Genomic DNA, 1,145,259 nt, shown 5'->3' with positions numbered 1-1,145,259 from the left:
CGTGTATCTCTGGGGCACACCGTCCTTCTTTTCTCGTCTCCTCGAACTTTGCAATATTCTTCATTTTTCCAGGACTTTTCTCTTTTAGATCCACAAGTGATGTCTTACGCTGCAGCTTCAAGTTTTCCATAATTTTAACGCTCGTTGTACTTACTCTGTTCAGCACTTTTAAGCCATAATTTGGAAATTCTTGAGGTGTCTCGGAGCGACTCTAGATCGAAGATTCAACTATAAATAATTCCTTCCGCTCTCAATCTCGATTCTCGTCTCCTTGGCATTCCGTCATTTCCAAGCATCGGCCATTGCAACTCACCCCCCGAAAGTAAAGCTTTGATGTAGAATACATACAAAATCTCATTTGTGCCCCCATCCCTCTTCCTCTTTGTACGTCGCTGTGACACACACACACACGCACACGCTATCTAGCTGTTTTCACTCTCCGAAGTAAAAAAAAAAACAGTCTTTCGAGTGCCTATATATACTCTACAATCGAGAATATGTTTGCGTGTGAGTGCGTGTATATATATATGTATAGATTGACACACGAGCAAAACTCACCCCTGAACGCACGGGGAAGCAGTAGAGTGTACGCGCCTCCCCCCTGTGTGACATACGCACATAATCTTTTTTTTTCCTACCCCCTTGGTTGGGAAGCTCGGCCAATCGGAGGCGACGCGTTCCCCTCGCTTTCCAATTAGCCAATGGTACGGGGCAAGCGTCAAAGGGGCTATCATTCGGCATCGACGCGCTTGAGGGGCTACATATGAGTTTGTGCGTGTGTGTCTTTTGAGAGGGATGTGCCAAGAGTAGGAAGGATGGAAAATAATAGGGGGTGAGATGAACCGGGGGTGTGGGGGTAACATGGGCAACAGCGGTGCATCGTGGGATCGGGTATGCGTATGTAAGTTGTTAATCAAAATTTTGTTGTATTAATCAAGTATTGGTCTGACAGGTCTTTGATTACAAAAATTGAAGAGAAATTTGAAAGAGGATGTTGCAGGGGTAAAAGTCCAAAGGGGTCCATAAAGGCATCATTAATTTGAAATTTTTAATATCCGTTGGGTGGTAAACACTAACTGTGTCAAAATGATTAGGCCGTGACTTGCTTTCCTTCTTTTTTCAATCACTAGTCGAATACTCTTGAATGAAATAAATTTTATAAAAGTTACTTCTAATTGCTGGAAAATATGTTAAAGTACCATACCCTCTTCATCGAGAATAATGACAATACAATGTTTCCGCTGAAACTTCTTTTTTTTCCTCCTTTATGTATTTCCAGGGGAAATTGCTGAAAGAGGTTTTCGATTTTATTGAACCTTATGATTAATTATTGCTCATTTTAAAACTAAAAATAACTCTTGAGATTCATAAAAACCAAACATTTGTTTTTTCGCAATCTATCTTCATCTTCATTTACATGTATGTATATAAAGATGCACGTACGTCTGAGTGAACGCCCTTTCTATCCCATGATGGACGGGAGGGGACCGCCAACGTTCCAATCCTGTCTATTCCAAAGTTTATCTTTCATGTATACACGATGCATGTATAAATAAGGGAGGTGGGGTTGTAGCCTTTTTGCAATACGATACGTCTGCTCTGAAGGGCACGTATATAAAAGGTGTTCGTTACAAATATGGCGGATTACTCGTCACATGCTGCACACTCCATGTATATATAATACCTACTTTGGTCACATGTTGGAGGAGCCATTTTCGGTAATCGACGACACATTGCAAAGAGAAGTGGAGTGAAGAAATGTCCCGAAATGGCAAAAGTTGGTGGGCCAAAGGGTTCATAAGTGCAGCTCTTCTTCCGGGTCGGGCAGTGCGGGTACATTGCATAATGGCATCGAAAGGAAACAAGTGGCCAAGTGGTGTCATCGGGCACGTGGACAATGGGACCTATACATGTACTTCCCCGATGTGGTCTGCGGCTCGCTGATGGTCAAGGCTCCTCTGAGGTCCTTGACACCACCAATGACTATGTTTTCTGCTGCGAAAAGACACCATATGGATAATTGTGGGGCTGTTAATTTGGTAGCGTCAATGTTCCTCGTTACTTCTTTTTCGTCATTTTTTGGAATAACAGCTGGTATGCATAAATAGCTTGTGGTATTTTCGTCTAAACCGAATAGTGTAACTGACTGATTAGACGTTGAACTGATTTATTTACTCTGTAGGTATTTAACTCAGAAAACTATACTCAGATAAAAAGTTGGTTTAGTATGAAATTTTTCTCTTTGTCCATTTGGTTCTCGTGTATATATTTATGTGTGGACTGATAATACACCTGTAATGCCCTCATCTCGAAAGCGTTCATGTCGAAAAAAGACAAAGCAAGGGAACGTTTTTATTCCCATAGTGATACACTGGAAAGACGAAAGTTAAACAGTATCTTTTGTAATGTCTAGGAAAAAAAAGATACACAAAGCTCACAGGAGTTTCTGTGTACATGTTCATTTTTCAGTGGAGTAACGAGACTGGAGTACTGTGGAATAGACAGGGCTGTGCACCTCGTCTACAATAAATGCGTAGTAGGTATTCTGGTAAACATCACGGAATAAAAGGATGGAGATAATCGCTCCGAGAGACTTTTGTGCGAAAGAAGTGTAAGCAGTAGGTACACGTATATTATCTTTGTTTGCTAACATCGTAGTGTACAATGGGGGAGGGCAAATATTTTGTCAAGAAATTTAGTTATAGACAGATCAACTGCAGACTCATGTTTCACGGAAGGACTGATCATGCAGATACATTTTCCATTGCTTTGTCTTCAAAATAACTTTAACACTTCGATTATGTCGCATAATAATATTATGCTCATAACTAGGATAAACATGTCTCAAAAGTTCTCTTTTTTAACAATCATCTTGCAAACACGAAATCAAATTAAATTTCCAAAAAATCTCAACTTGTAACGCCATTAACCATGTGCGGAAAGAAGTAACACTTGGTAATAATTTTGAAAGTGTAGCACCACACGGACTGTAAAAAACATCATACGCTCGCGTGCGTGCGTGGCGTCAACCGCAGAAAAACGCTGCAGACTCGACGACACATCCTCCGCTTCTTTTTATTATTAGTTTCTTGGCCATATAGTACATGTATATACTTACGGTGCAGCGGTACACGCGTAGCTTCCACCCATCCTCTGTCCCTATGGGGTATCGATTCAAGACACGTATAACTCGATATCGATGGCCGTAACCCAACTCCTCTTCTCCTCGGGGTGGCACACGCGAGGCTGCTCTCATCCTTCGACTTATACATTATACGAGGCTCACGAAAATAAAAGGAGGAAGAAGAGTTTGTAGGTAAAGGGACCTTTGACTATCACCTGAGGTAGTGAGTAGGGATCCCTTACTTCTTGGAAACTACAGTCCCTCGGACTGCAATTGTCATTCAAGATCCTTCTTGTGTATTTCTGGCATTTGTATTTTTTAGAGTGTTTTAATAAGCGGGTTTTGGTGGCAACGAGTTTTGTACGCGTGTGATATTTGTTTCCTCTTTCATTGTCGGTGCCATCTTTATACATCTGTATTGAATCATTTTTGTCTTTGTATAGTATTGTTTTAGTGATGCTTCAAGACACTCGCCACGACTTTTATTTTTTACCTAAAATTTTTTTACATTTATTGTACGAAAAAATATTCCTTCAACTGTAAAAAGAGCATGTCAAATAGGAATTGTACCCCTCCCCCTGTACCCCACATACCTCAGACTACGTGCAATGTGCAATCTTGAAGATGAGCAGCGACAGAAGCTTTTTCCATTACGGCGAGGGTTTGCAGAACTGCTGTATATGCAATTCGCGAATAACAGCAATAACAAGCCCACCGACGGTTGGGGGAGCACGTCCGTTATAATAACATCAAGAAAACGGCGTGCACAACCATTTCTCTTCCCTCCTTCGTCTCTTCTTCTTCTTCTTCTTCTTATGCTTTATCCGGTGCGTGGATGAAAAAAGAAAAAAAACAGATTAAGGGTAAAAAGGAAAGAAAAAAAAAAAAAGGTTAAGTAGAAGAAGCCGAGAGCGAGGAAGACGACGACGACGAGGACGAGGATGTCGAGGAGGGCAGGTCCGCCGTTGCATCTACATGAAAAAGCCGCAGCTCGCGATATCCTTTGTGCGGTTTGCGGCCGCGAACTATACAAGAGCATACGTATATATATATGTATAAAAGTCGTCTTCATAGTACCGGTGGTGGAGTAGTGCCCATATTATTATGAAAAAAGTGCATGAAAGTATCGAGTGGAAGAAGGAGGAGGCGTTTGCGCGTAAATCGAGATGCTATGCGTGAGGTCATGAAAAAAGGATATCTATCATTGTACATGTATACATAAATACAAGAGTCGGGCGTGTAGTTCCGCAATTTGCACGATTGACCGCTGTGAGCGTTCTAATAATGCCGCTAGTTCTATACTTTGAGGTTTTTTCGATAATGAAGCGTCGTGTATTTCAATTGGTCTTTGGTAGGATGACCATAGGAGCTAAGAGAAATCGGACGATTGATTATAACTCAATGGATGGTCAGTGCTTCGATTTGGTGAGGTTTTTACACACCTGTGTCTGTATTCTTACACAAGTGTCTCTATTTTTTTTGTATCGCTTATTATTTTTAGGACAAAAAAAATAAAGATCCACATTATTGCTGATGCTTTCTCTCAGTTACTGCGTCTCTTTCTCTCGTTCTCTTTGTTTTTTCTCCACTTATCTAAGGTTTATTTAAATTTTTCTCCAAAAGAAACAATGACAGCAGCTACACCAGTACATTCCAAATTTGAATGCATCAGCAGGCACAGCAAGCAGTAGGTACACGTAACCGTGTGACATGAAAAATTGTAACATCAGCCATCGCACCAAGGCGTCGAACAAAAAATTCAGCAGTTAATTCCACGACAATCATATATGGAGGAGAGGTGCGCGCTCCGGAGTCTTTATCCGCTGATTAACTCGGTGCGCCGGTCGTCGAGGGTCCACTCCGCGGGTGGCGTCCACGTGTGTGTGTGTGTGTTTTATGGAGGGCGTGTGTCCCGTACCTATACACAACTACTGCGCGGCTTGACGTCCAACAACAACCAAATGTCAAGCAGTTGCGCCATCGGCGGCGCGCGTCAAGGGGTTCATCTCTTTTTTCTCTCTCTCTCTCTTCATCCCTTCCTCCCTCCCTTCCTCTCTCGAGTCTTATCGAATTATGGGACCAGAAAAGGGGAGGAAAAGGTGCCGTTGCACCCCGACTGCGCCAACTTTGCCGTCAATTACGCCTCTCTCTCTCTCTCTCTCTTAGCGAGAAAATACTATTGGCGTACAGCTGCGTTGATTCCCGTTATTATGCGTACGCACACGCTGTTTTTTTTACAATTTCAATGCACGTGAATAGTTTAATGTGTAGTAGTGATGGTGGCGATGAAGTAAAGCGAGCGCGAGGATAAGGGGGCGAAAGAGGAAGAAGGAATGGTCAGTTTGTGAACCATATTTGTCGTTTGAAAGTGGAAGGCCAGCCGGGAGTATCCGTCGAGAGCTGACCGACGCCTACCCCCATCGCGAGATCTCGGCAATTTCGCAGGACTGGGCGTGCAGAGGTGACCTGGTCAAGCGGTGCATAAATATAATTACACAGAGGCGCGTGCGTGTCGTGATGGCTAATGTTTGGGAGAAAAGGAGAAATGTAGGGTTCGGTTGGTTCTTTTGGGAGGATGGGGGCAGTTTTCGGGAACATGTGCATACACGTTGTCTTTGTCCATACAAGTATAATTCGATCAAAAAAAGTAGTCAAAAATGTTGATCATCCCATACTCTTTCTGTTCTATTTGCAGAAATGAAAATAATAATACATTTATGCCTGTTTGTGAAAAAATTGAGCGTTTAAGAGGATCATTGCGTCCTCTACTCTGTTTTTTTTTTTTTTTTTTTTTTTTTTTTTTTTCATACATTGTACACCTCTGGAGGGCGTGTATATACGTATGTTGGGGTGTGCGAGTATTTGTAAACATGTCTATGTGTTGCTTCCGTGGAGACAAGTAAATTGAGAAAACAGACTCGTGTGCCGCTCCGGAAGTCCTTGAGAAGTATTTATGTACAAAAGAGACATCGAGTTTGTTTGTCGAACGTGTTTGGACGATTCTTCAAAGGACTCTTTTTTTTTTTTTTTTTTTTTTTTTTATCTTCCAAAATGGATTAAATGACAAACGTTGGGTGAGGTCTTCTCTCATCTTCCTTTTTTTCCCCTTACGTCAGGCATATGTGTGTCTCAATCCTACGATTTTAGCTATTTAAAAGGTATTATCCAATGATTCCTTGAAAGTTTACCAATTTTTATTGTTTTGTCTTTGATCGAATTATACAAGAAGTGCATGGGTGTCTTTTTTTTGTTTGATACAAGAAATCATCTTAACCATAAGCTCAGACGAATCATACAAGTACTATATTAAATAGATTGGGTTTTCCACCAACCTTCATAACGTCACATGTGGTCCCCAAATGCAGAGGTAATATTTAAAATCCTTATTGGTAATTAAGCAAACAATTATTGTCTGCTAGCAACATAAGGATCTTGAACATTGTTACTACGTATTGAAGGGTAAAATATCGTTCTTTTTACAATCGTACAATCAATGATGAACCAACTACTAACTGACTTATCGAGTAATCGGGTATCACTGGAGACATTGAGTCGACGAAATAAATCACGTAGTAAGGCTATTTCAAAATTACGAACCGCTGCAATACTACATGCACGCAGCAAAAAGTTTGTCCAAGTCTGTCGCAGCTGAAAAACAAAAGGACCGCGATATGTACACTGTACGTGTCACGCACTCAATGGCCCAAGTATATACCCTCGACTGTCGTCGGGCCTCTGAATCAAACTGTCCCCATATACCTCTACATGTCTTTCTATGCCACACACATGCCCAACTACCCTCTGCTCCAGGGGTATACGTATGTATACGTATATGATGTCTCCCAGGAGAGACTATGTGCAAGGGAGCCCCGATAAGTAGCAGATGTTTGCTCTGACGCTTATGCTCTTTGACTGGGCCTGACGCCGCTACGGGACATTCCTGTACCGTCTCAATAGAGATATCCACACTCGGGCCTCGTGCATCAGTCCTGGCAGCAGTGGAAGCTCACATCAAGAGGGGCGAGTCTCGCACTTGGGGAAAATTACTGCCGCATTTGTTTGTTGGAACGTGTATCTCCGTGGCTCCTCCTCCTTTCGGCGATTTCCAATTGGGCACGTGACGTCGAGAGACCGGTTCATTTACTTGTGCCGCTGTCGATGAGTGCGTGTCGCTGAGATTTCCGTTTCTTATATTAGAGAGAGGAAGAGGCGCGTGCTGTTTCTAAAAGTTTTTTTTTCCAAAAGGCGGGGGTGTCATTAATTTAAACGATGCTATTTTTCTTTTTTTATTATTTATTTTTTTTTTTTGAGAGAGATGAACTTAGTCAGCGCGATGGGGCACAACCGGTAAAGAGTGTCCGTTGTTAAATACGCCGATGAAAATAAATCTACACTCGATTTTAATTTTTGGAAAGAAAAGGACACAAAGGAGTCGAGCATCGTCAAGCTTCCACTTATTGGGGGCGACGGCAGTTCAGCGATAATTTGCATCCCCCGCGCGACGAAACAAGCCAAACTGCCACTTTGGAACTCACACCTCGGCCCTGCTTTTATTAATTTTTTTTTCTTTTTTTGCTTTTTTAAACAATACGTGTCCAGAAGAACCTACGCAGCCCCGTAAAAGTACAATGTATAACGTATTCGTGTACAGCCCACCGTCAACGAAGAAAATAGGCGTCGACAGACGGTGCGTCGCGACAACCTACATGTATTCTCGTTTTAATCAAACTCCCGCTACTCTTTTTTTTTTGTTTTTTTTTGTTTTCATTGTTACATATGTATATGTATATGCGTATTCCCCCCCCTTGTGCCAAGACCACCCCATACGCCATTGTCGTGCTCAATCAGCTGGTGTACCCACTTGGTTACGAGACTGTATTAGCGATTAAGCTTTGGTAACGTTAATAGGTGTGTACAGGTTTTGCGTGTCCTTTTTCCATTTTAGCACATTTTTTTTAATTACGTGCATCAATTGAAATTAAATTGCTAGAGAAGGACAGGTAGTTTACAACGAAGGAATTATCTTGTAATGTGGTTTGGGTGATGTACATCCGCACCCTATGGTTGAGCAATGACCTGCCGATACGAGCAAGTGGGGAAAAATTAATATACCACCACCACAAGAGCGCACGAAAGCGTGAAAAATTTCTCGGGCACGCGATTATTTGTGAACTAAATCCCAAACGTATCTGAGGCTATTATGCCTGTATTTTGTACATTATATTGTATACTACTTTAGGAAAAAAAAAAAAAAAAAAAAAAAATAACGAAACGGGGGTGGAGGGCGAATGGGGTGCATCACCTGGTACGATCATCCATCAACGTGTACACAATACAAGGCACGCTTGTAAAAAGGGGAAATCAGGAGCAGGACGGAGGGAGAAAGGGTACAATAGTCGAGTGAGAATATATTGTGCAATGCACAGGCCTTCTGTATTAGGGTATAGAATAAAATTACGAGTTAATTGACGTCTCGTTGCGTGTGTGACGTGAATTCGCGTAGTGCGTAAAAACATTTGGTTGTATAAAGTTAGTTTTTAAACACTGTAAGTAAAGTGCCTTGATTTTTTTTAGTTCGTAGAATACGAATTCATCTTAATTTTTCTCGCATATTTAAAAAATTCGTTTTTCTTTGCTCAACATACAAGTTAACTATGAAACTGTAAAAAAGAAAGGAGCAAAAAAAAAAAAAAAAAAACAATAAAAATCTAAAAAATGAGTTGACGCACACGCACCCAAGTATACAATGTTTAAAGCAGCAGGGGTAGGTACTCGGTCCAAACAGAGAGTAGAGGGGTGAAAGGGTAGAAACTCGCGATTTGTCCACGTCATGTTAACATGTCATAGTTTATAGTGGATGCAAGGGTGCGACGACATACATGTAAATATAAAAATACAAGCGCAATGCGTTGTCTTTACACCATGGGTTCATACATATTCTACATTTATCGCACATGAAGCAGCACGTTCGCCTCATTAACTGCATGTTACAATGTTCTACTCGTATGTTGTATGTTAAAAAAAAAAAAGGAAAAGAGAAAGGAGCCAAGTTTCATTAGATTGTTTTATGCAAAACTTTGAAAGTCTACTGAAAGATGTCATAGTTTTGAAAGACTTTTGATGACTTGGGAGTCTCCCAAAGCCTCTCCAAGGCAACACTTGAGGTACTGCTTATTTTATTATACAATTATTGTTTAAATGCGACTAAAAACAAGATAAACACTTACAGCCTATGATGATAGGATTAAAGTGTAAGAACGTATTACCACCCGTTTTTGGCTTGACGATTCTACGTTGTAAAAAAAACGTGGTTGAATATGAATGCAATTGTGCACATGCAACAATTCGTCCTGGACAGATAAATGGAGAGGCAGAGTCGATATTTGCGTGCACGGCCTTGAGGGGATCCCCGGGGCAAAGTCAATTCTAAGGAAAAAGCACCGATGTCTTGGAAAACGAGGCTGGTTTCCTGCTAAAGGCATCATAAAATCCCCGAAATAAGAAACACAAAAAAAGCCAAACTAAAGCGCAAAGACGATGAGTGTGTGTGTGTGGTGTGGTGTGCTCGCCAGACGCGCCGAGATACGTCAGACTGTTATCTACTCGTTTTATAAACAAACACGTGCTACAGAAGCAGCGGAATTTTATTGCGACGGAGCGTCTAGTGTAGTGGGGGATTTTATTGCGTTTACTTTCTCGCGCGTGACTTTGACGGACGCCGCGACAGATGAACGTTGGCTCTCTTTTTTTTCGAGGGAAATGAGGATTTTTATCGAGCTCATAGGATTTATTTTGGACCGAGTCATCGCTCTTTTTTATTGCGTGATCGGATAAATGGGCTACGAGACGCTTCTGTTGATTGTTTGGTTGTTTCGAGTTGGAGAATTTTGAAATCTCCAGGGCGAACCAAATGAGTTATTAGAATGTTGATTCGATATTTCTTCGTCACGTTTTGCACGCTTCCAGAGTTTGACGGTGGTTTTTACTAATTTAAATAAACTCGCGATGATTCAAATACAAATTTTACAACTACATCTCAAACAAAACTCAGCTTACCGATGAAATTGTCAATACAAAGCGTGACCATCAATATAATATAGAGATGGACCGAAGACTTTTTGTTTCTGTTTCCTTGCTTCGAAATGCAGAACTGCAGTGACAAGGAAAGTGTCTTTGGTTATATGAACTCAAGGGCCATCAGCTTCAACTCTTTCCCTTCGGAGGTATCCCTCTTACGCGCGCGAGAGTCATAAAGCCGACAAAGTCTCCGCTAATGGAATATATACGTCTGGCTCGTAAATTTTGCCGGGCCATATAACGTGCGTTCTCATCTAACGTTTCCACCCTCCCTCTCCTGTGATACCTTTATAACCAAACGACTGTGAAATTAGCAGCTTAGCCCACCTTCCACTTCCCCGATGCGCCTCGTAACTTTGTCTTCTAGGTGCTAAATTTTCGTTTCCACCACTTACCTGTCGTTTAATAATTTATAATGTTTTTTTTTTTAGCTGTTATATGGATACCTTTAAAAAAATCTGCCGTTTAAATATTCAAGGTTTGCATATATCATCCTTACAAAGTGATACAAACATAAACTTGATCTTTGAAGAGACGTCAGTTTATTCCTTTAGTTTGCTTGATTTTTTTTCCTTGATTGACCACATCAATGGCAGAGTGAGATGCATCGATGACAAACCCTTGAAGAAGCGTGTCGAAAAATTCGATTGAAAGGAATACCAGAGCGTGTCGGACTGCTCACGTACATGTATACTAAGGGACCGATTCTATAGTGGAATGAACATGTAAATGTATTGGCAGGTAAATGCGCAAGCCATCGGAGTATAGGAAGGGGCCCCCTGTCTGGACGTGATATCCCCTCGCGGGGCATGTGCCAGAGGGAGACAAGAGGAGAGCAAATCATGTGGACCAGCTCCCACGAATGGGCCCATCAATCAACCTCGTTGGCTCCCGCTTTTTGAATTTCGGATTTTTTGCTGTTTACTGCCCCGCTCGGCTTTTTTCCTTCGTTTTATTCGTGAAAAGCTGCCCCTCGTGCCCCCCAACCCCTGCACGTACACTTTTCAAGTGGCAGCATCTCTTACATCATCATCATCGGGAGTCGAGCGAAACCAACTGACCGGATGATTTGGACGGCTAGTCTTTTCATACAATGTACTGTTTTCTTCTTTTTCTTTTTTTAAAAAATAATGTATTTGTCTTCTATTCCATACGAAAATTTTGCAACATTTTTTACATCTTAATAGATTCAAAGTGATATTTTCGATTTTTTTTCTAAATAAGCCTCCGTGGTTTTCGTATGAATTTCCTTTTCTGTAATTACTCCAAGTACTTACATGTGGAGAAGGGTTGTAGTACAGAATCAGCGGATTAATTGTTTTTTATTTCAGCCATATTTTTCCTTGAAATTAGATATTCTATTCAAACATCCTTTCGATATTCGGAGTGTGTATCTTAAACATCAAACAATTTCCTTCTTTTCCTTCTCGATACTTTATGAAACCCCGGAAGGGGAGGAAAGAAATTTAGGGGATGACGAGCATCACTTACAACACCTTACGCTTTTTATCAAGTGGAGAGTTTGAATTTACGAGAAATAGATCCTGCGTACACCATAGTTTCTTATTACCCTGATTTTTCGTTATTAGGGTGTCATCCGTATATTTTTTTTTTTTTTTTCATTCAATGTGAAGGTTACGCGCTGCGTGAAATGTTTTTTTCTCAGTGTGGAGTTTGCCCAAGAATTTCTCTTTCCTCTTCATTGTCAAGTAAAATAAGATGTTTAGATTTCAAATTAGATCAACTTCCCCTTGTATGGATACGTTGGTATACTTGTGAAATATTGTAGTATCAAATAAATGTATCAATCTCAGCCCTGAATTTATAAATTTTTTTCTTTCTTTTACTGGTCCAAGCGATATTTTTCATTTTGCTCAAAGGTATTCATTTTACAAATCTGTTTCATAACTCAATCATAATTTTTTGCAGCTCGAGATCAAAGAGTTGCTTAACCCTTTATCTCGTACTGTTGACATTTCCCACAGCCTATGGAAAGGACAAAAGGGGTCGTACCCTACAACTTACGGTGGGTATGGGGTGTGAATTACTACAAAATCAGTTGAATAAAGGAGAAAAATGTCAACCCAAAATCCCAAAATACTGGATAAAACTGCCTTCAATGGTGTCATTGACGCGTTGATAATGATAAGTCATGGAACACACAGATTACACACAAATCGGATTACGAGTGCGAGCGTTTTCCCCTATTTTTATAGCCACATATATATTTAATACCACATCGTGCCCCAATGGGGCGTGAAATTGTTGCAAGTCACCTGAGACGCTGATATTTTCGAGTATTCACATTAAGATCATAATAACATCATAAATTGGATCGAAGGTGATAACAACAAATATTAAAAAATAAATAAAAAGTTGTCGCAAAACTAATCGCTTTTCTTGTCTCAAACTGTATCTTTTTAATAATTGCTGACACGTGGGTGATAACTTTAAATATTAATACGTCTTATTTTTACCAAATTCATACAAAATTACAAAAAAAGTATTTGTATTAAAATAGTTTAAAAAGAAAAAAAAGCCCAAGTTAACATTCTATATCGAACCATCAGAGCAAGAAAGCATATTTGCAATCTTTAGCACTCATGTAATACACAAAAGGCACAAAAAAGGAACCCCTTTTTTAATGCAGGTACATTCATAATGGTATAAAAGCACGTCCGTGGAGTGAGAAAAGCCAGTATAGGTATACATATAGGCAGACAAGCAGGTAAGTAAGTATTTCTCACTGCACGTATCCCGTCCCGCTTATTCGTCCTTTTCCGGGCCGTCGCGCTCCTTTCGGGGGGCGCGAACACTTTGATTTATTCGACGCCAACTCTTCCCCTGCGCCCCTACTGTGCCCCAACCCTCTCTCTTTTTCTAGCATATATACATGTGTATAGCTCACCCCTCCCTTTTGTTCTCTCCTCCTCCTCCCGCTTCTTTTGATTTCTCTAATGTGCTCACCGGCTGTAAGTGCACACGGAAGCGTTGAAACGAACCGACTTTGCGCTTTTGATTTAAAAATGATTCTTCTTCCTTCATCCAATTTAATTGAATCAATCAAATAAACGCAGTCTATCAAGGGAATCAAATCTGTGGATAGAAAACCAGAAGAACGAAAAGAAGCCCACGGTGATGGCCTTCGGGGAAGGGGAGGTTGGCCATCGGCGATTCGTCGTCATGGCGACGAGAGGGAGATGCGCTCCCCAACAGCACCCCCTTCGAGATCAGGGTGTGGATCGATTTTCCCTTTTGGAGTGTACCTAGTCTTGACAATCCACCCCTGCGTGCCTGGGACTTGCATTTCATGGTATACCTTCTCTGGACTCGAAAAATAATTAAATACCGTGTAACCCTCCTACGTAGGAACATCATTAACTTTTTTTTTGTTTTTCAATTCCTCACCCGTCACCCCCTCCTTTTCTAGACGCAGGCAGGACGTCTCAGACAGCGCATGCCACACACTAGCGTAGAAGTGCACGAGCTGCCAGGCACGTGGCGCTCGTCGTACCCCGTCTCGTGGCTTTGATCGATCGGTGCTTGTGAATTTCGCGCATATTTTAATCGAGCACCTACATATCGTACCCGTACATTATATCCCTTGGATGAATCTGTTTTTATAACTATGATGCTACTTGAAATTCATTCGTAGGGATGTAGGAATGTATAAGGTATACGTTGGGTGGATCCTCAAGAATGGGATTATTGAAAGATCGGTATACAAGTGATGGGGCACTTGTGCATACATTTCGTTTGTGCTAAAAATAACCAATGACGTATATGCGAATCTTACATCGGCCATTCATCCGAACGATCTTCATTGATTTTAATATCTAATGGTTTGTAGTAAGAAAACATTAGTCCAGTTGTTGCCCATTGTTCACAAAATGGTCTGCAAAGATGAAAAAAGAAAAAAAAAGCAAATAAATATAAGAATAGAGTCGATTCAAAAAAAAGGAAGAGAAATTAAAAAATATGTGTGCAGTATGGTGTATCAAGTGCCCCTCCATGTTTAGGTGAGTGACGTACATACACACGCTCCTAATAAAGCGCCGATCACGAGTTCAGGGGTATAATGACCGGCTGTCAATGTCTGCCTCGAAACGTGCCCCTTTTTCCCCCAAAGTCCCGGCATTCAGTGCGTAGGCGTACTTACCCCCGGCCCCTTTCGATACACCGATGCCGGAGTCGGTGTTGTTTCGAGTACCAGCTTTTCGTATTTGCTCTCGCGCATATGTTTCAAAAGATCTCCGTATATTACGGGAGGTCATTGGGTACACTTTGCCTGTTTTTGTCTTTAATCGACAACGAATTCTCCCTACTAAATGCTTTCGCCCTTACACACCAAAACGTATAAAATCAGCGGAAAATGTCAAAACAATAAAGGTACGTTGATAGACGTGGAAAATTAAATTTCACAACTTCATACTGACGCGCGAATTAATCATACGTTTACGGGCGCTCATAGAATTAACTGCTCGAGCGAGCGAAGAAAGAAAGGATCCACGTGCACTTAAATTTGATTGCTCTGCTTCGCCAGGGATGGAGCTCAGCCCTCGAAACAACATCGGAACGCAATTCGCCCATTTGAAGGGCTTTTGAGCTGCTCGCTCGCTTTCTCAGGTGCATCGTCCCTCGCTTGCGTGGGATTATATACGCAACAGATTTGGGCTTTGATCTTTTTGTTTGATCGTGGCATTATCACGAAAATCACTTATTCGCTTCTACTGATACATATATGTTTTGCACCCTTCCTATACATTTCTTCCTTATAAACTTGATTGTATCAGTGCTGATACATTTCTATCGACACTAACTCATGTTCATGTGATGGAAAATGCAAAATTTCTTCTCGACCACTACCATCTGGGAACTGTACAAGTGTGAGCAATGTATATATGTATAGGTGTACATCCACACACGTGTCATTGTGCCGGTGACGTTGATTCGTTGTAATTGGCGCGAAGGTTGCGAGGACGCTTACAGCAGGACCTGGGATATGATTGGGATAAGCCGGAATAAGCCCTGGGATAAGCCCGAGCCGAGCAAGCGACCTTTAGTGATATCCTCGTGCTCCACGCCGGGCGACCTTTGACGTGCGAGAAGGGGAAGGACGTGTACACCTACGCCTATGTGTACGTAACAACCATCTTTTGGAATCGATGTGGACGAGCGTGTGATATGTCTGCAGGTTCACTGGGAATTTGCCGTAAATTAAATCGTCACCATCGCCTTCTGGGGTTGGCTGATGTTGGTCCCCTTGTAGCATCAAAGTATCGCTGCAGACTGGGTTTTGGGGCATGGGACACACGCCTAGAGACAGAAATACAGATACGAAAACGTTCGGACACAGAAAGTTGAACGCAATCAAAGACATGGAAATACGGAGGAAAACAATAGCAGAGAGTCAGAAAATAATGAAGTCCAAGCCCTGACTAAGTTTGACTAATATATGTATATATACTCATAAAAAAGCAAAGTTGAAAGAGCAAGAAATAAAAAATAAACAAGAGGGAGAAATCAACTAAACAAAAAAGAATTGGAGATCATTTTTAGAATAATTTCATTTGATTGATTGAAAAAAGTATATATCATGGACCAAAACCTCAAAACGGATCCTTTCTTCATACGTAAGAATCAATGCCAAGGATATACAAGTACATGCAGTTAATCCTATCAGAAACAGAGCCACAACACTTGCGTGTATGCACATGTACGTGTGATCCCCCGAAAACGTCACCCCCGGTATAGTAGCAGCCAACAACCTTATCTTCCTCGAATAAAGTCCACCGTCATCCTTTACGGCCAATGTCACTGCAAAGGATTTTCATACCGCAAACAAAAAATCTTTTATCGATATTTCAATGGGGAGGGAGTGATACTGATATCATCTCTCGACGACATGTATACATTCATTCCACGGGTCTTTTCGGAGCCAGTCAGTGTGAACTTGGCATGATTGTTTTAAATCGTCAAGTTTGATTGTGAGATAATTTGTTGAGATTATCTTATAAATCGTTGCAGCCTCTGTAGACGATACTCAGGTCGGCGTGGTCGTAGCTATATACATAAGTGCAGTCCTTTCCTACTTGGATCCATTGGATGTGGAGAGCTAGGAATGGTTATATTGTTGCATACTGGGAATTTAATGTAGGAAAGAAGAAGAAAATAAAAAAAAACAATCAGTACAAGTATAAAATGAACGGAAAAAAGTAGAGAGAGCCAGTGCAAGGAGCCTCCACGCGCTTGGTACAGGCGAATATCATTTTATGAATTACATATGGGTGTTGACGACCCATATTACCCACATGTGCGCGTATAGTGACGAAAAAAGAAACGCAAGGTGACAAAGAAAGAGAGATTTACAAACACAAGGGTAGAGAGAGAATCGAAACAGGTTTATCGCACAGGCCATAACTCAAACTTGTACTTTACTGCTACGACTCACACACGCGCGTCTATTGCATTTTCCCGAGATTAGCATGTCAGCCTAACGTGGCGTGACCTTTCTAAAGTTGTTCATTACTGCGGTGCCGGGTCGTTTCATTTGAATTTCACGCTCGTCGCAAATAATTGCATGTGCGAGTCGAAGGTTTAGGTACGAGGAAGAAGGAACACATGTGCGCGTCCATACTTTTTTTGTTTTTTCACCGAGTAAAGGTAGATGTGTGTATGAAATTATGGTTCTAAAAATAAGTGAGTGAAGATTCACATCGGAAACCACGATTTTTTTACTCCTTGCGACTTCTTTTTGCTTTTAAAAATTGCATGCCAATACAGTGCATCCCCTTTTCTTTGACAATCCCTCGTAAAACCAAGTCCAAATCCCAAAAGGATACCAAAAAATTTCGACGCATAGCAGTGTATCACGACAGGTCTGAATCACGCCTCCACACTTTGGTAATAAAAAAGGCTTTCCCGATATAGCGGGTGAAAAAAAAAAAAAAAATGAAAAAAATTGAACAACCCTAATCACGCCCTGATGTTATTATTTTTTCTTTTCATCGCTGTCATCCTACGATGCGTCGGAGGGAATAATATAAGGAGCATAGGTTTTAAAACGCCCCCCGTTAAATGCAAAGCAGAACATGAGCTGCTGTGCACGAGCGGTGCGTCTCGATGAAAAACCATAAATCACGATAAAAACACGTGCACGTGTTACCCTCTCCTATTCTAGCCCCCCCCCCTCTTTTAAGCCTACATATCTTAAAGGGCTAAACGTAAACTATTAACGCGCTTGCATTTATGCAAATGCGACACAGGCACTGCTTTACTCTATCTCTGGCTTTGGGGTGCCGGTGATCCGTATAAGGAGTCCGAGGGTGTGTGCACACGAAACAGCCTACATGTGCATATGTACGCAATGTGTATATACAAGGGAGTGTTGCGTACATTGCGATCCTGAAGCACAAAAAAAAACAATTGTATGTAATTCACTCAACATTAATTCCATGCTACTATACGCGTATATTTTAATTTATTCGATAATTATTTTTCCTTTTTCCTTGGTCATTCCGTTTTGCAAGTTTGAATTTAAAATTTAGATTGAATTTATTCCTCTAATCGAAACTAATTTTTTTTTAAATTTAAGTATTTCCATTGACTTAATCTCAATAATAAAATAAATAGAAATTACAAATAATTAAAACTATGTCAGTAAATACGCACCTGTACACCAACATCACAATAACGTAACAGTGAAATCACCGTAACATACATCACAGAAAAAAAGTTTTATCCGAATGAAGAAAAAAAGTTAATCCGCCTCCACCCGGAGAGTCGTTAGGATTCAATTTTCTCTCGAAAGAGTGGGCAATAATTTTACATGCACCAAAACGTCATCGTACGCTTAACAACCGCAGCGTTATTGCCCGCAACTACATGTATATATACACCTTCCGACGTCTAGCCGGCAATTATTGTCCATTTGGGCTTTTTGTCGGTGGGCCGGCGAAAAGAGGACGGGAGAAAAGGATGAGAGATAATGGCAAAAAAAAAAAAAAAAAAAAAAAGGGCACCTTGATCCCCTAATGATACATCTTACGGTGCTGTAATGGACTCCCAGTTGCCGCGATAGAATTCACCAGCCGGTTATCCGCTGCTTGGTGCCTGCGAAACGAAAGTACACGTCCGTATAATAAGCCGCGCAATTTGCCCCACTTTTGCTCTCTGTCCTTATATTGTCCGAATCAGTTTCTTCTTCTCGGGTGGGTTTCCAACAAGCGAGAGATTGAGAAAATGACGAACCTTACACCTTCAAAAATAATACGTTTGCATCGCAACAATAGGCACTACCACTCGACGAGTAATTTCGATAACTGCTTCGTTTTTGAGTGCACTTGACATCCGGCCACACGCGTTTGACACGATCGAAACTAGATACCCCGAGGACCCCCTTGACTTGCACGCTACTAGAAGTACGACATTATAGGCAAGGACCCCAATGCCAGTCTCATTACGCGCCTCATCCTCGTCTCGGGAACCCACAGCTGTCGTACGATTTCCCGGTAAGTCCGTGTGCTTCTCCCGTGTAGGTACTCGTCTGTCAAAACAGAGTTTCAGAGGTGCGTCCCGGCGACAATCAGATATCCCGCGCGCGCCTTCGAGAATCCCCGTTTCGCTTTACACACGATGTTACAACCGACCCAGTGACGATTTATCACGTAACTATACGTAACTGTGTGGACTAAGGGGACGTCGGTATATTGTAGGTTATTGCGAAATTATCACCCCCGGGAAAAAAGGTGAATGAACATCCACACCGTGTGCAGGTATGTTTTGTATACTTAGGAGTACACTCGAGTGGGCCGATCATCAATTACCCATTGGATGTATGAATTGGAGGCAGATGCGTAGACGGCGAGTCTAGCCTGTCTTTTGGAAGAGATACTCAATGGTGCGCGTTTTCCTCCTATTTATACCTAAACTATATGGTGTGGGCTTTGTTGCTTCGCTTCGTTCATCTCATTCCGAGGTATTATACTTTTACTTCCAGATTTCAAAGTGACCCTCCGTTTTAATTGAATCATTGTTTTTTCGAACGAGATTGATTAATTTAAAAACGGACGAAGAGATTTTGGATATTAACAATATTTCCCTGTGTTTCGAGTTGATTTTAAATCTAATGGTTGGACTCTTTGGTAAATTTCAAAGATATTTTTTTAATTTAAATTAGTTCACACGCTACATTGTTATGGAAGATAGCGGGTGACATCCACGAGATTGGAAAAACGCCATCCGTTTGAAGAAAACCATTAGAGAGAAAAAACAAGAATTTGGGTCACTCTTGCACTGAAACACAAGCCCATATTATCCGTGAAATAATGTAATATGAAGTCTACAGTCCGTATCATCTCAAGAAGCATTTCTCAAAAAAAGGAATCGACGATGACAACGTGTGAACACGATGGGAGGAGGAAGATATTTGCTTTGTGAGCAGCATGTGGTCCGACACCACCTGCCCAACTTTTCGCTTATATAGGCACATTGTAAGGTCGCATTGTCCGTCGTCGTCATCGCAGCAAACGCCATTAATCACCCCACCAGTAGCCACTTTCTTCCAGGACTCCTGAATCTCCTTTTGAGAAAGATCGATCTACCGTTTTTCTTTTTTTTTTTTTTTTTTATTTTCAAGTAAATAGAGGCGTCCCGTGGGACAGCTAAATTGTATGGGTACATGGTACTTTTTGAAACCCGCGTGAAATCGGAGAGTGCGACTTTATTTCTTTTTTTTCTCTTCGGTACCACGAGACGAAGGTGAGGCGCATTATTGGGTGCTGTTACATGCTCCTTGGAATCCGATGATGATAAAATCGATGGCTATACATATACATACTTACGTCACCAAGTGCGAGCTTGTTTTTTGTTCAAGTACTTTTTGCGTTACTCGTGAGACTTGATTCATAAAAAAGGAGGTTTTTCATACTTGGAAAATGTTTGGCCAGTGTCCTTTTCGTCCCTCGGCACATTCAACAGATCAGGACCTCTTTTCCTCATATGTATACGTAACGTCTAAACTACGTGTGTATTGAGCTTTACTTTAAAGAGGTCAGGTATGGCATTGGTTATATACAATTGTATGTATTAAACGTTTCAGGTAAAGTGTATCAAGTTAGAGTGGCCATCTTTGATTTTTATTTTTCCATCGAAAGGATTTTTCGTACATTGCGTTGAATTAAAATGAAAACAATTGTGCGAAATGAACATATATATCCTTCATTAATCCACTTGATGAGTCACTCTTCTAAATTTATTATTTCAAGGCAGCCATTCCGCTCAAAAAATTCCTCGAATGTACATGTGCAGTAAGTAAAAGGGAGTTTGTGCAGAAATAGGTATAGGTCGTTCAGTAGCTTGAAGTTGATTTGTTGGTCCACCACGTCAGGCATGCCAACCCTTCCATATAGCTGGATTTCACGTTGGTCTGAAATTAGAAAAATGTATCATTGGTTAATGGATTTTTTAAATTATGCTATCAAAATTTGGAAAATAAGGACATATGACGAATTGTGCTGGGATTTCAAAACTTCATGGTTATTTATACGTAATTTACTGTATCAAAATTACCAAGCGGTTCTTAAATACTCTTGTTCTTAAATAATCAATTATGATAGTAAATAAAAAATAAACATTACTGTATTGAGCAATGAAAGGTTTTGCTATTACAAATCACAAAAGTTACGTGTTGTCTCAATTAGTGGTATAAAATATCAAAGATTGTATTTTTGCACTGTTGGAAAGGATTACTCGTATTTAAGTCCTCACATTAAGTGGTAATAAACATAGTTCTGAATGAAAATACAATACTTTATACAGGAATAACAAACAAGTCCTTTTTTTATCAAATATTGATGAATAAAGTATTGGTAAAAAAAGCATCAGAGCATCTCTTTCCTTCTCTTTCTCTTCCTTTCTTTTTTCTCTTATTCTCCAATTATGTGCAAAGAAAAAGAGAGAAAAATAGAGAGAGAGAGAGGAAGAAATGGTGAGTGACGAATGTACATAGTGTCCGCCTGTATCGTATACAGCAGCAGTAGTTCTTTCTTTCCCGAAAAAATCGTCCCGGTCACGCCCCAAAGCCCGTCCACGTATACCTATTATACGGGCAAAAACAGCACAGCAACAACCGACGGCAGCAGTTGAACAGATCGCCCCACTTACGTCCTACTCGCGTGTCGTGTCCGACGACTACACTATATCCATATGTGCATAGGTAACCAGTGGCCAGTTTGCAAAGGCGTGCGATGCACAAACGCCATAAATTAACGGCAATTGTTAAAAATCATTGAGCGACCGCGTGTGCGTCAGGGGGCGAAGGATAACGAAGGAGAGAGAGAGAGGACGTGCACACACGATTTACATGACTTTTTTGCCCCATCCGTTACTTTGCTCTCTGCCCTAGAATCTACCTTTCTACTGCCATTTTTTTTTTTTTTTTTTTTTCCAAACATGCAAATGGGCAGCAGCGAAAGGGTTGCCAGACGAAATATCGCCGCTCATTACTACCCCGTAATGGCCGTCACGCCCATATTCACGCGTTTGTTTTTTTCGAATCCACCTCGTGCCTATGCCCATTATATTATGGTGGGAAAAGGGTTGCCAATGGCTGGACCGCGTACGTAGTTGGGATCGCCTTTTTGTTGGTTTTTAACTATCGGAGAGGGGGAGACAGCGTTGATCAATACATGCTCGTTTGCATAAACGGGCGGGGCTCATTGTCCGGAAGCTTTGACGATTTGACCATTTTTTAATCAATTGAAAAACTATTACTCTTGATAATGTATGGAATCTATCTGGTTTGTGGACGACAATTTTTTTCTGAACGAGAGAACTAGGCAACTAGATGAAACAGTGACTCCTCGAAATTGTGTCCAACGTCATCTACATTGTTTGTTCCGCATGAAGTATCCTCAAAACGTACTGTTATAGCTCATCGGGTGTGTGTATATATTTTTTTTACTTTTGACCCCAATTTAACAGCTGTCTTTTATTTTTATGAATATTATTATTACTGCTATTGTTGTTATCGTCATAATTATTCTGCAACGAAAAGAGGAACAAACAGTGCACATCGCGAGCCGCCTGTACCTTACAATCGGCCTAATTAAAATTAAGACTCTGAATGTCGTACAAAATCTATGTACCTGCCGCAAGATAAGGCCTCCCCCCTTACGCGCGTGTGAATAATAATGCACGTTTACAATTGATATTTATACGTGCAGTGAGTACTTGGGTTCCCATTGTTATCGCGACACGCGCATCGCGCAATTAAAGCTCACCATCGCGCGTTTCGGCCACGTGCCACGCTCTCTCTCTCTCTTTCCTCCTTCACCGCTTTTGAACGCGTCTCCCCCTCTTTTTTTCCGAGTTCAAGTATAAATTACGATGTTGCGATTCGAAAACAAAAACGGGGACTGTGTACATTGCACAGTTGTTGTTATTCAAAGGTATATAAGTAATATGGGATTGTCAAGGGGATATGGGAAATAGTTTTAGCGAGTGTGTGCGATTGAGTGACATTTCCGCTGGTTTATGTAGGATCCCTCCAATGGAAAACGTAAAAAAAATCTGACATATTTATTTTAATTGCAATGTGCACGCCATGATAAACCTATACATAATATTACGTTGGTAAATGTTCATTCAGATTTAGACCAAAGTATGGTGTGGGTTTGAGAAATAGATAATTCAAAGAATTGGGGGTTTTTCTCAAATTTATATAAGTATAGCTCTTTTGAGTACTGCATCCTCAAAATATTCAAAATTATTCGAAAAAGAAGCTATACGTGTGCACAGTGTGCCCTACAGTCCTCAATGTTTACGAGTGTGTGAGAGAAAAAAAGAGAAATCTGAGGCCCAACATGACTTTTTGGAAGGACGTGACGGCGTCCTTCCGTCCGCCCTTTCAGTTTCAATAGAAAAAAAGGCACTAATTGTCTTAAATTGCCGGCAGTCTAGTCGCCCTCTCTCTCGAGCGTCAGTGCCTCTCTGGAACATTGGAACATATGGCTCGCTCGGACACGTGCTTTATGAAAAACTTAATCAAGTTTGAGCTTTTAGACCTATGTTGTAATGACCTATGTTAATGATATTTGAAGCAGCGTGTCGCAGTTCTCTAGGTTTATGGAACTATCATTGAAACACCTGCTTTTCCTTAGCAAAATTTTTTTTTATATTGTTAGAGACTTAAAAGGGACACAAACCAGGAATTACTTATTCTCAACATAAGTCATTCGGGATACCTTAACGTAAATTTAATTTTGTTCAAAGTTTTTGAGCCAGAACTTACAGAACTTGTATAAAAAAGTGTTAGTCTTTTTGTTGTTGTCCTATTCAGTATATTTTTTTCACCCTTTCTTTTTTGATCCTTATCATTCTATGCAAAACGGTGGCAACTTTTCCACTTCATTTTTCCGGGTCCCGGGTTCTTGGAAAACATTTTTCAATTTTTACGACCTCTCTGAAGTCCTTTTATCCTTATTGCTATTGGCCCTGTAAGAACTATCAACTGCACGTACAGATATACCCCTCGACGAATTTTCACAAAAAAAAAAAAAAAAAAAGTTCGTATCGTTAGAGTAAGTACCAAGGAGTGATCTATGAGAGCTTCAGTATGTATGAAATTTACTATGTATGCGCTTGCGAACAAAAAAGGGGGAGCACACGACACCTCACTCGGGAGTACAGCTTGTATGTACGAGGAAATCTACAAAAAACATCCCGTTTTTGTCTCCGATTTTTAAATGAAATATTTTTTTAGGCATACCCTTGAAACCGCGCTTATTTTACTCACTCGTGGTGTAGATCGAAACTTTTTTATTAATTATATTTTCGATCGTTTGGTATACTTTTAAACGTTTCATTGATCTAAAAACTATTTCAAAACTTTGATTGGGGTAATATAGAGCCACGGAAAATATTTGATAGACATTCACCGTAGAGAAATGATAACCCATTAAAATCTATATGGTTTCAAACACATTGTATTGTCTTTGCAGAGGGTATTTATTTGCAGTTTTCAAAAAAGAAAGTATTTTAATTTAAGCTAGGAAAATTTGTTCCTCACCTTTCTTCCGCAATTCGCTTCCACCTGGATAAGCTCACGGATCATCGGAACCGATGCCAAACAAAAGCCAGAGGCTCGTGCTGATGCTGCAGGCAAAGGCAATCTCAGTGTTTGTTGTTGGGAAAGCGAATCAAAGGCTCATTCAACGGACAGTCTCGGCAGCTCTTGTATTGTATCTGTTGGGGTTTCATAAATGAGAAAAATTATTTTCACTATGGGTACGTTACATAAACGTTACATAAAACAAATGGGTATTCACTACACCGCGTGTTTAACGCAATATCCCCTTGTTATTTTTCTACACTCTAAAAATAAATCTTAGCTCTTATCTGTTATCGTTTCTAAGTGTGTATGCCTCTGCGTTTTTGTATTGGTACTTAAACTTTGTGCCACTTTTCATTTTGGTTCCAGATTTCGTCATGGTTTTTATTTTTTATATATTTTATTTCTTCTTTACTTAAATTACCGCACGATATCATTCTTCATTTGTTTATCTATTTTTTTAGCTCATCTTTACTTGCCAAATATACATGCTTTTGTATATAGTTAAAAGTTGTTTTTTCTGTACTTTAATCTCTATTTTATTCTTTTTTTTTTTTTTTTTAAACTACAAGAAAAAATTCCTTGTAGTCGACCAATGATTCATTAACGATAATTCAAGGTTTTTTTTTGTAACCTCTAATACTAATTATCAATTACTTGATTCACTAACCGCTAACGATTGAGTGATGACTTATATTTAAATCTGTATTCGTTAACAGTTGATAACTGTGGCTGAAATGCAAGAAATCTTTTCCATCAGTGTATCCACTATAATTTTTATCCTTTTTTTCCTTAAAAATTTCATTTTAATTCACTCACCGCCTTTTTTGTCTGTGGTGGCAGTCGTCGGCTTCAGACTTTTTTCTCTCGCCGGTGATGACTTGAGGCCCCCGGGATAAAAATTTTGGCCTCAACTGCCCACAGTACATATCCACACCGTCCAACGCCAGAACGCCCATTTCAAGACCAGTACCAAAAAGGTCCCTTAATCAACTTTTATCGACCAAAATCACACATAACTCGCTGATGATGCACGGAATCCATCAACATTTGCGACGATACACGTGAATGATTGAAACATTTTTTTTTTTTTCACCATCGTATACACTCACGCAAGGGTATCTTGCTGGCGTCCCGAAGGAGACTGAGTTGACTGCCGTTCGCTGCATTGACGCGTGGTACTGTTTTCGAAGAGACAAGCAACGCGCGTCCACGCCTACCAGTACCCCCTCTACTAACGTGGAACGCGTTAGCTGGAATATAAACGTGTGGTGGGGGTAACGGAGGGTGGCCCACCTTTTGACGTACGCGAGAACTCGCCTCGTATTACGTACATGTCAAAATCTTTGAAAAGTCACAAGTTGGGAGTGACTCGAATTAAAAAAAATTATTTTCGCGATTTAAAATCACAAATACGTTTTACATTGTTTTTTTGTAAAATACAGTTACATTAAAACAAAAATAGTCACAATATTTATTAGACAGAATTATCAATCACTTACGTATACAATACCTTGAATTTTATAATGTAATAATCATCGAAACAGCTAATTAATTGAAGATATCTTACAAAAGACTGTCACAGACTATACTCTTTTTTTGCTTGAAATTTTACAGATTTCATCAGATTTTTCTCTTTTCATTTCTTTTATTTTCCAATCTTTATGCACATACACTACAAGTACGTGCATGCAAAAAAATATCTATAAATTGCATTTTTTTGTAGTTTAAAACTGATATAAATTTCTAAGACATAAAAAGGTTTTCCTATCTCGGGCGTTTTTGTGGGTATGGTGTGCCCTCGGTAGGAAAAACAGTGTTTGGTACACAAGTGCCATTCGGGGCTACCTTACGTCCAAAAAATAGCTCCAGAGGTGATGGCCATTTTGTGACAAAAACCACTTTTTTTTATTTTTTATTTTGTTTTATAGCTATAAAAATGCTTATAATTGTTATCTGTTTATTAGACATTTTTATAGCTACATCATAAGACGTTATAGCTATTATTGTACACTAATACGGTTAAAAGTTCACTTTATTTTTGTGGTTAAAAATTATTGACCATAAAGACAAAAAAAACGTATTTGCATGTTATTTAGCTTGCGCTTGAAATAAAAAAAAAATAAAAAAAATTCTCGCTCCACCCTGCTAATGAAAAAAACAAGTATTTGTTTACAGTGGCCAAGAAAAAGGAGAAAAAAACCAGTACGCACGCGTCTCGTTGCAACTGTCGATCAAATAGCGCCTAAAAAAAGGTTTGATCCCTCTACGGCCCCTTCGATCCGTGCACCGCCACTGCAGAGAATGAAAGCCTCTCGCATAAGCGACGGGAACAGCTAATTACTCGTCCACATGCCCTGTTAAAGCGTGCGAGGTATAAGAGATTGAGTCGGGGGGGTTGAGCGAAAATTAGCCAAGACAATGGGCGGCGCGGGGCAGACAGTGGCAGATGCAAATGTGTAGATATCTCTCTCTCTCGTTGAGTGTCACATTATACGGAGGATGGCCGTACTTGTATAGGTGACGCGTAACGTGGCGTGATTGAATTTCGACGTGCGAACGCGTTGTCCCGACGTGACAAAACGAAAAAGAGCTGACAGTGCACACATGCGACACTCGATTCTATTGAGCCTTCTGTATCTCTTGCTTTCGTTACCTTTTTTTCTATGCGAAAGGAGAGTTATCTGTCCCTATACACATGGTTGGACTATTATACGGTGAGTGTATAATATACAGTCTTGTGTGTGTGTGTGTGTGTGTGTGTGTGTGTGTGTGTGTGCAAAGCTGACGCTTTTAGTTTTTCAATTTAATTTTTGTTTTCCTGAACGTAAATCGAACGTTTTGTAAAAAAAACATTGAATATTATAATTAGTATTTATGTATCAAGAAATACCAGCAAACGAAAAAGAAAGGACGTAGCGATCGTTTACGGTTTTTCAGGATCGTAAAATAAATGTCCTTGCTATCACCAAGTAAATTCCCTGTCGAGACAATTGCTGTAATAGTATGTACAAAAGTACCATTACAAACTAAAAAAAATCACTTTCAATAACTTGATTATTATCTTACGCAAAAACTTAAAAAACTTGTGTGACGAGTGATTCAATTTTTTTTAAAAATCATTATTGAATACTTCGTGAATTATCTGTGAATTATTTTTTGATGATATGAATCAAGGTAACCTAAACCTACTTGTAAGGTAACGTAAAATTGGTATATTGTTTGGCACCGTATTAGATTAGAATTGTAGATAGTAATCATATATGTGTTCACTGAGGGTAAAGGAATATTTGTTCCCAATGTCCACCCACAAATTCAACCGTATACAATTTTCATAGCTCGCCCTATGCTACCGGCGCATTTACCCAACATCAATGACATCCTTTGTGTACGCGTGTGCAAATATAGAGGACTTTCGCAATTTTATTTCTCTCCTCGTGTCTTTTAACCTTTTGCTGTTGCCTCTCTGCTTTCCCTCCCAACATTACGATTTTTACATTTGTATTTGATGGACTTGCAAACACAATGGCAATTAGTACACACGTGGCACAGTCTCAATTGCAAGCAACGGTGGTGGCAGCAACAGCTTGCAAAGCCAACAGCGTATATAGCAAAGAGGAGAGAGCCTCTAATTGCCCTTCTGCACCAGCTGGTCGCTACCTTTCAAACGTCAAACTACAAACGACTCGTTTTCTTTTTCGTTCTTTGTTTATGCTGTACTTTCTTATTTTCTTTCTTAACATTTTTTTTTTTTTTTTCTTATTTCCTGATGGGATGGCATTGATTCGAGTTGGAAACTCCAAGTATATAGTTGTTTGTCATCTTCCGTATGGTTATCTCACTTCCTTTTTTTAGCAATAATTATATTTTTTTTCATAAGTTCACTCATACCTAATTTCGCCCTACGATATATTTATCGAAGGACGACAATAACCGCCTCTGCTCGTGTCCATGAAATAAAAAAAAAAAAGAGGAAAATAAAATGTGTGCCATGTATTACATGCATCGATTATGTCTACAATCGCTCGAGCATTGCTTATGTAAATAAATAATTTGTAATTGTAGATACGCGTAAGGTACTTTGAGATCAGCACAACAATCGCACACTATATACGAAATGGACAATTTCTTTCGATGTGCACGTGCATGCACACATCATAGTCCCGCAAACGCCATCGCGTGCATCAATATATTATATTCGAGTCTTTATTATGCGCGTTTATTTGCATAGATGCGTGTGTGTGCACATCCCAAATGACGTACGTCCATATCGGATAAATAGGAGCCCGAAAAAAAGGGTGACGATGAGCACAGGGATGGGGTTACGCCGTGATCCACTAACAGAGTTTGCATAAGTGCGTCTATAATCGTATGTACAAGTCCATTTTACACAGCTCGTTCGTTACGGGGGCGCAAGCGCGTGAGAAAAAAAATCGCGAGAATATCGGGTATACTTACCAACAACACACGTAGACTGTTGTTTTTGTTTCCTTTATATTTTCATCTAGGCATTTCCGTAAACAAATATGTCCTATGAATACAATTATCACCTCCAGTTTTCTTCGACCGATCCAATTTACCCCCTGTGGCAGACTCTTTATTTTCATCTTGTTAAAGGATTTTCATTATTTATTTATGTATTGCCAGAGTATCGCTAACAACTTATTGAACCCTGCCAGCCTGAAATGGAGCGGTACATATCGGCGTAACGATTACTTGGCCATTGCTTCATCACGGGTCATAAATAAAAATTAAAAACCACAATAAAAAAAAAAGAAAAAAAAGAAAAAAAAGAGAGAGAGAAAAAGACGGTGCACGTGTCGCAATGGTGACAAATAACCGGCAATAAAAAGAGAGAGTATGGAATGAAAGGGGTTGACGAGATGGGGGTTGTTGGGTGTGCGGCGCAAGAAGGATCCACAGGAACGAAAACGAGTGGATTTTTGGCAACGCGCACCGATTCGTCACGCCATGGGTCCCCCCACCCAAAGATAAAGGGTTTACGTGACACAATTTCACGGGTCTAAACGCGTCTCTTTTTTTATTTATCGGCGTCTCCTCTCCCATTTGTGACTACATGTATGTATACGTGCGTTCGTAACGAGGCGAAACGTTTAACGAGGTGGGAGGAAAATCGAAGGTAACGAGAGAAAATCGACACGTGTCCCGCGAGCCTATATATCTTTAATTTGTCTCGTCTCTCGCGTCCATTGGGGTCAAACTTTTTATTGGCTCTTGATTGATGCGATTTACGATACATTGGAAAATTTATGATTTTATTTATCACTTATAATAATACCGCGGATTGTTTTGTTATACGTATCGCAAAAAAACGCGGGATTACATGAAATTTGTAGCTCAAATTATACTCATTTTATTTTCGTCGTGTATAAGATACATTTCCGATATCGTCATGCTCGGACGGGCTCAATCTCTCGGCGACGGGCGATGTAGAACATCGTAATTGCGTTGCACCTTGCCTGTTGTTTTTTTTTTTCTTTGCTACCGATCCTTTGATCTCTCTCTCTCTCTCTCTCTTGCTTCTTTTTTCAGGTATAATCGAGGTACTCTCTCTCTAATTTTTTTTTTTTGCTGCCTTTGAGTCTACAATCCGAACATCCGGCTGGACCGTGAGCGGACTACTTATTGAAAAAAAAAAAAAAAAAAAAAAAAAAAAAAAAAGTTGGTGAATTGTCTCTAGTGTCGACTTTCAAAATCTTTCTTTGTTTTTTATCCACTCTTTTTTCTTGTAAAAATCCTAGACCTGAATCGACAGATTGCGTTACATGTGTCCCCTTTTTGTGCGTGTGAACTCTTTTATTTTAACGCGCGCAGTTGCTCTTCCGAAAAGAAGTGTAAACAAGCTTTGATTAAAAAAAATAAATAAATAAATAAAACAATTTTCCAGCTAAAAAGGTATAGTTGCAATAGTTCTTTTTTCATATGAATACATGATTTGAAATAGCGAGTACCAACGAGAGGGAGAGAGAATATCGTGGGTATAACATGTTACGGGATGGTACGCGATTCGACACGCGCTGCGTAATCTTTGATGTATATGAATATAATGCGTAGTACATCCCACACCAGATAGAGAGAGAAGGAAATAAGGAGCACGTGCCTTTACTCGAGGGCTCTGACTTGAAAGGATTACGAGATACTGGGGGGGAGGGGTGATCAAAAATGATCCGGAGTCTCGGTATAACCCTTGTACTTACTGCACCCACAACATTTTTTTATTGCATCGTGCATATTAACATTTTGAAATTCTTGGACCACGAAACTTTTCAGAGCATAAGAACTGTACGCTATATATGGAATTATTAAGAACAAAGAGGAATATTTTATGTATCAATGTAGAGGCTCAGAGATAAATGTCTACATAAATGAATTTCATGACAGAGTCAAACAAATGGATGTAACGATATAGTTGTGTGTATGGATAAAAATATAGAGGCGTAGACTGAAATTTTAGAGAAAAACACAAAAAATTTAGAAACGTTCATTAACTAAGAGACAAGCAGCGATAGAAAGACATCAAAAAATAAAAGGGAAAATAAGAGTGAGAGAAATTATTTGAAAATATGTAAATTCAGAGTATGTAATAGAAATTGAGAGGACAAAGAGATGGGATAATAAGATCAAGAGGTACAGGGACAAAAACACAAATGTAATAACAAGAGAATTGTCAATACAAACATTTAAGGTATAAAAAATAAAAAATAATAAGACCTAGAGAGAGAAACTCATCAAACATCGATAAGAGAATGACTTTGAAATAAAGACACTTTGACACTAAGGTAGAGACAGAGTTTATGAGCGTCCAAGTTTATGAATCACATTAACGAAAAGTAAGTGTCTTTAGATGGGCAAAGTGGCAAATATTGTAACATTTATGTCAAAAATAAAGGTACCCAACAAAGATTGATATACAGGAGCTGGAGAGCTAGAGATTCATTTAATCCGATTTACAGGATTTAAAAAAAAATGTACAGGTGGACTGCACTTTGTCTACTAATTACAACGCAGGCTGCAATAAAAAGTAAGCCATGTAAAAAATCGTGAATTTTATGTTCTTAATCACTAGTCTGGGACTGGGTTGTATATAGTGCAATACACAGCATGAAAATTGATTGTAAATTCGAAAGAGAAAATTGATCACACTCGAGCACAAGAAGGCGAGGAGGTAAACGAAGAGGAAGACGATCCGTCCCTCTAGATGTACATCGGCAGATAAATAGGCTCCGCGAGGTAAGTACAAAAAGAAGAGGACGAAGAACAAGACAAAACAAAAAAAAAAAAAAAAAAAAAAAAGAAGCAAAGGAGGGGAAGTGGCTTTGATGTGCGGCGTGGACAAAGAAGTGAAAAGCGCGGAAGCTCGCAGCATCGGCGGGGTATCGCTTTCAAGACTAATCCGCTTACGCGCGCGCATCTCGTAAAAGGCATCGTCTTCGACGTCCTCTGATTTTTTTCTACCCCCCCCCCCCACCCCCTCTCCTCTGTCTATTGAGTCATATCGGACAATCTCTTCCAGCTCATGGCTATATGCAGTGGGTGCCATTGTCGTCGCCAGTTTTGTGAGAAAACAGTATTTTCGACGCTCGAGGTGCTGGCATCAACGTACGTGAATTTAACTTGTTGTGTATATAATATGTATCTCTGCCCCTGGCTCGTTTTGTCTCCTCTGATCTCTTTTTGTGCAAATTTCGGCATGGTTGTGCACTCGTGTATAGTTTTACAAAACAAATCATCAGATAATCATATTACAACAATCAATACAATAATTTTTTTTTTTTTTTTTTTTTTTTTATTCACTGGTAAATTAATTCCAAGGAAGACGAATTTGTTTGCCTCCTTCGAAATAAATTGCTGGTAAGTTGTTGATGAAAGATGCAGCGTGAGTGGACAGCAGTTGGATGGTGTATACAGAAAACCCGCAATTATCTATGGTGAATTTTTTTTCTGGTGAATCGACACTTCCTCCTCCGTTTGGCACGCACGCGATGCTTACGCCTCTCGGGCCAAAACTTCTGCATCCGGTCGTTCCTCCAATTCTCGTGTGAATGGACGGAAGAGTCCTTTCATTTTCAATGGGGAAGTGATTTTTTTTATTTTGCTTTTTTATTTTATTTATTGAATCCACCCAGATCGATTCACGTGATGAAAGCAAGCCGTATGTAAAACTACACAAGTTGTAAATTTATGAAGATTACACTTACCGAAGGGCTAAAAACTAAAAATACTTGCCTTCTACGTGTCGAAAAATTGCACTATGACTTTAAAATCCTCGTACATTTAATGCAGAGTTAGAAGAGACTTTGTATTTTGCAACCACTTGAACTGCTTTTGATGCCTCTTTCGCCGACATTCAGATAACTTCAACAACAACTCACTGAAGTAAACGACTAAAAACACCTAAAACTAACTCAAATTTATCAGAAACGAAAACTTGAAATGTTGCCTATTGGTCCAAGAAGATCCAGTCCACAATGACTTTGAAGTCATCATGAAAACAAGAGACGTTTGACTACGTTCGAAATTGTAAAAAATCACTTGAGGTCTTCAAAATTCCCTGGATGACTTTGGTATTTTCTTATAGCTCCTAGTTCTTCGCAACGTACGCAGTTGTATTACCAATAGTTATAAATTGAAAAATATCAAGATCAACTTGTTTAAAAGCACCTCGAAGAAATAAATTTTGTTTTGCGACAACGTAATGTAGGATCAAACGCTCAACGGGATTATTCTCATTGGATTTAATCTAGATTTTCGTCAACGTAACTATCCCATCATTTTCAACTGTCGGCCATTGCAAACTCGCACTTGAAAAGCAAAGACCGAAACAATAGAAAATCTCCTTTGTCGTTCCCATCCCTCCATCTCCGTTCATCGATGTACCCCCCCCCCCACACACACACACCTCAGCTATTCCCATTCCCCAAGGTAAAAACCAGTCTTTCGAGTACCCACTCTCGATATACTGCAACAATAATCACGCGTACGTGTGCGAGTGGATAAATGTACGTCTGCTAAACTCACCCCCGAGCTCACATGGGAGCAGCGTAGGGTACGTGCCTTCCCTTCCAGTGTGCGCACACAGCTTTTTCTCTCCCTTCGGTTGGGAAGCTCGGCCAATCGGAAGCGAAGCGACCCCCTCGCTTTCCAATTAGCCAATGGGGTGAGGCGTGCGCCAAGGGGCCAATGAGCTTGGGTTCGGGCTTGACGCGCTTGAGGGGCAAGACTGCACGTACACCCCTGTATACGTGAATGTGTCGTTTACGGGGGGGAGGGGGCAAGGCCAGAGTTTATGCGTGTACGCGTGAGGGTGTCCTTTAGGGGAGAAAGGAAAAAAGTATAAAGGGATGGTATGACGGGGGTGTGGATACCAAGGGCAGCAGCAATGAATTGCGAGATCAGACAAGCGGATATGCGTCGAGTCGGGGGGAGGAGGAGTGATAGGTGATATTGATTTCGGATTTTTATGGGAGGTTTCATACTTTCACAAAGAATAAATGAGAGAAATAAGATTGAAATCAAAGTTTTATTGAAAGATCTCTAGTTGAAGAATTATTAATTTTTGTTTTTAATATCTCAAACAGAGAAGTATGCAACAATGATCAAGTTTTTGGAACTTTGGTTTTCAAAATTAGATAGAAGACCCAACCGGTAATATACAAATAAAAGTTGAAAGTGGTGTCAAAAGAACATCATTAATCAAAAATCTTTAAGATTCATCGGGTGCTCCGCCCTAATGGTGCAAAAATGATTTGGCTCTGACTTTCAATTTCACGCGCTATTCATCGCGTATCGGCAGAACTGACACTAATATCAAGGCGGGGCATTAAAAAATCGCTAAATAATGGTCACAAACGGAACTAGCTGCATCATTTTCTGCATTAATAACAATGTCAAAAGTAAGTCAAATTATTTCGTTTAAAAATACACCGACATAACAATGCGTATGACAAATTTGCTAAGCTGTAAACCCAAATTACGTTATTTGTCGTTAACAAGCTACTCTCTATAACATTACCAACTCTGCATGTTAAAATACATACCCTGTGCTTTTTTTCTTTTTGCTTTCACGTGCATACACATCACATGTACGTTATACGTTTGAGTAAACGCCCTTTCTATCCCATGATGGACGGGAGGGGATCGGCAACGTTCCAATCCTGTCTATTCCAAAGTTTATTTTTCATGTATACACGATGCATGTATAAATAAGGGAGGTGGGGTTGTAGCCTTTTTGCAATACGATACGTCTGCTCTGAAGGGCACGTAAATAAAAGGTGTTCGTTACAAATATGGCGGATTACTCGTCACATGCTGCACACTCCATGTATATATAATACCTACTTTGGTCACATGTTGGAGGAGCCATTTTCGGTAATCGACGACACGTTGCAAAGAGAAGTGGAGTGAAGAAATGTCCCGAAATGGCAAAAGTTGGTGGGCCAAAGGGTTCATAAGTGCAGCTCTTCTTCCGGGTCGGGCAGTGCGGGTACATTGCATAATGGCATCGAAAGGAAACAAGTGGCCAAGTGGTGTCATCGGGCACGTGGACAATGGGACCTATACATGTACTTCCCCGATGTGGTCTGCGGCTCGCTGATGGTCAAGGCTCCTCTGAGGTCCTTGACACCACCAATGACTATGTTTTCTGCTGCGAAAAGACACCATATGGATAATTGTGGGGCTGTTAATTTGGTAGCGTCAATGTTCCTCGTTACTTCTTCTTCGTCATTTTTTGCACTGCAAACTTTTTTGGAATAACAGCTGGTCTGTGCGAGAGCGACTCGATGTGTTTCTTTGGAGAAACGTAATCGCGTCCAAAGACATTTCAGAGTGACTGACTGATGTGACGTTTGATTGATTTAAATGGGTTGCACAAATGTACACGGTGTTCTGATTAGAGAAAGTATAAAAAAAATATTTTTATGTAAAATTCATCCTATCCTTATTCGTATCATCCCTATCTGCACTGTTAATACACCTGTGGTGGTACCCACATCTCAAAGGCGTTCGTCTTGAAGGAAGACGATGAGAGGGAATGGTTTGTGTTCGCATTAAGGTACATGGGAGAAAAGAAGAAAGTTAAACAGTATCCTTTAGAAAAAAGAAAAAAAAAAAAAAAAAAAAAAACGATACACAAAGCACGCGGGAGTCTATAATATATGTTTGTATATTTTCTCGTAAAATAATCAGACTAAAGCTCTGTATGGGATTCAAAACTTTGTACACCACCTACCTATACTACATGCGTATTAGGCTTTTGGGTAAACATTACGAAAGAAAGGGAGACAGTCACTCTGAGTATATCTTTTGTGTGCAGTCTGTACATAGGTTTGTTTACTCGGAGTATAATAGGAGAGGGAAAACATTATCCATATATATTATGCATTATTTAGACGTTTCAAGTCCTTTGTTTCGCTGTACCTGGTTCTTGAGAACGTCAAGTCGTTGATCTGCCTCTGTGAGACCATTTGGTAATCTATTCATTTATGAGGATATTGAAAAGCTTCACTAGATACCACGCACCAACTAAAAATTTTAGTTGGCGTAGCTATTGTAACTAATTAGGGCAACACTATTTTTGTGAGCAAAATAGATCTCATCGTCAATGTATCACATACGCAATTTGTCCTTCAAAATATTGGCAATTGTCTTCTCACTGTAATTGGCTACCAATGACACATTTAGTTTATACAAAAAATTTCCAAGCCATGTCATGCTTAGAATTGATTGGTGTTTTTTTTTTTTTCCTCAAGCAACATAAAAAACACCAGAGATAGACTTGGAAAAAAATGCCTAAAGTTTGTTATTTATATGCGCATTATTCATTGACCTACGGAAAACTTGGTGGTAAAGAAAAAAAAAAAAAAAAAAGTTATAATCACACGGTCTGCAAAAACATCATACGCTCGCGTGCGTGCGTGGCGTCAACCGCAGAAAAACGCTGCAGACTCGACGACACATCCTCCGCTTCTTTTTATTATTAGTTTCTTGGCCATATAGTACATGTATATACTTACGGTGCAGCGGTACACGCGTAGCTTCCACCCATCCTCTGTCCCTATGGGGTATCGATTCAAGACACGTATAACTCGATATCGATGGCCGTAACCCAACTCCTCTTCTCCTCGGGGTGGCACACGCGAGGCTGCTCTCATCCTTCGACTTATACATTATACGAGGCTCACGAAAATAAAAGGAGGAAGAAGAGTTTGTAGGTAAAGGCGCCTGTGATGATCGGCTCAGGTAGTCAACAAGTATCCTTTACACCTTGAAAACTACAGTCCCTCGGACTGCAATTGTCACACAAGATCATCCATTATTACTTTATAGACTCGTCGAATGGGTTGTTAGGGATGACGATGAACTTTCCTAGGAACAGCTTGTATAGGTGGCGCAGAATCGATCGTGACGTTTTTGTTGGAGCTGTTTTGTTTTCAGTAATGTCTTTGGACACTCGTGCCGAGAGTATTGTGGTCAAAGACTTGTCACGCGCGTTAATAACGCACATTATGATTCAGAAACTGGTATAATTTTTACGTGCAAAGAAACATTTTTCGCAATCCCAAACAGCCGCATACACACTCGCCCACGCCACGCGAAAACCGCAGCCCTGAAAATACATTGTGCGTAACGAAAAACACATCCAAGCATTTGAAAATGGCTCTCCGACTACGTAATATGCAATCTCGACGCGTACAAGCAGCTTTTTCCATTACGACGAGGGTTTGCACAACGATTTTTTTCCTTCCCTCCTTCGTCTCTTCTTCTTCTTCTTCTTATGCTTTATCCGGTGCGTGGATGAAAAAAGAAAAAAAACAGATTAAGGGTAAAAAGGAAAGAAAAAAAACAAAAAAGGTTAAGTAGAAGAAGCCGAGAGCGAGGAAGACGACGACGACGAGGACGAGGATGTCGAGGAGGGCAGGTCTGCCGTTGCATCTACATGAAAAAGCCGCAGCTCGCGATATCCTTTGTGCGGTTTGCGGCCGCGAACTATACAAGAGCATACGTATATATATATATGTATAAAAGTCGTCTTCGTAGTACCGGTGGAGGAGTAGTGCCCATATTATTATGAAAAAAGTGCATGAAAGTATCGAGTGGCAGAAGGAGGAGGCGTTTGCGCGTAAATCGAGATGCTATGCGTGAGGTGATGCATTTTTTATACAGGCTGAGGTTTTTGAGGCAGGGGAGTGTGTCATAGTCCATGTATGTATATATTATAGGCCTGTATGGTTCTATATGATACGCGCGATTTGGTGCCACACGCCGCGGCGATACCGTGTATCTCTTACTCGTGTGCTCTATCGATCGTAGAGACAGTTTTCTATTCGATGTGCACGCATTGCATACTGCCCTCGGTGTCACCATCGTATACTACTACTCTTTTTGCTCATATCATGTCTTTGTCTGTTGATTTAATGTGCTTTTATTTTTTCTCAACTTATGTATACCCAAGTTATTCCCAAGTCTCTCTCTATCAAGGAATTTTTTTTTTTTTGCAATCTTTTATGTTTCTTCATGGGCCTCTATGTGTCATTCATCTTTACAATTTCATATTACTTTTTTCAATACTGCTTTCAACTTTTCATTTTATTAATTTACTTTTATGCCGGTACATCTAATTAAATTTCTACATTTTTTTATACCGTAACCCGTTGTTTGCTTATTCTTTAAAAAAAATGTCCGATACTGCATCTTAATGTATGTTTCTCTCTTGTGTATCTTCATCTCATTACCAATAACATTGTTTTTCCAAAGTCTCTCATATTCCATGACTCTGATAAATTATCTGTACCCAAGTCTCTATGTCTTTGTTACCTTATAAATTTACATCAGTTTCTAGCACGAACATAAATCAGCCAGAGCATGAGCACCAGTTGTACAATATAATAAAATTTAATATCGGGCATTGCGTCGAAGCACGAAAAAAAAGTTCCGTCCCGGTCTGGTTAATTCCACGACAATCATATATGGAGGAGAGGTGCGCGCTCCGGAGTCTTTATCCGCTGATTAACTCGGTGCGCCGGTCGTCGAGGGTCCACTCCGCGGGTGGCGTCCACGCACTTTTCATCCAACACATTATGATATACCCACGCGTGTGTGTGTGTTTTATGGAGGGCGTGTGTCCCGTACCTATATATACACAACTACTGCGCGGCTTGACGTCCAACAACAACCAAATGTCAAGCAGTTGCGCCATCGGCGGCGCGCGTCAAGGGGTTCATCTCTTTTTTCTCTCTTTCTCTCTTCATCCCTTCCTCCCTCCCTTCCTCTCTCGAGTCTTATCGAATTATGGGACCAGAAAAGGGGAGGAAAAGGTGCCGTTGCACCCCGACTGCGCCAACTTTGCCGTCAATTATGCCTCTCTCTCTCTCTCTTTTTTTTTTTGTGCAATATTAAGCTGTCGGCGCGCAGCTGCGTGTTTATTCTTGCTACTGTCACCTATGCGTACGTAGTCTTTTTTTTATTATCATCATTATTATTTTTCTCTGAACATGAGCGTCACGTTCAGTTCGCTTAATGTAATTTTAAGTATGAGTGCTGGTCGTGTCAGTGGACGAACGTGAGAGTGCAAATGATTGGGTAAAAAAAAAAAAAAAAAAAATGGTCAGTGCACGTAGGTATACTTGTCCCGTGGATTATCCATCGAAAGCTGACCAACGCCTACCCCATCGCGAGATCTCGGCAATTTCGCAGGACTGGGCGTGCAAAGGTGACCGGCCGCTGCGTATGGTCAAGCCTTTTTGCGAATAGGTACCACCGGCGTGCGATCTGATGATAATTACAGATGTGCACGTGCGTTGTGACTAATGTCTGGGAGAAAAAGAGGGATATGGGGTTTGGTTGGTACATTTAGGGGGATAGTGGCTATTTTCGAGGACGAGTGCGCACTTGGTTGTGCCGGATAATTGACTGGACTCGTATGGGAAAAATTGCAAACGTTACGTAAAAAAAAAAAAAATATTGAGCACGCCTACTTGAAAAATAAAAATCTTACCTTATTTTCTATCACCTATGTGTATATCATACCGAATTCAACGTTTGTCGAATAAAAATATCTCCAAGGGGAGTATTTCGCTGTTTGCTTTGCATCTTTCACGTAGTCTACGCGTTTTAGAGAATCTATGTATATATGTACGCGTGGGCTACACAGCAAACATCTATGAGTTGCATCTGTGGAGACGAGTAAAATGAGAAAACAAACTCGTGTGCCGTTCCGGAAGTCCTTGGAAAATATATACATGTGGAGTAAAGGAAAAAAAAAGAGAGGCATTAAATTTATTGGTCGAACGTGTTTGGACGATTTTTCATTCAAACGAGGTTTTTCTCGATTTCAAAAGTAACGAAATGACAGACGCTAAGTGAGGTCCTATATCTTATTCCCCCCTACTTTAGCTGCGTGTGTAAATAAGTATCTTAGCCGTCGAGTCTTCAAAGGATATTTTCCGACCTTTGCTCTTCGTTTTGCTCTTTTTTGTTCCTTCAAAGACTCTTTTAGTCGGTAGACACGAAGGATGCACGCACTCCTGAGTAAACCGGTATGCTAAATCGGTATTTCATTTTAATTGCAGTAATCTATAGTGGCCTAATTATCGCATTTAATTAAAACGTCAGTTGGGACAACAACACAATATCCTAATGAATTGAATCATATGAATAAGCCAAACGGCTGTCATTCACATCCTATGAGGACTGTAAATATTGTTTCAATAATCGAGACAATGGTCATTTTGAGCAACACACAATTGTACAGTTGATCCTCCGGGTGATGTATTTGTCGAGTCATCACTGCATAGGTATAGGTGTATACAATCGGTAAGATTCATCATATCCCAAGTCCATTACCAGACTAGTGATGACACTCTGCAGCATCACGGGTACACGCTCGAAAATTTCCTCCACACTCGCAGCCGAACAGCAAAAGCACCACACCCTCGATACCCCAAGTGGACACTCGAATGTCATTATGTCAGGCCCCCGAATCGAACTGTCCCCGCACGCGTACCTGCACATGATACATGTCTATCTATAGGCCTACACGCACACGTACCCTCTGCTCCAGGGGTATACGTATGTATACGTATATGATGTCTCCCAGGAGAGACTATGTGCAAGGGAGCCCCGATAAGTAGCAGATGTTTACTCTGACGCTTATGCTCTTTGACTGGGCCTGACGCCGCTACGGGACATTCCTGTACCGTCTCTCTCCGTTTCTCCAAAGGGCAGCGATTCAATAGAGATATCCACACATCAGCCCTATATGTTTCTCGAGGAAGGCAAGAGCCCCGTACCTATATACTCGAGAGAAAATTACCTACTGCTGCGTTTGCTGCTCCCAACGTGTGTAAGCTCCTCCTCCTTTCAACGATTTCCAATCGGGCGCGCGACGTCGCGACGAGGGACCGTATCATCTCTCTTATACTTACGTTGCCGGCGATGCGTGTGCGTGTCGTCATGAGATTTACGCGCTGCGAGGAGCGGAGGAGAGAGGGGCAGAGACGCGTGCCGTTTTCAATGTTTTTTCTTCTCTCTCGAGGATGAGGACGTCCTTCGTTTGAGAAATGGTGTTTGAAACAAAGTTTGTCGGAGCGTTTATTTTGTCGAGTGTTTTTTTTTTCTTTTTTTTTTTTTTTTTTTTTTTTTTTTTTATTGCGATTAATGATTGACTATACTAAACACTTACAGTAAGTAGATCATTTGTCATTAAATTCTTGATACCAATTTTTAGAAAAAAAAAAAAAAAAAAAGGACAAAGGAGTCGAGTATCGTCAAGCTTCCACTTATTGGGGGCGACGGCAGTGCAGCGATAATTTGCATCCCCCGCGCGACGAAACAAGCCAAACTGCCACTTTGGAACTCACACCTCGGCCCTGCTTTTAATAATTTTTTTTTTCTTTTTTTGCTTTTTTAAACAATACGTGTCCAGAAGAACCTACGCAGCCCCGTAAAAGTACAATGTATAACGTATTCGTGTATAGCCCACCGTCGACGAAGAAAATAGGCGTCGACAGACGGTGCGTCGCGACAACCTACATGTATTCTCGTTTTAATCAAACTCCCGCTACTCTTTTTTTTTGTTTGTTGTTTTTTTGTTTTCATTGTTACATATGTATATATATATGCGTATTCCCCCCTTGTGCCAAGACCACCCCATACGCCATTGTCGTGCTCAATCAGCTGGTGTACCCACTTGGTTACGAGACTGTATTAGCGATTAAGCTTCGGTAACGTTAATAGGTGTGTACAGGTTTTGCGTGTCCTTTTTCCATTTTAGCACATTTTTTTTAATTACGTGCATCAATTGAAATTAAATTGCTAGAGAAGGACAGGTAGTTTGCAACGAAGGAATTATCTTGTAATGTGGTTTGGGTGATGTACATCCGCACCCTATGGTTGAGCAATGACCTGCCGATACGAGCAAGTGGGGAAAAATTAATATACCACCACCACAAGAGCGCACGAAAGCGTGAAAAATTTCTCGGGCACGCGATTATTTGTGAACTGAATCCCAAACGTATCTGAGGCTATTATGCCTGTATTTTGTACATTATATTGTATACTATACTTTAAAAAAAAAAAAAAAAAAAAAAAAAAAAAAAAAAAAAAAAAAAAAAAACGAAACGGGGGTGGAGGGCAAATGGGGTGCATCACCTGGTACGATCATCCATCAACGTGTACATAATACAAGGCACGCTTGTAAAAAGGGGAAATCAGGAGCAGGACGGAGGGAGAAAGGGTATACAAAAGTTATATGAGAATGTGTCGTGCAGTGCCTGCTATGCAGTCAGACCTCCTGTAATTGTGTGTGGAATGAAGAGAAACGTCAAAGGGTTTCGTGGAAAATTGTGGACGTGAAAAATGATGAGCTAGTCGTTGGCTTATTTTGTACGTCATGCGTTTTTGCGCAGTGTATTAAGAACAGTTTAGTAGAGCAGATTACGAGAGCTTCTGTGCATAAAGTTTTAATTCATTTATGATGGGTAGCTCATAAAGTGAAATTTCGTACTGCACTTAAAATTATTTGTACCCGCTACTGCGTCTGTGGTACTCTTACTGCACTACCAACAAATTTTCATTTTTTTTTTGCTTAAATTTAGTTGCTTTCGTCCCCATCTATTCTACAGTGACTCGCTCAATTCAAACCCGCGAAAATTTGGAGAGCTAAAATGAAATCCCATAATCTCCAAATAGCTTTATTTAGCCGACGAAATAAAAATTCTTCTTAATTTTTTTTTTTCATACACCATTTCTAATGTTTCGTCAAGAAAGCCCTCAATGAAACTTTATAACTTTGAACTAAACTTTAAAACCTCAAACTTCAAAACACAGAAAAACGCACGTTGAGAATAACACGTAAGGATAATACGCAGGGCCAGATAATTTGAAAAATCCTCGTCTTTATGATTTCATAGACCAACGCATGCATTTATATTTTTTTAAGGACAAGGAAGCTATTAACCAAGAAAAGAGACAAAGCAGGAAAAGAACCGCCTGTTTGAAGTACACGAAGAAGAAGCAGTACTCGGGAAGCCTCTTTAATGATGTGCTGCTGCTGACGTAGCAGGGAACTTTTTTCATAGCTCCACGGAAGCTCTTCTCGTACTTGGTTCACTATGAACACACAAATAATTTAAAATTGAAGTATAAAAAAGATTTGCTCAAAAAAAAAAAAAAGATTTGCGTGCACGGCCTTGAGGGGATCCCCGGGGCAAAGTCAATTCCAGGGATGGAGCACCGATGTCTTGGAAAACGAGGCTGGTTTCCTGCTAAAGGCATCATAAAATCCCCGAAATAAGAAACACAAAAAAAGCCAAACTAAAGCGCAAAGACGATGAGTGTGTGTGTGTGGTGTGGTGTGCTCGCCAGACGCGCCGAGATACGTCAGACTGTTATCTACTCGTTTTATAAACAAACACGTGCTACAGAAGCAGCGGAATTTTATTGCGACGGAGCGTCTAGTGTAGTGGGGGATTTTATTGCGTTTACTTTCTCGCGCGTGACTTTGACGGACGCCGCGACAGATAAACGTTGGTTCTCTTTTTTTTCGAGGGAAATGAGGATTTTTATCGAGCTCATGGGATTTATTTTGGACCGAGTCATCGCTCTTTTTTCTATTCTCCAAGGTGATTATAGATGAATGAGGCTCCAGGTCCGAAAAAATTAGTTTGCGTATATTTTGCAGTCTTCCACAAGCATCTATCGATAACGTACAGAAAAGCTATATCCAAGCTAAGACATGATATACGAAGCACAACTATTCGGTGCACCTTCGGTAGAAATAAAAGTGCAAGCCCTACCACCTCCTCCTCCTCTATGGATGGGATGCTTTTTTTGCGCGCGAGGGTCGTAAAGCCGACGAAATATCCGCTAATGGAATATGATGTCGAGAGACGGGTCTGGTCCGTAAATCTCGCTGACTTATATAATTCCCGACTTACACGCGCACACACACGCCCTTTCCGGTGATACCCGTAGCCCTTGGAGGAGTGTGAAATTAGCGGTTTCGGCCGCCTCCCGGTGCTCCTCGTAACTGTCGCTTAGGTGCTAAACTTTTGCGGTTGTCTACACCGCTACGTCGTTTTGTCATTTTTTTTTTTTTTTATTCAGCTATCGAGGCAGTATCCCTGAAATCTTGGACGTTTGCATGCCCACTTCTTTGCATATCACGCTATTTTAGATACGTTTAACACAAAAATTCTTTTTAATCAGAAACAATGTACAGTTTTGATGAATGAAAGATATTTCCAGTGCTTCTGTCTCGTCAATGCGCTCACGCGCCAACAAAACGTTTGACTCTGGCACCCAAGGATTGAGAGAAATATGGTAGGAGACTTGATCTTTCCAAGGTACTGGAAGGAACTCCAGTGGAGATTAAAGAGAGGAGTGCAAGGTATCGATGTTTGGGTTCATGCGACTGCCCGTGGCAAACAAAAAAATGAAAAAGGAGTCCCTCCTTTGGTGAAATGGATGACGAATGCGCTCGAGAAACGTCATTCCTGGAAGATGAAGGCGACGGAGAAGAAAAAGCAACACCCGTAGGGGTAGGGGATCATTGTAGGTAACCACTGGATTTCGTGTTCCCCCCGCTGCTGGCCCGACGCTGGTGACGGGAAAATCCGATGTGTCAACCTTATATATTATATATACCTTTAGATCCGGGCAGGTAGCGCCTCCACCTCCCCCTCCTCCTCTTCCTTTAATGCCGTGCGTTTACACCTTTTTATACTTCTTCCTCTGCTTTTTGACGATCAAAGAGGACGAAGGATACGAAGGAGGGGGGTGCGTCTTCATTGTCGCTGCATCGGCAGGGGAGGAGAAAACGAACAACTTCCTGCCGGTGAGAAAAACTTATTGGCCCCTTTCTTTTTCGCTCGCTTTTGGAACGAGTTTTACGCCCAGTTCTCGAGGAACAAGTAATTGACATTTACGATGTTTCGCAGGACTTTCCTACTACTTTTTTAATCCCATAAATTAACAAGTATACAAACTGATTTATTGGTACGTGACTTTGGATCACCACACTGAACCAGTGCAATTAGGATCCTTTTGCGATTTGTCGAGTGACATACTCGTTTTCAACGACTGATAGAAACAAACCAATATGTGTGTCTCAACTCTTGTACTATTTATTTTTATGGATCCCAAGTGAATCAGTGACACGATAACTTATTAGTCTTTTATAAAGAAAATTATACATTTTTTTTTCTTGAAATTACGTTGAAAAAGAAAGAAAAGTATTGTCGTCCTTTCAGTCGGATTGAAATTTTCTGGATTGGTGCTGCTGCCGATCGCTGACGGCCGGACCTTTGAAGTGACAGAGTGAGACGCATCATCGACGCACGTAAAGAACTCCTGAAGGAGCGTGTCGAAAGATGAATTAAAAGAAAAAAGAGCGTGTCAAACTACGCAAACGAAGAAAACCATTCGGAAACGTAGCTACAGAATGAGTGCACATTTAGCAGGTAAATGCGCAAGCCATCGGAGTATAGGGAGGGGCCCCCTGTCTGGACGTGATATCCCCTCGCGGGGCATGTGCCAGAGGGAGACAAGAGGAGAGCAAATCATGTGGACCAGCTCCCACGAATGGGCCCATCAATCAACCTCGTTGGCTCCCGCTTTTTGAATTTCGGATTTTTTGCTGTTTACTGCCCCGCTCGGCTTTTTTCCTTCGTTTTATTCGTGAAAAGCTGCCCCTCGTGCCCCCCAACCCCTGCACGTACACTTTTCAAGTGGCAGCATCTCTTACATCATCATCATCGGGAGTCGAGCGAAACCAACTGACCGGATGATTTGGACGGCTAGTCTTTTTATACAATGCGCTCTTTTCTTTCCTTAGAAAATGCTCTGTTTATTTTTAGTGTGTGTGTACATTTTCAAGGAATGTTTGTGCGTACAGGTTTGTTTGGGAAATTTTTTAGCTTATGAGTTTAGATGGCTACATAAACATTGATAGTAGCTTTATTTTGAAGAAAAATGTGTACGTGTTCAAAAACTACTAGATTGCCGCAATTTACTCAAAAAAGATGAAAAATAAATGCTTATAATAGTCACTTGAATTGATTCACAAAATTTCTCAGCCCACGCGAGATGAAGTTAGTAACCTTACGTCTTTCTACAAATGTCCTGACGAATAGCTTTCAAAACTCCTCTAAAAAGGCTCCCACGATTCTTACAGAGATTAAATGGACCATGGACCTAAATTCATGTATAAGGTAGGAGAGGGAGTTTTGTACGTTATTAGCGGATTAGCCAGGCATTTCATTGAACGTCAGTACTTATACTCGTGAACACTTTTTTTTCCATACCAGTTTCCTCTGCTTTATTTTCCATGGGACTTGAGTTCTTTTGTTTTATTGGCCGAATTTTCTTGGCTCTGAACATAATTAAATATTTTAATAACTAATCATTGAGTAGATACTCGAGGGAAATTTTTTTTGTAATTTTCTCAAAAACATGCATCAAGTCGTCAAAGATAGTTTTATTGATTTTTTTTTTCCACCAATATCCATTCTCGAAATTCGATACACTATTTGCACCGTCTCGATATCCAAGACGAGTTTTTCAAACATCAAGTTTCATTTTTTTTTTTTTTTTTTTTTTTTTTTTTTTTTTTTTTTATTCTTTCCACGCGATATTTTTTTCCGAACCCCGGAAGGGGAGGGCAGAAATTTAGGGGCCGAACATCGGAGGAGGAGAAAAAAAGTTAGTGTATACGTGTATCGCTAATCCGACGCCTGTGTCCGTAATACCTCGTGCCTTTTATCAAGCGAAGAGATCGCACTGACGAGAAAGAGATCCCCATGTATACATCGTGTCTTATTACCCTGATCTTTCGTTATTGGAACGTCATCCATACGTATACCTTTTCCTCCCGTCCCATTCTTTTTTGGTCCCTCCCTTCTTCCTTGCCACGTGAAGATTGCGAGCTGTGTTACAGATACGTTTCCTTGGGTGGACTTTGCCGGAGGATTCTTTTCTTATTCCTTCGTCGCCTGGCAAAGCAAGATGTTTCAATTTTCCAGATTTTAGATTTAAGAGAATTTCTACACGTTTATCGATAAAACATCGCATTAAATAATTTTGTTTTTCACTCTTAATTCATGTGACGATTTTTCCTCTTATTGGCATAACAGATTTTCCTCGTGTGAAACATATTTTTCCAAATCCGTGTCATAACTCATTAATAATCTTTGGCAGCCCGAGATCCGAAACTTATCGCTTACCCCTTCATCTCGCACTGTTGACATTTCCCATGGGCCGGGAGTTGTCGACGATAAAAAGGGTACGAAAAAGGAGAAAAATTTTCACCCGAAATTCCAAAATACTGGATAAAGCTACTTTCAATGGTATCGTTGACGCGTTAATAGTGGAAAGAAATACAACGCACACCGCACAGTGATCGGCGCCAATCGGATTATGGAAGCGCGCCACCCAGCACTTTCCCCCGAATCCACGTGTACATGTACTTCATGTTACATGTTGTCGTTGTACCCCAATAGTGCGGAAAACAGTTTCGAGGATGCGTTTCAAAGCCCCCTTTTACTCCCGTTTTTTTTTTTTTTTTTCCCCTAAATTTGGAATGATAGTGTCGTGGAAAAACGAATCAATCACGGGGACGAAGTCAAATTGCAAATACCAATTACCATATAAACAAGGTGCGATTTAATGTGATCGAAAAAAGAAAGGGGGAGATCAGCGGAGCTGATGGATGTATGGAGATAGCAGCGATGCTGAAGATTATTTATCTTCTCATAAAAATGGAAATGGACTGTGGAGTGTACATTATGCAAGTTGGGCCAAGGAGCGAAACAAAAAAGACACGCATCTGCGCGATAAAGAGGCAAAGGGTGCAAAGGGTTCGTGTTTTTTGATCCGAAAAGAGAGAAAAAAGAAAAAAAAATGTTCTGCTCGTGAATCAGGGGGCGTAAAGAATCAATTGCCATTTACTCATCGCACCCCTGCCCTCGTGAACTTTCTATTTTACCCCTGTATTATTAACCCCTTAACTGGCATCAACGATGGATATATTTGCTCGTGGAGCATGTCGTCATTGAGAGATCTAGATTTTACTATTTATCTTTATCTTTGCTAAATATGATGATACTTTCCATAAGTTTTATATTAAATATTCTACCTACAAACTTCATTTTTCAAAATCACAACCTTTGCAAGTAAAAGTTTTTTTTTCGTACGCTAATCACACGCGAACGTCTGATCTCACTTACTCCTGTGCCTTGACATTATTTACTTATTTAATTTTTATTTGGATTCATGCTATTTTTTAAAACATTTTACGTATCGACACTGGTTACAAATGGTAAAATTTATTATTTATAGACCTTTTATACTTCTATGAGTTTTAGCCATCTAAGTCTTCAATAATTTCTACGTAGTAACATCCCAACCCCCCCAGATTCACATCGATGTCAAAAATATGTATCTTTTCTATGTTAGCCCGAGAGTATTGATAAATTAACGAGGAGATATTGGATTTTTTCAATTTACGGCTGAATTGACACATAATGTTGTAGCTCCGTGCTAGCAACGTTGCAGTGACACTTGATTTGCACCTAGTTTTTATGAACTTTTTTGTCTTTTCAGAAAAAAAAAAAAAAAAAGTTGTAACTGTACTAAATACTGTACAGTAAATGGTAAAATCAGAGCAAAAATATTTGGCCTTCTTTGGCCAATCTTTTGCACTTTTTGTGCTACACAAAAGGCACCAAACAGTACCCTTTTTAATGCTCATACAGGTATATCCATAATGGTATGAAAGCACGTCCGTGGAGTGAGAAAAGCCAGTATAGGTATACATATAGGCAGACAAGCAGGTAAGTAAGTATTTCTCACTGCACGTATCCCGTCCCGCTTATTCGTCCTTTTCCGGGCCGTCGCGCTCCTTTCGGGGGGCGCGAACACTTTGATTTATTCGACGCCAACTCTTCCCCTGCGCCCCTACTGTGCCCCAACCCTCTCTCTTTTTCTAGCATATATACATGTGTATAGCTCACCCCTCCCTTTTGTTCTCTCCTCCTCCCGCTTCTTTTGATTTCTCTAATGTGCTCACCGGCTGTAAGTGCACACGGAAGCGTTGAAACGAACCGACTTTGCGCTTTTGATTTTGTTACTCTACTCTCCGTACACGCGATTCGATGGAATTAATTTGAAAATTCATCCTTTCAAATAAATTCAATCTACTCCTAGGGAGCTGAGGTTTTTAAATCAAAAATAAAAAAAAATAAAAAAGCATCGAGGTACATGAAACGCAGAGATAACCACGGCGACGGCTTTCGAAGGGGAGATCGGCCATTGCCGCTTCGTCGTCATGGTGATGAGAGGGAGATGCGCGCGCCCACACCGCCTCGGGGATGAGAGTGTCTCGTATCGACCGACTGTTGAAACGCCCGACCTCGACTATGAACCCCTGCGCGTTGGTAACTCGTAGGAGTGAGCTGTGAATCGCGTCCACCCTCATTGGACTCGAATGGTTTTCCAAGGACAAGATATTCTCGGAGTGTGCTTGATGAGGAATCTTTTATTTTTTCATTCCGATGATGCTTCAACAAGTCAACATTCACTTCTTAGATAGTAAATCCAATGGAGGTCTGAATGGGTGACGATTAATTTTCCAGTCCTCGCTGCTAAAGTGTCATCACTGCTTTGGTCATCACGCAGTCGAACTCTGATATCAAAGCTCTAAGTTGAAAAAGAAAAAAAAACGAGACCTTTAGATCATTGATCTCGAGCATGCACTATTTATCAAAAAACTCACCTCTTTCGAATTAATCTGTGCCTTGGAATCCTCAAGAACAAAGTCCGAGTTGTCTACCGAAATCTCGAACGATTTGGCTTCCAGAAAGATGTTTTTGAATGTTATCGATGTTGGAGCATTAGGAGAGACAGCGAGTGGCCCTTCGGGTTGGGGCGGCGTACATTGTCCGACGACTGGGTAACTTTGCAAAAAATAACGATGTATGATTTGTTGGCTGTGCGAATTTTATAAAAAAAAAAAATCTGTCTTTTACTCACGTAAATTCACCGGCCATGCTTGATTTCATTTTGATAGTAGCATCAACAGTTTCAAGAGCGTAAGGTTCGAATCTCACGTTCATCAACACCTCTTCGTTTTCCAGCGCGTCGACGAATTGTGGACACGTGAATGCAAGATGGCTCGCCTGATTAAATTTCGTTTGGTACATTTTGATAGTTCACAGGAGGCCTGGCAATGATAACATCGAAAATTCGTTACCGTAATCTCGAATCTGCACGAAACTTTGCTGTAGTTTTTCGCTCTCAAAGTAAAGTCGGTAGTCCTGCCCAAGCTTGACTTGACGTAGGTCACTTTTTCTGGTGGAGCTGGTTTGGCCATCAAATGCAGGAAGTAAGAAAATTCGTCCTGATCCTCACTTTTTATTATCAAAGTTTCTTGTTTGTCACACGGAAGAAGGGGTGAATATTCCACTCGAACGAATCTCTGAAATACAACGTAAACCCATGGTCCATTAAACTGTCGTGGGCAATATTCTTTTTTCGGCATTATTATCCTTACAAATTCCATGGGTAACAATGTCATCGGAAGCCCGTGTACGACGACGTCGTCAATGTCGTTTGCATCAAACGTCACACTCCTGTACTCCAGCGAGTTTTCTATTTTCAACGTGTGAAACGTAGGGCTGCGTACGTAAGTCGACATTTTGATCGTTTCTTGACTTTCTGGACAGGTAACTGTAAACTCGATCTTGTAGCATTGACGGTTGTTTTGGTGATCGTCAAAAGTAATCTGAATTGATTTTTTTCATTAGGGACTAACTTTTTGACAATAATTGTACATATATTATGAATGTACCTGGTAAACATAGTGTCCTTCAGTTTCGAAGTAGAAAGGATACTTGTATTCCTTCTGCGAGTGGCTAGGAACTTCTACTTCGAACGATGAAATTTTCTTTAACAAAAAATAAGTATCAATTAGCTCTCGGGTATTATTTTTAAGTTTTTTTTCAAATACATCAGAGAAAAAGTTACTTTAACATTGTTTTCTGTTAATTCATTAGTGCTACAATCAAAAATTCGACTCGTCTCACTGCCGTTGTGCAACGTCAAGGTTTCTACAAATTTTTTCTTCGCTGGTAATTGACGAACCATATTTTTCGTGGGAAGAACTTGAGAAATATGACCACAAAGATCATAAACGATCGGTGGTCGTCCGTTTGGCAGAACAATTATTAATTTACCCTGTTGACATATTTATTTACTTATAACTCCATATATTTAATTGAATTAAATTAAATAAAAAGTTCTACCTCGTCGTAAAATTCTTTTGACAATTGTTTTTCAGGATTGTACGTTACGGTGCATACAAATGAGCTTTTAGGATTTACATGTAGAATTGCGTCAACTGTAAAGCGTTTGCCTTCTATCTTAGGAGTCAAACTCCAAGTTTCATTCGAATTGTTCTCGATTATTATGTCCTTCTTGTCAGGCTTGTTTGTCTCTGCAGTGAAGTTAATGGTGTCCTTTGCTTCTGGCAATGGACAGCAGTTGCCAATCATATTAATTGTTAACTTTTTGTAATCCTTCAATTCCAGAACAGCCTTGAAGATGAAGATAAAAAATTTAATATTTATTAGATAGTTTCTTTAATGATTTGTGCATACCTCGGCTTGCAAGCAACTTCCCAAACATTGTGGCTTAAACGTGCAGGTGAAAATTACGTAACGACCAGCTGGACAACGCCCACTTTGTGGGTGTATCTCAAAATCTGATGTTATGTCCCTCCAGTAGAATCTAATGGATAAAATTCATATAAAATCACATTGAATGAATTTTAAAATTATACAAACCTTGTGTCTACATCGCCGTCATTCATGAGTGTTAGTTTTTCTTCGGCTACGCAAGTTTCAAAAATATTACCGAATGACACGTTAGTTCTACTCAAGTAAAGATTCATAGCGATACATTCCGCTTTGACGACAGTCAAGGGAATAATTGTGTTGTCCATGTCCAAACCTAGTTTGATTTTACATGATCGGACTCGTTGCATAGCTTGAAATTTAATTGAAATCAGTTGTTCTCTGTTCATTTTTAGATCGAACCAATCATTTGGTGCAACCTCTAAAAACTCCAAAAGATTTACATCTTTTGATGACGTATGGCTGTACTTCGAACTAACGGTAGGAGTTAATGAGTTTCGCTCATCTTTTGCTCTTGACTCAGTGTTAATGCTAAAGATATTTTCTGCCCAACATTCGGTTACAACTACTTTCAATGTTACTGTTGCTCGACCACTATTTACTATCGATAATTTTTTGGTTGTCTCGTTTCCTACGAGTATTGAGCCAAAATTCAATATCCCGTCGCATGGATACTTCAAATGCACCTGAGACAAACAAACGAGATTACGTATTTACCATAAAATCATTTGATAAATTGGAATCTTACCTGTATCGGTATGCCTTCTCCTCTTATTACAATTTCTTTCCTCAAGGAGATGTTGGGTACTTGAAACAATACAATTTCTTTGTAGCTCATTTCTTCAGTAGGTTGAAAGTAAATTGGAATTTTAATCTGAGATTTTGGAGAAATGGCTTCTCGCAATTGACAAAGATCCAGTTTCACGTTGGGAGTGTCAACAAAGTCACATTGTATTCTAAAACAATTAATGGTTGGAACAATTTCTATGGAGAACAAAGAAAACAAGATCGAATTAAAGAAATAACTTACGAGAAAGGAATTTTCTGATTATTGGTTAAATTTAGTATCTTGGAATGTGAAAATCCTTTATCCTTTTTGATGTAACACAGACCAAAATCATGTTCATCAAAGCTAAATTCCAGTGGTAGTTTTTTAACAGATGCGTTGAGTTTAATTCGATAAGTTGGTCCATTTTTTAACTGTTTGAAAAATTTAAGAGCATTAATACACCTATACAAGGAATCATAAGATGTATTACCTTTATTGTCACTGGGTAATTACGAATGACTACTTTATCTGTAACAATTAGCTCCAAAAAGCAGACATTATGACAACCTTTTTCCACTCGACCGACGGATTCAGAGAACCATACTTTAAAATTGTTTCGATCAGCCGCATTTAACTGCCACATGTAATCAAAAGCGATGCCTCCAGTGTTTGATATTTTAAATTTTATTCTGGTTGGTACATTTAGTAGTAGCTATCATAATTAAAATAAAATTAGTAACTGATCTCATTATTTTTGTCATTGTAGTGCCTCACCTGTTCGACTTCAATAATATTATCTAAATTTTCACTCATGTTCAGCTCTTGGTCGTCCCAGTTAGTATAGGCTATTTGGGATGATATTTCAATCACTTGAGTGGAAACAAAAATATTAATGGGTTTTTGCAATTTTTCAATTTGACATTGTACATTGAAAGTGAACTCTCCAATAAGCCTTGATTTGAATTTTACACTGTCCAAGGATTAAATTGTTTAATAATATTATACAAATTCAAATGTACTAAACATAATTATGACTTGCTTTACTTGAATAGCTGAGTGGCGTATGGATTCAGTTCTCCAGATATCGGAAAAATTGAAATCTCCTGTAGTCTTCCCTCAGAATATAGTGAACTTTTGACGATATTGAATGACAATTGACAGCACTCGTTGTTAACAATTTCAAAGGAGTTGGTTATTACTTGACCTACAAGAAAAATTTTTAAAATAAATCAATAGAATTTAGTTACAGTAATACCATTATGAAAAAACTGTACCAATAGTAGAAGTTTCAAATTTCAGTATCGGATTTTTGCAGCATATAGATGGCTCGGCCACATTGACAACAACTATAAAAAGTGTTTTCAAATTGTATTTCTTTATCTCAAATTGCCATAATGATTCGAACAATCCGACATTTTCAGAAACCATGGAAAATTCAGTCCTGATTCTTTTCCCTTTTTCAGCTGTTCCGGTTTCCGATAAACATCGAAATTCGGGTAGTTTTTTAGATAATACATGAGGCACATTCGACCAGCGATAAGAGTAATCTTCAGTCGTTGGATTTACAAAACAGATTTGCCTGTATTAAAAAAGTAATACCAAAAACCGTTTCTTTCACTCCATAGCGGTAAAATAAAAACAACAGAATCTCACAGGATGTGACACTCTTTGATCCCAAGGACATTGAATTCTGCAATCCTTATATGCTTGGCTACATCCGGATCGGCAAGGCTGTATTCTGATGGAATTGGAAGTTTCATATCCCTCCTGCTACTTGTCAGATAGTCACTTTCCTCTATTTCAAAATGACAATATGGAAGCAAACTTTTCGCTGCTACTGCGATGACTAGGGGCGTTGCACTGGGGTGTAAATTTTCTATCCTACATAAAACAATCAAAACAGTTGGTAAAATATTTTTAATTGTCTTAACTTCATTAAATTACGAACTTGCACTGCAAGCAAGCCTTGTATTCAAAAACGTCAACAGGTAAAAACTTGAGGAAGCACTTTATACTATTTCCTGGGGCAATGCAACCACTTTCTGGTTCGATTTTAAATGGCCAATTCTCGCCTTCTATCCAACTGTCCGTGCTACGATCTGTCATTCCTGCAGAGCTGCTAAATAGATCTGATTTTTCTCTGGACGAAGTGGAATCTAGTAAAAATAGTAACTTTTCTTCAAAATAGTTTGAAATTAATTGATTGTTGAGTTTCTTTAGCTACAAATAGACTTGCAAGACTAACCTTCGCAGTCAAATCGTAAGTCTTTTTTATGCGCTGATATTGGTGTTGTTTTTACGGTGTATCTTTTTCTATCTGACGTCTTTTTAAAGGATTCTAAACTAAAGTTTAATCCCGAGTCGATTTGATTCAAACGTTTTGGATATTGCTCATCCATTACTAAATCCCATGAAAAATTCATATCAACCTTACCCACATTTATTAGCTCGATTGTTTGTTGGCTTGTCTAAATAAAATAAAATACAAGAATAATTAATAGCTTTGATTATTTTGTTATGTACATATTTTACTATACTATAGCGAGGTTTGTGTTTGGTTCTATCGTTTTAAAATTATTGTTATAACCTGGAACATTAGAGTATCTTCGAATTTAATCGCATTAATGTTACACTGGTATTCCGAATAATTAACAATTGCTGAAACTAAAAGTCTCACGGTTTCCAAAGTTTCAGGTACTACGTCAAATAAGGGTTCTTCTATTTCTTTGATCATTTTCTTCATATACATATCTTCTTCGTTATCCTCGTAAGTTTCTAAATCAGACATTGACGGATACTTTTCCATCCATGAGACAGTCATTTGTCTATTGTCCCATAGAGGCTCCGTAATTGGCTCGACGAGAATAATTTCATTTATATCACATGATAAAGGTATCTAAGTTTTTATAAATAAAAAAGATAATGTTAATTTTCTACCATAATGTCAGTTTTAAAAACTTCAGAATACTAACTTGATTTAGTGCTGTAGGCTCTAAAGCAAGGAAAGTAGCTGTCAGTTCTTTGAAACTGTTCGGTCCTAGATGGCCGGCTGCTGGTGTACATATGAGGCAAGCAAGCGAATCCCACTCAAATCTGAAGAATCTATCCAAAGTTTTATTTACAATTCTAAATGCAACTTTTTGAATTTGATTTAAGAAACAATTTCCGTAATCCAGCTTGTAAGTCAATGGACTCAAATCACGTGATTTGGATTCTAACTCTTGGAGGAAATAATTTAATCATGATTGTGTTTTATACCTGATTTCGTAAAAGATTTAATGAAAATATTTATATTCACTAGTCATGGAAGAACCTGTCCTCAATGAAACTTTTCGCGACTTCTGGGAATCTCGTGAGTTTTTTGATGCGCTCTTCCGGCAATTTATTGAAAGTTCATCAACTAGCTCTAGGTTTTCTAAAATAATGGTCCTCAAAAATCCTTCGCCCACCAAGTTTACTTCGATAACTTCGTAAGGATTGTGTTGAACGGAACATTGTAGACGACCTTCATATTTTCCACTTTTGGTCGGAAGAAACGCAACTCTGACGTCAACGACTTCCTCAGGCAATATCCTGAAGCACAAGTTACTTGAAGCTATTAACCAAAAAAAATGTGTCTCAATATCCTTGTAGTTCCTAGTAAGAGATGATTGATAACAAAACCTGTAACTCACAATGGTCGGTGACGGTTTTATCATCTCTTTCGTTTAAAACAACTTTGTAAGCTGCATCTTGATTGGTAAAAAATTGAAGAGACACTTCTGCGGATACTAGCCCGACATTTTTGACTTTGCAGACTTTTATAGTGGTCGCCGAAACGAATGTCAGTCCAAAGTTTATTACTGGAACGTCGCTACCATTCACAACAGGCTCGATCAATCGAATTTGCGGTACGCAGCCTACCCCTTTCAGATCGATGCTAAAATTTTTTGGCTTGATACTTTCGGGTAGATCCAACTTTATCAGCAATGTATTAGACGAATCCTTCGAAAAAAACGAGAAACCATTAAAATGGTAACAAGTCAATGCTATTATTTGATATTGCAATGTTTCTAAAAAAATAACATTACTCCAAGAAATTTGGGTGCAAAGATAATGGAGAAACTTCGCGTGCTCATGGAAGGTATGGAGAATCGACTTTGGTCGACTCGAAACGTTCCATTGCTAGCCGAGTTTTCAGGGATCTCTATCAAAACAGTGCCGTTCACTGCGCTACTATTCCTCAATTTGATCTCCGTAGTGTAATTACATCCAACACACACATGGTAGAAGTACAGACATTTGCTCGTTTTTTCAAAGACAGTGTATTGTCCAAACTACGAAGTATATTTGGTAGCGAACTAAAAATTTACAAAAAGAAATAATTTTTTTTTTCATTCAAAAAAACTCACCTCGTTTGGACAGCTAAAATCATCGAGTGTCTCAACAATGTGGCTGCTTGTGAAAACTTCGTGAAGATTTTCCAAGTCTAAATTAGCCACGCAAACGTCAGCAGTTAAATGTATCAGTTGATTCTCATCATTAGCTGGTAAACTGTCGGATACCAATATGCTTAGCGTTTCGTTGAAACGACCAACAGTGTCCGACACGCAGTGAACGTTCACTATGTCAACTTCCCCGGGCGCCAATGCTCCCTTGATTTTTTCCAATTTAAACGGACCAAATTTCATCGACACGTTTTGCAAAGTACTAGGTCTGCATAAAAATTTTCTAATGACAAAATTGTGGATGGCTTTTATTTTTTCAAATGCTTTTTTGGAGATACCGTTTAGAGATTTTTCTTTGCTTTGATGATCTTTTGCCCCTATCGGTTACCACTGAACTCCGATCATCGAAGTTATTTGCCAATCGGTTGACGAAGCTGAACTTCAAAGGAAATTGTCCAGTGTTTGTTAATTTCAATTGCATTGTTTTCGTAGCTTTCAATTCGAGTGCTCCAAAGTCTAACTTTGGGTGTGGCTCGATGAGAAATCTGATTGTAAAATGCAATGTGAAATCGGTATTTGTGTACACTGCATCGATCTTAAAATTTATAATATTACCTCGTGTAGTAAGAAACGGCTGAAACTGTGAGCACATGCTCATTTACATCTCCATATTCTTTGTAAGGCTCAGAGACAATGCATTTAAGCAAAGGAATAGCGTTTATACGCATTTCGATGGATGGAGTAAACGTCACCTATTTATTTAAAAATAATTTACTCCCCCAGTGATAACGGAAAAATTTATCTTATAATATTTTATACACATACGATTATCGTAGTTTGTTTTTTGGGCAGTATAAGTCCCGAAATGGGATGAATTTCTATATTTTGCTGTAGGTCTGTTAAAATCTTTTCATTCACTGACTTCTTTAACTCAACGATGTCTTGGTACTGCAGTCTGTACGTGAAACAAGAGTTACATAAAGTTTCGGAAATTGATCAGAAAATGTCTCAAAATTGACCGTACTGGTATTTGACGTTATAATGGCCTAAATTTTTCAAAACGAAAGATTTTTCAGACGTGGATTGAACAGGAATTGCCCCAAAATCAATGGGATCCTCGGCCTCAACGTAAAGGGAAATTTCATAAACTTCGGCTTTGACGTGCAAAGCGTCCACCTTGATTGGCTCCGAATCGGTTTCATTGAGATACACTTCAAAGCTCACAAATTTTAAATGAGGGGCCAAAACCTGATGCAAAAATGATGGTCCAATATTTCATACGAGGCTCAATAAATTTGTTGTACATAGATTATGCTTATTACTTCATTTGCATGGTACTGCAGTTCGATTTCACAATCGTCTTTCGCCTTGATCTTACCCTCTGATGGCACAAATCGAATTTGCATCTCGGTAGAATCGATCAACATACGCCAATACAGTGCGATCGCAGATTTGTTGTGCACTTTTATCGAACGTTTTTCTGTAGTATGCAGTAAAATCCGTTCAAGATTAACTTCTTGCTTTGGTTCAAAATCAACATCTAATTCCGCACCCGTACATACGAGCTAAAAATAAAATTTTATTTCAATTTGAGTTGTAGACATGCCAAGAGACTGTACATCTTTGGAGTCGGTAAAAAAATTACAGTCTTTCGAATAACTTGGATTTCCAAAAATTTTTTGAGAATTTTGAATCAAAGTAGTCTAAGCCTAAGTTATCGTCATTCAAAGTCGTTCGAATACTTAAAAATCATTCGAAATCATAAAAAAGCGCTTAAAGTCTTTAAAAATCATTTTATATCACTTAGAAATATTTCAGAAATTCGATGACTTCAAAATATTAGAAAGCATAGTAACTGTAAAAAAAAATTTTCAAGTTCATTGTGACTTTAAAGTAAGCTACCTTTCTAAAGATACAGACAAATTTTATTTGTACATGATTTATTAGTCACCTGTATTGCTTGAGGTTCATCATTGTGATCTACATTTAAGATCAAAACGTCAGTTTGGGGTCCAAGTTCTCGAGTAGATGCTGTTACGGTGATAAATCCGTGCTCCAAGGGCTAAGGATAAAAATAAGCGAATCACGTAGGTCTACAAAAACGTTTTTTTTTTATAAACCTCATTTTTTAACGAGATATCAAAAAATCTAAGGGTCACGAGTGTTACTTCTGAAAGCAGATTAAAGTTCAGACGCAATAAAAATATAGAGATACAACAATCACGTTCTACTTAAAATCTTGTTCTTTTTAAACTACATATAAATTGGTTAAAATTTTACAATTTAAGCATTCACTTATTTTCAGCTATACCCATACGAACCTCTAGTTTTTTTTTTTGTGGTTCAATGTCGAAGCAACTGTAATTTTCATCCCTCAAATAAAATTTTACCGTGGCAAACACCATCGAAACGTTTTGAAACTCAAGGTGCATGCACTTCTTGTGAGGCCTATATTTAATGGATCATTCGGCAATGTCACTTCAATAGCCATAAAAAAAGTAAATAAAACATCGTAAAATTGTTCAAACTTTATATTCTCCTGCAAGACGAGCAAAGGTCCAAAATCAAGGAGTTCCACTTCCTGTAGGACAACGAGCCTTGGAACCTCAGCTGCACCTTCGATGTGTATTTCAAAGACAGAATCCGGATCATCCATCGAGACCAATGAAAATTTGTTCTGAAAGTGTCCCTCCTTGGTAGGTGCAAACGTGACTTGGAACAAACGTGACTCGTGCGCTTTGAGCTTAAAAATGGCTTCGACATTTAATTCTGATGATTTACTCTCTGAATCAACGGCTATTTCGAGCGAAGGTAGCTTGGGAGTACTCGACCAAGCTCTTAAAACCTTCTTTGTGTCTGTAAGACTTGTCCTTTCTAGCTCTTCATCATCGATCAACTTTTCCATTATAGCCTTGTTTGGTGCTGTTGATCGTCGTTCGTTCAATGATTTGGGTTCCGACAAGGTAAAGATTCCTAAAAAAAATAATGTTTAATGTTAACAAATGTTAATATCTGTTTATGTGTCAAAGAATATAAGCACCATTGGTTAGGGAGTTTGATGAAGTCGCACGTTCCTTAAGAATCGAGTATATGTGGGACGACAAAGTAGGTTGTGAAAATTCTTCTATTTGACCACCTGTAAGATTCACGTGAATAAAAAAAAATAAAACATTTTATGTATGAACATTTTCCGGTTTACATACAATCATGTCGCAAGAATGACTTGAAATGTTGAGATAAGTTCACAATCGTAGACTCGTATGATCTTTTGTCATCTGCATCACTCGAACGGACGTACCAAACGAAAAACTTTTCAGTGGGCTAAAATTAACAACAAACAACATTAACCGTAGTAGTTACATAATTTCTGCTCTCCAATGCCAAGTCATAATTTGTTGGCTCATAATTACTTTCGCGAGAAACTCATTTTTTGACGAATCACGTTTCTCTTTTCTTGATTTCGTGCGTTTGTTTGTCTCCTGTAATAGCGTAAAATTTTATCGAAATGCATCTCTACGCATCAACTCAGTAAATACATACTTTAATCGTCACTTTATCCGTTTCCCAGTTACTAATAGCCTCCAGCAATCTGTTCAAGCTCGCATTATATCCTTGCAGTATCTTGTCACTTTTCTCCACGTCTCTAACTTCAACTTCCTCTTCGTCAAAATCAACGAACGCGACAAGCAAGAAGATCTCAGCCTCTCCCGTGGCCCATAGCAGCATCTTCATTGCAGCAGCCTCGTTTTTAACGAAATCACAATTCAGTGTTTGCAAAACGTATCCATCTTTGAACTCGAGCCCAGCCAACCTCTCCCACAGAACCTCGCGAACCACATCTTGGTTCACGTTAGGAAGAGCACTCTGACTACGTTCCGTGAAATCCTGACTTTTGAGGCTCGACTTGTCATTCAGCAATGACGAGCCAAACAGGTCGACAAATTCCACGATACTTCGAATGACTTCTAGCTTTGTCTCGAAACACGTATATCTATCCACACTTTCAAGCTCTTCGGGGGGTGGAACTTTTCTTAACAAACGAATCATCTCGAACTCTTCGTCATCAGTCGATTTAACTAAAGCTACGGATGCGAACTTTTTCAGTTTTGACGTCAAGTCGTTGTAACGTTGGTCTATCTGGCCTGCAAGTTTGATGCCACTTGGTGTTGTGCTCGTAGCTACAGTCTCTAATATTGCTTGGTTTAGGTTCAGAAGCGGCAGATTTAGGGCTTTCGCGCTGCGACATGCAGTTTCTTGGTACTCTGAAAATGATCGTGACAATTTTATTTCACAGAAACTGATATTAATTTGACTTTAACAGTACCAGAATCAGAAGCTCCGTGGAATATAATGATGAGCTTTTTCTTTGGCTGTTCCAATTCCCTGAGACTTTCCTTGACTGAAGATGTACCTTCAGAACTGTTGTTCTCGTACAGCTCTTGCAGGGGATCTCCCATTGTTTCCAGCAAATTAGTGACTTGCTGTTTCTTATCAATGTACGCTGTAAGACAAGCTCATTAACTGGAATTCAACGATTTAAAACAACGATTTGAAAATAATAACCATGCAATAGAGCTTCCACTTCTGATGTGCTATGAAGATCAGAACAACTTGAGGTATCAATTGTTTGGGAATCGCGATCTGTGGCTTTACGTATGTCAAAGAAAGACTCAAAATCTTGATCCGAATGCATGTGTCGTATGAGAGAATTATAGAAATCAATTAATATCGGCGATAATTTTTCACCCATCTTTCCTGTTGGTATTAAAATATTATCCGTTGCATAGTAATGCTTCAAGACCCGAACAATTATGTTGTACTCTGTAAAACTGAAATAAACGAGAAAAAATTAAGTCACCAACGTCATTTACATTTTAAAAATGTATTTACGTACTCGTTTTCATGTTTCCAGTATAGCGTCATTGGATAGTCGTTATTATTTTCTACAATTACGTTTTCCTTTCCGTAATTAGTGTTGGGAATCAAAGTAAGAAATCGAATCTTCGATTTTTGTACACTAAGTTTTCGATCGATACCGTAACCAGTTAGATAGATGGTTTTGTCTTCTCTTCCGTCGCTTATTACAATTTTTAAGTTAGCTTTTTGTCTACCCTGAAATTAAGCATTCAATTGTTTATCTAACAATAGAAAAAAAAACTAACATCAACTATTTTTACGTTTCCATTGGGCTTGTAGTAGACTTTTATCTCGGCTTCCTGACCAGGACTAAATACGTCGTTTGAGTAATTCACGTAAAATGGACAATCATTTGATTTTGTTGGATTTTTCGATTCGTTTTCAATCACTACTTTCCATTGGCAGTCAACGTGTTCTCTAGTGATCATTATTTTATTAATGCGAATAGAATTGTTGATAATTCATTCAAATATGTTAAATGGTGAAAACGTACTCGTTTTTACATGTGAAGCTCATTTCTTTACATTCCCCCAGAAAAACTTTACAAAAATTCAGTTTTTTTAGTGCTACAGTTAAATCAGGATACACGGCCGAAACTTGAACTGAGACAGGAATTCTTAAACCTCGTTTGATCTTGAAAAAATATGTTTACATAGTTAATAGATAAATCTTTCATTTTCTCATACGATTTTTGAACTTTTATTACGTACATCTAGGAAAAACCTTTCAGAAACAACTGTATATTTTTCCAAAAAAATAAATTTTTTTGGGCTAAACGAAATGCATAACGCGCTGCTTTCGCATTGGCAGATTTCAACGTTTCTTTCAAGCTGAATCATTAAACAGGATTCGGGAGACTTTCGCTTCACCGCGTTCCTCAATAACTTTACTCTAGCTTTTTCAAACCCGTAGTTGTTCAACGGGACGGTTATTTGTTTCGTTTGCTCGACTACCACGTAATTCATGTTTATGTCGTAGCAAGGGGCATGTAAGAATTTGCTCAGATCGCCAAATACTACGTCACATCCAGCCTCTTCGATCCAGTTTTTTACAATCAAACGCTCAGAAGCCATACGAATGTCAACTATACTTGGATATCTTTCATCCCTAGATATTATCTGCCAACCGTCATCTTATGGAAAAGATAGGGGTTTTTTTTTTTTACATATTGTAGAATACAAATATTACATACAAAGAACTGGAGTGTGTTTTACCGATTAGTTGTATTTTTTGGTAATCCGAAAACTCTCTATCTCCGTCCAAGCTACCACTGGACGAACATTCGATGCCAATTACATTTCGTTCTTGATTAATTATCCACTCGTATGTCAGCAACTGAATAGCTTGATACTCGTACATCGGACTAAATCCAAATTCAAACTCCCCATTCGAAAGCATTTCCAAATAAACTTGCGGGATTATTGCCAACCATTGTACTTTGATGATGAATGGCTCTAAATGCGTCACCTGTTTGATAATTGCTGTTTATTATTACAAAATCTTTATAGTTATTCTAAGAGATGATTCTAAAATTACTTCAAGAAAAAGTTTCTCGTTAAAGAATCCGGGTGCTGAAGCTTGGCGCTCTATCGATATCGAGCTCTCCGAAGTTGGATCCAATACTCTCGATCCTCCCGAAACTTTCAACAAAGTCGTGCTTGTCTCGACATTTAAATCCAGAGGGATCATGCACTGGTTCTTAATTCTCAATGTTGTCAAGGAAGTCTCGCAATACAGCTAAAATTCCTTGCTCATTGATGAAACATTTCAAGAGTAAAGCAGTAAAGAATCGTGCCATTTTCGTTATAACTGTACTTTCCATACCTGTAATCCTAAATCCAGGCTGTAATCTTGAATCTCGCACTTGACGGTATCTGCAGTTGCGTTGACGATCACCGATTGCGTAGAGCCTCGTGCGACTTCGCAAATTACTTGTATCGACGTCTTAGCTCGTTTGAAACCATTGAAGGTCACGATCACCCAAGACTCTGACTGCGGTGGTATCAGTCCCGTTGCTGGTGTAATTTGAAAAAACTGTCCAACATAGTTTAATACGATTTCTGGTCAAATAAAAATTTATCACTGTACTAAGTATACGAACAATAAACGTACTCGATCGACGAGATCGGTGCAGACAAGTTCTGCTTCTACTTCTATCGACGACTCGGACCAGTCTTCTTCACCACCATACGAGCTACTGGCTTTGCTGTTTTTGGACAGAAGTGGTATTGCATCGGAATCGTCATCTTTTACTGATGGACATACCGCTGTAAGTAAAGGTTTTGATCAATTTTTTCTTTGTTAAACACTTATTGGCCAGCACAACTCACTGATATCGACGCAACTGTCCGTCACAAAGCTTTCGTGCCCATCCTGCATAAAATGTAGAAATCAAAATTACGAGTGTTCGTAAGATGTCCAACTTAATCAGTTCTCAAACCTCAGACATGGTAGCCAAACGCTGATAATCAAAAGTGGTTTTTGCCAATTTCATTTTGTAAGATACAGGTAGCGGACTGTCGTTCAGTATCTTCACTTTTTCATCGATACTCCATCCATGAACGCAGTAGATTTCGAGTTGACTCGGGGTACAGATCACGTGTGGAAAATTCACCTCGGCCATGCACAAGACTCTATCCTGATCGGTAACTACGTTAGAAATCTACTCGTTGAATGAAATTGCGCAAAGCTTCATCCAAAGACTCACAATGGTTTGATGCTCGTCGTACGCAATCGTTAGATAGCCCTTGTATTTTAGCGGCACAGTTTCCGAATTTTCAATGTCGAATGGAAAGTAAACCCTCACGTCAGTCGATTCGTTGTTTGCTAGAGTGAAGTCTATGTAATCTGTGCGACAGTTACACTGGTCGACCAGCACAAACGGCGGGTCTATTGTTACGTGAGCTGTGACGCTGCGACGACACCGATTGGTTACTTGGATGTGGTCTGAAATTTTTGCAGTTTTCAACAATTACGGTACAAACTTTGTTGCTTTTGTTGTTTCACCTTTTTGTTTAAGCGTTTCACTCTCGTGGCCCAAGTCTAGTCTGAAGGTCAGTTTATCTTTGTCGAAGCAGATATCTGGTTCCACAAAGGTAGCCGTGAATTGACTGCTTCCGAGGACCTCGCGTTTTCCCTGTCCATCTATGGTAGCATTGATGTACCATGACTCAGTAATCGTTTTTTCTCTAGGAAAAAGTGGAAAAACTGTAAATTAAGTTACAATTCAGTGATTTATCATTCGTATGAATTAGTGGACTTACGTATTCTGACGTACTTTACAATGAATTGTTTCTGTTTCACCTGGACGTAGTTCAATGACGTTTGGTTCGATTTTGAACATAGTGCTTAAATGAGAAAAAAATTTTTTAAATAAATATTACAAAAAAAAATCGTCACATTATCTTACTTTTCAGAGTCCACAGGGTGAGCTTTTTTCCCTTGTCGAATTTTTTCCTCGTTTGTTAGAAGTATGTGATGAAATCTGTTTCCTTCATTTTTCACTTTAATTGGAATAGATACATTTTGCCCGCTATTGAAGTTAATTTCACCAATTTATTGGTTTTTCGTTTTTTTTTTGTTTTTTTTCAATCTTACCAAAAAATTGCAGAATCTAAGTATCGTTACCAAAAATGAACTCCCAAATCGATGACTGGAAAAATTTCAGGATCAAAAACAATGCTCGAGCCAACGCCAACAGCGGAAAGAGACACACTTATTTCGATCCCATTGAGAATCGAGACAACTAAACGATCCGAGTACGTGCCACTGTCTCTCAAAAATATTGTTACTCTTAGCTCAACGGACTCGTTTGATTCGAGCTCTCCACAAGCCGGCTCGATTTTCCATATATCCTTGGTTTTGTTCTAGAAAGCGATACGTGTTTGTAACGTAGACTTGTATTTTTATCACAAAACTGTAAGCTTCTTTACCAAAAGAGTAGTAAATTCTGCTGATATTGGTGAGTCGTTGGTGATGGTCAAGGTTAACGATTTTTCCTGTAATAATCGAACCTCACCCCAACCCAGATGGGATGGTTCTGCAGAAACAACAGGACCTTGGCCGATGCATGTTATTTCACTACAAATGACTGGCTTTTCAAGACCAAAACTATACACACTGTAAACAATAAAAATAATTATTCAAATGCCATGTTCTTATCTCATTTTTAATGTAATATGCATACTTGATATAAAATGTTTGCTCTCCGACAGATTTGACGATTAAAGTAAGTGTTACTTCTTTAGACTGTTGTGGTTTCAGTACCCCGTGATTGGCTGACAAGGAGTACAACACGGTAGTGTCACTCGAAACCTATAAGCAGTAGAAGAATAACTATGAAAAAAAGTATCATATGAATATTCACCAAAGAGCATTGAACAACCTCTTGATTATAAATGTAAAAGTATCCCACGATATCGGAAAGATTTGTCACAGTCAACTTTCTGCAGTACGGAAAATTCACGAAGCAAAATCGAATTTTCAACTTCTCAGGAGTTATACCAAACAAAGCTGAGTTTGCGTTGACGCTCATCGGTACAACCAGTGGTTCTGCGTTAGAGCTTTTTCCCAGATCTATTTGAAGTTTGACGATTTCCGCGCCAGCAATGTTGGGGGTGTAAAAAATCTAGCCACGTAATAGCACGTAAAGTTTCATTGTATCATGATTTTTCACTCATCAGCCTTACCTGAACCCGAAGAGGGCTTTTAGCTCCAACGGTGCCCTCGCAAGGGCACACGTAAAATTGACGAGGACATGAGGGCAATCGTGGTTTTATGTGGGCCTTTGCAAAGTCCTCGTGAGTGACGCACTTTTCGTAACCATCGCAAGCGACTTTTATGCTAAACTCTATGGGTTCGTGCGACAGATTGCGAAAACCCAGAAATTTTTTGGTCGTGAAGCCCAGAGAGGCCAAATGAAAATCGATGTCATCTCCATCGTCTGTCCTGACTAACGGGCATATTACTTTGCCTCTGGTTTAAAAACCAAATAATCATGTCAATCGGTAAGGTGAATGCGATCGATTATTGATTATGTGTTTTCTCACTTCATTACGAATGATAATAGCTCTGAGCTTTCTTTGATCGAAAAATCAATGCGTTCGATGAAGCAACCGGTGCGATTTGAGCAGAAATAAAGTTTCATGCACTTCAATTCATCAACGTTGACTTCGATTTCATGAGGTTTTACTTGGATTGTGCTTCCAAAATCCGTAGTCTTATGTACGTGCACCAGCGTGCCAGGAATAGGACCTACGTTTTTACAGACTACCTGGAAATGGTTTCATTTGCTCATCAGTGTGTTGTTGTACTTTTATAAATCAGTACTGTACACTCACTTCGTAGATGTACGTGGAGCACAAGTACACTTCTTGAACGTCCAAGGACAAAAGGTTTAATTCAAGAGCTGGGCCTAAGCATTTACCTATTAAACTGAAACAAAACCTTTCATTATTATGTGTGAAAATAAAAAGGGTGGGAAAACATCATGTACCTGACTGGGATGCGATACTCTAGGCCATCGATTTCCAAGTAAGCATAAGAATGAATGTCACCGACTGTCTTTGGCTGAAAATTAACCGATACTTGCAAAGATTTGCACGGCCAAACTTCTCCATCCTGTGAATTTGGAAAAAAAAAACATATTGTATCCTTGATTTTGTTAAGAAATTGTTTCGAAAGTATTGAAACATGACACTTTACGTACCATTTGAAAAATAGTAAAATGATCATTATCGTAAATTAAACTTTTACTCATCAATAAATCAATGCAATCCTCGTAAACTCGTCTACTAACTATATCTTGTAAGTCCTTTGAAAAATCTTCCTTGCATAGCACAGTTTTTGGCGGTTCCATGACTGCTTTACTTCTAAAATATCAAATCGTATTCACCAACAAAGATTTGTAATTATTACTTGCAACGAATACAGTACCGTTCTTTTTCTAGCATATCCTCCTCGATGTTTTTGTGCTTCATCCACTTAAAACGGATCAAATAATCACTGTTATTGATAATTTCTATGGTTGCTAGTTTCGCTAAACCCAAGTACGTATTTTTCAATAAAATAACGTCTTCCCGTACTCTAACGTCACAAGGCACAGCTTCTCCGTAAATTGAACTGCGAACAAGATCTCCTAGAAAATTACATATAAGTATGATTTTTCTTCTAAATCATCTGACAAATGCATGAAATAGTACCTGAGTCGTATTGCAAATAAACATGCCCATTGGCTATTCCCGTTTTTTGAGGTGTAAAATCAAATTTTAGTTGTATAGTTTCATCGGCTTTTATGGAACCTTTCGCGGGAATTACCGCAAAATACTGACTGAAAAAGATTTTTTTATTTGTTTTTTTTCATGTAATAGAAAATCCATGGTATCTGAGTTTGGAAGTACGCGTCTTTTTTGCATTACCTATCAGTAAAAATACTGAAACCAGTTGGGGTATCTCCCGTGTTTCGCATCAAAACGGGCTTTGTCCGGGTAACTTTGAGCCCAGTTTGTCCCATGTCGATTTGATCGGGAAACAACAGCACGGGTTTCGGTCCAGAAGCTATTACAGGAACGACGAAGCAGCCAACTTCAGTTTTAAACACAATGTCATGAAAGTAATCTTTTTCCTCGTCAGGATGAAATTCGACTTCGTAGGTATGTGCCATTCCAGGGGCCAATCTCGTGTTTAGTGTTGGTCCTTTGAACGCCACGTTAAACACAACGCTATCGGAATTGACTAATCTCAACTGATGAGGGATTTCTGATGTGTTTTGAATTTGAATGGTGACGGTGTGCACGATTCCCGTGGAAAAATTTCGAAAAATAACAACTCTTGGACTCGAAGTAAACATGGACGACTGCTTTTTATCGAGAGTACGATTTTTTGCCATTATCCTTTCAGGGTTCAAAGACATTTGCCTCGCATATTCCGATGGTGTTGGATACGTCTAAATGGCCATAAAAAAGTAATCCAATTTAATTAGTTAATAAATGTTTCATCTTTGTAAAATAATCGGAACAAACTTTTTCGGCTTCCTCCCGCATTCTCGTTTGGTCATTTCTTTTTGGTTTTCTTGCCCTCGTGGCGGCTTTCTGACTCGTCTTGAAGTCACGCTCCATCTCTCACCAAAAAATTCTTGCAAGTGTCACCTGAAATTCACCCAACGTCAATCAACAGTTTAAAGTTTCCCAGAGCCTCGCGAGCCCAACCCATTTGTTGGAAAGAAAAGGAACAAGAAATGAAAAAAAAAAAAAAAAAAAAAACGAGAGCCAGCTCGTAAGTACAAGCAAAGGGGTGTCGCACGTTGCGTAAGCGCGTGCGCGTAGGGAAAAAAAAAGAGCAGCCGAGCCGTCGGATTTCGTGCGAGCGAGCTTTGCTTTTATAATCCGAGAGAAAAGAGGGAAAGGGGCATAGGGGTTGGCAGCGACGATGCATTGTCGCGCGTAATTTAGTGTCTGCAAACATACGGGGGCTTACGCGTGTACGCGGACATGTACGGATGAACACACGCTGTACACGAGCACGTATGGCGCGTAAAAAACGTGGGCATTGGTGAGGGACAAGAGGGAACGATCGGACTGTATGGGCCCGCGTAAGCCTTGAGTATTACGCATGTTTTCGTACAATCGAAGGATTTGTGTTTGTTCGGGATTTATTGCCGTTTAGTACAACAATCGGACACGTTTGTTTCGATAAAAAAATATTCGGAAAACTACAACATACGTGCTCCAATCGGATGGGCATTTTTTCATTTTTTCTCAATTCGCAATTAATTGCTAAAAGTCCCAGCTACAGAACCGTGTTGAATCTGCTGAAAAACACCCGTTTCCTTTTGTATGCAACCTGTATAGGTATCTCAATTAGGGAATATCGAGTGTGTGGTACCAATGTCACGCAATAAGGTCAAAGTTTGATGAAATCGTGCTCTAGAATAATGTATCAAGACTGGCACGTTCCCCCTCGTCGACGCCTCTCTCTGAACCACACCTGCATCCAAAATGAGTCAAGAGCTACAATGAGCCCATGTGAGAGCTTCATTTTGCACGTCAAGGTGTTGGTTTTCTATATTAAGAACTAATATTTCTTTATCAAACATTCAATGTATGGGTGTCGATGTCAACGAATTAGAGCATTTTCTGAAATATGCATCCACAGCAAAAATACTCGTGTATTTGTTTGATTCATTTCCGGGCAAACATCACAGTCGACTCCAAATGGACCGGCTGCCTGTCAAAACAAAGAAAAGCAAAGTGTATGTACGCACCCTACCGTATATTATATGTAAGAAAAAAGAAAAAGAAAAAAAAAACGAGCGACGTATATCACTTTTTTGGCCTAAACGTGTCGTCGCCGTATACGTGACATCGCTTAATTAAACGTAGTCACGCGGAATATCGAAACAAGAGCCCCCGTGCACACACAGAGAGTCCGGTCACGTGGCTGCGATTCCGTCCCTCCCTCCCCCGCCGTGAACCCCCGCGATGCTGGCAATTACCAGAGGCTTATACTACCCTCGTATACGTATACCATGTACGCGCTCTCGTGCTCCCTTTTTTTCTTTCTTCCGTGTATACTCGTCACCCCCTCCCCTTCTTGACGCAGTCGGGACATCTCATAGAGAACGCATATTGTATACACATACATACGCACACGCGCTTAGGGCTGTGCGAGCTGTCGGACACGTGGCACTCGTCGTGCGCTTATACACATATATATACACCTATCCTACATGTTCCGTAAAAGCTTTTCTGGCTGTTGTTGAACGTTGATTGTAAATTTCGCGCATATTTTGATCGAGCACGTACGTACACGCGCATACCGATTCTCCCCCATATTTTTGATGTATCTGTTGCGATGACGATGATGCCACTTGAAATTTGTATGGGTGTCCGGACGTAGGTATATATACATATGTACCATAGGGTTTGATGCTTTTATTGCACCCCTCGAGAACTTAATCGGTGGATCGGTATGCGAGCGAGCGAGCGACCGGGTTGGCATTCGCACTTTTGAGCTCCTCGTGTTACGTAAACTTTGTTTGTTATTTTGAAGTAAATGTGGAAAATCAAAGTGCCAGGGCTTTTACGGCTACAAGTTTCACTTGATTTTCAAGAATTTTACAACTTTTCGTTTCAGTTTTATTGCTTTTATCAAAGTTTTTCTGAACATCTTCAATCTTATCTCTATATAACAATCTTGTTTTAATGACAAGTTATTCCTTTGCAAGTTGCCTGCTGTTGATTATGTTTTACTTCCGTATTTTTAGCTGCACGTTGATAATGATAATTTTCTTACCATATTTTCATATCACTCTCTAATTTTCTTGGACCATGTTGTTTTCGATTCTAATTTTTTTTTCTCTCTATCGATTCCTTACTTCTCTTTACATTCTTCTCTTTTCCCACCGTTGTATATTTACCGTGTGCATCTCTATACCTGCACTTGTACCTCTACATCTTTGATGTGATGATTGTATCTCTTTATTTCATTGCTCTTTCGTTGGTGTTTTTGGCTATACGCAATCGCTACATATTTTGCGATGGTTAATGAACATTTTTTATCGTCCACCTATATTGTACATATATCATCTGGACAACGCCAAAAAGAAAAAAGGAAAGGAAAGAATATTGCACGGAAAAAGCAATCGGTAGGAAACAAGAGACAAAAAAAACAATAACCATACATGTAGTGCAGATCCTGTCCGCTGTAAAGGAGAAAAGGCCACGGGGGAAAAGGGAGTCAACTTGGACGGAGGCTACGACATATGACATTTCTGTAACGCGTCGCGCATGCACATATACAGCTACTGGGACCAACTTTGCACGTGTGTACACACATGTGCATTGTGAGAGAGGGAGAGAGAAAGAAAAAGAAAAAAAAAAAAACTGGAAGTCGATGACAGCGTGAAGGACGATTGCTCTTCATTCGACGCTTAGTGTCATCGTCGTCGCGCCGACAAATGTCTCTTCACATAAGTGCGTGTGTGCGAGCCATATACGAGATATGCTAAGCGGATTTCATTTTACGAGAGTGTGGATCGAGTGATGTGCTCGTTGTTGGGATATATATACACAAGGGGGATGCGGATGTGCGAATGCACGTACGTTTCCGATGCTCGTATGATGGGTTTGACTCAGCTTATGTGGGGGACCCGTCCTATACACGAACGACATTCAAATGCGCCCAATATGTCCTTTTAAGAGAAATCTGTCCTTTTTTTTTCTCCTGGTCGAGAATAACGCCAATACAAAAAAAAGAGGGCACGCGTGAAAGTTCCTTCGACGCGCCATCATAGCCGAGTGTCAATTTCCTTGAGAATCAAAGTCAAAAGTACAATACCTGCCTTTGGCAGGGGAAAGATTGGAAGAAAAGGGCTTCGGGCATAGATATACCGTTTTCGAAACCTCGTAAAATTGTCTGGCAGCAACAAAGGCACGTACACGCGTCAATAAAAATGTTTAAATATACATCTCGAATGTTGGCTCGCGAGGGTTTATTTTTCGTACTATGTGCACACACACTTGTAACTGAAACAAGTGCAAGTAATACGTTGGTGGAAAAAAAAAAAAAAAAAAAAAAAAAATGAGAATATAGCTGATACGGCGTAGGAAGAATGGCATGAAAAGAAAGAGGGAAACAACGTGGTGTATGTATCGAGTACCCCTAATGCTCTCTGTTTAGGTGAGTGACGTACATACACACGCTCCTAATAATGCGCCGATCACGAGTTCAGGGGTATAATGACCGGCTGTCAATGTCTGCCTCGAAACGTGCCCCTTTTTCCCCCAAAGTCCCGGCATTCAGTGCGTAGGCGTACTTACCCCCGGCCCCTTTCGATACACCGATGCCGGAGTCGGTGTTGTTTCGTGCAAACGGGCACGCGCCGTTTCTGTTTGCACATCAACCTATACATAATATGTAGGTGAGCGTGTGTAGTTGTACATAAAAGCCAATGGTTTGTGAAATTAGCACCGATTTCAGAAGAGATCGGTATTGAAGGCTTGGGTATACGATAGGTAATGCGTGCTTGGCTCTTTAATTTCTCGTTTCGTTTGGTATATGGTATACACGTAAGCGAGGGATCGCGAGTGCTTTTGTTATATCTTTTTTTTGTTTTTTGGGCCAGGAGTGAGCCGGCAAAAAGTGACAGATTCAAAACAATCGACATGCTTCCCCCACCCCAAAACGTAGTTATGGAACATGTGTGTATGCTTACAAATATGTATATAAAAAGCTGCTGCTGTGTTTTATAAAAATTTGTAACTCCTTCGGCAGGTTTTATTTTAAAAAATGATAAATACATGCTTTGTACATTGGGCTCATTGGCACAGAAAAGGACCGTGCGGCAAATATGTCTTAGCAGCTCAGCCTGCAATGTCAGCTCATAATTTTCGATTTTAAAATGAGATGAACTTGGTTGTCGATTAAAAATTGTTTAATTTAAACCTCTTTTGTACTACGTGTCCCTTTTCACAGTCAAAAAAATGTGTATCTTTTTTACTTGTCGCAATAATCTTCATAGTATCTACATTAAAGTAATTTTTTTCCAAACAAAATTCTAAAAAAAAAAATTGTTTTGTTTAAACAGCTGAACGAAAGCAACCGTATCTTTTCAAATTTTTTTCCTTTTATACTGCACATCGTGTAACTATGGAAACGTTAAAAAATGACGAAACAACACTGGTAGGACCGTTACTACGTAAACCCGCTAAAAACTCGTCAACATTTACTTATGTTGTAAGCCGATTTACTCGTGTACGTTAACGAATTTCTTTTTTTTTTTTTTATAGCCGATGCGTGGATGACTGTAACAATTTGAATTCAATTTAATTAAATTAAAATATGTTGTATCTATGTAACATTGCATACCATTGGAATGAGAACAATGGCAATGTTCAAGCGGACGAAGGAAAAAGAGACCCTCGCGACACGCCCACGTGCACTTTAATTCGATTGTTACAGTTCGTTAGGGAGAGAGAGCTTAGCCCTCGAAACATCGGAACGCAATTTGCCAATGTATAACAGTACTGTGTAGGGCAGAGAATGTTTGGGCTCGGGATCTGCTGCTCGCATGCACGCTCAGGTGCACGTTCCCTCGAAAAACATATAGGTGTATAAGTTGTACGGATTTGGACTGTGATCTTTCTGTTTGACCATCGCATTACGCCGACCATCGATTTACCCGCCCATTGGTATATGCTACGGCTGCTGCTCGTATTGTACAATAGTTTGATCTATTATTTAACTGCTCCTTCGGTTTCTCTTTTTAAATGTTTGGCCTCCAAGAATTTTACGGACGCTGACGCTGTAATACTTTGATCATGATTATCATGATCATGTATTGTAAAGGGGATAGTGGCATGGTAGCCTATGATGAGTTTTTTTTTTTTTTTTTTGTTCAAAGGTACTTATCTGTATATTTATTCGATCTCATACTCAGCAAGCACAAATTTTATGACTTTGAAGTGGCAATCGCTTCATTACTTTGGATGTGTTCTTAAGGGTCAGTTAACGGTCAACTATTTTTCATCTCACCAATGGGGAAAGCGAAAAACTTACGATTCACGTAAAAATATGAATTTTCCTTTTAAAAATTACCTTGAAGTTTAAGGGTCAACGTCACATTTAAGGACACGAAATGATCGCTCTACATAACTCACCCCGTATGCATCTCTTTTGAATAAGAAAGGAGAGAGTGGTCGTGGATTACATGTAAGTACAAAGTTTTATTTTATCGTATTTATTTACTTTTCATATTTTGTTTGAAATTTCACTTGAAATAAATTGTTATCATTATATTAAATAAAATAATTGTATTTCTATTTTAATGTGTTGATTCGTATATTTGAACGAACGTAAACTTTCATTACTCCATATTGAAAAATGTGTGTAACGTTTGTTTTCATTTATGATCTAGAGCAGAAAAAAAAAGTTTAATACGCTCAATTTCTTATTTGTTATCCGTAAATGCAGAATCCTTTCGAAATTATGTCATACTGCTCAAAGTTTTTAAAAAAAAAAGTACAAAAACCCTGGAGGTTTTTTTAATTTTTTTTTTTCTTCTTATCACCATCGCAGTCACGAACACGTAAAGAGTTGAAAAATAACACAGGACTATCGGTATTGAAAAAAAATGGTAACTGTAAAGGCAGGATAAAATGTGGCAACCCCTCACTCTAAAATAATGTACAACACATCGACGGCTGATTCGGTAAGAAAGTTTCTATTTTAAAAAAGTACACACGCGGAGGCACACGTATCAACCGTGTATACGTATAAACATAGGTGCGCGCGTGTCATTGTGCCGGTGACGTTGATTCGTTGTAATTGGCGCGGAGGTTACCGAGCGGGGCCCAAAATGATTGGGATAAGCCGGAATAAGCCCCGGGATAAGCCCGAGCCGAGCAAGCGCTCGCTTATACACGTATAAACGCCGGGCGATCTTTAACGCGCGAGAAGGGGAAGGATGTGCGTGGTATGACCCACACGTGCGTACCCGTATATATATACACGTATTTGACGATGAACTTGCAGAATCGACGTAGACGAGCGTGTGATACGTTAACCCAAGGAGGGAGAAGGAGTGGCAGGTTCACCGGGGAATCTGTCGTAAATTAAATCTTTATACCGTCACCTTGTATACATATATATGCAATATAGGGTTGCCGATGCTGGACCGCTTGTGGCGCATTATTATGTACATCTTTCCTAGAGAGGGATTGGCGAGGATTTTGCTCCCGCGGTTAAAAAAAATGTGTACATCCCAATTAGTGAATTTTTGATCCTTCAAACCGGTATCTTTGGGAAAAAAAAAGAAACGATTTTTTACTCACCTCGGCATCGCTATGACACGTACATTTATAAATAAAAAAAAAAAAAAAAAAAAAAAAACTATTTTCACCGTGAATAGAGCCCACGTGTAAGAATCAAAGCCGGGGATAAACAAACAGACGGCTAATCCCATCGCAAAAAGAGCGACGCCCGTATATACTGTCCCGGTTGGAAGCGTCGACCCCTGGTAATATAGCATAGCAGCCAAAAACCTTATCTTCCTCGATTTAAATCCACCGTCATCTCTTAGCGTTGAAAGTCACGGCGAAGGATTTGCATATCGCAAACAAAAAAATCGAGGAAAACGAGCGCGTGCGGCAGGACACGCGCAATCGATACACACACTACTCCTCGTTATCTCCGTATGTTTCGATCGGGGAGGGAGCGAGAGATCGATATCACCTCTCTGATGGCGTATTCATACGACGAGGCTTCTCGAAGCCTGCACTGTCAACGGGGCATACGTTTTCCGGGCCACGTGTGTATGTGTATGCACATCTGTATCTCGTGTATAGCTACGGAGGCCCTAACGAGAATCCTTTTAGTTTTCATTCACCGACAATGGTCCGATTATGAGATGATTTGGCGAGATTGCCGGGCGCCTCTAATGGGATCTCTTTTGCATCGAGCCCTTGCTCGGGTCCAAGTGGCGCTGATTCAACCAGTGCACCCCACACTCGTATGATTTAATTGCACGGACGTAATTGGATCAACGTTGTTATTGTATTTACTTTGTATACGTGTGCGCGTACTTTTAACGAGAATGTTTTTTTTTTTTTTTTTTTTTTTTTTTTTTTTTTTTTTTTTTTTTACACAGAAAACGAAAAGAAGAGCGTAATGAGAGTCAGAGACGGAAGCGGCAAATATGGGCGCGAATGGTATTAATGAGACGTGGGGCTCGGGGAGCATTATTGTGTTTACAAGCCATGTACATGTAAAAACGCGATGCGCCGTGGAAGGGACGGAGAGAAAAACGAAACAGGTTCGCCGTACGGGCCGTAATAACTTAAATTCGCACCACTACACTGCGTACACACGCGCGCTCCCGAGATTACCATGTCAGCGTAACGCGGCGTAACCCTTTTCTAACGCTTTTAACTTGTTCGTCACCGCGACGCGGGACTGTTGCGTTTGGATTTTACGCTCTTCTTCGGGGGCCGTTTATCGTCACGGGTAATGCCGTGTTCATGTTTCATAGGCGTATTGGTACAAGGAAAATCACGGCACCGACCGCGAGGAGCGAGGTGTTACTCTTGCGATTCTCGCTCGGCTAGTCGATCGAAGGAGGGGGGGGTCGCATCGATGGACAAAGGGTTTAATCGGCCGAAGGAGACAAAAAAAGGTGAGAGAGGCGAGGATGCGCTGTAACCTAAAAGAGGCTCTGGTTGATTTTCACGGGTGTTGATGACAACGACGCGGCTACGCATGCCCCACTCTGTAGATGTATACGAACACGTCACGCGCGCGGTCGTCCAATCGCTCGGAAAAACACGGCTCTGGGGGCGCACGTTACGGGTATATATACGCAGCTGTAACCGAGTAAAGGAAGTACATTTCGTATACGTGTATACGTCACCTGGCGCGTCTGCCTTTCACGCGTCTGTCGCGCCCATTTCCTCCTCCTTCGGGTGTCGGCGGCCAAAGGGTTGTTAATTTCGAAACTTCTCGAGTGGAAAATGCGTTTCGAGTAAAAAAAAAAAAAAAAAGGGTGTCGTCGCTATTTGGGGTCCCTCTCTCTCTCTCTCCGTGTAGTCCCTTGCGTCGTCACCCCTTTGGATACTTGTACGGTGGTACAGCGCACCCCTCTTTTTTCCGTACGATTCCTCCTTTTACAATGACTGATTGACTTTGCCTGACAAAGATAGACAGAAATGACGTTTTTTTAGGCTGCTGCTTCCGTTTGTTTATTTGACAGCAGACTGCGATCGTCTGATTTTTTTCTTTTCCTTTGAACGCTGTTCGATCAAAAGAGACACCACTAGTAGTAAAGCACGCCTCCACGTTTTCTCGGTGGGAAAAAAAAAAAAAAGGTAAAAACAACACCTCGCGACGATTGAGAATAGAAAAAACGCTAATCACGATGTCACCGTTTTATCATCGCCGTCATTCCAACGATGCGTCGGAGGGAATAATATAAGGAGCATAGGTTTTAAAACGCCCCCCGTTAAATGCAAAGCAGAACATGAGCTGCTGTGCACGAGCGGTGCGTCTCGATGAAAAACCATAAATCACGATAAAAACACGTGCACGCGTTACCCCCGCCGTTTAACCTCCTCCCCATGTACATTTTTTTTTCCACCCCGAGCATCGTCTCGCAAAGGACCGAACGTTAAACTATTAACGCGCCTGTATTTATTCAAATGGTTTGCCCCCGCGCTCCGGGGTGCCGATCATCCGAGTAAGGAGTCCGAGGGTGCGCGCCCACGAAAAGAGGCGAGGGAGTTTTGCATATGTCCGCATTTCGTACGCTTTCGCTCTATACAATGCACGATTCGTCAATCTCTCTCTCTCTCTCTTTTGTGCTCCGTAAAAACATTTGTAGTCCACTTTACGGTCCAATGTGCGAGCCCGTGTATTTTCATTTGTCGACTGCTCATTTTTCTTTTCCTCCTTTCTCTGTGCCAACGCCAGTGGAATTCGTTCAAAAGTCCTTACCTGCTCAAGGTTCTATGGTGTATATCAGTACCTTCCCAAGCTGCACCGATTTTTCTCTCTCACAAAATTAATGATTATGGTTTTATTTCTAATAGTGTACCTTTTTATTGTATAATAACAAAGAAAAAAAAAAAAAAATTCAAGTAAATCATTGAAACGTAACAATGGACGCAAAAGTAATTATTACGGTCGTCCTGTCCGTCCAGCAGTGATCATTAGGAATCAAAAGAAAGCCATACGCACAGAGTGAAAGTGATTAAAATACGAGAAAAAACGAGAAGAGTAAGACAAATACGTCAGAGTGAAAGAGTTGGTACACACACACACACACACACACGGTGTTGAGTGCGGATCATTGACGCAGTGCAAAGAAGAAGAAAAAAAAAAAAAAAATCAGCACCCCGTTTATCCTGCACTCCCTACCTTGCACACACCCCTTGTTCGCTCTTTCGCTACGGCCCCGTTTGGCTCGACTGCTTTTTTTTTTTTTTTTTTTATTATCATTGTTCCTCTGTCGGCGATGAAATAAAAGAAATGCCCCTCACCCGTGATCCTTACAAGGGAGACAATCGATAGATAGACGATGGCCAAAGGACGGGGGGGGGATTAGGGGTCGTCAAAAACAAGAAAAATGTAATATTAAACGTAAATTTAACCAAATACGCGTCGGAAACAAAGAGGGGGAGAAAAATGTCTTTAATTGAAAGATCTACGGTAGAAATAAAAAACAAAAAAAAAAGTATTACAATAGCCGGAGAAAAAGAGAGAGAGAGCGGAGGGGTGGACATCTGTGCAACGCTGGTTGAAAATTAGGGGTGGGTGGGACGTGTTTTATTAATTCACTCCCTCGTTGGGTAGTACAATGTATACATGTACAGCGAACTCTTCAAGGCTGTTGTATGATCACCGTGCCCGAGCGCGCTCGCGTATACCAGTGCAGAGTGTATATTATATATTGCAGTCGGAAATATGCGGACGTTAACAGCGCGTCGGAGCGAGGGACGCGCGCGTATTAGGGGGAGGGGTGGTTACTGCTAAATGATTTTTACGTATGTATGCATTGCACTGCGCCTAATTGGAGAGCTGGACTTAACCAAGGAACAGGTGCAGTGTTGCTACATGCAAAAAAAAAAAAAAACAAAGTGTGTCGCTACTGTTGCGCGTGAGCTGGGCTATGGTAATTTTTGTCCCTCCGTGTTAGAAGTGCTGAAAAAAAACACAGTGGTATCAGCAAATAACAACAGATAACATTTTAACAAAGATTACTAGAATTTTTTACGTATACGAGTATGTAAAAACAATCAAATGAATTGTACGTATTGACAATCATATTACATTGTATCAATGAAAGGGGGAGTGAGTCATACAGTGTCTCTCGAAAGATCAGTTAATTTTGCTCATTTGGCAGTCGTTCCCAGCACGAATCTTCAGCCCAAGGTGCACATAGCAGTTGATAAACTGTTGCCCCGTCCCATCGAGGGTCTGGCGGGCCGCCAAAAGCGATCACTCCTCATCTCTCGACTTACAATCCCCCCCCCCTTTCACCCTCATCGACATCGTCACCGAGCATAGGCACCGGGACTCCATATAAGTGCGACTACCATACACCGGAATCAGTCCAGAAAAAAAAAAAAAAAAAAAAAAAAAACTGGTGTCAGCTACCCTATACCAACGCGACTCTGCATTCAACCGAGGCGGTCATCCGTGAAACGCGTTTAGCTTGTTGGCACACACGGGGCGACAAGAGGAGAGACGGAGAAAGACCACGACGGGGACACGCATATATATATACCCTCCCCATTGCGCCCGACGTAGGTATATCCAGTTTACGCCTGGTTGCACTTTGAATTTCGATGCGTGTCGCGTTTCTCTCTATCTCTCTGTGTCGTTTTTTCTTTTTTTTTTTTCAAATGCGCACCGATAGGCGCCTGATGCCCCTGGACACACATTCCCGCGACGCCCACGGAGGTGGCACATTTCTTGGTGATCGATTTGATTCTGAGCAATGATCGACTGTTTTTTTTTTTTTTTCCTCTTGTCCACTGCACTTTTGCAAGGATCTGCTTTATGTTTTTTTTTTTTTTTTTTTTTTTTTTTTTTTTTTCAAGCCGAAGTTTCCCAAATGTATGAAAAGGAAAATTCAAAAAGATCCCGAATTGGATTAGGCGAGAAAACTGAGGTTTCAAAAGGAAGAGGGATCGCAAGTGTGTACATCCGAGAGCAGCGGAAAAAGAGCAAAGAACCGCTGCGGATAATGGATGGAAGAGGAAAAAAAAAAAAAACGGTGGTTAAGAGGATTGCCCACTCGGTGGAGCTCGTCGGGCCGTGTGTACTTATGTAAGAATCGGTGCTTTTATCCTTTTCGGTGTACATATGTATATGTACGTATAAATTTGTACCTATACAGCGCCCGCATTTTCTTCCTCGGCTATTGGGACGCTTGACTAGTTTGGCGCGTACATGTATACCAGTGCATTACATACGCATAAGCTGATAATATGCGTGTTTGTACAATATACGCTCGGATGCGGCGATCGGGGCATGATCGTCATCTTGTGCAGCGTCCCAGTCGGCGGGTGGTACTTATGTTATTACTGATGATGTGTTTGCCGGTGGGTAAAAGATAATTTGTTGGTGAAAAGTGCACGTCCCAATGTGTAATCATGATCGTGTGAATTAGATTTAAAGATATCTTTGTCGAGGACACTTTGCACCTCAAAAAAATAACGAATCAAACAGCAGGATCGTGCGATACACACAACGAATTATTTACAAAAAATTCTGAAAGATATATCGCCAACAGTAAGTGCATGACAATTAAATGATCGGTAATGTTTCTCTGCCAACAAAAATATACAAATTTATTTTCTCGCTGATGCAGAGTCATTAGAAATCAATGTTCTCCCTGACGTTTCTCTTCGTCTACCCTACGATGATTCGTCGACGATTACCATCCATTTGGACTTTTTTTTTGTTGTTCCCGCGCCCCCCAGCCCAACTGAAATCCGTGGACGCCATCCAATTTAGAGACATTAAGCAAGTTGAAAAAAGAAAAAAAAGTTGTAATTTGGTAAAACAAGCGTTAAAGAGAAGCACATGAGTATGAAAGAGCGGGCACCGATAAATGGCCCATCCCCCCCAATGGTTTTCTCGAGTGCACTTTCGAATCGACGACACTCGCACGTAAACCCGACACCCCCAGGGCGAGAGGCTAATGGAGAACCCTCTCGACGTGAATGGCGTCATAGAAAGAGCCTCGGAGGAGAATCTCGACGCTAGTCTCACCCCTCATAGTCCTCTTGGGGGTCAACAGCTGGCTTGTATCGCGCGCACGGCTTTTCCCTGTACGCGCGATACCATAAATCCCTCTCCCGTTATGGTAGGTAGGTACTCGTCTGTCAAAACAGACGCTCCAAAGTGCGCCTCGGCGACAATGAAAGGCGCGTGCCTCCGAAAATCGTCGCGTTATTTCACGTGGTGTACAACGCAGCGACGATTTATCACATTATATTATACATTACTCGGAGTCGAATGGGAGGTATTGTGCGCAGCTCCCGGACTTTTTGCGAAATTATCGGCCCAGGAAAACGTGAATGCCCGCCGACAACGAGCACCACTTCAGTGTACATGTATATACAGCAGTGGAAGGACACTCGGGGGCCGATCATCAATTACAATTGGATATAAATTGAAGGCAGATGCGTCGACGACAAGTCGTGTCTGCGATCCCCCTCTTTCGTGTATAGTTATGTTGTTTTCGGGAATATATATGTATATATATATATGTAACGAGACCTCCAAAGGGGACACGCGCGAGTGCGTGTGCTCCTCCTACTTTGCTTCCTGTCTCTGCCCATGTGATGTGCGTTTTATTCCTTCGGCGCACCCTTCAACCACCCGATATTACCATTTTTGTTGAATTTCCAAAATGGTCGTTTTGATTCGGTTGACAACGTCGGTATATTATACTCGGTATTTTTTTTTGCAAAACTATACGTTTTATTCTCAAGCTTTATTTGCCTCATGATTTTTCGATTTAAACTTCAATAGACTTACTTCACTGCGTAATAAACATGACTTATTGTAATAATTGCAACTAACTCGTTCTACTTTAAACTAGGTTTGCAAAATTTATTTTTTACTAATCACCCCCGACACTACATTGAGTTAACTTTCTATGAAATTATGAACTTTGATTTTATCAATTATTACTAAAATGTATGACATTAAAGTCCAGCTGGTGTATACAACGTGTAGCCTATATAATTTTTATAGTTTTCAAAATAGTATTGATTTTTATAAAAAGTCTGTAAAAAAAAAAAAAAAAAAAAAAAAAAAAAAAAAAAAAAAAAAAAAAAAAAAAAAAAGTAAGAAGTCATGGGTAAATTTATCTTCAATTCCATAAATCTAATGCCACTAAGAATCTTGTTAAAATGTGAAAAAGTTATTGCAATCTTCTTTTTAAAAGTTAAATTTGCGCAAAAAAAACAATTCATAAATTACGGTGAAAATGTATTTCAAACTATAATTCATAATTTATCCTAGCCTCTAATAATAAAAAGAAAAAAAAAAAGAAAAAAAAAGAAAAAAAAAAGAAACGACGACGACAACAACGTAAGAACTTGAGATATAAAAAAAAAAAAGAAAAGCAAAAGAGATCTTTCTTGTAAGCTGTACGTCGACTGTATCACCATCACCTGCGCAACTTTTCCATTTACAGGCACATTGTGCGATTACATTGTCCATCGTTGTCATCGTCGTCGCAGACACTATTAATCACCAATCCCCCGCTTGTTGCCAGCCTCTTCGAAATTTCCGAAATCTTCTCTGAAAAAGGAGCGACCTATGCCGTTCCTTTTTTTATCCTCGAATAAATAGGGGCGTTCCGAGGGACAGCTTGATTGTGTACAGCGCTCTTTGAAACCCGCGTGAAATCAGAGAGTGTAACTTTTTTTTTTTTTTTTTTTTTTTTTTTTTTTTTTTTTTCAGTAGGACGAAACGGTAGTGAGGTGTATTATTGGATGATGGTGTTACGTGTTCTTTTCAAGTTGATAGATAGGTACTCGCAGCATATTTTCAGCTACAGCTCCTTCATGCATTTAAATCTCGCGCGAGTTACTTACCATCATATTACTTTTCTTTTGCTCACGGACATACAGTAGATATTACGAATCATTTTAGAGATTTTCCTTTATAATTATCTCTGATGAGAGTTTTTACCATAAACTGGACAACATTTATAGATGTCTCGCTCTAAAAAGACGAATGCTCCAACAATAAACTGATGTACAGTTAATCACAACGATTCTCAGTGACCCCCGATGGCGAGGGGCGGGTCAACTAAAATAATATACGCGGGAAGAAATTTTGATCGAGTGGATTCGTACAGGATTCAATACCCAACTTTGCACAAATAATGTGTATATTCCTGTAATTCAACGCATATTTAATAATTCATTTACAATATAGTTATGAGATAAAAATTTATTGTGGGCCGATTGTACCATGCAATCGACTACTCTGAACAACGACACGCTCGAGAGTCATAGAAATAGACCCATCATAATTTGTGTGAAATCCTTTGCGAATCCACTTGATCACAATCTCTCCCCGTTTATATTGTCCCAAGGTAACCCTCCATCGCCACAAGTGCATGGTGTGTGTGTGTGCGCTTCGTGACGTGTACTCGAGTTTTCTACAAATTTTGTATAAATATACTCTTCAGCGCACCGCCACATCCTCCAATTATTCATCTCCACGTGTCCCCCTGCCTCTTCCCCTCGACAAATCCCTCAGTTGTAAATCGAAATCCCAGCGCTAAACCCCGTGAAAACAGGCGAAATCACGCGTGCCCTTCACGTCCACCTTTCACCAATCCGTGCGATCTCCCTCCCGCCCCTTTTGTCAATAAAAGCCGAGAGAGAAAGGACAACTGGGGCGAGCCGCGATATAAAACCTGCCTGGAGGCGTCCAAGTCACGCGAGGGGGTCTCGAAGGGGCGCCCCTAGCGCCGCGGGCGAGGGAGAGCTTATCTGCTTCCTCTTGCTGTTGCGCTTTGGCGCTGCGGGACCTTTTTTTTTTTTTTTTTTTTTTCTCTAGTTTACAACAAGATCCGCTTAGAAGTAATCGTCAAACTTCGACACGATCTCAAAGTCAAACTGCACACGTAGGGAAATTTAAATGGGTCGCCGAAAATGGATTTGTCTTGCTTATCGGCTCCGACATTTCAAGTCTTAATTAAATTTTATCTGCTCTGACATACATACATATATATACATGTGGATGGTGTACGATGGTAAGGTACAGACAGAGTGAAGGGGCAACTTTTTTCGTTATTTCTTACCTTTTGCCGTCTCGAGGAGACAGTACAACCGGAGACCTGCAACAGGAGTAATTGCGTCGTTTCGAGACAAGTCGGGTCGATGTAAGCCGATAGCCCGCGCTCGACGGAATTCTTATAAGAAGCCCTGCAGGTATACGTGTGCTCCAAGATCGAAGAAGAAAAGGGGGCGAATCGACGTTCCCACGCACACGCATGTGCGTGTATTGTCGTGTGCATCGGTATATTCCGTTGAAAGTGAGTATAATATATATATACACTTAGTCGCCTTCGGGTTACTTTCGTGAATAAGAGACTCGGCGACAAAAGCGTGGTAAAGAACAAAAATTTAACTGAAAAATAATTAGTTTCCAAATGGCACGCAACAATTGTCAGTTCTGTTGTTACATGAGGGGAAAAAGAGAGGATAAATACATGTACACACGTGTCGTCTGATAAAGTGGCGTGTGTCACCGGAACTTTATTAGCGTTATCATACTGCTTCCTGTGGTTAGACGATACCGAAGTCGACCGCTCTTTACGTGCAATAAAAATAACCATGTCTCTGTCGTCAAAAATTGAATTGATCTTTATTTTTTTTCTTTTTTGTTTGTTCGATTGTTCGTTTGCTTCGAATTGCAAGCTCAATTAATTGATATGCTCCATCACTATATTCCTTATTCGCAACGTGTTAACAAATTTTCAAATGAAAAAACTAAAAATATAAACAAAATCCTAGTTTAGCAGGACTGACATGTATACACAATAATTTACACATACTGGTTTATGTGATTTAAAAGCAATGATCAATAATTTTATTATGAACAGTATAGTATAGTAGTAATCTCATTTTGGTATACATTTTACAAGTGAAATTATATTTATACTATAAATAAACTCTTTACAAATATGTACATACAACAAAATATTACATCCACTGTAGCCTTTTTATGGCTCGATTACACTTAATATAATACATAAACAAAAATGACAAAAAATTAGTTTAAAACGTTCTGGTGGTAAAAAAAAGAGAAAAAAAAAATCGCTTCGAAAAAAAGAGAGAAAAAGACAGTACGAACGCGTATTTGTCATGTATGCGTTAAAATCTACTCCGGAAATCATCGTCTGCTTATTCACGCGCGAGGCGTGAATTTTATCTCTCTTTTATCGTTTTTTTTTCCCTAACTACACGTAACTTTCTCGTAGAAAAGTTTATAGTTGTGATAACATTCTTGTCGCCGATTAAAAAAAAAAAAAAAAACTTAAAAAGTCAGTTCGAGATCCTCTAATGACGTTGGTACCTCGAAACGTATCACGAGAACCCTTTTTTTCCTCCATCGTTCACATGTGTAATAATCACCAGATCTAATACGCGCGCAACCTAACCTCCATCTCGGGATCCTGGCGGTGATTCCCATGTGGCTCGATACCAGTTCCAGGCGCAGCTCCTGGCACGCCAAGATGGGCGTGATGGCTCGCGTGATGGTGGTGATGATGATGGTGGTGGTTTAAATGGTGAGCCGTCGGTAATCCAGCTGCCGCTGCTGCCGACTGGGTACGATAGGAACGATGTTTGTCCTCCATGTCGCGCATACACCGATTGTAGCGTTCGATTTGCTCGCGTAGGAGAGCGTCCTCCTCAGCGGCGCGATCCTCGTCGAATTCCAGACAGGCAAGACCATCCAGACGCTCCAGGTCGATCCAGCCTCGCCACGTCACGCACACGCCATTCATTATCAGGTGGGATTTTATGTGCACCTGCAATTTGACAAAAAAAAAAAAAAAACATATTAATCAATACACTGCCTCAAATATGGAAACAACGTTTGTATCATATATAGAGAAATTTCTTTGTCCCCCGGTAATTTTCAGTCATATTTTTCAAAGGATTTTCCTTTTTTTAAATATATCATGGTAAGAGGAGGAAAAAAAATAATCAATTGAGCGTTACTTTGTCTAACGACGTTGGGTCTAGTTTTGCTAACATAATGAGTCTCTTAGATACAGTCAAAGCATATTTTTTAAATCTTAAATTACAAGTTCTTGTAAAATTGTGACCTAAAATAATATAATTTAGACTAAAGTTCTGTTTGGAGATTTAGTCTTGTCCCTCTCCCAATTATACCATGTTAGAGTTTTACTCAATTGAAGATTGTGATTCTAAATAGTATACCAACAATCAAACCCTGCCACTTATAGATTAATGAATCAGAAAAACAAATTGAAATGTCGTAAAATCAGGAATATATTTTGTTGTGAAAATTTCGTAAATATATTTTTCAACAATGCATCATTCGTCACGTTATGAACACGAAGTGAGGGAAAAAAAAGAAAGGAAGAAGAAGCACGGGAAAAAACGCGCAAGTTTTTTTTTAGCAATCAGTTTGCAAAGGGGGAGGGGGTTCCCCGGACCGGCTCCTGGAATTGAAACATCCCGACGTGCGAGTTCGATCGCCGACTTCCCGTGGCTCGATTATAAGGCAAAACAGTATCCAGCCGTGCGAGCGAGCCTTATGCCCTCGGCCTCGTTCCACCAGTCAAAACACAATATGTGCTTTCTTCTCTTGCAATTACCGACTCTCTTGCTTTTTTTTTTTTTTTTTTCCTCTTTTGAGAAGACCCAATTGACACCTTTTTTTATTATTATTATTCAGCTTGGTTCTCTTTTACCCTCGATGTGCGATGGTTTTCGTTTCATGAAAAAGTGACGCAAACGTGCAGAATTGTGGAATAGGTACATTGGGAAAAAAAAAAAATATTTTTAGTATAAATTGGAACTACCTACTTGCGCGGTAGTACGCTATTTTTAGTGAAATAATGACACACACGACGAAAAAAAAGCGTTCGATTAGACATTGTGTTTTTTTTTTTGTTTTTTTTTTTTTTTTCTAAGGCAGAGAGAGGCGAATCTGGTTCTCAAGAACTATTAGGCTAGAACGATTCCCGAGGAGAGATTTCCGGTGTTGTGCACCCATATAGCCAGACAGACTCTCTCTCTCTCCCTCGACAGAAAATTGCAAGCTATTCCGGATTCTCATAAATAAGAGAGAGAGACTTTCCTCCGTGACTGGCTTTTCGGAGAAAAAAGTAGGTAAAAGAATCACAACGTAACTTCCATAGTCTTCCCTCTGTCTCTCTCGTCCATCATGTGTATTATTTACAGAGAGAGAGAGAAAAATGAATTACACCACTTGTGTATAATTTCTCCACAATATAATTTTCAACCACAATAAATGCATATACTTTTCAAACAAATACTGAAGCAGCACCATACCCACCGATACCAACTTCAGATTCACGAGTAACAAACATTGAATCACGTTTGATTTTATTTGTTATCCGTATCTTCGAGAGTCTCTTATTGTTTAAAAAAGCAGTTTTTTACCAAATCGTGATAAAAAAAAACCATGACAGCAACTCGCTGGCCGTATGGTCTTTTGAACGACGAGAGAGAGAGAGGAAGAAATGGTGAGTGACGAATGTACATAGTGTCCGCTTGTATCGTATACAGCAGCAGTAGTTCTTTCTTTCCCGAAAAAATCGTCCCGGTCACGCCCCAAAGCCCATCCACGTATACCTATTATACGGGCAAAAACAGCACAGCAACAACCGACGGCAGCAGTTGAACAGATCGCCCCACTTACGTCCTACTCGCGTGTCGTGTCCGACGACTACACTATATCCATATGTGCATAGGTAACCAGTGGCCAGTTTGCAAAGGCGTGCGATGCACAAACGCCATAAATTAACGGCAATTGTTAAAAATCATTGAGCGACCGCGTGTGCGTCAGGGGGCGAAGGATAACGAAGGAGAGAGAGAGAGGACGTGCACACACGATTTACATGACTTTTTTGCCCCATCCGTTACTTTGCTCTCTGCCCTAGAATCTACCTTTCTACTGCCATTTTTTTTTTTTTTTTTTTTTTACCAAACATGCAAATGGGCAGCAGCGAAAGGGTTGCCAGACGAAATATCGCCGCTCATTACTACCCCGTAATGGCCGTCACGCCCATATTCACGCGTTTGTTTTTTTCGAATCCACCTCGTGCCTATGCCCATTATATCATGGTGGGAAAAGGGTTGCCAATGGCTGGACCGCGTACGTAGTTGGGATCGCCTTTTTGTTGGTTTTTAACTATCAGAGAGGGGGAGACAGCGTTGATTAATACATGCTCGTTTGCATAAACGCGCGGGGCTCATTGTCCGGAAGCTTTGACGATTCGACCATTTGATTAATTATCACATATGGCCTCTAATGATATAAAAACTGTTGATCTAATTTTTATGTTATCATTGGTATGTAGAATTAACATTACCCCTCCCCCCCCCCAAAAAAAAAAGAATTGCGGCTTAAAGTACAGTCAAAAATTAATATAGCTTTGCATGCTGAGTTTACGTGTATTACGTATAGAGAGCTGCTACCTCATACCGCATATAGCTCAGCGGGTGTGTGTCTGCAAGTGTATATTTTTTGCTCGTGACCTTTTTTCGAGACGTATAAATACCGAGTTGAGAAGGGGACAATGTGATTCAGGTAAGTGAAAAGAAGGTGAAAAGCGAAGAGGGTAAAGGCTGTAAAACTTTGCTAAACGCAGTGCTGTGTGTAGATACATGCAAAGGAAACAAGAGAAGAAGAATCTTTCGGCGAAAAATCGTTCTGCCTCTCTGACGACCCCTGGAGGTGCAGAATAGTGAAACTCGGAAGGTCATGGGATACATAATTTTAAACGAATCTCTGGTACGTACATTTGTAAGACTAGTCCATTTGAAAAATATAATTGAAAAATCTGTATCTCTCTGTGGTCACATAGCATGGCATATTGTCTTATAAGAGAAGCATCTCGATCGACTTGAACAATGCAAGTCTTTCTATCTACTTTTATCTAACCATCGCGTTAACCCCGTAAAAACGTACAGCCCTTATTTAAATTCAAATTTGTGTCAAGTTCAATCACATCTCAAAATGTATGTATGAGTGTACACCCGCTAGCGGATCTTGGTCCACAAATGGCCGTTTTGGCCCCACTGGGCGACGGTACGAGATAAGGCGCCTCCCCCCCCTTACGTGAAAAGTGATGCACGTCGCGATTGATATTCATACGCAGTACTTGAACTTCCATTGTTATCGCGACACGCGCATCTCGCAATTAATGCACACCGTCGCCGCCACGTGCCGCTTTCCCTCGTCTTTCACTGCTTTAGTACTTATCACACAGTTGCGATTCGAAAACAAAAATGGGAATAATAGGTATATCGTATAGCTGAAAAGTGCGATCGAGTAGCGCTTCCGGTAGTTTTGTCAGTTCCGGCCAATTAAAAAAAAAAAAAAAAAAAAACCTTTGCTAGGCTGGTTTTTCATCTGATGTAATTGTTTCAACGTCATCATCACAGTGTATACTTTAATTGCTTTGTTAATTTTCGTGGGATGGATGAAAATCAATGGAAGATGATGGGGGAAAAAAAAATGCCTAGTAGACTTTCAAAAAATCCCTTGATAGAACGCGCGCCTTGGGGTATACATACACCATGTCCTGTAAAACAACCGGGGAAGTATCAGAAAAAGAAGATGTATATACCTGTGCAGTGTGCCCTATACAGTAATACAGTCCTCAAAATTTATGAGTGTACAGGGGGAGGGGGAGAGAAATCTGAGGCCCAGCATGACTTTTCGGAAGGACGTGACGGTCCTTTCCGTTCGTCCTTTCAGTTTCAATAGAAAAAAAGGCACTAATTGTCTTAAATTGCCGGCAGTCTAGTCGCCCTCTCTCTCGAGCGTGAGTACCTCTCCGGAACATATGGCTCGCTCGGACGCTTGTATATATATGGACGGTAGGCATACAGAATGGGATCTCTCTTTCTGGCCTTTTCTTTAGCTCCTTTGCTTTTATTCGAGATTGTCCGAGGGTTCTGTAATTGCTTTGACAAAAGCCACGGAAAGGAAGATGCGCGTGTACGCAAAACGCAATCAGATGCGATTCTCAAGACGTATACTCTTATACGATGCTGTCTGTGGAGATGTTTCGTAACATTAATCCAGAGACAAATGTATAACCAGTGGTGAGTAACAATTATTTGCGGGGTGGTTTTACCTCATCGCTTCGGGGTGGTTTTACCTTCGAAAGATGATATAAAAGTGGCGCAACATTCGCTAAATCAATTCAAAGCCAAAAAGAGGATCATTGCTAGATGGAGCTTTTAAACATTTGTTCGACATGTTTTTTTTTCGTAGTCATTACGTGGTATCCTCGTGTATTTTTTGTTATTTTCATTTACAGTGTTCCCACATCTTGGAAGGCTTTACCAAATTTTTGTAAAGACCTGATGTTGCAAGTTTTTTTAAAGCAAGAATCTTCATGAACGAATATTTTTGGCAGTGCTCCTTGAGATTGATCATAACGATGTCTTCCTCGTTATTTTATGTGGAAAAAAAAAAAAAAAAAAAAAAAAAAAAAAACAACGATATCTCTAAATGAAAACATCGAGCGCTTGAACTATTTTCGCACAACAGCATCTCATCGAGCAGAGAGCAAAACGTTTCAAAAAAGAATTACACCGAGTCAGATGACCGTCGCACAAAAAGAATTGTCAGTCAGGCAGAGAAAAAGAGGGGGAGGGGGGAAACGAAAAAAAAAAAAAGAAAAAAAAAAAAAAACCAAAAAATTTCTAAAATCTCACGGAGCGACGTGCAACTTTCCAAAGCACAACTAAACACATAAAAGTGCAGCATCACCCGGACACCCTGCGCGCACAGTGCACCATCCGTCTCTCTCTCTCTCTTCCTGCGTTCCGTTACGCGTCCCGTTCAGGTTCTTCCTCTGCCTCGCTCTGCGGGGGTGCGGCGACTTTTCCTCCCTGGGCTTTCACAGTCCCCGTTTCCCGGAACGCATTTCTCGACTTTTACGACCTCCCCGGCGCTCCTTTGTCGCCGTCGCTCGCAATTGTGTTTACACGTGCATCCGTGTGCTACAGTCATCGGGAAATGTCTTGTTTGCACCCCTCCCTCCCTCCCCCCGACAGAAGAAGGAAAAAACGAGACGCGAGAGAGAGCGACGGGTGATATATTGCCCGGGCACCTACTTCTCTAATTGGCGCTCGAGTGCCCGGGGATGCACGGATTTTCACCATTAACCTCCGGAGAGCAGCCATTGCCGAACGAATTAGGTTAACCATCCCTAAGCGATGCTCCGAATCTGCGGAAAAAAAAATAGGTCCTCTCGTATCCAGGGGGAGGGGAAGAGCGTTTTGCTGGTCGGATGCGTGGGTGTAGGTGTGAGTCGTATGTGTAGCCTGGCTGGGACGGCGATCGATGCGTGCGAAATTTACTGGGCGCGCGCTTGCGCGTGGAAAAGGGAGGACGACGCCCGGCCCGGGGGTGGCTTTTGTATATATACATGTATAAGCGGGGGAGACGCCATCGCTATGCTGCTTGTACATTATACGTGGAGATCGATTGAGACCCGAGGAAACGCGGCGCCATTGTTCGCTCGTGGCTTGGCTCGGGGTTTTTTGCCAATTTTTCTCTCGTTCGCTGGGGGTGTCTGTTTTTTGCTTCGAGTATTTTTTTTTTTTCCAGATTTTCAAGCGAATCCGAGTAGCTGAGCTTGCTACTCCATAACACTCACATATGCAGTGTGTACTTTGTTACCTCGACAAAGAGTGAAAAAAAAATAAATAAATAAACGACAAATTGGCATGTATTATTTTATTGATTACTTTCGCCTGCTTTTCTTGCAATGATTCGAATGAATTATTTTTTTCATTTGTGTCTCTAATTCGGCTAATTGTTTTCTCTCTCTCTTTTTTGAGGTAGCGTACAGCACTTGTTCTTTAAAAGGCAATGCATTTAATTGAAAATGTATGTGTGATTACAAGTTAACGGAACATAAAAATTGTGTTATCTTACCTTCCCGTGTTCCTTGTCAAAGTCACATTCTCGCGGATCGCCCCCAAAGTTGCCGGAACTAACGCCAAACACGAGCTGGAGGTTCGTGCCTGTGCCGGCGAAGGCAATCTCCGTGTGGCCCTCGCGACACCCGTTCTGAAAGCGAATCTGACGCTCCTCCAGAGGACGATCCCGGTGGCTCGTGTATTTTACCTGGCGGATTTTTTTTTTTAAAGGAAAAGAAAAAAAACCAATGTATTTCCATCACTTTTGCGACAAATAAGTAATTTAAAAACAAATAGGAAATATCCCGATAAAAAAAAAAAAAAAAAAAAAAAAAAAAGGTTAAAAGAAAATGAAAGGAATTAATGGCCACTTACGTCACTCTCGCGGCTGAGCCGCCTGAAGAGCTCGTCGTTCTCGAACTTGTTCTTCTGGTCGGGAACGACCCTTGGCATTCTGAACAAAAATTTGGGCCTGGGCTGCTCGTAGATGCCCATACCGTCGAACGGCAACACCCCCATGCCCAGGCCTGCCCCCGTGTGGTCGCTCATCGCGTGCATCATCATGACGCTGGGGAAGCCCTCGCCGCGTCCCAGGTCCACTTTCAATATTTAAACGCTCGCGCGTTTATTTACCAGTGGGTATGGTCGTTTTATTGCCACAGGAGTACTTATACGCACTCACGAAACCTTCACTACCGCTCCCACAATTTTTGTCCCCGATGCACGAAACTCGATGCAATAAAAGTAACAACAAGGTGATTAAAAAAAGAAAAAAATTATTTGTTTTTCTTTTCTTTTTTTTTTTCAATCGATCCGCACGCGTGGGCACGGGGTACGCGAGAATAGCCCACTGATGTCCCGAAGGAGACTGAATCGGGTGTCGTATGCGGTGAGTCGAAGCGCAGGGCTTTTTTCGTGGAGAAAACTGCCGCCACGCCCACCGAAACCCCCTCCGCTTCGAGGCAGAACTCGTTTGGCCATGGGTTGGCCAGAGTTTCCGGATAGTGGGGAGTGCCAAAGTACGGCCCACTCCGATGGACGCGAGAACCTATATATATGTATGTATGGTACACTGGCTTATGTAGTTTCAGTTTTTTTTTTCCTTTTTTTTTTTTTTTTTTTTTTCAGGGGTTCAAGGGGTGTATGTAGGATATTTTTATACATTGGTTGGGAGTCGTAAAATTCGCTGAAGGTTTTTTTTATGCAAGACTAGGCACTCGATTATTTTTTTTTACTATTTAAATATAACATTAAATAATATTAGGATGAATAAAAAATTAAACAATGAAAGATAACCGCAACAGAGACTTACGTTTGTTTCGAAAGGGAGAAATAAGTATCATGTGTGCAAATTTACAAATTAATTTTAATGATACATGTACATACATATATATTCACGCTTTTGCATGCCGTACATAAAAATATATGCTAATTGTTTTCTATTTACTGATTTTCCTCATAAACGTGGTGATTCTTGCAATAATTCAAAGGTGGTGCATGAATTTGTCTCGCGATATTTTTCAATGCTTTTTTCAACACTCTAAACTGGACGAGGGCCTAAAAACAGTTTGGAGTACGGTTTAACAAATTACAAATAAGTTTTTACGTAAGGCATCATTTGCTATCTAGTTAGAAAAGAAAGAGCCATACCTATTAAAGATTAGCTTATAAAGACTCAAAAATTAGAAGCATTAAGGAAACCTTTGCAAAAATATTCTTTAAAGATGAAATAATAACCACTGTCCACCACCATCAATAACCACCATCATCAAGATATAGCAACAGAGATATGAATATGCAGAGGCAACTGTAAACAGACAAAAACAGAGAAACTTGAGAGTTCTGTATAAAATATTATGAGACAAATAATAAGTTGTATAATAATAATATATATTGTAACAAAATAATAAATATAGAGATAGAAACATGCAAACGGTATCGTAAATTTGGAAAAAAAAACTTTAAATAATAAACAAACGAATGTTTAGCAATAATGAGACGTAGTGATGGAAAGACAATGTATAAGGAAAATAAGACAATAACAGTATAGAAATAACTAGGGTTTGCAAATAATAATAGTAAAATAAGATCAAATGAAGAGATAGAAAAAAAAGATTATTATTATTATTATTTGTAAGGATGGTTTGATTACTAGAAAAAAAAGATGTCTTCACATTAATAAAATGTTGCTTAAATTATGCATAAAAGCTGATGTATTATCTTACTGACGCAAATTGATAAAACAGGACCATTCAAAACAGTATTGTTTAATGCACAAAGAATATTTTTTGTGTCATATAGTTTAACAATAATAATAATAATTATACTATTTACTGTTGTTGTTATTATTATTATTATTATTATTATTATTGTTATTATTATTATTATTACTATTATTATTACTATTATTATTTGTTATGAACATTAAAAATGTAAACAGTTTTAATATCGAAAATACATAAAAATAATTTAAAACTCGCAGAGATGATGGTTTGCTTTAATTAAATGTTCAAAAAATACCAAACAGTGAGTACATGAATATTACACAATGCGTAAATAAACAATAGTTTAGATAAAAGTGCATGAGGTTTAGATGTAACACCGAGCAAACGCATTGCAAATAAAAATTAAAATATTTCTTCAGACTTGATATATTTTAAACAAGTATGTATTTTGTAATTAGTATTTTTTCAAGTACATATTTAAAATTAAAAAATTGTGTGCAAATTATAACACAAAATTTGTATGGATGAGAATCTTGACAGATTATTTATGTTACATTTTAGTGACAAATAGCACTAAGTTCAGCTTTAATTCCAGCAAATATAGATAAAAGAAAATGTAAGTGATGATACCAATGATGTAAACACAAACTTAACTGCATGATTGCTTGCACAGTGAAAAAAATTGTCATGATTGCGTAATCACAAAAGCTGTAATTATAATTGTCTTAAAAAGTAAATCCATTCAAAATAAAGATTCTTCTTTAAAATTTATTTTTTATTTCTCGGTGAAATGATACAACTAAATTAATTTGTTAAAATTATTTCTGGTAAAATAATCAAGTTTAACAATATACTTGAGTGGAACAATTAAATTAAACGTAATGAAAGTAGGCTTAACATAACATAAGAATCACAAAAATTAAGTTGAAGAAAATTCTACGAAAATTGCGCGATCTCTTTTCAATCGGATGCATCGTAAAAATTACAGGAAAATGTTTGAAATTTATTTCTGATCAAATTAAGTATATCCTATGCAAGCGGATACATGAGCGTTCCCGTGGTATCGTGGCCACGGAAACCAAATATACACAGCGTGTATCGAACAAACAGTTCAAAGCACAGTAGATACAGTGATCCAAACAATTGGCAAGTTTCCAAGTAAAAAAATCATTGTTTTGCGTACATGTACAATGTCCACATCTCGTAAAAGTAAATCTGCAAAATCTCGCGGTGGTGAATCACATGATGGCAAATCTATAAAATCTCGTCAATGCAAATCTGCCACGTACAGCTGGGAGCAACACTCCTTTGAACAGCATCGCTCGAGAGTAAGCTCTAATTATTTTTATTAACTAAATTATGTTTATGATTTGGTATGTAAAAGTGCTTAGTAACAACGCGAAAATGATTAACAATCTTTTAGTAAGTTTAAAAATATCTACTGAAAAATTGAACAAAAAATTGTTATAGTTTTTAAAAAATAAATTCATCGACAACCCTTTGATAAAAATATAATCCGAATTATTGGTTTATTACGTGTACAAAATTATTGCTCCTAGAAAAAAGTTTTATTTATTTTTTTTTTTTTAATCGAGTAAGGCATTTAAGCTACATTCGTAAAATATTTTTATAAACTTCTTATTTTTAAATAACCATCTAGTAATGCGTGAAAAAAAAAAAAAAAAAAAAAAATCGTACACCAACAAACTTGCGATGCCATCTAAATTACTAAAGGTACACTGAAGTATTATACTATCGGCTGATAAGTTAGGCTTCTAGAAAAATTATGATATTAATTAATATACTTAGGTAAAAAACAAATTGCGTTGCATTTGTGTACAGGTTCGGCAGGCAACGCCAACGGTAAACATGAAAATGCCCGAGTACAGACCTCACGTGAGATATGATGCAAAAAGAACTCAGTTGGAAAGAGAGCGGCAAGCCCAGATTGCTCGGGACAATTTTATCCTCTTTAAACGGCTAACGGACATCATGAATGGCAAGCTTCAGCGCAAGTATCCCATTACCCAAGCAAAGTCGATGTGCATCAAGACTCGATGAAAACACGTGTATTTGGCCATTTACATCATTTTCACACCATTAGTATATTAGTGTTCGTGTGAATTTATATTATTCGCCATATAAATCCATCACCATCCATATCACGCATATTTTCATTTATTTAACAAAAAAGCATACAATCGGACTGGTTGATCAAGTCAAACCTTTTTTACTGCTTACAACTGTACTTTTTACAAAGCGTGAACAAACATTTGTATCAAAACGTTTTCAATAAAAATATTTCAATGAGACGGTAATTTTATTATCAATTGATCAAAAAGGGAAAATTGACGCTTTCACCACGAAATTAATGTAAATATTGTTTTTAATTTTTAAAAAATTCTGATGTATATATAAGTAGTTTTTATGACTATTATTAAAGGGCTTATCTGTAGAACTGAAACGCCAATCGATCATTAAATAATATTCAACAACGAGAGAAAACAAGTAACTAAATTGATGGAATACACTTAGGTCGTGCTTCTAAGGCACAATCAGCGCATCAGGTGCTGGACCAAAAAGTGTTATTGAAAATGCGAGATTTTACTTTATTCTCAATAATTAAGTACACATTTTTTTAAGGAATTTAAAAAAGCTACTACTGTAAAATAAATTTTTTATTATTCCACGAAACATATTTAATTCTAGACAAAAGCGTATAGTTAAAAGAAGTGCTTTTTGTAACAACAAAAACCTTTAAAAAAATTTTTTCTTTTGATTTAATTATCTGTTGAATTGGAAGTATTTACTTTAAACTTTTAAAAAAATGTGAGATGGGGTCTTACGGGTTGTATATAATAGTATTAATTATGTGGTTATGATGAATGTACTAGTGATTAGTAGTAATGATGGTGATCTTTATCATGATGTCGATGAAAAATGATGATGAAATAATAACTGTATCATTGACAATGACCATGACGGTGTTCATATTGAAGATGACCAAAAGTAACTACATCAATAATATGTCAAAAAATTATTAGGACATTCCAATAGCTCTCTAGTTACCGATTTGAAAGACAATATGGATAGATGCCTCGTTACGTTACCACACCTTACTTTGTTCCGCGATACTGAGTATAGGTATAGCCGTGTTATCATTAAATAACCTTATTTATAGTAACTGTTATCACACCGCAAGATAAATGACGAGTACTTGGTACACTGATTCCTCCCATCTGCCGTAATTAAAAAAAACCGATTTGTTGTGCTTGGATTATTTCAAAACTCGTTGAAATTCACGAATAAAGTCGTCATCGATGCATTTGATTTTCAACGTCAATGCATCAGTCGATCTTCATTCATTCAATATATTCAGGGTAAAAGGGATGAATAAAACCTCAAGCAGAGCATGTTTCCCACGCAAGGTGATTATACCTCACTAGCCTCTTCGGCCCATCGGAGCTTATTTTCAAATATCACGTATACTTAGCTCTACGACTATATTCACGACAATTTGTAAAAAAACACTTTACGCAATAAATAACGAAACTTTGATTATTCCTCATAAATCATATATAAACGTGTCAACATATATTTTGTTGTTATCTCAGATAATCTTACAGCTGTCTTATGTAATCTGATCGACCAAAAAAAGTGCATAATCGATTACAAATAATTTTTGTTAATAAATCGGCAACGCGGTACATTATTCAAGTGCATTTTTATGAGCGCATGGGACATCATAGTCACCAGCCAGTCGAAGATAAATGGAAAAATAGCATTTTCCGCAGTAATAAAACAATTACATTTTTAACAATTCTACTTATGTCAGCTGCGGTGTAATTTGCAGAAGCGGCAACAACACTTCCGACCACGATCGTTAACTTAATACAAAATCGGGGAGTCCCAAGAAATACTGTCAGCCATGCAGTTGGAGCTTGTCAACTTTAACTCTTCAGTAAACATTTACTCTTCGGCTCGTGCTTTCCGAACTTTGTTACCGCGTTACAACTTTAAAATAAGTACATGCATAATACATACTGTACTCGCGTGAAAATGGAAAAGCGTAGTTTTTTTGCAATTGTTTATCTGTTGTACGTTTTTTTCTCGTACGTTGGTGCTCAAAGTGACAAGGGTATCGTAAGTTGTAATTTTTTTTTTTTTTTTTTTTTTTTCATAAGTGAAGTGTGTTACTTAATCTTACTCAATCATTTGTGCATCTGGTGATTTATTGCGTTTACATAAAAACTCGCGTGTAATTGTAAACGTTCCTCATTCATTTTTATGAAAAGTATGTTGACATGGACTTTTTTTTGCTCGGTTAAGTCATGGCCAAGGTAAAAGTACTACTTAGTTGGTGGAACGTAAAACGAAATACGTAGTCTCATAGAGAAAACTTTTTTACCGTGCTCTGTATCTTTCATCATAATCGTAGGTTTAGCCCTAGTTTTTTTATTTAATTGTAAAAAAAAACAATAACACTATCTTGCAGTACTAAAAATATGTGCGGAAAATAACTAGTCCAGTCTACCGGAATAAAATTATTTTTTTGTGGGCCTACGTTTATTAAAGTTATTTTAGGTAGCAAAAAAAATAATCTTTTTTAAATCTTTTTTCGTCAAGTAATTTTGTAAAATTTTAAAACAAATACCTGCTACAAACATTTCGTGCCGTAATAATGAAACATTTTATTTACTTGTGTAAACTACCTATGACGCCTTTACAATCGAATGTGAAGTAATTTTTATGTTTATGCCAAAGCACGTTTTTACAATAACTTTAGAAAATTATTCACTATTTTTCAACGATACAATAACGAAAAAAAAAAAAAAAAAAAAAAAAAAAAAATGCATGCACATTTGACATTGAACTTTATAAAACACCTTAGTTTATTTTTTGCCAAGAGCTTCTAGCTCGTGCAAGTGCAACAAATAAATTAATAAATATTAAAAAAATAAAACAACCATGATTTCATTTGTTATAAGCAAATTCTGCAACACAATGTCCTCGTGTGATAACACGTGCCGAGTGGAAAGGTTGCAAGCCTCGTTCGAGAGAAAAAATGCCACTCACGCCAGTACCTTACGTAGTAATCCATCATGGTGGTATTGCCAAGTACTGCCATGATAAAATCACCTGCTCGGAGATAGTACGCTCTTATCAGAAACTCCACATGGACGAGAATCATTGGGTCGACATTGGATATTCTTTCGTTATTGGAGAGGATGGGAACATTTACGAAGGTCGTGGTTGGGACAACGTTGGTGCTCACGCACCCAAGTACAACAACCAGAGCATTGGCGTTTGCATCATCGGTGATTTTACGAGTACGTATGGATTGCAATTTTTTTTTTTTTTTTTTCGTCTATGGTATTACCTCCTTTAATATTTCCGGGAAAAACATTGAATTATATAACTGGGTCTGTTGTTAATAAATTAGCGTACATTGAACGGTTCTTTTGAATATTGTATACTATTTCCTCTTATGAAGCAAATTACCAAGCTTAACAATAATTAGTCAATATGTACTTGTTCGATCAATCACTTTTATAAATGAGGTTTATTAAAATGTTTGCTTGCTAATTTTTCACGTTCTTTCGGTGATAATTAATAATTAAATCGATATAAATACATCCACCATGGTGATAAATTTGCATATCGTTATGTAAATAATTGAATATGCTATTGTTTTTAAGAAAAATTGTAAAAAGTCATGAACAATCATCAAAAATGTTGTTTGTCGATTACAGAATTTATGCCAAACGGGGCTGCGTTGAGGGCACTGAGTTCGCTCGTAGAGTGTGGAGTTAATTTTGGCAAAATAAGCAAGGATTATCGTGTGGTGGGCCACAGACAAGTGCGGGATACCAAGTGTCCGGGTGAGACTTTCTACCAGTACGTGCAAAGTTTGCCTCAATGGGCTAATAACCCTGTGCCGACAGTGTGATGCGAAAAATCTGTGCAAAAATAAATTTATCCAATGCGTTTGAGTAAATATTTTTTGTCAAAATAACTGTGTGATTACTTAGTGGTTGTCAAGGTTTATTTGCAGGATAATTTTAAACTTATTTTAAATTTGAATTTGTTTTTTTTTTTTTTTTTTATTTCCAGTATTGTTGATCTTAAATAGTTTTGATTAGTAAATTTTCCAATTATTTGTCTAAAGTATTATTTTAGCATAAAACGATACTTCTAAGATGTATACAACTTGTTAGCTGAATAATTTTTAATCTGATAAGAGTTTATGATTTCATATCTGAAAAATTGCATTTTTCATTTTTTTTTTTTTTTCAATCAATGCAATATTAAAGCTTATGCTGTAATCGCGTGTAATAATCTGAACAAAACACGATGGAAATGATAAAAACGACGTAATTGTGATGACGCGCAGTTTGCGTAACTTTTGAATTGGACTTTCGTCACCACAACAAATATAAAAAAAAAAAAAAAAAAAAAAAAAAAAAAAAAAAATTCGAATGTATGTATGACTAACAAGTAGTCTAAGTTGTTCTAAAAATAAAAGTACATCCGAGTTAGAAGATGTTAATTCCATTGCACTTATTTTGGAAATAATAAATTTCAGAATACATATATATATTTTAGTAATCTGTACACACTTGCCATAAAAGTTTATTACTTGTTTATTTTAATTTTTCAGATTATAAAATTACATGTAAAATTTAAAGAAATAACATTTATGCATACCTTTTGTCTCACTTCCCAAGAAATTACATAAGTAAAGCGATATAGTAGTTTCATTAAATAATTATTATACTTCATGTTTCTACAAAAAAATTTTTAATTCTACAAAATTTTAAGATATTCATGGTTTTATGCATCACTATTCAATAATAATTTAATAAATTAATAATTATTAGTCAATAACTAATATGAAATTTTAGAAAAGTATAATAAATCAAACAATTAAATTAATAATACGATATCATTATGTTACATTAGTAATATCCATAAAATAATTAAATTAAAAAATTTAATCGTGGTAATATAAATCATAAAAACTCTACAAAAAATTTCTCCACCTTGAATTTTTCATAAATATTGATTATATCAGCCACTACTAACTCGTGCTCAAAATTATCAATATAGATAAATTTATTTGTTGACAAATTTAATTCTACAATATCGTATATATTAATATTGCGTTGAAATACATACGTAAATAAAAGTTATTGATAAAAATGAGTGGTTGTTTGGCCAGAAAAAAATTAATTTCAAAGAGTTAAACTTTCATTATTAGCACGAAAATTATAGAGAGACAAGTTAGTAAATAATTAATAAATTTACACTAATTTTAATTTAGTTGAAGGTATTATTTGTAAATTATAAATGAATGTAATTACAAAATTTTATTTTACGTGCTTCTACACAGGTACCTTTAATTATTCTGTTAAACTGAAAATAATGATAAAAAAAAAATTCTCTATCATACAGTTATATTTTTAAAATTAGAAAAATTAGGAAAAATACAAATTCATCAATGAATTTATAAGTTTACGTCAAATCTGTTACATTTTTAAATTTCAGTCACTCAAAATGAGGTTTTTTTTGTAATAAGTGAGAAAAAACTGTAACTTAGTGTAATATTATTATGTATTTGGTTTCTGAACATATTTGATTTTTCAGGCCAGTTGGACAAAGTTGACAATCAGTTGTGAGTTTATTTACAGGATTTTTTGTAACAGTGCAGCCAAAGCTTTTCTCATGGCTCAAGTCATTTTTCGTATTACTAATCGAATGTTTAAACTTAGATTATTATCATTAAAAAAGTAAAAAAAAATAATCACCGATGCAAACAAAGTCTCACATTTTTCGCACATTTTTGCAATGCAACTTCGCAAAACCGATACACACAATCACAAAGTGAATCGGTCTTAACAATTTTTTAAAATACTTTAAACACTTGAGGCTTGCGTTGAGGATGCACAAGACCCCAAGGAAAAAAAGGCCCTCGGGAAAAGTCAGGAATTATTACTTTTAACTTTTTATTGACTTTTTTTTTATTCACCCGATGCCATCAGGCACGAACGAACCTTGAGTCGGGTATATATGTATACTTTTGTTTATATATGTGAACGCACACGTGCAGTGAGAGAGAGAAAAATCAAAGAGAGAGTGAGAGAGTGTCACACACATATGTCAACAACAACAACAGCTGTTCGAAAATACGTCTTCTGCAGTGGTTGATTAACACGCAGCACGATTGCGCTTATATTGTTAATTTCGAGCATTGTTTGCACAACCGGTGTACTATTGCGAAGTGACTATGAAAATGACACGATGAAATATAATTATTCACCCGCACTGCCGCGCGCTCGTTTCACTGTTTTCGGTGAATTGACAATTATTTTCCTTGCCTTGTGACATCCAGAGCCTTTAAAGGGCTCCCTTGAACATCAATAGCAATGCTCGCCATTATTTCCAGTGCTTGGAATTCGTTTGAGGGACTGATAGGTAAGTTGTTTCTGTTTTACTTTGTAGAACTCACTATTTTTTTCATTCACCAGTAGGTATGTGTTACTTTTAACGTGTACTTTACATCTACCTCCTGAATTATGCATAGCCAAATAATCATGACTAGTTTAATTTTCGTTGTATAAAAAATGTCTTAATTTTTCAGGTGACTACATAGACATTGATGTTACACTATGGCTGTTGATGCCTTTATTGATAACCTTTTTGCTTCCACTGGTGATTGTTATACTCTTGTACATCACTGCTTTGATACTATATGTTTACAGACTGCATAGGTAAGTAGGGATCGGTTGGGGCTTTGCCTTGCTTACAAGTCTAAATGATGACTTGTCTGGTTTCAGGCATCGATTGAGAAATGCTTATGGAACTGACTGGAGAAATGCATCCCGCAGTGTAGTTGCTGCCGTTTGGGACGCACACGGATGGATATGGCACGGTAGGAAGAAGCAAAAAGTATCAAGAAGTTATTATAATTCCGTTAGTTTTTCTTTTGCTATCCTGATTTTCATTTTTACAAGTGGTCTCATTCTTTCAATTTCATCTATCTATGATTGTCTACCTTCTACATTTTTCTAGTCGTTCAATTATACATTTTTTGTTTATTTTTTGTTGTTAAACAGGTTACGAAGTAGTTGGCATTGAAAACATTCCAACCAATGAGCCAGTACTGTTTGTTTATTACCATGGAGCAATTCCTGTAGACATTTATTACTTCATATCCAAAGTGTTTTTATTCAATTCAAAACTGATACATACAGTTGCTGACAAATTTTTATTCAAATGTCCTGGTTGGCCTATTATTTCTGACGTTTTAAAAGTCATACCAGGAACAATTCAAACATGTTCAGCACTTTTGAAGGAGGGCAATATGCTTGCAATTTCACCTGGTGGTGTCTACGAAGCTCAATTTGGAGATACCTACTATCATACCATGTGGAAAAAAAGACTTGGATTTGCAAAAGTGGCCTTGGATGCCAAAGTAGTAAGTATTTGTCTACCACTATTCATTCATAACCGGATAATTATTTAAATGCTTAATAATAGACTTTCATTTACATAGGCTATAATTCCAATATTCACAAAAAATATTAGAGAAGCATTTAGAACAATAAGCTGGGGGAGACGGTTTTGGTTAAGGTTGTATGCTGCAACTAGGTTCCCTTTTGTTCCGATTTACGGAGGTTTTCCAGTTAAATTGAAAACTTTCATTGGTAAACCCATACCATACGATGGAAGTCTTACTCCTGAACAATTACAATTAAAGGTACCGTGCAGCTTAGTACTTATTTGAAACAATAATCACTTTAATTGTTTAATTTATAAGTTTATTATTTTTTATCAAAGGTAGCTACAGCTCTTCATGATTTAATACGTCAACATCAAAAGATACCTGGAAGTATATTACGTGCGTTATTAGAACGATTTTATGATTATGATAAGAAACCTTATGTCTCCGAAGATACTGCGGTAAAACTGAGAATAGAATAAATCGTTATTTTATGTGCTAAAAAGGTGTGGAAGGTTAGTCTTTTTCAAGTTTGAGAAAATTTTTATTTCTTTGATGACTTGTTTTTACAGCTCATGATTAAAATACTTAATACATTAATCGGTAAGTAGTGTGTTTCAAGCATTTTATTAGAAAATTTTTATTATTTTTTGTAAATTTATTTATTATAAGCTTGCGTTCGGTCATCGACGGTTGGGTAGTCGATATTTAGCGGTGAAGAGATGAGTTTTATATTTCATTTTTGTGGGCAAAGGTAGTGCAATAGTTCCTCATTAAAAATTATTATAAAAATTTTTAAAGTATTATGGAGAAGGTGCGTGAGAGCGACACTGACAAATTTGAGTCACAAGCATACATAATTTTCACTAGTGGTTGAAATTACTTCAAATATACTACAGTTATAAATGTCGTACTTTTGAAGCAAATATGTTGATTGTTATTTCAAAACTCGAATCTCAAAAAGCTGAAATGTTTTAATAAGTCAAATCAAAACAAGTATAGTTTTCTGCAACCATGTATGTGTAATACTAATTATCAATGTAGCCATATGACATTTTGCAAAATCTTCATGTCAAAAATTATCCACGGACAGAAGTAAATGTGATATTAAAAAAAAATTTTAACTTTCTAACATTCCGCTTCATTTTACAACATGTCAATAATACGTACTACGTATTACAAACAGCTTTTTTATTGTCTTTCCACGGATGTAATGATTCAAATGTCATTATTAATACATAACTACCCATCATGTATGATAATCAATTTTGTAAGAAGCCATTATTAATTAATGAACTACCCGCTAATGGCTTGAGTAAAGAAAGAATTTTTCTATGCAAATATTATAGTCAAGTATTGTCAAATATTTACGTAGTAACATTTGAATACTTGAAAAAAAATTACATTAAATACTCATGATAAATGTATCATGAATGGTTTGATAAACGATAAAAAAAACTGTAAAGTACTTAAATACATACATTATGTGTAAGTATGTGTGCGCCATATGTATCTCATTATGTATGTACAGATACGGATTGTTTTGTACTAATTTAACATGTATTTATTGTTTTTATACGTGAAACGTTCAGGAAAAAAATCAAATAAAGAATGTGGAGTGAAACTGAGTTTTTTTGTGCAAAGAACAAATTTTTGTCTTATAATTTACCCATAGAATTTCAACTGGTCTAACAAATAGATTTGCAGTGTTTGAAGCAAATTTTGGATAGTTGGCCCCAAGCAGCAAAGATGACTTCAATTTTATCGCATAGGTAATGCATCAAATGCAAATAAATTATAAATATCAAAATTTTTACTATTTACGTAATTTTACCAATCAAGGAAGATTCGCGCGTGATCATCATCGACATAGTAGGGATTCGGCTTACCTATCGTTGGATGTCGGTTCAACAGGACCCCTAGTTAACGTCGTATTGGTGGCCGCGTCATGACACGCAAATATTAATCAGTCGAAAAGAGACAACCGAAGAAAAAAGGTCTTAAAAAGAAGCAGTCACACGAAAAGTCTCATACAAGAATGGAGCATTGGATCTCACTTGATCAGAGAAGGTTGGGTTCTTTGTTTACTTATAACACTTAAAATTTACATCTCTGTAATAAATGTATTTTTCAATTAGTGAGATCCGATACTCCATTCCTAGGAGACTCTTCGTGTGGCTGCTTCTTTTTAAGACCTTTTTTCTTCAGTTGTCTCTTTTCGACTGATTAATTTACGTGTATATTTGATCGTGATTTACGATTTCTGTAACACAAATTTTGTTATGTACATATTATATAAGTTAACTGTTTATTGGAAATCTAAAGTTGAAGGGCTGTTCTTTCATTAGTTAATGGTAAAACGTCAAGAGTATTGTAATTTTGCAAATATTGTTGATTTTATGAGCCATATGAGATAAGTAGAATATTCATGGTTTTGAAGGTCGATTTTAAGATAAAAGATCAATTGTAAACTTGCCGCAAGTAGCACAAAAAATGTTAACTTTATATTATCTATCTATAAGATTCGTTGCGGCTGGTTTATAACTATAATAAAGTGACTTCAGTGTAAGTAGCGATAATTATATGGCTATCAGTTATGCCATGAGAGGAGAGAAAAGGTTATTTGATGTTTCGTCCCGGGAGCACGCCAGGACTCATCAGTAAGGCTGATGACGTGCTCCCTGCCTTAGACACCTATATCGGTGGGGATACCCTAGCTCAATCTTAAACGCCCTTATATAATAACCAACATGAAATCCGGGCACTTGCGAGAAGGTCGAGTGACATGGTTAGACGCCTAGCGGATGGTTGGAGAAGGACGGAGAGCCGAAGTGTACGTACATGTGTGTGAGAGGGTCCCCACAATTATTTTGGATCAGCGCCATCTAGCGGTCTTTGTTTTTTGGCCAAAAGTGGCTCCTAAAATTCTCAATCAGAGCAATCAGGATTAGAGCCATTTAATCAACTATAAACCAGCCGCAACTCATAATGAAGCTATAAAATAAAAAAATAACGATACATGTGTTTTTAGCGGCAAGTTAACAATACGTCTTATGCTTGAAAATTTATCTTCAAAAGCACAAACACATAGGAGGTCGATTTTTTGGTAGAAAATAGATTGTTATCTTGACGCCAAAAACACATGTATTATTATTTTTTCATTTTATAGCTTCATCATGAGTTGCGGCTGGTTTATAATTGACTAAATGGCTCTAATCCTGAATGCTCTGATTGAGAATTTTAGGAGCCACTTTTGGCCAAAAAATAAAGACCGCTAGATGGCGCTGATCCAAATAACTATTGCTATTTACAGCAAAGTCACTTTGATAATTACAAACCAGCCGCAACTAATCTTACAGATAGATAATAAAAAGTTGACGTAGTTTGTGCTGTTTGCGGCAAGTTTACAATCTATTTTTTACCCAAAAGTCGACCTCCAAAAATATAGATATTCATATGGTTTATTGAAATCGACCATATGGCATTACTTAGTAGTAATTACTTTAATTACTACACATAACTTCACGTACATCTTACACCGTGCTCTCTTTACCAGAACGATAAAGCTTGGGGTGTTTTCCGCAATTGTCGTCACCAGCTAGTAATTTAAATTTGCGCTCTACGTTACCATCAACTATATAGTTGACTTACCGATCTGACGGTAACGTAGAGCGCCACCTTAAATTACTTGCTGCATGGTGACGGTTGCGGAAAACACCCAAAGGCAGCAGTGGCGGCACGGAATCCTAACATACCGACAACGATACATATATATGTATATCGTGTATCGTGCACAGGGAAAGCTATATATAGGGTGTATTCCGCAAATGCTGCGCTGCCAGCAGTTAAGTTACGTAGGTCGTGGTAACGCCGCATGGTCGGGCGGCGCTAGCGTCAACCTGTACTAACTGTCGGTGGGTTCCGCATGTCAACAAACTCCGAAATATCAGATGGCATGGGAGCGAAAACAGTAAAAAATATCAAAGTTTGTTGACATGCGGAACCCACCGACAGTTAGTACAGGTTGACGCTAGCGCCGCCAGACCATGCGGCGTTACCACGACCTACGTAACTTAACTGCTGGCAGCATTTGCGGAATACACCCTAAGCAGTGTAGCGATTGGCGACGGCTTTTCCATCTTCCATAGTTAGTAGGTATCATCACTATTAATTAATATAAAATCATCATATTGGCGAATTGATTACCAAGCTTTGCATTTGAGGTAAGCAAGTGTAACTCTAATCCCCACAGGTTGCCGATAGCCGGCGGCCGAGTGAGATTTTAAATATTTAGTATCTTTTGTTTCATGCCACTCGCCTTTTCTCTCATCTTCAATCTTCATAGGTATATTATAATATATGCGTGTGCACGAGATCGCAAGCCGAACATTCTATCTATATATAGGATACAGGCGCTAAGCTTTGGCCTATTTTTGCAGACGCATATATACTCGCATACAGTGACTACACGGAGTTAAGTTAAGCAGCCCTTAATCTAAATAGCAGTATAGCAATCATGGGTGTGAGCGTTCAGACCATATCCCCCGGAGACGGTGAGTACCGATTATATCTTACCCGGAGTATCTCATGATGTATACGTGTGTGCCATCTTACTTCTCCTAAGTCATTATCAGCACCCCCCTGCAGCGGTCCTCTCTGCATGCGCGCATACTTACCTATACCTATATCCCACCCTGCTATTGAATGGCTGCGTCACATATTGTATGGGCCGTATATATTATTATAAAAACAGAGAACACCAACTTTTTACGCAGATAGCTCGCTTTTATTTTAATAGTAACTAGGTATCTACTACCTACCCCATCTGCACTTGTGCCCTTTCCTCCACCCCACTCTGAATCCTCGTGCATTTCTGCTTGGTTACGTTTGTCTTTCCCTCCTGAGCCTCGTACTATGCGATTTAGTTGTTATTTTTTGTTTTTATCTCTTTGCTGGTGCCTCAAACCTTTGCTTTTCCACTCCACCCGAGCCATGTACTTACTTATTTAGGTAAATGAAAAACTTCAGACTTACTTTTTCTTCCAGGAGAAACCTACCCAAAGACAGGCCAAACTGTGGTTGTACACTACACAGGTGTGTTGATCAAGCAATTTTTTAATCCAAGTTAACAGGTAATATTTTGAAGTGGCTCTAAAATGTAATCTTATAATTGTTCCATGAGTACAGGTACCCTTACCAATGGAAAGAAATTTGATTCGAGCAGGGATCGGCAAAAGGTTTTTAAGTTCAAAATTGGTAAAAATGAGGTGATCAAGGGCTGGGATCAAGGTGTTGCTCAGATGAGCGTTGGGGAACGGGCTAAGCTGACCTGTACACCTGATGTTGCCTACGGCGCCCGAGGACACCCTGGCGTATATCCTTTTTATGCTTCATATTTTTTACACCAGTGTATGCTCAGATACCTCCGTTAAATGTCTGTGTAGATAAATATACAAGGTAACAGAAAAGTGGAAAACAGATCACGTGTGTTATCTTCTCTACAGATGGTTTATTTGGCATGTGGAGGTCTGGAAATTCCCGTAAACAAGTTACTATAAGCTCCTAAGTAAAATGTTCATGCCAGTGACCTGGAAAGTTAATAATTGCGTCCACCCAGCTATTCCATGGACTCCCGTCAGCCCAATGCTGTGTTGTGATTAGTTATATAAATTATTTATTAATTTATTATTATAATCTGTTCATTCTTGACAAAGAATGAAAAACAACCACTAGTTGACGAAAGTTCATGGACGCGCGAGCTTGTAAGGACTTTAAAGAGAAGTTCCGGGCTAACACGGAAACAGGCCTTTAAATGCTAAATGAATCATCTGTACCGGATATAATGGACTTGGTCTGTTTTTTCTACATGGACACTAAACGGAGACTTACCAATTCTCATAATGGTTCTACTTATGTTTTCCTTAATGAAAATACACTATTCCACCAAATGCTACCCTTATTTTTGATGTTGAACTACTGAAGGTCGAGCCATGAAGCAGCCATCACGACACACCAAACTGACCAAAACTTTTCATTGTGGCACCAGACAATTAAATAACGCTTAAAATCTTAAGAATCTAAGTAAAAACTAGATTTAAGGCAGATGGCACACTGTACAAGATGATATTCATTCAATTGATTTATTTACAAAACCTCTAAAATATAAGTTTTTATTTAGATGTCAAAGTTTAGAATGTTTTATAAAATACAAAACAAGTCCATTATCTACGCAGTCAAAGATACTAGTTACTCGTAAGTTTTTGTAATAGCAAGTTATTAAACATAGATGACCTTCTCCTCTTCAATTTGTAACGCAAATTTATTGTAATAAACCAAGAGCCTTTCAAATTTTTAGCATTTGTATCCATTCCATTTACATTCTACAAAGACATTTGATACCAGCTTACTTAAATCTTTGTACGAATTCTAAGCTACCTAAACTTTGTAACTCTAAACCACTTGTGTACTTCTCACTATACAACCAAAATAAAAACTTTTCTGTCAACATTACGAATTGAATTCATTTGACTGTGTGGTTTTTGTTTGGATCATTGCATTTTTTTTAAACGTAACTTTAGCGCCAATTACAGCTGTATGAACACATTTTTTTCAGTATGACTTGAAATGATTAATAAACTAGCAATAAAAACGTATATTAAACTATTGAAAAACGAATTACAAAAAAACTTTAAAAACGTATGATTGGTTGAAAGATTAAATCAAGTAGACATTTATCAGGAGCTTAGGAATCAAAGGATATTCAAAGACAATCGAATTAATTCACCTTCACTTTATTTCTTTTAAATTAAAGTAATTTAAGTTAATACTTTTTAAAGATGAAAAAAATCACAAGTGGCTAAGTATGTCACATTGTTTTAAAAACCGATTATTAAGAATCAACAAATATTTCATTTAAAAAATCACAGTTAGTATGTACTGTATTTACAGTTAAACTTGAAACCATAATTCCATTGATGGTCATAAATAAAATTGATCTAATAAACTACTACTGTTCAACAAGAGCTTAAATTTTTTGTTTTAGTATTAAATTTAAAAAATTAAAATTAATATACAAACAATTCCGGAAAATGTACTTCATAAGCTGGCGTTTGACTTGGTTTAGCGTCTGATGGAGTTCCTACAGGAACTGATGGACATCTTGGTTCGATCATCAAAGCACTGAAAATCTCAGATAACTTGCTTTGCAGAACGTCGTGCTGTAATTTAGAAATTTCATTCTTTATATAATTTTGAACGGTAATCGAAAATTGAAATTATACTTTCACTAATATTGATGAATTACCTTTGGTTGCGTTTTTTTAACAAGATCTTGAAATGGAGCACTCCTAAACAACTGGGAAAATTGGGCTCTTTTTTCATCCTCTACTCCTTGCGTGTTTACGTTTTCTGTTAATATTCTCTTCATACTATCGAATGTTAGTTCCTCTCCAGGTAATTTCTATAAATAAATAGAAAAAAAAAAAAAAAAAAAAAAAAATGTAACTACTTGCTTTATTAAAATAATAAAATAGTATACCCTTTGAACACCAGGAGATGATCCAGCACTATCCAACTCATTATTTACACCATTGATATCACCCAGAGAGCTTCGTCCAGCACTATCAACCCATGAATGCCTAAATACATAAAATACTATGAAATGTATTCATTGCTTGTGATTAATTATTTGATATCAATAATTTATAACATTACTGTTTAAAATCAACAATTTAGAGAAAAAAATAGAACACTAGAACTATAGTTTCTCAATTTTACAAAAAAAATGCGGTATGGAAAAAACAAGCTGTTTCTTTACCTATGCTGTAAAGAACTGTTGTAAACAGATCCTTGCTGCAATTTGCCAGCCTCCAAACCTGCACCCTTCAAGCATTCAGTGACTATTGTTTGATCTACAAGTAGAGAAGTTGGAATCTTATGAGATTGTAGTCCATCATATTGTGAACGAAGATCAGGCAACAGGTGTGGTGCCTCCTTACGTCGAGCTTGTACAATCTACGGTAAAAAAGTAAAATAGAAGTTATATATTGAAAAAAAAAAAACCAACTTATAAGTTTAACATTTTTTATCAAACGTATTATATGATGCTACCTTTTTAGCATAATCTATCAGAGTCGGTATGTTACAAATGTTGGCTATTAATACCATCAAACTTATAATTATTGCGTGTAAATTGAATTTGATTGGAGTAGTAATCTGAGAACTCGTAAGGGAAAGGTCTTGTATACTCATAACAAGCCTTAATAATTCAAGAACAGTTTCTTCGCAGCCAATCTCAACGGTCAACAAAGCCAGTGTTGTATAAATAGATTCAACATTATCAACCCTATTGTTTGGATGTTCCAAAGACTCGTACAATGCCATATATATTTCCGGTCCATGCTTTCTGATAAATATAATATCCGTCCTAGATGATTTTTCAACTGCAAGATCTAGTTCTATGAAGTTTACTCTAAAATAAAAAAAATGAAATACTCTGTAATAACTATAATTAAATAAATTTTGTACAAAAGAATGAATATGCAATCATTACGTTGGTTTAGCCAATTTTGCTATATTTTTATGTTTGTCTATTAGAGTATGGAAAATTTTCTGAACCAACAGTCTCATTTCAGCATCTGAAGCTAGAGACATGCGCAACAATGGTTGAAGAAAACTTGGTGGGAATGTTGAATTCAACAGATTGGTCTGGTATTTTGTACCAACCTACAAGTAAAATTGATTAGAAAAGTCACAACTTTATATTACTCAAGTATTTAAACGGAATGAGTTTTACTTTCAACAGAGATTTGAGTAGTATACTCTGAAGCAATACGTCTCCTTTCCCAGCAGATGATACAGATTCGGGCTCGCCATATGGAACTTTGCTCATGATGAACTCCATGATTTCAATTTTTTGGTAGTTTGGCAGATGATTAGCAAATTCACCGAGAGCATTAATTAATGCTTCTTGATAAGATTGCTCGTCACTACTGGATGACTGATTTCTAGATACATTAAGACGTAGCTGGATCAGCAAGGAATTGATGGTTTCCAGAACAGAAGGCCCTTTTAAAGAAATAGTTTTGTTAGCATAAACAACATATGTCTGCTTGTATTTGCACAATTAATTCATCATTCGTCTTTGACGAATAAAGAAACATCGGGACTTACCAACGCTTTCACCAGCAGCTATGGAAATAATTTTTGACAACGTATCCGCTATGCTCGTGCGAATTTTCGGGGAAGATTGAGAGTGCTCGTCTAAATGATTTATCAAAGCAGCGACAACTGTGTATGAATACTGTGACTGTGTTGAAATTAGATATTTTAAGTATGAAATGCGTTAATGATTAATTTTATGCATAAACTAGTCGGACAAATACCTGAATGGAAAACATTATAATTTTAAACGTGTGTATTGCAAAATAATTTGGGACCCACAGATTATGATTATCCAAATGTTTGAGCACGGGTTTTATTACACATATAATGTGACCAAATGACGCTCTGCCTACTAATTCTCTCATACAAGTTTCTGCGAATTGTGGTGGATCTGATCTCTCCTCAGTGGGACTCTCTGGAGTGGTGCTATCCTTATTAGAATATCTAAAATTATATTATGCCGATGAAATAATCGTGGCAGATTTACAAACTATCGAAATAAAATAAATTTACAGTTCTTACTTGGCACTTTGCATGTTAAACAGCAATGACGGTACTATTTTATCCATGTGCACCATGTTCCAAATATTTTCCACGAGGTCGTCGGCTACAGTTTTTCTCACAACACCCTAGATGAAAGTAGAAATAATTAGTGCACAATGCGAATTGTCGGCACATTAAAATGTATATAAATAACCTGCAGTCCTTGAATTCCTGCAAGCCGAATCTGTTTTCGAACTGTGGCATCGTCGTTGTTGGAGTGGCACATCGAAGAGTATTTTGATACAAAGAAATCGTAACGTGTGTGATAAGACGGCGTGTCCTCCTCGATGTTGGCAAACCTAACAAACTGGGGGAGGAAAGCATTTTGTTCAACTGAAATAATGTATATATGATGATCTTTTGGTAGTACAATCAACCTTGTAGCAAAACCCGCCAAGCAACTTTGCATCAACAGTATGTTAGTACACCAAATTTTGTTAGTTATTGATATTAGCAGGAATGGGTTCTTCACGCCAACTGATAAACAAAAGACAAGATAATACTCACTGACTGTGTAGCTAATATCTGTAACTGAGGATCTGTAGACTCCAGCAACTTTTGAACCATTTTTAAAAAACTTTCTACAAATAAATTTAAAATTTGTGCATGGCAAGCAGACAGTAATTGATCCATAGCCTCCATAGCAATAACAACAAATCCATTTCGACGCCTGAATGTGGAAAAAATTTGAAAATCATGGGTGTACAGGAAAACAAGTGATGTTACATAACGATTATTAAACTCACCTTGAAATATCTCTGGAAGCTGTTTGAAACAAGTACTCTCCGATTCTATCAAGTTTTTCTGGCTTACTTAGGGAATAAAACATAAGTTTTTCCATATTATTTTTGATTAACCCATCCTGAAAAAGTTTTAATAAGGTATCAATTTAATCAATCGACTATAGCCGCGACTAATAAAAATAAAGGTCTTAAATTAACATAAGTGTACAGTTGATAATTGTAGATGCAGCATAAGTGTACGTGCAAGCGAGTAGCCTTGACAAAATTAAAATGCATGAATTGCCAAAGTGAACTGAATGGAAGGCAAGCTTACCTGAGGATTCACAGGAAAAATATTGTCCACCAGACGTTTGTACCTTGGTCGTAGAGCAGAACAGCACCAGCAGCAGCCTGCAACAAGAATCAAAGAGACAGCCCGGTTAGTCGAAGGGACGCGTTGTAATTAACGTTGCAGCATCAACGTAGTGAAAAATATGAGCAAGGTCATTACTAAACATCCTGCTTTCGTTATTTCCGGTAGATAGACGTAGGATATAATCAGGGGTGCAAGTATCGAGGTTCGATGTTGAGGCAAGGCAAGGCCAAGCCGACGACTCACTCAGCTCGTCCACGACTGCATTATACCCACGAGAGCTCGTCTCTCTCCAGAGAGGCTATACTTAATGACACCAAGGTGGTATATGCTGCCGCAGCAGGCAAGTGGGATAGCGTATGTTTTCACCTGACAGGTCTATATTTTAAATGTACAAGAGTTGAAAAAAACACTCCTGGCAGGGGCCTTTAGCCCACGCTCAGGCGTCACTTAACTTATCCGTCCTAGCCCTACACGCACTGTCTTAAATCACTATCGTTTGGATCGGTCGTCAGATCTTTCGGTCTACTAATTTTCTCCAAGACTCGTTAATCGCTGTCGTCATCGGGTAATTATAGATACACACTTGAGTACCTATGAGCATTCCTTACACAATTATACAGTAATTACACTGTTGTCGTCGTCTTTTTTCCTTGCTTTGCATAACATAAGTAACAGTGACTTGTGTTGTCAATATAAACATATCAATACATCAGTATATATGTAATTACGCGTCACGACTCACTACTCACGACAATAAACGAGAAAAAACGAGTATACAAACGACTGTTCCAAAAATATACTTAGTTGTTTTGTTTTCATGCATATCGTATATATGTCACAAGAGCAGACGATCTCTCTTATTAGAGTCAAGTATTATATATATATACATTAAATTAATGTCACTATGTTGTCACTGATGGTCTCTGGAGTCTGGAGACGATCTCAGGAGCACGCTGTGCTGGCCATCTGAAAGAAATCTTAAAGGAATTTCAGAGGTAACATTTCCTAAATATGTCTTTTAGAAAGAAATTATAAGTCTACACGACATCTACAATAAGATATCTTGAGAAAATAAAAGAAATTTTTTGAATTTAATGACTTTTATTTTGGTGGTCAATTTTTGGATAAAAGATTAATTGTGTACTCGCCGCAAACAGCACAAACAACCTAAACTTTTTATCTACTATCTGTAAGATTCGTTGCGGCTGGTTTATAACTATAATAAAGTGACTTTACTGTATAAGTAGCAATAATTATTTTGGATCAGCGCCATCTAGCGGTCTTTATTTTTTGGCCAAAAGTGGCTCCTAAAATTCTCAATCAGAGCAATCAGGATTAGAGCCATTTAGTCAATTATAAACCAGCCGCAACTCATGATAAAGCTATAAAATAAAAAAATAACGATACGTGTGTTTTTGGCGGCAAGTTAACAATCTATTTTTTACTCGAAAATTTATCTTTAAAAGTATAAACACATACAAGGTCGATTTTTTGGTAGAAAATAGATTGTTAACTTGCCGCCAAAAACACATATATCGTTTTTTTTTCATTTTATAGCTTCATTGTGAGTTGCGGCTGGTTTATAATTGACTAAATGGCTCTAATTCTGAATGCTCTGATTGAGAATTTTAGGAGCCACTTTTGACCAAAAAATAAAGACCGCTAGATGGCGCTGATCCAAATAATTATTACTACTTACATTAGAGTAATTTAATCAACTATAAACCAGCCGCAACTAATCCTATACATATAAAATGAAAATTTAACGTTGACCGTGTCATTTGCGGCAAGCAAACAATTTATCTTTTACCCTAAAATTGACCTCCAAAAGTATAGATATTCTACTTATACGGTTTAATAAAATCGACCATATGGCACTACTTAGTAGTGATTACTATATAATATTACTATACACATCATTTCACGTCTATATTACACCGTGCTCTCTTTACCAGAATGATAAAATCAGTCGGCCAAAAATCGTAGACGTTAAGGGTCTATATTTGCGTGCTCCGAAATAGGTAGGCAATACGGCTTGAGATAGATGGTCACATGCATACTAAAAATACTTAAATTTGCCAAAAATGTACCAACTGTCACCCACACATGCTTCGCATTAGTTGCATTGCGTATATCATTGCAAGCAAATAGACCTCCAAAAAGCTCGTCGGTCGAAATTGCATTTGGATGTAACGCCATCTAGCGTTGCAAACCCTGATGTACCGACGGTCGGCACCAGAAAAGAAGGAGACCTGCAGTTCGATCGAACCAGCCAACCGTCGGTACAGCAACGATAATATCGGCCCTGCTGTATCGATAGTTGACCGACGCTACCGACGATGAGGTCTATACTGATGGGGTTTATCTTGACATCTGTGATTTTTGGCCGACTGATTTTATCATTCTGGTAAAGAGAACACGGTGTAATATATACGTGAAATGATGTGTATAGTAATATTATATAGTAATCACTACTAAGTAGTGCCATATGGTCGATTTTATTAAACCATATAAGTAGAATATCTATACTTTTGGAGGTCAATTTTAGGGTAAAAGATAAATTGTTTACTTGCCGCAAATAGCACGGTCAACGTTAACTTTTTATTTTATATGTATAGGATCAGTTGCGGCTGGTTTATAGTTGATTAAATTACTCTAATGTAAGTGGTAATAATTATTTGGATCAGCGCCATCTAGCGGTCTTTATTTTTTGGTCAAAAGTGGCTCCTAAAATTCTCAATCAGAGCATTCAGGATTAGAGCCATTTTGTCAATTATAAACCAGCCGCAACTCACAATGAAACTATAAAATAAAAAAAAAACGATACATGTGTTTTTGGCGGCAAGTTAACAATCTATTTTCTACCAAAAAATCGACCTCCTATGTGTTTATACTTTTGAAGATAAATTTTCAAGCATAAAATAAATTATTAACTTGCCGCCAAAAACACATGTATCGTTATTTTTTTATTTTATAGCTACAAGATAAGTTGCGGCTGGTTTATAAGTGACTAAATGGCTCTACGCGCTAAAGCTCTGTCTGAAAAGTTTAGGGCCACTTTTTAGTTCAGAAATCCGCAACGCTAGATGGCGCTGATCCAAATTATCATTACTATCTTACAGTAGATCCATTGAATTGGGTATAAACCAGCCGCAACTAATCTTACAGATAGTAGATAAAAAGTTTAGGTTGTTTGTGCTGTTTGCGGCAAGTACACAATTTATTTTTTATCCGAAAATTGACTTTCAAAAGTTTAGATATTCATGTGGTTTAATAAAATCGACCAAAAAGTAACAATTGTCACTCACGCATGCTTTGCGTTTTACTTATTGCGCATGTAATCACTTGCAACTACACTTCGATGCATATAAATGTGTTAAGACACTCGAAGTTATAAAATCTTCGTTCACTGAGTGATAGCATACGGAACTCGTGCAATGGATTGACAACATTAGCACTTGTGCAATTAATGATGTCATTCGCGCACTTGTTTGCTTCATAAGTATAGGTCAAATATTTAACATTAAAAAAAAAAAAAAAGAAAAAAAAATTACGAGTTAAAAATAAGGTGAACATATCGCTAGAGAAAAAAAAAAATTAATTTGAGAGTAATTCAAGGCTCAAGTGGCATGAAACACATACCATTTACTTTAAAATAAAATTTACGGACTTGTAGATGAAGCAAAAACTTATAAATTAGATAAAAAAATTTTAAGACCACAAATATTATGGTATATTTCGTGAAACATTACATTCACGCGATAATGAAAAAAAAATCTTATTTTTCAAGCATATATTTCTGAATAAATTATTACAATTTTTTTATTTTTTGAAAAAAAAACAAAAAAAATATCCACTTTATTTTATAACGTAAAAAAATAGTTATAAACAAAAGAAAATACTTTATTTTTTCAAGTATGAGTTTCTGAATAAATTATTAAAATTTCCCTACAATTTTTTAGCTTCTTTAAAAAAAATGTATACATATCCACTTTATTTTGTGACGTAAAAAAGTTTCCAACAATTTTTTAATTTCTTAAAAAAAAAAAAAAAGTACCAACTGTATTTTATAATGTAAAAAAAAAGAGTTAAAAAAATAACCGAGTATGTGGCAGACTAATACTTGTTGCTCCGACCTACAAATAGGCAAAACATTTTATTTTAGAGCTCATCAACGAATCATTCAAATTCACTTGAAACGCAGTTGCTCAAGGGAATATTTGTCAGATACAGTAAAGAATGGCGAAAAGACACTTTACAAAGTAACCGTCTATTTTATCATTAATTAAAATTGTTTGTTTGGGTAAACAATGCTGTGACTGTTATTTTGATAAGAAAAATTCGCTGAAAATGACCAACGAATACGATAAAAATCTTCCTACTCGAACACGCAATGAAAAAGCAAGTGTTGTGTATGATAAAATGCCAACAAAGCACTCGACAATCTAAACTTCACCTGAAAAGATGATCGCGATCGCAAAATAAGCCGGAAGCAATTGGGTTGACTGCTAATAAAGAGCTTCACAGAGGCCACACAAGTACATCTAAACATCTACATCTATATACGGACATATAGAGCTCTTTAGAGGGTAGCGGCGCGGGAGAAGAGAAAAAAGCGCTAAACCAACAACCCACTATACAGTATATATCAATATAGGGGAGTGTAAGGGTGGATGTCAAAGCAGAGAGTCCAATCGATCGATATAGGTGTACACGCATACAACGTGGTGTGCGCGTTATCACTTTTGGGGGTTGCAAGCGAAGGGCTCGTTAGAGATACAACATAAAAAAAGGAAAAGGTGAGAGAGGGGGTGGGGGGACCAGCAGCCATGTGTATGTAATTAAATTGTTGAGACACGAGTGTCGAGACTTACATCCTGGGTCGGTGCACTTGCTCACGGCGGACTCGAAGAAGTCTGGTGCCTCGGCCTCGAAGCAGCACCTTATCAGGGCCATCCCAGGGAGTTGTTAGACAGCGGTCGCTCGGCCGAGCTTTTCCCGTATGTATACGGTCACCAAGGGGCATGGGGCCCCGGTCGCTGTGGGGCCTCCACCTCCCCGGTGCTCGCTTCAAGAGAGAGTGGAGGCCTGTACGCGCTGCGGGTGCGCCTGGGCCGCGCACCTCTGATCTACTGACCCATTGCGAGGGTCACGCGTGTGCCGAGCGAGGTTTTATCGTGTACTTGTGTGGCCACCCCTATGTGTACAGGGTTCCACCCCCCGACTGACGTCAGCTGACCGTCGCCCTCGTTTGCGCGGGGTTCGTGCGCTTTATTTCGGATTCTGCGCTGTTCTCTGTGTAATTTTCTTACTTCTTTTTTTTTCTCACCAATAAGGCTGAATAATTTTTTGGAGCGTTTACAATGACGAATAATAAAATATACATACAGCCAAGGATTTCTTTAAAAAAATTAAAAATAAATAAAATAAAATAAAAATTAAATTAAAAAAAATAAAATAAAATATAAACGAAATATTTAAAAAATGAAACAAAATAAAAATAAAAGTAAGGATAAAAATAAAATTAAAAAATTTAGCAAAATAAAATAAAAATTGAAAAAAAATTTTTTTTAATAATAGAATAAAAAAAATATTTTTTTTTTTTTTTTTTTTTTTTTTTTGTTTGATGGAGCGGGGAGGGGAAAATCTTCATAGACACCCCAGCTAATCCGGTGGTAGTGTCGGATTCACCCGGTGTGCCTACCGACTAAAAACTAACCTCCCCGCATGGGACAGGTCCGTGAGGACCACTCCCCTAGAAGACAAAAGGGCATAAGAGGAGAAAGAAAAAGGAAAATAACGGAGAATTTCGGAGGCCGACTCACTCTCGAAGAGATGAGAGGAGGGGGCACTTACGCATCTGGGCGAAGCTCGAGTCTTGGCTTGCGCCGGAATAGAGTTAGAGAAGCTTGAATTTTGTGTTATTGTATGTGTGTGTGTGTGTAAATGTGTGAGTTCGCTGGGTATTGTGTATTTGGAAGCGTACTTGTGATTTGTGTAAGTGTTGTATAGGGTTGAGGCCGTAGAGGATACGGCGGATAGAAGGGTGCTCCTGAAGGGAGCGCACGAATTGAAGTCGCGTTCGTTTCGTCGAGATCATGGAGATGGAGATGATGCATCCGATGGAAGCAGGGGGGATTGAAGACCTAGAGTGTATTGAGGGTCTTCGGGGTTCTGTGCTAGAGCGCAGGGACGTCTTATAAGGTCGAAGCGACCGGGTTGGAGGTTCGCGAGTGCGGCGATGGTGGGGTTTGGGTGGTCCGTAATGGAGGCGCGGATTTTAGACGCAAGGACGGGGGCTGCTTGTATTGGAGGGACGATGTTAAGCTCCTTGATAATCTGAGTATTCCTGATGTACCACGGAATACCCAGGACCGACCTCAGTATCTTCATGAAAGGGCCCTGGATGCCCTGTAGTCGGTTTCCCTTTGCAGCGCCCCACGTTGGTATCGCGTAGGTGCTAATGCTTTTGATGATGGCGTTGAAGGTGCGCAGCTTGGTCTTCTGGGAGACGGCTTTGTTGTTGAAGAAGGGCTTTAGTTGCACGAAGGCTCCATATGCCTTTCCGCGGGTGCTGTTGATGTGCCGAACGTACGTGAGTCGACGGTCTAGCGTTACGCCAAGGTACTTTGCGGAGTAGCTCCAGTCGATATCTACTCCGTTGACCCTTATTTTCTGCAATTTCTTCCTGGGATTTTTCCAGGAGACGAGCATGGCTATAGTCTTTGCCTCATTGACGACCAGTTTCCAAAGACTATACCAGTTGAGTAGAGTGATGATGTGCTCGTTTAGAAGGGTGGTGCACCGAGAGTGTTGTTTTGACGTACAGCTGACCGCGACGTCGTCTGCGTAGACGTACGTGTTGATGTTTTCGCGCTGGGGCAGGTCGTGGCAAAATATGTTGAAAAGGGTGGGTGAAAGTTTGGAGCCTTGGGGGACTCCGGAGGTAATTGGGCGGGGGTCGGAGAGGGAGTCGCCTACTTTAACGCGGATAAATCTGTCCGAGAGGTAAGATTTGACAGTGCCTATAAGGTAGTGTGGAAAACCTAGCTGTATAAGCTTGTACAGGAGGCCCTCGTGCCAAACTCTGTCGAAGGCCTGCTGTACATCTAGGAAAGCTATCGCGGTGAAGTTTTTGTGGATGAGGCTATCGGAGAGGTCTTCGGTGACTCTCAGAAGCTGGTGAACTGCCGAATGTCTGGCTCTAAAACCGTACTGCACGTCTGGAAGGATGTTATTTTCCGTGGCGTGCTTGTTTAGGCGGGTGAGAATGACGCTTTCAGTGATTTTACTGGGCGATGAGAGTAGGCTAATGGGTCTGTGGCTCGCGGGGTTGCTGAGGGGTTTTCCCGGCTTCGGGAGACAGATGACTGTAGCCACCTTCCACGCATTTGGGAAATAACGAAGGCGCATCACGGCGTTGGTGATGTTGCAAATCGCCGTGATGAATTTTTGAGGGAGGATTTTCAGGACGCTATTGGAGATACCGTCACTGCCAGGGGCTTTTCGAGTTTTTAGGGATCGGATGATGCCTCTGATTTCGAAGGGTGTGCAGTGTTCGAAATCTGGATTGTCAAGGACCTGTTGCTGCACCGTGTGGGTGATCCTCGCGTGTTCCTGCGCTAGTTCTTCGGCGCTAAGGTTGGGGGAGCATTGATTTTGCAGCGAGTCTGCAAAGATCTCTGCTTTGTCCGAGTCTAGCGAGTAGAGTTTGTTCCCTTGTTGAAGGGGGGGGAGGGAAGGCCGTTTGTTACGGAGTTTTTTAACGACCTTCCAAGCATTTCTTGGGTGGGACTCTGCCTCGGCTATGAATTTGTTAAATTCCTTGTTTCGGAATTCGAAGACTTGGGATTTGACTTCCCTTTCAAGGGAGTTAAGGTGAACTTTAAGTTCGGGGGTTCTCCTTTTTTGCCAGAGTTTCTGGACTCTTTTCTTCTCCTTGATGAGGCGCAGGAGGTCGCGGGGGAGTTTGAGTGTATGTTGGGGAGCTGTGGTTGTTGTGGTGGCTTTGTGTGTGCAACTGTTGAGTTCGTCAGTGAGTTCGTCTACTGCTATGTCGAGTTCCGTTTGGGACCTAATGGGGCAACATTTGAATGGAGAGGATTCGAGGTTATACGCAAGGTGGACCCAGTCTATGCGGCTGGTGGTGACGGGTATGGTGAGAAGGGATCTAGGGATATCTAGGTAGACTGGGTTATGGTTACAGGGGAGGTCAGGAGAAGTTCTTGGTTCCGTGGGGATGGTCAAGTTTTTCGTTAGGAATATGTCTAGAATGTCGGGGTCCTGGTCTGGGGAGCTTGGATAGTGAGTTGGTTCGCTCGGAACCTCAATATTGATGTTGAGGTTACGCAAGTGTTTGAGAAGGGAGCGTCCTTTGGGATTCTCGTGTTTGCACCCCCACGATTTGTGCTTGGCGTTCAAGTCGCCAGCCACGATCGTAGGGATGTTGGAGTCAAACAGAGAGTTTATGCATTGGAGGGTAGGATCAACCGTGGGAGGGGAATAGAGGCAGATAATTCTAATGGAAGAGGATGTAGTGGTATATACTTCGATTCCAATTGCTTCGCAGTTGGCAGCGTCCGTACTGATGACTCGATGGCGGATGCCCTTGCGTACAAGGATAACCACTCCGCCATGTGATTGGTCGCGTCTATCTCTTCTGTGGGCCGTGTAGTTGTGTATGTACAGTGACTTTGTGTTGTCTAGGTGTGTCTCGGTTATGCATGCAACGTCTATGTTTCTGGTCTGAAGTACGTGTACAAGTTCAGTCGTTTTGTGTGTAATGCTGTTCGCGTTCCAGTTAAGTAGTGTGAAGTCTTTATCTATCGTGCTATTGTTCTGTTTCCCTCTAGTCCGGACACCCTTTGGTCGAGGCGAGTCAGTAGGGTCATTATTGAGTGGAGGATTGTCTCGGTGGTCGGGGGTGTGTTGAGCAGGGGAGTCGGGGGAGGGGCTCCTGTTCGATGTTGTTGAGAGGATGCCACCTTCGCGTATGACATCCCCGGGCGAGTGATGTTCGAGCCTTGGGCTGTTGTCCGAGGGGGAGCTCTCCCAAAAGGGGGAGGAGGGGCAGTACTTTTCTTGGGGGCATGAGCTACTTTTTGGGGGATTTTTGGACAACCCCGGTAGAAGGCGCGGTGTTCGCCATTGCAGTTTGCACAGCGAGGGGTGACTTGGTCCTTGTCCTTTTTTGGACACGTTGCGGTGGCGTGGTTTAAGCTGCAGAAACCACAAACGAAGGCCGCACGGCAGTAGGCCGCCGTGTGATTGAATTTTTGGCAGCGACGGCACTGGGGGATGTCGTTTGACTTTCGCTTCTCTTCCACTCGGACGGAAGTGCCCCCGAGGGACCTGAGGTTGTAGATGGCGCGGGAGTTTGGGTCCGAAGCGTCAAGGTACACGGTGACCAAAGGCCAGGTTCGGTCACCCTTTGTCATGCGGTAGACGCGACGGGCGGATGGTACTTTTTCCTGGATCATCTCCAGGATTTCTGCATCCGTGTAGCCGATGTTGACTCCACGGATGACGACTATCATTTCACGGTCCTCGTGAAGCTGATGGGTGGTGAATTCGACCTTTTTCTCTTCAAGGTCGTGGACGATACGACGGAAGCTGTCGACGTCATCAGGGTACACGCGAGTACCCTGGGATGTGGTTGTAACACGGCGGACAGGGATTTTCTCCTCGATGAGGGCTTTATTGATTTTGGGCCAGAGTCTTTGGTCCAAGATCGTGATGGGAGGCGGGGCCTTTTTTTTGGGGATATTAGCAGTCTCTTGCGTTTCTGCATGCGCTGGGTCCTCGAGGTGACCGTCAAACGCGTTTTTCCCTGCTTGGGAGGAGCTTTGTGGGGGTTGGGGGTCGCGAGACTCTTCAAACTCCATATCGGAGAGTTCGGAGCTAGATAGTGACACGTTGGTCACTAGCTTTGTACGCCTTCTCTTTGCGGCGGGTTTTTTTACGGCCGAATTTGTGGAGGCATTTACCACTGGCCTAGGGCTGGGCATGGGAGGGGGCTGCTTCGTTCCTGAAGTGGAGGGATTTAGCAGGCTTAAAGGGTCGCGGTTTGCGGGTGACGGAGAGATAAAATCCGGAATGTTTACCGGGGTGTTTTCCACTGCGCGGGGGGGCTTTGTATAAATAGCCGCGATAATATTGTCCTTCTCCTCGTTGGATTGGACAAGTTTAGCAATTTGCTGGTGGGATTTTTCCAGCTGGATAGAGTACTCACTCGTAATCTTCTCCAGGTACACGTTTCGTCGCCGGAGTTCGGCGAGTTCGGCTGTGATATTGGCCAGTGTATCGCCAAGGGAGAGCGGGCTGTGTTCCCGTTGATTGGTTTGGTTGTCGCAAGGGTCTCGTCCATTTGGCTCGAGGGATTGCAGATCTGCTGGCCGGCTGTCAGTCATGCTGGACATCGGAGGGAAATGGAGGGCACTGTTGACACTCGCACTAGCACTGACACTTGCACTATGGAGCGCGGGCAATTCGGAAGATGTGTCTGTTTCGGATAACAGCGCATCAAAAGAGTTGATCATATTGACCTTGGGTTGTGGACTAGCCACCGCAGAATTTGTTTGACTATACCCTTGAGAAGGGCAAGCCATACGGGCCACCCCTGAGGGCGGCGTGTACGCGGGTGTAGAATTTAGCGGAAACACAGTCGCGCGGCGCGACTAAGTCGCGTTTACGGAAAGAGATATATAGGTAGCCCTGAAAAGGGCCGTTTAGAGAGAACTCAAGAACTCAAGTCTGAGTAAGAGCGATGCGTAACGGGCGTGCGCAGAAAGCGTGCGTTCGGTACGAGCGCTCGAGCAAGACTGATAAAAAAAAAAAAAAAAAAAAAAAATAAAAAAAGAATAAAAATAGACATAAAAATAATAGTAAAAGTAAAAGTAAAAAATTTAAATAAAGAAAATAAAAATTAAAGAAATTTTTTTTTAAATAACTAAATAAAAAAAATTTTTAAAAATAAAATAAAATATAAATGAAATTAAAAAAAAATAGAATAAAATAAAAATAAAAGTAAATATAAAAATTAAATTAAAAAATTTAACAAAATAAAATAAAAATCATTAGTTTAAAAAATTAAAAAATTTTTTTTTAAATAATTAAAAAAAATAAGTAAAATAAAAATAAACATAAAATAACAACAAAAGTAAAAGTAAAAAATTAAACAAAATAAAATAAAAATTAAAAAAAAAATTTTTTAAATAAGTAATTAATAAAAATAAATAAAAAATAAAAAACAATAGAACAAAAATAAACATAACAATAAAAGTAAAAGTAAAGGTAACAATTGAAATAAATGAAAAAAAAGTAAGAAATAAAATAAAACACGATGCGTGACGCCCCATTTTAGAGATACAATCAGACTAGAAACAATTTTTTTTTTTTCTCTTTGATGGGATGCAAAGAGGTAATCTTCGAACATAAACCACGTTCCCGAAATCATAACAGGATTGGATTTATCAGACAGCTTGGTGTTTATATCAAACAAGATGATAAAGAAAATATTCTACTCACTAAAAATCTTACTTGTTAATTCGAGGCTAAGAGTTTTGTCCTTGACAGATAAATTATTCAAACATTGTTAACTAATACAGATGGCAGTAGTAAACGTTGGATATATTGGTGGCCTCGAAAGAGGCCGATTTTTTTTTCCCCTAAAAAATTATCTAAATTAACCGCCGAAACCGTAGAGAGTGCGTCCCTGTCTCTTCAATGCGTAGACAACGTCCATGGCAGTGACGGTCTTCCTCTTGGCGTGTTCGGTGTAGGTGACGGCGTCACGGATGACGTTCTCAAGGAATACCTTGAGGACACCGCGGGTCTCTTCATAGATCAGACCAGAGATACGCTTGACTCCTCCACGGCGAGCCAGACGGCGGATGGCCGGCTTGGTGATACCCTGGATGTTATCGCGAAGGACCTTGCGATGGCGCTTGGCTCCTCCCTTTCCCAACCCCTTTCCTCCCTTACCACGACCAGTCATCTTGGTACAGATGGAATAAATTTACACTGTACTAGTGGACCTGAAAAGGTTCGCTGATGCCAAAGGGACTTTGAGCCCCCATTTTATAGGCATCCTCGAAACTTTACCCTCTCTACGACTGTTCGATCGGCAACGGCCCCCCAAACTCCAGTCTCTCTTTCCTACCCGTTTTGGAACGTATAAAAACGGGGCGCTTCCCCGGGTGAAGCATTCTCTTTTCGTCCGTCGCTCGCTCCGTATCATTATCATTGTGAAGATATGGCTCGTACCAAACAAACGGCGCGCAAATCCACCGGAGGCAAGGCCCCGCGCAAGCAGTTGGCCACCAAAGCAGCTCGCAAGAGCGCGCCCGCTACTGGTGGGGTCAAGAAGCCCCATCGCTACAGGCCAGGAACAGTGGCCCTTCGTGAGATCCGTCGATACCAGAAGAGCACCGAACTCCTTATCCGCAAACTGCCCTTCCAGCGCCTTGTGCGTGAAATTGCCCAGGACTTCAAGACCGACTTGCGCTTCCAGAGCTCGGCCGTTATGGCTCTCCAGGAAGCGAGTGAGGCTTACCTCGTGGGACTTTTCGAGGATACCAACCTCTGTGCCATCCACGCCAAGCGAGTGACAATCATGCCAAAGGACATCCAGTTGGCCAGACGCATCCGTGGAGAACGGGCTTAAGACATACACTTCAGAAAATCACCATAACTACCGGCTCTTTTCAGAGCCACAATTAATATTCAAACGTAATCGTCTACATTTTAATCAATTATACTGTATGTTACGTCATAGAGAAGTAAAAGAAGCTGCTAATTTTCCTAAACCAGTAGCGTTCTTGACCTCAGCTAAGTGAAACAAGACGATAGAATTTCAAGCGTCTGCACTTGGCTTCGCCGAATCTTAGATCAAGGCGTTGCAAAGATCCCCTCTTAAAAAGTTGATTTAGACAAATCTACTCATACAACAAACATCCAAAAATTACCTACGGACCTGTCCCATGCGGGGAGGTTAGTTTTTAGTCGGTAGGCACACCGGGTGAATCCGACACTACCACCGGATTAGCTGGGGTGTCTATGAAGATTTTCCCCTCCCCGCTCCTACAAACAAAAAAAAAAAAAAAAAAAAAAAAAAAAAAAAAATTACCAAAATCTGTAATATCGCCATATACGTCCGCATCACAAAAGTCCCTTGGTCGTGTAGATGTGGATTTGTGTGTACACAGCTCTCTTTAATTTTACCACCTTTTCCATAAATCTATACTTTGTTTATGAAGATTTCCCCCTTCGCTCTATGTTCAACAAAAACTCCCCAAAAAAACTGAAACTGCCATACGGCCCTTATTAACTCTTGGTAAAAGATAATTAAATCGACTTCCGAGTTGTTAAAAAGCACTTTCATTAGGATTATCGGTCATTCAAACTCAATCGGGAGATGAAATATGTACACTCATCAATTTAAAGTTTTTCAATGATCCAAACCCACCCCTACTGTCGGTCTCCCACACCTCAACCACGAGTTCGGTATTCAATTAGTACAACAATATTTTTTTCGTCATGTATTTTATTCAGGCTTTGTATACTACCGACTGTAGTTTTAACGCTGCCACATGAAAAAAAAAAAAATGAAAAAAAATAAAAAAAAATTAAAACATTGATGGCTCTGCTATGTAGGTAGTATGGAGGAAGAGTCATAAAATTATTTCAGAAAAAAAAACATTGCCCTGGCTAAAACTTTTTAAAGACTATTTATATGAATTGAAAGCGAGATGTGTACATCCTATTTGTAATAACATATTATTCCTTAAAAATTTTTTAATAATATATATTTTGTACAAAGAAAAAATAAATTTTTATGCATGTGACGTAAAGTGAAAAAATTATATCAGAACGAACTTATTTTAGTTGTCCTACTGTATCAAGTTACAGTTTTGTAAAGAAAAATGCACAGCCAAAAAAAAATACTTAAGTCGTTTTTTACAACTTTATTATTTTTTACGGCTTTCTCAAGGGCTTTCTTGCCGCCCGGCCATTTCTATCCATCATATTTATATAAACAGTATATATCTATATACATACGATTTTTTTTCTTAACACGTATTGGTGGCAGTTAATCATTAGCTCGTGTAAAGGGGGCTCCTACGACTACTGCTGAGGTCAAAGACAAACAAAAAATAAAGTTTTGTTTTTCAATAAACAAATGTGTCTGAAAATCATTATGATATTTTTAATAACGTATGAAGTGGGAAAAATGATATTTATGTGTGCAGTTTAACTTTGTACGAAAAATTAATTATTGTTTTGACCAGTCTAGTGCATACGAGGGTACACCACCAGACCAGACCACCTGTGTTGGTCAGTTGGTGTAGTATAGCAATGTAATATATAGGTATATGGTATATATATGTCGTGAACAAGTACGTCTGCTACCCACGTGACCTCCTGACCTCCCGGACACTATTTATTTATTTCCATCACAAATATCTCGCTAAAATGGTCCTTTATCCACAATTTTTAATACAGCATATTACAGAGGAAGACTTCATCTACAAAACGTATATATTCAGTCTGCTGGGACTTTTAATTTAGGTTTATTATAAACGAAAACAAATTGTTTTTCACGCTGCCCCATAGGAACACGTGCTAATAGTTACAACTTTGAGCTCGGATTTCTCAAAATTTTGACCCATTCGAAATATAATTTAGACCACCATTAAATTCAGTAGACTTTTATTTACAAGAAATAATATATCTCTGTTTAGGGACTTTCGCGAAGGAGCCCCCTTAATTGGCTTAATGTATACGTAGGGGGAGTAGTAAATGGAAGGGGGACTAGATGCATAGGTGAGGGCGGGGGTTGAGACTCGGGACTCGGGACTCGCGAATATTAACTGACTCAGGTCAATGTACCAGATCTGTAGGAAATGGTAGACAGTACATATGTAAATCTTGTTGCGTTAGCTTCACGAGCAATACGTTGTAGATATAATTCGCATTAGATCCCGTCGGGAAAATTTAATCTTGCGTGTGTTTTTTTTTCTTTTCATGGTAATGAATGTGTTTGTGAATAAGTGCGCGTTATTGTATTTCACTAAATCTTCACCGCGTCTTCTTGGCAACTGATCGTCAGCGCAGTCGCAAGTGCAGTGTCTTGTGTCTTCTCGCTTTGTTTTGTCTCAATCAAATTACCGATAACATGGGCATCGTAGGCCGATGACACCAGGATCAACTGCACCTCAAGGACGTTGTTTGCTACACACACGCACGTGAGTACAATTACTTTCTTTGACATTAATTAATTTGTCCTTCGGTGTTTTTTTTTTTTTTTTCCAAGGGGGTTTTTTTTTACGAAATAAAGTTCCCATTTATTATATTGGCCTATAATAGGCTGATTTTTATCCTGGAGTTTAGAGTAAAACTAAGAAATACCACCGGTTATTAAAAAACAAATGGAAAATGGGCTCGGTTCTTCACTGTATAAATATACTTTTTTCCATAAAACATAAACATGTACATATATATATATATATATATATATATATATATATATATATATATGTACATATCAGAATCAGCTTCTGTTTGGTTCTGCTATGTATAGATAGGTTTTTTGAGAATAAGTATATCTTTACAGTACAGAACCAGGACCGAACTAAAGAGGGGTTTGAACAAACCTAGTAAGACATACTTTTTTTTTTAAAGTGTTCACGCGTCCTATCAAGATTTCCTCTCATCGTCCTATCTAAAGACAAAAACGAAATGCAGTTTGAAAAAGTTTTTTTTTAATTAAAAAAAAATTTCATCAATAGATATACAACCGCAAGTCTTTTTGTCGCCTAAGGTTATTTGTACAAACTGTTCTCCATGTTGGTTTTTAGTCAGTACTCATTTGGAAGAATCAAAAACTATCTCTGACTCTACAGCCAGGATTATTTTTTGATACTTTTCTCTTCTAGTCATTACAAAAAAAAAAAAAAAAAAAAATAGTAATTTTTACATAATTTAGTACTAAATAGTACATCATCTTTTGCTGATATCTTTGACTATAAACGGAGAATATCATAAAGAAAATTTTTATCCTACACGAAGTTAAAACCTTAACTTTTTTTTTTTAATAATTATTTGTATTCGATTTGGAACATAATTATTACGTTTATATTGTTTGTTGGTCCTAAAAAGGACCGATTGTTTATAAGCCGAGTGGGGGTGGTTTACTTCTTTGCTGCTGCTTTGGCTTTAGGTGCTGCGGCCTTCTTAGGCTTGGGAGACTTGGGTTTGGCAGCTGTAGCTTTTCCGCTCTTCTTAGCCTTGGATGGAGACTTTGGCTTGGTAACTTTCTCCACCTTAGGTTTCTTGGCTGCGGGTTTTTTGGCAGCTGCTGGTTTTTTGGCTGCGACCTTTTTCTCACCTGCTGGTTTTTTCACCACCTTCTTTTCACCCGCGGGCTTCTTCACTGCCGGTTTCTTGGCTGCAGGTTTCTTCACTACTACTTTTTTCTCGCTTTCGCCCTTCGCTGCGAGCTTGAAACGTCCAGCTGCCCCAGTTCCCTTGGTCTGGACGAGGGTTTTCTTCTCAACAGCAGATTTCAGGTACTTCCTAATGAAGATGGACTGCTTTGCCACATCGATCTTGTAGTTGGCAGCTATGTACTTCTTGATGGCTGGGAGCGAAGAGCCCTTCTTGTCCTTCAAAGCCGCGATGGCCTTGTTGACCATCTCCGAGGCAGGAGGGTGGGTTGGCTTGGCAGCTGGTTTTTTGGCTCCGGCTGGTTTTTTCGCGACCTTCTTCGGCGAAGCAGCCGCTTGCGCAATAACGGTAGACGTAGTTTCGACGGCGTCGCTCATGGTTAGAATTGGCGAATCAGGTGGAGTTGCTGACTGACGGTACTGGGTACAAAATAGGGAGTGACGCCGTAAGGGTCCATTTTCCCTTATATCCTGTCGGCGCGGACCTCCAGGAGAGACGCTAAAAGATGCGTCAATTTCGCTCCCTCGTTTCGGTATGCGCCTGTTTCTATTTAATTTTATTTAAAATTTAATAAAAAATCGCAAGCGCCATTATCGTGCACAAATGCAACTCTAATAAATTAAGGAACAGTTGAACTATACTCTCAAGTTAAATGCTGTCAGCAAATAAGGGAAGAACATTTAATAAATTTGGTATTTCTAGAAACTATATTTTCATCCTTTGGCACATTATGCGTTAAAATGTGTATAAATAATAAATAACTATCCATATTTACCATGTAATTAACTGGTTATAAAGTTAAATAAACAACATCATCATATAATTTTTTTTTTTTTATAATAATCAGTGAAATAGTTCTCAAATTAATTAAAACTTCTACCATACAAAGTTTTTAGCTACATCCTTACTTCATTTAAGATTGTTCAGACCTTTGTGCATTATAAAATAGTGATCAAATGTTATTTACCTCTCATTCCATCTATTTTTTACTTGAATCATAAAATTTATTGTACAAAAATCCAATAAATTTTACCTTTTAACAAAAATGAAAAGTCAAGCGAGTTTCATATGTTGAATGAATATATTTTCAAAATGTCTTAATTATCCATACAGTGGCAATGAATTGTAAGTTATATTGAATTAAATAAATTTGTTACTATGCAGCATTTTTTTGTATATCGTTCGTAGTATTATACTATTTAGTACTCATACTTTAAAAAAATTCGAAAAATCTATTTAAGTAATTTTCACGATTGATTATACCATATGTAAGCCTCACATCAAATACATTATGATGACGTCTTAACGTTTTTGTGTAACTTAATATGGAAATAATTAGTTTAATGTGAAGTTTCTCTACACAGTATTAGACAAACGTGAGATTTACTCAGTTGGATTTTATTTATGTACCAGTAGTAGACAGTATAATACTACAATCATCATATAAAAAGTGTCTAAAGTTTATCCCAGTACGAATCGCAAAAATTTAAAATTGAATCTTGGCAAAGAAATCGTTTAATAATAATAAACAAACAACACATTAAACGCTAAAAGTGTATTTAAATAAACTTTCTGTCGTAGGAAAAGCGCTTTCCACGTTACAAATGCTTTAATAAGTATTAAAATTAGTATTCTGCATCAACTCTTTACATGTTGATTTAACAACTTTACAAGACTAACGATAGAATTTCTTGCTATTGTATAAAAGGTTTCAGAAATTTTCTAAATTATTCTAATTTAACACATCAAAATTACTTGACTTTTTATTTTTATTGAAAGATAAATATTATGGTGACATTGGAAATTTTTTGGAAAATATCCTTTTTTTATAATTATTTGGAGTGAGTAAAATTAATTGATCAAATTATATATTAATAAGTATTCTAAATACAGGCAAAGTCCGTTTTTCAGCGTTTTTATCTTTAAAAATATGAATGTTGCATTAACTTAAAAAAAGCATGTCCCAGTTCATGGTTGAAAACAAAGATAAAGTCACGCTCAACAAATAAAATTTATGAGGAAACTCAGTTGAATTCATGATTTCAACTTAATAATATTCATTTAAATTTGTTTAAATATTGCACATAAAAATTACGCACGCTGTTGATAAATCTGTTTACTTAAGGTTACAAAGATTACACATATACATTTTATAAAAGTTATGCACTTACCTGATTATTAAAAAAAACAACAAAAACAAAAATAGTTATTAAAATTCATTAAATAAGTATCTTCTAATGGTTCTGTAAGATGAATACATAATATACACAATTACATACAGCTAGTGTATGATTATCATTATGTACAAATTTGATAAAAGCTATTTGATTTCCATTTTACCTAAAATACATACAGTGAGGATATTTTTAGTACTTCATATATACAGATGATACACAATTTGTATACAATTGATACATAAATAATGTAGAATCATTTTTGGGGAAAAACTTGATCCAATTTATGTACAAACTATAATCAACAGTTTTACTTGGGTTATTGCATAATCATTTGTTTTTATGAATTAATACAGTAAAATATTCAAGTAACAGTTTAAGTGTAACAGCAAAATTGACGTATATCAACGTAGCACATCCACTCGCGAACCCCATGATAAGAACTTATAGGGAATTAGTAGCTAATTTATAGTAAATTTGTAGTGCGAGAATTGATTTTGTAGGGCCTAAATAACGCCCCATACGCTCGGATGTGCCAACTCGATATCAAGCTACCACATCTTACCGCGATGCGGGGCATTCAAGGGGATGGAAAAAACGATATATTTTGTAGATAATTCGTAGCTTTCAGATGCATATCACAGATCTAGTCTAGAAAGCACCCTTGCGATAATAGGGGGTGTCACTGAACTCTGAGATCGGCCAAATTTTGCCAGTGCAGTATCGAGCGATCTAGATCGGTCTATAATTAGTAGCTAATTTGTAGTAAATTTGTAGTGCGAGAATTGATTTTGTAGGGCCTAAATAACGCCCCATACGCTCGGATGTGCCAACTCGATATCAAGCTACCACGTCTTACCGCGATGCGGGGCATTCAAGGGGATGGAAAAAACGATATATTTTGTAGATAATTTGTAGCTTTCAGATGCATATCACAGATCTAGTCTAGAAAGCACCCTTGCGATAATAGGGGGTGTCACTGAACTCTGAGATCGGCCAAATTTTGCCAGTGCAGTATCGAGCAATCTAGATCGGTAGCTGATTAGTAGTGAATTCGTTTAGCAAGAGTTAATTTAAATCAAGTTGGCTTAAAAATACTAGTTTTTTCATTTACATTCGTATACGTGTATCTTTACTAACGACTAGAACAAACAATAAATTTGCAGGTGAACATATTGGACTATGCACATATTGTTTTAAAATGTGTACTTAAAAAAAAACAAATTAGTTGATTTACACAGAATAGAGCTCAAAGGTTACTACTTGAGACGTTTACTGCGTCCTGAGTAAGAAAAATAGAGTTCGCACCTGGTGCACATCAAATCGGGGAAACCACAAGGGGTGAGTGGTGTTTAATTCTATGGGAGCCAATTTAACACGCCATGCTTTTGTATACCTATCTATAATTTATTTAGCATATTTAAGCTACTACTTTAGAGCCCTCCAAGAGTACTTCCTTGTTGTTAAGAAAGCTGATCAGGAGCGGCTAGTAGAAGTGCATTCTATCTCTCTCTAGCCAAGTCCTGATTGGTCTAGCTAACGGAACAGTAGTTTAATAAGAAAGCGAGTTGTATACAGTTAGATTAGCACAGTAAATTTTTTTATAATTATATAAATAAACAAATACTTGAATTTAAAATTCAGAACAAAATTGGATGTCTAATTAAAAACTTATGAATAAAGGACAAGGGTACTCTCTAAATATCATCCAGTGAAATTCCACCGAAATGGGGTAGTGAAAATCATTCCACTAGAGTTCAGTGAAATTTCAATGATTCAAGTAGTGAAATATTCACTATTTCAATTCAGTAGAACTTTCACCGATGACTTACTGAATGAACAGTGTAAATTTTCACTGAATCAACAGTGAGAAATCCATGAATCTTTTCCTAAAAATAATATTGAAAATTCAATAGTAATTACACACAACATTTAAAAAAATGTATTTCAGAATACTATATTCGAATATGAATGAATAATAATTTATATTGTATAACATATTTTTGAATAATTGAAACATAGTAATCAATACAAATTTACTTACAAATATGATTTATAATAGAAAAGTACTTCTAAAAAGTTTTGGCACACCAGGTAATTGAGCCCCCAACTTGCGGCACTCAAGTCAGATGTCTCACCACTTTGGCCATAAGACTAGGGTCTCAAAAATACAAAAAACGTATACTTACCGTGCCAGAACGAATTTAAATACAAGGTCTGATGAATCCAATCAATTAAGACAACATAACTTTTAAAATGATTTTTGTGGTTAAATTCATCTACTGTTAATATACACATGTCTCCTGTAATACATGTTATCCTGCAAGCCTCGTGTTAACTTATAAGTTTAAACTCACTGCTTGAATCAGTAACGTTTCCACTAGTTTTTCAGTGGGATGAATAAGGCCTTAAAAGATCAGTGGATTTTTCACTAATTCTTCAGTGAAATTTTTTCAACTGGATCAAATAGTGAAATTTCCACTGGATGATATTTACAGAGTAAGCTAATGAATATATCTAACTATTTAACTTGTTTGATCGTTTACTTATCTATTAAGTGCAGTTTCTAATATTAGTAATTTTTGATTCAGCGATCCCCGGATCGTGTACATGGAATTTTTTTTTTTCTCAATAATGAATTAGGATCATTTTGCGGATTATTGAAGGTATTTTAAATTGCAATTTAAATGCAACATTTATATTCGTAATGAAATTTTCGACTTTTTTAATAGTTCAGTATTTTATACATACTTTATGATTATATTACTATACTTTAAAGTTTCATTTATTCACACGGCAATGAAACAGATGTGCTTTAGTTAGCTGGAAATTTGTATAAGGAAGGGTGGTGAGGATGACCAAGAAAAACAATGATACGAGACGATGTATCAAATAACCATCAGTAAATTAGCTTAAAAAATATTTAGTGTCAGTTGCTGTATGTGAATATCTGAACAAGTATTACCGAATTACTTTATGATATAAAAGATTAACTATGATATATAGCAATAAAGAGGATCTAACCCAATAAAAAAAAAAACTTATCTATATGTACGATGTACATAGATATACTTTTACGCAGATGTAGAGTCATGAAACAAAATTGATATCGATCCATATGGATTTTTTTTATTGGGAACATGTGATGTCTTATAGTATATTACGTACCTAGTCCAGAAAATGGGGCTATTACTGACCGCGCTATATATGATCGATAGTAACCCCACTTTTTGACTGTGGTGCGTATACTTTTTTTCCTTACACCTCCACCGACAGTTGAACACAAAAATTTAAAAGATTTGTATTTATATTAACCATCAGTGTGTTGTAGTTCTAGTTATACCAGCTATGCTGAATGTGTGTTTGTCTGAATGCGAGTCTGCATATTTGTCTTTCACTCGTTTACTTTTTTAACTTCTATCTCTACACTGTATGCAGCGGCCATGCTCCTGGGGCAGTCAATCATTTCGCTTGAAAGTCAATTTATGTTGATGTTTTTTTATTTACTCATGGAAATAAAAGAAAAAAATAACTAGCAGAAACTATCGGTTATTTCACGCTATCAAACCAATAGTGTCTGATCGAGGCATTCAATATATCGAATATTTCACTAAAATGAAATGGTTATGCTACATTATTTGCTTATTTAATAATTCAATGGTTGCGTTTGATTTGCATCATTCGTTCGCTTATCGTTCATTTATAAATGTATAATCAAGCAGCTTATAAGCATGAATTACTACAAATGTAAAAAAAATGATGCCTAAGAAATAAAATAGTTAACTACTGTAACTAGTACTCATTGCTTATTGGCCTCGAGCGCAATTCCTAAATTGCGCCCCACTGGAAACTTTGAGACCGATTGGCCGTGATTAGAAATAAACATTATTACGCTTTATTATGAAATCAAGCTTCTAGCTCCATTTTCCAGGTGGCCAAGCCTCAAACTTCGCGTAGGTGCGCGATTTTGGAATTGCGCTCAAGGCCAATAAAGGTTATACGTCTGTTAGCCATGTTTATATGTTGCTGCTGCTGCTTCTTGTCACTTAATAAATTACTATATATATCTGCGCATTTGGTTTTCACGCATATGACAGGACTGATATGACGCTTTTTCTAGCTCGAAATCGGATCAGATGGAACAAACTTTCGATAAAGGTAAAAGAAAAAAAAATTCGATTGTATTTTTTGTTAGTGACTCAAAAAATCTCTAATATTTTAGTTCAAATAGTTTGGGTGTCAATTTCGAGGTTGTACAATTTTGCAACTTATACTATTTTCGCATTTAGGGCCAAAGAAGATTTTATTACATTTTACTTGAATCGAACGGGCGAATTTTTTATGTTTGATTCAACTATAAAAATCGCTGTTGGCAATTAGTTTAAAAAAAAAATTATTTGACCTAATGGGACGTACCACATAGCGCTCACGACATCTGCGGTCGAGCTTGGAATTACGGAGAGAAGGCTTTTTATCAGATTGAAATTGAAGTGTTGTGTTGTATACAAGGTGGATTTATTCTTTTATTTCAGTACTGTCAATATTTTTATAACTCTAGTCTCGAAAATTTGCCTTCAGCATAAGGTACGCAAAAGTAAACGTATAATTGCGTAAAAATATTTTTATTATTGAAGTCAACTCGTTTATTTTTTATTCTTTAAATGTTTTTCAATTATATCTTCTGTATTTTTACACATGAATATTTGTTTTTTTTTCGGAAATATGTGAAAACTCGAATGCTCATGTATACAGGCTTAATTTCTGCATGAGGCAAATGCTACAAACATGTCCATTTTTCATGACCATTAACCTGAAATTCAAAATTATATGGTACAGAATAATAAAAAAAAATAATAAACAAATCATCAAAAGCGAAAATAAAACATTGAGAGAGCTTGCGTTATTTACAGCTAACTTAAAATTGCCTGAAAGAAAATGCTAACTAAAAATAGGGTTAGGGAAAGCGCTCAGAGAGATTTATTTCGTAATAAAGATTGAAAAGGCACAGAGTTTGAATCATCTCATCAATTTTGCAGTTCTTGAAATGGCCCTTAAAAGCTATTATCTTTAGAATTTAGTGAGCTTTCACACGATCACTTATAACTATTATTTCTTACATGTTTTTTGTACAAAATATATATTGCTCTTCAACCCAAGAATAAAAAATAACTTTCTTTAAGTCAATTTTTTTGTTAACGCTTTCTTTGTCCAAGATGCCGATTTGATCCAAAACATGTATACCCGCTTCCTACTATTTTCTTATTATTACGTAAAGAAAAATGTCAGGAAGAATTTTCTCAGGGGAACACTACACAACATATACTACACGGTGTAATTCATTGAAGATATTTACATTCAATGAAAATTAAAGTATTGAATTAATACAGAAATGATAACAGCAATTGACAAAACTAGTATTATTCATACAATACATGTTTGTTTAAGGAGACTTTATCGTCTTTAATGTATTCAACCAAGAAGAGGAGAACCATGCAGTTACACTAGACCAACTGTATAAATGTATAAAAAACCCCTTAAACAGAAAAGGAAAAATTTTTCTTGTTGGTGTTGTCGGTTTTTAAGGAATTGGAGGATTACGACGCCGTAGTAATGATAACTGTACGACCAATCATTATGTGTCATACATTTACCGTCGTGGAAATACCTCTTGGATGGAAGTAGATGATTTAAAAAAATCGTCGAGTTTTCAAGCGCGTAATTACAAAGTTGTGCCACGGCTGTTACTATATGTAAAAAAAAATAGTTTTTCTATTTTCTTATTCATTTACTGTATTTTATTCAATTTACTTTTAACTGTCGTTAGTTATTATAACTCTTTCAGTTTACACTTACATCAGTAAATATATAATATCAAAGTATACATTCTATTACATGCACAGTGTATCCAAATTTTATGAGTACTTGCTTCGCATACAGGTGTATCTATACCCTAATACGTAAAAAATCTCGAAATTAAAGATCTTAAACTCTCGACGTCTAGAAATAATATACAATAGAACACTGGCGACATTTGGCCGATCTCAAAGTTCAGTGACACCCCCTATTATCGCAAGGGTGCTTTCTAGACTAGATATGTGATATGCATCTGAAAGCTACAAATTATCTACAAAATATATCGTTTTTTCCATCCCCTTGAATGCCCCGCATCGCGGTAAGATGTGGTAGCTTGATATCGAGTTGGCACATCCGAGCGTATGGGACGTTATTTAGGCCCTACAAAATCAATTCTCGCACTACAAATTTACTACAAATTAGCTACTAATTATAGACCGATCTAGATCGCTCGATACTGCACTGGCAAAATTTGGCCGATCTCAGAGTTCAGTGACACCCCCTATTATCGCAAGGGTGCTTTCTAGACTAGATCTGTGATATGCATCTGAAAGCTACAAATTATCTACAAAATATATCGTTTTTTCCATCCCCTTGAATGCCCCGCATCGCGGTAAGATGTGGTAGCTTGATATCGAGTTGGCACATCCGAGCGTATGGGGCGTTATTTAGGCCCTACAAAATCAATTCTCGCACTACAAATTTACTACAAATTAGCTACTAATTCCCTATAAGTTTTTATCATGGGGTTCGCGAGTGTATGTGCTACGTTGATATACGTGCAAAATTGCTTTTTAAAATAGAATTCATAACCATTCAGATCGTCGAGTTAAATGAGGTTTGGGTTCACAGCCAAAGGCATGTTGTCAAACAGTCTCGCTCGAGCGCTCGTACCGAACGCACGCTTTCTGCGCACGCCCGTTACGCATTGCTCTTACTCAGACTTGAGTTCTCTCTAAACGGCCCTTTTCAGGGCTACCTCTTACTCTTTCCGTAAACGCGATTTAGTCGCGCCGCGCGACTGTGTTTCCGCTAAATTATACACCCGCGTACACGCCGCCCTCAGGGGTGGCCCAATTGGCTAGCCCTTCACTAGGGCACAGCCAAAAAATGAGCACTGTGGATAATCCACAATTTCAAGTCAGTGTGACTAATTCCTTCGACGCGCTGTTAGAGGAAACAGACTCATCATCTTCCGAGATGTCCGCGCAAAGTAGTGCAAGTGATCGTTCAAGTGCCAATGCAAGTGACAATAGTGCACAGTTCCCCGCAGTGTCTGACATGTCAGTCAGCCGGCCAATGGACCAGCGATCCCTCGAGCTGAAGAGCCGAGATCTCCGTGTCAACCGACACAACTCTCAGCGGGAACGCAGCCCGCTCTCCTGGGACACAGCTGTGCCCCCAGCAATCGCCAAGGAACTCGAAAAACAAAAACAGAGGATCGAGTACTTGGAGAAAATAGCGAGTGAGTACTCATTTCAGCTGGAAAATTCCATCCAGCTGATAAATTCTTTACAAGCCTCCAACGAGGAGAAAGATGCGACCATCGCAGCACTCCTCGCGAAATCCCCCCACATAGCTAAAATCCCGCTCACAGAAGGCCCGAGCCTTATAATTCCGTCCCCAGGAAACAGCGACCCCCTTAATCTCAAAAACTCTTCCACTGAGGAAGTTGAGCAATTCCCCGCGCTACCGAAAACGGTAAACACCCCAGCGAATTCCCCAAGTGTAAAGCCACCCCAGAAAAAACGGCGCACGCGCGATCCCGATACGGGAAACTCCGCAGCCAACTTCTTCGACATGGAGGTCGAAAAATCCCCAACGCAAGCGTCACCACTCAGCTCTTCCCTGAAAGAGAAAAACACTTTCGATGGTCATCTCGAGGACCAAACTCAACATGACGCGGAGGCAGTCAACAGCGCGCCCAAAAAGAAGGCACCCCCACCGATCACAATCTTGGACCAAAAATTATGGCCCAAGATTAATAAAGCCCTCGTCGCGGAGAATATCCCTGTTCGCCGCGTCATTACGACCTCCGAAGGTACACGCGTGTACCCCGACAATGTCGATGGCTTTCGACGTATCGTCCACGACCTTGAGGAGAAAAAGGTCGAATTTACCACCCATCAGCTTCACGAGGACCGTGAAATGATAGTCGTCATCCGTGGAGTCAACATTGGCTACACGGATGCAGAAATCCTGGAGATGATCCAGGAAAAAGTACCTTCCGCCCGTCGTGTCTATCGCATGACCAAAGGTGACCGAACCTGGTCATTAGTCACTGTGTACCTAGATGCGTCAGATGTCAGATCCCACGACATCTACAACATCAGGTCTCTCGGGGGCACTTCTGTTAGAGTAGAACAGAAGCGCAAGTCAAACGACATTCCCCAGTGCCGTCGCTGCCAAAAATTTAATCACACGGCGGCCTACTGCCGTGCGGCCTTCGTTTGTGGTTTCTGCAGCTTAAACCACGCCACCGCAACGTGTCCAAAAAAGGACAAGGACCAAGTCACTCCTCGCTGTGCAAATTGCAAAGGCGAGCACCGCGCCTTCTACCGGGGTTGTCCAAAAATCCCCCAAAAAGGAGCTCAAGCCCCCAAGAAAAGTACTGCCCCTCCTCCCCCTTTTGGGAGAGCCGCCCCTCGGACAACAGCCCAAGGCTCGAACACCACTCGCCCGGGGATGTCATACGCGAATGTGGCATCCTCTCAACAACATCGAACAGGAGCCCCTCCCCCGACTCCCCTGTTCAACACACCCCCGACCACCGAGACAATCCTCCACTCAATAATGACCCTACTGACTCGCCTCGACCAAAGGGTGTCCGGACTAGAGGGAAACAGAACAGTAGCACGATAGATAAAGACTTCACACTACTTAACTGGAACGCGAACAGCATTACACACAAAACGACTGAACTTGTACACGTACTCCAGACCAAAAACATAGACGTTGCATGCATAACCGAGACACACCTAGACAACACAAAGTCACTATACATACACAACTACACGGCCCACAGAAGAGATAGACGCGACCAATCACATGGCGGAGTGGCTATCCTTGTACGCAAGGGCATCCGCCATCGAGTCATCAGTACAGACGCTGCCAACTGCGAAGCAATTGGAATCGAAGTATATACCACTACATCCTCTTCCATTAGAATCATCTGCCTCTATTCCCCTCCCACGGTTGATCCTACCCTCCAATGCATAAACTCTCTGTTTGACTCCAACATCCCTACGATCGTGGCTGGCGACTTGAACGCCAAGCACAAATCGTGGGGGTGCAAACACGAGAATCCCAAAGGACGCTCCCTTCTCAAACACTTGCGTAACCTCAACATCAATATTGAGGTTCCGAGCGAACCAACTCACTATCCAAGCTCCCCAGACCAGGACCCCGACATTCTAGACATATTCCTAACGAAAAACTTGACCATCCCCACGGAACCAAGAACTTCTCCTGACCTCCCCTGTAACCATAACCCAGTCTACCTAGATATCCCTAGATCCCTTCTCACCATACCCGTCACCACCAGCCGCATAGACTGGGTCCACCTTGCGTATAACCTCGAATCCTCTCCATTCAAATGTTGCCCCATTAGGTCCCAAACGGAACTCGACATAGCAGTAGACGAACTCACTGACGAACTCAACAGTTGCACACACAAAGCCACCACAACAACCACAGCTCCCCAACATACACTCAAACTCCCCCGCGACCTCCTGCGCCTCATCAAGGAGAAGAAAAGAGTCCAGAAACTCTGGCAAAATAGGAGAACCCCCGAACTTAAAGTTCACCTTAACTCCCTTGAAAGGGAAGTCAAATCCCAAGTCTTCGAATTCCGAAACAAGGAATTTAACAAATTCATAGCCGAGGCAGAGTCCCACCCAAGAAATGCTTGGAAGGTCGTTAAAAAACTCCGTAACAAACGGCCTTCCCTCCCCCCCCTTCAACAAGGGAACAAACTCTACTCGCTAGATTCGGACAAAGCAGAGATCTTTGCAGATTCGCTGCAAAATCAATGCTCCCCCAACCTCAGCGCTGAAGAACTAGCGCAGGAACACGCGAGGATCACCCACACGGTGCAGCAACAGGTCCTTGACAATCCAGATTTCGAACACTGCACACCCTTCGAAATCAGAGGCATCATCCGATCCCTAAAAACTCGAAAAGCCCCTGGCAGTGACGGTATCTCCAATAGCGTCCTGAAAATCCTCCCTCAAAAATTCATCACGGCGATCTGCAACATCACCAACGCCGTGATGCGCCTTCGTTATTTCCCAATTGCGTGGAAGGTGGCTACAGTCATCTGCCTCCCGAAACCGGGAAAACCCCTCAGCAACCCCGCGAGCCACAGACCCATTAGCCTACTCTCATCGCCCAGTAAAATCACTGAAAGCGTCATTCTCACCCGCCTAAACAAGCACGCCACGGAAAATAACATCCTTCCAGACGTGCAGTACGGCTTTAGAGCCAGACACTCGGCAGTTCACCAGCTTCTGAGAGTCACCGAAGACCTCTCCGATAGCCTCATACACAAAAACTTCTCCGCGATAGCTTTTCTAGATGTACAGCAGGCCTTCGACAGAGTTTGGCACGAGGGCCTCCTGTACAAGCTTATACAGTTAGGTTTTCCACACTACCTTATAGGCACTGTCAAATCTTACCTCTCGGACAGATTTATCCGCGTTAAAGTAGGCGACTCCCTCTCCAACCCCCGCCCAATTACCTCCGGAGTCCCCCAAGGCTCCAAACTCTCACCCACCCTTTTCAACATTTTCTGCCACGACCTGCCCCAGTGCGAAAACATCAACACGTACGTCTACGCAGACGACGTCGCGGTCAGCTGTACGTCAAAACAACACTCTCGGTGCACCACCCTTCTAAACGAGCACATCATCACTCTACTCAACTGGTATAGTCTCTGGAAACTGGTCGTCAATGAGGCAAAGACTATAGCCATGCTCGTCTCCTGGAAAAATCCCAGGAAGAAATTGCAGAAGATAAGGGTCAACGGAGTAGATATCGACTGGAGCTACTCCGCCAAGTACCTTGGCGTAACGCTAGACCGTCGACTCACGTACGTTCGGCACATCAACAGCACCCGCGGAAAGGCATATGGAGCCTTCGTGCAACTAAAGCCCTTCTTCAACAACAAAGCCGTCTCCCAGAAGACCAAGCTGCGCACCTTCAACGCCATCATTAAAAGCATTAGCACCTACGCGATACCAACGTGGGGCGCTGCAAAGGGAAACCGACTACAGGGCATCCAGGGCCCTTTCATGAAGATACTGAGGTCGGTCCTGGGTATTCCGTGGTACATCAGGAATACTCAGATTATCAAGGAGTTAAACATCGTCCCTCCAATACAAGCAGCCCCCGTCCTTGCGTCTAAAATCCGCGCCTCCATTACGGACCACCCAAACCCCACCATCGCCGCACTCGCGAACCTCCAACCCGGTCGCTTCGACCTTATAAGACGTCCCTGCGCTCTAGCACAGAACCCCGAAGACCCTCAATACACTCTAGGTCTTCAATCCCCCCTGCTTCCATCGGATGCATCATCTCCATCTCCATGATCTCGACGAAACGAACGCGACTTCAATTCGTGCGCTCCCTTCAGGAGCACCCTTCTATCCGCCGTATCCTCTACGGCCTCAACCCTATACAACACTCACACTAATCACAAGTACGCTTCCAAATACACAATACCCAGCGGACTCACACATTTACACACACACACACACACACACACACACACACACACACACACGTACAATAACACAAAATTCAAGCTTCTCTAACTCTATTCCGGCGCAAGCCAAGACTCGAGCTTCGCCCAGATGCGTAAGTGCCCCCTCCTCTCATCTCTTCGAGAGCGAGTCGGCCTCCGAAATTCTCCGTTATTTTCCTTTTTCTTTCTCCTCTTATGCCCTTTTGTCTTCTAGGGGAGTGGTCCTCACGGACCTGTCCCATGCGGGGAGGTTAGTTTTTAGTCGGTAGGCACACCGGGTGAATCCGACACTACCACCGGATTAGCTGGGGTGTCTATGAAGATTTTCCCCTCCCCGCTCCATCAAACAAAAAAAAAAAAAAAAAAAAAAAAAGCATGTTGTCAAGGGTGGTTCATAAAATAATCAAAGTTCCTATTATATCTATCAAATAACGTTTACTCTATCGTTGAGTTACATAATTTATTATAATCTAAATAATTATCTGATTTACTAAATTTCACCTTAATCGTTGAATTCCATGTTTGTGACTCTAGCTCATAACGTAGGACAAAAAAAATCCAGAGGGATTTTATTAGTTTGCTATCTAATAATAAATAATGTGATTCTTCATTTTTCTTCTGAAACTCCAATCTATCTCCCGTAATTTTTGTCTAATGAGTTGATAAATATTGTAAAATAGTTTGACAATACACCTTTTTCTACTGAAATAATTATTTATTTCATAAATTGACTTAAATAAGTAGAGGCTAAAAAAAATTGCATTGCTTATGTTAGTAACTACAACTATCTTTAAATCACTTGTAACTGATTCTTTACAATATTTATTACTCAAAAACCACTTTTACGATCGTATTAAAGTATTTCGTAAATAACTAAAGGAATAGGATAACTTTATCTATTATTAGGAACTAAAGGATAACTTTATCTATTCAAGAATCGAAATTTGACAAAAACAAGACGATATATTGACTAACAACTTTTTTACGGCTGTTTTAAAAAAAAATCTTTCTTTTTACAAGACGCAACAGCTTTCATACACTGAAAAATATTTTGACTTTAGAATCTAAACATATATCAAAGGCTACTAAAGATGACTTGAAGTACGTTCTGTCAAATCTATAGGCTTTAATATGTATGTAGATCAGACTTATGAATTTATAAAAAAAGCCCAGAACCCAGGTTTTTTTATCTTGCAAAAAACGGTATAACTGATTAGGCCCAAACGCAGCTTACTTTTTTGACTTTAAAAGTGGACATATAAAAAAAAACCTTTTTTTTTATAAATTGTTGTTCTTCTTGAGCAATAAACCTGTTTGTAATAACATTTATACTATGTTCATCAACATGATGAGGTTTGTTGCACATAATACGAAACCAAGGGACAAAATGGCAGACAAAATTTATGTGTTTCCATACGCAAATCGTTGTGTTAGGCTAGAACACTTTCAGTTTTTTCACTCTCACAACGCTACGAAAAAACTGCCAGAAAAAAAGTTTCTTAAGACTTAGACAAAAATAATAAAGATTTCTAAAACACTTCCAGTACTTACATGAAAAATTTTTTTTACGAAAAGAGTAGGGGAAATCTTCATAGACGAATGGGTTCGTAAAACCTGCAAAAAAGTATTTAATTCAGCAGACAATCGTGGAACTTACGAACTAACATTAATCTCCTTGTATCGAGATCAACCTATATGCCCTACTTATATACGTAGATGCATCCAAGATTAAAAACGTTATTTATCGGGTGGGTGATTGTGATGCTCAAAAAAGAAGCAGATTTTTTTTTTTTTTTTTTTTTTTGTTGGAGTAAGGAGGGGAAAATCTTCATGGTCACCCCAGTTATTCTGGTGGTAGTGTCAGATTCACACGGTGTACCTACCGATTTAAAAATAACCTACGAGAAGATGGAACATAATGGAAAATTTCGGAGGCCAGTTTCGCTCTCCAAATAATGGAAGGAGGGACACTTACGCATATGGAAAATACTCGAATATTGGCTTGCGCCAGAATAAAGTTAGCCGCGCCTAAATTTTGATGTTATTGTACGAGAGTGTAATGTGTGAGTCCACTGTGTACTGTGTATTTGGAAGCGTACTTGTGATTGATTTGAGTGTTCCATTGAGTTGCGGCCGTAGAGGATACGGCGGACAGATGGATGTTCCTGACGGGAGGTGGGATTTGGATGGTCCGAAATGGAGGCGCGGATTTTAGACGCAAAGACAGGAGCTCTTGTATTGGAGGGACGATGTTAAACTCCTTGATAATCTGGGTATTCCTGATGTACCACGGAATGCCCAGGACCGACCTCAGTATTTTCATGAAAGGGCCCTGGATGCCCTGTAGTCGATTTCCCTTTGCAGCGCCCCACGTTGGTATCGCGTAGGTGCTGCTCTTGATTATGGCGTTGAAGGTGCGCAGCTTGGTCTTCTGAGAGACTGCTTTGTTGTTGAAGAAGGGCTTTAGTTGCACGAAGGCTCCGTATGCCTCACCGCATGTGCTGTTGATGTGCCGAACGTACATGAGTCGACGGTCTAGCGTTACGCCAAGGTACTTGGCGGAGTAGCTCCAGTCGATTTCTACTCCGTTGACCTTTATCTTCTGCAGTTTCTTCCTTGGATATTTCCAGGAGACGAGCATGGCTATAGTCTTTGCCTCGTTTACGACCAGTTTCCAAAGACTATACCAGTTATGGAGAGTGACGATGTGCTCGTTTAGGAAGGTGGTGCACCGAGAGTGTTGTTTTGACGTGCAGCTGACCGCGACGTCGTCTGCATAGACGTACGTGTTGATGTTTTCGCGCTGGGGCAGGTCGTGGCAAAAAATGTTGAAAAGGGTGGGTAAGAGTTTGGAGCCTTGGGGGACTCCGGAGGTTATTGGACGGGGGAATGTTTAGAAATTCCCCGTGAAAGAAAACACTGACTATTCAATTCATCGTACCAATAATAATATTATTGATTCATCCAATGATTTTACTATTAATTCAATTACGTTTTCACATATTTGTAGTCCTAAGAAGGACTGATTGTTGTTTGAAGAAAGATGATCTACGAGCTTTTCTCGGTCTTCTTGGGTAGAAGAACAGCCTGAATATTGGGCAAGACACCACCTTGAGCGATTGTTACTCCAGAGAGCAGCTTGTTTAATTCTTCGTCATTGCGGATGGCTAACTGAAGGTGACGGGGGATGATTCTGGTTTTCTTATTGTCACGAGCTGCGTTGCCAGCTAACTCGAGAACCTCAGCGGCCAAGTACTCCATGACGGCGGCCAAGTACACAGGCGCACCGGCACCCACTCGTTCGGCGTAGTTGCCTTTCCGCAGAAGACGGTGGATACGTCCTACGGGGAACTGGAGTCCAGCCCGAGTCGAGCGAGTCTTGGACTTTCCCTTCACCTTACCACCACCTTTGCCACGTCCCGACATGTTGGTAATATGTGTATAAAGTGCTCACGTACTACGAATGTCGCAGTAAGCGGTATCTGATGGTCATGTTAACCATAGAGAGCCCCTTTATATAGGCCTTCGAGTTGCTACTCCAAAATCTACCCCTACTTCTGGAGAATACTGGATACAGTTACGGCGAACCAACAGCTGCTCGGTCTACTCGCAGCACAGGGGAGAGTCAGAGATGGTTGGCTAGGCGTTGCTGCCTCGATGCTCTGAAAAAGTGGGGGTAAATTTCGGAGTAAGCCATGGGACGCTCATAAAAGTCGAGGCGAAACAGGGTACCCACGTTCAGTTTCTAACTATCAACGTTAGTCCATTCATCCTACGCACCATCATGCCACCCAAAGCATCTGGTAAAGCCGTTAAGAAAGCAGGAAAAGCCGTTAAGAATATCACGAAGGGTGATAAGAAGAAGAAGCATAAGAAAAGGAAGGAAAGTTACGCTATCTACATCTACAAGGTTCTGAAGCAAGTCCACCCCGACACTGGTGTCTCTTCCAAGGCGATGAGCATCATGAACAGCTTCGTCAACGACATCTTCGAGCGTATCGCCGCTGAGGCTTCCCGCCTGGCCCACTACAACAAGAGGTCCACCATCACCTCCCGGGAAATTCAGACTGCCGTGAGGCTCTTACTGCCTGGTGAATTGGCTAAGCACGCCGTTTCTGAGGGAACCAAGGCCGTAACCAAGTACACCAGCTCTAAGTAAATCAACTCCCCACGATAACAACTGGCCCTTCTCAGGGCCTCAAAATTGTTACAACGTGAATAACTTTGTTCTAACGACGTAGCTCAGGGTCAGTCTAAATGGAGTACTTTTAATTTGTTGCGCACGTCACAATTGGCAATAACTAACTGACAATCTGGATCTATATATTGTAGCTCATAAAAATGTTGCGATCATTTATACATACAGTTATGGATCCGTAATAGATCCCAACAACTGTTCTTACAGTTAACTAATAAACAATGGATCCAGATGCTGTTTATTATACAACATACTGTTTATTGTGAAAAGAAGTATTATGTAGTAGTCATTATCATTGAATCGGTAAACAAACTGATAATGATAATAATAATAATAATTTAAGGCTGTACTTGTCAACCGCAATTTATTAAAAGGATACATAAATTTGACTAAATAAATAAAAAATTTGTTTCCATATTTTAAAATAACAAATATACATCTACATTCTCAGAAAACTATAGCCTTTAGTCGTTAACTTGTCAATATTATTTTCATTAACGACATGCTGTTAGTGTTTGCTAAAAAACCTACAGCTTTGTCGATGAGAACTTTTTTGCTGTTATTATTAAACTTTCCAGTTGAATTGTTTAACTACGTTTGTTTACAATCACAGGATTCTTGTTATTTAATGCTAAACTTTAGATTTATGAAGATACTTGATACGAATAGCCTTGTGCATTGACTCAGTGACATATTCAATAGCTCATTTATTGCTTAATTTATAGTTTCATACATTAACTGTGCGTATATATGCTTGTCATAAGCAACGAATAACATATAGATACGCATGTATAAGTACCACGTAATGTTATCATCCGGAATTTCAGCCAGACTAGACCCATTATGGATTAAAAACTGTAAACATAATCTATTTATCTAATCCTTCATCTAATTATCATTATCCTTTAAAATTTTTCAATTCAAGATAGGACCAGGGAACAGGACTAAAGGGTAAATAAGCAAGCCTATGGTGGATTCGAAAAACTTTACGTTTATTATATCGTTTAGACGTTTTATATATATACATACATAAGGTTCCTCAGTTGAAATGAGAAATGGGTTTACAATAAGAACAGTTGGAACAAACAGTGAGAGACAGCAACAACTTAAGGAGTTTATGTCTCTTTGAAATGCGACAATGAGGGCGAAGGTTTACCAATTTCTCGAAGCCCATGATCCAAGACTGGGAGAGAAGATACTTTCACTAACAACACAATAACACTTCCCTCTCTTTGCTATCTTTTAGAGTATTTAATGCAGTCATTACCATAGATCAAGCACAGTCTGCATACAGATACGCTGTAGGCGCAGTTGGCTAAGCTACATTCCCGGCAATTGTTGAATTACATATGACAACAGTAGTATACGTTAGATATATTTGTGGCCTTGAAAAAGGCCGATTGTTTTTTCCCCCAAAAAATTATCTAATTTAACCCCCGAAACCGTAGAGAGTGCGTCCCTGTCTTTTCAATGCGTAGACAACGTCCATGGCAGTGACGGTCTTCCTCTTGGCGTGTTCGGTGTAGGTGACGGCGTCACGGATGACGTTCTCAAGGAATACCTTGAGGACACCGCGGGTCTCTTCGTAGATCAGACCAGAGATGCGCTTGACTCCTCCACGGCGAGCCAGACGGCGGATGGCCGGCTTGGTAATACCCTGGATGTTATCGCGAAGGACCTTGCGATGACGCTTGGCTCCTCCCTTTCCCAATCCCTTTCCTCCCTTACCACGACCAGTCATCTTGGTGCAGTTTGAATAAAGTTACACTGTATTAGTGGACCTAAAAAGGTTCGCTGATGCCAAAGGGACTTTGGGCCCCCATTTTATAGGCTTCCTCGAAACTTTACCCTCTCTACGACTGTTTGATCGGCAACGGCCCCCCAAACTCCAGTCTCTCTTTCCTACCCGTTTTGGAACGTATAAAAACGGGGCGCTTCCCCGAGTGAGGCATTCTCTTTTCGTCCGTCGCTCGCTCCGTATTATTATCATTGTGAAGATATGGCTCGTACCAAACAAACGGCGCGCAAATCCACCGGAGGCAAGGCCCCGCGCAAGCAGTTGGCCACCAAAGCAGCTCGCAAGAGCGCGCCCGCTACTGGTGGTGTCAAGAAGCCCCATCGCTACAGGCCAGGAACAGTGGCCCTTCGTGAGATCCGTCGGTACCAGAAGAGCACCGAACTCCTTATCCGCAAACTGCCCTTCCAGCGCCTTGTGCGTGAAATTGCCCAGGACTTCAAGACCGACTTGCGCTTCCAGAGCTCGGCCGTTATGGCTCTCCAGGAAGCGAGTGAGGCTTACCTCGTGGGACTTTTTGAGGATACCAACCTCTGTGCCATCCACGCCAAGCGAGTGACAATCATGCCAAAGGACATCCAGTTGGCCAGACGCATCCGTGGAGAACGGGCTTAAGACATATACACTTCAGAAAATCACCATAACTACCGGCTCTTTTCAGAGCCATAATTAATATTCAAACGTAATCGTCTATATTTGAATTACTTAAACATCTCATTTTTCCGTTTTCTTTTACTAGACTTGTGAAATACAGATCCTTGTAGGATTGTCTTATGGGAGAAGATTAGTTTGTAGGTGCCAGGGTTTCCTGATCAAACCAACTCTATTTTACCTTTCTATTAACCTGGTTCGTCTATGATTATTTTCCCTCTTACTATTCGGAGTAGGAAATCATTGGTAAGAACTAAGTTTCCAGGCCATGTGATATTTATTAGACAATGTTTCCATCCCTGTCAAAACATTGTAAATTGTGGTGACTAGCAGGACCTGAGCCACAGATGCTGTAGATGTTACGAACAACTGAAGATCTATTATAGACTAACGGCAGAGATATGCTACATGTATATATTATTTGTGTGAACAGCCGCGTATGCCAGGCTGTATCACTGGAGATCTTGAATAAAGTTCTGCCTGTTTAATGTAATATCGTTATTTGGTATTTTTTTTTTTGTGTTTGCATACGTGAATAAAATAAATACAATATTAATATGTAATCAAGTATTGCTCATAAGGTAGATAGGGTACTGCTGTATACACACATATTGTAACCAAAACTATACACAAGATTGATGAATTTCTAGAAAAGTGTCCGGAATGATAGCTGTAAAAACTAATATTTCTTTTTTTAACACGTAGTACAAAAGGGATGTTCCTGCCGCGTTCGCCCTGTACATTTTTTAATAAATAAAGAAAGCGGATAAACAATTATTTTTTGCAACCACTGACATAAAGCAAATTGAAAATCCCAATTTAATTAAATACTAAAATATCTACGAGTAATAAATAACCGATTGATAATAATATTTTCTCTATGCGTGACTGCTTTATGTACTGTAGGTGAAGATGGTTACCAACTGCAATCCGTGTGCCAATCTATTATAAACTTAGCAATACTGGAAAGAATAATTTGTGCAATATGCAAAATTATACTGTGATTACAATCAATTTAAGAATTTTTAAAAGTTCCTATTTTCGCTCCTTGTGGTCGTCGAATAAATTTTTTATTTTATTTTTTATTTTCTTTCTAAGGATACCAAGTACAGTAGCGTAACCCCTGTAACTATGCTTGTGCGGATCGACTTTTTCTATTGACACGCTTATTTTAGTTCATGGACATACCACATTTGATGCTTTTAAAATAAAAAAACATCAAAATCATTTAACTCAGCTGACGGTAACAAAAATTGAAATACTTAAAAAATATTTGATTTTAATACCTCCATATGAAACAATACATTTTATATCAGATGACTACAGTTGATATATTAGACGTAATACTTTGTACTAAGAGCTGTAAATTAATGAGACCTTCAACTTTGAATAACCAAAAGAATCGCCAGCTTAAAAAATTAACATCAAAAAGAGTCATGTTTCAGTTGAAATGACGAATACAACTATTAGAACCCCACGCTATTTTAAACTAACGCTGAATGCCTCATGTGGATGATGCTGAAAAATTGCAGTCGTTTTTAGTGAATTTTATTGATTTAGGGTTGGATGTCAAATGTTTTTCGAATTTATTAACATCGAATACCTCATAACAAAGACAAAATTTATGAAAAACTCAGTTTTTTTTTTTTTCACCTAACAATCACGCAGTCCATCAACTTTTGAGCTGTGTCGCAATCATTTTCTCCCTCTGAAAAAAAATTTCATTAAATATGCTATACACCATAGTTAGTCCAACTTACGGTATAATTGAATATGTCTCACTTCCTTCACTGCACTCGATTATTATGTCATGCAACACATGCACGTCCACTCCCAGTTTGCTTGACAATAGGTGCTCCACAGCCTTTTCCGCATTAATCGTCCCGTTGGGTCTCATCTGTAATTTATATATTTATTGATATCTAATATTTAACTGAACCAAATAATTTACCAAATATAACTTGACTATTGAAAAAAAAAAAAAAAAAAAAAAAAAAAAAAAAAAAAAAAAAAAATTAAAAGACGAGAAAAATATCAAATCTCAACTTACGATTCCATGAGCTTTAAACATGCAAGCATTAACGCACTTGACTTTCTCATAGATGCCTTTCGTGTCGTTGTTTATGAACGACAGCGCGTAGTCTTCGAAAGTAATACCGACCTCCTTTGTGCAATTAGCTATCACTTCCAGGTATAATCTGCGCCGCTCCTCATTGGGATCGACAGGCTGATGGGGGTCCTGTAAAATACGTGTGGGTTGTCAGTACCCCACGTAAAAATAAAGTTTTTACGAAAAGGCCGATTCTGTATTAAATTTGTTCTATAAAAAATTTTGAAAATTTCTGCAACAACTGAAAATATAATGTATGCAAATTATGCCAAAAAAATGATTTTGTAAAAATTATACAAACATTGTATATATTGCGCTCTGAGGGGAAAAAATAGGCAAATTTTTTTTCAGAATAATTATTTTTTACAAAATGTATATATTTGTATCTGTTGCCTCAGAGACATTAAGCAGATGAATATGTTTACCAAAAAATATCTTACAACCAGCACACAAGTCTTTAATTCCTGTAATACATATTTCAAAGATTTTTTTTATCCTACTTACCTCAAATAAAGCTCAATAATAATTTAGATTGATTTTATTCACAGGCACGGTCAGATAAACAAAAATCAGGGTAATTTTTTTCAACTACACACATCCAAATTTTTAAAGAAAAGCTACTTACTTGCGAGCTCTTGGACTTGGCATGGATGAGCAGAACAAGGCCGAGCAAGTAGACAATGACGACGGCGATGAGCCGCATTTCGCGAGATTTTCACGCAACTCCGCGGCCCTTCTGGTCGTTCGCTCAATTTATACATGGGCGGATCACAGGCGCGAGCGTATAGGCTCAGGGTGGGAAACATTATCCACTTTATAGGCTTGATTGAATCACCAGGAAGTCACAGTTTTATGCCCTACAATGCCTCAATTTCGGCCGCGTCTGACTTTGCTAATTAAGATTTGTTTTCAAATTTGCATTGTGCCCTGAATTTGTGTTGTTTAGGTGCTACGCAGGGTATATTTTTCTAAATTTCTTTGTTTTCATTTTATTTATTGTTTTATTTTTTTTAATTTTCGATACTCTCACATTTTCTCCTTCTTTCTTTCTCCCTCTATGTAAGTTCCTTTAGTTCTGTGGTATGAAAACAATTTTTGTTTTCTCTCAGCTACAAATATACATCGTCGCTGGACTCTAATTTAATAGTCATATAATGTACCCATTCAAATTTGATTACAAAAAAGATATTTTTTATAACTAAGTAGAAAATAGTTATACTTTTTTTTATTCAAACGAAAAGACGAGGACACGCAGGAAAACACGAAAAAATACAAACGTAAAAAATAACTCAGAGATTAAATGACTGCAATTAAGTAACTTACTCGTAATGATACCTGTGCAAATTATGCCTACAATGAAAATGAGGTCTAGGTAAAGGAACAATGTATCCCAGAATTACTGATATTAATCAAGCCTGATAATGAAGAAAAATAAAAAAAATTGTTAATTAAAAATATCACAAACTGAACCAAAAAAATTTGATAATGTGTACAAAACAAAGCCGAAAATTGACTAAATAAAATGATAAAAAATGAATCGGAAATTGAACGTTTTCTAATCTTGTCTAATCTAGTCTTGCACACGTTATCATCATAATTAACGCTATTTATAAATCTTTCAATAGCGCAACAAACCCGACAGAAGAATAACAATAGAGTATAGTAGACGCCAACAGTGTGTATAGTATAACTGCAACAACAATATGTATTATAATTAATTATGTTATTAATTATTTCATTAATATTATTATTATTGTTGTTCAATTATTTATTATTAACTATTTATTATTCAATATTTTGTTATGATTATTAGAACTTTTTCGAGTGACAGAAGTCGGAGAACTTTCACTCTGCAAGTATTCATTTGGTTACAAAAAATGGTCCCAAAAAATTGATTAGGACCTACTCAACAATTTTTTTAAATATGACATTTAAAGTAATATTTATACTTATTATGATAAAAATACAAAAATATATAAAAATAACATTGAATTGATGTCGAAATGACACAAATAATAAAAAGGTAGGATGGTGATTGAAAACAATTTCGCACTGTATATTTTGATGTTTGATAGTGTGACTTGGAGATGCTAAAAAAAAGCTTGACAAACGGTAGTATATTAACTTTTTATTGGTAAAACTAGCAAAGAAAAATATTAGTAATTTCCAAAATGTTTGCAAATAATTCTTTCTTTTAAAATGGTAGTTTTCCTAGGAGTTTAAAAAGTCTCTGTTTGCGGCCCGAGCCGAAGGCGAGGGACGTAACGAGGTTCGTAAAGGAGACTTTTCGAACGAGTTCCGGAAAACTGCTTTTTCGCCCGAGGAAGTACCAGCCTCCCAAAACCACCCGAGGGCGGAAAATTAATTTTTTTGGTCATATAATGTTAATAAAAATAAAAAATATTACGCGAAGTACAAAATATAGTCGATTATACCAGAAAAAATTAGTTTCATGAAAATCAAAAGTTTTTTTTTTTGGAGATTCATAAATTATCGAAAAATACTATCTTTCATAAATTATGACAAGAAAAAACTACTTTATTTGATAACTTGAACGTTTCTAATAGAAAATCACGGGACCTTGGTGAGGATAATAATTTTTGTGTAAAAAAATACTAAAAGACGATATTTTATCGAGCGTTTAATTAATATTTAAATTTTTACCCTTTATTCAGAAAAAGTCCCAACTTTTACTTGTATACTTCAAAAGATCGAGCTCTGTGATGAAAATATTCAACAATTTCGATTTTTCAATGGTTAACAATAAATGATCTTGCGAAAACTTGTCCTTCCACATGACTTTACATGCAGACAATGGTCTTTTATTTACGTGTAATTTTTAAAACTGTTTTAGCAAATCGGTAGAACAGGCGGTAATGACAAGAGTCGTTGGGTGTATATCATGTACTTAAATTATGTTCAGTGCATAATATATAGACTAACATGTATTAGGAAAATAAAGCTTGATGTGTTCCAGCAGAAGCTATGGTATCGCCTTATGATAACAACTGCTCTTATAACTATTTAATTAAATGATGAATGGGAATAATGGTTTTAGGAAAAATGTAGTCACTATTTTGAAATAAAGGAAAAATATTTGTGTAGGTGTGGCAAGATAACGTGGCTAAACCAGTGGTACAGTTTGTCGTTTTTCTTTTATTAGACGGATTAGGTACACTTCGCGCACTCATTAAAACATTCTCTAATGATACATTTTTGATAAGTAGTTTTTTTTTAATTCACGTACAGAACTGACTATTTTATCATGCGATTTTTTCCACTTCGTAGATCCACCTCTAAAACAATACTGTGTAACGTACTTAAAATACACATTATAGTGTTATTGCCGTCATTTGAACTATACATTTTACTTTTTGTTTGAATTAAGGACAGTTCAATAAAATTTTAATTTAAATTAACTTTTATTTTATACAACCTTCGAATGTCGTTCGAATAATAACTACATGATCTCAGCTTGAACCAATCAGATAATGAATAAAAGTCTTTACTCGGGATTATTCTTCTTCTCAAGTTAGGAAACACATTCAAAATAGACTTAATTAAAGTCGTCTAATCTTATTTACGTAGATGTCACATTTACTTATGTTGATGACAGCGTATCTCCGAAAATTCTGATAAATTTTTAAACTATTGTTTTGGGAAATTTCCCAAAATTATTAAACATAATTTTTTATCTTTTTACCTTGTTTAGTTTAATCAAAGCTATGCCTTATGCCATAGATCCAAAATGAAACATGCAACGTAAACTAATTTATGTCCTACTGTTGATGGCACTTAAACAGAAGAAAAAAAATTTAGTTTTTATTGGAAAGTCAGTGTTTAATGGGAAGTACATCACGACTAAATGAAAAGCTAATTTTAAATTTAAGTCTTTTGTTTTGTTAGTACCTACAGACGCAACATTTATTTCCTACAAAATAACAATTTTTTGACAAAAATCGCAGAAACGCAAAAACAAGTGTTCTCACAAAACAAATGGTACATAATCTCAAATTGTATGAGAATAATTTTTTTAAACTCATCTGCTCGCAGAAAGTTCCTCCATAATTATTATGATACCATAAAATGTATACAAAGTTTGGTTTTATCCTTCAAAAACACATGCTTTATCTCTGCAGGGTTACTTATATCCATAGGACGCTACGGTTATTAGAGCCCGATCGACAGAGAGGCCGTCTCTTCTACGTAGGTAACATCTTCGTTCATTCGCATGCTTGCGTAATCAAAGTAAGAAAAAGTCTGAATTTAAATAGTAGTTTTTAGGAGCATAAATATTTCTTGCATACATTTAATAGTAAAGAGACTGTAAAGCAACTTTTGACAAAAAATAGTACGTAGGATAATTACTCTAAAACTATTGTGGGCCATTAGCCAAATGTTTTTCGGGAGAACGTGTTTTAACGTTAAACCACAATTCAAGCCCCTATAAAAGTTTCTACGATATTTTACAAAATTCGTATTGAACTTCGTAAATTGAATTCGTATTCAATATTATCCCTCTTTTTCAGCAGTACAACATACTAACTTTATTTTCTCAAAAAAAATACCTTTCGACATTTTTGTGTCCTTTTTCTTTTGTAAACATTACATGAAGAAAATGGAAGGTAATTTTTTTCTAAGAAACAGATTTTTGCCATAGTATCCAATGGACTGTTACACCTGTCTGCAAACATACGCATGTTAGAACTTTTTGCTAGTTATCCAGATTATTGTGAATATTAGAAAATTGTTAAGCACAGAAGTTCTGTATTTGGCTAAGACAATGAAAATAGTTTTCGTCGCATTAGCTGCTAACTCATTTTTTAAGGAATTTTTTTATTTTACACATAAAAAAGAAGACCTTTTCAATTTTATGAAATTTGCGTAAATATTTAATACTTATTGAAAACTGTTTGATTCAAAGCTAAACTGAAATAATGAAATGTATTAAGAAAGATATTCCAAAGTGTACCGCAACGATAACGCAAGTTTAATATCAGGCTCATTTTAAAAATGACATTATCATTAATAATTAAAAAGCAATTAAAAGTAACTTAGGTTCAACGTATATAAGCCGAATGTTCAGCGTGTCCTTATGTTCATTTCTACCATTTGCTACGTCCAACTCCTCGTTGACTAATCAAAAAATATTCTAATATGGCGTCCAAGACTTTCATAATTTTACTGCTTGTTGCCGTTTGTGTGGCCACAGTATTGGTAAGTAATGCTCACAGTTACCTTTTCAATAAGTTATTCAGAATAATTTTTGCTTTTGTACTTTTTTTTATATTTCATGAAAAACTTTCCACAGTAATTCTCATGTTATTTATTGTTCTGTTTTCAGAGCTATCCTTCAGAGCGTGAAACAGAAAATCCAATTGAACTCGAGGTAAATAATTGTAAATAAAATAGTAGTTTTTCTTATACTAATGAATAGATGTAAATTTTTTCTTTTCTCATTTTAGCCTGAAATATCATCTAAACCATCCGAGAGATTACGGTATGATCTACCTGAACTACTGATGGAGGTATTGAGATTATTTGTTTTGATAATTTTTTTTTTTTGGTTTGTTTTTTATAAAAAAAATGTAAAAGGTAATGCTTCAGCCATAAAATCCCAAGTCTCTTGCATTAAATTACGTTTAAAATTTAAATTGCTATGATATGATGAAATAGTTCAAGCTTAGGATTCATCATAAAAAAGAAACACTTAAAACCGCAAAGTTATGCCATTTTTTATGGATTTTTATTTTCGTATAATTTTAATAAAATATCTTCTCCTACAGGAAAACGACGAAAACGACGATTCTTCTGATCTCGACATAGACGCTGATGTATCTTTAGATGAAACAAATGAATAAACAAGCATGTTTTCCTGCTCACATTCAATGGCTTCTTTAGGGGGAAACCTATCGTCCAACATATCCTCCACTTTAACACCGATCATAAAAATTTTTTTGCCTTTGCCAACATGGGATGGGCTACGTTTCAAACATGATAAACTTTTAAGGCCACTCGATTTTTTAGTGCATAAGCCAAAAATGCACAAGTCATTACATGACTCAGCAACATACTTATAGAGGTTACAATATACCAACGTAGCACCAAAAGTGGTCTTCTTACAGTATTATAAATTTAATATCTGTATTACCTAGCTAACATTTAACTAGCCGTGTTCATAATTTTTTTTGCTCTTACTGCTGTACTTTTCTCAATTTACATTATCTTTCAATAAAAACTTATTTTCATGAATAATTGTTTATTGATTTGATTTCTTGATGCGAACAAAGACCCTTTATAATTATAAATTTGAATAAATGTTACCTATCATACGTAAAATTTAGTCATAAAATTTTCAGGATAAGCTGTCGTGAGTAAGTATAAGCGTATTATCTTTCAAATGTCCAGATAGTATGGTAACTAACTACAATAGTCGTTTGGATAGGTATCTCATAGATAAATGAAAGTCAAAAGAAGATAATAATGTTCAGAAAATTAGTGCCTACGTCAGAGAAAAAGAAAAAAAAAAAAGTACAATGAACATTATCAAAAAGACAAACAATTTTTACTTTAATGATATCGTTAACTGTTTTTATAATTAATAACAAGAAATTTTATTTACAAATACATGGTGACATGTCAATCGATGTACATTAATTCCTATTTTTAAAATTTACAAAAATCATGCTGACTGAGAGGTTCTTGACGTCCTTCATTAAAATAAATTGCATGAAATTATATTTGGAGTTGTTACTAGTGTATTTTTAGTACACTGTTATAAATAAAAAATACTCTAAAAATATTGTGTTTGTATTTTCTGTAAAAAACAGGAATTTATTTATGATAAATATACAAATATTTTAACTCTACATCCAAATATAGAAAATAAAAGTTCTGTGAAATTGACATGAGAACAGAAAAGTTTTTTGAATTTATAAAAATATCTTATCATCAACTTCACTATAATTTCCTCCGAATTATCACCGTGTACGTATACGTATATTTTATTTTAAAACCTTTAAATGATTGCAAAAATGCAAATGCAATCACAATAGTCTCGAAATTTGCTTTGAATACTTTCCATGGCTAATCATCATGATTTACCCCGCTGTCACAATCGCATAGTTTAATGTCAAGTCATCACTGTGAAGAAATACAATTAAATCCGTTTAGTACATTTTCAGCGCGTGTGTGCATAAAAATGTGTACACTCTTACCCAGAAAGTGTGGCTTGATCATCCTCCCATTCGGATTACAATCACTTAGAAATCAGCTATGGCTAATTGTTCTGAATACTATAAGCATATTTATAAATGTTTGAACCTAGCGAGATTCTACTGTCATGGTACTAAGTTACACACTTTTTGATAATAATAAATTACGGTTATTACTTGATAAATTTTTAATATGTTTTATTTCTCTGCTCAAAGCTGGCTTTGTCAAATACACTAGTTTTACTTTTTAGCCTAGGTACGCAACATTAATACAGGAATTTTTTAAGTTGTCATAGTAAAAATAGCGATGCTACAAATCATTGCTTTTCTGTTTGTCTCAGCATTCATTTGTAAGTAAATATTTTATTTTACATTAGCAGTAACGCAGGTTCTTAGACAAAGTGTTAACCTAGAAAAAATATCGGTATCAATTGCACTTTTTAACCTTGATAACCTAACATCCAGCCATGCAAAAGTGCTGATTTTCACTTGTCTTTTCATCCATAAATTGATTCTTATGAACGCTAAGGACTTTAGTTTAATGCAATGTTAACTACCACCAAGAATGTGATATAGCTGTAATAACTTACAACGCAAGCTTTGTTAGTATTTTGCCCTGCGATGTTTAACGACTCTGAGTCATTCTCAAATTCTGAAATAAAAATAAACTAAATTTCAAACAAATTGTACAATAAAAATAACAAAAGCTCACCTTTAACCAAATTTCCTATATCGTTCGTCATTTGCCCCGCAGCATCGTGGATTTCATTCTTAATCCAATCGACGAATGGCAAAACGCGGGTGAAAATCTTAGACTGTAAGCCAGCAACCCCGATCAAATACATTTTGTTATCATGTTTTTGAATCAAAACTCCGCCCGGGGCATCCTGTGAAACGTAGTCAGCTACAGATACTCTATTCTATCTGATATTTTTTTTTTTAATCAAAGCACATTTTTTTATCATATTTACGTTACGGTCCCTTATCTTGTATTCGACGCAAAGCAGCGACGCGGACACTTTGACCTGCATAGTTTGCAGGCAAGACGCATCACTCGATATTTGAGCCCCATAGAAAATATACAATTTGTAGTAGTATCTTAACTGATAATAATACCATTGCCATGTTATAACAGTAGTTTTTAAGCCAGGCTTCATTATATAATTAGATTTAGGCAAGTGTATATAATCGTCTAGCAGTACGTCTTCCTCCAATTGCAGTAGACATATGCCATATTCTTCGCTGTTCCTAAAAAATGTTTATATTTATAAGATATTCCTTTTTTTTTACTGAAAATCTCGCAATAAAAAAAATAGCTGAATTCTCACTTTGAATTAATTACTTTTTTAATTGCAATCAGTCTGCTTGCATACTCAAAATAGTTGTCTGTAAAATCAAGTGCAACACGATAATCTGCAACGTTGTCTAATTTACAGCTAGCACTAGTTACAGCAAAGTTTTTTTTAATAAGCGCACCACCGCAAGGTACCATATTCCACGGCTTAACTGCTAGGCGCACGGAAATCATGCCATTTCCAGCAGCTTGGATACCTAATTAAGTATATTTTATTAATTTTTTAATATCTTTTCATCATTTTTATGCTCACAAAACTAATGTAAGTGAAAACAATCACGACAATTCAAGTTTGATCATAAATATGTCGTAACATAAAAATATTATTCATAAAAGTACATATATGTTAATTTTTTAGATTAATGTAAACGCACTAGGACTTACCGTTAACTACCAGAAGAAAAACAAAAATTTTTGAAACAAACATTTTTATGCAGACATGAAGCTCCAATGCCTTTGTTAATGACATTCCTGTTGATAGGGACGTATGACCTTTTCGAAATACTACTACAAGAACTGTTAAAGGTAGGATTCCAACTAAAAACTCTATCGTCCTTACCTTATACTAACTTTCTTCGGGCGCCTTCATATCTGCAGTACGCGTCAATATCCTTATCTACTCGTATTACTCATCATTCCTTTGTCTCTTTTCTTCTTTAGGGCTGTATTTTTTTTTTTTTTTTTTTTTTTTTACTGAGGTCACAAAGTTTACCGTAGGACGAAAAAGTATACATTGTCAGCCCGTGAGTGCAGAGTGATTTGGTAGGCCCAAAGTGTATCTACGATTGCAAAACAATATGAAAGTATGTTACAGTTATACATACTTTTTGACGAATCAGAAAAGTTTTTCAAACGAATAATGACTGCCTTGCAGTTATATGGTTACCTTTTAATTAGTTGTATACAAAGTTACTCATAAAATCGATTTCTCTTTGACTTTTAACTTAATTTCTCTTGATATGCGTCAAAAGTCTTATTTTAAATTTTCATTTGATAATTTGTATTAAAACATTTTTTAATTTTTTTATTATCATTTTGAGAGGAATCAATAAAAATAGTATAAATTTGAAATCAAACTTGATCAAGGGATTACCGATTTTATCAAGTAGTAAAAATTATAAAACACTTATTTACTAAACAGAAAATTTAAATGATGCGTTAGTTAGTTTTTGTAGTGTCAAAAATCGTTGAGAAAAAATATGTTTAAAAAATTCATTCAGGTTATATAATTTATGACACGTTCCTTGCGAAGTGTTGCTATTAAAAAGAGACGTCCTTCGATGTCACGAAAAAATCATACGTATAAGTACATTCAAAAAAATATTTTCGACCAAAATTAGGTGTAATTTCACGGACGGTTTCAATAATTCCTCTCTACATGCTATCATCATTAATCTTACCTTCGCTTATACGTCTACACACCCATGTATAAAACGTACGATTTAAAAATACGTATGTATGTTTGGGCCCACCGTTACATTGGTTCCTGGTTTTTTTCTTTTCTTTTCCGGTTAATGTCACTCACGTACCAGCTTCCGGTTGTTAGAAAAACAACAATAGATTGGGTAAGTATATAAAAGGGACCCGATTCTTCTCTGGTAGGCTTAATTTATTGGTAGTAGTCCGCGTAACGTATACTTAATACACATTTATGCACATAGAGTCGAGATGAAGACCTTCGCGATCAGTGTTCTGCTAGCCATGGTTTTTTTATTAGGGGCTCTGTCTGAGGTAGATAACTGTTTTATTTTTTACACTCATTGCGAGATAATGAAATCATAGTGAATAAATTTTTAATAAATATTTCGATAAATGAAACATTTTTTGTACAGGAGTCGCCCGAAAAAGTCAACGAGAAAGAGATGCAGTTAGAGAGTTGTTTTAACGAAACAGGAGTTAATAATAGTAAGATCTCAGCTTAAACTAATATTTGACACAAATATTAACATTACTTCGAGACAAAAATATACGAGTTTTATCAGATTTGGCGTAGCTTATTTTTGAAATCGTTTAGTAATTTTCATTTTTTTTTAAACTCTATCTCTATGAATATAAAATTGTCAACCAGAATTTACTTTTCTGATTCACGATTTGAGAAAAACAAAATTCAAGTTTTTAATAATCTGAATAAAACGCGGTTCAAAAGTAAGTTGGAATTCAAAGTTTTCGATTCAAATGTAAATATTGATTTAAACCAATTTAAACTGGACGGTGCAACAGTAAAGCTGTAAATATATATTAAATTTGTTTAATATTGACGGAATTTTTAAATTTAACGTACAAACATGGCAGTTCACTGAGTTAAAATGAATCATTTCAAATATTGGCTTGTCTTTCAGCCTTGGTCTATAGTCCGTTCAATGAAACAATGGAGGCAATGCAAGATGAGAAATTCGATTGCTTTATGGCCTGCATGTATAAGAAAATGAATGTCGTAAGTTCAGCAAATTGTTATACATAGTGGAAAATTTATTCAACAAAAACATTAATACTTATAATAAAATACAATATTTTGACATTCTTAAACTATTAAGGCAGTTTTAAACTTAGACTATCTAGAAAATATACACAATAAAATATGGATACAGTATCAAATAAGAGAGTGTGAAAATTTGAATAAAATGTCTAACATACAAAATGGACACAGTCCATCGTGAGTTTTATAAAAATACATTTTTATTGAAAATGCAAATAAGTATAGACAACTTTGGTGGCATTCATAAAATTTCCTAAACTGTTAATCAATGATTTTTATAGTTATTGTAATTAATTTTTTAGATGACACCTGATGGTACTATCAACGAGGAAGTCGCTCGCTCTGTAATGTTGGAATATTCGTCCCAGAAAAGAGCTGAAGATATCATGAAATGTTTTACACCAGGTAAATTATTTAATTTAACATTTATTACTACTAAGTTTAATTTTGTTGTTGTAAATTGAAATTTATGTGTGTAATTTTTTTTTTTCAAATTTATGATGATATTTACCAAATATCATAACAAAATTAAAAGTTCAGTCTTATTTTTTTTTAGTTGCAAGCAAATTTAAATTAATAAAGTCAGTAAAGTTGATGAAAATAACATATTGGAAAAATTTAGTCTTATGAAAATAATTTCGACTAAAAGCTTAATTCTAACGGCAAATTCAAATTAAGCAACCTAAAATGTATACAAATAACAAGTCTCGTTCACAGAAACAACTTTTTAACGGAGTTGTGTTAATTTTTGGTTGTAATCTAAATTTCAGTTGGAAACAGCAGCTGCGAGACCGCCGGAAGCCTTTTTAATTGCGAAATGAAGTTCCCAGCTATCATCTATTTAAACTAGTGATGACCCTTCATGACTCTTCTATTATTTTTTAATGATCTTAATGTAAAGGACTTCACAACATGTTTATCTTCAATGCATTCAATGTACTTTTTAATTTATGTAAATAAATCAAGTGTATGCAAAAAAATCAGACCTTTTATTATTGTTGCAGTCATCTTGAAAAAAAAAAAAAAAACAATTTCAATTTTACCAAGTGTTAATTACAAAACTTGTATTTACAGTTTGCTCAATAATAGAAATTTAAACAGCATGCACGGTTTAAAATGTTACAAGACTATTGATGAGTATGGCGACTTGAGACAAAGACCTTCTGATCACTCCCCACTGAAGAGTTAGATTTCTAATACAAAAAACTCTGATTCGTTGTGATGTAACAGCATGAAAAAAATATTAATTACGTACTATAACTTATATAACATATTGACTTTACATAAATAATATTACTTAATTTAAGTTGAACGCCTGGTAAAATAAATCTTTTTTGTTTATTAAGTGTAATTCTCATGTTCTGAATAAAGAAAAATTTTTTTTAAATGCTCATGCCATATTTGCTACTTCCTCTTGAAACATACTGAAATAATTATGAGAAAAAAAGGCTCGATTTACGAAAATACCTAAGACACTTTTGCTGATTAAAGATGGACATTTTTTTTTCGAGTCCATAACAAAATTTTTTTTATACTTAAAGAAAATATATGAAATGAAACACTAGAACATTTGTGGAATTGAATTATTTTGTTAATATTTCATGACATTGCAAAGAAGCCGCCTGTACAGTTCAAGTTGCAAAAAGGATATTTGTAAACTCCAACAAATTTTAAACATAGAACTATAACCTTACGACTAACATTTTTCAGTTACAAGTCCTAAGTAACGTTGGAGAATCAAAGGGTGCCAAGTGAGTATTGCTTGTTTGGATTTTGAAGTGGTTGACATCCATCCAAGTCGAACTCCCAAGAAAAAAAACGTTCATCAAAAAGAAAAAATTCAACTTCATGACATAGAATGACACTGTTAAGATAGTATTCGAGATATTTATGTCTAATGTTGTCATGGACAGAATAGAAGAAGTTTCTAATTGATTTACGATTTTACTTATATGTCAATAATTGTTGTCACTGTTTAGTTTTAGAACTGGTAATGTAGAAGTGTAGTGTACCACCGTAGTGTAGATGAAGTTACATACTTAAAATTTTGTGACTAATTTAAAATTTTATTATGAACTTTCTTGCAATCGGCTAATATTTTTTGTTTTTGACTTATCCCTGAAAAAAATGATACTAGAATCTAACAGTTACGGAGGTATATGAGATGAGGTTCATTTTTCTTTTTACAAATTCAATAACATAAAGGTATATGAACTTACTTGTTTTAAATTACTTGTTTAAAATACAAAAAAATAAGAAAATAAATTTTGTTCAATGAATCTCTTCTTTACTCGCTCAAAAAAATCGTACAATTAATTCGCTATGAGATAGAAACTGTAGACAATTCATGATGTTAACAAAAGCACACATGATACATAATTGCTCGTATAATTTTAGGCTCTGTAATAAACAATTTTTATACTGAAATGAGATATCCTTTTGCATCATAAAAAATGATACCTTAATGTACGTTCCAAAAATATTTTCGTTCAATGTGCTATACATACATACATGTATATATATACATTTTCAAGGACGGCTTCATTTATTCGTTTCTACGCACTACTGTCATTAAACTCATTCTTACTCAAACTTTTACATTTCCACGCACAGTACGTATAAATTATAAACACATACGCGTGCTAGGACCCAGTGTGGCGTTAGTTCCTACGTTTTTTCACTTTTTTTTTCGATAAATATTACTTACGACCGGGCATCCGCATGACAATAACATTAATTGTGGAACAAGTTCAGGGAACAATTATGAATCGGGCGTATATAAAAGACAACCGATTTGGTAAAGTTACTTCATGTGTCTGGATTACGTGCATTTTGTAATACATACTGATGTACAGAACCGAAATGAAGTCCTTTGCCGCTGTCACTCTGCTAGCTGTCGTTTGCTTTGTTGGTGCTCGTCCAAAGGTGAAACATTACTTTCTAACGACTTTACGTACATTGCGTCATTGTATATAAAAAATCAAAGTGTTTAATTAAAATTTTGATGAATTTGATTATTGTTTTATGCAGGGGTTTTCCGACGAAGAAAATAAGATGATTATGCAGCATTCGGATAGTTGCATGGTTGAAGCAGGAGTTGACAAAGGTGAGTGCACGAAGAAAATTAACATATAATAAATTAATTTCGACATCAGTGCGGTCTATGGATTTTATCGGATTGAATGCTGTTGATTTTTTTAATTCGTGGAGTACCTTTGAACTGCGTAAATTTTTTTAGATTAAAGAGTGCTACAAATAAATCTTGTATTTTACATTAATTTTAATTATTAATCGTTTGAGTTACATTAAGCTAAATCAATCGAAAATTGTCATCAGAATTAATTTTTTTTCCTATTTGTTAATCAGACAAAGTTAATCATAACTCATTTATTTATTATTTGCGAGATCGAATCTTTAAATAAAAATTTTTTAATCGTGATCCATTTTTTATGATTCAGGATTATAAACATGTGTCATTTAAGTTTTTAAATACATAATCGAATAAAACAATAAAATATAAATAAAGGCAAAACTTCGATCCTCGTCTTCCTTCCTTCTACTAATGGCTGAGGCCTATCCCACGCAGTATGTTCCATACATGTGTAAATTGAGTCCTAAAATTTATGATTCAAAGATCAATTACAATTTCACGATACAATGGTAAAGCGGTACATTTTAAATTTTTAGCAAATAAATTTTTAATTTAATCTTAACACGAAAAATCTTAACCAAGATCTTAATTGTCATGAAAAACAAATAGTATTAAATGCAAATAAAAAGTCTGAATGATATACCCAAGTAGATTTACTAAATCGATTTTAATAAAATTAATTCTAATTAAGTTTATTTTTGATTATTTTACAAACCAATTTATTTTTCAGCCTTAACTCAATATCCATTCAACGAAAAAGGGGAAATGATCCAGGATGAAAATTTCAATTGCTTTTTAGCCTGCATGTATAAAAAAATTGATGTCGTAAGTCCATAAAACAGTTGAATATTATGATTGAGTAATCATTTCTCTAAAATGTTATGAATTAACCATAAACAACTTAATGATGATAAAAATTCTTAATAATTATTAATAATTTTTATTGTATGCATTATAATATTTATAAATATTTATTATCTTTTGCCCTAAATGATCAAGATGTAGATTACTTTGAATGTTATTTATAAATCTCGTTTGAAAGTTTTTTTTTTTTTTTTATCTCTGAGCTTCAAAAATTGAAATAAATAACATGTGCACGATAAACATCGATTGATGCATTTATTGAATCAATTGACATTAATTTACCTTTCTCCTAACAAATATTTTAGATGAAACCTGATGGTACCATTAACGAGGAAGTTGCTCGATCTATGGTGTCGCAAGGATTGTCTCAAGAAAAAATGCATGAAGCCGTAAAGTGTATAGCCCAAGGTGAATTACTTTGCTTGATTATTAAATATAATAAAATATCACTGTAAAGTATAGAATAGTTAATTTTGATTACATTAAGTTTTTAGTGGTGAGGATTTCATAACTGATTTCATACTTTTTTTCTAGTAGACTAGACCAGCCTCTACTAAGTACTTTAGATTGTTGAAAAAGTTTGCCCCTAATTTTTTCCTTCAAAACCTAGAAAACCCGTGAAAAAGTTTAGCCCTAAATTTACCATACCTAATCTGATTCTAATCAGAGAAAATGTAAATCTTATAGAAAAAAAAATCCTAAGTTTTTGTTCTAACAAGAAGTTTGAATTGTCAACCTTAGATACATAAATAATTTACCTAGTTAATTAAAACAAAATTTACTTATCTTTAACCATGCAATAATTTGATTAAAAACCCATTGATTTTAGTTGGAAACAATACCTGCGACACTGCCGGGAAACTCTTAGGCTGTGTAATGAAGATCCGGATGACCTCTGAGTTGAACTAAGAAGCGACACTATGATTCTTTTTTTTTCAACTATGTAAATTTTATAAATTAATTGTTGAAATCTGTATAAGATGTATAAATTACAACAAAGCTTCTAATGCTAAACTTTTTAACTTACAGTATGTATGTACGATTTGAAATAAATATTCCTTATGGTAAAACAATTTTTATAGCAATATCGATTTTCATAGCGTATAAAATTTTCTTCCAAAATTTTAAAACAAAAAATTCAAAGTGAAAGCATGATATCTCCACCTCTATCAAAATCATCTGTATTTACCATATCTTACAGTGTCAATTTATAAACCTCCTTAAAAATAAGTAACTCATTACAAAAAGTTGGTTTTCAAGAGTTATAAGGTTTTAAACAATTAATCGAAAATCTAGCACTGTAGCTGAAACCAGGATAAAATGTGTAATTAAATTACTTAACATAAGTTTAACTAAACTCTCTCTCACACACACTTATGTGTGTGCAGAAATCGGTACTTGAGATGAAGAGTAATTAAAGTTTTAATAATTATTTATTTTGTTTTAATTTGAGGTTTCATTGTATCAACTATCTATCCACTTAGGAAAATGGAAATAATAACATAATAGATGTTAAATTAGCCTCACATGATCCCAACATATACCTGACGAGACGTTGGTATAATAACAAAAAAACTCTAGTTTAACAACGATTATGTTTTTATGTCTACTAGACGGATCAGTTACGCTTTGCGCACCCATCAAAAACATTTTTTAATGATACATGATAAGCAGTTGTTTTTAATTCATATGTAGTCTTGACTGTTTGATCATTAAAATTTTCTCACTTCGTAGAACGTTTTTTTATCTTGCTGAAAAAATACTGTGTAACATACTTAACCTATGCATTATTTTACATATAACTTTTTGTTCAAACTAAGAATAATTTTATAAAATTGAAATTTTAGATATACAGGGAATACGATAAACAGTTATGTTGAATTTTTTTTTTTAATTTTAATTACAATGAAAACTAGGAAGAAAATATAAAATGTATTATTTTCAAAATAGACAAGATATAAATGATTTACTACTCACAAATAGCAACTTTGAACTAGAAAAACCTTTCTATTGTGTCTTAAAAAACTATATTTGGAAAAATATTAAAAAAAAAAAATTTTCTAAGCTATATCTAACCATACCGTCATTTCACGGATGACTTTCTTCGTTTGTTTAGACTTACCGCTATCATTAATGTTATCCCCGCTCGCTTTTTTAAATATCACGCATGAAACGCACTTGTTTAAAACATACATGTGTGTTTAGGCACAGTGTTACGTTTTTTCCCCCCCTTTTTTTTTTTTTTTTTTTTTTTTTTTTTTTTTTGGTAAATACTAATGTATAGGCTTCCGGTCGTCAATTGTATTCACCACTGAACGAGCTAAGGCAAATAATAGAGAATCGAGACTCGGGTATATAAAGAAGTGCTGGTGCCTCTTGTATAAACTTTATATTTCGTAGTAGTCTATAGATTACGGGCTTTTAAGAGACATATTTACACACAGTGTCGACATGAAGCACTTTGCTGCTGTTGTTCTTTTCGTCGCCGTTTGCTTCGTTGGTGCCTTTTCCGAGGTAAAATATCTTTGCTCTTTACTTGACACGTGTAATTCTGCAATGTATTCATACAATTTAAAAAAAATAATTTTAATTAAAAAAAAAAAAAACTAATTTTTAAATCCAGAGTCTCTCCAATGAAGAAGCGGAAAAGCTCATGGAGTACAAGGAGAGTTGTACTGCCGAAACGGGAGTTGACGAAGGTGGGTGATCAACCAAAACTTGTGTCTAATTACCATTTACGATTAATTCGAGATGGAAAAACCGTGGTTTTTGTTGGATTAATTTAGCTTATTTTAAGAGTCGCTGAATATTAGTTTTTTTCTTTTTATTCTTTATATATTAAAAACCTATATTTCTCGTTCAGCTGTATTGATGCGACCATACGACGATAAAGAGGAGCTAGTCCAAGATGAGAAACTAAATTGCTACTTGGCCTGTATCTTGAAGAAAATGGGTGTGGTAAGTCTAATAAATACTTCAATATTATGTTGTTTAATCGATGCCTTCAAATGCCTAAACATTATGTGTGCTATACATACTAAACAGTATTGTTCTTTTAATCAATTTATTATTACTATCGTAACTATTTTTTAAGGCACTTGCCAATAATTTTTTGTTTTAAAATTCAATTAACACACCACACGACCTAAAAGAAGTTTTTTCTTTCATTTTTGAATTTTTTTTTTCTTTTCTTAATTTTTTTCTTTGATATAATAAAAAAAAAATTTTTTTTACTGCAAAGTTAATGCTTTATACCGTAGAACTATAAAAAATTACATCGTAACTATAAATTACTTGTTGTTTTATTTTACATTAATTTCAATACTTAACTTTTTGTACGAGCAAACAAATTATATCAATAAAATCACCCTACGGAATTTTAATAATGATGTCAACTCAATTCATTTAAAGTATATCTACTGTTTCATAAAGTAGATTTTTTTCAACCACTAAAAAACCCACGTAATCGGTCTTACCCAGTCACACAACGGATTAAAAGGCTTCAGTAATGTATTTATTTAAAAAAATAGAAAATACAAAAAAATGGATAGTGCTGTGACATATAATTATTGTTTTTTGCTTTATAATTCGATATGTAACCAACCAGCGAACCCTGCAAAAAAGAGGTGAAGGTACGATTCTACTGACAGAAATTGAAAATTTGGAAAATTCACATTGTCAAACATGCACAAATTTTATACGTTTATGTTTGATTTCACAAAATATAAAAAAAATTATGAAATCGCGAAAGTGCTACAATGAATGATCAGAAAAATTTTCAATTGATAGATTGATAATTTCTACGATTATTTTGGAAAACATTTTAGATGGATTCTGATGGGACTATAAATATGGAAACCGCTCGCTCTCAATTATTGAGAGACTTGTGCCCAAAAAAAATTGACGAAAGCGTGGAATGCCTTAGTCAAGGTAAATTTTTTAAATTGTTTTAATACATCAATGGCAGAAACTAGATTTAAGTTTCACTACAGTTAACTACTGTGAGAGTTTAAAAAAAATTGTCAATTACCACATTCCATGGAGGAAAAAATTTATCTAGTTTATCTCTTACGTAAGAATAAAAATTTTTGCCTTGAATTTTTTTTTATTAAATGGCATTAAAAACCTAGTAAAATAACATCAACTGAGGCGTAAGATCAGCCAAGGTAAATCTTGTGAAAAAAAAAAAAAAAATATTGAAAAATTTGTACTGAGTGACTTAAGTATTAGGGAAAAACTAATTTCAGCCTTCTGGAACATTTTTTTTTTTTAAGAATTTGTGTAATGATTTAGTAAAAATTCTATAAATTTTAGTTGGAGACAGCCCCTGCAATACCGCCGGAAAAATCTTTGGTTGCATCATGAAGATCCGGACGACCTGCCATGATAACTAGCAAACAGTACACATCCATGTATTATTTTAATATTTTTATAATCTGTTTGTCAAGCATTTTACTCCGTACTTATCTTCAATTAGACTTTATAATTTGTTTTGGTAAATATAAACTGAACGTATTTTAAAGATTTGCGTCTTTTATCGTTATTATTACAGTTCTCTACGTGATGTATACACTTATAAAGGTATGTGTTATGTATGGTAATAATAGCAAAAAGCTAATAAACGTTGAATGTTTCCGACATTGCAACGTACATTCGCACTCATGCGTACAAGATTGTATCCAAAGTAAATCATGAGATAATTATTTCTTTGTTACTGTTTCTTCAGTGCGATCTTGCCTGTTGGCTTGTTGAGTGTAATTGCTTGCATCATAAGCCTGTCTGTATTTTTCTCTTCAACATAATATTTTTTAATATTTAGTTAATTTCATTAGATTTTCCTTTTTCCTGGTGCTTGAGTTACAACCAAGATAGTATTATACTTTTTTAACAAAAAGAACTACTGGAAAAACAAAGTTACTTTTAAGTGCTGCAATAAAAACGAAGGCGAACAAAATACAATTGAAACGAATCCTAAGTATTTCACTCATTAATTTGAATACTTTATGGATAAAATAAAAATTGTCTAATGTATAAAAACTGTAATCCAAATAAAACTTTCATCTTATTTACAGACACTTAATGGACCGTGGAATTTTTTTTACTAAATACATCTTATTTAAATGTGCCATCGTTAGGAAAAAATAGTCTAGTTGGCAGGTTTTTACAAAAATAAAATTTAAAAAATTAAAATGAAATGAGTTTATACAATATAAAAATGATCTGAAAGAATAGTTTGTTCTTTTAAAATTACATAGTATTTTTTAAACTGTGTTTGATTGAAAAAAATGTGTAATAAAATTTTACGTACTGTATGATTTTATGATTTCATGATTTTCCTAATGAATGTAGTACATTATTCTACTAAAAATATTTTTCAAACATTATTCCTGAATTTATTTATATTGTAACATTAAAATATTAACTTGTCATGAATTGTAAGGATCGAGTTTACTCATTATTAATTTCATTTAATTATTTAAGTAATTATTTTATTATTGTTAAAATTTGTATTTTAAATAACGTTGAATTAAATAATTTTAAATGAAAAATTATAAAAAAAATCTTGAATACTATTCATAAAATTAATTTATTAGGATAATTATTAACATGAATTTTAAGCGTCTTCCTAAAATTTTTTTTAAAAATATTTTAATTTTATAGTTAATTAGAATATTAAATTCAAAGACAAATAAAACATAATTATCATAATATTAGATATTTATAATTGTGAATAGCATACGACATTCATCAAACTATTAAAAATATCAATTTTCAATAATTTTTATAATTATTCAGTTAAATTACTTTCAAGAAAATAAAATCAATTATTTAATCTTGATCAACCCTTATACGAAAGGTGAAATATTAAACATTTATGATTCATTAAATTAATATTTTCCTTTGTAAATTTTTTAATTTCAAAGTATTTAATTTTAATAAAATAAATGAATAATTGTACCATTATAAATCTAAAACTTGGATTTTGATTACTTTTTGAAGCTATTATTTTCAAATAAAAAATGATCTATTAATTAATTTTAATTAGCAAAATGAATGTTATTAACCAAATTAATTGATTTTGAAAATATTAAAATAGCGAAAAATTGTATAAACAAAACTTTTACCACTTGGATTACTACAGTGTATTAATTGGATACTATACGCATAAAAATGTCAATCAGTGATTATAATCTAAGTTACAGTAATAATTAGATTACGCAAAGTAATGACCAATTAATAATATTAACATTAACTGAAGATAAAAAAAAAAAACGAGTTCTGGTAAAACTAATTTTTTCATTGAAAAATTATGAAAAAAATGCTTTACTAACAACTATAAATGTAATTTTTGAAACTCAAGGGTTACGTTTGATGTAGATCAAAGATGTCACAAATAGATGCAACTTGTATCGATTAAATATTGAAAATGCATTTTTTTACAATCAATACATTTTATGCGGATTTTGAGTTAATAATCAGTCGATTTTCTAATCATTTGGTCTTAAATTTTGAATTATTAAGTTTCAAAAAATGGATTGTGTCAAAATCCGTCCAGAGCAGTAAAGCACCGTAAGATATGACTGATTACAGACATACATACACACACGGATATATATTTTCTCCAGAGCAAAGCATTTTGATTCTATAGCTCGTTATCTCATTACATAATTTTTTGTCCATCTCAAAGCTTCCTCTTCAAGGAAGCAAAATACCCAGTAACCGATAGATACTTTAGAGAGCTGATAAAAGTCGTATCTCATCTACTAAACTATACAAAAGTACATTTGCACGCTTACAAATAAGATGGATCCGATATCGTAAGTTCAGAGTTCGGCTTTACGAATTATGGAGTCGAGATTCGCCGAAAGCCATCAGGAGAGAGAAAAGCAAGTTTTTGAGCATCCAAAATCAATCATGAGACCGTTTTTGCTTTATTACTGCTTTTTAAGTGCAATTTTGACTGTTGGTTTGTTCAACATTATTGCTTGGATTATAGTGGCCTATCTGTATTTCTCTTCGATATAATATTTTTGGTCGGTCACTTCATTTAACTGAACGTCCTTTTTTGTCTCGTGAAAAGTTAATGTGTAAGAGAGTACTTTTTTGTGAAAAAATATAATTACTTTTGAAAAAATATAAATTTGCGAAAACGATTTGTAATTTCAAATTTGTGAAAGCAATTGTCTTTTAAAAGGGTACGTTGAAAACTGGCACGCTGATACAAGAATCAATTTACATGTATTGAGTAATTTGGGAGAAAATTATTGACATAAACTTGTTGATGTTAAACTTGACTTGAGAAAAGGAAAAACAGTTACATCACATGTACAACCCGATAACAAGAAATTGTAAGTATTGTACACGTTTTTTGTTAAAATTTTGCAGATAAAAATATTATAATTATCCAGCATGTCTTTCATTAAGTACCTATGGAAACATTATTTTATGACATCCATTTGTCTTTGGTAAATTATTTATGCGGTAAAATCTGTGACAAATCAAAGTACTGTACTATTTCCAAGTTATTTTATTATGACTTACTATTTGCGTAAGCATATTCTTTTGGTTCATTTTTTATTTCGTTAAAAACAGCATATACAGTTTATGAGAAAAATACAATTGTGCTGCAAAGTCAATGTAACAATCTTTTTTTTTACGTTTGGAGAAAATAACAAAAAAAATTTTTTTTTAAACAGCTTCGGAAAAATTACTGTTACTGAATTTTTTTCGGCAGAAGCTGATTAGGAATTGAAAACGAATTACTTAAAAACTTTCAGTACTTAAGACTTTTTTTATTTAAAAAATGATGCTGCATAATAAAGTAAATTTGTTGACGTTACTAGTCTTATTTTTGTAACTACTTTTATGTATTTTGTTTTAGGTGCTTTTAATAACTTCTAATTAGTTCTTCCTACAAAAATTAACTGAGGCATCAAAAGAAGTATTATTTGATTAGATTGTAACTAATTTAGCCATAATAGAGATTATATCTTTATGGATTCAGCTTCTTGTAGTATGTAATGACATCTATTTAAAATAAAATTTAATGTTTCTTGAAAGATTGAAGTTTTTTTTTTTACTGGTAACCAAATTCATGTGTAAAAAATAAAAAAATAAAAAATAATTATTTTACAGAACACTACCTCAACGAAAAAATATAAAAGCTAAATAAAAGAAAAAGAGTTACAATTATATATTGAAAGATAATGACAAAACATTAAGATACGTGGTCGTAGAAATGTTAACCCTAAGAGTAAATAATAGTAAACCAAAAATTTAAAAAGCTGAATGTATGACACTAAGAAAAAAATTATACGTAGATACAAGGTCAATATTCTACTTCTGTTCTATTCTATTTTAGTACTCTGTTTTTCTGATGTTTTGCATGATGTACGCTTAAAACATAATTTTTTTTATCTTAAATGAAACGGCGGAGTTTCCATACATTTCATCATACTTGTACATGTGGTTAAAAATTATTTGTGTGCGTGCCTTATGTAAGTAAAAAAGATCTTAGTTAATACTATCAAGTGACACAAAGCCAAAACGTAAAAATTTTTTTTTCAACGCACAAGCACTTTGTCAGAGCAATAAAAAATGTCATGACTAATAATACTAAGTAATATTTGTATTTTAAAATATTAAAAATAAAACAATAATCGATGACACGATAAAAGCTTACACATCCGTTCAGTTATTATAAGCTGTTTTACCTTTTCCCAAGATCATTGTATCAGTTAACTTTCATCATTGTTTACTGATGAAATCAATTAAACCAATTTATTCATTACATTACCGCTTTACAAAAAGATAACCACCAATGGAGCACCCGCCGTCATCAAATCTCAATAAAAAGTTTATAACTGCACACGAAGATGCAATCAGTGTTTGCACAGGTATTTGTATACATTATTTATACGAAAGTGTAACATATCTTTACTGACGCTGAGTCAGAGAATAAAAAATTAATATACATTCGTACGAGTTAATATGAAAGAATTTTTCATTCGCCACTTTAAAAAATTTCTACTATTCGAGGGGTTCCTGTATGATGTGTCGTTTTAATCAAAATTGAAGTTCGAGAACTTGATCGAATTGGATCATTGGAAAGCCATTAATTAAATAGTCCAGTTACCCAATAACCCACGCAACATCTACATAAAACATTTATTTTACTGGTAAACATTTACTTACAATACATCATAGTTATTTTTAGTAAAAATAGTCCAAGTTTTTTTAAGTACTTGTTTTCTTGTCATGTAGACGGTTTGAAAATAAAAAGACGTGTTTTGATGTAATATTTATCTAAACTTGATAACTACATTGGCAGACATTCGGAAGTTAAGTAAAGCAAACGCACAATCTCCTTATGTCAATATATGGTATACCATATAATTGACGCGTCCATACGCACGAGGGATCATAAATGTTGAAGCTCGTGTTGAATGTCAATCGTCATTTGGAAACTTTAAAGTATTATTTTAGATTCAACTGCTCTTACATCGTTAGGCTTTTTTCTCTTCTTTCGATAAACTCGAGTTTGCGTGTGGGATCAACTTCGACACAACTTAGTATTGAAATTGATAAGTTTGGTATAAAATGACTCCGGCAGTAGTAGTCAACAGATCTCTCAGTAAAACAAAAAACAAAATGTGCTTCATCACTGCAATGATTGTTTGCACATTAGTGACTTTACTACAGGTATGTACATACGTACTTTTGATAATATTTGCTATTTAAGCACAACTTCTATTCCACAGTATAGGTGTCGTATATTTTCATTTCAGAAAAAAAACATTTATTTTATTATACAACATGTAATACTTTTTTTAGATAGCACACTTTTTCTTAATCCAAAAAGTTCTTAACACACCTTCAATGTAAAAAAAAAAAAAAAAATGTAAAATTTTATTTTTATTAAGAATAGGTAGAAATAAATGTTTCATGCAATAAAGATTATTGTTATGGACACCTAAATGTTTTAAGTCGAAAAAAGGATTTTTTACAAAAGTGAAAAAAATTTTTTCATCCATGATAAAGAGAATATTTAATTTTATAAAAAAATGGCGAATAATAAGCTTAAAGATTTTGAATAACTACTCCTTTTTTCAAAATACTTCTGCATTTTTATGAATTTCATTAAGTTAGTTAACTCATAATTTTTCCAATTCCACATCTAGCTCTAGGATTAAAAATAAATGCTCTAAACAATAAAATTGGTTTTATGTCAAAAATACTTTTCTCTTATTCTAAAACTTTCTTATACTGTACCTGACACGGATTTTTTTTTTTTCTTTTTTTTTTTAAATTAATATTTTCGATAAGCTCTTAGAAGCTCACTTTAAATTTTAAAAAAATTTTATCACTTCCTTGTACTTAAATAAAAAAAATACCATTTTTTCATGTTCAATGTTATAATCGTAAGAAAATAAATTTTTACTACCATTGCATTGATTATGAATTAAAATGATTTTTAATTGATGCAAAATTAAAAAGTGATGAACATTAATATAGCATGAGTTAACATTGAATTGGTGATCCTTAGAATACCGAAGCTCGTGCTGATGATCCTCCATTGAAAAATACCGTACTGGACTGTATTGCTGAAGTAAATCTTAACCTGACAGATTTAGGTATATTGTTCAATCTTCATAATGCGTCATCTAACTTTTTTTGTGAATTAACAAAATGAATTTGTTTAATTAAGGAATCACGAGCATTGACGAAATTCAGACTTTCAATCTTGTGATGATCCACCAATGGCCCAGAAACAAGATAGAATGTTTCATGGCCTGTTGGTTTAAACATTATCATATTGTAGGTACCAATTGCATTTAAAAAAAATTTATTTTCTATTACATAAAACACTCTGATAAACGATTTTTCAATATTACTACCACATTTATTATGTGTAAGTTGTAAAAATATTTTTTTCAGATTAATCAGGATGGTACAATTAATACCAATGAATTGCCAGAGCCGCTACCTAATGTAGGATCGCCTGAAGATTTTACAAAAGCTATTACTGCATGCAAAGGTAAATCAATTATAATCAACAATTTAAAATATTAGTTGTGATAAAAAAAAAAAGAAAAAAACGTATATGTCAACATATTTTTTTAAGCATTAACGGATTACTGCCAAGTGGGAGGCTGCCTCTATGACTTATACTACACGTAATACAGTGTTATATTAGTAAAAAATAATTAACTTTGACTTCTCCGTTAACGAAACTTTGTGCAGCTAAAAGAAATTTCTTAAAATGTTTTTAAAGTGTTTTACAATGTAAGAAATCTTAGTTGCTATTTTTTAACTGTTTAAACTTTAAATTGTAAAAATCATATATTTACAACTAAATTCTTCAGAATTTATTATATCTAAGCCGGTTTTTATTATGCAGTCTAAAAAATTTAAATTTAATACTTAAAAAGTAACAATTGATTCAGCCCTTGTTATATTACTAGAGAAAAACATCTTTGAAAAAAAAATCATATATTTATTTACATGTGTGATTTTTACTTGATATTTAATGGTACTTGAGTATCAATTGATTAATCAATAATTATACAGTGAACAAAAATATTTTTTGTGTCAAGAAACAATAATAACAAGTAAATGTTATGCAATCCTTGAAAATATCTGACAAAGGTCTATGTATGTATTACCAATACCTCAAAAAAAGATATAAGATAAAAAAATTGTTAGTACTACACAACAAATATATAAAACCAACAATGTATTCAAGAACATGAGACTGCTAGATTCAGTATAATGAACAATTATGTACTACAACGAACAAGAATGCATTATATACACAATAACAATTATTTACGCAATACAACATCATACATGCAATAAAAATGTAAATAATAATAATAATAATGATAAGAATAATTAATCACTCTCTTGGTTTTTACGTATTATTTTGTAGTTGTTTCAAATTGGTTTAAAAATATGTGAAGAGTATTTTAAATAAAATCATCGATGACATTATTGTTAAGTAGCATACCTTTATTTATATATTTAACCATACCTACTTTCAACTTTTGTTGACTTTCTGTATCACTTCGATGTATGTAAGGGACAATTTGTTTACTAATAAAACAATTTGCAGGATATTTGAACGTACAAATGTATGATATTTTCTACACGCTAATTTTTTTTTTGCCACTTTGCCTAGTGTAGAATAATTAAATGTTAATATAAACTTTAACAATTAATTTAAATAGTGTATATACAGTATGGATTTTAGTATGTAGGATTTACCCTTTTTAAGTTTCTCGCATTTTTTCGCTGGCAAAGTAACATACATTGTGAATAAAGATTTTACGGTGCTCGATTGAACCTTTTGTATTTCATTAAGGATAGTTTTATTTACAATATCAAAAATTTTTAACCATTTGAACCGAGAGAGAAAATAAAAAGATTTGGTGCTGGGTCCGTTCAAACATAAATAAAACCCAATAGCTAAGAAGTTGTGCATAAAAATAAATTTATATTTACATTGTAAGTACAAGAAATATAACTTACCTTTTCATACTCACATACGATAAAATCTAGGCTTTTCCTTGTTAGACAAAATAGCACTTGGCTTAAATGAAGCCTCCAGTACGCAAAATAGAAAATCTTTTCAATAAAATACTAGTCTCTGTGTCCTTCTTCTGTAAAAGTTTTTGCTTATGCAAAAAATGATTAAAGAAACTAATAAGTCTGGTTGGATAAAAATTAGTGCTGTTATTAATTTTTAACCAACATTTGTTTGCTTCATGAGCTGTCATCGATAATCTATGTATTTGTACGTATCAACTTTTCAAAAGATGACTCTGGTTCTATGAGTGGTTTCGTGGAATGTTTCGAGGTAAAGGGCTGTGACTAAGGTGAGTTGGGACGGGGGTACACGTGTTTAGTTGGTTAACGAAATTTAGGATGAGTAATTAAGTACTAATCAGGTTTGAGGATCAAGGTTTATCACACAGAAGTGGCAGAGGGTGCTCGCAAAAATCACTTTAGTGGTGCATGGGTTGGAGAAATAAAAAAATAAAAAATACATTTTTCCGCAAACGCTGTTATGAGGAAAATATCATGATAGTGCAAGAAGGGGACAGCATTAGACAGAGCTAGTACTTATATCTCTCGTATTTACACGATATCTTCTGTACTGATGCTGACAGCACAGCTATGGAGATTTGTTGGCGGGTTTTGTAGGAGATCAGTTGCATTATTGAAATGAAATAAGTTCACAGTATTATAGTGACAGTATTTGAATAGTTTATCCTTTAAGAAATGATTAGACAAAAAATTGTATTTGATTAAAAACGAAACAAAACTGTATATAATTTTCGACTACACATACATTGAAAAAAAAATGCTTTAGACTTTAGACGTCATCACAGTAACTTAGATTAGTCGAAGCGCATTTTACATAGTATAGTCTCTGAAAAAATAACGTTATTTTATTAAGTAAGAAGAACCATATTTTGTTATTAATACTGATGAAAGATTACGTGCGAGGTAGCCCTTTTCATTTTATGCAATTAAAAGTTTTGATAATTATTTTTATTATTTTTTGATGTATAAATTATAAATTACTTTTACTTAGTTCTTTCATACGGTATCTATATAATTTAACTAATAATTTAACTTTGATAAAATAAGTTTATATATATATATAGTTTTATTTGATTATAAGTGATAAGCATTAGAGAATATTAGAATAACGAGTTGTAAGTGTACAATCAAAAAATATATACAAAAATCACGTTACAACTTCCGTATGGCGTACTAAACATATTTTATACAATGTCAATTACAGATAGTTTTTATAGCATTACGAAAAAATTAAAAGTATAATATGGACATACACGCCCCTGGAATAGTTTAATATCTTCAATAGAAGCTCTTTAATTATACTTACTTGATGTTTGGAGATCACCAAAAATTTTATATTACCCTCTAATAATATTTTAATTTTTATCAAAGAAACCATCAAAACAGAAAAAAAAAAAAAAAAAAAAAAAAAAAAAACTAATTTTTCGATTACTAAGTTTAAATACTTTATATACAACGCAAAAAAACTGCGTTCCACATCATATACGTTTGACATATACGAAGTTTATAGAAAATCTTGTAAAAATATTCATGGATATTTACAAATACTTCGAAAGCAAGCTTTCCCTGACCTCTGCATCTTCTGGATACTCCTTAGCCTTCTCGTTATTAGGTACATAGTGAGTGCCATTAAATCTACAAAAATATCGACCCATTTCAAAATGGTCAACCCAACCAGGTTGTACAGCCATCACTAAATTTTCTAAAAGAAAAAAGGGAATTTGACTTATAAATGTCTTACAATTTTTTATTTTTTAGATTTACAATGTAAAACGCACCTTGTGCTGCGTAACGAGACGATGCATCATCCGCGAATACATTGTAAAACGGTTGATTTGAGCCACCATGTAGTTCTTCAACACCCATTTCGATCATCCATTCTGGTGATGCTTCGCATCGTAAATCCCAACCAGTGATTACACATAGATACTCATACCTCTGATGCTTCATTATCATACCAATTGCGTACTTCACTTCAGGAGTTCGTTTTTTAACTTCAGTGGTTTCCTGAGAAAATATGAATGTTATTTTGATGAAAATGAATTTACTAATCAAGAGTTGACCAAATAAAAACATACTTCAGCTCCATCGTTCATGTGCCTTTCATAATCATACAGCATTTGCAGTATATGGTTTGCCGGACCTCTGGCCATTGAATCTGGATTCTACAGGAAATCACAGCAGTAATGAAAAAATAAAAGTACTTTTATTAAGAGAAAAAAAAAATTAAAAAAAAAAAACCTAAATTAATCCTCAGTTATACCTTTTCTATGTAAGTTAATATACTAACTAACGAAGTCAAATCCAACTGATGCAGCATGTAAAAGCGAGCCAAGTGTAAAATTACATTAGTATCCAACGGTCGGACCATGTGTTCTAATTCAAGAGCGGAACGAAGACGCGCTGCTCTACCATTCAAGTGAGTGCGTTGTCTGCTTGCTATTTCTAAATTATGTGCCATCCGCTCTACGACCTACAACGTAACGCTTGATTATGAATTTTTAAACCAGTTTACCGTTAAAAGAGTAAAAAAAATGAAAAATAATTATTACCTCGATAGGCGTAGCTGCTTGTCGAGTGTTGTATCGTTTTATAGGACATTTGGTAATGCCACCTAACCGGGGGCAGCTCTGTGTTGTTAAAAATTTACCGCCGTTAAACACGTCTATGTAGAAATTCTCGAATTTGTCGTCTTCGTCATCGGTGCTAAAGTTTAAAATAATTTTATCGTTATTTTGCATTGTTAAACTAAAAATTTTGGTAAAATCGTTAGTTTTTTTTTGTTTTTTTTTTATTACTATCGTTCTTTCCAACGCAGCAGAAAATGAGCCGGGAAACTAACAGGCTCGCATTTCACACCAATACGACGGCATGCGCTCTCGAAAACGATAGCCAATGTAATAGGAATACCATGTTTGAGCTCCAGAACCTGAGAACACAATTATCAATTGATATCACTTACACAACCAATAAACTACATTTCAAGTGTTAAAAAAAAAAACTTACTCTGTCTATAAATGAGTTCTCCGAGGAATAGTACATTTCGCTGTTCCCGTGAAAGCCTAATTTGTTGAACATAACTTCGCACAGGGCAGCTATGGCTTGTTTCGTTTCGGCAGTCGACCACTGATTATCATCAATATTAGTATTTTTCCATTGCTCAATAATCTTTGGTGACGTGCTGAAAATAGAGTGCAGAGGATATTGTTCTTTCAAAATTTCCTTGGCATATTGCGCAATGTCGTCCAGCCTTTCCCTCACGTGGCTGTAAGAAACTCGTTTCTCTGGCTGACTCCACTGTGCCACAATGGTCGCTCCAACTTCCAGCAGCTGCTTCTGTGGCGGTAGTTCTATGTACTTTTGCCACTCATCGTTTAAATAATTTTGCTTCATGTATCTCACTACTTTGGATGCGTAATATTTTATTGTCAGATCACTTTGTCTGCAATTTTTAGAAATGAAAAAAAAAAAATTATCTACTACCAAATTTAAGGATGCAGCAAAGAAAATATCTTTATTGTCTGGTAAAACTTACACTGTTGGCTCTTCAATAATTTCTATCAGATTGTCCACGTGAAAGTGATAGGCCATGGGATGCGCTCCTTTTTCTGGACGGAAAAGCACTTCAAAATCTTTAAGTTCCGAATGTGAGAGCTCCTGTTTCTTGTAAAACTTGGCGGGCATCAATGACAATTGATGCATAAGTGTTTTTTTGCTAGAGAAGCTACTCTGCACTTCTTGCAGCCAGGACTCGATCTTGTGTTGTTTCTCATAATCCACGTAAACTTCTCTGAGAGAAGACCACCTTAGGAAATAAATAAATAAACAAATTAACAAAATAACGCAGTACTATAGCTCTAATAACTATGTGTCAAGTCATGCTTTAGTAGTAAAGATATAAGGCGTTTGTACCCAACAGTACATATATAGCACACTCATCATCTATCAAGTACTCTCCAATCAAGCATCATCTCATGCAATAAACTAAAAAAAAACAGGATACACTTCTAACTTTAACATAATAGACACACACACACACAACCACAGCATCTCTCACCTCTGAAAGAACTTGGTTCTCCAGAGCTTGTTGTCACTGAAGACAAGTCTGTGCAGACGTTTGCAGCTTATTCCCAAGTTGACGACGTCCCAAAAAGTCAGCTGGGGATCCTCGAGGATCAACTCGATTATCTCGTTGGGTAGTAACAATATTGGCACGTCTTCGGCCATGACGTCCTCGTCTTGGCTACTGTCCTCGTCTATGTTGACGTCGTTGTCAACGATTTCCTGCTCCGTTTTCTCCGTTTTGCCTGAGAGTTGACTAGTAAATGTATATCTATTAGCTGGTTGATTACTTGGCTGGCTGGTTTACATAAAACGACGAGATAACAGCATTCATTATTAACGCATATACATGCACAAATGAAAGTACCTATAATACCCACTCAATACTCTCAATAGATAATGTTTTTCTCTTTGTATCGTACATGTATGCTATAGGTATAGATTTACCTGCAAGTAGAGTCACCGCGGGGACAAAGATACGAGTTGTGTCTTGTGTGTTTACTTTACTTGGCGTGCACCTGTCATCATAATTTTAGTTGAGGACGATGAAAATTTTACACTCGCGTACTTCGTGTATGCACTAGATTCGTGTACTTAAGTATAAAAAAAGCCGCAACAATTTTTGTACTGACGTTTTACGACGAACAAATACGATGACTGATTCACTGATTATTTTGTGATTCTTCTTCTTCTTCTTAGGGGGTTTTGGTGGCTCCACCCCCCAGAGAGGGGAAGGAGAGCAGGACGGAGTTCCTTCGCGTCGGGATTTGTGGAGGTGACAGTCGCAGCACCTTTCGTGGGAAATTCAAAAATTTTGTTGGTCTCTTATCAACTGTCGGTATTATCAGCGGTAGATAAGGTTAAAAAGAAAAACACGATTCAATCGGTACTATCAACCCACGAACTTACCATCAGGTCTAGATGCCTTTTCAGGGGGTCCTACCAAAAGACAATCGATTGAATGCTTTTTTATTTAGTTATAAATTAAATTTACATAAATGCCATGACGTGAATTATAAATTTCAGTATGATAAAAAAAATTATCAAGTGTGTACATTACATGCGATGTTTAGAATACAAAATGACAGATTATGTTTAGAATACGTGATGACGGATTTTTAAATTTATTTATAAATATTTCTTAAGTATGAAACTGATATTTTGTCTTGATAAATAATCAAAAATTTTATTTTTTCATTAATTTTGTCAATAAATTCTATGTATATATTTTTAAATCCAATGTACGTAATTATGTTTAAAAAAAATCTCTTCTCAAAAAAAAAATAACAATAATAATTAATATTTATATCATAATAGTATTATGTTACGATTCCGTTAACTTTATCAAAGAATGATTAAAATTTAAAAGTTTTAGGCTACTTACTGTCATCGTAGAGTAGATTAAAGTACGAAACAGTAAATCACAGCAAAACAGATCCACGACCTTTTGGAAGGCTAATGACAATTTAATAATTACATCGATTAAGCTAACATTATTTTTACCAACTTAGTGGCAATAAGGAAAATTGCATTGCGAAAAATAGATTATTGTCATGAATCAGTATGAATTAAAAAAAAAATTTCTTACAAATAAATACAGTGAGAAATTAAATAGATTTTAACGAAGGTGTAACGTATGATAGTATAGGTGTACGATTGTATATTTTTTCATTCATTTTTTTAATTTGCAAACAAAGTACTCTTGAAAAGCACCATGTAAAAAAAAAATTAATGCAAGAAAGCACGTGCTGCTGCAGTTAGCCCTAAAAAATTGTTTGTCACTGTTAAACACAGGTAATTTCGTTCACTAGATACTTTAATGACTAATTGAGCACAGGGAACTTCATTTGCTAGACATCTTAATGACTAATTAGGTATCCTTGGAAAATCAGTGAAAAAAGCCGTCTAACTCAGTGTTTAGAAAATCGCGACGAATTCAATTAAAAGTATACGTGCACTTACGTTAAAATTACTATTATTCAAGACTTGAGCATTTAAACTTTTTTTTATGTCAGATGAGTAAATTTTGAAATAATATATAAAAATAATATCCTCAAAATATACGCTATTTAAAAAAAAGATACATAAAAAAGGTTAAGAAACTTTTTTTATAAATTGGTATGAATAAGCGATTCGTAGATGTTACACATTAACACATCAAACTAATAATTCTCACTAATGTACACTTATTCAAACACTTTTGTCTACTTTTTTTTCCGTACTGTACTTATAGAAGGAAAATAAAGACTAGCAGTCATATCACTAAGAAAATTACTTTTATACCTACGAAATGTATACCACATCTGATCACGAAGAAAAATTTTGTGAAATTGAATAAATTTTCGTGATGATTATACTTCGACATTGTTTAACCTAAATGAATGTATATTTTCATTAAATAATACGATACTATTTAACTGTTGTGAATTAATACAGTAAGTGTTTTATTTAAGTAAATATTTTTTTTATATTAATTTTATATTTGTTAGCAAAATTCTTATTTTTTCTCATTAACTGACTTATTTTACTTTTCAACTTGTAAAGGGTATATTAATGGATATTTATTAATATAAAATAAGTAAATTATTTAGTTTTACGAAAGGTTTTTTTTAGTACACCTTGTGGTGAAAAAAAAAATTTATTTAATAAAATATTTAATACTGATCATTATTTTTACACTTAAAAATTTTTTTAATAATATTTTTTTATGATGAATATATATTAAATTGTATCAGAGTAATCAAACAAATATATTTATCATATGGATTTATACTAAAAAATAAACAATTCACGAGCAAATTTTTAGCAAGAAAAATAAATGTAAGCTAAGTAATAATTTTCATAATGCAACTAATTTAAAAAAATGTAAAATGGTGAAAATGAAACTTGACAATTTGGCATGCATGCATTAATTGGAAACTACTGGTGTACAAACACTAAAATATATTATTTTTGTACTACAAGATACATATAACTGAACGGTATAGAAAATGGATACAGTAAATAAATGCCCATATTTTAATTTTTATAAATAATACCACTTACAGAAAAAAATACACATTGTATAAATAGTTAAGTGACTTAAAATACCTGATATTACGTTTGAGTCGTGATCCCCGTACTATATAAGGACGGTTAGTGCTTGCGCATAATTTAGTATCAAGTAAAGGCTTTGACGGATCAAGCGCGCAAGCTTTTTTAACAATGAAAAATTACGGCGTAATCTGTTCGCTTGTCTGCCTCATTGTCGTGGTCAACGCGGTAAAATTGACTTGACAATTAATTGTACATTCTGTTCGCACGTTGGAAAATTCCGGACTAATAACTTTGTCTTTCACGGCCAAGAATTCGTTGGCACTTTATTTTCAATCTATAGTTCCTAATTATCATTGAAATTTTAAATCTGTTGTTGAAAATAATTTCGTGTGTTTGATTATTCTCGCAGGTTCCCCATTTAGAGCGAAAAAATGGTTCATCGAAAGTTAAAGTCACCTTGACACAGTGCCTGATTGAGCATAGTATAGATCCAGGTAATCTATTTTGTGTACCATTTTTGTTCGACAATATCCCTGTTATCAAAAGTGTGATTTAAAGGCTTGAAAATAAAAATCAGTCAAATGAAGCAGATGAGTTTTAATGAATTAAATGTAAATTTTTCTGATTACACTGCTCACCAGCTGTCCTTGAACCAAATAGTAGAGACGAAGATCTGCGCGACAGTTTGAGCGATGAAAAGAGGGGATGCCTGATGGCCTGCGTTTATCGTGCTTTTCATTGGGTAAGTGTGCACTTGGTGCTTTATGAGCATGTCCTGTATTTCGGGTGCTTTTGTATATTAATAGTTTTCGAAACGTTTGTTAAAATGAAAATTAGGAATTAAAAAAGTGTATTTGAAGTGCACTGAAAGTCATGTCAATTATTTATCATGTTGAGGTGCCCTTTACAGTTTCAAAAACTAAAATTATTTACGTTTTAGATAATTAAAAATAATAGAATTTTTGTTGTTCTAAAAGGGATCAACAAAAATTATGAAATGTAAAAATTAAATGTTTTTTTAAATTAATCTAAATAACTACAACTATCCTTGAGTATCTGTTAATATGTATATATACATGAGGAATAAGTACTCGGAAAATTTTAATTCATGTTATAAATTCTTAATTGCTCGTACTGATTGCAGATGAGACCAGATGGAACCTTTGACATTGATCTTTTGGCTAAAGGAGTTACGTCTGAAGAATCAGAAGCGAAAAAAAAGAAGTATTTAAAAATGATTGAAGAATGCAGAAAGGAAGGTAATTCTTGCTTGTGATGCATTGTAGATAACAAAAATTACAAAGTTTAAAGCTTCACCGTATTTTTATAATTTTTAGTTGGCAAAGATGACTGCAAGTTTTTCCGCTGCCTCCATCTGAAGGATATTTAAATCATTATTATTTGCGGTTAAGATTGTTTTGATGTGAAAGATATACTACTCTTAAATTTTTTTTACTGCTGTTATTGAAATTTTGTAAATAGAGGTGTAATTTTTTAGAGGTTGCCATATGATTGCTTATTACTTTTATTAATTTATCTATAACATATAATGTATGACGAATATCATCCAACTAATAATACTTTTATTATAATTCAATGACCAAACTAATGGCTATGATCATGTAACTTTGTGATTTTTATAAATACTCAAAAACAATATGAAAAATATAATCAGCGTACACAATAATTATATTTTGTTATCTTAATCCTTAAATTGAAATTTTTTTTTTGAAAAATTACAATAAAATTTTTTTTAATTTCTAAATCATTGAAAAATGTGTCTAATTTTTACAAAGAGTAGCAATTCCAACTACAAGCTTTGAAAGTTTAATTGAGTATAAGCCGTAATTAACTAATTTTTCAATATTTAACCACTGACAAATAAAAAATATTTGAATTGTGATTAATTATTATCGACTTATCATTTTTTGTATAACTACAATTATACTATTTAAGAATTACATATTAAATTGTAAATAAAAATTATCTAGTTTAAATCTTTCGGATTCAACATCTCGGATTATTATTACAGCAACAAATCAAGTATTGAAATTGCACTATCTGGATTACCTGCACTGGTTGGATTTATCATGGAACAAATTCAAATCTGGTTTCAAACAGACTAATGCAAATAAATCTCTTTACAAATAAATCATGAGTTTCAAGTCAAACAAACTTTTCTAAGATTCATACTTAAAAATGAGAAATTCAATCTGATTTACATTTTCCAGCGTATGTGACACCATAGTATACCATGTGCAACTGGATAACAAGGCAGTGCCCCAATTGAATAATACATAGTTGCTCTGTTCAATTCGTAAGTTGACACTTTATAATGCACTCACGCATTACGTGCGATCGACTGCACCACTGCTTCAGTGCAGTTTGGTGAATAGTCGCCGAACGTATATCATCAACACAAATCACTGTCACCATCATGTTGTTATATATTAGCCCAAAAATAATTGCTGCTTCTGCTTTGTTATTTTTTGTAACCGTTGCATACTCTGTACGTGTGTGTTTTTTTGATTTTGTATTTGTAATAATTACAGCTTCGATTCTTCATGTGATTAATTTTTTCAAACCCAAGTTAGAATTTTTAATTTTTATGTTTAAATTTATTAAAATAATTCAAAATTTTGTGTAGTAATATAAGTGTTTTTTTTTTCATTTTGTGTTCTAAAAAACAGCTGTAACTAATTTATTTATTTTTTATTACTAATGAGTCATTATTACACAAGTCAAGGAAATACATAGCTTAATAAAAATTTTATTGCTATCCAGTTAATTAATTATAGTGAATCGTTTTCATTACTTGATAGGACAATCTGGCAAGTCTTGACAACGAAGAAAATGAGGACATGATAACTTGTCTCATCGAAAATGGACTTGATCCAGGTACTTATGCTAACGTAAGTGAACTTGCCTGAAACTTGTAGGTATATACTACTGAAGAATCGTATACATTTTATTTAATATATAGGTATTTACAACCACACTAAAATAGATATTAAGCTTTTCCCAACAAAGATCGAACGAACTTGGCTGGTATTTTTAATAATATAGGATATTTACGTTTACAAATATCAAATACTCGAGTTTTCTCACACATTTGTAGTTTCAAACAAAATCCTAGTATTTAATAATACTTTTTGATTTAAATATAATTGCCATAACGTGTATTTTTCAGATGAAAAAAGACGGGACTTTCAATGTAGAAACTATTCTGTCAAATTCTGCATTTGGGGAAGAAGGCAATCGAAAACTTGATGGTATAGTGAACATATGCAAGCTTCAAGGTAATTAGCTAATTTTTATATTTATGGTTAGTTGTTTCATAATTTAGCCTTTTTTTATTTGACTGTGCACGTATACAGTAACGATTTTTTCAGCTGGAAGTGATATTTGCAAGTTAGCAAGATGCTATCAGGATCTTAAAAAATCGCCGAATTGATAGAAATTCATACAATTAATATCGTCATTTAAAATTATAAACTTAAAGTAATAAAAATGTTCATGATTTATTTATAATTTATTTACATGCAGAGATCTAAGAATAAATTTTTAATTGTCCTAATTTTGAGTTATGATTGTAAAAATAAGTTATTACACAAAATAATTCCTTCGTGTAGGAGACAACAAGATCAGTTAATCAATACTTAGAACAACAACGTTGCAATTAGCTTGCACGAAACAATCTTTTGATATTATTTAATGATGTATTTGAAACTTTTTGTGTATAATATTAATTTTTTCTGTAAATTATTTGGGTGATAAAATTTATTTTTGTACAATTGTTCTTAAATTATCGTACGAATTTATTTGTGATTTCTTGTTGTCTTACAAAAACGGAGATTTTGCGATGTATATAACCAGTGGTTAAATTAAAGTTATTTCAAAAATATTGAGTTGTTGATCAAGAGGACATATTATACCAAGCAAAATAATGATTAAACTGATATAACCGTGATTGTCGTGAAATTTGTTTGGTTCAAAACCGTTATTGTTTTCGATGTACATTTATCTTGAGAGAATTCCGAGAAGATAGTAAAATTTTTTTATTATTTGGAGTGTGATATTGCTAATCAATTTAATGAGCTCGACTGAATAGTTTTGTACTGATCATAAAGTTTTTTATTTGTTTATAAAATTGTAATTCTTACAAATGAAAAGCAGCAAAAATCAACGTCAAAAAATTCATTCCATTTTCATAGCTATCTTACCAAAGATAAATCTATTAAATCAATTATTTAGATTAAATTTAATTTTTGTAATGATTAATGGAAAGGCTGATAAAAATAATAAATATTGTTACTCGGATTTTCAGATTTTTAACAAGATTTTTTTTCTTTATTAATTACCTTAATACAACGATGATAAATAACAGATGAGATGGAAAAAGTGACGTAAAAAATATATCCTAAAAAATACAGCAAATAATATTACTCACGTCACTTAACTAACTGTACAACAAATACAATTTTTTATCATTTTAAAGTAAATAAAAATTGATTCAATTTTTCTCTTCATTATCAAAGTGATGGCTTATTCTACATCGATGTGTGGAATAGTTCTTTAAACATACATTGAACCAAGCTGCAACCAATTCGTCCTGAAAATTGAACACAAAGTAATTAAAATTATAGTTCTGCTGATTTTAATGATAAACTGATTTTTTACCATCTTTGCATGCGTTATGCACTTTGTAAAAATTGTTAGTATCTTCTATATTGTCTTTCGTGTATGCTCCGACCTTAGTCAAGTCTATGGTTCCATCTGGTTTCATCTAGAAATTAAATTAAATTTTTTTATACTAAATAATTTTTAAAATTTTTCAAAAACTTCACTTTGAATAGCTTTCAAAAATTTTAAAAGCAATATTTCTACTTTCTTTTTTGACAGACCGAATATCCAGTACAACAAAATGAATTAAATTTTTGGCGTCAAACAAGATCAATTTTGTAAGCAGTCCACTAGCAAAATTTAATTTTATAATAACTATCGTCAACGATACGTCAACTTTTTAAATAATTACATGTGTTGCGTAGGATTCTACAACTGAGCAATCAACTGAGAAAATTTAAAATTATTAACGGCGTTTTTTTCTCATGGTTCTCAAGTATGCATCGAGTCAAACTTAAAACCAATTATCTACTTATTTTTTGTAATTGTTAAAATTGTTTTTCATTCAATTTTAATGAATTTCTTTAATTAATATAATAAAGTCATGGTACATTTAACTTATCAACGTTATAAGCAAATATATAATAAGGTATTAAATTAAATTTAAATTTAAATTTTATTAAAAAACTTTATAAACTTACGATTCCCATATTTTTGTAAACACACGCAAAGGGACAGTAATATTGTTCACTAGGAAAAGGAATATTGTTTGCTACGTAAACATCTGCAAAAAATAGTAAACAATAATTTTCATCATATCAGTTTATGGTAAAATTATCGAACAATCAGTTTACAAGTACCTGGATCTATTCCAAAATCGACAAGGCAGGAGTTGATGTCATAAAAATTTTTTTTGCCAGCTAATGTTCCCTAAAAAAAAGTAATTGTTTATTTTTGTGCATAACATTGATCTTAAAATATTTTTGGGACACAAAAAAGTAATTAAATTTGTTTCAGACATTGCTGCATCAGTGATAACCAAGAACACATTTATTAATTTTAGCTTTTAAATGAATATGACCAAAAAAACATTATGCAGATGAAAAGCGTTACCATATTTATGTCTATAAAAGCTATAGTGTGTACTTGGGCTGTTAAATTAAAATTAAAATATAAACATTATTACTAATAATTTATACCGTTACTAATAAATTTAAATAATTTTTAAGGCAACTCAAAGATATAGTTTGTCTTTTGCAAAAGGATTACATGATTTTAATCTATTGTAAAATATTTTTTATGCAACCATTGCTGATTATCTATATGGTATTGGTGATATCCTTAATTCAGGATCAAATTTTAAGTAAAAAAAAATACAGCACAATAATGTGACCCTTACACACCAGTAGTAAAAAATTTGTCAACAAATTCATTGTGAAAATTATGTGTTATTAATATTAAATTCAACATGAATTAATTAGTGTGAAGATTGTTATCCTACCGCAAATGCCCCAGCGATGCAGAAAACGAAAATAGTAATAGCAAAATTCATGGCTGAATAATACACTCTCTGTGCGTAATTTACTCCTTAGTTAGGTACTGGTAAGTAACTCCGGGTTCTTTTTATATATGCCTGCGGAAGTCATACGCAATCTGGTGCATAAATACCCGTATTCTTTTATTATTATTTTGATAAGGTATGAACTTTCTTGTTTTCAAATTAACTACATCCTTTTTATTACTGGCTTAAATATTTACTTGCTTTCACGTAATGTTTGTCTTGCTTAAAAAAAAAAAAAAAAAATATTATGTAATGATTTAACAGCACCGGTTGATAAGATAAAATTAATTTCCAATCGTTTTATTTGTTTATTCACTTGTGCAGACAGTTGCAAAATAATTGTTTTGCCATACTGTTGCGTAGCAGTGTCCCTAACTCTTTGTGTGCTTCAATGTCTGGGCCCAATGGTGCAAGTCGAGATTGGCAAGGTTAGCTTCCTTAACGGACTCAGTTATTTTCATCGATTTGGTCTTGACTTAAATTATCTGTGATACCACGGAAAAAAAATCAACAAAAACTACGAAACTAAAAATAAATACTGCACTTATTTTTCTTGAAGAAGACCATAAGCACTCTGTCACATGTACGATTTTTTAAGTTTTAAATCCGAAGCTCTCTGGTTTTTCTGAATAAAAAAAGCGTAAGTGCACTTAAGACTACTTGCTAAGTGACGTTTACCATGTTAATGTTTAAAACGATGCTCTATATATTTATTTTTATATTTTAATCAATTTTAAGAAATTTCTCTTGTAAATAATAAAAAGGAAATAAGAATGATGAAAATACCATGAAATTTATTTAGAAATAGCATATGAATCAATTATTGTAAAAATTAAAAAAAAAATTTTTTCAGGTAAGAGGATGCTGACAAAATATTAGTATACAGTTCTTGAAATTTTTCAACGACTCAATAAAAGTAGCAGTGCTTACAACATATTTTAATTTTAGAGGGATTCGTGCCATTATTTTTGGGAAACCAACAACGGGAAATGTAATTGAGTAATAATTTACTTTTCTTTAACAATATTTCAACTTTACAAAAAGATGCTCTTTTAAGAATTTTATTTTATTAGAATTTTATTAAATACCAAGAGAAATACTAGTATAAAACTTATTTGATCATAAAAAAACATCCAAAAAAATCTATACTTTTTTTAAATTTTCAAGAGACACAAGATTATTTTTTCAAATTATTGTGCTGTTGTCCAATTTTCATCAGCGCCCAAAGTAAGTGTTCTGGGGTTCAGTATACAAGCAAAAAATATAAAATGAACGAGTTTCTCACGTGATTCACGGCAGTAATGCAATCGTGCGCTGCGATGCTTGGCTTCGATGAAAATGACGCAAATAAAAAAAAAAAAAAAAAAAAAAAAATCATACGCAAACCATCTTACTTAGATCCATAGTTACGCAACTATTAATGCTCGGCAGTTTTTTACCTTTAAAATTGTGCAATAAATTTTTTCAACTGAGGAAAGCTGCAAGGAAGCTTTGCTCTTTTCTTTGTGCTCTACAAAAACTTAAATCTAGGTTGGCTTATATGCTATCAACTTTACCACATACTACGTATTAGTAATAAAAATAAGGAAAATTATTTAATTTGATGCAGTTATGTGCAATACATTCAACTTTACGTAGTCGCGTGTTTTCCATGACCTTGTTTTTCAAATAAAGATTTATCTTCTTTATTTTAATAAGAATAACAATCTTTTTGATCTTTCCTACTTAGTAACATCCAAGTATTATATAATAGGAGAACAAATGAAAAAGAGCTGATCAAAGTAAGTCTGCGTGAATTATTAAAATTAGGAAGTGCAAATTTAAAAGGATTCACTGGTACCAAAAGCTGATAGTTTCAGTCATTAATTTTCTTTTCAATTTTCAGGCACTTTTAAACTTATTTTTAAGTTTTTATTTTCGGTAGGAATCTTCTTTGATCATGAGATTTTTTACCATATTTTTTTATTTATTTTAATAATTCATAGTTAAATGCTCAAAAAATATGCATAATAACAATAGCAATACCAACAGAAACAAAGAAGGATAGTTTTTACGAAGGATCACTTAGTCCTTGGCCTTGAAACAGCAGTGTTGTTCCTGATTAGGCAAAAAACGGCTGAATAAAAAGTGTAATGGAAGAATAACTGCAAATGTGTGGAAAAAAATTTCTATTGTATTTAAATATATCTATAACATTAGTTCTTGTGGAAGCTCGAATGATTCATCAGTGAATGTTTTATCGTTCCATATTAATAAATTGCAGTGTATTGTATCGCGATATTAGTTAATTTATAATGAAATATTGCTATTGCTGACAAGAAAAAAACTGTATTGTTGTTGGCAGAAAATAAGAAAGGTGAGTCATGCCTGCAGGTGTTGCTAAAACATTTTTAAGAAATGATGACAAAAAATAATGATAATAAGGCACTTCCATGTATAGGCCCTGCCTAAAAATAATAAAACTGATGTAAAGTATACATTTTTTATAAAAACGATTGAGCCATGACACATATTTTTTTTGCAATCAGAAAACTTACAATATTCTCAATTATTTAGTAATTCTTACTACACAATGAAAGTTTTATCATATAAATATTAGTTAAAATTTTTTTGCAGTATTTCAATAATGTATGTTTAATCTTATGAATACGAATAATTAAATATTATTGAAAACCGAAGAATAGTATCATGTACTATGCGTCTTGATTATTACATGGATTACAATATTATTTTTTGCAGGAAAATGATAACTTTTTAAAATAAACCGTTGCTCTATTCCATCTTTTTAGTAAGTAATTACGGTTTGACTTCGTAGTCATTGAAAGCAACTACAAAAGTAATAGAAATCAGGTGCATTTTTCATACTCATTAAAAACATTTTCTAATTATACATACTTCGATAAGTAGTTTTTTTTTTGTATAATTCACTCATAGTACATTTTACTTAATGTCTGTAAACTAAAGATAGTTCAATCAAATTGCAATTTCAACTACATTTTGTGAAAACAATTTTCATTCAAAATTATTCTCTTTTTTTAAGATATAATATTTTGATAGCACAAGCCAACGAGTCAGCCAATCCACGTGATCAGGCCAATGAGTTGTCCGACTTGAAAATTTTTAATTGGTTTTGCTCAGTGGTTGCCTTTACGCAACAGTGTTGCAGTGCATATAATTAAAAATAAAATAGCCAAGACTATATGTTTAATGGATGCTGGACAGAACTTCTTTCCTCCATTAAATTAAAATATTTCTGACTTTGATAGCAATCGTAAAAAAACACACATCATGCTCTATAGAAAAAAAAAAAAAAAAATCTGCATTATAAACTGTATCGCTGATTTATTGTTTAAGTACTATAGTGCAATTATTAGTTCGTTGATTACATCATACGCATCTTTATTATCTTTGGTACGTAAAATACTAAAATTTTGAAACTGAATGAAGTTTAATTAACGTTTGAGCCTATTTGTTACAGTTTTATAAAAAACTTTACTGTTTCAAAGTCTTATAAGTTGTTACAAAACGACATGGTCTATAAAATTAATTGGTAACGTGAAAAAAAAAAATTAGATGAGATAGATATTTTAAATCCTTTACAATAAACATAATTGTCTATAAATGCATCACACTATTTTTGCTGGAAAAAATTTTTTAAAGCCTTGTTTTATAAGTATAAGCAGTAAAAAAAAATGTCTTCAAGAAAATAAAGCTGATTGTTTTAAAGATTAAACATTTTATTTCTGAGTATTTGAAAATTTGACAATAAGCGATAGTTTTGTACATAAAAATAAAGATATCAAAAATCATGGCCATCGACATTGTTACTGTCCGAATACGTACGCAGCACTTGCAATCCACAAGAAAAAATCCTCTCTCCGAGTAGCCAAGAGTTATCATTTTTTTTTTTTTTTTTTTTTTTTTACAAACAGAATTTTTTTCCCGCAAAAAATTGCACCTGTAATTGATGCTCGAAATCCAATGCTTCAATTTTTCTCAGATCCCGAGTCCGATAGGCTGCACAATAGCTCTTCCCACTAGGCTCGCTGCACACACCTACCACCACAGGATCATCATTCTCTTCGTTCTCGATCGTAATTTGAACCTCCTTTCATACCGATATCTTTTGTAAACGTCACACACGCAAGTGCGAGCACGATCGGTGAAAAAAAAAAAAAATAAAATAAAAAAAAAACAATTTATTGTGTCAATGACGACGATCGAATGCGATAAACTATACACAGCACTGCCGTGTGTACAACAGATGTATGTGTGTGTGTGTGCGTAGCACGAAAGTATATAGGTACATGCAAAACTATACCGATTTTGTGGCGATTCGACGCAACAACGCTGCCTAGAGCCAGACAATAGACAATTAGCCACCACCGTAATATCCGCGCGCTCACGAGCACACCTATAAAAAGGAGCGGTCGATAGACCTATGCCACAGAACAGCGCTTTTCGACGCTATACGTACGTGGCTTTGTGATATTTTCGTATTTTGCTGATTCGGTTGATCCTTATTCCGTGCTCCTAGGAAACATGAAGGTCCTATTTGCCTTTTTGGTTATCTGTATCGTTGGTGCTTTTTGCGTAAGTACCCTTGCGAGGTGACACATTTTGAAATTTTGGCAAATGAATTAAAAAAAAAGAAAAAAGATTTTTTTTTTACTTATAAAATTACTACGAGCATCGGTGGATATTTTTTACAGCTACTTCGATCCGCAGAATTTTGAATTTTTTATTGGTGGTTTTTGTTGAAAGCTTGGAATTACTAAGGAATACATCTTTTTTTTTTTTTTTTTCAGGCCACGCTTACTGACGAGCAAAAACAAAAATTGAAAGGATACAAAGAGGCGTGTATTGCAGAAACCGGCGTCGACAAGGGTTAGGAATATTTCGATGTATTTCATTCATAGTGCACACATTCGTTGAAAAAAAATTTTTAAATAGTACAAATTTTATTATTGATTTGTTTTTATTTCAAACGGCATTAAATTAAAAGACGTGTTAATTTTTTTATTTTTTTTTTATACATAAATATTTAAATTAATCATTCAACGAGCATGACGAAAAATTTCTTCATAATGTGAACTATGTCGAAGGTTTTTTTCTTTTATGTTTTATTCAGCTGTCATCGATGCCATTGGCAAGGGTGGTCCGATCAAGCGTGACAGCAAGCTTGACTGCTACGCTGCGTGTTTATTAAAGAAATCCGGAGTCGTGAGTATTATTACAAGTGTAGCTACGCATAGTATGTAGAAAATATAGTTAGAAAAAGTATACAATTTATTTTAAAATAAATTTTGAATACAGAGCAGAAGGGTTATTGTTTCCAGTATAAATAATGCATTAAAAGTTAAAAAAAATTGCTGGAAATAAAATCAAAAATGTTTGAAAAATGTATTAAAACGCTCCCTCTAACACTAAAAAATATTTTGTTTTTTAAAAAAATTTTGCTTAAATTTTTTGTTATTAGTAAGTAAAAATAATAAGTACTATCTAGTAAAGATAATAAATTAAATTTTAAGGACAAATTGTCATTCGAAATATTGATGTACATGAAACTATTTTACCGATCGTTCGTGAAACACATAAATAAATTTGTAAAAACAAGTTTGATGAATGAATGAATAAAATAAACAAACAATAAATTTTTTGTAAAGATGAAAGAAGATGGTACCCTCGACATCGAAGCTGTACGTACGAAGGCAGCAACAATCAACGCCGACCAGGAGAAGGTTAAGAAGGTTATCGACAAGTGCAAAGATCTCAGTGAGTACAGTTCTTTTGTCCCAATATATTATATACTACGTAAATTATAAATTTTTATTGAAAAAAAAATTTTGTTTTTGTTAAATTAATTATTAATAAGTATCAAACATTAAAACTGAAAAACTTTATACGAAAAAAAACAAACGTTTTTTTAATAGTTATACTATTTCATAAATTTTTGATTGAAAACTAAATATGTTGAACTAATGTTACAAAAAAAAAAAAAACTTAAAAAGTGAAGAAAAAATACAAATATATAAAAGTAATTAACTATATATACCAAAAAATGTGTGTCTATATCATGTTTATGTCTGTTTATTCTTCTATTTGTAGGCGGAAAGGACACATGTGAAAAGGGAGGCAACATTCTCACCTGCTTCTTCGAGAACAAGGACATCCCTATCCTCGACTAAATTCGCTCTATTATGCCACGCAGATCAATTGAGTCGATTTTGATAGCTCATGTTTCTTTATATCTCTCAATAAATTTATGATATTGTACAGTATACCTGCGTGAAATAATTATTAAAACAACACCTTGTCAGCAAACTAAAATCCTTATTCCGCTTTCCAATTATTTTTAGTACTGAGAAAAACATATGATCATGAAAATAAATTACATGAAAAGAAAAGTATCGACGATTCATGGTCAAATGAATTTTTATACATCTACTCGTTGATAAGTATAATCATCGAACTTTTATTAGTTCTGGCGCAAATCTCGTTGTCTCGGTCAGTCGAGTGGAAATTGACGTCGCCGTCGCGTGTGCTTGCTATGATGAGAGCGTTAGTTTCAATTGTTTTTGCACATTTTATTGTGAACTCTTTGGTATGTTTTATTTAAATAGTTTACTTTTTTCTTTGATTTTAATTGATTTTATGACCATGATGAAAATGACCACAAGGCTTTTATTTATAATAATTTTGGAAAATGGTACACGGTCATAAGTGTTTTATTAACTCGGTATATTTATGATAGTTCTTTAAGTAGTTGTGTTTGAAAAAATTTGATAATACTTTTTTTTTAATAACTCCAAAATACGAAATGATCCAATTTGAAAATCTACATGACCCTAAAAAATTTTTTTAAACTGCAATTTAAATATTAAAATACGCATATTAATTTAAAGAAATATTTTCTTTACTTTTGGATACAATGATAGACTCTTTGCAATTAAAAACTTGTAAATGCCAGAAGGTAATAAAAATTGAACAAATTGTATGCATATTATCTCTATAAGTACCGCTAAAAAAATTCAATTTTTATCATATGGCAATCTTTATTGGCATGCATTAAACAAATAGTTTTTTTTTATTTTTATTTGTTTCTTTACTATATGTAGAGAAATAAAAATAAAAAAAATTTTTTTTAACTTTACTTTGTAGTAATCAAATTGACTATATCAATAAATATAAAATTGTTATGTAATGAACTATTCACAAAGAGACATGACAGGCCACAGGGATAAAATAATTATCTGTAAGTACATAGATCTGGTAGGATCACGTATTAATGAAATTCTTTGTAAATATACATGTATGAATTCTCATTAAACTACAATAAAAATTATTTTAAATATTTCAATGATTTTAAAAGTTGTAAAGTCCAAATGCTGACAGAAAAACACTGTGCTAAACATTACCACGATACTTATTGATAAACATTTTTATTCCCACCCAATAAATCACAAACAGGGGAATGTAAAGTTTTTAAAATTTAAATTTCAAAATACTCTGTAGTAACTTGACCGATAACGAAAAATAAATTACCCACAAAACAGGGTCAAGTACCTATTAAAGAGGCCAAATCAATAGAATCATGTCAAAACACTCGATCGATAGTTTTAGCCATAAACTTGGTGGATGAAGAATGCCTGTCTAAATCCAAAAATAACACAAGTAGGCGGATTTTCACTCGAAACTTTTTCTCTTCAAAAATTAAAAATAAATACATAAAAGATGCCGTAATGTTAATTTTCAGGCTTTGCAGGTGATAACGAAAACAACATCGAAATGGTAGAAGTCGACATGGAACCGTATGCAGTGTGCTTACTGAAAAAATCTAGCATCGTAAGCGACGGCCAAAATAACTTTTTACCGTCCAAATTAATTATTCCTATGTATAAAATCAAAAAAATACACACATGTTGCAGCTAAACAAAGAGGGTGAGGTAAACTCGAATTTTGATATAGTAAAAATTGTCAAACACCTTTACAAAAAGACAGACGATCGGAGCTTGGGTCTGGCATTTATTATAAAAGCTCTTGAGAGATGCAGAAACTCGCGTGAGTAAATTTTTTGTTGTTTATATACGACACTTCAGAAAGTTCGGTGTAAGTTTTGGAATTTTTTTTTTTAAGGAGGAAACAACCAATCGACGACAGCAGCGAAAATTATAAAGTGCCTACTGGACAATCAAGAAACTATAATTTGGTGCGATAATAAGAAGTTTTGATTGTACGGATGTATAATTTTTATATCAAACGAAGAAAAATAAAAAAAAATTTTTAACTTATTTTTTATCACTCGACATGTCTTTTGACATGGGTAAGTTGCAACATATTCACAGCAGTAGGAATGAAAAATTTTAATAAATTTAAAACAAGCTTATTTGCATATCTCTGTAATTTTATCTCACATGCTATTTATATGCAATTGGAAAACAATCATTTGTTTTGTAATCAATGTGTTGTACTGGGTCAGTACGTATAGTAAGAAAAATAAAAAAATTTTAAAGGATTATAAAAAGAATACTACAGCCCAGTTGCTTCCAGTGTTTGTAAGCTACTTCTCGTCGTAGCTAAATAAATTCTACAAAATGAAAATAACGTCGTTTTTTCTACTTATTTTTTTTTAGTCATGTCAAAGCAGTAAGGATTTTCATAAAACATGAAAAAAAAAAACAATATATACATATATATAGTACAAAAAAAGTAAACCAAAAATAATTACTTTTTTTAGTTTATCATATCTGACGAGTGGTTAAAAGTTATTGAAAGTTTTAAAAACTTTTGTATCAGCGATACTGGCATTGATAGGGGTAATTGTGGATATAGTTTTGTGGTCATAATTGCTTTGTAAATGTTTTATTTATTTATTTTTTTTTTTTAAGTCAGCTTAATTTTAATCATACTGTGCAGATATAGCAGACCGAATAATTAAAAATAAAACCATTGAGCACAGTCACAGAACTAATTGCTTTTCTGCTTGTTTAGTAGATAGTCTGGTCAAAGTAAGTTTATCACAAAAATAAAAATTAATTTTTCAATTGTTTTTCAAAGCTACTGTGAAAATTATTAATAATTTAAGGGAGAAGGAATCATAGATATAAGTCATGCGCGTCAAAGTGCTAAAGAAGAAGGGGTTGATGTAGAAGAGATTATCCAAGTAATGGAAAAATGCGATGGATTGTGTGAGTATATAAAAGTAAATTTTTTTTAAATTTGTTCAATTTTGACAATTATTTTAAGTATGCTGGTACGATTTTTCGATGACTTTTTTTTATCTAATACAGTTAGAAAGGATTTTTGCGAAACAGAAAGCAACATACTCAGATGTTTGGTTGCTGACGAAAATTTTCCTAAGCTGTACTCTAATATGGTCACAGAATTATGAAATATTTTATGAATCACTTGTATTTTTTTTCTGTAAAAAATTAAATTATTAAGATTTAATTACTTTTTTCTTTAATTTTTTATTTTTAACTAAACCCTGAATACTAAATAAGTGTGACACACTTTTTGCAAAAAACTACATTTTTTTATAAGGCTTCGATACGCACAAGAGAAAAATGTATGCTATACGTTTGTAATAGTAATGATGTTACTAATTTTTTGAAGGGTTATTTTAAAATGTTCCAATCGATACCAGAAAAATGTATCCGTGCCGTTCACTATTTTTGGCTAATACTATTTATTTGTGCACTGTAAAGTGATTCTGATGGTTAGTTCATAATTTTTCTTTCAAAGCAAAAATATTAAAAATAATATTTTTTGAAGACTTACATTTTTTTTTAAGTTCGGGTGGACCAGCTTTCAGATCCAAGTTTACACTTTATTTATTTTTTGAAACATTAAAAATACATGACACCTCATTTTTTGATAAATTAGCTAGATAGTATTTAATGATGGTGTAGGCTATAAAAACAAACGACCTTATCAATAAGGTGTAAGGAGCTTAAATTGTCTCCAGAGTACTTTTAAAGCTAAGTATACAAAATAGGTTTTGTGGAGAGGAAGTGGTAGATAGTCAATGAAAATGTAGGATTCATTCAATAACTTATGATATTTTAAATAATGTATAATATTAAATTTTGTTTAAAAAAATATTTATTGAAAATACCAACACCAAGAAATTTTTTACTTTACATAATTTTCATTTAAAAAATTTTTTAAAAACACTTCTTCATTTATATGCTTTAATTGGAAGAAATCAGGAAGTCAGCAAAACCTTTGATTCGTCTGTAAGCAAAAAAATATAGTTATTGTGTGTTACACCTCATGGTGAAAATTCGGTGTACTCATATTTAAACTTATGCGAAAAAAATTTATTCACACTAACTGTTACCATTAGGTACTGATCAACTGGCTTACTATTTATCAATTTTACAAACTATTTTGCAACACCTTTAATTTTATAACTTATCGTACTACTTGTGAAATCAACAATGAGAAAAATCAAGTCAAAAGTAAAATTTCAAAAATATCAAGTAAAAGTCGAAAATACCAATTACGATTCGATAAGTGCGGGCAAGTTTTTAAGTTGGAAGGGCAGAGTAAAGCTGATGTTTCAATGTAATTAATTTTACACCATGTTGTTTCATCTTTTTCCCTTTCCATTCAACCTCAACTTATGCCGTGTCTTTTTATTTTTAATCCGAGAAGTCCACGTTAATCGACGTCACCCACGAAGACCATCAGATGCCAGAGCATTACAATGCTTAAATAAATCGTTACTTTACTTTATGTGATAGTTTTCGTAAGAGACGTCGTTTAACTTGCCTTAGCGCAAACCTCAATTTTTACCGTTTATTCTCTCAGACTATTAGCTTCGTGTATATAGAGACGACGGAAAAATCTAAAATACGAACTCTTACCTCCCCAAAGTTTTCTACTTAACGCCATATCGGAAGTTACGATAAAATTTTTTGTCCAAACATTTTTTATCGATACCTATACACCTATACTCAATCGTGTTGGTTGAATTCACAGCGCACAGCGAAAGAGGGAATATCGTAAAAGTGGTGACGCTGCTGTTCCTAAGAGATAATGACGTCTTTAACGTGTACTAATATATTTATAAATAGAAATCGCCTATGTACAGAATATACACGTTTATGTGGGCACGCACATCTCGGAATTATATATGTAAGTGTTAGTACAGATAAAAAATGTCATTTATATTATCACTGGTACAGCTGCTCTATCTGACGATGGAGCTTCAAATTCTCTTAGACATCTGCATTTATATATTTTCACGTTTTTCATTAGTAAGTACAACAATAAAGTGGTTGATTATTCAAACGCTAAGAAAAACAAAAAAAATGGTCTAACGTTTTCCTGAACATAATTTATGAAATAAATTTTTTCGCATATACAATAAGTAAAAAAAATAAACACAAACTTACATCTGTAGTTGTTTCGTGGATTGTTCCTGCCAAGAGTAATTTTACTAGGTTAGTCATCGGTGTACTTCCATATTTGGCAATTGGCAGCAGCCCATTGGGATTTATGTCTCACGTAATTGTACAATACCATTACCTAATGAAACAAAAATGCAAAAAATATTCCAGTAATATAAGCGCTCATCAACGTGGCTTTGCTTCTATTTACTTGTTTGTACAATTATCTTAGAACTAGTGTACGTAAAGATTCTGCACATTAACATTACACACACAAATTATTGTGCACAAATTATTATCCAAAAACGAGTTAATGCTGAGCACAAAATATTATCGGGTGTGAAAAAAGATGTTATCTTTTATAATATTATTTACGGTCAGTGCATAACTTACTTCTTGTTCAGTGGGACTGGGCGAAATTTTACTAGCTCGACGGGCTACTTCTTCTTCAAGCGCATCCGGGTCAACGACTGTACAAAATCGTTTGAACTGTAAATTCTGGGATGACTCGTCCGAGTTGCTTGACGCTGCTAGCCCAAAAAACAAGCACAAAAGACAAAGTACAAGAGCAACTTTCATTTTGCTGGATTTTCGTGATAGATGACAATGAAACGAGAGGCAAACTAGATCCGACGCATAGACGAAAATTTCACTTTGATAAGCTCCATTTATATATACATGCGAGTATTCGAAATGAAGTGGGGGGATAAGGTGGAACGTAGATGTACTGTGCGACCAGCTTTTAATCTGTACTGTGCCTCCACTCTTGAGGTATAAGTATACTGTCGTGTGAGTGGGAGGTGCGGGAGAGAGAACCGAGTTTAACGTTATAAATCTCCTACGTATAGATATAACATGAATTCTTGTGAACATTAATTAATAACTTTTCAACAGCTACCCGATTGAATAAAATATTTTACGTACATATTCCTAAGCGTCTCTTTCATCATTGGCCGTGTTGTCACTAAAAACTTGTAGGCCAATTTTTAATTAAATCTAAATTTCGACGATTTCTAGATTATATTGAAATTAAAAATTTTTTTTCATCATTCCTCGTCCCCAAGGTATCCAAAGGTCCTTGAAACTTTACAGTCTGAGTATTTGTGTACTTGAATTAACCTGAGGGACAATTTTTATAAAAATCTTTTAGGTAAATCTATATATACGATGGTACTACCTCAACTTGTCTTATGATTATTTAATTTTTAATTGTAACAATTAACTGCGGTGGAAAAACACATGTAACGTGATTTTTTTTTATGAAGTAAAGATGTTTTTGTACAATTTTATTGAATTTTCTAGAAGTTTCTTCGCTTGAACTAAGAGAGATATAACTAACGACGTTTTATATCTCCGAAAATATGTTAGCAGATGTTAATTATTTGAAATTAATGATTTTAAAATTGATGACAACGTATTTTTTTTTATATTTACAAAACGTCTCATTACCACAAGATACTTTTAAGTTACATATATTAAAACATGAAATTCTTATAGCCCAAATTTTTAATTAGATTTGAGTTATAAATAAATTTAAAAAATTTATTTCATAAAAATAAAACAAATATTATTTATATTATAAAATAGAGAAGTCAAAAAAAATTTTTTTTATTTCCATTACGTCGGTCAGGTTGGTTATCGAAAAACGTGAGGCACGTATTTCTTTGTTTTTTAAGAGATCATCAAAGTTTGGAGTGATGTCTAGGCGTAGTAAAACGATTAACTCACGATTATACTAAAAAGTAATATACCTACCCGCATAAAAAGAACCTCAAAAACAATCAATTTACTTTTCAAAGTTTTAACAAAATTTCCGTAACATCTTTAAGAACCAATATTATGTAAAATTCTTAAACGAAATTATTTATAAAAACTTTTCCTGTAGGCCCAAAGTTTTGTTTGTGGTGCAAGGAAAAACCTCGAATGAAGTAAGAGAAATTCTAAGTGAACTCTCAACAGAATAGTAATATGCAGTGTATTGCCTGGACTCTTCCGCGATGTAAAAGCCACATTCCGTACGTTTAGATGTCAAAGCTGAACCCTAACGCATTTTCTACTCACGTTTTCAACTGTAGAAAAAAATCGAATGTACAAGCCACATTTCCATATATTTGAACAAGATATCTACTTATTCCAACACTCTAGTTAATCTTCGAGGTATATGTTTTGTGTTACGTTATGGAATGCCTGCTTGTACAACCAAATTTGTTTGGAGTACAAGATTAGAAAGGTAAAGATAAAACTATTTATCCCAAATATTAATCATTGTACTTGAAGTAAAATCAACAAAAAAAATTTTTATGACTTTATGTACCATACTTGCGTCTATTTTTAATGTGAAACAAAATATAACTATTTATCAACAATACTTGTAATCGATGGAGGTACACCAAGTTTATTCAATTTTTAAATTTTGCTGTAATTTTTTAACACTCAAAATTTTTTGAACGTTATTAAATAATATATATATATATACATTACGTTTATTGCAAGAATACATGATCAGTAGTCGTTTGTGATTATAAAAAAAAAATTTTTGATCAAAAGCAAAAAAAGAATACTTCAAACGAGATGAACTGTGTATAAAGTTTAATTAGTACATATTTATTAGTAATAAATTGCTCGTGATACTCTTCAAATTTTTATCTATACTAGATAAACATAATATTGAAAGAAAGATTAGATATGGGCGATATGGCATTACAACCTTCATTGAGCATACGGTTTTTGATAATGTCATACGTGCTTATAACTCATTCAATTTCACAAAATCTTCAGTTATTTCTATGCCACAGGCGGAAAAAGTAGTATATAGTATGGTAACGCTTTTTACTGCGATGGAATTTTTTTTTTTTTCTTTTTTTTTTATGAAAAAAATTCCTACTCCACAACACCACAAATCATATGAAAATAGACATACATATGGCACATAAATCTCGATGATTTATTAGAGTTAGAATTAGTGTAGAAAATTCAATCCGTTGCAATATGTAGAAATCATTAAGTGAAAAATCGCAGGAGGAAGCTACCTCCTTACACTAGGAATTTCATGCCCATATATGCATACATATATGAAATGATAATTAATTTTTTTTGTATAAAATATTTAATATAATTTTATTGATCCTAACGTTGTAGGACACTAAAATCTCATAGAAGTGGCCAAGAAAACTTTACACAATTTATTATATTTTTTACATTCAACAAAATATAAGATAAAAAACATGTTTATTGCAAGAGGATAAAAATTTTGTTTAAATTTGTTCAACCGTATAAATTGCACAGCGACTAATTTTTCTACATAATATTTTTCGAGAAAGGAGTAAGATGTGTTAAAATAAAACAATCTGACTTACCAAAAATTTTCATTTGTTAATCACCTTTACTCGGATTATTAATTAATATTTTATTATAATCAAGTAAACTTTTAAGGGTATGTGGGTCTATTGTCTCTCTTTTCCAATGTAACCCAAAAGATTTTTAATACCTAAATTATTTAAACAAGGCCATATGAGTTACTAATAATTTTTTTGAAAAACTTTGATAAAACAAATTCGTACTTACATAATTAATTGTATTCAGCAAAAATATTGTAAATAATATTTTAAAATACAACTAAATTTCATTGGAGTATTTTAAATTATTTTTTTGAAATAAAACTTTTTACATTTTGATTTTCAATTTTGTAATAAAAGCTTTTTTTCATACTAAATAATTTATCATGGGTGTTCAAAGTAAAATAATTAAGATGCTGTATTGAAAAAAGTAGTAATGCATTTTTAATTTTTAAATGACATTTGAAAGGTTTTATTCGAAATGAAAAATTTGTTGAAATATTCTGATTAAACTTACATTTCAAAAACAATAATCAATAGGGTTTTTATTTCTAATATGATAATTAATTATGTATTACTTTTAAATATTTTGATTTTTTATGGAGCATTTTATTTCAAATCATTAAATTTATTTTATTAAAATGCAAATTAAGGTTTGAGGAAAATTTTATTTTCTTATACATTGCCTACCTGTGACTGTAACCACGTTTTTATTCATTTTTATGACATTGTTATCCTACGAATAAAATTTTTTTCAGCTATTTTACAATTTCTTATGAAAACAAAAAGATCTGAGCTAACTTTTTTTCTCAAAGTTGTATTTTAAAAACGCGTTTAATAAATGCATAAACACTAGTTCGTAAGGTTGGCAACTTTATCGTCAAAATCGATCGAGTTCCCATGTAAATAACAATAGAGTTTAAAATGTTCGGGTTGTTCAAACTTCAAAAACATCAATTTCCATGCGGTGATACGGCGTAAAGTAAAAAACATAACCATGAATTAATTACAATAAATCAATCACAAACACGTGAATAAAGACGCACATGAAAAATGGTCCCGTACACCCCCAAAAATTACCCGTGGAAACCTACGACTGGATACGAAAGCATCGACGCGTACCTGGTGTAAGAAACAAAGCTCTAATTTGTTACAAAATGGTCCCCTTTCAAAAAAGTTTAAAAAATATTCGCTTCCCAGACCTCCTTATCCGATTACCGATCAGCGCGTGACTCCTTGCTACGTCCCCGATGGGATTATCACGACACCTCTGAAATTTCCAAACTTGGTGACCGGTTACAATCGAAATCCGCTTCATGTGGCTAGGGCCGCTCTTTCGACGAGATACGAGTGTTGCAAATGGTACGAGAATCAGAAAAGCCTACTGCATGAAGTCGCCACGAGTTTGGACGATTCAAAACCAATCAAGGAAAACTTGGACAATTTGGTCAAGTAAGGCGTTTATGTTATAATACCTATTTTAATCCATGAGGTGATAAAAAAAAAGGTTCTGGCTCTGTGCAAAATAATAGTTGTAACTCAGTGTGTGAAGTTCAACTTCAAGTGATTACTCACGTACGGGTGTTTGTACACTGATGAACTGTAAGGAGCACTCGAAGTTAAAAAAATCTTTCAACATCTAAACTTTAAAAATATCGTACACAACAAACGATATATTCACAACAATGATGGCGTTTTCCTACATCGAGCTGAAGTTTGACTCGTGTAAATATACTTCGTTCGCAGGCAAGAAAAGGAAAAACTGAAAGCACTGCAGAACTCAAGTAGCAACGAAACAATCGCCAAGGCCGTGAAAATTTGCCAGGAAAACATACGCGAGCTGTCCTCGAGACTGGAAAAAATAATATGCGAAAACGAAGGAGTTCAGGAGTGCAAAAGAGTACTCCAGCTATGTGCTCAGAACACCGAAGCTCCACTTCAGATCTCCCAAGAGTGCCTGGGCTATCGCGAGTCGAGGAACAGTTGGTTTTATTTTCCAATTGGAATCCAATGTTGATCGCTCAATGAAAAGTATCTGTAATTTTATTTGCGTCAGGAAGCCAACTTGTGAACGACAGCGTGGAAAAGGCACTGATAAAGGAGGCGGAACTCTTCCGTCAAAGCATCAAGGAGTTTGAAAAGTGCTTGGAACGGTGTGAGCCTCAGGTACGTATTTAAAAGGGGGAAATATAGCGCTATCATGAAGTGATAATATTAAAATTGTTAAAGCTGCTTCAAGGGCGGAGCGTACAAAATGAGTTGGAAAATTTTATCCGGACGATACAGTGGATTGTTTGCGTTGACAAGTCGGAGGATGAGATATTTAAGTAATTGCATTCCGATACATTTATATATATATATATATATACATCTATATATCTTTACTTCGCACGAGTTAGTTTAAAAAAAATGTTGACTTCCCGTGGTTGAAGTTAAACTTCAAGTTCTCATTTCGTTCATAGAATATTTATACTCTAATGTACAACTAAGAGCACTCAAAGGTAAAATATTTACATATTTAAGTGTTAAAAATAGTATACGCAGATTGTGCGTTAGGAGATTTTCATACTTGAGCGCAAATCACTTGATTTTATGATTGGTTGCTTCATACGCTGTTATGAACGTGTACACGCATTTAGATTATCTGAGTCCAAGCCGATGAAGGAGCAAACGGAACAATTGTTGAAAAGATCAGATGCAGTGATAAGTAACTTACAACATTTTCAAAAGCAAATAAGAGCAGAAGTTAAGGAAGTTACTGGAAACGTTTTGAAGAGTTGGACGGAGACGAACGATTCGTTCGACATTAGGTACAAGGAAGTTAAAAAGGCGAGAAATGAGTACACGAGCTGTTTGGACAAGGTATGTTCGATAAGGAAAAAAGCAACTTTCATCTTATAAACAAAATGATTCATTTCGATTTTTATTACGATTTTCCATCATCCTTTGTAATTTTTTTTTACAAACACAGATAAAAAACGAAATATTTGAGATTGAAAGAAACTTGAAGTATTTAAAAGCCAATGGTGTGTCTGGTGATCTACAGCAGGCCGATGACCAGCTTAAGTCTTTGCTGCGGACGAGGACGAACTTAGAGAGCGAGATCACGTTCACGACGGACTCGCTCTTCATTGAAAAACATAATTGTATGGCGATGAGAAAGTGTTACCCGATATCAATAATCACTTCTGTATCGTCTTTATCCAACAACTAACACTAAATCTTTGTGCAGTTTACGTAATACAAACAAAAACTCTAACGATACTTTTCGTAAAAACCGCATGATTCTAAATCCTTTAACAAAAAAAAAAAAAAAAAAAAAACAGAGTATTTAATTACGCGACGCACAATTCCACAATTCACTCGACTATTCACATAAAAATAGATACTATATTTTACCATTGGTTTCATCATCTTAACTTTTTAAATATAAATAATACATATTCGCTTTGGGCTTATAACTATACGTTAGCTATACACAATCAATCGTTGATACACGAGCTTTCAAGACAGAGATTCGAAACAGACTTATGTTCAAGCAATAGTTGTATGTAAATCCTATGTCCCACATTTGCTCATTTATTTATTTATTTTTTTTTGTTCATTTTTTTGTTTTTATAAAGAATCTAGGAACCAAAAGGAAACAGTGAAAGTGATCAATCTAGCTGCTAATTTCTTCAGTCAGTATTTCTCGTCCACCTGTAAGCTGCAAATGTTTCGTAGATCAAACAGACAGCTTCATCGTCATCGTATTCTTCCTTCAAGTAATAAATTTTAATGTTCTCTTGGGGATGACACTCCAGGATGTTCTTCTTTTCAAAGAGCTTCAACGAATTTTTGATTGGATCCACGCACGAGCTTTCTCCTGAAAAAAAAAAATCCCCATCTCAATAATTCGCAAGCAGATATACCAAAGGAATGAAGAAAATGAATGGGCCCAACCGTAATTGATGATTCCTCGTTCAAAGTTCGTTTTAATTTCGTTAAGAATATCCTGAACGAGATCCCTCTCTGAAAGCGATCGCCCAACTAATTTCCTCAAGCAGTACGCGCTGTAAGTGTACGTATCAACGAGTGGTCGCAGCATCGTGTGAAGGTATTCCATTCGCTTCGAGGCTTCCTCTTTCAAAATGAGCTATAGAAACGAAACGATGATTATTGTTTACAAACAACGCTCAAACAATGACCGAAGCCACAACTTACTTTGTAAGTCAATTTTTTGATAGCGTAATTAGCCTTCTCCTCCTCATCCGAGTCGTCATCGAAGTTCTTCGCGTACCTTTGGCCCCAGAGCTCGTCATCGAGAAGGCCCTCCTACAGAACGAAAATTTTGATTAAAAATTACCCGACACATGCACATACACCTCCAAAAGAGACATCGAAATGGCATTACCTCATTCCTACACATAATTCCGGCGTTCATGATGTTATCGATCGCATGAAGGATGACTTGCTCGAGCTGCTGACAGGGCTTGCAGAATATGAACTCGTACTTGAGTATGTCGCAAATGGTGATGGCGTGCTCGACGAGCTCGGTATGCTGGATTATTATGATCTCGTCATCCGACATCACGGGATTATTAATCTGAGGTTTTATCGTGGCATGAAGGGCCGTCACGACAACGCTCTCAATCACGTAATGCATCAGTAGGGTGTTACTGTAGTAGGACAGCTCTATCACGTTGGGCAGCATCGAGACCGGCTGGATAGCCATGACTGTTTGATACCTGGTCGGCTGACCGTCCACTACGTCGCTGATGTCTTGACGCTGGACTTTAACCAGACCTGGTCCCAGTATTTCCAGCTGCAGATCGATCAATTTTATAGACATTATTGATAAACATGCCGTTCAATAGTGGTATATTGGTGTTTACCGCGTGATTGATGATGTCGATGTTGTCGCCGCTGAAGGCAATGTCGCGATTTGCGTGCTCGAGTTCTTTTCTCAAGGCGTCGAATGCCTCCACGAGCTGATCTAGACTGCACCCCTCTCGGAATTTGTTAAGTAGTATGAAGGCCACGACGTTGGTTGACATTATTGGTGTCGACTTGGAGGCATCTGAAAGTACACACGAGTGTTTCCTCATTTTTTGCTTATAATTCGCTAGATTCTCAGGTAACTGTATAAGATGTTTCATCTATAAATCGACCGTGTTGGGTTAAAAAAAGATCATTCGTATCGTTACCATAAACAACGTGGCGAGCTATTTTATCGACCAGTTGACGGTGTTCCTCCACGACGACGTCCGTTCCGTACAGAGAGGACGTTGACATGGTGACTCTCAGTAATTTTTCTGGAGTTTCAGACGCAGCTAGCCTGTTTTGTTGAGTTTGGAAGTACTTTAACATTTCCTGAAAATGTGAAAAAAAAAATGAAAAAAGCACAGCTGTAATTTAGTGTGAACCAAATAGGATTCAATTAAATTCAAATTTTATAGTAATTGTATCGGCCGTGAACTACCACAGATAAAAGAAAAAAATTTGAGCCACTGTAAGCAAAAGATTCCGATGTGGTGCGTGAGTTTTGGACTCGGCACATTTTTCGCTTCACTCATCGGTAGCGTGGCCGAGCGGTCTAAGGCGCTGGTTTAAGGCACCAGTCTCTTCGGAGGCGTGGGTTCGAATCCCACCGCTGCCAATTTTTTTGTAATCTTTTCGCAGTTTGCAAAAAAATCGATCTCTATGCAAAAGCTGCGTCTTTTACCGATCTGCACGCGATAATGCGCTCTAGTATAACTTATATCCTTTTGAAAAATACCAAAATGATATTACGTAATTGTCGATTTTCCTACAAATATTACGAGGAACTAAAGAATACCTTGAATTTTTCAACATTATTTTAACAACAGTTCTTCGAATATGTTAGCAAGTTTTTCGCGATGAGAGCGTATTTGCCTTACCGAGGAAACTTTTTATTGTTGAAACATTTTTCCATACTCATTTTTGTATTAAATTCATTAAATTATTGTTAACCGCACCAAAATGCAAACACGTGCTTCTTTAAAAAATAAATTTTCACATGTACACACACACACACACACACTTTCATCACTCAATAATAATGTGTATCGCTCTGTTTTGGGCTTCAAGTTAAACGTGTAAGTACGCCACTTGTAGGAAAAAAATCATTCGACTCACCTTGAGCGAGAACGGCTGACACACGCCCAGCTTCACGATCCCGTAGTTACCTCTGAGCACGTCCCAAAAGGCCCTGATTGTCCCGGCAAAGGTCTCCATCTGCTTGGACTGACCCATCTGCTCCCTGACAAAGTTACCATCGACGAGTCTCTCGTAGTTCATCGAAATCGGCACGAGGAGGGCGTCCTCGATCGTCCCGTCCATAAAGGCATCCACGACGACGCTGAGTATCCCACCCTTGGGCAGGCAAACCTTACCCGTGCGCGTACGCCCACCCTCGACGAAGAATTCGAGGTTGTGGCCCGCCCGCAGGCTCTCCATGATGTATGTGTGCAGGGTGGCCCGGTAAAGGAGGTCCCGACGACCAGCGACCGGGTCCATGCGCCGTTTGATGAAAAACGCCCCCAGACCGCTCATCAGCCAGCTGAGGGTAGATTTGACCACCAGTTATAGTCAAGTTTCAGGATGAATAAGAAAGAAAAAACTCACCCAAAGAAGGGCATTTTCAGATTATCCCCTGCAGCGACGAGCGGACACCTCATGTTGTTGGTGAGGGTCAGGAAGCTTATCATTACGTAATCGAGGTGGCTCCTGTGGAGGGGCATGAAGATGAGGGGCACGTTGGCCTCGTTGGCCTCCTTTAGCATGCCGATGTGCCGGGTATGAATGGCCGCGGATTGGATGAAGCAGGGCAGGAGCTTGTAGAGCATCCAGGCGACGACTCGGAGGAGCGTGTCGCTGATGCGGCTGTGCATGCGCTCGAGGATCGACTTGGCTCGTGCCTCCGCCCTGACAAGGGCATCGCTTTCCGGGATACCATCGCTGAGGCTCGTTTCCCGGGCTGTCTCGCGAATCGCGTCCCGTAATCGCTCGTCCTCTAGGACCTGCGAGGAAAAACGGTGATTGGAATCGGTTGCGGTTGTTTACCGATTTTTTTGGGGGGAAAATTGACCGGTGGTTTTAACGATCCACGAAGTTTTTTGTTTTTCATCGTCGTTATTGTAGATGAGATATTAATTTTTATTATATTTATTTCAACACGACTTTTTGACTTGATTCTTTTTTTTTTTTTTTTTTTTTTTTTTTCAACTGTTTATGATTTTTTTCGTTTTTGTTTTTTTTTATGTATACAGTGATAACACATTATTCAAACTTACCGATTTTGTGACGTTTGGATAATCGTACTTCTTGAAGGTGTACACGTGAGATAAGTGCATAAATATCTTTGATAAAATACTTGGTTTTTGAGGTACACCGAGGAGATTCGACAGAGACGCTGAATGCTGTTTCGCGGCTACTTTAACTAATGTTTCCTGCAATCAGATTGAAAAGAAAAAAAAATTAATTTATTAATGCACGACAAAAGTTGTACGTTTCTTGTAAATTTAAATATTGATGAAGCAAAAACTGACAACAATAACACCAACGTGACATTTGTATACATAAAGTGTATCAAAAGATTCCGGCGAATCATATATAACACATAAATCAAGAGTTCCGCAATAAGGTGTATTTTTGTTGAACTCACATGCTTGGATCTTAAGGGTGCCTGTACATGGGCGTCTTAATGTCTTAAGACTGCAAGCCACACCTATGGCGGGTGATTCATTCAAACTGATGTTAACTGAATACCGATATAATTTGTTTTAAACAAGGAAATAGACACTTTATTCATCATAAAACTATGTAACCTGATTACATTATAACGTTAGAACGTTTTTAAGGCATCAATTGAAAAGTTTCTACAATTCATGGTAATACAATAATTTTGTCAACATAACCTCTCTTTTGAACGACTCAGCGTTAACAAAATTTTTTTTAGTTTTGGTGGCTAAATATCTTTCCAATATCATAATGCAATCACGTAACATAGTTTTGTTATGAACAGGATGCCTATTATCTTGTTTAAAACAAATTATATCAATATTCAGTTAACGTCAGTTTGAATTGAATCACCCGCCATAGGTTTGGCTTACAGTCTTAAGACATTAAGACGCCCATGTACAGGCACCCTAAACGTCCACGTACAACTACGACTCGTAGCCACCTTTTGAAAATGCCTGGCGAATCTTCGTACATTTTTTTTTCAATTTCTATAGCATTGACCGTCGTTTCCTTTTTTTATTAGTTTTTTCTTTTTCTCAAAGAGCTTAGGTATTTTTTTTCCATCTATCAGCACGCATTTTATCATCACAAGTAGTTTCGTTTGGTTTTATTTTGAGAGTAGGGTTTGGAAAAACATTTTTTTTTTTTTTTTAGTCAAACAATAGTATTATTTTTTTTCATGAACCATCAGTTTACTTTAAAGATTTTATCGGTGCAATTGTTGATTCAAATTTCAATAAAAAATAAAGTATTCAGAAAAGTACGATTGATATGTTTTTATCATTTTGTATCCGTACCATTCAACGTAAGTACACCTTACAAAACGGTTGAAGAACAAAAAAAAATTGTAAAGTTTTTCTGTTCACAATGTACCGATTTTATACCATGAATTCTCGCAGACACAGGTTGAAACAATAATAGAACCCAACGGCCAATTTGAAAGTCAAAGCTCGACGTCGCACTCATCAAACCGTTAGCACGAACTTTACCACGAAATCACAGGTGAATATAAACAGCAACTCATTAACGCGGAATGGTTTAATTTTACTTATTGTTGTTTTTCCATTTTCGAGTGGTTTTTTTGATTTCTTTTTTTCTCCATCCACACGATACGCCAATTGAAACGCAACGAACAACTGTGCGCAAGGTGAAATAGATGGAAAACTCAATCGCTACTGAAACGCAACACAAAGTATGTAGGTATCATTTCTGGCGCAGCGATACCAAAAAAAAGAGGTATTAGCGTTTCTAAAAATGTCGTTTTTCAAGAGCTTCTCGTCGATCCAAACGAACTTCATCGTCGTGCATGCAGTTCCCAAGTCATGTGACAGTCCAAGCGACGATGCGATTTTCTACGCACTCGATCGCGGCTTTACGTAACAAACAATAAAGTCATCGGCTGCGCCGCACGGACAAATAACTTTCCTCGTCAACGAAACGCAGTCGCACGATTAGTTATGAATTCCCACGAGCGGGGATATAAATACACCATTCGCGTCACTGCACTATTGGGTACTTGAATCGGCAACCGATTTTTGGGAAAAATTTGCGACGCGCGAGAATCTGGCCTCTGATGGTCGAGTACTGGCGGGTGCGCGTGCATAATATATATAGTTGCTGATGGCGTAGGCGCGATCACCTCCTCCACCTTGGGATCTCTGGGCCATCGTTGATTGAGATTTCATATTTTTAGCGCTACTCTGGTAAGATTCGCGGGTCGAGAGACGCGGTTCTATACGATCGGCGGTTGATAAAATCGTTCATTGGTTTCTAAAATCGTCATGATGTTGTGCGGTTGACCAGTTTTCAACCTATCGAATTGAGTGTAACAATGTTTTGCGTGCTTGGTAAAAAATAATTGAGCTAAACGTTAAGTACATCGACGCTTCAGGCGAAGAGCATGACTTTTAAATTTTTTTAATTTTTAAATTAAAAAAAAAAAGAAAAATCACGTGTTTTTTCTAAAAAAAAAATAGGAAAAATATCTTTCGACTGGGACGTCACTATGCATTCCAACGTTACCACTCAAATCATCTTTGGCATTAGCAACTAGCTGGTTACAATTTATTTTTCGAATTCTATCGCACTGAATGAAAAAAAAAAAAAAAAAAAAAAATTAACTTAACATTTTTAAGCAGATGTTGCATGATATTTCGAAGCAGTTCATCGGAATCGCATTTTATGATGTGTTTCATATCGTTAGTAAAGTAAATTTAATGAAAATAATGACTATTGAATGGACGACAGACTATTGGGTATTTTCTGCTCATTGAATTTGATAAGATTTTTATGTAACATCAAAATAAAATTCTGACAAATCAAGTAGAAAAAATAAATTACACTCTCATAGTCAAGCCATCGATCCAAATAATGAGCAGCCAACAACATCGGTGTCTTATGAATAACAAGATACACTAATTTTACGTGTAGCCAATTACAAAAAAAAATAAATAAATAAACAAATAAATAAAAATTATTCAATGTAACTTAACATAAGACGAACAATTGCAAGACTCACCCTTGAATCGGGAGTACAACTCCCACAACAGTAGTAAAAGACGGATTTCATTTTGGTCGGATCTGATATGGTCATTTCGGTCTCCTTTATTTGAAATAATGCACTGTTGCGTACTGCTCGAGCCTGTTCCTTATTCTTGATGGCCCTCTTTTGTAGCGTCAACCCGGCGCGCCGTAATTCTGAAACAATTAATTTTCACATTCAGCAAACATACTGAATTCGGTTACAGTTGGATTCTTTTTAGCTATGGGAAAAGGTCACCCGAAAGTGCCATTTTTATATTTGATAGAGCTGAAATTCGGTAAATAGTTTTATTTTATGCCAAAGTTTAATAGTTGCACATCGAGTTTTATCCACAGAAAATCGCATTAGCACTAGAATTGCAGAAATTAAAAACATAGTTCAATTTTATTCATGTAACTTTTCAAGTGTCATACTTTAATTAGTTTAAAAAAAAAGTTCTGTACTAAAAATGATATATTTTATAGTTTTCGATTCTAATACTTGACAAATATAAAAAATAAGTGACGTATTACTTTTTTCCTCGAATCATATATATATATTTTTCGTTTTAACATAATAAAACATGGAATACATTTTTACTTTTTTTTTTTAAATTGAATAATAATAGTTTTTAAAGTCTACACATGATGAAGAAAATTACAGATATTTCAAAAAATATATGATGCATTTATACCTTTTATTATAAATTCAAAGCAAGAAAAGTAAAAAAAAACAGCATAAAATATTTATGGTCATTTTAAGAAGATAGAACTTTAATTACCTATTATTTTATTGCGTGGTGCCGTAAAATCAATAGTTATGAGTATTAAAGTATTTTGTGGATTTTACTAAACTAGTTATTTTAAATGTGCTTTGCGTGATCTGAATAACTGGGAGTACGTGTAAGGTTCTTAAATAATGTTTTTATATTTTATTACTCAATAAGCACATTATACCATAGTAGCAATATAATATATAATAGATAGTAGCCATAATTTTTTTTATAATAAATTTTTTAGTTGCAACTTTTATTACCACCAAGTATTTAATTTTTTTTTTTTTTTAACAACTTTCAATTTAAATGCTATGATGTGAATCAATAAATAACAATTTTAAACGTTTTTTCGTTAATAAAAATTTATATGAAAAAGTATACAATATACTACATAATATACTACAAAAGGGATATTCGAAAATTACGAGTAATGTTACACATCTTAAATTTAATCACACAGGTTGCCTAGTTTTTTTTTGGAGAATAAAAAAATTAAATAGTTTCAATTTTTATTATTTTAATAATGTTAACTTATTTTCATTCAATTTTTACTGTAATTTAATACAATTAATTTTTCATAGTATTAAATTGATCATTTGTAGCATTGTAAGATACTTCAACGTCTTATCGCTTTTCTATTGAAGTTAAGTGCAAAAAAAATCTAATCTTACCATTTGCAGAAAGTGTCGTGCCATCTTCAATATAAATTCGGTTTGAATCTGGATGGGTCTCCCAATTAGCACAGAAGTCCTGAATGCGATTTTGTATCACATCCACCATATCAGTGGCTCTGAAAAATTCAAAGAAAAAAATGCACCATTATAAAAAGAAGCCATAAATAACACATTAAATAACTATTACAGTTTAATATTTTTCTTAAAAGTTCGCATAATTTTTTTATTCATACGTATAATATTGGAAAGTATAGAAAATCTTCTCTCTATTTCATCAAGCAATTGCGAGATGGTGAAAACCTTAGCTTACATAAATATGGTTTGGCAATTAAAACAAAGAGGGAAAACGACTTCATATTTTATGAATGAAATCATATCGAAAAACTAAGATTAATTATAATATGTACTATCTGTTAATTTGCTTGACGTTTTACGATATGAGATGGATTACTTAGTACTCGTTATTTAAAGATAATACTTCTGGAAATATTCCTTTGGTTTTTGGTCAATGAACTTGGAATATACAGGGGTTGCCTTGAATTTCTAAGACTAAATATTATCTCTTTAACTAATTAAAGAATAAATAATCCCAATTAACGTTCAGTAAAAACCATTGATTAATTTAATATTTTAAAGTAACTTTTGAAGTTAGAAACAATTAATTTTTAGCTCACGTGTAAATAGATAAGTGAAAAAGCACAATCATCTCAACATAAGTTATACCCATAAATAGCCAGACAGAGGGTAACTCATTAATTAAAGAAGTAATGTTTCGAAGTAATTTAAAAAACTTATGAATTATTAAATTATCCGTCATAGTACAGTATCATAAATCTACGGTCAAGGTCAGGCGCCACGTCAAGTTTAAAACATTCTATTTATACGCATTTATCGTCTTTTTAAAAATAATATTACCATGATCGATTACTCAACAATTATAAGTATATATTTATTTCATTTTAATCTAAATTTATTTAATTAATTTTAATAAATATTTTCAAAGTCATAAATAAAACAATTAACAAGCATTTATTTGTCCGCAACAAACTTATTTTAAAGATACGATTATTATTTCTTTAACGAAACTAAATACATATTTACGCAACGGAAATAACTGTTTTGAGTTGGATTATTTCAATAAATGTTTATTTAATCTCAATAAATTCATATACAACTGTAGTATACATTTCTGAAGGATGTTGGGACGCTCTTGCGGGTGTTGAAAGAAATTATCTTACTACGAATTATCAACCCAAAAACTTATTCACTATTTATGGAAAATTAATTCAAAAATAAGTTTTGAAAAAATTATAGAATTTCTTCAAAGTGGTCTTGTTTCTTATATTTGAAGCCAAATAAAATAAGTATTATTCATTTGAGATGATAAAAAATACGAAGCTAACAGTACGTGTAATCCAACCTACAAGGTCTTCTTAAGAGCTGCACGAAGTTTCAGATCATAATTTCAAGAGGAACGGATTCTACAAGTAATTTTGCAAAAAGTTATCGTGCCGCGTAAAAAGACAAGCCAACGGCAGGCGATTTTCACTCGCTATACACATTCATTTAGCATAGGAGCCGTGATCAAACTGGTTTACGTGTACAGGCATATTTTCTTGACCACAGACGCCATTTGTCTTGAACTAGGCGAGTGCATCATTAAAGTGTTTGTTCGCCACATAACTATTTTTCATAACGTTTTCATCGGTGAATCAAGCGTAATAGGTAGGTATTGCTGTAAAAATTCTCTGTAAAGTCCCTTTGTAAGCTCATGTAAAAGTGCCAACTTTATGTCTTTTTTTTTCTAAAGTAGAGAAATTTTGTTTGGGCTTGGCAAGTACAATTATAAAGTGTTAATTGACAAGATGTACTTTTTTCTAAACTTTCTTATCATGAAGCGAATCATACAGAATTATACGTCAGTCTGGCCTTAAACCAGAATAAATATGTTTTTATTCCAAGTAAATAGATGCTAAATTTGTATTAAGCAGTATTTTAGTGACCCTTAATTTGTTTCTTAGTAACATAGGTATTTATTCAACTTTAATAAATATTTATGTAACTCATAATTAATTACTTTCTACTTGTTGTGATGAGAATACTTGGAGTACTCGTAAGAAATCAACATTTAATGACGTACTGATTTTCATAAATTTAATATTTACTTAATGTTAATTAATTCGGATTTATGTCAAATGAAACAATTCGTTTATTTGTACCAAAATAAATCCCACGTTTGATGAAAAAAAAAAAGTACTCAAACAAACAATTTTATTGCTTAAAAAATATGGTATCAGTAAAATGTCACAGGTGACGTGAGAATTAATTATTGATTAAACTAATCATACTTTGCAAATCCAATATTAATTAAACTCCAATCAATTTTCACTTTTAGCATTTTGTCTAATGATTATACATAGCAACAATTAAAGCTTTCCTGAAAGCGCGCACGTGTCTACTAACGATCCAGGTGACGATCACGCGCAGCGGAAAATCCAAAACTGCAATTGTAATTGAGAAGCAACTATGAACCGATGTCTTATCCGTCCACGAGCATGGTAATATACTTAAATCACAACAACAAAGCCAAGCAAGAGCCATTACTGATTATTGCTTTTCAACGAGAGTATGTCACGCTGCAGTGTACAAGAGAATAATCTCACTAAGCAGAAACTGTTGACGATAACAAACATCCAAGATTGAATAAAGGTTCTTGGGTGCACGTCAGAAGAACGGAGTAGTTGTTGCCAAGAGTAGTGACACGCGCACGTATACACAGTTGCGAGCACAGTTGGACTCTTGGACACATAAGTAGAAGGGGCCCTTGCATCGGTATGACCGAGGCATGCGACAAGCTATATACACTCAGTTGGTCGACTGCGCCAGATTTTTCATTCGACGCGAGAAAGACATGGTTTTTTTTTTTTGCTGATGCGCTTGGGCTTTCTTCGCCAACGACGACTGACGGAGCTTAGCAGCTGCGCTGCGAGGAATTGGGTTATTGGCCTTTCGTTTTTGACTGGCCGTGAAACTGATGCGCTAATCCAAACGATTACAGAGGTAGGAAATAACGCTTGGTTTTTCTTTTAATCGTTACCTACTCTGAAATTTTGATTTGGTCTGGTGCATAAAAAAATTCTACAGCAATAATAGATAAACAAGACAAACAATGATATTCAAAAATTTTAATAATATATATGCAATCACCTAACGGTATTTCACTTTATCAAATATTGAAAAATCAAGGTACAAAAGTTATCGTTGCGATTAATTATTTGTATTCGGAAAAATTTAGTGGAATCATGACTGGGATACAGTAATCGGAAAATTATAATCATTTATGCAATTAATGAAGATGCTGCTGTACAGCATTTATCGCATGATTTATGACTACAATTAATTACAAGACTGATTTCCTTAGTGACTATCTTTGATTGGATGCGAACTACTGCATAATCAAGTTTGTTAGACTAGTTATCATCTTCCTAATTATAAACATAGCATTGATTTTTTCGAGTATGCTCGGCTGTTGAGATGAGAGTTCATTAGGGAGCTGCTTTAATGGTTTTATCAAAAGATTGTACACATTGCGAAAATCGTCCTTTGTCTTATCATTGTTTTGATTTATTTTCCCATACTTCTTGTTGCTCAATATCTTAAGTGACCAGAATTTTTCAACCACTTCATTTCGTCAAGGAAAATTTCACAGAGCCAATGCTTTTTTTACATAAATATATTTCCCTGAGCAAAAAATCATTCATTTGCGCTTCAATGATCTCGAAACTGGGACTAGACGAGAATTAATCTCGAATTAATCTATAAATAGGACAAGTTAATAAAAAAAAGAATTTTCCTTTAAGTAAATTACACAACATATTTTAATTAATGTCACAATTAAAGCCTACTTAAAACTAAAGTCATATCCCAATGAACTTTGAATGAAGAGGTAAGTGTATGCACATTTTTTTTATCGCTGAACGAACCGAGTAGTACTCAGTAGACGGACTGTTAATAGGCATTTGCGGAATGCATAATAATGGTCAGGTGCTTACGTTTTGCAGTATCACGTTTGATTCATAACTGCATCGAATAGGATGAACACCTTTCTTGTGAAGATTTATAAAATAAACTTGGGTTTTGTGTTTTCTGAATAAATATTTTCTTTATTAAAAATATATTAAGTAGTACTATTATTTCTGATTGTCGTAAATTTTATAAATAAAAATTATCAATGGAGATGTATAGTAATATTTAACATACAAGCACACTCAAAGCAAAATCATAGCCTACAAAGTATTGATGTAAAGTATTTGAAGGTAAAGTTGTTAAATAAATAAATTTAGCTAGAGCATGATAAAACCAAAAATATAGGAACAAGAAAGTGATATGTGCTTTTAGAAACTGTTTGAGTTGAAGATAAACTCAATTACTAAGAGATATAAAATTGAAACATTTTATAGCATACATGAACAATAAAAAATCGTTTGATGAACATAGTATAAAAAAAAAATAAAGTTATGATAAATAAAAAATGATAGGGTCTATAAACCTTCAATTTTTTTTTCAATAATTTGCTGTTTGCAACAAAAACCATAAGACTTGAGTTCTAATAAATATTTAATGATTGTTACTTTTGCTAACTTTTACAATAACGGTATTATCGGGTAAAACTTGAACTAGGTTTTTCTGCATTGCTGTACTTATCACCAAAGTTTTAGTAAAATGTATTTTTGTCATCCACAGTCAACGCAGAGTAGTTATGTATGTTAAAAATTAATTAACATATATTTTGACATTTATAATGAGAGCAATAAAAAATAGTTTTATTGAAAAATTCGAATTGAAAATTTTAACTGTGATTATTATAATGTTCAGCAGAAACCTTCACCAATTGACCTCCATAACAGTAATTATTGGAATGACAATTGATCATTGTTTTAAATGAAAATATGGAAGTACACGCGACATGTATGTATATTATATTTTGTTTAGTTTTATAACTTTTTGCTGTTAAATAAATTAAAAAATCAATCATTTGACTGTAAAGTACAGAAAAAACGCGAAATCATTTACTCATTTATTTAACGAATTTCCATACAATTATAGAATAATAAAACTATGCGTAACCTACATAAGAATCCTTTCACAGATATTTTATTAGATCAAGAAAAATTTTCTGTCCCATCGCACATCGTATTCATTTTTTAAAACCTTCACCATTCGTTCACTTATTAGCCTCAAAATTGTTTGATAGCCATAAAACATCATACCGCGTATATCGTCACTCTTACAAGTAACACAAGGATGTAGGTATTGAATTATCGACAATCGCGATAAACCGGTCTTTTAGTCATTTTTTCTTTCGTTTTTTAATTTTTACGAGCTTCGTAGCGAAAATAATGTGCGTAAGTAAGTGTACATGTAATACTGTGCAGCAGCCTATACTCTCGTATGATCTAATTACATTACATAATATCTAAGGTGTCGTTGTCGTTGTAGTTATTTGTGTGGTTTTAATTTTTGCTGAATTCTGGTGTATTTAATTAAAGAACAACACTTTCAACTATTTAAATTTATGGGATACTTGCCACGACATCTATACTTTTCATTTTATTTTAACAATGAAATTATTTATCAGCAAAATAATTTTGACTAAATTGCAGATTTTCAGAAACACGAGTATACTTAATAGGCGAATTTCACGAATCTTACAACAAAAATAAAATTATGATTTTTTATCCGTAATGTAATAAATTTTATCGCTCAAACTGATTTTTTACATTAAATTTCTAAAAAGTTTGTTAGTTTAATTTTTAATTTAATAAATAGTTTCAGCTTTTAAGCCCAGAAACGGACTTACAGACATGTGATAGTTACAAATAAACACAAAATTCCATACATAATCAAAAATCGCTATTACCGTGTACATGGACAACGTCGTAGTTTTATCCTTTAATGTACCATTCTTTCACATACTCTCATTCCATACAAACTCTGATTTTCCAAAAACATACATCAACATACATAAAAAAAAAAAAGTTTGTTAGTTATAATAAAAAAGGCATTTAAAAAGCTTTTGTCTTATAAGCATGATTTTTAAATATTAAATATATTTTCTAGAAAGAAGCATTTAAAAAGTAAGTACGTGTCTATTTATACACATACACTAAATATTAAAAAAAATATATTTTTTTTACATTCATAATTAAATCATTAGACAATACTAAAAGCGACCTAAAAAAATAAAACATTTGTTGCTATCTAACGATAATTTAAGTTTCACTTTCACACACTTAATCACTAAATACTATGAACATGACAAAAAAAAATATGTGCTTAAATTTCATTGTCCTTTTTTTTTACTCAAGTATGAAAAATTTTAACTATAAATGTTCTCTAGTAAAAAAATAAATAGTATATGAATATAGCTTGGAAATTATAGGGAACCTACATTTACTTAAATTCTTTTGAAAGCGAAGCTACAAAACCAGTCTGTCTCATGAACATCATTTTAATGGGTTCATTATAATCAACATACCCGTACATGCACGTATGCATGCGCGCGATAGAATCTCGCGGTTCGTTGTCAGGGTCGACGATCGTCACGATCGTGCATAACATAATATGGAACAATATATACAGAGTAAATATAAAATATTAACTAAAGAAATCGATAAAAGTTGTGTATTTTCAAGTACGACAGATCTCTCGGAAAAAGCTAATAGTGTTATGCAATCGTACGATGGTGTGGTGGTGGCTTTCGTTAATTTTTCTTTCCATTTACTGAGATAACGAAATTTTATTCCGAGTCGATCACGCAATTGATTTCATCGAAAATTTTTCTAGTACGTGCGGATGGAGATAGTTGCACAATAGAGAGGTTAAAATGACTTAATACTTACTTAAGGTGGCTCATCACATTTTTGAAAGTCGAGCCATTGCACCCAAATTGAAATTTATGTTAAAATATGACTAAACGGATGTACAGTTAAAATTTTAGGGCATGTTGCCGGCCAAAATCGAAAAATAATCATATTGAAAGTTTGAAATTTTAGCATTGGTCTTATGGAGCAGTCTGATTTTTTCACCGAAAGTGTTAGATTTCGTAGGCTAAAAGTCGGGCCACAGTCTCCAGAAACTGAGAGCAAGTAGTTTAAATAATCCTCTTTCTAACAAAATCGCGAAAGTCCAAGATTACCGGTAAAAACAAAAAGATATAAAGTCTTGAAAGTTCTAACCGCAGGATAACCTCAATTTTGATTCTTGGCGCTAGCCCGGGAGATTCAAATGTCATATATAAGAATGTGGGCAAAAAAATTGTAAAAATATTGTTTACATCTAAAACTGGAATGTCATGCTCAGTTTTGAACGCATATTATTGCAAAAACTTTGTGTAAAAATATTAAATAACAATAATTTAAATAAATAGGTTGAATAAAAAATAGTTGAATATAAAACTTTTATATTAATTGTTCCTTTGATGACAACATAGCAATAACGCCATAAATAATATAAATTCCAATCAAATAAAATATCCTTTACTTTTCATTACAAACAAATATTTGGCTTATTTTGTCTAATACTTTTGTGTTAGTAGTCACCCGTGGCTTTTCTCCAACATTCTCGCTTAGAAAAAGCCTTAGTCCTTTTTCTCCACTTTTCGTAAATACTTCATTTAAAATAGATTTATTTACTTGCGCCTTAGCCATTTTCAGCATCATCCCATTCGAAATATTATTTTTGTACTCTAGTAAAGACGCTTTATTCAAAGAAACAGCTGCTTCTTCGTTTTTCTGTTTCAAAATATAAGAAATACTTTGAGACTTTTCCCTTATAATATCATCACTTATTCCTAATTTAACTAACAAATTTCTGAGAACTCGCACATCTTCCACAGCGTTATGAAGTGATTCTGTGTTTTCTGTTTGTAAAAAATCACTAACTAATGCTTCCATTGAAAATTAGCATTCATTTTTTACAAGCATTAATTTAATATTTAGTGGTAAAAAAATACACACAAAACAAGTATAAGAAAGTTGACAGGTGCTGGAGCTGAGGCACACGCGCGAGTTCGTCTGCTTGGATAGGGACGTACGCAGCTTTTTCGATACCCTATCAATAGTAACTTTTTTCAATTACGGAATTTTTTCGCATTTTTTGCTCATAAATCATGAATAAGATATGGCACAAACCACTAACTGTCTTTTTATTGGTTTATATTCAGTAAATTTATAATTTATAGAAAAGCCCCCCCGGTGCCCCTGCTTGATACGGCACCATCGTGATGAGCCACCTTAAGTAGATTACTTATGTGTACAAATTGAGATTTAAATAATTCTTATCAAGTTAATTTTTTTAGATACACTATTATCATTGAAATATTATTATGTTTTTCTACATTAGTAATTTATTTTTACATCATATCTAATATATTTTTAAATTGTTGTGATTGTACAAATTTTTACTTGCCCTACAGACGTTTATATACTTCAAGAGGTGTAATTATTTTAGCTCGCATATTTAACTAGTGACATACTTTTCTTTAAAAAATACAGAAATATTAAAAAGTTTATGATTTATGGAACAACTTTCTACAATTTATTATCGGAAACTTATTATTGCAACAAAATTTGTTTTTGATTAAATAAAAAAAAAATAAAAAAAAATAGAACATGAAAAGTTTGAAAAAAAAAAAAATATTTAATTTCAATTTAATGAAATTAAAAGGCATAAGCAACTCTTTACTGTGCAAAAATTTTTTGATAGTATTCAATGTTTTTTTATTACGCTATTTTTATATATGTATATATATATATATATATATATATATATATATATATTGTTTTTTTAATATTTTGAAATAAAAGAGTGTTTTAAAATTCTTTAATTATATGAAAATTATTGATTTTTCAAACAAACCATAAATTTTCTTAGAATTTTAAATTATCTTGTAGATAAAATACAACTACCACTACTTCAAAATTGAAGAAAAAATAATTTCTCTGAATTAGTAGCTTCTACAACTAAAATCTTAATTAGATATATCTAAAATCGAAAATTGAAGAAGCTCTTTCTTGAATAAATCTGAATTAGCTATTTATTTTCTATCAACTGCAAAAGCATAAGAAATTTTCTACATTTTTTCTATAAATATTTTTAGTATATAAAAAGTATTTTTGAATAATTTTTTAATCAATAAAAATTACATTATTTGTTTGTAAGAACTAATTTATTATTACTGCAAGTACAACAGCACAGTGCAATTTTATTACTATCGTTGTCCAATAAAAAAAAAATAATTTATGAAATACAAAACAGTCGAAACAAAGAAATCGTGTACATGTACCTATGACTGAAAAAATAATATATCACTCCGCAGAAGAGGAAGAGCTCGACGAGTCCGTCCATCTTGGCTTTCTTGATCGTTTATAATATTTTCCTCCCACGGTAATCACAAAATTTTATTATTAAAAAATAAACTACAACACAGACTGCCAACTCTGTAATTGATTATTATTTTGAACAGCTCAGCTGCTCTTTTGAATGCTGATGTTTGGGCTCATATTGCTGTTGACCCCGTGCAACTGATGTATCACTAGGATCAATAATTCCATGACAATTGATATTTTTATCTTCGAATGGACAATTCAGCAATCCTCTTCCGCGGTGTTCGAATAAAGCAGCATATGTGGTATCTTATACGTTCACTGAGCACTACTAATTGTCTATTTTGTTTGGGCACTTAATAACCCATAGTTCAAGATCTACAAGTTTAGCAATATACGTGTGAATCGAAAAAAGGTATTTTTAAGTTCTTACAAAAGCGTTGGTGAAGTTTTATAAAAAAATACTCTGACGGAAGAAATACAATAGACATGACAGAAGTGTTATATTACTTCAAGTCATTCCAGTTCAATCAATTTTTCGACTTCTTTACGGAAAAGGACAATTATACTTAAGCATTTTATGTTTCCAAGCTTTTTGTTAAATATTTATTAATGATTTATTAATAATTAGTAGTTTTTTATACTAAATATTTTATTTAAAAATTAAAATTTCATCTTTGGATGATTTAAAAGTGTACCAACAAATTGTTACATTATTTACTTTCACGTTATGTGTATTGTGTGCTCGTCTAACATTAAGAGTAATTTTTTTATATTGACAAGTACAAAGTGGTAATAAAATTTTTTTAAACTGGTAGTAAAAAAATCAAGAAAGTTTTGCAAAAAAGACTTTATTTGTCTTGACTACTATAAAAAATATTTAACCAAAAAAATTTATTTTTTACAAAACAAAAAAAAATTTAAACGTAATAAGAAGCCACAATGCCACGGTTTCATTGTTGACTTTCCAAAACGGTCTTTCCAATGCCTACAGAGTAATCACGTGGCGGATGTTACCTTTCGGATTTGCGGTTCACTGACACCTACATACATACATACATACATATGTATATGTATACGCATAAAGAATACAAACGCAGTAACGTTTAGTAAGAAAATCGGTACGTGGCTTTCTTCATAATCGAGAAAAAGTATCAAGAGCATTTGATTTCAACATAAAATTCATATAATTTATTTGGTCATCCGTTCGCGTGATCAATTATATAATTGTTCAAATAAAAAAACAAATTTAAACCTTGAACTTTAATAATGTATTTATTTTATTAAAATAACTAGCAAGAAAAATCGATGTAGTGAATGTAGGTAGTTCTATGAAGTTAGACTAAATTATTTATAAATTTCCTACAGTTACTATCTCCGTAAAATATTGGCTGACATACTGCGGACTATCGAATATTGGCAGGACTAAAAATTTGTTTAATTATTCTTGTTAATGTGGCGTACACCAGTTTCATATTAAGTGCAACTAACAGACCATTAAATTTTATTTGTGAATTATTGAATATTTATATTATTCAAAAGTAGGTAGATGGTTTATTTAGTACTGTTATTTTAAAGTTATTAAAAAAAGAAAATTTTATTTAAAAAATGACGTACATTATTGAAATAAACAATTGTGGAGATAGTTTTCAGCTGTTCTTGGAAAAACTTGATATGCTTGATTAGCGAACTGTGACAGTTTATTGACGTTTGTACTTGTTTATTCTATATTTTCGTGAAAGTTTTTTTTTTATTTTATCACGAACGCGTTCCGTTTCATAGAAAATTTGATATAAATTGTTATACAATTATATGGGGTATCACGTTTTATATTTGATATAATAGATATATAACTATTAAAAAGTAATTTTAATTTTATTTTTTGAACAAGAATCATATTTTTAAAAATACTGATAGATAGAGAAATACTCTTTTTATACGACTCTAGTGCACGTAATACGCAACTCGTATGTACCTAAAAAGTTAATGACACTATTTCACCGATGTCGAAATCAACAGATGAAATTAGATGTACAGGCTTGCATCAAAAGGATATTAAACTTTTTTGATTGATTGTTTCGACATGTAGATATACACAATGACTGAATTGTGTATCCAGTCCACCCTTTAACTTTTAACATCAATCAACAAACGGGAGAGGCTGGCATTACCAGTTACGTAATGTTTATGATCACTTTCAACGCAAAATAATTTTTTTTTAATAGACCGTCTAGTTATGATCAAAGATCACGAAGTGTAATTGTGATTTCATGTCAGAAATAATAAAAGGGCACGATCAAGTTATTTAAAAAAATGAATTTAATTTCATAACAACACTGCGAATTCTAAATATATTTGAATATCAAAGGAAGAAAGGATAAAACTTCACTAACACCTGAGCTGCAAATTATTATTTTATGGATGCGTATCACTGATAATATTATCATAAAAGTGTACCATCAAATGCCACTTGTTTTACAAACCACTTCACGAAAAACAATGTTTTTTAATAATAATAATAACTTGAAAGATAAATATTAAAACACCAACGTTTTCCGAACACACCGCAGTGAACTTTTCCGTTGATTAAATAGAAAAAAAACACAAGAAAGTACCCGACAACGACCGCGGAGAGCGCGCTATTAATGGACGGACGCTTCGATCGCGACTACAACTCAGCGGAGACTCGACTGGTCGGTCTGTGGACATCAAAGCTGGGCTTCGAAAATCGCGCGCCCCACGCGTGGCTTGCATGCGTGCGCTCATCGCACACTTGGCGTAAAGCTACACTCGCGCGTGCAGCGGGAAAATTTTAGCTCGTGCTCGTTGAGAAAAATTAGAGGCTGGTGATGGTTATTGTGGGACTACGAGGAAACGTTTAGGAAAGATCAGCAGATATTGACAGGATTTTATTGGTCAAAGTTATACGTAGAACCAAATTTCAATAAAAAAAATGTGCAGCAGGGCGGCCTTTTTCTCGAGTTGAAATAGCTCGTTGCTGTTTACAATAATTATGTCCCGGGTCGGTTCTGATCCGAGATGGTTTCGAACGTAGGTATTTCTATACCGTTATATAGGTGAAAGGGAAGAGGCTTATCGAAGGTCCAATAGTGGTCCAACAACTTTTGAATCAACCAAAATTTATTCGAGTCTTTCCTTTTTCTCGATTGGAAAATTGATAAAAGTTATTTGGTCCTAGTTAGAAAAAGAAAGCACACAATATTTAACTAAATTATTTGAAGCTGACGTGAAAACTTGAGAAACATCATCTTATTAGTAGCATAAGCAAAAACTTAATGATACCACAAAAGCTTAATAAATTATTTTTCAACACGTACTCACAACTACAACTTATAAATCATGTGAGAATTTTTTATTTTTACTAATGATGTTTAAAATAGAAAATTAGTCAATTACTCGGACAAACAGCTTAACCAGAAACATTAACAGTATTTTCATAATTTAGATTGAGATTGTTGTCTAAAATAATGCTAAGTGATTGGGTTCTAAGATGACATGTTGAACCACAGTTTTTGAAATAAATTTTTCGAATTCATCATGGCTTTGCTACGGCATTTTAAAACGTAAATCTTTCAGTTTTTGGTTAATATCAAAGAAGGTGTGATTTTTTTAAGTGAATTTTTTTCAGCAGAGTTCAATAATGCCACCGCACTTCTCTATCCATACCAATTTTAATGACTTCATCTATTATGATCTATGTAAATAAAATTTTTAGTCTGCAAATTTGTACAAACAGAGACAATAGAATTCTAAAAACATGACTTTTAAAAATTTTTCAGGAGCAAATATGATTTTTTATATATTTAAAAATTTGTAAAAATTATAGTTTGGTTAAAAAGTAAAAAAAAAAAATAATAATAATAATAGTAATAATAATACATGGTACCAAAATGACTAGCTTGAATCGCATCTTCAAATCGCATGACGGAAATATTTAAAAATCAAAGATGTATTCGCTATTAATTATTATTTTTATGGTTAAATTAAAATATTACAAATGAAATAAAGTTCGTAAAAAAAGTGAACAACACAAAACGCACCCGTACAATGTCGTTATTACGCAACACACCAGAAAAGAGACCCTATAAGCACCGTGGCACAACCGTGAGAGCCACACGCAAGCACAGACAACGTCTCTTTTTTTCCGACTTGTGTCCTCTTCTGCCAACCCATATACTCGTAGTAGCCACTGAGGTACGCAGTGCACGCTCATTTACTTCTAAATTTAACTCGCAAGAAATAATGCAGTGCGCGCGCGTCTAAGTACATGGGCTTCAATACTATCATCCACGTCTTGAATTTGAACTCGCTAGATTGTGTCCGTACGTATAGTTTGGTTGTTAGAGATCGTCGAGAATCGATGATTCAGCACCAAAGTCTCAATGATGCAATGTGATGCTGGCAGGAGCCTTTTTGATTTTCAATAAGATAAGTACACATGTGAGAAAAAAAAAAGGGAGCAATTGTCGAAATCGGTGATGATCATTCGCAATGTTTAAAAATAGTTTCCATCCAAAGAAAAAAGCTCGACTTTCGTGAGGAGGATGCAAGGAGGATGGAGGAGGCCGACAATGACCTTCGAGCGCATCAGTTGGCAAAACACGATTTACAAATGATGACGTCTCGAGGTGTACGCGACTATACGAGTCCCATACTCCGTGAGAACGCAACGGAGACAGTACAGAGTGTGTCAATGCAATTCAGGGGTAAGTATCTGGATTAACGATCGTCGTTCAACTCGTTCCTTCCTCCGCGCGTTGTAGAACAAAAGATCATGTTTTTGAAAGAGAGAAAACAAAAACCCTCAAAATTGAGGAAACAAAATATACTTACACATCGTACTGCCTCGTCAGAAATTGTTAATGCCTCGCACGACGAGAAGGAAAAAAATTGGACGTACGTATACAAGTATTATGCAAAAGAGCTGATCATCGTATGACAACGCGGTGTATATATACGCGACAAACAGCATCAAAAGGAAGCGGATAAATAAGAGAGCCAGCGGCGGTGGTCCGATACATGAAATTGTAGTCGGTGCGTGCATGTCCACGAGATGCATATGTGCATATTGTGTGCGTGTGTGCATGACTATGTGTCATGGGCAACAACAGAGTGGCAGCAGATTGAGGCACAATGAGGTGGTAACGGTGCGAGCGCGTAATGGCTCTCAATGAGATTAATTCGCCGGCCGGCTCTTGTTCGCGTGTCTTTTTCTCTATTGCGCTAGTGTTGACTTCTGTATCTCAAGATGAGCTGTGCATAAGTACGTCTATACGTCGTTGCTGCTTACCAATGGGGATACACAATATTTTTTATGTATACAAACAACACTTCTTTACTAAAAGTATAGATTCAAGTAAGTCATACAAACCTAAATTTTTTTTATCATACATCAAGAAATATAAAATAATACTACCTCACGAAGTTACGTATTTTTGGGAATCCAGGTAGACGATAGTCGTGCAAATAACAAAATTAGTCACAAAAGTGGTAAAAATGATAGATGTTGTAAAATGTTACAATAAAATTTAAAAATAATTCAATTAAATTTCAAAGATTAATTAAAAAGAGCAGTTGGTTAACTTTTATGATATACATATAAAAAAATAATATTTTGCTAGCAAACAATCGAAAAAACTTGGAAAAACAGATTTTTTTTTTTTTTAATTAAATGAATAATAACAAAATTTCGCGAATTCATAAAATTTTCCCAATATTATCAGGTTTTTTTCGAGTAAAACTTATTTCTTGATATTACAAAGTTTTCCAAGTTTTCGTATGGTGGATACTCTGGATAACCACAATTTAAAATAACCTTTTTTAACATTTATCTTTGTGAACCTTCTCTAAAATTTCAAAGGAGAGTAAAGTGTAACTGAATAAATAATCCAATAAAATTGAATTTGATCATCTTCACAATCATTCCAGGAAAAAGTTACCTTAGGTAGAAATTGTGATTTAATCAAGAAAATCGTGCAAAGCGCGAGTTGCTGTAACTTGTACTGGAAAAAAATATATAATCATCATAGTTTATGAAAGTAAATCATACGGCCCAAATTGACGTAATTTAGCTGATTGATGGAGTCCTAGGATTTCGAAGAAGACGCGGAATAATTTAAACGCGCAAGACAGTTTTTACGTGAATGGAACTCACTAACAAAGATAACCAAAGTGATTTAAAAAAAAGGGAGAGTTACGTCAAACTTCGGATAAAAGTGTCTACGCAGTTATTCAAAACGAAATCGCGAATAAATTAGACGAAAAAAATTCTGCACAGTTTGAATGGATACGGTAAGTGAGTAGTAAGAAGATGATAAATCGAGCGACAGAATTTCAATGTCACACGTACAAGTGTGTTGATTGTCCACAATTTTTTACCAACTGTGCCTCTTCACCGAAAGTAAGTAAAAAAAAATTGTTTTGATCCGCAACACGTCATCTGTCGGTTCATTCGAGATGAGCTAAGATGAACTGCGATTAGCGACGACGACTTACGTTGTTTTATATTAAAGCAGCTAGTGCAGCTCCTTTGTAGTTTATAAAAATTATAAACAGTTAACACCAGCGGTAATTAAAAGTAGTAAAAAAAAATTAATATCCTTTGACCAAATTAAATGTAATCATTATTGTTACAATGCAAATAATTACTGTCACGTTCAAAATAAATACATAATTTTTTTTCAATTTTATTCATGACAAATATAATTTTCATACAACCAAACAATTATCTCTGTAATGCAGAATTTTCTACTATTTTCAAACATTTTATAAAAAAAATTTTTGTTCTGAATGATGTGTATTCTCTTCACTACATAATTTCAAAACAATTTTTTTAAAGTATATTGTAAAGTATCTAAAATATTATAAAAAAATACTTTTTTGGATTAATATGAAATACTCTTTTTTCTAATTTTTTTCTTTTTTTCTCACTGTGTTATAAGTAGTTATAAGTAGTAAATAAAAAAAAACTTTAATTATTATGAACAGTGCATTATATTCTTAGGAAATTATTACATTGCAATAAAATTCAAGACGTATTTGGGCCCACCCAAATCTCACCTACCGCACAACCCATTTGAGTTACTTGTGCACTCGATTTAACAACGATTTTCTACAAATGCCAATAGAGTAAAATATAAAAGCCTTAAAATTGATTTAAGCCCCAAATGAGTCAATTAAAAAATTATCAAAAAATCTTTAACTAAAAGTTCAGCTAATCCCATTACGTCGATCGAAATAATTTATTTTTTGCGAAAAATTCCATGTACGCACCACCACGTAATTGAAGGACCAGCTAAGTGTGCCTATACAACTCCAGTGCACTGTGATGTATCTCTGATGATGGTTGCTGTTCACGTGCCTTGTACGTATGTTATTGTAACATTGTAATGGCAACAGAAGTCCGTGAGCAACTTGAAAAATTTCTAATTACACGTACGTATGGTGGACGTAAGGCGCGGGTGTTGTAATTCAAGAGAAAATATCCCAGCTCGTACGGGAAGTTCCTTTCCACGGCTAAATTGAAAAATTTCCGTCTCCGATTGCGGTCGTGCAAAAGCACAAGCTACAATTCGAGGAAAAATTTTCTCTGCAAATTGTTTCGTAGATTTATTATTTAAGTACACGGTAGCGCTACGTACATATTCGTGCGGGTCGGTTACGTATATTTTATCGTTGAAACGTTGCGCTTACAGTTAGACAAATAAAAATAAAAATCCAATTTTCGCAACCCTACGGGGCACTAAAAGAAATTACTAAACTATATGGGTCCAAAAAAATATCTGACCAAGCCGAGTGTCGTTTATGGCCCTTGGAAAAAAAAAAAAAAAAAAAAAAAAAAAAAAAAAAAAAAAAAAAAAAAAAAAAAAAAAAAAAAAGGAAAACATTTCACGATCGGTGTTTCATAAATAAATCTTGTCGATTGAGCAACATCCATGCGCTGCAATCATTTTGAATGCCAAACAACCAAGTCACTTAGTTACTGAAAACACGCCTCCACTAAAAAAAAACCGTGTGCTCGTCACCTTCGATTAATGAGTCATACGTGTCGGGTCGTCCGAGTGAATTCGAAATTTGAATGTCCAATCACGGGAATTTTCTCGAAAGCCACCAGATGTTTTATTCGTACTTACATGATGGAACAAAGAGAGAAAACACTTGCGGCGCGCGACGGAAGGAACGGACGTTCTCGTGGGTATTTGAAAAGCTAATCGCGCTTGAGGCTGACTTTTTTTTTCCACATCAGCGACTACAAAATTCGACATCGCAAACATCGCAGTTATACATTTATTATATTGACACCTGAAATGCATTTATTCCCTTTTTTTTGTTAATACACTTGCAGGGTGTAATATATGTATGTGTATTACACGAGATCGGAACTCGGAGTTGCGGAGTGATTGTTTTTTTTTGGCCGATGTCTGCACGATGCAGGGATCGCGTGACACATACGAGAAAAAACTCATCGCTTTCTTCGAGGTAAATGTACGGGGGATCGGGATCGGTGAGTGTTATTATAATGTAGGTACGCGCGCGGTTAGCATTGCTGGCTCGATTTCACCTCGTGCCTGTTTACGTGAGAGGCGTTTTCAAGCAGGTTGACGTTGAATAATGAAAAGCGAAACTTTTTTTTCTTTCTTTGTGGACTATGGACGCGTCAGGAGCGACCTTTTTATGCATATTTTTTAAAAGATTTTTCTTCTTTTCAATTTTTTATCATGGAAAAAGGATTTACATTCTTGCAACAGAAATTTTGTGTCTTTTCTTGACAACATTTTTCATGGTAATATAAAGGCCATAAGCAAGTAACTTATCAGTTTCATGTGTAGGTACCTAAAATTAATAAATTTATTCCAATTCTACCTGTAAGTGATTCGTAGATCGTAAATCGTAAATATATTACACTGATTTTTACTTTGCGCTTCGCACGATATAAACAGTTGGTGACAAATTTCACAAGTATTAACAAATATTTTTATATTTAATTATTTTATATCATACCACATTATTAAAGTGAGTTAATTTTTTCTTAAATTTATACGCTTTTTTGTCCAAAAACTGCAAACGTATACACTAAATCCTACCTATGAAATCTTAGTAAATTATTACATCAATGTTTTTTTCCAAGATAACTTTTTTTGTGAATGCTATAAGCTAAATAAATAATTATTTTAAAAATTTTTTAAAAGGTGTGCCCTAATGTAAGTAATTACCTTAGTATTAACTTTAACTACATGTACCTTTTTTTCAATTGTTTCTTTAAAAAAATAAACAGAAAAAAATATTGTCAGATATTTTTGTGTGATAAATTAAACGTATAACGTTTCACATTGCGCTTTATAAAAACTGTGTATCTAATAAATTATAATTGTACTTCGAAATATTAATTTTTTGTCGTCTCATTTGCGCGTTTCGTTCAACGATCATTTCTAGAATTTTTGTTAAAAATTTTTGATTGCATCTCATTTTTATAATGTATAGACCGCTATAAAATTTTTTTTTAATATTCATCCTTTTAATCAGTATAAAGTAGTACAGCGAAATTTTTTTTAATCGATAGAAAATCTGATTTTAGTTAAAAAATGTCAATATCAGAGTAATATGAATATAAGCAGATAAAAAAATTTTAGTGATTGTATATATTATTTTATAAATGCGTTGAAGTAAAAAAACAGCCAAGTTAGGGTTACTTTTTGAGCTGAAATGAAAAAAAAAGTTCGAAATATTGTATTCTAATCGTATGCTAATACTTTACGTCACACAAAGAAAGCTCGAAACAAATATAGATATTTAAATTGTTTGGTGTGTGAAAAAAGTGTGAAAATCCATCATTCTGAGTTAAAATTATCATTGTCATTCAAATTTTTTTTTTTTGTACGACATAAAAAAAGAAAAAAAAACAAAAACAAAAGATAAAGTATACTTCCATTGTAAAGGTCACGGTTTTGTTATGTAAATCTATAAAATGAGGTGCTTGACTTCTTGAACGAAATCGTGAGAACATTAAACGAATAATAACATTCAATAAGTACCTACACTCAAGAGATAAAACTTAAGTTACACAAGACAGGAAATTAAAATAAATAGATGATCAATCCATCATCATAAAATCATCAAAACAATTCACCAAACAGTAAAATATTCCACTCAAACGATCTGTTACACCCACATTCACACGTGAATCTTAATAAGTGCATCAGCAGCCTAATTATAGTTTAAATCTTAAATTTTGTAAGAATAAAATTTTACTAGGTATCACACAACGAAAAGAATAGTGATATAAAAGATTAAAGAATCAAATAAACAAAGTATAGGTATCTAGACTTGCCTACAAACATTATGTAATATTTGGCAATATAATATACATAAGTTATATGTACGTTGTACATACATGGGTACATTAGGTAATACAAACATTGTGTCAGGTGTGTTAATGTTGAGACAAAGGCTTAAACTAAAGCAACGAAACATGTAACTAATTTGTATGAACTCGTATAATTTTCAATACATTACAAATTATTTGTAAACACGCCTATGTCTACTGGCAAGTGTCTAATAAATAAAAACAGCTAGAACCGTGTTTCCTATATACACTGCAGAAATTATGCTGCTTCTATCGATGTAATGTTACATTCACGTAAATTTATGACACTTTGATACTCCAAAAAAATGTTTTTGATTATTAAGTAACGTCAAATTCTTAACACTATTTTCATTCTCTTATGCACCTCAAAGATGTACTTTAACTCTGCTTTTTCATTTATAAAGTGCATAATATTAATCATGCAGATGTCTAATTATACCATTAAAACACATTAATGGCACACCAGAAGCGCTTAACGGTCAAGAGACTTTTTTTTCCCCTTTCATGAGAAAAAGAGACGGATGACGATCCTAACCCCACTTTTTCGCAGCGCACAAAACATGCTTGCTATAGTCTCTTCGTAGTTGAAACTCTCGAAAACAATTACTCTATAAATCATCGAATAAAAAAATCTTCATGCACTCACCTTTGCGCGTAATGACGTTTTGAGGGCTATTTTTAAAAACACACCCGAGAAAAGCAATAGCAATTAAAAACTAAACTGACACACCAGTACACCACATGAATTTTTCGTTCATAAATCGTATACACCTGACGGAGATTAGTCTGTCGGCTGCTCTCCCCCTCTCCTCCAACGACTTCTGCTGCAATCTGCAATCGTAAATATGCAAATCTGCATGTGACGAGTGCCGATGTGCGTGATGCGCAAGTGTTGTATTTTTGCATCATATACCTATAGGCATCACGACTATCAAAGAGCGTGAACCATCAGATTATTATAAATATTTTCACAAGTGTACAAATACTTATAATGCGATCATCAATTTGATTTTTTTTCTAATGTTTAAAGTGAGTAAGAAGTATATGGTCACGAGATGAAATGTCAAATAATTTTAGCAGATCAAGTACACGAAAGAATAAACTCAGTCGGCTCGAATAAAATATTTTATTTCAAATTGAACAATCACTTTTTTTTTCTACGCACGGTACAGTTGTTTTAACATAAAATATTGCTACGCCTTACAATATTATACAAAAAAAAGTAACATGATACAATCAAGCGTTTTTTTCCTCTCTTTATGTATTTCAAGGAAACTGAGATGATGATACATAATATGGTTTTCCAGACAAAAAAGGTACAAAATCGTTTGTACTCTGTGAACGTTAGTGTTAAGCAACTCGCAAAACATAAATCAGGACGTTATAATCGTTTAACTTCATCATTTATAGTTTTTTTTAAGGGTTTGAATACATCTCATAGGCTTCTTACTATATAGTTTAATTTTTTTTTTTTTTATACTCATATGTAATTTTACAGATTATTGTAACAAACATTGTAACATCATCCTTTCTTTGCAGTTACAAATTGATTAATTACTGCAACAACGACGTAACGATTAAATTCATTATCTTCCTCAACATTAAACGGTAATTTAAAGAAGATTATTATTATACAACTAAGAAGGAAACAAATGTAGGAGATGTATAATTCATGTTTCACTGTTTAGCTTGTTCTTGGTATTTTTTTATACAGTTATAATACATTCATAGTTCTTTAAGTTAATGTCGAGAAATATCAACCATTTGGAAAAGTGAAAGCCACGTTCATCGATTCCTAATTAGTTTCTCTTTCTTTTTTTTATATGGTCGCGTAAATTTTTCAATATACTGAATCCGTAGTATTTTTCCTAAATATTAATAGAAAGATCTCAACGATGCACCATCGACTCATTGATGATGAAATTCACAGTTGATTTGAATTTTGGTATTGTTTACATTTAATAGAAAAAATTTTGTTTTCTTGTATTGATCTGAATTTTTGTGTTTGTAAACGTTTTTCTTAGGACTGTACATCTTGGTAGTTCTTTTTTTGATAATACAAACATTAATTTTGCTTTTTGGAATGTAACACGATGAACAAAATAACATGTCGACACAAGAGTTGGATGCACTTGATTTTTGCTTCATAATGTAATACTGACTGTGACACTTTGCCGTCACACGTGGATACGACTTTTATTTTACAATTCATGATTTAATTTCTGTAAAGTACAAGTAAATATTGTACAATGGTTAACTGGGAAAACAATGATAGCATGACATGAATGTTTAATAAAAATGTATCCACATCTAGTAACGGGTTGACGCTAAAACAACTGAACAAGAGCACAACGAAATGTTTTACGTAGTTTTAGCACAAAAGATGGTACATGTTTGAACACTAACTTCTAAAAACATTTCAGTATGCCTTGGTTTAGTTGCTTGGGCGGAAAATCATTCGTTTACAGTATGACTTATTGAGCAATAAAAATATATATATAGAGCTTGGTGCGTTTTATTCTCAATTATTGATTGCAGGAAATGATCTTAACCTTTTTCAAACGATTCAATCATAAAAAGCCGTATCTCTCGTAGCAATGGTTCTCTATATAAGTATCATACAATAAAACATAACGCTTAAATGTGTCTTACGGACTACATAGACTTTTTAGAATAGTGATCTGGCTCCAAATAATCAGGGGCACAGAACTTTTCGTTTTCATTCTTCTAAATTTTGGTAGTTTTACCCTAAGGCTACCCTAGTAGAAATTTACTTTCATGATCCTTTGCTCGATGAAGGACTCTTCTTCACCACATTGTTTGTTTTTACAAGGATGTTTAAAAATTACTTGAAAATGACGATGTGAAGTACGAAATAAAAATCAATAACTCGATACATCATTTGTTCTTTAATTAAAAACCACGTCAATCTTTGAAAAAGATATAATTTTGAGGATCATTTGAAAAACGTACAAGCACCAATGACAAATAAGCTTCTTTCAATAGAGATAAAATAAAAATCTACAACAATAAATAACGTACTGCTCGGTAAATCTCGATTTTCAGGCAAATTTCCACGAGGGGCTCTGTCATCTTTGTACAACACACACTCTTTTTCACGGCAATTTCCTTACATTGGACTCTGCGTCTGCGTTAGCGCGTTTCTTTTTTTATTTTTTATTTATTATCATAAGCAAAAAAAGAAACTACTACGAAGATGCTGACAACGCCCGCCAATCGATGATTTAATGACGCGAATCTCTTGGATAGAACTCGGCCAGGGTACTGGCGGGGATTCGCTTGAGCATCTCTTTGGGGAAGATACGGAGCAGCTGCCAGCCAACGTCCAGTGATTCGAAGACCGTACGATTTTCGTACGAGCCTTGCGAAATGAAGTTTTTCTCGAATTTCGAGAGGAACTCTAAGTAAAGAAGATCATCAGGAGTCAGAGCTTCCTCACCAACGACGGCTTTCATAGCCTGGACGTCTTTGCCGATAGCGTAGCAGGCGTACTGAAAAATGATACACGATTTTGTCATTGTAACGTTTCGTGCAGAATGCTTTTGAGGCTATAGTACTTTTATATATATTTGTATATTTGTTACCAATTGGTTAGAGACGTCCGAGTGGTCCTTACGAGTCATACCCTCACCAATGGCAGACTTCATCAGACGCGACAGGGAAGGCAGCACATTGATCGGCGGGTAGATTTGCCTGTTGTGGAGCTGACGATCAACGTAGATTTGACCCTCGGTAATGTAACCCGTCAAATCAGGAATAGGATGAGTGATGTCGTCGTTGGGCATAGTAAGAATAGGAATTTGCGTGATCGAGCCATTCCTGCCCTCAACACGACCAGCGCGTTCGTAAATCGTGGCCAAATCGGTGTACATGTAACCTGGGAAACCACGTCGTCCGGGAACCTCCTCACGGGCGGCTGAGACCTGGAATAATTGTTAAAAGGCCCTTAGCAGATAATGTAAAATTTTATGATTGTATCGTAGAAAGATACGAACCTCTCGAAGAGCCTCAGCATAAGAAGACATGTCGGTAAGGATGACAAGTACGTGTTTGTCGCACTGATAGGCGAGAAATTCGGCGGCGGTGAGGGCCAGACGTGGAGTGATGATGCGTTCGATGGTCGGATCATTAGCCAAATTCAAGAAGAGACAGACGTTCTCCATGGAACCATTCTCCTCGAAGTCTTGTTTGAAGAAACGGGCAGTTTCCATGTTAACACCCATGGCAGCAAACACGATAGCGAAATTGTCCTCGTGCGAGTCCAGGACGGATTTGCCCGGCAGTTTCACTAAACCAGCTTGCCGGCAAATTTGTGCGGCAATCTGTTGGATCGTTGTCATTGTTTGTTACGCGATGATTCGTTGATTTTAATTAAAGAATTTTTACGACACTCACCTCGTTGTGGGGCAGACCAGCAGCAGAGAAGATTGGGATCTTCTGTCCTCTGGCGATCGAGTTCATGACATCAATGGCCGAGATACCAGTCTGGATCATTTCCTCGGGATAAATACGGGACCAGGGATTAATGGGCTGACCGTCGATGTCAAGGTAATCTTCAGCAAGGATTGGAGGTCCCTTGTCGATGGGCTTGCCCGAGCCATTGAAAACACGGCCCAGCATGTCCTCGGAGACCGGGGTGCGAAGGATGTCGCCAGTGAATTCGCAGTGGGTGTTTTTCGCGTCGATGCCAGAGGTACCCTCAAACACTTGGACAACGGCCTTCGAGCCTGAGACTTCCAATACTTGGCCTGAGCGTATTGAGCCATCTGCAAGTTTCAGCTGGACGATCTCGGCAAATTTCGGAAATTTCACCTCATCGAGGATGACCAAGGGTCCGTTCACACCGGATACTGTCTTGTAGGCTGTAGACAAAGGATAATTTTACTTCATAGACCTGCACACTCTTATACTTGCTATAGGGAATTAGGATGATAAACAAATAACTGCAAATAGTAAAAACTGAATATTACCGTGCACTAAACTTTTTAAATCTAATAATTTATTATGAAGCTCTTTAACTTGGTTTTTACATGCATGTCATCAAGTCTTTCATCTAGTGTTATTAGATTGATAATAATAAATATTATCAATTGTTACGGTATTATTGAAGAACTCTGGTACAGCATAGCTTGAAAATCCAAAATTAAATTCATAAAAAAACCAAAAAAACTGACCAAAAATTCTGTTGGAGCCCAGCCAACGTAACATAAATCTTTGGTGCACCCAGAGGTACCACTCTACGGAGCATCAGTTAGCTAGCCAAAAGTTAAACCATACATATTTCCTTAAAACATATTTAAAAATAATACTAAAAATGTTAACATTTCACAGTAATTTCGTGGCTACGCCCGATTGTCGAGCTCGACACCAACAGTTCTAAAAATCAACAAGCCCCATGGGACAAATTCATGTCTGCAGATGATTGTTGCAAAAAACAACTATTTGCTATCTTTGTGTGGAAATAAAAATGATACATAGGTCGTGCAGCTTTAGTTTGTATACGTATGTTATAAAAAATATATTTAAGCATCAAGCAAAAGCATACGTCGTCTGCAGTCACATGACACACGCGACTTGATACACTATAGGTATACAAATAGAGTAAACTGCTGCTGCTTTTCTTAATTGCATGCTTCCAACACCTACAAGAACAATTGATCAAGCATTCGTACAACTGTAAATAAATATACACAGAAAAATAGCAGCTGTTATTACACATGATATGTAATTAGCTAACAGGACGAGGATGTTGGATGCTGCTGATCGATACTCCATGCACATATATGTGTATATATATATATACACAAGATGCTCCAAAAAATACGGAGAGAATTGTTGGTATTATTATCGGATTAAAGGAAGGGCCATCACCGCACCTATATACATGTACGCCCATGTCTCATCGACGTGACCAAGAGATAAAAATCAAACTCTGTTCCACAACGAACGTGCACTGGTGCAGCAAAAGACAAATCGGAGCAGAGCTGCAGATTTACACGATGCATGAAAATAATAATCCAGAGGAAGGTGAGATAACTTACTGATACGGGGCTGGGCGACAAAGTCGCGCGACACAGCCAGGACGTGCTCGGCGCGGGCCTGACGGTCCCCCATCGTCTTCGCGTACATCGTCGGATCGTTTGTTTTGTCAATCAACCGCACAACTGGTAGAACTATACAACTTATTGCGACGCACAACAAACAAATCTTCACTCGCTGTGTGGCCCGTGAGCTATATAATATAGCTACTGCTGCTCTCTTGGACCCTTGCGGACGTCGTAGCAGAAGGCGGAGTGCGGCCTGCCACCAATACTAATGTATATACGCGACTGCTGCGTGCGCCGTCACCTGATATAGATAAAGCCTTTCTTTTTTATGTTCTGCACAATTGCGATGCTGCTGAACAGGAATAAATTGTAATCAGAGCATTGCTGTAGGCTTTGCTCTTCAGTTTTTTCGGTAAAGGCAAGGGGAATTAATTTTTTTTGACTTGGAAGAGAAGAGCACTGGGTCGAGCTGCCAGCGGGGGTGAGGGGGTGAATAGCACGTGGGATCACGTGGCTCGACCTTAATGTACTCGGCTAGTTGTCATCACAACTATCGCTCGTGACTTTCGTCGTTTTGTTTTCACTGTTTTCTCGTTTTATCGAAACTATCGTTTTATTTTTCAATCGTTCGGAGAAATTGTGTCATCATTTTGAATTATGCGTGGGATTTTTTACGTTCAGCATCGACAAATTGGTTTTGGTGTGTCGATGTTTTTGAGTCGCGTATTACTCCAGTTATCGACATTTTGCTTGGCGGGAAAATTCAAATTTCATGCTTGAACGTTGAAATTGTTTTTTAATGTTTGCGACAAAATTGACGATCGTGCAATTTGGTTTTTCTACAATGACGTGGAAAATTATACTAACACACACAATGTATACTTGTACAAAATATATGTTTAATAAAGAAAAAGTTACGTTGAAGTGATTGACAAGTATCCCCAACAATAATGTTTGACCTCTCGAAATCATTGATAAAAATATAAATAAATTGGCAAAATAAAAAAATGTACTACACAAAGAGAAGAGAAAACATACTTACCTACAGGGACGTCTAGTTTTTTCAGTGCAGATGCAGACTGCAGAGGTCGCAGAAAACTGTCCGCAGCGCCGCAGTCAAAGCAACAGCAAAACCGGTGCTCGTTTCGCATTATCTCTCGCGGTATATATCTATATACCACACACTCGTTCGTTCGGCCTAGATAATTTTGCAGCTTCGCTGCAGCGAAGAGAGTTGAGGAAAAAAAAAAAAAAAAAGCGGAGCAGGCCAGTGTCGGCGGTGTTTCCAAAGGTTAAAGTAGTGGCGGCGGCGGTGGTTGGTGGTAGCGACGCGAAGGTTGCGTTCCTGCATCATAAAAGTAAAAAGTGTAGGTTGGTTGGCTGCTGCAGTGTTGTGTTGAGGTTGTGCCCAAGTGACACTGGCCGTCATTAAGGAGCCTGAATATAAATAATACGGTGCAGCTTATCAAATCGATCGTCCTCGAGGCTCACGAAAAATAAAGTAGGTACCGAAAACACGTACGTGTAGTGGGTGTGATAGTTCAAATGGGTGTTTTGATTAAAAATACGCATAGCTCATGTGTTTCGTGTGTGGGGTTCTTGCGAGTTACGAGTTTAAGTTCAAGTTGCTTATTAGGTACACATGTACTTATAAGGTGCTTTTTGGATTTTGCTGTATCAGAGTGCGTATGTACTAAAGTCTTCTGTTGACGAATCATAAGTAACATGAAATTTGTGCAGATTTGATTACACGCAGATTATCTTTAGGTATCGGATCTTTTTATTTCTTGAATTATTCATTTTTTTTTTTTTTGTGCACTTGTGTTCAAGTGATATTAAATTTAAAGTAAATTTTGAAATGTTTGGGAGTTGAATGATAATTTTTTGTTATTTTTATTCTAATACAAGTTTAATAGCAGTTTAGGCAATTGGAGATAATTTTTTTTTTCCGAGAGATTACAAAGCATTGGAACTCACAAATGTATACATACATATTATTATAATGCATGATTTCATTGTCGTTCGTTTGATGATTCTTTAATGGCCACCTGATGACTACTAATGTCTGTATTCTCAACATTTTACAACATTCTTAGTTATCACAGGTACTATAATTTGATAATTTGCGTTTCTTAACAATATTATGTTTTTTTTTTTTTTTGTAACCTGATCAAACTATTTGCAAAATTCATGCTTTAAATTTGCAAAACAAGTGGAATCGCTTAGTATTCATGCCGACGTTGATTAAAATTCTATTTTTATGTCAATGATTTTTTTTCCATCACGTGTTTACAAATCGCAAATTGAAGGTCGGCCTGTCTTCTGGAGAGATAATTAATTTATAGGTACAAAGCGTCTGGTTTGTGTTATATTTGAATATTAAGTATTCGTAATTATTAAAAATCTACGTAAAATAATTCATAAAATAAACAGGAAATAGCATATAATGAAAATTGTCTGTCGTAGTTATTATGGCATGAGAACAATTTATATTTTTCGTGCAAATATCATCTGAAATAAGACATATAAGATAGAAAGCTGTGTTCGACTTTAACTACCATAAGATTTTATTTACCGTTGTAAAATGTACTCCAAATCCAATTCAACTTGGCAAAACAGCAAAAAAAACTATACAGAATTTCAAATCGAACCCAAGACTTTACAATTCTACATGTTGATGGCGAAAAAACGTGTTACTTGTATCGAAAAAAATTCTTCAAAATAATAAGCCTATCATTTTCTTGATTACTTCAAGCGTGAGATTATTCTCGAGTGTTTGATCGAAGTTGAAGTGGTTCGCTCACTCTCATCGTGCCATGCATACCTAATTTAAAATAAAACCAAATCTTTTTTTCTCGCATGTCAACGTACGATTTATAGTAGATTTTTTAAATCCGTATTACACGAGCATTCTGAACAGAAACAAAAAAATTTTGTATTTTTTTTTCGAATCTTCGCGTACAATGACATCCAGAAGTACCTACAGGAGTGGGTACGACAATACAATACTGTTAATTCAAAGAAACGAAAGCAGAAGATCCAATATCAATCGGTCGATATTGTGCGAAAATGTTATGCATACTCAGAAAAACATAGGCGAGGAGATAATACATGTTACTATCAATAAGAGTAGAATGAACCTGGAGAAAATTTTGCAAAAGTCAGTTTTTTTTTTTTTTCAAGCCTAGCCCCAACTCGATGGAGTTGACGAAAGACCGAAAAAATCACCCATTTCCCTCGCTTGAAATTATTTCACCGTAAAAAGCCGAGTAAAAAGCTCATCGAGCAAAATCACATCCGAATCACAAGATGAATTTTTTTTATCTTTCCAAACGTACAGCTGGAGCTCTTCGGCTTTGATTTGTAAGCATCGCAAGCAGTAGCAACAGCAGCAACAAAAAAACCAAAAAATGTCACTCCAGAAGATGACGAGTCTGACACGCGCTCTGGCCGCGATGCGGCCCTACAGGGTAGCCGCCACAGCCAAGAACTACTACACCTACGTGAACGAACCTTCGATGCCCATACCGAACAAGGAGCCCTGCTGGCTCAGCACCGCCGAGGAGGCCATTGCCGCTGCCGAACTTGGCTCCAGTGAGTGTTTTATACATGGATATTTCTTTTGTCTTATTCAATCATGCCTTTTTAATATTTAATCAAATGTGCAACGAGGTGCTGTGAGTTTTAGATTTATTTAATATGGTATTAACGCGGGAAGCGAAAAATATTTTTTTATTACAAAATCGATGGCCAGTCAGAGAAGTGATTTGTGAGCTTTAATTATTATTGGGTGTGTATACACAAGAGTGAGTTTTATCAACAACGTCATTGGATTACAAAATTTTCATACCACTAATCCGGGCAAGTAAAAATCTTTTTTTTTTTTTTTTTTTTTTTTTTTTAAGCGATAACAACAGCACTTTGGTTTCAAACTGGATCACGATGCACGCGTTGTTAATCGGCTGATAACGAAACTTTTGTGCCTTTCAACTTGTTATAGAAAAAATATTTAAAAAATGGAGATAGAGACGACCAAGTTCCGTTAGACTTGGGCTGGCCAAGTATATATTTTCACTTCGCATCGAAAGTCGGCCTTTGTAGCTGACGAGTTGGAAGGTCGCGCAAAAATGCAGGAAAGAGGTCAGGAGGAGGAGGAAGCTATTCGCGATGATTTCGGGAAAAGGAGCTTTTGGCATTGACCAGAAACATATCTTTCCGTGGTCGTGTATATTGATTGTTTTTTTTTTTTTTTTAAAGATGAAACATTCGTTTTTTATTTAACAAAATATCTCCACAGAGTATTATTACAAAACGCATATTATCGGCACGGTGCGTTTTATACATATTATTTCACGAGTGATCTTTTAACGATAATCGCGCGCTCTTTTGAAAAAGTATTGCATATTATGTACTGTGTACTCAGGTGTGTTTAAAAAAAATATAATTTTTGTTTTCCTTCTTCGTTGTTTTACCCGTTGCAATGATTGAAAAGTTTTATGATCACGAGTTATCGTTTGGGATCACAAATTTTTTTTTTTATCTTAAAAAAAATTTAATTTCATTGTGATGTATTGTTTAATGAAACATCAAACTTTGCTGCACGTATTCATCGTGTCTGTTACATTTTATTGTTTTCTAAAAGCAAGCATTTCTTTATTTTTTCACTCCCACATTATTATAGGCTCCAAGATATTTCTTATCTGTTTCAAACGATTGCCTTCGTTGGCTGCAGACTATATTGCATTGGACTTGCTATTTGTTCTCTTTTGTGTTAAAATTATTCGCGCTAATGAACGTGACGTACAACCGCTCAAATATACAGCGGCGACAAAAAAAAATCGTTGCATAATCCACAAAGAAAAAAAAAAAAAGATGCTTAATCAAGACCGCAAACATCATCCACGACTGATAATATTTCACGCCCCAAGTGTGTATACTTACGTAGTAAATACAAAAGTATATACCTACACAGACGTGGTTTCCTAAAATAACATTTTCACTCTCAGCCTATATGACGCGTACAATTAATATACACCCATTCGAAGCACTAGTTGCTTTTTCGTCGTCGTGTGTTGTGTTTACATGCATGTACGTGAGTGTTAGTATTGGTTGGGTTTTGGGCGGACCTCGCAAGTGCAGCGCGCCGCGACATTGATCCTTGCCTTGCCCTACTTTTTCTAGCACTGTACGTGCGCCCCGCGTATAAATATAAATATACGCATGGGTATGTGCACACACGTGTTTTTCGCGGGCACCTTAGACTATAGACGCAATTAAGCGTTGGAGGAAAAAAGGGTAAGTTTTCTCGGCCAATGGAGCCATATCGAGGTTTTTCCTCGTTCAGCAGAATCTCGAGGCGGAAATGGTCGTGTGGGGGAATCGTTGTCAACAAGTGCAGGAAATTCTTGGCTCGGAAAGTCTGAGCTTTTTGCGAACTCACCGGTGGAAGCTTGTTTTGGAAAAAAAAAAAAAGCTCTCTCTCTCGCGATTGTTCCGTAAAAATACATATTTATGGATTTTGTGAGCGTTTTTTCAATCCATTTTACACTTTGATGAATTTCTAAACGAGTATATTTTTTTTTTTTTACGAATAAGTCGCGAGTAAGCTCTTCTCTGCTGAATTAGCCGGTGAATTTTAATATACTTTTATTTTCCCATGTATAGCTGTGGATTTTGTGAAAAATTTATTTCGAATTTTTTTTTTTTTTTTTTTTTTTCTTAATAATGAATTAAGCATAATAATTTTTTCTCAAGTACGTGTCATTTATTATTTTTATGTGATCCATAATAAATTAACCAATTAATTATTACCGTTTTACGTTAGAATACTATATTATTCCCTGTTTTTCACAATTACGCACATGCGTTATCAAATTAATGTTCAAGCTTATGTCATATTTAAAAATTTTATCATCAATTTTCATCAACTGTACTTGATTATGATTATTGTTGCAAAATTAAATTTATATAAATTATGATTAAAGCAACGCATACCACCTATACAATCTTAATTTTGAGTTCGTGCAGCGCCAAGGAAAAATGTTCACTTTTTTTTGTAATAAATCCATGTTACGGGGCCTTTGCCCTGTTGGCTAAATCATGAATAAATAAATGAATGAAAAACAAAAAAGTAAGGAATTTTCCTTCCAACAAGTTTCTAGAGATACATCCTTTAAACAATTCAAGTTTGACGAATCGAACGCACAAGCAGTAAAAATAAAAAGCAGGTAACAATTCTTTGTCTGAAGAAAAATAAATTCGCGTCTACATCATATTTTATTTGCGTACAACTATTTGTATAGGCATAATCTCAAGTGGAAAGAGAGATAAATACAAAAATAGCCCCGAGGTCGTTGAGTCTACTCTGATGTAGACTTTAAAGAAAAAAAAGAAAAAGAAAAAGTGAAAGAGCGAGAGACCCTATTGCTTCCCACATTTTATTTCAATATTATATTGCGAACGTATCTCTGACGTAATTAAGAACGGGCACTTTGAATGTTGAAGAAAAAAAAAAAAAGAAAAAAAAAAGATTTTATCATAAAACCCGAAATTTCGCACTAAAGTAAAAATTCTTAACGTTGTATACTTACAGTGTGCAAACTTGAAAGAATTATTTTTACTAAAAAAAAAAAAATCAAAATATATACGTCTCTCCATCGTATCATCCGATGCGAGGGAGAATCGAGAAAGTACTGTTGCTCACAAGTGTCATTAACCCCCTTTCCCTCTCCCTCCCGCGAAACTCAATGTTTTCAATAAGATAATTTGTCACGTCTCTTCTTCTCCACCACCATCACCTCCCTGCATGCAACCTCTTCCTCTTTATTTTCCTCCGCTGTAAGTACATGCAATTTGATGGATCAACTCGTGTGTATCAATAGGGCGATGCCCCCCTTTGCTCACTCCCTTCTTTTTTCACTATCGTTCTTTTTCTCATGCACCAACTTGCCATTCTTGCAAATCGTATGTTTTTGTTTTCTTTGTTCTTCCTTGAGTATTGATGATTATGTCATTGTAAAATTATTATTATATTGTCTAACTGTGTTTTCCCCGTTGGGATGAAAAACGAAATAAGTGGTTTGTTTATATGACGGAAAATTAACGATTGGGATGCTCGTGAAATGTTTCAGACAACCTCGTTTACGCCCAGGGCGCGGCAGCGACGCCCGTCGAGCTTCTACGTGGCATGACGGAGTTTGGCCTCAAGCAGTGCATCAAGAACGTCAGGCTGTTTCACATGCATCTAGAGGGCGAGGCTCCCTTCGCCGATCCGAAGGTCAAAGGTATGCGATAGCTTGCACTGAGAATGGTAAAATAAAACTTTTCAAGGCAACAATCAATGAAATTTTTGAAATTATTATCTTTCACTAAAAAAATAATACGTACAATACACGACAAGTCTTCTCATTGTTACGGCTGTACACGTTTTGTAGCAATAATTTTTTATTGTTGCTGAGAACAATAGATATTTTAACGAATTTCAATCATTTTCGTGATTTTGATTGTTTGTGTCGGGTCCCCCCTTTTTTTTTTTTTTTCGTAGCCCAACAGTAAAAATGTCCCAGTAATAATATATAAGGCATGCCTGTACAGAGCTTCGAAAAAAGTGTGTAACTACAAGGTGAACCGGTACACGTGTAATGTGCGTCAGAGGTGTCGCCGGAAAATGAGAAAGAGACTCTTGCTCACTTGGCCTCGAATGTACTCTTTCGTGTTATCTACATAATGCAACCAGAGAAACCTGATGTTACGCGCTAATCGATACAGATAATATAGGAACGTATGCAAGGTCGTGTCCCTTCTTTGTCAATCGCAAACGTTACTCGAAATCGTATTATTCTTATTTGATTGTTGTACCTACGTGTACCTATAACGTATACAAAACTCAATGGCAATTTGCTGGCCCGATTTAATAAATCGATTCCGTAAAGGAATATTCATGATGAAAAAATCAATCGCGGGGACAAGCCTTTGAGGACTTGTCGGTCATCAACTGTTGATGAGCTTTTGTTGGACAAAGAAAATAAAATGTCCTAGTTACACGAGTGTTTTCTCTGATTGTATTCTTCTAGACAACTTCAAATCCATCAGCTTGTTCATCGGCGGCAACGTCCGCAAGGCAGTCAACGAGGGCCGAGCCGATTGCATTCCAATTTTCCTGCACGAGATACCCAAGTTGTTCAACGAGGGCCACATCAAGCCCGACATCGCCCTCATCCACGTGACTCCACCTGACGACAAGGGCTTCTGCTCCCTCGGCACCAGCGTCGACTGCGTACGAGCCGCCCTCATCCATTCCCGGGTCATCGTTGGTGAGTTCAGCTGAAACTCGATTTTGAAAGATGAGATTGAAACAAAATTTGTCTCTGACGCAGCGCAAGTAAACCAGTGCCTGCCACGTACATTTGGCGATGCCCTCATCCACAAGAGTCACATCGACTTTGCGGTCTGCCACGACAAACCACTGCCGGTCCACGGTGGCAACGAGCTCAGCAAGGAGGAGAAACTTATCGGCAAGAACATCGCCGAGCATCTGGTCGAGGACGGCGCGACTCTCCAGCTCGGGATCGGCAGCATACCCGACGCCACGTTGGCGCAACTCAAGGGCCACAAGGATCTCGGTGTGCACAGCGAGATGTTCAGCGATGGGGTCGTCGATCTTGTCAATCTTGGGTGCATCACCAACAGCCAAAAGACCATGCACACTGGAAGGATCGTTGGCTCCTTCTGCGTCGGGACGAACAAGCTCTACGATTTCATGAACAACAATCCGTTCATTGGTGAGTGATGATGCTATCGCTACTCGGCTCTCGTGTCAGTCATTTACAGGATAAAATGATACATGAGATAGTGCTCGTTATTTATATAATCGCAGCAACTATGTCGTTGAATCAACAGAGATGCTGCGCGTCGATTACGTCAATGATCCGCGCATCATTGCCAAGCAACCCAAGATGACTGCGATCAACTCGTGCATCGAAGTCGACATAACTGGCCAGGTCAGCTCGGACAGTATCGGACCGAGAATGTTCTCGGGCTTCGGTGGTCAGGTGGACTTTATCAGCGGCGCCGCGATGAGCGAGGACGGCAAGGGCAAGCCCATTATCGCTCTGAGATCCACAACTAACAAGGGAGCCACGAAAATTGTCCCTATGCTTAATTTAGGTATGCACGGCAACTGAATCGCTTTGAGCATAGTTGAACATGTATCAGTGGACTCGAAAATTTAATGATATGTATTTATTTCAAAGGTGCTGGAGTCGTCACTTCTAGGGCTCTGGTGCGTTACGTCGTCACGGAATGGGGTATCGCTAGCTTGTTTGGCAAGACACTGCAGCAGCGAGCCTACGAGTTGATAAACGTAGCCCATCCGGACCATCGGGAAGCTTTGGAAAAAGCAACCTTCGAACGATTAAAAGTGATGCCCGAGAAGAAAAACTATTGAGTGAACTAATCCCGTCGTTTCTACGAAAGATAATTATAAGAATTTCTGAAAGAAATCAATTTTACAAGATCATATCTTTTTCTTGTTTGCCATATGCATAGTGGCATCAGTTCACTAGACTACTTGCCACTTATCCATTTTACTTTCCCATTCTCAGTGATGACTGTCGCTAGATATCGTCATTCGAGAAAACACCAGAGACTCTATGGAATAAATACTGTTGTATAGATAACTATGTAATAAAAGTGACAATTAAGTATGAAAATTGCGTATAATCGTGCTTTGCACGGTCACGTTTTAAATTTACGATTATGTATGCAGATTGGATATACTTTTTGACGGGACTGCATGTGCGCGATCTCGCTCGTAATAACTCTAGATAGGCACGCAATTGCAACTGTTTTTTCCTTTTTTTTTTTTTTTTTTTTTTTTTACATCACAGCCATGAAAGTGAACAGTTTAGTAGTAATTATGGGATACAATGCATAAACAAAAAAGTTGATTTACAAAGTAAATCATCGAAAAAGAAAGCGACGTGTAGATCACGTTCGTAATTTCTCATGGCGTGGTGGTGTTACAATGTGTTGTAAGAAAAAACTTCCATAGAAGAGTACCGACAACTTTGTTATATACTAAAAAAATACACAAAATTAAAAAAACAACTGCGTATCGATAAATATATTATTTTGTGATAAAATTACGGATCGTCCTTTTTGTATGTAAAAATGTATATGAAAGATCGCAACCACGGTTTTTGTGTAAAACATTAAATGCGCATTTCATCTAATAAATATAATCTATTGCTTAGATGTATCACGATGTCTCATTTATTTTACCTATTACAACGTGAAATTATTCATATTTAATTCTAGATGTGACGAAATGAAGATCTTATAAAACGGCTGATCGTTTTGCTGCCGACAAAAATCAATTATCACTGTACAACAAATAAACTAACAATAGATCTATACATATTACTTACGATGTTTCAAATTACTTTTACGACAATTGGAATCACTCTATTCACGATTACCCCAAAAACATTTTCTAAAACTCATTTGATACCTCCAAAACTTTATGATTTTGAAAATTATAACCTTTTTAAAAAAATTGAATTATTTGAGGATTGAAGAAAACCAAGTCAACGAAATTTAATCTTTTTTAATGCAACATTTTCTAAAATCATGCATTGGTTCATTATTAATAAAGTAGTGTATTGCGTTTACGAATAGAATTATTAATACATGTGCATCAGCTCTTGCAATATCAAAAAGAAAAAACTCTACTCGGCGCACCTTTAAACATTTCAGCGCAGCCGCCGCCGCAGCGCGCTAGTTCATTGTTGCGCCATCTAGCGTTGCGGATTTCACGGGCTAACGCAAACTATTTTCTAGGGGAACCGTCTTGAAAAAGTCCCTAGATTCTAGGGATTTCTGGAAGAAGTAAATCACTAGATATATATAGATATACTGTAGTAGGTCATCGAAAATCTCAGACGTTAAGGGCTATTTGCGTGCATCGAAATACACAATATTGCTCAAGATTGATGGTCACGTGCATACTGAAAATACTTAAATTGACCAAAAATGTAACAATTGTCACCCACTCTGCATACCTCGCGTTGGTTATATTGCGTATATATATCGAAGCACGCAAATAGACCCCCCCAACAAAGCTCGTCTCGGTCGTCGGTCGAAATTGCATTTGGGTGTAGCGCCATCTAGCGTTGAAAATCCTGCTGTACCGACAGTCGGCACGAGATAAGAGGGAGACCTTCAGTGCGACCGAATCAGCCAACCGTCGGTACAGCAACGATATCGGCCCTGCTGTGTTGACAGTAGACCGACGCTACCGACGGCGAGACCTACTGCAGGGGTCTATTTGCGTGCTTCGATATATGCAATATAACCAAAACGCGAGGCATGCGTGGGTGAAAATTGTTACATTTTTGGCAAATTTAAATGCGTGTGACCATCAATCTCGAGCAATATTGTGTATTTCGATGCACGCAAATAGATGACCCTTTACGTTTGCGATTTTCGACCTACTGTAGTATATCTATATATATCTAGTGATTTACTTCTTCCATAAATCCCTATAATCTAGGGACTTTTTCAAGACGGTTCCCCTAGAAAATAGTTTGCGTCAGTCCGCAAAATCCGAAACGCTAGATGGCGCTGATACACTAAAAAGAAAAATGTAGTTATACAGCGGCCCACAGTATCTATAGTGATTGACTGCTTCTGGAAATCCCTAGAATCTAGGGTTTTTTTCAAGACGACTCCCCTGGAAACATCGAAAATCGTAACGCTAGAGATGCTGGGATTACTGGTAGGGTAAATTTTTTTCTGCTCAGAGTATTGCAAGCGATCAACATTATTTGCAACTGTAGAAGATGGCTCACAAGTGATTATAGTTAGTGAAAGTTTCTTCAAGCTGAAAGAGTACATAAAATGGCCTCGGCGTTAGAAAATCTTGAAACTCAGTTAGAATTGTTCATTGAAAACGTGAGGCAAATACGTATAATAGTTAGTGATTTTCAACCAACCGGCCAAAGCGTTTTAAACCAAAAAATGTAAGTGTTGTTTTTTTTAATTCTTGTTATTTTTTTTTTGCTTCCTGTTATCTTGGTATAATTAAGTAGTTTTCATGTTAATTATTTTTATCTATTGACTTATGTTGTTACGTATGCTAATTGTGCAATTAACTTTTCCAGCCAAGGAATTGTGACTGGTTTGCAAGAAGTTGATAAACTCAAGACCCAAGTGCAAGATGTTCATGTGCCGTTAGAAGTTTTCGAGTGAGTGCTGTATTTTAATCTACTATTTTTGTACTTTGAAGGGTTCGTTGAGTGGAATTTTGTAAATGTTGGTGTTTACATGGAAATAGGTTATCGGTTATGTATATAATTCTTGTTTACAGTTACATTGATCAAGGAAAAAATCCCCAGCTGTATACAAAGGACTGTATGGATAAAGCTCTTACCCAAAATGAACAAGTTAAGGGAAAAATTGATGCTTACAGAAAATTTAAAGCAAATATGCTTGTGGAACTGAACAGAGTGTTTCCTAATGAATTAGCCAAGTATCGAGCCATTCGAGGCGATGAATAATGTAATATGTTTTTTTATTTGAAGTATTTATTAGTTTTGGTTTAAGGTTAAATACTTGAGTTTATACTATGTACGTTTTGTGTCTTGTAAAGTGATACACATACATACTTATGAAATAAACATTTGTATCCAATTAATTTAATTTATGAAGATTGCTATACAAAATTCTATAGTTTTGTTCATTAACATGTGATATTCCATTACTGTGCATCAACAAGACTTCAAAACTAACAGTGCATGGGTGTAATGTATGTATGTTTTGATACTATTATAATATCTTGTAAATGATAAATCTAACAGCTAAAAAAAATTAAAATAACTAACTGTATATTACTTGTATGGAGTTAAAAATAATTCTAAACTTTATTTCATTTATTACTCGACTCTTAATTTCTGTAACTTATCTTGCACTTACAAATAAGTGATGAAAATGATAAAAAGTTTAAACAAAATAAAAATTTTTTAAATTACAAATTATAACACAAAATTTATTATCTCCTTCTCTGTTAAAAAGTGATAACGTATTATTGGTATTTTTAATTTCAGTCAATATTGTGTCAGACACATAATCACTGTAAAGAGCATTATATACTGAAATAAAGCAACGTGAAAAGGAAAAAGGAAAGAGGCGACCTTTAAAAGATAACAGCAATATCACCATCGAAAATTATTCTCTACAAAAAAAGGTACGAGCTATAATAGCATTAGTAGTTTGATGTTAGCTTGAACGTTTTGCAAGGTAAACAAGTTTATTTTTCAAAGATACAATGTTTTGAATCTGATTTTTCGTAAATAACGTGTGATTGACAAAAAATACATTTAAAAAGATAAGCATGATATACTTACTTGAACAAGATTAGGAATTGGCAAAACCCAGCCGTATAGCCACGGTAGCCACTATACTTAAAAAAAAAAAAAAAAAAAAAAAAAAAGTGATAAAAAAAATCTTATATCTTAAAAGTCTTGATTTTTCTGTATTTGCCGGCCTTAGATCACTGTATTAGTGACTCCGGTGTGCCATATTAAATCTACGTTTTTCGATTCTTCATAATTGTATATAACAGACAGAAATATAGATTGCAAAAAAAATGCTGTAAAATTTGTTGAATTATTTGGATCAAAATAGTAAATAATTAAATTTATATTAGAATAGGATGATAACAACACTTTAATATTGTTGCGATATAATTAATATTTATTTATAATAATAAATATTTACTTGAGCTCCGCAATTCGTTAAACTGGTCAAAAAACTCCTGACGAAATTTTTAGCTAATTTTTTTTTTTTTTTTCGGTAAAAACAAAACTACGTCCTTATCTGTACGTCAATCGTTTCTAAAAACCCACAAAATGGATCTTACATTAGATACTGATAATTAATAAAAACAAATAAAACATTTTATTCGTTTTTACACGAAAGAGCGTTTCATTCTAGTGATTAGCTAAAAGGCAAAACACGTAAAACGAAAAAGAATGCAAGTGCATGCTCGTGTTTTTGCCTTTAAGCTAAAAATATAAATTTTTTTTATTACTGTTGGATATAAAAATTTTTAATTTTTAAATAAAACAAGAATAACAAAACATACACGGCTTGCCGATTTCTTAAAATCGGTTCCGTCGCCACGTTAAGATGATCTTACGCGATTTAAGCTTGAGATTCATTCATTAAATTCAAAAACTATTTTTTTTCTTATTTCATCAACACGCCTGCTCAAATCAGGTCTATAACAATACGCTCAATCCACGCTTGAATCGAACTCACTGTTAACTTCATTTACTCTTTATCTAATTCATCAAAAAAATCATTAATGCATGATTACTTCGAAGCAAAAGTTTATAACAAGATTTATAATGTGCATCACTAATAATTTTTCGATTGATAACGTTACCTTTGATCATCAATTTTTAAATGTAGATTGAACCTTAAAATTTAAATTTTAAATCTCTCGAATCGATCATCATAATAGTCATTATTTTTGAATCAGAAATTTGTGAATCCGAATCCCGAATTTAAAAAAAGCGATGTGAGGTAATAAGTTTGTTATTCAACGAATCAAAAATTGTGATTTGATACCGATTTAGTGAATCGCAAAATCGAGTTGCGATTATGTTCTCAAGTTTACTAATCGAAAGTAATGAATAATAACTTTTTTACCATATAAGTATAGTATAAAATGTTTAATAATAGCTACCACCGAAGGCATCGGATATATATATGTGTACTTGTAAAATATTGTCACGCTGAAAACACGTACAATTTCAATGCTAAATTGAAAAAAGTTGCGGTCGTTTCGCGAACGTAAAAATGATATCTTAATGATCCAAAATCGCTGAGTGGCCATTGCTGCGGGACCTTGAACCCCAGCACAAGTTTTCTCGCCACGAAACAAAATACCGATACTCTTGAAAATGAAAAAAAAAAAAAAAAAAAAAAAAAAAAAAAAAAAAAAAAGGATCAACAAAAATCTGGAAAAGTGGGGGAGGAGAGGCTCAAAATATTTTGGTATTCCTATGCATGTTAATGAGGCAAAAGACCGGCCCGCAGGTTTCGAGCCGCTGAGAAAGAGAAAGAGGCTTGTGTGTTCTTTCCTCGGCGGTGGAGGTGAAGGGGACCGAAGAGGAAGGAAGAAAAAAAAGAGGACGCGGCGATGAATCGGCTTATAAAGTGGATTTGCTCGACGAGGCGGCTGCTGCTGCTCCGCGGACGCGGTAGACTCGGCCGGCTCGCATTGGACATCGGCGTCTTGGCCGCGATGTTTGGGCTTTTCGTGCTTGTGCTGCTGGTGCGCTTCTTCACCACCGATGCCGGGGACGATGTTACCTTCAGGTGAGTGTCAGAGTCGCGCTTTTTTTTTCCTTCTTCTTTTTTAACATTATTTTATTTGTAATCTGGAATGACGCACGAATGATAAGTGCGAACAATAACGTGGATTGATTACTATCTAACGGTGTATGGTACAAAGGAGTCATTCTTATCTGAGTGTTTGTGGAAATGCTTTGGTTGGATAGTAACAAAAAAAAAATATATGATCATCAGTGTTTGAAAAAAATCTTGGTTTATTATGATTTTGTTACTTAAGCGACTTTTTACTCTACTAGGAAAGTAATTTTTTTTTTTTAATCAATATACAATGACATTATTTATTCAAGCACGTTTGTACATGAAATCCTAGATTCTTTGAATAAATTATTAGAATGCGGATTGCTAATACAGTATACGTCTGAACGTACCCGGTGAAAGTTTGAAGATTGACGACGTTGCCAAGTGGAGCGCATAATATAATATACTATAAGCTACTTCAAACTTGATTGTGAATTATTGATCTTACCGTAAGTCCATAGCTCATCTATAAAGTCTCATGTTGCTTGGAATTTTATTTTTTTCAAAAAAAAAACGTTTTTTATGTATCATTTTGTATTGCATAAAAATAAAATCATTACAAAAAATAAAACCTAGTTTATTATAGCAACAACGTAACAAATAATAATAAAAAAAAAATTAATCTTTAAAATGAGTTTTTATTGTTTGTAATCGAATTTGATTTTAAAATAATCAAGGAAAAACAAAAATTTTTACAGTAATTCGTTTTTTAAATTATTTTATAGTCATAGCTTTTTAATATCGATGAATTGTAGATGAATGGTCGAGTACGAGAATAATACGTATGTAAAAAAAGCTGATAAAAATATTTAACTAATTTTCCTATGTACGTATTTTTTTCGTCTTCACCCAATTATCTGCATTTCGTCAACATTAGCTATTGAAAGAAGATAAAATATTTGTAAGATGCAACAAACCACATAATATATTTTTAATATTTTTTTTGTCCATAACAAATCATTTCTTCATTAAGTATACATTTCCACATATATATATTTCATGCTCAAAATTTAAGCAACGATATAGTTAAAAAAAAAATTATACTGCACAATCCGTAAATTATCATTAAAGTATCCTTTGATGGATTTTTAGACTCATTTTATGAAAATTTTGATTTCCATTTTTAATTTAATAGAAATCTACGCTTCCTTCTCGCTTCATTCGTCGACCACCATACTTTAATCAAACATATTAATTTTTTATAATTTTTTGGGAATAGTTAAATATTATTTTTTAGACAATCTTAATTTGTAATTAGGTATCTTTTTTATTGAGATTGCATAATTTAGCTTGATAAAATCTCTTTAGTTTACGCACTGCAATCTAACTACGTGATCTAAAGAGACTACAGAAAAAGCAACTGTATATCGACGAGTTATGAATCAAATAAATGCATTCATGCATGTATACAATGCAAACATACATGTATATTCCTACATTAGCCAACGGGTGTTTATTTTTCATGTTAATATAATACAAGTTGTGAAAAAATATAATTTTTGGCTATTTATTTTGTCGATAATTGTTTGGAAAAAGCCAAGTAAGAAATTATAAGATGATTTTAGATTGTATTAAATTATTTATTTCGGTCTTCGATAACCTGTTCTTGAACAAGAAATAAAAAAACGTATTGCATGCTTACATTTACCATCCACTTTATTTTTAAATTTTCTACTTACAAGCTTTGCTATGGAATTTACTATTTGTGTACAAAGTATCATTGCAAAATTTTATGGATCAGATTAAAAAACAACTTATTGCATGGCTTGACTTAAACTTTAATGATTGTTTTTTACAAAAAAAACTGAAGTAAGATAAAATTTTTTAAAATTAAATAAAGTAAATTAAATGTTGACACGAAAGTGCCTTGTCTATAAAAAAGGGAAAACCCCGATTATTCCACACCCCCAACTTTTTAATATACAATTTAGACAAAAACCTTTGTATAACTAAAAAAAAATTAATTAATCCCTAAAAGAAGAGCGCTCAAAGATGGTTATCCCTACAACGGTTCATAATGCTATTACATTCTAGCTCGCCGTACCACTACTATTGCGAGCAAGGTTTTTGCAAAAAAACCGAGATCACGGCAAACGTGACCACACCGCTGGCGTTGAGCGTTTGCCAGTTATTCTGCGGCGAGGCGCTCTCTCTATGGCCAAAGCCGACGGGCCACGTATCCGTCGACAATGTTGCGATCAACCTGGACCCCGACAGCATAACACTGAGCGGCGTCGACTCCCACAGCCAAGTTGGCCAGCTGCTGCAGGAAAACGTCGAACGTTTAAGGCGAAATGTCAAAAGACTCGCCCCTGGAGCTAAGGGCACTGGAGGGGCTCACGGACTGACCGTCCGGGTAATCGGGAAATTCGATCTCCGGAAAGTCAGTTTGACCCTCGATACGCCGGAGAACTATACGCTCAAGGTCTACCAGGACAATGAGCATCAGCGGCAGGTCGGTGTTAATATTTATCTACATGATTTCGGCAAACACTCCTCTCGCAGAACATTTTTTTAGAAACTGTAGGGTTTGAGTATTTTGTTTATCATCTGAAAATTTTGTATCGGAGCGTTTTAGTTTTTTAATATAAAATACCGAGTAGTCCCCCGATGTTGGTGTTAATCGATATAATGTTAAAGAAAAGGATATTTCTAATACATTAACATTGAATGTCATCCTGACATTTTTAGCATTTAAAATTTTCTTCCAAAGGCCCTATTTGCGCAGCAATTCCTGCAAAATATCCCACGGTAATCCTTGCACGAATTTTTTCGCATAAAATTTAATTAAGAGTTCCAACATTAATTCCATGTACAATTGGAATTTTTTAAATTTGGTAGATTAAAGCCGCGCCTAGTTTAACAAAACGCGACATCTTAACAAATTCCATATACATGCATGACCAAAAATGCTCGGCATTCGATTGCACATTGTCTATCGTATATGCACCACCAGCTGATCGCAGAAATAGACAGCAGCAGCTACTTCGGAGCCCGTCACGCCCTCGAGACCCTATCCCAGCTGATAGTCCACGACGACCTGTACGACAACTTCAAAATCCCGGGTGGGGTCCTGATAAAGGACGGGCCAGCCTACCCATACCGCGGAATCCTCCTCGACACGGCCCGCAACTTCATGGACAAGCCATCGATATTGCGCACGATAGATGCAATGGCCATGTCCAAGATGAATACGTTCCACTGGCACATCACCGACTCGCAGAGCTTTCCCTACGTTAGCCGCTCGCTCCCCAAAATGTCCAAGTACGGGGCCTACGCGCCCAGCAAGGTTTACACGGAGGAGGACGTCAAGGAGATCGTCAGGTTTGGCCTGCTCCGTGGGGTCAGGATTTTACCCGAGTTCGACGCGCCAGCTCATGTTGGCGAGGGATGGCAATGGGTTCGGAAACTCTCCTCTGTGTACTACCTATATACATTGCGTGCGTTTGAAAAAGGTGGTGACAACATATGGGTGTAACTGTTTTCGTGCAGGTTGGGCACAACGCGACGGTTTGCCTGAAGGCCAAGCCGTGGCAGGACTATTGCGTCGAGCCGCCCTGTGGCCAGCTGAACCCGACGAGCGACAAGGTTTACGAAATCCTGGAGTCCATATTCACGGACATGCTGCGCGACTTCCAGCCGGATTTCTTCCACATGGGAGGCGACGAGGTCAACATCAACTGCTGGAACTCGTCCGACGCGATCCGCGACTGGATGGCCGATCAGGGCTGGGACGCGTCCGAGTCGAGCTTTTACAGGCTGTGGGGCTACTTTCAGGCGAGAGCCTACGAGAAGCTGGCCAAAGCCAATGGGGGCAAGGAGCTCGGCGCCGTACTGTGGACCAGTGGATTGACGAGCGAGGAGAACCTGCTCAAGTACCTCGACCCCAAAAAATACATCGTACAGATCTGGACCACTGGAGCGGACGCCACGATTGGCAGGCTTATCAAGAACAAATTCCGGATCATCTTGTCCAATTATGACGCTCTGTACATGGACTGTGGGTGAGCACTTTGTTTGGTTCTTTATTTCAAAGATTCATCGCGCCATCTGCTCGAATGATTGTATTTCGATTGCCCAACCCATACGTACCCCTGTGAGAGGATTTTTAAAATAATCTTGAAAAAAATTTTTTGTGTATTACATACTTGTTGACGAGATAACAAATGCCTTTAAGGTTTGGTGCTTGGGTTGGTGAAGGCAACAATTGGTGTTCTCCATACATTGGTTGGCAAAAAGTTTACGAGAACGCTCCAATGAAGATCTTACAAAATCAAGGATTTTCTCGAGAACAAAAGCCCCTGGTCTTGGGTAAGATACATTTTGCTCATTTTACCTTAATGCACATTTTTTCCCGTGCTATACAATAATTTATTACGCTCAGGTGGAGAAGCAGCTCTGTGGTCAGAGCAAGTTGACAGCACGTCGGTGGACTCACGCCTCTGGCCACGGTCAGCGGCACTGGCCGAGCGTCTCTGGTCTGACCCATCCTCACCCTGGAATCACGCTGAGCAACGGATGCTGCGACATCGACAGCGCCTCGTCCAACACGGCGTTTACGCAGACAGTCTGGAGCCCGAGTGGTGTATGCAGAACCAAAATCACTGTTTCTTGTAATTTTCATTTTTACCCTTTCACAATACCCTGTGTGACTATAATGTTTCAGTAGATCATACACATACACCTGCATTGTATAATGTAATTTTGTTTGACGAAAAAGGGCAATATTTTTCGAAAACAAAAGGTGGAAAAAAAAAAGTTTATTGGAAACGAAACATGTGTAAAAAATGATGTGGCTGTGATTGGGATGAATAATCATTCTTGCACCATTGGAACGAATCATAAACGAACAAATGTTTGGGTTAATCATATATACTTTTACCCAAATTTTTTTTTTCAAACGTGCATACCACGTGTTAGCACCCGCTGATCAATATATATATATACACACCTGATAAACCTGTTTAAAATGTATTTCGTATTTCATCAACACGATCAGGTTTAACTTGATTGATTGAAACGACTTTGGGCTGAACTAAAACGTATATTTTGTACGTGATCACTGGGGTCAAACTGATTGTCTCCAAACTGCTGCAAGTGTCAGTTAAATTACCCCATGTCCCGAGTCAGAAAATTTCCCAAAAATACATTGAAACCTAACTTGTTGAAGTTAGATTTTTTTCGTTATTCTCATTTTTTTTAAGGGCCCCAATCACGTTTTAGCTCCATACCCTGCAAGGTTAGGTTGAGGGACTTTTAAATGTACGCGTACTTATAGTTTAAAAAAGAATTAATAAATAAATTTAAAAAACGTCGATCCGTTTTCAAATGTAAGAAATCGATGAAATTGTATTTGATATTCTTAACTACTGAATTGTGTCCAAATTTTCAAAAATTTGGATTGTTAGTTAAAATAAATGATAATAGATAGTTTACTTGGGGAAGATCAGGTTAGGTTAAATTACATACTTACAAAAATGAAGTACAGCTTCATGATTTTTTTTCATAAATTCAAAGAATCATAAGACTGCACGCCTACCTACCAGGCACACAAATTAAAGAAGTCGTCAATAACTATTTTTTAATAAAAAATTTATTCGATTTATTACGCAGCTTTTATCAGAAAATAATATTCGACGTATTGTGTTTTATTTTTTAACATAAACAAAAACTTACCATAATAGAGATAGGCTGAAGAAGGTTATATATAACATTTCAAATATTACAAAAAATATTAAAAAGCGCAGCCTTAGCGTTAAGTCTATATATTTATATCAGTTGCATTTTTTTGTGTAAAAAATGAAAAAATTTGTATCAAATATTATTCATCAATTTACTCAGTGGACTATATAAAATCAATTTTTTTTTACATACAGGTCAAATTAGACTTTATCTACTTTGTTTACTTTCGTGTCCATCAATTTTTTAAGCACATCAAATTGTATGTATAGGTGTTAAGTACATATAATATACTGGTATTGAATATCAGTGGGTTACTGTAAAAGGTATCACTAAATAAATACGGCACCACGTCCAAGTACTGGCACGTAGAGGAGCTAATACTTTTGTACGTAATAACAAACATATTCACTTATGTCACTATGATTAATAAATATGTATTGGTTATACTGTATAACTTTCAGTTAAAATGATACAATTGCGTATTTTTACGCGAATTTTTCATATTTAAATTGAAAATTAATACAATATAAAAAATGTCAAAGTATATCGGTACACACATGCAGTAATTGTATAAGCTTTGTTCATCTTGATTCATAACTCTACTTTTATCAATGTACCATGTACAATAAAACTCATTTAAAAATTGAAAATAAAGTAATTTAATAAACATTTTCCCAGGTATATTTTTGGGCATTATGAAGGGAGGAAAGAAACGCACCAGTTTTTATTATTTCCTATTTCTCTTTAAAACATATTGCTCTCTTTCTCTCTTCTGCCTGCAATAAAGCGGACTTCAGATTTTTTTTCTTTCTCGAATTAATATAGGTATATATTGTATTTACCTCGGTATTTACTGCATGCTAATTGGCTTCGAGCACATTGGTGGGAAATTGGAAATTAAGAGGGGGGAGGAGGGAGATACACGATAGACGTGCGAGTCACGGTCAAGGTCAAGGGCCATACGACTCTTACGAGTCAGCGTTGATGTACATCTTGGTTCTTGCAGGTACATTTTGTTGTGTTAGCTTTGTGATTAATTGTTTTTATAGTAATTAAGTAGTACGGATTTCTTGTGTTGTGTCTAACTCGTGGTCAAGCTCCTGCAGTTACAAGTGAGTCTAGTGTCCATTCTTCTCAACTGTGGCACCGGTATAGAACGTCGATTTTGATGGTGACGGCGGTGTCAGCCCGCTTGCTCTTGCCGGCTCAACTTGTTATCACACGTGTCGACTGTAGCCACACGTGCAGACACCAGGATCGTTCCTATCCCGAGATTCTCGAAACACACCAGGTAAGTGCACGTGCTCACACCTTCACCCCTTTATCCTTTTGTTATAGCTTTAACTTATTTCTAAAGGCTCAGACATTGCGAAAATTCAATTTGTCGGTATTGTTGTTTATATTTTCTTTCACGGGGTCTTCTGACTAAGTTCTTGCTTTGACAGATTTCTCCAATAAATTCATGTCATGGGCCTTGTGTTTTTTATTTTCTCTTGAAGTTAAATTGTCTTTAATTCTGCCAAAATATGGTCAAATATTCAAATATTTCATAAATAATTGATTATTGCTATCAATTAGTTTGAATATAAATTAATGTAAAGTAATTTCCGCGTGTATGAAAAAAGTTAATATCAAAAATTTATTATGTAGCAGAGATAAATATGAAAAAAAAAAGAATACAAATTTCTCAAAATCTATCAAATTTTAAATCGTATAATATCATAAAACGATAAAAGGCTGAAAATTCGATATGTTTTCTCTATATGTAATTTTGTCTCGATTTTGTATCTTATGAAGCTTCTTCTCTTTTTATTAGGAAGAACAAAAATGAAAATCACATGAAAAATAATTATAGTTTATAAATTATTATGTAACATAAATTTTGTTTAAACGTGATCGCAATTCTTCATTTAAAAAAAAAATTATTTCATGCGAGTCTTATCAAGGTAGCGTGTTTTAGAATCTATATAATTCAATATGGGATACAAGATGAAAATTTATCATCGAAATGGCCGGAAAAGGAATTTCGGAAGTAAATATAAATTTTTTCACTACCCTCTCGTGATTGCAAATAATTATCTTATCATATACAAATTTCGTTGTACCTACTCTGGTCTGCAAGATATTGGCAATTTGGCAACCAAACCCACTTTATTTTTTTTTTTTTTTTTTTTTTTTTTTGATGGAGCAGGGAAAGGAAAATCTTCATAGACACTCCAGCTAATCCGGTGGTAGTGTCGGATTCACCCAGTGTGCCTACCGACTAAAAACTAACCTCCCCGCATGGGACAGGTCCGTGAGGATCACTCCCCTAGATGACAAAAGGGCATAAGAGGAGAAAGAAGGAAAATAACGGAGAATTTCGGTGGCCGACTCGCTCTCGAAGAGATGGGAGGACGGGGCACTTACGCATCTGGGCGAAGCTCGAATCTTGGCTTGCGCCGGAATAGAGTTAGAGAAGCTTGGATTTTGTGTTATTGTATGTGTGTGTAGATGTGTGAGTCTACTGGGTATTGTCGTATTGTGTGATTGGAAGCGTACTCGTGCTTAGTGTAAGTGTTCTATAGGGTTGAGGCCGTAGAGGATACGGCGGATAGAAGGGTGCTCCTGAGGGGAGCGTACGAATTGAAGTCGCGTTCGTTTCGTCGAGATCATGGAGATGGAGATGATGCATCCGATGGAAGTAGGGGGGATTGAAGACCTAGAGTGTATTGAGGGTCTTCGGGGTTCTGTGCTAGAGCGCAGGGACGTCTTATAAGGTCGAAGCGACCGGGTTGGCGGTTCGCGAGTGCGGCAATGGTGGGGTTTACGTAGAACCCTTTTTTTTTTTTTTTTTTTTTTTTTTTTTTTTGTTTTTTTGTTTGATGGAGCGGGGAGGGCAAAATCTTCATAGACACCCCAGCTCATCCGATGGTAGTGTCGGATATACCCGGTGTGCCTACCGACTAAAAACTAACCTCCCCGCATGGGACAGGTCCGTGAGGACCACTCCCCTAGAAGACAACGTAGAACCCTGTTTTGTTCAACAACCATTCTGAAAATATCTACATTCACGAAAAGTTACACCCACAAACTCAAGAACGATGTTTTTTTTTAATTTTTGTTTTTGTTTGATGGAGCGAGGAGGGGAAAATCTTTTGACATCCCAGCTAATCCGGTGGTGGTAAAAACAAAGTTGATTTAATACTGCGCATGTTCAGAAATTCCTTGTGGAAGAGAAATAATGACCATTGAATTCATCGTAACAATAGTGATATTTTGGCATCATTTAATGATTTAAAATTAGTTTAATTACGTTTTCACATATTTGTAGTCCTAAGAAGGACTGATTGTTGTTTGAAGAAAGATGATCTACGAGCTTTTCTCGGTCTTCTTGGGTAGAAGTACAGCCTGGATGTTGGGCAAGACACCACCTTGGGCGATTGTTACTCCAGAGAGCAGCTTGTTCAATTCTTCGTCATTGCGGATGGCTAACTGAAGGTGACGGGGGATGATTCTGGTTTTCTTATTGTCACGAGCTGCGTTGCCAGCCAACTCGAGAACCTCAGCGGCCAAGTACTCCATGACGGCGGCCAAGTACACAGGCGCACCGGCACCCACTCGTTCGGCGTAGTTGCCTTTCCGCAGAAGACGGTGGATACGTCCTACGGGGAACTGGAGTCCAGCCCGAGTCGAGCGAGTCTTGGACTTTCCCTTCACCTTACCACCACCTTTGCCACGTCCCGACATGTTAGTAATATGTGTATTAAGTGCTCACGTACTACGAAAGTCGCAGTAAGCGGTAACTGATGGTCTTGTTTCCCATAGAGAACCCCTTTATATAGGCCTTCGAGTTGCTACTCCAAAATCTACCCCTACTTATGGAGAATACTGGATACAGTTACGGCGAACCAACAGCTGCTCGGTCTACTCGCAGCGCAGGGGAGAGTCAGAGATGGTTGGCTAGGCGTTGCTGCCTCGATGCTCTGAAAAAGTGGGGGTAAATTTCGGAGTAAGCCATGGGACGCTCATAAAAGTAGAGGCGAAACAGGGTACCCACATTCAGTTTCTAACTATCAACGTTAGTCCATTCACCCATCGCACCATCATGCCACCCAAAGCATCTGGTAAAGCCGTCAAGAAGGCAGGAAAAGCCGTAAAGAATATCACCAAGGGTGATAAGAAGAAGAAGCATAAGAAAAGGAAGGAAAGTTACGCCATCTACATTTACAAGGTTCTGAAGCAAGTCCACCCCGACACTGGTGTCTCTTCCAAGGCGATGAGTATCATGAACAGCTTCGTCAACGACATCTTCGAGCGTATCGCCGCTGAGGCTTCCCGCCTGGCCCACTATAACAAGAGGTCCACCATCACCTCCCGGGAAATTCAGACTGCCGTGAGGCTCTTACTGCCTGGTGAATTGGCTAAGCACGCCGTTTCTGAGGGAACCAAGGCCGTAACCAAGTACACCAGCTCTAAGTAAATCAACTCCCCACGATAACAACTGGCCCTTCTCAGGGCCTCAAAATTGTTAGAACGTGAATAACTTTATTCTAACAATGTAGCTCAGGGTCAGTCTAAATGAAGTACTTTTAATTTGTTGCCCACGTCACAATTGGCAATAACTAACTGACAATCTGGATCTATATATTGTAGCTCATAAAAATGTTGCGATCATATATACATACAGTTATGGATCCATAATAGATCCCAACAACTGTTCTTACAGTTAACTAATAAACAATGGATCCAGATGCTGTGTATTATACTACATACTGTTTATTGTGAAAAGAAGTATTATGTAGTAGTCATAATCATTGAATCGGTAAACAAACTGATAATGATAATAATAATAATAATTATTTAAGGCTGTACTTGTCAACCGCAATTTATTAAAAGGATACATAAATTTGACTAAATAAATAAAAAATTTGTTTCCATATTTTAAAATAACAAATATACATCTACATTCTCAGAAAACTATAGCCTTTAGTCGTTAACTTGTCAATATTATTTTCATTAACGACATGCTGTTAGTGTTTGCTAAAAAACCTACAGCTTTGTCGATGAGAACTTTTTTGCTGTTATTATTAAACTTTCCAGGTGAATTGTTTAACTACGTTTGTTTACAATCACAGGATTCTTGTTATTTAATGCTAAACTTTAGATTTATGAAGATACTTGATACGAATAGCGTTGTGCATTGACTCAGTGACATATTCAATAGCTCATTTATTGCTTAATTTATAGTTTCATACATTAACTGTGCGTATATATGCTTGTCATAAGCAACGAATAACATATAGATACGCATGTATAAGTACCACGTAATGTTATCATCCGGAATTTCAGCCAGACTAGACCCATTATGGATTAAAAACTGTAAACATAATCTATTTATCTAATCCTTCATCTAATTATCATTATCCTTTAAAATTTTTCAATTCAAGATAGGACCAGGGAACAGGACTAAAGGGTAAATGAGCAAGCCTATGGTGGATTCTTGGATTAGCTGGGGTGTCTATGAAGATTTTCCCCTCCCCGCTCCATCAAACAAAAAAAAAAAAAAAAAAAAAAAAAAAATGGTGGATTCGAAAAACTTTACGATTATTATATCGTTTAGACGTTTGATATATATACATACACAAAGTTCCACAGTCGAGATGAGTACTGAGTTTACAATAAGAGCAGTTGGAACAAACAGTGAGAGACAGCAACAACTTTAAAGGAGTATATTTGTCTCTTCGAAATTCAAACCTGACTTAAGTCAGCTCTCGCCCTCCGCTTCAACGCGCAAACGCCAAGCCTTCTCGCCTGAGCTAGAGCTAGGTATCTATTTTTCGCTGCATCAAACATCTTTCTTCTTTTTCCTCCACTTCTAACTTTCTTCCTTTTCCATGGGTGTAGAGCCGCAAGGCTGGTCCCCAGATGGTGTTTTTAGCCGGTAAGAATCCGGCACTATCCCCTTCCTTGGGGATGTCTATGTAAGATTTTCACCATCCTCCTAATAAAAAAAAAAAAAAAAAAAAAAAAAAAAAAAAAAAACTCTTCGAAATGCGACAATGAGGGGGAAAGTTTACCGATTCTTCGAGGCCCATGATCCAAGACTTAAATATATGATACTTTCACTACAACACAATAACACTTCCCTCTCTTAGCTATCTTTAAGAGTATTTAATGCAGCCATTACCATAGATCAAGGCCCTTTCATTAAGATACTGAGGTCGGTCCTGGGTATTCCGTGGTACATCAGGAATACCCAGATTATCAAGGAGTTTAACATCGTCCTTCCAATAAAAGCAGCCCCCGTCCTTGCGTCTAAAATCCGCGCCACCATTACGGACCACCCAAACCCCACCATCGCCGCACTCGCGAACCTCCAACCCGATCGCTTCGACTTTCTAAGAGCCCCTGCGCTCTAGCACAGAACCCCGAGGACCCTCAATACACTCTAGGTCTTAAATCTCCCCTGCTTCCTTCGGATGCATCATCTCCACCTCCATGATCTCGACGAAACGAACGCGACTTCAATTCGTGCGCTCCCTTCAGGAGCACCCTTCTATCCGCCGTATCCTCTACGGCCTCAACCCTATACAACACTCACACTAATCACAAGTACGCTTCCAAATACACAATAACCAGCGGACTCACACTCCTACACACACACACATACAATAATACAAAATTTAAACTTCTCTAACTCTACTCATTCCGGCGCAAGCCAAGATTCGAGCTTCGCCCAGATGCGTAAGTGCCCCCTCCTCTCATCTCTTCGAGAGCGAGTCGGCCTCCGAAATTCTCTGTTATTTTCCTTTTTCTTTCTCCTCTTATGCCCTTTTGTCTTTTAGGGGAGTGGTCCTCACGGACCTGTCCCATGCGGGGGGGTTAGTTTTTAGTCGGTAGGCACACCGGGTGAATCCGACACTACCACCGGATTAGCTGGGGTGTCTATGAAGATTTTCCCCTCCCCGCTCCATCAAACAAAAAAAAAAAAAAAAAAACCATAGATCAAGCACAGTCTGCATCCAGACATGCTATAAGCGCAGTTAGCTAAGCTACATTCCCGGCAATTGTTGAATTACATATGACAACAGTAGTAAACGTTGGATATATTGGTGGCCTTGAAAAAGGCCGATTGTTTTTTCCCCCAAAAAATTAACTAAATTAACCGCCGAAACCGTAGAGAGTGCGTCCCTGTCTCTTCAATGCGTAGACAACGTCCATGGCAGTGACGGTCTTCCTCTTGGCGTGTTCGGTGTAGGTGACGGCATCACGGATGACGTTCTCAAGGAATACCTTGAGGACACCGCGGGTCTCTTCATAGATCAGTCCAGAGATACGCTTGACTCCTCCACGGCGAGCCAGACGGCGGATGGCCGGCTTGGTGATACCCTGGATGTTATCACGAAGGACCTTGCGATGGCGCTTGGCTCCTCCTTTTCCCAACCCCTTTCCTCCCTTACCACGACCAGTCATTTTGGTGTAGTTAGAATAAAGTTACACTGTACCAGTCAGCCAAGAAAGGTTTTTTGATGCCAAAGGTACTTTGAGCCCCCGTTTTTATAGGCTTCCTCGAAACTTTACCCTCTCTACGACTGTTTGATCGGCAACGGCCCCCCAAACTCCAGTCTCTTTTTCCTACCCGTTTTGGAACGTATAAAAAGGGGGCGCTCCCCATGGAACCGGCATTCCCTTTTCGTCCGTCGCTCACCCCGTATTATTATCATTGTGAAGATATGGCTCGTACCAAGCAAACAGCGCGCAAGTCCACCGGAGGCAAGGCCCCGCGCAAGCAGTTGGCCACCAAAGCCGCTCGCAAGAGTGCGCCAGCTACTGGTGGTGTCAAGAAGCCCCATCGCTACAGGCCAGGAACAGTGGCCCTCCGTGAGATCCGTCGGTATCAGAAGAGCACCGAACTTCTTATCCGCAAACTGCCCTTCCAGCGCCTTGTGCGTGAAATTGCCCAGGACTTCAAGACCGACTTGCGCTTCCAGAGCTCGGCCGTTATGGCTCTCCAGGAAGCGAGTGAGGCTTACCTCGTGGGACTTTTCGAGGATACCAACCTCTGTGCCATCCACGCCAAGCGAGTGACAATCATGCCAAAGGACATCCAGTTGGCCAGACGCATCCGTGGAGAACGGGCTTAAGACACACACTTCAGAAAATCACCAAAACAACCGGCTCTTTTCAGAGCCCAACAAAGTTTTCAAACGTATATTTCGATATATTATTCCATTTTACTGCATATTGCGCTGTCAACAATTTAAAGAAGCTGTCAATACTCAAACTCTAGGGGGTGTTCTTGACATGTCCTTTTAGTCAAGTAAAACATTATTAGTTTAGTAGGTTTGGTTGCCCTTTCATGAAGATTCTGAGGTTGGTCCTGGGTATTCCGTGGTACATCAGGAATACCCAGATTATCAAGGAGTTAAACATCGTCCCTCCGATACAAGCAGCTACTGTCCTTGCGTCTAAAATCTGCGTCTCCAGTACGGACCACCCAAACCCCACCATCGCCGCACTCGCGAACCTCTAACTCGGTCGCTTCGACTTTCTAAGAGCCCCTGCGCTCTAGCACAGAACCCCGAGGACCCTCAATATACTCTAGGTCTTCAATCCCTCCTGCTTCTATCGGATGCATCATCTTCATCTCCATGATCTCGACGAAACGAACGCGACTTCAATTCGTACGCTCCCCTCAGGAGCACCCTCTATCCGCCGTATCCTCTACGGCCTCAACCCTATAGAACACTTACACTAAGCACGAGTACGCTTCCAATCACACAATACGACAATACCCAGTAGACTCACACATCTACACACACATACAATAACACAAAATCTAAGCTTCTCTAACTCTATTCCGGCGCCAGCCAAGATTCGAGCTTCGCCCAGATGCGCAAGTGCCCCCTCCTCTCATCTCTTCGAGAGCGAGTCGGCCTCCGAAATTCTCCGTTATTTTCCTTTTTCTTTCTCCTCTTATGCCCTTTTGTCTTCTAGGGGAGTGGTCCTCACGGACCTGTCCCATGCGGGGAGGTTAGTTTTTAGTCGGTAGGCACACCGGGTGAATCCGACACTACCACCGGATTAGCTAGGGTGTCTATGAAGATTTTTCTTTCCCCGCTCCATCAAACAAAAAAAAAAAAGAAAAAAAAAAGGAGTTAAACATCTTCCCCCCAATTTAAGCAGCCCTTGTCCTTGCGTCAAAAATCCGCGCCTCCATTATGGACCACCCAAATCCCACCTCCCCTCTGGAGCATCCACCCGCCCGCCGAATCCTCTACTTTTTTTTTGTTTGATGGAGCGGGGAAAGGAAAATCTTCATAGACACCCCAGCTAATCCGGTGGTAGTGTCGGATTCACCCAGTGTGCCTACCGACTAAAAACTAACCTCCCCGCATGGGACAGGTCCGTGAGGATCACTCCCCTAGATGACAAAAGGGCATAAGAGGAGAAAGAAGGAAAATAACGGAGAATTTCGGTGGCCGACTCGCTCTCGAAGAGATGGGAGGACGGGGCACTTGCGCATCTGGGCGAAGCTCGAATCTTGGCTGGCGCCGGAATAGAGTTAGAGAAGCTTAGATTTTGTGTTATTGTTTGTGTGTGTAGATGTAGATGTATGAGTCTCGTACGTCTACGCAGACGACGTCGCGGTCAGCTGTACGTCAAAACAACACTCTCGGTGCACCACCCTTCTAAACGAGCACATCATCACTCTACTCAACTGGTATAGTCTCTGGAAACTGGTCGTCAATGAGGCAAAGACTATAGCCATGCTCGTCTCCTGGAAAAATCCCAGGAAGAAATTGCAGAAGATAAGGGTCAACGGAGTAGATATCGACTGGAGCTACTCCGCCAAGTACCTTGGCGTAACGCTAGACCGTCGACTCACGTACGTTCGGCACATCAACAGCACCCGCGGAAAGGCATATGGAGCCTTCGTGCAACTAAAGCCCTTCTTCAACAACAAAGCCGTCTCCCAGAAGACCAAGCTGCGCACCTTCAACGCCATCATTAAAAGCATTAGCACCTACGCGATACCAACGTGGGGCGCTGCAAAGGGAAACCGACTACAGGGCATCCAGGGCCCTTTCATGAAGATACTGAGGTCGGTCCTGGGTATTCCGTGGTACATCAGGAATACTCAGATTATCAAGGAGTTAAACATCGTCCCTCCAATACAAGCAGCCCCCGTCCTTGCGTCTAAAATCCGCGCCTCCATTACGGACCACCCAAACCCCACCATCGCCGCACTCGCGAACCTCCAACCCGGTCGCTTCGACCTTATAAGACGTCCCTGCGCTCTAGCACAGAACCCCGAAGACCCTCAATACACTCTAGGTCTTCAATCCCCCCTGCTTCCATCGGATGCATCATCTCCATCTCCATGATCTCGACGAAACGAACGCGACTTCAATTCGTGCGCTCCCTTCAGGAGCACCCTTCTATCCGCCGTATCCTCTACGGCCTCAACCCTATACAACACTCACACTAATCACAAGTACGCTTCCAAATACACAATACCCAGCGGACTCACACATTTACACACACACACACACACACACACACACACACACACACACGTACAATAACACAAAATTCAAGCTTCTCTAACTCTATTCCGGCGCAAGCCAAGACTCGAGCTTCGCCCAGATGCGTAAGTGCCCCCTCCTCTCATCTCTTCGAGAGCGAGTCGGCCTCCGAAATTCTCCGTTATTTTCCTTTTTCTTTCTCCTCTTATGCCCTTTTGTCTTCTAGGGGAGTGGTCCTCACGGACCTGTCCCATGCGGGGAGGTTAGTTTTTAGTCGGTAGGCACACCGGGTGAATCCGACACTACCACCGGATTAGCTGGGGTGTCTATGAAGATTTTCCCCTCCCCGCTCCATCAAACAAAAAAAAAAAAAAAAAAAAAAAATGTATGAGTCTACTGGGATTGTGTATTTGGAAGCGTACTTGTGGTTAGTGTAAGTGTTGTATAGGGTTGAGGCCGTAGAGGATACGGCAGTATTCTAGCTCAATCCAATATTTGAGTTTTTCCCATATGCGTAAGTGTCCCTCCTTTCACCCTTTGGAGAGCGAAACTGGCCTCCGAAATTCTTCATTATGTTCCATCTTTTTTTAGGTTATTTTTAAATCGGTAGGTACACTGTGTGGATCCGACACTATCACCGAAATAACCTGGGTGACCATGACAATTTTTTTCCTCCACACCCAATCAATAAAAAAAAAAAAAAAAAAAATGTTACGCAGGAATAGCGGAGCTCAGGGATACGCAAGTAATAAATACTCACAAATTAAAACGACTTAACCTGTCATTTTTGCTGACAAGGGAGATGTCAGCTTAAGACAGATGTTAGCCTTAGACGCAGAGGGTGACCAGCTCGAGAGCTGCTAACTAATATTTAGTATGCCTTTCGTGTATCTTAAGAGTGAATAGTAGGCACAGTGCACTAAAGCTGTGCATGATTTCTCCTCCTACACTCTCCTTTAGTGGGCACATTCTACTGCACACTTTTTTTTTTTTTTTGTGGTGCCGAAAATCGTTTTATACGCACTTTTTTAATAAAAATATAGTGCCAGATTTCTAGAGGCTAAAAATTTACCACATATGGAGAACCAATCAAATGGCTGTGCACTTCTCAAGAGAGAAGAAAATTAAAGAAGCTGAGAGAAAGAAGGAACTGGTGAAAAAATCAAAGGATTTGCGTATGAAATCACAGACTGAAAAAGATTTTAAGCGAATTTTGAAGCCACTTGGGCAAGGAAAACGACGGAAATCTCATAAAGTCGGTATAATCTAAGTACAGACACTACCGATAACAGAAGAGAAGGTGCCTGGTTTGGTTTGATTTGAAATTTAAAAAAAAAACCCTCGCTTCTTGGTTTTTTTTTATTTTAATTTATAAGTCTCGTCTATATGTGTATTAAAGGTCATAGTTTTGTCAGAATGTATCTTCAGTCGTTTTCAGTTGCTCTTGATAAATTCTTAGATACTTAAGTCAAAATATTTTACAGTGTATGCAAACTGTTGCGTCTTCTTAAAAAAAAAAGAATTTTTTTAAAACAGCCGTAAAAAAGTTGTTAATCAATATACCGTCTTGTTTTTGTCAGATTCAGATTCTTGAATGGGTAAACTCCTGTACACTCAATTTTTATGTCTTTCCATTATTCATAGAACACTTTCAAAATTATTGTGAAATTGGTGTGTTTGAATAATAATAATTTTAAAGAAGCAATTACGAGTAATTTCAAGATAGTTGTAATTTCTTCCATCGGCAATTGAATCCTTCTTAGTCTCGACTTAGTTAAGACAATTTATGAAATAAATAGCTATTTTAGTAGAAAAAGATGTATTGTCGAACAATTTTCTAATTTTAATTAACTCGTTAAACAAAAATTTGGTGAGCTGGATTGGAGTTCCTGGAGAAAAACGAAGAATTACTTTATATATTATTAAATGGTAACGAATGAAACATAACTAGATTTTCTGTTGGTTTTTTTTTTTATTCTTATTGTACGTTGTTAACGAAAAGCACAAGCATGGAATTTAGTAATTTATATAAAATTTAGTTATTTAGATGAAAAATAATGTTATTTAGCTATAGTGTCGACGTTATTTGGTTGACAAGATAGGAATTATATTGTTTTACGGACTGCCCTTGACAATAGGTTGTGAATCCAAGTCTCATTCAACTCAACTATCTGGAAAATTAATAATCCTACATTAATAAGCAATTTTGTTAGGAACGGTATACTAAATTTAGGAATCATTTAATTAAAATGTGGGCAACTTACATAACTACACAAATCAAATAAATACAATAAAATAAATTGCAAAAGGTTGTGAAAATTATATGTTGATTTAATAATTGTTATTTGAAATATTCTACTTTGTAAATTCATAAAACTACATAATTATGCAAATAAGTCTAACAAATGGCACTAGGGTTTTAAAATGTGTCATATCGTTTACTAGATAAAAAAGGTTTGGTGATAAATCATTTTATCTCAAAATTATGGTAAAGTATTAATTTAAAAAAGGAAGTTCTAAAAATATTTCAAGGAAACAATTATTTTTTAATGAACTTGTTAACAAACCTGGCAGACTGCATCCAATATACACAAGAATTGAGCAAATTTTTTGTACACAAAAACAAAATATCTTGCACAAGCTTATATAAATAAAGAGAGACCACGAAATATTTTACAATTATTTTTATGTGCATATAGTATAATTTTATTCAGCATTTAGTAAAATTTTAGTAGGACTAATATTATACATCAGCTAGCTCGTGTAAACTAATAGGCTTTGAGGGCTTTATTTAGAATATTAATTTGATATAAATATTAAAAAATTTATTGTACTTATTTCGAATGAATGTAAAGAAATGGTATTTTCCTTAAATGTTTCGATGTTCCCAATAATGTATCTCTTAATTAAAATAAAAAGTCAGGTAACTTAGTTATGTTAAAATAAAACAATTACAAAAATTTTGAAGCCCTTTACACAGTAGCAATAAATTGTATTGTCAGTCTTGTAAAGTTGCTAAATCAACATACAAAGAGTTTGTGTTTGACGCAGCATACTTTTTTTTGATGACTGTAATATCACGTTGTTTAGTTCTTTTACATAAATAAAATCAAACTAATTAATTCTTACTTTTGTCTAGTACTACAATCAAACCTTAAAAACAACACATTTTGTCATGTTAAATTCCATAAATATATAAAAATGTTAGGGCACTATCATAATCTATCGATTTGAGGCCTATATGTTAGTACCAGTCAAAGGTAAAAATTACACTTAGTTTCAATGTAATTTTTTTTAATGTAAGCGTACTAGACGATATAATACTACGAGTGTTATACGAAAATTATGATGCACAAAAAAAATTTCCTTTTTCAACCTTCAACTTTGCAACATTGATGGTAAAATGTAATGCCACTATATAGATGATTAAGACATTTTTGAAAATATATTCATTCAACATATGAAACTCGCTTGACTTTTCATTTTTGTTAAAAGGTAAATTTTATTGGATTTTTGTACAATAAATTTTATGATTCAAGTGCAAAATAGATGGAATGAGAGGTAAATAACATTTGATCACTATTTTATAATGCACAAAGGTCTGAACAAATTTAAATGTGGTAAGGATGTAGCTAAAAACTTTGTATGGTAGAAGTTTTAATTAATTTGAGAACTTATTTCACTGATTATTATTAAAAAAAAATTTACATGATGATGTTGTTTATTTAACTTTACAACCAGTTAATTACATGGTAAATATGGATAGTTATTTATTATTTATACACATTTTAACGCATAATGTGCCAAAGGATGAAAATATAGTTTCTAGAAATACCAAATTTATTAAATGTTCTTCCCTTATTTGCTGACAGCATTTAACTTGAGAGTATAGTTCAACTGTTCCTTAATTTATTAGAGTTGCATTTGTGCACGATAATGGCGCTTGCGATTTTTTATCAAATTTTAAATAAAATTAAATAGAAACAGGCGCATACCGAAACGAGGGAGCGAAATTGACGCATCTTTTAGCGTCTCTCCTGGAGGTCCGCGCCGACAGGATATAAGGGAAAATGGACCCTTACGGCGTCACTCCCTATTTTGTACCCAGTACCGTCAGTCAGCAACTCCACCTGATTCGCCAATTCTAACCATGAGCGACGCCGTCGAAACTACGTCTACCGTTATTGCGCAAGCGGCTGCTTCGCCGAAGAAGGTCGCGAAAAAACCAGCCGGAGCCAAAAAACCAGCTGCCAAGCCAACCCACCCTCCTGCCTCGGAGATGGTCAACAAGGCCATCGCGGCTTTGAAGGACAAGAAGGGCTCTTCGCTCCCAGCCATCAAGAAATACATAGCTGCCAACTACAAGATCGATGTGGCAAAGCAGTCCATCTTCATTAGGAAGTACCTGAAATCTGCTGTTGAGAAGAAAACCCTTGTCCAGACCAAGGGAACTGGGGCAGCTGGACGTTTCAAGCTCGCAGCGAAGGGCGAAAGCGAGAAAAAAGTAGTAGTGAAGAAACCTGCAGCCAAGAAACCGGCAGCAAAGAAGCCCGCGGGTGAAAAGAAGGTGGTGAAAAAACCAGCAGGTGAGAAAAAGATCGCAGCCAAAAAACCAGCAGCTGCCAAAAAACCCGCAGCCAAGAAACCTAAGGTAGAGAAAGTTACCAAGCCAAAGTCTCCATCCAAGGCTAAGAAGAGCGGAAAAGCTACAGCTGCCAAACCCAAGTCTCCCAAGCCTAAGAAGGCCGCAGCACCTAAAGCCAAAGCAGCAGCAAAGAAGTAAACCACCCCCACTCGGCTTATAAACAAACGGTCCTTCTCAGGACCAACAAACAACATTAACGTAATAATTATGTTCCATATTAAATACAAACAATTAATTATTAAGAAAATTTAACTACTACCTCTTGGTTGTCACCGGGGGTATCGTTTATAGATGTTTGCGTCTCCAACCCGGTCGCTTCGACCTTATAAGACGTCCCTGCGCTCTAGCACAGAATCCCGAGGACCCTCAATACACTCTAGGTCTTCAATCCCCCCTACTTCCATCGGATGCATCATCTCCATCTCCATGATCTCGACGAAACGAACGCGACTTCAATTCGTGCGCTCCCTTCAGGAGCACCCTTCTATCCGCCGTATCCTCTACGGCCTCAACCCTATACAACACTCACACTAATCACAAGTACGCTTCCAAATACACAATAACCAGCGGACTCACACTCCTACACACACACACATACAATAATACAAAATTTAAACTTCTCTAACTCTACTCATTCCGGCGCAAGCCAAGATTCGAGCTTCGCCCAGATGCGTAAGTGCCCCCTCCTCTCATCTCTTCGAGAGCGAGTCGGCCTCCGAAATTCTCTGTTATTTTCCTTCTTCTTTCTCCTCTTATGCCCTTTTGTCTTCTAGGGGAGTGGTCCTCACGGACCTGTCCCATGCGGGGAGGTTAGTTTTTAGTCGGTAGGCACACCGGGTGAATCCGACACTACCATCGGATTAGCTAGGGTGTCTATGAAGATTTTTCTTTCCCCGCTCCATCAAACAAAAAAAAAAATAGATGTTTGCAGATTTCTCCTTTTTACACAATGATAAATAATATTGCTTAGATATCTTATGAGTCTTCCTAAAATATTTGTCTATTATATTTTCTGCTTAAAGTCAACAAACAGGTCAACTAATGGTCAAAACGTTATTTACCGTGTACACAGTTATTATTCACGAGTACTAGGAATTTTTTTTTTTTTTGACAGCTAGAAGAGAAAATTGTTGCAAAACAACTAAGGTTATACAACCAAAGGTAGTTTTGGATTCTTGCAAACAATTTTCTCTCTAAATTTTTTTGATCTCTAAGAATTGGTAACATAGAATAAAATTTATCATTTCTTAAACTGATCAGACCAAAATAAACAAAGTAAATGTCATTTTATTCTTAAACAGTAATATCTATTCAGGGAAAAAAATATCTTCTACTGTGAATTCATGAAACTAAACAATAGAAAATTGAATTATCATATTTTCTAAAAAGGAGATTTTCTGAAATCGATAAAATCTAAATAAAAAAAGTAATTATCAAAGGAATTGAAATTTTTTTCTTTTATTTGGGTACTTAAATATTCAGATATACAAAACTAACTAAAATAAATAAACTAAACTAAACTAAAAGAAACTAAAATAAATAAGCCCATATTTATGAAAATCAGTTGATGGAATCCTGAAATATGATGATTAGCATGGGTACTCACATACGTATTCGCGTATATTTTTTTAAACGATAATTGTAACAATATTTTTTATATTAAATTCATTCAAACATTTTTCGGATTCTTTAGCATAAAATATTTTAAAATAAGAAAAGGCAAGAAATTTAATTTTTCAAAAAACAATCGATAATGTATGCCTAGAAAAGTTTAGATGTGTGACCTTGAGATTTTTTAATGGTCATAGCAAATGCTTAGGGTATGGAAATTTCTCCCTTCGTCAAATAAAACGTGACAAAGATTTATTTTTCTAATTTTCAAATTAATTTTTTCTATGAAAATTTTATGATCCATTTTTCCTCCAGTTATAATTTGTTTTAATGTTTCGACTGTAAAATTTTTAAAAATATTTTCTGATTCATCAACAAATGTATACGTTGAATGAATAATACTATAAAAATGTTTTATTTGTCCTTAAATTTTATTTATGGAGTCATTACTTTCAAAATTTATTATAAAAAGTTTTTATGACCTTCTTTTTGAATAATGACTATAGTCACCAAATATTTTTTCCCACAGAAACGATGTCTTAACATTTTTGTTATACTTTTGTTACTTTTTTTATGATAGGAAAAATTTGATGAAAATTATCTAACACTATTAATTTATTTCCAAAGTATACTTTTCGAATGATGCAAGTCACATAATCTTTAGTTAACTGTTTTTAAACTTTTTTTGAAATCATTGAAGCGTTATTTTAATCATTCTAATTAGTTAAGTACAGTTCTTATAACTTTTTTTTTATTTTTTATTTTTAATTCTTCAAATGTACTTTAAATATTACTTTACTTATAAGCAAACAAAAGATTATATGATTGGTTATTTATTTCAAAAGTAATACGAAGGCAATACTAGTCCAGGCTATTTATGATATTTTGTACTTTGAAAAATAAACTAACAAATAAGTGTCTTGTATGAATATTTATAGAATATTTTGTTTGCATATAGTTTCAAAAATAATTATCATTCGAATGATATCTCAAACATTAATTAGGAGCTTGAAAAACAATTACCGTAAATTTTATTATTGCAACGAAGAAAAAAAAAATTTTGTCTACAAAATTCATACCGTGAAAATTTAACTGTTTTCAAAAATTACACATACTTATATTTATAATTAACGTATTTACGTTACAAGAATTCTATTGTTAAAATCTGTATGTATGAGCACCATAATGGCTTTTTTCGTTCGTTTGGGCATGCCGCTATCGCCAATCTAATAATTTCTTGCTTTTGTTCACACTCGTATATGAAGCGCTCGTATTATTAAAATTACACATCGTTGCGTTGCTCTAGTTTTTTTATTTTTTCATTTCGATAAATATGCCTACGTAATAGACTTCCGGTTTATATGTGTATATATATATATCATTGAAGTCCTTCCGGTGAAAAATTAGGTATATAAAAGAGTGTTGATTCTTCTGAGGTAAGCTGTACTCTTTTTAGTAGCCTGGATTACGCGTACTTTGATTTACAGTCAAGATGAAGTACTTCGCTCCCATTGTTTTGCTGTCTATAGTTTACTTTGCAGGTGCCTATCCTGAGGTAAAAAATTATTTTCTCATTATTTTACATGTATTTTATAATTATTCATTTTTTTAGTAAATTTTTTTTGTGTAAAATTACTAATTTTTTTTTCATAGGTATCATCGGGCCCACAGAAGAATAGCAAACAGGAAATGCAGTACAAGAATAGTTGCATTACTGAATCTAAAATTAACAAAAGTGAGTATTCAGCTAAAACTAATACTTAATAAATATGGACGTACATTTAAGATGAACAAGCAAAAGTTTTATCTTCGCAAGTGTTTTTTGTTTTTCAAAATCATTCGATAGTTTTGGATAATGTGAAATTTTTCTATGGTAAAAGATGCCATCAACAAGTAAATTGAATTTTTATTAAAATACTCCACTTCTGATAAAGTTGACAATTGGTTGATTTACAATTTGAATCGGGACTGATTTCTCTTGATTTACGAAACGTAGAAAGTGCATTGTTCCTAATATCTCTTTAAATATTTAAGTTATTGTGTACGAAGTTGGACATAATATTTTTCTAAAATTTGTGTGATGATTTGTAGAGAATTTTTGATTTCATTCTAACTAGGGATTTGAAATACGTATTTATCTTTCAGCCCTGGTCGAACGTGTTGAAAAAGGGGAGATGGAAGCGGAGATGTTCGAGGATGAAAAACTTAATTGCTATTATTCCTGCTTTTTTAAGAAAACTGGTGTCGTAAGTTTAAAAAATATATCACGATTATTGCTATCCACCAAATAATATTCATATTAGAAACAAAAAAAAATTCATTTTTACCACTACTCCATTCAAATGTTTGTGCTTTGTCTAGATTTGGCTCAAGATTCAAGCTGGACCTTTATTTCATGTTTTTGTTGATTTTTAATTTATAAGTTTAGGTGTACAGTGGGTATTTTTCTTTTAAAATTTGTCCAAAAAAGATCGATTGAATATTGGGCTAAATAATACAAAAATTTAAATTAGGACATCAACATAATATTAATTAATCTTCATTTATTTACTCATATTCTACATTATTAAGCTAGTGAATTGAATATAACTTAACCAACAAAAATTATTTTATACGCTTGACCATCCAGCGCATCGCCAAAGTTACTCTTTAGAGAGGCTTTTTAACCTGATGAGGGTTTTGAATATTTTATCTATATGGATTGAAACGTTCTTGCTTACATAAATGAACAAGTTGACAATACTACAATGTGCTGTTATATTTGTTGATAAAATATTCAATCCACGTTTGAGCTAATTAGAATCATCAACAATACTTTTTAATGAGAGCAGTAATTTTGAATTAAAAAAAAACTTAACATTTATATTTGTACTGTCATTAAAATCTTAACTAATTACTGCAGTAATACGAAAACAATTTCATAAAATTTTTTAATGGATTGATTCATAATTTTACGGTTGTTTTAATAAATGTCTTAGATAAAGCCTGATGGAACGATTGACAAGGAAGTTCTTCTTTCTAAAACACTTAACAGTCAGCCCAAAATACAAATTGAAAAAGTTGAGAAATGCATAACTGAAGGTAAATAATTTAATTTAAATATTTAATATAAATATTATCAATAAAAAATAAAATTGAGTTTAATCTTATTTAAATATTATTTGTAATGTCATGCATTTTTAAAAACAAAACTACACGTATGCAAGGTCCAGGTGTTTGAAATTTAAAAATATTTGATCGAAATTATATTAGTTTCAGGTAAGAACAACACCTGTGGAGTCGCTCTTCAATACTTAAATTGCACAATCATACCAAATTGAGTCGATTGTCGAATCGATACCTTCAAATTCTATTTATTTTGTTATTCTCTTATAGTGGCAGTGCATTTTATAATGTGTTTAATTCCAATGCACTTCTCAATATGTTCTTAAAAATAAATTTAGCACATAATGCAAATATTGTGTTTTCTATTACTTTTAATTGCACTATTCTTTATGTTGTGCACACTTGTGTAAATATGATGTGTACATGAAACATATAAACAATGGAATCAACCAATAAACTCCAAAATGAAAAGCAAACGACAGACATAGTAAAAAACTTTGATATTACCTAATTCAATAAAATATTTTAAAAAATAATAATTTTATAGCTTTGAACTTGTTGAAACGAACGAGAGCGAGAGACAGGTATAGGAGTTGATATGGTAACGGCATCTCATTCATCATTCGGAGATTTGAACAAATACCACTTGAGTATTGCTGCTAGCCTAAGATTTAAGAATGTATATTTATGATATAGGGTAGCTTATCAGTTTCTACTGGACCTATCTCCATAGGGAAATATGCAAATATTATTATCATTATTATTTTTTTTTTTTTCAACGAGTTTCACCTCAGTGAATTACTATGAACATAAAAGTAGGTTGACCTTCTGCAAAAAAGTTTTCATCTCATGAGTATATTGTCATCAGGAGAATTTTCCAAACGAGCTAGTACATTTTAAGCAGTAATGCAATTTTTATGAAAAAAAAATTTTCAAGCAAAAGTGTTACTTTAGCATCTGACTAAAGGATTTATTTCATAATCAATAACAGATAAAATAAATATAGGAAGTTATAATAAATCTAATAATATAACATAACATTACTAGTCGAAAAATGTGTTAATTACACGGAGGTAAAAGAAGCCAGATTTGTTTCTTTCTTTTTCTGCAGTTTAAAAATTCAATTATGCGCCATGACGAAAAAGCCAGAAAATATTTTTTATTTCACTGGTATGCAAACATAAAAATATTTTGCAGTAACTTCTTCATGTGTCAATGATGTGGGTCTATATACGGTTGGAAATGAATTTAGTTTAGTCAGGAAGAAATGTTGTTTATTAGTTTTTTTACATGCTCATTGCCTGTTGGGCAACTATAACTACATAAGTCAATACAATTGTTGTCTTTTCTAAATAAATTTAAATAAGATTTAAAGTGTGCGCAGCATTAAAATTCCCCATAAATGATTCGATCTTCATCAAGCAACCAAGAAAGTTTCCAACTATCTCGCAATGGTTTGTTTCAACTGAAACTATAAAATTTCAACCAAATAATCATAATTATTTCCTGAATTTAAAAGATTGGTTATATGTTTATGTAATTCATTTTTTAAAACCTTTTCAAATCCACATAAGGAAATTTATCAAATAGATGATTAAATCAAATGATTTACCTTGAGGTATGCACTTTGTGGCTTCGTCAATTATTTTCTTAGGTACGTTAGGTGGTATTGAAGAGAACAAGACTTTTTCATCAATGGTCCCATTAGGCTTCATCTAAAGCATTTGCCAATACAATTACGAAAGTCATTAATTGATCAAGTAAAAAAAATTTTATGAATTTTTTTCCAAACATTACTGAAATTTATTAAATTTTTTAATAACGGTTAAATTTTTTGTTTTTAAATTAATTTATAGTATATTTTGACATTCAAATGCATCCAAGTCACACAATGAGTTCTGGCTCTGAAAAATGATAAATGAAAAGTCAGAAAAGTAATAGGAACAGTGCTTCATTCAGAAACATGGATAGTAATATAAATGGCATTGTCATATAAATTTCCCCAGATTTGTTTTATAATTATTTTTTTTTAGCTTATGATTCAGTAAGTAAGAGATTTTTATATTTGTTCAACTTACACTACCGGTTTTCTCCAAGATACAGGCTATAAAGCAATTGATTTTCTGGTCCTGAACTATCTCTTTGTTTTTTTTGATCGATTCGTGAAATTGTTTAAGTAAATCTGGAAGATAAATAGTAAGTACTTAAAAGTAATAACTAAAATAAAACTATTGATTCAACGGAGAGCTGTCCAAAACCATGAATAAAAAAAAAAGAGATTTACTTCACAATTGATTTTGAACAACTGTGTACATATTTTGGTACAGTCACGATTTCAATCTTAATGTATATTTTCTAATACTCAGTTTTATCTTGAGATCGTACACTTTTGACTTCATTATCGACTTCTAAATCGTAAAATTTTAACCTTAAATATTTAATTTCGTATCACTACTTTAAAATATCACTTTTGGAGTGTAAATTAATAATTTATACTTATTTCTTTAATATTTCTTTAATTATAAACTGAAAAAAGTTAAATAAGATTGAACAAAAATTCAATAAATCAGGTTTCGTAGTTGATTACGATCTACCAAGTATAAATAATAGTTCTACTATTAAAATTCTCAATTCGTAAATAAATAAAAATACATGCATGCGATACAGCTAAATAAATGATACTTTGTAACATATTATTATAATAATAATTAAATAGGTTCCAAAAATATTTAAAAAATTTTAAAATAACGCATATTCCCGTAACACTTGTACATTTATGATCTTGAACTTACGTCATGTTTATAAGGTATAAGATTAAGCTAGACACTAACCCTTTTCAATTCCTGTTTCAACAAGGCAATCCTTTATGATCGTCGTGATATTATCTTGTTTTTCTTCTTTGTCAGTATCTATAGAAAAATGAACAGTCATAGACGAATTAGTCGTCTTAACACTAAAGGTCCCCTCACAGTAAATGACTGAGGAGAGCAAAACAACGATGGCGTAGAACTTCATTGTGACTCTGTAATAATGACAACTGCAAAGAGTAAAACTTACCCAAGAAAAATCGCCAATCCTTTTTATACCTGATTTTTTAATTTTTTTCTGGGAGGGTGGGAGGTTGTATAATTGATAATTAAAAGTCGTTGCGTGGGCGTATTTACTGGGATGAAAAAATGTTAAACAGGTGGGGATCAGCACATTACTAGACCTAGAGTGTTTGTATTTTTACCACTTATGTTTTTATACGTGGGTAACGTAGAAGTGCGATAAACTTAACGATGTCACCATTTACAAGCCAGAAAAAATGAAGCCGTCCGTGAAATTACTGTGTGTTTACGATTTTTGGGTGCACTAAATAATATACAAACTAATAAGTATTGTAACCCCATATCACTTCATTTCCTCCAATCCAGTGATTCTGTAAGTAAAGAATATACAAAGATACAAAATAAAAAATACAACTTTGAAATTACGTAAGCCAATCTTTTTGTATCTCTCGGAAAAATAACTTTCAAACAAATAACTTTCAACGTTAGAACACGAAATTTCAAAGTTAATAACATCATCAGAGGTAAATACGAAGAACTTCATATAAAATTTGTTATGGATTTATAAGTATTTATTATTTGTTATGATTGACCAGTGTCGAAAAATCATACAAAAATATAATAAACACGCGAGTTACGCAAGTAAAAGACTTATTTTTCTATTCAAAATTTTAATAATCTTGATTTATCCTTATTTCAACTAACTTGTTTTTGTTATTTTTCGAAGGACAAAAGAATGTTTTTTTAAATACTTTTATCTAAAGTTATTCGCAAATACACAGTAATTTCACGGTTCGTAAACGCTGTCAACGTTGACCTTATCCTCACTAGCTCGCACGTGTACGTACCCATTATATAACATAAGTACGAGTTTAGGTCTAACAATATGTTGATCCCCACCTGTTTAACATTGTTTCATCCCAGTAAATACGCCCACGCAACGACTTTTAATTATTAATTATATTACCTCCCACGCTCCTGGAATTTGCCAAGAAAGAGAATAAAAAAATCAGGTATAAAAAGGATTGGCAATTTAGCTTTACTTTTCACGCTTGTTATTGTTATTATACGCTCATTCTGCTGTAGATACGCAAATATTGACTATACACTATGAAGTTCATCCCTACCGTTGTTTTGCTCTCTGTCGTTTATTACGTGGGAGCCTTTGATCTCAAGTTGAAACATTCGCCTATAACTACTCATTTTTCTATAAAGAGACTCTCCGAAGAAGATGAAAAGAGGACCGCCGTGATGTAGGATAACTGTTATTACAAAACAGGAGTTAAAGATGGTAAGCAGCTAGCCAAAACCATAATACCCAACGAATATGACACTACCTCAGGATCATAGATGTAAAAGTGTTATTAAATATGTATTGCTTATTTATGTAGTGGTTGAATCTTTTCGAAACGTTATAATTTTTTTTATTAAAATAAGATGTTGCAATGTATGCCTGTGCCAACTCAGTGAAAATTTTTCGTAATTTTACAACGCTTTTTTAGATCGATGAAATTATAATAGATGCGTAAAAATTAACAATTTATAATTATATTAAAAGTTTTCAGCTTTCCATTTTATGTGGGTACCAAAGCTGTTTGCATTAAAAATTTTTTGTTAAATCTTGTTTAGAATTTATAATGACTCATTTTGCAGTTAGCAGTCATAATGGTTTTCTGATAAATAAAGGAATTATTGAATTTTATTTAAGACGAATCTGACTCACTATGCATCAGATAATGTTAACATAAAGCGACTTATGAAATAGTATTAAAATAAATAGGAAAAAAAATTTTTGGATTACAAAAAATTTTAATCTGATAAAAAATAAATTGATTTATAACTCTATTTGAGAGTCTGAATCGTTACTTTACCCAAATGGGTTTACATAACCGTTTCCACCCATCTTTGGTTCGCGGTTTTGGACAGGTCTGTAAAAAAAATTACGAATTTAATTTTAATTATTTTAAACATCAATTATTTTTTACATGCACTTCAACAATTCTACGAAGCGGTTAAAAAAAAGGGAGAGATTATTCCGAACAAGAAATTTTATTGTTTTATTGCTTGCGTAATGGAGCAAAGGAATATGGTAAGTTAAATAATTATTTAATAAACCATGGTTACTAGATCGTTGCCCCAAGTAAATAAAACATTTATGTATATGTCATGAAATTCGTATTCATGTAAAAAACTTATTTGTATTTGTTTCGTCTGTAATTTGATATCTTTAAATTTTTTTCAGCATTTTTTTATTATAATATAAATAGAAAAAAACACAAATTATACGTAATTTGATTTATAAATATAACTTCAATCTATTATCTATTGAAAAAATACGTTCTTTGACTATTCTCGTTCGTTTTTATTCTGAAGTTAAAAAACTTAAAAAATCCCAATAACTTTTTATAAAAGTTTTTTATTTGATAATTAATAATCTTCATAAATGTTTGGACGGGTACTTTAGATGATGCCTAATGGAATCATCGACGAGGAAGCCTTTCTCCATGAAATCCCACCAGGCATGTCCCAGGAAAAAATTGACGAGGCCATAAAGTGCATACACGAAGGTAAATCATTCAGTTTAACTATTTATTTAATAAATTTTCTACTGAAAGTTTGAAAAGGTTTTAAAAAATGAATTACATAAACATATAACCAATCTTTTAAATTCAGGAAATAATTATGATTATTTGGTTGAAATTTTATAGTTTCAGTTGAAACAAACCATTGCGAGATAGTTGGAAACTTTCTTGGTTGCCTAATAAAGATCGAATCATTCCTGGATGAATTCCTGAATTGACACCTCTACAACTGTTGTTTTATTTTATTATGTAAACATTTTTTAGTTATTTTTTATGCTTCTTTATTGATGTATGATAAATAAATTAAGCTTATAGAAAAAATTTGTGTATAACATGATTATTGCAGTTAATCGAGTTAATCGTGCTACGCTTACTTTTAGTATTAATTATTTAGATTAATGCAAAAAAGACAACCATTAAACATATGGATTTATAAGGTTGAACCTGTCCAACGAGAGGTGAATATATAAAAAAACAAATAAACACTGTTTATAGTCATTTTGTAATGTCATGGAAGTCGTCAGTAGTTTCATGAATAATAAAAATTGTTCATTTGTTATGATGAACTTGACCCTAGGGTTCGTTTCAAGGTCCAAAATTTAAGATTATGTTTTCAGTGGAGAGCTTTATTTATTATGTCAAATTTGATGTTGGATGGTAAAAATGTAAACAATATGAGACTCTAAATGATTATTTTCTTTTTTTTGTGATCTTAAGAAGGTCCAAACAATTGAGTATTTAAAAACCACTCAGAATTGGCAGTCACAATCATGAATATATAACAAAACTGTTTATTTGTACAGTATATTGAAAAACCACGAAAACTGGGCCAAAAAGTAGCTGCTACAGATTATCATGATTATTCTTTGATATTTTGATATCTTGAAATTTTTCTTCGTAGGAATTAAATTTTATTAGTAGTTGTAAAACATCTCAAATTAATTAATTTCCTTTTACTTGTCTCTTAAAAAAAAAATTTTTAAATCTAAATTTTTTACTCAAAACTTTATTATACAATGTCGATTTGTCACTATAAAACGTTAATACCAGTCTTGATGCTATTTAAAATTTTTTTTTTGCAATTTATTTAACTATTGGGATGTCCAAAAATTTTTTAATACAATTTTATTAATCAATTTAAAAAAAACAGGAATTTTCTTCCGCTCACATCACTGACGCATGGGTAAGCCTGATTTTGTTTTCTAAACTTTCTAAGATCTAAGGTCTATTTAAATTAGTATAGATGATTATCAGTATCGAGTAAATAAATTATTAGGAAAAATTTTTATGAATAGAGTTGATGTTTATTAAAATCAAAAAGGTATTAATCAACGCGTGAATACTGCAAGAGCTCTCCTCACATTCGGTTGAAATTAATTTTCAATCTAAAATAAAAATTTTACATGCAGTAACTCTTTACACTCTAAGTAGACTTTTGTAAGAATACCGTTAGGCCCTATAGGGTAAAACTTAAATTAAATTTGTTTGTTTACTACTATAACAGTGATGAATAAAAAATCAATTTAAAAAACTGACGTGTTGTCTTATTTTATTTTTTTTATTATTATAATTATTTATTAAAAAAAATAAAAAATAAAAAAATAAGCACGAAAACACACACACATAAAAAAATTTTTTTTTTTTTTTCTTATGACTATTTCATGAAGTTTTAATACTTCTGTTTTGTCCTCATTTAAATTACTTTATTTTTACGACCATTTGATTAAGGACAGAACAATTTTACCTAACTCAACATTACTTTAAAAATAAATGATACTTAAAAATACGTCAAAAAACTTTATCGTCCACAGTCAGACGTAGATATGTCGTATTTTTATGGACGATTATCTTTATTTATTCATGTATGTATAAATCATCGATATAATCGTCTCCTTACTCGCACTTGTACATATCTATGTATAAAATACAGGTGTCAAAAATTCACACAAGTGATTGAGTCATGCGTTTTTTTCCACCTTTTTAAAACAAAAATATCCATGCACGGCTTTGGATTGTCAATTATGTTACCCCCTGAAACAGGTCAAGAAATATAATAGAAAGTCGGGTATATAAAGAATTACTGATTTTTCTTGGGTTGACTTAATTTTTTGTAATAATCAGTACAACACGAATTTTGCAACAAACATTTACGTACATTGTCACAATGAAGTTCTTTGCTGTTACAATTATGTGCGCTATCACTTGCCTTGTTGTTGCCCTTCCTCAAGTATGGAGTCATTTGGTTTTCTTTTACAATTATTTTGTCACGCTTGTGATGAAACTTTTTATAAATGTTTTGATAAAATAATACTTACTTAATTTTTTATGCAGAGACTCTCTGACGAACAAGAGACCAAGCAGTTTAATCAGGAAGTGGAAAATTGTGCTGCCGAAACGAAAGTTGAAAAGGGTATAGGCAAATCACCTATGTTAATATTAAATTCAATATGAAAACCAATTTTAGATTATAAAGAGTATGGATTCTTTTAAGAATCATAAATGTTTATCTAAATTACAAATTTTTGTATTGAAAAAATATATACACTAAAGTATGCCTTCCTGATATATATATATATGTAATAACATGAACTTGAGAATTTGTACATGAGATCAGAATGTATACGAATTCCCAAATATTTTTTTATGTATTTTGTCTATTAAAATATTTCACATGCATTTAGTAGTCAGTATATTAATGGCATTTTCTGATCAATCGAAAATTTAAGTAGGAACCCTTAGCTTTTAATTCATGCATCTGGTTCATTACGTCGAAAGTCGTTATGAGAATATTAAAATAAATAAAAAGAAAAAAAAGATCGACCATAAACTTGATTCATTATACGTCTGGTTCAAATAAGAATTGGTTTTAGTGTGGATTTAGCCCTTATAGGTATAGTAATGGGTTAAAAAACTCGTTTTTAATTGAAAAAAAATTTAATTTTTAATAAAAATAAAAAGTCTTGTTTAAAAAAAAACGAATTTTACAGCCCGAATCGTAACTACACGCAAGTAGATTCGCAAAACCGATTCTATGAAACGAGAAATTAATTATGGCCTTTGACTAACATTATTTGACTGCAGCTCTGCATAAAATGATAAGTTTAGAAGAAAAGTGTTAAATAATGTGATTATCTTTTAGCAACACTTCATCAATTCGTTAAAGAGTTCCAAGAAAATGGAGAGATGATCCAGGATGAGAAGCTTCACTGCTTCATAGCCTGTTTATTGGAGAAAAACGATATTGTACGTTAAAAAAATACTTATATGTTTCGTGGATTTTTGATAATTGCTTTACAATAATCAACGTTTACTTAGCAATTTTTTTATTTATATGATGATTTCATTGTTATTTTAGCAAACATATTACGTAATGTTACAGAAAATGGAGAATGGAACTTTTTTATGGGATTGTTTGATTAATCGAATGTCTCTTATGATAAATGTTTTAGATCAAACGTAACGGGACTATTGACAAAAAAGCTTTGCTGTCTGAAATGCCAACTGACATGCCCCAGAAAAAAATTAATGAAGCCACGGAGTGCATACCTGAAGGTTAGTTATTTCACTGAATTATTTGTTTTAACAATCATAATTTCTAAGAACTATGTAGGTTGATGAGTGAAATTCTTACTAGTGAGAGTTTGACAAAACTATTGAACTAAATTGCACGAAATTACAGCTATGCCTTGGAATTAAGAAAGTGTTAATCTTTTGGGTAAAATTATTTTAGTTGCAGGTAGAAACAATTCCTGTGAGACCGTCGGAAGAATCTATACTTGCTTCATGAAGATAAAATCATCTCTGTAGGTTTGACCTTACTGGCGATACCTTGAAAAAATTTGTTTACGTTGCTTATTTTTTAAGAATTGTCAGTTTTGTAATGTAACTATTTTAACTGCACTTCTTTTTAATTTCTTGTAAAAATCAATTAAATATATGCAAAAAAATGTACATCAATTAATTTATCATTGTAGTTTTCTTTGTGTTGATATAATTTTAATACGTCGTGTATGTTTTAATGACCATATTAATTTATAAAGTTGAAAATGACAAGTAAGTATTTAACACGACAAAGATCACAGAACACAATAAAGGTTTTTGTAAAGAAATAATATTTATTGCCACCAGCACATTTAAAAGATTTCAAATGAATGTGTAAATTTGTGATTGTTAACATGTGACACTTAAGTACCTTTGGTTTTTGTTAAAAGGTTATTTTTATATTTTTGGCTTATGATGAACATATTGGGTGTTTCCGTGAAGCATGTTTTTTTACTTCCGAGTAATTTTTTATTATTTTACTTTTTTTTTTAATTTAGACTTTTACGGTACCCTTGGTGAAAAAGAAAATCTAGTTCGCTCCCTGATGTGATAATCATAAAGAACCCTTTTGCCTCCAGACCTGATTGTTTTGGAGATTCTTCAGTTATTTGTGTTGTCTCCGTCGAAGTACATACGCATTGTTGTATTACATTATATATTATTATGTTATAAATGGACAAGGCTAAGGTGCGGTAATGTGGGAAGAGCGGGCAATAAAGGATTCAGTGAGGTATTGTGTAGGGGCTGCAAAAAAGAACCGGAAAAACTTGAACACATTTTCACGTGCTTGGGCATAAAGGAAATAATTAGCGAAATTTGGGTGATGGAAGTGGAAAAGTGGGATCTAACTGGATCGAAAGATGAAGTAAGAGCTAAGGTTTTAAATTTACTGAAAGGGGATCCGATTAGGTGTTTCTGTAAATTTAGTAGAGAATTAGAAAAGAAAGACTGAACAGATCAAGAACCGAGGTACCGGGAAGAAGGGGAGACGCAGGAAGGGGGTATAGATATAGCCTGACGGAAGAATCGAGAAAGAAAGTAGAAGCGGCTAAATGCGCACATGTGGGACTGCCACGGGGTAAAGATCAAGTGAAAAGAAAGGTAAATAAAGAGGGGTATGAGAGATTGCGGGATAGAAGAGATAGAAAAGTAGGTAAACGAGCAGATAAATGGCGGCGGCTAGAACTCGAAGCGTATAGTATAAGAGACATGGCGAATGCACGGGACTGTCGTGCCAAGGGGACAAATATTTGTAAAAAGAATATGTATATTCTGTACAATGGAAATAAAAATTATTAAACTATTTTATTAAAAACTGTTATTATGTTATATTTTATTTATAATTTTAATAACTTTAACTCACTTTGAATAAAATTGCTTTATTTGTATTTACAATCATTTGATCAAGGAAAACGTACACTGAATAATAAAAAAAAAAGGCCAACATGACCTCAAAATTGCAAAAAAAAAAAAAAAAATGCCTACAATTTATAAAAATAATATGTCCCCCACAAATCAAATATTCAAACCTTTAAATTAATTAAGCCATGCTTTCGTATTATAAGAAAGCCACGAGCGGAATTACGCTTTTTTTTAATTTTATTTTTTTCCGGTGCCTATATGCTTTAATTTCACGGGCGGCTTCCTTCATTCGTTTGTCCATAAATGCCATCGTTTAACCTCATTTTCACCCACACGTCGACAAACCTCCCGCGTTAATAATACACACGGGGTATATATTATACCAAATAACTTCCACCTGAATTACACTATTTTCTATTTAGGGAAAAATGCTTACGTGCGAGCTTTCAATCGTGAATTACACAATCCACAGTATAACGAGCCCAAACGGAAAATCGGGTATATATAGAGTGCCGATTCCTCGCGAGGGAGCTCTTTGACAGTAGTCTGGAATACGCGCATTTTACATTGCATACTTGTACATAGAGTCGCGATGAAGTTATTAACCACCATTATTTTATTCTCTGTCGTAAATTTCTTCGTTAGTGCCGTTCCTGAGGTATGGGATGAATCGTTTATAACTTTCCTTTGTTTTTTTCACTCTAATTTCGTGATAAAATTTTTTAATTTATCATTGGTTTGTTAACAGGGATTCACTGACGAAGAAATACATAATAACAAGATGTATACGTCGTACACTAACGATTGCATTGCTCAAACAAAAGTTGATGAGGGTGAGTGTTGAATGAAAACTGTATATGCATCTAATAAATTTTATCAGAAATTTTGAGGGAAAAAAATTGTTGAATTTTATCGTAATAATTACTTCGAAAATCGTTAAATAGTTGTTGATGGCATGGATTTATTATTGGATAAATGTTGTCAAAAGTACATTAGATTTAAAATAATTTTCATTTACTGTGCGGCCAATTTCAGCATAAATCGAGTTGATTGTAAATCAAAATTTAAACATGCATTAACTTGAAAAACTTTGGTCTGAATATAAAATCAAGTTTCCTTTCAAAATAGACTTTAAAAAATTGATATTCTGAATGATAAACATACTTAAAAGAATTATGATTCAGCACTGGTTCAAATAAAACAGCAAGTAGATAACGTAGTGATTTTCGATTTATGGTTTTGCGAGAAACGAGTGGCTTGGGCACAATGGAAAAAGTATTTAATGGACTTTGAAACGGTTTAAAAAAAATTTTTTTTTCGGAATCAAAAGTATTGTTTTTGTTGATCACTTTTTTTTATTCAATAGTTGCAATAAAATATAGAGAAAAATGTATTTTCTAGGAGATAAGTGCAAAATAAATTTTATATATTTAAGTTTATCGCAAAGTAATTCAAATCAAATTTTCAATTTCTTTTTTTATGACTTTGACTATTTTTCCACCTTGATTTTTTTTTCTTTTTCAAACTTTAATGGTTTGTTTATACTAGAAAAATTTTTGTTAAACACCCTTTTATAAGAAATGACGAAAAAAAATTTTTTTTAGTACACATAATGCTTTACATGTTAAGCAAAAATTATAATGCGAAAAAATTTAAAAAGCATCCGTGTCCAAGTCTGGAAATGACAAAGATAATTAGATGATTGAAAATATCGATTTTTAGTTGTGATCCGACAATTCATGAAAGATTTCCAAGGACACGGGGAGTTGGCCGAGGATGAGCCACTTCATTGCTTCTTGGCTTGTGTACTAGAGAAAATGAATATCGTAAGTTTAATTAATCTCTTGTGAGTTCAAACATTTATACTATTCATATTCTTTGATTTCTGTAATTTGTCATTCAATTGATCTTTCCATAGCGAACTTAACAAGAAAAAGGCTTAGTTTTAATTGTTGAGTGTATTAATGCAACCTATCGAAGCAAAATATCTTCAAACTCTTTAATTATTTTTGTTTTTGCGCTGGAATTGCAAAAATTTAAAAAAGCTACACTAAAAATTTCTAAAAAAATTCTTAAAATTTTTTTATAACTTTAAAGATTAAGCTCTACGCTATTTTCCTCATTTTTTTGTTATTTAATATTTTTGTAATTTAATGTTGAATAGTATGTACAGAACTGCGCTTAATTGAACTTATATGTACATGTGTTGCGTCAGTAAACTACCATCTAATTTTGTACTTTTGTAATTGGGCCTCTGTCCCGTTGATTAAATAAATAAATAAATAAATAAATAATTGTTTTGACAATTGCTCTAGTTGCTGGAGGATGGAACCATTGATGACAAAGCCTTACTCGACCATTCTCCAAATATGTCCCCAGAAAAATTAGACAGAGCCATGGCATGCTTAACTGAAGGTGAGTTGTTTAATTTAACAACCAAAACCACGAAATATAATTTAGTTTGATGGGATTCAAATATTTGCTGTGAGGATTAAACAATTTTTTTCAAACTAAATTATTCAGGGTATAAACATGAGTTTTAACTAATACTTGAAATAGTTTGATTAAGATTATGCATTAATTTCAGATAAAAAGGGTTCCTGCGAGATTGCTGCGGACTTCTTTGGTTGCTTAATGAAGGTCCAATCATTTTCGACTTGAATTAACGACGCCTTAAAAATTTTCCATTACCTTTATCACGGTAATTTGTCGTCTAACCGTCGAGAGTTTTACACCACGATTATTTCAATATACTTTTAAATATAAGTTTGTAAATAAATTAACTTTTTTTTAAAGAACTTGAATCATTCATTACTGTTTTTTAGTCTTATTACAGTTAATGTTATTGCGCACATTTGTAAAATAATATTTTTCTTTTTCTATACATCGAAGCGTTGTTACTAAAATCATTAAGGTTTTACAGCTAAACATTCATAATGTAGTGTGTATTGAACACAAGAAAATAATTTCGAATTATAAGCTTGAAGTTTATAGGAGCAAGGGTATGATCTTTTGGAACGATTTTTCTTCATTACATAATTTTGGGTTACGAGTTACGGTTTGGTGCTAGTATAGAAGTATTTTGAATGGGATTTGGGTATCGACGTTCCAATTTCCTCAATGTGCACAAAGCAATTACAGGAAAATTGACAACAAGAATGATAGGAAAAAGAATCAGCATGTTCTATGTTTATAAAAAATACTCTACAGTATATTTATTATGTACGAAGCTTATCAAATAATTTGATCATACTTTATCTTAAAAAAAATGTATGTAGAAACAAAAAAATGTGTGGCGACAAGTACAAACTAAATGGTTCGAATATAAAAAGGCGTGAACTAATTTACACTGTACATCGAAATGTCATCTTCATCAGCTGCAACTTGGTCACTTGTGATCCACGGAGATTCTAGGCTTACGGAATATATTGCTGAACCTGCGGCTTCGTCTCGGTGTCTCTGAATTGTTCCTCGACCTGACCTTTCTCTTGACCTTCTCACCAGTCAGCAAACTCTGACTCAAACTGTCGTTCAAAAACTCCTCCGGATTTCCACTCTTGATGTCATCCTCGGTCAGAGTAGCCGGCAGGTGCTGCACTTCAGTAGGGTAGGACGACTTGAGGTGCGGCTTGCACTTGGAGTTTCTCAGCTGCAAGATCGATAGCCGGTTGACGTCGACTGTCGACAGGCTTTCCCGCGGCCTCTGCATGTCAGTGAGATAAGTAGTGTCAAAAACCTCGCCCTCCTCGTCCTCGTTACTAAAAGCGTTTCCCATAATCTGGAAGCCGCGGACGTGCTGGATGTTGTTCTTGCTGCTGAATGTGATGTCAGACAGCTGTGAGACGTTCATGTCGGGCTTGGACTTGGTTGGTACTGCCGTGGTTCCACCAAAGGGTTGGTTTTCGATGTTTTCGCACTTGGTTTTTAGGTCTTTGAACCTCTTGTGGAAGTCTTCCTTCTTTTGCTTCTCAATGATGAGCTTTTCACCAACGTCCCACAGCTGGGTGGTCAGTTCGCCTATGTGTTTCTTGTACTTTTTCAATTCTTCTGTATGGCTGAGACATTGGTATTCGAACTTTGACTGAAGGGAGTCCACTTTGTTCTTGAGGGCGATTTCTTGCTCCTTTTTCAAGATCGTTATCTGATTGTTGAAGGCAGACTTCATTTTCTCCTTCATCTTTTCGAGCTTCGTCTCGTACTTTTCGTGGAGCTCTTTTACATAGTGTTGGAACTCTGATGATCTACTAATGTCTTCGCTCGACAGTTTAGTTGGGATTTCATGTTCTTCGTCCTTGAAACTATCCTTCTCAACTTTAATATTCGTAGGTGTTAAACTCAACTTTGCTTCGTAAGACTTAACTATAGAATCAAAATCGTTTATTTTTTCTCTAACATTGAAGATTTCGTCATTTATTTCTCTTTGCAGCAAACTCAATTTAGAACTGTCTGGCGAGTCAATATCTGTAAAAACATCTGAGAATCCGTTGGTCAAGTTTTTCGTGAAATCCGAATCATACTCTTTGGAGAGTGAAGTCGTTCCAAAGCTAAGATCTTTCGTCAACGTTGAAACCATCTGCACGGTGGAGGCGAGATGCATCGATAAAAGTTTAAGATTTCGACTGTAAATTTCTTTCATGTTACTCTCAATAGAATCTTTTTCTGTAAGAAGTTCCTTCAATTCTGGCTGCGTCAGAGATTCATAATTTTTAGAGACTTCTTTAAATGATTTCAATGCTAAGCTCCAGCTATCATTTAATAGTGATAGAGTCTTGAAAATTTTTGAGTCCGATTGTATGGAGTCAGACAACTGAACCCACGTTGATTGTAGCGATTTTAACTCATCCTGAGTGAATGAAGAAACTTCGTCATCGTTGTCAGTCTGGATGGAGATGGATGAATTACTTTTTTCATCCGTTTGAATCGGTATAGACAAATACTCCTTGACATCCGTTTGAATGGAAGTGGAAAAGTAACTTTTTGTGTCAGTTTGAGCAGATGTAGTAAAATAAATCTTCACATCCGTTTGGGCTTCTTTTGAAGAATAATCCTTATTGTCTGTTTGCACGTACGAGGAACAATAATTTTTTACATCTGTTTGAACTGTTGTAGAAGAGTAATTTTTTATATCTGTTTGTACAGATACACTAGATAATTTTTTTGGCTTTGAGACGTTAAACTTCACGCTACAATTGTTTTTTACGAGGTTTAACAATTCAGAATAAATTTCATTACATGAAAAACCTTTGTACTGTGTCACACTAATCAGAGACGTATCCAAATCATTTTCTTTGCCAGATTCTAACTTTAGCTTTGTTATTTCTTGAAGTATAACTTTTAAGAGAACAAACAAATTTCCATTCCAGTACTTTTGCCAAAAAGCGTCATAAAAAGTACACGTAAATTTGTCAACATGATTTTCTCCATACTTAAATGTAACTTTTAGTTTTTCTTTATAATCGAGTAAATCCATGGCGTATTTTTTCTTACTTTTCATGCTCGTGAGATTATTTAATTTTACCACAGGAGTAACAGAGCCATTGAGAAGATCGAAGAAAATAATTCTCTTTGAGTCTTCTCTGAAGACATTTGCAAGAGATGATTTTACGTCTTTACTTACATGAAAAGAGTCGAGACTTTCTTCATCTTCAGAGTTTTGATCCGCCAAGACTTTAGCTTGTTTTTTCAATTTATTGTACTCTTCGATGAGCACGGTAAGAATTGAATTTATATACTTAAAGTTATTTTGCATAGCTATCAAGTCCCTCCGAGTCTCTTGCAGCTGTATATCAACTACAGAGCTTAGGGTTTCACTTTTATTCAGAGACTTATTAAAAGACGACTCATTCATACTTCTGTCATCGTACTCGCAGCTTACATTATTTAAAAATACCTTTGACTTTTCCTTCAAATGATTGCACAACTCTTCATGCCTGAGTTTCAATTCGGCCAGCTCTTCTTCTTTTTTCTCTAACTGAAGCAACATAGATTCAACGGCTTCTCTGTTGCTTTGATTCTCATTCTTCATTGCACTGTATTTTTCTTTGTAAATCTTGACTTTGTCGGCCAAGTGACTTTTTTCATCCTGCAGCTGGACATTTTCATTTTGCAATTCAGACACGTAGCTCTCCAAACTCTGAACTTCCCTCTTGTAAGTTAGTTCTATGGATGTACCATTGCCAGTTTTGCTGAAAAAATCTGCTTCTTTAGCCTTATGATCAACTTGACGCAACGCTTTCAACTCAATCAAGGTGCCATGCAATTTCTTTTGCAACTCTTTAATCTGTTTTTCTTGAGCTTTTATATCTTCCACAAGTTCTGACTTCTCATAGGACATGGTCTCAATCTCGGCTCTCAATCTTCTTAACTGCCTGGATTGTTCATGAATTTTACTGTCGCTGTGGACTGTCCGCATTATGGGGGATTTCAAAAACTCCTCGAGCAAAAATCTAGGCTTCAGTGCTGGCGACTCAAAGTCTGGCTTTTTTTGCAGCGAGAAGATCTTGAAAAAATCCTCCTCTGTCACCTGCTTGCCCAAAGGGTACACCGATTCGAGCACTAACTTTACTTTTATCTGCATGTCAGCACTTAAATTGGCACAGAGGGATTTGTGAAAAATCGGCTCCAACGACAACCGCGACAGTACCAGTGATGCGATCGACAGCTGTCTGAGTCTCTCGTTTTTGTTTTTCAGTGAAAACTTTGGGTACTCGTCATGTAAAAACTGGAGAACCATTTCTTTCTCACTGCCATGATATTCCGTGGAACTCCAGGGCTTGACTTGGCTAATCAACTTGTGATAGACCACTCCATCCTCCAACTGGTCCAGAGTGGCGATGCGGTCCCCATTTGTCTCCCACAGACAGTTGATCCACTGTAAAACAAGACTCTCCCAGGAATCCATTTTGACACTTCACACACACGCGCGTTTTTTCAGTTGAGTACCAGTTTCTCAACAGCTTTGTCAAATTCAATTGCTTACAAGCAGATAAAAGACACTTGGACAGTTTCACGAAAACAACAGCCACTTTTCGGTATGTAAACATTGAGCCTCCTTTGTCGTGTCTCCCCTTTGCCCTAAAAAATAAAGATAAGTCAGTCGTGCTTTCCTTCCGGTCAAATGAACAATTAATTTACAATGAAGAAAAAGTTACCTCGAGCATTGTCCTCATCTATAATTTCTCGTGGTAAAGGGGTAACGATTCCGTGGACGCGAATCGGCTGACAAATGGCTGCATATGAAAGAAGTGTACCGCTCCCTCAAAACGGTTAAATTCAAAATCGTTCGAATTTTGGTGCTCTCCTTTTCATTGGTGCAAAATTCGCCGTGAGCGCGTAATTTAAAATTGGAGTTGGTGCTGTTTTGGTTCAGAAGCGCGGTATACTTTTTTCCACAATTAAACTAGGATTATTTAAACACTTATTTCACAATAAAATCAGCTAATAACATAAAAAAGTATAAAAAAAAAAAGTAAAAAAAGTTGATCTCGAAAATGTTGAATCTAATAATGTGCTGTAAGCCCTTAAAAACACTGGTAACTAATTAATAAAGGAATCTAGTCAAAGTCCATGCAATATATATTTAATAGAAAAATACTTTATCTGTTTGCTACACTTTAAGTAATTATTTATGATTATAAATACATTAACATTTACCACTTAAAATTACAACATTATATAAAAATGAGAATCTCGACTCATAAAACTAAAATATCTTTCTATTGATTTTTTGTTTCACACTTGGCCCTTTGTCTTCGTTTGATTTCTTCTAAAAGTTTTTCTAAGTAAGTGTTCTTGTCAGAGAGACTTTTCATTGTCTTATTTGCCAATCTTTCATTTTTCTTTGTATCCATAACATAGTTTTTGACCATTTCCCAAGCAGCATCAGAAGTGAAATCTCCCCTTGTTAGATCCCCTACAGTACGTGCATTACTAAAACGTCGTTTCTTTCTGGGGATTTCAGGTTCATTGTCTTTTCTGAAACAGAAATATTATATTACAGCAAACAAAACAAAAGAAAAACTTAATGGTACCTGAATTCCAAAAATTAATGAAAGTAAAATATAAATTTGCATGTAGTAGATGATTAGGTAATATTACCTTTTTGATGTTGACTTTTTGTTCTTGTTCTTTTCTATAGCATCCAATTCATTAATGGTGTAGAAAATATTACAGAGAACACCTAAATTCTTGTCCTTAACATCAGAGCATTCAACTTTAACAGTTTCAGTTTCTATTTCATCTGTAATAATTGGCTGTTCAATCTCATTCAAATTTTTATCTGAATCTTCGATTTTTATTGAAATTTCACTGTCTGCTTGGGATGGAGAACTATCACCATCATCACCATCATCATCATCAACTATAATGTAGGCATTATAAATACCATATTTTCCTGGCAGACTCACTATTTTTTGGTTTTTCCGACACCATTCTTCATTTGCATGTTTTGAACGTTTACTAAAAAAATACAGCAACAATAACAATATAATCATTCATAGAGCACGGCTTGATGATTGAATGTTTTAGAATGTCATACTCATTGATTATCTCTGCTGATGGCACACTCGTGTTAAACAAATACCTCCTGACACCATTGCCAAATACTTTGTAGTAAAAATTCTTTTCTTCAAAGTGCTGACTGCACACATAGCCAAGGTCACCAATTTCTTTACCTATGGCTGCAGACCATTTGTCTCTCATTTCCTGCTCTTTTGGAAAGCTTAAATAAACAAATCAACCAATTTTAAATCAAAACATAATATAATTAACATCATCATGGAAAACATCTAATATAAAAAGTATTTTTTTTACAAATCAACAAAAATTTTTTACTACCAACAAGTCAATAATAATATACATGTAAAAACATGTTTTTAACCTAACATTCGAAGGATGTATTACTTGATGCCCCAATGTATTATTATAATATCAGACTCAAAGAAACGTTTTTTTTTTTTTTTTTTTTTTATGTAATAAATTCATACCTATGAAACGAGACATCGTCCAAAATTCCTCGATCGAGTTTGCAAATTTGGCAAGATTTGCTCATTTCGTTTGCACTTTTCATTCCATTTACAGTGATAAACAACTTTCGCCAGTATCTGCTGTCAAGCTGTCATCAGTGTCATCATAGATTAAGTATGCTGCAATTGCTGCAGTGATAATCTACTTATATATATTGTACAATTTCCGATTCTGCTCTTTAGAAAACAAAAGAGCAGGCTTTTTAATTATTTAATGAGATTTCTTTCAATTTCTCCGCATGCTGCATCGTGTTTGCGGACTTGCAGAACCAACGCAAGCGTTTTCATTTATATATATTGTTATTATTATTGCATGATTGCATGCATGCATGATGCATCGTAATGTAGAGTATCAGCGCCATCTAGCGTTGCGGATTTCACGGGCTAACGCAAACTATTTTCTAGGGGAACCGTCTTGAAAAAGTCCCTAGATTATAGGGATTTATGGAAGAAGTAAATCACTAGAAATATATTTGCGTGCATCGAAATACACAATACTGCTCAAGATTGATGGTCACACGCATTTAAATTTGCCAAAAATGTAACAATTGTCACCCACGCACCATACCTCGCGTTGGTTATATTGCGTATATATCGAAGCACGCAAATAGACCCCCAAACCCCAAAGCCCAAAGCTCGTCTCGGTCGTCGGATCGAAATTGCATTTGGGTGTAGCGCCATCTAGCGTTGAAAATCCTGCTGTACCGACAGTCGGCACGAGATAAGAGGGAGACCTTCAGTGCGACCGAATCAGCCAACCGTCGGTACAGCAACGATATCGGCCCTGCTGTGTTGACAGTAGACCGACACTACCGACAGCGAGATATACTGCAGGTGTCTATTTGCGTGCTTCGAAATACGCAATATATAATATAACTCTCGAGATTGATGATCACATGCATGTAAGTATAACTAAAAATACTTACTAAACTTTTCCAAAAATGTAACAATTGTCACCCACCATCAATCTCGAGCCTTATCGATGCACGCAAATAGACCCTTCAGCCCTTCAGACGTGCACGTCTGCGATTTTCGACCTACATGTATATCTATATACATGTCTAGTGATTTACTTCTTCCGCAAATCCCTAGAATCTAGGGACTTTTTCAAGACGGTTCCCCTAGAAAATAGTTTGCGTTAGCCCGTGAAATCCGCAACGTTAGATGGCGCTGGTACACTAAAAATTTTTGTTAATTGCGGTTAGGCATTTTTGGAGAGATTATAAGTAGAATAGATAAAGTACAATTCGGAATTTGGAGCCGCACCGAAAAATTAGGGTAAATGCACTGCCAGAGTTCTTTTATGTACAAAGAGTGATTTAAGTAATTATTAATCTTTATTATTTTCAGTTCCATAGAGAGGCTGGGTAATGCAGAGACATTAGAAAGGGAGTTAACACACGCTCGCGGAAAGTAGGTATGGATTTTAATATAGTTAGAATGATTTAAAGATGTAGATTTTTCTCGCCCGTACTTGATCTTTCCATCGCCTGCATTTTCTCTCTCTTGCTATTGCTGTTCTCTTTTCTCTCTGCTTGAGCATCTCTTTCTCTCTCTTTTCCTCACCTTGCTGTCGTGGACGTCGCGGATCGCGAACACCGGCTCACTACATTTTCTTTCCTCCAGGTTCATCTTTCGTCCCCTCCATTATATATTTCTACTTTTCCTCTCATACCTCTATTAATGCACACCTTATAACTTACAAAAAATTTTCATTAAAAGAATTTCTATCCATTTATCGACTAGAAAGCCGCGTGTTTGGCGTGAGTTTAGTGGTTTAGTGTTTTTCCGCTTTCTCAAATCAATTATATTGTATGATCTGTTTGATCTCTGTATTAATATTTGCGTTTGTGATCTGCAGATTTCTAAGAGACAACTTTGAGTTCAGAGACCAGGGACCACACTTTGTTTGTTGATCAGCCCATAAAAGGAATCATGGGTGACGAAGAACTGCCAGCAGGATGGGAAAAACGTCTGAGCCGCTCTACTGGTACGCATGCATTCATCAAATGTTAAACACACATTGCTATGGTAATGTCAACATAATTAATTTTTTTCACAGGCCAGCATTACTATTTAAATGTTCATACAAAGGAGAGTCAGTGGGATCGACCAGACAAGCCAGCTGCTCCTGGAAATGGCAAGTCTGCAGATGGGCCAGACGAGGTGGAATGTTCTCACATACTAGTCAAGCATGTGGGCTCTCGTCGTCCCGCATCTTGGCGGGAACAAAACATAACCAGATCCAAGGCTGAAGCTCTAGAGATCATTAAATGTTAGCTATGTCGATTTTTCATAGCTTTGGACTCTGAGTGTACAATGTGACAGTGAACAAGTTCATTGACAAGCATTACTGTTTTTTTTTTTAGCTTACAGAGAACAAATTGTGTCAAAAGAGGCAGATTTTGGCGAACTTGCTGCCAAGTACAGCGATTGCAGTTCCGCTAAACGCAACGGCAACCTAGGCCCGTTCGGTCGGGGTCAGATGCAAAAGCCATTTGAGGAGGCTGCTTTTGCCCTTAAAGTTGGTGAGTTGTCGCAGCCAATCGACACCGACAGCGGTATCCACATCATTGTTCGACATGTTTAAAATCATTCGTCATTATTTTACAACTTGATAATCACTTTTTTAATAAACAATGAACCGGGTAAGAGTAAATTAATGAAGGATTCGTGTAAGTCATTGAATTTTGCACCAAACAAGTTAAATTCCCTTTATTGGGTGTTGGCAATTCGATTTTATTCTTTTTTGTTTATTTTAAACTTCATTGCTGTTTACATCTCATTACAATAGATAATTTTAAATATGCAAAAGGAAATTTCTTTGGTGTTGAATTGATAGCGACAGTTTTTTTACTATCAACATAGTAGATTAAGAATTCTTTGAAAACATCATGAATGAACTGAATAATTTTAACATTTATGAATTAGTTGTAAATATACGATATTCACAAGTTCTAGACCTAATATTTTGTATCTGTAATCACATTAAGCAGTTGTCATTTCATTTTATCATGATAGCCAAATTTAAAATACTTCAACTTTTTGTTGTACCAAAAGATTTCGTATTAAAAAAAATATTTAAGAAATCTTCTAATAATAAAAAATTTTAATAAGTCGACTCAATACGCTAAAAACCGACGTTTAAACCAGAGCTTCCCATTGATAACGTCAAGCTCAAGGGAGTTGCGCTCTGAGTTAACTAGGGATTTAAAACGAAATCGAACGATTCCAAATTAATAGACTTGTATAAGCTTCTGAATGCGCTTGATAACATTTAAATTGTCTAAGACTTTGGTTGTTAGTTGGATAACGACGACGTGCTAATGTTGCCTGGCACAGAGCACGAGAAATAAATGAATAAATTCATCCGCCAAATCATTAAGTTTTATATCTTTTGTAAAGTACCTTCATATTTTTGGAACACACTTCGACAAGAGCCAATACAGCACATATGTACTTGTTAATTCTGATGATTTTTCCGAAAATTAGCGGATCAGGGGGTTTTGCGTATAAAAAGTCAGTCTCCACCGTTGGCAATACATCAAGGTAATATTTTTAATATTCTGTTTTTTTTCTGCAGTAGAATATAATTTTTAATTTTTATCTTGGATGATTATTAATTTTTAAAGACAACCAAGCCTTGATAGCATCTACTCAGTCATATTATTTTATTTGCAAAAAATGTTATTTATTTTTTTATCTGGAAAGGTGAATATTAAGGTCCAATAAACATCACAATTTTTTCTATAAAAATGTATTTACAAAGATAGTACTTCAACTGTATTTTTTACAGTCATCTATCTACATCCTGCAGAGCAAAACAATACTCTTGAATGGTGAATTTTCGATCTTGATATACATATCATATTTACAGAAATAGTTCAAAACATTTTTCTTAACATTCGTTATTTATATGTCCATTTACAGATTACATTTTTTAATTCATTAATAAAATTTATGTACGTATAATTAGCCAGAATTCTCTTTGGCCGCTTTGGCGTGACGAAGATTTTTAAAAACGCTTTATATTATTGATTGGAGCTCTAATGAACAATTTTCTATCACAGCAATTAGAGATAAAGAAAAGCGCATAGAGTTTGTGTAGTAAAAATTATCTATTAGATTAAAGCAGTCAACAAAAGCATATAATAATTAAGTCAAGGAAAAAAAAACTGATTTTGTAATAAAAAAAACAGTATTCATTACTCAGAATATAAAGTTATGTCAAATACATATACATAGAGCTCCTCAAGGCTTCGTCATGCATTCATCTACATCTAGTCTGATTCTTTATCATCCCTATCTATTTATACATGTATTCGATAGAACACAAGACGCACTCGAGTCACAGACATTGGCATCAATTATTTTAAATATGTTACATACATTTTTTGTTCTTTTTCCTATCAACTTTCACTAGACAAACTGTTCGGTACTGCTGGCACCAGCTTCTAGTAGTCGCCAGGCAGACTTTGGATTCAATTCCGTGGGATCGCGACATAACACCCACACATAGTTGACACGCAAGATTTTATCAGGGTCACCCTCAACGACGTTCGATTTCGCGTCACGTATGCACATTATCTGCTGACACGTGAAATTTATGGCTAAGACTGGGCCTTGGTCCATCATTTTGCCCATTAGTAAATCCACGTTTTCAATATCTACAAATAGATAATAAAAAGTGAAATAAAAAATTGCATTCGAGTTTTTACAGTTTTTTCAAGTTTGTTTTAAAATACGTACCAAGAATTTTATTGTCCAAACGATAGCCCATTTTCAACGCTTGCTGTATGGGCTGGGAAATGACATTGTAAGGAGCTTCATGACACCAGTCTTTCAAAACTTCAAGATTTCCACGCATCCATGCTTCAAGAACGTTAGGGATGATGTCAGTTTCACAATCTTTGAGGAACTTAACTTTGTCAAAATTAGGATCGAGTTTACAAATTTCTGTCAAAGTTTCTGACAGCTCGGTCTTCTGGAACATACCACCAACGATGTCGGTAACTTTGTCAGTGAGTAACCTTGAGGCTCTTACAACGGGATTTTCTGATTCTTCGTATTTTATTTTCCAGTCTAGCACTTTGTTCACGTATGGATTTTTGTCCTGTACATTAAAAACACATCAATCAATAATTGATAAAAAAAAATTTAAACGTAGATTCTTGTTAAGTATTGTCAAAAATGACCTTAAAGTTTTGCCACGATTGATAAAATTTCGAATCTTTGTGCAATTCCACTCCTGTAGCATCTAAGTTAGCTTCCACTTGTTTATCAGAACTGATGTCTGCTACTTCTTTTCTTTTTCTCAATACTTTGGGTGCACTGTATACTTTACCTGTGGTTAAGATACCATAATGGAAGATTAATCAAAATAATTATTGAAATGTTGATAATTTAGTGGATCAATCGCACAAACCTTCTATACCCTGACTATCCAATTCTTTTTTTACAGCCTCTGCTGTCTGTGAAATAGTTTGAAAGGCATTACTCTTTCCTAGAGCTTCACCTTTTTGGGTAAAAAATTTATCAGCTTCCTTAGCTGCCTTCGATATTTCGTCAGTCAGAGCTCCCATTTTTTTTCCCATTTCAGTTTTGCTGGTTTCTTGTAAAACTTCTTCAAACTGTGATGAAAATAATCTTAGAATTGCCATTTTAAATTATCTAATAAAGAAGAAACCTTTACCAACCTTTTTACTGAACTCTTCGATCCTTCCTTTTAATGCCTCAGAACTTTTGCTGGCCTCCGATTCGACAGAGTGAAATTTTTTTCTTGCTGACTGCAATGCTTCAGAATGTTCTAATTTCTCAGCTTCTTCTCTGAACTTCTTCAAAGATTCTTTCATTTCCTTGTTTTTTTGCATTTCTTGCTTGATGTTGTCCAAGAATTTGGAAATAAAGCCAGGCCTTGCATTGGAGTAAAATCTGCATGGCTGATCTCTTATGCCAGCGTTTTGATTTTGATGTATACATACCAAACTGAATCTTGTCACAAGTGAATTTTGATAAAATATGTTGAATTTTGTTCTTGCATGGGCTGACCTTGTCACTACGGACAAACTCGATTTACAAGCTGAAAAATTCTGAAACTAAAAAATGGTGATGCTACAATGTAACATGCTTACATCATCTTGTAACTTGTGTTAACTGTTTGGAAAATAAATGAACATCATAGAATTATTGGGCCTCCAGAGTGACAAACAAAAACTATTAACTCTGAATCTTTTATCAACACTACAAAAAATGTGTGCGTAAGAAATGCACAGTTAAATGATAAATTTAAATTACAAAACTAAATTATAAAAATAAATAAAAATTATAAAGTAATTAAATTTATGCTTTCGTTGAAAACTTTGCAATTTTCTGACCATATGTTTTTAAACGACTAGTTAACATTTATCAGTAAATTATAAATATTTTATACATTGTCTCATGTTGCACAAAAATATGACACACGAAAAATTTAAAGCTCGAGGCCCAAAAAATCAATGAAATGCAAGATAAACAACTATGAACTGTCAACTATTTCGTTCGGAGTACTGAAAAAACAAGCGATTTCTCCTGAAATCACGTAAGTGCATGTACTTAAAAGAGAAAAACCCGAGCAGAAATCTCGTGATTTAACACCCGCGGACGTGACATCCAAAAGAAACCTCCCATGAACCGAACTCAAAATTACGTAACCAAGTCAACCCGAGCCCTTAAAGCTCAACCTCGTCATCGACAAAGTCAACGACTTGCCTGAGCATGTTATCAATCAATTATTATTAATGTAGAAAAAAATAAAATAAAACTCTGATTCTCGGGAAACTGTCACACCTAACCTCTATCTTTCAGTACACATCAAAAGCCGGTTTGTTGTTTAAACAAATTTCAATGAGAAAAACACTGATGATTGATTTTGAAAATTCACGGCAACAAAATTTGTCTCGAGCAAACGTGTAGGCGTGACTCAACACTGATTTTAATTACTGGAACGGGAGATAATCACCATTTTCACCAGCTTAATTTTCACGTCGACGTGACCCCAACTTTTTTATAATAAATTTTTTTTCCTGATATCCTGAATCTTTTCCCCCCACCACTCCACACAAAACATGCACTCACTTCACCAAGTCGCATATCGATATCATACGTCGGTACTATATCGTCGGTAGCTATAAGCTTTTGATATATATATAATAACTTTTTTCAACAATTAAGTTTTAATTAAGTATATTAAGTAGTTCTTTTACATACACACCATCACACCATACAAAAACTCTTGTGAAAACTTGTAAAAAGTTTTGTTACCATGTATCGCACATATATTCTATAATTCGTTGTTCTTCAGGAGGTAGGCGTAATGATAATCGTAAATTGTTATGTTTAGAAATACAAAATTTTTTGGATGATGTTGTATGTTTTTATTTTGGTTTGTCTTAAATTTATATATATCATTTATATATAGTATTCATTTTTTTTTAAACATCATGACTCTCAAACAATTCCGCTATAAGTCGATTTTTTTTTTCAGGTTGAGTTAGATAAGTTTTTAGTCAATAAAAAATACGTAATTGTGTTAGTGAGTGTGTCGAAACATTTCGTTGTGTTTTTTATAATTTATTTGTAATTTGTAATTTTTTAAATTATTTCTCGTTAATCCAATTTCAACAAAATAAAGTGAACGTCTTCTTAAAATGTAGTAGGTACACAATATACACATTATATTTTTCTCAACAACATTTTTACATCACGTTTTCCAATCAAAGTCTTGTAACCTTGCCTCATATATATGTATTTTCATGTAAACATCAATACAATTAAAACTTTTAAAGTCCTAATTCCTGGTGTAAATGTAGAAAGTTGTAATAGGTACTATTTTCTTTGTGCTACCATTAAATAGGTCAATTAGTTGACAAGCAAAGTTTCTCTCAAGCCCCTGTGCATCTTAGCAGTCAATAATCAATTTGTACAACATATTTTGTTTCAGAACAGTAAATTTACGCTTCAAAGAGGAGCAACCGTCATTTGTACCAGACAGACAAACCACAAATTTGATCAAATTACTAGCTAAGAAATATTTGGTGCCTGCTCAGAATGGAAGATATGGCAGAAGAAGTTCAGTTCGTGGTGGACGATGTCAGTAAAATAATTAAGGAAGCAATTGAAGTCTCCATAGGAGGTAATGCCTACTCCCACAGCAAAGTGAACCAGTGGACGTCAAACGTTGTAGAGAGTTGTCTGGGAAAGCTAGTCGGTCTACAAAAGGCTTATAAATATATAGTTACTTGCACAATAATGCAGAAAAACGGCGCTGGTCTGCATACTGCAAGCTCATGCTATTGGGACAATGCAACCGATGGCAGCTGTACCGTTCGCTGGGAGAATAAGTCCATGTACTGTATCGTATCGGTATTCGGCTTGTCCATCTAACTTTGCGTATATGTAATTTTTGTGTTTCAAATTTTTATCAGCAAATTTGTGGTTGTAATCTTTGAAAAATTCCAGTTGGATAACTTTCAACCTGTGGGTGTGAAGTATTTATGTCACTGTGTTTGTTTTACCTTTTTTGTTACACTGTGTCGTTTATACACAACTACTTAATTACAAGTATTTCTAGAGTTGAAATATTTTTTCCGTGATTTTTAATCAAATTTTAGTAAGTCAGCTAAGGTAATGTTCTCGTCGTGATGTACCTCTGCGTGAAAACTGTATGGGACATACGTTATGTTGCAAATGCTGTATGAATCAATCGATTAGTTTATATTAAAAAATCTATTTATTTTTACTCAAATATGCCTTATATTTTTTAACTTCAATATAAAATTAAAAATTATCAAAGTAAAACTAACCACAAACGTTCTTATTTCAATTCAAAAAATACATATCCCTACATTTTAGTATTAACATATTATTATGTCTTTTTTCTATAACTTGATTATTTTTCGATGTTTAAATACCTATTTGATATCTTTTTTGAGCCTAAACCTTGTGCCATTTATTAGAAATATTTGCTGTTTGGGTATGGTTGTTTCAACAGACAATTAGCTTCAAAGAATCGTTCATTTGAAAAAATCGAGATTGTTTTCCATATGATTAGAAAACCTAATTCGTCTATGAGTAAAGAGCACAGATTCGTGAAGCAAATTAAAATGTTATCATGAGAAACTTCATGATGCAACACGAAAGAAGACAGTATTAAGTGTTGAAAAAAATTTGATTTTCTTAGTTTACCATGCTGCAGTTTGTTTTACTTTTTAGACGATTTCATTCAGGGTGAAGCATTGTTGCTTTGGAAACTATTCCCAACGTGCCATTGTTTATGCAGTCAAGTTTTCCTTTTCTATGAAATTTGTACACATTGAATATTGTTGAAAAATTCCGTAGTTGACTCTTCGAAAATGAGATCTTGGTCAGAACTTGTAAATAACTGTAATTTTTTGATAATTATTTAATTAACCAGAAAATTCGTCCAATCTTAAATAAAGTCCTAGTTCAGTCGAAACTCTCTAGCATCTCCCCAAAAATTTGCTACTAATTTATTGTCAATGCCTTATTACCAATCGTAAACTAAAAGATTCCAATTTGTCGGCAGTTTGATTTCTAAAAATAATTATTACTAGATCTTGTATTTTTTTTCAAAATTCTATTTACCAGTTGTAACGTGTAACATCATGAAACATAAAATAATCTTTAAATTTTTACATTTAGTAGACTAATACTTTAATAACACTTGTTAAATACATTCTATAGTTTGGGAAACTCATACTAAACTAAGATTATTCATAATTAAAATTGAAAGTGATAACTTCTACATCTATTTTAAAAAACATGTAATTTATTATAAAAGACTTTGTACATATATTACATAATGAATAAAAAATAATTTTATTATTAATTACTATAATTTAAATGTATAATAATCTTATTCCCTTCAGCAGTACTGCAGAAAAGTATTATATTGTAAATATTATGCAGTATTTAATGTACAAGATCAACAGTCTTCTTTTTTTTCTTTATTTTCATTGGAATTGGTGCTGGATTCTTAAATACAGTGCTAAAATAAAAAAAAGTTGCATTATTTCATGTTTCAGTTAATTATTGCATAAATTAAAGTGAAAAATTCTTACTGGCAAGTGGTGCAGATTGGACTGAATTTACAAAAAACTACAATTGCAAATGATTCATGAATACATTATTATTTTTTAAACATTTTTTAATTGAAAAAAAATCTTACTTGACAGACAAACTGAGCAAACAAATCCAGTATCGACCAATTCTTGATGACAAAAGCAAGCTGCTCGATAGTCTACTTTCACTGGTGGCGGCAGTACTAATTTTGATCTAACTATAGGGTCTGGCAGGAACACCCACTGAATTTGAATTGGCATAAGTTTGGTAATTAGTTAAGTGCCAAAACCTAACTAAGCGTAAAAAATCATAATATTTATCTCAAGCATACAAGTAAATACTGAAGTAGTCCTGCTAATCCATTTTGCTGTGGAATTTTCAAAAAGGTTCCACCAGTCAAGTCACAACCTTGTTGCAGTAATGTCAATTCATGGTCCAAACTACATACATCCAGCATCACCCCCTAGAAAGATGTAATTACATTAAATTACCAAAAAACAGATCATTTTGATGATAACTGTATTAAATTACATCTAAGAACATACCATTTTTTGAGCTGTGAAAAATACGTTCATATAATTCATGTACTGGGTTGCAGAATCATGACTGGCTGTTATGACCAATATCCTGGCATGCAACTTTTCTCCAGCATATTTTTCTCTCTCTTGCCGTGCAACATAACTCAAGGCCATGGTCAAGGCACCAGATATCAAACTTTCATCACTACAGCTTTTTTTGGTAGCTAAGTCACTGATTATTTTGTGTATTTGTTGTCTCACAGTACATTCCAACTGAGTGAACTTTTCGTACTGGCCATCAAATTGTCTGACATCTGTTATCTTTTCCAATGGATATAGAAACTTTGCTCCTTGACTGTGACATGCCATTATGGCCAGCTGATTGTTGGATGTTTGCATCAAGTGAGCATTGGCAAAAACAATTGTAGAATCGAGTCCATGAGTCAAGACTTGTTTGACAAGCTTTTGAATTGGATTTACATCCAATATTATAATAAGAAGACTCTTATCTATTTCTGTAATGATTAAAGTGTCAAAATTGTATACATTGTAATAGAGTGCTTTCTAGTGTAATTATACTAGTCAATCGACTAGTTCATGTACAAATCGACATATTATTTTTTCTACTAGGGTTTACAGTCGTTTTTGCAAGTTAAGGCAAAAACTATTACTTATTCTTTTTTTCATGATCAAGTATTTACGATTTTGTTATTTATACCTGCTGTCTTGTCCAAAAAAATAAAATATTAATAGTATATATTGAGACATGTGTAAAAATATTTATTATCAACATAAGTAAGTAAAACTTCCAGGGTATTGTCAAATTGTGGAGGTACAATGAAACTTTGATTACTATTTTAAAGTTTGTTAAATTTTTCAGATTACGTTACACTAGCTAAATTTAGTTATTTACTGTAAACATTTCAAAAACTATATGCATTTCATTAAAACGATATAAAATCATTGGTATGACGTACCGAGGGACATGGTAGTTAAGTAAGCAATTTCTGAAATCCAATGAGTTACAGCCGAAAAGTCTCGTAAATTGTTGATAATAAATGTTAAAAAGCTCTTTTTTCAACTTCAATTAATACACGAAGGCGTGGATTAAGTGGATAATACGGAAGCCCGGTCGAAATCAGAATTTTAGGATCCACTTTTCGCTCAAAAATAAAGACCGCTAGATGGCGCTGATACAAATAATTATTACAATTAACTTACAGAAGGGCCATGTAATGATGCAATCGATTATAAACCAGCTGCAACTAATTTGATAGATAATAAAATAAAAAGTTGACATTGTTTGTGCTATTAGCGGCAAGTATTCAATTTCTTTTACCCTAAAATCGACCTCCAAAAGTATAGATATTCTACTTATATGGTTTAATGAAGTATAGGATAACTTGATGAGTAAGAAGAAATTGCAGTTCGTGTACACTGTACAGGAGCCGTACCATATAACTTTTTTTAGCTTCGCGGGCCTATGTTATATTATAACATAGGCCGGTGTACAGAAAAATAGTTATATTTATATGGTACGGCCCCAGCAGAAAATATTTAAGCTCACTTCTATATACGCGCGAGATGCGTTTCGGTAATCCCCATATCCCCATTCCCCATTCCCCATCAATCCCCGAAAGAGCGCGAAGTTTATTGAAAAAGCGCGCGATAATAGGATTGTTACTTATTCTGCATTTCTGCGTCTATTAAGCAGCGGAGACTCGGAGAGCAGCCAAATCGTAAAGTGTATTTAAGTATACTCGGTAGAATCTAAAATACAACGTAAAACTCGTAAAAGCTTCGACATTTATATGTGTACACGTAAAGCAGTCACGAAGTTTATAACGGATACAATAACAATCATTATAATTTAACAAGAGTAAGGTTGTGAAGTAAGCAGAGCTTTTGTTTTTCACTTTTGTGTTCTTTCTTACTTGTACATGTAACAACCTTTAACGAATTGTATATAAAAAATATTATCCACTGTAAATATAGAACAAATAGAAAGTGGAAGTGAACAAGTGTTCAATAAGTACACCTTGTTTAGAGATTACTTACGGAATAGTAGGTAAGATTTCGAATTTTTTTCTTCAGGTTATGGCACCATACACTTCTTTTGGTAAACAAAAGTTACACGCATGATATTGTATTGTTTCTACCGAGCTAATTGTCATTGTGTATAGGCTTTTTACTTGCGAGTAACAGTTGAGGGAGGCTGTAATTCGAATCGTTATCTGCCGTACAGTCGAGTGAAAACACACAAACTTCAAACATGTCTATTGCGATAAGTGAAAAAGCCTTTTCAACTTTGGACGAAGAAGAGGATGCCTTGTTAAACGAAGCGATCAGCTGCAGCAGAAACTTGGACGTCAAGACAGTCGATGACGAAGAAGAGAAGAAAAAACAGGTATCCTCAAAAGTAAACAGCAAGCTATGGTGCGAAATGACCTCTGACTCCAGCTCAAGCATGTCGGATCTCTCCACATCTAATGGCAAAATTGATTTGTCTATATCTGGCGATAATGGTAGCTCATCAGCCAATGGCCAGGTTTGCGATAAGCTCAAGGTTTTGGATCAAATAAACTCGAGCAAAATTGGTGAACTTAGCATTATGATCAAGCCTGATGAAGCTAAGCTTATTGAGGGCGAGTCGACGTCTGTTATGATTAAATCTGAAGAAAATGAAACAATCGACAGCACTGCGGCAGAATCAAATGGTAGAAGTAAGATTTGTTGCGCAATTAAATGTTTAGCTCAGATATAATTTGCTACAATTTCTTTCATACTTGAACTTTTTTTACAAAGAATTTTCAATTTCATTCTTTTGTAGTCCAAAAATATAGTTTACCAATCATATAACAGAAAATTATTCTAGAATACTTTCTTGACAATGCTTTTCTTTTTTATTAATATCTAATCTGACTGTTGATTGCTTGTTTGTTTAAAAAAGAAATAATACACAATTGCTAATTTTTTTCCTCAGTCATAACACCTAATTAGTCATCCATGATTTAATTTTGCAGACTGTAAAAGAGTATATGAAGGAGAAAATAATGACTATCAAAAAGTTCCTAAAAATAGGCGAAACAGCACGTCGAGCTCTAGTACGTTATCGAGTACTGATCGATCCAAGAAATCTGTAAAATATGAGACTGATCCAGTAGTATTAGCTCGCAGACAAAAAGATATCGATTATGGCAAGAATACCATAGGGTACGATAGATATACAAAGCAAGTCGCAGTGTATGTATAACAATTCACTTTAATTTTTTAACATTATGAACTTGAGAAATACTTATGGTATTATTTATTGACTTTGTAGTTTCGATCGAGCCAAAGAGCATCCTAAAACTCCTCCTATGCATTTAAAATGCAGTAGGCGAGCCTGGGATGGTATGATAAAACTTTGGCGCAAACAGCTTCATTTTTGGGATCCACAAGATCCAACAGAAGAAAAAGCCAAAAATGCCGAGGAATAGCAATATCATATAATTTACTCTTAAGTTAATTGTGCCGAAGAATTCATTAAAAAATTGATATCAAAAAGTGAGTTTACTTGTATACAAATATTTTTATACCATAAAAAGGTAAAACTTTAAAATTAATATCCTATAGTTTATTTAGTTTTTTCACACAATAAAATAACGTATATTATATAGTAGTTAATTATTCTTGTAAGAAATTATATTCTAATTTTTGTAAAACTGCATCAAGTTTTTGGTTCATTTTTTCGTCCATCAACTTTATTTTTTCCGTCAGTCTTTGTTCTAAACTAGAAAACTTATCATCTATGTACAATTTCAACTCTTCTATCGGATACTGCAACGTGGAACTACCATTGTACTCGGAATTCTTGTCTCCACCATCGAAATTACTAATTTTATTACTTTGCGGTGCTATTTCAGAAAATCTTCCCAAATTATCCACATACAGTTTCATATCGTTCGCCACCGAATCATTTTCACTGATGACAAAGGACTCCAAAAGTTTTTTTGCCATATCCATCTTATCACGCCTTGATTGATCAACATTGCTTAACAAACTATTAATTACATCACTGTTGAGTAAATTGCTTGCTTTTTCGGATGTGGGCTCGGTAAGGATTAGTTTTATTCCGTAGATCCACATGGTTGTTCCCTTATTTTTGGTACGTGTAAACTGAAACAAATTGAATAACGGAGTTTATTTTGTCTTACCAACAAATTATAGTTTGAATATTGGATGTACTTTAATGCCAGCCTCAGAAGACGGTGGCTGTATTTTTGCTTCAGCAAAATAGACAGCATGATCTTGAAAATCATCGACAAATTCTGCAAAAACCGTAGTTGCGTATTCTCCAGATTGCTTGAAAAATTCCAAGACAGATGCCTCTGACACTACGGCAATGCGAACTATCCTTTGTTTGTTGTTGAGTTTAAATTCGAGCCTGCATGATTCACCAGAGGGATCTGATTTCAAGGCCACACAAGTGTCCAAAGACACCACATCATCCAGATTTGTACTGTAAATAGTTATAACTATTTATAATAAGTAGAACTGATAAAATATATTTTTTTGACCACTGGAAATATTACAATACTTATAAAAGCTATGATCTAGACAAAAGAACATTTTTTTTTTTTTTTACTACAACAAAAATTGTGCAACAGTACCTTTCAGGAGCTTGTAGTATTGAAACTGTTGAAACGCAATCACTAAAATTTTTGCTGTTATTGATTTCCCAGTTGGAGGTCGTTATAACAGTTGGGAGACTAGCTTGTTTATTAAATGAAGAATTGTTTTGTGATTCTGCGTTATCACTACGTTCTGACTCCATGACAACGAGAGGAGGAACAGATTAGTTTCATGAAGAAATAATCCTGTAACGTTGCTTTGCGTATTGTTTTACAGCAATAATAAATATCATTTCAACAAGTTGAAAGTTACAACTAAATTTCAAAGTCAACGACAATAGTTTTGCATGATTTTTACTGTTTACTCTCACATGACATGTTTTCAAGGCACTCTGCCTGACTCCGCAAAGCAGCCGGCCAACGCAATTGTAAACAATGAGGTTCGTAGAGTCCAAATTGTTTCTTTCGTTCCAGTTCGCATGGTTTCAGCTGTTTCCAGCACACAATTGCAGATGCAGCGGCGTTACCACCACGACCTACGTAACTTTACAGCCTCTGATTTTATCATTTTGGTAAAGAGAGCACGGTGTAAGATGTACGTGAAGTTATGTGTAGTAATTAAAGTAATTACTACTAAGTAATGCCATATGGTCGATTTTATTAAACCATCTGAATATCTACATTTTTAGAGGTCGACTTTTGGGTAAAAAACAGATTGTAAACTTGCCGCAAACAGCACAAACTACGTCAACTTTTTATTATCTATCTATAAGATTAGTTGCGGCTGGTTTATAATTGATTAAATAGCTCTAATATAAGAAGTAACAATTATTTGGATCAGCGCCATTTAGCGGTCTTTATTTTTTGGCCAAAAGTGGCTCCTAAAATTCTCAATCAGAGCATTCAGGATTAGAGCCATTTAGTCAATTATAAACCAGCCGCAACTCATGATGAAGCTATAAAATGAAAAAATAACAATACATGTGTTTTAGGTGGCAAGTTAACAATCTATTTTCTACCAAAAAATCGACCCCCTATGTGTTTGTACTTTTGAAAATAAATTTTTAAGCATAAGATAGATTATTAACTCGCCGCCTAAAACACATGTATTGTTATTTTTTTCATTTTATAGCTTCATCATGAGTTGCGGCTGGTTTATAATTGACTAAATGGCTTTAATCCTGAATGCTCTGATTGAGAATTTTAGGAGCCACTTTTGGCCAAAAAATAAAGACCGCTAGATGGCGCTGATCCAAAATAATTATCGCTACTTACACTAAAGTCACTTTATTAGTTATAAACCAGCCGCAACGAATTTTATAGATAGATAATAAAAAGTTAACATTTTTTGTGCTACTTGCGGCAAGTTTACAATTGATCTTTTATCTTAAAATCGACCTTCAAAACCATGAATATTCTACTTATCTTATATGGCTCATAAAATCAACAATATTTGCAAAATTACAATACTCTTGACGTTTTACCATTAACTAATGAAAGAACAGCCCTTCAACTTTAGATTTCCAATAAACAGTTAACTTATATAGTATGTACACAGCAAAATTTGTGTTACAGAAATCGTAAATCACGATCAAATATACACGTAAATTAATCAGTCGAAAAGAGACAACCGAAGAAAAAAGGTCTTAAAAAGAAGCAGCCACACGAAGAGTCTCCTAGGAATGGAGCATCGGATCTCACTAATTGAAAAATACATTTATTACAGAGATGTAAGTTTGAAGTGTTATAAGTAAACAAAGAACCCAACCTTCTCTGATCAAGTGAGATCCAATGCTCCATTCTTGTATGAGACTTTTCGTGTGACTGTGCTTCTTTGTCAGGCCTTTTTTCTTCGGTTGTCTCTTTAATGGACTGATTAATTTGTGCTTACATGAGTTAATGGCAAAAGGTTTAGAGTGTTAAAATTTTGTAAATATTATCGATTTAATAAGCATATTATAAGTAGAATAGTTATACTTTTGGAGGCGATTTTCGGATAAAAGATAAATTGTAAACTTGCCACAAGTAGAACAAAAAATGTTAACTTTATATTATCTATCTATAAGATTTGTTGCGGCTGGCTTATAACTAATAAAGTGATTTTTCTGTAAGTAGCAATAATTATTTCGATCAGCGCCATCTGGCGTTGCGAATTTCTGAACTAAAAAGTGGCCCTAAACTTTTGAGCCAGAGCTTTAGCGCGTAGAGCCATTTAGTCAATTATAAACCAGCCGCAACTCATAATCAAGCTATAAAATAAAAAAATAACGATACATGTGTTTTTGGCGGCAAGTTAGCAATCTATTTTTTACCAAAAAATCGACCTCCTATGTGTTTATACTTTTGAAGATAAATTTTTAAGTAAAAGATAGATTGTCAACTTGCCGCCAAAAACACATGTATCGTTATTTTTTTGTTTTATAGCTTCGCCATGAGTTGCGGCTGGTTTATAATTGACTAAATGGCTCTAATCCTGAATGCTCTGATTGAGAATTTTAGGAGCCACTTTTGACCAAAAAATAAAGACCGCTAGATGGCGCTGATCCAAATAATTGTTACTTCTTATATTAGAGCTATTTAATCAATTATAAACCAGCCGCAACTAATCTTATTGATAGATAATAAAAAGTTGACGTAGTTTGTGCTGTTTGCGGCAAGTTTACAATCTGTTTTTTACCCAAAAGTCGACCTCTAAAAATGTAGATATTCATATGGTTTAATAAAATCGACCATATGGCATTACTTAGTAGTAATTACTTTAATTACTACACATTACTTCACGTACATCTTACACCGTGCTCTCTTTACCAAAATGATAAAATCAGAGGCTGTAAAGTTACGTTGGTCGTGGTGGTAACGCCGCTGATGAAATCTTTACTTTTTTCTCGACTTTCACGTCGTCTGCTGTTTTTACTGGCCAGATTACTAAATAGAGAAGCAGAGAGCGCTAGTTTAATGCAAGGTATAGCTGATGCAGATGACTTACTGACCTGATGGTAACGTAGAGCGCAACCTTAAATTACATATATATATATACTTGCAGCACAATTATGAATTATCGATGGTAGATATATAGTCAGATTTAGTTACCGATCGTAAATAACTCAGCATTTTCTTTCTTATCAACAGCAATACTACAGAACATGATGATACCGATATGGCACACATATATTTCATCACAAATATGACGAAGCGGCGAAGCGCACGAAAAGAAAATACAAGAAAAAACCATAAGTAGTACGTCTTTTAAATATTAGTGTAATAATTATAAAAAAGAGACTTTAAATAATTCGCTTATCAATACCTTACTTGAGTTATTTTATTTTTTTGGCAGTGATTTACGAGATAACGATGAACAGTGTCTTGGATTTTTAATTATTAATGTCAAATTAATCAATTATTAGTCATAATAAAAAAAACGTCACACACGATTTGATGTACATTTGTAATGTACGACACATGCGTTTATGTAACCGCGACGCAGAAATAAGTAAATAGTGAAAATACTTTTTCCTCATAAATTTCAAGAATTAAATCATATCGCATTTATTCGAGAATTTCATAGAAATTCAAATATGCAGCTTTTACTGGTGGTAATTAAATAGATTTACCACACAATTATATTCAAATTCATTAACGTGGTGTATTTGACTTGCAAATAAATCACATTAAAATTGAAACTGTACGAGTAAAACACACCAGTTTAGCCTGTGTAACTTGGACGAGAAGATCGTGCATTTACATTGATTGTACCTCGAATTCCACGCAGATAAGACCCCAAAAGTCAACCCCTTGAGTCAACCTCGATGCTCATTCACTGGTAAGTGTTACGTGAAAAAAAGTACTTCCGTACGTCACACTAGGAGTGAATGTTTGGTGATTCTATTGACAAAAAAAAAAAAAAAAAATAAATAAATAAAATAAATAAATAAATAAAATAAAATAAAATGAAACAAGTAAATACTCAATGATCGGTAATAACCCAGGTCCACACACCCAAGACACCACCTGCTCTTTGATTTCCAATGCACGGCTGATGGTCCAAAATAGTATAGTATCGGGGCTACGAACAAAACGAGCAACGACAAAATACACGCGCACACACACACACATACACACACACACACACACGCGCGCTCGTATCGCTGCACCGTGCACCCCAAGCTGCGCATATACATATTATATACACGAGAGCATCGGCAGCCCCGGCGCGGGCGTTTTCTCTTTTAATCATCTCCCCCTCCCCCCTATGCGATAAATTTGCCGGTATTTACCGACGCGTGTAATAATAATAATAATACACGCATGCACACGGGTAAAAGAGGGAACGCGCCCTATCGCGACTGTCGTTTCCGCATATTCTCCTCCTGTGCGTGACGACACTTTGCCGCGACCAAATGGCATTTATATATCTGTGTAAGGAAGGAGGAACGATAGCTCGGCTGGACAAATATTTATTTAACATAAATTAGCGGCGATTATACATGCGAGGCGCGCGTTGTTAGAGGCCGAGCCGGCTTATCGAGCCCAGCCCCCCCCCCTCCTCCACCACCTCTGTTATGTACATTATATATGTGACTCCAATACTTTTGTGTGTGTGTGTGTGTGTGTGTGTGTGTGTGTGTGCAATGTATACAAAAGGGGGGGAGGGTGGTTGCGAGGGAGGGGGATGTATGGACCGGTGGGATAGGGAGCGCGGAAATAAAAGCTGCGCGAGCCGGCTGGATCGGGGCATCGGTGTGTATTATGAGCACGGGGTCTATAACTGTATCGCGTGTGTACGCGCGTGTCTCCTCGATATTTACGATCCTCCCACCCCCTCTCCCTTCCGTGTTTGGACAATCGTTTTTTTTTTCTTTTTTTTTTTTTTTTAACTTTAATTCATTTATCCCCACACAGATTGGGCCGTTCGTTAAAATGTTGCTTCGTTTCGACAATATTTGACTTTTTGATCGTTTTTTACGGCCACCAGGATGCCGGAGCGTTTGCGCAGTTTTGATCGGTTGGTGTTGGATCGGCGATGAATCTTCATCGGTATATGTTAAGAAAATTACTATACGCTTCAAAGGTTTGTTTTTTTTTTTTTTTTTTACATAGTCACCATACGCTTCCTTTTTCACGAGAAACCTTTTATCCACTACTCCATTTAAAATTCATTTCGTACGTTGCTTGCAATCATACATATTCGGGACAGACGAAACGAGCATGCGGATAAATGAAGGAGTCTTAGTTTAGTGTTGGGGCAGGTACATGAACGTTATTTGAAAATAAAATTTCTGACTTTCGACGAGTACCAGTATATGAGTATATCAAAATTACACTCAATGGGAGCCCCACCAAAGCAACGCATCGTAAAATATTGATATGACTTTTAACATTTTTTACTAAAATTGTTTTCTCCCAAAACGCGCGTATATATACTGAAACTCATTTCATTCAATAATGCGTAACGTCAATATGGTTTTTGTGTCAATATGTACATGCATACAATTATTTCTTCCTTCCTTCCGGGCAGCTCATGTATTGATTATATTTTTCCAACCGTAACAAAATACATCACGTACACGTATATATATATATATATATATATATATATATATATATATATATATATATATATATATATGCGTCGACACAGCTTCCCATCAAATGAAATAACAGAAATATCGCGTTTCCATTTGTTTAGACATTCGATCTTATAGTCAATTATTGTTGTTATTACGATATTCATTGTTTTTCGAGGAATTCGGTACTTCAAACCACGAGCGGGGGGGTGGAGGCGTAATTTCGTATTATTTAAGCGTGATTATTATGCGATTCGGCGCAGCCGAGAAAAGGGGCGAAGGGAGGAAAAATAAAATGAAAACGCATTGTTCCCCGTTTGGCGAGAGCTCCCTCGGTCCTTAAAAATTCCCCCATTGTACTCTGCCCCTCGTTCTCCATGCATTTTCATATTTGCTGATCGCAGTTACCCCCTGATGATGGCTGGCGGAATAACGCGAATTTCGTACTGTTAAATAGCCCCGTGCACATGAAAATTACATGGACGGGCTTTTCGTGTAACATGCGAGTTTTGTTGGAAAAATGCGGTTAATTTTTTCGCTTCAATCGTTCGGTTTTAATTAAATGCATTTGCTCTTATCATCGCCGAGATGAGCTCTGACGCGTGTATACAATATACATGAAAATCCATCCGGTTGTTCATTTAATTCACATGTATGGCCTACGTTGATGCGGAATGGTCACTTTGTTCTTGAATATTAAATAAAAATTCAGCGGCTAAATTGATATTTTTCATATTTAAGTAGTACGAGTCAGCGTTCTGTCAGACCGCGATGGGTGGATGTGACGATTTGCCAAATTGTATTTAATTTTCATTAAATTTTAATGAAAAACACTCTGATCCGTGAGTATGATTGAATATGGTCGAGGATTATGATTACATAACAAAATAAACCCACAGTTAATTAAAAAACACGATGTTAGAACATGGGATTGATAAAAATTCAACGTTAAAGCTTAGTGAAAGGGTCTCTCCACCAGTGTTGACCGCTAGATTCGGGGATGGAAAAAACAATTCAATCCTAACTAAATTACAATTAATTTATACAGAAAGTTAAGTTCACTGATGATGAAACTATATGTACGTCGCGCACAGAAGGAAACTATCCTTGCTCGGAGGGATCAACAAAAAAATCCATGAAAGTCATATTAGAAAGAGTCGGAAAAAAATACTAAATGTATCCAGATGCAGACCAGATTTGAGAACAGTTATTTTATGGGTAAGAAATTTTTTTTTTCTCACGAAACAATTTTGTATTTGACACCATTCACAATAAAATGTTGGGAAAAATTTTTATTCTCTCAAATAAGGGTTGAACATCTTATACATTTACTTTTGTTGTTATGAACAAAACATTTAAATACTTTGACGATCTTTTATCTAGATTGTTTTTTCTTCTCAAGTGCAATGCATCGTTATTCCTAGGTAATATTTTTTCAATCAATGTTTTTTAACTAGTTATTAGCAAAAAAATCGCTCGGCATAAATAATACCAAACGAATTTTCACGAAAACGTCTGTAAAAGTGGGCCGCAAAATAAATGATCCTTGCCTTAATACACTTTTTCAAACATTCCGCGGCATCGAGACGAATATCAACAAAACCCCTTTCCTCCGCAGCTAGCGGGTAATTAGAAACACCCACACGCTTTGAGAGTGGAAAAATTTTGAGCCAAAGTCTGTAAAAAAACACCCTTCCTCCTGTAGAAAAAGGAGTCATAAAACACCTCGCGCGAAACATACGGGCGCAAGGAAACCCGACATCCCGCGATCGGGAGCTTCTCGATACACACAAGTGGACAGACACCTATATAACATTAGAAGGCACGGTAAGGGGGGGGGGTGTCTAATTAACTTAATTAAACGAGCGGATTATACGGGACTTGAGTAATGAGACTCTTTTCATTTGGCCGTAGTGCTCGCGTTTTTTTCATTCTTCATCCCTGTCGCTTTCCACCCGTCTCTACGAGCTGCGGGCTCTTTTTCGTACGTCCGTTTCACACATTGTCCAAAACCCATGCGCCTGCCCGTCGAGGCGCAAGTCCTTGTTACACATATCAATTTTGAAAAGCAAGCGAAAAAAATCAGATGTAACTCCGAGTTAAGCTCGAAAAGCACCGATCGAAAATTCCCACAATCCCCGCGGGCTTTCTTCATTTCCATCGCTGCTCGGTTTTACAGTATATTTACGCTCCGGACGCAATTAATCCTCTTTTTTTTTTTTTTTTTCTTCCATCCAAGGGCCACCGGGCCAAGGCTTTGCAACGAGAGTATATGACATATACCGGACATACCTCACCTGTACACACACAATACCGTGCACACACGTATACGTAACATATCCAAGCGTCTCGGAATGACGCACGTATCCCCCTCCTACACACACGGTACACAGGCTAATGCTCTATAATACGCGCCAAGGGGTGCTGGCGTGCCCGTGTCACGCGGATTACCACTAATTGTTGTTTATGCCTCAGCACACGTGTCATACGTGTATATGTATTTCTCCCTCCGCGTATGTATATACATGGTTGTAACGGGGCTTTCTCTGTAACTTTTGCGCCCAACCCTTTCCCTCCCCTATTTTTATTTCCTCGCTCCGTGCATCAGAGCTCCCTTTTCGCTGTACATAAAATACACACTTTGGTTTCACGCGTATACACCAACGTATGCTCTTTCATTTGATTTGCCTCCAATCGACTATCCACATCCACGACGAAACGGGCCCATATGGTTTACTTTCCGGGATATTCGTCCGTGTCCGTGCCTTTATCGCGAGCAGGGGTTGCACGGGCGTACGATTGTTAAAAAGTAGCCGGGTCGTAAAAGCCCGTGGCCGCCTGCGCTATCTCCCCGATCCGAAATTAAACGAGCCGCCGTGGAATTATTTTCCGCCCGCGGTTATCAAGGAATACGAGAGAGGTCCCCTCCCCTCCCGGGGGAGCTCCGTGTAATTAATTTACTTTATCTCGAAGCGGAATAATGGAATCGCTAAATCAGGTCCTTCCGTTTTGTGGGTGCGTAAGTGTGTGGGCGTGTTGTACGTTATCTTTTATTAGTTTTACGTGTCGAGCCCCGGGGCTCCTTGGCCGCGCGAAGTAACAGGTTGATTCGGCAGAGCGTGTATCGGGGAAAATTATTTTTCGCCCCGTGTATCTATACATCTACGTATCGCGGGCTGCTGTATATCGTAAAGTTAGTTTTATGGACGGTTTTGTCACTGGCCCGGTTTTGAGGGGATCGGGTTTTAATAAATCATGCGCGAGGTGGGGATTTACGGGCTATTATAAGAGAATATTGTTTTTCCATTGTTTCGATCTGATGGGGCCACCTTTGGCGCTAAACGAGGAAGAGTGGCGATATTTTGGGGTTGCTCGATGGATTATTCTTTGACTGGCTGCGGGGGGGATCTACAATTGGTTTTTTTTTTTTTTTTTTTTTGTTAAAGTTCAACTTGAGATATGGTATGGGAGACTGATTATTGGGTTGGAACTCACGTAACTATTGTCCCAGACATCACTTTAGATCCGATCAATGCTGAAATTAATGATTATTCAAGGCATCTAACACTAATGTTGTAGGTTTTTTATGAATTGAGGACAACTGAATTGAAAAAACAATTAAAAGTAAATAAATTTAGCTTTTATCTAATCGAATAAATTTTTGAAGAAATATTCAATAAATGTTTATAGTTTTAATTAGATTAGTATTACAATCACATTGAGTTGAAGATAAATTTTATCACCTTTAAAATTGAAAAGTTTGTGCACTAATACCTTCAGAAAAATTATGATTTTTAAGTACTATTACAATAATTTCAATAATTTTCACTTACCTTTTAACAGAAGATATCTTACAAGCTGTATGATGTATTAAACAAAATTATAGTTTTTTTAAAGAAAAATAAATTCAAACAGCACTTATTTTTACAAGAAACACGTATATATTTAGATTTAAGAAAGTGACTTTAGAAAACTAAATTTCAATAAAATGACAATAATGAATAATAAAAAAAGCTCGTATGTTAATTATTCATAAAATAATAAATTAAATTATTTTAATAGGATTAGAGAAATAGAGTAAGGTAATCAATAACAAAAAAATCCAAATACATTTTCTATAATATATTTTACATTATAAACCAACCATACATCATAATAATAGTATCTTATATTCTTACACCTAACGGTTGTTTGTTTTTTCATCCTGTGTCCTCGTTTATATACTTCTTTTATATTTATAATTTGTTTACTTTTTGTATAATATTTATATATTTATATATATATTTATATTCATCCTTCGTTATTTATAATATATTTTTGCGCTATATTATGCATATGTATAATATCATACATGTTTTTTTCTTTTTGTTACTCGCACGTGTCTCTTTTCGAAACTTTAATTGCTCACGTTATATATTTTTTCTATGCTACGCCGTTTCTCGGACGTTTTTTTTGTCTAATACAATTCAGTGTCTTTAAGACTACGCAATTTCATTCACTATATTATACGCTTCCAATTCTCTTTTCACTTTTGTTTTTATAATAATAATAATTTTTTTTTTTTTTTTTTTTGTTTTCTTTTAATTAGGATGCATATATAATTTTTCTCATACCATATGGCTCGGGTGCGCCAGTCGTATTACTAACACTTTATTTATTTATTTTTTTTTTTCATATTTATAATATTTTTTTTGCCTTAATGTCGCGTGTACGCGTGTGTCCTCTATTTTACTTTGTTTTTTTTTTTTATTTCATTATTTCATTTTCTGCTAGTTCACCTCAAAACACTCACAGGTAATCAAACGAACATATTTTTTTTCCAGTGCTCAAAAATACTTATGCCACCCAGAGAACAAGGGAACGGAAGGAAGAAGACGATGTCGCTTCACGGTCACTTGACCCCGAAGCGAATTTTGATTTATTCTGAGCTTTGATTAATTTTAGTTTGATTTTATACAGACGAAGGTATCGCCGCTGGTAGTCACAATCTACTTCCTCCTTAAGTTTTCTTAATAAAGCATTTCATTCCAACTTTTTTTTTTGCTACATACTATAATTTCTAAGTCGCGCGCTCGCAACCGATGATACTTCGGTTACAGTATTATGTATATGTGTATATGGTTATATATATGTATATTTATATATTCGTATGTATATGTATATTCATGAATATATAATTCATTAATTTTCATGCAAGCAACTTCGGCTTTTCTCTGACTCTCATTTATTTCGTTTGGTTTGCATTTGAATATTAAATTCACGTTAGCGCTCGCTCGCCCGCAAGTCCAATCAAATACGTGCAAAAAATTGTATCTTCGATCATCTAATATATGTTTTACCAACCACCTCATACCGTTTTATTTCGGATACTTCTACCATCTACGTAATAGTATAAGTACGTCTTGCCCAATTTTACACAAGTTACTTCCAACCCCACAAAAAAACTATGGATGGTCTGTTAATTTTCTATAATATAATCGATTTTTCTACTTTAAATGTTTGTTTTTAATAAAATCGTTATTAGGTATACCTCCCATGATTCAGCACGTTGATTTTGAATTGCTTGGGTATTTTTTGTTTATTATTACTAATGTCATCATTTACGAAAAACTGGCATCCTTTGTTAATGTAACTATAGCACCTATAACTTTTTCTTTCTTTCAATTTATAAAATGCTCGCTTGCTAAGAATAATTAATTGTGATCGTATTTATGATATGCCAGGTTGTCATCCAGAACAGCCAGTTGCACTTGCTGTCTCTGAATTTGTCTCTCTCTCTGGATTTTTGTTGATAGATAAACCGAGTTTTTAAGCTAAAGTTGCCTAAAAAAATTTAAAAAATTTTATTGTTGGTTTTTAGTTTTTAATGAAATGTAAGTCATTTTTTTTTTATGAATCTGTAGATTTTTCTTTCCGTGGTATTAAGTACAAGTATTTGTCGGTTTTCTATAATTTTTTATCAAAGATTTCAAACGAATAAGTATTTTAATTAATACGTTGTCGTTTAAGCAAATAATATTTTTTTTATAAGTAAGTTGTTCTGTTAACACATACGTAAGAAGCTGTTTGTATATCTTGTGTACCTATAAAAAATTTAATTTTACATACCACTTACAAATGATTGTTAAGGGTTCATTTAGTTTTATTATTTGCATTTTCGGGGCTGATTCAAAAAATCGAATAATATGACATACAAGTAAAAAAAATAAAAAAATAAATGAAATTTAAATATTCCACATAATCAAACGGCATTATATTAAAAATAAATAAATAAATTAACACACACAAGAAACATAGATTAAATTAAGGATTTAAAAAAACAATTAAATGAAAAGTACACATCAATAAAAAGAGCCAGCATAGTACTAACTAATATGAATATGTACGTACAAAATTTGGCAATGGTGATGGATTTTGGACTCGTGCTCGGTTTTTAATTATTTTAATTAATTTTTTATGAAAAATTGTCTCTCGAAAATATCTGAGGGAAAAAAATCTAGTTTTCTACTGTTTAAATCGGATGCCTTCAACTTTTTACATTATATTTATTTTTAATTTTTCAATTCATTATATAAGCTTTTTGTTCATTGAGCTTATTTTATTCATCTGCACGCTGCATGTATGCGTATATCAATCACGAACTTATCATTTATGGCGTTGAAAATCGTCATAAATTGATTCGACGTATTAAGTAAATATAAAAATTCGCCTTTTCCGCACACATGCGAGCTTTCAATTGGATTAATGTTCTTGTAAGTAGGGCGTACGTGCATTATCTTTACACACCAATTATCGCGGAAGCGCCGCCGACCCGCAATGGTTTGTAAGTAAGTACGTTGTTTTAACTATACCTTCCCGTGCAACTGTCAGCAATTAATCGAGTATTAGTGTGAGCGTTCACGCTTAGTTGAATTTTTTCTAATATTTACAAGAAGTGTATCCAGATACACTTTTTTTACTGTTTCAGTCACGTAAGGTTACAGAATTCGATAGACGAGCCGCGTATTTTTCATACACAATATTACGGTCACCGTTTTTCCTCTTTCATGATAACTAACAAGTTATTTTTGCCTATGATAATATTTTTTTTTCGAAATTGCAGGGTTCATTCGATTATTTTAACAAGTCTCATATCATTTTTTTTTAATAATTAATGTGTACACTTTTTTTATGTATCATATATACCGTTGAGATGAAAATGATGTAAGCCTGTCTCACTTGGATGTACAAATCCTTATTTTTTATTACCTAACGATTGCTTTGATTTTCATCAAATCGATGTATTTCACTTCTAAAAATATTTTTTGTGTAGTTAGAATTTTTATTCTGGCTGTACAACCGTCAATTTTTTTTAATCATCCAGATTTTTATTTAAATGCCGTAAAAATAATGAAATAAAAATTTATCTCGTTTACTACGTAAAGAGGATTTGATTGTACGCAGAGGATTGGCATGATTTTTTATTTTGTAATGGCTCAGTTGTAGGATCACCACTTAAATTTTTTTTTTTTTAGCGTGAAAGGCTTTTCGATACATGTTTCATTATTATACTATATTTTCTATATCTAGTTACTATGCACCTTTTCGTATTTTTCATATAGTCGTATATTTGTTTCATTATATTCAAGAGTTTGCATGATGGTGCTTTAAAAAATAATTGCATCAGAATTCAAAGTGTATGAAATTATTATAAATATTTTTAAATTATAAAAAACATGACTGTAAAAAAATTTAAAAAAATGGATACATCAGTCTACTCGAAGTAAAATAAAAAAATTTTCGATATTACATTGCTAATCACCAAAATTATTCTTATGTACGCATTTTATAGTAACATTGCTGACTGGTACTGATAGCATTAATTGTTATTGGTTATAGTGGGAATTCTAGTATCACGAGTACTTGTTTATGTTATTCTACAATGTATATAAGACTCTACTTCATTTTATATTTATGCTCAATACTTTATACGTACAGTATCTATTTCTACTTTGCGTTTTTAAAAAATACTTTTTCACACTCGATTTATGTATCTATAGTTGGTAGCGACACATAAGATTTATTGTAAAAATTCCTTTATAAAATGATAAAACATGCATATTGCAATAAAAAAAAATCAATTATATTGATAGTTAAAGGTAACACAAAAATAATAACAATTTTTCATTGAGCCACTGTTATTTTCACTATGTTGCAGAATTTTCCCGTATTTTCTCCTTTATTTTACTTATTTAATGAATATACATGAGAATATACATGCGTAAAATAAATTAAATTCAACGGAATATTCCAACTTTCTACTTTTTTTATTTAAGGTTTTGAAAACTCCAGTTTTTTATTATTTCTTGTTTTATATTTTGTTAATTTATTTTCTTGCTTATTCCATAAAAAGAAATAATTTATTATAATTACTTTGAAAAATATTCCTTAAAAAAAGTTAAACGTTTAGAGACTAAAAGTAAAAAATGTTTCAGTTATGTGAACAAAACATAAGATATTAGACTGTATTTCTTGATCCCATCGTGTGTAAATAATTTTTTACTACCTCTCGGCAAGGAATAACAAAAATAAGAGGGCAGAAATTTATATACCAGTTTTGATTTTTGCAGTTGAAAATTTACTGTCAAAGCACAGTTGCATGGCAGTTAGTTTATTTAACTACATGTTTTTATAACAATTTAAAAAGCTTTGAATCTTGATAGTTAAATATTAATACGTTTTTTATTAATAACAATTCCTTTACGAAAAAAATGGATGAAATTACACTTTAGGGTCATGATATAATCATAATATAAAATTATACATTGAAATAATAGTTACCGAACAAACATTTGTTTCTTCATGCAAGGAATAAGATAAAACTTCTGATGAAAAAATACTTTTTATATATATCTATTACATTTCACGTAACTGAAAATTCATTGTACTTTTTCTAAATAAATTATATACAAATTTTTCATCTCAGATTAAGAATAATTCACTATCAAAATTACTCTTGAGGTTGTTTAAAAATATTGTAGGGTCTGAAAATTTTTTTTAATGCATAATGTATAAATAATTTAATACTTATATACACTTAGCAGTAACTGTATGAAAAATATAGTAGATAAAATAAAAAATTCACTTTACACACGTATCCATGAATTCCTGCAAAAGTAAAAATCATAACTTATAATAAGAGAAACTATGGAAATTATGTCTGCATAAAAGAAAATTCAGATGATTTACCGTATTTTAAACTATATTTATTGTTTTTAAGTATTTTATCCCAATTATAGAAATATGATTGATATCCTTGTTTTAATCGTTTAAGAATTTATTAAATTTTACTACCTGATAAAATGTTTTGTGATAAAATAATATTACTTCGTTTGAATTTATGTTACAAAATGTTTTTATTTACAGTAAATTTTTTAAAGCAATGATATCATAAGTCAATAAGAATTTCAACTTAAACTTTGCCAACAAATGTTAGCTTTCTTATATACAATTCCTGAAACATTAATTTAACAGTAAACAAATATTCTTATAGTACTCATACAATAACTGAGGTTAAATCTATATACATGTATACACATATGTATAAGTATGTCTTATAATTATTAAAAAATTTTCATAACAATTGTTGATTTTTGTACATTTATGTTTTCAATAACATTCAAATAAAACCAACAATTTTACTTTTTGAGTTTAAAACAGATAATGAAAATTTTAATATCAAAAGTTATATTTTTTATAGTAATACTGTTACTATAATTATGATATCATAAAGCTTTTAAATTACTGGAAGGTTTCTTGTGACATGAACAAAAATTTATACGGTGGAATAAGTAATATTATTTTACCATTTAATCGAAAAATTAAATTAACAGTTGAAACAAGTGAGAGAAATAGAATATCTGATAGAAAATATCCCTAAAAATGTCCAACTTTTCTTGTCAATATTTTATTATTTATGAACACTTTAATACGCTACTATCTCTATTCTCATTTGCACGTCTCTATCTGTCAATTCATTTATGTAGGAGAGAAAGGTAATATGCAAATGTGCGTGTCTTATAATAATTGGCTCATAACTCTGCATGCTGTTATCGTGCTAGTGTCTATATGCATAGCTTTTTTTATTCATTCAAAATTATACTTCAGTTATTCACCTTCATTATACATTTCATGACTATCGACACATTCAATGTGTCTTATTTTATTTATTTTTTAATCATCATGTTTGTCTTCATGCTTGTGTTTAAATTAAGGTTGGGGAAAAAAGGGAGAAATTACGGTTCTCACTTAAACGTAGGCTTAATCGATAAATCTTATGATGATGCACTGGGGGGGCTTTACTCTGACTTTATCACGGAGTTAATTTTCCCTCTATTTACTACATGTCACTTTTATTTTTTCAAAAAAATCAACAGGGATAACTTTTGACAATCTTTCGTACAGATTAAAAAATTTTTTTCTAATGTTCATTACAAAAACACTCGAGGCTCTTCTAATTTTATCTGCTATTTGAGGCTTGTACATCATACCAAAAGTAAAATTATCTACGTTCTTTTTTTATCCATGTGTACTACTTAAAATTTTTTTTTTTGTTTTTCATTTTTCTACCTAATAATTTACACTAAATATGTCAACTAATCGCTTTTTAGCTACTCACCTGTTATTTCTCTTACATTGTTATAGTTTTACTTGTTTCTTTAATTTATATCTGATAATTGTATGCTATCACATCTGCGTAAATATTCTCTACTCGCTTGTATATATTTATACTTGTATATATCATACAATTATGTATATTGATTAACTATTGATCAGTTTAATCAGTTTTACACACTTGTTTGTGATGGATAATATTTGTGTGTACTATGCTTTTATATTATATATATATTTGTATTCATTTGCATTATATATATATATATATATATATATATATATATATATATATATACTTGTCGATAGATACATTTTATACGTAACATTTTGTTTTTCGTTTTATCATGACTCGTGTTACCTATTCTTGTATTTTTATTAAGGCTTATAGTATGGAGATACATGTATGTGCGCGCGCGACCATTATTTACATTGGTTCATTGAAAAAACCTCTTGTTCACCCGTTCTGTTAACTTGCGATGAAAAAAAATGTTCTTAAAATTACTGGTCACTAACTCAATAAATACAATATTTTTAAAAGAAAAATAGTCTTCAAACAATGATCTTCTAATTTAAATAATTAATTTAATTATAATTTTAATAATTTCCCTTGATAATAATTTATTTATCGACGATTGTGATTGCAAGCGTTATTCTAGATGATTTGGAAACAATAACAACCAAAATTTTTCCATAGCTGGATACAAAATTTCTTAGTTTTACAATAAATACAGTGTTTACATTATAATTTTCTCAGCTATCTAAAGAATTGCTATCAAAATTTACATAAAATACTTTGAAGTTAAAAAAAATCGTATAAGTATATGATAAATATTAAACACAGAGAGCAATAATTTCTTGTTAAAACATTATTTATTCCAGTATTTCTTAAAAATTATGAACCCGACCAGAATCTGAATTTGGTTACTAATTGCACTTCCTCTTTTTATTGATATTTCTTCCAGCAAAAGTAAATTCCAAAAATACTCTGGATTGAATTTTTGGTTCACACCCGTTTTTTTTGTATCTTTTGTTAAGATGAGATGCAATTAGTCTATTTTTTAAAAACAATCGTTTTCTAGTTTAACAATATTTTTTTGGTTATTTTATTTTTCAATTTCGGGGACGTTGAGGTAAAAGATGATAGTTCTTTAAAATTTTCTCACATTTTTCATAAATCTACATTTCCAAAACATCCTAGTTATAAAAAAACTTCAGGACGTGTACGACAGCACGGGACACGCGACTCGGCTCTATCATTATATTCTTTCAGAATGTGTATTCAAATGCGTACACACACATACATAAATATATACATGTGTGTGTATGTACATACGCATACATACATATACGACTTGTGTTATACATGATATATTTTTCTTTGCATTTTTTTTTGGTTTGGTATTTGTCTAATCGCTAACTTTCGTGCGCTGTGTGCAATTATGTGTCTATCTACGATTTTTTTTTTTTTTTATTATTATTTTTTTTTCTTATGTTTATTTACTTAACCTCGCTTCACGAGGTTCTCACACTTTTTTCTCACGGCATATTCGACTATATTTTTCACTTTTTATATGTGCTATAATGTTTTTGTCAATTACCATCTCAGATTAAACGATTCTTTCGTCGATGTGTAAATATGTTCGTCATACACACATGGTCGAGTCGAAATTCGAAACGCAGACATCGTATTCGGCTACTTGTAACTTCTCAAACAAATTCTTTTTAATTTTCAGCATAATTTTTTTTCTTCTGATAAAAAATCTATTTATTTTTTTTCCAGTTAAAAACGTTTTCAGACGCTTCAGGACATTGGGAAATCTTTTCGCAATTGTGTGGTTTATCAAAGACTAGAAGTAGTGTGCTTTTCTCTCTCTATCGCTGTCTTTATCATTTGTTGATTTTATTTTTTATTGTTTTGTTTTTTTTTGCCAACATTGTAAATTGTTACTACAGCTGCTTTGTTATTATAATTTTTTTTCTTCTTTTTTCTGAACTTGTTTCTATCGAAATAGAACCGGCATAAATTTCTTTTTACTTTTTCTATTGTTGATTGTTATCCTTTGCAAGATAAACAGTGGTGATTAGGCTTTGAGTTATTTTTTATTACACTTTTAAACTCTGCGATTCGAGGTCGTTCATAAAGGTGCAGCTGCAATCAATGTATTATATATATGTATAAATCACTTGCAAGGTATTAATTTCATTTTTACCTATTAAAAAGGTAAAATTAATACCACTGGAATTGAAAATTCAAACAAAGGAATAGTACGTTAAACGTTATTCTTTCTTTTTTTAAATGTAAGTAAAAATCATTTTTTATAAAAACTTTTTATTTTTTATTTTTCAGCTGAGCCATTATTTACAAACATTGATTCCTTGATTATTGAAAATGTACTTTTTTTATTCTCTTTTCAAATTTACAGCACGTCTCGCGTAATTTTCAACTTTGCTCTTGATGAATCTACAGAGAAGCACGAGAGCGAGCCAAAGTGGTGGAAAACTTTGGCCACTCCAAATATGGTCGGCGATGCTAAACTCCACGTGTCGAAGTAAACGATTTGTAGTTCAACAAACGAGCGAACAATTAAAATAAAAAATAGAAATATTCAAAAACTGTGAAAAATGACCCTACGGCTCGCTTTTTTTCCTATCCCTCTTTCTTTCTGTTACTTTGTATTTTTTGTTCTCAACAATCGCTCAATTTTTTTACGAGACTAAGTGTATCTCTCTTTTTTTTTTTATCACAGCAATCGCACATGAGCCAGTTACCTTTGTTCCCACTCTACCACAACATTGAGTGGCCAAAGCTAAAAAAAGTCTCGACTCCAAGATAATCGTAAGAGCTAAAATTACCTTCTCTTTTTTTCACACATACATTTGTACAATAATATATAATATTGATCGTTTCCGCGGCCGATTTCGTTGTTGTCGTCGAATTTTGGCTCGGCCCCCGAGAGAACCGTTCGCGCTGTTTTTTATTTTTTTTTTTATTTTTCTCTTTCTTTTTTTTATTTGTTACTTTATTCGTAATAATACCTAACTAACTATCTACTTTTCTGCTAATCAGTATGTTTTTTCCTTCGACCTATACCCGCTCGCCTAATTAGATCGTCTCTCCTTTCATCCGCATTTGCTATCATTTTTATTTATACCTACGACGTTACAACGCTCTTTATTTCGGTCTTCCAAAATCAGATTTTATTTTAACTTCACGACCACCTCGGATCAATGCAATGTATACCGCTATTTAATGCTATTGAATTATTTTATTTCATTTATTTATTTATTTATTTATTTTTACAATTTGACGAGAGAGCGTCGACGGCGTTTGAAACAACATCACAAATAATATTTGTCTTTCATTAGTTTTTTTTTTTTTTTACGTTTTTAGCGTTTTTTTTATCCCACTCGCTTTCGTGCTCTCTTATCCACTGTAATCTAAAAAAATAACGAATCGCATCTTCGCTATGTGTTTATTTTTTCTTTTTTTTCTTTCTGTTTCTTCATTCACGCTGTGCTAACGTTCCTTTTCAAAATTTCATCACTCCGTCTCTCAAAGTCATGCTTCGTTGCGCGCTGTTAAAAATTTTTTTTGCATTTAAATGTTTTCTCTCTCTCTCTTATTCAGTGAATACCTTATATCTTATAGTGTGCTCGGAGCTACGTACTTTGCTATACTTCCCTACAACGGCGCACCCCCTCCCACCCCCTGAACCGTGAGAATATCCCCGTTATTTTTTATTCCAATACACCCATGCACATATTTATATATTTGTGTTTACGCGTAAATTATTCTACATGTTCACTCCTTCGGTCATCGAAAGCAACTCTAATATAAATATACCTTCAAGTGTCACGTATAACTCACACGCGTCAGCTATTGCAACAACACTCGCTCGTCCATCCCGCGAGAACGACAACGCAACGCCACCCCCCACGCGCATTAACGTGGGTCTCCTATGTGCACACGTCCTTGTGTGCATTGTCACGAAGCAGGGGGTGGAGGAGGAGGAGGTCGCGTCAGGCGGGCAGCGGCACGGGCTCGACGCGTCCTTGGTTAGCGGTAATCTTTGGTTCCGCGCTGATGCTCCTCGGGCGTCTTGGTCGCTGCTCGATCGTCATCGTGACTGTCGCGCTACTCGCGGTGGTGGGTTTGACGATCGTGGTCGTGGGGGTCGTATTGTTGGCGATCGCTTCGGTCGTTGGCGAACCAGTTGATGATTCGATTGTTGGTGGTGTTGATGCTGTCGTCGTCGTCGTCGTGGTGGTCAGAGCCGGTGGGCCTATGATCCTGTCCTCGCGCTTGCTTACCATCACACTAGGAGGCTAGGCGTCAGCCAGTCCTCATCCGCTAGCTGGACCGCAACCAAGAACACACTTTACGAATTTGAAACCACACAGAAACGCATTGGTTAAATTCATTTTTTGGTGTCCGTGAATGATAGTCGTTGGTTCAAGAGGGGGTGAGATTTTAACACTTACAAAGATATGCAGAGAGAAAAATTGGAATTACAAAAAAAAAAAAAAAAAAAACAAAAAAAATTTTAAAACAAAAAACAAAATAATTATAATAATTTATGTTACAGACATACGTATGTATAGACACAACAAAATTTAAATTTAAAACGAGATGCAGCAATTTAAAAAACTCAGGCTGTTCAATCAATTCGGTATATTGAAACTAAACTGGCACTTTGCGTTTCAGTGATAGTAGTCGGAACTTGATTTTTATTGTGCAGGATGATTGTTTTTGTTCTTAATTTTTTTTATTGAAATGTCGAAAAAACAACGGGATTGTAAAAGAAGAATGATCTCGAGATTACCTATTAAATAAATAGAGATCTTAGGATAATTATTGTCCAAAAAAGTGATTAATGAAACTTTTTTAAATCTTGAAATCTTAAAATTTTGTAAAATATGTTGTGAAACTGTATGAATTTTATTATTAATATTAGGTACTGTCACGTTTTAATTTATTATATTACATAAATAAATTTTCTTGAATAATTATACGGTAAACAAAGTTATATGTGAACAATTTTTGGTTTCTTATTGTATTTTGATGTGATAAAACGATTCTATTGTAAATTAATAAAATAATTACGTGGATAATTTTTTACAATTTCTTAATTCAAATAAATTTACATCGATGAAGTAAATGAGTAAGAACATTAGATGATAATATTAGTAATAATATTAAATAAGAGATGAATCATAATTTTTTAAACAAGTATAATTTTTCACATAGAACGAATCATCCTGCAAAATACTTTAAATAAAAAAATCCACATGCGCACACCGTACTTTGTAGAAACACTTCAAAAATGTATTACTACAAATTTTTGTAAAAATTCTACCAAGTTAAACACAAATAAAAAATTAATTTTTAATTGATAGATGGTTTTCATGTTAAATGAAGGATTGATATCGTGCCAGTAATTTTATGCCATTTTTTTATATTTATATTACAGAAGCTCACCCAACCTTGATGTACGTGCTTTTACTACGAATATTGATTTTTTGAAGCATTACATTTGCAAATTCAAAGACTAGAGTACACACAGTGAATGTAAGTTTTAATTTAGAATTTTATTACCAGACTCGATCAAATAAAATCAGTGATGTAAGTTATTCCGTTTTTTTAGAATTAATGTAGCTAATTAAAATTTTATTTTAAACAAACACTTTCTAAAGATCAAAGGATTTTCTAAAAATTAAAAATGAACTTTATTTTTATTTTTCTGATAAAACTGATATACACGTTGTACTTCTAGATTAATTTTTTCAGTTTTTCGCTCGACATAAAGAATGTATATGAAATATACAGAAGAATGTATGTAATTTTAATTACTTAAACCTTTTAAAGGTTTTAAATTGATGTAACGTCAAAACACAGATAGCAATCAACAGCCATTCAACAAATCAATATCTATAAAACAGTGCAAACTCTACCATAAAATGAAAAACCAATGCAATAGTTTGTAAACAAGACACAAAGGTTTAGTCCGTTTTTTTTTTTTTTTTTTTTTTTTTCATCCTCATATATTATATTACATCGTATGCACTTGTATAAACTTGAAATATACATATGGAAAAATGTTAAGCCTATCAAATATAACATATTCGTAATAATTTTTAAATTAAACCTTTGTGCAGAACTCCTCTAAGGTAATGTGAAAGCTCGATGATATGTTGATTTATATATACCGAACAGATGTTTAGTTTCCAATTCAAAGTTCCAAGCGCTATCAATAATTATAAAAATTTCTTTTGTTTTATTTAAATTTACATTTCAGTGAGAATGATATGTAACAAGCTCTCATCACTTGCACCGTTTTACATGTAACTCACGTCGATAATACCAAAAGCATAACGTAAACACAACAAAAACGTTAACAAATAAGTCTCTCATCTGTTTGAACAACACTTTGTTTTTTCGTGAAAAATAATTTTCTTTTCTTTTCTTTTTTTTTTTTTTTTTCCTTTTAAGTACTCTTTAAGTGAACTCTCACACTGCCCACTTAACGTCAACGGAACGATACCTCAAAACGGCGCGCGCGTGCTTGAACGCTACGATCAACACACACAAAGATATATAAACGAGAACCAGAAGAGAACTTCAGAAACAATAACTGTCATCAACTGCGTCAATTACCTGGAACTGCTGCATGGGATAAGCCATCATTTGCGCGGGTGGCGGGGGCGGGGGCGGCGCAGCCTGAACGCCAGGGGGCGCTGTCACCGTTGTCGCGTGGTGGGGCTGCAGCTGTGGCCCACCCGGCAAACCCTGGCCCCAACCTGCCGCCGTGCCTGCCGCGTGTACGCCCATACCTATTCTGTAATTTTAAAGTGGTTTTTACAAAAGGTTAGCCCAACTCTCAACAGCTCGCGTCGTTTTCATGAAGAAACAACCCCGACAACCCCCTTTAACTTTTTAACCCTCGACCTGCCCACTTTAACGTTCAATGGTAAGTATACTGTCCCAATGGAAATTAATCGCAAAATCAGTAGTCTTTTTTTTGTTTTCACAACACATGGACAACACATTGCATGTATATAGGGCGCGCAGGTGCGCCAAGTACTCACCCCATGTACTGAGCCTGCTGGTAACCAGCGAACTGTCCGTACGTGTATCCTTGCATGCCTTGCAAGAAACCACCGGCCTGCATCTGCGTCGCCGTCGTCGGATAAGACTGAGGTGGGTACCAGTAGCCAAGTTGTCCGGCACTGCTGACACCACCAACACCGCCGACCCCGGCTACACCCGCGGCTGCCGCGGCTGCCGCTGCCGCTGCCGCGTAGTACGGGTACGTCGCCGACGAAAGTGCCTGTGTACACACGGGGAACGAAACCTTTTTTTGTCATCTCAATTTTTTTTTTCAACAGTGGACGCGCTCGTCACCCAAACCCCTCGTGGTCTTGTAATTACAACTCGCGCCGATCCTCGGGCGTCTAAAAGCGTCCATTTTAAAACGTCAATTTGGCCCTTCTCCCTTGCCACGCTCCTGATTTATGTTTTCTAAAATGATGCGATCGGCTCAAAAACGTTTCACGATTACTCATTGGAAGCAAGCTATTTTCGACCGTACCCCGAGCGACGCGAGTATGCGATCAATGGTAACCCGATGAGCCTCTCAACCGCGTCTAGTTGGAATTTTTTTTACCGCTAATGGCAATAAGTATTCCTGGATAAGTCGATTATACTCGAATCTGACGTGATCTTGCAATTGTAATGCCAAAAGTGCTCTGGAAAAAGCACGAGCTCAGGAGATGGTGCAAATTTAATGCTTGACCCTTTTATGGCGTGAATATATCTGATGTACGCGTCTTGCGGTAATTTAGCAAAAATCCGATCCATACTCGTACTCGCTCCGAATAACTTGGCCCGTGTGCGCAATGATCAAAAAAAACCGAGCTACAATCGGTCCCACGAAGTTTAGGTGTCGAAGAAAAAAAAAAAAAAAAAAAAAAAGAAAAGAAAATGGTCCCTCTACCGGTCGCAAATCCCGAGAAAGGAGAACGGTCTCGGCAGTGCCTCCGAGGCGTTTCGCTTTATCCATTATCCGTTTTAGCGTTAGTGCCGGGGGCGCGCACGGATACACAAGACAGTCGCGTAACGGGCGCCGATAATCGTAAAGTCCGATGGAAGTGGGCGCGATTTCTCCTTGGGCCGGCACTAATGTGGTCCAGGGTTTTGAGGGCAAAAGAGCCGGAGAGAGGGGGACTTGTCGGATGGGTATTAGCCATGGGTCTTGGGCGGGATTATACCTCGAACGAGCTGTGCCGGAGCGCGTTGATTCGGAGCTGGACTGTAGCTCTTTGGATTTGGAGGATCCGAGGGTGGTGCGATTCGGCGTTGGCTGCGCGTGTTTTGGTCGACTCGGGAGAATGACGGGGGAGCGGGGGAATATTGTTTTTGGGAGGTGATGAGTGCGGTGTTGTCGCGATAGGGGCTGGGGTGTCGTGGATTCAGGATTACTTGGCTCGTCGTGGCGGAGGCTCAGTGCGAAGGACAAGCTGGTCATGGAAAATTTATCAAAGAAATTATCCTTTTTGGTTGGCTGTGAGATGGTTTTTGGCAATACGCTGATTTCATTTGCTGTATTTTAACACGCCGTTTAACAATATTTGGAATATATTTTACAAATAAAATGGCACATTGAAAAATGATCAACCAAACTAATTATTTGTTGATGAAATCGGAATTAAAAAATTACGAATTCCAAGTTTTTCGAGAATGGACATAGTATGAACAAAAACAACTTATTTTGCAGTATAATTTAGAAAAAAATATTATTTAAAATAAAGGTGTCAATCTTAAAAGGACCATTATTATTTTTTTTACACCCAACGGAACAAGAAAAAAGTTCTTTTAATGCTTGAAACTCTAACATTTTTCTAAGTTTAAATATCTAGCACAATCGATAAAGTTTTGTTAATATTGATTGCACTAGTGTCCATTCATTTATTGCAAAGATTCAAACATCCATCAAACGATGACTCACCGAAAGTTATTAAAATTTTGTAATTGCCGTGTAATTTCTGATTGAAAAACGCGTGTACAAATATTTGAGAATGAAAAAGAAAAGCCAGCCTGCCAACTAAAATTTGACGAAAGTAGCCGGTCAACCGTGACCGAAGTAAGAAATTTCGCAAAAAATGACTGCAAATATCTCGTCCGAGAACTTTCTCAAAATGAAAAAGCACCGAGCCAACGAGACCGTGGAAAAAGAAGGGCAAAAAGAAAAGGGGATCTCAGACGGAAGATAAAGGAGCCTCAGCAGGGCTCGTATATTCACCTGTCCGGTCTGCTGGGCGTTGTTGGGATCGCCGCTCTCCTTGCCCCAGCTGCACTTTACCGTCTGGCCGTTGATGTCTGTGTTGTGGACAGCGACTATGGCGTGCGTCGCTGACTCCTTCGTGGAAAACCTGCAATCACGAGATCGTGCCCCCCATCGAATCAATCGTGTCATTAATTTATCTTTGCAACCCAATTCGCACATGTATATAATTATGACATGATGTTTTTCCCTTTTTTCCTGCATACCGATTTATGTTTCTTCTCCTTTTTTCATTTAATCTATTCAGAAAAGTTTTTTGCCCCACAGATTATCGGGTGCACTTGCTCTGTGTCATGATTGTGTGGACTATTACTTGCACGCGTGTTTTCGTACCACCTTTTCTTGCTACAGCCACATATTTCATTTTCCTAATAAAAATATATTAGAACTGCACGACTGAAAAAACACGGAAAGTTCTAAGGTATTTTTAGGTGTGTCTATGTAATTACTTTTGTTGCATTTTTCAAGTAATTTTTTTTTAATATGAACCTCTGCTATTCATCCTTTTTTTATTTTAATATAAAGTTTTATCCAATGTAGCGTTTTTGTGGATGTGTGTGTGAATGAATCGATTTTTTGTTTGGACGTTTCTGGAGAATTTTAAATTTGATGGTTATTAACAAACCACTTTATAACAAATCATTAACAATTTTTGGATTCAATCTACGATAAATGTATCGATAACCTTATTTATGAATAACCCTTGGGTGTCAATAAATATTTTTTCAGAGGTAAATATTCCATTTTACGAAAACCTGCATATTTCACGTTTCGTTTTTAAAAATTTCTCAGTTTGTAAAAAATATTTTTTAAAATTTTAATACAAATCAGGTTATAAAAATGAATTAGATTGTTAAGAATAGTTAAAACGTTATGGCTGTAATAAGTACAACTTTAAAGTAGTCATTTTTAATGAGGCCTGGATGACCTTTTTATTTTTCTCAAGTTCTAGTCTCAAATTCATTAATGTAAATATCATTTATAATACTCTCGAATTTAAAATTTAATTTGTAATTTTTATAATTTAAAAATGAAACATTTTTTTTTTTACTTGGATACTGTTTAAGTGTAGTGGCCCTTTAATTCGTCAAATTAAAAACTCCCGTGGCAAATACCTCCACAAAGTAATTAAATCTAGGCATTCGAATTACAGCGTTTTGTATTCTACTGGGTTAAGTATGTCATTAAATTACTGTGTTATTTTTCAATTACGAGGATAGAGTGCAAGAAATTTGTGTCCATAAATAATTTGTATCGTTAAAAAAACTAAAACATTTTATTCTGGAAATATTATTTTATAAGCTATTTATTGTAAAACTATCCGCAAATATTTGACCATCGATTAAGCAAACGTTTCGATGTTTGATTGGAACATTTTTGTCTTTTGTTCATAATCTAATTACAAGTGGAAAAATCAATATTAGGTCAGACGGGCAGATGTATAGAAATTTATTAAATTACTGAAAAAAAAAAAAAAAAAAAAAAAAACGATTTGAGTTAATGCTCAGTTTATGTGAGTAATCTTAAAAAATTCAACAATACCTAAAATATTTGAAGGTTAAAAAAATCCTGGAAAAAATTCTGTCACATCAAATCTACTTTGATTCGGAATTCATAAAGTTTTTATTTCAGTACAGCACAGACTTACCATGCAAAGCCTCATAAACTAACATTAAAAGGTACTCGATAAATACAAGCTTTGGTCGTACGTACGAAAATAAATCTCATCGCGAATAACCTGATAATTTTCAATTTTTTTCTTATCAACACAGCATATCTGCGATCGACATCTAATATTGCATTTAAAAATAAGTTAAAAATGGATATAATAACGGGAACCGGATGATTATTTTTCGTGCACACCAATAATATTTGTCGAGCTTCACCAAATTTCAGTGCCTCGTAATTTGTGCGGCGAGCTTTTTCTATTTCTCCAGCGTGGTATTGGCAATATATTATTTACGCTCTAGAATTCCCAATTGGAAGTAGAACGAACCGCGGGACCCCTCTTTTTTTTCGAAACGCAGTTGGCTCGTACCACTTGACATTACATTTTTCCCATCAATTTTCGTTCCTTCATACGCGATTTTTCAGAAACCTCGTACCCATCATTCATCCGCTTCAACCTTGAGCGGATAACATTTAAAGGTCCCTCGTTTTCTTTTTCTCCGATACCACAAACACCACTCGACTCCTCCTTGCATCCGCGATCGAAAAAGCCAAGGGAGCGGAGAAAAAAGTAAAAACGATTAAAAGCCGGTACAGAGAGTCATAGGGCGGTGCACGAGATTATCTACGGGCGAGTGCAGAGGGAAAAAAGGCATCCGCAAATGAAAAATTTGCTGAAAACTGCGGGAGGGAAATAAACCGATGGGTGAAAAAAAAGTGCAAGAAAGGGGAAAAAAAGCAAACGCATGAGGCTGCTATATTTACCGCGAGAGAGAGACAGCCTGTATTTATTGGACCCTTCAATTATGAGGGCAGAGCGAGGCGCCTCGCTTTTTCTCCCTCCGTTTGTTGGCGATCGGCCAAGACCCCAAGCGAGTGAAAACAGTTATGGACACGGAAAAAAGACCCGAGTGGATCCGGAGAACATGCCTGCTGTATGATGAAAAAAAAAAAAAAAAAAAAAAAAAAAGGGTTCAGGGGTAGTAAAACGCGTGGCCGCGAAAGTTGCCGATCCGCGCGTGCGACCATAACGTAAACACGTCGTTAGTTTTCGTCCTTTTGTGCGCATAAGCTCTAGAGTTGACGGAGTTGGGGGAAAAATTTCCCGTGTAAAGTTATCCCTCATCGTGGAGAAGGGTAATGAGTCGTCATGCGCGTAAAATTTGAAGGGGGTGACTGCGATTATGACGTGTATGTTTGCTCTATATAATGCATTTTTATTTGCACTTGGTTCGGTTGACGTCAGACGCGGTGAGGTTTTTAATGCTCTGTTGACATGGACCGGGAAATATCTTTTATTCTCTCTCGTTTATGTGCGATTGAATAAGTTTTTACGCAGGTTTGGTAGAAATTCATGGAGTTTCTTTTATATCGTCTTAAATCATCACCTTTTACCTGAATTTACGTTTTTAGAAAACTCGATTTAATAAAATTATTGTGATTATGCATTTTCACACGATTAGCTAAAAATGTCAAGAAATTATGATTATTGGAAACAAAAAAATGTTTAATATTTTATTTACTTATCGTTAATGACCAATTAATCATGACAATTACCGCGTCGTAATCTGTACCAGTTAGTAATAATTATATAAAGTAATCATATAGTTGATCTTAGCTGCATTTGATTTGATTACATCTCAACACCACTTATCATAAAGGTTTTTAAAAAAAAGCATTAATTTCATACAAATAAACACACAAAGAGCATTTTATTTCCTTTATCATATACATTTTCTGTATGTATCTATTTTTTATCCCACCTCAGCGGATATTGTTCGTTCATGGGGCCCACCTAACCTAAAAAATCAATGGAACCACAGTATTAAAAACAAAAGCACATTTCACGATTGAAAAAAAAGCAGGTACACACTAACCTCCAAGGATTCAGTGACAAAAACATATATTTCCCTAAATCCGTCGTCAACCACACACAGGAGGACTGAAACCCCCCGAACATAACCAATAAGGAAATTGGAAGGGAGAAGTCCCCTTCCTCGGTCGAGTGAAAGCAGCATTTAAGCTGATGGGCATTGCGATTCCCGGCAAAATCATCTAGTATTCAACGCGGGTGGAACGCAATTAGCTCCCCTGCTACCCTAACCTATATACACCTCCCGTTACCGAAAACACGGCCCAAGCTCGAGAGAAGAGGGAGGGGGGAGGAGCGGCAAACGAGAGGGTGCTCTCGCTCGCTCTCGACAGGGCATGTCAATTCATTTCGGCTGTGTTTAGCATAACGAAACATCAAACGTCCCACGGCATTAATATACATTAGGATAAAGAGAAGAGAACGAGAGAAACCGAAGCAGGAGGAGGAGGAGGAAAAGGTCAGCCCCGGCTCTCCCAGGGCAGATGTGGCGCCATCACGAACAGAAGGAAAAGAGGGGGGGGGGGTGATGAGACTGATGACCGAATTCGAATCCTCAGTATCCTCACGAGGTGGAGACCCCGCGACCCCGCGTGCTCTATTAATTCGCGAAGGAGCCGCTGGAGACGTACTATGTATTAGGCGATGTACACACATATATTACTATGTATTCATTGGGCCACCACGACTATATATATATACCCACTCCGTGACTGTACGAGCGACGACAAGTCCGAAATCCCACGGGGGTACAAGGGTGTGTGTGTATGTGCACAGCCAGCCGGTTCTCCCTCCTTTCCGTCTGTCATTGTCGGCCAGACGCTTTGCGCAAATTATCCGGAGGATCCTCGACGGAGATTAATCAAGACAAAGCCTCTCGGCACACCCGTAACCTGCACCCACCGCTGCAGCTCTTGCCGTATGATGGTTATACGTGCCCTCCTCGCTGTACGGATGGGTCCTTCGTTTCCTCTTTTTTTTTTTTTTTTTTTTTTTTTTTTTTTTTTCCACGACAGAGATTAATACGAATTTTTCGTCATTGATTAATACCAGGGGGAGAGGGGCCGATCCTCCCCTGCGACTGTTGGAGTTTTTTCTTTTTTTTTTTGTTTCGTTTAATTTCCAAAGGGGCACTGTTGTCAGTCACCCGATATTAATGCATTTACAGCCTTGGTCCCAGAGGATCGGCCCTCTCCGGTACGTAGAAGTGTGACGACAGTTCACGTTTCACGCGGAATAAAAGTAACGGAGATCTTGTAAATAATACAAAAGTATATAGAAAGAGGGAGAGGGAGGGAGATGTCTCGGACACGTGAGAGAAGAGGGACGGCAAAAATTGCAGTCCCTCGGCTCTTTTTCAGCGTCGCCGTTGTCGTCGCCCGACCACCACCGATAAGTAGCCTTTTTTCGGATAAGTCTCCCTTCGCGTCCTACGATCTCTTTCATTCTGTCGTTGGACAAAGAATTCCTCCCGCTCGCTCTCTCTCTCTCCCCCCGTACGGATTCATTCGTCATTCCAGAGGCGCAACGACGACGTTTCCGGCTGACTCGTACCCACCCCCTGGCCCTCTGCAGCTAAAGAATAGACCAGGAGGAGCCGCAGCAATTAGATGGAGGACTGAAAAGAGCCCTCCCCCCCTGAGATCTCCTGCGTCGCGCACGGACATTGTCCACGAGGGCTATATAACGCGTTAACCCCCTGCTGCTGATGTCCCTCCCCTTTTCTTCTCCGGGAGGCTTTCTTCTGCGATCTTCGACTCTCACCGAGGGTTTTTTCTTCTTCTCGAAAGAATCACCCACACTACTACCCCCCTTTTTTTTTCGCAACCGAGGAGACAATGGATGTTTCGACATTTTCATTCGCTTTCATCGCGGTGATTATGCTCGTTGTCGCTATTGTAATTGGGGTGTACTCATTTGGTACGGAGGCTGCGACTTTCGGAGGGATCTGAAGATTTTTTTCCATTGATCCGGAGATGAGGTTCGTTAAGTTATTGTTTTCTTTCGTGAAATTTAGGAATTCATGTATCAGTTTTTGGTTGCGTATCGAAAAATAAGTATAGGGGAGAAAATTGAACAGGTATTTCAGTGCAGGATTTTATTGTTTTTCCCAAAGTTACGTTGTTTCATAAAGTATAGCGTAAAAAATATAATTGCAGTAAAATAACAATCTACATATGTAGTAGCGTTGTTGTGCTTCAATTTTTTTAAAGGATAACTTTTTTATTTTTTTTTTAGCATTGAATTACACCAACAATAAATTTTATCAATTGATTAAACTAATCTGAATAAAATTTCCATTTCTGAACTAAAATAAGAAATAATCAATAAATCGATGCTGCGCAGTACGTGGTGTACATTTTGCGTTCCTGACACATTGACTTGATACGTCAAAAATAATTACTTTGATATTTCAGAGCACCACCGATACATAGGTACGATACGTATGGATTTCCTAACGATCCCTTGAAAAAAGGCGCGCGAGGCAGTAGAAGTTTTTGTTTTTTTGTTTTTTCACCAACGCAGCTACCAATTATTTTTGCTGTTAGCCTCGCGGCAGAGTATAACAAGAGCAAGTAGCCGAAATGGATAAAATTGCAAAAAAAAAAAAAAAAAAAAGAAAAAATATAGAAAACATTCACAGCGTACCTGATAAAAGCGTAGCCCTTGTCTTTAAAAACTCGAATTTCCTGGATCGAGCCAAAGGGCGAGAAGGTCTTCTGCATGAGCTCCTCCGTGAGGCCATTAGTCAGGCCTCCGCAGTAGACGGTGCAATTGGTCGGGCTGCTCTGATTGTAAACCTCGTCGAACGTCAGTGGCTTCGCGTTCGCTGCAAGCACAGACAGAGAAGGGACGTTTGATGGTCAGAATAAAACTTTTTGTCTTCGTTATGCCGTTTGGCTTATTTCTTTTTTTTTTTTTTGCTTTTTTCAAGAAAACAGAAAAATCATTGCAATCAAGTTGAAAAAAATACACGTTACAGATAGAAAAATTCATCGTGATATTTAAAAAAATAGTTGAAAATTTTTTTTATCTGCTTTGAGTGAATCAGGATTTGTAAACAAATGAGAATTTACACGATTTATTTAAGTGACTAAAATAAAATTTTTTATTCAATAAAATTATCACATGTAATTGGGTATTTACGCGTTTTTGGAAGGCCTGATACCCTCTGAGCAGAATAGCTTTTTGAATAAAAGAATTTCTATAGATATTTTTTTTATAAAATATCCAATGAAAAAGCATGCAAATGTTAAAAAAATATCTAAATACTTAATACATAAATATTAATTTTTAAGACATTAGTATAAAATTTTAGTTGCAATTAAAAAAAAAGGTAAAAACTGAAACTCCTACTGTGGCATACTTATTATGTATACATATTAAACTATTTTATTCTGAAAAAATACAGTAATAATAGAAAGATATATTTACACAAATATTCAAATAAATCTTTGTAACATAACATACATATATATATGTATACTCTAATTAATAAAAGGTAATAAATTATTATTCAGCCTCTAAACTTTAGTGTGTTAATTACATTATTAAAATGATCATGTAGAAATTGCTTTTGTATTTACAATATTTTTTATGACTATATTTTAAATAAAAAAATGCTTACTCGTTGAAGTTAATTGGTATCTAGTAGAGAGTTATATTTTCGTTTCTTTGAAAATACTGAATTTTAATAACACTTGAGTAACAAACAATTGTCAAAACTATTGTAGTTATACGGACTCATGATTCAAAAGCCCTAGTAATACAGTAAAATACAATGAAAAGAGTCTAGTGTATTAAAAATATTTTCATTCATCAGGCGATTTAAATACTCAGTCGATCGCCTTAAACCCCCTAAAAACTACAAAATATTCAACGACCCAAATAAAAAATTGTATTAATAACCAGCAGACATAGATACTATAGTTTTTCTAATAACACAATTTTTTTATATAGGCTTGATTTTTTCTATTTATTGCTCTGCTTATCAAGTAATACGGTAATTGACCAAAAATTTTCCAGAAAAAATATTATATGAAGGTTTAAGTTTATTATAAACTGTTGGAATATTTTAAATAATTTTTTTCATTTGTTTTCTTTTTCAAAATCTGTTACTTTATTAGTTACTATTACTGAAAAAATATTTTTTGAAGTACTACGTTAAAAGTAGTAATAAATAAATAATTTGTCAAACACGGATAGTGTATTACATTTTCAGAAAAATGTTGTAACGCAAGGTATTGTAAAAAGTATCCATGTCCGAGTTTGCAAACCGAATGGACTAAAAAAAAAAAATTTCAACGCAACTTATCACACGATTGATGGTTTCGAGCACTTAGACTCGAGTAAAACACACCTCACCCACTATAAAATCAAGGCGCTATCAATCTCGTCCTTATTAAATATTCCATCTTGGCTCAATTTCTTACAAGGGCTATCAGAGGAAAATAAACACGAAGGAAGGAGATTCACGGCAGAGGGAGGGAAGGGTATAAAGAAATACTTCCTCGCGGAGGGTTACCCGTTTCTTTCGCGATATCGGCGTGGCAGTCGCTGAGCTGAGTTTACGATCATTTTCACGGAGCTCAGCCTCGGTCATTCAAAATCAGCGATCGTACCTGTGAATTTTACGGGCAAGTCTACTTTGCTCATTACTCGTCTTATTTTTTAGATTTAAATTTACTGGCCATCCGTGGAAATATTTTTGCTCATAAGAAATGTTAAATCGCGCGATGATGGGCACCACGGTATTTTTAAGTAAAAGTAATAAAAAAGTTTTATTCTATTCTTCACCCACGTTTTTATGTATTCCATCACGGGGTGGCCATGAAAATACGTTAGGGCCCATCATAACTTTTTCATTTTTACTAAAAGCCTCTATAGTGACAAATTACGTCGGAAGAAAAAAAAAAAAAAAAAAAAAAAAGTAAGAAGTTTTTTTTACTTAAAATCTCTACTATGGCCCTCTCGATCCGAAAATGTAGTTTTCAAGACCCTGTACCCATACGACAAAGAGATTAAACACCATGAGGATGTAAACACGGCAACAACGAAAAAATGTCCCTTAAAACCGATTCCCCGCGCCACATGAGCCGAATTTCGTTTTTACCACCCTCTGCACCCCCTACGTCTTACACGAGTGCGCGAGGCTTTTCTTCCCTTTTCTCCGGCTCTCCTTCACCGCGTCCACTCGAAAGAAAATCGAGTTGCCTCTCGCGGGCACGATAACTCGCGGCAGATTTTGCCAGGGCTTCTGCAGCTATATCTCGGTTCCTTATAAAAGAGAGAAGGGTAGGAAAGAAAAAAAAAAAAAAAAAATAGAGTCGGACGGAAGCCCCACGGGCGACTTCTTTCCAACCCCTTTCGCGATCTCGTCTCTCTTTATTATTTTTAACTTCTCGTCCCTCCTCCCTTTATCCTTTTTCGCATTTGTACTCGTGTCGCTGCCCGAACCGCGGGAACTTTTAATTTTTTCCTTCACGTTAAAAACTTTGGAAAAACTTTCGACTCACCCCCCCCCCGACGTCGTATTAATTCAATTATCAGTTTGATGTCCAAGATGGTACCTCTTAATTTCACGGGACGAGAAAACCCATTTTCGGCCCCTTCGAACTTTACTTTCTGCGCACGGCCATCGGTTCAATTTTTTTTGCACACCCTTTTAAATTTCAACAGCGAGGCTGGAAAAAACACGGGAAAAAGGGAGTCTGGGTGATTAGAAATTTGATCAAAGTCCATCCTGGAAGGGCTGATTGGCTCCGAGGTGATTCACAAGTGAGAAGAAGAGACGGGCTTTGCGCGCGAGAAAACGAAAGAGGAAAAAGGTATTAAGCCGGTGGTAAACGAAGGGAGGGAAATGGTAATAGGAGTAAACTTTGCAGGCAACGGACGATCTCTGATGGGATAAAAAGTGCATAAACGGATTAAGCCCCCCAAGGGGGGGGGGGCGGGAAAATGGAAGGGCACCTTTACGCTTCCCGTAAATAAGAGATACGACCTATTTGGCTTTTACGATTGAAACAATTACGCCTCCGCGCGTCGAATCCAAGTTAAAAGTTAACTCGGGCTATCGCAAGTCGAGCTTTCGTGACTTGGGCATGGATAATTTTTTTTTTTTTTTATTGCTACTTTTGTTAGGGTACACAGCAAAATTCTACTTGTATCGCACTGTTTTTCAAATACGAGAAAGTTTTATTCGACCCTTGTATCATGAAATAAATGTTATGTTTTAAAGTGCTTGCGAAAATCAATGAAACAATAACCAGACACAGCTCCTCGCTGTTAATAACAAAGTAATAAAAAAAAAATAAAAAAATAAAAAAAAAAAATGTACGGCGTATAGTAATGAAAAGAAAATTTTGCTCAATGGATGTGCCCGTGATTGACAATAAACACAGCGTCAGGGACGCGGGCAGCTAATTAATAGAGGACGCGCGGAGGTACAACATCGGGCCGATGCGCGCCGACAGAGGCGAGGAGCGGCTCATTAGCCAACTGATTAGCCGAGCGTGGCCATCGGCCAAACTCCCCCCCTCTCCCGCGCGCGCTCATTGCAGCAACCGCAAAACCGATGAGGCCTCCGACACCTGACATGCCCGGGACGCCCAAACACGTCCGAAATTGCGCCCTGAGCGGTTTATGCCCTCTAATGCTCCATTGTCCGCTTTGAAATCGATCGTTCATGGCCTATATCGCTCCGGTCCCCCTTCGGTCTTCTCAGCCGCTTGATTTGCAATTATTGCCAGATCGCTGTCGCGGAACTTTGCCATCGTTTCGCGTCGTTTTTTTTCTTTTTAAAGTTTTTTTTTGGACTCACGGCTCTTTCTGGTGGGACTTTGAGAGGATAAATGAACAAACTAATGAATATGAATTTAAAATGATTCCTTGCGATGAAAACAGTGTCGTGATCCACTGAAATAATAGCTCAACTCTCGTTGTGTATACTTCACCATTTACGATTCAAAAAAAAAAAAAAAAAAGATGGAGAAAAGAGAAATTTAATTATTTTGTTCGATAAGTTGGTAAAATTTTGGATCTATAACTTTACGGTTGTCTGAAAAATTATTTTATATCTTCCTCGTATCCAGCATTAATTATCCATCAAGTAATCATGTAACTCTTTTTCTGATCTTCATTTAAAAATTGCAATAAGTTCTTGTACAATTTCTATTTCATAATTCAAATTTACTACCATACACTATGTTTTTTAAAACGATTTTTGCCAATAAGTCTTTGCATTTAACTTATCTACATTTCAAGGATTTTTTTTCTACGCAAGTGAAAACTTACATCAAATAGAATTATAAATTTACAGAAAAAGAGTGGATTTTTGCGAAAAAAAAACTTTCAACATTTTGCTGATAACTCCCGTGTGAATATGAACAATAAAATTATAAAAGTGTTCAAAAAAATCCAAGTAGTAGATTAAAATAAACAGCAAGATGAATAAGTAATTGTGAAAAATTAAAAATTATTAAAACAATGAACGGATGTTGTTTTTAAGTATCGATGAATCAAAAGATGGAAGGAAATGTAAAAATTACCACTCCTTAAATCAAAAGTTAAAAATTTATCTTTAAAAATACTATTTTTAAGATTGTTTATTCTTGAGTATATTTTTGATGAATATTTGTTTGTTGTTAATGAGTTGAATCCAAATTATTAATAATTCGCTAAGACAGAAGAAAAAAATTATTACATTTCCTTGTTATTTTCATTATTCTGTAACCTTTATAATTGATCTATGAAAAATTACTTTGAAAAATTTGTAGTAAAAGTTTCATAATTCTTCAAATTACTTTAAAAAATTTATTATAAAAAAAAAACATGCAAAAGTTGAGGTCAGTAAGAATTTCATAATTATTTTTCACATTGAGTAATTTTCAAAAAATTACAAGCTACTTAAGAATATGCGTACCTGCTTTGATAATTATACGTATATTCGTTCAAAAAAAGTTGCAAGTCAAAATTACTGAAAATATAACATACTTGTCTATATATAGTACATATTTTACAAAAATTCTTCAAGTCACAGAATAAAGCAGTTTTCTTTTCTTTCTCAGTCTTTATGCTAACTGAAATTATACAAAATAAAATGCTTCCTTTATGCAATAACGATTGACAAAAAAATATTACTCGTTTTATTATTAACAATTCCTAATTAACTAATTTTTATATATTTATTAAAATTGTTTAATGGATGATATTTAAATGGACCAAAGTTCCATAAAAATTATAATTATTTATAAAAAATAAGACTAGCATTGATTGAGAAAGAAAAGCCAACACAATAAAATGTATAAATACAGTAGTGAAAGAGAACGATAATGAGATAAACAACGGTGACAAATGAGAAATGCATCATTAGCATGATAATGCTGGTTATACACAGTTTAATGACGAAACGTTAGAAAGACAGTAATAATACAATGACGTGATTCAAATAAAATTAATATACATGGAGAAAAAGTAGTAATGAGAGATAACTATCAGAAATATGACAAAATTATGATTTAACAATAAACAATGAATAATAGTAACGAGTGTAAAAGGAATATTGAGAAGTTTTTGAAAAAGGTATACAATGTACAAAAAAAGGTCAGAGCAAGAATAAAGACAGATAGAGGGAAAAAACATATGTGTCTGCGCGTAATTAGTTCAATAATTACAAGAGTAATTGAAGTAAAAGTAATGAAAAATGTAGCGTACGGAATAAAATTTTATTCAATAAAAAAATAAACTTTGTAATTATTGTAGAAAGAAAAAAAGTAAAAAAATTCATAAAAAAAAGTGTTAGGACAAAAAAATAAAAATTGAAAAATTGCAAAATATTAAATAATAATATAATTAATTTATTAGTTAGTATAAAATGGTTGTCTGGTATATTTTGTTTGAACTTACACACTCGCCTCTAAGCCTACCCTTTATTTTCTTTTCACTTTTCACAATTTTCGATCTCCCTTTCTCTTTCCCTTTCTTTTCATCTCTTTCTCATCATCATCATCATCATCATCATTGCCACCAGGCATAAGTATCTCCCTCCTGCAAAATATTCGTGTTAGTTATTCCTTTCTTCTTAAAATTTTGTAGATATTTTTATTTATATATCTTTTTTTTTTGGACTGAGTACTCGCAGTCAATCTTAAAAAATGTTATAAATTAAAATATATATATATATATATTATTGTGTGTATTATTATTAGTATTTGTATAAGACTGTATATCTAGGGTTAATTTTAACTGCAATATATCTTACAAAGAAACAATATTAATTATCATGAAGGATTTAAAAGATTAAAATTCATGATCATTTATTTTTTGTTTATTTATTCTTTGTGGTATTTTATGAATTTTACACCTAAATTATTTGTCATTTATCTAACTACGTTTTAAAAATAAAGAAAATGTGTACTCATTCAACAATGAACATAATTCTACAATCGCCTACATTCACCCATGCTTTAAAAAATTACAAAGGATCAAAGAAAAAGCTTTTTTATCTTATAAAAAAAAAAAAAAAAAAAAAAAAAAAAAAAAAAAAAAAAATCGGTACTGTACATGTACAGAATGTGATTAGCATACGACAAGCTATAAACTTTAAAGTTTATCGAGGGCATTAATAACCTTGCAAAATTATAATCTCAATTTAATGCGAGTGTATCGTGCATATCATAAACAGCAGGGACGGCGAGCTAAACGTAATATAACGTGCAAATGTTCCCAGCAGCGCGTGCAACCTTGGCTGACCTGTAAATTAATTCAAACTTTGCTATTTCGTTTTCTCTTTGAACTCGGGCATTTTTTTTTCATCAACAAAACTTGCTCGCGCGCTGAATTTCGCACATTTTATCATGAGAGGGGGGAAAAAAGTGCGAAACTTTTACGAGGCGAATAAGAGGAAACCTCCGAGGATTTTTAATAGCACAGATAAGTAGAGGGAAACAATGCTCCGCCGTCTAAACGAGTAGTTAAAGCGAAACTTTACTTTTTAGCACCGGTGTATTATTCGGTATGTTGAATATCTACTTCAGCAATAAATTTCAGGAGTAGCGTGATGCTAAATTGTCAAATTCATAAAGCAAAGGTCGTTTGTTGTTGCGACACGATAAATGCTCGTACCGCATAATGAACCACGCACGTAAAAAGGGTTTACGATTACATCAGCATGGAATGTTTTGCAGTCGAATCACTTTGTTATTTACTTTTAATAGAAAAATTACATGTGAAGCATCAGTATGCGGTGATGACCAAATCAATATGTGGCAGATTTTGTTGAAATTGGCCTACGTTTGATAAAGTGTCACAACCATCTTCAGGGTGGTTATCGAGGGATGAACTTGAGTAGATGTAAAAACACTTTGCATAAATGTACGGGGAAAAAAACTACTAATACTAATTTTGACGTGTTTGGCAATGAGATGTAAAAATTATAATTTCCATTGTTATTTTTTAAGCGACCTAATTTCTTACAAGATTTAACTTTGTTTTAGGAAAAACAAAGATGACCTTGTCCGAAATTTTACGATTTTTTTGTAACTTCTACTATTTAAAAGTAATACTTTAGGACATGTTAGTGTCAAATCATGCCAACTGTCAATAATTTCTATGAAAATCATGAATTGAATGAAATAGACAAAGTACCCCTAAATGGCCAAAAGACAAAATTAAAAAGTCACATGGAAACCTGAACAAGAGTCGCCAAAAATTCTTATGCATTTTTCCTATATATTGTATTTGACAGTGGTTGTAAAATATCCCCGTATCTAAACGATATACCGTACGCGGAACCGCGTCCACCACATAAAACCCACTTCGATTTTCATATCACCTTTCAAATCTTTCAGCAGCATCGACGGATAGATAGAGGGAGAGGAAGAAAAGGCAAAGAAGGTCCGATAGATCGCGGATGGAGTTTTACAGCTGATCAGTATGCATAGCGCTCGAATCCTTATCTCGAAGTTGAAGAGTCAATATTTCCCTGCTGGTAAATTTGCCATTTTTCACAGGCGCTCGGGAATACATGTGTACCCACAACATGCAAATCCCGGAAAGCCGATCGAGCTTTGCTCCCGAACGAAAGGAAACACGTAGCTTGAAAACCTCTTTTTTTTTACCCCTTAAAAAAAAACCTCGAACAAAAAAATGGGTAAGAGTGAGGGGGGAAAACAGTAGATCTCCGTGGAATTTTAATGGCTCTAGAGATAAGTGGCGGAAAACAATTCTTTTCCGTCCGAACGGGCACACGCGAAACTCCACGAGTAGGCATGCAGAGTGGGCTCCAAGGGCCAAAATTATTTAGTGGTTAATGGGCCGCTCGTCTTCAGCTCCTTGCCTAGCTTCGCTCCCCCCCTCTGCTCGCGGGCTCAGGGACATTATCAGTTCTAATAAACCAGCCGGCTGAACTGCCCGCCTTCTCCGTGTACGCCGAGCCGAGGAACCTCCGAGCGCGGCAGCCCTTAAACTTTCCCCGTGTAATCTCGGGGGTAGGCTTGTGTTTCTCGAGCCTCGTTTTCGCGAGGCGTCTTTTTTTTTCGTTCTTTTGGATCCTCCTGACCTTCTTTCTGTCTTCGCCCGCGCGTTGTTTCGCCCAGCTTTGCCCCCCCCCCATCCGTTTGTTTGGTAACTCTTTCTCGCGCCTCGCTAATCTTTCAAGGGTGTTATCAACTTTGCGGAGTCCATGGCGCACGAGTGTTCTGATTAATTTGGAATTTACCGCGGTGTGAAACCGTACAGCGTTACTCTTTATTTATAAATGTTTCGGAAGATTAATGAGAGGAAAAACATGTCGAAAAAAACAATTTTTTGCCGGTAATAAATCAATCAGACTATACGTCATGTGTGGAATTCTTTAGATCGATACAAAAAGGTTTTTCAATTCCAAGTGATCCATGTGATTAAAAAAATAAATAAATTTTGCTTTAACTAAATTGATTCAGTTTGAAAATTTTTTATTACCAATAATGAAATTTAAATGAATCACAAACTAAGTTTACTTGGAACTGCTAAGCAAGCAAATTCTTTTTAATCTCCAACACATCGTGACTGTAATAAAAAAAAAAATGTTCATATAGTGCGAGGGATTATTTTGAATTTTCAAAACTACTTCCGGCACTGAAAACTTTTAAATCCTTTTTTAAGCATAGCTATGACTTTAACCTTGGCATTTATTGTTTCTTGCTGACGTCAAAAAATAATCTCCAGCTGCGTGCACCTTCAACTTTAGTTTTTCTTTATTTTTCATCCTTTTCCGTCATTTCCTTCCCCTTTTGCATTCAATTTTTTTTATTCTCACAACTACTTTAGGCTATTATTACTACGTAGACTCTAAAGTTCACGAATTCACGGAATTTTCGCTTCCTCACTTTCTAAAAATCTTATACGAATCCTTTCTCTCGGAATTTTTTGGTTGCCTACTTGCTTCACAATTATTTTCTGTACTCTTTATTTTAGTTATTTTTATCACCTTTGCTTTTGATTGTTTTTTTTATCGTTTGCTCTATTGAATACTTATGTCAAGTGACTAAGAAAAAATTTCCAAAAAAGCTTAGAGTACTAAACTTTGTTTTTCAAATAATATTACAGCTGGTTTAATTGAAAATTTTTTTGCTACAATTAAATGTAGCTCAAAGGACTTTAGATATTTCTTTAACTTAATTACAACTTAGATATTTATTATCAAAACTAGTACTTTTTTTATTTTAAGTTTCTGACAATTTCTAGGTTCGCGAAGAAATTAATAATATTTTATTGTATATTTATTACTTTGAGTAAATTTATGAATTAAAATTAATGGCAGTAACTCTATTATATCACATAATATATTGATATAATTTATTGTTGTGGATTAAAAGTAGAAAGCCAATTCCAATAAATAATTAAGAAATGTTTGTTGCTATGACAGTAATGATACCAACTTTTACAAACTCAATGAATTCTGAGAGATTTAACAAAATACCGTTTTCTTAGTACAAAAACGCTAATGAGAAAGATATGGATTTTTGTGCCTAATACATACACGTTATAAGAATAAAAAATATTAATCTATAAAAACAAATATACAAGTAAGGATTCTACATTACTTTATGATTTTTGTTTCAAAGCAGCAACTTTAGTATTTTTCATAAACAATTTTCATTTTAAACAAATTTATTATTTAAACATTTTTTTTAAATACACATATTTACGAAGTTAATTTTAAACGATACTTACAATGAGGACAAAGTTTATAAGTGATAATTATTTGATAATTAGTTATTATATAAAATTTATCACTAGTGTATGCATTTAATAGTCCTAATAATTCGAAGCCGGAAAAAAATTTAGGGCAAAATGTCTTTCAAGTAAAAGGCTTTCAGCTGGCATAAGAGTATGAAAAAAATCGATAAAATTGTTTCGTTTGACGTAAAATTTACCAAAGAAAACTTAAATGCAAGTTTTTTTTGCTATGAAAAAAAAAAAAAAAAAAAAAATACTTATAAAACCAGAAGTTAGAAAAGATTTTAGAGCTCATTTCATTAAATTTATTTTAAAATGTGAAAAAAACCGTGATGACAATTGTCCGTTGCCACGTACGCCGCAATGAAGAGAGAGAGAAAAAAAGGGAGACAAAAGTGGGAAAAACGGGCGCCAGAAAGGAAAATCAGAGAACGTCGCGGCCCTGGTTACTCACTTAGCAACTACCAACTACTCACAAAGTGACTTTAACAAATGCCACCGAGTATTCCATCTCTTTTTCTCTCTTTTTCTCATTACCTTTCTTTTTCCACACCCTCTTTATGATGTCATTTTAACCCCAACACATTGCACGTCAGTATTCACGCCTACACGCTGCCGCGCGCCTCTTTCTTTTCCCGTATTATTCACGGCATTTCGTTTTTTTTTTTGTTTTTTATTTTTTTTTTTCCCTCCAACCCCGTTCTCTCGTCTGCAGAAAACTCGCGCGCCTTCTTTTCAGTCTCTTGAGTCGTTTGCTCATTTCTCATTCATGCGTTCTATCCTTTTTTCCCTCTCTTTTTACCGTCTCGCGTATTACTCTAATTTATCTTTTCCCGCTCTCGGAATAACCTATATTTTAAGATATAACGTCTGTGTGTGACTCACCCCCCGCCCCTCGCCACCTTATCTCTTTTCCTTTGACTCCGATTTATTTTTCTTTCGTCTTTTTTTCATCCCATTGTCCGTATTTGATTCACCACGAGGCTACGGTTGGGTGTGAACAGTTTTTTTCTGATACTTTTTCGGGTGCATGTAATATACTGATGCTTTTATATTGGCGTCCAACAGATTTTTATCAAATTGAGTTACGTACAACCATACCAAAATCATTTCATGGATTTTTGAAACTTAAAATCACTGAGCTATTTAGTTTTTCCAAATACGAGTGTTTTTTTAATACCAAAAAATTTTTTTTTTCCTCTCAAAAAAAAAAAAAAAAAAGGACTTAACGTGCAATCCAGCAAATCCCATTTCGCCGAAAGGAAAAATTTTTTTATCTCAATGCCTCGGGCGCACGGAGTCTCCGGAGTACATCCGTAAATATTATCTCGTACAAAAGCCACACACGTACTCTGCTGAAAAAAAAAAAAAAAAAAAATGAGAAGAAGAAAAGAGCAAAGGTAGGAGACAGGGGAGGGAGAAAACTTAATTACACCGGGCTTTTCTCCCGTATCTTACCCCTTGACCGCTTCCATCTCCTGCCCCCCCAACCCCTGGCCGCGCGCTCTCTTTTAATTTTCATCCTTATCTCCAGCGCGCGCGCCAACCCACTTTTTTCCATCTCTCGGCCACTCTCGATTCAATTACCGCGAAATTACAACAATTTCATGCAAAACAGCGCCAACCCCGAACGACAGCGAAATACCCCAACGCCGTTGTCGAGGACAGGAAAATACGGGGAGTAGGCCATATAGATGTAACGGTGTACCAGCAGAGAGAATCGAGGACGAGAGGGTAGTTTGAGCGTTATTCTGGCAGCCGGCCGAAGCCTCGTCCACCGGCGACGATCAACCGTTTTCCATCTCGAGTGTATAACAAGAGGTACCGCTGCTGCTGAGTACATATTATATATATATATATGCACAAAATATAGCGTCAGGGTCGCCCGTTTTACTGGAAAATCCTGCTGCCACCCGATGCGTCGCTAACTCGTCTCCGAAAATCTATAACTATTGGTTCTCTCGACCATCATACTTTGCGATACACCGAGGCTGGTGTGGATCAACGCGCCCCTGCCAGCAAAAGTAAAAGCAACGACCTAAACTGCGGTAATTTTGGCTTCTTTCAATTTTTGCTGGGGAAAAAAAAAAAGAAAGAAAAATCAATAATCAGCACGTGATCGCTCGAGAGGCGCGATAAATCAAGCTACGTGCCAAAAAAAAGGGGAAAAAAAGGACAGGGGCCAGGAGGCCTCCGACGGGTATTTTTCGCCATTATCGCGGCCATAATCATCGGGCGTACGGCGCGGAGCCCCTGCCAGCAGCTTCCGATCGTTACGAGGCCAATACCTTCCGGCGATTTCGAATCTTTCCCCCGCATCTGTGTGTACAAGTCCGGGGGGAAGGGGCCGCGTTAAAGCCGTGGCGTTATCTTTCCTACGTGTACACTTGTGAGCTGCGCAATTGGGCGCGAGGGTGTGCCTTTATCGATTCGCGGGGATCCGTACGTTGGGAAGAAATTTGTCTCTGCTTTGGAGGCTTGGATCAACTTTCGCCGAGGTACCTCGACTAATTGTGTTTTTCTATACTTTTGTCGTTTACATGTTAACAAGGACACACAGAGTCCCATTTTTTTTGCCGCATCTTAAGGAGCACTCGAAGCAACGTGGCGACTGAGAAAATAGAAACACCGGAATTTCTATGACTACCACGCACGTCCAAATGGGTTGCACTCGGACGCGCAGATATTGTTGGTTGGGGCAGAGGAGGCACGTTCGACACAGCCATTGCTCTCACTCTGTCCCCGTCCGAGGAAGAAAGCAGGGATGCGAAAGTGGGCCGTCATCGCGAGAGGGGGGAACAAACGAGCATCGATTTGCCTCGTGGAAAGGTTTTTCTGTACTTACCCCTGTTCTCTCTCTCTCTTTGGACGTGGAATTGTTGCCGAGGGATGTGGCTGCACGGTCACGGAGGTTTTTTGTTTTTTTTTTTTTTTTTTAAATGGTCAAAGTCTCGCAGTGGGTTAATTCTTTTGTTGCTTCGAAATGAGTGGGCCATGACTGGGCTACCCCATGTTGCCAAGATCCCTTTGGGATGTGTACAAATGGCTTTTCTTTGGTTTTACGACTCATCGCCAGGTTGATTGGATTCGAAGCTCGTGATAATATTTCCATTTTTCGGATTCATTTTCCGGCTCAGTTTTAAAGAGGAGGGCGAAATCCTCAAAATTGTCTCGTGAAATGAAAAGTAAAAATGTCTCTGGTAAGTGAGTGTCAAGGACTTGGATTTACTGATAATGTCTCATTAATAAAGTTTTACAAAGTATTTCAAATGATGAAGCTGCGTCACTTGACCGAAACTAACGGAACTTCACCTACCAGGTTCCACAGTAGACCCTTAATCGGAAGAGGTGGAGTTTGTCGCCCTCCTTTAGGGCCCATTTCCATCGATGCTAGTTTTCAGCGTGAAATCACTGAAAGCCACTTCTAGCGTTTCACTTTAGAAGATGAATACCTTCAGCAATCAGAAATAGATACTTAACTATCTCACCAGTAGCTGTTTTTTTTGCCAAAAGAAAGTCACACGACCAAGACGCTCAGAACTGGCGTTCATGAAAATGGGTCTGTAGTCCTGAAGCACCACCTACCTCTTTTTATAACTGCCGAGGAACCTCCTGACCCACCCCGATTATTTGCGAATTTTTCCTTTTCTCGGTGATTCAATCGAGTGGATGAGCGGAGACGTTTTGCATTGTCCTGGTGAATAATTAAAAGCGCATGTGGCTTTAGTTGTTCACACCCCTGTGCCCCAAGACAGAAACTTGTCTCGGTCACTACGGTCGATCTTGACAACCCTCCAGTTAAGTTTCTAATTTTCAAAACAAATTAATAAAGAAGCCGGTTGATCAATCGGACAACTTTTTCATCCTAGACGCAATTGATCGGCTCGTTTGCAGATAAAAAATTGACCAATACCCACGCACAGTCCCGAAGGAGCAGTAAAATTTGTTTGGGATCTCGGTGAGCTTTCCGAACGCAATATGTTAGTCACTATGTCGAGTCACCTGCAATCGCAGTAACAATAGAAACACCGAAAGGTAAAAAAAACGAAACAAAAAAAAAAAAAAAAAACAAAAAAACAAAAATGAATAGTAAAAAGATCAAGTATGAATGCCGAAACGGTAGCAGTGGCAGAGGTGCAGGGGCCGTAATCGAAATCTCGGGGCAATCGCTCACTTCGTTAATCCCAAAAAGGAGAACCGTGGCGCCTCCTCCTCTGCAGCTCTCTATTATTTGGACGACGAAACCAGGGCCGTATCGTACCTCAAGATCGTATCAGTCCTCTCTTTCTCTCTCTCTTCTGTATAATACACTATCGCGTTTTCGTCCACCCCCTCCCCCACCCTCCACACATACATGGATATACAATACGCGTATAACGTTCAGAGCCGAAAATTCGATTATGCAGAGTGGAGGAGGTGGTGGTGGTGGTGGAGAAAAGCCCTCGGCAGCCGGAATTCATTTGCCGGAAAATACGCTAATCGAGTGATACCCGAGGAAGTCCTGGTGTATACGGTCCTTTCCGCTCGAATCAACGGGAGGTTTCTCTTTCTTTCGGCTCCATTCGGCTGTGAAAGTATAAGCGAGAGAGCTGAGAAGAAGAAAACGGGAGGAGGGACACAAGCTGTTCGTTGTATTGCCAATTCGCTGGGATCGTTTCGCAGAGGCTGGCTTGGAGGGTAGCCAGGTACGTAATGGTTCCACCCTGCCTGCTGGTTACACGTGGCTGGTCCGTGCGAGGCTCCGTATTGCACGCCTGGCTTTTTGTTGTTTCCTACGTGTGCGAGATCCTTTGTGAGTTTGCGTTTTTAAAGACAAAAAAATGACGACTCGGGGCACGATTGATTCGAGGTGGGGCGTGTTGGGCTTATTGCGGTCTTCTTTTTGCGTCGCTGCTTAATGATGGGCTTGTAATTTATATTTCGATGTGTAAGAATACCGATCAGTCTATCTTGCAAATGTATGCATGGGGATGTAAAAATATTTATACGAAGGGTAAATTTTGACAAGTCTTTTCGACCTACTATTCATTATTGATGTATTAAAAAAACAACGATATTTTCTATGTATTGATATGTATCGTAAACGACAAAACACGACTTGCGTTACTGAAATTAATTAACAGTATCAACATCTGTATCGGTTAGAAAGTCATTGATTATCGGGGAAGAGTACAACAGATACTTTTGTTGTGCCATGAATCGGCAAAGCCAGTACTTTGCTGTGGCAATGTATCATTTTAAAATGCTACACGCGTGAGCTTCTCAGTATCTGATTGCCTTGAATTCGTTAACAAAAAATATAATAATTATCTTTTGTTACGATTAAAAAAGTAAACCAGCAAATAAAGTGTTGAACGGATTATAAGTTTCAACAGCTCATCAATGAAACATGCATTAATCGAGGATTAACAAAACGACTTCTGAATTTTTCTACGGAATTTTTATCATCACTTGTAAATATGTACTTTGTACTTTTGTATCGAAAAAACGTTTACATAGAGTATCGAATGAAGCTCGGTCGAGGACCCACCTCGGAGCCAATCAGTTACACCGCAACAGGTGAACACACATCGAGACACGAATCAACGAAAAATAATGCTGTAGTACAACGATAGAGAAAGAATTAAAAAAAAAAAAAAAAAAAAAAAAAAAAAAAACTATACCTCAACAATCACCACCGTACGTTCGACCCCACGGAGTCTCGCATCCAACGTGTTCGACTCGCCTGTCGCGTACATCGGGCGCGGCGATCTTAACGTCCCAAGCCAACCAAGGCCGACACGGCGATTCAATTATGCAGTCGGACCCGCAAACAACCCGCCCCGCGAGCAATCAGCGGATACACGTGCACCCATCCATACACACGCGCGCTCTCGCAACGCTGCACCTGTCGTTTGTATATACACGCCGAGGATACATTGTACGCGTAACGCGCTTAAGCCGGTCCTCCGTAATTAGCGCGACCGTTGGGTCAGTTGAGCGCTACGGGGGAGGCTGTCTCTCCCTGTACATGGGGATCGATTGGGTTTTCGGCGATTCTTCTCTCATTACCAACTCCCTTCGTTTTTTCACCGCAAAAGTATTCCATCACCCAAAGGAGTCTCTTGTCCCCGTGGCCCTTTTTTTTTTTTTTTTTTTTTTTTTTTTTTTCTGTAAACTTGGAAAAATTTTACCCCAACGGCGGAGCACACCGCGTACAAAAGTACTTTATTCCGGCAATTATGCGCCGCTACGGCGGGTTTTCCCTTCTTTTTAAAGTACGTGCCCCAGGTATTTCAGCTTTTCCGACCCCCTCCCGCTTATATACACTTTGCCTCGAGTTTTCCCGAGACTTTGATTAAGAGGATTTACATTTGCGAGCGGTGTTTAATCTTTGGGGAATTTGGGAGGGTTTTCTTTTTTCAGTAAAAACCTTAAAAAAACCAAGTGCCAGCGCTCACTTTGGTACATTAAAGCGGGGAAAAACGTGACGTACAGGTACGCGTGGGAAGGGGAAAAAAAAACAAATAAATAAAAATGCTAAGCCTCTTGGGTGCGCGTAGGCGACAGAGATGAAGAAGAAGCTTCCAAAGAAGCGAAAAACAATGTCATAGGGAAAAAAAAAACGGGGGATGGAAGGACGTGGAATCTTGAGGGATTACCCGATGGTGATTCCCGGCTTGCTTTGATAATAGCGGGAAAATGAAAGTCACCTGGGAAAAGTGTGTGTGTGTGCATCAGGGCTGACTTGCCATTTTCACATTTCCGCGGGGACACTGTACCCGAAGATCATCGACGATTGCGCCAACGAGCTGTGGTGATAAATGGTGGGTGTACGCCAGCGTTGAAGAAGACGTCCTGCGAGGGTATTTGTTATTGGTTGGTGGAAAAATAGAGGTGCGTGCGTGGGTGGGTGGGTTATTTGTTATTTGTATTGGGGTGGTGGGTACCGTATTTGGATGACGGATGATTGAGAGATGCCTAGAAAAATTGTTTACTCGTGATCTGAATGTAATTTTTTTTTTTTTTTTTTTTTTTTAAACTTCATTTTCCGATGAAGAAAGTTTCACAAAGCGAGAACATCCGCTCCGAACATTTGGATCCGGGTATTGTAATAAATTTTCCACCCCGAAAGGGCTGAATGTGAAATTTTCAGGGCGATGGCGCGATTATCTTCATTTTCATAATCCGCGCTAATTAGCGGCGATGTATATATATACTGCCTCCCTTTTTTTTCTTTTTCTCCTTTGGGTCTTAATTCGCGGGCAAGGACGATTTCCAAGGATCCTAATTGTTATTTTATCATGGATTTTGTACTAGACGGTGGTTTTACATTTTTTTCTTTTTTTTTATTATTATTTATAGTAAGGAGTCGAAGCATTGCCAAACGAAAGGTCCTTCCGCAAACGACGAAAGTCAAACAACAAAAAAAAAAAAAATAAATAAACAAGCAAAGGCGAAATTATAAGTTGTGCAAGTGTATTGAACGCACTTAATTTCCATTGTCAACTCGGGCTTTATCATTTCAGAGCAAGTATACGAGCTTCGCAGTATTTTTTTATTCCACTGGGATTTTCCTGTACGCGCAACATCTCACTCTCGTCTTTACATTTGTTTTTCAACAATCCCTCGCAACTCGTGATGCACAGAGTCAGCGATACACCGATGACGTTTTACCTTAATATGAATGAAACCGCCAAAGACGAAATGTAAAATGCTTACACTAACAAAAGAAGCTCATCGTTAGCAGAAACCTGTCTCGATCACCCCGGGCAAATTGAATTTCCGAACCATCCCCGTGAGCTGCTCTCGAGCACCGTATTGCATTTCACATATTGGAGACAACAACAAAAAAACAGGATACTGAACCCGGAATTTCCAAAAAGCTCCTACACGAGCTCGCCAAAACAGCGCATCCTTATTTCCCCCAAGCAAAAAAAAGAAAAAAAAAAAAAAAAAATACGAACAACCGCAAACGAGGTAAAATCGAACGAGTACAACGTACCAGGGTGGGGGGTAAGGTGGAGCACCTGCGAAAAAGGACGTGTCCGGGAAAATCGCAGCTGCAGCCGCCAATTTTCTTCAATTTGCACGGGCATTCGCTTGAGAAGCCGGCTTATCTCCGTCCGATTTCTCGGCGCTGCACACGTACGTACTTACACACACACACACACACACGAGAGTCGGGGAGGGGGTAGGAAAGAGAGTTTTCGGAATCTCTCGGACGGTTTGCCAGACTTTGAGGTCTAGTTTACGGGGCCGTCCTATGTATGTATACATGCACGAGCACGTCCCCGTGCCCGCGGCGGCGCGCCTTGCAATTTATGCTAAGCGACGCTCGCGCCCGCCCGCGTGGTCAAACTTTTTGCCCCGCGAATTTAGTTTAATGTCGCGAGCGTTAACGGCCACCCCTTCCCCAGGAGGGGGCGGATGCTCGTAATCGAAAATTTAATCGAATTGGACCGCGCGTTTTTGTTTGTAATTATCCGAAATTGTTTCGGGGGAGGGGGTGGGTGGGCGCTGGCAACTTTATATATTTTCGAGAGATTGCGCTTTAGAGTTATGTCATGCGGTTATCTCGCGCGTGCGAGCTGAGTTACGAGATTGGGTTTTCGCGGAGCAGAAGGGAGATAAGCGATTTTGGGTGCAGCTTTGTAAGGGTGTATACGTATACATGTTGGGGGCGTGTTGTGTACAAAAGCGAGTTTGGTATGGCTTTTTCGGCTGGTGATACAAATATATATATACACGTCGAACGGTGTGACGAATCGCGTGGCTGCAGAGGGGGTAATGTTACTGGTTGATTTTTTTTTTTTTTTTTTTCAAAGTGTACGAAATTCTGTGAGGTAAAAAATTGGTGCTTTACGTATAGACTTGGACGTGGATGCTTTTTTAAAATTACTTTGCAACGTAATTGTTTGCCAACAATGAACTTTCTTTAATATTTTTCTGAAAAATTTTTTCAACAAAAATAATGCCCTTAAAAATAAGGACAAAAAAAATGTGAGTGCAACATACCGTCTAAATTAAATCATGTGGATGCTAGGCACGTCTATGTTCACGAGAAAAGTGAAATCACAACTGCAAAAAATGATTCTCCTCTCCCTTAAACGAACACATGGTGCCTCGTTTTCCCAGAAATAAGTTTTTTTGCCACGTTAAAAAAAAAAATGTCATCCTCAACTTTGTTCTTCTCAGTCATCGAAGGATGAAAGTTAAACACTCCAGTTCGTGCGTTTCCTTCCGTCTCGAATACATTGCCAATCAAATGGCCATACGATAACCACAAAGCGAGCAGTTGTCGGGAAAACGCACGGTTCTCGGTTGGTACAGCATCAAAGTGTCCTATACGGCTTTGTTTGGTACACGAACGCACGTGACCCTCGAGAGATGGAAAATGATACTCGAGAAATAGGAGACAGAAAGAGGGGAGGGGGGGGGGGAATAGCCTCGCGGGCCGTGTCTTTTGCATCTAGACTTCTGGGGGATGATTTTGCGTCGAGGAGTAGCCTCGCGGCGGTCGGCGAGGTCCAGGCGGCTACTGTGCAACCCTTACCGTGCGCTATCGAGAGTACGAATACAGATCAAAGGATCCGAGACATGTGAGTTGGATAACAAAGTGCGCTGGACCGCAATGGGGGTGTATGCGGGCAATCACGTACGTTGGGATTTCCGCTGCGCCCAGGTAATGGTTGTATTGGTCACTATATTTCAACCATCTTATTATAACGTTGACTTTTGTTTTAAGGGAAAAAGGCAATGACTTGACTTTCATCCTCCAAAGGATCTGAAAGTAAATTTTTTCAGCTGAATTCAGTTATAAATTCAATGTAAAACAAATAAATTTCTTCACAGATATTTGATTCTTTTTTTCTCTGCAAGATAAGGTAGAATGGCCTATAACAATGTTTACTTAAAGGTAATTGTGTAAAAACAAAAAAAAAAAAAAAAACAAAAAACATTATCATCTATTTTACAAGAACATGAAACGAGCTTTGACGCACAGTTCCACTCTACATTTGAAATAGCGCATTTTCCCGTACCGAAGCTTACTCGTGTACAGCTACCAGATGGATTTTGCACACGAAACTTTGTCATTGAGTAACCGTAGCGCACCCCCGATGAAATTCAGGATTGTTTTCGAGAGTCAAATACTGCATATCATGAACAATACGTCAGTTTTTCTCCTCGATGGTTTTGTTGAATAACCGCGTGGTTGCGACCATCGCCGTACAAGGACGTTGTTCAAGGCAGGCATGGTTGGGGATGGAGGAACGAATGAAACGTCAACAGACGGAAAGCCCTCTGGCAAGCGTATCAATGAATAACTAAATAAATGCTCTGCGACAAAAGATAGGGTGGGGGGGGGGGAAAGGGCACGTATCCGCTATTCCTTTTGGAAGAGGACGAGGAGGTGCAGTCGATTTTCGCTTGTTGCGCTTCGTGACTTTTGATTGGCTGTCCACGACACACATCCGACGTAGCCCACAGCGTCTCTCTCTCTCTCTCTCTTTGACGATTGCTTTTCCCGTGCTCCATTTACATGCAACTTTCTCCTTCCCTTATGCAAATCGTCGTATTTCAATTTATGCTCTTCCCCCTTGGCGGATCGGATATGTTTTTCATGCGTGTTCGGAGTCGAGAGAGTTTGCGAGCCTCCTATTTTACTTTGGACGATTGGCAAGCGACCTTTGTTATGGATTGTTTTATCGTGCTCGTATCAGACGTGGGCAATGGGTAAACGTCGCGTGGCTTGGAAGGGATGATCGTCGATCGCTGGGATGAAAAGTTTTCTTGCCACGGGTCGGGGTTTTGAAAGTTGTGCTTTGAGATGTACAGGGCACCAATGCTTGGTACATCTATGAACTTCATTTCACAGATTGCGTTAATGGGATTCAAAATGTATTATACCGGTACTTAAGTAAGAAAATGTACGAGTTTTGCAATTAATCGTGGAAATTGATTATGATTCGTACAAAATATCGATTGGGTGGCAAAAGGCTCACGATCGTGTTCACCTGTAACACAAACTTTGTGTATTTTGTAACTCCACGGGGCGCGTGCAATTTACAAATTGTAAAACTGTACCCCAGCAGTTGACGAGCCACGCCGAAGCTTCAACGGTTTTTGTTCTTTCCGATCAGCAAGGAACAAAAAACCAGCAGGCACCGGGGAAAGCAGCACAACTAAATGGAAAAAAAGGTCCTACCGGGACGAGCAGATCGAAAATAAACAAAAGCGCAGCCTCCGGAAATCGAGAGAAAGCGCTGGCCACCCCTTTTTTTACCCCGGGCTCGTTATTTCCCTTTCATTTTCTCGAAATCCACCAACCCACGAGTGCCCCGTACCTATATTTTATGCACAATAGGCGCTATATATAAAGGCACACGTACCAGACTAAGGTGCCTATCTGGCGTAGCCTGGGGGCAACATGCATAGCAAATTGGTCGGAATCGGCCCTTTGCGATGAGAAATTGATATCCCCTCAGGAGAGGGAGAGATAGGGATGTACCGTTTATTCGTCGGGGGAGCGAGTGTGCGAGTTGGTGGTGGACCGTCAAGAAGAAACTATGTAACAGCAGCGGTGGTTGGATCAACAATTCGGCCTCTGTAGTTTCAGCTCAAGGCTCTGCCACTGCCGTGCCTTCCTCCTCTGTTTATTGATGTAGATTCGTGGTTGTTTTTTTCGAGGGACACTTGCATCCTTGCTCAACTTGCAAGGCAGTGTGTATTTTTCATTTGGCGAACTCTTACCTTCGTGATTGGGTCACAATTAAACCGGCTTCAATTTATTTATAAACTGAAATAATTGTGTCCAAGTAAACGTCTAAAGCGTTTGGGTACAATTTTTTATTCCTCACAAGATGCATGGCAGTGTAACTAAAAAGAAGTGCGATATGATTTATCGAATATTTCACCCAGCACTATTGAACTGAGCCATTCTCGTTTCAAACTATTTTCATGAATAAGAGTAAATCATTACCATCGCAAATTTAACGCGCTTGCAAGTGAGTACATTAAATTTTGAGAGAGTGCTTTTACTCTTTCACTTACGTCATTACTTTTATTGTGAAAAGTTTTCACAACTCGTCGAAAGTAATTTAATAATTGATGCGAAATCGATTTGATTATTCCTCGAATTGCTTATAGTCCCGGCTTTAGTGATGCGTTTTATTAACGAGTGTAAATCTAACCGACAGTATGAAACGGTTATTGACGTTACTTCCGTTGCATCGACGTTTGTGCTGCCACGGTGAAATAAAAGCACCATCGTCATGCGACTCCACGTGTAAGAAACCACTCGAAGCGTAAGTACGTCGTAAAGGCAAAAAACGCGCCAAAATGGCCTTCCATCCCTCCCCCCCCCATACCCGTGAAGCCAAGCCACGCGACAAGCTTTCGGCGTCAAGAAAATCGAGCGCATCATTCTCCCGCCCCTTTTCCCTCGTTTCCGACTTCCTGCGCCGTCGATGCATCATCACGCGCGCATACATCAAACGTCACTCTCCAAACAAGTTGAGGGAAAAATTATGCAAAAAAAAAGGGGGGGTGCCCGAGTGTTCCTCGCCCACAGCCGTAGGGGCCGATTCGAAATTCAGCTATTAAAAAGAAGAACGAGCTCCTATGCGGCCACGTACCAAGCCCGGCACGTCTCGCGAGCGAGTGCTCAATTTTTCAAGCCGACCCCGAGCCCCGGCGTAAATTTTTCAATCCACCGGTGTACTGACCGCGGCGTCTCCCACACGGGTCACGTCTCTCTATACATACGTGTCGGACTTGCACGTTCCTTTGGCTATATGCACCGCTCGCGAATTTTCTTTTTCTCACGAGACGAGATCCTCTGGTTTTTTCTTTCCACGCCGTTTAAATAAACCACCACCACCGCTCGCCCTGTTTCCCCCCCCCCCGCTTCCCTTTTTCTTCCACTCGCGTGGCGATCATACTCCACCATCCCTCCAATTAGCGCTAATTGATTTGTCTTATTTCTAAAATGGCTGCACTTTAATTAAACTCGGATTAATTTAATTAACCATCAGTCTTGACCGACTTTGTTTGCTCCAACCTGTCGCTGTTTTGTTTATTTTCGATCTCGTGGGTGATTTTATTTTAGTCCACCCTCAGTGAATCATCATTATGATTAAACGATACAATCGTGTTCTGTAACGCGAAGGCTCTATGTTTACAAGTATGCAAGTAGTACAAGTCAAGCGAGGTCAGACGACGCCGATGCTAACAGTGTTTTTTTTTCTGTGGGATACTAATCGTACGATATTTAAGCGTTAAAATTGCGTGTTGATTTCCAAAAACAATTTTTCTCCATCGCGCGGCTGAGTAAAAAAAGCCGACACCCAATAACAAGCGCAGCAGAAGCGCGCGCCGGAACGGACTCGGCGCTTTATCGAGCGTGTTGAATCGGAATCGCGATAGGGCCGCGGAAACGGTCAGCCGGCTGGCTGGGCGCGGAGATAGCGCGATCCGCGAGAAAGAGAAGAAGGAGAAGAGGAAGCGAAAAAAAGGGGGGGGGGAGATGGAGGTGCGCGCTCTATCGAGCGAGACGATCTTCGTGGGCTGGTGCGAGATTCGTATCGCGCGGTGGATCGTACTTTTTCGCGTGCGCGCGTACGTGCGAGTGATTTCGGGTGGGTTGGTGAGTTGAGCTTCTCTCTGCCTGGAGTGCGTTATTTTTCGAGGGTCCGAGCGAGGATTTCGACGGAGGAGAGGAAGATTCATTCGAGTGCATGAGCAAAGTTTTCTTTTTTTGCTCGCGTGTTGCCATCATACGAATAATCCACGAAGTTCAAGGTTTGGGCATGAGTTTTGAAAAATTGGCTGACTAATTTGTCAAAATTTTTTTTAATGATGTTAGTCGAGGAAACATGTCTAGCTAGTTAAACTGTGATCTTTCAACCAAAAACTTGTTTTTTGATCTTGAACCTTACCATCTTATACATATGCATCATCAATTTAAGTAATTGTTGAGCCATCAAAGTTGAATGAAGAGATATACCCGCCCTAAGACGTATTTAATATACTGATTTTATTTCTCTGCGTTTCTTGTTCCACTCTAGCGAGTATGCATTACGAAAAAAAGTAGAAAAACCTATGTTAAGTCAGACATCCCGTTTTGTACGATCTAACCTATCATTTATCGATCCTCGAGATTTGATTAACCACAACGATTTTTCCTAATTATATAAAAAAATATTAAGTGGTTGCAACTGGCAATAAAGATCATTGATTTCGTATAAATAAGTAGAAAAAGTGTGTATCAAGTCAGCCATCCTATTATTCATATACACATGACCTTTGGTCAATAAATTTACTCTATTATATCTTAGAAGAAATATCAAGTCCTTGCCAAAAAAGTTTAGCTTAGATGGTAGTATGATTTCAAAAAAATAAGTAGTTAAACCTACGTTAAGTCAGACATTCAAGTTTTTACATATGTAGTCGTTTGCGAGTGCCCATTCAAAGTTTAATCAAGTTTATTCTTTTAACCAAGTTATGATTACAATAGAAATGACCAAATACTATGATTTAAAACAAGTAGATCAAATCCATATTAGGTCAGACATTCTATTTTGTACGATCTAACCTATCATTTATCGATCCTCGAGATTTGATTAACCACAATAATTTTTCATAATTATTTCAAGAGGAATTAAGTGGTTGCAACTGGGAATGAAAATCATTGATTTCGTATAAATAAGTAGAAATAATGTATATTAAGTCAGCCATCATTTTTCAAGAAATATCAAGTGCTTGCAATAACAGTTTAGCTTAGATGATTATATATTTTTTTTTTAACAAGTATACAATATCTACGTTAAGGCAGACATTAAAGTTTCCACATATTCAGCTCTTTGTGAGCACACATCCAAAGTTTGATCAAGTCTATTCTTTGAATCAAGATATTGCAATGGAAATGACAATACTATGATTTGAAAAAAAGTAGATCAAACCCATGTTAAGTCAGACATACCATTTTTGAATATCTAACTAATCACATATCGATTCTCGAGATTTAATTAATTACAATGATTTTTCATAACTATTTCAAGAAAAATCTAGTGATTGCAACTGACAAACTAAATCTTTAATTTTGTATAAGTAGAAAAAGTGTGTATCAAGTCAGCCATCCTACTATTCATACACAAAACCTTTTTGTAATTCATTTACTCCCCTACATATTTCGAAAAAATATCGAGTGTTTGCAATAAAATTTTAGCTTAGGATAATATCATTTTTTTAATAAGTAGATAATACCTACGTTAAGTCAATCAGTTGAATTTCAACATAATCAGCTGTTTGCGAGCACACATCTAAAGCTTGATCAAGTCTATTCTTTTAGTTAAGTAATCGCAATGGAAATAACCTGTTATAACATGATTTCAAAAAAAGTAGGTCATACCAATATTAAGTCAGACATCCAATTTTGTCAGTCACCAATCTTTCAATGCAATAACATTCATTTCCTGAGGTTTTTTTAAAACACACTACCATGAAAAACAGCTCTTTCTCTTTTTTCCTTCCAGTACAATAAAACTTTACCTTGACAAAGTACAACAAAACTTAAAATAAAAGAAAAATGAACAAACAAAAAAGTAAACAAAAAAAAAAAAAAAAAAAGACCAATTGAATCTCCGTCGAAACGACAAATCCCACGGAATCCGCGACTAGCTCGCGTAGCCAAGTCAAACAAACGAGCCTTCCGGTGCGACAGATCGAATCGACCTGCTTTCCAGTCTCTCTCTCCCAACACCCGTCAATGCAGCAACAGTGAAGATCAACGACGGCATTGCACTTCATTATACCACCAGCGGAGAGAACGGGAGACTCGCTGCACTGTGACGATTCTCTAATTGCAAAGAGGAGCTTTCGGAGCCGCTCGAAGGTCGTATTACAACTTACTGCACGAGCAAAGTTCGTCGCTTTCTCTCCGTGTATAACTACTTCCAGGGGCGCTTGTGGTGACGTAAAGGATCCCTACTTCTCGCAGGGGGATCCGATCGGGCTCGAGATAGTGCCAGTATCTTTTATTGTTTTTCCCAAAGGGCTTGCAGCTGCACGCATCGCCTTACGGCAGAACTTTAATACTTTTGCTCGGTAAGAATTGAGACGGCTGTCGGTTGATTTTTCGTTGATCGATGATCTTATAGTTTGCAACGAGGCTAGCTAGATGAAACGAAACGAATGTCAGCTCGATTTATCTCGAGGAAGGTTACTTCACAACACGGTATCCATCCGAGGGGAGGTGCAAACGAAAGGCGTGAGCGCAGTAAATTGTCTCTCCTGTGTAGCTGTAAGTGCATGCATCGTCAGTAACAGCTCCAAAAGCGAGTACTCGCTTCATGGATTCCAACTGCATTTACATCAGCCTCGCTGCAACAATGTCCACTTGGCTGCACCTCTGTTGGAACCACACGACGCCTGTGTATAGGTACACCGAAAATCAGGGTACGAGCATCCACGGCGAGGGCAAGATGACACAATCGTCCCTTTGAATCTTCCCCGGTTGTACATAGAACTGCACGCGCGTGTTAGACGGCGCTGGAAATTCATTGCTGCATCCGAAATTTCGATAGCACGCGGCGCCCCGAGTTTCGAGGCTGCGCCCCCTAACTTTTCGTAATTGATGATTGTTCCCGGGCACCTATATATACGCTGAGTTTGTCGCTTGAGGAATCGTTGTTGTCGTCGGGCTCCTACCTTTAAACTCACCAGCTCGGAGAGGCGAAATTGTGCTGCTGTGGGGGTTGTTCCTCCCCCCCCCCTTTCATATCGCTTCGGGCGGTTCGACGTGGCTGGATGAATCATCGAAACCATCTCGCTTACCAAAAGCTCAACCAACAAAGAAAAAGCGATTCGAAAAAAAAAAACAACTTCACTACGTGTAGGGGGGGGGAAGCCACCCCGCTAATCAGCACCAGCGTGGGCTCTAATAAAAAGTAATATACACGGCCTTTGGGCGCCTGGGCAAGTAGAAACAATAACTCTCGGCCACGTGGGGCGGGCCAGGGTCACTCTGGCGCGAAACTGGAGCGAAAAAGAAGTTAGTCACATCAAACACGGGTAAATCATCATAACGCGAGTACACGCGCCCCGGCTCTCGGGAGAGGACGGTTCTCCCTGGCCGCGCCGACGGTTATAAACCTAAATCTCGCACCTTAATGCACACCCGAGTCCAGATGAAAGTAACCCTCGCGGCTCTTTTCACGTGGATTACCATCACCGTGGACTAGAGCCGTAATTTGGCCGTCGGTCGGAGCAAGGGAGGAGGAGGAGGAGGAAACAATTTCCAAAATGAAATCCAACAAATTTGGCACGTAAGCCAAGTCCATCTCTTTCGCCGTAGCGCCGGGGACGCGTGGACGTAAAATTCGCGCGGGAGAGGGTGAAGATTGCCTCGTAACTCGGCTTCGTGTACACACACACGCAAGCGCTGCGTACACCTACAACCCACCGGAGAGCCGAACGGAGATACGTAGAGGCGGCTGAAAGTATGGCCATCAAACGTATACGGGTAAGGAGAGTATACACGTCACGTAATCGTAGTTCCGCGTCAGAGTGTACGGGCTTGCTGTTCTTTCCCGAGCTCTTTGAGGTCCCGCAGTGACGAGGCAGTATATACGCGTGTCCGTCCATAAAGTCGAAGTTGGGGAGAAGCCGATGATCACGCGGACTCGGTCCTCACGTAAGAAGATTCGATTCGGGTTAACTAGGCGTTCGGACAATAGGAGAGCGGTGAGCGAGGAAAAAATGTATTTACGGTATGCGGTCTTTCGCGCATCCCCAAATTTTTTTGTAGGTATGATTTATAAAAAACGATCCCTCGACGATTCGTTGCCGAGTTTGCACATTTGTCGTTTCGGTCCCCTCCCGCGGGTAAAGCTAAAACGCGACGAGTACACGGAGGCACGGCGATGGAGCTCGAGAAATCCCAGACGACTTCGACTACGTCCATGTATAGTATAGGCTGCAGAGGAATGAAGGGGGGGAAGGGTGGCATTACCAACTTTCGGCATTAAGCTCTCGCGCAGCCTGCACACCTCGATCACTCCTCCCCCCCAACCACCCCCCTCTCGGGCGGGCATGCCAGGCAATCGCATTTTTAGCGCCAGCTCGCGAGTCCCTCGTTCTCTTTCTCGTTCGGAGCCAGGGAAGTTAACTAATTGCCGGCGTTCGTAAAATATTGACCCAGTTGTCCGGAAACTTTGGGGCCTCAGTCAAATTAAACGCGTACGTGCGCGGAAACGAGCCGCGCGACTCTGTGTGTGTTCGGGTGTCCCCCGACTGTTCCGATATACCTTGCTCTCTCGCAGTCTCGGGATTGCGCAAAGAGCAATCCTTTTTTCTTCGCGTGGTGGTTGATTTTCGGGGGATAGCTATCAGTGGGTAGGTGGTTTTTTTGATGCCGGATGAAACTGTTATTGGAAAAAAAAGCTTTGGAAGCCTGAAATAGATAATCATGTTGTCTATTACCAGCCACAAAATGATGAATTTGAATGGCTACATGTCTCGATGAATGAAGAATGATTTATTCGTGTGGATTTACAAGTAATAGGTACACTTTGTTAGCTCTTGTATTTGGTGGGGCTATTTTGGGCACTTTTGTGTCTTCGTGCAAGCTTTGATACATTGGCAAAATAAAGATTTTCCCAAAAAAAAAGCTTGTCACACCTGTGATATACTCCATTTTTTAACAACAAAACAATTTTTTTTTTATTTTCCGCCAAAGATTGGGAGATATCGACACAATTGTTGGAATCATGTTAATTCAAAGATTTTGAAACGTCTAACTATAATTAACCACTCACACACTTGAAATTTATTTGTATTTGAGTAATCATTTGGTGATTTGACCATCACTCCACATGTACCATTTTATCAGTATAAACGTAGTTTGAACCAAGAAGTACTTATAGTAGCGAACTTTACGCTCTACCGATCACACCGTCAGTTGGGCAAGGGTAAGATCAATCCCGCAACTGCACGATCGGTCCAACGAAGGATAGAACGATAGCAGGGGAGGGGGGAAACTAAAACTGGATCAAAGTAATTAAACAATTATCGATTTCCAGCTGCGAATTACGCCAACGCCGGAAAATCGAATGCGCTAATATTGCCCTCACGTCTTGCGTTGGTTTTCTCGCTCCTATATCTGTAGCTTCCACACGTGCGCGAGCGAGCGTGCCCCTTTTCTTTTTCCTTCCGCTCTTACCCCCACTATTGTCGCGGGTGGCTCGAGTGAGGGTTTGGCGTCGACGTCGTCCTTTTTTTTAAATGAAATTTCGACGACTCACATTTTTGATCCCCTACATTATTCAAGATAACGGCGCAGAAACATGTTTTCGATTCCTCTCGTTTTTCATCGGAATCGAGCCATCTATTCTCAAGGCCGAAGGAGAGAAGGACGTTTCCAGTAATATCGCCCTCCATCTTGATTTTATTGAAAAATTTAAACGAATGCCGCTTTAATTCTATTGAATGAGATTTCGGTGAGTTACCGGTGGCTTGACAAATGCCACCTTCACCTGAGAAATACCCTGCACTCTTCTTCTGCGATTTTGGACTCTTTTGTTTTCGTCGAACTGTGCATTGTAAAGGAACCACCGTAAAGGTTACGATGCAATTATTTTGTACATTTGTGATGAAATAGTGAACAAAAATTATTCCGTCAATAAAATAGTGCAATATGCTTTTACCGATTATATAATGTAAAAATATTGTGCATTACTAAGGTCAAAAATTTTTTTTTCATTGTTACTTGTAATAACGATATTGAGGAAAAAAATTTCCTTAGTAAAAAATTGTGGAACTTACATTAGACAATAAAATTTGTTATAAAGTATTTGAATAGGTATTATAATGAAAATCTCTAATGAAATAATTTGACAGTTGTCTTCTCTAACAGTTTTTCTGTCCAACGCATGTGATGCACACAAATAACACGTTGAATTTTTAGAAAAAAAAAAAAGTAAAATATTAAAAAAGTGTATCTACATATGCCCCCCATAAAAATAAGCTGGATAACTCATCTGATAGCGTGACAGAGGAGATAACATCGCGTAATCCAATATTTCGTTCTTTCAGGCATTTTCCCGTAAAACACAATATTCTAATGTAGTGATCCAAGTTAGTTTATGGTGAACAAAAAAATGGTCTCCACAAAATTCATTATTTTCGTTCCAGCAACAGCCTGAGCTCCACAACCAACAAGCAGATCCATTTGTATACGTACGCGTGGATGGTTTCTCCCTCCTCGTTGCTCTCTTTTTCTGTCTCCATATGTGCGTGCGGACCGTAATTTTTTACTCGAGCAAATTTGACAGCAAAGCGTAATCTCGAGGGGAAAGAAGGGCGCGCCGGAGTTCACCCTCACCCCCCGCGCTGCCACCCATCAGGAAGAATATTCAGTTCTCCTGGTGTAGCTGCCCTTGCTACCTGCTAGGACGAAAAAAGACCGATTTGAAACGCAGCGCCACGCTGAATTTTCCGGAATTTATTAAAAAGTTTTCCAGCGTTTTTTGGCCCCGCGACTAACTGCTGCTACTGCACGGCCAAGTTATTTTGATCCTTCATTTTTTGGTTCACCCTCTTTTTTGGGGTTTGTTTCAGCATTTTAAGGCGTGCGGAAGTGCCTTGAAATTATTTCAGCGCACGAGGACGTACAGCTAACAGTAAAAGATAAAAGCCGTTTCTAATGTACCAAAGAACAAAAGAAACCAACTAATGTAATAGCAGAATAATCAATTTCGATTTTTTTTCAACTGTCAGAATTAAGCAATTAACACTTTTTGACGTAAAATTTCGAGTGTTTGGAGTATATCCTGGTGATGAGAAAAAAAGGATGTCTAACTTTGTAAAACGTTATATTAAAATCAAGCGAATTTTCACGCAATCATTCGATTAATCCTCAGATACAGTGAAGCAATAGCGCCATCCAAGTATTTAGATGTATTTAATCGCTATTCCCTCTCCAACAAAGACTTCTGAGCTGCTTCTTTACGCTCTTTGTCTTCGACCAAATTCTCTTTGTGGCACACACTCCCTCTCCGATATCTCCGATATCTCAAAACCGTCCTATAAAACGGCATTTGGTTTTGGACACGTCTGTCAGTGCTGGACTTCTGCTTGTTGGACGACAAGCCTTCGTTGTACTTGTGACGTATCAATCGTTTTTTCGTTTTGCTCCCACAACGGTTGCGGCCCATTTTCGTGGTTTTCGAAGAGGAAAATTAAAAAGATGGAAATTGAATACTTAATAATATTAGCCATAATCAGCGTCTCGGCATCGCTCAAGAAGCAATTCAGTTGGAACAACATCCAAGGCGTCAACTCTACTTGGCCGTCCAGCGAGATTTACGAACAAGCGGTCAAGGACGGCTCCTACGTGGGATACGCCTACGAAATAAAAAGATTGGGGTTGTGGGACGGCAAAATATACCTGGCCATTCCCCGAAAGAACAAGGGTGTCGTGACAACGTTGGCCGTGACTCAGGCATCACCAGTGACTGGCAACAAGTCGCCGTTGCTCGATCCATACCCCAACTGGGACTGGCAGAGGGTCGGTGGAAATTGCTCTGGTTTTCAGTCCGTTGAAACCTTCGAGATCGACCTGGAGTGCAGAATGTGGGTGCTGGACAACACAGGCCACACTCAGGACCACTGCCCGGCTCGTTTGGTCATCCTCGACCTGAACGACGGGGGTACGATGATCTAGAGCTACACCTTTCCGGAACACCTTAAACTCAAACGTGCTCACCTGGTCCTGGACCACGAGGACCATGGCTTTATCTACATCGCTGATCGCAAAAAGCAAGTGGCGAGTATCGTTGTCGTCTTCTCGCTGAAGGCCTTCAGCGTGTGGAATACCTTCTGGATGACTCACAGAGTACTGGAAGTGGCGCTATCACCAGCCGACACTGAGGGCAGTCGGCGGCTTTACATCACAGCAGAGGATCCGGAGACTCGGGAGGAGAGTAAATTATTCTCGGTGCCCACTGGCGTGCTCAAGAAGAAAAACTCCACTCACAACGACTTTGATGAATATTTCGAGGAAATCGGCGCGATGCCCAACAGCGTCGAGATTGCCATGTCCAACCCTGGAATTTTGGTGTGCAGTACGCTGATGCCCAGTTCCATCTACAAGTGGGATTCCATGGGAACGACCCACGACTTGAGGGAATACGAGATCTACAATGACCGGAAGGACGACAGTGTGCCAATGGAAAGCTTTACTTTCGACAAAGGAGGTTATCTGTGGTTCATCAAAGAGAATGCTGACACCACTGACATCATTAAAGTCAAAGTACCTGAAGAGCCCAAGATGAGAAACTATCACTACTATGGGAATTTTACTTAGCCAAAGTTTGTTTCCGTGGATTAAAATCAGTGGAATTAGCTAGTTTTCGATAATACTGTTGCGGAACCGTGCAAAGAGAAATACTCGGATAAATACTATGTAATTTTCTTTTTTGATTCATTGAATCCTGATACTTACACTTTAAATGTATGCAAGGAATTAGTTTGATATTGTTTTTTTTTTTTATCATTGATTATTTTCATTTATTGTTAAAATATGTGTACTTTAATATTAAACAAATTTATTCCAGAGCATGAAATTCAGCAGAGTTATATTTATTTATGTTTCGAAATACCCATCAAAAAAACATTTACCCAATCATCCTCTGTAAAAATGTGTAACTATGTTTATTATTTTATTAATTTAATTCGTCGTATTTTAACCTGAATTTTAATTAATTTCATTTTTGTACGAATGTGCCACAAGTACGTGTGACGTTAAAAATAATAACACTTAATTATATTTTTTCCACGTAAACACATCAACTACGAGTTACCATGTCTGTATTTCTTATTTTGTCGGAATCTCTAATGGTATTCGACAGCAAGGGTAATCATAAAGTAAAACGTAAAAAAAAATAATCTATTTTCTAGATAAAAAACTAATGTGCTTTTTGTTCTGGAGCCCAATTATTCCACATTTAAGCGGGTTTCATCGAAGGCACAAAAAAAAATTTTTTAACATAAAAAAAAAGGAAAAAACAAATTTTTCACTACAATTTGTAACGCGTGCACCCTTTTTTCTGCAACCATAAAAATACATCCCCATTAAAACTCTAATTACGCTGCGTACAAAGTTACTCGAAAGAGAATCCTCTCTCATTAATAATCCAAGTGTTCTCCAAAAAAAGTGGGTTACAAAACGAGCCGCGTTACAATGCGCGAGGCGTGTAATTGAGATAAATTTTTTACGTAAAACAGTCAAGTTTAACGAGATAAATAAAGTAGGCGCGCCAAACGGAAAATTTTACAAACAGTTAAAAAATTCGTTCCACGAGATGAACCATCCACGGGCATTTTAATTAATCCATGCAAAGCTCCACGAAATGACGAAAGAGATCGAAATTGGAGTAAGTATCGACGTAAGACAACAATCGACGAAATCAAACACCATCAGCGAAAATTCGTATATTTATTTCCCCCGCTTTTCCTCAGCGTATCCCGCAAACAACAAACTAGCGCGCAGCTGTGCCGTGGAGCAAAAAACGCGAATTTTCCGCTCGAGAGGCGCGCATCAACGCGATCCCTTTTCACGTGCACGCACAGCGTCGTAACGGGGGCTCATAAAAATAGAGAAACCCAATTTATGGGACACACGCGGAAGTGCGGCCTTTTTTTCCCCCCTCCCTCTCTCCCGGCTGGAGAATCCATCCTCCGGCCCCCCGAGAGAAGCGATAAAGTGCAAAAGTGGACTAAGGCGAATATGACGGCGACGGGGACGCCCGGCGGGGCATGTATGCGTGGGGAGCGCAAGCCAAAAACGGGAGGCCAAGAGGAAGGAAGGACGGGGATCCTTGGCAGACCCGCCAAGACGCTCGCCCCGGGAATTTTCGAAAGACTGCCAACGGAGATACACCCGAGGGCGCTCCCCACCATGTACACCGAAAAGCACACACACACCCTTTTTTACCCCATCCCTTGAAAATCTACCGCACCATACACACTCCTTTGTTTCAACGCTGATGAGGAATACCGCGTGAAAATCATCCGTATATACATACGGGCCTTTTTTGACTCGAATCCCTATCCGTGAAAGTGGATGTATGTTATGCTGTTTTATTTGGAACACGAGTGATAATTATTCGCTTGGTGGGTGTATATGTACCTACCTACACAAATTCGAGATTTTGCCGAGGGGTAGGTACCGGTGGAAACAAAAAGGACGGGATGTAAAACGCGAACAACTTTTGCAATATTTGCAACGGATGGGCTTGTAAAAGTCATGAATATCAAGTTACACGGGCAGAAGGCCGAGATACATATGTAACAGACGTGCATGCATTATGTAAGCGAAACGCGATACATTTGTGTACGGGGTACGAAGAGCACAGAGCCAAAACTCTTTGTTTTTCATCGAATATTTACGCAAAACAGGGTGGAACCGCACTGATTTCGGAAATAATAAGGTAAATGGCCTCTGTTGCCGACGAGGACGAACGAGTGGGGGATCGAAGAGTCATCCAATCGCAGATCCCGCGTTCGTAAATTCCGGGAGAAAAAGCGCGTATCTCCCCGAGAAAAAAGAGGGAGAGAGAGGGCAAAACGTAAATAACCAAGCTCGAGGCTGGATATCGCGGGACTCAATCCTTTCTCTCCAGAATCCGCAAAACTTTTCCCCCCCTCCCCCGAGGCCTCAAATTTCGGGAGGGGGAGAGGAGAGCTTCGGGATACTCCTCGCGATATCAGAGAGGTGCGCGTGGAAAGAGGCTCACGGGGAAGAGACGGGAGCAGGTGGAGGAGGGGATGTAAAAAAGTCAAAGGCTGGGAAAAACTTTCGGGAAAGTTCCTCCTCCTCCTCCCGTTTTTTGCCAGGGAAAATAGGGAGGGGTGAGATGAGTCGGCTACCAGCATCACTGTACGTGCGCGGTCCTTTTGAAAAATTGAGCCGCATAAAATATTAACCCCCCCCCCTGGACTCGCCGGTTGTCTCCTTTTTTTCTTTGCCAGTCCTCCAGGACTCTTCATTTCCCCTTTTTCCTCCAAGGGGCTCGTACATATACATACGCTCGTCTCCGGCGTATGATTCGGCATTGTGTCGTGTCACCCGAGCTACTTTGAATTTCAAATGCCGCACCCGAGATACTTGCTTCTCGAGAAGCGGCGATCGTCGAAATAATAAAAACGAAAAGAAATATATATATATGTACATTCGAGTTGTCCCTCCTCTCCGGGGAGGGGGTTGGTTCATGGGAAATTTTGAGGCTCTTCCGCAGCGCTCAAGTGGGACTTTGCAATTTTGATTTTCGCTGATGCGCCCTACTTTTGCGCTTTTCATACCACCGAGACTCGCAATTCGAATCAATCCATTGGATTTAATTGTCCGATGTGTAATAAGCGAGAGCTTGGAGCCCTTGGTGGTGCTCCCATCAAAAGTCACCCTGGGGTGCAACACTTTGTCGATTCGAGCAAAAATTCGTACGAAATATCAAAATGAACAGGGAGGAGCGCAAAGGGCGCGTGCATTGACGTGATTTTAATTTCCAACAGCTACGGAATGCCTTACCGCGAGCAACTAAAACAATTAAACTCCCGACGCTTACTTACCACTCGAAAATCCTCCTTCCCAACCCTATGATTTTCCGTCATTCCGGGGGGTGGGGCAACAACGACGATTAATTAGCCATCGCGGCTAAAGTTTCTATTGAACTTGCCAAGCGCGAGTGCCGTCTTAATAAAATCTCGGGGCATTAATTAAGAGAAACGAGAGGTGGAGTCAAAGAGCGGTGCTCGCAACTTTTTGATAGGAATTTTTGCCCAATGGGCGACCCTAAGTGACCGAAATTGAAAGAGAGAAAGACTCTCGCGCTCAGTTTCCATGCAAATAAACGCACCGGCCTCCAAAATGGCACCTCCCCCCTCCCGTAGCCGTCTGACCATACGTGTATCTCTAGGACCTTTTCTACTTATTTTCCAAGTTGCTCTTTTTTTCAAGTCCCGTGACTTGTTGCCAATAAGAAAATTGTCACAAATGTGCAGTAACCAAGCACTTGGGACCAACATTCATTCGAGTTTAAGATAACAGATGAAAAAATTTAAAAAAAAAGAAGAGTATGTTTGTTTAGTTGACATAGTTACGGTTGAAATGTAGTTTTCTCATAATCCCAAAAATCTCGAATTCCAGCGGAAAAAAAGCCCCCGAAAACAACAGCAATCCAAATTAATCCTACCCAAGGGAGGAAAGAGCCCTCGAAACCCACACCCCGTAAACAACGACGACGGCGCACTCGACGGACTCTGGTAGGGGGGGAGAGGAAATTTTCAATTTCGCTCCGTCCGGTTGGTCCGAAAATTCCGACGAGCCAGCTCCCGCGGTGTACTTTTTCTCCCTCACCCTCCCTCCTCGTCATCGTGATCGTCGCGCAGCGTAAGTGAAAAAGTTCGGCCACCGGCTCCCGAGTACTAATTAAAGACTCGCCGGAACGAAATTAGTTAGCTCGTAGGTTCGTGTCCAAGACGGAACGAGGGAAGGGAGAGCCGCTTATGATAATACAATAACCCTCCCGGGCGCATCTTTTCTACCCCCTCCCCCATGCCCCTCTCCAGAGCTCATTATGCGCTTGTATAGTTCACACAACCCCAATTGGATTTGCCCTCGCTGCATCGTATACGGACGGCCTCGTTCCCTTTTTCCAGGCCTTTCTCGGTTTCGAGTGCGTGCCAAGCGCCGTCGAAGCCGCAGTTTCGCAGCCACTATCGACCCGAATGATTCACTCCGCGACGGAGAGTGACAAATCCGCGCCGTCGCTCGCCCACTTTTGTTTCGCCCCCCGACCGGCCAACAAGTACATGTATACAAAAGACCCGAGCATCCGAGCGCGAATTTCTCGTTGAAGGGGGGGACTCTTTTAAATCTTCCTTGCAGAGGCTCGTGTAGTAATAACGGCGCGATGAGGAGGGGGGGGAAGAGATTCCCCGGCTCCGTAAATAAGGGGGGCTGGAGCGCGAATAACTTTTTCATACCCCGGGCTCTCCTTTATTTTCGGCTTCGGGTGGTCGTCGTCGTCTTAGGAGCTTGTGATTCCATACAGTGGAGAGGGAGAGAGAGAGAGAAGAGATCCGGGAGGTCCTTTTATCCACTCCCCGCAATTCACTTTAACGGAATGCTGATCTCGCGGATGGTTACTAACTAAAGCCACCGGACAGTTACTAATTCACGAGAACGAGCTTTCGTGCTCCTTCTGTATGGACTCGGTTCTCGAGGATACTGCTCTTGGATTGTCCTGCCGGTTTTCGTCTTTACTTCTCCACCGTGATCCTTTTTTTTTTTTTTTTTTTTTTTTTCTTTTTCTTTCCTTTTTTGTATTAGCTGGAGTGAACAACCGTGGATTTTTAATACTAATGGGATAAACAGTCCTAGGTATATGCTGATAAAACTTAAAATTAATAACTGCACTAAACATTGTATGATCGGGTACATAATAAACTGTCTTCTTGTTATTGTTCTTTCGTGCAAAAAAAAAAAAATAAAGAAAAAAACAAACCATTTTTCTAATGGTAACAACACACCCAAAATGAAATGTCAGAAGGATCAATAAGACTGATATAATACACATTCATAGTGTTTAACATGATTACGTGGAATGAAATCTAATGCATTAGATTCGGATTTAAAATAGTATTATAGCTCGACCCTACAATAAATAATTAGTTTTCCATCGATTAACTTGTAAAATTGTATACCTGCAATAAAAAGACATCCAAATGTCCAGGCTGTACATGAATTATCGCGTCAAACCCTCGTTCGCAATTTCTTAGCTAATGAGAAACCACCGATGTTGGCCAACAATCTTTATAACTTTATTGTTAAAAATAACAAAGCCCTACATTTTCCCAAAGACCAGGTAGTCGACGGTGCTATTTTATCCAATATACCTATCAGATTTTTCCAGCCCTAAATTATATTCGAATTGACCGCGACGGGATGGAAAATTGAGCGCATTTATTACTAACGGCTGACTACCGATTTCCAATCGGTTTACCTCACTATCCAAAACATCGTCATTTCAAAAAGGGCTTTTTTTTATACCCAAGTAACCCCACCCTCTTACCATCATTATCCCCATTAAAAATTTCTCTCAACCAAATATGATGAACAGAAAAAAAAAAAAAAAAAAAAAAGTTATCAAAGTCGGAAAAGCTTCAAGTAACGAGCTCGTTGTTTCCGTTTTCGCGTGTAACCAGAAAAATCTTCTTAAAGAGTCAACTCTCGCGACACTCGTGCACATGCAACACACCCACAGCTCAGAGGAAAGATGAGGAGGGAGAAAAGCAGCGAGAGTCAACTTCCCTCTATAATCCTCTTGTCCCGTCCCGACAACTCGAGTGGGAGTTTTTTTCCCCCCCCCTCACACACACAGCTGATGCACATCTGAAAACCTATTTGTCTTTTGCCACGCAGAGCTCGCGGAAACTGCTACCCGACCTTGAATTCTTCGCCGTGAACACGTGAACCTTTGACGTGCCTTTTATTTGCTCGGTCCAAGTATTTTCCCTCCTCTTGGCTTCCTGCAATGGACCCTGCGCTAGTTTGGGCTTTTGTTTTACGATGCAAACACGCGATTAAATATTGTTTCATTCACGAATAATTTTTTGTTTCCATTGTCTTTCGGTACGATTATACGCACGTTTTTTTGCCGATCTACGCTCGATTTGACTTGATTAGACTTTGACTGGGGGGTCCAAGGACATAAAAACTCCTAAATTCCGTACAGATACTTCAGAGGTTACCAATAACAATGAGTTGGAGGAAAGTATACACATTCAACAAATTAGATCTACGTAAACATAAACAAAGAGAGTCATAATGAGAGAGAGAGAGAAGAAAAAGATAAATCGAGTACGAGGAGACACAACTAGGGCATGACAATACAAGTGGAAGGGACAGATGGATAGTTAGAGATAGAGTGTGTGAGAGAGAGAGAGAGAGAGAGAGGCCAAGGACAGAGAAAGCTCGTGACGACTTACCCTCAGATTTGGGCGCCGGTGGCTTGCGGGTCGCCCAATTCGTCCGGATGTTCCTGCTGCCAAGCCACTGTCCGTTCATGGCGCCGATGGCGCTTTCCGCTTCCTGCAACAAGCACGATTCACATGCATCAGTTAAGGGCTCGCTCGTTTGGATCGACACTCCGCCGTGTAAGGGAGTGGGTCAGCGTTTCGTTGCCCCATTTGCGGGGAGTTTCATTCAAATATTGTGCTTTTTTTCCTACAATGAAGAATTTCTACGAATTTCGTAGCCTTCTCGAGACTCTCAGGTTTTTCTTGGTTAATTCAAAGTCTCAAGTACATCCTGATGAGTCTCAAGTCACTCAAATAATTTTTTAAATCTTTTTGTGGCTTCAAACAGCTGGACAAACAGATAAGTGCAGCACATTTTTGACATAAATAATTACTGTGTATCATGTTTAGAATAAAACTTTTTCATAGATTCAACTATTTTTAGCTCAAAATGAATTACACCTTTAACAAATTGTTGCACATATGTATATATAAAAAAAAAAAAAAATTGAAAAAATATCCGTGTGCCAAGTCTGTCAACCCATGCCACCATAAAATGATCCAATGAACGTAAAAACCCTCCCAAAACCCTCTAAATGTACTTTCTCCCATTGAGACAGTAAAAATCTTCTGTAAAGAGTACACCCTTTGAAGTAACCCCGTCATCGATGCCAACAACAGCAACTCGCCTACATATGGCGAGGAAACCCATACAGCGCACAACCCACGGCTGCGATCGCGTATAAATCGCATGGACTCCCTCGCCAAAAGACAGAGAAAGCTCCAAACGTACTTATGTATATATATACAGTGTACAAGTGACGGGGGTGGCATTGGCGAAACAAAGGTGATTCAAGCGCCCGCAGACCAGCGGTGCAGGCGCGTACGGACCTTGTGTGTATATTTAAGCCGTGGGCAGAGCAGATGCACACGATCGAGCGAATCGCGGGGAACATAAAACGGGCGGAGCGAAACGACCGGTTTCCCGAACCGCTGGTCAGTCCGGGGGGGTCAGGGAACTTTTGGAGGGAGGTAGGTAGGCGGGACCCCAGACGGAATTTATATTCCTCCGGCACCGTGGGTGTGTACGGCGGATGGTGCGCCGAAAGAAATTTTCCGCCCGAGGGCTCTGATCGAGAGGTCGATGTCTCGGTGTAGCCAAAGCTCCCTTCTTCTCCCACTCCCTGTCTCTTTCGACGAAATTGCTGACAAGAGCGGCCGCTTTTTTTTCCCCACCCCCTTTGCTCGGGTTATCATGGAAATTGAGGAGCCGGAGCTCCTGTCGATTAATCGCGGAAACGTATGAAAAAATGCACTTGGCAGGGACAATGGCTCCTGTGCGCGAGTACAACGAATCCACCCACGGGGAATCGGGGTGAGGAGGAGAACGAGGGGCCGCGCTGGGGATGACAAGGCAGTGGCCAGTTGAGCTTGGGGAGGCTGTAATTATATACGTACTCGGTGATGTATTCTTTGCTCCCGTTGTGTGCGAAACAAAGGAGTCGAGGGGGGGAAGGAGGAAAAGGAGTCTGTGGAACAATGGCGTGGAAGCGCGTATGAATTAATAATAAAAATGAGGAAAATGCGGGCAAGGGCTTCCCTGGTGTTTTTCTCGTTGTCTTGCAGGAGTATGGGGTGGAAGATGGGTCTCGTGAATCGTTTATCGATCGCAGGGGTGGATACTGCAAGCGATTCTTTGATCACCTTTTTTTTCTTATTTGATGGTTTCTTGCAGGTGATCCGGGCTGAATTGTGGATGGGTTCGATAAATAGGAACTGTGCATGGGCAAATCTTCTGGGGACTGGCACAGTCAAAGTTTTGTCGATCCAAGTGTCTTAAGATAAGAGTGATAAGTTTATTTAAACCATCATGTCTACTCAGTGCCAAATGTCATAATAGTAAGAGACCACACCTTTAGATTATTTATTATAATTATAAATATTGCGATTATAAACAAAAAAAGGTTTTTCAAAGAGTATGAATCTTCACAAGTAGAAACGATATTAGTTTCGCTTAGGAAAAATGTGTATAATTGGAGCAGTACTTAGTACTCATTGAGACTATTCGATCGAGGAGAATTAACAAACTTTGTATTTTTTCATAATTCATTTTACATCAAATTTTATGAGCCTCGCAGTAAAAATCACATACCAACATTGTACCCGAAAAGTGTATTTTTAAGTGTATTTTTTAAGAAACTTTTTACACGACACTCGGTAAGCATTACACTGCAAAGAAATAAGCATCCATTTGAGCTCAACCAGATAATAATGATTTGGTTTTTTATGAGCATTTATAACATTGTGATGTAAAATAAATGCACAGCCATAATTAGTAATATTTCTCGGGTAACAAAAAAAAAAAAAAAAAAAAATTGTTTGCAAATTAACTGGTATATTACAAGTTATCTCTAAAACACGAAGCATTGGGAAATCGGAGAAGCCGATGAAAAAACAATTAAGCGCTAGCTCCCAGCTAAGCGAGTTAGAACGCGCGATAAGCGCAGTTGAAAAGGTCATCTATTCATTCATCTGCAATATTGCATTTTGTCAGAAGCTTTAAACGATCAATAACTAGAACGTACTGAGTTTTTGCTCGAAACAGAAGTGCATCGAAGTTAATCAAGTCACTTAATATGTCGCCGAGACTTTGTTTGTTTGCCATACTAATCGTGACATGTGTTATTTGTGCTAGTGTTGGTGAGTGCATTATTCATATAGAGAAAAAAATCTAGAATTCAATCGGTATTACATTAAAGTAATTAACGAAAGCCTTGCTTTTTTCGCCTGTCCCAAGAACTTTGGTATTATTCATGTCAGATAATTTTTTTTTTCTTACGTTGAAAAAATTTTACGCATCTCATAGCTTGACGATTTCCGCAACTGTGTATTTTTATTTTATTTTACTTTAAAAATAATTCCAACGAACTAAATGATCAGTTAATGAGGCACACAAAAGCAAAAATTACATTTAAAGCTTGACACACAATTGTTTAACATTGAAACGTATTTGTTATTTTTTGAGCATCATATCAGCAGTAAGTAAACCAGTATCGAGCATAGAAAGGCCATGTTGGCCATTTACTTAGTTTTGTTTTGATAACGACGCACACTGTAGCTCTGCAGTGCTATCAAGACAGATGTAAAAATACAAAAATAAAAATAAAATGAAACAATTGGAAACAAATTATGTAGATCATGGTAAGCTTTATCTGAATGATTGAAAAAAAAAAAAAAAAAAAAAAACACGAGATAAACTTCAATGCGATGAATGAAGTTTTTTTTTAACTAAAATCTGAAAAATATATGACCTTAATTTGTAATTACATGTACAGTAAAGATGTTTTATCGGATTTTATCATTGGTGGCGGTTTCGACTAAAATATATACCACTGAACTGATATGTTCAACTCTTTAGTTCTTTAACGACTGTTAGTAAATCATAGTAAGAAATTTATTAAGTATTTTTCACGTCACTTATTTTCAAAAACCTATGTTAAAGATTTTCGAAAATTTTCTAATTGACTCGCAACAATTCATTTGGAAGTTGTAATTATTTTATGGTTTTTAATTTTATTATTTGTATCATTATCATTATTATTATTTTTTTATTATTTTTTCTTTTAAGAAATAGGAATAATTACTTTAAAATAATTCGGTGAAAAATAGTGTACCCATGTCGTGTAATATCCATGCCATGATTGTTCCAATTGAAAGTTAATCTGTTAACATCTGATAACCACCTTATTTAAGTTGAGGTATTTTTTATTTTTTTAAAACTTTTCTTATCAACATCTATATCAATATCTATAAATATTTTATTCGTCTGATGATATTAATAATATTAATCAATAATTCAATTTTTTACAACTTTATCAAGTAATACACAAATTAAAAAAAAAAAAAAAAACTTTAAAAGTAAAAAAAGTTTTTATCAAAAGTACAAATGATTTATACATAATTATTTTATAATTGTTACTGAACCCTTAAAATTGTATATTTCATCATGCCTGTGATATTGTGGACATAGTTGATTATGCTTTTTTTTCGTCATATAAAAACATATAAAAACAAACAAGTGACGTATTTCATTTTAAATGTTTAAGCACGTGAAATGGCTGGCGATTGCAAAGAATCATGGAAGTCAAAGTGCCAGGAAGCATGTAAATCCAACAAATTTCTCTGTTTACACATGGTCAACAATCCGAACGAGCCACACTGCAGCTGCACAGAATTAATGGAGTGAATAATGTAGTAATTTCATGTGTCCGATGCGTGTACGAGATTGAATTTATTGTATTAAATTATTTAGGTAATATTATACACCTGTACATTATGCAATGATTGAATAATAGCGGCACGATATTGTAATAAGACTAGGATAAATAACAGTTCACCTTTATAATAATTAAAGAAAGTAATGTTAAGGAAACGATGAAATTACAATAAAATAAAATGTTGTAGTTATTTAGAGGCCATCCTTGATTTTGCTTTCTCATCGTTTATACTAGTTAAAGTATCAATATTTTGATTTTGTTATCTAATTAAATGTTGACTGTACTCGAAATAATATTCATAGGCCATACAATGCTCGGTCACTGACACACATTCAAAGTACCAAATTACAGTTAGTGAGCACAAACAAATACCATTCTTCTTTCACTATTTATAAGCAAATATTAAAAATTTCCACTGTTGCAAACTGAGAGAGCACGGTATATCTGGAGCCGTAAGATAAGTAGGTGAGTCTAGATAAACAGTCTCTCTCTCTCTCTCTCTCTCTCTGTGGCGAATTTTGTTAAACAGAGCTTAAGCTCCACGTACACGGTGCTTCGCAAACAAGAGGAAACTCGCACGCAAACAGACAAATAAATCGAGGCACCCCTCGGAGAGCAGCCCGAGCCATCTGCTGAGGCACGTATGTGTTGATATCTGCGTGATTAAAAAAAATATATATATACATAGCTATTAAGAGCACCGACTGAATTAGTCGAGAAACTATCTTAAACAATTAACCAGCCAACTCCCTAAATTTAAATCAGTTGAAATCACTGAAATGATTTCACCGGTTTAAAATTCAAAGAGAAAATGTATTGTATTTCCTTTTGATTTTTCAACGTATTCTGCAATGCAATACCACGACGTACGAGCCAAATCGGGAAGAAATGAAAATTTCGACAGATTATTCATGCGACTCGCACAGATTGTTGGTAAAAACTCTCACTCGGCAAAGGTACCCGCTACCGCGTCTCCATAAAGACGCTATAGAGCAAAAAACACACGGAACTGATGATTTTTTTCCCCCTCGCAGTTGCGTCACTCGACCAATGACTTTTGGGAGTCTTGGGCGTGCCCAAAAACACACCTTACGTCGCGCACGCAAGACGCGGGGAGAGAGAGAGAGAGAGAGAGATATGTTGGAGATGATCCAGAAGTGGCGAGGTGCAGATGGGGATTGATTTCGCTTTGCGAAATGGCCGACGGGTGTACAGAAAGTTGAATAATAAAGTGTTTCCGACTGGAGTTTGCCGTCGTCGCCCTGGCAGCGTCCACGCGGAGGCTCCCCTCGAGCGGGTGGTTAACCGTACAGGGGGAGAAAGGGAGATCGGCTCGGGTGGTACTCACTGGCGAGCCACTTCTTCCCGTTAATCCGAACGACTGCGCGTGCAGTGCGACCCTCATCTCCGCCCACCCCTTCGAACTCTTGGGCGCGTCGCGAGCCAATGCTCGGGTGGGTCTCCAACTGCTGCCAGGCTGTCGATGGTTCGAGGGCTGATGGCAGTTTGGCTGCTTAATGGACGGGAAAGACGAGCTCTGTGCGATAAGTTTCTTTCTTTTTTTTTTTTTTTTTTTTTTTTTTTTTTTTTTTTTTCAGGGGGTGGGGGAGGAAAAAATTTTCGCCTGGCAAGTACCGCAGCTCTCGTTTACGGCGCGAAACTCGCTCTTTTTGTCTCGTACGATATATACGTACAACCGCGCGGAGCTTTGCTTCTGAAGTGTGGAGCTAGTTTTAGAGTTACGGGGGGACTGGCAGGGGGTCGTGTGATAATCAGATTTATCGGCCATATCGGTACATATATGTACATACGGGTTGACGTTAAACGAGACTCGATTAAATTTTGATTCTCAAACATCTCGGGGAATGGAAGCTTTTAGGGTAATCGTGGCAATGTCGATGTCCATTGTGCGAGCGAGTGTTTTTATTAAACTCGATAACTGGGGTCATTTTCGGAAAAAGTGAGGTATACTTGATGAGGAGCCGATTGAATATACAAAAAAAAAAAACAATTTACCAGTAATTTTATTTAGTGCTATAGAATTAATCACTGTATTGTACTTACGCAAGACACGATTTTTAAGATACTTGATACGAGATACAATTTTAAGTTAAAATCTCGATGGACCACGTGATGGAGCACGTCATGGTTTTTTCAATGCAAAAAATGATTTAAACTTTAACGGCTCACATTATCTACTTACATATCACAAGTTACAATATTGTCTTGGATTACGAATCGATGATTTTACTGATTCGGTATCCTCATGAATTACGTAATATGTATGGTTCGGTCGTGTCGACAGCTGTCGAAGATCGCATTACAGAGCCGATCATTATCATTCTGTATCAAATTATAATTTGCCAATATCCCCGTATCCGGTGAAACACGAGTCAGAGTGGCTTTGTCGAAAATGCACAAGTAACATTGAAAATTCATCGCGCAGGTTTTACGTGTGTGGTTCCCTGCAACATTGTCCTCTCTGAAATCTCATGCAAGAGGAATTCCATTTTTGGTCATATCGATCGCGTCCGTGGAATCCATGCAAGTTCTCGCTACTCCGAAATCCTGAGTGTAAAGATCGACGGATAAAAAAATCTCCTGTTACGGATTCCCTGGGTGTACGAGGTTTCGTGATGGGAGAATATTCGAAACTTACCCCCTCCTTCCAACCCCTAGAAGTTTATACGTATTTACTTGCTATCGGTACACGTTAAATAAGAAAAAAAAAAAAAAGAAAAAAACAACAATAACAGAATTAAATTCCGCGTGGCTTGACTATCCAAGGAACGAGAAAATAAGATGGGCCTAGAGCTGCTTGCCCTTGTGCGCGTTGAAATTAATACCCATGACGATCCGCTACCAAGTTTTAAACGAAAATTCGGTGTCCGGAATAATGGTCTCTTGCACGATACACCACCTGCACGCTTACACAGCCATCCCCTTCCCGTGATGCTATTGCCACCTTCTTCCTCTTTATTTATCTTTTGCGAAATTTACATGGAAATTCGTTCAACTTTCCAAACAACATCCCGAAATAGTTGAACGGCTTACAAGTCGACCGATGAGTCTTCGGTTGTAAAATACCAATTTTAATAATAACAGTTTACCGTGACACATATATATGTATTTTCCATACTCTCGATGTCCGAAAATTGAAACCGAAGCAATTCAACCCCTGGTTTCTATATACGTTGGCGCAGAAAAACCATCACCCGCATGATTATTCGTTTCGTCACCCCTCGCCTCCTCAATATTTTCATCAAACGTCCGACACTGACATCAGCCTCTGGAAATTGGCACAAAAGTTTTGCCAAAGTTCGATCGAGCATGAAAAAAAAAAAAAAAAAAAAAAAAGAACAAAACGCGGTTGGGGTGCAGGGGGGGTGTAATTTAATTACGAGGGTTCAATTTAATTATGCACCGCCGTTTGTTGAATGCCAAAGTGGCCTTTGGAGCCACATGCATACACACACGCGTGCACACTCGGCGAGTGAGAATACAACGCAGGGCACGTAGACGGTAAAATTCAGCGCGTACCTGCACTGGCCAAAGGGAAATTTCCTCGGCGGCCGGGATGGGGTGGGGGAGCACGAGGAGAGAAATTAATTAACCGCGTTCCGATGGACACGCGCGTACGATCGGCCATTGAGCGAAAGAATCGTGCCTAGGTATCCCTCGAAGCCACCGTCCGTCTGTTTGGCGATTGGCGTCGGGTGGGAGAATTGCGCCCGTGTTTGCGAAAAGGGAGGCCGTGACGAGGTCGATTTCCCGACCGGGCCTGGATATTCAGTCAAACGGGCCGCTTCCGTAATTCGATGCATTGCCGAATGGTATATCGGACGTACCGTGCTTCCACGGGGCTCCTGCCGCACGAAGGCGGTGAACATTCATGGCAGGGGGTACGGGGGAGAAAAATTGTCCAAGAAATAATTTCATTTCATTTTTCACCCTTCGACGAGTCCTTGCAGATTCGAAATGGTAATTAGAAACAATTTATAATCATTGAGTCAATATTTTCAGGAAGAATCTAGCAACAAAAGAACTTCAGGCATAGCGACGCTGCGTCCAAGGCAAACTTGAATTCCAACGATTGATCTATGATTGATTTGTGCAGTAGTGACACGTATTGTCAGAGCAAACATTAATTCGCTGGTATACGTTAAACACATACGTATCGAGCCAACTTCAATCAGGAGGAAAAGCTCTAGACCACAATGTACCGCTGATGCATAATTAAGGAAAACAAACGCCCTCAGATCCGAAGGATGAGCTCCATTAATCGTCGATTTTCAATCATAAAAAAATGTATCGGTTGGTGTTTTGTTGTGGAGCCCTTTGAAAGCGCGAAATCAAGTGGAATGGGCCCTTAAACAGCTCGGGTTCCTCCCATCCATCCTTGCCGAACTGCCGGTCGATTCGTCTCTAAAGACTCGTATACAGTTCCATCGTCTCGCTTCCAACGCGTGGCGATCGATCGGAAAGCTTCCCCTCACCGAGATTACTATTGCCAGAGCACGATAAATCTCGATGTACCCCCTCCGCGACCAGGGGTTGCTGCATACGACGTGGGCCACTCTCTCTTGTGGAAATACTTTTTTAATCGCCCACGTTTTGTATTCTACCGTAGCGTTGGGCTCATGCACCACATCCGCAATCATTCAAGTAATTTGTCGATCTCGCGGAAAGACTGGCTGCGCCGTATACTTCCTCCGCGTGCAGAAAACGAAGGGGGAGCCCGAGGAAACGAGGGTCTACATTGCGACGCTGACCACTGCTCTCTTTGATGGTTTTCTCCTTGGCGTGCGTGGATAATAGGTTTGAGTTTCGGATGCTCTGCCTTTCTCTTTTGTTTGCCTCTTATTTTTTCATCGGAGCTTTCCTGGTTTGGGCTTGGATATACACGTTTCAAAGTGCTCTTATCTGTACAGCAAAGTAAGGGAGTATCCGTGTGGTAATTGATCATCTTCCGCACTTTAGAGTACGAAAATACAACTTTGCACGCGGTGCTAGAATCTGACTCTTCGTTATACTCTCTGTGTAGGTGTGAAAAGTTACATTTCATACTCCGAGAGTCAAAATAATTAACGCAGCGAAATCTACTTTTCCCTTCTTTGAGCTTTTTTTTTTTACCTTTGTCAGTTTACCCTGGACCCTTGGTAGAAAAAAATAAAAAGTCCGTACCAGTGAGGAAAACTATAAAATTGCTCACCACGAGCGCAAATTTCGTCCTTCGAGAACGCAAGTTGTAGTTTGCGTCTGTACATGGTGAAAAATCGATGGTATTATTTTTGAGGGTCGGGATCAGTTTATGCGAGTAAAGTTTGCAAAGATACAATTTTTCGCTACTAGTTGGATGAATTTAATCACGTGATGTACAAACAGAGTCGTTTACTCGATTACAAATTAAAGTTACAACAAGTGTTGTTCTCGTCTCCCTTTCTCCGAACGAACAAAAAATTTTTGTTTCCAGAGCAACGCGCATCGAGTTGAAATCTTCATTTGCAATCAACGAGTTTAATCAATTTCCTCGCAGCGGTGGGTGAAAAAAAAAAAAAAAAAAAAAAATAGAGTTCCACTAACCCAATCGATACCTTTTACGCGCACGCAGGATCGGACGAATGCAATTTTTCCAACGCCGTAATTATACGCGAATGGAATAATTGGCGACTAATCGATGAATAAAGTGCTTTTCACAAAAGCCCCTTTTGTACACTCCCGTTTGCAAGATTCGCCGTGTACAGTGCGTGGGGAAAAAAAAAAAAAAAAAAAAAACCAGCGCCAACAGGAGCCGTAGAGTGACTCGGAATTCCATTAGGCGTCGATCGAACTCTCGTAGCGGCCTTCCCTCAATTTTTTTTTCCCCCCTGCGAATGTCCAAATAGAGCAAAAACAGATTCCCTCGGAGAGTCTGTCGGGGAAGAATGGGACGACACTCGCGAAACACGAGAAAATTCCCTGCCCCCCCTCCTACTTGGCAATTTGATTGTACCTTTCGCACTTGTAACGAGACGTCTCGAATGGAAGGGACGAGCGAGGGAATTGAGGTGCAAGTGAAGAGACAGGCGACGTCAATGGCAGCCGAGAGAGTTGCTGAAAAATGAAGCTGGCAAGCGACAGGAGCGCGCGCGGGCTCTGCATAGGGAGTGGGACGGGCGTTTTGTAAGGATCCACTGTCGCTGGCTGGCCTTGTGTAAAGGGTTCCTCGTTCAAAGATTTGTTTTTTTCCTTTCCTTTTTTTTTTTTTTTTTTTTTTTAAATGTAGACTACGATTACGGCTGTTGATACAAAAAAAAAGTATAAAGTTATTGGTTATAGCTATTTGTACATTCTCAAGGTTTTATACGATATTTTTCATTGTATCGTGATCTCCAATTTTTATATGTAAAAATAAAGAATTTTTCAACGACTTTGTTTGTAGGTGATACAATGTAATCTAATGCACAATATTATAGCATTCCACAATTTTCAAAGGAGTGTGAAAATGTGGAGTATGGGGTGTAAAGTTGATATTTTTTTGGCTTTGTTAAAGCGCAACACGTAAAATGTATCATTGAGAAAACATGAGAAAATAAAAATAATTGTGGGAAAAAAATTACTACAAATTATTACATTAAAGTACTCATTTTTAGTTGATATGAAAACAGGTGATGCGGAGCAAATTTTATCATTAAAAGATGTAATTAACAGAATTTTGCTTAGAATAGTAATCATTTTTCGTGTGTCAAAAGCACATTGAAAAAAATACGTAGTCAATAATACGTGAAGCGATAAAAAAATTCATCTGTCGAAATATTTTTCGTTGAAAAATATAAAGAGTATGTAAAGCTGACACATCGCGTGAGTGAAATTTTCCAATTTGACTTTTTCTACGTAAAAGACGTTGGCGAAAACTAAGTAAAGATTTCCAAAAAGCCGATGCAATTGGAAATTTGAATATTGAAATGTACGAAATGTATGTACAAATCTCTTCAAATTCCCAGTAGATACACCGAGATCTATAATCATGTAAGCAAAAAAACAATTTTACATTTGCATAAAAAAAAATGGTGATGAAAAACTTACCGCTTTTTTCACGAAAGAGACGAAGCCATAGCCTTTGGATTTCATCGTCTGTGGATCCCTCACGACCCTGCAGTCTCTGCAACACAAAGTAGACAAACAAAGTTTAAGACGAGTTCTCTCGCTTCTGAGGCTTATATATATATATATTTACATTTTGCTCGACTGAAAAAACTTTCATGGTAAAATTTTGCCCAACGATACCATTTAAGTCGTAAAGAAAAATAATTTACGATGCCATGACAAGTAAACCGAGGGCCAAAGTTCGCCACACTGGCACAAAGTTAGTTGTAACAAGCGCTTTATTATTATATCAGCTTTTATATTTTATATATATTGCAAAAATTATAACGAGGCCATCACTAGTTACACAACCAGATTATTTGTTCGCTCGTTTGTATTAATTTTGTAATCAGTCAATTATGAATGAAAAGTTTATTGTTGCTTGTGTACTTTTTCAATTTCCTATGGAATCATGTAGTTATCGACACTTTAAAATTGGCACAAGAGTCCCCAGGCCATCGGAGGATTTTAATAATGTAAATAAAATTAATAACCTAATATCCTTATAATTTGTTCAAATAAAAAAAAATTTTAAAAGCAACTCGCTGCAGTCGGAAAGTCCTGAACGAAATTCTCTTAAAATCTCATCGACATCTCGATCAATATTCCCCGTTAATGCTATTAAAATCAAAAGTTAAAAAAAACAAAAAAAACCGGGACTTCCTTTTTCCATAAAATGCAGCTTTACAAGCCAGTACGGCCCTTCACGGTAGCAGCGCTCAGACGTCATCGGGGCCGACAAAAACTGCATCCTCTTCCATACATCCATACATTATGTCGTACATACCGCCCCACCCTTCCTCTGCCGTACCTTTTTTGCAGCTCCGCGTAGCCTCCTGTTTTTCGTCGTCTAATCGCGACGACGTAACGACAACGACGTTTATAACGTTTTCCTTTCCTCTCGGCGGGAGCACCGTAACGTGAGCCCCGGGGGGGGGGGGTGCTTCCCCGAGAACAATTAAGGGATGTTTACGCCCCATCAGGGGAGAGACCCAGAGAGCTTTCTTTAATCGCGCCAAATGTATTGCTTTCTTTCGACCGCACCCCCTTTCGAGTTTTTTCTCGCTGTGCTCTCTGTGTTTTATCCGCGTACGCTTTTTTTTTTTTTTTTTTTTTTTTTGTACTCGTACCGCGGAGCTGTTTGTCTCTCTTGGACGTTAGTTTGCTGGTGTTGCGTGCAAGCAAAATCACTGGCTATAAAGAGGAATGTTGCTTCTTTTCTTCACGACTAAATATTTTCGATTTGACTGGATTTTTTGCCCAAAATACCCTCCAAGTACGATTTTTGCCTCCAACTGTTAAGTACATTGACACTTTTTTGATGGAGAATAGAGGAACATCGTGCACGCGATGTGGTATTTCGGCAATCGATAAGTATTAAGAAATTTTCGTTCATTTGGATTTACAATATTTGTACGAAACATCATTGAAGTTATATTATATGGCTAAGAAAAGCAATCAATTTTTTTTGGTCATATTCGAGCATTGACAATGTTAATCATCAGGTCAAGATGTGACAACAAAATGGTCCAACCTATGCACACGTGCACAGCCAAGCTCACTTGGTTCACCATGAAAAAAGGTATCCAATTTCTCAAATACCAAAAATAGCCACGCTCAACATTGCGACACATCGTAAATCGCTATCCATCCTGTGTATTTCCCTTCGACGTCCAGCCCTTCTCCCCCTTTTCTTCCGCAACCGTGCACCCTTTCGTCTTTACCTCAACACTCGGTCCTCTCCTCTTTAAGGCTCACTGCCCCTTGCTACTATCGCACGCATCGGTTGACACCCTTTGCGCGCGAACTCACCCTAGTATCCTTCCTTCCGTTCGCCTCCTGCTCGGACTCTCCATGGAACCTTTTCCTTTTTCAATAGCAACGAGTCAAGAGCATCGAAACGCTTTAATTTCTTCTTCTCCTTTTTTTTTTTTTTTTGCTCCTCCAACAAAAAGGTCGGAAAAAGCTGACGAGCAAATTGAATCGACATGCAGTGGAGGGTGGCACGGGGAGGGAGAAAACGTTTCATTCGAATTGTCCTGATTGAGGGTTACTTACTTCCTCTTCCCCACCGCTCTTTGCCCTTTTTCGGCCAAGCAACCACTTTTTTTCTTCTTTTTTTCATTGCTAATCACCCGCCGAAACCGCGCTCTGCTCCGGCTTTCCCGACTCTTCTGGTAATTGATCGAAACCACTCGGCAATGGGCAAGGCGTAATTTTATTTCCAACTTGAGGGGGGATCCGTTTCGCGTGACTCGAGCCGACACACAATGCTAACGAGACAAGGGAATGAAGATCTTTGGCGGCGTTTTTCTTCCTCACGCCCCACCAGGTGATAACAGCTGCCTTGTGAAAACGAGCACCCCAATCGAGCGAGTACTTTAGTTTAACAGAACAGCCAAGCATCAAGGGAAAAACAAAATCCAACAAACAACGGTCGTGCATTACCTTTGAAAGGCCACGAAAAAAGAGCTCTCGATGCTCTTCCTCAATTGTCGACGGTATTTTTTTTTTTTTTACCTCTACCGTCAGCTGGTGCACTTGAAATAAACAATCCCCCCGTATATACTGCACGTAGCAGCAGCGAGCGATAATCATCTCTCTCCTCAAAGTGTAAGCGTTCGCGTCGTTATTTCACGGGGGGCACGGTGGGCTTTACTATGTGTATATGTATGAAATCGGGAGAAAAAGCCGAACGGGAAAAAGCGCGCGTTTATCGTACTCGAGCGACCAAAATAACGATAATCCCCCGCGGCTCGGCGATGAAGCACGTCGATTAAGAGGCTTTTTCTCCCCCCTTTCGATCCTGTACGTACACACCGAGCTCCCAACTATTTTTCGCGTCCGTAATTCGCGCCAGGAGCGATTTCCGCTTTTCGTGCGCTCGATCTCTTTAACTGGAAAAGAGAGGGGTGGGGGGGGGCGATCGCGGTGGTGGTGGTCGCGCCGGCGGCGTTGGCAGCCGGTGGTTTCGTTAAACTGCCGTGAAAATGAAAGGCTGCCTGGGACACGCGCGTATACATGTACGCCCACGTACACGGGCCCGGAAAATAGCTGCGACGAGGGTTTTGCGCTTGTGTTGCCGAGATTTGTTGTTTCGTGGGCAATTCGGTACCGGGTTTCTTTTTTTTACTTTCATTTTTATTGTATCATTGTATGATGATTCACAATAGCAGCTGGTTTTGTAACTTTTCATGTATTACCTAGGGCCTTTGGTATAATGCGATCGACACTAAAAGTGTGCTAAAAACGTTAAAATCGCTAATGAAAATTATTATCATTTTTTTTCATAATCACCAATAAATGATTAGATACAAGTGTGTACATCCACGCGACACGCTATGCTTATCATGATGGTGCACTTAATTTTAAAACAACAATTATTTAGTTATTATAATTTTTAGTTACAATGTAAGAAATTATCGACAATTACTGCAAAAATTTTTTTTCAACTCACTTGAATCGATACATTTTTGAACTTTCAATGTAATAGCTTCTGAAGTAATAATAATAAAAATAATAAAAATAATAATAATAATAATAATAATTGTGGCAGTAGTTATAACCATTTGTGATTTGTATTTAAAATTTTGAAAATCAAATGGAAAGCAGTATATTTTTTTTTTTAATTAAAGATTTTAGTATGCGATATCCAATGGTATCTGTTCAAAGGATACGTTACTTGGTCACCAACAGGACATCCGCAAAATCTCGAATAGGAGAGTTGAACAATAAGGGCAATCTCTTTCAAGTGTTTGCTTCGTAATTAATTCATCTCACCCGATTCAATATCGTATGTTCTGTGTAAAAAAAAGGTGTCGATGCCTCGCCTCCCGCCGAAAGTAGTCAAAGTCAAAGTACGGTCAGACACGCGATTCCCAGTACCCTCCATTAGCCCGCTCGCAAAAATCAGCGATATGCAGTCCGAATCCTAGCCCGAAAAAAGACCCCCTAAAGTACAAATCTAATCTCGCGAGTTTCTACCACCTTCCCGGACAAATGAAAGAAAATGACGAGAGGAAAAAAGAGAGGAAAAAAATCCAATCTCCCGGTTTATATGATTTCTTGACAGCTGGGAGCATCTGGGCTCTCTAATCCCTGGCCCCGTCGAAGACCTTTCCCTCCCGGGCCTTTCAGCGCTCCCCCCCCCCCATCCGATACCTTCATTCCAAAAAACTCGGCCTCGAAAAAATCAACTCAGCCTTTTTTTTCCTCCTCCTCTCCTTGCAGTGCAAGAAAACACACAGCACCACACTCGCAAGCAACCCACCTCCGTCATATCGATTGGGGCAGCATTTGTCTCTCTCTTTCACGCTCTCCCTTCCAGCCATGGCACTTTACTCGCATCACTCAGCCAAGGGGGGGGGGGTCCGAAGCGCGCGGATGCTGATCGTGTTAGGATGAAAAAAAAAGAAAAAAAGAAAGGGGTAGATGGTGACGGAGAGCCGCCGGCCGGGCTGTAAAAAGAAAAGACGAGGGAAATGGCTGTCCCCGGGCTCGCTCGCTCGGTCGTTCGCTCTACTCCCTGGAATGGATCTTTTCGATTTGGAAAGATATCCCCTTCCAGGCTCCTCTGTTTTCTCGATCTCGGCTTCTCTCAGGATTCTCATGACTCACGGCCACCCCCCACGACTCGGGCTGAGTCTTTTTCGATGCGCCTTTCCCTGTGCTTCTTGCAACATATATAGGTACCCATCCTGCAGTTGGCTGCTGTACCTCTGTCGTTCTTGACCCCCGCAACTCCCTTTGGCCATGTTTTTTTCTTCTTTCGCTTGGGATGTTATTGTAAATAAAGTCGCGTCGACTAAATATAATGCGTTCAACAATTGACTCAAGGAGCTGCGTATGGATTCACGTTTGTGAAATCACAAAAAATCCTGAGGAATTTCCAGCCCCTCGCCTCTCGCATTCCCATGGGTCGATCGGAGTGTTTTATTTACCCGCGTATAAATCCACCATCATTTTGTTTGCGAGGACATTTCAATGCCCCGCGTGACGGTTAATATACACGAGTAAGCTTTTGCCAGGTCTATAACAACCAGAGAGAGAGAGAGAGCCTCGGAGTGGCCGTAAAAACGCGGAAAGAGCACCAAAAGCGCGGGTGTGTTATTCGGGTTCTCCCGGGCAATAATTAAGATTCCAGCGGCCCCCCCCTCGTCCTTTTCTATCCCCCAAGTTTCGCAGAGGAGCCGGTTGAATAATATGTACTTCAGCCTGAAATTTTCAAAGACGCGTCCTTTTTTTCACCCCCCTTTTTCACCTTGAGGAATATTCTATACGGTTTCGAGGGTGTACGCCACGTCGTTTCGGCGGGTTTACGATGCTGGAAATTTTTTCCTGCTCGCGTTAGGGACCGAGACGAAAAAACTCTCTGCTCATTAGCGCATAGTTTGGGATGGATCGTATGAAAAAAAAAAAAAAAAAAAAAAAAAATAGAAATGTGTATACGAGTACAGAAGCGTGTGCTTTAGGTTTACGTTGATGATGGATGGGATCGTGGTCGGGCTAAGAGGGTTTTTTTGTTTGTTACTTCTTTGTTTTGCGGTACAGTTTTCGCGTGTGAATGGATCAGTATTCCTCGTGAGAAATATTACAAAGTAAAAGAATAAAAAAATGAGAATTACATATAGGGATGTAGGGATGTACCCTGTGTATGAAAAGTCCGTACCATCAAATCCATTAGAAATGGAAACAAGAGAGTAAAACATTATTTTTTCCTCTCCACTATTAGAGGGAACAGTGTATTTGAGGGAAAAAAAGAGATATCTCGCGACCCTTTTTGAGCGAGAGCCTGTCAACAGAGAGCAGCGACCGAGGGTGTACACCGATACACACACGTTACAATAGCCCCCTACCGCAAGCCGCTTTGTAATTCAGAGGGGGGGAAAAAAAAGGGAGGAAAGAAGCGAGCGTTTGTAGTTATATATAACCCCGAGCCCTCTGATTTTATCGATTTCTCGCACCCCTCGCGTTAATTACCCCCGTTTTCCTGCTTGCTTTTTCTATCGCTCGAGCCGCAATAAATCGAGTGAGTGCCCGGCCTCGGATTTCACGTTAGCGGGCACGTGTGAAAACGTCGAATGATGCTGGCTGGGGTATTTTTCAAGGAATTACCCTTACCCCTCCCTCCCACCAACCACTTTTTCCGATTCTCGTCTTTGTTCCACGCGCGGCGCTTAAGTGCTCCGCTGAGCGTCACGCGTGAGGTTTAATTGTGCTCGGTTTGAGGATTCATTGACTTTCTACTATACGTTTTTTTTCCCCCTTTGCGTAATAATAATAATAATAAGGGGTTTGTTAAAAAAGTCGCGTTATTGGATGACAACGGAAAATCAACCAAGTGGCTTACATCAATGTTGAAATTGTTTATTAAATCGTCGAGTTTTTGTCGACAATTTTTTCCCCCACATTTTATTTGCCCGGTGATAATATCACTCTCCTTTCTTTCATCAGTCTATACCTTTTCAATTTGAGCCTTGCACCGCGGCGTCGAGAACTTGAGCAATTAGTGCGATCAAACAACGCGCGAGTGTAGACAAATGAAGCGCAGAGTGCTGCAAAGGGTGACGGGGGAAAGGGTATAAACTATAGCTGGTAGATGGAGAGACTTTGGGTGTAGATATAGCGAAGGCTGTGAATATTTCAGGGATCGTGAGGCGATTTGCAGTTCACCCTATAACATTGGAGCTTGAACGTATAGATTTGCTACCTTTTCTTTTTTTTGTCGCATCAAATCAAATAACCGAGCAGTACTGAGTCGAACGAGAATTGTTTTTTTTCCTCGTAATAAAAGTCCGCCCGGAATACCGCGTAAAAAGATAATCGAGCCCCGCGCGTCCGATATTTATTCATCCTGTGCAGCTAATAAGCTCGTCCGGTGCACCCCCCGCACCGAGGGGTGTAGTATAAAAACAATGGTATAATCCCCCGATCGCTGGCTCTCGTGTTTTTTCGCCGACTTATCGTCCCGCTCCATCATCTATCCCTCGATCTCCCTTTTAATTCCAAGCCCCTCTCGGAAAGTTTTTCCTCGCGTGCGCGCACACGAGATCCTCGAAAGTGTAGGGAGGGAAAAAAAAAAAAAAAAAAAAAAAAAAAAATAGGAAGCGCGAGGTAAAATCGTTCCCGGAGCACGAGAGACAGAGTTTACGGGTACAGCCCTCTCTCGGCTTTTGTTTCGCGTCTCACTTTGCGCACCCTTTGTTTCTTGTTTTCCTTTTTTTTTTTTCTTCTTTTTCTTTTTTATACATTGCCTCTCGCGTGCACACGCGAAATCGTAAATTAATGCACGGGAGGCGGGCTATTGATGCGATAAATCCCGGAATTTTAATTCAAGCGCCTTCTCACGCTTTTTTCCCCCTTCGTGTACTGATTGTGTTGATATGTGTACGTGATATTTCTGCTGCTGCATCTCGACGATTTGCTGATTTTTTTCTTTTCTTTTTTTTTTCACGTTCTTGTTTTTTGCAGACAAAGTGATGAAAAACATCGATTACCGTGAGCCACGTAGAAATGAAAAGTCACGGGCGTGCGCGCGAACAAGCACGGCGTTGCAATTATTGGAAGATGAACGCAGCTGAACGAATTCAATTGTTTGTGCACATCGAATGTTTACTTTTTTTTTTTTTTTTTTTTTTTTTACAAAAAAACAGTATATATTATTCAATCATTTCAATTTAACATACACGTCGAAGGGAATTTGACGCCGTTTTTTTATCTGTCTGTACACCTTCGGGACTGAAAGTCTATTCAGCTATTAATGACTACTACTTATATGGTTTTTTTCACGTAAAGATTTTTCTTCTCACGCGTTAAAATTGAGTCGCACAAACATTAGAATGGCGTTCAACTTGCAATCAGTGAGGTATACCGTCCTCTGACCTCGTCCAGGGTACCATAAAAGTGACAAATTGCGAGAAATTGTAACCAATAAAGTGCATGGAAATCAACAGCCCAGGAATTCCACAGAAATCTCGCTGTATCGATCAGTACGTAAACACGTGTGAGAAGCACACCACTAGCTCAAAGTAAGGGAACGTTACATTGATAATATTTGACAAAAGCCTTGCCAAACTAAGGTTTTTTTAAACGTACCGATCTAGAAAAAAGTTTCGAAGCGGTGTGAGTTACCCATATGATTTCGCTGTTGCAAAGCCTGGGCTGATACATCTAGTATATGATTGTTTATTCAATATTGTAACTATTGGTATCATAATGGTGTTGAAACCTGTTTTGTAAAAGCACAGAAAAGGGTGTAGGTGGTGCACGATAATTGTTGAAAGAGACGACGAGATTGTTTGACAAAATAAAACAAAAAAAATTCAGAAACTGCGAAACGACGCGAAAACCAAACCTTGGACTCAAAATGCCCGGCCCAAGATCCAACGCTTGCACTGCGTATGGACTCGTGATCATCTTGATCCTCGAAATGAAAGAGAACCTGGGTGAGTTCCCACGGAAAAAAAACATCCCCACGTTACAGAAAATTTACGGCGCAACCCTTTCAGCTGGGCGCGCGATAAAAACTGAACAAAGTTGTTATCCGACGGGAAAGACGGAAATTTTTAACAAGAGGCTCTCGAGGAGGGAGGAAAGAAGGAAACTTCCATTTCGGGGGTGCATCGATTCGCCAGTGCGCCGTAACGGAGAGAAAAACGATCGCGGAAATTGGCAAAATCGCGACACTGTCATGCCCCTGTATCCCTCGGCCTTTGTCCCCCCCCCGTTTTCTTCCGGCTCTCCCCCTGCTAAGGACCAAAGTTTAACATTTTCAGGGCACAGCCCAGGCCTTTTATCGCCAAAGCAAAACTCATTAATTACAACCCTCTCGAGCAGTGGCGGAGGGAGAAAGAGCAGGAGTACACATCGTGTGACGATATCGTTCGACGCCTGAAAGCTCGTGGAGGAGGTGTCGGTTCGGCCGATAAGGCGAGGGAGGGATAAAAAAGGTGTGTGCACGAATAGAAGGGGGAAAAAGGCTTGGAAATTCCACTCGGAGCAACAGTGGCCTCGGTGCCGCGCGGCGATATAATCGAGCGAGCGGCTAAATCGAGTTTCATCAATCTCTCGGCTCTTAATGCCCCCCTCCGATCCGCTGCAACGGCCCGTGCAGCGCGGTCTGGCTCCATTTTAATGGAATTATGCTGCGTTTAAAAGTTGTCGCTTTCTCCCTCCCCGCTCGCTAAGTGCTCTCGTTCTTTTTTTTTTTTTTTTTTTTTTTTTTTTTCAACTCGGCCGATCGCGGTGCAAGTTTCATTTATCATCGCCTGGGCTGGTGTGCGACTTTGGTCCTCCTCGCCGGGAGCGCGATCGAATTAATCGCTCCCCGAGAGATTTTCTTTTTAACTCGGTTATCCTGGATCTCCCTTGCCCATTTACCCCCACTTTTTTTTGTTCGCGCACGTCGTAGGTGCCGGCAAACAGGACGTGACTTTGTCCTGACATACATCGAAAGACTAACTCACCCCCATTATCCAAATGTACGATTAATATTGCCCTTGCCCCCCGAAAGTGCATCCTGTGACAGCAAAAATTAGATCACCGGGGAAATGACAGATGAGAGGAGGCAAGTGGAGGAAATCCATAAACACCTTGTTAGCGAATAAATTTCAACGCGGAGGAATTATAGATATCACCTCGTCGCGACATCATCATCATCGTCCCATCGTATGGCAAACTGTACACTAGATACAAGCGCCGATCGCGCATAAGCCCGGGATCGGTGGAGCCCCGAGGAGGCCGGATTATATAAAGGACGAAGGGCCCCAGCTGGCGACGCGTATTATACTTTGGAAACAACGGAGCACCCATCAGACATCAGATTACGTTAATGCGATTAAATCATTTTCGCCCAGCGGCGAGGGCGAGAGCATCCCCGGTATCGTAATCCATCATCGCTCCGTGCACGCGCTTAGTGTATCGGTACGTGGTTCGGGGTGCATGATGATGGCTCTCCCTCAGGCTTTTGGGGGTTAAGGTGTGCGGGGGTCGGCTCGAGTCAAGTCGATAGGCGTACCTTGTATTTTCACGGATGCCGAGATACGCGCGACTCCTTTTTTCTTCTGAAACCCACTGTAGGAGACGCAAGTCGTCGTTGTACCCCTCAGCTGGACCGGGGACAACAATAGCCGAGGAATTTGCTGGAGATGCAAAGTACACGTGTCTCACGTGGGCCAAGGAATCGCGCAAAGCCGACTTGCAATTGGACCCCGTGTGTACCTACTCGTCCTTTGTGCCAGATCGGCTTTGCAAACAAAAATCCGTGGGTTAAGGGTCCGAGTGTGGCTTCGTTAAGAGGATCAGCTGGCTTTGAAGTTACATCGGCCGAGATCCGACTGATCGCGAGCGCGCGGCTCCGTGGGCACGTTGGGGCATCACGAGCTTCTGAGACGATGAGCGTCTCAAAGTACCTTTTTTCCTTCCTCGGGATTCACGGAGTGGTATCGGTTGCGACGGATACATGGACTGTTTGGAAAATGCACGGACAAATCGCCAAAGTGTATAATATAGGCAAAGGCACGTGTAGCCTCATGGGCTCCGAAGCTGGTAAGTTTGCTAAGTAGGGCGAGGAAGAAAAACCGGGGAGCAGTGAAGATGTTGTTGGGAAAAAAAAAAAGATGAAGTCCGGAGCTGGGAGCAAGAAATAATGGCAGGACTTGTTCTTCCCCCCCGCGCCGAGCTCTCGAAATTTCGATCGTTTCCTCGAGACTTTCCTCGGGAAAACTAGAGTCGTGTGCGTCATTTTCTTAAGAAAAGTCGCGAAACGGGTGAAGAGGAGGAGGAGGAAAAACAGCGCGTGGAAGAGAACAAAGGAGAGGGATAAAAGCAGCGCGTAGGGGCTAGACAGGAAGGGACATAAAAGTGGAGCGGGTTGGTGTCTTCCTACCCCCTCGGTGGTATAGTGCGCCGGAGTAAAAACATATGATAATAAAGCACCGGGAAGTGAGAAAGACGGGGGGTAGTGTAGCTCTGATGATGGTGATGGCCCACGCTCCGGCTACTTCGCCTTCCTATACACTGTACACTCGAGCCGTGCCCGCTGAGGTACTCCGCTCCCTTGGCTGGGGGTAAAACTTCCGGTCGAGTTGTAAATGCTGATTGCACTTCTAACCTTCGCTACCCGTGCCCCATCTTCTCTTCCGTGCATACGCCGGCTCTCGTCTTCCTTTTATCATCCGCACTCGGTACGAAACGGACTTTCTTCGCATGTGCCCCGCTAGTTTTCTCTTTGAACGCGCGCTCGGAGCTTTCGTTCATTAATTTTGGGCAATGCTCCCCCGTTTCTTTTTGCCTTTCGTCCTCAAGTTTGGAACGAGGGATACGTTTCACTGCGAACTTTTTTTTTCTTCTCGTTTTGTCACTTTGTCTCATCATTTTAAAAATGCACAAATGCACACTTATTTATGCAGTAGCTCATTACGTCTTATCGCGTTTCTCATGTTACGGAAAGTGCTATTTTGTCATTGGGTCGTATTACTACGGCGTGTCGAACAAAATTGTACTTTTGAGTGAAGCTCATTTCTTTAGAAAAGTCATTCAATTACATCAACTTGATCGACTCAAATTTTCCAGTTCCAATAAGGCTAATTAGTCATTGTCTCCATTTGTCTAAGAGTCAATGTTATAGTGAAAAAACAAGGGCATGAGAAAAAATTGTATACTGTTCCAAATTGCAGCTTATTTCAAACATATTAATTATTAGCGCTTACCGAGTTGCAAAAGTAATAAATTATGACTTGCTACTAACACGAATGACAAATTGTTATCGTAATCGATGACAAAACACTTTTTGTCGGGTTTTTAGTGTTTTTTCACTGTCAATATTATCAATTAGATACCAGCCTAATTATGAAAGTAACTGTGAAAAATACGACCTTTTCTTTTCTTCTTATTCCCAATTACAAATTCTTCTTTTAAAACGTATTTTACATACGAGGGACTGCAATATCACAATTGTATAAGCCATATATAGCTACAGGGCTTTGGTACAACACATGCTTCAAGTTCCGAGCCACATTTTAAAGAAACTAATTTTTTTTTTTTTTTCATGTCCAATCGTGTTTCGATGATTCGGAAGCCATATGAAAATAAGATATCCCCATTGTTGCTCAGTGATTGAGATACAAAGCTGATATAAACTAGCACCTCCAAACTATTGTCTCCTTGGTACGAGAAGAAAAAAAAGAAATTCATACATTTTAAAACATTCAGTTGGTTCGAAGTAGAAAGTTCAGCCAATTAAAACGACAACATTCTACGTAAACATTAAAAACGGGTTTCAACACCCAGTGTAATACGTACACATGCAGGGCACAATGATTTTTTAGCTGAGGATAATAGGTACAGTGTCAGTAGTACAAAAACAAAGGCACGAGCCTCGTGGACATGCGTTCAAAAATCATGAAAGTGAAAGATAGACGTCAATTATTTTAAACTAATTCGAGTACAGAAGCTTGACTCGTTTCGTATTGATCCCATTGCGGAAATAACAACCTTCCGTGTGTATTAAAATTTAATTGAGTTTTTTAACTAATGAAATGACGACTAAAAACGATTACGAATTCAATTTCGCCATTACCAATTCATTCGCCAACATCATTGAAGTACCTGCAAAAACACCAAACAAAAGTGATGAGCCAGTAGATGCCTTGGAAATCAAAGTGTACACGAGGAGATGGCTAATGTTGTTGCTCATCACTTTATTCGCAATTGGAAACAAATTCCAGATTCTGCAGTACACCATCATTCTGGATGTCATCACGAAGTGAGTAAAACGATTCTATTCGAAATTTTTTAAATTTCCAAAACTCGGATAGTAAATTTTCATAATTAAATAAAAAAATCAGGCACTACGAGGTATCGACCCTGGCTGTGCAGAGCACATCGGTGGTATTCAATTTGACGGTACCGATCATGCTGTACCCATGCATATTAATAATAAACCGCTGGGGTCTGCGATACCCAATGATAATAATCTCATTGTCCACGTGTCTGGGCTCGTGGATAAAATACCTGGGAGCTGCACCCGATCTCTTTGCTTTGACGATGATTGGCCAGACACTCGTTGGTATCTGCCAAGTGTTTATGATTTCGCTACCAGCAGAACTTGTGGCGAAGTGGTTTGGGCCCACTGAAGTCGCCATGGCCACGGCTTTGGCCTACATGGGTCCAAAATTCGGAGTAGCTGCCATGACCTTTCTCGTCCCGTGGATTGTCGATAGTCACGACGATATGGACGAGACTACGAGGGACCTGAGGAATCTACTACTTCCCCAAGCGATTTTTTGTAGCTGCGTCGCGGTCCTTGTTTTCATGTGTAAGCTAACACAATATTTTTAATCGTAGAAAAAAAAAAACCAAGGCTTGAGTACAGTAAGTCATGTAATTTGTATTTGCAGTTTTTATAAACGAGCCTAAATTACCACCAAGCAAATCAAGGGCCCTGCAAAAAGTTAATCAAGCCAATAGCTCAGGATTTTGGATTTCATTTTTACGACTATTGAAGAACAAAAATTACTGTCTACTTTGGGTGGCTCAGGGCTTGATGCACGGACAAATTGCTGCTACGAGCTCTTTACTCAACATTCTGTACATTTCCCATTTCGTAGTCTGTTTCATTACTTTATTGTAATATTTTAAATATTGTTTTGGTGGCTAAGTTAAAAAAAAAGGGGCTCTGCCCAAGTAAACAATTTGCAAGTTGGAGGAATTATATGTTGGATCAAAATTTCATTTTCCCGATACATCGTTTACTTTGATACATACCCCTACTGCTAATTGAGATCAAATATGTTAATATAGGTTGAAAAAGCGGCTAGTTTTCATAGCGGCATCTTCATTTCATCCTAAGAGCAAGAAGAGCTGGTCTTTGAAAAAAAGTTCTCTGAATTTGCTGCAATTTCAACTTAACTCTGAACTAGCTAGTTTTTTTTACTCTGCTGTCGATATTTATCTTAAAATTAAACTATAAACATAAAAATTGTGAATTTTTAGGATGGACACAAAGAAGTGGGCACACTAGCTCTGATCACTCTTTTGAGTGGACTCGTGGGAGGTATACTATTCAGCAAAATGTTGGATGCAACCAAGAAATTTAAGTTGGTCTTTTAACTATCATTGTAATATTTTTCGATATGACAAAACGCATTAAATAACTAACATTTTCAGAGAAATGGCCGTTTCCCTGTACGCAGGAATCATTTTAAGCGTGATATTCGTAGCTTTCAGTTTTTACGTTGAAGTAAAAGGGGCTATTTTCGTAGGTGCCAGTATTTACGGGTACGAGCCATATTTTTTATTCAACAAAGCGTTGATAAATGTAATATATCTAGAATGGAAAATTTTTTTCAAGGAATCTAAATTTTCAGACTGTTCTCATTTGGCTATGTACCAATCGCCTGTGAATTGTCCGCCGAAATAACGTATCCGGAATCAGAGAGCTTCTGCACTGCAATTCTAAAACTAGGGGACAGCTTATTCTCTATCCTGACTATATTGATCTCCAACCGAATACTTTCGTACTCCAACGATATGGCAACGTACATGTTTTTATTGCTACTGTTACAAATTGGATTTGTATCAACGATATTAACAGACGACGTGCGAAACAGACAGTCAGCAGGTAATGATTGTTCGTCTACACCCGAGGAGAAATACTGATAGTGTTCAAATTTTCCTTCTTCGTAAATAAATTTTTTTGGACATGACGAATAAAAAGTTTTTTTTTCATAAATGTGTATTTGGCTTCGCCTTGATTGCATTTTCATGCAGATTGCAAGATAAAGAAAAATGACTATCGAATTTTTCTAAAACATTACTATCGTAGAAGTTTCTTTCTGTGTCCCGGCCTAAATGGTTCGACCTGATAACATAGTATGAATGACTCAGGGCTCGTTTGCTTATCTGTATCGATGTTATCTTTTGACTAGTAAGGCTCGTTATGTCACACGACGGACGCGTCAGGTTAATGCTCTTCCGTGCTTTCCTTTACTACTTTTAGCTACCTGTACCTTTGCACCCTCATGTATTATCGATTATCATATTTACTGTATGGTCTTTAGATACATTCACGTGTTAGATACAACTACAGTGAAACTTTTTGTTTTATACTTTCCAAATCTCGTTTTTTAACGCTTAAATGAAGTGATTAGAGTAGTGAATTCCATTTTACTATACTTAGTTACTTTATTTTTTTGTTTTCTAAATCATAGTTACAGTTGAGGACGATATTATTTCATTATTGCGTGATTTTTTAACTTTAATTTTAAAAATGAGTTCCCTGTAATCGTACTATTTAGTTTTTTTTTTTTTTTTTTTTTGTTTTTTTTTGTTTTACTTTTGTGGGAGGCGTTAATAATTTTGAGAAACAAATTTCAATGCAACTTGGACATGCCTTGTGAAACCTCACAATAATAGATAGGTCTAACGAAACGATTTTACAGACTTTCATACAAGTAATTTACAACAAGTGAAATTTCAAAAACCATTGGTGATAGCGAGGAATGAGCCTCAAGCAGCGAGTTTACGATGAATTAATATAAATTGCATGTGTACGTCATTCTATGCAAAAACCTAAGTTTGCTCTTGCATATAAAGCACGATATACTCCTATAATTTTTACTAAAAAAAAAAAAAAAAAAACAAGATTATATTATAACATATATTACTTATGTTTATTTTCATTTTGGTGGCAAATATGGAAAAATCCTCATATACTTGATTCAACAAAAGTTATAGCATTTAACGTAATACTAGTTATCGTCACTGGTGCGCATCCAAGCTATTGCCGGGGCTTTTAGCTGCATCATTAGGCAAATTAGGAAAACATGTAAACGAAAAAGTGAAGGTACGGAAATGAAGGGACAAAAACGATGGAACAAATAAAAGAGAGAGAGAGAGAGAGAGATCTTGTAGTTGGAAAAATAGAGCGATGATAACGGGGCTGTCGTTGGGTTAAACCCTCTGTACATTAAAGCACGAGGTAGAAAAACCAAGCAAAATAACACAAGGAAGAAACGGCCTTGAGAAAAGAAAAAGGAAACTGAGCGATGAGGGATGGAAAAAGGAAGGGAGCGTCTATAGCTTGGGTGTATAACTGTGTATGATAGGTGAGGTATCGGGGGAGGAAGGGAAGGAAGGAAGGAAGGAAGTCGGCGAGACGCGTCGTAGATCCTCCGCGTCTTGCGCTTGACTTCCTACTTTCCCTCCCGCTTAGCCCTTTTACTTTCACACCACGTGCATGCATGTATGAATGCATATTGTCCGTGTGTGCGTGCGTGAGTGGGTGTATCGAACGGCGCAAGGCAGAAGAAAGGCAGCCGCCAGCGCCACTTTGCCGTACATCACAAGGGAGGGAAGATAATACTTTGGTGTATTCAACGTTGAAAAGCAAAGCGGGAGGAAGGTGGGTCGCGAGGAAAATGGTTAACACACACGCACACACTGGCCTGGAAAATTTCTATTCGCCGCCTCCGTCCTCCGCGTTTGGTTCATAAACGCGCGGACGCGCCGAGGTGTGACGGGGCTCGGGGTTTAAATGGCTGATGTTGCGCTTAAACTGACAGCTGCTGAGACTTGCTTTTTGGTCTGTGAAAATACCGTGTGGTCGTCAATGCGCATTCATACGAGATCTGGGAAACGAGGCCACTTTTTTTTCTTTTTTCTTTCATCCAATGAATGTGAGTCTCTCGCAGTGGGAGAAATCTGATGAATGGGCATTAAAAGTTTATCAAAAATGGCATTGACGAACAGTGCTTCGGGGGAATGGAATTTATTGCATCAGTGTACAGTAATTTTTTTAATGCTCTGTCTTTTGTACAAAAATAATTATGAACATTTTTTTTCTTTTTTTTTTTTAGATCTTTAAAAGCTCATCTCCACTGTTGAAAAGCTTAACATAATTTTTTTTTAGAACAAACGACGTAAACAGATAGGATTGACTGCTATTCTTGTTGGTTTTTATTAAAGTGATAAGTTTTATTACTCTTTGTAAATAAAAACTATTATTTTAAGATTGATCAGCAACGTTATTTTTCAGTGAGACATACAACTTTGTTTTATCGATTTCCAAGGTATAAACATGGTTTAACAGACAAAAGGATTTGTTTTCGGGTTCCGATATTATAAAAAAATTTGAAAAAATTGTTTTTAACATAACCACATGCCGTATTCATCGGTAAACTTTTTTTTGTCACTAAGTAATAATAGAATAGATTGACAACTAGTTTTGTAGATAAATTTGAATTGAACCATTATTTTATACATTAGAGCGAGAATTTCTAACTAACACCATCCCAGAAAAAGTAAAAGTGTTTCGTTTGCTTTTATTACAATAGGAAAGTGAAAATTATTGCAATTATAAAGTGAAAGTACCTACTCGTGTATTTTCCTAGCAGCTACCTTTATGCTACAAAAACTGTGTTTTGTATTTATTTATATGTCTCTTTGTTTCCACTGGATTTTTTTCGCAAACTGTCCTCATTATATGGAATCATCGATCGTGTTGTAAGTGCAACGAACTCTCGTTGTATTACATTCGACAATGTAACACTCCCTTGAGGCAAACGAGAAACTTTTTGCCTTGTCTGACCATATATTGACTTGTTTCACTGAATTTGATAAAATTGGTACATCGAGCTTTTAAAAAATCACTCATATATATATATATATCTCCATGTATTTTTCAAACTCAGATATTAGGCTCTCAATTATCACACACAACTTTGTTTTATCTATTTCCAAAGCATAAACATGGTTTTACAGACAAATGCAAAGAAAGGATTTGTTTTTGGGTTCCACTATTATGAAAAAATTAAAAAAAAATTGTTTTTTAACATAACCAAATACCATATTCGTTGGAAATTTTTTTTTTTAGTCATTTAGTAATAACGGAATTATTTGACAGCTATAGTTTTATAGATACATTTGAATTGAACCATTATCTTGTACATTAGTGCGAGACTTTTTCTTTTCTAACTAACGCAATTCCAGAAAAAGTATATGTGTTTCATTTGCTTTTATTGCAATTGGAGAGTGAAAATTATTTCCAACAATAAGTGATGAAAAGTTAAAATATTTTCAAGTTCAATTTTTCAAAGACCTGCAATGTCACTATTTAAAGTTTTGAGAAAAAATAGCTTTGTAACAGTTCGACCAGGAAAGTATCGACTTCCAGGGAGCTCTTTAGAAGTATATTTCATACTCTGTTAGACCTGGACTGAATAAACGACACATAAAAAAAAGAATCATTTGACCTGGAGTGATTTTTAGCCACAAATTAATGCCAAGAAACCGCGCTTGAAAATACTAAGAAAACCAAGTCCCAAGCACAGACCAGAGAAACAGGACACAACCTACAACGATTACTTTCAACGCGTAGAAAAACCAACCAACCACCCCTCCGGCTCATCCAGCGGCCTCGCAACATCTAGAGAGCTATATTTATGCGATCCAGCCCCTCTCTCGGTCGTCCTGTGCTTTTATTATTAGCCAACCCATAGGTACACGATGGGCAGGGTAGAAGAGAGATAAACCAGGAGCCGCAAAGAACGTGGCGCAGCGTGAATATAAAAAAGCTCGAGCTACGGAGACGCGTGGGGAAACGTGCCACGCGATCACTGATTCCCTGAACGCCATCCATGCGTCCATTCAACATCGTGGCGATAGGGAGAACCGACACGGAGGGGAGGGGGAGAAAAAAAAGACGTACATCGTATTCCCAAGCTATCACGTAGAGAGTGAGGGGCTTTTGTCTAGCGCGCGAGCGGAAAAGGGCCTGGTCGAGCAATAAATACGTTATTAAAATTACAAGCATATAGCGTGGCGAGCTGCCGAGCTTAGCCGAGCGAGCGGGAGCGTCGAGCCGAGCGTTTTGCAGTTAATTTTCCGCTTATCTACATAATAATCTCGCTTGCGTTGGTCGCCCCCACCCCCCCCTGAGCTTTGCCTGCGGTGCTTTTTCCCTCCCCCCGTCGCTTCTGCCCCCTTATGGTTGTACACACCGCCTCCACCGTGTGTATAATAATAGGAGCAGAGAAGGAGAGCGAGAGGGGGGGCTGGGATGGTGGTCGTTAACCCTTCGGGAATATAATACGTATACGTGCGCGCGCGTGTGCATACCTCACACAGTGGGTGAGTGTGTGTGTATGTGTATAAAGTGGAGGAGTTGTTTGGGGGTATGCAATTTGGCCGGAGCCACGCTGGCTGTTATTATGTATCGTCGCAGATATATTCAATCAGATTAATTAGCGGAGATACGTACACATTCGAGGTGGGGGGAGGGGGGGTGATATTTTGCGCGCCCGGGCTTTGTGATCGTTTCCGAAATTACGGCTTTCCGGGGTGAGTGGGAGACCAGGGGGTGGAGGTGGGGGGTCCTTTTGGCGGGAGGTAAAAATTTAATTTGTTAATTAATAGGACTGGCAAATTAGGGGGGCCTCCGTTGCAGAACGAGTAATCGCTCCGGTGGAGCGTTGGTGTTATAACGAGGCTAGCGAGCGTGTGTGTTAACTACACGTGAATCACGGTGATGTAATACAAGGTTTTTTTCTTTTTTTTTTTACGTCTTATTTTAGCGAGTACTCGTTGGGGATGGTTTTGACGTCTCGGATGAGGAATGTCCTTTTTTTTTTTTTTTCTTCTTCCCGGCTCTTGAATACGAGCTTTTCAATTGAACAAAAGTTCATTTGCCTAAATTCATGATATTACTCATAAGTCCTTGCGATGAAAATAAAATGGGAACTTACATTACAAAAAAATACAACGTTAACTAATTGTTTTCTACAGTGGTCAAATGTAAAATAATTTGATTTATCTTTGTTGATAATTTATGAAAAAAAACATTTGGTGCTTTAAAGCTCACGTAAGTATAGTCAGGAAGTTGTCAGGAAATTGTTCGGTTGGGCTCAAAGACCTTATGGACGAACAATAGCCACGACCAAACGTATCAATTTCGGCAAGATGACCCTACAATCACGGAGGAGGAAAAACATAAGAAATTACCACCCTTCCTACGTGTAACTCCAATATCTTAAATTGCAAAAATATCGGTAAACCTACGTGTTCAACAAAAAAAAAAAAAAAAAAGATACTACCCAATAACCCTTTTCCACAATGACGAAAAACATGCACCAAAGGAGCCGAGCATAATCCTCCCGACGTATCTCGTGGTTCGCCCTCAAAACAGCATCAAATTTTACCGCCAACAACACCGGCTCGGCTCTAGAGACGCACCTCACCGATCATATAACCAAAAGCGTCTTATTTCCTTGCCCCCGTCGCATACACCACCTTCATTTTATTATTAAACGTTTCGAAGCGTTTACGATCAACCCCCGCCTCCCCGTTCTCCCACTCGGCTGGCTTTTGTAGCCACGTGGCTGCGGAATAGCCGCTCCCGTCATTCGGCGCTCGGAGAGACGCTTTCCGGGTCACATCCTGATTCCCGTCGCAGCACGAAACGACCGACCCCGGAGGATCGGCAATAATGGCTTTATGATGGAACGTAAGTAGGACGAGAGCCCCCTCCCCCACTCTCTCACCGTGCCTCAAAAGGAAAGTGGAAAGGGTAGGAGAGAGAGAGAGTTGGAAAGTCTATTACACGTCTTAGGGGGTTTCGATTAGCGAGTTCGGAGGGTTTGATCCGGCCGTTGAGTCGGTACGTCTGTGCCCAGGATCGAGGGGGTGCGAGCCATGACTTGCCCTTTGAATTTCGGGATTCGAGATATCGGGGCGGCCTACACGTGTCCGGGCTAATGGACGAGGGAAGCTTACGCGTCGGGGTTTTATTTCCGGCTTTCTTTTTTCAATGTTTCGGGGAAGAACATCAGGATCGACGAGCTCGAGTGTGCTTTTACGTACGAGGAATTGACGTGAATTAATCTTTTTTTTTTTTTCCTTCAAGGGAGTGATTTTCAATCATATTCGAGGTATTTTCCGAGTCACTTCTCAGAGCTAAAGTCAAGCCCAGAGCTGTGCTTTGAATTTTTCTCTGGTGCGGTCGTGCAACGTGACGATAGAGACGGGAGTATTGTATGAGGGAATCGAGCCTTTTATTTTTCGGTTTAATTATAGTCTGATTGATTTTTTTTTCTTTTTTTCCCAGGAGCGAGAGGAGAACACCGACCCAGTAAGGAATCGGTGCATAAATTAGCCGAGGCTTGGCTTTTGTTTACGGCCACTTTGAGCGGAAAAGATACAGGCCGGGGCTTTGTCGATGGCAGAGAGACGCGCAAAAAAGAAAAACCAGGGAAAGGGAGCTCGATAAATTTCCTGGGAAGGGAAAACGCGCAAATTAACAATTTACGAGTCTCGCAGCGCAGCTGTCAGTTTGAGTGTTGGCGGTGGAAGGGGAGATTGTACAGTTGAAGGCCCGATGAAATCTTAATTAAAAAATGTTGCACTCGCGCTTCGACGGGGGGTGGCCTCTGACGCTGGCAATTAACGTCAAATGAATTATTTAAATTATCGTGTAACTCTGTTAATTACGGCAATATTTCAAACGACGCCCGGCCCAATAAGCCGGCCGCGTTGACGCCGAGCTGTCGATGGGCTTGATTTTACAAATTTCACGTTGGATATTTTAAAGCACCAATTGCGTTGAATGGAAGAGATGAATAAAAAAACCAACGGATTATTCGTCGAATAAAAATTACCGGTGAATTTTCTTCTGATATAGGGGAGAGGTTGTAGAGGCCCTTGCGATGGATTGAGTCGAAATGAAGAAATTCGCGTTAATTACATGGAGGCGCTGGAAGTGCCGGTGCGCTTTTACATTACATTTTAATTGGAGGGTAAACATTTCCGGGGAGGGAGGAATTCGAGAAATTTTAATGAAAATTCGAAATTAAGGTCGCACTGGGAACCCGAAAAATTTTAATCGCCAAGTAATTTGGTACGTATCGCGATTATATTTCCGTCGCGTTTCGGGTTGTTGCGATTACTTGTCAACGCGACGGTGTATGTATGTATGGACAGAAAATTCGGATCGATTTTCTTCACTTTTTTTCTCATTTGTCAGTCTCTTGCTCGTTAGATAAGTAATACACGCTAATTAAAAGTTTCGCTCAGCCCAATCGTGAAAAGCGCAAAAAAGCGACAGTCGCTTAAAGACCGATAGTCCGATGTTTCCACCGATATACTCCTTGAAAGGACGGCCCCCTCTCTCCAAAAAAAAGAAACAAAGCCAATACCGACTATAATGAAGGCGCACGACGTTTTGCTAAGAACGCGAAAAAAAAAGAAAAAAAAAAAAAAAAAAAAAAAAAAGAGGCATCGGAAAAGGCGCAGCGGAGTATATATTGTACAGTCGGCGCAGAGCCATAAAAACCGCCTGCAGTCCGGTAAGCCCGGCTATATGGAGCAAAGAGGACGAAGGTGGAGGGGCTTTATAGATTTCTAATAAAATGGCACATTAAATCAGACGGAGCGCGACTGATTGGGCCGAGCCCCCCCCCTCTCGAGCGCGTCCTCTTTAAAGCTTCCTCCCTCCCTCCCTCTCTGTGCTCCTTTTCCGCAGACCAAACAATACTCGGCGGTGGTAGCGCTAACCCAGATTCGCTCGAGCGAAGCTCCACCGGGGCCTCGGGATACTTTTATTGTAAGTATACGCCCGGCCTCCTCGTGACGGCCGATGAGTCCGCATTCGCGTCGGGGCGACCGGTTCTCGAGGAATTAGAAGGGGTGGTGGAAGTGTGCTGGGGTTCGTTGAGATGACAGTAAGGACGGAAAAGAAAGGCTGCTTCCTTTCTTTGATTGTGAGGATTTTTTTTTTTTCATGGAACTTTTAGTCAGGTTTTTCTTCTATGATTTCACTGCAACTGTAGAGCTCAGGGTGGTTAAAACACAATAGGACGAGGCATATCGCAAGAAGTAAATGGGGTAAATCTCGCGTCCACGTGTACACGTACGTATTCGTGGATGGATATGAGATCGTCGTTGGGATTGCCGATAAATCCCACGCTCGACGACACCGCCCCGTGTACAGATGACTGCCCGTTACAGCGGTGCAGTCATGATTAAGGTGCGGGAGTGAAAAAGGTAAAAAAAAAAAGCCCCCAGGATTCGTTGGCGCGGGGAGAAAATATTAATAAAAAGGGGGACGAGGAGGGGGAGAAACGTTTTATTTTCCGGACCAGTCGCTCGTGAGATCGGCTCCCGCGTCATAGAAAATTGCGGTTCTGTCTAACTCCCCACCTCCTGAGCCTGTATCGATGCTCGCCGAAGAGATTCTATTTCCCTCGGCGCTTTTCCGTTTGCGTGACTCTTCTCTTTTTTTTTTTTTTTTTTTTTTTTTTATTTTCTTCGCCCCGTACACCCGACCCCTTTCTCTTTTTTTCATTCTCGTGCGCACGTGAAATCCTCCTTAACTGTACCGTGGAGTCCGCGAAATGTGACACGCGCGTAGGGGCTGGCCCGTGGGCAGCGCTACTCTTTTAATACGACGGGGATTTCACGCTCCGACAACGCTGCGGGGACCTTTTACGCGTGGCTTCCTATTTATATTCGAAGAATTGAGTTTTAAGGCCCCTTGAAATCATCTTTCGTCAAAGGCGATTTCGTTGCTTGAACGTTTGAGAAGGAACGAAAGGACGGCACTGCAGGACATACCAGGCAGTTGCGGGAACCCTTTTTTAGTCGATGGGGAGGGTAAATAATCCTGTGGGCTATCTTTGATTTGTTTCGTGTCTTTTTTTCAAACGCGTTCGTGTCTCGTCTTCTAAGATGAAATGATTGCAATTCTGTTCAGGTTAGTCTGTCTCTCATGGAAGGATAAATCATTCTTTCAATCAAAGAAGTGTAGTCACAGCACCGCTTGCCTTAACATGTCTAATAGACTTTTAGTCCTGTGCTTTTTTATAGAATACAGAGTTAAAATGTAATTGATATTCTTCGATTATAATGGAATTTCATGAATATACTTATATAGAGGTCTACGGTAGCATAATTGCAGTTGAATGACCGTCACGGACTGGACATGGAATACTCACCTGAAACAAAAAAGAAAAAAATTTTGTTTGATTACGCTGCATCAACTAATATCTTATAAATTTTACATCATATTTTGTTTCACAGTAACACTAGATCACATATAAATTGTTGAATAACCAGCTTGAATTAAAAAAAAAATTTTTTTTACATTTTAAAGTATGGAGATCCTTCATTTTTGCCCGTCCCACTTATTCGAATCTGCACTTTTACTAGTCATCGTTTTTCTAAGCTTCACGACTAGATAGTTTCTTGAAACCATATTTCACTTCTCTATCCTTGGATTTTTCAAGTAAACAACCTACGGGTGCTTTTCATTTTCAAAGTATGGACTACATCATTTTCTGATCTGAAAAAGCACGATATTCCTATCAAAATCACACCCTTTGTTATAATCGCAATTGCTGGTTAAAACGCGATGACGGATAATTTAAAAAAAAGCTCAGAATACAAAGTCAAATGACAATGGGATCTGGAAGCAAAGAAAAGAGGGAAAAGGGCCGACGGGGATGTAAAATAACGAAGATAAAAGAGAATCCTCGTGGGTCTCTTGTGAGCGCACCGAAGCTTCTCGAGTGAACGTAATATTTGGTATTGTTTGATCCCCTTGTAATGATGATCTGGTTACTTGGACCCCCTCATTTCGCTCTGTTTTACATATTTTTTCAATCTCCATTGTACCTACTCTTGTATTTTCTCAGCAGCTACTTTTATGCTACACAAACTCTGGTTTGTATTTATTTATATGTCTCTTTGTTTCCACTGGATTTTTTTCGCAAACTGTCCTCATTATATGGAAACATTAATAGTGTTTTAAGTGCAACGAACTCTCGTTGTATCACATTCAACAATGCAACGCTTTTTTGAAGCAAACGAGAAACTTTTTGCCTTGACTGACCATATATTGACTTGTTTCACTGAATTTCATAAAATTGGTAAATCAAGCTTTTAAAAAATTACTCATGTATATCTTCATTCCAACTGAGCTATTAAGCTCTCAGTTATCCCGTATTATCCATACACTTCTTAACACTGTCCTTGTTTTCAAAATTTATTGCTCTTCGGAAATGAAAACAACTATTTTAAAATTGACCAGTAATGTTATTTTTTAATCAGACATTAGTACGAGAGTGTCTAACTAACGCCACCCCAGAAAAAGGACAACTGTTTAATTTTCTTTTATTACAATCAGAAAGTGAAAGTACCTACCCTTGTATTTTCTCAGCAGCTACCTTTATGCTACACAAACTCTGGTTTGTATTTATTTATATGTCTCTTTGTGTCCACGGAATTTTTACGCCAACTGTCCTCATTATATGGAAACATTAATAGTGTTTTAAGTGCAATGAACTCTCGTTGTATCACATTCAACAATGCAACGCTTCTTTGAAGCAAACCAGAAACTTTTTGCCTTGTCTGACCATATATTGACTTGTTTCACTGAATTTGATAAAATTGGTACATCGAGCTTTTAAAAAATTACTCGTGTATATCTTCATGTATCTTTCCAACTGAGCTATTAAGCTCTCAGTTATCCTGTATTATCCATACACTTCTTAACGGTGTCCTCGTTTTCACGACCGAAAATGAAAACCTTCGATAAACACCCCTCACTGGATTCCTCGCAACCTCGCGCAATCCGAAGAGGTGCGCTCTTATTCTCGCTCCATTTCTTTCCACCGCAGCACTCCCGACTCTCATTCTCCGGATGTTTAAAGGTACAGGTGTGTCATCACGCTAGTTGTGCCGGTGAAATTAAAAAACGCAACCTAAACTATCCGCCCACCTCATCTTCCCACTCTCGCCAGTGGAGCGCATCCGAACATCTTGGATATTAAAACTTGCAAAACAATCGGAGCTTTCCCCAGAATATCAGTAGACATGGGACTCAAAGACGAGTAGGAAAGAGAAAAAAAGGAAAAAAAAAAGAAACAAAAGCATGGAGGGGGGAGGAGGATTCTTGCAGCAGCGAGCGAATGTTTTTTCGATGATCCGCCGCGGAGGGGAGGGACGCCCCATCGTGTCGAGGCAGGAATTTCATCTTTTATATATGAGGAAGCGATCCGGAGAAAATGAAAACGCGACCAAGCTCTGCTTTTCTTGTCCTACCTGGAGTGGGGAATCGTCCGTAGAAATCATTTTTTTATGCAGCATAATTCATTAGTGCGCACCCGAGGACTCGCCAGTTTATGCGAAGCGACTCTTTTGGCGCACCGTGTTTTTGGTTGTCCCTACAGTTGTTGCTCTCGTACTTCTCCAAGATGTATCACAATGTTGTCCATACATTATATATGTATATACCAACAAAAATAATTTGCAATTCCAATGTTTTTCATGCTGTTCGTATGCTTGTACGATTAGAATCGAGACCTCAACGAGCTAATGTCCAGGTGCTGAAACACACAGCCTCCGTTTACATGACGTGTGCGCTCGAGGAGTGACATTACGTTATCTGTCCTGTAACTAACTTTGAAACAGTATGCGCTGTTCCGAAACAGATATAATGTTACAGGAGTACTTCTCACCGGTGTTTAATCTATATAATGTAGGCCACTGCATTTTTAGTATTTAACAGTTTATAATTATTTAAAAATAAAACATAAATTCTCTTTCAAGTATTTATTAATCATTCGATGGTGGATTGTTTGACCTCGTATGAATGTTCAGTAAGAAAAAGGACACCACTTGAATGATAGAAAAACATCTTAGCTCCCTATGGGCACTGGGTCGCCTCATAATCCAGTACTCCAGCCTTAGATAACCCACAACGACAAACAATGTTTCCATAAACGGCCTCGACAGCGGCGAAAAGGAAAACACTCGACCCACCGCGCATTAGAACACACGCACGGATATACGCTAAATCACCCGCGACGTATTTATCGAGCCCCGATCCTTAAACACTGCGCGCAGACGCGCGCGCGAGTCAAACAAAACGATATCGGAGCCATCAAGCGTAACATGATATTATGCATACGAAGCGATGCCCCCCATACATTACGTCCGAGAAAATAAAGTTTGACGCGCGCGCGTGTGTGTATACCTACGCCAGCACACTCGAACGAAAACCAATTCCACCCCCTCCTCCCGCTATACGTGTATCCCTCGACAAACTAAACGCGCGTGGCCTAGTAATTCCCGGGTGGCGTAATATTCGTTTGTACAGTGGTAAATTGAAATCAAGTTCTGATGCTGTACCGGAGATAAAATTAAAAAAATTATTCATCGACGAGCCAGTGGGTGTAGCTGATATGATAAACAGCCCCAGCAACAATCAAGGGAAGGGAGGAATGTCGGATCCTTCGAGGATCATCGAGGTTTAACCAAGAAGAAGCCAACGGCAAATTGTACGAGGGAAAATTGTCTCGGGCGCTGCTACCGATGGTGGCTATAACAAACCCGTTCCTGTACGCTTTTCTCCTCTGAAGTTAGGAAGGAAGGAAGTGGCGGGAGGAGGGAGGGGTGGAAGGCTCGCTTCGACGCCCCAGGGGCAAGGTGTGCTCGGGACAGGGCCGTTAAAATAATAAAATGCCGGGAGGAGGGGCCCCGTCACCCGCGATGCCTCTCCCGCCATCTCCGGTATCCGCGAAACTTGGGCAAACTTTGCCGTGCGAGCGCCGTACCGGCCCGAGAGCCATTCCGTCTTTTCTCTCTCTCTCTCTCTCCCCTCCTCTCTGTCCATCACCCTTCCCCCCCTCCCTGAGCCCATCTACCTGCGTGCTTATATTCCCTCCGACTCGCGTACTGTACGTTTTATGTCCTTCCTCCTGCTCCTACGTGCAGTTCCGACCATCGGTATTTCGTGTTTCCCCGTCGTAGGTTTTTGAATTTCACTTTGTCACAAGTCGCGTGATAAAAAAAAGACTAAAATACTTAAGTCATTACTGGTTATTTCAATAATGACGGTACGTACATTTAACTGACTTTGATTACAATTTAAGTGCGAGGTCGAGGTTGTTGGGATTATTTTTTTATTTTTGAGTCTACTTCAGATAAATGGTTTTGTTGCTTCGAGTTGGTTTTTTTTATTATTCGTCCCGAAACTACAAAAGGCCTTGCCTTTATACAAAAGTATAAATATATTAAAATAGTATGCAGAATGAATTGATGACAATGACAAATCAGGTGGTAGGTATGATGAGTGTGGAGCTTCCATAATTTATCAAATCAATTTATTATAAACAATGTCACTTTGTAATAATTTGCGAAAGTCTGCAAGAGATACCAACTTGAATTCCCGAGAGCATACACGTCGATATGCACGTCTGCATTGCTCTCATCTCTATCACATTGTAATGTCGGCTACGTAACTTGTGCTGTTTAAACCGTGTCGCGTTTAACTTTATCGCGTATCCAGTCGACATGAAGCGAAACTTGGGTGTAGGGAATATCAACATCGGTGACCAGTCCAACTAGCACGGTCTTTTTACCCCGTTGTTTGACCAAAATGTCGCTTGTTACGAGCTGGAAGGAAAATAAAAAAAAATCTTTTCCACTTGCACTACATTGAGCAAGACTTGGGTACATCATCGTGCGCAACCCACCTCTTTGTTTTTACCGTACAAGAAGCAGAGCTGCTTTGGATAATCCTCGCAAGCGCCGATGCGGGGCACGTATTGCAGCTCGTTGCTCTCCGAGAATTCATAACCAACCAGCGTACCGATCTCCCTTGCGTGGAAAATTCTGTTGGATTTGGGCAGTTTTACAAGATCGCTTTTGTCAATATCCACTTTTCTCCCCAATTCCAGGATAGCTATGTCGTTGTCGATGTCGCTGAAAGTAATTGTCAGGCTTAAGCAACATACCAATCGGTAACGGGACCGCAAACTTGATTACAAGTTAATATGCCTCACTTGAAAAAAAAGTCATCGTGGATGTAAGTATTTTTTACTGGAACCACTTGGGCGTCATTGTCGTCGAGTAAAATGCCCCCAGTGGTAACTCTGTACTTGACCGAATCGTCATATACGCAACTAGCTTTAGTTACAACGTAATTTATTTTAACCAGTGCACCATTGCACCAATGATAGGAAGCGTTACTCTTAATTTTTTCTACAGCCACGATGTATGGAAATTGCCCTCCTTTGGCCAACTCTCCGTGAACCTCGAACGCTAGTTACACATGAAATTTAATTACCCAAAGTTAATTTTAATCATTATGAACAGTCACGTTTATTACTAAAGCAAAAAGCTAAATTATCGATGTACATCAAATGTAGGTGAATTTTTTGTTTTTCTTAAATACACAAAATTCGTATGAAGCACAGTTTCAGTTAAATATTCACACAATACAAACTCATAGTAGCACTTACTGTTTAGCACAAAAAGAGTAGCAAGAGTCGTAAAATAAACCATGTTGGCCAAGAAATTAGTTGAAACTGATTCTTTTACGAAAGGTATTTGTTCATATTTATACATACACACGTTCAAGGCATGTCAACGATCGACTAATGGCCTATGGATTCTTCGATGAACCACTTACCAGAAATAATATATCGCTTTTACCTTGTTGCAATTTCACCGATGACGTTCGTTCATTATCTCACAGCTTATTACAAAACAGTCAAACTGTTGTTTCAACTATCTGTGATAACTACTTTGATATCTTATTGACTCTGACTAAAATATATTAATAAAATTTTACGAAAAAAGATCCGATGTCGTTTTCCAATGTAAGAGTTTTTCTTGTCATTTCATCAATAAAACCTATGCGACACGTTTTACAATGGAAGCTCTTCGACACTATTGGAAAGTAACTATTTTAAAAACGTAGACAACAAAAGTATGATATCATTCACAGATTATTCAATCACTAATTCTACAAAGGAAAGCACCAACAATCATCTGTAATTAAAATAATCTTTTAAAAAACCAGATTTAAAAAACGTGATATGATTAACAAAGGACCTTCAAACTGTTTTTACACATAAGATAGGCAACTCAGAATTATGTACTTCAGTTAAACAGAAATGGTAAAAATACAGTTGACAAAGTAATGATATGATTTCAAAATTATCTAAAAACTATGTCTGCACACCGGAGCCATTTTAAGTCTTAATAAATTTCAACTTGCATTTTGATCCAACAAAGCCGGGCTCTTCAACTGTACTATCAGTGGTACCTACAGAAACTCTGGGAGATGATGATTTGAAGGAGGTGTGTAAGGATCGACAGCTGGTTCAAAAATCTTCGCATCTTCCTCACCTTCGGTACTTCACGGGCACCTCAACGTGACCGGAAACCCATCGCTTCCTCCCCAAAACTCAACTCGTGCACCGACGGCTCTACACCAACACTCCAAATTGAAACGGGCGGTCGAAAAAAAAACAGCACAGCCTACCCGGGAACAAACGTCATAACGCGCGTCTCGCCGTGTTTTTCAACGCCGCGGATCCAGCGCACGTGCGCTCTGGCTATCCATCCCGTCTTCGGACTTGTTTTACGGGCTTCCGCGGTGAAAGATTATTCCAACTGGCTCCGGGAGGAGAAGGAGATATGGGAAGAAAATGAAAGGGATGAAGAGCCAGCGATCGGGATCAAACTTTTCGGGGGGTGAAGGAAAAAAGTTCCTCCCTCCCTCTAGGTGCGCGAAAATACATGTATATAGGTGCAAGGACGCCACTGCTGGCCCTTACCAAAGTTGTGTATCGGGGAGGGAGAGTCGTTTGCGCGTGTGCAGGACTTTTAAAGCACTCGGGGTACAAGTTGACTTTTATTTGAGCAAAGTATCAACAGGTATCGATTGCTGGCTTCATCTTCCCTTCCAACACCCCCCTTCAGTCCCTGCTTTTCCCTTCTTTTCCCCCTTTACTCTACTTTTTCTTCTTTTCATTTTGTTTGAGAAATCCCTCCTCGTGTGTACAACGTGGGGGGGGGGGACGTTTGTACCGTTGTTATTACTGTACTCTGCACTGCCATTACTACTTCACAATGGATGGCTCACTCGGTCTCTCGTGCGGCCCAAGTTTGTACACACTCGCATGTTATATTACGTCTGTACTCACTCTCCCCGCCTCGGAGTTGGGGATGCCAGTCTGGTGTTGTGATACCTCGCAATGGGACATTGGTGTGTCGTGGGATACGTGCTTTTTATGGGATATACCGAATATGTATACGTTATTAGATACATATATATATATTTTTTTTTTTTCGTCAAAAATTGTTTCAATTTTTCTTGTTTCATTACTTTATGGATACGCTGATTTTTATTTGTTACTTTAACGATCGTCGTTGGGTCACTACGTATTTCATCATTCAGTCAGCTGTTGACCACCGCTAGATCAATTATTTACCGATGGTGTAAACGATCGTACCAAGTTTTCCCAATAAAAGTTCCAACGCTGTAATATTCACTCGGAGGATGAATCAGTGGATCCGGAATACCCGAGTGCAGGTAATCCGAGCGATCCTACGCCATACCCCTATTAATTGCATCACTTGAATAATCATCGGAGTTCTGCTGCAGTAATAATACCATTTGTACCTGTTACTAATTGATGCAGCCGGTGAACGCAGTTTATAACAAGTTCTGATGAAATAAATTACAACGATACAGTGAAACTTGATGACGGTTAATTAGTTAATTGTAAGTTTGGAAGAGTTGTTTGCAGATCAATACCGAAGAGCGACCGTCGACTCTTCGAGTTGTAGTGGCAAAGCCAGTAGATATTGTATGAGTAAACTGTTTGCTTTGTTTGATATTTTTTATTTTTTTTTATTTTGACTCATTTATTGCTTGGCTTGAGACCACGGTCAACTTGTGAAATTTTAATATTTCCTTGCAACTTGTTTGAAACAAGTGCGATTGTAGGGTACACCGAGGCAAAACTGTATTTTCACGAAAATGAAAACAACTCGAGCGAGTAATATTTATACATTTGTTTGAATATTTAGTTTCGATTGCAGATAATAATGTCTTTGCAGTGACGAGGATAACAACGAGAATTTCGAAACAACCGATGACGACATAGTATGAAACAAAAACACATCGTGCAATTGGAGGGACCTTTTTTTTGTTGCAAACAGTACACTTTGACCACGAAACGTTTTCAAAACCTTCGTTAGTTGACGAAGAATGTTTTTGCAGCCAATTTCAACGTGAAAGCAAAACCAACAGCGTGTGATGAAAACGCGCCACTCACTGGGCTACAATGCACTCATTTCGCATTTCAAGCGCCAAAAATGCATCTCCACAAAACTACTCCCTCCCTCTAAAGTAGCACAATGTACACGCACTCACGTGTGCAATCGAGCGAAGCAAGGGTTCGCACATACCCACGTACAAAAAAGGGAAAAAACCCCCCACCCAATTTTCCGCCCCCCTTCCCCTTTCAAGCTCCAAAGCGTCTACAAAGCTCGCGTTATATTGCAGCCGTGGCGCGGAGCGCACTTCAATTATCGTTCGGATTAATGAGGCCCTTTTCCAAACATGTAACAATTAATCGGGCTTGCAGCGAATATCGATCCGCCGAGGCGCTACGCGATATTACAATCACCCCCTTAACGAGGATATTTTGCTCGCGCTGTTGGCCGCTTGATCGAAAAGCTTCTCGAGGCGTACTTGACAGTGTACACTCGAGAGCCATTGTATCGAGTTGCTTGTGATATTTCAGGATGGCTTTTTACACGCCTTTGATGCAGGTGGCTGGATTTTTTTCTTTTTTTTTTTTTTCTAGACTTTCATGCTTATTTGAAGCATTGCAAGGGAATCTTTCGGCAAAACTATTGATTACTAATGTGCTGATTGATGATCTAGGAAATAAAGTTTGTTACGACCTGCTGTGATTACAATTTGCCGGAGAAATGCAAGTGTTTGAGTGATCAAAACGTGAGCCACCGAACAACACACACCACCCAAGATCCCTACTTTTATTAATCATGCGTGCAATGACTTAATTATTTTGTGTATCTTGAAGTATAAGTTAAAAAAGGGTATTTGTATCATTTTTCAACATGTTTTCAAGTTTTTAGTTCAAAATAAAATAAACAGTCCACGGAGTGTTTGACGTCTGACCTTAGGAGTCTGTCATCTACGAAATTAAGTAGAAACAGACGAGTAGGGTAAGACGAGCCATCAACAAGGAAAGATAAATTAAAGTGATCAAGCAAAGTCCGTTGTTTTTCATGTTTTATAAGAACTAAATAAACAAATTAACTTGATATTAATACAATTTACATTATACACTGAATTATCAATCGTAAGAAGCATTTGTTTCAGAAAAAAAGAAAAAAAATCTAGCTCATCTAGCGGTAAATTTAAAATTGGTTGCAAAACTCCATCAGTGCCAACCACTGACGGGTAGAAAAGTAATGTGAACAAAAACATTTGAAAAATCTATTTAGAAATATTTAAAAAACCACGTACGTAACGATATAAAACAAACCTTTGCGAGAACAATTCATGATTACACGCTTGTTTCGCACTACCGCATTCACGGAACTTCCACACCAGACCCGCATAAATTTACATTCCCCTAATTTGCCAGCATCAGGAAAAAGAAGAATTTTTCATAAAACGTTGATTAAAAACATCCCACGCGACCACATACGACGAGAATCCGTATTTTTTTGCTTGTAATTTTATCACCCCACTCGCGCACGTATCGCTCGGAATTACCTACGTGTCATCGCCCTCTGCCAGCATTCCTTACAAATATCAGAAATAAAAAAAAAACAAAAAAATCGCACACGCCCAAACAAATCTATAAAGTATAATGAATAACCGAGGGCTCAGGGAACCAGGCACGAGAAACGTGATGAGAAAAGAGAAATATGCTGTTAATTAATTGCGCGCCCACATTTCTCGCCAAGATTCGTTAGTCTCTGCTCCCACCTTGTTTTATCAGCCTCCCCCTGCTCTTCATGCCCCTCTTTGACGCGTCAGCCTACAGAGTTTTCTTTGGTTCTTTTGCCCTCGTCGTGCTTTCCATTTCCATCAGACCACTGTGTTCTCGCACAACGTCGGAGGAGGGGAAATATTTTTCGTCCACCAAGAGGAAATGAGCTGCAATATCCGCTTCTCCGACTGAGCGGTACAGGAAGTGCAAGGTATACGCGAGGGGCTTGGGGAAACAGATAAGCCAATCGTTTCCCGCGAATCGGAAAGAGAAAGAGTCTCTTTGATGTACGTTTTATGGACTCTCCAGTTCGTCCAAGAATTAAGAAGTGTTCAGCGTTTTCTTCTTTGTTTCAGGCATGTCTCAAAATACGACTGCCTGCGAGTTAGCAAAATTACTATGTACCTTTTTTTTTAATATCCCTTACAAGCAAATATGAAACAATAAAACAAACAAACGTAGTACACCGCAAGTCGCGTTAAATTATCGCAACTCTGAAAAAAAAAAAAAAAAAGGTTACACTTCCACCGTAACTTTACAACAAAAGCGACAAAGGCGAAACTATAAACTTGCAGTTTCATTCAAAACAACTGGGTTGAGAAGTTCCATCTCGGGACTAATAAAATTACATGGCCCCGGGGTGCGTGCATTGGAATGAGCTTTAAAAACAACCACTGAAAGCTCACCTCCACGCGCATCACAGTCATACGGATGCACTTTTCTCTCGTCAAAACGAACGTCACACCCTACACGCAGGTAGCGCAAAAAAGAGCCCGAAGTAGTTTTCTTTGTCCCAAGGGTTTATCTGACGCGAGATGGAAATTACACGCCTGGAGGCCAGCGATTAATTTTGACTTATACACCTCTATCAAAGTGCAGAGCATAGAAAGTAAAAAAAAAAAAGATGTATATTATACCTACACAACGTGAGACACACGTGAGGGTGTGTGTTTTTACTCCCCCGTCAGTGCACGTGTATACGTACAACGTTTTGGGTATATAAGGGATATTCCGTGACGAATCAGATACCGAGGACTGTGGGCAAACATTTGTAGCCTTTGTGTCATTTAATAACCGTAGTTAAGATAATTTAGTGGTTCGAGCTAAAGTGGAGCAGAGCATGCGGGCTTCAGGACTTGCTTGAATGAAAAAAAAAAAAAAAGAAAAGGAGGAAAAGGGAGGGAATATCCAAAGTCTGGCAAGACACTTATTCGACCTCGTTGCCGCTGTGCTGCCCTTCCTTTCTTCCTCCGAGCGACTATGTTAAGAATTGTATATACTTTATTTCCGTGGCTGGGCGCACGTGCAATTTATACACCTCCTATCTTTTAATGTTTCTCAAGTATGTTTATACGTATATATGTACGCAGGGAAGTTTTTTTTTTTTTTTTTTTATGGAAAATATGGTTGTAAAAAAATTTCTCCTCATGCATGATTCATCGATGAAGGGTTTATTTTCGTGTTACCGCGTTTCTTTGGTGATTCCACAAAATACGATCAAGTTGGGGCTAGTAGCACCAAACACTTTCACAGAATATATCTGTAGATTTACCATTGTCAATTTGATATTTATGTCACAGTTTGCATTAACATTACGAAAATCAGAGGCGTCGACTATGACTTGGAGACACGTGTACCTATCCTTTATTCAGCACTTGAGTACAGAGAATAAAATATAGCTGTATGCACTTTACTAAAATGAAAACCACAAGGTGTGGTTAAGGTTACTTTCATAACGAAAACAGTGGTACACAAAATTTGTTAAATTCTGTCTACTACAGGAGTACTGTCCCAACTCGTCATCACAAATGATTAGCCATCGGGACTGCACAACGTATACTGCTGTGATTTAGGTGCGGAAGACGAGTATCGCCGTGATTTTTTATTCAACGAGGATCGGTTCCCGGACGAGGGACCCTCGGGCTCTGGTAAATAGAGGCAAAGAGTCGCTCTGCGAAGCCACGTTAATATTTAATATCCAAGCTCGTACAAACACAATGGGACTTTGAGGGTGTACGCGGGCGAGAACGAGGGGATGAACCATCAAGTCGGTGGGCGAGGGTGGCTCAGGACACATATTTGGATACGGATCAGAGAAAATAATCCCCGGGATTAGCGCGTTTTCGCCTCCCGACCCCTCCGACGACCATCGCTTCGTCTTGGTTGTCTCGTGGACTCCCTCCCTCCCTTCCTCACCACTTTTCGAGTTTGACCAAGGCCGGTTTTCCTCCGCTTCTGTTTGTGGACGATCCTTAGCACGCGACGACTTTGACTCTCTGCCCTCTATCGACCACATCAAGGGATGGCTCTTATTGAATCACTTGGTATGTAAATAAATATCATTGGATCACGTTTCTTTGTAGGTATATAAAAATTAGATGTTGGTGACCGAAGGTGATTGATCGCTACTGAACGCGCAGTTGGACAGAGCCATGATATAATTAATTCTAGCATAGGAGTGACGCGAGACTAAACAATAATGTAAACAATAATGAATTGATTGGTTCATCCATCATTTTATGTATATTATTTGGTACGAGAGCTAGCCCAACTACAACTGTCGGGGACTTGATAAATTCCGCGGTGCTTCCATTGTTCACCCCCCAGAACACCCATTGAAACTTTGAAAACAAAAGTGTCTGTGTCCCATCAGCAAGTCCCCGAATCCAGCAAAAACCCGACCAACGAGACAATGGTCGTCGTGCCCCTCTTCCAACCATCAGGGGCAGATCTGAAAGTTCCGGTCCCCACGTGCAACAGCCGGACACACCAGGAGAGTCCGCAAAAAGACGACCGGCCAACGTGGCAAAAACCACCCCACCGCGGACATCTAGTCGCGCAAAATTGCACCAGCCAATGCATTACAACACGTACTCCCACAAACGACGTGAGCGCAGAAGTTCCGCGGACCCATTATTCCCGCGTTTGAATGCCACCCGAGCGATAAGAGAAATCATAGCCACTCCCCACGCGCGCCTCGGACGCCGGCCATTGTTCGGACGCTAATAGTGGGAGTGTGCTCAGGCAGCGCACTGGACATGTTTATAATGAGGCGTGCGTTGTTGTACGCGCATGCAGGTACTTGTTTGTTGTCGGCTGCGATGGTTGCGGATGAGGGTAACGTATGATGTTTGCGCTGAACTCGGCCGTTGTACAATTGTACGGGGAAATCGGGAAGCTTCTCTCTCGTGTCAGACGTTGGAAATTAGACGTCCTTGAAAGTTTGCTCGCGATGACCCCGTTTCAGCTTCTCCCTATGCGTATACGTGATACACGCTAAACTCCATTGTCCGCTCGTTGTTGCAGTTTACGATCGTGTGCAAAAATTAAACGGTCATTTACATTGGTATGTGGAAACTCGGTTCCCTGCATCAGGAACGCCCTTGTTGAGGTAACACAGGCCGAAACACCGTGCTTTACTTTTACATTCATCACGGGCACTCCTCCTCAGGAGACGATCGGTCCTAATTAGCAATAAACAACGTCAAAAATCACTTTGCGCAAATGGAAACTCGTGTATACATACACGTCTGGCATATTTCTTGCCTTAAAAGCACCACAAGAGGAGGAGGAGGAGGAGGGCACATAAATACGAGCTGGCATGCAGCCTCGCGGCTTTTCGCGTCAAGCCTTTTTGGCTTTCCGTGCTCGCTCGTCCCTGGCGTTTCTCCTGCTCGGGCCCTGTGTGTGTTGTTTGCCGGTGCGCGCGAGGGAGGATTCGCACAAAAAACGAACGCACGTGCTGGCTCGTCCGAGTTTGCACGGGGGTGGGGGTGGGGGGAGGAAATGACAATGATTTATCGCAGTTTAAAACTTTGCCGGGCGCTCGATTCATACCAATTCTCTAAGCGGATCCCTCGTTCCCCTTTCTTGGCTCGCGACTTGCTTGCTTACTTGTTTCTTATTATTTCGCATGGTAATTATGATAAGTTGGCTTGACTAATGGCTCCACGCGGGAATTTGTATATATTTTCGATCCCTCCCTCTCGAAGGGATTTCCCCCAATTCCTCCCCGCTGCCGAGCTCATAAATTCACTTGGCCGATTTGTATGAATTTATCGGGTTATTATGCGGGAAGAGTGGCAGTGCGCTGGGGAGTGGGGCCTAATTATTATCCATTGTGGCGTCGGCTGTAATGCGAAAGACGCTTATACGAATATATACTGGCTTGATGGGTCTATAATTGTTTGCCCAGAGTGTGACGCTCTTTCGATCTAATAAAACTCCTTCGCGAGTGGGCTAACGTATATCTGGTTGTATCCACTTCGAGACATGGGGATTCGGTTTAAAGGTAAGCTGCATCGGCAACTTTTTTAACGAGGTTCGAATTATAACACAGATTTGCAAGGGGGAGACAGAGGGAGACTCTACATAGGTTGGGCGTTAACGCTGTGTGTGCTTTGGCGCTAATTTAGAGCGAGTTGTTGGAAAGAAAAATCCTCGTGTATAATACGCGGTGTGCCTCTGGGAAAGTTCCGCACGAGCGGCGATGGCTGGGATTTCCGGTGCAACGTTGGGAGGGTACACAATCGGCTTCGGGGTGGTAGGCTGTGCAGTTTCAATCACGTAATTACGATGTATGTCGAAAATCTGGGAGGGGGGGGAGGAATAATGGGGGATGGGTGCCGCGGGAGAAGTTGAATGAACGCCCGGGTGACAAAAGGAAAACGCGCGCGCGGGGGGTGGTGTCAAAATCGCAGACTCATCCATTTAATTTCAAACGTGTGCGCAGCGTATTGTCAAAGAGCGTATACCTGTACGCCCCTTCGCGTCAATCGTAGTCGGGCTAATTAATTGCACGATGCGCGATCGGTGAAAGTCGATCTCCCGTGATTACGCAAAAAGAGAGCTGGAACGTACTGCGAAATGGGAAAAAGAAAGGGGGGTTGTGGGTGAGTTTATTGACGAGTCTGGTAATTCATTGGTGGCAGTTTCAACCGGTTGTGCCCAATTGGAGTATTTACATTGGCTATAAATGGGTATAAATAATTGTATTTTGGCTAGCGTCTAATCCTCGTGCTACTCGTCAAAAGACTGCAGTGCACTTTGTGTGGATGTGTTGAATAAAAAAAAAAAAAAAAAAAAAATTTCGTTCGCAGTCGCTTCTAATCGGAATTACGGCTCGTGTACACAGGGGGACACGATCAAAGGCTTCGGATGCGCGCGTATACGCGATGCTCGTCGCGTCCCATTTCGTCGAAACGGATACCAGCGGCTTGTTTTCTCGATTTGCATTCCTTTTGTGCCTCGACACTCTCGCGCTAATGACGATTAATTAACGGCCACTACCCACCACTCACCGGTTTCATCCGATTTATTAGTTCGATGGATCGCTTCGTTTGTGCGCTAACCTGCACGTGTGCCTGAATGTACATAGATATTTTAAAGAAAAAAAAGAAAAAAAACATATATATATATACACGCAAATTAACCAGAGTTCCATCCCACCGACTGAATATATACTCCAAAACAGGGGTAACATACCATGATGTTACAAGTCCAATTTCAACGCGCGTGTTCGCGGCTACACTCCATCAAAACCCCGACCCTCCTCCGATCGATGATGATACGCAACAACAATAATAATTAATTTCTCATGCTCGGCCGAGCCCGTCTCTCGGCCCATAATCACAGCCAGGACTCAGCATTAGCCTTATCGACGGTGCTCCCCAAGTACCCTCCTCCTCCTCCCCCTTCCCATCTGGTCAGCGAATCAGCGGAATCTCGGGAATTTATCGCACCAGCTGTATTAACCGCGGTAATAATCCATCAAAGGAGCAACCAGATGTAGAGAACCCGCACAATGGCCAATATCCGTTCATCCGGAGAAAATCGACGTTGGCTCGCGACACGTGGCACACCTATACCTGGGGTGTGTTCCACAACTGATCTGACATCGAGTAGATCCTCATGCCATCTCAGCAACGACGATTCTCGGTAAGGGTGAACTAATCTCCCGGGAGCTAAATAACGGAGGGACAAGGGGAGACTTTTGTCCTTGTATCAGCGAGCATCAATAACGAAAGAACCAGATGAAGGGGGTCCGCATACACAGGACTTTGGTGCACACACCCCCTATATAAATGTCTCTTGGACTCGTCGTAACTTGTTTGACAAACTGTTAGCCAACATAACTCAACTGTATAGAGTTTTCTACGTTACTCTCGTGCCCCTCACCGAGAATGAGCAGTTGTTGTTGTAGTCTGGGGGCATCGGTTCGACAACGTGGTCGCTGAGCCGATTAAGGATTGTCGTAAATGTGAATCATTCAATGAGATCGAAAGCACGCAATTGGATTTGCCGTGCTGATGCTGCTCGGCGGCCGGGATTACCGGCTGTTGGAATTGGTCTGGTTATTGTTGGATGTCGGGCTAATGCCACCGGTGTCAAGGAAATAGATTATGGCTTCCGATATGGTCAACCCTCTCTCTCTCTTTCGGGCAAATAATTACCCACGCATAGATTGATTTGTTTGCTTACGTGTAATTCATTGTATTGTATAGAAATTGGTTGGGCGTTGATTACGAGGTATACACAGTCGAGGTTTTATCTGGCGCGTACATCCCACCTCGTGAGGTTCAATGGCTATCGACTGTATGAAAAAAAAGTATTCCACGTGTCCTGTCGCGTCCCGAACCTAAACACGCCCCCGAAAATCAGTCGAGCGCAGTTCATCCCCTAACACGCCGTTAATATCCATCGACGCGGGGCCCGGGGTGTGGGTGCTAGGGCGTTCGCTAAACACAGACATTAAACTCCATAAGCAAGAGCGAAACGAGGCGCGACGCCCGACAAGAGCGATCGGCCATTCGTGAAATACAAGGCATGAAAAGCGTATTAACCCCCTACAACGCGAGTGCGGCGTATCATCGCCACCAGCAGCCTCGTGTCCCTGTGCTCCACGAGGGGTGAGTATTAGTCGATCAAAAACTCATTTTTCTCCGTACACCCGGGGCTCGGATGCATCGCGAAGCGTAAGTGATACGGCAAAGTATATCGAACGTGACGCTGTCTGCTCCGTGTCGATCAGCTACATGAGGGGGGGGGGTGGCTCGCCGTAGCCGCGTGGGTCCAACGTCGGAGGTGCAAGATCGATGAGCATTCCTCTTCCACGGGATGGCGACCGGCATTGGGCTCGTCGTCGTGTTCCTTCTGCTGAAATGAGCGATGAAAGTTTCATCGAATTACCGTCATTCTTTCCCCCCCCCCCACTATATCTCTTCCATTCGCCTGAATGAACTCGTCGGTTCTATAAGTTGGGTCGAGGGTGGCTCCGTGACTCGTACATTGTCTAGTTCAACGTTTGATTTCTTGTTTTTCACTGCACATGCTGGAGATTTGCAGCATATTTCTTTCCTGAGTGGTAAACCAAGGTTCTTTGGGCCATACACGACTCGTTGACGAACTGACTCATCGGGAAGCGAGAGAACAAGGATACATCTTGGATTCACAAATCGTAGTCTTTGAACAAGTGTTTGCGTATATGGTGTGGGTTTAAGGCATTTCATGGGTGAGTTTTAAACTTGTCCATTAATATTCGTGGAGGTGACAGTAAAAATCGACTAGGCTCAGAATCATGGTTGTCCTAACAATCGAAGGATGCGCTTCGGTAAAGAATGAACTTGCGAGTGAAACAAAAAAAAAAGTTCCTTCTTGTTTACCGAGCAAACAAAAAAAAAAGAGGTATCGAAAAAGCCAATCATCATCGGAGAGCAAAAGCAGTCCCGCCAAGTTGGGAGGAAAATAAACTTTTCGCCAGAAGAGGCAGGAAGCCCAGAAAAAGGAGAAAAGACGGAAGATTAAAGCGAGGAGGCGCGTGAAAAGCCGAGTTGTTCTAGGAGGGGGGAGGTTATAAACGAACTGGCCCGCTGCTGAGGCTTCCTGCCCGAGCCTTCCTTCCTTCCGGTCGACAAATTGAAATCGTTGAACCGAGAAAATTCCACCCGAGTCTCGCACCCACACGCGTACAAGGGGGTAGGAGAATGCAGTTCACGGAGGAGGAACGAGAAAGAAGGATCGAGCAAACGACTCCGGAATACCACTGGCTGGATGCGATTCCCACGAGCGTGCCCAGGATCCTCAAGGAGCACGGGAGAACCGAGTACGATGAGGTTCGTCGGATCTCTCTCTCTTTTTTTCAACCCCTACCGTAGGCTCGTTTGTTGCGAGGTACAGTCAAGGACACCATCAAGGCGCATCGGGAATAGAAAATCTCTGGCAAGTTCCGACCGAGAAGGGAGCTTATTGTAAAGTTGGCCCGTCACAGCGGGGCATAACGAGTCCGTTCCTTGGATAAGCGGGCTAACTTTCTTTCCCACTCGTGTGGAAGAATCGAGTTATTGGACGTACGTTGGGTGTCTTCGTGGCCCTCCGGCTCTTGCAAAACGGATCTGTTCTCGCGGTTACCTCGTGCATGGCACTTGGGAAGTTTTCCCCATTAAGATACGGTCGAGTATGGATATTGCACCCCCACAGATTCAGAACACAAAAACAGTTCCACGTCAGTACTACTTGGTGCCATGTCATTGCCATGCGAAAACAGATTTATGTTCTTACTTCAATGTTGAAAAAAAACAACAAAAGTTTCGAAAACTTTTTGGGTCAATCAGCGCAAAGAAATGAGTTTGACAACCAGTCAGTGTCGGACCAACCCCAGTTTACCCCGTGCGAACAAACACGGGCCGAATTTCTCGAGGCTGTACGCGGATTTCGTCTTAGAGCCCCCCCAGTGGCGAGCAAAGTAAGGCGACTCGCTCCGGATATAACCACCGGTGTCCGACCATCAAGTTTGAGCGGTTTCGCGTCCAAACGAATTTTACGGAGCTCAAAGTTAATACCCCGAGCGCAGAGTGCAAATTGAAGTTTCGCCTTATCCCAACTCGATTCCGTGTTGCATATACATATATAGTAAGTATATATACACACCCCACCTCACGATATCGTTTTATGCCATTAGGTGGGAAAACTTTCCCCCCCCCCCGGGTGATTCTCCATCAAACATCGGGATTCAAACTCGGTGTGGTAAAACAGAGCGGGACGAGAGTTATTACGCGATAAAAAGGAAAGAAAGCCCGGGTATGAACGCGTTTCGTGCTCTTATTAGACTTTTATCAACTTGTTTGTATTCTTCGGGATGAGCAGTATCCATTATGCCCTCCACTTGTCCGTGTTACCCCAAAATGGCCGGGAAGAGGCGATTCAAATGAATGTTTCACGGTATGGACAATATCACTCTGGCCTCGGAAAATTCCTTTTCATACCACCTCCCGTAAACACAGTGTGCACCATCGCACTGGCAATTGTCGAATAATAAATAAACACGCGATGAAAATTTCAGGGCTCGCATCATGATCATCGTCACGCGAGTCGCTCCCTCTGCCACGAAGGGTCGATGAAATAGTCATAGCCAGTGCGAGAAAATCATCGGCTCGGCGCAAACGCGGGCCAGTAGACGAGCACGGGGATGAAGATTAATGGGCCCTGAGGTGCAGCGGCGCGTAATTTGGGAGAGTAGGCTCCGGACGATCCCGTGTAGGCTGCTTCTGCCCCTCTCATCTCTAAATATTAGATTTTTAATCCGAGCACGTGCGAGCTGGGGGGAACGCGGTGCTTATGCTCTCTGGCGCGTAGTGACTCTCCGACATTTCCGTGCGAATTCACTTTGACTCGTTATCTTGCAAATGATCGTTCTTGCTCTCGTTACGATTATCGTGTGTGCTTCCATATTCAAGAAGCTTACAGCCAGTCATTTCCAACTTTTCTTCCCTTTTACTTGTATCTCTGGCCATTCAGCGCTGCTGCTATCGCCACTCGCGTGTCGTTGTCACGCGTATAAAGGGTAATTTCATCCCCAGGGAAGAAAATATTGCTCCTTGGTTCGAAGAAAACGCTGCCCAGATGTGGAATTTTTTGTTCATCCATATGTTTTTTGGTCTTTTTTTTCTTTATAAATTACATAAAGAATATACGTAGTTAGAAGCTTTGGGTACGTTTTTTCATCTCCAACAAACACGCAACTCGCTTAGTTGGAGTACTTTGCACTAGTATCTATACCCTCTAGTTTGCTCGTTCCGCTTCAACGTACAACTGTACTCTGTGCGTTACTCCAGAGGGAAAAACATACGAGTTTGGGGGGTCCTCGCGTGTGCGTTACGAAATTTCGGTGGTACTACTACTCAGCTACTTTTGCCGCCGAGAGTTGAACAATGGCATGGTATTTCGCGAGATTGTTCCCTTAATAATGCAGTGTTTTTCATTTCGGGTCTCGAGTGTTTGTTGGGAAATATTGTACGGAATAACGAATCTTGACGTTAATTTTGGGGGAAAACGGACAACCACCGGTACCCAGAAATTCAACTTTGGTAAATAAATTGGGTACTCAATTTTCATTTTCATTTACTTTTACATGTTTATACGTACTTAAGATTTGTTCCTGGAATACAGTTTCTCTCACGTTAAAATTTCATCCACACTTGGAAGTCTGTTACCTCCTCTGTGAATGTTCTGATAAAAGTGTCAGAACGACCCGAAAATATTAGAATTTTATGTAATTTGTGATTGGACAAAACGTAGTGATGCTCGATAACCAAGTTTTATTGTTACTCAAAAAAAAAAAAAAAAAAAAAAAAAACATGTTTTATGTACACGTCAAGTTATACAGTAGCTGTGACAAAGCCGTTCATGCAATAAAATTGTTACCAAGAGTCGTGGTCTAAAAGGATGATTATCACAGGTTCTTGAGCTTTAGACAGTCGTACGGGTATAATTTAATCGACTGATTCGAGACTCTCCAAAGGCAACTCGAGGAGCCTATTACGAAAGATCGGTATGCCGATGGAGGCTTGTAAGCCACTCACCTTCTCGACGACCCCATGCTCTATTTTATCCCGTTATTTATAAAAGCAACGAACCGAATGAAAATAACAAGTGAAACACCTGATTAAAGCGATCCTGATATCCCACTGTCGAAACGCAAAGTAGCTGCTTGCCATCCATTGAAAGGCAAAGCGTTGAAAAACGCAAGATCGCGCACAACTCCCCGAACAAGTTAGTTTCCGACTCTCTTTCTCTCGACGGCTACTCCGGCTAATTGAATAACGCGAGACGAGCCCGTCGAACCGAACCAACCCTCGCGGGCCTCGACAATGCCAAGACGCCGGATCACCGCTCGCGTTGTTGCGACTCAAAGTTCGTTTCCTACGAACGGAGAATCAGCCGTTGACTAACGAGAGAGTTCATTATATACAGGTAACAGATGTTATTGGTTACAATGGGCCCAGCTCTGTTGGAATTCGCGGGCTTTGTTGCTGTTGCGTCTTTTTATTCGACTGCAGCGTTGGTGGCAAAGTATGTGAGTAGGAAATTTATTTTATTTTTTTTTTCATACTCGCAGCCACGTGGATGTATGGGATGTTACGTGACGTGTTATGCATCAAAAAGCTTTTACGCGCCTATAGTTTGAACAATGTTTTCTTTTTTTTTGCGGATCGTTCAATTTGTGTATAAAGAGACGGATGAGTGTCAATATTCTAAGTGCTTCAATTTCGACAGGCCATTTTGCAAATTGGAGATATTACTTTGTGAAATTGATTGCCGAGTGGAGTTTCGTTTTGTTCGTTTTACTTTTTTAATATTGGCACGAAACACGTAAATTGATTCGTGATGTTTGCCACGATCCTCTGCAGTGAAAGTTTGTTAGTGTAGTGTCACGGAAATCCAAATATTTTGTTTACAGGAGTTTGATTTCCTGATCATAAAATTAACGAGGAAAAATAAGAGCATTGATTCATGAAAAAATTACAAGTTTTACGCGTTACATAAGGAATAATACTCATGTTTATGAGAAAAAAATTTCTTCCTAGGTCACACTATCATGTAACTTAATGTTCACAATAAAAAAAAAAAAATGCAGGTACAATACAAAATTTTAAGGATATAGCTAACAAGTAAAAGTTTATTTCGTCACTCGCGAAACACAACGGAAGATCCATCGATCAGACTCTGCAGTTTGTTTAACAGGAACAAAAACTAAAAATCATCGGGCGCGTGGGGCCCCTAAAAAAAAAGGCGGAACTCTCCGGTGAAAAAAGTCAAAGGGGGCACGACGCGTGAAAATCAGCGCGAGGTATATTTATCGAGCCCGACACCTATAACGCATGCACAGCCTCCAAGCGAGATTACGAAGATTAACGGGCGGGCTCGCGAGCCCAGTAATTATCAGCGCGGCGCGCCGGGGAGCAGGGGAATTAAAGCGAACCGCCGCGGAACTGGCGCTTATTTTCCGCGTGCACACGGGCTGCTTTCCGGTCCATCGAGTCCGCGAACGAGACCGCGGGGCGTGCGTTGTTTTACCCTATGTGAGCGGGGGGCGTTCGAGTGTTTTCGCGTGTCCGGCTCGCGGTCGGTGGAATTAGACGTGTGGGCTGGGTTCGGCCGGTAATCTGATTAGGCCGCGCGTGATGTTTGTTTTCATTTGGAGAGACGCGGCAGATGACGTGTAAAATGGGTGGGATACCTTTTTCTGGTGGCCGATCTACGTGGGCTGGTTTATTACCATGTTAAAGTGTCGAGGAGGAATGTTGTTTTTGCGCCATTTTTTTTTTTTCCTTTAATAAACGGTGCTTTTGAGGGGCTGCATTGCTCTTCTGTGATGGAATTCTCGGCCAGTCAAGTGGGCGAGTTAAAACCGTTTTCATATTCGAGGGACGCGCAAAGCGATCGAGTAACGTTTCATGTTTGATGAATACAAATTGGAAGTACGAATTTCTCGGGCACGATATTAATTTTATGCTGTTTAACGCGCAAAATCATTTGAAATTGAAAATTTATTAATAAACGGGAGGGTGGAAACAAGTTATTTTTAGCTTTTATACGACTATAGCATCATTATACTAAATCCTTATTTTTATACCTTTAGTAAACCGTTGTACATAGTTTAAATCGTTAAAAATATGTCAATTATTAATATTGGCTTCGCAACAAAAAACCGCTCGATAGTTATTGGCACCAATTCCAGTGACAGACTCAACCAACTTCCCATATACTTAAATCGTCGTGTACTCAACGTGGATCCAACAGTGTAAGGAAAAAAGTCCCAACAACAGCAATGGCCAATGCTGGGACGATCCGCATGTACCAGCGCTTAAACACGAAATATCGGTGAGATCACCAGCAGACGGATGGGCGGGAGGCTCGATGCCTCGGTCACTGCGCGCCCTGTCGCGGTCAGCCCCAAGCCCGGCCGCAGCTCTAACTGATACCGCACTGCCGCGCGCTGACACGCTACCTCGTTTTCCCCGTGACGGAAGCACGTCGGAAAATAAAGAATAACGCCTACGTGGATGGTGAATCAACGAAAGTGGAAGGGCTGAATGAACGGTGGTCACGAGCGCACGCCAAAAAAAAAGCCAAAGCGGCGTGTCTGACCGGATATTGACCATTACTACTCGTTGCGTTGGCGTTGGCGCTTGGGACGTAACTACACGTACGCGTTGGAAATATTTTTTTTTCTTTAACGTTTTTATCTTTCTTCGAGTAATTAAGAGTGGGGATGCAGCAGATAAATAATTAGTAGTTCAGTGAAAATTCGATAATTTAAAGAAGGCATCGCCTCGGTGATTTCGGACCTTTCATTTAGATTTCGCGAAAAAAAAGGTAGAACTGTTTTTTTTTTCTACTTTGTGTAAAATGCAAACTATTAAGTAGGTACATAACAATTTATCTATTTATTTAAGCTACTTGAAGTAAACAATATTATCTTCCCCACAGACAAAACCGACCGACGCTCTTGGATTCTGAACATTTCCTTTTTTAAGTTGTCAATTATTTTGATGATTTTTCAATCGGTATATAAATTCAAAACGAATTGAGGCAAAAACAAAAGTTATAAAACAACTACGTGATACTGATTTGGGACAGTAAATCTCATACAAAAAACATAAATCAGTTACCATTTTTGTGGATACAAGTAAATATAAAGCTTAGTTAGTAAAACCCTGAAGTGTATATTATAGACCAATCGGAATGTAAAGTAAAAATAAATGAAAATAAATTGAAAAATAGTAGCATCGTCAATTCTTTGACTAAAGTGTAGGTTAAAAATAAATGTCGGCTCCAAATAAAATTAAAAACAAATAGCTCTAGTCATTCAAATCGCCATTATTGAAATGTTTATTTACTCTATTTCTCAAAACCGACCTCATTCAATCAAGCTCGTACATAAATTTGATACACCCAACTAAACAGAGAACACCCATCCGCCTCTCTTTGGGAATAATACGCGTAAATTATACACGTGAAACAAGAGGCGATACCGAAGCGACCCGGAAAGAGGGAACAAAGGAGGAAACGCTTGTTTTGGCGCCTGTTTGCACGCGCTGCATTGTGCGCGTTAATTTATTTTGTTTGCGCATGCGAAGCCACGCGCGCGCACCCCCGATTGCGATCATCGCTCGCCTGCTTTGATATACCCCCCGATGAGCAAATGATACGCAATCCACCGTGAAAGAACACTTGATTTTCTTCCTTTGTTATTCCGCGAAAGGAAAAATAAAATCAATATAGCGTCCATACGTTTGTTTGCCTATACGCGTTGAGTCGCTCTCGAACGGCTGAATGACTCGAATTTAGCGCGAATTCAGTCGATTTCACGAGCTTGTTGCCACGGAAATTCGTGAAAAAAAAGTCACTTCGAGAACCGTAGTACCTATGCCTAGTAACATTGGTTTTGTGACTAACACTGTGGTAACTTGAAAAAAAAGGTATCACGTATTATAAGTTTAAAGGGAATAATATCTATTGCTTCACTCTATTGTGTTAATAATACTGCTGTTCTCCCACCAGGAAAGATTCGATCCTATTTCGAGATAGCTATGGTATATAATACATGTAAATAATGTCCAAAAACAAAATAATGAGTTTAAAGAAATTCACAATGTTCGTGATGGTAAAATAATAAGCATTGCTCACATCATGAATAAATCCATCTTCAAATTGAAAAAAAATTTGTTGACTTGGCTTCATATACCTCTACTGGCAAAAAAAGGTAAGTTTTCCATTGCTTACTGTATTTTTTTTAAATGAAATGTATCGAATACGAGTAGTTTTACTCCCCTATTAAAAGTTGCGGAAGAAAGTTACAAAAACATTTTTCCACTTATTCCCTCACGTGTAGTGTGGCTCCAGCAGGGCACGAAGTAAACCCTCGGCTCCACTGTTCAAGTATATACCAAGAATTAGTTGATCTCAATCAGTACTACTACGCCAGAAAATATAAAGTTTAAAAAAAAAAAAAAAAAAAAAGGAAAAAAAAGAGATGGTCGTGCAAAAGAAAAAAATCTTCAGCAACAATTAACGAAATCGTGAACGCGCTCTCGTGACTTTCATTACCCCCCCCCCCTTCCCCTCGGCAGCTTAACAACTCCAGCACGAGCGTATAAGGGTGGAAAGAGTGGGCTACGAAGAAAGTCGCGCAAAATGAAGAAGAAGTGAAAAGGCGCTCGCCCTTTTTTCCCCTTCTCTTTCTTTCTCTCTCTAATTGTACATTAAATTAAGTGTTCCGGTAAAAGAGAGCGAGGCGGCCTCCTCCATCTTTTTCACCCCCACGCGCTCTTTTGCCGTTATTTCGTTGAAATTATTTTTAATGAGCAGCACCGCGGGAAAGAAGCGTGTCGCGGTGCTCGAGTCGTTTCGTGGATTCGCGAATTGAATGGGGAAACGGCCCAGCAAAAGAAAGACGAACGAGTGTGCGAAAAAGTCCTGGATCGTGAATCCGTGGGTGCGTTGTTTTTCAACCTTAAAAAAGGAAAAACCTCCTTCATTCAATTTTCTTTAATAATTCGTTGTGAGTGAGGAAAAAAAAAAAAAAAAAAGATGCGTGGTCAAAAGAAGCTTGCGACATCCTAAACTGTCTAGTAGAACAGGCTGGGTAAAAAAAAACTGCGCCGAGAGGCGCGAAAAGTCAACTGCTGCGTGAGATAAAAGTGGCAAAGAAGAGGAAAAAGGGAAAAAAAGGTTCGTAGGGGGTGGGGGGGGGGGAGAGGAAAAAAAGTAAACGCATAAAACTCTCGAGGAAGCGTGTACGTACGCGAGTGAATCTCTCAAGAGCCAGATGGAGGGGGGGGGAGGCCTAGTCTCAACTCTCGAGACAGCTGCCGCGGAAACAAGGAGATATCGCTTCGCTGCCTCCTGCGGCCCCAGATCTCTTTTCTCCGTCCCTGCCTGCCAGCCGCGCCTTTGTGTCTTGTTCTCCGTCGCCCGAGCTGTTCCTGTACTGCTGAGCTCGCGACGACGACGACGTCAGCTAGCAGATAACCGAAGCGTTGCTCGGAAAATTACGAGGATGCAGAAAATTTTCCTTTTCCAAACTGCTGGTGATTACAGCTCGGAAGGAACAACAGGGTGGAAAGTGGGAGGGTTTTTTGTTTGGAGTTTCGGGATGGTTGTTATCATGAAAAGTGTTGAAAAAAAATAAAAAAGTTCTCTGATTTGATATTCTTGCTCACGAGTTCGTATGAATTACTTTTCGGGTAGTTTAATTTTTGTAGGGTTCTATAATGAGTGAGGGCGTGTGAAACAAAAATATTAGGGGAAACAAAGGATATCAAATTAAAAACTCAATTTGAAAATTAAAAATTATGCAATTTAAAAATGAATTGCGAAAAAAATTATGTCGAGCGAAGGAATGGAGACACAAATTGCTAAAGTAATGTACAAGGGCACTAATTGGAAGTGATGAAAGAGTTCACAGAATTTTGTTTTTAAATATTTTTTTTACATTCACTAATTGGAAGGGAAACGGGCAATAAAGATTAGAGTCTAACGAAGCGATAGAATGAGAGAACCTGGATAGGAGGAGGTGGGATGAGTCAAATTTCTGTAAAGAAGTTCATCTCTCGTAGCCTTTGAAAATTTCTCATCAGTATAAAATTTATATTTAAAACAAATGAGTTTGCGACATATACGTATGTGCAGATTCACGCATTAATATTTCTTCAATTTTTTGTTAAAACAAATTTATTTAATTATTTATTACAGCCCTGTGCTTGGCAACATTTTTTCCATAAAATTTTCTTTTAAAAAATTTCTTCGGAATTGTTTAAAAATCCATAAAATAATTGTGTCAAAGTCAGTATGCATGAGTTACCATGCACCACCTCTATGTTAATGCAATTCTTGACCTTATATGTATTTATTTACTTACTAACGGCCAAAGATTCAACTGTATAGTGAAAAGAAAAAAATGTGAGAATATAGCACGGTACCATTTATTACTAATAATCCTCCTATACCTCTATCAGTACTCTTTCAGATCCACGCGTTGCCGGTCAAGCCAATACTCTTCATCAATGACACATCGAATCAACTCCTAGTGCAGCCTCCTTAAAAAAAGTCTTATTGTGCTTTTATTACTGAATGGCTAGTCATGAAAAAATTAATGTCAACTACGTATTAGTAAGGTTCAAGTATACTTAATGAAAGGTAGTTCTAGTTGATTGTCAAAGTACCAAATTTAAGCGATAAACTGTACCATGTGTCCTAGAAAAACCAAAAGTGACGAAAAAATGCGAGTTAAAACCAAAAGATGCGCGTTTCTCGCAGCAGAGCCAAGCGTCTGACGTTATCTCGACCGTTACTACTGGCTGAAAGTAATCCTTCCCTCTCTTTTTGCGCCTGCTGTTTCGTTCTCTCTCTCACCGTCTTATAATTGTCCTTTTGCTCCGTTTTGGCTGTCACGAAGGAGAGATTTTTTTTCCTCGCCCGTGTTTGGGTGAATTACGCAAGTAGGAACTTACCCGAAGTTTTCGTGAAGGGCGCAAGGGGAAGATGGTAGCGACGGAAGAAAAAGTGAGGGGTGGGGGCGTGCAAAGGAGTGAAGCCGTAGAAAGGAAATAATGCTTCAGGGATGCGAGACTCGGCTATCGCTCTCCTTTCCCCCACTCCATGGGTGCAGCGGGAAGATTAATGTCCTCGCGAAATGTGTCGCTTGGGCAAATGGAAATTTGTTGATCCTTTATTTATTTATTTTTTTTTTTTGATGGATAAGTTTGTACGCACTGTACAAGTGGGTGACACACTTTTTTTTTCTCTATCATTGCTAGGATTTTCGTGATCCGAAATCTGTAATCTCTTGTAAGTGAATTTTGGAAAAGCTCTTCTAAGCCATTTATCATTCATCGATTGACTTATAAACTGTTGCTAGAAACTCAGCTAGTGATAAAAGTTTCTTTATATTACTAAAAAATAAAAATTTTAAACTGAAAGTAAAATATATTTCCAATGTCTGGGAAAAATCATCCCATGAATCTTTGGAAAGTCAACCTTTTTGTACTCACATTATCCTTGTACTATGTTTTACAAGTCAGCAAAGAAAATTATCATAGCAATAAGTTATGAATGCTGGGTTTCGATAGATTTTTATTTGATCCTTCGCCTTTTCACTTTTCTAACTATCTTCATCTTTGTTTTGTTGAAACTCAATTTTTTTTACTTTCTCACAAAAAAATTAGAGAAATAAAAATTCCTATAAATTCGGATATTTTTAAGTTTCATGGTATTTCTAATTCAATTCACACATGTCGAGGGAGCTAACTTAATTTTTAATGTAGTTTTAGAGCTTGTTAACGAACAAAATCTCATTCTTTGCCTTACAAAAATGTACGCTTATGACTTGGCGTACTTGCGAGTATTTATTGAACAAACACCAGTTGGTCATACCTATATTTTTCAAGCCTATTTAAATGCGACGACTCAGAGTATTTGCCCGTCAAATCACTCATCGTATGTACGATACACGGCAAATCGTTCTCGCGTTAATTTCATGCTACGACGGCGTTTGATGCTCACACAGAGATGTATTAAAAAAAACAGGAAGAGATAGGATTAGGAAAAAAAGAAAAAAAAAAAAAAAAAAAAAAAAAAAAAAAAAAAAAAGAAAAGAAAAACTTTCCCAGGTGCAGAGGGATATTCATATCTTGGAGCCATAGGGCTTTGCTTCATAAAGAGTGCCGGGTTATTTGGCTTCATTAAGGATTTATCGGCCCTTTCCCTCTTCTCGACGTTTATACACACTCTGTGTCACTGGTGTAAAAAGAAAAACTCTCACGTCGAAAGAGCGCCGTCGTCGGCCAGCAGCAGCATTGAAATGAAAAAAAAAAAAAAAAAAAAAAAAAAATACGCAGGCGAAAGCTCCCCTCGTTCGCTCGCTCGCGCGCGATATTTCATGAGAATTATTGGCCCGGGCCCGAAAATGCCGACTGCGCACCGATTTAATCGCTCGACTTTATTTATCGCCGTGGCCTGGGAAAGGGTTTTTTTCCAACTCGCTACTCCACCCCGTCGTTTTTTTTTTTTTTTTTTTTTTTTTTTTTTTTTTTTTTTTTTTATCAAGTCAACGTGATGCATTCCTGATTAAAAAGCGCCGTTCGAAAGGGCAGGTATATCCATCGCGTCGAGATTGGGATTGAAATTGCACTCGGTCGTGCTCGGACATGTGTATTTAATCGATGCTTTGTCGCACCATTGGCCCAAAAAGTAAATGCTTCTGAATTTTCGTGTGCGTACATTGACCCCGATTTCAGTTTGCACTCGGTGCTGATACCTGAAAAACAATCACAACGAGTGATACGACCGAATGAAAATTATTGCAGCTCTCACGCCGTGACTTGCACTTTGGCATTTTGCAAAAATTCGACTCATGAATGAACGCCACTACTTTTGCTATATAATTACTATCGATGACGATCGTTTTTCATTAAATACCAGTCGTGAATTCCACTTCGCAAAAGTAAATAAACAACTCGGTTATTATTTTCCAACGAAAATTCCAGGATGTGTAATAAATATTCGGACAACCAACGAGATGACAAAAAATAAATTACACGCGTACAACTGATAAGCGCAATAATTTCGGCGGACTCGTCGATATCCGCGGAAATTAAATCCTCCCACGTGTCAAGAGCCCAAGTCCTCCAAATTACACTCTCGGGTATTCCTCCACTCTTTCATTGCTGTACGTGCGCAAGCAGACACCGCGAGGAAAAAGGTATTAATTGGCACTAGTTTTTACTATTTATCGAAAAATAAACAAATAAACAAATTGAAAGGAAGGGGGGGAGGGAGAGTAAGATGAATCAAAAGGTAGGGAAAAGAAAATTACGTCCACGTAATTGCACACACGCCAGGCCCACGGAGCCTTGGGAGCTCTCCTTCGATATCTCATCGCTCTAAATAAATCATAAAAATTTTCCAGTACATTAGCGCCTTCCTTTCACGCCGGGCGAAAAAGCACACGGACACTTTTTTTCCCCTCCGCGCAAAAGAGCCTCGTGCTGCTCATTTTCGCCCAGCAATTTCTCAACAAGTGCGAGCAAAAAATAAATCTTCCCTTCCCTCCGGTAACTAGCGAAAAAGGAAAAAAAAGGAAATCGAGCGCAAAAAAATCAAGCTTAAAATTTCCACGCGGGGGACTAAAATCTCAGGCTCGTCGTCAAAAGGGGGAGGGAGGGAGGGGGGGGGGGGCAAAAAAAGAAGGCCGACTTTTGGCACATGCATATTCATGCCACCTGAGAGAGAGAGAGAGAGGGCACGGAGGAGATGAGAGAGGGGGAGGGGATAGTCGGTCAGCCTCGTAAGCCACGAGACTTTCTTATATATTCCTCTCGTTTCGCAGCTGCTGCGGCGGTGTCGGGAAATGCATTTTTCATTCGACGCGTATACCCCCTTTTCCTGGTCCTCGTTCGGGCTCTCTCTCTCTCTCTCTTTCCGGGGACGCGGGCCTGATTTATGGCCTCGGGACTAATGTTCGCCGGCGTTCCGAGTATTAATGTCGCGAGATGAAATTCATGGTGTACCGGGGGACCGACGGGGCTTCTTTATGATAATTCGATGCGCCTCTCGGCCCCTGTGTGGGTCTGTACATCCTGCATGTATACCTTTTTTGGCTTTCATTTTCTTCGAAACGAGAGTCTCCCCCCCTCGAGTGCACTGGTAGGTAAAGCACGTATATTATGCCACGAGAGATTCGACACGATTTCCTTATCACCCAAAGGAAACATTACCGTGAATGCCTCTACTTTCGAGAGCCAAAGAAGCAAAAGCCATCGTAGCGCGTTCGAGTATCTCCGTTTGATTATCTTTGATGGCCCATCGGAGTCGAAAGCTGCGGTCTGCCACTACTTTATGCTGGGGTGAGTGCATTAGACAAGAGTATCTTTGTGGGGTAACGACGTTAAGTGGCGTAGGAAAATTATTCGAAATGAAGTCATAATTCACGGTCGGATCTCCATCGTCGATGGTTTTCGATGAAAAGTCAGGATTGCTTTTTTAAGTGGTGATACGAACGGTAGATCGGCTATTTGCTCGTATCACCCTTGAACAAAGAGTGATGGACAAATTTTGTACATGCTTTACAACAATAGCACTTGAGCTTTTGATACGGAATTTAATCTGTATTCGTGACCATACGTCCAACCATCAATTAGTCTCGTGTCCAATTTGCTGGGACATTTAACTTTACGAAAAATGTTTTAAACCAACAATCGTTCGCGGGCTTATTCTTCGACGATTGAATTTTTTTTTCTCTACTATTGAAAAATAGTCAAGCTCAAATTAAGTGAAGAAAAGTACCCATTCAGCCGTACATACCATATACGTAAGCACAGTGCGTCGATGGGCACACGCAGTACAAAGCCAATCTCGTTTCCCTTGGCCACACACTCGCAAGGAAACAAGAGTCGTACAAAGCGAGGAGAAGCTCTCTGCTAAAGATAGAGGCCTCGGTGGAAAGGCATTCCGAGAATCGAACGCAACACGTGAAAGTGCCATTGTGTGTTTCCTCCCCCCGCGTGTATATGTGGGTGAGCGCGGATGCCGAAGGAGATCGGAATTGCACGCCGCGCGCACGAGAATTCGGATTAGAGTTTTGTCTTCTCTCCGATCTCCCTCCTCTTGGTCTCTCTGTGAGCGCGGGAGCTCCCCGATTGTTCGAGCCGAGTTAATTGAGTTTGGATACCGAGGTTATTTGTTCGGATCGTACGGAGTTAGTGGGGGCTTTAAGTTGCCCGATCGGCAAAAATTGAGATTAATGGCTGAGCCGATCGGCTGATTTGCTACCTGGGGCTGTACGGGTCGGGTCCATGTTTTCCCTCCTTCTTTCTTTTTATCGAAACGAAAAAATAGTGTTGCCCATACAATATACGGACACGTCAATGTTTTGATTCACGTCAACGATATACATAAACCAGAGAGCCCACTGGGTACGCACCTGAAAACAAAAACATAAATTTTGGTGACTCCGTCTAAAACTAGCTTGTTGCGATGTTATTCCTCGGTAAAAAAAAAAAAAAAATAATCCGTAAAACATTGATGCTGGATGTTTTTTTTTTTTTTTTCAAACAACTTGTCTGGCCCGCAATGTTGATCGTGGGGGTTGATTCGAAGAAAATACAAGAGATCCTCAAAAAGCACCTACTCGAAGAAAAAAATAACAACCAGTACAACAACACACCACGACTGTAAGGCGCAAAGATAGAGTCGGTCGAGAAAATTGTACCAAGGTACAACAATCTAGGGTAGAGGGTGGGGGGTAAGAGAAACAAACGCGGAGAACGTAAGGTACCCCTAGGAAGGGGGTGCGCGCCGAGGACGCAAGAAAACAAAGACTGCGGAGATAAACGTCAGTGTGGGAGGTGGGGATGGGGGGTGAAGAAAAATACAAAGTAAAGGGGCAAAGGTACAAAGTGGCGCGGCGATTCGCGGGAAGGCAAACGTCGCGGGAGAGCTAACGCGAAGGAGAAAAAAAGAGGGGAGGGGGATAACGAAGGCGCAAAAAGGAGGGCACGTATCGTTGTGCCGTCGAGTGACGTGAATATTTCAGTCGGACAACAACTGCTGTCCTCAACCCGCCCTACGCTCTTTCTTCTCTCGTTGCGTTAGTCCCCCCCCTGCTTCCCCCTATTTTTTTAAAGCTCTTCTCATGCTCCTTCTTTGCCTCGTGCGAAAGACTCTGCTCATCCCCCTGTTTATTTAGTTCGTCGTCTTTGAAGTCGGATTTTTTTTTTTTTTTTTTTTTGTCTCAAAGGTTGGCCTTTCTTTTCTTTTTTTTAACGAAAATGTCTTTTTTCTATTTGCATCCCACTATACGAGCCTGTGAACCAGTGCGATGGTGAAAATTGATCGAATCGAGGTAATAAAATCACATTAGCTTTGAAAATCGATATATCGACGAGCGGGTGAAATATTCTACGAACATTTATTACGGGATGTAGACTCGGCGTGGTTAATCACGCACCGAAAGTATGGTGTATTTTATCGCACGAGCAGAGAAGATCGCGGAAGCCGCTTTAATGCTCCAATTAAGGGATTCGGGAGGATAATGACATTAAAATCGATTCGACGTCTTGTACGAAATTGATATCGCTCTAATGGATATCGCGGGAATCAAGGCGGGTAAAATTGAGTCCGTATGAACTTTGCCGAGTTGAGCTTAATGCTTTTGCTCTCGTCTATCTTCCTATTCTTCGTCTTTTCCCTGTTTGAAAATGCGAATGTTAAAAAATGGCAAATTCAATAGAAACTTGTTGACCTGCAATCGAGGGCATGTTCTCCACATGAGTTTCACAAGCGACCCTCGTGGTAAAAAAAAAAAAAAAAAAAAAAAAAAAAACGAGCTTTTCATTTGATATAGGCCTTAGGAAAAATCCACGGATATAGGCCCCAAATGGCTTTAAAAGGGGCGAGAGAGGCGAAAACTAGTGGGTTCCTTTTTTTTCGCGAGCACGAGGTTCCTCGCAGAGTTTCCCGGAGCTCCGCGAGCAAAGCCGAGATTGAAATCGACGAGAAAGAGAGCCGAGGGAAGGTGTGCGGCAGCGGTCAGAGTCTCAATCACTCAGCGCTCTTTTGCTGATTGGCCCGAATGTTTTTCGGCAGGCCTGGTTCTCGTACGGGAAAATCTCTGCTGTTGTGTAACCCTCGTGTATGCGCGTTGCATAACAAATTACCTTGCAGCACTTTTACCTTTGTCTCGCTTGACTTGGGGATGGATTATTCGACAATCAATTTAATGCATTTATGGTACTCGAAAATTTATCTGACTCGTAACACGATACTGAAGACAACAATTTTTGTGGTTAAACACCATAAAATAATCGTATTAAAGTCTGACTGATTCCACGCAACAATCAATGAATGTATAGATCATTCGTGGTGATAAAAAATATTCATGTATACACGAAGCTGTACCACAGCCCAAGTGACGGAGCGTCGGGTCTTATGAATACAAATAAACCAAGAGAGCAGGCACAAAGGGACAAGCAAACTCGAGGGGTCTTACCTCTCGGGCGAATTTGCATACCTATCGAGCGCATGAAGCGCCCCGATCGTGAATTTGCCCTCCCTTGGAATGAGCATCAGCATATTAGAGCAACAAATTTCACGGCAAAAGCACCGTGTGCCACGACAACCGAGATTAGTCGACCCATTTGCATTTGTTTTGGCTCTCTTGACTACGATCGCGCGACCGTTTCAATTTATTGGTTCGGATACAGGGAAGTTTGGCGCTGCACCGACAGACCCCAACGGAAAAAGTATACTTTGAGTGTCGCTTGAAAAATAATATAAAGGACGTACCGAGAGATCGAGAAGCAACGGTGGTACGAGCACTTGCGAAGTTATCGCTGTACAGAGGTTCGTGCGCGGGATATAGAGAGGTGGGTGCGGGCGAGGGGATCGCGAAACAGCTCACGTAGCACACCTACTTCCGAGGCCTGATGGCATTCTTCCTTTCAACGACAGTCAAACTCACGGAAAATCGCTCTCACGCACCAGCTCCTACAAAGTGAAACGGAAAAATGTTTGGCAATCGGGGGGGATTTGGGTTGCTGCTCTATCGGCTTACTAATTTTTTTTTTTTTATCGTTGCCTCGCGTCGTTCCATGCATTGGCGAGCGAGTAACGTTTTCTTACGTGTACCCCGAACGCTATACGATTCCTCGAAGGACGGAGCCACGGGGGCTGGAATCCCATGCAAATTTGGGCCCAATTTCGGGTATAACGCGCACCAATCAGCCGTGCCCGTCAGTTTGACGTCGAGACAAGAGAGCACGAGGGGCACGCGGCAAAGCGGACGAAGGGAGACTCTGGTTGGCCTACAAAGGGAATGCATAATGCCGGTGGATCTTCATCAGGCTCGATATTACGCCGACGGTGGGCGGGGGATGGCTCGGATGATGATTTTCTCGGAGCGCACACACCGCGAGAGATGGCCAAGTTGATTGGACGGTCCAGACCCCCTCTCGTGGGGCGCGGCTGTTGGGGCATCTCATTCAAATTTCAGAGCGGCTGACCTACCTAGGCCTCAAGTGTGTGTCTTTTCTCTCTCTCTCTCTCTCTCTGTGTGTGCAAGTGAGCGCTCGCTCATCCTTGTACTTTGCTTGGGCGCGATATGTGTACCCGGCACGATTTTGAATTGAGTTCAGTGTGCTGAATTATTATTTTTTACCCAACTCGGATCCTTTTTGATTCTTCGATACTGAAGTCATTGAAAATTTCTTGGTTACTTTAATAGATTTCAAAGTTCAAGTTTCAAACGCGTTGTTTCACCATTGAGATTGGAGCAACATTTACGCAAGGATTTTTGCTACAAGCGTGTGATTTTTAGATTTTTTATTTTTTATTTTACCATAGGTGCAAAGTGTGCCGGTGAAAGAAAAACGAAAATTTGGACCTTGGGCACAAGCATGCAAAGATCTCACCCAAAGGGTATATAGTACGTATTAGAGGCTTAATTTAAAAAGAAAAAATCGAGAAGAGTAGCATAATAAATTTAAAAACAAATATTTTTTTTTTCTGTAGAAGTAAAAATAAAAAAAACTTCGCTACAGGAGCATAAGATTTTTTATTTTAAATGTTCTTTTTGTACTATCGTCATTTTATGATTTCATCAGCGTCTTATCACGCCGTTACGAATATTAGATGTCGTATGACCTTTAATGTGGTCTCGAACTTTTATTCTATTGTTCCACAACTGTGTTGGATGTTATAATCTCTATCGATTGAGCTACGTCAATCAACATGCAGAGCTAACAATCTTTTCATCAAGTATCGTACAACGTGATTCAACCTTATTAATATTTGTTTTAACATAATTATAAGGACGATTACGGTGAATGTACGAAAAAAAAAACACCCTTGGGATTGAAAAACTTGAATTCAACGCCACAAATTCGCAACAAACTCGAAACATCTCCCAACGTCCCAAGGACTTTACAACCCACCCGGCTCTTTCCACTTTTCAAAGCCTCATCCGTCTTCTTTCGTATTGGCCCGTACGGGGCGCCGACGTGACTCCCAAACTCCGACACGACTCTTTAAAAAAGACTGTACGACGTTTTGGGGCGTACGACGGTGTGAGGGGGATTCAAGCGAGTCTTGGTGAATGCAAATCTTGCGAGAAAACCGAGCACGAGGTGGAATTTCGATTTTGGCGACGCGCCGAGCGGGTTGGGTTGTCGAGGTGGTGACGTAAGGGGAGGGGGAGTACTTTGCGTGGAAGACGCAAGTGAATGCTCATATCTCTGATTAAAGAGGGGTTCCTTAATTTGAATGTATACTTGTGTACGTGCACACGTCAAATTTTCTCGCCGCTGGTGTGGGAACGCCGCGTGGCTCTTACCAGATTAAAAAGGCGCATCAGCACGTAGGGAGGGGAGATTATTTGATTTTTCACGAAATTTTTGAGGAAAGGATGTGGGTGCACGCGCGTTTTCTATTTGGAGGATTGCGAAAAAGATTTTGCAATTTTTTAACGCGATTTGATATTGAAATTGGGCACGTCTGACGTAAATCGATTCGTACTACTGAAAAATCGGGATGCTTCGAACTAGTCGAGTTGTGAGTTTTTAAATTGTTGAAAAAAATTTTTTTCGTGTTAAACGTGCTTCATTCAAGTTATAGAATGCACAGTTGGAAAAATAATTAGTGCAGACGGTAGTATAATCACAATTGTCCCGAAACAAAGGGCTACATTGAGCGAAAAAAAATAAAAGTGGAAAAACGCGTATTCAATCAGCCTGTAAAAAATTTTCCATTCACAAGATAAGTGTGCGCGTATGTATGTAGACACTGAGGAAAAAACAGATCGTTTCAAAAAACACATTGGAGCAGTGCATCGGATCCTTTGAATAGTCTCTTCCACGAGTGTAAGTACATTACGCGCGTATACCTCGTATTCAACACCCGCCTGTTTTTTCCCTCCATCTCTCGCTTACTCTTTCATGCTGTGTACAAGTACGTGCCCGTTCATACGCATTTTATTCAGAGATTTTATTTATTCCCGTGTTTCTTCCATAGGTGGCATCATCGGGATTCCGTGCGCCCAACCTCGAACCGCATCGATTCCGCGCTAGAATTTCAAGCGAGTCTCTAACCTCGCCATTTTCGAGTGTATAAAATCAACATGGAACATCAACATGTCATCTTTTATGGCTACGATAGAACAAAAGAAACATTTCTTAAGCCAATGTTGGGTCTATTGGAAAATAATAATCATCTTCGTTTGTATCAGGTAAATAGTTTTGACTCGACAAAATTAGGGGGGGGATCAGAATATTTTTAATGATTTTTATAAAGTGGTAATATACGTAATTAAATGCTGATTTCAAAATGACTTTGTTAAATGGTTGATTTGATGCCATTTTCTATGCAATTTTCTTTTGTTGATTCCGGCTGATTTTGCCCAAGTAATTAAAAGCCTCTCGAAGGGTAAAAATCCATTGAAAATTTACTCGACTCATCGGTATTATTCATGAAAAAGAAAAATCATCGTAACGATCGATGGTTGGTTAGAGTCGCGGAAAAGCTCCTTAAAAATAAGCACAGCCGGGGAAAAATCATCCTAATTTCGTGGCACAAATCCATAGAAACGGGGGAGGGATAAAGTCCCCGGCAAAAACATGAATGCCGGAAAACGAACGGGAAGTGAAACACGGAGGTGCATACAAAAGAGCCTCGCAAAAAGCAGAACAGACAGACGCGGGAAGGAGGGGGTGAGGGAGAAGGGAAGGAAAATTGAGAGAGAAACAGAGAGAAGAAGGAGGGAAAGGAAGCGAGGAGCGCGGCGCACGTACGTACGTACACATACATCCGCCAGTAAAGCCGCTCTCATAACTATGTCACGACTCTGTTGGACCGAATTCTCCTGGGCTATTTGCTGAGAAGGGCCGTTTCGAGTAGCGTGAGAGAGGGGAGTGGGGGGTGGAAAACGAGCTTCGTGCATCGGAGCAGCGCTCTGCCGAGAGATCTAAGTTTACGGGGTCAGCTCGTTCGTCGTGAGGAGGCGCCGCCACTGCCACCACCACGACGAGGTGTACACATGTGTACATGTACATACGCGGGACCCACCACACATAAGTACTATACGTGTGTGTGCGCAACGAGGAGCGGGGATCGGATGGAAGTAGCCAGGATTTAAGCTTCCCGGCCGCATCCAGCCTTCCTGTGCCCTTCCTCCTCTCTCCCCAGAGCCGTCGTATAAATTTCGCGTGTGCCGCTGCTGCTGCTGCTTCTGTTGCTACGCTGCGTTGCTTTTTTGCACGCGCCCGTGCTCGCGTTGGGGAGGTGTATGGGTTCACCCGTTCTCGAATCCTATTCCTTTGGGCGAAAATTAGTTGTTTGCTTTTACCAAAACCGTTGAGGTTGCTGAAAAATGCCACTTGATCAGTTTTTGAATAAACATTTCAATTGATGTTAGAGGGTGAATGGAAGAATGAGAGAAAATTGTACTAAAAAAAAACAACCTGTCATCTATATTTGCCAAATAAACGAGGTTTTTTCCCAGCCTTAACCACAATTCAATGCTCAATGTTAATTAAGCTTGTAGAAAAATTTATAATAATCAAAGGCACTGACATCCTGGCGACTGAGGTATAGTTCTTAAAACAAACGTTCCATCGTTTGATGGAAAAATTTTGTCAAATATTATCTGCTAGCGCGTGAAAACCACAGCAACAGTTTAGCAACATTTATCTACAAGCACAACAAGTTTATACGATAAAAACAAAATAGCGTCAGAGTAACTTATCGCGTACATCTTATGCAGCTTTTTGAAATCTCCCCATTTACACGTACATACGCGTATGCAGCTCAACGCGACCCTCTATCAGAGAGGCACTCGCTTTCGGACGAACCGTGCAAACTCGGCAATCACCCGCGAGAACCGAAACCCCATCCTAAACAAGCCGACGATGTGGCCTCCCTTCGACAAATCGCTGGTTTCAACAAACCTCTATTTTCGGATGAATGGACTTGCCGAGCGCGTTTCGAAGGGCACACCGGCCAGTACTCGTCAGCTAGAAAATTAGATCCTCCCTCGGGGACGAGAGGAATAGCGTGCGTTTCCTGCCTTTGTGCTCCATCCCCCCCGAGACGATGAACGATATTCGACGCTTCGTGCTGTACTCGTGCAAACGACCCATATCGCCTCTGGATTGAAAAAAAAGGACCAAGTCACACGGTCCTCCATCCAAAACCACGTATACCCAAGTAGAGAAAATAAATGTAAATATACATTTCCTCGAAGGAGCGCACTCCTCGACGGCACTTTGCGAAACCACCTCTTGGAAAATTCATACGTGGATAGCCCGAGAATACCATCTCTTGGTAGCCTAGAGGCGCTCCAAAACGACCCCTACAACCTTTCTCTCCCCTCCCCCCCCTTACCACCACCGCACACACACGCACAGAACGCAATCACTGGTAGGAAGTTGGGCACTACCATGTATCCCATAGATCTGCGGATTTCCAAGCGAGCGCGAGACACTTTGGCCAGCGGCGACGTAGCGCGAAGCGTCCACCCTCTATACCGTCGGGGGACTCTCTCGAGATGACCTCTCCTCGTCCTCAGCCTTGAAAGTCCTTAAAACGCGGTGCTACGGCTCCCAGCGATAATCTCGAAGGGCCGTAAATCAGCTGACCACGCCAGAAGCTCCGCTGGATATATATATATACATGTACAAGGGAGGGCTGTGGGTATGTAGGTAAGGGAGAAGCCGGCGCGTAGGTGTATGCACAGGAGACGTGATTCCCTCGCTCTGTCCACGTGTGTATGTGTACACGCAGCAGGTATGTATGTGATACAAGCATACACCACAAGCCTCCCCTTTAATCCCTCGTCTCGGCAGCGGCGCGTTATCATTATGAAAAGTCACTTATTTTTTTATCGAGCCGAGAAAAAGGTTGGGGGGGTGGGGGTTAATACGTGCCTGTCTGCCTTTTGCCCCTGCCGGCCGAGTTGACGTGTCGTAAAGCCCCCGAGCTTATCTCCCTCTCGCTCCTCGTTCGCTCATTTTTTTCATTCCCTCGCCTTTTCCACCCTTCCTTTTCTCCCCGGTAATGCATAAGGCTGAGGGATGGGTGTGTTTACATTGCTTTCCTTGGCTTTAATCTTTTTTTCTTTCTTTTTTTTTTTTTTTTTTTTAATCATCGTTGGTCACGCGCAAGTTTCCATCAAGTTCGTGCCCACGTGTTCGTACAGCGAATCATACATGCTTGACGACGGTAGAGGTACTCGTCACATTTCATCCTAATGAGAATCCTTTTCATGTTCTTAGGCAATATATTTTACATCCTTTCAAGCTCAGCGAATCAATTCGAAGTAAGATAAAGATGAGCCACGGGGTGATGTGGGTTTTAGTTTTCTATTGTTGCCTCATCGTGGAAAATTGACATGTTACGTGGTTCTGTTCGACCGAAAGATCATGTTTCACCTTGTCAGCGGAGCTGGATCCTTTTTCAAACGCGATATTGCATGTTTCATGAAAAAAAAAAAAAAAAAATGAGGCAAGATGGAAAAAAAATTGTTGCGTTCGAATTGCAATTTATTTGCATTCCATGTACTTGGTACTTTGGTATCATCAGTTGAATCGCTGCATGCATCTACACCAGCTTAGCAAACACCGTTTTCAACTCTCGAATCGTCAAAAGAAAAATGTCGCGACTCCCGCGTTGTAAAGATCCTTGTCGGCGAGCTCGGGCATTGTAGAGCCGTGAACTTTTGATCGTTCCGAAAAAAGGCGGACGAATCTCGTGTCATCTCATTGTAGGGAAAAGAACGAGAGGAGGGGAAAATCGCTACAAACGCAGAGGGATTGTGTACCTTGGTATCTATAGATCTCGAATGGCGAACAGAGAAAGAGAGAGAGAACCAGCCGCTTTCAGGCTTTGAACGCTGTTACAAAGTAAGCTCTCTTATTGCTCGATCTTTTTTTTTTTTTTTTTTTTTTGTACCTTTACTCGCTCTTATTTAGCCCACCGTTGCGAGCACCTCGTTATTTTACTTTTTTTTTTTTTCCCTAAACTCATTGATTTTCTTTTTATCGAGCGGCCGAATAGGCTGAAAGGGCTCTTAATTGATCGAGTGTTGCGATACTTCCTTTTTTTTTTTTTTTTTTCTCGTTACTCCTATGTGCGTGAGATCGATCAATTGCCGAGCTCTCGCGAAGCAGAATTTTTCGATCAAAAAACACGGGCTCCGTCGAAACGCTATTGAATTAAAATGTTCCCGCTGAAACAACTTCCCTCTTCGTGCAGCCACAACGTGAAAGGTAAAAACAAACAGCGGCAAATAATATTTTTTAGCAACGGACGCGTGTGTAACTGGTGTAACCAATTTTATTTAAGTTTAGCGCAATTTCGTAATAATTTGTTCAAACAAAGACGTTTTAATTATTTCGAAAATCAGTTACACTCGGCATGCCCTCGCAACTCAATTAGACGTACGTGTTTACGTGAAAGCGAGTAATAAAACGAAAGGAAATTTCCGAAATTTAATTAAACGCATTAATATGCCGGTTTTGGTGAGGAGAAGGTGGTAAAAGCTGTAATTAAATTTTACTTTTTCACGCTACCGCTACTACGTGCCCACACAAACACGTACACACACGCGCACACAGGAGGACGAAACTTTTTTAATAACCGTACCAATTTTCAATTACGGCTATTAACCAAATTCATCCATCAAAGCGTCGAAAAACTTCCCATCCGAGCAAACAAACTGTACCAATTATCATTTTCATTCGCAAACTTTGCTCGGCTGTACCCACAGCCCACGCGAACCAGTCCTTTTTTATATTAGCAGTGAACACTTACACAGTTACGTACACCAATCAGTCAGTGTAAGTTCACCTAATTTATTTCGACGAAAGGTCCAAACTTTACCTTTGAGTACATGTCCTCGGCAAAGTGGCGAAACCACCTGAACGACCGTTGTTGCATTTAAAAATATTTAATGCTCATCTTGAACCTTAGTTTAACTATTTGTTGACTCAAATAAATGTGATGATGTTGTCACCTTGCACTTTTAATTCACTTTGTTTGTATTTAATACAACTACTTGCTGCACCTCCGGTACTACCAAATTTTAGTGTAAACTCTCGTTAATCAGGATTTTTTTGAATTTTCTTGGACTAAAAGTTTTATTAGTGTGCTGTGTCAATGATTTTGAACATGCTTCGAAATATGTGATTAAATGGTTATAAATGGCAAACAACTTCTGACGTATCCACAATGGAGATCCAGCCATGTTATGTCAAAACGACAAGTATATTTCAACCACATCAACGTGTCATAAGTTATACTGACATGGTTGGTCATCAAGAGGTCATTAAGATTGCTGCGAGGCACTTTATAACAACCCTCTCGTGCAGGAATCAAAATTGCTTTTTTCCAATACGCCCGTACGAACTCAACGCTTGGTCAGTCACGTGAACAGAGATTGCAAAAAAAAAGAGGAAGGGCAAAATTTTTCATTCAAGCACGAGAAAAAACACACACGGTAGCTCAAGTGAACGAGTATACCCTCTTCTACAACGTACCCGCACGCGGGTCCACTCCCTTGACTAGTTGCTCGTCGTGTACTTCTCCACATCCTTTCCACGTACACTGCACGTACACCCATCGCCTGCGACGCGGACGCGAGAGAGACACTGCAAAGAGAGAGAGAGAGAGAGAAAGGAAATGGGATCTAGGCACGGGCGAGGGGGGGGAGAAACGAGCTTGTCCCGAGATTCCGTTATTAATATTTAACTACGGGGAAAAGATTAAAAAGTTTCCGGAATTTTAATATACCGCGCCGGTGGCGCACAGCCACCGCTCGGGGCTCGTTTTTCCACCCCCTCCGTTCGTTCGTCCGTCTAGCCTCTTCCTCCCACACTTGTACGGGTGTATTCTCTTCTCTACGGTCTGTGTGCACACAGGCTCCTTCACTATCTCTGTCCATCTATCTGTGTTTCGCTCTGGTCCCATCTCGCCTTGGCTCTTTCGGTCGCCGCTTCACTTTCTCCTCCTTTTTTTTCGGGAGCACCCAAGCGATCCGTATCTTTATTTCCGGCGCTCGTCTCCTCTAATGACTTTATTTTATGTCGCGGCCGTTTCCAAGTTGAATATGCAGTTCGAGCTCGGGATCCGGTGGATATTGTTATGGATATGACGTCGGGGGATACCGAGTTCCTTCGGACTGGATTGACTCTTCCCGGAGTCGATTGGGAGTTGAACCTTTTTCGGATCATCTACCCTCGAGTATCTATTTTCCTTGTATTTCAACGTCATACACATATGCTCGTTACAAGCTACTGGGGATGATCGGAATGAAACTTGAAAATACCTGGACAATCCATTGCATGACGTGCAGCCCCGGAAAGCAAAAGAACAAAAATAAGCCTTGCGAGCAGCCATCATCGTGCGTATGACAAACGACGGAGCCACGGGGGCAAGAGAATGGAAGAGGAAGAAAAAAAAGTAGGAGCGCAGTAAAATCAAGGTAAAGTCGACAGCCGGCGAAAGTTTGGACTCGCCGCGGCTAGGCGTGTCGGAAAAGCGGCCGCTCGATTAGTTTGCAAACGACCATAACTTGGAGCTGAAGCCGGGGAGATCTTTATCTCTGGGTGCGCGGGGCAAAGTTCGTCCTCGACTTTCCACCAGCAGTTTGTCGTGTAGAACACGACGGTTCGTCGGCAATTCCAAGAGAAATACAAGTGAAAATAGAAAGACCTGAAAGTCTAGGGGTCGGGAGGGGGGGGTGGACACGAGAGTGTGACGATGGCAAGCGCAAATGGAAATAAGAAATGAGATAGCGAACGTCGTGCGGAGGGAGGTGGAGGGCGAGAATTCAGGAAATGGAGGTTCCTTAAGCGCTTTTCGAATACGATTTTACTTCACTCGCTCTCCCTGTCGAGATGAGAAAATGTTTTCAATTCGACGGGAGAAAGGTGTACTCTCTTCTTGTTCAGCGATAACAAGTTGAATTTGAAGTAGCCGTGGTAAGGTGAAGTGAGGCGGGGGAAAAAGTTTTTTCATATTCAAAATCCGTGCGAGAGGTATATGGTGGTGTCCGACGAACGAGGAGATACACTTATAATTCATGGGAAGTAGTCGATCGAGCCAATGGACCACGTACAAGGGAGTACAAGAAGTACCATAAATAGCGGCTCGTGGGAAGACTTTTGCGGGGTGTGCGTATACATCCGAAATCGGAGCTCCAATCTGGGCGAGCGGATATGGAATTTCGGGGGGGAAGGCGAGTCATTGTACGTATACGTCTCTCCCGGCGGATATTCGTTTGGAGTCGAGTCATCCCCCGTTTGTATACCAGCGTGCGCTACATTTCCGCATTACATCGGGGATGTATGGCCCTCCTTTGGGAGATATTTTTCCTCGTTAGCTTGAGCGGACCTATTGCGACGTCGGGTCTGACTATTTCCTGATTTCTTCCACTTGATTTTTGGTATCGGCCGGACCGGATATTTACTGCTATCGGAGTGGAGCCCCTTGTTTGTTTTTTAGTTGGACTTTGGCTTTATCGGGATCTGAATTGTGAAAGGACGATAACACCATCGTGTATTTGTATGTTTTTTTATTGTAAGGCCCCGTTGGATTGAGCGTGTAACGCAAGAGTCTTTAAAATCAAGATATTGGTGGAAAACTAGTTTTTGGTGCATAGTTCCGGTAAAGTTGAAAGTGCAATTAATTGCGTATATTTGGATTGTTACAACTTATTATTATGTGCATAAATCGTTTTGTTCTGGCCGACTAACAAGTAATATATTTTGTCGAATAAGCTGATGATGATATCATGAAAAAAAAAAAAAAAAGATTCGAGCTGAACTTTCGATTCGGTAGGGTACAACTAGTCCAGTCCAAAGGAACGATACAATTTTTTTTATCCACAATATCTCGTACTATTGCTCATGCCCTCGTTCACCAAACGCATCTATATTTCATCAGCTCGACTAGATCCATGGATGAAAAAAAAAAAAAAAAAAAAAAAAATGAAATCCCTGACCATCGACTTTTTCCATCCCCTCATGCAAAATTGAATTTTTTTGCGCGGCTTTCGCATTCATGTACCAACACGTGTACACGCCTACGACGGAAATGTCGACAAATATAGATCCAGACGCCAGCGGGAAACTCGGTTTGATCTTGTAAAGTGGAATCCTACGCTCTAAGTTGGGATAAAACTCCATCCCTCCTTCGTCCTTGCAGAGAAAGACGGAGATCCTAGTGATAGAGAGAGAGAGAGAGAGGGAAAGCTGGACTTGCCAAGAAGTCAACGCCGAACCTTCAGGAAAACGTCTCGCTGAATACCAATCTACGGCCGATGCTCGGCGTGACGAGTTACCTAGTCCCCGCCGATTGAGTAACCAGCACCATTAGAGCGACCCCCCTATAGCTCGTCGGACGGAAGCGACTCCACTTGGACTTTAATGTTTATTCATGAAAGTAGCGAGCCGATAGCCCTTCTCTTTCCACACATACCATACTTCCACTCTCGAGGACGTACGCGTACCCGTGGAGCACGAATACAGCTGACACCGGCGTTTCCGACGCGATGATTCCTCTGCGTATAACCCCTCGGTGTTTGTCAATCGAATCTTTCCGATCGGTACCCCCGTGTCATGTATATATATATGGATGGAACCGCGCGAGGCTACTGTGGACTTTCGATTGTCTGTCTGTCCGTGTGTATTTCTGCTGTGCCCGAACTTCCCCCCCCCTTCCGAGAGCGGATGGGTCGGTGTGTTTTAGCTTCACGGCCTAATGGACGCGTTGCCAATTAATTGGGGCTTTGGGGTACAGTGCGCGTTTGGCTACGCGGGCGATGTTCGATAATCTGCGCGAGATTAACCACCAAGTGAATTTTGTATCCTTTTTTTCGCGTTGCGTTGCCTTACAAGACAATCGATATAATTTTTCATTTGGATAGGAGAGTTTTTTTTTTTTTTTTTTTTTTTTGATTCCGGGAAGTAAAAATGGCATGGTTGTACAATCGATCGGATCGCTATAGGCTCGGAAATTATTGTCGCCGTAAAAACCAGTGCTGCGACACGGGGGGCCATGCGCAGAGGTGAAAACTGCACGTTATACCGACTCGGTAATCTAGAAATGGATGAACCGATGTACGTGTGGGAAACAACTCTCATGAAACTTTCAACAAACTTGGCTTTTACGCGAACAACGAATTATTAATGGGAATAGAGTCCAACTGCGCATCAATTATTAACCCACGCTGTCTTGACTCGTCATTATTCAACCATTGATTTTCTTCTTGGCACATTCAACTGTTTAGTTAGTCATGCGCTCAAATGAACCTAAAATCATTTCTATAAATTGTGCCGTTGCATCCATGGAAAAAGGCCAACACGGAGTACAGCCGCACAGTGCTCGGACTCCCCCTATGTAACATGATACCAAGCAGTTAGAGTTTCCCTCATTCTTTTTTCGCACCGCACGCACCTATACCTTTCCACAGGGACATCTCGTGAATCGTCTTCCAGGGCATCGGGGAAGCCCGTTATCCCTCTCGATTGCACGACCACTGTACCAGTGTGTGGACGCGCGTTTCCCGGAAATTTCACACCTGCTTGTATAATTAACCCATAAGGTTGGAGCCTTGCTACCTGCTGGACGCTGTCCTGTGTTTGTATCAAAATGATGTTGAGGCTCACCAGGATTGGCGATTTTCAGGTGGATGGTTTAGGTTTTAGCATAAAAATATAATTGGCTGACGTGATGACTAAAGTACGAGTAGCCAGTTGGGTGAACTTGTACGTCCCAATATACATGGCCACATGGAATAAGACGCACTTTATGAAACTTTGTTATCTCGTTGTTTCGGCAATTCTCTTCCATGGGAGGGAAAAAAGCATGCTGGATGATATTACATACCGAAAATAGCAAGTAGGACACGTTGTCAGAGATGACGACGAAGATGACACGCGCATCATTGAACATTTGTATTTTTGGAAAAAGTAAAAAGAGCCGAGTTTGCTTAACAAGGACGGGAAATCACGAGCGCAGGCTGAATTAATTTCAAAGGCGTTGCCTTGGAGGGTAAAAAAAAAAAAAAAAAGAAAAGTGAGAAAAAGGAAAAGACGCACATTTGTGCTCGCACGTACGCAGAGAGATAGAGGCAGGGAAAAGGACGAGGGCCTCGCAGTGGCATCAGTAGGATCGGCCGTGCAACTTTTGTGTTGTCGGAATTTAATTGCTCGGATCTCGCTTTGGAGGGGTAAGAAAAAACCTGAAAAAAGAGCTCAGGCGGGAGCCAGGAGATTTAACGAGAAACGCTAAAAGGAGCGGGAGGGTGAGGGTTGCCGAGCAAAGGCTCGTGGAAAAAAAGGGGGGTGGGGGGTGGGGAGTACAGCTGCAGGTGGGCGTGCAAAAAAGAGCGGAGAAGAAAGTATGAGGGAAAGGAAAATAAGAGCACTACACCGGATACACAGCGGGGAGGAGAGAGAAAGGCGAGCGTGCTGGTGCAGCTACTGGGACGACGGCGCGCGGGAGAAACAAAATAAAGAAGGAAAAACCACTGGCAATTTTTTACAAGCTTTTTAAAGGCAAGCGCGTGCTCCCGCGAATCGATTTTCCTCCCTTCCGCCTTTTTTTTCTACCCCCGCTTCCCTTGCTACCAACCTCGTTTCTTTTTTTTTTTTTTTTTTTTTTTGCTCAAAGCGCACACACGCGGCTCCTCCCCCTCCTTCCTTTTGCATCTTGACTGCTGTCGTTATTTTTTCCTTCCTTACCTTTTTCTCGCGAGCGCATAAGTAGTATACGTGTACGAGCGATGGAGTCGATGTAGGTACGTGTGTTTTGAGTTACTTCGAGGTTGCCAACGCACGTATACATGGGAGGATGGGAGCTTTCGATAGTTTTCGTCGCTGTCAATTTCACGTTGATGCTTACCCAAACATCGAAATCTTCCGAGTAATTGACGGAGAAGCAACGATAGGATTGAAAATTAATTTTGCTCTAGTCCATTGAGAACACATTTTCGTTCGATGCTTATAAAAATACATTTCCCTTTTTTTTCATTCCAAGTCACAGTAACATATTCCAATAAAAACGAAAAAAAAGTCCAAGGAGTCAACGCTGAAGACTCCCTCGTCTCCTCGGCAAACTTTCCAGCCACTATCGTGCCCGAGACAACTTTTTCCCCCTCCGTTTGATGCACCTGCCTCAGCTCCTCCATTTGTATTATTATTTTCCTTCTCTTGGGCTACTCGCGCCGCCACTTACCCTCGATCCCTTGTCCCTTTTTCAGGGCGACTCCTCCCCGTTTTGTTACACTCAGCCCTCTGATTGATCTCATCTTTCAAAGCATCGATAACGAGTTACTTTTTTTAATGACACTCTTTTTTTTGTATTTACATCGAAGCACGGACGCGTAATTACGTATTATCAGAGTGTTTGACACAGCGAGCCGTGGGTGGGATGGGAAGGGAGTTGGCTTTTGAGTTATTACACGCGTTGCACGTGGGAGTTTGCGTATTGTGCGTGGAGAGGGAGTTTTCGATTGTACTTCGAAATTCGAGGGGGACCCTTTGGGGAGTTTTGTTTGTTTTTGTTTCGAAAAGTTTCGATTTGCGCGTTAATTTACAATGTTTTCCTCGCGTGTTTGCGCTCGTGTAATATTAATTTCGAATGCAATATTAATTAGTTGCTTTCAAGTGGAAAACGAGCTCCAATGTTTGCACAATGTGATGCTCATATGAAAGCGTGCAAAGTGCCACTCCTACCTGATTGTCATTTATTATTATTTTTACATGAGCCACAGTTCTCATTTCATCAATAAACATAAATAAATGTATTATTAGCAGAGAACCAGCAAATAACTTTACAAGTAACTTGTAATCACAAGTAAGTATTTTATCAAATCCAAGCAAAAAGCTAAGACTTTGTATGTATATGTTGTGTATACCATACTTTTTTACACCAGAACAAAAAATGTACCTCAATATAAAACTTACTTGTAAAATACTCGTTGAATAGTTTTATAAGTTCTTTATTCTAGCTGATCCTGAAAGTTTTTTTATTGAAATTAATTATTATTTTTCAAACAAGTATAGGGCGAGCACTACAATTCCTTCGAGAAATGCAATATTTCCTAACTGTATCACTGCCAAAGTAGACGACTCTTCCGTGCCTTTGCTTTTTGCTCTGTCAACGAAATCTAGTCGTACACCCATGGTTATAATAATAAGCTTTCCCAATTCTGATATCCCTAGGCCAAATTAACACGACTCGAGCCCTTACTCATTATTACAGGCAACATCGAGCTCAAGTTTTTAATTTCCTTTTTTTTCCACTCGCTGGTAACGGTAGAAAAACACAGCACTCTCCCATCCACTTACACACTTATCCGCGATTAAAACCCACTGTTTCTCGAGTAGGTACACGCGAGAACGGCAGCAGCAATAACGAGAGCCTGAAGAAGTAAAAAAAAAAAAGTCCATGCAAAGTGTGTTTTTGCTCCAACTCCTCCCACCCTCTGCTCTCAAAGCAATCGATCGGACTGGCACCTCGAAAAGGCGTTTTACACTCCGAAGAAGCTCCACACCAAGATGCTCCCTCTTTAGTTTGGCTCCCTTGAAATTAAAAAAAAAAAAAAAAAAAAAAAAAAAGACACGATAAGAGTCTGCAAAGGGGTGAAAAGGGGGTTGGGGTGGCAGTAAGAGTAGGTAAAATGAAAAAAAAAAAAAAAAAAAAAATAGGGAGAAGAAAGAAAAAACAAGCATCTTGGGCACAAAGTGTCGTTAGCTCGTTATCGCTTCGCACGCACCAGTTGGCCACGAACCATAAAACCGAAAGAGAGAGAGAGAGAGAGAGAGAGAGAGAGAGAGAGAGAAAAAGAAACGGTGAGTTGTATACATATACACACGGAGTACACGTGAAAGAGCTGCTAACCACGCGCGCTGTTGCTCCTTGACAAGCGGCTGAGTTTCTCGTGCACCTCCTCTCCACTTCTGCCTACTGGAGTTTTACTTTACCACCCCTCCCCCTTTTTACCCCGTGCCACGATCGCTTGTTATGATATGCCACTGAGCTTTGCCGATTTGGAGTTGACGGGGTGCACGGCGGGTGAATTTCGTTTCCCACGGATTCTTTGTTCCGAGTGACGTAATCTCTTCGTTCGCTGTTTTTTGCTCTTTCCTTGGGAAAACGTTGCTGCTGCATGTGAACTTGCACGTTTTTTTTTTTTTTTTTTCCTTTTGTTTATCCCCCGCACGCCATTTCTTTTCCAACCCTCGCGACATTGCGTACATCGACGCCTCCCACGTATAATAGCACAACTAAGAATTTTTAATGTTATTTGACAACGAAAAAATTTGAGTTGCACGAGACGTGATCAAAGAAGGTTTAGAAATAGTCGGGAGTTTTATCGTTCGTATTTCGTATCAATCAACGGAAAGTAACCACAAGTTGATTAAAAACTCCGTCCTGACTAAAATAACTACCTCTTTTTGAAGCTCACAATCTTTTTTTTTCAACTTACTCTTGCTGAATGAGTTCCAACCCATTGTTGTAATTTTCATAAATAATCATGATTATTTTCCAACCTATTTCAAGAGATACGGAAGGTGTTTTTGTAGATTTCGAAAACTTTGATTGGTGCTTCACGGGATAAAAACACAAGCAAGGCCCTATTGTTTATTTTTATTCACCAGCTCTTGCCGTACCATCGATAAAATTATGAGTTTCTTGCGGCAAGCATCAACAAGCGATTTCTCAAACTCATTTAAAGGAGGAGGAAAAAAATGTGTTGACTTAGCAATAAGTTACGTCGAACGGATGCGGTGAGTTTTCATAATTAATGAACCCTTCGAATCTCCCCTTCCCTCCCCCTGCCCCGAATACAAAAAGAACGTGGGCTCCCTCGTAAAGTTTCTCCATTGCAATATTTTACCATCACGCGCAAAGCTCTGTTCTGTAATTTACTTGATTTTCAGCCCAATCCCGTAGTTGATAGGTATATGATTTTGAATTGCCTTAAAATTATTAAAAATTTAAAATCAGTATAAATTTACGACCTAGTACGATGAAAGCACGCATTATTTTCACTCACTTGCCAAGCGTATGAATAAAAAAAAAAGTCATGTTACAAGAATATATTTTATTTTATAATAAGGAACACAAAAGGTAGAGATGGGAGCATAAGCTTCTACAGAGAAGAAGTAAGGGTAGAGTAGGCGAGCGAGCTTGCAGTTGGAAGAGAAGAAAAAAATGAGCAAAGTACATGTGGAGAGGGATGAGGGGAAGAAGTTGACTCTAATGAGAGGCTTTTAAGAGGAAGGTAAAACTTACGATATTTCTCCAAAAGGGGCGAACGCTTCCCTCAGGGTCTGTGTCTCGATCTCCGGGCTCAGATCCCCGACGAATATATGGTAGTGTTCTGAAACAGAAGTGCGCAGAGGCGCGAATTAGAGCGAGTCGTTCTTACATGCTTACACTCTGGGATTGATCTGTGTACTTATTTTATTTTGTTTTTTTTGCAAATACAAAATTTTAAGTTTTTTTTGGTCTGACTAAAAACGATTATACTACTTGTATTCTGATTGACCAGTAATTGCATTACGTTGACAAGTTTTTCTGGTTTTTACTCATAATAACGAAAATTCGAAGATATTATCTGACGCATTTCAGCTCTTCTTTTAATCACTTTAGAGGGCATGAGGCAAACCTTACACCATTTTTTGGAGTAGAAACATATTCGTTTTTTTTTTACAAATTCAAACGCAAATACATGTTAGAATTTTTTTTGGTCTGACTAAAAACGATTGTACTACTTGTATTTTTATTGACAAGCGTTTCAGCTCTTCTTTTAATCACTTTAGATGGTACGAGGTACACCTTACACCAATTTCTTTGGAGTAGAAACAGATTCGTTTTCTTTACTAATTCAAACGCAAATACATGTTAGAATTTTTTTTCGGTCTGACTAAAGACGATTGTACTACTTAAAATTTTTTGACCAGTAATGTCCTTTCGTTAAAAAATTTTCCTGATTGTCTTTCTTAATTATAAAAATGTTATAATATTATTAGGCACAACTAAACTCTCTTTTTAACCACTTAAGAGCATATCAGACACAGTTGACAGCAATTTTTACAATGTCGAAAAAGATTTTCCCTTACACCGACACAAGCTAGTGAAATCCAATTGGCTCGAACATTTACAAAAACTATGGGTATTCACTTACGGAATAATTGTCGACATTTCAACATTATTAATCCAGAAGCTTTTGTAAAAAGTTAAAAAAAAAAAATAAAAAAGTAAAAAGGAACGCTTTGCGTTTCAAGGAAACTCCTTCAGTATAGACAGACGTATGTGTGCAACAACAATCTTCACCAACAGAGTCACATTTTCCAAGCACTCCATCCTTCCATTCATTGCAAACAACCATCAAAGATCAATCTCTTTGCTTGCACACGCACACCGTACGTCACGTACCGTCCTTCAGCTGTTCTCTCGCGCGTGCGCACCCTTATCCTCCACTACAGTACAGAGAAAACAGGTGTGTGTTTGTGTGTGTGTGTGTGTGTGTGTACAGCCGCTACGTACACGGATGGTACAGTGCCACGGTGAGCAAAAGCTAGGGCGAGTCTCTGTACCCTTGTGGGCCCTAATGCCGGGGCAAAGACAAACATGGCCCAACCCTTTCCTTCCCCCTTCACCTCTTTGCCCGGCCCGGTGCATAAATGTTGGTACCTATACGCGTGTCAAGGGGTGTACATCAGCATCTGCGTTGCATCACGTGTGCATGCGTGTGTGTAAATACATCAGCGTGTGTACCTATACGTGGAGCGTATACATACAAATAGTACTGTCCGAAGGTGAATTACGTGGGTGAGCACAGCTTGGTGGGTACCACTACCAGAAACAGTAGTGGCAGCACAGCGGGTCGCAACGCTAAATTAATAGCTGCAAATTTAATGGGGTCCCTTGAGAGCTCCCCCCCCCCCTCTTCTCTCTCTCCTGCATGAGCTGTGTATTTATACGTGTCTTCCTTTCCTACACACGGTTATTTGTATGTCAGCAACATCATCGCCATCGTAACATGCACGATTTTCTTTTCCTCCTTCGATCCCGCTAACGTACTTACGTGTAGTTTTCTGACGATACTAGATTTACAGATTGACGCGCAAGTTATTTACAAGCTGCCGTTTGATTGTACTGTTATCTGGCTCTCTAAGATCAGTATAATACCTTACGGGTAAGGAGCCAGGCCTACACGTAAAGGGTCGCTCTACGTATGTACTCGATTGCGAAATTAGATAATTAGATGACCCAAGTGACGGTACAAATTAAAATCAGTCTAGCTCCTTCTCTTGAAAAAAAAAAAAAAAAAAAAATTTGACGAATTCCTCCACAGTTCTAGCATTTGCTGAGTGCACGTGATGGCCAAGGTTCTCCCGAAAAAATTCCACTCCAGAGCTCCGCCGGATCATCGGCGAAGAACATCCGATTCGACGACGACCGTGAGGGGATGGCCGTCGTTATCGAGGCCGAAAGTGGACAGCCGAAAATCGAGTTAAAGAAGAACGGAAGAGAGCAGTGGTAACAGTCGGCGGGACAGTTACTCCAGGCGGACACGCGCGCGCGTCTCGGACGAGCCGTAAAACCGAGTCCCCCTTCCCCGGAAAGCGCAGTAAAACCGAGAGAGACAAATAGGAGGAAAAAAAAAAAAAAAAAAAAAAAAAAACGCGGGGAAGGATGCGTTGGACAAGTTGTCCTCCACCTCTGGCGACCCTTCCCCCTCCCTTTATTTTCCGAGCTCCACCGGAGAAACGGGAGCCGGAAGGTCGGGAATAAAAGTGAAAAATGCGCCGTATCGGCTCGTAGTTATAGAAATTTGGATACGGTGGCCTATAATTTCTCCCTCACCCCTCCTTACCACTCGCTATTTACGGATTGTTAATCACATAGATTTTGGGCTACCTTTTACAAGTAATCTCTAGGGAGGAGGGGGGGGTGTGCTTTTCAATTGATCTCGCGCGTGATTTACCAATGGGACGTAAATTAAGTTTCATGTGTAAGTATACGCGAGGGAGAATTCGCGTCCTTCTACGGTTTAAATAATCTCCGAGTTCGGATCATTACTTAGCTAACTCCTTGGCAAAGTTCCACGCCAGAGAAAACGAAGGGGGAGGAAGATAGAGGGGCGGGGGGGGGTTGAAACGGCAGTGGTAACGATATTTCCTTATTAGTCAAAGACACAGACTGATAGAGCATGGAGAGAGAGAGAGACCAGTTGAGGAGTAAAAGGGAGCGGATGCGAAGCTTGGCGAGGGAGAGGGATGAAAAAAAAAGAAAAGGGATGAATTGTAGGTATGGTAGTGGTAGAAAATCCACCGGGAAGGAGGAGGGTTGGTCTGATTACAAATGGTTCGATGCTCCTCTGTTTCCTCGAGCGGTTGCTTCCCACCCGTGCGCATACGATGTACGCCAACCCCCTCATTCCCGCGAATTAGTCCGAGCCTCGTCATTTCCGCTGACTCTATTTTTTCCTCTCTCTCCCTATTTTTCTTTCGCTTCCCGTGCGCCTTTACTCTCTTCACGTACGTATGGATAAGCCGCACCCCACTTTTTACCATTTTTTTTTCTCGCGGGTATGTTCGATCTACCCGGAAAGAGGAAGGCACGGCATGTTCCTTTGTTTCCAAGCCCTTTGTGTTGGGTATTTTTTTCCTCGGATTTGGACTCAATGACGAATAATTTACGAAAGTCAAGAGCCACATTCTTTGTGAACTTTTCACGTTATTTGAAATCACTGAAAGTCCTCAGTCAATCCCTCCAAGCAGTTTGGACACCTCGAATGTAAGCCTACATAGCAAATATAGGAGTCCTGTCTTCTTCAAAAAAATATAAACAAGGCTGTTGAAAGTTATCGGGTCTCAATTTTAGAATTTTCCAGTCATTCCGTAAATATGTGTATCATTCATTGACAAAGTATTCATTATTGTTGCATCTGTTTATTTATGTTTTCCTCCAAAACCATCTTTTACCATTTCACTTGAGAGTTGAAAAGAAAAAAAAATACCCTCCCATGCATCTTGTATTTTTAGCGCATCATTATTCAAGCGCTTTCAATGGTACTGTCCACCCCCGTGTATCGACGTGAAAGTAAATTCGAGCACCCATAGTTGAATTGCCCAGGCCTCGAATATCCAATCAACTCGAGTTCCGTCCAATAATTCCGTTATAATAAGTACTGCTGGAAGAAGCTCCTTTTAGCCGATGAGGTAGCGATGGAGAGAGAGAAGGAAGAAAAAAGCGTAGTAGAGGAAGAAGAGCCGAGCCATCGAATAATTTCAAACGAGGCACTCTCAAAGCCAGGATTGGTAGTACTCACCGAGAGAGAAAAGGAAGAGGGGAAGGGGGTATCCTTTTGCTTCTCGATTTTCGCAGCTCAACATCCTCGAAAAAGTATCCAAGAGAGAAAGGGTACACCGGGGGTTAGGGGTTTGGGGGTGGGGGCTCGAAATTGGGTCGTTTTCGCAGTAGCGCGCCACTGCCCAGTTTTAAACGTCCCTCCTTCCGTCCTCTCGGCTTCGAAATAGCTCCCGAGAGCTCTTTTCAAATCGTCGAAATGCCATCCTCTCCTTCACCCCCCTTTCCAACCCCCATATCCACACACGCACACTACTTCCCCTTTTCTTTCGCCCCTGTGACTCCGTACTAATACACGTACTAAACGAAAATACTTCCACTGTACTATACGGTACACGAGGTATTTAACGGCCGTTTGGGCGCGAAATCGAAATATCACCGAGTGAACAGGAGCTCCTCCGTATAATATGGGTATATTGTGCATTACCAGTGTGGTGCGTAACGACGACCCTAACGGCACACAGGAATAAGGAAATAAATATCGACGAGAGTACACGTATAGGGTACACCGAGGGAAGAAAAACAGGAGGGAGAAAGTGAACAGCCCGTGTGTCCTGTAAAGTGAGACGAGAGCCGAGGAAGAGAGAGGGTGAGGGGGACACGAGGGAGAAAAGGTAATGATAATAGAGAGAGGAAGAGCGGCGGAAGCGAAGGGGGATAGAGAAAGAAGCGTCGCGATAGATCTTCCCTCCTCCTCTTTTTTTTTTTTTTTTTTTTTTTTTTTTTTTTTTTATTTCTTTTCAGTCGTTATTTACCGCCCCCTCTGTATACATAAAGCAGAAGGATACTTTCTCCCCCCCCCCACCCGAGCCCTTCCCATCCCATTATTCTTGCCGACCTGTACCGTCGTGTACAGTAAAAGCTAGGAGCGCTTCGAGCGACTATCGGCCGGCCTGTTCTTTTGATCCCTTTGGCTACCCATAGTCTACTTTTTTTTTTCATTAGGACCGATTGTTCTCCTTTTCTGACTCTGTCGGTGTTTTCTAATCCTTTCCTATTTCCAATCGATATAACGTTGCTCTGGTCACGAATCGTCATTCGACAGCGTGGAACTTCATTATGGGTGGTTGCAAGGGCACGAGGATGGTTACCCGTGTAAATGGCCATAACAAGGACGCGTCCCATACATATGGATTGCACATTTACGCCTCGCACCCATTAGCAGTAGGTATCCTCGTAGCGACTGTTAAAAATTTCAGTAGCAAGAGAGTCCCTCGATTATACCCAGTCCCACATGTACATGGAAACCAGTGCAGAGTATACACGTACAGCTGCTGGGAGAGGAGTTTCCAGTCCTGCCGTCGCTACGAAAATCCTGCGGTTTTCGACGAACCGCGAGTAATGGAGCGTCATTCATTATTGAGGATGGTTGGGTAACGCACCACCCCATCCCGTCTCCCACCACAAAGTCTTTTCTCGCGTATACCTCCGAGGTGCTACGCCAAGATAACGTGAACATTGCATATACTATTGGTAAGGTTGCGCGATGTAATGTTCTGAGTGCACTCAAGTCACGGGTAACTTGGTCCCCGTGTTTGTCGGCAACTTTGGTGCAATCTTCCTTCATCTGCGGGTAGTGCTTGATGCCACGATTGTTAACTTGCTTTGTCGATTGCCGGGGATGTAAAGTGATGAAAAGTTAATTGGAGGAATTATTGAGTGTACGTAATGGTATACCTGTTCATGAGCCCACTGGAGTCTGGAGATTGGATGAGATGATTGCGTAAGTGTAACAAGAGGTACTGAGCAACAAAAATCTCTAAATCGATTATTTTGTGTACCAAGTGGCCCTCTTTCAACATACTCTGGGAACAAAAAATCAACATGGAAATAGGTATCATCGCATCAAACGCGTCCATCATCGGCTTTCCAGCCAGTAAAAACCCACAACAAAAGCAACGACAGCAGCGGGAAAGCTATATATATATATATGTATATGTATATGTATAGCAAACTCGGCAGGAGGTCTCGAGTGGCCAGCTTGCGTTGATCAGCGACCCAGTGTTTCCGCTGAAAATTTTGACGCGTGCCCCACACCCTCCTCGATCCCTCCCTCCCGTGACAGATTAATTTCAGCCACCAGAGGCGGCCGCTCAACTTTTCCAATTTTCCCCGTGCGATTTTTTTCGACTCCCACCCCTAAATGTCCATCCCTCGAATGTTTTTTTCTCTCTCTCCCCCTTCGCACCGTGAGAGCTCTTTCCGGACACACGGGAGAGGGTTGCAGAGGTACGTATAAGCGTGAGATTGGCATCGACACGAGGATATAGTTACACGCACAGAGATTGGCCCCGGAGCTGCGAATAATTCTTCGGTGGGTGAGCGCGTGGGGCTTTTTTTTTTTCTACAACCCACGTGCCTCTTTCGCGGTCCACAGCTTGATTCGATACTCTCGCCTCTTCTCGCCCAGTAATGACGATTGAAATCATTTTAGCTGTGGATTAAACGTAAAATAGGAATGACAATAAAATCTTGGGTCACACACGGGGAAGGGAGGCAACTGAGAGAGTCAATAGGAGCCCGATGGTGGAGATTCAGGGAAGAGTACATGTATAGCCTGTCTTCGTTGCCCCCTTGCGGTACATTGATAATCCAACGAGACGCGGTGCATATTGATCGATAGTTCTGGACAGGAGGAGCGACGAGGGGTGGATGAGTAAACACGCACTCATTGATTCCAGGCTGCAGGGCGTACACAAGGAAGAGTCCGAATGATTAGGATCTAATGTGAGAAAAGGCACATACACGTATAATTATAGAGAAGTAGCTGGGGAGGGCTCTGATGGATCAGCAAATGGCGTGTCTGCGCCACTGCTCTCTTCGATGTGTAAGTCGAATAATTGGCTGCATTTATATCCCCCTGCTTACAAGAGAGGCGTGCGTGACGTTGTAATCACATTTTTTTTTTTTTTTTTTTTTCCCCATCGCACATACTCCTAGTGACTCGTGCCTCATCTCGTCATGTTGGTTATCGTCCGATGCATGATTCATTAACGTCACCTTTGTTTTACGAAGAGAAAAAAAGCCCCCGAGTCTTGCCAAGCTCTGATACGGCGAGTATACACACGAATGTTCGCTTTCTGTTTGCGTTTGGCCATTACTTTCGTACATTAATTTTTTCCCACGTAATTTAACATAGTAATGACAATTCTTCATCCACGACCTTTCAATCAATCTAGAGCTTTCATTTTCCTGGCTTTCTAAAAGTCACCAAAAGTCCTACGTACAATTTTTCAGTATAGTCTTCCCAAAGCTTCAAGAGATCAAGAGAGACTCTCTGAAAGACTAACCGTGACTTGGAACGACTTGCAATTCTATTCGAGACTTTTTCAATGTCTTGGAGCCTCTCCCTGCTTCATAATGAAGCTCATCCCTTGTCTTTTTGACTCACGAAAAAAAGGAAGAAGAAAAAAAAAAAAAAAAGAAATCTTGTACAAACGGTAGCTAAGACACAGGTAAAATTGCGTACACGATGCTCGCGGCGAGAGTAGGAAAAATCCGTGCGGTAAACGGCTTAGAGTCGGCTAACAAGGATAAGAGGGGGATAGGGGGGCTTGGGAAGGGCTGCGAAAAAAGTAACATCGGAGCTACGTACATATACACGTACACCTAATACGGGGCAGTAGGAGCTAAGCTCGGCTGCAGGTAGGTACAATATACACCAGACTGCCTGTTTTAAACTCTAACTAGCCAATCACGCCGAGTTGATCGAGTTGCGGCCAATCAGCCCACTCTGATTCCCGCATTCGTATTCAAGCGCCAACTCCCTCCCCCTTTCTCGACCCATCGTCCTTTTTCCCCCGCTCTTCTTTGCCACTTTGGCTTTATATATGTATATATACTTTTTTTTGTGTTCTGTTTCACGTAAGTCCATCGCGTCTTCTTATCTCCTTTGGTTGTCGAGACCAAAAGAGCCACCCGTTGATTGAGCCCCGATCACCGACTACTGCCAGGGAGTTTTATCAATAATACCTACTCGTCATGCAGTTACACAACTTTGGTGTCGTCTCGATGAAACGTGGTCCCCAAACTTCGAGCAGTGTGGGTGTGGAGAACGATTTTCGGTCCAACATCCACACGAAGCAATTGGGGGAAGGACAATGCACGTCTAATCAATGCAACGTCGACGTTTGGCATTTGTATGTGTTCTCTCCAAAAAGCCCGAGTGTAAAAAAGGAAGACTAATCCCTCCAGATTGTACACCCTCCGTGTCATAGCTACGCCTCGTTACGAAAATTTAGTAAACAGCACGAGTCGACGATTCCAAGGACTCTTCATTTCTTCATTGGAATCTATTTTTTTCCTACAGGTACATAGGGGAGCCCATCGATCGCGTGTATGCCGACAAAAGAGCGTGGAGGTACGTGCACTCCTCTCCCAACTCGCTAATCAACGAAACAAACGTCCTCATTACCCGCGCCCTCACCCTGCTCCTCCTCTTTTGGTGAAAAAAAAGAAAAAAAAAAACAAAAAACAAATACGGCTCGTGCGAGTGGCAGCTCGAGCTTTTTCCTTTCGACATATCCGCGTCGACTAATGATCAATCTGTCGAGCTTAATTAGATTTTCCGGCGATCGCACGAGAACCCGTGTATTTTCGGTGGTGCGCGATATTCGACGCCCGGCCCGAACAAAAGAGCCCCCCCCCCCTGCCCTCCGTGGCTCTCGATTTATGAGCGTAGCTGACGCGTGTGCATGCAGTACCGTGGCCCGCGTCGAGAGAGCCTTTTTGAGCCGACTCGGAGCGGTGAATGATGATGGATGCATATTTATGGGGTCGAGGGTGGGAAAAACGCTTTTACGCGGGAATGTCTACTACTAAATTTAGCCGTGAAAAGCCTCGCGTCGAAGGAAAGCCTTAAAATTAAAATACGATGGATGAACATTCGAAAAAAAAAAAATGTATGCATATAAAATAAGCAAGATAAAAAAAGTCGCTCGGAGGAGACAATGGGGGAGGGAAGTCCTCGTGATGGCCTTCGCGGATAAATTGGTTGTTTCATTGCTCGTTCGTGCACGAGTCGGAGGGCCAAAGCGGTGAATGTGCGCTAGTTAGCCGCCCACGCAACTATCACGTACATACACATACGTCGTGCACGCGGGCCGCGTCGGTGATTTTTCTTTCATTTCGGCTTGTTTGGCCCACAGAGGGAGGAGGAAAATAAGGGATGCCGGCTAATGGAATTACGTCCACGAAATATGCCACTCCCCCGCCCCCCACCTTTTTTTCTTTTTCTTTGTTTATGGTTATGGTGTTTTTTTTTTTTTTAGGGGCTTGTTGCTTCGTGATAATTAATCAGCCATGGGATCGCGTGATGACTTGATTAATTGTTTATTCCACGTGTTCACAAGTGCTTGTTTCAAGTCTTGGCAGGTTGTAGGACTCGATTCTTTAAATCAACAATAGATGATATGTGAACTTGATTCAATTGTCGAAAAAAAAAAAAAAAAAAAAAAAAAAAAAAAAAAAAAAAAAAAAAAAAAAAAAGAGAAGAAGATTTTTAACTGTACTCTTTGAAAAGAGTCAATCATCGGTATGTGAGCAAGTTTTCAACAAAATCTGTAAGGTAGAGCCACAGCTAGCACAATCGTTATCTTATACTCCGACTCTGGTAATGTCACGCAGTGGCGGGGGAGAGGAAAGAAAAGTGCAGATCCCCCAACAAATCTTTCGAATGTCCTTTCGAAGATTATTCAAAGTACGCATAGACGATGGAGCCCAAGCGATTTCCATCCCCTCGCACGCACTATGCACGTGCCGATAAATCGACGGGGAAGCAGCAGGAGGGCTCGGCTCACCTGAGCGGGGTTTCAACGGGTTAAGGGTATGACGTCGTTACCGGGAGCCGCCGATATACCACAAAAGCCGTCTACACGGATTTCCACTCTGTTGGGCCGGTTTTTCGATTTTCCACGGGGCTATATACACATGCCCGCGCGTAAGTGCGCCTTTTACTCCGAGCCGCGACTTGCCTTCTTGTACGTGCGACTCGCGAGCCCGGGCTCTTTCTTATGGGCGCTCCGGAAAATGCATCACGTAGAAAATGTACGGGGCTTTGACGATAATGGCGGGACGGAGCTTGGCTTTCTTTACTCGCGAGATTATATATACTTGCTTTTTATCTTTTTTATTTCCCAAGGATCAGATCTTTCCTTTGCGTTTCTTGGGTTTGCCGATTTTTCGCTCCTCCAACGTCATTGCGTTAATGCCATGGCTTTGGGCTAACAAATTTGATTTCACCGAGAAAACACTTGGGAATCATTGCTCACGTCATAACGCCTGACGATATCCCAACGTCAAAGACCGATTCGAGAGATCAATGCACTCGGACGGGCGCTCATTTCGAGTGCTGGCGATATCAGAAATGGATTGCATCTTACTCCGTTATCAGCTTGTGTCGAGAAATACACGTTGTGCCATTTCGCGCGATACGAGCCGATCGATATGTATCGGGTGTATCGGGTATACATATAGTGTCTTGTAGTGTAACATGTGTTTTTCTTATGGGATGCGATTGTACGGTATTGCGAGGCATATAATATAACGGCTATAGCTCGGCACGGAAATATTGTGTACAGGTTGAGCAGTACGTCGTGTGTTATTGTTTACGGCTGTTCGTTAAATTTAGTCCGACGCTCGAGGGATGTGACTACTTGATTTACGATAGGTCAATAATCCTAAAATTAATATTCACAGGTATATAATATCTCTGGATGTCATTTCGAAGTTTTGACGTGTTGTTAATTAGTCATTGATTACGTATTGTATTCGGATAAAATAATTCTATTTGTATCAATTCGTTAATCAATCAGTTCTAATTGGTGTTCCATTCGGAATTTTTACTTTTCTCTATAAAAAGACGCTCGACTTTGTCAACGTTGTAACAAAAAATTAATTCATTTACCAAACTCGAGGAGAAATTGAAATCTCAAATTTTCAAACGGGAAATCTGTTTCATTGATATTATACACGTTCAGAGTTATATTGCTGTATTGCTAAACATTGCCAAATTCAAATACACAGGTAAATACAGAAGGATTAAATCTACCTTCCGGCAAAGTTCTGAGCAAATATTTCAATGGCAACCTCAAAAATTTTTAGTCCGAAACATCGTGTTTCATCGTGTCAGGATTAATTATTTTCAGGGTTGCCATACCGTTGAAGTATTTACTCAGAATTTTACCTGGTTAAGCCACAATTCATCCAATATAAAGATTTTCTTAAATTTTAATTCTTCTTTGTATCGTACTTATATTTGAGTAGAGTTTTCCTCGAGGAAATAATTTACCATCACACAATCAAGAAACGTTAACCATTCGTAAACGGCATTGAAAAAATCGTCATACGCTACACTATTACACAAAATCTCCAAATGAGAGTACAAGTGCCGGTACTTTCAACAGCATACGGTACTTTCTAGCACCTTCTTTGGATGAACTTTGTTATAGAAAATCGCAACCGGTATGTATTAGCTTACACCCTGCGGACTCTTTTTTTTTTTTTTTTTTTTTTTTTTTTCAATGTGCTTTCGTGACTGGCAGCGATACACAGAGGGTGAGATCCCGTATCGTGGAATTCAATATCCTTTGTATCACGCCTTATGCGGTCGAATACGCTGTGATTCCCGAGCCGTTCTCCGTCAACTGGACATGAGGTTATTGGGGATACGTCCTCCCCCACCCGCGCTATTCCGTGGATCCGATCTGTGATTGTATCTGCGTTTTGCACAGCGCTATCTTGCCATTGTTGCTCCTGCGAAGGGCTTTGAGATCGAGGGTCGTGAATAATTTAGCATTCATTAGCAAAAAAAATTAAATAAAAAACCTACGTCATTGTTTTTGTTTGTTTTAAAAATTAAGAGTCAAATGGACCACGATTACCGGCTCAACTGAGCGAATCAATCGAGAAAAATATGTTTGATACTTAGGGGTATGATCACTGCCTTGATCGGTGGAGTGGATGAACATGATGGCAAAAGTGTACGTAATTGAGCATAGAATTGTTTTTTTTCTTTTTTTGTCTTACGACCATGCCTCTCGACGTCATGCAATCCAATAACTGTCGGGATACTCACCTGAAACAGAAAAGTAATGGAATAATTAATTAAAGCATCCATTCCTAGGTGATTAAATGTTCAATATATATTGCAAATGGGTAATTTAAATATAGCCTTTGAGGGTTTTGTGCGTGAGATAAAAAGTAATGATCGGTAATCGGTGTAAGTCACGCGCACCCCGATCCCAATACCCTCGCGAGCAAGCCTGAAAAATCAAGGGGGAAAAAAACACAAATTCAAACGAGAAAATCCACCAAAGACCAACCACAGCGAAGTGGATTTTACGGATTATTTTCCAAGGCGGCCGAGCGCTCGAAGCGCATCTTTTCCACTTTCCTCGATGCAGATACAACCAAAGGGATAAAGTCACGATCGATCTGATTTCTCGCGAGATGCGTGAGATGCGATGCAAATATGTATATACACTGACAACAGGATTCCTCGGCGATTTATAAACATCAAGCCGAGGCGTTGCACGAGAAAGAGTAGCTATACGAGTGGATTCCCCTTTTTTTTCGCGAAACGTTTCGAGGGTGTGTACACGTATACGTAGGTACGAAAGATCAGGTGGCGGGGTCGACTCCCACCCCCAGCGCCTTTTTTCCACTCGCTTTCTCTTTTTCATCGCTTTAACTCGCGCTACTCGATTGCTTGCTTTGTGTCTTGTGTACGGGCTTGTTTTACACGAACTCTCTCTGAGTTGAGTCGAGAACAATTTTTTTTTTTTCTTTTTTTTTTTCGATTCTGATTTCGGTGGTGTCAAATCCTAGCGACTGCAGTTTCGAGTTTGGAGGGGATATCGTGTTGTTGGATTAGGTTTATGGAGGAAGAGGGTTTTCTTGGTTTCCTTGCATATCCGATGTCACACGGTTTGAGGAGGCTTTGTACTGTTGTCGCAGTTCTTAGTATAGAGATCTATAGTTATTAGTTAATCTCGCAGAATTACCAATAACGAGAATATTGCGTGGGGAATTTTCTTTTTATAAATTCTTTTTTATACATCTAACTAAGATGAACTATTTTGTTGTATTTTACCCAAATCGGTTTTGTAGACAATTAACTGAATAAAGAACGGAAGAAAAAAACTGTTTTCAATCACAGTTAGTTCACATTAGAATCTGATTTATCTGATAAAATCATTGGAGAAGTAAAACTGGATTTGAAAGGGTTAAATAAATAATAATACATGGTAATTTTTTCAAATTTTCATATAATTGTTGCAATTTTTCTTTACAATTGAATCTTTAAATGTTTGAAAATGATTTAGGTATATACACTGCTATTGAATCATTTTTGGTGTAAAAATCATTGTTCACCAAAAATCCTTGTTGAAAAAATTCCGACAAATTCACGAATCAGTAAAAAATATAAAATGGTCATCGCTAAGCAACTGACAAACGTAATATTTATAGTTTTGAAAGCCAGTATTCAGTATAACCGTGTTGTAACCAAACTTTATCAATTGATTAACTTTACCTGAAAAGTTATCGTTAATTTCTATATAAAATCGAGAAATCGATGGGTAGGAATACGTTCATCGTCACAAGTACCGCAAGCTTGCCATCGAGCCACCCCAGCCCTCACCTCGAGAAATAAAGAAACACACTCATCCTCGATCCGATTCACCAGACTGGCAGGGACTTTCTCTCCGAAATCAATCACGAGCCCCTCTCCGTAAGGAACCCCTCACAGACCGGATACAAACAAAAAAAAAGGGTTCCTTAGTATCGGTATACAGTTGTAATCCCCAGGCCAGGGGGGGGGGTAGGAAAAGCAGAGGAGGAGGACACGGCACTGAATCAACTTAATTAAATCGGTCTCTCTCTCTCTCGGCCGTACATGTATATGTACGTATACACGCGAGGCCCACGCATTCCACGGGGAAGGACGAGTCTCCCCAGACGCTGGAACAACTCGCGAGTGTATACAGGGGGGTACAGCGGAAGGGGGACGCGTGTCGTTTGCGTATACACAGGGCACTCCTGTGTTCCGTCCACCTCGGCATGTGTGTGTGTGTGTGTGCGTATATATATATGTATGTATGTATATCAGGGGCGCGTGGTGGCGCGATGCCAAATTGATGCTGTTTGCTCGCCCCCCCCCCATCCCCCCAACCCTCTCTAAGCTTCAATCTGTGCTCATCCTGCTCTGCATCTCCCCGTGTGTTGTAAACGCGACGCGTGGACGTGCTCGTACGTGTATGGCCACCCTCTGAATGAGGTTGGCCGGGGGGAGCAGATAAACCGAGAGGGAAAGAGGGTGCGCGGCGGTGGAATTTATGAGAACAAGTTTGCCGTAATGATAGAACGAGGAACGGGAGCAGTGCCCGTGTACATACTTAGGGGTGTATAGGTATAGCGGGGCTCGAGTGGTGGTGGTGGCTTTGATTGCAAGAGGGGGGGGGGGGAGGGGGTCGTGTCGACGCGGAGCGGGTATTGTTGTTGGGCTCGAGGATGTCGAATGGGATCGGAGGAGGAGCAAAGACCACCGCGTGATGAAGTGCGTGACGTATTGGACGTGTGATTTTGGGCACATGTATAAAGAGGGAGCTCAGCTTGGAAAAGTAATAATGCGCTCGCGTGTGAACTTTGTGCATGATGGCGAGGATGGAGAGAAGAGCGATGGGTTTTTGGGTGATGGATTTTCGGATGTATGTGAGAATCTTTACTCATTTTATGGAAATGGAAAAAAAAACGTATCGGTTATGGATCCTGAGAGATCGGCACTTTGATTTGTATATACAATGTACACATCTCGCAAAGTGGGTCAGTGAACAATCGTCATTGGCACAGAGTGGGCCAAGTATCGAGGTGAACGTAAGGTGTACCTCACCCTCGATGGAATTAGCCCGAAACATGGTGATCATATCCAGTTCGGTGGAAGGGGTAAAAAGATCCGGTTGAAAGTTAGCCGCGAATCGGGGGATATTGAGAAAGTCCGAGATGAGAGGAACGGGTGGGGTACAGGAGCAAACAAAACGATTTGGAGGAGGAGTACACACAAAAGAGGGCGTTAATAAGAGAAGTGAGGGAATTAGCGGGCGAGCAAACGAGTCGATGATGAAACCGGAGGTGAAAGAGTACTATCTCGGGCTATTAATTCTAATACGCTGGCTGGCTCCCTTCTAATTGAACCGAGGCAAGTTTCAGTGTACCATGTGGGGGCTGGGGTTTAAGTAAAGAGAAGGTCGACTTTTGTCACGGCCATATCGCTTTTACCAGAAACTTCAATCTCACGCTATCCGCTGCTCGACTCGCCCCTTTCGTTTTGTCAAAGCACGCGTATCTACTGCTACTGCATCTCTACGTTATACACTGTCGTTATGTTTTATTATTTAACAAGTGCAAAAGATTATAACCTTCGGTAACATTACCTTAAGTTACATGAAATTCATCTTGGAAATGGACCATTCTTAACAACTAGTGGAAAATCAAAGTTTACCATCAAGTTTGATAAACGAAAAAAAATAAGGAGTACGTCAAGCAAACCCGAAAACCAGAGCAAAGATTGCACATTGACTTTCACTTTCGCTTCGGTACGTGAAAAAAAGAGAAAGAGTGACGAAAAAAAAAAAAAAAAAAAAAAAATCGCTTAGACCAACACCCATCAGCGTCCCCTCGAATCCTCCAACAGCCATCAGCAGCGATCCTTAGCCAGCCGAACGCTACGACGACGAAGAGCCGATAAGTTATCAGACAGTCGAGAGAGGCACCAGCCAAGGCTTTCCACCTCTCGTCCCTGTCGTCACGTAGGCAGCTCGACTTTGGCTTTTATTTTTATCGCCGCACTAACCTTCGATTACGGCCTTGTCGTGTAACGCAGAACCTACTTCCTACTTGCCATCCAGGGCTCTCCGCTACGTCTCCTCTTTCCTTTTTTTTTTTTATCATTGTTTTACACAAACACGAATAGATGTGTCCTCTTCGTGTCCTTTTTGTAATTCATATGAAAAATTTTATCGTATCTTTCGATTTCCCACCATCACCGTTTTCCATCCCCGTTATCCTAAACGTTCGGCTCGTCGCGATCCTTTCCGCAACTCCTGACCCATAGAGCCCAGTCGCACGAGGTGGCGGAAACTTGCTCATCTCCCGGAAGCACTTGGAAGGGCCCGGACCAACAAACTGGCTCCAGCAGTTAAGATAGAGGGAGGAGGACAATAAGCCAAGGCTGGGGAGGATCTCCCGGGAGCAGACTGCTGGCGCTAATTCGCGCGAGATCATAAGTGCCCCGGGAGCCTCTCTTACCGCCAAGTGGCTCTGTGTAATATACGTACACGCTCGTGTCTGATCTTCCTGCCTATATCCCGCGAGGCTGTCGGCGAGCGTCGATTCACGCGACGCCATTACCTGGGCCATCGGTGTTTCGGTGTTACGACCAGCGGCTTGTCGTCGAGGACAAGAGACAAGGAGAGATGATCAAAGTCGCGGGAAGTTTACGCCCAAGCCCGTGCCTTTGTCTGCCGTCGTTTATTGCTGAAGGTGCCAAGTGACTACTCGATATGGTGGTTTTATCGATTCATCCGGTCTATGCTTGCTCGATGAAAATTCCAGTCGAACCATAATGGTCTTGTTTTATCACGGTATGGGCTCAAGGTGTGTGGGTTTAATGAGACTTTGGGATATTGGTCATAAGAGAAAGTTCGGGGGAATTTGAGGTTTCGGATGTTTTGTTTCCATGCGCGAAATATCAGTGCATCGGCTCGATGAACATCAGACAGATCGCTGACAAACACCCCCCGTTATCTAAATACTCGTTGGAGGGTTGACCATTTTTTTTTTGTTTTCGTGCCCATCGAAACGGCGCTTTTTTTGCAGGCACCGAAGAACCACAGATCATCCCCCTGAAAAATGAAGAGAGGAAGAAAAAAGGGGCACCAAAAATCCCACCAGAAGCTCCCCGATGCACACGCAACCGGTAAAGTATGACGTATTGGACCAGCACCGCAAACCATCGAGCGAAAAACTCCCCCCCCCCCGGGTAAAAAAAAGCGAGTGGTCATCTCCAGCTGACCCGTACACGCCGTGCAAACACGCGCCCGCACAGAGCCCCGTCGGCCAATATGTCGGCCAGACCCTAAATCACCGCGATTTACGATCGAACACGGCGCTATCGACGCCCCTCGCCTCCCCATCGCTCTTTGTTTCGCGCTTATTTCCCCGATAGCCGAATGGATGTGCGCGCACCCGAGCCCCCCTTTCGGGTGGCTGCTGAATAAAACCGCGAGCCCATCCACGCGCTACACGTGTCAGCGGGAAGGGGCACGGAGCCGAAATTTTTACGGGCTCCTCCGGAGAGGACGGGGCGTATGTGTCATACTCGGGCGTGACAAGCTCACTCCGTCGGCCCGGATTTTTCCTCCTCCTTCTTGGGGATTTATATTCTCACACGCGCCTCCCTCAATTTGCGCGGTCATTGTTATTTACGCTCTCTCGGCTGGCTTATTCGACTCTGGGGGGATACTCGGTATGCGGGTGCTTGATTGCGCGTCGCTGACTTTTCTTTCAAATTAGCGTTACTCTTTGCTTCTCGGCTTGGCTATTCGTTTATTTGTTGGTGCGCTTCGTAGCTAGAGCTACGAGTTTTTCGAAACGGGTCATCGGGATTTCGCACGCGATTGGGTGTACTGTCAAGCGATGGAAGGCTATACTAAAGAGATCTACTGAAAATGTTGGAAAGAGATGGGTTGAAAATAACGCATATTCCAAAGGTAAAAATTTTAATGCACGAATGTAACGAGTTGAACATCGGCATAATTTATATTAGATCTAAGATAATGTTGTGCTAGTGGTTTATCTTGTGATTAGTGAAAAAGAAACAAGAGTAGCACTGTCATTTAGATTCGAAGACTTGAAATACGCAGAGGAATTTACTAGTCTAGTACCGTGGGATAAGGATTTTTTGCTGCACAATGCATTCCAAGAGTTCTAAAATAGAAAGTTAGTACAAAAGGAATTGATATAGATTACTGATAATGACTATACATAATTGTGAAAATACAAAATTGAAGAATGGTGGGAGTTGTGGAGTTTTAATAGCTTCTCATGCACTATTACACGAGGTTCCAACATTACTAGAATTCCATTAGAAATGCACAAGTCTCTGTTAAAAAATGAGCAAGTAGTTGTTGTTCGCTTACTCAGCAGTAGGTAGGCAGCTCATTGGCTTTCCAAAACTTGATAGTAAACTTTCGATAAGAGACGTAAGCGTTTACTCATAAGCTCGTCACCCGGCACACATCACTGTCTACTAGGCCGAGCATCTAGAAAGTGCTGAGAGTATTTTAACCAACAAAACTGGTCTTCGACAATTGTAAGTCTAGCAGGTCCCTAGAAATCATTCGCGGTCCATCAAGTTGGTGTCTCAACAGGAGCCAGAAGTTTTCCATCGTGGTGGCAGTCAAGGCTTGAAAAATCTAGCTGAACAATGTGTGAGGAATCGAGGTACGTTCTGGGTTTTTTTTTTTCTTGCCTGGGCATGCCCACGCACATTAGTATACGCTTTGAATAACACTTTGTCTATTTGTGTCGAAACAATGTTCGCCCACGTGTCAGCATATACTTCTCCTCGTGTATAGGCGTTCCAACTGTTATCTATATGACTATTATCGTATACGTGCACCTCCTTGTTTTGGCCATCATATTTCAAATCTTTGCTTTTCTTTTACGTTGTTCCTAAAATGTCTTCCAATATTTGTCTGATTGTCTCCATCAGTGCTCCAATTTCTTTCTTTTTCCAATCTTTGTTTGAAAGTTAAATGAGGAAAATTTAAGTTTTTTTTTTTTGTTTTTTCGTAAAAAATTTCTCAACGGAATGTTTGGAGCGAGTAAATGACATCACTTTTTGTGTTTTAATGTACAGCGTTGCCAATTGTATACTTTAAAAACAAAGGATGATACACAAGAATCTAATGGTAATGGCACGCATGAGCTCAGTGTTGAATTTACACCTATAGCATGATAGTCTTCGTTAAATAGTATATTTAAAAGCAATATCTCTTATCACAAGTTATTCATCGAAGTTTTAATATCAGTTTTAGCAGTATCGAGTCGATTTCCTCCCAAGTATTCCTAAAACTCATCAATTGTGTCATTTATTTTCTAAGCTTGTGTTATTTGGAGAGTAAGCGTTTTAATGTATAGCAATATGAGTGGGAAACAAAAAAAAGTACATATATTTTTTACTATTTGACGATAAGTATCCTTTTGATCGCGGTATGATTTTACAAGCGGTACCATAACTTTATAATTTATCCTCCGCTTGAGGCCAAAATTGTGAAACAAGGTAAGACGGCCTTTCTACGACGTGAAAAAGTACGACTACAATTCAACGTTATCAGAAGCTCATTAAATTAATATTCTATTATCGCGTTGTCTAGTCATTTAAGGCAAAGTAAGTTGTAGAATTACTCGAACCTTTCCGAGGAATGAGCAAAGTGAGTAATCGTAGAAAGTAAAATTTTGTACTTACCGATGACAGAAAGAAAAGAATCGTTATTGATTGCAACAAATAAACCGAGAATAGGTTTGTACGGAAGGAATAAAATTACTGCCAATCGAAAGAGAAAAAATATTTAAATTCTAGTTATGCACACATCATCGAAATATGGTAGACTCTTGTGGGTCATCTCTTGAGCTTCACTGTGTAGGAGATGGACAAAAAAAAAAAAAGAAAGAAAGAAAAAAAACCATTCTAATTAAAGACAATGTCTTTTATTCTTTTTTGCCAACAGTAATCAAAACGCTTATCAATCCAACATAAAAATAGCGTACTCGCCACCTGGTGAGGACGAAGCTGACAGGTTACCTTCGAAAGATTGCGGGAGCTGCGCCATCTGCGGATTGGATAACAACAGTTATGAAGAATTTTGCCAGCAGCACGGCATCTACAGAGGCCAGCGTCCTTACATCTGCCCATCGTGTCCAGAAACATTTAACGACGGCATCGACCTGTCAAACCACATAAGGACCCACGCGGTTAATCGCAACCTCCTCGTACCGGATAGCCTTTTGCGTAGCAATGAAGCCTCCACTTCGGAGGAAGAAAATCAAGATGAAGTCTAGAAAAAGTACGGTATACGTGAAATGTGTGTAAAAAAATACTGACGAGCCAGAATTTTTCACTTCAATAGTTATTGAGATCCCTACAAAAAATGTTTGCTTGTTTGGTTTTATTTATTCACGTTGTTTGTTCCTGTGCTGTACTCGTTACTTGCTTTCACTGGTTCCAGGTGATTTTACTTAATTACACATTGGTGCACCCGCAAATGGCCCAAACATACATCCAATAACCCGTGATCCAAACGAAAATCAGTATTCCTCACCCATGCAATGGCACCAAGAGGAATTGAAATTTTCCTGCATTATTAAAAAAAAACTCACCTTCGTAATGTACAACATCATTTCAACCCTCATCTTCTTGGGGAAGAAAAGCCATAGTCTCCAGATTTGCCCAACCAAAGTACGCTTGAGATACGCATCTTGCCATCGATAGCAATAAAAAAAAAAATACGACAACTGGGTCCAATGTTTCCATTAATATTCCAGCGAGTCAAAGCGGAAAACGAGGTAGCCTCCTCGTCCCAAGCCCATCAGCTGACTTATCGATCTAGCCGAGCAGCTGTGCGAGATAGCGGGCGCTCAAACCGCGGGCGTTTCTCTTTTTTCGCCACGGACGCCGCTTCGAACTTTTCCACGGGAAGGGAGAGGGCGGGGGTGAGATTGTTGCCGGGAAAAAAGGGCGCAGGGATAAAAGTTCCTTTGAAGGGCGAGAGTCCCTTTGGAAAGGAAGGAAAAAAAAAGCTCGCGCTCCACATCCGAGCCAAGCGAAGTCAAAGCGAATGCTCCGCTGCAGCTGCACTCTGGCGTGCCGGTATGTTGATCTTTAATGGACGCAGGCCGGGTGTATTCAATGCTGCGGGGCGAGCGCGAACCCTATATTTGACGACCGCGATTGTGCGCACGGGAAACTTACCCCCCTTTTTTTTTCTTTTCCCACCCCCGCTTCCTCTTCTCGTCCTCTTTTTGGCGGCTGCTCGTAAAACGCAACAGTGTGCCGTGCAGTTGTAGGTCAAAGGATTTTCAAACGTGTCCCTTTAACTTTCGCCCTGCCTCCCCTCACCTACTTTTTATTTATTATTCATATTCTACGTAGTATAGTCTAATAATTACATGGCTTGCTAATAATTAGTATCCTATCTTAAACAGACAGATTTTCACGTGACCGAAGCCTTTTTATTCAACACTAATTTGGTCGTTTGTCTTTTCAAAATCATAATTATATGCAGAGTCGAAAACAGTTGTCAATTGGAGTAGATGGGGGTTGAAAATTTTACAATTTTATTTCGTAATCTTTGAATATCCCTATGGTATGAAGGAGCATTAATGTTACCAGAAGAGTCTTGTGAATAATTGACAAACGGCTCGAGCTCATTGTATCCCCCGGTGAGGCTTCAACGCTGAATAACGCGAGCTTCCACCTGTTTTAGTTCCCTGGAGAATTCATCCGAAGCACGGAGCCATCGATCACAGCTATACAAACCGTACCCTTGTCGTGCCGTGCACAGAGCAGCTGCCAAAATCATCAGCGGTGTATCGGAGAACCAGGGAATTTACGTGCACAAGCTGGTGCCAATATTTACTCCCTCCCCCCGCGACCCCCTATATAAACTCATTAATAGCTTCAATTAGTCAACGTCTTCCGAGGCGTCCGCAAACAAGAGTCGCGTAACGCCCTGGATTCGATTTATCGGCGGAAACGCTAGGCAAAGAAAAACCTTAATCGATATCCTTCCCAGCGTCGCCGTCGTCTACCGATTTTGTTTGTCATAATACACGTACACATACATCCAACGTACCGCAATTTATTCCTGCTTGATGATCCACGCGAATGACCCTTACATGATGTGAATTTTTGTCACAACTGAGTGTGGATTTGAAACGCAGTGTATTCACCTCAAGCCCAACAGACTCCATTCGGATCAATCCCTGCCATTACGCGCCGTAGTAAATATATACATACGTATGGTTCCCTTTCGGGGGGGGGGGTGGCTTTATTCCAGCTCCTTGATTAAATCCTCCGTCGCGTCTTGAAAGCCAGCCTCCCTTCGCGAGGAAAAAGGACCCTTTGCCAGCCCCGTTATTAATTATCGCAAAGTATCACGTGTATTCTCCGCACCTGCACCCCTTATTCCTTTCCATTACACGTGCACACACACATTCAGGGCGTGTATAATGTAATCGCTCGTATCGTCCCGTTGACGCGGTGTTATTAATTGCAGGACAGATTTTCGTGGCTTCGCTGCGGTCTTCTTTTTGCGGCTCACCCTTTCTTCGTTTGTCCCAAGCTGCGTCTACGTAATGGCTAATTAATCACGCGCTGAAAGATGACTCGCATTCGTAGACTATTTAGAGCTTCTTTTTGGGTTTTTTGGATTCTGCAAGGGTTATACGAGCTCTTTTTATTAAATTTTCGGGACAAAAAGTCTTTTTTTTTTTTTTCATCGTTCTTACACAATGTACCAAGGTCGAGTCTGATGATTGTTTTGCGTTATTAAAATGGGGGAGGGGGTGGTGGTTGAATTAACTTTTACAGAAGTTGAAGACGCGCTCGGGAGCGTTGTATTCATGAGGGTTTCGGGTATACATTAGCATCAAACCTTTCGTGAGTGTAGGATCCCCGTCTACCTGCATAATTTTGGGAAACTAACACGTGCTAACAGATTAATTCACGCCAAGGAATTCCCGAAATTTGCCTGTTCGAGGAGTATATTGTATGACGGTAAAAGTGCCTCATTTTGGGGGTCGGTGAATTTCAAATTCGCTCCGTGTCGTCGTTAGTCAGACGATTTTCGTTTCGCGACGGTAATCGGTAACATTATCAAGATGATGTACGTTCCCGAGGAGCTCAACGAGCTGAGTTCCCGCGTCGGTGGTAAGTTTTTCCATCACGAACGATAAAATCCCCCTCGCGCATGTACGATCGGCTAATCGCGCGCGTAATAATTATAGCAAAGTACGAATCAGCGTATGCGAGGGTTCGCGAATAATCGAGATCTCAATCGAACGGATACTCGAAACTATAGTGGAAGAAGAAAAAAAAAAAAAAAATCTCGTGCCTCACCTTTTCGTGTCGGGGGCGCAATTCTTCCACGGACGAGGAAAAACCCGGGAGGTAAGTAAACCACCTCGGCTCGAACTCTCGAGTATACATTTTTCAATTTTAACATTTCAATTACTGCTCGCGCGTAATCCGTCCTCGTTGGCGAGCGATTGCAGGCCGTGCCCCCCTCGGCCCCCCTTTTTCCTACGGTAAACGCCGCCACCCTCCCCCCCGTGCAGGTAATACCCGCGCTGGTGTAGAGACGCCAACGAACTATTCTCATCGTCTGTGGGGATGAAAAGGAGGAGGAGGAGAGTTCCCTCGCGACCGAGCGATAATTTGGTCTTACGGTGCAGTTTGTTTGCGGTGCGCCGGTCGGGGGTGGGGAAAAGAGGATTTCCGGCTGGGAGGTTCGGTGTGAGAATGGACGAGAAGGAGAGAAGAAAAGAAGAGCCAGAGAGAGAGAGTCCGAGACAAATGGGGCAAAAGGAGCCACTGCTGCTGGATGCTTTTTCTGGATCTTTTAGAAATGAGTGCATTTGTGCGATAGTGTGTCTTGAGGAGTAGCGAACGGGGGTGGCAATTAAACTGTGGCGTATACAAGTACGCGTAAAAAGACCCTGAGTTTTACTCGGCCGATAAAGTAGATCACACCATGACCGGTGGTGCACAAGATAACCTTACGAAGCGACATTTCTAAAGTTTCCTCGATAAAGTTTCAGAGAAAATCTTGGATTGGAGGTTGCTCACCTTTTCTTGAAGATCGATTAAAAACACGATGACTCCCAAGTTGATTCCCCCACAGAGATGGAAAAAAAAGTGAAAAGCGCGGTGGGCCAACATTCTCTTTTCAAGAGCAGCTAATCCCCCACCATTGTAGCGGTTGCGAATCGGTTGGAAAAAAAAAAAAAAAAAAAAAGAAGGAAGGAAAGAAAAAAGAAACGGATGGAAGGAAGTGCGCGCGCGAGAGAGAGCTGAAAAATTGGCCGTCAATTTCTGATTGACACGGAAATCCGGGAAATCCGACTACGGCTCGATCCCGCGTGGTATACAGCAGACACAGCCGGGGAAAAGGTCGAGCTGGCTACGTGTATATAATACGCGCCAAGGCGCTGTCTGACGTGTATTCAAATGAGACGGAGTCACAGGGGTCGGGGGATGGAAGGGCGGTAGCAAGATTCACATGATTTCGGGGTAACCGAACGAGACAATCGTGCATGTGAACGACGGGATGGAGGGAGAGAGACGGAGTGTGAATAAAATAGCAGGACTGGGAATATAAAATCACCGCTCAGCCGATTCAAGATAACGCTGTTGGGTGGATAAGAGGGAGGGGGAGCGAAGTGGGGGCGCAATCATGGAAATTATGTGAGGAGCGCACGGAGATTCAAAGGGTAGATTTTGCAAATATGGATGATTAGCTTTGTGGCATGTGTATGTATGTAGCGCGTTGGCCGGTGGGTGCATCATCAGGGGATTTCCATTTCTGCAGGAATAAAACAAAGCTTTATCTGAAAGCAATAGTCTTCGCTGTGGTATCTCGGGTCCGCTTGTTGTGCGAGACGGGAATTGGAAAATTTCGTGGAGCTCGTAAGAATTATGGCATTATGTTTGACCACATATGAGTGGGGTACGGGGCTATTATCAAATGTAAATAGACGGCTGAACAATTTTAAGCAACAATAGAAAAAAATCCGATTGAAAGAGATTCACCAATGATCCATCACCTCGTAACCCTTTCACAGATTTTGACACGGATACTTTTTCAGTTCTTTTGTAATATAGTTTTTGCTTAAAGTATAATACATGATTTCTACTAAAATCTTGTTATTTCGATCACTACTCATCACCATATGCCAACAAATTTTTTTTTTTTTTTTTATCAATAACCAAGCAATTGAATGGAAAAAATATAAATAAAAATATATTGATTTCAAAAACTTTATTGCATTCGGGGAAAAAAATCATCCCCCAAAGGGTTGAAAAAAACTCTCTGAAATCATCGTGCCAAAGCCGTCCCTTTCACCAATCTACATGAAATAAAAAACCATCTCGATTTATAGTCACGCACGAAACACGGTAAAAGCAGTAAAATAACCCAATATTAAAAGAGAAGGAGAACGGAAAGACCGGCTCTGTATTTTCCAACACAAACAGAGAGAGAGAGAGAGGGTGTAGAAAAGGGATTTATTAAATTCCAGCGAGCTGATCACTGCGGAGAAGCTCCAGCGAGTCTAAGCTTTCCAGTCCCAATATCGTCCCGATGTTTTTCGTCACGCGCAACCTCCCCCCCCCCCGGCCGACCGTTTCATCCCTTGCACCTTCTCCTCCCGCGTATGCGAGCGACGAGAGTTTGCTCTCCTCGAGCTCGAGCGAGCGTATCGGCCAGGAGGGGGGAGGGGGTTAATTTTTAATAAAACACCCACCCCGACACACGTATCCGCGCGCGTACACGTTCGCAGTGGGAGCTGTCTCGCCTGTACGGCCTGCCCGGGAAATAAATAACAGAAACGGACGGGGTGGCTGCGGGACGAGAAGTGGCTCCTAGGCAAGGGGCAAAGGGAGAGGGGAGGGGGTGAGGCAAAAAGTGGGTATTACCTTGGGGAAAAGACACAGAGGGTAGGGTATGTATACACGTAGTATAGACCGGTGGTGGTGAGCGAGAGCAGAAGTGCACATTCAGCAGCAGCAGCAGTGGCGAGGTGTGTACTCGTTCGCCTTCCGAATATAAATTTGCAACATTATAGCCTCAGCGAAGACGTCACTCGGCCTCCACCCCCCATCCACTTGGACTCGATTCTCCTACGTCTGGGCCGTTACTTTCTCTTCCCACCTGTACCGTTATGCGCACCGTGGCTTCTCCTCGTTTTGTTTTTCCCCCTCGAGCATCGACACCTGAAAGGCCAATCGTGATCAGCCAAGAGGGATGGAGCGTGTCTCTCTTTTTCTTTGCTTGTAGGTATTCCTCGACGGAAAAAGTGAGTGAAAAGAAAAAAAAAAAAAAAACTGGCCGCACAGCACGCTTTTATCGTATAAGTGTGTGCCCAGTGGTCGGTCCCCATGATCGGAATTTTCACCGTTCACGGCTGAATCCCCGGGAAGAGAGTTTTCCCCCCTTCCGCCCAAGCAAAGTGCGAATCTTGAAAAATGTACTCGATGCCGAGCGAATTCCCGTGTGAGCTTTTTCTGGACTTTGTTTGCTTATTCTTTTGTGCTACTGGTTCGAGGATCGCGTGATTTTTCCAGGTATACGTACGAAAATTTGGAGTGCCTTTCTACGCAACCGGGAAACAGAACAATGACGAAAAAAAAACTCGTTTGAATCCAACGTGGATAAGATTGCCGTGGTATCGTCGAGGAGTTCATTGTTCGTTTACACCCTATAGTATCCAATATAACTCAAATTAGCCCCACGCACCTTTAGTACCAACGACAATGAAATGAAACTCACTTGATATAAAATTATTTGAAAAATAGCAGCTTTCTTTGGTACAATTAGCCACGAGCCAAAGAATTTCCCGTGAGAGTCTTGGAAAACTCCTTGTGTAAAGGTATCGGAATTTATCGTCTTTGGCTACAACTTTTCGAAAGCACAGTAATTCGGGCACACCCTACAATGTAACATAAGCCCGTTGATCAATGCAACCGAGCAATCAACGTCTCAACGTCAATCCAAGCCCTCTCGGCCAGTGATTTGTATAATAAACCTCGAGGTTTTAATGCCCTAGTGGTAGTTCAGAAAGTTCTGAGTAATAATAGCAGCCGCGAGCCGTAACGATTCCGACGGAGACCCGAAAGTCTCGAAAACGGAATCTCTATTTGAGGATTGGGGGGTGGGGGCTGCAAACACCATCTCGCGCGCGGTTGTTGGCACAGTTTTTCGACTCCAAAGCTCCCCGTTGGCGAGAGGGGAGGTGCGCCCCACGAAAGTTGAAAGACGCGGGGGGTGTGTTCTTCGCGTACAGGTAGATTTCTCGAAATAATGAATGCTTGTTCAAGGCGTCGGTTGGGGCAGAGCCCTGAAAGGGAAGCAAACAAAAAGGAAGGACATCGCGTTGCCTCCGAGGGAAAATCTAGGGCGTGGGTATCATACGGAAACAGAACCCGAGGGTGCGGGGTGTTTGGGCATACCCCGTTCTTATTTTTCAAAAGCTCCTGTAACTTGACGTGCGGCTCAAAATATATTTATACTACTTCGATGTTGTAACAACTGTGCTAATGTTACCGTTGCGATGAAACGAAGCTCAGTGGAGAAGTCGGGCTTCTCTTGTATACACAAAATTTGCATTGTTTATCCAAGTTGGCTTCACAACCAGACATTCTGTAAATGTTGACCATTTCTTTGCTTACCTCGGGGCGTTTGGTACTTTTTAATGACGAATAAAACAAATTTAGCCCAACATCTCGCGTTCAAAGTCAAATGTTCAAAAAAAAAAAAAAACCTGTAGCGTCAATTCTCTTGGCCAGCTGCTTCGGTTGTTTTTGCAATATTTTGCAGCTTTGGGAAAGAGAAGAAAAAAAAAAGAAAAAAACGAAACCACGGAGAGAACAATGGCGAAAACAATCCTAAAACGCAGCAGAGTCGAAAAAGGCACATCCACCCTGAAACGGGGGTGGAGTGCACGAGAAGAGAAAGAGCCGTCATGTCGAGGTTCCCGCGGCAGGACTGATTGCTTGCATTGATCAGCGCCGGGGCGGCTCTTGTCAAACTCGAAGGTGTCCCTCTCCCGAGGCTGATTGTACTCCAGTGCATGTGCGGAGAAGACGGAGAGAGACGCAATCACGGACTGGCCGATTTTTCAGGCTTGGGTTTTTTTTTGTTTACTCGTTTGTGGCGGGGTGCTTTTTTGCGCTTAATTTTCGCGGTTGTTTGTTTTTGCGAGCTGCTTTGACGTTTGGTCTGATCAATCGAGGCAGGTGCGAGTCGAGCGTTTGCGAGAGACTGTTTTTAGAATACAATCTCTTGTCTCCTCTTTTCCGTACGGTATAGTGTCTGATTTTCTGGAAAACAATTGTTTGATGGGCAAACTTTCTACGCCAATAAAGCCATCTTCTCCAAAAATCCGAGGACATGATGAATGTACAGGTAAAATATTGATAAAACGAACGATAACAGATTTTCTTATCATAAGTTTAAGCTTAATGGAAACTATAGAAATATTTTATGAGTAACGTTAATAGTTTTTTTGTAAAAAAAAAAGAGAAAAGTGATTCGTGCGATATTAAATTTTTTATCTAAAACACGGGATGGTCGACTGTACGAACCGATGCGGAAAATAGGGGTAGTTTTTCACTTTAACTAGTCGATAATAATCGACTGGAGGGCAAAAAAAATCGAGTTGGATACTATCTACTGCGAAAAGGAGCGAATAAGTGCAGCTAAATAAATTTCAGGCATGCAAAAATCAGATAAAAATGGAGAGCACGAAATTGTTACCCGAACGAATCGATCGGGAAATTAAAGAGTAAAAGCCGATAGTGGTGCGGAACGTACGTATAAAAAAAACTAGTCGTAAAATATTGTTGCAATAAATAATTGCATTAAGGTCGCGGGTATCGGCTCGACGAGCGCCATAAAACTCAAAAGAACGTGTGCACGCTCAGATAAGTAGAACAGCTTGTAATCTTTCCTCTTCTTCTTTATCTCGGGTACATTTTTCCCCGCGCAATTTTCATGTAAAAACGTCAAACACACGAGGCAGCAGTTTGATGCACCAGCCGAGTGGTAAATATAAAAAACCCACCCCCTTTTTCGAAATTTCTCAATATATCCTTGATGAAAAGAGGAGGAAATCAAAGGAAACTCGATTTCTCTGCTGAATTATTGAAAAAAAAGTCGACCATCGTAGGGGGGGGGGATTTGCGCATGCAAAGTACTCCATCCAACTCCCCCTCCCTTTCTACTCGTCGTCTTTTTCCATCAGCCAAAAGCGCGCTTGCGGGGGTGGGATTGTTTTTTCGGGCAAATTTCTGGGACGAATAAAACATGATTCGGTCTGAAATATTTAAAGAGCACTTTGCTTAATGTCGGCACCGGGAAAACGAGGGAGAGAAAGAGAGCGAGGTACAGACGACAGAGCCGAGAGGGCAAAGCGTATACGTACAGCGATGATGGCTTTTTATAATGCGATTATGTTTTCCCGGCGTGGAATAATATTGACGGATTATTTCCTACATAATCCGTGTGCATGTGTATCCATACGTTTAAAAAGCGTCGCTCGAGTCACTTCAACCAAGTAGTTTTGAATTATTAATACTGGTGACGGGTGAAGGGGTGGGGTGGGGGGGAGGCAAATACGCTCGCGAGCACACGGGGCGTTTTATCGATCAACTTTGGCGTTTCGTCATCACGAGGGAAAATATTGGGTGATGCATTGGTGATTGGGTAAAGGCCGTGCTCTTTTCGATTGAATCGGTGGGGCGACTTTTTCCCACCCGCAGTCATTCAAATAGTCGAAATTGGATCGGTGCGAAAAAAATACTGGTGCGCATCAGAGAAAACAGCTCTTTAAAGTTCCATTAGTGGTTATTCGCCAATCATTAATGAATATCCGTCCACAGCTAATCTCCACAGCGAGAGAAATTTACTTTCATTTTGAGAGAAACAACCTAGAAAAAAAAAACACTATCCGAAGGTACAGAATTTTTAGTTTACTCGCTTATTACGTGTAGACGTGACTTTGACTCGTAATAAGTAAGGAGTCAGTCGCAAAAATGAAGAATCGGTGAATTCCTCATCGATTTGGTCCTATTGCGACAGCAAAAAAAAAAAAAAAAAAAAAAACCATGTCCAATACAAATCAGGCAAAGTAGCGGGCGACCTTCGGCGACGGGAATTAACGAGGAAGAGTCGCAGCCCGGCAGCAACAGCGGCATTGTAGGCCATCCAATTTTAAAGAAAGCTAGAAAAGCCACGCGAGGCCCGCCCATATATACACCGCAGTGGCAACTGATAAATGATCGGCTCCGGAGCTAATCATACTAAGTGATTTTCGCGTGAAAAGCTCGAAAACAACAAGAAACCGGAGGGAAAGAGAGAGAAAGAAAGGAGCTCATAGCGTTTCCTAATGTGCAATAAATTACCACCACCTTGAGCGCCCCCGCAAGATTTCCCGCAGTCAGATCAAGTCCCACCGGGCCGAGTGCTCGCAAGGCATGCACGTGTACACCACGAGGGAACTTTTTTTTTTTTTTTTTTTTTTCTTCCCAGCCAAGAGAGGTACGACCCTAGTGCTGCTTCTCCGAAGATGATCCAGCTGACGGGGAAGCGAGCGGACATGGTCAACCGCTTCGGACGGACGAGAGAAGCGGAGGACTCGCGGGTTGTGTGCAAGGTATAAACGAGCGAAAACAAGAGAGCAAGGGAGGGGTTGGGGGAAAGATAGATAGTTCGAGGAAGGAGCTAGCCGGGTAAACCAGAAAGATTGATTGAAAACCGGGGTAAAAAAGAAAATGGGGTGATGCGGGCGGGGGTGGGAGGGGAAAAAGGCCGGAAAGAGAAAGGCCACGGACTAAACAGTCCGGGCGCACGAGCGAATGGGTTGGGGGGGGGCAAAGAAAACACACAGCTCGAGAGAGTAGGGATAAGGGGGGTGGGGTGAAAAAGAACCACGGGTTTTTGGTGGGATAGCAGGGGGTGGAGGAGGGTGAGTTTTGTGCGATCGCCGTGTAGCAGGCAACGAGCTCGTTTGTTAGTGAGCCATCCCACGCCACCCGCCGACATCCTTCCTCCTTGTTACCGCGGCAGGCTTGGCTGTGACCTATGCACGTACAGCTGGACTGTAGCAAAGCAAGTGCCATTCATTCGCGTTAATCGAAATTAGTGCGTCATTTGGTGGGGGTGTGGATGTAGGCTTTTGTTTTTAAAATCTCTCTTTCTCATGATAGCGCATACGTTTATTCAGAATGTGTTTTGTGAATTTTTTGGGGTTACAAAGCCAGCTATCATAAAAAAAACCCAACACTGAAGTATGATATTACATATTCTTTTTTTGATGATGAAAATTAAAACGACAAAAAAAGCTTCAACCAACACTCGAAAAGTTTCCACAGGGTTGTCCCTAAAATGCATCGCGTAAAAAGAAGAGGAGGGAAAGACGCTTGGAACGGACACAAGTAGGTATATACTTGAAGAAAAGAGGTTGGCCAGATGACACAATTGCCGCTCGGTGCTACCGGTCGTTTGTTAGCGAAGCGGCTCCCGCTGTATTATTGCCCCTTTGGTAGCCGTGGTGGTGGTCCGCGGCCCAGCGGAGTTGTAATTAATTACCAAAGTAATTATCTGATGATTTAGGAACACGGTCCAGCCAGTCGAGCGGTGAAACTGAAACGAATTACTATTGCACCCGTATCCGAAAACCAACCCCCTCCCGGCAGTGAGAGCTCGGGCTTGGCTCGAACGACCGAGAGGAGGGGCAGTTTGGGGAAGAGGATCCCGAGGAAAGGACGAAAAGGGGAATTTAGTTTCCACGAGAGGAAGAGGACTGGGGTCCGACGATGAATCATCGACTATGAAACTGTCATTACAAAAAGTTCTTACTTGCAGACGACGCGGCTGAGGATGTCGTTGTATACGTATATACGTATACACATGCTCGTACGGGTGTGTCTCAGTGATTCCTTCTCTTGTCTCTGACTTGGTCAAAAAGTGGATAGCCATTGTTACAGCGTGTACGCGAAGCAGAGCAGAGACATTGGGCTTGGAGGGATGGAAGCTGTTTTATTTTTTGTTTTCGAAACGTTGTTTCATTGGATTGTTTGAATAAGATTCAGATGCACATATTTGCAAGAGGGACGATTTGCTGGTTCGGGCGAAGGCTCTCTTTCAACATCTCTTTTGTGAAATGGTACTTTCATGGCTAGTTTTTTTTCTTTTGTTACAAAAAAAAAATTTTACACGATTAGTCAAACAGAAACATTGGGGTTAGTGTATTTAAACAGACAAGTAAAAATTCCGAATGCAAACACATATAAAAACTTGTTAATTAACAACTAGATGAAATTGAATTTTATCAGCTTAAAACTCCGAATGACGTCCAGCGATAATAAATTGAATACATATCTATGAATATTACTTTTCGGAATTTTGATCCATCGGAAATTAAGTAGTCATTTACATGACAAACAGTGTTAGGAAAAAAAGTGATTTGGTTTTTGTTTAGTTGTTAACCGAAGAGCTCTGAATTTGATTCAATTTGAAAATTCAATTTTTTTTACAAAAGACACCCCCAGCCGTCACACGTTGATCTTGATTTTCGGACGAAAAACTTTTTACGTGGATTTCGCAGCTTGGACCGAGTGAGTTGATGGGCGCGAGAGCACAGCCATTCTCCTACTCGATCCATAATTTTTCACTCCAAGCCTCGAGTCAAGATTGAGGCATCAGAACCGTCCAGCAAGGGCCGACATTATCCAAAAACTTCCCCGCCCCTCCCAAGTCGTTTTCACGGGTAAAATTTTTCTTTCCCCGAGCGAGCTTAAACTCGGGAACAGCTCTAACCCCTCTCCCTCATTCATTTTTCCTTACTTTCTCGGTTTTATCGTATTCTTGTACACCCCCTTTCACGTCCCCTTCTCCCACGGAAATAATTTTTCCGGGATTTTCCAAAGGTGATGCTCGGAGAAAAAGCGCATACCAAAGTGCCAATGATCTCGTGTACCGGAGAAATAGAATTAATCGCCTGACCTCGCTTTATCTCCACAAACGTGCTGGTGACATCTACTCTCCACCAGCATACATTACCTCGACCCTCTTAAGCACTACGTCATTACTTCGCAGACAACTTCATTGCAAGGGCACTCGCTGTTATGTGCATCAAATTAATTTTGTTGGTATAATCTTTTGCTAGAGATGCGTCGTGTCTCACGTATCAAAGTCTAATTTTAGTTTTATTGAGAAGCGGAAAAAAAAGAGCCAACACTAAAGACGTGTCGTAAGCAGTGCCAGCTCTGTTACATAGCCACATCATATTTCTCTTTTTTTATGATCGAGATAAAACAGGATAGTAGGTGCAGGGTTGGAAATCATCAAAGGGCAACGAGTACACTCTTATCAATCGAGGATCTACACTTTGGTCTCCCCCCCTCCAGAAGCGGCAAAGAGGGACGGATACAATAGAGGGCGGATGGGTGGGGAAGGGGGGTTCATTTCCCCAGAGCCGTGTAACGATCGCACGTGAACTTTTGCTCGGTGACGAACATTAACGAAAGCAGCGGAGCAGTTGGGAAGAGGGCGACCGAGCTAATTACTCGTTATCGAGTTTGCCACGAATTAGTGGACAATGGAGAACAAGAGAGAGAGAAGCCAAAGGGACGATTACGAGCTTCCTGCAGTCGGTCGCGTGCGAGAGAGCCGAAACTATTTTGGATCGATGCGTGTGGGGGGGGGGCTCTTATCGGCGTGCCGGTGCTATTGTGTCGCGCGGAATCTTAAATAATGGCAGCGCCGGCCTTCTGCCACTGCCCCCCTCCACCTCCCCCCAATGCACTTTCGGATCGCGCAGAGGGACCCTCTCTATCTCGCTCTACTCGTTAATTGAGAGATCAAAGGATGCTGCGGGGCGAGGTTGGGCAGGGTCGTTACTTGGTGTCCCTAGGCGTGCGCCCCTTTGCTGTTTGACAAGGAAATTTTTAATTGCGCCACACGATCGATGAGGTTTGTCAGTTTTATTGAAAATGCACCCCCCATCCCACCAACCCCCCGCCAACTGGTTCTCGTCTGTTTGGAAAGAAGTTTGCGCGGATCGAGAGGCTTGCTCGGCAAATTAATATTTGAAATTGATTTTACTCACTGCACCGGGAAAGCTATATACATACACATCCACGCTCGCCGGTCGGTTGTGTGTATACTCACCTGGAACAGAAAAGAGATATCAAAGTTAAATTAATGGCTCTCGATAAATAAACGGGTGCCGGGGGTGAGGGGGGTGTCTCTGAGTGAAAATTCGTGTTCGGTTAGCTAAATATTTGGAAAACAACGGGTACGAGGGGCGTCGGGGATGCACTCCGTGCTCCTCGGTCGCGTTCGGGCGTTATCAAGTTTTAACGAAGTGCCAAAGTTAGTTGGAGAACTTTGGGTGGTGCTGATGTGCTCGGGACGTGCGGTGCAGTTCGCACTCGTAGACCAGTGCGGAAAAATGGGTTCTCGCTTCCTTCCGGCCATTGATTCGAGCGTGACCATTTTTTTCTGATCGGCTTTGAGTTGGGGAAACAAAGGCTGTGGGACTCCGGGTACAAACGAATTTTTTTTTTTTTTCAATTCACACTTCACCCGAGGCGTGTGGCAAACGGAAGAAATCGTTGTCAAATACGTGTCGTTGTTAATTGCCAGTGTTGCGGTCCTACTTTTAGTTCGGTCTCGATAGCATCAAAAAAACGTCTTGTTTAACCAGAATAAAGAGTAAAACCAAGTTTGGATTATCTAATTTTCTTCTCTTTTTGTATAACACATATTTTTTGTACTTTAGGCGAAATCAGCTCTTACGTGATCAATTTTTGACTTACGCGATACAGATCTGAACAGATTCAAATGTGTTGAATAATTTTGTCGTCACGCCAGATTAAGATTGTATAAACATAGATCTTTTATCAGAGGGAAAAGAATCACCTGAATTTTTACGACTTGTTTGAGACGATTGGTTTGAATCGATCACATTGTTTTTTTTTTCACGCGGATAAATTCGTAAGTACGATTTTAAAAACTTATGTGACATTAAATACCAGACAAACTTTGAAATTGTCTGTTTGAATGTTTGAAAGTGACACACCTACATTACCAAATATTGTACAAGTTGATAAGATAAATTGCTCACAATTGTGCGGTATGATTATAAATGAATCACCTAATTTTTGAAAAAGCCATTCGTAAATTATTTTTACGCCAAGATGATTCTTTTGAAAGTGCTGGCAGCCCTTTTGGTGATACAAGGTAAGTTTCATTCAACGTACATGTTGTCAAGGTTTAAGTATATTTATCTATTCTGAAAATTTTTTAAAATTCCTTGTAGTGATTGATATTTTTAATGGTAATGATCAAAGGACCAGTATAGTAATCTTATGTTTATTTTACAATATTCAGTTATAGAAACCCTCGGAGATCATAATATATTCTAAAATATAATTTATTAAAATTAAATTTTAAAAAATATGTAAGATACGACTATGTATACGTTTAAGTAATTCATTAACCACAACTGAACTGTTAAAGTGCCTTAATTTTTTTTCCTATGACTGCATATCACAAATTTTGTTAATTACAAAGTTTAATTGTACACTCCACTAATCGAGGAAATCGGAATTGTATCACTATCCTAGTAGTTTACTTTAAGTTTATGAGTAAAGACGAAATACCATACTAACAAAATTGCAACTACTGCTTGTGCCATAAGCAAAGCGGTACTCAGTCTTGTACCAGCACTCTTATAAAACTCACAATCATTATTTTATTTGTATAAATTAATGTATCCTATAAATGTATATGCTTAAAAATCTAACAAGTTTTTCATTGAACCAGTTATAAAGGTTCATGGACATAGGGCGAAAGAAAGTGATTTTCCATTTTTCGTGTCTGTAAATATGAGATCATCTCACGGCTTCGAGTTTCGGTGTGGCGGTGTACTTGTTAAAGACAACTATGTCCTCACGAGAGCTGCTTGTGTGGTAGATGGTACCAAGGACGACTATCAAGTCGTTGCTGGCACTATTTCAATTAACCCCAACACAAAAAATATAAATAAGCAGCAACGCTTTGTCAGCAAAATTGTATTCCACAACAGTTTCAATAAAAAGTAAGACATTGATTAACAATCAATCATCCAATTACTAAAAAATCAAGGTTTAACCGGTAACTACAAATATTTTTAGAACTTACGAACATGATTTAGCTATCTTGAAGTTGAAAAACGGAGTAAAACTCAACAAATATGTACGAATCATCGAGTTACCTGAGCCTCACGAAAATCAAAGCAAAGGAAACATGGATCAGTTTGTGGTTGGCTACGAGTATATATTCAGTTATGGACTGCAATATTTCAAAGGTCATGTCATCTTCAATGAAAATGAATCAAAGTATTACTTCAATAACGAAGAAGATGAGGTTTAAGCATGAATTACTACAGTTTGTTTTACAAAAATTTGAGGGAGAAAAATTTATATAAAATTTGTTGTTTCTTAGGCAATTATGTCAGCCGACGTATGTGTTGAAAAAAGTGGAGATGGATACAAGCTAATTGGGTTTGACAATCTAGGAGCCATCTCCCATGTTTCACCAGATGTCAATTGGATTAAAAATAATATCGTAGACAATGCAGCAAAAGCCAATATTCAATCTTATTACCAGTGTTTTAAAAGTTGTTATGAAGAATTTATTAAAACAGCAAATAATTAGGCTTTTGTGACTCCGTTGGAAGATTTTTCAGCCTAACTTATTTTGAAATAAAATTTTTTCTCACATAAATACAGTTATCGAGTTGATAAAAATCATAAAATTTTAACTTTGTATACCTCGTGTTTAACGTCAACTTTGATACGGACTGTGCGAAAAAGTTGTAAAAAAATATTTACTACGCTTGACATAATGAAAACGCTATTAAAACAAATATGTTTATGATGTACGATTCAAGTTCAAACAAATTTGTTTACGACTCTTATGTTATGTGTAACTAAGATAAGCGAATCGCGACTGGGCAGTTTAGTAAATAACAATAAAAAAAAGATTAATTAAAATTAGTCATTGAATTTAATTGAATTCCCGTTTTTTCTTGTTTATTGATGTATCTGTAGAAAATGATTTTTTTGTGTGTGCCCTTATATTGCATTCACAAAGCCATACGCCTTTTTTCTTTACACAGCAAGTTAACCTTCTGTTGAAATTTATTCTTATCGATTTTTTTATGAAGCATGGAGTTAACTCGTAATGAAAAGACGTAATATTGTGCGCACCAACGACAAGGCTAATATTAATATTATGTACTTGAGTGAGTAAAGCTATTCTCTGGTATTTCTTATCTATGGTAATTTTCCGATGCCAATTCCGCGAATGTGATAAAGATGATTTTTTAGAATTATTAGTTTTAAACTTTTTCTGGATATTGACTATCGCACGTGAAGTTTAAGTATGTAGATCCATACATTACGTATGTCACGTTATTCAGTCATAGTACAACATAGAGCTAAAACACACTACGTGATTCAATAATAAGACATTTGTGCTGATCTGTCTTAAAACTGTCATTTTACTACAAAATACATCTTTTTGTGCTAATATTAATCTCATGTAGTATTTTAGCAAAATTGTGTGAAAAAATTGTACTTGCAACTTTTATTTACGTTTTATCCTTTAATCTCAAATGAAAAACAAATGAAAATTGTAAACTGCCTTTTGAACAATGAAAACTGATTATTGTGATAGAGCATTTGATAATAGTTGAAGCTACAACTTTTTGGAATTCTATATTATTTTAAATTAATTTTGGGTGATTTTTATGTAATTTTAAAAAATCAATAACTAAATCTTTTTCAAATTAATACATAAGAGAAGATGCTAGTAAGATTCACCATTGACATTTATTCAAAAGCTTTTTACCAAAATCGGTATTTTCATACGATATTGAACATAATTTTAGTATTAAAAAATCACTATCCCATAACGTGTACTTCCTTAGAAAATAAGAAACGACCAGTAAGAATAGACATTTTCATCCAAGACGTCAATGTGACCAATGCAATACACTAAGGCGATTTTACTCACTCCAAGTAGTAAAATCCCAATTTAGTCAGCCAAATCCAAAATAGCCTCCTCGGGCCATTATCCCTCGCAGAATCATTTCCTCTCCAAGCCATTCCTCCGAACAACCTATTATTAAAATCTAACAGACGAATAAACTCGAGTGCGAGCAAGTCGAGTCGACAGCGAGCGGCAAGCGAAAGTTTCGGGAGAAAAGGGAGGAGGCACTCTCGTGCCCTAATCGCCTAGTGGAAGAGCTCGGTTTCTGGTGGACAACTTTCCGCAAACGCTCATGCACGCGTGTGCTCCGCACCTACGCGCGTTGAATTAAATTTAAAGCAAATAATGCAAGTTTAAACGGTCCAGGCACCCACGCGCCCCTCCAAGTATTTGCAGGTGCGTTTTAGCCTCGGACGCCCGTATGTGTTTTTCGCGTTACCCTTTGCGTCGTCGTGCCGCTGGAAATTCTCTTTCTCACCGGCTCTGCGCAATTACAAGCTGATTTAGGAATTCCCTCGCGTGCACCCAACGACTAATTATGAAAAAATTAGCCCACCACGCGATGCGAGTTTCATTATTTCTTTCGTTCAGCGTTTTCTAAAGTACGCGCTTTTGCAGGCTTTGTTTGAATAATTCAAACATTTTAATGATAAAAAAAATAGGTACACTCCCGTCAAAGGCTCGTCCTCTTTTTTAGGAAAGCATCTGGATGTAAAAATTATGCGGTACATATTTCAGAGCGGAAAAATCTCGTCACGGGACTCGAGAGGAGCCGCGCTATACGCTTGACTAGGCGATGAAGCTCGAAACAACAAAAAAAAGCGCTCGTATCTCTTTTCGCGAAAAAAGTTGCCCTTTTCAACACTGGGTCCCGAAAAGAGAGCAAGAAGAAAAAAAAAACCAGGGGCAAATAAACTCGCCGCGCCGCCTGACGAAAGGAAGCACAGCAGCGTCCCTTTATGGATTTTTAATGGCCCTCTTCGACCGCCTAAATAGATTTCACGGCGTCGCTAACTTTTCCCACCCCCTGCTCTTATTTTGATTTTTATCCCACCTCCCTGTACACCCACACTCGCACATGTATGCAGAGCGAAACGCTTCGTCGAATTTTCCCATTTACATACTTCTATTTACCGGGCAGTAGCGCCATTTCGGAACGGAGGGGGCAAAAAAAGGAACGGGCAAATACTAGCCAATTCAACGCTCCGGTGGTGTTGACTCTGAAGCGCGTGTGTATGATGCGAGCGTATAGGGGAGCGGTGGGCAGTTGCCCGAGAGGGACAAAAGCTGCCGCGGCCGAAAGTGTGTTGCCTCTGTGGCACTCGCGTGCATTGGAAAAATGTACCCTCGTATACCTCGGTCTGTTGCCTCTTTTGGCAAATATTAGCGGATGTAGCGTCCATTCGACCAATTTAAAAATACCTAGGCTTTTGGAGTTTGCAAAAAAAGGCAGTACGGCTAAATGGCCGATTTTTTAAGTGACGAAAAAGTCGTGCCTCCGTTGACAAGTGGGGTGGAAATTCGACAACTAGAGGGACAAAAAACGTATAAATAAACCAGCCATGTGTAAACTTACATACACGTTTCGAGAATTTTCTTTACATGTATATGGTTTTTGGGAGTGATTGATGCGTTCAACACTTAATCATTTGTTCAAAAATACAATGCACCTTTATATGACCCTGATTCCGTGGAATTAATTTTCCTTGAACAGTTCCACAATATGGTATGAAATGGAAAAGCAAACGTTGTTGGACATGAGAAAAATTTTTTTATCGCCGCATTTATGAATGTTCTCCAAAACTCTCTTTGGCTGGACACGTTTAAGCACTACCGTGACCCGTGTATTAAAAAAACCGGATTATACCACCCGACGCGAAATTACGTTTGTCCCTCAAGAGCCGCTCCTCCAAAACAAACTCCCAAGGATCGGTGTGTATGCATTTGTCCGAGACATAAAAAAAAGGCGCGCAGGACACGGGAAAGCGTAAAAAAATCCAGAGGAATAATAAAAAAATACTACTGCACAGCAGCACCGGCGCGGTGGCGTCGATAAAAACAAATTAAAATTTTTATTCCTGCACTTCGAGCTCCATTTTTACGAAAAATCGATGCAACGTGGCAACAACAGCGGCAGCGGAGAGATCCTCAAAGCCAGTGGTATTATGGCAGGGGTGCAAAAGTATCGCCCAATGAAAGCCGGAATAAACAACGGCCCGACGAGGAATAAAGAAGCGCTCGGGTGAAAAGGCTGTACGTGTCGCATCGGTGTACACGCGGAAAAGAGAGATAGAAAGGGGGGGAGGGACGAAATAAAACTCGCTCACCACGGCGCTCTGGGTCTTTGTACTTTTTTTTTTTTTTTTTGTTTTTTTCTTTTCACATCTCTTCTCTTTGCCGGCTCCTTTCTCCCTCTCTCGCTCGACTCGCTCTGCTTTTTTGTTGTTTCTCGCCTCCACCCCTCTGCCCCCACTTACAAATATCCGAGCGATCCGTTTCCGTGGACGCAGGGATTTATGGGAATCCAAGTTTCGGTACTTTAATAAGTCCCTTTGAAGCCCCCAGCCAGACATTCCCAGCCCTTCACGTGCGGTTTGACTCTTCTTGTTTCGACACTCTTCTTTCCGGGTCCAGAGGTTTTAATTGTCTTTGATCTTTTTTTTTTTTTTTTTTTTTTCGCAGTTGTTGGCCCTTTTTCGGGTTTAGCTCTGTAGTTACGCTAGTCTTTCGGGCTCGGGTGTGGAGCTGCTTTTTTCACCCAGACGGTCCCTTTCATCTCCTTTTTCCCCCGTAAAATGACAAAGTTGCCGCAATACGATACCCCGTGCCTTCTGTATAAGAACTAACGAGGAAATGTTTAATACATAGCAATAGACTGCGGAGAGAAAAAAAAAAAAAAAATTAATTCACTTTAAAAATACAAGTGCCCTCGCTACGCGCGCGGTTGAGATTATTTATTCATCGTTAAATTTCCTCTCTTTCCCGAGCGTACCCAATCCTCACGGTAATACCTAATCCCTTTTAGGCAAGTGCGTTAAATTCCCCTAGAAAATGCTGCAACAGCCAACCATCGAAAAAAAATGAAACATGCTGGGCTCCTTTGATGTCTTAAATCCAAATCCAAAAAGTTTTAGTCTTTGAAAGACTTTGGAATACTTTAAGGCCATGAAAAGTCTCGGATGACTTGGAATTTCTTCGTTCTAGACATTTCTTAATGCTCACCAAGATTTGTTTGTTATGTAACTCGTAGGTACACGTTCAACAATAAAATCACTAAATATCCATGGGCTCAACAATCAACTCACTCGTACGGATGTGCCCGTGGATGCGTAGTACGATAGCGCACAACACATATTTATATCAGAGGCAGTTGCAAAGGTTACATACACGCACGTGCATGTGAAAAAGAGCAGCCGAAGCTCAACTCCGTCGCAGCGCACAAGGGGACAGTTTAGAGCCAGGCTTCTGTCCTCATAGCACGTGCGCTATTCGATCTCGGCAGAAATACGTCCATGCGCCGCCCCTGTACTCGTGATACGAGAACGTTACCCCTTGCGCGAATAAATTTACAGCAGTTGTGACCACTACATGCGTATAGGCGAGTGGATTTTATGTGCTTTTGCGTGAGCTGTACGATTTTGTCGAGGGTTTGGTTGGTGACCAGCTTTCGCTCTGACGCTTTTTGAGGTATGACCTGAATGGAGCTCTTTTTTTTTTAATCATCAATATTGAACGTTGAAACACACAAAAAGAACTGAATTCTTCACTTTCACTGCGCTGAACGAAAAATAAAAAATTAACTTGAAAGGAAAAATGCAAAAAAGTTGGCTTCCGCCGGTCGTCCGCCCAAACCCTGACTTGTACTACTGCTGGAAAAAAATCACGTCGCATCGACATTGACGTCGTTCTCCACACAGCCGCGTGTGTGTACGCGCACGTGAGTGAGCTGTGGATTCCACAGCTGCTAATTGCATCCTTCATAATTAGAGAGAAGCCGCGTAGGAGGGACTGGGCTAAGCCGAGGCTCGGCCATTCAGATTTTACTTTAATCGCGACAACAGCCGAAAACACAAACAACGCGAGAGTGCCGGGGTGACTCCAAAGTCGGGGGGCAACAGCACCAAGAGAAGCCTTAATTAAGCCACTTGAAGCTCAGTGTCACAATGCTGGGAGAGCTCGGTGGCCTGCAACAAAGGGACGAGGGTGACTGGATTACGTGAGCGCGCGTCTTGGAAAAGGCTCTTGGATTTCGCAACGGTTTTGATTTTTTTTTTTTTTTTTTTTTTTGTGCATAAAAAGTATTATGGAGACCGGTTTTTTTGTTTTCAAATGATGTAACAGAAAAAGCATGCACGACGAGATGGTGATGAAAAAACTAAAGGAAAAAAAGGGGGCCCGAGTGAAAGCAAAACGAAAAAAAAAAAAAAAAAAAAAAGAAAGAAAAAGAAGAAGAGGCTAACGGGAAACTGCGCGAAATAAATGAAAAAGTTGGGATATCAAAGGAAAAAGTGTTGAGGTGGACAAAGGGGAGCGAGGGAGGATGGGAAAAAAGTAGCGAGTGGCGGGAAAATTTAGTTTCAACTTTAAAATGTTGAGAATGTAACTTTTTGTACTTTCGGGCGGGAATGTGTCCTTGGCTCTCGTATGCTAATAGAAAAATGTCAAAGTTCGCCGGGTAATTGGGTTGGGTCTAAAAACAAATGCGTAGAATTAATTTTGCAAGTTGTGCAGTTCTCTTTAAACTTCTTGTTGTTTCATGCCATGTTCTAAATTTAAAGGAAAAAAAGCTTTTTACACTCAGCGAGAAAAATTACCTACAAAATAGATGGTTTTTCTGAGAAAAATCCTGGACTATATAACTTGTAGCTCTGGTAAAATTTTCAGTAGCTACTACGATGAGCTGATCCAAAAACAAAAATCCACGACTCCAAAACCAAGACAACCTGTACTCTGTAATATCACAACCCAAACGTATCCTTATTCAACTAGGATACAGGAAAAAAAACCACCCTAATTCAGACAGAGACGCAGTTACAGGTTTAACCAGGCAAAAGATGGGCGTAGCGAGTGAAAAGTCACGTATGGCACACGAGTAGTGATGGTTTCGAGAGGAAATAGGTGGGTTACCTTCCTTCCTAGTTTCCTCGTTGCAGCAGACAGGCGTATGGACAAAGGTAGGCTCTGTTACTGTTGCCGTGCCACTGCTGGGCCACCAAAAAAAAAAAAAAGAAAAAGCAAGAGATAAAGAGGGCAAAGACGGGCAACAGTGCCGAGACAACAAAAGATGGAGAGAATCCAGAGAGGATGGGGTGAAAAGAGCCAAAGAAAGGGGTGTGTGGGAGGGGGGATAGGTTTCTCGGTTGGTTAGAATATGTGGCGCGGGGCTTCTGGTGGGGTGCACATGCATCGGAAATGCCGCTCACGTGCCTCTAACTGCCACGCTACGTCTGCCACTCCTCCTGTACCTTTTCCCATTCTCTCTCTCTCATCCCTTGCATCTACGCGATGCTCAAGCGCGTGCCAGCGATGTGAGTTACACCACCATCCACCCTATCTGTGTGCACATTGTAAAACGTATGTTTATGTGTATACGTACGTAGGCTGCTTTCACATCGTCGAATCCAAACGCGAGGAGATGCGCTTTACGCCATTCGGTCCCTGTACACACGTATACAAGTGGGAAAGTCTCGTATACGGGGCACGAGTGTAGTGTACAATCGCTGCACTACTAGGCTCCTCGCGAATACACGGCTACGTTTTCCACTATGGCAGTTGTCTGCCGCTCCTACTGTTTCTAGTTTCTCGTTCTAATCGTGTGCATTCTTTTTTTTCTTTTCTTTCCGAGGTCCGATAAATTTTACGGTGGATGGACTCCGCTAGGTTCCATTGAAACTTTCATGGAATACAGATGAGAAGGGAATCCTTTCGAGGGACGAGTCGACGGCAGCGCTACGGCGCTTACAATATTTGCGGGAGTATTTGCTCTGATGCTTCTCTGGTGTTTTTTTTTGTTTTCGGTGGTAATGAAGCTGTATTTTTTTTTATGAATTGCAGTTTGGGTGAAATTCACAAGAAGCTGAAAGAAACCGTTGGCAACTGCGAACGAGCAGAGTCCCAGTTTCACTTTGTCAAGCTTTTATAAAAGCAGTCACGAGTTCATCAAAGTGTCAAATTTTTTAATTTTAATCAAAGGACCTAGTAACCTCAAAGTATTATGACGTAGGTAACTAAAGACCACGTGTGTATCGCATGACCTGAAAAAAATGTTTAATCATTTTTTTACACCTTTGTAATGGACCTTTACCAAGGTAAGAATATTTTTTAGTTTCGAATTTCAACAACAAAAAAGTTGCTCAAAGACTCGTGTGAGGAAAGAAAAACACCTACTACTCGAACAGTATAGCAATCTCGGGGGGTTTTCGGGGCAACGTTGCTCGCGTGATTTTGCGCGTTTACGTGAACCCTGAGCTTGCGCACAAAGTTCTTTGAAGCCGTATAAAAAGAAAGAAAAAAAAGATGAAAAAAAAAAAACATCTTACCCCTTCCATCTTGAAGAGTTCTTTTTAATTTGTCGTTCGAAAAGAACTTTTTTTTTTCTTTTACCCTCGTACAGATCAAAATTTTCTCCCTCCGCGGTTTGAGCTTTTTCCTGTGCTTTCATCGACTCAAAGCTGCACTTTGAACTCTTTTTTTTCGTGACATACTCCGATAAACTTCAAACACGCATTTTAATCTAGTACCACAGTCAACGACTGGATTTATAATCAATCCAATTAATGTGGAACGTAATTTCATCAGACATTATAATGATATATTTTACCTCACTTAAAATAGTTCCTCTTTTCATTGATAATAAAGCTTTCACGAAAATCAATAAGTGATTGATTTAGTGTACTTGGTGATCTAATAATATTAAAACCTTCACAAGATTTTCTTGCACACCAGTAACTAACAGTTTCTCGAATTTTCATTCACTAATAATATATCAGAGAAACAAATTTCACCGATAATATTTCAATCCCTCAAAAGCTACATTTAGAGACTTTCACGTCAACTTTCAGTAAGTACATTTGTACTTACTGGTATAAAAACAGGATTTTATTTTTTAGCCACTTTGGAACATTTGTAGCATTTAAAATTTTTTTGTAGAACTGCACTTTTTAACTATTCAATAAAAATAATTTTTTCCCACAATTTCCCTTCATTTTTCCGCTCAAAATCATTTTATCAAAACCTCCAAAACAAATTAGTAGCCACACGTAAAAATTTTTGTCTTCTTGAGTGAAAACTTTTGAAATGCCAACCTTCTGACCAAATTTTAATCCACGCTGAACCACTTACATTTATCGTGGTCTCAAAAACAGGCAAGTTGCATTGCCACAAAAAGGACACCCTCTAAATAAACGTCATCGATCGGCGTGGAAACAATGCAAAGTGACGACCAACTGAAATAGCGAGCAAGAAACCCACCATAAATAAAAAAATGGGGGGAAAGAATACACGTGGTCGGAAAAAAGCACGTCGGTCAGCAGCAGTAGAGAAGACTCGGTGGCGAGAGCTCCTCCTTTCCCCGAGCGTCGATTTATTCAAAGCATCGACTAAACGGGGCGAAGATGACGTAGCCCGTGGCTCGAGCACACACAAACCCATACCTTGCACACGGACGCGCCCCAGTACCGGAGCTCCTTGGGAACATAGTCGAGATTCCCTCGGCGAACTGTCGCTGCTGCTACGACGCGTCCTCCTTGCGCACCCCCTTCTCTTTCTTTCCAACTGCACCAGCCGAACATTATACTCCGGAGTGAGAAATTTGACGTGGAGACCCAGCCGTATGTGCATACGAGCCCGGGTTATACCATAACTCAAATGTCACGGAGTTTGGGACGATGTTTATCTTTTCCATGGTTATTTGATTATTGTTTGCGTGACGCACGGAGAAGTGATTCCACCTGAATATCCTTGCGTGGTGTACATTGATCGTGCAGCTAATCACGTCTACGTGTATTTCGTGTCACTTGCTCCGTACGAGCTAATGAAAATGAAAGCTTGTCCAAACTTTTTACGTCAAACGCACGATCTTTCTCCCCATTGGGTAAACACGGGTACAAGTCAACTCGACAGCAACAAGGTCTCAGCCACGTGTCCATCATCGATCTTTCGAGGGAATCGGGGAAAAAAAGGGGGGAGGGGAGTTTTTGTCGTGTCGAAGCGTGAAAAGTTTTTAATTGCCGAGGTGAAGTTTGTTTGGTCAAGAAAAATGAACACCCTCCTCCCCTCGGAGCTGAGTGTTTTTCGACATAGTCCAGTAGATGTTGAATCGGAAAACTTTGTTTTACATGGAAATCCAGATGGTTTACGATGGTCAAATGAAAGGCCGTGGTCGACAATAACTAACTATAAAAACAGCACCGATGGATCACAAGGACTCGCGTTTGTATAAAAAAATGAGGAAAAAAAAAAAAATAAAAAGAAAGAAAACGAGGTTGTCGTATGAAATATTTAACCCTGCGGGCAAGATAAAGTCGAGAAAGCAGTGCTCCGCGTCGTCGCAGACCTGGACACTGGATAAAACTTTAACTCCTCGAGCCGTGTATACCTACTGCTACTACTTATACCCCAACCTCGACTCGCACAAGAGACCACGAGACAGACGTAACAGTAGAGGAGAGGGGGAAACGTGTGTATCTGGCCGATCCTCCGCATCCGGAATGTGCAGCACGTGTTTACGTTCATTATTTAAATTTGGAATTTTCACGTGCAGGAAACGTAGAAGAAAACGTGGGGCGTCCACAGCGCGCATACGAGCACAAAGTATAAAGGGAGACAGGCCGCTATAATACGTGCGCCTTTATCAATGTTTCTTCCATTGGGTTAGGGGGTGAGCGGGGTTGGTGGGGCTCAAATTAAATTAATGCACAGCTAAAACACTTGGAGAGAGAGAGAGAGAGAGAGAGAGGCGGTCCGTGAATTATTAAAGAAAGTGTAATTGCATTATGTAACGGGAGCGGGAGAGCTGGGGCACGTCTCTTGTTCAACCCTCGTGGCTCTTTCCCACTTTTTCCCTCCCTCTGATGCCTTTGTCTTCTTTTTCGCGCTTACGCGCCCGTGCCTCCGCAAACGTATGACGCTCCTTCATTTTCCACCACCTCCTCGATTGACGTACGCTTTGAAAAATAACCTCAACATTGAGTCTGCCAATAAAAATAAAAGAAAAAAAAAATGCCAACTTGGCTCTCGAACAAAACAACCCAGCCCCTTCGAGAGCTCGTAAGAAAAACCACTCGACACGAGCGTGTACCAACGCGGAGAGCCCTCGACCGGGGCATAAAACTACTAGATCGGAAAATCGGGCCTCGTTACACGCACAGTACGTTTCCCCGTACACCGAAGGTGTATACGTGTACATAGCACCAACTTCAGCGTGAAACCCATTTATCGAAGCGCCAGCATCGATCCTCGCTTCCCTCGGCACTACCCACGTGACGCACGCTCCCGGTAAAATACAGACGACCGCGCACACACTCTGCCAGAGTACCGCGTCCATCGAGCGTTAACACGTACATATACACCCACAATAGCATTGGTCGTCGATGAGGACGTCCTCGTACCTACACGTACACCCACGAGCAGTAGGTATATAATATATACACGTGCATATAGGCTCGGAAGCAGTCGATTAGCCTAATGTCTATGCAGACAACCCCGAGCGCGCGTACCTGTACGTGTGGCCACTTAATGCCCGCGCTCACGCGAACTTGGTCCCTTACCGGCTCGTTCGGCCTCTTGCTGTGTGCCCCGCGTGTGTTGTGTGCACCATGTGTTCCGTATATACACCCGATACCCATCCTGTATCTTGTCGGTGTAGTGTGTGCACCTACTTGTGCGTGCGTGTTTGTGCCTTCGCGTGCACACGTGTGTGATTGTTCCGAATTGTTCGTATAAGGAGGCGTGTACACACAACGGGGTGTAGTGTCACGTTGTCGAGTATGGATTTTCAATCCTCGTTCCTACGACTCGGACGGATTCGCAAACAAAAAAATGAGAGTTAACATGTACACTGTAGAGCGAGAAACATTTCGCCTATTTCGTTCTCGGTGGGGTTTGCTGGAATACTGGGCGAGCCAAGAGAGACGTGTACGCGGTATACAGGCGACAACTTACGTATCTCCTTTGCTACAAACCTCAGCATAAGTGTACACGGAGGAATGCCTCTCAAGGTTCCCTCTCGCCTCTCTCGAGAGCAGAAAGAAGATCCCGGGGAAGTTGGCTGTACATGCGCGAGAGAAGAAGCAACGTCGTCGTCTTCCGGAGCATAGAAATTCCAGCGTGCACGGCGAGGAGGAGGTGGAACGGTATAGCAAAGAGCAGTGGTATTAGCAGGGGTGGGTGGGTGGCTTACCTGTGATATCAGAAGCCGCGGGGGAAGCCTCGCAAGGCATTCCGTGCTCTTTTGCCCGACGGCGTCTTCTCCCGTCCCCCACTTCCCGTGTGCAGTGAGCATTGATCGCCTCCGAGACACACTACCGGCTTCCGTGAGCGCGTACACGGCCATTACGTGGTGGACGGGCAGTTATGCCGGTTAATCGGATTTAATTTAGCCAATACCGTCGCTAAGAAAACCTCCCGAGGAGTCGTCTTTGGCCGGTGCTTCGCCATGTGGAGTACTCGTTTCGTTGATGCATAAGTAAAGAACTCGATCTTCGTGGCTGCTCGCTTGAGGTGTATTGTTATTTGTTCCCGCGACTCGGGTTATAAGTAGTGTTTGTTTTTTTTCTTTTTTTCTTCAGCTGGATGCGTGCCTATTATATTTATAAACAGTTTTGTTTTTTCTTTTAATCCATACATCTAAAATGAGGTAGCGTCCCTAAAGTACAGAACTGGTCGTTTTAATGAATGAATAAAATTACATTGAAACTGTGAAGGTACGCCATTATCACAGGAATAAAAGCATTAACAATGAAAACTTCACTCGAAATACAAATTACTTTTTAAATTGTCGATAAAAGTGTTTTTTTTTTTTTTTTTTTTTTTTTGTAATTTTTCAAAAATTCTGTCATTTTCAACGATATTCAGCTACAATTTTTGTTTACTATCAAACACTGGTTCTGCACTACTAATGTACCACACATTCAATATTAGTGCTTACCGTTCATCGCATGCGATTAATCTACAAAATCTAAACAATCAAGTAGAAACAGACGAGTAAGGTCAGACGCTCCATCCCATCCAAAAAAAATAAGTAGAAACAGACGAGTAAGGTCAGGCACCCTGCCCCATCCGAAAAATTAAGTAGAAACAGACGAGTAATGTCAGACGACACATGCCGTCCAAAAAAATAAGTAGAAACAGCCAAGTGTGACAAGACATCGTGTAGATACATTAAACGATTCGACCGGATTTACTTTTGAAATTGGTACGTGACGTGGCATAGTCACCCGTAAAAAGCATTCAGTATCAATAAAGGAGCAAACGCTTACAAAAAACACCTCGAGAATAACAACGCGTAATTCCCAAAAATCTAAAGACCCAAGCGAGCTTTCCTCCCCTGCGATTTGAAAAATTGATTTTTCATTCGTCCCAGGCGCCCGGAAGAAGAAGCACAATCGTTCCCGCCTATACCCTCCTCCCCCACCCCTGTCCAAAAGCTCCGACAAATCACAAGCGGATGTAAAATGGACTTTCTTGCGAGCAAAGAGCAATCGCGCGCGGACCGGCCGGCGTTTTAAGTGGCGCCCACAAATCACAAACACACAGGGGCCGCCCTGCACCTCGTCTATGCACGTACACACACACACACGTAGGTCCAAAAGAGGCGCGCACCGGAAGTCGGAAGGCTTTCGACGCGGCCAGTCGTCTAATCGACCCCCGCCCCCCTTTCCTTTCTTTCTCGCCGGCTCTCTTCCTCTTCCCTTATTCTCGACTCGTGTCCTGTCCGCCCGGCCGGAGATTAATAGACGCGCATTCGGTCTGGGTCTTGGGCTTGCAGCGACGCCAACGCCGGCGTTTTTGAGATTTTCTCTTTTTCCCTTGCCGGCTGACTCCTCTCTTCCTCCTCTTTTTCTTTCTGGCGAGGCAGGGAAGGGGTTGAACGACGTCCGGCGCCTTTTGTCGGCTTCATTGTCGAAACGAGGAGAATGTGGTCCTTTTCCTGTACCTTTGGCACGCGTGGGAGAAATGGAGGTTTGCCGAGCTATCGAATTTCGGATTGTCATGATTTTTGGGCTGGAAATAAAAAAAAATTACGGACTCTCCGACGCAAAGCCCCAACTTGTCCCTCGATGCGTTGTTATTGGAAGCTGGAATACGGAAGGCAAATAAGTACAGTGATTTTATTGTATGTCGTGTGCGGTACGTATATCTATGTAGTGTTTGCGAGGTAATATAATATACTCTCGAGTTTAAGGATGGACCAAAGATGCTTCTCCGAAAGAGAGGAAAAGAAAAAAAAAAAAGTGAAATGTATAGCAGCAGCAAGTGATAAAGTGCTATGATCTCGCGTATCCGGGTGGAGCAACTTTGCGCCTTTTTTTCCAGCGCAAAAGGATGAGCGAGACAAAAGCGGCAGCAACAGCAGCGACGGGGGCCAAGAAAATAAATTTGCGTCGCGACAAATAAGTCCGTCGGCTGCCTCTCTATACGTCGATGTCTCCTTTCTTTTCTTATCGTTCGGTCTCTCCGATTTTCTCGGCGCGCTGGCTCCGTCGCTTAGAACTAAACCAAGTCAGAAAAGTTTTTTCTCATCCAGAGTTTTTTCAACTTGCTTTAGTTTTCCTTTCCAATCATACAATTTTACTCTGCAGTTTTCCGTTTTTTTTTTGTTTTTTTTTTTTTGTTTTGTTGTTTTTTTCTTTTAAACTAGCAGATTTGGCCATGGACATTTTTTCAATTTTTCCGCTGTGATAAAAATTTTTTTCAATTTACTACTTTTACATCGTAGTGTCAATTGTGACAAATACTGCACTCCATACAATAGAATGTACTCCACAAAGTGTTTAAAAAGTACTTGCTCAACTTTCACATCGTAAACACTGTTTTCTTTTCCAAGATTATTAAGTCCAGATCATGGAAAGAAAAAGTATGTGTATAATCGTAATCGTATGGTTTGGTCCTTGACAGTCCTAAGAAATACACAAATTATGTAATTTAACATTAATGTCAAGAATATTCTCGAGAAACAATTTTTGTACTAATAATTCCGAAAAACAAAAAAATCACTCATCAAATCAAAAACTTGTGCTCGTGCCCTTGTACGTGAATACTTTTACATAACAATTCGTTTTTTTTCTTCATAGTTGTTTGATATCAGGTAAAGCTAGATATAAATGATAATCATCTAAAAACCCTTGAAAAACGTTCACGCAAGTAACGCCAAGTTGTCATTTTTTAACCATTGTAAGCCCTATATGTCCTTTATCCCTTCCACGTATCTCCTACAAACCAGCGATCCCTCTCATTTCTCACATGGGCTACTTTTCAGTGATGACTTGATCGCGTTTTCCTTTTTTCAGCAGCTTCGAATCGAAAAAAGCTCCCACTCTTTTTCACGTGAAACAACAACTTTTCCAAACGATCCTTTCTCCTGGGCGAGTATATATATATATATTTTTTTTTTTAACTCGCGCAACTCGCCTCCATTTATCATGACGGCCCTTTAGGGGCAATACAGCTCGAACAGTTTGCAATCGTGAGGCTGTTCGTTATCGTTGTTTTCTTTGTCGATTCATCCCGGGCTCTTCGCTGAAAATGAGAAAGATCGAGTGCTTTGGAATCGCAGGTACATATACATCTCCATTGATGATGAACCATCTGCGTGATCGCTGCTGTTGAGAAAAATAATGGTTTTACGAATACAAATGTTTTTTTGTTGCTGTTACCTATAAACTCGTGGTTGCAATTTACGGAACGGCACATCCGATCTTTACCTGCGTGAAATACGTTCCACAACATTTCGATACCGCACCAACAACGATACCTTGGAAAAAGAGCACCGAGAGATACAATGTTCCCAAACCTACGCAATAGCGCCCAACGTGTGTCAGATATCAGGGCTCTGTTTTCAATGACACGCATGCAAAGGGCTCATGATTTCCGGGCCGGTACACCATGAGCACTGCATGCGACATTGACAAAAAAAAGGTCCATCAATGCCCATATATGCTTTTTTCCCCGATTTTGCCAATTTCCTCGTTATACCCGAACAACGTGTGGCTGAGCGATGGGAGCGAAAGAGGCGTTTCCAGAGAAAACGAGTGCGTACGTATACAGGTAGAGTGCACCGGTAAGCCAGAGAAATGGTGTCGTGGTTGCATCAATCCCGGGGCTGCGTGTCGGTGAATTCAAATGTCTGCTTGGCTAGGCGCTTTTTGCGCGTACGGGGACCCGGAGAATTGGGGGATCGATCGCCGAAGAGCCCGTCCAGAAAACGCAGAGGCTGTATTGCTGTATAGGCCCGAGGGTTTGGGGGGAAAAAAGTGTAGGTACGAGGCACAGGAGCGAGTTGGCGCTACCCCGCGAGTTTCGACTGGACACGGTACGGCGAGCTCGGATTGAAACGTATACCTCCCGTTGCCGGACCGAGAGATGGGCTTTATTGTTTTTGATCAAGGACTCGCAGTGGTATGAGCTTTTTTATTTCCAGCTTCTTTTTTCTCCCTTTGCCGCAAGATTTTTTCGTGACGCTTGATTTTGACGAGTTTTCGTTAGCGGTCCAGGCATAGAGGACCAAATCAAGTGAAGATATGGTACAGCACCAAAAAGCTGTGCTCATCCGACAGCACTGTTTTTGTATACGGTTGGCATTCATGTAGACCAATATTGGTGTTCAAAGTAACAAAATAGCCGAACTTCTCTTGACTACTTCAATCCGAGCGGACCTTCACTTTAAGACACCTCCAGCCCAAGAAAGAGGAAGGGAGAAATCAGATAAGCTCCAAAGCGCACGTGCAACTTTTACTGCTTCTTCTTCTTTGGACTTGGCAAAGTGAAAGTAAAACTCGGCGGGGAGCTGCTGCTTCGAATCCGTTTGGACGAATCACACCGCAATCCGATTCGCTAATTGAGCCAAAATATTTTTTTTCTTCTTCTTCTTCTTTCGTAAATCCAATCAAACTTCCTGAATGGACAGGGTTATCAGCAATTTTGGGAGGAAACAAAAAAAGAGATGCGAGGCAAAAAGAATTGCATTGTTATCCTGCGTTAGGGTTTTGTGGTACAAAAACATTTGTTTCTCCTTGCCGATTTTCGTGAGTATCCGCAGCGATGTCGGTGGGGTGAGCTTTTGTGCTATATCGGAGTTATGGCTCGGAAACTTTGCTGTTCGGCCTCTGCTCGCAACTTGTCCGAATTGAAATTTTTTTTTTCACTCTTTGTTTTTTTTCCCTCTTCCGTTCCCGGGAGGGTTGTTGTGAGTATTTCACCTGTTTATTACCGCGAATGGAATTACACTTTTTTTTGCATGGGTCGTGAAAATAACTCAAATATTCGAGCACGAGGGTGGGAAGTGAAAAACAAAATTTCCCTCGGAATTAATGAGTTGGCTTTTCGATTAAAGAGTTCTTTTCTGTGACCGCGATCGTTGGGACGGTTTTTCGTTGTACGAGGGACATAATAATTTCAGGTAAATGATCATTTGGAAGTCGAGCGTTTTAAAAAAGATGAAAAAAAAAAATACAGTTCACCGTGTAAAATTACCACAGTTTCTTGTCGATGCACACGATTTATCGAAGTGGGTGGAAAATGTGCGTTTACAAGGCTGTAAAAAAAAGCAAACACCACTGGCCGGGAAAAATCAATAGCCCAACATTTCGCAAATATGACTGTTTGCCAGTCGCACACACGCGTAAAACGTGCAATTTCGCGTTCATTTTTATCGATTACCCAAGGAAAAACCGACACGTGTTTTTCCGACCCTTGAATTAGTCAACAAACGTATACCTTTCTCTCGTTGCAATTAAACGCGGCTTGATTCAAGCATATAATGTGTGTTATTACTAATAAAACGATGAAATAAACGGACAGTGAAATAAATTTGTGTTGCTTGTATTTTTCACCGAACATTTCCGCGATGTTTTTAGAGCAAACCATCCAAACCACCCCCATTGAAAACTGAGCGGTGCATATACGTTTTGGGGAGGAAAAAAATTCCGATTTGATTCCTTCAAAACGAAGCACAAAAGACTCTTTTGAAAACGTCCACGCAACCCCAGCTCGTTTTTCCGTGTCCGAGTTTTCCGCTGTACCACCAAAAAATGGATGGTAGGGAGAAAAAAAGCACTCATAATCATCGGGCAGGAGCAAAACAACCAGACACTTTATCGGAAAAAACGCACGTGGATCCGAAAAAAAGGAAAATTTGGAAGCTAGAGGGGCTTCTCGGAAAGCTTGGAAATCCGCTTTGGTGCCCGTATCGCCGTGGCTGTTAAATCGAAAGCTCGGGGGGAAAAAAAGGAGATTAAGAGAAACTCCCAGTGTAGGTGAGGGAAAAAAGGGGGGCAAGTATATAAAACGAAAAACACAAACCGAGTCATCATCGTCACTCGCTCGTTGACTCGTGTATCTCGGCTTTCGCAAAGAAGGGGAGCGATGCCGTAATTAACTGCGAGTCGATGAATATGAAATTGTCGCTGCAGCGAGAGACGCTGAAAATGGGGCAAATGAAGAGGAGGAGCAGAAGAAGAAGAGGCAAACGAGCAAGCTGCCGTCGTCGTCACTGTTACCAGTTGGTGGGTGGGTAGGTATACACGTATAACACACACCCACACTTTACTTCCCAAAGTTTACACAAATCAGACTAACTAAGCTTAGCATCGTCGTCGATGTACTGCGCTGCACAATATATATGCGTTGTCTCCTCCCCCTTATTCCTTGGTACACTATACGTTAGCGTGTAGGTGTACGATGTTCTGCACTTACTTTAGCGGCTACAGGGAGGGATCTTTGTTGTGTTCTTGGCATTGCGCAGCAGTGCGTGAAAGCCGATAGCCGAAGGCGCCTCCGTCGCCTTTCCCTCCCCACGTTTTGGTTCTCGTGAGTTGGTGGTACGCGCCTCTCGGCGAATGTGTGCTTTGCTCTTCTGCCAACGCGTCGAATGATCACAGTTGCTACTGTGTGTGGGTGTTTTTTTTTTTTTTTTTTTTTTTTTTTAGGGGAGTGATTTATTTTTTGGCATTGGGTAACGTCATTTATTCAGTCGTTGCTTTGTGTGATTGCTAGTTAATTAATGTACGAGTATATCAAAAGTGAAATACGATTCACTTTAATAAAGAGAAAACTAGTTTTTGAAAAAAAGTCTTTCAACTGTATTGAATACTTTATTGGACAAGCGAGTGAAGACAATCACTCAAAACAATGAAATTTGGTACAACCCAGGTGCGCATCATTGATATGTGTAAATCTCAAGGCCTCGATAGAGAAAGACTTTGGGAAAAATTAAAAACGCCAGTTCCCACCTACGACCCAAGTTACACTCACCAGCTCTAGTATACCCTCGATTTTCCTTCCTCCGCCGACCCCAGCACACTCCCTCTTCCGCAAACACTCGCACGTGTACATACAGACTTCGTCTTACACAACCTGTTTTTCGTTTTGTTTAGCCAGAGTCCCGGGGCCTTTTTACCTCCCCCTTCCGTAATTCTGCCTCGGCTACTTTTTTTTCTTCTCTCGCTCGCTGGCCTCAAAAAGCCGGAAGACGAGGGCAAACATTGGTGAGCGCGCCCACGGATCGAGATGGGCTGCCCGTCCCCCGTATACACGTGTAAGGCAAGATGGGGGGGGGGGCTGAAGAGAGAGAGAGAAAAAAAAGGTAAACAATGTCGCGTATACGGGCGTTCCGGGTCGATCCAGCCGTGAAATTTCGGCGGTTGTTCGTGGCGTGGTGACGCAAATTTTACACTACTCGTGGGGGTTTTTTTTTTCACCCCCAAAAAAGGCACACCGTATATACACCATGAAAAGAAAAGCACCCACTACCAACTGTGGAAACAAAACAATAAAGAGTCCAAGGCAAAGCTCGATGGTACAATGAATGAAAATAAGAAAGAAAGGAAGATGAAAATTCTCCCTCTCCCGTTCGAGATATACATCTGCACTCGGATGCAAAAGTCGATAATCCGTCAGTGGCGCGTATGTACAGGGTTGGGGTGTAGGGAATAAAAGGGATTTTTTCCATTCCCGCGTGCAGCAGCACGGGGGAGAGCAAACGGGTTAAAAGTCGAAAAAACTTTTCCACTTAAAAGAGCGCGCTTGCGGCAACCCCGAGCGCCGATGGGGGAGGGGGTGGGTCAGAAGGACTCCGTGAAAGCCGGTCCATGGACGAGGAGGGGACCCTCGTGGGATTCCAGAGTTGGGGGTCGCATTTCTCGTTTTTTGTATCCATGTACGAAATCGTGCTGGGTGATGTACAAGTGTCGCTTATACACGGGTAATCTTTGCTCTGTACACCCTGCGTTACGTATCGGGGAAAGGGGGTCGAAGGCGTTGGTCTCTGCATTATGCATCACTCGGAGTAGACTGGCTTGAGGCGCACGGGGGGCGTCAAGACTGCACGACTATGCGTCAATGTACTGTCGGGATATCGTGTACACAGACGCGCCGGTGGTGGTGGGGTGCATTATGCAATTTCATTTATAGACGTGTTGTGCGCGCGTACGTACAGTATTATACGTGTTGTGTGCTCGAAGTGTGCGGCACAATAGCGGCAAAGTTCTGCGGCTGGGTGTATATTATATGTGTGTATGTAGCCCTCCCCCTCCTCTTACTGACATTACGGGATAGTGAGAACTGGAAGATGCTCGTCGTGTGTACGTGTACCTTGTTGTTGTTGCGCTAGTTGGTAAATGAGAATTTGTGTTACTGGCACGGAGGTGGTGCTTCAAGGAGGGATAGCTCTTGGGGTTTTTAGGCGTATTTTGTAACTGCAAGGGTTATTGAAAAAGATGATCATACGAGTAAATGAAAATTTAAAGGGTTGCTCTTGGGGGATCATACACTCATGTTCTGGTAGAGTATTTTTAAGGGCCTTGGGCTTATGGCTCTCTCTTGTCAGTTTGTACCGGTACCACGATGTATACGGTTGGGGATCAGAATCATTTTTTTTTTACATGACGCAAAAATGGAAAGCTCCATCACTTTTCTATATACACAAGCGGTTTAACTCGAGGCGTCGATGCTTCATCGGAAATTAAGAGTGGACGGAAAAATAAATCAGCGAAAGGATTAGAATGTTAATCAGCGAGTCGGTATTGGAATCAATAAATTTTTTTTTTGTTAAAGGGCGATATATTTTTCTGATTCCTCTTCGGATGGCACTTTTTCTCAAAACCAACAACAATCGAAAGCAAACTTTTCGTTTAACTGACGGAGCTTGGTACGGAAATGATTTTTTTTTTGCATTTCCTCACGCACAAGCTTGAAAAACTTTAGATATCACTTGCCACGGAGCCTTCCCTAGAGATGCACTCGAGTAAAATGTTTGATCAGCTTGACGGAGATGTACTTGCTCTCGGTTTTTTATGGCATTCCTTTTTTTTTTTTTTTTTTTTTTCAACTGTTTACAATACAGCAATCGGCTGAAATAGTTTTAAAAAAAACATGATGGTCTTACCCAAAGAACCACACATAAAAATAAAAATAATTATTTCAAAAGAGGAAAGTGCCATTCCCTCTATTTATCCCTCCTTTGAAGCAACGAAAGGAGAGAGAAGCAGCGTAGCTAAATCGTTCCCGGATGGAGTTGCTGTAGAGAGAGAGAGAGAGCGAGAAGGTAGTTCAGGGAGGGAGGAAACGGTCGCCATTTCCTGGTGACGCGAAGACGCTCGGAATTCCCTCTGTGGTGGTGGTGGTGGTGATGCACGGCAGCCGCGATCCCTCGAAATCCGAGAATGTCGAAAGAGACATTACCCCTTGGCAAGTGAGAGCACCCATACACTTGTACGTACAGTATACCTACGTATACTTCAAGGAGTTGAAGCTTGGGCCATCGAGGAAGAGAGGAGTGCTCCTTTGGAAATTTCTGATATATTATCATCTCACGTCTTTTTTTTTATTGATTCAAGTATAGTACGCATACCGCTTGGTGAACTTTTCCAATAACCCATCGTTAAAATATAATCAAACGAAACAATATGTACCGCTGAGTGTCGACTACATACGTATACAGTGCAATAGAGGACGCGAAAAAAAGGCGTCGTGGAACAGTAGAAGCAAAACATTTACTCAAACTCGAGGGAAACAGCTGATGGAAAGTAAAAAAAATAAAGAGGAGCCCCGGCCGTCTAGACGGACGTGGAGTACCGTAGTTGTGTCCCAGGGAGGACGGAGCGAAATGGTGATTAAGTTGAGAGCTACACGCCGAGTTTTCCCAGTATCCCGAAAGTTGTACGTGTCCTTTGCCCCACCCCCCCCCCTGCCCAACTCGCCAGTTGCCCGAAAGCATTGGCTCGCAATGGTATTTATTGCTCTTCGACGAGGAAGCGTCGACTCTTTCTCTTCCACTGGAGATGGAAATTACACTTTTTCGATGGACGATCACCAGCGAATCAGCACCGTCATTTACAACATCCAATTTATTGTAATTATATTCCATTGTCCTCCTTATGACGCACAACACATCCAACCAACCAATCAATCCAGACACGGATGATACACGATGCGCCCAAACGTCGGATTGATACATCCGTAATCAGTGCACAGATCGGTGAGCTAATTAGCGCGGCACATCGATAGCCCCGTTACATCCAGATCCATGTATAAACAAGCTACAGGATCGGGCGCACTCCACTGCAGCATCGGCAGCGCACAGACTTGCCTCGTAAACAACAACAAGCAAGCCACTTCAGGAGCCGAGAGCGTTATATCAGAGAGAAAGAGATATGGATGGGGGGGGGGGCGGAGTGCAACCACATTTGCCTATATCTGATGTACACGCACTCGAGCCTCTCTGGCAAAAGGTAGGCCCTCTCAAGCGGGTGCACACGTACGTACACACTGTATACACCCGACCAACGACGCGGAACAGCACTCGCTCGCTCTTATCGAGCTTGCCTGTGTGGGGTAGCAGGGTAGCACGTGTACAGGTATAGGGACAATCAGTAGCGAGAAGCCGAGTGCTAATGGAAATGACACACACTGAAAATCTGCATATGTATATATACCTATGTGTGCTGTAGTATATAGTAGTGGTGCACGCACATGAGTTTCCAGGGGGTTTGTTTGATGGCTCGTCCGAAAACAGCCCGCCAAATATTGGCAGATCCATTCGCTGCGCCCGTAGTTACAGGACCTTCCTTCCTTCCTTCCTTCTTGTCTTTCCTCCGAAACCCGGGCTTATACATGTACTTGCTCATATTCTGGTCTCTCTCTCTCTCATTGGGGGAGGGAAGCACCGTTGCGGGCTTTGTCTCGTTTGGTTGTCGTTGGATGAGTCCAAGGGAACAAACAGACATGGTCATTTGCAGAAAAGCACATTCACCTACGCGGCCTCGTAACATAACAATCGAAACAACTCTCGAGACATCCCGATCGAATGTATGTACGCCGTGAATGACAAATGAGAATATATCCTCTCTCCTCCCCCGAGTAGATGTATCTCGCGGTGTTATACGTACACCGTAGGAAAGGCGAGTCACGTACCCCCCATACACACGTATACGATCCTTCCATCGAAGCGCTGGCACTTTATCCCGTCGGTCCTCCACTTTTCTCGAGATGTGTCCTTTTTACCTTTCCCCCCCCCCCCCGATCCAGCTAGAGGATTTTTTTTTTTTGGTTCGTCCATCGTAAGAGTGGGTACTTCGACATGAGTTCCGTGGCATATTTGACGACAAGCCTACGTCGGAGTGACAATGCTAGTCACGAGGCTCAAGTATCGATATTGAAACAAAAGTGGCTGTAAAACATGAAGTCGTCAAATTTACCCCCAACCCCTAACCCCTCCCTTGAATTAGACCTTCTAAGGTGTGAAAGTATGGTCCTTGGGATGGTCCGGGCGTTGTTGAGCGTACAAAGTACTGAGAAGTAATGACGCGGGTGGAGCACTTTACACACTCTACTCGAGTTTTTCTCTCGAAGGATCATTATTTTCCCTCAGGAGGGTAATGCGTATGGGAATCTGTTGGGGGGTGAGGCAAGACCGTCGCGAGTTTGAATTACACGCGTTTCGGTGCAGTTTATTTTTTTCTTATCCCAACGACGCAACCGTTTCCCTCTCCCCGATAAAAAACAAAAAAAAAAACTTTAACAAGAAAGCACAAAATGCCTCCCCTAAGAACGAATCACGTAATGGGTACCTGTGCGACTCGCGGATCAGACTCGTACGCTCGAGCTTTCAGATCAGTTGGGAAGAGATAGAGAAGAAGAAGAAGAAGAAGAAGAAGAAGGGAAAGGGTGGGTGTACCTATACGAGCAGAGTAGCCAAGTATACGGGCGTATAGACGCGATGGGGAGGGGGGGGAGGAAAGAGAAGGAGTGGGATGGTGGTATCAAGGTGGTAACCTCGAGAGGGACCGAAAGCTCGAGCCCCACTCGGCACTCATCTCGTATTCCGCGGATAACCTACGCCTCTCCCTTCCTATCTATTATACCCCTTTCCACCTCTTTTCCTCGTTCCCCCGACTCATCCCGTCTTTCCTTTACTCACATGCCACCACTTTCTTTTTTTCTTTTCACTTCTCGGACAAACTCTGCCGGTCTAGCTCCATCTTTTGCTTCCGAGAGTACCCAAAGAGTTATCCTGTACGGGGATTATAACGCAGATCATCGCGCGGACCTTTTTCTTTTTTTCCATCTGGGCTGTATACATGAGCGAGTTCTCGCTCTTGTTGCGGGATCGAGGACTTTAGCGACGTTAATTTTACTTTTGATCAAACTGTCAGTTGCAGATATCGAGTGGTTCTATGATGTACTACAGTTTATGATGGATACCTGGGAGCTATCAATAATGATCGGTATTACGAGTGTACGCGAGAAGAAAAAAAAAAAAAAAAAAAAAAAGGAATAAAGAAAACAAATGGTAAAAGTACGGTGAAAGAAATCAGTCACTTTGCCAATTATAAAAGTTGCGAGGAGGAGCACCGGGATTTCCGATTGAGCCGGAAGGACGCGGACAACTTTGGCTATATTTTTACCACAAATTTCCCCAAGGAGAGTGGCGTACTTTTTTTTTTTTTTTTTTTTTTTTTTCCAAGCCTGGACGCGTACGTCACGCCGACTTTTCTAAACATGGATACAATATAATTCCATTAGGATGTCCCCGCCAAAGTTTTGATGCGCGTAATTTGAAGCAAGTGCGGGGTCAAAATTAAAAAGTTTGCAACTTACGAGCGAGCCCCGAGGTGCCACACGCGCGAGCTTCGCAAGGAAAATGATATGTGGTGCTGGCCAAGAGGAAACAAAATATGGCACCCCACACCGATGGAAATTCCAAGATCCAAGCAAAGGGGGCATTCACTCGTAAAAGTTGCTTCATTGGCTACTACTTTTTTCTTATAAAAACGCTATTAGAATTGTGAAAGAAAATCTACATCAAACTAATCATCAATAATTTTCGATACCATCTCATGATAACCTAATATACCTGCATTGATTCATTATTCTAGCGATTTTAGATTGATTTAGTCAAATAAGGTCTAAATGGCTCCATGGCTGTAATCCTACAGAGGGAAGAGAAATGTTAAACAATTTATGCATCCGACACAAGATAAGAGCACATAACAGAACTTGAGAAACGCGACAAGTAAATCGAGAAATCCTCGAGAGCAAAAAAAAAAAAAAAGTGCAAGAGAGAGAGAGAGAGAGAGAGAGAGAGTTGGAGCGGAAAGGAAAGGGATCGCGAGTCACTCGGGAAACTCGTAGTAACCGAGGAGTTAATTCCAAATTCATACGGTGCCGCGTCGCGGATCCATAAATCGGCGCTGGAGCTCGCAAAGGAGCGCAGGTGAAACGAGCGAAATTGAAGAAAGTTGCCCGAGCTCTCCCTTCCCCTCCTTCTCCGTGGGAGACTACTGAAATCTCTCGGGAAGTTCAGCCCCTCGCCTACCGCCCGACATATGTCGATACGTTGACACTTGTAATAGTTTCTACTTTGTTATCGTCGACAACTTTCCCCCCCCCCTCCCCCTGCACGTGATCTAACTCAGGTGGATGCTCCGTACGTTTCACTCAATGAATAGTCACCACCACAAAGATGCAGGTATATATTTTTTCAGTGACACAAAGCTTTCATTACAAAATCTCTCGTAACCCCCATCCCTCGGATTAATTCGATGCTCTATAAAAGTGTCGCTGTAAAACCTTGGCTTATTATATACTCCGAGCGTTTATTTAGCTCTCCAAGAGAGAAATGTCCTCGTTGTAAGCGCCGAGCAATGTAAATAAGGCAAGAAAAGTCGAAAAGCTCGACTCGCACCGGAAATACTCGTGTTAAATTAATTTTTCAGTCCCCCGCCGTGAGGCCAAAAATATTTTCACACCCCGACTTTGTATCCTCCATTTTTCATGTAATCCACCTCGTTCTTCATCCACTCAGGAGCGCGTCTATTGTTCGAGCCAGTTGTCGGTGCCGCGTTTTTAAACCAAAGTGCATAAACAATGGAATATCCCCTGAATGAGGATTCATCGGTACCCCAGTAGGACGTACTAATAATATTTGTTACCAGGGTATTTTCACCCATTTAATCAGAAGACACGGGTACCGATAACTCAATTTTAACATCTTGCTATTTGTCACGTGGAAGCCATCGGTGATTACGTAAGAAAGAAATTAGACAGAATTTCTGTTCCCTTCCCCCCGTCCCATTTATCCAGACGAAACTCCCTCAGCCGCAACCTCGAGATGCTGTACCAAGTTTATTCACCCCCAGCCCTGCGTTTCTGCAAGACCTAGTTTCCATTCACAGGACTCCCCAAGTAGAAAAAGGGGCAGGGGTTGGTTCACCCCCAAACATTTTTTTCTCCAACGGCGGTTCCGGCAAAAGGCCTCACCTCACGCACAAAAAAGGAAACTGTTGGTAAAAGAGCCGACTTGTCTTTTGACCCTTACTCACCCCTTTGAAGCTTTTGAGCGGCAACCGAGTCGGCGGAAGCTCCCTAAATCCAAAAGTTTCTCTCCTTTCCCTGGCCACGGAAATCTTACCGAGGCAAGGGGGAAAAAATAAGTGTGTACTGGTGGGAGGGGGGGGGGTATACACGAACACGTACAAACATAGGATGGAGAGCGGGGCTGCCGGCAAACTTGAGGAATGGCTCAAAGAGCGCATTGTTTTTACGTTTGCCCCGGCAATTTGTGTTTCCTCTGCCTCCGGCTGCTATTTATACCGCGTCGGTGCACTACACTACGCGTTCGGGGGTGCACACCCCCCGAGTCGGAGCTACCTCACTTTTATGGAGGCATTTAAACAATTTGTTCAAGTCCGCAGCGGAACTTTGAACTCGACGACCCGGGAAAACTTGACTGCGCTCGCGAGTTTTGAAGGGTTTTTTGTGCCTGGCAAAAAGGGTCTTTGTTTTACTTGCGGAGGGTGGATTTATTGTTTAAGAAACTTAACCGGGGAAATCTGGATTTTCGAGTTTCTCGTTTGTTTGCCATTTTTCCGGGTCCCCCGACTCTCTTTTACTTTCTCTGACCAGAGAAAGTAAAAAAATGCAAAAGAGTCGAAGAGGTGCAATTGCATGTAATAAACATTTTTCTCGCTTTTTTATTTCGAACTGCACAACCACGTGCTCATTTTACGGACAAAAGTAACCATAAGCTACACGAAGAGCAATATGGTTGAGGGCGTACACGAGCAAGCTCGCGAACGGGCATAAATTTACAGGCTTTGTATTTTTTAGCAAACACGCGCGTCGATCTCTGATGTAAATTAACAATCCCAAGCACGTTTCGTTGAGTTATCGAAATGTCGCTCATTGTAGGTATATCTCTCGATTGTTTGTGCTGTTCCGAAATGTGATTATCAATGCAATGAAATATTGAAATGTATCAGAAAATACGAGTGCTGTCGTCCCCTCAAAAACTCAACATAATCATTCAATGATCCAATTTGCGACACCACAGTCTTATCGACAAGAAAAAGTAGTACTCCTAAAAGAAAAAACGCAATACTAGTAATGAGTAGCAAGTGTTATCCAAAGGAACACTACCATCTAAAGGCTTTTCCTCTGAACTACACTCGCGCAGAAGGAAAGGCTTTCGTGCATCACGAAACGCATAAATTACGGACACACACGTCGTAAACGAGAACACCGTGTATACGTATACAAGTACAGAATCGCACTCTTTGAGCCAGCACTACTAAGTACCGCGGCTGGCCATGTCATCGACATATTATTCTTTTTGCCCCTTTTTCTTTTTTGCAACTTCTTTCACCCTCGCAACCACACGCTCCCATACCCCCACTTATATACAGCGTAATTACAGGACGACACGAATATGCCCGGTAATTACTTTTATTCCAATTCCAGGGCGAAATTTGTCCGCGAAGCTTTCCTTTTTTTTTTTTTTTTTTTTTTTTGTTTTCTCAACCAAACGTGCCTTCTCTGTTCACGTGTGTGAGAGTACACAGGCAATGCCGCTTACGTAAGGCTGATCAAACACCATGTACACAGGCAGGCGGGCGTGTAAGAGTCACGCACGCGTGGCGGCTCTAATCGTTAAAAGTGCACTTAATTTATACGCCCGCACACCGCGGAGTCCCCAAGTCTATGTGTATACACACCTACATTTTTTTTTCCTCGACCACTTTTCTTCCCCCTCCCCTCCATGCGATCGGGGGTTGCTGACGATAAAGCGCGCCACGACGGTCTGTTTGCTCGACGTGGCTGCAAAATTTGCGTTCAATTTGCCGGAATTTTTGGTTTTTATTTTTCGCTGACGCGCGCGGGAAAGCCTGCCCATTTTAACGAATCAGTCGTGACGAGGGAACGAGCAAAGACCACCAAGGAGGGGGAGGGCCAGGAAAATCAATTTCCGTGAAAATTATCGACCAGCTGCGGGACGCTTTTCACGCGCCGCGCCGCAAACTTTTCCATTATTTATAGAAAATCAGCCATTAATAACCCCGTCCCCCCCCGGATGGGTGAGGTCGAACGGTCTTTTAAACGCGGACACACGGGGCTCCCTTTCTCATAACCGAAACGGGATGAAAAAGTTTACACCCGCGGCCAGGCGCTGGTAGCACCGGATGGGGCCATAAATTTCCCGAGGAAGCGGTGCTGGGGGTGTGGGGGGTTGGCCCGTTAAAATTAACTTATTCAATCTTCCCGGGCACCGCAAAAATTGCAGGCGACCTTGCCCCACCCCACCCTCTCTCACCCTGCCACCGAGAAAAAATAAAAGAGGTCGCGGTGTGTGCAGTGTATCACGTTGTGTACAATATGCGAGGGTGTTTGCTTTTAGAGCCCGTTAATTTCTCCGAAAAGCTCTTTAATTTCTCACGCGCGTCGGTAGCTCGGCTTTAACAGGTTTTCTTCCTCCCGCCCAGCTCCAGGGCGGTGGCTCCTTTTCCGTGGCTTGGTCTATTGTTTCGTCCACGGGGAGCTTTATAAATCACGATTAGTTTATAAACGGGTGGAACAAAAAGGGGGGGAGGGGGATGGTTGAAAGAGGGCTCACGAAGTGGTGACGCGTGTTTTGACTCGCGAGGTCGTGCATTATTTGCCTCATTTTCACCTGTGCCAATTCGTCGTCTTGTTTCCTTTGTGCGGCTGAACACGGCATTTCCGCCTCTGTCCGCTTGCCGGTTGTGTGAATTTTCGCCGGCCGAAAATTCAACTGCGCGCAGACAGGGGCCTTTTATTTGCGCTTTGTTTTTCCGCGCTGGGGTGGACTACTCTACTAGTGCCCCTTTACGGGATACACCTGACCATGCCAGCTTTGCCCCGAGGGAAATAAAGAACAATTAACAATTTTCTATAACATTTCATGCAACCACGAATTGCTGTTTACATTCGAATATTTTTCTCTGATTTTACTAGACATACAAGTAAGAAAACTCTTGCAGATTTTACACAGAAACATGTATTCGACTATTAGGTGATGCCATTGTAGGGACTTATCAAACTCTTCATCTACACTGGAAATAGTAAATAACAAATTTTTTTGTACTGGAACTTTGTTTTCCTTTGCTGGCAAAGTTATTGTAACAGTATAAACTTTTTTCTTCCAAAAAGGAATCATCATCATTTTTTGCTTAGTTATTACATTATGAGTAATAAACAAAGATTTCCCACTGAAAACAACACATTGACTTTAAAAAAAAAAAAAAAAATAAACAAAAAAACAAAAAAAAAAGTTTTTAATTGTAGTATTAAAAAAATAACTGTAACATGAATGGAATCCAAGTCTGGACTTTGAGGTGTTTACCAAAGTTTTCGTTTAATGTTTAATTACTATTTTTGGTACATCCCATTAAGCTCAAAAGCTTTCGTGGTCAATTTTCCGAGTAACCTTTAAGCAAAGCTCGTTATTACTCGCTTGGCTTGCTCTCACAAGTTTTGAGCTCTTACAGTTTTACATGAATTTTCTTTCAATTTACTGTCCATGGAAAACTAGATTCTCATTAATAATTTTACCTCATCAGGAGAGATTCAAACTGTGTTCAACTAAATCAGGATTTCATGTAAATTTTGGGGCTTATTACTATACCAAGACAACAAAACTCAGAAAAAAGTTGTAATTCAATTTCTCTAATGTGCAACTAATGTGTAATTTTTTGTTGTAATTATACTCACTACAGTATTTGAATGTAACAAGATTTGATTAAAAATTGTAGGACGTCATCAAAATTTTCTGTTTACTCACAGTACTGTGTGTAATTTCAATTGCCAAAGTACTCACCTGAAACAGATAAAAAATAAACGCTCATTAGTACAAGAAATAAACAAATGAAAATTACATGTTCAACAGTATGGGAAATAATAATCACGTTGCTTGTAAAAAGCTACATCAAATACACGATCGCTATACCGTGGAGGGATCGCTTAGTTACTAGGTTTACAGAATTATCGAGTGTTTTTCTCACAATCACCAGGACGGACAAAAATATCCTTGAACCGATGACATGTCTTTTTTTCATTTTTTTTTAAAAGTCGCAAAAAGTAACCTGAAACCATAACATTAAAAAAAAAAAAGGCATCCCAGTTGGAAAAGGTCGTGGAGTAATCGTAAATTTCAGCCTTAGCACCCGGCTCGTGTACATAGCCCCGGTTTTATCTCGGCGTCATTTCCACCGTCATTTACTTACACTGTCTCGGAGGAAAGAAGGAGGGCAGAGGGACCTTGAGCCCCAGTCGTCGCCGGAGGGAAGAGAGTCGTACTTCGGCGAGCGTTAAAAGTCGATCGAGAAATGAACGCGGAGGAGAGCGAGCGAGCACCGCTGCTGAGCGACGGAAGGGGCTCGCGTAACGAGATTAGGGTGATGTAGAGTGGCTGATGGGCGTCACGGAGATGGAAATGGGGAGAAAAGAAGATATTTATGGTGATGACGACGCGTTGAACAAAGAAATCGATGCTTTTATTTTAAATTTGGCGCTTCGACGTTTCGCGAATTTTAGTGCCATTTTCAGGTGTGTGATTGAGGATTCGTGAAGAAGCACGGATTTGATGGTGTACGCCAGGCTGTCGGTGACACAGACTCAAAATCTCGTGTTTTTGACCTTTGACAATTGAGCCATACTCCACACACTTTTAATTTTATAGGCTTGCACGTGATAAACAAACAGGAATATTTTTTACACAATTTCACATCAATCGTGCAATTCGACTGATACGTTTCGCAAACTACGTACCAGTACTCGTACTCTCAGAGGTTATTCTTTCATTAAACGCGATTTTTTTTTCTATTTAACAGGGCTGCGCACCTTTTAAGTCATTAAAAAAGACCGAAAAAGTATTAGAAATCACGTAAGGTCTGCGAGAATCTCTGAATGTTTATCAAAGATTTCAAAGTCACCCAATACTTTAAATGATTTACATCCCTCATAGTCTTTCAGAGCTCGCAAAAGTCCTTGGTTCACACTAATGACTCAAGAAACAAAAGAATAAAAAGCTCCCAGCAAGAAAAAAGCAACAATGGCCCGTAACACTCGAAGCAGCTCTCACTCAGGGCGCATCTCCGGATTAAACGGCAAAGTATCACTAAAGCCCGAGTAACATCCACGTGTAGGTATATACACCACACCGCGAGAAGTAAAGTAGGTTCGCCCGCCAGAGCGATCGCCGCTACGTGAGCGAAATATCATTTGACGCAAGGCCACCGTGGGAGCGACCTCGAAAAAAATTTCATTCCACAACGAGAAGATCTCCCACTTTGTATATATACGTCCTCGATCACGCGAGTGCACCCGATCGCCCGTAAATTTACAAGACCCACCCCCCTTCGGCCGCGCGCGTGGGTTATTTCGGTTTATGCAGCGCTAGAGAGCACTCGGCGCCGCTCCCTCGGGACGACGGCGAAGGACAAATTTCGAGAAAAGGTGGAGACGCGCGCTCCTTCCGATAGACTAGCTGGCTGGTCGAGATACGCCCCGGCTCCGCTGAATAATACATGTCGGCGAGTTATCTCTCTTAGGATCGTCGAGTGCGGCAACGGATGTTTATTGGATTGCGTTGTTTGTTCGCGTATATAGGCCTCGACGCTCGCCGAGCTGCACGTGGGGACTTAATATTTGACGAGTGCTCGGTCCTCGAGTTTTTTGGCATCACTTTTTCCCTCCTTGCTTTTTACCTGTAACATACGGGGGCTGTGGGGCGACTTTTGCCAATGTCTTATTCCTATGAGCTGTTTTTTTTTTTTTTTTTTTTCAGATCTCACAACGTATGGTAATCAAGCGAGAGCAAATAATCACACGCGCGACAACCCCAAAAATAATACCGCGTTCCCAATTTCCCTGTACCTACAACCCGAGGCGCTGCGCCAGAGCATATATTATGCGGGGGTGCGTATTTCTCGCAAACCAAAACAACGATCGTCTCTCCGGCGCCTCGGGGGCTTCTCCCCCTTCGTTCTTCACGGACGTTTATTTTTGAAGGGTGTGTGTGTGTTGGATGAGGAGACAATTGAAGCCAAACCCTCCTCCTTCTGATAACAGTACTTAACGCGTGCTTGCGAAACCAATCGATCGTCCGATGGGAAAAAGTTGCGTCCTCTTATTTTTTATTTTTTTTATTATTTTTTTTTTTTTTGTTCATGTTGACGGCGAGGGGCTGAAAAATCTATTTCGAGAGTCTACGTAGGGATTTACCGTGTTTTGGGTGCAATGATAATACTTGGGGGCGATTGGGATCGTCCCAAGTGGTTTGCGGTGTGTTTTATGGGGGTTGCATTTTATTATTGGTTGTTTTTTCACTTACGAGCAGATAGGATCAATTGAAAATTGACGTTTCGAGGATTATGGGGATGAAATCGTGGGTGGTTGGGAAATTCGTGACGGTAGTATACTTTCTAGAGGTGCAGTAGATTGATCTTGAGATTTCAATGAAATCGATGGTATTTTTCACCTTTTCTTATTTTGGAGTTACATTCACAAGGGGCTTGCAGTCTCGATAAAAAGTCTGGCATGTTTTCGAGACTTTTATAAATTTTTAAACGCTTTGGGAGACTTAGATGACTTTTTAATCTTCAAGTAGACTTTTGCAAACATTCAAGTAGAGACTCGCGAAGACTTCATGTGACTTTAAATGGAGTAGACATTTTTTCGACTCACTATCAGTCTCTCAAGGACTAATATCCAAGTTATTTGTTGTACAAAACAAAAGTAAGGATCAAAGTTCGAGAAATGTTTGCGTTCTCAAAATTTCTTTCATGTTGAGCAGCTACAGCCACGGCAATGCTTTGAAATATGAGAACAAAAACAGTATTCCCGTAGCTATCGTGCTCTTACACCCCCAAGCCGTAGATTAACCCACTTTTCATCCCTGACTCCCTAATCACGAGTATTCTTCCTTCCCACTATTAATGATACCCTTGTAACAGAACTAACAACCCAACAACCTAACAAATCAAAATACACTGACCTCATCTACGTATACACGTGGAGAGAAAATACGATGGAAGGGCGAGAAGGGCAAAAACAAAAGAAAACCGTAAGAACACTCCCCGAGCCTATGTATTATGCACGAAGAAAAAAAAAAAAAAAAACAAAAAAAAAAACAATAAATAAAAGTCTTTGTTCTCGGTAACAAATGATAAACTTTTGGGAGTAAGCTCGCGTGATGCAACAGCAGAGAGTTGTTTCCCACGCACACACACACGCACACATACATACATACCTCGACACGCGTACAGCGTAGTCATGAACACCTCGCCGTGGCAACGTTGTCTTGAGTTTCATTAGAGCCGAGGTCGTTTCTGCATTTGGCTTCCACCTTATTTCTCGTTTTCTTCGAAATAAAGTGCCTCGTGGGGTGAAAGGGGGTGGGAAACGCGAGGCCTGCGGATAGATGAAAATATCAAGGGGCGGCGCGCCGGTAATAAAATGAAGCGGGAGGAACTAGACATGGTATACGGGATGGAAATACACGGGGAGTTGTCTTTTTTTAGTTCATGCATACTGTCGACTCTTTCGTACTCGGATCTATTGGTTTTAATCAGATTTGGGCGCAATAACGTAATTAATTTTTTTAATTTCTTTATTTTCTTTTAGGGGGAAACCTTTTTCACTGCTTTCAAAAACAGCACAGCTATTCCATTAAAATTATTCTAGAAAACGATACTGCATTACATCGACAGAAAGAAATAGCTTTCGGTACAAATAATTTTTTTAAATACCGTAACGTTGTTTTTCTCGCGCCACTCGTGTTGTTCCTACGCATTTTGCTACAAGCAGTAAAGAAAAAGAAAAACTTTCTCAGAGTATATTTTCAGAAGAAGAAGAAAAAAAACAATTTTCCCAAATACAACGATGGTATGGTTATTCGTCGATTACGCTTAAAATGCGTCGAAACGAGAGACGACGAGCAAACGTAACGAAATTGTTATTTCAAGCTGTAACAAACGCACACGTGAATTCGAAGCTTTGTAAAAATAAGAAAAATTGCAAAACAAAATTAAAACCAGCCGAAATGACGCCACTCGCACCAGAGTGGTGCACAGAGCGCCAGCAGCTGCGTTTTACAAGTTGATAATTCAATTGTGTGCTCCTGAAATCACGTTTTCCGGAAAAGGCTCTCTGCCCTCGGTAATTGCCTAATTTAATCAATTAACTCGCGGGTGTACGTGAATAATATATATATACACACACGCGTGCTCATATCGCGTTGTACTTTAGGATTTAAAGTCGTGCGTTGTTGTCGCTAGAAACGTGAAATAGTACATAGAGGTGTATTGGGTGATGCGTGTCTGTGCGCACACCTTTTGCTACATTGTTGCTTCGTAATGAAGGATCCGCGAGGCTTTTTGATTAAATTTCTATCGCTCGATGCTGGCGCGATGTTGCCCGTGTTGATTATGAAATTTCGAGTGTTGGAATGACATTTCGAGCCGGAACACTCGCTGTTGATTTGTGATTAATTCAAACAAGAGAAGCAATTACATTAAAAACAAAACGTTTCAACTTTACTCTCGTACAATCGGTGTGGAAGAGCACTTTTTACATAATTTTTAAAAAATAAAACAAAATCAACATGCGAAAACTCTTTGATAAATTTTGTGCAATCAAATAGTAACGAGCGCTTAGTTTGGCTTGAAATTAAATCATTTAATTATGTTGAACGCCGGTCCTGATGGGACGTTCAACATCGGGTGGTAATAACGCGTTTGTCGTGATAAATTAATTTAATATTAACTATTTATACCATTGATGAAGTTTTGAGCCTTGATTCAATTTTAATTTCATTACACACGCTTGGAAAGTTGTTTTAATTGTACCTAAATTCCTGCCGTTGTTGCAAACGGGTTTACTTTGTGGAAAATTCGTTTTATTGTCAGAAGAATTGAAATAAAAGTGTATATTTCACCAGCTGATCGCATGGCACAGTTTCAGGTGGTAGTACGGTGATAGTACAAAGTATTTTCAGTGAAACAGTGGAAAATATAAAAAATTTAATAACTAGTCATATTCCTATGGCATAAAAAAAAAGATTGCATACGTAGTACTTTTACGTAAAGTCACTTGTGTGCAGGCAATTTGAAAATTTTGTTTAATCTTTAAGTTGTTGAGAAAATTACGTATAACCTGATAAATGAGAGTAAATACAAGTTGGGTCATAAAGCCCTATCAGTGTCAAAAAACAATTGTTTGTAACGATTGTGACGAAGCGTATACTATTATGGAACGCATGATATTTTCCTCCAAATATCGCGTTTTGCGAGACAAGGAGTAAAAATTTCGAAACGATAGGGTTACCAGGTTACAAACCATTGAAACATCGGCAATTCGATCTATTTTAAAGCATACATAATTAACATTTTGGTTTAACGTTGCACTGTGTTTTCTGAATCGTTCGCTGAAACGACTTTCACTCCGACTTTACACCCTTGCGGATGCAATGGACAAAAAAAAAAAAAACGAGCAAAACAACCCCACGGTGACAATTGCCCTCCTTTGTTGAATCCATCGAAAGCGATACTCCGTAACACGCGTCGCGGGACCTTCACAATGGGTAAACGGAGAAAAGAACAAAATTAAACGCCGTCGTATCGGGGGTTAAGAGAGAAAACGGGGCCACTGAGAAGAAAAGAGAGAGAGAGAAAGGGGGCGTTCGTTTCGCAGTTAACAGGCAAAATCTCATTTCCCCCGCAGGTGTCGTGGACAGGGGGTGGGTGTGTATGTATACGGCATATATACAGGATAGGCAATGCAGGTTGCGCGCTCGCTTTAACGAGCCGCGCCGAGGATAACGTAACGCGCCTGGGTTATTATGATTAAGACCTCGGCCTGTTGGTAATTAAGCGGTCGTTTGAGTGTGGGTGGGTGTGTGTGTGTGTGTGCGTGTACAAGGGGTGGCAGGGGGTGGGTCTTGAGACGCAGAAGGTTGACGACAGGGGCTGCGAGCGAGAAAAGCCGAGCGACTGAGAAAACGAGGGATATCCAGATACTTGTGCGTTTCATGCGAGCCACGGAAGAAGGAGACTTTAGCAAAGTTGCGGATGGATATTACAACATGGCTGGGCGTGTTGATGTTATGCTTTTTTTATATATAGTAATTAATTAATCGTTTTCACGTGTTTATCCATTTATTGGTTTTTAAGGAGATTGACTCACTACTTATGAAACAATGATCAGCTAAAATTTGTCAAGAGATTACAGTTTGTTGTAAAGCATTTGACCAACTGTTTAGAAATATCGTGGCTTTGTTCTAAGCATTGTTCAATCATGTTTGGAAAAAAATTCGGCAGGTACCGTGTCGCGGGCAGTAGTGAAAAAGTATTTCCCAGTCCAAACAATTCATTGTGATTTTAAACAATAGCTGTAGTGGCAAAAAGTGTGTGCAAGTATTCACGCTGGATATTAAAAAAATCAGTGACGTTTCTACCGACGAAATGGACGATCCGTCAAATGGGAAGAAAAAATAGTCATTTTACCCGAGAATCAAACCGAATTTCGCACAACAGCTCTGCGCGTACGAGTCCATCCGTCGAACATGTCACCGCATGTGTGAGCATAATCGAATGAGCGTGTGACCGTGTGTGCACCTCTAAAAAAGCCACACACATCCAAGTGACAGAACAAAAAAAAAAAAGAAAAAAAATCGTCGCGTGTTGTTCTCTCCTTTCGACGACCTGTAGGCATTGACTGTTTCCTATATTAAAAAATCGGGAGGGAAAAAAAACAGGGTGCAGAGAGAAAAAAAAACGTGTGCGTTGAATCGCGAAAAATTCAGAACAGAAAAAGGGCCCTTGTCCACGCTGTGTATTTTCGATATTGAATTTTAATGGAAGGACGCTCTTTGAAATCAGCGAGCAAAGTGATTTGATGGAAAAAAAGTGTGTCACAATGCTCCGATTTTTTTTTGTTTTTACATTTTCGGAATTTCGTGAATCACTGGGGGTGAAAAATCGTTTCCACCCCCCGCTATTGAAATTCTTTTTACTCTCGAGCATTTTAGCGTAAAAATCACACTTAAATTATTTATGAAACCGATAAAATCGACGTCCTCTGGTGCATTATGGTAAGTGGTGTAGAAATATGCATTTCTCTAAACCACTAGAATCACCCCTAAATTCATAATGACCATCCGATTGATTCGCTACGAAAATTTTTTTAATCGAATCCACTTAAGATGCACCAGCAACATCAGCAAGCAAGGACCATTTGTCGGACCACATCGGCAAACGTGACACGAGCACTACGCCCACCCTCAGGGGCAGGGATGTCCTGATCTGTCCGTACAAATCGGTCGCTCACACCCTCCGGGGGTAAGTTGGAGTGGAATCGATACATCCGCGTGAAAATTTGCCCCCGAGGTGACGTGACTTGGGTACCATTGCAACGAGCGAGGGGAAATTCGTCACTGAAAGTGCGGTTTATTTTGCCGGCTGTAAACTTTTTAAGGGCTGATTTGCAGCTACCACCGGTTTGACCGTATCGAGGGTAGAAGCTACGTGCGCACCATTGGTTTTCATTAAACCTCAATGTCACTCAATTTGTACGGTGCTGCAGTGCAAACCCAAGTGTGTCATTTTTCTCAAGCGTTTGAAAAATAATCAAATTTATCTGCTATTGAGAAAATTGATGATTCAATTGTTTCATCAAGTTTCATTTTAGTACAAAAAATTACTGAACAAAGTCTACACGAGGTACAATATCCTATCACGGTTTAAAGATGCTTGCAATGTTTTGCATTTTACAGCACTGTTGGGTCGTATTTTTATTGAAATAATAATTTAATTCAGTAGATTTACCAAAGGGCTTTTTTGTTGAAGGCAAATTTCTCATCAAACACTTCTCATGAAAAAAAAAAAAAAAAAAAAAAAAAAAAAAAAAAAAAAAAACAATATTAAAAGCTAAAAATACTTCATAACACTTAATTGTGATAAAACCTGGAAAAATTACACCCTTAACTTGAGTTGGAGCTGTGAAATAAATTAGTTATAGGATTTTGACAAAAAATTCCAACAGTGCAGGCGAAAAACTTTGTCACTATACATTTTTGCCTTAGACATAAATATATTTGCATGTATCCAACACACCAGTGATCTCTTTTTCAAGGACAGTAAACGATAAAGCTAGAATCCCCCTAAGGTACACTTTCACCACACGTAGGTAGTAAAAAAAAAGCAAAAAAGTTAAAAGCAAGAAACCAAAAGTTCCCGATCGCCAGGCGAAATCGGCCAATAAAATTTAAATTTCCCAACAGACTAAAGAGGACGACCGCTTCCCTCCCAACCTCTTATCAATCACTCCCTGTACCTCTCGTAAAGCACATCGCTCAAGGTCAATTGAAACGTCCGTGAAGTTTCCCCGTTTGCCCACCACCCCCCTCCCCCCCCATTCGAGGGATCGATTCTCACCTGAGGGAATCCGCGCGTATACTGTACCCCTTTATCCCCCTTTTGTCCTCCACAAGCACGCGGTCAGCTCTTCGGTGTATACATAACGAAGGAAGAAAAGCAAAAAATAAAAAATAAAAAATAAAATAAAGGGAAGAGCGGAGCACACGTCTGCCTATTATTCATGCAGAGCCGGCGCGATCTAGACTCGGCGGGCCTTCGTGGCGAATTCTTATAAATCAAAACAGACACGCCACCCTATACCTCCGTGCCCTCCTTTTTCACACTCCTCTACCTCCTCGGGGCGAGCTTGCGAGCTTTCCCTCCCCTTTTTCTTCTTCTTCGCCCGGGCAGCTCATCTGACTCTTTTTCCCTCCCGGTACTGTGCACACCGACCCCCACCTCCTTGTGTTTCCTTTTCTTTTTTGATACATCCACCTTATCTGCCCGAGCGATTTGTGTAAGCCCAGACACGAAAGGATCTTCGCCACATGCGAGCAAGACCGGGGAATCCCCGGGCTGGTGTTCGTGTTATTTTAAAATTTTCGCTCCCATGCGGGAATACCGTTTCGCTTACAGCTTCGCCGGTGGGACTATTGTGACGTTTGAACTTCAACCACTGTAGCGTGTGATCAAGCGAATTGGGCCCACTTTGGGTTTGTTGTACACACCGTAAAAACGGGGGAAGGGAAACTCACGAGGATTCTGCGTGTGGTGAACAGGCGACAGGGCCAGCTTGGCGGGTCGCTGCGTTGGGTTGACCTTGGCGTGGAGCGCGGCCAGACACGAGTTGGCCACGTCATACACGAGGTAGCCCCCGTAGTACCTGCCCGCACTGCCCATCTTCAGCTTGCTTCGCCCCGCCACGGTGCTCATCGTGCCCCCTCCTTGTTCTTTTTCTTCAGTTTATCGCTCCGCGGCTTTGCGAAACGGGTCGTGACGCCGTTTCCGATGTCATCGTCCGGCCGATCGATCGGCTCGACCGGCAAATCACTCGCGAACCGACCCGTCCACGCTACTCGCCGTTGCTCGGCAGAGCGGAATTTTCATTTAAACTCCGTTCCCCACGTGCCACGTCAAGCGCGAATATACGAATACTCGTCGTTACATCGACCTATTGTGTATCACACATCAACATATTCGGCGTGTAATACCCGCATGCTCGTTACGCGCAATCGATTCGTCCCGTTTTGCATGTTAAACCAGGTTAAACCGCAGGATTAATTATACGTTGCGAGCCAAAAATATTTGGGGACGCTACACATGCATAATTACGATACGTGAGAAAAATAAAAACACGTCCGAGGTATCGGAGATGGGAAAACTGCACGACGTACGGATATATATACATGAATGTTAGCGATAACGAGGCGTTATCAATTGGCACAAACACACACACGTTGTTGTCAAATGAGCAAACTCGTGAAAGCGCGAAACAGAAGGAAAATGTTGGATATAAACATGCCCGTGTGGTGATCAACGCACTGTCCGCAAACTTAACAACGAACGACGACGAGAACGGCTCTTTGCCAGCGTAGCACTGAGCGACTCCAATGGCTTGCGATTCCTCTTTTCTATATGTATGTTTTTTTTCCTTCCCCCCTATAGGACCCTTTTGTTTTTTCCTCTCGTGCTCCCGATGTACTCCCACCGCGCTGTGTACCCACGAGGCGGTGCGCGAGTGCCCACGGATAGAGAGAGGCCCGGCTCCGGAGCGGAAGTCTGCGGGGGGGGGGACCGGAAGTGTCACGAGCGAACGGGCCGCTGATTACTGCCCGCCGCGCGCGCGGAGATAAATACGTGGGCGCGCGACGACCGAGCACCGTGGCTTCACCTCGTACCACTGATGCGTTGCGCCGTTGCTACTTACTTTTGTCACCGGCGTGCGCGCTTGTACGACGCTTTATTCGATATGCTCACTTCATTGCTTGATGCGCGTAGATACACACGCGAATTTTGCGGCTGCGAGCTATGCATCGTACGCGTGTACTGTAGTTGTGTGCGATGGGTGCAATTACATCGACGAGCTGTCTTTCATGGTGCATTGGGTGAAGGAATTTTGGTTGTACGTGCCGAAAATTTGCAACTTGCAACTGCACCCATACGTGTGTGTGTGTGATGATGGCTTTGATCTTTGATGAATTTTGCTGAGCAGATACAGTTTTAATGACTATCGTAACGAAAATTCGCCTTGGAACTCACAGCTGCTACACTGAGAGAAAAATGTAATAAAATTTACTGCGCTTGGTAATCTGGTGTCATTCTGACGTCTAGGGACTTTTTACTTTGGCCAATTTAATTTTTACCATTTTCGACAGTAATTTCTATTGTACAAACAGTAAAAATCACTATACTTACAACAAAAATTATTGTTCTAAGCACTGAAAACTACTGTTCCAGTAGTAAAAAGGCTCGAGAAGACGGAATTGATGAAACAGTAATTTTTAGTATATTTTTCTCTCAGTGTATAATTTTAATGAGGAAATAAATCAACTAAAAAAAAAGACATACTTTTCGTTTCCCACAGTATAAAACATAATTTCGCTTATCGACTCCTTTTGAAAGCCACGACTCGTGGAAATTAGGCGCTGGTTCGTTATTCGTCTCGATAAGATAAGAACACTCCGACACGCTGTTTGTATACAAGTATACGTGCTGCCTCGTTTGCAGCTTTTACGAAGCACATCATATAGGCTGCGGATATACACAATATATTTTTTAATTTCACTGGATCCGATCCTAAAATGGCTGGCCCACTCCTTCTTTGTTAAATAAAGATAACCAAACTGTTGATCCTCCCAACGTTTCCAATACCCGAAATGGAAGCCCCTCGGTTGATGCAATCACCCCCACAACTCCGACTCGAGTCAACTAAGTACACGTGTGGATACCAAATAAAAAGAAATCTTGATCTATGGAAAAAAACTCGTTACAACAGCCCACGCGATACCTACTCGCTTACCCCGCAGCCGTCAATCAAAAGTAAGCTCCGATCGCACGGTAGGCTACACATTTTAATATGATAATACTCATGCCCACGCCCTCGAACTCGGGCCACCTATTCGGGACAACACTATTACTCCTCGACAGCCCAGGGAAATCAATAACAAGCCAAGGGGAGGGTGTCCCGTAATCGCCAAAATCACGCGAGGAACCCCACGCACACTTCACCAATTTTTCATCGGGCCCATTCAATGCTTTGGTAACTCGAGCTTGCGCTGCGAGTCAAAGAGCTTTTTCCTATCCCACCCACAAGCGCGCCATCCTGTATATGCCACGCGAAAACATTACGCGACAGACGTGTCAGTTTTTCCTGCTGCGTATATACATATGTAGCCAAGCGCGCACGTGTATCAACATAATATGATGATGACAATGGGCTGTCACGATGTGTGCGCACGACGGAAATCGAGCGTCTTGGCATAAGCGTAGATTATATTATTATGTATAATACAGCTATGTGGGAGGGAGTCGTAATTGCTCCGTTTATCGTGTGACCATTTGGACGATCGGCTGTGGGAGGATATATTATTCGCAGTGTACAGCCGAAGACGACTTGCTGATACATGTACACGTGCACCCACTTATTTACGCGTGGCGTGTCTGTGTGTTCGGTGGCTGACGATTTTATTTTACGATCACGCGAGCTCTTTCTTGGATACCCACTTTGGGCAATTGTTTTTTTTTCCCCCCTTTCTTATTCATTTCTTATCAGTAGCAACACTTGCACGTGATGTACCTATCAATAGACACGATGAAATGGAGATATGGGGACTCGGATCAAATGGATGGATATGGGAAATAAAATCAGATTGCGATGTTTTCATAATATATTGGATTTCATGTTAAAATTACTAACCCCACAATAAGGAATACATCGTTGGTATACGTACTGTAAGAAAATTACTTGGAATAAAGAAAATATTTACGAATAGTTCCCAGCAAATAATCACTCGAGCGTTATATTTTCCTACTCAAGGATAATATTTAGGCATTTCAAACAAGATAATATTCTGCGCGTACATAAAATATTATTTTGTTTCAAGAAAACAATTACTTGGTGCTATTCTGGTCAATATTTTTTTTTGTACTCGGAATTTTTTTTTTTTTTTTCTTAGGACAGCCATGTAAAAAAAAACCTCTACATGATACATGTGCAACTATATCTGTAAGCATGTAAAAGTCCAAAAAGTGACCTTAGACCTGTTTGAAATGGCCCTCCATACACCCCTTTTTTCCGAGAAGAGGAGGGTACATTCAAGGTGTTATTTTTCCTCTTTGCGACAAAAGCACCTTACTTTTAGCAGGACGGCCTCTGTGCAAGTTATTAACACATTTATTAATGAACGAAGGATGAACCAAGTTCTCCCTATATTTTCCTATTTAATGATGAGTTTTCATTTCCAAGTCAAACGAGGTGCTCGACTTCATTGATAATCGTACCATTTTCCTTCAAAGCGCTGTACATTTTTCCAGCTCTTACATTTGTACGTATTACATCGTAATCAGGTTAATTAACTCGTTTACCATTAACTATCTCGCCATTCATGACAGAAGCAAACACGAGCGCGCTCATTACTCAAATTGGATTAATCAAAAGATAATACACCCCGAAAACGTATCTCCATCGCAAAACACACCGACCCCCATCCCCTCGCTACAACCGGCTTACTTTTCTTTCACAAACTCGCGTTCATAGGCTCGAAATTGCCATTTTCCCATTCCTGTTTCTCCTGTCATCGAGCCATCATTTATCAAAAGTTTTTTTTTTTTTTCCTTCTCTTTCCCTCCCATCCCCGTAAACGTGCGCACCCTGCACTCCTATCGCGTCCCTACATCGTTTTCCCCGCTACTTTCGTGATCTCGCTCACTTAACCCACCCTTGGCCGTACTTTTAATATTCTTTTTATACATCTTTTATCCGTCTTTCTCCCCTTCCGCGCCACCGAGCACCGTCTTTCAACGACTATTATTTCGCCTCCCTTGTACATACAGTATACCTGCACGTTATACGCGTCACGGTGCCACCACCCCCCCCGTTCTTTTGTGAACTTGTTTTCGGATCGCCTTCTTCGTGTTACTTCTTGTTTGTTTCATATTGTTTTGTCGACACTTTTACCGAGCGATAAATAACAACGTTATCAGGGCAACAGTGTCGTCTCTCTCTCTCTCTCTTTGCCTGTTTCATCGTGTCACTGATGCACTCGACGTTGCGTGTATGATCAATCCCGATGATATTTTGGGACGCAACATGTGTTTAAGAACCGATACGAGATACGAATTGCGTTTCACGCTAAATTACAGCTCATTTGTTTTTGATCGATAAAAAGTATACTCTCCCGTTTTCCTGCATCGATAATAATCTTGTCGCTTTCGGAGAATAATTTATCCTTGGATGCTCTTTTTTTTTTCTTTCAACTATCTTTAGGGGGAAAAAAAAGTGTCAATATTGAAACTTTGCACCACTAGATTACGAAAATATTAGCCACGAGTCTTAACGTGTTATTGAATAATTTTCCCCCTAGTTATCGAATTAATCTACCACGTGTCCTTTCAATCCAATCCGATGGCCAAAGGAGAAAATACAATAACGTTATTGTCCCGTGTCCCATGTGCTGTGTATTCATTTCATTCACCCTTAAATAGCATCTAAATAGTAGTGCATATTATATTAGTGGTCCACACCCCCTACAATCACCTATCATAGTTTTCCTCGAAATGTACCTACATAACATGTATACACGCTCGTGTTCGTATTGGCTTGACGAAGGAAGAGTTACTGTTATTTGAATACAGGGAAGCAAGACTGAATCACCGAGTGCACCTACCCGCAAGAAGTACTGATGGATCAAGTCTCGGCTAGAATGGGACTAATGAGATTTTCGTACTTTGATGGTCCAAGTTGTGTGTGCCACGTACACGATTTGAGTAACGCTTGGCTCTCGCATATGATGACATATACAAGACCAAGCAAACAAAAGCTCGGAGCTATCGCGGGTACGTAGAGAGTGGGTCGTCGAGTTGCGGAGTAAAAAATCATATCCCGTTTTCTCAATTGCTGTTTCAGGAAGCAGCCGGGCTTCTCCTCCGAAATGGCTGTAAGGCATCCTCATAAAAGTACAGAGAGAGTAGTATAGTAGCAGCCGAAGGATAAGACGGGGGACAGCGAAATGCGCAAGCCAGCGAGGAAGAGGCCGACCGAGGCGGATCGGTGTAATAAAAACGAATAGCCGGGCATTAAAGCTGGCCAGGGGGGAGGAAAATAAATAAATTTCCGAGCTGCTGCTGTGGCCTCTACGAGAGGTGCGCGACGACTTGGCGTTTCTCTGAAGGGGTGTGCACGTGGAGCTTGAGGGGGGCCTTTATTTTCGGGTGGCAAGAGTTGGGTCGTCGTTGGTCTTTCGGGCTGTTTTACTTTCCTAACTCTTTCAATATGAAGACCAGGGAGAACTCGTTTTTTTTTTTTGTTTTTTAAACGTACATCTGGGGATGAAATAAACATGTTTTACTTATTTAACGAGTAAAAGTACCATTTTACCTAAAAGTGATCATTTCATTTCACGGTCCACAGAGGCAATCGGTGTATCGCACGGCTGTCGTACGAAGCGTAATCTATACATACTCAATGTTACGTTATCTGGTCGGTGTTTTTTTTTTTTTAATTGTGATTCATCCACTCATGATGTGGGGGAGTTGACTCTAGTGCAGAGATAAAGAAAATGTGATATCGTTTGTGCAAATGATGCCAGAAGAATTGAGCTAACTGCTACCCAAAAAACAATGAAAATCTCCCGAAAAATTATTTTCATCCAGCAAACCAGGAAGTCGAAGAAAGTTCATCGTCAACATAATCTAACCAGGGTAAGTATATCCGGATCCCTACGTTGACCAATAAAGTCACGCACAACCTACACGCGCCCCGACTGTTGCAGGTGATATATAATACAACCTCGACTTCGAATCACACGAATCAGTTTTTTCCAGCGCTATATGCGATCCAGGGACTCGCGATCGATGGGGCCTCACCGGCCCAGAGATTTGCTCGCCCTTTTTCGAAACCGGCAATCAATGGTTCGTGCAAACTGCTCCAACCTTCAAAATCGAGCGAAAAAACGTTGACAAATCGCAAACGGTGAAGAAAAAAAAAGGGCCAACCCGAAGCACAGGCATTTGCCGTGAAAAAGCACGCCCGAGCGGGTGGAGGAGCGCTCGATGGGAGACAAACGACAAACATTTCTCTTCGCGCTCTTTACCTCCATCGCAGGCACGGGATATAGGGGGTGCCTGTTTCTCACGGAGGAAAATCTGCAAGAGTGAATGAAGCTGGTTACAGGGCGGGAGGGCGGCTCTTCGGGGAGCTTAGGTGCTGGGCTTTCGCAAAGCCACGGGACTGACGCTCGAGGGTTGGAAGCGATTTTTCCGAAAAGTCGGCCAGAACGACTTTTACTCCGAGAGCTCTTCAAGGTGACTATCAACGATGGCTTTTCTTTCTTTCTTTTTTTTTTTTTTTTATTTCTAATTGCGAGGGTATAAAGGTGAAATCCATGCATTGACGAGAAGTGTATGAAGCAGTGGACAGTTGCTCCTTTTTTTTTGTTCACCTGCTCGAAAAATATAAGCGTTTCGCTGGATGAACCCTTTTTTTTATTCAACAGGGGAGCGTGCAGTTGAACCGCTGCGCAGGCAAGGCAAATCAGGGAAAGACGAGCAGCAAGAGACATTAGAAGAAGAAGAAGAAGAAGAAGAAGAGAAAGACTCGTTGGGAAAGCGATAAAAAGAGGGTGTAGGGGGGGGTAAGAGAGATGCTGCTGGCACATCGCATTACCCATCCAGCTATCTTCTTCCCGGCTATGTGCCCGAGATTGGAGAGAGAGAGAGAGAGAGAGAGAGCGCACGGGGCTGAAAGATGGCTCCCACTGTGAAATGCACTCAGTCACCACTCACTCACTTACCGAAGCTTCCCTGCCTACTTTTCTTCCTCTACTTTTTTTTCTTCTTTTTCTTCCTTTTTATCCACCTCTCCCCTCCACCGCTAGCTTTTGCCATTTCTCTCCATCCCTTTCCTAAAGGGGAGGGACGCTCTTTTATGGACGCTGCTCCGTGGGCACGTGTACCTTTATGTATACATACACGAGCGGGGCATCGCCTCGAATTTACTTCTCGGACTTTCCTTTCGTCCTCGATGGAACGCGATATTGATATATATTGCCCTGCTGCGCTGGTGGTGGCACTTAATTGCTACTGTTGCTTTTTCTCTTTTTTTTCACCCCCCTCAGTGTTGGCTCAAAGCATCGGCGGGACTTTTAATTCACACGGAGAGTCGACTCGTTTTTGCTCTGCTGCACGTGAAATTAAAAAGTTTTCTGTCAGTTTTGCGGTGTACGCGCAGTTTGTGTAGGTGAACTCGAGAAAAGTTTGCCCAGTGTCCCGTACCCTTTACATGGACAATCGTGTACAGTGCTTGTAGATACGGACACTTTACCAGGAATTAATACATACAAGTATTTTTTTTTTTTTTTGGAGTGACTGCTCCATGACGCAGGAAATGTTTAAAATTTTGCCAGACCGATAAACAGTTTGGTCAAGAAAACTTGTAGATTAAACAAAAGAAAAAAACTTTTTCCTCTTTTTTTTTTAAATAGATCAAATCTCCATACATGAATGGCACCCAAGGGCCATTGCTACGCTTGACTGGGACAGCAGCTAGTCTATCTTGGTTGGCACACTGGACGTTTCGTAATCGTACATGTCATATTACGGTTTGAGGTACACGATGTGCGTAATTATGCGTATAAATGAACAAGTAGTATTTCATTACATTTACTTAAATATCGGGCATAGCAAATGATATATTATACTTTGTAAAAAGTTTTGTTCAATAATGTGATTCTTACTTAATTGTAATTCATGAATGTATTGTAGACAAATCTTAATCGCAAAATTAATACAAAGACGAAAGTAAACAAAGAGCTTTTCATCATGAGCTCTTGTAAAATCTTGTTATTCATGACTTCGAAAGAAAGTGGGCACTTTACGTACATAATTAACAATAAATTATCTTATTGAAATAAAATTTTTTAATTAAAATTATCAACTTTTAAAACTATCTCAAGTGTCTGAAATATTGCAGTTCGTTTTTGTCGATGACACATGTTGTATAAATAGTTGAAAATTCTGTGTAAAAATGATAAAAATTAATTTTTTGCTCGATGCAAAAGCTTTGAATCCAAAATTCTTAAAAAAAGAAATGGCTTAGGTTTCAATTCCACGAGAAAAATTAAGTTTCCGTTCCCAAGCACACCAATGAAGGGGCCAATGACAACCGACGGCAAAGATAAGAAAAACTTTCGATGTTTCTCAAAAACGCCACAAGGTTCGCACCCGTTGATCCCAACGAGCGGGAAAAAAGAAACTCAGCTCCCATACAACACGTCAGTCATACCTCCGAATCTCCCCACTGGTAGTGCAAACGAGAAAAAAAAATCCCCCCGATTTCGTCCGAAATTTCCCACCCTTGCGACCCCCCAACCCTTTATTTCGAAAAAAGCCTTTATTCGTGTATATATAGCTTATTCTCATTGCGAGCGAGCTGGATCCGACCTCTTTTGCTTTTCTTGCACACAGCAGCTTCGCTCTCATTCGATTTTCCACTCTCGGGCCTCACGCTCTTCCCCCGCCGCAGAGAGAAAGGGAGGAGGAAAAAAGGAAAGAAAGGACCAAACGAAGGCAAGGGAATGAGAGAAGAAAGCTAAACCTCCGATAAGTAGATCTCTATCGAGATTATCTAGAGTGCGCGGAGCAGAGCGGGGGAGGGAGAGAGAGTTACATTATTACTACATTCGGGGATGGGAGGGAGGTAGAGCCGAGCCAATTTAATAACCGAATTGTCTCCCGGAATTCATTGTTAGCGCCGTACCGCTGGTTTTCGTCCTCTATATTATTATTATTCCCGTGTCCTGCTCGATCAATTGTCTTTTATTTAAAATTCCGCGCCAGTATGGATGAAAAAAGGAGGAGGGGTTTGAATAAGACAGCCGACCGACTGGCTTGGCTGGCTCGAGCTCGCTGGCATCGAATGTTTGTTAAAAATTTAAGGGCCGCTTGTTATCTTTTCATTCCACTGCGGTACTTTTGCCCGAGCTTTTTTTTTTTTTTTTTTTTTCTGTTACACCCCTTTTTTTAGGGGGAAAAAAGTTGTCTTTTTTCGTGTTTTTTGTCGATGACATGTTTATTAAGGTATCGCGGGATACAGTTTGGTTCCCCCGTACGTTTACGTATTCGTGAAATGTGTCTCTCTGTTTATGGAGCACGAATATATGTTTTTAAATCGACGTATGATTTTTTTATGAATTTGCAAAATTGTTTGTTTTGCTTAATGAAAACATGACTTCTTTAAAATGATTTTATTAAAGTTGTATAGTTGTTTGCATTGTACCACAACCCCTACCGATTAACTTGTACTTTTACAATGAACATCTAAACGAGTATTTTGATTGCATTGAAATAAAACAAATGTTATACCCGATCTAAGCAATTTCAATGATTTAAAATTATATCAGAGTCTCGTCTTTATCGAAATCACGCAATAGGTACAGAATTTATGGAGCGCTATCACGCAATCAGGTGCCAATTATGCTTGCGACGGTCACGTAAATTTATCGCAAAAAAAAAGGAGTACATTTAAGAGTTAAAGTTGTGCACCAACGAAATCTAAGATTTTTCCAGACTTCGAGTGGACAAATTTTATTGCAAAACAAAATAAATAGTATCAGCAACACTTTGGCCTCACTATGAGTATCCTTCCACGTGGAATTTCCTACAAAAGGTTCGTCACATTCGGTCTTGGTTGAAACGTCGCATCAAAAGCAAACACACTCGTAGCCAATGGAAGAACCGAGAAAATGAGAAAAGAAAAAAACTCCAACATGGAACCAACGACGCGAGCCTCGGTGTCCCTCCTCCATCGGTGCAATATCGTACCACCAACGTGATATTCGCGAGCACGCTCCTTTACCGATAAGCCGAGAACAAGCGAAAAGACGCTCTCACCACCGATACCCCCGGGGGGGGGTAAACAATAAAGACACGTTATCCTCCTCCCGCGCGAAAAACAATACACGTAACTCGCTATACCACTCCACGCAGTGGGTCTCGCTCTTCGATTCCTTTAACCCTCCTTTTCACCCCGTATGCGCACCCCCTTTGGTATACAACGTACTTGGGTTGGCAATGCGCGTACTCCACACGCAAGCCCATCTGCATTTACGGGGCACATGATAGCGTATGTACAGTACGGAGCTGTGATGAAAAAAAAAAAAAGAGAGAGAACGTGCTCCCACTACCGATGCTCTTTCGAGGGGGGACGGGGGTGGAAAACCTTTTAACCCCTTTTCAATGGGCAATGATACGAGGAGCCATATCCGCGAGAGAGGCAACGCCGCTCTCGTGTTTGCCTGTATAAGAGGCAAGAGTAGAGTGGCCGAGAGCTTGTATGTATGTATTTACGCGTGGATACCTTGGCGAAAAATTCAATGATAATGGGCGAATCGATGCCACCCCCCCTTCTCCTGCGTTAAAGTGTATGGAGCTGTGTGCTGTTGGTGTTCTTTGTTGATGCTGATCTTCCAAGAGGGATCTCGAGGAGGGGGTGGTTTGTGTGCAGGGAGCGCGTGCGAACGAGCTGGGAGATATTATTTTCTTCCATTACGAAATTTCGCGTCTTTGTTTTGGATTAAAACTGGCTTTAGATCGGTTGGAGTGGAAAGGTGCACTATCGCGTTGTTTGACGTTTGCGTTGTTTAATGACTAGATGTTGCGGTTGGAATTGGGTCGGTGCGAAGTTGGTGAAACTCGAGGAGCAGTTGACACTTGTAACCAAAGTTTACTCTTCAGTTTTTTCCAATCTTCACTGGTTTAAAGAATTTCCACTCATGGATACGTTTAGTTTAGAAAAATGTAATTTTGATCAGTGGCCCTGAATGGGCAAGGTAGTTTTGAAATGTTCCGACAATTGCTGCGAATATTGAATTTAGATGCAAAAGTACATTGGAATGTCAGTCGTACTTTTTTTGCCATTGAAAACGTAAATTCGTACTTATTTTTTATTACATTATATTTATCATCCCTTAAGTGCCAAATCGTGGGATTATTCAATATTCACTGCAAAAAATATTTACATATTGTGTTACATGCCAAAAAGGTATACGTATTTTTTTTGGCTCCTCCAGACGTGTAAAATGTTAACTACGACCATTTAAAAATATGTACCATGCACATTGTATTACGAGTGACAACTGCACAATGGACGAATCATTTTTACGAGATTTCACATACGTGTATAAAAAAAAAAAGCAAACTATGTGTACCTAGCTGTTATAGATAAAAATAAAAAAAAGTAGTTGCTAAAATCCACGGTAAAATTTCAGCGTGAACGCACACTCCTACATAAATTTCACCAGTTCTCAACAGCAGTGTTAATTAAGAATGCGCTGGCACACGGTAAATCCGTACGGCCCATTACGTTTTCAAAATAATACCGTATACACATACATTACACTCGATTCCATTTTCACAGCTCCATTTGATCACCCCGAGAGAGAGAGCCCCTTCCACTACTCGGGTTTTGCCATTGAAATGGAGACAGGCGATTTTAAAGGTAACTAGGCCATTTATTTCACATTGGCTTCTTTTGAGCTCAAATGATGCATGTCCATGTAACTTTTCGGCAAAATAGTAACAGAAAAAACGCTGTAACGAGTCAACCGTACATCTGACGTTAAACAGGCGCTATCTATCTACAGCTAATATACCTCCATCGGCATGTTCAATTTCATGATTTACGTCCAAAGTACCTTTGCATACGTATAGACGGAGCAGCCACAAGGAGCCAATATACAACTTTTCGATGAATTCCAAGGGGGTGGGGGTCTTTTGTCGTGAGAAAGCCCGCCACACTTTATTTCTTTCCCACCAAGCGGAGGGAAGAAAGTCGGAGGCTGCTGCTGCTGAAATGCGATAAATTTCCCTTCGCCGCGCGTGCTTTGCTCCCCCTGCCCCACCCCTTCACTCCCTGGCTTTTTGTATACTTTTGTAATGCAAGTTCGTAACTTGATTCTCTTCAAGATGCGGCGCAAAGAGAGGTTCGCTTGGAGTAGGGTGGGCAGAAGAGCATCAAAATATTAGCATATTGATCAGATCTGCTTGCCACCGCGGAGGGAGGGATGTTTTTTTTTTTTTTATTTACCTGTCGAGGGTGTACAGCAGTTGTGAGTGGAGCAACCGAATTTTTTTCTCTTTTTTAATCATGACCCATCTAGTTACATTCCAAACTCCTTCCTATCGCGTTGTTTTCAAACAAAAAAAAAAAATAAATAAAAAAGGGTCCAAAGAATTAAGAAACAAGCACCGCGCCGCACCAGCGAGAGAGATCATCCCCACGGAAACCCACATGGGGAAGGGGGAAGGGAGATTTCTTAATGACTTTCCCTCCGAGGCACCCGAAACCCATTCGCTCTCCCGCGACCCTCGTACACCATTAGCGCCTCCCCCTCCCCTTTTCTTGGGAGCACTAAATCCTCTCGATATATGGGCGCCCTCGTGAAAGCACGCAAGCTCGTATAAAGGAGAATCAGAACGTCCTCTCCTCTGCCGGGGAGCAGAGCAATAAACAGAAAGGAGGAATTGAAAGGATACAGGGGGTGACACCGCAAGCGCATCCTCGTTCCCGTTCGCGGGGCACACGTATACGCGTGGGGGCATGGATTTAATTTCGTTGAGTCTGCAGACGCACACGCGACGTTTTGAGAGCTCCCGAAAACGCATTCCTCCCTTGTACGAGCCACTGGTGTTCTTGCCGTCGAAATAATGGCCCTTGTGCCTTTGAAAATCGCGAGGAGTGTGTAGGTCGCGGTGTTTGCATAATGAAAGGTACACGCGAGCTGACGCTGGAGTCGTGGGGTTATAAATAATCCGGCTGCCTCTGCTGTGTTGATTGCGTAGCAGAGTCACCGCACTTTGTCAGGGGATTCTCGACGGAGGAGGCGCCAAAGGTGTTGGGATCGCATTGCTTGCGTTGGAGCTCGTGAGTAAGGGTTTGATTGTTTGATTTTTCTTCTCCTTTTTTTTCGCATCAAATCGCATTTTCCGGAAATGTCGTACCTGCAGGGAAGAGAGGGCTGCTCTGCCAGTTGTCAATGTTAACGAAATCTCTCTTGATTTCACAAATTAAATAATACTTTTAGTGTTTAATGTTACATAGTGTTATGGTTGCTATTGCCACAGCTAGATATGACGCGTACACACAACAGATTGTACGAAAAAACGTTATGTATAATGGACGTATCGTTGTACTCATTTTTCCAAAATACGTACTGCAGAAATCGTCCTGAAACTCGTCTAGGAAAAAATTAAGTTTGAGCATGATAATCATAGGAAAACTCAAGGCGCGTATGTAAAAATCCCCATTATCCATCGATCAATGCTTGACATCAAATAAAACATTGAACCAAAGCAAGCTGCATCCAGCTCAGGTCAGCTTATCATGAAGGATGTACGGTACAACCCTCATTAAAAAGACTAGATAATATACTGCCAGGAAGAAAAAGATCCCGAGTATCCTTGTAAAACGAAGCAGTCGTCGTGAGGGTATAAGTCCACGGAGATCGAGCTCGATCGGGCTAACGAAGAAAGAACAGAGAGAGAGAGAGAAACAGCCGCACAGGGAGCTCGCTATCGGAGCGCCAGCTGGTCATATTGGGAAGAGGGGGCGGCGCATGCAGAAAAGCTCTCCTTCGGCAAAAGGGTGATCCCGGTGGGAATACAGCCGCACCAGCAAAGTATACGCTCTCTCGCTTTGTGTTGGTATAGCGCCTTGTAATCCCATGGAGCACGAGGGATGGCTTCTGTACAGTTGTACACCCATCGAGATATCGGGATATACGGCCCGATTGGTTAACGAGGAAAGTTTAGGCGAGCTGCGCATTTATTATCCAGCAGCTATTGGCATGTGATACCATAACTTGAGCAGATCCTTGGCAAAAGAAAAAATAGACCCCGTTTCTCATGCTTGGGCCCTGTAATGCTCTATTTTTGTGAGAATGACGGATCCACGCTTTTCTCCAAGGAGGTGGTAATAATCCATGCTCGTATCGACCCAAGGGCACTTGACCATTCGTCCAATTTAGTATCGTGCGAAAAGAAGGAAGAGAAGAACGGTATCGATATAAAATACTTTCTTCCTTGGGTAGGCCGATGCATCCACCCCCTGGGCGTGCACTCGGTGATGTCGCACTCACTATCGGAGTAGGCAAACTCGTTTCCGCGTCCCTACTTTCTTATTCCGAGAGAGGGTTGTACGTGGCGCGTGGCTTGAATAGACGGTCATTTACTAAGTGGGGATGAGGATGAGGGCGAGGCTCCTTTTGCCGTCGCGGCAAGTTGCCGCTTTCGTTTCGCGCTAATGGCCGAGGAAGCTGAAGGGAAGGGGCGGTGAAGAGAGCATTCATAGTATAAACCAGCGGGAGTTTCTACCTTACCGGTGGTATTGTTTCAACCCATTTTCATTTATGGATTACTTTGAAGATGATTTTACGCAAAGCAATTGGAAGCTGGTATTTTGAGGAACCAGTAGAGGCAAAGTTTGTCATAATTCATTGAGAATCGAGTCAGGAATGTTACAATGCGCGATCATTGAAGTTGCACTTCAGACCATGGGCAGGCACTCCTCTACGATCACGCGTTACAACTTTTCTCCCTCGATTTTCAATGCATCCTTATAAATAGTGGCTTATTGATTCCTCAAGGTATCATATTCTCATTATTTTGTGTAAAATTAGCTGTAAAGTCATTAATTAATGAGAATAAATTTTAAGTATCATGCGTATGGCATGAGATTCCTCGAGGAGGGATTGGGAGACGGACCCTATATGTAGGAGTCCATAAATGAGTCGATGCAGGGCTCTTGCTCCGATAGTGGGTGTGTGTTTCAACTTACGGTCATTGTTGCGAGCTGGTTGATTTGAGTGGGACTGTAATGGCATGGTGTCGTGGCTTGGGTACTCACCTGAAACAAACCAAAAAATTTTCTTATCACATCGATCGGTACTGCATATAAATATGATTTGCATTGATTTGCCACAAAAAAAGTAAGTTTCATTGTTATTGTAGGTACTTTAACTATATTATCTGGGTATTTCTGACAGACGTCGCTGTCCTTGCGAATTGGACAAATTGTGCATTGATTTCATCACGAATTAAAAGCTCATCCGTTTTCAGGATTAGCTGGTCTGTGTAATTTACAGACATAAAGTGTATTCATGTTGACAGTAGAAAGATCAATACAAATCACAATGTAACGTTACAGTGGAAAAATTTTATTTTACACTTCGCAATAAGTACAAACTCGAATGAACCGACAATCAGTCATTTCCACAGAAGTGTGAAAGTAAAAGAAAAAAATCCTGCCTAATGCATTATCCCTTGAAAAAAGAATCATCCATCAAAGAAAGTCCAAAAAAGTCCTAAATCCAACGCAAAACGCTTCTTCGCACCGACGTATCAATTTTAATGTCAGCCAACAACGCCGAGCCAAGAGACACCCGACAACACTAGAATTTGCCATTCATGCGACGACACACACCGCACCCGTGTCCTTCCAGACGGACGCGTGGGTTGGAACCGAATACACGCGCAGCTAACGGATACCAGAGCCCTTTAATCTTCGACGGGGAGCGTACACACAAGCAACAGAACAGCAACAATAGCACCCTCTTAGCCTTTCATGAGTCCCTCCCGCATCGAATGGAAGCTCAAGGACCACCCCGATATGGAACCCACCCCCGTCTCTCGTGGCGCACTTATCTACGTCCTTTTTTTTTCCCTCCCCGCACAACAGGATCACAGGTATATAAATATACCCACACTCTCAAGCCTCGGAATATAGGTAAGTAAAGCCAAAAAACAACGTGTTGCGCTCGCCAGACCCTTTTTACCGCCCTGTGACCTGCGAAAGTGGGTGGCCGCCTGCAATTTACCGCTGCTCTGTCTTGAACAACACGTCCACCCTCAGCGTGACTATCGCCTTTGCTCCTCCGATGTGAAACCCACGTGAAACACAACAAACGTTTTGGCTCACTTTCCACCCCCTCGCCACCCTCTTTATCTGCTCGTTACCTCGAGTGAAACGGACGGTATACAATGAATCATTTTCCAGGAGCAAGCAACCCCACGTGGAATAATTTGATCCTTCCTTCTGTTTTGTCAAAGGATTATCACGCGGTTTTCAAAGAGTTGCTGGTGCTCCAAGAGATACCCTCGCCGTGTTGTCACGTATCGCGTTTGTAACGAAAAGCAAGTTGCACGGACGAGAAATGCGAGCCACCGACTTTTACAAGCGTATATTATATGATATACACACACTTGGGAGGAGTGTTACAGCCGATCCGCGAACCCTCTACGGTTTCCTCGTAAGGCCAGCTTCATCGATCGCTGCACATCGACCCCACTCGCATCGCGTCCCTCCAGCTTGGAAGAAAATAAAAAAAAAAAAAAAAGGAGAAAAGTTCCTTGTCCCTAGCTCTTTCGTGGTACTCTTCCGACGTGCACATACATACGTACACTGGTGAGTAAGGAAGGGCCGTATAGTATGCCAAAATTCGAGATTTATATTTACCCAGAAGAAAAGGGGGTCAGAGATATTTCGCGCTGCCGCCGCCGGGGCACTAAGCCAAGAGACCAAGGAAGTGCGTCTCCTTGCGAATGGGGCTCTTCTTCCCCTCCATCCATCTCCGCGGCTTCGTAAAGGAAGATCACCATGGAAAAATGGAATTAAAAAATGTTTACCCTTAGAGATGCACTTGCACCCTTACACCGCTACTCTACGCGGTTTTACACCTCCGCTCTTGGGAGACACGTATTGTACATCCGGTTTCTTTCCTCTCACTTGGAGGGGGTAATTTGTCTGATGAAGTTAGCTATACGATATGCACTGTCTTTTGAAACGTTTGCAACTCACACCTCGACGAACAATTGCAGAAATGACGATTAAACCAGACCCCCTTGTGCGTTTAAATGTATGCTTCTCGTTCTCTAAACTGCACGCAACGCGGGACAGGCTCTTCAGCGCGAAAAGTGGTCGAGTGCGGGGGGAAAACACCCACCCCGAAGGTAGTATAGCCGGAGTCGGGAGACGGGAGCAAATGGAAGAGAGTGCAACGATGGAAAACAAAAAAAAATCGGAAAAAGCGCATAGGTGTTACAAAAAAAAGGAAAAAAAAGGGGGATGGAAAAATCCAGACGAGTGGTATTGTTTTAACTGCGATGGGATAGGGTGTTCTCCCGCGTATATAGGCATCACTGCCATTCGTGTATTATACGGATGGAGATGAAAAGGAAAAAAAAAGAAAGAGAACGGGCCAGCCGTAAAATGCAAGTCCGACGACGACGACGAGGAGGAGTCTGCGAAATATTCAAGCAGTTATCGCGTCCCCGTTTTCTACACGTGCACATCTCCGCTTTTTCTCTAGCCCTCTAGACCCTCCTTTTTTCTTTTTTTTCCTTTTCACTGCTCTCAAGTCCTTTTCTTCCCGAGGGCTGCTCCTACTACTACCAATTTTTTCCTCCGTGTGCGTGCGCGTGTGTGTGTGCTATATCCATTTTTTCTCGACTGCCGCGGTCGATCGGCCCGGAAAATAGATACGCCTCTCGATCGGGACGCTTTCGAGGAGTCATTATCGACGCCGCGCCGGAAGCTTTTACATACTCCTTTTCTCCGGAATTGCTGCGACGGGTTTCACCCACCCCCGCTGCAGCTTTATTTCGGGCGGTGAAGGGAGAAAAATGCGGTAGTCGTATTTATTATGCGCATTTTGTAATAATGTTGTGGTATCGCGTATTTATTGTAAATCGGGATGCGGTGCTTCGCGATTCGGGGGCTATTGTTTCGCGATAATGATGGACGGTCCGATATCGACTGGTGAATGAGGAAATATGTTGTGCGAAGCATCTGGCTTTTTACGCGGTAATTAATGCGTTCATCGGTTCGTGCTTCAGGTATGTTTCCGTATTCGTGAGGATCTGCATTGTGGGGCTTGAATTTTCAATAGCATCTCAAAATGGGACTGCAAATTTCTGATTTGGTAAATTACAGGGTCTTTTTTCGAGGGTACGTAAACTGGAATGTGGGAGTTATTTTTATCTATTCGATTTTACGTCGCACTAATATTCATCGTTTGGGTAAACTGTTCGTCCATTGAAAGAGAGAAAAAAAAAAATTTACTGGTGGAGGGTAAAAAATGCTGACGGTATACGTACTCTGGGGCTGAAATGAAAACCAAATTTGATGAACAAACGTCGGATCAACTATCTAAATTGATTGAGTATGCTTTTAGGTAGAAATAGAACTGAGTTTATGTATGTTTTTTTACCATAGTTAGCTGACGGAGCGATTTTCAATTAGCAGTTCAAAAATATTCAAAGTATTTTCCAAGGTGAAATTCAAACATTAACTCGATCATCGATACTAAACAAAAAATTCCGCATCTAGAAGAGAAAATAGGGGGTTGAAAAAAAAGCCGTAACTGGAGTTGGTGCAAAATACGCAAATAAGGTAATAAAAGCATTTAGCTTGCGAAAAAAAAAAAAAAAAAAAAAAAAAAGAGATTCATAGCTGGTTTTTCCTTTCTTTTGCGACATGGCATTATTTTACTGGTTGAAAGTACAGCTGGCTTGAAAAAAATTTTTTAAATTTTCACGCGTCCTGTCGAATAATGCATCCCTCAACTCCTTTGCTCTTGTACTTTTGATCAACGGCACGAGATAGAAGTCACGAGCGCTGCGATCGACTCAGAAATTCACCGAAAACGCGATGAGGAACCAGCCAAAGCAATCGTTAACGTGGTCCATCGTGCGTAAACGTGTATGTATGGGGAACGAGGAGCATGCTTTCGAGGTGAATGCTCCACACGCAGGTGTACAGAAAAAATGTCTTGCATATGTACACACGCGTATAATCGTTGAAACACGAATTTCGGGCATATAGCAGGGGAGTTAAAAAAACACTAGCACCTGAGAGAGAGAGAGAAGCGACATTTCGCCCGTTCAAGTTTAACTTGGCGCAGCGAATTTCCAAGTGTCTTTTTATGAGTTTTCGCCGCCATTGGGGGACTTACTCGGCCAGCCGAGCCCCGAACGCATATGTGTTGGATCAGTCGTTAAAATGGGACGTTGTTCTCGCTAGTTTCCCCAACTAACGGCTTCCGCTATAGCTCCTGCGACTGTGCACCCACTTCGCGAGTCCATTGGCTCTCTCCCTCGGCTGTTTTTCTTTTTTTTTTTTTTTTTTTTTTTCTTTTTTTTCACCTGACGCGTGTGTGCCTCGGATACGAGTTTCACGGTCCGGGTTTTCGTTTTGTTGCGAAATTTCATACTTTCATCGGGACAAGCGGGCGTGTCGTTGAGAGTGTACGTCAATATCAGATAACGTACACGTAGTGCGTGTGATCGTTTTTTTATTACTTGCTCGTTGAGAGTTTTTTTTTAGCGGTTCGTATAGGTGGTTCTTTTTTTTTCAGTTTAATATACAGTTTCGATTTTTTTGGTAAGAATTGCCATGGTATGTTGTTCTAAACGTCTCAAGTTTAGAAAAGTTATAACTCGCCCTTTTTTTATCAACCAGGTGATTAGAAATTTTTTAAATAAACACTTTTTACATAGGCAATTCTTTTTTTTCTGCATGTGTAAATATTTGACGTAAAATATTGAACGTTGATATTGTAAATTCGAATTAACACTGTCGCGTATCAGACCATATACAACGCAAATATCTGCTCGAAACTCTTACAAAAAGGCCCAACAACGAGGGAGTAAAGCTGTATCGATGAACCATAAAAAACAAGCTTCCATTAATACTCATTTGCGCGTATCGAAACAGAGAGGGCAGTTTCCATTCGGGTATTATGTCCAAGATTCCGTGGGTCTCGGTCGGGGTGATATACGCGTAGAGAAAAGAGAGGATAAACAAAGTACTCGCGCTGCTCGCGAACAATCGTTTAATCGCTGTGGTTTAATTAATCCAACGGGAGAGAGAGAGAGAGAGAAGCAATCCCCAAGTCAGGTGATTTATCATCCCGCGCTTACACATGCATTACCGAGGCAATTTTTCCGAAGCGAAAGCTCGATATCTCATAACGAGGAGCTTGCGCCCGCTGGGACGACGGGGAAAACAAGAGTTTGATAACAAATAAGTTGAACAATAACGATTCCTTGGTGGCTGCTGGGTTTTTCCTTCTACCGTGGGATACGCGAAAAAGATCCATCTGATGCTGTTGGCTGTACTCTGTTATTTTTTTTCTTTTCGCTAAAAGCTCCGCAAACGGCTTTTCCCTTTCGCGATCGCGACTATTCTTCATTTGTTCCCCCACCGCGACTGACTATCTATCCCACTTCGACGCCGTTTCCGTGCACCAAAAATAAAAAATGATGGAGAAACATAGGGTTATAATTTATTGAAACAATGGAGATACCGTTTTTTTTTTTTTTTTTTCCTATTAGAGCGATAAAGATAATGAAAAAGCATTGCTTGGGTTGAAGTTCGAGTGTGTTAATGATGAGTTTAGCTAGTCGGTTGTCAATCGAATTGGGAATAAATTTTTGTACGTATTGTATCATACTGAAATCACGTTTATCGAAAGATTCTGTTTATGTACACGCTCCTGCAGTTTGCTATTAGATAGTGTACAGTCCATTTGTAATAGTTAATTAGGTATGAAAATTATGAAAATATTTTAAAACTGTGAAAACGTATACATAGATACAAGTTAAAATTTCCTCAAGCAATATTATATATGTCAGATTGTTTCGTAATAATTTTTTCCCTCAGGAGAATCAGTAAAGCTAATATTTTTTCATCGAAATATGAACGATTGTATTATGTATGAATCGGCAAACCAAGCTGGACTCACATTTATTCATAAATAATTACTTTTATCATGCTATTTCCGCCCATGGGGGTCCAAGACTACGTCCTGGTTAGGAAATAGTGGTTTTCGTCACAGAAGTGCCATTGCCGCCAGGGCTATTTTCGGAACGAGAGTAAATGCAAACGTGAAAAAGCTATAAAAATAACAAAACAAAAAAAAAAAATAAAAGTAAATGAGAAAAACAGTGCTAGAGTTCTTAAAACCATCTCCGTCACTACAACCACGCTGAGATTCGCGTTCCACGGATCAAACGAGAACGGAAGCACAATTTTATTATGAAAAGCACACACGCAATTACAAGCCGATCGATGAAAAAAAAAAAAAAAAAAAAGGAAAAGAAAAAAAAACAACAACACCTTCTCGCATTTCACTGTTCATTGGAACGAAAATTGTCACGAAGCACGTGCCCACCTGAGCTCCCCTTAAAAAATGCATGCACACCACGTCCACCTACATGAATAAATAAACCATATCGCGGCTCTCTCGCGTGCGGAGTCGCAATATCGCGATCACACCAGCGCACGGTATCGTACATACATATACTAGTGCATAAAAAACGCGCCGCGCGCACCTCAAGTTCGCAGTTGCATACGTGGGCACACCAGCTGCGGGCCTTGATGGGCCAACTAACAGCCAGTGTGGAACGAACACGTAATTGCCGAGCGTTGTTTTCTCGGGAGGCGCGGCTTCGCCTCGAGGTCAGTAGCGCACGTATGTACTTTTGTGGCGGCTTGGAGACTTCGCGGGGCTGTATTTCTTACACGCGTGCCTTTGTTCCCTTGGCCCATTGTTCGAAGCAAGAGCCGGACATCGAGCGTGTTGGGAAAGTTTGGTGGAAAGTTGGAGCAGAGGGTGGATTTTGGCTTGCTTTTTTTTCTGGATCAGTGGCACCTGATGTGGGGGTAAACAGCTGTATTATAAAGTCTTTTTCCATTATCTGGGACTCGCATAAATTACAATGGTAGCGTAATGTGTTTGTACAAATGATTTTTAACTTCCCCGAATATATCTAGTAATGTTGTGTAACCTATGGAATCCTCGAGGTTGATACTACACCGTCAACTCTGAAACATTTAATATGTAATGAAAAATTGCAAGTTGTACTGTCCTGTATACGATGCGATGGAAAATTTTTTTTATTTCCAATTATTCATAAAATAAATTACTTACATATCTCAATGTACAGATAACTTAAACAAGTAAATTTGGGCTCAAAGATTTATGGACAGACACTTATTGTTTATGAAGAAAAAAGATAACTTACAAGTCACGAAACTTTTTTACATTACATTCAACTAAAATGTTACTTTTAGACAAGAAATAAACTATACAACCACACTGCAATAAATTATGTAGCAAAAATAAGTGTCGCTCAAGTTGAGTCATAGGGTACTTCAGTGCAAAATTGGAAGTACATCTTTACACGAACAGTCACAGCATGGCAATAAAGTTACTTGCATATTCATATAAACTCCACGGCAAAACACACTTTATTTTTCAACATCTGTAAGTTTTCAAAACTTTTGCGAACAGTTGCAGTACAGCGTGTCGTGAAAGTTGAATGGAAAAATAAGGGATTCCACGAAGTTTCAGGATCACTTTCATAAAATGGAGATAGAGGCAACTTTCGAGATGGAGGATAATTAGTACTTCCAGTCGATGCATCTTACATAGATTTGCGTACGAATTTTTCAAATATATTGTGTACTTGAATTATTTCAGGTCAAGTAAACCATGACAAGCTTTTTTATTTTCTTGGATAAACCATGTACCTTTTGTTCAAAAACCTTTTGAGCAATTAATAAAAAAAAGGAAAAAAAAAATTTATAAAGAAATAATAAACATTCATCCAACTGCAGAACTGTGAAATAACAAATTCAAGCCAAACAAATTTACTGCCTGTCTCCTCATCATCGCACGTCCATACGCGCTCGCTCTCAAACTGCCCTTTCTGCCCAGCAAACAGAGTCCCACCCCTCGACGGACAGAGAGAGAAGAAAAAAAAAAAAAAAAAAAAAAAAAAAAAAACGACGACGACGTCGAGTTTCCGCCTCGTCAGAGCCTCATTTTCTTTTTGCACCCCGGCTGCACTTTGTCTTGCTCGTCTCCCTCTTGTAAATCCTTATCTCCGCTGCCTCTTCTTCCGGCTCGCTTTTTTCGCCCCATGCATATTTCAGCTTGTTTACTTTTTTCGATTTCACCCCGCCCTCCTTCCGAGTGCAGATCCTTTTTCTCTCGGGCTCGGGTTCAAAGAACCTTAAACAAACGTGGGGCGTGTAACTGTGCCCTTTTTCTCTTCGAATTTTCGGCCGAGAGCTGAGAGCTGAGGGAAATTCGAAAACGAAACCTTTTCTCGTACTCTGTGTGTTTTTCGGTGTTTGCGAATTTTCGCGCTCGAATAAAATACATTTTTTTTTTCGTATCCCAAGCAACGAAGCTGAGTGTCGTCTGTACGATACTATAAATGCGTGTCCATTGGGGAGTTAATATTTGCTGTGGTTTGGGTCTTTTGTATAACTACAACTGGAAATACATACATTTTTGAGATCACTGTTTATTGCTCCTTGAGTTTTTGTATTAAAACATTTTTTTGGGCTCTAAATAACATTTTCTTAAATTTGGGTAGATTAAAAATCGTTTGATTATCTTCTATTATACATGTTACTTTGAAATTAAATAGGGAAGAAAACACAAAAAATATTTCAAGCAGTATGCCTTTAATGCATCTTTGGGTTCTAAAGATTTCGTTTTTATGAATCGACAATTTTTAACTTTTACTCAAAAATAAAAAAAATTTAAAGTAACTACAAGTCTGTTTTAGCTATATTTATTTTAATTGAAATTGCTCATTTTTCACCCATATTGTGGAATTTTTAATTTATGCTTCAATACATATAAAAGACAACAAAGATCCAAGGCCATTTGATAACAAATTTATAGACTCACATGGGATGAAAAAAATAAAATACATTTTTTGAAAATTTTGCAAGCAAAGTAAAAAAACTGATTGACACTTTAAACATCTGTTACTTGTGTCGATGAAAAGTTGGTGCAACCTTTCGATCGAAAACTTTTCCCTTACTTACAATTGTATCGAACTGCAGTTCTTCATGGCTACTTTAACAGGTTGAATACATTTATTTTCAATGAGAAAACTTTTTGCGCTCCCTACTTTTAGTAATTATAAGAAATTCCCTGAACTTTTTCAATTACAATAAATCTAAAAATGTCCAATAAATTATTTGGCCTCGTCTTTTGGAATGCGATTTGTCACAAATGTACTCAAACAAACAGAAACAAAAAGAAATTCCTTTTTCCACCTATTCAACAAACTTACGTTTCTAGGACCTAAAAACGCCAAGTGCCACGGCCTAACCACAAACTCTAAAGCTCGCCCGAATTGCCTTTGTCGAGTCGTAAAAAAGTGTCCTACAAAAAACCAAAGATAAGGATACCATATCCCAACTCCCCAACGAAGAAAAAAAAAAGAAAAGAAATCAAAACGATTACTCAACAGCGACTAACGATCACGCGATAGTCAAGGTAAGTTTCGTCGTGTATAGAGTACAGCGCCCGTGGGGGGTGGCAAAGCGGTTATAGGATTAGCATCGCAGTGCTGCGGAGTCGCGCGCCACTTATGGAAGTAGACGAGCGACCCTCCTCCTCCTCCCACTCTCTTTCAAGTGCCGGAAATACACGTGTACGCATTCGATGCGCCGGCAGGCTCGATCGGGCGTGTCGTGTCTCATGACCACTCGACTAACCTCGATGTATGCCATTATGGTGTAGAGACGTCACGTATAGGTGGGCCCTCGAGTCTGTTGGCTGTGTATACGTGGGTGTGTATGCAATTGAGTACAAGTGCGAAATGTTTGTTGGTTGGTTTCAGGTTTCTGAGCCTGAGTGGAGTGGTTGATGCAAACGACCCCAGAGTATGAATATTGAGGTTGTCTTACGCTTCATACTTGACGTGATAAATTTATTTTATAATTTATTGAATGAACAAAGTAATTACTTTTGTGATCATTACTACAAATATCAGGAAGTAACATGCATGTACATACACATTTTAAATTTGCAACGTAGTACAAAAATGGAGCTATACACACGCGTCTGACCAAATCTAGGTTATACTACTTGATGCGTCAGTCTTGGTTCCTGCACTAGAGTCAATTTATTAAATAAATAAAGTTATGATTTTTATAAGAAATTAATTCTCTAACTACGAAAATCATATAGGAACATTTACATTCTTTATGTTGTAAATTTACTACCAAAAAGGCAAGATACGCACGTGTCCGACCAATACGAGATTTTTCTACTTGACGCGTCATTCTTTGTTCGTGCACAATAATAGTCGCGAGAAACACTGACTGACACTGCACACGTTGAGCAATTCAAACGCCTTAGTGACTAACATACTTACACACTCTTTTTTCGATCTCAATACAAATAGCATCAGTTAAAACTTTACAAGTAGGTACGTGTAACGTACTATAACACTCTTTGAAAATAATAAAATCCATTCGACCCACTTGCGAGCAATGTAAATATAGAAAGAAGACGACGAGCGCACCACAAACGAGCACAATAAAAATCGAGGCGAGATACTCTTCTTTTTTTTTTTCTATTTCTAATACCACCTCTCCCCCCTCCCCAAGGGACGGATACATCGCAAGCGCGTAAATATAGAACTCGTTCGTGTATGTACATTTGCGTGCACGGCAAATCGGAGGGGGTACGTCTACATCACGAGCTGCGACGACGCGAAGGCATGTCTGCACTGTATTTATGCATACACGTGCACGTGTGCGGCTTCACATACAACGTCGATATACGTGCGTGCAACGAGTCCTGTAACTGCTGTTACCACCACTGTCGTATGTCCATACGTGTACATGTATATAAACTAAACGATCGATATCACGGTCAGCATGTCGTCGCTACACCCAACTAGTAGATTTTCGCAAGCAGTATACATACGTGTACATGTGTAAGTATCGTAGTGGGGAGCTGGTCGGGGAAAACTATTTGCTCGAGATGCGTGCCTCGCTTACGGCTGTTGTGACTGCGACGATGACTCGTACAAGCATACGTTATGTCCAAAGGGCGAGCGCGGGCAGAGGTCGATTGGTATCAATACGATGGACTTCCTGAACGTCGGCGTCGTGTCATGAATACGTTGGATGAATCACTGCACACGTGTAGTAGGAGGTTGTGAGGAAGATGTTTTTGGAGGACGTTGTTGCGAAGGATTAAAATGGACGTCTAATTTTGTGTTTAGGGAGCACCGAGTGGGTGTGCAGCTTGTTGAGTATCGCGAGTGGCAGTTACATGGGTTGAGTTTAGCGAAATGACGGTGCGATTGTTGATGCCTGGAATAAGCACCAATAATTACATTTCTCGAGTTTCCTTGTCGCTTCCAAGGATAAAAAAATCTTTTTATTCCAATAGCTACGATAATTGCATCATCGTAAATTTAAATTTTGTTTCAGTGCCTAATGACAATTGTGTATATGCTTACCATATCTGTGCAAATATGTTGACCGCAATAACTACTTACAGAAGTTTATTAAAAAAAAATTTTGTTCACCTACACTGTCATTGGTCATAATTCTATTACTCGCGTTGATGATGATAATAATAATAAATGAAATACCAAAAAATATAATCTACGAAAAAAAGGATTACTTCACCTCTCGACAATTCCAAATCCACAAAAAGAACGAGATATGCCAAGTACACACGGGATGGACAAACGATCGAGCTTTTCAGAAAAACACATAATAGCCAATACTCCTTTCGTGTATTCAATATTCGAGAAGCGAAGCCACAGATACACGTGAGAATGCGAGCAAGAGGACACTACAAGGCCGAGCACAAAGGGAGGATCGAGTCGATCGAGAGGAAGACGCGATTACGAGGCTCCGCCGGAGTTTTGTGATTCATGTTCCCTCCTTTATACTTTACTGCTACATTCGTTTCGAGGGCCACGTGGTCTCGAGATGCCTTTGGCTAATGGAAAGGACTGACTTGCCATCCCGAAGATTTTCCGGTAAATACTTGCAAAATCACGCACTCACGGATAAATTTATTCCCCTCTCGATTATCTCGGATGCTAATGCGTTACAAATCCATCGTACAAAGCTTCGGCAAGCGCTTCAACATAAATTTTTGCCCGATGATGCTTTAACATTAGTACAACTATCCTCAACAACAATTGAATTAAGTGCCCCTCCCTCTGGCGCAAAATTTGCATATCGCGTATTAACGATTCTCTCGTAATCAACGCAGAAATGGCGGGGCAGGTAGTGAAACAAATTCATGTAAATGACTCGTCGATGGGGTTGTAACAATGTATCAGGTAAAATTTTGTGAGCCACAATGTGCAGCGTTTGTATCAAAAACTGTACAGGCCAAAAGGAGTAGATCCGGGAGTGCGTGGCCCAAAAATTAGGCGTTTCCTTGAAGTAAGCTTGGGCTCCGGTCCGTAACAGGAGCCTACAAAACGATTAATCAACGCTTTACAGCGCAAAAGGGCGCTCAATTTTTTTTCCCCAAACTCCCGCCCAACTGCCGTACATCAGGCGTGGCTGGTCTCTTTTTTCTGGCTTTTCAGAGTAGAAGAAAGCTTGGCCAATATTAGACGGGATGAGAAGGAAGAAATAAAGAGAAAGGAGAGAGAGAGAGAGGAAGCGTGGCGCATCTGGCGTTCTGCAGAACACTTGCAAAAAAGACCAAGAGAGAGAGAGAGAGAGAGATGGACGGGCGATGGATAGCTTTGGCTTCGACTTGGGTTTCCTGACGAGGTTAGTCCCGAAGTTTCGCCTGCAGATTCAATTTTAGTTGGCGCGCCATCCGCGCCACCCTCGCGTACGTGTGTATGTGTGTGTCATCTCTCTCTCTCTCTCTTTGTCTGTGTCCTCATCCTCGCGATGAGCTTTTCTTTCCGGATACGTGTGAGGAGGATAGGTGACCATAGCTGAGAGAAAGAGCCTCGTGGTGGTGGCGGTGGTAGTCCGACTTGGACGGATTTGCCGGGTCACTGATGGCCTGACTTTCGATCTATCGTGCGCCTGCTGGCTCGCTCTGAGTTTATCATCGATTCATTTGGGGGTTCAGATGTGCCTGGGACTGGTGGTCGTGCTAGGGCTTTAATGAGTAACGTTTTATTTTGCGGCTTGCTGGTGTTTGTCGTCATTTATTGTAAGAAGAATGATGCAAAAAAAAATATGTATCAAAATTATAAGGAAGAAAAATTGTCACACTGACAAAAAAAGAAATTGTTTACAGGATTGGTCGTTCTTCTCACTAGTTCATGTCTGAAATTAGAACGAGAGGACTCATGAGGTTTGGGCACGGATACTTTTTCTTTGCAGTCTTATTCTTTACTGAATGTGTAATGCTTCATTTCTGCTAAGAAAATTTTAAATAACTATCTATAAAACACAATGCTTAACAAAATTTTTTTGCAGCAAAAATAATTTGAAAAAAAAAGATTTAAGACAAAAAAAATTCTAGTTAATGAGTTTGAAAAAGCATTTAAATATTGGATTAAAAATGCTTTGCAGCAACTTTTAATGTACAAAATGTGTTTTGATATCTTATTTGTCAGAAAAAATGTTGTTAAAAATAATGTATAGTGTTCAGCTATCGAATCTGTCTTTGTAAAACTCTGAAAGCAATGAAAATTCTTCCCTAAGCTCCAAAGGCGCTAAAAACTCCACGGATAAACACACCCGACTCTTTCGTCGAAAAACAACCGGTCCATCGCCACATCTTTAAAAAATAAACTTTCCCGTTAGCAAGTGAGTAGCGAGAGGGGGGAGGGGGTTGTTTTATCGTAAAAGTTTGCCCATCGTTCAAGCTCGTGGCAAGCGGGTGGGATGAAAAAAAACGCGGTGCAAAATACACTTTTCGCCGCGGTGATTTTCCACGGGTGGACCGGATAATAGAGACGATCGAGGGCTCTCCGAGAGCTTTTTTTTCACGCGCCGACACGTACACGGTAGCACGGGAAAAAATCTCCCCTTACACGTATAACTACTAAATATGGGAAGGAGGGGCTAGTGCTAAGTGAGTTTTCGCGTTTTAACCCCCCCCCTCCCCACTCACCGGGGCACAAACAATTTTTGCCTTTTGACGGTCTGAGGCCATTTCTCCATCCATCCAGTGTGCTCTCAGCAAATTCTCGTTCTTCGAGTCCTTTCTGTTATTTTTTCGCTCCTTCTCTCTCTCTCTTCTTGCACTCTTAGTCGAGCAACTTTTGGGTGGGGCCTCGTAACGAGTCTATTAATTGGGTCCCGGAAGTTGCGAAACTATTGGAGCCGAGCGATTATTACGAAGTAGGTAAGAGCAAAGTGCACGACCACCGACGAGAGATGTAGGCAAAAGGAAGAGAGGAAGAGCAGAATAGGGTGGGAAAGGACGAGGAGGACGGTGGCAGCAACTAGTGGAACTAATGAATAATTAATCCCAAGACATTGATTAGAAATGTTAATGCAATCAGGGGTTAATTGTTCTTTTGATGAGTAGTAGCGTTTGGTAACGATTTCCAGGACTAATTTGGACTCGAGCTCGTTAGCCATTGTGACATTTTCGCCAATTTGGATCTCTAGTTTATTCAATCATTACTTGTATCCTATATCCTCGTTGGAAACATGTATTTTCTTGCTTCAACGAGAAAAAAGTAGAATATCGTGGCGTCATTTTTTCATTTCAAAGTGCATACACTATATCCGATCAGCATAAAGTGGAGGAGAGAGGAGAATGCACGTATTTGGCAGAGGCATCGTTTCAGCGCTAGTTCAAGGCTTCAAGATTCTCCTTTTTTCCTCACCAACCGGCTGTTTCCCTCGAAAATCTTTATCGTCAAGGCAGATCGATCCAGGAGCTATTCGTATATTACCTACTTTTGAATGAGGTGATCTGCTTTCTTTGACATTTCCATTCTCATGTAGTTCCTTACTTCGTTAGTCAACGCCACGTGATAAATAGTATCTCCGAAATGGCTGTTCTGTACATTCCATGCGCACAAACACAAATATTTCCACCTATAACCAATAGAAATGAAAAAAATTTAATTCAGACACATACACACATCTTCCAAGAGTCGCGACCACACCTTAAGCTCACACACAACAACGACGACTGATCGGAGATTAAATCGAGATAAAAAAAAAAAAGAAAAAAAAGGTAGCAAATACAAACAACCTCGTAAAACTTACTTTTCAATTACGGAAGGTCAAACGAGTCGAGCTATCCAACAACAGGGGGAGTAGCAAAAGCAGGAGAGTCGATAAAAAGACACCATCCACACACAAACGCGCACAACAAAAACAATAAGCAAAAGCAAACAGCACGGGAGCAGCAAGAGTTGGAGCGAGGGAGGAAGTATCGACGAGTTTTGCAGCCATCCTTCAAAAAGCTGTAATCGGACACATAATCCCCATCCTCGAGCGCACAGCCGCCCTGACGAACTTTCTCGCTCCCCCCTCCCTCCCCCACCTTCGTCGTTGATTAACCGTTCGACGAGTTCTTGCGCGTCGGAGAGAAGTGGATTTGGCGCGAAAACTAAGGCAAGGGAACGGGGGAGTAGACGTACAGAGAAACAGGACGGTGGGATCAGAGGAATAGGGAAGGGGGTGTCGGAAGGATCGAAACTTCTGCGAAACGCACTTGGTTCTCTCTCTCTCTCTCTGTCTGTGTACTACGAATTGGAACTTTGCAACCCGAGCCCATCAGGACGACGACGGAAAAGAGCAAATTGTTGTTGTCTTTGATTATGGTTATTTGTTACCTCGAGCTTTCGTAGTTGAACCAATTGCTGCCTTGTACTCCGATAGTATGTGCCTTTTTTCGATTTACGTTGCCGCAACCCCACGAATCAAACAAAAAACTAAAGGTACCCAAAATGTATTTGAGAAACAAAAATCACCCTTTCATGACCCAAAACAAACGGAAGACTCGTTTGCAACTGTTTTTCAGCTTAAGGGGTTCACTGGCAACGTGTATACCATCGGAAACCAGAGGTGCAACTTGCATCTCTCGGATCGGCATCATTTGCATATATGCATACAAACACATAGTTGTGGGAGACACAGCCGATACGCGAGTGGAAACTCAACTAGCCTTTGGTCGCATTAAAGCTCACGGCAAATGGGCTCCAACTCGTTTTCGTTCGTACATAGAGTCCAGCCCATTGCAGCACTGACTGTCTCGCTACTATCCGGCTCTTACCTGTGCTGGCTTCTGTTGCCTCGTGATGACGGCGTTTCGATATTTGGGGGGCAAAAAATCTATGAATATGTATGTCGAGCAAAGAGAGCTTTCTTTGTTTAGTTTGGGGTAAATCTGAGTATTGTATCACATTGTCCTGCTGGCGAGATTCTGGTAACGGTACTGTGGTTGCTCAAATTAATGCACTTTTAAAATGCAATGGAATTGAGTAAGTTGTTTTATTCTTTACTGAGTAAAGTTATGAAAACTATGTACTGTTGGGTTAAAATTCCTTGAAAAAACAATTCAACGGTAATAAAGTGTACATTTCAGCTACTTCAACAGGATGAACGGTGAACCTTGTCAGAAAATGATTGATCAGAGAGAAAACTGTCTCGCCCATCCATTGTATCCTTTTTTGATGGGAACTCCAAAACAGGTGCACAAGAAAAATCGTAAGATTTTCGAAGCATTAAATCACGCAAGGAAAAAAAGAGAAAAAGAAACAAAAAAAACCAACCTGTACCAATGACAACCCAAGACCCGACCGCACAACACACCTCCACCGAAACCCACCCTCTCCTTCCACACTCGCTCCTCACTTCGAACTCAACCAGAGAACACCCTCTCCCCCCGTTCTGAATATACACCAAGAAGACGCCGGCTGGGGTGTTCGAGGTTATTGCTAACCGAGAATCCCGCGATTCGAGCCTGAATTATGAAGCCTCGCCTGCATGTGTCTGCGCGCGATGTACACGCGCACACACACGTGAGCTGTGTTAATAACATTCCCAAATATTCCCGGGGACTATGGAGCTTGCACGGCACGTACTTCTCACCTTTCTCCCGCTCTCTCTCTCTCTCTCATGGCTCCCCGCACTGCTTGTCTTTGCCTCGCGTACGTGCGGCCTTTCGAAATAAAGACTGGATCTCCGCGTGTGTGGAAATAATTCATATTCTCGTTATTGCTCTTCGGGAGGAATCAGAGGAGTAGAGCCCGTCTAGTTTTCGTGCTGCCAATTGGTTGCTCCGGTTTTTAAGCCAACTCGCGCTTATGAAGATCTTACCCACTGGGACGTTCATCAGTGATCAGTGAATCGTTAATCGTCTCTTTTTTCCGATCGGCAATACGATTACGAATGTGTGTCATTTCAGTTTCTATCGAAGAATTATGTATACCCGACGCTTTTGCGGATGCAATAAACACCGCAGTGATGATTACTCGATGAAAATTAAAATCGAGTACGATTCCAAAGCCGCACTCTTCCAAAATCACGGAAATTATGAATAGTATTCCGAGCGTGGAGCTAAAAGAGGTTCCGATAAAACTCTCCATTAGCGTGCAGCGGTGCGTAGTTGGAGCGCAAAAGCTGGGCTTTCACATGAAATTAATTTTGAGAGCTTTTCGTGCATAAAAAATAATTATACGTTTGTATGATATGGCTAATGGTAGACTACACTTTTGGCCTCCCTTTTGGCCGAAATTTGCATTGATATTAGGGGTTATATCGATACACCCTGGCTATCTGAAGAGATGACCTCAAAAAAAAAAAAAAAAAAAAAAAAAAAAAATACTATGAAAAATAACTACTTTTTAAACAAAATGTTTTTGAGAAACGACTTGAGAGTAATAACATCTTATAACATTGAAAACTTGCTTGATTTTTCTTCAAATCCTTAATAAAAAAAGAATCAAATGTTTTTAATGCTCTAGCTTTATGAATACCAATGTTTGTAGAAGCTATCCATGCCATCGATGAAAGATAAAGGCAATTACGGAAAATAAAAATAAATAAACTTTCGTTGCGTAATTTCAAACAAAATGTACTATAGCCCTTAGTCTACAATTTTATATTTTTCCAACTAATTAAAGGCTTGTATGGTTAAAAACAAGTCGCTTGACTTTTCAAAATCTGTCAATGATTGAGTACTCGCTTGTATCCAAACCTTTATACATTCGTCAATAAACAAGCGGAACTTAAATAGAAGCAATCATTTCCATCAAAGCGGCACAGCAGAGCCGTCGCCGTGACACTCGACCCGGCTGAGTTACGCAACGGCAAAAAGCTGGAAAGATCGAGGGGTCAATCGGCCTGAATCCGTCGGCCGAGCAAAACTGGATTACAGTATACCTAGAGAGGTAGCCGCGGGCTCTCTTACGTAACACTCGAGTCAAGTTTTATGCGCTCCCTATACATACATATACGTGTGAGCGATAAGTCGCGACGGCCGTACTTGTGTTCGTCAATAAAAATTACAGCCGCTAAACTTGGCGGAACTTTCGCCTACAGCTGCTATCATTTTTTTTTCTTCCATTGTTTTTACAACTTTTCCACCTTGGCGCTTACACGTGCCTTCATGAATATTTCATGGCTGCGAAATCCAGGGAAATTGGTTTGGTTCTGTTTCTTTCGTTGCCCCCATCCCCCATTTTTTTATTATTCCTCGCGGGATCCTTAGAGTCCTTCCTGCTTCCTTTGTGCGCACATGTACACACACTTTTGCTCTTTGGAATTTTTTTTTCACTTCCACCTCTGTCATTAGTCATCCTGTCGGAAAAAAAAGAAAAAAAAAAAAATCAATTTACAACCGTATAGCCCTCGCAGATTTGCGCCCTTCACCGATATCCCCGGAAACTTTCACGACCGTACGAGGGAGGGAGAAGAGTAAGGAAAGCGGCAGGAGGTGGATGATCCCGAAAAAATACGGATCGACCTACTGACATGCATTCGGGCGCCGGTGTCGGAAACTTTTTCGCCGCGCGACCACGCGCTCGAGAGCGTGTTTTTTTATAAATGAGTTCGAAACAATGCTCGCCGTGCTAGTGGAGTCGTCGCTCGCTCGCGGAATGCTACTCCCCCCTTTTTTTATCGCTTCTGAATGGCTTTTTCCTCTTGTTTCCGATGATGCGTGGTTTTGACTCTTTTTTTCCAGACAACGGTTTTTTTTTCACGCTTGACAGGGTTTTTTTTTTCTGCGAAGCGTAAACACAGTATTTGTTGACACGTACGATATGACATTGAGGCAAAATTAGCCCGTGTCTATAACGATTAGGTATTAAAAACATTTTACGACATTTTAAAGGTGTAAGGTGATTCTAGTGATATTTTTATACTTTAGATTTCTCTTGATCCCAAAAAATGTCACGCTCTCGTTGTGAACAATAAATCCGGCGGGAACTTAGGTTTCTTTGGTTCAAGCAAATGCTTCTTTGATTTTTAAAGAATTGCTTCACCCTGAAAAATTTACCTTTTATGGTAAAACAAGAACAACTGATACCAACCAAAAATATGGAGAGGCTGTCGTGATAAGCTGATTTTATAATCTGTATAAATAATAAAGAAATTTTGACTCTTTACCGCACGAAATAAGCATTTTTACCCTTTCCGGTGTAATGTAATATTTTCCCGAACTCGCGCCGATTCCTCCCGAACCCTGTAGTGGCCGATAAACTCTCCCAGCCAATTCTCAAACTTTAGAACCGCGAGACAAAACCCAGTAACAAACTCGCGTGGTAACTTTGAAATGAAAAAAAAAAAAAAAAGAGCAAATCATTCCGATAACTGCTGGCAGCTTGAGGCCAGATAGAATGGAAACAAAAAATAGAAAAGAAGGCCAGCATGGAGCTGTTTCCGATATTTACTTTTTCCCCGGCCTTTCATGGAGCGGCAGAACCTCCAATTTTCCCCCCTTCCCCCACCGTCAGCTAGAATCGTAGCAGTGAAAAACCAGTTCGCTCACCAGAGAGAAAACGAACACTGGCTTCTTGCCGGAAAATTCGAGGGGGTACGTGTCGATCGTTCGTTAAGAGGAAGAGCATTTTTGACTCGGGAATGGCGTTCTGTTTGCCTTCACCGTTTTTTGTATTGTTTTTGGCTTTTTTGTGTTTTTGATGACTGGGCCTTTTGAGTTGTTATTATAAATTTTTGCGCTGGTCTTGCGAGATTATAAAAAAGTGGGTGAGTGGCTTTCGAGGAGTAATCAATGATAATCGTTTGTACAATAATTGTATTTGGTTGTGTAATATGAAATAAGACGCATGTCTGATGAAAATGGATTTATTCCCCTTAACTACTTTTTAAGGAAAATCTACACTCTCGACATGTAGGTTAAAGTGATGGGTTGGAATCATGCCCCATTAAATTAGGAAAAAATACTCAAAAAATGTTAGATTAATATTTCAAATAAATGTAAAAAAATAATTTTTTGTTTTTTAATGAAATGAAAAAACAATTTCCCAATTTACTTTTTGCCTCTCAAAGATACACATGTATCAATCATCCGTTTCATAAATTTAATTTTATCCAAAGCAAATCTCGTAGAAAATACATAAAAAAAGTTAGCAAACACAAACGAATTAATAAAAACCTCATTTTTTTTTTTTTTTTTTTTTGTGTTTAAGAACTAAAAAAATGAAATTTTAAAAAGGGTATGCTCTCATATGCTCTCATTTTCAAAACAAAGCTGTTGATTGAACGGGAACCCGATAAAGTTAATACACAATGTATGCTGAGAAAAAATTTCACGCAGCTCTGTACAATTTACATTTGTCTACAGTAAATTTTTCCCAGCGGAAGCAAAGATTTTAAAATAAAATCCATTCTAAAGCAGAAGAAAAATCGATTCCACTAAACGCTACTTTCCTATATACCATCGGTAAATTACGCACTACGCATCCACGCACCCCAAAACCAATCGCAGCTAGATTAGACGACAAGATATTTTCCAACCCTTTCGGTCGCCTCGATAAAAACAAGAAAAAAAAGTGTAAAAAGCGCACAAACACCGACCTGATTTATTGGGGTTGGTTGTCTGATTGGGCGCGTGAGCGATGGACGGCACCGGCTGTAGCTTCGGCGGCTCGAGCTTCGGCTGCTGCTGATGCAGCTGCGGCTGCTGTTGCTGCTGCTGAAGCGGCATACTATGAGCCGGTATGGGCCCGGGATTGGTCATCGTCGTCATCGTCGTCGGCATCATCAAAGTCGACATGGTCAGCATCTTTGCTTCCTTTATCCGTGCACACACACTCTCGACGAAAAATATACTCGCACTCGAACTATATACCAGAGAGTCCCCGGAGGATGCAAGACCCGGCTCTTCGCACCCGATACCCCGCGAGAGGGAGGGAAAAGCAATCCCCGCTCGAGTTTTTTTTTTTTTTTTTTTTTTTATCTTGATCCACGCGCTTATGTCCCCCTCTCCCTCCCCCTAGGCCACTAGGCGCGTATATCTGCCTTCTTCACGAGGCTCGCATTACGCCCGGAATAATTTCGAGTCGTCTGTTCGTGCTCCAACTTGTCCCCCGCCCCTCCGCCCCCAAGGGAACGCGAGCGAGTGGATGATGGGCTCTCGAGACGGAAGAACTTCGAGATGCTGCCACTGCTCAAGTACCTCGTGGCATAACTGCGACTAGTGCTCCCGAGTAGTGCTGCTTGTTACGGACGCGATGCCCCGATTCTCTCACCCCTCTGTGCTTGGGTTCCGGCACGAGACCCAGACCAAGGTCTTGTCCCCCTTTTGTTTACAAGACTAGACGTACTTTCTCCCGTGGGCACATGCTGGATTCCCTCGCGCACACCTCCCGGCGAATTGCAGCTTTACCGCAGGGCCAGTATTGACAGTGGCAACAATTGACGGTGGCGTTGATCGAGGTGACTCGAGTAGTGCACGGGAAAAAACGAGAGAGAGAGAGAGAGAGGGCAGTTGTTACGTCACGTACGGTGCCTCGGAAAATTGGCTTGCCTCGCGGGGGGTTATTCGCTCGGGTCCGACGGACGTGCAGCTGCAACTCGGCTCGGCGAATACCGCGAAGGACTCCACTCAACACTGGCTTGTATAAGCGTGGAGCCACCACTGCACCGTCCTCGGTGCCACTGCCGCCGCTACCCTTCTCCCCCTTCATCCCTTGCCCCCCCCTACCATTAGGCAGGAGGGTGGGGTGGGGATGGAGCCAGGCGCGCGCATCGCGGGAGCTTTTCCTCGCGATCGTGTGTGTGGAAGGGTGGGATATGGGTAGGGGTGGAGGCTCCCGACGGAGCGACAAGAATCGTTGTTGCGGCAGTCGAGGGGGTGCAAGCTGCTGCGAGCCGAGTTAGCGGGGGAGCTGTTCGCGAGCTTGCGAGACGCTGAGGCTGGACGAGAGATGACGCTGCTGGTCTGTTTTTCGGGAGTATAGGGCAGGTTGTTCGCTGTTATAGGTGCTTACAGTTTTTTTTTTTTTCATTTTTTGTTTTTATTTTTAGTTCCTCATACGACGTTGAAGTTCGTTTTCCTTGAATTTAGGATTGAGCATTTGATCATGATTTTTTTCGATGGAGGGCTTTGGGAGCTTTTTTAATTAACTTTCGCGGCGTTGTTGTACGAACGAAAAATCATAGGGGGGGTCTTTATCGTTGCTGAAAGCACGAGTATTTGAAAATTTTTGAAAAAGTTCGCTGGAGATGCGGTCATACGAACATTTAAAAAATCCGTAAAACGTGATACAACACGGGAGTTTGATACTTTTGCGTACAGTTATAACGAGTGAAATCGTAAAAATAAACGAAAAGTTCTCTTTTTTAGGGTTTACGGTGTGATGGTAACTTTTGATTTCAACTAAAAATCCGTTGAATGAATTCGTATAAAAGCCATGTTGGTATCTTTCGCGATATCGCTATTTATGGGAACAGCTAATTGAAAAGTAACATTGTAATTGAAACGTGAACTAACCGTGTACTTTTGCAAAAGCATGAAATCCCATTTGTGCAATTCAATTTAAAGCCATTTCATTAAACCGATGTTAAGCGTGCGTTTTCATCGGGGCAAGCACGCACAAGTTTTAATTATTTGTAAAAGCTTTTTTTCCCAGGCCATACGCGATCGTAATGAGATACCTTTGATAAAAAAACACGAGCGACAGGAAGCTCTAAAACCATTACACATGATCATCGCGAAACAAGCAAACCAGTGGATTCCTGCATCATTACGTTTCTCCAAAAAATAGAAAGAGTGGAGGGAGGAAGCCCAGCAGTACCACGTCAACCCTTTGAAAAAACGACGGGCTCTTTTTCCTCCTCCCTTTGAGCGCGACACGTCGGATTAATATTAACATGGTCCGATAAAACAGCACGGCTCGCCGCTGCTGTCACTGCGCTTTCGGACACACGAGTCCCCGAGATATCCTGATAAATCCTGTGGACACGCTGACGTTGAACATTACGGTAAACTGTATTTTAAATTATGAAAAATTATTGCCGCTCGAGTTCGAGAGACTTTCACGGTGAATTATGAGCCGAGGATTTTTTATTGTTTACCTGCAGCTAGTCCACCCCAATTTATCGTATTTTTTTTCCAACACTCATTATGCTATTCCTCTCGTAACAGGCGTTTCGATTAGCAATAAATATCCCGCGGACAAAGCCGCCACGAGGCGTATAATGCGCGCCGTCGATTTCTGCTTTGAAAATTTTATCTTGCGTCATTTTGACCACGCGAATCGTCCAGGGAAATCTTTTCACGAAAACACTGTCCTGATCGCATCTCTGGTAATAATAACAAAGAGGATTCCAGCGCCCTTTTGCCGTGTACTACAAAAAAAAAAGGGGGTAGAGAGAGTCAAGCTAGGGTGAATAATTTATGACAAAAGTGATTTTTACGGGGACGCGCAATAAAATCCGATAGGACAATAATACCCGTGTATTTTCCGCGGCGCCGCTTTTCCCGAGGCTTTGTTGTTCGATGTGATGCTCCTTTCCCCACACCCACCCTCTCTCTCGGATCGACGCCGAAAGCGAGAGAAACAGAGGAAGAAGAGCAAAAGCACAAAAGTGAGCAGAATCAAGTGTCACTCGCGTGTGTGGGCGAAATGTTTGATTAACTTTGAAAAGTGTCGCAGGAAAATATAATTCACCCGTCGGCGCTCACGGGGAGTCGTTGTCGCCAAAAAAAAAATTATGTCGCTATCCGGAATTTGTTCTTTGTTTGCGTGCATGGCTCTCTTTCTCAATTTTTTTTTTTTTTTTTTTTTTTTTTTTTTTAACTAATGTCTCGTGCTTGCGATCACGTGAATTTTTATGATTTTTCCGACGAGTACGCAACAAAGCGATGTTGGTCGTGTTGGCCTGCGGCTGATTTTGTTGTTTGCCCAAACGGGCTGGGTGTGTTGACGATACGGGTGGGTGGATACTGTCGATTGCTGGTAGTAACATTCATGAGGAAAAATGGCAGTTGCAGAGCTCTTGAACTGAAAAAAGGGTTGTTTAACGATTCTTGCATTGAGAAATTATTAAATTTAATCGATCGATACGGGTCTCACTGCCCCTTTCATACGTATTGCTATGTACAGTTGTTGTTATGAAATTCCTTAAACTCTACCGAGCAAATTCAGCCAGTCGGCACGCATTGCGTAAAAATTCTAATCTTTATATTTCCAAGCATCAAACTTTTTTGATGACAAAAGAACTCAACTTTTTTGACTTGCTTGGCCCCGTTGTTTTCGCTCCAACCATGAAAACTTCAACTTTACCCTGCACTGCAGCGGACCAAGGTCTCAGTCGCCGAGAGCACAGGTAACAGGAAATCAGGGAACAAAGCATACGTCGGCCCGGCCCGAGCTGTTCCAGTCTCAGGCGCCACCCACTGGCACTCGGCCGAACTAGGGTGACTGCAATGCTACCCTAGCGGGCGGGAACGGGAGGATGAGGAAGACAATGGAGAGGTGGGGATCTCTCTGGGACGGCCCTCTCCCTGCCACGGCCACTCGCGGTGGTAACATTGACGCGAGGAGAAGAGAGACACGCCGTGGAATCCGGCCCTGGTCTGAACTCTACACCTGGCTGGTTCATTGTTTTTGTTTATTTATTATTTTTTTTTTTTTTATCTTCTGTTTTATCCGGGTAAGAAACGTGAGAGATGATTTTTTCGATTTCGAGCCGTAGGGGATGTTGATTGAAAAAACGAGGCGAAACTGCAAGTACCATTAACAGCAGAGAACACGTCGGTTAATCTTGATTTTGTACTGTTCTCCAAGACCTACATTAATACTTTAGATCCTTTTCATAAACGATATTTTCGTTTTACCGGTCTGGCGATGAAGGCCATAAGGAAAAACGCACGCAAAAAAGCTTATCGTACTTTTAAACGCTTGTAAATAACTGCTACGGAAAAAGCATCTATTTTTTCCCGAGCGTAATCCCCAGGGATGATTATGCTGAGTTGCGAAAAGTGATAAATTTATGGCATCTCGCTTGTTCGCACTAATCTTGGAATATTTTATAAGTACAGAGAGCACAAGCCCGTAAGACGCGCCAGAACCGAAGATTCAGGCCCTCGCCGGTATCGTCGAAAAAAAAGGGGGAGTCCCCGTACTCGGGATGCGCGCCGGAAGGGCAGCCGGATCCATGCAAAGAGCCAGCGAGAGAGGGAAAAACAGACGTGGGACAGGAGAGATAGGGTCCGCGAGCTTTGGCTCAAATTCAAGCTCATAAATAATTCCGTTTGTGCGTGGCCGTGGCTTCGGGAGTGTACGTGCCCGAGTGGGGCGGACGATGTGAAGAAGGACCATGTACCGTGGGCCAGATTTTCGAGTACGCGCACGTGGAATGTATTTTCGCGAGAGAGGCCTTGATTCCAAAGAAATGGATTTCATTGATTTGAGCAAAACTCGGAAAAAATACAAATTAAAATTCAATAACGCGCTATTTTACGCATGCCAAGCACCAATTATTTTAATTACCAACGTTACGTTGAACGCAAGTAACTTGGATGAACTGCGAGTTGTCCAGGCCCAATAAAAAACGCAGACGATACCGTACGGTACTTCATCCCTTACCCTCTGACAGAGCCCAGCTAACCAGATCTCGTTTATCTTCTTGCTCGATTTCTCGTCTCTTGGCCGACAAATGAGCCGAAACGAGCTAAAAGCCTCAAGTACAAGAGATGCGCGTATTTATATACTTGCTCTACGGAGCGTAGCTTCCGCTCCTTCGAAAGTCTAAGGGCAGAGAAGAAGGCCTCCGGGTGATGTTCTCTTTCAGTCCGCCGGGGCCGCCGTGTCGTGGTAATTACGGTTAATTAAGGGGTCGCGAGCGTTGCTTGGCCCGTTGGGCGCCTTTATCTTTTACGCCGAGAGTCTTCTTCCACTTGCGCACCTGGTTCTTATCTGTACCTCCTCCTTTTTGCATTGTCTCGCGAATCTTGGATCTTTACCTTTGGCTTTGATGCTCCCTCGAAATTAAAAGATTCAATTTTCCCCGGTAATTATCAATCCGACGGGATAATTATAAGCACGGGATGTTTATCCTTGTTGGGAGCATCCGCTTTCTTCTTGTTTTTTGTTTCCTTAACACAAAGAGCTTTCTAACAAAGTTAATTCCATTACTACGAGCGATGGGAAGCCAGCGAGGCTTGAAGCGAAAAATCGAAGCTACGGTACGCCGACGCTGGGTTTGCGCAGCCTCTCGCGTCTGACTATTTTATCACGTCATCTACTTGTTGTTCATCGGTGGTGAGCCAGCGTTCGGTTATTTGGTATTTATTTTAGGTCAGAGGATAGGAAATTATATTTATAAAACTTTTACTTACGATGTGGAATGAAATACATGTTGCAAAGATGGATACTCACCTGAAACAGAAAATAATAGTACAAAGGTTAAGAACGTGGTTTCTTTTATAAATAGAAATGAAAATTAACAAACAAAGAATTTATACTGTATTTCTACATTTTTTAACTCGGCTTGTAAAATTCAATTTTTTCTGCCTCGATAAGTAGTAGTTCAGGTCTGCGTTGTGTCAGACAATAGTTGAAGTAATGGGTATAAAATATATTGCTACTAAATTATTATGAATATTTTCTGTCGTATAAAAAAAGGGTCAAAAACATCTGACGATAGCATTGAACTGTCTACCTATCATTATTATTATTTACTTCCCCTAAAACAAATGTTTTTATACATAATTTACTCATTGTCTAAAAGAATGAAATCTAAATTATGTTCATAACTCTATTTTTGCAATACAAAAGACGTTAGTTTATAAAATAAAATCTTTGAAAAATCACTTTAAATTCAGTAGTTCAGGTAAACGTTGAGTCAGACATGGCCTAAATTATGATAAAACGACATAGTTTGGTAATTAAATATTTCCAACTGATTTTCAAGACATGAAGAATCTATTCTATGGCAGCATTTAATTGTGAATAAGTCATGTTAAAAAATCATTTTTCATACATCAAATATTCTTATGCGAATATTATGTATTTCAGTTGAAATTAAAAATTTCGAATACAAATACAACAAAGTTTTCTGCAATCTGTAAAGCTAGTTGTTTTGGTCAGCGTTGTAGTAGAATTAACGTCAAGCTATGACGGTTGTTGAAATAAAACTATATTTCTCTCTGTTTCTTATCTCCTGATTAAACGAAAAAACTTGTTTTATAAATACTGATAATGTTTAATTTTGATTCAACGTATTCTCCATAAAATTTCTTATTGTTAGCTTATACACTATGATCCCTATTTGCATCTCCAAACTAGTGATTTAGATCAACGTTGAGTCAGACAGGAGTTTGTATTGAGATGGGTGTTGAAGTTCGGCTAATAACCAACTGTTTATCAACTTCTGAGACCTTTACTTGGTTTTTAAAGAAAATTCTCTTGTTTTGCTATCACTGAGAATCCCAGATTCTTCTTGTTAAATCAAACCTTGATCGAATAATTGTAACTGGGTTTATTAGTAAGGTTATAAAGTCTTTCTCTTCCATTTCCTGCTCGGTGGCCTAAGTTAGTAGTTCAGGTCACCGTAAAGTAAGACAGAAGTTGACTTTGAAACTGGTGTTAGATAATGTTTGTTGAACTACGGTTAATCATCTATTTAGTTACAAAAAAGAGTATTACAATATGGTGGCATTAAATGGCCAACGTTCATTGCTCATTTATAATTATTACTCCTTTCTAATAATGCAAATATTTTATACAAAGCTCACTTGCTTAGGAAATCACTGAAAATTCTTTGTTCTCCTTGATACAACATAAATTCAATCAGTTTAAAGCTAGGTAGCAAATTATAATTTCTAGTCTTTGAAATAAGTAGTTCAGGTCAACGTTATGTCAGCCAAGGGAAACTACACATATTCTAATGTGATTCAAAAATTATATGTTGGTAATTTTCATCATTTATATGCCGTGAAATATATATCATTACACAAAATTCACTAATAGTCACAAATACTAAAAATTTCGAGTATACATGCAGTAGAGTTAATGAGTGAACGTTTTTGTATTAAGCTGATAAAATAATATCCCTTTTTTATCTTAAAAAATTAGTAGTTCAAGTCAACGTTTGATCAGACAAGAACTTGTACTACAACAGATCATTAAGCTATTGCCCATCGAATTTTCAACAAAAAAAAAAAAAAAAAAAACAGTGGATCGTGTTGATAATTCACTCACCAAGCAACCAATGTTCCTGCACAAAATCCAGTCGTTTGCCTGCATTTCCGCAAACATCGAAAATCTCGACCAAAAAATCAACTGCAGCCTCCGTTCATCATCGAATCCCATTAAAGTCCAGTGTAAAACTAAGAGCACCAACGCCGGAAGAATTTCCAAAATTTATTTTGCCAAGGAAGTAGCGACGTTAGGAGAAGGGCGCCCGTGGGGCCGATCCAAGACTCGGTTTAAATCACGCACCGGTGCGCTCGTCCCCTGTAAATTTAGCGAAAAGCTCGACCGGCGAAGTGCGATTTATACCGGCAAGTAGTTCAATTTAATTGCCAGCGTGCACCGAGTTTTGTTTTCGAGGCTATTTATTTGGCTCGCCACGGCAACTCTTACGTTTTTCTCGCTACGCTCGCGTATGCTGCCGCAACGATGACATAAATTGCGAGGATTTGGAATCGGCGCGCGTCTTCGGTTGGCCTTCGATTTGTTACTGCAGGCTCGTGTTTAATGGCTCTTGCTTCGATAAATTAAATAACTTTGCGAGTTATTAGGCGAACGAAATAATCGGAATGCCCTCTTAGTGCGGCATCTACGGAAAAAATAATAAAAAAAATCAGTATATTTGCCACGATGTCGTACCATTGTAATTCAAACTGAAGATGAATCAGCAAGGAGCTATAAATACATTTGCAAATTATCCAAGTTTAAATAAAAAAGTAATGTCAGCTCTTTTCTCCATAAAAAAAAACTACCGACGACATAACACAGTAGTCAAATTCCGAACACGAAAACATGTCGTTAGATAAGGTCGGGTGTTCATTACATTATGGAAGGCAACGCTAGTGGTACTCCTTGGCGAGGAATGTAGCGTGTAAATTGTGCACAAAGGTGCGTGTGTTTGCAAGTCGCGTAAATGAGATGAAGAGGTGCAGAGGCACGTGCCAGGGAGAAGTGGTACCTTACGTCAATGATACTGTATGCAGTTAGCGAGTGATGCACTGTAGGTGTTCCATCGGAATTTCCTCTTTGTAAAATCACTCTGTGATTGAATAAAAAAAAAAAAAAAAAAAAAAAAAGTGCCATGGCTGCAAAAATTTAGTTTGGAGTTTGAATGACATTACAGAGGCTTCAATAGTTTATTTTCAAAGTTAATACATAAACTTTAAATATTTTTATGAACAGTCCACATTTGTCACATAAATTTGCAAAGTTTATTTTAAAATATTTGATAAATACGACAGACATACACTGGAATAAACAAATTTTTTGAAAAACAATAAAAAAAAAAAAAAAAAAAAACAAGTTTGAGAAGAAATTAGTCAGTTAAACTACGTCAAAATATACTAATTTAAAATTAAAAGTGGATAAAAACAAAAGCCATTTCGTTGAAATTTCTTACGTTGTAAATCAAGCAATGAGTAAATAAAAAAATTATATTTAATTAGTGTAAAGGCCCAGCTCGGCAAATCGCATCTCAGCTTTGCGAGAGACATAAACAATAGCGAAACATAATAACCATCGTTATAATTAAAGTCGTGTCATGAAACTACAGAAATGAGCAGCACAGGAGGGAAAAAAAGGCTTTTTTAAAAATAATCGTGCTATTACGGGGCTGCGATGCTCATTGCATTCAACAGTCGTTTCAATCATTAATTAACGTCAAATTGAGGGGCACTCGGGCGAGGAATTGTTTACGTGGAGGCAAGGACGGCTGGGTAACTACTGACAAATAGACACGACGCGGACGAGTTGAGACTCCAAAGAGGGAGAAGAAGGTGAAGCTGGAAAAGCACGGAGATGTGACGAGCTGAGAATAGCACGGGGGGTACGCGCGAGTTTTGAACTTTATTTTAGTCACGTGTACAATAAAGACGATCTCTTTTACTTTCAGGATTACACCGTATCCTGGGACAAAACAGTCTCCAAATCCGCTAATTAATTGAACACAAGTCAAAATCACCCTAAGAGCCGTCGTCAGTTCGATTACTCTTATACCCTTGGATATAGTTTAAAAAATCACCGAGTCAGTGGAAAACTCAGTTTATCCCTTGTATCAAGAACCCCAAGTACAAAGGCAAAATTAAGTTACGTTGAAGAAATAAAAAATCTCCAAGCAATCCTGGTGTCTCCGAGCTTGAAAAAAGTTCCACTCGATTCCAGCCGGAAACAAAGGACGTCCTCGTTTTTTCTTTTCCCCGGAGTATGGAATTAAAAACAATACGAGGCTCTAAAAGGGAAAATTCTTACTTCCGAGTAATTAAAACCAAATCAAAGGCCCGTTACCTCGAGGGAAAACACCGTGACAGCCCGAGGGCACGGAAGCGCGCAGACGAGAAAATTTCTTTTTCCCTTCCGCTCTCCTATTTGTCTTGCGCTAATTAACTAAGCGTAAAATATTTCTCGTCGACGCCTCGGGACCTTCGGGCTGCGGGAGGATACACACGGAGGAAGAAGCGTCGAACGGAGAGGAAGAATTGTACAGTGGGTGCGTATAGCTACTGTTCCGTGTACCCACGCTCTTTTCCCCCGGCGCGTGTCTTCGGGGTCTGAGCAACGGTAGCGCCTTGCGATGTCTGACATATCCGGCTCTCCTTTTCCTCCGTGTTCGTGATGTTTCGCGTGATGAGTCTCGGGAAAAACGGCAACCCTCTACGTTGTACCGCTGCCGAGAAATTTCGTTGTTGCTCGCGTGTTTGCCTGGAAAATCGGATCCGGCTAATTTGAGACGTTGTCGGGGGATTCTGTAATGGGACGTGGATGTCGTGTTTGAGAAAACATCGGATACATCGGTACATGCGTTGTATGAGCTTAACGATTTGCAGTGACGTGCACGAGTTCACTCATTTGCGAATCACCAAAGCTAGTTTCGTCAAACAGAGAGAAAGAGAGAGCTCGTTTCATGCTTGAAACAACGCTTACAAAGAAAAAAAAAAAGAAAAAAAAGGCCAGCCCCATTATTCCTCCACTGGGAAAATGGGCAGTAGCCACCCATAAAAAAGTATTTATTCCGCTGTCGCGTTTCGCGCGCATTCGTGGGAGCACAAAAGCGGCAGCGCGGCAATTATGCGTGGGAGAGGGAAAATAATGAAAAGCTCTTTCGCTAGCTCGCCTTTTGACGATCGCTGGGCCCTGAAATTGCGAGGGCTAACTAAACGGAAATCGACTTCCCTGGCTCATTCTTCTTTTCCTCCTCCTACTTCGAGGGTCGTGCAAATGGCGTTTTCTGGGACACGGTTTTGCACAAAGAGGTCACTAAAATTTTTTTATGGTTGCTCTTTCATGATATTCTGTTTTTAGGGGTTGTTGTTTTATATTTTCGGAAATTCATCCTTTTGTCGACTATTGCTGTAAAAGTGTCACTTTACAGTGTAAACAATAAGAGCAGCTTTTGCTGTCGTCGCATACAAATGATTGCTATGCCCGCTAAAACTATGACAACCACATGCAACCTGATCTATTTACAAAGTGTTTTTTCAAGTACCTCATGAAATAAGGTGAATTGTAATACTCTGCGCATGAGCATTTAGCGATACAATGTACTTCATAAAAAAATATAACGAACAACCCATTCAAAGAGAAAATCGTCCAACTAACCGAAACAATAACACAATTTTCACTATATTAAAAAAAAGTTTTGTCATAAAAAAAACGTAACAATAATAGGCCAAAATGTTACCTGTGCTAGTAGAAAATAGCACTCCTAGGTACGAAGTACGTAATATGGCAAAAAAAAGCAACTCATCTGCCAGCCAAGAACTTTAATTATCCGGACCGTCCTGGCAGCAATTGATAAACTACCTGTTCCCCGCTTCGTTGAGCTGAGGGGCTCGTGCTCCTTTTCTGTATCTCCTCGTTTTCTGTCTACTGGGCGCGCAATTTGCTGCCGTTGCCGACCCTTTTTTTCAATACAATCACTTGCTATGGGCGTAGGAAGTCTTTCAAGTACACGCACAACAGTTAGCACACGCCTGCTAGATACGATTTCTGTAGCAAATTGCGCTGCTCGATCATCTCCGTCCAGCCTGGTAACAATAACCAAGAGCGAGCCTCTCGATCTTCGTCCCCAATTTTTCCTCCCCTCGTCGTCATCATGCAGCAGTGCGTGTCTCCACTCACTCTCATTTAGCCTTTTTCTGGGGAGCGCGCGGGACAGGGAAAGAGAGCTGGTGGTAAATTGCGCGGCGTTACCTCGAAATTGCCGGGGACGCTTTTTGTCCAGGCCGTCGAGCCGGAGCAGCGGCTGTTTCTTGTACGCGACGACGCCCGAGCTCGTCGGAGAGATAAGAGACGCGCTCATTCGTGAATATAGCTGTAATTGAAATTGCGAGCGCCGGCGAGCTGCGAGAGGCGCTTTTACAGATGTCCTCATTCGCTTTCCTTAATTATCGCGACGGTACGCGAGTGCCGGACGTTTTTAATGCAGGGCACGAGGGTTTCTGTGTGTGACTTTGAGCGTTACTAAGAGAAAAAAGGGTAGAGGCGGGGTTAGAGTTTTAGTGGGGCTTGGATACTTGAATGCAAGGGGGTCTGTTTGTTATTCATTCGTTGTACTCGTGAATTTACAAGGTTTTATACTTATCATGAAGTTGCTTGTTGAATTGCTTAACTATCCATTAAATTTATGAACCATTAGAATGAGTAATATACGTCAAATTATCACTCCACGCGAGATACGTGTTTTAACTAACGATGTTATATTTTTAAGAAAAATAGTGCTAAGCTTGCACTTTTAAAGAATTTTACCAACTCCTTCCGAATGCTTACACATCCCAATTTTCCTTGAAAAAAAAAAAAATAAAAGAAAGAATTTTTTGGCAGACCATTTTTCTTAACAATGTCGTTGATGGAACACAGTTTTGATTTCAGATACTTCTTACAGATAAACCATAAGCTGTTGAAGCAATACAGTGACTATTTTTTTATTTTTACAAAGAATTTTTTTGAAATTAAGTTATGTTTCAGTCAATGGATTATTTTTATTCACTTATTTCCGCAAATACTAAGTGAATTTAAATAAGAACTTTGATCAAATCAAATTTACAGACTTTCGAAAGTAGGCATGAAAATTCACATTTTTTTCTTCACTCTCCGAAGCTAGTAGTTTAAATCAACGTTGGGTCAAACAGAGGTCATGCCATGATGAGAGTCGAAGTTTAAAAATCGAACGATCTCTTGTCCATTACTGAGGCAAACGAGTACAAAAACAAGGTTTGTGATTTATGACAGTACGCTAAAAAAATTTTTTTAATTGAATTTACTTATCTCTACCAGTAATAAAAAAAACCAGAGAGCAACACAATCTCGATTAAATCAATTCATAAGAAACTAACCAGGTACAATTCATTTTTTAGCCCCAGAAACTAGTAGTTCAGGTAAATGTTTGATCAAACAATAGTTAGTGTTATAAAAAACAAAGCGCATAATTTTATTTTTTTCCTGCAATTTAAAAATCCACTACACTAGTGGTTCAAATAAACGTTAGGTCAGACACAAGTCCATAGTACTCCTAGTATTAAAGATATTCATTGATGAATTCTTTATACGCTATCAAGATAAAAACCGTCGATTGTAGCATTTACCTACTGACAGATAATGTTCATTATTTATTCGTCATACAAAAAATATTCTTACGCAAAATTTATTTAGTAGTTTAGGTCAACGTCAGTTCAGACGAAAATGAATAAGATGATTAGTGTTGAAGAATAGCAAACTTTTTCCACCCAACTTTCGAAACAAAGAACACATCCAAAATACTGTATGGTATTAATGTTCATCATTTCATTACCATTGAATTAATTCTAATTCTTAGTTTATTTATATTAAATATTAGAACAAAATTTCTCTTCGAATCACTTAAACTCCCAAGTACTCTATTAATTCTTTAAATGCAGTTCAAATACCAATGTTAACTGTTTTTACAAATCAAGTTCCGAGGTGCAGTACGTTTTTATAGCTATGGTTAATTTCAGCAATTTCAAGGAGATAATACACGAGTAATTGTAACCGTGCTGTAACATCAAAAAAGAGAAAATTTTAATAGCGTGGAAATTTTCAAATAAAATAAAACAAAACGGTTTCGCGATAGCTTGGAATTAATGTCATATATATTGTCCAATACGATTTGATTTTCATTTCAGTACTTCACAGTCGACAGTAAAATTAGCTTTAAATATTTTGCCAAACATATCAGCGCTCGTAGAACACGTGAAAGCTATATTAATCATATCGTACCTGTATTTTCTGTTCTCCATAGCTTACAGCATTTAATGCACTTATTACAATAAAACGAGTGTTTATAATAAAAGCCTCGTCCTCTCAGCTTTGTTGTTTGAATTTTTGAATTATCCTCCAACCCCAAGCTTTCACTCACCCGAAAATCCTCAAAACGACGGTCCCTCGCGACAACGGAACCATGAACCGTCCCAACCGCAAGCCCTTGGCCTCCGTTGGCTCACAAATGCGCTGCCACCCGTCGCATCCATACCTCCTCATTCGCTCAGAAATCGCCCAAGCGTCAAAAACTTTTCCCTGCACAGTCACGACGAAACAGTTTTCCCAGCGGTCGCGCTTTCATGCGCTCTCGTGCGCGTGCTCTGTTCATTTCTGCGGTCGAAGAAGAAGAGCCAGCAGGTCCGTACCCCGAATAAAATAAATCCCCCTGTTTTTGCAATCGCCCCGTTATTCCGGGGGATAACGCGAGTTTTGTGTCGCGGCTAATGCCTTTTCTCTGTTGTTTACACGCGCGCTGGTCACCTACGTGCGCGAGCTTCTAATTGTTATCGCAGAGCAGAGCTAGAAGTTATGCCGGGTTATACATGGATAAGCGGACTTTATTAGCCGCCTACCTTTTGTGCACGGGCACTGGGTAATATTAGGAGTGCTGAGGTATGGCGTCTCGTTATGGGTGAGCACTCTTTTGTCATGTTTTTAGATTTGCTTGCTTATTTGGAAGGGGACTAGTTTCATAAGTTTTTTTTTTTTTTTTTTTTTTTTTTTAATAATGTCTTGTTGGGGCAAATATTTCGTTTTTTTAATATGAGTATAGTAGATTTATGAAATGTTATAATTTGACACTGTACGTATTACATCTCGTGTAAATAAATTTAAGATAATGTCAATACAATTTTCTTTTCAGCATAATAAAAGCATAGTTAAACTATGGAGATGTTATTTTTCAGTATCAATGTAACAAAGAGATAATGAATTGCATTTTTTTTTTTTTTTTCAAATTGTTACAACCATCCCTTAACTCCCTGATAGATTTTTGCTACAGAAAAAGTAATATAGTTAAATGACATTTTTCCTACACGCCAAACTGAAGAATACTTAAATTTTATTAATTTTATAATTTATTTTGGCAAATCTAGCTTTGCAGTCACATTTTTAAACGTTAAATTTTAAGCTGTTTTTTCTCCAGTTCGTTTATTCAAGATAGTGTTGCACCATGGTTAAAAAAACCCATTTGCTTTATGTATCTGAACAATAAAAAATACTTAGAAACAACAAAGCTGCAGGGTTAGTTAGAAAAAGAAATTTTATCTTTCCAATGGCTTAATCCCGTTGTTGACATTTTGCAGGGGCCACGTGGTTTATTAAAGAGAGGGATGAAAAAATTTACGAAATCTCAAAAACTATACGAAAATCGATGTCTGATGTTTTAACGTCAGTCTAGTAATACACTTTTGTTTGGAGAAGGAAAAAGTATCCAGACAACTAACATTAAAACTGAAAAAAAAAAAAAAAAACAGATTATAAAAGCGGCACTGAGAAATTCTCTCGCATAGCTCAATGAAAAGTCAAGCAAAAGGGATGAAGAGATAACCCGCGAAGCTCTCACCCGGCAAAAGAGAAAAGGGCGAGGGTGTGAGAATTGCGCCATTGTGCCGTCGAGGACACGGTGTTCGGGCTCGTCGACCTGTATGGCCATTACTATGATAATAACGCGGGCAATGCGGCGCAAAATGCCCAATTAGGTGCGAGAAAAAACGAGGGATCTCTGATGCGAGCCAGTAGTCGACGAAAAAAAAAAAAAAAAAAAAAAAAAGGAGGCATTCGAATGGATGAGGCCACACCCAGAATAAGAGTAATAATAAAAATGAAGTGCAGGTAGTTACGAGTTTTTTTTTCCAAGCAAAATGAAGGCGATTAGGCGTGTAGGCTTCGGAATGAAAATTCGGTTTTGCGCAGTGCGCCTGACGCTAGGCATTGTACAGACCTCGAAGCTTATTTTTTGCCATACTCGGGCGAGTTTGCGCTATTGTCCTCTGCCTCTCGCTGGCAGTTTGCGAACTGTATAATGCGCCTTATCGCTCTGCTCCATTGCACGGAGGTGCACAACAAGGCTTACCTCGTGTTATTTTTTTAGCATTGAGGAAAAAAGATCAAACTCATAGGCAATGATTTTGTTGAACGTAGCTCAAATGTTAGAAGAGTTTCGGTGTGCGAGTACACAAGTTGACGATGAGCGCGAAAATGTCATTTTTAGTTATATATGCGTATCATGGGGTAAGCTCAAGCACGTCGAGGAAAAAAAAGTTACTGGAGATACCAAAGACTCAAGTCTGATCCATTGCAAGTATCGGGCGTCACGTACTCTGGAGCTATATATATTGATTCTTCGTGACAAGTAGATGAGTGTGGACGCTGCATGCAGTTTTCTCGCCACGCACGGTTAACGGATTACCCTCCTGTCTGTTTCATCGAGTGAGGGAAATCGGAGTTGGAAATTCACAGAAATATTTATGATGGTGGAACAACGGGCCACTCGCGTTTTTTTGACTGGAACAGGTGTCGGTGTGTCGATAGAATAGAGAAAAAGTTATTTAATACAATAAATATAAATGAGACAACAAATCACAGCGTAACTATTAGTCCCACACTCGAGTAGTAGTCTCTGTGGATGCACGTTTCGCTTCTGCCAACCGTGAGGCTATTAAAAATACCTGCTTTTGTCCCCGAAATCAGTTCTCGGCATACCATCGAAAGGGCGACTTTTGACGCATTCAATCGTCGCGTCCCACCCCTTCTCTCGATTGTTTGGTCACTGTGTCGAGCCTCGAGCGAATTTACATGTTGGAATGGAGGGAGAGTAGAAAACGCGTTTACGAGTACCATTTTTCAGCTGAAAAAAAAGTCGTTTTTTGTGTTTGCATCCGAAAAAAGTGCTCAGTGACATGAGAGCTATATGCGGAAGAGAAATTGAGTACGTGTAAGCAATTCTGTGAAAAATTTGTGATTGAACGGTTATGAAAATTGGAGGGCTTTAAATAGAATTTATTCTGTCCTTTCCTATTAAACAATTAATCAAAAATTTCAGGTATGGAATACATTTTCATTTGATCGTGCAATTGCACCGAGATAACAAGAGTATGAAATGATGGTTCAAATATCAATACGCATCGAAATATGCGAAAACCACATAACGAGACTTTTTACAGAAGCTTAGCCTAATAATGCAAAGATATAATCATTAAAAAATCATGATAGTTTTTGTGACATTTTTTTTAGAGTAGCTATAAATCATGACGTCATGTGTTACCAATCATAAATTTTTAGTAATCATTATACCACGAATTTAACGATAACATGTGTATCCACTTACAATTTAATAATCCAAATACTGTTGAAAGCATATACTTGAGATTACTAATTCATACCTCCGGCAAGAGTCTCGTCCAGTACTTCATGAGAAAATTGTATAAACTATTAGATTGATCTTTAAGCATGAATTTTTGGTCAAGATAACTTGCAGCTTCTGCATTTGTTGAACGTCACTGCTCACTCGGTTGACACAGACCCAAAGGTCAGCTAAGAAAAAGCGAGCTAGTCCATCAGCCCGGCAGCTTTGAGCTCTCGCGCGAACGCCCATCCCCGCTGCAGCTGGCCTCTTCCTTCTTTCGTTTCGCTCGGATTTCCAATCTATTCTCGTAAATCGCTGAAATCGCATAAGCGCTAAAATCATATCCGCAAGCTTGAGCCCATAAATCTGCTGGCTGCTCATAAATTCTTTACGGATGAGCCCGGCCATTGCCGTACCATCGAGCATTGACGGCTCAGTTCATCCGTGTGGAGTACGGAGGGATGTGTTTTTCATCGCGACTTGCTGCTGATAAGCGCTGGTTTTAGCTACGCTTTTTCGATAGTAACTCATTTCGATTTGCTTCCCTCTCTCTCTCTCTTTCTTTTTTTTTATTCTTCTTTCTGGCTGTGACTAGTTTGGGTAAATTGATGATTTCGAGTTTTTTTGTCTCACTACTTGTTATTGATTCTATTTGAAAAAATGTACTTCTCAACTAAATAAATTAATTTTGATTTTTCCTTGATGACAGTTTGTAGTACAATAACCATGAGAGTTTCACATTACTATCACATACCCATTTCATTTACCATTTCAAAAAAACAAAAGGTCATGCAATCTCGATGTGTTAAATCCATGTATACTCAAAAATATTTTAAGCTTTCAACTGTCCACGTTTGATTTATTTTTACTTTAACTGTTGTTATGAAATTTTTACATCTATCTTATGACACGTAGAGTATTAAGGTATATAAAGAATTTTTAGTATAACATACATCTTGAAAATTAATTTTTCTATTACTTTATCTTGAACCTCCTACGTTGGCTTTAATGGCAAGATAATGATTCTTAAAGTAATATTCATGCCTCGAGTCATGATTATCGAGGTTGGAGATAATATTTGGATAATTGTGCTCTGAGCAAATCACACATACATTGCTTACATATTCACCTTACTATGGTTATGAAAATCATTCGAACAAATAACACGTGCGACTGTTGCACATTTAATTTTCAAAATACGAGTCTAAGGTTTATGTATACACTTATCAGGAGGCGACTATTCATAATTCATGTAATCAATTAACATTCATTTGCACACGCACACACATTTGTACAAAAATTTGTGCCGATATTGTACTTAAAAATAAAAACAAATTTCAAACATACAGCACGAAGCTTTTTATTTATCTCATAAAAAAGTTTTCTAACAAGAAAAAAATGATTCAAAAGTGTGGGTTTCTTTAGTCATGGACCTGAAATATTTATTTGCCTTCTGTCGTTTTTGTATATATTTTGTGGAAAACGTCAATATGAGTCCAATCTGTAACAGTGTCAATAAACATACAAATGTTACCATTTCATGGAATGATGACAAAAATTTGCTGAATTTTATTGTAATCACCGCAAGCACAAATATGTGTACTTTCTGCTCCGAAAGTGTATCTTGTACTGTTTATGAGTGACTAACATAATCTGAGAGAACGATACCACGCGTGACATTAAAGGCACTATCATTTGTCCACGTATAGTATATTTTGTTTTCTATTATCCGTAAAAAAAATCAATTAAATATATATTAAGATATTCGCTATATGAAATACATGTGGACTATTAAATGTAATGTTAAGTGAATCAGGTTTATTATTATAAGTTAATTTTATAATTTTATTTTATGACAGCTTCAAAAAGTAAAACGTTGCTTTTAAAACATAAGCCCTTTATTGAAAACGATCGATTGTCTTAAGAGGTTTTTAACTTCTAGCAATGCTCAAGTAATACGAGAACAAAATTATTACTTGGCGTTATTATCGTTATTATTCTTAGATTAAGGAGTTATTTGCAGGGCTCTTGATTTTCTTGGTGGCAATTATTATTTTTTTTATTTTTTGACGTTATCTATTTTTAGTATCACGATATAATGCAACGATAAAAAAATTGTAAGTATTTTAACATCAAATTGGTAACACTTAGGGAGCTAATTATACTCTATTTTATCAAGTTTTTTTATCTTAAAAACTTTGTTAATAGAAAGTTTAAAATATCATAAAATAATGTACAAAAAAACGTATTTAGATAAAATTGAAAAAAAAAAAAAAAAAAAAATACGTAGGTTATTTCAATGCAAACAGGGATATTTGTATTACAAGCCACATTTACAAATGAATTTCAGAGATTTTTCTAATTAAGATAATTTTTTTTTTTTTTTTTTTGATACCTATCACTGCTACGGAATAAAATTTAAATTTTAACTGATTTTTTGGCGGATATTCTAAAAAATCAATTGCTTTAAATAGCAGTAAGGCCTGCAATAGTTAAGGTAGTATGTACTATAGAATGTAGTTTATACTATAGAAACTATCAAGAATTCAATTTTTTCATCCATTTAAAAGAAATAAATAAACTAAGAATTATTATTACTTGAAGCTAATCTTATAATAAATTACATGTATATATTTTGTAGGTTTCTTTGTATCTAGTAGGTAAACTTTTTGTTAGCTGTAGAGTATTCCTGTTTAATAATTAAATATAAAAATATTTTTAAATTATTATGAAAACAATCGCAAAAGATCATGCAAAGAAAAGCACTAAAAAATAGCATTTTATCAATTTCTCCATTTTTCCCGTAATTGAGATTATATTACATAACTGCCAAATATTGATTTAAAATGATCCGATTGGTAAGGTAGGAAACTTAGTTTATCTCCAAACTGCTTTTTATTAGACTGTTAGTCTTATACGTGTATATGTATATACGTATATAGCAGCTGATTGTTATCCTAGGGAGGATTTATCAACCCTTGAGTGCATACATCGTAAAAAATCTTGAAGATTTAATTGAGTAGGTAGCAGTAATATAATTAATAGAAGCATTTAAATAATGAAAGTTGAGAAACTTTTGAATAAATTTTCTTAAATAAAATTTAAAACAGTGACACAAGTAATGCTGTGTGATATATATTTATGTATATAATCAGTGATACTTTGGCTATATGTTAAAAGAAAATTCATAAATAACACTAAAAATTAATACGTTATAGCTATGTTTTTCTCAAATCTTTAATCAAAATTGTGAAAAGATCTTAATTTTGGTTAACACAAAATTTGCAAAAACAAAATGAACACATTATTTTGGTTAGGCATGATAGACATACAAATTTACATAAAGTCGAGTACTTAGATGTTAAGAAACTGGAAAAATTTTATACATATAATTAATTTAAAGAACGGAATTTGTATTTTGTAAGTTTATTGTTTTTTTTTTTAATTAGAGCAGTAGAAGGGCTGTTATATGAATTAATTATTATCGTAGATGTATGTATGAGAGTGTGGGTTGGTAATGCATTATTAAGCAACTTGAAATATACTATTGCAACTATAAAATTAGAATCAGCCTACAAATCGGATTACTATTGATTAGAAATGAATGTACTTGATCGTATTAGACTAAAAAATTCTTAATTTAGTACTAGAAAATTTATCAGTAAAATTTGTAGGTATGGTCAGTGTGCATTTTAAAGAATGCAGTACAAATGATAGTGAGATTGTAGGTACGTTTGAACAAATCTGTAGTCCTAAAAAGGACTGGTTGTTGTTGAAGAATGAATTCAGATGATCTACGAGCTTTTCTCGGTCTTCTTGGGTAGAAGTACAGCCTGGATGTTGGGCAAGACACCACCTTGGGCGATTGTTACTCCAGAGAGCAGCTTGTTCAATTCTTCATCATTGCGGATGGCTAACTGAAGGTGACGAGGGATGATTCTGGTCTTCTTGTTGTCACGAGCTGCGTTGCCAGCCAACTCGAGAACCTCAGCGGCCAAGTACTCCATGACGGCGGCCAAGTACACAGGCGCACCGGCACCCACTCGTTCGGCGTAGTTGCCTTTCCGCAGAAGACGGTGGATACGTCCCACGGGGAACTGAAGACCAGCCCGAGTCGAACGTGTCTTGGACTTTCCCTTGACCTTGCCACCACCTTTGCCACGTCCAGACATGATTCGAGTTGAGGTTAAAAAACTTGGAGCCAACGACTAACTGTGCTGCACAGATACTGTATCACCGTGGAGTGGCCGAGAGCCCGGTTATATAGGCCTTCGAGCTGCTCTCCCGAAGCATGCCCCTACTCTTCGAGAACGGGAGAGACAGCTGCACGAAACAAAGCCATTGTAGAGAGAGACTCGCCGTTGCCGCCTCGTGGCTCTGAAAAGGTAGGGATGGATTTTGGAGAGAACGCTCCGACGCTCATAAAAGGAGAGTCGAAACTGTGCACGAGCATACTTTCTCTCTGACCTTCTCTGTAGGACGTCGATACAACTTACGCATCATCATGCCACCCAAAGCCTCTGGTAAAGCCGTGAAGAAGGCAGGAAAAGCCGTTAAAAATATCACCAAGGGTGACAAGAAGAAGAAGCATAAGAAGAGGAAGGAGAGTTACGCTATCTACATCTACAAGGTGTTGAAGCAAGTCCACCCCGACACTGGTGTCTCTTCCAAGGCGATGAGCATCATGAACAGCTTCGTCAACGATATCTTCGAGCGCATCGCCTCCGAGGCTTCCCGCCTGGCCCACTACAACAAGAGGTCCACCATCACCTCCCGGGAAATTCAGACTGCCGTGAGGCTCTTACTGCCTGGTGAATTGGCTAAGCACGCCGTTTCTGAGGGAACCAAGGCGGTGACCAAGTACACCAGCTCCAAGTAAATTGATAATTCACGACACAACTGGCCCTTCTCAGGGCCCCAAAATATTATAATGTAAATAACTATTGCCATATATCATTTTAGGCTCCATGCCTTACTGAACAACCCCTAAGGATAAACAAATAATGTTGTCCTTGACACAGCCCCATTTTTTTCGTTGTGCCTTAAAGACTGGGTACCCCTTCTTTCATCCCTGAAATAGCAAGTCATCCATCAATCTCTGCATATTTTCCGATATTTTCTTCCCTCCCCTTTTCATATTCTTTTGCTAGGCTTCTAGGAGACCGATTCTTAAAGGTTCGAGGTTTGTTGCAGTTGGTAAACTTCAGGTTTGTCTGGTGAATCCAACAAGGTTCTGGCTTCCATATGAAACAATACAGACAAGCTTGTGGAGATCATGTACGTTGAAGCTGCACAATTAAATTTTTTTTTTTAATTTTAATGTACTTATGCTTAAGTGCCATGTTGGAACTGACAGCCCCACAAAAAAAAGATGTTTGATATTAAATTCCGATGTAGGGTGACGTATTTTCGACTTTACGATTTCATTAGGAGTTGTAACGTTATATTTTAAGAACAGTTTCAGCAGGAATCAAAAAATGTAAATTTTTTGTAGTAATGAATAGTAAAAAAGAAAAACTATTCATTACTTTAAGATTATAAGAATATAATATATAACGTATTGAGCCATCACAAAATGCCTCTAAAAAATCGGAACTTACTTAGCAAAAAAAAAACAAACCAACTAATTTTAATTTAAAAAAAAAAAAATGACTTATTTTACCAAGGGGATAAGAAATCGTGCGTAACGAACTATCTACTGTTGTAATCGTCTACTCGCAAGGTGTAAGCAAGCCAACAGATGTACACAGTCATGAACATCATTGCTTTGTACAGTTCTCTTTCAAATTCCACTGTCGCACTCGTGTGGATACGTGTACATAGTTACACCCAATCGCTCTCTAAGTATATGAAGCGTAGGAAAATAACAATAGTCGAGCCAAGCCGAAGAGGACCGAAGAGTCACGAACATCTGTAATAAAATTTTCTTTTGTTCTCCAATATTTGTAAAAGTAATGCTAGCGTCGACGACTTTAAGACTCTGACGGAAAAAAGTGCCTTTTACATTTATTTATTTATTTATTTTTTTCTTCTAAGGGTAGTCAACAGTGAAAACTTCAGAGGGGGTATGAGCCTGTCACGCTGAATTGTCTATTTTTCCAACTTCAAATAAAAGTAATAGCCTATAGTAATACAATTTCCGATGTAATTGTAACAGAAAGTTACATGTAATTATTTACAAAAGTTTGTACCACCAAAAAACCTCTATAAATAGTGTTTCAATCGACGGGGCCATGAAAACTTCCATTTTTTGTACAATGACCCATTTAGATGTTAATGTAAACACATGGTACCACTATGTGTATGCGCAGTGGCTCTCTATGTACGCGTACATTAGTGAGTCCATGTGGAGCGGGCAGACACTAACGTGACCAACGGTTATTAGCAGCTGCCTCTCTTAGGAGAGGGGGAACATAGCAGAGTCGTGTGAACGAAGTCGACGAAGCTAACTCGTCGGAAAATATGGCGATTACTCAAGAATATTCATCCTCGTAGATTTTTCATATGATGTTATATTTTAGACTTTTGTTAAACGGAAATTCAACATTATTAACTAAATAAGATGACTGTAGTTAACGTTAAATAGATTTGTGGCCTTGAAAAAGGCCGATTTTTTAACTTTGTAAACGTAATTAACCGCCGAAGCCGTAGAGAGTGCGTCCCTGTCTCTTCAATGCGTAGACAACGTCCATGGCAGTGACGGTCTTCCTCTTGGCGTGTTCGGTGTAGGTGACGGCGTCACGGATGACGTTCTCGAGGAATACCTTGAGGACACCGCGGGTCTCTTCGTAGATCAGACCAGAGATGCGCTTGACTCCTCCACGACGAGCCAGACGGCGGATGGCCGGCTTGGTGATTCCCTGGATGTTATCACGTAGGACTTTGCGATGGCGCTTGGCTCCTCCTTTTCCCAATCCTTTTCCTCCCTTACCACGACCAGTCATCTTGGAACAGTTAGAAGAAAGTTACACTGAACTAGCGGACCTTCAAAGGTACTCTGATGCCGAGTGGATTTCGGGCCCCCCTTTTATGGGCTTCCTCGAAACTCTTCCCTCTCTACGACTGTTCGATCGGCAACGGCCCCCCAAACTCCAGTCTCTCTTTCCGACCGGTTTTCGAGCGTATAAAAAGGGGGCGCTTCCCAGGCTTAAGCCAGTATCATTTTATCCGTTGGACGCCGAGTGTTGTTGTTATTGTGTAGAAATGGCACGTACGAAGCAAACTGCGAGGAAATCCACCGGAGGCAAGGCCCCACGGAAGCAGTTGGCCACCAAAGCGGCTCGTAAGAGCGCGCCAGCTACTGGTGGTGTCAAGAAGCCACATCGCTACAGGCCAGGAACAGTTGCCCTCCGTGAGATCCGTAGGTATCAGAAGAGCACTGAACTGCTTATACGCAAGCTTCCGTTCCAGCGCCTTGTGCGAGAAATCGCCCAAGACTTCAAGACCGACTTGCGCTTCCAGAGCTCAGCCGTTATGGCTCTGCAGGAAGCGAGTGAAGCCTATCTCGTGGGACTTTTTGAAGATACCAACCTGTGTGCGATCCACGCCAAGCGAGTAACCATCATGCCCAAAGACATTCAATTGGCTAGACGCATTCGTGGAGAACGTGCTTAAATTATTCAGTCATTAAACAACCGGCTCTTTTCAGAGCCAATAAAAGTCAACGTAAATTTCTACGCTTTCGTCACATTTGTACATTTATGGTTACTTGTTTTTAAGGGAAAAATGTTACGTAGTTAAAAAATTAAATCTTGGTTAAATATTTACCTTTTGATAGAATCTTTCAAAATTAGCTTCAGAAAAAAAAATCGTTAAAATACATAAGAACAATTTCAGGTGTTTGAACCATAGTTCCGGCGCAAGCCAAGACTCGAGCTTCGCCCAGATGCGTAAGTGCCCCCTCCTCTCATCTCTTCGAGAGCGAGTCGGCCTCCGAAATTCTCCGTTATTTTCCTTCTTCTTTCTCCTCTTATGCCCTTTTGTCTTCTAGGGGAGTGGTCCTCACGGACCTGTCCCATGCGGGGAGGTTAGTTTTTAGTCGGTAGGCACACCGGGTGAATCCGACACTACCACCGGATTAGCTGGGGTGTCTATGAAGATTTTCCCCTCCCCGCTCCATCAAACAAAAAAAAAAAAAAAAAAAAACCATAGATTAATTACTAATAGTACAATGGCCTTATATGGCAAGGCCAGTTTATTAGACCAAGTGGTTCCGAGGAAGAGTATCAAAAATCGGATAACTACGAGAAGTTTCCAATAACTGTATATTTTACTGATCGATTTCTTGAATTATATATATGCAGTGTACTTTTTTTTGGTTTTCAAAAGTTAAGGGTCGTATTACTATTTTTAGATATTTTATGCACGTTTAGGGTGCCTGTACATGAGATACCTGCATTCTAGACTAGCAGACTCGTTTCCATTACAACCGACTAGAGTAAGAGAGAAATCCGATCACGTGACCACGCATCATCACCTCTCTCGGTCACGTGGTCGGATTTCTCTCTTACTCTAGTCAGTTGTAATGGAAACGAGTCTGCCAGTCTCTAGAATGCAGGTATCCCATATACAGGCATCCTTATTGTAATTAAATTTTTTTTAACGACTTCTAAAATTTACTGAAATGTATATTTTATTTATCAAAAAAATATATTTTTCAGTTAATTTTTTTCGATTTTCATTATGGTGATACTCATACCCAACTTTTCTATGCATTTTTTAACAAAGCAATAAGCAAAGCCAAATCTGCTCATCATGAATGGTATATAATATTTATGAGCAAAAGAAAGGTGCCACACGTTTTTGCTTATTTCGTTTTTTCAAATTTTCACTTCAATTTTTTAGAAAAAAAAAAGAAGTTTGTCACGCGCCACTTAAAAAATTCTCTTACAACCCGGATGAAGCATAAAAGTAAGTACTATGCATTTATCAAAAATTTACTACAAAAGCAATAATTTGTTTTTAAATAATTTTAATTATTAATTGAAGCAAGAAATAAATTTTTAAAAGTATAGTTTTACTGTGTATATTACAAGATGGATGTTTGTTTTCAGATAATTTGCAACTTCAACATTTTACGATTTTGATAATAATTGGTATCAAATGGTTTTGGTCAAGAGCGCAGTTTTTCGATAGATGTCAACTAAATATTTACACAACAGAGATGGTATGATTTTTTAAAATCAAATCAACTATTTGCTCTCACAATATTTAGTATCACTACATGTTACAGTTTTATCTTCGTGAAACATCAATATTGTCTCAATTAGTTAAAAATATTGTATAATTTAAATCATGTTTGGAAGAAATTTGTTGTAAGGTATTCATAGTCGCAAACACAATTTCAAAATGAGAACATGAGTAACATGGGTACGATAAGATTGTTGATCAAAGAAATGTGGTGAAAGCCATTCGAAACAAAAAAAAAAAAAAAAAGAGAAGATCGCACGAGATGTACGAGAAAGAAAAAATAACAGGACCAGCGCCCATATCAAGCGATATCCCAATAAAAGCTGCGAAAAACGGAGACGATATCCCGCGTACCTTTGTTTACGTAGTCATAAGATGGGCGAAAAAATTCGCAGTCACCCGTCTACACACACACACACGCTACTCTCAAGTATAGAGTCGTTGGCAATAACCGTAAACACCTGCGCGCTCAAAGAGACTCCTCGTTTTTTGCACTTTTTACCGCACGCGCATTTATTCGCGACCCCCCGACACCCACACATATAAGTATACACTGGACGCGTTTGCTAATAATTTAAAAAAGCAGACACGATTGCGCGAGCCCCAGGTGCGCTTACCCACGCACGAGCCATTCAACCGTGATGTTGGTATATTCTCGTCATATCGCGCAAGTGCTCTCGTTATAGGTGTATTTCACGCGACTACTTATCTCGCGACAGTTCGATCTTTTGTTTATTCGCAAACCCAAACTTCGGTTAGGTTATTTGATCATGTATTATTTGCTTGGGGAGTAAAATTGCTTCAAACCACCCCATCAGCGAGTCATAAGGGTAGAGTTTTTTTTATATAGGCACATTTTTTTTTAAAAGCAATGAGGCTTTAGGCGAACGCTGCTCTAAAAGTGGACAGGTAGCACAATGAAATTCTTGTGGGTGTGCCGACGTACGTGTAGAAACGCGCTCGAAAGACGTAGAAAAAAAGGCTCTCCGAAAACACACCAGACAACAACAAGTCGGGAGTCAGGGGGCAAGAAAAGAGCAACACCCGGGAGAGAGAACAAACGCAGCGTAGAGCAAAAAAAAATACCATGGAAAAAAAAGGCGACACAGCCGTAGTAATTTAAGAGACCATCAAATTGCAGGTAGGTGTGCCGAGAGAGGGACCAGCCTCGGAGGACAAGTGCCAGGCATCCCTGCAGCGAAACGGAAGCGGCTCGCTAAAAATGCGGATGCGCATAACTCAGCGGTTTAATCGCAAGTGCAGCTAGCCCAGGGCGAGAGGGGGGTAAGCGCGTAATGAAAGCCGCCACTGCAGCACGTGAGCGCCTCGAAAAACACTACCGTGGGGGGGTGGCCACCCCTCGCCCGCTCGTCCGACCCCTTGCCTCTCGTCGTAACCTACTACCCTTTGTTTGTGTGTACTGTGTTACACGGGCCGTGCACCGCAGGCTGTGCACGGGAGTGTAATGTGCGAGGGAAGGGGGACTGCAGCGTTGCGCAAAAATGCCTTGGGCTTCATTTTTTGTGATATGTTTCGAAAATTGCTGGGCTGGCGCGTTTTTTGTTGGTTTTTTCCCCTCCCCCGCCCCCTACCACCCCTTCTTCTACCAGAGCGATGAGGAGGAAGCGCTGTACTTGTTAATGCGGTTACATTTTTGTGTTTTCATGTATTTAAAGTGCGCGCCTGTTGTATCCTAAGCATGTTTTGGTCATATTTACAAAAAAAAGTGGCGTTTTCAACATCAACTTCATCCCTCGGCCGGTCACGCTATCTAATATCTTCAACTAACACTGTCGGTGGCTTACATTTTTGGAAAACCCGGAAAATATGCAGTACAGCATAGAAAAAATAATTGGGATTCAAAAGCACGACTTGCGACATTCTGTGCCAAGTGCGCAAAGTACCCGATTAGGGCACAGATTTGACAAATATTTAGTACATGCTACGGTACTTATTTTATGTTTCATCGATTTTTCATAGAGCCATTCGTCAACGAGGTGGGCTCGGTGCGAAGTTTGTACTTCACGTGAAAATAAATTATCGTAAGATATTTTTGGATACGGTTGCGTCAAGTAAGGATCAATCAACAAATAAGAGATCAAGTACGCCTTGCATACTCTGGACAAGTGTTGGGAAAGTACTTTTGTGCAAACGTATCAAATGCTGTATGAATAATTTTTATTTTTTGTAGAGGAACAGCAGCCAGATGCTCGCAGTGCGGTCAAAGCGAAAACTTCCAGCTCGAGTTAGTTCTCGCGATAAATAAGGTAGGACATTCGTCTCCCGAAAAAAAAAGAAACAATAATAATAGTAATAATAACGAAAAGAGAGAAAAAACGTTACTCCAGGGGGTGGGGAATCTCACGTTCTCAGGACTGACGGGCATTCTTGCGGTCGCTGGACTCGTAAACACTCGGCTGGCTGGGCTCCGTATATACGACACGACGACGACGACGACGAGGAGGAAGAAGCGCTTTGCCGTAAATTCGCAAACCTTACCGCTCCCGACCTCCCTTCCGCTCCTTCCTCGTTTTGGACGCCAGAATACGCCTGGACTTTAGGCTGAATTAAAAAGTTTACTTTTTTTTTTTTTTTTTTTTTTTTTTTTTTGGCCCCTTTGTTTAGCGCCCCTGCTGCTACTGGCTGCGACCGCGGAACTGCGGTCGTCCCTTTTCTGGCTTGTCTATTTTTTTTTTTGTTTTTTCGAGCAGAAAAAGGGGAAACACATGCACGCGTACAGTTGAATTTAGAAGTTCTTTCGGGATTCTTCGAATGGCTGCATGGAGGTGCGACTGTACGTGTTTTACGATCGATGTGAAACAAGTTTCTCCAGCGTTGCGTCTTTTGTTTGAATTTTACAATCAAATGGTGATTTTTGGACGCTACCACGTTGTAAGTTGATGATTAAAGTTTTACCGTAATCTTTTAATACACTTTGCTTCTGTACGGAGGAGAATTTGCAAAATTTTTCCTTTAGACGTAACTTGTTATTTTAGAGCTCAAACAATATTTTGAGGGCAGCTACTTTAATTCAAGATAAAGTTTCCGGGCAAGTAATAAGTTAACTAATTTTAGAATTTAGTAATGCGACTTGCCTCTGTATATTTAAGTAATTTGTACTTCAATTCGTGATTATAAAATAACGTACGAGTTACCTTTTTTTCATAGTTATGGGGCATCAAAATTGATCATCAAATCATTGGAGATTCAAGTAATTGTTTGTTAAGAAATTTTTGCACTTCTAAAGAAATGATTTGGTAATGCTGCTAGGGACTCTGTTTTCGAGCTCAACTCGACCGTCAAGCCAGCTCATACCTACTCATGTAGTCAAACGACAGTAATTTAATATTCAGGTGTTATGATAAACAAATTTCCAAGAAAAATTACAGTGACCTCGTCCAAAAGTAATGAAATATTAACACTGTAATACAGAGTGGGGGAGAGAAAAGCCGGTCAAGCCCAGAAAATTTCCCCGTACTTGTTTCGACTTACGAACAAGCAAAGTCCGCTTGGGCCATTAAAATTTTTAAGCAGCTCATCTCCTCCTTAGCCTATTTTCGCTCGATGCGGCCATCGCGGACGACGAAGCCTTGGCGCAACCGCAAGAGAAGTTTTCGCATAAAATTCGCAAAACTCGGCACTCGCTTCAACTTTGAATGTTTTTTTTCTTTTTTTTTTTTTTACTTTTCCCGGGCAAAAGCGCCTTCGTCTTATTGTTAAAAAATTCAGGTACAATAGCACACTGCCGGCTGATGAAAATTCGCTTAATTAGAAGAAAAAAGTTGGTGGCCTCGCACAAGAGGGACACTTTTTCTGAATTAACACCTCTACGGGGTGCAGTGGCACTGAGGAGGGCACACGAGGGTCAACATGAAAGAAACGTGAATATCTCTTCTGGGGAGTGGCATAGTGGTAATGCATTACGTTTCATGATGTACAAGTTGAATTAAACTTAAACTCGAATGACGAAGCTACGAAGGAAAGTTCACTTTGTAACTGCCAATGCGACTTGAGTTTATAAATCTAAAAGCGCCTCAATGTATAATAATTTTGGTACTTTTATGATAACAATACTGTGCACAACTGTTTATGAATGGTAAACAATTTTTTTTTGAAGAATTAAATGCTAAACTTAATGGTAATGTACCACTTATCAATATCCTAATAACCATTGTTGCATAAGTAATTGTATTTTAATGACATTATTGTAACAGCCATAGAAAGTATAGTGTCGTATCGTATTTAATGGTATCAATGAAATTTGGGGCTACAACTTTCTCTTCGATTTCCAGACTATTATCTTTAATTTTTCTAATTATATCATTTGAGTTTATCGAAAATCCGAGTAATATCAATTAGACGTTTTATTTCTTACGTGAAAAAATTGAGCTTACTCGTCCATACGCTTCATAGAGTTTTCCCTTTTAGAGTTTCAGTGAAAGCCATGTGAATCCACATCTGGGATAATTAGAAATTTTCTCCAGAGAGACGAAAACTCCATACTTTATCTATCAAACATCACAATTAGACACTTAACACACCTCATGAGTGTATGAAAAAGAAAAAGGATAACCCTAATCATCCAACCCTTTTACGAAAAACTGGTCGGCAAAGAGCCCCTGCTCAACTAAATCCTCGTTAATTTTTCCGTTTCAGGTGAGTACACGCGCCATTATTGTACACGAAGGCCTCACTCCTCGACTCGTAATTTTCACGCGCACAGAGAGATAGCTTTAGCTACGCTACGTATAGATGTGTATAAGTAACGCGGGTCATGCAACATTCAGCCGAGGGCTGCTTAATCAAACGTAAAAAGGTCCCACGCGATCTCCCTCCTTTCTCTGGCGAGAATTTTTCCTCCTATCCATTTTCTCCCGCCCGCCCTCTGCCCTTCGTCCTTTCCGAGAGTCAAAGGAATATCTTATGAGCGTCCGTGCGCCAGGAAAGAAGCTTGGAAGCGTAGAACCGAGTGTTTCACGGAGGGAGGAGCCTTTTTTTACGCCTCGTATGAAAAAATAAAGCTCGAGCCGATGCTTCCCCCCACCCTGTTTTTTTTTCTACTTGTTAATTAATAAAGTACCCGCTCTCGCATAAAGCAACGATTTTACAGTGTCGGCCTTCTCGTAAAGTTGGCCCGCGCTGGCGAGGTAACAGCTTTTGTTTCGCTTGAAAAAGTTAAAATATCACGAGAAGCTGCGGGAGAAGGCGCGACGACGGGGACATGGGCGACCTCGTGCATTTTTGATGGCTGAGGTGGAGCTGGAACTTTGAGATGCCTATCGAGTGGATTTTCTTATTTTTTCCCGCAAGGTGTTTTTTTTTTTTTTTTTTTTTTTTTTTTACTATTCCTGATCGGGTTTTATATTAATAAGACGAAATTAAAATTAAATACTTTTTTGACGTATCTTTGAAAATGAAGACCATTTGAAAGTTCCCTCTACTTGGTATATCTTTTTGTTTTAAGGGTACAAAGCAGAAACTTGTAAAAGTAGTATTTGTGACTTTGTTGCTGCTTAGTAAATAATATTGCTATCGTTAATTTTTTTTTCTTTAAAATTGTGAATTCATATAAAAAATGAATTTTATTATGTTGCCGGAAGCTGTAAATACCAATTCAGAGACGACGTGTCGTATGAGACTCACTTTTCAAAGATGTAGCAGCGTGACACACACCTATTAAACTCGCCCTCAGACAGTCACGGTCAGAAACCCCCCAGTCCTTGGAAATTACGTATGTACCTACTGTTTTGTACGATAACCAAAGGATCATAAAAAAAGAAAAAAAATGAACACTTCATACGTACTACCAACATAAAAAATTGATACGAGCTGTCTGTCCACGACCCACGCAAAGTTTAGATACGCGAGAGATATGCAGAGGGGGTGGAAACAAAATTAAAGGTAAGATACGAAACAAAAAGCGGAAGGGGGAAAGGTTTAACAAGGAAAAATGGCCAAGCGATTCCTCCCGGAGGATTAAAAAGCTCCTTAATTTCCCCAGCGAGGAGTCGGCCACGGTATAAATACATTACACCCCCCAACACAGCATCTGGGCCCGTGGCTATACACACTCGTGCCCCTCACTTTCAATAACACCCGTCCCGCTACGCTCAACTTCTTTCAGCAGCAACGGCATCTCCAATTTGCAAATTCAGCGGGGGAAGGATGGATTTGTGCCGCAGAAATAAGTTTAGGAAAACCAACCCCCTCCTCAGCTCATCCCTCATCCGGTTTCTTCTCCCGAAACCAGAGGAAGCAAAGCTCTGATTGCGTTTTTCTCTTCTCAATTCGTAATGAGATCTGCAAGACGACCAAGCCGTGGAGGAAGCAACCTAAATTGCAACCTTGCGAATGACGTTACTTGCAATGACAGCTCGTGCCCGTGTGCGTATATTAAAAACACGAGAGCATAAATCTTCCGAACAAATAATTGTGGACTCCCAGCACGAGTTTATTCTGATAGAAGAAGAAAAAAGGGGTAAGCAGGGAGAGAGAAAAGACGTAAGAATCCCAAGCCCACGGAGTGGGAGAGAAAATTCCATCCAGGCCGGATTACCGGGAGCCGTGGTAAATTTTTACCAGAAAATCCTACGGGGGGTGGTGGAGTAATTCCATGAATCTCTTGCATACACTCACAGAGGCAAATGCACGCGCGGCGCACGACTCGCCCCTTCTTATGTTCTCCACCGGCAAGTCTCGCGTGCGCCCAGAGACTAATATCATCCGCAGAGAGCGAAACGCTAAGAATTCCCGTTCTCTCGAAATATTGTAATAATATGCGCGGGTTTGCCTGCCTCGCGTTCTTTGGCTTCCTACCCTCTGTATGTACGGTCTGTGCGTCCTCGGAGGGACCTCCGGATGTTTGGCCCACGGTCCCGTGGATTCTTCGTGGAGTACAAGTGCAGGGGAATGCTTTGCTCTGGTTTTGCCGTGGCGTGCCCGCGCTGGTTTTCTCGTTGTTTCCAGGCTCATTGTCGTTTTGCATCGTTGCAACGCATGAAGAGTCACCGCGCCTGGCAGTCCAAAGGCAAAGCGAAAGGTTGGCACGCGAAATCAACCGGAAAACAAAAGAAGCTCCCAACAGCTCCGAGGAAAAAGTGTGCATCAACACACAGAAACGAGGATTCAAGGTGCAGGAAGAAAGCGAATTAGAGCCAGCGTCGTCGTGTAATTACCCGCTTCGCAAAGGCCTTCGTTAGTGATCACTTGGGGGAGGGGGTGGCTAGCTGCTTTTTCTGTTCCTCCTCTCTTTGTGCGTGAGTACTTTTTTTCTGTTCCGCGAAGAGATCCTGTTTAATCCTGGCTATGAGCCGTTGGCTCCTCTTGTAATCCTTAAATCAATTATGCGACTACTCCGGGGTGCGGGGGAGTGTTTTTTTCCGTAAATTTTCATTTTCCTTGCTCGTTGCATGGAGCCTTGGGGGGTGAGTATCAAGAACATTGTGATTTTTGTTTGCATTGGTTACAACTATAATTACTTTTTATTGTTATCGAATGTATTTCAAACAGTTAATCGATATCAGAGCATGTATTTCGGTTTTTCCAAGTCAATGGGAAAAATGCACGTGCCAACAGGTTTTTCCATAACAAAAATATTTGGCTGTAAAAAATAATTTTTCCACCGAGTGCCGCCTCGCCTCTTTGAAATCAATATTCAGAGTACCTATCAGCAAGATCATTATTCCAGCAAAACTTGGATACGTCACCTGTCTCCAACTCAGAATCGATACAGTGCCGCTTTCCACCGAGTGGCAGCCAACAGAATCTGGAGTCTTTTTCCAAAACACCCCTGATACAGCATCTCAAGAGTATATCCAACAAATTCACCCTTAACTTTCACCCCTCGTTAAACTTGAAAGTCGCAAAAACGAAAACAAAAACCATCCACCGTGATCAGACGTACACACACGCCACAATCAAAGCAAACAAACCCCGCACGCACGCGCTCAATCCCTGAATAATTCACCCACAAGCAGCCCGTCAATGTTTACCCCTTACACCGCGGAAGGTCACTCGGTCCCCAAAGCAGTTTCCACCCCCTCCTGTCAACTAAATCGTATCGTACACATGGCAACAACATACTATAAATGATGCATCCCCGGCAAAGCCTCTAATTAACCGCTGGCAAGATTAGGTAACCAACCACACACAGACGGACCCCACATCAGCCGGCAACAATAACAACGACAGCAACGTCAAAAAGCCACATCGTCGACGGTACGAGCATAACCAGGCGGTGTATTACAACGAGGGATGCGCCAAGTATGCCTGCGGAATACCCTTGAGGTCCACAGGGTCAGTAAGCGTCGCACGAAGAGGATGATAATGGCTCGGGGGCTTGTTTTGCTCCAAGTTGGTGGTTGTGAGAGCTGGGCCAGCAGAGAGAAAGAGAGAGACGCAAGTCCCCCCCCCCCCTGTGCGATGGGATGGGACGGTCAGCTCTTGGACTCGTAAGCACACCTGCAGGTCGACCAACCACCTGGTGAACCAGATATGGCTGAGGCAACGCCTCTGGGCTAGGTGAGTAGACGAGAGAGCTAACTGTGGAGCTGGGGCTCGACCGCAAGCTCGGCACTAGCCTCTAGCTGTTAAGTCTTGGGTGGCTCTTGATGCTTTGCTACGGATGGTGCAGTTGTTGTTGTTGTTGTTGTTGTTATTGTTTCGCCGAGAAAGGGATAAGAAGATGTGCAGTCGGGAGGAGTTGCGTCTTGATTCCATGATCCAGCTTTTGCTTTGACGTTCTTGCACCGTTATACAAAATACGCTTGGGCTGCGATAAAAACAAATGAGCATCTTTTTTTCAGGTTTTACCAGTTGGATGGCGAGAAAAAGGAGAGCTTGGTTCGTTGTTTTTGCTTTTTTTTAAACCAATGTACCAATGTTATTGTTTAGCACTGCATGGTCACTTTGATAACTTTTACAAGTAGCGGAGCGATGTTCAATTGTTTGTTGTTATTTGCGGAGTTGCAATTCGGTCAGATGTGAGTTGGTATGAGAGCAAAGTAGACCCTTTCCAAGTATACCCGCGCTATAGTTACCAATGGGCCTTTTGTACAAATAAACATATCGCGTATTGCACATCCACGTGTGCGTAGCCCAGCGTGACAACAAGCTCCGGGTACAGTGCTCAAGTGATTGCACGACCGCGGGCTGTCTGTCTCCCCGGCCCTGCTGAATAATTGCACCACGAGTGAGCATCTCTCGCGAGTACTACTCCCCTATTGTTGATATCTCTATGTGTGTGTGTGTGTGTGTATGCACACGCGAATGCGCGTATTTCTGCTTGCCGTTGTGGATGTTAGAGAGGGAGGGCGGTATAGGATGGCATCGTTTGTACGAGGCGTTGCGCTCGGGGCTGTTGAAAGTAATTTTCTTGCGCTTTCGCTGTTTTTACCCACCCCCTCCGCTCCTTCCCTCGCTCGGCCGACTATGTATCCTTTCCATTTTCTTGTTTTTAGCGAACGGGAAAAATGGAGCTGCGCTGCCGGGCCATATCGATGCTCGGGTTACGAGTTTTCGTGCACCGATGCGTGTACGTATGTTCTGATGTTGTGGTTTTTTTTTTTTTTTTTTTTTTTTTGTCTCCCGAGAATACAAATATCACGTTGATGCACACGTTAGTGCTATTATGTTTTGGTGATGTTGTTTAAAGTAGTATGACGGGGGTGTTTTGACTGAAGCGCGTTTTTTAGCGCTAATGCGTGGATTTTGGGGTTTGCATCATATTTTGGTTACCTGAAAAAATATGGTACAAAATAATTTGTTTGCTCAATGATTACACAACAATATACGATCGATTATTTAATCAACTGTATTTGATCTCTTTGGCTCTCTCAGTTGCTCTTTGTGATAGAGATATATGTGGAGCTCGAAATGGTATATTGATTTTCTTTTCTAATTTTCTCTTGGATTGAAAAACGAGCTCAGGGTGGTAAAAAATTCTTGCTTTTACAATGCAATGTGTAGATCAATCACATGTATGTGTTATATAGACTTATAAAGTTAAGGTTACGTAATCGATCAGCATAAGTGATAGGCGGAACAAAATAAGAGAAGTAGCTGTAACAAGAAGGAAAACCCATATATGTTTGTAGCTGTTATATAGGGTGACAATGCAGTATTCTAGCATCTGAGATAATTCCTTGAAAATTTTGTGAAAACCCGGTGAAAAGCATTCTTTTGATGAACATCATTTAAAAATCATATTATAGATAGTTAAAAAAATATACGTGTTTCTTAACTACCAAAGGTTTGTTTTTAACACCTTTTTAATCAATTTTTTAAACGAACCACAACTTACAATCACGAAACTAGCGTGACTGTTTTGTGTTTGCATGGTAAATTGATCTAGGATTTTATACACGTTTGTTTTATCAGTTTCGCGGAAAGTTTAATTTTTTCAGTAACATTGATTTAGGGAACAACTACCTGCATAATTAATAACAAAACATGTCAAATATATCTTTGTCAAGTAAGGTACAGATTAAATATTGTCGACCAACCTTGTATCCCAATAGCCCAATTCTCCGTCATCGAAACAGCCTTATCTAGATATTATAAACGATAAAGACCTTATCTGCTCTCCACTGCATACGATTGGGTGACCAAAACCTCCCGAGATGCGTCACCCCCGTATACCAATTATCCAGCAATGATGTACAGACAAACTTTTTTTACGCGCTCATAAATCCCACGGGGTAATCTACATATACACACCGAGACCAGCCAAACTCTGACGGCAGCCGTATATGTTCGCGCATCGCCCCATAAATTGCCCATCGCGACCCAGCTCGACGCATCGAATTTTCCATGCGATTTGAATAAGAGATGACGCGAAAAGCCCGGCCCGCGTTTTACAAAGCGTCGACAACGTGGATCAGAATAACCGATGATACGAGCCTCACGGCGAAATAATACCCAACGACGGAGGGTAGGGGGGTGGGTTGTTGTTACGGCGCGCGGAAAGTGCCAGGGGAGAGGGGCATAACGAGCGCTCATACGCGTCCCACCCGGTGGTATATCGCCAATGCGCGCACCGTCACGTGTAATTATTCGATCAAATGTTTTTGGGAGCCGATGGGGCCCCTGTGGTCGTATACCCGCGTTGCGTGTGTGTATACTCCCCGCTGTTTGGCCGAAAACCGGGACGCCCAGCCCTCCTCGGGTGTTTGCAGGACCTGAACAATGTAAAGATGATTTTCATTCGTGTTTTACCTCTGTGTTGTTATTAATACGGCCTCGATGGTACATTACCGGAAAATTTCGCGGTTGTCGATTCGACAAGCCCATCGGCATCGTATTGGCTCGATGTGTGTTTTTGAAATTCCATCTTTGATCGCGCAACTTTGCTGGTTATCGGAATTGCAGCTTAAATAGGTGGTAACGATTATGGAGAGCTGTTTGCAACAACACGTATTGACACGGGCACGACGTTTATTCACTTTGTCATTTTGAATTTCGATGGTTCTATATGTAATTTTCTATCATTAATAGCTGACACATTCAATATATATTAAAGTCAGGAAAAAAATGCATCAAAAAAACGTTCAAGGAGCTAATATTATACTTATATCCTAAATTAGTTGATACAATCTTAATATTGTTTTGCACGTAATACTATATATTTGAAATCAATTTAGAGACACAATTATAAAACGTTTTGCTCCAACCTCAATTGAAAACGCCACAAATTGGGTGAAGCCTGCAACTAGTTAAATGAAATAATAGCTTCCGCAAATGACATTTAATGAGTACTATACGAGTAACGAAAAAAAAAGAAGCTTTCAACGAGCATGAAAGCACAAAGTATAACTGGAGCGCTTATCCGCATCAAACCAGTAAAAGCTCGATTGATTGAACTTCCCAAGTGAGCCTCATCCACAGGAAGAAAGTAAGACACCCCAACTCGCTTCTCCTTCGTTTCAGCAACTATAAAGAAGTTCAGTGATGAAGGTCCGCCATTGGTCAGACATCATCCAACTCGGGAATTCCTCGTCACCGATCCTCGTCCCTCTTACCTCAAACTGCGCCTTGCCAAGTCCAAACTTTTCATCTCATCGATTTCACGTGGGAAAAGGATCAAAAAACTAGTGAAAAAGACACAGCCAAAGAATACCTACACACCAGCATCAAAGACAACGCGCAGAGTCATGTAAGGATCATCCAGTCGAGTCGAGTTATTTCATCCACGAATTCCCCATAAAATCCGTACGTATCAGAAGGGGGAGGGGGTGGTAGCCCAGGCGCATTTAATAATGCAGCCTCCGGATGTTGCACACTCCACGCGGCCAAAGGGAAACGCGGGCTAAATATTTCAAAACGCATTTCCGCAGCCGCGCGAGGGGCGCGCATACGCGGGTTGCAGTTGGAGAGGGATTCGAGTTACGTGCCCCGTGTTTGTGTGTTTGTATATGTGGATGTATGTACGAATATCCGAAAAAAATAATACACCGAGCTCTCAGCGGGAGCTTTGGCTTCTAGTTGTGTTTTCGGTGCGGAGATTTTTTGCCTCAATCATTGATGAGCCACTGGAGAGAGAAGGGGGTGATGCCCGAGGAGGCGAGCGGGAAAAATTGGAGCTTCAGGAGATGGCTGGCCACGGGAGAGACAAGTCCATTCGCTTTGGACGGCTGCTGGGGAGTGCGGATGGGTACGGCACCCCCCCCCCCTTCCCATTGCCTCTCCGGTACGCATCGAGTATCCATTCTTTACAGTGTTACGGGCTTGGGAAAGGATGTTGGGTGAGCTTTTCACTGAAAAGACTCGTGGTAAAAAGAAGTTTCGCACAACTTGTCTTGCACTTTGATTTTAGAATAGCGAATTTTTCTTTCAGACAACAAGAATAAATGAGTGGGTCGAGTTGCAATCAGCTATGCTTAGGAGTTAGCAACTTAATTTAATAAAATTGATAAAAAATTTTTATTCATCATAGTTGATGTAATTGATGAAAACAATGTGTTATTGGTGGAGGACATGGAGTTTGTGAGTGATATTTTGGCCCTGCAACGTGTCATGAAAATAGTAACTGTTTGAAAGTAAAAAATGATGAAAACAGAAAAAAAAAAAAAAAAAACTCTAGTTACAGTTAATTACTTCCAACGCCGCTGCAGAGTGCAACTAATGCAACGTCAGGAGCCTCCCCAGCAGCGATCCAAACCCGAGCGGCCGTGAACATATCAGGCCAACAGCCGGCATCTGCAGCGCGAATACCCAAAGCGCGGCTTTCCTGTAATTGAAGATACCTACGGCCAAAGTTCCGGAAGATTATTTCGCCACCGCGCGCCTCTCGGGGCTCGCGCAGCTAATCTGCAGCTTGTTTGCCGACCACGTCATTAACCTAATGCCCCTCGACCTTTGAGAGAAATTGCTCCGCGGCTGGAAGCTTTGTCGGCCCCGCGGCTCGTAATAAACGCGATGCCGCGGCTGTTTACGCGCCCGAATAACTTCCCGGATAGCCCGTGTGAGCCAGCTGTCTCTGACTCGGGCTATCCCATCCGCCAGTGCTTACTTTTCCACTGTCGAGCCTCACGTGCGCCGCTCCACTGCGAGACCGCTGTTGCATGGATTTTTCGCCCCTCCTCCAATCATATACATATCTCGGAGCTCATAAGGTTTCCACTGTTTGAAATCTTCGCGCGGACACGGTATAATTACCATACCTCTGGTTGGGCACATTAAATTTAATACGTTATTAGATTAGACATTCATGCCCACGAGGTTTGTTGGATTAGGCGAGTCTAGCTGAGCTTTCGTTTGCTCGACGCGGCTATAAGGTGGCCAGGGGATGCTAAAGAGCCTTAGTGCGTGTATTTTTGGGAAAACTCGACTCTCCCCCACCCCCTTTTTTTCTCTCGGGTGATGTTTGAGGGATCCGGTGGGATTTTCATTCGCCGGTGGGTATTAGCCTTAACTATTAATGTTAAGAAATGGTAAAGTCATTTGTTTGGCGTGATGTGGTATTAATGGCTTGGCCCACGTTTGACCTGTGACTGTTGAGCTGAAGAGCAAATAAAAAGCTGCTGACGATCGTTTGATAAAAGATTCATTCTTACTGAATACTTTTTTAAGCTTTATTGCCAATAAAAAGTACCTGCTATTATAGAAATACCATAGGTTTTATAAATCCTGTTAATTTTTTTTTTTTTTTTTTTTTTTTTTTTTACTTTGGATAGTGACCGTTTTTTGAAAATGATTTTTGTAAACTTATCTCATTCGGGGTGGATTTAAAAAATTTTTTTGGTGAAAGTTTACTCATTTATTTGCTTTAAAAAAAAGTGATTAACTTGATCTATATTGTCGAACGTGGTACTTGTTTAAAAGAACAAAATGACAGCAAGTTAAAGTTCATCTGAACTAGAATCAAAAAGCAAAAAAAGTCCTCAAAATGTTACTAATTAAATTAAACACATATTCGATAGTAAAATTCTACTTGTGTGAGATGAAAAACTTCCCCCAAAAAAATGAAATAAAAGTCGTCTCCATAAGGAGATCCCCAAATAACCTAGTTAATTAAAAAAAAAAAGGAAAAAAATGAAATTGAATACCAACACCAGTTTAATCTTGAGACACGAAATAAATTTTTTTTCTAACCTCCGTGTCAGAGGGAACCAAATGAATGTAATTAATAAGCGCACCAATAAATCGGCCAAACATGAGCGACAGCGAGGGGAGAGAAAAAGCGTGAGGGGCGAGGAAGAAATTAAATTTCCTTATCGACCAGGGCAAAGACATGTCGTGGGGGGGGAAATAATATGCACACGCGACACGGAAAAAAAAGTGCCCAGCCCACGCTGAAACAAAGATGATGGGAAAAGCTCGAGGGGAAAAATGTGTGCATTATACACCGTGAGGGGCGATAAAGCTGCTTGATTAATAGCGCTACTCGAGGTCTTTTCGTGTGCGTACGTGGATATTGGCTCTTTCTTTCTCGTCGTCACACGAATAGCGACATTAGCACACGAGAGGCTCTCGTGCGAGGCATCGTTCATCGTTATGTACGCAACTGTACATAACTTACGCCGAGACTTACATGCTTCTCGGCAATTAAATGGTATGCCTCTGCCATACAGGCCGTATATACGTCACCAACGAGTATCGAGATCATTTTTACTTCCCTCTTTTTTCCTTCTTTTTCTTTTCTATCCAAACGACTCCCGGCAATGCTGCCGCTTCCGTGCTATTTGTTTCTTAATTTTTATGCTTCGTTTAGTACGGTATGGGGTGGGAAAGTGTCCATCATCAGGGTTGATTCACGTGCTGTGGTCGTATAGATACAACTTCCGGCTAATCAAACATCCACGAGTCTTAATCAGCTGCCCAAATCACGTGGTTATGAATTGTTTGTTGGTATGATACGTTATTCCGGAAATTAAGCTAAAATGAAGTCGGTTCATTCATTTCGAACAAAATTTTACGATCAAAGTAACTTTAACTAATATCTGAAAAATTTTTTTTCTCGTCTACTGATTTTTAATAATCAAAAAAAATGTTTTTATCAGAAAAAAGTAGTAAAAGTATAAGGGTGTCAGTATACTATAATCCCTACTTGTATTTTCATTTTCAAGTAATTTTTTTATTTTGTTATTCATCACAATCAACGTAAAATCAAAAAATGTAATTATGTATTACGTATAGTTTTGTATAATGTTAACTGTACAGATCTTTTTTACACTATAAGCTTATTTTACACCGATTTTCACTGTATTTCAATACAATTAACTTTTTTTTTAAATACCACCAAACTAACTACGTGATTTAACTTCACCAAAAACAAAACGAACGAAAATTGCTTTGATGACAATTAATATTTTAATAAAGGATTTTTTTCTCTTAAAACACAAAACGTATTGTTTTGTTAGAAAAAAAAAAAAAAAACGTTCCCAACTGAACCTCTGTAAGCAGTAAATAACAATAAAATTTTCTGTACAAACAGCACGTTACAACGAAAGAAAGAAAAAGTTGTTTAAGCAGCATAAGTTCAAGCTGCAAAGCAATCCACGATAAAAACCGAGCCAGCTAGCAGTCCCGGGGAACGTGTGCAACGGGGGCAGACGTGATTGATTACCGGCCTATCGAGTAGTTCATTTTAATTTTTAATAACCCTAACGTGCCCTACGCGCGCGTTACCTCCTCGCGGCGATGGTCGATATCGCGTCTTGAATTTTAATGAAGAAAAAGGGGGATGTGCGAGAAACGCTGCAGTGGATGGGATTATTACTTTACTGCTGGGGTCACAAAGTAAACGGGACGCGAAGAAACCAAAGGGATTTCCGGTGAATGTCAACATTTTTCACCAGAATCGAAAACACGCACTGGCATCAGTATTTTTTTTCTCGGGTTGGGGCACGAAAAATAATTAATCAACGAAAGCTCAACGAACGAGCAATCAGAGGGGAGGGGGCGTTTTAAAAATGCAGGAAAAATCGTAGCCAAATACCACCAGAGCGTTAAAAATTCGCTCGGCCACTTTATCAAATTGTTTCAATTAATTCTAATTGAACGATACCGCACCACGGGCGCTGCGATCAATTTTCGTCGTACTGGACTCGTGCGCGGTTAATGATAAATTCAATCCGCAAACAAGAGAGAAAATTAAAACGCCCCCTGAATAACTCATACCACGCGCTTACTCCATTTGTTGGAAAAAAATGCGCATGGCCGCAGTGGACAGTAAAAAAAGTCCCAGTAAGAATTATTTTTGAAAAAAGTCAGCTCTTCGATCGATTGGTGGACACAAAAAACACCTCGCAGTGTCCGGTAGGTGGATTTTGAATAGCTGCTCCATTCTCGATCGACGAAGCCGAGAGATCAACTGTTAGGCTGCATCAAAGATTCAATCCATTACTCAACGGAATACCCACTTTAATCTCAAAGTGCAGTGGGGCAGATCCTTCGGGCTTTGGGTGTCGGAGGACGGGTGTGTCCGTAGGTAGGAGGCAATAAGAAAATCTCGGAGACCGAGTGATGGATAATGCCTTTGCTTCTGTGGCACGAGATCGTTATTCTTGGGTGGATAGCCGTTTTGTTTTTATACGTTTTCACACACAACTGCTCCAAAAAATGCGGTTTTTTGTTGTTACTTCCCAAATTGACGCCTTTACAAGAGTAAGTATATTACAGATCCTCCTATAGGATAACTTATTTGTAAACTTCTAGGTAGTGAAAACTATCGATTTTTTAATGCATGGACAACAAAAATTCCTTTTAGTTGGCTAAAAAAATGTTCAGCAACACTTAACTTTTTACATTTGATCTGTAGGAAAAATTTTTTTTTTTCATTTTCACATCATCACCAAAGCACTCATCAGGGAGAAAAAGCTAAGTACAAGATCCCCAACTTTTTTACCGTATTCAGGCTTTTCTTCCCAACCACTCGAGTGTACCTCAGCACGATTATCTTTAATTCCTGACCAGAATTAACGTCAGCACTGCAAAATGAGCGAATTTGGCCAAAGCAAAGAAGACAAAACATTTAAGCTCTGCTCATCCGCGTACGAGTGATTACAGGCGAGATTTACGGAAAATTATTTACGCGAGCAGAGAGCGGCTCGAGAATCATGAGGATTACCATTGCGGCTGTTGGGACCTCGACTCCATGAATTTAGGATGTGCGAGTTTGCGTCGAGAGAAAAATACGATTTCGTGCTTGACTCACCGGATGATTCGAGAGGGATTATAAAAACAAGTGTGTGTGTGTGTTCCCGAAAGTAGAATAGCACTGGAGAACCACGTGTCTTTCGAATGGAAGCATAGAGTCACTTCAGCGACCATGATATTTTTCTCAAAGATGGAAATAAACAGGCCTTGCAACGCGATACCTCTGCAAGCTCATCACCTCCAAAGACCATTTTTCAAATTCATCGCGAGCAAACCGCTCTTTTAATTGCGCGAATAAGCTAATCAACCTCGCCCGGGCAGAAAATAGTCGTTTTTCTCTCTGTGGAAACAACAGGTAGATAACAAAGCAACGGCGTCAGAGTTGCGGGACCACTGAGGCGTGAGTGATTACGTTAATAATTAAAAACAACGTTCGCTCGACGGTGAGACAAGTATGTTCTTTTTTTCCTCCCATACATTGTTCTTGCCACTCGCACGCCGTAGTTGTCGTTTTGTCGTTCGCATTTATCTTTTTCTTCTTTTTTTTTTTTTTTTTTTTTTTTTTTTTTTCATGTAGAGCGTCGAGTTTCTTCGTTGCACCAGCTAGAGCTGCTTTAAAGGTAGATTTTATTAACACTCGATGGAGCTTTTTAAAAATACACGGAGACGCGATAGGCTGCATAGACTGGGGAAAAAGTTTTTTTTTCTTGGTGGTGACGAGGGAGGAAGGATCCTCGAAGTAGGTCGACAGGAAGATTTCTTCCGTGTAAAATAGGCGAGAAAAAATTGTTTTCCTAGGAGAACCGGTTTTCACCGCGGATTGTGCGTGGAGAGCTTTTTTTGTGTACTACAACCTGGATGGATCAAAAATTTGTCAGCTGAACCAAGCCCATTAAATAAAGTAGGCGTGGTGGCAAAATATACTTATCTCTCATTTATCACTCCCACAAGGGGAGATATTTTAAAAAATTACTTTTGTGCGATAATTCTTGTTTTTTTTTTTTCTATAACGATTAAACATACAAACAAAACTTTAAATAGCTTTTTGTAAAAAAGTATAAAATTAATTTGCGTGGTTCATACTTATGTGAGCTGATAATTGAAAAAAAAAAGTGTTTCTCAATATATTATTATTATGTTTTTTTAAGAGTGAAAAAAAAAGTGTTGAAAAAATCTACTCTTTCACTTGGTCTCCTTGACACATAATCTAAGAATAAAATTTTCAAAGTAGTAGGAGTAAAAAATAGCTCTTTGGACAAAAGAAACGCATCTAAAAATATAGCTGCCAACTGTGTCTTCTTTGGTAGATTCATCAATCCCATCAGCCAGAGCGTATAATAACCACAAATTGTCCCACAACAGTAGCGCAAGAACACCGCATCGGCAGGAAAAAAACAGCCTCAAGATTAGCAATGCATTAGTACATTAAACACGGAAAGAGAGAGAGAGAGAGGGACAAAAAAGGGCAACAGAAGCACGCGTTGCCACACAGGCGTGAAAAAAAGGCACTGCCAACTCGGCGATCTCACACCCATACACATCACGTGTGTTTATAATTAAAAATATCACGCGTGCTATGTACACACTGTATACGCTCCACGGCCTCGGTATTATCTATTATGCGGTATTCGGGCTCCCTTTTCCCTCGCGCCACTTCGTGTTCCACCACCGCAGGCTGTAATAAACATAATTAAACTTACGTGACTTATCTGCTGAAAAATGTTGTGTTTGGCATGGCCAGGCAGAACAGTATCTCGTGCCCAGGTCCGTTTGCTCGGTTTCTCTTTTTTAGTTTCAATTTTTTTTCCCCTCTAAAGCTTCCTCTCCCCCTCGGAGCACGTATACGTCGTAGGTGTGACGTACATCTGAGCACGTGGTTTTCCGCGGTACCCTCTGACGTCCCGTTTGCTTTCAGCGTTAACGTTTGTTTTTTTTTTCATTTTTATTTTTTTCATCCCCCTTTTCTTCCCACTCGCACTGTTTTGGCCCTTTTTTTTACCATCGAGTATTTTTCGCGAACGATGCTCCTTCGAGCTTTTCAGTCTTTTTGCTCGAGGCAGCGTCGAGTTGCATTCGCTCTTTCTCACTATAGCGTATCGGAGCGGTGGAATTTTTGGAGTTAAAAACGAGTGTAGTAGGGAGCGCAAATTTAATTAAATGCTATAAAGTTACCGGGTTTTCGAAAAATGGTCACCGAAAGTAATGGGGTTGCGGTTTTCCAATTTTTTCAGAGCCACAATCGTAAGTCAGCAAGAAATTCGATGATATTGAGACGATGAATCAGACACAATTGCATTATTTCTCAAATTTAACCAATAACTCGTGTCATTTGGCTATTGAATGATAATATGATAGTAAGAGAGTAACCTAACTTGCATGTATTTGAAACCTCCTTTTTTGAGTAAAATAAAACAAATTTTCTTTTTCTTAGTTCATTTACAGATTTCATCAAAAGTATAATGTTGGCTTTGATAATGATTTGAGGTGCACATAGTACACAGGGCCATGAAGAGAAAAACAGTAAATCTCAGCGTACAAAAGGTGGGACCAATCACCGAAGAGAGAGAGAGAGAGAGAGAGAGAGAGAGAGAGAGAAAAAAAAACAATGCATCAATGAAACGGTACTCCAGCAACTGGGCTCCGCACGCAAATACCCGACATACCATAATAAAAGATAATTTTTCCCCAAAGTTCTACCCGCACATCCATCGCTCCTCTGGTTACCTATACACCTGAGTGTTCGAGCAACGGCGTTCGCGTGCTGCCGCAACGACTCCAGTATATTAGCGGGCATTATTACGTACACGTAGAGTACAGCGTCGCAGGGGCGAAAAAAATACACGAGCATACGTGCGAGTGGCAGGGGGGGGGTGGGGTGGGAAGGTATGCACGTTTTTCCACGGCGGCATACCAAAGCCCTCCGAATTGCTTCGAGAAAAATTACCCTTCGCGCAAGGGGCGCTTGGAATCTCGTAGTTGTCGCAACTCGCTCGCCGGCTATGCGAAAAGTTTGCGACGTAGTCACGAGGGTGGACGGACCCAGGTGGAAGGAGGGCAGGCGGTCTCACCGTCGGGGTTAATAGAGTCCCATGGCTTCGTGAACACTCGCGCCGTCTCGAGCTCCCTTTTTTTTTACCTCCATCTTCTTCTTCTACTCCTTTACCCTCAGGATTCTTCTTTTGCCTCAATGCTTTGTTTGGTTTACTTGTACAGCCGTTAGTAGAGTCTTGGTAAAACAATTACAATGTCACCAGCGTTTCGTCGATAATCTGATTTTTTTCGTGACGCTTCAAAATGACACCGAGTCGTCAGTACGGCGAAGCGCTAATTACGACAAAAACTTGGAAAATTAATTAAAGCACTGGAAATATTAACTTATTCAATAACCTTATAGTGGCTTTGTCTAAGCTAGAAACGTATACAACTTGTACGCTTTACGGAACAATTTCTTCGTCGGTTGAACAAAGATACAATTCTTGAAACTCATACTTAGCAGGAAAAAAAAAAATTGTTTCTCCATTACTCGTTAAGGAGCCAATCTTTTGTTGGTGGTTGCCTTCAAGGGGTCTCACTCTGTTGGACGAAAAACAAAGCAACGAAACGCGAACGTCAATAAAACGAATGAAGCGAGTACGTGGATGAAAAAAAGCTCTTGGCTATACTTTTGCTTATTTCATATACGGAAACTCGTATTAAAAAACCCAACGCATAACCCCCGATGACGGAACCAAGCTGCCATTCGCACGTACACCCATGAAACTTTGGGCTCGACGAGCCGCTCGAAAAAGCGTCCATCACCGCGCACTCATACAGCAGCTCGGCACACACAACTCGAGCGAGCGGCTCCTCATGCGCGCGGCGAAGTAAAACGTTAAAAGTTGCGAGTTATCGTGACACGCGCCCAGAGCGACAAGCTCCCTGCGAGAGAGAGATACGAGGGTCTTTTGCCAGAACATGAGAGCTGCTCGAGCGCGTACACGTGTATCCCAGCAAAAGGCCTCGGGGGTAGGGTGCACGCGTATATATTATATACACAGTTTTGCCAAACCGAGTTTTGCACTGGCGTAAGTTGCGCTGCCGGTAACTTTGCATCAGTTTCGAAATTAGAGGAACGAGCTGTTCCAGTCGGATCTCTTTTTCTTTGAGCGCAGCCGGCAGGTGGAAAGGCATATACACACTTGGCGGAGCTCGTATTGTGCGTATGGCTTTGTTCTTGTCTTTCTCGTGTACGTGTGTATTTTCCAAGACCGACTGACAATGGTTGGGTGGGAAAGGAGATTTTCCCGAGTAAGAGTGAGATGTTAATAATTTTGAGCTCGACTTTTGGGGAGGTGCGCTTCGGCCACGCCGAGTCGGATACATGGGCTCTTAATTAAGCTTGGGAGCTGGCTTCATCAAGCTCGTAGTGTTTTCCGACGGGGTACGTTCTCAAATTGGGATTTTTTTTTCGGAAAATTGGGGAGCTTTGAGGTAATTCCAGGAATTGAAGGTTTAACTAAAAGTTCTTTCATTTTAGATGACAGCTACAAGTAAAACGGAAATAGATTTGCTGACGAGTATGCTGCCTCATTGCTAGAATACTTTTTTTATTACAAGATTTCGGCAAGCAATTACAGACAAACATCTAAAACGGTATACGAAGCTTATATGGATAAAAGCTCATTTGAGCACTTTAATTTGGACTTAAATTTTTCATTAATTTTTTTTTTTTTTAAGTTGCGAGGAAAAGAATAGAAGAAAAATCGATAAATCCTGAAATGGGCGTACAAATTATCATCTCATATTCGGTCACTCGTTAGTTTTAGTCACGAGTACTGATATAAATGCAACAAAGCGTTTACGTGACTCCGAGAGATGCCACTCGTAAGTATAAAAGCCCTATGGATGTGCCATCAAGATACAAATTCCCACATCTCATCTTCATAGGTGATTGAAAGAATAAAAAAAAAAAACAAAAATAAAGGAACCCATTACAATTTCTATGGCGGAGCATGTACAGAGCACTACACCTGTCGTCTACCGAACAATTTCCACTGTCAGGGTTTCGGGGCGCATGCCGTTCCGCACGTACGTACGGAAAAAAATGCGGCGCGTATCAAACGTAATTGTCAGCTCTTACGCAATCTTGGCGAGGGAAGGTAGAGGAGCACGCGAGTGTTCCTTTTTTTATTTTATTTTATTTTTTTTTTCAGTCATACAAAAGAAATGAACGCGACGTGACTGAAATGCGCGTCGCGGCGCTCGAAAGAGAAAATCGGCTGTCTGTCGCCCGCACGCGTGTGTGTACGAGCGAGCGCCGCGCGAATCAGATTTGCGAGGGGAGAGGACATTTGCATCGGTTCGCTGCTGACAGCTTGTTTTAGCCTCGTTATGCCTACTTCGAGAGTTGGTGGGCTTTTCGGGCCTTCACTGCAGCCTTCGACGCTTTCGGCCCCGCTCGGCATTCGCGTCCAACTAAGGATGCTGTGTATGTTTTGTTTTCTTCATTGGACCCACGAATTTTTTTTTTTGATAATTTGTATGGTGACTGTTGTCCATGTTAGATCGAAAAATTAAAGATTAGAATTAAAAGTGCCACAATCACATTTGTTCTTTTGTTGGCACTACTATAAATTAGTATAAATTAGTACTACTGTAAGATAGTATAATTCAATGATTGACTGCGAGTACAGAGCAAAAAAACATCATAGGTATTGAAATATTTCAATTTTTCTCGTTAAAGGCTCTAAGGACCCAAAGATTCATCAACCAAGCAATTTTCATAAGGGTTAATTTTAACATTACTACTGTGTTGAAAAAACGACATGTACATAGCAAAATGTCTCGATTTTGCCAATCTCAAAGTACGATCGCTCGGAAGCAGCATAGGAGCCCAAACTCCAAGGCACTACCATCTGGCAGAATAAAACACACCCCCATCCATATGCAAAGTGAACAGGTACGGCAACAGAGACTCGAGCTGTTTGCTCGTCCGTCGGAGGCTCATCCCTCGAGCACACACGACATAAAGATGTCGAGCCGAGCTTATCAGATGCCGAAAATGCGACTGAGCAAGGAAAATTAATCCACCCGATCCTTCCAGTCAACAGTTACGGAAGCTCAACGTGGTACCGAGTTTTCATTTTTTCTTCATTGTTTCGCACACAAATAAACACACGCGCTCGTGCAAACACCGGGTGTGTTTACGTGAATTTTTCAAATCGCCAATCCAACGAGCTCATACAGCGCTATATGGGCAAAAAAATACGAGCACTACTGCAAAATAAGAACCGTGTAGCAATCCTCCCTCTGAAGCGACGGTATTGACTCCCTTAAATCTTTCGCTCCTACGTGCGATCGAGGAGAGATTTGAGGGAAGGTGTGCCCTCCCCGTCCTCTAGTCCGCGCGTGGAAGCAAAAATATTTATCATCAATCTGGGGAATAATGAAAAAGCAGTACGAAGGAGACGCGACGGGAGAAAGATACACGGGTATAATGCGAGCGAGGGGCCGAGGTCGTTGTTGGAAAAAAAAAAAAGAAAAAAAAAAAAAAAATACAAGCCAGAAAGAAAACACAAACGACAGGAGGGCACAAGTGATGGGTCCGGCGGCATCGTTTTGTAGCTTCGAGTGTTTTACGAGCAGGGCGGCTGAGCGGGGGGATGAAAAAACACGCCGGTGTGTACAGCTATCCAAGGTCCAGAGGTAACGCGCACGAGCGAGTGGGCGGGGGAGGGATTCGCTCTCGGGATTGTTGTCGCTTGGAAAATTTATTCATGAGCCACCCTACGTCACGGGGCACGGATAAATATTTAATATTTCGCGACTCGAGCAATATGAACTTTGATCGCGAACAGGGGGAGGGGTGGAAATTGTTGGTTGTTGCGAGTTCAACAAGTTCGCGTTGCTGCAAAGTTGAAATTTTCAATTAAGTTGACTGAGCGGCGGCTGTTTCCTGCCGTGTGATTGCGGAACGGTTCCGCACCTGTGTATGCTCAATTTTGAGCAACCCCGTTGGAGGACATTCATGACTCTAGCGCCGTTTGCCTAGTTTATTCGATGTGTTTATACATTTTAAAGTTGTTTTGGGAAAATATTTTTGGAGCATTGAAAAACTGTCAACACAAAAATTATTCATCTTATAATGCCTTTTTTATTCATTTTTATTTAAAGATTTATTCTATCTTGAAAGAAAAACAAACTTGCTCACACAATCTGATTTTCACTGAAAATTAAGTAGATACAGACAAGTATGGGATGACAAATAGCCGGGAACAGTAACTAACGACAACTGCTCTGTTGTTAAAGTTTTTCAACTTTTGCACAATTTGTTCATAGGTCTCTAGTCCTTAAATTTCATAACAAAAAATATCCTTTTTTTATACGCAATTTAAAAAAATTATTGAAATTTACGATGAAATTTTGAAAAATAATGAAGCACTGACGACGCGTTAGAGACACAAATAGTTCAAGCTCGACGAGTCACTAACGAGGCAGGCAGGTACCTTTGAGCGATAATCGATTTCACACGAGAAAATTTGGCACACAAAAAAGCTGGGATATTATCATTCGTGCAGGAAGAACAAAAAAGGGGCCCGATCTCATTAATAATCACGGCCTGTCTAGCTCCTCTTCTTACGTATATGAAATTTTGTGCATACGTAACAACGTTGTTAATACACTGTACGGTTGATACACGCATGGTCATGAATAATCATGCTTGCTCTGTTTCTACCGTCTACATTTTGATGTCACGTACAATACACCATATACACACATACCGATGCTGTTGTTTGCGGTGCACCACAGCAGATAGGCCGATTCGTGGGTTGCAAAATACAAGTCAGCATTGAATTTACGCGTAATGCAGTCGCGCCGATGTAATCCAAACTCCTGATAGAGTTTTGACGGTCGCACGCAACGTATGACGAGTGCGTTCATTTCGCGCGAAGAAAGGGGAAACTCGCGAGGGCAAATTGCGTGGCGTGTGGCGCGGCGCTTGATGTGAAAATTGTGGCTTGCGCGTATGGTTGATGCGGGAGTGCTATGGGCAAAAGTTTCGGGATGTGCTGGTTTGGGGTATACAACGACGAACGGAGATAACTTAATCGGGAAACTTGATGGCCTACGAAAAGCTGCCAAGGGTCTTCATGTCGCGTAAGGACTTTTGAACGTCTATGAAAGATTTCAAAGCCATCCGGGACTTTTGATGACTTCAAAATGTCCCAAAGTCTTTCAAAAACTGCAAAAGTCTCGAGAAGATGTTGAACTTGACTCGAGATGTACATGTATACACGAACAGCAATGCCATCGAAGGATTTCGCGAGGACATTCCTTTTCATCCACACGGAAGACTCACTTACACCCTTGACTAACCAATTTAGAGATCTTCGACGCCACCTCATCAACAGATCATGAGAACTAAATAAATCATTCACCTTTGAGAGCAAGCTTTTTTTTTTATTTTACATTTATCTCACGCTGGTTAGGGGGACTCAAAATAGATCGATAACCATATGTTTCTACGTAAAAAAATCAGAAACATAAAGCGTATAAATCACCGAAAGTTTAAACGAGTTACAGAACTAGGACATGGCGCGTCCATGCAATTACGTCAGTCATCGATTGGGCACACCCCCTTGTGCATCCTTGGGGAGGACGCAAATTACGTGGAATCCCGTTCGTCATGACTGAGTTCCTAGTAAAAACAATGACCAATGGCAGTCCAAACTTAGCCAAAATGGGGACAATAAGAGAAAACGTACTTGTTTTTCAAGTAGTTAAAACATAATTGATACGATTTTAAAAGCTACTAATTAACCTATATGCGAGTACAGTAAATATGCTATCCCAGATCAGTGCCAGTAAGGAAAGAAACGAAACTACAAAACGGTGTCTTAAAGGAACCAAATTAAACTCGGAAATGACACAAAAGAACAATATTTCAACTTATTTTGAAGAAACCTAGTTTGAAGACTGCGAGGAAAAGTAGCGTCTAAAATAGAAAAATGAGTACTGATAACCTGGAGGTATTATCCACCAACCCCTTCGGGAAACCTAATAACCCCTGATTCGAGCGAGTGAATAAACGTATGATTGTTTATGGAAACATGAATGTTGCAAGACTTTTGTTACAGAATTCCATGGTTGGATGAATTTTTTAAATCAACGTGACATACCATGCATGATGTAAGAAAAGAAAACACTGCGATGAAGTATCATTTTCTTATTCGAATAGTGATTGGAATTCCAACAATAAGGAATTATTCGCTTGGATAGTTGCCCTTCGAAAAAACTACAACGGCATTTTTCTTGGGTAGTGAACTTTGATGTACTCTGTTTTGATATTCGTTCATGTGGATAATTTAATTTTTTTCCTTTCATTCTTAAACGTAACAATGTCCTTTCTCGTCAAAATTATATTCGTTTTTCATTTGTTACTTGCGGCCAGAGTCATAGAATCATTTATGGATATGTTAATGACACAAATCGCACGTTTTCCATTTCTAGTTGCTAGTGATTTCATGTTGGAACGAAATGTGTTTGCAAACAGCCAGCAGCATCTGAGAATTACAAAGTTGTATAATCTTGTAATCATAAGGTAATTAAAATTTTTCGAAAATTTATATCAAAACAACTGATAACGGATTCATTGATCGTAACTGTTTCTTGTAAACTAGTTAGAATTAGTTAGTTATGAATACGTATTGAAGCCTAACAACTATTGCATGTAGATTGATTCAGAAAAATTAGTTTTTCCTAATGATTTGCATGGAAAGAACAATTTAGCCACTTGTTAATTTTTAACTAAAGTGTTACGTATTACTCGTTAATAAAAATACTTTGATGAACTCATGATTGTATTTTCAAGGAAACGTTGTGTTCCAAAAAGCAAGTTGGAGTGAGAGAAAATTATATATAGAAAAATCCTGGTGAAAAAATTTATGACACTTTGTTTCCTCCAGCATAAACATAAGGCACTCCGTGTAACGATGTTTTTTCATAAAAGTACCCGCAAAAAAGAGAAGCTCTCCGTGGCAAGAGACTTGTATTGTCGTCTCTAATTGCGCCCAAACGCGCACATACATACATCACCGTTGCGGTATTTGCGTGCTCAGCCTAAGGGTGTGAATATAATTATATAACCAAGAGAGAGAAAAAATAAAATGGCACATCCCCTAACAAGGCAGGAGACTAGCCGAGCGCAAAAATAGGCACGCGCACGCGAGAAAATGCACTTAGGGGTTGGGGATGAAATAAGCAGACAACACACAAGGAAAGAAGCCGTGGTGCGTGGGAAAAGGAGGAAAAAGGCTTGATAATGGAGGTCGGGAGCCAGAGCTAAGCGAAAGGTGGCGAGGAGAGGGTTATTTCATAATTACGGCCGAGAAAACTTGCGGCTCGACTGCAGTGTGGAGCGAAGCACGGCTGCGCGCATAAAACCCCATACATTTGTATTACCGAATTAAAGCAGCTGTGGCGCGAAATCTGGCCGCAAGAAAGAAAAATACATGTAAGAGAGCAAGGCGAAGCGGGTTAAAGAGAGACGAAGCTGTTGCGGTGGTGCCGTTTTTGCGTCTGCTTGGTTTTCGTTTCTTTGTTCGTTTGTTTTTTTTTTCCTTCCAAATTGGGTGTACGCGGTGGCAGCCCGTTGTTTTCCGTGGCGCGGATTTTACCGAATGAAGATTCAGATCTGAAAGTAATCCGGAGCTGTTTGCTGGTTTTAAGGCAAAAGTACGATTTTCGAAACGGATAAGCATAACACATCGGTGCTGCTCAGACTTTGGAGTATGATAATAAAAAAAAAAAAAAAAAAAAAAAAAACATTCTGTACTCTACTAAATTAAAGAGAATTGCTAAAAAAATTTAGCTGTTGAGATTTGAGCTTAGGACTTATTAATATTTGATTAATAATTTGTAATGTAATCCAAAAGGGCTACGGTGTAGTTTTGAGGACACACAAGTGTTAAAAATTGTCTCTTTTAACATACGAATTACGAAAAGCTTACGCTTCTAGTTGTTGAAACATAAATGTGGTTTAAACGCATGGAAAACAAATGTATAATTTAGAATACCTTTCGTAACGAGGTATAAAAATTATCTATAGATCTATCGTAACCTGAAAGTCTTCAATTACTTGGTATATGAAAAAATGTCAATTTCAAAATGATTAGTAAATAATCGAACCAAATATATTAGGAACGGCTATAGATATCACCAGTGACCTGAAAGACCTCGCAAACAATAGCGGGTATACATGCTCGGATGGGGGACTTGAAAAAATATCCATCCAATTTTTCCTCGAAGCGCAGAAGCTGCTGCAGCCCAAAGAAAGAAAAAAAAAAAAAACAAAAAAAATCTCCATCCCCTCCCGAGCAATCACCCCGGCAAGTCAATCTCAGCCGATTGAGCACGCAGCTCACGCGTCGAGAGCCGACTGCAGTGGCTGGCACACATCTGCATTTATAAAATTTGCACGGCCATCGCGGCCAAAAAAATTGGGAGCGAAAAGTAGAGCTCCCCACGGTTATACGTGTTGTGCGCGAGCACCAAGAGAGAGAGAGAGAGAGAGAGAGAGAGAGAGAGAGAGTATTCACCTCTCGAAGCGATCTTATTAGGAAAGCTATCCAGCTGGCCGCAGAGCGCGCCTACGCATGGCGTATACGACACCTGAATTATTTATGCGTGACTCCCCGAGAGTGAGAGGGAAAGAGGGGGGGAGAAGTATTGGCTGTCTTGAATACGCGATAAGGTGGCTCTGGGGGTGCACGTGTGGGTGTGTGTTCCAAGGGGGTGCGTGATGTGTGCAATGTACCAACACACACGGGACCTAAGAGCCTTTGCGAGCAAAGCGCACTGGGTTGCGGACCTTGTGTGTACACGTATATCGATAAGTGCTCGGTAGGTGGTGACGATGGTGATGGATCGTTCGAAGCTTCAGGAGTTGAAATGAGGTGGTAAGGTGTCGTTTTATGAGAGAACAACGAGAACAATCTAGCTACTGTCTTTTACGACACGCGTGGCTGTTAGCATTGAAATAAATAAGCATTTTTTTTTGGTACAGGTGTCGAGAGGGAAAGTTAACTTTTGGAAACGGGTGAGTTGAAAAGAGCTATTGAGAATACAGAAATCTAGACTTGCTTGTCACAAGTTCACTCGTATGATTATTCATGTATCGGTGCAAATTCAATGTAAGATACCAGAAAGGTCATGCATTCATCTACTGTCTGACCAATGGTCGATCATACTACTTAAAAATCAGCTAATGTAGTTGTGTGTCGTAATTAATGTTACTTAAAAGCTCTGCTTGTACTGCACTGCAAAGAATCATTACTTGGGTGCAATAAACAATTACATCTATGTAGTTAGCCATTCATACATTAATACGAGCTTGTATGAGATATCTGATTCCGTGACCTATCCAAAGGTAGGGTTAAGGTCTTGGTACAAAAAAGCTTATTAAAGCTTTGCGTTAATTCAATAAAAGATAAATTATCGTGAAAATTATTGTAGTTGTCAAAAATTATGAGCTGAAGCCGAGTGAAACCTTGATCTGGAAATTAAAGTAGATATGACTGCATCACACTGTGTCAAGCACTAGTTAGCTGTGGCGTTATACACAAACCCAGAGTTTTAAACAATTAATTCAGCTATATCTTAAGTACAGTCGCCACATACATCATCGTGACAACATCGCACAGTGTTGGCTATCAGACCGTATAAAGTTGTTACCTTATTTTAATTGCCCTTACGAGGCCATGGTACCGAGCTGGATTTTCTCAATATGCTTTTTCTATTTCTCTCGAAAGCTCTACGCAACCCAATGTCGATCCAATTCCAACATCGATGCCACGCAAACATCATTACACGAAATTCTCGTCAATAGTGGATACGCAGTCACGTAAAACGCCGAAAGACAAAAAAAAGACGGGAATACCATCATGGCGATAAAATAAACCAAACAAGGAGCCAATAATCCACGACTTACCCTAATGCTCCTTACTCTCTCTCCTGTATATACACGCAGGCGGATGAGGCAACTGTAGCGAAACAGCGGAACCAAGAGGGAGGGAGGGCAAAGTCGCTTGAAAAATGGCACTGCAGTGGCAGCAAGTGCTACCAATAGTTGTACACCGTATATACGAACTGGTGCCATTCGCGTAGACCGAATCGTAAAATTCACCCACACTCGCACGTGCCCGAGAAAGCCGAGGAGATTAGGCACACGAGAGATTGTACACACGCTCGCGCGTATGTATACCTACGCAGGCAACTCGTGCGTATAATAAGTATATGCATAAGCAAGCTCTGTAAGAAGGGTGTACGTAGCGAGGGGGAAGGGCGAAAGAGCGAGAGTCACTTAGCGAGAGCGTCGCGCTATTTGCTTTGCAAATAATCCAGGCGCACTTGCTGGCTGAGCGAAGGGTATAGACGGCGTAACAGTATGTGCTCTCGCTTTCTCGATTCGCGCGAAAGGTGATGCTGAGTCGAGTCGAGGACGTGTGGTATTATATATACGTACAAGTACGGAAGGTAAGGGGGTGGGTGGGTAACAGCCGCGTTATAAATATGTATCGCGCGGGTGCGGTATACTTATGTTTGATCCTTAACTTGGCCCTCACCCCACTCTCCGCTCCATACCAGTAACTTGCTTGTGCTGTACGCGATTACAGTCTTCGGAGATTTTTTCCGGTGGTCGTACGGGCCACGAGCTCATTATTATTCCCTGAACTGCGAATGAACAAATGTTTGTCCTGATTAAACAAAAAAAGGACTCTGTTTTGATACTCACCGATGACTTTTTTCCAGGTACCAAGAGTACCCGATGCCCCCCCCAAAAAAAAATAAATAAATAAACACTGCTGCAACAAAATATTCGAGCAATCGTGCACGGACGCGAAGAGGAGTGGGTGAAAAAAGTACGCGTCCGCGAAACTGTACCAAACAACCCTGTGGACCGCTACCGTTCGTGCACATGTACCAAGCATTCGTACGCGCGCCAGGCGCTGCGAAAATATACTTATGACAAAAAAGGGGCGGGAGGGGGTGGAAGGCAAAATAAAACAAGCACCGTCGAAACAAAAACGCACAACAGCAGAGTCCCGCAGGCGTGGATACGATACGGCATATCGCAGTGGCCAAACTTGTCTCGAATTCAAAAGAGCCGCGGGGATCGCAGGTGTTGAATAAGAGAACGGGGTGGAGAGGAGTATACACGCGCTCGCGTAACGCAACGAAAAAAACCTCCGCACATACGGAGCATGGGTGAATTTTAAGAAGCGGGGGATGAAGATGAATAGGAAAATTTAATTATGTTTAATCCGTTCAATTGGAGAGCGCGTTGCAGGGATGGTTTTTACGTTTTACCCCCCTTCGCATTTGCCTCCAAGGAAGATAAATGAATTTAATAAGCAGGATGCACATGATCGTGGGTACACTGGGGTGGCGTGTTGAGACGACACACTGGCCTGGGGTGTGTAGGGGTGACTTTGGTGTTGCGCTTTTATCTTGTTTTCGCCCTTCAGGCTGTTTGTTGGCACTTTTGGAAAATGGGTCGTTTACTGTCGGTTGAACGGTAATTTATAAAGTGCTGCTTCGTTATTAGCGTTACGTGCTACGCTTTGCAGCATAGGAGAAGGGTTGGAGATTAATTAATTTTTAGCTTCAGGGTGTAGGTTGACGTTGAAATAGAAACTCTAGTTTCCTTAATTGATTCGCGTAGGTAACAAAAATTTAAAAGTTGTACTTCTGATGTGGTACTCTTACACGTAGTGATACTCGTGTATATGTATATAGCTGACGTAATGTGCTCGCATTTGATTTTTTTTTTTTTTTTTTTTTTTTTTTTTTTTTTTTTTTTTTTTTGATTAAGTAAGTCAAATTTAGGACTTTAACTTGGCTCAATGCATCAAGTTCAGAACGAAAAAATGTATTAAGCATGGAGGCCTGCAGAAGTGTTCCAATGAAGAGGTATCGGTGGTCGAAAATGAATCTAACAAGGTATGGGTAAAAATAATTTTATGAAATAATAATTTAAAAGTTAAGTTCTTCAAGGACTCTCTTGCCGCTATGCAACTAGAAAATTTCAACAGCACAGATGAAAATAATAACAAAATATTCACGATAACTCTACAACTTGACGACGTCTTGGACCTCTAGGTCAAAGAAAATAGGATAAGAATACTACTCATAGCAGTACTTTCTGATGATTATAAGCTGATGATGATGGACCGTCAAACTTCTAGTATGGATGTTCAGATAAAAATGTTGAAGTGAAACTTCTTAAAAAGGTCAGAACATGCCATAATATGTGAGTAGTTTTTCCAAATAAAATTAAGAGTTCAGTACCATATTAGGTGTCCTAAGCGTGGGCGTATATTGTTTTTCGTTAACTTTCAATTTGTGACTATAGTTACGTTGAATTATACGAATCGACGTATCGTGTAAAATAATGGCATATTAAATAATATTTAGCAAAAAAAATGTACCACTGCTGAAATTGTATGACTTATAGTTTAAACCACGAGCGTAAAATCGTGTTTTTAATACAAATAAAACTAGTATTGATACCTTTTGGAAGTTACGTGGAAATATTCAACCAAAAAATCATTGAAACAGAAACACCACGCCTCAATCCTGCAATTCCATAACACCACAATTTTACTTTAGTTTAAGTTTAGGGAAATTCTCCCACAGTTTTTTATAAACACACCGTTGGACTGAACCGCGCTGACACTTGATTTCACAGATGCACTTTGGCGCGTAGAATTTGCATACGATTCTGTTATCTCGTGTCCCTCCAGTCCCTCTGGTTTATACGTTTTCGATACTTCAAGGGGCAAAGAAAAAACAAGGGCAGGACCAAAGCGTCACCAGCAAGTGATTTAATTTATGAAGTCGAGCGTAGCTTTTCTGGGCCCACTCGTTAGTGCGGCAAGAGATCCATGAGGCGTCGGTATTTTGTTTTTCCACTTGATTTTAAAATAGTAGTATCGCACGAGTGGGCGAGCAAACATTTTCTCTCTATCCTACGGTGGCATGCAAGTTTTTCTCTTTTTGACAGCTCGGTCGTCGCATCGATACTTGCCAAGGATCCTTGAACTCGCTTTTTCCCTCCAATTTGCATTTAAATCGCTTGGCTGTGTTTTTTTCGTCACGGTTTAGCAGTAGTTCCAACTGTTTGGTTAAATAGGTCAAAAAGGTCATTACAGTTTTTTTTAATGCGATTTGAGAACCAATTCTATCATAAAAAGCTGCTATAAAATAAGTTTATTTTTTAAATCTCTTAGGCACTCCAGAAGAACTTTTAAAAAGTTTACTAATTTAGTTACAGGTCAAAGAACTGAAGAATGAATGAAGTTTTGACGAGGGATGTTGCAGACTGATGGAAATTGTGTTAGTGGGGCTTATAGTTGCAGTTCAACATTAAAAGCAAAAAAGTGGATTCAAGTTCATTTGGTACTTGAACAAAAGTTTTCGTTATTTTAGAATCCATGTACTATTTTCAGATGTATGGAACGTGATAATTCTCTTATTATAAAATCACAATTAAAAGTTTTAAACCTAAAAAAAGGAAAAAAATTCAATGTTCTGAATAACCATTACTAGAATCTCGCCAGCAAGACAATGCGATACAATACCCAGATTTACCCCAAACTAAACAAAGAAAGCTCTCTTTGCTCGACATACATATTCATAGATTTTTTGCCCCCCAAATATCGAAACGCCGTCATCACGAGGCAACAGAAGCCAGCACAGGTAAGAGCCGGATAGTAGCGAGACAGTCAGTGCTGCAATGGGCTGGACTCTATGTACGAACGAAAACGAGTTGGAGCCCATTTGCCGTGAGCTTTAATGCGACCAAAGGCTAGTTGAGTTTCCACTCGCGTATCGGCTGTGTCTCCCACAACTATGTGTTTGTATGCATATATGCAAATGATGCCGATCCGAGAGATGCAAGTTGCACCTCTGGTTTCCGATGGTACACACGTTGTCAGTGAGCCCCTTAAGCTGAAAAACAGTTGCAAACGAGGCTTCCGTTTGTTTTGAGTCATGAAAGGGTGACTTTTGTTTCTCAAATACATTTTGAATACCTTTAGTTTTTTGTTTGATTCATAGGGTTGCCGCAACGTAAATCGAAAAAAGGCACATACTTTCGGAGTACAATTTAGCAATCGTTTCTGCTTAATACAAGGCGTTAAAACGGACATTGATTATGTATGTGCCACTGACATTTGGCATTTTCTTATGATAATCGAAAAAACTAGCAAAGCTACGTTTTGATGACTTTATAAATTAGCTCGAATAAAGTGCAAAAGGTGATGCAGGTATATTATTCAAAAAATCAAATGAAATATTGACAGGGTGACCACTTAGGTATTTTAGTAAAAAAAAAAATTCAATAAATAAATTAGTATTTTGTAGTTGAATTCATAATTCTGGTGTAAAGTTTGAATATCTTTTTAGACCATGTACTTTTCACCCAAAATCAAGTACCAATACTGTGTGAGTCGCACCTATACGAGCTTCCCTTCAACAATTTATCATTACCATTGGCCACAACTCAAAGTACATGTAAGTGGTTGAGCTGCTTCCATGAGCTTAGAAATTCAACAAATTCACTGCAAAATTTCACGCATCGCCAGCTCCTTTCCAGTTTAAATAATGACTAATTAACAAAGCAAGGTCTATTTAGCGTGAACATCAGCTCGTCAGCCGAAAGCACCTCTAAGCAGGAAAAAGAAAAGAAAAAAAACGAAAGTGCAGGTTGTTCCAGCCTCGGTTGTAGCGAAGCCTTTTGGTTTCGGGCGATACGCTCTTTTTCGGCGGCTAGCGGCCGAAAATTTGCATTTTTACCCCAACGTGCGCGTGCCCCGGCCTTTCATGCAAATTTCCGCGTGTGCCGATTCTACCAGCTGCTCGTTTTATGTATTTCCCTTTTTTTTTTTTTTTTTTTTTTTTTGTTTTGTTTTCACTGGCAACGCTGCATGGACTCTTGTTTAATCCCCGCACCCATGCACTTCTCTTTTTTATTTTGTTTTTTTTTTTTTTTTTTTCAAGGGAGGGGAAACGCAACCACCCCCGCAGGCTAGAATCCATACGCGTGTACCTGGCACTCGTATACGGGAAAAAAAAAAAAAAAAAAAAAAAAAAAAAAACAATAATAATTGAGAGCAAAACACTTTTGCCGTATGCTGTGTGAAATCAATTTCGTCTCTTTGTCACGACCTTCTGATGGCGGAAACGGTGTATAGGTGAGCTCATGGTGCGAGAGGGGCCAGCGGAAATTAAAGTGCGAAAAAAAAAGAATTCAAGTTACTGCGTAAAAATAGCGTTTTCATTGGTTTTACGAAGGGACTCTACGATTTTTTTTTCCATTTGCCATCGCGGACTGAGAGCCAAAAGCCTCTTTTAACGCCGTGGATTGATTAAGGTAATGGAAGAACAAAGCTGTTATACATAATCAAGCTAATGTCCCCACGTTTTCACGGCTACACGACTCGTATCAAGTTACTTTTGTTTTTCTCGATTTCGTGCGTATATCTGCAGGAATAAAACGTTCATTTATTGATTAAATACGCACCAAAAGTTTAAAAATCGAACTCATCAGGCTGCATGATACATTCACGTACGAGGTTGTAAATAGAAGTATACAGATGCATTTGTAATTTTCCTTGATAATATTTTCTTGGTGAATAATTTGGAAAATCCAAGCGGACCGAATGCTCGAGTTAATTGAAAACATAACATTCGCAAACTGTCTGTTAACAAAGATACATTAACCGAAACAGATATATTTAGGTCATCAAAGCAAAAATTGAATCAACAGCTTTATGTTTCGAATCATTACTGCAGAGACGATAACAAGTAATCAAAGCTATTGTACCAGATAAATCAATTGTGTTTATACGTCTTAATAAAGCATCTCGAGTATGACTGTTGAACACAATCATGTGACAATGTTTTGAAGGAAATTTTCAGGCTGTGGGAAAAATGTCTTTTCGTAAGACTTGGAAATATTTTTGGAATAATATAAAACATCTTATCAACCGTCCAATCGCGTATGTATCTTGTGCAGACTGTTTTCAGGTATACTATACAATTTAGTCCAAGTAGACTGCCTTTTTCAGTAATTTTTGTGCCACCTTGTGTCTGATGTATTTATTGATGTTGTACCACGTAGAGCCGTAAACATAATGACAGGTATGGAAATATACTACCACCCTTTCGTATCCTATTTGGTATGTACCAATTTTTACAATAGTGATCTAACTGGATACTAACAAACAAAGAAAAAAAAAAAAGAAAATAGATTGTTTAATGATTTCACGCTACTATTGTGAATAATCATCACCAACAATGCATCGAACAAAAGTAGGGCATGATATTGAGCGGACTTTGCCTCCACTTGTTAAAGATGCGTAAGAAAATAAGGAAATTTCAAAGTAAAACTATACACACTTTTCTAAAAATACGATTTATCAATATCGACAAACGAATCCATGCGTGGATATAAAAAGACACGCGCACAAATACATCCAAAGAGCCAAAGGTCTGACTTTGCACCGAATAATAATCACGAATTATCACGGGTCACGTTCATCGGACCAACCAATGATACGAAAAAAATCTAAATGAGACCCACAATCTCGTCATACGGCCCCTCTCCAATAACTCCCCCGATCTCTCCGTGGCGTAATCCAAATCATTACTCCATCGCGCGAGATGATCTCGTCTACGCGAAACCCCACAGGCAAATCGACGCCTCCAGCTGTATCTTTCCGATGCCTTTCCAGCGTTTCCCTCGACACCAGAGCACTCAAGCGAGCGTAAGAGCGACAAAATCGGCCTTCCATCAACAATACCAACAACGAATTTCGCTTGCACGCACAATATACACCTTTTGATCCGAATTGTTGATGGGCATATGCGTGCAACGTGTATAATAATACTCCCTCGTATGAACACACATACAGTTGGGGTACACTTCTCGTTGTTGATTGCAATCACGGACGAGCCAGGGGCCGCTGACGGTGGCGCACGTGCGCGATTGGGAATCGAGAAGAGAGCCGGCGATGGCGCCTTAAATTTTTAATCGCTCTAATGCCGTTTCGCGTACCGCTGCCCACCCCCTTTTCCTCCCTTATGTGCATATCACGTACCGCTATGTATGTATACGGGGGATCGTGTGTGCACGGGCTCGTTGCAGTCTTTTCCTGGTGCTTTTAGGTATTCCACGTTCCTCGAATGACTCCATACGCGCTGACACTGCCGTGGTTTCGCGCGCGTGTATTGTCCTCTGGCATGCAAATCGGCACGGGGTATTTCTGAAACCCTTTAATTGATGAAAAAAAGAGGAGTAAAGGGGATGCGAGTGTCGCTGCTTACCCCCAACAATCGATGCAATGTGTGGCTATTACACCGAGGGTTTACTTGAGCGTTGTGGTGCACGATAATGAACGTTGGATTAAGGATAATTGTGGAAATGGCCAGAGGATGGGAAAAATTGAGGGTTGAAAGGGTTCGATGTTACCACGATCAGCGTGGAGGGATGTGTTACGCAGTTTACGATGTGATCCTGTCGAATGAAAATTTTATCTACTCCAGTGGCTCGATCGCTTGCTCTTTGATACGTACGAGTGCAAAAAAGTGCGCGTCGCGTGGGCCATAAAAAAAAAGGGAGCGTTGTTTCTCCCTCCGTTTTTTTTTTTGCGATCGTCGCACACGGACAGATGAGCTCGTACCGCGTATCAAAGGGTGAAACTCCACCTTTGCCCATTACACGCATTATTACGAATGGGCGTGAACGAAATTTCGTTCTTTTTTTACTCTTCTCTTTCTCAAGATTATCGAGTCGTTCGATGGCTGATTTTTCGCCACGTATCTCTTTTTTCGAGGCCAAGCGCGTGCGAAGTACGAGAAGTAAAAAAGCACAGCGGTTGAATAATCTCATGGGCGTATTCGCTGTTACGTAAAACAATGACGATTATTCGCCCCTTAGTACCTGCCGTACACCGCGCAAAGCTCGCGAAAAAAGGAGTTAACTGAAATTGATCGTGACGCGGGAGAATTTAGCGAGCAACAAAATTGTACGCCCAACGTAAATATGGAATTACGTGGCGGAGGCACTCGTGTGATGAAAATTTTAATGCTTAATAAGGGTAAGTAGCCCTTGGTACCGTCATGCGGCCGATAAACACAGTTAAATAACGGAGCAGCCATTTGTAGTTAAACTGAACAATTGAATATACACGTCACAATTGTAGAGTCCGTGGAGTGAGTGGCCCCTATTGAGGACCATCACAGATGCTCTCGAGCGATTCCCTCAAGAAAAACTCGATTCACTTGTGCCCCCTGACTTATTACTCTCCTGGGAGGGATGTTTAGCCGGACTATGCCTATTGGGTGGACAGGCACCCATTCACGGATCCACATAAATCCAGCTTGTGATTCTTTTTTTTTTTTTTTTTTTTTTTTTTTTTTTTTTTTTTTCTCAATTTGCATTCGTTATTAAAGTAATTACTGCATGGAACAACATTAAAATAGGTACAGGTGGGAGAACACGAAGAAGAAAAGGCGTTGATTAGAAAAACGATGTGTATGGATGGTTTTTTATGACGATGCGTAAAAAATTTTTGGGTAATGCTAAATAGATGGAAATAATGTATAGAAGCTGAATGCAGTTGGATGTCCTGACAAGAACCTCGTGATGAGAGTCTGTGATCATATCTCACTGATGACCAAGTAACTGTGGTACCCCATCTTACAGTAAATTGAGAATAGCATACCGATTATTTGCTGGAAAGTTTAGTTTCCAAGGTACCGATTGAAATTGCTCAGAATTTGAAATATCATTTTATTTAATCTTGATGTAGGTGCCCCTTTTTTCTCTGCGATTTAAAAATTTTTTTTTTTTTTCACATCATGTATCTCATTAAATTGACAAATTGTGATAAAATTTTATCATTATTAGCTTACAACATCGCTACGTTACATCATACAGTGGAAAAGTACAAGCGTCAGTTCTTTGAGTATAATCAATTTCTGGCTCAAAGAACATCAAGGGTTCCTTTGTCACATTTTTGCTTCACGTGCTTGTCTTTGTCAAAAGATAGCGTAACTTAATTGATCGAGGAGTGAACGTGACTATGAAACTCTGGCTACATTTGATGCTGTAATTCATTGTAAAAGGTTATCAGGCGTCTTTTCGTTAAAAAAGGGGCTGTTACGTAATTACGTGATTTAACTAAAATTAAAATCACGTGTTATTAAACCAGAGATATCAAACGAGCTTGAAAATAAAAAATAAACAAGGTTTATTGGTCCGAGTCCTCATTAGATAATTTGCAAATGAGCATAACCACTCAAGTATACGTGACTGCTCGATATAATAAGTACTTGAGGAAAACCTTGTCTACATGGTTATGAATAAAATGAAATTGCACGTGTCAAATTACTTATTTACTATACATGGATATACGAAAATCTACATCCAATGCCTCACAAAACACCAATTTTAGAAGCAGACACTTTAATTTGTCGATAAAAAATTTTCTTGCAAAAATAAAAAAAAAATACCATCATGCTTTCAAAATCATAAAAATAATTTTTCTACAGCCAAAGCCTCCTTTTTTCTCAAGGCGAATAGTTTTTATTTATTCTCTTCGTTTAATTTTAACTAATCTTGGACTTTTATCCGTGAAATGTACACGTGTAATGCCGAAAAGATGATATAACCTTTCCAAATTTAATATCGTTGCCTATGACAACGATTGTAGCGTTGCTCAATCATTGATAAGAATTACCCCGAAGGGTTACTCAGAGATAAATATTGCAATGATTTTGCAGACTCCGGTTCGCGAATACAGTGTCCGATGATAAGATATTGTTGTTTGTAAGAGTCAATGGTTTCTTCCAAATCGGCGAGAGATATGTATTTAATCACAATAAGAAAACAAGTGACCACTTCAGGTTTTTAAAAATTAGAATATAAATGACCACTTCGGTTGGAAGGGAGAAATTTGCTTGCGGAATTGTGAAGCCAACAGTGGCAGCTGCACCAGCCTGTGGTGCTTTATTTTTTTTTAATTTTGTGTAGTACTTAGCAAGTTGCGTTAATTATTTTCGAAAACCAAGTGTTTCAGATTTGTTCCATTGCATCAACCGACGTCTGAAAGGTAAGACTTTATTTAACAACATGCCGTTATAGTTAAAACTTTTTATTTTATGAGATGTTTAATCAGTGGAATAGTTTAGACCCACATATCAAAATTAACCTAAAATCAACTAGTCTTAGGAAGAATATTTTATTTTTTAATGCCAAAAAGTAAGTAACAGTTTAATTGATGAATAAGAAACTCATTGAACTTTATTTGAAAAACCATGCATCTGTTACGATAACATAAAATACCAATACAACATAATTTAAAGTCTTCATATTTGTTTTTTGAAGCAATTTGTGAAGTAAATTTCTTTAGGAATGGAAATATGTTTAGATAATAATCCTAAGATTTTAGTAAAAGTTTTAATCCAAAAAATAATGTTTTGAAAAACAAGTGTAATTTTAATTACCACTTCGATACACGTCTGAGTCCTATTTTATTATTTAAATGTTGAATGACCCTCTAATAGGATTACTTCGAAACTTTTGACTTCATGGGTGAATAATCCTCCCTTCTTTCAGAAAATGGTCTGTATTTAAAAAATTTCAAATGCTATTAAGTTATTTATTTGGATTTTGATCACATTATTCAATTACTTCATAAAATACATCAATTAGGGTTATCAGAAAGTAATATTAAATAAACTGTATTGGAAAATTTATTATTTCTTTTTAATTTTTTAATCATGAAATATATTTTATTTCAAATACAACGTCTCAATTTCGTTAATTTAAATACAATATTCAATATAAAAGAATATAATTGACCAATACTTTAACTAAATTAACCAGTCAATTTAAATATAAATCACCTGTGTCAAATGCAAGAGTAATTAATAAGTTTTCCAAGTAATTTTCAATAAAACACAAAAACAATAGATAATTTTTTTGAATTACGTCAATCAAACAAAAAAGTCATTGGAGATTCATTTTGACTACCATGTATTATCAATAATTTTCATTAAATACAAATGTTATTGATAATTTATTTCAACTGTTTAAATTAATAATAGAAGCTATTACAACCTGTTCTAAGGTATCAGTTTGAATAAAATTGTTTAATTATTTTTCCGCCCTCGGGTGGTTTTAGGAGGCTGGTACTTCCTCGGGCGAAAAAGCAGTTTTCCGGAACTCGTTCGAAAAGTCTCCTTTACGAACCTCGTTACGGACCTCGCCTTCGGCTCGGTCCGCAAACCTCTCGGTTCGCAAACAGAGACTTTTCAAACTCGTAGGAAAACTACTATTTCAGTAAATGATTAAAACATTTTTAAAAAATAAAGAAATTTAAGTTTTTTTGAATTTAAGTCCACTGAATGAATATAAAACATTTAAATTCAAATATTTTTAATATTTGTCAAAATAATTACAAACACACGTAATTATCAACGTCAAAAGTTATTTTTAACAAAATTGATTTGTATTTTATTCGAAAAAAATTTTCTTTTTTCTAATACATTTGTATTTAAAATTTTTCGAATACCAATAACGACTTTATCCATCTTGAATTTCCAACACCTACTACATGATGCTTACACGTACATACATGTATACACCGACTAATTTACGCAATTTTCATTAAATCTCCAAACAACGCCACACTTTTGCCCTTCCCTCCTCTCCCACCGTTAGATTTTTCGGGTTAATTGGAATATTTGAAGGTTTTGGACGTTGATCTATTTTTAATCGAAAAATTAATCAACCCTTGGCACGATTATTATTGTAATCATTTGAGAGCAAAGCTCGAGGCTGAAAATTAAATTTTATCTAGAGTTGGGTAGTTGATAAACTGTTTCTAACAAATTACATTTAATTTTTAATTCATCATTACCATAACCGCACATAGGTGTAGATTGATTAATTTATTATATGACTCGTCAATTAGTACCCGAATCCATGAAGGCATGTTGAATAAACTAACAAGAGAAGTTCATAGAAATGGGAAAAGAAGTAGAACTTATTTCTGTTTCCTTAAAAAAAAATTTTCCTCCTGAAAAAAATGTATTATTCTAGACGTTGTAACAGATTAGCTCAGATAACTGGATGCCTTTTTAAATAACTGGAAATTGTATAAATTTCTTTTTAAATCGCAAATTTAAAAAGTTATCTCGAGCTACTTTTGACTTCTCAACTTGGTGAATCTTATTGAAGAGCTCTTACACGTTTTACGTAACAATTTTACTCTTCATCAATCTGAATTCTTCTTTCAATTTTCGGAAAATTCGCTTACGAGTAACAAATGGTCCTAAAAATTGATGTACTTCAGGTGTTTGGATTAAAGTTTCCAAAATTTTGATTTATTGCATCATAAAACGAACAAAATCCGAACCATGCAGTCTCAGTGTCCACTAAAAAAAATGATTTCCTCGCACTAGCTCGTATATTCATCTCAATAGCAGAAAAAAAAAAAAAAAAAAAAAACCTCACCAAAAGTAGGTGCACTCCAACGAGTCGAACACATTCGGCTACCCTTGAAGCCGCGCGCGCGAAATCACGCCTAGAAATGGTTTTTCCCGTGATTGCGCGCAGCTGATTGGCAGCAGGTGAGCGAGCTTTCGCTGCTTCTCCACTCGAGTGTGCTTGATGAAAACGCCCGTGTGCGACCGAGATTCGCGGATCGCTGTGTTATTGGGCCACTCGGGAGAAAAAAAAATAATCCGAAAAGGACCAAAATGAAATATTTTCGCTTACACGACAACCCGATACGAGGGTAGGGTTATTGGAAAAAAAAAACAATTTTTCCTTGCACTCGAAACTTACGTACAGGACAGCAATTTCACCAAGTGCTTCGCAACCGTTTGAGAACTTATTGTTTGGCCACCCCGATGTGTTCAGCGCACCTAAAGTCAGCTCAGCCGACTATGCACTGAAGCTCCTTGGGGCAACAGAGAGAGAGAGAGAGAGAGAGAGAGAGAGAGAATTCAAGTTGAAACTCGACGGATGGAAAGTAAACCTGACGTGCAAAAGTAAAACAATTCCAGTTGGCTCGAAGGCGCGGACAAGCCAGATGAGTCTTCATTTTCTGTTAATAACGCCGGCAGGTGCGTTAGACAGCTCGTGAACGAAGACTTTGTTGGCATGGTTACACGAAAATAATCAACTCGGTGGATCGATTCTTCCAAAGGCATGTCGAAGATAAACAGTTTTGTTATAAAAATGGGGCATAGAAATAAAAAACTGTTCAACTAGTACAATTTTTAGTAGAACAGTTGATGCACACCCACAACTTTGGGATGGAAACTAGAGTGAGGCTTTTGGAGTAAGGGGAAGCTGCGCAGAGTCACGGCCTAATGCGAAAACAGCACCCTTCTTCCCCAACGCAACTACAAACGGAATAGCCAAGAGTCCATCCGTTGGCTCTTGCTACCTGTACACGTCCACACCTATACAACAACAACATCCAACGCTTCTGTTCTCTCTCGCGAGAGCGTATGTTTGTCTCTCCGGGTCTTTGTTCGCGCAAACGGCCTCTCCAGCCCCTCGATTTATAATGCACGAGTTAACAAGCGCGTTTATGATTGCCTCGGACTATATACCGATGCGCTCGGGGCACGTATACGTTCGTCCTTTGCCGTGGTGCTCAGCTCATTTCGAAAATACTCGTTCCAGCCAATTATCAATAGCCGGATGGAACTCAATTGTCGGCAGTTTCATGGATCCAGGGTCGAGTTGACGAGCGATGCACCAAAGTGGGAGAATGTACCCTCGGTGCAGGCTCGAGTGGGAATAAGAAAGCCCGGAGTGGGTTTATCCGATGATCCCCTTCCGGAACTTTGTGCGGTCGCTGTCAGAACTTTTCGAGCCCGCTGTGATGATACACGTGGGCACTCCATCAAGGCTCCTGGAGGAAGTGGATATTCGCACTTGAATGCAGCCGCAACAAATAAAAGAGAGAGAAGAAAAAAGGAGGGATCTTCCGAGTCACTTTGAGGATCTTTGAAGGGAGGCACTCGCGTGGCTCTACATATTGATGTCCCCCGGGATCGTTAGAGAGCTTTTCGTGGTGGTCATCGCTTCGCGCCGGCGCTGACATTTATCTGAGCCAATAAGTGTGAAACTTTCTTGGTCATGGTTTTTTCTTGACGTGGGTAGACTTTGTCGTTTGTTTGTGGTTTTATTTACTGTTGGATATGTGTGACGTCGAGTATTAGTTTTTTTACTAAAGACTTCATCGACACCTCCTTCTCTCGGATACGTCGTTCATACGAGGTTTACAGTAGAGGCGTGCCAGAAATATCGAATTTTCTGGCGTTAATAGCTTTCAATCAGTTGTTTTGCCACGCTTTCTTCTGTCGTTTAAAACATTCGTACCCAAATTTCATTTTTAATGAATAATATTTAAACATCGAAGATAAAAAAAATAAAATAAAAAAAAACCGTACCGAGTAACAGAAAACTCAATCCAACATTTTTGAAGGTACATTTTGAAAGCGTAATAAAACCCATGTAATGACGAAATAGGAGCAGCAAGTATAGATGGAAGGAAAAAGTAGGCGAGATGTCAGGAGGGTCCCATGTGCTCGTCTCTAGTTTTACAAGTCCGTAAAAAGAGAAAATTTTCAGACCAACTGAGTTAAATATTGCTGATCTCTGCGAGTGTGCACGACATAGTAAGGGGTAAGGGTCCGTGGATGTAGGCATCAAACGAACATAAAACTAAGGATGACTTTTTCGTTCCACACATCATTTCTTTTTTGGCTTTTTTCTCTCAACGGGACATTTTCGTATCTTCTTTCTACAGTATAAGAAAATAGTTTCATGAACTCTAGGACAGAAGAAAAAATTTTTTTTCGTGTAAGACATTATGAAAGTTGTTGCTCTTGAGATAACTGTGTTATTACTTGTGTCTTAAAAATGTTGTCTATTCATAATAAATGATAAATGAATCTTTTAAAGAATAAGTGCTTTACTTTTCACGTGCTCTTATGGGACAACTATGCAGTTAGTAATGAATAATTTGATGGATGGGATAGTTACAAGTGTGTTAAAAAATTAAAAAATTTTAACATATTTTGTAATTTTATAATTTTTTAATGCAGCTGTAAAAAAAATCACTCAGATTAAAAAGTATGTGCTAAATTGGGCAATATTGCGTTACCCAGTAAAATTACAGCACTTAGTTGCCAGTGTCTCAAGGTTTATCATTTTGTGTTAGTGCCTTTCTTCATTACTTTTTGTTTTTTAATCCGAATAGAGTAAAGATTTATACACACTCCGGAACGATATTTTGATGCATTTCCTTCTTCCTACGATGAACGTTTATTCCACTAATACCATTACTAACATGCCCGGTTTTTAAAAGCTAATAAAAACTGACCAGAGTCTCAAATGCTAACTCCATACGTGGTGCACACGCTCATGGACTGAAAGTCGCATAAGTATCGGAAAACGAGAATTCACACAAGTGCGAGGTGGGACAATGGTAGCGCTTACGATCGTGCTCTCGAGGCACTTTAATACTAAAGGAGCTCTTCTCCGTTAAGAATAAGGAAGTGGCAGTTTCGCGGCATGTGTGTGTGTGTGTGTGTGTGTGTTTATGTGTGGGTGTATGAGCGGACGAGTAAATGCAAAATAACGTCTCGGTTGGGGTTCAGGAAATAGCAAGCTTTTACGGAACTGATGGCTCGCCGGATGGATATAATCTGGAGATGGAACCTAAAACGTTCAGGTATACGGTTATGCGTTAGCTCGAGAAAACATGTGGGCCTTTTTTATTTATTTAGAAGTTTTTTTTTTTTTTGCAAATGGGAATAATAAACTTTTTCTTTCTTTTTAAAGTCATTTCCATCAGTCGTTAAACCGACATCAGGTTTTAACGTCATTTACCATTGAATAATCGTATGTTCTAAATTAGGAAAAAAAAATGATTGAATAAATAACTCATGAATGATTCACGAAGCTAGATAATTAGAAATATATATGTATGTAAAATCACTCACTGCTTGTGTCCTGTTTCGGTTGATTTCCAGGTGACGTAGTCCAGTTGACTTTCATTTCCTGAAAGAAAGAAAACAAATAATTTAGTTAAAATTAAACTTAAAAGAGACCACATGGGGCTAAATGATGATAAGTTTATTTAAGAAAGAACTGTTGGCTTTTTTTTTAATAAAACCACATTCGTAATGATAATTTTCATTCTGACTTTGTCACGACAAACCTGCAGGTATACACTTTTGTCTTTTCTCTCTTTTGATCCTTTACTTATTTCCCTTCTAATCAAGTCTCTAAAAAAGATTTATAATTGTTGCCAATAACCCAATTCGCAAAGTAAATGAACTTTAAGAACACTCAAATCAAACAACGAGGAAGTAAGACAGCATACACCTATACATATGATCTATACCATCACCACCGGATGTTTACACGAGTATGATTTGTCCCGTAATTAGATGTAGTGATTGCACACTGCCGTTAACGTGGCATTTGTTTGTCGTTGAGAAACACCAGCAGCTGCCACCACTGCTGCTACTACTTGTTACATACTATGTGTACCAGGCAACTATGCTCTTAACATTGCTTGTCTAAGCTCGCTCCTGACTGCTGTTTGTACTGTGCACCTCCTATTATCGAATCTATTTACGCTGAAGCAAGGTTGAATCTATCTGTCCCCCCCCCCGCTATCATTTTATCCAAGAAACAACCAACATTTTCGTGACATTGGAATATTCCAGTATTTCGTATGTATTTATTAATGCTTTAAATTCTACATTTGTTAATGGATTCAATTTTCAAGATGCTCAAAACTCAACCGAACAGCATGGCGTTAGAGCAAAGGTTGGAAGAGGGAGTATGAGGTAACAAACTGCCAGACGTGTCATCCAGGAAAATCAAAGTGGTGGCTATCTGCGTAATTAAACGACAAATACTCGACTGCTGAGCAGTGGCGTTGGCATTGGTGTGCAAACAGAGAGTATTTCCTGTGCAACGGTACACATCTATGGCAGTCAAGGTTGTACCTTGATTAAATAAAACAGTTAAGTAATAGAACAACTGAAATTGGACAGTAATTAAAAAGGACGCCAAATCTAAAGTACGAAATGATAAACTCTCAAAACATGGTTAAAATTAATACAATCAAATAAACAAAACTCGAGCAGGAAGCTCTTGAAGTCAATGTACTCGTTTCAAAATCGAATCACAAATAATCTTAAAAGCTAAGATCATAGAAGAATAACCACACGTATCTGTCCAACCTGAGCATCACACTGTGCCGAATCGAGCTCTTATTTTTATCGATGGGTTCCTCTTAAACCCTATCAGTCACTAATCACGAACACACATTAATCCATCCCCCTTGACATCCCCCTACGCTGAACATACATTAGAGAAAGGGGAGAGGGTCCTGACGTGTGCTGATCAATGTACAAGAGGCGAATCAGGTGGATAGGCGTTTTGCTCATTAGAGTAATTTAATACGCTCGTCATCGTTAGCGCCCGTATCGTTTTCCTTCCTTTGTATCCTCCCCCTTCTCCTTTCTACCATAAACGCGTGCAGTATACACATGCCGTACCCCAAATGGTCGTCGTCATGATCATGGATGTTCGGGGTGGACGACGAGAAAACGAGTCAACCACAGAGGCGACCATTAGTGCACCTCGTACCCTCCTCTCTTCCCCCTCTTCCGATAATTGAGTGGAATTATAACAGCCAGCTCTCGATGTACGTACCTGTAGCAACATTCGGGCCGTACCGCATGTCCCTATACGTATTTTATTTTATCCTGCATTGCTAGCTTGAATTATTTGTACGCGTGTGGGTGAAATTTTTTTTTTTCTCCGTCAATGGATAGGTTTGGATGGATGAGGATAATTTTTTCGACTGTAAATCATTTAGAAGGATCGGTTGATTTGAATGTGTTTGAGGCCACAACTTGGATATTTCTCTAAGTATAATTAGAACTGCTACCAACCTCATTTTTTATGTTTTGTTGGAATTTATAGGGTACTGAAGGCTTCATGAGGTTCTTTTCAAAAGCTGCATCTGTAATCTTGAGAACAAGGCGATTACGGTAACTAAAGTATCAAACTTGTCTCTAAGGTAAACTTGGTTACCATCGTTAAAAAATCCCATTTCGAGATTTTAATTTCGTCTAAATCTATCTTTCAGTTACAAATTAGTCACGCAATTCTGACACTTTAATATTCAAGAAAAAATACCAACGAGTGAAGGATCATCTGAGCTATTTTGCACGTCTTCAAAATCATCATTTGGAAATGGGACCCCACAAATACCTTGAAATTGCCCTGATTCTTGATCCCTACGGTATCCCCATCATTTCTTTATAGTTTGACGAATTTATTGGTAAAATTACGATCCACCGAACCGAAAAAAAAACAATTACCAATCGAATCCTTGGATTTCTCCGAGCTCGGCCTTCGATTGTCACACACACACGGACTGTACAATATTGTACGCTTGGAGATCGCTGTACCAGCCAGGCGATATTTATCGTCCTCTTATCTTGATTGATACTTAGTGGCCGGCCGATCGCTTCCAGCGTAACAGATTCCTCGGATATATCTATACGTATAACGCAGAGAGGAGACAAAAACAGCACACCGAGACAATCCTCAGACGCTCGGTTTTTTTTCTTTCATCCCTTTCTCTGTTTCCCTCTCCTGGAGACTTCCCAGCGTTATACCGCATGGCTGCCCAATACCGCGTTCAGACGTATCCATTAGGTGGCCAATGGCCAGTTATAGAGACGGCAAAACCACACGTTGGGTTGCAACTCGAGTTGTTATACATACATGTGTACTCTTACCAATGATGCCGCACTGACATTTTAGATTCATGTTCGTTGCATAGCGTTATGAAAATCCAAGTGCGCTCAAACAAAAGCACGGTATAGTTTTGAAAAAGACGTTGCTTGATACCACCTTCACCCCTCCTTCGGCTTCTTCTACGTAATTCTCGAGGTGGAAGAAAAAAAAAACACGGCAAGTGTTACCCATATGTTTGCGTCTCCGAAGCTCCACGTCCAACTTTTCCACCGACCAGGCATTCCCTATTCATTCATTGTCCGAAGCGTTTGCCTGAGGATTCGGGAAGGCAAACTTTTCACGCGTGTGTCTGGTCCTCTTGGAATCTCCAGTGTTCTTCTCGCATCTCTCTCGCGCGAAACTTAGCCCCAGATCCCCGGATAGCAGCGGCTCCTTGACGTTGAGCGCACGCAAGAACCATCGCCGCCCTTTCCTGCGCACACGCTTCCTTCGGGCTTCGTGGCAAGTCCTACAAACGTATACCTTTCTCTCGTTCATCCCTGCGGTTGACCCACCCTCTCGCCGTTGCGCGTCCGCTAGTGCAAAAGTTACTTTTTGCGCAAGCTCCCTCCTGCCTTCGAAACGGCGGATAAATAAAAACGCCAAAGCTTGAGATTTCGGCCTTGGGTTTGGCTTTTATTTTTCGGGCCCATCACTGGCACGAGAAGGAGTTTGTTGGAAATAAATAAAGCTGACTTTTCGTAATGGTTGGTAAAACAAATGTCAGTGCTATGTCTACCGTGAATCTTCACTCAAGTGATCAATTTTTTCCTTCTTTGTGGAAAGTCGCATAAAATAAATAAATGCCTTTTTTTCATCATTGTCCGAAAAGCTGTGATCTTTGCATAAAATGAAAAACAAAAGGTGTTTTTTTTTTCCATATTTATGGTACATTTAGCGCGACTACAACGCACGAGTCTGGGACGAGAACAAATGGCAGTGTGATCATTCAAAAAACATAAAACTTGGGATAGAGCGCTTATCCTTCCTAACAAATGGATCGTAAAACATTTAGATAGCATCTGCATTGATGAGGAAACAAAAGCTCACGCTCGCTCAAATTTTACTTCTTATCGCCATTCGTTTGTTTTTGCCGATTAATCAGAGATTAGCAAAAATATTCGTCCCATAAAATAGGTTATACGCCACCGAAAATTAATTCTACTCTTCCTTGTACGGTTAAATTTTTTAAGTTTTATTATTTATCATACATTTTAACAATAGGTACATATGACAAAAGGGTTGAAGTATCAAGCATTCACGAGACACAAAAATAATAACACCATGAGCTCTTTTTACGAAGGTATGGTTTAAGCGTAGAAAAATTAATTGAAAAGTAAATGGATACGTATACTTTGAACTTTAGGAAATATCCACTAGGTGTACATGCTGTTTTAACACTCGTAAATGCGATCATTCACAGAGTACTGGTGCTTTTGCAATTATAAACGAGTTAATTGTGATGGAAGGCCAAAAAGACAAAGGCATTAATAATGAAACATTGACAGGCTCCGACGGACACATGTACACACCTAGTAGACTTCACCCCCTACCCATGTGGTGCACCGAACGCAACAGGCGCCGCGTGTGGGTGTGCACCGTGTCGACGAGCCCCACGAAAAACAAAGGCATTTTTTGCACCCCGGCCACCCCCCGATTGCCACACGGCTGCTCATTTTGCAGTCAATCGATCGGAACTCTCGACGCAATACATCAAAGGCTCGATCCGACGCTCATGACGAGAGTTGTATTTATAAGCGCGTTATTCGACCCCACGGCCCGCTAAACGGGAAGCGGGTAAGTTGAGCGCGGGTATTATCGATTGCATTCCTCAAATAATGATTAATATTAACGCTACGGCCTGCAGCGCGTGTTGGTGCTCGTGTGTGTGTGTTTGCACACGTACATTTTGCACGAAAACAGGGGAGAGTTAACTCGTTTGTGCTGAAAGTAACAACGATGCACTTTGAATGTGGATAATGTTGGAAAACGGGATGGGGAACGTTGTTGTTGTTGTTGCGTTATTTTATTTTTTAATTGGTTAGTTGTTTATTAATGTTTTATCAAGTATTATGCAGTCATGTCGATAGTTCGCGGCACAATGCCGATGTAACGAGTTTTTTTTTTTTTTTTTTTTTTTTTCATTGTTATTTTATCATGAAAAGTTTTCTGTGAAGTGCGTTTTAATTATAACTTTTTACCGATATCGGATGTTTTTTCGTGGGACCTCTGTTTTTATGCTTTTTATTTCATTAATCGACAACTGTTTTTAAATTAATTAATTCATTATCAATAGATTAGTGTATTGTTAACATTACTTCCGTTTCCTCAAGCATAGTGGAATGTACATTTTTTTCATATCATGTTCCGTTCTTCAAGAGAAAGTTAATGACCGGACATTATTGGATAGATAAGAGAAAAATATTATTTTGGTATCCGAAAAGAATTTTTCAATTATATAAATTGTTTTATGGAGTTTATCGGTAATCATATCCATTCGCATATGTACGTGTTAGTACGGCTGAACCTTCCAGCACTCCAACCCTCATACACATGTAGTTGGAACATGATGTACGATATGGTTTTATTATTTCTTAGTTCCGGTTTTTCCTCAAAGTGAAATCTGTCATCAAATTAATGGTGATAAAGTTGTTGAGTATTTTTTTAGTTAATGAACTTGCACCTCTACTTTTGCATCGATATCTCTAGTTAAACTATCTCCACCAGTGCTGATCTGTTTCTACTTCAAATATGTCCTCTCATCTGTGCTCCTCTATCGTTTCACTGTCTTTATGTCTGTATTGTTGATCTTTGCTTTCTCGCCTATGTATTTATTAGTTTCTATACATGTACTCTTTCTCAGTTTTAGTTTCGGGACCTTTTTTAATAAGAATTCTGTTATTCATCGAGTATATACGTGATAGTTTTGGATGTTTGACACCTTAGATTGTGACATTAGTTATTCAAATCATTATCAAACTATTTCAACTAAAATGTACGTGACGTTTAGTAAAACACGCTTGGCACCAAAGAAATGTCATGAAAAATTCATACAACAGAATAAGTGCGAGATAACGAAATACCGATGAAGACAATTTTTCTTAACAACGAAATGAGTAAACCTCATTTATCTAGTTGACTATTGAATAACTCTTCCACTACACCCACAGGATCCAAAGTCCACGTCCTGTCCCTCTCTTCTCCCGAGTAGCAGCTAACGCACTCACTTTGGCCTGTGAAGGACGTTTATTGGGAGTTTGGCGAAAGCTCACGTCGAGAGCTCCGGATGTTTTGGAAGACGAGCAGCCACTTCAAGGTCTGGAAAACGCATTCCTGAGGGGGGGGGAGCGAGCTTTGCACGTACAGTAAGAAAAGGGGGGGCAAGAAGCAACTCTCCCCCCTGAAGTGCCGATCTCGATGAGTGACGTGAGCCAGACACCATGAAATGCGGGTGGCGAGAAATTGAAGTTTGACGCCCGATCCCGGAATAAGCAGAGACGCGGATCTGTGTTTGCTCTTGTTATAAATAGGATTTAATAATCCTCTGGGTATGAAAGGCAAACTCAAAGTGAAATCGATCTCTACAACCTTGGGTATGGATAAGTTGGATGAAAACTATGGGTCACAATATGCATGAGATCAAAATACACCGCAATTAATAAAACTGATCTGATAAGGTGAGTGGTAGGGCTTTGTTATGTCTACAATGACAGCAAAACCACGCAAACGTCTCCGAGGCTAAAATACAGTGAGTCTAGCAAATACCGAGGCGGGTATCTCCTCGGACGCATAGCAAATGGTCGACGAGCGAAATTGCTCAAGTAAACGCGCTTACACAGCCAGTATCCTTTCGAGAAAGCCCGTACCTCGGCCAAGATGTTTTGCCGTCTTCGGTCCAAGTTTGCGTGCACAGGCAAACCGGCGTCACAGACAGAAAACCCCCGACTCTCTAATGAAACGGACGCTCGGCGAATTGCACTTCCAGATGTCGTACCTTAGGAAACTCGTGGTACCAGTTTAATCGCCCGGGCTTACCTATCTACTTGATGTCTTGATCATGACTTTATTGGTTTCAAGCGATTTTTATACAATCCCATTGAGTGGCTGATGGCTTTTATCACCGCAACATCTCACAAATATCAATGAAAATTCAATTCTTCTACAATGAAGGGGAAAGTTGAGCAAGTTACTGTTAATTGTATCTGTAAGTTCACTTCACTCGAATCCATTTCGAACCAGTGAAACGTGATCACACCACCAACAGTGGATCTCAACTGTCGAAGAATCCTTGTAATCCACAAAAAAAAAAAAAAAAAAAAAAAAGAAAACCTTAAAGACCATAGTTTTCTTGCTTCTAACTAATCTTGCTTCGGAACAAAACAACAATTTCGTCGTAAGGTTATCAAGTTGGCGTGCAGTGCAGCAGAACCAGCAGGGCTGAATCGGATCGATCTTGCGCGCCACCGCAAGTGAATATCGAATACTTGCCTGATTGCCATTTGAGCTTTGCATACCCGGGACGGCAGTAGTAACACTCGAGTGAGAAATGAAAATCCCGAAGGCATACGCGTTTGAAGGAGCTGGTGAAAGGTGACTCCAAGGGAAAAGAAAAAAAAAAAAGAAAGTAGGAAGGTCTCTTTGTCGTTTCGTTCTCGGACGACGAAATGCTGTTGCGACGAATTCCAACCGTCAATATTCAAATTCCAACGGAAAGGAGGCAAGCGTGTGCACCGACTTTGATCCTTCGAAGGTAATAACATTCTTTCGGTAGTGCTCGCTTTGCAAGGGAAAAGGAGATGTAAAAGTACTGGCGCAAAGGAAGAGAGGAGGTAAGCCAGAGTCGTGACTGGCCTGCTTTAACGCGGTGCACCGAGCTTTTGACACTACACTCGAGGGGTTGTAAGAAACAGCCCTCTAATTTGCCGTTTGTTATACGTATGTAGCAGCTTTGAGGCTATTTTTGGGGAATGTGATATTAATCTTGTCGATAAGATGAAAGGAGAGATTTTCTTGGGCTCGCACTTACGGTAAAGTTACCATCATATATTTGCTTCAGGATAGTATGTGGCATAATTGCCTTATAAATAAATTTTACAAAATAATTTTAAAAGTATATGGTTTCATTACGTAGCTATGAATAATTTTGCGTCCATCAAAAAAATTAAAAAAAAAATTCTTTTTTTTTATTATAAAGGTGTGAGTTTTGAGTGCCGCATCATCAAGGGGTTACACTACTGTACTCTAAATTTATGTGATTTCAGACATATTTGTATTGGAGTTTATGCAATTTAAGCAAAAATAATATTAACGATGAAAATAAAATTTTGCAAGAATTATCGGATAATACGTGACAAATTTTTTAACTACATTCAATCACTACATTACAAGAAATCTACTGTACAGTGACATACTTGATACATCACCCGACACTCGTGTCTTTTTAACACAAGAATTAATTCCGTGAAACGGTCCACTTTGGTTGTCCATGTCGACCGAATGGGATTGCTATCACGAATGGCTACACCCACCACAAACTAATTAAGCTTACATATTTAATATACCTCGGGATATCTGTTTTACTTCTGAAATTAGAAAAAAAAAAATTCATTTGCCGAAATAACGAAGGATCGGAAAACCAGGTGCCGTCCGGCTTCATAAATTATTTCCACTTTTTTACTTTTTTTTTTTTTTTTTTGGCACGTGGGCATGTGACATTTAATCTCTCTGGCTTCGATATGGCCGATTTTACTTTGGCCGAAATCGAGGGCCGTTATCCATACCCGTATACAGCGACATCGACGCAATATGAAAAATCCTCCTGATTTATTTCTGCCACTCTCAAATCCTCTACTACGTTTTGCATATAAAATAAAGGATATGTTTCAAGCGATTGCCTTTTTCCGTACTGGACCTCCATTGGGTTGGATTTGTACACCGAATTTTAATTTCCTGTATACTCAAAGAAGTGTATCTATGAACTGTAATTACGCGATTTTTTTAAATCACAAACAGGATGTTGCATCCGCCCTAATAAAGCATCTCTTAGAAAAAAATCGAGTTAGTGTCCCGCGAAACGCATTTACGACATGGGCTGCCAATAACCTTAATGCCACGCGTGCCATTCGATTCTTAACGGCGCTCGCTCTCCACCATTAAACCCCTTGATATTGTTATTAACTAGCTGCTCGGATCGTAAAATTCACGTAGTAAAATCTGACATCGTCGGATCCACCGCCACTTCTACATGGAGTCTCTTAAACGCCGTGGCAATACGAAGGGAGAAAATGAAAAAGCCGTCGTCACATGGGCATTTATCGTGCATAAAAATCCATCGGACGAAATTTATCATCCATCGAACGGCTACAATAAACTCGTGGCTTATCCTTCTGGTCCTCCACGAGGTATCATCTTGCCTTTTACGCTCGTGCTCGCGAAACAAAGGCAGATGACCCGAATCCCACTTTTAGCTACGTTATTCTTGTAAACCATGGGTATCGAGGTTTATGCATGCACGGTATGCACTGACGACTCCGTTCACGGCATCCTCGAGATCTCGCGGTATCCGAGAGAAAAGTACATTTTTTTTCCTCACTACTAATGGTATCGTTGTAAAGGTAATGGCCATTTTTTGTCACCGGAGTTCAAGGGTTTTCGAAGCTTGTATTCACTGGTTGCGTTCGATACCTGTTGTCTAGACAAGTAGGATTAGTCGAGTAGAAAAGAAACTCTGAAAAGCTATCAGGGGACACGACGTTGGCCTTTCACCTTGTAGAAATTTATTTTACGATGAACATAAGGTCTTGCACACAAGATTCATGCGAGTAAATTTTTTACTCGTTGGTTTGCAATATTTCTCAACAATTCGATGCAAATGAAAGTCTGTAGTCATGGGTAATATATTAAACAAATAAACACGGAACAAAACCGTAGTTTCAGTCAAACCCTCGAGATTTCCAAGCTTGAAAACAAAATGTGCAGGACCAAACCATGCTTCATGCAAAATATCGCGGAAGGCAACATTTGAGTATATTTCGAGCTCTCGTGCATCAGTCATGTATTCCCAGGACGATTTTTGACGCACGCCAAACGTTCCACGGCTTTTTGCGAAAAGAAACTTGGAGCATCTTAGCTCACACGTATAGAATGGACGAGTCTTTGGTGCAACATTGATGAGAGATTTTGCGAGTGAAGTACACGAGGACGGGAAACCAGCAGCATAAAAATGCGAGTCCACGCGACGACAAAAAATGATGACAGAGCGCAAGGTACGTCGATGCAGGTGTACACCGGAGGTAAAGGATACGAGAGCCGAAAGACACTGTACTGCTAAAAAAAAAAAAAAAAGGAAGACGCGGAGCGAGCACGTTCGAAGCAAAGGTTAAAACGATAAGGGCAAAAGAGAGAGAGGCGGAAAGCCTTTGCGAATCGCTACGTGGGAAGAGGAGACTGACGTGGGTGGAGATAGCTTAGCTGCTCAATAAAATAGAGGCCGAAACAAAAAGCCATCCCGAAACATCGGCTAAAACTTTCATGCGTGCAGATGCCTTTCAAAAGAGAAAAGAGAGAAAGAGAGCGCAGTCAGCATATCCATCTATCCGCCCACTTCTCCCTGTCCCTCAATCCGCGTCGAGTTTTATCTACACGCGAAATTCTTCTCGTGCATGTGCCTTTTTTAAAAATGTACGTATAGTAGCGCTTTTTGCCTCTTCCCATCATCCCCTTTGACTGCACATCCGTACGCATATGCGTGGATACACAAGTTGGTATTCGTTTCTTTTTTTTTTCCCCTCGTCTGCGTATACTTGCAGCAGTCCCGTGCCTCGTGCACGACGCGAGGTTAAGAAAAAGACAATAGGGTGGACGGGCGGGCGCATCAATCTCGCTCAGTTTTTCGCTGAACAAAAGTACCCCGTGAGCGCCTAAACAAGATGAATTTCTTCCTCGAGAGAGGGACAGGTGGAGTACTTTATGGCTCCCGAAAGTGAATTATGACGAAGCAGCCGAGGCTTTGAGGATCATCGTTTTCTTGTTTTTTTTTTTTGTGCTTTGCTACCCTCTGTTTTAACTGCCCTGTTTGGCTGTTGACGTGCAGCGATACGGGAGAGAGGTGTATACACCTGCGACGAGAAGTTCAGCAAAATGCCAGAGGACGCGTGCAATACCAATACTCGGACCATTACTGTCGAGCGCATCCGACGTATCAATGGTATGGGGGATAAAAACAAAGTGCAACTTTAGCAGTTTGACGGGAATGGCCTCCGACTTCTTTTCCGGGAGGGTACAAAACAACGGGTTCTCTCCGCGCAAAAAAAAGCGAGCGAGGGACACATGTAAAACAGCCGACAAGGACAGCACCGTAGCCGTGCCGATAAGTGTGCGCAGCTGTACGTGGAAGCTCGCAGGAACAAAAGGAGCTTGGCCTCCCGTGGGACACCTTTACCTTCCGCCGGGTGGATGGAAAATAGGGAGGGAGCGATAACGGGTTCTTAGCCCAGTGGGAGGATTCGGCCTCCCCGTCGCTCGCTGCAGGCTCTCGGCTGGTGAAATTAGCCGATGCCAAGGGGGAGACGTTTCGAGCTCTTGCTGCAGGTTTTTGGTGCCGAGAGATCTATCCATTTCTCTCTTGTTGCAAAATACGCTCGTTTAGTGACTTTATCTACAAAACACGAGCTTAATTATTTCATTAATATATTCTTTTACCTGGTTTGCTATGCGTCCGCAACGTTTGTTTCGGTACCTCCCGTGACGTCCAACGCCTAAAGTAAACCAACACAAAGGATCGGATCAACAATAATATACTTTTGAAAAAAAGCATCCCTCGCAAAATAATGTTCTAAAACAACGTATCGAAGCGACAGTCGCACACGTGCACGCCAAAGTAAACGTTACTCCGAGCCCCGAGCAAACAGTAAATTTCATTCCGGAATAAACGACGCGGTTATAATGACGCTACCTCAAATGCGCATATTCGCGGTGGCTTTCGTTTCGCAAGCTCAACGTGAAATAACAACGACAATTACCGTCGAAATACCAGAGATCCAAAATAAACAATGTCCTTTTGCTGTAACTAAACATTTGCGGACGAACGCGATCCATGACTTTCGGGTATTTTTGTAAGACCCGATTCTCTATTGTAAAAATATGACCATCTAAATGTTTGATTATAAAAGTAAAATCATAACCGTAAATAACAACTGATTGATTTAGTTGTGGTTAGCATACGCTGGAAATCGCTGTCCTATCCTCTTTGTGCAGATTTGGCCGAGTCGATCATCGTGGGTAACTCGTACAAATATTTTTCTTGGTATGCACAAACGTCCTGTCAACGGGGGGGGTAGTTTTTTTACATAGAAGATCATGAGTTTAAAACAGGCCGAAAGTGTTCAAGTTGAAATAACCATACGCATCGTAGGCCAACTCTTGCATCCCTTATCTCTCATCCGGTTATCCTTCCTTCTCCTCCGAAAAATCCAAGAAGCCCATATGAATTCCTCTCCGTACCCCTCGCTCCTCTAACTTATTGATGAAGCAGTTCGCGCCCTCCACTCTCCTCACGCCTCGATCATAAAAGTTTCACCCGAATCCCCGATGCAAGTGCAGATTAAAAACATCAAATCCCCGGAATTGGAGGGCAGCGCGGGCGCAATCCATCACGCGCTTTCGTACTTTTAAAAAACAACACCGGCTCTCCATAAATAATTCCCGCTCGCACGGCAATTTCCCCCTGCGACCCTCTTCTTCCACACACCTGCCGAGACGGGAGTTTGCGTCGTCCTCGAGACGAGGCCAAAAGTTCCTTCGGCAGCCGCGTGGCGTGTAAGAAGGACGAGACTCCGTGGACCTCGCGGTGCGTCGAGCGGAGGAGTACGAAACGACGCCCGTGGGAACGACACTTGCCGAGTCGCCCTCGGGAGCTCGTGTAAGTTTATGCAGCGGAGGAAGGGTGGGTGCTTTTTTAATCCCTCTCGTTGTATTTTCTGGGCGGGGGCGTGTGGAGCTCTCCGCTCTACGATTACTTATCCGCGCGGGCTTAATTGGCCGTTTGACGACAAGGGGTTCATTAGCCCGCTGCGCGCGTATTTTACTTCCTTTTGAGGGGCGAGTGCCTGTTGGTGCTGTTAACACGGCTTAATTTTCAACCGAGTGTCGTATGAGGGTTTTGCGCGTTGTGAAAACATTGGAGGGCTTCCGTACGGTCCATGTAGCCAAGTGGCCGACGTCTGACCAAACTCGGACTGTTTCACTGATGTGTAGTCAAACCTCCCAAACGAAATTTTTCTCACCTCTTACCTATTTAATTTTTGACTTGCAAAACTAAAATTTTCTTTCACTTTGCCTGACTATCACTTGGTTCCCGTAAAAATAATTGGAACAACGAATTTTATTTAGCTAATAATGGATGATTTCACGCGTGCACGACAAATGTAGTCAAGTAATACACGCTTGCTTGTCGTATCAAACACGATAACCAGTAGAAATAAACCGTGTACATTATTTAATTTTATTGTTCTTGTTTGTATTATATAGTCTATTGAAAGGGCAGAAGCCGTGGTTTATTGAAAATGTGTGCCTAAACGTAAAAAAGACAAAAATCATCAAAGTAGAATGGATGTTGTTTAAGAAAATGGATTGTAATATTTCTCGCAATGGTGACTGTATTTTTTTATGAAATTCAATAGAACCAAGTAGAAAGGAAAGGACACGGGACTCTTTGTTTGACACCCGAACATCACAGCAAAGTATTGACTTACCTACCTTCATCCAAACAACGGCACACTCCGATAGAAGCCGATCGCTCTCTCGTATCACAAAACGCTCGTATACGATTCAACCAATGAAACCAATACTCTTGACAATCTATATTCGTATGGATTATACAAGCGATAACCCTTGTTAGAAAAAGTACAACAGCTGTGCATAACCCGTAAGAGCTTCACGAGTCTTTCTCCCAGTCGCTAATAAATCAGTATCACGAATGAAAAAGAAAAAAAAAAAAAAAAAAAAAAAAAAATGAAAGAAAAAAGATACAATGGAAACAGGATGAAAAATCAATACTCCCAGGAATGCTTCGCAGCTGTTTGCGCTCGTAAATCCTTCTTCGTTGTGTATAACTGTAAAACGTATGGGCAAAGAAAGAGCTACAGCCGTTCCCTTGACGCGGACAGAGGGACGGAAAGAGCGAGTTAACCTGCCAACTTAACGGATTACACGCGCAAATGTCAAACGTATCTCGCGCCCGTATAAACGCGCACAGCGTGACTGATCCCACTTTATGACCATTGTCGCTGAACACTCGGATTATCGACCCTCTCTCGCCTCGCACGTAAAACACCCTTTGTTGTTTTTTATTCTTTTTTTTTTTACGGCTTATTACCTTGCTATGTTCCTTCTTAATCTTCTGACGAACGATTCGCCATTCCGTTACTACTGTCCTCCACCCATTTGCATTGAAGCAAAGACTGGCTATGCTGAGTTATGGTGACGCTTTTACGCTTCGTTTGCGAATTATTGAGCCAAGATCATAAATTCGCGATCTCGGAGTTGAGAGTCGGGAAGAATTTTCAAATATACGGCCATTGGCAAAGGGAGTTTGGGGGACACCTTTCGATTGATCGATCCATTTTTCAAGTCGTACGAATTTCACCTACTGCACGATCCGTCAGTTTGTTCTAACGACGCGCAATTGAGTCGAAAAAAAGAATTTTTGTTATTCAAAGCCCATTTAAGGGGATTAAAAACTCTGTAACGTTTAAACGGGAGCTACATACTATTGGCACCTCCTATACTCTGGTTTCATTCGCAATTTGACCGTTTCATTTCCTCCTCCGTTTAAATTACTGTTCGGTCGCAAGAACCACCTGTAAAGTCGCAAAAAACCCATGGATACCTTCTTCCCCGAGCGAGCTTGCACGCCCAGTCCAAGCTTCGATAATTCCACGCCGCTTCGCGATAAAGATTCCAATGGCACCCCGTAAATTATACTCAGCCCCAGCCGTCCGAGTGACACTGGGAGAGCCGGGCGTGCATTATTGGGAAGAGGTGGGGCTGGGCCGGTGCATCACCGACGTACACCGATGGGGTGGACAGGGGACGTCGGGACGTGAGAGTTTTGCCGGAAAGAATCTGGGTTGCGACACTCGCGCACGTACGGGCCGTCGAACTCGGGCCATCTCTCTCTCTGGGCTTCGTCCGGGGGAGTCTCTGGGATCGGGACGCGAATAATTGAACGCTTGAATATTCACTCGGCCAGGGGGAGGGTGACCGGATGAATAAAGTATGCAATAAGAGGAGACAGCCGGGATTCTTTGAGCAATTCGTTCTTTCCGGCAAAGTGGGTTAGGAGGGTCGGGGGTGTGTATCGAATGCGGGGTTTTCTCGCACGCGCTTGCTCTGGTGCTCGTAATCATTGATGAGCGGAGGTGCTGCGAGAACATTTCGTGGGGGACAAGTGATTTTGCGCCTTGCTATTGGCGAAGGCGATTTTGAGGATGCAAGTGTGGGTGGAAATTTGACACGTATGTGTTTGGTCGCTCTGTCTAAATGCATTTCATCGGAACTTCGTCGATGGGGATCGAAAAATTAATGATTATTGAAATCAAAAGTCATCAATTTTGACAATGGTCCGTGTATGTGAGTGTTTAGCTCCGAAATCAAATATGATTCGCTGTCTGTGATTTTTTATGGTTAAAAGAAGATTGACTAGCAAAACTATGATTTAGTATAGCTCAAAAGTAAACAATACGATTTTTCTTCATTAAACTTTTTCATTTTTAAGTTGACATGTTGCATTTGCGTGCAGTTAAGAAAAGTCATCGAAACAATCTGATAAAAATTCTCAAATTTAAAAAAAAAAAATTTTTGAGCCATAATATATTGTTATTATAAGGCAAGCAAAGTATAACAATCTTCAGTTGACTGGCTTAAATCACTTGGTAGAGAGTGAGCTATGTAATTGTATAGAAATAGGCACGAGACAATGACACTATACAAATATATTTATGTAAATACCCGTAAAATCCATTCTAAAATATGCAAATGAAACAGATCAAGAAATTTGAACACAGGAGTCTTGTTTTTTTAACTTTTCAAAAGAAATATTTTTCTTGTACTCCACTAATCGTTTTATATTACAATAGTCGTTATTCATATACAAAAACAAATTCATACACCTTTCAAATAGTGATATTGGGTTATTGAAAGAAACGTTCCATAATGGTATACGGATAAAACCAGTGATTGAATTATTTTTATGTACAAAATTAAATAATTAAGTAAAAATTTTTGAAAAATTTCTCCTATCACGCTATACATTTCACGTACGAAGTTACATCTTTCTATATAATAAAGGATATAACCTTATGAGTACGAATTACTTTAAACAGTCAGTTTTTATCTTGTCAAAGCTTTCGATTTTCTTGTTGATTAAGAAAGTTAATGGAAGATAGTATCCGAAGGAGAAATGAAAGACATTTTCCGGAAAATTAAAATTAAAGTTTGGAACAAAAGTACATATTTATTTTCCATGCAGTGCCCAACATAAGCCGCATAAACCATGAAAACCACCCCCTTCAAACGCAACGTATCCGAAGACTATTAGAACCAAATGCAATCCCATGCCCAAGAGCCTCGAAACGTGCATCGAAAGAATCTCTACCAAAATCCCTTCCAAATCCATCCTCGACCCAAAATATCGCACCCTTTCCCTTCCATTCGAAGCAAAGCCACAGCACGACCCGAGACGCTCGAGCCGCACTGATGAAAACCCTCTCTGTCTCTTAAAAAGTACTCCTCGCCCCCCCAAGCCCTCTCTCCTCGGCTCGTCCATTTCTCTCTCTCTTGGAAGAGAGAGAGAGAGAGGGCACGAAAATTCGGCCGACACGATTGGCCAGCAGCAAGGCCGGGAGGCTGCGCCGCGTCCGAGGCCAGGAAGCGCGATATTGGCGCGGGACGGGGCGAAATGTCGATTGGCGGGCGGGCGGGGCCAGGCTCTGTTTCTCTCTTGCGGCGCAAGCTCGCAAACTGGCCTCCCCCTCCGAGAATTTCCCTCTCTCCCTCTCCTCTTTCGGAAAAAAGCCCAGAATGTGGGTCGCTATCGAACTCTTTCTCCCCCCACCCACCCTCTCTGTTCCCGCAAGCTCAGTCGGTACCAACCACCCCAAGACTCGAGCCGTCGTTGTTTTTGTTTTTCCACGACACGACTTTGCGGAAACTTACCTGGTGGCGTTTCGGCCTACAGCCACCCACGGCTGGTCCACTTCCCCCGTTCTTCGCCCGCACCCCTTCCGCGTCTTCCTCCGATGTAGCTATGAGGAGGACGTGGGTCTTGGCCGCCCACCAGGTGCCCCCAGTAGTTTCCAGCACTGAAACGCCGCGATAATGGCGGCTCGGGGCTTCCGTTGAGCTCACAATTTTTCCTTCACGGAATATTCGTGTGTTATAGTCATATACTCGGAATATTTTGATGAATTCACTAGTGACGATCATCAACAATCGTCACTGTGGTAAAATCACTTGGGGGGGTGTTAAACCGTACCTTGATGAACCATACTATCAGAGGACGTACAGCAGATTTACCAACTCACTGATCAACTCCAATGGAGGAAAAAAAAAAAAAAAAAAAACCCTTGTATCCCTCGGCCAGCACCATTCACTGGAGCTAAACGAGGAGCTTAACGATACTTTCCTCGTGCAGAGCTCGGGTGTACGGTTAGCTCATTCGATTAGCAATATAAACGTCATACTCGCACATCACCACCAACTCCTCAGCGCCACTCCTCTTTCTGAGAAGCTAATGCAGTTCGGAGAGAGCTGGGCTCGAGTAAAACACGACGCTGGCACATGTAACTTTCCCCGTCCCGAAACCGTACAAATTTAATTACTCCCGCCCCGTGGCATGGCCATCGGCCCTTTTTATTCCCCCGCATTTATTATGCGGCGCGCGTGCCCCCTTTGCCGAAGTGGTGCCTTATCATTTATTAATTTGGAAAACTTTACAGCCATAACCGCGATACCGACGCACACCCCTCGTTTGCGTTTGCTTTACGACCCGAGCGCAATTATTCACGTGTACTCCGGCCGCAAGCTCGCGACATTCGCTCCGTGGATCCCTCCCGGGCTCGGGGGGGCTTGGGTGCCGAATCGGAGTAATTTGTTTTTCATCCCCTACGCCATTCAGTGATGAACATGTGTGTATCAGGGGCTTGGACGATTTTTCGCAACCTTTCGCGATCTCTCTTTTTTTTTGTTTTCTACTTGCTGGGCCAAAAAGCGTGGCACGCTTGGGGTGGAAGGGTGGTGGCTTGGATTGCGGGACTATTGGAGCACTGAAAAGTGCATTTAGTGAAAAGACTGCTCTGAAAATTTTGTTTTTACCATTTATCCGAGTTTCCTTCTTGAATTTCTACACCCACGCACACTTTGGTAATAATCACGTCCATACTTTCTGTCATTATGATTTTCACTATCTAGCCTTATTGAATCCATTTTTTTTTTTTTTAATATCGCTCAGTTTGGTAGAGTTACCAAAATAATTGATGCATCACTGATTTGACTGTTACTAAGGCACTTGACTGTACTGCTGTCATATCATTAATTTCACAAGCATATAGACTTCAATCGCACGCTTTCAGTGTGGTGTTTATATTTATTGAGGGTCTTAAAGTCTGTAGCTGAAAGAATAAACTAAAATATGATTATAACCACATTGGTACATTATTTATTCCAAGCTTACCAAATTATTTTGAAGAAATTTAAAAAAATGGTCTTTGTCTTCTCATCGATTTGAAAAGTTGATCTAAATTACAAACGAGTCGTATGGTAAATGGTATTTCTCAACCAGCGCTTAAATTACCCAAGTCCTTCTTGTAGTGCTGGATTAAGAATAACGTGCAAAGGAGATGACGCACAAGAAGTTAGCCACTGGCCCTCGCCACACTACCATTGCTAATTATGTTTTTTTCAATCATTATTTTTATGATGCATTATTTTTCATCTAAAGAAAAACCAATTAAGTATAGGCAACTATTGCATCATTTTAACGAATATGTTATTACCACTTCGATTGGCATCTGTTGTCCATCGACGAGTTATAAATATAATAATTCATTTCAGTGCAAAAAATATTTCAAAATGTATGTAGGAAATGTTACGCTTTTCATACATTTTATTTCAACAAAACATTTATGTTTTTGTTTCAGGAAGTAACAAACAAGAAGAGACCATAAAAACCACATTTTCTGCAGTACTCAAGGAAAAAGTGAGTACAACATCCATTAACCCATCAAATATATTTCCCGAGAACTTGTACACCCGCAAGTTTGCAGCTCCAACGAAGAAGTTCACTTCCCCCGCGAGTATATTCCCGAGGACGACTACTGCAACCTTAGCGTCTCTAATTCAAGTTTTCTCTTAATTATTAATTAGCGAAAATCCCCCCCCCCTTGCCATCCCAAGGAGTATTATGCGAGCAAGTTTGGCTCATCTGAGGCAGTTTCCGCCGTCTATACCCATCACCTCGGGTCCCGGAGGACTTTGCATTGCGGACTCTCTCGATACCTATCTATACTTCCGGTGCTCAGTGCCAACGCACTTTGTTCCCCGAGCGAGGGGTGGGGGAGGGCGATTGCTTTTTTTTACGCTCTTCTTTTTTCACCTACCCGAGGGACTTGTTTTCTTGCGCGAGCAAATTAGGAAAATCTTCGGGGCTAATTACCGGTGCTGCAGTTAGACGCTGTTTTGGGATCAAGTGTCTCTGTTGCTGCCGGGGCTCGTGAAAGTAATTGGGTTTGCAAATAAGTTGGGGGAGAGCTATTTGAATTCAAAGGAGCTTAACTATGGCATTTTGTTTCGTTTTTTTGTTGTTTTCTTTTTCTCTTTCCTGGTGGCTATTTAAGAAACTGAACAAGGGATGACTAAGAAATACGTGATTGTGGATGAACAACTTAAAATCAAGTAATAGTGGATCAATAACAGTATTTTTTAGAAAATAAAACGTATTGCACTTTAAAAAAGAAAAAAGTGTTTGAGAAAATTTTTTATTTGTATCGGTCTAGTACTGCATCACAAGTGGTAATGGAAAACGAAAATGTTTTAACAAAAATAATAAATCGCACTTAAACCAAAAACTTTTGTTTCAAAGTATTTGAAAATCTGTAATGTAATTGTTTTCAAGCCCATTTTTTACAAATATATATGAATTTCAGTTTAAAACATTTGAGTCATTCACCTAAATTATCTTCTTGAGGATGATCCAACAATAAATTGACACTTTGAATGTTTAGTAATCAGATCAAACAACGTATTCATTTCCATAAATACGGATGACTTGTCGAAGCGACTGGTCACAAAAAAGCTGGTTTAGCAACAGTAAGCCACGAGTTTTCGACAAACTCCTCTTCTGTTGCACTACACAGTAGAACGTAGAGAATTACCACCGCTTACAACTTTATACCCATACAAAAATAATAAGAGAAAATACAGCTACTTAGAAGCAGAAATTTGAGATCAAAAAAGTTATAAAGCCATTCGAGGGAACGAGATTAACTGGGGGATGAATCAAACTCGCAATTAAACGTGCACGAGTGATAAAAATGTTTTACAAATTCAAAAACTGCGGACCCACGCGTTTCTTGGTCTGACTTTTAGTGTGCACGATTTTTTCTTCCTCTTACATTCCAAAGTGTACAATCGTTTCTATGTCTGTGAAATGTTTTTTCTTTTTTTCAAAACTGAGTTTAGCACTAAATTTTTAATGAATCCCCATTTGAATAATATTGACATGAAATTTCACGAGATGAGGAACATCTTAAATTTCGGCCACTTTTAATAAAATAATGACTTTTACGTGGCCTTAAGGAAAATCCAGATCTTATTAATATAAACTAGTTGCCTCCTGTCAAAGGCCGTGAAATAACACGTGTAAAACTGAAAGAAAAAAATTATTGCACAACCGAATATTGGGAACAATGGAAGTACCCAAACACGTAGATTTGTACACCGTGTCGCGTAAAGACCGAAACCTGATATTCGACATCCATTAGGCGGGAAATAATGTAAATGCGGACAGAAACTGATATTTCTATGCTCGAGTAAGAGGCGCACACGTCGTTCGTGGGTTAGCGCGTACAATTAAACGAACCGCGAGGGAGGCAGGGGAGCAGGAGGCTAAAACGGTATCTCGTTACTCGGGACGAAAGGCGAGAGGGAGGGAAATCCACCTCTATGTAATTTCGATGCTGATACACTTACAGGTGTGGGACTCGGGGAATACATTAGAGCGCCGGTTTTGGAGAGCCAGGGTGGCTCACGTATATCATATACACGTGTATACGTTCAGCTCGGGCTTGCTGATCTCGTTGGCTGTTCGGAGCTTTTGTGCCGCGGGTGGGCTTTAGCGTGGACTGTCATTCGTTGAATTTAAATTTATTGTCCGTCCTTTGCACGGTGGAAAACTGGTTAGTAACGTAACCGGCGTTAAGGGGCTTCCACCTGTTGGCAGTGAAGGGCCATTATATTTTCTTGGAAAAAACCTTTTCTCGTGATGCTTTGTGGTTCACCTGTTCAATTGTACTTGAAAGCCACTATTCATTCTTATACTTACACGTGAAAGCTCAAAGTACTTTTAAACTCAAATTTTTAACGATTTCAAAACTGTTTCTTTCACTGCCTTTATGAATTTTTCTCCAATACTGCACAATGATTTAAGGTCATTTGGTATGGTTTTATTGTTGATACAATATTCGAGTCAACCCACAAACTGATGATAATCATATTTAAAGGGCAGAAATGACGAAATTTAGTATTGCCAGTACTGGCCATATCACACTTTCAATTAAAAAATCACCCCTAAAATTAAAATCATGATTAAAACATGCATTCACTCATAGCAAACTTTAATTATACTATCCCGCAATAATTTCATGGGATTGTCCTATGGTATCGACAATGTTTATGGATAAAAGGTTTGATTTCACCCTTTCATCATTCCATCCAAAAATTTTCTGTACTGAAATTGCTCTTCACAAGCAGTATGCAAAAAGTCCCTCCAAGTCGATAGTGGCGCAAGAAAGAGAGAGAGAGAAAGAGGAAAAAAGGTATAAAGTGTACGCAAGGCTCATCAAGCAGTACAGCTGGCGAGGGTATCTGGGTCGAGCCTCTTAACGATCCCAGAGCCGCGTGTACTCAAAGATGTATGAAATCGCACACCGCAGTGCGAACCGGCACTACCTGTAATACCCCCGTATACACGCGTGGTATGCGCGATATAAGCTCTCCCCCTCCGATAGCTGGCGCTAATGCAACTCGAGTCCTCGAAACGCGGGGGGAGGATAGTCACGAGAGCGCGACATCCGTGTTGAGAGCTGTACGTGTACGTGCGTGTGCAGGGAGAAAGAAGGGGGAAAAAGAAAAGAAAAGGTTTCGCAAAAGTTTAATCGGTTTTCTCCGATCTTTGGACAAACGCTTGAGTTTCTTTTCGCTCAGCCTCTTGTTTTCGTTTCTTTCGTCGAGAGGTTTTCCCGACACCTGCACCACCAATAGAGGAAAATCCAAATGTAATGCCGACAGAAGAGGACATCGGCATCCAGTCGTGGAAATAAACACAAAATGCACGATCTCATAGAATTTGTAAAAAAGCTTTTCGTCCGATTTCGCCTTGAAAACGTCCAATAAGGTATGCCCTTTGCCCCCCGATCCCACCCTCCGCGTCGGTGCCCATATAATCGTAAATTTACAAAGCTCAACAACTAAAGCCGGCCTGTCACTCCGTTTCCGCGCAACGACCATATACTGATTTGCCGCGTCGGAAAATTGGTAAATCTGTTTGCAGTGCAGACACGCTCACTCGTTTGCCTTTGTTCGACGATGCTTTGTGATGGGCGCGTTTGTGCGTATATCTAGAGTCGAATAAGCTCGAGGCTTTCACGGGCAAAGAGAACCACCCGGGCGCCGTAAGACAGTTAATAATGCAAGTATCTCCCTTTCACGTGAAAGGACGACCATTCGGTGTGTGTGTGTGTGTGTGTTTGTTGTTGGTAATGCCACTAGGCGCGCACTGTTTTAATCCCTATAACGTGACAGGATAATTACCGAAACCGCGCGTGTTGGGCGTATTTATGCTTTCGTTACGTCCACGAGTGTAAGGGAGGTTGAGTTATCACCTCGGGAGAGCAGTTTCGTAATGGGATCAGTATACGTGTTTTTTTTTTTTTTTTTTTTTTTTTTTAATCCAAAGTTGATGTATGCACTTGCCGGACTATTTTATGTATTCATTCGCACACAATCATTACACTTGATTGAAATGACACGAACACACAAACGGAGCCCGTTCGCATGCACGAGATGCATTTTTTGCAACACATGTAATAATAATAATAATAATAGGCACTGAAAAGGGGGTTGCGGCCCGCAGCGCATACGACAAACACCGGGAACAGCGTCGATTAAACCATTATGCCGATAAAGCGACCTCAAGCGAAGCTAATTGCACGGCGTGACCCTTTTTTTTTGCCCAACCCTCCCCCGCCCTTTGTTTATCGCACACACACACTTCGGTCGACTATTTGTTGCAGGTACGACGCGCAAGTACGCGTATGCATTTAATCATGTAGGCAGAGCACACACGCTATGCGCCACAAACAGTCGAAGAACTTGTAATAACGACCGGTGCTTGCGTATACACGAGGCAGAGTAGCGACGAGCCCTTAGGCGCTTTGATATGCAGAGTGGCGGCCCTCGAGATTTGAGCCGAACAAACTTGACTCTGTGCACGCGTCACTGGGTCGAGCTGTTGCGGGGATTGAAGGGAGTTGCTGCGTTTTCAGGGATATTTGCAATTTAAGGAAATGAGAATATTCAGACTTTTACTACAGAGCCAGGGGTGCCCGATTACCATTAGATTTTGTTGGAATAATCAAATCAGCACCAAGTACATATTCTTACATAATTTTTTCTTTTTTCAACAAAACTCCCCTAATTATTGTGGAAAAGTTGTGAACTATTCAGTATTTTACCATAAAATCTCTTCGAATGGATTCATGTATTTAAAATCGTTGAAAACTTTGTACCCTCTTCAACCCCCACGAAGAATCGGTAGTCATCGACTTGGCTATCGCGCAGTACAAGCACAATCTCCACCGGGGCATCTATTAAAAGAACACCTGCGGCTTGGAGTAGATGAAATAAAAAAAATAAAAAAAAATCCCCTTACGCGTACGCGTCCGTGCACTTAGCCCGATGAGGAAGGGGAAAAAAGAGCATCCGCACTTCGGACCACTCGCGTAAATTTCGTCCAAACAGTTTTACTCCAGCGTTGATCCGAGCAGCTCAAGCTCATGCGACATCGTGTACACGAGAGATTGAGGGTCTAGCTAGTAGTCAACGGTGCATTAAAAGTGCAAGCATTTGAAAAAACAGGTTGGAGTGATAAAGGGTTTCTCGGGAAGGTTTGATGAGTTGGAAGTCTCACTCACTCTGTGGGTACTTTCTAAGCTTGTGCGACTGGTTTCCAAAGCCTCCCCTCGAATCGGAGTAATGGGAGGAAATGTGCTTTTTGATGGTTGAAATTTTTACGGCCAGAGTTTTGAAGGGTAGCTAAGGGGATTTTTTTTCCTCTCGCGGAGAAAGGAAAAGCTTTCACGAGGAAGGAAAATTGTTTTCGAAATTTTTATTGGCCTTGTCGGGAACTTTGTAATAGGACGAGATGTTTTTTAAGGGAATCTTCTGCGCTCGAGGGCCGAGTTATGGTTCGTATAGAAAAATGCCACAGGTTTGAAAATGATGTAAAGTAAATTGTGCTTACTTGAAATGAAATGAAAACAAAGTTGTTTTCGTACGTTTTCAGTGTTCATTTGAATTTATAGTTCATGTACTTTCGTCTAGATTCCATGAAAAAGTCATTTGTAACAGTAATCCAAATTCGCACAAGTTAACAAACTTTTTTCTACGGTATAACTTATTACAAAAGCTCTCTTTAAAAAGCCCATAAAAACTACAAATAGCTCATTGAATTTTTTACAATCAACATCAAAATTTTTCAGTTAATTGTCATTTTGTAATGTAAAAAAGTACAGTCTGATGAGGATTATTGAACAAACTATGAGATTTCCGTAAAAATTGGATTTGAGTTTCGATTTTTTGAAATACTTGCTTTTTCCAAAAACGTTGAGTGACGACCAGCCACAATAATAATTGACACGCACCTCGAACTCGATAACCACCGGAAAGAACCTACAAAAATCATAAAAGTTTCCCTCTCGTGTGTAGACCCGAGCGCGTTAAATTGTCCCGTTGGCTCGTATTTTTGTTTCCCGACTTGTCGAGCGGAAAAGCAAAAGATGGAGATAAAGAGGGGAGCCGAGGAAGCTTTTAACCCAATTAGACCGTCGCCGCCCTTTACCCTCCCTTGAACGCGCCCAGCGCAGCTCTCCCGAACGGCAACTTAATTAAACCGATAACGCTTTTTGTGTTGCTGCTTAATCCGCGACGCAGGAATATTTTTAATAACTCAAGGATTTAATTTCACCGAGTCCCTTTACACCCCCCCCCCCCCCGTTACCTGGGAGAATTCATCACATTCCCACCACAACGACCCAACAATCACCAAAAGAGCCGTTTGTACCACAGTGTAACAAGTACCATCGGCAGAATGGAAAATAAAAAAAAAATCATCAGGAACAATCGAGCTCTTAGCGGCACAACCATGGGGTGCGAGAAAGCGAGGCACTGGGACAACGGCAGGGGCGCAGAGAAACGCGCTTCCTATCTCAGAGCTCCGTCTCTAATTTAATTACAGTCGAAAGTAGCGAAGAGATAAAAAGAGGGAAAGAGCACGGGAGCGCGCGGCGAGACGTAATTACCGAAATGGAATTATAATAACCGTGTCGTCGTCCTCCTCCTCGTCCAGTGCTCGTTATTTCCGTCGTGTAATAGGGCATTTACCACCACTACAGCACCACCCCCCCCTGCTATCATAATATTTTTCTAGCTGCTCTCGTCGCTGTACTACGCCGGTGATGCCCTTTATCTCTGATGAAACCATTTCTTCGCGGCTTTTTTTTCTCTCGCGGTTTGTGGCCACTCGCGATGTATTGCTCTCGGGAGAGCAAAATTAATTGCGTTTACCAGGAAATCAACTGTTGACGAGTGAAAACACAAGCCTGACTTTAACACGTATTAGGATTATTATCACATCTTTTTGCCCCCACGCGTACGTTCAACGGTACACAGTTGTCAAAGCAGTATCTGCAGGACAAGCAGGTTAGGCTCGAGTATGGTATGAACCCTCCAATAACCATGGTAACTCGCCATCGGTTTTAATACAGTTGGTAGAGTGCCTAGATAGTGGTCACCTAACAGGTATGCACTTCGAAACCAAGAAATGTCACGATAATGGCCATAAATATGTTGCAACTCAGATGATCGAAAATGTCGCGTATAGTTTTAGAGGATGATGGGTCAATTACTTTTTTCGTCTGTCTGAAAACATGGAGGAGGTCTTGTTGTTAATTAAATTATTTTTTTTGTTTCTCTGAAGAAAGCGATATCCAAAAGCTACACGACTTTGTGATAAATCATAGTAAAGTCCCACCGTCTAACCGTATTTTTATCCTCATTAGGACGCAATAAACGCCAAAATAAAAATGTTATAGTAAAAGAAAAACTTGGTGCATGGGGTGGAAAAAAAAAATTGATGGTCTGTGAATTTGAATACCCGTGTATAATGTCTCCGTAACGCGAGTATGGAAGCAAAACATAAATCCTCGCGCGTCAAAGGGTATTAAAATAAGGTCCGACGACCGCGGGGTATCCTTTTTTTCGGAAAAGCACGCGAGTTATGCTAATCCGAAAGGCTTGTAAAGCACAAAAAGCCACTCGGTGCTCTTTTCTCGCCTCTTTACCCCGACCTCCATCGGTCGACGCGTCGCGAAACGCGTAAGAATGTACGGGCGAAAAGTGAAGTCGCATGTACGCAAGATAAATGCAAATTTTGGAAAGGACACGGGAAAAAGGGCATGAGTAATGTTTACCGGGGCAGGAGCAGTTTGACATCAGGATGATTAAAACAGTGTCTCGCGTCGAGGAAGTTCTCTTCTTTTTCTTTTTCTTTTTTTTTTTTTTTTTTATTCATAATTGAAAAACGATAGCTTGCTTCTTCGTGATAAAACTCGCTTTTGCGTAGACTGAGGGGTGGTGTGGTTGACGGATAATTTACTCTCATACGGGAGGAGCCGAAATTCTTTGAAACGAAAGTTTCCATAAAAAAGTTTTCAATTAAAAAATATAAACTACGGTAGATCCTTTCAAATGATTGCAAGATATTTTCAATTTTTATAGAGAAAAAAAACCCACAATTTTACATCCTCTCTTTACAAGTAAAATTCAAAATGGGCTTTCACTCACGATGGAGATAGATTTCAATTTCAGATGAAATTCCCGAAGCAGTTTGATTGGATCTCAATTTATGTACATTTTAAAACGATTTCACTTGATTTCATCAAAGAAGGTCAAAATGATCCAAACCGCCACTCAGGCACCGACGAAACGGTGTGGTTACACGATGTTCTTGACAGTCAATTACAGCCAAAGAAGTTTTTTTCGATCCCACGTCGGGATATTACTTCCTTTACAGCGTGTACTCGATTTGCCGTTCGATTCGCAAGCTCGGCGGCGCGTACGGGCTGTGCAATCGAGAGAAAGGAAGAGAAAAAAAAACGTCACACGATAAAGTAAGCGTACCCCAGCCGGAGTCGATGGTGTAATCACATCAGGCGAAATTATTTCCACTCCCCGCAGGAAAAGTAATGCACGTCTGTACACACTGCAAGCTCCGGCGAGCGGGTCTTTCCTTTGTACGGTGATATTGTACGCTGCGACAAAAAAGGCTCAGCGAGTCGATACGCGTTCGGGGGAGAGTCTTGGAGGCAATCCGCGACCGGAAATTCAAAAACTCGCTAGCGTGTGCTCTCGCGTGGGGACGCGAATGGCTTTTCTTTTGTCTCTCTTTTCCTCTCTCGTATTTTTTTTTTTTTTTTTTTTTTTTTTTTTTTTTTTTTTCCCACGACGCTTTGTGTTCTCTAGCTTTCACCATGTGGTGGTTGCATTTTTACGCTGTGAATCTGGATTCTTGCGCTCATTATCTCATTTTTTTTCTTTCCGTCTTCTCACTGAACCATCCTTCCATGGTGTATTTGTAATATTTCTTTGTTGTACCTCGTAGTATTCATTATTTTTAACAGCTCCTCGATGTGCACCAAATATTTTTCCACTTGAATCCATTCAACCAAAAAAAAAATAAGTTTGAATCAGACAACACCGGCTATCCTAAATTTAAGTTTTTTTTTTCAAAACTTTATCTTGGAATTTCCACAAAATATGTGCCACCACGCAAAAAATCAAGTTCTCATTCGTTGCCGCAAGTGACGGTGGTAATCTTATTCTCCGGCACGAAAACTACACGCCCGAATGACGCACGAGCAAAGTTTATCAGACACAAGCCTAATAAAGCAATATTCGTTTTACGTACTTTATTTTTTTCCTTCTCCGGCGTGTGTATATTCCCCGACGTCGCTTTGGCCCGGCAAACGATTCACATTATTACGACCGGGTAACTCGGGAGAGATAACAGAAAGCCAATGGCAGTTTACGCAGCCTTTATTTTCCGCCGGAGGCAGCACGGATGGGGCCCAAAGGTCGTGTCTTTCGCGAATCTGCAATTTCGATTACGATACACGCAAGAAAAACAGCGTGAAATAACTTTCTTTGCTCCGGATGAAAATAACATCTACGCTGCACCGTACGGCAAAAAGCGAGTAAAGCTCGGCTCGGGGGGGGGGGGAATTTATTATTTGCTCGGAGGTGCAATTTATTTATTTTACCGTTGCTTTTGTGGGTCAGCCCCTGTGTTTGATGCGCGTTTAAAGAAACAACGCGGTATACACGACGGACGGGTGGACGGACAGATTTTTAATTAATTTGTATGAAAAACATACAGAGAGTATCGCCGGGATTTGCTTTTCATGAGTTCGGACGCGGAAAAATGTTTTGCCGTTTGATACCGTTAATATTTAATCCTATTATTTTTTCCACTTTACTTTATCTGGGATCTTTATTCTCAAAGCAGGTGGAAAATAATTAAAGGTTCAATGTTTTGTTGAAAATAACCAAACGAATTCTGTCCATTGTATTCAAATACTACTGTGATGTTGAATTTTCATCCCTTTTTTGTAAAAAAGGAGAAAAAAATCAATTTGGGATTCAAATACGTTACATCTGTATTTATAGTACGTTGTGTGTTTTTTTTTTTTTTTTTTTTTTTTCCAATTTTTTGCGAGTGACAATCTACAGAATTGTTTTTTTTTTATACAACAGATCATTTAAGTGCTCGAAGACTATTGTGCAAAGTTTAAAAAATTCATACCTACCGGTTTTATTAAAATGACAGCCGAGTGTTTGACTTTCTGAAAAAATAGAATATTGGGTAACTTTTTTTTTTTAATTCCAAACGATTACAAGTTAACCTTCAATTTTGAAAGTCTGTAGTACGTGTACTTGATAGAATTAATCTTCATTGTAATATTTTTCAATGTGCTTCGGGTAGAAAGTAAAATGTTAACCACTTGAAAAAACAGTTAAAAATTAATTAAATTTGCTTGAAAAACGTGTATGAATATTGATGTCCTTAGAAATTCAGAACAGCACAGCACGAGTCCATAAATAACTTCATACAGTAGAGGGTGGCACGGTGTATAGCTCACATTGTTCTCGGGGTCGTATAGCGGAGTTTCGAAGTATCTTAAGTAGACTTAGCAGAAACGTTGTTATGAAAATAGCGAAAATAGCACTTGCTCCTCTCTCCTTCACTGTCTCGTTGAACTTATTGTGCTCCCGTGAGAAGATAATTACTTGTGATTTTTATTATACTCGCACAAAAGTTTGGAACAAGCGATAATAATCCACTTACGAGCTCCTTCCGAAAGCATCCGAAAAACTAGTTTGAGACATTCATCCTCCAAAATTAGGAAGTTCACCTTGTGATTGACAATAATCGTGGGATCGATTGCCACTTTAGTAACCAAAACGCTTGTATTATTTTTTTTAAACCACACATTGAAAAAGTGACTTATTTTCATAAGCATCGGAAGCGATACAGAAGACAAAGTGCGTCCCGTAGGAGAAGTCGATAGCGAGGCTGCGACGAAAGAATTACGACCAATTTAGCGATGGTGGTCGTAATTGCAGAAACGGGTGACGGGGGTGCGCGAGGAGGACGAAGGTAGATCACGACTTTGGTTAAGTGGGAGCTATACACGGGTATCAGAAAAGGGAGAAATTAGGAGAATCGCACGGTTGAATGATGGCCATTAAATTAAGACGATCGTCCTCCTCGTACGATTGATGGGCCGAGGGGAACGACGAGGACTTTGTTACTGTGGCCTTTCGTTTCACGTGTCGCGTCTCAATCTGAAGTTGGAGAATTACAGTTTTGAGCGCCTATAAAAATCAGAGTTGATTGTGACCTTCGGATAAAAATATCTTTTTTTTTTTCGTTTTTAATCGATAAGACTCAGTTTAGAGAGTAAAAAATACGTAAGAAATGCCAAATAGTACGCGTACATTGTGAGATATACGATCGGCGAGATAAAAGTCGTGAATCAGTGAAATGTGTACGTATCAATATATTATCTGACAAATGACTCCTTCAATCTCTGCAAAACGGCGTAAGCTCACCTTTTTTCGTTGAGCCAAAATACATTGTCTTATCTCTACGCGCGTGAAAGCTCTACTTTTATCTCGAAACGATATCAAGCGCGGTGACTTTGAAATGAGATAACACTAATTTATTTACTTCTTTAATCAATTGTACAAACAGTGTTGGACGAACAAATAGGTAGTGCTCGATAAGATGTTTAACGCAAATCTTCAATGCCGTGATAATGAATGGGAAAAAAAATCTCTTCTTCAAGAGAATCATCTGAACAAGTTTCTTTTCAAACAGATTTTTTTTTTTCGATATCGAACGATATATTAAACGTTACGGCCTATATTTAAAGTCACGTTAAAGATGATTTGTAAAAATTATTTTTGCTCAAGCAATATTTAGTAATTTTATTTCATATTCAAGTGGTCGACCCTTGGGTTTAAAATTTTCAGTTATTTTAGGGTACAATTGTAATGTCATAAATAAAAAAAGTTTCATCAATGAAACTTTCACTTCTTGCCACTTTTTTCACGACATCCGATTGCCATTTCGCTAATAACCAGCAAATTGTTCCCCTAATTAAAAAGGTAGAATTTCTTGGGACTTTTTTCAGCACAAAGTATTAAAAAAGAGGCTCTCCCGCACCACCCGACATAAACCTCCTTAACACGACCGGGGCACGTAAAGCAGCACTCAGCAAAGAGCTGGCAATCCTTCATAGAAAATTATCAGCTGGTACATCGTATAATTAGCACAGCGCGACCAAATATCCGCATTCGCCTATGTGCCCCGCAGCTCCATTATCCCCCACAGTCCCGCGAAAGAGCTCGGATTCCGTAGCGAGCAGAAAACCGAGGAAACTCATACATATCCCCACCACTCGCACGACTTTTTTTTTTTTTTTTTCTACACTCGCCCTCGCGGTACAATTTCTACTACTGTTCCTCATGAATATTTAGCAACCGCGTCAAGTCGTCTGTCGCTTGTATCATACGTACGTATACACATGCACGCCTTCTTCGTTTCTCGTTTCTCCCCTTCCTTGAGCTCGGCTCGCTCGGGCGACCAGATCGTTTCTGAGGGTATTAAGCCACGCGTTAAATAGGTACGAGAAACTTTACGGGATCTTTCTTCTACCTCCCTTCTGTACTTTTTTTCCCTTTTTGCCCAACTCCCTTATAACGAGTTTCTCTTTGATACATCCTCGCGACTCGTAATTAGAGCGCGGTAGGTGGAAAAATATTCTCTTAATGGTCTTTTAATAATCCTCGTACTTTTGGCGAGAAAAGGATGTTTGATGAGGGAGAGAAACCGAATATTTTTGGTTCACGCTTGAAGAAAATTACAATTTTTTCTTTTTTTTTTCACAAAAAAATAGGTGCAAGTGAGATCTAGTCCCGAGTCTTGTTTTCGCAAGTCGGTACATACGATTATTTGGAAGCAGAAAAAATGAGTTGCAAACATTCATTTTGGTGGAGAAAAGTTGGAAAATTGCTTCCTTAATACAAAAGTGGGAATGAGCAATCTACCCTGCTTTGGGCAAATATTCATAGACTCAGAAAGTTACATGGGCGACAAGTTGATGAAACTTATGAAAAGTATCCCATCAAAATTAGACAAAATCTGTAATCTAAAGGTGTTTGGGCAAAAAATAAAGTTCATCAATGAATATCCTCTTTTCTCACCTACCACGTCTCATTACGAAGCTCACCAGTTCTCGACACACGTCTAATAAGAAAACTGGTACCTATAACCACGATGCAGTAGCCCGGGGCTTCCGAAGCGGAAGATAGTATACGAGAAGGAGACTTGCCATCGCGCCGTGTAACAGTGGACAAAACGATGGAAAAAGCGAAGAAAGAGATGGATAACAAGTGCCTCGAGAAATACGGTTAACGAGGACAGTGTCGAAGCCAGCATCGAACAATACCCTGTTCTTTGCTCTCACCTACTCCCCCGATCCTCGAGAAATTTCAATTTCACCTGCGAGGCAGCCATCCCGTGTTCTCTCTGCCTTTGAGACACACAACTAACCGGTGATTTGCGCTAACTGAATTTGACGTCGAAAATTACTTCTTATGCGCACCACATCCCCTTTCCTCGTTTTCTTACATCAATTATTGTTCTTATTTACCATACCATTGTCGAGTTGAAAAATAAAATAAGTATTTATATTTGCTCTTCAATCCTGGTTAACGCTGAAATTGTAAAGTTCCGGGACTTTCCTCATTGAATTGTTCCAACAACGAAAATAATAAAATAGGATGTAAACTGACCCATAAGTAAAGATTTGGATATTACAAACGCATGCTAATTACGTAGTTTTAGCTTACCTACAATTACGTGAAGCAATTTAAATATCTTATTAAATTTTATACTTTGCGCTACATAGCTCGGAACGAAGATCAGTAAAATGGAATCAAAAAATCCTAGATTGCTATGAGGATTTCTAAAAAGAGACAAAGAATTTCGCAGGACAGGATAAGAGGGCTGGCGTGAATTTTCAGTCAAACATACGTATTTTTAGCTTTGAAAGAAATAATAATTTATGGGCTACAAAAAATAGTGTACACTTTACCAGGTAAAGAAAGAAAAAAAAAATCATTATCGAGCGCAACGACACGTACAAACTTCCGATACAGTGCTTACCAAAGTTAAGCAAGTATCAGCAAAAAGAGAAGAAAGAAAGGCGGGTGGGTGGGTAGGTTCCCGCGCGTGACCCAGTTCGCCCGGAGGAGGCACAAATTAAAACTCGCCCGAACTCTTCGCTGCAACGCATAAACGAAGAAAGACGAGAGCCGCAGCACGGGAGGCAGAGCGAGACGAATTAGTCTGGAGGGGGGGGGGGATGAAATTGCCGCGACGACTGCGCGTAGGGATTAGCATATTTTTGCGTCCGAGAGAACTGTAGGTACCGCTGCTGCACAAAGCTCGCTTGAAACGGGGACAATAGATGGGCGGTGGCGGGGGAGGGGGCCAAGTCGCATCAACTGATCAACTATTTTCGGGAGGAGAGCGAGACCATTCAAAGTTTCCCTCGTATTCTCCACCCCCCCCCCGCCAACCCAACCCTCTTCGCAGTCCAGTGTGTATAGCCTGGCAGTCATCTCGCCATCGACTACGTCTAATCCTTCGTTAAAGTCTTCGCCCCCGTTGGTTGCGAAGCGCTCGGGCCGACCCCATTGTTCACGCTGCATCACACAAGTTGCGCTTGTACCATTCATATCTCAGCTAAAGTTATTTATTATATACTTCTCGTGTAATATTGACATACTAACGTAAATATGAAAAGCATTCATTTGTACATTGCCGATCGAGAGCCCCAAAGAGCTCATCATCCCGAAACTGTATCACACGTTCGGCTAAAATCAATTAAAACGCCAACAGCCCAATCGCCCTGATGTTTCATACCCGTCCGGCACGTCAATAAATAAGCGATTTCCAAAAACTCCCACCTGAATAACTGCCTCCCGCCACGTACCGATCGGTGCTTCGTTCCGCTCCGCCGATTCCCAAAGGAGCAACCTCGGCGCTGCGGCTTCTTTTCCTCTCTAGCGTCATTAATTAACGAAACCCTGGCGCTATACGTGCGGTGCCTATTGTTTCAGGACGGTAATATTGAACGGGATTGTTTTCCGCTAACTTAAACGGTCCACTTGGGGATTCGAGAACGCGATTCCTCCCCCTCCCCCAGGACCATTTGATTTGGCTACTCTGCACTTTTGCCTCGATGCGCGATGCTCCGAGGTGGGAAATTGTTGATTGGAGGAGGGTGTCTTGAATTCATGGACAAGAGACCTTTTTCCAGAACAATTGGCATGACATTACAAATCGTTTAATCATGGGACGTGGCTAAGGTTAGAGGGTCGCCAAAATATGATACTATCTTATAGCGCAGGTTTATGAAAAATTTAGGGGATACGTCAGATACATTGAAATTTTTAATATTTAAAAAGTTTGTGAATAAAACTTACTATTTATCGACCAATTGTGTACAATATTTAATACTTGGAGTCAACACTTTTTGTCTCACAATTTCACAAACGTCACCTTTGGGAAAAGTGATACGTAAGAAGCCACTATTCTCTCAAAGGCTTGAACTTACAGGCGCTGCAGTGAGCAGATCGGTAGATGCCGAGTGCAAAGGAAAGGTGATAAGGGGAGTAAATGGGTGGTTTTATTGAACCGGATATCGGTTAACACATTATGGACCAAATGTCGACGTTAGAGGATGAAAGGAAAGAAAGGAGACACGGCTTACGCTTTTCCTCCTCCCGAGGGTGTTGTATTTATATTTCATCAAGCTGCCTTGGCTCGAGCCAGACCAGGGGCCGATATCTGCATTCTTTTCGCTCTCTTCCTTTCCCTCTTTTCCTTCCTTTACGTATTTGTGCTCGTCGGGTGGTTTTTTTGTCTTTTTTTTACTGCAAAGCAAAAACCCTTGGGGTACCTGTAATAACGTATGCCTTCGTAACGTGGCAAGATGGAATCGCGATGGATGTAGGGAAAAAAAGAAAGAAAGCGCGTAATCGAGCGTAATATGCATGCGATGTTGGCAGGTCGCTCGTCCGAGCTTAGTTTCCGAGTGAGTTTTCGTTTTCGGATCGATTTATTCAGTGTGCGCTAATAGACGATAGATGATGAAATTTCTTTTCTCTTCTTCAGGGAAGTACTGTACCGTGAATATCTACCTGCAGAGTTACAAGGTGTCGCTGACTTGGCAACTTAATGAATGCAATGTTGCGAATAAAGTAGTACCCGTAAATTGTAATCAATGACACTTTTACTGCTTCGTCTTTGATCTTTCCTCTCCAACTCTTGGATTGGATTAGAAATCAAGTGTTACTGTATCGATTACATTAATTAATTTCCTTTGATTTTAAAAATCAGAATAGAGAAAATTACGTTTGCTTAAACTTAGATGTAATTCTTATTTGTTTTTGTATATCAGAGTTTGAAAAGTAACAAAAAACTAAATCTAAAATTGTGTTACTGTTTCAGCTCTACAGATCTAAAGATGATGAAGCTGCTGTGCACGACGTTCGTGCTTGTCAGCATGGGCGTCTTCGTCTCAGGACACTACTATGGACATGATTATGGTTTTAATCCTTATCATCATCATTACCCTCACCATAGATATCCACCGGCTCCGTGTCATAGGCCGACTCGACCACCAACAACACAACCTACAACACCACCAACTACACAACCTACGACACAACCAACTACAAAACCTACGACACAACCAACCACAAAGCCTACTACACCACCTACCACACAACCCACTACACCACCAACTACACAACCTACCACTACTGAGTGCACCCATGGCGGACATGGAGGCGGTGGATATGGATATGGGCACGGACGTCCTCCATGTGAACCATCTACAGCGCCATCAACTGCACCACCAACTGCGCCACCTACTACCCCACCAACTACACAACCTACCACTCCTGAGTGCACTTCTGGCGGAAATGGAGGCAGTGGATATGGATACGGACGTCCTCCATGCAGGCCATCTACTGAGCCACCAACTGCACCACCAACCGCTCCACCTACTTCACCACCAACCACACAACCGACGACCCCGGAGTGCATCCCCGAAGGACAAGGAGGCGGTGGATATGGATATGGGCACGGACGTCCTCCATGTAAACCATCTACTGCACCACCAACTGTGACTAAACCACCAACTGGATCCCATTGTGAATGTGTGCCCTATTACAACTGTCTCAGCAACAATACCATTAATAAGCACGGAGTCAGCATTATTGATATTAGATTCGACCAACCGTATGTTCATCGTTTTAAATTTTTTCTTCTTCGTATTTTCGTTATTTTGTTTTCTTGAAACAATTTGAGCAATCATCATCAATTACAGTAACCCGTGCGAAGACATAATGGACATTTGCTGTAAAATTCCCGAAATCAGGGACAATAATACTTTACCTCTACCACCGAAACCACACACCCAAAGACTGTGTGGTGTCCGCAACAATAACGGTATTGACATTAGAATCACAGGAGACATTGGAAATGTTGCCATGGAAGGAGAATATCCATGGATGATTCTTATCTCGACCAAAGAAACCGTGGAAAACAAAGTAGTTAAGAAGTACAAGTGTGGTGGTGCCCTCATTCACCCACGCGTTGTCTTAACCGCAGCCCACTGTGTCGATAAGTTAGTACTATTGATTAATTAAGTAAAAAATATCTTACTTGAATACGAAAAAAAACAATCACCATGTATTTCTACTTTGTTCAACAGATACAATCCATCGGAGATCGTCGTCCGTGCAGGAGAATGGGACACGGGTAACACCAAGGAACGACTACCCCATCAAGATCGCGATGTAAACTCCATCAACAAGCACCCATGGTACGACGGAAGCACCCTTGGATACGATTTCGCCCTCCTTATGCTGACAGAACCGTTTGAACTCGCTGACAATGTCGAACTTGTGTGCCTTCCAGAAAAGGACGAAGTGAGCGACAGCAAAGACTGTTACGTTACTGGATGGGGAAAGAATGCATTTGGTAACGAAAAAAAAAAAATTCCTCGGTACAAATACGCGTTAGTAGTTATCGCCAATACTGACATCTCCGAAATTCCAGGTGAGAAAGGAAAGTACTCTACCGTCTTGAAAGCAGTCAAGCTTCCTATTGTACCATCGCCCGAGTGCCAGAACAGGTTCAGACAGACCCGACTCTCAAGATTCTTCGAACTTCTTCCTTCTTTCATCTGTGCCGGCGGTATTCCCGGCGCCGATGCTTGCCAGGTGAAAATTTGTTTACTTGATCATTCGTTTGATGTGACTAAGCAATTACCTCCATTGTGTAGCGTAGAAAAAAATGTCTTTACTGAGTAAAAAGCTCTTAAGAGAGGAATTAACAAAATTTTTGGGAATTGCTAAGGACATTGGGACCCAGTCGTTGTTTTTTTTTTTTTTTAATTAAAATTAAAAAATTACTTAGCTTAAACCACTAAGGTTTTACTACAGAAAACCAAAAGGCTTGAAATATGTACTGTAAATTTTATAACTCGATAAAACTATTTTGGTAAATAACATTGCGGGTATGCTCAACAAAAAGAGAATGGACGTTTTTTGGCTAAGTTGGTATAGTATTTTTTTAATTTAGAATCCGAAGGAGGGATTCCCCTGAATGCTTTTAAACATGCCAGTTTCACAAAGTTTTCCCGTAGCTCATTTCAACATCCAGTTACAGTATAGTTCTAAGACTTGTACAATATTCCAGCTGATGAGAAGATCTAAGCAATGAATACTTTTATTTCAGGGTGATGGAGGCAGCCCTCTCGTTTGCCCATCGAAGAAAGACCCGAAACGGTACTACGAGGCCGGTATTGTTGCTTGGGGTATCGGTTGCAACGACGATGTTCCGGGTGCCTACGCTAACGTAGCCTTGGCCCGAAAATGGATCGATGAAATTTTCTACCAGCACAAAATGACACCAACTTATAAACTGGAGTAGGATGTCAATGAACGTCAATGACATGCTCGTTGAAAATAATTCTTTTGCTGTACTCAGTACGTAATAAAGATACATCAACTTAATGCTCACTTGTTATTTATACAATTTTTCCTTCACGATTATGTAATTTACATTGATTATTCAATCATCCGTTTTAATTGACATTGACTTTACGATGAGTTTTTAAAAGTTTGTTGATTTTGGAAGTATATTTGATTGTTTCTCATGACATCATACATGTATAAAGTAAAAAGTACACGATTATTTGTGCCCTTAAGATTGAAATTTTCTTAAATTTTATCATCATCGAACGTCATATATATCATTCGACGAAGTCGTAAGAAAAACAAGTTCATGCCAGCATATTTCAAGTACGACTTTATTGTTTATTTTTTTCATAAACTGTTTTCTCGCGGTATATTCATGCAAATTAAAGAAAAAAAAAAAAAAAAAAAAAAAAAAAAAAAAAAAAAAAAAAAAAAAAAATGTCTGTACCTGCTATCATATCTCTAATGCCTGACACAATGAAAACAGTCGACGTATAGGAATGAACGTCCAAATGGTTTGTACAGACGAGTGCTTTTGCAGTTACACCGCGTACGAGACGCTCATTAAGCTCAGTTCGAGACACACGCCAGTGGGGAACCTGCAGTCAAAGCCCTACCGTCGCATGTGACTCACGTACTCGGCCAAACCCAACAGAGTAAAACACCGGAAATCAATCGGCTAGTGCCGCTCTCAACAGCCGGAAATCGAAGTCTCCACAAATTTTGCGGAAGGGAAAGGGGTTGTTTGGCCTCCCAAAGCTTTCATGTCGGCTCTCGTATCTTGCTCGGTATTCATTTTTCTTCCTTTTTTTTGTGGGTGATAGCGAGTCGTTTTTAATTTTCCTGGTCGGTTCCAACTCTCCGATCCGGCGTGCGACTTGGAAATGAATACGCTGGCTCGTTCTCCGATGCTTTTTCCGGTTACTAAGAGTATTCGTCGGCACTAGCCCGGATTCGTTTGGACATTGATCAAGATATTTTTTTCTTTCGTTCTCGGGTTCGATTATTCATATGAAGGGATGGCCGAGTCCATAAGGGGTAAATCTTGATTTCATCAAATGTTCAATTTTAACTTTTACTTCTTGGATAACTTTCTGGGGTTTTTTTTCAGTTTTCAATATACCTCTTGTTTAACAAAAGTTTATACATTCTTAGATAAACGACAAGCATTGTGTTCGAATAAAAAGAACAATCATACATTTTAAAATATTTTTAATATTAGAAAAATCAACAAACTTATCAAGTTGGAATATTATCAAGTTATGGTAACTATCTAAACTGCAAATTCATGTTGTAGCGTTCTCGTATCTTTAGTTACGTTATGTAGTTCTGAAGATGACGTTAATACCGTCGAAAATTTGACAAACTAATAGAGTACGATCCTCTCGCGTAACAATTTTATTGATTTTCCCATCATTAAATTTATATTGAGAGCAAGTTTAGTGAAACAATGAAGTTTCGTCATGTGTCTGTTTACCGATTATGCAAAAATCTATTCAGCAGCATATGTGTAATTGGACAGTTTTTATTTAATCTGGCTTCATTTACATATTTAACGTGTTACATATTATGCACTACTTTTTCACATGTAGTCATATTTGTTTGAAAAAATATTTTTTCCTTACTTTGAATTTAATTTTTTTTTTTATTGACGCCTTATCAATATTTCATTCAACGTATTTCCTGTTGAATATCATAGTAAGATTAGAACGCCCTTTTAAGGAGGAAATTAATTATCGGCGCAATAGTAAATAATACTTTTCTTACTATATTTATTACAACTAACATTTCTAATTTACATATCAGATTTTACCTCCAACACGTTGTCAATATCAAATAAAAGTTATTGGTTACGATGATTAAAACAGTTAACGTATAAAGACCACAATTAACGCTAAAAAAACCAAGTGTAAATACGATTGTCAAAATTGTTATCTTCATGAAAGCTGTAGGGAAACAAGGAAATAAAAAAAAAGTCGAATTTTTGGTACTTGAACGACTACACGTTGAGCCGAAGTATTATAAGAGTATGTACAGTTCATTTGGCTATGTTTAGTAAAGAAATTGAAGCCTGATCGATTTCGTTAAGTACGGTCTAGTCTAAAGTTGTAACGTAACTTAGTTTATTGCCGATAGTTTTTTTAACTCTTTTTATTTCCTGAACGTTTTGAGTTTAAATTACTAAAGTCACTACAAATGATTTGTACAACGTACAAAAATTCTTTTAGTACTTACTAAATAATATGTAATTTAATCTTGACGTAAAAAGATTTTACCTTACGTATTTCTATATTGACGTTTTAGATAAAATATTTTGTTCGATAATTTTTTAAAGTTTCACATTATTAAGTGTACACGAAATAATTTTCGAACATTAATGAAATAACTTACAAAGAAAAAAATACGTAACTCTTGCACCTGCGAAAATGAGTGATTAAAACGCAAAACGTCACGCTCATTTTATCGTTAATCTTTAAGTTTTTTACTGTCAACTGGAAGACAATCCCAATTAATGTAATGTCAATAAGAGAGAAGATGTGATTGTTGCAACGTCTTGGTTTAAAAACATATGGCATAACAATTTTTTTCGCAAGTTTATAAGGAACATTACGAGTGAAAGGAGGTGGATAAAAGTGCTCTCACAAGTGAGTTTTTAGTGAAAAAAATTGTGTTTTATTAATATTGAAAAAATTAGTATTTTTAAATCCAATCGAAGCAATATTAAAATTTTTTTGAGTTCAAGTACAAGTTCAATCTTATTATATGGGTGCACACTATTTTCTGCTGCACAAAACCACTTTATTACACCGATTATAAACATGCAATGTATTTTTTGTTTATCAAGAAAATTTGCGAATTAACAGAGTGAATTTGTTTTAAATATTTGTAAACAAATTTCATGAGAATTCACAAAAAAAATTTGTGAACCAAAATTAATTTTAAGAAATTATCAAAATAGGATTATTTTTGATGCAAAGACAGCCAGTAGGGGTTTAAATGTAAAATCATGATCATTTTATCACCAGTCCATAAATCAACAAATAACCTTGTATAACAATTTTCTTATTATTTATTGACATGATTAAAAGTTTTATCATATGTTAAAAATGCAATTTATTTTTGAAGCAGTAGGTTTATAAAAGGTATATGGCATCATTCACAAATACATTTTTTTCTGACATAAAATTAAATACTCGATTGGATTACCTTAAAACAAATGAAAAGTTTCAAGTGATATTAGCTTCACAATACCGAATGGAGATTTATACTGCTACTTATGTTTACATGATTTAATTACAGATTTCCTACTTTCGATATGGCAAGAATTTTGTGCGTATTGTTGATGCTAGTGAGCTTCGATGTCTTTGTATCTGGACAAAATCAAAATACGGAGTCGAATTGCGAGTGTGTAACCTATTACAACTGTCTTAGAAACAACACAGTGAACAAATATGGTATCAGTGTCATAGATTTTCGACTTGGCGAGGCGTAAGTTAATCATTTCAATCCCTGATTTTTTTCGATTTGTATCAACATTAAGAGTTTGCATACCTCCCAACGATCAAATAAAATGAGCTGTAATTTCTTTGTCATAAGAAGCCAATAACAAACATTATGAATTTCAGACGTCAGTGCGAAAATATCATGGACGTATGTTGTACTGTCTCAAACATCAGAAATAACGTCACAGTACCGCTTGACCCACCAAAAGCCCACACAGACAAGGGATGTGGTCATCGAAATCGGAACGGAATTGATTTTAGAATAACAGGAGACATTGGTAACTTAGCCAATGAAGGCGAATTTCCATGGATGATTATCATTTTGGGAAAAGAAGTTATCAATGGAAAACAAACGGAAGTCTACAAGTGTGGTGGATCCCTTATTCAGAGACGCGTCGTTCTAACTGCAGCCCACTGTATCAATAAGTAAAAAATTTTTTTTTTTCAATCAGTTAAAAATCTTCATTTTAAAAACAAAGAGCATTACCGTGTATCTTTCCTCTGTTGGATAGTTACAACACCGCTAATATCGTCGTTCGTGCAGGAGAATGGGATACTTCTTCTACTAAAGAACGCTTACCCCATCAAGATCGCACTGTGAACACTATCATTAGGCACCCTGACTTTGACAGTAGTTACCTTGGAAATGATTATGCTCTTATCATCTTGGATCGACCTTTCGATCTCGCTGACAATGTCGAAGTTGTATGTCTTCCGAAACAAAACGAAGTATTTACCAGCAAAGATTGTTACGTCACTGGGTGGGGAAAGAATGCATTTGGTAACGGAAAAGATTTTGTTGGTACTAATGCGTATTAGAGTTTACTAGTAATAATTACATTTAAAAATTTTTAGGTGAGAGTGGGAATTTTTCTTCCATCCTTAAAGCAGTCAAGCTTCCTATAGTACCGTCGCCCAAGTGTCAGAACAGGTTCAGACAGACCCGTCTTTCAAAGTACTTCGAACTCCATCCTTCGTTCATCTGCGCTGGTGGAATCCCGGGCGCCGATGCTTGCCAGGTCAAGATTTATACAAAATTCCTAACTCTCGTTTCACCATGATTTCGTATCATGATTATTTCGATTCAATGTTAACATGTTCATTTCGAGGAGATGAAATTAGTGGATACTTTTATTTCAGGGTGATGGAGGCAGTCCTCTCGTTTGCCCGTTGGCGAAGGATCCTAATCGTTACGTTCAGGCTGGTATAGTGGCATGGGGCATCGGTTGCAACGACGATGTTCCGGGTGCCTACGCTAACGTAGCCTTGGCCCGAAAATGGATCGACGCAACTCTGAAAAAATATAAAATCCCGGTAACCTCGTATTCACCAAAGAGTTCCTAAGCCAACGATTTTTATTATCCTGAAAATAATAATACACACCAGGACATTTTTACTAAAACAATTCATCAAAATAAGTTCGAAACCTTTAATACATATCTAAAAAAAGAAGTAGCAAAGAGTTAAAAATTTGGTTTCCTTTCGTTGACTTGAGTCTCGCACTTGTTAATTCAGCTCTAGTTTGGGTAAACTTTGACTTTTAGAAAGGAGAGTATTGAAAAAATTATTTTCAGCAGAAATCATATTGACAACTAAAAACTCTCTTATGATAAAACTTTGTCTCGTAGGAAGTTTTGTCTTGAACTTTGCAGAGAGTTACTTGTCTAAATATTTTGTTGAAAGCATTAATTGTTTTTTTTTCGCTTGCCATTGCACACGATCAGCTGAACCAAAATAAATCACTACAGAGCTATATGCACTCTGTAAACAATGGAATCCAAAAGACTTTTATCGATAGCACTTGAATGACTTTTATTTTTGTGTTACACCAAAATGAGGGTCTGAATTTGAACAGTCATGCTATGCATACAATGGTTTGATTTTTGCACAAATTTTGTCACTTAGCTCACTTGTCGAATAGTATTTTGTACTGTAAAATATTGAACTAATCAGTGGTCTGTATCAAAGTGAATGGAAGCCCTAACCAGAACAACCACCAGCCAAACGTCTCGAGCGTGACTTACTTCGAATCGCGGGCAAATTGACTACCCATCGATGTTTGATGTCCTATTTCCTCGGCCTCCCTCCTGTGGTTGAGATGAGGCAGATATAGGTGAGAGAAACTCGGCTAGAAGTTGTCAAGTTCGCCAATCAAGGAAATCTAACGTGAAAGCGCCTCCAACGAATCATTCGTGTTCTCATGTGGGAGAGACCACTACTCCAATAAGAATTATTTTTTCTCTCCCTGCTGAGCGTATAACAGTCTACAGAGTAAAATTGTTTATGTGACTCAAGTGGAAACTAACAATGAAATGAGATGTTAATCGTAAATTAAAACTTTTTTTCATTCTTTGCACTAGCGAAACTCGATTGAGTAGTCATAAATATTCGATTATCGTGAAAAACAGGTTTAAAATGTAAACTGTATCCAAAGTTTGAATGGTTGCTGTAAAAAAAAACCCCCACAAATGTACAAAGTAAACTGAAGCCCAAACCTAAACCTAATAACCAGTATTCTAAAACTGCGTGGGTAATGTTATTCCGTTGTACCCACCTCTTTTTAACGTCAAGTGGGTCTCAATTCGCACTCCATCAAGCTCCCCAGTCATGACTGAGCTAGAAACTCGCCAACTTATCAAAATTGGCTCCGATTCAAAAGCGATGTACATTATTTAGGTGCTGCGCTTTGGCTGCAAACCAGAATACACCTTCTCTCTGTACATAAGAGCACTCCAGCCCAGATATTGTAGAGGTACTTTTCGTTTCATTAAATAAACCTGCAGATAGTGTTGAATTTGGGGGCAAACAGTAAAGATGAACTCTAGTTGTGCAGTCAAACACGATTGCGATTGACGAGTCCTAAGCGGCTTGATATGTGTACATGTACGTTTGTATAAGCAAGAACAAATGTTACGGAGATTATTTTGCTTTTAAATTTTTTAAATTTTATTTTCTCTTCAAAATTTCTCTGGAACCCAACTCTATGGTCGACGTCTTACAAAACCGAATATACTTTGCATGTTGAATAAAAAAGAAATTATCTGTTTGATCAGATTAAGAAACTAAAATTTGATAGAAATGTGTATATAGTTAAAAATTGGGTGTTGACGAAAGGAGCGCGCAGGAAGCGAAGTATCCTATAGTACTATTAAAAAAACCAACGAAATACTGTTAAGTGTCCGTTTTCAAAAAAAGCAATGAATAAAATTTTTGCAAATTCCAGCTAAACAACGAGAAAACTTGTTAGACAGTACACAAACTCACGTGCCAAGCATGTATCGTGATTTTCATTTTGCAAATGCCGCGCGGCGCAATGGAAAGCCCACGCCACGAATTGCCGCTGCGGCACCACGCGCTGCCCCTACATCATCGTTTAAAATAATATTGCGTCCAGCCGGAGGAGAAGAAGCAGCCCCGTACACCCACTGCGACAAATCACTTCTTTCTCCCCATTCGCGGCTCTTTACTCTTTTTCTCTCGCAGCACGCGACCTCAATACCACAAACGCAAGTCAGCGAGACGCGGAAAATGGCCCCCCGAGGAATATGGTGCAAACGCCGCGACAAGCGTACACGCATGAGCTGGCCTTCATATATTTTTTCTCTGCAAATCCTGTACTTTTCCATTGCCTCTTTTTCCCCATTCAAACGATATCCACACCAGCCGCGAAGCGTTTAATAAAAAAGCCAATCGACGCGGAAGGGAGCGTCGCGATTTATGAATCCAAAGATCACGGCTCCTCTTTTTTTTTTTTCATTTGCCTCCAACTTCCTCGAAGCGCTTTTGGGAACTTTCGCACGCCCCCCGGAGTTTTAATTGTGACGAGGTGTTTGGTCAGCTCTCGCGGGCCAAGAGCCAGGAAAACGGAATGGACTCCAGCGGGGAGGCAGGGTTTTAATGAAAAATTCCCGAGCTATTGCCGCCACTGCGCTACCGCATATATATAGCTGGGCAAAAAAAGCGATTTCCAACTACCACCGCTGCTGTGAATGAGAATTAATGGTGGCTCCTTTTTTGCTTCTTTGCCCGCGCAGGATGACTCTTTTTTTTTTTGTTTTCCTCTTAGGCGTGGAGAGACTCTTCAGTTTGAAAACGAAGCGTACCCGAAAAGACACCGTTAACCGTATTGCTATAGCAAAGGAATATTTATATGTACTCGGAGACGCGTGGAGAGGGAAAGAGTTTGCAGGGCCAAAAAGAGGGCAAGCAAAACCCGCGGAAAAGAGGAGTTTAACGAGCCCCGGGGTCTGCGCGTGGCAATATAATCTTAATGAAGCAATTTCGGTATCAACACGTTCGCCGCGTAACGCCCTTTCCTTCCCGGGCTGCTGGAATAAGTAGAAACAAATGGTCCCTCCTCCGCCGTTGCTGTGCTTCGTGAATGCACGCGCGTTTTCTCTCGCGTAACACTCACGGCAGGTTGCCGCCTCTGGAGCACCACCGTGGCTATTCAAATTTTCCTGCCCCTCCCCCCACCCTGCAATTGTGGCCTACGCGCGCTGTTACGGTGAAATACGGCGGCGCGAAAAAGATAAGCTTCCAATGGTCCCTGGCTCCGCGTTGACGATGCTGTTATGGCCACTGTTTGGTGCGAGTGGGCGCTCAATCGGATACGACCAAGTGAGGATGCCGGTGGTACGATTTTTGCTTAAATTAGTCTAGTTTTTTAAGGCCAGAGTAAAAGAAAACGGCAACTTGGTCGTTGACTAAAAATACTTTGATGAGTTGCACAGATACTGTGGTTAAACATGACATTTAAAATCATTGAAACAGACATGTGTAAAAGTTTTTGTGACATAGCATCAAACATTACAGAATTTTTGTTTTTTATTGGAATATTAGTCACGGGTGAAAATTGTAATCAGATAATTTGTCAAGGAGCAAAGAAAATTTGTGAAAACTTACAAGGTGCGAGGCTTTGAAAGAAAAGTTACGTTAGGGGGCAAACTGAGTTCCCAAGCGCTCGTAATCCGTTTTCTTCCTCTTCGGCCGTGCTCTATAGTATTCCTTTCGACGGTCCTTAATTAAAGATCTGTCAGGTGAAGCAGGCCACGGAAGTAATTACGTTTCGCTGTTTCTCTTTTCGTCGACCAGATCATTTAACTCGTGCATGAGGGGGAGGGGGGAAGGAAGAGCCAAGTATTGGATGTAAATTATGAATGCATGGAAAGGCATACAAATGCATGTGAATTGGATGCAATAAAGAGCAGTTATTTATTCATTTTTATTATCATCGAGCTCCAAACTTTTTTTCCTTTCTGCTCGTAGATGGAGTATATATAAATGTACATTTGAATTTACGAGATTCCAGAAGAGATTTTGATACAATCCTGCCTTATGTCGTTTTTTAAGACAGAAGATAACATATTAAAATAAAATATTCAAGAATGTTGGCCGTTTCCTGTCCTTAAATATTTTTTTAATTTATGTAACTCTATCGCATATTAAATAATTCACAACTTCCATGCCTTTAAATCACATTCCCTTTTTTTTCTATAGAAAATGCTGTACAAAAAATGGTAGTGGTTACAAAAAGGGCAAAAGTTAGCTAACATAATATGCTTTATTACATATAGTTTTCTCCTATTACAGTTATTTGACAACAACTTGGTTTTAAACGAAGTTACCGTATCTGCATCAATATCAACTGAAAGTATTAAAAATGATTTAAGTGCTGATTAGGTAAAAATGTTAAGGAGGTCGAAATGCAGTAGGGACAATTGAAATTTACACTGAGAACGCTTCGATTTCACGGACATCCTGGATTTATGACAAGATTAAAGAGAATCCAGTACTTAAGCAAGCCCGTCTGCCTACCATTACATCCACACGGGCTAACATTAGTCTTAAATATTTCATAGATTATTTGTGATTTATTTAAAATTCTTAATGATATATTAATTAGTACTACAAACTTGAAGCGTTTAAAAAAAATCTACTGTGAGTCATTGTGCCGCGCAAACATCATGTTTATTAAAAGTATCGTTAGAAAAATTTTTATTATTATTATCATTACTAATTTGAATGATTCACTATTGTTCATTATTTATAGACGATTGACATAAAAAAAGTCGTTAATAACGTATGTTACATACTCGTAGTAAAGCTTTTAAGTACTACGAATTACTAGAAAACATCAACTCTATTTCTTTAAGAGATTTACCTTTGGTATTGGGTACAACGAAATATAAAATAATCGAGCCGAAAAACGTAAGGATCCCATACAATAGAAAAGTGCCCCATGGCTTGAGCAAAACAAGCAGTTGAGGATTCATTTTGACGACGATGAAACAAAGTGCGTAATTGTAACTCGCCACGATACCTAGTCCCATTTCTTTGCTGGCAACTGGAAACAGTTCTCCACAAAATGTCCACGGCAAAGGCCCTAGTCCCATGATAACGGACGACTCGAAAGATAGCAACAAGATAAGCGCCGACCAAGGAGTACCGATTTCAAAGAAAAGAGACACGCACAACAATATCAGACAAGTCGAGCAGCTGAAGGCTGAAAAAAGAATGAGGGCCCTGGAACTGAATCGTCTACTGCAAATCGACAACATGATTGCGAAGAATAAACGAATCGAGTCCAAAATCAGAGTGGGAATGTAAGCATTTTTCGGCCCCAGTATGTCACTGAATATCTGTATACAGTAAAAAGTAACGGCTCCCATACCACTAACTTCCGTAACCGTAAAAATGATGGCCACTATGCTCAAGGGCTTCAAAAAACTTTGGGTGAAAAATGTATTTTTCCCCTTGGTATCTTGCCCTTTGTCCTCACAAATCGTAATCGGTTTGCCGTTGTACATTGACCTCAGCTCTTCGAATTCCCCGTCACCTCGAAAGAACATCCACGCATCGATGGCCTTCCTCATCCTGTTGTTGTTGAGCAGCCATATCGGGCTCTCCGGTATTTTGTAGTTAAGAAACAGCGTAATCAGTCCAAACTGGCTGCTCAACAGTGCTATGGTTCGCCAGTGGAGCCATATACCCAGGGCGTGGCTCACTTCCATACCAATGCAAAAAAACGTGGCCAAAGCTACGTTCAAGGTCGTCCGGAACTTTGGTAGAGAGCACTCTCCTTGGTACACGGCCATCAAGCCAGCTTGTACGCCGATGCACAAGCCGCTCATGCTTCTGCCGATTATGATATGGTAGACGTCGTTTGCAAAGGCTATCAAAATCCAGGCTACTGTGAACAGGGCCACTGAAGCGCACAAAATTGTCTTTCGGCCGACTTTCTTACTCCCGATGGCTACGACCCAGCCACCAGGGCACATGAAAAGGACCATGACCGATGCAATCCAGGACTGTGTTTCCAGTGCGTCGATGGTTATGTCTGCTTTGCCAAATATTATGCCATTTTCGATTCTCGTCAATTGGGTGCCATTGTGAGCCAAAGGGTTCAACTGATCGAGTAGAACGGCGCTGTGACCGTACGCCAGTCCTATGAGGACGCTCACCGATATGAAGCTCAACGATGTCAGTCCTTGTCGTAAATAGATTCCGAGCATGTCGGAGCTCTTGTCTCGAGGCACTTGCACGACATGGTCGATTAGTGTCAACAGCTTTTCCGTTGGATCGTCTACAATAAAAATATGGATGTATTTTCACTATTCGCAATGCGGAGTTACGTACACCGAATGCTTCTTGATTCACTACAATTAAGAACTAAAATATAATCACAATTAACGCCCACAGTGATATTTAATGCAAATCTTACTATTTTTCTAAATAATGTTAAATTTTATATTATATATTGAGATGCGGAAGTTTTTAAGTAAAATAGCTTACCGGGTAATATTTCTTTCATAATTCGCTTTCAAGTTTATGCACTATTAAACGTGATGCAACTACATCGATTAAACTTATTAGGCATTGGTACAAGTGACTTATCAGTTGGCACCTTATCTTTTTTGAAGTATTTAACATTTGATAAGAACTAATTTATTGATCATAGGAAAAAATCAATCATAAGAAACGTAGTTTTCGTATTGATCTTGACATTTCAGACGGAAAAAGTTGAAAAAATTTTCAATCAATCAAGTTTTTAAATTATATTATACTTGTACTTTTGAAAATCAAATATTACAACATAATAGCCATTAAAGTCCTTTATTGATGATTTTTTAAATTTTATTATTTTCCACTTGTAAACCTTTGATAATCCAAATATTATATTCGTTTTAAAACAGTCTCATTAAAATAATTATAAGTCCATCTTGTTTTTTTCTCAATACATTTAAATTACATAGTTTTAAATGCTTGATTCTTGTTACAAGCTTGTTTTTAGATATAAATTTTTCATTGTGTTTTTAATACAGTTTTGTGAATCCATTATGATATTTTTAAAATTTTATATGTTAACTGTAAAAAACAATTGTGTATATTATTCTAGCAAGATCAGTGATAATATTGTAAAAACATTGACTTAATAAATATGTTGGCTATGAAAAGTAATATGAAAAAGCGCCACCAGCATGAGAAAAATGACAGTGATGGATATCTCGAGTACAAAATCGGTCATGGGCTGCAAACTTTGTTTTTATCCTTTTTTTCTTTCTCGTTTTTAATCCTGTAGATTAAGCTATTTAAAAAGTGTACCTTAATAAGATTGTTTCGAAACTTTTTTAAAAACTAAAGCTAAAGTACTTGCTACCTTTGAAGTATCACAATTACGAACATTATTTTTAGTATATATTGACCGAATTTGGATCATAAACTGTATTTAAATACAAGAATAACTAAAACTTGTTGTGACCATTATTATTTGATAAAAAATTTAAGTTGGAACAAGTGTCACATGAAAGTAACTTATTACGTAAGCAGTTTGTTTTTAATTAAATCGGTGCTAGTTTTGAGATTGTTGTACATGCAAAAATCATTAACCAATTGGATATTTTACCCCTAAGAATAAAATTCAAGTTTAAGTATCAAAAGTAAGCTAGTGACGTTTGCGCTGTAAAAGCATCACTAGCTGGCACTATCAGGTTACAGCGTGACCTGTTAGAATCAGTTCAAAGTGATTGTGGATTCTCCGTTACTCAGCTGGCCAAGCAAAAATGAGCAGTGGGTTACGTGGTCAAAGCTAAAAGCCGGTCGCAATACGACACCCTGTTTTGCCTTTCGGTGTACTGTATGCCAAGTAGTCCGATTTGGGTATAAACTCCGTACAGCGACTCTCCAATGTGATCTCCTTCTCCTTTTGTATAAACTATCCCAGATAACCAGAGATAGAAGCAAAGTCTTAAATTTCAGTGGTATAGCCTGACCGCTTTTCAAGCTACTACAACTATCAGCTCTTCTCTTTTAGGGCATATGGTTAACCAAAGCTTGTTTTGGCGAATATTGTTAACCGTCGAATGATAAATATGCATATTTTTAATAAATAATACAAGAAGCTCGCTATTTGTAATGTATGTATGATGAGACATTGTTTATTGTAAAACAAAGAAATGGAGCAGAAAAATATTGTGTGACATCATGAAACATGATAATCATGTCAGTAACGAGTGCATTTATTTAATGAGCATATTTATATAACTTACGTGTTATTCTCATGTACACTAGATATTGAAGATAGCTTACCTGCAACAGAAAAGTAAAACAGAATTATTAAATTCAAGTGAGTACAGAAATTGTTAAATTTTTTGTTAAAAAATGTATTTGCGTTTCAAGTAGAGTAAACCGAGTTTAGTCAGACATTTGAAGACCAGTTGGTTTCAAGTGTTCACAAAAGATAAAGATTATTATAATCATGTGGGATTTTTCGAAAATGTGTCGAGGATCAATATGGCTCATTAATTTTACCAGAAACAATTTTACAGCACATGCTACTGGAAATAGAGAGCTTCTAGTACGATCAAAAGGTTAATCCCTTCCCTATGCTGGGCAAAAATAAAACGAGGAAGACTCTCAAGCTAATGAATAAAAATTTTCTATCTTCCTGACGACTCTGTGCACAATTTCCATCTCTTTTACCCTTAATTAAACCTCAATCAAGCAGGTACATCCATGAAAGCACTTTGATCGAAGCGCGTGTTCCTTCTGGCTACGTTTTCTCCCTGTATGTACCTTTGGCAGGCTAAATATTCACATTTATTCGATATGTACACGCGCACACAGTTGTAACAGGTTTATGCGGATGTAACAGATGGAAATCCCTTTGGATTCGGCTGCAAAACGTAAACTGAGATGCAGCTCCCGACCGATCAGCCGTCATCTCTGGTAATTGGACGAAATAGAGCTACGGGTTTGGCTTTGATCACGGTCTCTCTATACAAGCGCTTGAACGCGTACGTGCTCTGATTTAAGTCAATGTGTGTTTTTACAGGTTTAGTAAGGATGTGGGTTACGTTAATTTTTGAGCCTTCGAAGTCATTTTTTTCATTTTCAGTCTTTGATTAAGTAAGAATCTTATTGGCTAGGCTCTGACGCCATCACGTATTAATTTTTCGGCGGAGATGCGTGTTCTAAATTTAACTTTGCTTGTGCTCAACAGTTTTTAATCACCAAGTCTAGTAATTGAAAGTTTGGGAAAGGGGATATTCATTTAAGAGTCGTTTAAATTTATGTGAATTTCCTTGTACATTTGACTTTTAGCCTGAGAGTTCATCGTCGCCAAAATTTCTTAGAGACATACTATACAACGTTTCATTGTTAGTTTAGGAGCACTAAATTAAAAAAAAAAAAAAAGTGTTATAACTTTACATTGTACAGTGCCGTCAATCATTATAAATACTCCTACTAAAAAAATATATCCTTACTCAACAAAAATAGATTAAAATTAAAGGCTATTAACCTATTCACCCTCGATTTAACCTACAAAAAAGCAAGTCAAATAATAAAATCGTGTAAAAACATGTAAAGATGCAAGACTAACATTAAAAAAATAAAAAACAGTGTGCAAAGTATCGTGATTTCTTACAGGATCAAAACACCATGTAAACATTAAAAAACGGACGTAAATACTTTGCAGCTGTCCGAAATAATTCGTCTCTCGCGTGAGCTACCTCAGTTGCGCTGGATAAACTCCAAGTTAGGAGCAGAGCCATGTTCCAAGCGAAGAACAAAACTAAAGAGAGTGATCTAAAAATGCATAAAGAAACGAAGTAGAATAGGGGAATAAAAAGAGGAAAGAAAGAAAAATCATCAGTTTGCATAAGATGTACATCGCTCGCTGTAAATCATAGAGTCACGGAGGGAGAGGGGGGGGGGAAGAGCGCAGCGTGTACTGTGGAACAGCTCGAGGTGAACTGCTGTTGCTGCTGAGTTGGGAGGGAAAACAGCCGAGGCACACAGTCGCGGTGGTAATGGTATTAGAGAGTACAAGAACAAGCAAAGGGGGGGGGGGTGGAAAAGATGGAGCGCGTATATGCGTGTACGGGTCTGCTGGGAAATAAGGGGCTAAATTATCCGAGCTTTACCTCTCGCCCGTCCCCCCTGCCCTTCTAGGGCAAATAAATGCGTGCAGCTCCTGTATGTACTCTCTCGAGCCGTCGTGCACGGTCGACCTTTCGTCATTACGCCTGTTTTTTCTCCCTTCATCTCATTTTCGTTTATGTATTACATTTTACTTTTTCTAAAGTGAAGTTGACAGGGAGAGCTTATTGTGATGGATTATTAACTATACTCTTTTAAGGTGATAAATCGACTGAAAATTCACTTTACAACAAATTCATTTGTAAAAAAAAAAAAAAAGTCATTTTACATAAGGTTTTTGATTTCGTTCCGTCTTATTATAGCTTTCATTTTCCAAAAGGTTTAACTTCACTTAAAGTGATTTCTTCTATGGTGATTTGTATGTTTGATGACGTTAGAAAAATGTGTTCGGAACTTGGATTGCGATATATTTTTTTTGCTAAAAATTTGTCTATAAAAGTTAAAAGTTGTTAAGACGTAAAAATTTTATAGTTTTTCATCGTTAGATGCACTAATTTTTTCACTGGAAACTTCATTTAAAATAAAAAGAGAAGTTTTCAAGAAAAACATAAACTGTTTCAATGTTTTTAGAGTTGAATATTAAGCTATAGTAATAAAGTAAACAATATAGCTGTAGAGTCTATTAGAGCACAATATACTTTTCTTCAAGTGCCTTAAAACCACGACAAGCATACAAATATCAAAACTCGGAAGGCTTTGTAAGTACGAAACTATTAAAACCTCTAAAATCAAGCTCTGCTTTTTCTATCGAGGACGCAGCAAACGTCAAAAAATAAATAAAAATACCTCACGTAGGACAACTATGAATTCGAATTGGAGGAGGTAAAAAATAGGTACGGCACAATTTTATTTTAATTTAAAGTCCAAAGTTCTCCTTGATCAGGCAAAAATAGCACCCAATAAATATCTTTTTTTTTTCTTTCTCCTCATATATACCTACCTAGATTACAATGTATCCAAAGATTTTCATAAAGCAAACGTTTGCGGCTGCTGCTACATTCTCCTCCAACGAGAATTCCAACACGACCTCGCGGACCATCCCTTACAGGCGATATGCGTGCGTGTACCCGCTGTACGGTCCGTTCAAATGGCTTCGAAGATTTATTTTACTCATATCTGCTGCTAGTCGCATTAGAGGCCCGACGCACGTGCCGCGGATTTCTTTGAGGGGGAGGGGTACGACGCGACAATTTCGCTCGGGCTATCTCCTCTCCATGCGGTCCTCTAGAGGCTACTGCTGCGAATTGAAGTTTATCGTGCTGGGACAACTCGTGCAATAATACGTAACCGCGTGAGTCGTTATTTTGATTTGTATATCCAAGTCTGGTTCCCACTGCGATTTTCAATTTTGCTCGACATAATTTTTTTATTTTGATAACTAAGATTTTTCTGATGATCTAACAAATATTCTCGATATCAATACAATTAAAGCACGAGACTAATAATAACAAAAAAAATAGTGCGTTTGTCGCATCCGGAAACTCGATGTGTAACAAATATTGCATAGGTAAACCAAAAAAAAAATGTAAGTCAAATTGTCAGCTATTGATACCGTGTAAATGAATTCACTTAGTCCCAGTGCTTATTCGCCCTCGATGATAACCCACGCGCGAAGCAAACACTTGTAAATGGTACACACTCTGCGCGTCCCATTTTTCCTTTTTTATCACCTCAAGTTCACTTATACATCAGCAGTGCAGCCTCCCTGAAAAAATCTTAATGCGAAATCGCGATGGTCGCTGTATACGAAGCGAATATTTGCATGTTAATGCGATCAAGAAGAAGAGGAAAAGAGATAAAGAAAGAGACAAAGAGAAATAACGTCGAGTACGAGAAGGAGAGGGAATGAATTATACCATTATGAATAATGGCTCGTGCTTCGTTCTTATACTTTCGCTTGTTACTCTGCTCTGACTCACTCGGTCATTAATAGTAATGGCTAGGCAATTGCACTTTTTTCACCTATCCTAGTTTTTGAATTTGGTCATGAGTTGTTAACAACTGTACGTACTTAATTTAGTCAGTAAGGTGCTTATAAACGTTAGCTTAATATTGTTTTTGTAAAAAAAAAAAATTTAAATAATTAGATATATCACAACGATACATGTGAGCAAGTGAACTCTACAGCACTATGACTAGTTACAAGGAGTGGAAGCAGATAGTCTCCTCTAATTTTCTTCACGCGACTACGGGAACTTTTTTTGTTACTTCCACTCGGAATACAGAGGGTAAATGAGTGGGAGAAGGGGGAATTTATTTTTGAATTAATTTGCGATTTCATCGGATGAGACTGCCCTGGTGTTAGCCCCCCTGATCAGAAAATGTCGGCTTCAGAAGCCGACATTTTCGCGAGAGGGATTGCCCACCGGGTCAAACCATCATAGGATGAGATCAGGACCGACTGCGGCCCTATTGCAGAATTTTTCTGACAGCCGATTAATTTAGTCAGGCCGGAGGCGAACCTCTGAATAATTCGCGTGTAATTTATGAAAGATTCACTGAAAACTTATAAACTGAACTTTATATTTTCTCTTGCGAGTTTCTAATTGTCGCCCTGACACCTAGCGGTTGAAAACAACACTAGCTTGCGTTGTATGTTGTATATCTATATAGTTGTAAGATGTCAGGGGTAGATGTCGGTAGATGTAGACTGGAGTGAGAGAAAAACGATGATACAAATTAAAAAATTATTAATAAATTTTAATTTAATCCTTTAACAAAGTTGATACATTTGTCGCATTATTCAAATAAGTAGCGTAACTACTCAGTCTCTTTGATAAAATATCGCGAGTCCAGTCAATGGTGCGACGTTTCAGTGATAATACTTGTAATAAAATACTCAACAAAAATATAACTAGCAAAATATTTGCAATGTAGTGTTATGAAATAAAGTTTGTGATTAATTGTTTAAACAAATATATAAATACTTAGAGACTTGTTTCCGTAAAATTCTTTCTCACTTAAAATATAGAGGATCTTCCGTGCTAAACTTTTTACGACTTTTTGACGTTTGTACCTACACGTCGCAATATTTTACGAATTACATTAACAAGAGAAATTTGGCATATATTATAAATATGGCACATACGCGTGGGCACGCTTTTATTCGTCTCCACTCGCGATTGTTGCTCGCTCGACTCTTTTTTTTACTTCGTATTTGTAAACCCATTTAAGAGGGAGCTTGCACGGTTAGACACGTCATCGCAAGGGTACGAACAATGTTTTTGACTGCCCGTTTTTGCGAACGAGTACGGGGATGAAGATGGTTCAAAGCACGTTTGGTGGTAATTCAATGTTCAAATAAGCGATAGATTTGCCATTTGATTGACTCTGTGTGCCAAATGTCTAGTTGAAAAATACGAAAGAATTAGACTTGATTGCCATATTTTAACTTTGCACGCGTTTCAGTTATGCGTACGTGATTTGCCACTAACTCTGTAGTCCATTTGTGGAACGTAACGTTGACAAGTCTTTGAATCGGAAAGTGCTTGCAAGTTTTCATTTTATTATTTTTTACCTCAATTGCTGAATAGGCATTATCTATACTACAGAATAATAACAAGGCATTTTAAGATGACAATCAGCGAAACACTTTTTTAAAGTACCTTTTTTGCTTATGCTAAGATAAAAAGAGTCAAAGTAAATTAGGTTTGGGAAAGAAATCGGTAACATGAATGCGAAGAGCTAAAGAAGCGCGAATCGTGGCAAGAGATTTCAAATACAAAAAAAAAGTACAGCGTAAAAGAAAGAGAGAGAGAGAAATTAAAGCGGTGAAATGTGTATAAAAATGTTCACCTTCAACATGCATGTTATACCAATATATTTGGTGGTACGGGCAGGAGGCGGGGCGTCCAAAGGGGTGGAGAAAAGATCAAGACCCTCTCACGCGCGTAATTCGCGGTATGCAAACTTGCAATATTTAAAAAAATTTTTTTTTTTATGAAAATGAGGGCCCAGCTCATAAAATATATATGCATATTATGCGCTTGGTATCTTTAACAGTTGCAAGTTAACGCGAGTATGTATGCATTTGTACAAATGAAAGCGCCGTCCATTCCTGGATGGAAGAGAATTTTGAGTTGCCTGAAAGTATATCTTTGCTGAAAATAAATCAAGGAATTTTCGGAAAAACTTTAATATGCACAAAAGACAACTGTTGAAACAAATTTATAAAATTTTGGCATCTTTAAATATATATTTCGTAATTTTTTTTTAAACACAGATTGATATTTCTTTGTAACAAAAAATGTGTTCTCCATTGTGTAGAGAGTGGTGGTAAACTTACACCGCAATAATCTCGAAAATAGCTTTTTAAAGCAAATCGTTAAATATGCCACACAGAAGCTAGCACTACAAGTTTCAGAAGCTATCAAATGCGTGAAAAAAGGGTAATCAATTCAGGTTGTAATCAAAAGTTTACACGGTCAATGCATGGTCAAAAAAAAAAAAAAAAAAAAAAAACACGGAGTGTGGAACATACAAAGTGGACGACTGGTAATGGCAAACGGGACCCACAGGTCGATCGTTTAAGTTATTCAAAACGCAAAATGGGAGCTCGTGCCTGTAACCAAAGCTCGAGTGCGCTCCGATAGATCCACGCAGCTGATTATTCAAACAAAGGCGTGCCGTTTGATAATTACGAGCCAGCTTGGCTTATCCACCCTGTTGTGCACCAAAGTGTGGCTGTTAATAATGCTTGTTCTCACTGCTTAGGAAGTTTTACTGTTCGACGGTGGAGCAATTCTCATTGTAATTGCCAGCTATTTCGAAAACTACTTGCGAGCTTGAAACGTCACGTGTCAGGGAGCTTTGTGCTATAGAGACGCCTTGGTAGTGGAAGGTTTCTCGACGAGACAAATTTCAGATTAGTCATTTCTAAAATGTCGAGAGATGAATGACCAAATTATTACTCATCCCCTTAGTACTTTGAAGATATGATCGTTGGTTTGTACTGTTATTTGATTGACCTTACTATTTCGATTGCGTATGATGAAGAAAAATAACTACATCTTTTTATGGATGTACTGAAAGCAAGTGTCTCTAAATATTCCAGGTCTGTAATTACAAATTGCTACGTCAGATGCTCTAATAAACATTCTAAAACGCAATATAATTAAGCATATATGAACCAAACCATCCTAGCAGCGCACTATGTCGGAGATAAAAGATACTACGTATCTGCCAGCAGGAGCCTCTCCACACCGTTCCCTACTTTGCCGACCACAGGAGCTTGCAGCTCGGGGGATGATGGTGAAAGAGAGCTTTTTTGAAGTACCATGGCGCCATCTCGCCAACGACGGCTGAATCAGGTTGCACACCCCGACCGAGCGAAAGAGGGGCAAGAAAAGCAGGGAGAGTGGGAGACCAACCCCCTCTCTGTTGAGGAGCTTGCGCGGTTTTTGCCCCTTTTGGAGAGGCAATTGTTTGCACTCGGTTTAATCGACTGATCATTACGTTTTATTTGATCTGTAAGTCGATCAATGAGTATCGGGTGTCTGACTCAAATTACGATAGCTGAACAAGTGCCGTTTGACTGCATTTTTAACAATTGCTTGTCAAGTTTTGCACCCTTATTTATATAAAGGGAAAAATTAATACCTTTTGAATCGATCGTCCAAAATCAAACTTTCCCGCGGACAATTAATATCATCAAAAAAAATTGTAAAGAAAATTTTTCCGATTACGCAAGATACTTGGCTATTAACTATGAAAACTCGAGTTTTAATCCGGTCAACCGAACTTTGGGAACAAGGTGCTCCACGCCGGAAGCCGGCATCAGGGAGGAGAATCGACGGAGGGGAAATTAATCGATACAAGCGCGATACGGGTGAGCTTAAAACTAATAAAACGCTGCGAGCCTCAATTTCGAGGCTCGGCCCGGAACTTTGTGCCCACGCAAGTTAGCGATGAGGAATATTAAAAACATGGGTATCCTGAAATTGATGATACCTGCGTTACTTTTTTTTCTTTTTCACCCTCCCCGCAGATCCGATAGTTTTAAATTCTTTGCGAAAGCCGATGAAAGGCAAGCGCCTCGCATTAGCAACGAATTCTCAGGGCAAAAATGGAAGATAAAAGGATCGTGCCGAGCAGCTTTCGAGTTTTAGGGCGATACAAACAAATTTTTACAGGCACCGTGAAGGTCCCGATTGCGCGATGAAGGTGATGAAAGGGCGCTTGCGAGAATCATAAAGAAACGCCGGTGCCAAGAGTGTATAAATGTTACGCTTGAGGCAATCCACGGGCGTTAAATTTTGATAGTTACTTTGGCGCGGATTAACAAAAAAGAGCGCCGTTACAGTTGAAACTCGTGCGCGTGAATGTACACATACGTACTTTGTGGCGCTCCCGTGAGCTGGACGGTGAAAGTTGTTAATGCCGCTCAGATGATTACGCCACGCTGAGCTTTTGTGAATTGTGTTACTATAAATCGCAATCCGTTTGGCGCGGCGAAAGCATTTATTCCACTGTTAGGAGGTGTATATTAGGACTCGTCAGGTTGATAGGGAGGGGTGCGGGAGGAGTTTTATTAAATGAGATGAACCACACATGGAAAGTGTTTACCCACACGAAATTCTCTCCACTTTTGCAAAGCTCCTCGAATGGAAAGATTTATTCAACAAAGTAATGGCCCGATTAATTTAATTAACTTACAGTCTTATTTTTCCCATGGAGGCTTATGAACTTGTTACAAGCAGTATGCTTAGCAAATTAATCAATCGTCGACGCATCATTAATGTCAACTTTAAAGGGGACTTTGTGGCTGAAATGATGTATACTCTTTTAGCACATTGCGTAGTTAGTAACAAAACTGTGAAAATTGCGTGGAAAAAACGACCCTCTTACGCACGTTTTCACATTCGATTGAAAGCACCCTCGTTTGTGCAGCTCACTCCATTAAACATCATCCGTGCACCAATAACAAGTGAAAGAGACTACGTGTGGTCAGCCAGTAGCGGATTCACAATCACACACGTGCCCGGACATCACAAACAAGGTACGCACACGCTGAACGTATTTATTTAAACTCATATTTGTCGGTGAATGGGTTGAGGGGGGCGGAGGGGGTGTAGCGTAAATGCGCTTAAATCGTAAACACCGCTAATACCTTGCGGAATCCTGCGAGCATACACACGTCGCGTGAATATATGTGTACACGGCTTGCGGGTGTAGCGCGCATGGTGCAGTGAAGAGGATGGACATAGATAAGATGGGGAAAATGTGGGAATGAATTTGTGATAAATGAAATAAAACTAAAAGGTTGGATAATGAAAAATCGGATGCAGCATCCCGAGGTAGAACGAAAAGACTAATTAAACCGATAACGCGAATGTGTTTATACGGTGGAAGGAGGAGTGGGAGGTGGCTTGGTGAGCGTAGGAGTAAGGTTCGATAAATTTGATGAAGAGCGCGAATCACCGCAGGGCTATAGTTAATAGAGCAGAGTCGATCGTGTTGCTTGGAAAGAGGGTGGAAAATAACTAGCTGCTATTACTGCTCACGTGATGTTTGGGTATTGTGTTGAGGAAATTTGTTATTAGCTGGTGTGGCTGATGATTTTTTAACGGATGCAATCATCGTGTGATGGAAAATTGTATATTTTTATGGTAGGGAAGCTATTTGATATCTTGCATGGATTGTACGAGGAAAATAAATTGGATGATTATATCTGTACCCTCGGAGCCATAATGTTGGCATTTGTTGTGGTTGTTGTATCGGCACAGCAATTTTTTCAACCACCAATACCAATGAGTTTAGATCACGTGAATTCACTAAAGTACGATAGTTTTCCTTAGCAATGAAGCAACAACTCATATTCAATTTTTTTACAACTCCACTGCGCGAATCGTACCACAGTGTTGGTGAAAACATACACGATGTTGTATCAAAAAGAACAAAAAGTTTCAATAAGCAGGAAAAAAGCTCACCAACAAAAAATCACTGTTTGGTTAACACTTGAACGACAGCGTTTACTCCAGCGTTTACTGGATATTTACATCCACTCGGACAGTGTGACGTAAGTGCTGTCAGGGTGTGTGACTCAAATGCAATTGTTGAGATATTGGTAATAAAAAGTTATAACTGCCAAATTTTTGTTTTTATAACGACTGAGTCATCGAAGTCCTTAAATCAAAATTTCATTCGACACAATAGTACATTGCAGAAGTTGATTTTCTTAAAACTTGAAAAACAAAAGAAAAAACCAACCAAATGTCCTGTAAACTGTATCAACGCGCACCGGGTGGAGTCCAAGCTTCGGTGGAGTGGGCGGGCAGGTATTAATATCCGCCCCCGTGGCGTCAAGGCGGGGATTAGACAAAAGCTCGCGCGAGCTTTTCATTTATACTCATAGACTTTCATCCCCTACGATGACTCGCATCAGTGGTTGCCGGCTCTCGTAAATGCGTTCAAACCGTAAACATTGCTTACGCAGGTAATACCTCGAAATTCGTCTAGTCCGCGTTTATGAAGCAATTCTCTTGCGGGGAAAACGCGGAGAGTCAAAAAGTATAGAGGGATGAGGAGTGGCCGGGGGATGTGAATAAAAATATACTTGCGGGTGCGCGTTCGCCAAGCCAACGGAAAAAAAGTGGTTAATGGTAGTTTGAAGGATAATTAAACCGATAATTCCACTGGGCTTGTTGTGCATTGGGGTAGCCGCGAGGATGGCGATAAAAACAGCAAGGTATAGAGCTTGCAACAAGCTTTGGTGTTCGTAATGAAGAGATTACCCGAGTGAGATGCGGAGTTAAAACGTTTTATGACGTTTAATTATAAAATACCTACGCTATGCGTACTCAAGAAGTTGTGCGTTCGCTGAGGCTGGTGTTTTTCATCATCTCTAATTGCCATTCTGTAATAATGAAAGCTTAACGGAACATTTTTTTAAAGCGAAATGTTTTATTTGTGGCAAATAACGAGATTTTAAAAGAGTAGGTATGGATCTTGTGTAAAGAGCCAGCCAAATTTATTTGGCCAATTCCATTTCCACGGGATAACAAGAGCATGGAAATATATAATCGGTGAATTAAATGAGGAATTGTCATTTGGCAGGAATAATATGTGATTAAACTCCAATTTGTGTACAAGTATATCATCATTAATACTTTGCTTTGGCTCGGTAATGTTTAATGGAAATACGTGCAAGATAAATATTGCTCGTTTGGTATTCCGATGGGGTTTGCGTCGTTGGACAAATTGTGTGAATGTAGGATTTATTGACTCGGAAAACAAAACGATAATTGTACTGATTGAAATACTTTTGCATTATTTTCAAAATGAGAACCAGCCATTTATTTCGTATTTTAGAGAAGGTCTATTTTTTATTCACAATAAAAAGTAGGTAATATAAATGAACTTTGATTTATAGCCTCATAAACTTAATTATAAATGGTATACGAAATTAACACTAAAGTTATATTCTAGCACGTTAGGAGCAAAGTAATGTTTATACTAGTTCTCACAAAATTGACATGTAAATTTGTGTTTACTAGCTTATTTGAGTGAAAAAATCAAAATTAAAAAATGTATTACAGTACAAAAAAAGGACTCCACTATTTCGAGAAAGATCCTTGAATCATGTTTAATTCGTGTGACTCAATGCCTTTAAATGTTAAAAAAAAAAAAAAAAAAAAAAAAAACAGAATTTCTCGATTTTTATAGATAAACCAATGAGGGAAACACAATGTCAATATATCGTGTCTGTAGTTATCTTGGGCAGGACATCAAGCTGGAAATTATGCGTAACGGGATTCCCAAAAACAAAAGCGATGCATATCCATCAAAGGTAAATTATCCCACTGGCCCCGGTACAAGGAAACAAACGCCTCTCTCATGTCCATCCGTCTCTTTGAACGCTGATCAAAGCTGTCTTCTCTTATGATCCACCTCTCTCACTATGAGCTTGGAAATGACGAGGGGGTTGCAGTGGGAATTCCATCCCTACGAGAACATCAAAGGATCAATGAACACACTCGTTGTTGCACCGAAATAACGTACACTCAAGTAACCATCACAGGTGGTAAAAATCAGTCAGTTACCTTATTGAATGGTAAAAAATTGTGATTACCAATCAGCTAAAACCTTTCAGATCTCTTAGTTTTGATAATGGTTTATAGAAAATCTAACTGCAAAAAGCAACAGTAGAGAGTAACGAGGTACTCATTTGCTCGACGTCCTTTACACACGCGAGAACAATAGCCTTTGGGAAAAAAAGTTGCATCGACGACAATAACTCCTCGCTGAAAGTGTACCCTCGAATGTCCAGAATAAATACACCAACTCGCACAAATCCAAGCCAACGACAGAGAGCTAATCGTTCCAAATAAAGCTCGGCACTTTGCAGGGATCCGCGAAGCGCGACGGCCAACAACAATGACGAAGCGACGCGTCGACGCTTTTCCTCCGAGACCGATTCATCCCCGGAAACAATGGGAGAGCAAGCAAGGCCAGACTACAGTTCGCACGGGACGTAGGAAATGAGGCTCGACACGCTGTAGCTCGATCGACGAATGAAACGAGGGGACGCGATGGTCGATACTTGGTGCGCACCGGACGCTCCTAGCAATTTGCCCTCGACTATACTCTTTGCGAGAGTGTGCACGGACACGCCAGAGCGAGCATCGGAATTCCACTGGCTACCTTCCCTCGGTTACTCCAACGCCAAGTGTCGACTTGGATCACTCGGAGCTGTAATTGTGAGTCTTTTTCCTTTGTTTCCGTATTTTCATCTGCTTTCTCAAAGCTTTTTCACTCCATAGTCGCACAGCACTTTCTTCTTCGTTGACATTTTTACATTCCTGCATCATGTCTATGATTCACATCACAAATTGTGTCAAATACCCGTAGGATGGATGTAAATGCTGGTTGTCCCTTGACCAAAGCTTTGCCGCGCGCTTAACTCTCTACGATCAATTCGCTTCACATCGAGTACCATAGCTCAAAATTCTTTGATCCATTGGAGCAGCGCATAGTTTATCAAACAATAAAAGTGGAGAAGCATGTACTTTTCGGAAGAAATAAAGTGGGCCATTATTATTCCGTGTGCCCAGCATCGGTGGGCAATTTGCATAAATTTTGGCTGGCCAGCCAACGCATCTCGCTCACCTTTTTCCAGCTCCCAAATAAGTTCCTCCTCGCGTCTAGCAAATGAAAGACTGCACAATGGGCACTGCAGAGGAATAACCCCCGCGAGTACACCCACATACCAGAGGGCTGGTTTCTAGGAGGCGCAAAGGAAGTCGAGCCACTTGATTTATTTCGAAGAGAGAGAGAAAGAGAAAGATCCACCGGTACGTGCCGTGGTCCTTAAATTACCGACTTATAAACTCCCGACGCGCTTCTCCACTCTCGCGTCTTCCTTTTTGAGGATGGAAAAAGGATTTTTGCCCATCCTCCCCTGCCTCACCTCCACCCTATGCTGCTTTTATGGTTTCTATCGTTAATGTGGGTGTGTGTGGGCTCTCGCGGCACGGGATTGGCTTTGGTGCGCGGTTCGGGGTAGCCTCGGCACTTTGACTTCGCGGGTGGAATTGATGTCGTGGTTATTGTGAATTCACGGCTTCGTTGTTGGGGTGAGTTTAATGGTGCTTGGCGCCCTTTGGAAAATAAACACGTATCGCTCATACCTCTCGCAAAGCAAGCGAGCGAGCTTTATGGGGTTTCGATGCTTCGTATGTTTCATTGCCACCAGAAAATATATGTGCGTATTGTCTTACCTGGGATGTCAAATGGAGCTGCTGGTGGTTCAATTATGTATGGCAACGTTGTCATTGGTGGGGCTGGGCTATCAGGTGCATTGTGTGATCAGGCGGTGGTGCTCGAACGTTTAAAGGTAATATTACGAATACTACAACGTAGCTATACCTATTTCCATTTCCGTATACCTCTCTTTAATCCCACCATTTTAAATTTGCCCGAAACTGACAGTGTGCAACAATTGGAGTATTGATTTCATACTAACAGCAAATAATCAAGTTATCTAATCAGGAGAAGAAAATTTTTGGAGCATTAAAACTTTTTTCTAAACTATTTTGATAGTAATTAAAAGTAATAATATTATTTGTTGAAAAAACTATTTTTCTCAGTTGAGCCTTGATATCATGAAATATGGTGGAGTATTGTAGTTGTTCCCTGATTTTAAAATACACCATGGAAAGGAAATATAGTTGCCTTGAAGCGGCAAATGTTGGTTATTTATACAACTTTGTTGGTCAACTACACGAAAAAGCCATTAGCACCTGAAACTTATAAAAGTCAAGGACCCGTCAGTTAAAAGAATCCATCGATGTTTATGCTTGTTAATCGGGATGCATCTGTACGAATTCTATTACCTTCCACACATGAGCATACGCTCTGAACGTCGACCGGCTAGACAGCGTCAGACATATAGCTTGGCTGGATAACAAAACAAAACGGAGGCCGTTGCCTCATTAAAATTCATCGATGTCGGACGCCTATGAAAGTTTCATTTTGATGCAAATTTGCGAGCGCGTGGCAGATTATCCGCTGAAACCTTTCTGGTCCTCCCTTGCAAAACTCTATGGCCATGTGGTGGATACTACGTCGAGTTATGTATATACATCGAACATTGTTGGATGAAGATAAAAACTGTGAATCTTTCACAAGAGTTATTCAATAAATCTTTAAAGTGAATAATTTGCCAGCATTCTAATTTTTTTTTTTTTTTTATTTTATGATAAGAGGATGTTTTATGTATGTATATGTCTGTGTCACGACTTTTTTTTTGTATTTAAACTTTGTCAGCTTTGACAAAAATTGACTTGATTGACTACAGATACCCTCACCAACATTGATGACAGTATTCTTAAGTTTTTGGAAAAAAATACAGAAGGTCAATGTACATTGAAAATATTATTTGTATCGATCCTTACGGTATTTTTAGGCTTCTAACAGAAAAAGGCAAAAGAAAATATAGTTTAATTTTAGTATACTTACGTATGCAATAACAATTTTGTTACGTATGGTCCAAAAATTTCAAATGACCTCAAACGTGTATAAACAGTACATTATACACCTAAGGTGGTAAATTAAAGATTGTTTCATACCATGTTTGCTATATACATACAAGCTGTGAATTATTTGGCCCCACTCATATAGTGCACATCGATTTTTACTGTATTTTAACACTCAATGACACTCATTTTTTTACGTATTGTCTTAGTATTTTTAGATAAAAATTTGTGGATAGCTTTAAATTTTTCACAATTTCTTATTTTGTTAAATCAGGTACTACGTAAACAAGTAAAATATCTTTAACGAAAATATATTTTTTTAGTAAGATTGATGTGAAGATTTAGAGCTTTAGTAAGATTGGCATTTCCAAGAAAGTCCAACTGAGCGCTGCTTATTCATTTTCATACATACATTACAAATCGATTAAAGTATCATTTAACTGTACACCGTACAGGTAATCAAATTGAAAAATTTCTGTATTGCTATTTCAAGATTTAATGAATTAAAATCACAGCCTTTTTACCTTTTGTGAAAAAAGACTTTATATATACAGGGTTAAAGTATAACTAGAATCAAAGTTAAAGCAAAACTTCAGACAACCTTATAACTAAATACGCATACATACATTTATATTTAAGCGTCAAAGAATATTTAAAATATACTATGCTACGTACTAATGTTATAAGTTAAGTAATCATAACAGCTTACTCTATTAAATTTGTAAACACATCATCATTGAACATAACATAGCCTTAGTCTTCAATTAGCAAAACCATTTAAAAAAATATTGTAACAACATTAGTGGCTGCAACAACCAAGCGGTTAAAAATATCGAATAACCACAAATATAAGAAGCAAATACTAGTGTGGCATATTGTTTTGAAAAACATGTCTGAAACTCCCAAAAAGGACCTTAGCGATAACCAAGGAAGTTGCAACATTTGTGGTAGATGTGAAGAATCTTTTGTTTATTTCCTAGATCTGGAGAGACCCAGACTCAATAAGCACTTTACTGCTGGTTGTCCCGAATGTTCAGAGTCTTTTCCTGAAAGCAGTGCTCTTGACAATCACATTCGTGATAAGCACACGATCCGATGTGATCCATGTCAATTCATTTTTGTCTCCTCTGAAGATTTTTATAAGCACAAACGCGAATTTTACAGTAAGAATGCACAATTTTGATATCACTCACGAATTTTCAAAGTATTTGTAAAAAAATGAAGTTTGTTGCTAAAAATATCGATTCACAAGATACTTACACACGCATCGTTATATTTGGTGGATTGATTAGGTCAGTATCATACATCATTACGCTATCTACCTTTCTAGCCTCATAAATTGTCACTCTATCTTTTTTACTTGTGTTTCGTCTATCCCGAAGCTTTCTTGACTAAAATTTTATAACAAATCTTTAACGAATATAGATACCAAAAATAATGTAATGCTGAGTACTGTTTTTCTTCAATTGAGCCTTACATGCATCCAACCTCAACATAGTGGCACTTGTTCCATAATATTCTTGGATCACATTCTACAGACTGTACTATAGTCGTAAGAGAGAATTTTTGAAATATCTATACCATATAATCATAGATACCGATTTACATCGACACGTCGCAAATGCTTGTAAAAATAATTAACGTTTAAAATGCCCCAATAAACTGGAAACAAGCCAAAGCAAAAGCTGCGTTTTATTTTTCCTTGCATGAGAAAGTATTAGACAAAGCTGGATGTAATAAAAGCAACTCGTGTATCCGAACTGCCCAAGAATTTCCATGTTCACCGCTAGGCAGAGACAAATTTAACGACACGGCCGAGGATAATGCACAAGAGCAAGCTGCCGGCGCAGGCAAGCAGAAGTTCCAGCATATTATATGGTATACGTAAGGGGATGCAGGAGGAGTCGTTATTTATTTAAAGCCACGTTTCCGAATGACGTTCACCTGGATACCCCCAGCCACAGAGAAAAGTCCCTCTTAAAGCGCACAGTCTTACGGGAAGTGAGCGCATAGTAGATATAAGCATGCAGCTGTATTTATATACATATGTATTTGCATGCGTGCCGGCTGTGCACACGAAATATGGCCGCTTATCGCTATTCATGCAACATTAGACTTGGCCCGTTATTCACCGCGTGCTCTTATACCCCTCACCTTTCTCCCCAACCCCGGTGCTCTCTCTCTTCCCACCTACACCGCACCCTATGAGCTTCTTTTTTCTCCCTTCCTCCTGTACAATACCCGAGCATTCGCTAGCTGATGTAGCTCTTGAGGTGCGTTATTTATTGCGTTTTTCTAGTCGGGCAGTGCCGATGACACCTAGAGGTGCACCCTTAATGCACCACATGAAGAACCGAATCTCCAAGTGCGCAAGAGAAAATGGCTCAGAGATCCTTGTCTGATGCTGAGTCGTTGCTGAAACTCCTATAGAAGTCAGTATTGTTAATAAATTCACGAGGCCGTGAAACAAGGGCTATTGAATTCCGAAAGTCATGTTCGCACCGAGAGAGTTTAAGGGATCCAGCGCAAGCTGGCGATGGCAAAAGGCGACCGGTCGATCGATCATCCTCGCCCGACGTCACGCTCTGTGCTGCAACAATGCTTACCTCCGCTATCGGTCACCTTAACGACCTTTGATGGTACTAAGTCCCGCCGCTCTTGGAAATTCATAATTTTCGCGATGCGGATGCAACTGCAAGCGCGCGCACCTGTACAATGTACGTGACTTTTTTTTTTTTTTTTTTACTTTCCTTCCATGTAGGAAGTTTTGGCACGAAGTAAATTCCAAAGTAGAAATGAAGATTGATGAATCTTGGTCAATCGATGCAGCTGAGTATTGTTACGGATGAGAATAACGCGGTGTACAAATAGACATCAAGTCATTGGGTTGTGTGGGCACCAAACCATACAATGACCGATTTGGCCCTGTAGTTGTATTGATCGAGGGTTTACTGATGTTTGACCGAATATCGTGTAACGTTTCAGAAAAATTGCGTGAAACATGCAACACTAGAATCATGGTCTCTTGGATATCACGTAGGAACTGAATCCAGTCTCGAGGTAAAGATACGTTAAGAAAACGAGCAACCAAAAAAAAAAAAAAAAAAAGAGTGTCGCAAGTAAATTGGAAAACGTCCTCCGTTGACTAAAAACCAAGTACAGCTATGTGCTCGTAACCATACATGCCGTGGAATACGATTCCACGAGTACAAGTTCGATCTCACCCAGGCATAATCCAACTCCTTTCAACGCCGCGTGCAATATAATCCACAAAAGCAATCGCAGAACCAGTGGCATTATGAATTTTTCCGCTCACAGGCGCAACCACCGCGGTACAGCTAGATTTGATGGTACAGTCGCAGGGGTTGTGCAGAACCAGAGTAGCCCTCGAAACTTTGGCCTACGTTGGAGGGCTTAAAGGCACACCCGCGGGAGCTCGTTTCGCGGCGAGAACGACTCTCCTTTAAGCAAAGAGAGAGAGAGAAGGACAGGGAGGGAGGGAAACTCGAGGGCCAAAAGTACATACACGATACCTCTCGTACGGAGCCAGAGCTCTGTTTATTATCTCTCACCGTTCCGCCGAACGTATATACCACACATATACTTTTCCCTCGTGGCGTGCACTAACGGTTGGAGCCTTTCTAGAGCTCTAGCCGGCTATACGGTCCGTAGCCGACGACTATTGCGGTCGGGGTTGTGGACAAGCCCCCGAACGACCACATGTTTTGCGTACACATGCACGGGGGAGGGAAGTAGGAAGATAGCGAGGACACCGGGGTCTAGGTATACGCTGGAATAAGGGAAATGGGAAATAGGTGAGTGAGAAGGAGAGATGCCAGGTGTAGATTCGGAATGAATAGAACGGGACATCGTTGTTTTATCCTTCAACTCGTTTTCCGTATTCATACTCCGATTTTAACTTTGAACAAGTGCAAAATTATACGAATGATTCGATAAAGTGTACTTTTTATATTTGTTTGAAATGACCTTGTAGACGATGTGAAATTAACTGTTTGGAAATGAAAGGATCTCACCTAAACGATAAGTCCAAAAAAAAACCTACTCTCGTTCATAGGTACTTGTTGACCATCCAGAGTGGGATTCTTTACTGAATGAAAGTTACCTTATAAGACAACAGAATCTGAGTGATGTAAATGGTGATTCATAGCTATAGGGTATCTTGCCTAAAAGTTCCAGTGAAGCGGTAACAAACGATACATCATCAATTCTAATGGAGCAAGTTGTACGCGACTCGATACTTCAGTCCGCAAATAGAGTCAATAAGGATCCACAACACCAGAACGACCAAGTGGCCAGAGCCCTTGGAACAATTTATCGAGGGTAGTTACTCACCTTCCAGGGAAGGAGGAACAGGTACGAGAGAAGGCTCGTCAAGTAGAGATCGACTGCTCCGGTTCATTGCGCGTACTTTAATCGCGTTTCCCTCCATCCGTCTCCTCCTTTGCTCCCCTGGTCTAATCAATTGCCGATCAAGTTAGAATTCCGTGCGCGGATCTCCCAGCAGTCTCATCGCGCCCTCTCATCTACATCGGCTTATCCAATCTCCGCGTTGCCTTTCCGATTGGAATCCCGTCGATTGCCGCTTCTCCGCCATCATGGTAAACATCTTCCTCCACTGGTCCGTGCACTCCGACTCAAGCGGCTTACACTAGTTCCTTGCCTTTTAAGATGATTCCATCATGGGTGACATTAATTTTTTTTAAATCCTCGTCCAAAAATCCAACGATTCATCATCGTCATCACCCATTTTCAGATGGGCTGGAAGAAAAAACTGGGTCTACTGATCCTGTAGGCGTTGCAGACTCCTCGGTCGACGATACACGAGCTATCGCTCCAATAGCTCAAAGTTCACCCTCGCTGAGTTCTATTTACAAAAGCTCGAAAAGAAGGGCTTGCAATAAACAAAGGAAGGGGAAAAAGCAGAGAGAGAGAGAGAGAGAGAGAGAGAGACAAGGGTCCGAGCGTAACGAGGCCTGCAGTGATAAATAATTTTGATTTCCATCCTCCAGCCGAGCGGGTGGCAAGGGTAGGGCCAGAAAAGGCATCGCCCTCTTCAATCCCCCTTACACCCCCAAGCCCTCTCGCTCCTCTCCCGTTCGCACTTGTCGCATAAATCACTCGGCTCTCGAGTGCCCCGGCCATCCCTCTCTTCCTCCACCCTCTCTTTTCCTCTCGCTGCGGGCAACGACAGCCAGGCCAACCTTCCAGGAATTAATCTCGGAGCATCATCCTCGTTATGGTAGAATTATCGTCTGACGATACCCGCTCTACCCGCACAAAATACACGTACACGTGCGCTACTCGCACAAACGAGTGCGCGGGGATGGCACAATAGAAGCTATACGTTAAAGTTCAGTGGCGCGCGAGCGCGGCGGACACGGGAAGAGAGAGAGAGAGGAAGGACAGCCGGCAATAAATTCTTTCTCGCGCGCGCGCGAGCCTACCACCCATCTCCCGTCCAACGGCTTCTGCTCAACCCTTCGACGTGTCAGACTTATCCTGTATATATGTACACGGCTGCAGTTGCGCGTACGATGTATACGTAGATAGAGAGGGAGACGGACCAAGTGCTCTCGAGGGAGGTATTCGTACGTACATGAAGCGAGTGAGAGGTGCCGGTCGAAAAGTCCGAAAGCGCAATGAGGGATCGGGAGGGTGGGTTTTGCGCCCGGCTCGGTGCAAGAGAACAATGCTACGGCCATCGCCGCAGACAATGGGCCTCGGAAGCCCAAAACCAACTGTGGTCCTCCCCCAACCCCTTCCATCTACCCCCGTTCTCTCGCAGGAGCAGCCAAACCAGATAGCGTGCGGTCTGCTGCTCCTGTATATAGTATACTGGTGCAACACTACCGTGTGTACTCTCGATACAACCCTATCCCTTCCCACTTCACCAGCCACCGTCGTCGGCGCGCTGTATTTACTGGACTGTGTTGCCACCGCGCCGCAGAACGTAACGCCGTTGCACCTCTACGACCGACGACTACGACGACGCCTCGGTTCTATGCTGATGCTCTCTCTTTCTCTATCTGCTCTGGTGTTCCACTGCCTGTCCTTCAACTGTTTACGTATAAGTACGTAGTATGTAGTGATTGCTTTGTCATAGATACGATAATAAACATTGTTTTATTGTTGAAGTCAAACACATGATGTTTTCGGTAAACTTCAATAGCCTAGTTTTCAGCTAATATTGTAAGTGTTAAATGGTGAAAGTTTGCCCTTAGGTGAATACTTTTTGATCTTAAAATTAGTATATACTATGATTAGTCTAACTATATATAATGTTTAACTAGTACCATTAAAAAAAAACAAAAAAATAAATAAAAAAAAAAAAAGTAAATAAAAAGAAACAATGCCCGTGTAGCAGAGTCATAAATGATGTTTCCTCCTCCATGTTGTCGTTCGAATTAGTACATCGATGTACAACAAGAAAAGGGGTTGCGACTATCAGAGAGGCAAAGACGTGCGACTTCTCGGAATAAGTTAAGGGGTGACTTCGGGACATCGATGCCTCCTCACGCCAGAAGAGGCGGAGTGACGGGGCGCGTCACCTAACTCATCCCAGCAGTCGAAAGTCGATAAGCGCTCGGTTAACTTGCCTCTCGGCACGACGCCGACGACATCCCGCAGGATAAACTTCAGCCCCCTTTTTTCCCCTTCCCCTCCTGTCCAAAGACGAAGCGTATCTCTCGAGGTGTCATAGCCCTGACTTTCCTATTTCACACACGCCCCATCGCATCTCTTGACCTGACTAACTTTTGGCCTGTGTGCACTGTATAGGTGTTTACCCATGTGAGAAGTTTTTTTTTTTTTTTTTAATTTCCTCCCTCTAAATTTTAAAAGTAAAGTTAACCCGCACGTAGCCGCACCGTTTCATTCAATTACAAGTTGTTTTTCCATCGATTTGTGGAAACAATTTTTCATGAAAGCTTGACCAATGGCTCGAAAATTTCTTAAAAGTTTATTTTCTTTCGTAAATAAGTGTATCTCTTATTTAACAACAAGAGTGAGATAAATATTCAAGAGTATGATGTTTCTCTCTAGTCCAGAAAACAGGAGATATTAGATTTTCCAACTATAACAAGTATCAACTACTTTTATTTTTCATTTTTAATAGTAAAAATATTGACAAACAATAATTCATTTATCCCATTATTTATCCACCAACGAGCCTACGACCATTTTTTTCCTATATGGTAGCCAATAAAACTAAATCAGCGATCGAAAAAACGAAAAAACCAAGTACATCCATTTATAATAATAAAAAAAAAGTAAAAATATATATACGTATATATATTGTGGCCAGCAACGAAAAGCCGACCGGAAAGCTCCTTATCGCTCCTCGACGGACCCTTTAAGAAGGAAAATCTCTCCCTCCCCCTCACCACTTCTCAAATACAAGGGGCAGGATGTACGCGTAGAATGATAACCGCACGTACGCGCTTCCTTTCGCTCTTGTGACCCTCTCTCGTGCCTTTTTGATGGAGTGTCCTCCCAAGGTCTGTGCGACGGCACTTGCGATATCGGCATCGCCACAGGACGGAGTTTTCCTCTCGTAAGATGAAAATTCTCAAGCCACTCGTGACGATGTTGCCCCGTCCAGATGTGCTTTTCCTCCTCAAAACGACTTTTTGGAAAAGCTCGAGCTCTTGCTGTACGTTGTCCCAACTCGCTTCCGAACAAAGCTTTTTTATTTGGTTTCCTTTACGAAAATTCGTAAACAACTGAGATGTGGTTTAACAGGAAAAAAATTAGCAGGCAGGCGACATTTGCTTCGTTCATACTTTCTTGCTCTTATTTATTATTCTGCCTATATAGCACTACCGCAAGGTAAAAATATATTTGCGTAAAACGTGTTACACAAACGTGTGAAAAAAAAAAACAAAAAAAAATTTAAAAAAAACAGTAGATAAAATAACCACAACCTTTCTAAATACACTTGAGTTGATACCCACATGCATTTCCCGCGGGGGTGTATACGTTACACCTCAAAGCAGATCGGCCAAAGCACTTGAGCCAAAATATTTTCGTTCTCCGAGGAGGCAAATATTTCACAAGGCGCACTGGAGGAAAGAACGAGGCCAGGAGAGTCACTACACACAAAAGCTCCATAAAACCGTTTGTAAAGAAGCCCCTCGAAAATTGAATGGGCCCGAGCGAGCGAGGAGCAGCAGAGAGAGAGAGAGAGAGAGAGAGAAAAGAAACATCCAAACCGTAAAAATACATCTTCCAAGCGCTTCCTCCTTTTTTTCCCTCCCTCCCTCCTCAGGATGTTTGCTCGTCTCGAATACGTAGGTATACCCTCTCTGCGAGCATCATGCCCGCAAACATCATCCGAGCCAACTCGGTACCATATTGTATTTTGAATATAGGCGTTATCTCTCTTATTTTTCAACTTGTTTTCTACACGTGCACTTGCTTCTATTGCAAAATAACACACGAGTAGGTATACATCGTCGAAAAATTGCGAGAAAAACGCGTGGGCGCTCGATCGATCGCACCTACACTGCAGTGTGTATGGGCTCAATGGTAAGATTTTTTTTTTCACATGCTGCTTGGAGGCTGAGCTTGGAAAAATCGAGTCTGATTGGGAACATTGAGAGAGAGAGAAAAAAGCAGAGGCTTGAGCGAGTGGTTAATTAAATATTTTAGTGGAGGTTCGTTATTGAGGTTTTCATGGAAGGAATGGTTAGGCGATTAATTCCGAGTGATTGTCGATTGTGTTTGTAGAGGGTACTTGTACAAAAAGCTTCGATTGAAATGATTTTTTTTTGTTCTCAGGAGCTGTAGGTACGCTTGGCTAGGATTTACGTTTTTCCAGCAAATACAGAGATTCAGGTGAGGAAATTATTTGTCGATTAAAGCATTCAGCGTGATTATGAGGAATTATTGGACAAACTTTTTTTAATTGATGATAAGTGTTTTGATCATTTTAAAAACTAATTTTCCCAGTGTTAGAAATCAAAGTACATTACTTTTACAGGCTCTTACCACTTGTTCTCGCAAGCCTGCCACATCTATCAATTTTCTGGATGATTAGTAATGATTGAATTTTTCAAAGTTTTACTTTGGGGCGTAAATAAAAACAAATAACTAAACAACATCATTCTGGTCTCATAAATTTATGTTTGTCAAGTGACTTACGAGATCGAAATACACGTAACGATTTGGTAAAATAACCAACTAAATCTTATTTTTGTTGGTAAAGTACAGAATTTAAAGAAATTGATTAAGCTGAAATTTAAAAAAAAGTCATCTACTTAATTTACTGTTTTAGCATTGCTCATCTCTCGCTATAGGTGGATGTTACACACGTGCAAATCGATTTACAGATTTGTTACGAGAAAAGAAATATGCGTGTCTTAACATCCCTCCTAAATTCCCACCCGTAGGTTCTTGATGAAATGATGTAGCAAGCAAAGAGACAAGTCTAAACTTATTCTCTTTGTTTTTCTATTTCTCTCTCTCTCTCTCTCCCTCTCTCTGAAAATTGTACTTGTTAACTTTCCATTACCATGATTATTCGGAGCTGTGCTGCATCTGCCCTCCCCATCCGTCCTCTTCTCATTGCGAAAATGATAGATACACAAAACACGAGCCTCCCGAAAAAATCGTCCTCCCTGTGTTTCCTCCCTCTTCGCTTTTTTTTAACAGATACAAACACAGACGGTGGATATTGTCGGTAAGGGTCGACGTAACCGCTTAAAAATGCACCCTCTTCGTCGTCATCGTGAAGGTTAAAAAAGTTGCGATCTTAAGCGCCCAGACTTTGTGTGCGCGAGCTTGCAGAAGAGGGAAAAAAAAAAAAAAAAAAAAAAGAAGAGAGAGGGAGGGGGTCAGACGCGCTATGGCTAAAGTTATTCACCCTCACAGCTAGCCGGCTCAGACGATTCTAGCTCCACGCGCTCCCTGCAGCCCTTCTTTTCTTCCCTCTTCTCCTTTTCTCTTCAACATCTATGTTTTCGCTCTCTTTGTTTCTCTTTGCTTTTACTATTTCATGGAAAATTTCATACGACAGGGATCTATTTTCTTTTCATATGGGTATTTTTTGCAAATTGCTCGCGGTAAAGAATCATGGCGTAAATGTTTATTTTTGTCGTAAAAGTTCAAGCTTTTTGACTAAAGAATAGTTTGACAAGTAACATAAGTATTGTTGGTACGTAGAGCCTACAAATTTATTCCGACCGACTTTAAAAAATTCAGAGGAAAGCCTCGAGTATTTACATTAACACCCAAAGTCGATTCGTAAAAATTATTCAAGAACCGCTGTCCTTACTAATGCTGCTCATGAGGAGGTGGAAAGGAACGATAGGGCACGAACGAAATCCCTGCAATTGTCGTAAACGGCTGAGTCGTTGTCACTGGATTTTTCGAGAGCAGTCCAGCCCGAAGATATATTAGAGACTTATCCTCACCGTTTCCTCGCACAAGCACATCTGCGCCCCTTGAGCGTTTGCATGCGTTTGTAAATCATCCATCATTTTTCACTATACACGTCATCTTGTTTTTTTACATGATAAAATCTGTATATTTTATTGTTTAATTTTTTGATATTTCATTCAGGATACCAGTAAAGTCTTAATCTAGTGTTCTATTACATTTAGAACCATGTAGTAGGAATTAGGAATCAAATTAATTAGTAAAAAAGAACATACTGGTGAAAAAATATCTTATTTTTTTGGGATTAGGATCCTTATTTATTGTACCATGTAAAAAATACAATAAATTATGATATTTTTCAAGCTGTAGGGAAAAAAAAAAAACTGCATATCAGAGATGCTAGACAAATGAAAGCAGCATGAAAAAAAGAGACATAAAATGGAGTATAGAGTGAGGGAGAAAAAGTGTAAATAGTAAGTTTTTTTTTTGGACCATTTCTTTGTCTACGTCAAAAAAAAGTTTCCTTTAATGGAAAAAAAGGATAGAGTGAATTTTTTAAAATAAAAGATTCAACCAGGATAAGGAGGACAAAATAAACACATGTATGTAAAAGACAAAAGTTACTCGAGAGATCATAGCTACCAGAATTTTGATAAAAGCTATTTACCTGCTAAATGTATGAAATTCATTAGCAAAAGTAACTTGGCTTGAATTTGATAAATTTGAAATAAATATTACAGCGTCAGTGTTCCCAAAGGAGAAAAGAAGCAAGCTCTGGCATTCATCTTGGAATCTATGACCCTTTCTCAGAATGAGGAGAGCATCCATCAAAACTCGACTAAAGCAACAATAATTTCAGGCTGCTGTCATCGAGTAGTATATTCCTTGAGCCCCTGGAAATCCTTTTATCGTTGAAATTAAAAGCTCGTCCCCGCAAGAGTCGAAAGTAGGAGAGAAAGTGTCGCCAGGAAGAGGAAGTTCGGAACGTTTCAAAAGAGAGGATGGATGGCCCAATCGGTGCAAAGGGACCACTCGAGGATTAATTTTTCTGCTTAACGGCCGATTAATTTTACCGGGAAGCCAACACCCACGAGAGAGAAAAACGAGACGACTCTCACCTCACACTCTATACCTATACCCTATCGGTGACTTGCCCTGAAGCTTTTGGGCTGCCTAAATGTATAGGTGGGAAAAATGAGGGAGGACAGTTCCATCATCACAAAGTTCTTGTTGAAATATGGGCCAAATGCTATCGCTGCAGTTGAGGTATCGAGTAGTACCACGAAGAGATTCCGTTGGTTAGCTCAAGATGTTATTTATTGGTGAGGATGATTGACAAACCAGCAGATAAAATAAATATTCTTTTATTTTTCTTGGGTAAAATAAAATGAGTATAAATGTGCGGGTCAAGTAATAGAACTCAATTGGTGAGAAGTTTTACTGTCGATCTCTATTTTTTTGTGTACATACCTATCAGTAAAAGCTAAAGGGGATACAAGCTCACGTGTAATCAAATACAGGCAAAAGTATATTGCATAAATAATTTTTCAACACGAGACATAAACAATACTGAAAATACAAAAACAATTTTATCGAATAATCTGAAAATAAAAAGAATACTAATAACTGATATAACTTGATGAATTACAAATTAATATGAAATGAGTTCAAAATGAAGTAACCAGCTTGAATTTTTTTGGCAAGACAAACAAGTACATAATTCATTACATCTACATACTTTCTTTGTGATTTGTTTTTTCAAGTTATTCTTAAGAGGAAAAACACTTTTTTGAAGATAAAGAGAGACAGAGTTAGAAGAACTTAGGTAAACTTTGAATATTCAAAGTCCAAAATTTGGATGAGGTTAAAACTTCACCCTTCCGCTTCAGAGTTTGTTTGGGGCTTAGGAAACTAACCGTTCAAATGGCTCTCGGCTTTAACCCTTTGATGACTTTAGCCTCTCGCATTTGATATTCAGTCCAACCAGTTGGTACACTCTTCATTAAAATAATTAATTCCGTAAACGCAGCAATCAAACTTTGTTTACGGAACAACTTCCCTCCCATGGAAAAATACAATGTTGAAATTGTTTAACCACTTTTGCACCTCTCTGGCCAACCGTATTGATGGCCAAAAACTTTTTTAATCCACCGGAAGGCATTCAAAATTATAATGGCCAACAGCACGCAAACTAGATGAAAAAAAGAAAATAAGCAAATGTTTGCCAATACATTTTAATTCCACGATTAAAGCAGAGCAATAGCAGCAGATGAAAGGGGGAGGGAGTTTCCGGCTTGATTCGTGAAAACCCGGGCATGCACAAAAAGTAATTAAAGCCCGTTATACCACGTCCCCCCTCTCTCGTACTCACATACCAATACTCACACTCTTTCTCTGAATGATGCAGTGGGTGGATAGCGAAAACGGGATGGACTGTTTGTTTCTGGGGATTGCGTTAATTTGCCGAGGGGAGAGTGTGCCATACCCCTGATTCTACCCGTGTGACATGATAATCAATACGGAGAAAAATCGCGTTAAACTCGCGGGCCTGTGTATTGTACGATTTTATTCTTCTCTTTTTTTCTTTCATTTCACGGAGCAATTTTGATTTTCATCAGGGAAGTTCGTTTTTTTCGTTGCCATGGTATTTATTGTGTACAAGCAAAAAACTGATTATCACGTTGTATTTGGAAAATATAATTTTGTTCAATCAAGCTTAAGTAGATGAGCAAAAAGCGTTGGAAAATCGAGTTGAAACTTGGAAATTATCCGTTACTACATGTCGTTTTACTATATCATTTTAGTAAGTCATGGATGAAAAGATTTGACAATCGATTATTTTTGTACAGATGTACATGTAAAATAACAATTGAAAAATTGGCCTTTGAATTGTTTTCCAAATATACTACTCATATAAAAATTACGTCATATCCCTCTGTGCAATATGTCCTATTTGCATGTATTTAAAATGCAATTCACCAGTTCCTAAAATCATCTAAACCAATTCTGATTCAGTTACGCTTATCCCATTTCTTAATTATTATTTACGCTGATAGTAGTTTTGTGCAAGCTGCTATAATATTTTTATTTTTATTTTGGACCTTACAAAATAACGTTTCCTTGCTTCAGAAGTAATAGATAAATTTTTTCATTATTCGTATATTACCAAGTATACTGAGTATCGATTCAATATTGGAAAATAAAATCAGTCTCGCTTTTTTTTAGTGATTCACGATAAAAAATGTTTACTGCGTTTAAAATTAACACATGGATAGTTTATAGTGGATATCAATAAAAAAATTAAACGAAATTTTTGACAAGTGACGTTTTAATAAAATTTTTAACTATTACATTAAATATTTTTTGAAAAAATGTATTTTTAAATTTAATTTTGTATCGTTAAATGATGTAGTTTAACTATTTTAATTCATAATTCCATAGGTATTGGCTCAGTTGACATCATTGACTAAAAATAATATATAAAACAATTTTAATCGTATTTAATAATCATCATTTTTAACATTTATTAGGAAATAAGTGTTAAGATTAGAAGTAAGAAAAGTAGTTTTAATTTGTACGGTCCGTAGTTGCAAAACATATGCAACTCCTTACCTATAATGGTAATTAAAATAAGAATTTTTTTTACAGATATAATGTAATAAAATAATTCTAGTGCAACGCTAATATAACGTTTGCTGTGGGTGGGCGCCTCTTTTCCAAAACGTTAAAATTACGGTTTTGTAATTTTAAAAAAATAATAAAATAAAGAATAAAATTTAAAAAAAACTTCAACTCTCAAAACTCCTTTAATGGCACGACGAGCTTCAAACAAGCTGCAATTCAAAATTAATGTAGCCCTCCTTTAACCTTTCACAAAATTTTTTATATTATCCAATGGTAATTGTGTTGGTATGGTTATTTTATACTTGAAAAAAGTTTCGAAAAAAAAAAATAAATAACAAAAAATTACTCACACACGTAATTGCTAATATTTGAGCCCATGGAAAAGTCTCATTAAAAGTTTCGTGCAGTTACAAAGAGCTTAAAGGCCGAGGTTTCGTCATAAACATCATTTAATAAACTTGATAGAATCAGAAAGAAAGAAAGAAAGCAAAAAAAGCGCAATTACATTTTTCAGCTAATTGCATCTATTAAAGGCGACAGCAGAGAATATTTTCTTTCGTTCTGGTAACTTTTTCACCCACCCCTGTTTTTTTTAATGACTTCGTTTCCGTAGTCCATGAAGTTCGGCGTGCGGCGCACAATCAAACTTTTCTCATAATAAAACGATAAAACACGCAAATCCTTCTTCCATGCTTGTATACGTATATAGAAGGAGAGTGGGCGAAGGTAACAAAAAATATACTAACTTTCGCCTGGCGGGCGACAGCTATATACATACTACTGAAGGTAAAAAATTCTGTATTTGTCGTGAATCGTGGAAGACTAAACGCGGAAATTAAAGAAAAGAGTAAAATTGAAAAGCCGCGATGTTAAATAGTGATAGAAAGAAGTTAAGACCCATTTTTGGAAGTAGAGGATCAACTCATACTCATGAAACGATAGCCCAGTTCAAAATATTGTTTTAAAGTTTGAAAATCGAATGGGCCAAACATTGCAACGGTATGGTGTTACAAAAAAAAAGAAAACCTTATTATCAGATGGCGTGTCTTTCACGTGTACTAGTATACTTGAGTATGTGCTTTCTCCTTGTACGTCAAAGCTCACTTTGCGTACGGTAAAAGTTTACCAGTCATCAGAACAGGACCATCTTACAGTTCTAAACAGCATCTTAAACGTTAAATTTTCCATTTTGCTAATGAAAAAGCGCACAAAGAAATAAAGATTTCTTTGAATGAACAAATTCCACAGCCACGAGATAAGATGCATCTCAAAATTAATCAAAACATATTTATTCGACGTTTAAACATCCGAAACATTATGTGCTTGATCAACACCCATACGTATATATAAAATTATTACACAAATGGAACAAACGCTCCCGCCCTCGGAGTAATGTCCCTCCCTTTTCATCCCTTGCGCTATAGCCGCCTAAATTTCCCCAAAATAACCACACGTGCGCGTGTATTGTTTCTCCTCGGCCAGCAATCACGCCCACACCGCGGGAACCCAACCGAGTCAACTGGAAACCGTAGAAACGTTCACCCGCCGTGAAAATTCACGGTGCACAGTCCCACGAGTGTTAAACGATAAAACCAACACAGCGCACGAACAACGCGCGCATGCAGCGAGACCTTCCTCTCTCCCTCGTTCCTCCGACGTCCGCGCGAGAGAAGAGGGACGGAGTCTCGCCTTTGCCTCCCTCGATTCCGCGTGAGCGCGAAAACCAAGGACTCAGAGCACGGGGACGCTACGGTAACGAGGACTTCCATATTCATGGGGTGCGACACACTCGCAAATTTAATCCATCGGCAAGTGTTGTGTACAGGCTTCCCCCCTCGGGTGTCCCTCCCTTGCCGGTTTCCTTCGCCTCTGCATTGCAGTGTTGTATTGGCCCAAATTCTGTGGGCCCCGAATTTTCCCCCCGAACCTTTCATCTCACCTCGAGGAAACTCTCCCCCTCTGTGCCGGCGCCTTCAAATTTCCAAGGTGCGCGTACTCAGGCATCTGTCAGTCGCAGGACTACTGCCGACACCCCCGTGCATGTGGGTACCACACGTAAAGACCAAGAGGCCAAAGGTGGGGGTGACGCGTCAGGAAACTTCTATGCATGATAAATAGTTAACGCACTGCCGCCACCGCCAGCGCTATACGGCCTGTATTGTGCCCAGCCCTGCCAAAACAGAGCCAGGGAAATATCTTTGTCTAGACGGCCGACGAGCCTCGTTACTCTCTTTCATTGCCCGCCCACGAGAACTCAAAACTCCACGTTTCTCCTGGATCTACCGTGCATTTAGTATCTTCGAGATGACAGATAGGGCGAAAAGTTTCTTGTGTCCCCGATGTTGGCGCAACGTTATCCTCAAGTTTGGGCCCACAATGGCCATTCGTAATTGTGTTGTGTGCAAAACACGTGCAACGCGTTCCACCAGTGACGAACTTTCCAGGCTTGAATACGTTGAGTTTGGAAACACTTACGCACAAGCACACCCACCCTAAATTTATGCAAATTGGTCGGACGCATCGCCTCGGTATTGTTTGCACTGGAAAATGAGTGTTTGATAATTTGAAGATACAAGGAAAAAGGGGAGCGCCTGGGTGTCTGCGATATGATATCAGAGATGGAGTAACGGATGAGCACGAGCTCGTCTCCTCGGTAAGTATCAACACACCACTCTCCACCCGTGGAGTGGTGGCTCCCCTTCGCTTCTCTCCCGCGTCCTCATCTACGTGTCAAATTGCCCGGCACTGTATCACCCCGACCCCCCTACCCCTCCTGTCCTCTCGCTCTTACTGTCCATGTATATTGTCTGTGTAGGGTGTAGTAACGGGATACTTGGCGGATATTTTTACCATGACATCGTTAGGATATAAAATAACGATCGCAACGGAGAAAAACGCGCCAAGATGCAGAAGCACGTCGTATCAAGTCGGTTGACGAATTTCCCGGATCGATTTTTATCAGTTTGTCCACTTTGCGAGTACGAGGATGTAAAATTACGGCCTACGGCAGGGTCGGATTAAAAGCTCGAAGCCCCAAATTTCCATGTCAAAGTTATCGAGGAATTACCATAATCTGTTTGGAATACATCAAAAGCGCAGCCGCCACACGTGCAAAATCTGATCTGAGCTCTTGATTTTCACACACGAGCTAAGGGATCAACCCTCCCCCCTTCTCTGGTGTAGCTTAACTTTTCAATTACCTGGTTCTACGAGGAAACTTTGATCATGATTTCACGTACCGATGCGAACTTTCATGAGCTTTTGTTTCGACTTGTTCACCTCGTAATATTCACCTTTTACCCTTTTCTGAGCAACATAATCAGGTCTAAGGATTGTAGTGAAAGCCAAAAAGAGTTAGTTGTATGTGTGCAAGAATAAATTTACAAGACAGAGAAATATAAGGTTTTTCCAGCGCTACTGCGTTCCAAAATTTTTTAACAGAGGGATATATCGTACAGTGGAGCTGAGGAGCTTGAAATTGGCAAACTGGGGTGAACTATATACGCATCACTGGGTTCGAAAGACAAACGGGCAGTGGTGGACATTTATTTTCTTCCAAGAAAAATCACGACTCCACTTCTACAGCAACATCAATTTACCATATGATATTGGTTTACGTATTTCCGTAGGACTTTTTAAGCCCCCACTCAATCCTTAAAGCAGCATTTTCTTAAAAAATAAGATTGAAGACTAATGTAGATGTCACACTTGAGATACTAGAGTGAGATTCACTCTTATTAGATAGTATTGAAAATAAGGTGTTCCAATATTATAATTAAAAATTTATCAACTGAGTTTTTATTTATCTTATACGTAGAAGTTGTAAGGACAACATTGACATGGTAGATCTACAAATTCAAATTCTGGTAATAGATACGATTCTAGTCATATTCGGAAAAATTTCAATATTTAATGAAACTGAGTAAAAGTGCACGTTAACACATTAATAAACCTGGGGGGGCAAGTTTTTATCAAAAATCAACAGGTCATCACTAGATACATTATATTATGTTTTTAAAATTATATTAGGTAGAGAAAAACAATAATTCATGATAATCCCTTTGTATGGTGCTCAAGATCAATAAATTTACACCACTTGTTCATTTCACTCTTTAATTTCAAGGCTACTTGTCCTTTGCAAGCATGAAAAAAAAAAAAAAAAAAAAAAAAAAAAAACAGAAAGAAGCAAAAGCAATTTCAAATCAAAGTCCTTTATTTGCGCTCGTGTGAGCATCCGTAATTGTCCCGGTCAGTACACACCCACACACACGCTCGTGCGTGCCCTTGAAACCCAGTCGATTTTTCACGATTAATCCACGCGTAATTGGTTCGAAAGGAAGGGAGATGGATACCCTCGGACTCGTCGTCCGCAGCACCGCACAAGGTACCCGCAGCGGCAAAAAAATACGAGAACACAAAGAGGAGGGAAACCAACAATCGTCGCTTCAAAGCGCTAATTAGCGCTCGGCATTTTCCAAGCTTCGTACACCACTCGGCTAGATGCGGGCTTAAACAGAAACTCGTACATATACACGCGCGCAAAGATTTACCATCGACAGCTAGAGGGTGTTCGGGCTGTTAAATGGGCATCGATGCAAGCGCCCGTACCACCACCACCTCTCTCTACGGGTCGTTTTACCCTCGAGCTATGTCGAGGGAGGGGGGCAGGAGCATCGAATAAATAGAAAGAGTAGAGGACGATCGGTCTGCAATTGCGATTTTAATTGAATCGAGCGACGTCAGAAATGAATGCGGGAGAATTTCTCCCTCCCCCATCTTCCACTTTTTTGCACGATATTTTAATAGATGAAATTAAATTGTTGGCTATCGTGTGGACGCGTATCGGCTTTCTTTAGTATTTAATTCTTGAGATTTGCATCACAAAAATATGTGAATAAAATATTTTGTGCCTTTGATAATATAATGTTTCTGCAAACTAATGAGTAGAAAGAAAAATATTTCATCGAAACAGTACACAGACACACTTGAACAAATTAATTTATCCTACAAAGGAATAAATATTTTAATCTACTTTAATACAACGAAAGACACTGCATCGAGTATCAAGAGATATACATTTCGTGTGAAGTTTCCAGTCCATTCGTAAATTTTTATCTCCAACGAGTTGCCTTGGTGAGAGATAAAAAAGTGGTGTAAATGATACCAGAGGAAAATGCAATATAAGATGCTTGTAGCACCTCTTTACCATACTTACTTAACGAGGGGTGACGAGGACAGTGGAAAAGATATTTGTGTATTTTTCCTCCCCCCCAAAAAAATAAATAAAAAAACGCCAATGCAATGAAAATTGATTTGAAAGGGTAATGAACAAGTTGGAAGGTAAACATTACATTATCCTTAATTCATCCAATAACAACGAAAAATGCGTAATTGAAGCAACGTGAACCCCGCATAATTAGACCCCAAGTGAAATTTACGTCACCGGTTTAAGCACTGCAGACGGTGGAGGGGGATGGAAAAAAAGAAGGAGCTCTAAGTGGATGACACAAAAGCTCGATAACCAAGCACAAAGCAATAGGAGACAGAAACAGAGCACGAGGGAGCAGGTATGACGGGGTCATTTTTAATATTAGCCCGAAAAACACCAAAACTCGACTCGATGTAAAATTTGAGGTTTTAGGCTTGTTTCAATGCCCTGTGTATGTATGTTTGTGTTTAATTATGTTTCATGCGAGGAAAAAGGAGAGGACAACGGAGACGTGTAGCCAGTGAGACGAGCAAAGAGAAGCGCGAGCGGAAAAAGCGGAAATAATAAGAAGAAATGTGCAATTAAGGGACTATAAGTGATGTTGACGTTAGTACTGTATGCGCAGATATATATATATATATATATATATATATATATATATATATATATATATATATATATGTATGTATATATATATGTGTACATTGTAGTGTGAATCGGTAGGTTGGTGGGAAAATGGATGGGTTGTCGAACTGTAGCGATTATTGTAATTGTTGGTTGTGTTTTGTATGTGTCTTTTGTAGAATTGTAATGCGCCGGGAATATAGGGAGTTTGTGTGTATACGTGTAGTTAAGTGGAAGAGCGAGACGTGTGCGAGCTGAGTCGTATGAGAGAGGTAGGGGAAAGAAAGATATAGAAGAGATTTCGAAGCAGTAGGATGCGAGCAGCGAGACTGAGAGGACTCCTTGACGGGCCTTCATGAGGGAAGGATGCAGAGACTCCTGGACGGGCCTTCATGAGGAAAGGATGTAGAAGACTCCTGGACGGGCCTTCATGAGGGAAGGATGTAGAAGACTCCTTGACGGGCCTTCATGAGGGAAGGATGTAGAGAGCGTGTGCGCCATCGAGACGTCTAACCTACGTCCGTCACCAGCTCTTGGCGATCTATGGGAGGCATCATCTGCAGCCTGGCTAAGACTACGCAATCACGAAGAGCAGGATGGCAGTAGGCGACATCGCGAGGACACGACGCCGATAACTCCCCGGAGATGGGGGCCTAGAGGTATTTCGCGTAGTGCGTGGTGAGGTTAGGGACTAGTGGGAAAGTAAGGGAGAGGGACATAGTATGTGGCGCCAAGGTGACGTCGTGTGAGTGTAGGATGGTTTGAGAGTAAGGGTAAAAAGCGGGCGAGTTAATGAGTGTGTGAGGTTGAAGGTACTGGGGATTTTGTTGAGGTTGTGAAGTAGAGTAAAAAGTGTAAATGAGGGGTCAAGGTTGCTAACAGAGTGAAAGAGCGAGAGTTTGTTGCGTTGGTTCGAGAGGAAGACGTTCGGGTCGCGGAAGAGAGCTTGGTGGGCGTGATCGCTTGGATAGTGGGTAAGCCAGGGCATTCGAGATGACGGGAAACTGTAACACTGCGTGTGAGTGTGTGTGTGTGTATAGAAAGCGAAGCGTTGTCCGAGTCTCGGGAGTCGGCGAGAGGTCGACTGTCCGCTGCGGTAGGGCGTAACACGCGTGTGTAAAGCGAAGCGTTGTCTGAGTCTTGGGAGTCGGCGAGGGGCCGGCTGGCCGCTGCGGTAGGGCGTAATACGCGTGTGTATTCGAAGCGAAGCGTTGTCTGAGTCTCGGGAGTCGGCGAGAGGTCGACTATCCGCTGCGGTAGGACGTAATGCGTGTGTATATTCGAAATGAAGTGTTGTCCGAGTCTCGGCAGTTGGCGAGGGGCCGGCTGACCGTTGCGGTAGGACGTCGTAGAGTTTGTTTGTGTGTGTGAGTGTTTGCAGCGTTGTCTGAGACTCGGTAAACCAGCTGGTGAAGCCGCCGGTAGGACACCCTGTAGACCAAGAGTGGATGCGTGGTGTATGTTCTCGTCATCGGGTTGATGCGTGAGGTAGCTCGTGATCGAAGGCGTGTCGTTGTAGCCAAGTGCTCTCGTGATCGAACCGGGTAGTCGTAACCTCAAAGCGAGCCATTCTCGAGGTCGAGTGCGGGAAATGTGGGTATGCGTGTGCGTGTATGTGTAGGTAGGTGTTCGAATGCGGGGTTTAAGAGCAAAAGTGTGTGTGTGTGTACTGCGAATTGCGAGTTAGCGCCGGAGGTAGCGTCGATTCTCTAGAAGTGTCCATCTCTTGTAAATGAAATAAAGAGTAGTCTAAAAGGTGAAATTCATGTTAGTGTGTTTATTTGTACGAGTGTGAAATATTCTCATTCTGATCATTTCCCTCGGGAACTGTCCGCCTCCCGACGGACAGTCCGCGGCGGGGCCTCCTCTAGGTAAGGAGTCTACATCAAGAGAGCAGAGCTGAGCCAAGCCAAGGCGTTCGAGAGAGTATTGGGTCGCTGAGTTTCCTTGTTTTAGGTGTCGTACGTGATATGATGTGTTTTAGTGCGTTGCATCGGGACGGCTTCGGGTCGACGTGAAAACGTCGATTCGGGGCCGAAAACGCAACGTTACACAGGGGAGGAAAAAAAAAGAAGGGCGCACTCATTCCTTACCGTCTGGAAATCACTCAGCGTGGCGACGCAGTGGGAAGTTAATGACATTTTAAACCTCCCGTTTACTGGCTAGCGTATCGTACTGCCTCCCTTTTTTCCCTGCACGTATAATACGATTTCAACTCTTCGCCATACAATAATCCCACGAGCTTTACGAGCTGACGAGAAAAAGCAACCGAGCTGTCCTTTGCTATCCATTGTGGCAACGGAGGGATGTGTGGTCGAAATCGTGCAAGGGTCAAAGTTGCAACATCAGTTGGGACCAAAATTATGGTATGGTTACGAACACTTTGTTGGATCAAACGTTTGAGAGTTGGTGAGGTAACATGGAATTTTTAGGGGTACGTCGAGTACAAGGGCGAGTAACGATGTTAAGGTATCAAAAGAACTGCTACAATAAGCGGGTATCTGGCAGTTTAGCAATATATTTCAATTTAAAGTTTGGTATGTACAAATAAAGAATATGTTACGTTTCGTATACATAATCTTGTATGACAACACTGTCACGTAATGAAAATTCTTAACATGATATGAGAATGTTTCGACGTGTATTTACAAGACGTATGTATTCAATAACAACGAGTTAAAATGTATTCGTGTGAGTTTAAAAAAAAGTAATGGATTAGACTTCCAGCCCTAGAGATCAAGATGCGAAAAACTGCATCAGCCGGCTCTGGCTTTCGTCAAGTGGCAAACAATAAAAATGTTAATTTAAAAAATACGGTGCCAGTTTCGCAGAGTTAAGGGCACCGTAAAAAACTTTCATTTCTCTTTCGCTCATCAGCTCTCATTCTCTCATTTTCCCGTTTCACCCTCCAATTTTTCACTCATACCTCGAGGCTCTCATCCTTTTTAGGCCCTTACTCGCTACCTCCCTCGTTGCTCTTCGTCCACCACCCCTTACCCCTGTCGCATCTCGTTTGAATTGTTTCTCTTTCCTTTTCAGGCATCAATTTGAATAAATTAAATCCAATGCATATTAGACGAGGTACATTAGAATTTTTTATCCGCAAATGCAAATATTAACTTATTAATTCATCATTTGCGAAGTTTTCTTTACACGAGGGTTTTACAAGTTACACGTGACTTTACGTAACATTTAAATAAAAGTTGGTTTGTTGATAGGGTTACATAAATTTTTCAACATTTAAACTAGACAACAAAATAATTTTTCTTATACAGCTTCCACCATAGTATTTAGTAATTTTCACTATTAATTTACAGTGAATTTTACTTGCTGTCGACCGATAGTTGTGCTTGTTTCCATAAAGCTATATAGTAATTACTTTTTCTTAGTTGAGGACAAATATGCTTTCAGTGGTAGGTAATCAAGATAATGGTTTGTGTGAGTATAAAATAATTTAATCGTGTCAACATACAGTAATATATGTACTACAAGAATGATCACAAATATACGGTAAAATTAGCCGGCCATGGGAATAAAAATTACGTGAAAGTCAAACACGTTTTTCAAAGCTTATTTTCTCGAAAAAGAAGCACATAAGCAATTTGAAACGGTGCAAAAACAAGATTGAAACTGAAATCCACTTTGCTGCGGTGGTGGAAGAGGTACCAAAACAAAACTCGGCGAATAAAACTCATAAAACGCAAAGCGGAGCCGACGTTGTCTTCTCCTCGTCGAGGCGGAAGGAGCCGCAAACACAGTGCCTCCCATCCGAAAACCCACTTATGTACTGTATGCGATACATAAAAAAATAAGGAGAGATGCGGAAGGAGTAGAAAGAAGCGGCTCGAAAGAGAGCGAGAAAATAGGAAAACACATATCTCCACGACGACGGCGACGACCAAGAGTATATATTATGTATACGTGCACTTACGTACATGAGGAAGCCATGGATAACATTTTCATGCGCCAGAGACGGAGGGGGCGACTGCTTTTCTATTCAGCAGACGTGATCGGCTCGGGCTATCTGTTTATTCCGAAACAAGCGGCAGTCGTCTTTTTCCGTCCGAACATATACACGTATCCCCTACCCTTGTGAAATTGATCGGCAAACCGAAAGCTCCGAACCAAAATAATAAAAGGGACAAGGGCTGTAAAAAGAAGCACAATAGCCAGATCGCAGCTGATTTGTCGAACAACAATGAACACAATTCGTGACTTTTATTTTTTGTATCGTTAAATTAAATTGACTGTCATTCGTGTTTATACAGGGTGTATAATTTTACTGCCTGGGTCCTCCAAAACTCTGCAAGATTTATTTAAAAGGATTCATTGTAGCGCAGTGGGGATTCATTTTATTTTAACGCAATAAAATACATACGTGCCGGAGCGACAACGATTCGGGAACACTTATGACCAGAGGAGGAGGACCGTCTTCCTCATTGACTTTGGATAAATTTTTGCTGCTAAATATTCACGAGGGGAGGCTCGAGGAGCCCGAAAAAAGGGGGAGGGAAGGCAATTTTTTCCCCGTTGAAAGCTCTTGTGAACGCTAACTGATGAAAGCGAGCCCACTAAGCGACAGCGGTGAAGGACCCGACGGTGCGGCGGTACAACACAGCAACAGTAGCACCAACAGTGCGGGCTTGTTTGATCCTCAACGGAGAGGTTTTACGCGCAAAAACAGAGCAACGACTATTCCTCTTCAACCCCTTGCTCTTCCTCTTTCCTCAGACATCTCTCCCCTTCCATTGTTTTTCTTCGGTGATATGCATGTTTCCAAAGTTTCGATGCATGATTTCAAAATAAAACAATGAAAGTAGTGATAATATAATAATTGTCTTTTGAAAATTGATGTAAAAGATTAATTATCATCGACCGTTTTTAAAAATTGTACTATTCACAAAAATTCTAAGTTAATTTTCATAAAGAGTAAGTACACTAATGAAATAAATGAATGCATATTTCTATCAATCATACCGAAAAAAAAGGATTATCGAAAAAAATTACCGAACAAATTTTATCATATCATATAGTATACTGCTTCATTTCATGAGTGAACTTTTATTGCGAACCTATATTATTCATTCATAATCCTTTGTTTTTTTTCTTCAAAACTGGACATCAAAAATAATCATTGCACAAGTAAACTAGATTAGCCACAGTATAATCACATGTGACGGAAATGTTAATATAAAACGTAAGCTATCGCTACGCCGAATTTTATTAAGATATTACCCAGCAATTTTCACGTGACTCTTGCAAAAACATACAAAAAAGCATTCCATGATTTCAATAGTACATGATTCAGACAAGTAACACTAGATGATTGAAATAATAAATAATAAATACTCACTCTCCCATCACCACCTAGTATTTTTTGTCAAAATCATTGACTATTATTCATGACAAAAGAGCAAGTGTCAAGTGTTTTGTTCGATAATTTTATTGTAACAACCACAATCAAAAAATAGTAGTACTTTTATTTAAAGCTATACATTCTCCGATCGTGTCAATAATAATTATATCGTAATCAAGGTGTTGGAGAGGAACAAAAAAAATAAACCAAACCATGATCGAGCGAGCGAGCAAAACTGTAACTGACAGTGGAAGAGAAAAAAGTTTAAAAGACCGAAAGATACACCGCTGAAGAGAAAACTTTGGCTCCTTCTTCTTCTTCTTCTTCTTTTACCTATGTTTATCCAAACTTTTCTTGTAAAATACAGTTAGTTGACATAAAGTTAAGCTCTTATTCATTTCTTGCACGAGCGTGCTACTCCCGTGTTTATTAATAAAGTGCTGACAGTGTACAATGAGTGCTCAACTTGGTAACTTTTCTCATTTTAATGAATTATTTGCTGTAAAGTATATCACGCCCAACGTCTGTATCAAACATTTATATTTATTTTTTTTCTTCTTATATAACATTAACTTACGTAAATATAACTCATTTACAAAAATTTGGCTCGTTTGGTAAACAAACTTGATTTATTGTCGCAAAAGGTCTAGTCAAGTAAGAAAGGTAAAAGTTCCCCCCGCAATATTTGACATAAATTTTGTTGATCAAAAGGTAGTACAAAAAGATGTTCTTATGCCAAATTTCAGGTCTCTAAATAACTTTTGATAAGTGAGATCATTAAAAATGTGTTTTTATATTTTAAAAAAAGTTTTCATGGTTTCTTAAATTAATAAAAAATCTTTAAAAAATTCACAAATATTTACTTATAAATAAAAAATATACACTGATTAAAAAAAAATTTTTAGTCTAAGATTAAAATTTTCGGAGACGTTCCAAGTTAAAAAATAATCCTGGGAAAAACAAGTCCGTTAAAAGTGTAATAAAAAATGTTTTCTAGTTAACGCACATTATTTTTTCCTATCATAAATTTTTTCAGATTTTTAAAAGTTGAGGAACGAGTCCGAAAAATTAAAAAAATTGAAACATTTTGCCTTTTTTGTGTTTTTACTGCGAGAAATACATGCTTAATAGATTAAAGAATTTTATTACTTTCATGAGATGTATGGAGATTTTTTAAGGATTTTTATTCATACAGGGAGTGTGGAAATACTCAAAGAATATAGTTTTGTATTTTTTGTTTCCGTTTTACTCCTTGTAAAGATCTAAGAAAAATGTATAAATAATAACATACCAATAAGAAATATACAGTAATTTTTTAACAATTTTTAGCTTAAAATTCAAATATTCGGAGACGTTCAAAGATTAAAAAAATTTTGGTAACGAGTATATTCCGAAAAGAGTATTAAAGCAATTTTTTTAGCTAACGCACATTATTTTCTACTATCACAAATTTTTTCAGATTCTTAAACGTAGAGGAACAGGTCCAAAAAATTAAAAAAACTAAAACATTTTGCCTTTTTTGTGTTATTACTGCAAGGAATAAATGCTTAATAGACTTAATAATTTTATTTTTTTTATAAAATTTATAGAGATTATTTAAGGATTTTTATTCATAGAGACAATGTGAAAAAACTTAAAAAAATATAGTTTTTTTATTTTTTGTTTTCGTTTTACTGCATGTAAAAATCTTTAAAAAAATGTATAAATAGTAACTTACCAAGAAAAAATGTACAGTAATTTTTTAACAATTTTTAGCTTAAGATTCAAATATTTGAAGACGTTTGAAGTTTAAAAAAAATTCTGGTAACGAGTATTTTTCGGATAGAGTATTAATAAAAATTTTTCTAGCTAACGCACATTATTTTCTACTATTATAAATTTTTTCAGATTTTTAAAAGTGGAGGAACAGGTCCACAAAATTAAAAAAACTGAAACATTTTGCCGTTTCTGTGTTATCACTGCGAGGAATAAATGCTTAATATACTTAATAATTTTATTACCTCCATAAGATTTCTGGAGATTTTTTTAGGATCATTATCCATAGAGACAATGTGGAAAAACTTAAAAAATATAGTTTTTTTTATTCTTTGTTTTCATTTTACTACTTGGAAAAATCTTTAAAAAATGTATAAATAATAACTTGCCTATAAGAAATAAGAAAATAATTTTTTAAGAATTTTTAGCTTAAAATTCAAATATTCGGAGACGTTCGAAGTTTAAAAAAAATTCTGGTAACGAGTATTTTTCGGAAAGAGTAATAATAAAATTTTTTCTAGCTATTGCACATTATTTTCTACTATCATACATTTTTTCAGATTTTTAAAAGTGGAGGAACAGGTCCAAAAAATTAAAAAAACTGAAACATTTTGCCTTTTCTATGTTATCACTGCGAGAAATAAATGCTTAATATACTTAATAATTTTATTACCTTTATAAGATTTCTGGAGATTTTTTTAGGATTATTATCCATAGAGACAATGTGGAAAAACTTAAAAAATATAGTTTTTTTTATTCTTTGTTTTCATTTTACTACTTGGAAAAATCTTTAAAAAATGTATAAATAATAACTTACCTATAAGAAATAAAACAATAATTTTTTAACAATTTTTAGCTTAAAATTCAAATATTCGGAGACGTTCGAAGTTTAAAAAAAATTCTGGTAACGAGTATTTTTCGGATAGAGTATTAATAAAAATTTTTCTAGCTAACGCACATTATTTTCTACTATCATAAATTTTTTCAGATTTTTAAAAGTGGAGGAACAGATCCACAAAATTAAAAAAACTGAAACATTTTGCCTTTTCTGTGTTATCACTGCGAGGAATAAATGCTTAATATACTTAATAATTTTATTACCTTCATAAGATTTCTGGAGATTTTTTTAGGATTATTATCCATAGAAACAATGTGGAAAAACTTCAAAAATATAGTTTTTTTATTTTTTGTTTTCATTTTACTACTTGGAAAAATCTTTAAAAAATGTGTAAATAATAACTTACCTATAAGAAATAAAACAATAATTTTTAAAGAATTTTTAGCTTAAAATTCAAATATTCGGAGACGTTCGAAGTTTAAAAAAAATTCTGGTAACGAGTATTTTTCGAAAAGAGTAATAATAACATTTTTTCTAGCTATCGCACATTATTTTCTACTATCAAAAATTTTTTCAGATTTTTAAAAGTGGAGGAACAGGTCCAAAAAATTAAAAAAACTGAAACATTTTGCCTTTTCTATGTTATCACTGCGAGGAATAAATGCTTTATGAACTTTATAATTTTATTCCTTTTATAAGATTCATGGAGATTTTTTTATTATTTTAATTCATAGAGACAATGTGAAAAAACTCAAAAAATATAGTTTTTCATTTTTTGTTTTTGTTTTACTACTTGGAAAAATCTTTAAAAAATGTATAAATAATAACTTATCCATAAGAAATAAAACAATAATTTTTAACAATTTTTAGCTTAAAATTCAAATATTCGGAGACGTGCAAATTTTTAAAAATATTCTGGTAACGAGTATTTTTCGGAAAGAGTAATATTAAAAATTGTTTCTAGCTAAAGCACATTATTTTCTACTATCAAAATTTTTTTCAGATTTTTAAAAGTGGAGGAACAAGTCCAAAAAATTAAAAAAACTGAAACATTTTGCCTTTTTTGTGTTATTACCGCAAGGAATAAGTGTTAAAAAGACTTTTTAATACCATTACTTTTATAAGATTTAAAAAAATTTTTTAAAAATTGTTGTCCGTAGGGAGAATGTGGAAAATTTTTTAAAATGTAGTTTTTTATTTTTTGGTTCTGTTTCACTATTGTATAAATCTGAAAAAAATTTACAGTTATAGAAAAAAAGCATTTATATAATTATAAATTTTTTTGTTAAACCATTCAAAAGACGTCTTTTTCTAAAATTTTTTGAAAATGTCAAACGTCTTTGAAAATTTTAATTGAAAGTTAAAAATTAAGAAAAAATATGTTGTATTTTTTTTTTTATCTAAAAGTACATAGTTATAACTTTTATCAGATTTTTTGTTCTTACTAAAATAAGAAAAAGGAAAAAAACTTTAAAAAATATTTCCATCGATTACACTTATCCAGAGTGGTCTAGAGACTTCAAATTTAGCATGACAAAATATTTTCATAGTATCTTGTCATCCACAAAATTTCAAAAAAATCAAAAAAGTGGTTTGGGACACGTTCACCCATTCTACACTACTTTTAAACTTTGTATCTCAATGTCCTGATTTACTATGTGGTAGTTAGAAATATATAGAATATGGAAAAAACACTTCACATGTAGTACTATATATTCGAACCAGTGATTTTCTTCGAACATTTACGCACGTGGTCAGTTTCAAGTTAGCAGAAATAAAAAAAGTGTTGCACACGCCCGTGAACTGTAGACAACCGGGTGCACTTACACACAGAGAGCTATTAAATGGCGCTGCCAATTAAAAGCAGAGCTGACCCAAATGTAGATGCGAGAGAACATCTCTCTCCATCACTCTCTAGGGGGTGGAGAAAAAGAGTGAGGGTGAAGTTGGCACGGTGATTGAATAATTCAAGGCCTCGGTGGAGAGGAGGGAAAAAAGACAGAAAGATGGAGTGAGAGGCAAGAGCAGCTTGATTGAATATTTCCTGTTTCTTTCTATTCTTTTTTTTTTTTTTTTTTTTTTTTTTTCTTTTTTTTTCATTCTCGTCGTCTGTTTTTTATTTGCTGTCGCGTCTTCATTTCTTTCCTTGTATGTCTGGTAATGGTGAAAGACCGTGAGAAAGCTTCTTCTTTGTGAGTCTTCGAGCGTAGTACGCGAGTGCGGCACGATAAAAATTACGACTGATGACGCGAGTGGGTTAATTTTACATTTTAATTTACTGATTCTTATGACCCTATTTAGATAATTAACATTGAAATTATTTAGTTATCAAAAATTGTTAAGCAAAACTTCGTAATGTGTGGGAGAAAAAATCTAGAAAAAATATCAACTGTGTTCCTGCAAAATCTTTATAAGTAAAAGTACTGATATTATAGACTTTAGATGTAAACGCGTGAGATTATTATTCATAAAATTAATTCACAAGCGAGACTGGTATACACGAAACATCATAAAAATATCTTTGTCTTATAAAAGTTAAAAAATTGCTTCATAGCACAGAGAAAACAATCCTTGAGAATTCCAACAGTGAAGTATAGTAACGAAATTCCCTAATTGCTGGATGGAATAACGCACACAGTCAATTAACCGCACATAAAGAAAGAAAGCGTGGCAGTCGCGAAAAAAAATTGAGCAAACAGCGTCAAAGGGGTCCTTCGAATCATTTCAGTCGCACTGTGCATCTCTCAAAAGACCTTTCGCCGACAACGGGAATCATTAACGAGCCCGGTCAAAAATACATTACCCAGAAAATAATGGAAAAAGGAAGAGTTGTGATGAAAAAAAAAGGGTAGTATTGCTCCACGCACTGGCACAAGGGCTATATCAAGTTATCAAAGCCCCATTCAACGCCCCGTTGAGGAGGAGGAAATTGCGGAAAGATATTTGCACACTCACGAGGGAAGAATTCCCCGTATACGCGCGTATGAGAATAGAAGTGGAAAAAAAAATACGCGCGCGTACTCACAAAGCATTCAAGAGGGCTGCTGGGGGGTGGTGTATGAAAGCAACGGGAAATTAAAAATCGAGTGCGTTCAGTAATTGGATATTGTCCGGTCGAATTAGAGTTTTAATTTCGCTAGATTACCGCGCCCGTTTGTCTTCGCTTCCACGACCGACCCCAAACACACACGCACGTGCGATCCATCTCTCGAGTGCGCGCACTTTTTCCCTTCCTCCTGTCATCCTCACCCTTGCGTGCCTCCCCCCCTCCCCCTGGTTACTGTACAACGACCACCACTCCCGGCTCTCTTGTGTGTATTCCACCCCCGTTTCAATCCTGTCAATGGTCGGATAGCGATCGAATTTTGCTCGGAGAGAAAGGGAGACTGGTGCAGACACGCATTTTTTTAGCGATGAAGAAATCCTCGTTGACGTCGCTCAGCTGGAGTTTTTTTTTTTTTTTTTTTTTTTTTTTTTTGTCGTTGTCAAGGGTGGAGGAGTGGAATGCACGGTAGATAGATGGAAGGGTGGGTCATGTTAATGTTCGGAGAGGACACGTTGATTATTATTCATTCGCTGGAGAATCACGGTCTCGTTTCTGTTATCAGTTTCGTGTCTGGTATGTAGGATAGTTATGCCGATGTTTACTTCATCCAAGCGAACGTATTTAAATTATCTTTGTGTGCCAGTGACGTGTACTCATTATATGACCTCTGAGCTGACGTTGCAATGGGGAGACAAGACGGCTGGCACCTGATGGGTACACAATTTTTTGAAACTTATTTTAACTACGAGTTTCTTTTTTTTTTAGTCCCTTGAGTTTAAAGTTCCTCAAGAGGGTCTGGTCGTAAAAAAAAGATTTAAGCTATCGATAATAAAGTTTGGCAAATGATGAATTCTTGAACAGTAATTCACAATGCATCTAATGAAAATAAATGAGAATAAACTGTCTGAGTGATAAAAATTTGTAGAAGAGAAAAATTCTTGCTCAAAAAATCTCATTTTTTTTAGTGATCTAAAGAAGAATTTTCAGGTACTCTTAGCCTGAATAATATAGCTTACTAAATATGCTAGTAGGCTCTTACATTTTCTAAATTAAAACTATAGGACACCACCTGGAAATTGATGTGTAAAAAAATTTTTTTTAGCTTTTCAAGTTCACTATTATTTTAAGAGTAACATTACACAGTATCGGGACAAGTGAATTCGTTAACAGTCTCGATTGTGGTATCCTGCGAAACTAATATTAGGACAGTGGATCAATATATTATAGTGGTCATTTTTTAAATCATTCATTCTATTTTAATTCATAAGGAGTGATTTCAAAATTAATACATACTCAAGTATTGGATCCAACGTGTACCATTAATGACTACGAATGGATATCATGTTTCTAAAAAAGATGACCAAATTATAGAAATTTCATGAGCTAACGGTTGAGTAAAGAAAAAAAAAACTTTTTAATTTTAACACAAGTTCAAAGGATGAAACAATAAAATTGTTGAAAGAAACGTGGAACAAAAGGGAGTCGATGATAATGTTATCAACAAAAAGGATGAAAGAAAATATCCCCCAAAAATAGTTGCGTCAAGAAAAGTCAGAGGGTTGCAAGAACAGCTAAAAAAGCTCGAGTTTTCGTGTCCTAAAATATGCTGACTTTAAAAGGCAAAAAGAGAGAAAGGGGGCGTAGTTACGGGTGTAAAACAGGAGACGAAGACCAGACCGCAAAAGCCGTGGGTGGCTCGATTTTAACGGAGGGAGAGGGAGGAGGCGAGCAAACGTGTCCCCGGCAATTACCGAACTTTTAAAGAGTCCCTCTATTCCTCCACGACGGACCCGACTGGTTACCTACCCTTTTATGCAGCCGCACGCACCCTGTATATCTCGCTGCTGCTGCCGCTGTCGTCGACGTCGCTGCTGCCGCCACCGTTTACTCGTTTTTGCCTCGCTGGTAGATGCCTACGCGTGAAAATGACGGGCAAAGCGTGAGAGAATGAAGGAAGAAAGGAAGTAACGAAGGGAGAAAATGACCGCGAAAACAAAAATTGCCATCAGATAGGCTAGGGGAGGCTCGGTTTGGTTGCTGTCGTCGCTCTCCGACGAGTATTCAGTTTTAATGAAGTCGTGCTTGAATTTACCCTTTTTTTTGGCGAGCTAAATTTTTCGAGCACTTTAAAAAATAATGAATCTTTTTCGCTGAACTTGGTGCAAAATTTTTGTCCCAAAAATAAAGGAACCCTCCTTCGATTATCCAGTAGTGTTACACCTAGCTAACATGTAATTATTCATTTCAATCGTCACTCAGATCGGGAATTATTTAATAGTAAATTTTTATAATTCAATTAGTTTATGTTTGTAAAACAAAACTATATATCGACTCTGTGGGACTTATTTATCAGGTACATAACTTGTCAATCAATTGTATGATATATTTAAAAAAATTGGTTCCATGGATCACTGGGCTTTAGATTTATACGACGTATCAGATATTAAATCAATTGATTTGATTGCAAAGTCAAATTGAAACATAAATAATAAATCCAAATTCTTATTTTTATTTCAAAACCTAATTGTTGATTATTTTTTTTATCATTCAATATTCAATCTCGAGCCGTGTATGGACACACGTAACTGAAGTGTCGAAAAATTTGACGAGTAGAACAGAGGAGCAAGTGGCAGTGCAGAGGCAAAACAGATATATTGACCCGATCTTACGTCACCCCCACGCGTAACCGAGAATCAACGGGCTAGACAAGGGCAGCTGTTTAATTCAGAAGCGCACGGAGTGCGGGTCGATATGCATAAATTTATAAGTTTGCCGTGTCAGGCTTGGCGTAAAATGGCCTTAATGCAATTTGTACAGGATCAGGTATAGGAAAGGGCCATGAATATGTTTGCATGAACTACAGCTGCAGAAAAGCGAACACCAGCTACTGTCATTCGCTTGGCCAGTATGTTCCTTAGTAAAATAATGTATTTGTAGTATGGGCAGATATAACTCGGTGATTTTGCCAGAGATATTCGTGGGCTTGAGTTTATTCATAACTGTACTATGATGATCAACTTATCGATGTTTATTGTTATTATTACTATAATCATTATTATAATAATATTATTATCCCTATAATCATTGGAATTCTTTATTACTGCTATCATTTACCAACGCAAAGCTCCTTTCATTTATTTCCATTGTTGTGCTCGCAGCACGTTAGGTATATGGTTCAACATGCATTTACGATACTTATGGCTGTGACACATACCTCTCGTTTGAAATGTAGTTGAAACTTACCTAGAACATGAAAAAAAAATTCTGTTTAGCTATAGGTCAGTACAAGTCAATAAATTCATGTAAAAAAAAACTAATTTTAGAAAAAAGGGTTGAATTTAATTTCAATAAACTTATTTTAATCGAGAAGTGGTACTTAATAGTTATGTACTCGTCATGTATATAACACTGTTATATAGGGGTCAAAAGCCAATTTAATTTCTAGTGAACGCACTAGGCTTGTTTTCATCTACAAAATAGCCTTAGATATCGAGTACTTTGGAGTGGATTTTTTCCCTGGAATTTTTCTTCGTTATGTGCGGTTCAAGGTCTTACCTTGCCTCTCAGGATTGTACCTGGATGGAATAGAAAAACTGTTGTAAAAAACTTGTCTCAAAACTTATCAAATAAATACTAGCTACTTAAGCAAAATACTAAATGTCAATGAAATGTTGAAAATCATTTATCAAGCTGCAAACTTTGCAAAATTTCCAGTTGAAAGATTTTGTTGTTTCGATCAGTAATCTTCTAAATAAATTTACTATAAGCCCTTTTCAAATTCAATGGATAAAAAAAAAAACCAAAAAAAAAAGCTTAATCACGTAACGTTGAGATTTTAGCTCATAAATCCGTTAAAGTGGCATTAACCAGTGCAAGGGAAAGATTGAATTTAGGATAATCGATCGCTTCCAGTGCGTTATGATATACGCGGTTCATTACCGCACGCTCCTCCAACGAGCTCCCAATTTCTAGTGAGCCGTGAAAGCAGCAGTTGAAGCACTGCATTTAGCCGAATGGCTAGGTAAAATGACGTTCGGTGGTATATCACAACGGAAAAAAAGTCTTGAGATCTGCCAAGGGCGTGTGGGAGTTGGCGCGCATTTCTTGTCAATTAGTGGTACACGGATTGAGCTGCCTTAAAAAGTTAAGATTCCTAACCAGTTTTTCTGGAGCCCTGCATTCATATAGTACGCCAAGACCTATAGTACAGGAGCTCAAATACTAGATGGAAATGATTTTGCGCACAAATGTGCTAAAAACTGAGTTACCACGTCTCGTTTGGCTAAACTCCAGGTTCTCGACTGAAGGACTTTTAACTCGACTTTTAATTAACGCTCAACTGAACAGGCAGATGCAATACATCAAGTATCCATACATCAGATATGTCCTTGCATCTTCGACATTACCTGGCATATTAGGGAAATAATATAAAACAAGTTAGAGTCGTGAAAGCATGACTTCAATCTGGTTTCAGGATGTATTGATACCACGGATAGGACTACAGTGCTGATTTTTTCAAGAATATTTTTGGACTATATTGAGCTGATGTGCTGCATCTGACAAACTATCGTTTACTTACGTAGTAAGTTAGCATGATATCCCTCGAGAAGTTGTACCAATAATTTAATACGCAAAGACTAAAGGGTTTTTTTTCTTCAAATTAACGTAGTAGTTGCTACGCAATGTAAATGAAACGAAGCAGCTTCGAGATACAAAAGTATGTATACAATCGGATGCAATGGTCATATCCATTCTCGTTTCTCATAAATAGCCGAAGGCTATCAATTACACGTCACACTTTTTTCATGTAAGTACGGCTTCCAACACTCCACATCCATCATACTAACTACAACACTTCGTTACGGAAAAAAAGTAACACAAGGGAGCAGAAAAAAAAACCAAAAAGTAAATTCAAGATGTTCCAGTACGAAGAGTGCACCATTTTTTGGGTACCTTTTAATTAGAAGCAATACACTTAATACGTATAAAGAGTGCACGTGAGCGTCAGATGAGCGCCATAATAAACGCGGCGTGCTTGCTCGCTGCGCTTATCCAGCGTATACGTATATGCTTGTGTACTTTCTCGACCCTCGCGTGCGTGCTCTCATACGAATGAATTTCGCAGGTGCGCGAGCGTTAACTAATGAAATCTTAGGTTGCACTTGTTTGCCCCCCTGACTCTCTTGTTGTTTTGGCTTCGGCACCTATACTGGTGGCACAGCACAGCCAACAACGACGAATAGGCACAACAGACGGTGCAGGGGGTGTACGTGCAAAGGGGTGGGTTCGTGTGTTTTTGACTTGTGCAGGGAAACTATCAGCTCGGGTCTGGCTTAGTCGAAGCTCGAGGTACGTGTGGGAGGGAAGGGGGAAGGAGGGCACGAGCTTGGTGAGAAACGATTGCGGGTTATTAAACGACGGGCGTGGTAACGAGCCTCGAGTGGGATTGAAAGTTTAAGAGGGCAGAAAGAGAGGGCGTGAGTGAAGGAGCTATTGTCAGAGGTTGGGATTATTTTGCGCTAATATCCCGATCGATTGAAGTACGACACGAGTTTTTATGACTATGTGCTGGAGTTTGCTTTGATCGTTTTTAACATTTGGACGATTATGGTTAAGTTCATAGTATAGGAGGGTCCTTATCAAGTGGAAAATAAAATATACCAGGTAAGTTTGACATCATCTAAAGAAACTGAAAAAATTTAGAAATTTAGAGTATATGCTCGAAAAACGTTTTTATTGTAGTTTCTGTAAAAAAGAAACTCGACTGATTTTCTTCAAAAGATTTACAAACAATCAGCACATAATCTCGGTTGGACTGAAAATACTTTGTGCACTACTTGTAAGAAACCAAAAGTAACATTCAAGCCTAGTACTGCAATCAGCAAAAATGCCTACTAGACAAGCAATTATTCATCACTTTTAAATAGCATGGGTGTATTAATGGGTGTACACACATATATGCAGTTAAGGCACTCCCGGCTTCAAGTTCAAGTTAATGAATTTCTTCTTCCGGGAGTTCCCTTCCTTCCTTCCTTTCTCGTGCCTCGATTTATTGGCTAATCTACGAGCCGACTTTGGGTAACTCCTCAAGACTCCTGCTACATAAGCAAGTAGGTAGCACGAGCCCAAGAGCCTGGGTTTTCGTTGCAATTATCAAGAGGGTGCTAGTCTTGATTAAAAGCAGCCATTCGAACGAGAAAATTATATGCGCTGCAACACCATCGTAGCTGCACTTTGAGCGGCAGAGCTGGTTTAGTGCGTATAATATAGTAGACACCTTCAGCTTGTTAATGGATTTCCGTACATAGGCAGTGCCAATTTTGGTTCGCACTTGCGCTGGTGCGTTTTACGATCATTAAAGGCACTCCTTGAGTTAGGTGCGTCGGGAAACTTGGGTGTGATGGTTGACGTTTGAAAGTGATGATGTACAAAATTTTATTTCTAAAATCAAAGGATTCCTAAATAACGTCATCATTGAAATAATTGGCATCAGGGAAATGATTATAAATCATAGAGATTGTTATGTATGCATCTAACAAGTGCCATTGAAAATTGATTTCTTGAAGAAAAAAAAAAAAAAAAAAAAAATGGAAAAAGTAGGTAGAGGTTTTTAATGTAAAAGCTTTGAAAAGAGAGGCTTTATCGCGAGCAGGCAAATAAAGTTTCTTTCTCTCGGCTCTACGTTTACTGCCACGAGAGAATAGAAGAATGGGATGGCCAGAGAATCATGAGACTGTTGCAGCTTTGTCGCCAAGGGAAATCACGAGCGGAAGCGAGAAAGGAAAAGGGGAACGAAGCTGCGTTGAGCAGTTTTAATTTGTGCCCGTGGCCCTCGTTCTGTGATTTGTTGCTAAGTGTTAATTCATTTTCCTTGCTTGGATTTCTATCGAGCCAGAATCTATTAGTAGTCTGGAGAAAAATAGACAAATGGTCGGATATAGGAAAAGATAAATTAAAAAGTAATTTTTTTCCATTCAGAAGTACGAGATTTGTCAAATGGTATGGTTCGGTTAAAACATTGCGAAGATTCGTGATGATTTATCTATTGATTTTTGAAATAGAACTTCATAAAATAATCCAAAATTCGTTTGTTACATACGTACCGTTTATTATCAATCATCTCGTTTATTTCCCTTCCTGTATGCCACAAAGTAGATTGTGTAGGCACTAAGCAACACTTTGGTGTAAGGAGTGTTAATCCTGACCTATGCTCCTAACTGGAAAACATTTGCAGGTCATACCGATCGTCTTAAGAATACCCTGGCTATCATCGATTTTATTACCGTGTCTTTTTATAAATCATATTTCCTGGTGTACGAATATTTTAAAACTATCACTCATTTTTCTGATAGATCCAGGTGTTAGATTTCTTCTTGAAAGAATGCCCCTAAAGGTTCATACATCATCCAGAAAAGTCTACTACTTGTCTTAAAAACCGGATGCTCAGTTTTTGTGTATTCTAGGTGCCCCCTCTATCTCACCTTACAATTAATTGTGGGTCTAGATTGATACAGTCGTATTTTCCTGATAAGTCTTTCATACATTCTAAAACTACAAATTTAACTGAACTGTGCATGTATAATATTCGTCTTACTAATTAACACTTCACACTTCTAAAACCAATGATTAAGACATTAATTTTTTGTATTCATAAAACAGACATACGTACGTACTTCGTGATAGTTTGAATGTTGGTGAACATTTTTTATCCAAAAAAAAGTTAGCAGACCCACGGAAATAGTTTTCTTGTGCAAAAACGAAATATCACGCCAACGTAAATGAGAAATTGCGGCTGGTGTATCAAAATCATAGAAATTCGCGAGAGTTCCCGAAACATTTTCAAAGCTTGGTCCCGTGTGCACGGAGAGTGACGAAAGCCCTTGGCAGCCCAAATTATTGGCAAACTAATAACTAATTCCCACCAAAACGTCAACGTCACGCGTGCAAACACACAACTCTACGCGAGTTTAAAATTATCGCCTGTACTCCCGCTCGCTCAAAAACCACCAACTCAACGTCAAAGCCGCATTCTCGATTAGATTGTAAATGCACAAACTCTGGTGAGGCAAACAGCTCGCAATTTTCAAAATACAAGGGAACTGGAGGAAGTCCGCTCGACTGGGTCAACCCCTGAATCAACATTTGCGTGCACGTAGCCACTCGATGAATTTTGGTGAAAAGTTGGGGAGCCGTGCTCCCGAAAGGCCAGGAGAGCTGTTCAAAGCCACGGAGGACTGCTTTGAACCATTATCGCGATTTGGTACGCGCGTTTTTTTTTCGTGAAGGCACAGAGGGAAATTTTCGCAAGAAAAGTGAGACTCGGGTGGTGATAAAACGTGTGTGTTTTTTTTTTTTTTTTTTTTTTTTTTTTTTGTAAGGCTGAACTGGAGATTAAGCTGCTGCGGGCGATTCTCCCCAGCGTATCGTTTGACCTTTTTGTCGAAACTTTAATATTTTCGAACTATCTTGTTTAGCAGAGGACAGCTACTCCTTTTAGTCATCCAGAGTCATGAGTAAGGCCTTCTCTCGAGTTGCATCAGTGATATTTTTCACTAGTACTATTTATCTGTATTTTATTATTATTAGAGTATATGTATCTTCAACCCTTTTGATTTTATTTTCTTGCATTTTTATACATTTATTTACTAAACTTGTATGTTTAACATGAAACTGTTCACAATGACGTCTTGACTAGTAAAAAAAATACATATTTTTGTTGCACAGCTTTGACAAACTTAAACGTAAATTAATTTTAATATCATTAAGTCGTTCACTAGCTTTAGAGCTTTATTGTTTGAACTGTTGATGATAACGAATGACACAATAAATAATTATTGGTCAAGACGTATCTCTTTAAATATTGTCAGTCACCACTAGAATTAGTAAATATTTATTCTTGCAATCTCAGATAAGTTTCTTTTAGCTTGTTGATAACATATCAAAATACTTTTTATGTATTGTTATATTTCTTGCTTTTATAAAAAATTTTAAGCTCTTTACTTAAAGTTGTCGTGCCTGGACAAGTACAAAAATTAAAAAATTTATTTTTTTAAGATTCACAACTTTTTTTGACTGTTCCTACACTGAAAGTATTAGTTTTTATGTACTTATTCAAGAATAACCAAATTTTCTAAAAATTTCAATTAACACTTTTAGTGTGTGAGAATTTCCACTTTTATTTTACATTAACCTAATTTTCATTTATTTAGTTGTGGTGTTAAGACTGAAGATATACCTGACTGAAACATTCAAACATGAGTTTTTTTCAGATATGCGTTCTTATGTGTTTGTACAGCATTACGAAGATATATGATCTCGCATTCATAAAAATTTTTCCATCCAAGCATATAATACATGCGCAAAGAGCCGTTAATCATATTTCTGACATTTTTCTTTTCAAAATCGTACACACAGCAGTAACAACAATAATAAGAAGTTTCGGCATGAGTATATAGATGCAGCAGGAGAATGAGAAGTTTCTGGTGCAGCAGCCTTTCGATAAGAGTTTTATATTGCAATCTTGAGCCAAGAAACTTTGTTAGGCAAAAGTTTCGTCATTACGGAAATTTTTAAGGTATGCTATGCAAATGCTTGGCCAACCCTACACTACGTGCCCCGACGTTTTGTGTTCGGCAAAGTTTTGCCGCCGATAATACAAACTCGTGGCATTCAAACGTTTCGCAGTAGTTTATGATATCACGCTGTACAAATATTTAATGACAAATTATCTAAAGTCTCAAGCTTTTTAATTCTAAGCACCACAAGTATCGTTTTGAGAAGTTATACAAAAACATTTAAATTTTGAAAGTCAAAAAGTTTTAAAATCGCTTCATGCGTATGTGTATTATATCAAAACATATAATGACCTCATTTATAGTGTACTTATGACCAAGTACATATTTGAGTATGATAAATATAAGTTGACTTTTAAATAATTTGCTGCAAAAATTTGTAACTTTGTACTCTGAAAACATATCGTAAACAAGTACCATTATACAACATTTTTCGTTAGACTTCTGTTTGCACCTGACATAAAATAAAATACTTCTCATGCGTATACTTGTCTTATGAGAGTGTAAAAACTGTTACGCTTTACCTTTACCGTCAAAACCAATATGTCAAGCATGTGAGTATACGTTGTTTCTCTTTGCACTTGTCTTCAAGTCATGAGTATGAAGTTTCTGAGCTTATGAGCATTACCATTTATTTAGTACCATTAGCTAATAAGTATCATATTTTACGTAACTATGTACAGTTAACCAATCACGAATAGCTCCGTATTTAGTTGGGAAGAAAAAAAAACTGAAAAGTTTAAAAACAGTCATTTGAATCATTTGGGGAGTAAAATCACACATTGACGTATACATATTTAAATGTTCGTTTCAAAGTCCAATCAACAGCATAGGCAAAGGTTAAATTTTGTTTGACGTGCACCGCGCTACAAGGGCGTGTAAAACGGTGTCAGAGACGGGCGCAATATGCCGTGCGAGCTATAATATCCTTGTAGCAACTAGGAGTCCAAACTGTAATTATAACATTCCATCTTTATTAACAGCGTCAATGTCAAAACGTCTGGAGGCACGAAAATCTATATTAAAAGCAAAATTTCACATAAGTACAACATAGTTTGAGAAAATATGTTGTAAAATATTCTCTTCATCCATGTGACCATTAATGAACAATATCACTGTCGTACAGTATGGGGATCAAGAAACAACAACGTGATTGTTGTTTTGCCTTACGATTGTTCTTTACCACTGAAAACAAGCCTACAATTACCCTAACCATTTCAGCTGAGCCTCGTAGTTACTCACTGATGTAGCGTACCATCCTCGGAATCATCAGTATTCCACAACCACAAGATTTCAATAACCTTTCAACATTGACAGCTTTCGAGGACACTAGCTATATCACCGTCCAAGTGAATTTACCTCGTCTCTGACTACCACCACTACTTGTGCTTCACTCTGTTCCGGCTGTAGGGGGATGAACTTCATACTGACGGGCTAACTTGCCTGGAAAGTTAGTACCCCAATGAATTTCACATCGGTATAACTGTTGTATCAAAGTTATGGATCATGAGAAATTTATTGAAACACCTCTTGATGATTAGTTTCGTATTCATGATTGGAAACTACTTTGACGCGAACCGTATGACACGAGGCTTTGGTAATAAAGTCCATCTCGCAAATGCCTTCAATAGTGGAGATTATTCTTCGGTGCAAATGACCTGAAAGATGCATTCAGTTACACTTCAAGTGACGATGATCGATCAATTCAATCAAATAGTTTGCTTTGGTAATTAACCACCTCTACCTTTTGACCAGCAATAACCAACGATAAACAAAAGCACCAATAGCCGAACGATTACTCGCATGATAATCCGCCAGCATGGCAGAACGACAAGTCCACCAGCAGCATCCGCTTAATTATTTACGTCATTTCGGTCATTAGAGCGGCAAGTCCGACGAACCATTTAACGCGACAGCGCGCGACGCGATAAATCAATCTGCCGTCCGGGTGGATGGACTTTCTCTCCCACTCATCCAACCCCCCACATATATACACACCCACACATACACGCGTACGAAGCTTTTCTCCCGTGCCGGCTATAGCTGATCCGACATGCGATGTAACAATTACCGCGCTGCTGCACTTGGCGCATGCGTCACTCGCAATATCTATCAACTTTCCTTTGCCTCCTGTGGCTTGTGCTGCGACTGCAAAAAACTATCTGGCCCCACTCCTTCGTTCCGTCCCATCTTATCTGGTTTGATGGCTCTCTTTTCTGCAAGCTCGCTTGCACATGATCGTCGTTTACCGCGGCTAAAGCTGGTGCGTGTATCCACGAAGGTCTTCGTTTGGAAAAAATACCATTGGATGAATCATTACGCCAATATGGTTCGTTGCCTGAACTGTTCCTCTATGATTTTTTCAACAAGGAGTGGTCAAGGTGATTTCTGAGTCATCAAAAAGCATAATCGAAGAGTCCCTGGCTATTAAAATCCAATTAAGAAATGAAATGCATGTAGATTTGTCAGTAAGTAAAAAGAAAAAAAAGTGGAATGTCAATATGTATTACAAATACCTGTCAGAAAAAAACTGGAGATCTGTCCACAAATACAGGGTCAATAGATAACAGCAGTTGTATATTTGTAATAGTTACAACATTATTAACCATCTTTCATTATATACCTGTAGTACTCCTCAGTCATATGCATGTACCGAAAAATATAATTATGATGTATTAATTTTTTGATTTAAAAGTTTGCTTATTATGTGGAAAACAGGATTAAAAATGTTCCTCTAACAAAAAACCAATAAACATTCATTTTTAACAAAATTAAAGTCACTGACATTGTAAATGATCGGTACGGCAGAGTAGAAAATTTATCGGAGAAATCTTTTGAAAAATTTGATTCGGATCAGAATTCTGATAGGGTTCCTTATAACAAACTTTCAAAAAGGACTTAAACGCACGATGAAGAAGGGGTAAAATAAAAAATAAACCAAAAATAGAAGCGGGCCTTAATCGGTTTTATCAACATTTTTTATTAAAATACCACTAATAGTGTGAAATTCAGAAATTTATAGCCAAAGTTTATCATGAAATCAAATCTGCTGACTAATTAAGGGAAAATAGCCAATCCAGGAGTTTAATTTGAAAACAGTCAAACAGTTAACTTGTTGACTTGCCCATTAATCATAATACCGCGCCACGACGAGCCCGCGTCATCGCCAGACCTCTCTCTCTCTCCATCGACAACAATCAAGAAACTCAACGTTGGACGCGCAAACACAGGCGACGAGAGAAGTGAAGACTCTTTGCCGCGTACGCGAGCTCAGGAAGGCAGAGAGGAAGGCCAAGTGCAAATATTGGTTCTGTCTAGTGGCGCCGACGATTTGCATAATTAAATCCCGCTGCTGCGTTCCTTACTCCCCTTTCACCCCCTCTGCTCCTTGTGCTTTCGCGTGAATAGGTATACGCGCGGCACATGGCCACGAGAATCTGGCAATAATTAAAATTCCACAGCTGCTGCTGCTTATTTACGCGTGGCGCTCGCGAGAAAGGGACGAGGGATATGGGGAGGCGAGCGTGCAACTCCTCAAGAACTTTTCGAGCGATTCTTCGCCTCTGCAATTAATTAATATGATAAATGCGAGTCTGTGGACTTTTGATTGGTCGCGTATATATGCGTTTTGTCAATTATTATCCTCGTTATGATCGTCGTGAATTTACGTTATGCACATGCCAAAGTATCTCACGAGATTCGGATCATTTGTGAGTACGTGTCACGCCTGTACATCTTAAAATGGGACGTTGACGATGTATCGTGAAAGGATTAATCATTAAAAAATAAAGGATTTTTTTTTCAATTAATTTTGCAAGAATGGAGTATCAGATTTTCAATCAAAATCAATTGTCAGTCCTTGATGATTATGAAAGGTTTCTTAGTAAAGATGAAAAAAAATTCAGAGTCACAAGTTTCCGAGAAAAACACTACCGATGACAATAATAGCAACAACCAATCGAAATCTCGGAAAGTCTGTTTGCTTTCGCGTGTGGGGCACGAGACGTGAACAACAGATACGAAACGAAACTTTGGCTGCGCATACGAGCTGTCACTCAAAAGTGTCACTATATATACGCGTACGTACATGCACGAACAACGATAACAACGACAACAGCTCCGATGATGCACGCGAAAGCGATTTGAGCTCATGGGATAACTGTTGGGGAGGACTAGTAGTGTGTACTGTAAAATCTCGATGCTCGATTGAGATTTGCGTGCAATTTGCGTTCGACCGAGATGGACTTTGTAAGGGGTGTATTTTGAAGGCGTGCCATTTTTCCCACTCCTAAATTAAAATAATAATCGCGTTCATCAGAAGTTTTCCAACTAATCATTATTTATGCAAGTCTGAGGGGGAAGGGGCTCTACTAAAGGCGGAAGTTATACAGGTACATACAGACCGTTCGTTACACTGACATTTTTCTTTCACTGGACACGGGCAGGTGGGGTGAAAAAGAATTTATCGTTATTTTATTTGCCAGTAATCTTTTATCTCTACGAAGAGCCCGCGGCAAAGTGCCGACAATTAAGAGAAATCTTTAATTTGCATGAACCACTCATCCATGCAAATAGATGAGATACTGCCTGCGTGTGCGTGGAAAGTTCTTTAGGTAAAGAAAGGTAAGAAAGAGAGGGAGAAAATCATAGCTTGAATCAAAGGTAGAAATCTCAAAGAGAGAAAGGATAGGGGACGGGGGAGGGCGTGAACGTGTTTTCCCTATACGTTTCGAGCCATTACGGTAAATGGCCGGCATTAATGTTGCAAGAGGAGACTACCCTCGCACTTGCGAGTTCCCCGCCACTCCAGCCCTTGCCACCTTCGCGATCGAAGAGATAGGACAACGGGGCAAAAGCGAGGAAAGCGCATTAAATATTTCTCAGTTGGCCAGGCTTGGCTTTTACTCTTTTCTCTTTAGTGGAACAGGTTGTTTGGCGTATACTCTCGTGTTAGCAAGCGGATATTGACGCGACGCTGTTGACTCTTTGTGTACATAGAAACTTCGAAGCGGACGCTTTGGGTTGTGGTTATGTGATGGGAGTGGAAAAATAGAAAAGAGCTCGATAACTGGACCCCCGATTGGGTCACTCTGGAAATTTATGGTTTCTTTGACATGGTACGGGAAAAGTGTGGAATACTCGATTATAGTGAGTCGTTTGAAGACTTTGCAATCGAGGCAGTTGGTGTGTAATGGATTTATTGATACAGCACAACTTCAGTGTAAATAATTTGTGACAGTTAGTTTGTACTCAGAAAATACATCAAGAGTTAGTCATTGACGATTAAAACTTTGTACCCACTGGTCCTGACAGAGCTATATAACTAGCAAAGGTTTTGGGATGAGTTGCCGACGTACATGGATGTAAGTTAAATTGTGTGTTTACGATATAACGGTGACACCGATTATATTATAAATATAATGGAAATACCTGATTTGAAAACTAAAACTGTAAGACTTGGGAATTTTGCCTAAAACTTTCCCTGAAAATATGGTATCTCTTGCTGAGAACAAATCAAGAATATGGCTTTTTTATTACCTTTTTGTAATTCGTATTAACTATTATTATCATTTATTAAAATCACCCTATCAAGAATATCCGGGTGAAAAAACCACGTGGTCGGTGAGCGTTTATTATACGTATGATGAGGCTTTATTATCCCTTCATTATAAGATTCCTGATAAATGTAAAGGAATCGAAAATGAATCAAATCGTTGACATACGTTTATTATAACTGAGCCGTACACGCAAGCTCCGACCAAACTTGCACAACGACCCGCGTTAACGCACCCTTGGATCCTGTTAATGCAAAAAAAAACTCCTGTTAAAACACAACCTACCCTTGGAAACTTCTGCGATCGTTTCTCTTACAGCGACACGCTGCAAGCTCCCTGACTCCTCACCCCCGAACCCTCGCTCATCCTCACAAGTTCCCCAGCAACGCAACTTTTTCCTTCTGCTCGCTGGTTGCCTCTTGGTGGCGCATTGCGTGCACACGACACCGCACCCATGTCCCCTCTTGTACTCTCGCGCAAAACGCCGGAGTACGAACATATATACACGTATCTACGTACACTTGCATTCACACGCGCAATATACCTGCCAGAGAGTAGAGAGAAAGAAGGGCTGGGGGGAGAGGGAGCAAAGCCGCATTATTCTCCTTGCGTAACTCACGACTTGGCTTGCGGCCGCCGCTCGCTTGCGGCAATTTATTGCCTGCCACCAGCTATACCAAACAACAACAGCCAGAGCAAGCGTCTTGTGTCGTACACACAGAAAGTGGGCGAGGGGAGCAAAGGTAACCACCTCGCCGTTAAGTGTACACACGAACCGCGAAGCGCTGTGTAATTAGCATCTCTCGCTCGGTAAAATTTAACCCGATGACTTTAAAGGCCTAATCTCCTTCCCACATATACAGCGAGGATGTGCATTGCCCTTAGTTGCGACGGGACCATTAATTCCATCTCAGTCTCCGTCTCTCGACTACTTGTTTCTCATCGAGTGAGTTCTTTGCATGGACATGGAGGAATCGTTAAAACTGTTGTGCGTTCCGTGAGAAACTTACCCTCTGGAAGTTTGCCGAGTTTATAGGCTGCACGAGACATCTAGTTTTTATGTTTGGAAGTTAAATACTCATTCGGGTAGCTCATTGCCTGTGTTACATGCAGTCCTTCGTGAATTACAGTTGACTATTTATTTCGTGGTGGTACATGTTACAAAACAGAAAAATGATGAGCAGGCAATCGTCGTCTTACATGTATAAAAAAAAAAAATTAAGCATTTGATTTTTTTATTTCGTAAAATTTCACAAACTACTGAACTAATTAGTCTCAAATTTTTAAAGAAGTTTAACTACAAGTTTAAATATGTCGTAGCCTATTGAATGATGAATGGCAATACATTTTTATTACAAATATTTCGAAATTTTCAATTTTTTCAATCCTTTACTTATGTATTTAAATATTAATAAAAAAAAAGATACAAATCATTTTGTTATTTTAAGCTATGTCTGGTAGACAAGTCAAGAAAGTATTTGAAATATTTTTACCTGAATACTCCGTAAAATCTCATAGATACGTTGATTTTATTTTTCTATAATCACTAGAAATTAAAAATTTAAATCTCTCATTGCACTAACCTTTTAAGTAATTCCATAATGTAACGATAAGTTGCTCAATTAATACATAAAGACGAATATTAAACTAATTTGGTAAAATGATTAAATTACATCTGTTGACTCCGTCTTAACCCCTAGCAACAGTTATTTCAACAGTATCAATTCAGTTATCTTGTAAAACAAAAAAATCTTAATCTTGTATGTGTCACGATTGTAAATAAAAGAAATTAATTAAATAAAATAAAAGGACAAAGTATAATTGAACTCACAAAATAGTTGACTTTATCAATGTAGTAAAGAGAAAATGGTGCACACAGCCGCATAGTGGCCACCGAGTAGGTAACTTTAATGTATCTAGTTAAAAGTTTTTCTCAGAACTCCCCCTAAGGGATACCCGAGAAGACAAGTTTGCCATGAAAGTTTCTTGTCCGCACGGACTTGCACAGATCAATTCCTACAAGTGTGTCGAACGAGGCTGCCTGCAAAGTGTCCGTCGAGGGATGAAGAGATTGAACATTTGCTATTCATGGGGTCCATGCGATCACTTCGGTCAGCTTTAATATTTTATCGGTTGGGAGGAGATTGAGGGAGTGCCAGCCAAGCCGATGAAAAAACAAGCACCAACGAGCGATGGTCCAATGTCACCTTAGATATTTAACAGTCTTCTTTTTTTCAAATGTTTGGGAACAGTTATTGATAAGCCTTGATTATTCATCGGAAGCGTATCACATCCACTTGCTTAGAAAAACTGTTTTTCTCTGTAACAAGCAGCTATAATATTGACATTGCAGATTCTAAAAAAAAAAAATTTTATAATACAGATTTTTTCATATTGATTTATAAACATTAGACTAACGCGAGCATAATAGTGAAAATATAAACTGAAAGAAATTATACACTTGATATATATTCTATACTCGTGATTCGGTTCACGAAATTACCTTGTGACTCAAGCTTTCACCACTTAGAGTCTGACTAAGAAACTTGACTTTGATACATGAGATGCTCGTGAAAAAATGATATAACGAAATTTTTTATCAAAAATCTTGATCTTACGACTCATCAAAATTTCAGAAAGTAAATATACATGGTATATAAAATCTTGAAAAAAATATTAGAGATCTAGCCGGATAAGGGTAGTAAAAGTGCCACAAACGATTTTTAAGAAACTCTTATACTTCATTTCAGGTGCCTAGACTATTCCTGGTGAGTGCAATCAGTAAGAACCTGGTTTTCTTTTTTTAAATTTATTTTTATAGATTTTTTTTTGTCATTTTCTTCAGTACAAGAGCAGAAAAAATTTTGTTTTATCTACAAAAAGATATTTATATATTTTTAGATATAAATAACATGAAAATTTCTTCAAAATTTCCTTTGTACATTTAAATTTTCAGAGACGTTCGAAGAAGTTAAAAAATTTTAGGAAAAACCTTTTTTTGATTGGTATCACAGAAATTATTATTTTTTTTTAAAACACATTTTTTTTTATTACCACTAATTTTTTTTCTGATTTCTAAATGTGTTAGAAGGTTCAAACAAATTAAAAACTTTTTGGTGTTTTACGGTTTTGTTACTACGATAAGTAAATTAAATAAAGCTGTGTAAAAACTTTACTAAATAAGATTTTTAACGATGTTTTTACAAAACAAAAATGCCAAAAATTATAAAAACCTTTTTTTGATTTATCAAAACAATTTCAGCACTTTCCAAGATCTGAAAAAATTTACTATAAACAAAAACGTGTTTTGCTAAATTTTTTTTCGTAGGGCAACTTTAAAATTAGTATTTTCAAAAATTTTTTAAAAATTTTGTAGCACATCATTACAATTATCAGGGACGTTAAAAATTCTAGAAATAAAATTATTTGAGAAGTACACCGAACAAATTTTTTACCAATTACACATTACTTTTCTATCATTATCAATGTTTCAAATGTTTCACAAAAAATTTCAGTGGATAAAACATGCTAAAAAAATAACAATCTGCGAATTTTGGCATTTATACACATTTTTAGTATGACAATAAGGTTCAAAAAAAGGTTTCGTAAATTTTGTACTAAAAGTAAATTTTTAATAATAATGTTACGGGTTATAAATACCGAAAATTGCTGATCTTCAAATTTTCAAACCTATTTTACCACTTTTAAATATCTCAAAAGTTTTTTTTTTTAATTTTAAGTGTGTCACGTACAGTATGGAACATACTACGTGGGATGGGCCTCAGCTATGAATATTAGGAAGGAGCACAAGTGGGGGGGGGGGGGAAGAGCATAAAAAGGCCCGCAGCAGTGGCCACAGGGCTCTAGAACGTCGGGACTAGAAAGAGGATAGTCGCAATAAGTAACTCGGGACCGCAAAGCGCCTTCCCTCAAGGAATGTAGCAATAAAGTGATTGATTGAGTTTAACTGCCGCGTTGTTATTAAGCACCCTGAACCTTTGGAATCCCACGTAACAAGTGCCACTAAATATTTGAATTTGATATCAAAAAATTTTTTTTTTAATTTTTGTGCATTTTGAATTGGAAAAAATACCCTTTTTTTCAATTTTTTGGGACTTAATTCCAAAATTCAGAGACGTTAAACACTTTTAAAAAATTCTAGAAAAAAGAATTATTTTAGTACTGTATCAAAAAAAAATTTTTTATTGAACACACATTTTTTCTATCATTATTGGTTTTTTCAGATTTAAAAAAAAAATTTCAGTGGATGAAACAGGCCAAAAAAGTTGAGAAACTGCGATTTTTGGCATTTATAAGCAATTTCAGTATACACAAATTAGTTCTTAACATTTATTTTACGGGTTATAAAAACTAAAAATTATAGATAAATGCCAAAAATTGCAGATCTTCAAATTTTCAAACCTATTTTATTACTTTTAATTATTTCAAAAAATTTTTTTATAATAAAAACAATGTTCTTTGCGTAGAAAAAATTTTTGACACTTTTTGGTGCTTAATTCCAAGTTTTAGAGACGTTAAAAATTTTAGAAACATTCTAGAAAAAATATTTGTCCGATCGCTATACCGAATAAAATTTTTCTATCAAACACACTGTTTTTTTATATTACTATTAATTTTTTCAGGTTCAAAAATAAAAATTGGGTACATGAAACAGACCAAAAAAACTAATAAACTGCGACTTTTTGCATTTATGCGCATTTTTACTATGAGGATAAAATTTATAAAATTTTCCGTGAATTCTATACTGAAAATAGATTCCTTATAATAATTTTACGAATTCCGAATGCCAAAAAATATATCGAAATTCTAAAAACTGCAGGTCTTTTAATTTTTCGGACCTATTCAGATAGTTTACATATCTCATAAAATTTATGGTAATAGAAAAAAGTTTTTGCGTCTCACTACTCGAAAAAGGGTTTTTTCAAGATTTTTTTTTAAACATGTAGTACCACTAAAAATTTGAATGAAGTATCAAGAATTAAAAAAAATTTTTTGTACATTTGTTATTAAAATATACACTTTATGCGATTTTTTTACGCTGAATTCGAATTTTCAGAGGCGTTATAAATTTTTGAAAAATTCTAGAAAAAGTATTTATTTGGGTGCTATACAAAAAAAATTTTTTCTACCAAACACATATTTTTTTCGTATTACTATCAATTTTTTCAGATACAAAAAAAAAAATTTAGTACGGGAAACGGGTTTAAAAAGTTAATAAACTGCAAATTTTTGCGTTCATGCGTATTTTTACAATGAAAAGTAAACTTATAAATGACTCTGTAAATTTAATATTAAAAATAGATTTTTAATTATTATTTTATGGGTTTTGAATGCCGATAAATACAATGAACTGCCAAAAATCGCAGGTCTTTTCATTTTTTTAACCCATTTGGACATTTCTAAGAATCTCACAAAATTTATAACGGTAAAAAAACACTTTGCTTTGTTTAAAAAATTCTTTCAGTCTAACTACTGTAAAAATGGTTTTTTCAAGAATTTACGTTAAATTTTGAGTACCACTAAACATTTGAATTTGGTACTGACAATTGAATAATTTTTTGAGATTTTTTCGCCCTGAATTCAAATTTTTAGTGACGTTTAAAGTTTCAGAAAAATTCTAGAAAAAATTTTATCTGAGTTTCATAACAAGAAATTTTTTTTTTTACTAAAGACACATTTTTTTCTATCACAGTAAGTTGGAACAGGTTCAAAAAAATTAAATACATTGACTTTTGTGTTTATTTGGACTGTTACCACGACAAGTGAATTAATAAAAAACTCCGTGAACTTTATACTAATAATATATTTTTTATGATGGTTTTATAGAGCAGACACGTGGATAAATCGAGGGAAACACCAAAATCGCAGTTTTTTTAATTTTTGGAACTGTTTCACCTATTTTAAGAATTTTAATTAACAGAAAAATTTTTTTTGTTTTTACTTTAAAAAATAATCTGTTTTTATTTTCATATGCTGTATCTTATTTTTAGTTATTTATTACACATCAGCACAAGTACGAACAGCTCAGACATGTATGAATATTTTAACAAACTAATGTTAAAAGTTTGTCTTTTTACTCATGAGTTCGAGTGACTTTGACAGAAGACAGAAAGGTAATAAAATTGCGTGAAGAAGAGAGCTAACATATGCACACATGAATTTACGTGGAGCTCTCTCAGCAGTTATAGCTTTCAAAATTTTCCGATTCCTTGTCTCGTTTTACTCTCTGTACCATGTCGAACATTAATTTTACTAAATATCATTGACGAGATTACGATAATCATTCGTAAATTCACCTGTAAATTGCTGAAACCTCTCCATTCCATTATTTTTCACTCGAATACACACTTTTCCGTGTATTATAAGGGTATTAAATGTGTTTGCGTGGCTAGCTCGCTGTCCGCACGTTGTACTATGAATACCATGTTAGGTCAAGCCGTTAGCTCTCGTTGACATCGATCGTGCCTGTTTTTGACGATTCCCGTACGAGCCAAAGCCTATTCACGGATACTTTATAGGCTTCGAGCGTGACGGCAACAGCAGAATCAGCTTATCGTGTCAACAGTCAAATCGATTGGCACGGGAAATCAAAGGCAAGCTTGGAACGAGAGAGATTGCGTGATCGTTTATTAAGCGCTGACTCGGTCCTCTCTCGAGTATACGCACACACGATCGTGAACTCGTCGATTGAAGCAAATTTTTTTTTTTCTTTTTCATTCGAGAACTTTGATTTGTTCGTGGTTAACATTGACTACTTGTTGTAGGATTTTACTCGTACATTTAGTTCCAGTGAGTAAATAAACACGAGGAAGGTATCAACGGTGTTATTACTTATTCTGTCTTCTCTACTTTTCATTTGCTATACCAACGTCGTTAGGCCTGTTGACATCTAAATCAAGGTAGAACCAACAAACGGCTAACGACGTGCCTAAAAAATGTTCCGATTTCTTGATCTTTTTACAAAACGACACATTCATTCCCTAAAAACACAACCAAACACTACAAAGCTTAATCAAACGCTGTAACAAAGCTTTTTAAGCATACATGTGCCAACGTTTCATGAAAACACAAAATTTCGACTTCAAAGCTTTAATCACAACTCTTTAGCTATAGCCTATAGCTGAATCCATCCACAGATACGCAGGAGCTCCATTTAATTAAGCCACGCGGCCTAATGCGACGATGGAGGAAAGAGTATGCGGGTAGGGAGGATGAAAGGGGGACGGGTCGAATTAACGAAGGGATGCGATCGCACAGCTAAACCCTTTAATTTAACGATGCACCGGATTGGTGCGCCAACTTCGCCATGCACACTGCTATACCGCGTTAGTGAGTTGCGGAGGTCTCTCTCTCCCTCTCATCTCCCTTTACTTTCGATTATGAGTCCCGATTGGATTTCTGGATTAATGTGCGGGCTGTAGCGGCGTTGAGCGAGTTTTCTTGCCCTTTTCTTGTCATGCGTCTCTTCTCTCTTTCGATCTCTTTGTGACAACTTAGCATGCAAATGGACGATTATTTGTAAACCATTTAATACTTCCTTTCTGGGATCCCAGTAATAGTAATAATCGTTAGATCTGCGAAAAAAACGTGGTAATATGATTTTGTTCATTTCGCTCTATACTTGACAGAGCCCAGATACTAAAATCAATATAACTTTTAACTCGTAAGCCAATCTCCTATGCATGATTGTAACAAAAATATTTATATGCTGTTTATGGAATCAAGTTTAAAAATAGGAGAGAAAAACTATAATTTTAGTAGAACCCATAATGTATAAAAACCTGTGTCATGGAATATAATCAAGTACTCTAATTTACATGAAAAGAAATATTATTTATTTCTAGCCTCAAGTTCAACTTTGTATTAAATGAACGTCAAGAAAAAAAAGTATTTCGAATCATAACGCAAGATTTTAAAATTCAAATTCATTCAATTACTTTGATTTCACGATGGAAAGAAAAGTGAGAGAGAGAGAAAAGCTCCGACTCCAAGGAAGAATTAGTCGTCGGCTTAAGGCGTTTACTTTGCGTTAGATTCCCCGGAAAAAGCTCCTCCACGGCCGAGCTTATTCAAAGTATTCAAAGAAGTGAGCAAGGAAAGTGGGCAAAATAAGAGCGGAGCAGAGAAAAAAAAAGTGGCAGAGAAAGAAAAACCGGTTAGTATAGGAATGAAATCGCTTTTCACCCCCTTGAATTTGCCCCCTCCCCTGCCCCCGTGCTTCTTTTTTCGTTCTTCTGTACCGGAGTGAAGGAAAGAAAGAGAGAAAGACGTGGATGCGATTCGGCGAGTGAAAAGAGAAGAACAAGGTGGGAGAGGAGAGAAAGCTTTGAGGGGCTCAGGTTCGCGGATCGACGTATTTTCCATGTATAAACCGAGGGAAGGAAACTTTTCGAGTTATACGGAGCGTTAAGGCTGAGGCTATCGCTCTGTGTATCGCTTCTGTGTATAGCCTCCTTGCCCGTTCTATTTTTTCCATTTACGTTTGAAGGGGATGGGCGCTCTTGGCCAGACGCATGCATGCACTTACTTTTATGTCGAATCGAACGTCTGTTAAAGCCCGAGTTCCTGTATAGCTATGGCATATCTGATTCTTTGTGGCGTGAAAAAAGTGACATCCTTGATCCCAAAAATATGTGCCTTAGGATTCACATTTAATTACATCGTTCAAATTTAATATTTACAAGAAAGAAGGAATTTTAAATAGCAATTATAGTCTTGGAAACACATGGTGATACTCGAGTTTAATTGGCAAAGACAGTTGCCATTTCTTAACTGAACGAATCCACATTAAGGACAATGATAATTTCAAAATTGTACTCTAGAAAAAGACAAATCTAGTAGAGTCTACTAAAATTCCCAGTTGTCACTGCTACGTGACGTAGGTATTAGGACTGCCGTAATGTTCGTCTGTCCCCTTTGATTATCTAAATCGATGGTGATTTTTTAATTTCGTATAAACCTTTTCGCAAATGAAATTAATTCCATGTGCAAAAAGCAAATACAGATTGACGTCTGAGAAATCTTTCTTCAGGAGTTCCTTGGTAAACAAATTTTGAACTAGCGATCGTGCCCCGTATATCAGCTCATTTAGAAAATTCACTATGTTAATTATCACTTTACTAACTTTGAATTCATGAATAACTGAAAAAACGTGATGTACACGTATTTACGAAGAATTCGCATCAACTGCAGCAGACCTACATGACCTTCTTACCAAACGAGACTTAATGGACTTTTTTATTTATTTATGATAAAAAAAAAAAAAAAAAAAAAAAAAATAGAAAACACTAGAAAAAAAGATACATAAACAATATTAAAACAATATCCCATGTCAGGTGTTCGTGCGTGTGGTCGGGTTGAGGCGCGTGTAGTAAGGTATAGATACCGAAGTGCTCGTCTAGTGCAGGGAGAAACCAACACACGGTTGAATGGTTGCAAATAGGCCAATTCAGCCGTGGAGAAGAGCAGGAAGGGCAGAGGAGGTTAAAGCGGAAGTGCCAATAAAGTAGAGAGAACCAGAGAGGCAGGAGGAAGGCGGATTAGAGGTACGGGCTCGCGCTCGCGTTACACGTACACGCGCGTCTTGGGCCTTGGGGGGCTTAACGGATGATTAATCTATCCGCACCCTTTGGCAAACAAGTACCCCGTTATACCCACTGCCCCCTCTTCACTTTCTCTCTCTCTTTCTCTACACCTATCCCTGCACGGCTGGACTCAGCCCTGGACTTTCCCTTACAGCCGTGTGGGTGTGTGTCCATGTACGTGCGCCACCACACATCGTTCGGGCTGGATTGCTTGTTTGCTCTAATATTCTGGCCTATAGATTAGCTATTTGTGCGAGGCCATGTTTGCAGTGAAAAACATCCATCTCTGAGTATTGTTCTCTGACGCGAGAAAATCAATTGCAAGCCTATGTATGCAACGTTGTAGGGATCCGATCCTTTGTAGCGGTGGTCATGTTGTTTGAATAATGTCAGCTGATCAGTATGGATATTTGATGGATCTTGGTAATCAATGCTACAGAAACCGATAGCTTAATTTTTCTTGGAATTTTAAGGGAATTCGATTACCACCTACCGTAAAGTTAAGTTAAGCAAATCGATAACAACAAAAAAGACTCATCGTAATGAATAAGTCTCGTTGTTAATTAATGGTAAAATGTGTACAAAAGTTTTAGCTCATCTATTACATGTTTTTCGTATTGTCACACAGAATAAGTAGTTGACAAAGTCTACAAGTTTTTCTCTCAACATGTAGGATTCTTGGCTTCAACATTATTATTCAACAGAGGCAAAAATCTAATAAGTAATCACTCAACATTAAAAAAAAAAAAAAAAACATTCCTGTCCAAAAAGACAATAAGTTATCAGGAGCTTAGGTAAGCCTTATGAATCTGGACTGAAAGAAACGCAAACAAGATGATCAAGAGAGGAAGAAAGACTCATTGATTATCAAATACAATGAACGAACATAAAGAGCTAAAGATGGACATACCGATGTCTTGGCTCTACAAGATAAAGTACCTCAATGACTGATTATTGATGATACCCTGCTCTTGACCCACATTTCATGTAACAGAATGCCCGATTTTTCTGCCACCCTTCTTTTTTTTCCAGCATCTTCATGAATCGTCTTTTCTTGCTTCTAGCGAAACTACTCGGTTTTTGTGTTTTAAAACTGTTTAGAATTCTTTCGTTGATTAAGGGACTATAGTGATAGAAAAGTGAAAAACTTAGGGAACAGCTAAGTGCACTTCATAAATGCTCTGATCATAAGGTTCACTTGCAGCTGAACTTACTCTTGCACTATATAAGTTAATGTTGGATTCGCATCAAATACCTCAGTATAAATGTAAATATTACTACTTGTATGAAAAAATGGGTGTTTATACTGGTGTAAGTAAAACTTAGATTTGTATCCAGTAAAAAAACGTTTTTATTAAGTCAAAAATCACAATCAAACAAAATACAGCAGTGAAGAATAATATATCTATGGAAAAAAAGTATTGTAAAAAAAAACTCCTTTACAGTTAATAAGCACACGAAATTTACAAGCACTCCAAACGTGCATCTATTTTATACCTAGTATGAACTATTAATATGGACAAATAATATGGTATTGTGTGGATTTTAATCATAATTTAATCTATCTTTGTATTTATTATGTCCTTGCATGTGGCCACAAAGTATTGAAAAAAAGTGTCAGCAGTTATATGAAAAGATGAGCTCTAGCACAGATAATATCCACGTAGTGACATCAAGCCTCTGCCATCTCAATTTAACGTTTATCGCACAGCCGTAACCGCAAGTACGACATCCAACACTGCAGTTCCATTACTCTCTCCCTTTCTCTAGGCCTCTCTTTCTCTTTCTAGGTATGTGTATGTATGAACGAATACACATTCATGTACGTACTAAGAGATGCAAAGTACTATTAATATAGCATGCGTAATAAGTAGATACCTATAGCTACACAAAGTTATAGTTAGGGCAGATTTATCTGTTCTTTGGCCTTTTTTTTTCTTGTAGAAATTGCTACCATTTTTTTTTTACAGTGGAACAATGTAAATAAAACTAATAAAGTTAACGATGAATTTCCACTATAAAGTTTGTAAGGATCATATTTTTGAAGATCAGAAATTCGACGAAAGAGTTAGTCAGGTAAAATTATCGTGATGAATCCAAGCACTCGTGTAGCCAAACATCGTGAGCATCGTGAACAACGAAAATTCCTCGTAAGGTCATGACTCTGATAAATGAGAACACATTCTCTTGCAAGTGTTGCAAGCACCTGTTTTAAGTGCATATCGTAAATGAACCATAAAAATGCCTCCACCGCCACAGCCTCATCTCGAGCCATTAAAAAGTAAGCCAACCCTAAGGCGCTGATGTAAAAGCCACCACAGGCTCTGCAGGTAAACGAGTGCAGCAGCTTAAAAAAAAAGGTAAGGAAATACGACCAAGTTATGAAGGACACTGACGCGAGATGATCAACTTCTTTTCCTCCCAACACTATCTTGGGGTAGTAATTTTCATTCTTTGCATATCCAAGACATGCAAAAAGTGAGGGCGTTGAAAGGCATAGCAGCAACTGCGGCAGGAGCTCGCTGCGTTTATGGAAAGACGCCAAGAGTAACAGTAACAACCTTGTCCACGTTTTTAGCACGACCATTATTCTAATACTTTTTTCTATGAAGAAAAAGGAAAAAATGGATACGAGTGAGAAATATAAGCTGCATAGCTGCAAAATGATTCACATAAAAATTGTATGGTCTTTAAAATGTTTTTTTTACCGGTAAAAGAATGATAACGAAGATTTAGAATATTTAATCAACTAAACACTTCCAAACTGCTGAAGCTTTAGTTTTTTTTTTTATTCTATACGTTTGTGTACGTTTCCAAAGATGAAAAAATGTCGAAAAATAAACTGTAAGCATGATTTTAATTTACAAAAATATACATTCTTAATTGTAAAAGTATTAAAATAATAAATACCACGTAAAGCATGTCTAACGTATTTAGTCTGATAAAATTCATAAAAAATTATAAATCAATTTCAAAGTTGCCCTTATTTTAAAAAATGTCCTTTGAACTTAGAAATATTTCGTACTAAAACATCCAATCGAATTATTAATTAAAATTAATTAAAAAAATTAATTAGAATTAAGGGTATTAAAAAAAAAGCTTTTGCTGCAGATACGTAATAAAAAATTATTTGTTTAAGTTTGTCTTGAGCATGTTTTTTTAAACTTCTGAGCTACATTACAATTCTATTTTTATTTCATTTTATTTCATGTTGAAATACATTTTTCCATGTATTGTAACAATCGTTTTAATCAATAAAAATGATTGTAAAATTTGAGTACGAAATAGTCCTGCTGCAGTTTTGGAATTCTGCAAATCGAATGAAAAGGTCTTTCGGCATCAAGCGCGAAAAATACGCAAGCGTGCATTTACGCACGGACGCGAAATGGCGCTTTGGTGCAATATCCATTACATTTGACTGTTATTACGCCCGTTAGCCGCCGGCTGGCTGAATTTTTAATTCAATTAAATGTTCGTCTTTTACTCGCACACCCGAAATCTCTATTACTGTAATTGTTGACAATAAAATTGGCTATTTTCACGCATTCCCCGAAAAAAGCAAACATTTATTAAAATAAATTCCATTTTGAAAGTAAATGAATTCTTATTTGCGCTAGTTCGAATATTACCGCGGGAGGGAAGCAAGTGGCAAAAAAATTGCACTTCGCGTACTGCGCTACTACAACATTCTTCGCTAGCCCATAAAGTTTAACCTTTTTACGCACAACGTTGAATTATATTTTAATCGATTTTAAAACTACATTACACCGGAATAAAACTAAATTTTATAAAATTTCTCGAGAATGGTTCGTAAACCCTAAATTCCGAATTTCCAAGTATAGAAAAAAAAAAAATGTATAAAATGTTTGAACAAGCCAGCGAAAGATGGAATCGTTGAAAAAGCGTGAAATATTATTGGAAGCCGGGGAAAAGCGCGAGAAGGGGGTGGGGGGGGGGAGGGTGCGAGCGCGCGGTGAAAATAATTTCCGGCATACTTGGCTGGTTGGCTGGCTGTCTGGCGTGGGGCTCGCGACATATTTTACCATTCATTTTTATGCCCCTTCAAAAAGCTCAATTGCGAAGATTGGAGAAGGACGGGGCCACACATGCAGGATATACGTATATTCATATCATGCATGGAGAAGCGCGACCGAGACCCGAAGAGTGGGGCAGAGGGGGGTTTTTGCGGCTTGCCAGCCAAGTCGATAGAACGTAAATAAAAATCCGAGTGGCAATTCGTTATCCCTTAAACACATAACTCCAGTCTTCCGATTATTCCCCCGTATTCCGTGCGTATGGCAGCTTTGCGCGTTTTTTTTTTTTTTTTTTTTTTTTTTTCATTCATCGATGCATAAAATTTCAATCAAAGTTGAAATTGGTCTGGTATTCCTGATCTTTGTAATGAGCAGATTCGAATTTTTTTTTTTTTCATTATACATCACCCAAAAATGACTGACTATACTCTATCAGAAGACATTAAACGTCAGTTTATTAAGCCATACTGTTTTTAAGGATTAGTTTTTATTTGTATCAAAGTTTTCTGTATACGGCATAAGACCACAATTTCGTTTTTAAATGTAAAATATGAGAGCGTGTACGTAAAAGAGGTTGAATTTTCAAAATTCACAATAATATAAACTGCACTCAACGAAAATGTGCAATCCACATACGTACATTATGTGTAAAGTATGGCTTTTCTGATACGGTTAGCGTGAGCTCAAATTGTAAAATATTTCCAGCGCACGTTCTCTTTCAGTATACTGTTTCGATCGAATAAATGAAATTACGCACAAGGGAAAAATATGGGAGGTAATTTTTACTGTGAAAACAATGTGTGGAAGAGATGTTGAAGCACATTATTTTTAAAAACTTTTACTCAAGCTTTTAGTAAATTTACACCGTTATTGGATGAAGGGAGAATTGCTGTACAATATTGTACTATTTGCTTTACAAAATATGCGTAATCGTTACTACAATCAGCTTGACGTTTGAAGCTCAGCTTCACTCTTTTTTTGATAGAAACGCTAGCACCAAAAAAAAATTTTTATAAAAATTGATTAAAAAGAAACTATAACATTTTATATACAGCATGATGGGACTTATCTGATAGTTCTTCAAATAAATATCACACAGTCCTTATAATTACAATATTTAAAAAAAAATGTTGCTCCACTTCTGATACAATAATCAGTATGGTAAAAAATTCCATCCAATCCTTTCGGATCCTTCAAAAAAAAAGGCAGGACTATAGCTCCCACCTACATATGTAAGCTAAAATATTACACGATTGCTTTTGTTTCCGCAACAAAGGTGCCTTTGCGCGCGAACCTCTTCATCCTATCGAATTCACGTGAAAAGAGTAGCTCTTGTGCAGTACACGGCCGCAACAAAGGCCTACCCGCGCTTCAATGATCGGGAGAGAGCTTCGTTTTCTACTTAACCTCTCCTCTCCCCTTTTTCCCCGACCTTTCTCATGCCTATACATGTGCGACCCGAATTTCAAACGGGGTGCTAAAAGCGTCGATAGCAAATTGGGCTTTCGACGCGCCGTGCACGCCCCGTGAGTGGATTACGCCACTCGCCAAAGCGCCTCCTGTCTCTCTCTCTCTCTCTATATCGTGCCTTTGCGTGATGTTTCATATTTCCGAATCAAAAACTCTAGCTAGCCGGTCCAGCAGGCCGTTTTATTAAATCCGTCGGGGATTGGGGGATGGCCTTTTTTTCGTTTTACTTCGCACAAGCAACGGCCGGGCAGTCAGTGGAGAGGTTGCACACAGCATCGATCACCCAAACGGGCGGCTTGAATGATGAATGTCTTTTTGTGCTTGGGTATGCGTGTTTTCTTTTTCCCGGGTGATGAGTGCCTTTTTCGCTGGTGAAGTAAAGCTTACGATGCTGCAGTGTTGCCATCGCGTATTACGCCGATGGGGAAAGATGGATGGTTAATTTGTTGGGATTTATCGAGATATTCTCTCAAAATCAACCCGATTCCCGAAAAAGCCGAGAGCATCGCTCGCTGAATAAGGTCAGCCAATCGATTGCAATTTGCGTGTTGCTAAAGTGAAGGAAACAGAAAAATTTGGCCGTTTTGTGATGCCTTTTTAACTATGTTGTCGTTATGGCTTTATGAAGAAATCTTCAGTATTGTAGGTACGGCTAATTCCTGGGTAATTGCTATGGTAAGCCAATTCTCTAATGGCGATCATTGGTTAATACATGCAGTAGTACAGAAATGATGATACCAGACCTTATACAACAATGAAATCTGTACAGGCAGATTACTGTTCATATTATTAACAACACTATCTAGACTTCCTTGTATATAAAGTGTACAAATTTTATAGAAAGTCATTGTCAAGATAACAAAGTCAGTAATTGTTCAGGATAAAAATTTCAAGGCATTAAAAATATTGGGATTGTTAACGTTATTGTTATTTAAACATAGTTGTGGTATATAGTTTCATGCCAGTAAAAGCGCAAAATTTTCAAAAGATTGTACTTCACGTTAAAAGTATAGCCAAGCTATTACTCAGAACTCTTCTACCAAAGACAGTGAAAAACTTTTACTTTATAATATTTTTAAATTAAACTCCACGCATTTTTGTATTTTTATTTATTTAATTATAACATTTTCTGCATACTGTTTTGTATAGTTATTAACTGAACTGTGGATCAAGTTCGTAAACTGAAATAAAAAGAGAGGAAAAGTACTCAATGCTATTAAGTTTAATATTGGTCTGCTACAACCATTTTATTCATCACACACTACTGAATTAATAATGGCAAATGACTTTAGAAACAACATTGAGTCGAAACATCATTATTTTACGGACTGGTCTTGTAATATTACATTTTTTTGCTTTTTTTGAATAAATTAGGGCGTGCTAACCGACAACTTTTTGTAGAGGGCAACTAAAATTGGTCAGTACTTGTTGGCCACCTACTCCTTGCAAAAGGGGAGTAGCTTTTATTGAACGAAATAATTCTTTGTCGAGGGTGATGAAAATAACTAAAAGAAGACAATAAACAGAAGATCCAGGGTCTCGAAAGTTTACCTGAGGTGCGAAGCTGGTGAAAAACGCCATGTGGTGTTATGGCACGTGTATTTTACTTTCTTTTTCATTGGTGCAAGCTTGCAAGCGTTAGACAGTGATAAAGAGCACCGTCACCACGTTTTACTCGATTTTTTTCCTACCTCGACTTCTCCCCACCGTCTCCTTTATTTCTGCCGTATACGGTATGATCATCGTAAACTCTCTAAAATTGCCTTCCACATTCGTTGGTCAAGCTCCCTGTCAGCTTGAAATTTTTTTTCGTCGTTAATTTCGCTCGCGAAATTTTTACGGCGTTTAAAAAAATTTTTATCCTTTTGTGCAAATTGTATAGCTTAAAAACTTCATCCTTCAACAACAATTTGTTGCATGCGTTGCAATACAACATTTATGTGTTTCTACATTGCATATCGTACGTTACACAGTACTGAATTCACTCGAACGTATTGTTAAATTTATTGCTAAATCATAAATCTGTCAGTACACTGTCTCTTGAAAATTACTCAATTAATTTTGAGTGATGAGAGAAAAAATTATGTGACTGTTGGAGTTTTTAAAAATAGTACAGCTTTAATATCAAAAAGGGTTGTTTTAATGACTTTGAAGCAGCCTTTTTATTCACTTTTCACCGACTCCGCCAAGTGTTGTTATTGCTATTAATATTTTACAAACGTGTATTTTAGAAAGAAAAAAATAATAAAATAATACTTGAAATATAAATTGATACTTTTAATCTTGAGATGTAAGTGACTAAACTAGAACGAGGGAAAGAAAAGGTGCGCAAGGCGACAAGTAGCCCGTGAAAACTTTCTCGCTACATTCACCTCGGTAACAAATCGTCAACTTTTAATTGGTCCTACTCCTTTTAATTATCATAAATTAGACTCGAGAATTTCCACTCCATCACTCACATCAACGGAACTCTTACCTCACCCATTTCTCTCATTAATAAACAAGCGTTCTCTCTTATCTCCTTTTTCTTGTTAAGACATGGACGCGCGCAGAATCTTTTAGAACGGAAAATGTTCTTTGAAACGACTGAGAATAAGGTCCAACTTTTTCAAGTCGTGTAAAAGATGAGGGGAGCCCAGGGTTTGGCCATAATTTTGGATTGAATCGAGTGGATGAGCTTGATAAGTATTTTTTTTACACAATTTTATTTAAAGCATACTGCAAAATTGTTTAAATATTAGAATATCATAATAAAAAATAAGAAAATTCATAAAACAACTGATTCAGTTTTTATATACATTCTATTAACACTTACGTATCGCGTCTACTCTAAAAATTTGACTTTAGAGGACTAGTTGTTGAGTATAGGAGTTTTTGATTTTTAAATGTAAATTTTTTTTGTTGTACATTTTTGTAGTTTATTGTTTGAATATAATGAAACAACGGATGATATACAATAACTTTAGAAAGAAAATTTTTTTTTAATAGATTATTAAGTATTTCTAAATTTTTCAAAAAATCAAATATCAATTAATTCAGGGTTCCTGTCTTTATGTAGAACTTGTAAGAAATTATTTTGAATTTCTAACATTTTTACATCGTTACACAGTCACGAAATGATGCGGAAACAAATTAATAATAAAGTTATTGCTAAAAATTTTGCTAGACTGGAAAATAATGATTAAAAAAAGAGTTTTGTGTAAAGTAGACAATAGGTTTTTTTTCAAATTGTATAATTTTTCATCGAAATACATGTAAATTAATGTGTAAACATAGCTCTAATGAAACAAGAAATAATCGGTCCTTTAACTTACTTGCAGCCTTGGCAAGGTACGATTTATCACTTTGAAATAACGAAGAGAATTATCTATTATGAAAAAAATTCTGCAACCTCAATTTGTGTACTGCCCTTATATTATAAATTTTATGATCGAAAGGACACTTCACATTCATAGGTACGAACGAAATAAAAAATTCTAGAGTCCCAATCAAGACCCAAGTCATCGGAAACAAACGACAAAACCAACCCCGAGGACCAAGATGGCAAGTAGATTTTTAAACAAGCCAAGTCACGAATACCCAAGCAGGAGCACATTTACACCGAATCTCATTGGAAGCTGACCCCCCCCCCCACCCCCCTAGACAGCAGAGAGGCAATAGCCCAACCACCTCCTCGTGCGTCCCTCCAGTCCTATATCGTCGTACGTCTCCCCCGCCACCGTGAACCCCCATCTCAGGCGAAGGTTATGCTCTCCATGAATATTGTTCTTGGTCAGGAGGAGGTGGTAATCCCGAGAGGGTTACCCGAACAAAGCCTATACAAACGCGTTTGCTAGGTAAATCTTCCTCCTTCTCGTGTACAATATTAGCTCGACAGTCGACCCTCCACTTGCAATTTCACCCACATGCGCTTGTAGTCAAAGTTTCTACGCTCGGATGTGGATTATTTTTTCACACGTAGACAACGAGAACCGAGAACACTTGATGGCTTGTTTCAGTCGACTTTTTGTCTCTGACATGCCCCGATGAGTAGTCAAGATTGCCCCAATGAAAAAAAAATGGGGCTAAAGATAATGGAAAATAGAGAAAAATATATATATATATGTAACATGTCAAGCGGGAGAAATAGAAAAATGTGCATACGGGAAAAGAAATACAAGAGCAGAAACAGTGAAAGCTCACGTGACGACAGCGTACGAGCGTACCGAAGTGACGTATCCCTTCAGCGTGTGTACCTTTCGTGTTATGCCTACACGTAGGTACATAAACACACACGGGGTGCATGTGGGTATACCTTTTTTTTTTTTTTTTTCTAAAACGTACACGCAGAAATACAAAAACACGCATGTATATCTGGTGTATGTGCATGCGTGAATATCAAGAGAGAAGGAGGCTGGAGAACATTACGGCAAGGGGCCTTGCTGGGGGGTCGAGAGGGATGCAAAAGCGTGTGGGGGAGCATGAATCAAGCTGAGCAAACATCGAACAGCGAGATACGGACGCGACCTGCCGCTGTATTATACTGCACCTCCTGAGCTCCCCTCCACCCTCGGAGCTGACTATACTATTGTATGCATGTGCGTATACGGAGAGACGAAAGTGCGGGAGGAAAGAGAACAAGTGGATGGGACGGGATAGTAACGAGAGAGTCTGGTTTTTCGTTTGAACGGAAAAATTGGTGTGCTTGTATAAACCCACTTGCTGTCGTACCTCAGATTTCGGGCAAAAAAGCCCATGTCCATCCAAACGCAAACTGTTAATTTATCTGCGAAATTCTGTAGGCTTTTGAAATCAGAATATTATTTGCCCTATCTTACATGTACGTACAGGCTTCTACTTTTCTCCTTCGCGAGAAAATCCATTTTTCTTTATCACTGTACCTATCAACTCTCTACTATCTATATCTCGACTTTTTGGCGAGCCAATAGAAGAAGGTAAGTACCTATCGTATTCTTTCACTGTACATTGTTATTTCAGATTTATTTTTTTGTTTCACGATTTGACTCACCATGAATACGAAAATGTGTACTAGCGGTTCGATATACTCCGTGGAAGTGAGGGAAGAATAGCGTAAGAAATAAAATGGTAATACACGTACACTTGACAGATTGATTTGGGGCCATGCAAGTTGTCAAGGGATTTCCTGTTGTGGCTGTGGAATTTCTACGAATGGGCACCTACTTATACTTTTTTTTGCTATTAAATTTTTTTTTTTCTCAAGACATCACAGAACATTACAAAACTTAAGTGAAACGTAAGGATTCCAACAATTGTGCCAATTCATATACATCATCGCATAAATTACTTGTTGAAAAAGATACGTATATTTTTACAATACATTTTTAATGTTACTTTGCCGAAGAGAATGATTCCGAATTACAAGAATTTGACGTTTGGTCTCAACGTTCTCTACTCTAGCCTGTCGTTAAGGTTGTAAGTAAAATTTGAAACCACGGCGTACAAAGGATATAGCTTTAAGCTTGTACAAAAAAATAAATAAATAAATAAATAAATAAGAAAAATAAAAAAAAAAAACCAAAAGACGTAAAAGATATAAAAAAGAGATTTCACGATCTAGGTATGAAAACCATGCAAGCAGTAGGAACAGTAGAGTCGCTTTAAAGCTCCGGAAGGGAAATATCGACGCAGCACCGAGAGCAGGTACATCGTAGGAGCAGGATGTGTAAAATGGAAAAAAATGGAAAAGTAAGGTGAAAAAGTACACCAGATGAAAAACGCGAAAAAACCAAAAGAAAAGCTTGCCGAGATATAAAGCATATACACGTCCACCCCTCCCCCCCCCCCAAAAAAAAAAAGACGGTGAAAACTGCAACGGCCCTTTACGCTCACCTCGCTGCGCCCTCCTTGGTCTGGCTGGCTCCAACTCTAGTTTCATACAACTCGTTACTCGTCGCCGTCTCCTCCTCCGCCACACCACAACCACGACCCACTCGGTACTGTGTACATTTTTGCCTCTTTGAATAAAGTCCTTCTCCGTGTCGAGTTTTTTTTCTCTTCTTCCTCGGCTCTCTTCTATTTTTCTTCGTCGAGCTCCAACACTTTCGCACAAAGTAGCGCCAGAGAAAAAGATATCAGCAAAAAAAATCTCCTCGAGACGTGTGAGTATAGTGCGCATCTAGCTCTGGTTGGATGACCAAACTTTAGCTTCGGATGAGAGACACTTCTTCTTCTTCGTCTCTACTGTTTGGCACGGCCGGCTATTGTGCTCCAGCCACCGCAAACTGCTCTAATTTCTTAGTTTATGAATACAGAGAGACACAACAACAGCACAACATACGTGGGCTTTTACACTTTCTTAATGAAATAAGGCGCAGTGTTTTCAGTTTCATTTTTAATTTGCACTGTTTTTGTTGCTCTTGTCTTTTTTTTTCTTTTACAAAAAAAAGTGCAACGGTTTTTGGGCTTTTCTTGAAATTTTTAATCACTGGACTATGATGTACTTAACTTCGCGCTGACTCCGTAAAGTCAAGACAACTTGCAGGAAGTTTCTTTAATTCACGTAGCAAAGTTGGAAGAAAAAGAATAAGAAGAAGAGCTTTATATGTACTTACTTTCAAAGTTGTTTATTATTTAAGAGCTTTTTTGAATAGCTCGACTCGAGCCCATTGTAGTGGCTTTTCGGGCTAGAGAAAGGATGAATTTTATTTCATATCGTACAAACGATATAGTTTCAGTTAAAGTAAGTAGAGGTAAATGTGGATGAGTTTTTGGAAAACAATTATTTTTAATTAAGCAAAAGTGCATTTTTTTATTTCTACAATTAGTTTTTTACAGTTTTAAAAATGTTAATACTTAACAGACAACTTGGAAACATGTAAGCAATACACCCAATAACAATTACAACTTTAAATTATTATTTCTTTACACGGAGTCGAAGAATTCGATCCTTCGCAACGTCGTTTGAATGGATATCTTTGCGCCTGTAAAATGGACCTGTTGTTTCACATGTCTTACATGCACTTGAATTTATTCCAGTGTAGATAAGTAAGTAACTCTATACATCCCATCTTGAACATCCGCATTGTTTTCAGGTAAAAAAATGTTAAAAAGTACGAAAACCAACAATGTACGGAGTGAACATTCTTCGCAGCAAATAAGATGTACATACATATGAAATATAAATACCAGAGAGCGTATCCTCGGAAAATCGTAAGTCCGGATGAGCTTATTCGGTGGTGCGCTTGTACGACTTTCTCACCCCTTTTTTTCCCGCACGGAAGATAAGCCGCTCTCGAGTAGTATGGTGGTGCATAAAATCCCTCGGATAAGACAGCACTTGCGCCTTATTTCATTGTACATCGTAAGTCAAGCTGCTTCGGGGCACAACTAATTCATTACTATGCGGGATTTTTGGAAATTGAACGTCAGATGTGTACGTGTTTTATTAGTTTCTCTCGACAAACCCTTTTCTTGTATTTTCAATGAAAAATTAGGTAGAGGTGAAATGAAATTTATCATAATTGATGAAAAAGTGGTGCACTGGCGGAATGTAAAATTTCAAGCTTAATCATGTGAATTTCTTTTTAAGGATATTCTAGAGTACAAGAAAACGTATTCCACAGTTTTTCCTTTGGTTCTAAAATCTCATGAGCACAGGGAGAGCACTTAGAAAATCTCTTTTTTTCAAACAAAACCAGCCCAAGGTAATAGTCATTTGCGTTTTTTTGCAGTGAGTTTCAAAGGGATCCTAAATGCCCCTTCTCGAGAGTGCGTGTTTTTCCCCTCATATTTTATTTCATATCTCGTCGCCGGATACAGTTTACGCGCTAAAAAATTTAAGGAAGACGTAGAGCCTCGGCTTACGCGACAGAATTTCTGCTTCTTTTCCCCACTACTTCCCGCCTTGATTTGCCACCGGCGAGTTTAATGGCGATACACGCCTTCTGTTCACATGTATCTTTGCCCGAATGCAGGCTTGGGCGCGTATACCCTGAGATTTATTAAGGGGCTCGAAATTTCTCTCCAAGCCGGTAGACTGTGTATTTACGAGCTATATCGTCGCCCTGTACTGTTGTGCTTAAGCACCACCTGCATCGACGATTATTGTCGATAGAGCTTTTTTACAGCCCCTTGAGCTTGGGCTTGGTAAATCCAGGCAGTTTGGCTAGTTAGTTTGAGTGAGAATAAAAATGGAAAATTACAAGAATTTTACGGTTTGCAACAATACATGTACACGTTGCAGTGCATCTAAGACAATCAATAGTCAATCATGAAAGATCGACTTTCACGTGACTGAAGTTTTTTATTCGTTTAGGGGTTGGTTGAGACATACATGGTTAGCTGAGGGAAAATTAATATAAAAATTAGTTTTTGAAAAATAAAAAAATAAAAACAACCGTTTGGATTCTTAGATTGAACTCAGACTAAGATCCTGAAAAATCTTATCACGTAGTTTTTCCATGGGCAAATTTAAGGGTAAAATATAAGAAAAATAATGCTACCTTTAAAATGCAGAAATTCTCTGGTGTACTTGTTTTACAAAAGAACATACAGCATGACGAATCCATTATAACACTCAGCTTACCTGTAACATAAAAGAAAATAATCTTTGACTTTACATGATTTTAACGTAAGGACGTTTTGCTTTATTCATTGTACAGTTTAATCGTACAAATGAATGGATTTTATTCAGAAAAATCAGTGAGAGCAAAATAGCAAATCATAAAAAAAAAACTAATGAATAGCATCATCTCAGCTCTTTTACCGACTGAAAGATAATAATACATTAAAAATTTTCCTAGATTTGGTTGTTAGGAGTAATCGAGTATCCATCATCCAGTGGCTATAAATCCCCACTGCACCAATTCACCGATCCAATCTACCCTGTCTCGCCCTACAGGAGCGACACTGGTAATCGGCACGCAAAACTGCCGGAGCTATCTCAAAGGCGCGCAGGAGCGAGCTCTGAAATTGTTAGCTCGTAAATAAGCTCGGGGAGCGAGTAAAACGTCACTGCACACATACACTCAAGGAAAGAGAGGCGGGGGAGGGTTGAGATTTCACCAAAGAAGGAGGACTCGTATCCATTAAGGGTGACAGCGGGGAATGGAGTTCCCGTGGAGAGGGAGCCTAAGAGTTTGACTGGCATTCCCTCCTCCATCTACAGCGTCGCGGAGGCGATACGTCTTGTCGAAGAGCATACCGATAATCTAAGGGCAAGGGTATGAGGATGAGCTTGGCACGCGTCTCTAAATCTTCTCCTTGCAATTCTCACCTCTCCTCTCGTTCGCCTGAGCGTGAGCGAGAATCTCGGAAGAATGCTCACAGCCTTGATTTTCATATTGCTAGATCCACCCGAGATTCGTTTAGTTTTTGACGGCGCGTTTGACTCTATTTTGAGTTGTACTACTTGAACTGGAACCTTTATGCTGTCATGGGGCTCATTGAATGAATGTAAAAAAAAAAAAAAAAAAAAAAAGCAATTTTTAATTATCCACGCTGTTTTATAATAAATTGCAATTGTATTGTTTTAATTTGAGTAAATTTGACGAAATGAATCGATACAGGCACTAGATGACTAGTCTTGTGATAAAGGCGTTAAGGTTGGCATTATCCTGTATTGGTAATGTATCAAATTTATTCAAACAAAAATAATCATTCAATATTTGATTGACCAACGAGATCTAATAAAATTGAGCAAACACATGAGACTGAGGTGTAAGAATTCATGAAATTCTAACATGTATCCAGAATCAAGCTCATTACCAGAAATAAATTGTATTAAAAAAAAAAATAATAATAACAATAAAAAACGACTGCCCTAACTGCCTCTGGTACCCCAAAACCTAATAATTTTCTAAAATAAAAAAAGAGAGAGAAAAAACAATTCCAAGAAACATTATTCGACAGGCGGTGCAGTAAATTCGGTTTTTCCACAGAGCCTTCCGGGATCTGCTATTTCTCCTAAACACTACAGCTCAGCCACCTACATTTTGCTTTCACCGAACTCTCGGCAGCACCACCACGCGTTAACCTTCCCTTTCCCAGCCCCTAAAAATTACGGAACAGACGTTTCTTATTTTTTTATCTCCCAATATTTTTCCAGTGGATCTGTCTAACTGTACACCTATTCAATGCCACACACGAGATCACAGTCGGGAAGCTCAATCAAGGAGGGCAGGTAAGGCACAAGCTCGTAATCGGAAGCGAAAGCAAGTGCGTGTCTGTGTAAATGTGTGTGCTCAAGACCCGAAGAAACTTATTCTTCCTTTCATCACACAAGGAAACGTCATTACATGGCAAATCAGTAAAAATAAATAAGTAAATTTAAAAAAACAATAGCTGTTGCTGTTGCCTAGAAATTTTTACAAACTTATGTGACTTGTAGGAGTAAGACAACCGAATTTGATATTTCTTACTCTTCGAAGCCCTGAGTCACGTAATTCCTCATTAAATCCTCAAGTGTAAAAGCTATAGAGTTATAAGGTTGGGGCTGCTACAGATTACAAAGTATGATACAACAGAGTATTTTTGACTCAGAGAGAAAAACGTTTAAATTTTAAGATCCAGTGCATCAATTTAACTGAAGAAAAAAAAAAAAAAAAAAAAAAAAAAACCTTTGTTCTAGAATAATCAAGTTGAAAACTTCAAAAAACGAAACATGAAAAAAGAATTCTTACACGCCAGGAATTATACAACTTGTTTTCGAAAATGTGTACAAATCGTCAAAGGTGGTACGCGTTCATCTCAAAGGTTCGCCACAATGGGAGCACAAAACGACATATAGATCACTCGACGCATGCAGGGAGGAGCAAAGGCACTGGCAAGCGACGACTTCCACAATACACGACAGGCACTGCCACGGGATACACAATATTCCTGTCTCTCTGTAGTCTCGCTGCCGGCAAGCTGTTATTTTTTCTCGGCCGTCCCAACTACGATATTCCACCGATAATCTCGGCCGTTTCGATTACCACCGTAGCTGTTGGGGAGCAAAAAACACAGAGTTGGTCGAGGAGTGGAGGGGATATCCATGCTCTTTGGCGGCTCCCACATCTCACCCACGCAGACGCATGTACACATGGCCGTGTGATTAAAATTTCTCGTGCGAATATGCGAGGAAAGCTGAGCTTTTTCTCTTGCTCTCGCACCCCTCTGCGTGTTGTGGGAGCGGAATGAAACCAGCAGCAGCGGGATGGTCGTTTTGGGTATTTTTTTTTCATTCGCTCTCTTTTTTGTGCTTTTCAAGCAATCACCGAAATTATGATCGCTCGCCGCTCGAGCTTGGCCAAACGAGAAATGTGAATACCATGTAAAAATTTTTATTTTTCGATACGTTGTACCCAAAGGTTCATAACAGAATTGGACGTAGAAAAAAAAGAGAGACTCGCTATGATCGGATTGTTTGTACAGATAGGATTGATATATGCATGCTGTATGTGCTTTACATTAATAGTCTTATTGGGATCGTCGTGTCCAAATAAAAAGTGGAGGATACCCGCTTTGATAAAGTCAAAGCTTATTCATACAAATATTTAATCATGAAAAAAATGAAACTTTTTAACGCGAAATCAATTGTTTGACTCAGAGTTCAGTATACACTGTATATTTATTATAAAGAAGAAATTTTTTTCCCAATCTTTTTTTTGACGTATTATTTTACCTGTGATGCTTATACTTGCACTTGGAATTGACAAAAGAATAGTACTAATAGCGAGGAAAAAAAACTTTAATTACACTAGAATTTATTACTACTCCAGCTTCGATAACTGTGATCATTGAAATTAAATTGTAATCGATCAGACGTTGAAAAGCAGTTTAATGAACAATATGTAAAAGATGCATGAATAATAGTAGCTCAAAAAGGAAATAGTCAAATGTAAATGTCAAAGAGAAAGAAAACATGATCGATCAAAAAAAAGGTGGAGGGGAGAAGGGGTAGTAATACATGAAACTGAGGTCGCATCAGCATCCGCAAGTATGTAAAAAAAAAAGCAGAGGGAAGGAGAGGAGGATGCGATTGAGGAAAAAAAAAAAAAACGTGATACCGTGTGGCTCCACCTCATTGATATTCATCGGGTGTAGCTTCGGTCGCATGATTGGCTAACTACCCGGCTTGCATACATTTACGCCGTAAGCTCTCGTCGAGCTCCGCTGACTCCTCCTGCTCTTCTTCTTTCTTTTTTTTTTAGCGCTACTTCCACCCCCCCCCTTTGCACGGGGGTTTTCTTTGATTCCTCGACTTTTCTTCCGGCTCGTTTGCCGCGACGAATTGTTTCTGCCAATCGATCTCTGGCGCGCGCCGCTCCTTCCCTCCTTCGTTTCTTATTCCAGGGATAACTGCCACTGCCGCTGGTGCTCGTCACATCTTCTTGATTAGACTTTGCGCGCAGTGGGAAAGGGAGAAACGACAACAATAAAGAAAGAAGAAGTGAGTCGGTTTGGTACGACGATGGTAAAAAAAAAAAAAAAAAGAAAGAGGGAGAAAAAAGTTCCCTCTGGGCGACACGAAAATTTTTGCGGATGTGTCTAACGAAGACGATCTTTGATGCTTCGTCTCGTCGAAGCTGATTTCCTTTGGCTGGGGGGTTTATTGAAGGTAAACCTTTTTTCTTTTTTTTTTACTTTTCTGGTAATCAGTAGCGTCGGGAACACACTCTTCCGGAAATTGAATGTAACCATTGACAGAGATATTAGATTCACGATGATTTTGATGATGTTACAAAAAGTTATGTTTTTTAATAAAAAAATTATTTCTCGAAGAGGTATAAATACGCGTTCAACACTTTTATGGCTGTAAACCTTAATGATAATCGGTGACACCAAGTTTCAGAAAAATACTTCATCGAATCAGTTACATCGTTAGTCCTGTCGAGCTGTCAAATCCTGTGACTGATGAAATAATATACTTTGTAACTAATTTGCGATCATTATTTATACACCACGACTTATACAATTTACAAAGTCTTGTTAATACCACTGATTTAATCAGAAATACAAGCAAAGATGAAGGCTAAAGTATCAATTTAAAATATAATCGTGAAAACACACATCCCTACATGCACATCGTGGACAGTTAGATACTACTTGGACTAGACTTACACTACATTGAAAATTTGTTATTTATTTGTGGTAACACTTTTTGCTCTGGTAGAAATATGCAGCACCTCTTCTCATTTTGCTAAATAAAAATAAAAAAATTAGGTTTGTGTGCATGTTAGGTTTTCACGTAGAAGATGTGCTGTCCTATATTTTAACAGGTACTTTGAACAGATTCGGTATTACGCGTCAAACTAGTTGGAAAAGGAGACAGACAGTTTTTACCAAAGCTCAACTTATCAAATTCACGCAAAACCTTGTCCCAAAAGTAGCTGCCGTACATCTTCCAGCCGTTAATCTTCACGTAACGCCCGAAAAATATGGAGTGCGAAATGCAAAATGATATGATCTAATAAGTGTAATGCATCGGCAGTGGCATCGCGGGAGCGTTCGAGCGTAAAGCTCCTCGGATGTTGTGTAGGGAAGGGCCTCGGAGGGAAACAGAAAAAGCGAGCGATCACGCTTGGCAGGGCGCGTTTCAAACAACACGGCGACGAGGCTGCTGCTGTTGGTGCTTGTGATTTACGTGGCAAAAACTCGCTGGCTTCATATTCATACGACAACGCTCCTCCTCTTCCTCGTTTTCAATGCCCCTGGGGTCGTGTGCCTCTCTTGCTCGTGTTTATGCGACTTTGGAAGATCCGAGTGCATAAAAAGCCAATGTGCGCGCTCAAATGTACCGTCGCATTGTTGCGTTTCTGACTCGTTTTCTTGTTTAACAGGAGATAACTGATCTTGGCGATGCGCTTTTTTTCTCTTTCATTCGTCTCGGTGATCCGTGTTTTTTCCCCCTGGTACGGAGAATATGTAAATAGAAGCGTTTGTCAATTCAGCCCCAGCTTTAGTTTATACATTACCAATAAAGTGTCAATAAAAATAGAAATTGTACTAAGCTTTTCCGTGGGGCTCTTGAAACGATAGCAGGGGATGATTGCAAAAGAGATTACATGATCTTAATTTTACTATACTTAATTTTTCAACTTGTTTTTTTTTTTTTTTTTTTTTTTTTTTTTTAAGTAGATTTCATTCAATTTATCGATGTCAATGCGATTATCTTTAAACTGTCCTTATAAGTTTGTTTTTTTATTTTCAGGTTTTATTAGTATCAACCATAAAAACATTACATACTTTTAGTGCAGTTTCATGAAATTGGTTAAGAGTTAGCTCTCATAAATTACATTCAATCAAAGTAACTAATTTTATCCTTATTATTTAAGTAATTTATTTCCAATTCAAACATAATTCCTCATTAAATCCTCCGTAAAAGGTCCTGAAAACAATAATGACGTTAAAAATTCAACCACCAGCCGATTAAAAACCTCTGGTCTTAACAACCAAGTGAAAAATGATGTTTTTGTCCACCACGAAAGCAAGAAAAATCCAGCCAAAGCACCGAGGGAAGATCGAGAGGTCGCACTCGCGCCAAGATAAGCGTTCAATCAACACGAACGCGGAATCCGGCTAACTCAAAGTTTGATTTAAAATTCCATCAGAGGGAGGGGGGAGAGGGCTATGGATGTAGGCGCACTGCATCAAACTCCAGTTCTCTCTTTCGTTCACCCCCCCCCCCCAAATCTAATACAATCAGCCGCAAACACAGCGTTCCGAGACCGCATGCGAGGGAAAGTTCCAGGGCGGGGTCCGCGGGAGCATTAATTTATTTTTCGATCGAAAAGTTCACAGTACGTCCCGGCGAGTTCGCGCGAGAACGACACACTTTCGAGCGAGTTTCAGACGTGTTGTGCACGCGCAGTTGGGTGCATTAGCACGTGTGTATATATGTACACGGGGCGCCGAAAGCGCTTGTCAGCCCTCGTGTTAACACATGTATATACGTGCCATTACCCACTTCAGGGGGAGGCTCGGCTTTCGTGAGCGCGTTTTTACGCAAGCGTCGGAACGGCTGGTGCGCCAAAGAGAGGGCGATGGATAACGAATGGAGATTGCACTTGGGCTGTTTGATGAATCGCAAATTTCGGCCTTTCGCGATCTCGTTCCCGGCTCATTCAATTCGATTCAATTCGCTTTCTTTCGCGTTTAAACATCACTTTCGGGTGAATTACGGTGTAGCAGTGCAATTATACTTCATCTCTTACCAATCATCGTGCAAACAAATGAAAAATATGAACATTCCTGTATAACTTCAGGGGTTGCCACACCGTTGAATTTTCACCTGAGATCTTCAATCGTTTTGTACAAAGTATTAGTTTTTGGTACAAATGGTAAGTTTTTAATACATTGGTCAGATTTTAGATGCAAATATCCCTAATATAGTGCCGTAGGGCTTTTAAAATCTTAACTAAACGTAGTTGAAGTTTTCACGCAGTTAAACAAAAATAATTTTTTATCAACCACTGTTACCTCAAATCCACCCTTTTGACTATTGTACTTGCGTAACTTGCATCTGCCCTCTAAATTATTGTCAAGTAAATTTTTAGTCCCTCCACAGTTGAGAGAATTTTCTCTTGCCGTGAGAGACTTTTGTTGATACTCTCTTATCACCATAGAAGAACAGTGACTCACTGATATCAAGGTTTTGATACGTGTTATTTCATTGTTTGATGGTCCAAGGAAAAAAAAAAATTCTCCTCGTTGGCATTGCAGCAAGATTGACGGTAGCGAGTGATAAACAAATGAAATCACGTCAGTCAAAGGTAAACTATTCTCTCGAAACTGAAAGACACCCACTAGCGAAAGAAGGGGGGAATGAAGGGCCTCGCGAGTCTATACAGACTTGACTCTGGCCTCGCCGCTTCATTCAACCTATACGGACGGAGAAAGAGCAGAGAGAGAGAAAAAGCTATTGAAATAAGTAGGGTCGAGTAGATATGGAAAAGGCAAAAGGCACGAGCCCACGCGTCCTACGGCGCATGGTTATAGAAGCAGCGACGAAAGGGACTCTCTCGCTTCCACACATACACACAGTAGTCTCGGTGCCCTTTGCTCTCGGCTATCCGTCTATGTTTCTTCCGGCCCATTGGTTGCCACGTATCATCTCCCACCCTTCCCTTCCTTCCTCATGATTTAACCCTGCACGCTTTCACTCTTTTCCGAATGCTGGCTCGAAGCTCGCTCGGTCTCTTTTTCGCCCTCCCTCTCGCTCCGACACACCGAATATATACGCGAATGCAGAAAACGACCGCTTCATCTTTCAGATGTATATATATACGGGTATTCGAGGCTGCAGCTTTTTTTCCTCTTGATGTTGTATTTTTTCCCCGCTTTTTTCCTTCCGCTCATCCAATCCCTTGGTTGTTTCTATGTGTCTGTGCTCATCCAATGGGCCCTTCTGTACTCGACGGAACCGCAACAGCTCCGTTGCTAACCGAGTCGTACGTATCTGTGTTGTATAAACAAGCATATCTGTATGAACTGGAAAAGCCTGATGGGTAAAGTGTGAAAAGAAAAGTACTATTTTATGTACAGCATTAAATGTGTTTGTACATCAGATAGCTTTGTCTGCAGTTTCAAAAAATTGTAGGAAGAAGACGTGCTTAACTGAGATATGTTTGCTAAACAAACTTTAATTGCTAAACACACTTACATGTACATACGCACATGCATCTACATATTTGCATGTGTTCACAAGTGCATTGAAAATATTAATAATTTGTGTCATACAGTTGAAATAAATATTTTGTACAATTTTATACAGACGATTCACACAAAATCTGACACGCTTACCAGATTAGAATATGAAAGTTAAAAAATCTTTTTTTTTTTAATCTTGCAATAATTTTTTTTAAATGTACCAAAAAACAAGAGAATAAAAAAATATTTTACCATTGTTTATTGTTAAAACTAAAAGAAAAAAAAAATTTTAATTCGGTGTAATGGATTTATAAAACAAATTCAGTGAACACCTACAGTGTGGCAGGCCTTTTTTTACGACAATCGTGGCCGTGTCAGGGTACTTTAGTGCGTCAGATTCAAACTTTACCAATAAATGTCGTCAGACTGTACGACTACTATAAAAGACAATTTATAACTACTAGTAGAGAAGATGACGTTCAATGTGCGAGAAAAAAATATAGATTAACAAGAATGAAATGTTTCACTGAGAATTTTGGCGCTAACTGAGGCTATGTAGGAGAGGCAAAATATTTTACTAAAGTTTTCAGGCTGGGGGGTGATGTTCAGTAGACTAACCTACCACTCTACCGTGGGCCAAATGAATTTCGATGGTATGCGCGTTTAATGGAGTGCACTGGAAACGCAGCTTCCTTCCTGTAGGCTAAAGAGAATGAGAAAGGGCGGTAGAGGGGGGAAATAGAGGAAGAAAGAAAGATGGAGAATGCAGATTTACAGAGCTGCAGTGAGTAAATGAACAATTTTACATTACAATTCCATATCAATCAGTCAAATTTAAATCGTATCAATTATATTCATAACACACTGTATTTTTTATTATTATTATTATTATTATTGTTACTATTATTATTAATCTTTGATTATTAACATAATTATTAAACTTCTTATTATTAGAACTAAAAAACAAATGCATCATTTACCATGTATAGCACTATAAAAGTTATTTCCCAACAAACTTATAGGATGTCAAAAAAGTGTCCAATAACCCAATCAAATGAAGTATAACTTTCTTGATTTCATTTTATTACATTATTATTTACCTCTGAGAAATCATTAATTTCTTTCAAAATATTTTTCCTACATGTTCAAGAATATTCTACTTACAAAATACCTCTATCTGTAATTAAAAATTTAACATTACTATCCCAACTTAATTAGGATTGTTTTTTTTTTTTTTTTTTCACCAAGAACGCAGAAATCTACAAACTTTGTAGTACTAAAACAATCAGGTTGATTGTTGATGATGTATCGGTTTATTGGAATCCTTAATATTAGCACAAAGATTAACATCTCATGTGATGCATGCCATTATTTCAGTAAATCAAGTTAGTGAACTGAATACTATTTGGTTGAAGAAGTAGCGAATCTCGGTTTTTTGAAGCTAAAAATAAATTTTGCGTAACAAGTAGTTCTATTTTTCTGTGCAAAATTTGTATTTATGTATAATACATAACCAAATATACAAGCCCGTGGACTGTTTGTTTGAATTTCAATAATTTGCTTTACCAAAATTACGGGGTTTACTTTATCACACTTATTTTTTAATAGTAAAAATAAATTTTTAAGATAAAAAATATCAGTTATACTGTAAGATGCAAACTTAACATTAAAAATAAAATTTTTTTTTTTCTTATGATAAAACAAATCAGTCTATTTCTAGCATTCTTAATTACAACTTAAAAAATTTTCTACTTAGGAACTAATGTTAATGTATTATAATGCTGATATTTTTTTCGAGGAGTATGTATTAGTTTAAAAAAGCCACGAATTTAACTTACGTTATGTTATCAAAATTTCAAGTTTACCACCTGATGAGAGATGAGTTTGTAAATAGCTTATAAGGAAAAAGTTGATTGCTCAGTGATTAAAAGAACATTAAACTTAGGTCATGATTAATAATACAAATGCCGGATAAAGTAGGTTCAGATGCCATGTTTGAATTAAATTATATATATTGACTACATATCGCATATCGAGACTAAGTGATAACATTTTGACAATCACATACAAATAAGATTAGTATTCGCATGAAACGGTTTTTCTTTAAAGCAAAAATACTGTTCATAATTTTCTTAGTCTAATATTAAATTTATATAGCACGGGTAACGTAGTAAAACGGGCAAGTAAATAAAATATTGCCAATAACGTAAATATATAAATCTTCCATGAACTCTGTTCCAAGTGGTTTTCTTATACATTTTTTTTATAAATTTATTCTGAATATTATTTTTCTGAAGGTTATTCCCAGTTAGGTATTCTTAAGTATATTGAAAAAAAAACTACCCAAATAAAATTTGTTACTATATTCAAGTACAAGTAGATAAAAAATTTGTTAATTTTAAATGAGCAAATAGTGTATGTTGATATCTAATTACTTAATTTTTTATAATTAAGCATTTCAGCCCAGCTGATTAACTTTTTTCTATGTACTTATTTTTTGAAAAGATTTCTTCAACATAAAATGTTTACTACAAATTGAAAGCTTTTCCACGAAAATTCCAGACTCAAATGCGTTTTACTGCGTATCCACATCGATAGCTAATTCTTATTTACCAAGTAAAAACACTCGCCTTGCTATTTACAAAAGTCGGACAGTTTGTTAGAAAAGAGTTTTTGGTTTGTTATCATTGAAATTTGTGTATTAAAATTTTCTCAAAATTTTCTCATTGGAAAAAAGCTTATCCTGGTAGTTTTCTTGGGATGCACTAAGCTAGGGATAAGAGTGCAAAACACAAGCAATCAGGAATAGCAAACATTCTAGCGAGTACGTTGTTGTGCTAAAAGGCTTGCAGTAGTCGTTTCAGACGCGTTCCGATGCACAGCTTGAAATTTAAAAATACGCTGAAACGGTAAGCAAAAGAGCATCAAGAACAACCACTGGCTTTAAGATATCGCGTCTTATCAGTTGCTATTTCTACAGGTAGTCAATATTTTAACAGATGGTATAATTGTGCTGAATGCAAAACTTATTATTCCAAATGAAAAGTAAGAAGTGGTGCCAAGGTTTGTCAAACAATCTTAGGAAAAACTCAGTAGCAACAGTAACAGTCTCTAATGTATCTGAAATCGCAAAAAAAAAAAATTCATTACAGTCATTGATGTGCTAAAAACATATGTTACATGAGTTTTTTACCTACAAGTAACACCAAGCTTGGAAATGTATTCTTCTGCACTTCAACTATTTGCAATGGTAAGAAATATTTAAAACTGTATTTTAATTGTACAAACAGTTCTTTAACCTTCAGAGATGCAGCTATATATTTGCATCCTAGAAGTAAGACAACAGTAGGATTATCGAGGAATCGTCAATTATTGTTTGTCATTTTAAAGTTTATTGCCAAAAAATGTGTAATCGATAAAACAAGTATGTGGTGTATGTCAGCTTATTATGATTTCAGATTTTTGCATCAGAAATAATTTTTTTGGATGCATTGGATGTCGAGTTAACTAAAATTTCGTAAGTATGGCAGATTCCTCTTTTAAGTTGGATATTGATGTAACAGATATTTGTTTTGTGATATTACTTGTTACGCTATTAATGTTGATCTAATTGCAGAAAATATTTAAATAAGGATCCTGTGGATATTATGATAGACTCCAGTGACGACTATATTTCAAAAAGTTTGCGGGAAGCTCTAGTAAATGCAACAGTTTCCGATGCTCCGTGGTTGAATCAGTATTCACTTCCAATTGTTAGTTATTCTATACGTTAAGGCATTTTTTATCCATAGTTCCACGTTGAAATTATGCACAATATTTTAAATACCATCAAACTATTGATGTATTTTGAACTGTATCAACGATGCAATCAAATTAAAAAACGCTTGACGTTGGTACTCATCGTGTAATATTTCAATAATTTTAGGGCTTAGAGCGGCTGAGAAAAGCTATTGCTGCTTTGTACTCGAAACGCTTCAAATTTGACATCAACCCTGAAGAAAATGTGCTCGTAACAGTGGGTGCACACGAAGCTCTGAACTCTGCTTTTCAAGCCTTCACCGCACCAGGTGACGAGTGGATTATCATCGAGCCTTTTTGGCCCAAGTTTCCTGCTATGGTGAAACTCGCTAAAGGCATTCCCAGATTTACAACCTTAAAACGAGTGAGTGTATGACACGGCAAAAAAATTCAAGGAAAAAAGTAATCGTACAATTTGATATTTATTAGATAAACAAGGTTGGGATATTATATGGAAACGACTATGAACTTGATCAAGAAGAGTTGGAAAGTGCTATTACCAGCAGGACAAAAGGAATTCTTTTTAACAATCCGAACAATCCAAGTGGTAAAGTCTATGGTGAGGAGGATTTACAATTCATTACATTTTTGGCGAAAAAGTACAACTTGATCATCATCAGCGACGAAGTTCATGAATACGTAGTGTACGACCCTCATCGCCACGTCAACCTTGGTAATTTACAACAATTGTTTCGAGATAATAATAATTTTTAGTACAAATAATACCTTACAAAAACATTAAGTGTGAATGAAAAAGTTAACTGTACTTTTACTTAACACAAATGAAATAAATCAATAATTATTGTGAAAGTGAATTTATGATGAAAATTTGAAAAATCACTTACGCAGTATCAATTTTAGCATCTATCCCAGGGATGTTCGACTACACCATAACTGTTGGATCTGCCAGTAAATCGTTCAGTGCTGCTGGCTGGAGACTTGGTTGGGCAATTGGTCCAAATCATCTTATAGACAATTTAAAAAATGTTCACAATAATCTGGTATACAGTGCTCCAACATTACAGCAGGTGTACAAACTTTTGCCTACTTATCATGAAGTTACTGACACTGTTAATTAACTGATCTAAAAAAAAATTTATTTCCAAGGATGTTCTTGCTTTTGCCATAGAAAAGGAATTGCAGGATTATGAGGAACCTCATTCTTTCTTTAACGAAAACAGAAAAGTATCGGAAGGCAACCGAAATTTTTTAGTAGATGTACTGCAAAATTGTGGAATGTTACCAGTCATTCCAAATGCTGGTTACTGCATGATAGTTGATCTACCCGCATTAAGATTGCTTAATTCAAATAAAGATGAGTCACAACAGATATCGATGGAAACGTTTTTAAGAGAAAGTGTTGGAGTTCTTGGAATACCAATGGGTAGATTTTATGGAGAAGAACAACGACATCTTGGCGAGGATAGCGTACGGTTTTGTTTTCATAAAGTAAGTAAAAAAAAATTTTCGATATCATTTGAGTAGATATTAACACTAATAAAATTAATATACTTTTTTTAATCTGAGTAAACATTTATATATTATAGAGTAATGCTACGCTTCAACAAGTGAAAGATAGATTGAAAAAATACGTGTATAATCTTCATCTACATACCGTAGAAGCCATGACAGAAGTATGATCTACTTACAGCATGAAAAAAAAAATTTAATAGTTATGGGGAAAATTGAATTAATGCTAGCGTAATTTATATTTTGGTAGATATACTTTATTGAATTTAATTTAAATTAAAACATCAGTCAACATTCATTGTGATTTTTGTGACTGAAGCAATTCTTAAAAAATTTTTTATTTATACGGAAAGTGACAATGAAAGTCTTACAGTTCTTATCAAAATATGAATTAATAAGTTTAGGCTTCAATGAAATGCAAACTTTTTCAGATTTTAAAACGAATTGAGAAAAGGTTGTAGGTCTTTTTCTTAAATATTTAATAAAGATTTTTGGAAAATTATTTATAAGCTAAGTGCTAAGAACTTTAAAGTTTAAATAATAGTAATAAAGTTGTTTAGAGGCCTTTACAATATTGTATCTTACATTAAAGAAAGCTGAAAATTTCAGAGATTCAATATTAAATTAATTCTAGATTTCAAATAATTTTCAAATAGCTTTCAACAACTGTTACACTTAAAAAAAAATAAATTACTTGTTTATTTCACGTAAGTACTTTTCCATTTAATCGACTCATTTTTAATTAAATTTAAACACGAAAATTTCAACTTGAATTTATCTAGAAGTCAAACGTTAGCAGTAACATCGTCATTCGTGCGATCCCAACTCAAGGCTATACGCCACTTTTATAGTATAAGTGATTTTTTTAGATTATACATAACGTAAAATCTTACATTTACGTGGACATTGGTTTGCATGTAACGCAGCCACCTGACAAAATTATATAGTGTTGTTATAAATACGAGTTTAATTTTTATTTCTATCACAAAAATGAAGTAAAGCTTGCAACAAAACGTGGTATATTTCGTTAATTTTGCTCTTCAGTTGTAAAATTTTACCACGTTTATTTTTTCAACCATTTGAAAAAGGCTTCACTGAAAACTTATGGATTTTTTCATGAAGGATTATGAGTCTGAGTTCAGTTGTACGTACTTAAACTGCGCAAAGAAAAAAAATTCTCTTAACTGCAGTAGCAATAACGTATATCACTTGAAGAAATAAGATCTCAATTTTGAAAATCAAAAATTAAGGATCTCCAAACTGTTTCTACTACTACAATACAGTGAGAACCTTCCGTGTAATCCAGTTTGTTATTTTAAGCGATTAGTAAGTTGTGGAAGTGGACTTAATCGTAAGAGATGGTCCCCCAGCAATACACCCCATATTTACCAGTAGTTACACCTCCTACAATCTGAAACGAGGTACATCCAAGAAGATAAATGAAAGGGGTTTGGCGTTCGCAGCTGGTTAAACGAGCTGAACTGTCCCAGACTTTGTCCTGAAGCAAACAATGCTTATAGAAGAGTCCTACCAATCGTAAAACTTTGAGCAGTGTCGAATAATTGCAAATAAAAAAAATTGTACGACAGTTTTTAAAACAATCATCGATAGCTGTCAAAACTGCTTTGATGGGTATTGTTTTATTAGTCTCAGAAAAAAAATACTTTCAAGAATTTTGATTGATATTAGACACTCGCGAAATAAAATATAACTAAATCAATAAGTTGTGCTGATGCATTTGAAACTGGTACCATCAATGTATATACAGGGACCGACAAATTCACAGCAGATGGAGCAGAGGTATGTGGGGAGCACCGAGCGAAGGGGTAATATAATAAGAGGGTGCCAGGGCGCGAAAAACGGAAGGCGTAATTAAGGAATCGGTTAATTTTAAGGCCATATTTCAGGACTCTTCCGCCCCCTCTTAAAATCGGCTTTCTCTCTTTTCCTGCACCCTTTCATTCCACCGAGAACAGTTAGCGCGTCCTCGGCCTTCCAGTCCCGTTTCACCTCTCCTTTCGGCACAGCGCGAAGTGTAAAAAGGGTTGATAAAAAAAAGGGGGGAAAAAAATTACTGCGATGATTTATCAGAGCGTCCGTGGGCGTTGTTAGCAACAGGGCTACTCGTAGGGGCGAGAACATGTGGCGCACATTCGGATTTTCGCAAATTACGTAATTAATGCCTTGACATCCATGCGCGTCTGTGACACCGGCTAAATTACTTTTTTTTTTTCTATGGCTCAGCTGGTTGGATTTGCTTGTATGATTTACGGTTTTTTAGTAGCATAGACCATTGATAATTCATTGAAACTATTATTTGGTCAATAATGCAAGTTGTTTTTACACTCTGTCGTCGAGGTTTGTTATGTATAAGTAATTTTATTTCCAACCCATTTTTATAAAGTTTTTTTTATTTGTTTTTGATGATTTATTTAAAAAAACTTATGTAATTTTTTAAAGAAAATCCATATCAAAGTAATTTTTTAACAACTACTTCAGAACATGAAATCATGAAACTAAAATTATTTACGTGTCAAAGGATGTGAAATATCCAACGAAGCACTACAACAATAGCTACTGACGGATTATCTTGAAGTGTGGGTGTGGAAAACGATTAGAGGGTAAAAAAACTGTTTAATCAGCAACTCATACAAAAAATGTAATCTTAAAAAACCCAACAATTAATAACAGTCGAAATCTCAGCCTACTTAGTCGAGCAATATTTCACTTGCCTTCCAACCTCTCTAACCCTCGCGGAACGCCCCGTTCTCGGCAGCATCTCTCACCTCCCGTTGGCAGAGGCAAGAGAAGCTCCGAGTTCGACCCCTTTCTCGCATCCTTCTCCACTTTGAAGAGTGTGAAATTAAATTTTTCCCTCCAGCCGTTCCCCTCCTCTTCCCTTTGCCTCAGCTATTCGTCTCTGCTATCATTATTTTTCCTTTCGCGCTCGTTACACCCACAGCAGCAGCTCACCCCTTTTGTCTTGCACCTGGCCGTCGTCGTTTTTATTTATACGCCTCATCGCTCCTCTCGTCCGGAAAAACGGCTGCCCTTCCAGCTCCTACCCCACCCCCTTGCTACATTTCTTTTTCTACTCGCCATATCTGGAGCTTCGAGGCTCAAAGTCTCGCAGGATCATCGAACCCCCACGTGAATTTTCCCTCATGAAATGGTGCCGAGGTAAAAGGTTGTTTGCACATATATACGTACAGCGATTCTCGTCATTCCTTCACTATGATTTTTTATTTCTTTGTTAACTAAATCTGTTGTCGGTAAGTCCAAATTAGAGAAGCAAAACGTGTTGAGACTTGAAGACATTTTTTTCAAAGGTTTTAAAGACTTGATGATTAAGAGTCCTTGGAATTGAATATCTTTTTCTTAGAATTTAATTAAAAAAAAACATATATAACTACATTTAATTTAATGAAAGTTTATTCGGTAAGTAACGTATTACAGTAGCTTCGGCTGACATCACTGAATTTTTATGTATGTTCTGGTAATAGTCGGTATCTCAAACTAAACGTTGATTAATTTACAATACCTAAATATTATTGTTCAAACTATGCTAGCCTACTGCTTTCTTATTGATTTTTTTTCTGCAAAAAAAATTGAACAAAACATAAAAACGTCCAGGATACAGTACTTGGACCCTTTGAAAAATTCCTGAAGGATGAAATTCATCATCCAAACTTATTAGAGCTTGTTACTTTTTTAACATTGTTCATTAGCTTTACATTGGCTTACATCGAAAATTCCTCGTAAAAAGCACCCCACCAATCTTTTATCCTATTAACCACCCATCTGTCTTTGTAATATGATACAAAAAATCTCCTGATTCCATCTACACAATCAAAGAAACGAGAACTGAGCATGAATCACTCGACAGCGTAAGCCCTGGTCTCTAACTCAGTCGCGAAGAAGAAACGAGGCCAAAGCTCCATGTTCGCACAAACAGAGCCAGTGGTTGATTCAGTTACAGCTGAAACAAGAGGGAGGCAAAATGAAACAAAAAGAAGAGCATCACCTTGCACTTTGGAAAAAAAACCCTCGTCTTCCTCTACGTTGTATTCCACGCGTTTCTAGGCGAAACGGATGAGCGGCTGAAATAGTTCTGACAGTCGAGAAAACCCACGGAGGAGTGAAAGAGGGGGGAGGGGAAGACACAAAGGCAAGAAATGGATCGCGAGAGAAACGACGAAGGAGAGGCGGTTTGTAACCGAAAGCGCGGAGAAAGGATCACGTGCCCGCGATTCTGCGTTTTTCTGGCGCTGTGCGCTCTCGCCCTCCGTTTTCCACGAGAAACTACATTACACAAACTGCATTTTCGCGTTTCTGGTAATACTCCTGTGCTTCTAGACACCGTACGCGAAACGTAGATGTTTGCACTTGACGTATCGACCGATGGACGAAAAGACTCTTGCTGAACGTATCGCGAGATAGTGTAAATAAAAATGCGTTATATTAGAGAAACAGATGGGCTACACAAGCTTACGTTGTGGGTTTGAATCCAAAATAAGCTACGATTTGTCTTGACGATAACGACAGACATCCATCGTGCACATACCTCTACTACAATGAAAAATCATGGGTGTATTTTTTAAAGACTGACACGACTACGTTTAAAATATCATACATTGTTTGGATTAAATGGACCTTTAAAATATAAATAAAACTTGACAATAGAGGAGCTACCGACACTCCATATCCAGTTGATCATCAATCGATTCCCAAATAATTGAATTGATCATAAAAACTCGAGTACGTCCATCACCGTACGATCAAAGCATCCACCGTAGGGCTCGAGGGGAGAGGGACGAAGATTGAAGCCAGCATCAATTTCGCGTTGTAGAGCAGCTCTTTATCGGTGCTCCTGCGCTGAAGGGGGTGAGAAGGTCGACCTTTTCCACGCCTCTAGCTACCGCCTCGCATTCGCGCAGCAGCCACGTACCTATGTATATAATACGTGGAGTTAAGGAAAGCTAGCCTCCGCTGCTGTATCCCACCTGAGAGCGAGAGATTCAATCAGTTTGCCACCCCCTTCCGTTCCTCCTCTCAAATCCTTCCATCCGCTCTTTCCCCTGGAAGGCCCTCTTTAAGCAGCGGAATCCTCCCTGTCGGTGCAGAAATGACGCCAAATGCGCGACAAAGATAAATGGTTTCCATCCCAGAGCGGCAAGGCGATAGGGATGCTCTTCTTTCGATTTGGGCTTAATTGGAAGTTTTACTTGCCTCTAAGATAGTCATCACGAAGCTTTTTTGATAGGATGATATTTTATATCTTTTATACATATATTTTTTTTGATGACAAAGATTTATCACATATCTCTTGAATACATTTTGGGACGATGTTTCCCACAAAAAAATCCTCTAGTTTCTTTTGGTATCATCGTGTAAGTTATTAGGGATATATAAACAACCTCACGCGTTATGTATGCCTCAGGAGAGGAAATTGATGGTTCTGTTGTCAATTCCATGATCCGATACTTCTTCATCGCAAATATTTGTCCACTCAAGGCTTTTGTTACAGAGTACACATTCTCTTAACCCAAATAAATATTTTCCACTTGTTTCCACTCCCACGCATTGTTTCATTTGCACTTATTTTACATTTTTTTTTCTCTTTTCAACTCCCAGATCTCGTTCTGCGACCGAATAGCTTTCTCATATCGAATAACAGGCAGTTGTACTACCCTATTTCCATACCACAGGCTGGCGTGTCTTTTCTACAACCTTTGCTACTCATCAAACGGAAAATGTATTTCGTGACAGCAGAACAACAGTTTCGATACGCGTTGCTGCCACAGCTGCTCTTCTTTATTGGCTGTGGGGGTAGGTATTGCCGTCACTTTGGATCGTCGGGTTTGAGAGTATCAGGCTAGGAGCTACCTGAGAACCGGAAAACGGGCTTATGTATGTACATACATATTGCGGTCAAATTGTTATTCGATCGATTCAACCTAGCGAAATGAAAACCTTTGATGGCTGGGAAAATACAGTGCATCTTGAGATTGGAGAGGAGGAAATTTCCATTACAAAACTTTTGGTGCAAGTAAAACGATACTCATACACTTGAAGTGCGGCAGGAAGAAGTTGTTGAGGAAATCAAGTTACTTACTCATATTTTCACAATTTAAACTGGTATACCTTATCCACATCACATGTAAATACAAATATCATCCCCTTTCATTTATTTAAACATGATACGATCATGTTTTAACTAATTCTTCGTAAAAACACATGATTGTTGTTAATAAATAAAAATAATGTCAAAAAGCACGAACAATAAGTTGTTGTAATAAAGTTCCGAATTAAGACTGGAAATAGATAAAGTTTATTGATATTGAGGAAAATTAGTGCTTACAAACTTCAATAAAGGATACCGATTAAAACTATATATCTCTCCTCGTACAACCCCTTGTACTAATACGCCGATTCTGAAGCAGCTCTTGCAAGCTTTCGCGGACATTCTAAACCGGATTTTTCTAACTTTGTTTGCGATGCTCTACTGCTTCCTCCTCTCCTCCAATCCTTTTAATATCTGTTCTATCGGGAAATAAAGGGTATTCGAAATAGTTTTACTGCTAAAAGTGGATGTATTATTTTTCTGCACCTTAGTTAGAAATATTAGTGCAAGTCCATTGAAAAAATAAACTGTTGGTGCTTAGCATGCTACAAAAGACGTATACTGCCGTTGGTAGTTTCAGTGGTGGTGGTAAAAGTCATTGAAATAGTTGAGAAACAAACACCCATCTACCGATAACAACATAGTGTATAGCTTGCGAGTGATATTCGAGAGACGGACGACATCGATGACTACGACGACGACGCTAGAGTCAGTTTCGCTCCCCCAGAGTGAAGGGAAAGAGAGATGGCTGTGCTCTTGCAAGGCACGTAAACACCATCGGCCATTTCCTTTGTGGCGGCTGCCAGTGGACGGATTGGAAAACATTTGTCTCGAGACGAGAGTGAGGGCAGTAGTGGAGAGAAAGAGATAAAGAATCAGAAAGGGAGATGGATGGCCTAAGGCAACAAAACCGATCGTCCGTATGCACAGGGGACTCGCGCACGCTCGCGTGGAAGCCTTTTTTTTCGCGATCAATCGCCTCGGAAAACTTGACGGTGATCTGCAGTTTAAATGGTAGCCTTCGAGTTTAAACAACTATGGCTGTTTGTTGATTCCATCAAATTAATTTGAAAAGTGTTTTTTTTAATTACGCAAATAATGACGTCTTGACAAGTGACGATTTTTGCAAACTTACATCAAATTCAGGTAACAGAATGATCAAGTATTGTAGACTGTCGATGACACTTTAATTAACTCCACGTTTTACAATGTTTTGCCACATTGCCAAGCGTACATTAAAAAAAATGATGAATTTTTTACCTTAGACTGTTTCTAGACTCACAATCAGTCGGGGAATACGGGCTCCCAATCGATGATCATATCACAAAGTACAAGTGAGTTAGCACAATTTAAACGAGTAGCAAACGTCCATTGGTGAATTAAAACAACATTTCCAAAAAAAAATCCATCAATTTCCGAGATAAAGTCCCAGCAATTTGTCGAACGAAAGGAATCGCGTGGGTGTTTATCGAAGCGGCATTGCCATCCCAATTAATCAAGCGAATCCAGCGAAGCAATAAACTCCCCACACAGCCTGGAGCTGGAAAACTTTTCTGATGTCGCCGTAGCAGGGGTAACGGCAACGGTGAAATAGAAGATAAAAAAAAAAAAAAAAAAAGAAATCCATTAAAACGATTCTCGCCGAGAAAACGATCGTTCGAGCCTTATTCAAAGCTGGCTCGCGCGCCCAGCCTAACCGGAAAGCTCGAGCCAACGTCTGTATCCACGCTATGCACGAGCGTGGCAGCTGAAAACTGGGCGAAGCGAAAAAGTAGTCCCGCGCCACGAGGGATATACACCCACACAGGGTTACGCGAGGCCTTGGTAGTCTGCCAGAGGGAGGGAGGAGGGACCAGCAAGACGAACGGATCCCAGTGGGTGAGCGCGAAACAGAGAGGAAAATTAAAGTCACGCCGTGGAAAACGATGACGGACGGATGTGTATGTGTGTCTGTTCGTGTATACACACAGGAGAAAAGGAACGAAGAAGGTTTCTGCTTCCTGCTCCCTCCAGTGTATGGTAGATGGAAAAGAAAAGGAGGTGGAGTTGGCGACGGGCGTTAGCAGCATATTGTAATGCTTCGAGAAGTTGGCGAATAAATCGAAGAAGCGTTGAGAGTAAAATTAGATAACAACTGCTGCCAGGAGAGCGGAACGTTGACGTAGACGTCGGGGAGAGGGTATGAGGGAAGAATAAGAAGAAGGAGGAGGCTCTTTTCGGGAACTTTTAAGGACTGCTCTCCCCTTTTATCTCTTTCCCTCTTTTGCCATTCCTCGGGGCTTTCCTACACTTTTGCAACCACGCGGTCGAGAATCGATCTATCTGTACCCCCTTTCCCTCTCGAATCTCCTTGGTTTTTTCCACTTTTTTTTCCCTCGTGCTACTGCCAAAGTCATCACGTCAATGTTCTTCTTCTTCTTCCTCTTCTTCGCTCGCTGTGTTTGTCTCAACAGCTCTTCCACTTGCTCTTTAATCGCAATATGACACTTTACTTTGTTTTGTGAACCTGTCGTGTCATCCACTATCTGTCCTCCACTGTATTTGTTTTCGTGTTCATTCCAAAATGCTTTTTTTGCCCATTGAAGCAGTTGTAATTCCATACTTACTAACGACTGTTTACGTGTGGACATTGTACACATTTTTTTCTAGACCGTGCGCTGATGAATAATATTTTTTGTAGACAAAGTGTACCCCTAAAAAATTAGTGAACGACGATGAAAATATTACCAGACATCTGCTTAATAATGATGAAGAGATTTGATGACACATACCAAAAAGAAAACAATACAGTCAATAAGAAACATCTGCCAATTAAAGTATACTAGATTTTTAACGTCTGAGGATACTTATCAAAAGTACATAAGTACCTTTAATTTATCAAACTGAATCACTTGATAACTGTATCTTTTTCAATTAGTACATAACTCGTGTAGAATTTTTAAAATCTCATATTTACAGCAAGTTCTCAAATTATTTTTTAGTAATCGTAAACACTTCATTATTGAAACCTCCTATACTCTGAATGATGGAATCATTGAACGAAATCAGACATTTGTTGCTTGAATTTTTTTCTGCAGCGTTTCTTAAAAAAAAAAAAAAAACTTCTTAAAAACCGACATCACTTCCGATAACCTCCTCCTTTTATACCCGATCCTCGTACTGTTTCCCTCCTCCAACGCTCCCTCGTCCGAAATCTCGCCCAGCCTGTTCTCATTTATCCCGAGCTTACATTATTAGGCGGGCGCCTTGGCTTTTTAGTATTCGTCCTTTTCCGGGAAATAAATTGCGTTGGAGCATAAAGCCACCGTAGTCGTCATCGCCGTTCTTTTTTTGCAGACTTTCATGGATTTCGTTCGTGTGTACCAGTAGCGGATCCTGTTGCTAGTGAGATTTTTCAAAGCTAGGGTGGAAAAGCCCTTCTCGAGGAATGAAGGAGTCAAGGAGGGATGAGGGGGATTTGGACGATAAGTTACGGGTGTGTTAGATGATAAATTAAATATTCGCCACATTCCTCTATTATTTCAGTATAGAATGCTCGATACTTTTCCTTACAAAATTTCAATAAAATCTTATTGTTTTTGGTACTACTATCCATACTATCCATAATAACATACCAGCTAAGTAGCAACAGTACTTTTAAGACCACCTGACTCGACATCAATCTATTGACGAGGCAATCATCAATAAAAAGGAGATAGCTCAAGTATTCCCAGTCCAGCAGATTATATGTTGCTACTGGACAAGTGCACGTGTTGTCACCACAATAATTCTTCCTGAGGGAGCGTAAACGTCCACGTAGCCTGACTCGGTGTTTCTATCAAGACAAACTATTTGTATTTTTTTTTTCAATGACTTGCAGTAGTCAAGAGCCTTACGGAGACTAGAATGTTGACATACCGTGTACACTTGTCTGAGTAATGTTTCGGCAAAGGAAAGCTGGTTTTGTTCCCCAATATGAAACAAAGTCGTTCAAATAAGGTTGTGCAGCTCTTATTAGACGAATGACCACTAGTTTGACAAACATCTCTCGTACAACTTTACAACTATAATGATATTCATTCATGATGAAGTTGAAATTATCATAAGCCCAAGTCTATTGAGTTCATAGTACATTTCTTGGATCTTAGACAAAGCCAAGGGATGCCTATGATCGTCCGATCGCCGTAAATTTATCCCCTCCCCAAGGGCGGGTTCTCGCCTCGTTAGCACGCAGATTACATATCTCAGGAATTCTCCTTTGCAATTCCTGCTTGATACTACACGCAAGGTCAGAACTCATGCACACTCTATCCAGCCGCACTTGCGTGGACTTCATTATTTGCGAACTTATGGAGGCGATTTATCGTTCGGGCAAAAGTTTGGCCCACGGAGTTGGAAAGAACTTTTTCGCCTCAAGAGTTGTACTTGTTCGCCTCAAGGAGTACCTAGTGGAGGCTTTCGTATATACGTGTCCAGGATATCGGTGTAGCAATATTGTTATTTGATGCCATTCTATTTCAAAATTTCCAAGCGTGAAAAAAAAACCAATGCAAATAGACACGTCACGTTTTACCAAGATTTTTGTTTTCCTGCAAAACATGACGACGATACCAGCAGCTCTCCTCTAATTAATCCAGCCATTAACATTCGACCCAAGGGTAGAGCACGGCAATGCGGTTTACAATCGAAAACCGCGTGGAATGCAAAATTGAGCGGTGGACACACGCAGAGGCCAACATCAGGGTAACAAGGCCGTTCTGGCATTCCATCCACGCTCGCCACATTAAAGAAGAATCAACCAAACTGCCCCTTTCGCTGCTCACCTCTGCACTGAAATTCAATTGTCGTCGAGCCAAGCGCGGGAGAGCTCCACTGCAGCCTGAAAACCTCATGCGTGGGACCTACTCGCGTACTTTTGCAGACTGCCACAAGTCCGCATTGTTGTCGATGGTATTGACAAGTAATAATGGTGTAACCAGAACGAAAGAGACATTCGTCACAAGTATTGAAATGTCCACACGACACAACCGAATAGACTGTATCGTCATTTATTTTGGCGCAATCGCGAGGTCTTGTCAGACCCATGGATCAGATGAGAAGCTCGTGTGATAGTTCGATGTTTAAACAGAATTTATTCATTGCATCGTGAAGATACGTTGGATTAGTATTCAATCGTTATCAGGTACCCGTATTTCAGACAATGGGATGGGTTGTTAAGAGTGTTTCCAACGACTAAACACTTGATGTAACGAAAAACAAGTTTATTTTCCACAGCTAATAACACCTACGACCATCAGCAAAGTACCAGCTTTGAAAATAACAAATTTCGTATTTGTTTGGCTTTTTTTGTAAATTATCCAGCGGCCGATGCTCGTTTATCAAGGTCGAAGCGAGCAAGGAGAAGAGAGGATGAGCGAGTACAGATTTATGGTTACACGATTTCGAGCGTGATTAAGCCCCGGCGTGCACCTCGACACGAACAGCGGAGGAAGAGAAACAGGCCCTATTGATTTCTGACAAGAGAGTAATGTTCTTCCATTAATGATCACGTCCTGAATAAATCATTCGATAAAGTAGCGACCAGCTGCGACCGGGCCACCACCGCAACAACACTCTCCTGCTAATACTCCTCCTTCTACTATGTGCTGTGATTATCATTGTTACCGCTACGCTTACTGCCTTGGCTGAGGTTTCAATGTGTTGTCGTATACCGCCGAACGGCACCTGATTGTAACTTAAATTTTTAGCAGCCAATGGGCTGAGGAGATCCGTGATTGGGTTCTCCATGATGTACAATGTCATCTCCAACTTGACCATCGTTAGAAAATTTTTTTTTAAAGTAGTTTTAAAGCTTCACACTCTACTCCAACGCAAGGCAATCAAGTTAAGATCAAACGTGACAGGGAGTACGGATAAGTGACAGCAGTTGTACAAGATCGTGAAGAATAATTCGAATTCCCAATAACAATAACGTTTGTGCAGTGAAATAAAGGTATCAAACGAAAGCAGTTAATTGAGCGAGAACGAGACTTGGCTGTAGGAGTTGTGAATTGGGCATCTCTCTCTCTCCCTCTTAAATTACCCGTGACCCAGAAACTCGATCGCTGGTTGGGCTGCTGCTGCCACCACCGCAACCACGACTACCTTTTGCGCGAGGAAATCACGGGGCTTTTACCGGTCGTCCTTTTGCCTTTGCCGGAACGACGACGACAACGACGACGCGACCGCGGCCAAACCCCCGATACGTAGCCCGAGGGTGAATGCAGCAGGAGCTTTATGTTGTTAAGCGTGGATACTCTCGGTGACTCGGTGGGGTGAGGAAAGCAGGGAGGTGAGGCATCGATCGTTGACCGCAAACCGAAAACATCTTGATTCATGAGCCGGGACCGTCAAGCGCCGCTCATTTGTATTGATGCACATCAGTGGCTTGACTGTTGTGCGGCCGCGGCTGTGTTTTGCGTTTACGCTTTCGTATTTCATTATTTCAAAGTTCGAGTGTCCTTTTTTTTCATTTTGGAAGGGTTTGTCCGTTTCATTATTTAGAATTTCGCAGGAAATCAAGCTTTTCCAAAAGGATGCTGTGTGGAGTTTGTGATCACTGAACGGATTCAATTATGACATGTTAATCAGAACACAAACACGAATCAACAATCAGCTAATGATGTAAGCGATGATACATCATACGATTTTCCTCGAAATTGCAGTTAACAAGGAACGTTTATTCGGAACAATGTGAAGATGCAAACAAAAGGTGAATCGATAGTGGATAATGCAGTATTGCTATATTAACAAATCCAGTGCTGTTAGTCAACTTGAGATGAGATTGATTATGAACCATATTCAACTATTAAACCAATACTAACGACAACAACAAGTGATGATTGGTTTGTAAGTCTTATTGCAGGTGAAATGTACATCAATCTATTTTTTATAATTGGAATCAGTCTTGGATGATTGATTTTGTACTGTCAAACAAGACGGACCGCAGTAATTTACCAACGCGTACCATCTGCATATTACGTAAACTGTAAACACATACATCAAAGTGCCTGCGCACAAGCAAAGGTAGTAGGATATAATGTGGTATGTATATCGGGGCTTCAAAGGCTCTCGCAGGCCGATTGGAATCGGCGTCTCCCAAGACAAGAGGCGGCAACGGAAGAGGAGGTACAACGGTAACGGGAATGAGGCTGCATTGAGACAAATGGCACGGGGAACGATGAATCATCGCACGTCAAAAGCAGGAAGGAACCGTACCCGCGCCATCCACTATTACTACGCTCTTGCCTGGGTGCCTTGGCTGTACGAGTTTGCTTATATATACGTGTATATTGAGCTGAGAGCTGTACATGTATACCCATTTTCCCTAGCCTTGCCACGCGACTTTATACGAGTTGGAATATAGGATGCGTGTGATGGAGGAGAGAGTGGAAAATAAATGCCGTTTATGCCGCTCCCTTCATTCACATGTCACTGAAAGTTTCATCTTGAAATCGTTGAAATGCAGATAATTGTATTTTTATTTATTGATGATAACATTGGTTTCGTTCTTTTTTTTTCCATGAGACAACTATAGAGCACGTGATTCAGATGCATTAGGTTCATCTTTTTTTGTATACTCGATACAGGACTGGATGAAAAAAAATCATTTATCTAACAATCAGTATTGAACTGTCAATATACGTGTTATTAACTAATCAAATAGATTTTTATGAACTTTAATAATTCTAATGACAATATTGATTTTGAAAAATCCTGAAATAGATCTTTTTTAGTCTTATCAAAGTATTTCAAGTTATTTCAACGAAGATGTAAAAACTGTGATACGAACACTGTGTCTAAAGACCTAACCTTTCATCGAGTAAATTTTTTAACTAAAATTATTTATGGATTCTTATCGTACTTATTTTGTAAAATAAAATAGATTAGAGTGGAATAAAATGTAAAATTTGTTGTTTCTAAATTCTCTATATATGCTGTGGACGATTGATCATTCACGACAGAATATTATGTACTGAGGAAGACATAAAAGCATTAAATACCCTTAATAACATTAATGTTCACAAGCTGTAACGTAGAAACAACAATTTTTTGTCGCAATGGTTACTCAGGTCCGTCCTAGCTTACTTTTTTCAATTATCTCTCCAGTAGTTCAAGTCAATGAATGGTCAGCCAGCTAGTAGTATGGTCAATCGATAGTCTGACATTTAACGTAAACCAGTGGAATTAGACAAAAATAGTAAATATTTAAACGCTTCAAAGAACAGGAGGCCATACTGGCCACATGATTAAATTGCTAAATTTATTATATTTATGGAATGTAGCTTCGAAGAATTTTGTACATTCACTCCTGAAATGTTGTTAACATAACGTTGAAACGTGCAAAAGCACCATAAAATCGGATTTTCGTATAACAGCTTGTCAATACAAGTATATCTTTTTCTTTTTGGTATGAGGGTTATAAAAAAAACAGTTAATCTTAGACCTATTATACTTTGCGTTGGTTAGTTATTTTTTTGAACAATGTCAAAATGCTGTTAAAATTGTATCGATTTTTTTTTTCATGAAAAAAAAAAAAAAAAAAATTTGTTTCATCGTTAAAAGACTAACTTTCTTATCAAAAATGACCAGGTCTCAAAATGGCTACAATTGTATACCCACCACGGTGTTTTATAAAAGTTTTCATTAACTCCTTCGTGTACACAGGTTTACATCTCAAGCAGCGTACTATCTTTTATTATCTCGTCAAAATGTATCCCATAACATAGTATTACTCTTCTATCAAGCATTCAGCCACAAAAATTTCTAAACTTTGTAGTACTACATGCACCATTTAATTGAAAGCCCATTTAATTCGGAGTGTACGTTCGAGGAGCTGTTTTGGAATAGCTAATTTTCTCTTCGAGATTGTAAAACTCCGGGTGCAGTCTTTTTCTAATTAGTACAGCGTGACAGGAATTCCCAAGAAGTTTTGTTGAACAAAAAAGCAAGTGCCGAAAGAAGAGGCCACAGTCGAAACGTACAAGGCAGAGTAGTGAGAGCAGCAGTAATTCGAAGAAAGGCAATATCGACGAGTGCCAGCAACCAGCATCGAACAGCAGCGCAAGGGACAAAGGTAGAGAAAAAAATAAAACGTACGCGTCCCAGTGACGACAATTTAACCATCCTATCGCAACTTAAACGAAATGAGAAAAAGAGCCTAGATGAATTTCACATTTAATCAAGCGAGCGACGAGAACGAGGCTCGCTCTTTCATGTATTCCAGAGACTCCTCGCTCAATTGCTTTATACGTTTGGATCCTACGTTTGCACAGCACGTACCTTTCTCGTGTTATTATTTTCCCTCTCTTTTTACTTCTTCGATGTTAGTTTTGCTTATAGATGCACGTACCGGTAAATGTTGGTAGAGGCCATTTAGTGGGCAAAATCGGCTAGTATTGTTTTTACTTTGAAATACGTCTTATAGCAGCTAATAAAGCAGAACCAATGTCTTAGCTTTTTCAACTGGAACTGGCATTTTCTACCGAAAATGAGATATTTCTCTACCGATAAAAAAATAAAAAAAAATAAAAAAAAAAAGTCACTTATCAACGGGGAGTACGATACAGAGTTCAAAGCTGAATGGACTAAACAGGTGCAGGTGTACTGCTTCCAACAATTTTTTGACCACTCGGTAAACAGTCAAGGTCCGAGGCTGCTTACTGGCCCCTGGATTTAGCTCTTTTAAGCCTTTCGACTCGTTCCAGCGGAAGCTTCTTGCAATGCCATTACTGCAGATTACATGGTCTTTGCGATCCCCAAGGGACTATTTCAAAGTCCAGCTGTGAACTCGCACACGCTTTCCTAATTCTTGGGATTACGTTACCGTCAGCTCGTAATTTTTTAGTTAAACGATGATTATTTTGGGAAATAGCTGTAAAGTGCATCATTTTTAATTGTTGACTTCGTAAAAATCACTGATAACTCTTTCTTTTTCTATTTTTTTAACTCATGTAATTTCAAGTTTGACTTGGATGTTTTTTCATAGAATTATGAATACATACTCTGTTTTATTTTAGGTGTAATTTTATTTTAAGTAGTTTTCCATGTTATGGTGACCAATATTAGATCCACTGTATTACTATATTAATTACTTTGTATTTTTTTTTCAGATAGAAAAAGGTGTGTAAAATTTCTTGATAATTGTATTTTATACAAACAAAAAAACAAACAAAAAAATGTGGAATTTTCTAAATGGACTTTACATTTAGACAGCTAAGGTAGTATTTAGAAAGTTTTAGTGAAAAGAAAAAGAATTAGAATAAAGTTACATATGAATCATCATTTCCTTGTCTATGGTTTCAGCTATGACAGCAGCATTTTATTGACAAAAATTTACTTTATTTTACAGCGAAAAAAGTAATAATATTCACAATTTTTGAAAACAAAAGTAAATGTAACCGTATGACGTTGAAATAACACGACATTTTTTTGATGAAAAAAAGCATACCACCCAACGAGCACAACCATCAAACCATCAGAAAAAAAAGGAAATAAAAATCTCACGTCCCAGCTCAACATCAATACGATTTACCACAGCAATTTTCCAATTTGACAGACCACAGTTAAAACCGAGTTGTGAATCTCGCATGTACTCCAAACGCGATACGCATCGGGAGTGTGTGCCTACCAATGGGACAGAAAGAGAGAGCGCGGTACATTGGTATACCTAGAAAACGAAGAGAAAGGGGGAGGGAAGAAGTCCCTGGTGCCCTCGCCGGGAATGGCACCGTGTCGACGAGTAGTAAGGGCCCCCCGGGAAAACGCCCCGAGTTCAACGCTCGTTTACCGGTGAACACACCGATTGCTCGCTCACTCCGGTATATACATTTTCCGCCCCCCCCACCCCATCCCACCTCTCTTTGATCATCTCCTTGTTTCCCCCACAGGACGTCGTATACTGACATACGTCAAAGAAAATACATACCGTGGAAAAAATAGAGTGCACCACTTCAGATGGATGGACCTCTTTTACATCATAGTACTCAAAAGAACGCAGCATCGTGGGGGGTAATTAAAGTATCTGGTTGACTTGGTCCACTTTAAATCATCCTTTTCTTCAAGCTATGAAAGCTGTATGTAGAAAGCCTCCTTTTCTCCTAAGGAACCAAAGGAACTCAAGGATTTTAATTTTCGAAAAAAAAAATGGTTCACCATCGTACTCCGTAAGCCAAGAGCGCGGGAACAACGTCAAAGTTATTTTTAATTTGATCGATTGAGCTATTAAAGTTCCGAGGAAAGTTCTCTAAAAAAAAAGACGGATACATGTTCTTCCACGATAATTTCCGTCTCGATTCCTCCGTCGTCGACGACTCTCTCTCTCTCTCTCTCTCGTCCTTTCACTTACACACTTCCACGTCCCCGCCTAATTCTCTCCTTTTATTAGGCCCCTCGCTATTTCCAGCCCCCAACCCTCCTTCTCGCGGCGTCAACTCTCGAGACGAGCTTTCCTCCCCAAACTCCTCATTTTCGTCTCCTCGTTGGTTCACCTTTCCCCCTGTTTATGTGCCTATACATATATATATATATATATATATATATATATATATACGCGCGGAGCGGCACAGTCGCACAGGTTTCCACGCGCGTATAGCTACGTCGACGTCGACGGTGGCAAATTATTTGCTCCGCCGGAGCATGAATTCTAACCGTAATTACGTTTCGCCCTGATATTCTATTAGAAGTGAGCCGAGTGTATACGTGGACTCCCGATTCCCCTCCTCCGCCTCCGCGTCCCTTGTACACGTATACCCGGGCTTCGGAAAGGACGGGAAGAATGGGCTGGCGCGGAAGGACGGGAAGAACAGGAGAGCGACTGGAGCTGGTCCATTAAGGACGCATTCACAAATGAGCGACAATTATGGGACTTTGGACTCTCCGTCGAGCTCGCGTCCCTTGGCCCCATTAACGTCACGCCCTGCAATGTCATTGGGACGCGAGTTGTTTTGAAGAATTGCTTTGTCCCGATTATGATTCCCTTGTTTTCTCCAGAAGTAATCAATGTACTGATTCATCAAATTTTGTTCTGGAACCGAAATATCAACCGATGAATACTTATCGCGTACAAAAGTACAATGCGTTCAAAGTACCTATATAGTCTTCTTCCTTGTAGGAAATTCAAAACGTTTTCTAAATTACTTTCATCGTACAGGTTTTGCTGGTTCAACTACCACCTTCCATTCCAAAATGATCGAGTATAGCTGGAAAAAATCATCCACGGACATTATAATCTACTAAGTACATATGAGTCTCCAGATCGCGATTTACCGCTCATTGGCATTAGAGATGAGCTCGCACACAATTTGTCACTCAGTAGCCACGTGTATATCCTTCTCCTCTGGTGGTCGGAAAGCCATAGTATCTCAGCCAATCAATTCCATGCCAAAGTATAAAATTAACGAGAGCACAAGGTAGAGCCCGTCTTGTTCCCCGATCCCATCGCGATGATGATAAACAGCTAGTATCCCCGTATTTACGGTCGCGCGAGCTCCGAGCCCTCGAGTTTTCCGATTACGATAATCGGATTTTTTTTTCACGGGAATCTGGAGCCTCGTGACACGAGAGAGGGAGAAGGAGAGCTCAGCCAGAGAGAAAAAAAAGGATTGCGAGGGGACGAGCACGTATAGGTATATGTATACGTATGATCCTTGAAATAGAAAAAAAAAGAGTCGGAGGTGCGAGAAAATGAAAAAGTGGAGGTGGAGGAACAGAGCTCCTCGTAGCTTCGTTCGATTCGCTTTTCCGCATGACGGAGCACTATGACGCTACTGTTGCTGCTCCTGGAAAATTTATTTTTCCCCCATGCCTTTTTCTCCACTTTTTTTTTCTTCCTTCCTCTGTCTCTTCGTCTGCTGCGTGTCGTCGATTTGTCCGTCAGGTGAATTCGATAGATTCTCTTTTCCGGCTTACTTACTTGATTCCCCACTATATGAAATAAAGATGTTCTGCCCATTGTTTCATTCCAGCGAAGTAACCACCTTATGGTCTTTTTCTTTCCAGCATCAAGAACATCTTGTCGATATTCGCAAGAGTAGTTATCTTAAACAGTCCTTCCCATTTCCTTCAATTCAGATCTTAAGTTTTATAAGGATAATATGAGGAGCGTGTAAGAACAAACATTCTAAAAGACCAGGTGCATGAAAAAGAAAAAAGGTAAACAGATTTTTACGTTTAAAAGGAGCCTTGATTACAATCTAGGGCCAGAATTGAGGGAGGGGGTTGAAAACATTGAAGCACCTCGAATCCTTTAAGTATGAAAAATGGGGCTCTAATAAATTGACGAGCACCTCCGATCCTCGTAAGCCTAATTAAATTCCCGTTGGAGTAGATGGCAATATACGCGAGCACTCGACATAATAATTAGCCCATCGATCGATGAGCCATCGGAGGCATTAAATATCGGGAAATAATGGGGGATGTTCCACCTTGTTTGGTCGGATCGTATTCAAATTGAATCGACGATGACAATTCAATAGGAGAAAAGAGATGGTGAGGGTGAGGGGAAGTCGGACAGGACTGTTGGCTAGTTCGAGTGGCATTCAGAGGTGGTAGCCGAGCGTCAAAGATCTTTAAACGCTCGTACCTACTCTTGGTCGGCCCAGGCCAAAATACTCGAGCTTTCGGAGAGGCGGGAAGAACGGGGGGAGCTCCTTGCCTCTTATTGACAAACCGAATGGCGGAAGGGGCAGATCTCCACTTGGATCTGCTCAATGCTTCCTCCTCTGTGGGTCCTCTTTTTTTTCTCTCTGCTTCCTCTTCCCTTCGATATCCATCCTTGATCTCTCGACGATGGCTCGCCTTCATAGCTCGTCTGGCGATTCATTTTGTACGATTAGCGTCGATTACCGTCTGCCATTTCAGTCAAACGTCGTAGGAGTTGAAGCAACACTTGGTTCGTTTGTTACGGTTCTGTCTGAATGTCACTACGAGCATACCAGCAATGTGATTCATTGGTCTTTGTCGAGGTATTACCACTTGTGGATGCATGCACCGAGGTTCATCGTCATGGAGCAGTTGGAGCTTCGTAATCATGTTCAGTGGCTCAAGTACAACCTGTACGTGTTGTCTGTATATTTTTTTTCTGGGCTTATATCATTGGCTAACTTTTTACGCGTATTTATCTGCAATAAGGAAATTTGCTAAAACATTAAGTATCGGTCTGCAATCAAAGTTTCAAGTAGTATCGAGACGTATACGAGTGACGATTGATTAAAAATACACATTGATTTTTTTAAGTGATTTTTTGATTTTCTAATTCTACGATCAAAATCTCAATTGATTTCGTTCAAAAACAAAATGTCATAAATGTCCAGTGTTTCCGTTAAAAAAAAAAAAAAATCATTCAAGAGTAAAATCAAAGTAAGCTGATTTCATAAAAAACCCTGGACCCTTCGAAAAGTTCACGTTGAAAGTATTTGTTTCCCTACCGGAAAAAAAAAAACGAAAAAAAAAGCAAAAATAACATCAGCAACTTCCAGGGAGTCGTGTAATCGCCAAATGTCACCCCCCGCTCCAACCTCCACCCCTGACCCTCGAAAGAAAAGCAACGGAGCCAAGCCGTACACGGCAGGAAAGTATAAGCCTCGCTCCAGCCCGGGCGTGAATCTTTCACGGCATATTTGCCGCGAGCGCGCAACAACTTTGCGGGAGAGCAACGGGGGAGGAGGACCGGGTGGAAATTTCCGTCCAAAACGCTAATGAAATCCGAGGGAGCGAACGAGCAATTTCTGAAGGTGGCTTACTGGCCGCACAGCTTAATCCAACTCCACGGCGAGCGGGGAGGGGAGAAGCTGCTCCTTGCCTCCCGGCTTTCGGTGAAGTCATCCACGAAACTTGTCTCCTGCTCCCTCTGCCCCCTCCCCCTTGGGTGGGGGTACGTCCCCTCTCTCTCTTTGCCTGGCATACGTTGACAATGAAACTTTGTTCGATGAGAAACCCCCGGGACGTCGGTGTCACCGACGAGACGAGAATGCTCGTGTACGTGCATGCAGGTGAGATTCGGCCTTGTATCGGAGATCCATATCGACGCTGGTGCACGGTTATTGGACGACGTGCATCGAAGCTGGCAAATTTTTCCCTCGGCGACCCTCTCCGTGGGGGTACAACAACGTGCCTTGTACCGGCGCTTTGTGCAACGTACATTACACGCCCGGGGGCTCCGTGTGATCGATTAATTTCATCAGCTAACGGTTATGCGCGCCGCTGCTACGCATTCCTTGTCCCATGCGACGATACTCTTGTGACATCGTTTGGATGGATCGATGCAGTACGGCGAATTGACAATCAAATTTACCCGTGCTGAACGAAACAAACACTTTTGAGATTTATCGACACGTAGGTTATTGTCCTATGATTTGTACCGTGCAAAAATTGGCATGAAAGACAATTTTTGATTAGGTAAACGACCGAAAAAACTTGATTATTGAAATGAAAAACCTGAACGCATAGCGTGATTACAGAGAAGATATAAGCGCAACAACTTCTCGCGAGGAACTTGCCCAACCTAGAGTAGTTCCCAAACCCTTCGATGAATAAAATAAGGCGACACAATGTGCTGAGAAGGGCAGGAACGGGAGGCGGGGGGCGACAGGCAAGATGGAAATGTTCGATGCAAGAAACTTGTGAGGGTCGTGAGGGCACGTCGACTGCATTACAAGCAATCCGAGCTTATACACACCGCACGGGCGGTAACGTGCAAGTTCGGTCCTCGAGAGTGGGGCGTATGTGACGCTTAACCTCGTTTAAGACGTGTCTGCGCTCAAAGTCAGGCGTAGATGGGTAGTTAGGCTACAGGGTGGTGTGGGTATCCAGAGAGTGAGGGACATCGATGCGCAGGTGCACGACAGGATTTCAAAGAAATTTCGAAGAGAGCGCGAGTTGGTCGAGGTGGATGGAAATGCCGTGGGTGGGTGAGATAGGAAAAAAAGGACTGATGCTTCGTCGCAGGAAGCTCTTGGCTACGACAGGGCGTAAGTGGCTATGCAAAGTACCCGAGTATCGGAGCTTTTTTTGATTTCGAGAGGAAGGATGGAGGGTGCATAGTGCAACGATGAAACTTTCATGTCCATCCACCCGGTCCAGAATACGAATGCGTCCGGTAACATGCTCTCGCACAACCGTGTGGATCATTATGCTTGGGTCTTTGCTTCTGGGCTGATCAATATGAGTATTGGCGCTCTAATAGATGTGGATCAAAGGGCGTCACATATGAGAAAATGTTACTCGGGACGAAGTGGCAATGAATTTTCACCACCACTGCTAAAACTGTGTATCTTTAGGTGGAGTTCTGGTAAAAAGATGGGAGAGGATGAGTAAATTCCTTGGAAATGCATAAACATTGTTGGTACTTTGTAAAAAAGATTATGGAAAAAAAAGATGACAAGGTGCCGTTAGTTATTCGTAGTCGATAAAGGCTCAATAGCTAACTTTAAAAACAGCTTAGCCAAGCGTTAATTAAAAAAAAAAAGTTCAATAGACAGTTAAGCTTGTCTGCCAAAGCGTGCCGAACGACCTCCTTAATGATATCTTAAGACGTATAGCGTCTCCATAATCCGGGAGAAGAGAAAATTGGAGGCAAAAAAAAAACATCGTTGCACTGGGCTCAAAAGAGGGCTTCTTCTTTAGGCAAAGAAATCTGATGAACAGGGCCTGGATCATTCACCTGTGTATACATAGATATAGAGCTATTACCCATACAGAATCTACGTCATTTCTTCTGTTCAGTTGATGGTTCTCGTTTCTCAAGCTCTTTCTGAATAAAAAAATTATGTTATTAATATAGAAAAACAGTATGTCCCTACGATTATGTTACTTGAAAGAAAAAATTCACTTGACAACTTTACATAGATCGATGTTGTACGATTATGCACATCCCAACAGTCACGTATATTTTTTTTTGGCTCTCTCTTGCCCTCAAATAAAGTATTTCCAGTTTTTGATGCTCCACTCTAAAGCCCGTCAAAAATGAGCCTTTTTTTGTTCCCACACATAAATGAGGGTCAAAAAACGTAGGTAACACTCTATTTCTCTATTTCGTATTACATCTTATTCTAACACGGTAAAAATTTCCTTTACTAATACATTGCTTTTCGTTAATCAATTAAAAAAAACACATGTGATTTTTTATATGGATATACCACGAGATTTAAATATATATTTTAGCCATTAACCAAGAAAATCACGTGCATCAGCCTGCCCAACAATGAAAGTACATTCAAGAAATAATTTAACGATTTCACAACTGACTTAACCTGTATCCAGAAGAGCCAGATCCCCAATAACACCCTAGTCTCTATCACGGCCTCCTTACACGTTGGAGAGCCCGTGGGATCGAGCGAAGAAAGAGGCAGGGAAGGGGCGCAAAGGATGGTCTGGCTGACAACCCTTTACATTTTAATTACGCCCCGTCTTAAAAGCCAATAAAGTCCTCGGCCGGCCTCCTCTCGAGTCCTTTCCTCGGGGCGTTCATGCTACCATACTATACGCTACATCGTGGAAAAAGGAGCTCCCTCCTTCTCCTCCTCTATCCTTCTCTTCCTGGAGACGGCGAAATTGCCAAGGGGAACCATCTTAGGCCAAACTTCTCTTCCTCCCGAGCTCATTCGTCCACTTAAGCTTCGCCTACTCGTGGATGAGCTACATTCGTATACGCTGATGGTCTGTCTCTCGCCCCTGCTTTCGTCAACAATGTACACTTACTTGGACCCGTTTGTAAACTTCATTTAAAAGTTTTGCTCTTTCGAAGAAACTTTTCGTGTGATCTTATCGATACGTCAAGGTTAATCTCGAATCATATGAGGTACGCTCATCCAACATTACAAAAGAGTTGGGTGACTCGGTGGACATTCTTTGTGAAGCTTTTTTTGTCCGCCTTTACGGGACTTTTTTTTTTTTCTTCCTCGTCGCTGAGCAGCCACCTAATAACCAGCTACTTTTTACATCACACGTGTACACTCCTGCTTTTGCACATGAAAGGTCCTTGAAAATTACACGCTTCGCAATTTCATTCGCTTTTCCACAGGGCAGCTTTTTATGCTACTTTTCGCGTTTATTGCATGACAGCACTTTTTTTTCATTTGTACGTTCCTCTTTTTTTGTTCAGCTTTAACGTGCTTCTACCCAACGAATCGTGCCCGAAGTTTCAAGTTAATTATAAAAGTTTTCCATTACTTTTATTTCCTTCTTCTTGTAATATTATTTCAACTCACGTGCTCGAAATAACCCAAGATATTTTTTATTCCAGAGTATTGTAAATGTATAAACTGATAATGAAAAACAAGGAAAGCTGTATATTCTACCGGAGCACACAGTGATGGTGAAAATAAATGAAAAAAAATTTACAATCGAGCCTCACGTAATCATCGAGAGGAAAGGCTGAAAAAGCGTTCGAAAAAAGTAGCCGTGGCAGTAACTCACGCGCAACAAAACAGAGCAGCGGTAACGTGCTCGTTATTTCCCATCCTTATCTCGTCTCGACTAGGGAGCCTAGGAGTTTATCCATTTATTCATAGTACTTCATAAATAAATGCATGATGGCTGCCTCTTCAACGAGCTATTTCCGAGGATAGCAAGGGGAGGGGGTGGGGGTTGTCTCTCCGTGCGAGTCTTCAAGAGACTGTGTGCACGTCTTAAAGGGTAATATCGAACCAGCCAGCCGTGACAGATAGTTTTCCAAGTAAATGTTAACGAAGTGTTGCGTTGACTCGCTCTTGCACTTTTTGTGTCGACATTGGTGTGGGTGGGGTGGATAAAATATTTCTCATCCTTATAACAAAAAAAAAAATATGAATATATACTTATAAAATATTAGCAACGCCATGATAAATTTTGAACAATGCAAATATAAATAAAATGAACTCTGTAGTGATGCATGTATAGTTTTAGTATGCAGTCTTTCTTTTTTTTTATAAATCTCTAACATTGTAGCTATTTAAATCAACGATTCTTCTTTGAATCACACAACATTTGTTCTATTGTACCAGTGGTGAACTTATTTTTAGCAATAGACTACCTTATATAAGAGATCAATAGTAGGGCAGTTAATGTGGTTGAAGACTTCCGTAGAAGTCTCGTGGATAATTATGACTCAAGTTATTATAGTTTAATTGATCAAATATAGGGTATTAGCTAATAACAAAAGCGAGTTTATTTAAACATGCCTGTAATAACAAATGAAAATAAAAACAGTAAAAGATTTATGTCTGGATTTTCGTTATGGGATACAATGAATCTTGTAATTGATTTTGTATTTACTTTCCAGAAAAGCTAAGAGTAATACATATGTTTATTTTTTTTTTTAATGCTTTTTATCAATAAAAATGCAGTGTGGCACAGTGTATTAAACAAATTTTTTGGCTCATTAAGTTATTGCAAATTAAAAACGACAAATGTCAAATGCAGATCAGCTTAGGTCATAAATTAACACACCTCTCAGTAGTTTGGCTTACCTTACTTGTCTGTTTCTACTTAATCATCTAGAAAATTATTTTTTAGATTGTACATCAAGTATACTATGGACGGCTTGTTTAATCACAAAATCAATACAATCATATAATTAGTTATACAATTTAAAATGAAGTATAATAAATAACTTTTAAAAGTAGACCTTTAACTATAAACTACAAAGAAGGGCATGATAACAATTAAAAAAGAAAGGGTCTCTGATAAAGTATGTTGGTATAAAGCAATAGCTCAATGGCTTGCGTTGTATTCTTTTTTAATGTAATATTCCATTACAGATAAATACACTTTGTAACAAAGAGTGTAACTAGTGTCAACTGAGAATTGTGAAAAAAACCGATTTTTAACAAATAAGGTACATAAATAGTTTTTACTCTCTGTTCAGAAGCAAACTATCAAAGATCAATTACTTTTTGCTTTCAGTTTTATCTTTAAATAAACTTTCCGTCCCAATCGTTACATTAACTACTAAAAAAATACAAATTCTACGAGTTGTTATTTTAGTCACAGATTTTATAAGTAGCATACCAATATATTATAAGGCCAGTCACGTACTTTGATGAGACTTAAACCACCGCTGGTTGATATCACACTTAAATCAGCTTCTGGGCCGAGCTTCGCAGTGGTCGTTTTATCTGCCGTGTGATGAGATTTTAATGCGATTTTCACGTGTAGAAACGCTCTTCTTTTATTTCATTAAAGAACTTTATTTTAAAATTATATTTATTTTTACTGTCATCAAGAAGTTAAAAACTTTTTTTCAAACTTTTTTTTAATACAGTATTCTTATAACTTATACGTTCTTAATGTTTTATAAGAGTCATGTACCTCGGCTGTTTAGTACGTTTGCTGCTCTCTAGGTACAGTTTGTATTACCCTATTTTTTACTCAACTATTATGAATGTAGTAGTTTTGCCAGCTCATTTATGCACTGACCAATCGATACCAGAGGTACGGAAATAAAGTTTTTTTTGCCGTTATTAGACATGAATATTTATGATACGTTTAATAGGCACGTTTAATCTGCGATATTGTAATAACCTTCATAATAATGTTATTAATTTTTTGTCACGATAAAAATTGATTAGTATAAGTGCATTGACATAACAAAAGCTGAGGCTTAATCCTTACCTGCTGCTGCCATATATACAATGAAACAAACCACGCCGTCGAGCATACTCTTTTATTTTAATATCATACATTATTATGTAATGATAGTAAAATCATATTAAAATGTATAATAGTAAGTGTATATAATTGGTCGATGAATAATTAAGTTGGAGGGAAGTTGTTGCTTCATTTTTTTTCCAAGAAAATTCGCAGTGGGATTATCGATAACGTGCACGCAGGAAAAAAGTAAGCACGACATCGCTCGCGTGACACCTCGACCGATGAGACATGCGACTGCGTGACGTAATTATCATGGGGGAAAATGGGAAAAATAGAAAAATATGAAACCTTAATGCTATAGTTAATTGTCGACTTTAGAATTCCAGCTAATGATAAGCATACTGTTGTCAAGCTCTCGAGTAAACGCTGTATGGAATTTTTCTGTGAATATTTTATTCAATGGTCGATCAATGTCAATTAAATTATGAATGAACAGTTTTGATGTTTTTTAAAAAGAAATAATGTAAGATATCGTTCTTCATTTTGTGTCATAAATCTCAATTCGTGGTGTAGTTCAAAGTTTTTTTGTCCATTTTCCAAAATTTTTGTCAATAGTTGTAACATACATGCAATAAATAACAAAAATATGAGAAGGACATTTTTATCAACTACCAACATAATGTTTGTAATCGAACATCTTAACATGAATAAACTTTTTTATTTGAAGTTTACATGAGTTACTTTAAAATGGCTCTTACTTCTTTTAATCAGTAAGTCGGTACAAACAAGATAACAGAAAGTGAGACAAGGGGAGTTTTTTATTTTTCATTTTAAATTATTCCCGAGAATTTGCTACTGCAGTACACAAAGTTGTTTATTTACGAATGACAGTACAAGTGACGAGAGAGTCGTGAAAAAAAAAGAACAAAGTCGTCTCACGCGAAGAAAGAAGCAAATACGTGGAGTACAAGAGCTGGAAAATTCTCTTGTCTTTGCTCAACCACTAAGAGCTTACAATACAAGATTTAAGCCGCTTCAAGATTGTCATTGTCATTTTTATTCTCTTTTCTTTTTTTCTTATTAGTCTCTATTCTTTTAAACCTGATTTTTTTGTTTTCCTTCAGCTCTTTTCAATGCCATTTTCTACTTTCATGCTCAAGTCGTGCTATTGTAGTAATCTTAGAGTATTTACTAAAAGATTGTTTTATTCCATATCTGTACAATGTGAAAAAATGCCAAAAGAAAGTCCACAAAAACTCCCACTTTAACGAGTATAGTTAAAAGTTTTACACAAACGCTTAGTACGCCAACCTCTGGAATTCAATCAAACATTTACATTCCTTAATTTTTTAAGTACCTACAATCTTAAGAATTAGTCTTTTAATCTTTTTAGAATTAAATAATTGTTAACTACTACTAAAACTCATACATTTTAATATTTCCGTCATAAGCAAACCACGTGATATACCTAGAAGTGGTGGCTAATCTTAAGATTTGAGATAAAAAATAGTTGTTTACCTTGTTAGCTTATAAGTAAGTCCTAATCAACAAATTGTATTTCGTATGGATTACAAGTTAACGACTGTAAGACAGTGTTGAGGAAAAAAAAAGAAAATGAGATTAAAAAATAATTATTGCACTCTAATATGGTCACCATAACAAATAATCATTAAAATGATGTATTTGCCAATTGTTTCAAGGGAGGATTCCATATAGTACAAAGGTTAAAGCAACCATCACCTCTGATACAAGAGAACGACCATAAGGAGTAAATTTCTAGAGGTAGACGCACCCGACTGACCGAGGGTCAGGCAAAATCTGACTGTACTTGGCTGTTATATGAGCCGTGAAGGCCAACGTTCCGTAACATTACAACCATTCACGAATGGACCAAGTCGCAATATTTCTTTCGGACATGCGATGCCGACCATCGTCCTGAGACATGTGGAAAAGGACAGTCGTGCTGTACGCCTCAGGAATCGAGAGTTCGTCATTTGGGTTGGTTGTGCGTACGCACAGACACATGCCATACATCTCACATTTTTGTAGAATCAACCCCACTCAAGACTCCAGTGGTGCGTGAGGTCGAACGAGGCTTTGGTAAACTGAAATATTCTTTTTCGGCTTTACTTGATGCCTGAAAAATTGGTCTTCAATACACGACATATTATTCATTCAAATTATTATTTTTTTATTTTATTTTTTTCAACTGATTGATGTAGATACATTTTGTTGAAAAAATTTAATTGAATGAATAAAAGGAACTTTGATTTTATAGCTAAACTTTGTGGTTTCTAGTATGATTTTCTGTTTTTTCCATATTTATTTTATGATGCAATATATTAATTCAGAGTATATATATATTATATTGTATAACTTTTAAACAGTTAAGCTTCTATTATCGCAATGCGTTTGACAGGAGTAATACGCTGCAACGTGTAGATACTTAATATACTTCAAATATAATTTATGAATTAACCACCTGAACGTCAATATCAGCGCCGATAACTAAGCTTAGATTGAAATTAAATTTCTATGTTATACGCATTCAAAGTGCATTTTAGTATCGATACGCTTTGTAAAATACTTTGTCAAAGTCCTCGTCAACATGACAATAGATTGCACAATAATAATGATGTGAGGTAGTTGTAAAATAAAGAAAACATTAGACGTATGGTACAACAGTGACAAATTATTAACTGATCAATGACAAAAATTCAGGATACAGTGTTGACGATAACAATAATCGCTCAATGTTTTTTTTAGTAACGTTGTTTCGTTAGTGAACGTTAGTATCGCTTATAAGTTTTTCGATAATCCAGATGATGCATATAGAAGATACATTAAACACCAGATGATGCCAGGTGGTCCAGTTGTTTACTGAACAAAGGAGTTAAACTCACATTCATCGAATAAATGCACTGACGATTCCAATTTTCAAAGGTAAAATTTGAGAAAATAACGACTTCTTTATCAAGCGACAGGACAACTAACTGAAAATAAAAGATCCTACAATGAAGAATATCCTTTGCCAGTAAAGTTGGAAACAAAGGAGCATCCTCAGCTTTACACGTATAACCATATCTACAATGCTACACAGCAGAGCGGTGGAGGTGTTGGAGGTGCTAGTTCGGCGCCTGTTTGCGCCAGAACGGCAGCCTCGGCACCGTAGCCAGCGACTCTAGAACCAACAAGTAAATAGCCAGGCTGAGCCCAAACAGACGGAGAGTGTGTAGAATAAACACAGTCGGCTCTTCCGAGCTGGATGCCCAATTGGCAACAGGTAATCTCTCGAGGTGTTTTCATCACATAAACCACTGGTACGGTGTTTTCCATTTTGTCGTCGTCCTCCTCATCCTCTGCTCTCCACGTACCACGACTATTTCTCCTTCTTTCGTGTGCCAAGTGAAAAGGATTCGCCGGTGCTGTGTAACTTGTCCGACTTTTATTTACGTTTGCAGTGGGGATGTAGCGCTTAAGTGAAGGATGATGTTTGCAAACATTGGAAGAACAGTAGTTGTGGAGGTTTGAGCTTACACTGCTTGCATGTTTCCAAAGTAATTTTTTTTTTTTTTTTCTCTTCAACGCAACACGGTAAAATTTTGCAAGGTCTAAGCTTATTTTACAAAGTATGGCTTTATCTACCTTTGAGCTTAAAGTAATTACATTCATAGTATCATTAAGTTCAGTAACTGTCATGGCTTCGACTTAACACGAGCCAAGACGTTACCTAAAGCCATATCCAACTCCAGTAGAACGAGAGAATGTAGTCAAGTTCTCTTGAGCGAAGGAAGAATAACCAAGGCAATAAAAGAAAATTGGTGGCAATCATCAAGAGTCCATTATTTACCTGCCATATCATCAAGGAATATATGTATACGTGTATTTAGTAAAAAGATAATGAACGAAGGAAGAAAAAAAGCAATCAATGGAAGCCCAAACCGAGCCAACAAATCAAACTTGGCACCGGTCGTAAATCCAAATTGAATCAACGGCTCTTATCACCCCGCACACACACACACACACGTTAATTTTTTGCTCACCTCGTCCTATTCTCACCCTCCGAAAAATCTCTACAGAAAATCTCGGGTAGTCGAATTTAATTTTCGCGCACGGCCAAGGAATCTCCTCTTCGCGTCGAAGATTTACGCAGCAGCGCCTCCAGCTCTGTTTACCACCATCCTGTGCGTGTTTCCTCTATCCCCCTCATCGTAATCCCCTGATGCGCCTACGCCAAAAAGGTTCGGGTGCCACCCGCGGGGTAGGAGCCTTGTCTTGTTTTTGGCGCCCGAGTGCGGCTAGGCCAGAATGCGAACGTTTTCTAATTTGCATCCCCGTGTATACGGATACACGTCTGGGGGGGCTGCCACGATCTTTGTGTGCGTGTGCACGTATAGTAATGCAAGGGTTATCCGGGTCGCAGGGCACGTCGCGAAACAGAATCCCTGCGTTGTCGCCGGTTTTCAAGTGTCTCTCTTTCTCTCTCGGCGGGGTGGCGAGCTTACGCGGAGCTTTCGCTTGTATTTCGCTGCTGTTCTTTTTCCCGCTCTTCTTAGCTTCTGGGGCTTTTTCTCTCCACTGCCTGCGCTGCTGTTGGCCAACGTTTCTTTTATCATTCGCTGTGCTTTTGTTCTTGACTCAACCAAAGTGAAGCTCTGCGCGGGATTTTCCTTTTTTTTTTTTTTTTTTTTTTCTTTTTTTCCTTCCCTTTTGGAAATCGCAAAGAGGATTCTCTACCCTAGGTTTGTGAGATTTTTCGAAAGTGATTTTTGTCCTGTGAAAGAGCTTGTAGAGAAGTTTTGTTGTCTCGGCTGGGTTCGTGGTACTCACTCGGAACATTGGCCTCTCGATTGTTTCTCAAATTTCAGATGTGGTGTTGGAACTTTGAAAAACTTTCTAGTGCTTTGTCGCAAGTCCGTTAGATAATGACGATTGCGAGCTCGGGGAAGGAGTTGTGACAAAAGACGTCGTTACGTTGCAACAAGTCAATTTGAATTTCATCGTGTTATTTGATAAGAATCTTAATATGAACTATACAGGTTTATAGCAACAAGTTGTGGTCGACATTCAAAGAGTGGAGGATTTTCTTTACTTCCCATTCGCCAACTTCATTAGATTTTCCGATAGGATGGATTTCATGTTGTTTTTATATTGAAAATCGCATACTTCTTAGCTAAATAACTATTTATGATTGCTTATTTGATGAATTTTAATCTTGCAAAGATTTTATTTAAAAAACTTATTTGCATATCTTTAAGCAAATATACACTTTGAAATGTTTAATAAGGACATATTCATGGCATGCCTGCCATAGTCAAAGCAAAGTCGAGTCTTCTAATTGGAAGAAGCTCGTTGTCACGTCAAAGTAATTGCCTCAAAGGTAAAATGCGAGGAATCTTCGAGGGACTTGTCTTCGTTTAGCCACCTCTTGAGCTACTGCTGATACTGCTATGCCACTGGTGTGACATGCGATTTAATTACCTTATTTGAGCTCGATATTGACATTCTTTAGAAAATAGATGATTACATCGTTGGAATGCTATTTACTGATCATTTAAGATTACTGACGTAATTGCATTGTTGCGCTGCTATAGAAATAATGCAAAATTTCTAATTTACGTAACCCATACGCCTCTTTGATGTGAAAAGGACACAAACCCATCATAAGTAATAATGGATGCTGTGCCAATATTATGTATCCTAATGTATGATTCCCCTTTATTTTTTTTATGGATAAGAGTAGTACTATAGAATCGACAAGTGTGTGAGAAAATTAACGTCAAGAGTTAATCTCAAGGATTTCGTTGCTGTTAAGTCGGATTATATAAAAATACTACGTGCTGCAATGAAATTCTTAAAAGAGTATTGTCTACTGTAGCTAGCCTTTGGAAAGATGGACAAGTAACATTTTAGACATGTGAGATTATCATATTCAATGTCTCTTCACGTCCACTATCAATGATTATAAATTCTTGTACCACGAACGTGTGTTCAGATTTTGTTCAAAAATAAATTTACACGTAGAAAAGAAGAACAACAACAACATATTCCAAGGATTATTGTTACAACTTTTACGAGTCACAATCATGAGTATTATAAGAGTGAATGGACAGAAAGAGATCACCCAAGATACTCATGGCGGAATACTTCCTAATATGAATTTCATGAGCGAGCACATGATTTATCCTTATAGAAAGTGATACGACCAAAAAAGGGAGTGTAGCTGCTGGTGCGAGGAAATAACGCGCGAGACAAAAAAACAGGCTACAGCAAAAGCTGAAAGGCGAGAGACAGACAGCCCCACGAAAGCAGCAGTAAGAAGAAAAGTAGGGGGGAGGAGGAGGAAAGTTCGTAAACGAGCCGAGCCTGACAAAACACGCTGAAACAACTTGACCGTGGGGCTTGAGAGGGAGTAGGATGTTTTTACAGCGTCCCGGGCCAATAAGTCACGAGCTCGTGTCCCTTGGACTCTCCCATATCCTTTGCCGCGTGCACATGTGTTTGCGAATGCACGTACGTGAGACCACGAGTCTACGGTTTTTGGCCTCTCCTTAACTTTTAATTCGATTTGCACGAAAGCCCACCCCAGATAGCTATGCGCCATCGGACTCTACTGGCTCGATTCTTCATTTACTTGGTTTCTCTTGCACTTTTGTCAATTTTTTGTACTCTTGCTCATCCTTCGGGACTCCTTCGGGCTACACGAAGCAATCTAGTTATTTCGACCTTTTAATTATGATTTTTTTTTTTTCCTCTACAAACTTACTGGTGTGCGTGCGTGTTTGGAATTTCATGGCTCTCCGGTGTATTTTCGGTACAGGAAAGTGATGTTTGGACAAACCAACCGATGTGAGCTTTGGGGTAAAAAAAATCAATTTCTGCGGGTTTCAATCATCCAAGGTTCCTTGGTGATTAGTTTTCTGTTTTGTTTCACAATAAGTATTTTTCTTATCATTATTTTTTTTATTTTGACCCAAAGGTGGCCTTCAAATTCAACTGATGTAAACAATATTTCAACTAAGCCGAGCCGTACTTAAGAAAAAAAAAATTATTTCTTCATCTCAAAATTATTAGTAGTACCTCATATTGAATTACTGAGAGCTTTTTAAAGAGCAAAGTATAACGTTCACATTAAGCATTGCCAAGTGGATGATGCATGTCCAAAAGACATCTTGAATTCTCTGGAGACGGTAAGGAAGACTACCTCGACCTACGGTAGATTGAAAGTGATTCGGGCCACAAAGTCGCGTCTCTTCCAATCAAACGTATCTTACAGGAGGTGCAATCACCGGACAAATTCGACGAGCAAACGCTCTTCCTCCTCCGTTTTCTTACGTGGTACACGTACGGCGCAACGAAAAGTATGTTTGTCACGAGTATATACGCGAGTGGAGGCAGAGCACGTCTGAGCACCAGGAGAAAACGGCTCCACGACGGGAGTCTGTCGAAAGACATCCGGCGCTTTGTACCGATAATGTTTTTTCGCCGCGCACTCTTTCAGCCGGTGCTTTCTTTTTCTTCTCCTTTGCGCGGGCTTAAACCCGAGTGTACATGCCGGGTCACGTTGCTGCCGTTGTGGCTTTGCTACTTCCTTTTTTTCCCCGGGCTCTGCCCTTTTTTGGATTACCCTTTTCATTTCACCAAGAGTAAGTACAGTAAATTCACAAACACACGCGTACAAAAATAATAGCAGAGAAAACTGTTTGCTCCGTTTTAAGCTCTTTGCTTTCATTCTTTCTTTTGGTGGTGGCTTGCGTGCTTGAACAAAAATAATTTGCATTTTGCTCATTTTTAAAAATTTTTTCTCATTATGATCTTTTATTTTTTCATCAGTTCTTAAAAAAAAAGGTTCTTTTCAGCCAAAAGTGCGAGTCAAGTATCAAGTCGCGCTTTGTTGGACTTGAATACACGTACAACAAATTTTTTCATCTTTTACAAACTCATTCCAGCTTTATTGAAAAATTCTGTTTATCTAAATGCACTTGTACTGACTGTTATGTACTGTCCGATTGTCGAAATCAAAGCTCATTTTTTTTATGCGCTATACATGAGAAAATTTTTTACGATATGAAAAAACTATGTTGTTTGATAATTTGCTTTGTTTATGCACGTACCAACGAAATGGACAAATGAGCAAAGAAAGGGACAATCGGCAAAGCGTTTTTCCCAAAGCGAGTCAACTGCTCGTACCCTTTTCTATATTGAATTAACCCCATTTTCGTCTAGCTCGCTGTCGAGCCCGTACAGTTGTTAGCGCTGAAGTGTACAATCGAACCTCTGCAAAGGAAAAAGGCTTGTTATTTTTTTTACCGTCTGAGAATATTTACCCTGGATACGTGCACGACGCGTGCAGAACGTACCGATTTTTCCCGTTAGTTTCGTTTCGATGCACGACTGCTCGTCGCTTTCTCTACGTGTACCACGAGCTTTCTGGTGGAATTGTTTAGGGTCTAATCGAATTATTTTGGATGCGGATGGGTTTCATTGTTCCTTTTTTCGACTTCTCTTTCCGCTGAAGATAATTTGAGCTTTTTCTACCGTATTTTCAAGTGAAATCAAGCGAACTGATTGGTATAAAAGCTCGGATCGGCGCAGATTGGCCTATTGTAGCGACGATGTTTCATAGTAATTTCACAGTAAGTCAATCAAATAGTTTTTATGGCGATCTAACCAGTATTGTCTGAGTAACAACTGGCAAACAACACTAAAATATTTACAGGTTTAAAAGGAAAATAAGATTTTAAGACACTTTGCTCATGTCTGGTGGTATGAATTAAGTTTTTCTGTTAAAATTTTTGTAACGTTCCGGCAAAGATAAATACAAAACTAAGGCTTCACCAGCTGATCGATCTATCAAACCCATCAGATACCTTTTCATGCATCATTTAAGAATACTTTCATCTCATACTCTTTCTCTCTTTCTCTCTCTCTCTCTCTTTTAACGAGCCCCAAGTCACTCGTGAGGATCCAGCCGACCCAAACGCAATTCCAAATGTCAGTGCTATCCATCCACGTGATCTTCGCATTCCGTCTACTCTCACAGACATCTTACGTCAATCAACTGCAGCTATATATAGATTACCAGTGGAAACATAAGCTATTGGTGGTAGTATAGATCGCATCTATATGTGGGGGGGGGGGAGGGCACTCTGGTGTGCCAATCTCAGGTGTACGCACATAGCGCTCACGAGGATTGTACACGGGCAGGGTCAGAGAGGAGGACGAGCTCGAGGGAGGTCTTATACACGTATATATTGTATACGCGCGTCTCTGACTCTGACGGCTCTGATACCGTACCAACCTCTACCACTATTACTGCTACTACCTATTGCCGTGCACCCACCCTCCCCCCGGTTGTACGATTGAAGGAGTTCTGTTGTGACGCTTTGTGTTCCGCTTTGGCGCGTATACGTATCAGTGTTGACGTTGAGTACTTCACGTGCACGGGGACGTCTGTAGTTGGACACTCCGAGTAGTCGGTCTTTGTTGTCCGGAATACAAGAAGCTTAAACGGTGTTGGACTCAATGTCGTGGCAAGCTATTATTTAATATTTAATAATACGTTGGGCTGTAAGCTTTATTTGCAATCTAAAGAAAAATGATGAATTTTACGGAATGTCTGACCAAATCTTGACCTGTTCCACTTTCACTGCAGAATAACTACACCGTCTTGTCACAAAAACTACCAAAGCCGTGCTTTTTGCTGAAAACAACTTGAATACCATTGTGCACCTCAAGAAGAGCCTGTTGATAACATTTTTAAATTAACATAATTGGTTAAAAAATCTCAAGTCTCTAGGTAAAGCTTACATTTTCAAGTTTATGTTAGATCAATGAAAAAAAAAAAAGTTTTGAGTATACATATTATTCGACTTTAATTTTGGTCTTTTCACTAAAATTATGTTATGAGAAAAGTCAATCTAGAAATAACAAAGCACTCCCGTCAAGTATACATGTTAAATAGTATGTATTGTGATACCACGCGAAAACAATTTAAATGGATGGCTGCGCCAAGTTTAGTTTGGTAGGCACTTAAATTGCCAGGATCAGAGGCAATTAATTATACGTAGATGCCACTTTGCATGAACCATCGTACCGGCTACATACACCATGCACCATTCAAACACCCGAGCATTCAATTCCACCCTTGATAAAATATCTCCGGTGAGGTTACGATCGGTCAGCTAACAGAGGATGGGGTTGGAGGGGAGTATTGGCGGGCATGCCTAATCCACTGTATACTCGTATCCTCTTGCCATTCTAGCAGCCTCGTCGTCTTAATTGCCGTTCCCGGGCCACGTTTTACTCCACCCCCCCTCCATCGTGTCCCATCAAGCCTCCTTGCAACACAACGTCGATCTGACAAAGCAGCAGCATCACGAGTGCCTTTGATTATTGACACTTGGGAGGATACATAGTCCCCTGCCCGAGCGTACCCGTACACTGCGATCTTGCCATCGAGTGTTTGCCCGATCTCGATTTCATGATTGCAATCACGATGATGATAATAATGTAATGATGATGGTCATTATGTGATAGTAGTAGTTTAGCGAGTAGAAGAGTAATTGGTCACCCATGTTTGAATGATAATGGTACGTGTATGATATCACTCCACATTTTTTATAAATATATATATTAGCATTTTCATCACATCGGCAAACAGGTAATATTAAAACGATTGTTAATGCACGCAAATGAGTTCTGTTTATCGACTGATTACACTCTTAATGTATCTCGTTTTCTCTCTCTTTATTTTCCATTTTTATTATTACTTGTTACAACGCACTTGTTCGTTAACAGCCTGCAATTATAATCCACTCATGTTCATTGGAGAATGGTAATTACGCGAGTGCGAGTCTCCATTCAAGCGTGAAATCTCCGTATCTCGATGTTTCACTGTACGTGCTTTTTGCTTTAAAAACGAAAAGGAAAGAAGAAACAACAGCACTTCTGCCTACAATCGCTGTACTTTTGAATGCTGCGAATAAAGAAGAATACGTAAGTGTATAAATCTACATCAATTATTTGAGCTGGCGTGGTCGTCGCGCTTGCACACAAGAAATAAGTTTATGCGTCGGGCCAAGTGGCCCCTGGCCAAAATCCTGTTTTCCCGAAAAGTCACGACGGACGGGCAAGAGAGGGTAGCTGCTGTTTTGCGGCTGCGTTTTTCATGCGTATTATCTGCATTCAATTAACTTCTGCGTTGTTTTTTTTTTTTGTTTTTTTTGTTTAACATAATGTATTTGAAAGGGTGGTTATACAAAGAAGCGTGTCTTTGTATCGAACAGATTTAAATTTACACATGTATTTTAATGCTGCTCAGTCAGAAAATCTCATTTTACCAATACTATCTTACAAAAACTATTTATAAAAATTCAAGTAAAGGAGAACTTTGTGAACTTTGATATGTTTTAGAAAAACTTAGCGTTAATTTTACATACCACTCTAGTCCCGGGAATGACTCGAGAGTCAGAGCAAACGATTTTTCCATACAGTTGGTTTGTTTTTTTTGACATTTTACCATTTTTTTATGATTGTTCTCAGAAAAAATTTGTCTTGGTTAGTGCTAGTATTTATTAGATGCTTAAATGCTCTCGCTGTAAATTAATAAAAGCAGATGGATCAATGAGTTGTTTTTTGTTTTACATAGGTAGTGTTTGATAATAAGGGTTTTAAGATTTGAAGATGTTCATTTGGTGTAGAGAGTGAAAAATTTCATTAAATTTTTAGTATGAATAAAGACAATGGGCTCAAGGACTAGCGGGGTGACGAGTAACCCGTAACCTTAAAACTTTCTAACCTTGAAGCCAAGTGGCGCCACTGGAATACATGAAGCTGAACCAAATGAGACCAACCCTGGTAATATCGCCTTATTTTACGAAATGCTCAAGAAAAAGAGAAAAAAGGTACATCAAAGAATCGTACGTGCGCGTATCGAGTCGAAATAAGGTTACCGTTTTTGTGGAAGGTAAAAGGGATCTCAGTTACTCCCTTTCATTGGCAAGAGAGAATTGTCCACCACTTCTACGGACAAAGAAAGATCTTGCGGAAGAGGCAAAAGAAGCCTCTACGATTATTGTCCCATCAGAGACGGTAAAACAAAATGGCTTTCCAGGCCACGTTATTCCAAGCTGCTACTTTCAGCTTCGTGCCATCCTCGGGTACGTGTACGCAGGCGCTTTTGAAATGGAGCAGGTTTTGCCGGCTTCTACTCGCTGAACGCGTATGGAAATTTTATATGGTGTTTGTAATCAGATCGCAAACACGCATGTTGAACTTAACATAGGATACACGGTATTTCAGAAAAAGAGTGAGAAAAAGATGAAAAATGATTGCAATGCATCGCAAACACTTACACTACTGGACTTTTAAATGGATTTTAAACTGCATGCAGTTCGTTGGTTCTCTCAGCTAAGTGTATCTTTGGGTAAGTTACTTTTTCACGGGTAGCACAAAAAGCAACTTAACTTTAACGACAACAAGACTCATCGGAGGGACTCTCGTAAAAATGGAGGAATGCATTATAAATTCTATTGTAATGAAAAAAGTGTTCATCCATTACTCAATATTTTGTCCTAAGTCGTTTGTTCGTGCTACTAGTGATTAAATTATCAGCTTTGATCATACTGGGTATTTTAGGCGTTGTCTATGCCGAAGAAAGATAATATCCGATGAAATCTTCTACAAGAAATATAAGTTGCGTGATAAACTTGATTTTCAGCCGAAAAAAAGTTGAATTTTACGGAATGTCTGACCAAATCTTGACCTGTTCCACTTTCACTGCAGACTAACTACATAGTCTCGTCGAAAAAAAACGCCAAAGCTGAAAACAACTTGAATCTCATTGTGCACCTCCAGAAGGCCCTCTTGATAACAATTTCAAAAGAGCATAATTGCGCAATTAGGAAAACGTTGATGAACGCAGAAAAAAAGGTCGAAAAGTTCCCCTTCGGTGTTCTTTTACCGTTCAAAAGTTCATTAAAGCGCATAGATGTCAAAAGAAAAAGAAAAAGAGCAAGAATGGGTAGAAAGAAAGAGAACGAGGCCAGCGAAACAGATTGTATCGAGTCTCAGGGCTTGATACAGTTTGCATTCGCTAAAAACTTTTCCACCCTCCCTCCCTCTGGTGAAACTCGCTCGCCGCTCGCTTAGCTCCGCTTTCCGCTTCGCGTCTTTTTCCGTTGCCGCTACCACAGCAGCCGATGACGCGCATCGTCACCGAGACAACGGCGACCTCACCAAGAAGGAAGACGTTAAGCAGTACAATGACTTTACCGTCAGCTTTCGATCTTTTTTTCTCTTTTTTTTTCTATTATATTTGCTCTCTCTCTTACTCTCGAAAAATTGGTGCAAGTACGCGGCTTATCGATGGGCTATGACTTTTTTTCAACCACAAGAATCATCTATTTTGGCAACGAATACACGACAATGATACTTTGTGTGACAATTTATTTGTTTATAAATGACAGCGAAAAAAGCTCGACTGATTAATGCCATGTAATGTTGAAAAAATAAAAGTCACCCTCTAGAGCCATTCAATAAGCATCCATCCTTCATCCTCAAAGTAATTACGCCATCTGAATTTTAAACAGGCAATCAGCAATCTATTTCCCCTCAAACAAATTAGCAATCTTTCCACCGAGCGAGCAAGCAGGCGGGCGAACGAACGAACGAGAAAAAAGGAGCGCAAAAGAAAAGTTCTGCTACTCCCCTCCCCCCGTTTTACATTTTATCTCGCGCCCGGCGGACAAAGTCACCGTGAAATTCATTTAGGATCCATGGATAACCGAACAAAGCCTGTAGCGGTGGCGTCGTCATTGCCGCCGTCGTCGTCGTACACGATGACAACTTGCTTGACGTGGCTGAAAGATTATGACGAAGGTTGTCTCCCTCTTTGGATTTGGGAGCTCAAGAATCGAGGAAAAGTGCGGTGATTCGTGAGAAAGGACAATGTGTCCGGAAGAAAAAGAGACTGAGCTTTTGTTTGGGGCATCGCGAGATTCAATACTCTTCAAGGTTTTGTCGTCCACTCTCTTAAACTTTAACGCATGATCCACGACAGTATGGGCAATCAGATTTTTAAGACAATACCATATGAGTCTGTATAATCATTGATCCGGTTGATAATAAATAATTTTTGTCTTTAAATATTGAAATACTTACTATTGCATGCAATATTATCATCACGACGCAAACTTCAATGAATGCCGTTTACGTATTTTTACAACACCGAAGAGAGCTAAACGAAGAGAGTCGTGTAACATCGCAAGGCCCTGTTTTTGCTAACGTATAATCTTGAAACGACACCAAAATTTTATATTGAGTTAGATTAACGTCAAACCAAAAAAAAGCTTTAACACTTTTACCAGAATTTTTACAAAAGAGATAAACTTTTCGTCACTCCAGCCGTAAGAGTAAAAAAAAAAGAAATATACTATACTCAGCTCCAAAAAAAACGAAAGAAAAAGACAAAGTCGTCGACAAAGGGGGAAAGAGGGTAGAAGCTGACAAAGAAAGCGACAAGAGTCCGGTTGAGCTGTCCCAGCATCCAAATGCCAAAAGGAGAGACGAGACTTTCACGCGATCGGGGCACACAAAAGACCAAGCGGTCCACTCTTGGAAACAATAGCTTGTAATCTCGAGTCCTCGCAGTTCATGGCTCGTTTTGCGAGTCGGAGTCTCGGATTTCCAGCCCCTGGCTCGCGTGTGGCTTGTTCCCGAGTCCTCCAGCAAACGCAGTGCGAGCGCTTTATATACACGGGGAGGTGGCAAGGGGGAGGGCAGGTTAAGCGAATCAATTTTTGCCCTTCACTGCGGAAATGGAATTTCCGAGTGGCATGGCGAGAGTTTTATGGTTCTGTGCAGAGCGAATCGAGGAGAATGTTACGGGGGTTGCTGATTGTTGCGAGGGGGAGAGTGCATTAACGTTTATGGGGAAAAAAATTGCTCTCAGTTAAGTACGAGGGCTTGAATTTTTAATGTTCAATTTTTTTGCAAATTAAAGTCATTTTTTCACCTTGTAATAAACTACGCTCAACAATTTCAAAACTATTTTGTGTCGTGATAAAACATCTGAGAAATCTTGAATGAGTTGTTTTTTCATACCCAGAACAGCTATATAAATGTGTTGACAGTTTTTGTGGTATTAAAAAGAAAAGCAAGAGAAAAAACGATGATTAAAACTTTACGTCTGACGACACGTTGACTTTACTACTGATAATGGCCTTGATTAAGGTTGTTCTTTACGCAAATCTACCAGAAATAATATAACATCTGCACTTAAAAATGGCAAAATAATCTTTACACCTTGTAAACTTTATTTTTTGCTTCCAACATTATCCTGCAGCTCTTACACAACAGCCAGAAACAGCATCTGTTCTCAGCCGCAGCAACTGCGTTAATATTTATCGGGCAAGGATAGCCCACGTCGGCACAAGAAAGTCCAAACTTGTTGCGGACGAGAAAAGTTTTGAGCTACGTTCCCTTGGAGCACAAGATAGACGAAGGAAGGAAAAATAAAGATGTATGCGTCGGTTACATGAGGACATATGTGGAGACAAGAGATACGAGGGGAGCGAGAAAAAGAAGATTATCAGCTCCGTCGCGTCGACTCGATTGTTTTTCGATCGAAGAAAGCCGATAGGCTAACAGACTGGGTAAACTGACCTACTTACTTTTCTCCTCCGCTTTCCCCCCACTCCGTCTTCTTTTTTCTTCTCTATTTACTCCCCCCCCCTTTTTTTTGCTCATCTCCGTTTACTCTATCTCGAGGAACACAGTTTCGAGCGTACTTGTGATGTACGAGCTTTTAATTTTCATTACACAACTCCAGCGCTTACAAAAGAGCTACAGCTGTAGCTTCCAATCAACATCGCTTTCTAATAAGATTTGCCAGTATCTTGCCAAGAAAAAAAAAACATTGTAATTTTCAATTAAAACTCCAGCATCAACATTTACAAGCGCTCAACTTGGCTATCTTTTCTTTATCCTTTTCACTATTGCCAGCTAGACCTTCTACCCTCTTTTTTCTCGATACATGCAACAAGGCAACTTTCTTTCTGCACCTTCTCTCTCTCTCTCTCTCTCTCTCTCTCTCTCTCTCTCTATACACCCTCATGCGGCAAAGATAGTCTCGCGCAGCTTTTCCCTCTTTCCTTCGTTATTTAATCGCTGCCAGTAGCAGTAGCGGCAGTTCAACGCAACTATATATATATATGTATATCTCTTTCTGTTGCTCGAAGTAGATTCCTCTTCGGTGTGGACGCGCCATTCCAAGAAGAGCAGGGGTTGGGGGGGGAGGAGGAATCAAGTTACTTGTACACGTATTCGTTCGAGTTATTTGCTCCATTGAGGAATCGTTCTCGTAGCAGTGCACAGTGATACCGTCCCTCTCGTTCTCTTTTTCTGCTCTTAGCATTGTTTTGCCGGCTATTTTGCTGGGAACTCGAATTCTAGCACGTGATCTGATCGTTTGTCTTTTTTTCTTCGTTTTCTTGTTTCTTCGTACATGGGTTGTGCAAATAATAATACAAGATTGCGTTTGTTTAATTTATCTTTGCTCAAATTGTTAGGCATTAAAATGGTTAATAATTTTTTAAATATCTTCTTATTTCAGTGTTAATTTCACGCTGATATAAAAACGCAATTCCATGGACTTGCACAACCATGCGGTTTTGAGTTTTCGTAGATCGAGAATTTCGTTCACATAAAGTACCATGAGCCCTAAATTTTAAATTTAAATTACGACTGACCTCAAAATGCAAATGGTTTCGAGGCTTTGTTAGGATTAAATTTTAAATAAACGCATAATTGCGAAAAAATTTTAGTGCTACAGGCTTGAAAAGCTTACAATTAACTTTATGATTGCAATTATCATGTGAAATTTAAAAAAGTTATTTACTTTGAAATCTTGAACGCAAATCTGGACTAATGAGCTTACATTCATGGCATTCTTTATTTAATTAAAAATCTTTAAAGACAGTTTTGGTTGGGTAAAACAAAAAAAAATAGGCTAAACGTGTTCTTCGATGCGAAAAAATTTCACGTGCTTAATTATGATTTACATTTATTAAAACTTTCTACTTCGTTTAAAACTAAATTATATACTAGCACTTGTGTGTGAAATTACGCTGCCAATTTCTGTGGCAACTATCTTTTTAAGCTAGTATTTATTTCTTATTCATTATAATAAACATTGCTAAGCTAAATCCTGCTTGAATTACAATATTTAATTTTGGTTGAATTGATGTACGGGCAGAGTGCAACTGGGAGTTTGGATTCTGAACAAACTAATCTCACGACATAGGTCAGAAGGAATACAAGTTTTCAAATTGTAGGGACGACGAGATAGGCAGAGCAGGAAAAAAAAAAAAAAACGACAGGAGAAAAAAAAGCGTTTCTCTACTTTCCAATCTGCTTTAGTCCAAATGGCATAGTTTTAAATACAGGCATGATGAATTTTATAAACCGGGCCTGTTGAATATCTTCTTACTTAAAATTTCTAGATCAATATTTATAGAGTACTCATTTAGAAATAATCATTTTACTCCATATCCTATTGAACTGTTAAAAAAATACCGTTGTCTTATGTACCGTATTAGCTTTACGTGAGCTATTTTAAACTAACCCAACAAGCAAAGTCCTTGGTTTTCAGGACATCCTTCTTTCCCTTCTTACATAAAAAAAAAAAAAAAAAAAAAAAAAAAGAAAAGAATTACATAACAAACTTACGATCAGAGCAGTATATGCTATGCCGCAGTAACACATCGACTCACTCGATCAACTCCTCCTCTTCTCCTACTCTTGGAGGTCTAAGGGCATTTAGAAAAAATAAGTTTAAACTCGACTATTGACCCAGTTGCATTTTATTGCCAAAGGTAACGTAACAGTAAGAGCCAAGGCGTCGGTGAGAAAGCGATGGCAATAAACATACTGGAACTTTAACAGTAGCGCGACCAGTAGCAGAGATGCATGCTAAAGAAAGATAAAAACTTTATCATAGTAAGTACTGACGCTTGTCTATCAACTCCTAATACACATTCACAGTCGCATTCATGCAAGGGCAGTCGTCAACAGCTATTTATGATCCAGTGAAGATAGCGCACACGACAACATCTACGAAAAATCAGTACAAAAAGCGCCCGAAGATTACAAGTAAGGTTTTAACTTCAATTCGCATTTTTTATAGAATAATACTTCACTATTTCTTTTTCGTATACTAATTGTGGCATGATGAAATAAAATCTTCTTGTTATGAATTTATAAACATGTAAATAGAAATTGATATAGTTTGTAGTTACTGAAAGTCCATAACAGTCACTCTACATAAACTATTTAGAAGAACTTTAATTAATTAATTTAAAACGTAAAATGAAAGTCAATGCCAATAGAGAACCTAAGCATACTAAGCTTGTGCTAACAAACGAATCAAAGATCAGTTTTATTGCATGTACAGATAATTATAACCACGTGTATGCAATCCTTTGGCCCATCCATTCTGAAAATCATAAATTCGTCAAAACTGATTCAGCACTTAAGTGGGCTACAGTGCCTCTCCCACGAGCAATGAATCTCTTTGATATATACATACACGCGTTCTAGTCCACACCGAGAGAGTGAAGGCTAGAGTTGTCCTACAGCAGAGCTTGCAGGCGTACAAGAGCGGGGGATTGAGAGATAGAGTCAAGAGCGAAACACATTTCGCTTATGACACAATAACAATATCACACTGCGAGAAACAGAGTGACTGTTGTGTACGAGGACACCCTCGTCGAGTATAGGCATCAGACACACATACGTATCATATGGGGAGGAAGGGGCAAAGCACGTCCTGAGCTCATATCCGAAAGCGCCCAACCACCGTAGCAACTCTACGATTATCTCCCTACTCTCTGATAAGTGCTCGTCTGTACAAACATAACAAGCCGACCGCACGTCAAAGCTACTGTGCACTATCCAGCCTTTGGTCTGTAGTTAGAAATTTACACGTGCATTTACGTCTTGCGAGTACAGTCCTACGATAATACTATTATTATTTATGGTACTGTTGCATTATTTTTACAATTTAGAAGTGGAAGCTGGTGAAACAAATGCCTAAGTGTGCCGTTGAATCGATGGTTAAATTATTTTTAAAATCCTTTACTTTTGAGTTAACAGTTTACGTGATATTATCATGTGTCTAAAAGGTAAATGGAGAATCAAACCTTGAGATTGCACTCCCCAAGAAACGACTATAATCAAATAATAGTGAATGCATTACTTTAATTATTCAAAATAATGGAATAATTATTTAAAGCACTAACTTTTGAAAGCAGTTGTCAGTGATAACATTTTTATAGTCGTGGCACAATCGTGCCTGTGTAAATGTTGGTTCTCACTACTGAGACAAAGTTTTTTGATTTATTAACAAGTGCACCTAAACTCAGGGAAGGTAATATATAAAAATCACAATGCAAAGTTGTACTTACCTAAAAATAATCTGGAAATAAACGTAAATAACTTTAATTGTAAACTTTTATGAACTAATTCATTCCTCCAAAGTCACTGATAACGACACTACGTTAAAAACACCTGACCAACAGATGGATTATCCCATGAAAAGTACCATCACCACCATTGTTCGCAAATCACACCCGCATGCGATGCAAAGTGACTCTTGTGTCAATCATGCGTAAAGGAGAGGCAAACACTCGCACAGAGAGAGAGAGAGAGAGAATGTCAGGCGAAAGCTATCGGTATTAATTCAGCGGTGAACGAGAGTGGAGAGAAGAGAGAGAGAGAGACAGCTTGCATGGGGCGCAATTTTCGCTAATTAATTGATAGACCGTTGCATAGCTGTCGGATTAATGCTGCGGGGATGTGCGCGCAAAGCTGTCAAAGACTCGGGAATACTTGCGTAATTATCCGCAGATTAATTAAATTCGGTGTAAACCGCGTGGACGCGCTGGCGCTGATCTGCTTACGGGGGTTGAGCGAATGCTCGCAAGTTTGTACGACGGTGGCACTTGCGTTTTTTAATGTAGGAACGAGGACGACATCCCTTTTAAGCACATATTCGGTTTGACATTTTTTTCTACGACAGTCGTACTTTGACGTAATTTTATTCACAACAGAAAAGAATTATGCGTTTGCATGTTAAACGATAGAGGCATCAAGTAGTGCAGCTAAATATTCTGTCAGACGTGAACCAAACATTATCTAAATTTGATTAATCAAGTAATTTCGTGACTTGGCAGCTTAAAGCATTGGTGTTTTGGGATAGTGCAAGCTTTTATTACTGCGTATGACAAAGTTTGGCGCTCTCCTGTCTCAAAAAGAAGAATATCACGTAGCTGAAGTCTTTCATTCGACGAGTGATTGATTGAGACTAATCGCGTGATTTTTTAAATTTAAGTTTTGCCGAATACTCTCTTACACCAAAGCTCAGAATTAACGACTACGACTAGTTGGTGAAAAAACGAAGGCGTGATTCTCTGGCAGCGATGAAGCCACGAAACAATTTCCACGAAAAACTCCATTTTCTGGCTTGTTTGAGAAAAAAAAAAAAAAAAAAAAAAACTTTCCACGTTTCGGCGTATAATTAAAATTCACCAGTTGGTAACTCGCTCGCGGGATATTTATAAACCAGCACGCATCAGGCAGCCAAGGAAGGAGAAAGGAGCCGAAGATAGGATCAAATGAGCAAGGCGTCGTATATATAGTTAATGCTTGTCCATTTTAAAGAGGATTAGCGTAGGCAGCTACCAAGGGAGGCTTAGCTCACACGGCCTTTTGGGGGCTTCAGTTTTCACGACAACATTAACCCACGGCGAAATGAACACACGCTCCACTCAACTGGTACACGAGAAACGGGCAGCGCAGGGGTGGGGGGAGGGGGATGCTCAAAGTTTATCTTTGACGGCTCAAGTGTCGGGCTTCGAAATTAACCGGAGGACCACCACGACCGGACTGTGCTTCGGTGCGTGTGAAACTTTATCGGGCAGGCGAGGGAGCCATAGGGGAAGGTTAATTTTCCAAATTTTTGGGGGGAGGGGGGAGGAGAATGCGCCGGGTCGATCGATAAGCCCGGCCGCAAAGGGCACCTGCAGCTGCGCGCGTTTTTTAATTTTTCTTCCTCTCTCTGTACATTTTTTTTTTTTTCTTTTTTCCAACGTTTGCACACCAGCGACCACACGCGTGCACTTGACGTTTCAATTAACCGGATAACAATTGCAGGAGAATTAACAACGGGACTGTACTCCTCGTTTCACGTACGTCTCGTTTCGCGTCGACGTGGTCATGTGAGGGAGAAAGAAAAATAGGCCTGTAGGGTTTTTTGTTTCCGTGCATATATATTTACTTCCGTGGTAAACAATGCGGGTAATTTTGCAAATGAAAACCAAAAATTTCGACGTTTCCGCAAAATGTGTTCGCGCTACAAGTTTTCGACGTGAAATTCATTTCGAGGAGGAAAATCCTGCAATTACGTCTACGGGACCAGACCATGAGTTTCCCAAATGGCGGCCACGGTTTGCGTAATTCCATGCACTTCGAGCAGTCGTTCCGTGAAAAATCGTCCTGCAACAATTCACTCGATAATCCCTAAGAGCCAAACGCTAAAGAGAAAGCACGAGAAAAAAGCTCGATCCTTTCCACCCTCTCTCTCTTTTCGGGAAGCAAATTCCGTGCGTTACACCAACAGAGAAAAAGATAGCTTCCGAATCTTCGATTCCTGGATAGGGGATGAACGTTCCGTGCTACTATACATCGGTTGTAGCTACTGTAGTGCCCAGGAAGATCGATTTTCTTTAAAGAGAATGTATCACTTTGACGAGACGCGAGATGCTAGACGTAGATGTAGACCCTCACGGACACTTGGAGATTTTTTATATCAAGATCAAAATTAAGGCACTTACTTGTGCAAGGTGCCTATTATAGAGTTAAAAGGATTCCAGATAATGAATCAAATACAGCAAGGACATGACTAGTGTGTGTGGTGAACTACAGCTCAAATAAAATGTGTACGAACGTCTCTATGGGTAGCATTCGGTGCAAAAGGTTGAATAAACATGGTAAGTTTGTTTTACAGAGTTACACGTGAAAGTGCGACTACTAATTATTCTTGTTGAAGCTTGATTTTTGAACGAGTTGATGGATGTAGCAAGACGCGAATCAAGATGGTTCTGCCTTTGAAACAAAAAAAAAGTATGTCCAAGCGGAAACGAGGGGCTCAAGGCCTTTAGTATCACCCCTCTTTTTTTCCTCTACTTTCTCTCGTACTTCCTTTCTGCCTAAAATAAGATGGGCTTGCGGCTGGAACTGCCGAGACAGCTTTTGACGCAGCTAGAGTCTCTCATTGCATAGCACATTGTGAGCCTTCGAGTTGTGTTGACCAGTTACTTTTTCTGGCTCCTCTCAATTTTTGATATTATTATTGGCTTTTCTTAAATTTATGGTGAAGAAATAGTCACAGATAGTTGATTTAAAAGTGTTGTACTCACATAGATGATGAGACTGATTGCTAACTGTCAGCTTACCTGTAGTAAAAAAAAAAGGTGGTTACGTATCTCCACACTTTAACCAAAAAAAATACGATTAATTTTATTTTGTGTACAACTAAAATGAGCACAAAATTTTTGTTTCAGAATTAAAAGATAATTAAAATGTAGGAATATACTTTTGCAAACCAAAAGTCCCCAAAAAATATTTTTGACTGATTATTAAATTTTCGCAATTAATTTTTCGTAAGGAATCAAAGCCTATTAAATAATATAGTCAAATGACGTGTAGCTTAGGTGCATTAAAATTAAAATTAGCTAAAGAGGTGAACATTAATAATAAGTAATCGTAGCTAGATTAAACTTTTTTTGTGAGATTCAATAAGATTTCTGTAGCTTTAACGTTTCAATACTATAATTATCAACAGTTAAAAATTACATTACGATTTTATACGCTGTAAATGCAGCTAACTGGTGATGGATTAAAAACTGTTTAAAACAATATCCCAACATTTTTACAATACCTCCACATGCTGTTGTAAAAATCTCGTGTAAAGGCCTTCTAATTCAGATAAAAACTCAAAAAAGTACTACGTCTGACTAAAATCCGTTTTTACTACTTATTTATGATTAGCTGCTACGTAGCTAGGAATCATTAATGTCTTCAGTCCCCAATGTTTATATTTTCAGCCATTGGTATAAATCGACTACCTATACAAATGAACCATTCAAATACAACCAAGGTAAAGGGTGAGTTAGAGAAAGAGAGAGACATAAAGTTGAGAGAAAAAGAGGAAATAACGAGGGCACGAGTGGATAAATGAATCAACGTTAGCTGACCACAGAGCAAACCAACTGGGACTGGCCAGCAAGAAATTGAAAATGGAAAATGTTTAATTGCCCGAAAACAGAGCCGAGTGTTTCCCTCGCACGGTACTTGTGCGTTCCACTCTCTTTTCCTCTGTTTTGCACGCTCTTCTCTGTTGAAAGAGTGTACACGTGTGTAAGAGAAAGGGGAACAGTGGAAGAGAGGAACATACTCATATACGAGTGTTTTGATGTTTTGTAGTGTGATTGGATGGTTGGTTGGCTTGAGGGGACTTGGGTAACGAAATTTTTGTTGCAGCTTCTCTCGCGCCATTCCGTTTCTGGTCTTTTTTTGAGTAATACTAATTTTATTTTAACAGTAATAAGTGTACCATATTTTAAAAATTTTTTTCATATTTGAATTTAAAAAAATACGAAAAAAACAAAAAAGAAGGTTTTCTAAAAAAAGACAAATTATTACTAGTTTATGTGTCCCTTAAGAATTTTCTACCATAAATGCATGCATACGATACAACTCATTTTATCGTTCCAGCAAGACTCCAAGCATGTGAAAGAAGCACCCAACCACCCCAAGGTACGACTCCCCACGAGCCCTCTCCCTTTCCATGGTTTCGATGATTACACTCGTTAGTAGCAGGAGTAACGACCGACGCTTACGTTTCAATCTGATCTCGGTGCAGCCTGTGAACACGTGCCCACACGTACCCATATGTGTACATGCATGTATGTGGAATGGGTACAGAGAGGAGTTTAAAAGAGGATTCGAGCACTGAATTGCCGGAATCAATATGCGCATCACGAACCGGACCATTGTTGGAACGTGCAGCTGTGACTTCAAGGCACACGGTGATGCGCATACCCGGGCACTTACGTGTACAGTGTACAACGGAGGGAGCGAATGTGGGAGTTCAGGCGATATACGTTAACTCTTGACTGATACCACTGTTTTACTTGTATTTCTTTTTTTCAAACCATACAAACGCACTAGTTTCCAACTTGATAATCAAGATGACATATCTCTTGTACTGGTGGACAAAATTTCATGCGGTTATACGTAAAATTGCTTCAAAGGAAAGTATCATATGTGTTTGAAGTTGGGAAAAAAGAAGGTTAGTCAGACATTTACTTGTGTGCAATGAACCCCGTCAATAAAGTTATTCGGGGGTTAAAAAATCCGCGTTAATGAGCAACCCGCAATTAAAAAATTGCCATCTGTTTGATTGAGCAAACGAATCCAACAAAACGATTGAAAGCCCCGAGAATTAATTGCCCAATCAGCTCTAAACGGCACTACCTGTGTACACAAATTCAAATCACTGATTGACACGCTCGTTTCAAATTTAACGAGGCTTTTAGGGACAATGCTGCATATTTAATACAACAAATGCCCGTGTAACCAAGTGAATCAACCAAAATGCACTTAATTTGCACGCGCATCCACGTTTCGCTCTCGTCCCTATGTAGATCGCACGCCCCCGCACAATGCCAAATTAGATTCCTCTCGAGGCTCGCAACGGTTCCGCTTCGGTCTATTTGTTGCAAATGCCCGAATAAACATCCGAACGATTACATTTCGCTGGCTCGTTATGAGACGCTTAATGAACGAAAAGGGAGTGTACACGTCTCTCATAGAAATCAAGTTGTTCGGAAAAGCCAAATTGCAAACGTGTATGCGCGTGCACACGCGATTAGAAAGAGGGAGGGCGGCGGTGCGCGATACAGGAGCGTTCGGCTGTGTACCGATCCCTTGGGAGCTCCGTGAGAAATTTATGGCCGAATGAGTTTACTTTCGGTGCGCGCACACGCGACCCCCCGCCCTGCAATTAATAATTCAAAGTAACTGGCGCTTTCAAAACTTGGCTTTGTTGTTGCATCCCGCTCTCCCTCTCCCCCCCCCTCCATCTCTATCCGTGTGCTCTTCTCTCTCGTTTTTACCAAAATCCCTGTTGTGAATTATGGCTCGCGCGGTCGCGTGCGGTGTTTAAACGGTTGTTGCCATTTTCCTATCTATCGAAACGTGTTGGGATGTACAAATAAAGCGATCGCGATGTGATCGTATTCTGATAGCACTCCCCGTTTTTCGTGCTCCTCTCTCTCTCTCTCTCGCCTGTCGGACATTTGTTGTTGATGTCGGGAATGTAAATTAGTTCTGCTCCAGCAGCAATGTCCGGTTTCAGTGGTGTGTGGTTTTTTTTGTCTTGTTACCAGGACCTCATCATAGTTGTTGTTGTTCAATGTTTTATCATTCAAAAAATTACTTTAAAAAAGTTCATTTTTTACTTTTATTTTTTAGATTTACAAAAATTTAAAGCCAACTGGTTCTTTTCTCTGGCATTTTCATTGTCATCCTGCTTGGCTTACACACTATTATTTTTTCTCAAACATAAAAGGAACGTATTTCATCAATAAAGCTTTTAAGCGGAATTCCATGCGGAAATTTTGATACGTTGCCGAATTCTCGTAATATGCGTCAAATGTATTTCCAGTAGACTAAATATGGATTCCAAATAATATTTACAAATAAAATGCATGAATTTATTATTCAACTTTACGATAACAATTTACTCGCAAGCCTTTTGGAAGGTGATTTTATGTCAATTATTTGCCATCAGAAAAAAAATTCTAAAATTACTTTGAAATAATGGTAAAGTCGTATTACTCTACTGTTTAGAGGACTTATTACCTGAAATTTCAAAGTTTTTTTGAACTTTCAAGATCTGTGAACGACTTAAAAGATTTTATGAGACATTAAAGTCATTAAAATTCCTACAGGTTCTTTAGAAGTCTTTCAAAATATTTCAGAGATTTTTAGAGACTTTCCTATCATTTTGAAGGATTTTTATAAGCTTTCCAAGAGTTTAAGCACTTTTGCGTACCCTTTCAATCTATTCAATTGTTAATTAAGAAAATTGACGTTCTAAAGATGTTAAATGTATTAAAATGGTATTTATAAAGCTGTACCACCTCTAAACCGATGTCTCTTTTTTATGATTAAAGTTGTAAGCCCGATTACATTTAGATTCACGCGTTTCCTACAGTTTAACAAAAATTAAACTTTCTCTAATGCATTTACATTGCACAGGTTCAAGCGCACGACCCCCTCACGTAACCTCCACGCACTATTCGCACTTGCCCCCGGTATGTATATACATATATGTACGTGGGTGCGTGTGTATACACAAGTATTTACGCTTGTGCCCCCGTTGTCGCGTTTGGCAACGTCGGCGTAGCCAGTCGGCCCTACCGGCTTCTGCAGTCCGCGCGCGAGAATTGAAATGCAAATTACGGGGATCCGGGATGCAAATTCCGTTGCACGGAGTAACGCTCTCCGTTGTGCCCTGTACACGTTGTAGCGTTTTCGTGGAGTCCAAGAGCGTTTTGCGAACTTGAAATTGCTGTTGCAGAAAAAGGGGAAAAAATGGAAACGGAAAGCATAGAAAGGGGGTGAGTTTGGAGCATTGCAAGAGCGTATTGTGTATAGCTGTATGGAGAAACAGCTATTACGACAAGGATGCATCCATAGTGGGGAGGAAAGAAACTTTCTTTTAGGTGTTCGGTAAGTGCTTTGTAAGAGTATACTGTAATGCACTGCCTCTTGTTTTCACGCTTCTCAAACGAGTTCAGTTCGATCTTTTGATACAAAATGACGGAATGAAAACTTGAAATGTCATTAGCTTTCCAAGTTTTAATTACAAGTCCGGGCACTGGTATATTTCGTTTACACAAGTAATTTACTTGATAGAGGAATAATTTTTACTCAGCATCAAAGAATACAGTTACTGTGTCCGTGTGAATCAAAGAAACCATGAAGGTACTGGGAAAAACTGAAAATAATCCAAACTACTGGTTCAGCGCTTTAAGGCTTTAATCACTGAGACATCTTTGAATGCTAAAAATTTTGTTACGCTCAACCCATAGTGAAGAAATGTATTTTCTATTCTTATCTCAAGCCCAATGAGCACTTTTACTTCTAAAGCTTTTTGAAACAGTTATCACCAAAGTTAAGCAGCATTTGGGGCGATTAATACTTTCATGGGTGATTTTCCATGATCGATTAACTCTTTCTCTGTTGTTGCGGACAACATGAGTGGGAGGTTTACAGGAGTTGGTCCCGGTGTTTATACTTATAGACACAAGATCGAGGACTCGGGCAATATACACCGATTTTCCCCCAACCCCGTCCCACCCCTCATTTCCTCCCTTTCTCTAGTGCTAAGCGCGGACGTAATTGCATTGGCAAAAACAAATGGAAATTTTCCATCGGAACGATGCATTCATCGACCAAATGGAAAAGTCCTGCATGTATTGTCAATCATCGCGAAAGTTTATGGCCACAGTTACCCAGCTAGCTATATATACTCCTGCCACGGCCGCTGTTGCTCGTTCCGCGTACACGGCAGCGATATACACGCTCCATGGCATTTTTGCAGAATCACGTGGAAAAAGGGTCGAGCGCGCGTGCACAGTGCGAGCTGATACAAAGCCAGAGCGTAGAGTGATTGATAAACGAGACGCGAGGTGTTGATAAAGTCGTGTGCAGAACCACCCCAGCGGCAGCCAGACGGGCCTATAGAAAAACAGCACGGCTCCTGCACACGTGAAAGGCATCCACACACTGCGGAACAGGCGAGCAAGTGAGCAAAGCCACACAGTACGACGTTGCGTGTGTTCTCCTCGTACGGGTATGGAAGAGTGGACGAATGGCTGTGCGTATGAATAAACGGATGCGTATACATTTCCGCGAATAGAGCACGCCCACTGGAGCACACACATGTATAACAAGAGGGTGGAGGGAGGAGGGGACTCCTTTATCTTGACGCTGCATCCCTCTCTGGTATATGTATATCCGCTCCCCCTGAGTCATCACAGTCTAATCGTGGTAATTGCGCGGAAAGCTGCTGCTGCTACCCGGGGGGGAAGGGGGAGGCTGGAAAATCTAAGGATGACCCAATTGTGGTTGCATTATGCCGACGGGCTCGGCTGGATTGTGCAAAGTAAGCTCCAAAGTTAGTCTCTATGCTGGTCCATTTCCAAGTAAATCATCATCGTCGTCGTCGTGGCTGACGAGACAGCATTTACTCTGCGGTGAGCGATATTTATGAATCGACGGTTCAAAAAAAAAAAAAAAAATTGTGACGTTGAACGGTTTATCCATCGTGTGGTTGCATGTACTCACTTTGGCAACCACCACGTTATCGTTGTAACTGCGAGCAGCTTGAGCTAGAAAACTCTTGGGGCATGAAAAACTTTCGAAAGTCCCCTCAACTTTGAAACAAAGCAATCAAAATAATTCCACATCGGGCCTCGGAGCCCAGGAGGGGGTTCGCGAGTCTTAGCCTCATTAACGTTCCCGCAGGCCAACAAAAACGGTAGAGAAAAAAAAAAAAAAAAAAGGAGTGCACCAGCGTGACCTCTCCAACGTCCACAAAGCAAGGAAGGAAGGAAGGCATCGATTAAGTCGTCGCTGGAATTAACATTTAAAAGCGGAAAATTTGCAAGTACCTAGCTAACCGAGGGCCCCGTGCCATCGCGAGCGAAGGAAGCTACGTGTACATTATGCAGGACTGGCGCGAGGGTTAAAGGGGGATGAAATAATGAGCGCCACAGAGAAGAAGGAAAAAAAAAGGGGGGCGCCCGAGTTATTTTATTTATGCCCGCCGCGGGGGGGAGGGGTTTCAAGCCGCGCTTTAGCCCGTTAGTTGGCCCGACAGCGCATGAGGGAACGGCTTGTCCTCCGGACCCCTTTTGTTACGACTTTCTTTTTTTTTTTTTTTTTTTTTTTTCGTCCTATTGTCCCCATTTTTCTTTCTCCTTCTCCTTCCCCCCTTTTTTTAAATCTTTTTAATAGAGTACGTTTGAGAAGTAAAAAAAAGTTTGATTTTTAAACAAACGACTTACGTTTTACGTATTTCGTGTGCAGTGGTAAACGACTTAAATGAGGATCTTTCATTTAATTTGTTTTTAAAATGGGGTATTGTTTGATTTAGCAGTTGTGGAAAATGTTTTAATGATCAAGACAGGATTAATCATATGTCTTAGGTTCTGAGTTGATGATTTAGGCTGGGTTCAGTCGAGGCTGCTTAAGTTTGTGTAATGAGTACATCAGGTTTTCTTAAGAAGCAGAGTTCTTAGTATAGCTGGTATAGTATACAATTTTATCGAAAAAAAATGAAATAGAAAAATCCATACAGAGTTTAAATAAACAGTGTAGAAACAAAAAGAGTGAGCAAGTAATTGCAACTTGAATTAATTGGAAACAAGAAACAATTTGTTTGGTTGAGTAATCTAAGAAAAGTTAGTGGTAAAATGTAGCAACGAAGACTAAGTGAACATAGGTTTTAACAATACATTTTATAGTTGGAGAAAAATATTATAATATACATGTTAGATATAGAACTAATCACTAAGATGATCTAAATAGAAAATTTAATAGGAAATAAAATAACAATCACTTATGTCCTACAACAAAAGTCAAATAACAAAAACAATAAAAAAAGCGATTACATCCAGCTGAATTTTTTAACAGACATTCAGAAATTGACACAATGACCTTTTTGAAACAAACACAACACCCAATGTTAACGTAAACAAAATGCAAGTATTTGTTAGGTAAAGTGTTGCCATCCAAAATTTTATCGACATGGTAATACGAGCATTGATCTGAAAAGTGAAAATGACAAAATCCATTATTCATCGACCAGATATTTACAAAAGTAATATGTAATGTGATACGTGTGAGCTGTTAAATGTTCAAACAAATTACAATATACTGCTTTTGATAATAAATGCTGTACGTACTACAAACACAACAAAAAAGTTTGGTGGTTATAAAAAATGTTAACTTCACGGTTTTGGTAATAAAATTAAGCACAAAAAAAAATTTTTGTTATAAGTACAGAAAAAGATAAACGACGGCGAGATAAAAGAAACAAAGCTCTCCAGAGTATAGCTACAAGTAAAACACACATACAGAGAATAAGAGAGGGTGGGAGAGGGGCTCGCCCTTTCTTTCCCCGCATGCCAGGCAGACTGCTAAATGCAAATGCTTGACATTTGTTTTACGCGGCCCGTATGATCTCTATTTGTTTGCGAGCGTGCTCCACCACATTCCATTCTTATCATGTGTGTGGGCGCGTCCCTGCCAAAAGGGAGAAGAATTTAGGTGCGCGTACCCATACGCACGTGCACACCCTCACTCGTAGCTATTTTTGCCATGTGAGAATTAATCACTCGATTTATACGGCGTTTGTTGCATTTTTTATCGGCTCAGTCGGGAGTCGTTTTTTCTCAAGAATTGCGAATTTTACGATATTACAACAATATAGCTGTTGATATACAGAGAAGAGCTAGCTTGTAATCTCTTTCTGTGGTCTCTGTCTCGTGAAAACTTGTCTGCGTCGTTTTCCATTGAAAGTTCCGCCTCAAAGTATGTGGCTGTAAACAAGGATTGGACGGTGATAGACGGCATGTACATATACCTTATCTCAGTACTAATTAAAATTAAATAACCAAGGCATGAATTTCTCTATAATTTGTCACGCCATGGCTTGTGAAGAAACCAGATTGTGAAGCTAGTTTCCTGCAACCGTAGCTACTGTGAACAAAGTCCCAATTTAAAACAACGCTGCTCGTAATTCAAACTAAAGAGAACAAACAGGCAAAAAAATCCCCCAAAAAAAGGGAGAGGAAGAAAAAACGAAATATAAAAGGAGCCCACTGCAGTGGAAGTCGTGTTGGTAGCTTTACGCGTTAGCCTACTATCTTTTCGCACACCAGCTCTTTAAATATAAGCACGTGGCTCGTTGCGGTCTGTCTGGTGACTTTTATATTTTTTTTTCTTTTTGGCCCTAGCAACACTGCACGGCAGGTGGGAGACGCTCATTTGTAAAAAAATTTAGCGTCACAAGCGCACCCCTTTTGCAACGCGTTCGCCGCTCTCTACCTGTTTTGTTTTTTTATCTTCGCTGTCCGCACCGGGCAAATTTTTCGTCGGACCACCTGTAGTCGTTTTGTCATGCCCTTGCTTGTGGTTTTCATAGTTGCCACGCATGTCTGCTGTGTCCTGTGGAGACTCACAAAAAATGGTCATTGTTCTTCTAATCTTAGGAGTATAATTTATTCAAAACCCATAGGAATACCAACTCAAACGTGGTTTTCACTACCTTCTAAATCTCAATGATTGGAAATTATTACACTAGTTTCATACGGAAGACGTCATCAGTGACTAGTCGTTGGAAAAAAAAAAAAAAAATTCAATATCAATCGTAAAGCGTGCAGTGTTGTTAACACTACAGGAATATTGAATACTGTTATTTGAATGCGTCTTCATTGAATAAAAAAAAACGTATTTTTAAAAACAGAGTATAAAAATGCGTGTAGGCTCAGCTGTCTCAAAGGAAACAGAGTAAAGCTTGTCGTGAATTTTCATGAATCGAGCATCATCCGCGCCCCATTTCATCCATCATCTTTTCCAGCAATCCCGAAGCATCGAGCAGCAATACTGCACCTCACGGGAGATCCAATCGCGCTCGGCAAAACAGAAATAAAAGGATCAAAGAATGACAAAAAAAAAAAAAAAAAAAAAAAAAAAAAATGCCAATGCCTTTGTCGCGGCTGCAGTAGCACCAGGGCGCCTCGGCAAAATCGCATTTCACCTTTGAATAAGAAAATACGAAATCCGGTATGTAAGGGAGGGGGAAAGAAGGAGAAGAAGAAGAAGAAGCAAGGGAAGCAAAACGAATCTATTCCATCTTGGTGGATTCTCGCGCGCGCTCGGATTTTTTCCCTTAGTCTTCGCCGGCGGCCTTAGCCCGCCCTCGGTATTGAGAATATCCGGGGCGCGAGAAAAGCTTATTTCGACAATAGCAGCGGCAGCTTGGACTAATAATATTCTTTGGCCTTTCCGTGAGAAAGAAAAAAAAAAAAAAAGATAGAGAGCGAGAGTGGAAGGATAGAAGAGAGCTGCGAGAGAGAACGAGGCAAGGTGTTTTTTTTTATTTTTCTCGCTCTTCGGTGTTTGGTGTACGTGCGTTTTCTCTTTTTTTCTTTCCTTTTCGTCCAGAGTGTGTGTTTTTTTTTTTTTTTTTTTTGGCTTTGCCAGACTCGGAGACACCGTAATGTAATGAAATATTAAAAGGCGGCGACAACACAGAAATATCCTTTTTTTCCTCTTTTTCAGAAGTGAGGGAGGGATTCTTTCGCCGAAAGGAAGCAGGCGATTTTCGCGATTCGCAGTAAGGGTATTGGATTTTTCGTGTGGTTTTGCTGTACTGCCCCCGCTCCTGCGGTGATACAATATTGTACGACAGAAAAAATTTAAGTATTTACCTTTTTTGGGCGTTTTTTTTTTTTTCTTTTTCTCTTTCAAGTTTAATATTATTTTTTTCAATTTGGTGAGTTTTTTTCAATAGAGCTTTGAAAACTGAAAAATTCAATTTCTTAATCTATAAATTTCTCGTGCTGTCGAATATTATCGAAATTTCGTTAACCACAAACTTGTCAGCAAAAAATTGCAATAAAATTTGATACAACGTTGGAATTTTATATTACGTGGAAAATCGGGTGAAAAAGCTTTTTCTTGCTTTAGTGAAAAATTTATCCAAATACTGCATGTGTTCTGATTATTTATTATAGGCAACGTTTACATTTTTCTTTACTTTAAACTTTAAGATACCTGCTCTAGTACATAATAGTAATAACCTCTACAGACATCAAAACTTTTAAAAAAATCCAAGATTAAATTTTCATTTCTTAAAAAGGGTCCAAAAATCACACGAAACCTACGAATCTTTTCTTCCAACATATACCTTGCATGTAAAATATTCCACAAAAATGAAAAAATTTTGTAAGAAATCAACGTCAAAGCACAAAAAATAAAACTTGCGTAACCACGAAGACAGAGAAGGTAGAAGTATAATTAAAAAAAAAAAAAAAAAAAAAAAATACAGGTATAAAAGCTGCAAAAAACAGGAAAAAAGTAGACAGGTCCTCCGAATGAATAGAGCGTAGGTGTATTTTGAGGAAAAAAAAAGTGGGAGAGAAAGACTCGCAGAGTGTAGAGCAGGCCGGAGAAGGGCTGAGGAGAAAGAAAAAGAGTGCCAGCTGCAATCTTTTTACATTTCAACGAAGCAGACGAGTAGTAGCGCGGATCTAATGAAATCATCTCCCCAGCGCTTTGATCTCTCGCCTGCCCTTCTGTGTACCATATACTACCACCCCCTCCCTCACCACCCCGTCGTATAGGTACTAGCGGCTTTTCGCGTGCGCTCTTTTGCGCTCGCTCGGGAACCCCTTCGGGCATGCACTCCCCCGTCTCTCTCTTACTCTGACATATTGCAAAGATTTTGCTGTCTACCCTCCGCGTCCCTCCCCCCCTTCAACTCCCTTTCACTCTTTCGTTCTCTTGAACGCAGGCGAAGGTAATTTTTTATTTCTAATTATACATCCGTGCACTCCCTCACAGCTATTTGTTTGCTTTTACTTCAACCATGTACCATGTTCATGAATGTTCTCATAACTGCGATGCAACGGTAGTTTTGTAATTATGAGACTCGTTAGGCCAAGACTTTAATTGTCGGGTGCTAATTTCCAAGTCGCCTGGTGGGGCAGCAGGAGTAACCGGAGCAACAGCAGCAAGGGACTTTTTCCTCGTCACATGCGACTGAAGTCTGATGCATCTGTGATCTAGTTGATCGAGCGAAGCTGATCACGTGTTTTCAATGAGAGCATATTAACAAAGTTTTCGTTTCTTTCTCCAATACATCAAATTTGCTAGAACTATTGAATTAAAGAAAGAGCCTGTTCAAGGAGTACTTTTCTTTAAATAGAGCCAAATTCATTACTCTGATAAATAAATATTTTTTCAATTACATGTGTTTAATACAATATAAACGAATAATTATCCTTGATCTTATACATTTTTTTCCTATGTAAACAGTCTAAAATCCACGTCCTTCAAATTTTGCGTATTTGTTATTTCAGGTAATCTATTCACCGCATCTAAAAGAATTTTCATATATAAAATCCCAAATGTACGTAATGAATAAGAAAAATTTAAACAGAAAAATAAACCAACAAGTAATTGTTAATAATTCGATTGTTAATTCTGACAAACATTTATTTAGGTATTGTTAGCGTATAAGCCTTAAAAAATTGTTAGTAATGGATCATAAGTTATCGAAAAATGTAATTTATTTAATTTTTTTCGTTAACTTTCTTCAAAGGACATCGTCTTATCCATGCAAATAAAATTTAAAGTTCGAGTTACAAGAAGAAGAAAAAAAAGGATCAGGTCAACCTCAACGGCATTACCGATGCAGCCCACGCGATGCTCTCGGATGCGAAAAATGATAAAAAATTTTCCAAGTTCCCTCCCGTTGCTCACAGTTAAAGCGCACAAACTTTTTAGTTGACAAACATACCCACTCAAAGCAATGCGAGAAGAAGACGAGGGAAGCACGGTATTTTAATTACGAAAAATGTAACAAATAATGATGAAAATCAAGGCTCACCCAAATGAGCTCTTGCTACCCCCCCCCCCCCCCCGCTCCGCCATCTAGATCTATCTATCAAGGGAACACTCTTGTATCGAAGCAAGCGGAACTAACAGCCTTTAATTAATAAAGTTAGCTGAGCTACTTTCGAAGTCTCGCGAGAGCACGGCTGTGTCTCTTTCTCCTTTCCGACTCTCCGTCGTCTCGCTTGTAGGCACAACAGTAACATTTTCCGAACAGCCAGAATTAAAGTGTATCCAAAGCTCATCCCTGATTTATACCCTCACTCTGTGCTTATGTTCTTTACTCGTTGTACACCCGAGAGTCTAGATAAGCTTGCTTATTTTGACACTTTTTTCCACTCAAATTGACAAAAAAAGACTTTCATTTTGTGTTTCTCAACTCGCTAAAATCTATCCTAATTTCTACGTGTTGCTGGATAGCTTTTGAAACGACGGCCATTTCAGGTATGTTCGAGAATACATTTTTCTTAAAATTAGTGACCGTTAATGAAAATTATATCATCTCTCGCGATCATTAAATTCTTCAAAATTACCAACCTAACTAAATTTAATGGGGTTGATAAAAAAACCCACTACTACAAAAAGTCAAAACAAAACATACAGAGGTAAACGCTCCTATTATTCCAGCCACTCACTTTTTGAGGGGAAGCCTTAAATAAACAAAAAAGAAAAAAAAAGAAAAAAAAAGGAAAAAAAAAAAAAAGAAACGACAAAAGCACACCGAAACCCAAGCCCGAGGACAAGCGCGCACAGGGCAGCTTTAAAACTTCAAAGCACCAACCGCGTGAGTGAAAAAAAAAAAAAAAAAAAAAAACAGCGGTCCTAACGAGCAGTCCACTTTAACTCTAGCGGCGCGTGCGCCTCTGCCCTTGCACTTTTCCTCCCTTAAATTACTCGAGCGTAATTTTTTTTCAACGCCACCACGTTCCCCCGTCTGCTTCAGCACCGACGTCTTTCCCTCTCTCTTTTTCTCTGTTTCGCAGCAGTCTCCCCGGATAATTGATAACTCCGTGGGACGAAATACAAAAAAAAAGGGGGGGGGGCGCCTATGTGTCTTCCCTCGCCCATTCCGATGCCAAGAAGTGGCCAAGGAGCTTTGGACAGTTGGCGGCTGCTAAAAATTAAGCCTCGGGTGGATACACGTACACAAACTTGTACGCGCCGAGCGGCCTGCCTTCGCGGTAGTTTCGCGTATCTTCCTCCCGCGAGTTATGGCTCGCTAAAGAAAATTGACTTGAGCCCTGGCCAGAACGAGTATACATTTACAATCCTCCGTAAAAGGGGATGATGCGTATAATGCGTGCGCTCGAGTGGGGAAAGAGGGGGAAAACAAAAAGGCGTGAAGTTTGGAATTTCGTGTGTGTATGGGAGCGCGCGTGCCAGAATAGGGCTAGAGGGATTGTTATTTCTCGGATGGAATGAAAGAATTTCGAGGGCAGGGTTGCGCGGGGATGGCAGGGGGTTGGGATCGATGAATATAGAGGAAGGGGCCAAAGAGAGAGAGCTCTCGTGCGAGGGTGTTGTGTTTTTTGCCGGGGTCGTGTTGTCGTAAGGATATCGAGATGCGTATGGATGTAGATTCGGAGAGGATCACAGGGTTGGTTGCTGGAGATGCTTTTTTTTTCTTCTTATGGATGCAGTGTTCGTGCAGATGAACACAAATTCCAATGTGACCGTACAAGTTTGCAGACTTTATTGATTATGAATTCAAATAAAGCTTAATAAAAGTACGTCTTCACAAAAGAAATCGTTCTCTACTTTTTGGATTATAGGTAATAGTGTCATTTTATAATTTTTTAAATCTTGTTTTATACTTTTCAGTGAACACATTCTACAGGATATTCGACTCCTTACCTGTACGAGATCGTCATCCAGAGAATTCAGTAGAAACAGCCAAGTAACGCCAGACGGCTGAAAAAATTGACGCAAACTAACTTGGTCTCTATTTGTAATCTGTCATTTTTTTATTTTAAAAAAGTAAATAAACAAAAAAAATTAAGTAGAAACAGACGAGTAATGTTAGACGGACGAAATAATTAGCGCTAACTAACATGATTCGTACGTGAAATCTGTCATTTTTTATTTTAAAAAAGTAAATAAAGAATAAGAAAATTAAGTAGAAACAGATGAGTAACGTCAGACATACGAAGAAATGGGCTCAAACTATAGTGATCTGTTACAAAATCTATCATGTCTTATTTTAAAGAAGTAAATAAACAACAAGAAAATTGAGTATAAACAGACGAGTAACATCAGGCGGACAAAAAAATTAACACAAACTCACTTGATTTATACTTGAAATTTGTTATTTTTGTTTTAAAAAAATATATAAACAAAAAGAACATGAAGTAGAAACAGACGAGTAACGTCAGACGGACGAAAAAGTTGTCGGAAACTAATTTGATCTCTACTTGTAATCTGTCATTTTTTTATTTTCACGAAGTTAATAAGCAAAAAGAAAATTGAGTAGAAACAGACGAGTAACGTCAGACCGACGAAAAAAATAACGAAAACTAACAAGCTCCATACTTAAAATTTGTCATTTTTTTGTTTTAAAGAAGTTAATAAACAAAATGAAATTTGATGTCTACATAATATTACCATCTGTAACAAAAATTACTACAAAAGAATCGTTTCTAACTAATCTAAATCCATCGAAAATCCCGCCTACACAGCCACTGACATGCAGCCAGACAGTACGAGTTAAATAAAAGTGTAGAAAAAAAAATAAGCAAGCAGTCAGAGTTTTATCTATTTTAAAATTATTCTCAATAAAATTGTGTAACCTTTTTTTTTGATTCGCAGATGTTTTGGCTGATTTTTATAAGATTTTGATGAAAGCTTGAACCTTGGATTAATTAAATTCATAGAAAAATAAAATCTACGCTATTACTATGAATGCCCACGCAATTTTATTTTTACCCATAAAAACCTTTATTTATTTTTACGTAAATATTAAAAAGTCTCCTCGACTGGAAAGCTTTTATGAAATTCAAACTCGTGTAACTTTGTCTTACGCTACCTTTGACTATTATATATCATTCACGTGAGCGTGCTCTTGCTTTTATTATTGAATGAATGTTGATATCAAATTTGCTTTCGCACCCTGTTATTTATCAAATTAATTTATCGTCTGCACACGCACACACGCACACCCAAGTTAATATGAAATATTCGTATTCAAAACATGCCCACATTAATTATACGCGATGGTAACGCGAATTTTCGAAATATTTATGCAATGTTGGAAGAGAGCAAAAACTTATTTAATTAAAACTCTCCAGTATGGTACACCTTGATGGATGTTTTTAACCACAACGTAACATCAGCGTAAATTTGTATTGGCTAAGGGTACTATATCTGGACAATGCCAGTATCAATATTGATTCCTATTAAGAGCTGCAGTCCCCTCGATTGTCAACTATCGAGTGTGCGTTTCCTGAAAAGTTGACCCAAGCTAAGTTGCCTCGTTGATGAATCGATATCCCACGCATGTCAGAACAATACATTTCATCCTACGAACACACCACGTAAACGCTACGCATGTGTGTACACGGTGAAAGGACAAATACACTACATTACTCAAATGTATTCGAAACCATGCCTGACCTATTTCCCCCCCAGTTTGAGATTTACTGCCCCCTTGGCCCGTGGATTCACACATACCGTAGCGCGCCATCGACGTCTTCGTATTAAAATCCCATTTTCCTTTCACGTCTCCCTGCAGTCGCTAAAAAAATCATATGGATGATGTAATATATGGGTACACACTCGAGGCGATTCCGATTTAGATAAGGCGAAATTGATTTTCAATGTTTACGCTGTTAAACCCCCGGTGGATAAGGACAGGCACCTATATGTATGATCATGACTGTGAATTGTTTTTTTTTTTTTATTTCTAAAAAATAAAATTGTCACTGAAATTTTAAGCCCATCTGGAAAATATAATACAGCAGCTTCTACGCTAATTACGATTTTTCTTGGGAATCACTTAATAATAAGTAAATGAAAAGCTCAATTCTAATTCCAAAACAATGATGAAACTCATTATTGTTAAAAAACTTGAGAAATGTGTTAAATTGCGCGTAAATACGAAAAAAGAATATCTTTCACGTGACTTTGGAAAATAATTGTTCGACGTGAGGCACCACGAGCAGCAACAGTTTTAATTCCTTAATTTCGTTCGGTCCACTGTTGACGCACTGCCAAATTATTTAGCACGTACGTAACCACATGCGTATATGCGAGTATATGAGCGCAACATTAACTGCGAGGACTAACCTTATTGGGTGTCGTAGCTTGCTGCTGGGGCGAACAACTGGTGCTGTGAATGGTCGGCTGATTGGTGGTCGGGGTGCCCTGGTGGTTCAGGTGGTTGAGCTGGGGTGGGGGCGGGGGCTGCTGCTGAACTATCTGGCTTTGGGCTCCGGCCGGTGGTGGTGGCGGTGGTTGGTGGAGCTGCTGGTGGTGGTGGTGGTGGTGGTGATGGCTTTGCGGGGCTACCTGGTGCTGTTGGCTCGTCGGCTGGTGTTGTTGCTGCTGCTGATGGGTGGCCGGGAACGAGGGCACCGTGAACGGTACAAAAAGCATCGGGCTGCCAAGGATGTGCGCACCACCTCCACCCACTGCGCCCGTTTCCTCCCTACACCTGTTGGGATGGTTTTTTTTTTTTTGTTTTTTTTTTCATAAAAAATTTTTGTCTTATAAACATTTAATCTGTTGTCATTAGTTTATTTCTTCCTAACTTCTTATGTATCTGGGATTTTTAATGACCATCTTTTATTTAAATAGTAGTAGTAGAAAAATAGTTTTAACAGAATGGTGTTGCCAAGTAGAAAAAAATCATACAGTTTTTGGTAATTAAGATAATTAGAAATACTTCAATATGTGATTGCAAGAACTTGAGCTTTTTTGCTAACATTTTAAAGGTTTTGGGATTTTTTTTTCCTCCAAAGTCAATCCTCAGTTCTAAGTTGAATAAGATTATCAGTGCCTTCTCGAAAAAAACATATTATCAAGTTTTGAAAAATTTTGTGAAAACTTGTTTACTTAATACACTGTTGCTTTGATGTTGTCTTATAAGTACATAATTAGTTTGAGTGTATGACTGGTCATAAATCATACTGACTAAAAATTTTTTCATGTAAATTAGCAAATAATAGTACGGTATAAAAAGGTAGTGGCAGATCCAAAAAACTCTACACTTATCATTCCTAAATAACCATTTTTTCCATCACTATATTATCTACGTGGCTCAATTAGCTTTTTGTATATCAGTATGTAATTTTTCATAAATAAAATTTTTTACTTTTGCTCTACTTTTATAAAACCACCGTATGAACTAAAGACACGAGACTCCATAACTTTTATACTTTAATTTGTCCTCTGTTGTGTGTGTACAGGTACATTTGTGATATTAATATTTTAATAACGGAATTAGTTATGCTCGTAATGTGCTAAGTCTAATTTTAGGTTGCTTTTTTAATGTGAATTGCAAAGTAGTCACGCTGAAGTAAATGAAAAAGCCCACCTCATTTAATAAAGAATGAGAGATTATAGTACACATACACTGTGTGTAACTCACCAAAACTACCACGTGGCATGAAAAGATTGAAAAAAATTTTTTTGTTTGTCTAACAAATCAAGAATTTGTTTTAACACACGTGACTAAATACTGGGCAGACCCAGTCAAATCCATCATCGTTTTTAATAAGTGATCACGTGACATTTAACTTTTAAGATTGCAACAACAAAAAGAGAGATAAACATGAAGTAAATAGTCTAATTTAATGTATTTCATTCTACGAGAGAATAAAATGACAATCATCAAATTTGCTTTGTTCCGACAAATTGCAATGCACAAAATAATCCTCTTTTGACAGTATGGAGGGAAAAAGAAAGAAAGTACAGGTCGATTCCCTGAAAATCATGAAAAAATCCCAAACGTCGACATGCAAACAAAAAAAAAGGGAGAAGCAAGTAACCTGCACTCTGTTCCCAGGCCTTGATGTTGGGAGTGGGCGTAGGGGGCGGCCCGGACGGAGGTGGTGGACGCCACCCTCGCAACCCTCAACGATATGCCGCCCCGTTGGCTGGTGAGCTGTACCGCGGTGGCAGCCGGCTGCTGGTGGTGGCAGCAGCAGGCCCTACAGCCGGCGCTCGGGGGTACTGTGACCTGCTGCTGAGCAGGTGCCTGATGCTGGTGGTGGTGGTGGTGGATCAAAGGGGCAGCAGCTGAGGCAGCAGGAGGGGCCCTCGGCCCCGTTGAGTGACAACTGACGGCCCCGCCTGGATAAACGCCGAGCAGGCAACCAACCACGGGAGCCGACGAGGCACCGGTTTGACCGGGGCCCGAACTCGCCACCCCAAGGACACCACTCTCGGGCTTAGCGACACCGCCGCCTACGCAAGCAGCGCACCACGAAGCCGGACCGGCGACCGCTGCTTCCGGCTGATGATTATGGTGATGGACTACTTGAAGCTGCTGCTGCTGCTGCTGTGGCTGGTGGTGGTGGTGGTGTTGATGGTGGTGATCGGACGAGCCTGCGCCGAGGGTTGACTGGTGGTGCTGGTGGGCGAGGATAGTCGGCTGGGCGTTGAGGGTGCGCGCGTCTATGATAATCGGGCCCCGGACCTGCACCTTCCGGGCCAGCTCCTTTGGCTCGCTCGGCCCCACGGACGAGATTTTGGCCCGCTTAGCCGCTACTCGGATCGTAAGCCGGCCTCTGATTTCGCTACCCAGCTTCGGAGCAGAGGACCGGCCGCTCGACGGGACTCGTTGGATTTTCGTCCACGGAACACCGTCGGACGAACCCAAGAGGTAGTGGGCCAGCTGGCCGGTGACTCTTTCCCTCTGGAAAAACTCTCTTGTCCCAGTGGTTTCCTTAACTCGAGCTGCTCGTTACGATTGCCTTTACGATACAATTGGTCAAACCAAAGACTCCCAGGTGATGTCTTTTCTTGTTCTACCTTCGTTTTCCACACAATCGTCTGTATCCACTGTATAATATGTATGCAAATATACGAGCACAGCTTATTTGCAGTGAAACGCAATGAAACTTGAAAACCCTCGTGACTTGAAAACGTCAGCTATCGTGGTAAGGTTAGAATGTAATGTATGTACGTACGTGCAATTATATGAACAGACGTGCACTCGGTCAGTTTCTACTGGTTGTTCCGGTTCGACGTGTACGTACGTATACACAGGAATAAGGTTGCGCGTGCAAGTGTAACTTTTAGGTAAGTACTTGGACAAGTGCAGTTGGTAGAGAGAGAGGTCGATTATACGCGCTTTTCCAAAGACAAATCGGCCAAACCGCGCGGATGATGGCTGCTCCTCTTAGTCACAGGATCGGGTTAACCACAGGGTAATAATATACTGGAAACCAACACTTTTATTCAAATCTCAAAATATCTCGTCGACGCACAATATCACTGTATTCAACACGCACACGCGCACTATCCTTACGATACGGCGATCGAATTAACTTTACCTTCACTTTTTTTTTTTTTTTTCTTTTCTTTAAGCAGCAGCAGCAGTAGCCACGTCAGTGTCTACTACCGTGAGTACGGAAATTCCTTTCTTTTTCGTCTTCGAAGCAGAAGTAAGTATTAGTTCAAAAGTGCTCTCTTTCACCGGTGAGTGAAAAAACAGCGTCAAAACGACAATTCACTGGACACCGAGTACACTGAAAAAAATCTCGGCTAAAAAGCACATACCGGTAAACGTCGCGCGCCGACGATTCCCTCAGACCGAGCGTTCCATGGTTCCTTGCACCCGATCGGATGGCTGCGCGGACAACGAGTTCAACGGCGTGAATCTTAGCACTCGCATCGGCGTAAACCGACACCGGAAGGTATAAAAGTAAACAAACGGAGGGACCGAGCGCACGAGAAATCGGCAAAGGTTTTTCGGGACCTGGAGTTTTCAAAGTGACGGGGCACGCTTCGCGCGACAGCTATACCGATACGATATACTTATCCATCCCGTTGGTAAAAATATTAATACGCACAAAAAAGGTGGTAAATCGGCAATGGTAATAATGATGATAATAATTATAACAGTAACAACAAGAACAAGGACAACAACGATAACAATAACAATAAGGGAGCGAGGGAAAGCCAACCCGTGATGTCGGAAGGTCGCTCGGCGACTGACTAGCACTTCCGCCTTTCTCTCTTTCACTCTCACTTGGTATCTGCACTCTCGGTGCTGCTGCTGCTGCTGCTGCTGCTGTTGTGCGTTTCGCGGAACGACGAGTAGAGAGAGAGAGAGAGGGTGGCCGAGGGAGCGAACGAAAGAGGGGAGCCTGCTACTCCCCTACACACAACAACAGCAGCAGCAGGGGGTTGCTCGCTCCTTGCGTCAACGAGAGTCTATATAACGCACCCTTTTATACGTGCACGTGTGTGGATTAGTGTGCGTGAGGGGGGTTGGGGGTGGTGTACCGGTACACGGTTGGTTTTGCGCGCGCGGGAAACCGGCGGAGCTTTCGCGCCGCGAGTCCACCGCCGTCGTGTATACGTGGCTCGGTGGGTGTGCGTGTGTAACCATCCAGCCCTCCTGCCATCCATCCCTACCTCGACCACCGTCAGCCCCTTGTTGTCTCTCGGCCGACGGTTTCGACTTCGGTGCGGCTGTGCATGTATACACGATACGTACTCCCACCCGGCTTTTCTTCACGTGGCTCGAGTCGACGTAAATACCGCTGTTGCTTTGCCTACTATACTCGCAAAAACGTGTACCACGTATGCACCTTTCAAGATTTGCCGAGTCTTTTTCTATCTTTCTGTGCGTGATTCTTACCGTACGATACTCATTTTTTTATTTCAATTTAGAGAAAATACGATGTAAATAATTTCGTTTCCACTATTTTCAATCAAACGAGTACACTAGGAGACACTCTGAGTAATATTTGTTATTCGTATTTAACAGTGCCCTTTTGCTCTGGTGGGTCAAAAATATTGATTATTTCAAAGAATTGTCCAACAAAATCGATCAACTCGACGTTACAGCCTATCAATAGTACAAGGCTTCAATCGATTTGATTGATCGAGAGTGCCTTCAAAACGGTGATTGAAATTCAGAAATCGGCAATAATTTATCTTAAAGTAACAGAGAAAGGTATTGTTACATTTTGTTGATTTTTTTTTTTCATTTATTTAACACGTAAAAAAATTAAAGGCTCAAAAAACTAAAAACAAGCGGCAATATTACCTCAAAAACTTTCATCGATTAGTAAAGCAACGACCCGTGGACTGTACAAAACCCACCCTGATTGTACGTCAACAAACCGCGAAAGTTTTATCCGACACGCAAAAAGCACCCTCGGTCAAACGAGCATGATGAAACATTGGACACGACAGAGCAAATAAGCATTGCGTGGATCCGATTAGAAGCTTCGTTACATGCTCGAGTTAATTCGTGATTGTGCAAATGCAAGGATATATACATTTTGTTACCCAGGCGTATGTGTATCAGTGTGATGACAGAGCAAAACTGTCTCACACACATTGGTGTCTCCGATTTGCGATCAAAATGTCACTTTGAGAGATTGAAGAAAGAAAGGACATCTTAATCGCAGCCTGAAACAAGACCCTGGCTCTGTGCGACACTCACTCCGCCATTCGGGCGCAGCACTTCATGTACTTATTCCAGCTCGGAGACATCTAGGATAACAGCAAGGACCTTTTCTCTGTTCAATTGTTTGTGCATCTTATTTATTTTCATCCCTTGGCATAGCACTTTTAACCTCTGGTGTGGAAAAAAAAAAAAGAAAAAGAAAATAAAGGAAGAGAGCTTGCAAGGACTCGAGCTTAGTGCCAGTGCCAACGTGTACGTGACGTGCACTGCTCGTGTGTACGTGGTGTGTATCTATGTACCTACACGTCCAGCTAGTCACCGCGAGCAGTATGGCACGAAACTCACCGATATGCCGTGCGTCCGCAGCCGCCAAGTGTATAGACACAACAGAAGCACGCGCGAACGCGAACCTCGTGTTTACCCCTCTGTGTACACGCCGAGGAATGGAAGGGATGAGAGTAACAACACAAACAGAAGTGGGGAGGAAAGCTGTCGAAGGGGGGTGGGGGCTAGCGCTGAACACCGGGTGCGCGTAGGTGTCGAGACGGAAGGGATCGAAGATGACGAAGACGAAGGAGGAGGAGAAGGAGGCTGTCGCGAAAATTCGAGGAGAAAAGAACAACAAGAGCAGACGATTCGGGGGGGGGGGCAAGAGCGAGGGGGTGGCTAGTCGCGCACGTTTATAAGCGTCCGTTGGCGAAGCCGGTGCTTTGGCAAACTGGTGTGCACCGGGCGAGAGTTGCTCGGCGCAGCAGCAGTCGGTCCTCTCCCCTGTATCGCCGTGTATCGCGACGCTGGCGCCGGCAGAGAGCTTGCAAGGTTCGGATGAGATAGACAAGGACGAGGGAAGGATAAAAGTGGGAGACTGAGGGAGAGAGGGTTACACACCGGCCGAGGGGTGGGAGGGTGCGCCGGCTCGTTCATTCGCTCACTGCTGTGGACGGGGAGAGAGAGAGAGAGAGAAAGGGTGGATGTACAGAGGAACGCGAAGCGAGACAGGGTTGGAGAAGGCAAAGTGCCGAGGGGAGGGTACAGGGTGGCGATACGGAAAGATACGCGAGACTTTTTTTTTTTTTTTTTTTTTTTCCTAGCTTGGGCGCCTTTTTTGAGCGAGGATCTAATACAGAGCGCACGATGAAGATGATGAGTATGTCCAGGAACCGATTGGTTTTGGCTTCGGTGCATTTGATCGAGCTTCGCCAAGTCTGGAGTTGAATCGGTCTGAAAACAGGAACCCCGAAAGGGTTATTTACGAAAAAGGTGATTGAGTTACAAAGACTTTGAGATGTACGGGTGATTACCGCTTCAGAGATATTCAACTTTCAATTTGCAATTTGCATTTAGTGGGATATTTTTCATGGATTTATTTACATAGTCGTTGGATAATTTTTGTGTCCTGCAAAGATATCATGTCGTAAAGTTTTGTTCCGACGCATGAATGACAGCAACAATTAATCTTTGGCTGTACTCTCTTTTGCGATTGGGGTAACTCGATGTGCACCTTTTCGATCGCGCCGAAAAATCGCTCGCTCGCAAATTACGTCGTGTCGTTCGGCAGTGACAACGCGAAGGTTGTTTGTCACCGTATCGGTGGAGCCAAAAAGGGGGGAGGTTTCTTTACTCCCTCTCTGGTATATCAAAAGTTACGCGACGAATTTTATGAATCGGAAAGGAGGGATGGAGCGCTGCTCTATTGTTTCACGCGCACGTACAGAAGGTCCATAAAATTCATGGTTTTTTTTTTTTTTTTTTTTTTTTTTTTTTTTTCCTTCTCTTTGGGAAATTGTTTCGCTGTCTTCTTTTCAACCATCCGACAGCAGAATTTATGATTATACAATACCAACGGGAGAATATATTAAGTTTGTTTACTTTAAAAACTTCGGCTTATCGTTACTATTGTAACGTTTTCCCGTGTGTATTTAGTCAAAACGATCACCTGCAGCGTGGTCCAACAGCTTAAAAGTATGATACTCTTTCACGCGATATCACTGATATTTCTCATTATCAGTCGGTCTCTACAGTTTGTATTGAAAAAAAAATACATGGGATGTTTCAGCTCCGCCCATCTCTCAAGGCTGACTAGGTGCTCTCTTCTAGAGGACACTTGTTCAAAGTCTTTCAATTTACGTTTCTATTTACTGTACCGTTGGCGGAAAAACTTTATCACCTTATTGACAAGCTCCTTTTTTGTTTATCTGAGACTACCGCGGAAATACAACTAAAAAAAAAAAAAAAAACACACTCGCAACTAGTAACCAGGCGATTTGTACTTTTTTTGTCCCCAAAAAAGACACTCACGCACGCTTTCGAGATAACTGAAACGTAATTGGTCAGCCATGGTGTACAGGTAGCCTGCATATACATATATATATGCCGAAAGCGCCGAGTTAACGCGCGCAAGAGGAGACCCACAACAACAACGGCACTCCCGCTGTATATTTATAATGACCCTATATGTATGCAAATGGCTGCATATCGTAGGCTGGGGCTCCTCTCTATCTCTCTGCAATGTGCAGTGTAGATTATAGTTACGTGACATGACATACAGGGTGGCAGGGGAATCGCGAAATCGTTTGGCTGACTTTCAGAGAGAAGATCAAAGGATCGTACGGATGCGTGAGGTACGTACAGCCCATCCATCCGTGGGTCGGTACATGGATGTGCGAGCCCGACGCGGTGGATGTACTAATCGTCGGCGTGATGGACAAAAAATGAGCGTGGACGCGCCAACAAAGGTACTGGGTGCTCGGTTTTTTGGGTGCAATTTTGATGTAGGTGGAATATTTTTTTTTTTTTTTTTTTTTTTAAGGATACATAGGGTTTGCTGATGCCTGTGTGTAATGGGATAGGTGGGATCACGAATAGGGTATTATTGGTTGTTGTAGGTGGTGTTATGCCACTAAACTGGTATTGTCCGATGCTTGGTGATGAGTTTTGAATTCTGCTTAATTGTCAGCTCGTTTTGGTACAGTAAATCTTTTTTTTTTTTTTTTTAAACATCAGGATTAATTTTTACAGTTTGAAACGTTAATGAAAAATAATAAAGAATAAGTCACTGGGCTGCCTCTACTTTAAGACAGTTACAGCTTCTGATTTCTGTTTATCAAGAGCACGACTAAATCCCTGCCGAGGGCTCGTCTAGTTTCTAGGCTTCACCATATGTATTTTACCAGCATACCAGGGAAAAAAAATAAGCGTCCATCATCCCTGATGGTGCGGAAAACAAGACGGGAAAACTTCAGCCCCTGCGCGCACCATCTGATACGAAAGCTCCTGCTTCAGTGACTCAAAGAACAAACAAAAGTTGAAAAGCAGCGGCACTTTTGCAAAGATACATCGCTTTGGGTGAAAATTCAATGTTCTTTCCATGCGTATGGCGACGTAGCACAATGCCAGGGTGCACACAAAGCTCACCAATGTGCAGCCGTTGTAACTGCACGCGTGGCGGAATAATGGGGTCAGGGTTGTGAAGGAGGAGGGTTGGAGGGGGAGGGAGGGATTTTGACAACAAAACGCGCATATAAATTACAGCGATAAACATGTTATTTATAGGCGCGCCATAAATTGGCTATGCTAATTTCTGCTGATTTCTCTCCGCGCCCGGCGACTTTTGCTGATGCCGTTGCGCGAGTGAGGGGAAGGGAAACGCTGGCGCTGCTACGATCGGATGCGATAAAATGCGTGTGCACACCGCGTCCACTGCGCCTGTACGGTGTTTCCTGCAATTATGCGAATTTCGATTGGTCGGATGAGCCGGTCTCCTCCCCTGCTGCTATACTCGTGCAGTTTCAGCTGAAAAAAGTGGGGATAAAAAGGCGCGGAGTGCTATGATCGGGCAGGTTTTTTTTTTTAATTTAAACGCCAGCTTCGACTTTGTATCATCATTTTGTGCTGATTACTTTATTAATTCTGGAATGTAACTATTTATACATCTTTTAATTTACCACCTTCATGAAAACAACACGTAATATTTTATTTTTAAATTTGAGAAATACAATGTGATCTCATTTCTGAGTTTAAACTCGCATCGTCTCTTTTTTCTAGTTAAAAAATCTGACGTGTGGTCTCCCCAGTTGGAGTTATGTGATGGGGACAAAGACAAGATACATTTTTCCAAACGGAATTCACATTCTTAAACTGAATGTGATTGGCTGTATCATGAATTAATCTAATTGTAAAACCAAGAGAAAATTTTTCAAACACGTTTAACTGATAATCGATGGTTTTTAAAAATTTCCCAATCAAATCTTTGATAAAAAAAAATATTTATGTAAAGGGCTGTTTTGCGTTCGTGAGTACACTCACGGAAAAAAAAAATTAAAAATAACGAAACGTAAAATCGAGTTTTTCCCATCATCAAAGTAAGATTTATAGGTCATGTGACAAAGCTTTTTCGTTTACAATCTAGTTGTTTGTTTAAAGTTTATGTCATATGATTGTCATACCGTAATTGCTTCAACAAAAGCAATAAAACAATGATTGTGATTGGTTAGGACGCGAGAGAGGCACGTGTGTTTAAATATTCCAAAATAACGCACCTAAATTGCCAAATATCGTTCAGGTTGATAAGATTAAATTCTCACGGTCATGTGGTACAACTATAAATTGAACATCTAATTTTTGAAGAAAACATTCGTAATTTACCTTTACATCAAGATGATTCTTTTGAAAGTAATTGCTGCATTTTTAGTGATCCAAGGTAGGTGCTTTACCAAATAGCATATATTTAAGAGTACTTGAAATATTCTCTAGAGTATCTGTTTTTTCAAAATTCTTTTAAAATACTCGAGTAACGAAAAAATATGGTTAAAACTTGTTATGATTAAGATCAAGGAACATATGTAAGTAATTTCATGGCAAACGATAAAATTTTAATAATTACATAATCTTGAAATCACATAACATCAAGAGTTTAGTGAGATGGCAATTTTTTCTTTCACCTGTGATATAACTGCTTTTAAACATTAATTGTTGTTTATTCTATTAATTTTTATTCTAAAATTTACTTTTATGTAGGTTGATATCGCTGAATAAGTAAATAATTTACAGCAATCTGGTAATGATAACCGTGGTTGTATTTATTTAATTTTGTAAAACAGTATGAAAAGGTGGGTACAGAGTGATGAATCTGGGTGCACAATGATATCGGGAATTGAAGACATTTTTTATCTTTAAATATAGTCATCAAACGTAAAAAAAATATGGAGTTTCACATCAACCATACGTTAATTGCAAGCACTGTTTGTGTCATAAGCAAAGCGGTACTCAGTCTTGTACCAGCACTCTTATAAAACTCACAATCATTATTTTATTTGTATAAATTAATGTATCCTATATATGTATATGCTTAAAAATCTAACAAGTTTTTCATTGAACCAGTTATAAAGGTTCATGGACACAGGGCGAAAGAAAGTGATTTTCCATTTTTCGTGTCTGTAAATCTGAGATCATCTCACGGCTTCAAGTTTCGGTGTGGCGGTGTACTTGTTAAAGACAACTATGTCCTCACGAGAGCTGCTTGTGTGGTAGATGGTACCAAGGACGACTATCAAGTCGTTGCTGGCACTATTTCAATTAACCCCAACACGAAAAATATAAATGAGCAGCGACCCTCTATCAGCACAATTTTATTCCACAATCTTTTCAATAAAGAGTAAGACATTGATTAACAATCAATCACCCAATTACTAAAAAATCAAGGTTTAACCGGTAGCTACAAATATTTTTAGAACTTACGAACATGATTTAGCTATCTTGAAGTTGAAAAACGGAGTAAAACTCAACAAATACGTACGAATCATCGAGTTACCTGAGCCTCACGAAAATCCAAGCAAAGGAAACATGGATCAGTTTGTGGTTGGCTACGAGTATATATTCAGTTATGGACTGCAATATTTCAAAGGTCATGTCATCTTCAATGAAAATGAATCAAAGTATTACTTCAATAACGAAGAAGATGAGGTATAAGCATGAATTACTACAGTTTGTTTTACAAAAATTTGAGGAAGAAAAATTTATACAAAATTTGTTGTTTCTTAGGCAATTATGTCAGCCGACGTATGTGTTGAAAAAAGTGGAGATGGATACAAGCTAATTGGGTTTGACAATGTAGGAGCCATCTCCCATGTTTCACCAGATGTCAATTGGATTCGTAATAATATCGTGGACGATGCAGAAGAAGACATTACCCAATGTAGAGAAGAGTGTTTCAAAAGTTGTTATGGAAAATCTACCAATGATTATATGTAACAACCCTTTTATGCCTCTATTGATAAGATTTGGAGTTCAACTTACTTTGAAATATTTTTTTTTTCGTTATTATTATTTTTTTTTTTTTCATGTAAATACGTCACATAAACTAATACTTTTGTCATGTACATATCAAATCTGAGTGAAATCGTGTGTACAGTTAAGGAGATGATAAAATAATAAACTTTTTATTTTGGATCTTGTGTTTAACAGTGGCTAATATAGGGGCTGTACGAAAGTATTACAAGAACTCGACTACTTTCTTACTATCTCACTACGCTTTACGTAATTATAGATAAGAAGTTTATACAAAAAGAAATCATGAAAAACAGACATGTTTATGATGTACAATTCAAGTTTAAAAAAATTAGTACATGACTTACGTGTCATGTATACTTAAGATAAGCAAACATCGACTCGTCAGTTTATTAAAACTCAAAAAAGAAACAATATTAAAAAATGAGTCATTCAATTAACTCCCATATATTTTTTGTTGGATTATTTTATTGCATGTACTTGTGCAATTATACGTATAATACTCACTTTGTCCTTATTTAGCATGCTAAACCTTCAGTCAATATCCATAATGAGTCATCTTATTATAAAGTGTCAAATGTACTCATACGTCATGTTAAAAAAAATAAAATAACAATAATAAAAAATTTTTTAACCAAACTAATTTTAACAAATGCTTTAAAATAATTCCTGCATTCACACGCATACAAACAACTTTGTTCAGATATCGAGTACTTCTAGGTTTGGGATTCACTACATTTATTTTTAAAAAGCTTTTTTGTTCTCATAGTCATACTTTAAGACTTCAAAAAATAAATATTGCCTTTAATACCATTTTAGTGATAAGAAAAATAACATTCATTATGTACGTATATTTCTAACACGTTTTTGTCCCATCGCCTCACTTAGTTTTTGTTCCCCCCAAGGGAATGGAATGGAAGCTCGCCAGTCTCCATCAGACGCTCCCAGTGCTTTTGTAGGCACCGAATCGTAAGTTAGATGTAAAACTAATATTGCCATTGTCGCTCGGCAAAGGGGTCTTTGAGTTCTGAACTTGCCCGCCGGCTTACTCCGGAGTCTAATTATAACTTTTTTCCTTTTTTTTTTTTTCTTTTAATCTACTGGTTTTTTTTTGCCTTCGCTCTGCGACTAAAGCTTTTCTGATTACACAAGGACGTCTCAGTCTAGTTTTACATTGGACGGGAATTTTTTGTATTTATACTGCAACACCGTGAAGTTCTCAAAAATTCGAAGAAAAAAAAAAGTATCAAATACAAAAAATTGTGCACACAAGTAATTTCAGTGACATACTGTTTTATGGTGATAAGTAATCAATGAATTTTATCGATATTTTAAAACTAAAGTTTTCTGGTATTTGTTTTTTTTTCTTTTTTTAATATTTCATAGAGTAAAAATATGAAAAAAAAGAAGCGTAATGCTTGTATTTCAAATGAAAAAATCATTTTATAAACCTTTCAACGGCTCAACTATTATTTTAAAACAATTTTTTCATTATTATTTACTATTTTTTAAATTCCCTTTCTTTACTTAAAATAAGAATAAACTAACGAAATTTGGCTAATTATCTCTTGAGAGAGATAACGCAAAGGACATAACAGCGTAGCTAAGAGAAATAAAGATACCCCGAGATGTAACCCAGAGGCGGAAGGGGATGAGGCGGACGCATGAATATAAATGTAAAGCACGAGGAGCCGAGGCGAGGCACGACGTACAGCAAGTATGTATGTACGAGTACGGAGGAAACGGCCTTTGAAATCTTAGCTCGCGGCTAAAAGCGAGGCAAGACGGGGGGGAGGGAAGTACGAACGGAAGTCTCAAGACCTCCGCACGTGTATATTCATATACGTATACACTCGTCTAGGGAGGCTCAATTTCAATTTGGAGTCTCGGGGGTGTCGTTGCGAAACGAATATAATTATGCGGAATAATTCTGACGCGGCATCGGGTTCGCTTGTACACGTCCCGCAAAGATGTGTACGTGTGTAGGTACTCGGGTGGATGTACGCGAAAGGACTGCTGTTCAAGGGATCGCCGTTGCGCGAATCATCCGCATAAATTTCGCGAGAGCCCGCGCATTTTCCGCTTTGCCGCCCTGCTAAATTAATCGCAGATTCCAATCGCACGCGCGCGCGCACTCGTTTTACCTCCTTCTGAGCTGCTGCTGCTGCTGTGTATACACCTGTATAGTTGTACCTAGAGTCGCGAGGTGTACTTGTACAAGGGCGTGCTTTTACAGGGAGGATTTTTTTTCTCGATGCCACTACAGTGGAAAATTCATAGTTTTTCTTTGATATGTAAAATATTTATGAGACTAAAACTTCGGAAAAACATCGTTTCTTCATCCAATGGAGAGACTCAGATGTTTAATTACACGCTCAAAATTGCGTGAACACTGGTAGAAGAGCAATCACCTGCAATTGCTTTTAATTCTAGAATCTGTGATAACTGCTCACTTAACCATAAATATTTTTTCTCTTAATCTTTCGTTTGTGGTATTTGTTTTTATTCTTTCTCAATTTCATCTACAAGTAATTGATCTCGTTTTAACAACTCGTTATGTTACAATCTCTAATGTACTGTTATCGTGTAAGTAGACCTACGCTGACGAATTACTTTATCACAGATAATACACATGCTTCAGGTTCATCCAAATCTCAGAATCTCAATTCCTACGTACTAGAATAGTTTCAAAAGGTTTCAACAAAAAAAGCCAAAATGACTGCCACTTTGTTTATCGAATCAGTAACCAAGCATTTTCTGAAAAAAAAAAGAATCTTTCCTGCCCCAAACAAGCCAAATGGTACAAAAACTGGATTCATCTGCACAGGAATCTCAAAGCTGTTGAAACACATATAATATCCACTCGTGCAATACCACACTCCCCTCTTAAAATCCCACGTAGAGTGCAGGGGAGGTCATCATTTGTCAGGAGAAAACAAGATATTAAACGACGACCAGGGGATGAGGCTTCGAAGAGTGGAGAGGTCGCCGGCACTCGCGCGCATACACTCAACTTAATTTTCATTCAAGGCATTCCGAAAGAGCTGGGACTTTCGGGCCATTAAGCAGTGGCTATCTTTTGCCGTTGCTCATCGTGGAAGGGTGAAAGCTCGCGAGTTAATGCGAAGCGTGGATATGAGCCGCACGTAGCTCTCGGGTGACGCCCGAATCACAGCAGGGAGCAATGAAACAAAATGCTCTTGCATATTATTTGACTTGTGGAGTTTGTAATTTGGAAATCACATGCTCTTACCCGTCAATTACTTGCTGCATTGAAAATAAAAAATTTCTTGGTATGAAGAGAATATCCACTAGAATAGTTCCTAGTGAACAGTCTCTTGAAACAAAAATATTATTTTTTGATTTGAAATGAATATTTTATTGAAATTAAGAAATTTAGTTTTATTTGAAGGGATCGTTTACTCGAGTAAACAATCGGAATGATTCTAGTAAATGTTTTCTTACATCTAAGAATTTTTTTTCGGTAAGGAAAATTACCTCTTTAACTGAAAGTTAAATACAACTTGAAAGGAACGTACTTTGCCATCCTTTTGTCTTGTAGATCACTGAAGTTACAATACGGAATAATTATCGATAGTCAATTGATAAAAAATCAAGTATGATACACTTCCAAGACTCTTTAAACAATCGTTTATGTCGTAAAACGAAAAAAAAAAATTTTATTCGCCATAGCAGTAGCTACAGTTTCACTCGCGCGTCTCTTCTGTTAGATAAGCAACATAAATTTCAGTCAACGGGACGATCGGACCATATGTGGACACGAGAGACGCCAGAGATGTCAGAGCGTCGCGTATGATGTGCTGGAGTGTCTCATATGCAGCCCTTTTTTTAATATTACTCTCGAGTCAAGGCTCGTGAAGTATTTATGACTAGATTTCACTCGTAGGTGTACGTCCTCTTGCGGATGTATGACACAGGGAGGCATGTTTCTACACGTTTCATAAAAAAAATAGAAACCAGAGCTTGTGATTTTTTACGTTCTCAGTTGCACAGTGTATTCATAGACGCATACAAACGTAACTCCCAGAAGTGGCTGCAACATATACTTTTTTTTTTCTAATCTCACGTTCTCTTATTCCATTTTCTTTGCTCTGTGCGGGATCGTTTATCCATGTACGTTTTTCGGCTCTGGCGTTTTGCGAGTATGTGTCATCGTATCTCGTCCAAAGGAAATGGTGTGCTATCAACACTCATGTGTATTTATGACGTTGGCTCGTCATAGCATTTTTTACCCGTTTTGCAAGTTAGCTGCAACGTTTAGCTCGAGATTTCATTTCATCCGGAGAATTACATTTTTTTAAAGAATTACAGAATTTGCAACGTCTAAATAGTCACTAAATTGAAGAATTCGAGAAGTGTATATCAGAAGTGAATGGCATAAACACTCTCAAGATGAGTATTTAACTAATGGTAACACAAAAGCTGCATAATTATTTGTATATTAATTTTTTTTTTTTTTTTTTAATTTATTTATGACATTATTTATGAATTGTTTTTCTGGGAGTCACATGTTGAATCAATAAATTAACCACCTGGTTATTACAAAATTAATAACTAAATGTTACAAAAATATTTACAATACTTGAGTATTCAGAAATCTTTTAACATCATCCATATCAATATCCATCAAAAAATTTATTACAAAATTATTATTTTACTCCTTAAGAATGACAAGAGATGAAGGAATCCTTGGCTTCAAATGCAGGCTCTTATAGAATTGTCACCATATTCAATTGTAACTTTTATATGCTTGTGTATCATTTTATAAGAAGAAGTTTATTGTGAATGTAAAAATAGTTGCATTTATTTTATTAGGCTTGTACAGAAATGCTTATTAAAATTTCAAAAAAAAAACAAACAACGTGTCCTACATATTACCCGAAGACTTACATAATCTTGAGAATGATTGATATACTTGATAAGCACGAAGACTAGACCATTGAAGTAAAAGTTTAACTTGTTCAGTTGCTTGATTATAAACAAACGTTGGTTCCTTTTTATCGTTTTTTCCCTCCTATCCCCCCTTATCCTCGGCCCTTCCATTGCGTATACACATTAGTTAGTCGAAAATTTTCAGTCCTCGTTCACATGGCATGTATATGTATGAATCGTTAACCCGAGGACAGCCTCGTCCTGCATACAGAATATGAGGCTAAACGGCGGAGCAGGACGAGGAGAAAGGACAGTTTAATAGTTAATCGTGTTAAAACTATGCCCTCCTCTCCCTCGAGAGGGAGAGCTCCTACCGTCCTACGTGAGTACCCACAAGCCCATACTCACCCAAACACACTAGGTATTCGCGTATAACTGCGGCGGAATCAGTTGTGAATTTTCGAGTGGTCTGGGATTATTTGAACTGCTACTCCGTCCCTTCCCCGCACTGTTCTTCCTCTTGCTTTCGATTTTTTCAACGCTTCGTTTCCTTCGCAGGATTACTCGTAAATACTACTTTTTTTCATCCCTTACGCGGTATTCAAATTAATTCATCGAAATTATATGAGGTTGTTATCAATATAAAAAAACAGCGTACCTAGAGTACGAGGTTGCAATTAACATCCAAGTTTTGTTTGATTGCCAAACCCCATTGCTTAAAGGTAACTATTGACAATACAAAATCTTGGGAAAATTTTTTAGTACAATAGTGAAGCGATCCAACATTGTCCGTAGGTTCCAACCAAATCGATATTTTCAAGCCGACAATACCAGTGTGATCCCAACTGTAATAATAATTCAGGATCGCGCGCCACGGTTATCCCCCGCCCACTTCCAACCCCCTCTGTACTCTTCATACGTACCAGCAGCTGTGGGGGGGGGGCGTGTATGTTTAAATATTCCGTTCATTTCTTATTCAGAGTATATTTCATCCGTTCTCTAAGTTTTTCGCTTTCTTTGTCGGTGTACGTGCATGCTATGTATTTTTGTACGTCCGTGAACACCACCATCACCACCACGACTGCTGGAATTTTTTTTTTTTTTCAGACCGAGAAGTCGTGGCGTAGGAGGGAATAAAAAGGAGGAAAACGACGTGCAGGCAGGGATGTACCTCGCCGATAAAAATCTCGATGATTTGTGCTTCCTATCTGCATTTTAATTGCCGGGAATAATTTTTCCTGAAACAATGTTGCGACCCTTTTTAGCATTTGCGCGTAAATGGAGTTTTTTTTTTCAATCTCTCCGTCGCTGACGGCACTAAACGACGATTCACTTAAGGAATTTCTCGTCCCTGCTTGAGGAAGGGGCGTTTTTCTCTAAAATCAAAGTGAATAAGTTTTAATGAGAAGCTAAAAAATTAGAATTTTACATAGCAATGAGAAAAATACTTGTATTGGACAGGACGCGAAAACTCAGCCCTTCTTTTTTCCATAGGAATATGCGTTTACTGGTTTCGTCACCAAAGTTAAAATTCATTAAAAAAAAGTCTATTTGACAATTATTGCCTTGAGTCAAATTTATTTTGTTAAGTCATAATATGACTCTTTTTTATTAGAATCCATGTTGATTCATAAAAATCTTTTCCCTAAATTTTAAAAAATGACTCCTCTCAACAGCAACTCAACAAACAATTGTTCAAAGTTTCATTAAATCCTGATGTCAATTATTTCAAGTAACGCTCTGTAGAGATTTTTTCGTAATCAATCCAATTATGTTCCGTAATCGGACTCGTTGGGAAAAAACAAAAGTGACATTACACTCGCAAAAATCTTACTCCAAATGAAGTTTTGGTGTCAATACCGACTTCACAAAGTCTACCAAGAAACTCCTGGCGCAACGTGGGTACAAAATTACGCCCCCTGGGCATCCGCGCAGCACATACCTCGTCTGTTGGACGTTAACGTCGGTAATTTGGCATCCTCTGCCTCTTTGCTCGCGAAAGAACAAAGTCATCAGACGCATCTTTACCTCATTTCAAGTTTTGCCCTGATAGAAGTGTAATTTCCCGGCCACGCGGAACTACTCCGCCTCCTTTGTGAGGCATTGTCTCTTACTTCCTCGTCCATGAATGTAGGTATATACGTGTACAATCTACATGGCTCGTTAATTATTTCTTACAATGTCCTCTCTTGGTTGCTTCTGCTGCGGGTGCTCTGGGCTATTCTGTTCCGTTTCAGCGTGTCTCGATCAAATTCGAAAGAGAAATCGTATTATAATTTTCTTTGTGAGCCATACGCGAATTTCAGGGCGAGCAAGAAGAGGAAAATGTTGCTCTTTGACTCGTGGTGACGGAGGGGTGGGAGTAAACTTTGATGAGTTGCCGTAAGTTGATTTTGCGGAACGCGAGCGTAAAATTTGGCCAATTTTCATTCATGTTAATTATCAATAATTTTACCTCCTTCCTCACGATTGCGTATGATTGTCGTTTTGTTTTCAATCAATTGAATAAGACACTATGTATTTCAGACGCAACCAAATTCGTAAAATGACTTTCTGAGCATCCTACCTCTGGTGATTCGGAAACATTTGGTAAAATAGCGAAGGAACCTGTCAATTCCCATTCTGAAGCTAAAAGTAATTTTTTATATTATCGACATGAGGTGAAAATTTTACTTTGATGTCACACCAACGTGCACTCAGTTTCACGATCAGAAGGGCATCCGAGAGAATCGATAGAAGTGACATTCATCCGGAATCTGGTCCATCGCGTCTGTACCAACGCACTCCTCAGTGGAAACCGCGTCACTCCTCCCGCACCAGCGGACATATATTACAGAAACCCCATACAGCTCGCTCACATTCAGACAAATTAGCCCGGCGGCGGAGCTCTTTGTGACTCACCGATTCAAAGGACAGTGGCGTGGCGCGCACAGAAAAAGGGGGAGTCTCGCCCCGCGTAGCAACGATCCGCGCGTTGGCAGAGCTCTCGCGACACTTTGTTTCCGATGAGAGGTGCTTGTCCTCCTCTGTTTACCGGAGCACTGGGCTGCTTTTGCCCCACACTTTCGCGTACTTTTCTTATTTTTCTTTCCTCTCTTCTTGCGAGTTGAATTTTTTCCCCCTCTTTTACCAGCCTCTCCGTTTTTTCTCACCATGTCAACTTTGCTCGATACTTTGTCTACTTTGTGAATTCGGTCGACTGTTTCTGGGCACAGGAGGTGAGCTCCCAATCAACGTAACAATTATTTCATCTATACTTATCTACCTATGTCTCAATAATTTTTACAGCAGCAAGGGTTAAACGTTGCAACGACGCAACACTTTATTTTCAACTTTGCCCGAAACGCCTACGCAACGACGAGAGGAAAGTTTCACAAGAGGAAGAGAGAGAGAGAGAGAGAGGGATCTCCATTTCGTGGTTTCCAGCCGTCAGCGTCGTCGTCAACGTCGTCGCCAGGCCTGCGGTTGTATTTACCCACTACACGCAGGCATATTACATCACAATCGCGTAATATCACGTACCGAAGGTGGTTTCCTTGATGTACAACTTGTTATGAAACTGATGTATATTCATCTTTATGGGAGGATGCCTAAATTATTTGTTTAGACTTTTGTCTCGCTTTTCGCTCACCTTTTCATTTTATAGTAAAGCAATGAAAATTTAAAAACAAGGGTTTCAAAAAAAATTATGTAAAATCTTTCATTGACAAATAAATATCTTAACGATCACACGTAATTAAAGGTCTTGTCATTCAATGATATTGAAAAATCATCTCAAACTGGGCTAGCTGTTCGTCTGCAACTGAATAAATGACTCACCTTCTCCCACGGATCATTTAGTATAGTTGAAAAACACTAGAGTAAAATTGTTATGCCATGTCATGGTTATTGGTTGCCTCTGCTTTATACTTCGAATTAAAAACGAGAAATTTCTCAAAAAATTGTCTCCAATAATTACCTTGGACATCATCGTCAAAATAACGATAGAGGATCATCCATCACTCTGAAGAAGTTACTGATGGGATATACATTTCTTGATATCAGAAGGACTTTGATTTCTAACAAGCATTTTGAGAAATTGAAATAAACCTGCCTTTGTTATTATTCGAGCTTGTGGTAGAGAGAAAAGAAAAATTTACGTAAAAAAGAGCAGGTAGGGACGAAAAGGGGGACATAAGGAGGTAATGAATTTCCAGCTGCGGGTAAACTATAGTACACTCGAGCACGTGGTCCTCGAGGCGTACAATACACTTTTCAGTCTTCGTGAATTCATTATGCCTTCTCCTAGTTCTCACTGGCTTTGAAAAAAAAAAAAAAAAAAAGAAAAAAAACAGCCAGTGCAAAACTTGGAATAACTCGTAACTACATACATACGTATATAATATAAACTCTCGGTTGGAGCAGTTATGCTCAAGCATGTCCTTTCTCTCTTTTGGAACTCTTCGTCGCACAGTTGACATTTTTCGCGGATTAAAAACAAACACTTCTCCACCGCCCTCTGCCGCTCACTCTCATTTTTTTTCTCAGTCATGCACATATCCCTGCTTCTCCCAAGAGAGAAAGGTAGAGCTCTCTCCCAACAATGATGCTCTCTCTCTCTCTCCTTGGCTCATTTGCATAAATAGACCCCCATAAGAAGTGTACACGGCTGTGCTTGAGAGAAAGCACGAGACAGAGAGAGAGAGAGAATACAAGGAGAAACGTAGGTAGGTACACTCGTGCTCGCGTACGCGAGAGCTTCGCAATTATTTGCCCAAGGCCCCTGTCTCGTATATTTACATCAACGTGACTATGGCTCCTCTCTCTCTCTCTCTCTCTCTCTCTCTCTTTGTGTGTGTATTTGTTTTTGTCCCTCTGGCTTTCTCTCTCTCTCCATCATTTGCGCGTAAATTTCATTTCCGTAGTTCATGGAGGCCGAAGTCATCTAAATCCACGTGTACGCTTGATTTTAACAATTAAAAGGGACGTTGTGCGTATAGGTACACGCCTGGGCCGGAGTTTCATTTACTTTTGCCTCTTCTCGTGGTGTTGATGTTTTGGTCCAGCTAACCATAAATTGAGGTCAGCAAAAGAGTACACAAGCACGATGAAACGTGGAAATTGCTTTGTTTGGGGGGGCTGATGAACGTTGCCGTAAGTATAATCAAATTTTTACCATTTTACAAGACGTTGAGAATTATCAGAATCCGGTAGTGCTTGCAAATCATTGGCTTCAAACTTCCTGATTACCTCTAGGAATTTCGAGAGAATCAACTAGCAATAGATTTTTCTTACCCTCCGTATATTTTCTTTACGTACATAATAGTCTGTGCTTCTACAGCTATGCTGCAAGGAATGATTTGCAGAGTACATCGTGCTAAATGTACCCGTTATCGATTTACAATGTCTAAAATATAATAATCTATTTTCCTTAATTTAATCTAAGTCACATATCGTGTACAGTGTATGAATGATTTCAGTAAAAAACCAATGTTCTGAACAGAACAAATATGATTACAATGAAACTCTTTAATGTTAGTAGAACAAGTATCCAGTAGTTAGACATGGTAAGAACTTACACCCATGGGTAAATACCCATGAGTTGATTAAAATATTCTTATTTGATTACACACGCCTGTTTCCAATTGATGTCAGGGTTGTCTTTAACACACAGCCGATGAATCGCCGTGTATAGCTGTAATCGTGAATTCGAAGGAAGAAATTCAAGAATACGAATTAGTTTCTCTGCTGGAAGGGCTCATTGTTGAGATCAAACGAAACGAAGTGCAGCAGGGAGGCGATTAACAAAAATTAGAAGGGAGAAAAACGTGAGGGCACGACGGCTCGATTCCTCCGCATCCCAGGAGCACCGGCAACGAGACTCCGTCGACTGGAAAACAAGAGGAAGAAAAAGGCGCGCAAAAAAAAAAAAGAAAACGAACTCACTCCCTTGGCCTTTTCCCGGGCGCCTTCCCTCACACGCCTTTTTTCTCCTCGGCATCCAGCTCCCCAGTCCCGGTAATCGATCAATTGAAAATCTCTCCTTCCTTTTTTTCCTCCGAAACGGCAATCGATTTCGAATCAATTGAAGCTGAGCTGCTGTAAAACTAACTGGCTACATATTTCTTGAGCGCACCCCTTAGGCCGTGCCTTCCTTTTCCCCCTTCTCTTTGTCACTTTTCCTCCCCGAGCTTCCTATCTCCTCCTTTGGCCTGACCGCATCGGATGACTACTGAAGTTTTAGTACAGTTCATTTATACTTTTGTTATTTAATTTCCAGCTGAATGTAAACAATACAGTCAGATTTAACGATGATTTTTTCCATTTTTACATTATTTGTGTCTACTGATACATTTTCCTCTTTCGTGTACGTGAGTTTGGATACGTGACTCTCGATATTTTCGAATATAATATTTGTAAATACAATACATTTGTAGCATAATGTGACTTTTTTCAAATCACGTAATCACAAATAAATGCATTTTGATGTTCCGGCTCACTAATGCTTGATTGTGCTACTGATTTAACTTTTTATTGTAGATTTGTTTTACAGTTATAGCATGCCATATTTTTTTAAATTATGTTATCACAAGTAAACGTATTTTAATGATCTGGCTGACTCATGTCCGAATGTACTACTGATTTTACTTTTCATTGTAGATTTGTTGTACATTTGTAGCATACCACTATTTTTTTAATCACGCAATCATAAATAAACGTATTTTGATCATCTGTCTGACTAATGCTCGACTGTACTACTGATTTTACCTTTCATTGTAGATTTGCTTTACATTTATAGCATAATGTCACTTTTTTAAATCACGTAATCACAAATAAACGCATTTTGATGATCTGGCTGACTAATGCTCGATTGTACTACTGATTTTAAGGACTGCAGTGCTATTGACAATTACTACTTCCCAAAAAATACAAAATAATTTGAAGTTTTTATCGTAAAAGTATAAAATTAAAGTGTTTTTTTTTTTTTTCTTTCAAGGACGTGAGTTTAGATACGCAACTTTGGATATTTTTTGAATACAATTTTCGGTAACAGTGCACTTTTTTGCTATTTAATTTTGATTATAACTATAAAATTTTAATATTATTTTTCATTGAATATTTTTTTACATTTTAATTATTGTGTCACTTTTTTAAATCACTTATTCACTAATAAATGCATTTTGATGATCTGGCTGACTAATGCTCGATCATACTACTGATTTTATGAACAGCAGAGCTATAGACAGTTACTACTTCCAAGTAGTTTTTTAAGTTTTAAGTTTTTTTACTTAGGAGTAGAAAATAATGTGTTTTCTATTTGTTAATGTTTTATAATTAATTTTTTGTATGGTTAAGAATTCAAGTAGTAGAATCAAACAAACATTTAGCTATTGAATTAGCCTTGAAGTGTTTGTAGGATTATTATCTATTGAAATTAATCCTAAAGCTAGTTTAATAAGGTGAAACAAACTCCATTTCCGCAGTCATAATATCAGTCATAAATCAGTGCAGCTACTTATGAAAAACATTAGTTTTAATAACTCTCACTGATTGTAAGAAAGCAGCCCCAAAAGATGTCGAACTACTTCTTTCTGTTTCTAAATCGTCAATTTATGAGAACCCCCAAAAGAGGACACTTACAACCCGACACTTTACCTTAGCAGGCAACGTTTCTAAATTGAAAATTACTCGACAGATTTCAGAAACAAAGTGTGCTATCTCGGTTTTGCCACGGTAGAAATAATCACCCGAAAATCACGTTTGGCCTCACAGCCATGCAGTTGGGATTTTCGGCCACTGTTTTATGTACGCGCGCGTATCTAGTGCTCACGTGCACGTGTACATAAAACACCTACGGCAATTTGTCGTTCGCCGAGGAGTGGAGGCAAAGGAATATATTGCAGTAGCAGAGGAAACGGGGGCCGAAGAGAGGAAATAGCTGCGCGACGAATTGCACGGAATTCCTATCGTATTCCCGTGTCGTCTATATTCCGGCTCTCCTTTCTCTTTGCACGTACACTTTAGTGGAATACCAAGACTCGAGAGCACCGTTCTCCTTTTTTTCACAACACGCCGAGCTTTTTTCTACTCTTTGGTTGGAAAAAAGCACCCCTCCCTCCACTCGGCTTCTCTTTTTTCGTTTTCCGAGTAGAAATTAAACGGGAAGCGTATCGATAAAGCCAATTCTTCCTTTGAGTCCTTAAGACTTTGTGGGGTTTATTTCAAAACTATCGAGGAAAGGCATAAATAGTTAGCAGCTGTTGATGTGAAAAAATTTGCAACAGCGAGATTCCCCTTGGCAAAATGGTGAAAAGATCGAGATCTTTCGAGGGACGTGAGAGGAACGAATCCGAACTAAACGAGCTATTTCACAGGCAGAAGTAGGATTATTTTTCCTTCCTAAATTGTTCAAAAGTTAAACAAACTGTACGTGCGATCGAGATTTATAAAAAATGGCATTTTATCGATGAAAAAAAAAGCCAGATTAACCAGTGGAATTCAGCCCATCACCGCTCGATTGTTGGAGAAAAAAAAAGTAAATACCTTTTTTTTCGGTTTAACAAACCCATATGTTTTTATTTTTTATCGGAATAAAGCTGCGAAAAATCGAGAACGACGCGAAACTTCACCAACATTCCTCTGCTAGCGATTCTCTCGAATCCAATAAATCCACTCGATAATAAAAACACGTCAGTTTTTCGCGATTTTTCCTCCCAAAAAAAAAAAAATAATAATAATAAAAATTTCAGCAACAGCAATAAACCGACGATACGCCATCGTACCCATAAGCCCAAGCGAGACGGAAAAGACACGAACGCACACGGCCCAAGTGGAAGGAAAAAGTATACGCAGCGTATACACACGAGGGAAAGGGAAAAGCCGTTCCGTCACGGCTTTGCGATTTCCATCCCCACTGACAGATGCATTTGGCCAAAGCGCGAAAAGTGTGTACACGCTCGTCAGAGCCGTCGTGGGTACATGTGCCGTTCACCCCCGACCTATTATAAACCGTGCATATACCGGCATCGAAACGGGCGCGTGAAAATTCAAAAAGTGGCGTAGCCGACGGAATTGCGCTCGAAAGCCCGTTTTAGCGTTTTGTCACTCGAACATTATTGCTTGGGCGTAGCATGCGCACACACGTACATACGGACGGTCAAGCTTTTTGGCTTTCGAAAGCTCGGGAGATTTATCAGTTGGGGCGCGACGGCTGATGTTTGCTCGCTGAGTGCATTTTACGAGCGACACTTCGATACTTGGGTACATGCACTTTGATGTTACACCTTGGATGGATGAGTTTGAAAGTAAGATGACGTTTGGCGCGTGATGTTTGAAAATGTTGAGATGGTGTAAGATTTGCCAGATTGTACTACAGTATCGGAAAAAATCAGCCCTTGGGTGTCCTATTTCTCCCTAAAGTACTGTTTACGCCTTTTTTTTTTTTACTTTTTATCAGATTTTTGTTGCAGGTGTGACAGTAAAATGTATTTTCAAAACAGTATACCTTTAAGAAAATTCTTTAATTATAATTTTGCTTTAAAGTTCAATCATTGGACCCTTAGCGCTGATAAATTTTTTCAGTTAATGTCTGATGTTTTGATAAAAATGTTTAACTCGTTGTATGACTTTGCGATGATGTTAACGTCACATTACAACCACTAACAATACAAGTCTGATAGTATTTTAATTACAACGTAAGAACTCAAATGCCCAGTCGCTCCTCCATTACCATTTATAAACAAATAAATAAATGAACAAGTCCATCTAACCACATCTCATCAGTGATACAAGATTTAAATCCAATTTCAGAAGTCCCGATGCAGTAACTGATTCCAGAGACAGTAATTACCTATTGTGAAATACGTACGTAGGACACTCCTCACTTCTCAAAGCTCAATCTCGTACAGTTGAATTACTAATCACTACAGTGACCGTGTCGTAAGTTATAATTACAGCAGCAGCAACAACGATGGTAACAATGTCATGAGGCTGAAAATTGCAGTTTCACCAGAGCAAAGGGTATGGTATAGGGTGTAGAAAGTGCGATGTATACCTGGTAAAACAGAAGTTTTCGAGTGCATAGATCGTGTATGTGTGCGTCGAGGGTACGGGGTGAAGGGTTACCATACTCACGGAAGTATGTGTTATGGCTTTCGTATGTCACGGCTGCATGTGCACAGAAGCGAGTCAGGGAAACGCTACACCTATTCACTTGGTTGTCAACTTTCTTGAGAGTATACGAGTCTCTCGTTTTCTCTCTGGATAGGCATGTCGACTCGATTCGTAGACTTTGCTTCAACAAGTTGAGGAAGTTGACGATTGTTTTTTATCGAAAGTCTTTGTTCGTAATTACCATTTCTGAACTTTTCTTGATTCCAGTATTGGATGTAGATAGTAGTGTGGTGTATATTAAAGTACGACTCATTTTCTACCATCTATTATGTGAGTACCTTATCATCTTTAATTCACAATACAGTCATTTGCATGTATGCTCAATATTTTATGCTAGTATTATCGGAAAGCAGCTCCGAAGGACAAATTTGGCTGGTTGCTAAAACTGTAAAATGTGTCAAAATGCTTCCCACGCTGTAACGAAGTGTGATTGAGCCCGAAAAAATTTGTTCCCGGAGCTTTGAAATGCTTACTCGTACTTTTGTTTCATTTCAATATACATGGATTTGTTTTTTTTACTCCAAATTTTCTTTTGTGTACCATACAACTATCATCACGCGTATGAAAATTGTAATCATTGAAAATCAGTTGCCTTTAAGTTGTGAAAATAAAAAAGGTGTCTCTTTGCAACCAAGTCATAATTTTGTTTATCGTTTGAAATGTAATTTTGCATTTTGGACGCACTTAGACCCAATACGTATAATGCCACGTAAAACCCCATCGAGCGTATCGGCACTTGGGAACTGGTCCATAGATCTCCGGGGCAGACCGAAACGTCCACCGCATCATCCCAAACAAGCGGAGCAATCACACATCGGAGCTCCAGGTGCATTCCACATATTCCGACGTATTCGCGTGATTTTCAGATTAGATTCTCCCACACGTGCGTGGGTGCGTGTGTGGACAACGAGAATCCGGGGACTCGAAAATAATCCAATCCACCCATCAGCAATCAAAACGAACGGGCATTGTATTATCTCCCAGGACCCAATGAATACGGTAAGACGAGGCCGGAAAGCCCCGTGGCGGCGGAGATAGTGGCGCGGAACGCATCACGATCGCCCGAACCTGTGGGAGTTTAGATCTACAATCGTTGACCGAAAAGGAGAGAGAGGGGGGGAGGGGAGGGGCTGACGTTCAACGCCGGGGACAAGCATTAGCGGTGTTATTTGGACACGCACGGGAGGGACGCTCCAGGCTCGACTGGACACATTGTAATTAGGCGCGATGCATCGAGCCCTTGGGACACTCTTGGCGTTGTTCTCTGTGCCCACTCTCGATCCGATCGACCGCGCTCTCTCTCGTTGTACGGGTGCAATAGACGTGGTTTACGTACAGTGCATTTGCTCGATTGCTTTAGGCTTTATTATCGGCGAAGCTACATTGGTTGGCTGATCGTTTTGACCGGGTCCCTCGTTCGGATCAATGACTTTATCTCACGGCTGAATCGACAGTGAGGCGGAAAGTATTATTAAATACAGTTGTATAGCTTGGCAGCACGATTCCTCAGTCGTTTTACAAAAACAATCGTGCAAATGGTGATTTAAGTAAAGCAAACGTAACTAGTGGAATGTAAAATTATTTTTTCGTACGTTACTTGAAGTGATCCAAGTGTACCCGATATGCAAATTTATTCACTTATCAGTTATCGTGTAAATGGACACGTCAACAAGCTAGTACATTATTTGAAATTGAGCGTACAATTTCAAGTTAATGCTAGGGATCTATGTAAGGTGAATAAAACTGAGGATTTGTTATTTTTATGAAACCAAAGATAATGACTTTCACTCCCTTAAAGTATAGAAATAGCAGATTTAACAAATTTAATATTTGAAACAAGGTTTTTTTATATCGTTTTCGAAAATTCTGGTCCAATACATTCAACTTTAGGGAAAAAGTTGTGACGAAAAGAAAAATTTGTTTATAAAACTAAATTCTTTCTTGCTTCGACAAAAACCTTTAAAAATATCGAAGGGTAACATTTTTGCTACAGATATTAATTTCAGCTTACGTATATCTCAGAAAAATTTATGAATGTGTACTTATCACCGTATACTTCTTATAAAAACTTAACATTCACGCCAAAGTTATATAGTTATGATAATCAGAAACAATTATTTTTCGTTGTATTACTTAAAAAATATTTAAAATACCGAATAGAACGCGGCTTGTCGAGAAACGTTATCACTCAACACTGAAAATCCAAATGAAATAGAGTAAAGCCATACATGATTAGCTGTTTGTTTTTTTGAAAATGCATAACAAATAATCAACTACAGTGATTAAAAAAAAATTTCTATAATTAACTTAAAATCATTTTCTCATTCTGTAAAATCTTGCTGGAACAAAAGTCAATCGAAAGCTTTTTCCGTGCATAATATTCCTCACGCCGGTACACCTTGGGTGTAAAAAAATCACTAAGGAAAAAAAAAAAAAAGTAATAATCATGTCAATAACGATAAATCACTTAAATATCGATTGTACCTTCGAACACATCGATCACGTCAGTAAATCTCTGGTCCAGATTCTCCAGCCTCCTGCGTTTCGGTGCAATAAATTCAAGGCGGGTATATCCCACGAGAACCCCTAAGCTCGAGCAAGCCACACCAGCGAGGCAGAAGCAGTTGCATTAACGTGGAGTACATACTTACGCGGGTATAAGGTACTGGCAGCGCGTACTAGGAGATTCATTAATTTTGATTAGAACCTAGGTAACGCGCACGCATATACACATATCTGACAGCAAATCGCCGACGTTAACGACTTCTGCGGCCTATGATCTAACGCCAGTGACACGCACGAGGCCCCGCAACATTGCTCCTGTTTACGTGACCAGTACTCCAAGGGGGTGTCACGCAAATGAGTACGTTGATGGTCACTCACTCGTGGGGACTAGAATATGTTATGTTGTGTTCTATTAATGCCTTGTTGGATGAGAAACGCGTGTCTGGGTACGACGCTGTAACCTTGACATACGAATCTTGCAAATATTAACATTGAACCCGTATACCATTATGTACTTCCCCATGAAAGGGCCAGAGGAAATCAAATTTAATTCTGATTTCCATCGTTAAAATTGAAAAAAATAAACTACTCTGCCTATAAAGATATACATAGATCACACGTAAACCATCCCCAACGCAGTACAGCTAAAAATAAAAGACTATAAATAAAAGGAAACTCTAAATTGGACTGGCTACACCTTTAACGCGACAAAAAAAAAGCCTCGGCTTCTCCGCTCTGATTTCCATTTATCTTCCATAACTTTTTCACCCGTTTCTCGGCAGCGGGAGCTGCTTCCTCGAATTTACCATCTTACCGCACACCCTCGCGTGAACTTTTTACGCTCGTCTCCGAGGACACTCTACTCCTCTCACATACACACTGCGCGCGGCACCCCAGCGCCAAGGCAATATCAAAAGGCGCTCGAATGAAAGGATATAGCACGTGATGATCTCGGGCTGTGATCTTTATTGCCAAATATCCATTACCTTGACCCATCAGATCGACCGGTCCGATCTTCCCTCTGGTCCTCCAGGGAAGGGACATTTTTCGTTTAGCAGTTTTTCTCGTACGACTCTCGCGTTTATAACTTTTGGCCTGCATGTGCCCCCGTCTCTTTTGAACATCACCTCGACGGCTACCACGCCTCCCATGGATGGGAACAAAAATAGGGTGGTCGGGTGACTCGAGAAGCTTCATGGCTGCTGGGGACAAGTGATAATTCTGATTATTCTCACGCCAAGGGGTATTTTATCACAATAAAACTGCATCCAAAAGAGGATTGTATACTAAATCTCTTGCTGCTTCCTTCATTTTGAGGATAATGAATTAAATCTTTCTTTGGAAGAAAATATCACATTTTACTATAAATCTCTTGACTTGTCCGTCACCTTAGTCATCAGAAAAAATAAACAAGTGGACCGAATAATCAACCAAAGCTACGATTTTTTCCAATAACTTTATTTTACGGCATCCACGCCGTACACCTAGACATAACTTGAGCTCATCCTGAAAGAGAGCACCCGTGACAGTACAATTTTAATAACGCGATGATGAACAGGCTTCTCTACATCCGTGCTCACACCTCGGGTGAGTGCAAAAAAATCAGTAAGTAATTATCCCCCGAGCCGTGAATTTTACATGAACACTCTTACACCTCTAGAAACGTGCGTGCACTTAAGTTACCGTTTTCTTGATAAGGAAGTGGCCATCGGAGTGTGAATTCTCATGAAAGCACATAATATCCGATATTGGCTAAGCTGGGGCTTACTCAGAAGTACATACATGTATATATCATCAATAACGTCGTTGTTGCTGCTTTACGCTGCTGAGGTCACCAACCCTGAGATGGTGACAGGTGGTGGTTTATGTGCCTCTTATATAAATATGGGATCCTTTTTTTTTTTTTTTTTTTTTTCTAAAACACTCGGCATTAAAGGAGCTGTGATTTAGCACAAGGAAAGGATGCCGTACAGTTAGTATGAGTAATGTGTGGCTGATGTTGTAAATTGGGAAAAAAAAAAACTGCGTATAAGTGTCCTACAGACTTTTTTCTTTGCAAATGTTGAAGACAACGTGTTCAGATACACTTGCTTATTGTGCTTTTTATTTCGCAGTGAATAAATCGAAAAAAAATTTACGACACATGCAAGGGTTAAACTTACTTGATAACTCCCTAAAATTTTCGTGCAAAAAGTAAAAGAAAACAATTAATAACAACAATGATAATAATAATAATAATAATGATTGTAACAATAATAATAGTAACAACAATAAAGTAAACAAAAACAAAAGAACGAATCAAATTTATGTGAAAGAAGAAGCTGGTGTACAGGAGTCGGGTGGTTGTACTTTTCTGGACGGAAAGTGGACATACACTACGTTTGGTCAGCCGGCAGGCGCCTTGTCTTTGCAAACCTCGCCTCTTCCGTGTCCGGTGTCTACTGCGATCCATTACCTTTCTATTCATCGGTGTTGTTTGTACGTGTATGTTCTTTTTCTGCTCCTGCAGTTCTCGTAAACCAGTCCAAGCTCTTAAAACAAAATGGGGGGAAAAAAATGGAGAGGCAGTGGATACCAAGGATGAAAAAGTGGTAGAAGCGGGATGAGTGGTTGCGTGACTGAGATCGGGGCGTTCCTTCGTATCTTCTCGTGGATAATTAGGAACACGATGCTTAATCATCATATAATTGTTATTGAATGTTGGATTTTACTGACCAATCATTTTTCCTCAGTTCGAGCATGTTTTCAAAAGTCAAAGGACTTTTCAAAGATTTACTTTCTTCATACTTGTTTCATGATTTTGATTAGATTTTTCATGGTGCAGTATATACATGTCACTTAGTGAATTTTGCTCAAACATTTTTGTAAGTTTTCAACGATGATGATCAGATAGCTTCGACATTGATGACAGGAGAAGTTAATTTGCCATTCAGGGACAGTATGATACTCCTGCCAGGTGCACAAGTTAATTTCCATGATTTCCAAAAAAAAAATTTGTATAGTAAACTGGGAACCACAGAAATAATTATAGAAATTTTCTCAAAACCACAAACCAATCAACAAAATTCGTTTCTAGTCGATCGTCAAAAAATAAGCGTAGACGCATGCTTTACTTCATACCAGTGCATTCCCGTGGCATCGAGAGAAAGCAACAACAACCCACCCCTCGATACATCACTGAGGTACAATATCACCATCCTTGGCCCACCTGACAAGCAAAGAAGAAAAAAAAACGAGAAACAGATTGTTCCCTGATAAAGCCAATATTTGATCGAATCCTGCATCGCCCAAATCAAATCCGACAAGCCAAACTACTGTACCCACGCACAAAGACGTTTACGAAGGAGTGCGAAGAAAAGTCGTTTCATCTATTTTCAATGAGGCGTTGGTTCGCTCGCTCGTGTGATTTTCCCTCCAAACGAGACAGAACAAGTGCTTTATCATGTAAAGCGCGAATAAGAAGAATAAGGAGGAGGAGGAGAAGAAGGAGTAGAAGTCACCCCTAGGGCCGCGGGGAGGGGGAGAGGAGCAAAAGGGAGCGTCTGTCGGAGCGCTGATTTACGACTTGGAGCGTCTATCAGCTCGTTTTCTGTCGCTCGGCGCGGGCGTATGTGTGTATATATACACAGGCATAGCAAGAGAAACTTGGCAAGTCTAGCACATGTCACATTAAAAGTTTTCGAATGCGCCACTATTTCGCTGCACTGTTGCTCGTGTGCGAGAGAAGAGGAAAGATAAAGAGACTGTGTGAGAAAAAGTGGGAGAGAACAAGGAATGGAAAATTTCGCGAGAACCGGAGCGTTGGGTGGGCGTTGTAGGTACGGGGAGGAAATTTATATGGAAATGGCTTGTGCGACGAGGTGTTACATGTGCAAGGACCCACGTCGGTTGTCCTTGGGATTGCGATCTTTCAATCTTTTTTTTCAATTTCATGGGGGTAGGTACTTATATACTTTGCTATTCGATGGAATAATGTTTGTAGTCGATCGGACAACTTTTTTCTGAGGATATAAATAGGTCGCTCACATTTTTTTCGATATACTTTTGAGTTTGTCTTTTGCGCTTTTTTCGATAGAGAGAAGACCATCCTATTGCTTTTAATTTAACTCATTGTGATTACTCAATGTTATTAATTTTAACTCACTATTTTTTTTTTTTCATTGCTTTAACATCTGTGTGAATATTTGTTGATTAACTTACTTCTTTTTTAATCATTTTTCATCCCAATTATCAAAGCATTTCCCATCTCAGTTAATTTATCTTTGTATTTGTGTCGTTTTGTTTTAAGTTAATGATTCTCCGTGACTTTTATCTTCGATATATTATATCAATATGATACTGTATAATTTTATTTTATATTATTCAAGTGTCTCTATCAACAAACCCTTCTCCGTTTCTTTCTTGATGTATGTTCTAATTTTAACACATCCATCTTGTATCTTTCTATGCATCCACGTCCAGATTTTTCTATTTACTTCCAAGCCTCAATAAATACCTATTTATTTTCTATGTTTATATTTTTTTATTAATTTCTTCACTTGTTTACCCATACATTGTTTAAATATTTTTTCTTGTACATCCTTGTACTGTTTAGCTCACCTTCCCCTTTGTTTTTACATTATTGCAACACTTTCATTCTTAGTCTACCCTTATATTTCTCCTGATTTTTCTGGAACTTCAAGTCTTTCTGCAACTTGCCCTAAAGTTTCGTGTAAAGCATATGTTTGGGTAATCATGTTTCTACCCAAAACTCCAGATTTAATGAAACAATTCAGCGACAGAAATTAACTCAGCTACCACTCAAATTGGCATTTCAATCGGGTGGACCTCGTCATCGAGTTTTACGAATATCGTTGCGTGATGCGCTGTCAGTAGCTGATGTATACATAAGAGAAGTGAGAGGGTTGGGAAACGATTGGTTGTCGAGAACTTTTTAATTCCCATCAAAATGTAACTACTGGGGTCACCTTGTTGTACACAAACTCGAGCAGCATCAGTCCCCCCCGTCTCAACAAGAGAGAGAGAGAGAGAGAGAGAGAGAGAGAGAGACAGCAGTTGTGAGAAAAATGTTGCTCCTAAATGTACACGTAGGCACCCAGAATAGAGTGCACTGCAAAACTGTACGAAAGGCAGCACGCCAAGCATCAGCCGCTGGTGGAAGCAGCAGTTTTACTTGTTGCTCGCGACAGTTTCAGCGTGCAAAAGTTACTTTCGTACCACCAGCAGCAGCAGCAGTAGTAGTAGCTACTACATCACTCGGCAAAGTAATGCTGGCAGAGAGCGCGTCTCCTAGGTACAGCTCATGATTTTATTTCCTCTTCGTTTCATCATTCAAATGGCTTTAACTTTTCCTCTTCTCCCCCCCCCCCTGCATCTTCTCTCTTCTCGGTACAATGGAAGGAAAAGGACGGGCGAAACTTCCAGTTTACCTTCGAGTTTTCTCGCCTATACGCATGCATACACGTAGATATTTTTGAAATTAGACTTGTCAAATACTTGGCCAACGCTACTGTTGCTGCTTGTTATAAATTTGACAGCTTCAAAATTTGAGCTCCAACACTCGTTCTGTAAACTTACATAACTGCTTTTCCCATCAGTTGTTGATCTGGATCCATATAATGTTTTTTTATTCCATACATTTTGACCTCCTGAACGTGATAAATACTTATGATGACGATGATGATTGGCCCAGTTTTTTAATAACTAATTTTTAATAATACAGTTTTATAAGAAATAAAAAAAAAAAAAATGCAATTTTTTGTTCCAAAAAAAGGTTACAACGTTCCTTGACACATTGTAAGCAAACATTAATTGTGATAAGTCTCCCTGAACCCACTTTTAGCGTGAAAAATTTCTAAAGTTTGTTAAAAGAGCCTCAATTTTTCTTACAGTGTGTCCTTTTAGATATAATAGAACTATGATCGCTAGTTGCCATAGGCAGCTAGTGTATTTTTTATCAATATGTTCGCCATGAAGATATCAAATATAGTAGTTATCGAATGATCATACGTACATCAATTATACAAAAATGTTATGCAGAGGGTTCTTCTGAATTTCTTAAATTTATGTATGTGTTAATTAGTTTTCAGCTGTAATCATTCAAGTCTTGACTTACATTGAAATTATACATTTTTAAAGATAAGAATCCCGATGTATCGGTCCTACAGTCGCTAGATCTCTTTCTGCAACGATAGCTGATATTTTTATGTATTGACACAATGATTACAAAAAGTTTGTTATCGACTGCCATTGAATACATAAACGTTAATTAATTTTAATTTATCTTAAGTAGCTCATCAAAAGTATTCGTTAATAAATAGTTTTTTGCACAAAACGTAATCTTTTCTGTTCGTGTACATATTTTATTTTTAATAGCTATTTAAATACCACCTCCACTAATTCTTATCGGTTCCTCTTAAGTTTTCAGAAGCAGCAACAAACGAAAAACGCTCAGCAATCGTGTCAGTGTTCAAACTTTGATTGTAGTCACGCGCTAACACGTGAATCTATCTGGTGCTCTGAATAACTTGTAGATAAAAAAAAGCCACAATCTTGATCCGTAACAACGTATCGATACTTTATTTTGATAAGAAACATATAGTTCATACATTGGTAAAAAAAGGTTGATTATGAAATCAAACTATTGTCTTCATCAAGCAGTTTCGCTTTTAGTTCTAGTTCTCGTCTTATTCCAAAAATTTAGCGTAGCATCCAGAATACACAAGTTTACCGAAACAATAACTATCATCGACAAAGTGACGTGTGATTGGATTATAAATGATTTCAGCTTTTTGATGGAAAAAGTCAATAAATCGATCGAGTCTCCATGGGTTAGCAAAGATTCTTTTGCTGGAGATAGGTGGAAGTTTATATTGTACCCCAAAAAAGTGATTGGTGATGGTAGCATGGATTTGGAAATAATTCTTCAATCGGATTTATCGGGCTCTTCCTCGAGTAAAGACATTTTAATTAAAGCTTCGTTACTGAACAGTGAGAAGGAAGTAGTCCTTACGAAGATGGGACGTAATAACGTACTTCCATTTTATTCAATCAAATTATTAGACTTTGTAGAGAAAAATTACGTCATTGATCCGAAAAATAATTTCCTGCCTAATGACCAGTTGACTGTGAGAATTGAAATCGTGTTCGACATATTTACCGATACATCAACTTGAGACATTAAAATATGGACTTTGGTAAATTTTAAATTAATTCAAATAAAACCGAAAAATTAAAAAAGTTTTGATATAGTAATCTACGATTTATTGTAATAACTTTCAATAATTTTGTTCAATTTTAACACCTGGAAGAGACAAGTTAGTTTTGGAATTTTATTATCGCAGAATAATGTAAAAACATGCTTTGTCATGAGAATGTACAAGTAAATTATGTGGTTGTATTCAATAAAAAATAAAATAAAAAATTTTCTGGACAGCTATCAGTGTTTTTATTTACATACAAATCAAGCCTCGTTACATAAATTACTCTTTCCACCTAACTCTTGTTAACAAAAACATGTGTATCAATATATTTAGAATTAACTGTGAGATTACGAAAACTTGCAATACGTAAGTCATACATTTTAATGGGTCTTTTGAACTCAATTTTATAATCACTTGAAATATTTTTAATCAGTTTTAATTTACTTAAACTTTCAGATGACGTTACATGATCAGCTTCAGTTGACAACTTTTAATTACACTTTCTTATTTTCGTAATTTGAAAAATTTTACATTGCCATATAGTCTATAGATTTTCTATCAACTACGTCACCAATAAGCATTAACACAGACACCAAACAAGATCGGCACTATTATTCTTTTCATAAACTAATCTTTAATATTTTGTCAAAAAATATAGATACTTTGAAACTCTTAGGACATATTTAAAAAAAATAGATCATCATAACTATTCCATAACCCATAGTTGTTCCAAATAATTGATGGTCATATGTTGATCTGTAACCGGGACATATTCAATATTGCGCAGAAATGATGACCCCGATTTACCTACTAACAAGATAAGCGTTTGTCAGTTGCTCTCCCCTTTGAAGCGACAAGATAAACGAAACATTTACAGTATTTGGCAAAAGTAAAATTATAAAATCAGTGCAAACTAGTGGTACAAACCAAACGACAGAGTTTAGCTTGCTCGTCGAGGCGATCCAGACTTTCCGCGTACCCTCAAAACTAACCATTGCGCACCCTTCCGTCCTCATGGCAGTAGTAGGATGTATAAGGTAAAAGAGAGAAAGAGAGAGATAGAATACTGCCAAGCCGAGCTGGTAGCCACGCAGAGCGAGTGCTGGTGGTGGTGGTGGTGGCGGTGGGCAATTACCTCACTAAATATTCACAAGTTCATTACGAGAGCCTCGCCCGGCACTGCAGAGTCGGACCACCACCCTCGGCCACTCACCCCCATTTCCCCGTTCTCTTCGCGCGTCCATTCCTCTTCCCTTCCTCTCAACCCTCTCTTTTCATCACTCCAGAGTTTGCATGTATGTATGTGCACATGCACACACACACCCACACTTATATGCGTATATATCTACCACAGATCCGCAGCAGAGATGAACAGTGGGAGGATGAGATGTTGTTCCTCGGACCCGTACCTCTACTTTTGCGAGCAGATTCGCCCAGTGTGTCTTTCGTATGAAAAATATTTTAAACAGCCCACGTGCCTCCCTTTCACCCATGATTTCCATGATTCGAGTCACCCACGGAGCTTGCGTTAATTAACAAAATTTCAGGGATGCTTCGTCCGTCTTGCTCAGCTTGGGGCTGCTTTGGTACGGGAGGGGATGTTAATGATGCTCTTGACGAGGGCGTATTGCAGCTCTAATGTAATTGCTTGAATCTCAAATTTGGCTGATTTTAAGTGAAAATATTTCTCTGCTTTTTCTGACAGGGTCTTTTAAAAGTAATGGTAACGTTTAACATTTTCAAGCAACTGAGGGGTCATGAATTCCAAAGGATTTACCCGTCGTTTGCAGACACTTTCAGAAACTTTCACCAATAGTAACTCAAGCTGAAGGTCCTCAAGTACTCTATAAGATCTTTGAAACTATTCTGAACTCCTGGAAGTCATCCAGCAATTTGGAAAGGAAAAGAAAGAAAACTTGATAACTTTGGAGGACCCTCAAGTCTTTCGAACCGACTTCCGGTGACTTTAAAGACTTTAACTGGCGTCCTTAGAGCCTTTGAGTGCTTTGAAAGACCTTGCGGTACTTTCACAGACTCCGAGGGTTCTTGGATCCACGAATTGATGAACCAGTAGCGCGAGTCACCGTACGAGCGTCGCTCCACACACACGCCCCATGAATAATTTAATTTACCATATCATCCCTCGAGCGCCTGTATATAACGAAGCGTGCCATTGTCTCGAAAGCTCTCTCGATGTGCTTCCAGTACGGGCGTCACTTAAACACCGCGTGATGTATACACGCTCGGGCACACAAGCAGCCCCGTAACCCAAGAGCAAGCGAGGCTGTAAAAGTTTAATAGATCGTTCGCCAGGCGAAGGCTAATGCAAGGAAGCCCCACCCCCCACCAACCCTCGCGCTGCTCTTTTTCACGAGCACGTGTACCATGCACGCACACGCACAGCACCCGTAGGCGCGGACTCGACGCTTCGTTTCACCGAAAAACAATTTCGAGCGCGAAAAAGCCGCCCCCCTCCCGCTCGCAATCCACTTTCCTTCGGCTCTGCCTCGCTTTCTCCCTTTCTTTTCTTTCACCGCCGGGGCTCCCCGCGCGCTCCTTCTTTTTCCCTCCTCTGAGAAATTTCAGCGAAATTAAATTTTCTTACTGCCACGCGCTCTCTTTTCGTTTTTCACGGAGCTTGCACTCCACTCCTCCTTACCGTTTTTTTTTTTTTTTTTTTTTTTTTTTTTTTCATTCTGCAATCAAAAATCGTACTTTATTAGCGCGATTGCAGCCTTTGGTGGAATAGTGGTTCAAGAGCCATGCGATTTTCAAGCTGCAAAATTTTTTTTCAAAATAATTGAATCTCATAGAGCTTGCAATTTTTTTTTTTTTTTTTTTTTTTTAAAACGTCTCAAACTAATGTTCTGTTTCTCCTTACCACAGATGTAAATGTCAGTGATCGAATACAGTTTTGCAAATCTTGACCACAGCGTGTGGAGTAGCAAGAAACGAAAAAAGAGCTGTAGCGAGGAGCATAGATACAATAAATGTAAACAGTGTAATTAAGTGTGGCTTGTTGCATTTACGTATACCGCGACAAATGTATTTACTCCGGCGACTTGGACCGAAAGCGAAGATGAGCGGGCTGAGTGAAACGTAAAGAAGAAAAAGAAATAGAAATTCAATCAGAAATTTGACGCCCGGGGAACTGCTTTATTTACAGAAAATTTTTCAAAGAAATAAGAGAAAAAAACAACATTTGTGTAATCTGAAAACCTTACCCATCCCCAACGAACACAAAAAACTCAAAGAGCTGGTAAATTTTATAACTTTATCATAACTGTGTGATATTTTCTAAAATTAAAATAAAGTTTTTTTGTGTATTTTAGATGGTAAAAAAAGGTTGAAAAAAAAAGAAAGGGAATGAAAATAATATTGATGGCAATTGAAAGTCCTGCCAGAGTTCCAAAAATCTACAAGAAATCGGCAAAGACGGCATCCCAACCCTGTAAGTACTTGAAAGAAAAAAAAAAAAAAAAAAAAAAAAAAAAAAAAAAAAATATAAAAAAAAAAAATCTCCATTGTGAAATAATCTGTTTCCTCCAACACATGATGCACTTTGCCATTTTGCCTGAACAAACGACGCTATTTTTCTTGTGAGTACACTCGTTTACACCAAGACATGGCATTTGAGCTTTGACTTTCTTTCATAGATGTTGATACCAACGACAGTCTAGCCTCCAGACCGGGTCGCTGTGGGAAGGGATGGCGTGGGTCCCAAAAGGAATCCACCAGATCGCGATGGCGAGAGTAAAAGTCATCGCGGGCGACTTTTTAAAAATATGCACGAGAGGACGGAGGGACGCGTCTATGTACGCGCTTTACAACCTTTCGCGGAGTTGATGAGATTTTTAAGGCCACTTTTACTACCCCCGGTCCCTTTGTGCTCGGCGAAATGAATTCATCCCGAACCAGAGATAAAATGTTTTTTCCATTTCTCTCGAGTAATTTCCGACACTCGCTGCTGCAGCCCCGCTCTGAATTGCTCATGAATGATTCAGAAAGCGCGCAAAGTGCCCGCGTGAGCAATTTGTTTACGTCTCTCTCTCTCTCTCTCTCTCTCTCTCTCTCTATGTGCGCACCAATGTACACGTCTTTGCCCATACGAGAAGGCAATACATGGAAAATAAGTATTTACGCTTTTGCATAGTCATCATACAGAAGACGCACAAAGAATACTTACTCAATGAAAAGTGCACGGCTCACGATTATGAGGAAATGTTGAAAAATCATCGTAGGAGCGTTTGATCATGCCACTTTTATTGAATGGTGCAAACAATAGAGTGCAAGGGAATAGAAAGAGCCTGAAATATACTGTCGCTCGCAAAGTCCGCAAGTGCATCGAGGTACGTGTAAATCCCGTCGTTTTAAAATCACTCGGATTAAAATTTCGACTGTTATCGGTACGCGTGCAAAAATGCTAGCCTTACTTTTCCGGGTTATCGGGAGGCACACGGATGTGTGGTGTGTATGCTCGAAATTGGATTTAGCGACGTTATCTTGTATGCCACTGCACAACTGTTGTACAACTGTGTTGGTGAATCATCAATCTTGTGGTATATAAAAATATTTTTTTTAAATCTACAAAAAAGAAATGAATAAATACACGTATTGAATTTTTGATGTATGTGTGGTGGAGCTACATCGTTGCACTGGGTATTTTTATGTCTATTGATTTTATCTGTGATCGATGATGATAAAATTTTTTATTCATTGCACAGATAGGCGGATCTTATGACGAATGATACAATAACTGTCGCGACCAAACATTCAATCAAACTAAACATTGTTTAATGGACGATTCGTCATATAAACTGATTTGGATTTTCTTTGGAGAAATTAGTATTGGATCAACTCTGTTTTTTTTTTAAATCACCTATTAATTAAATGAAATATTTTTACAAAGAAGCATTTGATGAAGCTATATCATAGTTATGGAAAAAATTCAAATACATTCATCTTGGCCAAACAAATATTTTGAAAGAATTAAAAAAAAAAGCTTTTGGTTCAAAGAAGTACTGTTGGTTACTATTTTCTAATAAAAATAAAAATAAATAGATACTGCAAATCATTATTTGACAGTACGATTTAAATATTATTTTTTAATTTTTTGTTTCAGGTTGTAACGAAATTCACATTAAAACCACGATGAGTCGACTTGAGTTATAATTATAATAATAATAAAAATTAACGCATTGGATGATTTTTATGAGGTAGCCAAATTAAAATAAAAACAGTCATTAGGTGATGGGCGAGAACGCAACATCAGTTAATCTTTTGAAAAAAAAGTTAATGAAAATTGCACCGTACAACGTCTACCTTGAAAATGGTCTTACAATTTGATCCCCTGACGCAACAAAATACGCAGAACAGATGTTCCTAGCGTCAGATCTTTGCCAAAGTAATTTCAGGAGATCCCCGGCCAAGCGAGCGCGCTAATCGTATTTTCGCACGAAGATTTAATTACTTCATATCTGTTATCGCCTCCTGGCTCCCGTCCCGTTTCTTCCATTAACTTAATTGCCTCCGTTCGACTGCTCCTTATTTTTTCCCCGCCACTGTTTCTTCTTTCCTTCCCTTCTCACACTCGCGCGCGGGATTTTCGACTAACGTTTTATCGCCGGCTTTCCGCGACGCGACTCCTTTCTGCTGGTACACGTAGGTACAAGTCGAGGCAAAAAAAAAGAATAACTGCACGCCAGCCGTGAAAGCGCTGCTTTTTTTCAATATGATTACTCACTAAGCTTACAAGGGACGTGATGGATGTTGCCTCGAGTTTTCGCAGGATCGAGAGAAATAAGTACAGAAAAATGCTATCGCTAAATGAGAAATGCGATGTCTTTGCCACTTGGGTGTGATGGGTGGATTTGGTAGTAGGGAGGATTTTTCTAAATGTCCTTGGACAATTATTTCTTACGGTTTAAGGATTGGGACTGATCTCGTTATCCTATGGCATTTTTAATAAGGACGAATTAATGCGGTTTTCATTAAAATTAAAATTTTCAGAATTCAAACGTTTAATTTTATTATAAATAAAGCCAAACCTTCTTAGGCTTAACCTGTGCTCCTCTATTTCAATAGAATTTTTAAAAATTTGTTTTTACTAACACTTACGTACAATCAGATCTGAAAAAGTTAAATGTATGCCAAGTATAAAACTTCGTATCAGTTTCATTGGATTATTCACCTTATATTATTTTGAAGCATCAAATTACCTATGTACGTAAAAATAATTATTTAAACGATCAGATAACATACTGAGATACGCAAGTAAATTGAAGTGGATAATAAGTAACGCTAATATGTATCACTTTGTATTTAATTTCCTCAATCATTCATATTTTTTTTTTTATTGTAAATTCTCAATGAGAGGCAATTAACACAGAGGTCTTCCCCAAGATACAAGCCATTGGTCGAAAATCTTCCAAATTTTTTGTTACTCTACTTTTATCTTCTGCACCTGTTTTCCTTCTCTTTGCCATCATTCTTTATTGAACACTTTAAGCGTCAGTGTAGACAATACCTGATTTTTAGTTGGCAGATTTCCTTAATTTCGATATTTCATGGTCTTCGAATTCTAACGTGCCATATAATTAATTTATAATCATTACTTTTTGGTAACGATGTATTTTATCTCCTGTCTTTACGTTTTCCAATATACCCTCGAAAACGTGAGAGACTCATAGCCCCGTGCACAATCTTTTTTCACGGTCCTTCTAAATATTTTTGACTATAATCAAAAGTACTGGAGATAAATTTCAAACATCTTTAGTGCTGTTGACTTGTGCACGCAGTCCTATGTTTTTTTTTTTTTTTTTTTTCTTCACATACTGAGTTTTATTTCTCTTCAGCATGGTGTTTTCTTCATCTGGATGATACATTCCCTCGTCACTGAAGTAAGTGATGCAGAGTTCAGCCGAAATTGCGATGGATACATCCGGGGCGTATCCTAATTTACTGAAAAGTAGTAGCGATTCAGCAGTTGCTCGTGTGGATTACAAAACGAGAGCAGACGAGCGAAAAGGGAGAGAGAAGGTTGGAAACGAAAAATGAGAAGAAGAAGAAAAGTGTTTGTCTGGACAAAAAGATCAAGAGTCGAGGCTCCCTTATCATCGGAGTCAGCTGGTGCTCGCGTTACCGCGGCTCATCCCCCCGACCTTTTTTCTCCAACACGGCTTACCCGACCACTTTTTTTTCTTCCTCTTTCTATCTTTGCTCGCTACGTACACGAGCAAATCTGTTGCTCGTCAACCAAACAGGGAACATGCCTGTTGTACGTCCCGTGCGATAATGCCTTTGCTTTCCCTCGTACTTTTTTTTTTCCTGCAATGGAAGATTAAATTTTTTTCAGCTGATGTATACACGCACACATGTATTTATTTTGAAAGGAAACGGCTGTGTGGTTTTAATGAGATCCATTGTGCGTTAAATTGGAAAAAACGATTGGTTCGTTCGCCGAACGCTGTAAATGCATTTCTGAGTTTTCGTTTGCGCGTGACAATTTCTTCAAACGCGTAGGTTTGCTTCGAACTGTAACGAATTGTTGCTGCAGTACTTGTATCGGCTTCAACGAGTAAGTACTTTGATGTTACAACCATTTGTTGTAAAAATATTGGTAGCGTTGGGTTTTTTTTTTCTCGGAAAAACTCGAGTTTAAAATTAATTTATTCTTTAAAAGTACAGTTATATGCCAGATAACGACAGTGATAAGCTATTATTCTATTGTCTGAATAATGTGACGTCAAGCTTGGATATTGTCATCGAATTTTGGTCAACGTATCCTTGTTTTTCGAATGTTCTTCTTTTTTGTTTGTACAACTGCGTTTTTGTGGTAATAAATTGCATTGACGATCTGTGCACAAATACCCTGTACCAAAATTCCAGAGAAACTTTTAAGCTTAGGATGTAGATGGTTATTGTTAAAAAATGTGTAACTCAGTAACGTACCGATAGTTTTCCCAAGGAAGAAAATAAGGTAAGTACACGATTTCTTTGAGATTTCAACGCACGATCAAGCTGAAAAACCCATTACGCCAAGTTTAAGTAAAGAAATCCCCCAATCACCATCGACCACATGGACCAACACAACTCGGACGGCTCCTCGCTCGACTGACGTAAGCAATGCCCTGACTCGACCGTCACGCACTACTTGAATGTACACCCTCTCTCTTGTGTACTCACTATATACACTAACGCACGTACATCCAAGTTGGTCGCAAAGATGCATGTGCGATGATAATTCACGGGGGAAGAGCGGCCTGGGATCACTGGGGAGGTAGTACGCTCATGTGCACGTATACATAGGCACGTGTAAATCGCTCTCCAGCCGGCTACTGTGCAACCAAAGAGATATATTGACTGATGTGTCGGTGTATTCGGGGAGGAGCGAAAGGGTGCATGGACACGCGTTATGTTTGCACGGCTTCCCATACGGGCACGTTGCGTTGCTGCAGCTTCTACTGTTTGACGACTGACCACGTGACGTGATCTGCACTTTGCTGTGCTGACGAATTTTTCTTTTTCTTTTTTTTTTTTTTTTTTTTTTTAATAAACGTAACACAGCTCTATTTTGCATCTAGTTGCTTCACTGATCAGTGCAGTAGGTGAGTTCTGATGTTGGTAAGACACGTTTGGTTCGTTCGCTCGTTTCTGAGAAATCAGTCTCGTTTGACAAAAAATGGGAGCTGGATTATGTGAATATTTATGAAAGTGGATTCAAACTTTAAGTACAACCACAAGCTTAGATCAGCTTAACCACTCTCCGACTATTGTTGGTATACTAACGGTGTAAAAAACGAGGGCTTAGAAAGTAATCACTTTGATGTTGAATCGATGCCACGGATTTTTTAATATTTTTACTCATTTACTTATTAAAAATTTTATTTGTACTTTGTTTCAAAACATTTTCAACCTATGGATATGCATTTAGCAAATGTGTTTCCACGTTACTCGTACATGACGGTCTCTCATCGTGATATCTTATTCCAAATGGATAACTGATCACTGAAATTTGCAAGAAAATCGCTAAGTATATGTACATGCGTAACATTAAAAATCATAGTTATCGATGAATTTTTGTGTCGTTAATTTTATTATTTACTTTGAAATGGTTTCCAGCCTGAATGGACAATGCAGTGGCTTTTAAAAATTATTTTGATCACACCACAATGCCAATGTATCATGAAATCGGTAAAATACTCTATTTTTAAAATGGTTCAAGGTATCCAGAGTATTCCTTTTGAAACAAAATTGATATTTTATCGTCAAATGATATTAATGATTGATAATAAAAATGTTTGATCGTATTAAGAAATATGAAAAATCACCTAGATAAGACTTTTAATCGTCACCATCGGGATATTATCCTAAATTTTTGAGACATTTTGGAATTTCACGACAATGATCCGTTCATACGATTTTAAACACGTAAAAAAAAAAGTTCGCATGGTGGAAGTATTACATAGGTAAGTGATCAATGGCAAAAATGAGGAACAGAGATCAACCCACTTTTATACAACTAAAAATCAGAATGCAACTCTATCATTTACAGATACGCGTGAACTTGATCCCTATGCCATACATCCACCGGCACGTATACATGACAAACATGGACACAAGTACTGGAGACCCTCAAAGTGGTTGGCTGCTGCACTTTTTCTCGGGATCCTGACTTGGGTCGCAACAAGCTCGAGTCGGCCAGTCGCAAGCTTTTTCCTGGGCGTTGAAGTGCAATCCTGAAGGGCAGTGCATCAGTATGGGAGTGCCTCGATCGCAGGTGTAGTAAGTGGTACAGTCGGCCGGGTTTGGCAGGAGATGGGCAGTTGGGCCCGTTGGTGGACACTTGGGTGGTGCCAATGTCGTCGGTGGCTGTGGTGGTGATGTGGTGACCGGCGGTTCTGTTGCCGTGGGCTCTGATATCGCGTAGGCGACTAGTAGGAGGCCGAGTACCGTCAAACTTGCGATAGCTGCAACGAGATTGTTGTACAGGTGTTTAAATGCCAGTTATAATTTGTATTGGTGAAGCTCATTTGAGACTTGAGGAAAGTTTTTTTCAATATAGCCAACAAAAACAAAAATTGTAGTGTGAAGTAAAAATTTGAGCACAAGTACGTTTTCTGTAAATTTTAATTATCTGCAGTAAAAACAGAAATAAAAGGTATTTTTGTATTCAAGTAAGCTATACGATCTAAACAAGTGTTTCTTAACTGGAACTGACCCTTTCTTGAAAGTCTTCCTTTATAATGTGGATTCAGAAGAGTAAAAAGTAATAAAAGAGCTTAAATAGATTATTTTTCCAAGATAAGTCCCAAACTCTTATGTGGGACCAAACAAATTTAGAAGTGTCGTCAGCAAATGCGAATACCATTTTTAAAGAGACTTGTGTCACATTTTTTTTGCTTTAATTTAATAAAGATTATGTTATGATTCGTGTTGTAGTGAAAAACAATTGTAAATTAACGTAAAATGAGATGAGTAAATGAAATACTGAGTTATGTAAATTTTTTTCGCGTTTTTCAGTTTTTGTTATTATATAGTTGAGAGAGACCAACAAAAAAATTTGGAAAAAAAGCAGAATGTTATTTTCATTTATTTTCTAAATATATCATTGCAAATTTTTTTTGCAATGTTAGCTTATAGTAAAAATACTTAATTATTGTTGTAGACATGATAAACAAAAAAAGCTTGAGAGGGTTAATCGAATAATTAAGGTACAAATGATACGCACCTCTCATTGTAGCTAAAAAAAAATCTCCTTTTCGCTCTCGATCACACACTGATGAATGAACGGGAGAAATGTTGTCTTTTATACAAGATTTACACATAAAGCTCCTTAGACAGGAAGCATTTAGAAAAAAAAAAAAAAAAAAAAAAAAAAAATGACTTGGCTGCACAGTACTTCTCCTCTATCGAACACCAGCATCATAAACGTGATATCGATAAAGTGAATAATCCCAATAAAGCGCGTTTATTTTCAGCAAAAATGCCTCTATTTTTCTTAAACTCCACGATTACTTATCGGCAGGGAATGCACCTACTCATCGATGACTATCATCGCCATTCGCACTATTACACACATACTTGTTCATGTACCGGATCCTTGACACGAGCAAAGTTTTATTAGAAGTGAATCACATATGTATTCGAGAATAAAGAAAAAAGTACAGCTGCTCTTTGGTGAACTAAAGACTAATTTGGTCTATTGATTGCATTTGGTTCCATATATATCTACCTGAATGACCATTTATTGAGATGACGTTGGCCAGTTCTGAGATTAGCTGGATACCAAGTTCTCTAAAATGGTCTTTACTTCTACGTCAACTGTGGATATAAATATAAACAAAACACGTACAATGAGTCAATGATTTATTTATCAAGATGTGTTGTCGACCTTTCCCCAACTTCCTTAGAAGATGGCAAATTTACTCTGCAGGTTTGAGCGAGTGATTCAGCGAGTATTAGCATTACCCGTTTACAAAACGCTAAAGGACGTTTGAGATGCTCGGAAATTTTACGAACCTACGTCAGATTATTATCTCGAACCTATGTCTATTAAAAACTGTTTGATTTCATAAAATGACTGAATTTAATTCCTCAGCTTTTTTTCTAGCAATTAATGGTACCGTGAAGGTAATACAATCTCTCGGTAAAGCTACACCGAAAACTGAACGTGTTTATTAGTAAGGGTTCAAGCTTTTGCACAATAGTGTAGAACATTAAATGAATTTTGTGTTGTGATAAAACTAAACAATGAAACAGATCAAGTAATTATCAAAATATAATTCAACAGCCACTTGCTAAAGTACATGACTATTGTTTTTCTCTAAAAACTCGTGATTCCATACAGTGAAATGCTGTCTAACGTAATGGTTTATCTAAATTTTTTAAAGTCTTATCATTACAAGCTTGACGCAAAAATTCTTGAGACATAAATCAAGAATGTAATTCCAGAAACTTTCTGATGTTTACGATGAGGAAGCTAATGGCGACTTTGGATACGAGTATATATTGAGAAGATACTATCATACATCATGACTTATTTCGTAAAAAAATTTTTGGGTCATCTACATAGGCTCATGAAAAAATAATAAAAATAAATTAAAAAAAAAAAAAAAAAAACAAGAAACAATATTATGACTTTCATTGCCAAATAATTAACTGATATTTTCTTGGATTTCGATACCTTTGCATTGACACTTCTGTTCGTCACGTATATTGTCAGCCTAAAACGTTACCTTTGTAATAATGTCTTGCATTTGTTATACATTATATCCTTAATCCTTCAAGCTTTATACCTTTATAGGACTTTTTATTTGCATAACTTTCAACAAAAGACACCCAACAATAAACTCATTCCATTGCCATATCTTGCATATATTACAATTAGTATCTTTATGTTTTTCTGCATTATATTGCAAGCAAATATTTCCTACACGTGCAAAAAAACACTTACAGCTTGTTTCAACCCCTTTAGTAAACAAAACCATCAAAAGAGCGATAAAAATCCAAGCTCCTGTGCATATAAATTACACTTCCAGCCCACGTCACACAACACCAGCCACGGCAGTGGACAACTCCTTCCTTCCATCTCTTTCGGAAATAGCCACTGCAGCGCAATTAACGTTACAAGGACGAAGGATAGCCCAGGGATTTTTCTCTCTCTCTCTCTCTTTCTCTTTCCACCATAACCGTAAACGCTCGGAGGGTAAGTACAGTATACTATACGTATGTAGGTGCGCGTACACGTACTCCTCCCCCTCGCGGTCGCTCACACGCTTCTGACACTCGGACAATGGGCTCTATGAGGCCTGCCCTGCTGCTGTCTACCGTGCCACCCTTACCTATATTATATACACGTTCAGACGACGCGTGTGCTGTTGCTCTGCCTGCTTATGGCGGCCGCACAATGCGCCTATTGTCGAGGCAGCCCGACGAGCAGCCGTGTCTGCCCAGGCGAGCCTCCGTTATGGCGCACCCCCTTCTCTTTTTCCGTCTCCTCCGTGCTCTCTCTCTCTCTCTCTCTTTCTCTCTTTGTCTCTCCCTGCGTATATACATGTATATATCTACGAGTATGGGTCCATAACGAGATCTCTCGCCTATACGTATGGACTGCCTGCATCAACACCTACGATTTCTATGTATGGACACGTATATGTAGTAGGGGTTGGGGTCCTGCAACGCTGATGCCGTGATGTTTGTCAGTGGAGTGCTGATGGGCATTTCTTTCTTTCTTTCTTTCTTTCTTTGTTTTTTTTTTTTTTTTTTTTTTGTCTCTCTTTCCACTTTCGAGCTAGGATGTTGGTGGCGGAGGAGCTTTTCCCCGAGTGCTGGAGCCGATGAGTCGTCTCGAGTGTCTTTGACGCGTGCACTTGCTGCTCTCCATGGCTCAGACATTAAGAAAGAAAAACACTATTTTTTTTTTCTCAATTGCTCAAGATTGAACTTTTTTTACTCGTCGAACGTTGAGTTTTTTTTTTTTCATTGGAACATCAATCCTGCAAGTGGAGTTGACTGTACGAGAGGGTTGCATACCAAAAGCGTTGAACATCACGTAACATCAACACATGGAATATACTAGTTAAAAGACTCAATGCAAAAGTAAAGATTCCCTGACAATCCAATATATTTTGTAAGTATCAGCGGTACAAGCATAAAAGCCTCGTGGAGGCAAATGGCCCAAAAGCGCAGATAACTCGTAAAAATTTAATTAAAGCGTTCCTCGCCTGAGCTGTATATACAGTGAGTTCATCCCCAATACGTAACGCGGGTGTATGGAGGGAAAAATTTGCCGAAAAGAATCCTTATTGTTGGCTTAATGAAACTTTGGGGTCGGCCAAACTTGGCCAACCTCGCTCTCTTGTCGCGAAACTTCATCGGAGCTACGTATACGTCATATAGTCCCCTCTATCTGTTTTCCACCATCGCCAAAGACGCCGCGCGAAGGGAGGATAGATATTATATACAGGAGTTAACTGGCGAGTGAGACAGTGGCGCAAAAAGAAGGGAAAAAAAGGGCAAAGTAGGAGAGGAGGGGAAAAACACACAATGAATGCCCTTGCACGATCGCTCCCCCCTCCTTCCTTGGGAGTGATCATGCGAACGGGGCTGCCGGTGTGTGTACGGGCGGGTTATAAATTTCGACGGCACGGCCGAAAGTTTTTCGCAACTAAGACGATGAATATTTTAGCTCCTCGCGGCCGGAATCTCGTATAATTGGTGGTTAAATTCAAATTTCAAATATTACGAAAAAGTTGAGCGCCGCCACCGCGCGCCGGGGCTGGGGGGAAAAAGGGGGGTTCCCCGAACCCCCAACAGAAACTCTTTCTTCGTCTTCTTCTTGTCTCTGATGAAGGCTATTTTTGGCGGAGGGAGGCGTTCTTTTATGCGTTGCGTGACGAAGCTTTTGTACGCGTTTATAGTACCACTGGACAGGGGAAGAAGTTGCAGTCGCACGTAGCACAGTGTTAAATTGCTAACCCCACCTATATACCGCGGCAGGCTCGACCGCGTGGTCATCATTATGCGCGGGTGAAATTATTTTCGTTCTTCCTTTTTTTTTTTTTTTACTGCGTAAAATTGCTCTGTTGCTCAGAGGGAGGGTCTGCAGTCTGCACGCGAAGCAGTACTTTTGTCTTTGGGTGCATATTTATCCCACATTTTTATGGTGGAATTTCAAAAGGGAGCCGCACCATCGGTGGATAAAAAAATATTTTCACACATTCTTCGTTTGTAGTAGTGTTTGCCAATTTGAAAAAGGTTGGGCTTGAGATTGCAATCAATCATCTATAAAATTGCACTGCACCAGGCTTTTATCTTGTCCCTTTCCTCGTACCAGCATCTGATGATAAAACACTTCTAATCACAATTTCTGAGGTCATAAGACTCGTTAGGATCGAATATCTTATCTCCATTTTGCTGAGTCCTGTATCTTCCAAGCACTGCCTACCTACTGCAATCGCAAGGAAGCTCAAATAGTTTCCTTCCCAAAGGAAGCACACACTGGACGCATTAAAAAAAAACACCCGTCCTCTTTTTTCAGAGCCGTTCCGTAACTCACGAGTCGAAAAGAGAAGGCTCACGTGCAGGGTCCTCACCACGAATGCGTGAGAGCCAGAGAAAGAGAGAAAGAGAGAGAGAAAGGGGGTGTGGGGGGTAAATTCGCGCTTGCAATTGGAACAATGTTTGTATAAATCACCTGTCCCCGATAAATCATCGCCTTTTTTCCATTCAATCGACCGAATCGCACCCACGAGAGACCGAGAGAAATTCCCTCCGTTGCCCCGCACTCACACACACGTATATAATACAACATCCGCGGCACAGATCGCGACGAGGCTCTCTCTCTCTCCCCGATGTCTGCGAGTGTCACATCCTTCCCAAACTCATCCTCCTTCAGCGAATCGAGAAATCGTATATACTACGGGGGTGGGGTGGGGGTGAGAAAATATTCGCGCGAACGGAGAAAAAGAGGAAAATGAGAGTCAGAAGGGGTGAGGGGATGGCTTCAATATGGAAAATTGCTGAATACGAGCCGTAAAACGCAGGCGGCAGCGCCGCGCGTGTGATTTCCCGTTCTCCGTCTCCGTATACTTTGCGAAGCCAATACTGCCGAAGCTCGCGCTGCCTAATGCCGAGTCTCGCGTCGCCCTCGAGAATTGAGACGTTAATGCTCTTCTTTTTTTTTTTTTTTTTTTTTTTTTTTCTTTTTTTTCATACTTTTTTCCTCCATCCCGTTCCATGCGGTTGTTTCGAATTCTAATAGAAGGATATGAGCCGTTAAAACGGATGTCTCCAGTGCCATGATTGAAAAATTCCTGATGGCTACTGATGCAATTTTCAAAAAAATGTTTGCCCACTAGTTTTGCTTCTTCTTTCTCTCACATTTTTGCATCACTCACATACACGCAACTAGATTGCATTGTATTTTTTATCACTAGATTGTGTATTTTCCAATCATAAAATCAATCCATTTTTAAAAATGTAAACAAGTGTTGTATACTATTTATCTGTGATGAATAAATGTTTGAAAGGTAATTCATTTATGTCTTCAGAATGGTTGTGAGTTTGACCACCAAAAACGTTGTATAGTCTCGATTTTGACATAAAGTTCTCTACATAAAGTATTAACTTTTTACGATTCTGAGATCATGTTATCCAAAGCAAGGTAGGTGAATTTTCAATAGTTATAAAGATGAAAATGGATTTCTTTTGAAATCCCAATAAAAATATGAAAATAAGGAAGAATTTCACTCCATCATCAAATACTCATATGATTTAAAAAATATAATTGAATTCTGCAGATATCATAACAACTAAGCCTCTATCCTCCAATGATCCAAGTAATTCCAGTAACATCGAATCCTCCGTATACTCCCACCTTTTTCGCCTTTATTATCGTTAAATCGGCACAATAGTCGATCATCGTGGATCGTGTCTTGGTAACGCCGAGCTTTCCGTGCGCTTAGCCACGGACTTGCTTTGCATTTTTTCGCCCTGCAACCCCCTTTATTCGAACCCTCTCTCTTAATGGCATCACCCCTGCTTTGAGGTCCTTCCTCTGACTTTCCCAAAATTCTCCTCTTCTCTCTCGCTAATGACGAAATGCTAAAACCGACGAAAGCATAAAAGTTGATCAACCATGGGATCTTGGACGTACTCGAAGGGATAGCGAGACATCATCGAAACTTCTTTCACGTTATCAAGACATTCTGGCCTAATGTTGGTGATTACGTGGAATTAAACTGATTACCGAATCAGCGAGTCATGATATTGCGTGGAGTGGATTTATTGTAAGATCGGGTGTACCAAGTACATCAAGGATTCCTTATTGTGGATATGAGTGGATGTAATATCAATGGAGTTCCATGCTTGCTTTATTGACTTCCATTAAGTAGGTGTAACCAAGAAAACTTTAGTCGCCAGACGAAACGTACCACCATAATGTCAAAAACAGTCCCTGGCGCACGAAAGGAGCTTCAAACGAAGATCCCCTCTCTCTACTTCTTGCTCTCTATCTTCCCGTACCATGGAAGAAAGAGAGAGCAAAGCTTCAACCCTTTCATGCTTATATCGCCGGAATCATGTAGGCTCCCAGAGAGCCGCGGGCTACATCGTGGCTGCAGTCAAACAAAGGCCCTTAAAATCTCGTTGTCGTTGTCGTATCGTAACCCTTGCCTGCTCGTCTTTAGGTTCGCCCGCCGGTTTTGACCCCTTTCTCGATTTGCTTGGTGTAACACGTATTCTCGTCCTTTTTGATTTTTTCCTCCTTCGTTTTCAATTTAGAACCCCCCCCCCTCGACCTTTTGCATCTCCTGCATATTACGGTATGTTTGAAGAATAATATTAAGGAAAACCCCTGGAGGGCTGAAATACGACCTTTGTTTGATGGCCCCCGTATCATATGCGTCGCGTCTTCGTCGAGGGTTGCGTCGAGCACCCCTCTTTTTCCCTCTTGTCTGAGTCTCGTGGATTTGCAATTTTCCACGATGTTTGCTCGGAAAATTATTAACTCTCGTGAAATATCCACAAGGGCTCCATGGAGCTGTAGCTCGTTACAGAGGAACTCATGGATACTTTTGGGTTGCGTGCATTGTGACGGATGTGCAGGCGCGTTCAGGGTAAATTTTTTTTTTTTCTGCTGGATGAGCAATTTCTGGTTTATTGTTGTTTTCCCATGTAAAAAGCGCCATCTGAAAAATACGAGTCTATATCGAGTTCTATTTCTCTGGATGATTATCAAGGAGATATTGCATAATGTATACAGCAACGAATAAAAAAAAAAACTTGTTGATTAAGAAATAGTTTTTTCCATCGTGATGCAGGTGAGAGTTTATTTTTTCTGACTATAGAAAGTTTGTCAAGGTCTTTCGGTGCAAAAAAGACAGGGAATATAAAAGTTAATTGCAAATTATTGAGAATATAATAAGTTTTGTTTGATAAAGACTTTAATAATATAATGATAATTTACAATTGTACAATAAACTTGGTGATGAAAAACTAAATGTATTAAAATATAGCTGGTTCAAGATGGTAGTACCAAAAATACCGTTTTTACATTAGTTTTAGTTTCAAGTTAGTCTATGAAACAAAAGATACAAATATTCCAGGATTTTCTTGTTGACGATAAAAATAAATAATAGTAATGAAAATAGTTTTATCGTAAAGTATTTCTTTCATAAAGCAACAATCTACACTTAGTAGTACATCAACTCATTCTACATTTCATTATTATGAAAGATTGTAATTCTTTAACGAAGCTTTTAATGCAAGTTTGTCACTTAATTTTTGTTCATCGGTTAAAAAAATTATTCCAAGTAAATAAAGTAAGCGTCGCAAGGGTTTTTATCCCGTTGCCCCCAAAAAAAGCAACGGCCCGTCAACGAGTACTACCATTTTCAATTTTACGAGGGTACATTTTTCCATTACACTGCATGCGTAGCGAGTGAAATGAAAAAAACAGCGTTGGTCATTTATAAATTACCCAAAAGAATAGTAAGTCATACACGTCGCGAGCGACCATTCACTGCACGCCAACGTAATTGAAAAATACCTGAAAAGACCGCAACGACAAATACCAATTATTACTCGGGTCATGTCAGACCACATGCAAACGCCCGCGCCAAGCACCCCCCAAACCCAAAAAAAACCAAGACGATTCAATTTCCAGCAGCGACAAATACACCTCTCAACCTCCATTGTGCAGCCTCGGCGATGGATCCCCAAACCGAAAGACGAACCCATTGCTTGGACCGCACCAGCCGTACAGAAAGGCGCACGCGACCGGCAGCCCCCGGTTTCTTCATCCTCCTCGTTACCCGCCGCACTTTGTTTCGCAAACGGCTCGCGTGCTCCCGTTCCAACGGCTCTCTCGCCAACGCTCCCCACCGCGCCGGGGATAACAGATCAAAATCACGCACTCGTATAAAAAACACACACACACACGTGTCTATGATGCATCTGCATGGCTCGCCTCTAATTTCTGTTCGGCCTCTCGCGTTTTAATGATTCTCCGTTACACGCGCGCCTACTTACGGCCTCTCGAGAAATAAAGCACACCGCAGCAACGTTACCTAATTTGCGCAACCGATAGAGTGCAGGGGGAGGGGATGCACCGCGCGCTCGGGAGTTGCGAAAGGAGTTGCCGCTCTCCGCCTGACTTTTATAACCGTATTAATCCTTTGATGCGCCCTTTTGTCGAGCCGAGCTCTCGAAGAGATGGAGCCGTTACGAGAGGAGGAAGTGTCGCTCGATAGTTACGTGGTGAGAGAGACATATCGTGGGTGGAGGCAAAGAAGAGGATATCATTGTGTATAACCCTCGTGCGTGCAACAATGGGGAGGGAAGACGTGTTTGGGAGGATCCGTTGGGCAACGCTGGGACGAATGATTTCCCTGTCTTTGGTGACTTTTAGTGGAAGGTTTTTTCGATTAACAGTCGAGATTTCACTTTCGCCGATCGTATAAACGAGCAATGATCTTTAGATGAAATCAGAATGACCTGGCGATGATCGCTTGCTCGGTTCATCGGATTATTATTGCCGATTATATTATTATCAATCTGCAGCAACTCCAAGGATTCCCGAGAGAAGTCAATAAACTCTTGAGATGCAATCATCCATGTGTGTTCATACCTTTATCGTTGGCGTAAAGAAAAGTACACAAAATAATTACAATGTGGGAAAAAAAAATTGATACATTGATTTTTCTTTTTTATTCTTCTTACAGCTGTACCCAACTTGTCGATGAAATATTTTTCAATTATAATGCATAATTACGATGTTGCTGCTTTGAGCCATTTGAAAAAGGCTTATAAATATTGTGTACATACAAATAACAATGAATTGTGGTGCGAACATTATGAAAAAAGGAATTTTTAGTCAAACTAAAGATCCCTTGATTGGAAAACGTTTTTAGCTTTATTATTTACGAATGAGTGTGAAAAATTTCATCGACTATCGTCATACTTTAATATCTATCTTTTTACATTGATTGTTTGATTTTACTGAACCCTAATTGAATGGTTATCATTTGAATCAACCTTCAAATTTTATTTTCTACGTAAAGGCTTCATTCCCAGCATAGTTTCCAAAACTTGAGCCAATCTTATTTGAGTTTTATAATTTTTTTAATAAGTATTTGTCTGGTTACTTACTTGGAAATAAAGATACAATCATAGGCTTGTATACGAGTGATAAAAGTGTTTTCAAGTGCTACAGTTTAAAATAACAATGCACGTTAATTTTGTTGGTTGTCCAACAATTACATAAAAAGAGAACTACGTACGTGTACACTTACACTCGTGATGCAGTGATTATTTTTGACGTCGTTGTTTACAGAAACATGACCCAGCAAGTACAGAATTATTCATTGTTTTCTTTGATTGTGATTGTTTAAGATCAAAAAAAAACAAAATCTGCATTGTCATTTGAAACATTTTTGGAAAAAAAAATTTAATTTTTTCTTTTTTCGATTTTCACTCACCCAGTGGATTCCACATCATACTCGTCGATTTCATGACTACGCCAACTAAACAAGGTGTTGTAAATAAGTTCCAATCAACAACTTGAGTCACATGACTATCTGAGTTTTTAGGTGATAATGGCTATAATAATTGAACAATGATAATAGTGACGATAAAAATAAATAATGATAAATGATGAAAATTATACAAAAAATATTGTTTGAACGAAAAACACGACACAAAAAGGAACTGGGCAGGAATTTTTTATTTATTTAGGGACTGTATTTTCTCGTCATTATAACGATGTGTTGTTTTTTTCGTTCAATCTATATTGAAAATACGGGCAAATGTGGATGCGAAGGGGTTATCGTGAAAATACATAAAAACAATTATTACAATTAAAATAGCAATATTTATTATAGTCATAATTATAACAACAAGCAAAGTAAAAAAATTACAACCTTCTACGAAAGTAGGGTAAAGAATGGCTTTTTTGTGGACAGTGCAACGATAACAATCACCGAGAGCATCGATATCGACATAAATCTTTATCGATGCAGATTTTGAGACTTAATTCAATCAATATGTATTAACTTTATCTTATATAAGCCAATATTTATTAACAATTTACTTTATTTTAATCTTTCGGGGCATAAAGAATTTCGTTGGCTGCATTGACCTTTCAGGCTTAGTTCACAAAAAACAGATGGATGAATGTAAACACAGAAAATTTCTGATGCACACTATGAAAAAAAATGCAATGATTGACTGTTACCGTGCATGACGAGCTGTACAGCATAAAACATATTAGAAAAGTTGTTTACAGGCTATGGCTTATTATACAATAGATAAACCGGGAAAAAGTATCGTAAGTCTGAAAGTCCGGAAATAGCACCGGTTTTAATAAAAATTTGTAACGTGTCTATAAGGCCCAAAAAAAAAAATTTGACCATCTCAGTCGAGACATGGAGGAAGGGGGCTTAGGAACCCAATTGGGGGCATATGTACACTCAAAAATACCCCAATCCCGAAGGGGACGATAAAGTTTCTGTTGATAATCACTTGCCCATAAATTGTCATCCGGTAGGTACTTTTGATCGTTAAATATAAATTCGATGTCGGTTTACGTGGATTCTATCACATACTTTGAAAATTGAGACATTTTAGGCAGGAAAGTTCTTGAAGCCTTATAACATGAAGTTGGAAGTATAAAATCATCCATTGGAATCATTTTTTTTTTTTTTTTCTTTGTCTTTTGATTGAAACTAATAATACTAATCAAAAGAGTTACTGCCCGAGATTTCATACACCATATTGGTACTATTCATTGTTTGTATTTTATCCTCGCTTATTTTTGAAATAACACTGATGTTCTTATGTAAATTCTAAAAACTGGTTGCACGTATGATTTTTTAAAAATTGTTTAACGTTTTAAAACAATGAAGAACACTGTGACGAAACCCCTCTGCGATTGTTAATGAACACTTGTGGAAACTTTCTTATTATTTATTTTGTAAATTCTTTTTTAAATATATTTGTTGATGAGGCAAATAACACATAAATTTTGTTATTATATTGTCATCGTGAAACGATCGATCTGTGAGTTTCATGACTGTATCTTTCAAGTTGTAAACTATACTAATCTTTTGTTGTTGAGTGTCGTTAATTGAAAAATGACTGAACACAATCAACTTTGATTAAATACGCATGGGTCGTTATCGATCAAGATATCCTCCTCTTGAACTCTTAATGAATCCGTGGAGCACCGATACACAGACTTAACTCTGGAATTCCTGCGATAATGTCACCACCTCCAATGTCACCGCGTTTGGATTACGATCCAAATATAAATATTCCCGTCTATTGTAGTACCGACTATCAGTCGACTCGAAGAAACTCCCGAGATGAAGCTCATCACTGCTCTAACTCTCTTGTGCGGCGCACTCACCGTCAATGGTAATTATTCCTTTCACTCTACACTACTCATCGTAAAAATAGCCGACCCAAAAAAGAAAAATCAGTCAACCGATTGTCACAAACATTTTAGCATATCCACGTATCGTCGGAGGAGGCGATGCTCCAGATGGAAAGTACCCGTATCAGGTATCTCTGAGAGCCCCATCGTCGCACTCGTGCGGTGGCTCGATCATAAACAAACGCTGGATATTAACGGCAGCGCATTGTATCAGTGGGTAAGCCATGGCAAAACAACACTCCGATCCATAAAATAAAAATTCAAAATCTCATCTTCACCCTTGGATTGCGCATAGTCGCCCGGCTAACTTCTTCAAGGTACACGCCGGTTCGACCAAACTCGACGATCCACAGGCCCAAGTGTACCAGGCCGAAAAAGTTGTGTATCACGAAGGCTACGGCCAGGGCTTGGGTGTCAACGATGTTGGTCTCATCCGCGTGAGCCGCGACATTGACTTTAACGAAAAAGTACAGCCAATCCAGCTTGCCAGCGAGGAGTTCACCAAAGTCGACTATCTAGCCACGCTGACTGGCTGGGGACGGTTGACGGTACTTACGACTTCCTTGCGATTACAAAGCTCACCCTTTTGGCAAAACAGTTGTTGAATATACGTGTTCTGTTTAAAGGCTGGTGGACGGATTCCCAACAATTTGCAGGAGATCAACTTGAAAGTCATAGATAACGTCGCATGCGCCAAGGGTATGGGTCATAAGGTCCAGGACTTCCTCATCTGCACCCTTACCAAAGCCGGCGAGGGTGCGTGCAATGTGAGTATATCTTTTATCGAAAGTAGTGAGTTTGGTACAAAAATAAAATGTTTTTTGTTGCGTTTGCCAGGGTGACTCGGGTGGTCCTCTCGTGGCCGATGGAGTCCAGATCGGTATCGTCTCGTACGGCTACCCATGTGCGCGTGGAAGACCGGACGTCTACACGAGAGTTCACTTCTACCTCGACTGGATCCACAAGCGAGTGACTGCGGAGTGATGCGGATCTTTGGTTGTTGTAAAAAGATGTTTGCATTACGGAGGAAAACGATTTTGAGCTGTTGAATAGAACTGATACGTGGATAAGTTAATAAACGCGTGCGAATCAATATTACATTTCTTTTCAACTCTTTTATCCATACATACACGAATTCAGTCTTTCATCGAAACGTCAAACATGATTGACAGAATTAAGAGAGAAATGAAACCACGTCAGAAAAAATAGTAACATTTTCTTATCATACAACACTGTAATACAATAAACTGTTTTTTGAAACATATATGAAAACTTCATTCCGACTTGTGGAATACATCCATAATACTTTATCAAATAATAATCAAAAGGCAGTAAAGAAAAAAAAATAAAAATAAAAATACGATACAAAAAAGAAGGGCTTATTGCGTGAACGCACAGAAAAAGAGCTTGGAGAATTAGAGGTATCAGGTGGTATTCGCAGAATTTGGAGTACCATCACCAACGTCAGAGCAGTAGGGGTAGCCGGGGTTTTCTAGCGAAGGAGCCGCAGGTGGCGATTCTTCGTGGCAGGCCAAAGAGAAGAGAGGAGAGACCCTAAGAGATGAGGAGTTTCCGAAAATTACTTCTGTAAAAATGCATAACATGATTTTGTGACGAAAACGCCATCAAAAGAGGGAGATGGGGAAAGAAAGAGAGAGAGAGAGAGAGAGCGCTTGCCTTGCCACCCAAACTTATGATAACGACTCGATGGAGCAAGACGAGGGCTAAGAGCAAAACTTTGGAGAGTAGCGGTAGCTCCTCTTGTCGCTGTACATACAAACACACACCCGCTGCGCCGGGTTGTCTATTAGCTGAATAATTCACGGGATTCCACGGGAGTCAAGGATGATGTTGATAGGCAGTCCAATAATCGAAAGGCACACTTGGTTGTGTTATTGGCTGAATTTTCGAGGGCCAATATCCTGGTATCTTGAGGGTTCATCGGCTCTAATTACTTGATTTGAACAACCGAAAATCCTCCTAACTTTACTATGCATAGCTATTCCTTGATCCAAGTGGTGGCTAATCGTCTATTCCACAATCCACAAGTGATACAACATAATACAACATACAATAAGTGATTATCCACGTATTTAATTACTTGTTAGAACAAAGAAAAGTGGAACATTTTCTTACTATTTCTATTATATTCTTCTTATTGTGTTATTCCTCTAGTGCGTTGCTAGAAAATTATTTACCTTACACATTGATCGAATTCAATAAATTAAATAACCCTTTTTATTCAAGCCGTGAAATAACAGTCGAAAACTCCTGTAAAATGTATTCTTACAACTTATTGTAACCCATCATTCCAATCACAAATGTTACGTTTTTCCTGAAAAAAATCGTCAAAGACAACATCAACGGAGTTGCTAATGTATACATTATCAGTAACCGTGACCATTAATAAAAAAAGTATTATACACATTCTCCAATTCATAAAAAAAGTTACCACAAGATCGTTGCCCCATGTCGTTGACACAAAAGTTACCACATGATAGTTGCCGATGGACAACACCAAATGAGTAGGTACACCTGTAACGTCACAAAAACGTACCGAGCTCGATCCTTCGGCCAAAAGCTTAGTTTGGGACGAGGAGAAGAAAAAAAAAAAAAAAAAAGGTTGGAGACCAAGAAGAATCAAGACACGAGAGAAAGAGCCCGCAGATGTGGCGAGAAACAGACTCGCAATATGTGGGCTGGAGATATTGGCTGACCCAAGTGGGCTGCGGGGGGGGGCGAATAACCCACCGAGGCCACGATGACGACTGTAACACATACATTGCGTGGACATTTACACGATAGGTTTTTTGATAGAGCTGCAGCTTTTCGAGCAGAGCAAACGTGACGCTTGTCGCGCACGTGCGCCAACCCTACATACATGCACCCACGTGACGCTACGAACTAGGTGAATTGAAGAATAAAGATAAAATATGGAGTCTGGGTCCCATCCTTTTCTTTCCTTTAGTGTCTTGTTCACTTGTACAGTTGCACGTGAATTTCCCTTTTACGTCTCTGTACATACGTAATTGTCATAATGTCTCTTTCTGGGGTGTTTACGGGGATGATTACGGAAGCAGTTGGATATTGGTCTTCGCAGTAAAAATTGTACTTTTCGCAAGTGTTTCTACTAGAAATAATGAACGTTGAAACATCTGGAATTTTCTTGTTACAATCCTATACTTTTTTCGCTGCAACGTGTTGTTAAATGCACCTATTGGACGGTAATTTTTAATATCATATCCCTATTACTTGTACGGTGTCCACAACCTTCAGAGTTCCCACAGTTTTTGGAATTACCAAAGTTTTTTTGTTTGCTACTGCTGCAGTTATTTTTTTCTCTTAGACGTTTCGTATTTATGATGACGAATAAGCTTCAATAAGTGTATTCTAATTACGTTAAAATTAAAATAATTTTTTAAAGGTGGAGGAAACAAACTATACGGTCATTGTTACCACAAATTTACGGTAATAATTGATAATGTGGAAACAGAAAAATTTTTACAGTGAAACCACTATAAAAATTACCCTTCGGGCGATAAAAATCATAGTGAATTATGGTACAAAGTCCATTGACTTGAATTCATTGTCAATTTTACTGTAATTTAGTAGTAAAAATTACTGTCACTCTCCTCTTTGTTTCACGTATGTTAACACATTGATTTTTCAATCATCAATGCACGTCCGACTCGAATGACAATCATCCCATCGCTTTTTCTCTACTTCTGCAGCGTCGCACTTCATGGTGCATCAGAATAAAATACATCGCGAAACGATACAGCGGATAATGGTAAACGAAACGAGTGCTGATAGCAAAAAAAAAAAAAACGAGCTTTCCACATCCACTTGTTCTCTTTCCCATCCAGTAATATGGACGCCCAACTCGAAACGCGACTGCTCTCGCGCGCGGAAAAAGCTCCCACTACTCTTTCGGCTCTTTGACATTGAAAATACGCGAAATACTCGACAAATTCGACTTGCTCACCGTTTCGGCCCGTCCGTCTATTTTATAAATATCAGCTCCTCTTTCAAAAGCTCGCATGCCACGCACGCTTTTACCGAAAGTTCATGAAGTGCTGGTTGAAATGGAGAGACGGAGAACAGCGGTATTGAATTACACGAGATCATCATCATTATTATCATTATCATCGTTATTATAGTCTACAATACAATACACCGGACGCTCGAGTACAATGCCCCTGACTGCGCCACCTCTTATCATCGCAAATCGCCAAAATTTGTGCGACCCACACCCTTCCTTTACCCATAGACCGTGTATCATTACCATTCCCGAGGGGAGCACATCCAAATGTATGGTTCGTACGTATTAACGTCTATATGTTTATTACGAGTGATAACACGGCATCTTTTTTGTTGTTGCGTGGAAAATAGTGCACATTTAATCATACATATCGGTATTGAAACAACCCTTCTTTCGTTGTAATAAAAGTGTGATTTCTCACTTCAATCGACTGTCACAATATTTTTACTACTTTTGGTGCAAGTGCCTCTTGTATTTTGTACTAAAATTTGAAATCTTACTAACATTTGTTTAAAAGTTATCTTGAGAGTGTGGAAAAAAGAAAAGAAAATCCATCCCGATGATATTTTTTTTAATGGAACCAACGTATATTTTTAAAACGAAGACTCACTTGATTTATCTCGAAAAACCCATCAACACGAGCTTCATTCTCCGACCATGGACTGCAAGTCGTGTAATCCATGATCCAAAGAGTATCTCTTATATATGTATAAAGCAGTAATACTAAAACACAATACCTGCAACACGGACGCTATATCTTTCTCACTTCGAAGAACGATGGCGTCTAATAATACACGTAATATCGAGAGGTTCATGATTTGACGAAAAGACATTAACCGATGTATCAAATTAACGAAAAATTTTCTTGCCGAAATGAATGTGTAGAAAGTATAGCAACCCGAAAAATATTATTCCGAATTTTTTTTTTGCCGAATTACACCCATACCTATACATGTACATACAAGTGTGCGATAGGAGTTTCCAGCATTTAACATCGGCGTGACCCACCCGAGACTAATTTGCTCATCAGTTAAATGAGTATAAATCTCGGCCCCGAGACTTTGCTCGTCTCCTGCTCCTCCACCTTGTCGTCTTACGTACACCCCTTAGACTCGACGCAAATTCTAAAGGATTAGAGAGAGAAAGGCACTGTTCTTCTGCAGCAAAACTCGAATTCATCTCGCTGGTGGGTGAATATGGCACATACTCCTACAACTTTGTCCCAACAACAAAACGCATTAGCCCCTTGTAGATGAACACGACGTGTGGATGTATATACATATATAAACGTGCCGTGTATCAGACTACGTGTTCTTACTTGGCTCGTAAAGTTGAGAAATCGATGCTTGTTTTGCTACCCGTTTAAATTATTGTCCGTCTCGGGGTGGTCGGAGGTGATGGTGGTCTTGTTCTTAACCGTGTCCGTAGATTAGAAGTTATGCGCTGTTGGCATTGTTGGTTTTCGAGGGAGGGTCACTACGCAGTTACCATTTAATTCCAGAAAGTCAGGTATAAGTATAAGGGGCGCGTTTTTGTCTAGTTTTGTCGTCAAGAGTTTGTTTGTTGTACGGTGCATGAATATCACAAATGTTTCGTTGACCAAAAACGTTGTAAGGATGAATAAAAAAGATAATTTCTTTAATTTCTTAATTTATTTTGGTGCAGGGTGGGAGTAAAATGATAAATGTAGATGGATCATTTGAAAAACATGAAAGGGCGCCGAGAAAACTCACTAGAGTGGGTGTACCGAGTAGTAAAAGAGCGAGTTAGTATATAAAGTCAAAGGTGGTGCGAAAAGTCCTCCAAGGCGGAGAAGGGGAAGAAGAAGACGAGAGAAAAGCAGGAGGCAGATGCTTGCTCGGTCTTTGGAGCCCGTATATACGTGTATACGTGTGTGTGTACTTATACCACGGCTGAGCCGCTTGAGAAAGTGTAATAAATAATATCTCACCTCGTTCGGTGGTCGGGATACAGCCCAAAGATGCCCCGAGAACTCGCGAGGAGCGTAAGTGAGAGATGAATACATAGCACGGAAGAGAAGAGGATGGGGGAGGGGCTGGAACGAGTGTATAATATAAGCAAGCTAGAGCGAGCCATGCAGCTACAGCGTATAATGGAAGGAGAGGGAGGCGAGGACGAGTAATTAAATGGAATTATTTAGTGTTATGAAAGGACGAAACGGCTCTCTTTCTCCGTGGCCGTGGTGCTGATGCTCGGCTCACCTCCTCGCTCCTCTGAAGAGAGAAGAGCGGGATGAAGGAGGTAAAATGCTCTCCTCGCCCCCACGAGTCTATATATGTGTATATGTGTACACACCGACACGCGCAAGTTAGGAAGCGTTTGCGAGAGCTGTAGGGCACAAAGAAAGTAGGAGAGTGTAATTCAAACGTTAATTCGCAAGTTAGTAACTCTCTTGGTCCTCGGGATTTTCGCGGCGGAGCAATTACTGCCGCGAACTCCCTCGGCCTTAATCTTTTTTTAAATTTCTAATTTCAAATGTGACTCTCGCTCTCTTTTTCTCTCTCCGCCGGGGCGTTCCCACTGTATTACATATATATACACTTGCGCGCAAATGGCGTGGAAAAGTTGTAATGAGTGTAAAAGAGGGAGAGAGAATAGCTTAAAATTTAAGCCCCCTCCCCCCCTCACCAGTAGGCAAGTCTTATCGGTAATTAGCGAGCTAGTTTGTTATTTAATGGATAAGGGGATGGCTGAGGTATGGTTTCGTGACGTAACAACTTGGCTTTTTTTTTGTGATTTAGTACGCTATGCTAAAAAGTGGAGTGTCGTTTAAAAGGGAGTTATTGCACATCACGTTAATGGTACAACATAGCGTGTTTGAACACTATTTGAAAAAATAGTCATTTTTATACGGATTCCGGTGCAAAACTCGAGACAATATTAAAATATTGGAAAAATCCTTCCGGGGAATGTGTACCTACAATGTTGGGATCATTTTTCCTACGAGTATCACATTTTCAATTGTTCGTGACTAGAGGTTTTCTGAAGGATTGGATGTGCAGAAAATAGTAATTTAAGAAGCCCAGCATAAAACCAGAGACAATATTGAAGTATTGGAAATTACTTCAGTTTATTGATCATACCATCCTCGAAAAATCCTCCAAAGCTCACACACCGCAAAGAACCAAAACTTTTATGGCATTTACCTCATATAGAATGAAAAAATTGCATAATTGGTATCACTAAACTATCTTGGGTAGTTTTTATAAGATCACGTACCAGTTTTAATGCGGAGGAGCTCAGTCCCATCGTATATGTTGTGTAGGAAACAGTGGAGGGGATTGTGGGGGTTGTTGTCACTTCTCTCGTGGTACCACCCCCACCTTAATCAATAAAACTACACGAGTTGATTATTTTCCCGTTGATTAATAATTTTGATTGAACCTTCAAAAAGTCAAGCTCTTCGATTGCAGAAGTCTCAATCGTCCAATTCTGAGCCAGATCTACGGTGACACGAGCTAATTGTGATGAAAAATCATATGCCAATCGTGTGAGAAAAACCCGCCCCTTCCAGCCGGTACCAGCACACCCCAGCAAACATGTGCCGATCGAAAGCTCTGCTCTTCGCTAAAGTAGGTACATGTATATTGGGCATGGCGTATCTGCTCTCCCACATGAGACTCCCAACTATACGAGCACCTCGCACGTGCTCCACCGGGCCCTTGTATATACCAACCAACCCCCACGATCCAACGCAAGACATCCAAATGCAACACACGAGCTCCATATTGTACACTCTCGCGCAAGAGGAAAGACAGAGGCGTAGTCGTGCACGAAGATATCTCGCAAATATGCAGTACATAGGTAGACAACGAAGGATGGAAGAGCACCTGCAGTGGAACTCGACGGCAAGGAAAATTGGGGAGCAGGTACATTGCGAAGGAAGGTGGGTGGAGGGCACACGCCAAAGTCAAAGTTGGCCCAGGCTTCGCACTTCTCGTTCGTATAACACTGCTGAAACTCGGAGCTGCCGGTACAACCAAATTTACATTAATTTCCGATAATCGGACAACAGCCTTCTTGCTGCCAGCTGCCGCTGTTGTACGTTGGTGTTTCGTGCAAATGTGGGGCTGTTTACGTGAACACACGGCTATGGCTCGGATACGCACTGCGAATGATAATGAGCCGAGAGAGGGGAAGAGCACCTGACTTTCCCCCTTATCCCTCGACTTGCACATGTATACTTATTTGCATGGAAGCTGACCTACAGTCGAACGAGGGCGTAAACCCTTGGCCCCCTTTTTTTTCTCATTTCTTTCACTTCCTCGTCTATACGAGTGTTAGTTTGCACGTGCGTATAAGCTACGAGCTTGCACCGAACCATCCTCATTTACACGTGCCCAATTCGTTTTGGCCGTGGGAGAGAGAGGAAAGTATACGGAGCGTCGCAAGAAAATCGGGTTTCCTCTGCTCCTGTAAATTGTTCGGAACGAGCGTTTGTTGCGCGGCTCTTTTCCTCCGAAACTACGTGCACCCTATGTACTCTTGCTTCGTCGATTTTGCTCATGCGTGCTATATACGTGCGCCAAACGAGACCTGCTACGTAGATTAATTCTTAAGGGAACTTTTCGGTCTTGACTTGTTTCCCTTCGAGGGTGTTATACTCTATGTCTTTTTAGTGCCAATGGCACCAGTGCCCGACAATTTCCCTACTCGGTAGAGGACTACTTTATCCTCGACAACTCTCACAGTTCTCAGCGTTGTCTCGGGGGTCGGCGTGAGGTCGACTATCCGCTGCGGTAGGTAAACCAGCTGGTGAAGCCGCCGGTAGGACACCCTGCGGACCAAGAGAGGATGCGTGGTGTATGTCCTCGTCATCGGGTTGATGCATGAGGTGTAGCTCGTGATCGAAGGCGTGTCGTTGTAGCCAAGTGCTCTCGTGATCGAACCGGGTTGTCGTAAGAGGCTTTAGAAGTGTTCATCTGTTGTAAATGAAATAAAGAGTAGTCTAAAAGTGAAATTCGTGTTAGTGTGTTTATTTGTACGAGTGTGAGATATTCGCATCCTGATCATTTCCCTCGGGAACTGTTTGTCTCCCGACGGACAGTCCGCGGCGGGGCCTCCTCTAGGTAAGGAGTCTACATCGAAAGAGCAGAGCTGAGCCAAGCCAAGGCGTTCGAGAGAGTATTGGGTCGCAGAGTTTTGTGTTTCAGGTGTTGTACGCGATCGAAGGTATTTTAGTGCGTTGTATCGGGACGGCTTCGCGTCGAATATCCGAGGAAGCTGTCGCATATCGGCAAGTGTGCTTTCGTCGCAAGCCCGAGCGTGTAAAAGAGGTGGAGAAAAAACAAAACGGACGGAGGAGTGGGACAATGAGCAAATAACTAGATTACCTTTTGTCTCTCTCATGCGAGGACGCGCGCCGACACCTGGAACAATAATGCCCGTGGAGGAGGCTGGGGAGAATTTTTCACGGCCCCGTGGGCAAAATAATTTCGGCAACAGATGCGCCGCCAGCCACCCCCCAACTCTCTCTCTCTCTCTCTCTTCAGCCCATCCAACCAAGAGTAACAACACCCTGGGAGAGCTGGGGTGTGTGTGCCGTGCTCTCGCCGGGGGCTGTGTACCTATGTACATCCCTATGGCGGTGCAGCAGACGGCGAGAAGCGAGTACGTGCGGCTGGGGAGGGGGCGTTAGTGCCAAACAGAGAGCTACTTATTTCTCTTATCTCAGCTCGGGTGCTGATGTGATCGAGAATTTTTTTTTTTTTTTTTTTTTTTACTCTCGTAAGAGGCTCGGGAACTAGAGGAAGCAATAAAAGTTGCCGAGCTTTTCAACCCTGTTTTTGCGATATTGCTTGTTTATCATACCTTTGCTTTGTTTTTACAAAATTTCTTCCTTATTCACCTCACCCTCATCATAAACGTATATTAATCAGCTGTGACTTTAATATTTATAATTTCTAGCCATGTGAATAAATTACTGATGTTCCGGCAGTGTGGCTTTGTAGGTTCAGCTTGGTCATTATTGCGGGTGTGCTTTCGATTCGAATGAAAATAAATAAGAGCTTTCAATCGAGACTGAATTTGTTGAGTCAAAAAATAATGCCTGATCTAATGACTTACATCTTACTACTTGTATTTCAAAGTACTTGGAGGCATGAGAAATTATAGCGGAAAGGCACAAAAATTCCAATTAAATAATCGACGATTTCTGCGGAATGTCTCAAACTCCTGCACATTGCAATGCACATCACGTACGAGACACACTTTGATTTTCCCGAAATATAATTATGTTTCAGCGAGATATTAATGAAAAAAGTGTTGCAAAAGCTCATCCAGTCCTGACGCCAAAACAAAAAAAAGGCCCTAGAGCTTAACGAGGTTTAGGAGAATTCATTTATGCGGATCGACCCATGGATGGAGTACTCATTCGATTCTTTGGCAAAACTTCGCCATCGACGCTGTCATCACGAGACTCTACACGTATACACATAATATACACGGTATACGTATCGCTAAAAGTTTGGACCGGAACATCGCGGAATTGGAAGAGAGAAAAACCAAGAGCGTCGCTCGGGCGCGCTCGTTTTAGCGAAATTACGCTCCGTGGAGGTACAGGAAAAGAAAGGAAGAGCCAGGCTCGGGGGAGGGCTGGGGGAAGATAAGACCGCTACGCGGGCGACTCATTAAGGGATGCAAATTAAGCAGCCAGGGTATCCCGGGTAGCCTCGGAAAAGCTGGACGGGGGGTGATGGGGAGCTGATTTCGCACACACCCGTGGAACAGACGCGACTGTGACAACAAGAGTCTCCCTTTTTTTCCGCGTGTACAATGTGATTACCTATTTTTTTTCAAGCCTATTTGGCATAATGTGGTAAAAACGTCATAGGCTGACGTTTGTTTCATCCGAATAAACAAAAATAAAGTGTTTCTTACTCTCGAACGAGCTTTTTCTACTGGAATTACCAGTAGTAACCGTGTGCTGTGGACATTTTTCCGGAGTACTATGTATCACGAGATAAAGCTCAGCGAAACCAACAATGCGAGTTTTTTTAACAAATCTTGAAGATTACCCACTATTGATCAAAATTTGTAGCACGACTCTTTTGGATTATCTTTACGAGTACTACATACCTTTTTCTTGGAAAGTAAATCTAAAAATTTTCCGAAAATAGCTGCGATAAAGTGTACACGTTCAGTCCGAATACCAAATCAGACCGTGCAAATAACTCGAACGAGGAATCCGTTCTCGCGCTAAATCCAAGCGAGAACACATTTTCTCACTCGAAGCCAAAAAAAAAAAAAAAAAAAAAAAAGATATACGCGCACGAAACACGCACACAACAGATATATACCTCGAAACTCCTCGAACGAATTACGACTGCACTTAGAGATTAACAAATCTATCAACTCGCCGTGCTCGCCGGTTTTTTGCCCAAACTCACCCCCCTCTCCGCCCCTTATCTAACGAAGAAAAGACAACTCGGGCGCAAGAGCATATTTCTATAAAAGCCGACTTTTTGCTTCGAGTCGCGCGCGCGCCCCTAAAAGCCCTTATAAATCAGAAGGCGATCGTCGCCGGGTGACAAGCTCCGCTCGCTAGGGAAGCTTTTAAACTCGCCATCGCCTTACTTCTTCTTTATCTTCCCCCCCCCCCCCCAACCGTGGCTCTTTGCATCCCTTCCACGCGGACGTTGTACGCACAAAACTGCGCTTCCTTCTCGTGGAAACTTTCGAGTCCAGCTATGCCGGCCAAACTCCTCCCGACTAATGAATTCATCGCACGGCTGGAGCTACTTTTCCCGCGTTGCCGTCCATTTTTACACGCGGAAAAAACAAGCTCCAGCCAGTACAAACGTACATCGAAAGCGACGAGCACGTCCTTTTTTTTCCCTCCCCACCCACAGGCCAAGAGACTCGCGCTTGTTTATCTCCCGAGCTTCTGCTAATTAAAATTTAAATTAAATGTCCTGCAGTCCTTGCTGGCGTGTATATATACACGGGCGCGCATTTGGAAAATTAAATCACGCGGCTTTTAAGAGAGAGAGAGAGAGCGACGAGTCTGTGTGTGTGTGTGTGTATTGTACGCGCGTCGTCAAGAGCCGCTGGAAAAAGTCCAAAGGCAAATTGCGGCCGAGTTTCGAAATCCCTATAGGGGTGGCTGAAAAGAACGACAAAAAAACGCTCGAGTCGACGCACCCGCGAAAAATTGCCACGCGCTACAACACAACAAAACCACGGTAAGGACAGCGCACGCACGGAGCGGGACGGGGAGGGGGGAGCTAAATTTCCGAGCTCGCGGGGATCGCATAAATATTTGATTACTTTAATTCCACGAGCTTTTCGCCCCGCTATACGCTGGAGGCGCCACCGGCTCATCTTTCCACCACCCCCCCCCCTATCCCCCTCTCTTTTCTCTCCGCGCCCTCATCTTGCACCACTTCAAGAGTAGAGCCGTGAGCGTTAATTAAGCCACCCGCGTTGGAAGAGGGTTTCGGGGGGGAGGGGGGTGACGTCAAATAAATTTCGGTTAGAACGTGAGAAGCAACAAATCTGAGTCAGGTGGGTGTCAACTGCTCGCGCGGGAGAGGGAACCCGAGACGCGGCTTCCGCTTCTTCTTCCGCTGCTGTACGCTATACGTGGCCGGTCGGATGGGGAGGAGGTGTATGGTCGAGAGGGTGCACGCAGGGGGGTGGGGGAGGAAAAAAAAGAACGAGCTGACGGTGATGATAATAACGGAGGTTATTTTTTTTGTGGGGGTGGGAAAACAAGAGAGGACTTTCCCGAGAGCTTTAATTTGTTTATGGACGCTGGGGTGATTTAAATTATTTTTCGGGGAGGGAAGTAGGCGTTGGAGGCTCATCGAATATCGTTTGGCCACGTCGTAGAGGCTTCGTTAATTTTTTTTAACAATCGTCATTACGACGAATGGCGTGATTGTCGGGAGATTTTGAATCAACCCGTGACGTGGTAGTCAAGTTTTGACTCCCGTGCCGATTTTGAAGGGTTCGTCGTTCGTCGACCACAGTATTTTCGACTTTGCCCACATGAACCTTCAAAGGATAGGAAAAAAAAAAAAAAAAAAAAAAAAACTGCGCTTCGAAGCACCAAGATCTAAAGGTCCCATAAACGGCCGGGCAAACTTTCGTCTCTGATTTTAATTATATCCCCGTGAAAGTTAATTGTGAGCCCCAAAACTAACGGAGCACGCCCACATCATTAAAACCCAGGCATCGCCTGTGAATTAATGAAGGCCATCGGACGACCGCAAACTCGCTCGTCCCTCTTCTCGAGATCTCGCGCTTTAAAGGAGAGCACGGATCTACACTAAGAGAACCACCGCTATCATCCGCTGCCGTAGCGCGTGTGGGTGAGTCTGAGGTAACGTCAATTGCATTGGAATAATTAAGGAGGCGCACACGCGTTGTCCTCTTCTTAAGCCCTCATCTGGCGTTGCGTCATCGAAAGCCCGCAGATCCCCCGTGAGTGAAGAATCCGTGGCGTGAAATTAGTCGAGCAGATCCGTAAGGTATGCGAGCTATCCCCCCCTCCCCTTGTGCACGCGTACACGCTTGCCAAGTGGTCACTGATGCTGCTCAAGACGAGGCTGTACGGAGAGGCTTGCTCGTCTGGAACTCGAGGAATGAGTCCCCTTCTCTTGGCGCACGTGGCTATATGTACATTCCCTTGGTCCTGATTGAGGTTATCTCTTCCCACCTCCCATCCTGGATTCTTAAGAGAGAGAGTCCTTACACTACGAGGTAATTTCCTCGTTCCTTTCTCGCCCTCTCGGGCTTTCGGGTTCGCAGTGCCGTGTATTGCTAATAGTTTGCACTGGTTGCTATTGCTCCTGATAAGCGTTGGTATAGAGATCGGTAGCGACTAATTGGAAACTGGCTACTCCACAGTTTCGATACCAATCATTGATCTCCTTCGTTGGACATTTTGGTTCTTTGAGGGATGTTTTTTTTTTTTTTTTTTTTTTTTTTTCAACTGTTTTTATGGATCGTGGTTAATCCGAGATACATTTTTAGTTTATTCTCGATTGGGCCGAAGGGGAGAAACCGTATCAACTGCTTATAGAAAAGTAGTCCACCCTCAATCTCATGCTTACCAACGTGTTTTCTATCAGGACTCTAGTTTTATTTTTTTTTATTTTTTTTTTATAGAATATAATTTCTCAGGGTCTTATCACGATGCGTGATTGATTGAAAAATCAATAGGTCCCTTACCTCCATCGCTCTACAACCCCTAAGACATTGGGAAGTTCGACAAGGTACATGTATATATATGAGCTGTTCAACAGATGCGTTTTTTATGAAAAGTAATCATTTTTCATGGTCACTCGCCCTTCATCATCACTCGGAATGTTACTCATAATTTCCGTGATTTTGAAAGAGTGTAGGCATCACAAATGGGTAGTCGAAGAGGTACTACTAGTATAGATATACGAGGTAACAAAGCATAATATCAATAAATGCTCTCTTTGGATACATCAAGTTCTTTCATTGTACAATTTTTTTTTAACGATTTACGAGATGGATAATCCTCTGTAACGAGCACCGGCTGATGAAATTTATGGACACGTGATTCCTGCTCCTGGCGCCACTTGAAGCTACGCGGCATAAATTTAAAATAAAGTAGTAAAGATAAACTATGGAAAATCACGAGTCCTGAAAGAAAAAAAAAAAAAAAAAAAAAAAAAAAAAAAAAAAAAAGTGTATTCGTTAAGACCGTCCGATCGCGCGCATTAGCGAGCCCGTGGCTTAAATCAGCACCTCGAGAAGATAAAGAAAAAGTGGAGGAAGGAGAAAATGAGGATGGGCCGTATAGCGCGGGCTTGCGAGAAATCACGGGATGAGAAGGAGAACCAACGCATACATTAGACACCCCCCCCCCCCCGGGGGACACAAAAGTACCGGGCAGAGCAACTGTGTATGGGAGAAGCGACAACCACGGCGGAGTCTTAATTCTTTCTTTGTTATCTCATTTCGCTAATTCTTGAATGCTGAAGAGGTTAACGAGGGAAGAAGGGAAGTAATTGCGAGGGTCTTTTGCTCGGGTGTTTTTTGCGTTTTTTTTCATTTTTCTTTTATTTTTAGTTTCTAAAGGTTAAGGATTTTAGAGCGGCTCTCAAACTTTTACACGCTGGAGTAACTTTTGCCCCCTTTCGGAGTTTTTATGTTTCGAGGTACTGAAACCATTTCAAAATCAGCAAGCAGTTCGTAGTAAACAACAAAACGTGTCGTGTTTTCTAGAAAATTGAAAACTATGAATGTTCTACGTGTTGTCTAATTTTACTTGCATAGATTCTATTGTAGGATGTTTATATTCATCAAATAAAAAAGTTACACTTGAGATTTTGTTTGCATAAGAGTTCATAAGAAACATTTTTATGATCGTGCTAACAAATTTTTACGTTGACTCCAACGTAATAAGTATTTGCTAAAGCACTTCGTTACGATGATGGTGAACCATTTTAGCTATAAAATATAAACTATGCAAAATTAGATTTAAATAAAAATTGAACTCATACACATCCAGTTCAAAGCACCTCCACGCAAATGGACAACACACTTCTGTGATGGCTAAGATATTTTTAAGTAACAGAGAGAAAAAAAGACAAAAATTTTTTATAAACGATTATTGACATTACACAAAACATAAGCTCAACATGTCATGAGAAAACTTTGTTTTTGACAAACCCTGATGAATCAGCAGAAAGTAACAGTATACATAAATAATAGATATTTTTCGTGCAATTGAAAATATCCACGCATGAGGTATACTCAGGAATTAAAATTTATTATCTGTTTTCTTATAGTATTTTATTCGTATCCTTCGCCTTTTCTCTAGCGACAATGCAGCTAAAGCCTATTTACCTTTCTCTAATAATAATTTTCATTTATTTAGAGCTCATTACAAATTAAAAAGTTTCAAATAATTACATGCCTTTACAAAATTGAAATACTTCGCAACACATTTTGATGGATATTGGAAATGAAGTTGGAAATCCCAGACTCATGTAACTACAAAACTCAATTGGAAATTGATATTAACGGCAACGTGCACAAGCTCAACAATTACTCAGCGCCGTTCAATAAGTCCTCGCCCAGCTTTGTACATCCCCAATAGTCGCAAAATCAAAGACCACATTCCGTGAACCGGCAAATGAACAAATGAACGAAATACTTTTGAAAATTCAATGTAATCGCAAAACTCAGGTAGGTAGTAGGTAAATGGGTTTATTTCCCCCACCACCCAGACAGGGATGCTTTTTGATTAGTTTCCCGAACAAGTTTATAATTTATTGAAATGAAATTCCACGGGAAGGGTCCCACCCTCGAGGTTCAATGAGAACTCACATACCATCCATATTCATTAAGATGCGGTGATTGAAAGTATCGATTGCTGGTGGGGTTCGATTGGTCAAGTGGAAAAAAAGTGAGGGAGGATGACTCTGAACGATGGAGGGAGCCAATTCCATATCTGCTCATCAGGTAGCAAAGTTATTAAATTACAGCTATCGCGTCCACAGTAGACATTTTGTCTCGGACGTTCGATCACTTTGCTACTCCAATGTTTGATTACAAAACGACAATTGTGTTTATCTGCATGGTCATCAGATATATATTTTTCAAGCCTTAACTTCGATGGGTGGTTTCTTGCGAATAATTATTAATTCATCGGTACTTTCCGTCAATGGCGAGTACGCGTATAGGCAACTCGTTATTTTTATAGCCGAAACTTCTCATAATTTTAGTTTCCACATTTCAATTGCTCCAACTGTTCAATCGTAGAGTAAAACCAAACGTTCAACAATCGAGTGCAATTATCTGATATTTACTTTACTCACTCAAGCGTGGCGTGGCTATCTTTATGATGCAAATCGCTGTTTGGTTTAAGGATATTCTACTAATGGACTTAGAACAAGATGAATAATCTTTATTTATGCAAGCGTATTTGTAAGTACACCCGGTATGTACTGAAACACATAGAAGACATCATCTCGACTTAGGCACATCAATGTCACTTGCATGTTGTCATTGCAGCTAAATAATATCAAAAGAGTGTGACTTGCGATTGATTGAGCATATACATTTTTTATTTAATCATCGAAGAAAATAAAGCTTGGATCTCAAGGACTACCAAAAATGTGTGCTTTTCTCAAGTGTTTTGTCGCAACCAGGTGCATTTGCCAGTCGATCGGTTGGATCTCTCCTTTGTCAAAGCCACGCGCTTCGAGCATCGTCGACACTCCATTTTCACCCAGCCCCAGGAGTATCAACAGAAATTTTTATCTCCACCCATCTCGTCTAGTACGGGCCTCGAGCCATGTTAATCTCTAAATTGCCCTCATTAGAAAGTTCCGACGGCAAGAGGCTTCTGTCCCACACATCCATAACAAATGCTCTCGGCAATCTCGTGTCGCTCGATCTCCTCGTCGGGAAGAAAAGGGGGAGGCGTACATGATCACACGGGACTATATTATGTGGAGGGGTTTGGTGCAAAGTGACTCGAATTGCCACAAGTTCCCGAAGGAAGTCTATACATCAGTTCCACTGGTGCTTTGCGAGCGACGCTAATATCAAAGTCGCGTCTTCATCCCTCGTCCCACACCACTCCTTTTCCTCCTTAAAGTTAGGGACTCGGGGCTGTCAAGACGCACTGCTTGAGCGTTTTAAGGGTTTCCCCGCTCCCCCTACGTTTGATGCGACGTTTTTAGTGGCTATCAAAAACTGAAGTTCTGGCTTCGTTATTGGGACAGAATCAATGAGAGGGAATGAATGAAAGTTGTGTTTTTCTTTTTAAATCTCATGGGTTGGGGTTAGCTCGTTGTTTCGAGTTAATTAACTTGTTATCCATAGGTGTTTCAGGGTCGAATGATAATTTTTAAAGATTATGGTATACAAATGGATACTCATAAGTGTGCAAGGAATGTTGATATGTTTGAGAATAAAAAAACAAAAACAAATGGAAATCAATAAAAAAAAATTGTGTGTCTTTTTACGTAGAAAATTTAGTCGTAGTATTGTAGAAAGATTGGTGTACGTAACAAGAAATTTGAAAAACGTTATGAGGGATTCTGAAAGGTCATCTCAATGAGCAGTTAGAGATAAAAAGAAAAAAAGATACAAAGAAAATAAACAAAAAAAAAAATGAAAAAAACTTCACTTGGCTTAGGGAGGGTGAATACTAAGAAAACCACATGACGACGAATGCCTGCGATGCTGGACCACTTGTTTCTCCACAGCACTTCTTTTTCCACGTTCACCTATATTCCATCTTAGACACTTGGAGTTTGTAGAAAGTCTCTCGAGGCCACGTAAGTACAACTTCGCCCCAACGACCAGTTGTTGTACCTCGCATATCTTATTCCATATTTCAATACAGAAATTCCATGGCTGTCCCACCGGAGCTTTCGTATTCTTTGCTTTTTCCCTTCATAACTTCCCTTCAAATCACTTATTTTCATAAATGGTTTACCATTGACGATTGAACAAGTCAAGCAGAACGTATTTTGTATTTTGCAAAAGTTTTTTTTACAAGACATCCATACATTAGTTAATTAGAAGAGACAGAAGGACAAACTCATTTATTTTTTTGTATATTTTCAAACAGGAACACTGAATGCTCGTTGTAGTGGACTGTTAAAATTAGGAAAAAATTCATTGATCAACTACCCAACTTCTCACTCAAAAACCAACTCAAAATAAATTTACAAATTAATAAGTATGAATAATTAATTGTCAACTAATTGTACCCCAGATTATACGGTTAAGGCTCTAGTGTCACAGGGGGGTAATGGTTGTGGTAATGGATAAAAGTTCCTGGGTTTCCGATCTTAGATTGTAGGTCGATTATTGTTTGTTCAACTTGTAACCCGAGTATCCATCGTCTTTCACTAGCTACGTACAGAGCGAGTAAACATGCAAAAAACCAAGAGAAAATTTCCCTCCTTTGGCATCCGATGACCTCTCTCTTTTTTCCTCTACTAGTGCCCTACACGCTTTTACCCCAATGTCCCGTTGAGAGCAACCGATTAGCTCATCAATCAAAGCAGTGAGAGTGGCTTTGCGGGAAATTCCCTGCAAGTCCGCTGAACTTTTACTTTCCAGTTTACCTTCGGATCCAGAGCTGCTTCTCTGCCTCCATAATACTACTTGTCGAACAAGCACGTGCCAAAGCTAGTCTCCGTTTCATCGATCTTTTTATTGCGGTAGAGACGAATGAAATATTCTGAAAAATTAGAGGAAGAAGAAATAGCAAAACAGAGAAATTTCACAATTGAAAAACACCAATAGGTTTAATTTTTGTATCTCCTTGCCTCGCAGTACCCCATGTATTTGTCCAACCTAGCAACACAATTGTAAATAATTCCCACGAAACACAAAGGAGTCGATCTCAAGTGCGGAAACAAGCGACAAGTCAAAGAAGAAAGTTTAAGCGGTGGTCACTGGCGCAAGGCGCACCTGCACATACAAGCACTTGAGGAGGACAACGCGACGTTTACAAAGGCGTAAACGACCTTCCACAGGTGCAAGTGAGCCAGACACGCTAGACTTGACCCAGAGTATGTACGGAGTGGAGAATGTTATTTCCCCTCCGGACACTTTTGCAGAACTCTTTTCTGGCCAAAGCGTCTCGTAAGTACCAGCTTCGAGGTATGTTGCACCTGCACGTGTTGTATACGTATACTCAAGATGTACGTGCTTACAGCCGATTGTTTTCATCGAAACAAAAAAAAAAAAAATTATAATAATAAAGATTCATTTGATTAAAGAGGTAAATTAAAGTGTAAATCAACTGAAGAGAAATTCTTGTTTGATTCTCATGAATGATCTATGGTGAGCGTTGGCATTTATTGAGCGAGTGAATGGCACTGAATTCAGAATTTATGACTCGTTTTTGAAACACTTTGGTCTTTGTCACCATGTAATGATGCCGATATATTTTTGTAGAATAAGGCCACGGCCGGTCAAAAGGTTTCCTTACCAATTACCTCCAATTTGATGGTTGTATAAAAATTGCGTCTTAATTTGAAATTCGCAAAATAGGGTCCTTCAATTGCTTGATCAATAATAATTTTCTCGAAGAACAGATTTGACACTAGTTGAAATATAATCGAATGAAGCTTTCATTGACAACAAAAAGCTCTTCATTTAGACTGCATTGTTTAAGACCATCCCTTGTAAACTTGGATACTGGCACTCAACGTATACTCAACAAGCTCAGCTGTATGCATTTGGAAGACAATGGAGGGAGCAAAGAGCCGATCGCGAAAAATTTCCAAACACATTTGATATCGGTATGCGAGTCCTGTCCCGAGATAGCCCATATACATGTATAAATATGCCGTATGTCCGCGGGCAAGTTACGAGACAAGCTCCTGTTCTAAGATCACCGTATGAATTCCGGAGGCAAGAAATGTATAGCCCTTCCTCTGGCACTGTCTAGGGAGCAGTTGGCTGCAGGCTCAATATGGAAATAAAGCACCTCCGAGTTCCAGCTCCAAAATGCATGTACATTGTACACCCGTATCTCTCTCTCGCGACTTTCTTCCCTGCTCCGTAAATTTTTTGGCGAATTTTGCGTAAAGCGACAGGCGGGAAGCATGAAAAAATGGTTTATGCATGAAAGGACGTGAAGGGGGGAAAATATGGGAGGGGCACGCAGAGGAGTCCATGATTGTTGCGACCTGTGTACAGCGGAGTCCGAGTTTTCCTGAGCATTAGCATATTTATTAAAAGCGCGGCAAAAAAAAAAAAAAAAAGGCGTAATACAATTTTCAAGAGGCTGATTGGCCACTGGTTTTCGCGTGGATGAAAATTGCGGGAGCCTTAATTTGGGGTTCCCACTGATGACGTGTTTGCGCGAAAATGCAATGCTGTCCTTTTTTCTTTTTTTTTTTTTTTTTTTATATGTATCAACAAAATACACTCACCTATCTGACGACCCTCTCAAAGCATAATTGCAGCAAAGTGTTGAAATTATTATATCTTTGGTAATAAGCAGTGTTTGTTGCGTTGGTTTATTTTTATTATCCATGAATATCTCAACAAATTATTCTTTGTTTGTTAGTTTTTACTTTTTGACCTTGTTTACTTTAGCAGAAATCGGCTAAACTTGTGGTTGAGCGTACGAGTGGTTAAAGTAAAAAAATTTATAAATTTAACTGTAGACGATGAATTTTAACAATCAATGAAAAAAAGTATTTTCTATAAAAACTGAATTGAAAATAATTCGTGAACAATATAGTCACGTAAGTCTTAAATTGTTTTAATCGCTCAATGGCTAGAAAATTATCTCTCAATAAGGAATGTCCATATTTTTTTTTTATACTAATTAAATTGAAGGAATAACAAATAATGCCACACATTTATTTACAAAATATGCATATATTTACACGCGTGACGCACAGTGTGTATACAAAACAAATACATACAGCACAAATACGCGCAATTCCTTGTATCGCAAGGAGAAATATTGACTATTACTCCATGGAAACAATACATTCCAGACGTATTTTCGGAGCTTACATTATAATGTATAAAATAATAAATTAAATAATTTAAAATAAAAAAAAAAAAAAAACGTCGATGTGTACAATAACGCTCTTATGGCTGGATAGTGCAGTATCTGCACGTTTGATAAGCTCAAAAAAACATTTTGCTGATAAAACAACTTTGGATTTGGGTATAAACTGTAAATTGTAAAATTAAATTGCGTATGAAGAATACATTTGTTACGCAAATACATAAATTTCGATAAAGAAGTCAATTAACACTTTAATAGTAAAAAATAAACATTGTAAAAGAAAAGGTTCGAGTTAATGAAAAGTAAATTAATTATGTAAGGTATCATAAAAAACATATGAAAAAACTTTCATGTTAGAATAACTTTCAATCATGACTTGGTAATAGATCAATGCAAATATTCCTAATGTAACAGTAACATTGTAGTATTTACTCATACTGTTAGGCATACGGACAGCCACACTTGATTCATGCAAACTGATGTACAATTTTTTCTGGTAAACTATCATTATTGATGTAAAATAAAAAAATAAATAAAAAAAGGAAAATGGTATAAAAAAAAAGGAAATAAAAAAGTACATGTAAACTTGCACATTCACTCGTGACTGTCACCGAGCACTTTGCCCCAATGAACTCTGAAAGTATTACTCATCATCTGAAGTCATATGGTTATACTCAGGTAAGTGAACACAAAATCGTTATCTCTCTTTTTTTGATTTTCCTTGTTTTTTTACTGAAAGTTTACCCGCTGGAAAATCGACATTCACGCTTGCTCAATAGCTTACAGTAAATATACTTGGCATATGTTTGCTCAAGCTTGGGTGAGCGTGCGTATGTATGGTATTTCCTCTTAGCCGAGGTATCCGTGTCAAGTTCGTGGCACGAATTTGCCGAAAGGTAACCTGAAAGGTCAGCGCTCATCTATACTTTCGTTGAGCTGGAGCCTCCGGCTGAGAAAGGGTCTCCTTCGCTTTCCGCTCACCAACGCCTCCTTCCACCTTCACCAGCCGCGGTCTTGCCGTGTGCTTCTAGCTACCTGCGCCGATCTCAAGACTCCTCGATATTTACGGCGTAGGATCGTGAGAGTGAAAAGCAGTCCTTGCTTGAAGAAGATCCCCCGTATACTTTCTCCTTGGCTCAGCGATTGTTTTATCAAGAAAAAGGCACCAACAAATCAGACTCCATTCACTTGCATTCTACCCATGCAACATCGGTATTTTCCTTTCGAATCAACTGAGCGATGGACTCAATAACATTTGTATAAAGACATACTAAGTTTATAATAACTATTATCTGTACAGAGCGACCTATTTTGAATGGCACTTTAACTGATGAATCTTTTTTTTTTCTTTTTTTTTTTTTTTTCTTTTGAGACTCGTAATTTAGAAATTAAAAGTCTTAGTCGTAACGAATGATGTTGTTACATAGTCATAAACTGATCGCACAATAAATAATTTATTACATTCAGATATGATTGTACCTCCCTTGCGAGCCATTACGATTCGCTTTGTTTCTCGTTTGGCATGACTTCAGCTTGTTTCTCGTCTTTCGATACCGATCTAGATTCTGCGTTTGCACTGTGCAAACCTTGATTGAAAAATAGTGCTATACGGCTGTTATCGGACGCAGCAGAGTCTTGGTCGTTACTCCCCTGAGTATCGGGGCTGATGTCTCCTCTTAGTTGTTTCGGTTGCTCCTGATTCGATGAACCCTTGACGTTGCTGACGATCGAAGAACTTGCCGACTGGGATAAGTCGTGACCGTATCCTTGTTGTTGTGGGGGTGCTAGCCTCTGAAGTTCCAGATGTCCTGCCTCTGGTTGTTGCTCGATAGCTGACAAAATGTTCTGTAACAAGCCGTTGGATAGTACTTGATCGTGCCTCACATTTCCATCGGAGTTTTCGGTTCCCAAGCCACCATCAGCAGGTTGAATTTGAAGTGTATAGGTTCCTCGGGATCCTTGGATTTGAAAACCGTCACCATCAGCGGTCAATGTTTGTGCCAAAGCTAAAGCTTGGCCTCCTTCGACTGATTTTAAAAACTGCGTGGCATCAACTTCACTTGATTGAACGATATTTTTAGCTTCACCGTAACCTTGGGCAGTTAAAGCAGCTGTTAGGGCCTCGGCTGAAAGCCCTTCTGGTCCTCGAGAAGGGCCTTCGGTCAATGAATTTTGACTATGGCTGGACAAGTCCGACAATTCGGCTGTTTGTAAGCGCGTTGCTAAAGCAGCCCCAGATTGATCGGAGGCTCCAAAGTTATTGTCAACTGGATTTCCGTAGCTATCTTTTAAGTCACCTTGATTTTCTCTTTTGTGTTCCAACGCCAATTCATTCGCACTTGGGGCGGCATATGCCGAAGTCAACGAGCTCGAATCTGAATTTATTGCTTGATTTCTATAATCTATGTTTATATTTTGTTGATTTAGTGAATCAAAATTCAATGGTTGGCTGCCAAAGTTGTATTGGAAATTACCTCCATTTCTCTGGCAATCGCTTCCGTGTGCGTTATTTAAGGGTGTTCCATAAGTGGGTGCTAGAGATGTTCCAACACTTTGGTATAAATTACCGCCATTTCCTAAGGACGATGGTGGTACAAAGTTGGGTGCTCCATACGTTAGAGATGGAGCTGGAGTATTAAAGTCGTTAAACGATAATGGTGTTCCATAGTTGACATTAGGTGCAGCTAGTACCGTATTTGCACTAAACGAATTACTAGTGGCAACTGAATTAGAAAATCCATGGAAAGGTGACGAGTTTTTTATGCCTGGTAATTGTTGCTCGTGGGCTGATGGAGCTCCATAAGTTTTAGGTGGTTGGACTGGAGGGAGGTATTTGTGTATATTTGATACTAGAGCTGCTGGTATAGAATCCCGAAACTTTACTGGTTGTCTTTTGGGAAGAGTGAACCCACTCGGAGGGGGTGCTGGTGGTCTAAGTCCTGTGCGGTGACGGTTTCTGTGATGCCCATTTCCTTTATGAAAATTCAAACCAAAATGGCTGAAACCACGATGGCTATGCGATGACGAAAATGAAGCTCCCGAAGAAAATGGTGGAGCACCATAAGTAGCAGAAGAAGGGCCATGATTTCCAGATGGAGCTGGCAACTTCTGTAATGAAAAATCATCACCACCAAATGAATGAGAACTTCCGGAAGGGGGTGAACCGTACGATCCACTTGGTCGCCCACTAATACCGTTACCGTCACCATTTATTCCGAAATTTGGCAATAATTTAAAACCAACTGTTTTTACAATATCGGCATCCGGAAGCCCGTAGTGGTTATCAGGTTGATGTAGCTCAACATTATTAGACGAAGAACTGTCGATTGCTTTTTGGTTGTTATGCAGAGGTTCAAACTGAGGCAGATTAGGTGGTGGTAGCCCATCGCTTTCATGAGAAATAGTTGCATGAGAAACGATTGATTTCAGATGATGGTCTTCAGGATTGTTCAAAGGAGTACCATAAGAGTCACTGGGGACATTGGGATTAGAGTCAATGGTCACAGATTGTCCATTATCTGAACCAGCACCATTACCAAAGCTAGCTTCATTGTTATTTAAAGGAGTTCCGTATTGATTCGAAGGAGGGTGGGAATTACCCGAAGCTGGAGGACCGTATTGACTTAGGGAAGAACCAAAACTATTTGAAAAAGATGGAGGGCCATAAGTATTGCCAGGAACTGGAGGGCTGTAATCGGTCGATGGTGATGGAGGTCCATTTTCATTTGATGGACGTGGAGGAATGGAACCATCCGACTGGGGTGGAGGGCTGTAATCGTTTGATTGAACTGGAGGGCCGTAGTCATTCGAAGGTAATGGAGCACCGTAGTCATTTGATGGAGCTGGAGGGGCATAATCATTCGAGGGTAATGGGAGACCGTAGTCATTTGATGGAGCTGGTGGGGCATAATCATTTATAGGTGGTTGCTGCTGATCTGGAGTATTTACATGGCCGGCGATTGGTTGCCAACCATCATATTTGATATCTGGTGGGGTGGGAGGAGCTGGTACACCTGGAGGTGGGGGTGGAGGAGGCCCATTGAGATCATTTGGCGCACCATACAGTTGTTGGGGTGCTGTTAGCACTGGAGGAGCTCCATAACTATCTTGAGGATTGGAAGAGAATGATTCATCAGATTGTTTTGTTGGTGGTCCATAAGCTTCAACAGACAAAGGAATAGAAGGTCCACTTTCAAAACCACCTGATGGTGGTCCATATTGAGATGATGGAGGGGCACGGGGTTTCGAAGGAGGCCCATACTCAGGTTTTGGTATTTTAAATGAAGGCGGAGGTCCGTAACTTGATTTAGGAGGACCATACTGTGATTTAGGTGGACCATACTGCGATTTTGGTGGCCTATATTGTGATTTTGGTGGGCCATAACTTGATTTAGGTACGGATGGAGGAGGTCCATACGATAATTTAGGCAGATCATGCTGTTTTGGCTTGCTTGGGGAATAAAATGGTTTTGGTGGACCACTTAATGGTGGTGGCTGTTCCGGTGGGAGTGGTTCGTAAGTTTGTGGTGGTCGGTAATCGCCCGTTAATTCAGGTGGTCCGTAAACTGGAGCTGGGCCCTTGTATTTTGTGCTTGGAGGGGGTCCGTAAGAATCTGCTGGAAGCCCATATGAACTGCTTATTCTATCCTCTGCTGCAACGGAATCACTTTTATCGTTATCACTTGTTGGTGATGACGTAGGACTGGCTTGATTTATAACTGCAATAACACGATGGCTCATCAACAGCATGCTAAGTAGCACGGTGATTACCTGCAACAGAAAGTGTTTTTTAAGTTGATTAGTAAAATTAAAAGTTTTAATTTACATGATTCGAAACAACTAACATTGCATAAATAAATCGGTAGTAATAGGTTATGAAATACTCTAGTATATTGTTTCAGTAGACTAATCATTTCTAATAAAAATTATATTTTAAGATTTGTCAAATAATTTTTGTATTGATTAAAAATATTGCTCTCGCTACATTGATAATCACAATAATATTGATGATCATAATCAAAACATTATTTAACAATGTAAAAAAATGAATATTTTTTAGATCTTACGGTAATTAATATTTTCTCTTTTGTTTGTTTAAAAAATTTATTAATTAGATTCTTTTTATACCGGTTAAGCATCCTTATTTGTAAACCCAATACTCGATCACATAATGAATGAGATGAAAAAAAATTAACTAAGTAATAAATAACAAATTACCTAAAAAATTGTACACAAATGAAATTCATAGCCTTCATCATAAATTATACTACTCATGCACATCAGTGGCAATGCCACGCACATAGAAAGAAAAAATTTTTTTCTGTAGTACTAAGCAATTTAAATGAAAATTTGTCAGTAACACTGCGATTGTGCGCGTTTTTTTAACTCTTAATTTTTCAGCATTCTCAAAGAAAATCGTTATTTAATCAATTCTAAATCAATAGAAAAATTGTAATAATGTGTTTAAACATCACACCACGGATCTATTGAAATTTTGATTATGAATGATCAATAATTTTCTAGTAGCTTCACATTCACTCGCACGACAGCATTATATTCAATTTCTCACGCGTAGGTACATTTTATTTCCTAATATTTTATGACTATTGCAATAAACATCATGAGACAGGTCATAACTTAGAAGAATTACTTTCAAAATAGGGGCTAATTTATTAACACGATTTTTATAATTTTATTAGCCTGTAAACCACCGTTTTTAATGGTTTAAAACTCGCCGAAACTCAAGTATCTTTTAATTTGACTTACAAAAATGGTAGGCTGTTGAAGGCAATTCATGAAAAAAAAAAAATCACCACAAAGTTAAATTTGAATTCGATTCAACGTTAGATACCACAAAAAAGTAGGAGGGAAGACTCGAATTTCCAGGAAATAGTGTGGTTGATTGAGCAATAAAACAAGAGAATCCAGATGTATAAAACAACTTGAAGCTTCAATAGCATTTCATGGCTGTCTTAAATCTCATTTTCTTTTACTGCATCGCATTATCTTAGTGGACATGATTGGAATTTCAGACACTAGAATTTGACATGCTTTTACACTCTATCCTTACTCAACGAAATTTCTATCTGAAATATATAGGGCATGGCTGGAACATTGGTATCATTTTTCTCGCGATTTACGACCCACCGATCATGCAATTTAATAACAGAGTCAATCTATCCTCGATATTTTGACGAGCACTGTTGATGAATTTCGTTATCCAGGAGTAAAAAGAGAGATTACCTTTAAAAAAAGCGTTTCGAAACCTATGTTTAATTTTTTTGGTACAATAGTAAAAATGTTACACGATAAAAATTGCGAGTTGGTGCAACTGAGCTTCATTTCGATTAAACTTATCATCTTTTTGGATGTCAAGTAAAAAAAGAAAAAAAAACCTTTTTTTGAAAAACACGTTGACAGGAGGTGAAAGTAAGTAGAATGAACATCAGCAGAGTTGTAATGGTTAGAAAGACAATTTCAATGAAGTGTCAAATTAGAAACGATCATGTCCAGCTCTTAGCATTAGTTAGATGGATCTCTAGCATTATCACTTTCTTACTGTTTTCTCTTTTTACCATGGGCGCACGAAACGGCCGATTCATTCGTCCGATTCAATAACCCTGACAGGTAGGATGACCCTAAAAGGACAGCTAGTATAAAAAAAAAAAAAAAAAAAAAAAAGTGACAATGATTACGAAACATCGTATGACATAAGCCTCGCGTTGTAAGGGACTCCCCGCACCAACACATCCGGTTCGTATCGTAGGCGTAACTGAGAAACAGACGCGCGCAGAGACCCGAGGATGAGAACTTGCGAAACTGTGTTCCATAATGTCCGTTTAACCATGGCAATGCAGGAGAAGAAGAGGAAAACAAAAAATGGCCCAATCAAGGACGATAATAATGGACGCGGTGGCATTGCAAACGAGCCCAGTGCATTCGATGCATTTACGCGGCTCAATCGCGAATCTTCTCTCAACGCGTGGTGTATGTGTGTAACGAGGCTCTCTCAGCCATTTGAGCTGTTTCTCCGGAGAGTTGGTGTTTTGCGGCTTGTACACGTACCCGTGTGTGTCCGCCTGTACTTGCCGGTCGTGAAGAGAAAACGATTTTTCGATTCATTAACGCGCGGAGGCTCTGTTTGTCTTGACTCGGAGGGATATACGTGACTTTCTCGAGGGGAGACCAATTGGGTGCCTCGCTCGCTCTCCTCTTTCCTACCTGCACCGTTGCTCGAGACAATGATTGACGGTCCCAATCGACTGGTGCGTTTGCTTTTTTTTCTTCTTTTTCTTGTGCATTTCATCGATTAGCATTTTACACACTTTTATAACCCCTTTACTCGCTTGATCGATGCGAATCTACACGCGCCAGTTTTTTAATTTGCTCCTTAAAGATGTTTATTATTTTCCAGACTCGACCGTTTCCATTGCTTTGCGAACGTAACGGGGAATCATCAATGCTTAGACTCCAAGGCCATTGGTAAACAGTTGTGCACGAGCTTTCGAGGCAAGCTCTTTCTCTCGGGTGCGCTAGTAGGACGCGTTGGGAAATACATATATATTGTTGCTGTTCACACGCGAGCCATGCACTCCTTAGTTGTGGGATGAGTAAGGTTGCACGTTATTGCGTGATTCGCGTGGAATGAGCATTCACGTGGACTTACTCCGACAGTTGGAAGAGGATTTATATTTTGATTCATTTCCAAGTAAGCTCGTTAAAATTGTCTAAAGTTTCGCTGCCAATCTACGATTGTTAATACTATGTTGTTTGTTATTCTCCATTTGGAGAATCCATTGAAAAATACCGCAATGTAAGCATAGTTTGTTTTCCTGTTAGATTGGTGCCACACAACGAGCAATCCAAGAGCAGAGCTCGATATTTGTAATCCAAGGGTTGCAACAATATCATTGCGGAAAAACATGTTAGCGTGTCTTACTGACATTACACTCTGTATGCACCTCTATGGCTTTGGATTGATACTAGAGTCGCATGATTGTACGGTGCACGTGTTATGAGGTCGTAATGCCTTGTCATACGTATGCGAGGTTGTACGTACAATAGAAGATTAGTCGTGGTGATCGAAAGCTTAACGCATTTCTGCGCAACACTGGAGTGGGAAATCACGTCGGGATCATAAATAACGTAGCTATGTGCTTTTGATGATACCCCACGATTATTTATTTCAGAGTGAAACAGGGAGGAAAAATTTCAAGTTTTGATGCTCCAATGATGAAGGGATTCACCTTGAGAGTAGGCAGATGGATGTTTGAACTATCCAACCAACCAATGGAATGTTTGCGATTAAATACTGATTCTAAAAATATACAAGTGTACTTCGTACGAATTCCAGTCTTACTCCTAATGTCAAACAGAACAGAAGAATCGTCACACCAAATGAAACGTATCTAGAAAGCTCATCTATGTTCCACCTACGATCGCACTTTCCATTGTCATCTGGTTTTGCTCTATCACTCACACGCTAACTCACTTTGATTTGGATCAATATCCTCGGAACCACAACCATAAAGCTCACGATGCCACCTCCGAGTTGCAATATGGGGAGCCGTTAAGGCCGATCAGATAACCCAACGCAATGGCCACAACTCTCGTCTCGTTTCTTAAAAAAAAGGGAACCCCCAACGGTGACATCCTCTCTTTTCCCCGGCGAAGCAGCAAAAGAAAAGGAAGGAAGGAAACATCACCTACGGGTGACCTTTCTCCCGAGACAGAGAGAAAGAGAATTTAGAAAGTGGACGTGTCCACACACATAGAGAAATCGGCAAGCATCCGTAGCCTCAGCGAAATCGGCCTCGGGCTAAACACGAGGAACCGTGTACCTACGACCCAAGGCAGCACTCTCTCTCTCTCTTTTTGTACTTACACGTTCACACGAACCCTCGCACACCGTTACAAACAGCTACTGGGTCAAATGCCGGGGCGAGCCTTCATGCATAGTCATACCCTAATCACGCACTGCTCCCTTTGCTCGCACACTGCACGCCGAGGTACAGCCGCTCGTGTGTCGCGCCCTGCACGTGATTCGCCCGCAGGGCCTTTTTCCCTTGCACGATTTCCTTATCGCTGCCTTGTTCACCCCAACCCCATTGACGGTGTGCATTGTACCCCGCGCTCCCCCTCGCCTGGAAGAAGCTCGTGGTTATTAATTTCACTGGTAGGTGTAACGAGGGGCACGCGATACGTGTACGCTCGGTTCGATGTGTAAGGGTAATTTTCAAGAGCCGCGGGTCATCCAGGTACGCGCGTATATATATGTACTCGTGCTCACGGCGGTACAATCAATTTTGTACGTGGACGCACGAGCGCGCGCGGGAGGCGACACACTTTCTTTTTCGTGGTCGGTAGCGGCGCTTGATTGATGCCTTTTCCGTGAATTCCGATGGCGCGGCGACGACGTAATTTCAAGGCTCAACCTACGCGCACGTGGTTTCCTTTTCAACCGAGTGGGCTTCGTTGACGGAATTATCATCGCGACGAGGTGGTATCGGTGACTAGGATCTTACCCCGGGTCTGTACGTATGTGTACATATACATATACGTTTGTGGGCGGCTTTCGCTGGTACATCGATGGCTTATAGTTGGTACGGAATTAGATTTTGTTTTAGTGCAGTTTTTAAGCTGAAGTGCTTTTTTAGATGATGCTTTGAGTTTTATAAATCATACCATTGTGACATTTATTGAGTTTTGTGAATTTTCAACTGTATGGATGACTCAAGAGTATAAATTTGTTTAAGAAGTTGTAAGAAATAGAAAAAATAAGGCTCGGTACGCAGTTGGACTATTATCTTTGGATAATGCATACATGCGACAATTCTCAACCTCTGATGATTTATTGTTTAATAATTTTAATCATTAGAATTTTTGCATTTCATGTAAGATTTTGTAACTCTATTTTTACTAGTAAATGTAAACATGATTGTTGTGAGGTGAAAAAAAAATTTTTTGACGAAAAAGAAAAAAAATATTTGTTCAGCTCAACTTATTTCAGTAAATTAGCAAGCAAACATTAAAATTTCACTATATTTATATTATTTTTAAATGTGCACCATTAACCGAAAGAACTAATCAGATGACTTTCAAAATATACTTACAGAGGAGACATTGAGGGAAACGTTGTTTTTAAGCTACGATAGTTATCAAGTAATGTTTATTGTAAAAGATCAATAGCATTACTGTTTCATAGGTTTTTTTTCAAACTGTTGTTAAACAACTCCAAAAAAGATAAAGTGATAGAATTTATTTTTTTTTGCAACTTTAGAAATCTGTTTTTGAAACAAATTTCTTTTTTTTGAAGTGTATTTTCTATGGGTCATTTTCAAGTACATAAATATTAAAGTTGAGCTCTTCGTTCTTATGACAGTTAATGTTTCCATTTTATTTTACATGGAGAAAAAATTTATTAAAATGTAGAGCCTGACCATATTTTATGGGACTCCTAATCATTAACGCTTAAATTTATTTAAAATATGTTGGAAAAAATAAATTTGTTTATTATATCATTTTTTTATACTAATAGTTATGATAAACATTCATTTTATTATACCTAAATAATAAAAAATAAATCATTTTTATGTATTCTATTGATTATTATATTTTATAGTAATAGAGCCAGATACTACATTAAAAAACTGTTGTTGTACTTTTCCTCCTCGATAATAATAGCCTGAAGGAGTTTGTGGTGAATGTTAGACCAAACATCGTTGTAAAAGAAAAAGAAAAAAAAAACATAAAATAAAGAAAAAAAATTAACGATCAAAATAACTTTCTTTTACCACAAAAATTCAGAACTAAAAAAAATTGGAACTTAAATCTTTTGAATTAAAATTTTTTTTTAAATAAAAAAATGCAGCTGTGGAAAAAAAAAACAAAAAACAAAATAAAAAACGAAGCTGCGTTTGTAACGAAAGAAATTTGGTTCAAAATTAAATTACTTAAATACCAAAAAAAAATGTGTACAGAATAATGAACCCCAATTAAATCGTTAACTTGATAGAGCAGTGCTTTTACCGTTTTAAACTCCATTCAATACCCATAACGATGTATAAAAAAAAGAAAGACCTCAACAAGCTATACATCAATTAACTTGGAGTTTACGTTACTCCCAATAAATCAACACTTATGCAGTAGTTAAAAAATGTTTACAATATTCTCCGTAGATTTTCCGTTCGTACAATATTTGACTTGAAATTTGTATTCTCGAAATGAAAATTTTGATACCAAATTAATACATTTTTTTTTTAATTTTCATAAACTGCAGCAATAATGTTTCGTAAGCCTTTAGATTAAAAACTTTCCATCATAAAGTATAATCCAAAAAATACATCGATTGATTTCCCACAAAGAATTCTCAGAATCGAGTGACCCGAAAATTCCTCATAAATTTTTTGGTCACGTTCCGTCAACTGTCAGGCGAGTTTTCACAGTCAAAGTCAACGGCGCTCTCCAAGTACCTGCCACAAGTACAGATTTTACTTCCATCTTCCGTCCGATCACCTTCCGTGAGTTCAACTCCCATACACACGTTTGGAGACGTTTAACCGCATTTTTTCGACTTTCGCTTCGTATAAGTAGGTCCCACGCGCTCCAAGTGTTTACTTATATGAATTTACATTTTTATGTATCCCTCGTGTAAGTATATAATATATTGTCGTGAGAAAGGTGCCTTCTTTCTTCGAAGATCCGAGACTCGACCTCTTTCGCCGGCTGCGTTTCTCAATCAATAACAATCATTTTCATAAACTTACAGCCACGGATATCTTTTATTTTCTAAAATGGTAATTTTCATTAACCTCATTAACTTTACTGCCCGTTCCCGAGAAAGTGAGAGTATATTCAAATTCTCTATAGATTCGATGGGAATCTCATCTATTGAGCCGTAAATGTAGGGCGTCAGAAAATTTTACGTTTTTCCTCATCATTTATGTTAATGCAATAACTAACATGATTCTTCAAAGACAATATCCCCAATTTAAAAAGTTCTTTAAATCCAGGAAAAGCTTTCTTTTTGGACATTACATGGCCAACAACAAGTAACGTGGTATAAAACTATTGGAAAGTCAAAACTGAAACTTAAAACATGAAAGAGACGATTAAAATACAAATGCTTCAATCATAAATTTAATAAGAACTATTTGGAAATACAGGAAATTATTCATGTAGAAAAATAATCATTTTTTAGAGAAAACTCATGCTTTTTTATAAAATTTATTGAAAATTATATAAATAAACCCAAGAGATTCACATAAAGTGCGCATTACTTCAGTTAGTATTATGAAAATTTTAATGAAAATTTTTCATGTAAGACTAATGTGAATTGATTGGTTTTGTATATTACAGTTGAAATAACCAATCCACTGAAGATGTTTTAGAAATTAATAGACCTCACTTTGACCAGTTCAAAAAAAAACTTTAAAGAAGCTCTGTCGACAGGCATAGTTCGAGAACATTTGAAAGAAAATAATCCTTTTAGTAAAAACAACACAAAATATTGGTCTAAACCTTGTATTATCCTGATATCCTTAAGGAAAGCTCCAACCTTTCGTTGAATTACATTCAGCGTAAGATTTATCATGCAAATCTGTACACATTGTCAAGAATCGGTCCTAATCGTTTAAAAACAACAGCACCCGTAGACCCCCTTTTTAACCGCATTTATTATATTTTGGTTTATCAAATGCGCTCCATTGTTGATTTCAAAAAGTGGCGCACCTCAGGCAAACAGAGTGCAGTCGAACCAAAGTCCTTTAGACCCATCGATGCACAAAACTACCCAACGATCAGTGCAAAAAATTCCAGACTGATTGTAAACCCCGTGGGATCAACCTCAGACCACATAAACCGCACAGAAGCAAAAGTAAAAACCCCGAGACTCTCATAAATATATACAAGCTACAGACCGGATCAGTTGAGCGCACGCACTTTTAAGCTTGCACTGCCCGTGCGCCAATTACACAATCCGCGCGTAGCTCGTTGGATGTAATGCAAGCGTATAGGTATATGCCGGTGATGTAATGCTCGGTACGTCGACCCATCCATGCGTATTAGATCCATCGCTGGAAATTATTCCCGTTCTTTTTTTGGGACTTTCGTTTTTCGTGGTTTAGAGATGAATAGTTCACGCTCCGAGCGTTGGGGTTTTACTGTAATTTTGGCATTCTTTGATGCTGCACAAGCACTCGACCGTAGTCAAATGTTTTTTCTTGAAGGCTTTGTTATTTTTATTTTTTTTGTTTAAAATGAATAAGGAAATTATGGTACAAGCACAGATTTTGCACAACAAAATAATGAAAAATAATTAACATGAAAGTTCGAGTTTTTTCCCGTGAATTTATAGAGAGTACCGGATCTTACCTACGTGCAAGTACGTAGTTAAGTTTTTTTCTGTAAAAAATTCATAATAATAAAGAGAATGCAATTTGGAATGTACGCTAACTATTTAATCAAAATTTTGTCTACTATACGCCATGAGCGACAAAATGGGGAAAATGTTTTTTACCATTTTTTTTTCAAAGCTCTTGAATTTTTGGTTTAGGAGGGTTTTAATTTGTAAACTATTTAAAAAAATGGTCGTATAAACAATTGATTTAACTAATGTAAAAAGTTTTTATAAAATTAAAGTTTAAAGAATAAAAATACAGTAATATCAAAAGAAAGCTTAATCGATTCGAAATTAATATTAATAGCACTCGAAAAAGAATTCGTGGTCGAAAAATTTAAAAAGACATTAATATCAACATAAATAGCTCACTTTTTGCCCTGCATTACGAAATTGCTTTAAAAATTTTTCTATTAAATAAGGCAGTTTGAGAATTCATACACATATTTTCAAAACATATATCTTAATAATACCATATTCAAACATTTCTGAGAATTAACTAACGGTCTTTTATTAATTCAAGTAATATCCATCAGGATCGGAAGAACTAGTTTTTAATATTAAAAAAAAAAGTGTTTTAAAAATCCTTTAGTTTTTTTTTTATAAATTTATCGATTGACTATTCTTCTAACCCCAGAGAGTCAACTAATGTAATTATTACTTTGACTGCACACGTATAACCTCCTTAAAACCATCAAGAATTTCGTTATCTTGGGAAACAAAAGGTTCGTCTACGAAGCGTCTTGTACGTTTGCTAAGCCCCGTGCGAATAAGTTATCAAACAAAAAATTGTGCACGTTTACAAGACCCCCGGGCAATTCGTTGCTCAAAACTGTCGGCAGTTTAACAACGCGCGTATGCTCAGTTGTTCTCAAGCGGCGAAGAGACGGGTAATCTTTTGAATTGACGGGAGTTGTGAGGTGAAAGAGCGCGTCGGCGATTTCTACCCGCATTGTCGGCAACAATCAGCTGTGACTCTATTCCACGCGTTTTGCACGTGTGCTTGTTTCCGGCACTTTCTTTTTTCCGTTTGTGTGGTAATTACGGGGTTTCATTCGGGTTTTTGGGATAATCTTCCGCACGATGATTTTTTGGATAGAGTTACAAGATCAGATGTTGTGTGAGTAACACTTTTCATCATCGGACTACATGGTTTATGAGAAATTAAGAGAAATTTCGATCCAATTAAGGAAATTGGCTACCCGTGGCTTACAACTGAAGGAAGTACATTTAAAAGGACTTGCAGGACTTTTGATTGATTTCTGTTCGTTCATGAATATCTTTTTGTATCCAAGTTTTTCTAAGTAAAATATCTCTTAGATGCGGTGCTTCACGTCAAAAGTTACAATTCGTTCAAGATACCATCGGAATCTCAATGGATGAAATAAAGCTTACATTTTATCCATCTCGATTTCCATAAAAATTGTTTCCTCTGCGTGTCGTTGAACTACCGTGACTTTTAATCGAAGGCACCAAATCAAAAGAAAAAAATGGAAAAGTTTTTACTATGGTCTTTCAGTCGAATTCAACCACAGAAATAATTTACTTTGAACAACAAGGTACACATACCAATATCAACTTTACAAGAAATCAACTAAGATGTGCAACATCTCGATCATGAACATTTTATGAAATACGCATTACTTTTGTTGGTAGTCATTGATTGTTTTTTATATATATTCACGTTATTCAAAACGATTGCCCATCAGTAAGGAGTTATCTTTTTTTACCAAAAAATAAAAAAAATAAAAAAAATAGAAAAACACTCGATTTCCAAAACCAAAACGAATCTAATGACACAGAGAGAGGTCTCAAATAAAACAACCACTAAGCAAACTCAGTGCACGAATTGGGAAAAATGTCCTTGCACACATCCAGCACAGCGAAGCCCGGCTTTTCGGATAAATTATCACACTGTACAAAAACACCTACCTCGATACGCGCCATGGCACCACTGCGATTCTCTCGATCACTGCGCGTCAATGGTGGTCCCTCAACTTATCCCTCTTCACTGGCAATACTTCCGTCGAACAATCACGTTGGACGAAAAACAAAAAAAACAAAAAAATAGGCAACCAAGGATTCTGTACTCTACTTGATCTCTGACAAACAATCGGCGCAATAGTCAACTCTCACATGATCGCGCAAGAAAGTCACTGGCAAAAAGTCCCCTCGTTCCTTGAAACCTCGGTCGTGCGCGGCGCGCGCGCGTACATTCAAACTCTTGCGAGTCGCACGTGACGTGGGAGAGATGCGTGCGAGCGCTCTCGCGGCTCTCTCTCGAAAAATGTCGAGCAAGGCTCGCTCGGGCCTCGGCTTATATAGACTCACCTCGGCTGGCTGCTGCAGCCGGCTCTCCTCCTCCTCCTCCGGTGAGCCGTTGTGAAGGGATACCCACGTCTCATCCTCGAGTCGGTTTTTGTGGTGGTGGGATGCTCCAGCCGCTGCCACCGTTGGATAGGTAGGTACCGGTTACCCAGCGGCGTGAAAATTATGCTTGCGAGTGTAAGATGTGCCGGGAGATCGTTAGTTTTTTTTTTTTTTTTTTTTTTTTTACCAAAAAAAATAGGCAAGGATTGTAAGTAATAAGTGTCTTGGAGTTGGAACATCATTCATAACAATAGAGACTTTTTCGAAAAATCCATTGGGTACTTGATTATTTGATACTTTCATTTGATCGATGTTAAGTTTGTCTATCTCAGTGGAAAAAAAAAAATAGAAATCATTACTACAATGGTGATTTCTGATCTTTGCTAATTTGCTTACTTTTGTTGAGTTTTTCAATCAAAACTTTTTCACGTAATTCTTACCACGAAAAATAGTTTTATTAATCCCATTTATACGAGATCTTTGATATTCCTCTTTCGAAACGTGTAAACATGGTTTTCCCGTAATAAAATAAAATGAAATAAATCAATGCACTTTAAAAAATATTTGCCCGCACTCATAAACACCGAGTCGTCTACAACATTTCTGAGCGCAAAACACTAAAGATGCAATCAGAAAAAGTCGTTCCAAAATTCAAGCATTAAGTCTCGGACCGATAGAAAAGTCCACGGGAGCTAGTGATCATTACGTAACGGCAAGAATCACTCGCCATAAATTTTGATCTCTTAAAATTGCATCCTTCGTACCTCTTGAGCCTTTTACAACGATGTTCAAAAAAATCTATTTCAATTTCTCCATTACCAATCGGGCTAGTATGATTCAATGACGCAATATCGCTCGCTGCAGTGAATCAAGATTACCGATTTTTGACAAAAGTTATTAGCCCACCGTAGCAAACTCATGAGGTATAAGAACCAAGTTTACAAGCTTATTACCTGTACGGGTCATTCAACGCACGATAACGATGAGCAAGTTACGTTGCACTTGTTCATACGTGCACTGCGTAGAGGGACACGAGAAACAGGATTTACAGGAGTCTGGTTTGATAGCGAGCAGGATTCAGGTTTTTGACGCGAGCAGCATAACTTGCGTCATGAAAACTACCCGAAACTTTGTTACCTCGAGCTCCGTTGGGTCTTGAGTTCAAAGGGGCTGCCAAATGTGATGAACATGTGTGACCTACAAGACATCGCAACTGGGTACACTCACGTGCCAAGATAAAAAAAAATGGACTCATCATTCCAACGCGTGACGATAATTTTCCATTTTTCTGGCTCGAGCTGGGGCATTTTTTGGATAATCTGGGCAATTTGTCGCTCTTTGGCAGCTGTTAGCGCAGGACACTCCTGAGGTGTATTGATGTGAGAAGGAATTTGGTAGCGTTTCATATCTCCGTCGATGGTGGGATGGTTTTTATAACTTTCTCGATATTCATCCAAAACAAGACGGTCTCACCGTAATTTAATAATTTTTGTTGAAAAACGAATAGTTTATGTAACTCAACGAAATAAGTTTTCCGTAAGAATCCAATTTTCCGAATCCAAAAAAAAAAAAAAAAAGGAAAAACAACCTGCGCGATAAAATCGCGTTACGCAAGCAAAAGCGATCGCACGAGCTTTCGATTTCCCAGAGATTAAATTTAAATCTCCGCGAGACGTTCACACGCATCAGGCGTTAATCCCTTCCTCAAAACTAATATCGCGGCATATATATGTATATTTTCTCCAGCAGATCTCATCCATTGAAATTAATATACGATGATCACCATACGCGTGGTATAAAACATTTTGCGCGCCCAATGAACGAGCCCATCCTCCTGAGACAATTAATTAGGCTTGAGGGAGAAAAGAGCCGATGTATGATTGAGAGTGAATTACACGGCATTAATAAAAAGAGAAGAAGAAGGAGGAGGAGTCGTTAGGGGACGTTGACAGCGAAATCGAGAAAGAGAAATTCCCTTCCATCTCCGCTTCTGTCTCTATATCTGTCTTTATAAAGATGAGCGTGATCGGAGTAAGGTATGTATACACACGGAGAAAAACGTGTATATATACACGTCGAAAGGAGCCGCTGGAGGGGAAAGGCGAGCGGACCTCTTCTTCTTCTTCTCCTTCGTCTCCTTTTGCTAGAGGCGCGTGTTTGCCGGTGAAAAAAAAAAAAAAAAAAAAAAAAGGATTCTCTTTGTAGAGAAAGTAGGCTACGCGAGTAAACCTTCCGAGTGTCTCTGTGTTTGGCGTGTTTGTACGTCGTACACGCGCATGATATGGAAAAAAAAAACGACAGAGAACGAAAACAACGTGGCGGAGGAGCTTTGCTCGACGGCCCCGAGAAAGGAGCCGATGATCGGTAGTTGGAGGTAAGTGTATTACAGGGTATGACGCTAAGAGATGTCGCACGGTTGGGGTAGGAGTGCGTCAGCGTTATTACGTGCACTTAACTATACATGCACCACAATTAAGTAATGGGATGATTCTTGTTACGGGATGTTTACGCTGTCAAAGTCGATGGAGTTATTATTTATTTATGATTTACCTTCGATTTTTGGTAAAGTAACGGATCGATTTAAAGATGATTTTAGAGTATCACGTGTGCATGTTTGTCCGTACATATATAGGTTAGTAGGTGTGCATGAATCGTTATTGCGAAACGATCGATTGGCTAATGGGGCCTTGATTGTTTTGATCGGCTAAGGAGTTGCTGTATACGGTATACGTAACGTCGAAGGATAGGCAGTTTTCTGTCGGTAGCCGGGGGTTTCGTATTAATTGACAGTTGGATGGGTTTATTGGGGCGCACTTGACGGCACCTGCTGCTCTTTTATATACCTGCACACTTGGTATCTCTCGCTTTCTCGTTTAACTTGGACTTTATTAAATATGGCTCACGAATGAGTCGCGTTGTCAATTAAATCGGTTACATCGCCTTTGATCTTCGTTGACGATTTCCTGAAAACTCGATCACGGGACTACGAGAAACATTTTTCTGTCGATTAATTTTCAATCAATCGATCGATTTTTCGAATCATTGAGTAGACGTGAGCTTTTGCAAAGTATAAATATTGCCCAGTAGTGATGAAAGAAAGACAGAAAAACCACCCCCTCCACCATGAAGCAGAACCGTGTGATTTTAGACTCATATGCATTGTGAGGTTCACAAAAGTATTTCGGCAATTCTCTAATAGAGACACCCGAGATTTTGGTACCAGATATAAGAGTAGCTGTGTTCCCCTACGTACACGCAAACAACATAATAGACCTATAGAGTAAAAAAAAAAAGTGACAAAATTCCCGAAGCGTGCAATCATCGAAATCGGAGCAAAATTACAATACAAAGGGGACGGTCTCTTTCGCTCGACAATGGCAATGGTCGGGCAACTCTCGATGCCTGACCAATATTATTGTAATCGTATATAAGCACACACGGATGGTTAAACAGTATCACTTGGCTTGCATTCAAACGTCACGGGTAAAAGACGTTTGCATCGACAGTACGAGTAATATATAATACAAGACTTGTGAACGTTTCAGAAAAATAAAATCATCGGATGAGATTGTCCGGTGCACGTGACTGGACGCGAATACGAAGAAATTTTCATGTAATCGAGTTTGCACTTATCACGTTTGCAAAAGCATTTGCAAATTTACATATATGCTATTTTATGACTTATTTCGCGAGTTCCACGATTTTTGACTCAGATCTTTTATATCCTATGCTGTTGCATTGAGTAGTCGCAGGAAGGAGACGAAAACGAAGAAGAGAAAAGGAATAGCGCACTGTGTGCCTTTCGTCACGTGTACATTTTTCGTTTCCTCGTACAAAGACACGCGTTACATTTTAAACGCCCAACCTGTATTCCACGTGGGTTATCAGAACAGGGGCTCTATTAAAAAAAAAAAAAAATTAAAAAAAAGAAAAAAAGAAAAAAAAACGTATATAATATACGAGGTCCCGTGAGCACAACAAAAAAGTCAGATCCTCGTTATGAAACGGTCTCGCGCGCCGAGTCAGTTTAATTTGTAGCGACGACGCGCTCGTATATACTTATGTGCATTGTACATAAAACCAAAGGGCCCCAATTGAAAGTGCGCATCATGAGAACGAGCGGATCTCGATGCACACAATATACATGTATACATCCTTTGCATCCTCTTGTGCAACTTTACCACCTTTTTGCTCCAAACACGCACTGTGGAAACAAGAGGAAAAAAATAAAGAAGAACAGTGCCTCTCTCTCTCTCTCTGCACTCTGAGAGTCCGCATGTGTTGCAACGACCCCGATTGAGATGCACACGCGACCCTCGTACAATAATATAATGTACCCAACGTCGCCGTGTACTTTTTTTTCGGAACGCTCATGCAGATATGCGCATTCAAATGTTCCGTGGTGCACACATCAGACAAGGGGAATCCTCGGAGAATCCTCAACCATGTGCATACACGTATATGCACGAGATTTTTATCTCTTCGAGTAACACACCCTCGTAAATCATTCGGTGGACACTCGCACGCCGCATGTATTAGCCATGAAAAGGTACTTCGTGCGCACTTTATTAGATTAAATTCGTAAAATCGGCCGAGCGAATGGAGGCATGACACTTGTGTGTGCAGACAGATTGAAAATGTAATTTTTTTTTTACACGTGTATAGGGGTGAGTATCGATGGACATTTATGAATGTAAGCGCCACTGAATTTCCACGCTGTTTGGTGTACCCGTGTTTGTTGAGACCATAATTATACATTGCCTCTTTATTTCATGACTTTTCGTGGTTTAATCAACTTAAAACTCCAATTTTCAGCAATTATACCCTTTAAGATATATACTGCAAAAACTCGATAATAAGGAAAAAAAGGGCATGTTCAGAGTATTGTCACTTTTTACTTTTGTTAATTATTTTTTAGTTTTAAAAAGATATTATGTGGTTAAAAAAATAATACGCTCGTATAAGAAATAAAAAGACAATTGTGCTCTCAGACAAAAATTATCTCAAAAAGTTATTTAAGATGTTTTTGTTTTTTTTTTCGAGTAGTACGACAAATTTAAAGTACTTAAAAACTGTAAAGAGCTTATTCAGTATAATTATTAATATTATTACTATTTTTTTTATTGATTTATTTATTTTATTCTACTTTTTTTTTTTTTTTTTTTTTTTCAAGCACTTTGGTTATAAAAATACAAAAGTATTGGTAACTCTGCATAAACACTGGATACCAATTTTTTTTGTGAGATTTTATAAATTGCAAAATAAGACTTTTTAGTGAAAAATACATGATTATAATTTTTCAATAATACTTAGCTACTTTTATAAATGTCAAAAAATTAATGAGTATAAAAAATCATAATGGTTTTTAACAGAAAATGTAGTTTATTACATATTTTGTCCATGCTTGTCGAGTTTTTTTTTTTTTTTTACAATTGTTCGAAGAATTAATTATTTTTAATAAATTATACTTACTTGGCTTACATAAAATCTGATAAAATTCCATTTATTAATTGGATTATTATCCATCTACTAAATTTTTTTTAAGGAAGCAGACAGGGTTTTGTTGTGAAATGTTGCATTTTTATAATTCGACGTTATCACGCTTCTTCTAATCATCGTTAGTTTCATTGCAAAATGCGTCAGATGAGCGTCACGTTAACAGTTACAAGACAAAAAAAAATGAAAAAATAGAAGTGCTTTTTTCTTGCTCTTTTTATCTCTCGCTTGCTCTCTGAAAACTATAAAACCACGGTCCTTTTACAAGTGGGAAGAACATTGTTGCAGGTAAATACAGCGGAAACGACAAATTAATATCAATTCAAACCCCATGTTTTCAACTTACGGTACACCCCGAGTACACATACACAAACACACACACACCTTTATGTATACAAATAAACGCACAATCAAGATTCCCATTGTTTGGTTGCATAGCAAAGCTATAGTTTACAGTTTTCCTGAGCAACAACTGCGATAATCCAAAATCCTGTGAGAACCAATATTCCCTCTCGTGGTAACCGGCGATGTCTCAGTCCTCCACCTGCTTGTTGTACTTCCCGTGAAAGTAAATAAGCGTATACGTATTGCAGAGATAAATTGTACATGGGTCTTTTTTTTTTTTTTTTTAATAAAGAGGAAGAAGAGAAAGGCATTAGCCTGCATGAAAGGTAAACCAGTTTTCGGTGAACTGTCGTAAAGGAAAGAAAAGCAGTGCTGTGCTTCAATTAAAATTCCACAGTCCCAAATTGACCTTATGCTAAGGTCTTTCGTTTCTGTTGGATTTTTTTTACAGGAAAGGCACTCTCTGTAGCAAAAAATCAATGGTAAAAAGAAACCACTTCTTTATTTACTCCTGACTTTTGACAACAATCGGTTATTTGCTCTATCAATATTATCATGTTTCACTTAAATTATCCAACTACATTAAAAGTAATGAAAATTCTTGGAAACTTGCTTTGATACGATATAAAAGTCATACTAATGACACGTTGACATCTACATTCGATAACGTACAATACGAGCGGTGACTACCTATACCCATTGAAAGATTACCCGTTGCCTCACAATAGACCCATAAACCTCTCACAGATCATTGTCATTCCTACCAAAAGGCTAGAATCCTTTTTCATGATTCATCGTTTAAATCTACTTGTCGGTGGGTCGATTATGCGCTACTCTACAATAAGCTCAACCCGTTATTTTTTTCATTCATGAAATTGTTATATGCATATGACTATAATTAAAGAAAAATCCAATGCACCATATGATTATTTATATCGGTGATGTAACAATTTTTTTAAATATTCGTTAAAGAATATATTTTTTATATGGTGAGTTTATATCCTATTGGTTAAAAGAAGTTTTCAACCAATAAAATTTAAGTATACCAGTTTGATCCTTTAAAACAATGGAAACTCAGATTTACCTGATCCAACAATTATATTTAAAAATACAACTTTTTTCCAATCCAACAAATTTCGTTTTTGCGTAACAAATTATCAACATCTGAGCAACAAATCGTCTACAGATTTGTAATTGGGGTTTACTACTTGGTGCACTTGGCACACTTGGCAACCAAAACTCTTCGGAAAGTCTATTGTAGAGGATACGGTAGAAGTAGGCACAAGACTGTTTATCTTCCGCGATTCCCTTCCTCTTTCGACTCGAACTCGCACGGTCTTTCCGAAGCGGGGCACATCATCATCATCATCAAAGCGCGAGTTTAATCATCTTGCCATCGTTCCCAAGATTTATTTCACTCATACCACGATCAACGTCATCCGAGACTTTCCAATTAAATTCAATAAGCTTCTTCGATCGGAAAAATCAGAGTACCATATATCGCATCATCTTCGTATCCCTCATACTCGCATTCCTCGCCGATAAAAGCGAGATGAGCACGTATATATATACCCGCAAGAGGAAAACATCGGAGGAGCGTCTAATCGAAAGTTCGATAAATCGCTCTTACACGAGTGCCTGTGGTGGTGGAGGAGAGAAGAAGGGAGAGCGATCCGCGGAGTCTCATCTATCGAGAGAGAGAGAGAGAGCCATTACTCAAAAGGATGCGCGCAAAAGCTCGCCCGGCGAAAGCGAAACGCTCCTGATGCAGTCGAGAGAGAGAGAGAGCGAGGAAAGATCACGGTCAAGGTGAAGTGATTCTTCCTTTTATTCGCCTGTGTTTCAACGTGTATTATGTGTGCACGTGTTTGTGATTCGGTCGGTGGTAGTTTTACCGTCGGCGTCGTACAGATTGGAATGCACGCAGGTGCCGGGGAGCATCTTCTTCTCCCCTACCACCTTGCATTACCATCAGGCGACTTTCTTCTTTCTCCTTTTCTCGGCTGTGTACCCCCTACTCTTGGGTTTTCAATGCTGCCATTGCTGTGGGGAAAAAAAAAAAAAAAAACGAGAGAGATGGAAACCGTTTAGTGATCGGTAGATTCCAATGAGCGATCGGTCGGTCTCTTTCCATTGGTATTTTAAACGCTGGTCTTTTTTACGCGCGTAACACTTTTTTTACAGCCCCAAGCTGTTGTTGATTGTCGCGCTTGGGTTATCCAGGAAATGAAATTGCTTCCCCGTGCACTCGTTACTGGGGTACGTGAAAGCTCATTAAATTACTGTTTGCCAAGCTTATCGCGTTGTTTAACATGTCGTTAGATACCACGAGACAACGTGCAAAGAGGAGAAACGTTAAAAAAGTTGCTTGAGTAAATAGGTTTTTTCTCATCCAAATATAAACTACTTGTACTTTAAATAATGACTTTATATGAACAATTTGCCTTTGATTCTGTTGTTCAAAAATGTTACCATCCACCACACACATAAATCTTTATCCTTTTCTTTTACTTAACTTTATAAATGTATGTTTGTACTTGTGTCCATTGATCGGAGGCGGTCTCTTTTGAAATTTTTATAAGTAGTAAATAATTTTGAAACTTTACCTACAATTTTACTTCTGATGTCAATATAATATATGGTAGACACCATTGGATGACGGATCAGCTTTTCATGACCCCCATTAAGATGATAGTCACATTAAATGATGAACAAGCTTTTTCGAAAATTATTTGGATATCACAAGTCATACTGTAAATTAGTACGTCGTGAAGCGAATGTACCGCCTATAGCTTTTATTGGTAATAATATCAGTGTATTTGTTCGTGTCATAAATCCAGTCATTTTTTTCAATGACTGATCAGCATACTATACCAAAGATATTGAACTTCAGCTCATAAACATGGATGACAATACTTTTCATGTGGTGTCATGGGATATCGTAAAAGAACCAACAACGAAAATTAAAGTAGATTACCGATCAATGAAGTAAATGAAATACCCTTGGGAGCATCAAAAACGTATTCTTGGCTTAAAGTATCTATTCTGCAAAATCAAAGACCAGAGTACGAGTAAACTTAACATTATTTTTCGTTTTTGCATAGCTCGATTGAAAAAAAAATGTCTTTCACAGAGGCGCGTTCACAATTTCTTCGTTCGACACCAAATAACTTTAAACACCTGTGGCAGCGTGTAAACCGGTTTTACTCTCGAAGGGGGCGCATGATAATGACCCAGAACGATGCCTCCAATGTACTTTCTATTTTAACTCTTCCTGAGGCGCTTCTTCTTAATAAGAGAAATTTGGGAAAATGTGTACGAGACCTCCAAGGCCACGCTTTTTCGAGTTCGTGCGTACGACCGGTGAACCGGAAATCAATCAATCGACCATATTCTCTCTTATGAATAATATTGTAATTATCCATGAAACGATGATTTAGTCCCATTATCCAGAGCCGATAAGTCCAACCACCTCTTGTGGTAAAATAAATTAGAAAAAAACTTTCTCTAATTGGTCCAATAAAACAGCTCGAAGACGTAATTCCTTGACATTGCCCATAAATTTTACAGAGCACCACGATAGCAAAACGAATTTGCCATGAGAAGTCCATCAGACGTTTTCCATCTCCATTGAACAACACTTGGTACCTTCACCACATGTGTATACGTATATATATATACCTCCAAGAGAGAGCACCATCGGCATCGCAATAAATAGCCCACGGCGATTGTATTCGCCAACTCAGACCCACATAATACCTACTTGCAATGTTGCCCCTTCTCCCCCCCTCTCTCCCACGATTTGTCCTCGTACACGTGTATATCACCAATGAAACTTGGTACAGCCGAACATTGTACCCTGGGAACGCTGAAATTAGCGCAATAGAGGAAGAGACAGGTAGGTAGAGAAGCGTAAGGACATCGTAAATCCTATGGCCTATGTTGTCTTATCTGTTTATGCTTTTTTTTCCGAAAAATCGAGAAACCAGAAGGCTTGCCACGAAAAATTTTCGCAACACTCAACAACTACGGTAGAAATAGACACACTACACGCGAAATCGGTATCCCGAGTGCTGCTTCGTGCCGTGCTCCTACCAGAGGACTCCTACACCGTGAAGGTGATATGCTCTCTTGCACGTCCTTTTTTTACGAGGTTTTCGCTACAAGCTCGCGGGAAATGATTTCCTTCCGTTCGCTGCTTTAATAACGAATGGATGCGTTTTCGAAATAGCTCATCGATTTTTACGGCACGTCCTTGCGCGTGATACCTGTGTACGTACGCTTTGTGGTAAGAAGTAACGAAAAAGAAACTGCGGTGTATTGTAAAATGGTTACGCTCGAGAGATTTCGAAATGAATCGTGCGAGAGATGTGGGGGACGCAAAATGTTGAGAAAATCATTCATTAGTGCTTTACTTTGGCGTCATTGTAAAATGTATCGTCGAGTGACCAAGAAAATTTTCGTGGCTCAGTAAATTCCAAAACTTAACCAAGGTTTTCAATGCATTGTATCTTCATTTTATCATTACAAAGTTCAAAGGTGAAGAGTTTCACATGGACGTCCTAGTAGGGTTATTATTCTTTCCTATGTAGATAATGTTTACACTGACATTTGACCAGATAAAAAGATACAGTTATCATACCTTTTGATTGTTGTGGTTCAAACGTATTTCTTATCAGTGACAATATTTGCATGATGATTTTACCAATTTTCCGGTTCACTTCTTGAATGACTATGGTTGTATGTTCATAGTAATCCCGAGATAATCCTCTTCTAGATCAATTCCACCTTCAGACCATCTCCGAACCAGATCTTCACATACATCTGATCATCAAAAAAAATATCCGCCCCAAGGATTGTAGGATTGTTGTGTAATTTAGAAAGCAGTAACACTTAGACGAGCACAGGATGAAAGCGAGAAAACGAGGGCAGACCCTCGGAAGCCTACTCCCTTTAAATTACCAATTAACGCATATCTCAACGTAGATTTGCATATGTTTTCATTCTAATTCCGGGCCTTTGATTTGGTAACCCTCTTTTTTATTCTTTCCTTCAGCCACGTTGCAAAAGATTCTTGCGTCGAATCCGCAATTTAGAAAAACGTTGGCTGGACTTAACCGATTTTTTTTTTCTTTTTTTTGTTTTGTTATTTCCACGTAAAAAAAACAACAGGGAGGGCTCTTGTGCAACAACAGAATTGCAAGAGTCCGAGGTGCGTTGATTTTTACGACTCGCGACTTGAAATACGTGCGATTAACGATGTAGAGTATTGGAATACAGAAAAATGTTCAACCTGAAAAGTCGTAGAAATCGGCTTCCAGATGCTTCGTGGCAGTAAAGTGCGAGCTACGTATTTTTCTGCCAGCTCGTGTTATTGTGTGGTAATGATTTCAGTTTTAAGGTGTATTTTATTGAAAAAGAAAAGCCTAGCATGCAAATCAAGTTTTGGGCAGTTGAGTTATGCCATGTTTCTCATACGTTGTGTATGGTCGATTTTTATCAATGCCAAATGCCAGGATCCCGTTTCGATACTTTAATAGTTGTTGGAGTAAAAGGAACTCTGGATTTCACAGCGTTTGACATAAATATGCGATCATTTCGCAATTAAACGTTCTTGGTTTATTCTTATAAAATTTGAGGGGAAAAAGAAGAAAAAAATCTGATCGATCAATAAAGCGACTTTACGATAACGATCGAGTTACTTGGCATCCCGTTTGCATGACGTCATTATCGAGGGAAACAAGCATACCGGAGTACGGCCACGTTTTCACTCGTTAATATCCTTCAGCCCGAGCACAACGGGCAAACGGCAGAGGAGTGCGAAATTGGCCTCTCTACAACATTATCGGACAAAGTTCCGACAAGGGGTGGGGAGTTACACGTGCTACCGTTGCGTTACAAGCCGTCCCCCATACACACACCAACATCCATATCTTGGCATCGAAAAGTTTGTCACCCTCCATCTACGACGGTGTAAATGCACAAAGGGCCCTCTACTCCCACTCCCCTTGAATTAGGCTACTTCTATGCATGTCGCCTCTTCCACGGCTACAATTTCCAATGGGTACATCTATGTACTGCCTCCCTTGATGTCGTTTACCCGATGTGCACGTGTCATTACGAGGATGCTCTTTTTTAGTGCTGATACGTTGAAAAGAAAGTTTGATCTAACTTTGCGAGAGGGGGACTAAGCATTGAGAACAAAAAGAAGTAACTCGATCGGATCACTTCTATTAGTTTGCAATCCCACCTGATTGTACAATCATAGTCATGGAGTAGTGGTTGCTCTACCTTACAGCACAATTCGATTTTGTAAAACAAACAGTGACAATTTCTGAAGGGTGTACTGTTGTCTGAAATCCAATAGTTTTCAAGATACTTCCCGATCAGAGGAGCAGGATATTATAAAAAAATGATACCTATGAGCTGATGTCGCATTGTTTGTTGACTCAAAATTACTGTAGCTTAGATGGTGCAATAGTTTGAATAATTTGAAAAATCACAGGGCCATTTGTGGAGCTGTGGTAAGGGTGCAAACATAAAATTTTCATTTCAAAATCAATAACCCTTTTATTGAAAATCGATTGAATGACTCAATGGACTTCTTCATGGTGTGATGCAGTAATTCGAAGAAGACCAATGTGAAATCGTTCGTTGATTAGATCAACTATACCGTAAAAAAAAAAATTTGCTTCTATAAAAATCTTTCACAAGAGCATGCATAGAAAATTGAACATTCAACTTTATTGTGGTTCGTTTCACGCTCGGTCTCGTTTTCCTAACTATCGTTTACTCACCTCGTCAAACACAATCGTTACCATGAGAAAAACGTGTTGGCTATAGGCGATGGATTTAAATTCGCATCGGCGATAAGCCGATCTTTACATAGAAAAAAAGCGAGCTTACCCACTGCGGCAGGCTAAACTTGTCCTAGTTTTGCACAGCTGAAACAATTACTCAGATTTTCATACATTGCAAGCGGATGAGTGCATAAATTAAAAGTGATTATATTTCATTCATTAACAGTACTGACATTACTAACTCGTCGCAAAATACATTTTAAGGAAAAATTCGTTTTCAGTACATGTATTGCAAGCTTATAACAAAAATGACACTATAAAACAATTAAAACTCAGTCGTGTCGTAAAATTCAAATAACTACGATAACAAAGAGCTTTGATTCACGTTAAAAAAAAAAAAAAAAAAAAAAATGACTCAATCAAACACTCTAGTAGATAAACAGTTATCCGTTTTAAATGACAAGTACGTCAAAGGTGCAAATGAGACACGTGACAACAATAACAGCAATGACAACGCCATAGCCATACATCACTCGACTAGACACCATAGCATTCAGTCTTCGACGTGCAATCCTCGAGCCTACTGACATTGGCTCAGAACTGAATGCACTTGTCTTCTCTGTCCTCGTGTTGATCAACCTCTATACTAACGGCGTCCTTTTCGCCGACTCTTATCTTCATTCGTACGAATCTTATGTCCAGAACGCGCCTGAAACCAACACTCCGGCTCGTATGAGTCACTTGCACGAGTCGAAAAAAATAATTTATCATCTCAATACGCGTATTGTGGTGCTATAGGTATATATATACTTACGTTGAATCCTTACGGCGCACTGGGTTGCAGCTGCAGGACTTTTCCGACGTCCAGCGGCAGTCGTAGTTCTGCCGACGCATGCAAATCCGTCCGATAAATATGGGCATGATCATGCCTGAAATTGATACGACGAATTACGCGTGGGTATCACCAGGGATTCAGAGTTTTCCTTTAAGTAAAGGGAAAAAAGCAGCGTTTATTATATAGACTGGGCGATTATACTGATCTTTATTTTGGTTTACAAGAGGATAATATCTTTATTGCGAAATTAAAAAAGATAATATCTAGATTTTTCAAATATTCGCTAAATATTATAGATTGTTCCATTTTCATATATATCCATGCAAGGAACAATGCAGAAAAAGAGAAATATTTTACTATAGATTATTAGTTGTAATGAAAGCACGAGTCTCGCGTTTATCAAGGAATTTATTATTAATTGCTTTTAAGTACTTTCAAAAAAATGTGAGTGAAAAAAGTTGTGTCAAAGTCAGTAGTGAATTTCTACGTGAGAAAAGCAGGTTCAACTGGATTGCTTGATTAAAATGATTGACGTCACTAACCCGGAATAATGATTATCAACTTGTATAAAATACTTTATTTGCGTGATAAGCTTTACCGATTTTATTTCAAACGACTCATCTTCTTTATCATCACGACATGAAAATATTAAATTAACCGTCGCATGTCACGAAGCAACAACAATTATAACAAATTAAAAATGATGTTATTGTGCAACAAACAAGGATTTCCTCCTACCTGGAACATTTTCCACCTCTGATTTCACCGAATGGTTCCTTTTTACCGTGACACTCAAAGTTATGCACGTCACGAAGAACAACAATGCTTTACTGCAGGAGATAATTGTCAACATTTTTGTAGATACGATCTTTCTGGAACAAAAAATTATCTACAATTGCCATTGTTATTCTTATTGTTGTAACATTTGTTGAAGGGGACGAAATAGACATTGGACGATATTTAATTTTTAACCTATTTGTATCATTACTAATTACCGATTATTGCTCCGATTGGAATATATTTAGTGCACCGGAACATCAACGGAAAATAAAAAAAAGAAGCTGGTAATGGCATCAACCATCGACCACTTTACGCCTAAATGGTTTTTTTACCGACACACTTGAGCTGCTATCATTCAAGTTTTTCTCCAACTCGCGTTCACTTTCTGCTTACCGCATGAAATGTCCAATTCTCCGAAAACTTCCCATTGACATTGTGCTTGAAATCATACTTTCTCTGTTTATTACAAAAAATTATTTAGAAAAAAAAAAAAATAAATTCATGGAAATATTAATTGTAGCTTCCGATGAAACCATTTTTTTTACCAAGAATCATAGTACACAAGCGATAAATGAGTCACTTGACGGATAGTGGAATCTCATGACGAAGCACCTCATTCGTTTATCGGGTTGCGGCACATTTGTATTGAACTTGAAAAAATTTACTGATAAAGTTGGATTTCGATTTGAAAAAAAAAAAAAAAAAAAAAAAAAACTTATCTCAACCCGGAAAACTCGTCCCAAATGACAAACGAATCGACGCCAAAGTGACTCATCGCCAAGAGGAAGAAAGCATCTGCCGCAATCACGGAACGCCTGCAGTCGAGATCAGAAATGGATAGAAGGACATGCGATACAGATCAGCTCTCACTATACGATGCAAACACGCGTGCATGTACTAGAGTATGTTCGCAGGAGCGCTTCCTTCGTACAGGTATAGCCTCGGTGTGAAGGAAACGCTCTCCTTACGCACGCGTAACCGGCTGATGGTCTGGCCCAACGTACAGTGGCCTCGTTGTCTACATTTGCACGCATAAATCATTTTAGCTGAAATCGAAAGTGTACGCGTGTACACTCCAAGTATAGACCGTCTCGATCGACACCGCGGCCGGAGTGTTTGGGACATGTAGGTGCTCTCGTAACACGCGGATGGGGAAAGCACTCGCACAAGGAGATGTTGCGGGTTTTGGGTTGCCCAACGAATAAGACAAGCGTGTGTGCAGTGGGAATTAGCGGTGCAAGTCGAACGTTGGACATGAGGGATGGATTTTTCGATGAAAGGAAGTTAAAAGAGTAGAAAGTGCGTTGCTGCGGTGAAATTACTTGTAGAGTAAAGATGGTTTTTGGCGAAAATGTTTAATTTCGAAGGCGTTGCGTAAATTCCATTACCATTAATTTGGGTGGGCTATTTTGGTGGTTCCGAAAATAAAAGTTATTTATCCAAAGATCAGTTGGTTTTCTGATAATTTGTTTGAGCGTAAAGTCATATCTGAAGCTCTTATCGATCCTACGCTTAGCGAGCACTACGTTCGATAACGAACTATTCGAAAACATCTAACATGCTAAGTAACTGGAGCTTAATTCATGGGTGACGTAATTATAATCATGATTAACTAAATTAGATGATCGATTAGATATTCTCCTATTCTTGAATCAAACTGAAATGACTCGTCACTTTTGATTTGATCAAGTTAAAGCTGCTTCAGGATGAATTTTGTAACTATACGCCGAGTTTAATGACAAATAAAAGGATGGATAATCTACATGGAGATGAGGCAAAAAAATGCCTTTCCACGTAATGTTTCTCCACACTTTTAGTACACCACTTGATCGATCTCATAATTTTATACATCGGCATACGAATGTTACGGGGGGTCTTTGATTCCTCAAAGTGGCGATGGTAAAAATGACGGTTCGCCAGACCATTTTTTTTATTTTCATCAAAGATATCCCAGACCACTGGTACAGCTGATTAAAATCCCTCTCCCCGAGGGACTACACACAATAACGTACGCATACATCACGACAGCGTCTATTCGACGAGCCAGACGCGCGACCGCAATTGTACGGTTTGAATAACCAAATCCAATGGCAGAGCCAACCCCAGGCAGGTGCACGTTCCACCAACAATTTCTCAATTTTATCAGCATTGCAAACATTGCGTCAGCGCAACACCAACAACAACAACAACAACAGCAACCACGGCAGTGCTGGTTTGAGCGTAAATTGCCGTTCGGTTCGTGCAGCCCGCGAGTAGTGTAAACTACGACGACTGACACTATAAATTTCAGACGATGCTGCTCTCCCACGTGCGTGTCGGTACATGTATATAAATGTACGTAATTTATAGAATATTTTCAATGAGCTGGAGAACTCGTGCGGGACGCCGATGAGACGAGTGGCTCTGTATGCCAACTACAGCAAAATATGGTGTAGAGCAGGGATGAGGGGAGAGGGAGATTTTCGCAAAGTTAAAGTCGCGAGGGATGCTTTTGCAATTGTTGTAAGAATTTAGTGATGAATATCGAGTAGGAGAGCTACGATGGGTCGCAGCTTTTATACTTTGGCACTTTTGTTTTCAATTAACGAGCCCTAAGGATTTCGAATGTAAAAAGGGAAATATTTTATTTTGTGAGCATTTTTCACTGGGACCCGAAAAAATACTGATACCTCCTCCAAGTATGTGTATCCATCTCTCTTTTAGTGTGAAAACTGTGCAAGAGAATATCGCACGTGTGACACTTGCTAACACTATTAAGATGCAGCGGTGTTGGTCTCTCTGTGTATATGCATAAGTATATTTGGACGAGCAAATAAGCTGATGAGCCTCGTCAGATCAAAGAGCGAGGGAGATGATAGGCGGAGGAGCTCCTTCATACCAACGTTATGCTGTTTCGGTAGTAGGTTTTTGAATCTTTTCTTACAGTGTTTCAGCTCTTTGGATATTACAATCGTTGCCTGCAAGGATTGGCTTAACGCAATGCAGGCTTGCATGGCAATTTTTTATTCGCATACAAATGAAAATAAAAATACGAAAAGCCTTTTCTGGCTTGTAGATTCTTAATCTCCAATTTCGGAAGCCCATACTATAACAACATCTAAATGATGATAATTCCCGAAAACTTTCTATGAAGGAGACTGAAACGGAATTTCGTCTTGATTTTGTAAACTGAGGAATTTCGAGCAATTTAATTGATATTTTTACGCGCTTTGGCTGAAATTAATGGATACAATAATTACACTGTTCCAAAACTAGACGAACCAATGGAGAAAGTAAAAATTACGTCAATGTTCTAGATTCATGGACTACTAAACCAAATTAACTTAGTAAAAAAAAAAAAAAACGCTGTTAACACTTAAAATGATATTCAGTTATTAAGAACGTACAAATAGCTATAAGAAGCTCCGAGTGGTTATTAAAAAAAAAAAAAAAAAGAAAAACCTTTGAGTTTTACTGACTTAATAAGTAGGTATTTATCTAATAGAAACTTTCGTTTAAACCTCATCAATTTGATCAAACGGTTCGAAAATTTTCCCGAACCGATGATGAGTCATCGCGCGAAAAATAAAGTCCGGTTCGTTACGTCCACGTCCCAAAAGTGATGCCGGAGTTTCGTGCTTCTCTCTTTTTTTTTCTCTGCGCGTAAGGCAACAACAAGTGTTGATCCGCGGCAAAGCCGGAATTCCCCAAGACTTTCACCAAATATTTCTGCGTTTACTGTTCAAAGAACGAATTTTACCTGTACACGGATAAATTCTTCGTCATTCGATCGATAAAGCAACTAATTTACGGTGGTACGATTTTGAAATTTAGGAATGATGACCCTGTGCGTTGTTCTACTCGGGTGTTTCATGTGGGTACTGAACTTGGAAACGGAAGGCATTTATCTATATACAGCTTTGCTGAAAATTCAAGTACCGAAAGACACTTGTACGAGTGTTTTCCTTTTCAACTCAAAAAAATTTGTTTTTTGTCACCAATTGTAAACATCTTCTATTGACTCTTGGAGCACTTGGGCGTTAAATCTCAAACACTTGATGATTGCTCACTTTGAGTGTTTTGTTTCAAACGCCTTTGAGACCTTGATCATCGAGTGTTTGAAATCAAACTCCCCCAAAATTTAAAAGTGCTTGAAATATGTGGCGAAAATTAAACACTCGAGCTTTTGGTTCCACAAAAATATACTTGGACCGACGATTTTGGTGGAGTTAAAAAAAAAAAAAAAAAAAAAACTATCAGCTACCAAACGTGCCAAGTGAGTAAAGTTTACAAACTAAATGAATAAAAACGTAGCAGGTAAGGGAAAAAAAAAAATCATCGCCCGCGTCTCGTCACATCCAGCCGCGATCCCCTTCGTAACGAGCGTACATCACACACCAGAGTGGTATGGTGCGAATAAACAGCGCGAGTAAAAGGTGCGTTGGAAATTTGAATAATCCGAGCTGGTGGATACCTGAGGGGACTCCCGTACAACAGGAGGATGTAGGTACTCCGAGATAATGGCATCCTTTTGCGCCTTATACGGACGCGCACGCGTTTGGGCTCAGCATCACCGGCAGCTTTCTCCCACGTATACGAGCATACGTGTATTCACAACGACTCCGTAGAGCAATTCGGTAAGGAGAGGAGGAAGCGTGTGTAGCGCGCGGACGGTGAATGGGTCTGTGCAGCAGTACATGTATATATTGGTTCCCGCTCACTCAGCTGCACCGCGAAGATTCAACCACTACAGGTATGCGCTGTACATACGTACTGTCTCGGTCTGATCTCGCTTCTTTTTTTTTTTTTTTTTTTTTTTCAGATGGATTCTTATACAAGATCCGCGTGACTCCACATGACCGAGTGTCGAAACGTGTGCAGATGATTGTACATACTTTTGCGGGTATATACGCGCACGGCTTCTTCTGTAACTGCAAATATGTATTTATACCCCCACATGGTTTAAACAGCTGCTGTGAGCTTGGCCTCACGATTTTTATCGCGCACTGGAGCTCATTCTAAAAATGATACAGCAAACGTAATAGTGCAGGCGCGATTGTTTTAATAAACCAAGCAATGGTGGATTAATCGAAAATGAGGATTGTAACGATGACAGAAAAAGGGATGGTCTGACAAGGGATTTTCTTCCAGGGGCTTCTTACTTTTTTTGCCAACACCAATGACGCCTGGTCTCATGGAGTTAAATATTTTATAGAAATAATCTAGACTTAGAAAGATTAAATCACAATAAAACGAGCACGAAATTTATAACGTGCAAGCAACTTTAGCGTTATTTATCTCCAATACGAAATTTCTACTCTTTAAATATACAGACGTTGTGAGTCTCTTCAGAAGCATGTGCTTCTTATAATTGTATTGTATATACGAAATAGTTCGTACCCCCTAGGAAAGTAGAATCCGGTAAAAACTGCAATGTAAGACATTTTTTTAACGCTTTTTAAGTCAAAACTACTGCAGACTCTCCTTAATTGTACAAATCTCTGGAGTTTTGAGCACATCGAAGGTAAATGCTCTTTTCCTGGTAAATCTTTCATAAGGGTAGTTTTCTCCCTTTTTTAAGGGGTTGCAACTGCAAGACGTTGATAGGATGTGGAATTATTAGTTTATTTTTAAGCACATTCTTGATAATTTGAATCTTGATGAATTTTAGGATTTTTTTAACTTTAACACAACTGTAGAAGAGTGAATTGAAAGTGTATAACACCATAACATCTCAGAAGCAATCATTATTTTTTTGGTTGGATTAAAAAAATACTTTTCTGTTTTTCTCTCCTTAAAAAAAGAGAAAAAATTTAACATCTAATGTTGATGGTGGTTAATCAAAAATCAGGCTAAAAAAATACGTGGATTTTCAAAAATACTCAAGCAACAAAGATCAATTAAAGTGCAAAGTTATTGTAAAGCTCTCGAACATAATTATATACAAACGACTTCAAGAAATAAATTTATGTTTCAACGAATTCTTTTTTTTATGGAATAACCCAACATTTCGCGGGTGGAATTTTTTTTTCGTCAACTTATCACATAATACACCTTCTCATCTCACTGACTGTCAGCTACCTGAATATCTAAAGATTTCTCGTACTGCTCGTGTCGTTCTCCCCTTTTATTCTTGTTCTCTCTTTCTCTCACACATAGCTCTTACAAGTAAGAAAAAAAGAAGAGCAAAATATATACACATTTCGTACGATCGATTATCCCAAAGATCATCGGAATATTAACAAGTGTGAGGGAAAAAAAAGAGAATAACCCTCCTACAACAATAATATAACCATCGTGATTAAAAGCCCGGAGGAAGCAGTTTTTCAATAGCCACGTGCGAAATCACGGCTGCCCCGCGAAAAAGCAGCTGATATTAATCAGCGACCGGCCTCGCGACCATAATAACCGATTCACCTTGCCTGATTTATCACGACAGTACGAAGATTTACCCATTCCACCCCCGTCACATGTATCACGGAGTCTTCAAGCACCGCCGTAAATTTCGCGATTCGAGCGCAATTAATGCGCTAAAAGTTCAACAAAAGCAATTTATCGCCCTCCCCCCGCGCCAACTAATGAACGACCCCTCGCATCCTGGGCGCGTTTTGATGGATGTTTTTCATTCCTATTTTGGATACGTAATGCCCAATAATGGATGTTTGCCGGGCTCTTCGATACAATAGACCGGATGTACCCTGCGTTTTAAGGCTCTCCGCGACGCGTGTCAATTTAATACTTCCGTTTCGCCGTTATCGATAAATCATGCGCCTCATTGTATTCATGAAAATTATGTGCAACCAATGGACGTACCGTTTCGTGCAATTGGGTGTTTTTTTTTTTTTTTTTTTTTGTAAGTCTAGTCCTGGAAAAACAAGCAACTCACCTTCCATGTAAGTTCGACGAGCTGAGGATTCACATTTCCAAGACAAAGCCGTTTGAAGGAAACCAGCTATCAGTTTCACGAATCATCAGCCTGTATTGCACTCGGAACTGTAAGAGTAAGATCAACGAGTGGTTGGGAAAAAACGAAGGAAAATAAATAAATTTACAGGGACACAAGGCGATGCGCGCAAAGTCCATGAATCAGTCGGGGCCCGATGGGAAGCTCGTGAACACTTTCCAAACAGGAACATGGGGATAAATAATTGCATCCAGCGCGCGTACGACGCTTTTTGACGGTTCAAAAAGGAAATATATACCTCCGAAGAATCGGCAATTAATCAAAAAAACGGCCCATTAATCGATGCGCCGAGGACGGCGATTCCCCGACCTTGCCTGGGCGCCCACGCCGCCTCCTTCCCTTTCCCACACGTCGATTAACCGAAATCTGCTACGCCAACGCCGGTCTTAAAACACCAAAGGAAGGAAAAAACAAAAAAAAAAAAAGCCAGACCCCCCACGTAGTCCTTCGGACGGAGTAGCACAGCTGCGAGGAGAGGCGAGACTGTATACTGGTGCTCTTTCGTTGCGAAAACCAATCCCGCTGTTGTTGCGGCTGTGACGCAATAGCCCGGGTAACACATACGTGATTACCAGCTTCTGTGGTATCGAGCAACATAAGTCACAATATTCCGGGATGATGGATCGACGAGTGGCAAAGCATCCGTGCGTTGGAATCATAGCAAAATTCTTCGAGGCCATAAAAATGGCGATGGGTATAATCAACGGAGAGGATACTTTTACTTATGTAACTCGTGCACTTAGCCGTACCGGTCGAGAAGAGCGCGCGTGCTGGCCGGCCTTAATTGCCGGAAAACCATAGTTGATCGCGATAATGGCAACAACAACAACACCTGTTCTGTTGGCTTGAAAACAAAAAAAAGTCTCGCAATCACTCGCTACGTGTCCCGTGATTGGTGGTGCTTTTTTCTAATATAGGAAAAGCTTTTGGCCTGCCCCGATCCTAGCGAGGAAACAATTGCTCCCCCGTGAGGCAGACCCGCGAAAAGTTTCCTCGAGCACCTGTGAGCTGCACACTGATGAGCGTTCGGCCAACACGATGCCATTACTCTATTTAAGTTTCACCCACAAAAATCACGTAATAACACTTTATGTATAACAGTAGACACAAGAGAAAGAGGAAGAGGGAGAGAGGGAGCGTGCTCCTGACAGTGTAATGAAACGAACAAGATGCACGAGAGTGACGGTGAAAAAGGGGGTGAGAAGCAAAGGAGGGCGCCGATTTTTCCATTTCGGATGCGTGGGAGAGGGGTGCGAGAGATCGGAGATTTCCGAGATTCAAAGAGCCGAAAACTCGCGCTAGGCCCGGCCGGTGGAGCGAGGGAAAAAGTAGTAAGCAGCGTCCCCTCGGAAAGTAGGTTAATCGACTACGTCGCACATCCAAAAGCTTTTCGGTGCAAAGGACGCGCGAAAAGAAACTCCTCAGCTGGGATCTGACGAGACAATTTCGCTGCTGCTGTCGATTTTTTTTTTTTTTTTTTTTTTTTTTTCTATTTAGTTCTTGGCACTCCTTTACTTTTATCCCTGCGACGTGCCATTCAGTAGTAGGTATGAATGCGTGTGTACGTGTACGTGCAGAGAAAACGGTAATCCAAATCGAAATCCTGACTCGAAGTACCGAGAGGCCAAAGAGTGGGAGGAAATGGTTTTTGGAGCGAGGGTGCATTTGAGTATGTATATGTGTATGTATGTATAACGGGGTGATGGCAGTATCGGAAAGGCATTAGGAGACGGCGATCAAGATATTTTTTGGTTTTGCGCTTGACTGCAGTTTAAGGGATAATGTTTGGGTCTACCCATATTAGGGTTTTAATTTTTTGTCATTCAACAGTCAGACAAATGGGCCATTATAACCGGATGGGTTGAAATTAGTCCTATAATAATTGTACAAATTACCATAGTTATACAAACCAGCTCGTTTCCAGTATTGTTCAGAAAAATAATAAACAGATTTTATGAAAAATGTAAAAAAAAAAAATATTTCTATACCCACTTTCAGCGTGGTTTATGACAACAAAATAAAATGTACAAAATTAAATTCATTTTTTTTTTTTTTTTTCAATGTTTTTGTTGTTTTATACTTTTTCCTCCTTTCGGGCGGAAAGTGAGGGCCGAAAGTACTTTCAGTGCCTATTTCACGGGCGGAAAGTGGAACCTCCCGCCCTAGGGCGGAAAGTACATTCCTGCCCTAGGGCGGAAAGTACATTCCTGCCCTAGGGCGGAAAGTACATTCCCGCCCGCAAATAAGAAAAATTAGTAAATTTTGTAGTTGGTGCTGTACATTATCAATATGTTATATGCGACATCTATCAAATATCTTTCTTTATACATCTTCAAAACAAGACTTGATTATTTTATGAAATTCTATTATAAGTATATTTTGTGTATAATTTCTTAAGAAAAAATATAATATTACAATAAGGGAGTATTATATCTCTGATTGCCATTTTTTAATACTCGTACTCTCATTCCACCAAGTTTTTTTTTTTTCGGGAGATTAGATTAATTTAATTAATTTTTTTTTTTTCGGGAAATGGTTGTAAATTTTTTTTAATCGAACGATCAATTGATTTTTTGGACGAGGGGGGGGCTTTGCCCCCCCCCCTACCCCCCACCGGGGGCTCCGCCCCCTGGACCCCCGCCGGGGGCTTTGCCCCCTGGTCCCCCACCAGGGGCTGCCGCCCCTGGACCCCGCACAACCTTTGATGCGAACTTTCGTTTATTAACAATTAACTCTTACTTATTTTAAAAAATTCCCTACCTTACCGACTACTTTTTTAGACTTATTATTTTATAAAAATAAAATCATACTCAATTTTAAATAATTGATGCAAAATAAGCTTTGTGTACATTAGATAGACATTGAATAAATATTTTTCATTTTTAATCCTGTAGTTAAATTTCTATTGAAGTGATCATTAACCAGACAAAATACGTTCTCACTTTGCGCCCTTAAGGAGAAAAATAGGATACGCGACTCGGGCGGAGGCCTTCCCGCCCTTGAGCGCACTTTCCGCCCTTCGAGTACTTTCGGCCCTCGGGCGGAAAGTACTCGGCGGGCGGAAAGTGCGCCCGCGGGCGGGAAGAAGCACTTTCCGCCCTAGTGGCGTAATGTACTATTTTTACACGTAATACTTATGTTATTATAAATAGCAGTGCTTTAAATAAAAATACATCATTGTTATGTAATTTAAGTTTCCTCTTTCGAGCTTTTCATTTATTCAGCCATCATTATTTTCGTAACTAATAAACAAACGTGCTCGTCTGTAAGGCCTGAAGCATTTTACACCTCAAATCTATACCGTAGTACGATATGCCTTAGGCAGACACCCATAAACGTAAGAATAAGAAATGAATGCGTGAAAGTGTGTCCTTGTCGCTTGAACTTGCCTTTCGCATGTACGCGTATTCACGAGATAATGTGCCACCGCCTTTGGAACATAACGCGATGTAGACGCAGAGCCTCCGGCTATTCTTTTGGTCAACACAAAGTACTCATACATATATGTACATAAAAAGTTGGAGGAGCCTGGGACGTAATGGGAATTTTCTAAGCGAAAACAGCGCGTGTACGCACGCGAGTGGGTCTACGGTCCTCGATTTTACTCTTGGGAAAAAAGTTTCTCGCTTCGTGAAAATTTCATGAGACGCGCATGATGGACGTTTATCGTTTCGACTTGGGCGTTTTACAGGAAAACTGTTTTATTTTTTTCTATACATTTTCTTTTTTTCCGTTTTTATAAAGAAATTCACAGTCATGTCGGATTTTCATTTTTTTACACAGTTAAAAAAATGAGAAAACAGGTATGAAGATACTTTTTAATACAATATGAAACTATAATAAAATTCGTTTGACCGATTGAGTTACGGGTAAAGATTATTTCGTCGCGAGTAAAAATTTCCAAGACAAGTTCCCAAGAGATTTTTGAGTATCAACGATCCCTTGCGATGCAATTCAATCACAATCATAAAGAAAGGCTGTTTATTTTGCAGTAATTTTTTTTCTTAGTGCCTACTCCAAGAATTTTTAAGTTGACAATTTGATAATATGAGTATTGAATCCTCCGAAACGTTTGTAAAACTATCGGCACCAAAAAAAAAAATTCAAAGCTTGAAGTAACCTCACCGGCCAAAAGCTACAGATAAACGAGGGCCAATCGTATTTTTTACAGAAACATTTATCCACCAAAGAAACAATGTCCGTGTCCCGCGAGAGTGAAAGCAAATCCCGATTAGAACCAAGACCACCGGATAAATATCATTCGTATGTATCCCGCGTGTGTATACAATCGCGTGATGAGCGTGAGAGAGTAACCTTCGTTACCTCACTTGACTCGCTAATCGAGCGGACCTCTCTTGATACACTACAATTCTATATACTATACTCTCTTGTGTAATGGTATAGCTCCTCATCGTACATCGTAATCGAGATCACGATTTTCATTCTGATTGCTATCTGGTCTTTGAAGAAAAAAAATAATTTGCCGATACATGCCTAATCGATCTCATGGATCGGCAAAAAAGCGTCCAAAATATCGTTCACCTGTAGGTTACGATACGCACAATGGGTGTCTAATCTTGATATAGTATTGCTCACAACAGTCTTTCTCGTTCATCTTTATGATCTACAAAAATAAAATTGAGGCATGCGTGGCCCAGCATCGTGTTTTTTCGCAATAGATCGGCATTCCTTGACCCCTTCCCTCACCCCTAGCAGGACGAAACTTACGCATCCCTTGAAATGGGCCTACAATTAAAAATACCAAGTAATAAATGATTAAACCCGGCAAACGTGCGGCAGCAATTTTGATCTTGGAAGGCAAAAACAAAGAGCGCACGAATCGAGTTATGTTGTTACATTCAAACATTTCACAACCGTTCTTGGCACCACATAGTTCATTTTTTTACATTTGTGCAACTGCAATTTCATAATATTGATACTATTTATGCATATGTGGTGATAACATCTGTAAATTTGACGAAATGCTGTTATTCTTTTCTTTATTACTTAAGCAAAAAATGACAGTAATTTGGAATCCCAGATTTCCTGTTTTCGCTACTACGCACGCTGGCGTCGACTCATCTATCCCCTCCCATCACTTGCACCTGGCCAATAGCTTGGCACGCACGTCGATAGCGTAAGCCTGCACTACTTACACCTCTTTAGTGGGCATGTGTGCGTGTTCGAAAGTCATCGGCTCTCATCCTGACTTCCTGACCCGCTTCATGTGAGCAATCCTCAAAAAGTTCAACTTACGTGTACAGGCACGCGGAATCTGCAGAAAAGTACGCGGTAGAGGATAAAGAGGAACAGATACTTATTGCGAGCAGCCCGTGGTGAGAGTGTGCGTGCAACATAATTGCTCTCGTGTTCCGTGTGTTCCGTCCGTGGGACGACGCACTTTCTAATTGCCGCTTTGGTAACTCTGATGTGGATGTTCGGTTGGATTACACGTGTATTTTATACGTTTGTGTTATTTATTTTTTCTTTTTTTTCTTTTTTTCGCCCGGTGTGAGAGATCCTGCTGTTACGTATTTCTTGATTGGGTTTTTTCTTCAAAGGTCACTTGAGAAAAGTACGTTTTTTTTTTTGTTTTTTTTTTTTTTTTTTGACAGCAGTGCAAACTTTCAGAATTTTTTTCGGTTTTTGGATTTTTTAATTGCAATTACTGATTTTTTTTTTAATTATTAATCAACTACTTTAGAAGATAGTCACATTAATAGGTGGTTAAGTCACTATCATTAAAATTATTTTCTAAGTAAAATATTATCATAATGATTGATATAGTGATCGATAATTTAAAAACTTTTAGGCTATGTGCATTAGTTAAAAAATAATTTTTATTCGCCAATATTAAACGAGAAAGTCGGTGACCGTCTGTAGCAGGATATAAAGAACAAATATTTTCTTCCCATAGTAGCTCGTCGTACGTATATAAATACTAATCTATAATCTACAATGTTCCAAATGGTAATAAATAATTTCAATGTTTTTGCAACACAATCCAACAAAAATTTTATTTTAATTTATTATTATTTTAAAAAGTTATTTGTTCAGTTATTTGTAATATTTCATGTGATAAGCTGAAAAATAAGCTTACGTACATTATTGAAACTAACAAGAAAAACTAATATTTTGTTCGACTGATATGTTTGTTATTAACACGACATCAATGTTTATTTTTCTTATGAGAATAGTTGAGCTTTGAAAATTCATCATTACAATAAAATATCGAAAAAATCATCTATATTCATCCCACTTATTTTGTGACGTTAGTCAGGCTAGTATTTTCAAGAAGCATTACAATACATGTACTATCTGGCTGTACAAGTAAAATCACTTCCTATTAGAACACAATTAGCTCTTATCACTAGAAATACGTGACATTTTAAAAATTATGTTCATTGTGAGTGCAGTCATTTACTTACAGTTGCTACAATTGTACGTTTCCTTAGCTCTTTATTATTACTTCTCACTCACCTTAACTTTACACATCATCTACCGTAAGAATGATAATATTATCAAAGTTTTTAATTATATAAACACACATTTACGTGATGAAGTATGTACCCCAATAATGTAGTAAAAACTGTTTATCCATGTAATTATATCATTACAGCACGAACGTGTTCACATCCAAAAATCATCAGCAATAAGGACAACTGGATCAGACCTGCTGTAACATAATTCACAAAAATGGCTGATGGCAGCACTTCCCATTCGTTTTGCATGTGTAGTAGAAGCTGCAATTTCTACTATTGCAACGTATGTAACCAAGCTTTCATCCGAAAGCACGAATTAATGAGACACGAGCAGATTCACACGGGTGTCAAACCCTACGGATGCAAATTATGTTCACAAAGTTTCAACCAACGAGTCGGTCTTGCGAGGCATGAGCTAACCCATTTGGGCGTTAAGCTCTACAGCTGTAAATCGTGTTCGAAAAATTTCTCGCAACAATGCCATCTCACCAGACATGAGCTGACTCACACAAACATCAAATTATACAGCTGCAAAACGTGTTCGAAACGTTTCACCCGAAAAGACAATCTCAGCACTCACGAGCAGATACATAATACTGACCGCAAGCTCTACAGCTGCTTTGAGTGTTCACGAACCTTTGGCCGTAAAGGTAACTATACAAGGCATTTGGGGCTTGCGCATACCTACGATTGCACCGAATGTTTACTCATTTTTATTCAGGACAAAGACCTCCAAAATCATATGCGCAGCCATCACTCCTCCCTTCATAAGAATAACTACGAAAAATAAAAAAAATTTACTGGAAATGATCGAATAGTTTCACATAAAAGTGATAATTTTTTTCATACGATAAATGAAACTTATTTTAATGGAAAAATGTTTACACTTCGTATCATACAAAAAGACGATTCATTGCAATCGTTTCAACATATTGCTACTGCTCTTTAACTAATTAAGATAAAGCATACATGTTTTTATTTTTAATATTATTTTCAATTGATATAGTATCTTATCTTCCCATGCAAGACACTGATAATTGGAAAAACCAATGCGTATGTTCTATTTTTTTCTGACAATCGATCGGATTATATCTAAAAGACTCTTGAAAACAAATTTATTATGTACTATTGACTCAGTACTAGTTATCAGAGAAAAAAAGTGGTACTGACTTCTATTTCAACATGTCAATTCATGTATAGGAACATCCGACAATAATATAATATCTAGACCGCTTCAATTCATTTTATGATTCGAAATAAAATTTTAAATAAAATAAAGAAAATATCAAGCTTGCATGGAGCAGTCCCATAAAAAACCAGTAGTTTTTACTCAAATTTCTGATGTAACTCTGTTTCTATCTGTAGATTTTCATCCATAGTCTTGTATTTATTTGTTATTTAAATTACATTAATTAAGTAATTGATATTGAATACATTTTATGACAACATTAATAAAAGCTGTCAAGAAAAAAATGTCAACATTATTTTTGCAATCACATAAATGTTAAAACAGATAAACCTGGTGATAAATATTCAATATAGAGATTGGTGAGGCGTGTGTTGAAAAAAAAATCATTTAATTAAAATACTTTAAACAAAGGCTACTACTGCTTTTTTTATAAAAAGAATAATGTATTTATTGTAAAAAAACTTCTTAGTAAAAAATAATTGTCAAGTTAAGGTAACATTTTGAGTAGTTTTATGGATCTACTCAGCTACACTTTTTAATGGTTGAATTTTCCATTTAGAATCCAATAATCGGTGTCCATCTCTTGCCCAATACTGAATATTAACATTTTTACCATTATAAAAAAGAGAAAACAAAGCAAGAAATAGTATTGTGAAGATAAAAAAATATTTCAAAACCTGTAACGAGGTAGAAACTACATTTAATTGTCAGGTAGCAATAACAAAAAGTAAACGAAAATTTCGGACAGTTAGTAAATAAAATAATTGGGTACGTTTTGAAGATATAATTTGTTTTTAAAGAAAATAGTTCAAGAGCTTGATGAATGAAAAGAAAAAAAAAAAAGTAATTATAAATTTCAAAAAAATTATTTTAAATCACCAAAAAATCCATTGTCAAGATAATTTACAATTAAAAAACAGTGGTTTTTGTTACTGAAATTTAAAATTACTCTGAAAATTAAATTAATTTTTTCGAACGTAATTTGTTATGAAACGTTATGGGTAATCAAAAAAATCGTATAAAGATCTTAAAAAAGATATAAATTAAAATCTATATTTCTGAGTGACTGTAATCATGAAAAAAAAAAAAAAAAAAATCGACGGGATCCTAAGATATATGAAACTAAAAAAAAAACATTTTAGTCTTTCATAAATACAAAAAAAAACAACATTACATGTCACAATTTTTCAAAATATAAAATAAAGTTATTGTTATGTTCTATTTAAAAAAAGTTTATCATCCAAAAAGTACCAATTAAATATTGTTTGGAAATCAAAAAAATTGTCATAACAACCTTATGCAACTTAAATTTTATTTTAAAACCTTTTTTTAAATGATATATTTTTATCTGGATTACTATAAAAAATGTATAGGTTTGTGATTCAAGAAAACAATTACATTAATAACCATTATAGAACAAAGATTATCTGATAAAGCAATGTTTTTTATGTGTAAATATTTGAAAATATTTTACAAAATCTTGATCTTGCTAGTTCATTAAAAAATGTTTCATGTATTGACTTCTTTTTAATCCATCATCAAATCAAATACTTGTAAATAGCAATTTAACTTAAGCTTTTTCATTAGGATTACATTATAGTTGTAGCTCGCTACTGATGAGTAACATTTTTTATACATGGGTAAAAATAAGATTTTCTTATTTTCATAATTTTGAACTGGTATTCGTTAGGTGTTTCCTCATGAAATTACCTATACTTTAGAAAATTATGAAGTTCGAAATGTGCCTCTTTCCAAAATCAAATGACAACTCTCCTTTTCCTGTTTTCTTTTTCTAACAGTCATGTTGTTTTTTTTTTTTCAACCGATACACACTCTTTCGAAACACGCAATTATACACGTCTACGAGCAATTATTCTCCTCTTGGTATCTTCAAGAAAGTTTCATAAACAGTTCCATCTACTCTACGGTTGGCGAAAAAAAAAAAAAAATTGAAGTATCAAATATCAAAGTCATTCACGAAGAAGTGCACAAAACACAAAAAAATGATCTCCTGTTAATTATCCCTCGCGTACACACAGACACACAAAAACGTGGTCACAAATCCGCGATTGAGCAAGAACTTATGAAACGCGTGCCACGCTGTAATTAGTTTTCGAATGAGAAAAATCCAAGCCAGGCGTGTTGCACGAAACCATACTCCACCGTATCCAATAGTTCAAAAACAAAAGCTAGAAATATGAAAAAAAAAAAAAAAAAACCCATACACCAATTGCATCGGCAAAGTTAACCTTCATGGTCGCACGAAAGGAAAGAGCATCCAGCAACAAAAGCGCGCATCCAGCAATAATCATCCTTAGAAACTCGGAGAGAAATCTCTCTTCTTCTCGGCGCGCGAAACTTTCATTCGTGCCTTCCGGCCAGACGGTGTGCCAAGCGTCACGTGCGCTTTTTCAAGGTTGTTGCACCCGCGCCCAGACGGATATGCAAGTGTACACTCTGAGATGCGATTCTGTACGTACTCCAGTGTGGCATTCGGGTGAAAGTGTCAAGGCAAAGAGGAGGAAGATATACGCTTGCGTTCGTGTTGGTGAATCCTCGGTGTTCAGGTATACTGGTTCCGTTAGCCCGATCTTCTTCGTATGCGCTCTTGTGGTACCTGGCAGAGGGAACCTCGAAAAATGTGGCACAATGATGTGACGATGCACTTGTCGTTTTTCGGCTTTGCATCATTATTACCTGATTGTGGTCGCCAGGAAGGTGATTGAGCTTGAAGATCTTCTACTACGAAATGTAATCTTTTTGAGATTATTTAACGGAGCTATATACGTTCCGTTTCGATGGATGATGGGGTCTTGGTGACTTTGGATTCACTTTCCTTGTGGAGTACATATTACGTCCAGTTGCGAACTTTTTCGTTTACTCAGTTTAATTATTATGTATAAGGGCATTCAATAAAACCATATTCGTTTTGAGCCTTGCAGTAAATCAGGTATGTGGGATCTTTTGTTTGCAGATTTCAAAGAATCATCACTTCTTGATCCAACATTAGATCCATAATTGGTACTACTGCTCGATCACGTATAATAGATACCGCAAAATACAAAAAGTACCTGAAAGTAAATCCATTAAATTGTGAGGCAATTTTTAAAAAGCTGTGCATTTAGATAAAATTGCTAGGCAAAACGGATACTTATACGTATAAATGTTAAAAGGAATGAATTGAGCAACGATCGACGTACTAATATCGTAAAATTTCAACATCAGTGTGAGCCATTCTAATTCAATTCAGTGCGTGGTCAATGTCCGCACAACGTTACTGTCACCGTAATCTCTCCAAGGACTCTACACACGCATGAAAGAGCCAAATCCGGTTCATTGATAGGTCGATGACTCAACAAATGCGTCAATAGAACTAAAATACCAGAGGACAAAATTCTCGGCCCACTTTCACTTGTCTCCAACAGGCAGCAACGAATCCGAATTTTTTTTTTTTTTTTTTTTATGAAGGTCTCGAAAAACCACAGCATCCGCCATCGAAAGAACATCCTGGATAAAAAAGATGAAAAAGAAACCCAAACGTTTGAATTTCATTTAGTTATAAAAATATAGGGCAACAGAGATAATGCGTTTGGCATTGAGTAAACCACTTTCTCGAGAGACAAACTGGCGCGCGCTGACGGAATAAACGTCCTCGGGGCTTTCGGAGACCCACACGATACTCTTGAACCGCCGAATGGTCGGTGATTGGCCGATTTCATGTCGGATAACAATTTTCTCGTCGTACCACCACCACCAGCTTCTCTTGGGCTCATTAAAAATCCGCATCGTTGAAATGGAATTAAAAAAAAAAAAAAGTAGCCATCGATTATGAATCCGTGGTTATAGATTATTATTCGGTGAGGGGAGCTCAAAGTATGATTACTTTGGTGGTTTTCGTGGGTAGATTGTTTGGTTGTTATAAAAAATTATACTAGATCTCATTTTATGATAATCAATTTTAGCAGCCAGACAGTTGTGTAGACGGAAGAGAAATTTTTGTACAAAATTGTACATGAACAGCGCTGAAATGTTTTTAAATTATTCAGTAACATAAATGACTTCTTTTTCAAGATATATCTACTTGCCTGCTTAGTTATCATTGTAGTCATTAAAAAAAATAATTGTCACAGGTGTATCATCCGGTTTTTCAAGTTTCCCAATAATGAATTGACAAAAACCGCGTGGATAATACTCAGCTGCTACGAAAATAGTGAAAGTTTTCTCGTGTTCAATTACATATTCTTAATTACTTTTTTGGAACCTCGTCTATGTTTAACACATAACTATATCAGCGAATCGTCTGGCAGGTTACGAAAATCCAAAATGAGCTAACGGTGGTACGTTAGAGTAGTCAGAGGCATTGGGTGCTTCAAATTGAATCTAACAACGATGACGTTACTAAAATATAACGAACCTAAGATGACTTGGAAATGATTGTTATCGCACCTTAACTCATTCGATTACTGTAATAAGTGCTGTGCGTATAGTTTTAAAGGTATCAATGAATTCTGACTAGTTGGAGAATTTTTCGTGTGTGGCTGTACCTTTTACAGGCTTTTTTTTGTACCAGGAAAATTAACATTAACGATTTACTTCCTTTTGGTGTTTCAAATTTGTCTATCGTATGATTTTTGTCTGGGCTGACACGTTTTTTTTATGACTGACTGTCCCACATTTCAGAGTTGAAAAAGCGATTTTCTCACCATATATAGATTTTGAAATTTCATGAGTATTAAACGTCAAAATGAAATTGTTTTTAGTTTTACATGAAGTCTTGGAAAACTTGAATAACGATTAAAATTTCTGAACTTAAAAAAAATCGTTTGTCTTTTCTTTTCTAAAAAGAGCAGTTGTTAGTTGACGCTAAAATTTAAATATGTATAGAAATGGTAAGACCGTTACGTTCACCGTACAAACTTGCCCAATGTTGCTTCTTGATTTCCTAGCGATATAAGAGGCATTTTCTCTTTCCAACATACGATATAATTGTGTAATGGTGATTTAAGAATTAATCTTCCAAAAAAGTATGCAAACAAATCGTCATTCGGACTATACTACCTTGCACCTGCAATTTGATCGAAGCAATGTTAAATTTCAAGCTCTGAAAAATTTTTATTTTAGTAGCAGCAAACGTTTTTTAACCAACGAAAACAAACAAAAGCCCTCATAGCGTTTACGCCCAAGTTTTTGAAACAGTGACCTGCGACTGTAAAAATTCTCAATCAATGCAATAATCACTCCATCCAGACTTTGTCTCATTGTTTCTCATACATCTGCATGGGAGAAAAACCAAAACCGGAAGATCCATTCTCCTCGTCATCCCATTTCCTACCTTTGCAGTGCAAGAGTTTGGATAGAGATCGTCCTAAGCGGTGCATCACCACGCACCCGTGATTCTTCCCCTTCCCCACAGTCAGAACCTCGTAATAATTCGGCGCACGACTCCTTCCATTACCCAATTCTCGCTCTCCTCATCTGCTTACGTATACATATGGTAGCCACGTACACCTCATCCTCGTTATCGTGTGACTTTCCCATGCCGGAGCATCTTACGAAATCACCAACAACAATGACGACGATGTCGTGGAAACTCAACCTACATCACTGCAGAAGCGTTACCCGTAAGTATGGCGATATCCTAAAAAATGCATTGTCCCAAATAACTCCATCAATTAGGGCCCAGTACGTATCCTTTCCACGTTCGCATATAAGTGCCTACTTTCGGAGGCGCGACTTATCGACTATTGCGCACCATGCAACAACGTATATGTGTATACGTGCGCTGGATCGTTTCGGTTTATTAGATATATACCGAGATCGTGATGACTCGTACCAAGGCACCTCAACGCTAGTGCTGTACGTAAAATTGAGTGCATAGTCGTCCTTGGCTGGGATTGCCTTCGAGAAAAAGAGGTAGAGACAGGGACAAAGACAGAAGTGTTAGGAAAAGAGCACGTGCCTACTGTTCTGATTCCTATGAAGTGCACACACAAAGTCCAAGCGATAATTTGTCGGGGCTTCGTGGTGTGTATATGGGTATTGTGCAAGTCAGGCTGTACGTATGTTGCTCGAGTTTGGATGGATTTTTCGTGGATGCCTCGTCGTTTGTGAAATCGAGCCCGAAGATATATTCTTACGGGCTCCTACCGATGTGAGAAATTTATCTTATCTTTTTCTTTCGTCTTTTCTTTATTATGTATATTTCGGAACGTCGTTTGCATGCGAGATATACTTACCTCCGAGGGTTTCGATACTTTTGATGTCGCTGGTGTCAATGAGGCATTTTGTGGGTGAACTGTTGGACGATTACGAGATAAGTTGGAACTCGTCAATACCGTCATTGCTCATTGAGCCTTCCACTTTTGTCTGTGGTTGTGTGTCAAGCTAAAGCTATTTCTTTTAAAAACGAGTATTTGTATTGGAACCTGAGTTTTTTTTTTTCTAGCGAATTCGAGTAAGTTCTTCAATGTAAATGGACGTAAAATAGATTTTGATCTTCGAATAGATTTCCGAGGGTATATTTATTACAGAGTATAAACAGTACATTCACGAGGATCAAGAATACGACTACTTGTTGTGATGAAAAAATAAAACTATTCTATGTATACTGACACGAGGAATGCGATTTCAAAATTTCTGAGCTGAGTGTATAAGTAAATTTAAAAATGAACATTTTGGAAAGTGCAAATACACAGAAAGAATGTTTCTTCTTGGACAAAGAGAAGATGCACGTACTATTTTTTAATAAAATAATACCCAGATCACAATAGATATAAACAATGAGAAGTTCCTCCTGCAGTTTTTAGAAAGGTTTAAAATTTTTTAAAAATTCTTAAAAAAAATTTTTTTAGTGTTTAGTTAGAAAAATAAACTTTTTTAATAATGTACATTTTTTCTATTATTATAAATAATTTTAAGATTTTTAAAAGTGGTGAAACAGGTCCAAAAAAATTAAAACTATCGATTTTTAGCGTTTTTCCGCGTTGTCACTACAAACAATCAATTCAAAAAAAGCTCCACAAAATTTTTAATGGCAAATAGGTTAACAATAAAAAAGAGCTTTTTTACATTTATTTTTCGAAATGATAATGCAGAAAAATGCCAAAAAATGCCAATATTAATTTTTCTGAATCTATTACACAATTTCTGAAAATCTAAAAAAATTCACAATGGTATAAAAAAAAGAGCATGTAGTAAAAAAAAAGTCTTTTTGTAATATCACTGAAATAAGAATTTTTTTAGAGTTTCTTTAAAACTTCAAAAATCTCCAAAAATATTATTTAGCAAATCTTTTGCTAAAAATAGATGCTTTATACATCCAAAGTAAACAGCGGTTCAATTTCAAAGCGATTTTTGTCTACAACTAGTCGGTCAAAACGTAGTTTTAGATTATTTTTTTTAATTTTATCACCTAAATAATAAAAAAATATTTAAAAAATTTTTTTGCATGCAATTTAAAAAAACAAGCAAAGAAAAAAATTTATCTTAATTTTTTGGCACTGAATCGAGTTTTTAGAAAGGTTTAAAATTAAAAATTTTTGTCTATCACTGGTCAGTCCTAGGTGTTTTTTAGTTTCTTAATTTTCACGGCATTACAATAAAAAAAAAAAATCGAAAAAAAATTTTCAAACTGAAATTTAAAGTAAAAAAATAAGAAAAAAAATTTGTTTAAGTTTTGGTGAAAAATTTTAATTTTTAGATACGTTTGAGTTGTAAAAAAATATTCCTTAAAAAAATATTTTTTGAGTTTAGTAAAAAAAAATTTCTTTTAATTAAACTTCTTTTTTTATTACCATAGAAATTTTTAAGATTTTTGAAAGCAGTGGAACTGGTCCAAAAAAATTCAAAACAGTGATTTTTGGCATTTTTCTGCATTGTCACTACAATCAACTAATTCAAAATAGACTCCACAAAATTTTTACCAAAAATAGGTAGAAAATTAAACAAAATTTTTTTGCTTTTATTTTTCGAAGTGATAATACGGAAAAATGCCAAAAATGCCATTATTAATTTTTTTGAACCTATTGCAACATTTCTAAAAGTCTGAAAAATTCACAACAGTACAAAAAAATGTGCATTTTGTAAAAAAAAAATTTTGTTATATTACTAAGAAAATAATATTTTTTAAATTTTTTTAAAACTTCGGAAATCTCTAAAAGTTTTATTTTTGCATATATTTTGCTAAAGAGTAGATGACTTATACATATAAAGCGAATAGTGGTTAGTTTGATACAAGAACTAACTGGATAAGGATACAAATTTTTAAGGCGAATTTTGACTTTAACTGCGTATTTTTTAGTTTATTTTTTAGTTTATTTTTTAATTTTCAAAGATCAATAATAATTTTAAAAAATCTAAAAAAAATTTTTTTAATGCAATTTTAAATAACAAATAGAGATAAAAATTTTTTTTAATTTTTTGAGTAAAATTAGAATTTCTTGGACATATTCTACTGACTTTTAAAAATCTTCAAAATAATAATAGCAACAGAAAAAATATTTTTAATGGAAAAAAATTTGTTTTATTATTTAAAAAAATTTTTGTTCAAGAATTTTTTTTTAAACTTCGAAGATCTCTAAAAATTTGAATTTAATGCCAAAAATTAAAAAAAAAATTTTCTTATTTGTTATCTCAAATGGCTTTTGCATATCTAAAGATTTTTAAAGATTTTAAAGATTTTTTTGACATACTAAGCTGAGAGAGTGAAAAAAACTGAAAAATATATTTTGACGGATAACACTTATCGGAAGTGGTCTAGAGACCTAGAATTTGGCGTTAGAATATAATTGTACAGTACCTTGTAATCCAAAAAAGTTAAGTGAAAAAATAGTATGGAATACGTTAACCCTCTTATCCAGCTTGACCCTAAGAATAACAACATGGAACGGTAGGAAAAACTTTATCAAGTGACAACAGTAATAATGATAAAGATGAGCCGTTAGATGGATTTTCGTAGTTTTATATGTATTGTAAATAAAAAAATGTAATTGCATTGATAAACAAAATTTAATGAAATTAGTAAGTAAATATTTCCATTCTTATTTAACCAAAAATTTTTGTACATCTCTTGAGCTAGAAGTTTGGGTACATTTTTTTAAACACACTGTTATTATATTTCGCCAGTGCGCATATAAATATTTTAATTGAAAAGACACAGATATTTAATAAGGCAAGTCGCTATGAAATGAATGTAAATTTATTTTCTTAGAGTTTATTGTACCTTTACTATGGAAAAATGGCTACGCTCAACTATAAACTTATTTGAAATCTGTAACACACTCAGTGATTGGCGCAACTAATCACTATTTTAAACTATTAAAATAATTTGATAGAATATACATTTTTTAATTTTTTTTACAGTCAAGCCAACTAAAACTTTTTCCTAGCCACTTTTTCTTTATAAGTATAAGACACATTTTATCTTCCAATTGGTATCATTGACCAAACTCGCACAGCTATTCAATTCGTCAACATAATACAACAATATATCTATAAAGCCGAGCACCCAAAGTCTGTTATAAATCACAAAGAATTTTCGCGTTCAATACTTTATTTAAACCCTTCAGTCCTCCACTAAGCGTCCACGTGCATTGGCTTGGGTATTACAGAACAGCGAATCTTCTGGGAAGGAAAGGAGAAGGGCACAACACATAGGAATCGAATATCCTCCTGCTGCAGCTTTTCTCGTTCCCTGCTTTTGCTGCAAAAAGGAATTCCGTTCACGACGCTTTTTTCCTTCTCCATATATCTCTATAGCTTTTACACTGCTTCTGGAAATTGATTCCTCGCATCTCACGTTATTTATCACTGCAAAGCGCCGTGCCCTACCCTCGCACAAACTGATTTAAAGGCTTGACAAATTTATCAAAGTGTACATGACGCGATTCCCGATGAAGGTGTATGAAACTGCAAGAGCCTCGGAGCTTTATGCGTTTGGAGGGACTACGGTTGCCTTATCGTCTGGACTTGGCAATAAATTTTTGAAAATTGTACCTTTTGGGGCTTTTGATACAATTATAGAGAGTAGGATTATGTTTTTTACTCTTTCTGGCTCTCGAGCACACTTTTAAGATACTTAGCGATCATTGTCTTTTTTAACTAATAAACAACCATTGCTTATTAACATTCGAACATTACTCTACGTACCGTACGTGACACATACTTCATAAATTCCTTGATTTATTTTTGTTCTAAATTACCTCACGTACTGTAGGAGCTAAAGTAGGGCTAATCATCGTACCTTCATGTATACGTATATGTGTACTTAGGTTGCATAACGTTTATACACTGTGTATAACTGTGAGAGAGAGAAAGGGTTCCTCGCGTGGAAAGAAAATTACGCGCTCGGGCGAGCGCGAAGTTCGATGTTTGCTCTTTCACACGTGCACGAGGATTTTAGGGAAGTTACGCGTGGGTGAGCTTTGTTTGCGAGATTTGAGGGAGAATTTTTTTTAAGGATAGCCCTAAAAGTAATGGATGTGGATAGCAATTGAGGATAATATGATGAAACAACCATTTGGATATTTTTGATGGATTAATTAATTTATTTTTTAGTTGCTAATTTTTTGTGGAAAATTTTTCTGGAAAAGTTGTGAGATTAAAAAATTTTCCAATATTAGCGGGTGCCAAAAATTTTAAGAACTTTTTGACCTTCAAATTTACTCGTATGAGTTTTTAAAAACTTGTAAAAAGTTTTATTTTATAAAAATTATATGTCGTATTACATCTTACATTTTTTTGACAAAATCCCACCAACAGTTTTTTTTCCAAATCATCACTTACGAATATCGCGTTATCAATATATTTTTCTACATAAGTTTTATAATACAAACATCCATTTGCCCACACTTTCCAAAGTAAAGTAGGTATAGGTATTAAAAAAAAAAATTATTAGCACTAGTAGTACACTACCAACTATCTTATATTTATTTTAGATAAGTAAACAATAAATAATTCAATCAAGCACAACCGCCTAGATTCTTTTGAATACTAAGAACATGAGCAGTCAAACAAATAAATAGATGACAAAAACGTTAGAGTAAGTAAGATTAGACAATACACGTGAATTATTAGTTTACAAAAAAAACTTTGCTTTTCAAAGTATAGTTGTTTTTAATATTTAGTTTATAGGCTTAATATAATCGAGCTTCTATTAAAAACGATAAAAAATGTACTCAAACCCTTAAGGATTCTCTCAAGAACGTTTTCATTACTCACTACATCAATCTATTGCACAGCAAACAGTATTAATTGAAGTACATGAATACTTCTCCTCATAAACTTTCACTACCTTTACGAGAATCTTCGTTTCCGTATTTTTAATAACTGTCAATTTTTTTTTAATTTAACAAATGATTGAAAAATTGAAATCAAAAGCAGGATGTACCTAAGACTGCATTTAAAAAATGAAAACTTGCGGTTAATGGAAAACTACGTGCTGACGTAAGCTTGAAAATGGTTGCATCTCTTGATACTTGAGTAAAAAGGAAATTTACTAATGCAATATGCTTTCTACATCATTTTTCTTAATCAAAGAAATATTTTATATTCTTGAACTTTCACAACAATATCATTGTTTGATACATAAAAAAAGAATAATTGAAGTAATCAACAGGTAACTTGATATTTTTGTACGCTCCAAAACACGGTTACAATTGACTTTGTCTTAATTCTATGAAATGAGTCTATTTATAAAGTTCCTAGCTACGAAATCTACACTTTTCTATTCAAACCATTGTCATAAAAAAATCTAATTCTTTTATTCGAATGACGAACTTTTTGTTCATCATTCAACACCTCGACCCATGATCCCCCGAGCCCAACTATAATTACTGTACTTTCCTTTCTCACGCGTCCTCCCAAAGCGGAAATTCGGCGTGGCCTTTTTCTTTATCACGCAGATCGATCTAATTACTGGCGACCCATCGACCCAGATGATTAAAAAATAAAATTCCAAGACAGACACTCGAGACTCTCGTTTCCTTACAACGTCCGTACGTGAGGCCTAAAAAGTGAAAGGCATCAAAAAGTAAGGCACGCAAAGGAGAATTCTCTCGCATCGGAAAAGAAAAAAAAATGAGGAAGCAAACAAAAGAGTTCAACAAACACTGTCAGCAGCACCTGTCAACAAAATTACTGAGTAGTAATACAGAGACCGCAGAATTTTAATATCTAAACATCCATCGGCCGAAGCCCACACGCTGAGTGAAAGTGCGGTATCGTCTCGTTTTATGTACGTTAGTCTTTATATACACTGCTGTGTATCTGAAAGTGCCCGTGACTTGGCACTAACTTACAGGAGGATCATACACGATGGTCTCACTTCTCTTGGATGGATACTCTTCCGCGTCTAATCACTTCCTTTTCTAGATTAGCGTATACGTTGTTTTGTCTGTGCGTGTTTGTGAAAAGATTCCTCCATTTCATGTCTTTTCTTTGTTTATTTCGCTTTCTTGTTTCTTCCTTTACATCCTTTTCAACCTTTTTTTCTTTTCTTTTCTTTGGTCCACGAAAACATTATTGCGTCCCTACGCATGTGTTATAATACTATGTAATCGATTGAAGTGTAATTAGTACGATTGAGTAACTACACTTAGTAATTAATGTTAGATTTTTTACAACCCATCAAATTCGTGAATCTTACGACGATTTGAACTCTATGCTTCGATAAAAATCTGTATTCGCAATAATACAGCAGTAATCCTCCACCATTTGAAGTTTTGTAAGACTCTGGCGTTGGGTGATGAAGTCTCTAATTTGTATCTCAGAGAAGCCATTCATTTCGTAAATTAATTCGTCTAAAATGTGTCTTCGACTATTTATGTAACGACAAGCAATTATGTCAAGCAGCGTTTCAAGTCCCTCTATAATTATTACAAGCAATAAATGGTTGCGAGTTTTTGATTCATATATTCATGGTAAAGCGCAAAATAGTGTGAACCATTAAAATAAATCGATTCGCGTCTTTCATAATGTTTAACAAGGTATAGGATACAAATAATAATTACTGTAAAATTATACCTAATTATATCACACTCGTAATACTTACACCACATAACTAATTATCATAAAAAATATAAATGCATGGAAATAAACGCATTAGGGCACAGAAATGACTTATTGGATTAGCTAATAAGTCGTAAGAACTGCTACAAATTTCTTAATACAGTCCGAGCATTGGCTAATTCTACGATGAAACTTTCATACCTCGTGATCGCGATGATTTCCGCGTACGTCATCCTTAATTTACGGTGTCGCACAGTCTCGTGACTCTTCTCTTGAAAAAAAATTTTTTTTTTCATTCAACTGACGCTCACTACTTTGGTTGCTCTCAGGGAAAAGGTGATCGTTTGAAACAGTCAACGATAAATACTAGCTCAAGGCACATACAGTTGAGGATAGTGATGTCAACTGTTGCTGCAGTATTGCTCTTAAAATTGGAATTATGATTTATCTTTCCTTCGTTCATTTTTCCATTGTTTCCATTGTCCACGATAATTTTTGGAACAGAAGATGCATTTGTTTAAAAAAATTTACAAAAAATGAGGCTACAAAGATTGTTTTATTTTGTAAAATGAGTTGTTAAAAAAATAAAGGGTCTTATCAAAAATTAATTTTTGAAACAAACTCAAAAAATAAATACAAATATACACACTTATGAATAAATTTCTTATATTAAGGCCACCAAAAATATTTTTTTCACAACGACACATTCCAAGCAAACCTACTATTTGGTAAAAAGGGTTTTTACTTTTATATTTATTTAAGCCGATATAATGACTATGTTACGGATATTTTATGACTATGTTACAATTGTACATACATGAGACTTCCAACTGTTATACTAACTTTGCCACTTAATTCTGTATCAAATAATAAAATTTCGTTCCTTTAAACCAAATCTTATCATTTGCATGATCACATTTTTCAACTGTACATCCGCACAAGCCGTATCGACAGGTATCGTTCAACGTCAACCTATACGATCAGATTGCAAACCCGCCAGGAGGCACCTCTGCGTCCAAAAACTTTCGGACTTTCATCTTCCTTTACCTTCTTCTCCTCTACTTTCTCTCTTTCCACTCAGATAGGTACATTTTATAGCTCCCAGGGTAAGTATACGGTCAGCTCCGAAATATTATCTTCGCTCCTCCTAAACGAGCCCTGACTCACATCACGCATAAACCCACACACATATGCGCATCCACACACTACTGATACCTTTTGCAATTTGCATGCTAATATATTGAATTTGAATAAACTGACACTTCAAAGAGTGAAAGCTAGGTGTGAAGGTATTGTTGCCACTACTCCTGCTAATCGAGTGCGATCGGGGTTGCATGCATGTTTATTATATTATTTTCTATCATACCCATGTACTTATTACATTTTTATCACAATTACGAGCTTAGTACTTTTATTTACCCAATGTTTTGGTCAATTGTAAGCATCTTGCATCCAAACATTACTTTAAAATCCTGTGAAATAACTACAATGTTAATATAATTGTGTTTGTAGTTAGTCAAACTCGTAGATAGTTGGACTTCTATGAACATTTTGATTGAGTGCATTATTAAAAAACTCCACTGAAGTAAAAAATTAGTCCAGTGAATTAAAATTAATAAACGATGATACATTCATTTGATTGAGCAAAATCATCAGTATAATGTAATGTAAACTTGTATAGTATAGCAAGAAATTTAAGTAAATGTGTTATTGACTTTTCGATGAAGATAGTATAACGGGATATTAAGCTTTTGTGCCAAATGTAATGTAACTTCAAAATTAAAATGTTTTAAAAATAGATATAACTAATATCCTATCCGAAAAATGTCCGTATAATTTGTACTTTTTTTTTTTTTTTTTTTATTGTTCATAATCTCCCGAAGGCTCAGATATGGCTTTTTTACACAAACTAGTGTTTTTAGCCATTGGGAAGGAGGAAGGGATAGAGGAAAGGTAACTTACATCTAAGACAGTGTCATGGATTCAACCCCGGCAGAGATCATCAGAAAAAATCCGAGCGACCCAACCGGGAATCGAACCCATGACCCCTAGAACAGCGATGTATCAGTGACTAGCACGCTAACCACTGAGCCAACGCCGCTCTATAATTTGTATTAATCACATATAGCAGAATGATAATTTCATCATCACATGGAGGGTTGGCGTGCTGGGGGGCGAAGCCCCACTAATATATATTGTGTAATCAGCAAGTAGATCTGACGTTGCTTTAAATCATTTAATTAATGGCCTCTAGAAATTTTTAATAAAGTAATCGTCTTGAAAATTTTAAATCAAGAAGTACATTGATGATTGGAACTACAGACAAATGGCTAGAGGTTTTCGATATAAAAATTATTTTGAGCTGATGATTTTCCACTTTCAATTACATATTTATGTATCTTGCATACGTGTATTAAAACGCGTACCAACAAGAAGAGAAGAAGAGATAAAAGAGAGAGAGAATGAAATACCTTTGAGAGCAAAGAAAGTCGTACATCGTAAAAAAGCTGCGGTGATGCTTTTGGCGGCCAGCCTAGTTACCCGGTAAACTCAAGGTCAAAAGCACCTGTGACAGACGAGGTTGGTTGCTGTAAACACGTGAAAGTTGTCGTTATCGTTGGCACACCTTTACCCATAAAGGTGCCCAAAAACCGGTATTTTCTTCCACTTCTTCGATCGCTTGCATTGTACTTTCGACGCCTGCATATAGTATGGTTGCAGGAAGAGAAAAGCATGCATGTCCTCTTTTTCCGGTCTCATACTTTTTGAAGCCTTCGAGTAAGTATTTGGTGAGGGTCACAAAGAACTTCATATTAAATCGATATGACATCAGGTTGATATTGTATGAAATTATCGATGATATTATAATTGTTTCAATTTTCCAAACATGTTGTTGGGATACAATTTAAGATGATGTCAAGTCCGTATACTTGGTTGATTTTGATAAAAAACAGTTGTCGGTATGCCTTTCCCACTGGCTAACATGGTTTTTATGTTAACATCCAGCCAACAGCGACATTCGTTTCGTAAAAGCTTCCATATATTTTCTCCCGCTGATGTAGCGTCGCTTTCTGGTCGTCGTCAGATGGCGATCGGATCTATAATGGTGTTGCGCCTTTATGTGAAAAAGCGCGTGCTGGTGCGTGTGAGGGCAATAAAACGATAAATCATACGAACGGAGATGTTAGAGACTGCAAGTAGGGGAGGACGAAATAGAAAAAGCTTGTAGAGCAGATTTGGAGCTCGGCCAGAGTGGAGAGCAGGAGGAGGAGAAGGGAAGTTGGTTGCCTGGAAAAAAAAGTGGATGTTGGAAATGCCGATGGCCAACATGCTTAGATTACAGTAGCTGCGCGAGAATACTTCTATACTCATCAAAGATGTTCCTTAGCTAATGGCGGGCTTGCGAATTTCTTGTTTAGTCCTGTACACAAATATTGTATGTATATAACATTTACAAGTCATAGCTTTCTGTTTTAATATCATAAATGCACACAATCAAAATATCTTAAAAGTTTTAGGTCATTGAAGATATGAAGTGTTCTTTTTTAATCATCGCTAATTAAAAACTCGCAAATAAGGTCAGCATGGAAAATATATTGAGTAAAACCTTGAATTCGAAAGTCAATATAGGTAAAAAATACACTTGTAGACGCAAAGTACCATTTGCCATACTCAAAAAATACAACAAGGCACATTGATCTAATTCAAGTACCTCGTAAAAAATAGTTCAAACAGCTGCTCCAGCCTACCTGTCAATTTCATCAATAAAAAACTTGAAATATTTTTAATTTTTTTGTCGTTTACAAATTAACTTACAAATCTCAACTTTTTGAAAAAGCTTTGTCGAATGTTTTCATGATGACTCGTGTGCCTATACACTTAGCAATTCGGTCGAAAACGTCATAAGCTCGTTTATTTTGTTTTCCCCGTCATCCTTTTCTATCATCCCAGCCCCTCTCTTCTATACCTGTGCTATATAGCTTCGCATGTATAGCTTCTTAAATCGAGCCAGGGCAAATACTTCATAAATAAAAGCTCCACGACCCTTTCACGCCCGCCATCCCGTACAGCCAGCCCAGCCGTTATTCCTCAATTTCACCCCCGCCTATGTCTTTCCTTGTTTCTTATCGTTCGGCTTCGTCTCCGCTCCAGACGCGCCAACCGCAAACCTTTTGTTGTAAAGCTCTGATGTACGTTCCTGCAAGCTCACTCGTTACTCGTGCTTTATTTTTTCGCCTGTCTCTAACTAGTTATTGGTGGACTAATGATTTTTCTTGGGGATTATTAACGCACCTTTTTTAAGGTATTCTGGCAAAATGAATCAGTGAAGGGGTGATTACACGAAACTCTAGTATCGACATTATCGTATGCGTGTGGATACGGGCAAAAATGACATTTGTAAATCTGAATGCAGGTCACCTACTGTATTAGATTTGCTCCAAGTCATATGATTTTTATACTTTGTGCGCCTCTACTTATGATATTGATGAATAGTGACATTCTAAGCAAAAGATTAATATATATTTCTTGTTTACTTAAAAAGATTTACATCATAGTCTTCCGATACAATAGGAATAACAACAAATGTAAATACGTGAGATATCTCGGCTGATTAGAGGTTTGTGTCAATAAAGATAATTTTAAGTATTATATAATAGACGAGTTTAATTTGTCACCCGCGAACAAGGCACTTTTATAGAAATTTTATTGTGATCACACAGCTCCTTATTTTAATAACTATCTGTATGATTAGTCTAAGTTCATACTCATTTCAATAAACAAGCTTTGCCATGCAATTTATCGTTCATAACAAATTATTTTGTATCACGAAAATTTTGACTTACAATATTTTTATCAGAAAGTTTTAGAATGTAATTTTTTTTTAAAAAGTCAGCACATTGTATCGTGTGTTTAATTCACCAGATAGACTTGTACCATGAATAATTAGACACCTAATGCGTAAGTGTCGTAGTTTTATACATATTTTCAGGTAATAAGTATTATTCTGAATGAACTACACATACACCCCGTGAAAATTTATTGATCAGTCTTTCTTCGAAATATTTAACTCAACTGGATTATTTTTGTTTTTTATTGTCACAATATTCGGACCGAAAATGGTTGAAGACTATTTTACTTATTATACGATGGAGTTTCCAGCCTCGGGCCTCCATCTGTACTTGATGTGATTCTACTTACTGTAACTATTACGAAGTAGTAGCATGAATTACTTGTCTTACACAAAGTTTTAAGCCTCCTTATATAGCAATAAAGGTAAGAGAATACTTAAGGATTTGGGAACTACAAAGTTGTATACTATATATTGTTCTTCTATTAATGCTATATACAAAATGAGCGGCTATTTTGTCTTAGTTTTGACTTCATTTCATTTATATTTTAGTGGAAGAAAAACTGTAGTAAAAAAAACTTCATGATATAATGTTTTTAATAAAAATTTACCTCCGCCTCTTATATACATATATATATATTACATATGTATCAACAATATTTTCATTGCAACAGAAAAGTTGTAATGAAATAAACTCCAGGGTCACCATGAATGGTTGTCACGTTTTCTAAAAGTTTCAAAGATGTTTAGAAGCTTTAGTATGATGATAAAAAAACTAGTTGAAAATTTCAAGAACTTTAACTGAATTTCTAAGGTGAATTGCCAAAAACCGCTATTTTTGTGATACATTTACACGACAAATGTCAAATACATTATGTCGAGTATATACATATTCTATTGAAGAGTATTTGTCTTTTCCTAAAAAATAAAAAAAAATAAAAAAAAGAGTTAGGGACTAATAACATACATACCCATATAATATATAAGGACATAATACGCTCGCCAAATGCGAACTACACGTCACTGGGTCCGATTATCATTTTCTTCATACTGCCATTGTTTCCAGGAGTGTGGGCAAAAAGTTATTGTCCTCTGGATTATGTACATACATTATAAATGGAAGCAATTGCTTATGCGTCTCCTTCTCATATTTGGAAAAAAAGAGGGTGACTTGATTTTTGGAGCATAGCAGAGAGCATAGCAGAGCAACTCATCCGAGCACGAGCTTCCTTTCTTTCGCTTTGAATTATGCGAGTGCCTCGCGTGACAATGACAACGCGCATTGTTCCCTGAATGTAGAGCAAAGACTCTTTTTCAAAGATAAGCATCAGGAAAAGTTCAAGTGTCCATCCAAATGAATTACTCTTTAAAACAGCTTATTGTGTTTCTGCTTTCTGGTATAAATGTATATGTTGGGATTTTTAACGAATATTTTTTATTACTTTAATTATTTCTCAAAAATTATAAAAAAGGCTGTTTTATACTTACTATTTAATAAAAAAAAATTAGTTTTCGCACATTACGGTTACGAGTTAACCCTTCAAAGCAAAATATAAAATATGACATTTGTAAATTTCGTTAACTCATGCTTTTATATTTTTGACGTTATAAAATAACAGTGACTTGATTATTATTTAAATTTAAAAAAATGTAATAATCAGCAGAAAAAAATTTTATTTAGTAACATACTCATACGCTAATGAAAAATAAAAAGGATTTGAAAAACTTTAAGATCCTCAGCAAATCAAATTTTATATTCGTTTATTGCATAAACTTTGTTGATGTATTTTGTTACTATTAATGATATTCCAAGGGCAAGTAGACTAGAAAAATACATAAAACAAAATGTCTATAAGTTTTAGGAAATAAAAATAAAACTGTTGTATTATTTACGCGAGAGTTTTACACTCTTTTTGCTCAGGTCATAACATATCAATTGTATATTTATATTGAAAAGATCAGTGTTTGCTACAAAAACCACTTGTACGTTATTCTATCAACAATATGCATCAATTCATAATTACTGATATTAGTGTAATAAGTATGATACTAAAATTTAGGAGCAAAAATAATAAGTTGACTGAGAATGATTTTTTTTTTATTTCAATTTGTACAAATAATAATATATCATTGTATGAAAATTTAGAAAATTTGTTGATTACGATTCTATGGGAAGGTTGTCGGGGCAAACGCAACTACCAGCCATGCAGGTGCATTTTCCACAATGGGAATTGCTAGTACACCCAGGATCTAAAAGATAAAGAAAAAAAAGTTGTTAAGATTTTAAGTTTATTGAGGGACGCAATAAAACATTTGTGATGTAAGATTTTTGTTAAACGAAGAATTTTTCCTATTCGTTAAATTAAAAAAATTTGTTGTAAAATATTAAAAGCATAATTTAATGTGAATGTTGTATTTTTTGTGACGTTTAAAAAAAAGAATTGTCAAAAGAGTTCATTACTTATAGTTCTAAACAGATAAGCAGTTAAGTAAATCTTTGTATCTTTAAAAAAAAAAATCGCATATACTTACGAGCTGCAAAATTTCCGACTATGCAGACAATAAGAATCACCAGGAATAACAGATAGGCGAGAGTTCCGTTCATTTTGAAGCTTGAGTCTTGTGGATCACTTTGAGTTCAAGACAAAACTGTGTACCCTCGAGTTCTCTCACAATCCTATTTATACGTTATTTTCGGAATAATCAATAGCTCAACAGGAAAGTGTCGGTAAAAAAACTGCTCTTGACAACATGTGCGATAACAACATGAAGTAGCCATATCAGATATTACGTTGAGGGGGTGTGACAATCTGATGACGGGAAAGATCACGGCGAATATAGAGAATCGGGGGCTTTTTAAAGATAGTATTTACGTAATGTTTTGATAATAAAACAAAAATTTTATAAAAAAAAAAAAAAAAAAAATGTATTACTTTATAACGTAACGTAGTTCCTCATAATTAACTCTAAAAAAATAATACTTTACAATCCTAAAACTCTGACCAGAATAGCAGAAGACGTTTTATTATTTTACTTTTGCTGTTCCTGTTGTATAATCTAATTTTTAGATTCTTTGAGGTTGATCCAAAAAAATAAATAAATCAATAAATATGTATATATATATACAAATTAAGTATAAAATAAATATACTATGTTCAAAGTATTTATTTTCATCAAATAAATTTATTCAGTCAAGTTGTGTAGCATTTTATGTTGTATTTTAAAAATTCTATGCATAAATATTTTAATTTGATTTGCTTATGATGTTGATGTTGATGTACTCTAATTATAAGACTGTCCTAACATCTGCATTGTAATAAGTATCGGTATCTTTGTTTCTATGGTTTAATTTATCAGATCTATACTCTGTTGCACTGTTCTGGAAATCAAAGAGGTTATTCATCGCTCTCCGAGCCGTTATCTATTCATAATAATACTTCCAAACTGTACATACACGTGCTCATTTGAGAGTCTTTATTTTTTTATCTTTATCTTTTTTATGTCAAAAGTGACTGAAAAATGTTTTGCATCAATCTTCATTTTCACACCTTAAACCGATATGCGAACTTTTAGTCTCCATGCCCCTGATTTATTTTTAACAGCCATTTTGCTGAACTAGGCGTACTATATCGGTTTGAAATTTTGTAGCGTTGTTCCGTTTTGTAGCGGTAGAAAGGGTTGTAGCGTATCTTTTTTACAACGACTTATTATATATATATGTTAAACCGGCATAACTTTTTTTTTTACTGATTATATGGATAACACAAACATGATGAACTATCTTCAAAAAGCCCCCGATTCTTTATATTCGCCGTGATCTTTCCCGTCATCAGATTGTCACACCCCCTCAACGTAATATCTGATATGGCTACTTCATGTTGTTATCGCACATGTTGTCAAGAGCAATTTTTTTACCGACACTTTCCTGTTGAGCTATTGATTATTCCGAAAATAACGTATAAATAGGATTGTGAGAGAACTCGAGGGTGCACAGTTTTGTCTTGAACTCAAAGTGATCCACAAGACTCAAGCTTCAAAATGAACGGAACTCTCGCCTATCTGTTATTCCTGGTGATTCTTATTGTCTGCATAGTCGGAAATTTCGCAGCTCGTAAGTATATGCAATTTTTTTTTTTTTAAAGATATAAAGATTTACTTAACTGCTTATCTGTTTAGAACTATAAGTAATGAACTCTTTTGACAATTATTTTTTTTAACGTCACAAAAAATACAACATTTACATTAAATTATGCTTTTAATATTTTACAACAAATTTTTTTAATTTAACGAATAGGAAAAATTCTTCGTTTAACAAAAATCTTACATCACAAATGTTTTATTGCGTCCCTCAATAAACTTAAAATCTTAACAACTTTTTTTTCTTTATCTTTTAGATCCTGGGTGTACTAGCAATTCCCATTGTGGAAAATGCACCTGCATGGCTGGTAGTTGCGTTTGCCCCGACAACCTTCCCATAGAATCGTAATCAACAAATTTTCTAAATTTTCATACAATGATATATTATTATTTGTACAGATTGAAATAAAATGAAAGAAAAAAAAACACTACTTTAGTTCAGTCAACTTATTATTTTTGTTCCTAAATTACAATATTATATTTATGACATTAATGTCAATTAATGTAAATTAATGCATATTGTTGATGGAAGAAGAAACAAGTAGTTTTTGCGAGGAAACAATACAATAACCCTACTATACCAACCTCCGACATCAGCCACCGTTTCCAGAAGGGAAAAATTACCAACAGTAAAATTTATTAATGAATCCCTATAAACTCTATCTACACTAAAAAAATTACTATGAATGCTAGGAAGATTTACTTGGCACATGTATAAAAAATAAGGTACCTATGATAGCGTCCCAACTTTACCGTTGCTTTTACGGTAAAAAGTAACCTAAATCTTCTGTCCGTAATCCATACCGGGTGTCCCACGGCAAAAAATACAGGGCAGATACGCGAGATACGATGTACGAGATACTATTAACTTACTACTCGAAATTAAACTATACTAATCGAAGACACTTTCCTCTGGCAATCGCAGTAACTAATGTCTTTTTAGCTTTGGTGTACATGCTCAATGTGCCGAATCTTTGTGTAGAAGTTGCATTGCAAGCATTGATAACTTTGAAACCCAGTAAGGGGTTATAAAAGAGTTGAAATCTACAACTCTAGTAAAATTAACACTTCAAGCTTTAATTTCAACCTCTTTTCTGAGTATTAAAGTGTTACCAACACTGCAGTACCTTTAAACCTAATAATTAGCATATTCTGAATTCTTGTAACCCCTTAGTAACCCCTTTAATAACCCTTAATTTTAAAACCCCTTAATAACCCCTTTACATAGTGGTAGTTAACTAAACTTTAAAGTTATTGAAATTTAGGATATGCAACTTCCAGTGTGCTTGTAGGTGTTTTAAAGTAATATACTATAAGTTTTTTGCACTTTTATTAGATACTAATCATTGTATTGCTCGTATGGGAAACAAAAATGTCAAATAATTCGACTGTAAGTCCCAAAAGGTTGTCATTCGAGTCAAGTTAATAATTGTAGTAAAAAAAGAAAATAAAAAAAAACTAATAAATGTCAGTTCTATTGATTTATTTTATTATATATTGCACATAAGTGCTTTTTTAGCAAAAACAACTATATACAGTTTAATTTTCTTACATAGAATCATTTTTTATGTAACATTAAAGTAACAGTATGATTTTTTGTGAAATGTACAAAATTTTTGTTTCATTCCCCTGTTTAATTATAATTTATGAAAGAGGAATTGCATCTCTATCGTCAGAGATGGGCTATCAAGCGTTTTCTGGACGTAGCTAGAGATTGGGTTCGTTTTATATCTCCGATATTAATTCATTGATGTAAGATTCGAATACTCTTCAGTTTATTGCTATGCACGAAATTACGAAATCATTAGTTTAGCACGTTTATTCCGAAAAATTTGCACTTAAGATGTCATCACAAGTTCTGCACCCATCAAATCAGCATGCAGGTACATTTTATGTTCGAAAGTACAATATTTTTTAAGACGCTAATTTTTAATATATTTGTAAATGTTTTTTCTAAAAATTATTAAAAATGTATGTAAAAATGTATACATCCATGCAAAAAATTCAGAAATAGGTACAAAAAAAAGTACAAATTACATTAATACGCAATATTACGTCAAGCATTTGAAATTACACGTTTACTATGATACAATTTTTCGAAATAAATTTTCAACACATCTTCAAACATTTGAATGCCCATGTCTGACATTTTTGCAAAGACAGTATTTGTTTTAAATAGTCTATTAAACAACGGTTATAGGTTAGTTTGTCCGTGCCAGTTAAATAAGCTGACCAAAACTGCTCGAGGCGCTTTGTGACTGTAAATGTTCAGATGTTCAATCCAATGCTTCAAAAAGTGCCCACGACAATTCCAATTAGCTTCAAACCGACATAAGTAAACAAATCTAATGTCTCAATAAACGCAGTATATATAATTTCGTCAACTTGCACCGCAGTAACAATAGTCATACATCTTCACTGTCAAAATATTATCTTTAACAAAAATAAAGAGACCGAGTTGTCTCTGTTTTTTTTTTTTATATCTGTAGAAATGTCATTAGGAATTCTTAAACATCTCGTAACTGGATGTTTCGGGTTCAGTCCACTGAAAGCGGTTGATAGTGCAACTTGGAGTTGGATCAAGACTTCCTTACGAATCCTGTAGTCGGTGGTGGTCCAACGAGTTTTGCCGAGACCGGTGCCGTTGGATCTATACCGTAGGACTGGGTAGGCGAGCTCACGTAGCTAGAAGCGGCCGACATTGTGGGTGTCGAGACACGTTCGATCGATAAGGACTGCTGTGGCAGCTGGGCATCGGTCTGGATTCCCATGGAACCATAAATTTCTTTCAGAATTAAAAGCATCGTATCTTCCGATTCCCTGTAAAGAAAATATTGATTTCCTCAGTCCACAGTCAGTTCGACGCTAACAGAATCAAAGTCTCATTGATCAATATTACTAACCAATAACACACATGGCTGGTCATGGCAAAAATATACTCGTTGATGTACTCAAATGGCGCCTCCTGTAGAACATAGTCGACTCTTCTACCACCGTTGAGCTTACCGATTTTCAAATCAGCACCAGAATCGTCCTGATTCACACATGGTATTGCGTTGGTGCAGGGATTGTTCATCTGCTCTTCAACGACTTTTTCAATTTCCTGCTCCAACGTTTGATTATCCTGCTTGTGGAACATTGCTAATTGGTAGACCGAGTTCCATGTATTGCGCACCGACTCCAACAGCCTTTGTTTCAAATCTGCACCCACTCGAGCCATAGTCTCTTTTAATTCTGAAAATGCACCATAATTTATTTTCTAATAACATTCATAAGAAACATGGAAATATATCGTATGATTATAATTTTTTTTTTTCGACTTTTTAACTTCATATCATTCACATTTTGTTAACTTATTTTTCAAAGCACCTATATATATATATGTATAGATTTATGGGGCTTTGCCCCCTGCGTGCTCTACAAACCAACCCCTTTACCACATCTAAAGAAAACTTATTCGGTAAAGTGTTTTGGATGAAAATTTACAATTCTCAATCAGAGAATTTTTTTAGTCATCAACTACAGATTATGAATTCTAAATAGGTTATTCAAAAATCGATTTTGAATTTAGGTATAGCAAGTAGAAAAAGGTACCACAAAAAAAAGTCAAATCATTTGCATTAAATTATCTGTGAAACTATATATGAAAAATAATAATTTTGTGGGGGCCATGGGGCTATGGATGGTAGTTGCGAATATATAGAGGTGGGGCATTCCAGTCCCCCTTCTACCCCCACTCCTAAATACCCCCATAGCTCCCTACATGATAAAAGAAAATTTTGTTTAGCCCCCCCCCTAAACTATTTTCGTAATGATTTTTTTTCTATTAACCAAAAAGTATTTTTTTTTAATTCCTAATCACCATATTAATCCTTTTTTTAACCAGGTGTTAAATAAAGCTCCAATTTAAAATCTTTTTGACACTTGTTACATGACTGATGTATATTATTGATAATCATATGGGTAAACCATTTTATTAAAACCATTTTCATAAGCAAGTGGATGCCTCATGAACCCTTATAAATTCATTAAAAATGGGACACGACGGTAGTATCTCTCGCGTTTCAGATCTCATATATGAGTAAACTTAATGTACTAAGCAATAGTCACCTAGATGCATGCGTTTTCTACCCTTGTGATGTGGTATAAGCATAGGCCTGTATTTGTGAGCCTCAGGATTAATCAGTGATTCAACTCTATAAGCCACAGGATCGAACGGATGAAAGATGTTGAAGAAAGCCGGACAGGTTGGTAAAACAAAGTCATCGCCGAGGTTGTCAATACCGCGCACTGTCACAAACATACCGATCGGACTGCCCAAGGCGAAAAAGGCACGTGGAGCAAATGCTAATTGCGGATAGTTGATGAAGGGCTGTCCGGTACCAGCCGCGCCCATCACATAGTTTACTTTTTTGCTCAGCTTACGTTTAAGTATTGGAGCTGGCATAGTTTTAACTGACAGATTATCTTCCTGTAAAAAAAAAAAAAAAAAAAAACAATGAAGATTAATCAACGTTGTTTAGGACCTTGAAAAAATCTTAGGACTTACCCTGTTCTCATCACCATCTTCTCTACAACCATTAGTTCCAAGCGTCTCTTCTTCCGTTGGCCTCTGATGGCACAAAAGATCGAAAACGATGAGACTACCGAGTGAGTGTCCTCCCAGGTACACGTTACCGCAAAAATTGGGATTACGTTGATTGAACAGTGCATACAACCGATTCAGCTCATCACCCACAGTCTGCATTATAGTTTCACAATAGACGGGACTCGTGTAGAACAGAATGTCCAGTAGGGTGTCGTTGGTGAAGTGCCGCCACTTGGGTATGCTTTCGAGTGTGATGGCTTGAAGTTTCTTGTCGATACCAGAATGAAGTGTTGCATGCCAAGAAACCGGCAACACCTCAACGCGGTTGACTATACCCTGTTCACTAGAACTGCGGTAGTGAGACTCCACTAGCTGCAGGGCTATGCTGCGGAACTCGTCAACTGGAGAAAATATCGTATTTGAAATGGAATTTTGCTGCATTGACTTTAGATTTATTTGTCTATAGTGGCCAATTTATTAATATACAGAAATACTATAACCCCCCATAAAAACCTAACCATGGCCCCTATGGAGAAACACTTTATAAAAGCTGGGGTGACAAATTGTTTTCACTAATATTATTTAATAAAAAAGCTTGTTGTATACCACAGTTTTAGTTATATTTAGTAAATAAAATAACAACTACGTGAAGCCTACCAACTTCCTCGACGGAGCGGAATTTAAGGTCACAGACACTGCCGATTCCATGGACAAGGAAGAGTATGTGATCAACTTCCTCGGGCTCCCCGTCTTCAATGTTAAACTCGTCCATACCGCGTTTGACGATACGTGGTCTGCTGGTGGAACCCTGCAAATATGTATTGTCCTCTGAACCCTGTCAATGGATCAGGATTTCAAAAGAACCACGTGTTTATTATATGATTGGTGCAAAGTGATATGACGAGTCAAAAAATCAAAAAAGAACACTAAAGTTGATATAAACAAAGGGATAAAAATTATTCATTCGCTAAAAGCGTTTTTAAGCATTAATTCAAAGCTGCTGTGAATATTCTGCGGCTAAAACTTTGTCTAGGTCCTACTCAGAAATTGTATTTTACTCAGCTTGTACCTTGATTTTACTCAACAAACTTGACGTGTGTATAAAGTACATAAACATTAGGTAGTCAGCTTCAATCTCTGAAACTCCTAAACGCTGCTACAAAATATTCAGCTGTGATACAAAAGTACGGTAAAAACATGCTCGGTTACTTTTATAGAGTTGCCAACCTAAGCTACGCTTCTAGTAAGCCGTGATAAACCAATTAATTTAGAATTAAGAAAAAGTATGGAAAAAATTATAATTTTTAATATAACGCACGAGAACATTTTGTCATGCGTGTATGTGCTAAGTTGAGAAAATAAAGAAAAAAAATATCGAGCTGACAAATAAATATACCGAATTATTTCCCCACGAGGCGGCCAAATCGGGCGTAGTAGCTTGAAGATAGTGGGCCTGGACCGACGGTCCGTGAAAAATGATGTACTCGCCGTTACTAAGCTCGATCCGCCTGTTCCAGTTATTGGTCGAGCAAGCCTGCTTGAACTCCTCCTCAAGCCTAGCGGCGATGCTTTCTTCGTAAGGCGTGTAACGCGACTCCGCTGCGCCTTTGTAGAACCATGAGCAACGGCGCACCTCGATCGTTGGACCTGTCCAGTAGACCGGAGCTCGAGAGCGTCTGAGCAGGAATTAACATAAAAATCAAGCCTTGCGGCAACCCTTTGGGCAATCAACAAATAACAAAGGCTATTGAATTGTGTACTTTAAAATTTCTACGTCGTAGCGACCACCATCCGTAGCGACCTTAGTCTCCGGGGTTATCTCGTTTGAGTTGTGCACCTCTTCGAGATTCAAGCTGTCGTGCATGGAAAATGGAACCCACAGTATTTTCGACTCCACCTCGCGACGGTAGAACCAGTGATGGTAAACTGGTCGGTATTGCATCTTCTTCTCTGGGAGACCTGCTGCCTGTATATCCCAAAATAATACTTGGTTATTTAATGCATTCAAAGTTGTTTGCACGTGCACACTTGTGTGACTCACTAAATTTTCCAAACTAGGCGGTACAGTCTCCTGCGACGTGCGATTAGTCAAAGGATTAACGGAAATCTGAACTGGACTAAGGGTGGCGGATCCCGTAGGCTCAGGCACCGCATTAAACACCGAGTCCTGCAATGACGGTGCACTGGCTGATGATTGCAGTGGTTGAGTTTTACTCGATAGGATATTGCCGTCAGTGGTAGTGAATCCACCAGTAAGGAACGCTGGGACATTAGAGGCCGACGAAGGATTTGGAACTGGGAAATTTGATGATGGGGCTGCGAATTGTGTGGGATTAAAGAACGTTGGTGGTCCCGAAAGCTGTTGTTGTTGCGGTTGATGCTGTTGGTACGGTGCACCGTAGGTGACTGGGTGACTGAACTGTTGGTTCTGATTTCCAGAATCCCAAATCGATGACGGTGCCAACGATAACTGGTCAGAAAAACTTGGACCTTCGCGTGACTTGTTTGGTTCTGCTCTCGAAGTATGCGTAGCACCACTGTCGTCAGCAATCGACCTTGTAGTCACGGACAAATTGTGTTGAACGTCGGTCTGTGGGCTACGGGATGATGACTGCACAATTGAAAACGGATCAGCGAAAGGCTGTCGACCAGTCTGGAAAGAAGGATTGTTGCTGTAAAAGCTTGGTTCTTGTGCACTTGGTAATCCCAATTCTGGTGATTCAAAGAAATAGCTCGGGCGTTGTTGGTCGTTGCTTCTCAATTCCTCTCGAAGAGCTAATTCAGCTTCCAACTGAGACGGATTTTCCTTGGATATGTCGAAGTGACAGCTAACGTCATCACTACTTGGAACTAAAAAGTCTGAAGGTTCGACAACAGCAGCACTAAGATCGATCTCTGTAAGTTCACCGGTGACGGTAGAATCGATAATCTGCTGGGAGCCGGGAGGTGGTATGCCGGCAGTGATTCTAGCGACCTCGGTGGACAACTCAGACTTGACGGACAATGCGTCTTCGTTTTGCTCAGCGGCGATTAGATTCTCGAGCTTCTCAGTCACCTTAGCCGCGTTGATCGGACTAAAGGTTCTATCAGAGCTTGGCACACCGGCGGACTCCTGAATGGCCTCAAGCTGGGGTCGCGAACTTTCCAAGCTCACACCACCGAATCCTAATAAGTTTGACTCTTGCTGCTGCTGGCGGAAACTACTGAATCCCGAAAAGGCATCAGCAGGTGTATTTTGCGGAGTCGAGGGCTCGATCAGTCTCGAAGGTATCAACTGCGGTGCACTTTCGGCAAAGTTGCTTGTCGGCGGTGCAGGCGTGTTATACGTGTTAACGGGACTGCTACGGAAAGAGTTGTGCAGTGAGCTTCCTTGGCTGGAGGGTGTCCCGCTCAGAGGAGGCACCAGGGATGGGCTATGGGTGCTAAACGGCTGACCAGTTGGTTGGACATAGGGATTCGATTGAGAATAAGGGTTCGATTGGCTGTAAGGATTGAGGGGGGCCGGGATAGAGCTTGATAGCGGGCTGTTAAGATTAGGTTGGATTGACTGAGTGTTGGGGTTAAAGAATGTTGGTGGAACAGTGGATGGATTGGGTTGAGATAATAGAGCAGGGGGTGGCTGGTAGTGCTGCTGGACCGTTGACGTTAGATCTGGAGGTGGCGCATACTTTAGGCGGCGCTGATTACCCAGCCGGTAGGATGCAGCTCCTGTTGAACAATTTTTTTTTTTTTTTTTTTTTTGTTGAAAATCAAGAATTGCTAATAGTTCAATTGGTGATTATTTGATTTTCCCTTTATTTACCTCCACTAGGTGGAAAGACAGGAGGTAGTTGAGTGGGTGGCAACTGAGTAGGTGGCAGCTGAGTCGGCGGCTGTTGAGTAGGTGTCAACTTGGGAGCCTGAAACGATGAGCCTGAGACTCCCTGTCCAACGTCAACAAAGCCAACTGTAGTCTTAAAATCACTGTCTACCTCCTGGTGTCCATAACCTCCAATCTGTACGGGCTGTTGGGTTCCGTAAGAACCGTAAGATGGACTAGGGTTGGATGGGACGGGACTTTGTTTGGGTCTAGAATCCTCCTGACCCGTAATTAACGAGAGACTCGGTAGCGAGGAAAGAATCGATGTGAAGTAGCTCTGCTTCAGCGGTGCCGGTGGTGCCGGCTGAGCCTGTTGTGGAGACTGAGCTTGAGGAGTGGCTACTTGGAAACTGTGGCTTGGCGAGGATGCGCTTGTTTGCGGCTTCGGCTGCTGTTGGCTTAGGGAGTTGTTGGGCTTGACAGTTGGCTCAGGCTCTAGAAATATTACGAGAATTTTTTTTCAACTTTGCAGAAGGTTGGCCTTGATTAACTACGTGAGATTTTGATAAAATTTTCAATCGTCTAAATTAAGAAAAGGTTAAATTTATTTTAGAAGCTAATATTATTGGAATATTAGATAGCAATACGATTCATGAAGTCAAGCTTAATTATCAACGGGTATAAATGTTTTGAGTCAAACCTTTGCTCAATAAATGTATATATGCATAATTGAAAATCGTTTGTCACGACACAATAGTCTGGCGTGAGATTGTCCGTCTGCGTTGTTTAATTTTAGCCGACCGTGATTCTAAATGTATATTAAGCCTCGACGCTTGTTTTCGAGTCATGACTACAATTATAAACTTTATGTGTGAAGTTCGATTATTAAAATCTTGATCAATATAAAGGTAATTGGTGCCTCCCAGTGTCTTACAACCTGTTCTATTTTAAAATTAATAATTAATTTCTCCAATAACCATTGCGTTGTTTAATATTTGAAAATCCTATAAAACTTTAACATTTTATGATTGATCAGCAATGTTAAAAAAAAAGTGTAAAAAGTTAAGAATAACTATAATAACTATATACTATCGCATAGATGTACCAAATGTATAGAGAATTATTTTAAAATTCGTATTCCTTCCGTACAACAACACGTGTGAAAACTAATTTATTTGTTTCCTACGTATGAATTTCAAGTTCGGTATTTGATTTTATTTATTATATTGTTATTTTTGGTCAAAATTTTGATGGTGCGTGTACAACATAATTTTGTTTTAAAGTGTTAAGTGGGTTCCAAATGTTGTGAAGCCGTACAGTACAGAAAAAAGCTGGAAAAAATCAGACTGAACGTTGAATGTCATGACGACAGTGCAGTTTGTATAGAGCTTCGACGTAATATTATTACCTAATATCGGAAATCCGATGACTGTACGAAAAGCAGTGCAAAAAAAAAGCCATTCACTTTTGCATCCACATATCGAGTCAAAAAAAATACGACGCGTTTTACGGCATTTACGTAAGCCGTAAGATCACGTTCCACTTTCTTTGTACTATATTGTCAACTGTGGGACGGTGAGGGATGTATACATACATATACTAGGCGCGCTTTATCTAAGATACGTGGTATTTCCAAGCTATCCGGAGGAAGGTGACGATTTTTCCGTAGAATTACTTGAGTTCAAACATGAGCGCAGCCTGCAAGGTGTCCCTGATAATTTGCGCGCTGAATAAATATTTAACAGGATATGCGCGCTTCGTAGGAATTATATTGGTGCTGCGAGGTTGATTGTATGACGTATATAATATAGGGCTCCTACAAGTAATTTATGTATATAAAAAAATAGTTCCCTTTGGTTTGTTTTAAATATCCTTGATTCTTAATTGTTACGATATGAATTATTTAAATATTATATTTAAAGGTGTTGAAGCTCCAAAAAGGGCAATGCAAAATGATGTTAGGAAACCATGATGTAAAAATATACCTTTGGACCATCTTCTGACAGTATAGTATACACTCTTTTTGATGAAGACCACGTGAAAAGCTTCATTTTCAACAAATTTTTTAGTTTCTACGTACATAAAGCAATTAAACATAACTAAACACGCGAAAAACAGCTGCAGTAAAAATCAAATTAAACGGTCGAGAAAGTTTTTCCAAATTTCAGATCAGGTCATTTGTCAAAATCGTTAAAAAAGAAGAGAAAATTTGTTTAAAGTTTTTTATAGAAAAAAAAGAAAATTTTATACGTCAGATGTATCTAAAAAACTAACACTAAGAAGCTCATACAACATTAAGCAATTTGCAGATATTTTGACGTCTAATTTAATTTGCAAACCCTTTGTTAAACACTTTTTTTATTTATTGTTATGATCCAAATTTGAATCCAAAATAATTATGAAAGTGTTTTTGTGTACTTTCAAAGTATTTATCGATAATTGTTTCAATTTTAAGAATAAAAAAAATCCTTTCAACATCCACGCCTTTTCAGAAATCAAATGTGAATCATTGTAAGGGGATCGGTAAGAAACCGTATAGTGATAAATAATCCATGTACGGCTAACAAAAAATTACCCAACATTCAATTTCAAACAAGCATGGAGACTCATCGGACAAGCCTTGACATCCCGCAACAATAGAAAAAAGCTCCATATTAACACAATAACACACACACACACACACCAATGAGCGGGTAAAAAACTCACAAAATCAAAACAGGACGCGAAGTACGTGCCATTGAGTCAAATAAGAAAAAAGGAAGGGAAAAAAGGAAAGAAAAAAAAAATAATGAAATCGTACAGATAATAGTTGTGCAACAATGGGAAGACGCGGTATCGGCACGTACGACTATGGGTGTCTCATCTGTAGCGCCACCCAAGTTTGCTCTTACGCGGCACAAACGCGACATCAACTGTCGTAAATCCATAGCATCCGTCATATTCTCTTCTGTCAACGTTGTAACACACAAAAAACACATACGTGTGGTACAAGTTTTGAGGTACAGCGAGCTTATAAGTAACAGGCTTAGCCGACGATAACCTGCAGTTCAAGATCGTCCGTGTCGAGAACGAGGACGTTTATTGTAGTTGTCTATTTTTTATTTTTTTTTTATTTTTTATAATTATGTCAAGTGTTGGTTACGCCATGTTGGGGGTGGCAGTTGGGATGTTGGTTTTTAGTTGTGAAATGATGAACTGTGCGAGTGGTGATGACCATGCAATCGGTGGATCCGAAATCAGACCGACGAAGCTGTGGAGTTTTTTGGATGATAACGACGAGATGATGTTGCAAAGATTCGAAGGGCACATCGAAGAGTACAATGTTGGGAGCATTCGTTGTTCGAGGTGGGTTTGGTATTGACTTCGTGATCGGAATGGTGATGTTTTTATTCAATCCGAATTAAAATGGTAAAAATCTGTTTTCATGAGATTACAGATATTGCATCGAGATGAAAGAGTTGATGGAAAAAATGCCGAGTGTTCTCGATATGGTTTGGAATTTCGAGGGAAAAAGTGGTAATTATACTTTACTTTTAAATATATTTATAAATTTACCTTTGAGCAATCTAACAAAATACAAATGACTAAAACTTTAGAGATGACTACTGAAAATGATGAGGAATAATGGCATGTAAAAAAGTTTTTTTATTCAACACTAATCCGTAAAATTTTTTCCATTATTCTGACTCTTTGTGCGTACTCTTTTAATTATAATTTGTTATAAATGGATACACATCAGCTTTAAGCAATCATGCGAATCGTTTAAAGTTTTGAACAAAAACTTGGGTAAAGTATAATTTTATAAAATTGTTTGATTAGGGAAAACAAATACACGACTTTCTGGTAAAGACTTCTATTTTCTACATTTATCTGGAAATGCAGAAAAAATAATAAAATTAATGGGGCATGAAACACTTACTTATTTGGCCTTTTTGAGTTTTTCAATATATATTTAGCATACAATAAACTTAAATTTAAAATTCAATGAAAATTAATAGGTGCCAATTGTTCTTTAAAAGCCAATTACTTTTTTACCCTCAAAACATTAACAATCATAAATTAAAAAAAAAAAAAAAAAAAAAAAAAAAAAAAAAATTATGAGGATAGATGCGTAGCGCGCCCAGAAGGTGTATCACCTTCGATGAGCTGAAAACTTTCAAAGTATTAAAAAATGGCGTGCTTCAAAATTTCAAAAAAAAAAATTTCATTAAGAACTTCATGAGCTGTATTAGGGAAAAATCTTAAATTATTTTTTCTCAGAATAAGACAAAGAATCCATGGGCCTTTTTATGTGTCATACATAATAGATTATACAACTTGAAAATATTTTAAAAAGTATGTCACACCTTGTTTGTTTTATGTTTAAGAATTTTTTCTTACTCCTGAAGGCACATAAAAGATAAAAGTCTTTTATCTGAAGGTGTGCCTCTACAAATTTTTTAATTTATAGGACACCTAACAAGGATGTTTATACACATCTCTTAACTTTTCTGGTATAAAACGTTAGCGATCAAAAAATTTAACGTACTTTACGGTAAAGTAAAGAGCCCAACAATAACAAACTTTGTTATTTAAATTGAAATTTCCACCCAGCAGAAAAATGTTGTTCACAAAACAGACTATGATTTTTAGTCATTCACGTTTGTTGACCGAAAAATTCACGCTGAATGAAGTCAATAATAAAAAAAAAGTCTCCAAAAACTTCAGTCCAGTCAATTTCTCTGAAATGTGTATAGAAACAAATGACATTACGCTAGTGCAACAAAAAAAATTGAATATACATCACAGCATTAAGATGCTTGAAATGATTTCGTTGCAGAAATGGTATTGCCTTCCACTTTTGACGAAGATCATAAGTCTGAAATATTCAGGAAACAATCGAAACGATATAAGGATTCAGATAACACGCAGAGTAGATGCGCGGTGAGTATGATACCTTTTTATGACGTTGGATTAACCCGTTAACTATACTCATAAATAACAATTTGGCATATCTTCTTGAAACTGCTTGAAATTGGATAATCGATGAAAAAAACTTGCGATACTATAACCGTGATTGTTTCATCATCTCAATAACATTATATCTACTAAAGTACAGAGTCGAATTATCGCTATCAAAAATGATTTTATATTTATTTGTTTATTTATTTATTTATTTATATTGCACCAAAATGGTTTTAAAAATTTTTTTATCTATTTTACTTCTGCTTGTTTTTAGAAAATTTAAATAAAATTAAGAGATTTATGGTGCTCACCGTTCCATCATTATTTAGAGCAGGCAGCGTTTCGCTCTTCTTTTTTGAAAACCTTATCAGATCTTCATAAAAATAATTCAGATATTTTTGACAAATTCTTTGCTAACGTACTAAAAATTAAAGATTTTTGGACCTAACAAAGCAGTTAAAAATATGGAGCAAAACATTTTCTACTCAAAACAAAGATTGAACCGCAAAAATCATTCAACCTTTTTTTATTTATGTATAAAACATTGGGTTTTTGTTGGAGTCGATTGTACAGTGATTGAAAATACAAATAACCAGTTATAAGATTTCAGAAATGGCATTTAGGTCATTTTTAATAATTTTATACTTTTAGTTTTCGATTGTGATGGAATGCGGATTTTCAAATAGTGGTGGGAACAGTCTTGGTGAGATAGAACTAAAATTTTTGAAGAGTTTACAGTCCAATTTACAAACTGATGAAGATTTTAGAGATAAAGACCCGTTGGTGATTAATTTTTTGAGCGTGAGTCTATTACAAAAATTTTTTGTTTGAGATATTCCGAAGGTAAAGGTATCTTTTACTTTTAATGAGTTATCATCATTGCAGGAAAGAATCGTGGACAATGTTGCAATGATAAACGAAAAAGAAGTTAGCTTTCTAGTAAAGCCAAATCAGGTGGAAATGAGTGTCATTATTATTGGGAATGTTTCGAGGATTGAATTAAAAATGCCCATCGGTGAGTTGGAAAAATTATACAAACTTGATTTATACATCCAAAAAACGATTAATAAAACATGTCTTCTAAAAAATAAATAAATGAGTGAAATTTTCAAGAAAATTATTTTAAGTCATCAAATAATTTATTTTAAAATTATTTAAAAAAATTATTTTATATTTAAAAAATAATACGACAAAAATTGTTTAAAAAGTTTTTTTTTCATTATCACGCACATTGAATGTACGTTGTTCACAGAAAGAATCGCTGTCATTATGATTTAATGTCTGTAATAGTTTTTTTATGAAATGCACGTATTACCGTTCTCTTTATAGACATAATAAAGATAATAAATTCATTTTTAATCAAAAACATTGCCCATATAACTTTGACATGCATGATCAGCGAAGTAACTATAGATCAAACACCACGTGTTCCCAAGTGTACCATTTCAGCAATGACGTTACCTTGAACGTCATCTATTTTTTTTTCATATTTTTTAGCAGCTGAATGTTTTGTGTTGAATGTTTATGCAAAAAAATTTTATTAGAAATAATGAAACATTGAGATTGTAATTTAAAATTTATTGCTGCCATAAAATAGTAAGAAACAATCGGTCTGAAATCAAAAGTGAATTTTTCTTTGATCGCTTCCTCTTGGAAACAGTAAAACTCAACGACGTACCTATTACTCGGCGAACTAATATCGATCCTCTTCTGCACCCTGCACGACGTTTCCCTCCAAAAGTATACTACACAAGAGCTTTGCAAGCTCCACAAAAACAACCCCAAAAATAGCCTCTACTACATAAACAATACGCTTCGTTCAACCAAACTCAAAGTATATTACACATTAGATCTCAAACAACCTCAAATAATGATTAGTCTTCTATGGCATTTCTAAAAGTAACTTTACAATCAAGCAATCTAATTTTTTTTCTCAAATAAAGCTAATCCCTGTACATTTAACACCATAACAAGAACACTAAATATCTAAAAGATGCGTCCGCAACGATTGTTTATTTCGAATAAAATCAAGGACTAGCGTCGCTCGAGGACAACAGCGCAACCACGACGAAGGAGAAGGTAGCAGCTCCGCAATTGATACTCGCGACGACGCGCATGCCCGACGGAGTCTCCTTGGGGGTGAGACTGAACGTCATCAACCCCCCGCCAGGTGGCTGGAGATTGCAAACGAATGGAATGGACAATCAGAGTTATCGACTGGTTGTTGCTGCTCAGGCGGCTGTGCCTGATATTTCAAATACGATGACCATTCTAGATATGGGTGAGTTTTTTTTTATTTTTTTTTTTATTTTTGGAAGCTTTGGGGTGAAGAATACGTATATAATTAATTACATGATACTAAAACCATTTTTTTCGAAATTGAAATCTTAAACATCGGATGATGTTTCAATTAAATGTTCTCGTAAAAGAAACAAATTTATCTAAATCCCTTAGTGACATTTTCACATGATAATACTAAAATTTTTACACAAACTAATTCTTTCCTATTTTTTTTGTTATGAATTGATGCCCGAAAAAAAATATAAAAAGTTAATGTTTACAAAAAATAATTTTTTTTTTTTACATTTTTTAATCCTCAAAATGAATCCTAATATCAAACTAAAAGTCATTTAATTTGTGTTATTAGCACAGGTTAGTTTTTTAATCATTCAATACATGAGTTTAAAATGTTAGTTTTAAGTAGTACATTTGCTATTCAAGGGTAGGTGCTGAAAAAAAAAAAAAAGAAAAAACATACCAGCACGTATATTATTTATCATAATATAATTACAGTATGAAGTGGCATCTAAAAAGTAGGATTTTTTCGACAAACTTAGTATTTCAACATACCTTACTTTCTACCTTAAACGTTATTTTTAATAAAATTTCTAAATATATTACTACGGATTAAGCTTATTCGCTTATTGTTGGTAAAAATTATAACCAAACGTATATTAAATGGTACTTCAAGGGGCATCCCAAATTATTTTATTTTTCGTTTAGTTGTTTAGTTGTTGTTCACTTACATTGAAGTGCTCGCCAATAGGGACAAAGTAAGCAGCTACAAATTACATAATTCAAACGTCATTATGTACAATTCTAATAACGTTATACTTAGAATCAGCTCATCTCTCTTGAAAAAATAAAGAGATAATCTGAATTTTTTAGAATTATGATGCGTCATACTTAAAATGTTGATAAGTCTGTTTATGAAGCTTCTGTTTACATTAAGATGCGCGTAAAGCTTTAAAGTTCTTTTGAGTTTTAAGCAGGATTGCTTCACAAGAGCACATTAATTTTTACCAAAGTAAAAAATATTGCAACCATAGACTAAGTACTGTCCAGGGTGTTAAACAAAATTTTAAATGAAAAATCAACGTGGTCCAAGCATATGCCATTTTGCGTGTAGTCAACTTAGTACGTAAATAATCTAATTCTTGGATTAATTTAAGTGATTTCCATCCGATTTTTTGTTCAACTTCTTGCAACAATTTTTGGGTATTTATCTACTGATGTTATTAAAAGTATTGTTTCGGAAAAAAGTTATAATAAAAAATAGTTTTTGGTTATTCTACTGAAAGTGAAAAAAAAACACTCTAAAATTTCAACTTGAAAAACTAATTTGAAAATAATTTTAAAAATTGATGAAAACCAGTAAAAAAACGCAGGAGAATACATTCTTTGTATTAGACGTGATTTTTAAAATATAAAAAACTATCACTGCAGCTAACATTTTACATTAAACAATAAACGAAAATCGCAGATAGTAAACATTTTTTTTAGTATCGTAGACTTTTCTCATTATTTTAATCTTAACACTTTTAATACAAAAAATCATTTCAAGTGTACTAAAATAATGAGGGTAATATTAATAAAGCGTATTGAATTTTTTTGAACGTACTACGTATACTTTTATTTTCTCAGAAAATCCTTTGAATAAAAATGGAAAATAATGAATTCCCCTTATGCAATCTTAATTCACTGGGCTTCTATTAAGAAAATCTAAAAATAAAACCAAACAGAAAACAATTTTTATCAAAAAAAAATAATAAGACTTTGCACTAACCAACTATTAGTATTTAATTAAATATTCGGCGAACCAAAACTCGTTAGCTTTACGCACATGAAACTCACGCACTTCTGTTACTCATTAAAATAGTTACAGCGGAAGAAACTTCCACTGTGATAAGCCATAAGATCATGAAAAATCCCGACCATGAATACTTTGAGTAAATACTTTCTTTTAACCAAAAAAAAATCATGGAAATAACACCAACAAACGAAAGACAAAAGCCAAAAGCTTCCGCGTCGCAGAAAGTGCGAGCAGCGACTGACGTAAAGCTGGCTCTTGGCCAGAGACTAGTTGTTTTGCAACAAAGAGCGCGAGATTTCGTGTTGTGCAATTTCCATCCTCTCGCTCTATCTTACGTATCGGTTCATAACATTGTACGTATACACGTACGATAACAGCTACATATTATATGCTGATGATCTTTGCCCGGACCACGCGTGTTTTCATGTGGATGTTAACGTGATGGCACGTGTGTTTGTTTTGTGGAACAATTAAAAAAAAAAAGAGGCAACCAATCGCGCTTAAAGTGATTCAGCTTGGGATACTTACTTAACAAAAGTTACGAAAAATTAAACGAGACATGCACTTTTGGTATATCAATGTACGAAAATAAATTTTTCTTATCAGTGATTTTGTTTTATAAACACATGTTTCATTGAGTTCAAATACTGTTATTGAGTCTCGATCAAACCTTATTATACTGATATTGTATGGGAAAAGGGTAATTAAAAAAAAAAAAAAAAAATTTACATCAAATTAATTATTTGAAGGATTTAATTTACAAAGGCGCTTCATTATTTTGAACCTCGTAATTTTATTAACCAATAAAAAAATAAGCTCAAAAATTATACCTTATATCATGGAATTTATACAAAAATAAAATCTACATATTATAAAGTATGCTACGTCTAGTAGTTATACTTATAAATACACGAAAACAATTATTTATATAAAATTGCCTTGCTACTAATTAGTGCATTTCGCACAGAAATTTGTAGTTTTGCTTCTTTTCATAGGTGAAGTCTCAGTTTTTTTATTCTAAAATTTTCAAAAATACTTTATCTTGACATGTGTTTTCTACTAACTCACAAGTTATTTTAGAATAAAAATTTCAAGTTGTATGTTGAATTGATTGGACAACTGTTAATGATATATTAAATATTTTTTACAACAAAAAACAAAAAAATACATCGTAAAAAGGCTTTGTTCCAATCCACTAGCAGCAGTTTTTTTATTCATTTTTCAGTAGGCAGTTGGTTAAAAAAATAAAACAATTTTTTTTTTCATTTCGCAGTTTGTTTACACTTTTTTGAAACAGCTTAAAAGTTAATTGTATAGTCGATAATTTTTCAAAACTGACAATATGTGTAACTATCTTTATGAGAGCTAGAGGTGCGCCTAAGAATACAAAAATAATAAATAATTGCAAAACATTAGATCTACATCAGCCTAAGTTGGGAATTTGTGGTTGTTGTGTACTCCAAAAGCAGTGAAAACAATTTTACTGTCAATTTTTTTATAATACCTATGAAAAACCAGTATTACAAGAACCATGACTCATAAAACTGCCAAATTTCACATAACTAAGTATAGCTTACAGTTTCTATACTTTTTTTTTTCAATTGATCAAAAACAATCAAATAACCAGCATTTTTTTCCTTACCATTTGTAGAGTATTATAAGTCACGATAATTTTTATTGACTACTCATTATATTACTAGCATAAAATGCCTTAATTGTATATATGACTTGTAAAGTTTTATGTGAAAGAAAATCAAAATGTTTCCAAACAGGTGGCCGAGCATTTTCCTTAGAAAACGTTAACGCTCAGGTAAAACAAAACTTTTTATCTCAAAATGTAAATTTTCAACTGTAGAAGTGACCAATTATGTCCAACATAGGGTATATCTTCGCGTCAAGTTAAATTTTTGGACGACTTCGAAGATGAGGACGAAGTCAGAATGTCCAATCATCCCGAAAGTGAAGATGCGCTCATGCCAAGGATCTTGTCCAAACCTGATTTTTTTAATCAACAGGTAATTTTTACTTAAAAAAAAAAAAAGATTTCATTTACGTAACTACTGTGAATTTCAAGTGAATTTCTGTACACTTGTTATTTAACTGTTTGTTGCGATTTCTATGAAACGGGTGTACGCATGTGAGACTACACTTATCAAGTAAACACATTATCGAATATGCACAACATCCGTCGAAAGCGTAATTCTTATGCAGTGTCTCTTTCTTCGCAGCGAAGATGTTTTCAACCAGATCGAACGATAAATAATTCCATGACTTTACAATTTCTCCGCTTGAGATGAAAATAACTTTTCCATACTTACAGTGTAACTAATAATTTATAGTGAAATTGGAAATAATGTTCAAAAATAATGATTTATTCATTTCGTTGTTCTGAATAACCAATATGTAATTATGACTAAAAAATGGGACGCATAATTTTTAAAGATTTTTCAAAAAATTTATCTTCTAACTTAATTTATATATTTATATATTTATATATATATATATATATATATATATATATATGTGTGTGTGTGTATTTTTTTTAATACAAACTCCCCAAAAAATGTTTATTATAGTTACTTATAGTTGTCTCGAAGAAATAAGTTACTGACTACTTTTGAGTCCAATAAATAAAATTTCATTTAAAAATATCACTTTTATTACAATGTATTTGTCTACTTTTTAGTAAATAATCATGCATGCTGAAAAATTTTATTTTTAGATTTGATTTAAAATCTTGGAAGCTATTTAAATAATTGATTTTTTTTTTTATCATTACATCAGCATATCCTAATAACAAACTCTTTTATTTTATACCAATATCACGAGATTTGTAAAAAAATTGTATGTCCCTAGGAACGACAAAGACCATTTGGGTTCCCAATCGATGAGAGTAAGGACACCGTCTCTTTCAATCCTGGGGACAACATAACCACCAGCAGAATGGACGTGGTTGACCTCGGGATCGAAAGCAGGGTGATAGATCGAGAATTCCTGGATCTCGCCGACTCGAGCAACCCACTGAACGAAGAACTGCCACTCAGGAAGTACCTCACCGTGGAGCTTAGCCCGAGATCGGAGCTCATCGCCAATCCGGGATCCTACCATCGGCTGACCTTCGAAATCACAAACAACCACGTTTTAAGGATCAGGCACTATCTCTTCCCTTCGAGCAGTCCGTTTCAGATCTATGGTCTTCCTCGATAGTAAACCATTTTACCCGAATCTCCTCTGACACGCTGTAATATTCCGTCATTTTTACCGGTAATTTACAAATTTGCTGTTTAGCGTGGACATTGCACCTGGGCAGACCGCCAATGTGCCTATTGACGTCATAGTGCCATCCAACGTCGCCGATACAGTCAATAAAGTCACTCTGCGAGTCGAGGGCATCGAAATCGTCGAGAAATCGGCCAACTTTTACGTTCGATCGTCGACCAACGGGAGGGTTGGTAGATAATATTTGAATTCCTATCCGGAAAAGTTTTTACTTCCATAAACACTTTTTTGTAAACTCTGTAAGGGTACCACATACGGGTTTTTTTTTTTTTTTATTATTCAAACCACTCGTATTGTTGTACCGTTCAGGTATACGACGATAAAAGGCCAGAAATCCACTACTACTTCAACAACAACTGTAACGGGAGAACCAGCGGGGAGAAATGCCTGAAAAGCTTCTGGAGCGTCGACATCGTGGTTCAAGATGTTGATTCAGGTTGTACAGACATTTTTTTCCCAATCATCATGCTCATCATCATCATAATGAGGAATTTTTCTTTGTGAAAAAATTTAGGATTGAAAAGCGTCACTTCCGTTCCCAAAGGCATCTACGCGCGTACCCCGTACGTCAGCGGGACTTCCAGTCCCGTGAAATTTTTCTACGCCCACAATTGTTGTAACCGCGTGATAGAAGTGACAGCTACCGATTCGTCGGGGAACGTGTATTCGAGAAGAATCGACGTAGATGGTAAATATAATCGAAATTATTTTGATTATTAAACAAAAAATCTACTGCATATTGAAAAAAAATATACAAGAATTAAACAAAATTTTTTCTGGAACAGTTTCAGTTTAAAAAATTGTTAAAGTTGAAATTTTTTAAACTATTCTGGAAAAAATCTTCTTGGACTTGGAAAAGTTTTTTTTTCAATGTACGAGTATGAATTTCGTTTGATCGATTCCCAGTAATTATATATCATTGTAATCTACAGAATGGACCAACCTGACGACAGGCGAGATTTTGGCAGTAATCTTCATAACGCTTTTTATCATTTTGCTGATAATATTGATCGCCATATCGATCGTTTACTGCATCAAGAGAAGACAAAGTCACGAACTGCCATACTCCCAGCGATATGGATCGAGATCGTCACCACAGTGAAGGAAGATATAATTTTAAACAGCGTTCTAATTTTTTTTTTTTTTTTTTTTTTTTAACCCACTTTTTTTGCATTTACAGTATTTTATTAAGTATTGCGTAAGGAGCTTTCATATGTTTAATATATTATTACACTTTTATACAATGCTCGACATTATCGTTAACACTTTCGATATTCATTGTCATCTTAAATCATAATCATAACGTTAGTATTTATAGGTGAATTATTTAATAAATTTATACATTTGTATTTTTTAATTGGATCAAGATTGTTGAATTTGATAATTGGGTACATATAAGGCACAATCCTGTTAACTAATTAAGCTATAATACTACTTGAACAGTCGTCGCTGAATAGTTATGAAAAAAAATTAAATATATTGAATATAACAGCTTACACTTGTTATATTCAATTACTTGCGATTTGTAGTAAAGACTTTAAAAAAAAATTGTTTATTATTTTTCCTCAGATACCCAAACTCCATAAAATTAATTATGTTCGAAAAGTTTCATTGACATATAAACGGTAATTAAGGTATCTCTTGAGTTAAACATGTCAACAAGTAATCGTAAATATTTTGTATCAATTAACCTGTAACATATACAATTCATAGGGTTGTACCAGTCTACGCAGTTATCTAACTGCAATAAAGGACCAAGTTTCAAGACTAGATAAATTTAATCGTTTAAATGTTAAAAAAAATTCTTGTTTGACCTGTTCAAAGCTTTTTTAATCGTAAATCTTATAAAAAATATAGTAATGAGGTAGATTATTTTTTCTAAAACTTTCAGAATCAAATTTTCAGTCTAATCCATAATACATTAGTAACAAAAACACCTATTCAAAAGTGTCTGCTTTTGACAATACTTGAATTTCTAATAAAAATAAATGCAAATAGTTGTCTACTTTAAATTCTGATTTTTTTTATTGTTTTTTTTATTTTTTATTAACGTTAACATATGAATTAAAAATTTTAATTATCGTTTTTATCGTTTTTATTTATTTTAGTAGAGGAGTGAGTTGTTGTTAATGTATTAAATTGTTAATTTCTGATGATTATGTTTAAATGTTTTTTACTCTTGGCAATGTTTGATCACTTTTATGTTTAAAAAAAAATTCATGACATATTTTTTACAAAAACTATTATACCTACCTATCATGGATAACGTACAGGCAAAGCAACAGATTAACTTTATCGTGTAATTTTTCAACTGGTAAGTTGTTTTTCACTTTGGTAATTAAGTTGAATTTTTATAAGCCAACAAAAAAATGTCTTTTGACATTTTACAGGTACAATGTGTAATGAAATGTCACGAGAATAAATATTAAAAAAAAAAATGTTTCATTTTTCAATGTGTAAACATTGGCAATTTTAGTATAACTAGATTCTCACAGATACATTTAAATAAGCTTAAAAAATGATACGGCATCAACTCATTCTTTGTTTAACTTCATTGAAGTATTAATGGACACATCTGCGTGACTGTTAAGCTAACAAAGATTTTACAACGTTTTCTATCTATTTTATGCAATACAGAGAGATAAGCGACAAAAATAGATGAAAAAAAACTACATATATCATAGACACGATTCATTTAAACCTGTTTGGGCGCTTTGAAGTATATTAGGCTCGATCTGAATCTCCAACTTATTCAGTTCGCTACTGATACGCATTTTTGATACGATAAGAAATACATATCTGTACTTATATGTATAACACATTCGATTGACATGTTTTGGACTGTATTTTTCAAATGCTCTTTATTTATTTTCGCCTACAGATTTGCTCCGTTTTTAAAGGTACATAGTCGTCGTCAGCTGGTGTTCCGAAATCACAATACCTATAGGTATATACACACACTCCAAAACATTTTATACATGTCAACATGTGCTAATATACGAAACGAAGTGCCCCTCTCGCGACATATGGTACAAATCTCAACCTACTCTTAAAAAACGTTCTCACAAAAAGAGATTCAAAAGCATAAAGTAAAGATTTAAAAAAAAGTATTGCCACCGCAAGTACAATAGGTTATGCATCGACACACACATAACACATAGGACCACAAAGTACAACATCTGTGGTTTGTGGATGAAAAATACATTCGTGCTTACCATCCCGGAGCACAGCTGGAGTAGCCGGGGTCACGGGTACCAGCCGGACAGTAGCGATATCCTCGATACTGAATTGCGAATCGGCGAGCGTGAGCAACGGATTGCGTATTGGCAGCCTCGGAGCCTCTGGTATGATCCTACCTTCGTTGCTTGAATTGTTTTCCCTGGACGGATTCATCCTGCTTGTTTGTTTCTCCAACGATACATATATACCTACTCGAGTGGTGTTTTTTTTTTTTTTTTTTTTTTTAGACCCACAACACACTGAACGCAGACATTGTAGATATCACAACTTTGGGACTAGCACAGGCACAGGAGCGATGTTGACCGCGATTGTGGGAGGTACTTTCTTATCTTTTTACTAGGACGGGAATGGAAAATCAACAACAGCAGCCACAGTGGAGAGTGGTGCTTGAGTAAACGACGGCTATACCTTTACAGAGAACGTGCAAAATTATTTGCGGTCCTTGGGCGGCTGTCTCTGCACTTTCTCTATTTTTTACTCTTGTTGCTTTTGCTTTTTCTCTCCACGTAAGCATACGCTGCACGTGTGGGGATGACGTGTTATAGACTTAACTAAAATGTGTATATGAATTGCACTGCGAGCGAAGCGCTCTCTACGGCTACATCGACAACAAAAGCTCGTTTGACGTTTTTCAAGTATACACAGAGTACCTACTTGATGCAAATGATACTCTCATACTCATTTCAAATTGATTTATTTACAGACTCTACAACATCTATTATTTGATTAAATATTGAAATGGAAAATAACTTATTAAAACAGTTATTTTTTTTCTTTCTATTTCAAATAATAATGCAATCATAAAGACGTTGGCCTTTATTAACAAGACCAAAGCTTATTGTATTGGCAATAAATAACTTCTTAAACAAGAGCAACATTGTTTTCCTTCTAATTCTTTACCAATCAATGGCAAGACTAGGAATATTAATAAATACACGTGTTGAATACAGAACGAAAAAATCTGTGATAGTACTTAATTTTCCTGAAAACAACACTTCTTCACTTTGCCTTGCCTTGGGCAGCAACAGCAGCCATTGCTGCCTTCACAGTCTCCTCGTCACCAAGGAATTTCATGGACACAACTGGCTTGAAGTTTTCGTCCAACTCGTAGACAAATGGAATTCCAGTTGGTAAATTGAGACCCATAATTTCTTCATTGCTCAATTCTATAAAATAACAAACAAAGCAAATATCAAGCCTGCCCAACACAAATGTTTTAATAGATATATTATAAAGATGCTCACGATCAAGATGCTTGACAATGCCTCTTAAACTATTGCCGTGAGCAGCAATGATGATTTTCTTTCCTTCCTTCAACTGAGGAATAATAGTTCCATCCCAGTAAGGGAGAGTCCTCTCAATAGTCAGCTTTAGAGACTCGAATTTGGGAAACTCCTCTGGCTTAGGTTCTTGAGCATACCTGGGATCTTTGACAATGGCCTCATAGTATTTGTGGTCAGATTCCATTGGCGGTGGTGGGGTGTCAAAAGATCGTCTCCAGATCTGCACCTGCTCTTCCCCATACTTCTGAGCAGTTTCGGTTTTGTTCATGCCAGTCAGACCGCCATAGTGACGTTCGTTTAAACGCCATGTTTTGTTTATTGGAATACTTTCCTGGCCAATTTCCTTCAGAATGCTCTGGAGAGTGACTTGGGCTCTGGTCAGCTGAGATGTGTGAGCCACGTCAAACGTGTAGCCTGCATTTTTCAAAGCTTTGCCCGCTGCGAGAGCTTCGTTCTTGCCTAAATAAAATACACAATAATTAAGTACAAATGCTATTCCGATGTTTGATTTTACATCAGAATGTGTTTGTAACATTTCTATCTAATAACTGCAACTGTACCTAATAATTGTGAAAAAAATAGTACTCAATACTATGATAATGAAAGAATTGACAATTGAATCAGCCCATCAGCTAAATAACAAAAAATTACAATCATCTTCAAGACAAGATCACGACCAGCACCGGCTTCCAGAGTGACATCCGTGACCTTTTTTGCCCTTGAAAGCCAAATATAACCCTAGATCTCACCTTTCTCAGAAAGGCCAGCATCGTACCAGCCGCAAAACAAATTCAGCTGGTTCCATTCGCTCTCGCCGTGGCGAACCATAACAATCTTGTACTTCGACATGGCTCTGCCCAGGATTTACCTTAAAACTTTTTCAAGCAACAATTCAACACGTTTGTTATGTCACACGATCGATCTGATCTAATGCCTTCTGGCCTTCACTCAAGCAGACTAAGAATAATACGTACAAGTGTATAACATGTGGACAAAAGAGAGAACGAGAAGGCGTGACACTGTGTGTCTCTCTTGCACTCACATCATTTCATTCAATTTTTCCGCATGCTCGTCGGTCGAAATTGCATTTGGATCTAGCGCCATCTATCGTTACAAACCCTGCTGTACCGACGGTTGACACCAGATAAGAGAGAGACCTGCAGTTCGACCGAGTCAGCCAACCGTCGGTACAGCAAGGAAAATATCGGCCCTGCTATATCGACAGTTGACCGACGCTACCGACGACAAGGTCTACTATGATGGGGCTATTTGCGTGCTTCGATATAATAATATATACAAATAACCAAAACACGAGGATGTGCGGTGACAATTATTGCATTTTTGGCAAAAATTAAAGTATTTTTAGCATGCATATGACCATTAATCAGCTGTATATACTAATTGCGTTTTTCGAAACACGCAAATAGACCCTTGACGTCTGCTATTTTTGACCTATACTGATTTTATAATTCTGGTAAAGAGAGCACGGTGTACGATATGCGTAGAGTGTTGTGTGGTAATTATAGTTATCACTAATTCACTACTAAGTAGTGCCATAAGGTCGATTTTATTAAACTGTGTAAGTATCTATACTTTTGGAGGTCAATTTTCAAGTGGAAGATAATATGTAAACTTGCCGCAAACAGCACAAACCATGTCATTTTTTTATTTTTCATCTGTTGAATTGGTTGCGGCTGGTTTATAATTAATTATATGGCTCTACCGTAAGTTGTAATAATTATTTGGATCAGCGCCATCTAGCGGTCTCAATTTTTTGGCCAAAAGTGGCTCCCAAAATTCTGAACAAGAGCAATCAGGATAAGAGCCATTTAGTCAATTATAAACCAGCCGCAACTCATGATAAAGCTATAGAATGAAAAAAAAACGATACATGTGTTTTTAGCGGCAAGTTAACAATCGATTTTCTACCAAAAAATCGACCTCCTAAGCATTTATACTTTTGGAGATAAATTTTTAAGCAAAAGATAGATTGTTAACTTGCCGCCAGAAATATATGTATCGTTGTTTTTTTATTTTATATTTTCATTATAAGTTGCGGCTGGTTTATAATTTAATTAAATATCATTTTAATTAAAAAGTTAATTAAGGTAGGATTGGTAGGATCAGCTTCTGCAGACTTACAATAAAATTTAAGAGCTGCTTGTGTAATCGACATTTATTGTTTGTTAAATGTAAAACAAATAAAGCTCTCTATGTTTAATTAAAAAATTTCCTTTATTTACAAATAAACACAAACCCTCAACATAAAATTATGAATTTTCACTTTCTTTTTATCTTAAACATCTCTGATTTAGTGAAATTAAATGCTCCATTCTTATGAGACTCTTCTTGTCCCTAAACATCATTTTTGAGCCTTTTTTCTTCTGTCATCTCTTTTAGACTGATAAATTCAAGTAGTTAATTGACTGTTCTTCAAGATTTCTGTAACACAATACGTATCATATAAGTAAACTGTTTATTTAAACTATAACGTTAATGGGCCGTTCTTCCATAAGTTAATGGTAAAAAACTTGAGGTATTGTAATTTTTTTTATGTGGTCGATTTTATAAGCCATATAAGATAAATAGAATATTTATATTTTTACATGTCGATTTTTGGCTCAATGATAAACTGTAAACTTGCCGCAGATAACACAGAAAATTTAAACTTTTTATAATCTATCTACAAGATCAGTTGCGGCTGGTTTATAGTTGACAAAGTGTCTCTACTGTAAAAAGTATATTTATTTGGATCAGCGCCATCTAGCGGTCTTAATTTTTTGGCCAAAAGTGGCTCCCAAAATTCTGAAATAGAGCAATCAGGATTGGAGCCATTTAACCAATTATAAACCAGCCGCAACTTATAATAGAGTTATAAAATGAAAAAAAAAACGATACGTGTGTTTTTGGCGGCAAGATAACAATCTATTTCTACCAAAAAATTGACCTCCTATGTGTTTATACTTTATAAGATGAATTTTCGAGTAAAAGATAGATGTTATCTTGCCGCCAAAAACACACATATAATTATTTTTTTATTTTATAGCTTTATCATGAGTTGCGGCTGGTTTGTAATTGACTAAATAGCTCTGAGCTCAATTGCTCTGCATCAAAAGTTTGGGGCCACTTTTTAGTTCAAAAATCCGTAACGCTAGATGGCGCTTATCCAAATAATTATTACTATCCTAATGGTAGAGCTATGTAATCAAGTATAAACCAGCCGCAACTAATGTAACAGATAGTAAATAAAAAGTTGACATGGTTTGTGCTATTTGCGGCAAGTTTACATATTATCTTTTACCCGAAAGTTGACCTCCAAAAGTGTAGATACTTACATAGTTTAATAAAATTGACCGTATGGCACTACTTATTAGTGATTACTATAACTACTATACACATAACACTCTATACGTATATCGTACACCGTGCTCTCTTTACCAGAATGATAAAATCCGAAATATCGGGTGGCATGAGGGTGAAAACAGCAAAAAATATCGAAGTTTGTTGAGCGGAACCCATCCGACGCGCGACGGCACCCATAAGTTTGACGTCAGTTAAGTCAGTTTAGACAGTAGTAAGCTAGCGCCGCCGCCCGACCATGCGGCGTTACCACGACCTACGTAACTTAACTGCTGGCATCATTTTTGCGGAATAATGCGGAATTAATACAGCCATAGTATGTAGTGTACGTATGTTGTACGTACGTAAACATATCTGTCAAGAATGTAAACAAGTAAATTAATTAATTTGTAATCCACAGCAAATGGCAGACAAGGGTACTTAATAGTCATGACAACCAATGAAAGATTCAAAGCAGCTGCCAAAGTGATTACAAATCTGCCTAAAAATGGAAGCTATCAGCCAAGTGAGGAATTGATGCTGAGATTTTACAGCTACTACAAACAAGCTACCTCAGGACCTTGCAAAAGTTCCAAGCCAGCGTTCTGGCAGCTCGTCAAAAAAGCCAGATGGGAAGCTTGGGCTCAACTGGGCAACATGAGCCAAAAAGATGCTATGAGTCGTTACATTGAAGAGCTCAAGGGCATCATAGAGACAATGTCTTACAACGAGGACGTTGCTGATTTTCTGGACAGAGTAGATTTGTTTCACGAGAGGACACCTGAGCGAGATCCAGACACCTTGGAACAGACTCAGTTGCACACTGACTCGTCTCTCTCTGATACCTCGGAGGAAACGCTTTTGTGGAGGGACGAAGATAGCGTGAATGATGTTGACAGTTATGTTCAGGAGTCAGAAGCTGATGATGAGTTTATTGATTCTGTGGAATATGCACATGATAGTTTTCAGAGAGAATTTCTTAAAAATTGCGTCAATGAAAAGCAGTCGGAGTTTGAAGGTTTTGATAATAGAAACGATTTCTGCTTCGAGTCGGCTAGCGATGACGTTAATTTTGTACAATGCACTGATGCATCCAAAGGTGTTGAGATGATATTCAATCGTGACATAAATAAAAATACAGAGTACAACCCAGAGCGGCTTAATTTGGAGTTTATGAATCAAATTATGATCACTCTTAAAGATCTTCAGGACAATTTGAACCAAGTTATACATAGAATTGGAAGTATTGAAGGAAAGATGCAGAAAACAAAAAAACGGCCGGTTAAAGCTTATTTTGATAAAAGCAGTGTTGGATCTTGACATAAGGTTTCTTTGAAATTCATGACTTTTATTATATTGTGGCCCTTTTTTGCCCAGTTTATTGTATATGTTTGCAAGCGCTACCACAAACGTAATTAAAATTTCATTACATTGAAAAACTTTTATTTAATATTATAAATGCTAGTCTTTGATAAGCCAAAAAGATTTAAAAGTAATCGTAATGTTCCATGTTTAAGTCGATCTTAAGTAATGCATTTAAACTACGGTAATTGTTATATAAAATGTGTACTTCTCTGAAAGACTCCTTGAAGCAATCATATTCTTATGCCTATCTTGAGTTTTATTACTTACGAAAAAAATAAGTTCAAAGAATTAATTTTTTACTGTCCTATGTATGGATGAATGTAAAATGTAAATATATTTAAATATTCGCTACATTTAACTGACTGAAATGTGCAAAGTAATCTCCCTCGCCTTTTTTTTATGTAATAAAAACGAACCTATCACAACTGTATTAAATCCTTCCTTGAAAATAAAAAAAAGTGTTATATGATTCTGTTCATTTATTTGCATAATCCTTAAGTTTTTAAAGAGATATTCAGGGTAAGTTCCTTAAGTTAGATTCTAATAGAACTTTTTTCTGTAGGAAGCTTCGTATTTTTTTATGTTGTGCAACAGCTACAGACATGCAAGTAGATGTCCCAATCAACACGATCTTTTTTTTCCTGAGTAGAATAGAAAAAGTTCTTTCATCGAATAACTGTATTGGGTGATATTTATAATCTCCCGCGCTTCACTGACTCTCGCTGGTAACTGCACCTTCAACCGCGTGGCGGCATGACGTGTCAATTACTTTAAAAAAAAAAATGACAAAAAACACCTTTCACATAAGTACAGAAATTTAAGTATCTCGTATTCTCGCCTTGTAAAAGGTGAAAAATTTTCTTGTTCTACGTTTTATTATTTTAATTACTTATAAGTACTTGCTTTTTTTTCATCTCTGTAGCCCAGAATAAGAATACTACAGTTATATGAAGCCGACATATTCTGTCAGCTGTCAAAATAATGGCTGATATTTGTGTGATACACTTATATACATACACCACAATAAAAAGCCTTAATTAATACAGGTAATTCATAATAATAATAATTATTTATCTAAAATAACAATACAGATTATGCATGAGTAAAAAATGATTTACACTTTTAGATTAATGTCATTGCACCCTGCCCCCAAGGTATTGCAGCTGAGATAGTCGAAGATAAATAACGACCCATGACTCCAAAGGACGAGCTGCTCATCAAAAAATTCAATTGTGACATGCAACTCTCTTGCACCACATCAACCATCACTGTATCTGCTGTGAGGCATCTCCTGGACAAAGGAACAGACGTCAACCTCAAGGACAAAAATGGAAACAGTTTGTTGAACCTGGCAGTAAAAAATGACGTGACAGGCGTGGTCGAGCTCCTCCTGAGCAGGGGAGCCCGGCCAGACGACAAGACTGAAAGTGGACGTACAGCGCTGCACATAGCCGTGGAATGGGGCAGGGAAGAAAACATTGTCCTACTCCTGAGGCACGGGGCAAATGTGAACTCTAAGGATAAAGATGGTAGAACGCCCTTGCACCTGGTAGTGGGCAAAGACGTGTACTTTTACGGTAAAAAAATAGTCGAGAGATTCGAGAAGATAACGAGGCTGCTGCTGAGAAAAGGAGCCAGAATCGACGAGCGCGACCACGACGAGCAAACGGCTCTCTTCGTCGCTGTTATTGCCAAGAAGGAGCGCACGATCAAGATCCTCCTGGACAATGGCGCAAATATTAACGCCAAGGACTCGTCCAAAATGAGCCCGCTGCACTTTGCCATCATATCGAACAACTACGACATTGTTAGACTGCTGTTGAACAGGCGGGCAGACGTCCTAGCCAAGGACAAAGCTGGCAGTAGTCCGTTGCATTTTGCAGTGGAGCGTAACAATCTGAGTATAGCCAAGCTTCTGTTGGAGCGAGGAGCCCTCGTAGACGACGTGAGGAAGGATGGTTACACCGCATTGCACACTGCTGTTGAGCATGGTAAGGAGGACAGTATTACTCTGCTGATTGCGAACAATGCCAATGTTGACGCGAGAGAGGAGAGTGGAAAGACACCCCTGCATCTGGTTGCACAGAAGTGCTTGCAAGGCAGCACAAAGGAGGTAGTGCAAAAGTACAAAAGGATAGCCAAGCTGCTCCTGTCCCAGGGTGTCTCTGTTAACAGGTAATCATTGTTTGTCCTTTACAAATAATTCATCTTTATTTTCAAGCTTCATTAAGATGTGTCTATGCAGCATTACAGATACTGGACAGAGCGTACTGCACACTGCAGTCGTTGCCAGGAACAAAGTCATGGTTAAGTTGCTTTTGGAGCAGGGAGCTCTTGTGAATTGTAAAAACAACTACGGGGAAAGTCCTCTGTACTGCGCTGTGAAATCAAAGAACGACAAAATCGTCAAGTTTCTTTTGAAAAAAGGAGCCAGTGTGAACGAGCAAAGAAACGATGGTAGATCGGTCTTGCACGCAGCTGTCGAAATAGAAGACATGAACATGATCCACTTGTTGCTGGAGCATGAGGCTGACATCAACGTCAAAGATGATAATAACAAGAGCCCTTTGGCCCATGCCGTTTTAACGATTGATGAAACATGGATACCCGAATTCCTCACTATGTACTTGGCTAAACAATACTCGAAGAACATCTGTGCCGAGAACATAAGGCTGCTGGAGAAAAACGAGAAGCTCAGCAGATTTTATGCCAACTGTCTCAAGGAGATCGACAAAATGAAGGACTGTAGGATTTGTTACAAAACGACTTTCTATCAAGTACTGACTGGGTGCGAAAGAGAGCTGGGAAGATATGCCAGGAGCCAGAACGCTATGAAGCTCTTCAAGTCCAAGGACTACAGGATGGAGTTTCCGATTTACTGTACTCTTTTGCAGGAGAGGTTTTACAAAGGCTTGAAGCGCAGGCAGCTGCTGGAAATCGTTGAGGAGTCTCTCGGTTTCTTGTGGAAGCATTTTAATCTGTCAGATCTCTTGATCCAACAAGTTCTGTACTTCCTGAGCTCCCAAGATCTTCAGATCATGGCTAGTCTCTGTCAAAATCATTCGAATGATTAACAAAGACCATGTGTACCTGCATTATTTTACAACTTTAATTATAAATCTTAACTTTGTAAATTTTGTTGTTTGCGATTGTGTTGATATTTTGTATTTTATTAATTTTAATCTGTAAATTTAATTATGTTTAAAATTTATTACACACGGATTATTTTTACATAACTTGCTGGCTTATTTTATTGATAGAAACCTCGAATCTGAATCTTTTTTGCTATATAAAACAATAGAACCTTATTTTTTATCATCTTTAAAAAATTTTTGGAATTTTTTTTTAAATAACAGTGCCACCGTGGCACTGCCACTCTCTGATGACAGTGATGACCGTTGCCGCGTTGCGTTACACAGCATGTAACTTGCTTCCGTCACAGCGTCACGTTACGGTCTCAAATACCCATCAAATACCCAGCCGCCATGGTTGATGGTTGTCTAAATTTTTTTCGCGACTCGTTGCCGCCAGCTTGTTTATAAACAATTTTTAATGTATAATAATGAATCTAAGTGCTATTTTTTATCGCAAGTGTAAATAAAGTGTGTGCTAGTAACGAAGCCTGGTTGTTATGTTAATTAGTTAATGTTAAAGATGCTTGTGGGGTTATCATCATGATGTTGATGGACAGTAAACAAACGCGATCAAGAGGTTAGGCCGAGCAATGGTTTGAATTTTAGGTAATTATTTCGTATTTCAATCCTGACTTCGGATATAATAATATTTTGCAACAAGACAAAGTGAAAGAGAATACCGATCGTGGATATGATATTTCTTTGATAATAAGAGTCTGCGTTTATTTGTTCTAGTTTTAAGTATGCGCTTGGTCAAGCAGAGTAACACCTCACACTATCAGAAGACACAAGTAACAAGCCAAGATGAATGAAGGAGAATCCATGTATGGGACGACTCTGTCCTCGGAGTCGATGAAAGTTATTGCCGAGAGCATTGGCATTGGAAACTTGCCGGATGAAGCTGCCAAAGATTTAGCCGAGGATGTCAGTTACAGATTGAAGGAAATCGTTCAGGTAATGCTTGTGTGGTGTGAATTTTATGCACAATTTGTTGATGTGCTTATTCGAATGATTGCCTTGTCACGCAGGATGCTACAAAATTTATGAGACATGGTAGAAGGCAAAAGTTAACGGCGCACGACATCGACCATGCCTTGAAGGCTAAAAACGTTGAGCCCACTTATGGATTTTTTGCTAAAGAACACATTCCGTTTCGCTTCACGTCAGGTGGTGGCAGGGAGTTACACTTTATAGAAGACAAGGAAATCGACTTGAACGAAATGATTTCCTCGGCGAGCGGGCCAAACTGGCCAAAGCTGCCTTTGGAGACAACCTTACGAGCTCATTGGTTGTGCATCGATGGCATTCAGCCTACGATACCGGAAAATCCGCCACCCGTCTCTAAAGGTTAACTTTTCACTCTATAACGTTTGTTTGCAATAATCTTTTTTCACCCAAAGTACACCCATTGAATTTAAAATTCACAGAAGTGCAAAAGACCGAGAGTGTGGACCCAATAAGCACCAAGAACAACCAAACCAATTTGGGAAAACCCGGCAATAAGGGTCATAAGCTGCGCAACGTCGAAACAGTGCACGTCAAGCAGCTTGCCACGCACGAGTTGAGCGTGGAGCAGCAGCTATATTATAAGGAAATCACAGAGGCTTGCGTAGGCTCTGACGAGGGAAGACGCCTGGAAGCCTTCCAGTCGCTCTCTGCCGACCCCGGTCTTCACGAGATGCTACCTCGCATGTGTACATTCATTGCGGAAGGTGTGAGAATAAATGTGGTACAGAATAATCTCGCTATTCTCATCTACCTGATGCGGATGGTCAAAGCTTTGCTTGATAATCCGAGCCTTTATCTAGAAAAATACGTAAGTACTACTTATTCAAAGTAATTTTTAGCCCCAATTTATGTACGTTTGCTTTTTTGTTACAGCTTCACGAACTGATACCGTCAGTCGTGACCTGCATTGTATCAAAGCAATTGTGTTCCCGTCCAGAGCAAGATAATCACTATGCCTTGCGAGACTTTGCGTCACGTCTTATGGCGCAAATTTGTAAAAACTTCAATACTACCACGAATAATATTCAAACAAGAGTTACAAGAATCTTTAGCCAAGCATTGGCTAAAAACACTCAAGTAAGTTGGGCACTTTGTTGAAAGTAAATGTTGAACGACACATGAAAAACTAGAAGAAACGGTTACTTTCAGACACCATTCGCCTCACTGTATGGTGTTATTCACGGGCTCTGCGAATTAGGACCGGAAGTGATAAAGGCGCTAGTTATACCTAAAATAAAAATCATCTCCGATCGCATTGAGATGTGCATCGAGGGATCGAGTTTTACCAATGTAGATAAGGATGCCGCTGGGCGTATAAAAACCGTAGTAGTGGTAAGATTAACGATTCAATTTTTTTGTACCTTATGTACGAGAAATCTTACATTAAATTCTAATAGTTTATCGTTTGTCGTTAGAAAAATGTCGCGCCTATTTTGAAGACGATGCGGTCGCCACCAGATTATTTAGAGGAATTCAAACAGGAGTACGGTTACATAGGGCCGGCTTTGTGCACGGCTGTCACCAAAGCTCGAACTCAACCGATTTCAGTAGTCACCACTGCAGCTTTGACCAATAATACGAGTCAACAGCAAAATACCGTCACTACTGCTAAAACGATAACACAGCCAGGTGTGTAAAACCGTTCTAAAGTTTGTTGTAGTATCAACTGTGAATTCACAAGTAACTTACAATTGTATTTTAGTCGTCTTGGGAGCTACGAAAACGCTGACGTCAACGGCTAGTGGCCAAAAATACGTGATTGTACAGACGAAGTCACAGACGCCTACCGTTCAGCAGACACCGCAAGTTCAGGTGCAGCAGGTACCGGTACATGCGCAAGCGCAACAGGTTCAGGTTCAATCTAAACCAGCGCAAGCCACAAAAATCGTGGTTGTGTGCATGCCAAACGCGAGTCACGCACAGACGACTGTCACGCAGGTGAGGGATCGTTGTTTTAAAACAGCTTTATGAAATGAAGTATTATTTATTGGTTTTTATACATAAGTATTTACATTAACGTTTTCTACGTTTCACATATTCAGTTGATTCACTGGCACACCTTAATTATAAAAAGCTTTTTAATACATAACTATTAAATGACATCTCACTTTTGTTTTGACAATTTCAGTCAAATTTTTCGTCCAAGTCTCAAGTATTTGTGACCCAGAGTACCACGGAGCAGCTCTCAAACAACAACAACCAGATGGAAGAATAAAATTTATCTCATCAATTCAATGAGCAGATTCTTCGTTGAAGTGTGATTTCACATTGCCACCAACGGCAGTAGAAATGATTGTTGGTGAAAAACTATCTTAGAAAAAAAAAGTATAACTTAACTATGTACAGTCTTTGTATGACTTCATACAGATTCCTCGAGAGAAAGTTTGGATATTGCGCCGCGACATCAAAAACGATTCTCGCGTATATATAGATATTTTTTTTTATAATTATCTTTTCTTTTTTATTGAAAAAAAAAAAAAATGTATATTTATGTCTAGTATGTGTGTGTGTGTATGTGCGCGCGCGTGTATGTATAGTGAGAGCAGAGGGACGTTGTTCGTTGTTCTCACAAGCGTGAGCTGTAGCATTCTTCCTCCGGCTCGTCCTCGTCCACGTCGATATCTAGACTGCGCTGTTGCATATTGCGTAAGCAAGATTCCTCGGCTAGCTGCTTCAGCTTCTTCGCCATTACCTTGCCGGTCTGATTGACCATCTGGGAGAACGGGCCGTTGGCGTTTTTGGTCAAGAGCTCGTGCGGGCAGCCGAATTCCTGCGATGGAGAGACGAAAATTTATTTTTTTTTTGTGAAATTTAATTTTTTTGACATTTGTATCTACTTGTACACGATATCAACACTTGTGGGATGCAAGGTGATGGGAGAGGATAAGCTTGCGAGGACGATTGATCCAAATTTTTTTATTTTGGCTCCGAGTAAATGTATAGCTTTGAAGACGACTTGATATAATTTTAATTGATAGTATTTTTATCTTGTAAATTTTACTTTTATTACAGACAGAAAACCAAGTTTTATGTAAAAAAAAAAGATGAAAAGACATGTTTTGCCTTTTAATGTTGAATATCTATAAGTTTGTACGATTAAAATAGAAAAAAAATAAATAATTCTAGCTAAATTCCAGAACGGACGACTCGATTTTTCATACACATCGATGATTAACCGCACGACAAAGTGATGACGTTTTAACGTCAATAAGAATCCAATTACGTAACACAATAAACGTCTTTTGAAACAAAAAAAAAAGTTGAACAAATACCTTAAACTTAATCGCAATGTACTCAACGAAGCGAGAAAAAGCTCTTTATACGTACCGCCACAGAACCACTGTCCATCACGATAATACGATCGCTGTCGATGATGGTGTTGAGCCTGTGAGCCACCGTCAACACCGTGCATTTGGCGAATCTCTTTCTAATGGTACCTTGAATGACAGCGTCGGTGCTGAAAACAGACATGGGCATAGAAGAATTTGGAGGTCAGCATAGCCCGCGTGTATAATTAATCACATGATAGTTTTGGACCATCGGTATTTCATACTTTTTTTTTTTTTTTTCTTCGCAACACTCAAGTGTTCAATTACCATTGAAGCTCGTTTTGCCTTGAGCTTCGTTTAAACAGCTGAAAAGAAAGCATTGATTGCGAAAAAAAAAAACCAATCAACTGATAAGATTCAGTTCCGCTGCATTGATAAACCCATTAGGAACATTTAGTCCGAAAACGACCTTCCAGCACGATGCGAGCTTTTATTTTGTTCCTACTGATCGTGATTATCGCGAGCCACGGTAAGTCACCCACCGACTTTTCTTTCCTTATCCGTATACAATTGCAATATTATTACATGGACACAAATTCCCATAGTTTCAGCAAACTTGGACAACGCCGCAGTGGACCGCCAGTGCGTTGTTTTGTCGCAATTCTTGTGCAAAGCTTGGTGCAACTTGGGCTGGTTCAAAATGGCCCGGTGCACTGGCTTGAGCAGTTTTCCGTTTTTCACGTGCACTTGCGCGCAACAGTGAACCGCGGACAATGCGTACATATATTATGTTTACACCTGATGGATTTTTTTTTTTTAACGAATAAAAGACCGATGGTTTGACGAGTGTGTTTTTCTTTATTGGCAATAATTTATTGGCACATCCAGCTATTACACGCACAAATTGTACGACTGGTCGTTGGTAAACGAGTTAAACAAGAGGTGCGTGACTCAAAAGTGTTTTTATCCCGTCATTGATTGCTCGTACGTTTAACATAATCTTCAAATTGATGTCCAACAATTAATCGACTCTCGATAAATTAAAAAAAAAACTCGTTCTACATTATAGCCAGAGTGTTGTGATAGAAGCGTTCGACGTTAGGAAAGGATTATTTGGCGTATGCGAGGAATTTGCGGTACACGTAAAACATCCGCGTACTTTTGCTAAAAAAACATAGTCGATCGTCACGTGCCGATTTTCCAAAATCGGTGATGCATCATCACGATTTGACGGTACCAATTATTTCTACGTATGAATAAACAAAGCGAGTAGAGAGAAAAAAAAAAAAAAAAAAAAAAAAAGAGGAACACACTCTCGAGGGGGTCCTTGATCTTTTCTCTCTTTCGGTCCCGAGAGTCTGAAATTTAATGTATACGCACGTATAGCCTCGCGCGCGCCTATTTATTCGCTTTTGATGCAATGTAAGTAGTGAGCAATCGACGAGAGCTGTTATATTCATTATGGAAATGAATATGATGCCAAACATAGGTGTTGTACTATTTATGTAAACGCGCGAAAGAGAGAGAAAGGATATATACATATCGGATTCGTGTCAATAGTGTGTCCCTCCCGCGAGAGGAGGCCTATATATACTATATTATTCCGCGTACGTGTGGGCTGGATGTACTCCCAACGCATACGCATATGTGAGACGCCGATTTCAAGGCCGATCGCCAAGGCGTGTGTGTGGTTTTCGATCGGTCCAACGTATGCAGGGCTCATTGCGTGAACTTGCACGTCTCCTTTAATGTATATATTTCATTGTAATTGTTACTATGTATAGATTTTTGGATGCGAGCAAGCTTATTATACCGCGATCGGCACTTGGAAAAAAAAATCTATCCAACGAGAGCCTTCATATGAAAAAAAAAAAAGGAATGTAGGAAAAAAGGCAAAGTTCCGAGAGAGTAATTACCAGCTGAAAAGAAAAGACGCGGACGCAAAAGGCGTCGCGGTAATTCCCCGCGCGTGCACGTCACAGCTTCACAGATATACCCTCGGCCCCTATAATTATCTCTCGCACGCACGTGTACACACCTGTGAAGTTGTCTATATGCCGTCAATTGCGGAAGAGCCGCCCCGACACCTCTCTCTCTCTCTCACCTTTTTATTTCCTGGCTGTCTGATCGCGGCCGAAAAAAAAAAAAAAAGCCACTTGGCCCTGTATCCAGTGGTGTAATATCGTCCTTGGTTTCACCGCACAATGAAACCAATGAGGCCCCCCGCATACATGATACACGAATGTGGACACGTAAATGAAACTCACTGAGTGTCGATGTTGGCGGTGGCCTCGTCCAGCACGAGTATCGCGTTCTGCCTGACGATGGCTCGCGCCAGGCAGATCAATTGCCGCTGGCCGACGCTAAAGTTGCTGCCCTTCTCGGCCACCATCTGGTCCAGCGACAGCTCGTTGAGCTCGACCTCGCGCAACGCCTCCCACAGCACCGAGTCCCCGTGCTCGCCGAACGGATCGAGATTGTAGCGCAACGTTTGCGTGAACAGCACCGGCTCCTATGTATTATACACCACGTGCATTGTCATTTGTACAAAAGAAACCAATTGATTTTTCTCTCTCGCTGTAACTCGTGTACATGCATACCTGAGGTATGATGGATATGCGGGCCCGTAGATCCTGGAGGCCTACGTGCCCGGTGTCTATGCCATCGATCTTTATCTCGCCCTCGAGGTTGTCGCCGCTCAGCCGAAACAGCGCCGCTATGACCGAGGACTTGCCCGCCCCGGTCCGCCCGACTACACCTACCTTCCATCCCGGCTCGATCGTCAAGTTCAGATCCTGCGACAACACCACCGATCTTTACCGATCTCTCTCTCTTTTTTCCACACATACATATAAATACGTCCGTGTATAATTATATAACTATACCATGTACATTATTTGTATGGATGTATGGAAAAGAAGTGATTACCTTGAGGACGAGGGGCTTGTTGTCCTCGTAGCGCATGGAGACGTGTCTCAGAGCGAGTTTGCCGCGCCTGGGCCACTCCTTGGGCAGCGGTGTCGGGGATGTGAGCGGGTGCTCCTTGGGTAGGTTCGTGTACTGGAGCATGCGCTCGACGGAGGTCAGTTGGGAGACGGCGTCGACGAATATACGAAAGCCGTACTGCACCATGCCCGTGAGTATGGTGGCCTGGGACAGGGCGAGGCCGACGTTGCCGCCCGGCGTTTTGCCATCGTCGGCGAGGATGAAGCTGTACGCCACTACACCGACGAACGCGACCAAAAGGAGATCCAGGAATATACTGAAGACTATCGAGGTCGCTATGGCCAGAAAACACGCGCCCGAGTGCTCGTCCTGGTATCGGTCGAACTCCTTGACCAAACGGCCCGCGATCTGCTCGCCGCAGCTGCGGATCGTCGTCAAGCCGTTCAGCGTGGCGTTCACGTGGGAGAATACCGGGCTCTTGGCTGGCGATCGGTTATTTTGTATATTTATCAATCGCGACAAAAATATACTACGACTACTGGTGTGGTGTATTGCTTTGTTGCAAGGGCTTACCGGACGTCTCGACCCTTTTGATCTTTTGGGCGGTCGTGAGGTAGACGGACTTGGCAAACCAGAACACCGTGCCGATCACCAGGATCGGCAGGATCATCCAGTGGTTGACGATGACGATGACGACGAGGATGCCGAACATCACCGAGAATATCTGCACGGTCTCGGTGAAGTTTCGCGAAAGCATCTCGTCCATGGCCCCGGTGTCTTTGGAAAACCGGTTCAGGATCCGCCCTGCGACACGTACACCAATTATGTAACAAGAGATCTTGAGGATTAGAAAAAAAAAAAAAAAAAAAAAAAAAAAGGAAGATCTATAGTTGTACCAGATGGATTTTTGTTGAAAAAGCTCATGGTGGCGTGGAGTAGGTTAGAGAACATCATCTGGTGGAGTCGCCGGCTCGACTTCATGCATATCCTCGTGGCGAGGTAGTTCCGGAAGATGCAGAAGAACGCGCAGAGGATCAACAGGGCGGCGTAGATGTTGATGGCGTCGATCGTCGACAGCAGGCCTGCCTCGTCGGTTCTGATGTCGATGTCCTCCAAAACGCCGATTCCTAACGCGAACCAAGACAATGGAATAAGAATTGAAACGCCCTTCGCCGTACAGTGGGTCAGTGACACATTGCGCGTGTATTATCATTGTACAAATGGGAATGGTAATACAAGTACAAAATATATAAAAACACACGAGCGAGAGAGCAACAGATCCCTCGCACACGTCATTACACACGTGCATTCGCAATCGTCGGGCCGACAGAGATTTTTCAAGATAAAACGTAAAGGCCTTGCGCGTTACTCATTGTTTCGCGCTCACTCTCTTGGAAATATATATACTTATTCATCCACCGAGAATCACACGGGTCCATATTTCCTTGCATTACGTGGAAGATGTGGTGTGGAGTCGTCGGCGAGGCTGCGGCTGACGAAGCTCTTATTTCATCCACCGGTAGGTATATACAAGTATACACAGGTGGTGCTAAAGCAACTCTTTTTTTTTTTTTTTTTTCCTTCAAACTGCACCTTTCGCACAATCGGGTTATCGGTCGCAGGGGAGGCAAAAGTGACTATAATTCTAACAACTGCAGTTTAACTCATAAACGATCTTGAATCAGCGATTCTTCTTTTTTTTTTTTCCTTTTCCTTCGCGCGCACGTGCACACGTGTCCGGCGCATACATACGTAATTATACATAAATATCAGCGTGGGGGAGGGCACGCGCAACGCGCGTTTATCACTAAACGGTCGCGCAATTGACCGAGTTTTGCGGGAAAAAAAAAAAAAAGAAAATTATCCAGGGCTGTTCGACCAATCGTGCGCCCAATAACTCACCCGACAGATTGGCCGTGCGGTACTCTTGCATGTATTTCTTCTCGACGCTGGAGTTGCGCGAGTTGTTGCGTATGTCCTCGATGTTGGTCCAGTAGCCGAGCCAAAAGTCCGTGCCACTCGTGGCGATTTGGGTGAGCAGTGCAGTGAGCACGTAAAACCCGAGGATGCACCAGGAACCCCCGGCCCGTATGTAGGCGAGGAAGAGCTCCAAGTTGCCGTATTGACGGCCCGACTCGCCTTCCTCGGCGTCAGGACGCTGCTCGGCCGGTTCTTCGTCCACGCTTTCGGACTCGGACAGCTGGTGCACGGATTCCTTACATTCACACCGTGTCCGACCAAACGATTTGTTTTTTTTTTTTACTTTATATCATATACAAATGCACTTGCTTACGTCGAGCGACTTGTCATCCTCCTCGGGTGCCGCCTCTTTGGTCCCTCCCTCCTTTTTCTTCTCGCTGAAGGACTTTTGCTTGCCCAAAAGAGCCATGACCTTCGGGTTGAGGTTCGTGATGTTGTGGTAGGAACCCTGGTACTTGACGCTTCCCTACGGACAATCGAGAGAATCGTGACATATTACACGCGCGGGAAAAACCAACGACGGGGACATTAGTTGGCGATCGATTCCCTCGCGTTTTCACTGCACGAAGAATCAAGGGGGAAAGTCGTCAATCACGTACTTGGCAAAACTTGTGTATTTTATATTCAGTGTACGCAAAGCAAGTACGTGGTTGTTGCCAAAAAAAATACACTACGTAACTTTGGGTATACGTATTGTTGTTTCCCAAAATGGCCCAATCGTGGGCATCTCGTGTGTACAATACATTATAACTCACGCGCTCAAGGAACACAATCGAGTCGGCTTGTCTCAAAAACTGGAGCTGGTGGGTCACCAAGACCCTCGTCTTTCCTTTGAGGTACCCGAGAACGCAGCGCTCAAAGAGATGCCGAGCCACCCGGGGATCCACCGCGCTCAGAGGGTCGTCCAGCAGATAAAGATCCGCTTCACGGTAGACGGCACGAGCCAAGTTCACCCGAGCCCGCTGGCCACCCGACAACGAGGCACCCCGCTCGCCCACCACCGACTGGTCACCCTTGGCCAGCTGCTCAAAGTCACGGCGCAGGGCGCACACCTCCGTCACCTGTTTTATGATTTATTATTATTATTGTTTTTTTTTTTCTTAATCACATACATGCTTGTTTCATTGTCATTCGTTCTTCCTCCTCGTGTGCATATTATATATGCGTACATCTCCGCGCGAGAAGTAACAAATATAAACGCCGATAAACGCGAGGAGGAAAAAAACTTGTTGACCATATATAATGACGAGTGCATCATAGATATGTATAAATATTACGTATACGTCAGGAAATGAGCAACAAACAGACCAGCACCAACCTCGTTGTACCTAGCTGCGTCGAACGGTTGTCCAAAGAGGATGTTGTCCCTGACGGTGCCGGCAAAGAGCCAAGCGTCCTGGCACGCGTACGATACCCTGAGGCTGGGGTTGTCGGTGTGGAAGCCCGGCTTGTGGACCGGCTCCGCACCGGCGAGCTGATGCTGCTTCATAGTGACCGTGCCCGCGCCCACGGACAACTCGCGGAGCAGTAGATTCAGGAGGGCCGACTTGCCGGAGCCCACGTTGCCGGCGAGGGCGCACAAGCTGCCGGCGTCGATTTTTAAGGTTAGCTCGTTCAGCGTCGGGGGAAGCTGACCCGCTACCCAATTGGCCGAGACTCGGTTGAAGGTTATCTATGTAGGACGCGACAGAGAACACTCTCGGGACTTGACTCTAGAGGGTATATATTTTACGTTTGTATTTGCATACCTCGACCGGTAGGCCATTGAGACCGGGACTGGCGTTCATGGCTTCTTTGACCTTTCCGGTGAATATAACCTCGTTGTTGTGGATCTGCTTGCTCTGGGGCACTTTAAGCATTTGGATCTGTTTGGTCGGCGAGATCTCGTCCAAAAGTAGAAATTCCTGCAATACGTTAATTGTTACAGTTCTCAAAACACACATATATATGTACTTGTGGACGATAATTATTATTTGCAAGTAAAACATATATATACCTCTAGGCGCCTAATGGATACCGAGGCCTCGCCCAGGGCGATCATGCCGTGGGGCATCATGTAGATGATCGACAACTGAAGAATATTGAAATAAGTAGCCAGGACGAAGGATATGTCGGCGGTTAGTTGATTGCCGACCATAACGTAGAGTACCAGGGTGGCAAAGACGGTCAGGCGCTCGGTGTAGACCATCGAGCTGAAGAAGAAGCTCCGCACGTGCGAGGTCTTGGTTATTTTGTCCATCTCGTCCTGCCTCGTCTTGTTGACTATCTTCTCGAACGGCTTCTCCCACGCGTACATTTTTATGACCTGTCCCCCAATGTTTATTTATTTATTTTTTTTTATTAATCTCAATGCTTATGGTAAAAATAAAGTTTTGCACCTCCTGTTCTCTCACCTGTATGCCGGAGACGAGCTCGCTCATAAGCTGGACCCTAGTGTCGGTGAGGGTGGCTATTTTAGCCCTGAGTATCTTGCTCGTGTAAATGACGATCGCCTGCAGCGGGACGGCTATCACGAAGAGTATGGCTATGCCCACGAGCAGCATCATGCCGATGTCGTTCCACATTACGTACATTATTATCACTATCTGTACGCCCATGAGTCCGGGGATCGACAAAAGTGTGGATTTTATTTTTTAAGTTGTGTCCTTTTTCTAGAGTATATACTTACGCAATGTGCAATGTTTGTTTTCTCTTTAGCTCACCTGGACGGGCGTTATCCAGACAAAGTTGAGGTACTGGAAGAGCATGTCGAAACGACTGACGTCGTTGCTCATCAAGTTGACGACCTGGCCGGCGGCCGTTTTGTCCAGTATCGATTTTTTCAGTCGCAAGCTCTGAAAATCCAAGCATCAAAAGGCTTCTTTCGCCCATTTTTTTTTTTTTTTTTTTTTTTTTTTTTTTTGGTTCTATATACATATTGTGCCGCTTTTCGTTAACTGTTTTTGTTTCGTTAGTTAACATATAAGTACGCACAGTTTCAACGATAAATTTGTGTTTTCACGTAGCGTAGAAAATATGAATTACGCGTGGAAATACTTGGACTATCTACATTTTAAGTAGGAAAAAACAAAGTTGAGTTTAAACCCCGAATGCGTGTAAAAGGACAATAATAGTCGATCTTTTGAAACTGACGAAAATAAGGTTGATAACAATGTAATGCAACCTTACTTTTTTTAGAACGAAGTTCTTTATGTCGCGTTACTCGGGGGGCTGGAATTTTAAAACCGACAGATTTTTTTTTTTTGAAACGAAAGTGGTTTCCTTTTCCTCTCAAGTTTCCCCCCCTTACCCCGTTCCCCTCACCGACTATTCTCTATACACTTCCCCTCTCCCCACTATATATGTATATCGGCCAACCGTGCCGTGTTACTCTTCTACACACCTTTGCCCACCATTCTCCCTCACACTCCCAATTTTATTTTCTCACAATAATTTTTATTTCACTTTGAATTTCTTTCTTTTACAATTCTAAAAAAAAAAAAAAAACATTTTCCAATAAAGAGTTTTGAACCCTCGACCTTCGACCTTCGACCTTCGACCTTCGACCTTCTGCATGTGAGTCCAGTACCTTACCCACTCTGCTACGAGCGCTGCCGTTTATAGAAACTTGATTTCTTGTACTTATGGTGTGGTTCGTAACTGAAATATTCCATTTTTACATGCATTCACTAATAATACATTCGATTTATGATAAATTGTTTTTGTGTTTGTTTTCTAAATACTTGGAATAGAGTTAAAGAATGTATCAAAGGTTTTTAGAGGCGCTTATTTCGAATTCGATAAACAAATTATGTTACATTATCACATAATTATATAAATAAAGTAATTCAAAGTAAATCAATTAAAAATGAATTATGTAAGATCATTATATAAATATAATTCGAGTTTCATATCATTTTAATGGTTTTTAAGGGTACTTATTTTGAATTTGATAAACAAATAATGGCACAATGTCATTGAGTAATTATATGAAAATAAAATAAAAATTGCATTAATAAGCTATAAAATCGCAAAAAAATAAGTGGAAAAAAAAATTTTTTTTAAATTAATGAAATGAAATATGAAAATAAAATGAAATAAAATTACAAAAGACATGAATAAATACAACGGAATAAAAAAAAATAAAATAAAAAAGGGAATGAAAAAAAAAGATTAAATATGAAAATAAAAAAAGGAATTAAATAAAGGAAATACAAAAAAATAAAAAAAATGTATTAAAATGAAATATCAAAAAAAAATAAAACAAGAAATAAAAAAAAAAAATTAAAACAAGAAACAAAAAAAAAATAATACAAGAAATTAAAAACAAACCAGGGGGTATAAATGGGTCATGGGACCCACGGTAAGAACGAAGTTCTTTAAACATGACATGAGTATAAAAACACAATTTCTCAGGTAACAAGGGGGTCGCCAGACCCGTAGAAAGAACGAAGCTCTATAAACGTTAGTACTGCATTCATGTAGTTCACTAAACAAAAACTTAAAAAACGAATTAAAGAAAAAAATTAAAAAAATAGTTCAGTACTCACGATGGTTGAACTTCGTGAGTACTGTATTTATGCACGCCGTTCTCACGAAGTTCAACCATCGTGAGTACTGAACTATTTTTTTAATTTTTTTCTTTAATTCGTTTTTTAAGTTTTTGTTTAGTGAACTACATGAATGCAGTACTAACGTTTATAGAGCTTCGTTCTTTCTACGGGTCTGGCGACCCCCTTGTTACCTGAGAAATTGTGTTTTTATACTCATGTCATGTTTAAAGAACTTCGTTCTTACCGTGGGTCCCATGACCCATTTATACCCCCTGGTTTGTTTTTAATTTCTTGTATTATTTTTTTTTTGTTTCTTGTTTTAATTTTTTTTTTTTATTTCTTGTTTATTTATTTATTTTTTTTTATTTTATATGGGAGGAAGAGGTATAAACTCATCGATCTGTTTTTTCATAAAAAAAAATAGCTGCATCAAACGGTTCAAATTAGTTTATGTACTAAAACAAGCGCGAAGTTTTATCATTTGTACGAGAAATAGTATTATTCATAAGATAGTGATTATCGACCTTAATTACACCAGTTTCTGAAGTTTTCTCTAAATTGCTTTAAAATGGATTTTCTAGCTTCGTAAAAAGACCGCCTATTATTTTTGCTTCCTTGTTACATGATACAAAAATTTAAGTCCTCAAACTTAGTTGCTGCACAAGAATATGTAATGTGAACCTTTGGTAGTTTTCATTTTAAGTATGCTAACTGTAAGTTAGCATTATAGAGGCGATGTGTTCTTAACAAGGCCTTTATTTCATACTACAAAATTAGGAGCCTATGTTACTAAGGAGTTATGAAGTATAGTATGCGTTGCAACTTCGAATTTGGAAACTCAAAGAATTAGAAGTTTAATAAACTTTAAACTCGCTCAATATGTAAATGTAGCTACCAGAATGAAAGAAATTAATTTACAATCTGCAATTTTAGATGTAGGTATGTTTATAACTTTACTTTGAAGATATTTCCTTCATTATTGAGTTAAAAACAAGTACTTTGGTTCTTTCTGTCTTTTTTTAGCTATTCTTACTTCACTGGAAAAAAATTTAGTTGTCAGTACATTTATAGACACGTACGTTGGCTAGAAACTAATTTGTTTCATCACTTTTTTGAAGAATTAGCTATCAGGAAAGCAGTGCCTTTGAAGAGCTTCTTTTTTGTAATTTATTTCTGATTGGCTTGAACGATGATTGGCCGAAACCTATTAATTACGAATATTCAAAACAATGATTATTTCTCTTTAACATTCACTTCTTTACTGGGTAAGTATTTCATTTAGCCAAATAAATATTTAATTGTATCGCCTCTAACGAAATAATTATTTATTGTAAAGAAAAATAGTATGTATTAAAGTAAATATTTGATTCGTTTATAAATGGCATCATGTGCTGTAAAAAAAAAAAACATTTTCTCATTGATAAAAATTTTTTTGTTTACAACAATTACATTACGCTATTGTATTGTGTTTATCCGACTATTCTGTATATTTTAAGGTCTCTTCAGTTTCTTCAATGAAATAAAACAAGTTAAATAAGCAGTGATTTTGTTAACTTGGATTGTGAATTAATTAAACTAAATGTAAATTAGAAATGATACCACGAATATTCAATTGATATTAATAAATTTTTTTAGAGCCTCTTACTTGATGAAATGTTATCACTTGACGAATATTAATGCTTCAAGCTATTAAAGTATTAAAAATTCAAAAATATAAAAAAACTTCAGATTTAATCGCTTTGTGTGCGTGTGTGTGTGTGTGTGGGGGGGGGGGTACTTCAAATACAAATACTGCAAAATGTTAGAGTTGAAATACGCAATATATACTATTCAAAACGCAACACAATCGCACACAATGCCTTTTTGTATCAGTTAAGATTCCTGTAATTTGACGTCTTGTACTTGTACAAAAATACACATGCAAGACTTAGTAAGAGGGTGATATTGAAATGCAACGCATATAAACACAGTGCTGTACTGCGTAGTGATCGAGCATATGAGCACACCTGCATGCATGGCTTCTTTGTCAAAGCACTATGATTTTGTACATCTACTCCAAAAAAAAAAAATCTCAAAAAAAAAAAACAATTAAGAAAAGAGGCCAGTTTGAGTAAACTAAATGGATTTCATTAAAAATTATTGTTAAAGTCAGTAGATATGAACTATAATCTTCATACTTCGATGTCAAAATTTTATAAAAAGAAAAATTCACGAGCCTCATTAAACAAAATAGATAATTACATTTTTTTTTCTTCAAAAGTGTACGATTGCTTGCGTGTAAGCTTGCGTGAACGATTTCGTACAAAGAAGCCAGGAGATATTTTGTTCGAGTCGTTGGTGTGAGTAATATCGCATTCTTTGTCTCCAGATGTTATCATATACACATTTAATGTCTTCATATTTGCAGTATATCCTAGTGACACTAAACCACGCGAGTTTTGTAAGCGAATGCTTTCCGACTCTCTTTACAATGGTTGTGAGTCAAATAGGATCACAAGTACCATTTCGGATCTGGCCTTGTCGGGTCGAAAAAAGGTTTCTCAAATCTTCAAGTAGCAACGTGAAGTAGTAAAAAAATGTTTAAACAGGTCGTATATGATAAAAAAAATGTATATAAGTCTACATGAGAAATGTGGCATAAATTGGCAATGCCTTTCACTCAAGCCACGACCACATATTTGATCCAAATATTGATTTTAAAAATAATAAAAATAAGAGTAAAAAAAAATAATAACTAAATACTACAATAGGAGGGATAATCATCATCATAATGATAATGGTAACAATAAAAATAGTAATAATCACAAATGACCACAACTTATGCTACGATTTTCAAAAATTGTTTAATAAAATATAGAATAATAATTTTTACCAACGGACGTCATTTTTTAAAATTAATTAGCTATTGTTCTTAGTATTGCAGCACTGCCATTACCCACATTGCCTTACGAACTAACTAAAATACAAAGCAGCAAAAAGAACAGTGGAATCAGAGCCATTTTCAGTTGAACAATAACAGCATACACACAATTGGGTGTTAAATAAATTATAAAAAAGTTAAATAATACACGGATAAGATGCATGTGATTTTTGACACGATACTTCAAAGATAAATTTTTTTACATTATCGCTATTGTTGTTTGTTAAACAATTAAAAGTAAGGAATATAAAGCGTTTGTAAAAGAGATATTGAAATGGCGGGAGTTTACTTTAAAGTAGACGTATAAGGTGGTTAAATAGTTTCGCAATTTCACAATCAGTCATAAAAAATAAATAACAATATGTTAAATTTTGATTGTGGACACCGAGAAAAATTGTTTGAGAAGATAAATATATTTTAACAACTAAATTCAACCAAGTTAATTTTTAATTTTGATGATTCAAAATATCTAATAAGGCCAGAAATCTTAAGAAATCTGTCGTTTTAATGATCATCTGAGAAAACGATATTTTTTTTACGGCTTACTCGTTGACTTTTCAGGGTTATTGTGTTAATTTTCAGTTTTTTATTTATTTATTTTTTTTTATTTTATATGGGAGGAAGAGGTATAAACTCATCGATCTGTTTTTTCATAAAAAAAAATAGCTGCATCAAACGGTTCAAATTAGTTTATGTACTAAAACAAGCGCGAAGTTTTATCATTTGTACGAGAAATAGTATTATTCATAAGATAGTGATTATCGACCTTAATTACACCAGTTTCTGAAGTTTTCTCTAAATTGCTTTAAAATGGATTTTCTAGCTTCGTAAAAAGACCGCCTATTATTTTTGCTTCCTTGTTACATGATACAAAAATTTAAGTCCTCAAACTTAGTTGCTGCACAAGAATATGTAATGTGAACCTTTGGTAGTTTTCATTTTAAGTATGCTAACTGTAAGTTAGCATTATAGAGGCGATGTGTTCTTAACAAGGCCTTTATTTCATACTACAAAATTAGGAGCCTATGTTACTAAGGAGTTATGAAGTATAGTATGCGTTGCAACTTCGAATTTGGAAACTCAAAGAATTAGAAGTTTAATAAACTTTAAACTCGCTCAATATGTAAATGTAGCTACCAGAATGAAAGAAATTAATTTACAATCTGCAATTTTAGATGTAGGTATGTTTATAACTTTACTTTGAAGATATTTCCTTCATTATTGAGTTAAAAACAAGTACTTTGGTTCTTTCTGTCTTTTTTTAGCTATTCTTACTTCACTGGAAAAAAATTTAGTTGTCAGTACATTTATAGACACGTACGTTGGCTAGAAACTAATTTGTTTCATCACTTTTTTGAAGAATTAGCTATCAGGAAAGCAGTGCCTTTGAAGAGCTTCTTTTTTGTAATTTATTTCTGATTGGCTTGAACGATGATTGGCCGAAACCTATTAATTACGAATATTCAAAACAATGATTATTTCTCTTTAACATTCACTTCTTTACTGGGTAAGTATTTCATTTAGCCAAATAAATATTTAATTGTATCGCCTCTAACGAAATAATTATTTATTGTAAAGAAAAATAGTATGTATTAAAGTAAATATTTGATTCGTTTATAAATGGCATCATGTGATTGCGTCAAGCGTTTGTAAAAGAGATATTGAAATGGCGGGAGTTTACTTTAAAGTAGACGTATAAGGTGGTTAAATAGTTTCGCAATTTCACAATCAGTCATAAAAAATAAATAACAATATGTTAAATTTTGATTGTGGACACCGAGAAAAATTGTTTGAGAAGATAAATATATTTTAACAACTAAATTCAACCAAGTTAATTTTTAATTTTGATGATTCAAAATATCTAATAAGGCCAGAAATCTTAAGAAATCTGTCGTTTTAATGATCATCTGAGAAAACGATATTTTTTTTTTTAATCGGTCCTACGAATGATTATTAACGTTATTCTTCTTTCGCGAAAAGGTTTGAGCTTTATAAAATCAATATTTGGGATTAAATAATTCAATTTCGACACCGTAATTTTATCCCCAATGTTTGCAAAAAACACTTTTCGAAAATTATCCTTATCGTAGCGCTATATGGTAAAGGTCAGCAAAAACGAACGATAACTCGGTGTCCCTGATCTTACACATAATTTGTTCGTTGTAAAAAAAAAAAAAAAAAAAAAAAAAAAAGAAAAGAAAAAAAAAGTCAATTCGTACGAGCTTGAAATGTAATCTATCGTAAGCGAATAAATTAGACCGGCAGTTAAGACAAATAAATGAAAAGTGAACAATTAAATATACATTATATGTATACGTGCAGGATAATTTACCGATCACGTGTTTGCGTTAATGGAAATATTGTTTAAATTACACGTGTAGAAAGAATAAACTCGAGCTTCGGAGCTTTTTTTTCACGCGCCTTCTCCCGCACTTACAACAATATGTGGTACACTTGTATTGAAATTCGTATTCACAAAAAAAAAAAAAAGGTTGTCCACGAATGCCCCCAAAGGTAATTTTCAATAAAAATAATAGTACCATTTATAGGAAAGCGGAAAAAAATGTCGCTACATAATATATACCTTTCTGTAGATGAGGGTGCAACAGGCGACCCTAGCCCTCATCCCCATGAGATTGGCGATCCTGAAGCCGTGGTGGAGCAAGAGCACGTTGCCGAGCTTGGCCAGGATCATGAGACCGGCGTAAACGACGACGTCGCGCAAGTCCTCGTCGCCGGTGGTGGAGTTGCGTATCTCGAAGTAGTCGATGACGTAGCCCTGGAAGATGGGCATCGCGACGACGAAGCCGAGGAAATTTATGACCTGCAGAACGGCCAGCCGGGCGTTTTGCCAGGCGAACATGCGCAGCAGGGCCCGGGACAGGCTTGGCTTGGGCCTGTCACGGGGCCCGATTTTCTGGCCCTCCTTGCTCAGCTTGTACTCCGATCGGCGGCTCCTCTCGAGCTCTTTGTTCCATTCGCTGAAATCGGGTTCACCTTGGGTTTTTTACTTTTGCACGTACACGTGAAATAACCATCTTTTCGCATCAAGCGGTAAAACGTCGAGCTTAGAGGTTTGGCCTTTTCTTTTTTTTTAATTTTATCAAATGTGGTTTTTTTGCCATTAAAGATTCATCCTTAACAACATTTTTCCCAGCAATAACTATGTATTACAATGTAGGAAAACAACAACAAAAACATAGCCATAGTAAGTACTTAAATATTTATTTATCATACTTTAGCGTATACGACCTTTCGTGTATAAAGTACGCTGCACTTATCTGATAGAACAAAACAAAAAAAACAAAAACTTCTCAGTTTTGTGTTGCAAACAATGACTAAAAAATTTTTCAACAAAAAGAATGCATGAAATACACATAAATAAATTGCTATCCAAAGTGTTTAAAAATTCTCGATCGATTAAAAAATTATGAAATCGTATCGTTTTTTTTTAATGAAATGATCCATACTTTAAGTTAATTCCATTTATTTAATACATATGTGGTCAATCCTATATTAAAACTTAATATATGTATACATAAAAACTTATGAAAACCAATTAAATTTCTAAACTATTAAGCAATTTTATTTTTAAACCTCAAATTTAAACCATGTCAAAAATCATTTGAACTGTTTTTTAAAAAGATAGGGTTACATTTTCATGAAGTGCGATAGTAAGCAGCCCATAGTTAACAGTGAAAATTTATGTATTTAAATAATTGAGTCAACACAGATATCATATTTTTCTCAAAGAACATCACCACACAAGAAAGAACTTCAGGTAATTCAAACACGTGAATACTAAAATTGGTGTACCAAAAAAATGTGTAGATCCCCATTCTATTAAATCTTGTTTTTCTAGCATTTGGACAAAGTCGGTTAGAGTTTGAGCCTTGACCTCCATATCTCATAGCACATGCCTGTGTAAAATGAATTGACGAAATTCAACCGCGTTCATGATAGACAAATGGTTAACTCGAGTTAATTGAATGGACAAAGTAATTAATATGTATTTTTTCGTAAACTATTTTTATTTCAAGTCAAAAATTGAAAAAAACAAAGGATTATTCTTCAAGCAGATCGTTCACATAATTATCTCGAATTTTCCTCAACACGTCCAAATTAACGCTTTTGATTTTAGTGAACTTTGATGTTGAAATAATATGGTGGTGCAAGAAATGTTGTAAAATTTTTCATTAGATAAACAGCCGTAAGAATATTTTTTTGCAATTATTTGCAAAACAAGGTCATTCAAAATTAGTTGCACCTATGGCGAGTTACCATTAGAAATTTTCAACCACATGTATTAAACATTAATTGTTTAAAACCAGTGAAATTAAGTTTTGGCTGCTTGCATCGTAAAAAATCGCTTAGATGACTCGATTTGACTTATATTTGCTGTTTACTCACAAAAGAACAAGTGTTTAAAGTTGCAATTGACAAAGCATTGCATTTTTGTTTACAACCTTTGTTATACACGATACGTATACACGGTTTGCTATATAGTTCTAGTAAAAAAAAAAAAAGATAATTTTACAGAGATAACAAGCACTTATATAAAATATACACTACACATGTATGGATAAGGTTCAAGAAAATTGGCGCGTACAATACCTAGACATTTGGATAAGCAGCTGTGGATTTGTTTAATGTATGTATAGAGATGCGGTGAAATATTAGTGTAAAAATAAGGTGGCATGTCATTTCTAAGAACGACAATGCACGTATATCATAAGTACATGTACTGTAAGCGTTGCTTTTTTACGCAAGCATTTTCCTCGTTGTTTAAAGCACCCAACAACCGATCAATCGTTGGATCACCTGCATACAATATATTTCCGTTGCTACAGAAGGTTTTCTTCGCTATAATATTTACTTAACGATAGGAAAAAATTAAGTGTTCAAACATATTTTTCACTTAAAGCGAGTCCAAAACAAAATAATTATGGAATCCCCCTCTGATGTATGTATACGTATACATATATAGCACGGATGACAATTGATTACTTGCATGAAATCGAAAGTAGCAAAAAAAAAAACAGCTTACCGTTCGAGACGATTTCCGAGATGCTCCGATTCGTCGGAATCGAGGGGATCGTAGATGTCGTCCAGTGTCACTTCGCTACGATTGCACTTGAGGAATATCTGCTTCGTGTACCTGAAAACGATAATTTTCCGGAAGATCGGTATTAGAAAAACAAACGCAGACGATCGAAATTGTTTCTGTACTCCATGCACACGCGGACCGGAGCAAGTTTTTTTTTCCATTCATCATCTACAGGTGTTACCTATGCAAATTGGGGGAGATAAAAACAAGCGCGGGTGTCTATTTTGGGCCATTTTTAAAATTAAAAAAAAAAAATAAATAAATAAAAACTAACCGATCTCGATAACTTTTGGTATTTAACTTGCCACACTGCATAAAACGGACTCGTATGTCCGCAAAAAACTCTTTGGATTTCAAACAACCACCGGATGATACAGTTGAAAAAAAAAAAAAAAACACCCTTAGAAAGAGACCTACCACAGAAGCGCTTGGCTGAGGAGACCGGCACCCTGGGCCGGATTCTCCTTCGGAGCCCTTTTCTTGTTATCCATGCTAAAACCGCAACACTTTGCACGTACGAAATTGGAGAAATAAAAATAAACTCGAGAAAAAATGGTGAATTAAATTTGGTCGAGCCGAGCGAACCGATCGTCGAGTGCGGCGCGCTCGCTCTGCACTGAGTTGTGGGTATACACACATCCGCCTCGAGTTACTTCTTGTGTACACTATACACCTGCTCCTATATACACCTATAATCTACCGATAGAAACGAGAATATATTACGTACGTACACATTTAATGGGAGGGAAAACGCGTTGGAGGATACATACAATATGCGACGCGCAGAGGAGGGAGGTAGGTGTAAATGGTTGATTGATGAATTGTCGCGAGTTCGCGTTTTATGTGCAATTATAACTTGCGTCGACGTTTTCGTCATGCGTATATGATGTACTTGGAATTCGTTACTTTCATCACTAGACACATTTCGGTTCTTACTTTGAATCTATTGTAGTTAAAAAAGTCCGTGGTGCGCGATTTCGGTTCGTATAGATACCGATCTTTCAGACTTACAAGTGCCAAATAGCCTTTATTTTTGCAAAATTATTGTTTTCGGGGATTACAATTTCTGGTTACGATATCGAAAAAATAGTATCAAAGAGTAGAAGTGAGTGATGGTCGGAACAACATATTTCAGTAATTTTACCGATGTAGACATTAGAAAGGAAACACTACGAAACACAAGACCAAGAAAAGTGGGAATTCCGATAAGGGGTATTCTGTACGCATGATAAATCGACAAAAATAGACGAGTACTACAAAATTATTGTTTATTAACATTACTACGTATGTAGGATGGATTTCTAACGTCACGATAATACAGAGTAGTGTGCATTGGGGTAGTATTTTTATTTTTTTATTTTTACAATAACAAGTAAAACAGTATAAAAAAGTATTTTAATACAAGTTTCAAATAGTTGCACAATTGTAATTAAGGTAATAAAAAAATGCGTGCTAAAAGTGTATCAACTGATAACTAAGCGCACTTTAACGCATGAGATCATGCAGGCGATGTCGTTATAATTTCAATTGCTCTGGAAATTTTTTTAATTTATCAATTGTTTATTATTACTATTGATTTCACGGTTTTAGATGATAAAAGGCAAAAAAATTCGGATTCCAATTGAAAACTTTGAGTCTCTGACATTGAATTTAGCTGAGAGGAATTTTCTTTTTTTTTTCTTTCTCAAAGTTAATATTACAAACGAGAATAATAAGCTACAATCTTTTCCAATTTTTTCTAAATTATCATCTAATAATACATAGCATATATTTAGCAGTAAAACACATTTTTTAATAATTTTTTATCACAGTTGAATTATCAAACTCATAGTGTTAATTTTTCGCAATTAAACTTCAAGTCAAACGCTTAATATTAATGCGACTAGACGATTAGTCAAGACAGTTAATGGACATATTTCACTAAATTTTTCGATGAATATTCTTGAAACCTTGCGAAGCTCTCCTAGTTGACTAGTGATTGTTACTACTATTATTATTATTTTTGTTGTTGTTGTTGTTGTTATTATTTATTAATATTTATTGAATTATTGTTGTGGATGTTTCAAAGCCATAAGCGCGCGCATTTGAATAGTTTTAGAACTAAGTTTTTGCCTGATTATTTAAATATAAATGTACATCACCCTTACCAAGCGCTTTTTAATGGTAAAAGTACGGCCTATTAGTATGCTTGGTGCAGAGGAAATAAAACTATTAGTAAGAAATAAAGAATGAAAGTGTTCAAAAATTCGTTTTGTTCACAACCATTGACAGTAAGTGTGTGTTTACGCACTTGCTTGGATCCGACATATGCATACACGCATTTTATAGTGTACTTGTACAATAGCGTGAGTATATGTGAGATCAAAGAGGAGACAAGAGACAAGGACAAGGTCAAGGAATGAAAGGTGTATAGGTAAGACCGCTCGCATTTGTTTTTTTTTTTTTTTTTTTTTTTTCTTACAGCGACCAAGGACTACTTAAACAAGTTCGAGTCCTTTCCTTTTTCTCCTTTACCTGTATAACCAAAGGTAATATGCCTTTCCCTTTCTTTGCGTACGTGTTCGGATCAATGCGAAAATTGAATACCCTCGGCAAGGAGACGCCGTTGAAATCAAATCCAGCTTCCCAACGGATTGCGGGTGACGTGTGTATTACTTGTATGGTCATATTGTACATAAACAATGTTATTCGCATATGCATAATGTGAAAAGTAAAAAAGCAAGCAGTTTCAAAACCAGCTTCATCGCATAGTTGCTTTTATCATCATATACACAGTTTATTATTGGTACATGTATTTTGTTGCAAGATAACGTGAATTAAGCGCTATTCATGAATTTTTTTTTATCATCAAAAAAACAATTGTTCTATTATGGAAGCATTTATAAATAATTATTTCAAAATGGACAACCGTGTCTTTAATGCGTTGCTCTGGTTGTTCAATGAAAAACAATTACTGGAAAATTTTTACATCTTTTTTATTCACGAGTATATTGGTCTTTTTGCAATTTGAATCATCAGCGAGTTCATACCTCGACATGTGAAATACCTACATGTTTTTGTATCGTCAAACGTTTATTTGGAATATGGATTTAATTTAGGATTTCGAGATCATTCGATGATTGACTTATTCAATCAAAGAAAAAACCTTTTATGATGTAATGTATGTGCATACACACTTACAAACATGTGTTTATGTACTAATATACCTTTTATGAACGTAAACCTGTTCAACCAGTACATAATCATTAAATGCATTAATGGTTGTATTCTGACCATCGAGATAAATCTGATGAATGCAAGCTCAACGATTTCGATCCATCATTAAATTTGAAGAATTTTTTATTGTTAACATCTGCGTTTTCTACTATTATTATTTTTTTTTTTTGACATTTTCTCAATTTTAGACGTTTTTTTGTCATCACGTGCAGTCGATCTTTTTAGAAATAATTATCAAACAACGTATGAAGAATTGTTCAGTTGATTTAATTCTTTGTACTGCTTTGAAATTTGATGCAGTGAACATACAATTAAAATTACATAATGTTTGATTAAATTAAATCCAAACGGACATTTCTGCTGCACGTACTTGTTTCGATCGAGTTTGTCGAGAAAAAAATTTCTTGGGTGATTATTACCACAGTCAACTAGAAATTACACTCATACATGTTTTGTTTTGTTTTTTTTTTTTAGTTTTTTGAGTGCAGGTAACAATTAATTGATGTTGACAATCTTGAATTTCGCGTTCTTGCATTTAAATGACAAATAAAATCACCCACCCATACAACAACGACAATCATATTTATATGGGCCAACAAACAAATGATATATTATATGTATAGTTACACAAACAACTAATATGAAATTATAAACTATATAGCTGTAAATCGACTTATAGGTACAGCTCATTAATGGCGCGATAAAAAATGAAACTCGTATAATTTAATTTCCTTCGTATTTAGTTGAAATAATAAAACTCTATACTCGGGCAGTCTGCAAGAAAAATTGGGCCAGTGCCGGAAAATTCGGCCCGCGTCGTAAAACTTGGAAGCTAAATAATTTATTGCACGCCGGCTTTCGGGGAAAATGTCCTGCCCCGCAATGGAAACAAGTTGATCCTTACATAAAAAACATATGGGGGCCGAGGGTGCAGGGATAGGTATGCGATCGTAAACCACGTCCCGTCGCGAATAAAAAATTTACCAGAGGAGCTGAAAAAACGATATCTCTTTTTTAACTTTTCCTCCGCGCCCCGCGAGCCCAACCCTTCTTCTTTGTGCACCCCCCTGATGTGCCACCCTGCAACGATGCAACCTGCATTGACATGTATATACAGTTATACACAGATATATTAAGGTCGTGTGAGTCTCTCTCTCCAAAAAAGGGATGTAGGTACATATAGGTTATGTTTTGCCGACCTCAGAATTAGAAAAAATAAGGGGTGCGGGGTGCGGGACGGTGAGAGTCTTTTGACAACAATAATAGGTATTATATCGTTAAAACATGATGACAATTATAACTTTTTCGTCATTATAGATCATCGAAAGGTAAATTACCGAGGTGTATAGGGATAGGTGCAGTTTAGGGTACTGTAAATTGTGGGTTCGGAGTTTAGTGGTAGAGCGCCAGGATGGCGATGACGCAGGCTAAAAGACCGCGCGAGGACGACGTGCTCGAGTGCTACCTGTACCCTCGTTTTTGCTACTCCTTGACTGCCGATCAGGTCACCGAGGGTATGCTCAAGGATGAGACTGACAAGTTTCAAAAGGACGTGGAGCCTTTCATCAAGGACTACCTGTGGCACAGGGATAACTTGAGCTTCAAGCCCAGGACAAAGCAGGCCCTCCAGTTCGACAGTGTCATCGAGGGATCGTCCAGGGCGACTGGTGTGTATTTCCTTTATCTCTTTTCCTACCAAGCGCAAGATTTTTGAAACTTCGTCAAATAAACTTTTTTTGTTTACGAACATTGTCCCCTGTGATATTTTCGTTGTCTTGTCTCTCATTTTATATTCCATTTTTCTTTCATGTCATCCATTGCAAATGATCTATTTATTTATGTTACAGATTTTGAATTGCTACCCCATATACACGTTTTACTGAGATTCGATGAAGACATAGGGGACGAGTGGTTTGTTGTCTTTCTGATAATAAACCTGACAAAGAAGTACGAAGGCCTCATCGCAAGAATGGTTGACTCTGATGGTGAATTTCTCCTCATCGAAGCAGCTGATGTGCTTCCGGTCTGGGCTACTCCAGAAACTTGTCACGAACGAGTTTTCATTATGAATGGTGCTGTGCATGTTGTTCAAGACAAACAAAAAATATGTATAAACATTTTGAACAGTGTTTACCAACGTTCCCATATATTTAAAATGTCGGACAAAGTTCAGGCAACCATTCAAAAAAGGATCAGTATTTATCCTGAAGAAACGGAGAGGAGAAAGCACAAAGCCAGAGCTTATCTACCAGAGAAAGCTGCCTATATGCTGAGAAGAGAACCGAGGCTCATAGCTTCAGCTGTAAGAACAGTTGGTCATTCGGATCCTTGGGAAAGAAAAGTTTGCAGGGCTATGCGATACTTTCCCCCCGAGCAAAGAGTCATGGCAAATGTCAAAATGACCAAGTGCTTATATGCCATGGCTGTACATTGCAGGTATATAAAGTTTTATTTCAATTACTAAATAGGATTAAAGTTATTGATGAAAAAATATTTTTACACGTTTTTAATTTGTTGTTTTTTTATTTTGTGTATATTCTTTATGCGCCTAAATATGAAAAAATTCTCTACAGTTTTGTAATATATCTTGGTTAAAATTTGGGTAATGCCGATCAGCAGGTATAGCCTGTTGGGTGAGTTTTTGGTAAATTTGTATATACAAACTGTTAAGTGAATTGGTGAATTAGAATAAGTACTTAGAGCTTATCTTTGAAGTAAATATTTTTTCTACGTTACGAATGTTACTAGTACTAGTTTTTTTGTTTGACTCAATTTGTACTTACTTAAAATTTACTTTATCCAAAAAGAAGAATCTTGATTGTTTAAAAGTACATGTTTAATTATAGAACTATAAAGCTACAATTATGTATTATTAAAGTGACTAAATAACTATTGTTTTTAACTTCTAGTTAGTTAGATAAAAAGTAATTGGATCGTAATTTATAATTTGTTTTACACACAGGTGAAAATTAATAAGGATAGATGGATAATATTTTTCTCATTGTGCAAGACTTTCCAAAAGTAGTTTTTGCATAGAGTATATAGTTAGACTTCAGTAATTTTACATTTTGAATTTAGATTTTCGTTTTGAAATAAATTGTTAAGACTAAGGTATTTGCAAACTTGATGTTGTTCCCTTTAGACAAAAAAAAAATACCTCACAATTTTTCTTACATCATAATGCTTTACCACTTTGTTTTCTAGATACACAGGTGATCCGCGAACTGGTTGGAACCTTCCACCCTCTAATAGCCCTAAATACAACGCTTATCTTCTCGGCATCAAAATAGCCTGTGGTCTAGAGATGCTGGTAGCTCGAGCGCACGAGGAAGAACGCAAATGCCGGGATCGGCAGTCATCTGGTGATTCTTCTTGTGTAAACGAGGAGGCTTGGACGGCCTTTTTTCGACGTCTAGACGCCAGTGGTTACTTTCGCGAACTTTTAGAGGGTAGCAAAGAAAAGGAAGAGCTGCTGGTGAAGGCAAAATCATACTATGAACGACATTTGGCCCAAGCGAACAAAAGGGTTGAAACCAATGAAGGCAAGAGGCTAATCGAAATCTACAGGGATATTCAAAGTAACGACATGGAGATGGAAGGTATCAGATTATGTCATCTGATCGATCGATGCTGCTAATGGTTGTTTAATCGTGGAAGGTCATTAATTTTTTTAGCGGAAGAGGTGTGTACACTAAGTCCCGAGGATAGTGACAGTTGGCTGAATGTCGACCCAGCGCAGCTGGAGGCAATGCTCGGGCAGCAGTTTGGAATATCTGGCAAGGAATCGGAGAATCCGCTTGGACTTCAAGACAAAGTTAAAGCCTTTATCAACCAAAAAAGTGGAATTGAAGGTGTACAGTTCTTGGGGTAAGATAAATAGTTTAAAAGATAATTTTCGATGTAATTATTTTTCAACTTATTTTTCAGAGATAAAGAGGAAAACGATGAGAAGGTGGATGTAGAGGATAATGGTCGTATTGATTTCGATCCGGACGTTTTTGATACGGCACTACGAGATATTCTCGATTTAGTGGTGCCAGGAGGTGATGGTGAATTCGATGGTAGCTCTGAAGGTTCATTAGGTGGAGATGACGAGGACCAAGGTGGTGAAATGGACAAATACATGCGTTTATTAGACTCACAGTTGCAGCAACAACTCATTAGTGACAGCAATAGTCGTGAGAAACAACAGGTGCCTAATAGTGAAGAGGTTGAGGCTAATTTACTAGGTAGTATACAAGAAGAAGCTGGAGGTTCTGGGCCCTTGGGAAATATTCTTGGCGGGCCTGTTGAAAGACTCAAGCATCTAAAACAAAATTTACTAGATGTGCCACTAAAGGAGTCAAAAGACTAAGTGACTTTATTGGCAAGAGTTCGGTTGGAAACTAAATGATTTTTTTTAAAACGAATTTTTTTTTTTGAAGCTTGATTATAATGTGTGTATAATAAAGTATAAATAATTCAATCATTACGACATATCATATATCTGTCTAATTACATAATATTTTTGGAATATTTTTTTCTAAAAGTAAAATAATGATTTAACTTCAGCAATTTTTTGCTATTAAATCGATGCCTTGTTAATAATAATAATATTAATAATCATAAATGTACAATAATGGAACATCATAAAGTTTTCAACCGAACTTTATCGTGTAAGAACTTATTTTAATTATTTCGAAGAAGATTCGTTTTTTTACACAATGTGATCTTATGAAACACAATTAAATGAATCACAACAAGCATTTAAAGCCTTAAATAAATCAGGCTGTTGTGAAGTATACATTTTTTAAAGAAATGCTTTATAAAAAATGTCAAACTTCTTCTTGAAAATAATTAAAGCACCAGATAATATTCAAAAGATGCCTTAAGAGGCTCTGTACTGTAAATTATTAGATACTTAACACGAAACATAGTTTATTAAGTTTTTGTATAAAATATACAATTTTATGAATCCTCAAGCAATAAAATTGCTTTAATTCGTTTAGATATTCAACATCTTTGAGAATCGTTTAATACTTCATTAATGAAAATATATTATCTACGAGTAATGAACTGTAAATTTAATATGATTGTAACTTTTAATCATTGCATTTTATTTTTAATGAAGAATTGCGACTATTGAACATTTTTTTAAACCAATTGTTTTTTTACTAAATTTTTAGAATTTATCAGTATTTCATAAAGTTACTAGGTAGCATGTTTATAGAATTTTTTACATTTTATATTCATAGTAATTATTAATCATACGTAGTTCTCAGGGCAGGAAGTAAGAAAACTCAAAGCCATTCTTGTTTGTCAGTTCCATATTAAATTTTATAACATGTTGAAGCAATATATACACTCACTTTAAAAAAATATCACAAGGCCTTATAAGCGGTCTCCAATGAAATGGACCACACTCATTTTCATACTTTTTGAAACTGTCTACTTATACTCTTCCTGAAAAAATTTCATACAATAGTCTAGCCTAAATATTGTCATGCGTTGAGATGCAGAGTTTGAAATTGTGATTATAAATTGAGAAATCGCAACTGCTATTTAATTCCCTGAAATTGTGGAGAAAAACATATCAACTTTTAAAAGACTATATATATATATTTTACTGTTATAGTTGCCATAACATAGTTGTAAGCACTTCAGGAATTCTTTTGTAGTATATATGAGTGAGTCGGTGCAAGGCTAACATAAAAATTATTATCCTAATCCCAAAACATTTCTATTGTACTATACAATTTTCACCAACGTTTTCACGTTTTAATATTCATGATAGTTGAAAATTGATGCTTTGAAAGTAATCATTGGCTTTAAATCGCTATTTTTGAAAGAATACAAATTAATCGCCTGTAACAAAAGCTGAGACGAATCATAATGCAATATAAACGCTTCCATGACTTTCGAGCCTTGAGCAATCACGAATACGCATTTAACGCATTTTTTTTTATCTCTCGGCTAAACTGTGATAGATTTGACATTAAATCGCTCGATCGAAATCGAAACTTATGTATGTATGCAAATTTCTGAGAAAAAAATTGTACAAGATTACATCTTGAAGACAACTAAAAGTGCCATTAAAAAAATGTCTATTCATGTTACTGTAAAGATAATTAATTAATTAGTGTACAATACTCTAGAACAATTGACCAGACAAATAAATTTTTATTTACCTAAGTGTAAATTATTTGCATTCAGTAAATACATTTTTTTCTCAGAACCAAATATAAGTATGAAGTAGGTTGTTTGTTCGATTTCAATAAGAACAAAAAAAACTGAAAAAAAAAAACTTTAAAAATTTCGCTTCAGCATTCAAGTTTTTGTAAATAAGTACCCTATAATAAAGAATAAAACTCATTACAAATACATAAAAATTTATTTATTTTCTTTCAACCATCAAATCCTTACTAATTATATGAAATCGTTTAATAAAATACATGATTTATTAAAAAAAGTTGTATGGAAAAGAATCGTAAAACGCACAATAAACGAAACATTCTGATATTCAACGAAATATACATTTTTTCTGCAATGATTGTGAGGAACTGTATGAAGCGTCGATTGAATATTTATGTTTTTGATGGCTTGAACCACTTTGGTATTTTATCAGAGCTAGATTTTTGAGGTTTTGGCTGTTGTCTTTCTGGTTTATTGCTGGGACCAGCTGAGTCGTCGAATAAAGCATCATCATTTCGCATCGTTGTCAGTCTGTGATGAATACATTACAACAATTTTATGATTAAAAAAAATGTATAGAACTTAAGAAGCAAAGGTATTTCATATTTACCTTATTTTCGTAGCTGCGTAGGAGGCAGCAGAGGCATCAGTCACTTTCGATTTGATTTCCGGCTTAAGGTCAGAACTACCAGAATAATAAATTTTGGCGCTAGGCACCAAGTTTTCATCCAACAAGCTTTTCCCTGAATCCAAATTGTAACGAGGCGGCGTTGTATCTGTAGAATAATAAACAATATACTTTAATCATACTTTCTGTCCCTGATAAAAAAACGTTCCAAAATTTTATCACTTACAAAGTGCAAAATCGGTTTCTGGATGTTCAAGATAAGCTTTCACAAAATCTTTGATTGCCTGTACCGATTCCAACGGCCTGAAGATACCTTGGAGCACTAGTTGATTAGGAAAATAAATTCTTATCACAGCTTTTGTATACTTATGAATTGTTGTCAAGACATTTTTTTCTTTTTCCAGATTTCTTAGTTTTTCAGTCATCAGGGGAGATTCTTTCAGTCGGTCGTTTAATCTTTGCATGTCTATGTGCAAAAGCCTTATATCTTTAACTGTCAAGTCGAAAAAGTCATCTGGAATTTCTACTTGAGGCATAGCTTGGGCTCCCGCTTGATTAAATAGTAATGCTTGTTTTTCTTCATCCAGCTAATTATGTGAGAGAAAGAGAGCGGAATTTATTCACAGTTCTAGTATTTTTAATGGTAACTTTCATCACTTACATAATAAATTTGCGGTTCTTGCGTGGACTGTTCTTTAACGATCAATGTTGCATTCTCTTCATTCCGAGTATCAATTTGCATTGGCTCTACTTTCTCCGATTGATTAACATTTTCTAAGCGAGTATGCTCTATAGCATTTTTTTCATTTTCACTTTGACTTGGTTCAACTTTTTTTGCTTGTTCAGGGCTCTCCTTTGGAGGAACCATTTTTTCTGCCCTGATAGCAGATATAGGATCAAAAGCATGATTCTTCAGGGGTTTTGCAACTGAAGGTTCCCCGTCTTTGTCATCACCAACAGCAGACTCAGTTCTCCCACTATCATCTTCAATTTTAGAAACTTTTGGAGTTGGGGGAACATACACATGAGCCTGCTCCCGGGGTCTTTCTGGATCTCTGTGGAATAGTCTAAGGAGTGCCGACCCCGCTCCCAGCCCCAAAGACAACAATGTTACAGTTTCAAAATCTTTACTATATATCTGTGAAGAAATTGTAATAATAATCAATCAACGTTACGACGATATTGACTTAAAGACAATGTTTTTACCTCTTTTTGTGTAAAAATAATAACAGCTGTTTCTGTATCGTACTCTACTTTTAAGTCACTTAGAACTTTTTGTATATTTACATCTGGGGAAAATTCACCATTCTTTCTTTCTCGATTTTCCAACTGAACACAAATTCTCACATTTGACACTGCTCTTGGTATGTTACGTTTAACTACATCTAACTTTCCATTGTTTGCAATTCGAGCATAACGAATTGTCATGTTAACATCCAAGGTTTTATTATGGTATCTAAAAACAAAGTTGGAAAGTTGTATCTTGACATTTTTTTGCAACATTTATGTAAGTATAACCATTCATTTGAATTAGTATTACTTTAAATCGTATTCACTTGGATTAAGATTTTGTTTACCACAAGCTTCTTTAAGAATCTGTAAAAAAATTTTAGAATAAATAAAAAAATTTATTATACAAGCTTAAAGGTGCTTAAAACTTTTTTACCTGTAAAATAGGTGTGTCCTGTGTGAATTTAATGTTTATTGGTACTCCAAACGGAAAGTAAACATTAACAGACATTATAACCACTCTGTGTGCAAACTATTGCGATTCCTGGAAAAAAATTCATACACCAATTTTTATTATCAATCACAATTTGCTTTTTGTATCATGACTCAGTAATAAAAAAAATCAAATAAAAAAATGGTTATGTGGTCAAACAAAAGACCTAGAGTAGCAAGTATACTTTTTGTACATTCAGCTCTGCAATAATTAACATCGAATTTGTGGACGAAAAAAAAAATCAAAACATACAAATAACTACATCCTTCAGGTGTTTTTTTGCACCAAACTCGGCATATAATATCAATATTCTCAAATATAATACTAACCTATTGTAAAGAAACTCTTAATAAAAACGATTGTTTTTTTTGCAACGTAATAAGTAAGTAGGTATGTGAAACTGATTTATATATTAGCCGATTTTCAGACTAAACTTTCTGCGGCATAGCCTTCTCACGTTACGTACATACGTACCAGATTACGTACGAAATGCATGAGTAATATGTGCATCAGCTTAGCTAGATTGTAAAAAAAAGGAACTGACACTAATGTAAGCCAGTTCTCATCCATAAAAATTTTTTTCACATTTGTTTTTCTAACTTTCGTATCTGTTTACTTAATCGAAAGTTTCACAATAAAATGTAATAATCTTTTATACGCAAAGCATGAGCACAGTTTTTACTACGAACAAGACTTTTTTTCTTTTGTCTGTACATAGTAATTTCGTGTTATAATTAAAAGTTTTTATAATTAAATTATCTACATTATTTTGTTTATAAACAATTAAAACATACCTAAAAATAGTTAAATTATACCGCACGCGTGATTGTACAATGTACACCTTGTCCTTGTCTACAATTCGGTGGATAAGATCGCGGCCACACACACAGTTTAAACTTGCCGCAAATAGCACAGACCATGTCAATTTCGTATTTATTATCTGTTACATTAGTTGCGGCTGGTTTATACTTGATTACATTCCTCTGCCATTAGGATAGTAATAATTATTTGGACAAGCGCCATCTAGCGTTACGGATTTTTGAACTAAAAAGAGGCCCCAAACTTTTGATACAGAGCAATTGAGCTCAGAGCTATTTAGTCAATTACAAACCAGCCGCAACTCATGATGAAGCTATAAAATAAAAAAATAATTATACATGTGTTTTTGGCGGCAAGATAACAATCTATCTTTTACTCGAAAATTCATCTTATAAAGTATAAACACATAGGAGGTCAATTTTTTGGTAAAAATAGATTGTTATCTTGCCGCCAAAAACACACATATCGTTATTTTTTTGTTTTATAGCTTCATCATGAGTTGCGGCTGGTTTATAATTGGCTAAATGGCTCTAATCTTGATTGCTCTAATTCAGAATTTTGGGAGCCACTTTTGGCCAAAAAATTGAGACCGCTAGATGGCGCTGATCCAAATAAATATACTTTTTACAGTAGAGAGTGTAGAGACACTTTGTCAACTATAAACCAGCCGCAACTGATCTTGTAGATAGATTATAAAAAGTTTAAATTTTAAATTTTTTTTCAGTTGTCTCTTTTCAACTGATTAATTTACGTATTTATTTGATCCTAATTCAAGATTTTTGTAACACAAATTTGTATGGAAACAAGGAAAAACCAAATTTTAGAGGAGCAAATGCATACTTACAGTATCAACTGTTATGATTAAAAGTTATAAAACTTGAACAATTGCTTTATTCAAACGTTTTATCAAGATTTATGTTTCACTTTTCTCGTTGGTAAATCTTATTAGTTTATAAATTTTTCTAATATTTTGTTATTTGTGATGCAAGTTGAGACTTTTAACTTGTGTGTTATCAAACTTTGTTATTGTTATATTAAAACCTCACAACATGAATGTGTGATACATTGCACTGTTACATATCACTGAAAGTTTTTTAAATCAAATATAAACTATTACATTATTTTTGAGGAATAATCAAAATGAATTTATTACATGTAACAACTTGTTAACTTTCAATATTTAAAATCATTTAACAGTGTACATACAAGGTCATTTCAATTAAAAAATTAATTAAGGTAGGATTGGTAGGATCAGCTTCTGCAGACTTACAATAAAATTTAAGAGCTGCTTGTATAATCGACATTTATTGTTTGTTAAATGTAAAACAAATAAAGCTCTCTATGTTTAATTAAAAAATTTTCTTTATTTACAAATAAACACAAACCCTCAACATAAAATTATGAATTTTCACTTTCTTTTTATCTTAAACACCTCTGATTTAGTAAAATTAAATGCTCCATTCTTATGAGACTCTTCTTGTCCCTGAACATCATTTTTGAGCCTTTTTTCTTCTGTCATCTCTTTTAGACTGATAAATTCAAGTAGTTAATTGACTGTTCTTCAAGATTTCTGTAACACAATACGTATCATATAAGTAAACTGTTTATTTAAACTATAACGTTAATGGGCCGTACTTCCATAAGTTAATGGTAAAAAACTTGAGGTATTGTAATTTTTTTATGTGGTCGATTTTATAAGCCATATAAGATAAGTAGAATATTTATATTTTTACATGTCGATTTTTGGCTCAATGATAAACTGTAAACTTGCCGCAGATAACACAGAAAATTAAAACTTTTTATAATCTATCTACAAGATCAGTTGCGGCTGGTTTATAGTTGACAAAGTGTCTCTACTGTAAAAAGTATATTTATTTGGATTAGCGCCATCTAGCGGTCTCAATTTTTTGGCCAAAAGTGGCTCCCAAAATTCTGAATTAGAGCAATCAGGATTGGAGCCATTTAGCCAATTATAAACCAGCCGCAACTTATAATAGAGTTATAAAATGAAAAAAAAACGATACATGTGTTTTAGGCGGCAAGATAACAATCTATTTCTACCAAAAAATTGACCTCCTATGTGTTTATACTTTATAAGATGAATTTTCGAGTAAAAGATAGATGTTATCTTGCCGCCAAAAACACACGTATAATTATTTTTTTATTTTATAGCTTTATCATGAGTTGCGGCTGGTTTGTAATTGACTAAATAGCTCTGAGCTTAATTGCTCTGCATCAAAAGTTTGGGGCCTCTTTTTAGTTCAAAAATCCGTAACGCTAGATGGCGCTTATCCAAATAATTATTGCTATCCTAATGGTAGAGCAATGTTATCAAGTGTAAACCAGCCGCAACTAATTTAGCAGATAAAAAATAAAAAGTTGACATGGTCTGTGCTGTTTGCGGCAAGTTTACATATTATCTTTTACTCGAAAATTGACCTGCAAAAGTATAGATACTTACATAGTTTAATAAAATCGACCTTATGGCACTATTTAGTAGTGAATTAGTGATTACTATAATTACAACACATAACACTCTACGTATATCGTACACCGTGCTCTCTTTACCAGAATGATAACATGATAACAACAGAAGCTGTTCTTATTCCGCAAATGCTGCCAGAGCAATTAAAAGTTACGTAGGTCGTGGTAACGCCGCGTCGCCGCATTGGTCGGGCAGCGGTATAGCGTCAACCCTATGTATATACTATAACTGTCGGTTCCGCATGTCAACAAACTTCGATATTTTTTGCTGTTTTCTTTTCCTTGACATGCGGAACCATAGAGATATCTCTATGTTGACGCTAGCGCTGCCCGACCATGCGGCGTTACCAACTTACCACGACCTACGTAACTTACATAGTTAACAGCCAATGGTGATGTATATTCAACTCATTCATATCGAGTAAATTGAATGTAAGTACTACTTAGTAAGCACGAAAAAATAAATGCATATGCGTTCAATATTTTTTAATAAGTAGTCTGTTTGACCGAAAAAGTGTACTAGTGTAGGATACAAATTTTTTTTTCACATAACATCCTACTTAATTGTGCCTTATTAACAGAGTATTGACATCATCGTGCGTGCCCCGTCGCCCCGTGCTCTTGAAGTGAGAAAGTCAGACACACGTGCGTCAGTGCGTGATGCACTAAGCCAGTACCTGCCAGTACCAATCTCTGCCAGTACCGCCAGCACCGGTCGACAAGTCCACACGTGTCGAGACTTCCAAAGGTCGAGAGCTTTCTTTTTCAGGAAAAAACAAAAACGAGTAAGTATTTGAGCATGTAAAGTAAGTAGGTAATAACTAACACTTTGTAACGAAGAGCGACAGAACTCAAAGAACTGTATTTTTAAGGCTGGTTCCAAGAACTCCTGTGTTCAGAGTCGAGCGAAATAGCACGACGAAAATTAAAGTGCAATATTGCTATTTTGAAAGCATAAGTAGATGAAAATAGTTTATAAAAGATTGATTTGATCAATACCAATTATGACCCCGAATTTAGATATGCCTCCAGCAACAGACATTGATAACAGCGATCCAGAACATGACTCTGAGGATGATGCTGCAGCTAAGCGTGAAAAAGAGCTCATTACCAGGGTCGAAGCTGTACGTATCGCTGCACTTGTTGCATTCTGGTTTTTTAAACTATCTTCTTTCCTTGAACTAAGTTTCCTTTGGTGGATAATTCTCTTCAACTTGCACGCCATTTTTCACTTCAAGTAAATACTTAAAGCATTGTTCTGTGTTAAAACTTGATAGTTATTATGTTTTTTTATTTAGTACCTATACGAAAACCAAGATGAAGATACAGTAGACATAGAAAAGTTGACAACTTATCTTAGGAGAAAGTACAAGAATTATAGGAATAAAAATTCACGTCCAACTTTCTCCATGGTGAGTCGTGCGTTTGAAATAGTTACTGAAAAGCTAAACGAACAGAACAGAACGCTGTGCGAAGACTTTAGTGAAATCGATGTTGAGGTAATTGCTTGCTTACTTATTATTTTGTACATTTGATTTTCATAAAATAAACACAGTACGTTGTTTCAGAACGTTGATGAATCTTTCCTAAAGAGTCAAAAAAAATCGAATAAGGATGATGCAGAAGTACTAGTGAATGATCTAAGATGTATTCCTAGTTCTGAGAAAAACGGGATAAATGTTAATCACGCGGCCTTGGATGGTTCTCTATTATATAAAACCCATCAGGTATCTTTGGTTCCTAATATTTAATGAATTTCATAGAGTCAGAGTGTACTTGAAAAATCGATTTTCAGACTAAAAATAACAATGCTGATGAGTCCCAAACTTTTCGAAAGCCACAAAAATTATCAAAAAAACGAGATAACGACTCTGGTGTCCCCCCATCACTTTTGAAAAAAAAGACAAAGGAATTTCCTGTTATAAATTCAACAAATACTTTTCACGATGTTGGTGGCAATGAACAGCTAGTGATGAAAATTGTAAAGAAAATCAAACACATCAAGCATCCAGAAATCATAGTTAAATTTAAACAAAAAAGCCCACCAAGGGGTTTCCTCCTCTGTGGTCCACCAGGTTGTGGAAAATCTCTATTGGCTCGTGCAATAGCTGGGGTAAGTTTTATTCTAAATGAAACTTTCGTTCTTGTTATAGACAAATAATCAATTGCCATGCTTTTCTGTTAAAATTTTTCAGCAACTAAATATACCGTTGCTAGAGGTAGCAGCCACTGATCTTGTGGCCGGTGTAACTGGTGAAAGCGAAGAAAACTTGAGGGATCTATTCGATCAGGCAATAGCTATTGCTCCCTGCGTTTTGTTTTTAGACAAAATTGATACATTAGCTACTAACAGGGAAAATGCTCAAAAAGGAATGGAGAAAAGAATCGTTCACCAGTTGTGTGCTTGCTTGGACAGTAAGATAATTTAATTTTATCAACAATACTCTTGGAAACCATGATTTTCAATGTCAACTATTTAATCGTACATAGAACTTAGCAAATCGGAGAGTAAAGACAAAGTACTTGTTGTGGGTACAACGGATCAGCTAGACTCTCTCGATCAATCATTACGTACACCCGGACGTTTTGAAGAAGAATTTTGTTTATCAATACCTAACAAGGAGGCTAGAACAAGTATCCTTAAAATCCTTACGAAAGGAGTGAAGCTTGCTCCAGAAGTAAACTTGGAAAAAATCGCCCAGATGACTCCAGGCTACGTCGCATCCGAGCTCGATAAACTTATCAACGAGGCAGAGGATAAAGCTCTAGAGCGGCAAGTTTTTGAAAATTTATTGCAAATTATTTTCATTTTATACTCTTACCGTCACACTACATTTCAATTCTAGAGTTCTTCACGATGATTTTGATAAATCTATCGACTGGGAAACTGACTTAAACGAGTCTCTAACGGTTGATCAATTGATGAAACTAAAAGTTAAAGAACAAGATTTCGAGGCTGCTCTTAAAGTAGTGAAGCCATCAGCCAAGAAAGACGAAGGCTTTGTCTCAGTACCCAATGTCTCATGGGACGATATTGGATCTCTGCAGGATATTCGCGAGGAATTGCAACTAGACATTTTGGCACCTGTCAAGTACCCTGAAATGTATGACGAAGATTCAGAACTAGAAACTGGTGTATTGTTATGTGGACCACCAGGTTGTGGCAAAACTCTGTTGGCCAAAGCCATGGCTAACGAAGCTGGCATTAACTTTATATCTGTCAAGGGGCCAGAGTTTCTGAACAAGGTAATTATCAAGATTCAGTTTAATTTGACATTCGTCGATCTAATGAATGATAATCTAAAATGTTTGTAGTTCGTCGGTGAGAGCGAGAAAAACGTGCGCAAGTGCTTCGCCCGAGCACGTAACGCTGCTCCATGCATAATTTTCTTTGATGAGCTTGACGCCTTGTGCCCAAAACGATCTGAGATCGACGGTAACGCGACGTCGAGAGTTGTCAATGCAATGCTTACTGAACTCGATGGTGTCTGTAATCGTAAGGATGTTTTTGTCATGGCAGCTTCAAACAGACCCGAGATAATTGATCCAGCACTACTGAGGAGTGGACGGTTTGACAAAATCCTGTATGTTGGTCTACCGAAAGCCAGAGATCGATATCATATTTTGTCAGCATTGACGAAAGTGAGTTTGTTTTAGTCATTGTAAAAAATTACCACTTTTTACTTCCATTCAGAACACTTGTAAACTTTTTTTTTTTTTTTTTTTTTTTTTTTCGTTGTAGAATGGAACCAAACCCAAGCTATCTGCACAAATCAATCTTCGAAGCATAGCTGATGATGTTAGGTGCGAAGGCTTCTCGGGAGCGGATCTCAAGGGACTCGTCAAGCAAGCCAGGAGAGAGTACGTCCGTGACAAGATAAGTGGTAAAATCAGATCGAGCATCATTCAATCAAGGCACTTTGAAAGGGCTCTTAAAAAAATAAAACCGACAGTGAAAAGAAAGGTAAGGGTATTTATGATTATAATACATGTCAATTATTGCTGTTTAACACTTAAAATCGATTCAAATGAATGTCAATGTCTTTTTCAGCATATGAAGCGGTATGAGAAGTTGGAAAAGATGTACTCTATAGAGCGTATAGAAGAAAAAAAACATCGACACGAAGAACCTAAGCAAATGGTTGTGAAAAAAGAAAAGATAGATCGTAGAGATAATATATTTAAAACAAAAAAGACAGAAAAGTATGACAGTGGTGTTGAGGTGATAGACGTTACCGTAGATCAAGTGTTGATGGCTAGAGTAAAGAAGGTGCTAATACATCATACTTTTTTGTAACAATTTTTTCATCGAATTGAGTAATTAAATGGTTTTTTTGATTTTACAGTATGCGGAAAAGATGAAACAAAAGCCTGGTGTTACGATAACAGTCACTGATACAGCCAATCATCTCAAAAGGGAGTACAAAGAGTATCGCCATGTCGATTATGACACGGTTTTTGAATCAGTGCGTGACGTTTTCGATATAATGGTAGGAAAGTCACCCTATGAAATTCAAAAATCAAAAGAAAATTCTGTAAGTTTCCAAATAATATAAGAATTGGATATTATTTAATCAAACAATTTTGTATTTCAAGTTAAATTTCATTTTAGGGTCGACAAACTCCAGTAAAAAGTCGTCAGGAAAATCGTCCAAGTTCATCGCTGAAAAGATCACACAGCGATACCAATATTAACTCTACGAACTCATCACCAGCAAAAAAAAGTAGTAAAAAACTAAAAGTGTCTTCGACTTCTGAGTCAAGAAAACATATCTCCTCAAAAAGTTCCAAGAAAAAGATACACGTCGAAGCTGGCTGTTGTACTTAAATATTTACAGTTACTATTGATACAGATCATTCGTTAATTTATTTGCTAAGTTAATTTTTGTTCCTTAAGACTTTGTTACTGTCTGATCGTTCAATTTTTAGTTTTTTAACTATTTCAATTAGTTTCAGTACTAAAGACTGAATTACAAAAATGGACGAGGTGCATTAAGTTCACTATTTTACGAAAAAAAACAAAAATCTAAATTAGTTTTTGTAAAGTTTACCCCTTATGTATTGCAAAATGTATTAAGGTTTTGTTACAAGATTTATCATAAGATTAGTTTAACCTTGAACCAGTTTAACCAAGAAAGCTGTAAATTTTACTAAAGTAAAGAAATGCACTAAACAAGTGAAGTGTGTGTATCTGGATATCGATCACAAAAGTTTGAATACATATTTAAATGTTTGAATTGATTCTATTTACATAACTATTGTGTAACATGTTACCACATTTATATTTTTCTAATCAAAGAATAAATTAAGTACTTTTGATGAAGAAAAAACGTAAATTTCGTTATTGAGGAATGACCCAGTGTTGTAACTTATTTTACAAATAATTCGCGGTTAGGTTGCGCGTCACGTTTTTTATGACGGTAACGTTTCATAGGCTCTGTTCGGAAATATACGTTGGTTAAGTATTAAGTTGGTACCTACCCCCACCCTGGCTTAACTAACTGACCGTGCGTTCGCACATGTAAACAATAGTTAATCAGCTGATCACATTTTGGCGCACTTTAAGCGCTTTTAAAACTTAACCTACGCATCATTTCCGAACAGAAGGGAAAGGCCGGAGAGGGGCTAATCGGAGTAAACGGGGGCTGTTTTAAAACTGCACACAGAAGCAGCGAAGCTCTGCGAACTCCACGAGCAACTTGCTAATTTCGACTTAAAAAAAATACCCAAAACTGTGGAATCGTTAGCAACGTTTGCAACCGCTTTGTAAAAAACTGTCGGATCAAGCAGTTTTGCAAAAAAAAATAAATTTGATACCGTCGTGCGAGAGACATAAAAAGTATCTCATCCACCCTTTGTAGTGTGTCTATACTATCAAAATTGATATCGATCGTTTGCAATTTAATTGTCGTTTATGTTGAACAGTTGCAAATTGTCATATTTTTATGTATAGCAGGTAAAATAATTATTTTTGTCGAATGTGGAATGTGCGATTTTTTCTCAATACAGCGATGGGATATAGTTCCGGCCAGATTTGGGAATTCTCTAGGACCCAACCTCTCTGACGTGGGAAATCACTAGATCAAAAAAAAAATAGTACCGAAGGTGACGCGCAAGATTCAAATAAGGTCCAATAACACAAGCATCCATCACCTGATGACCCGGGGCGCTTACTGGCCACTCTTTTAAATAAATAATTATTAACAAATAACACAAGCGCCTATCACCTATTGACCCGGGGCGCCTACTGGCCACTCTTTTAAATAAATAATTATTAATAAATAACACAAGCGCCTATCACCTATTGACCCGGGGCGCCTACTGGCCACTCTTTTAAATAAATAATTATTAATAACACAAGCATCCATCACCTGATGACCCAGGGCGCTTACTGGCAACTCTGTTAAATAAATAATTAATAATAACACAAGCGCCTATCACCTGATGACCCAGGGCGCTTACTGGCAACTCTGTTAAATAAATTATTATTAGTAAATAACACAAGCGCCTATCACCCGATGACCCACGGCGCTTACTGGCAACACTGTTAAATAAATAATTATTAATAAATAACACGAGCGCCTATCACCGTATTACCTGGGGCGCTAATTGCAAATCTAGTAAATAAATAATTATTCATAAGTATGTCAAGCACCTTCTTCCTGAGGATCCAGGACACTTGTTTGCAACACTATTAAATGATAAAAAGTTGATCGATAACATATTAAACATATCACAATTTTGATTGCCTATCTAGTACGACGAAGATCTTTTTAATTGGCGCTCTTGTAATTACTTAATAATTTATTATTCAATAGTAGCCAGTAAGTACCCTGGGTCATTAGGTGATAGGCGCTTGTGTTATTAATAATAATTTATTTAACAGAGTTGCCAGTAAGCGCCCCGGGTCAATAGGTGATAGGCGCTTGTGTTATTATTAATTATTTATTTAACAGAGTGGCCAGTAAGCGCCCCGGGTCAATAGGTGATAGGCGCTTGTGTTATTATTAATTATTTATTTAACAGAGTGGCCAGTAAGCGCCCCGGGTCATTGGGTGATAGGCGCTTGTGTTATTAATAATTATTTATTTAAAAGAGTGGCCAGTAGGCGCCCCGGGTCAATAGGTGATAGGCGCTTGTGTTATTTATTAATAATTATTTATTTAAAAGAGTGGCCAGTAGGCGCCCCGGGTCAATAGGTGATAGGCGCTTGTGTTATTTGTTAATAATTATTTATTTAAAAGAGTGGCCAGTAAGCGCCCCGGGTTATCAGGTGATGGATGCTTGTGTTATTGGACCTTATTTGAATCTTGCGCGTCACCTTCGGTACTATTTTTTTTTTGATCTAGTGATTTCCCACGTCAGAGAGGTTGGGTCCTAGAGAATTCCCAAATCTGGCCGGAACTATATATCCCAGCTGCTGTGTGGAACTGTATACACGGCGCATGCGCAGCAATACGTATTATGTATTATTGTATTGAGAAAAAATCGCACATTCCACATTCGACAAAAATAATTATTTTACCTGCTATACATAAAAATATGACAATTTGCAACTGTTCAACATAAACGACAATTAAATTGCAAACGATCGATATCAATTTTGATAGTATAGACACACTACAAAGGGTGGATGAGATACTTTTTATGTCTCTCGCACGACGGTATCAAATTTATTTTTTTTTGCAAAACTGCTTGATCCGACAGTTTTTTACAAAGCGGTTGCAAACGTTGCTAACGATTCCACAGTTTTGGGTATTTTTTTTAAGTCGAAATTAGCAAGTTGCTCGCGGAGTTCGCAGAGCTAAGCAGCGATGGGATATAGTTCCGGCCAGATTTGGGAATTCTCTAGGACCCAACCTCTCTGACGTGGGAAATCACTAGATCAAAAAAAAATTAGTACCAAAGGTGACGCGCGAGATTCAAATAAGGTCCAATAACACAAGCATCCATCACCTGATGACCCGGGGCGCCTACTGGCCACTCTGTTAAATAATCAATTAATAATAACACAAGCGCCTATCACCTGATGACCCAGGGCGCTTACTGGCCACTCTGTTAAATAAATTATTATTAGTAAATAACACAAGCGCCTATCACCTGATGACCCGGGGCGCTTACTGGCCACTCTTTTAAATAAATAATTATTTATAACACAAGCGCCTATCACCTAATAACCCGAGGCGCTTACTGGCCACTCTTTTAAATAAACAATTATTAATAAATAACACAAGCGCCTATAACCCAATGACCCGGGGCGCTTACTGGCCACTCTGTTAAATAATCAATTAATAATAACACAAGCGCCTATCACCTAATGACCCGGGGCGTTCACTAGCTACTATTGAATAATAAATTAACAAGTAATTACAAGAGCGCCAATTAAAAAGATCTTTGTCGTACTAGATAGGCAATCAAAATTGTGATATAATTAATATGTTATCGATCAACTTTTTATCATTTAATAGTGTTGCAAACAAGTGTCCTGGATCCTCAGGAAGAAGGTGCTTGACATACTTATGAATAATTATTTATTTACTAGATTTGCAATTAGGGCCCCAGGTAATACGGTGATAGGCGCTTGTGTTACTTATTAATAATTATTTATTTAACAGTTTTGCCAAGAAGCGCCCTGGGTCATCAGGTGATAGGCGCTTGTGTTATTTATTAATAATTATTTATTTAACAGAGTGGCCAGTAAGCGCTCCAGGTCATTAGGTGATAGGCGCTTGTGTTATTATTAATTGATTATTTAACAGAGTGGCCAGTAGGCGCCCCGGGTCATCAGGTGATAGGCGCTTGTGTTATTAATAATTATTTATTTAACAGAGTGGCCAGTAAGCGCCCCGGGTCATCAGGTGATGGATGCTTGTGTTATTGGACCTTATTTGAATCTCGCGCGTCACCTTTGGTACTAATTTTTTTTTGATCTAGTGATTTCCCACGTCAGAGAGGTTGGGTCCTAGAGAATTCCCAAATCTGGCCGGAACTATATCCCATCGCTGCACAGAAGTTGGTACAAGTCTCCTAAAACCGAAATTTTTTATTTTGCATTTTTTTTAGAACTCATGACAATCAACATTTTTTATTAAAGCTATTCGTTAATGAATATGATATCTTTAACACACATTTTTCAGATTAATATAAAAAAACTACATATTACACAACAACAAAAAATTTCCTTACTTATTTAATGTCTTAATGACTGATTTACTTTGTAATTTTCTTTGTGAAGATCGTGTGTTATATGGGTGCGAGGTGCGAATGAGATTTTTGGTTATTCTCACTTTTGCTATCCAACCGGTGTAGAACACACTGAAAATGAATTTTGTAGGAATTATAGTTATATATACTAAAACTTAATTTAATTTTAAAATTGATTTTTACTTACACTTGGCTCGGTCTTTCCATTTGCTTTTACCATTGCCTGGTTGGCAAGATATCTAAAATATTATAGAAAGATTATGATTTAATTAAACAATTAAAAATACAAAGCATACTTACAAAATATTGATGACCTTGTGAGGAGCTCCAGAGATACGGTAAACCACGTCTCGCTTATACCCAACTATTTGAAGGGCTGTTTCTAATTTGCGAAAATTCATTTTTTCGTTTTTCTTTCATCTACGTAAATGGTGGGTTTTCCAGGTGTTTTCATCTATAGGAAAAGAAAAACAATTATTGTATTGAAATAAATATATTACTAATGTTTACCTAAAAATTTAATTAGATAACTTACAGTTAGCATTTCTTTGACTTCTACATCTAATTTGGTCATTTCTGAAATTTGTTCAGGGGTGAGTCCTTGTGAAACCATATTATGGGTCCTTTTAACGAGGGAAGAAGGATATTTTGAGTTTTTTTGGCTTCTCAATTTCATTTTGGTCAGATAATAAGTAAGACAGCGAAAAAAAATATAAATTATAAGGAGTCTCTTCTGATAAATCTACCCTCCCATATACGAAATTACGAAGGTGACGAGCCTTTGCCGAATTGCCGAGCACAAAAGAAAAACGGCGCAATCCGCCCAATTGTACCTATCAGGGTGCGTTTACATGGTGTCGTTACGTCGGGAAGATTTTGAAAACCATGTCTATACTTTTCAGACACGTGTCCCATATTCCCATTTACATTTACCCATTATAGTTCCATATATAATATGTGCATGTAAGCGCAGCCGTAGTCAATCTTGAGTTACATTGTGCGCCCAAATTGCAGGTTATGTTAGGAAAGATATAAATTGCGCTTCTACAAAGCGGACATTGTTGCGTGTGACAAATATAAAAAGAGTGACGCGCCTTTGCCTTCCAATTTCGGCACGAAAGTTACAGGAATACTTGGTCATATTTTTTCAACGACACGCCATAATCGCTGCATCATTTTCTTTTATTCGCACACAATTTCTCCTTGAAAAAGGCTTGTTGCTGCATCCAACAGAAAGAGAAAGTGCGCGGCGCAAGAGAGAGTACCTACGTGTTGTGTGTGTACCAGAGAGAGAGAGAGAAAAAAAAAAGCCCACGCGCGAGACAGATAGAGAGAGAAGAGCCGGCTCTGTCCTCGGCTGGTGTCTCTCGCGACTTGCACGCGCCCGGAGAGGATGCACAGGCTGGAGAAACTTAATTCGTCGATCGACATCATACCTCTGCAGCAAAGCATGGACGCGAGCAACAACAAGCGGCTACTTGGGCCCGGCGTTAGTGGGGTCGTGGGATTGTCGTGTGCCAGCAAAACGATTGACAGGCCGAGGCCCAGTGGCGATGGCCCGGTCCGCGATCCTGTGCTCATCTCCAGGGTCAAACAGGTAAGCGGTGCACACACTATTTGCAAACCCACTTTTGCTGGATTGTTGTTTTTTTTCCGTTTCGTTTTTTATGGCTAGATGCCAATAGTGTTTCGTTATTTTTCATTTCTTGACGGTTGTATTGTTGCATGTATACAAATTCAAGCTTATTAACCTAGAGTCAACTCACATGGGTGCATTGCAACATGTTTATGCTCTCACGGCACTTGGTGCTATACTATAAATATACATACCAATTAACTTGTATACTGCTATTAGTAAAATACATTTAATGATTGGTGAATCATATTGGTATGATTCCTCCTAGAAGTACTTGGTAGCTTGTTGAACAGAGAGTAGTAGAAACAATGAGAAAATAAACTTCTTGAAATTGGGAACTAAATTTAATTACAACGAGTTGTACGATTTCGTTTAATCACTGTTGTTCAATTCCAGTACTTGTATGCCCATGAAAATGAGGTGTACGTCTGCGTGGACCGAATGTCAGATGAGCTTCAGACAACGTATCGAGATTACAGAAATAAGAAACGCACCCCATTTAGAGCAATGGTGCGTCGTGCCTATGATGAAATAACAGAAAATCTCACCAGACAGGTAGATAGCAACTGGCAAGATGATGATGATGATGATATTAATATAGAAGTAAGTGTTTCTTAAGACTACATTTTTCCAAGTTGACATACGTCTTTTTTTTTTATTAAAGAACTTGATGTACAGGTGGATTCTATGCCTAGCGAATACATGCAGGCTTACAAGCGCCAGGCAGAAATGACCAGCAGGCAAAATGGTAACAGTAGTGACAAAGAGTTGATTGACATTAGCAGTGACGACGATCAACCAAAAATTGCCCCGACTTTTAAATTTCCTGATAGAGATCCAATGGATCTGGATATGCAGGTAGCCAAAAGGCCGCATTTGAGCCCTAGTTATGAAAGGTCTCAGCAAGTGTCTGCACAGGTATATTGGTATTACTTAAGTTTCGATTTTTGTTTTAAATATTAATTTGTAATTCATTTTTTCTAGTCCCAACAAATGGGTCCCGTACTACAATCGAGAATTAACCGTTCAGAGAAATCGCGAAAGAGACCCAGAGATAAGGAACATGATATTCAATTTGAATCAATGAGAAAAAAGTCTAAAGACATTTCCATCACACAGTCAAACCTCAATTTTTCAAGCGTTGGTGGCACTGAAAAAATTTTGGAGACGATCGTTAACCTTTTGTTACACTTGAAACACCCAGAAGTTTATAAAAACCTTGGAGTTCCACCGCCAAGAGGCTTTCTCCTTCATGGTCCACCTGGCTGTGGAAAAACTCTGCTTGCTCATGCAATATCTGGGGTAAAGTTTGCTTAGTGTGTCATTATTTTTTCTTGCGTCCGAAAAATCTAGTGTTTAAAAAATTTTTCTAGCCATTAGCGTAAAGCAGCATTTCTTGTACTATAAAGTTATTTCCATACGTTTTATTTTCTAATATCCACCTCTGTTTTAATTAACGTTAATCTTATAAAGTGCAACGAAAACATCGGGTCCAGTGGAATTCTAATATCATGTAATCTTGATGCATGAGATACACTGAGATGCTACAATTAATATTTTACTTTGAATGATTCATATTGGTATGTACTTGTAACATTTTATTCATGTGCATGATGTTTTTTAGGAACTGAAAGTACCACTACTTAAAGTTGCAGCTCCCGAACTGGTTTCAGGTGTATCTGGTGAAAGTGAACAGAGAATAAGAGATCTGTTTGATCAAGCTATCGCTATCGCCCCATGCATCGTATTTTTGGACGAGATCGATGCCATAATCTCAGATAGAGCCACCGCTCAAAGAGGAATGGAAAAGAGAATAGTTTCCCAATTGATTTTGTGCTTGGATGGTGAGGAATGCTGTTTCTGTACTTACTGCACATTAATTTGAGGCTTATCACATTGAATATTGCTCATTTTAGAACTGAATATGAAGGAAAAGGGAAATCGAGTATTGGTTCTTGGTGCAACAAATCGTCCCGAGTCTCTTGACCCAGCCTTACGCAGAGCTGGTCGATTCGACAGAGAAGTGTCTTTAGGCATCCCCGACAAAGAGGCTCGCCTAGCTATTTTGCAAATTCACACTTCCAAAGTCAGACTCTCTCCCGAGATAAACTTGCAGAATATCGCTGCACTGACGCCTGGTTTTGTTGGAGCCGATTTGGTAGCACTCGTCAGAGAGGCCGTAATGGTAGCAGTGAATAGAGCACTTCAAGATATGAAAAAGAATGTTCCCACCATCGCAGAACATAACAATGAAGTAGCAAACGACGTACTTGTGGAAGAGGAGGTAAAGAAACCTGCAGAGCTTGACATCACTGATGTCATTATCGAGGACGATGATACAATTGTCAAGGTCGACGCAGTCAAAACTACAGAAGAAAAGGAAAAAACAGAAGGTAAATCATTTACCAGTTTTCACTCAATTTTCTCACAAATACCTTGAAAGACCCATATATTTCATGAAGAAAATCGTATATTTCAGACGAACCAGCGACAAGTACGACGGAGGAGCCAAAGAAGTTAGAGGAGACAGCTGAGCCACAGTCATCTACTGACAGTACACCAAGCGGTGAACAAACGCCTTCGGTGTCGACGGACGTGGTGAAGCCTGTGAAAGAAGAAGCTGACACACCGGGTGAAACATTGAAACCGTCGTCGACCGACGAACTCGCACCTTCAGAAAATAAATCAGTAGAGGATGCACCAACGGCAGCAGCAGTAACACCAGCAGTGGCTGCAACCTCAGCATCTGCTGAACCAGCTCAAAATGGGATTGAAGTACTTGAAGAAATTACACAAACAGAAAAACCAGTTAGCAAGCTCACTGACTTGCTGGGGTGGCTGCACGACGATCCGCCGCTCACTTCGGAACAGTTGGCTCTGATTTGCGTTGAAGAACGTGATTTCGACGCTGCACTCAAGACAGTTCAACCATCGGCCAAAAGAGAGGGCTTCGCGACTGTACCTGATGTCACGTGGAATGATATTGGGTCACTACAAGATATCAGACAGGAGTTACAGATGACAATTTTGGTGATTATAACTTCTTTTAACTACTTGGAAAAAAAAAATTTTTTAATCGTGCGAATAATATGTAATGTTGAATCTCTTTCAGGCGCCTGTGAGGTATTCAGAACAGTTTGCCAATCTTGGTTTAACGACGCCTTCGGGCGTGTTATTGTGCGGACCACCAGGTTGCGGGAAAACTTTGCTGGCTAAAGCTATTGCGAATGAAGCTGGTATAAACTTTATATCGGTCAAGGGTCCAGAGTTGCTTAACATGGTAATTTGAAAAATTGTTTCGTTACCACCGCTGTGTCCGTCAAAAACACGTAAATATTGTTAATCCATTGTTGTACAGTATGTCGGTGAGAGCGAGAAAGCAGTGCGCCAGTGTTTCATCCGGGCGCGCAATTCAGCACCCTGCGTCATATTTTTCGACGAGCTGGACGCTTTGTGTCCCAAGCGTTCCGAAAACGACAACTCGGTGACATCGAGAGTCGTCAACCAGATGCTCACAGAAATGGACGGTATAGAGGGCCGCAAAAACGTATACCTCATGGCAGCTAGCAACAGGCCCGACATCATAGATCCTGCTGTACTGAGGCCCGGAAGGCTGGACAAGATATTGTATGTTGGTCTGCCAAGTCCCACCGACCGAGCGGACATTCTTCGGGCAGTCACAAAGAACGGCACCAAGCCAAAGTTATCCCGAGAAGTTGATCTGGAGGTCGTGGCGAACGACAACAGGTGTAACGGCCTTACTGGAGCCGATCTCGCGGCATTGGTCAAAGAAGCTGGAAACGAGGTGTTGCGCGAAATCATAAGCGACCTGCCCACGACGCCCGAGATCTGCTCGCGGCATATTTACGCTGCTTTCGACAGAATCCAACCGTCGGTACAAGAGAAGGTGGGATTAAAAACAATTTTTTTTTTCATTAGTTTTGAAACGTTTGTTTAACTTTTATTTTATATTTCTCGCAGGATTTACAACGTTATGAATCATTACGGAAGCTGTACTCTGTCAAGAAAAATCACAATACAGATGTACAAATGTCACTGGATGTACCATTAGACTCGGTGGAGGCCATGGAAACTTGAGACTTGTACTGTCGTTAATAATCCACTTTTTATTTTATTTTTAGGTTAAAGTTACAAGTACTCACCATGCAAAAGCCAGTAATATCCTATTTTTCATTTTGAATTTTACAAATTAGCATATAAAACTTTGAATAAAGGTATTTTTTTAATAAACTGATTCAGACGCTCAAGTGTCACGTACTCGTATGAAGACAAAGTTGTATTTAGTTATTAGATTTAGCTGTATATCGAATTTATAATGTATGATAATATGATTTTGAAAATACTTACGTGACAGAAGCATGTGGAAGTACAGATATTAATAAATAAAGATCTCTCAAAATATTCTTGTATTGTATTAATTATAAAAATTATAAAAATAATTAATGTATTGTTTGTTTCGTTTAATTAATTATATTGTATTGTTTCGTCAACAAAATTGCGGTTTTTAGGGTTTGGCCTAAATGAACCTTGCCTGCCTCCTTGCTGGCCGGCCGAAGCCTCGCGCGGGAAAGCGGCAGTAGTTATGTCCGTGAAGAGCGGATTCGAGTGGCGCTTGGTCACGGGCTCGAGAACTGAAAAGTAAAAATGAAAGTTGCCAGTAATCATATAATGATAATTGCATTTTGATGGCAATGCTACCAACCTCGTCCTCGTAGCCGTACTCGAGCAGCTGTTTCCGCTGCGCTTTGGTGATGACGGGCTGGGCTAAAGGGCGGAGAAATGGCCTGGCGATATCTCGTGGTCCCTGGGGCAGGCCGCACGCCAAAACAGCATTTTGAAGAATGTTTTTGGCCGCCACCGCATCCCTGTTCCATGAAATCTCGCACTTGGAAAATGCGTTCTTGTCCTTGTAGTTTAGGCAGTCGGCCCGTCGGCTGCCGCGCCCTGTTCCAATGTGCAGCTGCTGCGAGCATAAGTACTGCGCACTGCTAAGTAGTTAGGTATTCATCACTGTTGTACATCTGTAAAAAAAAACCAAAATAAAAAAAGATAGACATTACTTGACAACTTCGAAGCGGAAAAATAAAAATACCATAAAAAATATCGACGACTCACCGCTAAGTTTTCCGGGTGATTCTCAGACAAATCTTTTAATCTTTTGACGATGAGCGACATGGGAATCCTGTGATGGCCACGGATGTTTCCAGTTATGTTGGTCCTTCCGAGTGCCAAAAAAGTGGATACGTTCTTTGTGTTGCGTGGGAACACAGCCGATCCTACATGGATTGCCAGAGACTCCGTGTTCTTATTTTTGCATTAAATTTTCGACGGGACCAGAACTTTCGCCAACACACTGGGCCCAAGCGATGGTAGTACATGATTCTATATTTGGTAGTTTGGTTATCCTCGTTGTGCTTCAGCAAATTAATATCTGGAAATTGTTCCTTTAACAATTTCATCTTATCATCTATGAGCTGGTGGTAGTAGTTTGATCTCCATCTGCTGGTCACTTGTCCCGAAGCGTTTTCGGAACCACTGAGACCTAATCAGATCAACGCCTACGAGAAATGTTTTGAAAAAAATGTGCAAGTCGGGTTTGAATTTGTGCATCGATAACCACTCTTGAAAATAACCTTCGCGGTGATGCAACAAGAATTCCATCAAATATGATCCAAGCGCGGCGATTTTTGACATGTCATACACGTCTTGGATAATGGCACTTCTAACGTCATTGTTTGGACAAATAGTGCCAAGTGCACATTTTAAAACCGTGCGATCCACTTTATCCTTGGTCCCAAGTTGTTTAAAAAATTCCGAACTACTTTTCCTCCTCAACGATTTTGGTGTCGTTTTTGATATAACTGGTGAGGCGTCTTCGTCAGAAAAGAACAGTGGAGAGTCAAAGTTCAAGACCCCGACCTGCGAGTCGAATTTCCGTTGTTTTGCCGGACTTTGTTCTGGTTCCGAAATTCCTCTTTTGCGTTTGAGATTGTTGAAAAACTTTTCAACAGTCCCCATGTTTCTTTCCACCGGGTCATCGACAATGTCGCTATCATGATCCGAAAATTCAACCAGACATTCTTCGGGTATATTGGGAAATTGAAGTGTGGCATTGGAGGTAATATTTTCGTCAAGACTCATAGAGTCCATTCCTGCGGACAGCTCACCCTCTTCATTGCCATTGCTTGGTGTCTCTGAATCCGATTCCATGTTTCGTTTCGATATTATCTAGATATACTGTAATTTTTCTTTGTTCATACTGTTCAAATTCATTACTGTAAGCTTAATGTCTCCCCGACTGCAGGAAGTACTGCAGTCGGCAGAGAGGAGGGGAGGGGGCAAAAACCCATTGCCATAATCAACGGATGTTTCTGTTATCTGCGAACGAAACAAGAAAAAAGTACTCAAATTTTATTAATCAAGTATACAGTTTGTGCACTCGATTTGTTAAATAATTACATTTAATATCATTTTACGCATATTGGCAGGAGCCAATTTCAAAATTTCACTTTTGACGTGGGGCACGTTTTCTACTTCGTATTCACGACTGCGAATGCGTTTTGCATACTTAGAGAAGGTGAGACCTATATTTTTATAAAAGTGGACAGTCCTATCGATGATGAGCAAAAAAAATTGTAGGACCTATCTGTCCCTCATGAATTAGAAAATTAATTTACATTATTTTGTACAACCATTTTTTTTTTGTTTTTTCAAAAATTTAATCATGCAAGCAGATTTTTTTAACAATTATTATTACAATAAAATGCACAAAAAAAATGGAATTTTTTTTTTTTTTAATTTAATGGTCGAAATGTAATAAATCACGTAAGCCAGCAAGCGACTAAATTCTCTTAGCTAATTCCAGCGTACAGCGAGCTTACGGTGCAAAGGATTAATTAAAAATTTAGTGGCAAAGTAAATAAACGGACAAGCGCGCGCCTAATCTTGTCACTGAAAATAAAAAGTGGCCAGAATAGCTGCACGGTTACTCTCAACTAAATTACAATTTTTGTTCTACTCACTCTTTCTAGACGTACAAGTTACGCATGCACCGAAATATTAGGTGATTTGCGTATGAACTCGAAGAAATACGTTAAGAATAGAAATCACAATTTTTAAGGATATTTTCTAATATTTTTATAAAACATACAACGAATCCTAAACCAGCATGTTTCATTTCATAGATTTTTTAATATTTAAAACTTTCTAATACGTAGAAATTTTTTCTCTCAAAAGCTTGGATTTTTTTTTTACGTTGGGCAACAGCTACAGAGATGCAAATGACACTACGTATTTAAGAATGTCCCAATTAACACGATCCTTTTTAATGTCACTGGGTAGAATAAAAAAAGTTCTTTTTTATCGAATACTTAACTGTATTGGGTGATATTTAAAATATGCCGCGCTTCACTGCCTCTCGCTGGTAACTGCACCTTCAACCGCGTGGCGGCATGACGTGTCAATTTCTTTAAAAAATGACCAAAAATCTCTCATTATCACTCTTTTGTAAAATACCAATTGCATAAAATGGAAACAAAGTTGATGTTATATTAAAAAACTGAGTACTCCCAGAGATGCATCCCTTAAAAACCCTTTCCGATGAGTTCTTGATACTAATCACTAGTTTTCCGATCACTCCCGCATGTGGCGAAAAAAGTGTTTTGTTAGTATATATAGCCGAAACTAGCATCGATTGTCAGAGATATGTGCTCTGGCTCGCCTGTGACGTAGTGTAGTCTAGTGTGCGGCTCGGTTTGAATGGTTTGCTCAGTTGAAAAACGTGTAGTAGCTCACCGACCGTACACCACAGGTAAGTCCTGGTAAGTAGAACGTCGGTGGCTTGTTGGAGTATCATATTTTTTGTTTTTATTTTCATAATTCAGTTGAAAGCAAGTGTATGTAATTATTGCGTTTTTCCAAATTCCTCTGTTTCATTGATCTCGTTTCGTAAAATAATCTCAATAATAAAGTTATTCACTTTTTTTTTTTCATTCAATATATTTATACATAAATATAACTTTACATTTTCTTAAACATTGTTTCTAATACTTGAAATGTATTATTTTATTACACACATTTTATTATTTACAAATACTTTGCGCTTTTTGTTGACTCAGATGTATACTGCAATAAAAATTTTTCATGGCATCCCCATACCCCCTGCACCAAGTATATTCAGAACCTTTGCATCCAGCACCCCCCCCCCTAAGTGAGGAAAACTCAATAGATTCGTCCGTTATTTTAATCTAATAAAATTTTCACTTCTTTCTTCTACGAAATCAAAGAATTTTAGAGACGACGGAACCTTCTGTAACTGATTTCAATAAAAAAAAAATAAAAAAAACATTACCTCATGGGTAATTTGAAAACCAAAGGGTATATGCTTTTCAACAAATTAGTTTTTCACCACTTTAATAGTAAATTCTACGTTTAGTAAAAATGATTGATTAAAATTAAGTAAGTGGTTCGATCGATCTTTTTTTATTTTATTTTTTTTCTAATATAAAAAAATATTATACCATTAAGGATATATGCTCATTTTTTTCAGAAAAATGAAACAATAACAACATTTGATTTACTCAAATTGTTGGAAAAATTAGCCATAATGATTATCTTTTGTTTAGAATAAAAAAAAAAATTTTGAGTAGGAAAATCTGATTGTGTACACTTTTCGAGTATAAAATTTCATTGTTTTAAAATTTAACAATAGATGATCGGAGGAGAAATTTTTGTCTCAGGTAAAAAAAAAAAAAAAAAAAAAATCATTTGAATAATGGGGGTTGCAGAAAATGTACTTTGTGAGTTAACAGACTTCTTAAATATACCTATGTAAACTGGTATGAATAAAATTATGTTACGTGAAATTAAAAAAATGTCAATATTTGATCCTCAATGCTCAAAACAGATTCAAGTTCTACTAAATGTATAGCTTTTGGTATAATTGAAAATTTCATTGAACATGGCAAGGAAAGTCTCGAAAGTTTCCTGGACCAATGTCATTATTTTGTCTTCTGGCACTATAAACGCTCTGTCGCTGTAAGCTGGCAATTCTATTGTGAAAACAAGAGAGACGTTCCCTTTATCCATCGCCCAATCGTCTGAAGCTCCTGAAGCTTTGTCTGTGAAAAAATAATGAAAGTCATGATTTTGCGAGTGAGACACCTTTTTAAAAAAGTTATTTAAGTCAATAAGTATTACATAAAAATTAATAAAACATAAAAATATATAATCATCAACATTTTTTTAGCATAGTATGTATTTTTTTCAAATATTTTTGTGGGCCAAAACAAGTAAAACAGTTTTTCTTAACGTTTTGTCGGACCAAAGTACTAAGAAAACTTGAGAAAATGTGTTACGCGATACTTTATTTTTATTTCTGAATTTTCCAACCATAGAACTTAAAATGTAAAGAAGATAAAAATCTTCAGCCCAAAGGTATGTTTAAAAAAACTATTTTTTTATTTTTACGATACTTTTTTTACGAAATTTTTATTTGTAAAGTATATATATACTTTTCCTACCTCGGACGTTTTTGAGAGGCTGGTGTGCCCTCGGTAGGAAAAACAGTGTTTGGTACACAAGTGCCATTCGGGGCTACCTTACGTCCCTCGGGCCTTGCTTCGCAGGTCCCTTGGGCCGCAAAATAGCCCTGGAGACGATGGCACTTATCCGACGAAAACTACTATTTTGATTAATGTCAACTCACATAGAAGTCTCGCTGCACTGCCGTATTTGTACTCCGTACCACTGAATTCTTTGGCTCTCTCGACTACGAGCTTGGCTATACGATCCTTTAATGGATTTTCTCAGTTGAGTGTGTGTATATTTTTGCCCAAGCGAAAATTATTTCATTCGTCTAATTGCTCATAATGAAAAATGAAAACTAATAATAACAAATCATTAAGTCCAGAATATGAGACTATCATAAAATGTATCTTTCTAATAAATATTATTGGTTACTATCTTTTTTTTAATTCTATTATGAATATTAAATCGAAAAATTTAGTTTTATTCATTTATTAAATCACGGCAACAAATCATTTTCTGCACATTAGTAATAATTTTTAAAAATTTTGATGAGTTGCTCTTAAATTAAAAAACGATTAATAATAAATAGTGTAGATTACAAACCATAATTTTCAGTTACTTTCAATTTGTTATATTTATTATAGGTTTTTATTTTTTCATGTATCTTCCAATACGTCACTTATGACGAAAATAAAACAAAATAATAACTTATAACAATAGTAATTAAATTTTCTTCTCAGTCTCAAGTCTGGACTTAATTTTTTCTTACCATCGGTTTTCATATAACTTATGATTAATTATTCATCAATTTAATTTTCCTTTGAGTGGTTTGATTACAAATTTTTTTCCATTTACAATATTATTAAAAAGTAGTTACCAAAGTCTGCCAGTTCTGCGGTAGAATTTTGGTGTAGCCATAGGGGTAGAGCAGATAACCCCCGAAACTGTGTATACTCAAGTACGCGATGGGTTTGTACGCCAATATTGTGTCACGAAGGGCTGCACTTTCTGGTTCGCTGAAAGCCCGTTTTCCCGCAAACAATCGGCTGCACACGTTACTCGTGTCAGAACGAAACTCTGTAAAAAAAGGAAAAATCACGATTTCTATGCGTTGCATGTCTTGAAGCTTGTGTACTTATAGTTATTTGGGTAATATAATTATTTCATATGTCATTGCAAATCGAAGTACATTATTTCAACGCACTAAAGTGTGAAACACTTTTTACGCTTTGCCCTATGCAACCTCACTTTACTCATCAATCCCCCACGACTATAATGATTTACCGATAAATAAATAAAACATTCACTTTTCATTTTCACTTAAATTTTACTCAAAGAGCATACTATATACTAATGAAATTTTATAAAAAACGTTATTAGTGGTGAGTAAGCATAAAAAAAAAAAAATAATAATAATAATGATAATAACAATAATGATAATAATTATGATAATAATAATAATAATAATAATAATAATAATAATAATAATATTAATAGTAATAAAAATGGAACGCCTGTCATTGTAGCTTACTCTAAACGAAGATATTCGGAAATAAAGTATGTAAAGTAAAGTACTTACAAATAAAAAGTAAGAAAAATATTGAAAAAAAAAAATACTCGTTGACAGTTGAGTTGTAGGTACTTAATCGGTAGTTGTTTGTTTATGCCATATCTTTTTTAAAAATTTTCATCTGTATTTTAATTTAGTTTATTTCATCTTTATTTTTACGTTATTATTTTATGTTATTGTCCTCATTAATTTTTTAAAATATTTTTACTGTTTGACAATTGGTATTACTATTTTGTCATTAAACAGTGCATCTAATTGTGTGACTAGCTATTTTAAACTCCATCTCTAATAGTCCCCAAATACAAAGTAAATATGTAAATAACTCAATCAAATTTCATTTTAAAACTCTGCATTTTACAAATAATACCTCTTTTTAATAACTATATTAATGATTGAGTACTTATAATCAACGTTCATTTGAAGCTAAGGAGCAAGTAAAAATACCTACTATCTATGTTTTTACAGGTGCTTTTTTTGTATTTGAAATATTCATGAGATGTACTTACATGTAAATTAAAAGAATCATACCTCCGAAATGGCTATCGAAATTACGATTTAAGTCGACACCAGGACACATGCGATTACTTTGCTGCGATCTTGATTTTCTCCAGAAACGATTTGTTGTGTGAGTATATTCATAACCTGATAAAAAATATTAATCATGTAGAGTTCATTGAAGCTTACACTCTTTAATAGGACATTACAGTAAGAGGATATTTTTGCAAAATGGCTAACGCCTGATAAATATTTATTTTACGCAATAATTCCGGTAATAATTTTTTTTTTCAATCCTGATAGTTGATCTATTTAAAAAATTTTTTATTTCTTCGGTACTTTAAAGTAAATTAAAGTATGAAATGGTGAGTCGTAGACTGTGGCTGAATAGTGACCGTTTGATTTTGCTTAGCATGATATCAGAATATTGATATATTTAATATTTTATAAGTGGTGGTCGAATGGGAGCGCTATTTGAAATTAGTTACGCACAAGGTGAATAGAGGTGAGATCATACGAGGGTAAAATATAAGATATTAATTTTTTGTTTGCAGTACATTGTTTAGCTAAACAAGGTAGTCACTTCAAGATGCAAGTATTATTGGGCGTTCAAATTTAATTAAATATTGGCGATTTGAATTTTCCCTTTTAGAAAATATTAATTTTATACTTTTGTAATGTATTATTTCAACATTTTTTGATTTATATTCAGTGTATTTACTTATATGGATTAAAAAAAAATTGTTTCTGTTTTGAATTAAAATTAATAGTATACCATCAGGATTCAAACAGGGGATGATGACCAAATTCAATCTGTTCGCAAATTCCTCTTCGTTCTCAATGACTTGCTGAATAATGTACAGTGCTGACACGTGTGAAGCCCATTCGCGTGCATGTGTACCCGCATCAATTAAAAATACCTATATTTAGTAACAACAATAACAATGACAACAAAAATAACAGTAATAATGATAACAATAATAAAAATAATATTTATAAAAATGCTAAGGATGATTTTTTTTCTTGTGTCATTTTGTTTAAGACTAATCACATGGTTTTGGATGCGAAAAAATTAAAAAATGTATTTTGAAAAATTCAAAAATAGAAATTAAAATTTGTAGGTTTAATGAAGATAAAAATACATAGATAGCAATAAAAAGAATAATAATAATGATAATAATAATAATAATAACGACATAAAAAAGGTTGTAGAAAATTCAATAATCTTTTATGTTTTTTAACAAAAAATATTCCAAAATATAATTTAACGAAGTGTGATAAAAGTGCAAATAAAAAAATTAAACAACTCACGAATTAATTTTTTTTCTACTTGTTATCACCATTCACAGTTTTTGTCAATTGCAAAGTTTTTTATTAATACAACTCATACAAAAATGATACCATTCTATTCATAAAAAATAGTAACAAAAAAATTACTAATAAAAAATCCAGTCCCGATTTTAAACTGTAATAGTATTTATCTTTCTAATAGTTATTAGTTATTATTATTTTTTTCTCTTCAAGATGTCACTCGTGAAAAAAAAAAAAAAAATTATAAAATTTTATTCTGACTCTTGAACTTGGACTTAGTTATTTCTTATAATCGGTTTTTATCAGCTATCATTAATGGGTAAGATAATATTTTTACTTGGGAAGAAAAGAATTGGCCTTTTCGAATTGAATTAAATAGTTTGTCTTCGATACTAATGTCAAAACAAAAGTATTTTAGACAGTGTTTATTGCAATTTGGACGTAATATTCGATAAAAAAAAATAATCTTACCGGATTGTTTGCATATTTTGATACTTCGATGCCGTAAATTGGTCGTCCCTCGGCACTGCTGCCAATATTTATGAGTTTCGCGTATCTGTTGAGCACAAGGTTCTCCATAAACTTGACGATTTCATCGTAACGTGGAAAATACTGGAAGTTAAATTCAGCTGCTGCTTTCTCTTCGTGTGATACAGATCTGACCTTTCGTTTTGACGAGTGCACGGTTGTATTTTTCTCCAACAACAAGCCCACGTCGTCATGAAGCACCTTCGATTTTGATAAATTACGTGTTTTGGAGATTTTGTGAAAACTTTGAAGGATCGTAATTTCACTGCAACTTTAATAACGCATCCTTACTTCAAATTCAACGGACTTGCTTTTCAGTTCCTGCTCAAAGCCTGGCTGAAGTTCAGGTGTTACCATAATATGGAAGTGACCGAATGGGTAGGGTCGTAGCCAAAAATCGTAGCCATCCGTATCTTCGAAGCTTTGAATGAAGCGCAATTTTTGGTCCGTATCGATGATCACGTTGTACACCTTGTACCTAAAAGAAAAATCAAGTTTACGCGCATAAATAAATAAATCGAAAGGGTTACAAACAGCCATATACCATGATAAATTGTATTTTTTTTTTTATTAAAATGAAATACCCGTTGTAAGTCTTTTGAGCCAGAGCAAAGTTGAATCCGTCGAATGAGACACAAATACAAGCGATGAGCAGCAACATACTTTCAAAAGTATACGTGGAGAGAAAAAAAAAATAACTGCAGACGAGTGGTATAATCTGAAACGTATCAACGGCTCGTCGAAAGCCATCGACTGTGAGAGGCGAGATATTTCAATGTGAGGCGAATTATTGGTTGCTAAAGTAATGCTCGAGCTGAAGATTATTTCTTGCTTTGTATAATTGATTTTCTCGAATAACCAGCCGAACAAGGTAAACAATTGCGAAATCGCGAAGATGATGCGGGCTTATTATGTAATAATACGATAACACACACCAGTAATGTGTGGGTTTCGAGAAAACAGGAAAAATAAAAATTTTGCTTGATAAAAAAGTTTAGATAGTTTCGAATTAAAAACTTTGATTAGTTCTTAATTGATTTGAGAAAAATATGGCGCTTGATATACGCATAATATGTATTAGCTGATGAAAAAGCATCTGCCAATGAAAAAAAATATGCAAAAAAAAACAACTACACAGTTGCTCGCATAGTTTACTGTTCAAGTTACCTTTTGTACAGTAATTTTTTTATACATACAGAGTTAAACTATTGCAGATAGTATTTCTTCTCTGTGTTATTACAACAGATTCTGTCAGTTTCAAAGTATTTATACGAAAAAATTAGTTCACTATCTTCCAAAGACGTCAATAGCTGTATTTCTATTATTATCAGTTATAGTAGCCACCTATGAAAATATTTTCTTATTCCATGACGTTGACATCGTGTGTACGCATCTTTTAGAGTTGTTTTTAAGAATTTATTTTACAAAATAGTTCAACACAAAAAAATTTTTGTCCTGAAATGTTATATACAGCAGTGATATATTATTACAACTTTATTTGATTTTACAATATGAATGAACACTTAAGTACGTGGAAAAGAATTTAAAACAATCCATTCAAAAATAATATTTTTATTAATATTGGCATTAGTTTTTTACATTTTAGATAACCGAAACAAATGTCATCTATAAATTTTCAGTATTAGGAAAAAATTATCTATAAAATTTGAACTGAATTGGATAAAAATTGTTGGAACTAGTCTGGAAACTTGAGTACGTACAAACATAGTAGGTTACTCAGAAAGTTAAAAGTACTCAGATGAAATTTATGCAGAGATTGTGGAGCGGCCGTCTCTAAAAAATGGTCGCGTATTTTTCAGTGAAATGTTGGTAAAATACTATAACACGTTCAGTTACAATAATTGACATTGAATAACTTGTAGGTTTTATGGATTTCAGTTTGGTAGTGATTAAGTACGATGTTTTAGTTGAGTGTCATAATCGTACGTAATAGTGTCATCAAGAGTAAATAATCGATTAGGAATATTTAGCAGAGTGGAGGCCTTTCAATTCTAAAATAAGTTGGATGAATTCCAATAACTCGAATATCATGCAGAATTATTAAAAAACAAGAACGAAAAGTCTAGTATTAAACATAAGTACAATACTATTACGAAGTACTTATGTAAACGAAGGCATAGAAAAGTGATTCGAAGACCTATCAAAAATTAAAAATTATACAATTGTGAACTGTCTTTCTTGCTCCAATCGATTGAAGAAGCAGAGATAACACGAGCGAGTGAAGTAAAAAAAATCCATTTAACTTATCTTAAACACTTAAATGTATAACCATTAATTTTGTTGGCTCGTAGTCACATCTTCCTTATTCTGTCGTCATGAATGAACCGAATGTTTGAGACAATACTTGAGAGTTTTTAAAAGAATAAATTAACTAAATATAAAAAAGGCTTGGTCTTTTTTTAATTGACTGTACATAAGTAACATACATTGTTCCATTCTCGGGGCGTAAGCTTATAAATCTTCTAGTTACCCAAAGCTGTCATTACCCAACTGTGTAGAGATAGCACAGATATAACTACATGGTCTTGATTATTGAAGAATAGAGTTAGCAATTTTCACGTTGTCGATAAGGGTTTTGATTGAACATTCAAACCAATTTATTTCTCCCATGTGGAAACAATTAGTACAGATCATTCGTCAAATCCGTACGTAATATAATGTGCGATTTTTTAATCCATTTAATGGATACGATTGTTTTAAAAACACGTGATATGTTGTGAAATTTTGTAACTGTATTCAGTCCTTGTACAAATTAATTTTTTTAAACATCATTAACTATGACAAGCACAAGAAGATCATTAAAAAGGAATACTACGAATGTCAAAGTGTACTTGAAAAGATAAAATTTGTAGTAGTCATATTTAAATTATGCCAGAAAATTGTATTTTTCGTTAAGAATAATGTAATTTTATGAATGATTTACAGTCTATTGATAATTGTAAAATATAATAGTTGTGTAATAAAATATTCTTACCTGTTTGCTTAATTATTTTTGTAAGTCAATTTACGTAAATTCCGTACTTACCGAAAAGAAGTAATTATTGTGTCTTGACACTTTTATTGAAACTATTGTATTCATATTGTCTGAAAAATAAGATTTTTAATGAATTTTGATTGACTTTAAGAAAAAGACTCCGTCGTCTTTATTAGTGAAACTTGATTAATTAAAAAAAAAAAAAAAAAATGAATTAAAATAACATTAAAAAAAATTAAATGTCTATTCGAAATAAAATGTGCCATTATGATGACGAAATTGTAAAGAATCGAGCTCTTTGTCGCATAAGTGACAGTGGCAAGGCATAATTTTAAAGGGTTGATTATATTCCTAGAGGATTCTCAGAAAAAGGCCTTGTTCTTTGTTCTACATGAAATCAATTAAAACAATGTTATGAATGATTTAATGTGTATTTTTAAATCTAACTTGATAGGCATACAACATTTTTTTTCGTTCAGACTTTAGAAACGAACATTATAAATTACAATATTTTACAGAAATGAGATAAACTTAAATACGGGTACTATACAAAACTTCAAAACTCAAGTTATGAAACATCATGAATGTAAGAAGAGATTAGTAATCAATTTTCTAGAGAACGGCAGCTCTATTAAATCAGAATTTTCAGATATTTTATGTTAGTGTGTATGTCTTAATGGAATCTGAATCTTTCCTTCCTCGCACCATCTGATCTGATCTGCGCTTTCAAAAAATCGCCATTACTTTTCCACACGTGGAGTACATAATGGTATTGAAGAACATTAAAAATCCCAAGACTCACGAAAGATAATAAAAAATATTGATATAATTTGAAATAATAAATATTATTGAGGTAATGAATATTCTTAATATGAGTGTTTGTTGTAATAGTGATTTTTATTGAATAAAAAGAATAGGTTAACAATTCTAGTGCAGTTTTTTTACATTTTACAAGTTAAGCGAGGGAGAAAATGTGCTGTTTGGATCAAGAAATTTTATGATGCGAATAATCAAGTTGTTTGCCATATGTATTTATGTATGTATACACGTGACAGGGGCTATGTATAATCAATACATTTTGATTAATATACACCGAATAGATTATAAGAAAAGACTTTGTCGTCTTTGTTAGATAAACTAAATGATGTTCAAAGCAAATTAATTAATATAAAGTTATCAATGTATGATTATAAACTAATTAGTAGGTTTGAAAAATTTTTTCCTTTGTTCTTCCTAGTGATTGCTTTGGGAACGAACAAAATACATTTCATACAGTTACTTAAAACTTCTGTTTAACATCCAGTAAACGGCTTCGGAATTATTCACTTGCCTCTTTTGGTACGTAAATTTAATAGTAATATTTACTTGAAGATATCTTGAATCAATCGAAAACAATTGATGTGCAAATAAATTTCTGACGTTTAAATACTTGATGATGTATGTGGTGTGGCACTTATTCCTAGAGATTTTTACCTTTATGGGTTAGAAGTTATTTCACTTTTAGTATAGTATATGTAAATGTGATAATTATTTAAAAATCGAATCGTCTGTCCCTTAGGAACTACTATCGGAAATTCAACTAAATCTTCTAATTCTACAATTTCATTCAGATTTGGATATTGAAGCTTTCTTTTTGTGTAAACATGATTTTAGTGAAATTTATTGCTGCTCTTTTAATTACTGAAGGTTAGTGTCTTTATATTTTATATCATTATTAAAAAGATTCCTTACATTTCTTTCTGTACTAAAAATGATTGTATTGTAATCAACTGTCTTGTTACAATGTATTTTATTTCAACAGTTGTCTTCTGTAACGTAACTAATGCTTTATAATATAAGTTTACTAATTATAATTTCTATTTATTAAGTCATCAGAGCTCAAGAGTTGGCTTCATTTGGACAGTTTCCTTCCCACGTATTTGTCTACGTACATAACGGCATCAACTATGAATTTTCATGTGACGGTGTACTTGTGGCGGACTCGTTCGCCATTGCGGCAGCTCATTGTTTATACTACTACAATGCATCCTTTAAGTTTCAAGAATCGCTTAGTCAACGGGTATATGCTGGTAGTATCTCACCTGATCAGAAAAACGCCCGTATGTTTCTTGTCGTAAAATCCTTCATTCATCCTAATTATGATAAAAAGTAAGAAATTTATTGTCAGTTAAGGGCGTAATTTTGTTTAGTTTTAAATGTAATTAAAAATAATAAAACTGTTTTAGGACAGGTGAAAATGACATTGCTGTCATACAATTAAAACAAAGAGTTAGACCCACCGAATTTGTTAGTATTGGGAATCTTCCTAATTCTGACCAAATTCATAATACAAGTTGGACTATGACGTTAGTTGGTCTCAGATACATTGCTAACGGCAATCGCGAAGGATTAGTATTTCGTAAAGTCAGGGTAATGGATAGCAGAAGGTGTAATGCATATGGACATCTCTTTTGTTTAACTAATGTGAGTGACTCATTGAATATTTTTAGTCTTTGCGAAAAACAAGTTGTAAAATTACATAAAATATTGTTTTAGGATGCCCGTCCTTTATTGCCCGATATTTTACTCCAAAATGATGGTACCAAAACTGTGCTAGCTGGTCTTATCAGTAAGGATAATCGTTTTGCTACCAATATTTTCCATTTTCTTGATTGGATAAAACATAAAATTGGCTCCTATTCAACAACAAACAAATCACACAAAAGTAAGTATTGTTTTGATCATACGTTTATCAACTATGATTTATATAATAAGTATTTATAATCGTTGGCTGTTTTATTATGAAAATTATACTTAAAAAATAATAATAAAATTATAACATTTAATTAAAAAATTTATTGAAAGTAATAATTAATAAGTAGCTGATGAAAAAAGTACCCAAGAAGTATCCTTGAAAAATCGATTTCCACATTTCGTACTTGTCGAAGTTTTTACTACCAGTGGATCAAGATTTTGGTGTTCTGGAGCACTTGTTAAAGAAATGTTTGTCGTAACAAGTGCCCATTGCTTATTTGGCTTCGATTCAACGTTCAACCGTGTTATTGTTGGCAAGATTTCACACGATGATAAAGAAGATGTAGAAACAATCCGTGTAATACGTACTTTTGTTCACCCAAATTACGTGTTTGAGTAAGTCATTTTATTTTTATAAGAAATGTGAGTTTTATTGTACAAAAATCAATTTTAAAATAACAATCTTTCAGTACCGATGAGCACGACATGACTATTTTGTTATTGGAAGAGGAAGTATTCATCAACGAATATGTACAAATAGTGAATTTGCCTAAGTTCGACGAAACTGTTGACAGCAATGGGAATATAATTCTAATGGGATACCGACGTCAATCTTCAGGTAGTCCTCGAGTAAAAGCTTTTGACGTTCAAGTTATAGGAAATAGTGTTTGTGATCGAAAATATAACAAAACTCATGAAAATAGTAGTTCATCACGTGGATCATTATTTTGTCTTGCTGAATTTGAAAACAGAACGGTAAAAATTAAATTCATGAATTTTAATGCCTTAGTGGACAAAAGTAATAAGTATCCAGCATTAAGTTTGAAAAAGGTCCTTTTATTTTTTCGTCAGAAAAATTAATTCTTTCATTTTTAATCAAGGGTCATTTTTGTTAATCGGAAAAAATTGTAACTTCTAAAAGTATATACTACATTGATGCTCGATGTTGCTTTAATCAATGTCTGGTAATAAGGCTGTTAAGAATTCTTTAAAGTCCAAAATTTCGAATCCAAATATGATAAGAAGAAAATTCTCAAAGCAGTTTTACCTCAGTTACGTTGTATTCTCTCTTAATCTAAAATTAACAAATAAATAAATAAAACTATACTTACGATGCGCGCGAAGGTTGGCATGGCCTCCGAGGCTAAGGTATTCTTCCGTTCTGGTGCAAAAATATTAGCTGGCCCGAAATGTGCTCATGGGCACTAAGTGCAACTTTGCGCCCACGGTATGATAACTGTCACTCTTCTTTTTGGTATTTTGCCAATCACACAAAAAATCGAGATGGGATCTTTTTCAGACTTCGACTGAAGGTTGTATTCAATCCTATCAAGGCAGTGATCTACTTTACTACATTCTAGGGATACTAGTTTCATACATTTCTTTGTATTCTCTATTTTAAGGTTCAACATGGTGACATTTTCTTTAAAAATTGTAGTGGTCAGATTACGCTATTTGGACTTTCCACTAAGAATAAAATATTTAACACGCGGTTAACATCCCATGACGTCGATTGGATTAAAAGAGTAATTAATAACCAAACAATAGCAGACTACGAAATAATAGGTAAGAGCTTCTTAATCATTAGTTTTTAAAGGTATTTTTAATACTAACGTTATACCGTAACTTACCCTTGACGGCCAATATATTTTATTAACAAAAAAAAAATTTAGTGATCATCGAGTTCATTAATAGTTAGAAACGGCCATTGTTCTTAGAGTTTTAAAAGCGGTTTGTTTTTTTGTCAACTCAGTAAAATATAATACATTTCATGATAGTTATTATATACAATTCGTAACAAATGGATACGTATTTATTTAATAATACAATAATAAAACACAGATTGTGAAAGACAAGTAAACTCTACCAAGAAATAAAATTTGACTCTTTTTTAATTTAAGAAATGACTTATCAATACGTCAGTTTTTTCATGAAATATTGCTGCTACGTTAAAAAAGCATTTTAGCCTTATTTAGACCCTTATTGCGGAGTCAGCGGGAATCATAGAGTTCGCACATGGGACACATTCAACCAGGGCAAGTACAAGTGTCTTTGGCCTTGTACTTGCCCTGGTGATAGGCGTTGTCAGCCGCAAAAGACACCATTTTATTATTTCTTTAGGTGTGCAACATACATTGTAATACTAATGAAATCAAAATATGTTCGTCTAGTTACCTCGGCTCCACCAGGGTTTACTCTGGAGAGTGACAAGTTTTCTTATTATGTGCTTATCAAAGCCTTGCCAAGTAGTGGTGTTGGTTACTTGAACACTTGTCATGGTGCACTGTTTAGAGACAATTTTGTGTTGACAAATGCTTATTGTTTACATTGGTTGAAAGTATATGCATCATGGTATAATAATAATGATGCCGGTTTTCGTTTTTACTTCAATGGTGGTGAGCAAATAATTAACGTCAAAAATGCTGTTGTTCACAGCAGCTACGGCTTAATGTGAGAATATTATTTAGATTAAAATGCGAGGTATTCTTGTGGCGTTAATTTAATGTCATTATTCTTTTCAGTAACCGCTTAAATAGCATAGCTATTGTGAGATTAAATGAAAAAGTGAATATCCATAAATACGCGGATCTTGATTATTTGGGTATTATCAATGAAAATTTAAGCATCACAGTTATCAGCAGTAAGCTTGAAAACAGGTACTACGTACAGACATCTTGCAAAGCTCAAGTTATGGAAAATAATGAATGCAAGAGAAAGTTAATGATGTATTTACCCAAGCGTAGTACAGAGTATGATTCTTTTTTTTGTATCATTATCACTAAAGCACAATCTTCTGTAGTAAGTGATAGTTTTGTTTAACAGCAGTAGTTATATTGTCTCGATTATTTAAAAATTATTCATCTTTTCCAGATGGGGCGAGGGGGTATTATTGTCCGAGAAGATGGTAACAAAACTGTGATGATGGGACTTATTTTTCGTTTACTTCCTCAAATACTTTATGATGTATACATAGTCATTAAAGTTAATTACTTTCTCAATTGGATTAATTCTACATTGGACATTAGTTTAATGTAAGTAGACTTTTCTTCTATTCATAAAAATGGATAAGTACTAAAAAAATTTTAATTTATTATGTATTTGCATTTAAAGTAAAATCAACTATAAGGCTCTGGTAGTATCTTTATCAAAGTTCTATAAACTTAAGTGCAGAAAATGAAGAAGTTTTTAACAGCTTGTAAGAATTAAATTAAAAATAATAATTAGAACTGTCAACAGAAAGTTCTAACAAAAATTGGTATTCAATAAATTTATTAAGCATTTTTTTTGTATGCAAAGTTACACTAAAGTCACTGTTAGGCCCTTCCATTATCTATTACCATTTTGGTTTATCAGTTTTTATTTTGAAAAATTGTATCTTACGACTTATTTTGCCTTTTTTTTATAGTTAGAGCCAAAAAAGATTTTATCATAAAATATTCCAATCGTACGAGCATTTTTTTATTTTACAATTTACTCAATAGTAATGTCGCTATTGCAAATTAGTTTGAAAAAAAACCATATTAGCCTTTATCAGATACTATAATTAGGTTGTATCGGTACATTAGTGCTCGAGTATCGAACATAATTTTTTTGCTAAGTGTGGAAATTCGTGCGCCAGAGATAGGAACAAAATTTCATACATAAAGCATATTAATTTTCTATTTATCTAGTACAAAGATAAAGACAAAAAAGACTTGTTTAGCTTGTTTTTTTACCCACCCAGTAACTAAAAAGTGTATGCTTCAGACATTAGATAATTGCATTTTGTAAAACAGTAGAATTTACCTAATTTTAGTTGGTTAATTTAATAAATTATTTCAAATATTACAGCACTCTATTTGACAAAAACATCTTTTTTTTTTTTTTTTTTTTTTCTTTTAGGGAAGATGACATTGGTTTTTAAAGGATTTTCTACTCAATCTTTAACAAGAGAGTTTCACACAAAGTAAAAAAGTGGTAAAGATGAATATCGGGACTAAAAGATGAGTAATTTTCAGTATCAACACCTTTAACACAAAAAGTAAAAATGTGTTCATAATATCATCCACTTGGTCGTATAAAGATTTTTAGAAGTAATACAAATTGTATTAAAATAGTGTTATTGTATCAGTTAGGTTTCATGATTATAAAAATAAAGACATCATTTTTGTATCTTCTGTTACTCCTTTGTTTTTATTAAAATGTGAAATTTAGACATTTCAGGTATTTGAGTAATAAGGTATGAATGTTGTTAGAACTTTAAATTTGTTTAAGAGATTGTTACATGAGGTTCTGTGGCCTCGAGGTGCTCACGAAATAACTACAAGGAGTTTGGATCAAGTACTTTATCAAAAACGAGAGAAGAGGAGCGTTGAGCTTAACCGTTTGGAGCCAAGGACCTACCCTTACTATCGACCGACTCTCTTGCTATTAGGTTTTCCTCGACTGTTCCTCACTCTCAGCTCTTATGTCTTTATCTCCCCTGCCTTTCTATCCTTCAGGGCCCAAACTAGGAGGGGCCCTCAGACGCATAGCTATATGCCATCATACGTTACAATCCCTTCGTTTTAGAGTATGGTAGAAATCATTGATATCTCGACTCGTCTCGCTCGAGCGCTCGTACCGAACGCACGCTTTCTGCGCACGCCCGTTACGCATCGCTCTTACTCAGACTTGAGTTCTCTCTAAACGGCCCTTTTCAGGGCTACCTCTTTCTCTTTCCGTAAACGCGATTTAGTCGCGCCGCGCGACTGTGTTTCCGCTAAATTATACACCCGCGTACACGCCGCCTTCAGGGGTGGCCCAATTGGCTAGCCCTTCACTAGGGCACAGCTAAAAAATGAGCACTGTGGATAATCCACAATAATTTCAAGTCAGTGTGACTAATTCCTTCGACGCGCTGTTAGAGGAAACAGACTCATCATCTTCCGAGATGTCCGCGCAAAGTAGTGCAAGTGATCGTGCAAGTGCCAATGCAAGTGACAATAGTGCACAGTTCCCCGCAGTGTCTGACATGTCAGTCAGCCGGCCAATGGACCAGCGATCCCTCGAGCTGAAGAGCCGAGACCTCCGTGTCAACCGACACAACTCTCAGCGGGAACGCAGCCCGCTCTCCTGGGACACAGCTGTGCCCCCTGCAATCGCCAAGGAACTCGAGAAACAAAAACAGAGGGTCAAGTACTTGGAGAAAATAGCGAGTGAGTACTCAGTTCAGCTGGAAAATTCCATCCAGCTGATAAATTCTTTAAAAGCCTCCAACGAGGAGAAAGATGCGACCATCGCAGCACTCCTTGCGAAATCCCCCCACACAGCTAAAATCCCGCTCACAGAAGGCCCGAGCCTTATAATTCCGTCCCCAGGAAACAGTGACCCCCTTAATCTCAAAAACTCTTCCACTGAGGAAGTTGAGCAATTCCCCGCGCTACCGAAAACGGTAAACCCCCCAGCGAATTCCCCAAGTGTAAAGCCACCCCAGAAAAAACGGCGCACGCGTGATCCCGACACGGGAAACTCCGCAGCCAACTTCTTCGACATGGAGGTCGAAAAATCCCCAACGCAAGTGTCACCACTCAGCTCTTCCCTGAAAGGGAAAAACACTTTCGATGGTCATCTTGAGGACCAAACTCAACATGACGCGGAGGCAGTCAGCAGCGCGCCCAAAAAGAAGGCACCCCCACCGATCACAATCTTGGACCAAAAATTATGGCCCAACATTCATAAAGCCCTCGCCGCGGAGAATATCCCTGTTCGCCGCGTCATTACGACCTCCGAAGGTACACGCGTGTACCCCGACAATGTCGATGGCTTTCGACGTATCGTCCACGACCTTGAGGAGAAAAAGGTCGAATTCACCACCTATCAGCTTCACGAGGACCGTGAAATGATAGTTGTCATCCGTGGAGTCAACATCGGCTACACGGATGCAGAAATCCTGGAGATGATCCAGGAAAAAGTACCTTCCGCCCGTCGTGTCTATCGCATGACCAAAGGTGACCGAACCTGGTCATTAGTCACTGTGTACCTAGATGCGTCAGATGTCAGATCCCACGACATCCACAACATCAGGTCTCTCGGGGGCACTTCTGTTAGAGTAGAACAGAAGCGCAAGTCAAACGACATTCCCCAGTGCCGTCGCTGCCAAAAATTCAATCACACGGCGGCCTACTGCCGTGCGGCCTTCGTTTGTGGTTTCTGCAGCTTAAACCACGCCACCGCAACGTGTCCAAAAAAGGACAAGGACCAAGTCACCCCTCGCTGTGCAAATTGCAATGGCGAGCACCGCGCCTTCTACCGGGGTTGTCCAAAAATCCCCCAAAAAGGAGCTCATGCCCCCAAGAAAAGTACTGCCCCTCCTCCCCCTTTTGGGAGAGCCGCCCCTCGGACAACAGCCCAAGGCTCGAACATCACTCGCCCGGGGATGTCATACGCGAATGTGGCATCCTCTCAACAACATCGAACAGGAGCCCCTCCCCCGACTCCCCTGTTCAACACACCCCCGACCACTGAGACAATCCTCCACTCAATAATGACCCTACTGACTCGCCTCGACCAAAGAGTGTCCGGTCTCGAGGGCAACAGAACAGCAGCACGCTAGACAGAGACTTTACGCTACTCAACTGGAACGCGAACAGCATCACACACAAAACGACTGAACTCACACACATACTCCAGACAAAAGACATCGACATTGCATGCATCACTGAAACTCACCTAGACAACACAAAAACACTCTACATACCAAACTACACGGTACACAGACGTGACAGACGCGAAAAATCCCATGGCGGAGGGGCTATCCTTGTATGCAAGGGCATCCGCCATCGAGTCATAAGTACGGACGCTGCCAACTGCGAAGCAGTCGGCATTGAAGTACACACCACCTCATCTGCCTCCATCAGAATCATCTCCCTCTATTCTCCTCCAACGGATGATCCAAACCTCCAATGCATAATCCCGCTGTTTGACTCCAACATTCCTACGATAGTTGCTGGTGATCTAAACGCCAAGCACAAATCGTGGGGATGCAAACACGAAAATCCTAAGGGTCGTTCCCTCCTCAAACACTTGCGCAACCTCAACATCAACATTGAGGTTCCGAGTGAACCGACTCACTACCCCAGCTCACCAGACCAAGACCCAGACATCTTAGACATATTCCTGACGAAAAACTTAACCATCCCTACGGAACCACGAACATCCCCAGACCTCCCTTGCAACCATAACCCAGTCTACCTAGAGATCCCAAGATCCCTTCTCACTATACCCGTCACCACCAGCCGCATAGACTGGGTCCACCTTGCGTATAACCTCGAATCCTCCCCATTTAAATGTCGTCCCATCAAGTCCCAAACGGAACTTGACATAGCAGTAGACGAATTCACTGACGAACTCAACAAATGCACACACGAAGCCACCACAACAACCACAGCTCCCCAACACACACTTAAACTCCCTCGCGACCTCCTGCGTCTCATCAAGGAGAAGAAAAGAGACCAGAAACTCTGGCAAAAAAGGAGAACCCCCGAACTTAAAGTTCATCTTAACTCCCTTGAAAGGGAAGTCAAATCCAAAGTCTTCGAATTCCGAAACAAGGAATTTAACAAATTCATAGCCGAGGCAGAGTCCCACCCAAGAAATGCTTGGAAGGTCGTTAAAAAATTCCGTAACAAACGGCCTTCCCTCCCCCCCCTTCAACAAGGGAACAAACTCTACTCACTAGATTCGGACAAAGCAGAGATCTTTGCAGATTCGCTGCAAAATCAATGCTCCCCCAACCTCAGCGCTGAAGAACTAGCGCAGGAACACGCGAGGATCACCCACACGGTGCAGCAACAGGTCCTTGACAATCCAGATTTCGAACACTGCACACCCTTCGAAATCAGAGGCATCATCCGATCCCTAAAAACTCGAAAAGCCCCTGGCAGTGACGGTATCTCCAATAGCGTCCTGAAAATCCTCCCTCAAAAATTCATCACGGCGATTTGCAACATCACCAACGCCGTGATGCGCCTTCGTTATTTCCCAATTACGTGGAAGGTGGCTACAGTCATCTGCCTCCCGAAGCCGGGAAAATCCCTCAGCAACCCCGCGAGCCACAGACCCATTAGCCTACTCTCATCGCCCAGTAAAATCACTGAAAGCGTCATTCTCACCCGCCTAAACAAGCACGCCACGGAAAATAACATCCTTCCAGACGTGCAGTACGGTTTTAGAGCCAGACATTCGGCAGTTCACCAGCTTCTGAGAGTCACCGAAGACCTCTCCGATAGCCTCATCCACAAAAACTTCACCGCGATAGCTTTTCTAGATGTACAGCAGGCCTTCGACAGAGTTTGGCACGAGGGCCTCCTGTACAAGCTTATACAGTTAGGTTTTCCACACTACCTCGTAGGCACCGTCAAATCTTACCTCTCGGACAGATTTATCCACGTTAAAGTAGGCGACTCCCTCTCCGACCCCCGTCCAATAACCTCCGGAGTCCCCCAAGGCTCCAAACTTTCACCCACCCTTTTCAACATATTCTGCCACGACCTACCCCAGCGCGAAAACATCAACACGTACGTCTATGCAGACGACGTCGCGGTCAGCTGCACATCAAAACTACACTCTCGGTGCACCACCTTTCTAAACGAGCACATCGTCACCCTCCATAACTGGTATAGTCTTTGGAAACTGGTCGTAAACGAGGCAAAGACTATAGCCATGCTCGTCTCTTGGAAAAATCCCAGGAAGAAATTGCAGAAGATAAGGGTCAACGGAGTAGATATCGACTGGAGCTACTCCGCCAAGTACCTTGGCGTAACGCTAGACCGTCGACTCACGTACGTTCGGCACATCAACAGCACCCGCGGAAAGGCATATGGAGCCTTCGTGCAACTAAAGCCCTTCTTCAACAACAAAGCCGTCTCCCAGAAGACCAAGCTGCGCACCTTCAACGCCATAATCAAGAGTATCAGCACCTACGCGATACCAACGTGGGGCGCTGCAAAGGGAAACCGACTGCAGGGCATCCAGGGCCCTTTCATGAAGATACTGAGGTCGGTCCTGGGTATTCCGTGGTACATCAGGAATACCCAGATTATCAAGGAGTTTAACATCATCCCTCCAATACAAGCAGCCCCCGTCCTTGCGTCTAAAATCCGCGCCTCCATTACGGACCACCCTAACCCCACCATCGCCGCACTCGCGAACCTCCAACCCGGTCGCTTCGACCTCATAAGACGTCCCTGCGCTCTAGCACAGAACCCCGAGGACCCTCAATACACTCTAGGTCTTCAACATCCCCTGCTTCCTTCGGATGCATCATCTCCATCTCCATGATCTCGACGAAACGAACGCGACTTCAATTCGTGCGCTCCCTTCAGGAGCACCCTTCTATCCCCCGTATCCTCTACGGCCTCAACCCTATACAACACTCACACTAATCATAAGTACGCTTCCAATTACACAATACCCAGCGGACTCACACATCTACACACACACACATACAATAACACAAAATCTAAACTTATCTAACTCTACTTATTCCGGCGCAAGCCAAGATTCGAGCTTCGCCCAGATGCGTAAGTGCCCCCTCCTCTCATCTCTTCGAGAGCGAGTCGGCCTCCGAAATTCTCTGTTATTTTCCTTTTCTTTCTTCTCCTATGCCCTTTTGTCTTCTAGGGGAGTGGTCCTCACGGACCTGTCCCATGCGGGGAGGTTAGTTTTTAGTCAGTAGGCACACCGGGTGAATCCGACGCTACCACCGGATTAGCTGGGGTGTCTATGAAGATTTTCCCCTCCCCGCTCCATCAAACAAAAAAAAAAAAAAATCTCTCTCCTTCAGGGCCCAAACTAGGAGGGGCACACAGACGCATAGCTATATGCCATCATACGTTACAATACCTTCGTTTTAGAGTATCGTAGAAATCATTGATATCTCGACTTATGTAGATCATAGAACTATCTTCTTTTTTTTTTATTAACTTTTCAATTCGGATATCTCGGGAAGATGTTCCGTTCTATGCACTTTTTTTCTATTTATGGCCATGTACACTCATTTTCAAAAGTTTGTTTTCAGTACAACATAAGTGCACATTTTCTACAGTCAACTGATGTATCGATGAGGAAAAAAGTGTTGTTTTGATGATAAAATTTAATTACAAGATGAAACAAGTTTTTGCCATATACGTGACATTGGCAAGGTATAATTTAAGGGCTTTAATTGTATTCTTAATGGATTTCAAGAAAATTTTTTCGTTGTCTTTATTAGATAAATTTAATATAGTTTGGAGCAAATCAATGAAATTAAAACATTAACTTACATTTCTAAGCTAAATGATACGTTTAGACAATTTTTTTTGTTCTTTAACTGATTGGTTTAGAAACAAACAGTATATTACAATGTTTCAGCTATTAAAAAATGTTCATTGGCATCTAGTACCTAATCTCTGTAGTAGTTTTTCGCTTGCCTTGCGGTTTTCGGTACGTAAATGTTTATGATAGTATATATTGACATATATCTTGCGAAAATCGTAATAAATAAATAGAAAAATCAATTTTCTACGTTGATTACTATTTAGTCATGAATGTGATACATCAGACTCTCGAGAACATCAGTTATTTAATTAAAAGTTTATCTTTAGTAAAATTTTTGAATTAATTGTCACCGTTTTTGTGTAACTACGCTAAACTACACTTTTGAGTAACATCAGTTGCGTTACACTCTTATTCAGATTCACTCATGACAGTAGTACTTTTTTTTTATACTCTGCGACAATTTGTGTAGATTCGCTTGAAATCATTAGTACTAATGTTGATGGTAAGTATTGAAAACCAGAAATGCTCAATATTTCATTTTTTACTTCATTACTCTTTTTCTTTTAATTTTACCGTCATACTAATTTTTGATAAATTATTTACAACTGTAACGTGTGATTTTTTAAATTCTCTAAAACAACCACTTCTACTCTGATGTTATGAAAGCCTCAAAATTTTACTTGAATAAATACTTATGATTTTCGGGAAAGACATCATCTATCGCTTACTAAGGCTTTATTTAATTTTACCTAAAATATTTGACAAAGAGTAGCAAATAAAAAAAATGTATCTAATGTTAAAAAAAATTGTTAACTCTTCTAATAAACACAAATATAATTAAAGCTTTAATGAAATCTAGTAATGTTTCAATATTATCCTTAATACTGTGATCGTTTTGTAACTTTGAGTGCAAAAGGTGCGACGCAGTGTGCCAGATATAGGGAGAAAATCGTATAGAATACTGATAGTCTATATACCCAGCCTAAAAAATATAAAATAAAAGACTTCTTCTTGTTATCGTATTCATTCATTTAATAATTGAAATGAAATTTTAAAATTTCTTTACCTTTAATATTATATAATAGTAAAACATAATAACTAGGGTAATGATAATTAGTTGTTAACACTATTTCATCTTGTGAAGGTACTAATTAACTAAATTTCTGTTGGATATGATTCTTATAAACTTTATTTCAAACATTATTATACTTTATTTACATTTAACATAGAAAGTTTTTCTAGGGGGGATGACATTGGATCTTAATGGATTGTGTTACTTCTATTTTTTACTCTTTTATTAATAAGGCACTATCTTTAACCTTAAAAAAGAGAATAACTTTGAACGTAGTCCTGTTATTCTTTACGTAATTAGGTAAGGCCAAGACCATGTGGTTATGATCATAAAAAGTAAATCAACGTGCGTAATATGAACATGTACAAGGAAATTCAACGTATATAAGTATAAAACCGAGCTGAATTTCGTATTACTATAGTAAGAACAATTTATTTGTTTACAGTAAGACTAACTTGCAAAGGTTGCAATCGAAATCACTAAAATAAGACGATAACAAAAGTATACATCACGATTTAATCTGAGTGCTTGTTGTAATAGTAATTTTTATTGAATAAAAAGAATAGGTTAACAATTCTAGTGCAGTTTTTTTTACATTTTACAAGTTAAGCGAGGTAGAAAATGTACTGTTTTGATCAAGAACTTTTATGACGTGAATAATCAAGTTCTGTAGTGGCAAGGTATAATGTATAAGCTTATATTAATACAGACAGAAAAGATTCCAAGAAAAAGACTTTGTTGTCTTTGCTGGATGAACTTAATGATGTTTAAAGCAAATCAATTAAAATTAAGTTATTAATGTACAATTATAAACTAATTAGTAGGTTTAGAAAAATTTTTCCTTTGTTCTTCCTAGTAATTGCTTTGGGAACGAACAAAACACATTTCATACAGTTACTTAAAACTTCTGTTCAACATCCAGTAAACGGCTTCGGAATTATTCACTTGCCTCTTTGGGTACGCAAATTTAATAGTAATATTTGTTTGAAGATATCTTGAATTAATCGAAAACAATTGATGTGCAAATAAATTTCTGACGTTTAAATACTTGATGATGTATGAGGTGTGGCGCTTATTCCTAGAGATTTTTACCTTTATGGGTTAGAAGTTATTTCACTTTTAGTATAATATCCGTAAATGTGATGATTATTTAAAAATCGAATCGTCTGTCCTTTATGAACTACTATCGGAAATTCAACTAAATCTTCTAATTCTACAATTTCATTCAGATTTAGATATTGAAGCTTTCTTTTTGTGTGAACATGATTTTAGTGAAATTTATTGCTGCTCTTTTAATTACTCAAGGTTAGTGTCTTTATATTTTATATCATTATTAAAAACATACATTACATTTGCTTCTGTACTAAAAATAATTGTATTGTAATCAACTGTCTTGTAACAATGTATTTTATTTCAACAGTTGTTTTCTGTAACGTAACTAATGCTTTATAATATAAGTTTACTAATTATAATTTCTATTTATTAAGTCGTCAGAGCTCAAGAGTTGGCTTCGTTTGGACAGTTTCCTTCCCACGTATTTGTCTACGTACATAATGGCATCAACTATGAATTTTCATGTGACGGTGTACTTGTGGCGGACTCGTTTGCTATTACGGCAGCTCATTGTTTATACTACTATGATGCATCCTCTAATTTTAAGAAATCGCTTAGTCAACGGGTGTTTGCTGGTAGTATTTCACTCGATCAAGAAAAAGCCCATATGTATCTTGTCGTAAAATCCTTTATTCATCCTAGTTACAATAAAGAGTAAGAAATTTATTTCCGGACTAGAGCGTTATTTTAATTAATTTAAACCGTAATCAAAAGTAATAAAACTTTTACAGTACTGATGAAAATGACATTGGTATGATACAATTAAAGCAACGAGTTAGATCCACCGAGTTCGTAAGTGTTGTGAATCTTCCTGATTCTGACCAAATTTTGAATACCAGTTGGACTATGACGTTAGTTGGCCTCAGATACATTGCTAACGGTAATCACGAAGGGTTAGTATTTCGTCAAGTCAAAGTAATGGATTCCGAATGGTGTGATGCATATGGACATCTCTTTTGTTTAACTGATGTGAGTGACTCATTGAATATGTTTAGTCTTTGCGAAAAATAAGTTGTAAAATTACATGAAATATTGTTTTAGGATGCCCAGACTTCAGATATTTTAGTTCATAATGATGGGACCAAAAATGTGCTTGCTGGACTTATTAGTAAGGAAAATCGTTTTGGTATTAATATTTTTCATTTTCTTGATTGGATAAAATATATTATTGGCTCCTATTCAACGACAAATAAATCACATAAAAGTAAGTATTGTTTTCATCTTTTATTTGTCAACTATGATTTGTATAATAAGTATTTATAAATATCCTTAAAAGATCGATTGTCGCACTTGGTACTAGTCGAAGTTTTTACTGCCAGTAGATCAAGATTTTGGTGTTCTGGAGCACTTGTTAAAGAAATATTTGTCGTGACAAGTGCCCATTGCTTATTTGGCTTCGATTCAACGTTCAACCGTGTTATTGTTGGCGGGATTTCACACTATGATAAAGAGGATGTAGAAACAATCCGTGTTATACATACTTTTGTTCACCCAAATTACGTGTTTGAGTAAGTCATTTTATTTTTATAAGAAATGTGAGTTTTATTGTACGAAAATCAATTTTAAAATAAGAATATTTTAGTACCGACGAACACGACATAGCTATTTTGTTATTGGAAGAGGAAGTAGACACGAACGAATATGTACAGATAGTGAATTTGCCTAAATTCGACGAAACTGTTGACAGCAATGGGAATATCACCCTAATGGGCTACCGACGTCAACCTTCAGGTGGTCCTCGAGTAAAAGCTTATGACGTTCAAGTTACAGGAAAAAGTGTTTGTGATCGAAAATATAACAAAACATTCCAAACTAGTAGTTCATCACGTGGATCATTATTTTGTCTTGCTGAATTTGAAAACAGAACGGTAAACATTAAATGCATAAGTTTTAATGCCTTGGTGAAAAAAAGTCAGAAATATCTCGTGTTACGTACGACAGTTTGAGTTTGAAAAAGGTCCTTTTAGTTTTTGGTGGAAAAAGATAATCTTTACATCTTTAACTATTGGCGCCACATCAAAAGTCCGTTCGATATTTTTATTTAGGTGGTACATGCATTATGTGTATTATATGCCAAACAATAATGAGGAAATATCGTCTTAAGTACAAAGAAAGCCTGAGATCACATTATTGGCACCAAAATATGGTGATTTGTGACTTTTTTATTTTTGAAGTGAAAACTTCTTATGGCGCGTTGGGCACTTTTGTGGGTGAGCATTTTCAGCCGTTCTCGCGACAGACGAGATTTTACACAGATATACTCCGTGTGTATTCTTATTATATATGTATACTATACGCGCTCTTTGCATGGGCATTCGTTCGTGCTCTCGCGACAGACGAGATTGAGAGTTTTTCATATTTATTTTATAAATGAATATTAAACGGAAAATTTATTTATTCAAATATTCCATTTGACTTGTGTTGCTGCTATGGTATTGTGTTAAAAAAATTGATAAATTTTGTATTTACTATTTACTAATATTTACTCATTTAAATAAAACCACTTCCTTCGAATATAGTTTCTATATTATTATACTTCATGTCCATTCAAAAAGTGCCCACATTGCTTTGATAAACTTGATTTTTTATGTACAATTTCTCATGTCGCGAGCGCACCTAAAAATGCTCACCCCAAAAAGTGCCCAACGCGCCATAAGTTCAAGTTTTCATTTCTGCCTGCACTCCCGGAGTGCTACTTGTTTCTTCTTAAGTGAGTGGTATACTTCATATTAGTATTCAGTACACTCTCAGAAAGCTGTCATAGCTGTTTATAAAGAAGTACTCCTAAAAATTAAGAACCAGTTATTATTGTATACGTAGTTTACTTCCCGTTTAGTCGAAAACTCAGTTAACGACTATTTTAGCTCAAATAAAAATTTCATCCTTTATAACTATAGTACATTGTCCTCTTGTTTTAATTAACGTAAGGTTTTATGGCTGTTAAGAATTTTAAAAAGTTGAAATTTTAGATCCAAACATAATAACAAGATGATTCTTGAAGCAGTTTTCCTTCAGACTTGTTGTATTGGTTCTGAATCTAAAATTAACAAATAAATAAATAAAACTATACCTACGATGGGTGCAAAGGTTGGTATGGAGGCTTTGAGGCTTAGGTATTTTTCCGTTCTCCGGTGCTAAAATATTATCTGGCCCGAAATGTGCTTATAGGCACTAAGTACAACTTTGCGCCCATAGTATGATAACTATTACTATTATTTTGGTATTTCGATAATTATACAAAAAATCGATATGGGATCTTATTCAGACTTTGACTGAAGGTTGTATCCAATCCTATCAAGGCAGTGATCTACTTTACTACATTCTAGAGATACTAGTTTCATACATTTCTTTGTATTCTCTATTTCAAGGTTCAACATGGTGACATTTTCTTTCGAAATAGTAGTGGTCAGGTTATGCTGTTTGGACTTTCCACTAAGAATAAAATATTTAACACGCGGTTAACATCCCACGACGTCGATTGGATCAAGAGAGTAATAAATAAGAAGACGAACATAGATTACCGAATACAAAGTAAGTGCAACTCTATGTGTTTTTAAATAATTTTAAAGTACAAACATTAAATCGTAACTTACCTTGAATGGCTAATATGTTTTATAAAAAAGAAGTTTTAGTGATTATCGAGTTGATTAATAGTTAAACATGGCCGTGCTTAGCAACTTGATACTAGAGTTTTACAAGCAGTTTGTTTTTTGCCAATTTAGTAAAATATAGTACGTCTCATGACAGTTACCACACGTATTCGGTAACAAATGGATAGGTATTTAATTAATAAAAATGAAATAAAATACAAATTGTGAAAGATAAGTAAACGTTACCAAGAAATAAAAGTTGATTCTTTTGTAATTCAAGATATAGCTCACTATCACGATAATTTTTTTATAAAATATTGTTGCCACGTTCAAAAAGTATTAAAGCCTTTCTTTGGATATTTTTATGCACGTTTACTGTGTACTTAGTGAGAATAAAATAGTTCGCACATGGTACACATCCAGTTAGGGCAAGCACAAGAAGTGTATTGGTTAAGTAGTGGCCTTGTGTTTGCCCTGGTGACATGCATTGCCGGGTGCGAAAAATACTATTGTATCATTTCTTTAGGTGTGCAATATATACTATAATACTATCTATTAAGATCAAAATTTGTTCGTTTAGTTACCTCGGCTCCACCAAGGTTTACTCTGGAGAGTGACAAGTTTCCGTATCACGTACTTATCAAAGCCTTACCAAGTAGTGGTGTTGGTTACTTGGACACTTGTCATGGTGCACTATTTAAAGACAATCTTGTTTTAACAAATAGTAAATGTTTACATTGGTTAAAACGATATGCATCATGGCATAATATAAATGATGCCGGTTTTCGTTTGTACTTCGATGGTGGTGAGCA

The 1,145,259-nt window shown here is 38.5% G+C and overlaps 69 protein-coding genes, 4 long non-coding RNA genes, 1 other non-coding gene and 1 pseudogene across 103 annotated transcripts; 42 read left to right on the top strand and 33 right to left on the bottom strand.

Moving 5' to 3' along the window:
• Positions 1–24,275: 24,275 nt before the first annotated feature.
• Positions 24,276–25,505, bottom strand: LOC106637885 (uncharacterized). Its single transcript, XR_001338933.3, has 2 exons — positions 25,131–25,505; positions 24,276–24,445 (listed from the first exon to the last, which is right to left on the bottom strand). It is a non-coding gene; the product is annotated as an uncharacterized LOC106637885 (long non-coding RNA).
• Positions 25,506–49,397: 23,892 nt separating this feature from the next.
• On the bottom strand, positions 49,398–68,748 carry LOC106637835 (axonemal central pair apparatus protein HYDIN-like). The gene is made up of 65 exons (XM_089594810.1): positions 68,653–68,748; positions 68,050–68,576; positions 67,834–67,961; positions 67,568–67,769; positions 67,431–67,492; positions 67,128–67,218; positions 66,973–67,066; positions 66,682–66,905; positions 66,322–66,607; positions 66,018–66,260; positions 65,820–65,947; positions 65,566–65,752; positions 65,261–65,499; positions 65,043–65,165; positions 64,897–64,980; positions 64,640–64,821; positions 64,341–64,579; positions 64,074–64,271; positions 63,964–64,006; positions 63,746–63,900; positions 63,458–63,667; positions 63,170–63,370; positions 62,848–63,100; positions 62,344–62,765; positions 62,127–62,266; positions 61,879–62,050; positions 61,611–61,828; positions 61,280–61,545; positions 61,041–61,217; positions 60,257–60,978; positions 60,127–60,195; positions 59,920–60,037; positions 59,757–59,852; positions 59,245–59,689; positions 59,038–59,164; positions 58,668–58,778; positions 58,039–58,281; positions 57,741–57,964; positions 57,542–57,671; positions 57,332–57,468; positions 57,055–57,261; positions 56,681–56,984; positions 56,360–56,605; positions 55,964–56,273; positions 55,603–55,884; positions 55,262–55,509; positions 54,877–55,185; positions 54,535–54,757; positions 54,238–54,466; positions 53,943–54,170; positions 53,564–53,868; positions 53,334–53,493; positions 53,064–53,259; positions 52,551–52,720; positions 52,269–52,476; positions 51,671–52,206; positions 51,485–51,614; positions 51,131–51,421; positions 50,859–51,062; positions 50,677–50,799; positions 50,380–50,610; positions 50,080–50,304; positions 49,860–50,005; positions 49,603–49,783; positions 49,398–49,526 (listed from the first exon to the last, which is right to left on the bottom strand). The coding sequence occupies exons 1-65, from the start codon at positions 68,746–68,748 to the stop codon at positions 49,398–49,400; spliced, it is 13,833 nt and encodes a 4,610-aa protein (XP_089450936.1).
• Positions 68,749–85,021: 16,273 nt separating this feature from the next.
• Positions 85,022–93,091, bottom strand: LOC106637877 (protein big brother). Its single transcript, XM_014350846.3, has 3 exons — positions 92,698–93,091; positions 92,339–92,530; positions 85,022–86,192 (listed from the first exon to the last, which is right to left on the bottom strand). Exons 1-3 carry the CDS (start codon positions 92,884–92,886, stop codon positions 85,800–85,802), a joined length of 774 nt encoding a protein of 257 aa, XP_014206332.1. The 5' UTR covers positions 92,887–93,091; the 3' UTR covers positions 85,022–85,799.
• Positions 93,092–95,737: 2,646 nt separating this feature from the next.
• Positions 95,738–96,608, top strand: LOC106637838 (uncharacterized). The gene is made up of 2 exons (XM_014350798.2): positions 95,738–95,875; positions 96,390–96,608. Exons 1-2 carry the CDS (start codon positions 95,738–95,740, stop codon positions 96,606–96,608), a joined length of 357 nt encoding a protein of 118 aa, XP_014206284.2.
• A 1,894-nt stretch (positions 96,609–98,502) lies between these two features.
• On the top strand, positions 98,503–100,636 carry LOC106637873 (peptidoglycan recognition protein 1-like). The gene is made up of 3 exons (XM_014350839.2): positions 98,503–98,685; positions 99,536–99,877; positions 100,301–100,636. Exons 1-3 carry the CDS (start codon positions 98,577–98,579, stop codon positions 100,495–100,497), a joined length of 648 nt encoding a protein of 215 aa, XP_014206325.2. The 5' UTR covers positions 98,503–98,576; the 3' UTR covers positions 100,498–100,636.
• Positions 100,637–102,717: 2,081 nt separating this feature from the next.
• Positions 102,718–105,659, top strand: LOC106637876 (DGAT1/2-independent enzyme synthesizing storage lipids). The gene is made up of 6 exons (XM_014350845.2): positions 102,718–103,022; positions 103,189–103,318; positions 103,385–103,479; positions 103,664–104,025; positions 104,104–104,307; positions 104,388–105,659. The coding sequence occupies exons 1-6, from the start codon at positions 102,974–102,976 to the stop codon at positions 104,529–104,531; spliced, it is 984 nt and encodes a 327-aa protein (XP_014206331.2). The 5' UTR covers positions 102,718–102,973; the 3' UTR covers positions 104,532–105,659.
• A 2,475-nt stretch (positions 105,660–108,134) lies between these two features.
• Fkbp12 (peptidyl-prolyl cis-trans isomerase Fkbp12) lies at positions 108,135–110,556 on the top strand. 3 transcript variants are annotated; one of them, XM_089594916.1, is made up of 5 exons: positions 108,135–108,200; positions 108,489–108,602; positions 109,096–109,143; positions 109,237–109,423; positions 109,986–110,556. In XM_089594916.1, the coding sequence occupies exons 2-5, from the start codon at positions 108,566–108,568 to the stop codon at positions 110,041–110,043; spliced, it is 330 nt and encodes a 109-aa protein (XP_089451042.1). In that variant the 5' UTR covers positions 108,135–108,200; positions 108,489–108,565; the 3' UTR covers positions 110,044–110,556. The 3 variants fall into 3 exon arrangements, with proteins under 3 accessions (XP_089451042.1, XP_014206304.2, XP_014206303.2); XM_014350818.2 differs by having other exon boundaries at positions 108,142–108,272; XM_014350817.2 differs by having other exon boundaries at positions 108,142–108,272; positions 108,395–108,602.
• A 268-nt stretch (positions 110,557–110,824) lies between these two features.
• On the bottom strand, positions 110,825–119,963 carry stmA (Protein EFR3 homolog stmA). The gene is made up of 15 exons (XM_014350819.2): positions 119,727–119,963; positions 114,811–114,887; positions 114,501–114,616; positions 114,262–114,424; positions 113,909–114,061; positions 113,734–113,840; positions 113,433–113,655; positions 113,221–113,356; positions 112,844–113,115; positions 112,601–112,773; positions 112,159–112,519; positions 111,866–112,062; positions 111,587–111,686; positions 111,353–111,508; positions 110,825–111,266 (listed from the first exon to the last, which is right to left on the bottom strand). The coding sequence occupies exons 1-15, from the start codon at positions 119,806–119,808 to the stop codon at positions 111,114–111,116; spliced, it is 2,469 nt and encodes an 822-aa protein (XP_014206305.2). The 5' UTR covers positions 119,809–119,963; the 3' UTR covers positions 110,825–111,113.
• Positions 119,964–126,528: 6,565 nt separating this feature from the next.
• Positions 126,529–126,847, bottom strand: LOC106637893 (histone H4). The gene has a single exon (XM_014350863.2). The coding sequence runs from the start codon at positions 126,845–126,847 to the stop codon at positions 126,536–126,538; it is 312 nt and encodes a 103-aa protein (XP_014206349.1). The 3' UTR covers positions 126,529–126,535.
• Positions 126,848–127,083: 236 nt separating this feature from the next.
• On the top strand, positions 127,084–127,589 carry LOC106637891 (histone H3). Its single transcript, XM_014350860.3, has one exon. It carries the CDS (start codon positions 127,106–127,108, stop codon positions 127,514–127,516), a length of 411 nt encoding a protein of 136 aa, XP_014206346.1. The 5' UTR covers positions 127,084–127,105; the 3' UTR covers positions 127,517–127,589.
• Positions 127,590–131,018: 3,429 nt separating this feature from the next.
• On the bottom strand, positions 131,019–131,716 carry LOC111642754 (histone H1). The gene has a single exon (XM_023391406.2). It carries the CDS (start codon positions 131,673–131,675, stop codon positions 131,043–131,045), a length of 633 nt encoding a protein of 210 aa, XP_023247174.2. The 5' UTR covers positions 131,676–131,716; the 3' UTR covers positions 131,019–131,042.
• A 16,351-nt stretch (positions 131,717–148,067) lies between these two features.
• On the bottom strand, positions 148,068–148,540 carry LOC106637892 (histone H2A). The gene has a single exon (XM_014350862.2). It carries the CDS (start codon positions 148,492–148,494, stop codon positions 148,117–148,119), a length of 378 nt encoding a protein of 125 aa, XP_014206348.2. The 5' UTR covers positions 148,495–148,540; the 3' UTR covers positions 148,068–148,116.
• A 285-nt stretch (positions 148,541–148,825) lies between these two features.
• LOC111643485 (histone H2B.1/H2B.2) lies at positions 148,826–149,259 on the top strand. The gene has a single exon (XM_023391420.2). It carries the CDS (start codon positions 148,853–148,855, stop codon positions 149,225–149,227), a length of 375 nt encoding a protein of 124 aa, XP_023247188.1. The 5' UTR covers positions 148,826–148,852; the 3' UTR covers positions 149,228–149,259.
• A 1,426-nt stretch (positions 149,260–150,685) lies between these two features.
• Positions 150,686–151,032, bottom strand: LOC106637854 (histone H4). Its single transcript, XM_014350815.2, has one exon. The coding sequence runs from the start codon at positions 151,005–151,007 to the stop codon at positions 150,696–150,698; it is 312 nt and encodes a 103-aa protein (XP_014206301.1). The 5' UTR covers positions 151,008–151,032; the 3' UTR covers positions 150,686–150,695.
• A 208-nt stretch (positions 151,033–151,240) lies between these two features.
• On the top strand, positions 151,241–152,243 carry LOC149374220 (histone H3). The gene has a single exon (XM_089594109.1). It carries the CDS (start codon positions 151,266–151,268, stop codon positions 151,674–151,676), a length of 411 nt encoding a protein of 136 aa, XP_089450235.1. The 5' UTR covers positions 151,241–151,265; the 3' UTR covers positions 151,677–152,243.
• Positions 152,244–153,281: 1,038 nt separating this feature from the next.
• LOC106637881 (general odorant-binding protein 56a-like) lies at positions 153,282–154,590 on the bottom strand. The gene is made up of 4 exons (XM_014350853.2): positions 154,448–154,590; positions 153,763–153,951; positions 153,495–153,609; positions 153,282–153,420 (listed from the first exon to the last, which is right to left on the bottom strand). Exons 1-4 carry the CDS (start codon positions 154,523–154,525, stop codon positions 153,362–153,364), a joined length of 441 nt encoding a protein of 146 aa, XP_014206339.2. The 5' UTR covers positions 154,526–154,590; the 3' UTR covers positions 153,282–153,361.
• Positions 154,591–158,910: 4,320 nt separating this feature from the next.
• Positions 158,911–160,042, top strand: LOC149374219 (uncharacterized). Its single transcript, XR_016293175.1, has 4 exons — positions 158,911–159,039; positions 159,167–159,211; positions 159,288–159,350; positions 159,609–160,042. It is a non-coding gene; the product is annotated as an uncharacterized LOC149374219 (long non-coding RNA).
• A 747-nt stretch (positions 160,043–160,789) lies between these two features.
• On the bottom strand, positions 160,790–162,958 carry LOC149374218 (uncharacterized). Of its 2 annotated transcripts, XR_016293168.1 has the most exons (6): positions 162,775–162,958; positions 162,365–162,587; positions 162,008–162,284; positions 161,749–161,923; positions 161,040–161,688; positions 160,790–160,965 (listed from the first exon to the last, which is right to left on the bottom strand). XR_016293168.1 is itself a non-coding variant. In XM_089594599.1 (5 exons), exons 1-5 carry the CDS (start codon positions 162,857–162,859, stop codon positions 161,570–161,572), a joined length of 879 nt encoding a protein of 292 aa, XP_089450725.1. In that variant the 5' UTR covers positions 162,860–162,958; the 3' UTR covers positions 160,790–161,569. The 2 variants fall into 2 exon arrangements, 1 of the variants encoding a protein (XP_089450725.1); XM_089594599.1 differs by having other exon boundaries at positions 160,790–161,688.
• Positions 162,959–163,906: 948 nt separating this feature from the next.
• LOC149374217 (uncharacterized) lies at positions 163,907–165,785 on the top strand. Its single transcript, XM_089594692.1, has 6 exons — positions 163,907–163,955; positions 164,052–164,121; positions 164,223–164,295; positions 164,730–164,824; positions 165,169–165,271; positions 165,637–165,785. The coding sequence occupies exons 2-6, from the start codon at positions 164,059–164,061 to the stop codon at positions 165,714–165,716; spliced, it is 414 nt and encodes a 137-aa protein (XP_089450818.1). The 5' UTR covers positions 163,907–163,955; positions 164,052–164,058; the 3' UTR covers positions 165,717–165,785.
• A 1,905-nt stretch (positions 165,786–167,690) lies between these two features.
• On the top strand, positions 167,691–169,792 carry LOC106637839 (general odorant-binding protein 56a-like). The gene is made up of 5 exons (XM_014350799.2): positions 167,691–167,791; positions 167,897–167,972; positions 168,748–168,842; positions 169,187–169,289; positions 169,711–169,792. Exons 1-5 carry the CDS (start codon positions 167,714–167,716, stop codon positions 169,788–169,790), a joined length of 432 nt encoding a protein of 143 aa, XP_014206285.2. The 5' UTR covers positions 167,691–167,713; the 3' UTR covers positions 169,791–169,792.
• A 1,478-nt stretch (positions 169,793–171,270) lies between these two features.
• LOC106637888 (general odorant-binding protein 83a) lies at positions 171,271–173,333 on the top strand. The gene is made up of 5 exons (XM_089594671.1): positions 171,271–171,395; positions 171,505–171,580; positions 171,745–171,839; positions 172,709–172,811; positions 173,196–173,333. Exons 1-5 carry the CDS (start codon positions 171,333–171,335, stop codon positions 173,273–173,275), a joined length of 417 nt encoding a protein of 138 aa, XP_089450797.1. The 5' UTR covers positions 171,271–171,332; the 3' UTR covers positions 173,276–173,333.
• A 9,216-nt stretch (positions 173,334–182,549) lies between these two features.
• On the bottom strand, positions 182,550–186,038 carry LOC106637868 (F-box only protein 21). Of its 2 annotated transcripts, none has more exons than XM_014350834.2 (10): positions 186,000–186,038; positions 185,548–185,850; positions 185,026–185,295; positions 184,497–184,932; positions 184,289–184,419; positions 184,043–184,196; positions 183,754–183,963; positions 183,569–183,655; positions 183,269–183,497; positions 182,550–183,192 (listed from the first exon to the last, which is right to left on the bottom strand). In XM_014350834.2, the coding sequence occupies exons 2-10, from the start codon at positions 185,715–185,717 to the stop codon at positions 183,029–183,031; spliced, it is 1,851 nt and encodes a 616-aa protein (XP_014206320.2). In that variant the 5' UTR covers positions 185,718–185,850; positions 186,000–186,038; the 3' UTR covers positions 182,550–183,028. The 2 variants fall into 2 exon arrangements, with proteins under 2 accessions (XP_014206320.2, XP_014206321.2); XM_014350835.2 differs by having other exon boundaries at positions 185,548–185,808.
• Positions 186,039–188,723: 2,685 nt separating this feature from the next.
• On the top strand, positions 188,724–190,495 carry LOC106637883 (uncharacterized). The gene is made up of 5 exons (XM_014350855.3): positions 188,724–188,813; positions 188,998–189,082; positions 189,230–189,330; positions 189,733–189,847; positions 189,926–190,495. Exons 1-5 carry the CDS (start codon positions 188,757–188,759, stop codon positions 189,976–189,978), a joined length of 411 nt encoding a protein of 136 aa, XP_014206341.2. The 5' UTR covers positions 188,724–188,756; the 3' UTR covers positions 189,979–190,495.
• Positions 190,496–191,418: 923 nt separating this feature from the next.
• Positions 191,419–192,165, top strand: LOC111643453 (uncharacterized). The gene is made up of 3 exons (XM_023391310.2): positions 191,419–191,500; positions 191,779–191,887; positions 191,981–192,165. Exons 1-3 carry the CDS (start codon positions 191,450–191,452, stop codon positions 192,040–192,042), a joined length of 222 nt encoding a protein of 73 aa, XP_023247078.1. The 5' UTR covers positions 191,419–191,449; the 3' UTR covers positions 192,043–192,165.
• A 7,045-nt stretch (positions 192,166–199,210) lies between these two features.
• On the top strand, positions 199,211–201,053 carry LOC106637882 (general odorant-binding protein 56a-like). Its single transcript, XM_014350854.2, has 5 exons — positions 199,211–199,365; positions 199,581–199,659; positions 199,904–199,995; positions 200,439–200,547; positions 200,881–201,053. The coding sequence occupies exons 1-5, from the start codon at positions 199,315–199,317 to the stop codon at positions 200,958–200,960; spliced, it is 411 nt and encodes a 136-aa protein (XP_014206340.1). The 5' UTR covers positions 199,211–199,314; the 3' UTR covers positions 200,961–201,053.
• Positions 201,054–201,284: 231 nt separating this feature from the next.
• On the top strand, positions 201,285–203,032 carry LOC106637886 (uncharacterized). Its single transcript, XM_023391336.2, has 5 exons — positions 201,285–201,376; positions 202,329–202,446; positions 202,529–202,617; positions 202,701–202,833; positions 202,909–203,032. Exons 1-5 carry the CDS (start codon positions 201,323–201,325, stop codon positions 203,001–203,003), a joined length of 489 nt encoding a protein of 162 aa, XP_023247104.2. The 5' UTR covers positions 201,285–201,322; the 3' UTR covers positions 203,004–203,032.
• A 1,826-nt stretch (positions 203,033–204,858) lies between these two features.
• LOC106637887 (uncharacterized) lies at positions 204,859–206,896 on the bottom strand. Its single transcript, XR_001338935.2, has 3 exons — positions 206,562–206,896; positions 206,175–206,307; positions 204,859–205,008 (listed from the first exon to the last, which is right to left on the bottom strand). It is a non-coding gene; the product is annotated as an uncharacterized LOC106637887 (long non-coding RNA).
• A 3,660-nt stretch (positions 206,897–210,556) lies between these two features.
• On the top strand, positions 210,557–212,717 carry LOC106637841 (tektin-3-like). The gene is made up of 7 exons (XM_023391258.2): positions 210,557–210,630; positions 210,704–210,955; positions 211,250–211,485; positions 211,560–211,669; positions 211,733–211,830; positions 212,143–212,365; positions 212,475–212,717. Exons 1-7 carry the CDS (start codon positions 210,557–210,559, stop codon positions 212,715–212,717), a joined length of 1,236 nt encoding a protein of 411 aa, XP_023247026.2.
• A 121-nt stretch (positions 212,718–212,838) lies between these two features.
• mino (glycerol-3-phosphate acyltransferase mino) lies at positions 212,839–241,744 on the bottom strand. Of its 7 annotated transcripts, none has more exons than XM_089594277.1 (13): positions 232,996–233,263; positions 230,563–230,980; positions 221,214–221,332; positions 219,765–219,943; positions 216,799–216,954; positions 216,131–216,525; positions 215,642–216,065; positions 214,690–214,855; positions 214,378–214,562; positions 213,897–214,307; positions 213,707–213,817; positions 213,446–213,638; positions 212,839–213,368 (listed from the first exon to the last, which is right to left on the bottom strand). In XM_089594277.1, exons 2-13 carry the CDS (start codon positions 230,622–230,624, stop codon positions 213,181–213,183), a joined length of 2,589 nt encoding a protein of 862 aa, XP_089450403.1. In that variant the 5' UTR covers positions 230,625–230,980; positions 232,996–233,263; the 3' UTR covers positions 212,839–213,180. The 7 variants fall into 7 exon arrangements, with proteins under 7 accessions (XP_089450403.1, XP_089450402.1, XP_089450405.1 ...); XM_089594276.1 differs by having other exon boundaries at positions 233,060–233,263; XM_089594279.1 differs by having other exon boundaries at positions 230,563–230,957; positions 233,060–233,263.
• On the top strand, positions 215,060–215,141 carry TRNAL-AAG (transfer RNA leucine (anticodon AAG)). Its single transcript has one exon. It is a non-coding gene; the product is annotated as a tRNA-Leu (tRNA).
• Positions 241,745–242,098: 354 nt separating the features above from the next.
• Positions 242,099–247,488, bottom strand: Vha55 (V-type proton ATPase subunit Vha55). The gene is made up of 5 exons (XM_014350889.3): positions 247,049–247,488; positions 245,403–245,869; positions 245,003–245,329; positions 244,592–244,930; positions 242,099–244,498 (listed from the first exon to the last, which is right to left on the bottom strand). Exons 1-5 carry the CDS (start codon positions 247,134–247,136, stop codon positions 244,232–244,234), a joined length of 1,488 nt encoding a protein of 495 aa, XP_014206375.1. The 5' UTR covers positions 247,137–247,488; the 3' UTR covers positions 242,099–244,231.
• An 837-nt stretch (positions 247,489–248,325) lies between these two features.
• Positions 248,326–257,312, top strand: LOC106637866 (succinyl-CoA:acetate/propanoyl-CoA:succinate CoA transferase). The gene is made up of 7 exons (XM_014350832.2): positions 248,326–248,555; positions 250,395–250,648; positions 254,185–254,337; positions 255,127–255,366; positions 255,430–255,834; positions 255,953–256,219; positions 256,306–257,312. Exons 2-7 carry the CDS (start codon positions 250,465–250,467, stop codon positions 256,497–256,499), a joined length of 1,443 nt encoding a protein of 480 aa, XP_014206318.1. The 5' UTR covers positions 248,326–248,555; positions 250,395–250,464; the 3' UTR covers positions 256,500–257,312.
• Positions 257,313–258,811: 1,499 nt separating this feature from the next.
• MED10 (mediator complex subunit 10) lies at positions 258,812–260,243 on the top strand. The gene is made up of 4 exons (XM_014350856.2): positions 258,812–259,074; positions 259,216–259,299; positions 259,422–259,612; positions 260,158–260,243. Exons 1-3 carry the CDS (start codon positions 258,953–258,955, stop codon positions 259,609–259,611), a joined length of 396 nt encoding a protein of 131 aa, XP_014206342.1. The 5' UTR covers positions 258,812–258,952; the 3' UTR covers position 259,612; positions 260,158–260,243.
• A 2,016-nt stretch (positions 260,244–262,259) lies between these two features.
• Hexo1 (beta-hexosaminidase 1) lies at positions 262,260–268,720 on the top strand. Its single transcript, XM_014350830.2, has 6 exons — positions 262,260–262,438; positions 264,527–264,947; positions 265,449–265,892; positions 265,985–266,496; positions 266,670–266,803; positions 266,877–268,720. The coding sequence occupies exons 1-6, from the start codon at positions 262,260–262,262 to the stop codon at positions 267,107–267,109; spliced, it is 1,923 nt and encodes a 640-aa protein (XP_014206316.2). The 3' UTR covers positions 267,110–268,720.
• Positions 268,721–271,472: 2,752 nt separating this feature from the next.
• Positions 271,473–271,903, bottom strand: LOC106637861 (histone H2A). Its single transcript, XM_014350824.2, has one exon. The coding sequence runs from the start codon at positions 271,901–271,903 to the stop codon at positions 271,526–271,528; it is 378 nt and encodes a 125-aa protein (XP_014206310.1). The 3' UTR covers positions 271,473–271,525.
• A 336-nt stretch (positions 271,904–272,239) lies between these two features.
• On the top strand, positions 272,240–272,705 carry LOC111643884 (histone H2B.1/H2B.2-like). The gene has a single exon (XM_023392189.2). It carries the CDS (start codon positions 272,262–272,264, stop codon positions 272,634–272,636), a length of 375 nt encoding a protein of 124 aa, XP_023247957.2. The 5' UTR covers positions 272,240–272,261; the 3' UTR covers positions 272,637–272,705.
• Positions 272,706–275,317: 2,612 nt separating this feature from the next.
• LOC149374216 (histone H4) lies at positions 275,318–275,629 on the bottom strand. The gene has a single exon (XM_089594266.1). It carries the CDS (start codon positions 275,627–275,629, stop codon positions 275,318–275,320), a length of 312 nt encoding a protein of 103 aa, XP_089450392.1.
• Positions 275,630–275,889: 260 nt separating this feature from the next.
• LOC106637908 (histone H3) lies at positions 275,890–276,328 on the top strand. Its single transcript, XM_089594268.1, has one exon. The coding sequence runs from the start codon at positions 275,890–275,892 to the stop codon at positions 276,298–276,300; it is 411 nt and encodes a 136-aa protein (XP_089450394.1). The 3' UTR covers positions 276,301–276,328.
• A 6,466-nt stretch (positions 276,329–282,794) lies between these two features.
• LOC111643454 (histone H1-like) lies at positions 282,795–283,526 on the top strand. The gene has a single exon (XM_023391318.2). The coding sequence runs from the start codon at positions 282,836–282,838 to the stop codon at positions 283,466–283,468; it is 633 nt and encodes a 210-aa protein (XP_023247086.2). The 5' UTR covers positions 282,795–282,835; the 3' UTR covers positions 283,469–283,526.
• A 2,845-nt stretch (positions 283,527–286,371) lies between these two features.
• LOC111643432 (uncharacterized) lies at positions 286,372–288,378 on the top strand. Its single transcript, XM_089594691.1, has 5 exons — positions 286,372–286,496; positions 286,595–286,676; positions 287,087–287,187; positions 287,920–288,022; positions 288,194–288,378. Exons 1-5 carry the CDS (start codon positions 286,434–286,436, stop codon positions 288,259–288,261), a joined length of 417 nt encoding a protein of 138 aa, XP_089450817.1. The 5' UTR covers positions 286,372–286,433; the 3' UTR covers positions 288,262–288,378.
• Positions 288,379–289,404: 1,026 nt separating this feature from the next.
• Positions 289,405–291,061, bottom strand: LOC149374215 (uncharacterized). Its single transcript, XM_089594809.1, has 4 exons — positions 290,878–291,061; positions 290,125–290,228; positions 289,659–289,761; positions 289,405–289,517 (listed from the first exon to the last, which is right to left on the bottom strand). Exons 1-4 carry the CDS (start codon positions 291,059–291,061, stop codon positions 289,405–289,407), a joined length of 504 nt encoding a protein of 167 aa, XP_089450935.1.
• A 10,992-nt stretch (positions 291,062–302,053) lies between these two features.
• mud (mushroom body defect) lies at positions 302,054–306,107 on the bottom strand. The gene is made up of 2 exons (XM_014350867.2): positions 306,014–306,107; positions 302,054–305,936 (listed from the first exon to the last, which is right to left on the bottom strand). Exon 2 carries the CDS (start codon positions 305,761–305,763, stop codon positions 302,251–302,253), a length of 3,513 nt encoding a protein of 1,170 aa, XP_014206353.2. The 5' UTR covers positions 305,764–305,936; positions 306,014–306,107; the 3' UTR covers positions 302,054–302,250.
• Positions 306,108–306,480: 373 nt separating this feature from the next.
• LOC106637845 (uncharacterized) lies at positions 306,481–308,135 on the bottom strand. Its single transcript, XM_014350804.2, has 4 exons — positions 307,847–308,135; positions 307,399–307,581; positions 306,960–307,319; positions 306,481–306,836 (listed from the first exon to the last, which is right to left on the bottom strand). Exons 1-4 carry the CDS (start codon positions 307,927–307,929, stop codon positions 306,578–306,580), a joined length of 885 nt encoding a protein of 294 aa, XP_014206290.2. The 5' UTR covers positions 307,930–308,135; the 3' UTR covers positions 306,481–306,577.
• Positions 308,136–309,072: 937 nt separating this feature from the next.
• On the top strand, positions 309,073–311,266 carry LOC106637902 (putative peptidyl-prolyl cis-trans isomerase dodo). 4 transcript variants are annotated; one of them, XM_089594229.1, is made up of 5 exons: positions 309,073–309,163; positions 309,236–309,298; positions 309,747–309,875; positions 309,948–310,160; positions 310,255–311,266. In XM_089594229.1, exons 3-5 carry the CDS (start codon positions 309,821–309,823, stop codon positions 310,473–310,475), a joined length of 489 nt encoding a protein of 162 aa, XP_089450355.1. In that variant the 5' UTR covers positions 309,073–309,163; positions 309,236–309,298; positions 309,747–309,820; the 3' UTR covers positions 310,476–311,266. The 4 variants fall into 4 exon arrangements, with proteins under 4 accessions (XP_089450355.1, XP_014206361.1, XP_089450357.1 ...); XM_014350875.2 differs by having other exon boundaries at positions 309,236–309,302; XM_089594231.1 differs by lacking the exons at positions 309,073–309,163; positions 309,236–309,298 and adding an exon at positions 309,451–309,511.
• Positions 311,267–311,688: 422 nt separating this feature from the next.
• LOC106637898 (mitochondrial import inner membrane translocase subunit TIM44) lies at positions 311,689–314,922 on the bottom strand. Its single transcript, XM_014350868.2, has 6 exons — positions 314,883–314,922; positions 313,582–313,980; positions 313,311–313,515; positions 313,081–313,229; positions 312,635–312,998; positions 311,689–312,552 (listed from the first exon to the last, which is right to left on the bottom strand). The coding sequence occupies exons 1-6, from the start codon at positions 314,883–314,885 to the stop codon at positions 312,305–312,307; spliced, it is 1,368 nt and encodes a 455-aa protein (XP_014206354.2). The 5' UTR covers positions 314,886–314,922; the 3' UTR covers positions 311,689–312,304.
• Positions 314,923–315,453: 531 nt separating this feature from the next.
• On the top strand, positions 315,454–317,550 carry Dlc90F (dynein light chain 90F). Of its 3 annotated transcripts, none has more exons than XM_014350878.2 (2): positions 315,454–315,575; positions 315,864–317,550. In XM_014350878.2, exon 2 carries the CDS (start codon positions 315,971–315,973, stop codon positions 316,304–316,306), a length of 336 nt encoding a protein of 111 aa, XP_014206364.2. In that variant the 5' UTR covers positions 315,454–315,575; positions 315,864–315,970; the 3' UTR covers positions 316,307–317,550. The 3 variants fall into 3 exon arrangements, with proteins under 3 accessions (XP_014206364.2, XP_014206365.2, XP_014206366.2); XM_014350879.2 differs by having other exon boundaries at positions 315,454–315,579; XM_014350880.2 differs by lacking the exon at positions 315,454–315,575 and adding an exon at positions 315,596–315,745.
• A 260-nt stretch (positions 317,551–317,810) lies between these two features.
• Positions 317,811–319,594, bottom strand: Tfb4 (transcription factor B4). Its single transcript, XM_023391367.2, has 6 exons — positions 319,500–319,594; positions 318,550–319,037; positions 318,336–318,467; positions 318,111–318,246; positions 318,004–318,040; positions 317,811–317,930 (listed from the first exon to the last, which is right to left on the bottom strand). The coding sequence occupies exons 1-6, from the start codon at positions 319,507–319,509 to the stop codon at positions 317,855–317,857; spliced, it is 879 nt and encodes a 292-aa protein (XP_023247135.2). The 5' UTR covers positions 319,510–319,594; the 3' UTR covers positions 317,811–317,854.
• Positions 319,595–320,117: 523 nt separating this feature from the next.
• Positions 320,118–322,515, top strand: Slbp (Stem-loop binding protein). 3 transcript variants are annotated; one of them, XM_089594179.1, is made up of 6 exons: positions 320,118–320,414; positions 320,518–320,590; positions 320,706–321,245; positions 321,546–321,765; positions 321,845–322,068; positions 322,428–322,515. In XM_089594179.1, the coding sequence occupies exons 3-5, from the start codon at positions 320,795–320,797 to the stop codon at positions 321,999–322,001; spliced, it is 828 nt and encodes a 275-aa protein (XP_089450305.1). In that variant the 5' UTR covers positions 320,118–320,414; positions 320,518–320,590; positions 320,706–320,794; the 3' UTR covers positions 322,002–322,068; positions 322,428–322,515. The 3 variants fall into 3 exon arrangements, with proteins under 3 accessions (XP_089450305.1, XP_014206360.2, XP_089450306.1); XM_014350874.3 differs by having other exon boundaries at positions 320,119–320,590; positions 320,706–321,239; XM_089594180.1 differs by lacking the exon at positions 320,118–320,414 and having other exon boundaries at positions 320,580–320,641.
• LOC106637900 (uncharacterized) lies at positions 322,128–323,570 on the bottom strand. The gene is made up of 3 exons (XM_014350869.2): positions 323,175–323,570; positions 322,750–323,023; positions 322,128–322,680 (listed from the first exon to the last, which is right to left on the bottom strand). The coding sequence occupies exons 1-3, from the start codon at positions 323,336–323,338 to the stop codon at positions 322,189–322,191; spliced, it is 930 nt and encodes a 309-aa protein (XP_014206355.2). The 5' UTR covers positions 323,339–323,570; the 3' UTR covers positions 322,128–322,188.
• A 19,063-nt stretch (positions 323,571–342,633) lies between these two features.
• LOC106637909 (cytotoxic granule associated RNA binding protein TIA1) lies at positions 342,634–881,869 on the bottom strand. 2 transcript variants are annotated; one of them, XM_089594255.1, is made up of 10 exons: positions 881,561–881,869; positions 666,830–666,887; positions 481,359–481,446; positions 405,850–405,925; positions 394,478–394,580; positions 354,881–355,061; positions 348,652–348,781; positions 346,439–346,680; positions 346,008–346,188; positions 342,634–343,707 (listed from the first exon to the last, which is right to left on the bottom strand). In XM_089594255.1, the coding sequence occupies exons 1-10, from the start codon at positions 881,867–881,869 to the stop codon at positions 343,666–343,668; spliced, it is 1,410 nt and encodes a 469-aa protein (XP_089450381.1). In that variant the 3' UTR covers positions 342,634–343,665. The 2 variants fall into 2 exon arrangements, with proteins under 2 accessions (XP_089450381.1, XP_089450382.1); XM_089594256.1 differs by lacking the exons at positions 666,830–666,887; positions 881,561–881,869 and adding an exon at positions 557,442–557,619.
• On the top strand, positions 419,049–420,567 carry LOC149374214 (choline/ethanolamine transporter flvcr2b-like). Its single transcript, XM_089594355.1, has 5 exons — positions 419,049–419,224; positions 419,307–419,515; positions 419,902–420,005; positions 420,076–420,186; positions 420,276–420,567. The coding sequence occupies exons 1-5, from the start codon at positions 419,050–419,052 to the stop codon at positions 420,565–420,567; spliced, it is 891 nt and encodes a 296-aa protein (XP_089450481.1). The 5' UTR covers position 419,049.
• LOC149374213 (uncharacterized) lies at positions 499,605–501,664 on the top strand. The gene is made up of 2 exons (XM_089594651.1): positions 499,605–499,943; positions 501,233–501,664. Exons 1-2 carry the CDS (start codon positions 499,927–499,929, stop codon positions 501,561–501,563), a joined length of 348 nt encoding a protein of 115 aa, XP_089450777.1. The 5' UTR covers positions 499,605–499,926; the 3' UTR covers positions 501,564–501,664.
• On the top strand, positions 611,874–615,868 carry LOC106637870 (histone H2B.1/H2B.2). Of its 2 annotated transcripts, XM_089594194.1 has the most exons (2): positions 611,874–611,904; positions 615,481–615,868. In XM_089594194.1, exons 1-2 carry the CDS (start codon positions 611,874–611,876, stop codon positions 615,846–615,848), a joined length of 399 nt encoding a protein of 132 aa, XP_089450320.1. In that variant the 3' UTR covers positions 615,849–615,868. The 2 variants fall into 2 exon arrangements, with proteins under 2 accessions (XP_089450320.1, XP_014206323.1); XM_014350837.2 differs by lacking the exon at positions 611,874–611,904 and having other exon boundaries at positions 615,442–615,868.
• Positions 614,651–615,182, bottom strand: LOC106637860 (histone H2A). The gene has a single exon (XM_014350823.2). The coding sequence runs from the start codon at positions 615,139–615,141 to the stop codon at positions 614,764–614,766; it is 378 nt and encodes a 125-aa protein (XP_014206309.1). The 5' UTR covers positions 615,142–615,182; the 3' UTR covers positions 614,651–614,763.
• Positions 617,582–617,955, bottom strand: LOC111643493 (histone H4). The gene has a single exon (XM_023391452.2). It carries the CDS (start codon positions 617,911–617,913, stop codon positions 617,602–617,604), a length of 312 nt encoding a protein of 103 aa, XP_023247220.1. The 5' UTR covers positions 617,914–617,955; the 3' UTR covers positions 617,582–617,601.
• Positions 618,162–618,584, top strand: LOC111643491 (histone H3). Its single transcript, XM_023391447.2, has one exon. The coding sequence runs from the start codon at positions 618,173–618,175 to the stop codon at positions 618,581–618,583; it is 411 nt and encodes a 136-aa protein (XP_023247215.1). The 5' UTR covers positions 618,162–618,172; the 3' UTR covers position 618,584.
• Positions 660,768–704,924, top strand: LOC106637847 (phenoloxidase-activating factor 2-like). Its single transcript, XM_023391399.2, has 7 exons — positions 660,768–660,909; positions 685,850–685,908; positions 702,349–703,143; positions 703,232–703,531; positions 703,619–703,887; positions 703,966–704,129; positions 704,647–704,924. Exons 3-7 carry the CDS (start codon positions 702,365–702,367, stop codon positions 704,839–704,841), a joined length of 1,707 nt encoding a protein of 568 aa, XP_023247167.2. The 5' UTR covers positions 660,768–660,909; positions 685,850–685,908; positions 702,349–702,364; the 3' UTR covers positions 704,842–704,924.
• On the top strand, positions 708,205–709,858 carry LOC111643481 (phenoloxidase-activating factor 2-like; annotated as a pseudogene).
• On the bottom strand, positions 714,403–716,242 carry LOC106637896 (facilitated trehalose transporter Tret1-like). The gene is made up of 2 exons (XM_014350866.2): positions 716,186–716,242; positions 714,403–715,976 (listed from the first exon to the last, which is right to left on the bottom strand). The coding sequence occupies exons 1-2, from the start codon at positions 716,202–716,204 to the stop codon at positions 714,508–714,510; spliced, it is 1,488 nt and encodes a 495-aa protein (XP_014206352.2). The 5' UTR covers positions 716,205–716,242; the 3' UTR covers positions 714,403–714,507.
• Positions 881,870–891,518: 9,649 nt separating the features above from the next.
• On the top strand, positions 891,519–893,111 carry LOC106637849 (venom peptide isomerase heavy chain-like). The gene is made up of 4 exons (XM_014350809.2): positions 891,519–891,561; positions 892,242–892,515; positions 892,592–892,823; positions 892,902–893,111. The coding sequence occupies exons 1-4, from the start codon at positions 891,519–891,521 to the stop codon at positions 893,109–893,111; spliced, it is 759 nt and encodes a 252-aa protein (XP_014206295.2).
• A 47,060-nt stretch (positions 893,112–940,171) lies between these two features.
• LOC106637858 (chymotrypsin-2-like) lies at positions 940,172–941,427 on the top strand. The gene is made up of 5 exons (XM_014350820.3): positions 940,172–940,315; positions 940,407–940,551; positions 940,630–940,882; positions 940,961–941,101; positions 941,172–941,427. The coding sequence occupies exons 1-5, from the start codon at positions 940,264–940,266 to the stop codon at positions 941,316–941,318; spliced, it is 738 nt and encodes a 245-aa protein (XP_014206306.2). The 5' UTR covers positions 940,172–940,263; the 3' UTR covers positions 941,319–941,427.
• Positions 941,428–963,373: 21,946 nt separating this feature from the next.
• On the bottom strand, positions 963,374–977,263 carry LOC106637850 (uncharacterized). Its single transcript, XM_014350810.2, has 2 exons — positions 977,208–977,263; positions 963,374–966,649 (listed from the first exon to the last, which is right to left on the bottom strand). Exons 1-2 carry the CDS (start codon positions 977,220–977,222, stop codon positions 963,374–963,376), a joined length of 3,291 nt encoding a protein of 1,096 aa, XP_014206296.2. The 5' UTR covers positions 977,223–977,263.
• Positions 977,264–1,029,972: 52,709 nt separating this feature from the next.
• LOC106637910 (uncharacterized) lies at positions 1,029,973–1,052,967 on the bottom strand. Of its 2 annotated transcripts, none has more exons than XM_014350887.2 (10): positions 1,052,425–1,052,967; positions 1,036,897–1,037,388; positions 1,035,136–1,036,802; positions 1,034,855–1,035,060; positions 1,034,491–1,034,770; positions 1,033,752–1,033,929; positions 1,033,056–1,033,495; positions 1,032,617–1,032,977; positions 1,031,410–1,031,740; positions 1,029,973–1,031,326 (listed from the first exon to the last, which is right to left on the bottom strand). In XM_014350887.2, the coding sequence occupies exons 1-10, from the start codon at positions 1,052,600–1,052,602 to the stop codon at positions 1,031,086–1,031,088; spliced, it is 4,374 nt and encodes a 1,457-aa protein (XP_014206373.2). In that variant the 5' UTR covers positions 1,052,603–1,052,967; the 3' UTR covers positions 1,029,973–1,031,085. The 2 variants fall into 2 exon arrangements, with proteins under 2 accessions (XP_014206373.2, XP_014206374.2); XM_014350888.2 differs by having other exon boundaries at positions 1,033,752–1,033,902.
• On the top strand, positions 1,040,005–1,050,351 carry LOC106646372 (uncharacterized). Its single transcript, XM_089594354.1, has 13 exons — positions 1,040,005–1,040,238; positions 1,040,330–1,040,409; positions 1,041,713–1,041,816; positions 1,042,489–1,042,638; positions 1,042,723–1,042,852; positions 1,043,870–1,044,118; positions 1,047,703–1,047,740; positions 1,047,811–1,047,945; positions 1,048,787–1,049,136; positions 1,049,219–1,049,378; positions 1,049,519–1,049,645; positions 1,049,724–1,049,897; positions 1,050,142–1,050,351. Exons 1-13 carry the CDS (start codon positions 1,040,018–1,040,020, stop codon positions 1,050,309–1,050,311), a joined length of 2,088 nt encoding a protein of 695 aa, XP_089450480.1. The 5' UTR covers positions 1,040,005–1,040,017; the 3' UTR covers positions 1,050,312–1,050,351.
• A 159-nt stretch (positions 1,052,968–1,053,126) lies between the features above and the next one.
• Positions 1,053,127–1,054,700, bottom strand: Pglym78 (phosphoglyceromutase 78). Its single transcript, XM_014350831.3, has 3 exons — positions 1,054,482–1,054,700; positions 1,053,694–1,054,191; positions 1,053,127–1,053,615 (listed from the first exon to the last, which is right to left on the bottom strand). Exons 1-3 carry the CDS (start codon positions 1,054,579–1,054,581, stop codon positions 1,053,449–1,053,451), a joined length of 765 nt encoding a protein of 254 aa, XP_014206317.2. The 5' UTR covers positions 1,054,582–1,054,700; the 3' UTR covers positions 1,053,127–1,053,448.
• A 2,596-nt stretch (positions 1,054,701–1,057,296) lies between these two features.
• LOC106637863 (uncharacterized) lies at positions 1,057,297–1,058,866 on the top strand. 2 transcript variants are annotated; one of them, XM_014350828.2, is made up of 2 exons: positions 1,057,297–1,057,408; positions 1,057,493–1,058,866. In XM_014350828.2, exon 2 carries the CDS (start codon positions 1,057,522–1,057,524, stop codon positions 1,058,389–1,058,391), a length of 870 nt encoding a protein of 289 aa, XP_014206314.2. In that variant the 5' UTR covers positions 1,057,297–1,057,408; positions 1,057,493–1,057,521; the 3' UTR covers positions 1,058,392–1,058,866. The 2 variants fall into 2 exon arrangements, with proteins under 2 accessions (XP_014206314.2, XP_014206313.2); XM_014350827.2 differs by having other exon boundaries at positions 1,057,297–1,057,417.
• Positions 1,058,867–1,059,257: 391 nt separating this feature from the next.
• On the top strand, positions 1,059,258–1,061,582 carry LOC106637862 (uncharacterized). 2 transcript variants are annotated; one of them, XM_014350826.2, is made up of 3 exons: positions 1,059,258–1,059,482; positions 1,059,591–1,060,611; positions 1,060,682–1,061,582. In XM_014350826.2, exons 2-3 carry the CDS (start codon positions 1,059,629–1,059,631, stop codon positions 1,061,508–1,061,510), a joined length of 1,812 nt encoding a protein of 603 aa, XP_014206312.2. In that variant the 5' UTR covers positions 1,059,258–1,059,482; positions 1,059,591–1,059,628; the 3' UTR covers positions 1,061,511–1,061,582. The 2 variants fall into 2 exon arrangements, with proteins under 2 accessions (XP_014206312.2, XP_089450419.1); XM_089594293.1 differs by having other exon boundaries at positions 1,059,563–1,060,611.
• Positions 1,061,583–1,061,968: 386 nt separating this feature from the next.
• On the top strand, positions 1,061,969–1,065,717 carry LOC106637906 (TBP-associated factor 6). The gene is made up of 9 exons (XM_014350882.2): positions 1,061,969–1,062,176; positions 1,062,306–1,062,524; positions 1,062,599–1,062,917; positions 1,062,998–1,063,386; positions 1,063,452–1,063,655; positions 1,063,728–1,063,910; positions 1,063,994–1,064,207; positions 1,064,281–1,064,516; positions 1,064,707–1,065,717. Exons 2-9 carry the CDS (start codon positions 1,062,375–1,062,377, stop codon positions 1,064,791–1,064,793), a joined length of 1,782 nt encoding a protein of 593 aa, XP_014206368.2. The 5' UTR covers positions 1,061,969–1,062,176; positions 1,062,306–1,062,374; the 3' UTR covers positions 1,064,794–1,065,717.
• Positions 1,064,579–1,083,901, bottom strand: LOC106637904 (ATP-binding cassette sub-family C member 4). 2 transcript variants are annotated; one of them, XM_014350881.2, is made up of 18 exons: positions 1,083,750–1,083,901; positions 1,083,273–1,083,383; positions 1,080,810–1,081,206; positions 1,073,476–1,073,607; positions 1,073,167–1,073,358; positions 1,072,770–1,073,078; positions 1,072,522–1,072,677; positions 1,072,092–1,072,445; positions 1,071,529–1,071,834; positions 1,071,087–1,071,239; positions 1,070,696–1,070,993; positions 1,069,690–1,069,920; positions 1,069,367–1,069,597; positions 1,068,776–1,069,275; positions 1,068,448–1,068,642; positions 1,068,115–1,068,359; positions 1,065,906–1,066,035; positions 1,064,579–1,065,348 (listed from the first exon to the last, which is right to left on the bottom strand). In XM_014350881.2, the coding sequence occupies exons 1-18, from the start codon at positions 1,083,821–1,083,823 to the stop codon at positions 1,065,145–1,065,147; spliced, it is 4,218 nt and encodes a 1,405-aa protein (XP_014206367.2). In that variant the 5' UTR covers positions 1,083,824–1,083,901; the 3' UTR covers positions 1,064,579–1,065,144. The 2 variants fall into 2 exon arrangements, with proteins under 2 accessions (XP_014206367.2, XP_089450418.1); XM_089594292.1 differs by lacking the exons at positions 1,083,273–1,083,383; positions 1,083,750–1,083,901 and having other exon boundaries at positions 1,073,476–1,073,630; positions 1,080,810–1,080,844.
• Positions 1,083,902–1,087,726: 3,825 nt separating this feature from the next.
• On the top strand, positions 1,087,727–1,091,604 carry ecd (ecdysoneless cell cycle regulator). Of its 2 annotated transcripts, XM_089594668.1 has the most exons (6): positions 1,087,727–1,087,787; positions 1,087,866–1,088,215; positions 1,088,396–1,088,984; positions 1,089,753–1,090,147; positions 1,090,223–1,090,415; positions 1,090,476–1,091,604. In XM_089594668.1, the coding sequence occupies exons 2-6, from the start codon at positions 1,087,960–1,087,962 to the stop codon at positions 1,090,900–1,090,902; spliced, it is 1,860 nt and encodes a 619-aa protein (XP_089450794.1). In that variant the 5' UTR covers positions 1,087,727–1,087,787; positions 1,087,866–1,087,959; the 3' UTR covers positions 1,090,903–1,091,604. The 2 variants fall into 2 exon arrangements, with proteins under 2 accessions (XP_089450794.1, XP_014206338.2); XM_014350852.2 differs by having other exon boundaries at positions 1,087,779–1,088,215.
• Positions 1,091,605–1,092,964: 1,360 nt separating this feature from the next.
• LOC106637879 (tether containing UBX domain for GLUT4) lies at positions 1,092,965–1,095,955 on the bottom strand. Of its 2 annotated transcripts, none has more exons than XM_014350851.2 (8): positions 1,095,865–1,095,955; positions 1,095,014–1,095,121; positions 1,094,888–1,094,943; positions 1,094,554–1,094,803; positions 1,094,009–1,094,485; positions 1,093,574–1,093,934; positions 1,093,330–1,093,495; positions 1,092,965–1,093,250 (listed from the first exon to the last, which is right to left on the bottom strand). In XM_014350851.2, the coding sequence occupies exons 2-8, from the start codon at positions 1,095,086–1,095,088 to the stop codon at positions 1,093,112–1,093,114; spliced, it is 1,524 nt and encodes a 507-aa protein (XP_014206337.2). In that variant the 5' UTR covers positions 1,095,089–1,095,121; positions 1,095,865–1,095,955; the 3' UTR covers positions 1,092,965–1,093,111. The 2 variants fall into 2 exon arrangements, with proteins under 2 accessions (XP_014206337.2, XP_014206334.2); XM_014350848.2 differs by lacking the exon at positions 1,095,865–1,095,955 and adding an exon at positions 1,095,400–1,095,482.
• A 2,792-nt stretch (positions 1,095,956–1,098,747) lies between these two features.
• LOC106637851 (nuclear valosin-containing protein-like) lies at positions 1,098,748–1,103,644 on the top strand. Of its 3 annotated transcripts, none has more exons than XM_089594612.1 (14): positions 1,098,748–1,098,805; positions 1,098,955–1,099,158; positions 1,099,394–1,099,497; positions 1,099,672–1,099,872; positions 1,099,942–1,100,100; positions 1,100,169–1,100,486; positions 1,100,569–1,100,788; positions 1,100,864–1,101,146; positions 1,101,220–1,101,619; positions 1,101,689–1,102,015; positions 1,102,116–1,102,337; positions 1,102,425–1,102,643; positions 1,102,720–1,102,908; positions 1,102,986–1,103,644. In XM_089594612.1, the coding sequence occupies exons 3-14, from the start codon at positions 1,099,396–1,099,398 to the stop codon at positions 1,103,199–1,103,201; spliced, it is 2,856 nt and encodes a 951-aa protein (XP_089450738.1). In that variant the 5' UTR covers positions 1,098,748–1,098,805; positions 1,098,955–1,099,158; positions 1,099,394–1,099,395; the 3' UTR covers positions 1,103,202–1,103,644. The 3 variants fall into 3 exon arrangements, with proteins under 3 accessions (XP_089450738.1, XP_089450736.1, XP_089450737.1); XM_089594610.1 differs by having other exon boundaries at positions 1,099,246–1,099,497; XM_089594611.1 differs by having other exon boundaries at positions 1,098,780–1,098,794; positions 1,099,246–1,099,497.
• Positions 1,103,645–1,107,341: 3,697 nt separating this feature from the next.
• Positions 1,107,342–1,108,318, bottom strand: LOC149374212 (uncharacterized). Its single transcript, XR_016293187.1, has 5 exons — positions 1,108,113–1,108,318; positions 1,107,878–1,108,031; positions 1,107,765–1,107,816; positions 1,107,560–1,107,688; positions 1,107,342–1,107,400 (listed from the first exon to the last, which is right to left on the bottom strand). It is a non-coding gene; the product is annotated as an uncharacterized LOC149374212 (long non-coding RNA).
• Positions 1,108,319–1,108,517: 199 nt separating this feature from the next.
• Positions 1,108,518–1,113,624, top strand: smid (nuclear valosin-containing protein-like smid). Of its 3 annotated transcripts, none has more exons than XM_023391223.2 (10): positions 1,108,518–1,109,174; positions 1,109,610–1,109,816; positions 1,109,892–1,110,131; positions 1,110,198–1,110,515; positions 1,110,838–1,111,057; positions 1,111,130–1,111,606; positions 1,111,693–1,112,243; positions 1,112,326–1,112,493; positions 1,112,572–1,113,120; positions 1,113,195–1,113,624. In XM_023391223.2, the coding sequence occupies exons 1-10, from the start codon at positions 1,108,971–1,108,973 to the stop codon at positions 1,113,309–1,113,311; spliced, it is 3,051 nt and encodes a 1,016-aa protein (XP_023246991.2). In that variant the 5' UTR covers positions 1,108,518–1,108,970; the 3' UTR covers positions 1,113,312–1,113,624. The 3 variants fall into 3 exon arrangements, with proteins under 3 accessions (XP_023246991.2, XP_089450308.1, XP_089450307.1); XM_089594182.1 differs by having other exon boundaries at positions 1,109,610–1,109,820; positions 1,109,878–1,110,119; positions 1,111,130–1,111,621; XM_089594181.1 differs by having other exon boundaries at positions 1,109,610–1,109,820; positions 1,109,878–1,110,131; positions 1,111,702–1,112,243.
• Positions 1,113,625–1,117,717: 4,093 nt separating this feature from the next.
• Positions 1,117,718–1,123,327, bottom strand: LOC106637875 (carboxypeptidase B-like). Its single transcript, XM_014350843.2, has 8 exons — positions 1,123,251–1,123,327; positions 1,122,958–1,123,144; positions 1,122,610–1,122,867; positions 1,121,603–1,121,747; positions 1,120,861–1,120,974; positions 1,119,640–1,119,839; positions 1,118,941–1,119,025; positions 1,117,718–1,118,353 (listed from the first exon to the last, which is right to left on the bottom strand). Exons 1-8 carry the CDS (start codon positions 1,123,325–1,123,327, stop codon positions 1,118,142–1,118,144), a joined length of 1,278 nt encoding a protein of 425 aa, XP_014206329.2. The 3' UTR covers positions 1,117,718–1,118,141.
• Between the last annotated feature and the right edge of the window lie 21,932 nt (positions 1,123,328–1,145,259).

This window comes from Copidosoma floridanum, unplaced genomic scaffold (assembly GCF_036245765.1).
Source record: "Copidosoma floridanum isolate Cflo_tuat_1 unplaced genomic scaffold, Cflo_Japanese_pri ptg000021l, whole genome shotgun sequence".
NCBI classification, from domain to species: Eukaryota; Metazoa; Arthropoda; class Insecta; order Hymenoptera; family Encyrtidae; genus Copidosoma; species Copidosoma floridanum.
Note: the sequence above shows the minus strand (reverse complement) of the source record. Positions and strands in the feature narration are given on the sequence as shown.

What these genes read in the sequence shown, in the direction of transcription:
- Hexo1 (XM_014350830.2), top strand. Translation starts at nt 262,260, where the DNA reads ATGAATCGGCTTATAAAGTGGATTTGCTCGACGAGGCGGCTGCTGCTG. An exon ending in ACAATGAGCATCAGCGGCAG is followed by an intron (nt 264,948 to 265,448) that starts GTCGGTGTTAAT and finishes ATGCACCACCAG; the next exon opens with CTGATCGCAGAAATAGACAG. An exon ending in TTGGCGAGGGATGGCAATGG is followed by an intron (nt 265,893 to 265,984) that starts GTTCGGAAACTC and finishes GTTTTCGTGCAG; the next exon opens with GTTGGGCACAACGCGACGGT.
- LOC106637908 (XM_089594268.1), top strand. Translation starts at nt 275,890, where the DNA reads ATGGCTCGTACCAAGCAAACAGCGCGCAAGTCCACCGGAGGCAAGGCC.
- LOC106637883 (XM_014350855.3), top strand. Translation starts at nt 188,757, where the DNA reads ATGAAAAATTACGGCGTAATCTGTTCGCTTGTCTGCCTCATTGTCGTG. An exon ending in TCATTGTCGTGGTCAACGCG is followed by an intron (nt 188,814 to 188,997) that starts GTAAAATTGACT and finishes TTATTCTCGCAG; the next exon opens with GTTCCCCATTTAGAGCGAAA. An exon ending in TGAGCATAGTATAGATCCAG is followed by an intron (nt 189,083 to 189,229) that starts GTAATCTATTTT and finishes ACTGCTCACCAG; the next exon opens with CTGTCCTTGAACCAAATAGT.
- MED10 (XM_014350856.2), top strand. Translation starts at nt 258,953, where the DNA reads ATGGCCTCGGCGTTAGAAAATCTTGAAACTCAGTTAGAATTGTTCATT. An exon ending in AGCGTTTTAAACCAAAAAAT is followed by an intron (nt 259,075 to 259,215) that starts GTAAGTGTTGTT and finishes TAACTTTTCCAG; the next exon opens with CCAAGGAATTGTGACTGGTT. An exon ending in GTGCCGTTAGAAGTTTTCGA is followed by an intron (nt 259,300 to 259,421) that starts GTGAGTGCTGTA and finishes TCTTGTTTACAG; the next exon opens with TTACATTGATCAAGGAAAAA.
- Dlc90F (XM_014350878.2), top strand. Translation starts at nt 315,971, where the DNA reads ATGGAAGATATGGCAGAAGAAGTTCAGTTCGTGGTGGACGATGTCAGT.
- LOC106637910 (XM_014350887.2), bottom strand. Translation starts at nt 1,052,602, where the DNA reads ATGAATCCGTCCAGGGAAAACAATTCAAGCAACGAAGGTAGGATCATA. An exon ending in CCGCTCCGTCGAGGAAGTTG is followed by an intron (nt 1,033,496 to 1,033,751) that starts GTAGGCTTCACG and finishes TATTTTCTCCAG; the next exon opens with TTGACGAGTTCCGCAGCATA. An exon ending in ACCAGCCATGTGTGTTATTG is followed by an intron (nt 1,031,327 to 1,031,409) that starts GTTAGTAATATT and finishes TTTTCTTTACAG; the next exon opens with GGAATCGGAAGATACGATGC.
- LOC149374214 (XM_089594355.1), top strand. Translation starts at nt 419,050, where the DNA reads ATGGCCACGGCTTTGGCCTACATGGGTCCAAAATTCGGAGTAGCTGCC. An exon ending in GATGCAACCAAGAAATTTAA is followed by an intron (nt 420,006 to 420,075) that starts GTTGGTCTTTTA and finishes TAACATTTTCAG; the next exon opens with AGAAATGGCCGTTTCCCTGT. An exon ending in GTAGGTGCCAGTATTTACGG is followed by an intron (nt 420,187 to 420,275) that starts GTACGAGCCATA and finishes CTAAATTTTCAG; the next exon opens with ACTGTTCTCATTTGGCTATG.
- LOC106637849 (XM_014350809.2), top strand. Translation starts at nt 891,519, where the DNA reads ATGATTCTTTTGAAAGTAATTGCTGCATTTTTAGTGATCCAAG. An exon ending in TGCATTTTTAGTGATCCAAG is followed by an intron (nt 891,562 to 892,241) that starts GTAGGTGCTTTA and finishes TCATTGAACCAG; the next exon opens with TTATAAAGGTTCATGGACAC. An exon ending in TCAATAACGAAGAAGATGAG is followed by an intron (nt 892,824 to 892,901) that starts GTATAAGCATGA and finishes GTTGTTTCTTAG; the next exon opens with GCAATTATGTCAGCCGACGT.
- stmA (XM_014350819.2), bottom strand. Translation starts at nt 119,808, where the DNA reads ATGGCCCTGATAAGGTGCTGCTTCGAGGCCGAGGCACCAGACTTCTTC. An exon ending in TTTTTCCTGTGAATCCTCAG is followed by an intron (nt 114,617 to 114,810) that starts GTAAGCTTGCCT and finishes AAACTTTTTCAG; the next exon opens with GATGGGTTAATCAAAAATAA. An exon ending in TGATAGATTATGCTAAAAAG is followed by an intron (nt 112,063 to 112,158) that starts GTAGCATCATAT and finishes TTTTTACCGTAG; the next exon opens with ATTGTACAAGCTCGACGTAA.
- LOC106637838 (XM_014350798.2), top strand. Translation starts at nt 95,738, where the DNA reads ATGTCCACATCTCGTAAAAGTAAATCTGCAAAATCTCGCGGTGGTGAA. An exon ending in TTGAACAGCATCGCTCGAGA is followed by an intron (nt 95,876 to 96,389) that starts GTAAGCTCTAAT and finishes ATTTGTGTACAG; the next exon opens with GTTCGGCAGGCAACGCCAAC.
- LOC106637898 (XM_014350868.2), bottom strand. An exon ending in AATCGTGGCAAAACTTTAAG is followed by an intron (nt 312,999 to 313,080) that starts GTCATTTTTGAC and finishes TTTAATGTACAG; the next exon opens with GACAAAAATCCATACGTGAA. An exon ending in TTTGGACAATAAAATTCTTG is followed by an intron (nt 312,553 to 312,634) that starts GTACGTATTTTA and finishes ATCTATTTGTAG; the next exon opens with ATATTGAAAACGTGGATTTA.
- LOC111643491 (XM_023391447.2), top strand. Translation starts at nt 618,173, where the DNA reads ATGGCACGTACGAAGCAAACTGCGAGGAAATCCACCGGAGGCAAGGCC.
- LOC106637877 (XM_014350846.3), bottom strand. Translation starts at nt 92,886, where the DNA reads ATGATGATGCACGCGATGAGCGACCACACGGGGGCAGGCCTGGGCATG. An exon ending in GGCTCAGCCGCGAGAGTGAC is followed by an intron (nt 92,531 to 92,697) that starts GTAAGTGGCCAT and finishes AAAATCCGCCAG; the next exon opens with GTAAAATACACGAGCCACCG. An exon ending in TTGACAAGGAACACGGGAAG is followed by an intron (nt 86,193 to 92,338) that starts GTAAGATAACAC and finishes GTCAAATTGCAG; the next exon opens with GTGCACATAAAATCCCACCT.
- LOC106637847 (XM_023391399.2), top strand. Translation starts at nt 702,365, where the DNA reads ATGATGAAGCTGCTGTGCACGACGTTCGTGCTTGTCAGCATGGGCGTC. An exon ending in ATGGGGAAAGAATGCATTTG is followed by an intron (nt 703,888 to 703,965) that starts GTAACGAAAAAA and finishes CCGAAATTCCAG; the next exon opens with GTGAGAAAGGAAAGTACTCT. An exon ending in CCGGCGCCGATGCTTGCCAG is followed by an intron (nt 704,130 to 704,646) that starts GTGAAAATTTGT and finishes CTTTTATTTCAG; the next exon opens with GGTGATGGAGGCAGCCCTCT.
- LOC111643485 (XM_023391420.2), top strand. Translation starts at nt 148,853, where the DNA reads ATGCCACCCAAAGCATCTGGTAAAGCCGTTAAGAAAGCAGGAAAAGCC.
- LOC111643432 (XM_089594691.1), top strand. Translation starts at nt 286,434, where the DNA reads ATGAAGTACTTCGCTCCCATTGTTTTGCTGTCTATAGTTTACTTTGCA. An exon ending in TTGCAGGTGCCTATCCTGAG is followed by an intron (nt 286,497 to 286,594) that starts GTAAAAAATTAT and finishes TTTTTTTCATAG; the next exon opens with GTATCATCGGGCCCACAGAA. An exon ending in TTTTTAAGAAAACTGGTGTC is followed by an intron (nt 287,188 to 287,919) that starts GTAAGTTTAAAA and finishes TAAATGTCTTAG; the next exon opens with ATAAAGCCTGATGGAACGAT.
- LOC106637906 (XM_014350882.2), top strand. Translation starts at nt 1,062,375, where the DNA reads ATGAATGAAGGAGAATCCATGTATGGGACGACTCTGTCCTCGGAGTCG. An exon ending in TCCGCCACCCGTCTCTAAAG is followed by an intron (nt 1,062,918 to 1,062,997) that starts GTTAACTTTTCA and finishes TAAAATTCACAG; the next exon opens with AAGTGCAAAAGACCGAGAGT. An exon ending in GCCTTTATCTAGAAAAATAC is followed by an intron (nt 1,063,387 to 1,063,451) that starts GTAAGTACTACT and finishes TTTTTGTTACAG; the next exon opens with CTTCACGAACTGATACCGTC.
- LOC111643884 (XM_023392189.2), top strand. Translation starts at nt 272,262, where the DNA reads ATGCCACCCAAAGCATCTGGTAAAGCCGTCAAGAAGGCAGGAAAAGCC.
- LOC149374216 (XM_089594266.1), bottom strand. Translation starts at nt 275,629, where the DNA reads ATGACTGGTCGTGGTAAGGGAGGAAAGGGGTTGGGAAAAGGAGGAGCC.
- LOC149374215 (XM_089594809.1), bottom strand. Translation starts at nt 291,061, where the DNA reads ATGAAGTTCTACGCCATCGTTGTTTTGCTCTCCTCAGTCATTTACTGT. An exon ending in TCTTGGAGAAAACCGGTAGT is followed by an intron (nt 289,762 to 290,124) that starts GTAAGTTGAACA and finishes CAAATGCTTTAG; the next exon opens with ATGAAGCCTAATGGGACCAT. An exon ending in CACAAAGTGCATACCTCAAG is followed by an intron (nt 289,518 to 289,658) that starts GTAAATCATTTG and finishes GAAATTTTATAG; the next exon opens with TTTCAGTTGAAACAAACCAT.
- LOC106637900 (XM_014350869.2), bottom strand. Translation starts at nt 323,338, where the DNA reads ATGGAGTCAGAACGTAGTGATAACGCAGAATCACAAAACAATTCTTCA. An exon ending in ATACTACAAGCTCCTGAAAG is followed by an intron (nt 323,024 to 323,174) that starts GTACTGTTGCAC and finishes AACTATTTACAG; the next exon opens with TACAAATCTGGATGATGTGG. An exon ending in CTTCTGAGGCTGGCATTAAA is followed by an intron (nt 322,681 to 322,749) that starts GTACATCCAATA and finishes AATTTGTTTCAG; the next exon opens with TTTACACGTACCAAAAATAA.
- LOC106637904 (XM_014350881.2), bottom strand. Translation starts at nt 1,083,823, where the DNA reads ATGGATAACAAGAAAAGGGCTCCGAAGGAGAATCCGGCCCAGGGTGCC. An exon ending in CTCAGCCAAGCGCTTCTGTG is followed by an intron (nt 1,083,384 to 1,083,749) that starts GTAGGTCTCTTT and finishes TATCGTTTTCAG; the next exon opens with GTACACGAAGCAGATATTCC. An exon ending in CAAAAGGGTCGAGACGTCCG is followed by an intron (nt 1,069,276 to 1,069,366) that starts GTAAGCCCTTGC and finishes ACCGATCGCCAG; the next exon opens with CCAAGAGCCCGGTATTCTCC.
- LOC106637875 (XM_014350843.2), bottom strand. Translation starts at nt 1,123,327, where the DNA reads ATGTTGCTGCTCATCGCTTGTATTTGTGTCTCATTCGACGGATTCAAC. An exon ending in GCAAGTCCGTTGAATTTGAA is followed by an intron (nt 1,122,868 to 1,122,957) that starts GTAAGGATGCGT and finishes TCAAAATCGAAG; the next exon opens with GTGCTTCATGACGACGTGGG. An exon ending in CAGTGCAGCGAGACTTCTAT is followed by an intron (nt 1,118,354 to 1,118,940) that starts GTGAGTTGACAT and finishes ATTTTTTCACAG; the next exon opens with ACAAAGCTTCAGGAGCTTCA.
- LOC106637876 (XM_014350845.2), top strand. Translation starts at nt 102,974, where the DNA reads ATGCTCGCCATTATTTCCAGTGCTTGGAATTCGTTTGAGGGACTGATA. An exon ending in ACACGGATGGATATGGCACG is followed by an intron (nt 103,480 to 103,663) that starts GTAGGAAGAAGC and finishes GTTGTTAAACAG; the next exon opens with GTTACGAAGTAGTTGGCATT. An exon ending in TGGCCTTGGATGCCAAAGTA is followed by an intron (nt 104,026 to 104,103) that starts GTAAGTATTTGT and finishes TCATTTACATAG; the next exon opens with GCTATAATTCCAATATTCAC.
- LOC106637891 (XM_014350860.3), top strand. Translation starts at nt 127,106, where the DNA reads ATGGCTCGTACCAAACAAACGGCGCGCAAATCCACCGGAGGCAAGGCC.
- LOC106637902 (XM_089594229.1), top strand. Translation starts at nt 309,821, where the DNA reads ATGGGTGACGAAGAACTGCCAGCAGGATGGGAAAAACGTCTGAGCCGC. An exon ending in ACGTCTGAGCCGCTCTACTG is followed by an intron (nt 309,876 to 309,947) that starts GTACGCATGCAT and finishes TTTTTTTCACAG; the next exon opens with GCCAGCATTACTATTTAAAT. An exon ending in AGCTCTAGAGATCATTAAAT is followed by an intron (nt 310,161 to 310,254) that starts GTTAGCTATGTC and finishes TTTTTTTTTTAG; the next exon opens with CTTACAGAGAACAAATTGTG.
- LOC106637886 (XM_023391336.2), top strand. Translation starts at nt 201,323, where the DNA reads ATGATGAGAGCGTTAGTTTCAATTGTTTTTGCACATTTTATTGTGAAC. An exon ending in ATTTTATTGTGAACTCTTTG is followed by an intron (nt 201,377 to 202,328) that starts GTATGTTTTATT and finishes CCCACAAAACAG; the next exon opens with GGTCAAGTACCTATTAAAGA. An exon ending in TAAATCCAAAAATAACACAA is followed by an intron (nt 202,447 to 202,528) that starts GTAGGCGGATTT and finishes GTTAATTTTCAG; the next exon opens with GCTTTGCAGGTGATAACGAA.
- LOC111643493 (XM_023391452.2), bottom strand. Translation starts at nt 617,913, where the DNA reads ATGACTGGTCGTGGTAAGGGAGGAAAAGGATTGGGAAAAGGAGGAGCC.
- LOC106637860 (XM_014350823.2), bottom strand. Translation starts at nt 615,141, where the DNA reads ATGTCTGGACGTGGCAAAGGTGGTGGCAAGGTCAAGGGAAAGTCCAAG.
- Vha55 (XM_014350889.3), bottom strand. Translation starts at nt 247,136, where the DNA reads ATGTACGCGAAGACGATGGGGGACCGTCAGGCCCGCGCCGAGCACGTC. An exon ending in TGTCGCCCAGCCCCGTATCA is followed by an intron (nt 245,870 to 247,048) that starts GTAAGTTATCTC and finishes CTTTGTCTACAG; the next exon opens with CCTACAAGACAGTATCCGGT. An exon ending in CTGGTCTGCCCCACAACGAG is followed by an intron (nt 245,330 to 245,402) that starts GTGAGTGTCGTA and finishes ACGATCCAACAG; the next exon opens with ATTGCCGCACAAATTTGCCG.
- LOC106637892 (XM_014350862.2), bottom strand. Translation starts at nt 148,494, where the DNA reads ATGTCGGGACGTGGCAAAGGTGGTGGTAAGGTGAAGGGAAAGTCCAAG.
- Tfb4 (XM_023391367.2), bottom strand. An exon ending in GACTACTTCAGTATTTACTT is followed by an intron (nt 318,247 to 318,335) that starts GTATGCTTGAGA and finishes ATTCAAATTCAG; the next exon opens with TGGGTGTTCCTGCCAGACCC. An exon ending in TTGCTCAGTTTGTCTGTCAA is followed by an intron (nt 318,041 to 318,110) that starts GTAAGATTTTTT and finishes TTGCAATTGTAG; the next exon opens with TTTTTTGTAAATTCAGTCCA.
- LOC106637882 (XM_014350854.2), top strand. Translation starts at nt 199,315, where the DNA reads ATGAAGGTCCTATTTGCCTTTTTGGTTATCTGTATCGTTGGTGCTTTT. An exon ending in GTATCGTTGGTGCTTTTTGC is followed by an intron (nt 199,366 to 199,580) that starts GTAAGTACCCTT and finishes TTTTTTTTTCAG; the next exon opens with GCCACGCTTACTGACGAGCA. An exon ending in CGACAAGTGCAAAGATCTCA is followed by an intron (nt 200,548 to 200,880) that starts GTGAGTACAGTT and finishes TTCTATTTGTAG; the next exon opens with GCGGAAAGGACACATGTGAA.
- LOC106637862 (XM_014350826.2), top strand. Translation starts at nt 1,059,629, where the DNA reads ATGACTCCAAAGGACGAGCTGCTCATCAAAAAATTCAATTGTGACATG. An exon ending in CAGGGTGTCTCTGTTAACAG is followed by an intron (nt 1,060,612 to 1,060,681) that starts GTAATCATTGTT and finishes GTGTCTATGCAG; the next exon opens with CATTACAGATACTGGACAGA.
- LOC106637881 (XM_014350853.2), bottom strand. Translation starts at nt 154,525, where the DNA reads ATGCGGCTCATCGCCGTCGTCATTGTCTACTTGCTCGGCCTTGTTCTG. An exon ending in CCAAGTCCAAGAGCTCGCAA is followed by an intron (nt 153,952 to 154,447) that starts GTAAGTAGCTTT and finishes CGTATTTTACAG; the next exon opens with GACCCCCATCAGCCTGTCGA. An exon ending in AATCGAGTGCAGTGAAGGAA is followed by an intron (nt 153,421 to 153,494) that starts GTGAGACATATT and finishes ATTTTTTTTCAG; the next exon opens with AGGGAGAAAATGATTGCGAC.
- LOC106637909 (XM_089594255.1), bottom strand. Translation starts at nt 881,869, where the DNA reads ATGCTTTTTGTACCGTTCACGGTGCCCTCGTTCCCGGCCACCCATCAG. An exon ending in TCTCTTTCGTGAAAAAAGCG is followed by an intron (nt 394,581 to 405,849) that starts GTAAGTTTTTCA and finishes TGCTTGTTGCAG; the next exon opens with GAAGCGGAAAGCGCCATCGG. An exon ending in ACGCCCAGCAGACCGGACAG is followed by an intron (nt 346,681 to 348,651) that starts GTGAATATACGA and finishes GTGTGTACACAG; the next exon opens with GCACTTTCGTCGGCGACGTA.
- LOC106637879 (XM_014350851.2), bottom strand. Translation starts at nt 1,095,088, where the DNA reads ATGTCTGTTAATGTTTACTTTCCGTTTGGAGTACCAATAAACATTAAA. An exon ending in CCAAGTGAATACGATTTAAA is followed by an intron (nt 1,094,804 to 1,094,887) that starts GTAATACTAATT and finishes CTTTGTTTTTAG; the next exon opens with ATACCATAATAAAACCTTGG. An exon ending in AAGAACCGCAAATTTATTAT is followed by an intron (nt 1,093,935 to 1,094,008) that starts GTAAGTGATGAA and finishes TCACATAATTAG; the next exon opens with CTGGATGAAGAAAAACAAGC.
- mino (XM_089594277.1), bottom strand. Translation starts at nt 230,624, where the DNA reads ATGGACGGACTCGTCGAGCTCTTCCTCTTCTGCGGAGTGATATATTAT. An exon ending in GTTGTACTCCCGATTCAAGG is followed by an intron (nt 216,955 to 219,764) that starts GTGAGTCTTGCA and finishes ATCTGATTGCAG; the next exon opens with GAAACATTAGTTAAAGTAGC. An exon ending in TCAAAAAATTGACTTACAAA is followed by an intron (nt 213,639 to 213,706) that starts GTAAGTTGTGGC and finishes TCGTTTCTATAG; the next exon opens with CTCATTTTGAAAGAGGAAGC.
- LOC111642754 (XM_023391406.2), bottom strand. Translation starts at nt 131,675, where the DNA reads ATGAGCGACGCCGTCGAAACTACGTCTACCGTTATTGCGCAAGCGGCT.
- LOC106637839 (XM_014350799.2), top strand. Translation starts at nt 167,714, where the DNA reads ATGTACAGAACCGAAATGAAGTCCTTTGCCGCTGTCACTCTGCTAGCT. An exon ending in TGTATAAAAAAATTGATGTC is followed by an intron (nt 168,843 to 169,186) that starts GTAAGTCCATAA and finishes CAAATATTTTAG; the next exon opens with ATGAAACCTGATGGTACCAT. An exon ending in CGTAAAGTGTATAGCCCAAG is followed by an intron (nt 169,290 to 169,710) that starts GTGAATTACTTT and finishes CATTGATTTTAG; the next exon opens with TTGGAAACAATACCTGCGAC.
- LOC106637835 (XM_089594810.1), bottom strand. Translation starts at nt 68,748, where the DNA reads ATGGAGCGTGACTTCAAGACGAGTCAGAAAGCCGCCACGAGGGCAAGA. An exon ending in AAAGCCCTCTTCGGGTTCAG is followed by an intron (nt 66,261 to 66,321) that starts GTAAGGCTGATG and finishes TTACGTGGCTAG; the next exon opens with ATTTTTTACACCCCCAACAT. An exon ending in GACGGCGATGTAGACACAAG is followed by an intron (nt 51,615 to 51,670) that starts GTTTGTATAATT and finishes TTTATCCATTAG; the next exon opens with ATTCTACTGGAGGGACATAA.
- LOC106637858 (XM_014350820.3), top strand. Translation starts at nt 940,264, where the DNA reads ATGAAGCTCATCACTGCTCTAACTCTCTTGTGCGGCGCACTCACCGTC. An exon ending in CGGCGCACTCACCGTCAATG is followed by an intron (nt 940,316 to 940,406) that starts GTAATTATTCCT and finishes CAAACATTTTAG; the next exon opens with CATATCCACGTATCGTCGGA. An exon ending in CCGGCGAGGGTGCGTGCAAT is followed by an intron (nt 941,102 to 941,171) that starts GTGAGTATATCT and finishes TGCGTTTGCCAG; the next exon opens with GGTGACTCGGGTGGTCCTCT.
- LOC149374220 (XM_089594109.1), top strand. Translation starts at nt 151,266, where the DNA reads ATGGCTCGTACCAAACAAACGGCGCGCAAATCCACCGGAGGCAAGGCC.
- LOC149374218 (XM_089594599.1), bottom strand. Translation starts at nt 162,859, where the DNA reads ATGTCATTAACAAAGGCATTGGAGCTTCATGTCTGCATAAAAATGTTT. An exon ending in TTTTCTTCTGGTAGTTAACG is followed by an intron (nt 162,588 to 162,774) that starts GTAAGTCCTAGT and finishes ATACTTAATTAG; the next exon opens with GTATCCAAGCTGCTGGAAAT. An exon ending in AAAAAAGTAATTAATTCAAA is followed by an intron (nt 162,285 to 162,364) that starts GTGAGAATTCAG and finishes AACATTTTTTAG; the next exon opens with GAACAGCGAAGAATATGGCA.
- LOC106637841 (XM_023391258.2), top strand. Translation starts at nt 210,557, where the DNA reads ATGGTCCCGTACACCCCCAAAAATTACCCGTGGAAACCTACGACTGGA. An exon ending in AGCATCGACGCGTACCTGGT is followed by an intron (nt 210,631 to 210,703) that starts GTAAGAAACAAA and finishes TTCGCTTCCCAG; the next exon opens with ACCTCCTTATCCGATTACCG. An exon ending in CTATCGCGAGTCGAGGAACA is followed by an intron (nt 211,486 to 211,559) that starts GTTGGTTTTATT and finishes TATTTGCGTCAG; the next exon opens with GAAGCCAACTTGTGAACGAC.
- LOC111643453 (XM_023391310.2), top strand. Translation starts at nt 191,450, where the DNA reads ATGATAACTTGTCTCATCGAAAATGGACTTGATCCAGGTACTTATGCT. An exon ending in ATCCAGGTACTTATGCTAAC is followed by an intron (nt 191,501 to 191,778) that starts GTAAGTGAACTT and finishes TGTATTTTTCAG; the next exon opens with ATGAAAAAAGACGGGACTTT. An exon ending in GAACATATGCAAGCTTCAAG is followed by an intron (nt 191,888 to 191,980) that starts GTAATTAGCTAA and finishes CGATTTTTTCAG; the next exon opens with CTGGAAGTGATATTTGCAAG.
- LOC106637861 (XM_014350824.2), bottom strand. Translation starts at nt 271,903, where the DNA reads ATGTCGGGACGTGGCAAAGGTGGTGGTAAGGTGAAGGGAAAGTCCAAG.
- Slbp (XM_089594179.1), top strand. Translation starts at nt 320,795, where the DNA reads ATGTCTATTGCGATAAGTGAAAAAGCCTTTTCAACTTTGGACGAAGAA. An exon ending in GGCAGAATCAAATGGTAGAA is followed by an intron (nt 321,246 to 321,545) that starts GTAAGATTTGTT and finishes TTAATTTTGCAG; the next exon opens with ACTGTAAAAGAGTATATGAA. An exon ending in TATACAAAGCAAGTCGCAGT is followed by an intron (nt 321,766 to 321,844) that starts GTATGTATAACA and finishes TTGACTTTGTAG; the next exon opens with TTTCGATCGAGCCAAAGAGC.
- LOC106637866 (XM_014350832.2), top strand. Translation starts at nt 250,465, where the DNA reads ATGTCACTCCAGAAGATGACGAGTCTGACACGCGCTCTGGCCGCGATG. An exon ending in CGCTGCCGAACTTGGCTCCA is followed by an intron (nt 250,649 to 254,184) that starts GTGAGTGTTTTA and finishes GAAATGTTTCAG; the next exon opens with ACAACCTCGTTTACGCCCAG. An exon ending in GAACAACAATCCGTTCATTG is followed by an intron (nt 255,835 to 255,952) that starts GTGAGTGATGAT and finishes TTGAATCAACAG; the next exon opens with AGATGCTGCGCGTCGATTAC.
- LOC106637854 (XM_014350815.2), bottom strand. Translation starts at nt 151,007, where the DNA reads ATGACTGGTCGTGGTAAGGGAGGAAAGGGATTGGGAAAGGGAGGAGCC.
- LOC106637888 (XM_089594671.1), top strand. Translation starts at nt 171,333, where the DNA reads ATGAAGCACTTTGCTGCTGTTGTTCTTTTCGTCGCCGTTTGCTTCGTT. An exon ending in TCGTTGGTGCCTTTTCCGAG is followed by an intron (nt 171,396 to 171,504) that starts GTAAAATATCTT and finishes TTTTAAATCCAG; the next exon opens with AGTCTCTCCAATGAAGAAGC. An exon ending in CGTGGAATGCCTTAGTCAAG is followed by an intron (nt 172,812 to 173,195) that starts GTAAATTTTTTA and finishes TATAAATTTTAG; the next exon opens with TTGGAGACAGCCCCTGCAAT.
- LOC106637845 (XM_014350804.2), bottom strand. Translation starts at nt 307,929, where the DNA reads ATGAAAAGTGCAAACGAAATGAGCAAATCTTGCCAAATTTGCAAACTC. An exon ending in GACGATGTCTCGTTTCATAG is followed by an intron (nt 307,582 to 307,846) that starts GTATGAATTTAT and finishes TGTTTATTTAAG; the next exon opens with CTTTCCAAAAGAGCAGGAAA. An exon ending in TCAGCAGAGATAATCAATGA is followed by an intron (nt 307,320 to 307,398) that starts GTATGACATTCT and finishes GTATTTTTTTAG; the next exon opens with TAAACGTTCAAAACATGCAA.
- LOC106637851 (XM_089594610.1), top strand. Translation starts at nt 1,099,378, where the DNA reads ATGACCCCGAATTTAGATATGCCTCCAGCAACAGACATTGATAACAGC. An exon ending in TATTATATAAAACCCATCAG is followed by an intron (nt 1,100,101 to 1,100,168) that starts GTATCTTTGGTT and finishes ATCGATTTTCAG; the next exon opens with ACTAAAAATAACAATGCTGA. An exon ending in GGCCAGAGTTTCTGAACAAG is followed by an intron (nt 1,101,620 to 1,101,688) that starts GTAATTATCAAG and finishes AAATGTTTGTAG; the next exon opens with TTCGTCGGTGAGAGCGAGAA.
- LOC149374217 (XM_089594692.1), top strand. Translation starts at nt 164,059, where the DNA reads ATGAAGACCTTCGCGATCAGTGTTCTGCTAGCCATGGTTTTTTTATTA. An exon ending in CGAAACAGGAGTTAATAATA is followed by an intron (nt 164,296 to 164,729) that starts GTAAGATCTCAG and finishes CTTGTCTTTCAG; the next exon opens with CCTTGGTCTATAGTCCGTTC. An exon ending in TGTATAAGAAAATGAATGTC is followed by an intron (nt 164,825 to 165,168) that starts GTAAGTTCAGCA and finishes TTAATTTTTTAG; the next exon opens with ATGACACCTGATGGTACTAT.
- LOC106637870 (XM_089594194.1), top strand. Translation starts at nt 611,874, where the DNA reads ATGACACGTAGAGTATTAAGGTATATAAAGA. An exon ending in AGTATTAAGGTATATAAAGA is followed by an intron (nt 611,905 to 615,480) that starts ATTTTTAGTATA and finishes TCATCATGCCAC; the next exon opens with CCAAAGCCTCTGGTAAAGCC.
- smid (XM_089594182.1), top strand. Translation starts at nt 1,108,971, where the DNA reads ATGCACAGGCTGGAGAAACTTAATTCGTCGATCGACATCATACCTCTG. An exon ending in TGATATTAATATAGAAGTAA is followed by an intron (nt 1,109,821 to 1,109,877) that starts GTGTTTCTTAAG and finishes TTTTTATTAAAG; the next exon opens with AACTTGATGTACAGGTGGAT. An exon ending in TTGCTCATGCAATATCTGGG is followed by an intron (nt 1,110,516 to 1,110,837) that starts GTAAAGTTTGCT and finishes GATGTTTTTTAG; the next exon opens with GAACTGAAAGTACCACTACT.
- LOC106637873 (XM_014350839.2), top strand. Translation starts at nt 98,577, where the DNA reads ATGCATAATACATACTGTACTCGCGTGAAAATGGAAAAGCGTAGTTTT. An exon ending in TGGTGCTCAAAGTGACAAGG is followed by an intron (nt 98,686 to 99,535) that starts GTATCGTAAGTT and finishes ATTTGTTATAAG; the next exon opens with CAAATTCTGCAACACAATGT. An exon ending in CATCATCGGTGATTTTACGA is followed by an intron (nt 99,878 to 100,300) that starts GTACGTATGGAT and finishes TGTCGATTACAG; the next exon opens with AATTTATGCCAAACGGGGCT.
- Fkbp12 (XM_089594916.1), top strand. Translation starts at nt 108,566, where the DNA reads ATGGGTGTGAGCGTTCAGACCATATCCCCCGGAGACG. An exon ending in TGTGGTTGTACACTACACAG is followed by an intron (nt 109,144 to 109,236) that starts GTGTGTTGATCA and finishes CCATGAGTACAG; the next exon opens with GTACCCTTACCAATGGAAAG. An exon ending in GCCCGAGGACACCCTGGCGT is followed by an intron (nt 109,424 to 109,985) that starts ATATCCTTTTTA and finishes ATGAAAATACAC; the next exon opens with TATTCCACCAAATGCTACCC.
- Pglym78 (XM_014350831.3), bottom strand. Translation starts at nt 1,054,581, where the DNA reads ATGTCGAAGTACAAGATTGTTATGGTTCGCCACGGCGAGAGCGAATGG. An exon ending in TGCTGGCCTTTCTGAGAAAG is followed by an intron (nt 1,054,192 to 1,054,481) that starts GTGAGATCTAGG and finishes TATTTTATTTAG; the next exon opens with GCAAGAACGAAGCTCTCGCA. An exon ending in CATTGTCAAGCATCTTGATC is followed by an intron (nt 1,053,616 to 1,053,693) that starts GTGAGCATCTTT and finishes GTTATTTTATAG; the next exon opens with AATTGAGCAATGAAGAAATT.
- LOC106637893 (XM_014350863.2), bottom strand. Translation starts at nt 126,847, where the DNA reads ATGACTGGTCGTGGTAAGGGAGGAAAGGGGTTGGGAAAGGGAGGAGCC.
- LOC111643454 (XM_023391318.2), top strand. Translation starts at nt 282,836, where the DNA reads ATGAGCGACGCCGTCGAAACTACGTCTACCGTTATTGCGCAAGCGGCT.
- ecd (XM_089594668.1), top strand. Translation starts at nt 1,087,960, where the DNA reads ATGGCGATGACGCAGGCTAAAAGACCGCGCGAGGACGACGTGCTCGAG. An exon ending in GGGATCGTCCAGGGCGACTG is followed by an intron (nt 1,088,216 to 1,088,395) that starts GTGTGTATTTCC and finishes TTTATGTTACAG; the next exon opens with ATTTTGAATTGCTACCCCAT. An exon ending in GCCATGGCTGTACATTGCAG is followed by an intron (nt 1,088,985 to 1,089,752) that starts GTATATAAAGTT and finishes TTTGTTTTCTAG; the next exon opens with ATACACAGGTGATCCGCGAA.
- LOC106637868 (XM_014350834.2), bottom strand. Translation starts at nt 185,717, where the DNA reads ATGGCCGAAGACGTGCCAATATTGTTACTACCCAACGAGATAATCGAG. An exon ending in ATTATTGAAGAGCCAACAGT is followed by an intron (nt 184,933 to 185,025) that starts GTAAGTTTTACC and finishes TAAAAATTGCAG; the next exon opens with ACAAAGTGATCTGACAATAA. An exon ending in ACATGAACGATGGAGCTGAA is followed by an intron (nt 183,498 to 183,568) that starts GTATGTTTTTAT and finishes ATATTTTCTCAG; the next exon opens with GAAACCACTGAAGTTAAAAA.
- mud (XM_014350867.2), bottom strand. Translation starts at nt 305,763, where the DNA reads ATGGATTCCTGGGAGAGTCTTGTTTTACAGTGGATCAACTGTCTGTGG.
- LOC106637863 (XM_014350828.2), top strand. Translation starts at nt 1,057,522, where the DNA reads ATGACAACCAATGAAAGATTCAAAGCAGCTGCCAAAGTGATTACAAAT.
- LOC106646372 (XM_089594354.1), top strand. Translation starts at nt 1,040,018, where the DNA reads ATGTCAAGTGTTGGTTACGCCATGTTGGGGGTGGCAGTTGGGATGTTG. An exon ending in GGGAGCATTCGTTGTTCGAG is followed by an intron (nt 1,040,239 to 1,040,329) that starts GTGGGTTTGGTA and finishes ATGAGATTACAG; the next exon opens with ATATTGCATCGAGATGAAAG. An exon ending in TAGAAAACGTTAACGCTCAG is followed by an intron (nt 1,047,741 to 1,047,810) that starts GTAAAACAAAAC and finishes TGTCCAACATAG; the next exon opens with GGTATATCTTCGCGTCAAGT.